At 37.6% G+C, this 976,607-nt stretch overlaps 4 protein-coding genes and 1 pseudogene across 4 annotated transcripts; 2 read left to right on the top strand and 3 right to left on the bottom strand.

Annotated features, from left to right (window-relative positions):
- On the bottom strand, positions 185,831-188,922 carry LOC108635896. The gene is made up of 3 exons (XM_018047496.1): positions 188,878-188,922; positions 187,794-188,225; positions 185,831-187,448 (listed from the first exon to the last, which is right to left on the bottom strand). Exons 1-3 carry the CDS (start codon positions 188,920-188,922, stop codon positions 187,062-187,064), a joined length of 864 nt encoding a protein of 287 aa, XP_017902985.1. The 3' UTR covers positions 185,831-187,061.
- On the top strand, positions 187,802-744,186 carry KCND2 (potassium voltage-gated channel subfamily D member 2). The gene is made up of 6 exons (XM_013963409.2): positions 187,802-190,035; positions 727,425-727,587; positions 734,130-734,225; positions 735,594-735,686; positions 739,160-739,407; positions 741,529-744,186. Exons 1-6 carry the CDS (start codon positions 188,921-188,923, stop codon positions 741,704-741,706), a joined length of 1,893 nt encoding a protein of 630 aa, XP_013818863.1. The 5' UTR covers positions 187,802-188,920; the 3' UTR covers positions 741,707-744,186.
- Positions 392,071-392,585, bottom strand: LOC102182850 (annotated as a pseudogene).
- Positions 781,718-848,301, bottom strand: TSPAN12 (tetraspanin 12). The gene is made up of 8 exons (XM_018046987.1): positions 847,999-848,301; positions 846,911-847,046; positions 831,926-832,008; positions 830,429-830,564; positions 808,625-808,699; positions 804,189-804,296; positions 800,001-800,144; positions 781,718-783,326 (listed from the first exon to the last, which is right to left on the bottom strand). Exons 2-8 carry the CDS (start codon positions 846,974-846,976, stop codon positions 783,021-783,023), a joined length of 918 nt encoding a protein of 305 aa, XP_017902476.1. The 5' UTR covers positions 846,977-847,046; positions 847,999-848,301; the 3' UTR covers positions 781,718-783,020.
- Positions 939,581-966,165, top strand: ING3 (inhibitor of growth family member 3). Its single transcript, XM_005679388.3, has 12 exons — positions 939,581-939,740; positions 939,986-940,057; positions 942,712-942,812; positions 944,727-944,792; positions 954,685-954,781; positions 956,229-956,300; positions 957,050-957,169; positions 959,778-959,935; positions 960,526-960,719; positions 962,468-962,660; positions 963,693-963,731; positions 965,266-966,165. Exons 1-12 carry the CDS (start codon positions 939,713-939,715, stop codon positions 965,380-965,382), a joined length of 1,257 nt encoding a protein of 418 aa, XP_005679445.1. The 5' UTR covers positions 939,581-939,712; the 3' UTR covers positions 965,383-966,165.

Below are 976,607 nucleotides of genomic sequence, written 5' to 3'. Positions count from 1 at the left end.
TTTTTCGTAAATGTAGTCTTTCTATAATAAATGGGAATAACTTTGAATTTCTTTTTATAGTTTCTATACTTTGAGTGATACTTACTTCCATTGTTTAATCATTTCCATATTGTTGATTATTGATACAACCTCACCTCTAGAAATTACCTTTCTAGAAATCCTGTCCTATAATTGACTTTATTCTATCTAAATTTATCTTTCATTTGCAATTGAAATTTAAAATGATCCCAAACACCCATGAACCCAGTATTTTTAAATAATTTGATTTTAATACTTGTAGCTTGATGACTTGTTCTCCATTCTTTAAAATCCTCAGATCAAAACCTTAGAATAAACTTTGATTTTCTGAAAACTAATTTTTTGTTTTCATTAGCACTGTCCTATCCTATTTCATTCTTAATTTCTACTTGATTAGAAAATAAGTCTTCAAACTTGTTGAGTCATCTCTATATACCGATATATCTCATTCTTGCAGTCACGCAGAAAACATTTCTTCTCTTTTCAGTGTCAAACACTATAACATCCTCTGTGTGAGGTGTATGGATAATGTGATGAACTCAAATTTAGGAGTCAGGACTCTTTAATCTACATAAAAGCCTTTGAAAAAAAGATGAGTTGGAAAATGGTTCACACAAGTCATTCTATGGACAATTACTAAATTAAGCTGTCTTATTCGTGTGCATACTTCTTCAATAAGTTTCCGTTTCTTCATTTCCTGTCAAGTTAAATCTAGCATATTCAGCTTGACATTTAGTCTGTTGACAAAATGAGCCAATCATACTTTCAACCTTCCTATCCTGGTACATCTTTAGGTGCTTAGACTATTTTCTAATGTACCTGGAACATTAGAAATTTCTTCATACACTATCCCTCTCTTTTTTTAGGGAGTCATACTGTCTTTTTTATATCCTAATTTTAAGTATCTTCCTCAAGTTTTCTCCTCTGAAAATTCTGCTTGTGAAGCCCTATTTATTCCCTCATTGAAGCATTTTCTGATATTTTCTCCATATTATTCCTGCTTCCACAAACTTTCTTCACTGCATATTTTAATGTCTTTTGTAGTATTTATGGTATTTGGCTTTTTAGTATGTCTATACTGGATTGTAAACTACTTGAAAGCATTTCCTTTCACTTATTATGTGTCTCTCATAACAAACTGTTTTGTATTTAATGTGTTCCTATATTTGTTGATTTATGTTTGATTTTTAATGTCAAGTTAATAATATAATCTTTCTTCCCCCAAAACAAAAACTTTTCTGGAAGTTTTTATTTTCATATTATTGTATCTTCAGCAGTTATGCCGAGTTTAACATCTAATGTTTTTTTCCCAAGTAAAATAACAATGAAGCTTCCTCTGCAAGTATCATTACCTAGTTTCTTCAGAGGTAGGAATTATGATAAGGTATTTGCTATATAAATTTCATCTTAAGCTAAACTGCCAGGAGTCAGAAAAAAAAATTGTCTTCAGAGCTAAGAAGAGTCTCACATTTTTCATACTTCTTAAAATTCATATCTCTAAAAATATATGCTTGGTTTTTGTGCTAATTTTGTCCTATTAGACATATTAAATTAATGCAATGTATGGTTTGGTGTATGAGTACATGTGTGTATAACTTATGCACACATTACCATTTTTAAATTCCATATAAAACAATACAAAGGGAAAGTGTTAGTCACTCAGTCATGTCTGACTCTTTGTGACCCCATGGACTGTAACCTGTCAAGGTTCCTCTGTCCATGGAGTTTTCCAGGCAAGAATACTGGAGTGGGTTGCCATTTCCTTCTCCAGGGGAATCTTCCTGATCCAGGGATCAAACCCAGGTCTCCTGCATTGCAGGCAGATTCTTTACCATCTGAGCCACCAGCGAATACAATACAAAGTCTGTATTAATACAAAGCTTAATAAATAATATTCACATTTGTTTCTCTATAACACAATTATGTAGGTAATGGTTAGGTATGTTTTAAAATAACATAATCCATTAAATTTGAAGCTGTTCATAGAGCATTTACATTTATGTACAATTCTTCTCAAGTTCCTATGCTGCGTAAATTTAACAAGATGCAAAATATGGTTCTGTTTTTGACATGTACACACAGTAGTTGTGGTGCATGGGCTTAATTCCTCCACAGCATGTGGGATCTTCCCGGACCAGGGATTGAACCCATGTCTTCTGCACTGGCAGGCAGATTCTTATCCACTGAGCCACCAGGGAAGTCCAAAATGCAAAATGTATTTCTTAACTGAACTTCTTAATAGTTATATTTATTATTTCTGTATTTGTTACTTTTAAAATGTGTTAGTTGCTTTTAATTTATGTCTTTTCCTGTTTCTAACAGAGATTAGTCATGCGTACACACATGTCAGTTCAAGGGCTTCTTGTGGCAACAAATACCTGAGTACATATAGAATGGCTTGAGTGAAAACTCAGGAGGCTACAAAAGAAAAGGATGAATGCATAGTATTTTCTCCCAGTCGGCAGCTCTCCTGAGATTAGATTTATGCCATTCCATTTGCCGCTTAATAGGTATTTTAGTCATAAGAATGGACGAATATTGTGTCTTTTTCAGTCTCCATTACAATTTCTGTGATGAGACTATGGTATGGAAATGTTAATGTTTTATATATTTTTGACAGTAGTAATGTACAATTCTATTTTGACCTTTCCAGTGTGATACAGATCGATTAGCTGGGCACTTTATTTCTTCCTTTGTCTACTGCTATAATAGTCTATCAAGAAAAAAAGGGCAAAATGATCAATCAATCAAACTTTCTAATGTTTTAGATAATAGTCCTCCAATTTTGCCTAGTTAAGATAGACATATATTCATTGTTTAAATACACCCATAAATATATTTATGTCAGCATAGTGTTCTATTATTTTTAATATATCATTATAAATTTTTCCTTCTGAATTTTAGTTTTATTTAATATCTAATCTCATGGTCTCCACTGCCAGTTATACAATTTCTTTTAAGCAAGAAAATAGCTTTTAGCTTTTACTTCCTAGGAATTTGGGGTGCTTTTTAAAAAAAAAAGATTTTTCTAGGTATGTTGGACAAAGTAGCAGAGTCACAGGTATTATTCAGGATAGTAAAAGATCTTGAGGTTTCTGCACATACAAGCAACATGACTAAACATTTGAATGCATACTTTCAAGTTATTTACTTATGATAATGCAGACAGAAGAAAGAACAATCCAAGTCTCTCCTTTTTAGAGGATCCACATATTACTGTATAGTTTAAACTGATTAGTTCTTATTTGTTTTGTTCAAAGTTATCTCTGTTCTGAACACCAAACATTCCACTCTGAAAACTCTATATGCAATGTCAAAATCACTGCATTACAAGTGGGAGAGAGGTTTAATAAGTAGTGTCCTGCTGGATCTGGCTCACTCTTAAGGAAATCAATTAATAGCAATACTGTGATTAACAGCACTGTAGGCTGGGTTCCCAGAGTCAATAATTTCCATTTTCACCACTGCAGGGATACATAAAAGAAATACAATCTTTTATCCTGAAGTTAAAACTAGTGTTTTTGCCACCTATTTGACAGCTTTCAAAGCATTGCAAATTATTGAGGGTCACTGCTTATGTAGTCCAGGTGGCTATTATGCTTTTGATTTCCAGTAGGAACATATTATTTGAATATTTGGAACATAAGTATAGTGTGCACCTCTTTCCAAAGTGAATTTAAAAATGTAATACAGTCTCACTATTTTGGGAGGACCCAGCATGGTTTGAAATGCTATAAACAAAAAGAACTGGAATTTCTTATCTTTTCCCCTGATAACCTTTGACTTTCCCTCGATTTTTCCAACACAAGGTAGATTATACTGTTTTGTCAAAGAAAGGAGAAGAAGAAAAGAAGTTATAAGCTGACATTTATTTGTGTTTATGTGGAAGCAATGATACAATTAAACATGTTAAACTCATAAACCTGTGACCCTGGAGTGTTCCCTTCCTAAGTTATCTCAAGAGGAAATCTAGGCATCAGCATGATAACTCTGTCTCACATACCATCTATACCCAATGGATAGTCAAGGCTGCACTTCCCCTCCTTACCTTCTCTGCTACCACTGCCTCCTACATTCAACTCATATCTGTCCAGTTCTCAATTTGTGATAGGCACTCTGTCTTGAATTTCACCTGGATTTTTATACCTATTTATGGTTGCTCATCGGAGAAGGCAATGGCACCCCACTCCAATACTCTTGCCTGGAAAATCCCATGGATAGAGGAGCCTGGTAGGCTGCAGTCCATGAGGTCACTAAGAGTCAGACACGACTGAGCGACTTCACTTTGACTTTTCACTTTATGCACTGGAGAAGAAAATGGCAACCCACTCCAGTGTTCTTGCCTAGAGAATCCCAGAGACGGGGGAGCCTGGTGAGCTGCCTTCTATGGGGTCGCACAGAGTTGGACACAACTGAAGCCACTTAGCAGCAGCATGGTTGCTCATGCCTCTAGGCTAGCCTCATCCATGACCTTCATGTCCCTGCTGTTAGATCATCTTAATGTCTCTAGATACAAAATTTAAAAGGATTCACATATCTTTTAAAGTTTGAATCCATAATCACATATTCCTTAAAGAATTGGCTACTATTTAAAATTACCCAACAATACTAAGAAATCAGGTTCTAGACTACATTATTAGCATAAACTAATCTTTATGCTCAGGTTTCATTTAACTGACTTGCCAATTGCTTAATTTCGTTCTACTCAATCTCTTTAACCTACCAATGTAGATTATATAGCCCTACTATCTGCCCCCATAACAACTTGTGCTTCCTTTTATTTTAGCACTGATCACTTTGCATTTCTGTTTTATCTTAGGTAAACCTTTAACTCTGAGATCATTGTAGGTTCATAAGTGGTGGTAAGAAAAAATGCAGAGAGATCCATGAGCCCTTTATCTGTTTTCCCCCTCTGGTAACATATGCAAAGCATATTACAGCCTGGGTATTGACATTGATATAATCCACTAATCTCACTCAGGTCTACTCAGATTTATTGGACTCTGTGTGTGTGTGAGCATGCATATTTGTTTATATGCAATTTTAGCACAAGTGTAGGCTTATGTATCATCCCTATGGTCAAAATACAGAACAGCTTCAACACCACAAGGATTCCTCAGTTGCCCTTAATGTGATTCCCCTCTTTGTTTTAACTTATTCTGATTCATAATAAACTCCATGAGATTGGACCTATTGCTATTTAATAAATATTGGTTATTTTCTGGTTGGATGCTTTTGTGTGGTGTCTGTGTATGTGCATGTGTGTGAATGTTTGGATGGATAGATAAACATATGTATACAAACATACAAATATAGTTCTTTGAATTTGCTTTTGATTAAGTTGATCTTGATGAAAGTTCTTGTCACTATCTTTGATTTCACATCCAAATGTTTTATTTCTTTTAATATAGTAATTGCTATATAACGCTACAGCAGAGCACTTTGTTGGAAAGAGTGTGGGATGTGTGTGTGTGGTGTGATGCTAGAAATTTGACCCTAAAGTGCTTAGTACAAATTGTGGCACACAGAATACAGTGTTTTGGAAGCTTGGATATCAGGAAATGTGTGATTTAGCACTTCGCATGATTACTGTGATTCACACATATTTGAATTCATGCTAATGCTCTGTGCTAAATTCAGTTAGGTGCCAAGATTTTGAATTTGGGTGCATCCACAATATTTTCCCCTTTTCTGTTTATCTGCTTATTGTGATTGGCGATTACCAGCAGCTGTTGTGCACATTTGCTGATAATAAGAAATGTTTAGAGTTCTGTATCCAGTTTCTCTTGCTTCAAACCTTCTGTGAAAATCAGCTTATCTACATTTGGCTTTGACTTGGTAAGATTATCTTTTCCCTGTGAGTTTTGTCCTTCCATCATGGGTATAAATCACTGTGATTGGGCACACAGAGATGTTGGCTAGAGAGAACAGGCAAGAACAGGGCTCATTCTGGCTCAGTAATTGGAATCAACCCTCATCCCTTATAGCAAAGATTTAGAGCTGGTCATCACACATGCTTGTTCGTATATTCTTGCATTGTTAACTGGTCCCTGGGGTTAGAAGACTGTTTTTTTAATAGTGCTTCTATGAAGAAGATCCAACCACAAAATGCTGCAAATGGATTCTCAGAGATTCCTCATATTTGGATGTTAGTGCGAGTGTGAGGTTACCAAAGGAAGATTTCAGAGATAGTCAGCAGGCATTCTTCGGTTCCATTTGCACATTTCAGTCATGCTACGTGATCTAGAATGGTATATCTTGAAGCAGAGTCTAAAAACCCACATTCTCTTATCCAGTTCATGTCCGTGTGAGTATATTTGTGCCAGAGTAGATAATACAAGAGTGGCTAAGACAGAATGAGACAGATCCACTGATTGAGAGGAAATGGTAATCTTAATTCATCTTAAGTAACTTCTTTAGCAAAGCTCATATCATTTACTTAAGTTAACATGGAAATATGGTTCCTCACACTCAAGTTTTAACAAACTGTATATGAAACAGTTTATCTGTGTCAGTAGCGTCTACTCAGTAATCTGAAATACTTCAAATGCTTCTAAAGCCATTTTTGTTTAACTTTAGGTAAATGAGTTTCATTCTGTTAGCTTCAGCAGAAGAAAGGATATTCATTCATAATTCCATAATTCTCAGTCTGAGAATGATGAAATAGTTGTAAAATTTGCTGCTTATTAATATTACCTGGGAGGCTTTTAAAACCCTTGATGTCCAGGTAATACCCTAGACCAACTAAGCTGGGCTTATGGGAATGGGACTCAGGCAGCAATATTTCTTTCAAAGTTCACAGGAGATTCGAAGCAGCAACCAAGTTGAAAACTAATGATTAATCAATCATTTTTAGGTAGTCATATGAAAATAGTCATTGTCTCTGCCTTATTGGGGTAGAAGTCTCACATTGATATTTTTCACTTGTTCTGCTTTACCATCATAAGCACCCCCCTTAATGGTGAGCTCTAAATATTGACAAAATATTTTGTAAATAATTTTTTACAGAAAATCTCAGAGTTCTTATTTCTGTGTGCTAACCCATCTTAACAAAACTCATGATGGCTTCTCTGTTAGTTTTAAGTATGAGAGACATAGTTACATTCACTAAAATGTAGAGAGAACAGTTTGATCTTTGACAGGTGTACGCATTCATGTTCACCCTTCAATCAAGACATGCATTTTCACTGTTCTTACTTCCATCTCCATGCAATGCAATTTTTAATGACTGGATAGTTTTGGTTCGTATGAGTACATGTATGTTTGTTGGTGTCATATTGATATACATTTGTGCCATTTCTATTTCCTCCAGTATAAAATTTAAAATCAGTATCTACTTACATATATATCTGTGCATATGTACAAAGTTTCTTCAGGATAGATAGCGAGAAGTAGAAATCTTCAGTCAAAGCACATGTATCTATTTACTTTTAATAATACCTCCAGTTTACCGTAAAATCTATTGTTTTAGATGGCAGACCAGTTTTCCTTCAGGTTGTGGAACTAAGGATCCAGATGATGACCTCTATGACCATGTAGAGCAGGGCTTTCCATTGGACTGTGAATGCTGTAGTGTGTTTCAGCAGAGGAGCTGACTTTGCCTTCTCACTTATTGCTCCACCATATTTATTGTGAAAGTACGGATTTAATTTAAGCTTTGCTACTCTTTCCCCACCCCAGGAACCATGGAAGAAGTCCCCATCACTTTGAGTTTAGAAGTTTATTTATAGGTAAACATAACAGTCCAGCTATTCTTACAGCCATGGGTGGTTGATGTATTTCTCAAGCAGCTCTTCAATTAAGTACTTATACTCAGTTGACTTTTAGTTGTTTCTGAACTTCGAGTTTCTTAGCAGCGTCCATGGCAAAGCCTGTTCTTACTTATGCAATAGTTCTGTTTTGTGCCTGTTTTGCCTTTTTTTTTTTTTTTTTTCAAAATATGGTATCATTGGAGAAGGCAATGGCAACCCACTCTAGTACTCTTGCCTGGCAAATCCCACGGACGGCGGAGCCTGGTAGGCTGCCGTCTATTGGGGTCGCATACAGTTGGACATGACTGAAGCGACTTAGCAGCAGCAGCAGCATGGTATCGTTTTCTGTTAATTTCTGTTACCTTTCCATTTCTTGCTTTATTGCTATTATATATTTAAAATATCCTTCCTACTAACTCAAAGGGGTTGAATTGAAAGTAGGTAGAAGGAAATAATAAATGCATGTGTCCTGTCTGTCTCCTGCAAATAGAATCCCTATTTTGCTTCCAAGAATCACAACTCACATAATTTCAATAACTGTGACCAACTCATAATATAGAATATTGAATATCTCCTCAAAATTTTATTCTCTTGTATATAGCATTTGATTTAAACTATTTGCTAATATTGGTATATTCTTACTAAGTATTTTTGATTGTTTGTATGTGCATGCATATATGGATGGATATATATCTGTTGGAGTTCAGAGGGAGCTTCAAACTAAGATAATCCTTGACTCAGAGTCATGGCTGAAGAATGGATAGTGCCTGATTCTATAAGAAGATTATGCAAACTTTTGCTGCCTTCTCTGCTTTTCTGAGATTCCTGTAACTACCTTTTCTGGATAAAAACGTAAAATTAAAAAAAAAAGACTCCAGATTCTCAAAATCTTTAGGCACCAAGGCATTTCTGCTCCTAATCTCATTCAAGGTGTGAGAAGAAATGGGGTGGCATTAAAATTGGCTTAGATGAATTGTAACAAGTCACAGTAAAAAACACAAGAAACCACCGACTTAAGAGAAAAGCAACAGAATTTAGTGTGTCGGAAGGCCTATTTCCAGTTTTAAATGTAATGCTAGTCCAACTATTGCACAAACGTTTTGCAGAAAAGTGAGCATTAATAAAGGTCTTCTTTGACAGAAGATTCTTCTAGATATTTTAGTATTTTGATCATGGCTAACCAAAAAAGAATTCAGGGGTAGGTTTTTTGCTTTCTTTTGATTTGCTTTTGCTTATCTGTAACAAAAAGTAAGATAATGAAATGGGAAGAAATTTGCCTTGGCTTATTTAGTGGCAACCCATAGGACTCCTTCATATGCATAGCTCTTAGACCAAAGGAGAGCAGGGACTCTGACCTTGAATGTGCATGGCATAATATACACAGCTTGATAAATCAGAGGTCTCTAGATCATCTTGGGAAATTTTAGTAACTTTAGAATCATGACCCTTATTAATAATTTTCCAATTAGGCACAAAGATATTTTAATAATATATAGAACTATGGCTTATTTATAGGTTTTACATTTTCTAAATGTTTAAAATTTTATGTACAAATTTTGATAACTGTGCTTCAAAAGAACACACTAAATTCAGCATACATATATGTGTTGAAACAGAGAAAAATTCAGGTCCAAATTAGGGTGTTATCATTTTGAACCATTATTGTAAGAGTTATAGAGAAGTATTATAAAAACTTGATCTTCACATATTTGAAATACATGATTAAGAATATTAGGGCACTTCAACCAAAAAGTGGTGCTTTAAAAGAACTCTCCATTAAAATAGAACATTTTTCCTGGGTTAATAATGGTGCTACTAGTACTTTTAGGTTGTTTGCAAAGTGTAACATATTATTAACTATAAAGCAAAAATAAATAAATATAAATATGCTGCTGCTGTCCGACTGTGCGACCCCATAGATATACAGTTGGTTAATTTTTTATCTGATCAAATGAATTTATTTGATCAAAAAGTAAGTGAATCATGTTAACACTAACAGGCTGTTAACCTGTAATATATACATTTCATAAAAATAGAATGAGAACTTACAGATTCTGTGCAAGGTACAGTAGGATAACCTGCAGTAACAAATATATACAAAATGTTAAACACTTACGCAAAAAACAATGTATCTAATAATCTAGGACCAATATTCCCTGTCAATGAGAAAAGATGTGTGCATGTGTAATAGTTGTCATGGGGAGATGATCATGGGGGTTCTTGCATTTGAATCCCAGACTAATAAACATCTTCCGTCTTCAACATGTGACCTCTCTATTCTAAGCAACAGAAACAACAACAATAAAAAAAGAAAGGGAAAGTTTAGCACATCAAAGAGTGCTCATAGGAAACTTTATGCGTCTGTCCTAGAGGTAGCACATAGTACTCCCTTCTGATTACTCTGATTGTAATTTAGTTTTGTAGCCACATTTAGCTTCAGTAAAGGTCAGTAAAGATGGTAATCTCTGCAATGTGCCCAGGTGAAACACAAGAGAAATAGGAAAACAAAAACAAGAAAAACAATATGTATAATTAACTGATTTCTGAATTCAAGTTTGCTTTCTTTATGTCCATGGATCTTAAACACTTGAAGAGACTATTTAGTTTCCTCATAAATATGATCTGTTGCTTCTTTTTAGAATGCAACATGCCTTTTAGCTCTTACATGTTGCATACATGAGTATATGCATGTGGACACACACATACAGAGATTGATTGTGTACTTGGAAGAAGCCAAATTTGAACATTTGAAAGGTAACTTTTCTGACTCTAGGGTACTGGTTTGGTTTCCTCTTGAACGATCAGCTGTGCTACATCCTGCCAAGGGAAGACATGGAGACAGGGAAGGTCTTAGGGATGGGAGAAGCTGCAGGATGTGGCCCCAGAAAGAAGCAGCCCATTACACAATCACTTGTGCTGTAAGTACAGTCACAGCTCAGAGAGACTTCCCCTCTTATGAAAAAGGGTGCTGCCAAACAGTAGAAACAAGAGACTTCTAAGAAATTAGGAGCCCGAGACAGCACAGAAGCAGGTAAGATAACCTTTGTCATCTTACACAGCTGTGGTTGCCTCCAGGCCTGTTTCTAAAGCTTCTCTGTCCTTTGCAGAAGGAATTATGAAGCACAGAGATTTCTGACTGAGCACAGTCAGATTTCAAGGACTTAACCACCTACACACGAATCCTCTTTCAAAAATCTTCGTACACTTTGAAGACTCTCCCTTCCATTTTCTGTTTTGCAGGCCTTGAAAGTATTATGCCACAAGATTGGAACATTCTCCTTTTTTCTACCTCTGCCACCCCCTCAAGTCTGTTTAGCTGAAAATTGCTTTCTTCAGATCCCAATAGTCTTGATTCTTTGAACATCCTAGGCTGAATGAGCTCTCCCAAGTCAGAGTTGCTCCTTTAGCAGTCTATATTTCACCTTGGAGACAAGATGCTGTACTTCCATTGTTCTGTTAAATGCTTGCCTTCCCCTATTAAACAGGATACATCCTGAGGACAAGGACAATCCACATTACACCACCCAGAGCAGAGCACAGACACCCCTTGGCAATAGTAGGTGCAGTAAATAGGGCAAAAAAAAATTGTTTTGTTATATATCTTCCATGCATGCATGCTAGGCCACTTCATTCCTGTCTGACTCTTTGTGCCCCTATGGACTAGAGCTTACCATGTAGCTCCTCTGTCCATTGGATTCTCTAGGCAAGAATACTGGAGTGGGTTGCCATGCCCTGCTCCAGGGGATCTTCCTGACCCAGGGATCGAACCTACGTCTCTTAGCTGCACTGACAGGTGGATTCTTTACCACTAGCGCCACCTGGGATGTAGCATATATCAGTCAACACTTACCATAGACCATTCACATATCTGAAGCAATTATTTTAACCTACAATTCCAGAAAATTGTGAGGACTCAGAATTGAAGGTATCCTGCTTTGTTCTGAAATCAAGTGTTTCCTGTGTTTATTTCAGTTGACCAAGCACATGAGTGGCCAAGACTGTAGCACACCTGTAGATTATCTTGCTTGTGTATGTTTATGCCTTAGAAGGTTATAAGTATGTGAATGGACATTGCAGTTCCATCCGTATAGCCAAAAAAAAAAAAAAAGTAATTTAAAACAAATATTCCTTCTATGGATCAGTAGATTCATGTGTTAAAAAGAGGTCACAAGAGCTATAAAGATAAGGTGTTAGGATGGCAGTATTTTCCAAAGTTATAGAAAGGTGACATATCTAAGTATTAATAATTAAGAACATAGATTGTGGAGCCAGTTCATGCATGTGTGCTAAGTCGCTTCAGTTATGTCCAACTCTTTGCAACCCTGTGGACTGTAGCCCACCAGGCTCCTCTGTCCATGGGATTCTCCAGGCAAGAATACTGGAGTAGGGTGCATGTCCTTCTCCAGGGGATCTTCCTGACCTAGGTATTGAAGCTGTGTCTCTTATGTCTCCTGCATTGGCAGGCACGTTCTTTACCATTAGAGCCACTGGGATCTGGACCTCCCATAACTGGAGTTCAGATCTCAGTCCCACTGCTTGATAACTTTTAGGGAGTGATATAGCTTCTCTGTGCAACTAGTTCCTCATTGGTGGTAAAAACGAATGAAAATAATATCTTTTATATAGATTAGATCATACAGATTTTGCTCCTTCCCCAACAACTCATCCTTTTTCATTTGCTTATTAATTTTCAGACACATTGTAAATAAATATTAATATTTACTTTCAGAAGCATCAACAGAATATGATTTCTGAAATTGTGTAGTAAATCAGCCATTGAAATAAGAACTCTACTGACTTATAAATTCAATATTATTTTCGTTAGATTACACTTCACTAATGGTTATATATATATTGCAAAACTTAAGCCAGTACCATGATTGTATTTTTTTTTAAGATACCCTATAGAAACTAAAATTTAGGCCTGAGATATTTCATCAAGACTCTGTTCTTACTTTCAGATGGAGAAATGTTGAACAGCACTAATAATACGCAGTAATAGCGTTAACATCTCAAACTAGGAAAACTCTATCAGTCACCAAGGAACATTTTGCTTTGTGCAGTTTAGTATTTTCTTAATAAATGCTGATCCATTCTACTTGAATCAAACCTGTAGATAGTGCTTACAAAGCATAATATTTTTCGATCTTTTAAAAATGAAAGGGAAAAAATGTAGGCAGCACACAAGAAAAGCCACTCTTAGTGCTAGCCAGAAAATGTTAGGTGTTAGGTGTGAAATGATGTGTATAACAGTTAAAAGATTATGTTGCAATCAGAACGAACAAGCTGTGGGCCTGGATCATAGCAGAGTGGCTCTGCTCTAATATGCTAAAACATAAACCAGTGACATAATTTGCCCTGATTGTGACAATATTGCCTCTTAGTTTACAATTTTATGCAGCACTATTCTGTGGATGCCTTTAATATTATTTTGAATGCTCTAGAGTTTTCCTATAAGCTTCACATGTATTGCTTAGAATTTGGTCATTGTAATTATAACCTGAAAGTCAATTGCAATATCCTTTAAATTAAACTTGGCATCTGTAGCTTAGCTACACTGTCTAGAATATAATTCTATTTTTTTTAGTCTAGATGGTCAATTATAGTGTTCTACCACATGCAATCATTGCGATCAGTTTATCCAGGTCTGCTTATAAAGGAAATATGTGATCATCTATGGGGGAGGGGGCGAATTTTATACTGTGAATCTGAAGAATGTTCCTTCCTTAGTACATAGGAAGGGAGAGATTTGGCTTAATAGTGTATAAATAACATTAGAAAATATAATTACTAAGATACAATCTCAATATTTTGCCCATGTTTAGCCCAGCCATTTTATAATGCAGACACTATCACTGATGTCTTACACTCTGGGCCTAAGATTTCCTTATCAAATATTGAAAAACAAAGTCATATTTTCACAGTTTCATATTCATTGACTGCAGGGGAGTGGAACTATCCATGGTCCTTAATCTATTCTCATGACTGAAATGCCTCATGGACTCTATTTACTTAGTAAGTACAATCCAGTACTGTGTACACAGCCCAGGTCTGCCACTTAATTGTCTTTTTAGGTAAATTAAATTTTTACTTTATACCTATTTCCCAAATGCATACATATATAATGTTAACTATAGTATAATGTCTATACCACAGGATTCTGAGGATTAAATAAGCAGGTACTTAGAAAGCATTTACCACATGCCTAATAACTTATTGCTTACTAAATATTAAATGTTAGTATTACTGTTTTAAACAATAAAATATATATATTAATTCCTCTTTAGTAGTATTCTTTCTACAGAACTCCTACTGCTGAGTAGTAAGTAGTATTTCTCAAAATAATCAATATGTGCAAATGTTTTAACTAAATTGATGAAATAAGAATGAATATAGGCAAGATAAAATTTCAGGTAAAGCTTTCAAAAAGAGCAGTTATGTGATGTATCTTAAGTAATTTCACTTTTAAGCAATAATCTATTTTTTTATTTTTAAGTGCAATATGTAAAACACAGTTCTCTTTTCAGAGGATTAGAATTACTCATAATAAGCATTTAGAATTCTCTATAAACTATCTAATTACTATTTAATAGAATGATCTTAACTTTATTGCATTATAACTAAGGAAACACACACATTTCCAAGAACTCTTAAGAGTGTGCATCTGTCAAGTATTTTTTGAAAAGGCAATCAAAATAACTGAGAAACGTATTTTTTATGGATGATCTAATCCAAATGCAGATGCAGTAGGATATTCTCTGCATATTCTGGAGTTTAATGACCAATCTCATCTTCATTCACCATTTTTCAACTACTTCTGCTTAAAAGGATAGAAGTAATTCCAAAATCATCTTTCGTACAAACACAATATACTGCTACAAAATAGAAGAGCTGTAGGAAATGCAAATGTAATACATTCCCTGAGCAAAACATTAGCCCCTTACCTCTGATGTTTCTTCACAGCTCTGCCTTTGAAAGGCACTGCCAATTGGAAATCAGCAAACTGTGTGAAATCTTTCTATAGTGAAATTGCACAAAATCCAGCAATTATTAAAGTTAGATAAAATTAAATACAAAAAAACTGCATGATAAACAGAATGACACATGATTTTTATATTTATTGGTTGCAGATAATATATTGAAGTTACTTTTTGGCCCTTTCTGTTTGGGATAAAGACCATCATTGACTTTGGGATACTGAAGGATCAGATGTTACCATGCCAAATGGGAAATAATGATCTTCTTATCCAGCAATTAATTGCCTTTTATAAAACAAATACATTGTACCATAATGAAAAAAAAGTTATATTTCCTGAGCAAATATCTCATAAGTCATTGCAGAAGACCAAGATTTGAGTCATTTTTAGGAGCCATAACGATTATTTTTTTTATTATTAATTGATCTGTGTATGCCTAAATGGCAACCCACTCCAGTATCTTTGCCTGGAAAATCCCATGGACAGAGGAGTATGGTGGGCTACAGTCCATGGGTTCACAAGGCAGACACGACTTAGTCACTAAACAATAAACAATAACTTCCATCTAGCCATTTCAGTTACAAACATCTTTTTTTTTTTTTTAAATGAAGTAAGTAAGTTAGGGGCTTTTTTGTGATTTGAAATCTAGTGCTCTCAGGCAAAGGTCAACCAGACAAATCTTTTTAAATTTATTATCACAGAGCATTCATATGTTAAACTATGTGAAGAAGTGGGAATTTTTAATCCAATCTCAGGATTTAAGGTTTTTGCTGAGGAGTCCCAGCTCATCCTCAACCCTTTCCTACTTTTTAGAGTAAGGTAATGAACTGAAAGTATTCACATTGGCAGCCTACTCCCTTCTGATTAGTTCAAAATGGGTTCCTCATCATTTTTCTTCCTGTTCAACAATCTATTCAATTCCAGGATTGTGATAATGATGTTTTCTCTTATAGAGCTATTGTGCTTCTTAATTAATGTTTGTTACATACTTGGAGATCCTTGGATGGTAGATGATATTCTGGTGCCAAGTACATTATTATTTCATTAAAATTAATGCCAAGATGAAACATAATGTGGAAGGTGATGGCCTGGAAATTATTTCCTATTACCAAGTGGAAAGAATATATTTGTTTGGCAGCTTTCTAAGTACAGTGTAAGCAGGTGCCCATCAGCAGACTGATACATAGAAGAGAAATATTTCATCCAGATCATTTAAATTTTAATTGAATATTTACAAAGTATACAAAGTCTGGGTTTCATTTGCAAAATGGAGACTCAGACCAATTACTTGTGAGAGGACAAATAGAAACCTGTAAAGAAAAAAAACAAAGTTTCAAGTTAAATCACCAAAAAACATTTACTGTAGTGAAAGAATGTGAGCCTGGGGTCCAGAAGATGGGCTTGAATCCAGGGTTCATCAGTGTTCATGTTGCTTGACACCCAGAAAATCTGTCTGGTTCACTGTTGCATTCCAGCAGATAAAACATGGGCACATACCAGGGACTCACAATCTATATGTAAATGAATAAATATGTTCCTGACTTTGGGCAAGACATGTTATAATGTTAATTTATATTACAAAGTATTACAAAAATCAACTTGGATAATAGATATAAATGCTTTAAAAGTATGAAAGTGAAAGTGGTAAATTCGGTCAGTCTGTCCAACTCTTCTTGACTCCAAGGACTGTAGCCCACCAGGCTCCTCTGTCCATGGGATTCTCCAGGCCAGAATACTGGAGTGGGTTGCCATTGCCTTCTCCAGGGGATTTTCCCGACCCAAGGACTGAACCCAGGTCTCCTGCATTGCAGTCAGATTCTTTACTGTCTATTTAAAATATTCTATTCTAAAACCTTATTATATAAAATCTACATAAAATTAGAAATAAACTAATTTACTGACTTAGATAAGGATGCTTTCTGTTTACCCTCTCTAGTTTAAATTTCCATTTTTTAGTTTTATGCCATGTATGTTCAGAATGAGCCATACTCTGTTTCTGACGCCACAAAACATAAACAACACAGATTAACTGATAAAATTGACTATAAAATTTTGAAATCCACTAACATTTATCTTATAAGACATGGAAAATATAGCCAAGGATAAATAATACATTTTAAAGAAACTCTGATACCACTACTTGGAGAAAATATTCACTGGCATTTTCAGTGTATTTCTTTCCTCTGCTGCACATATACACACTTTCTCACACATATAAATACATAGATATGTGCATGTTACATTTTAATTTCATATTCTGAATCAGTAAATATCCTCAATATATTGAGTGGTTACTAAATAGACTTTATAAAACTATTTATTTAAAAATTAATGGCTTATCTCTCCAGTGTTTAATTAAAATAAATAATAGTGTGATAAAATGCATATGTGTAAAACTTTCATAACCATTGCTTTTTATTTCCCAATCAATTGATGAGGAATTATTGTTTCAAAGATCATTAATAAAAATTTAATGTTCTATAAAAAATGTATAATAGCTCTCAAAACTCTAAGAATTACACTGCCATCAGCAGTTCCTATACTTATGCTTATTGCTCATTTATATTTCATATTTTCTGACATATGTGTCCATATCCTTTGCCCATTTTAGTGTTTTGCTTGATGCCTTTCATTTGGGTCATAATGAATTATACGTAACGTAGAGAATGCTTTTTGTGTAATAAAAACATTAATTGTCATATATTTTCACATTTGGAACAAAGTGTCTTAGGCAAGAATATGCCTTGAGTGTTAGAAGGAGAGGAAGTGGTCACTTGAGTGGAAAAGAATGAAGCAGGTAATTTAAAAAAAATGATGTCTGAAGTTGGGGATTGAGGGCATATAGGCCTAGCAGGATATGTAACGTCATTAGCATTAACTTGAAGTAATGTTGGAAACTGTCGCAGGGTTTTGAGGAGAGAAGTCACTTAGCTTTTTAAAGCATGATTCAACTTTGGCCACTGTCTTCTTAAAATAAATTCTTATTGGAGTATAGTTGATTTACAATGTTGTGTTAGCTTCAGGTGTACAGCAAAGTGAATTAGGGATACATATACATACATCTACTCTTTTGTAGATTCTTTTTCCATACATCCCGTTACAGAGCATTGAGGAAAGTTCCTTGTGCTGTACAATAGGTCCTTATTAATTATCTGCTTGGCTACTGTCTTAAGAATAGTCTGTGAAGGAAGCAAAGTGAAAGCAGAAAGACAAGTTAGGAAATACTACAGAAATCAGGGGAGAAATGATGTAGCCTTTACATGATGTAGCCTTTTAAATAGAGAAGCAGTAAAGATGGCAAGAGAAAACCAGATTCTGGAAATATTTTATAGGTATTGCTAAAAGGATAGTTAATTAGACATTTCTTCTGTTATGATATTGGTGATTATATATACAAGTTAGTTTTCAGGGGAAAAATCTGAATTGGAGATGTAAATCTTAGAATTGCTGGCACAGAAGTAATACTTAAAACTGGGAAGGAATGAGATCCCACAAGGAAAATAGGAGAAAAGGAACATGCAGTGAGCTCCGGGCCACTTTAACACTGAGAGGAAAGAAAGGAGGGAAGAGACAGCAAAGAAAGCTGGAAAAAGGGCAGAGGAAATGCGGTGTGAGGCAAGTAAGGAAAATCGAAGGGGAATGGAAGACAAGAGCATGGGCAGTTGTGACAAACGCTAATCCTCAGTCAGGTGTGCCAATAACTTAACAACTTAGAAGACATGAGCACCATGTCTGTGGGCAAACGCCTAATTGGATTGGGTTTCAGTGAGAATTTGGAGTGGAAGAGAGGAGGGGAGACAAGTCATTCAAGGATTTTTTGCTGTAAAATGAGAATAAAACAATGATTAACCAGCAGGCTGGGAAAGTCAATTCAAGACAAACTCTCTATTTTATTTCATACTTAGAGTGTCGACTTGTAAACTAATGAGAATTATCTAGTAAAGAGCTAGGATTTGAATGTGTAAACTAAACAGGCAAGAATTACTGTAGCAAAGATCTCAACTGAAAAAGGCAGTAAGAAACCCAGTGCAGGAGTACAGAGTTTGGTTTTACAGAGGAACAGGAACAACGGAGTCACGAAGTTAGGTGCAAATGAGGAAGCTGTGTAGACATGGTAATGGGAGCCTGCGGAAACTGTGTTTTCACAATGTCTGATCCTTATTCCTTGGTCATGTGTTTCCTTAAGTGAACATCCTAATTTTTGATGTAGTCAATTTTACTAATCATTTCCTATAGGATTTGTAGTTTTCACATCTTTCATTAAAAGGTCTTCCTTTACTTGATGTGATGAAAATATATTCCTAAACAGTCCACCCTTGAACAACATGGGTTTGAACAGCATGCTGTGCTGTTGTTCAGTCATGTCTGATTCTGCAGACCCACGGACTGCAGCACGCCAAGCTTCCCTTCCCATCACAACCTGCCGGAGCTTATTCAGACTCATGTCCATTGAGTCAGTGATCCAATCATCTCAATCATCTCAACCTCTGTCATCCCCTTCTCCTCCTGCCTTCAATATTTCCCAGCATCAAGGTCTTTTCTAATGAGTCAGCTCTTTGCATCAGGTGGCCAAAGTGTTGGAGCTTCACCACCAGTCCTTCCAGGTTGATAAGAAGTCCAGGGTCCCCAAGGAGGAGAAAGGAGTCTGGGGCTCTTGAAGTGGAATTAGGGGTTTGGAATTCTCAAGGAAGAGGAAAGGACAAACATCTTTTTTTTTTTTTTTTCCTGTACATTCCTTAGTCTTAGTCACATAAAATGACTTTTTCTTTAAGCCTGGAATTGATGATTACACAACAAACTCAGTTTAAACTCTGTACTAAGGATCATATTAGTAATAATCCTTAGACCATTCACTAGACCATTCAGGAATGACCTAAATAAAATCCCTTATGATTATACAGTGGAAGTGAGAAATAGATTTAAGGGCCTAGATCTGATAGATAGAGTGCCTGATGAACTATGGACTGAGGTTCCTGACACTGTACAGGAGACAGGGATCAAGACCACCCCCATGGAAAAGAAATGCGAAAGAGCAAAATGGCTGTCTGGGGAGGCCTTACAAATAACTGTGAAGAGAGGCAAAAAACAAAGGAGAAAAGGAAAGATATAAACATCTGAATGCAGAGTTCCAAATAATAGCAAGGAGAGATAAGAAAGCTTTCCTCAGCGATCAATGCAAAGAAATAGAGGAAAACAACAGAATGGGAAAGACTAGAGATCTCTTCAAGAAAATTAGAGATACCAAGGGAACATTTAATGCAAAGATGGGCTTGATAAAGGATAGAAATGCTATGGACCTAACAGAAGGATAAGATATTAAGAAGAGGTGGCAAGAATACACAGAACTGTAAAAAAAAAAAAAAAAAAAAAAAAAGACCTTCATGACCAAGATAATCATGATGGTGTGATCATTCACCTAGAGCCAGACATCCTGGATGTGAAGTCAAGTGGGCCTTAGAAAACATCACTCTGAACAAAGCTAGTGGAGGTGATGGAATTCCAGTTGAGCTATTTCAAATCCTGAAAGATGATGCTCTGAAAGTGCTGCACTCAATAGGCCAACAAATTTGGAAATCTCAGCAGTGGCCACAGGACTGGAAAAGGTCAGTTTTCATTGCAATCCCAAAGAAAGGCAATGCCAAAGAATGCTCAAACTACTGCACAGTTGCACTCATCTCACACGCTAGTAAAGTAATGCTCAAAATTCTCCAAGCCAGGCCTCAGCAATACGTGAACCGTGAACTTCCAGATGTTCCACCTGGATCATCAAAAAAGCAAGAGAGTTCCAGAAAAACATCTATTTCTGCTTTATTGACTATGCCAAAGCCTTTGACTATGTGGATCACAAAAAACTGTGGAAAATTCTGAAAGAGATGGGAATACCAGACCACCTCACCTGCCTCTTGAGAAATTTGTATGCAGGTCAGGAAGCAACAGTTTAGAACTGGACATGGAACAACAGACTGGTTCCAAATAGGAAAAGGAGTACGTCAAGGCTGTATATTGTCACCCTGCTTATTTAACTTATATGCAGAGTACATCATGAGAAACGCTGGGCTGGAAGAAGCACAAGCTGGAATCAAGATTGCCAGGAGAAATATCAATAACCTCAGATATGCAGATGACACCACCCTTATGGCAGAAAGTGAAGAGGAACTCAAAAGCCTCTTGATGAAAGTGAAAGTGGAGAGTGAAAAAGTTGGCTTAAAACTCAACATTCAAAAAATGAAGATCATGGCATCTGGTCCCATCACTTCATGGGAAATAGATGGGGAAACAGGGAAACAGTGTCAGACTTTATTTTGGGGGCTTCAAAATCACTGCAGATGGTGACTGCAGCCATGAAATTAAAAGACGCTTACTCCTTGGAAGAAAAGTTATGACCAACCTAGATAGCATATTCAAAAGCAGAGACATTACTTTGCCAACAAAGGTCCATCTAGTCAAGGCTATGGTTTTCCAGTGGTAATGTATGGACATGAAGTTGGACTGTGAAGAAAGCTGAGCGCCGAAGAATTGATGCTTTTAAACTGTGGTGTTGGAGAAGACTCTTGAGAGTCCCTTGGAGTGCAAGGAGATCCAACCAGTCCATTCTGAAGGAGATCAGCCCTGGGATTTCTTTGGAAGGAATGATGCTAAAGCTGAAACTCCAGTACTTTGGCCACCTCATGCGAAGAGTTGACTCATTGGAAAAGATTTTGATGCTGGGAGGGTTTGGGGGCAGGGGGAGAAGGGGACGACCGAGGATGAGATGGCTGGATGGCATTACGGACTCGATGGACATGAGTCTGAGTGAACTCCGGGAGATGGTGATGGACAGGGTGGCCTGGCGTGCTGTGATTCATGGGGTCACAAAGAGTCGGACATGACTGAGCGACTGAACTGAACTGAAGGATTATGTAACAACAATGTATCCTGCTTGAGGACAGTTTCCTCTTCCTGAAAACCTTCTGGCTAACCCTGTTATCTTAAAATGTAAGTTATTGGAGTGGGTCTAGTAAGATCTTTCAATCTGGAGACATTCTTTTGATTTATTGTAAAAACTAATTGAAAAGTATATATAACTGCCTTGCTAACACTAGTGAGGGAGGCACTCTCCGTCCCCTTCTGATGTCTATGTCAGAAGCTTTCTCTGTCCCTTTTTCACTTTAATTAAACTCTGCTACTCAAAAGCTCTTGAGTGATCAAGCCTGGTCCCTGGTCTCGAAGTTAACTCTTCTTCAGAGATCACTTCCAATGAATATTCAGGACTGATATACTTTAGAATTGACTGATTTGATCTTGGCCTCCAAGGGACTCTCAAGAGTCTTCTCTAACACCATAGTTCAAAAGCATCAATTCTTTTGTGCTCAGTTTATGGTCCCATCTCTCACATCCATATGTGATTACATCCATACATACATCCATACAGCTTTGACTAGAGAGACTTCTAGGCTGGTCATAGCTTTTCTTCCAAGGAGCAAGCATCTTTTAATTTCATGGCTGCAGTCACCATCTACAGTGATTTTGGAGCCCCCCAATATAAAGTCTGTCACTGTTTCCATTGTTTCCCCATCTGTTTGCCAGGAAGTGATGCGACCAGATGCCATCTTCACTCTTTGAATGTTGACTTTTAAGACAGCTTTTTCACTTTCATCAAGAGGCTCTTCACTTTCTGTCATAAGGGTGGTGTCATTCATCTGCATATCTGAAGTTATTGATCTTTCTCCCAGCAATCTTGATTCCAGCTTGTGCTTCATCCAGCCTGGCATTTTGCATGATGTACTCTGCATATAAGTTAAATAAGCAGGTGGACAATATGCAGCCTTGACATACTCCTTTTCCTATTTGGAACCAGTCTGTTGTTCCATGTCCAGTTCTAACTGTCGCTTCTTGACCTGCATACAGATTTCTCAGGCAGGTCAGGTGGTCTGGTATTCCCATCTCTTAAAGAATTTTCCACCATTTGTTGTGAATCACACAGTCAAAGGCTTTGGTGTAGTCAATGAAGGAGAAGTTGATGATTTTCTGGAATTCTCTTGCTTTTTCTATGGTCCAATAATGTTGGCAATTTGATCTCTGGTTCCTCTTCCTTTTCTAAATCTAGCTTGAACATCTGGAAGGTATCAGTTCAACAGCATATAAGTTTTACTTATATGCTGATTTTTTTTTCCCCAGTAAATAGATACTACAGGACTACACATCTATAAAAAAAAAGTAGAAGTAATCTAATTTACAATCTAATTAGTAATCTAATTTGAATTTTTAAATTAGAAATATATTTGAGGGAAATTACTAGTACTGTCTCATACATTTTCATCTATTGTGTTTTTTTTCTTCAATAAATTCCTACACATACTTTGTTAGAGTTATTTTAGGTACTTAATTGTCTGTTAATACTGTAAGTGGTATGAAGTGAAGTGAAGTTGCTCAGTCGTGTCCGACTCTGTGACCTCGTGGACTGTAGCCTACCAGGCTCTTCCGTCCATGGGATTCTCTAGGCAAGAATACTGGAGTGGGTTGCCATTTCCTTCACCAGGGGATCTTCCCAATCCAGGGATCGAATCCAGGTCTCCCATATTGCAGGCAGACACTTTAACCTCTGAGCCACCAGGGAAGCCCCTTGTAAGTGGTATACTTTTTAAAATTTATTTAAACATCTGCTTAACTTGGAAGAATAATCAGGAAGTATCTATATTTTATCCAACACCTGCCCCTTGAATAGCTGCTAAGATAGAAGCTATTGCTTTCAAGTCTTTGTTCAGTATTAAAATGATGGTTCCAGTAGAGTTCAACTGAAAATCTCAATCTGACTCCCAGGTCATAGACTTTTCTCTTTCCCTACCTCTGGGCTGACACATACAATGAAGCCCTGGAGAAGAAGATTCTTCTACTCTTCCTTCCTTGTTCATTACTTTCCCAACTTCTCTGCAACTTCTGGGTTTCCCTTCCTTCTTCAAAGTAAGTTTAGTGTCAAAGCAAAGAATTTTACTGGACAAAGTTAAACAGGTAAGGACAATTTATTCAAGACTATTGTAATAGACATGAGAGGCCACAGCTCAGTCTCAAAGGGTTGGAGAGATTTTAAGAACTGGAGTGGGGAAGTGTTAGGCCACCTGGTTCCTATAATTGGCTCTACCCAAGGGAAAAGTAGACTTCATAAGAGAAAGCAAGTTTAAAACTTGGACAAGGCTCCAATTGAAGTCAGCCTCCTATCATCCCACAGAAACTAGGAGATAGATGCTCTATCCTCCTTGATGACTGCATTTTGAAGGTTGGCTCCCAGGTCCTTCAGAAAGAAATTTTAGGTTGTAAAACTGGCAAGAGGCTTTTAAAAAGATTTACATGTCAATGTGGCAGAGGAAGAATTTACAAGTACACTTTTTTCCTAAAGTAAATGTTCTAAGTAAAGGGAGGTCAGAGCCTTGAGTCCGGAACAAGCTTGTCTAAAATTTAGTCAAAATGAGTGGAAGATTAAGGCCGTCTTGATCAGTGGGTGCACATTTCTTTTCCCTGTCTTGTGCCTTAGCCAAAATTCAGAGACAATAAGAAAATCCCCTTTTTTCATTTGTAACTTTTTCTAATTGTTTATGCTGGTGTTTATAAATACAACTGATCTGTGTAAATTTGTGTATTACTCTAGAAAATTATTTTTTATAAATTATCTTGCTAGCAAATTATGACAGTTTTCCTTATTTGAGATCCATATTTTTCTTTTTTCCTTACATGTTTTACTTCCTGTGTTTACCAGAACCTCCCTTATGATGTTCAGTATATGCAGGGAGAGAAGGCATTCTTTTCTCCCGCCTGACTTTAAAGAGAGTACTACTAACATCTTTAAGAATAAATGGGTAAATTCTGTTAATTAACTATGCCTGTACTATTTCATTCACTCAAATCAACATTATAATATATGATAATATCTGGCATAATATGTACTCTCACATTATTTTTCTTTTAAAATATGTTCTTGGATGTTCTTGGATGTTCTTATTTATCCTTCATCATTCTGTCAAATTTAAATCACCATTGGGATTTCACATGTATACATTTGAGTCTATCAGTACATTTTTACAGATAAAAATCATAGATTTCTAGAACCAGATTATTGTTGTTATTAAATATGTTTTATGCTTTCTCAAGAATTACTTTTGCAGTTTCTCTCTTATATACCCATATTTATATTACCTTAAATCAACTTTCCTTTTCATTTTCAAGGATGCATGTTATATTTTGTATCATTTAATTGTTTTTCATGTTATTTATTGTCACATTAATACCCCACATTTAAATATATTGATTATATATTGATGTGAAGTGAAGTCGCTCAGTCGTGTCTGACTCTTTGCGAACCCATGGACTGTAGCCTACCAGGCTTCTCTGTCCATGGGATTTTCCAGGCAAGAGTACTGTAGTGGGCTGCCATTTCCTTCTCCAGGGGATCTTCCCAACCCAGGGATCGAACCCAGGTCTCCCGCATTGTGGGCAGACTTTTTTATAGTCTGAGCCACCAGGGAAGCCCTTCTTAATTATATATTAATATATCTCACATTCTAATTATTTGTCCTTATTCTCTAGATTATAAGAGATAGTCCTACAGTTTTCATCTGTAATACTAACTTACATAGTTTTCTTTCAACATAGATCACTTTAGAACTTTTTAGTTTTCCTTATAATATTTTCATACCCCTATGAGATTCCTTTTCTTCTCTGCTTATTTTTATCAGAAATTCTCATTATGCTATCATCTCATCTTTTATCTTTCTCTACGGTCAGCATTTTGAGATGTGAGTACACAGTTATATATTTCATATTTGTCTTCGTTGCTATTCACTTTTCATGTTGGCTTTTTATCAGTTTTATTACAAATTCAAGTGCTCTTTGTTTCCCAATCTTAAATGGAGAGGGCTCCAGCTTGGCTGAGGTTTTGACATAAATAGAATGGGTAAATTATTTCTGCCCTCCTAATTCTCTGAGTCAGAAAGCAATCTGGATTGTAATATATGTGTACCCAACTGTCTGTTGTTTAAAGTTTATATCTGATATGATTCTACTGAAATTAAAGGGCTTTCATTTTTTCAATGACAAGAATTTATTAGTGGAATATTTGAAGCAGGATGCAATTCTTTCCTTTTCAGAAACAGAACATGAGCGTCTGAAGCCCCTCACATACCAACACTCCAGCTTTCTCCATCTCTGTCTTGGCTTAGGATGGACTTCACATCCTAGGTATAACAGATCACTGAATGTCTAACTCATTCCTGAGATGGAAATAAATGAGAACCAGAGCATTTAATGCAGTCATATTTGAGGGGACTAAAAACAGAATACTCCTGTAAGGTGTATTCATGTATATTTGGGGTAGATGAAGGATCAGATATTTCCCCAGTCTAGTTTGGGAAGATTAGTTTTCTTTGTGATTGCATGGAAATCTACCATCATCATCTTAAAGTTTTTCATTTTTTGCTGTAGGTCTTATGATAGCTCACTTGGTAAAGAATCCAGCTGTAATGCAGGAGACCCCGCTTCAATTTCTGGGTCAGGAAGATCTGCTGAAGAAGGGATAGGCTACCCAATCCAGTAGTCTTGGGCTTCCCTTGTGGCTCAGCTGGTAAAGAGTCCTCCTGCAATAAGGGAAGACCTGGGTTTGATCCCTGGGTTGGGAAGATCCCCTGGAGAAGGGAAAGGCTACCCACTCCAGTATTCTGGCCTGGAGAATTCCATGAACTATATAGTCCACAGGGTTGCAAAGAGTTGGACATGACTGAGTGAGTTTCAGTATCTATCTCTGTTATGGCTCAGAACTGTTTCTTCAGGGACCTTACAAATCCTTGTCTGGTGTTCACAGGTTTTAGTGTTATAACTTTGTGTCTCTTGCTGCGTTTTCATAGATATTTCAATTGGAGTTCAGTAGCCTCAGCTAGCAGGCATTATTTCAAATTTTACTCAAATTTGGCATTGTTTTTGCTATATATTTCATCAAATCAATAGGAAGCAGAATATCGTAGAAGATTTTGGCAATAGATTGACTGCTGGCCTTTCCTTGTGAGGCTAAAATTTGGGTATTAGTTTATATTTTTATAGGTATTTGAAATATTTTATGAAAAGTAGGTAATGCAGTGTCTAGTAATAGCTTAAATTCTGAATTTCACAGTTTCATTTTTCTTAATCATTTTTTCATTTTTATGATCATCAAATAAGCTAACTCACATTCCATATATTTTCAAAGTATTTGGTCACAAAAAAAGATGTTTTTAAAATACTGCCACATTTAGTTATACTTTTCAGGAGAGAAGTACTTTATGTCAGTAATAACCTGATGGGGCTTCCCAGGGGGTGCTAGTGGTAAAGAATCCACCTGCCTATACAGGAGATGTAAGAGACACAGGTTCGATTCCTGGTCAGGAAGATCCCCTTGAGGAGGGGATGACAACCTCTCCAGTATTGCCTGGAGAATCCCATGGACAGAGGAGACTGGTGGACTATAGTCCATAGGGTTGCAAAAGAGTCAGACACGACTGAAGCGACTTAGCACATAATAACCTGATGGATAATGATATGAATGTCCACTAGCTATGTCTTATTTTGGTGATGTTTTCCTAGTGCAGTGCAACCCCATAATAGAATTCCATACACATGCAGACCAGGAGACTACATGTTATTAAACTCTTTTGTGAACAGTTGACTTCAAGAACGTCTCAAACTTTTCACCTGTTTTAAGTAACTCACAAATATATTTGTCACCCAACTTCTCGGTTCCTAGTATTGTTTTTCTGTCTTATTCTTTTGAAAATAATTGACTTTCACGGATCCTTTCATCTTTTTAAAAGCAGAAAGAGGGCCTTTAAAAGCAGCAGACTGGGCCAAAAAAAAGACAGAATAATGCTTCAAAGGAACAGTGAAGTGCAATTTGAAACTGTGTTACAGAACTGGGAGCTGCTCAAACACAGAAAATGTGCTCAGGCTTCTGAGAGCTGCCTGCGCACACCACGACTCCTCCAGCCACTCCTATGGAAAGTTATAAGCAGCGATGCAATCACTAAATCACAGCTTTGAACCCCAGTCAAAGAAGTGTCTCTCTTTCAGGGCAGCGCTGCTGATATTTGGCATCAACTTGGCTAGCTTTTGACCCTTTCCCCTCTGACAGACCTCTTACTTATATTATGCCCTCCTGTCTTAAGCGTGCTTCTCTCACTAAAATCACAAAGGAAGGGGAAAGAGAAATATATCAGGGGTTTTGATGCAAGAATCCATTCAGTGCTCTCTCCTCTTTCCTCAAATCAGAGCCACAGGATAGAGATAGGAAATGTTATTAACCACCTAGAAAATATACAGTAGCCACATAAATAAGCAGAAGACTAAGTAGAATTTTTTTTCTCATGCCCATAGAGCAAACATGATCTCTTTGTCTGCTGATAAGCAACAGACACCTGAACACACAGGGCTTTAAATAACCCCCACTTGAACATGTCTCGCTGTTTTGTGAGGCATAAATATGCACACAGGGATGATTCTTCCATTCCATGCGGCATCAACCCCTTGGTGGCACCTAGACTGATTTCGACGGTCTGTGATTTTACTCATCTGTCTGGCAGTCTTGGGAAGGAGGAAAAGGCTGAAGGCTGAACTCAGCTAGATCCCCCTGCAATGTAATCTTAGGACTTCTACAGCTCGTCTCCCCAAATAGCTGGTCGTCTTTCATGGTGACTCAGACTTCCAGGAGGCTAAGGTAGCACTTGCTGCGTGTTTTAGAGCTTAAACACAGAGTGTCACCAGAGCAGTCTTGAGCCAGGCCACAAGGAGAATAAGAATATAGCCAACTCTCAAATGGAAGAACTAAAGAATTTGTGGCATTCTGTTATCCATTTCAGGACACCATGTATTTTTAGGGCTTAATAATAACATATGGAAAAATAAATGTCCTTCACGTTAGTTCCATGTATGCACTGAGCTCAATAGTGTTTATTAATTCAACATTGCAGGTGGCAGACAGGAATTCACATTTTAGTACAGTCATTATGTATTCCCTATCTTGTGTGTGTGTTTGTGTATGCAAGCAAGCATGCTAGCCTCTCCTTCTCCTCCCCTCCCCAAATCATCTGTGTTATAGAAAAAATCTGAGACAGACTAGATTCCAAAGCATTTTAAAGTGGTCTGTGGTAAGAGTCAAAGAAGATAATTTATCTGTAGGAAACAACATGGCATAAGCACCATACAATCAGCAGTGGGTTAACCAAATGTTATTTTAAATTATAAGTGAAAAATTGCCAGTAGTTTATGAACCGAGGCATAACCTCTCTGAGCTCACCCTCTGCTTTACCCTTAGCCAAAGACATCAGAGGGAAAGACAGCAAGACAAGAGCTAATAAAGCTGAAAGTGGTGATAAAAAGAGGAAAATAAGGTACCTAACAACAATAGGAATACAGTTATTCAAAGGAAAGGAAGAGGGAGTAAAACATGAAAGAGAAAGAGGAAAGCAAGGGGAGGAGAACAAAAATATAAGGAAAAAGGAAAAGAAAAGGGAGAGAAAGGAAGCAATACTAGTTACTTTTTTCATCTCAGATAACAGATAATTTGTGTCCTACCAGGTATCCATCAACACAAAATGTGCTTTATTTCCATGATAGCTATCCCCAGGTAAATTATTAAGTGGTTATTAACTAAATACTAAGAGGGAAGAATTCTTTGTTTTATTTTGTGGACTTTCAAGTACTTGATATAATGCTAGAAACTGTATCATTTCAGTTCGGTCGCTCAGTTGTGTCCAACTCTTTGCGACCCCACGGACTGCAGCATGCCAGGCTTCCCTGTCCATCACCAACTCCCATAGCTTACTCAAACTCATGTCCATTGAGTTGGTGATGCCATCCAACCGTCTTATCCTCTGTCGTCCCCTTCTCCTCATGCCTTCAATATTTTCTAGCAATAGGGTCTTTTCCAATGAGTCAGTTCTTCACATCAGGTAGCCAAAGTACTAGAGTTTCAGCTTCAGCGTCAGTCCTTCCAATGAATATTCAGGACTGATTTCCTTTAGATAGAACTGGTTGGATCTCCTTGCTGTCCAAGGGACTCTCAAGAGTCTTTTCCAACACTGCAGTTCAAAAGCATCAATTCACCAGCACTCACCTTTCTTTACAGTCCAACTCTCACATCCATACATGACTACTGGAAAAACCAAAGCTTCGACTAGATGGACTTTGTTGGCAAAGTAGTGTCTCTGCTTTTTAATATGCTATCTAGGTTGGTCATGGAGAAGGCAATGGTATCCCACTCCAGTATTCTTGCCTGGAAAATCCCATGGATGGAGCAGGCTGGTGGGGTTGCTAAGAGTTGGACACAACTGAGCTACTTCCCTTTCACTTTTCACTTTCATGCATTGGGGAAGGAAATGGCAACTCACTCCAGTGTTCTTGCCTAGAGAATCCCAGGGATGGGGGAGCCTGGTGGGCTGCCGTCTATGGGGTCACACAGAGTCAGACACGATTGAAGTGACTTGGCAGCTTGGCAGCAGGTTGGTCATAGCTTTTCTTCCAAGGAGCAACCGTCTTTTAATTTCATGGCTGCAGTCATCTACAGTGATTTTGGAGCCCAAAAAATAAAGTCTGTCACTGTTTCCATGGTTTCCTGATCTATTTGCCATGAAGTGATGGGATCAGATGCCATGATCTTAGTTTTCTGAATATTGAGTTTTAAGCCAACTTTTTCACTCTCCTCTTTCATTTTCATCAAGATGCTCTTTAGTTCTTCCTTGCTTTCTGCCATAATGGTTGTGTCATCTGCATATCTGAGGTTTTTGCTATTTCTCCCAGCAATATTTGTTCCAGCCTTTGCTTCATCCAGCCTTTGCTTCATCCAGCCCAGCGTTTCTCATGATGTACCCTGCATATAAGTTAAATAAGCAGGGTGACAATATACAGCCTTGACATATTGTTTCCCCGCTTTGGAACCAGTCTTTTCTTCCATCTCCAGTTCTAACTGTTGCTTCTTGACCTGCATACAGATTTCTCAGGAGGCAGGTCAGGTGGTCTGGTATTCCCATCTCTTTCAAAATTTTCTACAGTTTGTTGTGATCCACACAGTCATACTGTATGCTTAATATTAAATCCAGGTTACATGAAAGGAAGATGATTCAATCTAAGTATTTGCCCAGGTTAGGATATAATGAATGGATCATAGGTATTGGCTTTTTATATCACCTAAGTAAAGAAATGAAAAAATTAAGATAACTAGATATTGGTCCTAATTATTAGATAAAAGCCCATAAGGTCATTTTCACTTCCTTGGTAAAAACTTGCCAACTTGGGTGAGGATTTGTCTACAGTGAAAAGGTAAGTATTAATATTAACATATACCTAATGAACATCATCCAAAACAAAACAAAAAAAATGTCTTTTATTTTCATAATGCACATTTACCATATTCATCACAATGCTTATGACACACACAAAGCCATTATTGCCCTATGGCATAACACTACCCATTACTACAGTAACATTGTACCTTGTTTCCAGCCCTCTCTTTTAGGAATCTAAAGTGAGGTTGCCATCTTAAGAAAGGCTTTTCTCAGAACCTCAGCTCATTAAAAAAAGAAGAAAAAATCTACACAAATTTATTCTGGGATTCTAAGGGCACCTTCAGTTGAACATAAAGAACCTCTTATGAGTCTAGCTTAAGAAATACACCACCTCTAATTATACACTATTTCTCTTTTATAATGTAGTATATAAAGTTTATGAACATATACATCCAAATTGTATGCAAATCCAAAAATGTAGCTTGACAGGTGTTATTGTGTATTTGTATGTCTAGTAGAAATGATTCCTGGAATGTAGTTATCTTGTTTATATGACCATGATTTTGTACTTGTTTTGTCAGTTTCTGGAATCAATTATAATATGTATGCTGCTGCTGCTAAGTCACTTCAATCGTGTCTGACTCTGTGTGACCCCATAGATGGCAGCCCACCAGGCTCCCCCGTCCCTGGGATTCTCCAGGCAACAGCACTGGAGCGGGTTGCCATTTCCTTCTCCAATGCATGAAAGTGAAAAGTGAAAGGGAAGTCGCTCAGTCGACAACATGCTATGTTGCTTCAGTCATTTCTGACTGTTTGAGACCCCATGGACTAAAGCCCTCCTGGCTCCTCTATCCATGGGATTCTCCGGGCAAGAGTACTGGAGTGGGTTGCCTTGCCCTTCTCCAGGGATAATGGCTGTATATAAACATTATTAACTACTAGAGAATTTAACTAGAGCCTATACTTCAAGTGTTTGAGTGTGTGTATATATGTATATGTAGTAATTTTCTGGGAATGTTTGAAGGTTTATTAGTGCTATAATATTATGTACCTTAGTAGTAGTTTAAAAAGTTTATCTAGAGCAATCTATATCAGATATTTCAGAGAAGAAGCAAGAAAGACTATATTTATAAGAAATAGTATATTTATAAAGAACAACAACTATACTGTTCTATAAAAGCTCTTCCAGGAAGGAAGGGTCTCCACTATGTATTTAGACATTTCTGCTTTTTCATTGTTTCTGGTTCAAATATAAACAATCATAAGACGACAGATACTTCTTTAACTTATTATATATGTTTCTCACAAATTTATCTTCTCCAAAATTCCCTGGTATTTGTATACAATATATTATATATAGGACATTTCAGAAATTGTGTTTTGGGCATGCCTGCCCCCTACCAACCATCAACTTCAGAAGAAATATCATTATATTCAAAGCTTTATTACGTAACAACTTTCAATTGCAAAATATTCTCAATTAAATTTTAGAATCAAAATTCCTTTTTCTCCTCTTTAAACTCTGAACTTAATTTCAAAATTTAAATATATGTGGGAGAAAAAATGCATGTATAAATGGCTTGTTGACAAATATGAAAATTTAAATATTAATCTAATACTTTCAAGATATTTAAATTAACACTTAAGTTCATACATATGTATTTTGGGCAGATAAGGTAGTGTGTATTGTATATCTGGTGTTATGATAGGGGCTAGAAATTTAATAAATATATGCTGTGTACATAGTTTTAAAATATGTCCACCTTGAATCAAAGTATGTTCTTTGATGAGATGAAATATTTCAAATATTATTCTTTAATTCCAAAAGAGGCTAACAATTTTTGCAGGTTAAAGAACCAAAACAAATATTAAAATTAAATCAGTACTCCTCTCAAAGTCAGAAAAGATCTGAATTCTCATTTAATCTACTAATCATTCTACATTATCCTTGATATATAAAAATTCAACTATTTAAGAGCGATCTGTTTCATCATTTTCAGGTACCTGTAGGGCAAAACTCTTACTTAAAATGAATAAAAACCTGCTGTTTGTCATTCCCAGATACATGGAGGTGGGGGAGGGGGATGTAGACAACTTATCTAAATTCTAAATATTTACTTATGTATATCTCTTAAGTATATAATCATTTACTTTTTATTTTAACATCTTTATTTTCCACTGGAGTAGAATTTCCACAAGGATAAAGATTTTATTTTATTGACTGCTGTCTGTCAAACATTTAGAACAAAACTTGCCCACTAAAAAGAAAAGAAAAAGAAGAGAAGTTGCTCAGTCGTGTCTGACTCTGCAACCCTATGGACTGTAGCCTACCAGGCTCCTACATCCATGAGATTTTCCAGGCAAGAGTACTGGAGTGAGTTGCCCTTTCCTTCTCCAGCCCTCTAACAGGTGTTCCATAAATAACAGATGAACAGATACAGTGTAGTAAGTATAAAGGAGAGCATGACAGATGCTGTTGAGGAAGCAGAACATTGCCCTGGGCCATGTGAGCCCACCTGTAGCTACAGTCTTTTTCCAACACACTGACTGCATCTGTATCCCTTCTCTGCCTGGGGGCTTTCTCCAGCACCAAGGACACTTACTCCCCACGTCAAATGCAGTTCTATAATTACAGGATTCATCACTCTAAGAGCTGTGCTCCACCAATGCAGGACAGGTGTTAGTAGGTAAATGCTGGAGTCTGCTTTCCTCTGGCAAAACAGTCTTGGGGGTTTGTTCCACTGTATTTTTCAGACCTTCCCCACACCCAGAGAGGATTGAGCCTTAGTTGTCCTTATGAGCGACTCCCTTATTAATATAATTTTTATTAAATTTTCTCTGTCCTATTTCCCCCAGATGTTCACCTGTGCCTGTCAGGACTACACTTGGGAGAAACCCAAACTGTGGACACTTAAGTCATCAATGATATTTCCTCTTGGCAATAGTTAGTATTACATCTAGTTGAGTTAATGAGCAAGTTCATAGGAATAAACAGCTTAATTTGTTGCTGTCTGAATTAGGAAAAAGAGAAAATTTGAGAGTCATCAAAACTATGCATTAAAATAACTTGGTCAATACTTAAAGTACAAATAGATTTCAAATATGTTTTGTACAGCAATGTGCATTTATATTTAGTCTTTATGTCAGCACCTGTCACCCTGCTACTTCTAAGTGCCCTTCTAAGTTAAATTGTAGAGAACTCATCCTATAAAAAATAGTTTATAATTTCATATTTAATAATTATCTTTACTGAAGCTTAAATAATTACATTTCAACACATAGTTAAAAACAAAATCTTTAATCTTGTATATTTCTTGTCAACGAAGGTTTTCAGACTTTGTGCATAAACATTCCAAATATCATTCCAAATATTATTTGTTGGGGTTTTCAACTATGGTTGATTTTTGAAATACCTCTTTTTGAAAATATGAACTTTGAAAAAGTAATATGGAATAATTTATTTTAACCTTAAATGAGGAACAGCAAAACTGACATGTTTTTGCATATGTATAACTTAGCAGTGGTACTTTTTGATATTTGGTATGTTTATTTTGTATGATTTTGTAAAGTGATGTAGAATGAGATATCTTCTCAGTCACCCAAGACATTAACTAATTTATGTGATGAAAAGTGAAAAAAAGAGGATTTTACATTTAGTGAGAGATTCTATCTTAACATCTCTCTGTGTATATGCTATTAATATATAAGAAGGTATTATTACAATGACTATGTCTTATTGCTAAGTCAAATGACTATAGTGGGTTTGTTGGTGTTAATATAAAACACCATAATACAGTGTTTGAAAAAGACAGGCAAATTTATTTCACTTTTCTGTGCTAGTTCTAATTAATAGTCAGTGTTTACAAGAAAATTCTTATAATTCTCTGCTCACACTCTACTGACAATCACTTGTACATTTCACTGCAATGGAAGTGAGACAGAATCTAATCATGTTACCAGAAAGGAAGACACATTTTGAACTACCACTCACTATTCCCTAAGGAAATAGTTAGGGCTTAGGCACTTACAGGTATAAAATCATTTCATATAAATTTAGAATTCTTGAGATTGGTATAAGTTTAAAAGACAGTATATATTGTATTCATCCCCACTGAGTTTGCTTAGTAAGTTATGTTTGACCAGCTCTTATGAACAAAAATAATTAGTAACAGGTTACTAATTAATTACTAATTAATTCTTCTAAAATTCAAAGAAGTTTAGAAGTAGAATGTCTCTTGTAGGCATGTATAACTACTTGAACATATACTTATTTCAGAATTATTACAGAATCACTCTCATTCATAACATTGTTAAATTTTTTTGTAGAAGCTGAAATATAGAAATTGCAATTATTGCACATATTCCTCCCTGGTGATAAAATTAGTGGCATTGAGCCCATGCCCAGAAAAGACAGCTTTATTTTTCAGTGAGCTTATGTGTACATTAATAACATAACAAACAAATAAAAATCCCAAACCCCTTGCCTACTGCTACTCCTTAGAGAGCTGAAAATATCTAGTAATTTCATCTTTCAACATAACATAATATGTTGAAGAAATTATTTAGCCAAACAAACATTATTGTTAGAAACATTTACCTGATCTTCATGTTGTCATAAACTTTAAATATTCATCACTATGATTATTATTTAATTATAATTGTCTCAGCCTTTAGTTTCAGAAACATCAAGCTTCTTTGCATTGTTCTAATATGTGGAGATTGAAGACTATATAAAATTGATGATTTGTATACAAAACCATAGCATTAATTTTACAAAAGAGAAAGGCAAAATGAGTCAACTTGATAATAGTTTCATCTAGCTTAGTGAAATATTTTTGAATAGTGCTTATTTTTGAAAGAAAGTAGGCTAGGCAAGAACATAAAAATGCAAGGGTATTTATCTAGTTTACTAGGTATTATTTAACCATGGTTCTTCTTCCTCACTCTTGCAAAGGTTTCATATGGAAAAAAAAAATTATTTCCTGCAGACTTTTGCCTTGGCCAGGTAATTTTTTTCACCAATAGAAGGTGGACCGAACAGGGTTTGCCACTGTTTCCTTTCACCACCCCAGTTTTTCCATCTTCTATCTTGAGGACACATCATATGTAAGATACACTCCTTCATACTGGTTCCAAAGCAAGGAGATGTGTGAAGCAATATTGCATCCTACATCAAAATCTAGCAAAGATAAGCCCAGTAGAGCTCTGAAGAGTCACAACACATTGTTAAATATGAAAGCAAGATAGAAATGGAAGGCATTGTAAATGGCAGTGTTGTCAATTGAACGTTATGCATGAGTATCATAAAACTACCCAATAGAGACATTGATATCAGATGTAAAATGCTGCCATAACAAAACATAAAGTATGTGGTATTGACATTAGAGGTAAATGGTGGTTAGCCATTAGGCTGCTATTATAGACAGAGAAAAATTCAACCTGTGTATAATAGTGGAACTAAATTTGATAAAATTCTATCCTGAAATAACTTGGGGTAGAAATGTTCTTAATGGATTTCTGAATGAGGGCACAGAAGTCCCTTGAGCTAAAGTGATGTGTGCTAGTTCTGAGCAGAAACCTTAAGATGCAGAGCATGTTTCTATGCACCTTTCTTGCACTCTTCCTTCTTTCATGAAAACCCCAAGTCCCAGATGAGAGGTGTGTTTTCCTTCCCACAGTGAGGAGGCATGTGGAACTGACTTACTCCTAATACTTACCCTGTAGCCAATCTCAGCAGAACCTAGCAAAGATAATCTCAAATCCCAGTGCACGTATCTACATACTAACATGCCATCCCTGGTTTACTTGTCATTATTAGCTTTGTGAGCTTAAAAATGAACAATGTAAGAGTTCAATTTTATTCAGGGTCATGACTATAGCCAAGGAGATAGCCTCTCACTAACTCTGAGAGAACTGCTCTGAAGAGGCAGGAAGAGGACCATTTATGTAAGGTTTTTGGCTGAGGAATACACATATCCAAGCATATGTTCCTAGTAAAAGATTACTGCTAATCTCAAGTTAATGATTTTTAGTGATATTCTGTATATAGGAAGATGTAGTTATTTGGGTTCATTAAAATTCTTCCTCAAATCCATATCAATCTATCTGTGGAACCTGTTTTTCCAAACTACAGAATGCCTTGTCCTGTTTTTCATCCTGAATTCCTTTAAGGGTGTTTTGCTGATCAGCAACCGCACAGGTTACAACTCAATCTTTGTCGAACTAGGAAGTAAAGTAACACTCCTTGGTCTTTGCTTATCTCTTAGTCATCAGTTATACTTTATTTTGACCATTTTCTCTTCGAAAGTACCTTCTTTCCTAACAGTATTTACTCTTACAAAAAAATAATTGCACATACCTTTTATGGACAGTACCTTTCAACATAAGTTAGAAGTATTTGCAAACAGGATAGATTCATATGCATCCATTAAAACTCTTAATTGTTTCTTGGTTTGATCTAAAATGTTAAAGTATTATCTTAAGTAATCTTCAGTGTGCATTAGTATCCATGGGTGTTCTAACTGTATGTTTAAATTTTTAAGTGATTTAATGGATAAATTTAAATATTCAGTCTTTCCAGTTACCTTCTCAAAAAAAATTAGAAACTTGCTTTGGTTTTAAAAGTCATCAAAATATAAAATAATAAAAAAAGAAACATAGTGTAGAGATATTTTTTCTAAACCTAATTAGATACCCTAGAACATTAGATAACTTTAGTAAAATCCATGCAATTAGCGATTTACTTGAAATAATCTAAATGTAACCTAAATATTGCCAACATCCGCTGGATCATGGAAAAAGCAGGAGAGTTCCAGAAAAACATCTATTTCTGCTTTATTGACGACGCCAAAGCCTTTGACTGTGTGGATCACAATAAACTGTGGAAAATTCTGAAAGAGATGGGAATACCAGACCACCTCACCTGCCTCTTGAGAAACCTGTATGCAGGTCAGGAAGCAACAGTTCGAACTGGACATGGAACAACAGACTGGTTCCAAATAGGAAAAGGAGTACGTCAAGGCTGTATATTGTCACCCTGCTTATTTAACTTATATGCAGAGTACATCATGAGAAACGCTGGACTGGAAGAAACACAAGCTGGAATCAAGATTGCCAGGAGAAATATCAATAACCTCAGATATGCAGATGACACCACCCTTATGGCAGAAAGTGAAGAGGAACTCAAAAGCCTCTTGATGAAAGTGAAAGAGGAAAGCGAAAAAGTTGGTTTAAAGCTCAACATTCAGAAAACGAAGATCATGGCCTCTGGTCCCATCACTTCATGGGAAATAGATGGGGAAACAGTGGAAACAGTGTCAGAGTTTATTTTTCTGGGCTCCAAAATCACTGCAGATGGTGACTGCAGCCATGAAATTAAAAGACGCTTACTCCTTGGAAGAAAAGTTATGACCAACCTAGATAGCATATTCAAAAGCAGAGACATTACTTTGCCGACTAAGGTCCGTCTAGTCAAGGCTATGGTTTTTCCTGTGGTCATGTATGGATGTGAGAGTTGAACTGTGAAGAAAGCTGAGCACCGAAGAATTGATGCTTTTGAACCGTGGTGTTGGAGAAGACTCTTGAGAGTCCCTTGGACTACAAGGAGATCCAACCAGTCCATTCTGAAGGAGATCAGTCCTGGGTGTTCTTTGGAAAGACTGATGCTGAAGCTGAAACTCCAGTACTTTGGCCACCTCATGCGAAGAGTTGACTCATTGGAAAAGACTCTGATGCTGGGAGGGATTGAGGGCAGGAGGAGAAGGGGACGACAGAGGATGAGATGGTTGGATGGCATCACTGACTCGATGGACGTGAGTCTGAGTGAACTCTAGGAGTTGGTGATGGACAGGGAGGCCTGGCGTGCTGCGATTCATGGGGTCGCAAAGAGTCGGACATGACTGAACGACTGGACTGAACTGAACTGAACCTAAATATAAAGGCTTCCCAGATGGCACAGTGGTAAAGAACCCACCTACCAATGAAGGAGAGGTAAAAGGCACAGGTTTGATCCCTAGGTCAGAAAGATCCCCTGGAATAGGAAATAACAACCCACTCCAGTATTCATGCCTGGGAAAATTTCATGGAAGGAGGAACCTGGTGGGCTACAAGTCCATGGGGTCACAAAAAGTCGGACACAACTGAGCACACATTCATAGCCTATACATTAGAAAATAGCTTGGCACTTTGTTTCTTTGGCAAGCAATTTAACCTTTATCATTCTTGGTTAAACTGGAAATCTTTGAATGATCTCACGGTCACTTTTGGCCACAAGGAATACAGTGAATTAGACACTGTACAAGAGAGGAGATCTACTACACAACTTGATAAAGAATCAGAGCACTGTTTCATGTACTATTGGGCCATAGGAGTACACACAAATTTAGGGGGAAAAAACAGAGGTTAATCATCATCTGAAAACTTACCACCATGACAGAAATTTTATTACACAGATATGGCATGACCAATGTAATCAAATAATTAAAATTCATTTTCACTGCCAAATATGTATTTTGTTATTAAAATATTTTGAAAACAAAGATTTTTTTTCCTTTTCTACAGTAATACTTTTAAATGTATGAAATGATTACACTTGTAATCCATTTAAACATTCATCCTATTATAATTTTGTCTGTATATTGCATGTGTGCTGAATCATGTACAACTCTTTGCAACCCTATGGACTGTATGTAGCCTGGCAGACTCCTCTGTCCATGGGATTTTCCAGGCAAGAATACCCAAGTGGATTGCCGTATCCTCCTCCAAGGGATCTTCCAGACCCAGGAATCAAACCTACATCTCCTGCATTGGCAGGCAGCTTCTTTACCTCGGAGCCACCTGGGAAGCCCCAGGTTGTCTTGATATTACTGCCCTGTAAAATATTTATATATATATTAAAAAAAACTCCATATTTTAGAGAGCTTTGATATATAAATATTTTTAAGTACTGTTTCACCTAATAGATATATGTCTCTGGGAAATCACTTAAGATTCTTGTAAGAAGGAAATTAGTTATTGGTTTCACTTAAGCTAACTGCTAAGTTAGCTGGTATTTGAATTGCATATGATATTATCATTAAAAGCACACATTAAAAATTTATCTAGAGATAATATTTTAGCAGGCAGTGTTTAAAAGACTTTAATTAACTACAAAATGTTTCACAAATCAGTCATCTATAAAGGACTCCTTGAATATTTTTGCTGATTTCAGATTTTAGATTAGTATAATAGTTACGAGGTTCTAAAATCTACTACAATCAGCCATATGCCTCAGAATCTTTCCAAACAAAGCACTGTATACTAAATCACACTTTTCATGATGCTTAAAAAGGTAAATGATTTTAAAATGCATGTTATAAGTACCTATTATGCAGTATTTTAATCTAAATTTCAGGCTACAGAAATGCTGGTAATTAGGAGATAAAAATATATAGTTGAAATAATAGCTTTAACTGTTTCTTATTTCTGTATCCATTTTGAGTAACCTGATTTTTCTGAAGGTGGTTTTGTTCCTGTGTCATCTTTATATTGGATTGAATCAGTAACTCTTCCACTCAGAATATTTTAAATCTGTTAAAAATAGATAAATCTCAACCTACTATTACAGTGCAAAGTGAAAGGAATTCATTTTTGTTTCTATTGCTTTGTTTAAATGTTGGCAGTATTGTCACTCATTTAGTTATTATGAATAAAATTAACACACAGCAGAGTATGTAACATATAATAAGTATTATGTAAATATTTGTGCATTTCCATTTCACTGGGAAATCCTCATTTCATTCCCATGTGATCACCGGCATTGTTTCCAAAAGTCCTATTTATTAGTAAAAATAATTTTATCTTCATACTTAGCAGTGCCTATGAAGAGTAGAAGCTCAGCTGGTAAAGAATCTGCCTGCAATGTAAGAGATCCCAGTTCAATTCCTGGGTTGGGAAGTTCCCCTGGAGAAGGAATCGGTTATCCACTCCAGTATTCTTGGACTTGGTGGCTCAGATAGTAAAGAATCCACCTGCAACGTGGGAGACCTGAGTCCGATCCCTGAATTTGGAAGATCCACTAGAGGAGCACATGACAACCCACTCCAGTATCTTTGCCTGAAGAATCCCCATGGACAGAGGAGCCTGGTGGGCTACAGTCCATGGGGTCACAAAGAGTCAGACATGACTGACTATGCACACACATGAAGAGTAGATGAAATATTCTGATGCTATGTTGCATAAAGGAGACCTATATATATGTACGCATATAGGTTACAACAATTCTCAACATGTGTATGCAGCTGTATTCTTAGAGAAATGTACATGGATGTATGTTTATGTATCAGCATATTATGAAAAAGGGAAAAGGACATGCATTTTATTTTTAAATATTAATTGGCTGTGCAGGGTCTTCGTTGTAGCACATCGAATTTTTGATCTTTGGCTGTGGCAGACGAACTTGTAGTTGTGGCATGTGGGATCTAGTTCCCTGACTAAGGTAGTCTGGTGTATATGCTTTTTAATAAATAAGGCAGGCTCTACTAGAGTACAAATGATAAACAAAACAGCAATAATAATGTGTAGTTTTGGTTCAGTTTTGAAATGACTTTCCTCCTCAAAGGTAAGTGAGCCAAATCCAAAGTTTTAATTGGCTCTATAATTAAAGTTCAAGTTCTTAACAAAAGTCCATTTATTGAGCTACAATAAAAATGGGCACCAGCCCTTACAGGCCCTGAATCTTTTCTCTGCCCTTTGTTAGCCACAACCCTGGCTCTGCACTTTGGGAAACTCCCCTTCATCCATTGTTCCCCTTGACTGGGGGGTGGGTGGGTGGGTGGGTGTGTGTGTGTGTGTCTGTGTGTGTGTGTGTCTGTGTATGTGTGTCTGTGTCTGTGTATGTGTGTCTGTGTGTGTCTGTGTGTGTGTGTGTGTCTGTGTCTGTGTGTCTGTGTGTGTCTGTGTCTGTCTGTGTGTCTATGTGTCTGTGTGTGTCTGTGTCTGTGTGTGTGTCTGTGTGTCAGTCACTCAGTCCTTTCCAACTCTGTGACCCCATGTACTGCAGCTCTCCAGGCTCCTCTGTGCATGGAATTCTCCAGGCAAGAAAATTGTAGTGAGTTGCCATTTCCTTCTTCAGGGAATCTTCCCAACCCAGGGATCAAACCCAGGTCTGCCACATTGCAGGCAGATTCTTCACCATCTGAGCCACCAGGGAAGCCCTTGGCCATACCTCAAGTTAATATTTTGAAGCATGACATCTTCAGGATTGTACCACCTTTAAAACTTACTGCTCATGTAAGACTCAGAGAATAAATGATTCCAAAAGTCAAAGCTGTTTTTAGTTTAGCCTTATAATTTCTTTACTAATAAGAGTCCTTTACACCATTACTGGGCTTCCCTTGTCGCTCAGCTTTTAAAGAATCCGCCTGCAATGCAGGAGAGCTGGGTTTGATCCCTGGGTTGGGAAGATCCCTTGGAGAAGGGAAAGGCTACCCACCAGTATTCTGGCCTGGAGAATTCCATGGACTATATAGATCATGGGGTCGCAGAGAGTCAGACACGTATGAGCGACTTTCACTTTCACACATTTACTCGGCATTGCATTCACCACTAAGCACACCCAAAGTTCTTTCTTAATCATAGATCTCAAATCTGCATTATTTTTCTATCACTTTGCTCCCATGTGTCCCACTTGAGCTCAGTCCTCTGAGTGGTTTCTGCTTCTCTCTCCCTCCACCCCCTTTCTTTCTCACTTTTTTCATCTGAGATATTTTATCAAAATGTTGCTTCCCATGTCCCATTGTTTGGAGTTAGAACCAGTGGCTTTTCAACCCTGAAGAACTTCTTACCCTTCATCTCTGACTGTAAACGGGCCCGTTTCTCCATGTGTTAACTTATCCCTTATGATGTGTTTTAAAATCTATCTCATAGAAGCCAGCACACCCTAACAAGCTTTTTATGTTCTGTCCTGCCTTCGAGACTCTTCTCCTCAAGTAGCTGACCCAGCAAATGCATGTTTATTTCCTTATTATTGCAGGTAATGATTTAGTAATTCTTGTAGCTTAAAACATGGATTGACATTTTTTAAATCCCCAATATTAATCCCCAATGTGGCTAAGTCAATGCCACATTTTTGGTTTTTGCCAAGGCAAAACCCTGCTTCAGAAAGTTACTTTCTGTATCAGTTGTGTGTGTACACACTCAGTCATGTCTGACTTTGCAGCCCCAAAGACTGTAGCCCACCAGGCTCCTCTGCCCATGGAATTTTCCAGGCAAGAATACTGGAGCGGGTTGCCATTTCCTACTCCAGGGGATCTTCCCAATCCGTGGATTGAACCCAAGTCTCTTACCCCTCCTTCATTGGCAGGCAGATTCTTTACCACTAGCACCACCTGGGAAACCCCTCTATGTTAGTTAGGCACTGTATTTAATAATGGGAAAGAAAAACTATTCATCAAATAGCCTTTTTCCTGGTATTTCAATGACATTAAAAAGAATGTTCAAGAACCAGTTATTTTAGGTAAACATGTAGAAAATGAAAACTATGAAAGGCTGCTTGAGAAGTAATAAGAATGAAATACAATGAAGGAGACACCCCACCCCCAAAAAAATACAAGATAAATCATCTCTTTAAAATACTTCCATTGCATTTTTTACAATTGCAAATTAGGGGTTATGTTTCCCTAACTAAATCTTCCTCCAGATATCAAAGAAAGATGAAAAAAGATGCAAAAAGGAAAGGCTTCAAATAGAACAAAGAAATCATTTCTTTACTACTGAGCCAACATCTTCACACAATCCTGACTTTTTAGATGAATAATGAATCACAAAAAAGTTTACAAATGAATGATGCCTTTCCCTCTGAATCAAATAAAAATAAAAAAACAACTGTAGAATAGAAGTTGTATAAATAATAAGAGGTTATTTAAAAACTAAAGACACCCACAGCATTTTATTCAAGGGTGGAGAGAGTGGCAAGTTTGAGTAAAGATTTCCTAAATGTAAACAGAGGGGGAAAAGGAAATTATTTTGTTGAAATGAGCTTTAAGAAATTGATTTTTACTAATGATAATAAGTAGAAATGTTCTCAAGGAAGCAAGTTCAAAAGGTAAATGAGTCCAGGAAATCACAGCCTCATTCAGAAATTATTCCAGCTGTTATTTTCTCCATCTATATAAAGAATAGAAAAAACAACAATAAACCATCTAAACTCAGATCTACATAATAATGTGGAATTTAAATTCACTGACATGGAAATAGGAGAACAACAATCAGGATAAAGGTAGTTCAAAGATATACTTCTAGAATACAAAAGAGAGTAACATCCTTTAAAATATACTTTGCATTTATGACAGACTAAAGCATCAACATTTTATTTGGCAGTAAATGGAACAGATTAGATACTAATGATAGCAGCTAACATGTACAATTATTTTTAGTGTTTTATTTACACATTTATTTGCCGGGAGCCAGCGTGAGGAACTCCGCCCATGGCAAAGGTCATGAGGAAGGAGGCTTGGCATACGCAAAGGCGTGATCAAGCCTCAGGAAACCCCCTGTTCCCGAGCATCTAACCCCAAAACAAGAGTCTGTTTTATGCTCTCACCTACACCTCTGACTTTACGGGGGGGCTCTCCCCCATAACCATTTCTCTCGGAGAAGGAGTAAACGTGCAGCTCCAAGGCAATAAAAATTCTTGGGCGTGACAAGAGTATTTCAGCTTACGGACTCCTCTGAAGGTTATCTAGCCCACCTGTATAGGTTCGTCCGGCCACATGTGATTGTTTACAGCCTCCAAATCTGAGAGGCACGAGATGTTTTAGACTTACTAAAGGCAAATTCTTTTGGGGAGTTAGAAATTATTAGTATAGTGTGTTGGTTAGGAATTATATTGGTGAAGGGTTTTTTCATTTGTTGTGTCAATAATTGCTGCTAATTCCCTGCTCTGGGTGGGACAAGGATGTCTCAGGTCAAACCTCTCTGCTGACAGACTAGCTTGTGTGACAGGATTATCCATACTCCTGCCACTACGCATATGATTGTTTACCACCTCTCAACAATAAACAGCACAGAGAGTTTTGGAGTATTTTGAGAGTCTTAATTAGCACAGGGCTTTTTTTTCTTGTTGAGCCAATGATTGCTGCCAGGCCTCCATATCCTTAGGCACCTGGGTATATATTAATCAACGTATTTGGAATATAGCAAAGGAAATATAGTAGTTTTTGATGTTAGCAATACTAGACTTTTTGAGTTAATGGATTTTCTCTTTTGTAATAGATCACTGTACTTTGTTATAAATCACTGTGTCCTTGCTATGTAAAAATGTAACTTTATCATATCTTAAGACTAAATAGATCTTAAGGGGAGCATTGGTGAAAGGATTTTCATTTGTTGGGCTGATGTTTGCTGCTAAATCTCCATGTTCCCTACCCTTATAATGAATATAACTAGCATATAGGAAGAAATAAGTATTAGCCTGTAAGCATATAGGAGAAATAAGTAGTAACCTTTAAGACTAATCATGTTAACCTTGGGTAAATAAATTCCTTTCTTGATTGTAACTCACTACACCCTCACCCTATAGGAATGTAACTTTATTTGGAGGGTGGTGTCTGGTTTAAGAAAAAACACCCTTGGAAGCATTAAGTTTTTTGGTTATCAGAAAGAAAGGATCATAAAATGTCAGCAGGTCTCACTCATGGCCAGAAGATGATGTACCTTTTTTATACATTTATGTGAAGCACCTGATTTTGATAAAGGTCAGGACTGCTGACCCCCGCGTGACTCTGTATTCATCCCTATGTGTAGCAAAAGGTATATAAGCTAACCCAAAAATAAAGACATCGGATCAGTTTCCGGAAAGACTGATTCCCCCATGTCGCTTCTTTCTTGCTCCCGTTTTTCTGGCGGAATTCCCATCTGGAGTATGGATGCTATTCCACGTAATCCAAGTTATTCAGCCTCTTCTTCTCCACTAATCTTCCTACTACACTATCCATTTCTACTCTCTCTATATCTGTGATTAAATATGTGTTTTTCCAAAGACGCCGACTCCGTCCCCACCTTCGAATCACCCTGGATCCACCGGGGCTGGACCCCGACATTTATTTTTCCATTGGTAATAGTAATACAATATGTGCAATACGGAAAAACAAACCTGTATGTTACCCCTGCCCTGGGTTCTAATTATCTTTCCAGGGGCCACCACTGTTGTCAGTCCTTGTTCATGCTTTCAGAGATAGTCTCAAAGATATTTCAGGTATGTATAAGCATATATGCATGTACAGTTATCCACATATGCATGTTTAGACAGGCAAAATGTAGCCCACTGTGCACAGCATTCTGCATATTTATATATATTTAATTTGCAATATATCTTGAAATTTTATATATGTAAATATACAGCTTCTGTATCTTTAATAGCTACATATGTAAGCATATATATGTATACCTGTGTATGACTGTACTATAGTTATCGTCAGCCTTATAATAAAGATCAAATAATACAACTGCCATGTCAGCCGACATGGGATATCTTGATTTCAATAAATATTTCTAACTGCCAAAACATAAAAGGACAGCAGTGCCTATTGCCTCACTGTGTCAGAATATATTATCAAAATGTGATTGTGCCTAAGACACTGTGAAAAATGGCATCTCCTGATTTTAGGGTTTTTTTTTTTTAATGAATGAGATCAAATACTCATATGGTTGAAAGCTATTTATATTGACTTTTAGTTGAATTAAGTGTCCATGTTCTTTGTGTTTTCATATTACATTAATGGATATATCATGTTGACGTTTTGAGTATATTTAAAAATTAGAGAACTTAGCCCTTTTTATGTGATATGTTACAAATATATTCTCATTTTTCAACTTGTCATTTTTATGTATTTCTTCCTCATGCAGATATTTTACATGTATTTGAAATTATCATTTTCTTTTATGATATCTAGATATTGTATCAGATTTGTTCACTCTAATATTATAAAATTATCCAGTGTTTTTGAAAGTTAAGATTTAATTTCTAATATTTAAGTTTCAGATTTATGTAGAAATATGAAATGTGTAAGGTAGAAAAAAATGAAACTGCTTTTTTAACTAGCGTATAGTTGCTATACATTATTGTACTGTATATGTATACATTAATGTATGTATTGTATGTATGTATATATTAATGTTTGTAATGTATATACATTATTATGTATATGTATACATTATTGTATTACTGTATGTTTCTGCTGTACAGCAAAGTAAATCAGCTATGCCTATACATATATCCCCTCTTTTTAGATAATTCCCTTCCATTTAGGTTACCACAGAGCACCTAGTAGAGTTCCCTATGCCATACATGAAACTTCACTTTAAAAAAAAATGTTTTATTTTGTACTGGGGTATATAGCCAGTTCACAGCTTCGGGTAAACAGAAAAGGGACTCAGTCATACGTATACATGTATCTATTCTCCTCCCATCCAGGTTGCCCCAATGAGTTGGGAACTTGGCTTTTTTATGATGACAATCTGTTGTCCCAGTTGTCTCCCTGGTGGCTCAGATGGTAAAGAATCTGTCTGAAATGTGGAAGACCCAGCTCCAATCCCTGGGTCAGGAAGACTCCCTGGAGAAAGGGAATGGCTACTCACTCCAGTATTCTTCCCTGGAGAATTCCATGGACAGAGGAGTCTGGCAGGCTACAGTCCATGGTGTCACAAAGCGTCGGACATGACTAAGTGACTAACACTCAACATATATTGAATAATTTTTACCTACTGATACAGTATATTAAACTCAAATATGTTTTTCTAGATTTTCTATTCAGCAGTATAACACTTTAACATATTGTACTTTCAGTATCAATTTTATTTCAAACTTTGATAAGCCAACATAATTTCTCTTAAGTTTATATACTGGTTTGATTTTTCTTTTTTTTTTGTTTTTAAGTTTCTAAATTGAAAAAGTTGGTTTTGGTGTTAAATCCACAAAAATTTACAAACAAACTTAGGGAAAATTAAAATCAGGAAGTTTAATAGTCTTATCAAAAAATATGGCATGCTTTTCTGTTTGTTTATATTTGTGTTCCAGGATGGCATTTTCTCTTTCTCATGTTGTTTTGGTAGTTGAGATTATCATAGATTTATATGCAATTGTAAGAATGCTTCTTTTTTTGCCAGTTGATATTATGTTTTTTGATCTTTATCCTGTTGATGTGGTAGATTACATTAATTGATTTCTGAATGTTAAGCCTGCCTTTTATACCCAGAATTTCTTTTTTTTTTAAGTCGCTCAGTTGACTCTCTGCAACCCCATGGACTGTGGCCTGCCAGGCTCTTCTGTCCATGGAATTCTTCAGGCCAGACTGCTGGAGTGAATAGCTGCTCCATTCTTCAGGAGATCTTCCCAACCCAGGTCTCTTGTGGATTCTGTACCACCTGAGCCACCAGGGAAACCCAACAATAATGGAGTGGGTAGCCTATTCCTTCACCAGGGGATCTTCCCAATCCAGGAATCGAACTGGGGTCGTCATCTTTGCAGGCAGATTCTTTACCAGCTGAGCTACCAGGGAAGCCCTATACCTAGAATAAATTCCAGTTAATTGAGGAGTATAACATCTTAATACATTGTTGGATTTTGTTTACTAATATCTTGTTAAGTTTCTGCATGTATATCAAAGAAAGATAATAATCTGTAGGTTTCTTTCTTGTACTGAATTTATTTGCATAGGTATTATTGAATCAGATTACTTAGTAGATAGAGGTAGTCATATCACTGATTTCTCCTTATGTAAGTTTTGGGAGTTTGTGTTTTTTAATTCTGTTTCATCTAAGTTATTACATTTGTAGGCATGGAGCTGTCTGTGTTATTCTGTTATAATCTTTTGTGGGATTATAGGTTCATGAGATCAGAAGTGATAACCATCTCTCATTTCTGGTATTAGTAGTTTGTCTCTTCTCTTCTGTTTCCTTGGTTAGATCAGCTACAAGTTTTTCAATATTTTTCACCTTTTCAAAGAACCAACTTTTGGTGTTGTTGATTTTCTCCACTGTTTCCTTGTTTTCAATTTCACATGTTCTGCAGAATTTATTATATCTTTCTGCTTGCTTTTGACTTAAAATTGCTCTTCTTGCTCTAATTTCCTAAGGTGGAAATGTAGACTATTGATTTTGGATCTTCTTTTGTCATATATGCATTCAATAATACAAATTTCCCAATAAGCACTGCTTTTGCTGCATCCCACAAGTGTTTGTTAGTTATGTTTATATTTCCATTATATTAAAATATTTTTCTCGAGAATTTAAGTCAAATATTAAATTTGTTGTTTAATGTCTAACTGAGGATTTCCCAGCTGTCTTCCTGTTATTGATTTCTAGGTTAAATCCATGTGTTCTGAGAACATGCTTTGTATGATTTCTATTTTATTTCATTCATTAAGCTGTTTTTTATTGTGCATAAGGTGGTCTCTCATGGCAAATGTTCCATATGAACTTGAGAATAATGTGTCCTTTGCTATTGTTGGATCTTGCTTCCTTTAAGTGTTATTTTCAGATAGCAGGAATTTTCTGTAGGAGAGGAGGTCCTTTATTCTTTGCTTTCCTCAAACTGCCAGAGGAACAACTGTCTGGCTTCTCCCCTGCAGTCTGTTTCATTACCCCTGCCTTTCTGCCTCACTGAGGGATTGATTCCTTCACAATTCCTTGTCTGTGTAATTCCTCAGTAAACATCATCTCCTTTTCTTTAGAATCATCCCAGACCATGCACTGTTATAGCTATTGTTTTATATAACATGAGAGTACTCCACTTTTCAGAGGTGGAAGATCCTGTTGGTTCTATAGGATTACCTAACATCCTCAGTGGTAAGTAGATCAGTATACTGTAGTCAGATACTTCGAAGAGTTTGTTCAGCAGGGCCACTTATTTACATGAGAACTGATTGATATTACTCTAATAAGAGTAATTTTCTAAAAAGCATCCTAAAATAAAGTACTTGGAAAATTGTATTTTTAACAAATAGCCTAACTAGGTGCTAAATATATAAAAGTTTAGGGAAATGTGTTGATAAACTGCAGGGTACAGAATAAGTAACCAGAAAAAGAATTTGTTCAAAATTAAATAAACACTTTGTAATAATATGCTAATTATAAAACCAACATTTGAAATCACCCATTGTATGTTTTGTATGAAATGCTTGTTATAATGAGTCTAATTTAAAATAAATTGAGATGCTGATGAGGTAATGGAGCTGAAATGATCTCAGTATTCTTTCTCTTAAGGAAATGTGCTCAACAATCATTTATAAAATGCATATCAACCTTCGGTAAGCCAGGACTGTGGAAGAAAACTATAAATGGGGTAGAAATTAAAGCAGCTGGTTCAAAAAAGATACCTTTAATATTTACATAATTGTCTGGTACTGAAGTGTATATATTTTAAATGGGTGTTATTTACCTAATAATCTATAAAAAGTCATCTGATTCTATCATAGATTTTTTCCTTATGCCTTATGCCAAAGCCTATTAGAGTCTTTCCAGCGAAATATTAAACCATTAGGTTATAAAACTTACAAATGAGCCATTACTGTCTATTAGGTCAGTACAGGTGCTCTGTATGGGCCATCTCTAGGTTAAAATGGCTTATAATATTTCAGAGATAAAAATATCAAGTCTGTATTATAATGATTTACTATAAAAGATGCTATAAAAATGAAATACATAAGTTTTCAAAAAAATACTTGAGACAGTCTTGAAAAATGTGTAGTTTCTAAACTTTTTAAAAAATATATTTGAAAGAATTATTATAAAGCTGTAAATTTTTTAGAAAAGTCTATATTTATAGATTATTCAGATGCTATTCTAATTTATTCCCAGTTATGTGGGAATAAAGCTGGAGGAATTATCCTAAATTATACCTGAGACTGGAATTCAAGACCAGAGATGAAGATGGAGAATTAGCCATGTCAGAATTTAGGAGTTCAGAGATCTGTGTTACAGTCTGAGCTCTGACACTAACTGTAGAGGCATTTTATTCATTGCGTCTTCAGTCTTACTGTTTCTGAAATAAGGAAACAGTATAATTTCAAAGGACAAAATATGGGTTAGTTCAGTTAAGTTCAGTCGCTCAGTCATGTCTGACTCTTTGCAATCCCATGAATCGCAGCACGCCAGGCCTCCCTGTCCATCACCAACTCCCGGAGTTCACTCAGACTCACGTCCATCGAGTCGGTAATGCCATCCAGCCATCTCATCCTGTGTCGTCCCCTTCTCTTCCTGCCCCCAATTCCTCCCAGGATCAGAGTCTTTTCCAGTGAGTCAACTCTTCGCATGAGGTGGCCAAAGTACTGGAGTTTCAGCTTCAGCATCATTCCTTCCCAAGAAATCCCAGGACTGATCTCCTTCAGAATGGACTGGTTGGATCTCCTTGCAATCCAAGGAACTCTCAAGAGCCTTCTCCAACACCACAATTCAAAAGCATCAATTCTTTGGCGCTCAGTCTTCTTTACAGTCCAACTCTCACATCTTCAAAGCTTTCCTAGAACTCTAATTTTTCTAGATGAAAAAAAAAATTCTTGTTTGCCTGGCTAGCTTATCTATTTCATTTCAAAGAGCCAGCTTTAGGGTTTGTTAAGGTTTTCATTTGTTTGTTTGTTTTACCTTTCATTGATTTCTTCTAATTTTTATTGCTGTTTTTCTTCCACTTGCTTTAAGCTTATGGAATAAATATTCTTATTTCTTTAACCTCCCAAGGTGAAAGCTTAGATTATTGATTTTACATCTACCTTATTTTCCAGTATATTAATTTAATCCTAAAACATGTCTTTTAACCATTCCTCTGGCTTCATCCCAGATTTTTATACATTGTAATTTCTCCATTACATACTTCAAAATATTTTACATTATACCTTTGTCTCCTATTAGTCGTAGTATATTGGTTAATTCCCAATTATTTGGAGATTTTCCAGTTATCCTCCTGTTTTTTAGCTCTTGTTTAATTCCATTTTGTCCTGAAAACACAATTTGTATAATTTATGTTTAAAATTTGTCCAGGTATGTTTTATCACTTTGATGGCAGTAAATACTAATGAACACCTGGGAACTTAAGAATAATGTGAATACTGTAGATTCTGCTGCGGTTGGATGGAGCGTTGTATAAATGTCACTTAGAACAAATACATTTATATTACTGTCTTGGTCAACTATATACTACTGATTTTCTTTTCTATTTGACCAATCATTTCCTAAATGAAAGATGCTGAAGCCTCCAGCTAAAATAGTAAATTTGCCTATTTTTGTTTTATTTCTATCCTTTTTTTCTCTCATGTTTTACATTCTTTTTTGAGTGTATATACATTTTGGGTCATTTATTTTCTTGGAGGAGTGAACCCTTTATTATTTAACATGCCTCTTTAACTTAATAATCTTTCTTGTTCATAAGTGGGCTTTGTCTGACATAAGCTAATTTAGATTTCATTTTGATTACTGTTAGCATATTTTTCTCCATCCCCTTGCTGTCCTTTTGTCGGTTTCTTTGTATTTAAACTAAGTTACTTTTAGACAAGACACAGATCTCTTGGACCTTTGTATTTTATCAGTTCTAACAATCTGTTGGTGGTGGTGTTTTTAGACCATTCATATTTAAAGTAATTATCATTATGCTTGAATAAATATATGTCATGTGCACAGCTGTTTTATATATGTCACATTTGTTCTGTGTGTCATTTTCCTCCTTTGCTTTCTCTGTTTTTTTAACTTATTTTATAAGATTGTCTCTCTTCATCAAGTACACTGCTTTTTAAAAAAAATTAGTGGTTGCTCTAGAATTTTCGATACAAATTTCTTACCGTTAAAAGTTCACCTTCAGTTAACATTATACTATTTTATATGTTACTTAAAACAGAAGTTCCAATTCTTGCCTCTCATTCCTTATAACATCACTATCATTTTACTTATCCATATGATATAATCCTCCAAACACTGTCACTGATATTAAAGTAAGCAGGTACCTTTAAGATCAATTCATAATTTTAAAAAATTATCTTTATTTATTCCATCTTTGTTTTCTTTATATTGATTCAAGTTTCTGATCTATATTCTTTTCTTTCTGCATTGAGAACATCTAAAATTTGCAAGGTAAGTTTGTTGAGCAATCAAATACATCAGTTTTTGTTTGTATGAGAAAAATCTCCATTTTTGAAGGATGTTTTCAATATATGTTCGTATTTTTCAAATCTTTGTCTATATATTTACTCCACTCTAGTCTCTCTCACAATTTCTGATGGGAAATGCACTGTAATGTTAAATTTGTTCATAAATATGTAAGATTATTTTTTTTCTTTGGCCTAAGATTTTTGCAGTCTGAAAATAATATTTAGCTGTAGTGAGTTTGGGGGATTGTTTGTGCTTTCAGTATTACTCTGGTGTTAGCTGAGCTTCTTAGTTTTGCAGCTCAGTGTCTGGAATCAGTTTTGAAAACTTCTCGCCCATTATTACTTCAAATATTCTTCTGATCTTTTCTCTCCCCTCTACTCTGGCATTCATTAAAAATATTTTACACGTTTGAAATCGTCCCAGAGTTCTTGGATATTCTTTTCTATCTTTCCTTATTCTGTGTGTGTTTCACTTTGTTGTGTTATAAATTGTGAGGAGTAAGCATTCTCTAATATTCCAAATAAATCTTTTATTTTGTAGTGGCTCTGGTAGGGAACTATGTTCTGCTAAAGTCCTTTCCCCTGGAAAGTATGCCTTTATTATGGTGAAGGTCTGGACATATTACATACTGTTAATCCTGTCTTCTCCCTGCCAGCACCATGAAGCATCTTTCTTGGATCCTCAATGTGAGAAATTGGTACACTTTCTAGACATATTGGAGTCTCCCAAAACTGTGATACTGAGGGCTTCCTCATTCTCACACTAGTCACATTCAACAATCCATCAAAATTATCTGGTGTTTCTACCACTTTAGGGCTCCAGTATCATCTGCTCCAAGTAAGCAGATCCCAGTCATTAGAGCTCTCTGGAAACATCTGTTTCTACAGATTAGGGATATTGCAACCTCAGTTCTTTGATGTCTTAGAAATCATTGATCTTCTCTTTTCCCTCCTTTTTTTTTTTTGATATAAGGATGATGTAATGATTTCCAAGCTCTTTACATGTAAGAAATGAGATGTAAAGTATAACTAAGTGCTTTTAGCATAAAATTCTTAACTAGGGGTTCCCAGATGGCTGGTCTGTTTTTCTTTTATTTGTATGGCTCTATAAGCCTCATTCAGGAAAATTCTTAGAAAAAACAGATCTCTAGAGATTTTATCAAGTTTGGGATCTGGACACCATAATATTAAAAACTACCCTTGGTGAATCTTTTGTACAACCAGCTTGTAGAAACTAATGTTCTCAAAAATGTTATTTTGGGCTAGAGCTATCAATTTATTACTCTCTATTTTCTAACTTTTAAATGTCTAATATATTTTAAAGCAGTTATTATTATCTTAAATAGTCTATTTTCCATTTTCCTTCAAGAATCTGATCCCACAAATTACTATAATCAAACTGTTGGTTGTCATCAGTGTCTCAAACTTGACTGAAATTGAGGTATGGTATCAAGGTAGCCATTAAAATTCTAGAAAGCCCTTATAAAAATGATACATGGAAGTATTAATCAGTTTCCTTAAATGATAGAGCAGTCCATTCAAATCATTAGAAGGAAGGAAATACCCAGTGACATATTTAAAATTCTGTAGTAGAAAGTGATTAAAATTAATTAGGAAGATATAATTGGGGGTCTAGAAAACTTGATATGTAAAATGAAGTTGGAGACCATGTTTAATATTAATAAAGGAATTCAGATACCAGAACACCTTTGAGCTGTCTCTAATAGAGCAAAACTGAACAAATAGAACCTTGGAGTATTTGATAAATTTGTCTCAAAACTGAGGCTCATAATTTTGATACAAATTTTATTTATAGATATAAGCAGTATATGTATATATTGATAAATATGTTCTCTCACAAGATTAAAGTTATAGAAGATTAGGGGAGACTGAGTGAACTAGAAAGCGTTATTATGTGAGAAGTCTAGATCTTTATTTTCTTCCCAATAAAGTTTCCTGGAAGATGCTGTTCCTTTGAGCTCTGAAGCTTTCACTCCTGCAGAGCATGTTATCTTTCCCCAAACTTTGATATGAATAAGGGAAAATTTTTAAATCAAAGTTTGGTGCTACTAAAATATTAATATCCCAAAATTCAGAAGCCTGAGCAAGATATGATGTCACTGGGCCACATGTATATTAAACAAACAAACAACAAAATCTTAGCCAATGGCTTATTATTCCAAATAAGAATATAATAATAGTATCCTTACCTAAAACACTTAGAGACTCATGCCCTATACAGAGTGCCTAAAATGTAAGCAAAGTGTACTGGTGCTAATACATTGAAGCATTTCCTAGGCAATATTCCTCAAATTAGGGAGTTAGGATGAAACACAGCTGAGTGTTTAAAATAGCTAGATAACAGTATTTTTTCCCCTTCTCCAAATTTCAGTTCATATTTTTCTCTCCTTATTGATCTCTGATCCCTCCACCCAAATTAAATGTATTTTCCCACTGCAGGAACAATGACATAGTAGGCTTTGTGTGGTTTGCTGCCTACCACTTACAGTATTAACCATGAAAGTATAAAATAAGCTGTGAATTCAGTGCATGTCTATGTGTAAACTAATTGCATTGAGAAGATGCTTCACTTGGTCCCATAGGGTTAGTACAAGCTCATTTAAAGTCAGCTTAGCTAGCAAGTTGTCTTCATGTATATAATAAGATTTCTGGTACCCTGGATAAGAATAAGGAGATAAAACTTAAATCATAGTACATGACACTTCAAAAGGTTTTTTATCTCACCTAATTTAAGATTCATAACTAAAGCCAGGCTATGATTTTATTCTGACATTTCATCTGCTTAGCATAAGGAAGAGTCATCATGACCTCAGAATCTGAGCCAGCCACAGCCATCCAGCAATCTAATTTTATACTCAGTAGGCTAGAATACTTTTCATCATTCTGGAAATGTTCTGGTTCATCTAGGAAACACTGGTCTTGTATTTTATAGATAATGGAGTAGTAGTGATCCTCCAGATTAAGTTTATTTAATGGTTTTAAAATGTAGATTTAAAAAATCTTGTCAATGAGAATAAACCTCTTTAGGTATTTTTCCAGATGCTTGGTAACAACTGTTCTGTAGTGCAATTTACCCTGAGGTATTTGCTTCTTGAAGTTTTCCTGATTAAGTGAATCAGAAGTAAACAGAATGCATTTTATACTCCTCTAAGTTTCAGATTGATGTGCAAAACAAATTAAATTACTGTTAACTGCTAAAAATGTTCATTTTCATGCTTTATTTTTCAAATTCTTGTGTACATAACACTTTCCCACTGTAATTCAGCTTTAATCTGATGTAGTTCTATTTAACATATAAAAAACTGGTAACAAAAATCTATATCTATTTTAAAGAACTGTATTTCAAGATTCTGCCTTTTCTGCAGGTAGATGAGTAATACAGTTTTGAATGGTGTTATTAATACTACTAAATTCTAAATAAAAATTGAGGTCCATGTATGATTAACGAAAGTATTAGAATACTTGTGGACTTTAGGCAGAAGGTGAAAATTAGCAAATTACGTGTTTGTGGGTAAGCTTTCTAAGGAAAAGAGAATTGAAAAAATATTTGATTAAATGAGCATGCTTCTAAGAATTACATAGATAATCCTATAGTCCTTTTAGGATAGTCCTATAGTCCTTTTTAAAAATATTTTTAAATTCTCCACCACAAATCTCCAGAAAGTAGAATATTATGACTGAAGCAGAAAATCAAGGGAGGAATACCTTCCTAGCATTATCTGCTCATTTCCCCTTTAAGAAGCCCCAGAAATATCTCCAGATCACCATAGATTCTGAAAAACTACATTTTTTCACATTCCTATAAGCTTATCTGCAGTAGTTTTCCCAAATTATTTTTTTTAGTATTATGTCTCTCAGCAATGCTTTTAGAAGTGCCTCTTAAAGATGATGAGGTCAAAGAGAGTTAAGACATTTATTAATAATGTTTAAAAGGTCAAAACCATTGAGCATGTGAAGCATGAAATAAAAGAGCATTCTAGGGGTATATCTATTAATACCTTACAGTTAAGAGCTGAGTTGGCTTGAAGCATGACATCACTGAAAGTACAGGTATAAAAAGACATAGAAGCTAGCTAACAGACATGCCCTGAACAAGATTAATGGCTCTCCAGATGTGATTTACAGGAAACTGACTGTCCTCAAGGACATTGCTGGTTGTCTGCCAGCCCAGGTCTGTTGAATTAATGTTTAAATTATTGAGTTGGCCAAAAAATTGAACATCTTATGGAAAACTCTGAATGAACATTTTTGGCCAACAATATTTACCTACATCCTGCCTAATTCTAAAGGTGACTTGGATTTGAAATACATACTAGAAGAAAATTGAGTAAACGAGTAAATTAGCCAAGATTCAAAGTATGATACATCCACGGAGATATCACTACTTAATACAGGAGGTCCAACATCATTGTCAGAATTGATATAAAAACTGAAATGAGTTCACAAGAGTTCACAAATGTCTAACATAAGGAAAAATAATCGTTAATTGTAGTGTCTGTGACATAGTACCTGTCTTCTCAGTACTTACAGTCCAATCTGTGAAACAAATATGCTGTTTCAATACATTGCCTTATGGAAGCCTATTAGGTCAAAATATGTGGCCTAGTTTAGTACCGTAAAGGAGGGAATGACACACAATAGGAGTGATGTTCTAGTATCCAGGCAACTAAGGGACTTGTAATGGGAACAGAGAAATATAGAAGCAGCAGATATTTGCAATATTCAATGACTGCTTTTATATGGAACATGGAAAAAGAGGGGAAACCAAGAAAGAATAGCACCATATCTTTGGTTGATTGCACCGCTGTCTAAGATTAAGAAACAAGAGGAGGAGTGTGTTCTGAGGAAGGAGAGATGAGTTTCATTTTGGACAAATGGGGTCTGAGGCTGCTTAGGAGAAATAGGTCTCTGAAACTAAGGACAGTGAATTTTTCCCTCTGGGTCTTCAAGAGAAGAAATACAACAGAGGAAGCAACTTCCTCAAAACAACATTTTTATAATAAATAACATACCAAATTTCTTAGGTCATTTATTATGTATTCCTCTACAATAGTCCAAAAGTAATCTTTAAATATAGTTAACTGAGAGCAAATTTAAAGGTTTTTAAAAGTATATGTCATCCAACGGATACATGTATATGTATAGCTGAGTCCCTTTACTGTTCACCTGAAACTATCAGAACACTGGTAATCAGCTATACCCCAGCACAAAATAAAAAGTTAAAACAAAAGTATATATCACCCAGGTAGAGACCTTGAAGGGTTAGGCTGTGGATAATTTTCTTCTCAAATTCTTTTAGTTATTATGGGAACTGCATCTCTTTGGGGACTATTGGGAAAACTACTTTTGCCTCTGCCTTCATCCTTGTAACTATTTCTTCTGATTTCTGATTGGTGGAATGACAAGAATCTCACAGCTATTGGTATTCCTTCCTCTTAGTAAGGGTTGAAGTGTTAAAGATGACTATTTCTATGTTATTTTCACTTTTAGGCTAGCTTATAGCACCAAATCATTCCTCGTGGAATTCAGGTTTCATAAAATAAGCATGTATGGGTACAAGTCTGGGTCTGCCTTTTAGATGCAGGTTTGAATGGGAGCCTAATTTATCCCAGTCTCAGGGCAAGGTGCATATGAAACTATGACTTTTTCTTAGGCTGCCTAAGTAACTGTCCCATTGCAGACCAAATCTTCTTTTGCATAGGTCTCAGATCTGGATTTTGGAAAAAGTGACAAATATTTATTTTTGCAGCTTTTCATCTAATCTGCTTTTCCCAGAAAGAAAAAAATTATATTTTGATGCCAATTTAATATTTGTGTGTTTCAAGTCTTCAAGAATCTGTAGCAGTTAGGGTACAATTATACTCTCAAAAGAACACACACAGTCTCTCATTGGGATGATTTTTGGAGTATTCAAATACTGAAGAATGGGTGGTATACATTGCACTTAAAGTATAGAACACTTAATGTCTAGAACAGCATTTTGGTTAGTGTTTCTAAGTGTTTTGGTACTTAAGATTTACTGGAGAAATAATTAAAATGCATATTTTCCAACACAAACCACAGATTCCAGATAAAATAGATTTGGAGTAGAATCCAGCATGTATTCTGAATGGATCCAGTAAAGTCCATTCTTTAACAAGAATGGTAGAATATTCTGATTCAAATATTCATAAATCTTACTTGTAAGAGACAGTTATCAGTTTAGGAGCAAAACAGCAGATCTCTCAAATTTTTGTTGAATGTTATCCATCTTGGAATCTAAAACTTTACAAAAGCTACGTAAAAAATAACTTTACTCATTGTTAGTCGAAACAGTGTTGCTTATCTGACTCAAACTGATGGTGATCCATATTGTAGACTGAATAAGAAAAAAATAAAACCATCTTTGGAAAACACCAAAAGAGTATGCTCCAATAGGATCAAAAGCCACAGAGTCGTAAATTATCATCTTTTGACTGAGTTTTGGGGAATCAAAAATCAGAAAACATGCATATACTGTTATGAAACTGAGAAAAGATATTAGACCAGAAAATAAGCCACTTGGTAATAGGATAGAAAGAACCCATGGAGTAATGGAATCACACCCATATTCAGTAATATTCAAAGCAATAGCCAATTTTCACCCTGAAGTTCCTGCTCTAAATCTTTGTCTTTTGTGTGTGTGGTTGATGCCTATTAATTGTTACATTAAATTCCAAGTGGTTGTTGTTCAGTTGCTAAATCGTGTCTAACTCTTTGTAACCCCTTGCACTACAGCACACCAGGCTCCTCTGTCCTCCACTATTTTCCATAAATTGTGTTATGTTTACTTTTTATAAAAAGAGTTAAAAATAGATACCTCTCCTGAGAATTGTTTTATATGGTATCTAATCCAGAGACCATGCACTTTATTTTACTCACTTTCTGTTTACCTACAGTGTATATATTAACAAGAACCCCTTAAAATCACTCAGAATACTTTATTACTATTAATATGGAATAAATAATACATAACTCAGTTTTCAAAACATTGCAAGAGAACTTCTGTTAGCTGAATTACCACCTAGTCATTTGCTCTTGTGCGTCTGCCTCTGGTGTCTGTCACCAATTTATCATAACTTTCACCTTAAATTGCAGCTTGTTTCTTTAAATTACCCTATCTGTGGGGTAATTCTGAACCTTTCTAGGGATGTTTTTAGATTACTCTTGGTTTTCTTGATCAGTCGGGATCTATCTAGAAATTGGAAACCACTGTGGTAGCTCAGGTGGTAAAGAAACTGCCTGCAAAGTAGGAGACCCGGGTTCGATCACTAAATGTCAGAAAGATCCCTTGGAGAAGGGAATGGCAACCCACTCCAGTATTCTTGCCTGGAAAATCCCATGGGCAGAGGAGTCTGGTGGGCTATGGTCCACAGGTTGCAAAGAGCCTAACATAACTGAGCAACTGACAATTTCGCTGCTTTCTTCACTTTCTTAGTCATTTCTAACAGGAAATTGGTTACGTGGTGGCTGGAAGAGCAAAAATAGGACTTTCTCAAATAAAATGATGCATAATTACAAGAAGCAGCTACCACTTTTAAGTCTAAGGGAAAAGAAGAAGAGAGAGAGTTGTTAAGAACCTAATAGTTCAGAAGGAGTCGATCAGAGCCAGTGCTTGGACCTCTGAAAAGTGAACCTGTCTTGGTGCACCTGCTACCTGGGAACATACAGTCAGGTTCATTCTGAAGATGGAGAAATAAAAAAAAACAAATACGAAGATTAAAGTTTGTCACTGCTTCTACAGCAACACTAGGGGAACAGAAGTAGTAAATACTTTCTTTACAACTCCCATATTCCAAGCTTTCTCTGGTTTCTACTGCCTGACCTAAATTAAAGTCAGCTCACAGTGAAATGAATCCCAGTAACAGAATCAGAGTATAGAAGGTTTAATTTAGTGCTGAGAAATAATAACCTTCACTGAAAAAATTAATCTTTTATATGTGCTTTTTAATGTAACTTATTTTGTACTTCTCATTATAGTAATTAACTTCACTGTGTGTAGTAAACATGTTTTCATTTTAAGACTGTGACAACAACTGTATATAAATTATGAATAGAGTTATGATTCTTGCTCAGAGAATTACCATCCTATACATTGAATGAGACTCTCAAACAGAGTATTTTATGACTATTCAACTTGTAGCTCCTTGAAATGTTTCATTCTTTTTTGTCCTGCATATGCATTTAAAGCTGTAAATGTCTCTCTATATAGCTTTGCTTCAGCTGCATCTCCTAAGTTGTTAAGCCATGTTATTTTTCAGTGCAAAGTAGTTTATAATTGTTATTCCAATTTTTTGACCCACTGGTTTTGAAGTTTATGTCTAATTTCCAAACATTTGAGGATTTTCTAATTATTCTGTTGTTGCTTTCTAGTTTAATTCCTCTTGGATAAGAAAATATTATCTGTATTATTTCAATACTTTGAAATTTGTTTATACTTAAGTGTTTAGCATATTCATTAGATTCATTTTGGAAAAGTGCTGCATTGTTACTAAAAATGATGTATATTTTTCTTCTCTTGAGTGTAGAACTCTGTAAATATAGAACAGGACAGAATGGTTATACATATAACCATTCCTTACAGCTTTGTGTTAGCCTTTTCTAACAGTTACTAAGATTTGTATTCATATAACCAAGTGTGATTGGTAATTTTTCTGTTTATCTTATTTCTTTAAATTTTGGCTTTTTGCATTTTTAAGTAAATTAGGATTGTTGTATCTCCATTTTTATAAAGACCATTTATCCATATAAAATGTCTTTCCTTTGCCTCTAATATTTCCTATATCAAAGTTTTTTATATTAGTATAGTTATATCAAATTAATTTGGTTAGTACTTAAATATTTTTATAGTATACTTTTTAAATGTCACTTTCTATATTCTCATCTAAAATGAGACTTTCATACAGACAGGATGGCAGAGCAGAAAGACATGAGCTCACCTCTTCTTATAGTAACATGAAAATCACAACTAACTGCCTAACAAGCACTGACCAAAAAATTGCTGGAACCTACCAAAAAAGATACCTTACATACAAAGACAAGCAAAAGCCACAGTGAGATGGTAGGAGGAAGGCAATTAAGATAAGATCAAATCCCATACACCCTGGCGGGGCAACTCGCAAACTAGAAAATAAGTATCCCTCAAAAGTGCACCCACAGCTGTGAGAGTTCTGAGCCCCGTGTCAGGCTGCCCAGCCTCAGGGTCTGGCAACCAGAGGAAGAGCTCCCAGAGAATCTGGCTTTGAAGACCAGTAAGATTTGATCACTGGAATGAGGGAAAAAAACTCCACTCTTGGACAGCACCAACAGAGTCTCCTTAGTACCAGGACCCAGGGCAAAAAGCAGTGATCTCATAAGAGACTGGACCAGACTTACCTGCTAGTATTGGAGGCCAGACTTACCTCCTGTGAAGGAAGGGGCTGGCTGTGGCTCACAGTGGGGACAATGGAACTGGTAGTGGTAATGCTGGTGAGTACTCCTTGGTGTAAGCTCTCTTGGAGGCTACCATTTTCTACCATTTCTGGAGCCTGTGGGCTCCAGTGTGGGAATGCCTCAGGCCAAACAACCAACAGGGCAGGAACACAGGGCCACCAATCAGCAGGCAGGCTGCTGAAAGTCTTACTGAGTACATGGCTACCTGATAAACATACCCCCTGACACAGATTCAACAGCAGAATCTAACAGATAAGGCAGACTAACAGATAACTGAGCTGAAAGAGAGACTGGTGGAGATCACTACTATAGAACACAATAAAGAAAAGAAATGAGTACAGCCTAAGAGACATCTGGGACAACTTTAAATGTACCAATATTCACTTTATAGGGGTCCCAAAAGGACAAGAGAGAGAAACAGCCTGAGAAAATATTTGAAAAGAAAATAGCTGAAAAATTCCCTACCATGGGAAAGGAAAACCTCACCCAAGTCAAGGGAATAGTCCCACACAGGGTGAACTCAAGGAAAAACATGGCAAGACAAATACTAACCAAACTGACAAAAACTAAAGACAAAGAAAATATTCAAAGCAGACCCAGAAATTATTATACTAAGTGAAGTAAGTTAGACAAATATCATACGCTGTCACATATGCAGAATCTAAAAATGATACATATGAACTTATTTACAAAACAGAAACAGACTCATAGAGAAGAAAGTTCCAAAGGAAAGGCTGGAGGGAGGGACTGCTTGGGGGTATGGGATTGACATGTACACTCTATATTTAAAATAGACAACCAGCAAGGACCTACTGCACAGCAAAGGGAACTCTGCTCCATACTCTGCAATAACTTAAATGGGAATGTATAACTAAATCACTTTGCTGTATATCCCTGTAACTAACACAGCATTATTAATCATCTATGCTACAGCAGCAGCAGCATACTACAATATAAAGTTAATGTTTTTAGATAAAAATTAAAAAAATGTGACTTTCATAAAGAGAAACTAGCTCTTTAATGTTTTTAGTCCTTTGACAATTTTTGTCATTTAAATAGATTTTTTTTATGTTTACTTTATTCTGATACAGGCACACTTAGATCACCATCTTGCTATTTATTATCTAATTGTTCCATGTGTTTTATTCTTTGCTAACATCCCTTTGAATGATGAATTATCCTTTACTATTTCTTTCATGCATATGTTATTTATATTGTTACATGTTATTCTTTTCGTGGTTAGCTGCTAGAGATAATTATTTTACCACATCTCAAACAACATGAGAACTTTACCACAGGTCAGCTCCATTTATTGCATTCTGAAATTTGTGCTATTATGATAGGTCATTTGCTTTAAAAATCAAACATTTTCTGCTTTTTCTTTTAAATATAAAAGTACTTTTCCAGTTTGCCTACATATTTGTCACACATACTGCTGCTGTTCACTCATTTCTGATCATGAAGTTTCCATCAGAATCTTTTCCTTTCCACATTTTCCCTCACAGGTAATTCCCCAAAAGATTGTCTCAAGTGATAGTTAATTTCCAGAAGAATAGGAAGACCCTACCCAGAAGTTACCTGCAGATCTCACCTCTCTGTGTATCCCTGCCCACTCCCTGCCTCGTGAAAGATTGGTGGAGTAAAAAAGCATTAACTTGCAGCACCCTCCTAACTAAAGAACTGTGCATACAGACCAAAAGAATATTTAATTTAACAAATCCCAAATACAAAGAAGAAAGTACAGTCAATACTCAACAAATACATGAAGAAAGCCAAAAACATAAACATTTTACAGCTGAAACTGAGCAGGGCCCTGCAAGTCTTCCTAGCACAAGCCCCTCCGATGTCCCAGCCTCTTGTTTGTGGGACAAGCTTTATCTCCCAGGCATCCCTGATTTCCAAAAATAGGCTCAAGGAGTTAACCATTTAAGTAGGGACAGGAATGGGAACAAAGAAGCAACTGAGCAAGGAAGGAGATAATAATATAAGCAGTAACTTAAACTGTGAGATGAGTTCAGAGGACCTTAACTCTCCTTTATCAAAATAGGTAAGAATGTTCATCAAAAGTATTTTGGAGACTAGACGCCCTCCCCCCTCCCCACCCCAACCGACCAAGTGCAAACTGCTGACCTCAAACTTGTAGACTCTGGACTGGCTGGAATCAGAAGGTTAATAGTCAAGATTTCTAAAACACCACCCTACTACTTCACCACCAACCAATCAGAAAATTATCCATGAGCTGATAACACATCCTATGACCCTTTTCCCATAACACTGTCTTTAAATACCTTTGCCTGAAAACCATTGGTAGTTTGGGTCTTTTGAGCACTAACTGCTCATTCTCCTTGCCTGGCACCCTGTAGTAAATGTTGTATTGATACTTTCCTTCACCACAGCTCAGTGTGAGTGGATTGGCTTTGCCATGTATTGAACAAGCAGACTTAAGTCCTGTTCCATTTGGCACCGTAGTAACAAACGGAAGTATTTACAAGTTCATAAAATATTCTATCATGGGCAAACAGTTAAATCAATCCCTACATATTATAATCTCAAAGTTTCAAATTGGACCTTTTCTGCTGACTCTACCTTAGAACCTTCCTACACTAGTTTTTATTATTTTTCCAAATTATACCTACTTCTGTTTTCCAGAACAGGTGGAGAATTTTACTTCAGGGACTCAGATAAGTTTTGATTTTTTGTAAGTGTTCATAACTTTAAAATCTGAAATAAAAGTGATTTGTGATATTATATAATGAATACAATTTTAAATGAAGTATGACAATAAGAAGAAATAGCTTATCAAAGAAAATATGAACAATTGAAAGTTTTAAATAATTGTTGAAGTATTTTTGAAATATTAAAAGAGAAGCTGTGCTGCTCTTACATGCTGCCCTTACAGAGTTAGATAGCATATTACTTTTCTAAAAGATCTGTCCATGGAAGTCTATCCAGAGTGTAGCACAGAGGAATTGACAGTGAAAAGTATGGGGAGGAAAGACAAAGGAGGTAGATAAAAAACAGACATTCTAAATCCTTATAAAGGTGAACAAAGGAGAAAGGAGAAATGGAAGAAAGCTTCTGATTAAAGAAATAGAATATACTCCAAATCTGAGGGGAAATGAGTAGCACAGACTGAAAAGACCAGGAATTGCTGGGAAGAAACATACATACGTACAAATAAATACGTGCAGTAGAGTTACTATTAACATCAAAAAACAAAAAAGTCTGACCCATCGCCCTCCTTAAAAATTCTACAAATGACAAATGATGGGGATGGTGCAGAGAAAAGGGAATCCACCAACATTGTTGGTATGAATGTAAGTTGGTGCAGCCATTATGGAAAACAGTAAGGGAGTTTCCTCAAAAAACTAAGAATAGAGTTGCCATATGATCCGGCAATATGACTCATGGGCATATATTTGGAGAAAACTATAATTTAAAAAACATATATATGCACCCTTATGTTCAGAGCAGCACTATTCACAATAACCAAGACATGGAAACAACCTAAAAATGTGCATTGATGCATGAATGGATAAAGATGATGTTATACGTACATACAATGGAATGCCCCTCAGCCATTAAAAAGAAATAATGCCATTTGCAGCGATATAAGTGGACCTAGAGATTACCATACTAAGTGAAGTAAGTCATAAAGAAAAAGACAAATACCATGATATCATTTATGTGTGGATTCTAAACTGACACAAACTTAACTATGAAATAGAAATAGATTCATGTAGAGAACAAATTTGTGGTTGCCAGTGGGGAAGGGGGTTGGGAAGGGATGGACTGGGAGTTTGGAATTAGCTGATGCAAATTATCATATTTATAGTGGATAAACAACAACTTTGTGGCTCAGATGCTAAAGAATCTGCCTACAGTGCAGGAGACCTGGGTTCAATACTGGGTGGCAAACCACTCCAGTATTCTTGCTTGGAGAATTCCATGGACAGAGGAGCCAGACAGGCTGCAGACCATGGGTAACAAAGACTTGAACACGACTGAGAGACTAACACTTTTAACACAAACAGTAAGACCCTACTGTATAGCACAGGGACCTATATTCAATATCATCTGATAAACTGCAATGGAAAACAATATAAGAAATAAAATATACATAGGTATAACTGAATCACTTTTCTGTACAGCAGAAATTAACATTAGAAATCAACTATACTTCAATAAAAAAAATTCTGAATGTTTTCAGATAAAAGAACATTAAACTTCTAATAAAGCAGAATCAGGGCTAATTGGAAGACGGCCGACTAGAAAGATATAACCTTCTTCCTCTAATGAAAATACCAAAATCACAATTATAGAACAAAACACTGGAACCTACAAAAAAAGATATTCTACAACTAAAGATAAAAAAGAAGCCACAGTGAGATGGGTAGGTAAGAGGGGGTGCATGCTAAGTCACTTCAGTCATCTTTGACTCTATGTGGCTCTATGGACTGTAGCCTGCCAGGCTCCTCTGTCCATGGGATTCTCCAGGCGAGAATACTGGAATGGGTTGCCATTTCCTCCAGGGGATCTTCCCAACCCAGCGATTGAACCCTTGTCTCTTTCCTCTCCTGCACTAGTAGGTGGGTTCTTTACCACGAGCACTACCTGGGCAGCCCAAGGAGTGGGTACAATTGTGTTAAAATCCCATACCAGTGGGCAGTGAATAACCTACAAACTGGAAAATAATTATATCACAGACATTATCCCACAAGAGTGAGAGTTCTGAACCTAATGTCAGGCTCCCCAGCCTGAGAGTCTGGCATCAGGAGGAAGAGCCCCAGAGCATTTGAATTTGAAGGCCAGTGGGGTGTGATTACAGGATTTCCACAGGACTCGAGAGGAAAGAAATGCCACTCTTAGAAGGCACACACAACATCTCATATGCACCACAACCCAGAGAAAAAGAAGTGACTCAATAAGAGCCTAGGACAGACCTACATGCTGGTCTTGGAGAGTTCTCTGGGGAGGTTGTGGTGGTGGAGTGGGGGGACAGCTGTGGTTCACTGTAGGGACAAAGACACTGGTGGTGGTAGTTCTAGGGAGTACTCATTGGTGTGAACCCTCCTGGAGGCCACCTTTTGAGACCTGGCCCCACACTATAGCCTGTAGGCTCCAGTGCTGGGACACCTCAGACCAAACAGTTGATAGGATGAGAACATTGTCCCTACCCTCAGCAGACAGGCTGCCTAAACTCTTCCTGAGCCCACAACCACTTGCTAAACACACCCATTTACATAGCCATGCCTACCTGGAAGACAAGACCCAGCTCCACCCACCAGTGGGCAGGTGCCAATTCCTTCCAATAGGAAGCCTACAGAAGCCTTTTAGACCAGCCTCACCCACCAGGGAGGAAGCAAGAGGAACTACAGTTCTTCAGCCTGCTAAATGGAGATTGCAAATAGAGAGACAAAATGAGATAGAAAATGTTCCAGATTAAGGAATAAGATAAAACCTCAAAGAACAACTAAGTAAAGTGGAGATAAGCAACCTTCCCAAAAAAGAATTCAGAGTAATAACAGTAAAGATGATGCAACATATCAGAAAAAGAATGGAGGCAAAAACCAAAAAGTTAGATGTTTAACAGAGCTAGAAGCTCTAAAGAACAAACAGAGATGAAAAATACACTGGGAAGTATCAATAGAAGAATAAATGACAAGAAAAGATAAGTAAGCTGAAAGAATGGTGGAATCACTGCTGTGGAACAGAAGAAAAGAAAATGAAAAGGATTGAGGACAGTCTAAGAGACCTCTAGGAAAACTTTAAAGGCATTAACATTTCCATTATAAGGGTCCCAGAAAGAGGAGGGAGAGAAATAGGGCCTGAGAAACTCCTTAAAGAGATACTAGCTTAAAAAAACTTCCTTAACATGGGAAAGGAAGCAGTCGCTCAAGTCCAGGAAACACCGAGAGTTCCAGGCAGGAGATATATTTATATATGTATCTATACATAAAGTGAAAGTGAAAATGAAGTCGCTCAGTCATGTCTGACTGTTTGCAACCCCATGGACTGTAGCCTACCAGGCTCCTCTGTCTATAAGATTTTCCAGGCAAGAATACCAGAGTGGGTTGCCATTTCTTTCTCCAGGGGATCTTCCTGACCCAAGGATCAAACCCAAGTCTCCTGCATTACAGGCAGACACTTTACCCTCTAAGCAACCAGGGAAGCTTTATATATATATAAATATATATAAATATATATATATATGTATGTATGTATGTATGTATGTATATGTATCAACAAATAACATACAAGGGAATCCCCATAGGATTATCAGCTGATTTTGCAGCAGAAACTTTGCAAGCCAGAAGGGAATGGCATGATATAGTTGAAGTGATGAAAGGGAAGAAAGTACAACCAAGAATACTCTGTCCACAAAGGCTCTATTTCAGATTTGATAGAGAAATCAAAATCTTAACAGACAAGAAAAATGTAGGAGAATTCACCAACAAACCAGCTTTACAACAAATGTTAACAGAACTTATTTAGGCAGGAAAGGCTACAACTAGAAATAAGATGACTATGAATAGAAAAGCTCATCAGTAACATACAATAAGGTAGGAAATCATTCACACATAAATATGATATCAAAAACCATCAATTGTGAAAAAAGGAGAGGACAAATGCAGGCTATTGGAAATGCATTTGAAATTAAAAGACCAGCAACTTAAAAGTCTTGTTTATATATAGATGGCTATTTTAAGGCCTCACAGTAACTGCAAACAGGAAATCTACAATCAATAAACACACAGAAAAGAAAAAGAAATCCAAACACAACACTAAAGTTATCAAATCAAAAGAGAACAAAAAAGAAAAACACCTACAAAACAAATCCAAAAAGATTAACAAAACGGCATTCATAACATACATATCAATAATTAACTTAAATGCAAGAATATTAATGCTACAACCAAAAGACATAGACTGAATAGATACAAAAATAAGACAGATATACAGGTTGTCTGCAACAGACTAACTTCAGATCTAGAGATATTTACAGACTGAAAGTAAGGGAGTGGAAAAGGGTATCGAAAGACAGCTGGAATAGCAATACTCATATCAGATAAAATAGACTTTAAAATAAGGACTACAAGAGACAAGCAAGGACACTACATAATGATCAATGGATCAATCCAAGAAGAAGATATAATAACACAAATACAAATATTTATGCATACAACACTGGAGCACACCATTACATACACAAAGCAAATAATAACAGAGGAAATTGAGTGACAACAGTCGGGGACGTTAACACCCCACATAATCCAAGGGGCAGATCATGCAAACAAGATTGACAAGGAAACACAACTTTTAAATGACACGTTGGACTAGACAAACAATTGATATTTTTAAAACATTCCATCCAAAAGCATCAGAACACACTTTCTTCTAAAGTGCACATGGAACATTGTATGATAGATCACATCTTGGGGCACAAATCAGACCTCAGAAAATTTAAGAAAATTGAAATTATGTTAAGCATTATTTCTAACCACAGTGCTATGAGATTAGAAACCAATTACAGGAATAAAAGCTGTAAACATACACAAACTCTTGGAGGCTCAGCAATATGCCACTAAATAACAGATCACTGAAGAAATCAGAAATCAAAATATACACTGGAAAAAAATGACAACAAGAATATGACAATCCAAAACCTGTGGAATGCAGAAAAATCAGTTCTAAGAAGAAAGTTTATAGCAATAAAATCCTACCTCAAGAAAGAAAAAAAAAATCTCAAACAACCTAATCTTACACCTAAAGTAACCAGAGAAAGAGCAACAAACAAACCCCAAAGTTAGTGGAAGGAAAGAAATCACAAAATTAGAGCAGAAATAAAAGAAACTAAGAAAACAATAGCACAGGTCAATGAAACTAAAAGCTTGTCCTTTGAGAAGGTTAACAAAATTATTGATAATGACTCCTCAACAAAGAAAAGGGAGAGGATAAAATTAGAAATGAAAAAGGAGGACATACAATGGACATGACAGAAAGGATGACATACAAAGGATGATAAGACAATACCACAAGCAACTATATGCCAATATGTACACCAATCACAAGCACTGAAATTGAAACTGAGATGTAAACTTTTCCAATAAATAAAACTCCAGAATGAGATGGCTTCACAGGCAAATTCTATCAAAGATTTAGAGAAGAGCTAACACACATAATTCTTAAAACTTCCAAAAATTTGCAGAAGGAACACTCCCAAGCTCATTCTATGAGACCACCATCACCCTGATATGAAACCCAGACAAAAATATCACAAAAAAAGAGAAAATTACAGACCAATATCACCGATGAACATAGATGCAAAAATTCTCAACAAAATACTAGCAAACAGAATCCAACAACACATTAAAAGGATCATGCACCTTGATCAAGTGGGATTTATCCCAGGGATGCAAGGATTCCTCAATAAATGCAAATCAATATATCTAATATTCCATATTTAAAAACTGAAGAATAAAAACCTTATGATCATTTCAATCAGTTCAGTCACTCAGTTGTGTCTGACTGTTTGCGACCCCATGAATTGCAGCACTCCAGGCCTCCCTGTCCATCACCAATTCCCTGAGTTCACTCAAACTCATGTCCATCGAGTCAGTGATGCCATCCAGCCATCTCATCCTGGGCCGTCCCCTTTTCCTCCTGCCTCAGTCCCTTCCAGCATCAGAATCGTTTCCAGTGAGTCAAATCTTCGCATCAGGTAGCCAAAGTATTGGAGTTTCAGTTTCAGCATCAGTCCTTCCAAAGAACACCCAGGATTGATCTCCTTTAGGATGGACTGGATGCATCTCCTTGCAGTCCAAGGGACTCTCAAGAGTCTTCTCCAACACCACAGTTCAAAGGTATCAATTCTTCGGTGCTCAGCTTTCTTCACAGTCCAACTCTAACATCTATACATGACCACTGGAAAAACCATAGCCTTGACTAGACGGACCTTTGTTGGCAAAGTAATATCTTTGTTTTTGAATATGCTATCTAGGTTGGTCATAACTTTCCTTCCAAAGAATAAGTATCTTTTAATTCCATGGCTGCAGTCACCATCTGCAGTGATTTTGGAGCCCCCCAAAATAAAGTCTGACACTGTTTCCTCATTTATCTGCCATGAAGTGATGGGACCAGATGCTAAGATCTTGGACCCCATGTCCAAGGAGCGGTGGCTGTGCAGGCAAAGGAGGGCCGAGAGGAGCTACTCCACGTTCAAGGTCAAGAAGGGCGGCAGTGAGGAGATACCCCTCGTCCAAGGTAAGGAGCAGTGGCTGTGCTTTGCTGGAGCATCCGTGAAGAGATACCCCACGTCTAAGGTAAGAGAAGCCCAAGTAAGATGGTAGGTGTTGCAAGAGGGCATCAGAGGGCAGACACACTGAAACCATAATCACAGAAAACTAGCCAATCTGATCACACTAGGACCACAGCCTTGTCTAACTCAATGAAACTAAGCCATGCTGTGTGGGGCTACCCAAGACAGGCAGGTCATGGTGGAGAGGTCTGACAGAATGTGGTCCACTGGAGAAAGGAATGGCAGACCAGTTTTCTTGCCTTGAGAACCCCATGAACAGTATGAAAAGGCAAAATGATAGGATACTGAAAGGGGAACTCCCTAGGTCAGTAGGTGCCCAATATGCTATTGGAGATCAGTGGAGAAATAACTCCAGAAAGAATGAAGGGATGGAGCCAAAGCAAAAACAATACCCAGTTGTGGATGTGACTGGTGATAGAAGCAAGGTCCAATGCTATAAAGAGCAATATTGCATAGGAACCTGGAATGTTATGTCCATGAATCAAGGCAAATTGGAAGTGGTCAAACAGGAGATGGCAAGAGTGAACATCAACATTCTAGGAATCAGCGAACTAAAATGGAGTGCAATGGGTGAATTTAACTCAGATGACCATTATATTTACTACTGTGGGCAGGAATCCCTTAGAAGAAATGGAGTAGCCATCATGGTCAAACAAGAGTCCAAAATGCAGTACTTGGATGCAATCTCAAAAAAGACAGAATGACCTCTGTTCATTTCCAAGGCAAACTGTCCAATATCATGGTAATCCAAGTCTATGCCCCAACCAGTAATACTGAAGAAGCTGAAGTTGAATGGTTCTATGAAGACCTACAAGACCTTGTAGAACTAATACCCCCAAAAGATGTCCTTTTCATTATAGGGGACTGGAATGCAAAAGTAGGAAGTCAAGAAACACCTGGAGTAACAGGCAAATTTGGCCTTGGAGTACAGAATGAAGTAAGGCAAAGGCTAATAGAGTTTTGCCAAGAGAATGCACTGGTCATAGGAAACACCCTCTTCCAACAACACAAGAGAAGACTCTACACATGGACATAAACAGATGGTCAATACCGAAATCAGACTGATTATATTCTTTGCAGCCAAAGACGGAGAAGCTCTATACAGTCAGCAAAAACAAGACTGGGCGCTGACTGTGGCTCAGATCATGATCATTTCAATGGATGCAGAAAAAACTTAAGACAACATTCAACACCCATTTATGATAAAAGCCTCTCAGGAAAGTAAGCATAGAGGGAACCTACCTCAACATAATAAAGGCCGTATATGGCAAGACCACAGCAAACATCATTCTCAATGATGAAAACAACAAAAACCATTTCCTTTAAGATCAGGAACCAGTCGAGGATGTCCACTCTCACTACCATTATTCAAAATAGTTATGGAAGTCCTACTAAGTAAGTAAGTGTTAGACAGTCACGTCTGACTCTTTGTGACCCCATGGACTGAAGCCTGCCTGGTTCCTCTGTCCATGGGATTTCCCAGGCAAGAATACTGGAGTGGGTCACCATGCCCTTATCCAGGGGAACTTCCCGACCTAGGGATCAAACCCAGATCTCCTGCATTGCAGGTGGATTCTTTACTGTCTGACCCACCTAGCCACTACAATTAGAAGAGGAAAAAAGAAATAAAAGGATAAAGTAATCCATATTGGAAAAGAAGTGAAAGTGTCACTGTTTGCAGATGGCATTATACTACACATAGAAAATCCTAAAGATGCAACTAGAAAACTACTAGCACTAATCAATGAATTTGGTAAAGTTACAGGATACGAAATTAATACACAGAAATATTGTGCATGCCTATATACTAGCAATGAGACATCAGAAAGAGAAATTAAGGAAACAGTCCCATTTACCACCAAAAAAAAAAAAAAGAATAAAGTATCTAGAAATAAACCTACCTAGGGAAGCAAAATACCTGTACACAGAAAACTGTGTACAGTTTTCTGATGAAAGAAATACTGATGAAAGAAATAAAAAAGGATACAAACCAATGGAGAGATCTACCATGTTCTTGGACCAAAACAGTCAATATTGTGAAAATGATTATAGTACCCAAAGCAATCAACATTTTCAGTACAATTCCTATAAAATTATCAATGGCATTTTTCACAGAATTAGAACAAAAATATTTACAATTTGTGTGGAAACACAAAAGACTTGAATAGCCAAAGCAATCTTGAGAAAGTCAAATGGAGCTACAGGAATGAGGTGCCCTGAGCTGAAACTATACTACAAAGCTATAGTAATCAAGGCAGTATGATACTGGCACAAAAACAGAACTATAGATCAATGGAACAGAATAGAAAGACCATAGAAAAACTCGTATACTTGTGGTCACCTAATCTATGACAAAAGAGGCAAGAATATACAATGGGAAAAAGTCCCACTCTTCAGTATGTAATGCTGGGGAAACTGGACAGCTCTGTGTAAAAGAATGAACATTCTTTTTATACATCTGTGTAAAAAATTAGAACATTCCCTACCATCATATTCAAAATGGACTAAAGACCTAAATAATATAAGACCAGACACTATAATACTGTTGGAAGTAAACATAGGCAGAACACTCTTACATAAATCACAGCAAGATCTTTTTTTACCCAACTCCCAGTAATGAAAATAAAAACAAAAATAAATCAGTGTACCTAATTCAAAAGTTTTTGCAAAGGAATTTTGTAAAGATTTTTTACAAAGGTTTGTAAAGGTTTTTATAAATTTTGTAAAGAAATTTTGCAAAAGTTTTTGTAAAGGAAAGTGAAGAAGTCCCTCAGCTGTATTTGACTCTGTGCAACCCCATGGACTGCAGCATGCCAGGCTCCTCTGTCCATGGGATTCTCCAGGCAAGAATACTGGAGTGGGTTACTTCTCCAAAAGTAAAGGAAACCATTAAAAAATGAAAAGGCAACCCTTAGAATGGAACAAAATATTTGCAATTAAAGCAACTGACAAGGGATTAATCTTCAAATATACAAACAGCATATGCAGCTCAATGTAAAAGAAAAAAAGTCAAACCAAAACTGGGAAGAAGATCTAAATACATATATCTCCAAAGAATATATACAGATGGCCAATAGGCACATGAAAAATGCTCAACATCACTAATTATTAGAAAAATGCAAACTGAAACTACAGTGAGAATGGCCAGCATCAAAAAATCTACCAAGAATAAATGCTGGAGAGGGTGTAGAGAAAAACCAACCTTCTTATACTGTTGGTGGGAATGTAAATTGCTACAGTGATTATGGACAAGAGTATGGAGATGCCTTAAAAACTAAAAATGGAACTACCATATGACCCAACAATCTCACTCTTGGGCATATATCCAGAGAAAACCATTATTCCAAAAGATACAGGCACCCCAGTATTCATTGCAGCACTATTTACAATAGCCAGGACATGGACACAATTTAAATATCTATCAACAGAGTAATGGATAAAAAAAAAATATGGTACAAATGTACAATGGAGTATTACTCAGTCATATAAAGGAACAAAACTGTGCCAACTGCAAAGACATGGATGGACCTAGAGACAGTTATACAGGGTTAGTAATTCAGAAAGAGGAAAATATAGTATAATAATGCATATATGTGGAATTTAGAAAAATGGTACAGATGAATCTATCTGCAGAGCAAAACAGAGACACAGATGTGGGGAACAAACATATGGACACCAAGGTGGGAAAGGAGGGTGGGATAAATTGGACGGTTGGGATTGACATGTATACACTACTATGCATAAAATAGACAATAAATGAAAACCTATTGTATAGCACAGGGAAGTCTACTCAATGCTCTATGACGACCTAAATGGGAAGGAAATCCAAAATATGGGATATATGTATACATAGAGCTGATTCACTTTGCTGTAAAGCAGAAACACAACATTGTAAAGCAACTATACTCTTATAAAGAATTTTTTAAAGAAAAAAGAAATATTGAAATCATACCAGGCATCTTTTCTCACCAGAACATTTTGAAACTAGAAATCAACTAAAAGAGAAAAAAACTATAAAAAACACAACACATGGAGGCTAAATAATATGCTACCAAACAACCAATGAATCATTGAAGAAATCAAAGAGTAAATTAAAAAATACCTATGCAGCAAAAGCAGTGCTAAGAGGGTGGTTTATAGCAGTACAATCTTAAGAAACAAGAAAACTCTAAAACAAACAACCTTAGTCTTACACCTAAAGCAACTAGAAAAAGAACAAACAAAAGCCAAATTTAGTAGAAGGAAAGAAATCAGAAAAATCAGAGCAGAAAGTGAAAAGATCAATAAAACTAAAAGATGGTTCTCTGAAAGATAACCAAGATTGATAAACCTTTAGGCAGGCTCCTTAAGAAAAAAATTGAGTGTTCAAATTAATAAAATTAGAAATGACAAAGGAGAAGTTACAATGGACACTAGAGAAATACATGGAATCATAAGAGGCTACTACCAGCAGCTATATGCCAATAAAATGGACACCCTAGAAGAAATTGGACAAATTCTTAGAAAGGTTCAACTTTCCAAGACTGAACCAGGAAGAAACAGAAAATATGAACAGACCAATCACAAGTAATGAAATTGAAACTGTGATTTAAAACTCCCAACTGCAATTTTAAAAATCCCCACAAACAGATGGCTTCAGCAGAAAATTCTATCAAACACTTACAGAAGAGTTAACACCTATATTTCTGAAATTATTCCAAAAATTGCAGAGGAAGGAACCCTCCCAAACTCATTCAAATGAGGCCACCATCATCCTTATATCAAAACCAGACCAAGGTACCACACAAAAGAAAATTGCAGCCCGATATCACTGTTGAACATTGGAGAATCAAAACCATATGATCATCTCAATAGATGCAGAAAGAACTTTTTATAAACTTCAACATTCATTTATGATAAACTCTCTCCAGAAAGTGGGCATAGAGGGAACATACCTCAGTATAATAAAGGACATATATGACAAACACACAGCTTACATCGTACTCAATGGTGAAAAGCTCAAAGCACTTCCTCTAAGATCAAAAATAAAACAAGGATGCCCACCTCTCACCACTTTTACTGAACACAGTATGGGAAGTCCTACCTATCACAATCAGAGAAGAGAAAGAAATAAAAATATATCCAAACCAGAAAGGAAGAAGTCAAACTATCACCATTTTAAGATGACATGATACTACACATAGAAAATCCTAAAGATGCCACCAGAAAAGTATTAGAGCTCATCAATGAATTCAATAAAGTTGGAGGGTACCAAATGAATGCACAGAAATCTATTGCCTTCTATACACTAACAACAAAAGAGCAGAAAGAGAAATTAAGGAAACAGTCCCATTTACCATCACATCAGAAGGAATAAATTACCTAGGAATAAAGAAGGCTACCTAACTTCCACAGTGGTTTAGTAGTAAAGAATCCACCTGCAATATAGGAGATGTGGGAGACACAGATTCGATCTCTGAATCAGGAAGATCCCTTGGAAGAGGAAATGGTAACCCACTCCAATATTCTTGCTTGGAAAACCCTATTGACATAGAAGCCTGGCAGGCTACACTCCATAGGTGCAAACAGTCTGACACAACTGGACATGCATGCATGCATACAAACCTACCTAAGAAGGCTTGAGAACTGTACTCTGAAAACTGTAAGACACTGATGAAAGAAATCAAAGATGATGTCACAAAAAGGAAGGGCATACCATGTTCTTAAATTGGAAAAAATCAACACTGCCAATTGACTATATTATCCACAGCAATCTACACATTCAATCAATCCCTATCAAATTACCAATGGCATTTTTCACAGAACTGGAACAAAAAAAATTCTTTAATTTGTATGGATACACAAAAGACTCTGACTAGCCAAAGCAATCCTGAGAAAGAAAAACAGAGCTGGACATAGCAGGCTCCCTGTCTTCAGACTATACAACAAAGCTATGGCCATCAAAACAATATGGTATTGCACAAAGACAGAAATAAAGATCAATGGAAGAGGATAGACAGCCCAGAAATAAACCCATGCATCTATGAACTCTGAACTTAACTGATCTATGGTCAGTTAATCTACAACAAAGGAAGTAAGAATATACAATGTAGAAAAAAAAACAGTTTCTTCAATATCTGCTGCTGGGAAAACTTGACAGTTACATGCATCTAGAAGGATGAAATTAGAATATTCTTTAACACCATACAAAAAAATAAGCTCAAAATGGATTAAAGACCTAAAGGTAAGCCTGGGTATTATAAAACTCTTAGAGGAAAGCATAGGCAGAACATTGTTTGACATATATCACAGAAATAACTTTTTGGATACACCTCTTGAGTAATGAAAATTTAAAAAAAAAAAAACCTGGACCTAATTAAACTCAAAAGCTTTTGCACACAAAGGAAACCATAAACAACCCACAGAATGGGACAAAAAAATTGCAAACGATGCAACCAACAAAGGATACAGCCCCAAAGCATAAAATCAGAAATGCAGCTCAATATTACAAAAAAGCAAATGGCAAATAACCCAATCAGAAAAATGAGCAAAAGAACTAAAAGACACTTCTCCAAAGAAGACATCAGGGTCAGATCAGTTCAGTTGCTATATATGTGTCTGATTCTTTGCAACCCCATGGACTGTAGCACTCCAGGCTTCCCTGTCCATCACCAACTCCCAGAGCTTGATCAAACTTGTGTTCATTGAGTCAGTGATGCCATCCAACCATCTTATCCTCTATCATCCCCTTCTTCTCCTACCTTCATCTTTTCTAGCATCAGGGTCTTTCCCAATGAGTCACTTCTTCCCATCAGGTGGCCAAAGTATTGGAGTTTCAGCTTCAACATCAGTCCTTCCAATGAACATTCAGGACTGATTTCCTTTAGGATGGACTGTTTGGATCTCCTTGCAGTCCATGGGACTCTCAAGAGTCTTTTCCAACACCCCAGTTCAAAAGCATCAATTCTTCAGTGCTCAGCTGTTTTTATGGTCCAACTCTCACACCCATATTTGACTACTGGAAAACACCATAGCTTTGACTAGATGGAATTTGTCAGCAAAGTAACGTCTCTGCTTTTTAATAAGCTATCTTGGTTGGTCATAGCTTTCCTTCCAAGGAGCAAGTGTCTTTTAATTTCATGGTTGCTGTCACCATCTGCAGTGATTTTGGAGCCCAAGAAAATAAACTCTCTCACTGTTTCCATTGTTTCCCCATCTATTTGCCATGATGTGATGAAACCAGATGCCATGATCTTCTTTTTTTGAATGCTGAGTTTTAAGCCAGCTTTTTCACTCTCTTCTTTCACTTTTATCAAGAGGCTCTTAGGTTCTTCTTCACTTTCTGCCATAAATGTGGTGTCATCTACATATCTGAGGTTATTGATGTTTCTCCCATCAATCTTGATTCCAGCTTGTGCTTCTTCCAGCCCACCGTTTCTCATGATGTACTCTGCATATAAGTTAAATAAGCAGGGTGACAATACATAGCTTTTATGTACTCCTTTTCCTATTTGGAACCAGTCTGTTGTTCCATGTCCAGTTCTAACTGTTGCTTCTTGACCTGCATATATATTTCTCATGAGGCAGGTAAGATGGTCTGGTATTCCTATCTCTTGAACTTTCCACAGTTTGTTGTGATCTACACAGTCAAAGGCTTTGCCATAATCAATAAAGCAGAAGTACTGGAACTCTCTTTCTGGAGCTCTCTTGCTTTTTCAGTGATCCAATGGATGTTGGCAATTTGATCTCTGGTTCCTCTGCCTTTTCTAAATCCAGCTTTAATATCTGGAAGTTCTTTGGTTCATGTACTGGTGAAGCCTGGCTTGGAGAATTTTGAGGATTACTTTGCTAGTTAGTGTGTGTGATGAGTGCAGTTCTGCTCATCATACACACATGGTTTGAGCATTCTTTGGCATTACCTTTCTTTGGGAATGGAATGAAAACTGACCTTTTCCAGTACTGTGGCCACTGCTGAGTTTTCCAAATTTGCTGGCATATTGAATGCAGCACTTTCATAGCATCATCTTTCAGGATTTGAAATATCTCAACTGGAATTCCATCGTCTCCATTAGCTTTGTTCGTTATGATGCCTCCTAAGGCCCACTTGACTTCACACTCCATGATGTCTGGCTCTAGGTGAGTGATCACACCATTATGGTTATCTGGATCATGAAGATCTTTTTTGTATAGTTCTTCTGTGTATTCTTGCCAACTTTTCTTAATATCTCCTGTTTCTGTTAAGTCCATACCATTTCTGTCATTTATTGTACCCATCTTTGCATGAAATGCTCCCTTGGTCTCTCTAATTTTCTTGAATTCCTTCTATTTCCTTGCATTGATCACTGAGGAAGACTTTTTCTTATCTCTTCTTGTTATTCTTTGGAACTCTGCATTCAGATGGGTATATCCTTCCTTTTCTTCTTTGCCTTTAGCTTGTTTTGTGAACAAGTTCAAGAGAAGCTAAAAGCAAAGAAGAAATACATATGGCCAACACACATGTGAAAAGATACTGAATGTTGCTATTTATTAGAAGAATGAAAATCAAAACCACAATGAGATATCAGCTCACATGCATCTGAATAGCCATCATGAAAAAGTCTACAAACAATAAATACTGGAGAGGGTGTGGAGAAAAGGTAACTCTCCTACACTGTTGGTGGGAATATAAATTGGTATAGCCACTATGGAGAACAGTATGGAGTTTTTCCTAAAGAAACTAAAAATAGAGCTACCATGTGATCCAGCAATCCCACTGCTGGGCATATATCTGAAGAAAACTCTAATTCAAAAAGATACATGCACTCCATTGTTCATAGTAGAACTATTAACAATAGCCAAAACATAGTAGTAACTGAAATGTCCATCAACAGATGAATGGATTAAGATTTCATATGTATATACAAAGGAATACTACTGAGTCATAAAAAAGTGAAATTATGCCATTTGCAGCAACATGATTAGACCTGGAGATTATCATACTAAGTGAAGTAAATTAGACAAAGACAAATATAATATTGCTTATATGCAGAATAAAAAATTGATACAAATGAATTTGTTTACCAAATGGAAACAGATTCATGAATTTAGATAACAAACTTATGGTTAACAAAGGAGAAAGGTGTGGGGAAGGGATAAATTAAGAGTTTGGGATTAACATATACACTACTATATTAAAATAGATAACCAATGAGGACTCATTGTATAGCACAAGAAACTGTACTCAATATTCTCTAATAAATTATATGGGAAAAGAATTTGCAAAGTGATTTATGCATATGTATAACTAAATCACTTTGCTGTATACACGAACTGACACAACATTGTAAATCAACTACTCTAATATAAAATTAAAAAATAAAACTGACAGTGTTCTCATCAAAATAAAATCTTTGAGACAATGAACAGCATTTTAAAAGAGGAATAACAGATTCTATTTCTAAGTAAATATGAGCTTTGAGTGAAAAAACATTTAAACATGAAAATTCTCAGAAACTATATATAACACCTATAAAGTCCAAATGAAGAAATTCTAGAGGACATACTTCTTTAATTCAAGAGAAAGATAATTAGGTTGCAGGAAGAAAATGTGAGCAATGTAGTTAGGAAGGCTAAATTTTTTGGACTTCCCAGGTGGTGCTAGTGGTAAGGAACCTGCCTGCCAATTAAAGAGACATAAGAGATGCGAGTTTGATCCCTGGGTTGGAAAGATCCCCTGGAGAAGGGTAAGGCAACCCACTCCAGTATTCTTGACTGGAGAACCCCATGGACAGAGAAGTTGGGTGGGCTGTGGTCCATAAGGTTGCAAAGAATTAGGCACGACTAAAGCAACTTTGCACACAGACTTTATGTATTAATATGCATAATGGGACAAATTATAAATCTAAAAACAAATTTATGTAATCAATAAGGGAAGTGAAGACTGCTGGTAAAGATTGATAGAGACTCTCCCTTAGACCAAATTTGACAGAAGATAGCTAAGAGAATGAAAAGAATGATTAGTCGTTTATTTTTTGAGACAGAGTATAGATGCTGATTAATTCCACTTGTACTTGGAAAACATGTTTAAATATGTGTGCTAATCACTCATTATTAGAGAAATGCAAATCAAAACCACAATGAGGTACCACTTCACACCAGTCAGAATGGCTGTGATCCAAAAATCTACAAGCAATAAATGCTGGAAAAGGGAACCCTCCTACACTGTTGGTGGGAATGCAAACTAGTACAGCCACTATGGAGAACAGTGTGGAGATTCCTTAAAAAATTGCAAATAGAACTACCTTATGACCCAGCAATCCCACTGCTGGGCATACACACCGAGGAAACCAGAATTGAAAGAGACACATGTACCCCAATGTTCATCGCAGCACTGTTTATAATAGCCAGGACATGGAAACAACTTAGATGTCCATCAGCAGATGAATGGATAAGAAAGCTGTGGTACATATACACAATGGAGTATTACTCAGCCGTTAAAAAGAATTCATTTGAATCAGTTCTGATGAGAGGGATGAAACTGGAGCCGATTATACAGAGTGAAGTAAGCCAGAAAGAAAAACACCAATACAGTATACTAACGCATATATATGGAATTTAGAAAGATGGCAATGACGACCCTGTATGCAAGACAGGAAAAAAGACACAGTTGTGTATAATGGATTTTTGGACTCAGAGGGAGAGGGAGAGGGTGGGATGATTTGGGAGAATGGCATTGTAACATGTATACTATCATGTAAGAATTGAATCGCCAGTCTATGTCTGACGCAGGATATAGCATGCTTGGGGCTGGTGCACGGGGATGACCCACAGAGATGTTATGGGGAGGGAGATGGGAGGGGGGTTCATGCTTGGGAACACATGTAAGAATTAAAGATTTTAAAATTAAAAAAATAAAAAACTAAAAAATTAAAAAAAAATACTGAATGCAAAGAGACTTCTGATTCCTGACCATAATGTATATAGAAAGATTCTCCTAAAATATAAATAGTCTTGAATTGAGACATACTTTGTAAAGCATTTGTGGTCTCATAGGAAAATAAAAATCACCAGAAAGAACAAAATAAACAAAAAATAAGCTAAATTCAGACTGGGATAGTCACTGCAAGTAATTGTTTTACCTTGGTTTAAATGTCAAAAAGCAAGTTTAGCTATGAAATTAAAGCCTTGAGTCTGTACCAAGGTGTGAGAATATTAGGGTAGAACTATCAAAGGTAATAAAGTTGGTCCAGATAAGTAGAATCCTTGTTTCCTGGCAAAACTAAAACTAATTTTCATCTAAGCCAAAACTAAACATGTCTCCAGCTCAACTCCCCTGGGTCCCCTAAAGTCCCCAGCAGGCACTACAATGCCGTTTGACAAGAGAGATAGTCTAAGAAGTAGAAACTAGACTGGAAAGAGGTAGTTATTAGGAATCACATATCTTTTATTTGAAATATTGACAGAAAGAGCTGATCAGGAAAACACTGCTAAAATTCCTGTTACTAGAAAAAACATTTTTCCTGCAGAGGTCCAGTCAGGATAGGGGTCCTAAAATGTAAGCTTCATGGTTAGGCTGTTATCCTGCCTTCATTCCTGCTCCTCACATACGCTTTCCATCCATGTACACTTCAAGTTAGCCTAGCTAGCCTATCATTGCAATGATACTGGAAGGGGACTAAGTGTATTAATCATCAATTTGTCAGAATATATACAGAGATATTCCAATTCAGATGATGTTTATTTTATTGTCCATGGCTTGTAATTGCTTTGCCCTCTGAAACAGAATAGCGAGAGCAAGCTCTGACAAGAACATAAAATGGTAACATAAAACCCACACCAGGAGAAAAGGAGGCTTAGGTTCTAATGTCATTCTACATACTAGTTTTCTAAAACAAGTAACTTACCTGACTTTTACTGAGTTTTTTTTTTTTTAAACAAAGAAAAGATGCAAAAACTGAATGAAGGAAACATTAAGAAACCAAGTATATTTAAAGGGAAAAAAACTATAATGCCAGTTCTTTCGGACATGTTACAAAGAGAGCAAAGGAAGCATGTTATAAGCTCAAATGATAAAGTAGCTGATCTAATAAAAAAATTAGAAACAGCAAGGAATAATAGTTATTGCTGAAATCTATATTCTCAGTTTAAACACTGAGGAAAGGGACAAAAAGAATAGTGTGATAAGAATGAGATAATAGGTACAAAGAGACTGATGATCCAACAGAAATGTCTTAAAACGGAGAATACATCAACGGAAATCTTAAAAATGAATTCAGAGAAATGACACAGCAGAATTTCCCTGAAATGCAAAATTGCATAAGTAGATTAAAGATGCCAATTATACCAAAATGAATTAAAAGATAAAAATCAACATTGAGTACTCTACTGGATGTTAAAAAGGTCATATATTTTAAAAGTATATTTTGTCTAGGTAGAAAAAAGAAAGCCAAGCACAAAGGCAAAATCAGACTAGACTCAGTCTTATTCATAAAACCAGAAACAGTACAGCAAAATTTGAAAGCACTGAGGAAATATTGTTACCAAGAAAAATATATTCATACTAATTTTCATTCAAGAATAAAAGGCAAAGGAATATATTCTCAAATATAGGGAAACTCAAAGACAGCATTCATAAGCCCTTTGGGGAAAATTACTTATTGAAATTTATCTAACCGAGAGACAGTCAGAACATACAATTCAGAAATGAAGAAGCCATTTAGAAGAACTGGTGGTGTTTATTCAAATCATATAAACTAAAATTTGGAAACACAGAGAACTGAAGAGATAGACCAGAAGCGTAAGCGCTACAAACTTGGACCAGGTCCAAATGTATTCCAAAACACAAAAGCTGTAGAGAGTGAAAGTTATGGTGATGACTTTATCTCTGATAGCAGGGAGTTAATAATAAAAAAAATATTATGAAACAGAAATATACAATAGAATTATTATAAAGAAATAACAATGCATTATTAGAAAATAGAGTTTATGAAGAAATGATTTCAACACTTCCCAAATCCCCTAGAGCACAACTTTAAAAGTGTTTTATTTTCCCTCCTGAACCTGATACAATCACTCCTTCACTCCTCCTATCACATAGAAACTGCTTTTGCTAACATCACCAACGACCATGTTGTCACACTCCATGACCACTTCCCAGCCTGCATCTATCTACCCCGTGTGCAGCATTTGACACTTGAATTACACCCTCCTTCTGACAAGATTTACTTTCTTCACATAGGATATCAGAGTATGTCCTGATTTTTCTTTGACCTCATGGCCTGAAGCTTTTTAACATTTCAATTAATCTTTCTCATACTAGAAGCTGTAAAAGTTATAGTGTTCCTAGGGTATGTCCTTAAACAACTTCTCCATCCATACTGACTTATTTGGGGATCATATGTTATTTCCTCAAAACATAATGAATTGACAGCATCTATACACTGTCAATTTTTAATTTTTGTATCTAGCCTAAACCTGTCCCTAAGTTCTAGACTCAAGTATTCAACCACTTTCTTGACATCTAAATGCGGATATCTAATAAATATCTCTAAGTTAACATGTCAACAGTGAAACTCCTGATACCACATCCTGCCCCACTCCCCTTTGCTTCTGCTACTGCTCATCCAGTCTTCCCCATGTTAGTAACTGGTAACAGTATCTTTTCCATTGGTTCCTTGTTCTCATATCTCATCAAACTGATTATTTTATCTTTAAAAGACATCCATCTTCACTGTAGCTAGTACAAGCCACTATTATCTGCCAACTGTATCATTCCAATGACTCCTTACTGGCCTCCCTGCTTTTATCTTTGCTCCTAAAATCTACTCTCAGCAGAGCAGTGTGTGTTAGTGGCTCAGTCATGTCCAGCTCTTTGTGACGCCATGGACTGTGGCCCCCAGGCTCCTCTGCCCGTGGAATTCTTCAGGCAAGAATACTGGAGTGGGTTGCCATTTCCTTCTGCAGGGCATCTTCCCAACCCAAGGACTGAACCTGAGTCTCCTGCTTGGCAGGCAGATTCTTTACTATCTGAGCCACTAGGGAAGCCCCCAGCAGAGCAGTGAGAAGGAGCCTATTAATATTCAATCATTTTATTTCCTTTTGGGCTCAGAACCAACTAATATATTCTTACCTGTCTCAGAGTAAAATACAATAACACTTTCTTTGGTTTTTTTACCAATATGAATCTGACCTCCATTACATCTCAGCATCATAGGTAATAACTTTTGGTTAACTGGATAGAAGGACTTTTGGAAGGCAAGGCTTTGAAAGACCAATAAAGCCACTATCATAGAAAAATATGTAATGGGTAATAAGTAAGCTAAGAAAGTGTTAGTTTGCTGGCTGTTTCTAAACATACTAAATTATTTTAAGAAAATGAATTATAAATTTGAAGTCCAAAATTCTTGGCTCAAAATCTAACTAGATGAAAGATTTCTCTGATTCTGTGTAAGAATTCAGTGCAGTCATTGCATTATATATATATATATATATATATACACATATATATATATAACCAAACTACAATATCAGCTGAATTCACAGCTTTGAGCAGACTCACATCTGAAAAGAAAGAGCCTGTAAAGAAACATAACAGAGGAATCAGAGTCTCCCTTAGAAATGGAAAAAAACTACTTTATGAGGGTCTTGATGCCTTCCCTGAAGACACTGTGGTGATGTCTCTAAGGCACTTTATTGGCCAAGGAAAGCACATTTATTTCTTTACCTACCAGCAAACAATCTCCAGGCTCCTAGAGTCAGAGTCCAGCAGTCCTCAAAGGACCAATATAAGTTTAAGCTCCCAAAAAAGTATAAACTCAAATCTCAAGATATCCATCACCTTACATAATCACTACTTTTTGTGGTGAGAAACTTTCAAGTATATATTACTGTTGACTATAGTCATCATGATGTACATTAAATCCCCAGATATGATTCATTTTATAACTTGAAGTTTATACCACTTGACTATTGTCCCTCCTTTGTACCCATCCCCCAACCCTTGGCAACCACAATTCTTTTTTCTATAGGCCTGGCTTTTTTAGATTCCACATATAACAGAGATCATATAATACTTGTCTTTCTCTGACTTACTTTAGTTATTATAAAGGCCTCAAGGTCCCTACGTGTCTCAAGGTCCATACATGTCACAAATGATTTCTTTTTAATGGCTGAATAACAAACATCTGTGTGTATGTATTCTACATAGACAACATTTTCGTTATCCATTCATATGTCGATGGTCACTTAGGTCATTTCCAAGCCTTGGCTATTATGAATTAATACTATTAATACATTGAACATGGGTGTATAGATGCCTTTTCAAGATAGTGATTTCATTTTCTTCATATATATATACCCAGATGTGGGATTGCTGGAGTATATGGTATTAATAGTTGTATTTGTTATTTTTTGAGAACTCTCCAAATTGTTTTCCATGGTAGCTGAACCAATTTACATTGCACCAACAGAGTACAAGGATTCCATTTTTTTCTACATCCTTGCCAGGATTTGTTATCTCTTTTAATAACACCCATTTTAATAATAGGTGTGAAATGATGTCATTGTGGTTTTGATTTGCATTTTCCTGATGATTAGTGATGTTGAATATCTTTTCATATGCCTGTAGGTCATTTGAAATATCTTTGGAAAAATGTCTATTCAGTTCCACTGCCAATTTTACAGGTTGTTTTGTTTTGTTTTGTTTTGTTTTTGCTATTGAGTTGTGTTTTTTTTACATATTTTGATTAACAACCCTTATCAGATATATAATTTTCAAATATTTTTTTCTCATTCTGTAGGCTGCTTTTTTATTTTGTTGATTTTTTTTTTTTGGCTATGTAGAAGCTTTTTATTTAATGTAATCCCACTTACTTATTTTTGCTTTTGTTGCTTGTGCTTTTAGTCTCATATCCAAAAAATTGTTCCTATAGGACTGATGTCAAGGAGCTCCTTCTCTGTGTTCAAATGGCTGTTTCTGGGAAGGGATGAGTGCTAGAAACTCCTGTATTACCATTTTTCTAATGTCACCCTTACAGTAGTCTTTTTTTATAAATTGTTAAGCAGTGTCTAATATTTACATGAAAATTCACAGGACATAGGATAGGCAAAATAATCTTGAGAAAGAAGAACAAATTTTAAGGATTTGCATTATCTGATTTCAGTATTTCCTATAAAATCAAGATAGGGTGGAAATAGTGTAGATATAGACAAATAGATCAATGCCAAGAACAGAATCACTACAAATAGAGCCACACGTAAACAGTCACTTGCTTTTTGACTCAAAGCAATTTGATAGGGGAAAAATGGTCTTTTCAAGGTGGTGTTGAAATAGATAAGTGTATAGGAAATAAATGAAACCTCATTCCATGATAAAAATTAATATGAGCAGTATCATAGACATAAATGTCAAAGTTAAAACAATGCTTAGGAAGAAAGCAAAGGTTAATCCGCACCCTGAGTTATGCAAAGAATTCTTAGAGACAGCACAAAGGCACTGGCCATATAAGTGGTAACTAATAAATATGACCTCATCAAAATTTAAAATTTCTATCAAAATAAATTTTCCATGGCTGATTCATGTCAATGTATGGCAAAACCAATACAGTATTGTAAAGCAAAATAAAGTAAAAATAAATTTTTTTTAAAAAAATCCTCAAAAAAAAAAAAAGAAAGAAATGAACAAGCCACAGATTAAGAGAAAATACCTCTCCTGTGTCTAATGACCAACATGTATGCAGAGTATATTTAAACAACCCTAGAACTTAAGGAAAAAAAAGCTTGGTGCTTTTTTTTCTGTGATAACTTATGATTAATTGTAAGCTGAATTATGATCATTATAGATGTCATAAATATTTCATTACCCTTGGCAATATGACTTTAGAACTCCTCCCATTGAGGGGGGCTGGCACTGTGACTCCCATGGACCAGTAAAATCCAGGATAATCATTATGGCCATTTCCAAGTTCATGCACCAGAAAACCTGCCTGGTTCTTCGCTCTTATGTAATTTTGCCTACTTTCCACATAAACAAGCCCAAGCATACAATTGGGGGATTAAAAGACCACAACAGGACATGCCCTTTCACACTTAAGGCTCTGCTAGACCAGCCCAACTTCACTGATTCAGCAGCTGACTACAAATCCATGTGTGAGCTCAAGCAAAACCAAAAAGGCACCACGAGAGCCCAGTACAAATTGTTTACTCAAAGAATTATAAGGTAAATAAATGATTGTTTTTAATCATCTTTTAAAAAACTCTCTACTTGTGAGAGGTCTACTCATATTTTCTGTTTTTATTCTTAGAATATTTGCTAGAATTCACTAGTGAAGTCACCTGGGCCTAGACTTTTCTTTGTAGGAGCAATCATCCTTACTGACTTGGATCCCCCATCCCCACCCCCACCCCATGGGGCTATATTCCCAAGAAGTTAAAACAGAAATAAGCAATTAAAGCAGAGAAAAGCATCACCATTTCCAAGGCAAACTGTTAAATCTCATATTAATCCAAGTCTAGGCCCTAACCACTAAAGCCAAAGAAGATGAAGCTGAATGGTTCTATGAAGACCTACAAGACTTTCTAGAACTAACAGCAAGCAACAAAAGATGTCCTTTCCATCATAGGGGAATGGAATGCTAAAGTGGGAAGTCAAAAAATACCTTAAGTAACAGGCAAGTTTGGCCTCGGAGTACAAAATTAATCAGGCCAAAGGCTAACAGAATTTTGCCAAGAGAAGATATTGGTCATAGTAATCACCCTCTTCCAACAAGAGATGACTCCATTCATGGACATCAGCAGATGGTCAACAACAAAATCAGATTAATTATATTCTTTGCAGCTGCACACGAAGAAGCTTTACAGTCAGCAAAATCAAGACTTGGAGCTGACTGTGGCTCAGATCATGAGCTCCTTATTGCAAAATTCAGACTTAAATTGAAGAAAATATAGGAAACCACTAGGCCATTCAGGTATGACCTAAACCAAATCTCTTATGATTATACAGTTGAAGTGACAAATAGATTCAGGGAATTAGATCTGATAGATCTGAATAACTATGAATGGAGGTTTGTAACATTCTATAGGAGGCAGTGACCAAAACTATCCCCAAGAAAAAGAAATGCAAAAAGGCAAAATGGTTGTCTGAGGAGGTTTTACAAATGGCTGAGAAAAGAAGAGAAGCAACAGGCAAAGGAGAAAGGGAAGGATATACCCATTTAAATGGATAGTTCCAGAATAGTAAGGAGAGATAAGAAAGCCTTAAGTGAACACTGCAATGGAATAGAGGAAAACAGTGGAATGGGAAAGACTAGAGATCTCTTCAAGAAAATTAGAGATACCAAGGGAACATTTCATGCAAAGATGGGCACATAAGGGACAGAAACGGTATTGACTTAACAGAAGCAGAAGATATTAAGAACTGGCAAGAATACACAAAAGAACTTTACAAAAAAGATCTTAATGACCCTGATAACCATGATGGTGTAATCACCTACCTAGAACCAGACATCCTGGAGTGTGAAGTCAAGCAGCCTTAGGAAGCACTACTACAAAAAAAGCTCATGGAGGTGATGGAATTCCGGCTGAACTATTTCAAACCCTAAATGATAATGCTGTTAAAGTGCTGCACTCAGTATGCCAGCAAATTTGGAAAACTCAGCAGTGGTCACAGGACTGGAAAATGTCAGTTTTCATTCCAATCTCAAAGAAGAGAAATGCCAAAGAAAGTTCAAACTCTCACACAACTGCACTCATTTCATATGCTAGCAAATTGATGCTGAAAAATCCTTCAAGCTAGGCCTTCAACAGTATGTGAAATGAGAATTTCCAGATGTACAAGCTGGATTTACAAAAAGCAGAGGAACCAGAGGTCAAATTGCCAACATTCATTAGATCATAGAAAAAGTAAGAGTTCCAGAGAAACATCCACTTCAGGTTCACTGACTATGCTAAAGCCTTTGACTGTGTGGATCACAACAAATGGTGGAAAACACTCAAAGAGATACAGATATCAGACCATCTTACCTGAGAAATCTGTATGCAGGTAAAGAAGCAACAGCTATATCCAGGCATGGAACAATGGACTGGTTCAAAACTGGGAAAGGAGTGCATCAAGCTATATATTGTCACCCTGCTTATTTAATTTATATGCAGAGTAAATCATGAGAAATGCCAGGCTGGATGAAGCATAAGGTGGAATCAATATTGGGTTGGGGGGGCGTGTGGTTTAGTCACTAAGTCATGTCTGACTCTTGTGACCCCATGAACTGTGGCCCACCAGGCTCTGTCCATGGGATTTTCCAGGCAAGAATACCAGAGTAGGTTGTCATTTCCTTCTCCAGGGGATCTTCCAGACCCAGGAATCAAATCTGTTTCTCCTGCAGTTCCAACATTGCAGGCAGATTCTTTACCACTGAGCTATGAGGGATATAGCAAGGAGAGATAAGAAAGCTTTCCTCAAAGATCAATGCAAAGAAATAGAGGAAAAGAACAGAATGGGAAAGACTAGAGATCTCTTCAAGAAAATTAGAGATACCAAGGGAACATTTCATGCAAAGATGGGCTCAATAAAGGACAGAAATGGTATGGACCTAACAGAAGCAGAAGATATTAAGAAGAGGTGGCAAGAATACACAGGAGAACTGTACAAAAAGATCTTCACTACCCAGATAATCACGATGGTGTGATCAGTCACCTAGAGCTAGACATCCTGGAATGTGAAGTCAAGTGGGCCTTAGAAAGCATCACTACGAACAAAGCCAGTGGAGGTGATGGAATTCCAGTTGAGCTCTTTCAAATCCTGAAAGATGATGCTGTGAAAGTGCTGCACTCAATATGCCAGAAAATTTGGAAAACTCAGCACTGGCCACAAGACTGGAAAAAGTCAGTTTTCATTCCAATCCCAAAGAAAGGCAATGCCAAAGAATGCTCAAACTACCGCACAATTGCACTCATCTCACATGCTAGTAAAGTAATGCTCAAAATTCTCCAAGCAAGGCTTCAGCAATACGTGAACCATGAACTTCCATATGTTCAAGCTGGTTTTAGATAAGGCAGAAGAACCAGAGATCAAATTGCCAACATCCACGGGATCATGGAAAAAGCCAGAGCATTCCAGAAAAACATCTATTTCTGCCTTATTGACTATGCCAAAGCCTTTGACTGTGTGGATCACAATGAACTGTAGAAAATTCTGAAAGAGATGGGAATACAAGAGCACCTGACCTGCCTCTTTAGAAACCTATATGCAGGTCAGGAAGCAACAGTTAGAACTGCACATGAAACAACAGACTGGTTCCAGATAAGAAAAGGAGTACCTCAAGGCTGTATATTGTCACCCTGCTTATTTAACGTATATGCAGAGTCCATCATGAGAAAGGCTGGGCTGGAAGAAGCACAAGCTGGAATCAAGATTGCCAGAAGAAATATAAATAACCTCAGATATGCAGATGACACCACCCTTATGGCAGAAAGTGAAGAGGAACTAAAGAGCCTCTTGATGAAAGTGAAAGAGGAGAGTGAAAAAGTTAGCTTAAAGCTCAACATTCAGAAAATGAAGATCATGGCATCTGGTCCCATCACTTAGTAGGAAATAGATGGGGAAACAGTGGAAACAGTATCAGGCTTTATTTTTGGGAGCTCCAAAATCACTGCAGATGGTGACTGCAGCCATGAAATTAAAAGACGCTTACTCCTTGGAAGGAAAGTTATGACCAACCTAGATAGCATATTCAAAAGCAGAGACATTACTTTGCCAACAAAGGTCCATCTAGTCAAGGCTATGGTTTTTCCTGTGGTCATGTATGGATGTGAGAGTTGCAATGTGAAGAAAGCTGAGCACCGAAGAATTGATGCTTTTGAACTGTGGTGTTGGAGAAGACTCTTGAGAGTCCCTTGGACTGCAAGGAGATCCAACCAGTCCATCTTAAAGGGGATCAGTCCTGGATGTTCTTTGGAAGGACTGATGCTGAAGCTGAAACTCCAATACATGCGAAGTTTGACTCATTGGAAAAGACCCTGATGCTGGGAGGGATTGGGGGCAGGAGGAGAAGGGGACGACAGAGGATGAGATGGCTTGATGGCATCATCGACTCGATGGACATGAGTTTGGGTAAACTCCGGGATTTGGTGATGGACAGGGAGGCCTGGCATTCTGCGATTCATGGGGTCGCAAAGAGTCAGACACAACTGAGCGACTGAACTGAACTGAACTACGAGGGATATAGCTGAAATCAATACTGCTGAAAGAAATATCAATAACCTCAGATATACAGACGACACCACCCTTAGGGCAGAAAGCAAAATGGACTTCAGAGCCTCTTGATGACAGTGAAAAGAAGAGAGCAAAAAAACTGGCTTCAAACTCAGTGTGCAAATCCTAAGATCATGCATCTGGTCCCATTGTTAAGTCGCTTCAGTCATGTCTGACTCGTTTTAAACCTATGGACTGTGGAGCCCACCAGGCTTCTCTGTCCTTGGGGTTTTCCAGGCAAGAATGCTGGAGTGAGTAGACATGCCCTTTTCCAGGTGATCTTCCTGACCCAGGGATTAAACCTGTGCCTCCTGTAGCTCCTGCATGGCAGACAGATTCTTTACCACGGAGCCACCTGGGAAGCCCTGGTCCCATTACTCTATGGAAAATAGATGGCAAAAAAAAAAAAAGGAAACTAGTACAAATTTTATTTTCTTGGGCTCCAAAATCACTGTGGACTTTGACTGCAGCCATGAAATGAAAAGGTGCTTGTTCCTTGGAAGAAAAGTTATAAGAAACCTAGACAGCATATTCAAAAACAGAGACATTACTTTGCCAACAAAGGTCCATATAATCAAAGCTGTCATTTTTCCAGTAGTCATGTATGGATGTGAGAGCTGGACCATAAAGAATGCTGACCTCTGAAGAACTGGTGCTTTCGAACAGTGATGCTGGAGAACTCTTGAGAGTCCCCTGTAATTCAAGGAGATCAAACCAGTCAATCTTAAAGGAAATCCACCCTGAATATTCATTGGAAGGACTCATGCTGAAGTTGAAGCTGTAATGCTTTGGCCACCTGATGCAAAGAGCCAACTCACTGGAAAAGACCTTGATGCTGGGAAAGACTGAGGACAGGAGAAGAATGGGACAACAGAGGATGAGATGGTTGGATGGTATCACCTATTCAACAGATATGAGTTTGATCAAACTCTGAGAGATAGTGAAGGACAGAGAAGCCTGGTGTGCTGGAGTCCATGGGGTTTCAAAGAGTCAGACATTACATACAGAATGAACAATAAGAAACAATTAAAATACTCTTGGGTCATTTTCTCAGCAGGAATCAGGTGGCACACTCAATTTAGGGTAATTCAAGGACTGTTGAATGAAGGACTAAATGTGATCAGGAGAGAGAGATCATAAGGGATATTTGAGTTCCCTGGGTTTAGCGGTACTAATACTCCAACACCAATACTCAAAGGATCAGGGAACGGTGATTACTGGAAACTGGGATAATAGAGGAGTGTGCTCTCCTTTTAAGGGATGCCCTCAGCCTAAAGAAACCAGAAAGGGTGCCTCAGCTTTACATTCCTCCCTGCCTTAGATCTTTCGTCACATCTCTAAGGTTGAACTCAATTGGAAACCGAAGAGTGAGAAGCCTATTCATGTGGTTAAATAGGTGATCCTCCTGGAGCAAAGAACAAGACACAAAAAAAGGTTATATAATGATTTGGGACAGCAAAATGATGTTACAGCATGTAGAGCACTCAAGAAAATATACACTTTTAATTTATAGATATATTTTTTAATGAACTGATGTATGGATGAATGTTGCTGTGTCAATTGTTTCAGCCAGTCTGAAGGCAATTTGGAGGCATTCACTGGCATTTAAAATACTCAATTTTGTATTTCTGAAGTACTAAAAAAGTACAAATGCACTGAGCATTGAACTCTGGAACAGTAACTAAGAGAAGACTTTGGTCACCATCTGGGATTAGCGTAAGCTTTAAGAGAATCTTTACATCCATCTACTGTTTTCTAAACAGTAAAAGGCTATTTCGTATATGTACTGCTTTGATAATGGAAAGAATTTAAATTTTAGAAAAACAAATACGCTAATTATACAAGAGTCAAGATAAAATAATTCTTGCCATTAATCATCCCACCCTTGTGGCTTTTAGGTTCCTGGTTGCCAAAGGAAAATGAACAAGATTATATAAGATTGTCTAATGAAACATTCCAGTGGAGATGTTTTATTTCTACGAAGTTCCTCCCAGTATTCAATACTTTACCTCTATAAATTCTTCACATAGGTTATCATAAATGACAGAAATACCATTCAGGGTACTATCTTATTAGAAGTTCTAATCAAATTGCATAAGCTGCTGCTACTACTGCTGCTAAGGCACTTCAGTCGTGTCTGACTCTGCGTGACCCCATAGACGGCAGCCCACCAGGCTCCCCTGTCCCTGGGATTCTCCAGGCAAGAACACTGGAGTGGGCTGCCATTTCCTTCTCCAATGCATGAAAGTGAAAAGTGAAACTGAAGTCGCTCAGTCGTGTCTGACTCTTCGCAACCCCATGGACTGCAGCCTACCAGGCTGCTCCGCCCATGGGATTTTCCAGGCAAGAGTACCAGAGTGAGGTGCCATTGCCTTCTCCAAATTGCATAAGCATTCTTCAAAAAATGTTTTCTTTTACCAAGTAGTTAAAAATATAAACAGTACTATTTGAAGGCTCAGTCAAGAAATTAATGATGTAATCCAAATATATTCAAGTAGTATAATCTGAATGAGAATAAAGATATATTTTCCAAAAGTGTTTTCATAATGACATGTATATAAACTTCAACTTTTTAATACAATAATCTCACCAAAAATAGTGGTCGTCCAACAATAAACTCACTAGAAAAGACCCTAATGCAGAAAATATTGAAGGCAAGAGAAGAAGGGGATAACAGAGGATAAGATGGTTGGATGGCAGCACCAGCTCAACAGATATGAGTTTGAGCAAGCTCTGGGAGATGGTGAAGGATAGTGCTGCAGTCCATGGGGTCACAAAGAGTCAGTCACAACAGAGTGACTGAACAACAAACAAAAATATAGATGATCTGTTGCTGTTTTTCAATTATTCATCTTTCAGGTATGGTTGGAAAAATTAATAAAGTAACACAGGGACCAAAAAACATGATTTATAACAAAATGAGTATGCACCTCTTCTCACCTTGACCAATTCACATTTAAGCACTCTTTAATATAATGATTTTCTAAAATTTAGAGAAGAGATATTTTATACTTATTATACATATTTTGTAACCTCATCATGGCCAAACAAGTTTTGGCATAATATACAAAAGCAATTATATTTTGATGCCTTTCAAGGGTTTTATTACTGAAAGCACCAGATGGAATTATTGTTGCACTTATAACATTACTGAGGCATGACTTGTTATAAAGGGTTGTATTTGATCTACTTACAGATACCAGAAACACAAGCCAAGCCTAAAAAACAAATAGGAAAATCTAAAAGGAAATCTGAATTAAAAAGATTATGAATATTTAATCCACAACTCTTGGATTTCTTATAAGAATGATGAGGATTGATTACATTGACAGCCATTTTGGTCGGAAGGTGATATTAAAAAAAAAATACACACACACACATATAGATCAAAGAAAAGAATGGATGGATTAACAAGTGTCCCAAGAAGCAATGCAAGTTTTAATCCAGTAGGTTGTTACTCCAAAGAGACCTACAAGCAATGGTGAGTCATCCATTAGCAATAACTTGCAGTTTCTTTAAAAATCCCACTCCAGATCACACCATGTCGTTATTCCAGATAAATAAAAAATGAATATTAACTGCATTATTGATGCTTGATTCACCTCTGGATGATAAGGTCAATCTCAGCAATGGGGAGTTTTAACAGAGTCTTGACAACTTCAAGTCTTAGGCCAATGCTTAGGAGAACAAGACTTTTCTGCATGACATTTGTATTCCCACTCTGAAGGCAGAAAATTTTCCTGAAAAATTATTTTCCTCATGTAAAATGTGTTATTTGCATTTTTTGCATATGTGAACCCAGTCCAAATAACTTTACAGTGCTGCATTATCTTCTCCAATTTGACACAAAAATCACTTCTTAGTCTCTAGGTAGGTTTGTTATAGTCTCTCTTCCTTTGGAGATACAGAGAAGACAGAGATGGCATCTATTTGCCACTGCTTGGTTTTAAATGAATCACTGTATATGACATCACTTCAGTTCAGTTCAGTTGCTCAGCTGTGTCCAACTCTGCAACCCCATGGACTGCAGCATGCCAGGCTTCCCCGTCCATCACCAACTCCCAGAGCTTACTCAAATTCACGTCCATGGAGTAAGTGATGCCATCCAACCATCTCATCCTCTGTTGTCCCCTTCTTCTTGAGATAGTTTTTATCCAGATATTACAAAGGACAGTGGATCACTAACTGGCCCAAGGTCAAAGAGAAGGATGGAGATTTAACCCAGGTTAAAACTCGTTAAAACTCTGATTCCAAAGTTCTTCTACTAATAAGTTACAATTTCTCCTAAAATAAAGCATTGAATTTAGTACTCCAAGCTATAAATAATGTTTTACTGGATTGAATAGCTTCCTATAAAAACCCACATCCACCAGAATCTCAGAATGTGACCTTCTTTGGAATTGGAGCCTTTGCAGATACAATTACATCAGATGACAACATATGGATCAGTGTTGTTCAGTCACTAAGGCGTGTCCGATTCTTGCGTGTCCCATGGACTGCAGCACACCTGGCTTCACTGTCCTTCACTAGCTCCCCAAGTTTATTCAAACTCATGTCCATTGAGTTGGTGTTGCTCTCCATCTCATCCTCTATCTCCCCCTTCTCCTTTTGCCTCCAGTCTTTCCCAGCATCAGGGTGTTTGCTAATGAGTCAGCTCTTTGTATTAGGTGGCCAAAGTACTGGAGCTTCAGCTTCAGTCATTCTAATGAATATTCAGGGTTCTCCTTTAGGATTGACTTGTTTGATCTCCTTGCAGTCCAAGCAACCCTCAAAAGTCTTCTACAGCACCACAGTTCTAAAGCATAAGTTCCTCAGTGCTCACCCTTCTTTGTGTTCCAACTTTCACATCTGCACATGACTACTAGAAAAACCATAGCTTTGACTATAGGGACCTTTGTCTGTAAAGTGATGGATCTGTTTTTAAATATGCTGTCTAGGTTCATCATCACTCTCCTTCCAAGGAAATCTTTAAATTTCTTGGCTGCAGTCAGAGTTGGCCCTAAATGCAAATACTGATATTCTTATCAGAAGGTCTTGTGAAGACACAGAGACATGGACACGTGGCACAGAGGGAAGAAGGTCATATGAAAACAGAGACAGAAACTAGAGTAATGCAGCTACAATTCAGGTATGTCAAAGTTTCTCAACAGGCCCCAGAAAGTAGGAAGGAGCAAGGAAGGATTCTTCCCTCAAACTTTCAAAGGAAGCTTCGCCTAGCCAGTGCCTTGGTCATAAGCGAATAAATTGGTTATTTTAAGCCACCAAGTTTGGTGTATTTTGTAAGCAACCCTAGGAAACTAAAACAGAGTCCAGTTAAAAAAGAAGGTATGACATTCTTATCACAGTGCTACTATAAATAAATGTTCTTTAATAACTTAGAAGGGGCTTAGAACCTAATATTTCCTCAACATCATAATTAAAAACAGTAGCCACCAATTTTCTGGTTTTTGTTTCTTAACTACTGTCTTATTTGACTACCACATTCCCCCTGTAGAGCCAAACCCAAGCATTCAATATCCTTAGTGCTCAAGAATTTGTTGGAGAAATGATTTAATGAAAGGTTAGCAGAATTCATCATTGAAATGCCCAGAGTAGATATATGGAAAAGCTGACTAGTTGAAGGCCTTGGTAAAATTTTTGGCAAAACAGCCACAGCAAATACAGGACTTACGTCATGGACTTTTCTTCTTACATATACAAAACAGGTATAAAGATGATGAAATGGCTAAATAGCTAAATTCCATTTTTGCTCACTGCCACTTGAAAGAATACTTGCCAAAGTGGAAGACAACATAAGAATGGAATATATGGTTTGTGAAAAGTAATTCAGATTGCCCCATCTTGGTAAAGAGAAATTACCAGAAATATCTGCATACAGGAGTCATGTCTCCAAAATCCTCAGTAACTATAAAAACTAGAACACTAAAGCTATTCAATACAAGTTGATAAACTTTCTGCACATTAATATCTAAATTTTAAAGAACTACAAAAAAAAATCATTTGCAATGATGAAAAATATCCAAGAATCTACCTGGAAAGATGTGAACTGATTTGAGCTGGCTTCTTAGTAAAAAAGCCAATTTCAAGAATAAAGGAAAAGGAGCTCTAGACAGATCCAAGGATAGAAGAGGTCTCCATTGTCCTTAGTTTGGTAATTAATTTTAACAACCACAACTTTAAATCTATCTATATGCTGTATTTTTTTAAACTTTTACCTTTATGTTTCAGTCATATGTGTAAGTATTGTGTCTTTCACACCATGTCTTTTCTGTGGTCAGCAAAACATTTTTCTCACCAAGCAAGAGGAAATAAAACCTACAACCTTCGAAACAGGGAGCAGAGATCAGCTGAATCTACTTCTTATATGTTTTATTTTCTTGGTTCTGCTCTTGTGAAAGAAAGAAAACTCTTCTCCTCCATCCATATATTGAATTTATGCAGTAGCCGTGAGCCCTGCGCCGTGCAACTGAACACTATTAATCAAGATTGAACAAAAAGACTGCGACATAACTGGACATATGATCCAAGAGTCTAAATTGTCTTTGGTTTAACCCTCTTGTTTCCATAGCTTCTCTGAATCCTGGAAGGCTGAGTCTGAGGAGTTGCTAAGCATGGCTGACATTTCGCAGGTGTTCAGAGCATCCTTGATATTAACAACGCAGGACAAGAAAGATCCACCCTTGTGCACAATGCTGAATTCCACAGAGACAGCTCATTTCCTTTTGTTTTCTAACTTGCCATAAAACACATTTTTTTCTACAACTTGGTGTTTAAAAAAAAGATTAAGTTGTCTGCAGTTGAAAATTAACACAAACACTGCTTATAAATTTATTGAACTTGATTAGATCCTCTCAAGAGTCTCAATGTTTTTGACAATTTAAGTAAGAATTATTAAGTGGGTGAATTTTCTCATCTGTTTTGGCATACAAGTACTTTCATAATGGAAACAAAGCATTGTATATAGACATTTCCAATAAAATATATCTTTGTATAGAAAGCATATTAAACTAGCAACCAAAATCTTAATTAATAGCAATGTATTTAAATAGAATATAAACTCAAAAGATGTTATACTTGCAACACTTATGAACATGTAACCTGAGGCAAGTTATTTAACCTCTTTGAGCCTCAAATTCTTATCTGAAAACTCTGAGTAGGAAGATATACCCTACCAAACTTCATGGGCTAATAACCATGTTATTAGAATAAAATAGGATTTTTAAAAGCAATATGAAATAAATGTATCCTCAAAATGTATAGACTGATACTTTACTTTAAAATTGTTTATTTTTTTAATAATCAAGCAATCACATATTTTTAAAAATGCATCAGTGTTAAAAAATGTTAAAAATAATAATCTCCTCCACACTTCTTTATCCTACTCTCACTTCCCACATCACCAACCTGCGATACTCTTGAGTATTTTGGCTGTTAATTTCTGAATTTCTAAATATGCTTATATAATTTATTTCTATTTTTATAGTCATAGGATATTGATATTCTGTTATGAATCACTTAGCTTTGGGGGATCTCCTGCTCCCTAGTTACTCAGCAGCAAAGAATGCACCTGCAATGCAATAGACACAGGTTCGATCCTTGAGTCAGAAGATCCCCTGGAGGAGGGCATGGCAACCCACTCCAGTATTCCTGCCTGGAGAATCCCATAGACAGACAACCTGGCCGGCTACAGTCCATGGGGTGGCAAAGAGTCAGACATGACTGAAGCAACTTAGCACACACACACGATGTAATACACTAGGAGTAAGTTTCCATACTTGTAACATTTTGTCTAGAGTTATTATTCATTTTGTTTATACCCCTGTAGCTAATATTTAATACGCTTTAATAGAGCTGTAAAAGCATAATAATTGTTCCAAATGCCCATGTAAATCAGATTCCTTCCATAGCTGTCTTCAACTCTAAATTCACCAGTTGTCAATATTGGGAACTGCTTCTGTGCTTCACCTTTGGGAATCTCTTGTTTCCTGAATGCCATCTTTTTTATGTTTCTTTCTTAGCATATTCTCCTGTCTCTTCTAAAAGAGGAAATTATAAGAAACATACTGTTTTCTGATTACATGCATATTTTACAATGTTATAATACATCCTATCACTTCAGTGAACCTGGCTGACTTTAGATCTCTCCTGCTCTCCAACCTCACTGTGTGATCTCTCCTAAGAGGCTATCAGCAACATTAGGCTGTTGAGTGCTACAGGCCTGATTCACCTGATAAGAACACCCAAAGGCATGAATTCTAGTGCCTTCCAGCATAAACCCTGTCCTTGCAGTGATACAGATAATGTAGCAGACAATGTGAAATCTGATAACTCTGAAAAACATCACGCTCACCAGACTCCATGCCAGTGAGAAAAAAGAGGTTTACAGTACCCAGAAGTTCCCAAATGCACAGGCTGGAGTTTATCTATACAAATCATTCTGTACCAGATTTTGACCTTATCTAATTTTCCATCTAATGTCTCTTTCAGGATAGGACCACAGATCCTGTTTACTTCTCTCCCCAAGTCAGCCTGCTCACCTATAATGTCAAAATATACTGAGTGAGCTAGGTTTTTAGGCTATATTTTTCACATCTCATCACTTCTTATTATATTATGTATCTCTTTAAAATCTTTGCAGAGAAAGAGCACATCCTTTACTTAATATCTTATAGGCAACAGTTGGTATTAAATGGAATCCATCTGTTTTTTCCCCCTATTCTCAATACTTTGGGTTCCATTTTTTAATGCAAACCATTTTACCCTCTTCAGATTATTAGCATTCTTCTAAAATGCTGTTAAGCTGGATTTGCTTAGTAAATTTTATTGTCAATTTTACTCCTCTACAATTTCCTTTCCAAGGTAATGAAATACCTTTAAGGATTTGAAGTCATTATTCCACTGATTTCTAGGACCCAATATTGCTATCCCACTCTGATTCTTAATTTGGATGTCTGCTTGTTGTATCAGAGTGGACTTCACTGAAGCACAGACAGTAAGCAGATTTTTTTTTGAGGGTGTTCAGAAGCTTCAAGGTAAAAGGGTGAAATAAACCATTTAGAAGGAGAAATATCTTTGCAAGTAGACCTGGGGTTTCAATTACTTTCCTATTTTTGCAGTTTTACACTTTAATATTTTATAAGTGTACTAGGAAATAAAATTTATAAACCAAACACACTGATACAGAGATGCTTATGAGAAAAAATTCTCTTTGGTAGCTAAAGGATTCTGAATTATAACTTAAATACAGAAATGTGATTCCTTAACATAAAACTTACTGTTTATCATTAAAACACAAAATGCCAAACATGATATCCAGGTCTGCATATTGGCATGCTTTCCTTTCCTGCTTCATGGTAATTACCTCTGCTTATCCATTTCCTTTTCTCATGAATCCAACTCAAAGGTACAAAGGTATCTTTGAGCCTCAGACTATTTTAAACAAATGAAAAAAATGTGCAATTGTCAAATTGAACTAGATATAAATATATAATCAAGAAAACTGCCAAATTTAAAAAAATACATAAAAGCACATGTCCAAAATCATATATTGACCATCTGCACAGTTTTACCACACCAGACAACAGGTCGGATTTTAACCTCATTTTCCAACATATTTTCATTGAGTAACAGTGAAGATAAAAGAAATTTCCAAGTTCCTATCCTTTCTGACCCATTGAGCTGCTTTATGACCTTCTGTCTTGACACTGTCGGACCCCAATTTCACAATCTGTAACACCATTCCTGTTAGATTTACTATTGGACCAATCACTCTAGTCTTCAAATACTTTAGAAGAAGAAAAGATGACATATCCATCCTCTCACTTTATAGTATGTGATTCAGAAGATCACATGCTTCTATATTACTTATGTCACTCTGTAATCTAAATTTCACAGATTATATTTTTAAATATTTTGATATATTTTATAAAATTTTAAAATACTGTGTTAATGTTGATTGAAAAAAGAATCTTCAATCTATAAATTTAAGTAATTGAAAGTATAATTGGAAAGTTACAGAAAACAGGAAATATATAACGGCCAAAATTATATTTCTACAATAAATTTTTCTTCTTTGAAAAAAATTTTTCTTCTAACAGAACTGAAGAAAAAGATAACATCTGGAATTCTCAGTACAAAATACAACATTCATGAACCACTTACATAGACAGGATATACTATTCTCTTTGCAGATATGAGCATTTTTAGTTCTCTAGTAAAATGTATTATAAAGTAGAGAAATTGAAAAGCTTAGTGATAGTGAAGATTGGGATTTTACATAAATTTGACACAAAATATATCCAATTTGAGATGTGCTATCATCTCAACTTCTTTAGCCTTCATGACTTTAGATGCCCTTTGCAAATACTGTTTTGGAGATTGTTAGCATCTTCTCCAAGCCTCCTTTGCTCACCCTTCTTCAAAAAATATTGTTACATGAATATAGCAATATTGTGTGGGGACTTAAAGATTATTACCTTCATATTTCAGGAATGTTATTCATTAGATCAGTGTAACTGAATGTTTCAATATTAGCCACTTGATGTGATAATGAAAAAGTTGCCTTCAATTTTGTTTAAAAAGTGAAAAATTCACCTTTACATTTATTGTACTTATCAAATTTTTTTCTTTGAATATGTGTCAATATAACTGAATGGCAGGATTGTTAAATTAAGAAGGTCAAAAGGAAGCACATACACCTGCAGTATAACCACCACTCTAAGGGTACTTTTGAGAAAGCCTTCCTCACTAACCAGAGAAATAGGATTAAGGCAGGCTGAACTCAAATTTCATTACCCCACACCTAAGAATCTGAAATCCTTACTGTTAAGTGGGAAGGGAACAACTAATAATATCTCACATGTCTGTTCAAATAATTATAAGCCATTTATTAAAAACCAGAAAAAAGACTTAAAGTCAAGACAGTTTACAAATGTTAAATATCTTATGTATAACATAGCAGAAGCTGGATTTCATAAAACAGCTGTCGGTTGGGACATTAACTGCACATTAACTTTATGGTTAATGTACAATTAATAAAATATATTTGCATAGAGTATATTTGTAATAATACAAATACAATATAATCAGTACAACTGAATCAAACAATTGAAATATAGTACAATAAAATACATAACTAACACAATATATTTAGAAAAATTAATTTGGGGAGCAAAACTTTGCATTGAGGAGACTATCTCTGGGTTTAAAAACCTAGAATTATTTCCTAAAGGGTTCCTCTCAAAACATCTAGTTGCAAATTTGTAACCCTAAGGAATAAAATATTGGTGTAAAAATCAATTTTAATTATGACCTAAATTTGGTTTAAGGGCTTCCCTGGTGGCTTAGTGGTAAAGAATTTGCCTGCCAATGCAGAAGTGGGTTTAATTTCTGGGTCAGGAAGATCTCAGAGAAGGAAATGGCAACCCATTCCAATATTCTTGCCTGGGAAATTCCATTGGCAGAGGAGGCTACAGGGGTCAAAAAAAGTCAGACATGACTTAGAGACTAAATAACAACAAAATTTGTTTGACTCTTAAATATTCAGGTGCAGTACCCCAGAATCTATATAAGAGAGCTGTTCAAACGTTTACCAAGAGGAGTGACTATTTCTCTAAAATAGACATTTTAAGTTGACATTTGTTTAAAATGTTATTCCTTCAGTTCTAACGAGGTAGATGAAACTGGAGCCTATTATACAGAATGCAATAAATCAGAAAGAAAAACACCAATACAGTATATTAGTGCATATATATGGAATTTAGAAAGATGGTAACGATGACCCTCTATGTGAGACAGCAAAAGAGACACAGATTAAAGAACAGACTTTTGGACTTTGTTGGAGAAGGTAAGAGTGGGATGATATGAGAGAATAGCATTGAAATATGTATATTACCATAGGTGAAATAGATCGCCAGTCCAGGTTTGATGCATGAGACAGGGTGCTCAGGGCTGGTGCACTGGGATGACCCTGAGGGATGAGATGGGGAGAGAGGTGGGAGGGGGGTTCAGGATGGGGAACACATGTACAACCATGGCTGATTCATATTAATGTGTGGCAAAAACCACTACAATATTGTAAAGTAATTAGTCTCCAATTAAAATAAATAAATTAATTTTTTAAATGTTATTATTTTATCCTCAATATTCTACAAATTTCATGTTTTAGATTGGGGATTAAAAGGATTTAGATATAACCATTACAATACCACACACACACACACACAAAATATATATATGTAAACAATGTAAGATTTTATCACAATTCATTAAGCCAAGATTCACACAGCCTTTGATTAAATGATCAGGAATGTCTATCAGTTTAGCAAGATGACTTATACATCAGGTTATTAATTCCTTTATGTTCAGCTCGTCCAGGTCAAGAATAGGAGTGAAGAGAAGACAGTTGCTGGTAAATGAAATTCCAATTTCAAATTGTGTAGTTTAAGGCTGAATTATCACTTTGCCTTATTTGACCTTGGTATCTCAGATGGTAGAGAATCTGTTTGCAATGTGGGAGAGCTGGGTTCAATCCCTGAGTCTGGAAGTTCCCCTGTAGAAGGCAATGGCAACCCATTCCAGTTTTCTTGCCTAGAGAAGCCCATGGACAGAAGTGACTGGCAGGCCACAGTCCATCGGGTCACAAAGACTCAGATATGACTGAGCAACTCACAATTTCACTTTATTTGGCCAAGCAATTAATACATTAAGATACAATATTTTAAATGTGTTGGATGCTTGCCCTCTTGCCATTACATAAAGAATGTCATCAATGCTGTCTACATGGTTTTATCATTTTAATTGTTAACAGCCTCAGAAAAGAGCCTAGCCATCATCTGTCACCTCTATATTGTATTTCCATCCTGCCCCTTTGTGCACCCCCAACACATTTGGGACACATCTGATGGAAGGAACCGCATTGTGGCTTTCTTTTCTAGGCATCTCTCTATAAGCAACTTGACTTGCTATTTAGGCTCTAGTATCCTTGCACAATATATTTAACAAGTACATGAGATAATAAATTGTCCAGGATTTCTGTGTATTTCTGCTATATAACAGGGCAACAGAAGGCTAAGCAGATTCCAGTTTTATATGATGTACTGCTAAAAATCAAGATTTTTGGAATTGACATGAATCTACATTAGCTCCAGATTACAATTCATGTTAATTGCATAAGATGGCAATTTTGTTGAAAATTTGGCAATATTTTGTAATTTAATCTTTAATTTTAAGTGTTATGATTTTGATGAATCTTCATGATACTTTACAGAGAAAAAAACCACAGAAGCAAAAATCTATTATGATCAACTAGCTATCAAAAAGGAGTATGGTTCCTCATCCTTAAAGACTGCTGCTGACATCAAGATTAAAGTACTATATTAACATATTATATTAAGTACTATATTAACATAAAATGGGGTGATAATCTTTAACCTGGGCAAATATTGAGATAGAAAGCTATGTGTTGTCTAGAGTATATTTCTTTGAAAACATTCACATACATACACTCACAACCACACACAATGTCCTATTTAATACACATTACATTTGAAATCTTCATTGACAATAGTAAATAACAAAAGTTTTACTTGAGTCAGCAGCTGTCATGAGAAACAAATTTGTGGACTTCTCCAACATGGAAAGGAAAATGAAAACTAAAATAAATGCAAGTATGCCCCAAAAGATCGATCAAACAAAAAGTTTCCAAATAATTATAGATATATCTCAGGAAGAATCATAATAAATCCCTAGAAATATACAACCTACCCAAACTGAATCATGAAGAAATAGAAAATCTGAAAAAGACTAAGGAGACTGGAATAGTAATCAAACACCTCCCAACAAAGAGAAGCCCAGGACCAAAAGGCTGCATTGAGGAATTCTATCAAATATTTAAAGAAGAATTGATGTCAATCCTTTTCAAACTCTTCTGAAAATTGAAGGAAGGAAACACACCCAAACTCATTTTAGTAGGCCAGCATTATCCTAATACCAAACACAAAGACACTACAAAAAAAAAAAAAAATTACAGACCAATAATCCTGTTGAACTTAAATGCAAAAACCTCAAGAAAATATTAGCAAACTGAATTTTCCTTCACATTAAGAGGACCATACACCATGATCAAGTGAGATTTATTCCTGGAATCAAAAATGGTTCAACATTTGCAAATGGACTGACATAATACAAGATGGCATGGCAAAGTAAGAAGATCCCTAGTTCACCTCATCTCATAGGCACACAAGATTACAATTATTTATAGAAAAACTATTGATGAGAAAGACAGTCTACCAGAAAAGAACTTCTAAAAACTAGAGATATGAAGAAGGAACCACAAGGAGACAGGTAAGGAGGAGCAGATTCACAGTATAGTCAAAACCTAGACTTTCTGTTGGATACTTGCAAATGGAAGAGTAATTACAATTCCAATAGGTTCTTCTCAAGGGGTGGGGAGACTGAACCCCACATCAGGCTCCCCAGGCAGGGTGTCCTGAACCAGTTAGGTGAGCTCTGACAATGTTTGGCATTGAAGGCAGCAGGGCTTACTTAGGGAAGATCCAGAGGGCTATGGGAAGTAGAGACCCCATTCTTAGAGGATGCACACAAAATCTCATACACTCCAGCCACTAGGATAGAACTAATTTGAAAGGGACGTGGGTCAAATGAACCTGCTAATATTGTACAGTCTCCCAAAGAGGCAAGAGGGAACTGGAGCTCATCTGGGGACAAATACACTAGTTATTGCCATTTTGGAGAGCTCACTTTACAATGTGGATACTGAACTAGAAAGTGCCATTTTGAAATCCTCCTTTGAACTTATTAATTTTAGGACACAGCCTTGTGCATGCTAAGTCACTCAGTTGTGTCCATCTCTTTGTGAGCCTATGGACCATAGCCCACCAGGCTCTTCTGTCCATGGAATTCTCCAGGCAAGAATTCTAGAGTGGGTTGCCATTTCCTCTTCCAGGGAATCTTCCTGACCCAAGGATCGAATACATGTCTTTCATGTCTCCTGCATTGGGAGGCAGATTCTTTACCACTAAAGTCACCTGGGAAGGCAAAGTGAAAGAATTAGTTACTCAGTTGTTGTCTGACTCTTTGCAACCCCATAGACTATAGCCCACCAGGCTCCTCTGTCCATAGAATTCTCCAGGCAAGAATACGGGAGTGGGTAGCTGTTCTCTTCCCCAGGGAATCTTCCCAACTCAGGAACTGAACCTGGTCTCCTGCATTGCAGGCAGATTCCTTACCATCTCAGCCACCAGGGAAACCCACCCTCTACCAACTAACCTGTAGGTTTGTTGCTGGGAGGCATCAGGTCAAGCAACTACTGGGCTGGGACACAGCCCCAGTCACCAGCAGGAAGACTGCCTTAGGACCCCATGAGTTCACAGCCACCCACCAACATGTCCGTATCTACCAGTGACAGAAAACAAGACCAGGAGCTGACTGTGCCTCAGATCATGAGCTACTTATTGCAAAATTTAAAACTTAAATTGAGGAAAGTAGGGAAAACACTAAATCATTCAGGTATGACCTAAATCAAATCTTTGTGATTATACAGTAGAAATTACAAATAGATTCAAGGGATTGTATCTGGTAGACAAAATGCCTGAAGAACAATGGACCAAAGTTTGTAACATTATACAGGAGATGGTGACAAAAACCTTCCCCCCAAAACAGAAATGCAACAAGACAAATGGCTGTCTGAAGAGGCCTTACAAATAGCTGAGAAAAGGAGAGACGTGACAGGCAAAGAGGAAAGGAAAGATATATATCCAACTGAATGCAGAGTTCCAAAGAATAGCAAGAAGAGAGAAAAAAGCCTTCTCAAGTAAATAATGCGAAGAAATAGAGGAAAACAACACAACAGGAAGCACTAGAGATCTCTTCAAGAAAATTAGAGATACCAAGGGAATATTTCGTGCAAAGAGGGGCACAATAAAGGACAGAAATGGTATGGACCTAACAGAAGCAGAAGATATTAAGAAGGACTGGCAAGAATACACAGAAGAACTATACAAAAAAGATCTCCATGATCCAGATAACCATGATGGTGTGATAACCACCTACAGCCAGACATCCTGGAGTGTGAAGTCAAGTGGGCCTTAGAAAGCATCACTATGAACAAAGCTAGTGGAGGTGATGGAATTCCAGTTGAGCTATTTCAAATCCTAAAAGCTGATACTGTGAAAGTGCTGCAATCAATATCCTAGCAAATTTGGAAAACAGCAGTGGCCACAAGACTGGAAAAGGTCAGTTTTCATTCCAATCCCAAAGGGCAATGCCAAATAACATTCAAACCACTGCACAATTGCACTCATTTCATATGCTAGCAAAGTAATCCTCAAAATTCTCCATGCTAGGCTTCAACAGTCCATGAATTGAGAACTTCCAGATGTTCAAGCTGGATTTATCCATTGGATCACAGAAAACCAAAGGAATTCCAAAAAAGCATCTACTTCTGCTTCATTGACTACAATAAAGCTTTTGACTGCGTGATTCACAATATACTATGGAAAATTCTGAAAGAGATGGGAGTACCAGACCACCTTACCTGCCTCCTAAGAAACCTGTATGCAAATCAAGAAGCAATAGTTAGAATGGGACATGGAAAAATGGACTGATTCCAAATTGGGAAAGGAGTACATCAAGCTGTATACTGTCACCCTGCTTGTTGTACTATTGTAAATATATGTGTGTGTGTGTGTGTGTGTGTGTTTGTTTGTAAGCACTGCATATTGTATTTATATGCGGAGTACATCTTGTGAAATGCCAGGCTGAATGAAGCACAAACTGGAATCAAGATTGCCAGGAGAAATATCAATAACCTCAAATATGCAGATGACACCACCCTCATGACAGAAAGTAAAGAGGAACTGAAGAGCCTCTTGATGAAGGTGAAAGAGGAGAGTGAAAATTTTGGCTTAAAACTTAACATTCAAAAACTAAGATCACGGCATCCAGTCCCATCACTTAATGCAAATAGATGGGGAAAAAATGGAAACAGTGACAGACTTTACTTTCTTGGACTCTGAAATCACTGCTGATGGTGACTGCAGCCACAAAATTAAAAGACACTTGGTCCCTGGAAAAAAAGCTATGACAAAGCTAGACAGCATATTAAAAAGCAGAGACATGAAATTTGTCAACAAAGGTCCATTTAGTCAAGGCTTTGGTTTTTCCAGTAGTCGTGTATGGATGTGAGAATTGGACCATAAAGAAGGCTCAGCACCTAAGAATTGATGCTTTCAAATTGTGGTGTTGGAGAAGGCTCTTGAGAGTTCCTGGCATTGCAAGGAGATCCAACCAGTCAGTCCTAAAGGAAATCAGTCCAGAATATTCATTGGAAGGACTGAGTCTAAAGCTCCAATACTCTGGCCATCTGATGTGAAAAGCTGACTCATTGGAAAAGACCATGATGCTGGGAAAGACTGAAGGCAGGAGAAGAGGGAATGACAGAGAATGAGATGGTTGGATGGCATCATCAACTCAATGGATATGAGTATGAGAAAACTCCAGGATATAGTGAAGAACAGGGAAGCCTTGTGTGCTGCCATCCATGGATGACTTTTTGCCATTAGTATAAAGTCAGATACAACTGTGTGACTGAACAACAACAACCACAACCACAACCTACCAGAGGGCCCAGGAGCAGTCCCCCATAGCAGCATGCAGTTTCAAGACCCAGAGTCCATAGGGCCCTACAGCCAGAAACTCTGGGACTCTGTGGTATCCACCAGTGAATAGGCACCAACCGCAATACCCCATGGGCCCTAGCCCCATTCAGCAACAAGCACACACCAGCCGCAGGACCATAGCAGCCCTCTAGCCTGCCTTCTCAAGACCCAGTCAACACACCAGCAGGCCAACCAGAGCCCTAGGACTCCCAGACTCCAGCCCTCCCAAAAGCATGCCACTTCAGGTCTGAAATACCTCTGATTCACCAGCAGCCAGCCAGCCATCCTGGGATCCAGCCCCACTAGCCAGTGGGACAGTGCAAGCTTTGGGATGCACTGGAATCCAAAGCCAGCCATGTCAGAAGCCAGCCGCACACAAGAACAGGCCAACAGTAGATGTGGGAACACTGCCCCCCTCCCCAGTCGCCCACCCCAGAACCCAGCTTTCCCTGCTGGTGAGCCAGTTCTAGTCCTAGGAACCCTCAGGTTCCATACATCTTGTGATTCAGTCCTACCAAACACTGGTCATCAGCCACTACACAAAGCAGGGCCTGGCAAGTAACTGGACAGGAGCCAGTCAAGCCCACCAGGTAACCCATAGTAGTCAGACCACAATGACAGACAGATGCCGGGAGCCAGTCTGAGGAACTCCACCCATGGCAAAGGTCATGAGGAAGGAGGCTTCGGCATACACAAAGGCAGGATTGAGCCTCAGGAAACCCCCTGTTACCAAGCATCTACCCCCGAAACTAGAGTCTGTTTTATGCTCTCACCTATACCTCTGACTTTACGGGGCGCTGTTCCCCCACCACCTCTCTCGGAGAAGGAGTTAACTTGCAGCTCCAGTTAATAAAAATTGCTGGGCGTGACAAGATTGTTTCAAGTTACAAACTCCTCTGAAGTTTCTCTAGAGCAGGTTCATCTGGCCACATGTGATTGTTTACAGCCTCCTAACTGTGAGAGGCACAAGATGCTTTAAAACTTTCTAAATACAGACTCTTTCGAGAAGTTAGAAAATTATTAGTATAGTATAGTGGGTTGATTAGAAATTATATTGGTAAAGGGTTTTTCATTTGTTGAGCCAATATTTGCTGCTAAATCTCCATATTCCCTGCCCTTATAATGAATATAACTAGCATATAGGAGAAACAAGTATTAACCTTTAAGATTAATCATATTAAACCTTAGGCTAAGTAAATTCCTTTCTTGATTGTAACCCACTACACCCTCACCCTATAAGAATGCAACTTTATTTGGAGGGTGGCGCCTGGTTTAAGCAAAAATCACCCCTGGAAAAAATAAGTTTTCTGGTTGACTGACCATTATCAGAAAGGGCCATAAAATGTCAGCAGGCCTCATGGCCAGAAGATGATGTAAAACCCCTAAAACCTTTGTATAATTTTATATGAAGCACCTGATTGTGACAAGGGTCAGGTCTGCTGACCCCGCATGATTCTGTATTCATCCCTATGTGTAACAAAAAGTATATAAGCAAACCTGAAAATAAAGAAAACGGATCAGTTTCTGGAAAGACTGATTCCCCCGTGTCATTCTTTATTTCCCCTTCTGGCTGAATTCCCATCTGGAGCGTGGGTACTCAGCAAACTCCTTGTCTTGGAGTTTTATTGGTATTCCACGTAAACCAAGTTATTCAGCCTCTTTTTCTCCACTAATATTTCCTACTACACTATCCTTTTCTAATCTCTCTTTATATCTGTAATTAAATAAGTTTTTTTCCTAGGACGCCGATTCCGTCTCCCCTGCGAATTACCCTGGATCCACTGGGGACCCCGGCAGACAGACTCACTCAGCCCACATAGGGGCACCACTAGAGAAGAGAGTGTGCTGATTGGACACACATGGCTTCTTCTATAAAAGGCCATTCCTCCAAGGTCAGGAAATATAACCAACCTACATGATACATAGAAATAAAAGCAGCAAATTAGAAAAAATGAGGGGACAGAGGAATATGCTCCAATGAATGAACAGGATAAGACACTAGAAGAAAAATTAAGTGAAGTAAAGCTAGGTGATCTACCCAAGAAAGATTTCAAAATAAGAATCATATGCGTGGCCAAAGAACTTGAGAGAGGAATGGATGCATAAGATTAGAAGTTTTCAACAAACAGAAAATATAAACAAATCCTAAAAGATGATGCTTTTAAAGTGCTACCAGCAAATTTGGAAAACTCAGCAATGGCCACAGGCCAGGAAAATGTAAGTTTTCATTCAAATCCCAAAGAGCCATGCCAAAGAATATTCAAACTACCACACAAATGTTGTGATTTCACTTGCTAGCAAAGTAATGCTCGAAATCCTTCAAGCTAGGCTTCAATAGTACATAAATTGAGAACTTCCAGATGTACAAGAGAGATTTAGAAAAGGCAGAGGAACCAGAGATCAAATTGCCAACATCTGTTGGATCACAGAAGAATAAGGGAATTCCAAAAAAAAAAAAAATTTATTCTGCTTCATTGACTACACTAAAGCCTTTGACTGTGTGGATCACAACAAACTATGGAAAATTCTTAAAGAGAAGGGAATACCAAACCACCTTACCAGCTTCCTGAGAAACCTGTATACAAGTCAACAAGCAACAGACAGAACTAGATATGGAACAATGGACTGGTTCAAAATTGAGAAAGGACTAGTACATCAATGCTGTATATTGTCACCCTGCTTTTTTAACTTATTTGCAGAATAAATCATGAGAAACCCCAGGCTAAATGAAGCACAAGCTGGACTCAAGATTGCTAGAAGTATCAACAATGTCAGATATGTAGGTGATACCACCCTAATGGTAGAAAGCAAAGAGAAGCTAAACAACCTCTTGACAAAGGTAAAAGCTGAGAGTGACAAACCTGGCTTAAAACTCATCATTCAAAAAACTAAGATCATGGCATACAGGCTTATCACTTCATGGCAAGCAGATGGGGAAACAATGGAAACAGCTGAAGATTTCATTTTCTTAAGCTCCAAAATAGCTATGGATGGTGACTGGAGCCATGAAATTAAAAGATGCTTGCTCCTTGGAAAAAAATCTATGACAAACGTAGACATTGTATTAAAAAGTAGAGACATCGCTTTGCTGACAAAAGTCCATCTAGTCAAAACGCTGGTCTTTCCAGTAGTCATGTATGGATGTGAGAGTTGGACCATAAAGAAGGCTGGCCACTAAAGAATTGATGCTTTCAAACTGTGGTACTGGAGAAGACTCTTGAGAGTCCCATGAACTACAAGGAGATGAAACCAGTCAATCCCAAAGGAAATCAACCCTGAAAATTCAGTGGAAGGACTGATGTTGAAACTGAAGCTCCAATACTTTGGCCACCTGATGCAAAGAGCCGACCCCCCGGAAAAGGCCTAATGCTGGGAAAGATTGAGGCCTGGAAGAGAAGTGGTGACAGAGGATGAGATGATTGGATGGCATCACCGACTCAGTGGATGTGAGTTTGAGCAAGCTCTTGGAGATAACAAAGGATAGGGAAACCTGGTGTGCTGCAGTCCATGATGTCACAAAGAGTCAGACATGACAAAGAGATTGAACAACAACAAAGTGGACTACACCAAGAAACACACACTTGTAATGGCAAAAATTAGTGAAAAAAGAATATTAAAAGCAGCAAGTAAAATCCATAAGTTACATATATAAGACAATTCACATAAGGCTTTCAGCTGACTTTTCAGCAGAACCTTGCAGTACAGAAGACAGCAGCATGATAATGCTTAAAGTGATGAAAGGGAAAAACCTACAACCAAGAATACTCTTCCCAGCAGGCCTTTCATTCAAATTTAATGGAGAGATCAAAGTTTTACTGACAAGCAAAAGCGAAAATGATTCAGCACCACCAAATCAGCTTTACAAGAAATACTAAGAGGATGACTCTAAGTGAAAAAGAAAAAGGCATACTAGAAATATGAAAAATAGGAAAGGAAAAACTTCATTGATAAAAGCAAAGATACATTCAGTTCAATTTAGTTCAGTCGCTCAGTCGTGTCTGACTCTTTGTGACCCCATGGACTGCAGCATGCCAGGCTTCACAGTCCATCCCCAACTCCCAGAGTTTACTCAAACTCATGTCCCTTGAGTTGGTGATGACATCCAACCATCTCATTCTCTGTCAACCCCTTCTCCTCCCTCCTCCAATCATTCCCAACATCAGGGTCTTTTCAAATGAGTCAGCTCTTCACATCAGATGGCCAAAGTACTGGAGTTTCAGCTTCAGCATCAGTCCTTCCAATGAATATTCAGGACTGATTTCCTTTAGATAGGACTGGTTAGATTTCCTTGTAGTCCAAGGGACTCTCAAGAGAGAGTCTTCTCCAACACCACAGTTCAAAAGCATCAATTTTTCAGAGCTCAGCTTTCTTTATAGTCTAATTCTCACATCATATATGACAATTGGAAAAAACACAGCCTTGACTAGACGGACCTTTGTTGGCAAAGTAATGTCTCTGCATTTTAATATGCTGTGTAGGTTGGTCATAACTTTCCTTCCAAGGAGTAAGCATGTTTTTATTTCATTACTGTAGTTGCCATCTGCAGTGATTTTGAAGCCCCCAAAATAAAGTCTGCCACTGTTTCCACTGTTTCTCCATCTATTTGCCATGAAGTGATGGGACCGGATGCCATGATCTTCGTTTCCTGAATGTTGAGCTTTAAGCCAACTTTTTCACTCTCCTCTTTCACTTCATCAAGAGGCTCTTTAGTTCCTCTTCACTTTCTGTCACAAGGGTGGTGTCATCTGCATATCTGAGGTTATTGATATTTCTCCCACCAATCTTGATTCCAGCTTGTGCTTCATCCAGACCAGCGTTTCTCATGATGTACTCTGCATAGAAGTTAAATAAGCAGGGTGATAATATACAGCCTTGAGGTACTCCTTTTCCTATCTGGAACCAGTCTGTTGTTCCATGTCCAGATCTAACTGTTGCTTCCTGACCTGCATACAGATTTCTCAAGAGGCAGGTCAGGTGGTCTGGTATTCCCATTTCTCTCAGAATTTTCAACAGTTTATTGTGATCCACGGAGTCAAAGGCTTTGGCATAGTCAATAAAGCAGAAATAGATGTTTTTCTGGAACTCTCTTGCTTTTTTGATGATCTAGCAGATGTTGGCATTTTGAACTCTGGTTCCTCTGCCTTTTCTAAATCCAGCTTGAACATCTGGAAGTTCACGGTTCACATATTGTTGAAACCTGGCTTAGAGAATTTTGAGCATTATTTTGCTAGCATGTGAGATGAGTGCGATTGTGCAGTAGTCTGAGCATTCTTTTGCATTGCCTTTCTTAGGGATTATAAGGAAAACTGACCTTTTCCTGTGGCCACTGCTGAGTTTTCCAAATTTGCTGGCAGATTGAGTGCAGCACTATCACAGCATCATCTCTTAGGATCTGAAATAGCTCTACTGGAATTCCATCACCTCCACTGGCTTTTATTCACAGTGATGGTTCCTAATTCTTGCTACCTCCTCTTAATATCTTCTGCTTCTGTTAGGTCCATACCATTTCTGTACTTTATTGAGCCCATCCTTGCATGAAAAGTTCCCTTGGTATACCTAATTTTCTTGAAGAGAGCTCTAGTGTTTCCCATTCTATTGTTTTCCTCTATTTCTCTGCACTGAAAACTTAGGAAGGCTTTCTTAACTCTCCTTGGTATTCTTTGGAACTCTGCATTCACATGGGTATATCTTTCCTTTTCTTCTTTGCTTTTGGCTTCTCTTCTTTTCACAGCTACTTGCAAGGTCTCCTCAGACAGTCATTTTGCTCTTTTGTATTTCTTTTTCTTGGGGATGGTCTTGTTCCCTGTATCCTGAACAATGTCCCAAACCTCTGTCCATAGTTCATCAGGCACTCTGTCTATCAGATCTGGTCCCTTAAATCTATTTCTCACATCCACTGTATAAATCGTTAGGGATTTGATTTAGGTCATACCTGAATGGTCTAGTGGTTTTCCCTACTTTCTTCAATTTAAGTCTGAATTTGGCAATAAGAAGTTCATGATCTGAGCCACAGTAGTGGTAATAAATAAACCACATGCAATGCTAGCTGAAATGTTATAAGACTAAAATAGGAAATATCTGAAATATGTAGTGAGGGATACATGAAGCAAAAATATGCAAAATATGATAACAAAAGTATATATAAGAGTTGGGGGTTAAAAATACAAGTTTTTAAAAATGCATTTGAAGTTAAGAGAGGAAGAACTTAAACAATCACACACACACTGCTATATATAAACATCAAGGGAACTACAGACCAAATGTCATACAAAAGAAAAATGAATCCAACATAACACTAAAGATAGTCAATAACAAGAGAACAAAAAGAACTACAAAAACAACTGCAAAAGTATAAACAACATGGTGATAAATACATACATATTATTTACATTAATTGTAAATTGACTGAATGCTCCAATCAAAAGACAGAGTGACTGAACAGATACAAAAGCAAAATCCATATACATGGCACATACAAGAGATTAACTTCAGATCTAAAGAAAGACCAAGAATGAAAGTGAGGATGGAAAATGGTATTTCATGGAAATAAAAATGAAAGTAAAGACAAGGAAGAAATAAGACAACTGACTTTAAAACACAGACTGTAACAAGAAACAAAGAAGGACATTAGATAATGATCAAGGGATCAATTCAAGAAGATAAACAAATGTAGATATAAATGTACCCAAAATAGGAGTACCAAAATACATAAAGCCTGTCCTAACATCTGGCTCAGTGGTAAAGAATCTGCCTGCCAATGCAGGAGACACAGGCTTAATCCCTGGGTTGGGAGGATGCCCTGGAAGAGGAAATGGCAATCCATTCCAGTGCTCTTGCCTAGACAATCCCATGGACAGAGGAGCCTGGCAAGCTGCAGCCCATGGCGTTACAAAGAGTTGGACATGAGTGAGCATGCACGCATGCACAATACATAAAGCAAATGTTAACAGACATAAACGGAGATAACAGTAACACAATAATAATAAGGAACTTCAAAACCCCTCTTATATCAATGGACAGATCATTCTGACAGAAATAAACATTGGCCTTAAATGATACATTAGATGAAATGAACTTAAGGATATAGGTAGAACATTTCAGCTAAAAGCAGTAGAATATACATTATTTTCAAGTGCATATACGTTTTCCAGTACTGTTATATGCTAAGCCACAAAACAGGCACTAATAAAATTTAAGAAAACAAATCATATCAAGTGTCTTTTCTGACCACAATGCAATGAGCATTGAAATCAAGTACAAGGAAAAATATGATCCAAACACAAACACATACAGCCTGAAAACTATTGCTACTAATCGATGTATCACTGAACATATCAAAGAAAAAAATAAAGTACCTAGAGACAAATTAAGATTAAAACACAAATGAAAATATATGGGATACAGCAAAAGCAGTTCTATGAAGGAAACTTTGAGCAATCTATGCCTATCTCAGGAAATAAGAAAAAAATCTCAGATAAACCTAATCTTACACCAAAGGAACTAGGAAAACAACAGGCAAAACCCAAAATTTGAAGAAGGAAAGAAATCAAAGATCAGCGCAGAAACAAATGAAATAGGGGCCAAGGAAAAAAAAACCTAGAAAAGATGACTGAAACTAACAGCTGGTTCTTTGAAAAGATTAAAAAAAAATTGATAAACCTTGAGCCAGACTCATAACCAAAAGCAGGGTGTGTGTGTGTGTGTGGGGGGGTGCAGGTCAACAAAATCAGGAATGAAAAAGAAGTTGCAACTGACAGAGAAATACAAAGTATTGCAAAAGATTACTATGAACCATATGCCAATAAAGTGGACAACCTTGAAGAAATGCACAAATTCAGAGAAATATTCAGTCACCCAAAACTGAACCAGGAAGAAAAAATAAGAACAGACCAATCCTGAGGATGAAAGTGAATCCATAATTTTAAAACTCCTAACAAACAAAAGTCTAGGACAAGATGGTTTCACAGGTGAATTCTACCAAACAAGTAGAGAAGGGTAACAACCTATCCTCTTCAAACTATTCCAACACTTTTTAGAAAAAAAATGCTTCCAAATTCATACTATGAGGCCAACAGTGATACCAAAACCAGACAAAGGTATTGCAAAAACACAAACTACAGGCTAATATCACTGATGAATACAGATGCAAAAATCCTCAACAAAACATTAGCAAAATAAATCCACAATATGTTTAAAGGGTCATACACCATGATCAAGTGGGATATATCCCAGTTATGCAAGGATAATTTAATATCTGAAAATCAATGTGATATATCACATTAACAAATGAATAAAAATCATGATCATCTCAATGTGTACAGGAAAGGCTTTCGATAAAATTCAACATTCTGTTATGATAAGAACTCTCTAAAACGCTGGTATAGAGGGAACATACCTAAACATAATAAAGGCCATATATGATAAACCAACAGCTACCATCATATTCAAAGGTGAAAGGCTAAAAGCATTTCCTCTAAGATCAGGAACAAGACAAAAATGCCCACTTTTTATCACTTTTATTCAATATAGTACCAGAAGTCCCAATCACAGCAATCAGATAAGTAAAAGAAAAGGAATGCAAATTGGAAAGGAAAAAAATAAAACTGTCAGTGTTTGCAGATTACATAATATTATACACAGAAATCCTAAAGACATCACCAAAATACTACTACTAGAACTTAACAATGAATTTGATAAAGTTGCTGGATACAAATTAATATACAGAAATCTGCTGTATTTCTATACACTAACAATGAGCTATTAGAAAGTGAACTTAGGGAAACAACCTTATCTGTATAATCTCATCAAAAAGAATAAACTACCTGAGTATAAATCTAAAGAGATGAAAGACCTGTGCTCAGAAAACTCTAAGATGCTGATGAAAGAAACTGAAGATAACATCAACAGATAGAAAGACATACCACGTTTATGGATTAGAAATTATTAAAATAATCACACTGCCCAAGGCAATCTATAGGGTCAATGAAATCCCTATCAAAATAATCAATAGTATTTTTTTTATTTTACAGAAATTGAACAAGTGATTTTAAAATTTCTATGGAGCCACAAAAGGTTCTGAATAGCCAAAACAGTCTTGAAAAAGGAAAACAGAGGTGGAAGTATTGTGCTCCTTGAGTTTAGGCTATACTAGAAAGCCTCAATAATCAAAACAGTATGGTACTAGAATAAAAGCAGGCATGTAGATGAATGGAACAGTATAGAAAACTCAAGTAAATCCATGCACTTATGTCTAATTATGACAAAGGAGGCAAGAAAAAGCACAAGGAGAGGCGTTTTTGTTTTGTTTTGTTTTGTTTTCAATAAGTGGTGCTGGGTAAACTGGGCAGCTACATGTAAAAGAATGAAAATAGAACATTTTCTCACACCATTAACAAACAAAAACTCAAAATGGATTAATACCTAAATATAAAACTGGAAACCATAAGACCCTTAGAATAAAATATAGGCAGAACACACTTTGACATGATCATAGAGATTTTTTTTTCTGGGTCTGTTTCCTTACACAAAGGAAACCAGAACAAAAATAAACAAAGAGACCTAATTAAACTTAGAAGATTTTGTATCACAAAGGAAACCACCAACAAAACAAAAGACAACAAATTGAGTGGGAGAAAATTTGCAAACAATACTACTGATAAGGGATTAGTAGTAGTAGGGATTAGTATTAGTAGTAGACAACAACTATAAACAGTTCCTACAACTCAACATCAAAAAACAGAAAACCTGATTAAAAAGGGGTGGAAGATTTGAATGGACATTTTACTAAAGAGATACAGATGACCAACAGGCTTGTGAAAAGATGCTCAACACTATTAATAAGAAAAATGGAAATAAAAAACACAATAAGATACCACTTCATGCATGTCAGAATGACTGTCATCAAAAAGACCACAAGTATTTGTGAGGATCTGGAGAAAAAGGAACCCTTGAATATTGTTGGTAGCAATGCAAATTGGTGCAGGCACTGTAAAAAATAGTATGGAGTTTCCTCAAAAAACTGATAGAACTATCATACAATCCAGCAATTTCACTCCTGGGCATATATATCTGAAGAAAATTAAAACACAAATTTGAAATGATATATACATCCCAATGTTCATAGAAGCATTATTTACAATATCCAAAATATGGAAGCAATCTTAGTGTCCATCAACAGATGAATGGATAAAAGTCATGATAAATATATTATATATATATATGTGTGTGTGTATATATATATATATATATATAATGGAATACTGCTTAACCATAAAAAAAAGAATGCAATGTTGCCACTTGCAACAACATGGATGAACCTGAAGGGTATTATGCTTAGTTAAATAAATCAAAAACAAAACTTATGTTATCACCTATTTATGGAATCTAAAAAATAAACAAGTGAATATAACAAAACAAAAATAGACTCAGATATAGAGAACAAACTAGTTGTTACCAGTGGTGAGAGGGAACAGAGGAGGGGCAAGATAGCAGAAGATTAAAAAGCACAAACTATTGCTTATAAAATAAACAAGAACATATTATTCAGCACAAGGGATATAACTGATATTTTATAATCGCTTCCAACGGACTATATAGTGTTAGTTAGTGTTAGTCACTCAGTCGTACCCAACTCTTTGCGACCCCATGGACTGCAGTCCACCAGGCTCCTCTGTCCATAAGATTTTCCAGGCAAGGATACTGGAGTGGGTTGCCATTTCCTTCTCCAGGGGATCTTCCCAACCCAGGGATGAAACCCGGTTTCCTGCACTGCAGGCAGATTGTAAATCAACTATACCTCAATGAAACATAATAAAAAAAATTATTCAATTGATATAAAAAGCATTTGCCAATGAGTAAGTATATACCAGACCACCTGACCTGCCTCTTGAGAAACCTATATGCAGGTTAGGAAGCAACAGTTAGAACAGGACATGGAACAACAGAATGGTTCCAAATAGGAAAAGGAGTACGTCAAGGTTATGTATTGTCACCCTACTTATTTAACTTATATGCAGAGTACATCATGAGAAACGCTGGGCTGGAAGAAGCACAAGCTGGAATTAAGATTGCAGGGAGAAATGTCAATAACCTCAGATATGCAGATGACACTACCCTTATGGCAGAAAGTGAAGAGGAACTAAAAAGCCTCTTGATGAAAGTGAAAGAGGAGAGTGAAAAAGTTGGCTTAAAGCTCAACATTCAGAAAACGAAGATCATGGCATCTGGTCCCATCACTTAGTAGGAAATAGATGGGAAACAGTGTCAGACTTTATTTTGGGGGGCTCCAAAATCACTCCAGATGGTGACTGCAGCCATGAAATTAAAAGACGCTTACTCCTTGGAAGGACAGTTATGACCAACCTAGATAGCATATTCAAAAACAGAGACATTACTTTGCCAACAAAGGTCCACCTAGTCAAGACTATGGTTTTTCCAGTGGTCATGTATGGATGTGAGAGTTGGAATGTGAAGAAAGCTGAGCATCGAAGAATTTATGCTTTTGAACTGTGGTGTTGGAGAAGATTCTTGAGAGTCCCTTGGACTGCAAGGAAATCCAACCAGTCCATCCTAAAGGAGATCAGTCCTAGGTGTTCATTGGAAGGACTGATGCTGAAGCTGAAACTCCAATACTTTGGCCACCTCATGCGAAGAGTTGACTCATTAGAAAAGACCTTGACGCTGGGAGGGATTGGGGGCAGGAGGAGAAGGGGATGACAGAGGATGAGATAGCTGGATGGCATCACCGACTCGATGGACATGAGTTTGGGTGAACTCCGGGAGTTAGTGATGGACAGGGAGGCCTGGCATTCTGCGATTCATGGGGTCGCAAAGAGTCGGACATGGTTGAGTGACTGAACTGAAGTATAATCATCACATTAAAAAAAGAATAAAAATTACATAATCATCTCAATGTATGCAGAAAAATTATCTGACAAAACACCACTCCTTTCATGATAAAAATCTTCAACTACTTAGATATAAATGCAATATATTTCTACACAGTAAAGGTCATATATGAGAAAACCATAACTATCATCATTCTCAACGGTGAAAAGCTGTTTTTCCTTTAAGATCAGGAACAAGATAAAGATGCCACTCTGCCACTCTTTTCAATATAATATTAGAAGTTCTAGCCTGAGCAATTAGGAAAGAAAAAAGATATCCAAATTGAAAAGGAAAAATTAAGATTGCCCATTTTCAGATGATATGATCTTATATTTAGAAAACCATAAAGACTTCACCAAAAACTGTTAAAAGTAATAAATTCAGTAAGGTTGCTGTATACAACTCAATGCAAATCAAAACAAAAATTTATTACATTTCTACACTTTGAGGATGAAAATGTATCAACCATCAATTAATCTTGATATCTTTAAATGAGGTGTGATGTTAGAAATCTTAAATGGAATAGACTGAAGTCTATGAAAACTGAAAGATTTAAAACTATGGGATTTTCCAAAAGTATCATTTAGGAAGGGAAAAAAAAATAAGGAAATTCAATAGCATGATAAAAGGCAATTACTGTAGACAAAGAAAACCATTTATTTTTTTACAGTCCACTGATTAAATAATCTAATAATTGTTTAAAGTAATAGTTTGACAAGATGAATAACGAAAAAATAGCCTAACATTAGCACTCATTTCAAAACTCCACCTAATTTCTGCTGCAGTCTAGGAAAGGACTATGCTAAGTAATTTCATTCACACAGGCTAACCTAGGTATGGGGTAAAGAGATCTCTAGTCTTTCCCATTCTACTGTTTTCCTCTATTTCATTGTATTGTTCACTTAAGAATGCTTTCTTATTTCTCCATGCTATTCTTTCAAATCTGCTTTCAGATCAGTATATCTTTCCTTTTCTCCTTTGCCTTTCACTTCTCTTTTCTCAGGTAATTGTAAAGCCTCCTCAGGCAACCATTTTGCCTTTTTGCATTTCTTTTTCTTGGGATAGTTTTGGTCCTGCCTTCTGTACAATGTTATGAACCACTGTCCATAGTTCTTCAAGGCACTCTATCAGATTTAAGACCTTGAATCTATCTGTCATTTCCACTGTATAATCATAATCAGTTTAGGTCATAACTGATGGCCTAGTGGCTTTCCCCACTTTCTTCAATTTAAACCTGAATTTTGCAATAAGAAGTTCATGAACTGAGCCTCAGTCAGCTCCAAGAAAGACTAGAGATCTCTTCAAGAAAATTAGAAATATCAAGGGAACATGTCATGCAAAGAGGGGTACAATTAAGGACAGAAAAAATATGGACCTAACAGAAGCAAAAGATATTAAGAAGAGATGGCAAGAATACACAGAAGATCTATTCTAAAAAGATCTTCATGACCCAGATAACCACAATGGTGTGGTCATTAACCTAGAGCCAGATATCCTGGAATGCAAAGTCAAGTGGACCTTAGAAAGCATCACTAAGAACCAAGATAGTGGAGGTGATGGAATTCCAGTTGAACTATTCCAAATCCTAAATGATGATGCCGTGAAACTGCTGCACTCAATATGCTGGCGAACAGGGAAAACTCAGCAGTGGCTATAGGATTGGAAATGATCAGTTTTCATTCCAATCCCAAAGAAAGGCAATGCCAAAGAACGTTCAATATACTGCACAACCACACTCATTTCACAGGCTAGCAAGGTAATGCTCAAAATCCATCAAGTTAGGCTTCAACAGTACATGAACTGACAACTTCCAGATGTTCAACCTGGATTTAGAAAAGGCAGAAGAACTAGAGGTCAAATTGCCAACATCCATTAGAACATAGAAACAGCGAGAGTTCCAGAAAAACATCTACTTCTGTTTTGTTTCATTGACTATACCTTTGACTGTATGGATCACAACAAACTTGAAAATTCTTAAAGAGAGGGGAATACCAGACCACCTTACCTGCCTCCAGAGAAACCTATATGCAGGTCAAGAAGCAACAGTTAGACCCGACATGGAACAATGAACTGGTTCAAAAATTGGGAAAGGAGTACATCAAGACTATATATTGTCACCCTGCTTATTTAACTTACATGCAGAGTACATCATGCGAAATGCCAGGCTGAATGAAGCACAAGCTGGAATCAAGATTTCCAGGAGAGATATTAATAACTTCAGATATGCAGATGACACCACCCTCATGGCAGAAAGTGAAGAGGAACTAAGGAGCCTCTTGATAAAGGTGAAGGAGGAGAATGATAAAGCTGGCTAAAAACTCAACATTCCAAAACTAAAATCATGGCATCTTGTCCTGTCACTTGATGGCAAATAGATGAGGAAAAACTGGAAACAGTGGCAGACTTTATTTTCTTAAGCTCTAAAATCAATGCAGATGGTGACTTCAGTCTTGAAATTAAAAGATGCTTGCTCCTTAGAAGGAAAACCATAACCAACCTAGATGTTTTATTAAAAAGCAGAGACATCACTTTGCCGAGAAAGGTCTGTATAGTTAAAGCTGTGGTCTTTCCAGTAGCCATGTATGGATGTGAGAGTTGGACCATAAAGAAGGCTGAGTGCCAAAGAATTGATGCTTTCGAACTATGGTGCTGGAGAAGACTCTTGAGAGTCCCTTGGAAGCAAGGAGATCCAACCAGTCAATCCTGAAGGAATTCAACACTGAATATTCATTGGGAGGACTTATGCTGAAGCTCCAATATTTTGGCTACCTGATGAGAAGAGCCAACTCATTAGAAAAGACCCAGATACTGGGAAAGATTAAGGACAGGAGGAGAAACTCTGGGAAGGAGCAAACTCTGGGAAGAACAGGGAAGTCTAGCAGCTGTAGTCCATAGGGTCACAAAGAGTTGTATACAACTGAGTGACTGAACAATAACAATGGGGGTGAAACTTTTTACATCTTATATTTCATGATAGGCCCTAAGTTTAATGCTTCATTGATTTCTATTTCAACTGCAGCTGCTAATATCTAATACTTAGCTTTAAAATTTTAAATATTAAATCATCTATTCAAACTATGACATGAAAATTTATATAATTATATCCTTTTTTTCAGTTTGATAAGTGGGAAACAAGATGTATTAATCAGTTCAGGTCAGTCACTCAGTCATGTCCAACTCTTTGCGACCCCATGGACTGCAGCACGGCAGGCTTCCCTGTCCATCACCAACTCCCAGAGCTTATTCAAATGCATGTCCATCGAGTCAGTGATGCCATCCAATCATCTCATCCTCTGTCGTCCCCTTCTCCTCTTGCCTTCAATCTTTCCCAGCATCAGGGTCTTTTCTAGTGAGTCAGTTCTTTGCATCAGGTGGCCAAAGTATTGGAGTTTCAGCTTCAGCATCAGTCACTCAGTCAGTCAGTCAGTTCAGTCGCTCAGTCATGTCTGACTTTGTGACACCATGAACCACAGCACGCCAGGCCTCCCTGTCCACCACCAACTCCCGGAGTCCACCCAAACCCACGTCCACTGAATTGGTGATGTCATCCAAACATCTCATCCTCTGTCTTCCCCTTCTCCTTCTGCCCTCAAACTTTCCCAGCATCAGTGTCTTTTCAAGTGAGTCAGCTCTTTGCATCAGATGCCAAGGTATTGGAGTTTCAGCTTCAACATCAGTCCTTTCAATGAACACTCAGGACTGATTTCCTTTAGGATAGACTGGTTGGATCTCCTTGCAGTCCCAGGGACTCTCAAGAGTAATCTCTAACACCAAAGCTCAAAAGCATTAATTCTTTGACACTCAGCTTTCTTTACACTCCAACTCTCACATCCATATATGACTACTGGAAAAACCACAGCTTTGACTAGACAGACCTTTGTTGGCAAAGTAACGTCTCTGCTTTTTAATATGGTGTCTAGGTTGATCATAGCTTTTCTTCCAAGGAGAAAGCATCTCTTAATTTCACGGCTGCAGTTGCCATCTGCAGTGATTTTGGAGCCCCCAAAACTAAAATCTCTCACTGTTTCCATTGTTTCCCCATTTATTTGCCATGAAGTGATAGGACCAGATGCCATGATCTTAGTTTTCTGGATGTTGAACTTTAAGCCAACTTTTTCACTCTCCACTTTCACTTTCATCAAGCAGGCCTTTAATTTTTCACTTTCTGCCATAAGGGTAGTATTATCTGTATATCTTAAGTTATTGATATTTCTCCCAGCAATCTTTATTCCAGATTGTGCTTAATCCAGCCTGGCATTTCACATGATGTACTCTGCATATAAGTTAAATAAGCAGGGTGACAATATACAGACTTGACGTACTCCTTTTCCTATTTGAAACCAGTCTGTCATTCCATGTCCAGTTCTAACCATTGCTTCCTGACCTGCATACAGATTTCTCTGGAGGAAAGTCTGGTATTCCCATCTCTTTAATAATTTTCCACAGTTTCTTGTGATCTACACAGTCAAAGGTTTTGGCATAGTCAATAAAGCAGAAGTAGGTGTTTTTTCTGTAACTCTCTCGCTTTTTTGATGATCCAGCAGATGTTGGCAATTTGATCTCTGGTTCCTCTGCCTTTTCTAAAACCAACTTGAACATCTGGAAGTTCACAGTTCATGTATTGTTGAAGCCTGGCTTGGAGAATTTTGAGGATTCTGGCATTGCCTTTCATTGGGATTGGAACAAAAACTGAGCTTTTCCAGTCCTGTGGCCACTGCTGAGTTTTCCAAATTTGCTGGCATATTGAGTGCAGCACTTTCACAACATCATCTTTTAGGATTTGGAATAGCTCAACTTGAATTTCATCACCTCCACTAGCTTTGTTCGTAGTGATGCTTTCTAAGGCCCACTTGACTTTGCATTCCTGGATGTCTGGCTCTAGATAAGTGATCACACCATTGTGGTTATCTGGATCATGAAGATCTTTTTTGTATAGTTCTTCAGGGTATTCTAGAGTCCTCTTCTTAATATCTTCTGGTTATGTTAGGTCCATACTATGGACAGAGGTCCGTGACTTTTTACAGGAGGCAGTAATCAAGACCATCCCCCAGAAAAAGAAATGCAAAAAGGCAAAATGGTCATCTAAGCAGGCCTTACAAATAGCTGAGAAAGGAAGAGAAGCTAAAGGCAAAGGAGAAAAGGAAAGATATAACCATCTGAATGCAGAGTTCCAAAGAATAGCAAGAAGAGATAAGAAAGCCTTCCTCAATGATCAGTGCAAATAAATAGAGGAAAACAACAGAATGGTAAAGACTAGAGGTCTCTTCAAGAAAAGGGGAGATTTCAAGGGAACTTGCCATGCAAAGATGGGCACAACAAAGGATGTATTAATCAGTTGAAATGTTATCAAGAGTAGAAGTTTTATAACATCCCCCTTCTTCAAACACTTTACGTTATTGCAATTATAAAAGTTCAGGTTAACTATCAATGCAGGAGGAATTTAAATTTTAAAATTTAGAGAACTACTATTGAGGTAGACTTTTCCATCCTATAGAACTATCATGTCTCTGTACAGTGAAATGTAATCAATTAGCATTTACTGCTGCTGCTTCTGGTAAGTCACTTCAGTCGGGTCTGACTCTGTGTGACCCCATAGGTGGCAGCCTACCAGACTCCTCCATCCCTGGGATTCTCCAGGCAAGAACGCTGGAGTGGGTTGCCATTTCTTTCTCCAATGCATGAAAGTGAAAAGTGAAACTGAAATCGCTCAGTTGTGTCCGACTCTTTGCGACCCCATGGACTGCAGCCTACCAAGCTCCTCCATCCATGGGACTTTCCAGGCAAGAGTACTGGAGTGGGTTGCCATTGCCTTCTCCATAGCATTTACTAGTAATCTATATAAAAGTGTGGGTCAATATCAATACAATTTTATTATGAAAAGAAGTCTGCCTAACTCCTCTATTTTTGGTGGCCTGAAAGTCAAAGAAAATGAAAGTCACTCAGTCTCTTTGGGACTCTTTGCAATCCCAAGAAGCCCAAGAATACTGGAGTGGGTAGCCTATCCCTTCTCCAGTGGATCTTCCCGATCTAGGAATCAAACTGGGGTCTCCTGCAATGCAGGTGGACTCTTTACCAACTGAGCTATCCAGAAGCCCCAACAGAGACAAAAAAGACAGACTGAGGGAGAGGAGAGAGGGAAAGGAGGTGTAGTGAGAGAAAGGGGATAGGAGAGGGGCTTTAATGATTCTGTGCAAATACCACAGATCACAGCTTTCACAGTCAGTCATGGGCAAGGGTTTAGCGGGAATGGACTATCTTTGTATCTCATTGCAAACTTCCTCAAGAATACAGCCCTTGGGATTGTTTTTAATTGGGAAAATAGCACATAATTATACATGATCTGCTTTCCATAAGAAAAACATATTTTAAAAAGTTAGTTAAATACATTAAATATAAGCCCTGAGTGTTATACAACTACTGACTCAATTTCTATTTGTCCTTAGTTGGGAATCAGAAAGAAGATTCACCGGATTCAAAATGTACCCAGTTCACATAATTTCAAAGCACACAAATAAATTAGTATAGCATTCAGCCAGACAGCAACTGCATCCAGAGTTCTTTAAATGTCTCAGGTGCAAATGTTAGGCCCTCTGCCTCAGGAGGAATATTCCATTACAAGAGATTAAACTGAAGTGCATGGGGACCACTTCAGTTTAGGATGGAGCCTCCATCATCCCTCAGTAAACTTTTATACTATTCCAAATAACCCTTGGAGCATGTGCCAATTCATTATAGCTGAAACCTGCCAATCAGAGGTTTAACAATGAACACTTTTGATTCCTGAGTACAGCTGGCTTGATACAATATGAACAAATCAATACTCTACATTTATCTTAACACATCATTGACTAGAGACATATTAATATATCTTTTGTTATCTGAATGTGATTGACCAGAGATGTATCAATATGCTTTTAGTGAGTGATACAATTAACATCACAGTGCAAAGTTGTTAAGAGCTTAATGTTCATTATACAACTTACAATTGCCACTATGTCACGTTTTGCTCTGTAAGTTTTCTGTTCCAACCTTGTGTGTATTATTAATGCAAGTTTATTATCATTGTTTTTTAGATGATGCACTGTGAAATTTCTATTTTCCACAATCAACTGTGAAAGTGAACGTCACTTAGTTGTGTCTGATTCTATGCAACCCCTTGGACTATATGCCCATGGAATTCTCCAGGCAGAATACTGAATTGGGTAGCCTTTCCCTTCTCCAGGGGATCTTTCCAACCCAGGGATCAAACCCATGTCTCTCACAGTGCAGGTGGATTCTTTACCACTGAGCCACAGGGGAAGCCAAGCCAATAAAATGGACACCCTGGAAGAAATGGACAAATTCTTAGAAAAGTACAACCTTCTGAGACTGAACTAGGAAGAAATAGAAAATAGGAACAGATACATAACAAGTAATGAGATTTAAACTGCGATTCAAAATCTTCCAACAAGCACAAGTCCAGCACCAGATGGCTTCAAAGGCAAATTCCATCAAACATTTAGAGAAGAGCTAACACCTATCCTTCCAAAAAGCTGCAGAGGGAGGAATACTCACAAACTCACTCTTTGTGGCCAACATCACCCTGATACCAAAACCAGACAAAGATATCACACACAAAAAAGAATATTATAGGCAGTATCACTGATGAAAGTGAAAGTGAAGTCGCTTAGTCGTGTCCCACTCTTTGTGACCCCATAGACTGTAGCCTACCACGCTCCTCCATCCATGGGATTTTCCAGGCAAGAGTACTGGACTGGGTTGCCATTTCCTTCTCCAGAGGATCTTCCCGACCCAGGGATCAAACCTGGGTCTCCTGCATTGTAGGCAGACGCTTTACTGTCTGAGCTACCAGGGAACATAGATGCAAAAAACCTCAACAAAACACTAGCAAACCAAATCCAACTATACATTAAAAGTATCATACACCATGATCAAGGGGGATTTATCCCAGGGATACAAGGATTCTTCAGTATACACAAATCAATCAGATACACCATATTAACAAACTAAAGAATAAAAATTATATGATTATCTTAGTAAATGCAGAAAAAGCTTTCAATAGAATTCAACACTGATTTATGATTTAAAAAACTCTCCAGAAAGTGGGCATGGAGGGACCCTATCTCAACATAATAAAGGGCATATATGACAAACCCACGGCAAACATTATTTTCAATGATGAAAAACTGAAAGCATTTCCTCTAAGTTTAGGAATAAGAGGAGGGTGTCCACTCTTGCCACTACTATTCAATATAGTTTTGGAAGTCCTACCATGGAAATCGGAGAAAGAAAATAAATAAAAGGGATCCAAATTGGAAAATAAGTAAAATTGTCAGCTGTTTGCAGATGACATGATACTATACATAAAAAATCATAAAGATGCCACCAGAAAACTACTGGTGCTAATCAATGAAACTGGTAAAGTTCCAAGATACAAAATTAATACACAGAAGTCTCTTGAATTCCTATATACTAACAGCAAAAGATCAGAAAGAGATATCAAGCTAACAATCCCATTTACCATTGCAACATAAAGAATACCTAGGAATAAACTTTCTTAAGAAGGCAAAAGACCTGTACAGAGAAAACCATAAGATACTAGTGAAAGAAATCAAACACACAAACAGATGGACTATACCATATTCTTGGATTGGAAGAGTCAGTATTGTGAAAATGACTATACTACCCAAAGCAATCTACAGATCGAATACAATCCCTAGAAAACTGCCAATGCCATTTTTCACAGTACTAGAAGAAAAAATTTTACAATTTGTACAGAAACACAAATGACTCCGAATAGCCAAAGCAATCTTTAGAAAGAAAAATGGAGCTGGAGAAATCAGGCTCCCTGACTTAAGACTATACTGCAAAGCTACGATAGTCAAGACTACATAGTATCAAGACTAAGATACTTGCACAAAACAGAAATATAGATCAACAGAACAGGATAGAAAGCCCAGAGATAAACCCATACACCTATGGCACTAACCTATGACAAAGGAGGCAAAACATAAATAGAGGAAAGACAGTCCTCCAATAAGTGACACTGGGAAAACTAGACAATTTCATATAATAAAAGAATGAAATTAGAAATACCTAATACCACGCACAAAAAATAAACTCAAAATGGATTAAGGACTTAAATGCAAGACCAGACACTATAAAACTCTTAGAGGAAAACACAGGCAGAACATAAATTGCATCTTTGAATAAATGGCATCAAGACTTTTTGACCCACCTGCTGGAGTAATGAAAATAAAAATGAACAAGACCTAGTTAAACTCAAAAGCTTTTGCACAGCGAAGAAAACCATAAACAATATGAAACAACAGCCCACAGAATGGGAAAAAATATTTGTAAATGAAGCAATTGAGAAAGGATTAATCTCCAATATTTACAAACAGCTTATGCAGTTCAAGATTTAAAAACAAAAATAAAAAAACTGGGCAGAAGACTTAGACAGACTTTTTTCCAAACAAGACATACAGATGGACAATTAATACATGAAATGATGCTCAACATCACTAATTATTCAGTTCAGTTGCTCAGTCATTACCAACTCCTTGCAACCCCATGAATTGCAGCACGCCAGGCCTCCCTGTCCATCACCAACTCCCAGAGTTCACTCAGACTCATGTCCATTGAGTCGGTGATGCCATCCAGCCATCTCATCCTCTGTTGTCCCCTTCTTCTCCTGCCCCCAATCCCTCCCAGCATATTTCCAATGAGTCAACTCTTCGCACGAGGTGGCCAAAGTACTGGAGTTTCAGCTTCGGCATCATTCCTTCCAAAGAACACCCAGGACGGATCTCCTTTAGAATGAACTGGTTGGATCTCCTTGCAGTCCAAGGGGCTCTCAAGTCTTCTCCAACACCACAGTTCAAAAGCATCAATTCTTCGATGCTCAGCTTTCTTCACAGTCCAACTCTCCCATCCATACATGACCACTGGAAAAACCATAGCCTTGACTAGACAGACCTTTGTTGGCAAAGTAATGTCTCTGTTTTTGAATATGCTATCTAGGCTGGTCATAACTTTCCTTCCAAGGAATAAGCATCTTTTAATTTCATGGCTGCAGTCACCATCTGCAGTGATTTTGGAGCCCAAAAAATAAAGTCTGATACTGTTTCCACTGTTTCCTCATCTATTTGCCATGAAGTGATGGGACCAGATGCCATGATATTCATTTTCTGAATGTGGAGCTTTAAGCCAACTTTTTAACTCTCCTCTTTCACTTTCATCAAGAGGCTTTTTAGTTCCTCTTCACTTTCTGCCATAAGGGTAGTGTCATCTGCATATCTGAGGTTATTGATATTTCTCCCACCAATCTTGATTCCAGCTTGTGTTTCTTCCAGTCCAGCGTTTCTCATGATGTACTCTGCATAGAAGTTAAATAAGCAGGGTGACAATATACAACCTTGACGTACTCCTTTTCCTATTTGGAACCAGTCTGTTGTTCCATGTCCAGTTCTAACTGTTGCTTCCTGACCTGCATACAGATTTCTCAAGAGGCAGGTTAGGTGGTCTGGTATTCCCATCTCTTTCAGAATTTTCTACAGTTCATTGTGATCCACACAGTCAAAGGCTTTGGAATAGTAAATAAAGCAGAAATAGATGTTTTTCTGGAACTCTCTTGCTTTTTCCATGATCCAGTGGATGTTGGCCATTTGATCTCTGGTTTCTCTGCCTTTTCTAAAACCGGCTTGAACATCAGGAAGTTCACGATTCACGTATTGCTGATGCCTGGCTTGGAGAATTTTGAGCATTACTTTACTAGCATGTGAGATGAGTGCAATTGTGCAATAGTTTGAGCATTCTTTGGCATTGCCTTTTTTTGAGATTGGAATGAAAACTGACCTTTTCCAGTCCCATGGCCACTGCTGAGTTTTCCAAATTTGCTGGCATATTGAGTGCAGCACTTTCACAGCATCATCTTTTAGGATTTGAAACAGCTCAACTGGATTTCCATCACCTCCACTAATTATTAGAGAAATGCAAATCAAAACTACAATAAGGTACCACCTCACACTGGTCAGAATGGCCATTATCAAAGTCTACAGAGAATAAATGCTGGAGAGGGTATGGAGGAAAGGGAACCTTCTTACACTGCTTGTGAGAAGGTAAACTGATACACTTACTATGAAGAACAGTATGGAGGTTCCTTAAAAAGTTAAAAATAGAACTATCAGTGACCCAGCATTGCCACTACTGGGCACATACCAGAGAAAAACATAGTTCAAAAATACACATGCACCGCAATATTTATTGCAGTGCTACTTGGATTAGCCAAGCATGGAAGCAACCTAAACATCCATCAGCAGAGGAATGGATAAAGAAGACATGGTACATACACACAATGGAATATTACTCAGCCATAAAAAGCAATGGCATTCGGTCATTTGAAGAGACATGGGTGGACCTAGAGAGTGTCATACAGAGTGAAGGGAGTCAAAGAAGAAAACAAATATCATATATTGATGCATATATGTGGAATCTTGGAAAATGGTATAGATGATATCATATGCAAAGCAGAAAGAGGCACAGAGGTATAGCACACATGGATACCAAAGAGGAAAGGAGGGTGGGACAAATTGGGAGATTAGGATTTATGCATACACACTATTGATACTATGTATGCGAACCTATTCGATATCACCAGGGAACTCTACTCAGGGGTCTATAGCAACTAAGGGCTTCCCTGCTGGCTCAGAAGGTAAAGAATCTGCCTGCAATGTGGGAGACCTGGGTTTAATCCCTGGGTCAGGAAGACCCCCTGGAGAAGGGAATGGCAACCCACTCCAGTCCTGTTGCCTGGAGAATCCCATGGACAGAGAAGCCTGGTGGGCTACAGTCCATGGGCTCCCAAAAAGTTGGACACAACTGAGCAACTAACATTTTCACTTTTCATGGTGACTAAATGGGAAGGAAATTCAAAAAAGAGGATGTAATATGTATATGTATAGCTGATTCATTTTGCTGTAAGCAAAAACTAACACATTATTGTAAAGCAACTATACTCCAATAAAAATTAGTTTAAAATATGAAAGTGCCCGTCTCCCACAAAGGTCCAACTTGTTGACTATCAGGTAAAAGAAAAGAACATATTTTAGAGGAAATAATACCCATAGGACTAAAAAAAAAAAAAAAAGCGGCCAGTACCTGCAGTCTGCTCTTCCAAGAGAAAGCACAGTGAAATACAGCATATTTGTAATAGACCTTCTGTTCCCCTGCACAGAGGTGCCTGCTATATGGCCTATCACACTCTAATATTAGAATGTTTCAGCAAGATACTTACAAAGTTTCAAATAAATGCCTTAAATCCAAAAAGAGAAAAAACAGTTGTTGATATTTACTCAAACATGGGTGTTTCAACATTCACTTACATAACAAATCACTATCTACTAAATAAAAAATCATTATCACTAAGTAAAAATCTGTAGATAGTATTTAAGCACTATCTACAGATTTTTATTAACTTAAAATCCCTAGACAAGTTTAAATTGAATACGAACTTTTTATTCTGAGTACTTTTTAACATTTCAAACATCCTAAACAGCCAATAAAACATACTGAATTAACAATACAAAAAAGATTTAAAATATATAATTTACATATAACCATAATGTAAGTATATGTCTTCATTATATACAAGTAAAGTGAAGTGAAAGTCACATCCGACTCTTTGTGACCCCAAGGACTATACAGTCCATAATTCTCCAGGCCAGAATACTGGAGTGGGTAGCCTTTCCCTTCTCCAGGGGATCTTCCTAATCCAGGGATCAAACCTAGGTCTCCCACATTGCAGGCGGATTCTTGACTATCTGAGCCACAAGGGAATCCCAAGAATAGTGGAGTGGGTAGCCTATCCCTTCTCCAGTGGATCTTCCCAACCTAGGAATTGAAATGGGGTGTCCAGCATTACAGGCAGATTCTTTACCAACTGAGCTATCAGGGAAGCATATATAATAGTTTATAATTTTGCTTATAGCTTTTAGTTTCATTTATGGTTCTAGTAGAGCTTCCCTGGTGGCTCAGTGGTAAAGAACCCCCCTGCCAATGCAGGAGATGTAGGTTCAATACCTAGGTGATGAAGATCCCCTGGAGAAGGAAATGGTAACCCACTCCAATTTTCTCACCTTGGAAATCCCATGGACAGAGGAGCCCAACAGGCTATAATCCATGGGGTCACAAAAGAGTTGGACATGATTTAGCAACAACATGGTTCTAGCAATATGAGTTACATACTTTATAAGATGCTTGCAGTATTCTTAATAGAAGTTAAAAGAATACCAAATCCAACTAGCCAAGGATCTAAATTATCCATCTACTAATTTTTGGTCAAAAAAACAGGATTAGGATTCTTTTCCTTTGGAGATTCAAACTGAAGACTCTTTTGACATCAGGCTGACATTTATTTTAATGTTTAAACTGATTAAAATGTATGGTGTAGGCACCCATATCCCAAACACAGAGAAGTCTAAAGATCAGTGAGTTTTCAATAGCAAGTATTTGTTACATTGTTATTAATAATTAGCTTTTGTTCAACAAGTTTTGCTTTTTGAAACCTAGTTTGAATCTCAAAATATACCTATCATCCATTCCCAATTTTGTTTTACTTTTATTTCACAATCATTGCCCTAATATCATATGTTGACCTGTTCTGCTAGTACTATGAAAATTTTAAGTGTACCTTATTAGCATTTTATGATAATTAATAGTATTGAGGCAGGATATAGAAGGGCCCCAAGCTAAGCAGCCAGAATTAGTTCCCTGTGGACAGATACCCCAAAATAGCAGGAGCAAGAGAGGAGCTTAGTCCTGCCCAGATTAGAGATAAAAGACCACATATTCCTCAAAGTCAAGGAGACTGTTCTGACTACACATGTACAGAAAGGCTCCTTGGAAGTCAAAAGAGAGGTGGCATCACTTCATAGTAAGTGATGTCAACCTATCCATAAGCCTCTTTGCTAGAATCCATCTTGGCTAAGAAATGTACATGCCCATGTAGGAGGACTCAGAGTGAAATGCCAAATATGAACTCAGAACCAGGCAAAGCAGGATGACTGGCCAAACGGAGCCTGGATGAAATGCCCCGTAACGGTGATTCAAACCACCATGCGGGTGCGACTCTCTGAGCCCATCCGGGTGTCTATCCACACATATCCTTTTTCATCCTAATATGTTTCTCTACTTTCCGTCTCGATGTGGAAAGTTATTTCTACACAGCAAATAGGTCAGGGCCTTGTCATTGACCCTCTTGGCTTAGTGGCTAGGACTGAGTGCTCTCACTGCCGTGGCTTGACTTCAGTCTCTGGCTAGGAACGAAATCCTGCTTCAAGCTGTTGCCAGTCAAGGCCACCAGACATCAGTATCATTTAAGAAACTCATCTCCTAGGAGATGAGGACTTTGTGTCTTATCAGTTTTCATTTTTTGAAACATTTGACCAAGGAAACACTTTGATCTCAATATTTAAACTTTTTTGTATTTGGTCACTGTGACAACCAAAGCAATTAACTCTGACTCCAGTATAATTTGTCTTAATTGATATTGCCACTACTTAACTGAAACAGTTGTTATTGCTTCTGAAATATTGATACTGTTATACTCAGTTCCCAGTCATTCCTGGTTCCTGCCTACATCCTATGTTTTTTGTATCACAATTGCCTTCTGTAATCACAAGTACTATTACCTCTTTCTATCTGAGTATTATTAGTCAGGTAAGTAATGTTAGCTGTGTAACTAACAACCCTAAAACCTTGGATGATCAACAATATAAATCTTAATTGGTGGCTGTTGGCTTATGCCAAAGTATAAAATGGTCCCCCAAGTGTGGGAAGAAAAGGTTCTAATAAACCTTTTCTTTATAAAGGGTGCAGAATTTCAGAGAGCCTGTATAACTGATGCTTGGCTATTTCTAATATATAGCTTCACATTCACATCCAGTCAAGAGAACAAGGAAAGAAGGAGACCATGGAGCAATTCTTAATTGCCTTGTGCCAGAAGTGACACATCATATCTGCTCACACTTCATCGGTGGCAACCAGGCTTACGACTCCACTTATAATCAAAGAGCTAGAAAGCAATTTATATTCAGGAAAAAGGAAAAGCCAAATAAACATCTGGCCAATCTCTGACACAAATTTCACATAAACACGAATCTTATAGACTCAAATTGTACCAAATAATTATTTTTTTATCATTATCATCTTAACACAAAAGCTGCCATGACGTTTCCAATGTAAGCTTTCACTTCTTCCTAAAAAAGATATTAGGTCTGAAAAAAAGCCTTTTATTGTAGGCAATACAAATACATAAAAGAACCCTACTGATCTTTTCTATGCTCAGGACAGGAAGTCAGCTAAGGTACCAATTCCTTTCAAATAGAAAAGAGTAGTAAAACCCAATATAAAGGCATGAGGGCTGGACAGGGGCCAGTTGCCGGGTGAGTTTTAGCAGCAACATAATGGAAAATGTATATGTAAGATTATAAATTGAAATTTATTTTTAAAATTTAATATATTATTATATTATTAACATATTATGTCACTGTACTTTTTTCAATACAGCAATGGGGTTTTATTGACAAAACTAGGAATTTCTACAACTTTGATTGTAGTTACTTTGTACTTCAGGTAAAACTTCTCCAGGCTCAGTTGGGAGCCAAATCAAAGTATTTCCAGGTGAATGATGCTTTGGGTGCAGTTATTTCTGAAATACACCTTTCTACTTATGACTATAATTGGAAAATTGGTCTGACTTCAATAGCTAATAGGCAAACTGTGTCAAAATTTCCTTATAAGATAAATGGTAAATTGTACTAAAGACATACTACGTTCTCTTATAAGGAGAACTCAGCTTACCATGCTATCACAAATTGTTATAAAAATCTTAAAACTTTATGCAACTAAATTTCAGGTTTCCAATTCCCTTCACACTTTGAGCGGAAAAGCATCATCATTTATTTTTATTACTGACTCCTGAAATTCTAAAAGTTATTTTGTGTATTTCATTTGCTGGGCCTTTTCTGTTGCAAAATTCATTCATATGCAGAATTACCCATGATATTCTGAAGAAAACAGGATGTCATTCTCTAAATGAAACACTTGGAAGGAGGGTTATTTCTATTTCAAGCCTCCAGTTTATTTTAATTTATTTTGCTGATGGAGCCAAGATCTGCAAGAACAGTCCCACATTCTCATGCTGATTCTAAGTGCAAAAGTCTACATCATGACCTTTGTATCAACAGACACAATATATCTTTAAAAATAGAGTATTCCAGCTGCATGTGCCAGGGCCCTAGTGGCTTCAAACCTAAACAGACAGCATCACTACAGAAAAGCTTCAATCTTGAGAAGAATGGCTTTCGTACAGTTAAATGAGAATTTTTGTGGTTTTTTTGTTTTTGTTTTTTTTTTTAAAGCAAATGCTGAGCTTAAAATACATTGCCAGAGTACCAGCATCCAAAAGAGAGTGAAAATGTATGCCTCAACTTAAGCAGTTTTTGTTTGTCACTCATTTCATGGTTTATGATCATTCTCAAGTGAATATTATTAAGAAGGTGCTTTTGTCTCCATCTCCCTTGGGTACCCTTCTGTACCTCCATGAAGGACCCTCAGAGGAGCCTTAGAGGGAGACTGCATTTGCTATTCACATTTGATTATGCAGGCTCCTGCTGCTGCTGCTGCTAAGTCGCTTCAGTCATGTCCGACTCTGTGTGACCCCATAGACAGCAGCCCAGTAGGCAACCCCATCTCTGGTATTCTCCGGGCAAGAACACTGGATTGGGTTGCCATTTCCTTCTCCAATGCATGAAAGTGAAAAGTGAAAGTGAAATCGCTCCCTGGGATGGGGTCAAATCAGTGATTTAGGAGCCTTCCTCTCTGCTCATGCTTTCTCCCTCTTCTAGGACCACAGAAGAAGATAAACCGCCACTAGTACGTTTAGAGTAAGCTATATGATGTCAAAATAATCAAATAGCTGATATTTTTCAGGATATATATTGCCACTGACTCATATGTCCTTGGAGGCCAACATAATTATTGTAAAGGAGAAGGAAGTTTTAAAATGGAGAATGTGGTCAATGGGGACCAGTGTGCCCTTAAAGTACCTAGCAGTTTGGATGTTTTTCTCAGAAGGTGAGTAAATAGATATCAAATGCAACATCAATTAACACCGTATGTAACATTGTTGAGTTTTCTATGGTTGACATTGCATTTAATAAATGAACTTTCTAAGTTTGATGGTATAAGTATTATGCATACTTCTCAGCTGAAGAAAGATTTGGAGAATTTATTAGTAAGTGATTTATTCCATCTCCAAGTTAGTATGTGCTAGAATCAGCATTTTATAAAACTGATCCTTTGATTCCAAATCTTATGCATGCTCATTGTATTACATTAGTGATTTTGTTTCAGATTATATTCTGCAGTGATATGGATCTCTAGAAAGGAATTTCAAGGATCACTCTCCATAACGGGAAAGTAGAGAATCCAAGCCAGTGGGACTGCCAGCAGCATCTTTTCTTACTTCAATCAAAGCAACCCCGTTTCTATTGCTTAAATTAGTATTTGATGTTAAGACTACATTTGAAATTTTTTAAAAAATCATAATTCCAATAAGTAAACAACACAAACAAGTTTCCAATATGAAACACTGTATATGTCATATACAAGGACAGCTCAAAGTAATTCCTTAGGTTAGAAGTTCATATATCAAGCTTACCTCCAACTCAAGACTTCTGACTTCAGATTGTGAGATGGATGGAGTGCTGGCTACACCAAGATGGCAGCTCAAGCTTTACCTAGATAAATAGGAACTGTAAGGTTAGAATATTTTTGAAAGGCTACCAAATTTATGTATTTATTATCTCTGCTCATCTTATGTAAAGATCAAGTTGTATGTGGTTTAAATTGTTAGATTTAGCAAGTGTCCTTGGCACCTAGGACACCAATTTTTCTATGAGAAAGGTGACTTATCCTTCTATGACAGGATCCTGAATCCAGGCCACAGCTGACTGAATTAAGGTTAACCTCTAATCCAAGTTGGGCCAATTTCATTATCTTTCACAAAAACAAACAAAAAACACATAACTACAGGTAGGTATCTCAAGCTATAGGTGAGTCATATTAACTGTGTAGCTACAAAAACTACAAAACTTTCCAGGTTTCTTCTCAAACTTTTCTTTAATATTTCCTGTAATTCCTTGACAATTTTTTGTACTGGGGTATAGTCAATTAACAAACAATGTGGTGATAGTTTCAGGTGAACAGGGAAGGGACTCAACAATACACATACGTGTATCCACTCTCCCCTACGGCTCCCTCACATTCAGGCTACCATGAAACACTGAGCAGATTTCCATGTGCTATACAGTAGGACCCTGCTGATTATCCATTTTAAATATAGCAGAGTTTTCATGCCCATCCCAAACTCCCTAACTATCCCATCCTTGGCATTTATTTTTATTGTTTAAGGTAGTTCAAGCTTTTGTACATTTCATGCAAAGATGGGCTCAATAAAGGACAGAATAGTATGGACCTAACAGAAGCAGAAGATATTAAGAAGAGGTGGCAAGAATACACAGAAGAACTATACAAAAAAGATCTTCACGACCCAGATAATCATGATGGCGTGCTCACTTACCTAGAGCCAGACATCCTGGAATGTGAAGTCAAGTGGGCCTTAGGAAGCATCACTAAGAACAAAGCTAGTGGAGGTGATGGAATTCAAGTTGATGCTGTGATAGTGCTGCACTCAATATGCCAGCAAATTTGAAAAACGCAGCAGTGGCCACAGGACTGGAAAAGGTCAGTTTTCATTCCAGTCTCAAAGAAACACAATGCCAAAGAATGCTCAAACTACTTCACAATTGCACTCAGCTCACACACTAGTAAAGTAAGGCTCAAATTCCCCAAGCCAGGCTTCAACAATACATGAACCATGAACTTCCAGATGTTCAAATTGGTTTTAGAAAAGGCAGAAGAACCAGAGATCAAATTGCCAACATCCATTGGATCATCAAAGAAAGTAATAGAGTTCCAGAAAAACATCTATTTCTGCTTTATTGACTATGCCAAAGCCATTGACTGTGTGGATCACAACGAACTGTGGAAAATTCTGAAAGAGATGGGAATACCAGACCACCTGACCTGCCTCTTGAGAAACCTGTATGCAGGTCAGGAAGCAACAGTTAGAACTGGACATGGAACAACAGACTGGTTCCAAATAGGAAAAGGAGTACGTCAAGGCTACATCTTGTCACCCTGCTTATTTAACTTATATGCAGAGCACATCATGAGAAATGATGGGCTAGATTAAGGGTGGTGTCATCTGCATATCTGAGGTTACTGATATTTCTCCCAGCAATCTTGATTCCAGCTTGTGCTTCATCCAGCCCAGAGTTTCTCATGATGTACTCTGCATATAAGTTAAATAAGCATGGTGACAATATACAGCCTTGACGTACTCCTTTTCCAAAATTACATCTCTGTAAAGCTTACTAAATTAAATCACAATTAAGTGACAAGGATTTTAGGATATTTTAAATCAGTTTCTCTTTTCTTAGTTTCTAACTTTAATCCATAAATTCATTTCTGTGTTTTAAGACCCTTCAGTTTTTATGGTTATTACTCTAAAACATTTGAAAACAGACTACTTAATTTTATACTCTTGTCTCAGATATGATCATGACTGCCTATGGGTTTTTATCTGAGTACATACTCTAAAATGAGATTTTTCTTAAATGATCAAATGAAGTAAAATCCATATTTTACACCACACTCTATTAGCAAAAACATAGACTCTACAAAATGAGTAGCCATATATAAAGGAAGATTTTACTGAAGATTCAACTTCTGAAATTGTATTGTATTTTGCAGTGTATTATTTTATTAACCTGGGGAAAGAGGACACCTTGCACATCTTTTAGCATCCATCATTATTGAATTAGACTATTTGAAAAATAAGATTCTCATGGTAAACTGCTGAATTGGACCATTCTGAAAGTTTTCCAATCATTTTTATGGTTTGTTCTTAATAGTTGCATATTACTGCCTTATGTTCCCTTGGTTCATGTACATATCAATTCATAAGTCATCACAATCACCTCTCGACTATCCTCCATATTTCTGGCTCTTTTCTTTATTGTCACTCCAAACCCAAGTCGACCTATACCCAACTTATAAATTAATCCTCATAAACACGGCATTCACCTCCCAGCTTGTTAAAATGAAATCAAAGTACTTTTTTAAAAATTAATTTAACACTTCTGGGAGATATTCAAAGATCTCCAAGTTGATACTAGCTTGCCCAATAGAAACTACGTTTATGGAGCCAAGCATTCATAATGTATTTTCTCTAATCTTTATAGTACACTTGGTTATTCCAGTTTTACAACTGAAGAAACTGAGGCCTAGAGAATTTAACTGATTTTCCAAAGTGATATAGCTAGTGAGTCATCTGTTCTTAGACCCAAGTGTGTCTGAATGTCATAAAATATTTCATGAAAAATAACTTCCAAGTTCACATAAATTTGGAAAATAATCAATAAGATATCCCTCTTCCAAAATCAAAGTTTTTATTAGTACATTCACATGCCTCTTTTCATGGTTTCACGAGGAATTTTTTCCTTCGATGAGCCACAGTTGTGCTTCCATATCTCCTCTTTCCACTGCAACGGGTATATGCACTACTCAGGTTTTCAAATCCAGTACCACATACCATGGTTACTTCAACACTAGCAAGTGACCTAGGCATGGCCAATTCAAATCTTTCCTAGGCATTAGAAAAGTTACATTTACAGAGACATTTTTAAATGTGTGTGCATGCTAAGGTCACTTCAGTCATGTCCAACTCCGTGTGACCATATAGACTGTAGCCTGCCAGGCTCCTCTGCCCATGGGATTCTCCAGGCAAAAATACTGAAGTGGGTTGCCATGCACTCCTCTAGGGGATCTTCTTGACCCAGGGATCGAACCCTCATCTCTTACATCTCCTCCATTGCCAGGTGGGTAATTTACCACTAGCACTCCTTAAATGTGTACAGAATCAAGCAAATAAAGCTAAAGGATATAGAAAGTAAGTAACTGAAACCTCTAGGTCCAAATATGTGTAAAGTAAACTTGACCTTTGAATGTCACAGACAGAAATGACAATGAATTTTCTTTTGGACTAAGAAAATTTGAATTGAGCTTCTATACTTGCAATCAAAAGTAGTCCTGACATAAACCGTAAGATTTATATACCATCCAATGTACTTTGGCAAAAACTGCAGTCTATGCTAAAAAATAACACTTTTAATTTTCTTCATAACATTGTAGACTTCAATAAGCATTTTTTTCTGGACTGTGTGGTTTCATTTCTCTGATGTGATACATGTTTAACTACATGTCAAGAAGCTGCTCGGTTTTTTCTTTGTATCATTATATTTGCCTATAAGCTTGATTCATATTAATATTCAGCTACTTACTACAACCTTATCTTAGATTCTCAAGAAGCTTACTCCCTCGATGGGGATTCTTGAACCAGTAACTAAGTTATTATTCTCAGATGAAACATTTAAGGAGATGAGAAAGACAGAAGAGGGGAAAAAGCCTACAGTATGTACCTGCAGATGAAATCCACCCTCAGCCTAATGTGATGAGGAGTGCCAAGCAGAGGAACATCCACAGGGCCATATTATCCTAAAGCAAGCTGTCTCCTGCACTTTAAGGGGAATTCTAGGGAGAGGAGTCTAACTTCAACTGTTAGTAACCAACACTCACAGGACCTGGGAGATGGGTGATCTCAGATCAGGAAAGGGGATCTTAGCAAGGCAACTACAGTCTACTACAACCACCAACTGCCTCCTAAACTACACAGTATAATCTAGAAAGAACTCAACTGTTACAATCAGACATTTTTTTTTTTTAAGTTAAATTCCAGTTCTTGAATTTCTGGGTTAACTTGAACAAGTTAGCTCTCATCTACTGGCCTAGGAAACTCCCTTTGTCATGACTTCACTGTTCTTGTTCAGTCCCTAAATCTTGTCCAAATCTTTGCAACCCCATTGACTGCAGCATGCCAGGCTTCTCCGTCCTTCACTATCTCCAGGAGCTTGCTCAAACTCATGTCCGTTGAGTCAAGGATGCCATCCAACCATCTCATCTTCTGTTGTCCCCTTCTCCTCCTGCCCTGAATCTTTCCTGGCATCAAGGTCTTTTCCAATGAATCAGCTCTTCACATCAGGTAGCCAAAGTATTGGAGCTTCAGCATCAATCCTTCCAATGAATATTCAGGACTGATTTCCTTTAGATTGACTGATTTGATCTCCTTGCAGTCCAAGGGACTCTCAAGTCTTATCAGTACCACAATTAGAAAGCATCCATTCTTCAGTGATCAGCATTCTTTATGGTCCAACTCTTACATCCATTCATGACTACTGGAAAAACCATTGCTTTGACTATAGGAACCTTTGTCAGCAAAGTGATACCTCTGCCTTTTAATATGCTGTCTAGGTTTGTCATAGCTTTCCTTCCAAAGAGCAAGCATCTTCTAATTTCGTGCTGCAGTTATAATCTGCAGTGATTTTGGAGACCAAGAAAATAAAATCTGTCACTGCTTCCACTTTTTCTCCTTCTATTTGTCATGAAATGATGAGACCAGATGCCACGATCTTAGTTTTTTGAATGTTGAGTTTTAAGCCAGGTTTTTCACTCTCCTCTTTCACTTTCATTAAGAGGCTCTTTAGTTTCTCTTCACTTCCTACCATTAGCATGGTATGTTGTCATGACTAGAAGTAATGTATTTGAATATTTTTCATATGATAGCTGCTCAACAGCTAGTAATTGTTAATATGTACATTTGAGAGCAAGCACTTGGTGCATTTTCCTAATCTCTACCAATTCAGAGAAAATTTGATATATAATTTTAATTTAAAATTTTTGTTATAACTTCTCTCCCCCAAAAAGATCAGTAGAAGTCATATATATAATTAATGTCAAACTACCTTACAATCTTCATTCTTACACTCTGTCCTAACTCAAACCACAAGCAGCTTCCCCTAAAGTTTTAATCATTCTTTCTTCTACAATAATCCAAGCTACCTCCCAGAAATCGCCAAATGGCCTCACTTGGCCGTTTTGAATTTTTCCTTTTGTATTAGTTTGCAAGGTCTACCATAACAGATTCCCACAAGCTGTGTGGCTTAAAATGTATTCTCTCACAATTCTGGAGTCTGGAAATCTGATATAAGATGGCTGTCTTCTATATTTCTTCTCCTGGTCTTCCCTCTGAGATGTCTGTATTCTCATCTCCTCTTATTAGGACACCATTCATGTCAGATTAGGGACCACCCTTATTATCTCGTTTTAACTTAATTACCTTCTTAAAGTCCCTATCTCCAAATAGGGTCACATTCTGTGGTACCAGTGTTAGGACTTCAACATCTGAGTGGGGGAGGGTACACAAGTTCAGCCTTAATACATTCCTTTGTCTTGTAGCTAACATTTACCAGACACACTGTTCTTCCCAGTGCAAACCCTACTGGCCTTTCTGGCTTCCTGACACTGCTTGTTGCTCTCCAGCAGCTACTCTGGCAAAGTACTCTACTGGGTACTTTTTGGGCAGGTGAGAGTAATATGAATGGTCATGAATTAACCTTCATTTCTATCACAGTTTATTTTAAAAATTAGAAACAAATCTTACAAACATCTTATTGAGATTCATTATTGATAGTAATAATGTTACAGCAGACAGTGGTCATCTTACCAGAGATGTGAGGGAAAGTTGAAAGAAAACTTACTTTGTGAACCTGAGATTATTAGTTGAAGATAATATGATGATTTCACTTTCTCCTCAGTCAAGGTTTTGGTTTTATTTAATTTCAAATTCAGAGTAGAAAATAGACTGAACTCTTAGTGAGATGATATTTACTTTATAAATGTAGAGCTCTTGCAAACAGATATGGTTACTAGAAAGAAAATTACTAGATCAAGATTCTGTTTGCCTATACATCATACATATCACATCATAGTTTTAGAGAGCTTACTGTTGTTTGCCTGTAACTCCTGCCTGAAGGCAGTGCCAGGGCTGGACAAACACAGGTCAAAGAGAAGATGGCTGACATCCTTGTAGTAGGAGAGTCAGCTGGTGGGCTGCCTACCAGGCAAAAAGAGTCACTTGTCTACTGAGAATCATGTATCCCCCAACTCAGAGGACTGGAAATCACAGTTGAAATAGCCTTAGGTTCAAAGTCAAGAGTCAGATAATGAGGTGATAGGAGGTAGAGGCTATAACCTTACAAATTATTTAAAACAGAAAGAGAGAAACAAGACCAGTTAAGATTTTTATTTAACTCTCAGTTCTATAAAGAACATATTCATCATATTTTCTTATTATTTAATAAGTAGTTTTCCAAGATGTGCCTGATTATTGATAAATAACCCAAAGCTTTCCATTCCTTTCTTTTGTTCCAGTATGAATTTTTAAAAATAAGCTCAACAGCTCAGAACCTTCAGAGTCATCATTAACTTACCAGTCTTTATTTATTAATGTTCCTTCCTGACATCTTGTGCTCCCTTCTCTCTCAAGTATTTGTAAAATTCTATTCTCTTCAAACCCTTTGGCTACCATGAATTATTTCTGCCTTTTCCTTGTACTGAAGACTACAAATAATGTAACATATCTTTAAGTTTCTTTTTTTCCTTTCTATTTTGAATATCAGCTTTTATTAAAACAGAACCACAATCAGATTTTTATAATGCCTAACAGTATAATTTGTGATAATATATTTTCAGACAACCTGGAAATATGTAAATATAAGACCTATGTAATTTATGATGGCTGTATCTCCATATATTTATACATAATGGTACATTCACACATTGGTGACATTATATACTAATACTAGCAATATGCTAGTAATATTTGACAAAGTATTTAAGACAGATCCTATGTCAATTTTAAAGTTTATTTTCTGTAGGAATTAATCACAGAATGTAGGAACTAATCATTATATTTAGTTGGCAACTAAATGTAACATGGCATTCTGAAAGAATACAGAAAAAGGACATTAAAGAAAAACTAGTGAAATCTGAGTAAGTACAGCATTTAGTTGACAGAAATGTACAGTGTTGGTTCCTTAGTAGTGATAAACATACCACAGTAACAAAAGTTGTAAACAATAAGAACTGGGCAAGGGATAAATGGGAACTTCTGCATTATATCTTCTACTTTTCTGTAAGTCCAAAGTTATTTTAAAATAATTTTTATTAAAAAAGAAAAATATACATATATTTTCTGAAGTGGTGGTGTGTGCCACCTAGATTCCCCTTCTAGCCTAAAGCACACCCTCCTCCAGCTGCTGGGCGTGTTGGCTATGGACAGCTCTTAGCTGATTCCATCTCAGGTAATTGTTCTCAGCTGAGAAGAATATACTTGTCCAAGGTCATATCTCCTCCTGAAGGTCAGCATGCAGGCAACACCTGGTTGATCCTGGGATATTAATAGCTGGTGCCCTTGCTTCAAGTTAGAGCAAACTAAAATACTGTTCTTTCAGCCTAGAGCTCCCCAAGGATAGACTGAGACCTATGCGTTTACATCACAGTTCAGTTCTTCTCTATTTAATCTTGTTTTCCTTTACTCTTCCACAGATGTTGACCCTGAGGGTAGTCCCTTATAAATTTTTAGCATAAAAATTTTTGCTTCATAATCTATTTTGCAGGCAAACCGCCATAAAACTCTTGTTACCAGGAGTGCTCCAAGGAAGCAGGCTCTAAAACAGAACACTAGAATCGGATCAGCAAACAACCAGGTACACAATGCTACCCCCATTGGTTGCAGGTAGTTGAAATGCAACTGTTAAGCTCTGTCAATAGTTAATGTCTTTTTTTGGTGAGACAAGACATATACACTGGCAGTTATAATATTTAAGTTCCTTGGAACAGCAAGTTATGAGAACAATCCTACCTTGACAACTCTTACTACGTACCATTTTGTACTGGAGGAAGACACTAAAAATTAAGTGACTAATCACTGAATAAAAGTGGGTGTCTAAGGCAGACGTCCTCTTTGGTAGTATAAAAAGATGCTCAATTCCTATAACCACAGGCCAGTAAAGGTAAGAAAGAAACCCATGGCTTAATTATGAAAGGTAGTAGAGTTCTAGGGAGGAGAGGAAAAAGAAATCTAATAAATTAGACCAGCAATTCAGTGTATTCAATATAAGTAGCAAAGTTCAGGAACAGTTAACTCTTAGCCCCGACTACACACCCCATGTTTACTATATAGAGCATGATTGGGAAAGATGGAGTAAGACTTGGCTTGAGGAGAGTCCACTGAACTCTGTCTGGACCTGCCAAAGTGGCCCACTCCTCACTGTTAGAGGGCAGAGCTACTAAAGCTACAGCAGAAGCTCTGGTTTTCAAGACAACATGTGTACCCTTTCACACTTCCCCTCATGGCCAACCACTATTACCAAAGCTACGCCACAAAATGCTTGGGGATCGGGAAAGTGCTGGGCATTCTCCTAAGAAACGAAGTATTATGCTTTGGCAGGGATCTCAGGAAACAATATTAAATATACTGCCCTTGAAGCATGGAGAAAGTAATGGTCCACCCTAAGTTAAACAGAAATACCTGTGGTAGACACTGAAAGGATCAAAATACTCGGAAACAGGCATGTTAGAGTACATATGCTATGTAAGGCTGGAAAATCCACGAGTGATGCAAGCCCCTGAAGAACCAGAATGGTACAGAATGCACTAGTGAGGGGAACACATGCATTACTGTAACCCACAAAGGTTGTTGACCCTTGTAGCAGGCACAATGGTAATACTGTCATAGAATTAAGCTCACTGATAGTGACATGGATTGTTCACTTCCTCTCCCTCATACCAGAGACCAGATGGAAGTATTTAACCAGTGAAGCAAACAGAATTACCATTAGCTTAATAAGAGACAAAAGTTGGTGTAAAAGCCAAGAAAGCTAATTGCAAAGAGGTATGGATATAGTTAATATTCAGTGTCCCTAGGATCAAAGTTGGACAGGCAATGAGGTCACTGTTCAGTTTATATAACAGATGGGGAAAGAGGGGGAGAGTGGAGAGGGAGGTGGAGGTTGAGGAGACAGAGGGGAAGAGAGGGTCCAGATAACCATGGCATTTGCACTGTTGCACTCATATCTCTACCTTTCACCTTTGGCACATGGGGGTCGAGTGCAGTCTCTATCACCAGGTGACAGAGGAGGGCAAGTAGCAAGCTTTGTTCAAAAACTATGGTTAAACCATAACCAAAGCTATGGCTTTTCCAATAGTCATGTATGGATGTGCAAGTTGGAGCATAAAGAAAGCTGAGCGCTGAAGAACTGATGCTTTTGAACGGTGATGTTGGAGAAGACTCTTGAAGAGTCCCTTGGACTGCAAGAAGATCAAACCAGTCATTCCTCAAGGAAATCAGTCTTGAATATTCATTGGAAGGACTGAAGTTCCAATATTTTGGCCACCTGATGCAAAGAATTGACTCACTGGAAAAGACCTGATGCTGGGAAAGGTGGAAGGCAAGGAGGAGAAGGAGATGACAGAGGATGAGATGGTAGAATGGCATCACTGACTCGGTGGAGATGACTTTGAGTAAGCTCCGGGAGTTGGTGATGGACAGGGAAGCCTGGCATGCTGCAGTCCATGGGGTCACAAAGAGTCGGACAAAACTGAGCTACTGAACCGAGGTTGGTTCCACATGTGGAAAGCGCTCATGTGCTCAGTTGTGTCCGACTCTTTGTGACCCTGTGGACTGTAGCCCATCAGCTTCCTCTGTCCATAGAATTTTCCAGGCAAGCATACTGGAGTGGTTGCTATTTTCTTCTCCAGGGGATCTTTCCAACTCAGGGATTGAACCAATACCTCTAGTATCTCCTGTATTGTCAGGCAGATTCTTTTCCCACTAGCACCACCTGGGAAGCCCCCCAAAACAGAAGGGTTCTGTTTGTTTTTGGTGTGTTGCTACACCACAGGGCATGTGGGATCTTAGTTCCCTGACCAGGACTAGAAGCCTGAGCCCCCTGTACTGGAAGCCAGAGTTTTAATCGCTGGCCCACCTGGGAAGTCCCCGCACGTGGAGGCAGGCTAAAATGACCGGCTGCTGTACTTCTGCCCCACCCAAGACAGCAGTAAGAGGAGCTCTCCTATTGAACAAAACTTCAGGCAGTATGCTTAGCTGTCATCTTGTGAGGGGACCCAAGGACACTTAAGACACACACAGTAACAAAAGACTTGGGTTTTTGGACCATGCCTAGAAAGAGAAAAACCTGAAGACCACGGATAAGCAGGTGCAAGGATTAAGCATGTGGAAGGCGCCACTGAAGCAGGCAGAAAGAGTGAGGTTCTTTATATGTCTTATTAACCCCTCCCAGAGAGTATCCACTACAGAAGGGGCACTAAACAACCGAGGAGACAGAATTACTTGATCCGTTACTCTGACACGATCACCAACCCCTAGCATTGTCTGCCCCACAGCAGGCATGTTAGGTTCACAAAAGACTCATGGTGGTAAAAATATGCATGGATACAACCGTCTAAGTTCCTGCTCAACAAAGCTGATTTAGCCACTACAGTGGCTAAACATGCAACTTTTAGTCACAAACATCAACCCTATATCCTGATGTGGCATCCTACCTAAAGGAGAAAAATCCGCCACTTCATGTTATCAACCAGGTTCCTCTGGCTCCAGCACGGCAAGGCAGCCGAAATGCCAAGACATCGAGGTTTGCTGCAAAGCTCAAGTTTACTCACAAGGCAATCAAGTAAGAAGACTGGAAAACAAATCTCAGCTGGAGAAAGGTGTCACGTGATTGTCTTGCTGCTGCTGCTGCTAAGTCGCTTCAGTCGTGTCCAACTCTGTGCGACCCCAGAGATGGCTGCCCACCAGGCTCCCCCGTCCCTGGGATTCTCCAGGCAAGAACACTGGAGTGGGTTTCCATTTCCTTCTCTGAGCAGGCGTAACTAAGCTAAAGGTGGGGCTTTTGAAAGGTCAACAAGCACCGACACTTGCGCATGCCCAGTTGAAGAGTCGGCGGTCCTCTCCTGTCTTAAACAGTTCAGCTGCAACTACACAACTGATTTGAAGTTTCTAGAAAACAACTTAGGCACACATCTTATTAGTTAGCCTACCTGCTCTTTCAAAGACGTAAGTCTTCAGAGATGTTTGATTAGTGAAGGCAGGTGAAATGGATTTAACCCACGGTTTCAGTGCTACGTTGATTACACTCAACTCCTTCCACCCCGAAAAAGCCAAGTTAATTTTGAACAGAACACGTATCTAGGGTGTACATTTGCTTTTTTCATACGACTATTTTAAAAAGTAAAAAGCCGTTTAATCCGCTAATAGACCCAGCATGACACTGCCTCGGACTTGGACTAAGGAACCACTTCATGGCAAAGGGGTCCCATAGTACACACATGACCACTGAATTCCTTGGTTTTATCAGATATCACTGCCTCCCAGCAGTTCCTGACCTGCTGTGTCCTCAGAGGATAGAAATATATATATATATATATATATATCTAGCAGCCATGCACGGGAGATATAAAAAAAACAGAAAACAAGAAACCTATAATCTCAAGCACTTACATAATTATTTTAAGAAAGATTAAATAAATTCTCAGTGTTGAAAACCTAGAAAGAAGAGGGGCTTCCCAGGTGCCACTAGTGGTACAGAACCTGGCTGCCAGTGCAGGAGATGTGAGAGGTGGATTTGATCCCTGGGTCAGGAAGATCCTCTGGAGTAGGGCGTGGCAATCCACTCCAGTATTCTTGCCCAGAGAATCCCAGGGACAGAGGAGCCTGCCTGGCTACAGTTCCTAAGGTTGCAACAAGTGGGAATCAACTGAAGCAACTTAGCAGCAGCAGAAAGATTGATGTTTTTCAACCTTGAACTCTTTTAACTTAACCATTTGTCTGTCCAGCTTGCATCGCTAGCTTTCCATATTTGCATCCATATCAAAGGACTGAACAAAGAGAAGACAGCACCGAAACAGCACGTGCACACCACATAAGACACTGACCATCTTAAATTGGTTTTTCTTCCTTAAAACACGTTGCTTAATCAAACCTGGACTTGTTTTACAGAGACAGCACTGTGCATCTGTGAGATAGGAACCCACGACTCTAGGTTGACCCAGGAATCAAGAATCTTAAGAATAAGAAAGTCAAAGAATACAAATGTTGCCACATGAGCTCTTCACGAAGCAAGAAGTCCTTCAATAAGGAAAATCTAGCTTCCAGCAACCTGAGTAGCTTGTTTACCATATATGGGTTGATTAATGACTAGCCAATCAACTTCTGCCAAGTTTGAACTTCCCCTAACTCCTTAAATTTTATCCCAACCTTGGATGGAGGAGACAGGGTTGATGATCCCTGCCTCCTGTCTCTTTTGTCTATCAACCTCACAATAAAGCCATTTCTTTTCTCAAAAGCAAGTCCCATAGTATTGGCTTCTAAGGGCTTCAGGCAGCAAGCCCTTGCTAGGAATCCACAGCAGGAAATAGTCTGTTAGGAATAGGTGACTAAGGTTGCATGTTAGAGCCTTATTTATACACAGCAATGTTCATATTTGTTTCAATATTGACAAACTGGAGTCAGCCTAAACATCCATCAATAGGGAATTAGTTATATAGGATATGGTATATTTACATGATGGAAGTATTGTAAATGTAAATGACAGTCATTTAAAATATTTTTCTTCTATTGACTGATTTCCCCAGATTATACTTACTTGTAGCACCTAGCCTAGAACACAGGATGTTTACTGTCTAATCCAACGAGCTATTGCCCATTTGGTATTTGTCTTGATCTCCTCAAATAGAACACGCTAGCACCCTCAGTCTCCCACAATCCATTACCTGTTCTTCCAAATTCTGTACTTTAGGTTGAAAGATGTAATCAAGTCCTGATTAGTAATCACTGTATGTGCCTATAAATCACAAATGTTTAATATATGCCATTGTTAAAAATAAATACATTTTATCTTGTTTTTTAAAATATATAATGGCATAAGACAATTATCACTGTATAATATTTTGTAGAAAATCAGAATAAACATAAAATGTAGCATAGTCTCATTTATAAACATTGGGTATTAACCATAATGGACTTCCCATTATGGCTCAGTGGTAGAGTATCTGCCTGAGATGCAGGAGACCCAGGTTCGATCCCTGAGTCGGGACGATCCCCTGGAGAAGGAAATGGCTACCCACTCCAGTATTGTTGCCTGGAGAATTCCATGGACAGAAGAGCCTTGCAGGCTACAATCTATGGGGTTGCAAAGAGTCAGACACAGCTGAGCAACTAACATTTTCACTTTCATTAACCATAATATGATAAATTTGGTGTGTACATTTCTAGGGTGCACCCCACAGGTTTTGTAGGGCCCAGCATCAAAACAAGCATCAAGACTGATGAAAGAGTCTGGATTCAGCAAGAGACATCAGTGATTTAATGAATAGGGGACCTTACACATCTGAAGCAGGGTCCTGGAATAACACTCCACTGTATGCAGCCGATGACAGGCAGGATACAGTGTCAGTGTTTGCTTGAGGTGGGTGGAGATTACCCGTTATAGGGGAATTGATGTCAAGTGGGGGCATCAGTGGGTTTCCCAGGTGGCGCTAGTGGTAAAGAACCTGCCAGCCAATGCGGGAGACGCAAGAGTCGCAGGTTTGATCTCTGGGTTGGGAAGATCCCCTGGAGGATGGCATGGCAACCTGCTCCAGTGTTCTTGCCTGGGGAATCCCATGAAGAGAGAAGCCTGGCTAGCTACAGTTCACAAGGTCACAAAGAGTCAGATGCGACTGAAGGGACTTAGCACTCAGGCACTCAAGCACTCACACAGGGGCTCATTAGTTACCAGGGAAACCAGTAGAGGGACATGCCGCCCATTACCTCCCCTTGATAAGAACAATCACCAGCTAGGGCCTGGGGCAACTACGGAGGACGGTCAGTCCTGTGCTCAGGGTATAGGTGAAGCAGGCACTCCTCTGCCAGGGGATGTACTGAGGACAGCAGAACAGTCATCCTGAGTGGCCTGACCATACAATATTAGTTCCTTCTTATATTTTTCCATATTTTTCAAATAATTTTACAATTTTATAATCTGAAAATAAGAGCTACATTAAGACAAAAATAAGAAAAAGTAAGCAAGAAAGAATGCAAAAAATAAAAAAGTTAAATGATATAAAGCCCTACCTACCCCAAATCTCTTGTGTACCTGATTTGAAACATTTTAGAGGTTTTTAGAAAATAGTTTTTCTTTGTTGAGCATATTTCAAAATCTCTAAGTGAATTGAAGTAAATAACATTTAGCCTAAACGAATGCTAGCAACATTGTTCTCCAGGGAAAAAAATCTGCTTGAAGAAAGGCAGGGTCCATTAGGATTTAGAAAGAACACAGAAGTTAGTACACTAGGTCAAACGGAGGCAGAAATTGCTTCTAAGTCCTGCTATTGCCTCCTTCAATCTCATTCCTCCTGGTTCTTTGATGTTAATTTACCCATGAAATGGATATGAATATTTGTCTTTCTCAACACTCTTTTTCAATTAGCAAGAATTAGAAGTCCACCTTGATATATATATATATATATATATATATATATATGAAAGAAAGAACTTATATCAGGCAATTTACTACTTAGAAAGCCACTTTAGTTAACACCTCTCTGTGTTCTACCCAAGTGATACAGCTACATTAAAGACAAAGCCATTCCCTCCAAATTTAAACAGTTGGCATAAATAACTAATCAATCTATAATGCATTGGACATGATGCATGATAATTATGTGCCTTCTCTTTTCATGCAGTGATACTTCATAGCAGCTCTATCAAAGAGCCCAGTCATTCCCTGTTTTACCTCACCTCTTACATGCAGTAAATTACTTCAATTTCTTTGCTGATTTATATAGTTAACAAATCTTGATATACTAATAAATACTGATTGTTACCTGAATAGCCACATTAAAGCTCAAAATGGCTTTGAAATTGCTATCTATATTAAAATAAGCCATACAATCGGAAGGCAAGGGAGTGGTTGTTTAATGTCTAATATATTTCATTATATTTTAAATGAGTATATGCCCAACAGAAAGCCATTAGCACACTCAAAACAGGCTATACTTTAAGGACTGTTTATAGCAGGGTTATTTACAAAGCGTGGGAGTTGGGAAAGCAAGGATAGTTCAGTAAACTGGTTAGTAGTGAGCTTGGAGATCAAAGGGAGGAAAAGACTAGTAACTAGAATCTGGGAGGAAAGTGTTCTACAGAATCAATAGCCTTGGGAGGAATAGTCATCTTCCACTGAGAGGCACAGCCAACTCAAGGCATCCTGGCAGGAGCAAAGCCTCGTCAAACTCCCTGGTCTCACCCTCCTCCTTCTCTCTGACTTCCTTCTTTGCTTGCCCATGATCAATATCCAATCTGATACAGAAGGTAAGAAAGCTTATAGATACAATCTACAAAGTTCAGCTTGCCAAGACAGAGAGATGAGGAAGAGCATGAAATGTGTACCTGGAGGTCAGAAAGGAAACATTCCACATGATCAGTGAACTTTTTCTGCTTCAAATTGAATGTAAAATATAATGATATTAATAATAACAGCTTATATGTGGGTAGATATTTAGTTAGTCTAAACGAAAGAGATGGGAATACCAGACCATCTGACCTGCCTCTTGAGAAACCTATATGCAGGTCAGGAAGCAACAGTTAGAACTGGACATGGAACAACAGACTGGTTCCAAATAGGAAAAGGAGTATGTCAAGGCTGTATATTGTCACCCTGCTTATTTAACTCATATGCAGAGTACATCATGAGAAAGACTGGGCTGGAAGAAGCACAAGCTGGAATCAAGATTGCTGGGAGAAATATCAACAACCTCAGATATGCAGATGACACCACCCTTATGGCAGAAAGTGAAGAGGAACTAAAAAACTTCTTGATGAAAGTGAGAGGAGAGCGAAAAAGTTGGCTTAAAGCTCAACATTCAGAAAACAAAGATCATGACATCTGGTCCCATCACTTCATGGGAAATAGATGGGGAAACAGTGGAAACAGTGTCAGACTTTATTTTTGGGGGCTCCCAAATAACTCCAGATAGTGATTGCAGCCATGAAAGTAAAAGATGCTTACTCCTTGGAAGGAAAGTTATGACCAACCTAGATACCATATTCAAAAGCAGAGACATTACTTTGCCAACAAAGTTCTGTGTAGTCAAGGCTATGGTTTTTCCAGTGGTCATGTATGGATGTGAGAGTTGGACTGTGAAGAAGGCTGAGCACCAAATAATTGATGCTTTTGAACTGTGGTGTTGGAGAAGACTCTTGAGAGTCCCTTGGACTGCAAAGAGATCCAACCAGTCCATTCTAAAGATCAGTCCTGGGTGTTCTTTGGAAGGAATGATGCTAAAGCTGAAACTCCAGTACTCTGGCCACCTCATGCGAAGAGTTGACTCATTGGAAAAGACTCGGATGATGGAAAGGTTTGGGGGCAGGAGGAGAAGGGGACGACAGAGGATGAGATGGCTGGATGGCATCACCGACTTGATGGACGTGAGTTTGAGTGAACTCCAGGAGTTGATGATGGACAGTGAGGCCTAGCATGCTGCAATTCATGGGGTCCCAAAGATCGGACATGACTGAGCGACTGAACTGAACTGAAACATATGTTATATAAATAGAGAGTTCAGACTTGCTTTTTATGATCTTTTCATCCACTACAATGTGAAATGATATTCAGGATGGAATTTCATTTTCTAGAGGCTTACCAATTCAAAGCCTCCTAGATTCCCAAGAATACAGACAGAAGATAACTTGTTTTATATGCTCAATCATTTAACCAATGAAGAAAAGTTTACCCATTTTAAGGCTCAGTTTTAATTGCTGTCAAAATCGTTCATGTTAATAAGTCAGTTATATAAAGTTTGCTGTGAAAAATAGTGGTTCCCACCTCCACACTTGTATTTACAAAAAGTAGAAGTTTTTGTAACTCCCACTCTTTAGAATTTATTTATCTTCTTTTCTCTACATAACATTCTTATAAAGTGACTTTTTGATTATTTAATTTCAGGGTTCACTCATTAGTCTGCTGGGGTAGCTGTAACAAAATGTCATAGAGCTGGTAGTTTAAACAACAGAAATTTATTTTCTTGTCATCCAAAGGACAGAGCCTGACTATCAGGATTCTAGGAGACAAGTCAGGGAAATGAAGGGATGATGACTGCAATTTTTTATACTTATACTTCCTAAACTCTCTTGCTTTCTGTACAATACAATGACCCTCGCTTATCCTCATGGGCACCTTCCAAAGGTCCTGCTGTTGTACCTGCTTTTCTCAGGGTCTGGGAAACCACTCCAGCTATGAAGAGTAGAGGATGGATCTATGAATCTGACTGCTTGTGAAACAGACTTAAAGGAATTCTCCTTCTTTCAAAATCCTCCCACTTGCAGAGATACCTGGTCATAACAGTTTCTGAGATTTTGGGAGGTTATGTGATATAAGCATGATTATTTCTTGGTATTTCCCATTGCTGGATTAATTCTCACTTTTGATAATATTCTGAGTAATTTATCACTTGACTTTGCATTTTACATTTGAAAATTATCCTGCTCAAGTTTTTTTTTTTTTTCTTCTTCTTCTTCTTCTTTTCTCTTGACTCTGTGAATTTCTGTTAGCCATTATATGCTTTCATTGTTTTAGTGGGTTTTCTGGAGAGAACAAAATTATATGTGATCAGTCTGCCAACTGTAACTGAATGTCCAATATTTTTTCTTGCTGTTTTCCTAAGAACTAAATAAATTCATAGTTAACAAAATGCTATAACAATATTGCACTCCATTCAGCAACCATCATCAATGTTATATTTTGTTACTAATGTAACTAAGATTCTTTTAAGAGGGTTAAATCGCTCACAAACTCATCCTGCTTCTTTTCCTTACTTGATTTCTAAAATGGAGCACCTCATATTTTCTGATAACATAACCAAATCATTCATAATTACTGACCTGAAGCTTAGTAAATATAAACTGTGACTTGGTTCTCTTTTCTAATACTTTTTCATTTTCTTTCCTCAAAAATATACTTCTGCTCTGACATTACTTTCTTGGATCTCAGTTTTTTGGCTTCTTTATAGTTCTTTCTTTGAAAACTTGCCATTTTTTTGTGTTTGATTTTCACTTAAGAGTGGATGATGTCACCACATGTATATCCCTTTCTCTCATTGGTCACTCAACTTTATATTCACAAAGCTTATGTGATGTTGCCGTATTAAAAATAAGGTATTGAATACATGAACATGTCCATACATTAACCCTTTTTCTCTCCCAGGATATGTTTCTTTCCCTATTTCTCAATTTTCCTTTAAGAAACTATCACTTTTCTGATTATTGAGGTTAGACAGTAGGACTTCTTCCTGTCTCCTTCAGTGTTTGGCTGCATCAAATATGACAGTTAATCCTACCATATCGTTCTTTAAATAACCTCAAGATTTCTACTTCCTCTGCTTTCTTGGTATTGCTATTCTAGTTCATCTGCATGTCATAGAAATCTCTATTCAGTAAATATGAGGCCATTTAATAAATTTGTATTGTATTGTCCAAATGATAGATTTTGCACATACAATAATCTAAAATGAATGCTGGAAATGTTTCAACCCAAATTAAGGTAAAACCTGCTTCTGTTAATTTAATCTACGTAAGTATCACAATATATTGACATCTGAAAGTGAAAAGAGAAAAAACAAAAACCAGATGAGTAAATAGTGTTTTATTATTATTACTACATCATCGATTTAATTCATAAGGACTTTGGAAAACACTTTCCCCAATATCTATTAAGGTAAAAGCATATTAATATTTATTCAACATTTAGTTTATTTAGTACACACAATGTATTAGTTATTGGCTGGGTTTTGGTTTTGGTTTTGCTTGGTTAATGATACAAATTTAAATAACGAAATTAGAATGTCACTTCTTGATGTTCACGGTGAGCAGGATATGCTCACAACAGGATATGCTGCTGCTGCTGCTAAGTCGCTTCAGTCGTGTCTGACTCTGTGTCAACCCCATAGACCGCAGCCCACCAGGCTCCCCCGTCCCTGGGATTCTCCAGGCAAGAACACTGGAGTGGGTTGCCATTTCCTTCCCCAATGCATCAAAGTGAAAAGTGAAAGTGAAGTCGCTCATTCGTGTCTGACTCTTCACGACCCCATGGACTGCAGCCTACCAGGCTCCTCAGTCCATGGGATTTTCCAGGCAAAAGTACGGGAGTGGGGTGCCATTGCCTTCTCTGACAATAGGATATGATAAGTGCTAAAATAGAGGTATGGACAAGGCAAACGCGGATTGAAAGGGTGCAATTTTAAACTACATCCAACGAGGTCTTGGACCTCCCACATGACGCAATGATAAAAAATCTACCTGCCAACCAGGAGATGCAGGTTCAATCCCTGGGTGGGGAAGACCCCCTCGAGGAGGAAATGGCAACCCACTCTACTATAATTGCCTGGGAAATCCCATGGACAGGGAAGCCTGGTGGGCTACCATCCGTAGGATCACAGAGTCAGACAACACTGAGCAACTGAGCACGCATGCAACTAGGTCCTGCTGTTAAGGAAGTCTTCTCAGAGGAAGAAGCACTTTAAATGAGTATGGATTATTATGAGAGGATATTCCACAAGAAGACATCAAAGAGACAGGATGACATGTTTAGGCAGCTGTGTATTATCTTTTTTCACAATTCATCTTTGTATTAGGATAGATCACAGCTCATACTATGTATTGATTAAAATGATTTTGAAAATTCATTGCTTTTTATTAATTTAAATGGATGTACCATACATGTTAATTAAAAAAAAAAAACATACCATGGGGTAACACCCTTGGTTTTTTGATAGGTATAATTTACCATTGTTCTTGGAACTATGCTTTATATACTGTAGTTCCCTCCTTCTGAATGATGAACATCCTTGTTGAAAATGACTGAGAGTCATGCAAATGGCACATAATAGAACAATCTGTACAGTATGTATGCAAAGTAGGCGGCTTTGGAGAAAGAGCTCTGAACCAGAAATCAAGAAACCCAAGTTCTGTTTCCAGACTTCTCTCTAATTAGCTGTGTGACCTTTTTAGAATCAATTATCATTTCTGTGTCCTGTGTTCTTAATTTAAAGAGTGACTTGCACCAGATAATGACTACGATTCTTTTCAGCAAAGTTATATATGTCAGGAAAATGACAAATGGACAATTCCCCTTGCCTCTATTCCTTCATAATTGTGTCTAGCAAGGTTTGACCTTTGTTTCTAAGGTCAGCACAGAAGCCAATTTGTCTCCTCTACTCCCATAGAATTGTATTTCTAGCTTTCTTAAGATTCAGTGTAGAATACAATTTAGCATATAGCTTCAGGGGCCAGACAGCTTGTGTTTTTTTTACCCAGTTTTGCCACTTACTAGCTATATGATCATGGAAAAGTTTTCTTAATCTTTCTGAGAGATTATTTTCATATCATCTATGTATTTGTTAATTTGTTTCTTCAACTACTTATGGGGATTCCAATACTACCTACTTCATAAAGTTGTGAGGTTGAAATGGGTTAAGGCTCTAAAAGTGTTTAGAAGAGGACTTAGCATAGAGTAACTGCTCAATAGATGATAAATTATTATTATTTAAGATATTGACAGTCCCAATGACACTCAGCCTACGCCCTACAAAAAGAGTTGGTAAGATACAGGACAAATAAAGAGCTGTTCTTTTGCAAGATGAAGTAAAATTTTGTCTTCTTTTGCTCTGTAGCACAGGCTTCCCATGTGGTGCTAGCGGTGAAAAACTCACCTGCCAATGCAGGAGGCACAAGAGAGGTGAGTTTGATCCCTGGGTCAGGAAAATTTCCTAGAGAAGAGCACGGCAACCCACTCCAGTGTTCTTGCCTGGAGAATCCCATGGATAGAGGAGCCTAGCAGGCTACAGTACACAGGGTCACAAAGAGTCAGACATGACTGAAGCAGCTTAGTATGCATGCATGTTATTTATTCTATTAGGTGTTTGATAAAGGAGTGTAGAATCGTTTGCCTCCACCACACAAACACACACACATACACATATACACACACAAAGCTGTGAATGGGGCATTGATTTCTTTGTGTCCCTTATGCTGCTGCTGCTGCTGCTAAGTCGCTTCAGTCGTGTCCGACTCTGTGTGACCCCATAGACGGCAGCCCACGAGGCTCCCCCGTCCCTGGGATTCTCCAGGCAAGAACACTGGAGTGGGTTGCCATTTCCTTCTCAAATGCATGAAAGTGAGAAGTGAAAGTGAAGTCTCTCAGTCGTGTCCGACTCTTAGCGACCCCATGGACTGCAGCCCACCAGGTTCCTCCGTCCATGGGATTTTCCAGGCAAGAGTACTGGAGTGGGGTGCCATTGCCTTCTCCGTGTGTCCCTTATAGCATCTAATAAACTGTCTTCATCTCATCCTTCATCCTTATATGTGAGGCAAAGCTGGGAAATATGATTAAGTGAACAGAACCATCTATATAATCCATGGACCCTAGTACAAAATGCAAATATAGGACCTTTGTTCAAAAACATAAAAAGTTCCTAAACAATAAACCTCTTTCTTCTGCCTACTTCCTCTGTTCATGCATATGCACCATGTTGCATCAGATTTCAGCTGAAAAGCACCAGTTGAAAGATAAAATGAAGAATTTCAAAACAGTTACAGGGACAGAATCAAAGCAGAAAATCAAAATTTGCAAATCCGTACAGGTGAGATTCCCAGAAGGATGAGTTTATAGCTGAGAGAGAGGAAGTGAGAGAGACAGAGACAGAGAAAGAGAGAGAGAGAGACCAGGAGATGGAAAGAAAGACAGGAGACGGAATGAAGAGAGAGGGAGCTGACTAAGGTATTCCCTACTCCATAATGTAAAACCACACCTATCAATCTAGTGCTTTAATATTGCCAGAGTCTTGTGTTATCAATGATAATTTATAGGGGGGGGATATAAAATTGAACCTAGCCTGTAGCATATTAAGTTATCATGTAGCTCCTCCACTGTTTAATGGTTCGCCAAACACATTTGGGTAAAAATCTAAGTTTCTGAATTGGTTACAGCACTCTGTTGATCTGAGCCTGTTCTACCACTCTTTCCTGCATCCTACCATTTCTTCCTATTTCACTGTATTCCAACCACACTGGCTTCCTTGCTGTTGCTCTAAAATGTCAATCATCCTCTTGTCTCCAACATTTTATCTTATATCAGCCTGGAATATTTTTCCCAAATGTTCATATGATCCATTCTCTTACTTTTCTCTTATTTCTTAATGTACTCTGATTAACTGGTGCATATTAGAGGGGGCCCTTTTTGATATTCGTAGCCAAAACATCTTTCTCTTTCCCTCTCTGCCTCTTTCTCTGTCGCTGTCTGTCTCTCCCCACTCCTTCTTGGTTCATCTGCTTTGTAGCATTTATCACTTTCATGTCTATACTTATTAATTTATCTATTGCCTTATCACAGTAGACTATAAGTTCCATGAACCTAGAGACGTTATGTTGTTCATTGCTATACCTCTATTACATAGAACCCTGTCCACCATGCAATAAATGGTCAATAAATATTTGGGGGTATGAAAAAAGGTGTGAAGTAATATAGTCTATAGTCACTAGAGCTGTAAAACAAAGAGACAAAGAGATAAAAAATATTTAGTTAATATTAAGTATCAGGTCCTGTGAGAGATATGTATGCCATCTACCTTAATAAAACTTAAAAAAAAAAAAAAGAAAACAAAGTAAACCCAAAATAACCATTAGGAAGGAAATAATAAAAGCAGAAATCAACAAAAATGCAAATGAACAAGTAATAGAAAAAGACAATGGAAAGACATTTCCTTCAAAAATCCAGAGTTTCTAAGCCTGTAGCTAGAATTATCAAGATAAAAAGAGGTAAGACACATTTCAATATCACAATGAAGAGGGTTAGATCACTATAGAGCCTACTGCATTGAATGAAATCTATATATAAACACATTTATGTCCAACAAACATTTGATTAACTTTAATAATATAATTTCTTTGAACAACATACACTACTATACAGCCAAAGCTTATTCGATATAAGAGAGAAGTAACAGCATTATATCTACTTAAAAAGTGAATTTTTAATTAAATACTTTCTCATAGAGAAAACTCCATACCAAGAAGGCTTCACTGGTGAATTTTATCAACATTTAAGGAAGAAATAATAAAAACCTTATAAAACAATTGTATAAAACAGAGGAAGAGAAACTTTATTTTATGAGGCCAGCATTATCTTGATAGCAAAGCCAGACACAGTTAGTCTAAGAAAAGAAAACTGAAGATCAATAGCTTTAATGGTCAAGGGAACATAAATCTTTGTTAAAACATTAGCAAATCTTATCCAGAATCATGTAGCAAGGAAAATAAACCATGAAAAAGAATTTTGGTATGGCATGTTGGTTTAATATTCAAAAATTAAATAGTATATTTTACTATATTATTAGCAAGAAGGATAAAAATATTGTTTCAAAAGATACAGAATTTAATATCAAAAATTGAATATCCATTCATGGTTAAAAAAATTCCCAGCCTATTAAGAATAAACATAAATTTCTTCAATCTGGTAAAGGTAGTCTAGGAAAAATACACTGCTAACATCACCTATACGGGGAAAAGACTCAATGGTTTTTCTCTAAGGCCAGCAACATGGCAAGATCACCCATTTTTGCCACTTCAATTGAACACTGTGTTAGAGACTTACTGGTGTAAAGTAAGAAAAATAAATAAAAATTTTACAAGTTGGAAAAGAATTACAGTCATTTTTATATGCAGACCACAGCAACATTGAAAACCTAGATCAGTCAGTCAGTCAAATAAGCAAGCAAGTGATAAAAAAAGCTGGTAGACTACTTAGCTTAGCAAGGTTGCATGACACAGGTCAGTACAAGCTAGGTTGTATTGCTATGTACTCGCAAGGAACAGCTGGAAATGAAAAAAAGTTTAAAAAACACTTTACACTAGCATTCAAAGACATAAAGTAATTAGGCATGAATTCAAAATACTCTGCAACTTACAGAACACTGCTGTGAGAAATTAAAGGAAACCTAAGCAATGGAGAGCTATACCACGTTCATTCATCATAAACTGTCAATTTTTGTCAACTGATCTACAAATCTGTTGTGGTTTCAACAAAATTTCTATAGTCTTTTATGTAGAAATTAACAGTTTGATTCTAAAATTTGTATGGACACACAACAGATCTGCTGTAGACAAAGCTGTTCTGAAATTCTGAACATGGTAGGAGGACTATGGCTACCTGCTTTTGAGACTCACGAGATTCCTATCATAAAGCTACTACTGTAGTCAGGAAGTATAGTACTGCTGCAAGGATACAGGTATGGACGAGTGGAATGGGAAAGAGAATCCAGAGATGGACTCACACATATGGCTAATTAAGTTTCAAAAGTTACCAAGGTGCTTCAATGGGAAAAAAGAAGTCTTCAAGGAAAGGTCCATGCACAAACCACATATTCATATAGAAAAGAATAAACTTGGACCCTCATCTCATGTAATACATACAAATTGACTCCAAATGAGCCACAGACCTAAATAAAAAAAGCTAAAACTAAAATAAAACTTGGAACAAATACAGGAGAAAAACTGTAAGGTTTGGGAATAGGCAGAAATCTCTTAGGACAGAAAAAGCATTAACATGAAAAATAATTGATAAGTTGAACTTCAACAATTGACAAACTCTTCGAAAGAGTCTATAAAGAAAATGAAAAAGCAATCAATAGAGTGGGAGAGGGTATGTGCAATACATGTATCAAACTGAATATGCATAATGAATACTTTTTTAAATGTTATGACTGAAAAATAAGTAGCTAGCCCAAGCAAAATAGGCAAGAGGTTTAAATAAAGGTCTTGCAAAAAAATTTAAGTGGACAAAAGGTATATAAAAATAATATACATCATTTGTTATTCAGTTCAGTTCAGTCACTCAGTCGTGTCCGACTCTTTGCGACCCCATGAATCGCAGCACACCAGGCCTCCTTGTCCATCACCAACTCCCAGAGTTTACTCAAACTCACTTCCATCAAGTCAGTGATGCCATCCAGCCATCTCATCCTCAGTTGTCCCCTTCTCCTCTTGCCCCCAATCCCTCCCAGCATCAGAGTCTTTTCCAATGAGTCAACTCTTCGCATGAGGTGGCCAAAGTACTGGAGCTTCAGCTTTAGCATCATTCCTTCCAAAGAACACCCAGGGCTAATCTCCTTCAGAATGGACTGGTTGGATCTCCTTGCAGTCCAAGGGACTCTCAGGAGTCTTCTCCAACACCATAGTTCAAAAGCATCAATTCTTTAGCCCTCAGCTTTGTTCACAATCCAACTCTCACATCCATACACGACCACTGGAAAAACCATAGCCTTGACTAGACAGACCTTTGTTATTAGAGAAATGCAAATAAATCTATAATTAGATACCAAGACATACTCATTAAAATGGCTTAACTGTAAAGATTTACCATGCCAACTGTTGGTGAGGTTGAAGAGCAACTAGAACTGAATGAAGGAAAGATATATTCCACAACCACTTTGTAAAACATTTTTGGCAATTTACTAAATAACTAAGCACATATATCATAAGTAAGTGTTAGTCGCTCAGTTGTGTCTAACTCTGTGAATCCATGGACTGTATGTAGCCTACCAGGAGCCTCTGTCTATGGAATTCTCCATGCAAGAATACTGGAGTGGGTAGCCATCCTGGACCAAACCCAGGTCTCCTGCCTTGCAGGCAGATTTTTTACTGTCTGAGCCACAAGGGAAGCCCCCCAAATTATATATATCAGTACATGTGTATGTTTAGATGCTCAGTTGTGTCTGACTCTTTGTAACCTTATGGACTGTTGCTCACCAGGTTCCTCTGTCCGTGGGATTCTCCAAGCAAGAATACTGGAGTGGGTAGCCATTAAATCTAGCAATTCCAACATTCTAGGTATTTATGCAAGAGAAATGAAGAGGAAATGAAGCTATATGTCCCCAAAATACTTGTAAACAAATCTTCCTAGGACATATATTCAGACATCAAGTACATGACTTATGACTGCTTTTATATGAAAATTAGAAAATAGAAATATAATTTATAATGAAGAGCAGATCAGTGATTTTCTGGGGTTGATTTTAGGGGTTTGAATTGACTGGGAAAGTACATGGGAAACATTTTTGGGTGCTGCAAGTATTCCATAGTTTGATCATGGTTACTCATTAAAATACATATGTATATGGAGAAATTTTTTTGTATGTACATCAAACAATTTTATTTCAGAAAAATTTCAGGATGTGTTTTTTGTATATGACCTTTTAAAAATATTTATTTTTATTTATTTGGCTGCAACCAGTCTGCAACAGACATGTGGGGTCTAGTTCCCTGACTAGGGATTGAACCCTGGGCCCCCTGCATTGGGAACAAAGAGGTTAGTCACTGAACCTCCAGGGAATTCCTGCATATGATCTTAAATGAAGCCAATTAATCATCTCTGAATTTATCAAATTCTTTCATATCCTGTGGTGTGAATACCTAGACAAATCCTGAAGCTGAGAGCTAGTCTTCTGAGCCCTATTCTCAAGCATCCCTCTCTTTACTAAAATTTCAAGATGCCTCATAATGGAAGCCTCCAACTTGTGGAGGAAAAAAATCCTTGTCCTCACATATAGCAGCTTTTCTGCTATCATTTTCTTCTGGAAATAAATTTGCTGATATCAAAGTTTGTATTTAGAAGATATACTCTGTTTAAGCTATTCATGCATGCCAGTTTCAATGAGAATTATCTGATTGAATATTTTAAAAATGGAAATGCTTAGAACTCTCGAAATGACCTATGATTATATTCCATACAACCTGAAAAATATTTCAAGGGGATTTAGAGAGAATTATATGGAAATTCTATCAAAAATATAAATTTAAACTGGAATTATTTTTGAATGTTTTCCCCTTCTTTCTACTCCCAGAAATTACCTCCTTTGCTGGGTCCATAAACATGGTATTAATCATAGGGCAATATAGTCTAAACTAGACAAGTCATATAATTACTAATCAATTTCTTGTACAAAACATTAACTTTCACTTTATTTCCATCAAGTTAAAGATATCATAGTATTTTTTTAAATGATCACATTTGCCGTTATTAGAAGTGCTTGCACTATAAAAGTCAAAACTCAAGTAAGTTTTACTGATACTCCATCAGAAAATGATGTATGGATTAAAGTAGAATATATCCAGTTTTATACCCCATAAAAGTGAGAACCACATGATATGTGATTCTGGCTGACTCTACAGCATGTTATCTAGACAATTTATTGTGATGTCTAGCTGTATGATACACAGGTTAAAGTGACCTTGTTGGACTCGGTGGCTTACAATCTTCTGTATTTGTTTACACATCCAATTAAAAATCTTTGGTAAATTAAACACTAATCATGATTTTCTTGTCATATATTTTAAACCTTTACATTTATGACTTAGTATAACATCTATTTGTTCAATTATTCAAACTCCAACATTGCCATTTGGGTATTATAAATTGCAGAATTTTTATTTTATTCAAATAAGTATAAAATTGCATGTAGCTAGGGATATCCCTAGTGGCTGTATATATGTATAGGCTCAACAGCTTAATGTAATCCCTCTAAAGACTATAAAACTTTGCCTAGATATAAAAATTCAATAATGAGCATGTTTTATAAACTGAAATTGATGAAATAATAGATCTATGTAGAGTCTAGATACTTCGTAGCTTGTTACTTGAAAGTCAAATCCTTTTCCTTCCATAAAATATATTTCTTGATCACAAGCGTCAATCCATTAAAAATATTCATGTATATAAAAATAATGCCACCAGAGTAGTGAGGAAAGAGAAGTACATAACAATCTGATGAATTTGGAAAAGTATAGCATCACCATCCCTAATTCCAATTCCAAGTAATATAGCTAATTATACAGCAGAAATTCATATACAAGGAATGTTTAAAAATTAAGCTGGTAAACTATTTTTATAGTGCCATTTAGTTTCCTCAATCAGTTCTGAATTCTTCCATTAATATCTCTGCTTATAAACATGTCTTTAAAATGATTGATAAAGTCAAAGCTCTTTTAAGACAGCATTTTACTACTTTTTTGTAACTTAGCTTGTGTTAAATTATGTTTAGTCACTTAATGATTCTCATGTTTTTCTTTTCTCAAGGAGTGATAACGAGTGGAGAGCATTTAAAAAAAAGCTCTCTTTATGGGCAGAAGACAGCACCTACTGTGGGTCTATCAAGTGAGAGGCAAAGATATTAAATACATTGAATCCTATTCCATCCTTGAAGAATTTAAAAGAGGGTAAATATTATCATAGAGCTATAAGGTTCTATTGGAATAAAAAGGAGGAAGCTTGCAGCTAATGGTTTTGATGACATACCTGAGTAAGAAATTACCAGATAGAAAAGGAGAGGAATGGCACTTACAGCAGAGGATCCAGAAACAACAACAAAGAAATACAAAGAAAATCTGGAAATGGCAAACATTCTGACAACATATGTCTGTGTTGGTGGTCGTTCAGGGTTATGGGGAGGGACATGCACAGATGTCAGGAAATGACAGGGAACCATTGCCTAGACTAGGGTAACTTTATGACCTGGATAATGATCTCTTCAAAGTTCAGCAGACAAGTGAAGTAAATGTTTTGTTTCATTTTTCTAATTTCCAATAGATCACTGTGCACTGCAGACGTTGTGTATGCATGTTCAGTCATGTCTGACTCTTTGTGGCCCCATGGACTATAGCGCTCCATGCTCCTCTGTCCGTGGAATTTTCCAGGCAAGAATACTGGATTAGGTTGTCATTTCCTGCTCCAGGGATATTCCCAACTCAGGGGTCAAACCTGTGTCTCTTGCATCCTCTGTGTTGGCAGGAGGATTCTTTACCACTGCACCACCTAGGAAGCCACTGTAGACTTTGGGTGGAGAGAAAATTTGTTGGAATCTCCCTGGTGATTCAGTGGTTAAAACTCCATGCCTCCATTACAGGGGGCAAGGGTTCTTTAGGCCAGTTAGGAGACTGTGGCCTTGGGCCACACGGAAGAGAATTTATAGAAAGAATAGGAATGAAATGGAATGCATGCAAGGATTTGAGAGTAATTTTATACTTTGTTATAAGCACTTTGCTGCTGCTTATAAGCACTTTACTCAGAAGAGTAGCTAGTAAACTTTTTATTGACTGGATACAGAGACACTAGAAGTACTTCAGTTCAGATTCTTACTTTCCCTATTCAATTAAATTTTCTCATACAGCCAAGAGCTACATTCTTACCTCAGGAAGAAATGCTTTTTTTTTTTTTTCTCATCAAAGTTTTCCACCTCATTATCTAAAAATGACTCATCTTGTTAGGGTCACTCACATGCTAATACATCATTATGCTTGTCTTCATTTTCCCACTAGGACAGAATTTATTCCTCCTTCTTTGCTCTTTTTTGTATTACTTATACCTTCTGTTCTAGCTTTTATTCTTTTTGCTATATTTACTATCATACAGAATCCTCCAGGGTGGGGATCATGCTGTGTTTGACCATCTGTGACACAGATTTCTTTGATCATAAACATGGGATAAATGTATACAGAAAATAACTGACTCAAACTCAACCTTAATTTTTATAATATTATCTTTGAGTGATAAACTGCCATGTGATATGTTTATAACACAGAATCCCTAGTCTATGATTCATACGGGCATATTCACCTGTATTCAATACTATACACAAAAGAGAAGCATACCTTTGAATTCCATCTATATATGTGAGAGTTAATTTGTGTTCTCAAATATTTGCACGTACAAGCTTTCACATTTATTATAATATTATAATGAAGAGTTTTATCATAGCATCTAATTTTAGATTGATTTATTCAAGTTATCATTACTACTAACAGCAAACTGTTGGTCACACAGAGTTTTACTACATTTAAAAAACATTATTTCAATGACAAAAATAGAACACTAGAATGAAGTTTACTCTTTATTAGACCATAGTTTATTGATAAGACTTTGAGTTATGAGTCCTAACAAGTTTTTCTAACGGTACCTCCATTATATAGGCTATTTTGATATAAGACCTTGATTTTTTAATAATTGTCTTTAACATGTAGTCATCCATTATTTCATAAACACGATGATACTTTGCACGTCAAAAATAAGGTAATATTTTCCCATACATTACCATTACGATAGATTAGACTTTTCAAAAATGGCTGCAACAGTATTTCCAGTCCCACACAATCTTCTAGAATCTTGCCCTTCTTCCATCAAAGGTTGGAGTCTAGGTTCCATTCACTTGACCTTGGAAGAGCCTGTTGAGGAAATAATGAAGTAGACTGGCTCTGTGTGACAGCCAAGTTTAGATATGATAGCAATAAAGCTTCTGTCTGGCTCTTGTGTTGGATGCCTGCCCTGGGAATCCAGCCATCATGCTATGAGGAAGACCTGACCACATGGGGAGGTCTGCACGTCTGAGCCCCCACCCAACAACTAGCACCAACTGTCAGCTAAATGAGAGTATGTCACGTGGCTTAGAGATGGGCCTTCCTTGCCAAGCCCTAACCACGTTACAGATTTAGGAGCAAAATAAAATTTTTGTTGTTATTTGAGACTATGAAGGATTGTCAAAAAGGAATAGTCACATGAACAAAGGTAAGTAAAGTGTTTGTAAGAGGTACATTTTACATTATAGAGCATTTCCTTGGAATGTGAATGTGACCTCCAGAACAGCAGTGCTTGCTTGTTTGGTTGGCTTCTGTATTCTTGGTGCTTAGAACAGGACTTGGCTCAGAGTATTTAGCACATAAAGTAATAATAAATTTTTGATGAGATCTATATAAATCAAAATAATAAAGGCTTTTGGAAAACATGCAATTAAAAACTTTTGCAAAGTGAAATTTGTCAGAAAGTTTTCCAAATTTATGAAAATGTTACTACACTTAAGAATTAGCAAAAAAATTTTTTTTGGTACATTTAGAGCCATGAGAATCTCAATATATAGCACATACCCTGTTTCTCACATTCAATTATTGTTTTGTTTCAAATATGCACTTATATTGACCCTCAACAGTACGGCTAATTTGATATACCAATTTTTTACTTAGTTGTGTGTATTTATTCATTTAACATTTTACTAATACCAGAGATACAGGAATTTATTTAATATATCAATATGTATTTCATATGTTCTTTCAAATATCAGGTAATACCTGTAATTTTGATTCAAAATGTGCTATTATTTACCCCAAGGCAACTATTCTTCTGAATTCTTGATTTGTAATATACGTTGAAAGGTAGGTGTGTCTTTCTTAAGGTTTTCTCCTAGAGGAAAAGGTTTCTGCAGACATTATCCAGCCAAAGGTCCAGATTCAGCTGTGTGTTTTTCACTTTATTGACTTGATGCAAAGCATATCTTCTTTAAACAACACCAGGCTTTAGGGAAAATTTCCCTAATGTGAAAAAACGTTTTATTATTTACTCTGCATTGTGATGCAGAACTCATTCCAAGTGTGATCGACAAGCAGGAACATTAACTAAATAGGCAGAAGCACATAAAAATCAGTGTGAGAAAAATTACTGAGTAAAAAGTCACTCAGTATAATATTATTAGGCATTTTATATTTCTGTACTATAAATTTACCTATAATGAATCTTACAAACCTCCCACAAAGATATTCCAGTATGTTCTAAAAAAATGGCAAAATTATTCATTGATTCTTGTCATTTATAATCACTGGGCTCAGTAAATTCAGAGGAAATTCTGTAATTTAAATATTTTTAAACTGAAATTTATTAAAATATCATAAACTATTATTCTATTTATAGAAATTATATATTGGGCTGAAAGAAATATTTATGAAATAATATAAAATCTTATTAATTAGAATTGGTTTTTACTTTATTCAAATAATTATCTAGACACAGTCAATATCTTAAAATTTGTCAAATGATGAGATCTGTGTTTTACAAAAACTAGAAATACTCTATAGTAAATGTTAAATTGCAGATTTCATAATGTTTCACTTTGAAACTATGTCCTTTGGGAAGACTTTGGAATTAAAAATATAAAATAACATCAAAAGCCTAACACAAATGGATTTAGTTCTAACCCACTGCTCTTTTATATATTTTCCAAAGGTGGTCCAACAAAGGATTAAAATGAAGAGCCCTATTTTTCAAAGACAAATATTTAAGAACCTTACTCATATAGACATTGTATATCATAGATATTATATTTTAAGTTATTAATACAGTATTTCATATTGCATATAATGCATAAGTGATATTTTCATTTCATAGATGTATTATATTTTTAAACACATAGGGTGGGTCTTAAGCTAACAAATACCCCAAAGGATATAAAACAAAATGCTAATATCATTGAGTAAAGAATGACAAATTTATTGCCTCTTCTAATTATCTGAATTTATGAAAAGGATAAAGTAAAAGTGTACCACAGTCTATTATAGGGGACTATTAAATTGAAGAGAATTTCAATGATTCTCTTTTTGAAAATGTAGAATACCAAATAGCTAATGGGTTAGTAGTTTTCCAGACCAATAATTTACAAATAACATAAGTAATATTTTACTCATAAGTGTGAATAAGAAGGATACAAACATATCCTCTTTCATTTTCCCGTAAGGATTCAACAATTGATTGAATCCTTCAAATTTATTTATTCTCATCTTGAATACTTCCTAAAATGTTAATACTAAATAGAAAGGCATCTGAGATTCACCGTCTGCTTATATTTTCTCACCCTGCTTTCCTTAAACCTTCTGCTTAGGAAACAATCCATGAGTTGTAGATCCCATTTGATTCCCAATTCGATACTTTTCTCTCTTTTTTTTTTTTTTCTGTTATATTTTCTGTCCAAAAATCCTCTCAATGCCATCTTCACTTGAACAAATTTGACTCAGAGATCTTAAAACTCAGTTCAAGGGTGTGCTGGGTGTCCCCAGGGCCACTGCCACTATTTCAGATTGGCTGGAAAGACTCACAGGAGACGGCAGATAGAGATATTTACCGCTAAGATTTATTAGAGCAATGGAGTTGGACTACATGGCTGCATCATATGGGGAAATGGCACAGTGCCTGAAGGAGTCCAGGTTTTTTCTGTCTTTCCATCCCATGAGGTGGCAGAGTGTCCTCTTCTCCAAATAACAAAATGCCCGAACATTTGTGTGTTGTTCCTGCTCGGAGAAGCCCATGAGAGATCTAGCTGGGGGGCTGGTCGTGCAGGCACACTCTGCCTAGCATGTATTAATATTCGACTCTCAGATGGGAAAAAACGTGTTCAGCATAAAGCATATGGTTTGCATAGTCTAGGCAGAGTGAACTTTCATTTGTTAACTACTGACGGGGGGCCAAGTTTCCACATGCCAATCAAGGGCCAGTCTTTTCAATCAGGCCTTTCTAAAGATGACATCTCAGATTTGCTATGATAAGTCTTGTCTGCACATGAAGTAACCCCCTAAAGATTTAATTCTGATTCCTGGAGAGGTAGATGCTGATCTTCAGTGCTCTCTCTGGATATCTCAGTAATTCCTGCTTTGGGGTACCATTACATCTAGCCGTCTCCTCCATGCTACTCCCGATACCTTTTTACATGAAGCCTAGAAAATACTAAGCACTTTAAAAAAGTGCTTCGTAAAGAAAATGTAAATAATTCGTGTTGGCTCAGATGGTAAAGAAACTGCCTGCAATATAGGAGACCCAGCTTCAATCCCTGGATCAGAAAGATCCCCAGGAGAAGGGAATGGTTACCCACTCCCGGATTCTTGCCTGGAGAATTCCATAGACAGAGGAGCCTGGCATGCTGCAGTCCATAGGGTCACACAGAGTTGGGCGCGACTGAGCACCTAACGTTACTACTAAGTCCCTTTACTTTAAAGTTAATGTCTGTATAGTTCATCCCCTTTCTCTTCTGAACAGTTTATTCCTAATATTAAGTAAGGCTGGATAAATATATGTCCATGCGTCAGGTGGAAAGGAGGCTGGCTGAGCTATGGTGCCCTCAAGCACGGAGTTGGAAGTAAGGAAGGATTCCACAGGGTAGGAAAACTTGCACAAGACGTTGGAGCCCAACTATGATGAGGTATTCCTATGGAGAAGTAATCTGACAGGTAGTGTCCTAAGCCTAGAGGGGTGACTAGGGCAGCCAGGCAAGGGGGGGAACGGTGGGGATGTGTGTGGGCAGGGTCCAAGAGAGGATCTGGGATCTTGGGGCTGGGGTAGAGGGGACCACATGCGGTAGGGTGTGTGGGTAGGCAGTGGCAGCAGTGTCTGGTAGAAACTATTGGAAGAAAAATGGGGAAAGAGTGGCAGAAAAGCATGATTAGCTCCATGAAGGAGGATCAATAAAACAAATAAATATACCTAGGATAATGAGAGATAGGACTCATTGTCAGAGAAAGGCACTCCAACCATGAAAAGGAAGATAACAAGAAAGCTGGGTTAGGAGTTCAGAATGAACTTGTGTTTTTTTAAATAGGAGAGAGACAGAGGGAGAAAGATTTACATGTATATATTTACATGAGAATCTTAAATACTTTTAAATGTTCTTTAACCAAATAGTCCGCTGATTATTTTGGTAAAAACATTCTCCTCTGTTAGGGAGAGAGAAGTTATTAAGGAAACAGAATATGAGTGCCAGTGAAATGTATTAGGGCTCTTGATCGCTAATAGGTTCTTAAAGTCTTTTATTTTCCCTCTTTCAAGAGTAAGTCACTGCATCTAAGAGAACTAGAAGTGAAACTAGAGGTTTGGAAGAGATATTAGTGTTCAAATGTTTAATATAAAAAAATAAACTTGTAGAACCAGAATCATAAACTTGGGTGTTCCATTAAGTCACATTATCTTCTGCCTATAAAGCTTACTAGGACATCTGTCTGAACACACCTGTGGGGAGGGTAGCTTCTTTCCCTGAATAAGTTTTCCTTCCCTGTTTTTCATACTTATTCTCCCAATCACTGGTCTCACAGTTGGCAGCACATATATTTTTCTCCTTAGTTTTCCATGTTCAACATTCAAATAATCATATATGTAGTACAATTTTTTTTCATAATTTGTCTTATGTCCACCCTTCACTTACTTTTTATTGTATACTTTATTTGGAGTAGCTAGGGTATTTTTTTTTTTTTCTGTTGGTCTTTTCTAACTTTCTCCTGCATGTAGCTATAATAAAATAAACATATTTGTTTTTTTCTTCTTAAAACAGCCATAGAACTAGACACAGTAAAAAAGTGTTAAAAATCTTTTCAAACTCCTTTCTCCTCTAACTTTGCAGTTTCTTTTCCATGCAAGCAATATCTACTTCCCCCATAGTAACTTCACCTCTCATCATGCATTATCCAAACAGTTTCATATTTCATGTTTTAAATGTGTTTATATATCATAAAATATATTTTAAATATTTATGTAATTCTTCTGCTAGGGTAGAAAGGTAAGCTTTCCAAAATGCACTATCTGGGTAGATTTCATATTTCCAAAAAAAATGATACTGAAAATTAGACACCTATAGATGAAAATATAAAGGCAGTTACTTTATAAAGCATTTCAATCTTGCCACCCTCCCCAAATCTATACTAACACAACTCTTTAAAGTCCATAGGAGTTCTGCCCCAACAAAGACTTCATGCAAGGGGAAAAGAAAAAGAACTTAAACATAAATAAGTAGAACAAACTTTAATAAGCTCTCTCAATAAATGTTTACCTGAGGGACTGGAACAGCTGCAATGTAGAAACCTGTTTAATAACACTCTATTAAATAGCCTATTTAAATTAAAATCCAATGCAGGCTAAGTTGTAAACAAACAATATTGACATAATTATCAATTTCTAAAAGTAGGGTAATATAGGGATCTTCTATTAACCAAATTTTTAAAAAATATTGTATTGTTCTGCTTTTCTTTTCATTCTAATATTTTGAATGATTTATTAAAGCCAACTCCATAACTGTATATAGAAATAATGGAGCAAATAAATATACTTTGTGTAGCAAAGTGGCTTGCTGGAGCATATCAAGTAGTTTTAAAGAAAGTAAACAAATTAATTGCCAATTTTCTCACAGAATGTGGTTTCTTAAATGATGAAAACCTTATAAGACTTCTTTAAGATTTTCAACAGCCATGAACTACTGAAGACTAATTTATCTTCTTTGCCAATGTTAGTAGCATATGCAAGAATTTACTTTTCTCCAGTTTCAGAAAAATGAGGCTTTTGTTTTTCCGGAAACTTCACTGCTTCTTTCTCATTTGTAGTCACAATTCTCAGTTTATGGCACTGGAATTATTCCATAGCAATTAATCCAAAGTTATAAATATGATAATGAGTCCAAGAAGTAAATTTATAGGTTCCTTCTTATCTTCCCTCTTTTCCCATCTTTAACAAACAGTTTCTTAGAATAAACACTTAGGGAAAATACTCTGAAGTGAAACTGACAAGCAAGGTTGTGTTTGAATGGAAAGAGATTTCCATACTCTTCTTTTTCATCCAGATATCAAGCTCCAGCTGAGGGCAGGTTGCTCTTGAACAGCTTGGGTCATGCTAATGTCTGACTTGGTGTCTTGCATATCTTAAGTGACCTGTAATAACACCATGCTAAAACTGATTTTTTCCCTCTAATTTGTTCTCTGCTTCTTCAGTCATAGGAACTACGTGTGCATCACTATTCCTGAGATCATGAATATTTTAACAACAAAAGTATATTCTGTATATTAAAACAACACTGTGTTCCTTCTTAATGATGGCCATCCCATGAGGCAGGATTGAAGCTATAATATGAGGGTTAGATTTTGTATATCTATGTTCAAAATTTGCTACCTTTTTGGAGTTCCGATCACATAGAATGTGACGGAGTCTCAGGGCAGCACTGCAGGAACTTGGAAAGTCAAGTCCATTTTTATCAGATAAAATATATTTAAGATTTTCTGTATATGAGGAATAAAGCTTCTGAAATGGGTTATTTTTAATGGGAGATGTTCAAAGTCTAAAACCTAAAAAGGGGACAATCCTTTGAAAAGGACTTTGATGGTACTAATAAAGGGGAATAGAAGTTAAGCTCAGGTTGCCAACTTATCTTTTTAATAGTGCTCCAAAATAAGGCAGAGGGTCATTGCCCTTTCCTTGATGACCATATTCTAGGGACACTGTGAGGTATTTGAAATCTCAAGTATATTTTAGACATTTAACTAGCTTTACCTGTGCTGTGACTTTCTCACGTCCCCTGTATCTTCGTAGTGTGTCAGGTTTTATTTCTCTGAGGAATAAAGGCCAGAGAGAGAGAGAGAGTTAAAGAGAGACAGTGCTTTTGTATATCTTCCACTGAATCAAGAATCCGAACAAAATCATCATTGGAAAAGTACCTGGGCTAAACACAAAATAATATGGAACCCAGAAATTAATACAAATAAACTATGTATTTTATATGGCATCATAATTTTTGTGAAATGTTTGTAATTTCTGATCAAATGTTTGATGGTGAAAACATTGATTTTGTTTCTTAATATTTAACCCTAAAACAAATGTGTTACTTTAAGAAAAATAATTGATATGTGAAATTTGAAGTTGCTAGACCTTAAGATCTAACTCACAAAATTTCAATTACGTGCTAAAGGTTTTGCTTATTTTTCCTGTTTATTGAATTTCTTTCTTAATCCAGGACTTTTTTTCCTAATAGGAGTATACTATATTAAAATAATCTAATACAGGGTTATTTGGAAATGGGTAAAGGTGGTCAGAAGGTACAGACTTCCAGTTATAAGATAAACAAGTCCTGGGATGTAATGTACAGCATGATGACCACAGTTAATAATACTGTAACATATATTTAAAAGTTGCAACAACACAAATATTGTATATTTGAGAGTTAACAGAACAAGAAAAAAAAAACCACTGTAACAACATGTGGTGATGAATACAAACTAAATTTAAAATTTTATTGTGGAGATAATTTTATAATATATACATACATCATATTATATATATCAATCATGGTGTACACCTAAAACTAATACAACATATATGTCAATTATATGTCAACAAAAACATTGCATACTCAGTCATTTCAGTCCTGTCAATTCTTTGTGACCCTATTGACTGTGGCTCACCAGGCTCCTCTGTCCTTGGAATTCTCCAGGCAAGAATACTGGAGTGGGTTGCCATTTCCTTCTCCAGAAGATCTTCCTGATGCAGGGATCGAACCTGGGTCTCCTGCATTGCAGGCAGATTCTTTACCATTCAACCACCTGGGAAACAAAACATTAAAATTACCGAATACAAACTCTTACAATGGGTTGTCAGATAAGAGGTTATAAGAATGTAGTTAGATATATTAATCTAGATATTACAATTTGTTTACATCTGTGGAAGGTTAGCATAACTGGTTAAAATATGGGATGAACAGATGCAATGCTCTCCTTCTCCATGGTCACAGACGGATTTCCTGCCCTGGCCAGAGATCTCTCAGAGATGTGCCATGAGGGATGAGTAAGGTAGTATGTACCTTTCTGTGCAAATTCATCATCAGTATGAAAAACAACAACAAACTGGCAAAGAGAATTAATTATTGCAGATATTGTTGTGTTTATAGACTTAAAGGAATATGTGATTTAGGCTTAGAAGACCTGGAAAGGAAACTTGTGATTCAGATGTGGAATATAATCTTTGAAACTCTTAAGTTTTGTTTCTTTTTGGCTAAAATAAGTATAAGAATAGCAAAGCCATTTTAAGAGTCAAGTACAGTATGTACATTGAGAAAACTTTTTTTTTAAATAGCCATACACATTTGTCTCATTGTTAATGTTTTCCATTTTACATCTTGGTATTAGGTCAGCTTGATTCTCTGACTCTTTTAGAGAGTCATAATAATCTATGGGCTTCCCTGATAGCTCAGTTGGTAAAGAATCTGCCTGCAATGCAGGAGACACCAGTTTGATTCCTGGATCAGGAAGATCCATTGGAGAAGGGATAGGCTACCCACTCCAGTATTCTTGGGCTTCCACCTGCAATGCGGGAGGCCTGGGTTCGATCCCTGGGTTGGGAAGATCCCCTGGAGAAGGGAAAGGCTACCCACTCCAGTATTCTTGGGCTTCCCTTGTGGCTTAGCTGATAAAGAATCCGTCTTCAATGCAAGAGACCTGGGTTCGATCCCTGGGTTGGGAAGATCCTCTGGAGAAGGGAAAGGCTACCCACTCCAGTATTCTGGGCTGGAGAATTCCATGTACAGTCCATGGGGTTGCAAAGAGTCAGACACGACTGAGTGACTTTCACTTCACTTCATAATAATCTATAATGGAAAAAGTACATATTAACTATCTACTACTCATTCATTCACTCAATGAACATTCACTGTATTTCTACTGTGTGCCAAGTTCAATGGAAGATACAGAGGATATAGACATAAAAGACCACTGCCTTCCCTTAAAGAAGTTACAGTCTAGTGGCTAAGGACAAAAAGGAAAGACACAGACCTTAGCTAACCTATTACTGCCTTTGATGAGCACTTGAGGTGGACATCATTTTGAAGAGATTAGGAAACAGTTGCTGGAGGATGTGATACTCAAGGGGAGTACTTGAGACAGGGGAAAGGGATTCATGAATCAAGACCCAAAATCAAGATAAAATACACCCAAGTGTGAAAACTAAAAACAGCTGAGCAAGACCGTGACTAAGCCAATATTAAGATAGCATGAGATGAGGCTTAGCAGTAGAAGAAGTTGAGACCTTGAAGGGTTATATTCTCTGCTAAGGTCTGATTACTGAAAAAGATGGAAGACTATTGAAAAGGGTAGTGACAGGATTATAAGTGCATTAAGAAAAAAAAAACACTAAATAGAAGACAGACAGACTGCAAAGGAAGAAATAATATTAAGCCTATCTTCAGGTAACATGATTGTCAACATAGAAAACCCAAGAACTAATAAGGAAGTGCAACGAAATTGCAGCTATAAATCAATTCACACTAACCAATTGCATTTCTACGTACTAACAACATTTAGAAACTGAAATTTTAAAAATATACAATACTATTTACAATTTCTCCCCAAAAATTAAATATTTAGTTATAAACATAATAAAACATCTACAGGATCTGAAAATGCTGATGAAAGAAACTGAAAATAAGAGAGCTAAATAAATAGAGAGACATACTGTATTCAAAGATTGAAAGACTCAACATGGTAAACATGTCCATTCTATTAAGTTGATTTATAGTTATAATGCAACACCTATTAAAATCACAGAAAAGTGTTCTGTAAACTTAGACACATTAATTCTGAAATTTATATAGAAAGACAAGGACCTGGAATAACTAAATCAATTTTGCAAATGTATAATTAAGTGGAAGGAATAACCTTACTTGACATTAAGAGTTATGATACAGCTATGGTAATCAGGAAAGGGTGGTGTTAGTGACGGGATAACACATACCAGTGGAACAAAATAGAGAACCTGAAAATGAACCACAAAAATACACCCAACTGATTTCTGACCACATAGCAAGAGCAATTTAATGCAGAAAAGATAAGTTTTTCAAGAAATGGTGTTGAATATGGACCTCTGCTCAATGTTATGTGGCAGCCTGGAAGGGAGGGGAGTTTAGGGGAGAATGGATACATGTATATGTATGGTTGGGTCCTTTTGTTGTTCACCTGAAACTGTCACAACATTGTTAATCTACTATACCCTGATACAAAATAAAAGGTTAAAAAATTTAAAAAGAAATGTTGAAGTAACCAACTATCCATAGGCGAAAAAAAAAAAAAAAAGAATCTTGCCCTTACACAAAAAATTGACTCAAAAATAGGTGGACTTATATTTAAAGCTTAAGACTTTAAAACAATATGACTTTAGAAAAATATGAGAACATCTTTAGAAACCAGGTGTCAGGTTTAACAATAATAATAATTAAAAAATCCATAAAAAGTAGAAAAAGTCATTTATACTGTTCACTCTGTTTTTATGTATATTCACAATTTTGCATAATAAGATTTTGCTTGCTTTATAAAAAGGAAAATTTGATAAATTGGACTTCAACAGAGTTAAAAAAATCTTTTGCTTTGGAAAACATCTTTTGAGGAGGATGAGAAGACAAGCTATGGACTAGGAGAAAATATTTGCTGACAACATATCTGACAAAGAACAATTATTAGAATATACAAAGAGCTCTCCTAAGTCAATAGAAAAAAAAAGACACCAAAACAAACAAGCAATCCAATTAAAAAATGGACCAAAAAAAGGAGCATACATCTTGCTGAAGAATATACAGATGGAAAATATGCACATAAAAATATGTTCAACAAAATTAGCCATTAGAGAAATGCAAATTAAAACCACAATCAGATATCATTACCCACTGTCAGAATAGCTACAAGAAAAATTAGTGATGATGCCAAATATCAGTGGGGATGCTGAGAAACCTTACTGGTGGTATATAAAATGACACAGTCATTCTGGAAAAGATTATGGAAGCTTCTCACAAAACTAAACATATACCTATTACAGAACCAAGCAATTGCACCCTTGATTTCCCAAAGAAATGAAAACTTATGTTCACACAATGACTTGTACATCAATGTTCATAACAGCTTTATTCATAAGAACGAAAACCCAGATGGTGCTAATGGTAAAGAACCTGCCTGCCAATGCAGGAGACTTAAGAAACGGGTTTGATCCCTGGGTCTGGAAGATCCCCTGGAGAACGGCACAGCAACCCACTGTAGTATTCATGCCTGGAGAATCCCATGGACCGGGGAGCCTGCTGGGCTATAGTTCATGGGGTGGCAAAGACTCAGACATGACTGAAGCAACTTAGCATGCATGTAATTGACTCAAATGTCCTCCAGTAGGTGAATGTTTAATCAGAGTGTGACACTAGTCATCAATAAAAAGGAATGAGTTATTGATACATGAAGCAACCTGGATGGATCTCAACATAACGGGACTGGGTAAAAAAAGAATCTCCAAAGTTTACATATTTCATGATTTCCTTCATAGAGGATAAAACTGTATGGACCTAACAGAAGCAGAAGGTATTAAGAAGAGGTGGCAAGAACACAGAGAAGAACTATACAAAAAAGATCTTAATGACCCAGATAACCATGATGGCATGATCACTCACCTAGAGCCAGATATCTTGGGGTGTGAAGTCAAGTTGGCCTTAGAAGCATCACTATGAACAAAGCTAGTGGAGGTGATGGAATTCCAGTTGAGCTATTTCAAATCCTAAAAGATGATGCTGTGAAAGTGCTGCACTCAATATGGCAGCAAATTCGGAAAACTCAGCAGTGGCCACAGGACTAGAAAAGATGTTTTCATTCCAATCCCAAAGAAAGGCAATGCCAAAGAATGTTTAAACTACTGCACAATTGCACTCATCTCACACACTAATAAAGTAATGCTCAAAATTCTCCAAGCTAGGCTTCAACAGTATGTAAATTTTGAACTTCCAGATGTACAAGCTGAATTTAGAAAAGAGATCATAAAAAAAAAGAGAATTCCAGAAAAACATCTACTTCTGCTTCATTGATTATGCTAAAGCCTTCGACTGTGTGGCTCAAAACAAACTTTGGAAAATTCTTAAAGAGATGGGAATAACAGACCATCCTACCTGCTTCCTGCAAAATCTGTATGCAGGTCAAAAGCAACATATAGAACTGGACGTGAACAACGGACTAGTTCCAAATTTGAAAAGGAGTACATTAAGGCTGTATAATGTCACCCTGCTTATTTAACTTACATGCAGAGTACATCATGTGAAATGCCAGGCTTGATGAAGCACAATATTATTAGGAGAAATATCAATAGCCTCAGATATGCAGATGACACCACCTTTGTGGCAGATAGTGAAGATGAACTACAGAGCTTCTTGATGTAGGTGAAAGAGGAGAGTGAAAAAGCTGGTTTGAAACCCAACATTCAAAAAACTAAGATCATGGCATCTGGTCCCATCACTTCAAGGCAAATAGATGGGGATACAATGGAATGAGTGAAAGATTTTATTTTCTTGGACTCCAAAATCACTGCAGACAGTGACTGCAGCCATAAAATTAAAAGACACATGCTTCTTGGAAGAAAAGCTAAGACAAACCCAGATAGCATATTAAAAAGCAGAGATGTTACATTGCTGACAAAGTCCATCTAGTCAAAGCTATACTTTTCAAGTAGTCATGAATGAATGTGAGAGTTGGACCATAAAGAAGGCTGACTGATGAAGAATTGATGCTTTTGAACTGTGGTGTTGGAGAAGACTCTTGAGAGTCCCTTGGACTGCAAGGAGATCCAACCAGTCCATTCTAAAGGAGATCAGCCCTGGGTGTTCTTTGGAAGGAATGATGCTAAAGCTGAAACTCCATTACTCTGGCCACCTCATGAGAAGGGTTGACTCATTGGAAAAGACTTTGATGCTGGGAGGGATTGGGGACAGGAGGAGAAGGGGACGACAGAGGATGAGATGGCTGGATGACATCACCGACTTGATGGACATGAGTTTGAGTGTACTCCAGGAGATGGTGATGGACAGGGAGGCCTGGCGTGCTGTGATTCATGGGGTCACAAAGAATTGGACACGACTGAGCGACTGAAGTATAAACACATAAAAATGAGTGTATGTAAAGCTGATGAAATCTTTATAAAATCCATGAATCCTATCAATGTCAACTTCCTGGTTGTGAAATTGTACTATAATATGCAAAAGGTCACTTTGGGGAGAAACTATGTAATAGATATAAGGGAAACCTATCATTTCTTACAGCTGCATAAAAATCTATAATTATCTCAAAATAGTTTTACAAAATCAGTCAAGGAGCAGTATAGGGATAGAATGGTAATGAGGGTGGAATACACAAGGGTCATTGGATGAGTGTGTGTGTTTTTAGGAGGGAAGTACTGAAAAACAGGACATGAACTATGATGCCTGTCGGGTTTCTTTCTTGGACTTTACTCACCCAAGGAGAGAAAACAGGAGTAGCTGACTCAAGAAGAAAAGTGATGAATTTAATTTTGATTTCGCTGAGTTTATTTTCTGTCAGCCAAGCACAGTATGTAAAATGTAATACAAGAAGGAAAAACAGGAATTTCCGGAGAAGAGAAAAATATACAGTCTTTTGCTGGAATTTTTTATGTATATTCTTCAGATAGCATTTCAAAACATGAATGAATATTAAAATATCAGTAACCTGTATATCATGACAGGGGAATTTTTGAACTCAGATGCAAGAGTAAATATATAAAAGTATCTGTGGGGATCTCAAAAGATAGCTGAATAAAATGAATTGCATATCCATTATGCAATAAAATTAAAAGGAACTGAGTTACCCACTATATGCGCCAAGTTCTCCATCGACGTTCAGAAGTATTATTCTGCTTATTCCTCATGACAGGCCTCAAAAGTTGTTTTATTATCTATATTTTCTAAGCAGAGAAGTTAAATCATTTGCCAAATGAAACAAAGCCAATGAGTTACTTCTCAGGCTAGAATTTGAATCTAGATGTGTTTGACTTCTAAGCCCATAACTACCCACTATCTTAAGAAGCTTGTAGAGAGTGAGGGAGAGTAGATCATAAAACCTTAAAACTTGCAGTTGTGTTTAGTTGCCCAATAGTGTACTTCTCTTTGCGACCCCGTGACTGTAGCCCACCAGGATCTTCTGTCCATGGGACTTCTCCAGGCAAGAAAACTGGAGAGGGTTGCCATGCCCTCCTCCTGGGGATCTTCCCAGCCCAGGGATCGAACCCAGGTCTCCCGCATTGCAGGAGGAAAACTGCAGACTCCATATAATGGCTTACTTAGGGGTTTCATTGGGTTAAACACATACATTTAGATTTGTAATTTCAGTTTCCTACAGGGAAGTTTTAAAGGTTCTATTTAGGTCACTTGCCTCATCTCTAAAGGATGGCATGCTAGTTTGGCATCAATTGATTATTCATGATTACCCAGTCTCTGGATGTACCTGGCATGTCTGGCTTGGAAAGGGGTTAATTTTTGTACTAATCATTAAGTAGTCCTAACAACAACAGCCCATTCTTTTGATTATTTTCCAGTTAGCAGGTCAGATGATTATTTTCAGGTGTGCAGGCTATATAAATTCCTTAACAATCATCTTTCAGCTTAACTAAGGCAAACAATAACAGCAGAGGTCTTCAGTTCTGTATTCGCAAATTTTATTCTATGTTAGCTCCGACTTCATTAACTACTAACTAGGGATACCCTAAGCCTCTACAGCAGTAAACAAGAAAACAAAACAAAACAATCTTTGCGTCTCTACAGAAAACCCTGTGCACTGCAAGGTTTGTTTTTCTTCTTCTCTGGTGATTTTCTATACACTCTGTTGTTTAGTTCACGACTTTTCGTTGAGGTATTCTATTTCAAAATTTCAAGATTGAGACATCATGCCTAAGATCTCCAGGGCTTGAAAGTTGATTCAATTTAAGACTATACATCACAGTCCAATTTACTTATTTTGCAAATCAAGAACAGTCAAACCAAATCTTGAAAAGGTAATTTTCAGGCAGAAATTGTGTGTCTCTCCTTAATCAACATGTATGAAGCTTCACTGTTTCCAAACACTTTTATTATTGTTATTACTCAGTAATCTAGCTTTAATTTTAAAAGGCATTTCAACGGAAACTCTCCACATTCCATCCCATATCCATCAAAATGCAGGCGCAGACGTGAGTAGTATATCCCCTAGAAATACTAAAAAGGTGGGTGGTGGGTGGATTTGAGGATATCAACGTGATCTGATGCTCTGTTGAGTCAGTTCATTTTGATTCTTCCACCTTTTCTAAAGCGTCCAAACCTGAGGTGTGGGTTTAACTTCTCGCCATTCACGCCACCTAGTGGTTATAAATGTTATATGTTTGGTTTTAAGGAAGATGCCTAAATGACTTGGGGGGCGGGGTACACGAAAAACGCAACGCTTGGCCGCGACAATTTCCTAGTCTCTCACATCACCTACCCCATCACAGGGACAGCTTTAACTACTTTAACCATTTCAGATCTGTGCGCAGAAAGGCGCAGAGAGAATGAAGGGGACGCAGACTCAGGGAGACGCACGTCCTTTGACGCTGACATTTAGAAAAGGGTTCTAAATCCTTCCTGTCATTTGCAAAGGACGGGAAAAGGAGTTGTGGCGAGACCTGGACCGAGGTGACTGTCTGACTTTTCAGCAAGTTGGACAGATGACATATTAACTCCTGCAACGTTAACGTCTGGTGTGAACAAATAAAGAGAAAGAGGGGGAAAGCACTTAAAAATTCCGCCGCGGGGCTTTGCAGGTCTTGCTACCCAGTAGCCCTCAGAAGACAGCCAATTCCTGCGCGTTCCGCTCTGCTCACTCTCCTTCCCAGCTTCTCTCTCTCTCTCTCTCTCTCTTTTTTTTTTTTTTTTCCCACGCTCGCTCGCCTTGAACCGGGACCCAGGCAGGCAGAAGCAAGGCGTCGGTCCCCTTGCTCCTCTCCTCCACCAAACCACCGCAGCCGAGCGCGTGAAGCTTCCCTTTGTTCAACGAGGCTCCGCTCTCCTCCCCAGCAGATCCACCTGGACGCTCTCCCTCGGTGACATTTTTGCGCCGGGGCTGGTGGGTGGCTGGGGTGGAGCGAGAAGAGCCCGAGGGGGCGGGGGCGGAGAAAGGTCAAGCCGAGGGAAAGGCAGGAGACGCCTTTCATAACCTGCGTGGCGGGGCGGGCGCGCGGTTATTTATTTATTTTCTCCTTATTTATTGATCGCACGAGCAGAGCGGCGCGGGGAGCCCGGGGGAGATGCCGGACCACCCACTGGCGGGGAAGCAGCGAGCCGCCCTCCCGCGCCCCCGCGCTACCGAGCGCCCCTTGCCTCCGCGCTCCGGCGTTTGCCCGCGCCGGCCCCGGCCCCGACGCGCCGCCGCCGCCGCCCGCCCGGCCGCCCCGCAGCCCCGCCGCCCCGCCGCCCCGCGCCGCGCCGCTCCGGCCCCGGCCACCGCCGCGGCGCAGTAAGTTGGCAGCAGCGAGTCCCCTCCGTTCTTGCCTCCCCCGCACCTTTTGAACTTGTTGCTGCTGCTCGGCTCGCCTGCGCCTGGCTTTTGGAAGGTGAAAAGGAGGAGGGAGGCACGGAGGGATGGGGGAAGGGGAAGAAGAGCTCGCTTGAGCTTTATTTATGCTCCCATCGGCGCGTCGGCTTAGGCTGCTGGCGAGCTGCTTTCTCGGGAGCCCTTTCCGGGTGCACGACGAGGAGAAAGTCTCTATGCAACTCAGCCCCGGCGCGCACTTTGCCAGGTATGTACCGCGGAAGAGGCGCGTTCCGCGCGGAAGCAGATGCTGCTGCCGCGGCAGCGGCGGCGCCTGCCAGCTCCCGGGCGCTCTAACTGTCACACTGTACCTGAGCTGAACTTGAAAAGAGAGTGAAGGGGAGATTGGGCGAGCGCTTTCGGCAGAACCCGGGGGGTGCTCGTAGACGCGGGGAAGGAGGATCTATACTAAAGCCCCCCCCCCGCAGTCCGGCCCACCGCCCAGCACCTCCGTCTCTGCAAATATACGGCCGGAGGAGTCGAGGCGGCAACCGGACTCCCCAAGAGACGTGGGGCAGCGGCTGTGACCGCATCTTGGAGGCTACTACAACAGGTCGCCTTTTTGAGACTCCTTTGGCGGGAAGGGCCACTTGGAAAAGGGAAGGTTTGAAAGAGCTGAAAGGGAGGGTGGAAGGGTTCCCTGATTCTTCAACAGAATACCACTCAATGACTGTCCTTGTCTCTATCCTACACAACACATACTGACCCCACGCTATCCAGACTGTGTTGGGGAAGAAATCGGAGACACCTGTTTGAAATCAACTGCAGCATCCAAAGTCACCTGTGTACTTATTTGTGCCAGGGCTGGCCCAGTCCAACTGCTGGAAAGAGGTTTGGTTAGGTTCTGTTGGGCGTGATTGTTAGGACATTGTATTTCCCCCTTCCTGTTACTCCAAAAATATTACCTGTCTTTGAGGGAACTTGCCCTTCTGCGAACTGTGACTTCCATCAGGAGCCCTCCCTTGAATAAGGCTGATACCTCTGGACCACGTGTCTCAGTAGTGTTTTCTTTGACGGGCGGAAGTGGGTGATTGTGGCTACATTGAGGGACCCACTGTAGAGACTTGATTGCCCTTCCGGCCTCCGCTTGAAAGAACCATGGCGGCGGGGGTAGCAGCGTGGCTGCCCTTTGCAAGGGCAGCGGCCATCGGGTGGATGCCTGTGGCCTCGGGGCCCATGCCAGCTCCCCCGAGGCAGGAGAGGAAAAGGACTCAAGATGCTCTCATTGTGCTGAACGTGAGTGGCACTCGTTTCCAGACATGGCAGGACACCCTGGAACGTTACCCAGATACTCTGCTGGGTAGTTCAGAGAGGGACTTTTTCTACCATCCAGAGACTCAGCAGTATTTTTTTGACCGTGACCCAGACATCTTTCGCCACATCCTGAATTTCTACCGCACTGGGAAGCTCCACTATCCTCGCCATGAGTGCATCTCCGCTTATGATGAAGAATTGGCCTTCTTTGGCCTCATCCCAGAAATTATTGGCGACTGCTGTTACGAGGAGTACAAGGATCGCCGGCGAGAGAACGCCGAGCGTCTCCAGGACGATGCTGACACGGACAACACCGGGGAGAGTGCGCTGCCCACCATGACCGCTCGTCAGAGGGTCTGGCGGGCCTTTGAGAACCCCCACACCAGCACCATGGCCCTGGTGTTCTACTATGTTACCGGGTTCTTCATTGCCGTCTCAGTCATCGCTAATGTGGTAGAAACAGTGCCATGTGGGTCCAGCCCGGGTCACATTAAAGAACTGCCCTGTGGGGAGCGGTACGCCGTGGCCTTCTTTTGCTTGGATACAGCCTGTGTCATGATCTTCACAGTGGAGTACTTGCTTCGCCTGGCGGCAGCTCCTAGCCGTTACCGCTTTGTGCGCAGCGTCATGAGTATCATCGACGTGGTGGCCATCCTACCATATTACATTGGGTTGGTGATGACAGACAATGAGGATGTCAGTGGAGCCTTTGTCACACTCCGCGTCTTCCGGGTCTTCCGGATCTTTAAGTTTTCCCGCCACTCTCAAGGCCTGCGCATCCTGGGGTACACGCTGAAAAGCTGTGCCTCAGAGTTGGGCTTCTTGCTCTTCTCGCTCACCATGGCTATCATCATCTTTGCCACAGTCATGTTCTACGCTGAGAAGGGGTCTTCGGCCAGCAAGTTCACCAGCATCCCTGCTGCTTTCTGGTACACCATTGTCACCATGACAACGCTAGGGTAGGTGCCATCAAGGGAAATGGGATGGAGGTTAAATATGTGATTGTTGTGTAGATACTAAGTTTATATACTTATTCAGAGCAAATAATCTTTCTCTTTCTTAAATGGCTTTAGGAAAATATTCTTTAAATGGTTTTGAAGAACTCTTTTGATCTATGAAATGAGTATGATACAGTGATTGAAGTATTTAGGGAATTGCTGGCCAGTGTTGAATATTAATACCTGAAAGTGATAAATACATAAAGTTTAGAATTCTTGAACAAAAAGATCATTGATATTATATGTATGAACACATAAAAATACAGTGAAAAACACAAAATTTGTGTCCACGTATAGGTATGAAAATACAAACTATGTATTGAAATGCCTAGAAAGTGCTTTGGTGCATTGAAATGAAAAGTTTCCATGTATATATAAAGTATTATTTTCATATGAATACTTTGGCATACACTTTCCCACTAAGAAATATAATTCTCATTTTACAACATTTTAAAACATAGATTATAGATATTATCAAAGGATTTTGTGATACATATGCACATATCCATCAATATGCATTTTCATCATGGCTGATAAGTTATGCAGTGTTTTAGAATATCAGAACTGAAACTGATCAACGCAACAAAATGCAGTGGAATGGTATTTGCAACATATTTTAGGATTTTAAGTTCATAGTTTCAAATAAAGAAGCAAATGACTTATCCACACATTTTTAAAGAAACTGCAGATCCCATCAGGCAATGGGCCCATGCCCACATAGAGGGCAAAGCAGTAGCTGATGAGATTGATGGTCACCAAGGTCTGGTTGTATAAGGGAATTAAGGGAATTTAGCATCATGATTTCCTGCTAGAATTCTTCTCTTCATTATTTTATTTGGCATTAATGGTGCTTTGCAACCAAAGGGACATATTCTAAATTAATATTGTTCTTTAAAATAAAATTTAAGCTAGAATTAAGATTTTTAGATGATTGAAGAAAGATATGACATTATTACTCATGTTAATTAAACTGCAGAAAAGTAGCAGCATTTATATGTTAGAGACTATGGTAAAATAAAATGATAAGATCCTTTAACTTTTATGAGTTCTTAGATAAGCCAGGCAGTGATGTTAGTGTCATTTTTTCTTCAGCTCTATGCTGCTTTTCTTGCATAATTAATCAGTTCAATAAGGATTTGGTAATGGCTGTAAGAAAAAAAGTTATTCCCAAGGCTGCTTTTTAAATTTTGTGTTTCAGCCTAATTTAATTGCCTTCTTTAAATGACAGTGTGGTTAAAGTCAACTTGATTTTATTAGACATATTGTATTGAACAGAATTTCTCATGTTGTTCTATAGCTAACTAATGGAATATTTTAGATGTGAAGAATTTTTGGCTAAGTTAAGGTATTACGGTAAAGTAAAATATAGTGACTTATGGTTTTGATTTAGTCTCACATAGTTTTGAAGATCTACTGGTGGATTTGTAAAAATGAATCAGTGAAAATTCTATATCCAGTTGTTTGTATTTTCCTTTTATCTTGTTGGTAATTTTGGGACACATTTTGAAGAAGATGCAGAATACCTTAGCACTGTAGGTGCTTAGTTCTAACCCAGAGGTTTGTTGTGTTTATGTCATTTGAAGTCTTTATTAAGGGCAGTTGGATAGTGTAAATTAAGAACTTCAGATGAGAAGTACACATGAATAAAAAGAGGACTCTGTGTTAAGAGGAATTGAAAGAAGAAGTATTAAAAAGAAATATATTTTTAAAAATTAGGTATCTCTGGCAGTGTTTTTCATGAAGTATCAGTAAGTCATTTTAATACTAAATGCCCTCTACCTGTTTGAATATAGGCGTTATTATAATGAATGTGGATGAGGTGCTAATTTCATCTGGCTGGAAAGTTCTAGTCCAGATATGAAAAGTTAGTATTATTTTAAAGCTTCTTTTCTGAAATGACTTTCAAATTTTTACTTTATTTTGAAATTTATTTTTGTTTTCAGGAAAAGATAAGGAAGTGTTAACCATTAATGACAATTTTTGTTATATAAATAAACTGCTCAGAAAACTACTTTTTGAAATGATTTGAGAAATTAAATCATAAAACCTGAGTAAAATCATGAAATTGTTTCAGTTTACAGGTTCTTTATGTTACTACATAAGAAAAGTTAAATAAACACACTTTCTCAGAACTTGGAAGCAAAAGGGGAGTCACTTTTTAGATTTAAGTTCCACTATAATTGAAAATTTTAATTTTCAGGAAATTAAGGCATTAATGATCCTGATGAAATATAGCACTCTAATTTTTAAGATGTAGAAATGTTGATGCAATCAAGATACAATCCATTTATTGGAAAACATATATGAACATTTAACAAAGCATAGGAAATGGCAACCCACTCCAGTGTTCTTGCCTGGAGAATCCCAGGGATGGGGGAGCCTGGTGGGCTGCTGTCTATGGGGTTGCACAGAGTCGGACACGACTGAAGCGACTTCGCAGCAGCATGCTTTATAATATAGCAAAGTTTCCTCAAAAAATGTCTTGTTTCTCATCAAAATAGACTTATAGTGTATTATACTTTCCTGAAGAAATAGATTAAAAAAAAACCCTGCCTTTTTGGTGTCTTAACTTTGGTTGCATTGTGACTCAACAGTTTTGTTTAAGAGTAGAAAATATTCAACAAAGCCATTACTTGAATTTATTTTTTACTCTGTAGTCTTGTGTGATGAAGTATAAGATTCAAACTTTTTGGAAAATATGCTAGTTGAAGGTAAAATCAATCTGTGTCTAATAGATGACCAGAAATTTCCCATTACAGTGTATGAGCTCTTTTACGTGGCTATTATTTTTAATGGAGCTAATGTTCATCAATTAATGATAATAGAAGTAGAAATGAAATCTTAAGACAGTGGTTTTCAAAAGTTCAGTTCATACAAACATTATATACATGAGAAGAAAGAGCCAAGAATTTGTAATTCGGGACTGGCAAAATTATCTGTTACCCTCTCAGGTCATTTTAGGCAATATTCAGGTGGTTTTTTGGTCTGAAGAAATGAGTGAGGTTTACTATTGTGTGTTCAGCTAATCATTTTAATCCTGAAATAGCAAATATCTGATTATTCTATATTTTATTCATGCTCATTATATAAGTAGTTAATTTGCCAGTAAAATTAATACTTTATAATTTTAAGCCTGCCCACTTCCTATTAAGTTGGAAATATCAAAAGTACAGTTTTCAAAATGAATGAAAGAATGTCAGAAAAGTTAAAAAAAAAAACAAAAACCACAATGTTTAACTCGAATGGCCCTGTATGTCTCTTCCTCCATTCCATGGAGGAATTCCAAGCTCTTTCTGAGCATACTTTTTGACCTACCTGGGGCCTTGATGACTTCTTGACTCTCCTGCCTCCCTCTTTTTCTGTAACGTAATCTCTAGTTACTACCCTAAACTGCTTTGGCCAAGTAAGAACCCAGAACTCCTCTCTTGTCTTAATGACCTCTGGACAGTAACTTACCATTTTTGTTTTTCAGGGATGGAACATCTCCTGCTTTGGTAGGTAGATTCTTTACCACTGCACCACCTGAAAAACCACATGCATAAATATTGCTAAGTGAAGGTTACTCAGTCATGTCTGACTATTTGCAACCCCATGGACTGTAGCCTGCCAGGCTCCTTTGTCCATAGGATTCTGCAGGCAAGAATACTGGAGTGGGTTGCCATTTCCTTCTCCAGGGGATTTTCCCAAACCAGGGCTTGAACCCAGGTCTCCTGCCTTGCAGGCAGATTCTTTGCCATCTGAGCCACCAGGAGAGCTCATAATGTGTTAATCAAATATGTCTTTACAAGATGCAGGGGAGGGTACCAAAATTTATATCTTTTGGTGAGGAGCTGTGCTGTGAGTAACATCCATTTTTACTTTGGCATACTACAACACATTTTTACAAAGTTCTTTATAGATCATGTTACTTGAGAATTGAAAATGAATTTATAAAGAAATGTAGAAAATGTGATGTATATTCCTCTTTTAGCATTATGGGCAACTAAATATTAAGTGTGTACATTTTGTCCTAGTCACCATTTGAATCAGAGGTAATATTTGACATGAGGTATATATTTTTGAAAAGTGTATATTTACCCATCTTGCTACATATTTTCTGTGAGCATTTTCTTGGTTGTTAGACACAGGTATGTCAGGAAGAGATGATATATATATTCTGGGTGCAGCATCCTAGAAAAGGGATCATTTTCTAATTTTCAGTGGGTCTGATATGATATTCTTTTTTCTTTTCAGGATTTCTTTTTAAAGTACAGATAGACTTGATCTTATACATATTTTATTTGTGTAGTCGCTTCATTTAATTCTGACGTCATGCACTTTGTTTTTGTGTAAACTTTCCTCCCAATTTTACTCATCTTTGAAGATGAATTAATGAAGTTCAAATTTCTTATTCCCTAATTTCTGAATTATTGGTGGAAGGAAACTCTGATGTTATCTATTTAAAATACATCATTTTACACATACAAGATTTTTTTTTTTTTGCCCGCTCATAATTACACAGTTAATATTAGTGGTACTTTCTGAAATTTCATTCTTTACTCTTTTTATTCTCTTAAGACTTAAAACATTATTTAGGAATGTGCAATAATACTTATCTGGGGGTTACTGCTGATGTTCAGAGACAAGAAAGGAATAAATTTGTTCTTTACTGCATTATTTTAATGCATTTCTCTCCTAGTGCTACTCTCTATGACTCACGTTTTCCACATCTCTCAGTATCACTGCTAACTCTGCATTCATTCATACAGTAGTGGAATTCATCATGAGGTGCCCAGTTGACAGAACACAAGCATGTATTCTCATCTGGTGAACTGTTAGACCATTTGGGGAAAACCTACTTAATGGTGAAATTGTACCTGGCCTGATGGATAAGAAAGTGAATCAGTTATTTTGCCTGAGTTATCTAAAAAAAGAGCTGGCCTGTGGATTGTTAAACACTGTACAATTTAACTTCTCTTTCACTGAAAGAAGGGGAATGGTAAAAAGAACTTCCCTGAAAAGGAAGTATTGTTCTTCTGAGCTGTAAGAATAATTTTGCTCTTTTTACTCTCCATATGTCTTATATTGTTTTCTGAGCATGGGTATATATATATAGGCATTGTTTTCCCACTAACTTCAGCAGCTACATTTGATGGTGTGGGATACGGTCTGGTATTGGAGAGAAACTCAGGGTGAAATGCCATCTCTACATGTCTGTGTACATTTGCCTTTCTCCTTGTGTTAGTAGATTCCATTGGAATTTTTTGTCCTTTAGTTTTCTCCTTTGAGAGCCAGCTTTTACACTGATCTTCTCCTTGAAGTCTTCTCAGCCTCTCAAACTTACATCATCTGTAGTTGAAATTACACTTGACAGTAGTAAGTGCTATTGTTTTTGGATATAATTTATGGTTTTACGCCTTGCCCACCTAACTACATTGAAAGGCTTTTGAGGTTTGGGTCTATACCTTTTGGAGACTTGTTACCTGTTTACTCTGTTGGTGATCATACTATGAGAGGATGTGTGGACACCATGGAGAGCTCCTTAGCCATAACTCATACCATTGCTGCATTTATCAAGAGTCCACTAATCTAATCTTATGCTTTATTCCGTGTTAAAAAAAAAAAAAACCCTCGAAATTTGTTATTTGAGCACTTTGTCTTTGGACGTACTACAATCCATCCTTTTAATTTTTCTCTTTTAAGTAAGGAAGGCTGTAAGTCATTCTTCTCTGCACAGTTAGAGTTAAAGGCTGTCAATGGCTATTTCCTTAATCGGTTTGCTTTCTAGTGAAAGCTGGGTAAATTGCAGGTGGCTCTGGGAAGCATATGGAGAAATGTTATAATATAAGTGTGCAGAGATGTACTGTCTTCTCTTTCAGGCTCAGTCTCTTTCTAAAGATGAGTAACTCAAGGGGCACATGGGTCAGAAAGATACCTGGATGACAGATACTTAGTCACTAGAAAGCTATTCTCTGTCTTGGTAAACACAAATTGGACTTTTTTCCTTTATTTAAGTTCACTCATAACATGGAATTGTTTAAAAACAGAGAACTATTGTCTGTAAATGACATATGAGATAAATATATTCTCTATTCAGGAAGAAGTTTTCATTCTAAGTGATTAAAAGGTGGGTTTACAAAATGTAAATATACATGTAGATACTTATTCTGGCACGGTACAATCAATTTTGCACTGAAAAGTTTGACAGATCTGTTATGTAAAGAAGATCCTAATCATAAAAGTGTGGGGAGAGTAGGGAGTGAGTTATCAGAAGTTGATGAGAAAAACATAACAGAAAAGAGTAGGATGACAGTTGAAATAATGTCAAATAGAATGGGAAAGTTTTGTTCTAAAAGTAAAAGGTCTTGTCCCTTTTGTTCTTACGTGGGCCTCATTCTTCCATCTTTCTTACTTTCTTCACATTTAAGAACACCAGGAACAGTGCTTTTGGAAACTCAAAGTCTTACCAGTTATTTATGCTTTCAGGAGATAAAAATGTGACTCATAGGGTTCAATTACATTTAATAGACTTCTGTTGATCACTTGCTACCTGTCAGTGGCCACAGCAATAAGCATAATAGCCAACTTTCAGACCTTAGGATCTGTGTATTCTAGTAGGAGAAGCAGAAAGTGAATACAAATATATAATATAGTTCCAGGCAGTGGTGGGTGCTATAAAGAAAATAAGGGTAGGAAGTATGCTATTGTGGATAGGGTATAGTAAAAGCCTTTCCAAGGGTGATGATGGCTTTTTGAAGGGATGAAGAGGGTCCTCTGAATATCTGGATGAAGAGTTTAGAAGAGAGAAAAGAAGTACCAAGACTGCAAGGCGGGAGGAATCTTGGTGTGTTCCCCCTAAGGCTGTAATTGAAGCAAAGCGAGGGAGGATCTTAGTAACAAATACTATCTGAAAGGTAGTTGGGATGACATGACGTAGGACATCATGGACCATAGTAAAGACTTTTTGGGTTTCATTTGAGACAATCAGGAGACATTGGGCTTCCCAGGTGGTGCTAGCGGTAAAGAACCTACTGTCCCATTTAGGAGGCATAAGCAATGCAAGTTCTATCCCTCGGTTAGAAAGATCCCCTAGAGAAGGACATGGCAACCCACTCCAGTACCCTTGCCTGGAGAATCCCCATGGACAGAGGATCCTGGTGGGCTACAGTCCATAGGGTTGCGATGAGTTGGACACAACTGAAACAACTTAGCACCCACGCGTGAGGAGACATTAGAGAGTTGTGAGCAGGGTAGGAATGGGATATGGTTTCTGTATTAAAATGAGCCTAAGCCCTGAGACATTTAAAATCTTAAAATACTTATTTTAACATTAATTTCTTTCCCATGTATAAATTCTCATTCTTTGCTAGATTCATTATACTTACCTTAACTTAAAATTTATATCCAATTATTCATGAGATTTTCCAGAAAAATGGAGTACTTTATGAGTGCATGATTAAATTCTTCCTAGCTGACAAAAATAAATCTAGTTCAAATGAAAAACTGAAATTCCACATTTTAGCTGAAAAGACAAAACTGGTTCTCAATAGAAATGGAACAATCTGGGAAATGACTGAGGATAATTCTTTATTTTGAATATAGATTTGCAGACTTAGAGTTGTCAATGCTAATGTTAGTGTTTAAGAATATCACCTACACTTTGGATTCTATTTAAAGATTTTTCTTTTTTTTTCAGTCTTGTATAGGTACCAACCTGAAATACATATATCATCTTCAGGTGTTTTGTTATTTTTGTGAGTTTGAAAGTAAAAATGGTTTACATGTCTTGAAATCTGTGAAAATTGCCAGAGGATATGTATTTTTAACCCAAGTTAAATTGGGACCAGCTTGTAGCAAATGTATAATGAGAACTAACAGAGGCATTGCTTTGTTAAGAAACACTGTGTTAGAGAGTAAAACATAATTATGAATGGATAATTGGAGAGAACTTGGGTTTGGAAGAACGAGAATTGGATTAACAGCATAAAGGTATCTATCTATCCATCTGTTTTTCTATCTCCCCAATAAGCAACTTGTGAAAATACTTCCTGTATCTAAGGGAATTCAGTGTGTCATCTCACTTGGACATGTTCTTTTCATTAAAACATCTGCCCTCCAAATAGTTCTGCATCCTACCAAGAAGTTCTATCCAAGAGGTTTGATTCCTGGTGGAACAAACTAGGACTCATGGGGGTATCACAAAGGAAAAAGTCCTGGTATTTACTTTCCTTTGCCTGTGGCAAAGGTGAAAATGACAATCACACTCTCGTTATTACTATCTTTTGTATATTTTTAATGGAGAACTGGTTTCCTTTCACTGTGCTGCATAAATTAAGCTTTCTAAACCTATATCAATATTAATACATTTTAGAGAAAAATCCTTATGCATATTATTTTGGATAACACTTTGGGACTTATGAAAATGTTTCCAGTTCTTACCAAATGTGGTGTTTTGGAAATGAAAAATAAGCATATGTATTTGTATTCTTAAATTAGATGGACCTAGTCATTCACATTAGACATTTTGTTAGGTCAGAAGAGAATGTGCTTATGGATTCTCCCTAATGTCTAATTTTCTGCTTTAGTAAAAAGATATTAAAATCATGGAATTTCGAGGTACAGGGCTCTTTAGAATTCATCTTGTAGATAATTCCTAATTTCCTTGAAGAAAATAGGAAAAATAGAACTAGTTAGTGGAAGAACATAAGCTAGATTTCTGGGGAAACTATTGAGGTCTAGTGCTCTTTAGAGTGCAATACACTGGAAGTCGTTTATCCTCCATATTTCTTTCTCTTTAAAAGAAATATTGCAAACAAAATCAGGTAGTATATATGCAGACTTAAAAAAGCCTTAGATGATTATGGCATTTCATTGTAATATAAATAAAACTTAAGTTACTTTCAATGACTTCATTATTATATATATGTATATGTTATATGTATATTTCATAGTCCTCCATTAGATTATGAATTATTTATGTAATAATACATATGAAATATATGTTTGTATCTATATATGAATGAAGGGACTATGAATTGGTAACACAGATAAACAAATTCATGTGATAAGTCTCATTTTATCATTCTTATCTTGGTAATTTGCTAAATTACCAATTTGCTAATCTGTTAAATCTTGTTGAAACTAAAAATAATTCATTATTGACGTTTCAACTTTGACTTTAGACAGTAATCTAAAGAGACGATTTTGTTGTTTTTAACATCAACAATTTGGAAAGCAGGCTATGAAATCAGTGTTAAATAATTTGTTTGACTTGTTTTGGTCTAAAGAGCAGGAATTTAAAATTTGAAATATCAAATTCATTTACATTTTGCTCCAAAAATATTAAGGTATGTTTTATTCATTGAATGAAAATGCATATTAAGATTCAAATTAAATAATACTTTGAAATGTTTTTCAGTTCAGCATTATATATCATATTTTGAGGTGATGTTCTCAAGCTTATTTAAATAGTACATTTCTATTCTGAAAATCATAATAAAAATTGTGGTTTTTTTCCCCTAGAATTATTAAGGGGACAACAACTCCTTTAATTTCATCAAATTTTTGACAATTAATATTCTAGAAATTTAGTTAGTAAGCAGATACTTGTAACACTTTACAGAAAATCTTCAAGATGAAGCTAAATTGATAAATTATAACCAAGGATCTTACATTTCAATAGGATATATTGAAGAAAGCTAAATGTTTGATACAAATAGCTTAAAGAACTAGTCCAAGATGCAATGCTTTTATTCTGCTTTAGGTGCACAGAATTTAACTAGTTATTACCCTTTTGCATGACACACTTCTGTGATTCATCCATCATGGTCCTTATTATTTTATTTAACAACTTTTAATAGTGTAATATGCACAGGTGAACATACCACCAAACAAAAGCTATTTCATTGGTATTTACCTAAATCTAATCATAAGCATCTCTTCTCTCCTTTTTGTCCCATTGTCTTTTTGTGCTATAGGTAGTCATCATTTGAAATTATCATTCTGAAAGCTGGAGATTTTATTGACTTTATAAAAGAATATCTTGCTGTGTGCAGTCTTTTTGGTTCTTTCATTCAGTATTTTGTTACTTAGGTTCATCCATGTTGTTGCCATGCATTATAATTCATTTTTGGCTGCTATATACTATTTTATTCCATTGTGTGATTATACTACAGTTTATTCAACCACTCTGTTGATGACATTCAGTTTGACTGAGTTTTTCAGAAGAGTGCTCATTTGCAAATTGTTGACATTTACAGTTATCTCTCCCGTGTATATAACTTGGAGTGAAATTGGTAGGTTTCAGGCATGAATGTACAACTTTGAGGGATAAATCCAGATTTTCCAAAGTTGCTGCATTGATTGGTACTTCCACTAGCAAAGAGTAAACAAACAATGTAAATAAGTAAAATTTCCAAAAAGATGATTTCTATGAGGCAGGGGGACCCAGTGAGGAGAGGAAGATATTGGCTAAAATGAAGACATTAAGAATGTTTTTTCAATTGATACTGCTGCTTTTACCTTGATCTTTTTAAGATGAGTAATGATTATAATTGTAGCAATCATAACTTGCATTTTATTCAACTCCATGACATGTGGTTGAATTCTCATTTTTTCAGCCTAAGAAGGTTTACTCTACATATTACATTCATATTTTCATAATGTAAAATATTAATTTCTGTGTGTTTGAACTCCAGACCAACCATATCCAAGTCAATAATATTAAAAACATCAAACCTGAAAATATCTGACTAGGCTTTGGTTTACTCATCCTTGTGAAATTAAAAATGAGGGTCGAAGTTTATATTCAATTGATTCTTCTGATGTTTCATAGTATTTTATAAAATGTTACATATAACTTTTTTACAAATATGTACTGCTAAGAAAGTCAGAGAGGGCAATGGCAACCCACTCCAGTTCTCTTGCCTGGAAAATCCCATGGACAAAGGAGCCTGGTGGGCTGCAGTCCATGGGGTCGCTAAGAGTCGGTCATGACTGAGTGACTTCACTTTCACTTTTCACTTTCATGCATTGGAGAAGGAAATGGCAACCCACTCCAGTGTTCTTGCCTGGAGAATCCCAGGGTCGGCGGAGCCTGGTGGGCTGCCGTCTATGGGGTCGCACAGAGTTGGACACGGCTGAAGTGACTTAGCAGCAGCAGCAGCACTGCTAAGAAAGTAGTCAAATCCTCTCTATTCACATTTTCCAATTTATCAGAACTTTGCTGTAGTTAGAAAAAATATGCTAATTTCAAGGCTTCTCAGACATTCAGAAGGGGATACATCATTGTGAAATAGGATATAAGAATAAATGTCAAGAGGAAATTACTTCCATTTCAGGAAATTCTTAATTATGGAAATTAAGTGAATATTATTTCCAACCCTTCATAGATAACTTTGCAACTTCTTACATGTTTTAAATGAAAGACAGTTGTTTTGAAAAGCTTAATGAATTTACAGTGTATACATGTTGAATTTTTTTAAATATAGCAATTTTGATTTAGGCTTTAAAAATTACATGAATTTGATATCAAATACCAGAAGATATCACTGTAAATATGCTAATAAAAAGAATGTAATTTAGAAAATTACTATAAACTTTTCTTTATGAAAATAGGGTACCTTATTAAGGATTGACATAGTCCTAGAGTAAAGTGCCTATTGATTTCTCAAAGAATTTTGTTATTTTTGTGTAAAGAGTCCAAATACCTTCAAAATCACCTAAATGAAAAGTAAGATTATTTTATTTCAAAACAGTTAAAAGGAGGTGATTTTTTTAAGTCAGGTAGCAAATTTTGGCAATATATACTGAGCCATTTTAAGCCAAACTTTGTATAAATTAAGAAATTACTTTATAGACTATTCTTTTTTAAATTCTGTCTCCTTATTATTTCCCACGTTATTCAGTGCCCAGTTTCAGGATCTATATCCACTGTTTTAAATATTACTAAAAATATTTATGAATACAAAATGCTTATATACATTTCAGAAACACAAACATATATGTCAATACAAAATGTACAGATATGTATGTGTTATACACATTTGTATATGTTGATGTACACATACCTTTTCCTTTTATTTTTCTGGAAGGACATAAAATGAACTATTGATAATAAAACTTTTAAGAAGTCTGGACATATGGGATATAGAAAGAACCATTTTATATTTCATGGTGTACCATTTTGTATTTAAAACATTTTTTTCATTAGCCTGTAGAATTTCTCTTAGAAGAGGGCTTTCTAATGATATTTGGGATCTTTTGCTTTCAAATGTTTCTATATAAAAACTTTACAAATGTTATTTAAAATTAAATCCCTTCTCTTAATCATTTGATAATTCACTCAAAAATAGTCTTTAGTATATAGGATGATAGAGTCAAGCCAACATGGATTTAAACACAAGCTTAGTGATGTTGATCAAGTTACGTTAAACTCTACCTGAGATTTCCCATCTACAAAAATAGGTTAGTATTATCTACCTGATAGGACTTTTATAAAAATTCAATGTAGATATGTAAAGTTCTTGAAACATTACCTTCTACATAGATGCTATATGAGGAATTATTATTCTATTATTATTAAATATGACATTAAATGTAATATTATATATATATATTTTGCAAAAGAAGAAATAGTAAAGGAGCAGGAGGAAGGTTTGGGAAGGTATGGTATGTCTGGCTTTGATGATAGTAATGGTTTCATTGGTGTATATTTATCATCCAAATTCATTAGAGTTTGTGTATATTGAGTATGTATAGCTTCAAAGGAAGAGAGAGAGAGAAGGACAGGCAGGAAGAAAAGCAAAGGAAAAAAAAAAACTTAATGAAATAAAAGAATAAGTCGGTTACCCAATAAACAACTAGGCAAGAAATGACTACTGAAGATGAGTTATTAATTGAAGACACACATTCAATAGGAGACATTTCCTATTTAGAAGCTGGAATTTAGATTCACCATATAAAACTTTTTGTCATTGAAAACTCAACAGTTAATACTTTTGATTTACCAAATTATAAAAATCCTATGTCTCTGATAAACTTGTTTTGAAATTATGTACTTAATTGATCACACCTTTATTATTTTTTACTCTGCCAACTTTTAAAGAGGATTTGAAACAGTTTATTCTCAAAGGAACCAAAAAGATTAAATAAACAAGTGCCAAGTATTAAAGATGAAGGGGAAGTGATGGAGAACAGAAAGTTCTGTTAAATAAAGCTTTACCAAGCATAAATTCAGCTCTGGACTTCCTGGCAGCCAAAGAAAGGAGGGAAAGTGTAGCATATTTTACAGCTCTATTTAGCCAAGAATGGAAAGTATCTAACTTCATGATCAGTTGTTTTAGAAGAGTAGAGCCCAAGAAAAATTTATCATGTGATCTTTATAAGCAGGTTATTTAACAACATAATGAACAGTATCTGCACCAATGACTTAACAAAGTATTTAGAACTATGTTTGAACTGACCATATGTTATACACATCTTTATAAGAAAAGTATATAATAGTATCTTAAGGATATGAAAGTATTTTCAGAGGAAATATAAACTATATAATAAAGTATATTGCTTCTACATAATTATAAGATTCATTTGTAAAGTTTAGAAAATTCTGAGTGATGGAAGACCATAACAATTAGGACCACCTGGGACACTTTCAGGAAGATCCTCTGGAGAAGAACATGGCACCCTACTCCAGTCTTCTTGTCTAGAGAATCCCCATAGACAAGAGGAGCCTGGTGGGTAGGGTCACAAAGAGTTGGACATGACTGAAGTGACTTAGCACACTTGCGTGCACGGGACATTTAGAAAAATGTAGCTCCTTAGCAGTCACCTAAAACAAATAATGTCTGGAGGTGGGAACTGTGACAACAGCATTTGCACTTCGGTCATGAAATATTAACAACCAGTGATCTGAAAGAATGTGTGTGGAGGATACCTCTAATAGTCTCATCCACCTACATTATTGACCTTGAGCTGATTTTTGAAAGGAGGTAAAAACATACTGTTTAAAACAATGGATCCACGGGTGAATTCAAGTGTATTTCTAATACACAAGTGGATTTAATTTTTAAATAATTGTGTAATTTCTCTGTAAATAAGGGAACACTGAAAAATGACACTCTGGTCCCTGTTTGTTCATTGTACTGGCCTGTCAGGCATCAAGTACTTAATATCCTTTATGCATTGTATGCATACTCTTTCTTTCTTAGGAGAAAATAGCTTTTCATTGGCCTGAAGAGCTTTATTGGATTTCCTTGGTGACAACTAGGTGGCATATATTTGTAAGTATGCAAAGTTCATCATATTCAGTTCAACTTAGTCATGTCCAACTCTTTGTGACCCCATGAATCACAGCATGCCAGGCCTGTCCATCACCAACTCCTGGAGTTTACCCAAACTCATGTCCGTTGAATCGGTGATGCCATCCAACCATCTCATCCTCTGTCATCCCCTTCTCTTCCTGCCTTCAATCTTTCCCAGCACCAGGGTCTTTTCAAATGAGTCACTGTTCGCATCAGGTGGCTGAAGTATTGGAGTTTCAGCTTCAACATCAGTCCTTCCAACGAACACCCAGGACTGATCTCCTCCTTCAGAATGGACTGGTTGGATCTCCTTGCAGTCCAAGGGACTCTCAAGAGTCTTCTCCAACACCACAGTTCAAAAGCAGCAATTCTTTGGTGCTCAGCTTTCATTATAATCTCATATGAATTCTTATTTTCATCTTTTGTCCTTTGTCATTCCTTCTGGTTGGGATTTGGGCTATGGAATTTGCATTAAGAGTAACTTGTAAGAGGACAATAAAAACTAGAGTTGGAGGTGAAAAAATCAAAACAAAACCAAAAAATAGTGATCTAGATGAAGAAGCAAAAGTGATAGTTTTCAATATTAGCTAAACTAGCAAAACTCAACTTTTAGAAAACTAAGATCATGGCATCTGGTCCCATCACTTTATGGCAAATAGATGGGAAAACGATGGAAACTGTGACAAACTTTATTTTTGGGGGCTCCAAAATCACTGCAGATGGTGACTGCAGCCATGAAATTAAATGACACTTGCTCCTTGGAATAAAAGTTATGACCAACCTAGACAGCATATTAAAAAGCAGAGGCATTACTTTATCAACAAAGGTCCATCTAGTCAAAGCTTTGGTTTTTCCAGTGGTCATGTATGGATGTGAGAGTTGCACTACAAAGAAAGCTGAGCACCGAAGAATTGTTGCCTTTGAACTATGGCGTTGGAGACAACGCTTGAGAGTCGCAAGGTGATCCAACCAGTCCATCCTAAAGAGATCAGTCCTGGGTGTTCATTGGAAGGACTGATTTTGAAGCTGAAACCCCAATACTTTGGCCACCTGATGCGAAGAACTGACTCATTTGAAAAGACCCTGGTGCTGGGAAAGATTGAAGGAAGGAGGAGAAGGGGATGACAGAGGATAAGATGGTTGGATGGCATCACCGACTCAATGGACATAAGTTTGGGCAAACTCCGGGAGTTGGTTATGGGCAGGGAAGCCTGGCGTATTCTAGTCCATAGGGTCGCAAAGAGTTAGACACCACTGAGCAACTGAACTCAGAGTTAGCACCACTGAGCTAAAACTAGCAAAAGTGCTAGTTATGTATGTATATATATGCATGCATGCTAAGTCACTTCACTTGTATCTGACTCTTTGTGACCCATTGGACTGTAGCCCTCCAGGCTCCTCTGTCCATGGGATTGTCCAGGAGTATGTTGTCATGCCCTCCTCCAGGGGATCTTCCTGACCCAGAGATCAAACCTGTGACTCTTTCGTCTCCTGCATTGGCAGTTGGGTTCTTTATCACTAGCACCACCTTGGAAGCCTATATATATATATATATATATATATATATATATATATATATATATACACATAGAAATTCAGTAACCTTCAATGTGGGTGATGAATGGATTCTTTTTTGTAAAAGCCCCATCCTATCTTGTGCCAAAGGGCAAGGTGTTGTGGCTAATGGCCATTAGTCCTAGCATTCTGCAGAGTAGCTGGAATGAAGACACAGCTGCATCCTTTTGGAAGTTTGAGATTGTGAGCTTTTAAAGTTACTGATTTCCTAAACTCTCAGGAGAAGGAAATTGCAACCCACTCCAGTGTTCTGGCCTGGAGAATCCCATGGACGGGGGAGCCTGGTAGGCTACAGTCCACAGGGTCGCAAAGAGTTGGACACGACTAAGCGACTAACCCACCCAAACTCTCAGGAGTGGCTGGCCTGATCTTTCCTCGGTGGGGACACAAGTTAACTGACCAGCTGATGATAATGAACATAAGGAACATGGAGTCTTAGATCTGGGTCTCTGAAGAAGGGAAGAGCTTATGAGAAGCCAGGACAGCAGCCAGTATTAAGTCATTCTAAATCTCATGAGACCAGAATTTTCTTTAGGTCCTTTTTTCTCCTTTTTATACTTTTCTTTTTCTTCTATATAAGCAGAAAATTGGTTCAGAGGATTTACTTTCCAAAGAGGATAATTTTTAATCACATGTTAGGAATTTCAACTGTGGAGGACCTAAAGATAGAAAACAAATTACTAGTGCATTCTTAGATTATAATTGAGGCATAAGGAAAGTTTTATGTAAAAATTCAGAGAATGACTGATTTGATGTTGAGCTTTTTAATTGGCTTTTCATGGCTGCTGGCCTGTCCAAAATAACTTTATGTTCTTTCCTGGTAAATACAGGAAAGTATGTAATAAGCCTTTTCCTATGAGGTGTCGATGCAAAGAGAATATACTTGCGAAAGATTGATTGAAAATTCCTATGACTAGAAACTGAAATTTTCTTCCTGCCTTGGAGGGTACTGTCTGATTGGCTGTGAATACAGGATTTCTTGTTATTAACTTTGGTTAAAAGAGGAAACTTTTGGTCAAACTTTATGATTCAGTGATTAAAGTCTTGATAATTGTAATCTCATGGAAACTTGAAAGTCACTTTGAGTCAGGATTAAGAGACTGATTTGACATTTCAGAATCTTAATTGGAAGTGAGATTAGTTAGATGGTGCAGGTTTATTCTAAGTCAGGTAAATAGGAAAGACAGTCTTATAAACCCTCCATAATGACACTTTTCCTATACAAAATAGATGTGGGAAGAGAGAGAAAGGGAAGAAGAGAGAGGGAGAATATGAATGAGTGAGTGAGTGTGTAAGGAGATAATTTGACTCCTGTAATGGGGCAAGGGAAAGTCTAGATTTATTGACAGGAATGATAAATGAAAATAAGTAATTATTTAATAAAATGTGAGAGAGGAAACCAAAATAAGGCCTCTCCTTTAAAAACATGTTTAATTCAAATGGCTATAATTAGTATCTAAAAAAAAAAATTAAGCAAATTCTTTTAGTTAAAATAGGAAACTGGAACCAAAAACAATAGAATATATTTGAGAAATAGGTCTGAATTTTGATATGAGAATATCAGAAAATATTCAACAGAAATTCATGTTCCTAATCAGGTATCCCAGTAAAAGAATCTTAGGCTTCTATGGAAGATTTGAGCCAAACGTAAATATCAACCAAGTATCACACGTTTTATCCTTCAAAGTTCTGACCTGCTATTGAAATCTGAAATATTTTTACAAATGGATTTTAAACTTTTAATCCAGAGTATATTTTAATCTGGTCTATAATATTTTCACCTTAGTTTTAGTTGATTTAGAAGAATCTGTTTAATTGAAGAGCTACACATGCGATTTATTCTTAATAATTTGTTTCTAACCTCACATTGTATTTCTGTTTATTTGTGGTGTCCCTAGGAACCAATTAAGAAAATACCCGGGAATCTATAATGCTCTACTTGTAGCCTTGTTGTGTTTAAGGTGCTTCAATATGTCTGCTGACAAAAGTTCTCTCTTCAAAGAACCTCAGACTTTAGTTGAAATTTCCCCTGCAGCTTTTATAACAATGCCTGGAACATTGTTTTGCGAATTGCAGATGCTGAATAAAGATTTTTACTCCTTTTTACTGGAGAGTTAAGTTTCCAACCCACTTTAAGTACTTGTATCACTCACAATACTTTCTAGCTTCTTCTGTCTCAGCTACATATTCTCTGACACACAGATATCTGCATACAGAAATAAAAATCCCACAGATGCAAAAGTTCAACATACATTAAAAAATTACACTCGAGATAAATGTCTAGAGTTTTAACGCTTTTTAATATGATGATTTATTCCTTTGTAAAACTATTTTCCAAATCCATATTCACTTTCCTTAACCTTCTAAAGTAATCCTCTACATTTCTGTATTATTTTCTCATCTCTATGCTGTTGGCTCCTAGCTATACTTATCTATCCTGGGCCAGTCTTTTGAGCTTCAGACAACAATTTCCAGATTTATGCTATCAGGAAATATTATGGCCTTGGTTTTTATAGACAGCATAAGAAGTGGCCATTTAGAGAATATTTCCAATCTAATGGAAAACCATTAGATATAGTGTATTGTCTAGCTAGCACATTACTCAACATCCCATATACTAACAGCTATAGAACTGTGTGTATATATATATTTTTTCTTGTATGCTAACTTGGTTAGAGTTTAGATGTTTCCTATGTGACTGATGAGAAGAATTTTCAGGCACATGAAGGATCACCAGTAATGTATGCCATGGCCAATTAGTGACATCAGCCATAGTGGGGAAGAGGAGCATTTCTTACCTGGCATCAGCACCCTCAGTGGCAGAAAAATGCAGAGTATATTCTGGGCACAGTGCATAGATTCCTTTGGCACTCAACTATCTGTTGAATGTTGACTGAACAAAAATCTGGAATCGCTTGTCACATTTTAAAGCTTAATAAATTCTGCTGTGAATGAATTTGAAAGTAATTATTGTAACACAAATAACAGTCCCTTCACTTGTAAATTTTATTTGTTCTAATATTTGTATTTTTACTTTTCTCATGTGTTTTGACCCTCATAGGTGATAAATATCCTTGAAATAAACAGAAATGAATAAAAAAATGTCTTTATGAATGCATAAAATTCTATTCATATTTGGAAAATTGGAGAAGCAATTCTAGCAGCAGAATGGAATAGAGATCGAATTAAATGGCATTTGAATCTTGTTTTATGGTTGTAACACTTGAGCATCCCAAATAATCTGTGATATATGACATGACTTTATCTCTCTGTAATGTTATTCTCTGTAACTATCTCTCACCATCACCTTAGCATTGGTATTTATTAATAATCTATGAAGCTGATGTACATCAGGTGTTGCATACAGTTGAATAGGCTGGAATATTATTGTGTAACAGAAACAAATATGGTGCCCAGAAAAACAAATCCATAGTCATATACAAAATGTAGCAAGTAAGCATAGAATATAGATGTCAGTTAACTCAATTTATTAAGTATCCCTAGGTGCCAGAGAATATACTTGGCACTATGAAGAAAAGATAAGTATGAGAGACTAATTTCTGTGCAGAGCTGGAATTTTAAATCCTGGCTCTTCTCACTGGCTGACTCTACGGAGCCTGGATGCAATTTAAAGATACATTTGTGTTTGCATGGTATAAAATGTGTGAAGAACTTTTTAATCCTCTGAAATGAGTGATTGTTTGCCTGGGTTGGAAAGAACAAGAGTCAACCCTCAATTCTTGTAGTCAAGTTAGAGACTGTGGAGCGTATGAAATTGCAAGGATATTTGAACACGGTTATGCTATCATGGTCTCCTTTCCTCCCTTGAGGCCTGTCCTAGTCAATAGGAAAGAATGGCTAGGATATATTAATGTAACTTTTGAGTTGATTTCTATAGCTGTTGTTTTTGTTGGTAAAACACAGTTGGTATTTGCAATCTTAAATCCAAATAGACATAAGATTATCTATGTCCCTTGTAGTTTTAAATAATGAAAAACATAAATTGATAAATAATTCAGTGTGTGCTTGCTAAGTTGCTTCAGTCATGTCAGACTCTGTGCAACCCTATGAACCACAGCCTGTCAGGCTCTTCTTTCCATGGGATTCTCCAGGCAAGAATACTAGAGTGGATTGTTGTGCCCTCCTCCAGGAGATCTTCCCAACCCAGGGATTGAACCTGGGTCTGTTCAGCCTCCTGCATTGGCAGGCAGATTCTTTACTGCTAGCACCAACTGGGAAGCCACTTAATTCAGTATCACAATGAAAAACACAAATTGATAAATAATTCAGTATCACCACTGAGAATGTTATAATATTTGCTCTCTAAGTATATTGCTTAATAGATAAGTATGCTGAAATATATTAAATGTCTTTAAATGTTCTAGCTATATTTTGAAAGACCCATTTCTGTGATAAGAAAGCAATTCTGTTAATTACTTCTTGATTTTCTTAGTGCTTTTACTCCCTTTGTTCGAGTTAAGTGAGAGTTGTCAAACAGTACTTATTTATGTTCATATAGAATCTTGAAGCTAAAAACTTCCTTGTAGGTCATCTGGCTCTAACTTCAACCAATTGAAAGCCCCTCTTTATAATATATTCTATTTATATGGACTTCTATGAACTTTTTGGAATATTCTGTGTATTTGGAATTTTAAGACCACCCGATTCATTGCAGCACAGCTCATGTTTTATCAAGTTTTAAAAACTGAGCTGACATGGGACACCTTTCTGTATCATCCATTTGGTCAAATTAGGTTTTAGAGATTGAACGGAGTATGTTTTCTTTTTTTCCCCCTTATAATTTACATATTTTTGGTTGCCCTTGATCTTCCATGCTGCATGTGTTTTTCTCTAGTTGCAGAGAGTGGAGGCTACTCTCTAGTTGTGGTGCACGAGGCTCTCACTGCAGTCAGTGGCTTCTCTTGTGGACACAGGCTCTAGGGGCGGGCTCAGTATTATGGTGTAGAGGCTTAGTTGCTCTGCAGCACTTGGAATCTTTCTGGATCAGGGTTACGAACCTATGTCTCCTGCATTGGCAGTCAGATTCTTACCCACTGGACCATCAGGGAAGTCCCCAGAATATGTTTCTTTTTCACATTCTTTCCAGGGCTGTGCTTGATATCACTGAAGAGTGATATCAGTTCCTCCATCGGCTTTTCTCTGCTGGGGTGAACTTTCTTAAGTCATTCAAACTTTGTCATGTTATGTGATTTCTGGACCCTCTCATTGCCTTGATATCAGATCCTCTAAAGCTGATCTGACTGGAAGAAAGTACATTGAGATCATGACCTGCAGTGACGCTAATACTGTGTATCTCTGAAGAGGGCCTTAATGCAATGACTTGTATCGATCTTGTGGTAAAATAACAGGTCTTTTATTTTTACTTGAAATGCTATAAAACCTTTCTTTCTTCTCTTTCCTTATACTATTTACTACTTGAGCATAAATTCTACCAGATTTTTAGAATCCTTGCTAAATTTCATTCTGTGAGCTAATAAAAATGCATTGTTTGAGTGTTACCTAGCTACATGGCTCAAACTTCTCCATGTGTCTGTTTAATTATATTATAAAAATGAAACAGAACACACAATAGACAGTGTTCTTCTGGAAAAGCTATAAAGGAGTCCTCCCCCCTGGAAGTGTTTATCCATATCATTCTACCTGAAGGCATCCATCTAGTGCAGATAGATACTTAGAATCCGGTAGGGCCAGGAGAAGAGAAGCAGAGAGTATATTAGAAATCCTAATTGAATTGTTCCAGCACCCACGGGCTATTCTGGTCTGTTTGACCAGCAGCTGAGGTTCATTCAGGTTTCTGGTGATTTTTCCCTTTACTTCCTAGGAAGATCATCAATAATGAGCCTATTAAGTCAACTGAGATAGAAAGAGGAGAGGGGTCAGACACATGCAGCTTTCCTTATTTGATCAGATTCATTCCAAGGGATAAAAAATGGAGATCATCATCATTATCATGATGACAGAAGCTCTCATTTAATGAGTCATTACCCCGGGTCAGGCGCTACAGTCAGTTCTGTTTTACATACATTGTTTCTCATTACATGTGATTCTGCAACATAGGCCTTACTTTTATTTCACAGATATACAAAATGTGACTTAGAAAAAATGGATATTAATTCTGTCTCCAGAACATGTACACAAAACACATAGGTGTGGAAATTATTGACATTTGTCAAATAACTACTAGTAGGAAGGTAAACTGCTTTCCTAGAGGTAGAGGTGCTGTAGAAAAGGCTTGGGTCAAAGTGCGTCAGGACCAGCAATGACAAAACTGCATTTCCTGCTCGAGAAGTGTATTTACGAAGACTGTTAAAGTGTTCCAAACATGTGTTTTTTGTGATTTACAGTGTTCCTAATTGGAGTCACTCAGATTGAAACTATCCTTAGACCACAGCCATTCTAAAATAGTTTACTGAAAAGATGGGTAGGTTGTGGAATCTTGCTTATCTTTTAGCCTAAGGAAAAAGCTTCTAAGATGTTTTCTGACATCTTCTGTTTGAAGTTATCATCCAAGCATCTTTGAAGTAATACATTCCTGGCTAAAATATACATTCAGTGCAGCAGAGAGGATTAACTGTGTCACTGCTTTAGAAACAGACTTTATGTTGTCTGTAAGAAGTTAGTTGTAGACTCTCATCTGACTTGCTTGTTATTGATAATGTGTTGCTTTAGCACTAATGAACATATATTAAGTCAGAAAACGATGTCAGCTGACACTCGATAAATGGACAAACAATATTTTGAACAATCGTCATCTCTTTTTTCTTCCTGGAATTAATTTATTACATTCTATCTCATTTATAAAATCACTAGATTGTTAGTGCTTTATAAAAGAAAAAGGTATGATTACAAAGTATATGTTTATAAAGACATTTTCATGTGACTTAAAGTTTAGAGCAACATACATTTACATTATAATGAACATCTTAGCATGGTTTCCTAGTTTACTAAAAATTAATTAGGACTTGATTAAATGCCATTCCTATGATGAAAAATTTATAAAAGTCATAAATGTGGTAAAGAATATTTGTAAGGAAAATATACTTGTTAGGTAAACACTGAGGCCTGTACATTTAATGTACTGAAGTTGTACATTTAACTTCTTTACATTTCTATTATGTATATTGCATCTATGTACATAGATATGTACACATGCAGACATATATTAAAAACATATTTGAAAGGCATCTATGTTTATTTATCTTATACTTTCTCTTCTGTATTAATAACTTTTAGAGGTCAGGACTTGTATATAACTTAATTTGATCTAATACGTTCTTTTGCTGATTTTTTTATGCAGTATATAATTTATAAAGGGAAATTATCTTAGTTTGGAGATAATGATTTTCAATATGTAGCACTAAGAATTCATATTGATGCCAAGGAAGCAAACTCAATAAAACATCAGTTTAGTTCAGCGTTGGCTGCAAGAATATTAAAATGTTCTGTTTCAGTAACTGTTAGAAAATATCAAGATTCTGTTCTTTCCTTTATTCAGCAAGTATTTGAATGCCTATTCTGGGCCTGCTCTTACTAAGTGTTAAGGATACAAAGGTGAATGAGGCATAGGTTCTGCCTTGAAGACATATGCTATAGTGTAGTTTGTCTCTCTCACAATTCACATACACACACACACACACTGTGTTTATATTACAGTGTGAAGGGAATAAAGGGAATAACAATAAAGTTATCCCAGGGAATTATAGGAGACTTGGAGAGGGACACCTGATCTAGCTGGGAGTCTCAGAGAAGGCTGCTTGTAGTGAGTTTTGAATAAAATATGTAAGAGGGAAGTGAACTTTTAAAAGAAATAAGGATGGAGAATGGGAAGATCATTATAGATGATGGGGATAACAAAAGCAAAATTCCAAGTAGGGCATTTTAGCAATAATACAAATATTAGATATCATGTGTTCAGTATTTATAGTGAAATAGTTACTGTGCTAATGGTTTTACATGGATTCTCTAGTTTTTGTCTTACCATAACTCTATAGAGATTTGCAATTTTTATTACTATTTTGCAGAAGAGATAGCACAAACTCAAGGGTCCAAATGTTAGGAAAGTTAGGATTCAAGTGCAGGCATCCTGACTTCAAAATTCCTGCTGGCAAGCACCTTTATACAATCTTGACTTTTGGGCTGGAACACTCTCAGTGCTATAGAGTGGCTATAAAGTGTTTCCTCAAAAAGGATTCACAAGTGGGCTGGACCCCGCACAGTGAGGGTTTATGGAAATTTTTGAGGTAAACACTGAATATGCAAGTATAAACTAAAACAATTGGACTTTTTCTAATGAACAATACTTAAGATTTAATTCTGTTTTCCACAAATTGAAAAGGTCGGCATAACTCTTCTAGTGCTGGAGAATTTATCTATAGTTAGTCTCCTCTTTGCAGGTCAGGATTGTATTCACGTACAGTATTAGAAAGTGTGTTGCATTTAAAGTTGACATTTCTTCCAATTTTGGAAAGCTGTGTTTTACAAGCCACATTCTTCCAACTGAAGTGTTTGAGGTTATAGTTCTAATTGTGACTTTTGTCCCATGAAATTTTCAAAAAGATTCAACAAGCTGGATCTCATTAAGTTGAATTTCTAAGACCATGGAGAAAGGAAATCTCTATTTCTATTTAATCTCTTAAAAATGAATTTCTGATTTCAGATAATTCTCCTGAGAAACACTTTGTCCTAATAATTGGCTCCATATTATTCTTTACTTTTACAAAAGCAGAACTCAGTATGTGTCTATAGTGCGATCATGTGGGAATATTAATTTTTTTGAAAACGTTTCAAAAAGTCTATCGTGAAGTAGTCTAAGAATGAATTCTTTATAAGCATTCTAATTATCTGAGTGGTGCTCATCAGATAAATTTGGAAGAATACTTTAAGTGCAATACTGTGCTATACATAGTTACTGAGAGATACTTTTCCAGTAGTTAGAGAAATGAAGAACCAAACATTTGAAGTAGTCTTTGGATCTGTTGGACCTCCCTGGTGGCTCAGACGGTAAAGCGTCTGCCTACAATGCCGGAGACCCTGTGTCGGGAAGATCTCCTGGAGAAGGAAATGGCAACCCACTCCAGTATTCTTGCCTGGAGAATCCCATGGACGGAGAAGCCTGGTGGGCTACAGTCCATGGGGTCGCAAAGAGTTGGACACGACTGAGCCACTTCACTTGGATATGTTGGCTAAGGTAGAAAAACCCAGAGTTAGGCCTGGAAAAGAGGCATTGTTACCAGGAGCCAAGAAAGAGCAATTAGAATTCCCAAACACTAAACCTTTCATCCATGTAGTAAGTCTTTTCTAAGAATTTTTTAAGCTGTTAATTTTTTAGAAGTATAATTTTGATATGGTAAGGAGACCTGATTTCATTGTTCTTTTTATTAGTGAAAGCTCTTACTTTCACTATACTTTCACTTACTTTTGTGGACATTTATATTTCCGTGATGCCTCTTTTAAATCAGATCAGTTTTAAATAACTTCCCTGCATCAGTGTTATTTTTCAGAGAATATTTTTTAAAGTATTTCTATTCATGGCTGTTTATGAATAGCTATCATTTCCCATGAATTTCAAGCCTCCAGGCCTCTAACTGAAGTGTTTTGGACATTTGTGGGGATATTTTCTGTTTGTTCTGTTGAGTAAACATTTTACAATTAATACTCTTTTCAAGTGTGTCGATATACAAAATTTTAGTTCACTATTGTCCAGTAGAATTTTCGGTGATGATGGAAATATTCTATATCGTTTTTGTTCAAAACAGTAGCCACTCTTTTGAGCACATGCATTATGGCTAACATGACCAGCAGTTGCATTTTAATTGCTGTTGTTTAGTCACTAAGTTGTGTTAGACTCTGCGACCCCATGGACTACAACACACGAGGCTCCCCCATCCTTCACTATCTATATTTAATTATTTAAAATTTTAAAAGTCACATGTGACTAATAGCTACCTTGTGTAGAGTACTTCTAGTTACTACATATTAACTGTACATTTAACTGGGACTAATACATTTTTGTCTTTCTAAAGATGTATCGGTTCAGTTCAGTTCAGTTCAGTCACTCAGTTGTGTCCGATTCTTTGTGACCCCATGAATTGCAGCACACCAGGCCTCCCTGTCCATCACCAACTCCCAGAGTTCACTCAGACTCATGTCCATCGAGTCCATGATGCCATCCAGCCATCTCATCCTCTGTCGTCCCCTTCTCCTCCTGACCTCAATTCCTCCCAGCATCAGAATCTTTTCCAATGAGTCAACTCTTCGCATGAGGTGGCCAAAGTACTGGAGTTTCAGCTTTAGCATCATTCCTTCCAAAGAATATCCAGGCCTGATCTTTAGAATGGACTGGTTGGATCTCCTTGCAGTTGAAGGGACTCTCAAGAGTCTTCTCCAACACCACAGTTCAAAAGCATCAATTCTTCGGCGCTCAGCTTTCTTCACAGTCCAACTCTCACATCCATACATGACCACTGGAAAAACCATAGCCTTGACTAGATGGACCTTAGTCGGCAAAGTAATGTCTCTGCTTTTGAATATGCAATCTAGGTTGGTCATAACTTTCCTTCCAAGGAGTAAGCGTCTTTTAATTTCATGGCTGTAGTCACCATCTGCAGTGATTTTGGAGCCCCCCAAAATAAAGTCTGACACTGTTTCCACTGTTTCCCCATCTATTTCCCATGGAGTGATGGGACCAGATGCCATGATCTTCGTTTTCTGAATGTTGAGCTTTAAGCCAACTTTTTCACTCTCCTCTTTCACTTTCATCAAGAGGCTTTTGAGTTCCTCTTGAGATATTAATTTAGACAAGCAAATTCATCATAAAAAGATCTATACAAAGGTGTCACAAGCTTCTACAAGGACTATCCTCTCCCTGAATAACTTTCCTGTAAAATTAGAACAATCGCCTAAAAGGGAAACTCATTGAAATAGAGTACTCCAGCCATGCCACTGTGCTACAATGTTGTTGAAAACAAAAATAAGTTTTCATATTGAGAACAACCAGAAATATGAACTATAGCAGTCCACTGACTAAAATTTTCTGGCCGCTGATACTTTTCAGTCTCGCTATTTAGTGATTGATGAGTTCATGATGTTAAATTGAATATTCAGTGTGATTCAGATGATAAATGATTGAGAGTACTTCCTTATCCAGCCATACATTTCTGGTTCCTGCTAATAAACTCTAAAAATAAATGTCGAGAGCCAGCACAGAAAAGGACATTGATTTAAGCGTTTCTTTTAATTTCTCCTTTAATGAATTCAAAACAATATATGTTAGAGCAGACTAGGGGATGTTTCTCTCAAAGCCTAATCTTGGAGAAACCACACAGAGGATTAAGATCCATTTTTATTCTGCTCATGCATGTTAATAATAATTGAGCACTGCTATTAGGAAGTGTAACTCTTAAGCTGTGTTTGATATGGCTACTGGCTCTTGATCCAAGTGAAAGGGTTGAGGACAGATTCATGTGTTAATGCATCATACATCGTTCAGCCTTACTTGTATTATTGTTTGATTCTCTTTCATCTTGTTTCCTTTGTTTGTACCATCAGTAAAAGAAACAGGTAAATATCATTCATAAACATAAATAAATGAGTCAAAATATGTGAGTTAAGAGCTTGATAAAGAGTGAGACTGTGATAACTTTTACACTTTCATCCTTCTCTGTGTGTGCGAGAGAGAGAGGGAGGGAGAAACTTGCATATGAAAATTCTCCTGGATATGTTAGGCTTTCACTATCTTGTTATGTTATTCATATTCACTCAGTTTTAAACACCACATTTATTTGGTTTAGACTTAAGTTTAGCTATGAGTAACAGAAAATGAAATGGCTTAAACAAGAGAGACATTTATTTATTTCTCAAATAAGTAAAGTCAGTATTCCACAGCTGTTCTGGCTATTTCTTTATCAGAGACACAAGCTTCTTTTATCAAGTTCTCTATCAAGTTCAATACATGGCTTCCACCTTATGATCAGATGGCTAGCTGAGCTCTTGATATCACATCTGCATTCCAGAGAGTAAGGAGGAAAGGAAAAAAAAATCCTTAATTTAGATGCCTTTTAAGAAATTTCTTCCTACTTTCCATAGGTAATTTTTCTTTACAGGCTTGATGTGACCATGCCTCCCTGTGAGGAAGCAGCTTGCAAATCCAGGGGGTTTTGACAGAGGAGATGAAACATTTAGGCTCCAATAATATTTCCTTTTGAAGATTAATGTTGAAATAGAATGACTTTCCTGCCTAATTGTAGAAATAGACTGTTATTTTGGCACGTACTAGAACTATTTATGACATATACAAACCTCTGCAAATGAAAATCCAGAACTGGCTCTCTGTTGTAGCAAAGTTGGCATTAAGAAAAAGCCACAGTAAAAAGTGGCTCAGATGGTAAGGAATATGCTGGCAATGCAGGAGATCTGGATTTGATCCCTGGGTTGGGAAGGTCCCCTTAAGAAGGGAAAGGCAACCACTCCAGTATTCTTGCCTGGAGAATTCCATGGACAGAGAAGCATGGTGAGCTACAGTCCATGGGGTCACAAAGGGCTGGACTCGACTGAGCGACTGAACATTTTCAGTTTCTTTTTCACACAGTAAAAAGAGTTGGTTCCATTGAGGGAAACAACAAGTCCAGGTCCTAAGAAACACACTTCTTTTAGACAGTTTGGGAAAGATTCACTTCACTAGATTGAATTAACTTAGAATGGACTAAATGGACTAATTCATGTTAGTAGGACATTTATAGTTTTATAATTCCATTGTATTTTGTCCAGAAAATAAGAGGCAGACGATAAAACTAATGATGAACTCCTCAGAGCCAACACATAAAAGAACTAAATGGTGTTTCCACAACAAGGAATCATAAATTCATATAATATCCTTGAGTACTGGACTTGCATTCTGATGCTGGCTTAGCAGAAAGAGAATAAACTAACAGCATTTATATTGCTATTTAATAATACTGGTATAGGTTTTTTTTTTCATTTAGAAATTATCTGAAGCATAGTGTTTATCCTTAAAGTATGCAATGAACATGGATATTACGAAAAAAGAACGCTAAGTAGTGAACATATACTAAAGGTATATTTTGCTTTTGATCAAATTATTTGTATAGTGACAGATGCACTGTGAATATTCTCACAAATTTAATGAAACAGATTATTATGTTAAATGAAAGTCTTAATTATCATCCAGGAACTTTAACAGCTAAGATCTATTTTCCCCCATATACTTCAAGTTCACTAACCTTATGATACCAAAAGATCAACTTCACATTAAGCACAATAGATGCAGTTTCTGTGGCCCACATTACTTTCTGAAGGTTCATGGAATGAGTTCACTTACTTTTAAACGAATAAGGAAAAATGAAATTTTAGGTCAAAAAATTTTAACAATTGATATCAATGTATTTATATTTATGCCAACACAGTTATAAAATACCACTTTTAATTTTTTTAAGGGAGAGTGGGGTTATAATGTCCCCTTGGATAGCCAAATAAGAATCTGAAGACATACCTCCACTGGACATGAAAAATTGCATAAAACAATCATACGACACATAACAAACAATAACCAAAGCTTCTACAATATTAAATATGGAACCAAATGCTATTATGTTTTATATTAATTAACTCATTGAGTCCTTACAGCAAGTTTCTGAGGCAAGTATTGTTATTATATCATTCCTATTTTATGTGGTTGATGTTACTCTTTCACAAGATTTGGAAATAGCTGCTTCTGAGCATGTAAACATAAAAATGCACAGCCACTACATTATTATCTGCTCAGTAAAGCAATGAAGCAGAAGTAGTCATCAGGTGAATGTTGAATTTTTCCTGCCACATTTACCAAAGATCTCATTTTTTGGATGCATTATCATCCAAAAGCTTAAAAGAGGCTTTAAAGGTTTTTTTTTTTTTTTTTCTGCTGCTGCTGTTGCTTCTGAGCTTAATGAAATGTTAGATTGATTTCTTCCAATTTATTAAATCCTGGAATTACTTTCTTTATAAATAAGTGCCACCAAACTACCACCATGTTGGCTCCAATTCTGTGGCAGCTCAGTTTCTTCAGAGGAATGCAGTATGGCATCCTCTGAAATTGTATGATTCCACTGTTATTTTTGCTGGCAATAGAATCTGAGATTTATCAACTCAGAAATTTTGCTTGAATTATGCACATAAAGGTAGCATATGTATAAGCTAAGATTCAAATAGAGATTATATAAATTGACAATATATTTTAATTAATTAATCAATTTTAATTGGAGGCTATTACTTTACAGTATTGTAGTGGTTTTTGCCATACATTGACATGAATCAGACATGGGTGTACATGTGTTCCCCATCCTGAACCCCCCTCCCACCTTCCTCCCCATCCCATCTCTCAGGGTTGTCCCAGTGCACCAGCTTTGAGTGCCCTTTTTCATACATTAAATTTGGACTGGTGATCTGTTTCGCATATGGTAATATACGTGTTTCAAGGCTAGTCTCTCAAATCATCCCACCCTCGCCCTCTCCCACAGAGTCCAAAAGTCTGTTCTTTACATCTGTGTCTCTTTTGCTGTCTCTCATATAGGGTCATCATTACCATCTTTATAAATTCCATATATATGAGTTAATATACTGTATTGGTGTTTTTCTTTCTGACTTACTTCACTCTATATAATAGGCTCCAGTTTCATCCACCTCATTAGAACTGAATCAAATGTGTTGTTTTTAATAGCTGAGTAATATTCCATTGTGCATATGTACCACAGCTTTCTTATCCATTCATCTGCTGATGAACATCTAGGTTGCTTCCCTGTCCTAGCTATTGTAAACAGTGCTGCAATGAACATTGGGGTACACATGTCTCTTTCAATTCTGGTTTCCTCGGTGTGTATGCCTAGCAGTGGGATTGCTGGGTCATAAGGCAGTTCTATTTGCAATTTTTTAAGGAATCTCCACGCTGTTCTCCATAGTGGCTGTACTAGTTTGCATTCCCACCAACAGTGTAAGAGGGTTCCCTTTTCTCCACACCGTCTCCAGAATTTATTGCTTGTAGACTTTTGGATAGCGGCCATTCTTACCCGTGAGATGGTACCTCATTGTGGTCTTGATTTGCATTTCTCTGATAATGAGTGATGTTGAGCATCTTTTCATGTGTTTGTTAGCCATCTGTATGTCTTCTTTGGAGTAATGTCTGTTTAGTTCTTTGGCCCATTTTTTAATTGGATCATTTATTTTACTGGTATTGAGCTGCATGAGCTGCTTGTATATTTTTGAGATTAATTCTTTGTCAGTTGCTTCATTTGCTACTATTTTCTCCCACTCTGAAGTATGTCTTTTCACCTTACTTATAGTTTACTTCATTGTGCAAAAGCTTTTAAGTTTAATTAGATCCCATTTGTTTATTTTTGCTTTTATTTCCATTACTCTGGGAGGTGAGTCATAGAGGATCCTGCTGTGACTTATGTCAGAGAGTGTTTTGCCTGTGTTTTCTTTTAGGAGTTTTATAGTTTCTGGTCTTACATTTAGATCTTTAACCTATTTTGAGTTTATTTTTGTGTATGCTGTCAAAAAGTATTATAGTTTCATTCTTTTACAAGTGGTTGACCAGTTTTCCTAGCACCACTTGTTAAAGAGACTGTCTTTTCTCCATTGTATATTCTTGCCTCCTTTGTCAAAGATAAGGTGTCCATAGGTGTGCAGATTTATCTCTGGGCTTTCTGTTTTGTTCCATTGATCTATATTTCTGTCTTTGTGCCAGTACCATACTATCTTGATGACTGTAGCTTTGTAGCATAGTCTGAAGTCAGGCAGGTTGATTCCTCCAGTTCCATTCTTCTTTCCCAAGATTGCTTTGGCTATTCGAGGTTTTTTGTATTTCCATTCAAATTGTGAAATTATTTGTTCTAGTTCTGTGAAAATTACTGTTGGTAGCTTGATAGGGATTGCATTGAATCTATAGATTGCTTTGGATAGTATACTCATTTTCACTATATTGATTCTTCTGATCCATAAACATGGTATATTTCTCCATCTATTTGCGTCATCTTTGATTTCTTTCATCAGTGTTTTATAGTTTTCTATATATATATAGGTTGTTTATTTCTCTAGGTAAATTTATTCCTAAATATTTTATTCTTTTCATCACAATGGTGAATGGAATTGTTTCCTTAATTTCTCTCTCTGTGTCTTCATTGCTAACATATAGGAATGCAAGGGATTTCTGTGTATTAATTTTATATCTTGCATCTTTACTGTATTCATTGATTAGCTCTAGTAAGTTTCTGGTGATGTCTTTAGGGTTTTCTATGTAGAAAATCATGTATCTGCAAACAGTGAGTTTTACTTCTTCTTTTCCCATCTGGATTCCTTTTATTTATTTTTCTTCTCTGATTGCTATGGCTCAAACTTGCAAAACTATGTTGAACAGCAGTGGTGAGAGTGGGCACCCTTATCTTGTTTCTGACTTTAGGGGAAATGCTTTCAGTTTTTCACCATTGAGAATAATGTTTGCTGTGGGTTTATCATATATGGCTTTTATTATGTTGAGGTATGTTCCTTCTGTGCCTGCTTTCTGGAGGGTCTTTGTCATAAATGGATGTTGAATTTTTTCAGAGGCTTTTTCTGCATCTATTGAGATAATCATGTGGTTTTAATCTTTCAATTTGTTAATGTGGTGTATCACATTGATTGATTTGCAAATATTGAAGAATCCCTCGGATAAAGCCTACTTGGTCATGATGTATGATCTTTTTAATATGTCGCTGGATTCTGTTTGCTAGAATTTTGTTGAGGATTTTTACATCTATGTTCATCAGTGATATTGGCCTATAGTTTTCTATTTTTCTGGTATATTTGTCTGGTTTTGGTATTAGGGTGATGATGGCCTCATAGAATGAGTTTGGCAGTTTACCTTCCTCTACAATTTCCTGGAAGAGTTTGAGTAGGACAGGTATTAACTCTTCTTTAAATTTTTGTAAAATTCACCTGTGAAGCCATTTGGTCCTGGGCTTTTGTTTGTTGGAAGATTTTTGATTACAGTTTCAATTTCCATGCTTGTGATGAGTCCGCTAAGATTTTCTGTTTCTTCCTGACTCAGTTTTGGAAGGTTATACTTTTCTAATAATTTGTCCATTTCTTCCAAGTTGTCCATTTTATTGTTATATAGTTGCTGATAGTAGTCTCTTATGATCCTTTGTATTTCTGTGCTGTCTGTTGTGATTTCTCCATTTTCATTTCTAATTTTGTTGATTTGATTCTTCTCCCTTTGTTTCTTGATGAGTCTGGCTAATGTTTTGTCTATTTTATGTATCTTCTCAAATAATCAGCGTTTAGTTTTGTTGGTTTTTGCTATAGTCTTATTTCTTTTTCATTTATTTCTGCCCTAATTTTTATGATTTATTTCCTTCTACTAACTTTGGGGGTTCTTCATTTCTTCTTTTTCTAGTTGCTTTAGGTGTAAATTAGGTTATTTATTTGATTTTCCTCTTGTTTCTTGAGGTAAGTTTGTATTGCTATGAACCTTCCCCTTTAGCACTGCTTTTACTGAGTCCCATAGGTTTTGGGTTGTCGTGTTTTCATTTTCATTTGTTTCTATGCATATTTTGATTTCTTCTGTGATTTGTTGGCTTCATGCAGAAGTTGGTTTCATTCACACATTCAGAAGTGTGTTGTTCAGCCTCCATATGTTTTCATTTTTAATAGTTTTTTTCATTGTAGTTGACATCTAATCTTACCACACTGTGATCAGAAAAGGTGCTTGAAATGATTCAAAGTTTTTGAATTTACCAAGGCTAGCTTTATCGCCCAGGATGTGATCTATCCTGGAGAATGTTACATTTGCACTTGAGAAAAAGGTGAAATTCATTGTTTTGTGGTGAAATGTCCTATAGATATCAATTAGGTCTAACTGGTCCATTGTATCATTTAAAGTTTGTGTTTCCTTGCTAATTTTCTGTTTGGTTGATTTATCCATAGGTGTGAGAGGGATATTAGAGTCTCCCACTATTATTGTGTTACTGTTAATTTCCTCTTTCATACTTGTTAGCATTTTCCTTATATATTGTAGTGTTCCTATGTTGCGTGCATATGTATTTATAATTGCTATATCTTCCTCTTAGATTGATCCTTTGATCATTATGTAGTGTCCTTCTTTTAATTAATCAACAAAAATAACAGAAATTGTGCTGCCATCATATTCTGCATAACCCCCCTGATGCTTCCTTGAATAAGAGAACAGGGCAAATTTAAATAGGTAACTCAGTGATTATTTCTTACTAAAATACATGTTTGCTAGAATCGTATGTATAATTTCAGTATTGCTGTATTACTTTTTTCATCTCTAAATGCAGCTTCAACTTATTCATTGGAAGTTAGAACAAATTCTGCACAGGTAGTATTTCAACACATTACTACAAGATTCTGTCTATATTATATGCTTATATACATATTGTAAATATATAACACAGAGAACTATTTACCTAGTTAATTAATCTGCAATAGCTAGTGTCATCAGTGAAGACTCCCTGAAAGTTCAAAGTTGTTCTCTTACAACTTATCTAGCTGTATTATTACTGTAATAAAATGAATTACTGCATATTCTATGCACTTTAAATAATTTTAATTAATACACTAAGCATACTATTAAAAAGGGTCTTAAAATGTTTTATGTATGGTTGAAATGTTTGGGTTTAAGAGAGTGATATACAAATAGCTTATTAATTTTATTCTATCAGAAAATATAATGCCTTCTTGTTAGAACTCTTGCCCAAACTGTATTTAAAAGTGTCTTATGAACTAAGAAATATATAATCCTTTAACCAGAAACCATCCCAAGACCATAGACAATTTATCAGAATAAATCATACATTTGAAGAGCTTGAGTATATTTTAGAGGTAATCTCATCTAATGCTCTCATTTTACATATGAGAAAAATGAGATGCAAAAAGGTGAAGTGATCTTTACAAGGTCAGTCAGTTGTTTACAGCAGAGATAGATTAGAAATAAAAACAAGCTGTTAGAATCTCAATCTCCTCTTTCCCATCCTTTATAGTACCCTTTGCTACCTGTGTTTTTAATAAACTTTATATTGTTTGGCAAATACATGTTATAAGGAAAAGATGAAAGATGGTTATTAGCTGTCAAAATGATTTGAGATTTGTCTTTTGACAATAAACTTTTCATAGATTAAAATGGGAGAGATGAGGAAATTACTTCATAAAAGAGATATTATAGTTTCAAAAAAGAGTAGATAATGAGGTTTATTCCATGAGATCAATGATCAAACTCACCTGTAGTTGTAAAAAACACAGCTAATCTTACCTCTGTGGATTATGAAACAGCAACATTAGTGATCTTTTCCCACAGAAGTTGAAAATTCCTTTTCCAAATAGAGCTACTGTTTACTTATTTGGAACAAGAGGTTTTAGAGGTTAAAGATCAGATCATTAAATACTTGTCCTTGAAAACTCAAAAAAGGCATTTCAATCAGGTTTTCACATCCATGGGTTCCACCACTGACTGTACTACATAATTTTATTATATATAAGGGACTTGAGCATCCTTGGATTTTTGTATCCCTTGGGTTCTGGAACCAAGTCCCCAGAGGTACTGAATATAAGTTTGCTTATTGCTTCTGGATATTTGGCCAAGAACAAAGTTTTGATTTTGGCAGAATTAGAAGAAATGCCTTTTATGACTTCAACTTCTTTTTGGACATATCAAGATTTAGAATTATTTTTTGGATATTCATCTGGAGCAGGAGAAAATAAATTCAGTCTGTCTTCCTAAGCATCCTAAGGTGGGTGAAATAGAAAATGTACCTTTCTACTATCATTCTGAATATACACACACACACACACACATACACTCATATCTCTCTTAAGTGTGTCATTGTCTCTGTTAAAATAATGCCTGCACAAATGAATAACTAAAAAATTGATCTGTCCAAGAAAGAGCACAGTGGGATCCTTTTTTCTCTTAGGGACGTTGAGAGGATTAACTATTGTAATACATGTAAAAGATAGCATTTAGTCAAATGCCTGGGACAGAGTAAGTGCTCAATTACTGTTGTTAATTGTGGTTGTGGTAGTACCTTTAGCTGTTGAGTTAATAAGGCTCTTTTTGTATAACACTAAAAGTTATTCTGAAATAACTGGGCCAAATTATACTTGCACCAGCCATGAATGGGAATGCTCATTTTATCTGTGGTTACCCTATCAGCATAAATGTGTACTACTTTCTTTTATTTTTTTTTTTTGCACCTCTGATACATAGTTAAATATAAAATAAATCCATTTAATCATAGCAAAAATATAAGTAATAATGATTCTATGCTAGAAATAAGTAGAAGTTGAGTATCTTGAAATGAACATGGCACATAGAAAGAATAATGCCTTTTAGAAAGATGGTTATTGAGACATTTTGTTTGTTTGTTTGTTTGTTTTTAATAGTAAGGAGCAAACTGAATGACACCTGTTTTTTTCTTGGTAAGATTCCACATAGATGGAGGCCTAGAACAGTATTCTCTAAGTGTGGTCCTCAGACCGGCAGCACTGACGCCATCATCTGGGAACTTTTTAGAAATGCAAATCCAGCAGGGCCTAGCCCATAAAAGAATGAGATAGCCATAGGATATAACAAAAACTAGGACCAAGTAGGTCCAAGATGGTGGAATACTCGACTTCCAGTTCACCTTGAGCCTCATCAAGTGCTCAGTGTAATACATCAGCATAAGCTATGTGACACACCCACCATGACATGACACTTCCAAGGCTGATCATCAAAGGCCAAAAAATGACCATCGAAGACCAAAGACCTGGAAATCTCTGCCTCATCTCCAAAATAGTTGGAATAATCCTCCCACTCATTGGTGGTGGTGGTGGTGGGTTTTTAGTTCTATCGTGTTCAGCTCTTGTGAACCCCGTGGACTGTAGCCCACCAGGCTTCAGTGTCCATGGAATTCTCCATGCAAGAGTCCTGGAGTGGGTTGCCATTCCCTTCTCCAGGGACTCTTTCTGACCCAGGGATTGAACCTGGGTCTCCTGCATTGCAGGCGGATTCTTTACCAACTGAGACACTAGGGAAGTCCCACTCATTAGCCTATAAAATTACCTAGCTCATAAAAACTAACTATGACATGTTTTAGAGCCACTCTCACCTTCTGAGATGGCCCACACTCTGTCTGTGGAGTGTGTTTCTCTCTAAATAAATACACTTCTTACCTAAAAAAAAAAAAAAAAAAGAGAGAGAGAAAAGAGAAGAAATGAAAACTCACATGCTCCACCCCTCCCCCACCCCCAAGACGATCTACATTAAGAACTCTGGGGCAGAACCCATCAATCTATGTTTTAAAAAGCCCTCCAGCTTATTCCGATGCTCCTTAAAGCGAAGGACCACTAATACATGAAAAAGGCCTCTCTCAACTTTTTTCCTTCTATGTCTCACTTTCAGTCTCCTTCCTTTTACCGCCATCTTTTCCTCTCTCTCTCCACCCATCTCCCTTTGTCTCCCTCCATTCTGCCCTTTTGTTTCTCTGTCCTCCCTCTACTGTGACTAGGTGGTCAAAAGTAGGCAGTGAATTATTCTGAAACTAGAGAAGTAGACTAATTTGACCTAAATACTCAGCTGGTAATTAAACGAGCCTGGATAGAAGTGCCTGTCTCCTTGCATTCAGCCCCACATTTCTTTCACTGTGCCACAGTCTGCTAATAGGTTGAAATGCTCTTGAAGAAACCTCCTTCTATTGTCAATATTATTGTCCTTGGAGACATCGTCTCCCTGAATATAATAGAATTTCAAAGCTTACTGATTTAATCTTTCATGCTTCAGATCCAGACACTGCGCTATATTCTAGGTGAAAGATTGCTATTTCTTTATTATTAAAGGAGGAATTGTGTCTTCCTAGCTATAATTAGTTACATCAGCCTTCACATCAAAAGGGTAGTAATTTTCTGAACCAGAGCTTTGAAAAGTAGCAAGAAAATAATTTTACAAGTGTCTTTTTCAAGAGCATGAAAATTATGAGGCTGTAGGTTCAAACTGTTCAGTTGAAAATGTGTCCAAGTTAAGCCAGACATAAATTTAAATTCTTTTTTTTTTTCTAGTGGCCTATGTTCCTATGGCTTTTATCTTACCCCAAAGGCTTCATGAGGAGATGACTAGAAAAAAGTAGACAACCTGTAATAAAGAAAATTAAGTAGGTGACATCTTCAACCCAGAGACAATAAGGAATTTTTTCTTAAATCCTAATGAAGCAATGATAAAGCTGTACCTGATTTTCTGCTTCCCACTTTAGTCTCTTTTATTCTCAACCATAAGCTCATTGTTCTCCAAACTGTTCCACTTGCGTTTTCCTGCTCGGAATCCTTAGTGGCTTTGCAGAGTCTATGGATTCATAGCTATCCTCAACCCTCCAAGTAGTTCTTCTCTTGATTTCAATCTTCAAGTTCACTTTCCCTAAATGAGACCAGTCTTGTCTTTACCAAGTTTAGCCCAGGTTTTCCTGAAGGCATCCCGTAAAATTAAAGTCATTGTAAGCTCTCAGTAATAAACTTTCTTACTGCCATCTTAATTTTGATTTTATGAGCAGGGTATTAAATTCTGAATTTGAATGCTTTTTAAGGGCCTAACAACTGATAGCAGATCAGTTTCTGAGACTACTCAAATTCATTTTTGGCAAGGTTCTTAACATATATAAGAATGGTTCAGTTCAGTTCAGTTCAGTTCAGTTCAGTTCAGTCAGTCAGTTGAATCTGACTCGTTGCGACCCCATGAACTGCAGCACGTCAGGCCTCCCTGTCTATCACCAACTCCCAGAGTCTACGCAAACTCATGTTCATTGAGTCGGTGATGCCATCTAACCATCTCATCCTCTGTCGTCCCCTTCTCCTCCTGCCTTCAGTCTTTCCCAACATCAGGGTCTTTTCAAATGTGAAGAGTCAGCTCTTCACATCAGGTGGCCAAAATATTGGAGTTATGGATTTGAACATTTCCTAAATAGATGTTAATACAATTGAATATTTAAGAAAAATCAAAGTGACTATTATTAGTTCACAAATAATATTCAGCATCAAAATTACCAAAATGTATATGTACTGAATATCCCCCAGAGTTTTGTACCCTAGTCTTTTATACAAATTGTGAATCTGAGCCAATACTCTACTCCAGCCCTGGCAAAAAATAAGATCTTTTTTCTTAGAGGAAATTAAATTGCTCTTTAAAGAGTAAATAGTATTTCAGACCTAAGCATCATTTGGTCACTGTAAGGTTTTGATTACAGTCAAAATATATTCATAGGCTCACTTTTAAAACACCTGCTATGTTTAAGATTTGGAGTAAGTTTACATGTCTTATATATTTCTTCCACTAGATTTTTTTCTTCCAAAATCTTATGTCATTAGCTAACAAGGCATAGATCCTTTGGAGAGCTTCATTTTTACATGAAAAATAAAATTACACAGCAAATAAAGGGAGCAAAGATTATTGTAAGTACTCTTTTCCTTGTACTTATTCCTTTTAACAGTGGAAATTGTCCACAAAAGGTGAATGTTCTTCAAAAACAGCACATGAGAATTTCTGTAACTGTTCTTTTACAAGGTGGCAAAAGTATACAAATATGGGGATAATGATGAACCTACCTACCCTGGTGCATCTCGTACAAGTTTTCTATAACTTGTACTGATGGAGTCTTCTCTCATGAGCATAGTACCTTCATAGTGTCATGACATTTGGGTTGAAACTACAGCACAATATCTTTCTCTTCTTCGTCTTGAAAATAGTTTTGAGAACTGGCAATTTGACATCTATCCTGTTTCTGAAGTGAGACAGCCTTCCCAGTAGTAGAAGTAGGTGAACAAGTGGAGAGAAGTGTTTAAACGTGCTGTTGTGGCACAGCACGCGTTACTCATGCTGCATAATCTATCCTGGAAGCATGCCTCAGCCAGCTGAGTGCAGCATGTCAATGTGTAAAATATTGGAGTCACTCTATAGTACAGAAGCAAGCTTTAATAGATGCTGCACAAGTTTCTAAGACCAGACACCGTGAAGATTCTCTGGGCTATTTCATTAACAAATTGTATCTCTGCAGCCTGCATTTCTCTACTTATTTATTGAACAGATAATAGGAAGTAACTACTTTCTTTGTGAAGTCATAAATAATATGGCAGAAGGATATTAAATGCACTGAGATGTGACAGAAGAGCTAAAACTTGTGGGTTTTAGAATTTTATGATGCAACCCCCTTTTTTTCCCCCACGAGAACATGTAAAGTAAACAGATATATTTGAGTTGTTTACGTGGGCAATTACCAATTTATCATTATAGCTGTTGAAATTCAACTGTCTTAAACCCAGAGCTGGTTAAACTTTTTCCTAGAATACCACTTGCCAAAGAACTTTACTAAAGAGAAAAAGAAAGTTAGCCCTTAGCCTCATCCATAGTTCAGCTTCAAATGGTGTAAAACCTTTTATGATTATAAAGATGGTTTTATGTCCATGCCTCTCATAATCACTGTATGGCTCCTATAAAGGTGATGGGAGGGCACTGGCTCTTCTGGTCTAACATAGCTTTATCCTGTTTACTGAAATAGTTCCAAGCAGTACCATGCCGGGATGATACATTACCATCCTTATTGCTGTCAGCACGAGAGCTCTTTTGGTTTGTCTTTTGAGGGCTTAGTAGGAATTTACAATTATTTTTTAACAGTAGGTGAGCAAAAACTCAAAAGTAAAATTAGAGAATTAAGAGTTCAGGGAGCATAGACATTATGTTTTTTATTATCAAAATTATCTCAAGTTCTATTGGTCCATATGATTTGTTGGTTCAAACATTGTATTTATTTGTTACTGATTGCTGAAACATGTCTCAGTTTCCTTGTCAAGAATTCTAAATTGTTTTGTCGAAAGAATACAGGGCAAGAGAAAAATGGCCTCAGAGACAGATACATCTCAAATTAATTTTGTGTTTGACCAGTTATCAGCTGTGTCAATGGCAAATTACTAACTTCTCTGAGACTGTTTCCCTACCTGAATATGACAGATACAGATTTCTGGTTTACAAATAAACTTGAAAATAATTATCTTTTTCTTTTCTAAGACCTTATTAAACTGAATACAACGACTGGGTGACAACAAATGAATGTTTATCATATGCCTTTAAGGGCTGGGGAATGTGTTGTTACTCAGTTGCTATGTTGTGTGCGACTTTTTGTAGACACTGGTAGATGACCCACTAGATCAGATATGCTGAGAGCTAAACGTTTTCTACAAAGAACACCAACAGAAAACAAGACAGTGTGGTGTGCTTCAGGAAGCCATGCAGCTCAGGAAGTTGAAATACTCTGTATTTTGGAAGAAATGAGTGGAAAATGAGTTAAAGGTCTTTCTTGAGAATGATTCTTGAGAATCCTAAAAGATGATGCTGTTAAAGTGCTGCACTCAATATGCCAGCAATATACTCAGCAGTAGCCACATGACTAGAAAAGGTCAGTTTTCATCCCAGTTCCAAAGAAAGGCAATGCCAAAGAATGTTCAAACTACTGCACAATTGCACTCATCTCAGACGCTAGTAAAGTAATGCTCAGAATTCTCCAAGCGAGGCTTCAACAGTTCGTGAACCAAGAACATCCAGATATACAAACTGGATTTAGAAAAGGCAGAGGAACCAGAGATCAAATTGCCAACATCCATTGGATCATCGAAAAAACAAGAGAGTTTCAGAAAAATAACTACTACTACTTTATTGACTACACGAAAGCTTTGACTGTGGGGATCACAACAAACTGTGGAAAATTCTTAAAAAGATGGGAACACCAGACTACCTGACCTGCCTCCTGAGAAATGCAAGTCAAGAAGCAACAGTTAGAACTGGACATGGAACAACAGACTGGTTCCAAACAGGAAAAGGAGTACGTCAAGGCTGTATATTGTCACCCTGCTTATTTAACTTATATGCAGAGTACATCATGAGAAACGCTGGTCTGGATGAAGCACAATCTGGAATCAAGATTTCTGGGAGAAAAATCATTAACCTCACATATGCAGATGGCACCACCTTATGCCACCTTATGGCAGAAAGTGGAGAAGAGCTAAAGAGCCTCTTGATGAAAGTGAAAGAGGAGAGCGAAAAAGTTGGCCTAAAGCTCAACATTCAGAAAACAAAGATCATGGCATCTGGTCCCATCACTTCATGGCACATAGATGGGGAAACAATGGAAATAGTGACAATTTTTGGGCTCCAAAATTACTGCAGATGGTTAGTGCAGCCATGAAATTAAAAGACTTACTCCTTGGAAGAAAAGCTGTGACCAACCTAGACAGCATATTAAAAAGCAGAGACATTACTTTGCCAACAAAGGTCCATCTAGTCAAAGCTTCGGTTTTTCCAGTAACCAGGTATGCATGTGAGTGGGACTATAAAGAAAGCTGAGCACCGAAGGATTGATGCTTTTGAACTGTGGTGTTGAAGAAGTGCCGGGGTCCAGCCCCGGTGGATCCAGAGAATTCGAAGCTGGGGACGGAGTTGGCGTCCTGGAAAAAACTTATTTAATTACAGATATAGAGGGAGATTAGAAACAGATACTGTAGTAGGAGAATTAGTGGAGAAAAGAGGCTGAACAACTGGTTTACATGGAATACCAATCACCACCTACGTAGGCCACAGGCGTCTTTCCATTCTCCCAAAGGAGAGGGGGCATGGAGGCCTCCCCAGTCTGATCTCAGAAGCCCAGGCAGAATTAGCAGGCTTGATGAGTACCCACATTTCAGATGGTAATTCAGCCAGGAAAGCGGAGAGCAAGAAAGAAACGACACGGGGGAATCAGTCTTTCCAGAAACTGATCCGATTTCTTTATTTTTCAGGTTTGTTTATATATGTTTTTGTTATACATAGGGATAAATACAGAGTCACGTGGGGGTCAGCAGACCTGACCCTTGTCACAATCAGGTGCTTCATATAAAATTATACAAAGGTCTTATGAATTTCATCATCTTCTAGCCATGAGGTCTGCTGACATTTTATGGCCCTTTCTGATACCGGTCAGTTAACCAGAAAACTTATTTTTCCAGGGGTGAATTTTTCTTAAATCAGGCGCCACCCTCCAAATAAAGTTGCATTCCTATAAGGTGAGGGTGTAGTGAGTTACAATCAAGAAAGGAATTTACTTAACCTAAGGTTTAACATGATTAATCTTAAAGGTTAAACATATTTCTCCTATATGCTAGTTATATTCATTATAAGGACAGGAATATGGAGATTTAGCAGCAAGTATTGGCTCAACAAATGTAAACCCTTCACCAATGTTCCCCTTAAGATCTATTTTGTCTTAAGATAGTGATAAAGTTACATTTTTGCATAGCAAGGACACAGTGATTTATAGTGATTTATAACAAAGTACAGTGATCTATAATGAAAGAGAAGATTCATTAACTCAGAAAGCCTAGTATTGTCAACATCAAAAAACTACTATATTTCCTTTTCTATATTCCAAATACATTGATTAATATATTCCCAGGTGCCTAAGGATATGGAGGCCTGATGGCAATCATTGACTCATCAATGAAAAAAGCCCTATGCTAATACTGCAAACTCTCTGTGGTGTTTATGGTTGAGAGGTTGCCTCACACACACGAGCTAGTCTGTCAGCAGAGAGGTTTGACCTAAGACATCCTTGTCTCACCCAGGGCAGGGAATTAGCAGTAATTATTGGCAGGACAAATGAAAAAACCCTTCACCAATATAATTCCTAATCAACCTACTAATACTATACTAATGATCTTCTAACTTCTCAAAAGAGTCTGTATTTAGAAAGTTTTAAAACATCCCGTGCCTCTCACAGTTGGGAGGCTGTAAACAATCACATGCGGCCGGACGAGCCTGATCAGGCAGGCCAGAGAAACTTCAGAGTTCGTAAGTTGAAACACTCTTATCACGCCCAGGAATTTTTATTAACTGGAGCTGCAAGTTAACTCCTTCTCTGAGAGAAATGGTTATGCGGGAGAGCTCCCCCATAAATGGTTTTGGGGGTAGATGCTCGGGAACAGGGGGTTTCCTGAGGCTTGATCACACCTTTGCGTATGCCAAGCTTCCTTCCTCATGACCTTTGCCATGGGTGGAGTTCCTCATTCTGGCCCCCAACAGAGAAGACTCTTGAGAGTCCCTTGGACTGCAAGGAGATCCAACCAGTCCATCCTAAAGGAAATCAGTCCTGAATATTCATTGAAAGGACTGATGCTGAAGCTGAAACTCCAATACTTCGGCCACCTGATGCGAAGAGCTGACTCATTGGAAACGACCCTGATGCTGGGAAAGATTGAATGCAGGAGAAGGGGACGACAGAGGATGAGATGGTTGGATGGCGTCACTGACTCGATGGACGTGAGTTTGAGTAACCTCCAGAAGTTGGTGATGGACAGGGAGGCCTGGCATGCTGCGGTCCATGAGGTCACAAAGAGTTGGACATGACTGACTGAACTGAACTGATGCTGGTAGTGAAGAACTAGAGACATAATGATCTAGATACTTAGTTTATATTTTAACTGTTCACTCGAGAAACTCTTATTCTTTTGCATGTTGATTTCTTTTTTCTTTAGGGATCTATCTAGTTTCATATAAAATAATATGTTGACCTGCTATAAATGCTCTTATTAAGACAGTGTATTGTGTTAGTTGTTCTGTTATGTCCAACTTTTTGCAGCCCTATAGACTGTAGTCTGCCAGGCTTCTCTGTCATGGAATTGTCCAGGCTCAAATACTGGACATTCTTGTTGACTTGTTGACTTGGCTGTCCTGACCCAAGGATTGAACCCAGGTGTCCTGCATTGCAGACAGATTCTTTACCATCTGAGACACCAGTGAAGCCCTCTCAATACAGTGCCTCACCTCTACTCCCTGTTGCACCAAGCTTCCATCTCTATGAAAGTTTCCTGGTTGAAATTCCATGAAGAATCATTAAATTCCCTTCTCCCAGGGTGAGGGAAGAGTCGGTGTTTGTATGCACAGAAGGAAACACTGGGATCGAGCTCTAACTATTTGTGTAACCCCAATTCAGCCGTATGAGTTGGTGGTACTGATTGATCTCCTACTCTCAAAGTAACCTAGTCCTTCTATCCAATCTCTGGTCTTGTTGTTCTCTAACTTAAACTTTCAGTAACAACTCTGTGTGTACAAATATCCAAACTGTTTATTTTGACCTTCAAGAAAGACTCTTCATTGTCTACACACCAGCCATGGAGAAATCTTTACTATAAGCAGACTTCTCTCGTACATTTTTACTTTTACATATTTTATCCTTTCTGCTTTTCAGTCTTTAAATTCTTGTGTATTTGAAGAATTTTCTACAATTTCTTCACATCTTATTTCAATTGTTACTTGTGTGAGTCCTTTTTTGTTTGCAGAGCATATGAAACATTTCAGGGAAAGGGAGAGAGACAAAATGAGAAACAGAATAACATGAACAACACACAGTGTTAATTTTAGGATTAAGAAGAGCTTTAAAATGTGTACATAAAGGATAAATGATTTATCTGAAGCTAAGTCACTTGAATTAAGCTAAAATTTTAAAAATTGTTTATCTTTTATACTAGTAGTATATTAATAGAACTTATAGTTATCTTTTAGTTAGTAGCACAATATATATTATTTAGTTTCTAAGGACAATGCAGAACAATCTAACTTGATTTATCCTATATTATGTTAGTATTTTCTTTAAAATAAAATTTTCTTTTTCATAGATAATTGATGCCTGTCAGTATTATTTGCAAAAAGCTCACATTGATATCTGGCTTAAAACGTATAGAATGATACAAGCAGAAGACTGAGTTTGTTTATGTGCTTTTATTTCCCCCCTATAGAGTTTACTGCTAGTATATGTAATTGTCTTTAAATAATGTGGTTAAAGGAAAACTAATGTATATTATAGAAACTTAAAGTATATTTTGCAGTTTATATTTTGCCTGGTTGATTGGTATCTTAGACTCATTGTATTCTTACTTTCATAGCATGTATACATTTTTCTTTATCCTTTTCTTTATTTAAGTTCCTGGTAAATAAAGCATAGAGGCATCCCAAATCCTCTTGCTAGCAGAACTGTGCTCTTTGGGAATTTTTGCCAATATATCCATCAATTCAGTTCAGTTCAGTCGCTCAGTCATGTCTGACTCTTTGCAACCCCATGAATAGCAGCACGCCAGGCCTCCCTGTCCATCACCATCTCATGGAGTTCACTCAGACTCACGTCCATCGAGTCAGTGATGCCATCCAGCCATCTCATCCTCTGTCGTCCCCTTCTTCTCCTGCCCCCAATCCCTCCTAACATCAGGGTCTTTTCCAATGAGTCAACTCTTCGCATGAGGTGGCCAAAGTACTGGAGTTTCAGCTTTAGCGTCATTCCTTCCAAGGAAATCCCATGGCTAATCTCCTTCAGAATGGACTGGTTGGATCTCCTTGCAGTCCAAGGGACTCTCAAGAGTCTTCTCCAACACCACAGTTCAAAAGCATCAATTCTTCAGTGCTCAGCCTTCTTCACAGTCCAACTCTCACATCCATACATGACCACAGGAAAAACCATAGCCTTGACTAGACGGACCTTTGTTGGCAAAGTAATGTCTCTGCTTTTGAATATACTATCTAGGTTGGTCATAACTTTTCTTCCAAGGAGTAAGCGTCTTTTAATTTCATGGCTGCAGTCACCATCTGCAGTGATTTTGGAGCCCCCCAAAATAAAAGAAGTCTGACACTGTTTCTACTGTTTCCCCATCTGTTTGCCATGAAGTAATGGGACCAGATGCCATGATTTTCGTTTTCTGAATGTTGAGCTTTAAGCCAACTTTTTCACTCTCCTCTTTCACTTTCATCAAGAGGCTTTTTAGCTCCTCTTCACTTTCTGCCATAAGGGTGGTGTCATCTGCATATCTGAGGTTATTGATATTTCTCCCGGCAATCTTGATTCCAGCTTGTGTTTCTTCCAGTCCAATGTTTCTCATGATGTGCTCTGCATATAACTTAAATAAGCAGGGTGACAATATACAACCTTGACGTACTCCTTTTCCTATTTGGAACCAGTCTGTTGTTCCATGTCCAGTTCTAACTGTTGCTTCCTGACCTGCATATAGGTTTCTCAAGAGGCAGGTCAGGTGGTCTGGTATTCCCATGTCTTTCAGAATTTTCCTCAGTTTCTTGTGATCCATACAGTCAAAGGCTTTGGCATAGTCAGTAAAGCAGAAATAGATGTTTTTCTGGAACTTTCTTGCTTTTTCCATGATCCAGCAGATGTTGGCAATTTGATCTCTGGTTCCTCTGCCTTTCCTAAAACCAGTTTGAACATCAGGAAGTTCACGATTCACGTATTGCTGAAGCCTGGCTTGGGGAATTTTGAGCATTACTTTACTAGCATGTGAGATGAGTGCAATTGTGCAGTAGTTTGAGCATTCTTTGGCATTGCCTTTCTTTGGAATTGGAATGAAAACTGACCTTTTCCAGTCCTGTGGCCACTGCTGAGTTTTCCAAACTTGCTGGCTATTGAATGCAGCACCTCCACAGCATCATCTTTCAGGATTTGAAACAGCTCAACTGGAATTCCATCACCTCCACTAGCTTTGTGCATAGTGATGCTTTCTAACATCACTTGACTTCACATTCCAAGATGTCTGGCTCTAGATTAGTGATCCCGTCATCATGATTATCTGGGTCATGAAGATCTATTTTGTACAGTTCTTCCATGTATTCTTGCCACCTCTTCTTAATATCTTCTGCTTCTGTTAGGTCCAGACCATTTCTGCCCTTTATCAAGCCCATCTTTGCATGAAATGTTCCTTTGGTATCTCCAATTTTCTTGAAGAGATCTCTAGTCTTTCCCATTCTGTTGTTTTCCTCTATTTCTTTGCATTGATCACTGAAGAAGGCTTTCTTATCTCTTGCTATTCTTTGGAACTCTGCATTCAGATGCTTATATCTTTCCTTTTCTCCTTTGCTTTTTGCCTCTCTTCTTTTCACAGCTATTTGTATGGCCTCCCCAGACAGCCATTTTGCTTTTTTGCATTTCTTTTCCATGGGGATGGTCTTGATCCCTGTCTCCTGTACAATGTCACGAACCTCATTCCATAGTTCATCAGGAACTCTATCTATCAGATCTAGGCCCTTAAATCTATTTCTCACCTTCACTGTATAATCATAAGGGATTTGATTTAGGTCATACCTGAATGGCCTAGCGGTTTTCCCTACTTTCTTCAATTTGAGTCTGAAATTGGTAATAAGGAGTTCATAATTCTTAGTTGAAGTTTCAAGAAGCTGAATAAGAATGCCTATTTTAAAGATATTTTAAGTGTTTTATAGATAATTATTCAAGTGGCCTTTGTTATAAGGCAAAATCACAGAGAACAATATAAATATTTAAAATATGTCAGAGTTTCCCATTACAATGATAGTGTGATTTTATTAATTATAGAGTAAATGGGATAGAATGGGATTTTTTAATTTGAAGAAGAATGGAAATAAGCCCAAAGTTCTACACTGCCTTCTTTTAGTAATAGCAGTGACTGATTTTGGTTGAGTACCACAATTTTACAGTAACTATCCTGAATGGATTATCTCCTTATATCCTTAGAACTCTTTTTTTTTTTTTTACGGGAGTATAGTTGCTGTACAATGTTGTGATAGTTTCTGCTGTACAACAGAGTGAATCGGCTATGTGCTGTGCTGCGCTTAGTCGCTCAGACATGTCCAGCTCTTTGCGACCTCATGGACTGTAGTCCACCAGGCTCCTCTCTCCATGGGGTTCTCTAGGCAAGAATAGTGGAGTGGGTTGCCATGCCCCCCTCCAGGGGATCTTCCCAAACCAGGATTGATCCCTGGCCTCCCACATTGCAGGCGGATTTGTTACTGCCTGAGCCACCAGGGAACTATATGTATACATATATCCTCTCCCTCTTGAGCCTCCCTCCCCACTGCCACGCCTCTAGGTCGTCACAGAGCACAAAGCTTAGCTCCATGCACTAAACATCAGCTTCCCGCTAGCTCTGTGTTTCACACATAGTCAGTGCACGTATGTTGAAGTCACTCTCTAAATTTATCCCACGTCCCCTTTCCCCACTGTGTCCACGTGTCATTTCTCTACATCTATCATACAAAGTTGAGTAAATCCTTAGAACTCTTAAGAGACAGTGATTTCTTTTACCCACTATTTTTTAGATTAGTAAACTAATACAGAATTGTAAAGCAGTTGCCAAGTTCATGCAGGTAGAACATGATGGTGTAGAAGATATTTAGAATGGATATTTGATTCAGCTGTGGATATTTAAAAATTCCCATTTATGGGAATGCAGTGAACATCTTAACAAACAACCTCAGACAATTACATAGAGGCTTAACTAATTTTCCCAGGTTTTGTCTAAATATGAGCATTATCATCATTGGAATTACAGAAAGTAAACTCAAATGAGTGGATATTGACAGTAGTAAGGATAGTAACCACAGAATAAAGTTGAATAAATGAATATATAAATGGTAAATGAATAGGTGAATGGGTCTTCTTAAACTATTTCAAGAATATTCAAAGGAGCTCTTTTTTTTTTTTTTTTTTTTGATCTGATGGGATCCTTTCCAACATTTTCACAAATCTTGGGCTTCCAGGTCTGATTGCATTACCTGATCTAGAAGGATCTAACGTGGCACAGGGCAGTTAAAGACATTCTAAGGGCTTTTCTACTGCAGACATTTGAAAAAGCGAATTTACTAATGGTAGTTTGTTGATCATTTGGAACTTTATTGACCAATGCTGAACTCAGGAAGCCAGTAATTGTCTGCTTAATTAAAAATTTCCATTTTTCTTTGTGATCCCATGAAAACCTCACTGAAAATAGTATATCTGGTTCAGCAGAAGATTGGATTGACGGGAACATGCATAAAGATGCTTGTGGATTAGAAATTTAGCCTCTATTACTGCTGACTAGGACAGTTATCTTACATGAATTGATAAAGATAGTTTTTTTATCTTATTACTCAAAAAATAGGATATTTCTGTTGTATATGTGTATACATGAAAATGAGATAGAAGGTGTATAGCTTGTTTCATTTTTAATGTAAGGACTTTCAGGGACTAAAGTGAAAGTGAAATTCGCTCAGTCGTGTCCGACTCTTTGCGACCCCGTGGACTATATAGTCCATGGAATTCTCCAGGTCAAAATACTACAGTGGGGAGCTTTCCCCTTTTCCAGGGGATCTTCCCAACGCAGGGATCGATCGAACCCAGGTCTCCTGCATTGCAGGTGGATTTTTTTACCAGCTGAGCCAAAAGGGAAGGGACTAAAAGCATTTGTCTTAAGTGTTTTCTTGTGAAAAGAAACATTACCAAAATTTTAAAAAATACATTGTTATAATATTGAATATAGAAAGCATACCCATAATTAATTAAACTTCAACCACATTTTCTATCCCTTCTGTTTTTCCTTTCAATAGTAATTACAAGACATGGATGGCAAAGATAGGAAAAATTCCTAAAGCTGTAGCAGCTGGGTCTTTGTTGAATGCCTGTTGGCTTCTAAATTGCTTCTAGGTCTGTCCCTGCTGGTGGAGTGCCTAAGTTTAGTTGTTCTTCAGAAAACTCCGCTCAAGATGTCTACAGGGAATTTTTTGTAAATTTAAAGAACAGTGTCCTTCTTTGGAAACGTGCAATATTTTTAGAATCTTGTGATATTATATTGTAAGACATAAGCCAACAGTTTACGCATCCCTGTCCAGGAAGCTGAATAATAAGTAATCCTGGGAATTTAAACTTCTATTTTAAGCCTCTGTAAAGATACTCTCATTTCTTTTGTATAAATTCAAAAAAAGCAGAGTCTGATCTTTGACTCATTTCAAAAATATCCCTATACTAGGATAGAAAAATGAACAAGTGCAAGTGGAAAGAGCACTATTCAGATTGAGTGAACTTATTTCCAGTTTTTTGGTAATTACTTTTGTGGAAGGTTATGGATAACATGGGACATATATTTATTTATTTTTCAAATACATTTTGTGTGTGTGCTACTTGTCAAGCAAATAAGACCAAAGACCATATGGACCTTTTCTTATTTTCCAACTCTTGGCTTAAAAGGCTAATTAGTAAGATGAATGATTTATAGACAGTATGAAAGAACAAATGCATAATCAAATTATTACTTAGTAATTCTTTGGCATTTCATATATTTTATTCTGATTATTCCACAGCACCATAAAGAAGAAATTATAAATCCCATTTATGCATAGGGAACCAGACTTAAGAGGCTTGACTGGTCATTCATTCAGCTAATATGTGTCAGAGCTGGGATAAGCAATGGATGTATAAACAACATAAAGAATGCCAGAATAGTTACAAATTTGTTTCCTGTATATGTTATAATGCAAGCCAGTATATAATTATAGCCAGTCACAAAGATATATGATATGTGGTTTGAAATTCATAATCTCTACATAAAATACAAGTAATCTATATTAAATATGAAAAATAATGAAATGTTATTATAAAAAGTTGAGCATGTTAAATTAAAACTGCATCTGTCTATTAGCTACACTGGAAGCTTATGTCATAGAGCTCTTTCTTTGCTGAAATTCCTGCATTATCATCACTGATAGCCACAAGTTTAAGGGAAACACACATGTGGTCTGATCTGCAGAGAATATGAAAAGTACAATGATTGAAAGATACATCAAAGTAAATTATCAATTTATTAATCAATCAAAGCTTACTCCAATGAATTGCCTTGTCAGGGGGACAAAAGCATTAGTAAGATTTATTTCAGGCCCATGCAAGCCTTAGAGAATTGAACCTTGCTCCCACTCCAGTGTTCTTGCCTGGAGAATCCCAGGGATGGGGGAGCCTGGTAGGCTGCCATCTATGGGGTCACACAGATTCGGACCCGGCTGAAGTGACTTAGCAGTAGCAGTAGCAGCATTTCATTAGAGCTTCTGCTGTTTCCTCTTCTTCCTTCCTTCACCACAGATACATGCTTAACTCCCACTCACAAAAACAGTTTGAGCAGACCCAGCATTTTCTATGGAAATGGATAAATTCACAGGAAACCGTGTTTGAGTTAATAATTATTACACTTTAATCTGAAAACTCCTGATGATGTGTACTGTGGGAGGCTTCTCAGGGTCTCTAGAAATTTAAACCTTTACAGGTTACTTTTGGGTGACACAGCAAAATGAGAAACAGTGGAAACCTATGATATTTGAATTTTCTAAAGCAACATGGAAGACTCAGAAGCAAAATGGTATCTGAAACTGTCCACTACTACTCCTGCAATGAAACTCAATGTCCCTTACTTAGCAAGACATAGAAAATAGCACATTATTGACTATGAAATATTTGGCACATTTTGGTGTCACTTTTCTGTTCTGGAATAGTCCCTGAAGCCCCAGTATATGGGAATCACTCTGACTCTGATAGTGACCCTTCGATCACCATGTTATAAATCCCTATTGCAAATGAAAGGAAAGTCAAACAGTGAAATATTGAAGGTCTTGTTTTGTGCTTTTTCCTTGAAAGTATTTTGGCCTTTTTAAAAAATTCTTAGTATTTTTGAATTAGTGATTAGCTTCAATTTGGGAGTAAGCAGATTACTAAGATCCAATGATAGTATACATTTTAGAATAGACAGATGTTTAAATCAAAGGAAAATACATGTAATAAACTATGGGTCTTTGGTATCTCTTAGCTGTTTGGTTTATATTGAACCAATGGCTTTTGTATATTTGTTATATAAATGTTTATATATATTGTGTTTAATCCTTGAAGAGGTATTTCTAGAAAAGAACATCCAGTTATAAGATAATTTTGATGATATTTTAAATGGCAATTACTGTATTTAACATAATATTTATAATTCCTTTTTACTTTTATATATTCACATAAATCACCCAGTTAGGTAAATCTTTAGGTAAATTTTAAAATTATATTCACCTTAAACATTAGCTAAATTATTATCTTACTAGGTGTAAGTGAATAAACAAATTTAAGCTACAATCTTTGAGTGAATTTCAAAGACTAAATGATCTCATCAATGATTCCTTAGAAATTATGTTTCAATAGTGATTAAATAATGAACGAATAGAACCTCAATTTTACTCCAAAGTAATAGTTAAGTTTTATTCTCATAAGTAACATGTGAGTTTTGACACTGAACAGTTTGGGAAGTATAGCAGTAAGTTCAAAATACTGAATTATGTGACATAGTACTCAACTGGTAAACAAATGTATTAATCTGTTGAAACTAACTTTTAAAAATTTTCCAGGCTCAGAGAGCTCACACATCTTATCTTCTTTTTTAAGTTTTTTACCACTGTCAAGTGGCATTTATGACCAACAATAACCTATTCTAATTTGTAGCTGACTGAGAAATAGCAAATGTTGGTAAGAGCAACAAAGAAACTTAACTGCATTCCCTATGACCAATGAGTTTCATGGTGCTGTCTCCCGAAATGTTGGGAGAAAAAGTCTTAGAATCGTTCATTGTTATCTGGACTTTCATATCCAAGAAGAATGAACATGGAGATAGGTAATACTGATACATATTCTTAGATAGGGCTTCACTGGTGGCTCAGATGGTAAAGAATCCACCTACAATGTGGGAGACCTGGGTTCAATCCCTGGGTTGGGAAGATCCCCTGGAGGAGGGCATGGCAACCCACTCCAGTATTCTTGCCTGGAGAATTCCCATGGAGAAAGGAGCTTGGCAGATTACAGTTCATGGGGTTGCAGAGTTGGACACAACTGAGCTACTAAGCACACACTTGCTTAGACTTCTTTCCCTAAAAGTACAAACCACTAGGAGAAAGAGAAGTTATTAGGACAAATACGGTATTAAAAGTAAAACACAGAAAAGTTGGTTTCTGTAGATGTTACATCATTGTTTCTTTATAATGGCAACAATTCTGATCTATTTTTGACTTTCATTGTTATAAGAACTGTTTTCAATGGGATTGCAGAAAGTGTGTTAGATCTCAGGACATTTTAGCTTTAGTATTTAGATAGAACTACCTAAGTTGAAGACTAACAATTCATTACTGAGAAGTGACCATAGCATAGATGAATTTTTGACCTCTCATAGTTGGAGAAAATGAACTTTGTGAATTAGTGTCATGCTTAAAAAGTTTATATAGCGCTTTTCCTCTTAGGGAAACTTTAGCAGTGGTGTTTTCTCAGCTCTGTTTATTAGTGTAGAGTTCTGAGGGATAGTAAATGAGCATATGTTGGGATTTTGTTATATTTGGCATGGATTTCTGAAGCTTTCCTCAACATGTTAGAAATTAGATGGTTTAACAAGATCTGTAAAGTTAGTAAGAATTAGGATTACCAAATCATTGGTAGATGAGATGCAAAAAGTCAACTAGAGAAGTCAACAGACTACTTGATAATCACAGTATGAGAGCACATTAAGCATTAAGACTTCCTGACAAGCCATTAATCAGAAGAGAATGTGTGCACTCACCCAGTTCTGGGCAGGTTCATCGTAGGAAGTGGGACAGACTAAGTACATAGCACACAATCTGCTAAAACTGTCTCCTAGAATAGTTTGGAAGAAATAATAGCAACACAGTGTTTTTTTCTAAAACTGCCCAGATTTCTGTCTCCTGCTTAAATCTTCTAAGACTCAGTCTTTCGGTTCATCGTGCATGATGCCTACATACTTGGTGGCACAAGCCTATCCAGTAGCTCTAACCAACTCCTCTCTGTCTGTTTTTCTTTTGCACTCTTCACCTAAACTCCTATGTATGCCAATTTGTGTGTCTGTGTACTCAGTTGTGTCCGACTCTTTGCAAGCTTGTAGATGGTAGCCGGCCAGGCTCTTCTGTCCATGGGATTCTCCAGGCAATTATGCTGGAGAGGGTTGCCATTTCCTCCTGTAGGGGATCTCCCTTGACCCAGGAGTCGAACCCTGCATCCCCGACTTTGGCAGCTGGATTCTTAACCACTGAGCCACCAGAGAAGCCCATCTATGACAATACTTGATGCTTATAATTAGCTTTCTTCAACTCGAGGAAGCCTAGCAGCTGTCACATAGCCTCACTGGTATATTTGTTCCCCCTTTTCTCCAGTGCTGTCACAGTTATTATGGTTCATGAACCTTGAGTGTCCTATCAATTGTGCAGCACCAGACCAAGAAATCTAGCCCCTGCAAACTGATGAAAAATGATTAAATCATTTGTAACATTGTCAAAGCAGAGTTTTTACAAATGCATCAAAATTCCAGACATCTGAAAGGAGTTGCTGCTGCTGCGGCTAAGTCACTTTAGTCGTGTCTATCTCTGTACGACCCCATAGATGGCAGCCCATCAGGCTCCTCTCTCCATGGGATTCTCCAGGCAAGAACACTGGAGTGGGTTGCCATTTCCTTCTCCAATGCATGAGAGTGAAAAGTGAAAGTGAAGTCGCTCAGTCATGTCCAACTCTTTGTGACCCCATGGACTGTCGCCTACCAGGCCCCTCCATCCATGGGATTTTCCAGGCAGGAATATTGGAGTGGTTTGCCATTGCCTTCTCCAGGTAAGCACACCTTGAAACAAAACAAAGTGTAAGAAGATAAATGCATAAATACATCAATAATTGGTGTATGTCTTTCTGAGGGGGGGAATAGTTGGAAATATTATTTTTTTATTCCCAAAGTTTAAATATATCCATAAAGTCATAGTATGTTATAAAAAAAAACTGAAAGTATCTTCAGTTTTAGAAATTTAAAAGTTAAAACCATATCATTTTTCATCTGCCTTAATGTGTCTTGCAAGATATGGAAATCCATGTGCTCTGGTTTCCATACCACTTTTCCTTGTACCTATTAAAATTCCAATTTTGCTTTGAGAGAAAGAAAAGTGATTCCACTTTTAGGATTATTTAGCTAGCTATGTGATGCAAAGGCAATTTTCAGATTTACATTCTTATCACTGCTTCTGTAAGCTCAATTATTTTAACAAGGTCTTTCCAATTTCCCCTAATGTTTTTCATAACTACCTCAAGCTTATGTTTAAATCAAAACTCATTTTTGAAATAACTGATTTCTCCTAGACTTCTGAAGCTTTCAGCATCTTACTGGTATGACGTTCCTGTTACTACCTATGAAATACAGTATACAGATTTTCTTTTTTCCCAGTTGGTTTATTTGAGCTACACAGCCAAAGTCATTAATGTAAATTTTAGTTTTACATTTAACAGAATATTTTCAAATCAAGATGATGTATTGGCTTCTTGTTCTGGTTACTATGAAGAAGAACTAATGACATTTTAAAACAATAAAATTTCCATTATATATGATAATATAGCATGTACAGATGTGAGACTTGGACCATAAAGAAGGCTGAGTGCCGAAGAATTGATACTTTTCGAATTGTAGTGCTGGAGAAGACTCTAAAGAGTCTCTTGAACAGCAAAGGAATCAAACCAGTCAATCCTAAAGGAAATCAATCCTGAATATTCATTGGAAGGATTGATGCTGATGCTGAAGCTCCAATACTTTGGCCGCCTGATATGAAGAGCCGACTCATTGGAAAAGACCCTGATGCTTGGAAAGATTGAAGGCAAAAGGAGAAGTGGCAGCAGAGGATGAGATGATTAGATAGCCTCACTGACTCAGTGGACGTGAATTTGAGCAAACTCCAGGAATTAGTGAAGGACACGGAAGCCTGGAATGCTGCAGTCCATGGGGTTGCAGAGTCAGACTCAACTGACTTTTTAGTGACTGAACAACAACAACAGCATGATAAACAGATTCTAGGGATCTGCTTTACAGTATAGTACTTACAGTTAATTAACAATACTGTATTGCACACTTCAAAATTTGTTAAAAGAGTAAATCTCATGTTAATTGTTCCTAGCAGGGGGAAAAAAATAGTCTATGGGTAAAGCTTTATATTTGGCAAAGTAATGGTATAGTTTTTTATTGTACTAAATTATTGTACCTTATGTCCAAATTTTAAAAAATCAAATTGTGACATGCTACTTGCAGATCATTTTTGTAAGTCATTTATATATTCAGTGCTTTATTGAGCAGAAATATTCAGTTCAGTTCAGTTGCCCAGTCATGTCTGACTCTTTGCAGCCCCATGGACTGCAGCATGCCAGGCCTCCCTGTCCATTGCCAGCTCCCAGTTTAGTCAAACTCATGTCCATTGAGTTGGTGATGCCTTCCAACCATTTCATACTCTGTCGTTCCCTTTTCCTCCTGCCTTCGATCTTTCCCAGCATTAGGGTCTTTTCAAATGAGTCAATTCTTTGCATCAGGTGGCCAAAGTATTATTATAGATCTCAAATTTCTGAAAACAAAAACAAAAACAAAAACAAACAGTTAGGACTACTTTTATATCAATCTGTTTAATGATGAATGATAGATGTTCTGAGAAAAAGCCATCAAAAATGACATCACAACCTCTAAAAGTGCATTAATTATAAATTAGATTATTTTTACATTATTATTTCATTAACCTTTAAAGTATTTCAACACAATGTATGCATGTGGTACATACCTAACACTTAGCAAGTTTGTGACCTTACTTGTAATTACATCCTTCTCCAAAAAAAGGAATATGTATGTTATGCTTTCAGCATTCAGCTGTGCACAGCCTGGATTATATATTTTCACTGAGAACATCTCACTAATTAAAAAAAAAACTCTTTTACAGTATTTGGTCCTAATATGACTTATAAGTTACAAGTTACCAAAGATTTAAAGTTAGGTTTAGGGTTGTGCAAAGTGAGGCAGATTGGTTTTCATCTTCAACTTCATCCCAATTTGATTTCTGCAGATCTGTCATTTGGCTGAGATTATAGTACATGGCTTAGAAATTAAACTGCCTTTGGAGATTATTGCTACTGTGCATGTGTAATTAAGTGTTCTCATTATTGTCTATAAAGCTGTACAGACCTGCGGTTTTATGGGAAGAGTGTAAAGCCAATGATTTCAAATCAGTCAGTTGGAGGATTCTGAGATGTTCCAACCGCTAGTTTTGTGAGAAGTTTTAAGAAGCACAGTCATCCTACAGTCAGCCTGGAATGGCATAAAGTAGTAAAAAACTATGCCATGTTAATTAAACAAGTATTCATTAAGCACCTGCTATGTATTTTTGTCACTGTGTACTCTAAGGGGTGAGGGCTGTCATGAAAGATGTGGGAGAGTTAGGGAATGTTAGATTTGAGAAGAACTTTAGACAAAATCTTGGTCCAGTTTTCTTACTTTATTGTTGAGACCTAGAAAATGTGAGTGGCTTAAGCTCTCGCATCTAAAATTAGTGTCAGTACTAGAATTAGAGCACACAAGAGAAAACACAATGAAAACAAGTGAACCTAAGCACTCAGAGTAGGTGTTGGGTTGACTGTAAAGATGTGCTGCTGGTGGTGTGGTGATGCGTGTGTGCTCAACCGAATTTGACTCTCCCTGATCCCATGGACTATAGCCAGCCAGGCTCCCCTCCCTGTCCGGGGAATTCTCCAGACAAGAATATTGGAGAGGGTTGCCATTTCCTTCTCCAGGGGATCTTCCAGAACCAGGGATTGAACCTGCGTCTCCTGCATTGGCAAGTGGGTTCTTTACCACAGTGCCACCAGGGAAGCACCGACTAAAGATAGTGAAGTGTAACTGTTCGGATTACAGAGTGATGCCGTGGAAGGAGCCTCAAGGGATGATTAAATATAGTATTTGGTTTTATTGTTATATCTAGATCATAGCCCTTATCTTTTTCAGATGCAATCATTATCACTGATTTCTTATGAAAGATGAATTATCTGTTGATTATTTCATAATGACCAAAACATGTGCTGAATTAACACTTTGCAGTACTTTACATCCAACTGTAACAGCACCACAACATTTTCATGTTTCTGCAGCACACCTGTGTGCTCTGGTAGCAATGCTTGCAGCTCATTTGACTTGAAAATACCTTAAAATAACTTCCCGGTGGTCTAAATCCAGAGGTTTTGGACTGAATAAAAGCTGATGAGAAAGTTCTTTCAGTGGTGTATGTAATGTTTTTAGGGCTTCCGGCTCTCTTTCAGGTCTCATATTGAAGAAAATGGAAACACTTTTTATCAATCTACCAAGTAAAATTCATAGTCGATACTAGCATGCCAAATTCAAAAGATGACTTTCAAATATTTGAATTGCTCTTTGTGAAAAATGCTTTAAATGCTTATAAACAGATCATCCTTACTGTATCTCTTAGCAACCTGAAAATTAAGTGAAATAACTTTATGTCCACATATGGTAGACTTTAAATTTTGTAACGATCATTGGTATTTTAAATTATTCACCTGTAATTTAGAGACATGATGCTATTGTTCTCATCCCTGTTGTATAGTTTTCCTTTCACCCACTATTTCTTACCCTTCTTGTTCCCTGTAATATTACTACATGGCCGCATCAGAGCATTTATTTTTTTATTTTCTGAGCTATGGTTCCTTTCCATTAACCTAGTTAATAGAGGTGATTCTAATACCTTTCTTTCTGAATGAACTTTAAGTTTCTCTTTGGTCTTTTTCTTATTTCTTATCAGGCTCTAAATATAATCTCTGGCATTTCTCCAAAATCAGCATGGAAAAACATGGAGCAAGCTATAGAACTATGTTTTTTTAAAAGAATAAATTACAGAATACTAATACAGTATACCAAATTTCACTTTTCTTAAAAATCTAAGCCAAAAATAGGACACAGACCTTACAATTCACTATGCTATTCCGTAAACTTAATACATTACAGTAGACTTTCTTATTAACATCAAAAATAATTGTCATGGGCGTTTACATTTCTTCATAAGGTACAAAAGCTTTTCAGAATATTGGTTATGAAACTGAAAGCAAGTGGAATATCAAAGCGAGTTCTTACTCTGCTTCTGAAGGTTTGCTTGCTTGCTAAGTTGCTTCAGTCATGTTGACCCTTTGTAATCTCATGGACTGTAGCCCCCCAGCAGCCCCTCTGTCCTTGGGATTCTCTAGGCAAGAATAATGGAGTGAGTTGCCATTTCCAATAAATAACACTATAGTTAATTCATGTAAATTTGCCACATTTTTATACCATCTTCTTTAAGCCATTGAAAAAACAAAATCATGTCAAATTCACTTGGGAATTATTTTTTAAATATATTTTAGGTAATTGTATTGCTAAATCAATACTTTAAATGTTTCAGGAAACTAGAGATAAGATTTAATATAATTATATTCTTGATTCCATAAAGTCTTATGTATAAATATTTTGCCCTCCATTTTATATAGAATTCATATAATCAATATTATAGTGCACATTTCTTGCTATGTATTCTAATTAGCATTATGTTATCTTTTAAGTTATGAAGTATTTTCTTAACATTCAGATTATAGTTGGTCAGCATTAAAATGTCCTGACATCAATTCCGAGGTGTGGAGAAGGGTGTTCCCCCTGCCACCCGAGGTACATCAAGCAGTGCTCCAGACATCATCAGGGTGGCCTACAGACAGAGTCCACAAGTTAGGGAGAAATAGTAGAAGACTCTTTCCCCTACTTCTTTTGATGCCAGGTTCATGCTTGGCATCATCTATATTTATGACCAACTGGCTGTAAATCAGGTTCCCAAGACCCCCTCTTTAGGTATGATTAGTTTGCTAAGTAGCTCTCAGAACTTAGACATTTTTCTTACTAGTTCACCAGTTTAATATAAAAGAATTCAGGAAAAACCAGAGGGAATAAAGAGAAGTTTAGGACAGGTATGGGGATAGGTACCAAGTTTCCATGCCCTCTGCAGGTACACCCCTCTCTCTACATCTCCACGTCCTCACCAACCCAGAAACTCTTCAAAGCTAGTCCTTTTTGAGATTTTATGGAGGCTTAATTACAAAGATATGATTGTTCAAATCACTGGCCGTTAGTGACTGAAGTCACTCAGCCTTTAGCCACTCTCCCCTCCCCAGAATTCAGAGGGTGATACTTTAAGTTCCAACCGTCTGATCACAATATCACTTTCCAAAAGTCATTTCATTAACATAGCAAACAAAAGACACCTCTATCACTCTCAACACTTAGGAGATTCTAAGGGTTTTGGGAGCTGTGAGCTAGGAATCAAAGAAGAAGACCAAATATATATGTATAAGGAATATATTTTGGTCATCTGAATGAACAAATATATATTTTTCTTGTAAGTCACAATATCATAGTATTAAATATTACAGTACATATGTTGCTTTAGGCTATGAAAATACAAATTTAAGAAAATACTTTAAAAAATTTTTAACAGGAAATATGCTGAAATTCAAGTTTGTTGAGTCAATCAGCCTGCCTGAGTAATTCTGTCCCACCTAGAGGTCCTTTGTCATTTGGTACTATCTGCATAATAACAAACATTGAATAGTTTTAGAATTGCATGTACCAGGCACTGAAAGTACGCAGAAGTTGAGTAGCTGACAGATCCATAACATAGTAAGATAGATGTAATAATGGCCAATCGCACGGACTGTAGCCTACGAAGCTCCTCTATCCACGGGATTTCCCAAGCAAGAACACTGGAGTGGGTTGCCATTTACTCCTCCAGGGGATTTTCCTGACCCAAGGATCAAACCCGCATTTTCTATGTCTCCTGAGTTGAGGGCGGATTATTTACCCGCTTAGCCATTGGAGAAGCCCCTTATATAGAGATACATGGGTATTGAAAAGAAAAGAGTAACCATATCTGTAGAGAGAATTTAAGGAAAGATTCACAAAGGAAATATCACCTTAGTCTGGCCAGGTAGAATAAATATGACCCTGCCAGGTGTTCGAGATTGGAAAGAATATCCAGGGACTAACAGATGCAAAACCCAGAAGTATGAGAATTTGGTATGTCTGTGGTTCAGTGTGTGCATGTGAAGCTTATAATGCAATCAGAGCGAAATCATGTAGCTGCAAATTAGGGAGATGCCTTTCCACTATACACAAGGACTTCAAGCCACTCAGGAATTTCAAGTCAAGAAGTGCAGTGTAGCTGCACGTTGGAAAACTGATTGAAGTGGGTTGAAATTGAAAGCAGAAAAGTTATTTAAGAATTTATTGTGATGGCTGAAAAGGAAGGAAATGAGTGAAGATTGTAGTAAAGGATAGAGGCACAATTAGGAAGTAGAAGCAAAGGGATATAGTGACAGCCTGAAAATGGAAGTTGGAGGGAGGAAGGTAATTGTTCTGCCTCTGACCTGTAGGGGAGAGCAAGACAAAGAATGCAAGAACAGCAGGTTTGTTGAAGATGAGAAGTTTGGTTTTGGATATGTTAAATGGTTTGTGGAAATGTTTGGTACCTATAACACAATGCTTTATGAATGAATGAAGGATTGTTCAGTAAGCCTATGTTGCTATGCTTAGAATCTTTATCTGAAGTGTAGTGTTTGCAGGGGTCCAGTCCACAGTACCTTCTGTTGATTAAGTGCTATCATGCCATTCACATATGCATACATTCATTAGTTAGTTTGCTCAAGACATAGTCGTAGATTTTGCTGGGTAGCCATGTTTCTGCTTAATCAAGAGCCACAGTCTAGCCCTCCACTATTTTAACTTAGCAGAAAATACTAACAGGTAAACTAACAATTACAGTGCTCTGTGGCTTACTACATTGGGAAATGGTAATTTGTTGTTTAATTTGCATGTATGTGATTATTAGGATGAATATTTAAATAATTATTACCTAGTGCTGTTTCTGTCTATGGTTTTGCTGTGTGTATCTTTTGACCATCTGTTTGTTGAAAAGCAATGAGATTAAATATCATTTGACTAGGTCCTTTATTTTTTTTAATATTAATAAGCTTTGTTTGTTGAAAATGTTATTGTCCATATTATATATTTGATTATTATTTGTTGCTTTTTTCTATTATTAAGACCACAAGAATGTGTTTGCACTTCATGTTTTTTTAATTAATAATTTATTGTTGGTAAAAAGACTGGTTAGAGGTAGTTTTCAGTAAAAACCTTTATAGGACCTTGCATCACAAATATACAGACACTATAAAAATTGTGTCAGGGAGGTTTTGGTTCTAAACAATTCTGCAGAAGGTCCTAATTACACTTTCCAATAATGAAAAATGTTTATAATCAGGTATCAGAGATGGTGACGACACATGTGACCAGCCTCGCACTGTGCCTTGAAATAATACGCATATCCACCTTTCTTTCTTCTATTCTTTAACTTTTCTTTCTAGTCCATTTCTTCTCAAATACCATCTACTGTTCTAGTTATGTCCAACACACTCTTTTTTCCATACTTCCATAATATGTCTTGGAAAGAGGAAACCAAATTTTGGATAACTTTCTGTGCTCCCTATCACAGTTAATCACTCACACAGTAAGTATTTATTTGATATAGCATTCTGGAGATGTTAAGATATATAAAATACTCTTAAAGTTCATTACAGAATCTCAGAAGTTCTGTTCAGCTCAGTCACTCGGTTGTGTCCAACTCTTTGCAACCGCATGGTCTGCTGCACGCCAGGCTTCCCTATCTATCACCAACTCCTGGAGTTTACTCAATTTCATGTCCATTGAGTCGGTGATGCCATCCAACCATCTCATCCTCTGTTATCCCATTCTCCTCCCACCTTCAATCTTTCCCAGCATCAGGGTCTTTTCCAGTGAGTCAGTTCTTCACATCAGGTGGCAAAGTATTGGAGTTTCAGCTTCAGCATCAGTCCTCCCAGTGAATGCCGAGTTCCACAGAATAGTAAGGAGAGATAAGAAAGCCTTCCTCAGTGATCAATGCAAAGAAAAGGAGAAAAACAATAGAATACGAAAGACTAGAGATCTCTTCAAGAAAATTAGAGATATCAAGGGAACATTTCATGCAAAGATAGGCACAATAAAGGACAGAAATGGTATGGTCCTAACAAAAGCAGAAAATAATAAGAGGTGGCAAGAATACAGAGAAGAACTATACAAAAACGATTTTCACGACCCAGATAATCATGATGGTGTGAGCACTCACTTAGAGCCAGACATCCTGGAATGTGAAGTCAACTGGGCTTTAGGAAGCATCACTACGAACAAAGCTAGTGGAGGTGATGGAATTCCAGCTGAGCTATTTCAAATCCTAAAAGATGATGCTGTGAAAGTGCTGGACTCAATATGTCAGCAAATTTGGAAGACCCAGCAACAGCCACAGAACTGGAAAAGGTCAGTTTTAATTCCAATCCCAAGAAAGGCAATGCCAAATAATGTTCAAACTACTGCACAATTGCATTCCTCTCACACACTAGCAAATAAATGCTCAAAATTCTCTAAGCCAGGTTTCAACAGTATATGGACTGTGAACTAACAGATGTTCAAGCTGGTTTTCGAAAAGGCAGAGAACCAGAGATCAAATTGCCAACATCTGTTGGGTCATCAAAAAAGCAAGAGAGTTCCAGAAAAACATCTACTTCTGCTTTATTGACTATGCAAAAGCCTTTGACTGTGTGGATCACAACAAACTGGAAAATTCTTAAGGAGATGGGAATACCAGACCACCTGACCTGCCTCCTGAGAAATCTGTATGCAGGTCAAGAAGCAACAGTTAGAACCTGGCATGGAACAACAGATTGGTTCTAAATTGGAAAAGGAGTACGTCAAGGCTACTTATTGTCACCCTGCTTATTTAACTTATATGCAGAGTACATCATGAGAAATGCTGGACGGATGAAGCACAGGCTGGAATCAAGATTGCTGGGAAAAATATCAATAACTTCAGATATGCAGATGAGACTACACTTATGGCAGAAAGTGAAGAAGAACTAAAGAGCCTCTTGATGAAATGAAAGAGGAGAGTGCAAGAGTTGGCTTAAAACTCAACATTCAGCAAACTAAGACATGGCATCCAGTCCCAACTCTTCATGGCAAATAGATGGGGAAAGTGTCAGACTTTAATTTTGGGGGCTCCAAAATCCCTGCAGTTCGTGACTGCAGCCATGAAATTTAAAGACACTTGCTCCTTGGAGGAAATGTTGTGACCAACCTAGACAGCATATTAAAAAGCAGAGACATTACTTTGACAACAAAGGTCCATCTAGTCAAAGTTGTGGTTTTTCCGGTAGTCATGTATGGATGTGAAAGCTGGACTATAAAGAAAACTGAGCACTAAATAATTGATACTTTTGAACTATGGTGTTGGACAAGACTCTTGAGAGTCCCCTGGACTTCAAGAGATCCAACCAGTCCATCCTGAAGCTCAGAAAAGGTGACATTTATAGTAATGAGAAAAGCTGAGTAGGAAATTGTCACTAAAGTGTCCTGAAAAACGTAAATAAGGATATTATAAGTAGAAAGAATAAGTTCATAGATTCCTAGGCATTAAATGCTAAGTATTGATATATTGCCTGAAGAAGAGAATGGCAGCCCAGTCCAGGATTCTTGCCTGAAGAATCCCATGGACAGAGGAGTACATGGGGTCGCAAAGAGGTGGACGTAGCTGAGTGACTAACGCTTCACTTCATTGATATTTTGGAGGCAATAGATGATTCTGGTTGGCTGGAGAACTGTACACATAGAAGAATTCATGCAGGGAAAGGAAGGTAACCTAGGTCAGGTTGTGAAGGGTTTGTTGTGCCTTACTAAGAAACTTTAATGTTCTTTTGGATTTTTGTTTATTAGACATTGAGAGATGCCAAGCATTTAAATCAGGAGAATGATATGAATACACATTAAATGTTAAAAGGTGCCTCCTTTCATATGAGAGGGGATGACTGAAGAAGAGAGATGCTGAACGTATTAATACATAGTGATTTTACCTCTAAGTGGAGTTTTTTAAACTTATTCATGTTGTGTGTTTGTATGTGCTTGTTGCGATTTCTGAAAAATGCATGTGGAGTATGTGTGTTTTGTAGGGAGGGTTAGAGGGTGTATCATAAAGATGCAGAACTTTTATAGAAAATACATCAAACTTAGACAGTTTTAGTGCCTGTCTGTGTTGATGAAACGTGATTGTTGAGTATTGAGATGGGGGCATCTGCTGAAGAGGAATGGGAAGATTAGAGTCATTTTTTAGCTTTAGAATTCTGTTGTTGAGTCCAACAACCATGTTTTATTTATACTTTTTTTCATTATTATCAGTACTGTCAAAAGATAATTACTAGCAACAGGGAAGTCTGTGTAAAAGGAGTTAACGTAGATGCAGCTGCTGAAATGTAGGTTTTAAAAATTGAAAAAATACTGGAATTAGTAAAGTGTATGCTAGCTATTGATCTGAAAATTAACAATGACTACGATTAAAGTAAGACAACATGAAAAGCAAGTATTTTTCAAGCAGCACAGTGGTAGGGTTTTGTGTTTTCATTTTGGGCATGCAAACTATACTTTTTTGTGAGATTTTATATTTTCAGAAATATAAATGATACACTGAGTTTGAACAAATAAGTATAAGAACCATTTGAAGAATATTCTTTTGAGCTGAGGAAGATATAGATATAGGGTAAGAGATTAAGAAATAGAAAAAGGTAATTTGGACAGTAAAACAAGAGAAAAATAAGGTTGATGGATTAGTTTAGTTCACACTCTAGAGATTCTGAGATCCAATCTATTATATGGCATTTCTAAAAGGTGTTGAAGAGAAACTATCGGACAACATCCTGAATATCTGTGAACTAATCAGTTATTGGAGAAAGGAACTAGAAATGGTAGGAGGCAGTTCATGGTTAAGGTTAATGACTTTGATTAATTGTTCCTGTTTTGTTTATTTGGTCATTCTTAAATTTTTCAACTTAATAATTTGGTAAAGAATATTTACTTTTCTAAGATCCAACTCCCAACTTTTATTGTAAACCTGGATGAGAAGCAATCTAAATTGTCCTTTTTTACCATTAATAAGTTTTTGTTTCTAAGTAAAGAAAACAATTTTAGGTGAAATGAATCACTATTGCAGTGAAAATAGTCTTTTAAAAAAGCGTAATTGAAATCAATATAGTATATAAATTAGTCTAGTTAATAACACTTTTTATGTCAAATATAATCTACCTTTATAGGCTTATGAGTTTTAGAACTGTAAGAAAATTCAACATTGAGTCATTCTAGATTATATACTTTCAAGTGGGGAAACTAAGACCCAGGGCTACTAAATACCTCACATAAGGTAGCATTACCAGTCAGTGGCAGAATTAGGAGAAAATCCAACTTCCATTGTTTGTTGTTCTTCCTGCCACACAGCAAGGATATGTATGTTATATGTTAAAGTTTAGAGTATTTAAAGGAAACAGTTCATAAAGCAAACAAAAGTACTTGTAGTTATTATAATGTAACTTTTATCTTGAGATTGTTATTGTAGTTTTGCATAGCTTAAATAAGATGCTATTTATACTTCACATGACTTATCCATTTAAGGAATCCATTTATTTTTAATTTTGCCACTGACACCATCTAACATTTAGACAATTTCTGTATCTTGTTCTCTGGGTGTTAGGTCACTGTAGGAATGAGAGGTGGGCTCTGTGATGATTTAGACAGGTAGAATGGGGGTGAGGGGGAGGGAGTCTAAAGAGGGAGGGGATATATGTATACATATAGCTGATTCACATTGTTGTATAGCAGAAACTAACACAACATTGTAAAGCAATTATACTCTCGCTTTAAAAATTAAAAATAAAGTTGATCAAACATACTTTAAAAAAAGCAATAAAAGATGGCACTCTTCTCTTGGTTAGCTAGTTAGTTGTTGTCTGTGATTTGAGTAGAACTCAGTAGTATTATTGGCCCCATATATATAATGACTTTCTCTTTTAGTAACAGGTAATGTGTTCCAATAAATGACTTTTAGCTGTAGGATCAATGAATACTTGGCTTTTTATCTTAGGCTATTAAACTAAAAGTTTTAAACTAAATCCTGGATGTTACAAAAGTAATTTTTTATATAAAATAACTTTCTGATTTATAATGCAAAAATAAAACTGTTCTGAAACAAAGTCATTGATCAGCACAATGGCTTTGATTAGTAGGTTCAAATAATGACCTGGAAGAAAAACTGTTAGTATTTAAAAACAATCTGCCATTTGAGAATAGCAATGTCAGAGGGTATGAAATCATGTGATTAATATTGACATGGTGGCGTTGGCATGTGCTACCATGAGGTGTTGACCTTTGGTCATAGTGGAGCCCAATAGTCACAGTAGGAAAAGAAAGCTGACATCTAAGGGGAAGGAGGAGAATAATGGTTCAATTACCAGTGAAATTAGGAACTCTAGTTTTGAAACTTTTTCTTAATTGCACAAATTGATTTCTTTGAAGATAGGAGTTTGATAAATGACATGGGGTTGGACCCATATAAAAACTTATAAATGAAACCCTCTCTGGTCACATTCTATTTTCTTCTGTTAATATATTATTAAAATATTATCTGTATAAACATTTAAATATTTATGTTGAGTAAATATATGACTGTTTATTCATATGTTGAATATGCACTTCCTTGATTGGAAAAGACCAATACAGAATACATTCATGCACAGCTGCTGCCTTCTATTCTTTTGAACTGCCTGAGAAGAGCACTCTGATAAATTGGATGTATCCTTTTTAGTACAGTTCATTAATAAATGTTTCATTACTTTATGACAGAGTGGAATAGGAAAATGACTCTTGTTTTATACTTTGATCGTGGACATCTGGTCAAAAAGAAAAAAAGTGGAAATTTCTGACTTACACCCAAATGTTCACAAGGAAAGTGATTACATATAATATTTACATTAATCTATTTCTTTAAGTGATTTTTTTTAGTCACAACAATATGCATAAATGAACATAAACATCCATGCATATTTATCAATATGGAAGTAAAATCAAGAATAATTGGTAGCCTACTGTTGTAGGAAAAATGGATTTTATTTTGTCTTTAAAGTGGAGAATTGGAAGAACTCTTCAAGAATGTTTTATAGATAATTAAAATCATATTCTGTCAGACTCAGAATGTAAAATAATAGATCACAGTAAATATTTATTCATTTTGTTCTTCCACATGTTCTACAAATATGTATTCAGAGCCTATGTGTGTATCTTCTGTCTTGCCTGCAAGAATGTAAACCACAGGAAAACAGTGACATGGTTTGCCTTGATTACTGCATTATACCCTGCACCCTTAACTGTGCCTCAAGAGACAGTCAGTAAACGCAGATGAAGGAATGGGTGCCTGGTACTGAACTGCCTGATACGTATATGGTGCTGGTGGTGGTTTAGTCACTAAGTTGTGTCTGACTCTCCCAGTCTCATGGACTGCAGCCTACCAGTCTCTGTCCATGGGATTTCCCAGGCAAGAATACTGGAGTGGGTTGCCATTTCCTTCTCCAGGGGATTTTCCCAACCTAGGGATTGAACCCACATCTCCTGCATTGTAGGGGGATTATGGCTGAGCCACCAGGGAAGCCCTATGATAGGCATATGCTGATGATCAAAACAGATCTATTCGACTGCCCTAATGTCCAGCTGAGGGACTGAGGTGGATGAAAACATCAAATACTTATATCAATAAATATTTAGTGGCAATTGTGTTAAACACTATGAAGGAAAAAAAATGACATTTTTTTTCAATTTTGTAAATGTTTGTTCAGTCGCTAAGTTGTATCTGAATCTTAGCAACCCCATGGGCTACAATCCCCTGTCCTTCACTAACTCTCCTGGATTTTGTGTAAATTCATGTCCACTGAGTTGGTGATGCTATCTAAACATTTCATCCTTGTCTCTCCCTTCTCCTCCTGCCCTACATCTTTCCCAGCATCAAGGTCTTTTTTGATGAGTTGGCTCTTCACATCAGGTGGCAAAGTATCGGAGTTTCAGCTTCATATATCTTCCAATGAATATTCAGGGTTGATTTCCTTTTGGATTGACTGGTTTGTTCTCCTTGCTGCCCAAGAGAGTCTCAAGCGTCTTCTCCAGCACCACCAAAAGCATCATTTCTTCCATGCTCAGCCTTCTTTATGGTCTAACCCCTCATATCCATTCATAACTACTGGAAAAACCATAGCTTTGATTATATAGACCATTGTCGGCAAAGTGATGTCTCTGCTTTTTAATACCTTGTCTAGGTTTGTCATAGCTTTCCTTCCAAGGAGCAAGTATCTTTTAATTTCATGGCTGCAGCCACCTTTACTCAATGGCTCTGGAGCCCAAGAAAATAAAATCTGTCACTGCTTCTACTTTTCCCTTTCTGTTTGCCATGAGGTTATGGGACTGGATGACATGATCTTAGTTTTTGAATGTTAAATTTTAAGCCAGCTCTTTCACTTTCCTCTTTCACCCTCATGAAGAGGCTCTTTTGCTCCACTTCACTTTCTACCATTAGAATGGCATCATCTGCTTGTATGAGGTTGTTTACATTTCTCCTGGCAATCCTGATTCCAGCTTGTGATTCATTCAGCCTGGCATTTTGCATGATGTGCTCTGCATAGAAGTTAAATAAGGAGGGTGACAATATACAGTCTTCTCATACTCCTTTCCCAATTTTGAGCCAGTCTGTTCTTCCACATAAGGTTCTAACTGTTGCCTCTTGACCCACCTGCAGGTTTTTCAGGGGACAGGTATGGTGGTCTGGTACTCCCATTTCTTTTAAGAATTTTCTAGTTTGTTGTGATCCACACAGTGAAAGGCTTTAGTGTAATCAATGAGGCAGAAATAGATGTTTTCTGAAATTCCCTTGCTTTCTCTATGATCCAGTGAATGCTTGCAATTTGATCTCTGGTTCCTCTGCCTTTTCTAATCCCAGCTTGTACATCTGTAAGTTCTTTGTTCATGAACTGCTGAAGCCTAGCTTGAAATATGTCACTTTGTTGATAATTAATTTCTCTTCCACGTTGTCATAAAATATGCAGTATCATAATACATGCATTCTAAGTTTCTTATGTTTAGGCTCAAAAGGAGAAGAGATAAAGAATATGAAATCTATGACATTTCTGACAGTTTATACTCTAGAACTAAGGGTATGAATTTGAATATTGTCACCTGTGGTAACCTATTGTCATACAAGTTCTTTTGAGATTGCAAGTGGTATTACATAGGAGCTGCATCAATCCTTTAAGATACAGATGGCCCTACATGAGTTTTTGCACACCCTAGGAGGAAAGGCTAATGATCACTAAGTTCAGAATATGTTTGCAAATGTTTTGATCTCCACATTTATCTAAAATACTTCCTGTATAGACTAGTTAACATTTAGAATTTCATCTACCTCTCTTCTTGTATCAAGAATTACTCTCCCCAAACTGTAAATAGGAAGATTTACTATTTTAAGAGTAAACTTTGTTTGCTAGAATAAATCCCAAATTATAGCATCTAAATAAATTTATGAACTAATAAAATTATAGGGAATGATCAGTTTTAATATGAGGCACAAAATACACTGTTTGACAGGTTTATAGCTTTCCTTGTTATTGATTGAGAAAAAATGTGCAACTAAATCTTGAAAAACCTGTATGCCTGTCAGGAAGCAACAGTTAGAACTGGACATGGAGCAATAGACTGGTTCCAAATAGGAAAAGGAGTACATCAAAGCTGTATATTGCTCTCCTGCTTATTTAACTTCTATGCAGAGTACATCATGAGAAACGCTGGACTGTATGAAGCACAAGCTGGAATCAAGATTGCCAGGAGAAATATCAATAACCTCAGATATGCAGATGACACCACCCTTATGGCAGAAAGTGAAGAGGAACTAAAAAGCCTCTTGATGAAAGTTAAAGAAGAGAGTGGAAAAAGTTGGCTTAAAGCTCAACATTCAGGAAGCTAAGATCATGGCATCAGGTCCCATCACTTCATGGGAAATAGATGGGGAAACAGTGGAAACAGTGGCTGACTTTATTTTTTGGGTCTCCAAAATTACTGAAGATGGTGACTGCAGCCATGAAATTAAGTCGCTTACTCCTTGGAAGGAAAGTTGTGACCAACCTAGACAGCATATTAAAAAGCAGAAACATTACTTTGCCAACAAAGGTCTGTCTAGTCAAGGCTATGGTTTTTCCAGTGGTCATGTATGGATGTGAGAGTTGGACTATAAAGAAAGCTGAATGCTGAAGAATTGATGCTTTTGAACTGTGGTGTTGGAGATCCAACCAGCCCATTCTAAAGGAGATCAGTCCTGGGTGTTCACTGAAAGGTCTGATGTTGAAGCTGAAACTCCAATACTTTGGCTCCCTGATGCAAAGAGTTGACTCATTTGAAAAGACCCTGATTCTGGGAAAGATTGAGGGCAGGAGGAGAAGGGGACAACAGAGGATGAGATGGTTGGATAGCATCACCAACTCAGTAGACATGAGTTTGGGTAGACGGTGGGAGTTGGTGTTGGACAGGGAGGCCTGGTGTACTGCAGCTCATGGGGTCGCAAAGAGTCAGACACGACTGAGCAACTGAACTGAACTGAGCTGAAAATTTGAAAATTCTCTTTGTAGACTTGGTCAAGACTTAAGCTGAGGAGATGGGCTTTCAGATAGCTCTAAGGGACTGTTCCAAAATGGAGTGGGAGGAGCCAGAGTATATGGAAATTTAATAGGAAAAAAAAATCCAGATAGTCAGAAGATCAAAAGATTGCTATTAATTAAAGAAAAGTAAGATATCTTAAGTTAATAAACGGAGCAGTTTTCTGTGTATGTGCTCATTGAAATCATTCCTTTGATTGCATTTTAACTATCTAGGGCCTGTATGCTGTTTTTCTCCATCCTGAATCCCCTCAGGATTCACAGATGGGTGTGGCTGCAATGGCAGATGGCTTGACTGTTGCAACATCGTTTGTTTGTTGATATGACAATATTCTTCATCTACATTACATTTATTGAACTCTGTTTTATCATAAAAGAATAGAAAATATGCAAACAGATTTTTGAAAAGTACTTTATAGAGATGATCACTCTTCCTGTATAAGAAGTCTGCTTTTTGAAAGTTTTAAACACAACCCTTAGGTTTTTTTTTTTAATTGAAACTTCCTATCCAATAATGTGGTAAAACTCTTATTCAAGTCTTTAATAAGACTTGAATAAATTTTATAGATTTTATAGAAAAAAAAAAGCCAAGAGCTAGGCATGTGTTGTTTTTTCCTAATTATTTATATTTGTTATTATAATGAGTGATTTTTAATTGTCTTATAACTGGAGATATAACCTTTTAAAAAGCAAACTCTTCCATCACATTTAAGAATTTGCAACATATACACAATGGAGTATTACTCAGCCGTTAAAAAGAATTCATTTGAATCAGTTCTGATGAGATGGATGAAACTGGAGCCAATTATACAGAGTGAAGTAAGCCAGAAAGAAAAACACCAATACAGTATACTAACACATATATATGGAATTTAGGAAGATGGCAATGACGACCCTGTATGCAAGACAGGAAAAAAGACACAGATGTGTATAACGGACTTTTGGACTCAGAGGGAGAGGGAGAGGGTGGGATGATTTGGGAGAATGGGAATTCTAACATGTATACTGTCATGTAAGAATTGAATCGCCAGTCCATGTCTGACGTAGGGTGCAGCTTGCTTGGGGCTGGTGCATGGGGATGACCCAGAGAGATGTTGTGGGGAGGGAGGTGGGAGGGGGGTACATGTTTGGGAACGCATGTAAGAATTAAAGATTTTAGAATTTAAAAAATAAAAAAAATAAAAATAAAAAGAAGGTTCTGGAGACAAAGAAAAAAAATAAAATATGTTATCAAAATTTAAAAAAAAAAGAATTTGTGGGATTTATTTTTTAATTGAATTTATATGAAATTTGTGAAAATATCAATTATATAACATGGTCAAATTCCCACTGAGTCCTTTCTTCCTTAGGTGAGTTTGAGAGCATGCTTCAACAACTGGGTTCCTAAGTCTTCAGATTCAGTGTTATCTCAGATCTCATGGAGCATTTACGAATATCTATAACTAATAATCACCCACTAACACATATATCTTAATGTTTCTCAATTATGTCCTCTAATTTTTCTTTCCATTACAGTTCTTATACTTTATTTGGATTTCATGATTTAATCTCATGGCATTCCCAACTGGACCTCATGGTAACATCTTACAATAGCTCAGTCTTTTTTGATGGAGTTTATTGTTTATTTCCATAGAATACTACACAGCTCTTATGAGGTTTTATAAAAGTATTTAAGTGCTTCAGTAGTCATAGTCATTATTCATTATTTAGTCAATGTTTGATGATATTTTTCAGTATTAACTTTGTGCTAGGTTCTATACATTATCTCCTTTAATTTTTAGAGCCACTATATTGAGTAGACACTATTATTGTTCTCCTTTTATATGTGAGGAAGCTGATGCTTAGAGCAATTAATTTGCCAACAGCCACACAGTATAGCACAGTATTGAACAAGGACTGAGGGCCAGCTGCCTGGTTTCAAGTCCCAGGTCTGCCACCTTCCTGTTATTTGAGCTTCCCTGGTAGCTCAGGAGGTAAAGAATCACCTGCAGGGCAGGTGACCTGGATTCAGTTCCTGGATTGGGAAGATTCCATGGAGAAGGGAATGGCAGTCCACTCCAATATTCTTGGAGAATCCCATGGACAGAGGAGCCTTGTGGGCTGTAGTCCATGGGATCCCAAAGAGCTGGATATGACTGAGCAACTGACACTTTCACTTTCACAGAAATGATAAATAGCAAGTTGGGAATCTAGGATTATCTGTTTCCTAAGTAAGTATGCCTCAGAACTGTGCTGTGGATGGATGTGAATAGATGGATCTGTTTGATTATAGCAGCAATAACAGACATTTTACCTTAAATAATGAATGAATCAATGAATTTATTGATGAATCAATTGATGAATGAATCAGTGATTGAGAGAATTAGTACATAAAATGCATACTTACTGAAATATGTCTCAACAATAAGGAAAGATGGAGTATTATCAAGAAATGTGAAAATTTAATCTACAGTTTGCTTATCTGTCATTTCAGATTTTGCTTTTAGACTTCAAAATAAGACAGTAATTTTCTGAGCTTTTGTATAAGATGCGTAGACATACTACAGTCTTAATTTTCCCTCAAGCATTGAGTCTACATATACATTTGAATTTGTTTTAGTTATATGTTCTTTACATGTAAATTATGTGAATTAACATGATATTTCAGTAAGTATGCATTTAATATTTGTGAAACTCAGCTTTCAGTACTTTTTAACACATCAAACTTTTATCTCACTAAAGTCATCTGGGAAATACCATAAAAATATTTCACTATAAATTGTTCAATTGGTTACTTATTTGCCCTGTCGTAATTCAGTTATGAGTCCCCTTAACCTAGATAATGGGCAGCTACTGCATGGAAATAAAATAATATCATGTGGTAAGACAAAACTACAAGGTAATGAAAAAATAACTAACTTAGTATTTATTTATACCCGCACATACTTTCTGAATCAGAACCTCAATGTGAATGTTCCTTGACATTTCGAAATTAAGTTTTATCTCCCAAGAATTCATTCTGGTGCTGTTTTCATGAAAATTTCAAAATTTAATGAATTTTAAGGAAAGAATTCTTGCTTCTTATGGTAGAAAATGATGACTTTTTGTCCAATAAAATGAGAACATATATGTTTGAATCATCATGTTGTCTTTTCTGAACTCATCTGCTGCTTGCTCAGGTCCTTTTTGACAATGAGTGAACTATTCTGAGCTCCAGAATTAGCGATGATTTGACAAAGAAGTCTTTCAAATTATTCTTAAGCTGGCCACTTTGGGTGCAAAGTAACTGTTTCTGTATAGGGAGTAAAGGGAGTTTTCTCTGCTGTTAACCTACACAACTAAGAGGTGTTTTGTTTTGTTTTATTTTATTTGACTCCAGTGAATTTTAGAATTTCCAAAACTATAGAAAATGCTTGCTGATTGTGCTGCAGGTTTGTCTAGGACTCATGTTTCACTATTGATGACTTTAAAATTAGCATATATTGCAATTTATTTTACAACCTAAATGATTAAATAGAACTCTCTGTTAATATTCACTACTGAGTACTGGTGAATTTGTTAGTTTCTTTTGTTTTACTATAAATAAATCAAGATCTATAGAGAGAGAATATTGAATATTGATCCAATATCTAGAACTATAAGACCTGGGTTGAAACCCCAGCACCTAATTCACTAGATAGGTAAACCTTGGGCAAGTTACTTAAACTTTTTATGTATTAAGTTTCTTCTTTGAAATGAGAATCGCAAAATATGTAGAGTTGTTGAAAAAAACAGGAGTCCATCTATTTTAAATATGCAAAAGAGTGCCTGGCATATTAAAAAAAATCAGTAGATATTTGCCAACATTACTATTCTTCATATAGACTTTTCTTATCAAACACAAACACGAAAGCTGCTGACATAAGAAAAAGGCACAAGAAACTGGTCATTTACTCATATCAAAAATGATAGATGAGTTCCATTTTACAGTGTGAAAAATGATAGAACAATTACACAGGTGCAGATAATTTATGTAGATATTTGGCTATTTCATTATTCTTATGTTATTGTTTCTAAATAAAGCATGATGTTGTCAACACCTTAAAAAGGATTTTAAAAATAGATTATAAAACATCAATGTTGTTAACTATGTAAAATCCACATATAGACCTAATTGAAATTAAAATGAGGAATGAAACAGGTTCCAAACTGATCTGAAAATAAAAAAAAACAAGAATATTAAATTGAAAATAATTGTTTAGAGAAAATTTCATTGTGTGACTTTGTAATCAGTTTAATTAATTTTCTTTATTAATCATTTTTTTCAAGATTTCAAAGCAATATAGTTTCCTGTGTTTTAGCTTTTCACACTATTAGAGTTAATAGGTATATAGCATGAAACATCTAAGGAAATAACATTTTTCCAGATTTAAGTGTTAATCATATATCTTATTGAATTTCTTTTTAATATTAGAGGTAGCTAATAATATCCAAGTAAATTAATGTTTTAATTATAATTTAGTTATTTTTTATGATTCAGATTTGTAGTGAAAAAGGATCAAGGTAAAGAATATTTGCTTTTCCTCTTTTTACCTTATGCTTTTTTTTAAAAAAATTCTGTTTTTAATAGTTGAATACTTTTATCTTGATAGTTTTCAAAATTGTTATGTCCTTGGCCTGGGATCTGAAGAGTGCTTTTTCATTATGAAAAAATATATATATATATAGAGAGAGAAGTATAAAAAATATGTGTGTAGTTCAGGGACGGATTAGATAGGTCAGGTAGATTTTGCTGGTATTTTCTCTGTTAGAGAAATAACAGAAAACTGTTTTTGCTTTGTTTTAGCTTCTATATGCCACAAGTTAACTGAATAAATTAACAAAGATTATAAAGTAGTAGCTACGCTTATATTTATATTCTGGAAAAACATATAAGAATTATTCGTGTTAAAAGAAAAATGCCACCATAATAAATTATCTTGTGGTTCTTCAGAAGTAAGTGAAAGAACACACAGAACTCAAGAGCCATGCTATTTGCCTGCATTTAAGTACCACATTCTGAGATTTTAGAATAACTTGATTTTATCCCATTCTCTCTAGCCACAGGCATTTCTTTGCTTTTTTTTTTCCTTCTTTTAAAATGTCTTTTGTGTCCCATTCTCCTGCTTTATTTCAGTGATTTTACTCCATTATAAGCAATACCTGCTGCAGTGTTATTAGGAAAGTATAAAGTAGTAAGCAAGTTAATACCAGAGGCAATTATCTTCCACCAAATTAAAACAAGAATAAAATAATGATAAAATAGTAAAACAATAATAAAAAATAATGAAATAATAATATAAAGTATCAGAGAAAGGCAAATATCCACTTGTGGAATCATTTTAAAATGTTCCTAACTTTAAGCCAATTACTACAGCTTATCAAAACTGATTTTTCAGCACTTCCTAATGTGAGACATAAGGCAGTTTGCCAAATATATTTTATTCATGCTTAAAAATCAATGATACATTTATGAAGCAAGTTTGAGGGAACTGATTATATCGAGTAAGAAAAAGTAGGTAGATGTGGCTGACATTTCTTGGAAGGTTCTTTATTAAATGTAAGAAACCCAAATGCAGTTAGCTTTTCATTTAATCAAGTAGTGTTTCCAGTATAAATGAATAGCTTTTGAAGCCTTTATATCCCGTACTTTTTCTTAAATGCTTCACTGAATGTTTAATACCCTGGCATCCCAGTTTGGAGCTTATTTAAAGGAGTCTTTCATAAAACTTGGGACAGAAACCTGCCCTAGACGACCACATGGAGAGTTGTACAAAAGAGAAACAAATTATAAAAGCTCAGTGTTACTTGGTGACTTAAAATTTCTCTCTTCCCTCTTTCTCCCTCTTTAATTTTACGAAAAAAAAAAAAAAGGAAATGGTATTAATCACTGATCTACTTTAGCTTATGGAGCCTAAATTTGACAATTTTATATAAAGTTTCAAATAAAGTCATTTTATAATAAGTGAAAAGAGAACTTGACAAATCTGAAATTAAGCCATCAGAAATTTGGCCAACATAATAAAGATAATTTTTTTAGCAGATTCAAAATCATTTCGCTTCACATGCTATTATAAATTATGTAAATCAATACACACATCCAGATTTGTTGTGAACGGTCTTTGCTGTTTTTGGTATCTTCTAGACTTTTATCTTCCTAACAATCATTCCTTATAGTATTGTCTGATAATTGGAAGAGCGTGGGAGTAGAGAACAAATACCTGATTCTGATTCTGTTTCAGCCACTTACCATGTTATTCTGATATGTTAAGAAAACAGGTTCTGCAGGATTATCTTAAATTCTTCATAGGTTTATTGCAAGAGTTAATCAAAATATCATGTGTTTTCAAATTATGAAGAGCTTATAGTAATCAAATTACTATAACTAAATATTAATTGATGTAATTATGTTCAAATGTGTTTTCACTACTTGGCTGGGTCTTATGAAAACTGAGTTTCTTTTTCCACACAGATCAGCCATCCTGCAGATGGTTGCTGTCAATCATCAGAAGGAAAAAATGATAAAAGATGGACAGATTCTTAGAAATTCAACCCCATTTGTTGAAAAGCAACCCAAACTTTAATCAGACCAACAGCTTCTATGGAACCTTTGACTTAATGGCACAGTTGGCAGGATAAGAAAAAGAAAATTTTAAAGTTGTGGAAAGAATTTAAATATATATTTTTTTCCAGAATGTAATCCACTCATTGCATAATTTTGACTGAAATTTAACCAATTATAATTATTCTTTCATTTTGATCAATACAAATATTTTAACTAGCTAATTCCATTCATAATAACACTTTGGTACTGGATTCAGTAGAATAGCTATTAGCATGAGTAAAAATAAATTATTATTGCCAAAATTCTACTTTATTTAATGTATTTGTAGACAGTCTTCAAGGACCATCTTCTAAAGTACTTTTCAAAACATCTCTTGGTACCTTAGATCTTTACAATTTGTTAGTAAGTTTAAATTTTTTAATTTTCAAATTTCATGTAAACATTTTTATCTCATGTAAATTAACTACAGTATTAATTAATGTTATATTAATTTCATCTACTGACAAAATTCCATGCTATGGTATAAGGGTAGAAAGAAACTAGATAATAGATCTAGTTGACATTTTAAGCTGTTAATACTTTTATTGTGTGATAATATATCTAGTTGACATTTTAAGCTGATAATATATCTAGTTGACATTTTAAGCTGTTAATACTTTTATTTTGGTTTTCTGTTGCAATGTACAGTTCTTTAAGAGGAACAGAGGAAAACCAAGGTGTAGAGGAAGAAAGAGGAGGTCATGAATCTGTATCACAGCAACATCAAAACAGATCAAACAGCCATGGCAGATTAGATTAAAGAATAGATTATTTAAGCAACAAAATGGAAATTTTGAAATAGTTGAATGGATGCCATTTTGAAGACTGATGATAGTTATTCAACCTATTTGTAAAGGCTAGAACTAATGGCAGTCAGTGGTGGTTCCAGGATCATTCATTTTGTCTCTTTGGAAAAACTTAGAATTTTCTAATCAGTTTAATCACATATCTGTAGGATTAGTTGCTTTCTTCTTCTGATCATTCTCATTTGTTTGGGCTAGGTCCACTATGTTTCTGCAGTAACGTATATGTGTTCTCACTAGTGGGATGATAATTGTTTCTGACTTGAAGAACATGCATTTCAATCAAGGCTAAAATAAAAGTTAACCTTTTGAGAACCTGCAAACAAACCAATTGATGAGGCTCAGTAAAACCGTACTTTCCATAATTTAGTGTTTATCCTAAGAGGGTTAGCAGTAGAAACACTTTATTTGTGTCACTTTGAGGACCTACCATGCTAAAATATCATGACTTCTTCCTAATATGTAGGTTTTTTAGGCATATAATTTTAATCTGTGCTTCTGTAAATAAAAACTAGCTTTTCCCTTTTTTCCCAATTCTTTTTGCCAGAGTAAGAATACTGTCACAGTTTAAGAACCTATTCTCCAAGGTGAATGTGCCAAGCACTAGACTGGAGGTGACTCCTTGAAGACTACAGCCTGACTGTGCTAAAGTGAAATGTGAAAATCGCTCAGTGGTGTCCAACTCTTTGTGACCTCATGAACTTCCCCATCAAGTCACACCCCTCCTCCCACTGAAGAAGTGAGGGATGGGAGAGTAGGATTGAGTTTCAAGAAGCAATACAGATAGGAGACATTTATAATGACCTTGATAACAAGTCATGGTGTATCTTTGTCTTTGTATGTTAGTCACTCAGTTGTGTCTGACTCTTTGCAACTCTATGGATTGTAGCCCACCAGGCTCCTCTGTCCATGGGATTCTCCAGGCAAGGATACTGGAATGGAGCCATTCCCTTCTCCAAGGGATATTCCCCACCCAGGGATCAAAGGTGGGTTTCCTGCCCAAATCATTGCAGTTAGATTCTTTACTGTCTGAGCCACTAGGGAAGCCCAAAACATTTGGCCTCACCCCACGGCATGAGGGATCTTATTTCCTCAACCAGAGATTGAATCCACAGCCTCTGCTTTGGAAGATTAAGTCAACTACTGGACCGCAAGGTGAGTCCCAAGTCTTTTTTTTTTTCTCTTTAATTTGTTTTCCCTTCCCTTCCTTGGCAGCAATAATGTGAAGATTGCCTTTTAAAGTAAAACACACCCAAAGTTACTGCATTAGAAGCACAATTTAATTGCTGCATTCATTTTAATCATGGGATTTTTCCTATTTGGCTCAAATACTTAATCAAACTTAGGGAAGCACAAAGAAGCAATATCTCAACCAATATTGCTAAGAGGTAAAAACTTATCCTAATGTAAACTTAAAACCATCTATTCTAATTATTTGTTTCCAACCTTATTGTTTAAGATGAGGCTTTCCTGCCAATGCAGGAGACATGGGTTCTATCCCTGGGTCAGGAAGGTCCCCTAGAGAAGGAAATGGTAACCCGTTCCAGCATTCTTGCCAGGGAAATCCTATGGGCAGAGGAGCCTGGCAGGCTACAGTGCATAGGGTCACAAAAGAGTGGGAGATGACTTAGCAGCTAAACAACAAATTGTTTAAGATAGGATAAACGTAGTTATCCAGTGTTTTTGCCTGGGAAATTCCATGAACAGAGGAGCCTGGCAGGAGGTCCATAGGGCTGCAGAAGGTTGGGCACGACTGAGCAACTAACACATACACATGCACACACACACACACACACACAGAGTTACTTTTTTTTTAATATTCCCATCTCATTCATTTGTCACAGGAAGTATTTAATCAGAAACCATCACGGCTTTGTCAAGAATATTATGTAATTTCTTTAAGGACAACAACAAGGGTAACTATATTGAATAATGGCTGTATCAGTTTCCAAATCTTAGAATATACAATTGTGTTAATAGTAACCCTGCTATCCCATTCCAGATTCCTAACCTAAAACTTCACATAAATTATGCATATTGACATCCAAAAGAGTTTCACCTCCTGTTTTGTTTGTGTGTGTGTGTGTGTGTGTGTGTGGTTTATGTTAGTTTGAGTTCTTCCCAGGTCCCTTAACATAGTCTGTCTTGCCCTTACATGTGTAGCTTCTTCCCTAGGAAGATGTTCTTTGAAATCAGGTTCTATGAGTGGTAAATATGTTCATGTCTGTCTCCTACAGTTTAGTAGCATAGGGATATACTTAATGGCAATAATATTATTGTTAAAATATGCAAGTAATTATACAATTCATTCACATTCTGAGTTTTGATCAAAGCAATATATGCCTCTCTATATGTAGAGGGAGTTAGAGTTATTGCAGTTCTGAAATTAAGTACTTTTGTGAAGCAGTCAGTTTACTAAAGGGAGAGGGCAGATGGGTGAGAAACTATTTCCCTTAAGTTTACATTCACCCAGTGTTTTATTATCAGGTATGATGCTTATTAAAATCTCCAAGTAGTGGAGGTTGGAATTGGAATGACAGGAGCCTAGATCTATATATTTTTTAAGGATTATAGGATAATTCTCATGAATACTAAACAGACAAAATAAGCACTGATCTAATAAATTGTTTTCTCTCCAGCAAGGATGTCTTTACAATCCTAAACTCTGTGTTCCCACGTGAACAGGTACGTTCTTTGTGGAACGTACCTAGTAAGGAAAAGAAAGAAAAATAATAGGTGTCCTCAAGAGCGTACATACTTACCATACTGCAGAGTGTGGCCCATATCTTTAAACTAGTATCTTATTTAGCTTTGAAATAATATAATACTATTTTTATTCACCTGACAAATCGATGGTGGTTCTTTTATTTATTTAACCTTTGCAGGTAAGTCATTTAAAACATGAATGACTTGTGAATGAATTTCCATGCAGGTAGTAATTTTTGCTGGGTTGGGAAGATCCCCTGGAGGAGAGCATGGCAACCCACTCCAGTATTCTTGTCTGGAGAATCCCCATGGACAGAGGAGCCTGGTAGGCTAGAGTCCATTGGGTTGCAAAGAGATGAATATGACTGAGCAACTAAGCACAGAATAGTAATTTTTTCAATTGGAGTTAAAGTTCTTTTTTAATCTATTCAAGCCAAGATCTTCAAACCTAATATGTATATGATATAAAACATTAAAATCTATCAAAGATTTGATTTAAGGTGGCTCTCTGCACTCTGTGTACATAGTGAAGCAATGCAAAGAACTAGGAAGAACACGGAAGTGAAACTCGGAGATCTGGGTTCTGTTGATGAGTTGGTTTTTGAATGTCTTTCACTCTGTTCCTCCATCTGTAAAATCAGGAGGTTGAAATACATTCCAAGTAAATTCCCTTCCTGTTCTAAAGTCATATTTCCATTTAACTTTCTAGACCCAAGAAACTAATATGCATTTGTGTATAAATTATATATAAATAAATGCATGTGTATTTTATACACACACACACACATATAAAATGACAAAACAAGAGCACACGTAGGTATAGAGTTTGGAAGAAAAATATTCCAGAGAATCAGTTTATAAAAATTTTAATGAGGTGTATTTTTTGTTTTGAAAACAGAATTTCTCAGTTTTCTAACATGGTAACAAGAACTTGCTCCTTCTGATAAATGATTTTTAGACACTGTGTTCTTTTGAAGTTCCTAGAAGTTTTTATTGAGCTGCACAGAATAAAGTCTATTTGAACATGATATGCTGTAACATGATGCATCAAAAATGTCAAGCTGTTTTACATTTCAGAGTCTCGCAGTAATAAAAAGTGTCCTTTTATCCGTTAAATATAACACCTTTACAGAAGAAGGCTGATAGGGAGAGCTTTAGAAATTTGAACAGCTTAATGATACCACTGAGCACATTGAGTTTGTTATTCACGATGACTGTGTTGTCTTTAGGCATCCTAATTATGACTGTTTCATTACCTCTTATACTTTTATTACTGTATTATTCATTTGTATCATAGTGTGTGACAGTGAGCAGAAGTCCAAAACATAATTAAAATATGAAATGCTTGCACAGTTCAGACATAATGTGTGGGTTTTGTTTCTTTTTATACCTCTTTCTACTCACCTTGTAGTAGAATGTATAGTGAAAAGTGATATAGTCAGTCTTTACTTGAATTATTTTGGGAGGGAAACTTTAAAGGGCTTTGTTTTATCTATATTATTTCTGTTCTTGCTTTCATTTTTGTCTTCATCTTTCTAATGTAAAGCTGGATTTCTTAGAGTGTCATACAGTGGTGTTTTCAAGTTACCAGTAAAATTATTTACCTCAGATACTTTGTGAATTATCTTCCTCTAGGCTTAGTATTGCTTGATGGTACTGTTTTATAAACCTTTTGTCCTGATAATGAGAAAACTGACAAAATAAGTTAAATTTTAAAATGTGTGTTTTTCAAGTGTTTTTTTTTTCCTTTGAGGTGAGGATTGTCTACATATACAAGTTCTTCATAGTACTTTTAAATTGACTTCAGTTATATAAATATTTTTAAACTGCCAGTTATAAAGAAGTATCTGGTTTATTCAGTAAACAGCTATTTAAGTACACTAAAGGTTTTCTATACAAAGTTGAGTGTGATGAAGGGCTCTAGCCTAGTAGGCAAATGACCTGACTTCAGATTCTGTCATTCCTATTTTCTTTAATTGCTGTAAAATATTAGGCAACATTAACCTTGAATTTCAATTTTCTCATTGCCAACTATGCAAAAGGTCCGCCATTACTGGAGTATTCAGGAATAGACTAGAAAATTATTATGGGGAAACATGTAGAAGAGACATAAACATCACATGCATGGTTGGATTATACCTTTGGTTGGTCACAATTTTGAGAGTCTGTTATTCTGTAGTCAGAATTATTAATTATCATTTAGATGTATATTAGCATCATATTTCAATTCTCAAGGATACATTTCCACTTCTCTCTAGAAATCTGTGTGATGTGTGTATGTCTGTGTCTATTTGTGTATAGAATGTCAGTTTGACTAAGCTTATACTTCATTATTGGTTCCTTTATAATTTTATATATTTATTGTACACATGCAATGTGTCTACACTATTTGAGGCACTAGGGTTTCTTTAGGGGAACACGTGTACATACAGACACTCACAAAATATTTAGATAATTGGAAAGTAATAAAGCTATGGAAAACAAAGCAGAGCTAAGGAGAAGGGAGTTGGTTTGCATTTTCACTTAAATGGCCAAAGTTGATGTCATTGAAGAGGCGTTATCTGAAGTGATTCAGGGGAATAGGCAAGCAAATATCTGGAGAACAACATTTCAAGAGAGAGGTATACTAATGCTAACCTTTAGAGCATAAGTATGTGTTTGGTGTGTTCAGTGAGGAGGTCAGGTGGATGGAGGTGAATGAGTGAGGGAGCATGGAGGTGAATGAGTGAGGGAGCAATTAGCTCAGAAAGGAAGTGAAGCTGTTCTCGTAGTCACTGTAGTGCCTTCTTGATGCTTGTACTGACTTAAGTTTCACTCTAAGAAGAGGAACTAGTAGATGGTTTGGAGCAGAGGAAAGATTTGATATGATTTAGATTTTACAAGGATCCCTGGATGTTGTGTTGAAATCATTTGCCCATAGGTGGAAATGGGAAAACCAGTTGAGAGATGAATTCAGAATCATTGGAATAATAATCATGGCTTGGCATCAGTGTGGTATCAGTGAAAATTTTCAGAAGGGTTCTGGATATATTTTAAGATACTGCAACAAGATTTCCCCTAAATTGAATATGAATGTGAGAAGGGAAAAATCTGAAATGAGGCCAAGATTTATTTTAGCAACTAAGAGGATGGGTCATCCATTTAAATGAGAGAAAAAAAGAAAAAAAAAAAGCCTGAGTGGAATAGGTTTACAGGGCAAAAGAATGAGAAGTTTAGTTTTGGGCATGTCAGTTGGAGATATCTATTGACAACTCTATTCATCTGACATTTAAGTAGTTGAATATATGAGTTTGAGGTTCAGAAGACATGTCTGAACAAGAAGTGTAAATTTGGGTGCTGAGGGCTTATTGCTGTTATTAAAATTTATATGCTGATTGAGGTCATAGTGTAGTGGATGCAGACAGAGAAGAGGAGAGAATAGGAGATTGAAATCTAGGGAACTCTAACATTAAGAGATCTGGAAGAGGAGGAAAAAACGACAAAGATTGAGATGTAAAACTAATATTGTTAGACAAGAACCATGCTGGTGTTATCATGGAAACCAGGTGAAAAAAATATGTCAAGCACAATGTACTTGCTGTTGATTAGTATGATAAGAACTGATTAATATGATCCTATCTCAAGATATTTTGCTATAAAAATGAGATGATAATCAGTTATAGCTGTTAGGTGAAATAGGGTTAAAGGACGATTCTTTTGAAATGGGACAAATAACCTTTTTGCTGGTGGTGATTTTCTATAATACATAAGAAAAAATTAATAAAGCAAAGAAAATGGAATCAATTCCATCGTGCAGTTATTGGATATATGATGGAAATCGTATTTAGTGCACAAGGGAAGGTTTTAGAGAGGAGTAAATACCATTTATTTATGGAAACTTAAGAGAAAGCAAAGCATATGGGTTCAGTTGTGGTGGACCAACATAGACAGCATATAAAAAGGAGAGACGTTACTTTGCCAACAAAGGTCCGTCTAGTCAAGGCTATGGTTTTTTCCAGTGGTCATGTATGAATGTGACAGTTGGACTATAAAGAAAGCTGAGCACTGAAGCATTGATGCTTTTGAGCTGTGGTGTTGGAGAAGACTCTTGAGAGTCCCTTGGACTGCAAGGAGATCCAACCAGTCCATCCTAAAGGAGATCAGTCCTGGGTGTTCACTGGAGGGACTGATGTTGAAGCTGAAATTCTAATACTTTGGCCACCTGCTGCAAAGAGCTGACCCATTGGAAAAGACTCTGATGCTGGGAAAGATTGAGGGCAGGAGGAGAAGGGGACGACAGAGGATGAGATGGTTGGATGGCATCACCAACTCAATGGACATGAGTTTGCATAAACTCCAGGAGTTGGTGATGGACAGGGATACCTGGTGTGCTGCAGTCCATGGGGTTACAAACAGTGGGACATGACTGAGCGACTGAACTGAACTGAACTGAACTGACATGTGACTGTGAGGTTTTCTGGAGCTTCTTTCTAGTCATTTCGGCTTTCTCAGTAGAGGCAAAACAAAGCTAATTAACTGGGAGTATTACAACAGAAGTGCTGGAAATTTAAGAATAAAGGAGAGAGTATGAAGTCCTTCATGGGTGGAAAGTACATGTACTAGTGAAATATGGTATGATTGTGGGCAGCCTTCAGGGTCCTCAAGCAGTTTTTCAAATTGAATTTAAAGTGAGATCATTTAGAATTGCTGTGTGTTTCTGCAGGCATATTTAGCTGCACAAGTGTAGGTGTTGAAGAGGCAGAGTTAAATCCAAGTAGGACTGTAATTTTGCCTAGTGAAGGGAGTTGAGGGACATTGAAATGTGTGTCATTCAATTGATTGAGGATCCCAGTGGGCAGATGACTTGAGATACTGGAGCAAATGAGCTGGAAAGAGGAGATGATGGTCAGAGAACTGGATGCATAAAACAGATTGTGAAAGTATGGGTATTACTTGTAATGAATAGGTCTAGAAATGACCATGGAGTTAATTGGCTGAGATAACAGGGAGGACAAGATATTTAAAAGAAAGAAGATTAAGCAAGCAAGAGGCCACATGTCAGGAAGGATCATATAAGTATATACTGAAGTTGTCAATAATTAAATCAAGAGTCATGTTGGAAAGAGTGACGATTAGGCAGGAGCTAAAATATTTTGGAGACTTGGAGGAGTTAATTGGAAAGCCATTAAGTGACTGCAACAGTGAAGAAAATGGGCCATATAATCTGATGACAGGAGAGTAGAAGCCAGGATTTATAGGGAGGAGAGGAGAAAAATGGTATAGGAAGAATCATCATAATGCACGTGGCCATCTTTCAATGTGACCTTTCATAAAAGGCAATTTCTTACGTGAGTTTTAAAATTTTTTTCTGTTCAGCTTGCTTTGAAACTCACTTAAATAGTTATAAGTGTTTGAACTTTGATATTGATATTTAGAATAGAGAAGAATAGTATTTTGAACACAAAGTGTCATGAACAAGTACATAGGTGAGAGAGGCTAGAGAGAATTCTGTGTTAGAAAAAGTATGAGAGAATAAAGCAGGTGTGGGTTCCGGTCACGGCTCTGCCATTTGTGAATGGCATGTTCTTCATTAGGGTTTCACCTCTGCAGTGGGGATAAAAATAACTACCTCACAGAGCCCTTGTGAGGGGTAAGTACAATGATTTATGTAAAGCACCTGGCACAGAATATACCTTCAATTAATGTGTGTTCCCTTCTTTAAAGTAGAGATTCAAATATTGAACGTATTTACAAGGCACTGGAACAAAGATAGACTTCTGAAGGAAATAATTTCTATTTCTATCACCACTGATAAATGATTCATGAACTCATTCATATACCAACTGTGTGTTATTTCAGTGACTTGAGGATGTGCTCATGGACTCGGAGATTTCCTTTTTTGATTTTCTAGCTTTATATGATTTATTATAACACCTATAGAGAATAACAATCAGAAGAAAATCTGGCCATGATTCTCTTTTCTAGTGAATACTAAACCAAATGTCCCCTTTTTGTTTTACTTTTTAAAATTATGTGGGTATATACTATATATTATGTGATTATTGAATAGTATGTAAATATATACAGTAAACATTTAGAGTATTTATAATTAAACATTTAGAATATTTTATGAATAATGGAATGCATATGGTTGATAATTTGTTGTTCAGTTGCTAAGTGACTTTTGTGACCTCATGAACTGTAGCATGCCAGGATCCTCTGTCCTCCACTGTCTCCTGGAGTTTGTTCAAATTCATGCCCATTGAGCTGGTGATGCTGTCTAGCCATCTCATCCTTTGCCACCCCCTTCTCCTTTGGCCTTCGGTGTTTCCCAGTATCGAGATCTTTTCCAATTATTTGGTTCTTCACATCAGCTGAATGAGAATAATATAAAGACAATGTGCATTTGTGATTGAAAATATGCTCATGTTAAATAAATGCTATTAAATAATTGTAATCATTTATATACAGAATTTTAAAAAGCTTTGAGATACATTCTCAGTCATTTAAGATCAATGAGGGAAGTAAAATATCACCCAAGAAAAACAAAGACTCCATATAAAGTTGTATATTGTGTCAGAGGGAGGAGCTTCATTCCATGTCTTCATTCATGGAGGTATTTAGGACCTTTGACATCACCTCAACTGTTATAGTCCTTGTCAGATCCTCTATGTGTAGCCAGTAGAAAAGTTCAAAGGAAGAAAGTGCATGAAGGATTGTAAGTGTCTTTTTATAGGTCAAGCCTCAAAGTAGTTGAATATATTTGCTCACATGGCATTGGCCAGAACTAGTCATAAGGTTCACCCCAATGCAAAGAGGTTGGACAATACAGTCTAAACATGTGGCAAGAAGGAGAATGTGTATTTATGGGTCAACCAGCTGGTCTACTCTGGAGTTGCTGTATTACTAGATGTTATATTAGAAGTTAGGTATGAACTCTGTGGTTCAGCAAAAATGTAGAAAATAGATAGGTCATTTTAAGCTATCTGAATACTAGATAGTAGGTAACGCTTTACAGAAGATAAGGACAATCCAGGTAGACCTTGCAACACTCAGGAAATTTGGTTTGTTGGGAAAGGGTCCAATATGTTTTTCAAGGAGAAAATAGCAATGAGAGTAGAAATGAACTTGCAGTATACTTCAGCCCTGAAATTCGTCTGAAGGGGAAATTGGCTCTAATTACTAAGGCATAAGAAATCCTCATACATATTTAGATAGGATACGTAAGTTGACTAGACTATTGTCTATATGGGATACTGAGATGAGAGATGGTGTGATTGTTGAGAAGCTGTATTTGTGGTTATGTTATACTGAAGGTAATATACTATTGACAATATGTTTAATTAAGTTCATAGCAAACACAAGTGTAATCCTCAGTTCTAAAGCTTTAATTTTGTTTTAATCTAAATAAAAAATATTTTAACATGATATTCAGGATAGTTTCTTTTTGTTGAAATCACTGTATAAGCTGATGAGTATTTATGTTTATTTCCAGGCAAGGGTTTAGCACCTCAACTATCATTTTAGACACTACTAGATCCATAATTTTAGACTTGGACAGAACTTTTGATGTAATCTAGTCTTAAAAAGTCAAATGACCTTTCTAAAGCATCACAGTTCATCCTAAATCTACATCTGGATATAACTCTCCTAAAATTCTGCAGTTTAAGATTATTATGAAGGAAATCATATTTTCTATTGTCTTAATTATAGCAACTGAAGTGTGCATATCTTACGTTGAAAGGCTCTTGACTAGATTGTCCTATTACTTTGAAAAATAGCTTAATTTAGCTGCAGTTTAAGGAAAAATAGAATAACTAATATGGCACACAAGTGGATATACATTAGAAAACAAATTATGGAGAACAGACTATACCGCCTACTCAGAACTGAACCAGACAAGATAAAGCATGTAAGAACAGATATTGCAGTAATGAGAGCACAGCTGTTTAGGATTTGATGGAAATGTGGGAGACATTATTCATGGAACAAAGAAAAGAAACTCAAGAGAACAGCTTTGAAGCATCACCTTCATATTTAGCCTCATATTGCATATTTTACATATTTTAATCATATCTCACTTCCTTCCAAAATAGATTTGAGATAGTTTATAGGAAGATAATGTTACAATAGCTTGAGTGCAAGGATAAAAGCGGGGTTTGGGGTATTGGGATAATAATACCAGATTGCTTATACTAGGTTACTAATGCCAAGGGTAAACTTTTATTTAGGACAAACTTTTGGCATTTAGCTTCTTGGCATTCAAATCAAAAAAGAAGAGCAAACTTACAGTTTTTGGTAAAATAAGATATTATTCAGTAAAAAGAAGGAGCAGCTGGGCTTTTATCCTCCAATAGTTCTGATCTCTAAGAGGAACTTATTTTGTAATTATTTAATAAGGCAGTTTTATAAGAGTTGGCTTCACCATCATCCTGTAAAAGAATACTAAGCTTTTATTTTTTTGCCTGATTCTCTGTTGAATTGTTGGGATACAGATGAACAGGAAGCATCCTTACCGTTAAGGAGCTCACAGATAGTAAATAGGTAGTAAACTCTATCAGTGAGTTATTTGTAAGCCATAATGGGAGCCCACAGGAAGGAGTGGTCGGCTCAGCCAAAGGAAGAAGACCCCATGTGGGAAGAAATATTGAGTTGATCTTAAAGTATGAATAGATCAAAGGTTAAAAGAGAAATGAGCAGAACTTTCTCTTATCTGAAAAAATACATAATTTTGTGCAGGTATTTTTGAGAGAATCTTTGGAGAACCAAAACAGTAATATTCAGATGCTTAAAATTCAGGAGAACTGGTTGGATAAAAAGTACTAAAATTAGAGGAATGGGTGTTTGATTGATACCTTCGACCCTATTTAAACATAACTGGTCATATATTTTTCACCCAGTAGTATGATTTTCTGTTATATAAGTTGTAAGATTGAGACATTTCCTGTTTTTAAAATGAAAGTCTGGATTATTTTTAATTGTGTTAAAATATATATTACATTGAAAATTTGTAATTTTAATCACTTTGTGTGTTATTGTATTGTTCAATATAAATTTAAATTATTGTGCACCAAGTCTCCAGAATTTTTTCATCTTGCAAAACAAACGATATCCACCAAAACACAACTCTCAATTTTTAACCTCACCATTCCCTGACAACCACCATGATCCTTTCTATGAATCTGACTACTCTAGATCTCTTACATAAATAGAATCATAAAATAGTTTTTGATTGGCTTATTTCACTTAGCATAATGTCCCCAAAGTTCAGCCCTGTGATCCGAATCTTCTTCCTTTTACAGGCTGAATGATATTCTAATGGATATATATTTGTTGTTATTGCTGTTTAGTCACCAAGTCATGTCTGACTGTTTTCTGACTCCGTGGATCATAGCCTGCCAGTCTCCTCTGTCCATGGGATTTCCCAGGCAAAACTCCTGGAGTGGGTTTCCATTTCCTTCTCCAGAGGATCTTCCCGACTCATGGATAGAACCTGCGTCTCGTGCACTGGCAGGTAGATTCTTTACCACTGAGCCACTTGGGAAGCCCATTGTATATATATACACATTTTATTTTATCATTTATTTATCCATGGATATATCTACCTTTTAACTGTTGTGAATAGTGCTGCTGTGAATATGGGTATACAAATATTTTGTAGAAACCCTATTTTCAATTCATTTGAATACATACCTAGAAGTGAAATTATTGAATATATGGTAATTTTAGTTTTAATTTTTTGAAGAATTAGTATACTATTTTCCATAGCAACTGCACCACTAATAGTGCAGAAGAGTCCCACTTTCTCCACATTCTAACACTGATTATTTTATTTTTTCTGATAGTAGCCATCCTGGTGAACATAGATGATTTCATAAGTGGTTTTGATTTGCCTTTTCCCAGTAATTAGTGATGCATGTTTTCTTATGGGTCTTGGCCATTTGTAATCGTCTATTTAAAAAAAAAGTCTATTCAAGGTCTTTGTCCATTTTTAATTGAGTTATTTGGTTTTGTTTTATTGAGTTTTGGTTCTATACTCTAAATATTAGTATCTTTTATATCTATGATTTACAAATATTTCCCCCCATTCTTTATGTTGCCTTTTCATGCTGTTGATTGTATCACTCAGAAATGTCCTTTGAAGCAACTCAGAGGAAATCCAGTAGTTGAGATGTTCATGGATAGGGAAGGAAAACCTTTGCCCTAGCAGGCAAATGAGAATTTAAGATACTAATTAATTCTGTTTTAAAATATGGGTTGTTAATGCTCATGTTGACAAGGATGAGATTATTGTATTTAAGTCCCTAAATGCAGCACAGATTATGCTGCCCCATGGCATATTTAATAAAAAAGAAAGAGTTTAAACTACAAAATTTAAACTTTTCCAAGCATGAGAAAAATGTATACTTAACTATGAAAGGGAGTAGTTTCTTCAAAATTTGCTGCTTTTATCTTTCATCTCTCTCTTAGTCTCTCTCCTTCTTTGTTTCTGTATCTCTCTCTTTGTAAATTTCTTTATACTGTTCCTGCCTTACTGGTGCCTTGGTCTCTCTATTATGGAATCTAGAATATGGTCTCGATGAAAATGTGAGAGAAGCTTCCTTTTAGATATTTCACTGACTGCTATGAGCAGTATTAGTAATACAAGCTGTCATTTCTGTAGTACATACTAAGAGTGGTCGTATGCTCTGCTCTGAAAAGAAGGAGGATAGAACAGCTTATTTCCCAAATAGTTCTTTCTCTCCAAATATTTAGTTCAATGAGGAAATTTGAGGCAATACAACTGGATGAAATATGTTTATGGCCTTCAGTGTTCCCTAACTATTTCTGATTGAAACTATAGGATGAGTGATATTTACCCAAATAGGTAAGTCCAAGTCTTTACATTGTTTGAATTTTCCCAACCCAGGAATTGAACTGGGGTCTCCTGAAGTTGCTTCTAAGAGGGTTTAAACTCAAAAATGTTAACTAGCATCTATATGATTTGTTGCTTTGATGACTTCGCAGGTCTTTTTTTTTTAACCTTCCAATATATAGTTGTTAAGCTCATAATTTGGGTCTCTAGCCCTTAAATACTCAAGTAATCCTAACAGGTTTGTGATTATGTATACACAGTTATGAAAACAAAGAGACCTTGTTCTTACCCAGCTTTTTAACATCTACATCTGAGCCCTTCACTTATATGGATTTGCAGACCCAGTGGCAACTTCATTAAGGAGCTGAATAACCTCAGGAGGAAAGCCCTTATGTTTAAGATGAAGATAAATTGGGAATTATTGAACACTATAATGCTGCCTCTTTGATTTCAAATATGATGATTTCTCTTAGGTATCCCAGAAACCACCATTCTACAGAATTAAGTGATTGTTAGAGATGAGTCTAATCAGTTTTCTTCCTTTTATGGACTGAATGTTTGTGTCCCCTCAAAGTTTCTTTGTTGAAATCCTAACCTTTTACGGGGATTGGTATTAGGAGATGAGGGCATTTTGGAGGTAATTAGGCCATGATGGCAGAGCCCTTATACAAGGTACACCAAAGAACTAGCTTGCCCCTTCCACCACATGAGGTTATAGCTAGAAGGTGCTATTTGTGAACCAGAAAGTAGGCTTTCTCCAGACGACAACTGAAATGTAAGAAATAAATTTTCATGGTAATAAGCCACCAGTCCATGGTATTTTGTTATAGCAGCCTGAACAGACTTAGACACCTCCCTAAGAGGGCTAACAGGAAATGTCAACCCACTCCAGTATTCTTGCTGGGAAGTCCCATTGACAGAGGAGCCTGGCAGGCTACAGTCCATGGAGTTTCAAGAGTCAGACATGACTTAGCTCCCCTTTATAGACTAAGCCAGAACCAGAAGATGGCTAACAGAGGCTTGGCTTCTGGAGATGCTGGCATCATTTGGAAGTCTTTCTGAATTGAACTTTAAGAAGCCATTGTTGATCCTGTTACTAAAACCTCTCATGATTATTTTGTTGTTCAGAATGACATTAAAAGATTTAAAGGGCTCTCAGTTTAGAACCAAACAAACTGGGCTCATGTGCCTAAACAAAGAAAATATATATCTTGCTAGATAAAAGTCCAGTCTTCTTATCTGAGTCAGGAGTTTAGCACTAACCATTTTTGTGCATGCAAAGTAACTGAGAAATAGTTCTTCTGTTTTGAACATAGATCAGAACAGCTAGTCTGCTCTATCCTCCATAAAACTGATCAAAACATACTTGACAACCTCATTGTAAGTAAAAGCAGTCTCCTAGATCCAGCATTCTTTCTAACAAAGAATATGAAAGACTAAAGAGAAAGGGTCCTATCTTGCTGTACCTTAATAAATGCTACTTTACCCATTATTAAAGATATGTTTAGACACTTCCTTGGAGGTCCAGTGGTTAACACTCCATGCTTTCAATGCAGGGGATACAGGTTTGAACACATGCCATGTGGTATGGACAAAATTTTTAAAACAGGTATGTTTAGGGATTAACCATATCTTTATTTTTTGGATATAAGATTGTATATTTCTGAGTTTTTGTGTATTTATTTAACTGCTGTTTCTTAGTTCCTAGAGTTTACTAGAGTATCCTTACAGAGAAAGATGCCATGCCTTACTCATCAGTATATCACTGGTGGTAGAGTAGGACTTGAACATAAATAACCTACCTAGAGAGTCCATAATAATATACCAAACACTTGATAAATATTTGTTGAAAATGTGAGTAAACATATTCACATATATATTTGTGTTATAGGTTCCAAAGAATAATTTTAATTGACCTACTCTAAAGTTGGCATCATTCTACTCTGTTAACATCTCACCATGTGTCCCATTTATGGCAACTATGCCATAACCTATTTCTCAGTTTTCTTAAGAAATTCAATTTTGTTCTTCTGCATCCACCTGAAGATGACTCACCATGCTTTCCTGAAATCTTTCATGGATTAATTAGATGAATATCTCAAGCTGTGTGTGAAATACAAGACCATCACCATCACCACCATCATCACCACCACCACTACCATCACTGCCACCATTAGTACCACAATCACCATCACCAACACCACCTCACCATCTTATATGATCTACACCCTATCCACACACACACGTGCACGCGCGCACACACACACACACATACACATACATGATGCTTTCCTAGGGAATGTGAACATTTTAATGGTGTCTTTCTAAATTTAATCCACCTACCTTCAATGTTTAGGCCAGAGAAGTAAATATGAGGAAAATAGCCTAAAGTGCAGCCACTCGTCTCAGGTAATATCTTTGGATGGATGTTCATTGTGGAAAGAACTTGATTTTTTTGGTCTTCTTTTTTTTTTTTTTTTTTTTCCTGGAGTGCATAGTTGCTATGCTGGTTATGCAGATTTGCCCTTTCACTAAATCTTTTTCGAGGAACTTCACTGTCTATAAAGGGGAGCTTTTAAATTTCTATATTATTTAAGATACTATGCAAATTAATTTATTTGACAAATGTTTTTGAGCAGCAATTTTAGCCCAGATACTGTTCTGTATACTTTATCACTTAGCAAAAACCCTGCAAAGACTGTGACCCTCTTGGGGATTTAATTTTAAATTTTGTTTATCAGTTATGTTATTGTTTCTCTATCGTTTACTCTTTTTAGTCTGTAGTTCATTATAGACATCATAAAAACAATGGGATCTTAATGTTATACATTATTCTTTCCATCCAGTGCTTTTTTTAGTGCCTTTAAAAATGCAATAGACAGTAATTGAATTAATTATATATATGACAGGTAGATAACTATATTGTATATAAATGTGTCTCTGTTATTTAATGGATAAGATGTTTTGATAACCTGATATAACATTATATAGATAAGATTTTTACAGATTTTGCAGGTGTATAAAATAATATTATTTATGATGTAATTTTATCAGTGTTTATAAAAACTACTAAATTATTAAAGTTTTCATCTGTTACCATTAAGTGAGGTTTTCTAAGTGTTCCATACAAGAAAACAGGCATCATTTTTATTGTTAGCATAGTTCATTTTCTCAACCAGTTTATTTTATTAAATTGTAGAATCTCATGCTAATACAGTGTTAAGATTACAGATTTCAACCTTCATAACTCAATAAAATGAAAAGTTAGAGTTTTAATAACAGCATTAATTTCCTTACATTTCTTAAGCCTTATAATAAATTGTACATTTAGAACACTAACCAGCAGTAACGGAATTATATATAATCAATGTTGGACAAGTTAATTTTACTAAGAGGATCTTAACTTTCACATTCTCCAATTTGTTTTTAAATTTACAGCTTTATCAGTGCACTAATGGAAAGATTTTGCATTTAATTTTCTAATTTTTATGAAGCAGACAAGAACAGATAATAAAGGTTGAAAAGTTGATTGTGATTATTTCAGCCTGATGACTATTTTATTAGATAATTTAGAGACAACCCTGTGAATTTTTAATCTGTGTGTTTGATTTCAGAATGCTTATGCTTATAACATGTCCATGGTAGTTCTACCTTGGTTTCTTAGAAAATTTCAACTTAGAGACAGATTTCAATTCACCTGATAGCCTGTAGCTGAATACCTGTTACATATTGCAAGTAAAATTAATTGTCAAGTTCTAAATTGTCATTCCATTCATGCTTTCAATTTGACAGGTACTGATTTGAGCAACATACACTCAGTTCCACTATGTATATTTAATTGTTAAATCACTTATAAACTTCAACAACGTAAAATTGAATCCAAAGAAATAGCTACCTTAAGCTGGTATATTCCTACAAAATGTTGTCATAAAGTTATTTGAATGTAGTTATTAAAATAAAAATGGCTTTTAATTATCAATCAAATAATATTTTTAATAAAAATCTTGTGAATTATCTCATTTAAGTATGCAAATTATTCTATTATGATGGAAAAGCCATAGTTTTTTAGAAAGCATTTCTCTGGGTTATGCATTACATATGGTATAAGCTTTATTTTGTATTGCATATTACAGTTAGTATTTTATGTTACCTATGTTGTTGTATAGTGTATATTCTTGGTGTATTGTGTCATATGTTATGTATATTATGTATCATAGTTATATTTTTAAACATTTACTCATTGGTCTAAGTGGGACCACCTATAAAAATCTGAGAGAATGCACACACACACACAAAATCCAAGATTACAATTGTCAAGGACTCTTTCTAGGCATCCAGCAGTGTTGGCAACAAGCAAACACAAAGTATACTGTAAAGAAAAATTGACAATGTGATTTAATGTTTTTATTTATTGACTCTTGTTCAGAGTTCAGGTGTTTGGCTTCAGGTTTGTGGATTTCATTTTTATTTTCAAAGTTCAGATGAAATTTTATGCTGAAAAATGTATCTCCGCCTGTCTGCCATGAACACAGCTAACTCCTGGTTCCATGTTCTCTGTCATCTTCTGTAACAATGGTTATTAACCTTATCTGGATCACAGCCCTCTTTTGAGGACATGAAGAAAGCAATAGACGTTCTTCCCTCCAACATGCATACATGCTATCCAGTGAAAATGACATATGTATAACTTAATGAGCTTTATACATCCACTCTACCCGTCCTCAAGCCAATCAGTGGACATGTGATGACTTGCTTTTACAAGTTTTTAGGAGGAACATGTTTTTTTAAATGGCTTAGGATTTTGCCAGTTGGGGCAATCTGTCAGCAGGTTAATCCTAGTATGTAATTTAGCTTGTATGTATTTGTCTATTACAGTATATTTATATCTAGTAATTAGGTAGAATCTTCAAGAATTGAGACATATGACAAAAAATTCAAAGTCTACATTTGTAGATAATTCAGAGAACACTTTCCAATTATTAACTGATAGTTATTAAGCAAAGAGTCCCTTGGACAGCAAGGAGATCCAGCCAGTCCATCCTAAAGGAAATTAGTCCTAAGTATTCTCTGAAAGAACTGATGTTGAAGCTGAAACTCCAATACTTTGGCCACCTGATGAGAAGAACTGACTCATTTGAAAAGACTCTGATGCTGGGAAAGATTGAAGGCGGGAGCAGAAGGGAATGACAGAGGATGAGATGGTTGGATGGCATCACCGATTCAATAGACATGAGTTTGAGTAAACTCCGGGTGTTGGTGATGAACAGGGAGGCCTGGTGTGCTGCAGTCCATGGGGTTGCAAAGAATTGGACATGACTGAGTGATTGAACTGAACTTAACTGATGTTTCAAGGGCTTCCCAGGTGGTGCAGTGGTAAAGAATCCGCCTTCCAATGCAGGAGATTCAGGTTCAATCCCTGACTCAGGAAGATCCCCTGGAGAAGAAAATGGCAACTACTCCAGTGTTCTTGCTTGGAAAATTCCACGGATGAAGGAGTCTGGCAGGTCACAGACCATGGGTTTGCAAAGAGTCAGAGAGGACTGAGCATGAATGGACACATTCTTCATGTTTCAAATGCAGTTCTAACCCCTCGGATAATGTGAAGATAAAGTTCCTAACTTCAAGGAAATCATAATCTAGGAGTGAGAAAGACATGTTAGATAATGTTTACAGTAAAGGAAGGATTTTAAGGAGGAAATTGACAAAATAATCATCCTTATCATTTATTAACAACTCACTAGATGTCAGGCTGTGGGATAATACTCTCTGTGAACTTACTTAGCTAACACTCTATGGGAATTATCTAATTCTGTCTTTGCAACCATGTATCATAAATACTTTTACTAATTTTGTCTTTCATAAAGGCAAAAATGAAGTCACTCAAACATGTTCGACTCTTTGTGACCCCATGGACTATAGCCTATCAGGCTCCTCCATCCATGGGATTTTCCAGACAAGAATACTGGAGTGGGTTGCCATTTTCTTCTCCAGAGGATCATCCCCACCCAGGGGTTGAACTCGGGTCTCCCACATTGTAGGCAGATGCTTTACCTCCTGAGCCCCCAGAGAAGTCTTTCATAAAGGCAAATGTATAACAAAAAGAGCCTGAGTAATTTGCCAAGGTCACTCAGCTAGGAGGTGGCAGAGGAAGGAATTGAGCTTGATTTGTTGACACAGAGCCTCTGTTTCTCAATATTGCATTATCAAAATTTATAACTTCAGTAGAAGAGTAGAAGTTGAATAGGAGGAGATTAGGGGAAGAAAACTAGTTTTAGGGCAGGTTTTTTTTTGAGATAATGAAGGCTTGAAATAACTCCATCTTGATAGTGTTAGACAGAAATGACTATATGTAAGACATTGGACTTGGTGACTGATTTTATATATAAACAGTGAAAGTGTTATTCACTCAGTTGTGTCTAACTCATTGTGACCTCATGGACTATAGCCCACCACTCTCCTCTGTCCATGGAATTTTCCAGGCAAGAATACTGGAGTGGGTTTCCATTTCCTTCTCCAATATGTAATCAGTTAAGGAGAAAAAAATCAAGAGTGATTACCAGGTTTTTAGCTTGAGTGACTTGTGTAATGATGGTGTCAGAGATAGGAAATGAAAGATGAATAGCATGAGGAACAAAGAAGAAATATAACCAGCAATCAATTAAGATTCTTGAAATAGCAGTACCGATAAGACATCTAGTGGAGCCTTGAACATGGGGCTCAGGAGCACAAGAAAGGGTATTGAACTTGTGCAGGGTCCTCAAATTATGCTCCACAGCCACTTCAGTTCAGTCCAGTTCAGTTCAGTCACTCAGTCGTGTCTGACTCTTTGCGACCCCATGAATCGCAGCACTCCAGGCTTCCCTGTCCACCACCAACTCCTGGAGTTCACTCAGACTCACGTCCATCGACTCGGTGATGCCATCCAGCCATCTCATCCTCTGTCGTCCCCTTCTCCTCCTGCCCCCAATCTGTCCCAGCATCAGAGTCTTTTCCAATGAGTCAACTCTTCGCATGAGGTGGCCAAAGTACTGGAGTTTCAGCTTCAGCATCATTCCTTCCAAGGAAATCCCAGGGCTGATCTCCTTCAGAATGGATTGGTTGGATCTCCTTGCAGTCTAAGGGACTCTCAAGAGTCTTCTCCAACACCACAGTTCAAAAGCATCAATTCTTCGGCACTAAGCCTTCTTCACAGTCCAGCTCTCACATCCATACATGACCACTGGAAAAACCATAGCCTTGACTAGACGGACCTTTGTTGGCAAAGTAATGTCTCTGCTTTTGAATATGCTATCTAGGTTGGTCATAACTTTTCTTCCAAGGTGTAAGCGTCTTTTAATTTCATGGCTGCAATCACCATCTGCAGTGTTTTTGGAGCCCCAAAAAATGAAGTCTGACACTGTTTCCACTGTTTCCCCATCTATTTCCCATGATCACTCAGGGAATCCATGGGGTCAAACATTCTAAATAATGTCTTAAGTCTTTGTCTTTTTTCACCATCTTGATATTTGCATCAATGCTGCAATAATAATAATGAATAGAGGTGCCTTAGCACAAATGAAGGCAGGGACATCAAATTTTCACATTCTTCATGCCATATATTCACTGCTTAAAAATAAAGAGCCAGTTTCACTTAGGAATGTGGAAGCAGTAATTAGCAATATTAACCTTAGTAAATTTCAACCTTTGAGGTTTTTAATATTTAAATATTTTGTGTGATGAAATGGTAAATATTCACAGAGCACTTCTGCTTCAAATAAAATGGTCTGCTTGTCTCGAGAAGAAATACTTGTGCACGTGCTCAAGTGGCAGACTGAAGTAGCCACTTTTTTCATGCGATACCATTGGGGTTTTTTGGAAAGAACAATTGATATGCCTCCTGTGATTACTGAGATGTGTGTATTTGGCAGATATTTCTTCAGAAATGAATGAAATGAGCTTGTCATAATCACTACCATTAATTTTCCAGCTTTCTAATACATTAAGATACTTTTATGATAGTGTTTGTGGTGATATTGACTTGTGTTTTTTTTTTTTTTTAATATTTGGTATATAATGAAATATGACAACACCTGAAAAATGAGTATAACTCAGGGAACTGTGTTTTACAAATGACAAATGTCCAGTGCAGGATGTTACAAAATTATGCATGGGCAAAAGGTGAATTTAGAGCACAAAGTACAGGAATGGATTTTAATGTAAAAGAATATCAAAAGTTCATTGACGGGTTTTCTGATTCCACCTTGGAACTACTTTAAGAAACTGCACTTGTCAAGATTTGGTATGATATCAAAAAAGAATATCCAGAATTATCTGAGGATGCTATAAAAATGTACCACCTTTTCCTGAATAAATATCTTTTTTAGGCAGAATTGTTTTCATATATTTCAACCAAGAGAACATATTAACAGATTGAATACCAAAGCAGACAGGAAAATCCAGCTCTTTTCTGTTAATCTAGTCAGTAAAGAGATTTGCCAGAATGAAAAACAAAGAGCCACTCTTTTAATTTATTTGAGAAAGTATAGTTATTTTTAATGATAAAGATGTTATTTATGTGAGCAGATAATGAGTTTATTATTGCTTTTTTAAAGTAATAAAAAGTTTAAATTAAAAAGTTAGAGTGTATTGGTTGATTTAGAAGTGGTTTCACTCTCAGTTCTAACAGAAAAGATATAGCTCAGCCACTCGCCATTCCCTAAGGTTTCTTTTAGATAATCTTGTGGCCCTTTGCATATGATTTCCATTGCAGAAATGTGTCCATACACATAAAAATCATGTGACTAAGGAGATGCTTATTTGATACAGGCACATATTATTTAAGGGAATTTTTATTTTGCTTTAGTAACTTTAATTAAATATATTCTAGACAGAACTCATAACATTTTATACATTAGATATAAATTTTGTAAACTACAATACTCTTTAGCTTATATGTGTATCCAAAATATACTCAAATGAATAATATTGAGACATATTTTTGGAAGAAATAAATCATCAAGTCAGTATCCTGATAAATTTAATCATTCTTCTGAAACCTTACCCATCTAAACAATCTTTCCTTGCTTCATTGTGTATTGAAGCTCACATGTGTCTTCTAGTAAAAAATTCATACAGCAGAAACCATAGCTTTATTAATTTATATAGTTATTTATAATTTTGAGAAGCATACTTGATAGTATTTCTAAATCCTCCATGAAAATTTTCTTATAATAAATGAAAATATTTCTTATCAATTGAGAAAATCTGCATAATTAATTTGTACTTAGGTACTTGGAGAACTTGTTTTTGTTTTTTCTAAATTATTATAGTCAGGAGCTTTTAAAATGTTACATTTTAGAGGTAAGAGCTGCTATATATCAAATAACTCATTTAGATGAGGAAAAGTTATGAGAAAGAACAAACTCGTCTCAATGGGATTATGAATTCTGTGATTCCTATATGTTAACCTTGAACTGAGGGAGGGCGCCTAATTCTATATGCCAACTCCAAATCAGTGAAACTCCAATGGAAAACTACTGAGATGTTCTATGCTCCCTGAGCAGATAGAATGCCATCCCTGGTGATTATATAATTATAACATTTTTTTACAAAGCATGAAATAATGTGTGCTCCCAGAGGTATGCCATTAACATCATACAAACTATAATTACACTGCTGAGAGTAGCTGCTTTAAGGATAAGAGCAAATAGTAAGCTCTTTCTTTATAAATATAAGTGTAATGGGAATTCTATATCATAGATAAATAGTTTGAATGACCACAGGTCCTACAGTAGCGAATCATGACAATAGGTAAGAAATGAAATGATTGTAAAATTTAAATTCTGTTGCCATGATTTAGTTGAAAATAGTTGATCAAAATAGAGGACCCCAGTTTGCCTCACTGTTTGGGTGTAACCAAGTGTGGAATGTTGGTAAAATCAAGAAATAACTAAAATTGAAGGAGAAAAAAAATTCACGATTTTCATTGCCTCCTCCTCCCTAGCTATCAGCTCCTTTTTGGCTTGTCATATTTTCTTATCCAGCATAGACTAAGAATCTAATATTTCACAGTACTCTCACTGCCTCTGTGTCTTCTTTTATTTTGGCCACATTCTCCAGACTGCTCTCAAGCTCCATGTGAATCCAGTCATTCTCTTTTATGTTATTTCCAGGCTAGTTAGCATTGCTGGAAAGAATTACATGCCCCTGTGGATAGATATCTATAAAAAGTTAGGGTAACAGACCACATTGTGCTTTTCAGTACTGCTTTGCCCCTAGTAAGCTCTTTATGTATTTATTTATTTATTTTTTGTCTCTCAACTTCACCAGCATCCATCAGACTTCTCATAATACATTTACAGCCTTTTGTCATCTCTATTCTTTCCCTAATTTATTCTTTTTCTAATTGTACTATGTAAAATTGTCAAAATAGCCAACATTTATTAAGCAAGTGTCATCAGAAATTAGAGTCAGTGCTTAACAATTTCTTTTAATTCTAACAATAGTTGAAAGTTAAGTGTTATTATCCAATTTTTAAGTGATTAAATTGAAGACCACCTACACAGTTGTTAACTAGAGGAGCCAGGATTCAAAGTCAGGGTTTTATGACTCCCAAATCAAAATAATTTCCATTACAGTGCACTCTCCCTGTTTTATACTGGGATTCTTAAGTGATTTTAACACTCCTGGTCTAGCAGTAGTTTAAATCTTCCTTAAAGAGAACTTTCCTCTGTAAGAATCTGAAATTCACTCATTTGTGCATATAAACATTTAATCATCTCGCATTATTGCAGTGAATCAAATACCCTGAGCAGTATAAGAGGTTTTTTTAAAAATTGGATAATTTTATTTCCTGCCCTGGAGAGCATCAAAGTAAAATAAAGGAGATATGAAAAGTATTCAGTAAGTACAAGTAGTATGTTAATTTTCCAGGGCTGCCATAACAAAATATCCCAAACTGGATGTCTTAAATAAAAGAAATTCCTCGTCACAGTTCTGTAAACTGTCATCCAAGATCAAGGTGTTTGCAGGCTGGTTTCTCTTGAGGCTTCTCTCCTCAGGTTGCAGGCAATTGCTTCCCTGCCCTACCCTCATTTGGCCTTTCCTCTGTGTGTGTACTCCTGGTGTCTCTTACTCTTAAAAGAACACCAGTTCTAGGATTAGAGGCCTACCCTTTGACTTCATTTAACTTTAATTACCCCTTTAAATACATTGTAACCCTTTTTGCTGCAACAGCAGGAGCGATTCTGTGGCATAGGTAATTAAAAAGAGAGAGAGAGAAAGTGATCCTCCCTAGCCACAGGTGGCATTCATTCATTGTTCTTCAGTGTTTCATCTTTCCCATTGTGTGTCACAAGGGATATAGTGGTATTTTACAAACTGGAATAAATCAGGTTATGATACTCAGCACTTTCTTATAATGGAACAGATTGGGCTCTGTCCGAAGCCTACCTTATAAATAGCAACTTTGGAAAAGATTTTATATGCTGTGCTTAAATAATTTCATGAATTTTCTGCCAATAAAGGTGCCTTTCCTCTCTTTGTAACAACACATTCTGTACAAGTAAAGTTATCCGACAGTATATGAGAGGACGGAAAATTGTTTTATATTCACCTCTCTGGTGACCTTTTAAACCTAGCAGGGCTTATATCATAATCAGTGTAGGCCATGAAATGTTGGCCGTCTCTAAGCATTTCAGAGATTGTAAGACTTCATGATATTTTAAGATCTTCACAATGTTGAGTACCTGTACAATTAAAAACTATATAATGTTACATCTATTTTGTATAAATGGCAGGGTAAATTTTTATTCTCATTGTTTCCCCTGTCTTTTCCATAAAAATAATGGCCAGTCTAAATAAGGAACCAACCTAGACAGCATATTAAAGCAGAGACATTACTTTGTCAACATCCATCTAGTCAAAGCTGTGGTTTTTCCAGTAGTTATGTGTGGATGTGAGAGCTGGACTTATAAAGAAAGCTGAGCACCAAAGAATTAATGCTTTTGAACTGTGGTGCTGGAGAAGACTCTCAAGAGTCCATTGGACTTCAGAGAGATCCAACCAGTCCATCCTAAAGGAAATCAGTCCTGAATATTCATTGGAAGGACTGATGCTGAAGCTGAAAATCCAATACTTTGGCCACCTGATGCAAAGAATGGACTCACTGGAAGAGACTCTGATGCTGGGAAAGACTGAAGGCAGAAGAAGGGAATGTCAGAGGATGAGATGTTTGGATGGCATCACCGATTTGATGGACCTGAGGCTGAGCAAGCTCTGGGAGTCGGTTATGGACAGGGAAGCCTGGCGTGCTCCAGTCCATGGGATCACAAAGAGTCAGACACGACTGAGCGACTTACTGAACTTATAAATAAGGGAAGTAGACTTTAAGAACTTCTCCTTTGATAATGAAAGTGCTTAATTTGGGGACAAGTTTTGCTCAGAAAAGATTTTAACCAGAGAATGTAAGTGTGGAAATATGTTAATATGGCCTTTTCCTTTGGGAGCAGTATAACTCCCCATGCAGAATTCTGGTTTAGGCCATTGAGGAAGATGGTAATGATTTCTCACACCAGCTAGTTCATTTCCCTGGGTCAGTTCAATACAATATATTTTATTTACCTTTATTATGTATTAGATCTCTGATAGGTCTTGCAGGGAGAGGACAGAGGAGTACCTGTCTTGATTTCAAGGAACTATATAAGGTTGTCTTTAGTCTAATAATTTTTCTGATCAAAGATTTCCAAAGACATTCTAGTAGAGATAAAGTTTATCAAAGTCTTCTCCACCCACCCTTTATTTTACTATATGTGCTACACTCTTGTCACATCATATCATACTTTAATCTCTGATATGGAAGCTTTGGAAGGCTATCAATTCAAATGTTGCAGAAATTTAACAGAGTATACCCAAGCTCTGTTAGAAGATGATGCCTTTGTGCTAATATTATTTAGCTCTATTTGACATTCACTTTGAAAGTAGACTGAGTGGCTCTAAATAAATTTTTAATTAAGAATCTGATTTAGATAATTTGGGACAGCCTGAAGCTTAATTTCTTTACCCTGTCTCATTAACCCTTTTTTCCCCATGTCCTTTCTTCATTAAAGGAAATGTGATTTGGTGCTTACCACTAAATATTGATGCTGTCATTGCATATATTTCAGTTTAAACAAGACTTAAATTTTGGATACAAGGAAACAATGCATGGGGCATTTAAGTAAATTCACAATTTTCAAAAAATGGAAATCGCTTTTTATCCATTTTCATCGAAGACTTAAAAAAGTGTTATTTTGCTTTTTATTTTCCCACTTTGTGTTATTTTTGAGCCTAATCTCTGTAAGCAACAGGTAAGATTTGTTTAAAACATTTATGCAGACAATATCATATATCTTTGTTTAACCTTGGACTTGTGGTAGCTCCTCTCGGCCACCGCCCCGACCTTGGGCGAGGGGTAGCTTAAATGAATTAAGTTCAGCCCAAATATCCACTCTTTTTCTATTGACACACATTTATTGGTAGACCTTTCACTATTGGACATTCATTGTGGCAGGAAAATCCATGCTTGTCCGTGTGACTACATACAGGTTTGGTGGTGCTTACATAATCTCCAGAGTGGTCCCTCTGTTTTGACTGGCACAGTAACCTTTATCTCTACAAGTTGAAAGTCCCCATGTAACCCAAGTGTACAGTAAATACCTGAGTTAAACCATGAAACTAAGGGCTGCTTAATGAGCTGCCTTTAGGCCACCCTATCCTAAAAATTTTCCTATCTCACTCTGAAAAATGGAATAAAAAAATCTCTTTCTAACCCCTTGGCATAAGCAGAGCTCAGGCCCTAGAATTAATTTCTTATTGCATTCGAAAGATGAGACCGCTTCTCTTCTTTTTTTTTTCTTAATGAATATAGCTTAGAAATAAAACATAAGTTAATTTCTCAGTAGATTATCTGCCTACATTAAGTTTTCAATAAATCACCTTCCTGTGCTTAAAAGGACAATTTGTAGAAGCCATTGATTCAGGGCTGGAGACTTGGGATTTGAGGCGTTCAGGTCAGATAAGAATGAGAAAGACCACTGCACAGTGAGTGAGTTGCATGTTAAGTATGTGTGTGAAAAGCAGAGAGCCATGATCGAAGACTGAAAGGCAGAAAGGCAGAATCAGAAGTGCTGGAAAATAGAGCTTCGACAGTTGTACATACTGATTTGCTATAATCTCATTAATCCTTATTTGGCTCATTAATGTAATGAGAGAATCTGGTTGAAAGGAAGTGTCAAAGTAAGTTCTAATTCTATATTAAAGACTTTTGTGTGGCTGTTTAATTACCTTAAAGAAGTCTAGTTTATTTCTATACTCTCAGAACTATGTAGAAGGATGTACAGTTCCTGAAAAATCTAGTGCTTTCTTTGTGAATTCCATAAACATTATGGCTGTGTGAGGATTTCCTAAAAGTGATATGGGAAGTAGAGAAGCAAAATGATAACCTCACCAATAGCCTTCCATTTTATGTAACTATGTGTGTACATGCAAAGTTGCTTCAGTTGTGTCTGACTCTTTGTGACTCTATGGACTGTAACCCCCCAGGCTCCTCTGTCCAGGGATTCTCCAGGCAAAAATACTGGAGTGGGTTGCCATGCCCTCCTCCAAGTGATCTTCCTGACTCAGAGATTGAACCCTCCTCTCTTACCTCACCTGCACTGACAAACGTGTTCTTTACCAGTAGCACCACCTGGGAAGCCCTTCTGTAACTATAGGAAGTTATAACTAAAGCTACACAGTGTTGACTCCCTGGGTGGTATTTAAGATAGCATTTATTTTCAATTGATCCTAAAATCTTCCTGATGAAATTATAACTAAACGTATAGTAGAAGAAAGTTGCTGCTTTAAGTTCTTAAGAAATTTTTTTTTTCTAAATTATGATAGTCCAGCACTTGCTCCATAAATAATTTTTTTGGAACTATTGTAATGTCATGGTCTTTATATAGCCCAACTCTACTCATTTAAATGTCTTTAAAAGTTAAAAGTTACTTATTTTTTCCTGGTTTCAATCTGAGACCATCCTACTAGGAAAAAACATTTATTTGCTTGATGGTTTACAATCCATCGCCCTGTTCTTCTTGAGGTTAACTGAAGGTCTCAAAAGGCATTTAATTAGAAAAGGAAGGAAAAGAAAAAAGTTTTGTTTTCAAGGCCAGCAAAGTGGTGACCCTATGCTAATGGTCTGGTATTTAATTATATTTCCAAATAAAAATATGTAAATAGACTGTGAATGTTGCAGCATATGAATAATGGCAAAAGCAGGAAAACAACTGAGAGGCCATGTGCTCTAATAGCTTACAGGATCTCTGGGTTCTAGCTCTAACTCTGTAATAACTAGATGGCTGACCTTTTGAAAGTCATTTATCCTCCCGGGGCTTCAGCTTCCTCAAGTATAAAATAAGAGGTTGCTGTAGATTCTGCGTAAGTTTCCTAAAGGTCTTTAATTCTCTGACATAGGCTATATATATTATGGCTTCCTATCAGGATCAGTTCAGCAAGGAAATACATCTTATCTTTGAAAATTACACACTATATTTTCTGCCTTTTGATTGAGTACTTCCGTAAGTTGGACCAATGGTGAACAGAATCAGAAAATGTCCGAGTGGAATATTTTCCCAATAAATTATTAATTGGGACAAAGAGGGGGGAGGAGTGAAAGAAGGGAAGAGAGTTGTCTTTTAGGGTGACTCTGGTATAAATCCTTGAGTGCCTAGTAAATTTCTTTAACTGCATATGCCCAAACTGAAACTTCTGATCTTCTGTACAAAGCCTCCTTTAATTACATCTTAGCTATCTCAGGTCATGGATATCACGTCCTTCCAATTTCCAGGTGAAACATCTTGGAGGCATCCTTGATTCCAAGCTTTCTCACATCCCACCAGTTATCTATGATGTTTTGTTCTAAATGTATCCAGGAAACAACCACTTCACATCGCTACCACTCTGGGCAGAGCCATTGCCATCATTTATCTTCATCATCACACCAGCTACTTAGCCAGAATCTCTGCTCACCCCTTGCCCCATTTCAGTAGCCAGAGTTCTCTTGTCAAAACCTGAGTTTTGTTTCAGAGATGTACGGTAGCTTCCCATTTGAAACATAGTAAAACCCAAAGTCCGTATGACGGTTACCACAGCCCCACATGATCTTCTCCCATTCTGACCGTTTTTCCTGACATCTCTTTGCTTTTCTGCCCTTCTGGTATGTGTCTGCAAGCTGTTCCTCTTGATCACTCTGCCCCAGCCTCATTGGCCTTCTCACTGCCTTTCTTATTCCTGGAGTACATGAGGGACCTTTGTATTAATACTCACTACTCCTTTGCCTGGAACACTTTTTCCAAATGCTAACTGTATCACCTCCTTTAAGATGCTGCAATATTGTGTTATTGAATCTTGCACCTCAGTCTGGTTTGTTCACTGATGCATCCTGAGCCATCTATTGATAAAACAGGTCCTGGCATAGAGTAAGGTACTCGGGAAATGTGTGTTCAATGTATTAATCTTAACTGCTATATTTCTACCACTGGAACCTGTCTTACTGTCTTAGTTGCTAACCTCATCCACATTCATGGTGTGCCTAGTTTATAAATCAAACCCTGACATCAGCTTTGTACTTTGTTTTGCCTAATTCTCTTGGTGGGGGGGGGTGGGAGACTTCACCATTGCCCAAAGTGCCATCCACAGCTATGTACTAAGTGTTCTCCAGAAGAGAAAAGCTTAGTTTAGTAAATGGAGGCATTTTTGATACTCAGGTTTCTCTGGAGAAATACAGTGAGGAAAAGAATAGATCAACTTTCAAAATAAAACCATCCTCAAACTAGGAGACACACCTTAAGGCTAGGAAAAGCTGAGATGATGATAGGAGGATAACAGAGACTGTAAGAAGCAAAATAGAAAAGGTACAAAGTACACAAAGAACATATTGGAAAACACAGTTGATATTGTCAACAAAGGGAAAAAAAGGCATTTAAAGATGTAGCAAGATGGTGACATTATGACAAAGCTAAGGTAAAATTCACAGCTGTTACTCGTCTCTTTGTATTTAGCTTTGAGATAGCAAGCTAGGAAGGAGGGAAGGAAGGAAAGGAGGTGCTAATTCAAGAGTACTAACTGACATGGCCTGCTTTTGAGGTGTGTCCTGAACCAAGGAATCACACTTTGACTTGGGGAGCAAGAAGAATTCAAGGCTAGGTAGACAGGTGAGGACCGGGTATTGTATCAGATCACAGTGATCAGGACTCAAAGGACAAAGAAAAGTGAAAGGCCGTGTACCGCATAGGCCGAAAGTCAGTGTATCAGTGAGAGATCTTGTTCCTTTCTTCTGTCTCTACTCAGAGAGTGCAGAAAATGCAGGTATGTGTTTGTCATAGGTTTGGTCAATACCCTTGACAATCCTGTCTTCATCTGAGAAAGATAAGGGCCGAGGTGCTGGGCCTGTAGGGGATGAATGCAGTGATGGGAAAAATACTGACATGTCAATTGTGCAGTTACTACTTTTTATGCCCTTGGTTAAGGCTGTAGTAAAAGAAGGAAATGGAAAATGCCACCTGCAAGAAAAGAAAAAATGAGTTGTATTTTTTTTTTTCAGACTGGGTGCACATGTTCTAAACAGAAGCTCTGTGTACATTATTAATATACATTTCTGTATGTAGGGAAAACAGGTGTTTCAGTGAAGAATTATTTGTGTCAAAGACAACTATAAATAAGGTAGCCATGGGGATCCTCACAGTGCTAGTTAACCTCTCCTTCTCAAGGACCTCTGGGACAGCCCAGCCCAGGAGACTGCAGACAGCAGACAGAGCATGACACGGTGGCATGGTGAGTGCCAAGTCAGGAATCTGAGCAAACAGGGCCAGAAAGGACTGAAGTAACCACTGTTACCGAGCCTTGGACATGGTAAACTGCAACAAGCTGCCTTTGTCTCTATAATCAGTGTGCATACATGCTCAGTTGTGTCCAACTGTATGCTGCCCCGTGGACTGTGACACACCAGGCTCCTCTGTCCATGGGATTCTCCAGGCAAGAATGCTGGAGTGGGCTGCCATGCCCTCCTCCAGGGGATCATCCCAGCCCAGGGATACTGCATTTCCTCCATCTCCTAAATTGCAGGCAGATTCTTTACCCACTGAGCCACCTGGGGAGCCCCTCTACACCCACAGCTGAAAAGAAGTCAAGCAGCAGATCTGAGAGAATTCAGCAGTGGGCCTGTTGTTACAAGAGTTACCACCTGGGCTTCTCCCCTCAGGCTGGTTTGGTCGATTTTCCTGGTGGATGACCTTGAGTGAAGAGAATGAGTCGCTGAGGGTGGCTCCACCTGCTTCCACTCTGCAGACCCACAGCATCTTCTGCAGGATTCTGAACACCATCCCCAGACTAGTGGAACACAGCCCATAAATACATGCAGATTCTAGAAACTTCCCAGAGTAAACACTTGTGTACCCAGGCAGGGCCCCTGTGCTGAGTTCAATATGACATTGTGTCTCCATGAAAGAGGAAGAATCAGTCCAGAATCACCTCCCTCACATCTTTCAGATTCTAAATTGAGTGAGGGCCAGCAGGTGGAGAGGGTAACCCTTAGACATATCGGTAGGTTTAAGTCACATGTTAGTGCCAGGTCAGAGCTTCATAGGTTTAATTTCCATGCAAACTAGATGTCAGACACTTTCTATTGAGATGGACAGAAGGAACCCTCATGCAACCTTCTTCCTAGGGCTTCCTGCCTTGGCCCATCAATGGCATTCTACCTTGAAGCCCCCCTTATTAATAGCTCTTTCCCACTTATTAATAGCTCTTTCTTTCTATATATATATATATATATATATATATTCACTATATATATAGTGAATCTCATATATATATAGTGGGAGTCTGTCCGACTACCTTTGCGAGAGTCACATATGCTTTCAAAACAATTATTAAGGCCATTGTTTTTCCTCCCAGTATAACACACTGCACATAATAGGTGCTCATTAAACATCTGTTGACTGTTGACCTCTTTTGTTTATGTTTTGGGCAGTATTTTGGGATTTGGCATTAACATTCAAAAATGCCACATTGATTTAGTCCCTCATGTGTCAGAAAATTCAGATGTGGTTTGTGGGATGAAGTGATTGCTATTCAGTACAAATTAGAGCTTTTTATTCTAACTCCAGTAAACTTATGTGTTTAAAAAAATATATTTTTAGTTTGCAATGTGTGATTGCATAATGGAGGCCTAGTAATTTTTTTTTCATTAATATTCATTTCACTTAGCAGTTCCTTTTTGTGTCTTTGTTTCTGACTCAAGCTGTGGTTCAGTGTGTTAAAATGACATTCCTTAAAAGGAAGTTCTATAGCAGACTTTTAAATAGGTGATCCCCACCCCTGTACCTCTGACCCGCCTGTGCCTGGGGCTGCTTACTTGCGTGGGGTCAGTGGATTCACCTCCTGTTTTACAGGTGTGTTAACAAAGCTCTGTTATCAAGCAGACCTCCCCACTACCCCCAGGGGTCAGCCCTTTGTAGAGAGCCAATCCGATGCAGAGGAATCAACAGCAGGGTGAGGTGTCTGTGATGTAGGTGTCTACACCAGAACTCGAGGTGTGAACTCAGATCATTTAACCTCCCTGAGCCTCAGTTTCTTCATCTGTAAAGTGGGGATGGTAAGTCTTAGATTAGAAACTGAGCCTGCCACATGGCAGACACTCAGTAAATTATCTTATTGTTCATGGAGCCCACGTGAACGTCATTGGGTGCCTGGCTGCTTCTTCAGCTGACTTCATTCTGGAAGTTAAGTTATGTCTTCCAAAGCCAGAACTCTCGAGTTCTGAGCAAAGACAACCCCCTGAAATGTGAGTACAGGGCGACACAGCAGGAGCCAGGGCAGTGAACAGAGAGCGAAATGAAAAGCAACAAGAAATGCACCAGAGAGACAGCGCAAAAAATAAAAATGCTAGAAAGAATGCCTGCTGGAGTAATGGTTAATACACTCAGCCATATTTGTGGCCAGGACAGTTACACCCTAGGAATACATTACCTTGTCCTTAGTAAATGTAGAACCAAGTATAGCAAGACACCAGAAGGTCAGGGCAAAGCATAACCAGTAACGATCAAGAGCAAGAAAGGATAGGGTGGCTAGTTTTCTCCTGGCTAGGGAAGATTTGCCATCTCTCTTCCTAGAGCCATGGCCAAAGCTAAGCTCACACTTTTTTAGTAGATGTGTAATTAGATGAAAAGCTTAATTTAGCAGTTTGATAAATTCCATTAGCAGTTTATCTAGGGCATGTAATTAAGCCATTATCAAGAAAATTCTTTTTGGCTAAAGTCTCCAGTTGAGAATCCTAGTGGAAGATGGTTCATAGAATACATTCCCAAATCCATGAAGATTCTAGAAACCTGGAGCAGACACTAATGTAAGAGTCAGGGCTGGCTGTACTAAATTTTGTATGACATTCTGAGCTAGATGAAGTAGGTGTGATCAGAGAATCCAGAACCAAATCCTGGCTTTGAAATTACTCTGACCTTGGGTATGTTATGTCTCTGATGCTGCTCCTTCTTCTAGAAAGAGTGGGTGATAATAACTGCTGTATAGAACCTTTGGGAGAAATGTATGTGATGCTGTATAAATGGCTTAGCAGAGCACAGCCCAGAAAAGTGTAGTCTCACAGAAGCTCATTGGTCAAAGTAGAGAATTAAACCAGGAAATGACAAGAAAGAGCAGCAGAAAAATTGCCCCAGTGGAGAGGGCATCTGATAACAAGACGACTATGCAGAAGAAGGAAATGGAGACACAGGAAGACCATGGGACTCTCTGGAGCCAGGGTTAATACCAAACCCTGTCAGCTGGAAAGATGAAAAAAGTTCTGGTGATAGTGGTGGTAGTTTCACAACACTTGGATGTTCTTAAAATACGATTGAGCTGTACACTCAAACATGGTTCAGTTCTGTTCAGTTGCCCAGTCGTGTCCGACTCTTTGTGACCCCATGGACTGCAGCACGCCAGGCTTTCCTGTCTATCACCAACTCCCGGAGCTTGCTCAAATTCATAATTTCATGCTATATATATTTTGCTCCAATAAAAAAAGACCAAGTTAAAGAAACCTTGTAAATATGGTTGACAAAATAAAATATAGCACTTTGTACTAATTTAAATAGGAGTTTAATTGAGTGTCTAATAGAAGTTTAAAATTATTACTCTGGAATTCATTTAAAATGTTCAAATGGAGAAAGAAGGTGATATCTAGGAAAGCCTGTAGGGGTTCACAACTGTGTCCTTACTTGTAAGTGATTTTAGAGAACTGTTAAAGTGGAGATGAGTTCACTTAGCAAACAGCATCACTAGGAATCACATAGTTGCATGGAAAAGTAAGCTGTATCTTTGCAGATGAGAAAACCTTGAGTTATGATAATAAAACACAAGCAGGGCAGCACATTTAAGGAACGATAGTGTAGGAGGTAAGGAGGTTTGAGTCCACTACAATTTTTGAGGGAGGAAGGCTAAGGTATGATCTAGTAAATGTATCTCTAGCTAGTTGACTTTTCCATTTCTTTCCCTTGGAATTTTCTGCAGTGAGCTCAAATTTCCAAAGCCAAGAAGTCCCTTGGTATCCTGAAGTAAAACTTTGCTACTGAGAATTTACAAGATGAAAACTACAACCAGACACAGTATTTCAATGCACAGTAGATAACTCCATGCCTTTATGATTTTATCTTTTGAAATCCTCTTTCAGTGAGGCAGCAAGTCCATCAATCTGGATATGGTCCTGGGATTGGAAAGGTGGGGAATTTTAATAGAATCATTGGCAGAAAGTGTGAATGGAACAAATAGTGGGACGAAAGAAAGAAAAGGTATAAGAGAAGGAACTCAGCCCTGGTCCCCCACAGTTTAGTCAGTGTTCAGGCTGTAAAGACAAATGTGTGGGCTCTGCTGGGTCACCCAGTTGGCCAGCTGCATATGTGATTAGGGCTCCAGTAAAACTGAGATTTTTATTTTAAACATTAGGTTAACTTTGTATTTAAAATTTCCTAATAATCATTAAAGCAGTCACCCTGGGTAGAATTCTAACTGTTGGGCTTCTTGGCCTAATTTTAGGGCTTAGTACTGTTTTGTTATGTTGAATTATATACATAATTACATGTGTGAGTGGTTATTCAATAACTTTTTCAATTCTTAGGGCTCCAAATACATTCTTAGGGCTGCTGCTTTCCATGTGGACATGAAATGTAAACAGGGCTTGGGATCTGGGGAGAATCTCCTGACTGTTCCAGAATAATGTACAGAGCTGTTTTCCCAAGCTCTGGGTGCAGTAGATCCACTCTCTGCTGCCTCTGTCCCTCCTCTTTGGCTGGAACCCCAGCACGTGAGGACACCGTGGGTGTCGTTAGAAGATAGCTGTCCTAGAAAATAGCACACCAGTTTGGTTCTAACTTTGTCGCTTGAAGGTCTCTGAACTCTTATCTATTCATTTGTTAAAAGGACAGATTGAGCCAAATTTTATTTCCAGAATCAGAATTGTCATTACTGTGTGACCTTGGGTAGTTTATCAACTTTTTGGTCTATTTCCTCTTCTGTTATTTTAAGTGGAATAATAGTTGTTAGCCTCACTATCTCTCCCTCCTTCCCTTTTTTCTTTCTTTCTTTCTTTATCTTAAGAAGTGAATAAGACAATACACAGGAAAGCCCTTTAAGAATTCAAAATGTGGAGGACTTCCCTGGTGGTCCAGTGGTTAAGATTTAGTGCTTCCAATGCAGGGGGCATGGGTTCCATCTCTGATCAGGGAACTAAGATTCTGCATGCTAAGTGGTGCAGCCAGTTTAAAAAAATAAAAATAAAAATAAGAATTCAAACTGGTATATAACCTCAAGACATTATTTCAGCTTCTAAGGGAGGATAGGTTAACAGCTATTGAATGCATGCTATGTGGCAAGCATATATTTTGTGTTTTTAATGCATCTGTTTATAATATTTCATATTATGATATATAATTTATAAATACTGTTTCATACATGGTGGTTATTATATTTTTGCTATCTGGGATCCATGGAAGTAAAGGGATATATTTAAGGTCAAAGCATAAATAGCAGAATTTAGGATTCATACCCTGGTGTGCCTGATGTCATTCTGCCAAACTTGTTTCCTGTGGTTTTTAGAGAAGCAGATTCATGAGATGAACCAAAGGGCTCAAGGCAGCTGGGGCTTTCCTCTTCTATTCTGACAGAATATAATGGCTACTCTTCTATTTTCTTTGAAAAAAAAAGATAAAGGGGATCTGAATAGCTTCTTCTCTGGGGTAGAGCTGGGAGATAATTTTGGAAATGGTGTTTCTTTTTCCTGATGATATTAGTATTACTGCAGTATCTCATCACTAGGATCCTGAAGTTTTAATAACTGTTCTAAAGTCAGTGTTAAGAAAGTACCTCGATGGGGAATTTCAGGACATGAATAATTTTTAAAAGCCCCACAGATGATTCAAACAGACCTTCTTTGCAATGAGAATGTCTGTTCAGTGGTTTAAAGCATTTTTTAAAAAGCAGAGGGTGGGGAGAGGCCTTGCAAAATTTTAGAAGTGTTATTCTGATTACTAAATAGCTATGGGTTTGCTTTTCCGAAGAAAGCCCAGAGACTCAGCTTGTAAGGGTCAGTTCATTTCAGAAAATAGTGATCAATTATTTTCATAATCATTTTCAAAGGAACACGTAGCAACGAGGACACAGCTGTTAACAGCTAAATCTTTCTCTTTCATTGTCCTGTCAAGGTGACCAGGGAAGGGTTCCATCAATCCTGACAAATACCTGCTTTAAAGGTTGAAGTTCCTTTGGGATCTTTGTTGCCAGAGTGTAAAAAGACCTGGGATAGTTGTTTTATCTGATACTAATTCAGCTGGGCAAGCCATAAGCAGCAGTGTCACATCTAAATGTCTGAACACACTGCTCATCCTCCACTGTGATTGGGCTCAGATTATAGTACTATGTCAAGGTTCATTTGATCCAAAGCATTTCAGCTTTAGCTTTTGCCTTTCTCTGGCTCCAATGAAAGAAATCTCCAGAATGTAAATGTTAAAGATTTCTTAACCTTTAATAATTTGATTATACTACTCTTCAGGTTCTTCTTACAGATCCAGAGATTATTTTTCATTGTTAGTGGTGAAACTGCTAATTGTTAATTGAGAATAGGGTAGAGAATTTTTATTTTTAATGTAACTTTATTGGGTATCAAGGTATTGCTTGACAGTTTAAGTATTTTTTTATGTGGAAGCCTAGTTAACTACACTGAACGAAACCCAATCATGTATCCTTGATGTAAATTTTAAAAGTCTACTTAAAGTGCTTCTCAGTAAACATGAAAATGACCAATTATCTTTGTTATTCTAAAGGTTAATTTTGTCTACTAGAGGAATTATGATTGTAGTTTAGGAATATTTGACAGCATTTTTATTTCTAATAAAATGTACAAGTTTATCCCAAAGTGTATAAAATCTCTATACACTCCATTTAAATTTTCAAAAGCAATCATTTTTACTAATTCTCCTTTACCACTTTTGTTTGGTTAGTAATATGAAAGTGTTTGTAGGAAATTTGACAGCGAGTCAGATCTCTTGGATGTAATTATTAATTTCCATTGAAACCTGAAAGGGGAGAAGACTATAATGGAGACAGAGAATACTTTCCTAGAAGCTGAAGGACAGAACTAAATTAAAGAAGGCATTATAGAGAAGTTGAACCACTAAGTTTCTCCTCAAATGTTTTGTTGTTGTTTAGTTGCTAAGTTGTGTGACTCTTCTGCAACTCCCTGGACTACAGCCTGCCAGGCTCCTCTGTCCATGGGATTCTCTAGGCAAGAATATAAGAGTGGGTTGCCATTTCCTTCTGCAGGGGATCTTCTCAGCCCAGGGATCAAACCCCAAACTCCTGCATTAGCAGGCGTGTGTCCTTTACCACTGAGCCACCAGGGAAGCCTCAAATATTTTTACTTAATCAGATTTCAGCTATTCATTGTCCTTAAAAGATCACACTGAGGACAACCTACAGCTGCTCATTTCCCAATACAACTGGAGTTCCTGACTGGACACACTTAAGTATGTTGACAGGTACTGCACTAGAGGCAATATTTGGTGCTGGTTTTATTATTTTTGCTCCTTCTTTGATCCATGTACATGAGCTAGAGCTTGAGAGTCAACAGTACTTTGGAGGTTGAGGTAAATTGGTTAAAACAGAAAGGAATTTTGAAAAATATAACTTCAAGTTAATATTTCATTAGGATCAGTTCAAACTATCCAAATGTGCACCAACCCGCTTTGTTGTTGCTTCAAAAAAAGAAAAAATCCACAAACAACTTGCAAAGCATGTGGCTAATTAGTTATCTCATATTTTGCTTCAGTTTATTTTCAGCTCTGTGAAGTTAGAAAGATGTCACACCAGTGACTTGTTTTATAAGAAAAAAGGCACTATTTTAATCTTCAAAACACAACAGCTTGCGGGGGTCAATCTTTTAAAGTATATGCTTCACTGGTTGCAATTATTAATCAGTTTCCTTCAGGAAATGTATGAAATTAAATATTAAAGTAGAGATCTAAACAGTGCTCCAGTCTCAGGGCTTCTGAGAGCATGATTTTCTTATTAGCCTGGAATAACTGACCTTTTTCAATCTAAATGTAAAATCTCCATGTATGTGAAATTTCTTATTCTGTCTCTACCTCATCATTTGGCCTTTATTTACCTTTTTATAGGTACAGTTTCTTAAAAAGTTTACTTTCCATGATGCCATAGTTAACTGCTAAATAAAGATTTTGTTTATAAAAAGGAAGGTTTCACATTATGCTCATTTTGATGTTGGTTCATTCAGCAAACAGTGTTTATTTACTGCCTATTCTGGGCTTCCCTGGTGGCTCAGATTATAAAGAATCTGCCTGCAATGCAGGAGACCCAGGTGCGATCTCTAGGTGGGGAAGATCCCCTGGAGAATGAAATGGCAACCCATTCCAGTATTCTTGCCTGGAGAATCACATGAACAGAGAAGCCTGGTGGGCTCCAGTCCATAGGGTCACAAAGAGTTGGACATGACTGAATGAGTAACAAACGTAACAAACATTTACCGTGCCAGTCGCTACTGGAATTGCTTGGAATCAATGAACAAAACAAAGGACCCTACCCTCATGAAACTTACATTTTTATGGAAGATAAAATACATGAATATTAATCGTGCATCATAAGCAAATTACATGGTGTGTTAGAAGGTGATAAGTGCTGTGGCAATAATAAGAAAGAAGATGCAGGCGAATAAGCGGAGTCGTGAGTGCCAAGTGCATGTGGGGATGGAACAGAGAGTTGCAGTTTTAAAACGGATGATCTGTTTGCCTTATTAGGCAGGTGGCCTTTGGACAAAGACTTGAAGGAAGTGAGGACCTTAGCAGCTAGAATACCTTGAGGAAGAACATTGCAGGCAGAGAGAGAAGCTGGAACAAAGACTCAAGAGCAAAAGCTTTTCCTGGAGTGTTTAAGGAGCCAGCACAAGGCAGTCTGGCTATAGTAGAGTAAACAAGGGAGTGGTCTCAGGAGATGAGATTAGACAGGGGCCAGAGGGCTGTGGACCTGTGCAGGTCCTGGGCAAAATTGGTCATGAGAGGAACTCTGAGCAAAATGGGAAGCTACTGCCATGTTTTGAGCACAGAGTGATATCATCTGATTTATTTGGATTGTAAATACTGTCCAGAAATTGAGTCAACAAGAATTTCTACTGGATTGGAATTGAGTTCAGAAAGATGCATACTTCTACATTTTTCCTGTGAAAACCACAGATATCTTGGTAAATAATATTGATAGCAAATAATAATAGAAATAGCTATATAGTAAATATTAATATAGAAAGTATTGCTCTATGTCAGATACTTCCTCTGTTTTACATGTGCAAATGGCATAAACTCTCACAAGTCTCTGGGGTATAAACTATTATTCCCATTTTATAGAAGAATGAGAGGTATAGACAATTAAGTTCCTTACCCAAGATCACAGAGCCAAAAATGGACGGAGTTGAATTTAAATACAACATTACAGAATGCCTTGCTCATAACCTGAACTTCTTATATGTTGATGCAAAGGTTATTTATAGGAGAAGCCCCAAATAGGAAAAGGTAAATTAATGCTTTCGAATTGTGGTGCTGGCGAAGACTCTTGAGAGTCCCTTGGACAGCAAAGAGATCAAGCTAGCTGATCCAAAAGGAAGGCAACTCTGAATATTCATTGGAAAGACTTGCTGAAGCTAAAGCTCCAATACTTAGGCCACTTGATGCGAACAGGAAAAGACCCTAATGCTGGAAAGACTGAAGCAGAGGGAGAAGGGGATGACGGAAGACAAGGTGGTTAGATGGCCTCATCGACTCAATGGACATGAATTTAAGCAAACTCTAGGAGACAGTGGCGGAGAAGGCAATGGCAACCCACTCCAGTACTCTTGCCTGGAAAATCCCATGGACGGAGGAGCCTGGTAGGCTGCAGTCCATGGGGTCGCTAAGAGTTGGACACGACTGAGAGACTTTACTTTCACTTTTCACTTTTCACTTTCATGCATTGGAGAAGGAAATGGCAACCCACCCCAGTGTTCCTGCCTGGAGAGGGACGGGGGAGCCTGGTGGGCTGCCGTCTATGGGGTCGCACAGAGTCAGACACGACTGACGTGACTTAGCAGCGGCAGCAGCAGACAGTGGAGGACAGAGGAGACTGAAGTGATGCAGTCCATGGGGTTGCAAAGAGTTGGACACAACTTAGGAACTGAACAACAGCAATGAATATCTCTGAGTTTAGAATGAATCTTATTTTGCTTCTTTACAAGGAAAAAATTACAAAGCTGAGAAGTATTGACAGGGCTGAAGAGGAGTAATTATATTACTAAAGATAGTAATATCTTATGTCTGTGTTGTGGGGACAGGTCTGGTGTTATAGGTCTCAAGAGCCTGCGGCAGTTTTATTCCTTGCTATTATCATTCTAAGGAACGATAAGGAAAGGCCCTCATTTGGGACATGTCTGTGTTATAAATAATGGCAAAGAGAATATGCCAGGCCATAGGCTGCCTCTTAAGTCTGTCAGGTAACAGACACACATGGCCTCTGCCCACCTTTCATTGGCCATTGCAAGTCACGTGACCACTCCTGAGCTCAACAGAGTTGTGCTATATACACATCCCACAGGGACAGGTCCCATAGAATGTGACAAGAAATAGTGAGTAGATTGTAATCTACCACAGTGGCACTGACTTATTTGAATCATGCTTACACACTTTGTAGCTACTCACTTGCTGGTATTTTCTAAGGCTGGACCAACCTATATATAAAGTAGTATGCAGCACAAACAATGGATTCCTTGGGTTAGTAGATCTCTTAGACTATTTAAATCAGTGCCTAGGCAGAAAACCATTGTGAAGAAGAGTGGAAGTTTTCCTGATCCGGGCTCGGTGGGGGAAAGGATGGGAGGCGTGTTCTGGATTTTTCTCAGCAAGTGGATTGTAAGATTCCATGAAATCAGTTTTTTCTAAGGAAAATAAAAATAGCATACTCTAAAAGGTTGGGAGACACGTAATCTGAGTTGCATACAGCTGTATATATCTCATGAAGGGAGAGAATTAGTTGGACCTAAAGAAAACTTTTATTCACTATCTTATCTTCTGCTTTTATTAGAAGACTCATGTAGTATCATAATGTATCAATTTGCACATTTCTCCCATGAACTGTGAGCTCCTTGAAAACAAAGCCTTGGTAGTCATCAGAATTCATGGAATGAAGAAGTGAATGAATGAATGAAATGACTAACTTGAAGCCAGGTGACTTTATTTGATCAAGGTTGTCCTAAAAGCAAGTGATATGCCAATGGTTCTAATAATTTAATTTTTGCTCTTGATGCTTCACTTCATAAAATCTTTCTAAGTTTTTTTTTATAGAATGCAAGATTCTATAACTTCTGTAGTACTTTATAATTTTCAAAAATTTCACACATAGATTTCATATAATTTTATAATAAACCTTTTCACCCTGCTCCTGTGTTGCCCCTCCTGCCTTCCTTCTCTAAAAAATGAGAAGGAGAACTGAATAGACTTTTTTCCAAAGAGGACATGTAGATGGCCTCTCCAGGAAATCATGAATGGATCTATAGGATTGATTTTCCTCCACAAAGTTGGACTGTGCACTAGAAGGTCTTTCTTAGGAATGGGACTGATAAAGGGGAAGTAGGCAGTCTAGAATGTCGTAAAAAATGTGTTCTATGTATCAGAGAGCGTGTGTTTTTTTGTTGGTTAGTTTTATTTTGTCCTTTCTGAGTCTCTGGTATTATTGTAGTTATCAGTTATAAGCTGTGTGGTAGAAATTTTCTTGAGAGTTAGGATAATTTTAAGATATTTTTAAGAGAGTAATTTACCCTGTTTATTTCTTGAATTAATTGTTTTGCTAAAGATTCTCCAGTGTTTAAATATTCTACTAATTTTTCTTCAAACGTCATGCTCCCTATCCCCCTCATTTCTTATAAATCTAGAATTGCTACAAATCAAATTGATCTGAATAGTGAAAAATTTGGAATTTTCTCATGAACAGTTACTTTGAAAATTCAATATCACTATTACTATTCTACAATGCAATGAATAAAGGTTAATATTTAAATGTCTGAATTCCTTTTTGTAAAATAATTTACTTCTATATACCTAAGTATATATGTATATATGAACTAGATTGTTTTTCTTTCTTTTTTTTTTTAAGATGAAAATATCCTCCTAGTTTGTAGATCCAAGAAAAAAAAGACAACATTTGGAATGATCTTCAACTTTTTACAAAGAAAAAAATCACTTATTGAATTGTAAACCCATTTTATAACACCTCTCATTTCTTTTCCTTTTTAAAAATGTAAATTCTAGAACTTTTGCCCAAATAGTCCAAGCTTTGAGTGGGAATTTATCTTTTTGTTTTACTGATAAACTTCTTTTGTGATAGGAGTCCTTTTCCATGGAAGAATAGGGCTGCTAAGTTTGGCACTGTCAAATACTCTGGAATCAAAGCCCTCTGCTCGCCTCCAAAATGGAACAGCTGCCACCAGCCTTTCAGCTTTAAGCCTTTATGAACTTGGACTTTTGGGACAGAAGTTAGAAGTCTGTCAATTGAATTCCCTTTATAAAGTTTTACTCTAGTTAGGTGCCCTTAGCTTCATTTCCCCTCAGGGAACCTGTGACTTCACTAGAATATTCTCTGAAAAAATTGATACCTTTCAGTGACTTGTGCCTGAGTCCTGTTGGAATTTTCAAATTAGTTGCCAGTGCTCTGGCACTTCTTTCCTTCCCCTAGTTAATTATTAAATTCGGGCAGTAATTTACTCGATTTTTATAGAGATTGTTTCTACCCTGGCAGCTTTTCATCTTATTTTTGCCTTCCTCTTATCTCATACTAGGTTTTTTAAAATATAACTTTGATTTACTTTGCTTCCTTTTTCTCCTATAAAGAAGGTAGAAAAATACAATGATCTGATCCTTTTGCTAGGTGGAGAACAGAACTCACACCTAGGCCCTGCACTCATTTCTGACTGGTGTTAATCGGCACGTTTCAATCCAGAATAACCAGTATACATGTATCATCTCAAATTAGAAAGTACGAGATTCTTCTATAAGAAGTGATTCATAATGAAATGTAAAAAGCTCTTTACCGCCTCCTTATAATTGACTTAGCTTTCACTTGCTTCTTCATTTTTGAAAGTCATAATGCACTTAATTGTTCTTTAGGCCTATTGGTACTACCGTAAGAAGGGACCTTTCACAGTTTCTGGGTTTCATCAAGAGCTATCTCCACACTGGGAAGAAATGTTCATGAGTATAAACACTTCAAGCTTTAAATATCTCAGTGAAAATGAAGTCGCTCAGTCGTGTCCAACTTCTTTGTGACCCCATGGTCTGTAGCCTACTGGGCTCCTCCGTCCATGGGATTTTCCAGGCAAGAATACTGGAGTGGGTTGCCATTTCCTTCTCCAGGGGAGCTTCCTGACCCAGGGATTGATCTGAGCCACCAATACCTTCTTAATTTTAACCTTTACATCTATGGATAGATTCAGTAATACAGAAAATTTAAAATCCTATATGTTAACAAACCTTATTTTACTGACTTTTTCTTTAAACATTTCTTTATTTGTGTGGGTATAGTAGGGAAGGAAAAATAATTCTCTCTCTACTCTTCTAGGTTCTTGGCTGAGACCACACCCTTAGCTATAAAATACCTTCTTTAACTAAAGACGAGAGGATGTTGTGGGGCAGAGAGCCAGTTATGGGAGGTTTTCAGGCAATAGCACAGTAAACAAAGGTATGATTGTTATTTAGATTTAAGTCTATACCTTCTCCATTGATGAGAGTTTCTGGAGATTTCAGTTCAGTTCAGTTCAGTCGCTCAGTCGTGTCCGACTCTTTGCAACCCCATGAATAACAGCATGCCAGGCCTCCCTGTCCATCACCATCTCCTGGAGTTCACTCAGACTCACGTCCATCGAGTCCGTGATGCCATCCAGCCATCTCATCCTCTGTCGTCCCCTTCTCCTCCTTCCCCCATTCCCTCCCAGCATCAGAGTCTTTTCCAATGAGTCAACACTTCGCATGAGGTGGCCAAAGTACTGGAGCTTCAGCTTTAGCATCATTCCTTCCAAAGAAATCCGAGGGCTGATCTCCTTTAGAATGGACTGGTTGGATCTCCTTGCAGTCCAAGAGACCCTCAAGAGTCTTCTCCAACACCATAGTTAAAACGCATCAATTCTTCGGCGCTCAGCCTTCTTCACAGTCCAACTCTCACATCCATACATGACCACAGGAAAAACCATAGCCTTGACTAGATGGACATTAGTCGGCAAAGTAATGTCTCTGCTTTTGAATATACTATCTAGGTTGGTCATAACTTTTCTTCCAAGGAGTAAGCGTCTTTTAATTTCATTGCTGCAGTCACCATCTGCAATGATTTTGGAGCCCAAAAAAATAGAGTCTGACACTGTTTCTACTGTTTCCCCATCTATTTGCCATGAAGTGATGGGACCAGATGCCATGATCTTCATTTTCTGAATGTTGAGCTTTAAGCCAACTTTTTCACTCTCCTCTTTCACTTTCATCAAGAGGCTTTTTAGCTCCTCTTCACTTTCTGCCATAAGGGTGGTGTCATCTGCATATCTGAGGTGACTGATATTTCTCCCAGCAATCTTGATTCCAGCTTGTGTTTCTTCCAGTCCAGCCTTTCTCATGATGTACTCTGCATAGAAGTTAAATAAGCAGGGTGACAATATACAGCCTTGACGTACTCCTTTTCCTATTTGGAACCAGTCTGTTGTTCCATGTCCAGTTCTAACTGTTGCTTCCTGACCTGCATACAGATTTCTCAAGAGGCAGGTCAGGTGGTCTGGTATTCCCATCTTTTAAAGAATTTTCCACAGTTTATTGTGATCCACACAGTCAAAGTCTTTGGCATAGTCAATAAAGCAGAAATAGATGTTTTTCTGGAACTCTCTTGCTTTTTCCATGATCCAGTGGATGTTGGCCATTTGATCTCTGGTTCCTCTGCCTTTTCTAAAACCAGCTTGAACATCAGGGAATTCACGGTTCACGTATTGCTGAAGTCTGGCTTGGAGATTTTTGAGCATTACTTTACTAGCGTCTGAGATGAGTGCAATTGTGCGGTAGTTTGAGCATTCTTTGGCATTGCCTTTCTTTGGAATTCGAATGAAAACTGACCTTTTCCAGTCCTGTGGCCACTGCTGAGTTTTCCAAACTTGCTGGCATATTGAGTGCAGCACCTCCACAGCATCATCTTTCAGGATTTGAAAGAGCTCAACTGGAATTCCATCACCTCCACTAGCTTTGTTCGTAGTGATGCTTTCTAAGGCCCACTTGACTTCACATTCCAAGATGTCTGGCTCTAAATTAGTGATCACATCATCATGATTATCTGGGTCATGAAGATCTTTTTTGTACAGTTCTTCTGTGTATTCTTGCCATCTCTTCTTAATATCTTCTGCTTCTGTTAGGTCCAGACCATTTCTGTCCTTTATCGAACCCATCTTTGCATGAAATGTTCCCTTGGTATCTCTAATTTTCTTGAAGAGATCTCTAGTCTTTCCCATTCTGTTGTTTTCCTTTAGCCATCTTCTTCTTCTGGTCTAGAAGGGAAGACACCCTTACACATGGAAATTTCCCTTATAAATGTAAATGTCTTTTGCAAAATGGTAACTTTTACTTGGAATCCTGTGTCTTCTCTTTCTTAAAAAATAAATGACCAGCTCAAGATGCTCCCTATGTCAAAGAGATATATTTTGAGGTAACAAATTCTGCTCCCCTTCAGTGTCAAGTTTCAGCTCAGAAAAATACCGTGGAAAATTTGATGACAAGTTTTCCTGTTCACTATTGAAGAATTTGCTGGTGGCTCAGATGGTAAAGAATCTATCTGCAGTGTGGGAGACCCAGGTTCAATTCCTGGGGCAGGAGGGTCCCCTAGAGAAGGGAATGGCAATTCACTCCAGCATTCTTGCCTAGAGAATTCCATGGACAGAGGAGCCTGGCGAGCTATAGTCCATTGGATCATAAAGAGTCGGACACAACTGAATGACTTAACACTTTTCACAGCATTGAGGAATTAAGGCAGTGTCATTCAAATTAAACAATTCTGTAGTTTCTCTGCCTCAATTATGAAATTTTCAGAGAGATTTGAAATCTCATGAAAATGAAATATAGACAGTGATTTTATATTCTATAGTTCTAAATTTTCTGACTAGTGTAATAAGGCCAGAAATAGAAACAGTTGAAATAGTTCATTCTACTACTAGCTTATTTGTGGTTTAAAAAGTTTTCATAGTTAGCATAGTTTTGTTGAAAGAGCAGATTGAAAGTATTTTTAAAAATTGTCTACAATTGCTTTTTTGAGTAGGTTTTTTTCCTTTTTCCGTCTATCCTGGAGGAGAAGCCTGTCTGTTTTAGTCTGGGATTACTTTTTTTTTAATTAAATGTAATTTTTGGCAATTCTTCATCATTATCATATAGTAGTTTGACCTGTATATTTGTTCATTATTACTTCAGTGGGTACTCCTTAGTTTATTCAGGTAACAAATATTTAAACAAAATTTTAGAGGGCACTAAAAGGTAAGTATTTGTGACGAAAGATGATGTACTGTAAATGAGCATTTTATGATTCTGGTTTGATTATGACCTGGTTTACTTGCTTATACAATACAGTTTAGTGTGTGGGGTGAGAAAGAAGACAGATTATCCTAAAGGTTAGGATAATTAGTTATATTCCCTATTACTGTTTTAAGATATTCCTTAGTTGAATTATTGCAAGTTCCTCCATATAGTTCTCTCTCTGCCTTGCCCTGTGTCAGTTCATCTTCCAAATTGCCAAGAAGTTAAGCTTCTTAATATATACTTTGATCTTAATTAAGAGACTTTCTTTAAAGATCACACAATGCTTTTCAGATAGAATTTAGACTGTGTAATAGGCAACCTGCATTCTTTCTTATGTAGCCTTTCTTTTTCTTTCATCCTCAAAGCCTGTAGGGCATCTTCTAAATTACTAAAGCACTTCTCCTAAAAGCACTTTGCCCTTTGGCATTTCCATACTGTTACAATTTGTGTTTCTTTTGTCTGGATGAACATCTCCCCCTTTAACTACCCTACTGTATTTTAACAGTCCTTTAAGATATAAGTCTGACAGTTGAGTCTGTCTTCCATATCCCCAAATGTGAAACCCATATATAAGTAGGGCCAACTGTACTGTGCCATCTTATATCAGGGAGTGGAGCATCCATGAATTTTGGTATCTCTGAGGTCCTAGAGTACAACATGGGGGTCTAGGAGCTAGTCCTTCCCTCTCCTGTATTTGTTCTGATGATCTTCACCAATTCTCATCTATTCAGGCCAAAGTACTAGCTCTTTTCAGGATTTGCAGACCTTGTACCTTTCTGAAAAAGAAACATATCCTTGCCTTTTAATCATTTCTCACATTGGAACCTAAGCTTCTTCAGATGAGCAGTCACTTGCCTCACATCTGACGTTGGCAGAGGGCTGGGAACCTATTAGATGCACGATACATGTTTTGTTTTGTTTTTTGTTTTGTTTTTTTTTTTCCATTTGTTATTTAGTTGTTTAATGAGTATTCCACAAACTCTGAATTAAAATCTTCAAAGTCTCTTAGACTGTGGTATTTAGGATTTGTGTAAATACTCTTTGTTTCCAGTGGAACATACATTTTGAAGGAATAAGTAAAGCAGCTATATTTTCTTCACCAAACACTATTAAAAATAACAGCTAAGTAAGAATTATTAACTGAGGACTTCTGTCCATACCACTTCTAATCAGAATATCCTTGGCAATTCAGATTCCTTCTGTCTCCTATATGTAAAAGCCATGTGGCACATTGCTTATCACATACCATGCAAAGTCTTTTTAGAAGAAAGAATCATCGTTCAGTTCTATTCCTTGTCAGTTTAAATGTACCATAGCAATGGAAATATGCCTTTTCAGTATGGTACATGAATTTATACCAAGGCTTGATAACTGAACTGTCAGAAATCCTGAATTCATCAGAGACTGCATTATTTTTATATAGATAAAAAGATATAGTTCTCCACTCTATTACATAAATTGTCATCATAATATTACAGTTAAAATTAATGAACCATTCTCTGGGATTTGAAAAGCCAGTTATCATAGAGTTTTCCTGATGAAGCTCAAGTTTATAAATGAATTAAGTCTGTGTGGTTGTTGCAACAATCATGAACTTATTTCTCAATGTTACAAAATAACCCCTTTCTGCCCCCAACAAAGGCTGGCATGAAAAAAAAAAGTAAAGAAGTTATATTTAATCAAACTAAGTTATGTAGGGCTTTAAGGGAAAAATAATCCTATGAGGAGTATTAATTATCATAGCAAATATTTCTTACTTAAACGTGAATATTTGCCTTAAAACAGGTTTTGTTTTTTCCTACCCTTTAATCAGTCTCAACCAAGCATACAGACTACCACACCCTTGGTATATATGACTGTGTGTTGAATTACATCATTTGATATGCCTTTCTTGTCTCTCAAATAAGAAACTGTCTTTTAAAGTATCAACCAATATTCTCAGTGACTTTTATATATATTCCATTGCCTCCTTTTGAAATTCCATTAATTTTAGATGAATTTCAAGTATCGAAAGAAGGCTGTTGACTGGGGGGAAGGTCACACAACGTGTGAGCTGAGAACCTAGTTACAAATAAATAATCCTTGCAAAAATCTTTTATCAGCTCTTGAGGAAATGCCAGATTTTCTTTGCCTTATTAAGAGAGTATGTTATTGAAAAACCTCATTTATGTTCACTGAATGATAATTAGCATCTCCCTATTGTTATTTTTAAATATTTCTCTTATTTTTATATACAAATAAATAGAGTTAAATACAAAATAATTTATAACAGGGATATAAATATAAAAGAAGTTGTTATAATTTGTATATATATATATATTGATATATGCTTTCTATTAGAATCACTAGATCAGAAATATCAGGAACTCTGAAATATTGAGTTTGAGCCTATTGATACCATTTATATCAGTTCATTAGCTAATTCTGTCTGCCTTTCAAGAATCATGAAAAACTTTGGTCTCTATCAGTTTTAGCTTAACTGGATGCTAAAATGACAGCATTAAAAAATTCGCCAATACTGAGTTTTTAAGAAATTTGTACATGTTTATTGTTCCTTTTAAATGGTTTTGATGACTTACTAAATTTTTTATTTTTGTCCAGCTTTTATGGTAGTATGTGCAGAAACTATAGCTCAGGTATTCCCTCTCACACAGGAGATGGGCTTTTTAGTGTATGTCTTCTATTCAGTGTCTCTTAATATTTTGGCTTAAGTTGAAGTGAGGATGTTTTCAAATTAGAGTTAGATTTTTTGGCTAAAATCAGATGTGATATTGAGGAAACTGAACTCTGAAAACTTGGGTTCAAATTCTAGCTCAGTTCATACATCAGCTGTGTGATTTTAGACAGATCACTTACCTTCCGTAAAAGTTAACTTTGTCCTCCTAAACCTGAAAGTAATCATCTTAACTTAATTCCCCCTGACAGGTTTTAGAAGGATCAGAGAAATATGGGGTATAGGTTTAATTTTTAAAGCAAATTATATGTAGATGAAGCATTTGTCATAGAATATTACAGTTCATTCCTTAATTTGGTGCATAGAAAGTACATCCAGAGAAGGCAAACAACGGAAGGTTGATGGACTCAAGATTCTAAAGTCAGGAGGAGTTTATGTTAGGGTTGGTAAAGTTTGATTTTTCCAATCCCTTGACTAGCTCTTTATCCTCTTTAATTTCCAAAATCAGTGAGCAATATGCTAGTAGTTTTCCTAGACATGGCAGTTTAAAAAAATACTAATTTTGTATACCTGGCATTCCCTACTCTCTGAACTTAATAAAGGAGAGAATGTATAGGGTCAAGGCAGTGCATTAAGGGGTCAAATGTAAGTTTATATTCAGGCTTGCCACTAAGATTCTTAAACTCCCTGTCTTATTTGTATTTATGAGAGAGGGCCAGTATATTTGTTTTGTATTATTTTTTAAATGGCATATATTTTAGGACTTTATAGTATTCTATTATATTTCCATGGCTTTGCCTATACTATCCTGTCTGGAATGATCTTACCCAATCTGTCCACATAGAAAACCTCTGCATATTCTTTCCATTTTATCTCAAACGTGTGGTGTCCTCAGTTTGCCTTCTGTAATGCAGTCTGACAGCTTAGGTGTCCCTCTCCATATACTACCCTACATATGAAATGTCACCCCCACTAGAGCTGTTATATTATTTGTTCATTTTTCTTTTAGTTTTTGCTTACCCTTTTCCCAACTAAACTGTATACTTTTAGAAGAAAGAGAATGATGCATAGAAAGGACTACATAATTACTTAGTAAATGAATGAATGTAGGAAACATCTAATATATTCTGTATCTGTGTGTATATGTGTGTGTGTGTGTGTGTGTGTGTGTGTGTGTGTATGTATTCAGTTCAGTTCAGTTCAATTGCTCAGTCGTGTCCAGCTCTTTGCAACCCCATGAATCGCAGCACGCCAGGCTTCCCTGTCCATCTCCAACTCCCGGAGTTCACTCAGACTCATGTCCATCGAGTCCGTGATGCCATCCAGCCATCTCATCCTTGGTCGTCCGCTTCTCCTCCTGCCCCCAATCCCTCCCAGCATCAAAGTTTTTTCCAATGAGTCAGCTCTTCTCATGAGGTGGCCAAAGTACTGGAGTTTCAGCTTTAGCATCATTCCCTCCAAAGAAATCCCAGGGCTGATCTCCTTCAGAATGGACTGGTTGGATCTCCTTGCAGTCCAAGGGACTCTCAAGAGTCTTCTCCAACACCACAGTTCAAAAGCATCAATTCTTTGGTTCTCAGCCTTCTTCACAGCCCAACTCTCACATCCATACATGACCACAGGAAAAACCATAGCCTTGACTAGATGGACCTTTATTGGCAAAGTAATGTCTCTGTTTTTCAATATGCTCTAGGTTGGTCATAACTTTTCTTCCAAGGAGTAAGTGTCTTTTAATTTCATGACTGCAGTCACCATCTGCAGTGATTTTGGAGCCCCAAAAAATAAAGTCTGACACTGTTTCTGCTGTTTCGCCATCTATTTCCCATGAAGTGATGGGACCAGATGCCATGATCTTCATTTTCTGAATGTTGAGCTTTAAGCCAACTTTTTCACTCTCCTCTTTCATTTTCATCAAGAGGCTTTTTAGTTCCTCTTCATTTTCTGCCGTAAGGGTAGTGTTATCTGCATATCTGAGTTTATTGATATTTCTTCCAGCAATCTTGATTCCAGCTTGTGCTTCTTCCAGTCCAGTGTTTCTCATGATGTACTCTGCATATAAATTAAATAAGCAGGGTGACAATATACAGCCTTGACGTACTCCTTTTCCTATTTGGAACCAGTCTGTTGTTCCATGTCCAGTTCTCACTCTTGCTTCCTGATCTGCATATAGGTTTCTCAAGAGGCAGGTCAGGTGGTCTGGTATATATATATATATATGTAAAATTTGAATTTTAAAAGAAGAGTTTAAAATCATTTATATATCCAATAGTTAAAAATGTATCATATGATTACTACATGCCGTGATATCCATTTTTAGGAATAGAAAGAAGACTAGTTAAAAGTGCAGAAATACACCAAAAAACACATATTATATTGCTTTTTTTCAATAAGTATGAATTTTGACAAAGATATTTGGAATGGAAACTTTAGACGAGCAATTACAAGTTTTATATCTCCTTTGATTAAACTCATACCAGCTGAAATGAAAGTTTTTTCCCCATAGAATATTTTGTGGGAATTAGAAACAAACTGCCTAATTAAGGTATCTCAATAAATGATACATCTATATTAGAAATTTCTTTAGTGGCCCTCTGTTATCATAAATATAGATCTTAAGTAAATGTGTGTTTGTGTGTGTGTGTGTGAGAACAAGAGAGTTAGTCACTCAATCATGTCTGACTCTTTGTGACCCTGTGAACACCAGGCTGCTCTGTTCATGGGATTTTCCCAGGAAGAACACTGGAATGGGTATCTATTCCCTTCTCCAGGATATCTTCCTGACCCAGAGATTGAACCTGGGTCTCCTATATTGCAGATGGATTATTTACCATCTGAGCCACCAGGGAAGCCCTTTTAAGTAAATACAGTAACTTAACTGAGTACCATATGGTACAGTATAATAATTGTATAAGTCTTGCATTAACTGTAAAAGTTGCTTGAAATAATAGATGTTTTTATTAGAAAAAAACTACATGCAAGGCAGGTTTATAGAAATTTGATTTTTTTACTGCATTACCTAACCCTATAAATCTTTTGGTATAATCTGCTTTCACATAACTTTAAGAGCTCACTATTAAGTAATAGCTCAAAAATGCCAACATCTCAAAAATGTGGCAAGAAATACAGAAAGTTTCCTTGAAGGTTTTGCTTTTTTTTGTTTGACTCTTATTTCATAAAGAATATGTAATGTCATATACTAGAACTATTCTAAGGATTACAAGAATGATAAAATCTTAGCTGTAATATTGCTTTTCTCAGTAGCAAATGGTTCATATCTTCTGTAATCTAGGCAGGAAATTTATATCCATGTTTAAGAGGAGAACTCATTTGTTACTGAAAATATAATAAAATGGAAATAAGTGGCCAGGAAATTTTAATAGTTATTTAAAAGGAGGTAGATCTCTACCCATGCTTATTTTTGATATAAGAAAGGTTTAGTGTGCTTTTTCTTCAGGGTTAACTCTTTCCTAAGAATGGAAGAAGAAAGATGATTCTGACATATAGCATAGTCAAGGAAAGCAAGACAGTGTATTTTCTATGAACCATGGAATTTCCAGTGTCAGTAATGTAATTGAGTTTGAAAATGCCACTGATAATATTTTGGTTCTTGGCATGCAGCCATGGAATAAGTCCTTCATCCATATATAATAACCTGTGTCAGGGAAATAAAAGTGATTGCTGAATTATTATTATTACTCTTATTTTGTTGATGAAATAGTGGCACAGAAAAATTAGATAAGGTATCATACTATAACGTCACAATTGATCAATTTTAGCTTAAATTTCATGACCCTAGCTTCCTTGCCAATTGACTATACTGCTTTCAAAAATGATATGTTAAATATTGTTTATTTCAATTAAATAAAATATATTCAAAAGTCTTTGGGTGACTTCCAAAGAAATTTTAAATTGGCCTTTCTTGAAATCATCCTTAAAATACCTGCACACATAATCCATTACTGTCTTGGCCTAGAAGTCTTTCTAAAAGATTTGTGTCTTATTCCTCCTTGTTGAGTACACATAAAAGTGAACTTCCCAAATGTCTTGAGTTAGATTATATAATATTCTGCCCAATAAAATGTAATTGGGGGAAATATGTGTGATGTCTGGGCAGGGGCAGAAAACACTACTAGCCAAGCTTCTTGTCCAAATGGGGGATGCAGAAAGTCAAGTTGACCTCATGTGTCACAGACGAGGTAGTCCTAGAGTACTGTAGACACCAACTCTGTATCAATGAAGTATAAATGTTTCATTGACACTAATTATGATGTTATGATACTGAGCTTTGGGGTGGTGTGTGTTTGTTCCCAAAACATAATCTATCCTGACATATATCTTATTTTCTGAAGGAAATATGATATATGATAACTGCAATAAATGTGAAAATATGAATTTATGAGAAAAGAACAAGATGGCAAACATCATAATGCCAGTTCAAATTGTAGATACCTTTTAGAAATAATTATTGTACACAGAAAAGGACGTCAGTGGTCATAACTATTTTTTATGGGAATATTATAAAATCCTTACCAGAATTGCTTTACAACATCATCGTATACAGTACTATAAACAGGACCAATAAGTCACATGTAATCATTTATAAAGTACTGTATTTGTTCTAAGGTGAGTAGAGGACCTTTAAGTCAGGGAAGTATGTGGATGATAAATTGGTGTCTGACAGCTTAAGACCTGTGGTGGCTTCTGGTGCAGCACAGATTCCTTAGTCGTATGACTTTGGGAAATAAAAAAAAAGCTAAAGAGTATAACATAGGATTTTAGAGCTACAGACTTACTACTGATATTACACTAAATATTTTTGTAAAGAAAATGCCCAGTTTTATATTGGCATTGACTACTTTAGAGATGAATCATGTTCACGATATATATAAAAAGCTGATAAAGAAAAATAGTATAAGTCCATTCCCCAAATCTAAACTGAGACAGCATAGTGGCCTACAACATATAACCAGATTTGCAGATTTAAGTATGTGTATATATATTATTAAAATTGTTTTAGATGCAATTATCTCAAAAGCACTGATTTACCAACAATAGTGGTTTAATTAAATGGATTAAATTGCAAAATGATTTCTCAAGGAATTCTCAAAAGCACCAAAGATTTAAAGGTGTTAAAGAAAGTTTGAAGATATGAAAAATTCCCAGAATATATTATTAAAAATATCAGGTAACAAATTATTACACATAATACAATTCTTATTTCTTGAAGGTAATTATATACTGTAATTGATTTTTGCTCATGGGAAATGATTTCAAGTTTCATTGTTAATAATATGATGCACAATGAAAATAAGACGTGTCAGATTTATTTGTGGCTACATTCTGCCAAATTCTTTATTATCATTTTAATTTGATATAATGGGAGGGATAAAAGAAAGCCTTTTTTTAAGTGTTAGATGGAAAAGTAAGTAGTAAATTAATGATGATGGAATAATACTTAGAAATGTTTATAATTTCAGATATATCTGAGGAAGATTCAATTGTCCTCAGAAATAAGATCCTCCCAAATATTTGCCAGAAATATAGGCAAGAATTGGGCTTCCCAGGTGGTGCTAGTGGTAAAGAACAATCCTGCCAATGCAGGAGACCTAAGAGACATGTGTTCAATCCCTGGGTCAGGAAGATCCCCTTAAGGTGGCCACGGCAAAATTATGAGTAAAAGGTTTCTATGATGTATAATTGTAAGGTCTGATTAGGCTGAAATTTTCTTTCTGGTAGAAAGAACTCTTAGGTATGTAAAAAAAATTATATGTAAATATGACTATGCTGTAAAATTTTAAGGAAGAAATTAGTACTTTCTTGTTTGATTTACCTGAAAACTAAACAATGATAAAAGTCTAATGCAAAAGTTTTATATTTATAGAAATAAGGGTATAGTCAGTGGTTTTATGTGATTTATTTGCTTGACTTTATACTTTGCCTAGAATCCAATCAACTTTGTCATGCTGAACACAGTTTTATTTTTCCTTAAGTAGTTTGAAGAATATGTATAGCTAATTATGAAGCATATTCCAATTAGGAGAAAGTTTTTTTTTCTTTCTATTTTAATTCAAGAAAATAGGGAAATATTTTAAAATCTAAAAATATCCAATTTTACTTTCCCCAGATAATCTTCTCATCATCTGAATATAAGTCCAAGACCATAATTGGTTAAATATTGATTAGGTCATTTAAGAGCACAAATGAAAATTTTATATAGCTAAATTTCCATGCTGGGTACAAAAACATGGTAAATTTGTTAAGCTACTGGAAGACTGCAAGCATAGAAAAGCATTCTATCCATTTTAGAATATTTATAGTGCATTTTTTGATCCCAAATGAAATAATAATGTTTACCACTAATAGAATTCAAATACAAATGTAATAGCTTGGTAATTTTTTAAAGTCTAACTGCCACATGTTGTTGAAATTTCACTGTGGAACAGAAATATCTGCTCTGTTATTCCTGTAAACTTATTACCTTTTGCTACTTTGAGTTAATGACTAAAATTAATTTGCAAAGATATACATGAGTATGTTTCCATAAGTATATCATTCTCTTCCTTTCTTTTTTCTTCTTCTACTTTTATTGAGATATAATGGACATATAGCATTACATATGAGATATAATGGACATATAGTATAAGTTTAAATGGGGCGTCCCTCATAGCTCAGTTGGTAAAGAATCCACCTGCAATGCAGGAGACCCTGGTTTTATTCCTGGGTTGGGATGATCTGCTGGAGAAGGGATAGGTTACCCACTCCAGTATTCTTGGGCTTCCCTTGTGGCTCATCTGATAAAGAATCCACCTGCAATGCAGGAGACCTGGGTTCGATCTCTGGGTTGGGAAGATGCCTTAAAGAAGGGAAAGGCTACCCACTCCAGTATCCTGGCCTGGAAAATTTCATGGACTCTATAGTCCATGGGGTCGCAAAGAGTCGGCCACGAATGAGCGACTTTCACTTCACTTCATTTCATAAGTTTAAAGTGTATATGATTTAACTTACAAATATCATGAAGTGATTATATGATTTGTGAACATTCACCATCTCATATAGATATAAAATCAAAGAAATAAAAACCTATCTCCTTGTGATGAGAACTTTTAGGATTGACTCTCAATTTTCATGTAGTATAACTTACAACAGTGTTCATTGTATTACTATTTATCATTGTTGTGTATTACAGCTCTGGTACTTATTTATCTTATAACTGGAAGTTTGTACCTTTCAGCTACCTTCATCCACTCTGCCCACTCCCATTAGCTACACACTGGCCTCTGATAACTACAAATTTGTTATCTTTTTTATGAGATTGTATGTTCATTTGTTTTTGAAGTATAATTGACCTACAACACTATGTTAGTTCTTTGTACACAACATAGTGATTTGGAATTTCTATACATTTCAAAATGGTCACCATGGTAAGTCTAGTTATCATTCATCCTGACTTTCATGTAACCATAAAGTAGTGGCTAAGTAATAGTCAAATTGAAGTATATTGTAGTATTAAGACTTTGGGGATATTACTAAAAAAAAAAACCCTATGAAAGAATTCCAAGGATTACTCTTTAGTTATGTTTTAGATCATCTTTCTATGTTCCTCAAGAATATTTGGTTTTAATAAACAGTGTATATTATGCATAATCTTTCTTTTTTCCCTCATACTCAGAGTTTTAATATTAGCAGAGTCACTCAATGGATGTGTTTGCCAGCCACACCATAGCCATCGTCTCAAATGATATTACCCATCTGACCACTAGTCACATCTAGGTTTTGTATTTTTTTAATTTTTTGAACTTTGGAGCATAGCCTATTAACAGTGTTGTGATAGTTTACAGTGAAGGGAGTTAGCCATGCATATACATACATCCGTTCTCCCCCAAACTCCCCTCCCATCCAGGCTCCCACATGGCTTTGAGCAGAGTTACATGAAGTCATATCTCAGTTTACAGTTCTGACCTGCGTGATTCTAAGGCATACATATGGCTTTGTTTCTCTTGAAGAAAATATTTTAAGGGTGTTAAGGTTTAGATGTCATAGAATTGTCCTGAAGTTTGTTTTGAATAATATCCTACCACTCTTTTTTTTCAGTAAAATCATTTTCCCTTGAATTCTTAATGCATTATTTAAGCTTATACTTCATTTTCTTTTCCTTTTTCCCTTTTTTTTAGCAAGATTTTCCTTTTATCTTGTTACTCTGTGTTAGCCCACAGATCTAGTATGCAAAGTTTGCTTTTATACTCGCATTTATTCCTTATTGAATAAATAAAGAACTTTTCAGCACATTATGGTTATTTTTTGGAACAGTTTACTTGATAAATGTGAAAATATTAAAATTGTTTTTCTTCTTTGTTGATTATCAAATAGTGATTAAACTATTAGAGGCTATTAAGTATATATATGAAACCAAATAGTGTTTCATGTATTAAGCACTAATATGTTCTAAGTTTAGTCAGAAATCATGTATTTGTTGACATATGGTGGCAAAATAAGTGACAGGACTTGACTTTAGCAAAACATTATTGAATATGTAAAAACAGACGAGCAACCTTTGGTCCCACATTTGATGTGTCAGTATAGAAAATGTATAAATATATATATATATATGTACATACACACACATACACACAGATGTGTGTACCATATTACCCCCGTATGTCTCATCTCAGAAGGAAAACTAACAACACAAAGGTTAATTAAAGAGACATTCTCTGGCAGGATTAAATAACCTTTAATTATTAAGAAGACAGCATTTTACCTTTCATCTTATACTCCAGATCGTCATATATGCTGGCTTATATGTAAATTAAACCGTATTAGTAAAACTAGATCTATCTACATTACCAATATGATTAAATTACATGAGGCAAAATGTAACAAAGTTTGTATATACAGATCTTCTTCAACTCATGTTGGAATTATGCTAATGCAAGTTGCTTCAGTTGTGTCCTACTCTTTGCAACCCTGTGGACTGTAGCTGCCATACTTCTCTGTCCACGGGGATTCTCCAGGCAGAATACTGGAGTGGGTTTCCATGCCTTCCTCTAGGGGATCTTTCTCACTCAGGGATCGAACCCTCATGCATCCCTTATGTCTCCTACATGGGCAGGCGGATACTTTACCACCAGAGCCACCTAGGAATCTACTTGTATGTTGTATAAGTATGTTGGAGTTAATACTCAATAAACTCACTGTAAGTTGAAAAATATAAGTAGAAAATGCGTTTTAATACACCTAACCTGAACATCATAGCTTAGCCTAGCCTGCTTTGAAAGTGCTCAGAACATTTATATAGCCTACAATTGGGCAAAATCATTTAACACAAAGGATGATTCATAATAGAGTGTTGAATAGCTCATGTAATTTATTGAATACTGTTCTGAATGTGAAAAACAAAATGGTTTTCTGGATATAGAATGGTTGTGACTGCATCCGTTGTTTATCCTTACTATTGCCTAGCTGACTTGGAGCTGCAGCTCACTGTTGCTGCCTTGCCTCATGAGAGTATCATATCACATATTGCTAGTCTGGGAAAAGATCAGAATTCAAAATTCAAAGTATGGTTTCTACCTAATTGCTTTCACACTATCATAAAGTTGAAAACTCCCAAGTTAAACCATCATAAGTCAGGGACCATCTGTATTGCATTCTGCTTCTCAGTTATGTATCTATTGATAAATTTTATAAATCTTATATAAACAGGGAGCAAAAGACTGTCAACAAGTTAATATTTAGATAGTGGTACGGTAGTAGTTGCTACTAGGTCTCAGTACAAATTGCTTCCCTTCCCTGCATCCATACGCATAATTTCAGTATGCATCTGATACTCCTGTGCCTACATAACATGCTCTATAGTTTTACAGTGAGTTTTAGTGGTACTATTTTTTGAAACTGGACGTGGGTGTCAACTACCTATTGCTGCGTAATGAACTACCTCCAAAACTTCATAACTCAAAACAAGTCATTCATTTTGCTCATGGGTCTGCTCTTCAGGCAGGATTCAGCAGTTAACAGCTAGTCTATGCCATGGTGCTCACCTAGGGCATCTGCACTGAAGGAGGGGGCTGAAGGAGCCATGTCCAAGATGATGCATTCATGTGATTGGTGGGGTGGTTCAAGTATACAGAATACTGCATACCACTGGAAACTGTTCACTAGTTGCTGCTGTTGCTGTTAAGTCGCTTCAGTCGTGTCCGACTCTGTGCGACCCCATAGACGGCAGCCCACCAGGCTCCCCCATCGCTGGGATTCTCCAGGCAAGAACACTGGAGTGGGTTGCCATTTCCTTCTCCAGTGGATTAAAGTGAAAAGTGAAAGTGAAGTCGCTCAGTCGTGTCCGACTCCACTAGTTGACTTGACCTAAATCTCTTTTACACAGTCATACAAAATCTGTTGAGAACTTTGATTTTCCTGTCTGGAAGGTATTGGGCACAATATAGGTAAAAGGCTAAGTGAATCTTTACTTAAAAATAACACTCCTAGCCATTCTGAGAGCAAAATTCAGAACTGGTTCATATCACTGCTACTCGTATTCAGGCAGTCAAAACTTAATAACATGGCCATATCTAGCTTAATAACATTGCCATATCTATCAGGCAAGGCTGGTAGTGTAGTCTTGAGCAGGGGGTCCTTATGCCTAGCCAGAACTCTATTCTTGTACAAGAAGGAATGAGTTTTTAGTGAAAACTAGCAGTCTTTCATAAATTCCCAGACTGATTACTCTTTCTTTTGTTTATATAAAGTAAGCAAAGATATCTGTACATAATTTCACTTAAAGCATGGATCCTACCATTTTGTAAGGATGAGTTTTTCTTATACAGAAATTCCCTATGTATCTCTGAATATCCCATGCCTAAATCTGTGCCTTGAAAAAAAAACAGTGGGTGCTTAATAAACATTAGTTAAATGGCTGAATATTCCAGCTTTCAAAACATCCACATTATCACCGATTATATTTGTTTACTCCCAACGTACAGAGACTTAGCAAATAGATGAATACTGAAAAAGGGCAAATTTAACTTCTAATTTGGAATAGAAGAAAGACTACTCAATTCTTCCAAATTCTTAGTAAAAAAACAGCTATCAAAGCCAGTAACTCTGGCAGAAAAAAAATGCCCAGTTCCAAGGGATTTGATGTTTTCATATGTAGACTCATTACTGTTCTAGAAATAGCTGAACTGTGAGCAATGCCTAGCCAAAGACAACATTAAAGGTTTTGAGAGAGAAGTTTCCTTGATGTACACAGTTTCATTGGTCCTGTACCAGTATTTTCATATGTTTCTCCTTTCCTTTACAATTATAGCTCAGTTGGCTGATGCACTGGTTTCCAGTCGTTCTGCATTGAGCTATTTTCATTCTAGCACATAGTTATTTTCAGTCTCACCTGGAAATGAGTGCAGTGACCACCTGATGATACTGATTCCATCTAACCTTCTTTGTATTCCAAGATGGAGCACACGTTATTTTTGGTTTGACACTGCTTTGTATTGATTCTAAGAATTCAGTGCAAGACTTTCTTTTCTTTTCTTTTTTTTTTTTTTTTGTCTAGCCTCCAGAGTCTGTCAGAATGACATAGCCATTAAAATGTAGGTTTGACAGTAGCACAAAGTCAGAAGCATTTGTACATTGTTTATGCCAGGAGTTGCTGCACTCAGATTTCAACTTGGAAGATGACTCTAGAATAGTTAAGGATATAGAAGTATTTCTCCAGAGTTAAACATATTTATTTTTATGTTTGTTCCACGTCCATTTGTGAGATGTTTTATATGGTCACATGTAATTAATGTATCACAGGTTAATAGTTTCTCTTGCCAACACCTTTCTCCTCTGGCCCTGGCTGCCTTCTTGCCTCTCACTCCTCAGTGGCTCTTCAGAGCACAGAATGATCGAGGATTCTTCCAGTATTTCAGGGTTGACTGAAAACCACAGAAGGTGACCCCAAGTTCCATGAGAAGGGCTTAAGCAGAAAGAGTAAATACAGATCCAAATATTCCTTCGTACTTAGGAATTCTTCTTAAAAAGGAAAAAGTTAAAATTAAGGCATCCCTTTCTTTTATATTTAGGAATTCAGAAATCTTTGTGGGATTTAGAATGTTTTTAAATCTAAGAAATGCAAACCATTTACATTTATAGTCTACTGACAAATGCTGACATTTCCAGAAATTTCACTGTTGAACGAAACGGCTGATCATCCTTACCTCCCCATAAAGAAGTGTGCCTTAACAATCTTAACATTGTCTTAACATTGCTCGTATTAAGCTGCTTGCTTTCCAGAGATTTCCTTGAAGGAAATGGAGAGGAAGATATTGAGAAATTATATTCTACTTAACATTTCCATAATCCTCAATCAAAGTATGACAGTAATTAAAGTGTATTTCTGTCCTTACCAACTTCAGTTCTTTATTCAATGTAATTTTTCCAGGGAGGCCATTCTAACTAAACTAAATTACTATGCCTGTTACTATATGCTTTATTTTTCTTCTGAGCACATGTCACTGTCTAACATACTATATACTTTATTTGTTGTCTTGTTTGACATCTCCCTTCCCCCGCTAGAGCATAAGCTCCTTGAAAGTAGTGACTTTTAGTCTGTCTTGACTATTGGCTAGATTCCCAACAGCTAAAGCAGTGTCTGCCACATAGCAGACTCTCAATAAACAGTTGTTATATGAATAATTGAATGACATGTTGAATAAATATGCATAAAATATATACTTAAAATTCCATGTTATTTATAAGATTTTCCAATTTATTGTCAAAGAATTTTGGTATTATTGACATTTATGTTACTTTAGTTTGACTCTTGAAGTAAAGATGATGACATGGGAAAATTGCCAAAAATGATAGAAATTATAATTGTTTTATTTTCTAATGGACAATTTAATGAAGAGTTTTAATATTTTTAATTATCTTTACATTTGAGTAACTTATTTTTTTGCCTGTAGATCATTGCATAAGCCAAATGGGGACTTTTGCATGAAATCTAAACACATGGTTCTCCTTAGAGCTATACCCCTCTCCCCTGAGTCTTTTCATTATGCAGTCTATTAAGATAGCAGCATGAAATCCAAGTTTTATTTTATAAATTGATTAGGAAAATAATTCTTCAAAATGTCCTTTTGTGAATGACAGAGATAAGGAGACCTTGATCACAAGAAGTTTGGAGAAAATGAATATTCTCTTCTAACTTGTATCCTTTAACAGTTGAAGATTCCCTTTTTCAGTAAACAGTGAAACTTCTCTTTGTTTTAATATTATAAACCTCTCCCTGAATTAGTGCCTGTCTTTTCTTAATAGGATGCTAGTGATAATAGATTATTATTTTTGCAATTATTATTATTACTATCACTAATGATAATTTTTGTGATGTTTTTGATCATCATTACAGATGAATAACAGTCATCAGCATACATTTATATAATCAAAGAAAATATATGAGATTCTTAGGCTAAAATTGGGCTTGTCTTGTGGCTCAGCTGGTAAAGAATCCACCTGCAATGCTGGAGACCTGGGTTCAATCCCTGGGTTGGGAAGATCCCCTGGAGAAGAGAAAGGCTACCTACTGCCTGGAGAATTCCATGGATAGTGTTGTCCATGGAGTCACAAAGAGTCAAACACGACTGAGCGACTGTCACTTTCACTTTAGGCTAAAGTTCTCAAGTAAAATTCTCAACTAAATTAGTGTTAGTTGGCCGTTACCTGTTTTCCATAGAACTAGATTGTTGTAAATGTGTTTATATGTTTAAAGTTTTGATATATTTAACTTTTTTAATTGAACAGGTTATCTTTTAAGTGTTTACTAATTATTTCTAGGATAAATGGAAGTTTAAAGCACCCAGTATCTATTTCAAATTATTGATAAAGTAGAAAATTTTATGGTGATATAGAAATTAACCCCTGCCCCTGGGAAAAGCATCTTTATATAATTGAATAAAAGCCAACTTTTAAATTCAGCTATGTAGAGTTTTCTAGGATCAGTGAAATATACCTGCTGATGCAGATGAGAGTATAGCAAGAAATATTTTGGCCTAACATCATCAGCATAATCCACCACCTATGCCTCAGTGCCAACATGAGGCATTAATATGCAAAGTAGGTTCCCAATAAGTATATGCTGAATGAATGTGTGTGCATAAATCTCCTTTCCTCAGCAAGATAGAGGACTGGGTCTGTGACTCAGATTGTGATAAGAAAAGGCTGTGATCAAGGTAAAAGGTAAGACCTGTTTGTAGTTTTAGGGAGGGGACTAAAGGGAACCAAATTAAAGCCCAAGCCAGGAAATTTGGAAATAAAAGGACAATTGGAAAACTTTAAATCCATGGGAGCTGATTGAGAACAAAAACCACCCCAGTGAAGGTTCTGCTGTAGACATCAGTCCAGGTGGACTAGAGCAAACCTGTTTATATGGGGTTCTTTGGGCGTGTTCTCAGAGATGTGAGTTTGCTCTATAGTAATTCTGTCTTTGAATGAGTGATAGTTCTTTCTGATCATCTAAAATAAATTAATATAAGCCTATTTCTTGATGAGTATATATGTATATATATTCTAGAGTTTACTAGACTTTACTCCTTGCTTTATAATTTTTATGTACAAAATATTGCTTCCATGTTGTTCTATTTAATTATCTAGGGCTACTGAGAAAAGAATACAAGTAGACAACACATAAATAATGCATTTTCAGTAAAGAGAGGCCAATGACCTTAACCCACACAGTAGAAAGAAGAATTTACAGTGTCCAGTAAGGAAAGTAAGAGGATAATGATCTTCACATAACATGTTCAATAGGGTGGGCTTAGTGGATTTAACGGTTTAGTGGATTCAAAGGGGTTCCCTGGTAGCTCAGTAGTAAAGAATCTGCCTGCAGTGTAAGGGACGCAGGAGGCACAGGTTAAGTCCCTGGGTCAGGAAGATCCCCTGGAGAAGGAGTGGCAATCCACTCCAGTATTCTTGCCTGGAAAGTTCCATGGAGAGCAAGCCTGGCGGGCTTCAATCCATAGGGTCTCAAAGAGTTGGACACAATGGAAGTGACTTAGCATACAACACACAGTCGATTCAAAAGGTCTATAAGATAGCAGTTACTTAATTTTCTGTGTGCTAAAAATTATTCAGTTTAAAAATCATTCTTTAACCTAACTTGTTAGTTTCAGTTAGAATTAATGTGTATTTGTATTGGTTTCACAGTTTTGTTGTATTTAAAGTATAGCATTTTAGTTATTTTAGGCTTATGACAATTATAAGCAGAAGGATTGTTTAACATAGATTTATATTTATATAGTTGTGCAGTATAGAGACAAACTTCTCCTGGGTTGTTGAAGCATTAAAATAAAGGTATTTCTCAAGTTTCAGTTTGAGAAGTGGAGTCATCAGAAATTTCTTTAGTCAGCTATTAAGGAGAAAGAGCTGGTTTGGACTTTTAATCTCAGTATAAAATTCACAATATATATTAATATTATCTCATTATATATTATTGGATAAATGGATCAAATGTTTATTTCCTATTATAATATTTAAGACGGCATTAACTAATAAGGTAAAAATGAGCACAATAGCAATTTCTCAAACCAAATATCTTTTTTTAATTGATGTATAGTTCATCTACAATGTTGTGTTAGTTTCAGGTATACAGCAAAGTGATTCAGTTGTATACATACATATATCCCCTCTCTTTTAGATTCTATTCCCATATAGGTCATTACAGGGAATTAAGAAGAGTTCCCTGTTCTTCACAGTAGATCCTTATTAGTTACCTAGTTTGTGTATAGTAGTATGTGTGTGTCAATACCAATTTCCCAAAGTATCCCTCCTCCCAACCAAATATTTTCTGCATTACTTTTCTTTGATTTGATTTCGTAAATATAAGGTGTTGTCAGTTCAGTTCAGTTCAGTTCAGTCGCTCAGTCGTGTCTAACTCTGCGACCCCATGAATCGCAGCACTCCAGGCCTCCCTGTCCATCACCAACTCCCGGAGTTCACTCAGACTCACGTCCATCGCATCAGTGATGCCATCCAGCCATCTCATCCTCTGTTGTCCCCTTCTCCTCCTGTCCCCAATCCCTCCCAGCATCAGAGTCTTTTCCAATGAGTCAACTCTTCGCATGAGGTGGCCAAAGTACTGGAGTTTCAGCTTTAGCATCATTCCTTCCAAAGAAATCCCAGGGCTGATCTCCTTTAGAATGGACTGGTTGGATCTCCTTGCAGTCCAAGGGACTCTCAAGAGTCTTCTCCAACACCACAGTTCAAAAGCATCAATTCTTCGGCACTCAGCTTTCTTCACAGTCCAACTCTCACATCCATACATGACCACAGGAAAAACCATAGCCTTGACTAGACGGACCTTTGTTGGCAAAGTAATGTCTCTGCTTTTCAATATGCTATCTAGGTTGCTCATAACTTTTCTTCCAAGGAGTAAGCGTCTTTTAATTTCATGGCTGCATTCACCATCTGCAGTGATTTGGAGCCCAAAAAAATAAAGTCACTGTTTCTCTATCTATTTCCCATGAAGTGATAGGACAAGATGCCACAATCTTCGTTTTCTGAATGTTGAGCTTTAAGCCAACTTTTTACTATCTACTAATTAAAATATAAAAATGTATGATATAGAGTTTCTAAAAATGGCATATTCCTTGTTTCTAGGGATACGTTCCTTGTGATGATCATTCTGATCACAATGATGATGATTGCTATAACTTAAGGGGAATTTACCCCCTACTAGAGGTGTGGTTTATGTTATATAATCAGTGCTTATATATTTTACCTAATTTAATCCCCATGGTAGCCTCATGAGAAAAACATAGTTATCATTCCTGTCTTATAGATAAGAAAAACTGAGTCTTTTAGAGCTTAGATAATTGAGCTAAGGGCACACAGTTTTTCTAAAGTGGAACTGGATGGGTTTCAATTTAATCTCTAAGCAACATAATTCCCCTCAAAAGTCATATTAAAACATCTTTATGTTTAAGATCCAGTATTAAATAATATAATGATATAAAGATAACTTAAGTAATTAGAAGATAGTTATGACTTTTAATTCTCTTCATTTTTTATATCAATGAATATACCTTTGTTCTTAATTTTTTACTTGTTCAATAATAGATACGAATGAAGCCTATTTGTCATTCATTATTCTCTGAATAATTCACATTTAAAATTTACATATATTAGAAGTGGATGATATTGTTCTTTCTTTTCCATTCAACTAAATATCAAAAATCAAAAAATATCAAATATAAAAAACTTGGTTTTTAGACTGTTTTAAAAGAGGATGTCTCTTAAAAGTTAGACCTATTAATATTTTCCAGATTTACTCTGTGGATATTATGAGTAATTTTTCCTTATATTTAATTTGTTCTCCAGGCTTTTTTATGTAAAAAGATATTTATCACAACAAAGCCAGTGTTAATGATTTTGAGAATGATTTTCTTTCTCGGATGATTTCATTTGCGATTCTAGAATTGCTCCTCCAGAACTGTCAAAAGTACCATTATTTCCCTTGTACTGTTTATGTTAATACTAGTTTATAGGTCAGAGTTGATGTTTTCATTTCGCATAACTACTGTATCTGTTGTCGTTTAGTTGCTAAGTTGTGTCTGACTCTTTGCAACCCCACGGATTATAGCCCACCAGGCTCCCCTCTGTCCATGGGATTTCCCAGGCAAGAATACTGGAGTGGGTTGTCATTTCCTTCTCCTGGGGATTCTCCCCACCTAGGGATTGAACTCATTATCTCCTTCATTGGCAGGTGGATTCTTTACCAGTGAGCCACCAGTGAAGCCCTTTAACTTCTGCCTGTAGAATACTAAAATTGATGTATACAAATATCATAAAATTTGATATGTTTTATTCATCCTAAGCTGTTTGTCAATCTGTCCTATGTGGATTCCAGTGGTAAGAAAATTTATTTAAAGCAAATATAATTTTTATATTAAATTTATATTTATTTCCATACTGTGTTTCATTCACTTTTTTCTTCCAAACACTGTAATGGAGATGTTCGATACTCATTATGAAAACCGAGTTAATAGGGTGAAGTTTGATAGTCTCAATTTCTCTTATTTTGTTTTCTGAACTGTCCACAGTACCCAGACTTTTTGAGTTAATGGACTTTGAATTAATTTCCCATCTAATGGAACTATGTGACCCTGAAAAATATTTAATTTCTTTGTGCCCTAGGATACATATATATAAAAAATGGGAGATAAGAGTAGATGACTATCAGACTTGAGAGAATTAAATCAGATACCAGTATGTTAATTGCCTGCCATAATACCAGGCTCATAGAGACTGTGAATATTAGTTACTTTTACCTAATAAGTACTGAAAAAATCATTTAAAATTCTTTACTTTTAATCTTAGATACTGTCACAAGGAGAGATTTCTTAATATCATCTAGAAATTGACTTTCACATCTCTTTAAGCAGGTAAAATGCACACATGTACTGTTCAAAGTTTTACATAATGTTTACAATGCTTAATGTACTTTCTTTTCTCTTTATTTTGTATCAGTATAACCCTGGTAACCTGTAGTTTGTTTAAACATCACATATTCTATGAGATTTGATTATGGAAATTTGTGAGAATATAAGATTCTGATATTTCAGACAAATTACTTTGTTTTGGTGTTTAGGTTACTTAAATTTTTTTTTTCATGTGATGATTTTGTCAGCACTTCATTGAAATATCTCCAGATAAAGCTATTAAATCACAGGGTGATTAAGGTGTATTCTTTTCTATTTTTAATGCTTGTAATTTATTCTTAGGATTTCTTGCAATTCTATCATGTTTAGTAATCCACAGATTACTCCAATAATCTCCAAAATTCTCCAATCACCATAAACTTCAAATGGTGAAATTTCTGGAAGGGAAGCAACTTTTCACACTAGTTTTAAAAATGTATGATTTCATAAGGGAAATAAATGTGATAAATTAATATAGGCAGATACTATATTCTGTTTTAGGACATAAATAATCATTCTAAGTATATGCTATAATGAATTTACAGGAGGAAAAATAACCAGGAATGAAAGAGACTTCTAGTGACTATCTGTTAGATCTTCCTGCTGTCAAATCACCACTTAAACCATTTAAATCAAATGAAATGTTCATATACGTCTTAGGATTAATGTTGCTTTGACCTGCCTTTGACTGAATGAGAAGAAAAGTAGTTTCTTTTAGCTTTATTGGAAGCAGATAGATTCTTCTTTGACTACTTGATTGTCAGAAATATGCTGTCTTATGCCATTCAAATTAATGATGCTGTTTAGATTCCCCATTAATGAAACTCTCTTACTTCTAAGCCCTCAAACTTTGGTGCTTAGCTATGTGGCAGTTTATTGCTAAAGATTTCTAGTTTCACATATTACTGCAAGGTCACATTATTTTTGCAAGAATTTGGCTTTGTTTGTATTTTTTAAAAATCTTCAATGTATGGTGAACTCAAAAAAATTATTCCACCTTCTTTAGTTAACAGTTTTACATTGAATATGGTAAACATATTAGAGACACTTTTCAGTAACTGTTCTAATATTTAATTCAAACTCAAGGTTACTCAATATAAGTAAATGTTAACTAGTAAAATGGCTCCAGTTCTTTGACTTCTTATTTAATATTTAAGGTAGGAACCTTAACATTGTCTTGGATTATTAAATAATTAGATTTTCCAGTGACATAGAAATTGTATTTTCTTTTCCTCCCTAACCACAGTTGCACAAAATTTTGTGCTCTATGTATGTAAGTTGCCTATTTTACTTGGGTCTACTTTTTATGTTCACTTACGACTTCCAACAGAGCAAATTCCAGAAGTTCAGCCATACATTGAGGTAAATAGTTTACCCAAATTTAACAGCTGAACTTCCAAATATAGTCAGATTAATAGGTTCAAGTCCATAGTCTGATCTGGCCACATGCAAGCAATTACTTGTTTAATTTGATCCATGTAGATAGCTAAGTTGGTCAGTGTCAAACCCAATATTTACTCTTTGACCTAAATGTACATTCTGTATTAGTCAAATTAATTATAAGATCAATTGGTTTTCCTCCTTATTGTTGAGGACATTATGTGAAGCTCTGTTAGGGCTTCACAGAGTCGATTGTTATGCCTCAGCTAATAGTTTCCTGATTTATATCCTCAGGGTCAAGAATTGTTTTTTATGTTAAATGTCCGTGACACTCTGCTGACTTAGCCTGGAACAATTCCAAATGATTTACTCTTCGGGATGGCTGCTGCTGCTGCTGCTGCTGCTAAGTCACTTCAGTTGTGTCCGACTCTGTGCAACCCCATAGACGGCAGCCCACCAGGCTCCGCCGTCCCTGGGATTCTCCAGGCAAGAACACTGGAGTGGGTTGCCGTTTCCTTCTCCAATACTTGAAAGTGAAAAGTGAAAATGAGGTCTCTCAGTCGTGACCTCATGGACTGCAGCCCACCAGGCTCCTCCGTCCATGGCTTTTCCAGGCAAGAGTACTGGAGTGGAGTGCTATTGCCTTCTCCTTTGGGATGGCTATACCAGTTATATTTTAGCATCAATAATAAGACTTTATTATATGATTTATTTTTCAATAGAAAATTAGTCATCTAACTTGAATTTATATTTTTCACTGAGTTTGTATTTTTAACTAACTAGATTATTATTTGTGAGTTTTTATTCACATCAGGAAATGGTGTAACTTCCAGCCAACTCAGTTAATTAGATGGTAAGTATTCAGTATTCCTGAGTTTAATTTACGTTTTTTGTGTGTGTGTCTTAATATAATACTCTAAATAATTTTTGTGTGTTTAACAAGTGTGAGCCATTAGTCACAGGGTGATTCAGTGGCAAGAGCAAGAAACTTTCAGATCCATCTCTGACACCCTATGGAATACCATGACCATGTTATAAAACAGACCAGACATTAATGGGATTTTGTTATTATCGTTATTTTACTGAATGACCTGTCTTGCTAAATGATTTCACTATTCTATTTTATTAGTAGTTAGCATGTCCCTCTAGGCTCTGGAAAGTCAAGCTATCCACATTTAATTATTTTTCATTTTCTTTAAGTTAATCTTTCTGAGCTGTTCTTGTGTTACTTATCTGATTTTCTTCCTTAGTTTATCTACAGGTTGCTAGGAATGAAGACCCTGTATCTATGTACCCATTTTATTCTCCATTTGACTTTACTTTGTTGAAAGGTGATGTAGCAGTCAATATAAAAGTGCTATTTTAACAGCTAAAATTAGCTAAATTCAAGTTCAATTTGGAGTCTGCTTATTAAAGTCATTCACCAAAGTAGAAAAAATTATTTTAATAAGATTCGAAACATACCCAAGAATATTGCTAAAGACCCTGGTATGTACGACTAGATGTTTTTAACAGATTCCCCACTTATTCAGTGAGGAGTTGGTACTTCTCTCCCTTATTCCACTGTTACATAAGGTTTTTTGACAACTACAATACAAATACAATACAATATAATACAATACAAATACAATACAAAGTTAGAAAATTCTAACATATGTGTTTCTTTCTCTTGTATCATGGTCCTGTCAAGTGATGGACTCAGTGGTAGTGCTATAAAAAGTCTCTACGTTTGCTAAGTTTAACAGTGGTCCTCATTTTATTTAAAATGTGCTAGTTAACAACTAAATCATAACTTTGGTTAATCTGTTTACTTGGTGACTGAGGTCAAACCTCTAATGAAAGGCAATGGAATGAACATATTCAAGTTGTAGTTTTAGCATTTCTGTTGGATGGGTTTACTTAAATAATCTTACTGTCCTTGTAATTTCTATCTGTAAGAATTTGAAATGAGTATAAAGTGCTCTGTAGCTATTGCTTCTTTTTTTGTTTATTTATTTTAACTCTATATGAGCAAATCAAGGTCATTTATGGAAAAATAGAAACAGAAAAAGACATATAGACTCAGTCATTTAAAAACTGCTTTGAAGGCAAAGAGGTCATTAAGGATAAAATAATAACCAATTTCAATACTAGAGGCAACTCTATTATTAAAACTGAGTGTGAAAACTTTCTACAAAGGGACAATTTATTGGCAGAAAAAGACACGCATAGCAAATATCATAATAGTGTGTTCAAATAATCATGGCAATTGATATGACACCCGCAGTCTTCAGTATATTCCAGATGAGCAAAGAAAAAAATAAACATTATTATCTATGTATTTAAATGATGTTCATAGTGATTTGCATGGTAGTTTTGACCACTTTGGCTTCATTGCTGTGGTTCATCCTTCTAAATTTCTGATTGTTTTACTTCCCTAATAGAACCACCAACCAACTAGACAACTACCCAGGAAACCAACCTACCTACCCTCCTATGTACTGCCTATTGTATAAGCAAACAACAAATAAAAACATTCTATGGGAAACAAACTAACAAGTGAAAACAGTCTCTAGGTCTTTATTACACAGGATGAAATGAAAATTCATTAGTGTGTTTTGTTCCGTTGTGCTCATCTTTCTTTTTCAGACTTATCTCATATAGTTCTAAGGGTCAATGCAAAGCCAAATGCACAGGACTCTTCACTCCTTCCACCCAAGGACTCGGTTGTACCTCCAGTGCCTCTGCTTTTGCAGCTTCTTTTGGTTTTCTTCTCCATCAGCTCAGCCTAATTCAATTTAAAGTCCAATTCATCTCACTTCTCTGACCCTTTCCCCTCCTGTGCTATGCTTAGTCATGTCCAACTCTTTGCAACCCCATGGACTGTAGCCTGACAGGCTCCTCTGTGCATGGGGATTCTCAAGGCAAGAATACTGGAGTGGTTTGCCATGCCCTCCTCCAGGGGACCTTCCCGACCCAGGGATCAAACCTGTGTCTCATTATCTCTCCTGCTTTAGAAGGCAGGTTCTTTACCACTTGCGCCACCCAGAGTGAAGTGAAGTGAAAGTTGCTCAGTCATGTCCAACTCTTTGTGACCCCAAGGACTATACTGCTGCTGCTAAGTCTCTCAAATCGTGTCCGACTCTGTGCAACCCCATAGACGGCAGCCCATCAGGTTCCCCCATCCCTGGGATTCTCCAGGCAAGAACACTGGAGTGGGTTGCCATTTCCTTCTCCAATGCATCAAAGTGAAGAGTGAAAATGAAGTTGCTCAGTCATGTCTGACTCTTAGCGACCCCATGGACTGCAGCCTACCAGGCTCCTCTGTCTGTGGGATTTTCCAGGCAAGAGTCCTGGAGTGGGTTGCCATTGCCTTCTCCAATGCATGAAAGTGAAAAGTGAGAGTGAAGTCTCTCAGTCGTGTCTGACTCTTCGCGACCCCATGGACTGTAGCCCACCAGGCTCCTCCGTCCATGGGATTTTCCAGGCAAGAGTACTGGAGTGGGTTGCCATTGCCTTCTCCGATGGAATTCTCCAGGCCAGAATACTGGAGTGGGTAGCCGTTCCCATCTCCAGGAGATCTTCCTAACCCAGGGATCAAACCCAGGTCTCCCACATTGCAAACTGATTCTCGACCATCTGAGTCACTGGGGAAGCCCAAGAATGCTGGCGTGGGTAGCCTATCCCTTCTTTAGGAGACCTTCCAGACCCAGGAAGTGAACCAGGATCTCTTGTGTTGCAGGCAGATTCTTTACCAACTGAGCCACCAGGGAAGCCCTTTCCCCTCCTACTTCCCTACATTTCCACACTACCTTGTAAATACATATGTTTGTTCTTAGGCACTGCTTAGTAGCTAGAATTTGGGATTCATGAGGGCAGTAAAGCATCTTGGTCATTGTGAAATTAGCACAGTATTAACACCTATTGGACTCTTAACCATAGGTTATTTAATGAATAAATGAAAAGAGTGAAGGAAGGAATAATATGGTATGTGGAAGTCACTCAGTCACATCCAGCTCTTTGTGACCCCATGGCCTATATAGTCCCTGGAGTTCACCAGGCCGTTAATACTGAAGTGGGTAGCCTTTCCCTTCTCCAGGAGATCTTCCCAGGGATTGAACCCAGCTTTCCCACAATGCAGGCAGATTCTTTACCAGATAAGCCACAAGGGAAGCCCAAGAATGCTGGAGTGGGTAGCCTATCCCTTCTCCAGCAGATCTTCCCAACCCAGGAATCAAACCAGGGTCTCCTGCATTCATTGTATTTTTATTAATAATTTAAAGTTACCTGGGGGCTCCTGTTAAAGTTAGCATTTATCATACATCTTTAATTATTTTATGGCATGTGGGGCATATTTTTATTAAAGTTATATACACATACACATTCTATAGTGGTTGGGAAAATAATAACCAATTTTAAATCTCTTACATTAAAAGATATGATTTGCTTTGCGATATATGAAGAAACATATTTTGGCAAGCATGGGGGCCACTTTAACACCTTCTCAGTTATGAATTCTCTTTATAATGTTTCCTAAATATTTGCCATAGTGCTTCCATTTACAAAGAGCTAAGTATATTTTGATCTTAAAATAGGAGGATGCATCTGAAGGGATACAATCATTCTCTCACCCTTCATGTTTTACCTTCTACTAAATTATTCATTTGAGATCAGGGAAAACGTGAAGTGTGACCTGATTTCTAAGAGCATTTTATTTAGTAGATATCATGTAGTACATCTTACACTTCTGTAGATCCTTGCAACAAATCATCTACTTTGATGGAAAACTGATTCTATTATCAAGTATGAATGCTATTTAACACTTACCATTTTAATTATTTGATATATTGTAACTTTAAAAATTTAATTTTTTCTTTTCAAATTCATTCTCCAGCGTTTTCTTAAATGTCTTCCTGTACTCCACAGTGTATACTTTACACAAATGTGTTTCAAGCCAGTATCTACACTGTTTTGTAATTCACTGTCCACCTAACTATATCATAAACACTTTCCCATATGGTAAAATATGCTTTTATATTGTGCTGGTTAGAAATTTCAGATAGTTCAGTTCAGTTCAACCGCTCAGTTGTGTCTGACTCTTTGCGACCCTATGGACTACAACACGCCAGGCTTCCCTGTCTGTCATCTACTCAAACTCTTGTCCATTGAGTCGGTGATGCCAGCCAATCATCTCATCTTCTGTCGTCCCCTTCCTCCTGCCTTCACTCTTTTCTAGAATCAGGGTCTTTTTCAATAAGTCAGTTCTTTGCATCAGGTGGCCAAAGTACTGGAGCTTCAGCTTCAACATCAGTCCTTCCAATGAATATTCAGGACTGATTTCCTTTATGATTCATTGATTGGATCTCCTTGCATTCGAAGAGACTCTCAAGAGTCTCCTCCAATACCACAGTTCAAAAGCATCAATTCTTCGGTGCTCAGCTTTCTTTATAGTCCAACTCTCACATCCATACATCATTACTAGAAAAACCGTAGCTTTGACTAAACAGACCTTTGATGGCAAAGTAATGTCTTTGCGTTTTAATATGATGTCTAGGTTTGTCATAGCTTTTCCTCCAAGGAGCAAACATCTTTTAATTTCATGGCTGAAGCCACCATCTGCAGTGATTTTTGCAGTCCAAAAATAAAGCATAGGATTTATTATATATATCTCAAGGTTTTATTTATTTAAAAATATAGTGACCCTAAATAAGACTAGAATTGAATAATTAAATGCAGTTATTTATATGGTGAACAGCTTTCTAAAAACTGAATAACTGCTTTCAAGACCATGAACAACAGTTTTGAAATATAACACATATACATATATATGTGTATATATTACTCTTTTGCCTGCCAAGTATATTTTAAGTAATTATATCTCAACCAGTTCACTGTAAAGTGTCCATTTTCTGAATGCATAGCACTACTGGGATAAATGAGTGTGTGGGTAAAATTTCCTTTAATAATAAAATAATGACAATCCTACTAGAAGTGATTGTGGAAAGTAACACTGATAAATTTTGTAAAAGCAGACTAGGAAAAAAAAAACATTGAGAGCTATCATGGTAATAATACAAAACTTTTTTCAATGATGTTTCATTCTTTCATCATTCATTCACTTTTGTAAAAAATTATTTACTTGACACAATGTAGTCACCATTTTGGATGAATGAGATAGAAAGATAAATGGGCTGTGACCTTAGCCTTGGGCTTTCCTGGTGACTCAGTGATAAAGAATCTGCCTACCAATATAGGAGATGTGGGTTTGATCCCTGGGTCAGGAAGATCTCTTGGAGTAGGAATTGGCAATCCACTCCAGTATTCTTGTCTGGGAAATCCCAGAGACAGAGGAACCTGGCAGCCTATAGTCCATGAGGTCCTAAAAGAGCTGGACATGACTTTGCAGCTGAACAACAACAGCCATCAAAGTCTTACACCTCTGCAGAGTATGATTATGTAAAACAAATCCATTTCTGTAAAACATGGCTGCAGGAAACACCTGAACAAAGTGTTCTGTGAGTGAGTGGGTGGGCAGGGAAGTTGGTGGAGGCTTCACTGAGAAGTTATTTGAGCTAACTCTAGTAGTCTGAGTAGGAGCTTATCAAAAAGTAAAGGAAAAAATAAGAAAAGTAAACACAAATGTATACAGTTAGAATAATGAATAGGTATTTTTAACTATTTATTTATTTACTTACTTTTTGGCTGCACTGTGTGGCATGTGGGTTCTCAGTTCCCTAACCAGGGATTAAACCTGAACCTCCTGCATTGGAAGCATGGAATCTTAACCAGAGACCACCAGAGAGTGTAAAAAGCAATTATAATAGTTTTATTTTGTTTTGCTTTGGTCAGTTCAGTCACTCATCCTGTCCAGTTCTTTGCGACCCCATGGACTGCAGCACACCAGGCCTCACCGTCCATCACCGATTCCCAGAGCTTGCTCAAATTTATGTCCATCGAGTCAATGATGCCATCCAACCATCTCATCCTCTGTTGTCCCCTTCTCCTCCTGCCTTCAATTTTTCCCAGAATCGGGCTTTTCTAAGTAGTCAGTTCTTCGCATCAGGCAGCCAAAGTGTTGGAGCTTCAGCTTCTGCATCAGTCCTTCCAATGAGTATCCAGGACTGATTTCCTTTAGGATTGACTTATTGGATCTCCTTGCCATCCAAGAGACTCTCAAGAGTCTTCTCCAAAACCACAGTACAAAAGCATCAATTCTTCGGTGCTCAGCTTTCTTTACAGTCCAACTCTCTCATCAATACATGACTACGGGAAAAACTATAGTTTTGACTAGATGGAGCTTTGTTGGCAAAGTAATATCTCTGCATTTTAATATGCTGTCCAGGGTGGTCAAAACTTTTCTTCCAAGAAACAAGCGTCTTTTAATTTCATGGCTACAGTCACCAGTTCAGTTCAGTTTAGTCACTCAGTCGTGTCCAACTCTTTGTGACCCCATGAATCGCAGCACGCCAGGCCTCCCTGTCCATCACCATCTCCCGGAGTTCACTCAGACTCACGTCCATCGAGTCCATGATGCCATCCAGCCATCTCATCCTCTGTCGTCCCCTCCTCCTCCTGCCCCCAATCCCTCCCAGCATCAGAATCTTTTCCAGTGAGTCAACTCTTCGCATGAGGTGGCCAAAGTACTGGAGTTTCAGCTTTAGCATCATTCCTTCCAAAGAAATCCCAGGGCTGATCTCCTTTAGAATGGACTGGTTGGATCTCCTTGCAGTCCAAGGGACTCTCAAGAGTCTTCTCCAACACCACAGTTCAAAAGCATCAATTCTTCGGCACTCAGTCCTCTTCACAGTCCAACTCTCACATCCATACATGACCACAGGAAAAACCATAGCCTTGACTTGACGGACCTTAGTCGGCAAAGTAATGTCTCTGCTTTTGAATATACTATCTAGGTTGGTCATAACTTTCCTTCCAAGTAACAAGCGTCTTTTAATTTCATGGCTACAGTCACCATCTGCAGTGATTTGGAGCCCAAGAAAATAAAGTCTGACACTGTTTCCACTGTTTCGCCATCTATTTCCCAGGAAGTGATGGGATCGGATGCCATGATCTTAGTTTTTTAAATGTTGAGCTTTAAGCCAGCTTTTTCACTCTCCTCTTTCACTTTCATCAAGAGGCTTTTTAGTTCCTCTTCACTTTAACGGTGGTGGCTTTAAGTTCTTCTTCTGCTGTAAGGGTGGTGTCATCTGCATATCTGAGGTTATTGATATTTCTCCTGGCAATCTTGATTCTAGCTTGTGCTTCATCCAGCCTACCATTTTGCGTGATGTACTCTGCATGTAAGTTAAATAAACAAGGTGACAATATACAGCCTTGAGATACTTCTTTCCTGATTTGGAGGCATTCAGTAAGTGATAGCAATAATAAACACTTGTTATTATCGTTGCATTTAATAAACAACCGTACTAAAACTCATCTCAGTTCTTTCCCCTCCGTAAAGTCTTCATTTATCACTTCCTCTAAAGCCAACCTCACCCTTTCTGAGCTCCTTGCTTATATTTTCTCTTAATATCTACCATTCTTTTACTGAGGTTATAATATACATGTCTTTGTCTCATCCAGTGTATTGGATATTAGAGCTTTATTTATCTTGTATCCTCTTTAGTGTTGGCTATCATACAGAGTAGAGACACAAATTTTAAATATTTTACATGTAACACAATATTTAATATTTTCACAGTATATTTGGTTCCATGGAAACCTTCAGAGCACTTGTCACTCTATATAGTCTCCGTTTTCACACAGTGGATTCTGTGGGCAGAATCATTATATATTCGTTATGCTTACAATGTGTTAGAGGGAAAAAAGTTTGATCATGGGCTTCTTGAACTTGAAAAAAATTGGGTCTTGCTTTCAATATTTAAAAAATAAATATTAGATGTCCTTTCACTTATTTAATATGATAGAAAACCTTAAATCTTTATATAGCCTGGTAAGTGTTATATTAAAATATCCCATATTTTCTAAAACCTCATGTAACTCAATCATCCGGGAAAACCTATTAACAAATAATGTATAGATAGGTCAAACTTTTTTTATACTGTCATTCTTCACATAATTTTTGCATATATTTTTCTAATAGATAATTTGATCCTAAATTGATTATGTAAATTAACATTTCAGGAAGGCTGTGTCTATGAAATACTAACAACTCAATTATATTATCTCAGAGCATTATTAAGCACCTCACTGAGTAGGAGCAAAAACAGAGGTCAAGCCATTTTGGTTGTCTTAATGTGGTTCTTCTGTTTTGATTTTTGTAAGTTACGGCTGAATACAACTCTTTTTATATTAACAGTGATGCCTTTGAAAAATATCTAAATGCATAAGGGCTATACAAAAGGAAAAACACAGTGATCTCATTGGAAAAAAATTAAAGAAACATTTTATGATGTTTTTAAGTGTATAAAGTAGAAAGAAAACAACTGGCACCCCAATAAAAGGAAACTCATGTTATCAAAACATGCAGCTGTCAAACAGCAACATTCCAGAACATCTAAGCCTTCCGCATACTTAGAGGGCTCTGTGCTTATTTATCACAGAACCTGTAATGCTCTGTTTCTATCTTTTATTGACTTCCCCACTGGAAGACATTTCATCCTTTTCAAACCATCTTTACACTCCCAGAGCCAATCTAGTACCTGGCACATGGAAGACAATAAATTGTTTTTTATGGATTCAGTTAATGAAGTAAATATTTAATTAATTAAAGGATGTCTGTGCTTTCCAAGGATTTTCAGGCTTTCAATGTGCAGAAAAATTATCTGCAAATTTAGTTTTAAAGTGTAATTTGATAACTTCTGCACACATGGGTTCTAATTTTGTATGTTATACAGCCTGAGAGTGCATTTTAGCAAGGCCACCAGTGTTTCTGACTCAGGAGCAAGGATCAGTCTTTGAAAAACATTGATAGAATAGCATTCACCTGATTAAGAACTCTTCTTGATTCAGGTAAGTTTTAGCAAAATCACTGGGCCTTGTTCACTGATTGAGAGGGTCAGAGTGAGTGAGGATTGAAGACAGTGTAAGAAAAGGCCCGAGGGGCTCATGGGGCACAATGGTGAAAGCCTTTGCTCAAACTTTCCCCAATTCCATGTCTGTTAGATTTTTGAGATTTGAATGAATAGGAAGTAAAGCCAAAGACAAACTTGAGAATGTGGGCAGACTTCAGGACATCTTAAGTATCCAGATAAAGTCTAGTTTTCCAGTTGAGCTGCACTGGGGTCACTATCCAATGGTTCAAACCAAGAAATTAGCAGGGAACAAAATCTAGGCCAGATAACAGACAAGCATCTCATCTCAAGATACAGATCATACAATGATATTGAGACCAGGAAACTCTGAATATGACTTCTGATTCCTAGACAGACCCTTTTTTCCTCAGTTGCTATTTTATTATTTTTTAGTGAATTCTCTTGTTTTTATTCACCTGAAAATGTCTTTATTCTGCTTTTTTTTAATTTAAATTTATTTATTTTAATTGGAGGCTAATTACTTTGCAATATTGTGTTGGTTTTGCCATACATCAACATGAATCTGCCACGGGTTGTAGTTCACTTGCTCAGTGTTACCTGATGGGAGCTAGCAAAGTATCTGCTGCTCCCAGCACTGAGTATACTTCTTAGGTATTGGCCATGGTGGAAGGAGAGATAGTCTAAGTGTTTATACTATCAATTCATCAGAATCTTTGAAAAATATTGCTCAAATTCTTGGACAGTAAGTCACAACTGATACATCAGTATCTCTGGGGAGCACACAGTGGGAGTTGACTTCTGAGCATTCTTTAGGTGGTTCAGATGGTTGGCCTGGTGTGGGAGCCATGACTTTGAAAAGCCTTCATAGGCATTTCATTAGTGAAGAAAATTTATCGTATCTATTAGGAGTCATATCTCTCTGCCCCCATCTTTAACCACATATTTCTGCCTCTTCACACAACTCCTCTCCTTATGTGGCTCTTAGGAGTCTTCTGTTCAAAATTACTTTGTCATGAATCTTTGTTTTAGGTATTCTAAACTTCTAACCATAATAATAATTTCCTCTCTTCCTTGTCTAGCAATTTTCAGTCTAAAAATTTATTTTTCTTTCCTTTTATTTCCTCTGCACAATTTATATCCTAAAGCACTTTAAAATTACGTGTCATAATGTCATATACTCTCACCCATCCATTTTTTCATGCATACCCACATAGGTAGCACATTAGCTGACTTACCTTTCTAAAAATAATCAGAGGCCAGTGACTCTGTGTGAACAAGTGAGCAAGGTCATTATTAATCTTAAAATGTGAGAATAAAGTTACAAAATAGGAAAAATTGCTTAGAAAATGGAAAATGAATTCAGAATTTAAGCAGGACATCTAAGATGTTTTACACTCCAACTTGTTTTAACAAGATTCTACTGCTTTGTAATTCATTTATAGAATGGTTATGGCCTCCCATTGGCTCTGTGCTCTCATTTATTCAGCGACTGTAAATAATAGCCATCAGCAAAGCTTTTGAAATCTTCAGATGAAAGGAAATAAATTAAGGCAGCTTCCCGTGTACATTCCTTTCTCACAAAATGGATGCTGACTGGAACACAGAAAGCAAGGAACAGCAAGCGCAGTATAGTGATCTTAGCAACCTAGTGTAGTCCAGCTTTTGAAAGCCATAGATGCTTCTTTTCTATGTACTAACAATTGCTTTTTTAAAAATAAATACTGTTTTTCTTAATTGGAACGTGGTATAGTGGGCTTTATCTAAAGATGTGAGAGAGATCAGAAAAGGCAATATCAAATCAATTACATTGTGTGGATCAATGTCACAGTAGTTTCTTCAGTTACTGCAAGCTGGTTTCTATTTTAAGGTTATTAGTCATGTACTGTAGTACCTGAAAGTGAAAACTTTCATTACCATTCAAAGATGCTTCATTTTGTTGCTTAACAGGGGAAAATTTGATAAATAAATTCCAGCATAATTTTTTTCTACATTCCTGGGAACTTAAATGAACTTGTAATTTAAAAAATTTTATACAGATTATCTTCTTTGCATAGTTTACTTTTACAATCTACACATTTTAAATTATTAGGCCATTGAGTTTGTAGTGGATGATGTTATAATGTTAATGAAGTGCTTTGTAAAACCTTCTCTTGGTATTATGCTTGAGTTATGGAACTAGTACTTACTACTCAGGGCAAAGGGTATCTAATTAGGTCACTGTGATACATATAGTTGGAAAAGATTGCTTGAATTATCAGTTCAGCTCAGCTGTTCAGTCATGTCTAGCTCTTTGTGACCCCATGGACTGCACCACCAACTCCTGGAGCTTGTTCAAACTCATGTCGGTGATGCCATCCAACCATCTCATCCTCTGTCGTCCCCTTCTGCTGCTGCCTTCAGTTTTGAAGTATAGAATATACTTAACTTAGATAACAATGGATTTGAAGTTAAAAATTTATATTAAAGCTCTTTGTCATTTAATCACTTTATTATATCTGATGATGTCAGTATTCAGTACTGCAGAATGCATAGCAAAAAACAATGTTCCTTAATAAGGTCAAGTTATTGCTGGACATCATATGGGTTATAAGAAAAGTAGATGTGTTCTCAACCTTCCAGGACCTCAAAATGCATTTGAGGGATAGATAGATAGATAAAAGGGTAGGTAAGATATATGCATTTGTTTTCAAAAACACATCTCATACTCTTTATTTTTCATACAACTCAGCTGACAATTATTTATCTTTTAGGCTCTCCTATTCTGTAGCTTTAAATAGTTATTTAAATTCATGAACTTTTGCACCTGAGAGAAGATGCATTTGCTTGTTTTTTTTGTATTTGTTTTCTAGAACAACTTAGGTATTGTGGATAAAGGAAAACTCTATTAAATGCTAAAGTGTTCATTTTATTCCTCATTATCATTTTGTTATTATAGGATGTAAGCATTTTAAAGTGTTTATTTCATTGATGTCTTAAAAAAGAGTAAATCGAGGTGGTTTTTTTTTTTTTTTCTGTATAGAGGCATCATTATGTGCATGTGGGTTTGTGAACATTTCAAAGTAAAATTGTCACTGTTGAGTGGATATGATGGAAATCTCTTGGTTTCCTGGAAAAATGCATTATTGATCTACCTTTATGTCATTTTTATTTTTTCAACTAAAAATGTGTGAGGCAGTTAGGTGATTTCCTGTGCCTTTTCTACTAAATTACTACTAAATTAATCAGTGAATCAAAGGGCAAAGCATACTCCTTCCAAGGGGTAATTTCATTCTGTAAAGCTATCAACTTTATTATTGGCATCAATGATTCTTACTTTGTGAGTATCTTTGAAATGTCATCTCATAGTTCCTTGTCACCAATGTGTAGGATCACCTGCAACACCTCAGTATTCACCCTGTCTTCTATAGCACTTGCTTTGATTTTATTTCCAGTGTAAAAAGGAGAAGTATTTTTAACTTCTGTAGTTTTTGATAGAAAATTATATTTTTAAGAGTGGAGAGCTGGAGTGTGGGCAGGATTTTTGTGACAGTGAAAGGTTAATAAAATTAGAAATTCTATACTTAATATTATGGCAATAAGAAAATTAATAACTATTTGATAATGTCATTTTATCCTGAAATCCTTTCATTCCTAAATTACATTTGTTTTTTGAACATTCCAGGAGTTAGATTGTCTTAAAAATGAATTTTCTACAAGATTCATGAAATTCTTTTAAAGCCTCAAGGTTTTGCTTGCTATCTTTGTTTAAATGTCTGATGTAATTATTTCGTTTCAAATGCCAAAGCTTTAATAAGCTATATCTACTTGTTTGCAAAATGAGGTTTTAGTGAATGTGGTAGCAATAGTTATGGTCCCCCCAAAGATGCCTACATTCTGATCCTCAGAATCTATGTGTATGGTGTGCTACATGACAAAGGGCTGACCGTAGGATAAGTAGATTAAGTCGATTATCTGTATTATGCTGCTGGGCAAAGGGTCCTTACAAAAGAAGAGAGAGTCAGTAGAGTCAGAACTAGAGAGGGCGTCCTGAGAAAGGCTTAAATCATTGCTGGTTTTGATGCTAGAAGGGAGTCATGGCCTGAAGAATAGTGGGAGTCTCTAGAACCTGAAAGTGAAAGAAAATTGTTTCTTTCCTAGAGCCCCATGAAGCAATGTTGCCCAGTGAGACCCATTTCAGGTTTCTGACCTCCAAAAGTGTAAGATGATAAATTTGTGCTGTTTTAAGCCATTTGTGTGTGTGTGCTTAGTCGTGTCCCACTCTTTGCAACCGCATGGACTGTAGCCTCCCAGGCTCCTCTGCCCATGAAATTTTCCAGACAGGAATACTGGGGTAAGTTGCCATTTCCTCTTCCAGGGGATCTTCCCAACCCAAGAACTGAACCTGCATCTCCTGCATCAGCAGGCATAGTCTTTACTACTGAGCCATCTAGAAAGCCCTTAAGTACCAACAGGCTTAGGTTATTTGTTACAGCAGCAATAGGAAGCTAAAACAGACACTACTGGAGTCAAAGATAGGAGCATTCTCATGATGTTTCATGGAGAGTCAGTCAACCAAAATTGCTGAATTCCCATGTTTTGGTGATTGTGTGTAAGGGTACCTTTCTGAAATATTGCCTTGTTCAGAATCTTTGTACAGCACAAATAGCTACATGTGTTGAGGCCTAATGCAGAGACGGAGAGACGAAGGACCGCTGCACTGACACATCAACATTTTCCTGTATTTCTTTTTAAAAGTAAAATTGTAGAAATTCATCTTATTTCCACTCATATTGACTTTTCAAGTTTCTAGACATCGTCAGAAGTCTTGTAAACACTCTCTTTCTGTAATATTCCTGTTATGAAATAGTATAGTCACCTAGCTTAGCATTTCTGTTCTGGCATATAGTAAAACAGGCCACAGTGCCAATTCTGTGTTGTGGCTTACCGTGTCGGGATGAAAATGCTTTAAGCCTTCAAGAACTACAGTACGGACAAGGCTTTGAAACAACCAAGGTACAATTAAATTGGATCTACAAATGCAGGCTAGCCATAGCCTGAGAAAAATAATATTTAAAAATAACTGCAGTGACAAAAAATGCCAGTTGGGAAGTAGACCTTGACTCAGTTTAGGATAAGCTCCTCTCCCCACAACCGTTCTTTAATATCCCAACCTAATTTATCTCCATAGATGAGAACCAGGAGAACTCAGAACCTGGAGTTTGGAGATTCACCCTGAAGTATCTAAAGAATCCACTTTGAGTCTATATTGGTTAAGCAAGGTTTTTCAACCTCACTCCTACTGAAATCCAAGTCAGATAATTATTGTAGAGGGCTGTTCTGGGAAGTCAAGATGTTTAGAATATCCATGGCCTCTGCCCACTAGATGTCACTAATGAACCCCTGTGTTAGTCGCTCTGCTAAGTCACTTTAGTCGTGTCGGACTCTGCGACCCCATAGACGGCAGCTCACCAGGCTCCCTCGTCCCTGGGATTCTCCAGGCAAGAACACTGGAGTGGGTTGCCATTTCCTTCTCCAATGCATGAAAGTGAAAAGTGAAAGTGAAGTCGCTCAGTCGAATCCAACTCTTCGCGACCCCCTGGACTGCAGCCCACCAGGCTCCTCCGTCCATAGGATTTTCCAGGCAAGAGAACTGGAGTGGGGTGCTATTGCCTTCTCCTGTTAGTCGCTCAGTCATGTCCAGCTCTTTGCTATCTCATGGACTGTGGTCCACCAGGCTTCTCTGTCCCTGGAATTCTCCAAGCAAGAATACTGGAGTGGGTTGCCATTTCCTTCTCCAGGGGATCTTCCTGATCCAGGAATTGAACCCAAGTCTCTGGTGTCTCCTGCATTGGCAGGTGGATTCTTTACCACTGCACCACAAATAGACCCTTACTCTGGTTCTAACAGCCAGCATGGTTTCCAGAGGTTGCTAGCTATCCCCAAGGGACATCATCACCTCTGATTGAGGACCATGGGCTTGCAGTGCTTAAGCCCTTAACCTTGTTTTCTGCAACCAGACTCCACTTCAGTAGTTGGACTCTGTCTTAATAGCACCTTTCTAGGTACTTTTATTTATAGCCAGAAATGGACATCCCCAAATTTAAATACTGTATGTCACAAAACATACCTCAAAGGATACTCAAGACAGTCAAGTACAGTTTATTACGTCAGCAGGTCCAAAGGGAATCAGTTCCCAACAAGGACACTGATGTTCCTGAGAGGCTCAGTTTTATACCACCTCCTCTCCACTGTGTGACTGGTTACATGTTAGCAACCTCTTTGTTGTGTATGATTGATTTTTAAAAGTAGGTGCTAGAAGAACAAACAATTAAGGTTAAAGGAGGGGACCAATGATTATACATCAAGGAGGGGATGTCTCAATGGTAAATCTAACAGGGGCAGCCTGACCTCAACTACAGTCTCCGTTTGCCATCTGAAGGGAAGGAAGTCTCCAGGAGACCAGGTTTTCACTAGCAGTGATTTTCTCACTCTGGGGCAGGGTTTAGGCCCAGTTCACATCCTGTCTTTAAGATGGGTGACAGGCTTCAAGACGGAGTCTCTCCTGCTTTCCTCACACTGGCCCCAACACCTGAATCTCCGTCACCATGAAAATCATATTCTCAACTACAGTATCTTCCATCCCTCCTCTCTGCACATGAACCATGTTCGTGTAAAACCTCTCTGATAAAATATTCTACCTTACGTGTTCACTTCTGGAAGCATCTTCCCCAACTGAGCCAGACTGATGGATACCTATAATTTTTCATCCTGGTGATCTGTAGTTTGTCCCATCCTATCAGAACTATGTGTCTTGCAGTCCAATTTATTAAAAAAAAGTAATCTATCCTCATCTCATTTTCACACAGAGACCACGACCAATAGTTGAGACCAGGGTAACAAATAAGACTGTTTACAAGTAACAGAAACCAAATAGAGAGAGCTTAAGTAGAAAAGCAATGCAAAGCAAAGCAAGACAAAAATGGGGAACTGATAAAATATCAGTTGTCTCAGAAAATCAAAGCAAGCAGAATGACCTCAGGATTGCATGCCACAACTGGGAAGTGGTCAGGCATCCTGCTTCTGTCTCCATCTCCTCCACATCTCCTTGAGTCTCTTTTTTCCAGCAGACTGGCTCTCTCTCACACACTGTCTTCATGACAGGATGATGAGCCAAAGCTCCCAGGAGTTTATAAGTTCTCCTTTTTGGAGATTAATCCAAGCCAAATTCTACATTGTGACCACAGGTATGTGACAAACACTTCTCAGTGCCCGGTACGAAGATGCCCCAGAGATGACTGCCACAGGTCGGTTCAGAAATTTACCTAAATTACCTGGTCACCAATGCAGAATAAATTCTCTATTTTTAAATATAAGGTTTATGATTGAAAACAATTCCTCATGCAGAATTTTAATTGTATGAAAGCAATTAAAATATGAACATGTCAGCTTTGGGAAAAACACACATTAGAATAATTATGTATCAGCACTCATTTCACAGTTTATTTAATCAAAGAGATATTTTAAAGGCAGCTTTGCCTAGATACAAGAAAATGTTTTCTGTTAGGGAAATAGAAATTTAATTTTCTTCTACATACAAAGAAATAAAAATATTAAGATATTTGAAAAGAATTTCTAAGGGTTTTTGCTCAGTGTTCAAATTCATGTGAAAACAGAAATCTATTTCTAAGATAAAAAAGGATAATATAACCTTTGTGTGAAGCTACAATGTTGATTTTTTTTTTTTTCTGTAAAGCTTGTTTGGTCAGATCATGCTTGAAAATTAATGTTTCAGCAGAGAGCATACAGGAAATTTCAACATATTAAGACAAAAACCTGGGAAGTTGGGACATTTATGTTTTCTTAGTAAGGAAGCTCTGCTTTATTTTCTGACAAGTTCACTGACAGAGCTTTAGAAGAAACATAACGGTATCTGCACTTACCTGTCAGCCAGGAATGAATCATTCTTGAATTTACTAAAAATGACATGATCAACGTGGCATAGTAATGAACACTGGGGAGGATTTTAAGACACCATGTGGCACCAGAGCCTCTCATTAGTGCCGTGGGTCTGATTACTTATTAGTACATGTCATTTTTCTAACCTTTACAGCATTGCTGGTAGGATACAGCAAACACTGAGTATCTCTACATTTGTGACATGTCTTAATGTCAGATCTGTTAATAAAAAATACCATTTATAGCTTGTTAAATTTTTTAAACATGTTTTAAAGATGATGAAATGGTATAAAGCAAGGAAAATGAGAAAAATCGATAGATTTTGTGAAAAATAAGTATGCTAATACACTGAATGGGAAGAAGTGCTTGTTTCCTGTCAGTCCTTCTGTCCTGGGGAGGCAGCATCCCATAGGGGCAAGAGTGGGTGATTCAGGCTAGGATTCGAGACCCAGCTCTGCCAAAAATAACGTTTCTCTTAACTTCTCTTAGATACGTTTTTGATGTGTGTGATATAGGAAATGAGTTATATGATTCTTTTATTATTACACCTGATTTTTTTTAGGGCTTTTTCTGAATATTTTTTCTTATATCCCTCTCTCTCTGTTGATAAATCAAATAACAAAGTGTCAGGCATGGTGATAGGCACCACAGGTAAAATCAGGGACTTCATTGTATAGATGTAAAGATAATATTGTGACACGCCAGTGGATTCATTCAGCTCCAAATTCATATTCGACAGTATAAAAACTCTTTGGGGAATGAATTTAACAAAGTTTGAATGCTGTTTATTTGTGGTTAAAAAGATGACGGAGAGAAGGTAATGGATTTGTGATTTAAATGCCTCCACCTGAATTTCATAAGTTAACAGGAGAAAGTGAAGGATCCACGTTTTTTCAAAAGAATCAGAAATAAAAATATCCAGTATAGCTTTAGTATTTTAAACACCAAAGCATGTAATAAAAATTGTGCAAAAGTAAGTCTTGTATATTATTTGTTACTTGTACTTCTAAAGTTAATATTTACCCTGTGCTTCTTCAAAAGTCTATCACTGCTGATACCTCGTGTGGCAAATCCCAGGGGATCCTGACTATCATATGATATTTCCTCAAGGGTGATTTGTAGTTGGGCAGGTCCAGTAGGCTGAGTGGAGCAGATTAATATGAATATAAGCAAGGATTAGAAACAAGAAAAAGTGATGTAAAATACATCTTACTCAAAGATGGCATCTTAGTCTGATGACTTGCCAAAAATGCAGAATAATTTTTAACTTGCAGTTAAAGAAAACCACATTCTATGCATATTTACATAAATGTCTCAAGTGAAAGGAGTAAACAAGCACTAAAATTTGTGAGTTCCATGCATACCATTATAAGGTTAGATCTGCCAAATTTATAACAATAGATGTCACCTTCAAATCAAAATTAAGAGGACAACAGGCTTTTTTAAAAGTCTGATTTGTCAGGTAGATACTGAACTACCTGTCATCATATGACTAATTTGTCTTTCTAAAGGCAGAATCATGACAGATATTAAATGTAGAATGAAGGTAGGAGTATTCAGTACTTTTCAAGGTAGTGGTTTAGACATCAGAAAAGCTCCTGGGGAAATACCATATGCTAGTGTGACTATAAATTGCATTGAGAGTTTATCGGTTTCTGTCATGGTATGGTAGGTATTGGTTAGTGATAAAAGTGAAGGGAAATTCATTTGTTTGTAGCGTTCATTTTTCAGTTGTGTGCTCTCTGGTAGATGTATTTGTCTTGCAGAGGCAGAAAGGTGCTACTTTGCAATTCAGTTCTAATCACATAAAAATATTTTAGTGTAATTTATTTGTTCTCCAGTGGAACAGGAGAGATATAAAATATCTGATGAAGTAACTATGATGCATCAGTAGTTAGTCATAGTCGTAATGGATGAAATTTGCCTTTACTTCTTGAATACAGTTATTTTTCCTTGTCAAAGAATAATTATTTCAAATAAAATTCAAAGCTCTAGCTTTAAGATATGCATTATTTCTTCTAGGAATCTTAAAGTCAGCCTGGTTTGCACAACATAAAATATGTAAATTCCCCATCATTTGAAATTCTCTTTCACTGCATTAATATAAAAGCTCATGATTTTAGTAAATCCCTTCTGCTGGTTTAGAAGCAACAACAAAAGATGAGTCATTTATCGTGTGCCTGCTATATGCACTTGCCCTGAGTGAATAGGAAGAGAATCCAGGTATAGGTCAAAGTGTTTAAAGAAATTTTTTGAAAAGCAAAACATATGCATGGTAAACATTTAAATAACTTCTAGTCAACAGCAGAAATATGTGACAAAGTAGTGCATGTTAATTGCAAAAGTAATGACTTAGGCAGTAATTGCTAAGGAGTTCACAGGAAAAGATCACTTCATTGAGGAGGTGAGCTGCACATTAAACCACAGGTAGGAACTGAGCTGATTAATGAAGGATGGGTCAGGGCCATAGAGGCCTTCTTGTCTGAAAAAAATGCCCAGAGCTCAGGCAGAGAGATGAGAAAGTAACATGTTTTTTTAGATAAGAGTGAGCATGGATATATGAAGAGTTTCTGTATGGAATGGAAAGGCTAGAAAATTAGCTTAGAGTCAGAGAATAGTATCTTTTGAATGTCTGGTTAAGTGATTTTGATTTTATCCTTTAAGTATTTTCCAGATCATAGTCATCAAAATGTTTTATGATATGCGATTGTTACTGTTGGGGAAGGAGTAAAGATAGGAATGAAGCTTAGAAGTTCAATGTGTTTGGGAACTTCTCAATTAAAAATAAAGTAAACAACTTCGCATACAACTGATATTCATGTAGCCCTTAGTATATTAATATGCATTGTGAAACTATGAGGATACACCTTCAGATATGCTAGAAATTTAAAACAATTTGATATTATTAAACAGTACTATATGAAGACATAAAGGTGAAGGGTGAGGCTAGAAAGTTATACTGAAGAGTTTTCACTTGATCATGCAAGTTCTTGATTAGGTAGGTGACAGAGAGTCAAGGGAGGGTTACAGGAAGATTATCATATTCAGATTTATACTTTTGAACAATCATCCTGGTAACAAGCCAAGAGACTCCTATAATTGCTTAAGTAAGGGGGGCCTGAACCAAGGAAATAGAAGCAGAAATGGAAAAAAAAAAAGTTCAGTTCAAAAATATTTAAGGAATATAATCTTAAACTCCTGATGACTGAAAAAATATAAAGGTTACAAAGGAGTTAAGAATGAATGTTGAACTTGTAACTCTGGAGACTGAGTGAAAAGCAGTATCAGTAATCAATTCAGGGAACAAAAGAAGAGCTGAATGGGATGAAAGATAGAGATAATGCAAGGAGACAAACAGTGATATATATCTGTGGTGGATGTTGGGTTTGAGGTCCCGATAGTACAGCCAGAGGAATCTATCAATGAGATAATCAAACTTACATATCTGGAACCCAAATATGGATTCTAATAGGAAGGATATCTAATTTAGAGATAAAGATTTACAAATCACTGCATGCCATAACACAACATGTGAAGACGTGGGAGGTGATGAGAACACTTACACAGAACAATAGTGAAGATTGAAGGATCACCAAGGATATCATCTGAGAAAAAAAGAGATTAAGACTAGAATTACCCAAACATGGTATTAGAAATATTGTTTTATATTCTACTGCTGTTCAGTTCAAAACGGGACTTCCCCATTATTTCATCAGTTGGTTGTGATCATTGCCCTCTCTACCTACACACGCATGCACACACACACGGAGTTTGATGTTCTTATTCACTGAGGAGCATACTCAGACACAGGGCTTCCCTGGTGGCTCAGATGGTAAAGCATCTGCCTGCCATGTGGGAGACCTAGGTTTGATCCCTGGGTTGGGAAGATCCCCTGGAGAAGGAAATGGCAACCCACTCCAGTACTCTTGCCTGGAAAATTCCATGGACAGAGGAGCCTGGTAGGCTACAATCCAAGAGTTCACAAAGAGTCAGACATGACTGAATGACTGCACTTTATACTCAACTACAGATTGCTTTCTTTTTTCCCCTTCTTTCTTCATTTGAATGATACTGTAGTTGTTACAGTGCTGTTTGTTGAGTCAGCTATCCTTTCTCATTGAATTACCTTGCTTGTTGCTAAAAATCATCAGACCACATGTGTAAGAGTCAATTTTTAGACACTATATTCTATTCCATTCCATTAATGAATATGCCTTCATGCTAATATTATGTTTGTTTCTATAGCACCACACAATAGCATTATACTGAGTCTTTAAATGAAATAGTGTAATTCCTCCAAATATGTTCATAAGAGTGCTTTTGGCTATGAAAGGCCCTTTGTAATTCCATGTACGTTTAACTCTGTCACTTTTTACAAAAATGCCTTCTGAAATTTTGATTGATATTTCATTAAATGTGTAAATTAATTTGGCAAATATGCATCTTAATAATATTGTGTCATCTCTTTCATGAACATGGTATATCCCAGCACTTACTTAGGTCTCTTTTTTCTCAGCAGTGCTCTGTAATTTTCAATGTAAATATCCTGAGCATATTTTTTATAAGTTTATTCCTATGTACTTCATGCTTTTAGATGTGACTATAAATGGCATTTTTAACTTTAAGTTTTTACTGGTCTGTTATCCTTGAAGAATGTTGAGACAGTATATGTGGGGAAAAGCACACATCTTTTTACTGTTACTTTACTTTATACCTGGTTATATGTTAACTAGTTAAAAACAAACAATGCTTTTTACTTCTGTATTTTCATAGTGCATGATTAAGCATTATATAATATACAGGTTATATTACTTATTATTTACAAAAGAAGAAATTGAGGATTGGAAATATGTGTTATTCTCAGAACTATAGAAAAAGTAGTAGCAAATGCTGTAGCAGCACTTGGGCCTTGTGAATCCTGTCTCTCTCGATTGTACTATTTTCCTCTCAGGTTACCTAGTTAGGGCTTTTGCAACTTGTGTAACTAATTGCATCTTTCAAGAGTTATATATAGATAATTATTTCTGCCTGAGTACTATCTAGCAGCCAGTGATCAGTAGATAAAACTGGCTTAATGTGTTTCACTTCTAACACTATACTACATTTTATTTTTTATTTATGTTTTCCCTGCTCCAAAAGAATATTAAAAAGAAGGCTTCATTATCATTGCTTAGTTAGGAGTCAAGTAAAAATGGATTGATTTATAATTATTTGATTCCATTATTAGTAGACTTTATAACTGAGTCACTGAGAAGTTACATGTTTAAATCATGCAAATAAATAAAAATTAAATTCAGAATTATTGAATTGGCATGAACATAGTTTTAATATCTTGTCTCTGTCTAGGTAATCAATGATGGTGGTCTTTTGATTGGGTTGTTCTCAGTTCTGCTCCTGTGTAGTCAAAGTCTTGATGTATCACTTCCTTATATGTATTGTAGGGAGAGCTTAAGAATTTTACTATACTTTACTAGGTTTGTGACTAACCTGTTACCAAGACTTTTTTATTTGGATTCATTTTTCTTATTCCTTTTGAAAAATTTATGTTTAGTACCTACACTAAACCGCTACTTGTGATCTCCTACATAGTTTCCTTTTCTGTAATTTCTGTTTTTCTTTTCTGAGCCTGAAAATAACTGTGGCTGATGTCACTCTATTCTGAGCTCACCACTCTGTGTCATAACCAAGGATCTTTTTATGTTGCTAGCCTTTTCTAAGACAATGCATTCGTTTTGGAAATACTTCTTTACACCAGATCATGTGTTTCTCATTCACATGTTCAATATAAATTCCCTGCTTTCAGTTAGTTCTGTTGAAATCCTAACCTATGAAAAATCTTGGAAATTTCTTGATATGATATAGAAAGTGAAAGTGAAGTCGCTTAGTCATGTCTGACTCTTTGCGACCCCATGGACTGTAGCCTATCAGGCTCCTCCATCCATGGGATTATCCAGGCAAGAGTACTGGAGTGAGTTGTCATTTCCTTCTCCAAAGAGTAGTAGTTGTGACTACCGGCACCATCCTCCCAATACAGTAATGAAGAAGAATGTTTATTTAAGAAGATATTTAAAGGAAGACTTAACATTCACATCAATATTGACCATGTTGATAGTGGCCAGTTTATAGAAATCTGCTGAACAATCCAGTGAGATGGTAATGTGCTCTTTGAGTAAAATAAAAGTTTGAAGAGTTATTGAAGACTGGAACATTATCTACAGCATTACTTAGATAAAATAGTTTTTACACTAGGAAATAACTAGCAGTAGAAGAATTTTCAGGTGCTAAACAAACCATAGTTTTTTATAGACATATAAATATGTCTACATTTGCATGTTATTAGAAAAATGTGTGTTTAATTTTTCACATTTCTTTGATATATAATATCAATAATTGTTCATGTGTATTTATATACACATGTCTACATATATACTCATATATCTAGAGAAAGAATAATCTCAAACTATTCAGTACAACATATTGAAATTATATTTCAGTAGCAATTTTATCCTTTTCATGTAAGTTATCCTTGAAATTATGAAGAAGCATTGTACTACAGTTTATAATAAAACACCAAGAAAAAGTTCAACTTAATAAGAAAAGAGAAATTCATGTTACTGCCTGTTAGTTGGCATTTTCTCTCTGAATATTTTAAATAAATGCTTCATGTTAGGTGATTAACATTAGCTAGCTAGGGGTTTTTCTCTATGGAAGACTTAGATAAATCAATGCTTCCAGGATGATTTTTTGGCATTATAATATATAGTACTGTTTTATTCCTTAAACTGATTTATTATGTTTCAGATATTTCCTAAGGCAATTTCCTTTTTTTCTGAACATGTACAGTAAGTTAATCTATTAGACTGGAGTTCAATTTTTTCCTCTTGTACTAAATCTGATGATGTTATAATTCTCTCCTGCTAGGGAAAAAAAATCTCCTGCTTAAAAAAAAAGGCAATATAGGATGAAATCCTCTATTTCAAAAACTTTATCCTTTATCATTCTTGATAATTTTTTAAATTTCATATTGGGAACAGTCTAATCATGCCAAGCTTTAAAAATAATAACAAAGATTCATTCTAATAGTTCATTTATATAAAAAATATGGTTCCAGAGACAGAAATGTAAGACATCATATTTTAAAATAGTTTAAACAGATTATCGTACTTTCACCTAGATCACAAGCCACTTAGGGTTTTTCAAAATAATTTTCTTCCAATAATTACCAGTTTTCTATTTGCCATTACCTCCATTTGAGTATTTCATCACTGTGGATCATTTAATTAAATTTTGTCCATTTACTTCAGTTTTCTTCTGCAACCCAGTTCCTATGGTGATGGTGCAGATTGGTGTGAGTTACCCTCACGAGATCCTATTTGGTAGAGTCTAGTGCCTCATTTTGACCTCTTCATCTCCCACAAACTTTTCTGCTATGATTCAGGCAATCAGTCTCACAGCTGTGCTCTATATTTATCCCTCAGAACCATAGCACCTCTACTAATTTCAGCATCTTACTTTGGGAGTATACCTTAATTATTGAACTAACCTCCATATAACCTCCATATGATGATTTTCCACTTCATCATCACTTCAGTTTCCTTAGTGCTACTTTAATTGTCCTTTCTTCATTCATCAGCTTGGTTGTTGAAGCACCCTCACTTTGTCATTCTTCCACCCTATCAGGACATCCAGTACCTTCTTATCACTATCAGATATCTCTCTTTATTGATTACCTGCTCCGACTGTTTCCTTCTATTTTCATTTTTCTTCTTAACCAGCTTGAATTGCATGGATCATCATGTCAGTATCCCAGATTCCATTGTCCCACTGGCTTTAACCTTCTGATCATAAAAATCACAAACCCCTGATGAAGGCAACTATTCTTTTTATGTGACCTGTGTCTGTACAGCTGGGCTCAGCCAGATGCAATATCAACACATGTCAAATCAGTGCATACATTACTTACACACATGATATATAGTGTATATGAATTAACTTCAACTGGACTGTGTGGATCACAACAAACTGGAAAATTCTGAAAGAGATGGGAATACCAGAGCACCTGACCTGCCTCTTGAGAAACCTATATGCAGGTCAGGAAGCAACAGTGAGAACTGGACATGGAACAGCAGACTGGTTCCAAATAGGAAAAGGAGTACGTCAAGGCTGTATATTGTCAGCCTGCTTATTTAACTTTTATGCAGAGTACATCATGAGAAACGCTGGGCTGGAAGAAGCACAAGCTGGAATCAAGATTGCCGGGCTGGAAGAAGCACAAGCTGGAATCAAGATTGCCGGGAGAAATATCAATAACCTCAGATATGCAGATGACACCACCCTTATGGCAGAAAGGGAAGAGGGACTAAAAAGCCTCCTGATGAAAGTGAAAGAGGAGAGTGAAAAAGTTGGCTTAAAGCTCAACATTCAGAAAACGAAGATCATGGCATCCGGTCCCATCACTTCATGGGAAATAGATGGGGAAACAGTGGAAACAGTGTCAGACTTTATTTTTGGGGGCTCCAAAATCACTGCAGATGGTGACTGCAGCCATGAAATTAAAAGACGCTTACTCCTTGGAAGAAAAGTATGACCAACCAAGATAGTATATTCAAAAGCAGAGACATTACTTTGCCGACTAAAGTCCATCTAGTCAAGGCTATGGTTTTTCCTGTGGTCAAGTATGGATATTAGAGTTGGACTGTGAAGAAGGCAGAGCGCCAAAGAATTGATGCTTTTGAACTGTGGTGTTGGAGAAGACTCTTGAGAGTCCCTTGGACTGCAAGGAGATCCAACCAGTCCATTCTGAAGGAGATCAGCCCTGGGATTTCTTTGGAAGGAATGATGCTAAAGCTGAAGCTCCAGTACTTTGGCCACCTCATGCAAAGAGTTGACTCACTGGAAAAAGACTCTGATGCTGGGAGGGATTGGGGACAGGAGGAAAAGGGGACGACAGAGGATGAGATGGCTGGATGGCATCACTGACGCAATGGACGTGAGTCTGAGTGAACTCCAGGAGATGGTGATGGACAGGGAGGCCTGGCGTGCTGCTATTCATGGGGTTTGCAAAGAGTAGGACACGACTGAGTGACTGAACTGAACTGAACTGGACTATTATTGGCATAAAACCCTACTACATTTTTTTGCTCCCACCTTCTGAAAAGATTACTTCAAGCCTGCTCTATTCTATACAAATTAAATCTAAATTTATAGGCTCAGTCTAAGGCCTGCCTCTCCTTTCCATTCTATTATTTCATTGTAGGCCAGTTAACCCAGTGAATGGCTTCAGCTCAAAACCAGTTGTTCATGCCAATGACTCTGACTATATTTCTAACTCATTCCTCTCCTGACCTCCACAGGAGTGTATCAGATCTCTTCTAGATATCACCTGTTAGATTTTCAAAAGCACATCAAATTCAGCCTGTTCCAGATTATACAGTATTACACCCCTGTGCTTCTCCTGTGTTCCATCCCTTAATGGAATGAGCAGTCCTCTTCCTATTTACAAAACTAGAAAATTAGAAACTGGAGAGTCATTCTGAACATCTTTCTTTCTTTCAGTCATTATTCAAATCATTAGCAAGCCTTGTCAAATATGTTTGAGTCACTCCCTTTCTGAATATCACCAACATTGGCATACCCAGGTACATCTTCTCTTGCCTGGATTGCTTCAGTAGTGTCCTGTCTGGCCTGCCCATGTCTTTTCTTAGGTGTCTATCATTTTTTCTGTAACAGCCTGAAATAGTTTGAATTATTCATCTTTCTTAAAACTGTTCTGCCCCATTTTGTGCTACATGTACATTGGCTTTTATCAGTTTATTTCATGTGTCAACCCTCTGTCTGCATCAGGGCCTTTGCAAATACTCTTGCCTCTATTTCAAAGGTACCCCCTCCCTGCCCCACTTTTCTCCCCCACCCCACCCCCACCTTTGCCTACTTGTTTTTATGCTCTTAACTCAAATATCACTTCATAGAAATCTCCTTGACATGCTAAATAATATTAATTTCTTGCAATTGACTTTCACAATAACTTATAATCATTTTCCATAAAATCTGGTTTAATAACTCTAAGTATGTATTAAAATAAGTCAATTTCATGACAATCAGTTTAATTCATCAAAAGATTTCTTAGTGTCTACTTTAACACCAGACCAAGTCTGTGTTCTTAAAAATCTCATAATCAGAGAAATCACCCTCATTTTAAAAAATAAGCAAAACAGTACTTTCAAAGAATCATACAGCCCTTCTTTTGATTGAATGAATGTTTCCTTTGTACCTTACGCCAGGCGCAAAGGAAAAACAGAAACCTGGCACTAAAGGGACTTAGACTATGAGAGAAAATGTTGTTAAAAATTATAATATAGTAAGCTATATATCATGCAGATATTAAGAAAGCTTTCTGATGAGGGAAAGGTTGAACAGGCTGATAAGTATTTTAAAGTAATTACCTTCCTAATAGGATGTCTAGTACCTAAATCCATGTGAATCACAGGAAATTATTATGGCCCCTCTCCACATGCCCCACTCCCCCAGGCAAGAAAAAGTTTAGTCTGTGAGAATGAAATCTCAGAGGGACTTATACAAAGTCATGCATTTACTTTCCTTGGTTGTTGGAATAAATCTGAGCTAATCGTAGCCCATCCCCCTCATCCTTCCAAGTTTTTCATTTTTTCAGATGACTGAAAAGATTTATTGAGACCTTCCGGCTGTTCACTCCCTAATAAAGTTCTCCCTCAGTCATCCTGCTAATTTGGTTGACTGGTCTATTTTTAAAAATTAGCAGTTTTCAGAAACAGCCTCCAGTATTGTGGCTATGAAAAATCTGTTGAGAAGAAATAAAAGGCTAAAACAAAATCTAATATGTAAGCAAGTATAAATTTTTTGGAATGATATACGATCCTGTGTTGTGCCACTTTAGTCCCTGAGGCAGGAAAAAAGCAATCTGGTTTTCTGAAACATTCAAATTTCTCACCTAAGCTCAGCTAAGAATACATCATTACGGGAAGCAGAGTGGAAAGTCACATTTTATCCTTTAATTTACAGTGTCTCAGTGGGAACAGCACAACACAGGATCCTAAGTTTAAAGAAAGAAGAAAATCTGGCTTATGGTGGATATAAACTTAATTTCTTTGAACCAGGTATCCAGGCCTTGCTGTGTAGATTTAACACTGGGCATTCTAAGACTTCTTTTACTGGCCTTTTATAAATTTCAGAAATATATGTAATAAAATGTTCAGTTAAAAGAAACCACTAAATAGCCACTTGGTAAAAGCTGATCCAAGAAAAGATTTCAGTTGGATTATGAAGTGTTTTACTTGTTTTAAGATAGAATAACTGTTTTTTTTAAGATTGTCTTTCCTCTAATACAAAAGGTCAATTCTACTTTCTACCTCAGTTGTGATATTAATCTCTCCTTTTCTTTCTAAATCCTATTAAGAGATCTTAGAAGCTAGACTTTATCATCTTAATGCCAAGATCTTGGCAAGCATTTATCTAGATATAAACAAGGATGCCTTTCAGAAGGTTATATTCACACTGTGATAACGAAGAAAGGAGCTCATACATAAATTACAATGATTTCACAAAGTGTAGTGTTTGGTTAAGATTTATAAAGCACCTGTTATTATTTTCCCAACCCAATAAGCAAGAAAAGTTAAGGAGAATTTATCTTCTGATAAAAACATACACCTCAAGAACAGACTACTTTCAGCAACCAAAGTCTATCTGGAACTGGGTTTAATTTGTATCCAAAACACCAACTGATCTCTCAACCCATACAGCTTATCAGAATCACCCTGTACAGGAAAGGGGTGGCTTTTAGAAATACCCATTCCCCAGATGCCTGACATGCATCTGGTTTCTAATGAAACCAGGAGTTGGTTTCATTAGAATTGAAACATGAAATTGGTTTCTAGTGAGACTCTGGGAAAAATTGAAGGCAGGAGGATAATGGGACAATAGAGGATGAGATGGTTGGATGGCATCATCAACTCAATGAACATGAGTTTGAGCAAGCTCCAGGAGTTGGTGATGGACAGGGAAGCCTGGTGTGCTGCAGTCCATGGGGTCACAAAGAGTCAGACACAACTGAGCAACTCAACTGATACTGAATGGGACCCTGACATGGGTAATCTTTGATTAGTTTACCACGTGATGCTTCTGTTCATCTAGGCTTGAGAATCACTGGCTTCGCTTGACCTCAACTCACTACTCTCAATTGAGCAGCAGCATTTAGGTTAAAGAAGCAACTTTGAGTAACTGAAACTGAGGATGCTATCTAGCCTCCCACCCATAAGGGGCTGGACCCTTTTCTTCACTTAATTGTTCCACCAAACATATCCATTGCTTTACTATCCTAACCATTGCTGAAATAGGCATTAAATTATTCGGGCAGGTAGCTCATTCAGTGAAAAAAGAAATCATGAGTTAAATCACTTGCTTAGCTAATTGACACTTTCTCTCTGCTGAAAATTCAGTCGGTTGGCCTTCCCTAAATCCTCTGTTGGTGAAATAATTTATCATTGTATCACTGAATCCCTCTGCCTTTTAAAAATATATAATTGAATATGAGTGACTCCCTGCATTATATTTTCCTCTAAAAAAGTCTTGTTCCTGTTGTCAAATTGGAACATATTGTACTTCCTATATATATCACCCACAAGTCATTTTTAAACCTGGATCACTGTCTATCCTGAAATAAAAGGGCTACTACCAGGGAGGGGCAACTTTTTCCTCCTGCAGCTCTTAAAGCTTCAAATTCCCATCTGCTATGCATTGCCAAAGTGGCTGCTAATGAATTTCTCATAGCTTCTGCATTTTTAGGAAGCAAAATTAAAATGACTGGTCAAAGAAAAGAAAGCCCTTTATTTGTAAGTGATGTCTGTTAAATTTCAGCATATTTAGAATGCAGATGAATCCCGTTTGTCCTGGCAATGTGTTACAGGCATTTGTATATACAAAGGAATCTCCTTTTAATGCAATTGACTAAGCAATAGGATCTAATATGAAGCCTCTCTTGGAGCTGAGCCAAAATATGTTCTTGGCTATTGGAGCACCTTAATTGACAAGGCAGGAAATGGCAGTGGTAGGAAGTTTTATACGTGCAATTGACCCTGGAACAACACGGGTTTGAACTGCATGAGTCCATTTGTATGAGGGGTTTTTTAAACAGTAAACACAACAGTACTACATGTCTGCCACTGGTTGAATCTCAGGGCTGAACCTCAGTTACAGAGGAAGCACAGTACATGGATCTTCCTCTGCAGGGGACGGCTCCTCTAAACCCTTCATTGTTCAGAGGTCAGCGGTAAGTGTGTGTGTGTGTGTGTGTGTGTGTGTGTGTGTGTGTGTGTGTGAGGTGGTGTGTCCCTTTCCCTCAGTGTGGTCTCCTCACAGCAAAGATCTGAAATCATGGACCAGTGTTACAGTTCAGTTACATCTCAAGGTTTTATTAAGCAGACAGCAAACATTACACCACAAAGAAGTGAGGACTGGCTGACCCAAAGAAGTGGCCTCAACCCTACTGGGCTTCCCTTTTTGTACTTTCTGTCTCCTCCCACTGGAGCCTGATTGGTTCTGTGTTGTGAAGATAGGGCTCATACTTGCCATCAATCAGGTATGTGTTTTTTCCCACCAGAAGTTACCACGCTAGTCCTGGAATTTTTCCTATGTTCTCTTTCTCCAGGGCTTTCTTAACCATTGTTTTGGACTCACCTTTTTTCTACTGACTACCTAAGATACACACACACACACACACACACACACACACATACACACACATATATTTAAGGATATAGAAAAAGTTAAAAATACTGTAAAAAACTGATGGCTACAACTTATAGTCAGGATCTAAGAGTGAATTCCATTAATCATCAGCGTTTTGACTGATTTAGAAAAAATAAACATGACTGGCCTAAGTAAACTTCACTGCCAGAAAAAAAACTTTAGAAAGATACTTTTTTTCTCCCCTTCCCTAACCCCTACTAACTAGACCCTGAGCAAAGAATCGGGAAGTTAAGGTCATTCGTTTTGCATAATGGTAAAAGTACAGTTCTCTGAATTTGAGTTCTGGCTTTGTCAGTTTCTTGCAGTTTGGCCTTAAGGAATTTTCTAATTTAAGTTTCTTTTTTAAAATTTATGTTAGTGTTGTTATGAGTACGATATACAATTAATGCATTCAAAGCCTATAGTTAGTGCCTTGCATAGCATAATTTCTCTGTGACTAGTAATGATTAATACTGCACTGCAAGAGAGATATTTTCATAAATAGACATTATGCCAGTTTTACTTTTATAATATTCAGAGATTTAAAATTGCAGAAAACAGAAACAATTTATTGAACACAGTACCTCGTTGCAGTCAGGAGGTCAGTAGAGGAGACTCAGTATAAGATTGCATGATTGGTTGAAGGGGCTCAAGAATTATCTGTAGAATTAGTGAAAATAGTTCTTGATAGGATGGGAAGGAAAAGGAAGAGTTTGGCAATGGTGTGTCTCAAAAGAGCAGTTTCCCAGGCACTTAATGAGATGAGCTTCACCTAACTAGTTGCAAGCCACTCATACATACGCTGAATGCTCAGTAGTCAAGGACAACTTCAGTAGAAGAGACGTATATTCATCTTGAGTGGAGAGAGAAGTGTCTCAAAAGACATTTGATCAGCCTGCAAGTAGACAGTGAAACAAAATCCATAATCTTGTCATCTGTCTTTTGATGACTAAGGAGGTGGGATACATTTTCATTTTCTGAGTATAGATAAGAAGGAAAAAATAAGCTCAAATTTAAAAAATATATATTATGAAGACCAAAGGAAGAGAACACTGTCCTCAAAATGATTTCTGACATGTATATGCCACTCAAAACTGTTAACATAGGAATCAAGCATTCATTATATAATTTGGCATATATAAAATCATGAGCTTTGTGAGACAGAAATGTCTAAGAGAACAAAGTCCAGTGCTGAGTAATTTAGTTACAGCAATAACAATATATTATAATTTTATAGTAATTATGGTTAATATAGTGACAGGTATTTGATCCTATAAAAAATAAAATATATCAATAAAATACATAATGGTAAGAATGAGATATGACTAACATATGGAAGAATGAGATATGACTGACATACATATTAAGTTATGAGATTATACTTGACACTATTAGATTTCCTAATCGTAGCATGTGCAATTCAAGGATTTGCCACTTTAGTTAGTGACAGGTGTGGCTAACGGAGGGGTGGTGCTCAGCCAACAACAATAATGTCAGTGTCCTTTATGTGTGAACTGAGCACTGTTATCATATTGTGATAATAATTGTAAATATAGATAATTATCTCTCTGTTAGAGATGATGAAACTTTGGGTCAGAAAGCTTAGACAATTTATGTTGCATAGAAGTCCAGGGCAAAGACCTCGTCTCTTGTCTGTGGCCAGGACACTTCAGACTTTCCTGTCAAATGACTGCTCACATGACATCCCTGCTGAAAATCAGTTTTCTATTTTGAATATTGAAGAACTGGACATGTTCATCACAGCACTGATTTGTAAGGAAAGCAGTGTGAAAGTGTTTAAAACATTTACCATATATTATTGGGTCTGACCGTGAGGACACTTAGAGTCTTTTTCCAAAACTCCACTGATGATTGTTCATTTTCAGCCAGGTTTAGAGCTCACTGTTTATAAATGCTGTTTGATGAGAACCTGACATGAACCACCTTTATCTTAGTTTACAAAGAATTCCTGCTTTTAGTTAGGACCATATGAATACCAGTCATCATTTCAGGCTGTTCCCTCGTTATGGAGGTACCACACTTTGAATTGCTAGGCTGGTCTACTTATAGCCTCGATAGCAAGGTAGAACTCCTCCGTGCACAATCTTGGAACCAGCCAGCCCAGCACAAATGCTCCTCCCCAGAAAAGGGGTGGGAGCTCTGGACTTGCACTCACTTTTTAAGGAGCTGTGCACGGTGAGGGCACCACCTGTCAGAAGCGGCTTCTGGGAGATTCAGTGTAGAGAAGCAGCAGGATGACTGTGTGGTAGAAGGCTGTTCAGTACATCCTCCGTGCACAATCTTTAGGAAAATTACTAAGTTCAAAGTGCTAAATGTAGAAAAAGAGTGAAGGGGTGGATCCTCTCATCTGGGCCTGGCATATGTACCATGGTTGGAGCTTTGCATACTCTAATGCAGATATGCCAAAATCTGTTCCCTCTTTATGTTCTAAAGTGATCTAAATATCCTCGTGAGCCTTGCCATTCTGGCTGGTTGAAAATAAATACAAGGTTCTCAAGCTTTCCTTATTTAAAACCTTTTGTTGTTCTTCAAAACATTTCGAAACAGTCTCAAGAGAATATGGGATCAATTCAAATCCAAAAAATCCCACTCAGTGCTGTTTTTCCCTTATCTCCCTCCTTCATCAGTGCAGTTATCTTTATGAGACTGGAAAAGGATCTGTTTTCCTAGGGCTAACTTCTGAGTTTGGACTGGCTCCACCCTCGTGTGTTATGGTGAGTCATGTTGTTGGGGTGCCCTTTTCTGTGGGTCTCTGGCCTTGGTGACTGCTGAGGCATTTCTATCCCTCTTTGGTTTTCATGTTACCTGTTAGTAGCCTCTATCGCTAAAACTATCCAGTGAGGATAACCATGATGTTCTCATTCTTCCACGCTGGTTCTCTGGACTCTGCTTCTTTAACTAATGCTGTAAACCTGAGGCTAAGATCCTTCCTCCATCCAGGCTCCTGTTTTGCATGCGCTAGCCTGTAGCCTTAGATCCTTGGTTACTGTGCTTGCTGTGAACGCAGCTACTTGGCAGCCCTCTAGTCTTCAACTCAGTTTCCCCCACGCTGTACCCATTGGTACCCTGTGAGATTTGGGAAATTTTTTCTACTCCAGGAGTCAACATGGAATGCTCAGTCGCTCATGTCTGACTCTTCACAGCATCGTGGACTGTAGCCCACCAGACTCCTCTGTCCATTGGGATTTTCTAGGCAAGAATACTGGAGTGGGTTGCCATTTCCTCTTCCAGGGGATCTTCCTGACCCAGGATTGAACCTGCATCTCTTTTGTAGGCAGGCAGATTCTTGACCACTGTGCCACCTGGGAAGCCCCAAGATAGAATATCAGAGTCAATTCACCTCACTGCTCAGGGATGTCATTTCCCCAGTATCTGCCACCCAGTCTTAATCAGAGGTAGAAGGACAGGCTCAGAACAGTTTGTCTCAGTTGGCTATTGAATTTTAATAGTAAAGGGCTGGTTAATGATAACAATGTATCACGAAATCTTCAGAAGGAAAATTTGTGAACCATTTATTTTGTGTGTGGCAGTTCTAAATTACTGGTTTTTCAAATCAGTACTTTTCAGTGGAAACAACTTGACCAAAAATTTGTCATAGACTTCAAGACCCACTGAAAAATGTTTAATGGGAAAAACTGCTCCGGGAAGTTTGTAAGGGCACACTGAAGGCATTCTGTCCTAGGACTCATTCCTTGTTGATGCTTCCCACAGACATTTCTGAATTGTTGCTATTTATGTAGCTTGTGGTCTACTGTATACAGGACTTCTCTCAGAAGCATTGTGGGTTACACCTTTAGAAAAAGAAAAAGATGCAAATCTTTTGCTACAGGATTTTCCCAAACTCATCTGGTTAGTTTTCACCACCTTATAGCTTTTAAATGGAGACCTTAGTGTCAGACCTCTGACTTCACTTCTCTGCCTCCAGCTACCTCCCCTGGACCAGAGGGCACTCAGTTCCCTGGCTTCCTCTTTCACAGAAGTCTTCCTGTTAGTCTTGCTGCCTTGTCTAAAAGTAGTGTGGGCCCTTCTTTCTAACCGGAGACCATACAGTTGGAAGGGTTTATGGCAAATATGATTTATTCATTAGCTCAATACTGTTTAAAAGATTTCCCTAGACTCGGAGGGAGGCAGTTCTTTGGAGATATCAGAAGTCCATTGTCAGACTATACCTTCAACTTAACCCCTAAAGTAAGAGCATCCTGCTGTCTTAAATATCAGTCTTACAGATCACACCTAAATTGATATTTGAGTTTGTTATTTGTTTTTCTCCCAGAAAGCCGCTTAGAGTCTCCATATATTCTAAGCACAGTGACCCCCATCTAAGATGGAAGACAGTTGAAACTGAACTAACTTGTCTTCCTTTACCCTCCTTGACAGACAGGAAATATTTCTCACTCTCGAAGAACCTATTACCATGTTGGCTGGCTCTTAAAGCAAAATAATACATTTTATCGCCTTGTTTACTAACCCTTCCTGTTCTGGTACATACTGCTGGCATTTTAAATTTTGGCTTTCTATCAAAAGCAAACTGCTTCTTATAGTGATTTTGCTCTTTATTTTTTATCAGAGGATTTGAACTCTACTTGAACACAATAAGATATAATAATTTTGGATATATTAATACCCACATTCTTTTAAGATAAACTTGCTTGTTTCCCACTAAGCTTAACTATAAGGCACTTTTCTTAATTCATCTCATGGATAAAAATATTTAATTGGTGTGTGTGTGCTCAGTCATGTCTGAGTCTTTGTGACCCCCTGAACTATAGCCCACCAGGCTCTCTATCCTTGGGATTTCCCAAGTAAGAACACTGGAGTGTGTTGCCATTCTGTTTCAGGGGATCTTCCTGACCCAGGAATCAAACCCATAATAACCTGTGTCTCCTACATTAGAGGCAGATTCTTTACCCAGTGAGCCACCTGGGTTTGCTGTTTGGTGCTCAGCCATGTCTGACTCTTCGCAACCCCATGGTCTGTCCATGGAATATCTCTAGACAAGAATACTGGAGTGGGTAGCCATTCTCTTCTCCAGGGGTCTTCTTGACCTAGGAATCAAACCCTGGTCTCCTGCATCACAGGCAGACTCTTTACATCTGCGCTGCTAGGGAAGCCACCTGGGAAGCCCACTTAAGTGGTAGGTTATCCTATAGGCTTCTGAGAAAATGGTTAATGACTCTGTGTTTCTGAAGTTCTTGTGATATCTATGCCATTGACAAACTGTAATGTCTTCTGTTGATATTGATGCCAAAGTTAATGTTATTTCAATGGAAACTTGACTCTCAAGTCAGTGAAGCATCGTAGCTATGAAGCTTTGGGATCAGAACCTTGGGAATTCAAGCCCTAGCACAGCCACCATTGGGTTTGTAACTCTGTGCATGTTAATAATGTCTCTAAAGTTGTCATTTCCAAATTGTAGATGGTATTAACCTCTGACGAAACTGAATGAAGCCCACATGAGATAAAACATATGAAGAGTCTGGTTCAACATAAGACCTATAGGAAAAGAGTGAATATGTTTATCCAGTGGTTTGTCAGATACAATTCAGAGCAACCAATTAAGATGATGCTATCAGCATTGCCTTGCAAATCAATCACAAGTAATTAAAGTGGTGGGATATTTTGGTCATAATCTCTTCTGTTAATGGTGGTGAGCCTAACCCTGAAAGCTAAGAACAGATGCCATAGGAAGAAAGATGCATTTGATCTGGAGGGTTTTTTTTTTCGTTTGTTTGTTTGTTTGTTTGTAATGTCTCCAGAAATAGATTCCCTCTTTAATAAACAATCCATCCCTACAGATGGATTTGACCTCATCTTTCATTTCATAAGCAGAGACCAAAAATCAGCCCCATATAGGAAATCTGAACCCAGCTGCTAAAGAAAATAATTGGCGGTATCACAGTAAATGGAATTAAAAATAAATTGTCAGCTTACTTAACAATATTTGTGAAGTCAGGTTTATTCTACCACTTAATCTAAAGGCAAATAAGTGAAGGACATTTTTTTTTCCTCCACAGCTTTAAGACAGAGCTATTTTGTCCTTTAGTTTGGCATGCATCTTGCTAGTTTACTTCCACAGTTAATATCTGCTGCTATCACAGATTTGTCTTGAAAAAAAGAAAACATTGCAAGACAAAGTTTACTCAAAGTGGGGAAATTTGATTCAATCTTTCTAGTAAAACTTCAGAATTGTTTCTCTCTCCCTATTGTTTTTCAAAGGTATATATAATTAGTTTTCTTTGTATTGCAAATTTGTATATTGTTTCCTCTTCTTTATGCTCTTCTCTGCTATGTTTATATTTATGTAACAGGTGCAAACTGAGCATATAATAGAGTGAAAAACACAGTAATAAACAATAATATCTTGGCTCAGCCCCTCCATCTAGGTTGCTAGAAATTCATCTTGCCCTATTCACTCTCATTATAAAGAACATTTTGCAACTTTGCAAAGGGATATTGGAATGAAAATACACACATACACACACAGAGACAGCATTCTCAAGGCCACAGATTTGTAATTCTTGCAGGAGGCAATGTTTCTCAGCATCTATTCAATAAACAGCTATCTGTGGGGTAGTTAATATCCAAAGCAATATGGCATACAGTGATGAAAGAGTTGAAGCAAACGCTTGAATTCTACCCTCATGTTGACCCCAGTGCCGACATCACCTGTTTAATTTGCACCTACCACTGCTGTATGTTCTAGCCGCTTTTATACTGAAGACACTTTCTATTTTCTATCACAGTATTGTCTCTGTAACTTAACTCTCCTAAGAGTCTCTCTTTGTTATTTTGGAGAAGGAAATGGCAACCCACTCCAGTATTCTTGCCTGGAGAATCCCGTGGACAGAGGAGCTTGGTGGGCTACAGTCCACAGGTCGCAAAGAGTCGGACACAACTGAGCAACTTCACTTTCACTTTGTTATCTAGCACAGCAAAATCTCACTGTGAGTGTGCTTGCAGAGCCCCATCCCGTGATTCTATACTGCGCCATTCACCCAAGTCACATCATCGTTTTTAGAGATATACTGGAAGCACATTAAGCCTGACCCTATGCCTTGCTGCATCATGTTTCCCCCTCGCTTGTGAGGAGCAGGCAAATCAGCCTTCTCAGTCACTTCATCTGCTACACCATTCTTTTTTATTCCTTTTTAAATTCCCTACTAAATTTCAGTAAATTTCTTTTACATTCTTCTGTCTCTCCCTTATAGTCTTCCTCCCTTCCTGTTTCATTTTCATTTTTTATGACTTGCCAATTTTATTTTGGAAGTAAGAGAATGACCTGCAAATAGTACTGACTTCTCTTGTTCAGTCACTCAGTCCTGTCCGACTCTTTGCAACTCCTTGGACTGCAGCATGCCAGGCTTCCCTGTCCTTCACTATCTCCCAGAGGTTGCTCAAACTCATGTCCATTGAGTCAGTGATGCCATCCGACCATCTCATTCTCTGTCACCCCCTTCTCCTTCTGCCCTCAGTCAGAGTCTTTTCCAGTGAGTTAGCTCTTCGCGTCAGGTGGCCAAAGTATTGGAGCTTCAGCTTCAGCATCAGGCTTTCCAATGAATATTCAGGGTTGATTTCCTTTAGAATGGACTGGTTTGATCTCCTTGCTGTCCAAAGGACTCTCAAGAGTTTTCTCCAGCACCACAGTTTGGAAGCATCAATTCATGGGCCTTCTTTATGGTTCATGTCTCACATCCGTTCATGATTACTGGAAAAACTGACTTATCTATTTATATGTAAATTATCTTAGGTGAATCAATAATGGATTGTATTCTTAAAATTAATAAGAAAGTATCTCCTAGGTCTAAAATGAAAAGAACACATAATTAGGTTTGTATTCAATCATAATGCTTCAATGAATGAAAGGAAGAAAAAAATAACAATTAAACTCTATTTCTTATAATATTTACTTAAACTGAAATATATTCTCTATATGTCAACCTACCCAAAATATAAAAGCCTATCCAAATTTCATTTTTGTAACACTTGTGTGTCTTAAAGACAAAGGTATTCATTTAGTAAAAATCAAATGGAAGAAAGAATTTAGAAATTCTTCATGTTCTATGAAACTTCTATAGCATTGAAAAGTGATTTACATGTTAGCATTTTCAAGATGCTGATGATCGATTTAATTTTGGGCTTGACTCTTAAAACTGAAATTACCAAGCTAAATTTAAACGTTGTAATCATTCTTCCTGCAGCCATAGAATACACTACTCTCTTTGGAAAATATTGTCAGGGGCAATGTACTGTTTGTTTACAGGTCTCCCTTGCGTTTATAATATTACTTCTTTTAAGTGGGAAAAAGCTCCATGGGGGATACCTTCATTGCCAAGTGTACGTGATGAATACAGAAAACTCCCGGTTCGGCATTGCAAGCTCGTCACGTTCTCTCGTTTGCTTTGCTGGAGAAAGCGGCCTCTGAGCAGATCCCCCAGTGTCTCCCAGTGCCTTTGTCATGGTTTGCTCCCTGTTTATTTTACCTAAGTCGGTGTCATTGGGTGGTTTTGATTATAAACCAGCATCTGCTGCTATTTCACACATATTTAAATTACAGAAGGACCCCAAGTTCCTAGGGTATAGCACATAATTCTTTCTCTCAGCCCTTTTCCCACACACTCTGCCACAGTTCAGGAATGTCCTGTTGTAAGCAGAGTCTTGTCACTCTACCCCTCTGGGCTGCACTGCACGCTCAAACATCATTCAGCGGACCAGATGTCTTCATGAATTTTAGTCTGCACCTTGGACTGACCACGTTTTGTCTCCAGGTGAGAAAACTCTTCAGACCATTAACATCCACAAATGGGAAGGACTGAGCTGGGCAAATCAACATTTCACCCACTATTCTAGCAATGCCATGTTCTACCCTAGCAACGCCAAGGCTCCAGTATTAAGGATAGTAAATTGTGAATGAATTATTAAAAGCTGGCAATGAATGTGTATATTTTACATGTGAAACAAGTATAAGAGTCTAAGAATAGGAAAATGTGTGAGAAAATCTTTATCCATTTTTGTAAGAACCTTTGTATGAAAGAATTCTTTGAATCTGTTAAAAAGATAATACTGATTAATTTTAAAAATTCAGATTCTTTTTTTTTTGTTTGCTGCTAGAGTAAGTTTTACTTCATTGGTATTGTGGCTCTTTTCTCACATAGTTATAGAGAAATATATACATGTATATATTTTATCATATTTATAGAGATACCAGATATCTAATAATTGAAAAAGACGCCAACATCTCTCTCTCCCTCTTTTTAGTCTTTGACATATCTGAAAATCTTTCAGAATTGTACATTTTTGTAACATGTATCCTTCTGTATGATCATACAATCACCTCTGTTTCCATTTTGTATAACAATGATCTTAATTATAAGGTAAATCTGGCAAGCTCTAGGTACTTCAGTTGGTTTACATCTTATTTGAAAATGTTGGGAATGGAAACAGTAAAAATATAAAGCAACATCTATGAAATTTTCAGAGCTATATTTTTCAATTTGAATAATATACATACTGGAACATAGGGCATTTAAACAAAACGCATTTATCATATTCTAATGTGGATATCAACACATTCTTTAAACATCTCTACAATTAAAAATCTATAAAACCAAGTCAACAGGTAACTGCCTTAGTTGATGGTGTGAGGACTACTAACAGTGTACTGCTTAATAGCTAACAGGGGCAGCATTCTGTGGAGCAATCGATTCCAATATACTGTAATAAATGCTATGATAAAAGGGGTTACAGATGCTACTGAAGCAGAATTGAACAATGATGAAGTGTCGAAACAAGAGCATTAAATGGCAGGAACAGAAAGTGAATATCACGAGAAAAGAAAGAATTTCATTCAAAGAGGATAACATATGTGATGACTAGGAGTCTGGAGAGAAAGATATTTAAGAAACTGAAGATATGCTTAACTTTATCATGAAGTTTGATGTAGCTGTGGTAAATGACAAAAGAGGAAAAGGTTAAGAGGGTCCAATTAGGAAGAATCAAACCATGCGAAAGCGTTTGGGACTTTATATTGAGGGCAGTGGAGAACTGCTAAAGAACTGTAAGTGAGTTAACTCTGGCTGGAGGAGGAATAAACTGGAAGGAGACTGGTGTAGTGCATAACATTCAGGCACATTTGAAATAATTTGATTGAGAGATGTTTTCTGAACTAAATTAGAGCACTGGTGATGGATTTTCAATCAAAAGAAAAAAATTGAAATTAATTTATAACTTACTTGATTTCTTACCTTTAAGTATAGACTATCAAAAGAGCACAGACACTCCTAAAACATTTCTTAAAAGTCCTCTGTTTGCTTCTAAATTTGTAACCTCTATTCCTTCTGATTCTCCAACACAACCAAACTCAAAGTGAGGTTCATTGACCTCTAGGGCTCCCCCAGGACATTTCTTGGAATTCACAAGATCAAATCTAATTTCATATTATTAAGATGTTATTTTTTCCCTACTGTGTTGGTCTTTTTACTAATGGTGCAAAAGCAATGTTCGGTAAAACCTTTGATAGTTTTGCCATAGTCACTTGTAGTCATTATATTCCTCACTTGCAAAAGAAGCCTTTAAAAGCCAGTAAATTACTAATTTTAATAATTAGTAATTTAATTAGTAATTTCAACCCTTGGGTACTCATCTTTTTAATAATCTTGTGACCAAATGGGAGGAGTGCAAAAAGAACTTGCACTCCATATAAACTGTCTCAGGGAGGGGAGGTAGAAGGGGAAAAAAAAAAAACAAACAAACTTGTGTGGTTGTCTTCAGTTGTGAGCTGAACTAGACAACTTTTTCTTAGAGCTTCATCTTTACCTGAAAGAGCAAGATAGACAAACTTGTGATTGTTCAGATTTGGTTGTCTGGCTGACATATCAAAATATGAATAAAATGAACCCTTCATGTGAAGAAAAACTACTGACAATATTTGTTATCAATAATAAAATTCACATTTTCTGGTGAAAATCAGAAAGTTGAAAAACTCATGTCTGTCACTGTAAGATTGACATCTAACAAAGACATTCTTGATGGGACTGGAATATTTTTTAAGTATGACTTTTTTATTTAGTATAATGAAATATGTCAACATTTGGAAAATCTGTCTCAATGAATTAATGTTTTCCAAATGACCTAGATATGATTTTACAAACTTATATGTAGATAACAGATCCATTCAAAGTGAAAGCTGAATCAATGGATTTTAATGTTACAGAGTCCATCTCACTGATGGGTGTGTTCATTTGCTGGGGCTGCCATAACATAATATCACAAACAGGATGGCTTAAGCCACAAGAATTTGTTTTCTCAAAGTTCCGACCATTGTTTATCCAACCAAGATCAAGGTGCCAGCAGATTTGATTTCTCCTGATCCTTCTTTCCTTGACTGGCAGATGGCCATCCTCTTGCTACGTCCTCACAGGGACTTTTTCATCCCTGTTATCTCTCTCCTTTTTACAAGGTTACCATTCACTTTATAGTAGAGCTTCACACTTAAAACCCCATTTAATCTTAGTTGCTTCTTTGAAAGGTCTATGTCCAAAAACAGTCACAATGGGGTTAGTGCTTCAAACATAAATTTGGAGGGACATGATTCAGTTTATAACAGTCTGTTTTCAGATTCCATATTGAAATCAACTTTTAAGCATCTACCACTTCCCAAGTTTTGGTCTAGTACTGAAGCATATCCATAATTATCTGATAAAGCTGTTGAACTACTATTCCCTTTCTCAAATATATATTTTTGTGAAGCCAGATTTTCTTCACATACTTCAAACAAAACAGAGTATGAGATTGAATGCGTATATCCAGCTGCCTATATTAAGCCACACATTTGCAAAATGTACAACAATGCCTCTCTCCCACTGATTGTTTACTTTCAAAGATATTTATCATAAAAACATGCTTTATAAATATCCAATGGAATTTTTCTTTTATTTTTAATGAATCAATACTTTTAATCTTAATATATAGCATGATTAATATCTGTAACCACAATGCACATAAACAAAAGCTGTTTTGGGTTCTCATTACTTTCTAAGTGTCTGAAGGGTTATTTGGACCAAAAGGTTTAACATCTACAGCTTTAGAATATCAGCATAGATGTTAGCTATGAGTCTTTATAACTTGTGGTTACCCTGAAGATGATTCATCAAAGTCAAAGAACAAGTAAGAAGAAATCGGCAACTGAGAAATACTTGTATTTAAAGGTCAGGTAGAGAAGAATGAGCTGGTAAAGAATGAAAGGAAGACCTACATTTTGTGAGGTGTTATACTGAGATCTAGGTACGCTGAAATAAGCAAAACAAACATGGTCCATGCTTCTACTGAGCTTACAGTTCGATGGAAAAAGGGGGGAAATTTTGGGGGGGGAGAAGGACCAGGAAAACTAGTTTTAAGGAGGAAGAGGTGAATATCGATTACTGCAGAGAATACATTTAGCTAAGGACAAAAAAGTACTCCCCATGGAGTTAAGGGGGTTGGTCATGGTGAGCTTGTTGAAAGCAGAGTTAGTGGGTATGGAATGGTTACAAGACCCTGAGGATTCTGCCTTTTTAGCATTCAGAAAATGGGTCATCATCCAGTCCTCTCTCAGATGAGAAAGGAGAACTGTCCAGTCTTTGAGGGAAGGAAAGTTTCTGGGTTAATCAGCCTCATCATCAGTGTTTGGTGCCTATCACCCTATGTTTCTCTCACTTTAATCACCGCTCCCTCTCTGTCTCTTTCATAAACACACACACACACAAACACACACAGTCCTCCATTCACGACTGTTCCTGAGACCTTAGATTAGGATGCAGTGGTAGGAAGGGTATTACTTCATTCAACAACATAAATCCCTGTTGATCAGTTCTAATTCCTAAAGCCCATGGCCTCAGGATGAATCTACATTTAATGCCACTAAATGTATGCTCATTCATCCTAGATGAATCCTAGAAGACATCTCCTGAATCAATCAAAACATTAATATTTTCACTATGACAGATCTTCAAATATTTAAAGACAGTCATTTCTTATCCTTTTAGTATTTTGTTCTCTAATGTAAATATCACCAATTCTTTCAAGCAGTTCTCAGATGACAAGATTTGTATTACTCCATTCATCCTGATAGCTTCCCTCAAGACATATCTCTGTATGTTAATGCCTCTATAAAGATTGCCCAGATTGCATACTGTATTTCTTCAGGTGTGTTTACAATTATATATGTCCATTGGAACTATTACACCTCTTGACATAGAAACTACAGTGTTTTTAATAACTTAAAGAAACATCATAAATGTACATTTACTTGTCTAGCATGGCAAGGATAAAGCCATGCTAGACAAGGATAATGTTTTGTAGAGACATTTAAAATGGAATATCATTCATACCACATATATATATATATATATATATATATGTGCGCATGTGTGTGAATATAATATACAGAAGGAGATCAGCCCTGGGATTTCTTTGGAAGGAATGATGCTAAAGCTGAAACTCCAGTACTTTGGCCACCTCATGCGAAGTGTTGACTCATTGGAAAAGACTCTGATGCTGGGAGGGATTGGGGACAGGAGGAGAAGGGGACGACAGAGGATGAGATGGCTGGATGGCATCACTGACTCAATGGACGTGAGTCTGAGTGAACTCCGGGAGTTGGTGATGGACAGGGAGGCCTGGCATGCTGCGATCCATGGGGTTGCAAAGAGTCGGACACGACTGAGCGACTGAACTGAACTGAACTGAACTGATACTCGTATACGTGCACACTTACCATTTTTAGAGAACAATTTGAAAATAGCTTTTAAGAGAAATGAAAATAGTCGTAATGTTTTGCCAAGTAACACCATTCCCGATAATTGATTTTATAGGGATAATTTTAAAAAGGATAACCCCTCTGCCATTGCCTGAGCTGAACATCTTTGTCTCTGTCCTGGAGAATTGTTCGTTTCATCTGCGGGGGTCTCTTCCTTGTTAGTCTGTCTACCGCTTTATTCCCAGACATGTTATTTTAAGTCCCAATTTAGTCATTTCACCTTTCTACTTCCAAACCCTCCAGTGGTTCCCCATCAATTGCAAAGACAAATTTCCTAACCCGATATCCACGGCCTTTCACAGTCTGGATCCTGCCTGTTTCCATACCCATCGCTTACTATTGCCCAACTCCCCCTCCAAGCTTCAGTCATACGGTGGGTGGGAGGGTCTTATACCTCCAGCTCTGACTTTTTAGAGGATGAAGGAAGGGGACTTGAGGAGGGTGAGAAGAGGATCATAATCAGTATTATCTGGAAGTTTTTCAAACTGTAAGGTCCCTCTCCCATTTCTCAGAAATACTCATATCCCCCAACCAGAGGTGGCAACCCCTTGTCGAGCATCGTGGCAGTGTTAAGCCATTGTGAACAGAGAGTGTCATGTCCTTTGGTTGAATTAAAATAGATAAGAGATGGAGCAGCACTGCTTTCCCTTTCTGTGTGCCCTGTAAAATCCAAATCTCTTCAGAATTCTGTTCAAATATTACCTTTTCTCTGAAACTCTATCTTCTGTCACCAGGGGTTACATACACATTGTATTCATTTGAGCTATTTCAGATAGCTATTATTTGGTCATTTTTAGCCCTCAGGACACTCAGTGTAATATGGTTCAATCTACTAGCAGATCTCTGAGCACATATCTCACTGCTTTTAATCCCTTGTTTATAAATAAGTCTATCTCCCACTTTGTTACCTCTGGAACATAGAAAACACATTGTATTCCTGATAGCTAGCACTATTACTTGGCATGTAGTAAATGCTTGATAAATGAGTATTGGATGAAATGATTATTAATTTTAAAATATATATATATAGACTAATACTCAATGGTAGAAGTAATATGACATTTTATAATCATCAAAATTAGTTCAGTATTGAGACCATGAGCAAACATGCGGTAATACTTGTAGTATAACAACAGGATTAAAACATAAGATGGTTTATGCAACAGACAAAGTTTGAAAAAAGCATGAAATGTTAAGATAAGTGATGAGATTATGATAATTTTATAACTGAGAAATTATGTTCTTTTAACAATATTTTTAAAAGAAATGCATTTTTAAGTTTTGGTTAAATACAGGTGGGGTTTCTCTGGTGGCTCAGATGGTAAAGAATCTGCCTGCAATGTGGGAGATCTGGGTTTGATCCCTGGGTTGGGAGGATCTCCTGGAGAAGGGAATGGCAGCCCACTCTAGTATTCTTGCCTGGAGAATCCCATGGACAGAGGAGCCTGTCAGGCTACAGATGATGGGGTCTCAAAGAATTGGACATGACTGAGTGACTAACACTTTCATTTTTAAATACAGGGTAGGCATGTGTCATACCATTTGCTTACTGTTGAGGGCCTAGAACGTTACGTCTTTACATCTCCTTACATTTTCGTCATGCAGGTGTGTTATAGATGATCAACAACTGTTTGTTAAACAAATGGAAAATTTAAGTGCCCAAAAGTTTAGGTAAGGGAAAAATAGCTAGAAAGTATTTGTTAAGGGGTTCCAGTGAATCAAAGCTAGACTTGCTTCAGTTGCATTTAGAAGAAGCACTGGTGAAACAATTAAAAATGGGTCCAGTGCTGTTGGAGGTCCAACTCCCTCAGATCCCCGACCTGTGTCCTAAAGGTGGTGATGAGGTCAAGCTTCCTGGGAGCGTTTCACTAAACCACAGGAGGGATCTACCAGAGAAAAGATAGCAAGTTCTTATTAGTTTTACTTTTTTCCTTTTCTCCTTTTGTGCAGTGGGTAAAAAACTATCAAAGGGAAAAAAAAGCAGGTGTGCCCATGCCTGGAATTTTCATCTCTTTCGGTGCTGTCAGTGTAAGTTTTCACTGAAGCCCAGGGAGGCTGACAAATCACACTCCTGAGCCGCGGTTGTGAGCCCTTTCTCTCATAAGCAGGACCTTGTAGCACTTGGGTCTGAGCACAGGCTATGGTTCTAGGAAACACCATTTCTTCTTATTTTTCTTTCCTTTCTTGCATTTTACTTATTTTTCTATCCCAATTTTCTCTTCTGTGAACCATGCAAAAATTCATATGCAGGGAACTGAAGGAGAAACTATACTAAAAGGAGAAATGGTTAAGCCAAGAGCTCCTATTCTGGTTTGGAGTTTGTTTGCCTTTGGACGGTGGCCTCTTGTGGGGACACAAACTAGAGAGATTGTTAAAGCTCATGGGTCCCAATGTGATGCTTTGACCTAATTAGTTTATTTTCACTGCTGTGTAAAAAGATCTTAGAGAAAAAAATAGACCTTTCCAGGTGTGAGCTATTACCCTGAAATAGCATTTCCCACCTGCGTTCATCTGCAATCATTGTCCATTAGTAGATGTCAGAGGACACATTGTCTTCTACTTAAGACTCACAGGAGTGGCAGAATTTAAGAAAAAAGAAATGAGATGTATTTGCATCATAGGAAACTATTGACATCAAAGCTGTAGGAAGAAAACATGAATAATGTAGTAAATATTAAAATTCATACATATAGACAATAAATTTTAGACTGTCTACCTTCCCATTCCTTATAGTTTGCATTATGTTTTCAAAAGCTTGTACCCAGAGGGATGCTGTGGGGAGGGAGGTGGGAGGGGGGTTCATGTTTGGGAACGCATGTAAAAATTAAAGATTTTAAAATTTAAAAAATAAAAAAATAAATAAAAATTTTTTTTAAAAAAAGCTTGTATTTCTTAAACTTTGAAAGTAACTGGATGTACAGGAAGGACATCATCTCATTTTTACAGAAAATAGTATAAAGCACAAGGTAATGATAGTTGTCATAAATGGAGAACCTTGGTAAAAAGTGAATTGTGCAGTCATACAATTTAGAACCAATCTAACCTTAGACTGAACATTAGTAATGATAATAATATTAATAACAACAGAATTCAGGAGAAATCTAAAAAATTAAATTGAACTATAGTTCCTTCTGGAATATATAACACTTGTGTATACATTATGGCTGGCCTCAATGGAATCCATCATTTCTACCCTTTCCCATTTTTCCTTTTCTCACTGAAGTATGTTGGTTCCATATTTGGGCAATGGAAGTGTTTTCTCAGCTTTCTTTAGGAGACTTTGCTGCCCCATGAAGGTGCTGTGTGCTATATTAAGGAAAATTAAGATCTGGAATTTAGATCCTCAGCCATGTGATACTTGGTCTAACCAGATGGAAATGTTAGGAAATTGGACTAAGAATATGAGGGCTGAAATGTTGATCATAATAATTTAAAATATGACTACAGACTTGAGAAGTACAGAGCTTAAAAGGAAAAGAGACACACAAACAATAAAAGAAGGGAAGACCATCAGATTTTATTATACTTCTGAGATGGATAAACTATTGTTGTTATATATAAAAAGATTACATTATTTCCAGTCAAAATTGGCTGTCATCACTGTTGACAAGCTTAAGGGGAGTACAAAAAAACAAATAGAGAGGAAACCCAGGGTAGAGTAGACAAATATTCTCATGGTAGATATTAATATGTACAGTGATTCAGGAATGAAGGGTAGTCTATAAATAAAATAATGATGATATGTAGTTTAGTTAGGAAATATAGAGTAGGAGATAAACAAAATAATTAGGTGGATTATGTTAATACAGTAATTAGAATGCAATTTTTGATTAATAAGAGTTGTCCTATGAGTCATTTATAGGCTTGTAACAGAAAGAAATCTCAGTGTATAAGCTCAGGTGTTGAAATATGCAAGAAACAGTTTTCTATATTTTTCTCTAGCTGAACTTAATTTGTATTCTGGGCCTCAGTTCCATCAAGTGGCAGAAACTCAATCTCAATCAGCTTTCACTGACTCTCCTCCAGGACTGTGTCTACAAATTGCCAGGTGGGGGGCCATCTGGCCCTCCGTGTCATCAACTATCCCTGCTGGCACCTGCTGAGACGTCCTTCTTTCAGTCTGGTCTGTGGTCACTGGTCCTTGCAGGTTGCCACTGCAGCCTCCTTGTCCTCATTCCAAGGACACATTCAGTCTGCTGGCTCTCTGTGCATTTTTCACTGGAGAAATTTTGCTTCTCCTGTCCTGCCCTACACTAAGGACAACTCTGTGAGCTGCTCTTAGCCTATGCCTACTCAAGTCTTGCTTTTAGAGAGTCCTGATTCATTTGAAGTTTTTGTGATTATTCTCTCAACACTGGATTTATTCCATGGACATTGATAAAGCAAACATCCTTTCTCAGTGATGTCTCAGTGATATCTAGACTCTTCTTTTTTGCCTCTCACTTTCTTTTTCTTCCTAGCCTATGGAATTTTGCCATGGAGAGGGAGCTAACATAGGAAGAACAGCTTTTATCTACACATTCTGCACTCTTCCAAATTGTTTGGGTTTTGAAACTCAAAATCCTATGGCTATGTTTTATCTAATTTTATTTCTGGCATGTTGGTCACTAATTGATACAATGAGAATGAAATATTCTAACTACCTGAGTTAGGGGAAGGAGCATAAGATTAAAAAAAACAAGTACCAAAAAATCACGTTGGTAATATGATAATATTCTAACTTTCTAGAGCTAATTTTCAAGTAATCAGATAAACCTGTATTATGCAGTTACATATATGCCACTGAACAGTATAGTAATTTGTTTTACCTGTTTCTTATCAGATACTGAACAATACAGAGAATATGTTTCTAGATTTGAAACTATTGGTTTTTTGTACTAACCACTGGAAACAAACTGAAGCCATCACATTAGACTGCAGGTCTGTGTTGTCAGCTTCTGAATGGCTAACAAATGTGATCCAACTTTATCCAGTAATAAAGTTTGGAGTGCCTTTAGGGATACATGCCTCTTAGATAATATTTCCTTAAAAAAATCACTTCTCTGACTTGATGAATTAGAATTTGAAGAGTAGGGATTATGGATTGTGCTTCATAGTAAAAGTCTGGAAGATTTGACTTTTAATGATCATAAAAGGTAAGATATTTATTTTGGAAGTCAAGTGAGCAGCTTGGCAACTTATTTTGAAGCTGAAGGGACTTGAGGACCAGTCCACCTCCTATCAAAAGCATCCACAGGCAGCCTCATTTTCTCCAGGAACAATTTAGGATTTGTGGCAGCAGAGGTCCAGTGGTTAATTTAGTACCCACAATCTTACAGATATAAGTAAAAAATTCAATCTAGATGTCATCATGAGTTGGTCATAGTGGTGGAACAATTTCCTTATGCTCTCCTAGAACATCTTATGCTCATTGTTAGTACTCTTAGTGTATCCACTTGATAAAAATGTGTTCAATTTCAGTCAGTTCAGTTGTTCAGTCATGTATGAATATTTGCGATCCCATGGACTGCTGCACGCCAGGCTTCCCTGTCCATCACCAACTCCAGAAGCTTGCTCAGCCTCCTGTCCATCGAGTCAGTGATGCCATCCAACCATCTCATCCTCCGTCTTCCTCTTCTTCTGTCTTCAATCTTTCCTTCTGTCTTCAATCTTCAAACCCTAGCATTAGGGTCTTTTCCAATGAGTCAGTTCTTCGCATCAGGTGGCCAAAGTATTGGAGCTTCAGCTTCAGCATCGGTGCTTCCAATGATATTCAGGACTGGTTTCTTTTAGGACTGACTGGTTTAATCTTTGTCTAAGGGACTCTCAAGTCTTCTCCAGCACCACAGTTCAAAAACATTAATTCTTTGGCACTCAACTTTCCTTAAGGTCCAACTCTCACATCCACACATGACTACTCGAAAAACCATACCTTTGACTATATGGACCTTTGCCAGTAAAGTAATGTCTCTGCTTTTTAATATGTTGTCTGGGTTTGTCATAGCTTTTCTTCCAAAGAGCAAGTGTCTTTTAATTTTATGGCTGCTGTCACCATCTGCAGTTATTTTGGAGCCCCCCAAAATAAAGTCTGTCACTATTTCCATTGTTTCCCCATCTATTTGCCATGAAGTGATGGGACCAGATGCCATGATCATTGTTTTTTGAATGTTGAGCTTTAAGCTAGTTTTTTCACTCTCCTCTTTCACTTTCATCAAGAGGCTGTTTAGTTCTTCGTCGGTTTCTTCCATAAGAGTAGTGTCATCTGAATATCTGAGGTTATTGATTTTCTCCCAGCAATCTTGATTCCAGCCTGTGCATCATCCAGCCTGGCATTTTACATACTGTTGAGTTCAATTCAGTTCAGTCACTCAGTCATGTCTTTGTGACCCCATGGACTGCAGCACACCAGGCTTTCCTGTCCATCACCAACTCCTGAAGCTTGCTCTAACGCATGTCTATCAAGTCAGTGATGCCATCCAACCATCTCATCCTCTCTTGTCCCCTTCTCTTCCTGCCTTTAATCTTTCCCAGCATCAAAGTCTTTTCCAATGAGTCAGTTCTTTGCATCAGGTGGCCAAAGTTTCAGCTTCTGCATCAGTCCTTCTAACGATATACTCTGCATATAAGTTAAATAAGCAGGGTGACAATATAGTCTTTTTTTTTTAAGTTTTCATCTTTAATGAAATGACTTTGGAAATGACATACATTTCCATCACACCAGCACTACAGTTTTCAGAGTCACTGTAAGATACACAGAATTATATCCGTAATTAATATGAATGCCAACATTTCAAGCAGTAATTTCTGTTACATGGCAAACAAAATCAAGAAAGCAACCATCAAACAAAAGAGACCCATAGCTTCCAACAAGGCAAATCCCAGGATAGCATATGAGAACAGCTGCTGCTTCAGTGAAGGGTTTCTGGCATAACCAATGATGAGACTGCCAAAGACTGTTCCAATACCAGCACCAGAAACAGCCACTCCTACTGTGGCAGCACCTGCGCTGATAAATTTGGCTGCAGTATCAATATCTCTGTGGACCATAGTGGTCTGAAATTCCCTTTGGATTAACTGAGACACACCATTCTGGGTGCCATTAAATACCGTAGAGCCCTCTCCAGTCCTAGTCTCTGGTCGAGATAACACTGATGCAGAAATTGGTCTGTATGCAACTCTGGATCCAGCTCTGATCAGACAGAGGTGGGGTGCAGCCAAGCTTGGCACAGGCGAACATCTTGCACTCTTCGTGGCAGCGCAGCTGGAGGACTTGGGTGACAGGAGACGTGGGCTCCTCTCCTGCTTCCTTTCTTCCAGGGAGGTGGCGGCGGCCGCGGCAGCAGAGGTCGAAGGAATGGGGCTAGGGTGACAATATAGTCTTGGCGTACTTCTTTCCCAATTTGGAGCTAGTTCATTGTTCCATGTCCGGTTCTAACTGTTGCTTTTTGACCTGCATACAGATTTCTCAGGAGGCAGGTAAGGTGGTCTGGTCTTCCCACCTCTTGAAGAATTTTCCACAGTTTGTTGTGATCCACACTGTCAAAGGCTTTTGCATAGTCAATGAAGAAGTAGATGTTTTTATGGAATTCTCTTGCTTTTTCTATGATCCAGCAGATGTTGGCAGCTTGATATCTGGTTTCTGTGCCTTTTCTAAATCCACCTTGAACATCTGGAATTTCATAGTTCATGTACTGTTGAAGCCTAGCTTGGAGAATTTGAGCATTACTTTGCTAGAGTGTGAGATGAGTGCATCTGTGTGACAGTTTGAACATTCTTTGGCATTGCTTTTCTTTGGGATTGGAGTGAAAACTGACCTTTTTCAGTCCTGTGGCCACTTCTGAGTTTTCCAAATTTGCTGGCATATTAAGTACAGCACTTTAACAGGATCATCTTTTAGAATTTGGGATAACTCTGCTGAAATTCCATTACCTCCAATAGCTTTGTTCTTAGTGATGCTTCCTAAGGTCCATTTGACTTCGCACTCCAGGAAGTCTGGCTCTAGATGAGTGATTATGCCATCCTGGTTATCTGGGTCATGAAGATCTTTTTTGTATAGTTTTTCTGTGTATTCCTGCCACCTCTTTTTAGTATTTTCTGCTTCTGTTAGGTCCATACCATTTCTGTCCTTTATTGTGCCCATCTTTGCAAGAAATGTTTCCTTGATATCTCTAATTTTCTTGAAGAAATCTCTAATCTTTCCCATTCTATTGTTTTCCTCTATTTCTTTGTACTGATCACTTAGGAAGGCTTTCTTAACTCTCTTTGCTATTCTTTGGAACTCTGCATTCAGATGGGTATATCTTTCCTTTTCTCTTTTGCCTTTTGCTTCTCTTCTTTTCTCAGCTGTTTGTAAGGCCTCCTCAGACAACTGTTTTACCTTTTTGCATTTCTTCTTAGGGATAGTTTTGATCATGGCCTCCTGTACAGTGTATGAACTTCTGTTGATAGTTCTTCAGGCACTCTATCAGGTCTAATTCCTTGAATGTATTTATCACTTCCTCTGTATAATTGGAAGGGATTTGATTTAGGTTATACCTGAATGGTTAGTGGTTTTCTCTTCTTTCTTCAACTTAAATACGAATTTTGCAAGGAGTTCATGATATGGGCCACAGTCACCTCTGATCTTATTTTTGCTGACTGTATAGAGCTTCTCCATCTTTAGCTACAAAGCATACAGTCAGTCTGATTTCAGTATTGACCATCTGGTGATGTCCGTGTGTAGCGTCACCTATTGTATTGTTGGAAGAGGGTGTTTGCTTTGACCAGTGTGTTCTCTTGGCAAAACTCTGTTAGCCTTTGTGCTGCTTCATTCTGTACTCCAAGGCCAAACTTCCCTGTTACTCCAGATATCTCTTGACCTCCTGCTTTTACATTCCAGTCCCTTTTGATGAAAAGGATATCCTCTTTTGCTGTTAGTTCTAGAAGTTCTTTTAGGTTTTCGTAGAACTGTTCAACTTCAGCTTCTTCAGCTTTAGTGACTGGGGCCTAGACTTGGATTACTGATATTGAATGGTTGGCCTTGGAAATGAACAGAGATCATTTTGTTGTATTTGAGACTGTACCCAAGTACTGCATTTCAGACTCTTTTGTTGACTATAAGGGCTACTCAATTTCTTCTAAGGGATGCTTGGCGACAGCAACAGAGATGAGGGTCATCTGAATTAAATTTGCCCGTTCTGGTCCATTTTAGTTCACTGACTCCTAAAATGTGGATGTTTACTCTGGCCTTCTCCTCTTTGACCACTTCCAAATTACCTTGGTTGATGGACCTAACATTCCAAGTTCCTATGCAATATTGTTCTTTACAGCATCAGACTTTACTTCCATCACGTCACATCCACAACTAGGCATTAGTTTTGGTTTGTTCAGCTTTAAATAAAATCTTTCATATAGATCAATTCGAATAATGTTTGTCAAAGATAAAGACATTGACACAAGGTATAATATTTACATAATATAGATAAGGGAGGAAGGCAAGAAATAAAAGACAGGAGAAGGAAAAAAGGAAGTCATGGAGGAAGAAAGTAGGAAGGAAAGGAAAGAAGAGGTGTGGATGAATGGAGATGAATATTTAGACCTTTAGGGAAGAACTTAATAGGTACTAAGAGCAGTTTATTTTTATCATGGCGACTTTATGATCAAAATAATAATAAAACCACGTAAGATGCATTTTATTTTATCTATTTTATTTTTTTAAAGATGCATTTTAAGAATTAACTAAGTCCAATTACGGAGAAGGCAATGGCACCCCACTCCAGTACTCTTGCCTGGAAAGTCCCATGGACGGGAGAGCCTGGTGGGCTGCAGTCCATGGGGTCGCGGAGTCAGACACGACTGAGCGACTTCCCTTTCACTTTTCACTTTCATGCATTGGAGAAGGAAATGGCAACCCACGCCAGTGTTCTTGCCTAGAGAATCCCAGGGATGGAGGAGCCTGGTGGGGTGCTGTCTATGGGGTCACACAGAGTCGGACACAACTGAAGTGACTTAGCAGCAGTAGCAGCAGCAAGTCCAATTAAATCTAAAATACCTTGAAATCATAAAGTCCTACATTAAAAAATACATTTTGAGACTAAGAAGTGATCTTGTAGGACATCTCTCTGTCTGCCTTGATATGTGTATCATTAAAAATCAGATTTTATTGTGTACATGTAACCTGACATAAATTGTTTTTATTCATTTTCAGTTTATTTATATACAGTTACTGAAATTATAAACCATATTATATTGTTTTAAGGAGATTTTCCCCCATAATATTCATGCAGTATTCAATTCACAGATATTTATTAACCTTCTTATTCATGTCAGAACATTGATCTAGAAACTTAAATTTTGTTCAGGGTGTCTGGGTTTTGGTTCAAGAAGGTCGATGGTGGAATAGCCATGCCTGATGCTGCTTTGTTCCGTATATGAACTGTTGGACTGAGAGAATCAAGTCTCCACTTAATTAAGAAAGCAAACATAATGTTTTGAAAAACACTGAACTTTGAATTGCCTTTTAGGAGAAATTAGGGTGTACTGTTCTTCAAATATATGTTGTAGGTGCCATATTTAAGGAAATAACTGAAATAGATTTTTCTCAGAATCTAGAGTCAACCGGTTACAATAGGATTTAAATTGGTTTTGAGTCAGAGGATCTTCAGATAGTGCTTTATTTTGAAACATGTAATCAAAATAGTAGTTTTTGGAAGAATAATTGAGTTCCAAACTTAGCTGCATCTTTGATCTATAAAAGTAGACACATTAATGTGAATTCTGAGAAATACTTGATTTGCCATTCTTCAGCATCAGTTCAATAATCATTTACACATCATTACCAGGTAAATACTAAATATTAATTGAATCCCTGTTTTGGGTTGGTCAGCATGGTAGACCTGGGTATAAAATTAATGACAAAGTCTCCTCTTCAGAATTTATAATCTTGGTTTATACATACATCTGTGTTCCCCACAGGCTCTCTCCTGAAATTATACCATAAAAATTTACCTTCCTCATTGGTTCACCAGGTATTTCCTATATACTGATTTTTAGGGAAAACATAAACCTTCTCATGAGATTTGAATGTACTTAATTCCTGCATAGCCTCTTCTGTGTTCTGTCTTGCTTGCTACCATGCCAAGAAGGAATGTGTGTGTGATGTCAGGGTGTTTTTGTTTCCCTCTGGGAATCTCTACTGAATCCAGATGTTAGAATGGCACAAATAACATTCATAATTCAAACTCTTTTAAATATAATCCAATCTTCGAAGGTTCAGAAGGCATAGGGATTGTATAGTGATGCCTTTATCATTATGAAACATTATTTTTAAATCTCCTGTAGGTGTGTTGAGTGTTGGATAGTGAGGAATTCCATTTGGTATGTCATCAGATAAATCGTACCAAATTGTAATTGAATTCTAGGATTCCTGAAATCCTGTTTACTTTCAATATAGAATTATGTTCATCGAGTATAGAAAAAGAAATTCTTAAGCTAGTTCTGTGATTTTGGTCATTCTTCCTTAAAAAAATTGTTGAAAACAAAGATTATACTTTATACTCATGTTCCAGGGAAGGAAGAATAACAGGAATACAATATAATTTAATCTTTGACTTTTAGGTGAGGCTTTTTACAAAATTAAAACAGATGGCTAGTGATTTCAGATGAGAGATGGTGAACAATTTTCAGAAACGCAAGAATTTATTTCATTTTATTTAGCCAGGTATAAAACAAGGTTTTCTTTAGTTACTTGTAGGTTTCTGAATTCACTTTGCTGTACAGAAACTGAGGGAATAAAAACAGGTAACAAAATACTAACAAAATATTTTGAAAGGAGAGTAGTTAACCTAAAATGTGTACTTAGCATTTCTACCTCTCATTTATTTTCATTCATATTTTTCCCAGAGAGGGGCACTTCCAGAGTTTCCTGTATAACCAGATCCCTACCTGACTTCTGACACACTGAATTGTGCTCATATAAGCCTCCTCCTGAAATGAGTGCAGAAATATTTGTTGAATCTCAGAGTTTCTGTGATCCCAGTGAGCTTTAATATATTTCTGGCTTACATCTTTTTAGGATTGTTCTTCTCTGAAGATATGTCTAATTATTCCATCTTTGAAAAAAAAAAAAAGAAATATCTTAATGAAGGACAGATCCTCAATTAGCAGGTAACCAAAAGTGCTCAAAGTTTGAGGGTATCCTTTTCCTGTGACTATAGTAATCCTTCAGTTCAGTGAAAAGTAGGCAGAACATTTATGCTATTGATTCATCTTCCAGTGCCCACACTGATGGCTGCATGGAAATAAAATAATACAAGAGCACCTCACATTATACTACAGCTAGTGATTTCATGGAAGACAAGGTACATCAAAACATTTGCCTAGTTTTGGAAAGGCAGAATTAGGGAAAGGATAATTTTATAGATATTTTGAAATTAAACAATGTTCCATAGTACCTGAGAGACCTGCATGGGAATCCTTGAGTCTTTTCTTTGAAATTGTGTGAAATTGTGTCCAAGCTATGTAACTTTTCTGTTGCACAGATTCCTCACCTATTTTAATAAAATATGCCTAAAACCTATTGGAATGAAATTAGTGTGAAATTTAATATTATGATTAACATCAAAGGTATGTGTGTGGAACATGGTAGAAACTTAACACATATTTCTTTTGTTTGTTGCACAACAAGTGGGCACATCCTGTTCACTCTGTTCTTCAGGAAATAACTCTTTGGTTTTGAGGCTTGTTTATCAAAGTAGGGGTTAGCTTTTAATTCTGTGAACAAATGGCGGGATGAGCTTTGCTTGCTTTTACTTTATGTAGAGTGAACATGAGCTCTATACTAGTCTGTAAAACAATAAATTACTTGTAAAAATAAATGGGTGTCTAACAGGAAACCCAGAGAAAATGGAACAGAAAAATTGTCTTTTATACAGCATGTAATTATCCTGCCAGGGGTCTTCAACCTCCGCTGCAGACCAGTACCTCCAGGTCCTAATAGCAATGGCATTAGATTAGAAATAAAGTGTACAACAAATGTTCTGTACTTGAATTATCCCAAAACCTACCCCCACCCCCAGTCCATGGAAAACGTGTCTTCCATGAAACCAGTCCCTGGTGCAAAAAAAGCTGGGGACCATTTTCCTATACCTAGTTGGAAAATGAAACTTCTCCATCTTTGACTGCAACCTGTTATCTTAGTTGCACAACAACTAATTGCTGAGTGAGTTTAGTGAGTTTAACAAATGACTAGTTACAGAACTGAAATCAACTAGGGAAATATCATGGTGCTTCAAGGAATAAGCTTATCAGAAAATAATATATGTGCTCAAAACTTACAGTTACCACACTCTGCCCATGGCTGTAAATTTCTTTACAGCTATTGATGTGAATTTGTGTAAACTGCCAGCAAGTTGGGGCTTCCCTGGTGGCTTATGGTAAAGATCCACCTGCCAGGAGACTTGGGTTCGAACCTTGGGTCAGGAAGATACCCTGGAGAAGGAAATGGCAACCCAGCCCAGTATTCTTGCTGAGGAATCCCATGGACAGAGGTGCCTGGGGGGAGGGGGGAGGATTCACAGTCACAAAGAGCTGCACACGAATTAACAACTAAGCATGCACACACGCATCAGCAGGTTGGCAGTGAGATCATATCCAAGCAAGTTCTTCCTATTTTCCACTTCTTATCTTTTCCCTTTGGTTAACTGAGTGGGAAAAACCCATTTAGAGTCAAAGACAAGGCCCAATTCTGATCAAAAGTACCACAGACCCTGGCATATACTTTCTTCTGATCCAAACAGAGACTGCATACCACAGCTCTTCTCCTGATTCCACAGAGGAAGTTCAGAAGTTCCAGTGTCAAGGAACACAGCCTATCAACAAAGAGACTCTTCCATGCACTGTGCTATGTGGAGCCCCCATTAGCACTAAAAGAATTGAAAGAAGGGAGAGCTCAGGCTTGCAGTCCATGAGTTTAATGCAGCCAGCAGTATTCTTGACTGAGAATCCCAGGGACAGGGGAGCCTGGCGGGCTGCCGTCTATGGGGTCGCACAGAGTCGGACACGACTGAAGCGACTTAGCAGCAGCAGCAGCAGCGTTTACACTGTGTACCTCCAGCATGGTCACGGTTAATAACATTGAATGTGAATGCCTATAGGCCGGTGTGCTCTTCCTAGTCAACTGCAGTCCCTTCTGAAACCTATTATCTTAAATTTGTGGATTTGTCTTTGCAACTCTTGATATAGAACCAAGAGTTACAAGCTCAACTCCTTTTATTGCATTAAATAATTAAAACTTTCTTTAATTGAGAAGGAAAGTAATAAGTTTCCTTATTACATTACAGAATCTAAAATACCAAATGCTATGCAAAAAAAAAAAAAAAAGTGGGAACCTAAAAGTTGGTAGAGTGTAAGAAGAAAATAGCAGATCCATTTTGAAGCAACATGTAATTAACCTATTGAACATCATGGTTTATATAGTTGGAAAGGAATTAATTGCTGGGCATTTTTAACATGACACACTGAGTAAATTTTATAGAGATTTATCTAAGAAGTCGCAGAACATTTTCAAGAACACAAAATGGCTTTGTGACTGGTTCCAGCAGCAGACTGTACTTAGCCAGCAGTTCCTCTGTACAGTGCTGGCCGGTGTGGTTGGCCATGCTTGTCCATCGTTTCCACCTTTTGTGTTAAAACAGACAGGAACAAACCATCTTAAGCTATGTGAATTTTTAAAGACAAAGTAAAAGAAGTAATTTAAGGTCCAGAAATGTTTTCATGATTATTAACCGGTTGCCATTATTTTGTTCTGAGAAAGAAGGAGTGTGTGCAAGCGTGTGTATGCAGAGATGTGCGTGCTTGTGTGTTTATGTGACTCACTCTGTCGTATCCAAGTTTTTCTGGGCTAGTAGCTCTTAGTCATGAAGCACTGGAACTGTGTTAGGTCTGACAGACAACCTCAGGTGTGTAGCCCCAGAGCAGCAGCTCCTGTGCTTGCTTTTAACTGCTAATCAGGGTAAGATGTGCTGCTGAAATTGCATTTTTGACGCTTGCTTTCCCACTATCTCCCTCAAGGCAATGTTACTGTGACAGACCAGAGTAGGGGAGAAGAAATTCTGGCTTTGAAAGATTGATAGAATTTTCCTCCCCTTTCAGGTCCTAAGCGCTCAGAAAAACTTGAATATCTCACTGGTTAACGATTTCCAAATGGGGGGAAAAGAAAAAAAAAGAGTTTTCCTACGGGGGAAAGGGATATGAGTAAGATTAGAGCCATAGCCTCTTTCCTTGGAGAAACTGGCTTTGCATCACTTCTCTCCTATCCCTTCTCACTACCTATAAACTCTACCTGACACCTGCCTATGGGCAGTTTTTCCCCAACTCACCTCGCCAATAAGGGCCAAAGTCTTCTTGTTGAATTGTGATATTCCTTATTCTCAGTGGGCCTCTCCAGTGGCTCTGCTGGTAAAGAATCCATCTGCAATGAGGGAGACCTGGGTTCGATCCCTGGGTTGGGAAAATCCTCTGGATAAGGGAACGGCTATCCACTCCAGTAATCCAATATTATTCTCAGTACTTATAAAGACTCACTGTATCTTTCCTCCATTACAAAGCTTTTAAAAACATCCCATTGTCTACCAATTGAGGCACACTTATTTCTGTGGCATCTGGTGTCCAGTGTGATGTTGGAGCCCACTTTCCAACTTCGTCTTTTGTTGCTTCTTTTCATAGACTGTATCCTTCAGCTTTTCTCAGATAGATTGCTTTGGTATTCTTGTAGGAGTGTTTTGTTGTGGAGCACTAATTAAAGAGCCTTTAGCCTCCTTGGGCTTTTAACCTCTTTGGGCTTCCCTGGAAGCTCAGCTGGTAAAGAATCTGCCTGCAATGCAGGAGACCCTGGTTCGACTCCTAGGTTAGGAAGATGCCCTGTAGAAGGTATAGGCTACCCACTCCAGTATTCATGGGCTTCACTGGTGCCTCAGAGGGTAAAGAATCCACCTGCAATGTGGGAGACTTGGGTTCAATCGCTGGGTTGGGAAGATCCTTTGAAGGAGGGCATGGCAACCCATGCCAGTATTCTTGCCCAGGGAATCCCCATGGACAGAAGAGCCTGGCGGGCTAAAGTCCTTGGGGTCACAAAGAGTCAGACACGATTGATCAACTATATATATATATATATATATATATATATATACACATACATATATATATATATACCTGCTTAGCTTTAGTGCTGTTAACACCAACATCACCTCTCAAGTCATAGTGACAAACAAAAATGCCTCACCGATTTCTGAACCTTCAGTAAGAGAGCTTTACTATCCTTCAAGATGAGATATGCTCTTGAACTTCACTTGCCTTCATTCCTTATTCATGCTGTTTCCTTGGTTTGAAATGTCTTCATAGCTAACTCACGATGCCTTAATGAAATCACCTCAATTCTTAGTTCAAAGAGATTTCACCTTCCTTTTGAATTCCCAAGGCAATTCATATTCATTGAATGCCTACACATGCCAGGCAGTCTTGCTACTTGCTTTATATGCATTATTTCCCCTTAACTTTGTCCTTCCTGGTTCACAGTGAGTGATATTGAAACTTACTTCACAAAGGCCATCCCTCCTACCTCTTCCATCTTCTTCTCGCCAGAGGGCAAGTTAGAGCTTAAATCTAAGCTCTCTAATCTTATTAGACATCTAACATGCAGCAGTTTCTATCCTAGGTATGAAACACCATTTACTAATTTTCATAAAGGCAATATATTGACTTAGTTCTTGCCTAGACTTGCCATTTTCATATCTTACCCTCTGTAAGGATCCCAACAGAATACACCGGGATCTCAAAATAGTCTCATAAAAACGCTTGCTATAAAAATCTGGACTCTAAAAAACTGACTAATGAATTCCAATTGCCAGTGCTTATTTTATAACCCAGGGAAGTTCAAAAGAGTAAAAATCCAGGATATCTGATCATTGGTCTGGGATGGGGAAGATTGGGTGAGAACAGCTGAAAAAATTAAAACTAAAGAAACATAATGAAGTTAGCTTTAACTTTTCAAACGAATACATAATAACAATGTGATACTCTAAAACCAACATAAAATGCCAGGAAAAATTTGATATTTTGAGGATGTTAATGGGTAACAATTCAGAGCACATTAAGAGGGGCGACTGCACAATTTCCATTACCATCAGTGAAACTAATATGGTAAAATTCACACATATTGCAGTGGAAGCGTGACCTCAACTGTCATTGGACATGTTACTTTTTGTGGTGTGTGATTTTCTCCTCTAATTTGAGGCAATTTAATTTTCTGCCCACTTCACAGAGAAATGTCAGGCTGAATGACTGGAGCATTGATGTTAAACATCTTTCTTCACACATTGTATTTACAATAAAACTGATTCTGTTATCCTTGATAACACTAAATAAAAAGCAAAAGCCACAGTATTCTTTACTATGTACTCACCTTTGAAAATCAGAATTTGGACACACGTTTTAGGCATACTTGGAAAATATCTTAGTAGGAATTTGAAGATTTAAAAACAATGTTTTTTGTGAACAAAGAAGAAAATTCATTACTGAAGAACAACAATACAACAATATATTAATTGTCTTACTGTAAAGTTTTAGGATGAATGATATATTGGAAAAGTTTCAATACTTTGATTCTGTGTTCATTTTAAATTTTTTCATAAATCAAATATGGAATAGTGGTTAAAAGAACAGTCTCTGAAACCAAACTGTTCACAGATTGATTCTACTGATAATCAGCTCTATAATCTTAGGTGAATTATGTAACATTTCCAGGCCTCAGTTTCCTTACTGATTAATTGAAAGTATTAGAATTCCTACCTCTTAAGATCATGAAGTTAAAATGAATTAGTACCTTTAAAGCACTTAGCTACTGGGGATGTCCAGTAAATGTTCATTATCGATATTATTATCATAAATATGATACATATTATATTGGAAGAAACATAAAATAAACTCTCATATTTGTTTTATTTTTATGCTCTTTCAAAATATATTTGATGTGATTATTCTATTTTACTCTATATTAGGGAAAAGAATATCAATGTAAACATGCTATATGAATAATGATTTTAGAGGACTCTTAATTCCTAAATGTCAGTGAATAACAAAGAATGGGACTTATTGACTAATCCAAATACTATTTTTTATCTCTCTCTGCCTCTCTTAATCCAACATCATAGCCATTCAATCCAATTGCCTGAGTATAGGGACCATTTCTTACTGGATTCTTCATTTTTATCATGTAACTCTGGCTTAGAACATAGTAGGCACTCAGTAAATATTAATCCAATTCTTTTCAAAATAAATATTCCACTTTATTTGTACATTTATCCAACTAGCCAATTCACCCAACCATCCTTTATCATGGCCTGGGGCTTTTCATCTTTAATCTTTTCCATCAGAGGAGCCATTTGAGCGCCATTACCTCCTGATTCTTATATACTGCTCATAGTACACCCTGGAGAAGGCACTGGCAACCCACTCCAGTACTCTTGCCTGGAAAATCCCATGGACTGCAGCTGGAGGAGCCTGGTAGGCTGCAGTCCATGGGGTCTCAAAGATTCGGACAGGACTGAGTGACTTCACTTTCACTTTTCACTTTCATGCACTGGAGAAGGAAATGGCAACCCACTCCAGTGTTTTTGCCTGCAGATGCAGAATCCCAGGGACAGGGGAGCATGGTGGGCTGCCGTCTATGGGGTCGCACAGAATCGGACATGACTGAAGCGACTTAGCAGCAGCAGCAGTACACCCTAATCTCTGTCTCCTTAACACTCACAACCATATTCAGTGCAACAGTATTTAGCCCTGTTTATTTAGTTTCATGGTGAATTTGACTCTTCAACTAGATCATATGCAATTTAAGAGCAGAGATGAATTTGATACTTTTTTGTGACATCTTATAGTTTCATTAGAGTGTAATTCTTCCAATCTTAAAGGAAGAGTTGCAGTATTGCATTTGTATATTATATGTTTATGCTGCTGCTGCTGCAGCTAAGTCGCTTCAATCGTGTCTGACTCTGTGTGACCCCATAGGTGGCAGCCCAGCAGGCTCCGCCATCCCTGGGATTCTCCAGGCAAGAACACTGGAGTGGGTTGCCATTTCCTTCTCCAGTGCATGAAAGTGAAAAGTGAAAGGGAAGTCGCTCAGTCATGTCCAACTCTGTGCGACCCTATGGACTGCAGCCCACCACGCTTCTCCGTCCATGGGATTTTCCAGGCAAGAGTACTGGAATGGGATGCCATTGCCTTCTCCGATATGTTTATGAATACACACAAATATATTATCATATGAAGTAGAGGAGTTAAGGAAAGATTCTAGCTTCTAACTCAGGGACAGTAAATGAATATGTATTTCCTTTTTACCCATGGCCAACTATTCAACTTCTGCTACTATGGGAGATGCAGGATAGCAAATAAAATACTTTGAACTTTACTCTGAATCTAATACAGCTATTAATCAGTTATAGACACCCTTACCATTGAATTAATATAATTTCACATGCCATTCTAATGTGTTCTGCATCTCTCAAAATTTGATGTACCTAGTTCTAATTCTGTAAAGATTCAAAGAAATTCAGAATTATAATGCAGTTAATCAAATAATGCAGCGTTTCACTGTATAAAGTTTAAGCAAATGTTTTATAAGCAATAACTCTTAATTAATTAAGCTAGACACTATTTTATCCCCATAAATAAAGGTGAATAAATTGAACTGCCCACCAGGCTCCTCTGTCCAGGGATTCTCTAAGCAAGAATACTGGAGTGGTTTGCCAGGCCTTCCTCCAGGGGTTCTTCCCAAGCCAGGGACTGGACCCAGGTCTCCCACATTGCAGGCAGACTCTACTGTCTGAGCCACCAGGGAGGCCCGAAACTGCAAGAGGTTAAATAATATTCAAAATCACACAGTTTGGAAATGGATGAACCAGAATTCAAACCTAGGAATTTTGGCCCCAGAGCCCACATTGTAACTACCTTGCCATATTGCTGGCAGACCCCATAGGTTGCCTACACAAAGCCTCTGCCACCCAGATCCTTTGTGAGAGCTCTTCTGTGTGATAGTCACTTTCTTGGTCTCCCTGAAAGCAAGGATGGATTATGTAACCTAGTTCTGGCCAACAGGATTAGAAGAAATGCCTTCTGGGTCTTTAATTTTCTACACTGGCAAAAAAATAAAAAGATGTGTTAAAAGAGGCCCAGTTTCTTCCCTAATTTTAGATATTGATGTGTGAGGATGTAATGCTTAGAGCTTCTGTAGCCATCTCACAACTGAAAAGAAGGTCAAAAGAATTAGAGAGTCACTCTGTGGCTATACATATTTAGGCTTGTGTACTAACCCTGGACCTCCTTTATTATGAATATCTTATACTGTGAAAATAGTAATTCTTTTTTTTTTTTTTTTGCTAAAGCTACTTTTGTTGAATATTGTTACCTGCAGCTCAAATCTTCCTAGTGATGAAACTATAAATCACTATGATTTATTCCACTCTTAGATCTTGTCATAAAATATGACATTTTACTTCTAATCACCAAGATTAGTATTCCCATATGAGTATTTGTGAGCATCTTATGTTCTTTCATATGGGTGTGATTGTATTTGTAAGACTTTTTTTCCTTTATATACCAATTTTTTATTCTTGGCCAAATATGAAACAAATGCAATAATTTTATTTTTTCCAGTTTAGTTTTTACTAATTCTAGAATTAGATCACCACCTTGATTCATGAATTACTATCTTGAAAACATGTTTTAAATTCCACTGACAAATTTGACAAAGAAAACCTTAATTTTTAAACTGTGGATTCATGTGAATTATTTGGCTTTTTTCATATCATATAATACTAATAGTTAGCAACATGAAAGTATAACTCAGTTTCATTTCCTTCTTTATATTTAAGTTGAACTTAAACTTGTGTTATGTTAGCCTCTGTCATATGAACTTCCCCAAGCCCCTCTCACCTAGACAATCAATCAGACATGAAAAATATCTTTCCTTCAGATTTAAAAATTTGGTTTTCAAAGGATACCATCCATATATGTCCACTTTGCCCCATTGCCTTTCCCTGATCAGATTGAAAGTAAGAATTAATCACCATTTTAAAAGATTTTAGATTATCTGTAAAAGAAGGTAATATAGTCTGTTTGCTTTAATTTTTTTTGCTTGTTTTTAGAAAACATTGATTCATTAAGTTAAGCATTTTTGATATTTGAAAAATACATCTTTATTTAAGGCTAAGAGTTTAATTTTATTGTGATACGTTAGGGTGTGAAGACTTAGATTTATTAGCATTAATAGAAGCAGATGCAAAATATTGTAAACCATTAAGAAAAAAAAATCATTCCTTAGGGAGTATTTCAACTGAAAGAAGCAAGAAAAAGAGCTTAGAGAAGCCTGCAGTTTACTATGTAATTTACCTATAGTGCCTGACAACTATGATGTCAAAGTACATAACACCACAGCTTGTTGGGCTCATTTCAAATCTGCATCTGTAATGACAAAGTGCCATTTTCAGCCATTTGTGAATAAGATCACTGAGCAAGACTCAGGTTTAGATATATTACTGCAACCACTCTCTATAATATGAAATTTTGAAAAAAAAAAATCAGAATTCCTACAGTGGGCTGTCGTAATAGTGTCCTCTAAAGATTCCATTGCATGTATTACTTAAATACATGTGTTCAATTTAAGTGAAGAAACTACCATTCTCCACCTAAGTACATAATAGGAGTTCAATAAAGTTGGCTGATTCGAATGCATGATCTGATTTTGATGTATCAGGAGAAGAGACAGAGGAAGCAAAACTGGGCTGAGAGTGAGTATAAAATCACCTAAAGTCATAGACTCGGGGTCATATTTGAGCTAGAGGACATTTCCTTCATCTCATATTTTCATAAAGAGGTTAAGACTTCCCATCCACTGCCTAGGAGAGAAGATAATAAAGTGAAGGTTTCTGATACCTCTCCCTACTTAGCCTTGCCTGGAGAGGAGATGGAGGGATTTACTTGTGGGTGAGACTGAGGACCTAACATGCATTGGGCCATGCCCCAAGAATGGGTAAAATTTATTTAACTAAAAGTAGAAAGCAATCCTCTGTAATTCTCTCTCATTCTTACTCCTCTTCCTTCTCATTCTCTCTTTGCTTCTCTCTCTTGCCTTTTTCTCAAGCAGCGCATTTTCCCTCCCCCTTTGCTTCCTATTTGCCTGTATCACAGACAGAACTTTTTCAGAGACCATTTGGTTTGAGGTAGGAGGCTGTTTTCTATTGTTGTATATAACAATAACAAAGCCAACGCTGTATCAGCTTGTCATGTGGCTCTCAGTGTCTGCTCACAGTTGTTTGGAATCTATAGCAGGAAACAGGTCGACTACTTGGCCTACATTAATGTTCAATAAATCACCAAATCCTAGGGAGCATCATCTCTCAGGAAAAAAATATATTTAGACAGAATATAGTCTGTGGACAGAATCGGAAATTTAAGTGACAGGCACTTTTGTGTAAGATATCAATAAAATTTTTTTTATTAGCTTATTTAGGTGTTTCTTACAAAAATTAAATAATAATAATAGGTATCACTGATGATTATATTATTATAGGCCAAGTGCTGTACCGTGTGTTATATATTTTTATATCAATTATTCCCAATAACTTAAAACTATAGATTGACAAACTCCTAATAGTAAATAATAATGGCTGCATTATTATAATGTTTCTGTAGACTGGTAAAGTCCAAATGAATAACAGAGGAAGATTTATATGAAACAGCTAAGCTCATGGCTAAGGTGATGTCATTTCCCCTTCCAATACCATTTCAAACTTTGCTGATCAATCACAACATAATCAATATGCACTGATACAGAGACATTGAATCCATTTACCCTCTTCATACTGTCATAACCCCAGATGGGTCTAAACTCTCGATTTCCTATGATTAGTTGCCACTTAGACTCCTAGAAATCTCAGTGGCTTAGAAGAATTTTCCAAATAGTAAGTCATAGGCGAGGCCTGTGTGTACTGATGAATCAAGAGAATCATTTTCAGTACTCTCTCTGTTTTATGAACTGTTTAGATAATATCTATATCTGAAATTATCTAAACTACAACAGATAGAACTTTGTACTCAGTTGCCTGACTCTTTGCAACCCCATGGACTGTGGCCCACTAGGCTCCACTGTCCATGGGATTCGCCACTGTCCAGGCCAGAATACTGGAGTGGCTTGACATGCCCTCCAGGGGATCATCCCAACCCAGGGATTGATCCTGCATTGGCATGCAAGTTTTTTACCATTAGCACCGCCTGGGAAGCGCTGGCATATGGTAAACACTCACAGATATTTTTCAAATACATGATTGACTAAAGATCCCAGTTGAAGGATAGAAACACAGACAGATTTCCCTTTGTGCCATAACTTTTTCTCCTTGTGTTTTTTATTTTCCTAGTAATTTAACTTTAGAATCTTTTATTTGAATATATTTCCATCTCCACCCTTGTGAACTCATCGTCCAAGAATCTTCCTTGTGTCCCAAATAAATACCATCATTTCTTGTCCTCCAGATAACAGAGATAAAAGGTTTAGGAAATAGTATACTTAATAAACAGGCTGTATCTTCTACTTGTTTCTTTTTCAGTGCCTCCTTCCTTTTGCCTCTCTCTGATAATAATTCTCATCCAATAACTTAATCTAGGCAGAAGAGAATGTTTTCCTTGTTCAAACTTAGGTGAGGGACATTCTTTTCCTAAGTATGTCCTAGGCCACTAACTTCCTCTATAACTAAGTGTAACATTACTATCTCTGTGTATACTTGAAGAGGAAAAGTTAAAATTTTACATAAGCTTCTGCTCCTTCTGCCTCTGTAAGCCAGCTTGCTCCTTGCAAAGTCTAGATCACATTGGTCTCAGAAAGTGAGAACTCACAATACTTGGAACTGGAGCTTAACTCACTCACCCTTGTCCTGCTCTTTGCAATCACCATAGCCCCTGCAAACCCACAAACCTGCTTAATCATTCCTGTCTGTGTATAAAAACCTGTGTAACCCCTTTGTTTGGGGTTCAGATCTTCGAGTGTTAACTCCTCTGGGCCCTCAGGCATAATAAACCTGAGTTCTCCAGCTCTCCGAGTGTGGTGCTTGGTTGCTCAAGAAATTGTTAGGGGAAGCACACTGATTGGAACCGCCCACCCTGGCCAGGCACCATGGTAATAATTTGCATGAGTTGTTTTACGGCAGGAGGTCCTGGTAAGGAATACGGAACTAATAAGCCACCAACAACAGGAAGAGTTCGGGAAAGGTCAAAAGGAGACACCACATGTCCGACCACCTCCCAGATTCCTTCTCTCTGTCATCCATCTTGGCTGAACAAGGCGTGCACCACCAGGAAGGATTCTAAGTCAGAATAACTGGCTTAAAGACAACCTGGAAAGTAATCCCATCACCATAAAACCGGAGACTAGGAGCCATGTGGCAGAGCAGTTCTCCTGGGTTCCCTTACCCTGCTGCTCTCCACCCAGGTGCCCTTTCCCAATAAAATCTCTTGCTTTGTCAGCGCATGTGTCTCCTTGGACAATTCATTTCCAAGCATTAGACAAGAGCCCAGTTTCGGGCCCTGGAAGGGGTCCCCCTTCCTGCAACAGTTTCTGCAGCACACTTAGTTGAGCTCTCCTTAGAAAATTTTATTAAATGAAAACTATAGACCAGGCACCCTTTAGGAGCTTTCAGAGGTGTTATGTAATTTAATTCCAATAACAATATTAGGGCTGTAAATTCTTATCACCATACTACAGTTTAGAAAAATGAAGTTGGACAAAAATAGGCAGCGTACCCACAGTCAGCTATCTAGTGATGGAGCTTACATCCGCTCACATCATCCTGACTCCAGCAATGATTCTTTTTCTACTTTCTTGCAAATATTTCTTTGTGTGTCCTATAATTGCAAGTATCTCTTCTTTCACCATTAAGTGTCTCCTCTTTCATCATTCCAGTTTTATTCTCAGTCCCCAAAGACATCTTTAAGTTACTAAACAGCTTAAGAGAATTTGTTTCATCACCAGGACCTTTTATTTTTTCTTTCATTTTAGCATTTTAAATTAGAATCTGGAATACAAACCACAGAAGCAGTTATCCATTTTGAATCCATGAAGGAAGGTAAGTTACCAAAAAAGCTGAAAACAGCCTGAGGAAGTATCAGAGACTTTATATACTGATGCTGATTGTATTTTGCACACTAACAAGACACTAGAAACAATCACTCTAATTTGAGGGTTCAGCCTGCCTTTGACCACTTTCTTTCATTCTAAACAAAAAGCAGCGCAAAGAATACCAAAAAAAAAGAAAAAGAAAAGATTTAAGAGGCTTGACACACTTCTTTACAAAGTCAACCAAGACAAGTAATTCTTTTTCTTATAGACTATCGGAAAAAATTAATACCTTCCTGGAGAGTTGAGACATGTTTGTTTTACTGCTTTGATGCATGACTTGGGAAACAAAACCCCAAAAACATTCTACTCCATGCTTTATTGTTAAACCTAACATCTGACTTTTGTTCTTCAGACACCCACCACTTTCCTTGTTCCTGGATGCCAGAATACTTAGGAGACAATGTACTGCCCCAAGCCTCCTTGCTGGAGGTTATGGTGTCATTAGCATCTTCTGCTCCAGGCACCCCTGTTTAAAGAACTCCTGCAGCTCCTACAAGGATTTGTACCATTGACAGAATAGCAGCTAATTAGCTTTGGTGGTTTGTCAGATGCCACTGAGGTCACTCACTTCTGTCCTCTTTGTGGAGAATATTTACAAAAGCAGGTGCCTTTTTCACTATGGCTCCTAGTGTAAATTCTAATTATGTGTTTCTCACATTAAAATAATAATAACGTTTCTTCCATCACTGCTGTTACCTTCAAGCTGCTGGATATTTCAGATATATAGCTACTGTGCCTTCCCCTTTCCCACCCCTCCTGGTTCATTTTTAAGACACACAGATGCTTTCATCAATGCTCTCTTAAAACCTGCTTGACTCTTTCCTTATCATTCATGTTATTCTTTTCAACACATGTGTGGTTCCAGGTGTTTCAGAAGGTTACTAAATATTTGAGCTGCTGTTTGAAGTGATATAATTGACAGAGACTTTACTGTCAAAGTTTTCCAAGAGATTCAGGATGCTTTTTCAAAGAAGACTATAAATATGTATGTAGGTTAATGGAGATTGTGTTATTTTTGTAATATAAAATGCTATTTTTTTGTTTTTTCAAAAAAAAAAGATTTCTGCTCTCATTGAATTCATCTTTTATTTACCTTTCTAAAATCATAATCTTCCCACTCCAGTACTTGTAGTTTTCCATTGCGAATCTAACAAATAGTGAGTATGCTTAGTAAATTCATGAAATTTTTAAATGTACTCAAGAAAGCTGGATCCTTACACACTTTGCTTTTTATGAGGTACCACTTCACACCAGTCAGAATGGCTGCGATCCAAAAATCTGCAAGCAATAAATGCTGGAGAGGGTGTGGAGAAAAGGGAACCCTCCTACACTGTTGGTGGGAATGCAAACTAGTACAGCCACTATGGAGAACAGTGTGGAGATTCCTTAAAAAATTGCAAATAGAACTACCTTATGACCCAGCAATCCCACTGCTGGGCATACACACTGAGGAAACCAGAATTGAAAGAGACACATGTACCCCAATGTTCATCGCAGCACTGTTTATAATAGCCAGGACATGGAAACAACCTAGATGTCCATCAGCAGATGAATGGATAAGAAAGCTGTGGTACATATACACAATGGAGTATTACTCAGCCGTGAAAAAGAATTCATTTGAATCAGTTCTGATGAGATGGATGAAACTGGAGCCGATTATACAGAGTGAAGTAAGCCAGAAAGAAAAACACCAATACAGTATACTAACACATATATATGGAATTTAGGAAGATGGCAATGACGACCCTGTATGCAAGACAGGAAAAAAGACACAGATGTGTATAACGGACTTTTGGACTCAGAGGGAGAGGGAGAGGGTGGGATGATTTGGGAGAATGGGAATTCTAACATGTATACTGTCATGTAAGAATTGAATCGCCAGTCCATGTCTGACGCAGGATACAGCATGCTTGGGGCTGGTGCATGGGGATGACCCAGAGAGATGTTGTGGGGAGGGAGGTGGGAGGGGGGTTCATGTTTGGGAACGCATGTAAGAATTAAAGATTTTAAAATTTAAAAAATTAAAAAAAAAATTTAAAAAATTTAAAAAAAAATAAAAAATAAAAATAATCAAAAAGATGATTAGTTTCATCCATCTAAATGGAAATTAAGGCACTTAGGATATTAAAAATTTCAGAAATAAAATGGTAAGATTAATTTCTTCTTCAGGTGGAATGGGAGAAGGAACTGGCAACCCACTCCAGTATTCCTGCCTGGAGAATCCCATGGACAGAGGAGCCTGGCAGGCTATAGTCCATGGGGTTGCAAAAGAATCAGACATGACTTAGCAGCTAAACAACCGTTAAATGGAATGTGTAAGAAAGTTCTGATAAATTTTTAATATTGATTCATCTCTCTACAAATAATTTCACTAATGCTGTTTCCTTAGCAGACTTCAAAATGTATTGTACAAGAAAAAAAAAATCCCAAGAAAAATGGATTTTTTTTTTTAGTTTGGTATACAGTGATCTACAGACCTTTAGCAGATAACTTAAAATGTGTTATCTGAAGTGAAATCCTATAAACAAAGATTTTAAACCTGATAAAATTAACACAAACAGAGTATCAACTTTTGAAAAGAGGAAAGTCCAACATGAATACTCACCGCTCAACTCTGGTAGGGAGTCTAGATTCTGAGATTCATTCAGCTTTGCTTTGTTGAGAATAAATTTGCCAGTAACTGAGCATTTCAGAGCTTAGATAGTGAAAACTCTTAAGTGTAAAGAGTCTCTGGCTGGGGAGAAATATCACCATTTCTAATAGTGCTGTTGTAATAGAATAATACTTAAGATTATATAAACTCCTAAAATACTTTTGCAAGTGTATCATTCTACTTAAATACAAGAGTATACACTTTCTGCCCTGACTTCTTTCTCTTGGTAAATAATCATCTACCTTTTTACTTTATTCTATATTAAGTAATAACAATCCCTACTTTATCAGACAATGTGCAGCTCTTTTCCATGAAAAGAAATAACAAGGATATAACTAATAGAAAGGTATAAGAAAGGAAAAAGGCAAACTTTTCAAATGAGCACCACAATATAAAACCATACCACTGTAGTTAATTTTCATGTTTCCGGTGGAGTGTACAAATATTGAAAGTAAAAATAAATGAGTGTAGTAGTTGTTTCTTGCTCTGCTTTAATCCTGTTTTTTGTTTATGTATTCACTCATATTTATCTGTATGACAAACTAAGATAAATTGTGCTGCTACTAGTTACAAATCACAAAATCTCAAGATTTTGCACAATCTTATTTGTTGTCCTGTGAAGTCTTTTGAAGTTCAGTGAAAGTAGCATATAACTTACTAGTTTTTTCTTGTATCTACTTTTTAGATAGACTCTTTCCCATACAGGCTCATATAATTAAATCACGATTTAATTTTAAATTTTGACAATATATTGTACCCTTCAAGACAGAAGAATTCTGTCTTTTCAACTGTAATGATATAATTTGAAAGATTGTATTAATTAAATCTCTCAGAGTAAATGCAACTGATAATATTATTAAAGGCCTCTTTTTTGAAGTTGTTTTAGGATTTTATTTTTTACATTTGTAATCTTTATAAAGTCAGATCCATAGGTGTGTAAACAAGCAGTTAGTATTTCTTTTTATTCTTCAAATTACTTTGTATTGCAGAGTATTACAAAGAACACAGTGTGATAAGCAGAATTCTTCTGTGCTTTTGGGTCACTCTGTCTGATTCTGTCCCATTTTGATATGACCTAGTCTAAAATGAGAGACACATTCTTTAAAGTGGCTAACCTGTACAGTTTAAACAAAATCATTCAGCTATCAGTCTTCTCTCTTTACTTCTGGGTTGTAAATTACAGGTTGAATTCACCAGGAGTCACAGTATTTGATTTACAGAAAGAAACAAAGGAGGCCTCTTTGATTGCAACCTCTTTTACCATTTATATCTTGGTTTATCAAAATTGAAGGTGACGTTGCTGATTATATTACTCCAAGGAAGGGACCGCTGGTTGTGAGTTGAACTTTTTCACCAAGCATGTGAAATCTTCATGTAGAAAATAATGCCAGTCTATTCTTGAAAGGTAAGGATTGAGGCATAAATATTGTAGTGGAATATCCTGACCAAATCCATTTGGATGTTGCAAAGGTTTTTCATTTCTTTCTGTTGCAATTGAGCCTGTTTTTTCAAAAAGAGCATGTACAGAGCCACCCCGAAGCATATCAGCACTGCCTGGTTTTCCCTTAGCTGTCAATTAGACTACAGTGCTATATCAAATTGAGTTGTCAGGGGTCCTGGCTCTGGCTGAGTCTATTCTTGCAAGCTAGTTGGATAGTTTGATTTGCCTAGTTAAGGTTATAAAATGTCCATTTCCACAGAGCCAAACCAATAGCATGACTATTTGTCACATGAAATTTTTTATCTCATTTGCTTATTTATTCCTTAGATATTACATGAATAATACACAATGCCTACCTTTAGGAGACTTCAAAGCTACTGGCTGAGGGAGTAGATACTTGTAGTGGTGGTTTAGTAGCTAAGTCATGTTCGACCCTTGAGACCCCTAGGACTATATCTCACCAGGCTCCTCTGTCCATGGGGACTGGACAGAATACTGGAGTGGGTTGCCATTTCCTTCTCCATGAAACATGTAAGAATCATAATAGCTGTTTGAACTATAGTATAGAATGGAAGTGATTCATTCATTGAGACAAGCTGGAGCTTGCTTAGGATATTAGTTTTGCTTATTGCTGCCTAGCATGTCGCAGGAGATTAGCAGGTTAAAACAATAACCGTTCATTATTTCACAGTGCTCTGGGCTTGACATCCCAGTGGGTTTGCCTGGATTTCATGTTCTGGGTCTCACAAGGCTGACATCAAGATGTCAGCTAAGTTCAGCTCTTACCTGAAGGATCTGAGGAAGAATCAGCTTCCATGCCAACTCAGGTTGTTGGCTGAACCCAGGTCTCTGTGGTCATGGGTCTGAGCTCCTAGTTTCCAGGCTGACTGTCAGCCTGGGGGTCACTGATTGCTCCAGAGGCCACCTGCCTTCTTTATCATGGGGTCTCCTTCATCTTCAAATCTGGCAGTGGCATTTAAAGCCCTTGTGCTTCTTACATCTCTGACTTTTCCCTTTCACTACCAGCCAGAAGAACTCATTACTTTTTAAGAGCTCATATAATTAGATTAAACCTACCTACATGATCTCTAATTTTAAAATGAACTGATTAGTAATCTTAATTATAAGGGCAAAATCCCTTTTGCCAGTTAAAGTAACATAATCACTGGAGTAACATGAGGAGCCAAAGGTCATGTGGGCCATTCTAGAATTCTGCACACTAAATTTGAGAAGTCTTTTTACAGATCTAAGTTGAACCCAGCATTTGAGAGAGGAAGGACAGAGACAACGGGACATTAGAGTTTAGGTCATATTGTGAAGACAACTGGGAAAGTCCAGTGTGCTTGTATCAAGAGTCAGGTGATACTCATCTTGGATTCTTATGGGGTAATATTGTGCAGTTTTATAGATTTTGATTCCTGTGCAGCTAAGTGCAAATACCATATGGCAGACTGTGTAATAGATGTATCAAGAGAAGGATACAATAAGACATAGAGAATGGGCACAGAGAAAGGGCATCTTACTCAAATCTCAGCAGATGGAGGTATCCAGAAAGATTTCCATGAAGAAACTTGAACTGAGTTTTTAAAAATACGCCTATTTGCCAGGTAAATGGGTAGGGATAATGAATGGACCATGAAGAAAAAAACAAAATATAAAAGAGGGAAGAAAGTGGTATGTGCATGAGAAAGAATATGTTTCATTGTTAAACTGATGAGATCAGTTTGTATATGTTCAATTGGAGGTGTTTGAAATGAATAGAGATGCCTAAGGCAATGGCACCCCACTCCAGTACTCTTGCCTGGAAAATCCCATGGACGGAGGAGCCTGGTAGGCTGCAGTCCATGGGGTCGCGAAGAGTTGGACACAACTGAGTGACTTCACTTTCACTTTTCACTTTCATGCATTGGAGAAGGAAATGGCAACCCACTCCAGTGTTCTTGCCTGGAGAATCCCAGGGATGGCGGAGCCTGGTGGGTTGCCATCTATGGGGTCGCACAGAGTCGGACACGACTGAAGCGACTTAGCAGCAGCAGCAGCAGTCACTTAGACTTCTTTGTCTGAAGTTTGGAGGTAGTACTGGCTAAATATAAAGATATGAGCGTCACTTATATATTGGTAGTATTTAAAGTCAGGGGTTTGAAAGAGTCATCCCAAAGGAGAGCGTACAGGTATAGGAGTCAAAATCAACGCACTGTAGTAAAGGATTAATGGAAAGAGAAAGAGTAGAAATATGAGTGGAGACTACTCTTTCAAGAAGCTTGGCTTAGAGGAAAATAACTGCTATAATATTAAAGAATGATGTATCTTCTCAAACAGGGCTGCTCAATAGCCAGTAGACATTTGGGGAGGCATAACTTTGCTATGGGCGGCTGTTCTGTGCTTTATAAGATATTTAACAGCCATCCCTGAGCTCTGCCCACTGGATGCCAGCAGCATATCCCCTGCAATTTGTGACGATCAGACTATCTCGTGACAATCAGAATATCTCCAAGCATTGCCAAATACCTCTGAGGGCAAATTTATCCCCAGTTGAGAACCATTACTTTAGAAGTCATTCATTTAAAATAAGCAATCAGTAAGTATAAATGCAATTAGAAGAGGATGAGACTGAACATTGAGAGATCCACTGGGGAAAGAGAAATAGTCTGTTGATGGAATCGTTGGGAATACAGATATTTAAAGATGGAGGAAAATTTGGAGAGTAATACTGTTTACAGGATTTGGAGGAAAACTGAAAGAAGCTGCCAGCCAATGATATCATAGCCTGTGATATTCTTATTATTAGACATTTTTTTAATGAAACCAATTGTCTCTGTTGCTAGCTAAAGACAGTTCTCCCACTTGAGTCCTGGATTCCCATTGTTCTCACTTCCTTGAGATCATTGCTTTAGCAATACTCTCTTACTCTTCCTCAGCAACAAATTGTCCCTCTCTATGGATTATTTCTGTAGTAAAAAAATTCAAGATTCTGTGAAAAGAGCTCTTGAACTCATAGACACAAAAGGTAATGTGCATTACTTTCTTATTGCTGCTGTAACAAATTACTCCAAATTTAGTGTTTAAAACAACACAAATTTGCTTTCTTACGGTTTTCAAGGCCTAAAGTCTGAAATGAGCAATACGCGGTTGAAATCAACGTGCTGTGCTCTTCTGAGGGCTCTAGGGCACAATTTGTTCCCTTGTCTTTTCCAGCTTCCAGAGTAGGCCTACATCTCTTGGCTCGTGATCCCTTGTCTGTCTTTAAAGTGCATCACTTCAACCTCTGCTTCCATCATCCCATCTCTTTCTTAGGACTTTGACTTTTGTGCCTCTGTCTTAGAAGGATCTTTGTGATTACACTGGGTCCAAGTGGATAATCCAGGATAATCTTCTCATCTCAAGGTCTTTAACTTTATCACATCTCCAAATTCTTTTTTGCCATGTAAGGTAACATACTAAGGAGTTACCAAGGATTAAGATGTGGACATATTTGGGTGGTCCTACTGTTTAGTGAAAGAAAGACTGTGAAGCTATGATAAGAATTACTATAGGTTAGATACAGGGAATGGAGGAGGAAGAATTACATTTTCTCTGAAAGTAAATCAAACCTTGGTCATGATATGTGGAATAAAAGAGATCAGCCTATCCATCTGTTGCTTGACTCTCAAGATTGTTCCAGATAGGACTCATGTCCTAAAGGAAGGGGTAATAAATACATGGTGGTAGCTAATGTTCACTCCATTTCATTCTCATTTTTATCAGTCTACTAGAAAATTTAGCAGTTTAGCTTCTGGTGCATTTGGAGGCCATCAGGTATTTTTTAAATGCAGCCTCTCAAGAAAATGAAGTTTCATTAGAACATCTGCAAAGAAGCTGGGTGGCAGACCCAACCTGCTTAGGATACACATTCCATGCAAATGTGTTAGGGCCCAAATGCTACTGATCTGAGATGGTCAATGGAGGTTGCATTATGGCTGTGCCTTCTATCATTTGCAATATGAAATTTTCAATCTGTTTACTTCTTTTTGTCACCTGAGATCATTTTCATAATAAGCTACACAGAACACCTTCTACTAAGCACTGACTCCAGAAAGGGAACGATTGTAACCAGAAGTGGGTGTTGATGCCTAATACATGTAAATGTAGCAAAAAACCATTAGACAATGAAACTTAGCTCCCAGATGGTACTACCATCTGGAACATAAATCCATGAAGGTACTTCTGTAGTGTTTTTGTAATGAAAAATCAGGCCTTACTGAGAATTTTTAATGGCCACTTATGAAGTTCACTGTTAGCGTTAGTGTTGATAAATGACGATTACGCATGTATGTATAAACTTGCATTCATCAAGGTGGGATCTGGAAGCGTTGGGGCTCTGTTAAAGAAAGAGTGTGTTCTAAACTAATTGGTCTCCGGGAGAATGCACGCAGCTGGTTTAGTAACCGGGGTGTGAAACATTTTAATTCCACCTAAGTACAGAAAACAGCCTTTGTCTATTAGGACTTTTCTCCTTGTTTTTCCATTTAAATCCCTCACAAATATTAACTAAGTACTTTACTTAATTCTCTCTTACATTCTCATTTCACAGCTAGATGAATAAGAGAAAGACAATTAGTGATTTATTTGCAGCTTTAAAGTAAATAACAAATGGAGTCTCCTTGCTGTAATATGATTTTCTCTAAAGCAGATAAGAAAATGAAGATGGCTTTGTCTGAACACTGTTTAAGAAGTGTCCTTCTTAATGTCATTACCTTATCTGTAATATACATCTGTAACATCCCTCAGACAGTACTGTAATAATGGCTCTTTCCACTGATTATTTGCATGAAAACTCCCCAATTTATACTTGTACTCACCTTCCTTTTTGAAAAAAAAAAATCAAGTGACTTCTACATAAAAAGTTAATTTTCTATAGATATTTGTAGAAATTGTGTTCTTTTATGGATATTTAAAAGGTCACAGCCACAACAAGCCTATCTATATGCTACAACTTTATTTACATATTTATGTACTTTTTAACATTGAATTGGTTCCAGTGTTGCTGTTTTCAACAGGATGAGAGTTGAAGAACTTTAGGGCTGAATTTCAATGTGATCTGCCTGAGAAATGAGCAATAAACAGCAGACAGATTGATTTCCTAGAAACCTGTCATAATGAGATTGCACAGGATATAGGCCCAGCTTCAGGCTTATTCTTCATTGATCCCTGACTGAAAGCTAGAATACTGCTCACCATGAAATCCTACTTGTTTGCATATTAGAGCCCACTTGGGAAACATGGCCCAAGTGATGATAATGACAAATTCTGGAAAGATCTTTATGTTCATGGCATGTATAGGTACACACACACACATACACACACACAAAATGTGCCTCTTATCTTCAAAGTTCCCCTCCCCACCTTAGGTCCCTATATTTGAAAACTAAATTGAAAACTTACTAACTTTTGATCCATTATTCATTTTATTGGTATAAATTCCTCAAATGCCAAGCCTGAGTAATTCACAAAACATAGATGAATTGGATTCTCTCATTTGTGAATCTCAGCACTTCATCTTTGTCATAGCTATAATGGAATAGGTTTAGTTATTAGCTGAATATAATCTTATAAAGATGTGTATTTGAAAGTAAAATGGAATTCCTGTTTTCATCCATGAGTGGCATATTTAAATTCTGTTCACAGGGAAGTGCTACATATAATTTCATTTTGGAATTTTAAATATCTTTAGTTGATACTTAGCTTTTTAGCATTAAATATGTCCTGCGTGTTCATTCTTAGCTCCCTGGTGCCAGAAAACTTCAACAAAGGGATATGGGAGAGTCTAACAACACTAATATTGTTAGGGAAATCATCATTAGTCAGTGCCCTTTCAGTAGAAGAGGATTGGGAACTCAAGTCCCATTTCCGTTTCTGTCTGTTTTTAACTGCCAGATGCATAGGATATTTCCCCAGAAAGGTTCAGTGGACTATGACAGAGTCAAAAACCAAATTAGCAGCCCTGGACTGTCTCCATGAACTGGGGTGAAATATAGATCAGCACAAATGTCTCCCCTCTTCTCTGTTAGACCAATTGTTTGTGTTTTTCTGATGAAAACAATTATAAATCTGATATGAGTCTGCTAAACTGAAAACTACCAAAATAACTGCATGATGCCAGTGTTGGTATTACTCAAATCAGAGGCTGAAAATCTATATTCTGGTTCATAAAAACCAGAAAGTAACAACACTGAATTTTTAGGTCCTATTACTAGTATAAAAATATCACACTTGGCATTTTGGTTCATTATACAGGTTAAGAATCTTGGTTGAGAATTGCTCTGAAATCTGAAATTATGACCAGTCACTTATTCTTGATGATAGAGGATATTGTAAAGTTTCACTTCATATGCTGACTGTTGAGCTTAGATTCCTAGAGTGACTTAATATCTGAAATGGTTTCCTTTTAATAATAACAAGATTGATACTCCTTCCATAATTATGTATGATAATTGGTATACATAGCACTTCTCTTCCTAAGAAACACTCATGCAATCACAAAATAATAAAGCTCAAACCTTGCTTTGCACCATTTTACCATTACCACTGTCAGCTATATCTACTCAAAAGAAAGAGATTAAAATTTATTTGCATTGTTAAGTGAGTTAAATTTTAGCTAACTAAGAATATCCCGAAGTCTGGGACATTTATCCCTGAAGGCTCCAACTTCCTTTTCCGCTTAACTAACACGCACTTCAATGTGAGTGTATTCCATGCGCCCTGTCAGTCTGTCTTTTCTCTAGGTAAGCTAATGCCAACTTTTAAAATACAGATTAAGAAGGTTTATATCCTAGCTCTAAAAACTTAATAATTTAACATAATTTTGTCAAATTTAACCATGCAAAGGCTATTCTTTCCATCATAGGCTATTCCTTTCACATTTCTCATCAAATTTCCATAAACTTTTAAAATAGAGAGTGTGGTTGTTCATAGTGATGTTGTTGGTTGTTTGCTTTTGCTTTCAGAGTAATGGTAAATAGAAATGAGAAGCAACTAGGTGACCTTTACTTCCCTTCCACAGCCTAGCAAGTTTAGGAGTTGATGATTCTGTAAGAATTAATAAAGTTGTCTAGAAAAGACATAAAATGTAACTATCATAGTAGACAAGAGGGAATAGAGAAGGATGGATGTCATGGTAACTCAATATATCTGTTATAATATCGTAAATGTACTATCATATGACTATGTAATATACTATATAATTAATTAATGTAATGAATTACATACAATGTACTAATTACATACTATATATGTAATATAGAATGTAGTTAAAATGCATCCAACTTTCCTTTTGATTGAATTCATGTTGTTGGTAATGCCTTGAAGTTGCTTAAACTTCAAGGCATTACCTCACAATGTGTAAGTTGGTCACAGAGTTTAATAATTTCCTGTATATGTTCCATTAACTTAAAGGAAAAATGTGTGTGTGTGTAACATCAAAACCATTAGAAATTATAAGTGAACCATCAGTTAATAAACATGGAAGCCACTGGATTTGGTTAATATGCTGATACAATTTTCATGTAAATAACTGCCACAATGAACTACAGGCAAACTGTACTTAATGCTACATGTATATATACATATTATATATCAATCATGTAAATAAAGTAGTTTTTATTGTGCTGCTATATTTTAATATGATAGGAAAGACTATGTTTCTTCATCTATTAGCAGTACTCCTTGAGAATCTACTAGGAAGTTATTATCTTTTTAGCCTGCTGCTGCTGCTGCTGTCGCTTCAGTCATGTCCGACTCTGTGTGACCCCATAGATGGCAGCCCACTAGGCTCCTCTGTCCATGGGATTTTCCAGGCAAGAGTACTGGAGTGGGTTGCCATTGCCTTCCTATCCTCAAATTAAAGATATCATTCTTTTTCCCATATTATAAATCCTCAAAATAAAGATAAATCATTGGGAAGATGTAGAAATAATAATAATTTATTGTTATTTTGACTGGAACTATAAATCCCTCCAAATGTTTAATTGGAGGAAAAAATTATTTTAAAAAATCTTCAAATTAAGCCTAAGTAGGAAATACATGCTTGGAATATACTGACACCACAGAAATGGAATCCCTTTGATACTGCAAGGTATACCTTTTTTGACTTGGGTAGCATTCTAATAATGAGTGTCCAGAAATTTGAGCTCTTTGCTGTCACTAACTGTCCACTTCATTCAGAGTCAAGCTATTTAATCTCTCTCAGACTTTAATTCACTATAACCTCACAATCACCATCCTCAGGGACTATGTCACGAGGAGACTAACGATGACAAGATAACGTTAGTCTTTCAAAAGTTAACCCTGTTGGATAGGATACTGAATTTTGCTCTCAATTATAAAATATCAGAGCCCATGTCAAATATTTTTTGCAATACTTTTTAAAATAAGTAAAGTGTTAGAGCGAGTTGTAGTAATATGGTAATATTCAGTAAAACAAAGTGTAGGGAAAGAAATCACATAACTTCACCAGGGAAGACAATCACAAATGGTAAAATCTTCAACAAAGCAACAGTTAGATGAGAAGAATAAATATGTCTCATGTGCCGAGTATTACCTCAGTTAACCCTCACTATGTTACTATATTTATTACCCTATTTTAGAAATAAGGAAAACTACATTCAGATAGGTGATATAATTTACCTGAGATTGTAGTGCTGCCAAGTGGCAAATAGGTGGGAGGTCTTGCTAAAAGGAGTATACCAGTATAGTGTGACCTCAGGGATGAGTGGAAAGCAGGCCAGGGAAAAAGGCCAGAAGAGAGAGTACCTGGAGTAAAAAGTCCATTGTGTCACAGTGGAAAGTACATGGATTTTACAATAACACTGTGCTTGTAGCAAATCCCTGTCATCAGCTTGTGATCATGGGCAATTTATTTTATCAGGACTGAAGTTCTTGTAAAATAGCGATAATAATATATTTCTCATAGGATTATTGTGAAGCTTGAAATACACATACAGAGAGACTCACACAGACACTGGTACAGACAGACACACATAGTTTGATTTTTATTTGTTTATTTGATTTTTTTTTTTCTTAACTTTGTGGAGGAAGCTTGGAATCTATTGAAAAGTTCAAGCATTAGAACAACCATAGCTAGACTCTGCAAACTAGACTCCTAAAACTTGGAATCACAAGGATACAGAATGCTGTGAACAATGGGAATGGGAAATCCAAAACTGGCTCTAATTTTATAATCATAGTGTTTGTGAAGACAAATCGTGATGCAGGAAAGACACTCAGAGAAAGCTATAGCTGTGAACCTTATCAACATAAGGCTGAAATCCACAAGTAATTTTGTAATGTTGAAATTACAAAATCCCTTGTAAGAGTTGACAAAGGATTTTTAATAAAACTTAGTTTATAAAACTAAGAATCAAAACCCAAGAGAAATCCATATGTGAGACTGTAGATGATGATAGGTAGGAGTTCCCTGATGGCAAGGATGGCTGGGTCCTGACCCGGAAATCCTTCCAATCACAATCAGCCTAGAGCCCAGCCCGTATGAGGCCAGTATGCAGCCCCCAGGTTTGCATGGAAGCAGGGCTGAGGTTCAGATGACAGCACCCAGGGATGGAGGAAACTGGGCTCCGAGGTACATGTGAGACCTGAGTATGGAGCTTGTCATGGAGCTGGTGGTTCATAGAATGTGATCCTAAGCAACAGTGAAGTGAAGTGAAGGTCTCTCAGTCGTGTCCAACTCTTTGGGACCCCATGGATTATATATACAGTCCATGGAATTCTCCAGGCCAGAATACTGGAGTGGGTAGCCTTTCTCTTCTCCAGAGGATCTTCCCAACCCAGGGATCAAACCTAGGTCTCCCGCATTGCAGGTGGATTCTTTACCAGCTGAGCCACAAGGGAAGCCCAAGCAATAATGGGTTGTGCTTAATTTAGAGGACTGAGCCTTCCATGGCTGCTCTTATAAGGAATAATATATCTGTTGACAGCAACGAAAAGCATCATTTTTGGAAAGCATCCATGTCAGTTTCATGACGTGGGGGAGCTGCAGTTTCTCTGATTGAAAAAGACTCTCCACCATGATGCTTCAGTTCAGTTCAGTTCAGTTGCTCAGTCGTGTCCATGAATCGCAGCACGCCAGGCCTGCCTGTCCATCACCATCTCCTGGAGTTCACTCAGACTCACGTCCATCGAGTCCGTGATGCCATCCAGCCATCTCATCCTGGGTCGTCCCTTTCTCCTCCTGCCCCCAATCCCTCCCAGCATCAGGGTCTTTTCCAATGAGTCAACTCTTCGCATGAGGTGTCCAAAGTACTGGAGCTTCAGCTTTAGCATCATTCCTTCCAAAGAAATCCCAGGGTTGATCTCCAGAATGGCTGAGTGTTTCTAACCACTCAGCTTGCTGCTCCAGTGCCATCTCCTTTTAAGGGCCTCCTGTGACCACTATACATAATAGTTCTTCCTCCATGCTTAGTCATTTTTGCATCAGGATAGCAAATGTCACTCAACATCAACTCATGCTTAGAAGTAATGTAATTTCTGTTTATGTCATAATTAACCTGCTGCTAAATTGCTTCAGTTGTGTCCGACTCTGTGTGACCCCATAGACAGCAGCCCACCAGGCTCCTCCATCCCTGGGATTCTCCAGGCAATACTGGAGTGGGTTGCCATTTCCTTCTCCAATGCATGAAAGTGATGAAAGTGAAGTCGCTCAGTTGTGGCCTACTTTTCGTGATCCCATGGACTGCAGCCTACCAGGCTCCTCCTCCCTCCATGGGATTTTCCAGGCAAGAGTCCTGGAGTGGGTTGCCATTGCCTTCTCCATAATTAACCTAGCTTCCTTTATGCTTAATATATGCAGTGGTTAATTTAAAAAAATAAAAAACTTTTAATCTAACCAAAAATACTTTTTAAATTTAGTAATTTTAACAATGTGGAGGGATATTCAGCTTTTATGGATAGAAGTGCCTAGTCTTCAACTAATCTTCCCTAACTCTGCTTCCCTTCCCTATCTCTGGGTATATTGGGAGAAAGAGGAGGGTTTGTGACCATATCATGAGAAGGAAGATTCAGTATTCCCAGAAGGAGTCCTCAGGTCTTTGGGACCTCAAGGTATTATTCTTTATTTGACAAGTTGATGCCCATCTTGTGTTTACACTCGACTGAAAGCTATAGTCATGTAACTGGTGATGTGGCTTAATGATGCTCTTTGCCATGTCCCACTCGTCTTAGTGGTCCCTTCACTATGGCACTCCATGGTTTTGTTGCAGCTTGTTGTTAACCCTAGCTTGGGTGATGCCCAGTCCTTTCTATGAAGCCACCGTCCCAGCTATTTTCCATGGTGTCCTCCACCCACAGATTCACTGGCCACTGCTTCTAGGTGGGTGCTATGGATGCCATGTGGGAATGGAGTCTCCCTGTGCCTGACTATTCTACTCTGGGTGTATCAGTCCCTTGACAAATGACTATTCTATTCTGCCAAGTTCACATGAAGGCATCAGAGTGCATTGGGGGTCATTTGAGGGTGGCTTCTTTTCAAAGTCCTTAATGAGGAATAGAAACAAGAGAGTTCTCTGTACTTGTTGCTTTCCCCAGCTGTCTGACACCCCCTAACCACCATCTCCCCACCCCAACATTGGTGATCTTTATGTAGTTTCTCCAGGGAAAGAGGGCGGGGGCATCAAGATCATATGCTTCTCTATACATATTCTCATTCTAGTCCTTGCTAATTAGGACCTCTGTCATCTGCTCACCTCTGGACTTTGACTTGTGATCATAAAGGACCTGGCTTTAGCTACCCTAACTGAGCACTGTACATTTCATTCTTTGAGAACTGTTGCTATAAGAAATGCCAGTTCCTTGTTGACATTTTTGCTCTGAAAAATCTTAGGTTCAGAAAGGCAATTTTCTTCAATTTGGTTTGTAAAGTTGTACATAAATACATAGGAATATATTCTAGTGTATCAGGGGAACAGATAAACTAACATTTGTCAAGGGACTGATACACCCAGGGTGTTGCTCTGTCGTTTCCTCTTCCCTTAAGTAGAGTCTGTATAAAGATCTCATACTGCTTGCTATGGAATATGCTACATGTTCTATCCCTTTCTTTAAAATTTTATTTGTAACTGAAAATTTGAATAACTTAAAAATGTCAAAGCCTTTTAATTTACATTTTCCCTATGAGATCCTCACAGTAGCCCTATTGGTGTGGAAGAAGCTTGTTGGTAGATGTTTTAGAAGTAGAAGCTAAGGTTCTCAGAATTTAAATGGCTGGTTCCAATGTCAAATAACAGAGCATGGTGGATGAGAAATAAATTGCAAGGAGGGAATGTTATCTTGCCCTTTTCTTCCAAGCTTCTTCATGTTCTTATAGCATTACAGCAAGTGATGGAATATTTAATGTGCCATTAAAGAGTTTGCCTGCAATGTGAGAGACCTGGGTTCAATCCCTGGGTTGAGAAAATCCCCTGGAGAAGGGAAAGGCTATCTACTCCAGTATCCTGGCCTGGAAAATTCCATGGACTGTGTAGTCTATGGGGTCACAAAGAGTCAGACAACTGAGCGACTTTCACTTTTCACTTTCATTTTCTATCTATGTTGTGTAGTATTGTGGCAATAATGTTGCCGAATGCTAATCTTAGTACATATCTGACCAATTTACTTAAATTTGGTTAAAATTAAGGACAGAAGAGACAAAATACTATAGAGTTCCCACCAAATCAAATTCTGTTACCTCAAACCGCACACTGAGAAATGCCATAAACTGGTTTTAGGAGGATGCAAAATGCAATTAGTTTTCAAAGGTGAACATTTGTCATCCTAAGAAGTGCTCCTTAATTCCACTAGAAAAGAATGTAGTTTTCAGGAAACAGTGTCTTTATGAATGTTAATCTTTATTTCTGTGAGGCCTCAGCTGTATAAGTCGTTGAGTGCATACAACCTAGGAAGAAATTATCTCATCTGTGTTACTAGTTCCTAGCTGATGAGGTTGTCATGAGATTTAAAACACAGAAGCCAACTTTAACAGTGCCTGGCACAGAGCTGTACTAAACTATAAGCTCTTGAAAGCAGAAGTTCGTCTGTTTTCTTTACTACTGTAATTCTAGTGTTTATAACAGTACTTAACCTAGAAAGATACTTTAATATTTATGTCAATTAATTGAACAGTTTTATTTAATCAAATAGGCACTCTAGACAATGTGAAGCTAATCAGCCCATGCCATTGTTTCATACCATGAGTGCTTTAAGTCTATTAGCAGTTTAGATGTGACCTGCTCTTCCTCACATTGAATTGTTGTTTTTCGGGTGTATGGTATGCACGTGTGTGTCTGGGTGGGAAGGGTGAGGTGGGAAGTTTAAGTATAAAAGCACTAGGAAATAATGCTTTTATACATAACCTTACTAATTGCATCCTTACTTCTCCTTTCAAAATATCTATTATACTTTTTCTCTTTTCAAAAAAAATTTGTGCCGACTTATGTTAGAGAACAAAACAACGTGGTAAAACAGAAGGAGGAAAATTTCATTCAGTAAAAGGAAAAGAAAGAAATAGCTAAACCATACAAGCCATTGCTGTTTGAGCATCACAATGGACTCAACATTTGTACAGCCCTTAAATTTTACAAATGCCATCCAGCAGGGCTAGCCTCATTTCATGGTTAAAGTGGTAAGTTACGTAGCCATTACACAGGACATTTCTGAATAGTAGTAAGATTGTTCCATAACACCAGCTTATTTCTCCCTCTGTCCTAACGTCAGTGCATAGATGTTAGGATACCTATATGTGAGAGATGATAGCTTGAATTTGTTTAGAGAAAGAATTGCATGGAAATGTACTAAGGAGGTAGGTCTGAATAAGGCACTGCAGGCAAGCGTGCTGGACACATTGGGATGGCATTTATTTAGAGCTGACCAAATTAGAATAATATAGGGCCTACAGAATTTTTTAATTAATTAATTTATTTTTATTTATTATTATTATTATTATTTTTACTTTACAATATTGTATTGGCTTTGGCACACACCAACATGAATCTGCCACGGGTGGGCACGTGTTCCCAATCTTGAAATCCCCTCCCACCTCTCCCCGCACACCATCCTTCTGTGTCATCCCAGTACACCAGCCCCAAGCATCCTGCACCTTGCATCGAACCTAGACTGGCGATTCATTTCTTATATGATATTATATGTTTCAATGCCATTCTCCCAAATCATACCACCCTCTCCCTTTCCCACAGAGTCCAAAAGACTGTTCTTTACATCTGTGTCTCTTTTGCTACCTCGCATACAGGGTTATCATTACCATCTTTCTAAATTCCATATATATGTGTTAATATACTGTATTGGTGTTTTTCTTTCTGGCTTACTTCACTCTGTATAATTGGCTCCAGTTTCATCCACCTCATTAGAACTGATTCAAATGTATTCTTTTTAATGGCTGAGTAATACTCCATTGTGTGTAAGTACCACAGCTTTCTTATCCATTCATCTGCTGATGGACATCTAGACTGCTTCCATGTTGTGGCTATAATAAACAGTGCTGCGATGAACATTGGGGTACATGTGTCTCTTTCAGTTCTGGTTTCCTCGGTGTGTATGCCCAGAAGTGGGATTGCTGGATCATAAGGCAGTTCTATTTCCAGTTTTTTAAGGAATCTCCACACCCTTCTCCATAGTGGCTATACTAGTTTGCATTCCCACCAACAGTGTAAGAGGGTTGCCTTTTCTCCACACCCAAAGCCAACGGCCTACAGAATATTTAGAAACGTTGTTGGATACTCCTTATTTGGGTTCCATACTTGTAGGGTGAGATCAGCGTCAGTTCAGTTCAGTCGCTCAGTCGTGTCTGACTCTTTGCAACCCCATGAATCGCAGCACGCCTCCCTGTCCGTCACCATCTCCTGGAGTTCACTCGGACTCACGTCCATCGAGTCCGTGATGCCATCCAGCCATCTCATCCTCGGTCGTCCCCTTCTCCTCCTGCCCCCAATCCCTCCCAGCATCAGAGTCTTTTCCAATGAGTCAGTTCTTTGCATGAGGTGGCCAAAGTACTGGAGCTTCAGCTTTAGCATCATTCCTTCCAAAGAAATCCCAGGGTTGATCTCCTTCAGAATGCACTGGTTGGATCTCCTTGCAGTTCAAGGGACTCTCAAGAGTCTTCTCCAACACCACAGTTCAAAAGCATCAATTCTTTGGCGCTCACCCTTCTTCACAGCCCAACTCTCACATCCATACATGACCACAGGAAAAACCATAGCCTTGACTAGATGGACCTTAGTCGGCAAAGTAATATCTCTGCTTTTGAATATACTATCTAGATTGGTCATAACTTTTCTTCCAAGGAGTAAGCGTCTTTTAATTTCATGGCTGCAGTCACCATCTGCAGTGATTTTGGAGCCCCAAAAAATAAAGTCTGACACTGTTTCCACTGTTTCCCCATCTATTTCCCATGAAGTGATGGGACCGGATGCCATGATCTTCGTTTTCAGAATGTTGAGCTTTAAGCCAACTTTTTCGCTCTCCTCTTTCACTTTCATCAAGAGGCTTTTGAGCTCCTCTTCACTTTCTGCCATAAGGGTGGTGTCATCTGCATATCTGAGGTTATTGATATTTCTCCCGGCAATCTTGATTCCAGCTTGTGTTTCTTCTAGTCCAGCGTTTCTCATGATGTACTCTGCATAGAAGTTAAATAAGCAGGGTGACAATATACAGCCTTGACATACTCCTTTTCCTATTTGGAACCAGTCTGTTGTTCCATGTCCAGTTCTAACTGTTGCTTCCTGACCTGCATAGAGATTTCTCAAGAGGCAGGTCAGGTGGTTTGGCATTCCCATGTCTTTCAGAATTTTCCACAGTTTATTGTGATCCACACATATCTTTAATTATTAGAAGACGCATAGATTGAAGCCAAAAATAATAGTAAGAATTGCTTTTTTAAAAAATTCTGGTCACTATCATCTTCATTTATCTCTCATTGCTAGCTTTTCTCTTCAAATGTTCAGAGTGGAATCTATCCCTTTTAAATCAATGCTAAGAATATAATGCTGTTTATTATTATAATTATTTTACATTTATTTGTCATGTATTACACATCAATTCATCAGCAATTATTACACATTAATTCATCAAAAATTTGTACCAAAAATAAACAAGAAATAAACTTTATAAAGTCAGTTACATTTATAATCACTGTGCTATTAAGATTGCCATTTCCTTCTTCAGGAAATCTTCTTGGTCCAGGGATCACACCCATGTCTCCTGCATTGCAGGTGGATTCTTTACCACTGAGCCACCAATGAAGGTGTTAAAACATACTGCTAGTATAAAAGATACTGTGGTATCATATTAAATATGATACTTTTAAATTGTGCTTTTATCAATTATAAATTTTCACTATGTCATATATTGAAATTTACCTTACATCACCTGTAAATTATCACTTAGGCATACTAGCAACACAATTTATATCAACAATCAGTCAGTTCAGTCACTCAGTCATGTCCGACTCTTTGCGACCCCATGAACTGCAGTATGCCAGGCTACCCTGCCCATGACCAACTCCCTGAGCCTACTCAAACTTATGTCCATCGTGTTGGTGATGCCATCCAACCATATCATACTCTGTCGTCCCCTTCTCCTCCTGCCTTCAATCATTCCCAGAATTAGTATCTTTTCCAATGAGTCGGTTCTTCACATCAGGTGGCCAAATTATTGGAGTTTCAGCTTCAGCATAGATCCTTCCAATGAATATTCAGGACTGATTTCCTTTAGGATGGACTGGTTGGATCTCCTTGCCATCCAAGGGACTCTCAAGAGTCTTCAATACTACAGTTCAAAAGCATCAATTCTTTGGTGCTCAGCTTTCTTTATGGTCTACCTCTCACATCCATACATGACTACAGGAAAAACCAAAGCTTTGCCTAGACTGACCTTTGTTGGTAAAGTAATGTCTCTGCTTTTAAATATGCTGTCTAGGTTGGTCATAGCTTTTCTTTCAAAGAGAAAGCATCTTTTAATTTCATGGATGCAGCCACCATCTGCAGTGATTTTGGAGCTCCCAAAATAAAGTCTGTCACTGTTTCCACTGTTTCCCCACCTATTTGCCATGAAGTGATGGGACCAGATGCCGTGATCTTAGTTTTCTGAGTGTTCAGTTTTAAGCCAACTTTTTCACTCTCCTCTTTCACTTTCATCAAGAGATTCTTTAGTTGTTTTTCGTTTTCTGCATAAGGGTGGTGTCATCTGCGTATCTGAGGTTATTGATATTTCTGCCAGCAATCTTGATTCCAGCTTTTGCTTTATCCAGCTCTGCATTTCTCATGATGTACTCTGCATATAAGTTAAATAAGCAGGGTTACAATAAACAGCGTTGATGAACTCCTTTCCTGAATTGGAACCATTCTGTTGTTCCATATCTAGTTCTAACTGTTGCTTCTTGACCTGCATACAGATTTCTCAGGAGGCAGGTTAGGTGGTCTGGTATTTCCATCTTTTAAAGAATTTTCAGCAGTTTGTTGTGATCCACACAAAGGCTTTGAGTTAGTCAATAAAGCAAAAGTAGAAGTTTTTTCTGGAACTCTCTTGCTTTTTCGATGATCCAGCGGATGTTGGCAATTTGATCTCTGGTTCCTCTGCCCTTTCTAAAACCAGCTTGAATATCTGGAAGTTCACAGTTTACGTACTGTTGAAGCATGGCTTGGAGAACTTCAAGCATTACTTTGCTAGCATGTGAGATGAGTGCAATTGTGTGGTAGTTTGAACATTCTTTGGCATTGCCTTTCTTTGGTTTGGAATGAAAACTTTTCATTCCTGTGGCTACTGCTGAGTTTTCCAGATTTGCTGGCATATTGAGTGCAGCGCTTTAACAGCATCATCTTTTAGAATTTGAAATAGCTCAACTGGAATTCCATCACCTCCACTAGCTTTGTTCATAGTGATGCTTCCTAAGGCCCACTTGACTCCGCATTCCAGGATGTCTGGCTCCAGGTGAGTGATCACACCATCGTGATTATCTGGGTTGTGAAAATCTTTTTTGTACAGTTCTTCTGTGTATTCTTGCCACGTCTTCTTAATATCTTCTGCTTCTGTTGGGCCCATACCATTTGTTTTCTTTATTGTGCTCATCTTTGCATGAAATATTCCTTTGGTATCTCGAATTTTCTTGAAAAGATCTCTAGTCTTTCCCATTCTATTGTTTTACTCTATTTCTTTGCCCTGATCACTGAGGAAGGCTTTCTTATCACTCCTTGCTGTTCTTTGGAACTGTGCATTCAAATGGGAATATCTTTCCTTTTCTCCTTTGCTTTTAGCTTCTCTTCTTTCCATGGCTATTTGTAAGGCCTCGTCAGACAACCATTTTGCCTTTTTGCATTTCTTTTTCTTGGGGATGGTATCAACAATAAGTTCTGCTCATTTTTATGCAAGGAAAAGCAAAAAGTTGTCAATGAAATAACATTTTCACTTTACTATATGGATGTTACTGGAACCAAGTTTTGTTACGGTTTTCATTTTTTCTTTATGCTAGAGCCCCATGGGAAAGTGGAAATAATTTATCCTTAACTTGCGTAATGAATCGTGAAAAAAAGATGTCTCTTTCCTGACATAATATGAAAAATAAAGAACTTAAAAAAATTTAAATCTCTGGTGATCTGGGTAAAGGCTCACTTAAATATTTTTGAATAGTATAATTATAGCTCTAAGAAAAAATTGAATTGGATTAAAAGCCCTACTAACAATTCATATTTCCAACTCTATAACAATTTCTTTTACTGACCTGTGGCTATAATGTTTTCTACCAGACTCCAGAAACAGGATATTTTACAATCCAGGAAAATAACCATATGAGGATTTTATAATTATATCCAAGTAAAAAAGAAACTTGATCCTCTCTTATTTAACAATGTATTAAATATTAAACCATTAATATTTTTCTCCCTCATTATGCATTTTTATAGGAAGGATAGTACCTTAGAGGAGTCTTGATTCAAATGATAATATTCATTTGAATTTGATGCTAACCAGGGAAATAAGTATTTTCTGAATTTTTGCTGTAGGGAACAATTGAAACAAATGTATTGAAATTCATGACTCACAGTTGACTACAGGCAATAACAACTTAAAATTCAAGGTTGTAGTGTTCCAGATGTGTTGTGAGGCTTCATGCATACAATTTCATCAACAAGAGACAAAAGAAGAACGAAACCTCATGAATTTTTTCCTAGGAAACTTAAAATACATTCTTTTCGTGTGCAGATGTATTGATGTTTGTTTATCAGAAAAATTTTTAAATGTATGTTACACATGTTTGTTTTCATTTCACATGTAGAACATAGAGTTAAAGCAGTATTTCAATTTTAATTATAGATTTAGTAAATCACTCTTATCTACTCAGATTTACCATTAAATGTGTTCTAGTAGAATATCTATCATATATATCTGTATAACAATAGGTTAAGATAAAAATTATACTAGATTTTCATAAAATTTCAGCTTTCTTGTGTAATAAAATATCCTAGTATTTTTTAAGAGATATGTTATCAATCATTCAAATACATTTTTATCAACTCATGCATAAAATGGTGATCTCTTTAGCTTGATTTTGAAATACTTTTAATTTAGTGAATTTGTGAACTTTAAAGTCAAGAAAGAAGTACAAATATATAGAGCTACAAAAGAACTAGGAAAAACATATTTAACTACAAATGACTTTTTACTACTTAAAGCAAACCATAATGATCCTCAAAACATATATCATTATTTTCAACAGAAGTTACTTTATATATGAGTTATTTCCAAAAAAAATTTTTTTAATATTCTGATTTTTCAAGGGATTTCTAAAATGTTTATTCTGATAATTCTCAGTTTGAATTTTCCATTTGATTTGCATAAACACCATTGTAAAAAGAGAAAGAATCAGAATACTGTACTCAAATACAGAAGGGATATATAAACCATTATTACATAGTAGTGTTGGCATGGGGATGAAGGCTGATATCTGCCCAAAACATAAATTGCTGTGATCAATTGTCAAGAACTTTATTCATAAAAAGACTTTAAGGTTCAAACTGATAATATTATCATGTCTTATTGTTGACTATTTTTTGATTAGATCAGTTTTCATGTGGTGATTAAAGGATTACATTTAATATTTCTTATAATAAGGTCTGTGCATGTGCTAAATTTTCTTTCACCATTCAGAAGGAAGATGTTTTAACACTTAAGATCTGTAGATGACTGCAATACAAGAAAACTACATAATAGAAATTACAAACCATTTGCAAAGTGTTTTTCCTTTTTGATAAATGCATCATTTGAAAACTTTACAAGTATGTTACCAAAACCCCTAGAAGACACATGGTAGAGACACATTGTCAATTAATGATTTCATACTATTTTTTAAAGTTATTGATATCATTTTGGTAATATGATATGCTATAGGAATTTGTTTTAAAATACCTCAGGAAAATTATAGAGAGAGTAAAGTGAATGGGGCAAAATCATGAAAACTGCTGAATCTGTTCGATGACTTTATAAGAATTTGGCTTATTTTTATCTCTACATTTCTATGGTGAATATATCATAAAGTTTATTAAAAATACCTTTTGACTATTAAAAGTCATACATTTATATTATTTAAGCATTTTTGAAATCAGATTTAATTCTCTTATCTCTGTGCTAACTTTAACATTTCTAACTTTAGAAATACATGGGGAAAATATGTCTTGAGTTCTTTTTGGTCATTAAAATAAACTCTTTGTGGCATTTTTTGGACAAAAAAGCAACAGATTTCTAATATTGAATGCATTTCTGCTGAAATACATTTCAACAAATACTTTTTTTCTCTAAAATTAAAATGGTCATTTTCAACATTACCAGTTGAACTTGCTTATTTTACTTTTAATACTTTTTTCATTTTAAGTGTTTTTTAAAATTTATTTTATAAACATATAATATGCATATTATAAAGTTCTTGCAAAATCTCCAATTAAAAGATGGAATCTAGCATTTATATGACCATCTTATTTTACAAACTTGTCAAAATTTTATAGTTTTCATAAAAGCTAGCAATAGGAGAGTTTTATACCTCTGGGTATTTTTTTATTCGTGAGTGAAGTCACTCAGTCGTGTCCGACTCTTTGCAACCTCATAGACTGTAGCGTACCAGGCTCCTCTGTCCATGGGATTTTCCAGGCAACAGTACTGGAGTGGATGCCATTAGTAAAATGAATTATACACATACACTCTATTTCTAAGATCCAGACCTACCTATATTATATGTGTATACATAAACACATTTTCACATACATATATGTGTGTTAGTCACTCAGTCACATCTGAGTAACCCCATGGACACTAACCAGCCAGAATCCTCTGTCTATGGGGTTCTCCCCAAAGAGAATGGAGTGGGTTGCCATTCCCTTCTCCAGTAAATCTTCCAAACCCAGGGATCGAACCTGGTTTCCTGCCCAGGTGGATTCTTTACCGGCTGAGCCACCAGGGAAACTTTATACATATATGTATATAGAAAAACTAAAACAAATTTACATTGTTTTGGAGGCATTTTAGTAAACATTGTGAAAACATCTAAAGTTTATTCTTTTAGGTTTTTTGTTTTGTTTTGGATGAAATAGAAAATAATCTTTCATTTCATGTAATACTTGTACCCATTAACATTTGTTACAATAACTGGTGTGTTTAGTATTATATTAATGATGAAATGACTGAGTTTGTATTCTGGATGTTATTTCTCTACCCTATAAAACTTTCTTCTAAATCTCAAATCCTAAAATGCCCAGGGTTAATTATCCTAGAGTAACAAAATCTCCGTTGTCCCTTCTAATAATGCCTTGGAGTTGACTCCATGGCAACATGACGTATCAAAGTGTAGAAATGGAAATATGGTTCCGGAATAGGAATCTGGGCAATGACATGTGACCATAGCTTTCCATGAAGCACAAACAAGAAGAGTAGTCCTTGATTTGCTCAGACAGAAGAGTGACCTTAAGGTGTTTCACAGCAGACTTGCCTTGACTGTATTTCCAATGGACAAAAGATGTACTCTGTGTGCAGAAGACACTAGACAGTTTTTTTTAATCAAATAGGAAATATAGAAAAGAAATTGATAACAATTGCCACCTCATCAAAGATACTGTCTATTCCATTTTTTCTAAAATAGTTGCTTGAAGATCCCTCGCGGTGTTCTTCCTAGAATTTGGTATGACTATACACTGTTTCTTTGTTTCTGCTCTTTCCATCTGCCTTCTCTAGAAAATAAGCTGCACAAGAGGGGGGACCTTGTCTGTGTTACCCACTGCTTCTTGTGTGAATGAGTGCTGAGTCATTAGTCGTGTCCAGTTTTTTGTGACCCCATGGACTGAAGCCCACCAGGCTCTTCTGGCCATGGAATTTTCCAGTCAAGAATCCTGGAGTGGGTTGCAACTTCCTTCTTCAGGGGCTCTTCCTGACCCAGGGATAGAATACATGTCTCCCACACTGCAGGTGGATTCTTGACCTCTGCACCACCTGAGAAGCCCTCACTGCTTATTTACAGCCCGTAACATACATGATGTGCTCAATAAATAATTTAAATGCATAAATGAATGAAATGAAAAGATCTGAATGATTAGAATGCATTCACCCATGAGTTAGTGTATTTTGATGTTTATTTATATTAACATAATAATTTGTGAAAACCTGAATAATTATAAGCTATATGGTAATGAAAACAAAAACTATACCTAATATGTTTGAATGTTATCAACACAAATTTGAAATATATTACTGGGTAAAAGCTTTTTTTGGAAATAAACACTTATATATGTTTGTTATTAATGGAAGATATGTGTTTAACTCTCCCCCCATCAAGGAAACCTACCATGGTTTTAATAATATAAAATAAAAAGGCACAAAACTAGACAAGTCAAAAGAATATGAAGAACAATGATGAATGAGAAATATCATAGGGATTTTGGAAATTCAAGAACGGAAGAGAGGAATGGTAGCTCAGTTCAGTTCAGTTCAGTTCATTTCAGTCGCTCAGTAGTGTCCGACTCTTTGCAACCCCATGAATCGCAGCACGCCTCCCTGTCCATCACCATCTCCTGGAGTTCACTCGGACTCACGTCCATCGAGTCCGTGATGCCATCCAGCCATCTCATCCTCGGTCGTCCCCTTCTCCTCCTGCCCCCAATCCCTCCCAGCATCAGAGTCTTTTCCAATGAGTCAGTTCTTTGCATGAGGTGGCCAAAGTACTGGAGCTTCAGCTTTAGCATCATTCCTTCCAAAGAAATCCCAGGGTTGATCTCCTTCAGAATGCACTGTTTGGATCTCCTTGCAGTCCAAGGGACTCTCAAGAGTCTTCTCCAACACCACAGTTCAAAAGCACCAATTCTTTGGCGCTCAGCCTTCTTCACAGTCCAACTCTCACATCCATACATGACCACAGGAAAAACCATAGCCTTGACTAGAAGGACCTTAGTCGGCAAAGTAACGTCTCTGCTTTTGAATATGCTATCTAGGTTGGTCATAACTTTTTTTCCAAGGAGTAAGCGTCTTTTAATTTCATGGCTGCAGTCACCATCTGCAGTGATTTTGGAGCCCCCAAAAATAAAGTCTGACACTGTTTCCACTGTTTCCCCATCTATTTCCCATGAAGTGATGGGACCGGATGCCATGATCTTTGTTTTCAGAATGTTGAGCTTTAAGCCAACTTTTTCGCTCTCCTCTTTCACTTTCATCAAGAGGCTTTTTAGTTCCTTTTCACTTTCTGCCGTAAGAGTGGTATCATCTGCATATCTGAGGTTATTGATATTTCTCCCGGCAATCTTGATTCCAGCTTGTGTTTCTTCCAGTCCAGCGTTTCTCATGATGTACTCTGCATATAACTTATATAAGCAGGGTGACAATATACAGCCTTGACGTACTCCTTTTCCTATTTGGAACCAGTCTGTTGTTCTATGTCCAGTTCTAACTGTTGCTTCCTGACCTGCATAGAGATTTCTCAAGAGGCAGGTCAGGTGGTCTGGTATTCACATCTCTTTCAGAATTTTCCACCATTTTTTGTGATCCACACAGTCAAAGGCTTTGGCATAGTCAGTAAAGCAGAAATAGATGTTTTTCTGGAACTCTCTTGCTTTTTCCATGATCCAGCGATGTTGGCAATCTGATCTCTGGTTCCTCTGCCTTTTCTAAAACCAGCCTGAACATCAGGAAGTTCACGGTTCACGTATTGCTGAAGCCTGGCTTGGAGAATTTTGAGCATTACTTTACGAGCATGTGAGATGACTGCAATTGTGTGGTAGTTTGAGCATTCTTTGGCATTGCCTTTCTTTGGGATTGGAATGAAAACTGACCTTTTCCAGTCCTGTGGCCACTGCCGAGTTTTCCAAATTTGCTGGCATATTGAGTGCAGCACTTTCACAGCATCATCTTTCAGGATTTAACAGACCATAAACCATGAAACCTAAGGTTCAGAAGGAAGCCAAGAAGGTATAAGGTGATTAATGTTGCAGAACTCTAGAAAAAAACACTCAAGAATTGCAGGTACCAAATTTTTCTGAAAGAATTGGAAAGGTAAGGTAAGACTGATTGATTACAAGTTAAAATGGGTAGGAGTTAGCCAGCCAACAAGGGTACTAAGATACAGAGGTTTCCATGCCACAAAGTGGAATCAGAATACCATTAGGGAGATTCATGGACTCCAGATGGAGGTAGAGCTTTGAAATGAACACAAAGAGAATGAGTGAAAATGTCCTTGCTGAGTGGTGAGAAATAACAGGCTTCTTTCTGTGACTGGCCCACTTCTTTTTTCTAGTTTGGTTAACTCACAAATTATGTGAATCAGTTACAGTAATTGAAACAATACAAAGGGAAACTGTAAAATGCTACTACCAATGCTGTCCTTTTAAACATATATATATTATATATATTATAAGCTCTAAATATATGGGGCTGGAACTTGAGGAATGCTAGACATTAAAAAGTAAAATCAATATTAACTTTCAATCTCAATTTAAATGAACTGAATTATTAAAAAATCACAGCTGCAAAGGAAACACGTTACCACAGAACAATTTCAGTACTCTTGACTGACATAAGCAAATTGGAACTATATGAAGAATCAGTGCTGCAAACGGCTTTGAAAGCCATAAATTGTAAAATCAATACACTAAGCTACTGGAAGCCAATGTGAAAAGCACAGTGCAGGAACACTCTGGTGGTCAGCCTCACTCCCACCAGTGCCTGGCATCTATTCTGTAAATTACATTTCAACAGGTTTGGGTTTCTTGCCAAAGAGGCCTTCAGCTCTTACTAGAAATAAGGAATGTTCTTTAAGTAAAGGAGAAAAAAGAAAGATACCCTTAATATTAGAGCAAGAAACAATTTAGCTCTTAATATCAGAAACTGAGCTAAGTCACTCTTTTGTATACAACCAAGTGCCAAAGTCCAAATGGGAGAAAAATCAACAACTTTTTTAAAAGTAGAATTATCAGGAAAAATTAAGGAACTGGAAGACATGAGCTAGAATTAGAAAAAGAAAGAGGGAAGAAAATTGAATGTCTTTATCTATCTCCAGTGTCACTAAATTTCACCAAATCTAAACAATAGGTTCAATTGCATGGGTCATGCAGGGTCTCCCTAAGCCTTCTCCATCTGTGGGTTCATGTAGAAACTCTCTGGACAGTATCACCATGACTAAACTTAATGGCCTTGAAAAGGCAAGGTAATGAAATACTGAAACCATATCTCACCTCAGCTGCCTAGACTTCACCTCAGTTAAGACCTTTTTTTCAAATAATATGGAAAAGGTCTAAAGATTTTACATATCAAATACAAGAACAGAATCAGAATTCATTATCCATTAAGCAGACAAAGAATGCACAGTTAAATAGGGGCCCAAGATAGTACTATCTACCAGTGGCTCTATAGTCATTGAAGGACTAGAAGTATATTGTTCAAAATATTTGTCAATATTTTATTTAAATATTTTGTGTAACTATGTATTAATAGTTTAAAAATGTTGTTTGTAGAAGATTATGTTATTTAAACGTTAAAATAATATTTGTTAATATAAAGTTAGTTCCTCTATTTGGAAAGACAAATGTTACCCTCATGCATTTAATTTAAGTATTTCATATTTATTTACTAATTCTATATCCCTTTCATGAATTATCTTTTCAGTCCATTATTCTCTATTTGCAAAAAAATGAATTTAAAAGCATTATGTCCTTTAAGTAGAGTAATATTAATTGGAAAGTCAAATTAATTACTTGTGACTTATTTTAGGTATCTAACATGCTAATTAAAGCCAAAGTATATTTTCCAGACTTTTTCAAAAATAAATACGTATTCAATAAGTGATTGTAAATAATCTGTCCAATTTTCCCCATCCATTTGAAAGTATAGAATGTTAGATCATTAGGATAAATCAACAACTACAGCTAAATGTTAACACGTATCCTGATTAAAATTACCACTCTGCTAGAAATAAATTCAGCCTTTCTGCATATATATTAATATTCTGTATATTAAACATAAGCCAAAATAACCATATATTCCCATCTAGAATAGTTTTTATAGCTAATAAATCATATCTGAAACAGCATAAATAGAAATTAATTCATATATAATAAAAATTATCTATATATATTTAGATTGTTTTACTTTTGTTATAAGTTGTGTGTGTGTGTTAGTTGCTCAGTTGTGTCTGACTCTATACGACACCATGGACCATAGCCCACAAGGCTTCTCTGTCCATGGGATTCTCTAGGCAAGAATACTGGAGTGAATTGCGATACCCTCTTCCAGGGGATCTTCCCTACCCCCAGGTCTGCTGCATTGCAGGTGCACTCTTTACTATCTGAGCCACCAGTGAAGGCCATAATTATAAGTTAGTCTCTTTAATTAATATATGAATGACTCAGATATGGATATAAATTTCATATATGTTTATAGGTTAATATTTGTATGTCAGATGTATACAGTAGTATATAAATTAAAGATTAATAACCTAAATAGAATAATATGTCTATTGTTTTATTAGTGAATTTATTTCTGGTTTTCTTTTGAAAGATAAACATTTATGCAATTAACGCAAAGTCATCACATGCTCTAAATAAGTAACTTTCAGAGAAATTCCACATCCACTACAAAGACCTCCTGCTGACAGAGGTATATTCCATACAGTTATTATTTCATGTTGCATTAATAGCAATTTCAATAGAGATGAAAGTGCTTTCATTTCAGTTACTATTATTCACTTAATCAGTTATTAGAATCAGTGTTAATCTGAAAAATGGTGGTACTTTATGTAGTTAAAGAAAGCACTAGGCTTCTTGTCCCATCCTAAAGGGACATAGAAGGAGATTGAAAGTGGTAAACATTGTGGATCCTGTAACTTTAAGAAATTAGTAAAGATTACCTAGCTTTATGTGTGCTCTATGATATTTTTGGCCTTTTATACAGTTCATGAGGTCCTCATGGCAGGTATACTGGGGTGGTTTGCCATTCCCTCCTCCAGTGGATCACGTTTTGTCAGAACTCTGTGCTGTGACCCATCCATTTTGGGTGGCCCTGCTCATCATGGCCCATAGCTTCATTGAGTTGTGCAAGCCCCTTCGCCATGACAAGGTAGTGATCCTTGAAGGTGATTGCGGCCATAATATCAGAAGATGATTACTACTTAGCAGGAAAGCGATGACAAACCTAGGCAGAATATTGAAGAGCAGAGACATTACTCTGCTGATGAAGATCCCTATAGTCAAAGCTATGGTGTTCCCATTGGTCATGTACGGTTGTGAGAACTGGACCTTAGAGAAGGCAGAAGAATTGATGCCTTCAAACTGTGGCACTGGATAAGACTCCTGAAAGTCACTTCAACAGCAGGGAGATCAAAGCAGTCAATCTCAAGGGAGATCAACCCTGAATATTCACTGGAAGGACTGATACTGAAGCTGGAGCTCCAGTATTTTGGTCATCTGATACGAACAGATGACTCATTGGAAAAGTCCGATGCTGGGAAAGATTGAGGGCAGAAGGAGAAGAGGGCATTGAAGGATGAGATGGCTGGATGGTACCACCAATGCAATGAATGCACGTGAACTCTGCGAGATGGTGAGGGACTGGGAGGCCTGGTGTGCTACAGTGCGTGGGGTCATAAAGAGTTGGACACAACTGGGAGACTCAACAAAAGCAATGATAATTTTGTCAGAAATACAGAATATATCTGAAAGCATTTTAGATGGCAACTCAGTTTAACACTGTTGTCGATGGGCCAGCCAGATGAGCAAAAATATGAGCAACCAGGCAAGTCATCCTGTTATCCTATAAACAAAGAAGCACCTTTTTAAATTACACTTAAAACCTAGGCTTTTTCAAGGCACCTGGAAACCTGAACCTTAGGAAAGCTACCAGAATACGCTGTCTCTACAGCTTCCCCAGGCAGAGAACAGTCGGGCTTAGAGCATATAACTCCCAGGAACCAGAGATTTCAGTAATAATCTAGTGTCTGGAAACTTGGCTGTAAGTAAAATTACAATTTCATTTTCCCCAAAATCTCGTTTATATTTAGCACTTCTGTCAAATGTAAATTTAAACAGCATACACGATAGTATTGCTATCCTGCTATGTTATCATATTATATAGTATTATGGTAGTTGCACTCAAATAGCATTTAAACTCATCTCTACTTTGTGATCTAGGTACTCATTAGAACCCAATCCTAGATATTATCTTAGCTAATTAGTTGATAACAAACCATACCAGGAGTTTAGTTTCTAATACACTTTTAACAGAACTTCGGTATTAATGTTTTTGTTTTAATCCTGTATATTTATTTTATGCATTTTAGAACTCTATTCAGAAAAGGAACCCATGTATTTTATAAAAATTCCAAAGGTGTGCATGGCACATAAACAGTGAAGATGCTCAAAATGCAGACCACAAGTTAAGTAGCCGCACCAGATCTTATCAACTAAGGTGGTGAGTGATTTTTATGCCATGCCTCTGTGGCTCTATTCTACCTTAAGCACTCCCTGGGAGATTGCAAAAGTGCTTAATAGCCATAAAGGGATTTGAGGTGATTGGATGAAAGAATTATTTACAAAAAACAAATATGGATAGCTCAGGAAATAATATTTCTCTCCATATTCAGCATTAGTCATCACCATCTGGCATAAAATTGCTAAAGCAAGCAAATCTGTCATCTTGTTGCTGAAGTTATACTGAGGTTTTGAGAATGATTGGGCAAAGTACATAGGCCACATGTACAAACCAGAATGAGGGACTTAGTGAATACTAAGTTGTTGTTCTTTCGCTAAGTAGTGTCCCACTCTGAGACCCCATGGACTGCAGCACACCAGGCTCCTCTGTCCTCCACTATCACCTGGAATTTGCTCAGATTCATGTCCATTGAGTCAGTGATGCTATCTAACCATCTGAGAATCCCTTGGACTGCAAGGAGATCAAACCAGTCAGACCTAAAGGAAATCAACCCTAAATATTATTGGAAGGACTGATGCCATGTTCATCACAATAAGATTGTGAATCATGTTTAAGAAACACATATCTCATGTTGATGTATGGCAAAACCAATACAATATTGTAAAGCAATCAGCCTCCAACTAAAATAAATAAATTTATATTTAAAAAAAAGAAACACATATCACATGTCAAGCGTTGAGTTCAGTGAGTTGATGATACCATAGGAAGCTTTCTTATTGGGTAAGGCTATGTTCCCTGGAATGGAAATGTTTCAATTTATCATAGGACAAGTAGCATTTGGGTGCCCACAATGGAAAGGCAGTAGGATAGACATATGATTACAGACATTCTAGAAACATAAAGAAAGCTTTTCCAGTATTATAGAAAGATTTTTTTTTTCTTTTGAAGAGATAGAATACTGTGGTTGGTAGCATATAATTCATAGCTAAAGGTAACTTCCTTTTATGTTTCATGGAACTATAGTAAAAAGTCTTACCTAATGCATATGGTAATAATAATCGAGGTCCTTGGTACCTAACAGATCAAGTTTTGTACGTATTCACAGTAAATAATGATTATCTTTAAGTATTGAAGGCATAGGAGTAATATCAAACCTTAGCAAAATATCTGTGTATTTATTTCAGTCCTATAAACCCTTCAACTGCTTTAAAAAATGAATTCCTAGAATTCTGTCATCTCTTCATTTTTAATCTTAGTTTTAGTTCTCATTTCATATATTTAAAACTTTAGATGCAGTCCTCATGCAAAGAGCTGACTCATTGGAAAAGGCTCTGATGCTGGGAGGGATTGGGGGCAGGAGGAGAAGGGGATGACCGAGGATGAGGTGGCTGGATGGCATCACCGACTGGATGGATGTGAATTTGAGTGAACTCCAGGAGATGGTGATGGACAGGGAGGCCTGGCGTGCTGCAATTCATGGGGTCGCAAAGAGTCGGACACGACTGAGCGACTGAACTGAACTGAACTGAGGAAATGTTTGAAAACTATTTATGTGATTAGTTCAATTATGTAATTAATATAAATAATTATAACCAGCAATCACAGTTTGTTATGTTTTAATAAGGCTCTCTGATAGTTCAATTAGTAAAGAATCCACCTGCAGTGAAGGAGACCCTGGTTCGATTCCTGGGTTGGGAAGATCCGCTGGAGAAGGGATAGGCTACCCACTCCAGTAATCTCAGGCTTCCCTTGTGGCTCAACTGGTAAAGAATCTGCCTGCAATGTGGGAGTCCTGGATTTGAACCTGGGTTGGGAAGATCCGCTGGAGAAGGGAAAGGCTACCCAGTCCAGTATTCTGGCCTGGAGAATTCTATGAACTGTATAGCCCATGGGGCCGCAAAGAGTAGAACACGACTGAGCAACTTTCACCTCATGTTTTAATAAAATATCTATAATACTAAGAAATTTTATGTAACAGTAGAAATTTTATTTTAAATCTTTGGCCTTTTAAATCACATCTAATCCAATGTTTAAATCTGTAGTGCTATGCAAAATAGCTGTTGCAATTTCATGCTGTCAAACAAGAAACTGTCTTCATTATGCCTGACAGAAGTTGCCTGCAGACATCGGTATTTTCTGGACCACATGATTTCATGGCCATCAATCAAATAAGAAGCAATTCATTTGTCTAGATCTTGGAACACTTCAGTTCCCCACTCCACTTATGAGACTCTACTAAAAAGTAAGATATACATGAAGATAGAAACTGATATATTACATATTGTAACTAAATTATGACATAATGTGTGATTTAGAAAGAAAATCTTAAGGTAGGTGAATTTCTTGAAGTACATTATAGATAAGCCACATCAAAATTTGATAGCATCTCTCTACTAAAACATTGTTATAAATACACACATATATATGCATATACACATATGTATATAAATATGCTTAGAAGGAAGCCTGTTTCCTTCCCACAGCTTTCCTATCCCATCATGCTATAAGCATCCTATAGAACAATTAGTATTTTTCTTAATGATTTAAGAAGAAATTTTAACAAAAGAAATATGTTCTCTGCAAAAGAGAGAAATATATATTTGAATCACAGTAATGATCATTGGGGATTTAACAATAAAGAAGGAGTAATCCTTCTTTTCAAGGAACTTAAAGTTTAATAGGCAAAGACAGACATCTAAAGAAACAATATGTGATTTCATAAAGAATTAATGCAAGTACAAGAGAAAGAAACAAATAGAAAAATTCACAAAAGACATTAACAGGCATTTTCTTTTCACATTGGAACAAACACAGAAACACCATAAACCTATAAAAGGATTCTCAATACTATTAAAAATAGAATATGTATGTGTGGAACAGTATAATTTTTTGAAAGTTTAAAAATCAGCAAACAGTATACTGTTTAGGGAAACATATATCTGGGGTAAAAGCTACATCTTAAAGCACTAAAGTCATAAGATAAAGCTTAGCATACCTGTTTCTTTAAATGCGAAAGATGGAAGTTGCCACTTAGAAGAGTCAAGGAGTGTCAAGAAGAGGTACTTTAAGCAGTACTTAATGTCTCGACATGAAGTTAATTGATGAGTTTTCAGGTATACCTTATCATTATAATGTCCTGTAGTATGCAGTACATATGTTTTTTTTTCTATGTGTTATGACAACATGTTTAAAGGGAAGAATTTAAATAAGGTGTTTATGTCACCTTCTGAGGTTGAAGGCAAAAGGAGAAGGGGACAGCAAAGGATGACATGGTTAGATAACATCACCGGCTCAATGAGCATGAATTTGAGAGAAACTCTGGGAGACAGTGGAGAACAGAGAAGCCTGGTGTGCTGCAATCCATGGGGTCACAGAGACCGACATGACTTAGCAACTGAACAATTTATGTCACATGAAAATGTGTCTCTCAAAGAGCAATATTTAGAAAGCATGGCAGAAGACTTGCCATTGTAAAGGAGAGAGAAATCACCTGGAAAAGCTATATTTTGGCCATACACTATCATAATAAATAAAAATTAGATAAAGCACAGTTCTTTATAAGAAAACATCTCATGGCTTATGAACAGTTTTTGTTTACCTTAAAAATACATTAATGCTCCAAGGAAATGCCAATTTAGACAATTCTAAAAGTATCCAAATTCCCTACTAAATAGCCCTGCTGTGGAAGCCAAATGATATTTTAATCTTCTAAAATATGGTTGGGGATGTATTCTAACGCAATTGAAATTCGGCAGAAATTTGTGTGCCTGGCATGCTATTTTATTTTTTAGTGCTTTAGACTAATGCATTCTTAAAGGAAATGATTATATCACTGCATGTTAAAGTGGATAACATGTCTGAAAATAGTCAAAATATATGTAAATCAGTATTTCAAGTAGGACCTAATGGAACCATTTATACAGGCTTGTTGAAGTTTGACCCATAATTGTGATTGTACCAGTGTGTTGTCAATTTGACTTCCCACTGCTAGTTGATCACCAGAGGACATAAATAGCCATGGAGTGTATAATTGGTGCTGTGTTGCCACAAGTGGTTATTTAAATTCAGCTTTTCTCTACTCCCCTGAAATCATGTGCATTAGAATAATAAGTAGATGCTTTGGAAATATAATCAAATCTTTAAAATACATTTGTTTCATTTTTTCTTCTGCCTAATATATTAACCTGGAAACCCTTCATATTTACATTTTATAAAAGCAAACATTCAAACCTATTCTACAAGCAGTGGGAAAATGTGGGTTGTTTTTAAACACACTGTTTTGAAAATTAATGAAATCAAACATCCCTTTCAAAAACAAAAATATTGGCAACCCACTCTTGGATATTTTAAGACAGGACAGAATGATAAATGTTTTTTTTAACCAATTCATTATGACCCAGCTCTTTGATGAGACCTGCTTTATTTTGGTGAGATAAGAAACAAGCCTGTCAAACCAATTTGCCCAGGTCACTGTGTCCCTTTCAATCAGGAAAGTTGGGGCTGTAATGTTACTGACCCAGAACTAGGCAGATTGTTCATTAGCATAATGGCTGATCACCCTAATGCATTTTAATGCCATTAACTTTTCCCTGTTCCCAGGAAGGAAAAGGAAATGTAGATAGTTACAATTTTAGATTTGTCATGGGTAGATTTTTGGTTGTGATTCTCTTTTCCCTGTATTTCATAGACTTAAAGTCACTCATAAACCTACTTCACTTCTGGCTGAGGTCAAGATTGATAGGTGAATTACTAGAGAGAAAAGTGAAGACAGCAGTCCAAAATACTCTGTATGCTTAATTGCCATTCAGCATTGCCATTAGAGCATACAGCATACGCTCTAATGTCCTTGCTCCACCCGCCTTAGGAGGGATGTCTACCTCAGTTGAGGGAAAGGCAAAGTCTCAAATCAGTAACTTTCAGGCAGCAGAAAGAACAAGAATTTCCTAGGCTTTGAGGAAGTAAAATGCTCTACCTTATTATTGTTTAACAGGCAGTGTACCAGGGACAGGCAGGAGAACTGTGACAGAGACAAAAAAATTTCTGGAGGCAGATAAATTCACGCAAGAGAGGCCAAAATCAAATCACTAAAAGTTTAAAATATATAGGTGGCTTCAGAACTAATTTCAAATAAGAGGAATCATTTCCAAAGGTTGTGGGAATCAAGAAGGCAAGACCCATGGCTTTTAGAAGCAATAACTTAATCAGATGAGGAAAAGGGATCTCCTCTGGTTAGAGAGCTCCTGGGGCAATAGCCATTCTAGAAAGCACCTCACTCTCCCTGAAAAGTTTCCTTGGTAGATAGATGTTGGAGGACTTGCATCTCTCATTTCAGACTTACTTGATATTGTCGCTGTTGGTCCCAGTTGAGGCTACAGTTGGTATCAGATGAGAAGACCACATATTCTAAACTGAATTGCTGCTCTGCAATGTGTTGCTGCCACCTGCTTCTTGAAGCTTTTCCTAATCCCTGCCCACTGGCTTTGACTTTTCTTTTCTCCAAATCTCTGTTTTACTTGATAGCAGATTTCATTCTCTGGTTTCTGTTTTCATTATTTTTGTCTTATCTTAACCTATAAGATGTTAACCTCCCTAACAGTGGTGGGAAAAAGTGAAAGTGTTAGTCTCTCAGTCATGTCCAACTCTTTGTGACCTCATGGACTATAGTCATCCAGGTCCTTGTGCATGGAGTTCTCCAGGCAAGAATACTGGAGTAGGTTGCCATTCTCTTCTCCAGGGCATCTTCCCGACCCAGGGATTGAACCTGGGTCTCTTGCATTACAGGCAGATTCTTTACCGTCTGAGCCACAAGGGAAACCCTAACAGTGGAATTCCAGGTGTAGTACCTAATGCAGTCACTTGTTAGCTAGAAGAAAATGCATTACTCAGCTTCATGAAAAACTATTAATGTAGAGTAATGATGTTGATGATGGCATTTGAATTTGTCCTGGTTCTTTTTAAGATAAAGATAGTTTACAAGAACTGTCATATATCCGGGACTATAATAATATCCTTTCTCTGTTAATTGTTATGAGTAGCATGTAAAAATACTGATTAATTATTCTCTTTGTTAACCAGACTGAAATGTGAAGTAAAAATAAAGGATGCTGCTAACTTTTAGAGATAAAAATAATAAGCACAGAAGAGCATCCAGTTCGAGCAAGATCTCTTTAATTGCATTATCATTAATTGCTAGCAAGCTCCCACGGTTTCTTTCATGTGATGTATATTTTAAGAGATCATCTTGCCCTTAGGGTCCCTTTGAAGAGTCAATACGGCCACAATTGGAAATTACTCACAGGGCAGCGTACTGCTCAGTCTCGGCAAATTTTCTGAAAGAAGTGAATCCTACAGAATGTTTACAAGATAAGAGCTAACAACTTGTTTTCCATAAGATTAAGTTCCTGTGTTTATTTAAGTTGTTGTTGTCTAGTCACTGCCATGTCTGACTCTTTTGCGACCCCATGAACTGTAATCCGCAACACTCCTCTGTCCATGGGATTTCCCAGGCAAGAACACCAGAGTGGGCTGCCATTTCCTTCTCCTGGGGATCTTCCTGTCCAAACCCCTGTCTCCTGTACTGCAGGCAGAGTCTTTATCACTGACCACCAGGTTGTGTTAATAGGTTTTAAAAAGGCTGAGATTTTGATTTCCCTTGTGTCAGGAGGTAAATATGACTCCGCTCCACAAAGTCCTCAGGGACCCAGGCACCTTGCATTCATACCAGGTGTAACCATCCTTCTCACATTCCAAGATGGCAGGTGTAGCTCCATCCATACACTCAGTGTTTGTGGACAATGGGAAAAGTGGCCAAGGTTGTAGCACTACCGTGCTTTAAGTAATGGTCCCAGAAGTGAGAAACACAGGACATTTTTTCCAACTGCATTTTGTTGACCTGAGTTCATTGCATAGTCAAACTTAATGCAGAAGAACTGGAGAAAGTAGTTTTACTTCAAATATGTACTCAGGTAAAACTCACGGATTTGACTCTGGTGGGAGAAGGGATACGGATCCCTGGCACCACTGCCACAAAACAGTACCCATTAAAAAGAAGGTGTTTAGAGAAATGAATGAATGAAACGAGTAGAAGAAACAACAAGGTCTTCATAAATTTTGCAATTTGCCATGAAGCTTCTTATTTAATAAGTCTCAGATACCACTTTCCTTGAGGTAGGCCTCTTATAAGGCACAGTAGCTCCCAGGGGCTATTAAAAGAACATTTAGTAAACCAAGTGAGCGAGTGAAGTCGCTCAGTCGTGTCCAACTCTTTGCGAACCCATGGACTGTAGCCTACCAGGCTCCTCTGTCTGTGGGATTTTCCAGGCAATAGTACTGGAGTGGATTGCCATTTCCTTCTCCAATGAATGAACTGAACAAGTACAGTAATGCAGACTAGAGAACAAAGGTATTTTTCAGGTCCCTGAAATGTGACAGGGACAATCAGAAACAGCATTAGAAAGCAGAGCTCATGCTCAACATGGGCAGGCAGAAGGAACAGGATAAAAATGAAAGTGAAGCTGTCACAGAAAAGCCAGCTTTCTACTAAGTTAGGTATTGTGGGAGACTGTTAAGTCACATATTAGCAGTCTCGCCAATAAGGTGACCACATCTGCGATCAGAATTTTCAACAATAAAATTATTTATATATGCATAATACAGTACAAATATTTTTCTAACCTTTAATTTCCCAAGCATGTTCGTTCCCCAAGCATGTTCATAATAAACCAAAGAAGAACAATATATTAAAAGGCACCCTGGAAACTCAATCATGTTAATGTCTACCCACAGGAAATAAATTTTTTCTGAAAGACTTAGGCTGCCCAGTGTGTAAATTTTTTTTGTTTTGTTTTGTTTTAATTGCTTGTAAAGAGGTCAAATGGATTGCACTCAATACTGTTTCCTAGCATGGTCACTTGAAGATATGAGTAAAAGTATTAATATATTATACTATTCATTTCCTAGGAAAATTTTTCTTTGGGACTAGCACAAGAAATCTGTAATTTGACTTGCACTCAAAATTATAGGCAGGAAGCAGTTCATTCACATGAGCCATGTATCATAAATTATATTCTAATTGCCTAGCCTGTCAAGTTTCTATACTGCTAAATATTCAGCTGAAGCAAAGGGAAGAAAACCTCTTTATATGCTGAGCTGTATTTAAATGGATTCTCTGATAAGGGAAATTTTACAAAGCCATTTCCAACAGAGTTATGGAAATTAATGAATGTTCAAAATATATTCATGTACTTTAAGTACATTGTAACTCAATTAAAAACAAATCATAAATAATCTATATTATCCTTTTATTTTTATTTTATATTCAAAGTTCCCAAATAAAGGAGAAAATCATATCCTTATTTTTATCATCAGTAGCAAAAAGATGTTTTATTTCTGATTTTATATGCTGTATTTGGGGTCTGTACAAAGTACATTTTTAAAAGTGTAGTCTTAATTTTAAGAACTAGGGCCATTTTTAAGTAATAATTTTCATCACAGAATTTCTTATAAATAGTGTGGCACTTTTAATCATTCTGTTCTCTTTATCTAGAATGTCCTTCAGTTTGTTCCACTCCTCTCTGCCAGTGCCCCCTCCTCATCACACATCTTTCTGAGAGAAAAATCATACTTTTGGGATCCAGTTTACATGCTACCATGAAAATCTTTTATGCCGTTTCCACCTAAAAGCCATGCCAACCTCTTTTACTCTCCACAAGTACTTGTCTGGTCTATCATACAGCGCACACTTTTATCGTATAGAATCCTGACTTAATCTTATCCCTTCTGTTAGATGACTCATTTTTGAGCACCAGATCCCTATCTGATTAATTCTGGTACCACCACTTGTCCCCAAGTAGCACAGGATACCTGGCACATGTTTAATGCTTAAACAGTGTAATAGTTGTGGATGTAAAATATAGCAGCACTTAAATAAATACTGGATTATATTGTCATTTTCGTTATATTATGTTTTCTACATGGACTTTTTTAGTTCCAGAGAGTTGATTCACTCTGTTTTGTTATCAGTGTTTTACTGGTTACTGTTCGCAGAGATCAGAGAATGTCTCTAACCTGAATTTCTGATATTTTTTGATGTGAGTTACAAAGGTGATACTAGTGGTAAAGAATCTGCCTGCCAATGCAGGAGACGCAAGAGATGCAGGTTCGATCCCTGGGTTGGGATGATCCCCTGGAGGAGAAAATGGCAACCTACTCCACTATTCTTGCTGGGAATAATCCCATAAACCGAGGAACCTGATGACCTACAGTCCATGGGGTTGCAAGAAGCTGGACACAACTGAAGCAACTGAGCATGCATGCACAACCAAGTCCAGAGATGGGAAATGATCATTTTATAGTTCACCAAATGGTAGCAAGGAAGGGCCCTGCTAGGGACAGCCTCTATTTAACCCAACATCTCCACCAACCATTTTAAACAAGTCAGTGTTCTTATACTTAAATACTTTGCTTTTCCATAGCTGGATTATCAGTTATAAAACTGATATTGTCCTGTATTATCAGTTATAAAACAAGCTGTATTACTTGCTATTTTCTTCTCCCATCAAGTAATAAAGGACAGTATGTTTTCTGAAATACCTGACGATACTAAGCCCTCATTCTAGGATGCTGCTGTGGCTTCCTCACTCATCTTATGTTACTCTGTGGACTGTAGCCCATGAGGCTCCTCTGTCCATTTAATTTTCCAGGCAAGAATATTGAAACATTCTTGAAAATTCCATGAAGAATATAACAATGCCCAAGTGTTAGAAATTCTTAGTGCTTGTACTTCTTTGAAAGGCTTCCAAAGAAACGTTGTTCTAGATAAGAGGTTAAAAAGCCTTTAAACATCCTAGGGTGAGTCAATTAAAAAAAAAAAAATGAACAAAACTGAATAAACCAAAGAACCTAACAAACAACAATAACAATAGAAAAATAAAACCAAAACTCAAGGTTCTGTAACTTTCCAAATAAGAACAGAATTTCATCATTACATAATTTAAGATTTTGCCTCATTTCATGGATAAACTTTACTTTTTTAAAACATATGCATCTATGAGTTACAATGAATATTAGTTTTAAGTATTATTACTAAGAAGGCTTTCCTGGTGGCTCAGTGGTAAAGAATATGCCTGCAAAACAAGAGACGTGGGTTCGATCCCTGGGTAAGGAAGACACCTTGGAGAAGGAAATGGCAACTGACTCCAGTATTCTTGCCTGGGAAATCCCATGGACAGAGGAGCCTGGTGGCCACAGTCCATGGGGTTGCAAAAGAGTCAGACAGGACTTAGTAACTGAACAACAACATTATGAAGAACATTCCTCCTTTAATGCCAAAGCATGTAAATAATGTGACTTTTGGTTCTCTTTTCGTTCTCTTCTACCACAAATAATGGTTAAATTTGTATTTGACTTCTGCCTAGAATTTTTTCTTTTTGCGTCAGAAATAAATGTAATGCTAAACTCACTTTGTTTTGTAAGAACTCATCAAATTTTAGCTTGAAACCTAAAGTCATGTTTTCAGTATAATTTTCAAGTAAGATTAGTTGCTCCAGAATCTGTTTCACCATGTTCTTTATTTCTTAGTTGCACTTGTCTTTATACTTTGACATATGTCATCTAGGGGAACAGACTCACAGCACAGTAATGACCTTGCCAAGGACCAAGAGGTGTGTCTTAAAGAATTATAATCTCTTGTAAGTCGATTTATGTGATTACTGTGTAAAACTGAACTTGTTCAGCAATGATGGATGGCAATGCTGCAGGTATTGACTGATCTTTAGAAATATTTATATGACAGGTCCCTTAAGGTTTTGTACATTATGGGAGCAAATAAGTGCATACAGAGAAGGGATGAGTTGTGATTCAGGTTCTTAAGCAATGCACTTAATTATCATATTTCTTCCATGCCATCTACAGAGTATTTGCCAGTGTAGTAGAAGCAAGTGACATGTAAATAAATGCCCTCTGCCCTTTCAGAGCATCATCTTTGTAAAAACAAATATGATTTTGCAAAAAACAACAGAATTATTTCTTCACGTATAGGTGAAGAATTTATTTAAAGTAAAAATCTACTTGAATTATTTAGCTTCTAAACTCAGCATGCTCTTTGATACATTTCCAGGCTGGGAATTGCAGACAGACACAGACACACAAACATAAGAAATTCAGTCTATGCTGATAATTCTACTTTGTTTAGGGAATCCCAACTCTAGTATGTGAGATCATGTGTTTCCTTCTGTGGCTTTTTGTATTTCCCTAGGTGATTCAGATTTTTAAATATCTTCACTTTTAAAATTTAATTTTCCATTAAATATTCAGATGACTAGAAGAAATATGTCTTGACAAATTTAAAATTTTTCAGAACATATACATTAAAAATGTTTCATTGAATCAATTAAACAAAGTATAGTCACAGAAAAACAATCAGTAGAAATTATAAAATGTTTGCTGGATGAATGCATTATAATTATAAAGCATCTTTATTTCTATACCTGCTGCTGCTGCTGCTGCTAAGTTGCTTCAGTCGTGTTCGACTCAGTGCGACCCTATAGACGGCAGCCCACCAGGCTCTGCCGTCCCTGGGATTCTCCAGGCAAGAGCACTGGAGTGGGTTGCCATTTCCTGATTGCCATTTCCTTCTCCAATGCATGAAAGTGAAAAGTGATTTCTATACCTACTATACTTTTAAAATTCACTCAGTGTGGGGAGGTCTCTAACCAGTGGCTGAAATGTAAGATGCCCCTAACTACTATCTTGGTTAGTAGCAAACTCAGTCCCATGTAACAATCAATTCCATATGACAGTCCCAACACTGATTTAAGGATAAATTGTTTCATCCCCCAAAGCTGAGGCCTGATAATGGTTGACTACTGGATCTGAGAAGGAAATGACAACCCACTCCAGTATTCTTGCCTGGGAAATTCCATGGGCAGAGGAGCCTAGCGGGTTATAGCCCATGGGGTCTCAAGAGTCAGACACAACTGAGCTACTAACCCTACCTACCTATTGGACTGGAGAATATAAGAAATTGCCCTTCCTACTTCCTTCCCTTCTCCCAGTCTTTCGCTCCTTTTTCCGCCATATTGTGAACTAGAATTTCTGACCAGAGCAGAGTCACAGAAGGATGGAGGGAGGCGGGCAGAGAGCGAAGGTAGAGCGCCTGCTAATGTGACTGCCCCTTCCCTGAGCCTCACAGGTATTCAGACTTTCTCATGGGCCACTTAACCTGGGTCTGTCATCTAAAGTTCCCTCAGTCTGGGTGAAGGTTCCTCTAGTCTAGGTGGTTGCTTCCTGCTTCAGCAGCAACTAAGACCTCACCAATCCACTTCCAACTTTGGTCGGCTGAGGTGGTCCTGTCAAAACAGGACTCTACCTTCCATTTCTTGAACAAACCGTAGGAACTCAATGTACTTTGAACACAGCAGCCATTCTTCAGTCTAGCACCAAAGCAGTGAGCAAGCTTCTTTCCTGTTCGTTCTCCTGGCTGGAAGTTGGACCCTGGTTCTTTGTAATCTCCTGGTAGCTCAGTTGGTAAAGAGTCCACCTGCAATGCAGGAGACCTGGGTTTGATCCCTGGGTTGGGAAGATCCCCCGGAGAAAAAAAAGGCTACCCACTCCAGTATTCTGGCCTGGAGAAATCCATCGATTCTATGGTCCATGGGGTCGTGAAGAGTCGGAAGTGACTTTCATTGTCACTCTGCCGGGAAACACATAAAGGTTTTACAAATGGTCCATTAAATTATTTCTCTCTTGACATGCACCATCTCTTTTTAGAAAACTCTGCTGTGTAAACATCCCATTTCATTGTCAGCTTTCCTAACCATGTTACGTGCTTAAAGTAGGAAAGGCAAAATTGGTTTTTCAGTTTTATCTATCTTCTTACTTATCTGCTACTGATTGCGCTGGGGTCTAGGCTGATATCCATTTTAAAATCTTGCAAATGTAATCTTGGGCTTCCCAGGTGGTTCAGTGGTAAATAATCCGCCTGCAATTCAGGAGATGCAAGTTCAGTCCCTGGGTTCAGAAGATCCCCTGGAGAAGGAAACAGTAATCCACTCCAATATCCTTGCCTGGGAAATCCCATGAACAAAGGAGCCTGGTGTGCTACAGTCCATAGGGTCACAAAAGAGTTAGATGTGAACTGGTGACTAAACAACAACAAATGAAATCTCTTGCACTATAGCCACTTAGCAGTTCCTTTGCAAGCATCCTAAAATGAATCAAATTCAGAGAAGAAAGAGAAAAAGAGGGGGTTCCCATGTTCAGTGCATATCTTGAGGTTTTTCTCCAATTCATACTTTATGAAATGGAAATTAAACAGCATGTCCCCGATTGTTGTTCTTCAGTTGCTAAGTCATATCTGATTCTTTTGTGACCCCGTGCTGGGGAGTGGGTTCTGCAGCATGCCTAGTTCCTCTGTCTTCCCAGTCTCACCCAGACTTTGCTCAAGTTTATGTCCACTGGGTCGTTGATGTTATCTAACCATCTTATCCTCTGTCTCTCTCTTCTCATTTTGCCTTCCATCTTTCCCAGAATCAGGGTCTTTTCTAATGAGTCAGCTCTTCACATCAGGTGGCCAAAGTATTGGAACTTCCGCTTCAGCATCAGTCCCTCCAATGAATATTCAGGTTGATTTCCTATAGGATTAACTGTGGCTCAGATCATAAACTCCTTATTGCCAAATTCAGGCTTAAATTGAAGAAAGTAGGGAAAGCAACTAAACCATTCAGATCAGTTCAGTCACTCAGTTGTGTCCAACATTTTGTGACCCCATGGACTGGAACAAGCCAGGCTTCCCTGTCCATCACTTACTCCCAGAGTTTACTCAAACTAATGTCCATTGAGTTGGTGATAGCATCCAACCATCTCATCCTCTGTCGTCCCCTTCTCCTTCCACCTTCAATTTTTCCCAGCATCAAGGTCTTTTCCAATGAGTCATTTCTTTACATCAGATGGCCAAAGTATTGAGTTTCATCTTTAGCATCAGTCCTTCCAGTGAATATTCAGGACTGATTTCCTTTAGGATGAACTGGTTGGATCTCTTGTAGTCCAAAGGACTCTCAAGCGTCTTCTCCAACAACACAGTTCAAAAGCATCAATTCTTTGGTGCTCAGGTTTTTTTATAGTCCAACTGTCACATCCATACATGACTACTGGAAAAACCATAGCTTTCACTAGATGGATTTTGTTGGCAAAGTAATGTCTCTGCTTTTTAATATGCTGTCTAGGTTGGTCATAACTTTTCACCTAAGGAGAAAGTCTTTTAATTTCATGGCTGCAGTCACAATCTGCAGTGATTTTGCAGCCCAAGAAAATAAAGTCTCTCACTGTTTCCAATGCTTCCCTATCTATCTGCCACGAAGTGATGGGACCAGATGCCATGATCTTAGATTTCTGAATGTTAATTTTTCAGCCAACTTTTTCACTCTCCTCTTTCACTTTCACCAAGAGGCTCTTTACTTCTTCTTTACTTTCTGCCATAAGGGTGGTATCATTTGCATACCTGAGGTTATTGATATTTCTTGAGGCAATCTTGATTCCAAATTGTGCTTTATCCAGTCCAGCATTTTTCATGATGTACTCTGCATATAAGTTAAATAAGCGGGGAGACAATACACAGCCTTGACTTCCTCCTTTCCTGATTTGGAATGAGTCAGTTGTTCCATGTCTAGTTCTAACTATTGCTTCTTGACCTGCCTACAGATTTCTCAGGAGGCAGATCAGGTGGTCTGGTATTTCATGTCTTCAAGAATTTTCCACAGTTTGTTTTGATCTACACAAAGGCTTATTTAAGTCTGAATTTGGCCATAAGGAGTTCATGATCTGAGCCACAGTCAGCTTCCAGTCTTGTTTTTGCTGACTGTATAGAGCTTCTTCATCTTTGACTGTAAAGAATATGATCAATCTGATTTCAGTATTGACCATCTGGTGATGTCCATGTGTAGAGTTTTCTCTTGTGTTGTTGAAAGAAGGTGTTGACTATGACCAGTGTGTTCCCTTGACAAAACTTTTATTAGCCTTTGCCCTGCTTCATTCTGTACTCCAAGGCCAAATTTGCTTGTTACTCCAGGTATTTCTTGACTTCTTACTTTTACATTCCAGTCCCCTATAATGAAAAGGACATTTTTGGGGGGCGTTATTTCTAGAAGGTCTTGTTGGTCTTCATAGAACCATTCAACTTCAGCTTCTTCAGCATTACTAGTTGGGGTATAGACTTGGATTACCGTGATGTTGAACGATTTGCCTTGGAAACGAATAGAGATCATTCTTTCGTTTATGAGATTGCACCCAAGTACTGCACTTTGGACTCTTTTGTTGACTGTGATGGCTACTCCATTCTTTCTAAGGGATTCTTGCCCACAGTAGTAGATATAATGGTCATCTGAGTTAAATTCACCCATTCCAGTCGATTTTAGTTCGCTGATTCCTAAAATGTCGATGTTCACTCTTGCCATCTCCTGTTTGACCACTTCCAATTTGCCTTGATTCATGGACCTAACATTCCAGGTTCCTATGCAGTTTTGCTCTTTACAGCATCAGACTTTACTTCCATCACAAGTCATGTCCAGAACTGGGTGTTGTTTTTGCTTTCGCACTGTCTCTTTGTTCTTTCTGTAGTTATTTCTCCACTGATCTCCAATAGCATATTGGGCACCTGCCGACCTGGGTAAGTACCTCATTTTTCAGGTATCACCATTTAGATATGACCTAAATGAAATCCCTTATGATTATACAGTGGAAATAACAAATAGATTCAAGGGACTAAATCTGATAGACAGTCCCTAAAGAACTATGGATGAAAGTTCATGACCTTGTACAGTAGGCAGTGATCAAGACCATCCCCAAGAAAAAGAAATGCAAAAAAGCAAAATGGTTGTCTGATGAGGCATTACAAATAGCTGTGAAAAGAAGAGAAGTGAAAGGCAAAGGAGAAAAGGAAAATATACCCATTTGAATGCAGAGTTCCAAAGAATAGCAAAGAGAGATAAGAAAGCCTTCCTCAGTGATCAATGCAAAGAAATAGAAGAAAACAATAGAATGAGAAAGATTAGAGATCTTTTCAGGAAATTAGAGACCAAGGGAACATTTCATGAAAGATGGACACGATAAAGAACAGAACAGTATAAACCTAACAGAAGCAGAAGATATCAAGAAGACGTGGCAAGAATACACAGAAGAACTATACAATAAAAGATCTTCATGACCCAGATAATCATGATGGTGTGATCACTCACCTAGAGCCAGATATGTTGGAATGCGAAGTCAAGTGGCCCTTAGGAAGCATCACTATGAACATAGCTAGTAGAGATGATGGAATTCCAGTTGAGCTATTTCAAATCCTAAAAGATGATGCTGTGAAAGTGCTACACTCAATATGCCAGCAAATTTGGAACTCAGCAGTGGCCACAGGACTGGAAAAGGTCAGTTTTTATTCCAATCCCAAAGAAAGGCAATGCCAAAGAATGATTAAACTACTGCACAATTGCACTCATCTCACATGGTAGAAAATTAATGCTCAAAATTCTCCAAGCCAGGCTTACATAGTGTGTGAACCATGAACTTCCAGATGGTCAAGCTGGATTTAGAAAAGGCAGAGGAACCAGAGATCAAATTACCAACATCCATTGATTCACTGAAAAAACAAGAGTTCCAGAAAAACATCTACTTCTTCTTTATTGACTAACTCAAAGCCTTTGACTGTATGGATCACAACAAACTGTGAAAAATTCTTCAAGAGATGGGAATACCAGACCACCTGATCTGCCTCCTGAGAAATCTGTATGCAGGTCAAGAAACAACAGTTAGTATCTAACATGGAACAACTGACTCATTCCAGATTGGGAAAGGAGGAAGTCAAGGCTGTATATTGTCTCCTGCTTATTTAACTTATATGCAGAGTACATCATGAAAAATGCTGGACTGGATAAAGCACAATTTAGAATCAAGATTGCCTCAAGAAATATCAATAACCTCAGGTATACAGATGACACCACTCTTATGGCAGAAAGTAAAGAAGAAGTAAAGAGCCTCTTGGTGAAAGTGAAAGAGGAAAATGAAAAAGTTGGCTTAAAACTCAGCATTCAGAAATCTAAGATCATGGCATCTGGTCCCATCACTTCATGGCAGATAGATAGCGAAGCATTGGAAACAGTGAGAGACTTTATTTTCTTAGGCTCCAAATCACTGCAGATTGTGACTGCAGCCATGAAATTAAAAGACACTTTCTCCTTAGATGAAAGTTATGACCAACCTAGACAGCATATTAAAAAGCAGAGACATTACTTTGCCAACAAAATCCATCTAATCAAAGCTATGGTTTTTCCAGTAGTCATGTATGGATGTGACAGTTGGACTATAAAGAAACCTGAGCGCCAAAGAATTGTTGCTTTTGAACTGTGGTGTTGAGGAAGACTCTTGAGAGTCCCTTGGATGACAAGGAGATCCAACCAGTCCATCCCAAAAGAAATCAGTCCTGAATAATCATTGGAAGGACTGATGTTGAAGCTGAAACTCAATACTTTGGCCATCTGATGTAAATAAATGACTCATTGGAAAAGACCATGATGCTGGGAAAGATTGAGGGCAGGAGGAGAAGGGGACAACAGAGGATGAGGTGACTCATATGATGGAGATGAGTTTGAGTAGGCTCTTAGAGTTGGTGATGGACAGGGAAGCCTGTCATGCTGCAGTCCATGGGGTCGCAAAGAGTCCAACAAGACTGAGTGACTGAAGTGAACTGACCTGAACTGAAGTGAGAATTGACTGATTTGAACTCCTTGCTGTTCAAGAGATTCTCAAGAGTCTTCTTCAACACCACAGTTTAAAGCATCAGTTCTTCAGTGCTCAACCTTCTTTATGGTCCAATTCTTATATCTGTACATGATTCCAGGAAAAACATAGTTTAGGCTACACTGACTTTGAGGTCAGAGTGATGTTTCTGCAATATTTGTATGGCTTAGATCCAAGATGAAAGTAACAATAATCCAGACAAATACTACAGAGTTGATGTTTTAAAATTTGAGGTTACAGATTCATTTCTAAAGTAGAGGGTGGAAAGCTTTGGCCAAGAATACACATGAGACTCGTGTGTCCTCTTTCAATCCCTAAGACTCAAGAGATTTTCTACATACGATTTTTAAGCTTTGGCTCTTTTTTCTGCATCCCTTCCTTTACCTCTACCTTTCCTCCTCTGCTCTTCTTCACCTTTCTGCATGCTGTCCTTTGCTTCTCTTCTTTATTTACTTCTGAAGATGATGCAAACTTTTCTGCATTTTGGCTCGTAATCCTTCAGTTTCCTCTACATTTAGTCCCTTCTTGATCCTGAAGCCCCAGCTATTTAAAACTGAAAAGACATCCAGATGTCCATACTTACACACAGGTGTGTCCGTTTTGTGTGCAGGTTTATACATTTTGGGGTGGGGAGCAAACCACAGTAAGCAATAGAAATAAAATACAAAACAAACAATATAAAATTAAGTTCAAGACCTTGGAAAGGACCCCTGCAAGAGAGGGGCCGTGAAGCTTCATTAGCTTTGCAGCAAGTCCGCCTCTGCATCCATATATAAAAAGCCTTGAAAAATCTTTTGCTCTTTCCTTCTGTCTTTCTAAAACAGTCATAATTAGTTAGCTGCTTCCCTATGTCTTTCCTCTAGGTTATATAAGAATAAATAATGAAGAAACTTGTTCGTTCAGATCTTCAAGATCTGATTCGTACGTGGGTGTTAAATATAAAAGCTACATCACAGTAATTAAGTAACTCTTTTTGGAATGTGCAAATATATTGTAGTGTACAAAAACATAATTTTGGCTCATTCAACACCCTCACACTTACATAACTAGTAATGATGCCAAAGTAATATTACTATGTCTCTTAAAATAATTCTTTAGTTAAAAACATGCAATAAATAGAATATTTTTTTGAGTTCTTAGACAGTTCCTTATTATACTAACAAAAGTATATCAACATAGTAAAATATGGAAAGTGTTAGCTTTCTCTTGTTTCATTATTATTTTACATAAACCTTAAAATATAACCTCAAGAATATAAACCTATTTTTATCATCCATTGAAAAAAGCCTTTATGTTGCTTCTTATTGTAAATAACGAAATTTACAACGCTTGTCCCTTGTGTTATATTTGATGGCAGTTAATTGTTAGTTGGTTTTAATTATACATCATAGTCTTTGTTCTGGAGACAATCCAAAGAGTAGATCATCTTGGTGTGTAATTTACTGAAACAGTTTCTAGGCAGGCTGCCATACTAAAGACCATGTGGTACAATTGTCATTAAAATTAGAAAAATATTGGTATACATGTTTGAATTAAGGATTAGGGGGTGGTTCTATAAATTATGGAAAACTCAGCAAAGTATTATGAAGGTTTGAGTTCAGCCAAAGGCCTAATTTCTCAGTATCATTACAATACACAGATATACTTTTTGTACTTGTGGTAAGACTTTGATGATCACTGTTTCTGCTGGTAGAATTTTGCATCACTCATGAATATTGATATACACTTTTTTAGCAGGTGAGTAGGTGGGTAAATATTGTTGGCATCTGGATATTGGATAAGACACTAAGAAATACTATCCTGTTATGAAATACAGGACACTGTAGCTTTTTAAAATAAAGGGCCCAGATTCTGGTTAATATTTGTTAAAGGTAACATTTTCCCCAATTTAAAAAATAGTAAAAGTGCTCAGGCATTATTTAATGTCATAAATTTATTCTCACAAAGTGTAAAACAGCTACTCTGCTAGCTACCATTGAATAACATTATTAAATGATATTTTATTGTTATTATTTTATTTTTTGAAGCTCAGTAAAAATATGTCAGGCAGAGACTAGCATAAGCTAGCTGAAGATAAAAACACTAGACGCTCTTTTGAAATAAAAGACATGTCTTCTCATTCCTTCTTCCTTTTGACATCTATCTTAGGAATCTTCAAAAACAAATCTCAGAGCAGAGAGCAAGAGAAACAAAATAAGACACGGAAACAGAACTTGGGTTTGCTGAAGTAAAGCCCTGAGCTGCAAATACAAATATGAAAGCAGTGAGCTACCAAACTTAGGAAAATATAGAGAAACTTCATGCTTATAATAAAATAACAAAAAATGCATTTTTTGTTTTCCAAAGTGGGATTTTATCATATAAATGAAACACCTAAGTTTCAATTAAGTCTCTTGCCCCTGACCCTGTGTCAGCTCACATCCTCTCCAGCTCTGACCGTTCCTCCACCAGGTCAGCCTAAACCCAGGGAGCTATTTGCATGATGTATGAACAGCCAGCAGAGTGGTAAGCATTCTGGACTCAGTCAGTGTAATAGATAAATGAGAAAAGCATACTGATGAAGCAGGGTCGTTAAGGACCAAACTGCTTTCTCATATCTAATTTTACCCACCATTCAGTGTCTGGGTGCTACTTGTCCTTTTAACACATCTAATTCCTTGTTTAACCTTGTACAGAAAAAACACATTTGTCTTTAAAACCTATTTTCTCATCAAGAAAAGTAAATACCTTATTTCCTTTTGAAGTTTTTATTACTTGAATTTAATAAAAGAATTTTAAAAGTCACACTACATTATATTTGCTACCAATACTTTAAGCTATTTTTTATTTAATTTTAATTGGAGGATAATTGCTTCACAATATTGTGTTGGTTTTTGCCATACATCAGTATGAATCAGCCTTATGTATATATGTGTCCCCTCCATCCAAAGAGGAAGAATGACTATCTTGCCTTCTCTTTCAAAATTCTATTTTTTAATTGTTTATTTTCCCCACAAAATTTGGAAGTAAGTAGAAATACATTTTTTAAAAAGTATCTATATTTTAAGTGAAAAGCATGGGGCTATTTTATTCAATAAATATTGAGCTCAATTCATGTGCTGGAACATGTGCTGGATGCTGGGTACACAAAAATAAATACAATTCCTGCCCTTGAGCAGCATATAGGCAAGGGCAATGGCTGGTTAATTGGATTAGAACAGCATACTAAATGATGCCAAGATCATAGATTCCACTTATGGACGAATTAGCTTGTCTTTGTTCTGTGGATAAAGACATACAGATAAGATGCTTTCGTGGGTTTGTGCATTTGTACTCTATCTCTTGCCAAAAAGAACTTGAAAGAGCATCCAGCAAAGATATATAGAGTACAGAAACTTGGTGAAAGATAATAGAAAAGGTTTTTTCAAACTGTAATTCATAAAGCTATTCAAACTTACAGAAAGATGTATTTCAATTTTAGCCTATGAAACACATTGAAACTGAAATGTATTGATTAATTCAGTGATCTGGAAAATACTTAAAAATGTAAGGTGGTTTTAATAGAGTAAAGAAATTCAACAGTTCCCTCAAGGAGATCAAACCAGCCAGTCATAAAGGAAATAAATCCTGAATATTTACTGGAAGGACTGATGTTGAAGCTGATGCTCCAGGACTTTGGCCACCATTGATGCTAAAGCCACTCATTGGAAAAGACCCTGATGCTGGGAAAGATTGAAGGCAAAAGAAGAATGGGCAGCAGAGGATGAGATGATTAGATAGTATCACCAACTCAATGGACATGAGTTTGAACAAACTCTGGGAGATAGTGAAGGACAGAGGAGCCTGGCGCGTTGCAGTCCTTCTGGTCACAGAGCTGGACATGACTTAGCAACTGAACAACAACAAATTCGTTTATTGGAAACCAAGCCTTAAATATAGACTCTAAATTTAGGATAACAGATACAAATATCCAAAGGTAATAGTTTGAAGAATGAGAGATTTCTTAGTTGTAGCTAGACTATCTATAAACAAATTTTCCTTACTAGAGTTATTAAGTCTCTTTTAATTTTCTTATTTAATTACTATCTGCATTATTTGCATGTCTTTAATTATTGTGGAAATCATAATAATCATAATTTTATATATTCATTTGCTGAGGAATCCCACAAAGAAGAAACTAAGGATGGAATTTCTGATAAATAATCAGTATCTCTGCATTTTTGTATATGTTACATATTGCATAATCATTGTTTTATAAAACTAAAATAACAGATTGACTAAATTGGTTCAGTTTAAATTTATCTATTCAAACTGGTTATTCAACAGTATTTAGTAAAACCATACATGATTACAGGCTTTATTTTTTCATCTTTTAATAAAATGCATTAAACATTTAGGAAAATCGTTTTTCTTAGTCTTGTTCTTCCAGAGCAGGAATGCGGAAAGGAGAGGGAGGTTTAGATGTCAGGTAAATAAGAGATCCTTTTATGAATAGGATTTCTACTTATTTATCAAATTTGTATTGTATGGTAACATCTGTTGATTTTTCTGTACCCACATACATGGCAAAGACTTCTGATTATCCTGCATATCTGAAGTTCTGGCTAATGGGTTGTCAAGCAGGAGTCTTAAATGTGCAGCTTTCCTTCTGTCCATTCCCCTTCCTCCTCTCTCTTGAGTGAAATGCATTTCTGATGACTACTTCTTCAAAAGTTATCTGAAATATGAGTTGGCCTTGAGAAGGGGAGCCTACATGTTATAGAATATCAAGGAAGAATGTGTCTGTATCCTTCTTAATCAGGGGCTTCTGTCAGTCCTACATCTCTTAATTGTGGACTTTTAGGTGAAAAAGAAATACGTTCTTATCTTAACATAAGACACTGGATTTTCCTTTAAATATTTTTGTTTATTAGCATTTCAAGTGGTGCTAGTGGTAAAGAACCTGCCTGCCAACACAGACACAAGAGACATAGATTTGATCCCTGGGTTGGGAAGATCCCCTGGAGGAGGAAATGGCAACCCACTGTAGGATTCTTGCCTAGAGAATCCCACGGGCAGAGGGCAGTCCATAAAGTCATAAAGACGCAACTGCAGTGACTCAGCACACAGGTAGGCATGCACTAGCATTTCAAACAAATTATACCTAACATATTAAAAAAGCTTTTGACATAACATTGCAGTATTGCATGATATGTTTAAGTTGATTTTCATAAAGATAAGATCATTGGGAGTAAATGTCAAATATGTAAAAGTTTATCTTGAAGCTTTGATTTAACAATAAGCTTTTTCTTTTTAGCATTAAGAGGCTGAATCTAGATTGGTACTGTAATTATTTTAAAGAAATTCAGAGTTTTGCTTCCTTATTAACCATAGTGTAAATCAAGGCACATTTCTAAGATTTTTAATTAGTCTTTTATTTAAGAAAACAAAATCATAAACAGAATTGGTTACTTTTTCCTCTTTTTTAAAAAAAATTCTTAATAGTTTATAGAACAAATAAAAATTGTTTCTCATAATTAAAAAGATCCCTTCTCTTATGTTTATTATATCTTTTACTGATATCCACAGTTTTACGTTATATAAGAAAGCTAACTTTAAATAATCGATTGTAATATATTTCTGTTCTCTGGGGATATGAGATTTCCAATCAGAAATGAGTATTTAACATTATCTGAAACTTTAAACAAGAACTCTATTTTTTTTGTAACATCCAAAATGAAGTGATAGATTCTGAAGAGTTCACACTCAAAGGAAGTTGCCAGCAAGATGGTTTCAAGGAAGGTAGCAGTAGGTATAATTCTCACATTCATTCTGCCCTCTGGCTGCCATGAACTGTATATTCACAGTAAGGTAGAAAGAAGGAATGTAGTGTTTAAAAAATTAAATTATGTCTTTCAAAATGATTACTTTAGCAGTCTTTTCCAAGTGGTCTTTCAGTAATGGTCTAAAAGGAAGCCATGGTGGTGGGTGTTATCTGCATTCACCGTGGTGATCATTTTACAGTGTATACAAATATTGACTCATTATGCTATACACCTGAAATATGTTACATGTCAATTAAACCTCAATAAAAATGAATTAAAAAATAAATAAAAGGAAGCCAAAGTAAAAATCAGTGTGAAGAAACACAGATGCCTCAAGTTCCGCAACTGCCTATTTTATCTGTTTTGTCAATTGCTTTCTTTATTTATTTACTTTACAATATCGTATTGGTTTTGCCATACATCAACATGAATCCGCCATGCGTGTACTCGTGTTCCCCATCCTGAACCCCCCCACCCCACCTCCCTCCCTGTACCATTCCTCTGGGTCATCCCAGTGCACCAGCCCCAAGCATCCTGTATCCTGCATCAAGCCTGGACTGGTGATTCATTTCACATATGATATTATACATGTTTCAATGCCATTCTCCCAAATCATCCCACCCTCACCCTCTCCCACAGAGTCCAAAAGACTGTTCTATACATCTGTGTCTCTTTTGCTGTCTCGCATACAGGGTTATCATTACCATCTTTCTAAATTCCATATATATCTGCATTAGTATACTGTATTGGTGTTTTTCTTTCTGGCTTACTTCACTCTGTATAATAGGCTCCAGTTTCATCCACCTCATTAGAACTGATTCAAATGTATTCTTTTTAATGGCTGAGTAATCCTCCATTGTGTATATGTACCACTGCTTTCTTAGTCATTCATCTGTCAATTGCTTTAAAAATTGTTCCCAATGGTCTATAAAATCAGTGATCCAAAATATAGAAAGCTTGTGTGCCACAGGAATTGTATATGTGTTATGCCAACTTTGTGGCACACAGCAATGCTAACACCAGGCCTAACTGGATGAATCCACTTTTATCCTCTTCCAAATACATACTTTCAGGTTGCAAGTTACCATCTATGATTTATTTTTTTCTTCCAATAGTCTCTTCCAAGCTCAAACAGTTTTTGCCCTTCTATTTCCAGAGAATGGCACTAATTAACTATTAGATGAAATATAGGATATTGATGAAATACTAAACATTGATAAAATATTAGAAATAAGACATATTTATGATTTGCATGTGATGAAGTGGGAAAACATGAAAGAGATGTTTCTGTCAAGAAGTTTTCAAATCAACCCAAGTATGTATTAACTTTTCAATTTACTTGTAATTATATTTATAATGTAAAAATATTATAATCACTGTCACCACCAAGATGAATCCCAAGAAAAATGGCTACTAAATGTCATGTGGTATCCTAAGTGGGATCCTGGAACAGAAAAGAGCATTAGGTAAAAACAAAGGAAGACAATAAATTATGAGCTTTAGTTAATATCAATGTATGAATAGCTATTTTATTAATTTTAACAAATATCCCACACTAATGAAAGATACTAATAATAGGGAAAATTGAGTGTGGGATATATATGGGAACTCTCTACATGCTGCTGTTCTTATGTTAATGTAAAGTCGTTCTAAAATAAAAAGTGCATTTTAAAAATACATTAAAATATTATGTTATCTAGAGATAGGCATTCAAAAAGAATCTCTTGTTTAGGGTTGGAATTCTCACTTCAATTTATAAGTGTCACAAACGTTGAACATTTTAGTTCTTTTGGCAACCTAGAGAGATTGTATAGCTTGTTGATGATCAAATGGCATCTTAATTTTATGTTGTTTACTGAAATTTATTGTATCTGTGCATGGAATGGCAGGTTCACCCAACATATTACTAAGTTACCACAATGCCACTTTTTATGTTGTGTCAGTGGAATGCAAAGCAATTTCCAGCTTCAAAATTACTTGCACACTCATATTCATTAGCTTAAAATGGATTTTGCCTCTTTCTCAGGAAATAATTCCTATCATTCTTTCAATAAGATATACAATACCTACCTGGGACTTAGTATGTGACACCATTTGGGATGACCTTTGGTTCTTTGTTCTAGCCAAACTTTTGCCAAGACCAGGAGCAGTGGGATAGCCGTTGTGGTGTGAATGGTCTCTCTCTTAATTCCTTACATCATTTATGTCCATCTAGTCATAAAACCCTAGAGACAGCCAGTCTCTTTCTCCTCTATCATTCTTTGTGCTTCAGTGTTTGAAATTTAATGTTTATGTTTTCCTATATGACAAAAATTTCCTTGTATACACACCTCTAGCACTAACATTCAAGGCTAAGCGGCCTTGAGTCTTTCCTGGCTTCAAAGAAGCCCCCAGTCAGCAAAATAGGTTATTAGCATATGAAATACTGCATGTTCTAGCTGTCCCAGACAACCAGGCAGGTCTAAGCACTCCACATGTATTAAAATTCACATTTAACAAACTCTTTGAGGTTGGCACTATTCTTAATTTTACAGGAAGAGGAAGATGAGGCCAGAAATTTTTAATTCACTTGCCAAAGATCACGAACCATTAAGTACTGGAACCCGATTTTCAATCCACGGTACCCTAGATCCTAGGAATTCCCTGGTGGCTCACATGGTAAAGCGTCTGCCTACAATGCGGGAGACCCGGCTTCAGTCCCTGGGTTGGGAAGATTCTCTGGAGAAGGAAATGGCAACCCACTCCAGTACTCTTACCTGTAAAATCCCATGGACGGAGGAGCCCGGCGGGCTACAGTCCACGGGATCACAAAGAGTCGGACATGACTGAGCTACTTCACTTTCACCCTAGATCCAAATTCTCCTCGTACACCACCTTCCAGAATCTTGTCAGTGCTTGAAACTATCAAAGGAAGCCTTGTTGGGGAATTTAAAGACATAAATCCAAGCCAAACCTTAGCTGGAAGTTCTTAAAACACTTTATCTCAGTTTATTCATTGATAAATATATGCGATTTAAGTAAATGCCAATTTCCCAAAGGTTGGTTGGAGGAGGGGACTATTTGACATCCCATCTTTTAACAACCCTCTCCACGACTTTTGAAAATTCTCTACTCAATAAGCACTAAATTCTTTCCCACATTCAAAATTAGTTGACAACTAATTAAATATATTAATTTTTGGGACATTTTAAGATGTTGGGCATACTGTTCACAAATTACAGATTTAGCCATCCTAAACAGGTTTTCCTGCTTTATCCTCTGTCTCCCAAAACAATTATCCACACAGCAACTAAGAAGTCTTTGTAAACCTTAATCACACCCCTATCCACACTTTCCAAAAGCTTCCCAGTTTCAGAAAGAAAAAAAAAAAAAAAGACACCAAAATCCTAAAATGCTCTATAATCCTAAAATGCCTCACCTAATGCATCACCTGCCCCCATCTCACACACATACACACACACTTCCCACAGCTTCTTCTAATCACTGACTCCCTTGCACACTCTTTCCTCACCAGTCTTGGTGGTGGTTTAGCCACTAAGTCATGTCCGACTCTTGTGACACTATGAACTGTAGCCTGCCAGGCTCCTCTATCCATGGGATTCTCCAGGCAGGAATACTGGAGTGGGTTGCCATTTTCTTCTCCAGGGGATCTTCCCAACCTAAGAATCGAACCTGGGTTTCCTGCATTGCAGGCAGATTCTTTACTGACTGAGCTATGAGGGAAGCTATGAAATAAGTCCTTACCACTCTTATCCCCACATTATTTTTTTACATGTCAAGAACACTCCAACTCAGGGCATCATATTTCTTTTCTTAGGAGTGTTTCTTCACCTGGACAGCTCTATGGCTTATTCTCACTTTTTCAACATCTCTTCTCAAAAAATCACCTATATAAAAGAGACTTTCTCAAATCCTACTCGCCCCATGCATGCAAATCATTGTTACTATGCTCTGCTCCCCACCCCCCAAAAAAAAACTTGTCACCATCCAACACCCTTATACACAGTATTTTGTTTTATTTTTAATTTATCCTATCCCCCAAGTATGTAATCTTCTTGAGGGCAGAGATTACTTTTGTTTACTGAATATCTCCAGCACTTGGTCTATCATAGGTGTAAAATACATATTTGTTGTGTGAATAAATGAATGAATGAATCTAAAAATTGTGATATGCCTTATGCAGTGTGTAGTGGGATACACTTATCAATCTATTTTCTTTTTTTCCTTGGCGATTTATACATCCTAAGAATGATTTCTACACTATTTAAATAATATATCTGTTACTTAATAATAGTAACAGATAGCTGTTACTATCTCAATTTCAGCACAATAGAGACATATGACAAGTTTTTTGACCTTTTTGAGGTTGTGTCCTCAACTGTAATATGGGAATAATAACAGCTATCTTGCAGTTTTCAGTGAGGAGATAATACCTAGTAGGTACTGATTTAGAGTTTTTTGGAGATGTCAGGCTAATATGCAGCTGTTCATCATGGAGAACATTTCTGACCATGACATCAGAGGAGCCCAGACCAGCCTATTTGTATTATGATAACAGCCCCACCTCCCCACTGCTTTCCCAAACTTGGCACCTATGGAATTTCTTCAATTATGCTTGCTTTTCATTCAGATGATGGGAGCATCCTGAGATAAATTGCCTTCGCCCTAACCTAGGTGTGTGAGTTACCAGCCACTATTATTTATTCATACGAACGCCTCCCTTCATTGACATTGAATAATTGAGTGTTGATTGTATTTTAGGAAGATCAACAATCCCATAGTACAGTTCACTTTTCAAAACAGAATTCACAACCTTCAAAAGAATAAAGAAGAATTAATGCATTTCAAAACAATGCAAGTACAAAATTTTTATCTACATTGAAAATTGGTAATGATATTGATAAAAATTATAGATTAAAGATAAATATTGATAGAAAACTAAGAAATTTTTTTGATGTATATAGTTGCTTATTTTGTTATAAATATTAGATACTAGAGATTAAAGTTTTAAAATTTTAGTATGTATTATGGTTAGTTTTTAAATTTTTAAAATTTGTGAATAAACACAAAATTTATTGTATCTGTTTGGCTACATTAGCATCATATTAACTTCTTCTAACCTTCAGAAATTAGGAAAAGGTAGCAATTATACTCTTATCAATTCTCTTTAGAATCAAGCAATTAATCATTCATTGCCCATGGCACTAATAAGTTAATAGTCTTTTGGGGACTCATTATAAGGAGCAATATGTAGACAGGTTCATTTAGGTAATCTTTTCTGAATGTTGATGAGGTTATTTGTAGATGATACATGCATGTTAGGATCAATTATAACAAATTACTGAAGGTTTTCTTTCTCCTTTTTTAAAAAAGCAGAAAGGACAGAGACTGTCTAAATCAACTAACAATTACAGTTTTGAGATATCTTTGAAGTTTCTTTAAAGTGAATGAATGGAGCAATTTTAGTGAAACCCAGTTTTTGTATCTTAATCTATTAACCTGAGCAGCTCACAGAATTCTGATGATTGTGTATACACATTCTGAATCAGGTGTTGTGAGATGTGTATTTAGAAGGTTTTAACTATAGAAGACTTTGAAGCCAACCAATACAGGTAGTGACATTGCTTTACTATTTTTCTACCCACCCCCGCCCCCCCCCCACATATTTATTTTTGTTATCTTAATTCATTTCACTGTTAAATTCTCTTTGCCACTTACGATTCAGATTTAGGTTGTGTCCATGTGGGGTTAAATATTTTAACATTTTTATAGACTCAGGTACTCCATTCTTAAAAACAAGTTATTGGACTAATTTATGTCACTGAAGTAACCTTCCAGTTTCATTAAGTTAATGGAATTAACCAGTGGCTTTGGTTGGTGAACACAAGGTAAGTAGTTCAATATAAAGATATAAAGAAACCTTATTGTAGTTTAAATAGTTTTAGCACTTGGGAGTTATTTTTTACTAATTACCAGCTCTTTGTGATTCTGTTTGCACATGTGAATATAGAAAAATGCATCCTTAAGGTAAAAATCACATTTAATGTAGACATTTTTATTTTAAGGAGCCAATAAAGGGATTTAAAATATCCATCCAGAGGTCTTATAAGTTAAACTTACTGTTTACTTCAAGAATTGTTTTGAAGACAACTTGATTTAAACCATACCATTACTCTAGCAAAACACCAAGACTAACATTTAATGCATTGTTACTAACAATTTAAACTCACTAATGAGCATTTAAATGTGAATTCATTAGTAATAGTGGCCTAGACTTGTCCTTGAGTGCTCACATGTTGCTTCCTTTGAGGTCAGTGGGATATATGCTAGAAGGATTAAACAGCTGATAAAAGGATTTATTTTTCCTGTATAGCATACTCATACTTATGGAATAGAATTTCTTAGAAAATATGTTGCAAATATAAACAATATAAGCTAGATCTGATTTTCACAGCCGAACCTGGTATGATTGATGGTTTTGCTCATGACCGATGACCTGCTCATATTCTTACCTGTCCACACCAAAAACCCAAAAGGCAAAGAATGCTTTGTAACTGTCAAAAATATGAAAAACTGTCAAAAGAACAAGAAATCAGCTGTGAAGCAAAAATTGTGATTCAGTTTTCTCAAAGACAATATATAAATTGCAAATGTCCAAATTATAAGCACTCTACTAATGCATGTCACACTGTGCCCAGGGAACTGAGACCTTACTCATAAGATTTAAATCAAGCATTACTTACATCAAGTATAATTGATAGTCCCATCTAATATAACTATTTATTAAGTATGTTTAAATAGGACATTCTAGTACCCAATCATGTAAAGAAAAAAATTAACTTACAATTTACACTTATTGCAACCAGTTAGATAGTGAATGTATACTTCCACATAAGTTATTGAAGTCAGGAAGTTCACTTCTTTTTAAAATGTATTCTTATTTTGTTCCATCTTTAAATCTGTTGTTCTCTTGTTACATTATTTTATAAGATCAAAAGGCCTCCAACCAGTACTTTGTGGGTTTTTTGCACAGGGAAAGAGACAGGTAGTTTTGAGTTGTTTTCCCTCTTTCTATTTGCTGATGCTCTCGCCGCCCCCTCCCCCAACCCAGGCCCCAGCCAAAATGACCAGCTCATTTTCCCCTGATTGGCTCCTCTTGCTTTTCTATCTGCCACTTCCTCTTCTATTTTCCTGACCATCAATCCCAATTCGTGTCAGACTTCTCATTCACGGTGCAGGGGAAATACATGTGTTTTGTGGAGCCTCCCCTGATCACTGCATCTGGAAGTATTTATTCCTTTCTCTAAGTTTGTATTGCTCTGTTAGTCAGGATCCAGTCAGAAAAACAATCCATTCCATTTATTTTGCCAGAGAGAGTTTAATTAAGAATTTGTTTAAACAGGTATAGGACGGCAAAAGGAGATGGGAACCCTGACTTTACAAAGAGAGAGTAATTGTAGGAAGAAGATACCACCCCTAGAGCTGGGAGAACCTAGGCCTAGAGGTTATGGTTATGAGAACCTAGAATTTTAGAGGAAGTCACCCTGGGGCTGAGTCCCACATCTTCCAGAGGGAACATCTTCTGCCATTGCTGGTGCCTCAGAAACTCAGAGGAACTCCCCCCACAGAATGAGGACTGAATTCTGAGAATGAGGTATCACAGCTGGCTTCACAGATTGAGAGGAAAATGGAATATGGAACACATTAATACTCTGAGTCAACTGCTGAGGTGATGTTGATAAGTGTGCTTAGTCGCTCAGTTGTGTCTGTGTCCACCTCTTTGTGACCCCCCTGGACTGTAGCCCACCAGGCTCTTCTGTCCATGGGATTCTCCAGGCAAGAATACCAGAGTGGGTTGCCATGCCCTCCTGCAGGGGATCTTCCCAACTCATGGAACGAACCCAGGTATCCTGCATTGAAGGTGGATTCTTTACCATCTGAGCCACCAGAGAAGCCCATGTTGATGTTGATAGGAAAAGGAAGGAAAAAGGTAAAGTGGCCTCTCTCTTCTCCCTTCTTCAATCGTCTACTCTTTCGATTAAAGAAAACTAACAGAGAGCCAGCTGGCAAAGGAGAAGCTAACGTCAGCATAACAAAATAGAGCAGAAGGGCAGATTTGAAACTGAGAGATAGTGACTAAGTAACCAGCACTTTAACATTTTAATTATACCTCTTTCAAATACTTAGCATTAGCATTCCTTCTAATATAGTGTTCTATATTATCTTATCTCCTCTCAGTGTCTAAGGATCCTTGAGAATGGTATGATTCATATCTTGATCTTTCAGATTTCAATTAATAGTGTTGGATAAGTGAACTCTCCCAAATCAAAGCCTTTTCCTTTTCAATTGTAAGTACTGAATGTTTCTTTATAAAGGAAGATCATAGAAAATTAGCTTTTCTTTTCTTTGACACTTCAAATAATTTTTCTAGGATTTAATTGAGTATTCGTATGATAATACATATATCCAAACAAAAGCAGACAAGAGTCTTCTTTTTAAAATTAATCTTTTAGTAGTCTATATATAAATTATGCAAATATTGCTTTAATTTCACAAGAGATGCATTGTTTCTCAGTTCAACCTTGCCGCGTTCAGAGCAGAACCCAAGAAAGAGACCCTGATAGTGTTCCCAAAGCTGAGCCAAATGAAGAAGGAGCTGTTAGGATAGGGCATTAAAAAGTTGGAGAAGAAACTGGGGTTCAAGATGAAGATCTTTATGCTACTCTCATCCAGAAATGATTTACTGGTGAAAGTGAAAGTCAATCACACAGTTAGTGCGACTCTTTGTGATCCTATGGACTGTAGCCTACCTGGCTCTTTTGTTCATGGAATTCTCTAGGCAAGAGTATTGGAGTGGGTTGCCATTCCCTCCTCAAGTTTACATGTACTGCCTGACTCTCCAAGTACTGCAGAGTGAGCTCACAAGGGTGAATCAGCTGAACTCTGTTAATTTAACTGGTCTGTATTTAACTTGACAGAAAATGGGAACTCTGCTGTTGAACCACAAATGCCTATCTACTAATACAAAATACACATACACAGACTCAAAGCTATGGATCGTTACATGTTACACTTCAGAGATTCAGCAAGGCTTCTTAATGCATAGAAAAATTTTACAATGAGATATTTCCTCATCAACTAAAGAAGTGTTGCATAAAATTCTACATAAAACTCTAGAGGTCCTGGTGTTGTTCTGAGAGGTATGAAATCAGCCTTATAACTTCTTGTCAAAATTTTATTCACTCGAAAGGAAACCATTTGTTCCAGTGTAACAGTTTTATGTATGGTATGTCAAGTTCTGACCTACAGAACAATGGCAAACTAGGAATTGATTGTTCATTTTACAAATTATTGACTCTACAATTACTTTTATTAATGGGACCTCATTGCATATACAAAAAGCAATTCCATTTATCACAACTGGATTTGCACACAATTTTTCAGATAATGATTTTTTGTGTGTGAGTTCATCTGTACAGCAGGAGGCACAGTCATATAGTTATATCTGATGAGAGTTAGACCCTGTCAATGATATACTCAATATTCTTTTTTTTGAAGAAAATAAGGGAAATATTATTCTCCATATAGTTGTCGAGTCAGAATTGCAGCTTCTGGAACTGTTTCTGTAACTGTTGTTCACAAATACTATCCATAGCTGAAGTTCAAGTTATAATTAATGTTAGTAAGCTGTGAAGTGTCAGCAAAATCACTGTTTATTATCTGATTGCTTAAAGAAGCAATGTAGCATAACAGTAAAAAAGCAGAGGATTTATGTTAAAATTCAGCCTCCTTCACTTACTAGCATGTGATCCTAGCAAATTATTTCATTTATTCGAACCTCTCAATGTTTCTTAGGTTTGTTATGCAGATTTAAAAAATTTAGGAGCTCAAGGTATTTAGCGCACAACTTCAAAATACACTGCTATTGTCAAATTTAACCATTTTTTATCCATCTTCATTATGTATTTATGCATGAACAGCTTATAAGATACTCATTTCAGGAGTGCATTTAAATATAAATCCTCTTGTATTTCATAATCATTTTCAATATTATTAAGCTCTCCTTACCTGAAAGCTTAATGTCCTGGTCAAATAGCTCATTAAAAAAAAAAAAATTGCACTAGTATTGGCTAGGGCTTCCCACGTGGGTCAGCAGTAAAGAATCGTCTGCCAATGCAGGAGTCACTAACCTGTGTCTGACTCTTGGCCGCCACATGAACTGCAGCGGGCCAGGCTTCCCTATCCTCCACTATCTCCCAGAATTTGCTCAAACTCATGTCTGTTGAGTCAGTGATGCCATCCAACCATCTCATCCTCTGTTGTCCCCTTCTCCTCTTGCCCTCAATCTTTCCCAGTCTCATAGTCTTTTCTAGTGAGTCAGCTCTTTGCATCATGTGGCCAAGGATTGAAGTGTCAGCTTCAACATCAGTACTTCCAATGAACATTCAGGATTGATTTCATGTAGGGTTCACTGGTTGGTCTCCTTGCTGTCCAAGGGACTCTCAAGAGTCTTCTCCAGCACCACAGTTCGAAAGCATCAATTCTTTGGCGCTCAGCCTTCTTTATGGTCCAACTCTAATATCCATACATGACTACTGGAAAAACTATAGCTTTGACTGTTAGGCTTCTTTCAAAGATAATATGTTAAATCAGCAATTTCGTATAGTTTTTCTCCTTGTATCATCTGGAGAATTTTTACTGTTCTTAACTTCATTTCAATTCAGTAGATTTCCCCTAAAAATTGTCACTACACTAAACCATCTGCTAGAATAAAGTTCAGGAATGAAGTTATATATACAGACTACATTCATTCTACAAACATGTGGATATGATGTGGGAAAATATCGTTATAGTGAATCTAAATTTTCTTATATTTGTTATATGGGTAAGAAATGTGGAATCTGAGGTAAATAAGTAAAAGCTGAAGAACCGAAACAACTCTTTGTTTTCTGTGATAGCACTCTGCCATAGATAGATCATGACTTCTACATTCTAATTTTGGACCTTGTGGATATGATACTTTATGTCACAAAAGAGACTGCAGATGCCATTAAAATTAAGGATATTATTAATTATCCAGGGAGTCCCAATATAATCACATGAGCTTTAAGAAGCAGAGTACTTTCTCTGGCTGGAAGAAGAAGCAATGCCACAGAAGAGGAAGACTGAGAGCTTAGAGGCTTGAGACAGACTGGACAAGCTGTTGCTAGTCTGTAAAGGGAGGGGCCAATACGGCAAGGAAGGCAAGTGGCCTTAAGAAGCTAGGTGACTCTTGGCTAACAGCTATAAAGGCAAGAGGGACCTCAGCCCTTCTATAAGGAACTGGTACCTGCTCATAACCTGGATGAGCTTGGAAATAGATTCTTCTCCAGAATTATACCTTACCTGGACGTCTAACCTTAGGGAACTGAGATAGATAATAAATTTATATTATTTTAAACCACTAACTTTATGGTAATTTGTTAAAATAACAATAGAAAATTAGTATATATATTTCCCCAGTTGTCTTTAATATGAAAATTGTTATTTCTGTAATAGAGCAATCAGACAAAATAAATCTTTTTTAAATACTGAAATCTATTCTTATGTACTTGGAGTTTTACCCTCAAGCCTGACTTATTACTTCATATTTATTTAAAATAGTTTCTAAAATCCTTATGTGATTGAAGTTAATGTAATATTTATGCAATCAGAGTTAATGTTAAGACATGTAATGACTTTATCAGGTAAGCCATGAATATAAATTACAAATTATCATAATTATTTAAGATCATAATATTTTCTTGGTGAAAATATTTTTTCAAAAGTAATGGTTGGTCTTATTAATTTTGCAAGTATACTTTCACAATTTATTAACAATATTTCTTTATAATAAATAAGTAATAATAGCCATTTAAGAATAAAAATAATTCCAACATAGGTATAAAATCCTTGCTTAAATGGTTTAGCCTACTATTTATGCATAATACAAGTTAGCAGAGGATATGCTAAGTCGCTTCAGTCATATCCGACTCTGTGCAACCCCATAGACAGCTGCCCACCAGGCTGCCCCATCCCTGGGATTCTCCAGGCAAGAACACTGGAGTGGGTTGCCATTTCCTTCTCCAATACATGAAAGTTAAAAGTGAAAGTGAAGCCGCTCAGTCATGTCTGACTCTTAGCGACCCCATGGACTGCAGCCTACCAGGCTCCTTGGTCCATGGGATTTTCCAGGCAAGAGTACTGGAGTGGGTTGTCCTTGCCTTCTCTGAGCAGAGGATATAGTATTTAACAAATATTGCCATTTCAGTAACCCCAATTCTAAGAAGCTATTTTAATGAAATACTTCTAAATATGAAAAAGTTATGCATAAGGATATTCATTACAGTGTCATTTATGATAACAAAAATACTTAAGTGAACTAGGTGATAGGGAAATGGTTACCCAAATTCTGGGATATAAATGCAATGAAAAATGATGCTCTTATATAAAAGACAGCTATAAGTATATAGAAACTCATAAGATTATGGTTTTAAGTGAATATATTAAAAACTCATGTTTTAAGATTACAATTACTTAAAACTTTTAACATTTGCAAAGGAAGAGAATATGTACACATATTAATAGTTTTATGAATAATGGAATCATGGTAGTAGCTCTTTCATTTGTATTTTCAAACAATTTATGGTTACATAATTCACGCATAATTCATGTTTTAAAAATAAACATCATACTTATTTCTTGAACCCTATGAGTCTGATTGAAGCCTTTCTTCTTGTATAATTCCATAGCTTGATGGAGTCTGAGCTTGAACAGGAATGAATATTGCATATTATTACAATAAAGTATTAAAAAAAATCTTGAAAATGAAGGAGAGAAAAACTGACCCTTTACATTTTGCTCATAGAAATCAGTAGGAAAGCCATTCTCTCCAGTTCATCTTGACCAGTCCAGGTCCAAGCTACAGCACCAGGCACCTTGTCTTCCTTCAGTCCATTTCTCACATCCCAGTGCAGTCAGAATGATGGATTTCAGTAGGAAATCTGCTCACATTACCTTGCTTAAATTTTATAATATCTCTTCTTAGCTCTGAGATTAAAGGATAAAATTCTTTGCTAACAAAGTTGAGCATGGCTTGCCCCCACCAGACTTTCCAGCTGCTTCCCAAGCCCTCACATTCTCACACTCTTCTTTTTGGCTACATCATCCTTCAGACATTGTCCCATACACCACAGTTGTTTACTCAGGCTCTTCCCTCTGTACCACTTTGTAATCTGTTTGTGATATTAATACCAAATTATCCTTCAGATATCAGCTCTAACGTCATTACAGCTCAGAATCTATTGCTGTTGTATACACCCTTATCTAAGGCTCATTTCTATGGAGTGCTTATTTAATCAGTTTGTAATTATACTTTCATTTTTTAAATGATTTGGTTACCTGTCTCCATTAACATATTGGAATCACTAGAAAGATTAGGTTTATTTGTTAGATTAGTTACTTTGTTACTGGGGTGCTAAGAACAGTGACATATAATAGGTGCTCAATAAACATTTTTCAGTGAATAAATGAGTGATATTATAAATTAGTTCACAAATAAAATAAAAGGCACCTTTAAATAAAAATCAAATTGCTAGTACAGTATGGCAAATGAAGGTGCCAATGAACTTCAAAAATTATAGTTTCATTGGCAAAGAACAATAATGCATAAATGAGTCCATCAATCTAGCTTAGTCTAATTCATTAAACATTTGAATCAACAGGTTAAGTCTTCATTTATTTTTCAAATAAATCAAAATAAACCTTTTGATTCCAAGTTGGCTTTTGAAGTGATTGGGTTTACAGGAAGAAATGTGATGGCAATAAAACATGAATATGCTAGCTCAGTTGTCAGTCGTGCTCATGTAAATCAGTAAGTTAATATTCTGATTTTATATAAAATTTTTCATATGAAACCCTGGCCCGAGGAAGTAGGGCTCTTTCAATGTGAGGACCCTATTAAGTTTGGGGATTTTCTGGATTTCACTATAATCCTGAACTGTGAAAAGTCTACCTAACAAAGTTACCTTACAATTTTTTATTGGATATGGTCAACCAGCCTTTCCCAAACCATGTGTGGTCATTTATAATATATTTTAATTTAATATGCCAATACCCATTGGCTTCTGCACAAGATGAGGAAAAAACCATGCATATCTATGTATATGAAAATAAAAATAATTGTTTAACAAACACTTCCTAAAGGTGATAGAGCGATGAAGAGAGTTCTTGCCTTGATAAAGTTAGAGGTGATAAACATGAATCCCTGAAATAAAAGAAAATGCAGTAAAATCAACTACAACAGTGTATGTGCTCAAGGAAGCTTATGAAAAATAATAGAGAATATATAATTTCTGGATGAAGAAGTGTTATAGTAACTAGATTATGTGACAGACATGAAGCTAAAGTTATTTTATTTTACTGGACAAATGATGAACTGAATCAACTACACATTTAATTTTTTATTGGTGATAAAATGCCAGCAAATGAAAGATGAAAATGTAGAATTTAGAGCATTCTTTTTCAAAAAGCAGAAGGATGAGAGAGAGAGTTTGGATATGTATACTAGATAAGATAACTGTAAATGTATTACAAATAATCTCCAGTTTTTAATGGATGAACATATAGAAGTTTATTTGGCCCTCACATGTCAAGGTGGGTGGCTTTCCTCCATGTGGTGATTCAGGAACTCATGTTCCATCCATCATTGAATTTTACCATCCTCTTCTGCATTTAAGTAGCTGAAGAGAAAAGAGAATGGAGAAGGTATGCCCACTTTGTGAATACTCTGTCCATATTCTGTTACTAGAATCTAGTCATAGGATCAAGCTTGGATGCAAGGTAGGATGACTGGGAAACATAATCTACAGATGACACTATGGAAAGAGGGTCATTAAATGACAGTAGTTTTCTACCAGTTAAGCTCAGTGAAATTTACCTTGATGCACATGAAAGCAAAATTTATAATCTCAACACCCTCACATATAGAACACATATAGAATGCTATAAAGTCAGTGAAAAGAAAATAAATATATTCTAATTTTAAAAACTGCACCCCCAAACATGCAATTTTCAGTTTTTAGAAAGCATGAAACCTAACAGCTTTACTCTTAGGGTACAATATAAGGTGGTCAATTTCAGGAAATCATTTCTAGGCTTATATTCCAAATGCTGCCTTTAATTTTCACTTGTAATTATGAATGACAGAATGATTACTAAAGCAATTGAGCATGCCTCTTTTACCATAGAAGGAAATGGCAACCCACTCCAATATTCTTGCCTGGAGAATCCCATGGACAGAGGAGCCTGGTGGGCTACATCCACGGGGTCTCAAAGAGTCAGACACAACTGAGCAACTTCACTTCACTTTCACTTTTACCATATCATATTTATTTTATAAGCATGATTAGATAATCTTAAATTTTTAGAATATTTTTTATTCTCCTTGGACTTCCAAAAATTTTAATGCGTTGTTTTTTATTAAATACTTAAGTGTTTAGACACTGAGTCACATGCAGCAAAAGAATAGGTAAAACTGAATTTTTAAATATATTTAATTAGTGTCTGTGATATTGATTTCCTAGTACCTAAATTGAACATAATAACATATACCTCAAATCCTCCAAGCCAGGCTTCAGCAATACGTGAACCATGAACTTCCAGATGTTCAAGCTGGTTTTAGAAAAGGCAGAGGAACCAGAGATCAAATTGCCAACATCGGCTGGATCATGGAAAAAGCAAGAGAATTCCAGAAAAACATCTATTTCTGCTTTACTGACTATATCAAAGCCTTTGACTGTGTGGATCACAATAAACTGTGGAAAATTCTGAAAGAATGGGAATACCAGACCTCCTGACCTTCGTCTTGAGAAATCTGTATGCAGGTCAGGAAGCAACAGTTAGAACTGGACATGGAACAACAGACTGGTTCCAAATAGGAAAAGGAGTACGTCAAGGCTGTATATTGTCACCCTGCTTATTTAACTTATATGCAGAGTACATCATGAGAAACGCTGGACTGGAGGAAGCATAAGCTGGAATCAAGATTCCTGGGAGATATATCAATAATCTCAGATATGCAGATGACACCACCCTTATGGCAGAAAGTGAAGAAGAACTAAAGAGCCTCTTGATGAAAGTGAAAGAGGAGAGTGAAAAAGTTGGCTTAAAGCTTAGCATTCAGAAAACTAAGATTATGGCATCCGGTCCCATCACTTCATGGCAAATAGATGGGGAAACAGTGGAAACAGTGGCTGACTTTATTTTTCTGGGCTCCAGAATCACTGCAGATGGTGATTGCACTATGAAATTAAAAGACATTTACTCCTTGGAAGGAAAATTATGACCAACCTAGATAGCATATTAAAAAGCAGAGACATTACTTTGCCAACAAAGGTCCATCTAGTCAAGGCTATGGCTTTTCCAGTGGTCAAGTATAGATGTGAGAGTTGGACTGTGAAGAAAGCTGAGTGCCAAAGAATTGATGCTTTTGAACTGTAATGTGGGAGAAGACTCTTGAGAGTCCTCTGGACTGCAAGGAGGTCCAACCAGTCCATCCTAAAGGAGATCAGTCCTGGGTGTTCATTGGAAGGACTGATATTCAAGCTGAAACTCCCAATATTTTGACCACCTGATGCAAAGAGCTGACTCATTGGAAAAGACCCTGATGCTGGGAAAGATTGAGGGCAGGAGAAGAAGAGGATGCCAGAGGATGAGATGGCTGGATGGCATCACCAACTCGATGGACATGGGTTTGGGTGGACTCTGGGAGTTGGTGAAGGACAGGGAGGCCTGGCATGCTTTGTGGTTCATGGAATCTCAAAGAGTCCGACACGACTGAGTGACTGTACTGAACTTAACTGAACAGACACCTCAGAGGACTGTTACAAGATTCAGATGAAAAGAACATTAAAAGTACTTTATAAATACAGTACCTAGTTCTACCTGTTTATGTGTGTGTAGGTATGTAGTTTGTTTATTTATGCACACATACACTTATAGGCGACAACTAAAATGTAATGGGGGATTAGAACAGCAGAATAACCAATTACTTCCAATTAAGTAAGGTAGAAGAACGGCCTATTTTCTTAGATGCATCTTGATATCGCTCTGTCCTGTATCATCAGCCAATTAGCTACCTGAAGGCAAATATCGCACCCAACAGACTCTTGGGGTGCCTTCGGCCTCTATTATTTTATGGAAAAGTAAAATCATAATGATATGGAATTACATTTCACACACAGAGTTACAATTCACCCTTTCCAATCTCAGCTTCCACTTTGATTTTTTTTCCCCCCAGCTTCCTTCTGGGACTCCACCTCTCACTCTTCCTAATCTCTCTCTTCTGTAGCTCCATTTGCCCTTTGCCCTTCTTGTTCTCAGCCTGTTGTTAGGAAGCGAAATTATTTTCTGCTGTAGTCCTCTCTGTTGGCTTTTACATGGACTTTTCTGAAAAGATCTTGTGTAAGCACTATTCAAAAATCCAAGTTAATCTACCCAGTTGGACACAGGGTACAGAATTAGAACAGAATGCACAGATGGATTCCTCAACCCAGGATTTATGGCATGACCATGAGTGAATCACTTAATCTCATCAGGCTTAGGCTAAGGGAATTACCTTAGTTACTCCAGGTGAGAAATTGAAACATCAATGGGATAAAATATGTAAAGTGGTTTTTGGAAAGAAGCAGAGGGGTAAACAAAAATTCTTTGCATCCTCTACTGCTTTTCGAAATGAATTGCTCTAATGTGTTTTGTTATGATTGCCTTGTAGGTGGTTCAGTTTCAGAGACTGCTGCAAATCCTAGGAAAAGTGGTCGTTCTGTGTAAGTTAGAATAACAGTACTAAAAATCATCCCTGCTGGACCAGAGAGGGTAAATAAAAGTCATGAATATTCAGGTTCTCTATGTTCTAAATCCCAATTTGATAAAACTGTTTTCTAAGGTTAGAAAAATAACGTTGTGAAAAGTCTCAGCTTCTGTGTCTCTAAAATCTGATAAATTTAGTGCTGGTTTTGAAAACAATAAAACAAATCTCTATAAAGTGCTCTTTTCTGGATATACTAAATAATAAAGGGACTCCTTGTATTCTGCTATTTTCAGTAATGCTTCTTGGCTTCAATACTTAGATATACATGTCTTTTTTTTTTCTTTTTTCTTTTTATTCTGAATTCATACTGTTTTTCAATAGACTGTGCCTAAACTGGAGTCACTAGGGAGAGAAAAACCCCAGAGCCTATGTAGGCGAATCATTCAGATGAGGAGGAAAAAAGAGTCTCCAATACATTGGATTCTGGAGTACCAGGAAATGCCTTTTAAATGCAGGCTTTTGTATATCAGTTTAGTTCAGTGCAGTCACTCAGCGATGTCTGACTCTTTGTGACCCCATGGACCACAGCACCCTAGGCCACCCTGTTCATCAACAACTCCCAGAGTTTACCCAAACTCCTGTCCATCAAGTCGGTGATGCCATCGACCATCTCATCCTCTGTTGTCCCGTTCTCCTCCTGCCCTCAATCTTTCACAGCATCGGGGTCTTTTCCAATGGGTCAGCTCTTCACATCAGGTGGCCAAAGTATTGGAGTTTCAGCTTCAAGATCAGGCCTTCCAATGAACACCCAGGACTGATCTCCTTTAGGATGGACTGGTTGGACCTCCTTGCAGTCCAGGGGACTCTCAAGAGTCTTCTACAACACCACAGTTTAAAAGCATCAATTCTTCGGTGCTCAGCTTTCTTCACAGTCCAACTCTCACATCCATACATGACTACTGGAAAAGCCATAGCCTTGACTAGATGGACCTTTGTTGGCAAAGTAATGTCTCTGCTTTTTAATATGCTATCTAGGTTGGTCATAAGTTTCCTTCCAAGGAATAAGTGTCTTTTAATTTCATAGCTGCAGTCCCCATCTGCAGTGATTTTGGAGCCCAGAAAAATAAAGCCAGCCACTGTTTCCACTGTTTCCCCATCTATTTGCCATGAAGTGATGGGACTGGCTCTCATGATCTTAGTTTGCTGAATGTTGAGCTTTAAGCCAACTTTTTTGCTCTCCTCTTTCACTTTCATCAAGAGGCTCTTTAGTTCTTCTTCACTTTCTGCCATAAAGGTGGTGTCATCTGCATAGCTGAGGTTATTGATATATCTCCCTGGAATCTTGATTCCAGCCTGTGCTTCCTCCAGCCCAGCATTTCTCATAACATATTCTGCATATAAGTTAAATAAGCAGGGTGACAATATACAGCCTTGACGTACTCCTTTTCCTATTTGGAACCAGTCTGTTGTTCCATGTCCAGTTCTAACTGTTGCTTCCTGACCTGCATACAAGTTTCTCAAGAGGCAGGTCAGGTGGTCTGGTATTCCCATGTCTTTCAGAATTTTCCACAGTTTATTGTGATCCACACAGTCAAAGGCTTTGGCATAGTCAATAAAGGGGAAGTAGATGTTTTTCTGGAACTCTTTTGCTTTTTTGATCCAGCTGATGTTGGCAATTTGATCTCCAGTGCCTCTGCTTTTTCTAAATCTAGCCTGACATCTGCAAATTCATGGTTCACGTATTGCTGAAGCCTGGTTTGGAGAATTTTGAGCATTACTTTACTAGCGTGTGAGATGAGTGCAATTGTGTGGTAGTTTGAGCATTCTTTGGCATTGCCTTTCTTTGGGACTGGAATGAAAACTGACCTTTTCCAGTCCTGTGGCAACTTCTGAGTTTTCCAAATTTGCTGGCATATTGAGTGCAGCACTTTCACAGCATCATCTTTTATGGATTTGAAATAGCTCAACTGGAATTATATCACCTCCACTAGCTTTGTTCATAGTGATGCTTCCTAAGGCCCACTTTACTTCACATTCCAGGATGTCTGGCTCTAGGTGAGTGATCACACCATTGTGATTATCTGGTTCATGAAGATCTTTTTTGTACAGTTCTGTGTATTCTTGCCACCTCTTCTTAATATCTTCTTCTTCTGTTAGGTTCATACCATTTCTGTCCTTTATTGAGACCATCTTTGCATGAAATGTTCCCTTGGTAGCTCTGATTTCTTGAAGAGATCTCTAGTCTTTCCCATTCTATTCTTTTCTCTGTTTTTTTGCACTGATCACTGAGGAAGGCTTTCTTGTCTCTCCTTGCTATTCTTTGGAACTCTGCATTCAAATGGGTGTGTCTTTCCTTGTCTCCTTTGCTTTTCCCTTCTTTTCTTTTCACAGCTATTTGTAAGGTCTCCTCAGAGAGCCATTTTGCTTTTTTGCATTTCTTTTTCTTGGGGATGGTCTTGATCCCTGCCTCCTGTACAATGTCACGAACCTCTATCCATAGTTCATCAGGCACTCAGTCTATCAGGTCTAGTCCCTTAAATCTATTTCTCACCTTCACTGTATAATCATAAGGGATTTGATTCAGGTCATACCTGAATGGTCTAGTGGTTTTCCCCACTGTCTTCAATTTAAGTCTGAATTTGGAAATAAAGTGTTCATGGTCTGAGCCATAGTCAGCCCCCGGTTTTGTTTTTGCTGACTGTATAAATATATTTAAAACACAAAGCCACATGCAAAGCTGAGGGAAGCCAAATATGCCCTACCCTAATCTGGAAGGCTTAGAGTCATGGTGTTACAAACCATAAGCTAGAGCTGAAACATTTTCATGAATTACTATATTAGACTGGACCATAAAAAATAATATATTGGTAAGGACAATTCTTTACTCCTTGGAAGGAAAGTTATGACCAACCTAGATAGCATATTCAAAAGCAGAGACATTACTTTGCCAACAAAATCCATCTAGTCAAGGCTATGGTTTTTCCAGTGGTCATGTATGGATGTGAAAGTTGGACTATGAAGAAAGCTGAGTGCCAAAGAATTGATGCTTTTGAACTGTGGTGTTGGAGAAGACTCTTGAGAGTCCCTTGGACTGCAAGAAGGTCCAACCAGTCCATTCTAAACGAGATCGGTCCTGGGATTTCTTTGGAAGGAATGATGCTAAAGCTGAAACTCCAGTACTTTGGCCACCTCATGCGAAGAGCTGACTCACTGGAAAAGACTCTGATGCTGGGAGGGATTGGGGGCAGGAAGAGAAAGGGACGACAGAGGGTGAGATGGCTGGATGGCATCACTGACTCGATGGACGTGAGCTTGAGTGAACTCCGGGAATTGGTAATGGACAGGGAGGCCTGGCGTGCTGCAGTTCTTGGGGTCACAAAGAGTTGGACACGACTGAGGGACTGAACTGAACTGAACTGAAGGACAATTCAATGGGTGGAGAAAAACCCTGATTGCCAGGAACACTTGTAAATCTTGCAAAGATACACAGTTCGGGTTTACTACTGTCTGTTTCCCCCCTCTTCATCAGCTAGGTCGGTAGGATCATAAACCTAATCACTGATGTTAATTCACTTTGCCTGCCTACACAGCTGCATTTTTCTAAGACTTGGCACAGGAAGTGATTTGAGTATGTATGGATTTCACCAATCTGCCTGTCTAATCAGGAATCCTGTGGTGAAAACTGTAACTTAAAGTTTCCTTGAATCATCATTTTCAGCACTTACATCTATAGAGGTACCAATTTATTGTGTGCTTCCTAATATAATACTGGTTTTTAAATTCTTACAATAGGCTTCCCAGGTGGCGCTAGTGATAAAGAACTTGCCAATGCAAGAGATGTTAAGAGACCTGGGTTCAATCCCTAGGTCGGGAAGAGGGAGGAGGGAGGCATGGAGGAGGGTATGGCAACCCACTCCAGTATTTACCTGGAGAATCCCATGGACAGAGGACCTGGCAGGCTTTAGTCCATAGGGTCACACAGAGTCAGGTGCGTCTGAAGCAACTTAGCACAATAGTTAAGTATAACTCTTAGAATAGTTAACCAGATTGGTGAATTATTCCTATATGTAAGTTTGAGCTGCCAAGACCACTAGATATAATACAAATGTAGGTCCAGTCCCTAGCTTTCATTCAGGGTCTCCTCAAATGCCATGTCTTCCACAGAGTCTTCCCTGGTTCATGCAGGGGGAAGAAATAGCTAGCCTGGAATTACCATAATTCTCCTATGAAGCACATTACTTCCCATCTCATTTTAGAGAGTACATCTCTTCTCCTAGTCTATAAAGTTCTAGAAGTTCAAGACTATGGTTTATTAATTCTTTAGAGAAAACAGAATGTTGCTTCCTACTGCCTATAGGATAACCACCAAACCTTTACTGTAGCTTATAAGTAGAGTGAGTGGGCATAGCATACATCTCATGTTTTTAAGTGAAAGGAGGCATTGCTACTAATTACTTCTGTGATAATAAGTATAAACTGCTATTGTTCTGAGAAAATTGAGGTGTATATCTGCTGTACTTCCATGAGTTCTTCATGATTTGGGTGGACATTGCCTTGATTTCCAGACTGATTCTCCATCATGCTCTCACATCCACTCTGAATGACAGCCATGCTAAATTATGTGCAGCACACCACAGGTGCAGTGTTCTCTCTCCCGTCTAAACTTCTATAGAAGACTCAGCTGAAATGGCAGTTCTCCATAATCTTTCCTCAAATCTCAGAAAGAGCATCAGCCTTGTAGGACTGTGTGCAGATTCTGATCATCTTTTTTAAAAATACTCTAAGATAGCTTTGATTTATTTTAAGTGCATCATTAATTATGTGTTTAGAGAATGATTTCTTTTCAAAAATTAATTATAATCCAAACTGGGCCCAAATAATTACATTCTGGTCTGAACATAAAACTAGAACAAAAAATCACATGGCATCAAATCTGACTTTGAATTTTATATCTGAAACTCCAATACTTTAGCCACTTCATGCGAAGAGTTGACTCATTGGAAAAGACCCTGATGCTGGGAGGGATTCTGGGCAGGAGGAGAAGGGGACGACAGAGGATAAGATGGCTGGATGACATCACTGACTCGATGGACATGAGTTTGGGTGAACTCTGGGAGTTGGTGATGGACAGGGAGGCCTGGCGTGCTGCGATTCATGGGGTCGCAAAGAGTCGGATATGACTGAGCAACTGAACTGAACTGAACTGAAAGTGACCATGCATGACCTTTATACCCTGACTCACCTATAATGGTTAATACACTGTTAAAAGATAAGCAGTGAAATATTGGGTTAGCCAAAAAGTTTGTTTGGATTTTTCCCTACAGTCATAAAGAAAAACCCAAATGAACTTTTTGGCCAACTGAATACCTGTAGATGGTCACTATCTGCCCTTTAAATTGAAACCCTGACATTTCAGATGTGGTAAACTGTGTTTGTTATTGTGCTGTCCCTACTATCTATACTAGATATTATCTTTGGTTAACGAAAGCTATGTTCTTTAACCCTGAGCGCTCAGTCGCTCCATCGTGTCTGATTCTTTGGGACTCCACGGCCTGTAACTTGCCAGCCTCCTTTGTCCATGGAATTTTCCAGGCAATACTGGAATGGTTTGCCACTTCCTACTCCAGGGGATCTTATCAACCCAGGGGTAGAACACACACCTTTTGTGTCTCCTGCACTGGTAGGTGGATTCTTTACCAACTGCGACAACTGGGAAGCCTTTAACGTTAACTTTGGTGTTAGTACTCTATTATAGCTGTGCTTGCTTTCTGCCGTTAGACAGTATTGTGCAGAAATCTAAGGAGACAAAATTTTATGTGTGTTTTGAATAATGAAACAGATTTCCAGATATCTCGGAACATATTAGTCTTACTTTGTGGAGTAAATAAATATTTAAGATACTAATGACATTTTCTGATTAGGTAGTAATCTGTATATGTATGTTTATGTATCTTTACATGGACCAACAATTTAAGTTATATGGAGTTTTTTTAAGCTGACATGATATTTACATAAAAATAATCATAAGCCAGATTATACCAATTCAACATTCTGAGACATATCAACAGGAAGCAGACACTGATAATCTTGGTAAGCCAAAAAAAGAAAAAGAGACTGTTGTATCAAGAGCCATGAAATAAAAAAAATATAGAAATTTAATTTAAAAATTGTTGAAAATCAATATTTTTGAAATTATAAAAGTTAAAGTGTCATCTGATGTCTAAAGGGCAAGTCAGAGGGAACTAACAAAATGTACTAAAACAGTAAGACAGTAGGAGCTGAGAAACAGGAGTTGAACCTGATAGTAAATAATAAAACATGTAAAAATTACATTGCTTTTCCAGAGTTTTTGTTTTGGTACCATACTAGCTTTTAAAATATTTTCTAAAATGCCTTTACTTTGAAGCTTAGTCTTCAGGCTTTACTAAATATGAATATAATCTCCATTTATTTAGAAATGTAACTTCATTTTCCATAATTACCATCCTAACTGCTATTCCAGTAGGGCTTTGTTAATTCAAACTAATGACAGGGAGACAATTGCTGAATTTTTGCAAATTACTAAGTATATGAACAAATATAATAAAAGTCATGGGTACTTCATCTGAGGATGTTCTTTATTCATTTAGCTTGACAAGTTTAGTATAGCTCTTAATTATTCTGATAATACTGTGCATATGCGTGTGTGCTCAGTCGTGTCCAACTCTGCAACCCCATGGACTATATATAGCCACCAGACTCCTCTGTCCATGTTATTCTCCAGGCAAGAATATTGAAGTGGGTTGCCATTTCCTAATCCAGGGGATATTTCTGACCCAAGGATCAAACCCATATCTCTTGTGTCTCCTGCATTGGCAGGTGGATTCTTTACCACTGTGCCACCTGGAAAGCCCTCTAATAATACTGGGACCAGCCAATATCCTGATGAGTATTCTTAAAATATTAGAGATGCTTTCTTGCCAACAAATTGCTTCAGTTTAGCTAGCCTAGGATTTCAAATTATGCTGCTGCTGCTGCTAAGTCGCTTCAGTCGTGTCCAACTCTGTGCAACCCCATAGACGGCAGCCCACCAGGCTCCACCATCCCTGGGATCCTTTAGGCAAGAACACTGGAGTAGGTTGCCATTTCCTTCTCCAATGCATGAAAGTGAAAAGTGAAAGTGAAGTCGCTCAGTCGTGTCCAACTCTTCGAGACCCCATGGACTGCAGCCTACCAGACTCCTCCGTCCATGGGATTTTCCAAGCAAGAGTACTGGAATAGGTTGCCATTGCCTTCTCCACAAATTATGCCAAGAGATAAGTAATAGTATTTTCTTGGGAGTGTATTCAACATTAGAATAGCAAAGCTGTGACATACTATAACCTGTCTTTGAGGACCTTACTCCAGTATGACTTAGAACTTGTATTTTTTAAAAAATACCTAACACTTCATTTATTTCTGAACCCTTCTTTGGTCATTCTGATTTAATGAGGTATACTTATAATTTATCTTGAACTATGTTTTAGACTAAAGGGCATTTATCTTTTCTTACTTACTATTGGTATTACCATTAGTTTTATAGGATAAATTCCAAGAATTTGGGATACTACCTAAATATTTCCCTAAATGTTTATCTGCTCTTCTGTATAAATTCAAGCTATCATTTGAAGAAAAGCTTAAAATTATATCTATAAACTATGATTTGGGGAATAAGTTTTAAAGTTTATACGTCCAGAATGGAAACTGAGATTTTTAGATTCCAAACCTGAGTCATACAATGTACCTAGGCATGAATTTACCTTCTTTGAGTCTGCAGAATTTTAATTAGTTTCTGAATTTTTTACCTTCAGTTCAGTCACTCAGTCATGTCCGACTCTTTGTGACCCCCTGAATCGCAGCACGCCAGGCCTCCCTGTCCATCACCAACTCCCAGAGTTCACTCAAACTCATGTCCATCGAGTCAGTGATGCCATCCAGCCATCTCATCCTCTGTCGTCCCCTTCTCCTCCTGCCCCCAATCCCTCCCAGCATCAGGGTCTTTTCCAATGAGTCAACTCTTCGCATGAGGTGGCCAGAGTACTGGAGTTTCAGCTTTAGCATCAGTCCTTCCAAAGAACACCCAGGACTGATCTCCTTTAGAATGGACTGGTTGGACCTTCTTGCAGTCCAAGGGACTCTCAAGAGTCTTCTCCAACACCACAGTTCAAAAGCATCAATTCTTCAGCGTTCAGCTTTCTTCACAGTCCAACTCTCACATCCATACATGACTGCTGGAGAAACCATAGCCTTGACTAGACGGACCTTTGTTGGCAAAGTAATGTCTCTGCTTTTGAATATGCTATCTAGGTTGGTCATAACTTTCCTTCCAAGGAGTAAGTGTCTTTTAATTTCATGGCTGCAGTCACCATCTGCAGTGATTCTGGAGCCCCCAAAAATAAAGTCTGACACTGTTTCCACTGTTTCCCCATCTATTTCCCATGAAGTGATGGGACCAGATGCCATGATCTTCGTTTTCTGAATGTTGAGCTTTGAGCTAACCTTTTCACTCTCCTCTTTCATTTTCATCAAGAGACTTTTTAGTTCCTCTTCATTTTCTGCCGTAAGGGTGGTGTCATCTATATATCTGAGGTTACTGATATTTCTCCTGGCAATCTTGATTCCAGCTTGTGCTTCTAGCCCAGCGTTTCTCATGCATTTCTCATGATGTACTCTGCATATAAGTTAAATAAGCAGGGTGACAATATACAGCCTTGACACACTCCTTATCCAATTTGGAACCAGTCTATTGTTCCATGGGAATGTTTTTTTAATTTTATTTTTAGGGAACTATCTTGTATTTGAATGCTATGACTGTTTAGTCTTAAATCAGCATAATGAAAGCTGGTGTAAGTGAAATAAATTCAAAATTCCTGCTTCCAATTCTGAGGGCACAATTAAGTATCTGGCAGGAAATCCTAGTCTTTTTCCCAGGGGGGCACACACACACTTGGAGAGTTTGAGATTTTGCAGTTTGAATTGACTCACAAATCTCTCTACACCCTTCATACTAATTTTGCAACATTAACATCATACAGTCTTTACTCACGAATACAAGTAAACACCATGGGCCTTGCCTAATGCCATTTATCCATTCAGTAATCATTTTCTAAATGAGTGAAAAATGAAAACCTATCATAAGTGCCCTGTTGACCCATACTACCTCAGCAAAGCCAAACTGAGACTTCTTATATTCATTTCTATGCACATGATCCTGTCTGACTTCTCCTTTAGAAATGTTTTCAGCTTTCCCATGTTAATAACCTCATTATAGCATAATTGTGTTTTCTGTGTTATTCTAATACTCATAGTCTAGACAAGCATGTTTGCTTCCTCTTCTCCATCCTTTCTACTCTCTTAACAAATGGTAATCGCCTCTAATAATCCTGGGATTTCCCAAGGTCTCTAAAGCCTTCCCCACAGGAAAACAAAAGTCCCTGCCTTTTTCTTGAGCCAGCACATTCTCACTAGATCATGCTTCTTATCATGCTGACATATGAGAGTAATCTATACATTGTCTTTTATGAATGTTTATGAACAATTCAACCAAGGTACTTTCTGATTCTGATCCATTTCAGAATTCAACTAATCAATATTGATTGCATATTATAGAAACATGGTAGAGTGTAGAGCAAGAAATGGACCCCGACTATGAAATTTATGTGGCTTTGAGGGAAAATAATTCATTAAACTCTCCTGAAGTTGTCTTTCCATGTACAAAAGGAAGGTTATACTCGAAGGTAAAAATGAAGGATGTAGATGCTACCTTACAATAAAATTTTTAAGGAAGTATCTTATTCTTTGTTCTGACTGTACCTAGCAAAGAACTCTAAATAGAGTGCTCATTACCCCCACACACCCCCAAAGAAAATAGATTCTAATTCATTTTAGAAATTTGACAAAATCAGTGTCATATTTTGATTTTTTTCAACATTTGAAAGTATCATGTGTCCAATAAACCAATAAAATAAATGACTTAGAAATGAAACTTATTGTAGAGGGGAAATAGTTAATTAAATTCTTAAATATCAAGGTTTGATAATTATTCATTATAGAAAACGGATGTTTAAATTGGTAATTGTCCTGCTTCTTGGCTTTTAAATGCAAACATATTCATGCTGGACATGCTGCTGCTTCTTAATTTTTCTTTTTTGGAAAATTTTTTTCCAAATTTTTTAAATTTAAATTTTCTTAAATTTTTTTTGCTTCTTCTTTTTTTTTTTTTTCAAAAAAGAGATCTAATTTTTTTCAGTCTTCCTATTTCTATTGACATCTTATTGACTCTCAGAAGGACAATAAGCTGAACCCCCAGATAACGCTCCAGAAACAATTTTGAGAAAATAACATCTATTTCCTATACCTAAGAGCACATAAATAGTTGACTTTTATTCAATAATAACAGCAACAGACCATTTCAACTTTCATAACCAATAGAGCCCGTGCTAATATAATGAAGTCATCAGATTCAGTAAGTAATTATGATGGCACTTTATCAGCTCTGAACAAGGTGCTGGCAGAGGAGTCCCATCAATATATTTACCTTGATATACATTGTTATGCAGTATGCAATAAATTCTCTATTTTATAGTCTTCTGGGAACTGAAGGAAATGATTCAATTAGCAAGAACACGTGAACTGGGGGAAATTAAATCAACTTTAATAAAAACATCTATAAAACATGTTGCAGGCAAAGTATAGTGGTCATTAGGGGCTTCATTCCTGGAAATCAATAAAACATTTCAAGGGTCATATTTTTATAACTTCTTGCATGTTAGTTGGACTCAGCTCAAGGGCATCCTGAAAACTGCCAAAAACCTGAAGGCTCCTGACTTCAGGGACCCTGCATCTTTTAAAGAGGCTGCTAGGTATGCATTCACCCTGTGCATGGAGCTGAGCCTGAGAGAGCATCACAGCAAGCGATCTGTGAATTTAACTTAACGTCAGCTCGAAACTCTTGCAAGGAAAGTGAAATTCATGAGATTTTTGTTTGTTTGTTTTTCCCTCAAAACTCAAGGATTCCTTGACCAGAAATGGTTTTCATCTATTTTTACCTATTCAAATCCTACTCCTTCATGATTGTGGGAGTGTCTGTGCTTTCTATGGCCTCCTTATGCATGTATGTATTTTTGCAACTTTTCTAAAATACCTGTGTATTTGCCATTACAAAATAAATAAATAAAGCATATTTGAAAGATAGCAAAAGTTCAAATATGTACATGTCTTCTTCACTGCTTCCTGCTTCCCCCATCTCCATTTTCAACTACTAGCCTCTCAGGTAATTGTTGTTTTCAGCCTAGTATGTATTCTTCTAGAAATAAGTTGGTGGCTCAGAGGTTAAAGTATCTGCCTGGAATGCGGGAGACCTGGGTTCAGTTCCTGGGTGAGGAAGATCCCCTGGAGAAGGAAATAGCAACCCACTCCAGTACTCTTGCCTGGAGAATCCCATGGAGGGAGGAGCCTGGTAGGCTACATTCCATGAGGTCGCAAAGAGTCAGACATGACTGAGCGACTTCACTTTCACTTTTCATGTGTATGTATGCATACACACACACACACACACACACACACACACACACCTACACACATACACATATATGTGCCAAGTTGCTTCAGTCGTCTCTGACTCTTTGCGACCCCATGGGCTGTAGCCCACCAGGTTCCTCTGTCCGTGGGATTCTCCAGGCAAGAATACTGGAGTGCGTTGCCATTTCCTGCTGCAGGGGATCTTTCCTACCCAGGATTGAACTGATATCTCTTCTGTCTCCTGCGTTGGCACATGGATTCTTTACCACTAGTGTCATCTAGAAAGCCCCGTGTGTGTGTGTGTATTCCATGCGATCACATATATATTCTCTATAACTGATGTAACATTTTATGTATTATTCTGATGTTTTTTCACTACTGTATACCACATTCTTTTAACAACTCCATTTTATTATCTATAATGTATATACTATAATTTATTTAACCACTGTTTTGGGTGAATGATTTGACTTTTTTCTGACCCCAAGATTGTACATATTTCTCTAAAATTCTCTAGTATATTTATATATTTTCTTTTCAGTTGATATTTTTTAATAATCAGACTTTTTTTGTATGTAATGAGATTGCCTTGATATGAGCCTAGTTTATTATTCCAACACATTCTATTAATAATTCAGTCAAAAGCCCATGATCCTTTCCATTTTTCTCTTTCAACTGCCCCCACCTCCTTCCTCCAGGCTATAGACTTTGATCATTGAGATTTCTTCAAGGAAACTGAGTAATATTGGGAGCCATGTCCTTCTTCCATGTTGAAATGCAGATTTTTAACTCTGGTGGACCTTGTAGTCAGTGTCCTCCGAGCTGAGTGATATATTCTAGAAACCCTTCACAGTCTGCTTTGTTGAAGTCACATCCTCCCCATTCTAAGAAAATTAGAAAGTAATTGGCTAGCCCAATAGATATAAACCAAAACAGTCCTTTCATAGACATATTCTTATATTTCTTCTGCCACTTCAGATATTTTGAGAGGTAAAATAGTCAATCAACCATCTTAAGCCAGTAGCTTGTATTACCTTTATAATCAATGCAAGTTATAAAAAAATAAAAGCTCTATGCTTTTTTCAGGGCCAATTCAGGGAGCTACCTGCCCCTAAAGCATTTTTTAATCCTACTCCTGTTCAGATTGACTTCTCTTTTGTGTGTGTGTTTCTAAAGTTCTTTGTAAACTTCTACTGCAGCATTAATCGTATTCTTTATTATCTTATGTCTTTTACTTGGGGCCCTTGGTTAATTAAAAATCAAGACAATGACTAAAATATCTTTACATTAGCAGCCACACTCATAGAAAATATCAGGATATGTTTATTAAATGAATACATGGAGGACCATATGGCATATCTGTGAAATAGGATAAGTAATGCATACTAAGGAGCAGATAGGTTTGTAGAACAGGGGTATTTATCCATCTGATTTGATCACAGAGAATTGCTGTGACCTAATTGTGGGAAATGATAAAATAAATACATTTTAAAATGTAGCTGTGGTTTTTATTATTGTGCTACACAATAACATATTACAACAATTCAGATATACTTACTTTTCTCTGTGATTTTATTACTTTTCTGCTACAAAGACAAACATTGTTCCAATACTTTCAGACCCTCAGGGAAGGAAGAATGATTTTCACAGCAGTTTATACAAACACGACTCTTTAAACTGGATCAGGAAAGCTTCTTTATAAACGACAGCAGTCATAGAATTTAGACTCTTCGATTGCAATATAAAATTAAATTTTCAATTTTTCCTAGCTGTGAAGAATGATTTAGAGGTTAGATTGGAAAGGAGAACTTGTTATATATGTAGAAGAGGTTTTAAAAGTGATTCATTATTGAAAAAAATAAATTGATGACTTTTTATTGAATAGAAGGTCACTTAGCAATGAGCTCTTCCAGTTTGGGCTCCTTGAGTCAATCTAAATATACAATTTGGGCAAAACATTAATTCACTGTCATGTAAGGTATTGTATGTCATTTAAAAAGAAACAAAATTGTGATAGGAGTAAATATCTTCTTTTATTATGCTTTGGACTCTATCCATCTTAATATACGAAGACTAGCCAGCACCTTCCAGAACACGGAATAGAAATTGGCTTGCCTTAATGAGATAACCCACAACAAGAAAATGAAACAGGAAGATGATGCAAACTTCCCTGAAATGATAGCACTCTTCTTCTATGCAGCCATGGCTACAGTATTACAAAATTTTTCCACTCCTTACTGTTGTCAGCTCTTTCACACTAATACATCGTGATAACCCTTGCTCCAATTTGACTGCCATTCACAATTTCACTGTTCCTTAGCATTGACCTATGTGGCAAACAAGAGGATAAAGTTGTGAGATTTGGGGGAACCTTCAAATTGACAAACATCTTTATATTTTTTAAGATTTTTCTTTATGTGGGCCACTTTTTAAAAGTCTATTGAATTTGTTACAATATTGCTTCTGTTTTATGCTTTGGTTTTTTAGTTGTAAAGCATGCAGGATCTTAGCTCCCTGACCAGGAATCAAACTCAAACCCCCTGCACTGGATGTTGAAATCTTAACCACTGGACTGCCAGGGAAGCCCCAACTAACATCTTTATAAACCTCTTTAACTAATTATCTCCTATAATTTTTTTTTGTTTGTTTGTTTTCTGCTAGCAGCTAATATCAAGCTTCCCAGACGGGGCAGTGGTAAAGAATCCACCTGCCACTGGAGGAGACACAAGAGACATGGGTTCTGTCTCTGGGTTGGGAAGATCCCCTGGAGGAGGAAATGGCAACCCACTCCAGTATTCTTGCGAGAGAAATCCCATGGGCAGAGGAACCTGGTGGACTATAATCCCTGGAGTTGCAAAGAGTCGGACGAGCCTGAACACACACAGCAACTAACACAGAAGTCAGCGCAGTAAAGATAGATATTGTGAGTTGACGTCTCCTAAAGACCATATTTGGATAGATTCTCTGCTGAGTATTTTTCCTGCTTGGCTGTTGGCAGCTTTCACAAACAAGGGACTCCAGTGAAAGTGGTGTCCAGCAGACGTGTGCAGTGAATGCTTATCTGGGAGCCCGCGAACCCATTTGGAAACCAAGTCTGGGCCGTGCTTCCAGTCTTCTTTCATATCTTCCCTTCCTACCTTCCCACAAGTGTCAGTTGTACTAAAATTTGAGACTAGACAGTGTCTACATTAGAGCTTAAGTGAGCAAGATGTTCTCGTAGTGGCTTATTCAGCAATGAAGCTGAGTATCTGAATTATTGGAATGTAAAAGATGAGGAGCTATTTCACCTTCACCCTGTTCTTCTCTTCTAGAAAGCTTGTCATGGCAACCCTCCAGCTGCTTTTCTTCTAGTGGAATTTGAAATGTTCTTTTACCTTGGCTAAGTTTCAGCTATGTCAGTAAAATCCCAAAAAGCAAATCAAGCTTAGCAGCTAAAGTGCCTTTCCTAAGTAAATATACCATTGACCCCCAAATATGAGAAGAAACACCTACGAGTAGGATTATTCCACAGTCAGTTTTAATCAAGGCAGCCATTTTCTTGTGCAGGGCATTCCATCGTTGAACTCAGTTTAAAGGAGCCTCCAGTCTCCCTAAACTGAACACAGCTCACGGCAATACTTGAGGAGTGTACTTCTTGAGCTGCCAGTATGAACACCACTACACCAGTCACCAGTGTAAAATGCCAGAAACTTGCCTGAAAAGGGAGGTCATCCTTGTTCCCCTAAGAAACCATCAGGACCAGTCCATTCACCGTATCATACATCTTGGATGACTTCAGCCTCTGTAAACAGCCTATTCCTTTCTCTTCTGAAACAAACTACTCAAAGCATGTGGCTTCTGATGGTTACATCCACCACTTTTCTTTGTAGTGCTACATAACAGTGTCTTCACTCTCAAAGTCATCATTGAAATTACCTGCTTTATATTTCATGACTTTTGGGAATTTCACGAAGATCTTCCATCTAACATTCACATCCTTGGTTATCTCTTCTAAAAAGTTGTTTTTTCATCCCATCTTATGAGCCCGTTTCCAGGGTCTCCCTAGAGCTGGTCAGTATCAGTCATTGGAGGCAACGTCTCTAAAATCTCATTTTTAAATATTTCCCAGTCTGACCACCACTCACCACCTCTCCACCTCACTTCTATTAGCCAAGCTTTAGCCATTATTCAGTCCCATAGGAACCTGCAATTCACTGACACTACTCACGTTTTACTGTCCCCACCCCCACTTAACCGTCCTCACTGCCCTTGTACATATCTTAGATTACATGACTCACCATTATCATTGTCATTCCTTTGCCTACCCTCTCTTGTTCTTTGCCTGTTTTTTTTTCCTTATCAAACTCACCTGTCAGACTTGCGCTTTTGTTAAAAATCCATTTCTCCTCCCACTGCCATCCTACACTGTGCAGTGAACGTGGTTGCAGAAACCGACAGTTGTACTGACAGATGTTAAATTTACGGCCACAGATTTATGACTCAGCATTGCCCAGAAATCCTCCTGCATTTCTGTAGTCAGTTCATGCTCCCACACTCTGAAATGACTATTTGATGCCTTCTCTTCTCTCCTCAAACCTCAAGCGCCTCCTCCTCCCTCCTAACTCTTTCAGCTGATTACCTTTATTTTTATATCCTTTGAAGAGAAGCAATCAGATGATAACTTTCTAATTTGTGCACCACAAATCTACCAGCCCTCTTTACTTTACCTATATATCAGTACTTCTGTTTACTCCTATTTTAGTGGATGAACTGTCCCTGACACTATTGAAATCCAACAATCTAAACTGTATCCTCCCCTTCTCATGCACTCAAAGTCTTGCTCTTATAAATAATTTCACTTTTTTCCTGCACCAGTTAACTGATTGTTCTCATCAGCATACACATATTCTGAAATATTCCCACCTTAGGGAGAAAACTCCTTTGATCAAATATCCCTCTCCAGCTGTCACCCTTTATAGAAAAACTCCTCAGAAGGTTTGTTTCTATTACTTTCTCTCTTGATATTTTTATAGATGTGCTTTTAAGCCCGCTTTGCTTCTGACTTCTCTTTCCTGGGTCACGAGGATCAACCCTGCTTACTTCAGTGGTCAGTTCTCAGGTTTCATTTTATTTGATAGCTGCTTTGACACAGTTAATTTACTCCCTCCTTTGCAAAAGACTTTCTGTACTTGCTTTCCATGCCACAACACTTTTCTGGTTTCTATCCTATTTGACTAGCTCCTCTTCTAATCCCATTTCTTGGTTCTTCATTCCCTTCCTAATAAATGTTGGAGTTTTGCAGCTATCTGACCTTGAGCCTCATCTCTCTTTAATCCACATTTACTCTCCAGATGATCTTATCTAGTCTTGTGGCTATAAATGTTGCAAAACCTCTCAGGCCTCAAGCTTCATATTCTCCTGAGTTCTGCTTGCCTGTCCAACGGGCATATCAAACAGAACCCTTGATGTATGTGATGTGCGAATGAAATCATATTTTTTTATTTCTAAAAACCAGGGGGAAGACAAAGAAAAGTGGTGATTCTTGCTAAATCTATGCAATGATTGTATCAATATCAATTATGTTTCAAATTTTCCCTATAGTTTCAATGCATCATTTTTTATTAAAATAAAAACTATTTTCACATTCTTTAAAAATATCAAATATCAATACCTGTCAACATGTGACATGGCTACAGAAAAAGTATATCAAACAAATAAGCTCACATCTAACCAAGTTATAAAGTATAGGCAACAAACCTTTAAATCACTGAAACCTGAGCTAGATTGTTATTTTTAATATCCTAATACAATGGATGATATAACGTTAAAATTGCTACAATATTCTAGTTCTAAAATCTTGTATTCTTTTAGTTAAAAAAGCAGATGTCACAAAGATAGTTGTGACCTATCAATTTGAGTAAAGCAGGATTAAGTACTGACAACAAAACATGAAAGTGCCCCCTAGCTGAAATACAAAGATAATGTATTCCTTTCAGATTATTACAAAAACAAAACGTATGCAAGACTACTAAACTTTAGTGGGAGGATGATGTAGAAAAGAAGCATAAAATAATAGGAAAAACATGATTAAAATTTGAGGTAAAATATATTAGTTATGAAAATTTACAAATAGAACAAAAGACTCATTAAATGCAAACACAACTCTCACACACATACATTCCCCTGGAAAGATATGACGTGCATATATTTTATAGTAGTTTACAGATGAAAAGTTGATTCATGATATTGCTCTCTTCTTTTTATTACCCTGTATCTTAAATTTTTGTTGGTAAATATTCACTCTTTTCATATCAGCAAAGGTTAATAACAGAACATTATTTAAATAAATTACAGCCCATCTTTAAAATCTTTAATCTCCATATATTTACAAAGTATTTCACCTTTAATTAAAGGACTTTCAATGTCTATTGCACTTAGCAACTTTCCAGTGATTTTTATGATTTATAATGTGAAAAATGCTCCAGCTAAAGAGGTCTGCCTTCTGATCTTCAGGCATCCTTCAGGTTTTCACCTTTAGCCAAACTTGTAATGCCTTCAAGGTCCAGCTCACATTTCATTTCCTCCATGAACCCTTTGAGACCATTATAACCTTTAGAGATTATTCTCACTCTTGATTCTAAGAGTATTTTCTATATACTGTTCATCTTGTCAGAAGACAAAGGACTTCTGACAGTTTTTAAAATTAAAGTAATTGTGTTCCCTAAGTATTTGACATTACTAAAGAAACAAAGTAAATAACCTGCATCAAGCTGAGAGCTCTACCTACAAAGATCTTTAACAAATGTTGGTATTATTCTAAAGGATGATATGCAAGCTAACATAAATCTGTTACTAATGTTTGAAAATAATTTATATTAAACCAAGACATATATTTGTTTAACCAAAGATAAGTTTAAAATATATTGGTTTTATGAAAAACTGGGTCATATAACTAGATAAGTCGATCTTCAACATCCCATTGTTACTGCTTCTTGTCCAGATCTATTCATGGTCCCTTCCATCTTGACATATAAATGTTTCCACAGCTCTCTTTGCAGTCTTTTATCCACTGTAAGTATGGGGAGTTAATAGTTTGATATCAATTACATAATATAACTCTTGTTAAATGATAACTGATGCAGAATAATTAATGGTCTTCTTTGAAACTGACTAGTTTGAAAAAGGATTGGAAAATTCCAGTCATAAAAATGGAATGATAAGGCCAAGAAAAATTCTTCATCCCCTTGATGCATTGTCATTCCTAGCTCAAACATTTTGAAAAAAAAATTGTTTGGTTTGACAACATTCCACAGTAGTATAGAAAACAAATATTAAAATGTCTCGTATGAATCTTATACAGAAGATGTCCAAATAATTTAGGTACATACACCCCACTCAAGGAAGTGAAGTGTAGTAATTCCTCCCCCTTGAAGGTGGCATTAGGACTTACTTCTTAATAGTAGAATATGGAAGGAGCAGGGCATAACTTATATTGGAGTAATATGTAAAGCAGGACCTCAGCTATGTGATCAAAGCTCACATCTTCAATGTTAGACCTATTGATACCATGTACCATTATAGGATTTAATAAGAAGGGCATTTTACTTTTGTGGTTTTCCTCTTCCAAACCCTAACTTCAGTCTAAACACAAGAAAAGCAACAGACAAACCCAAATTGAGGGACCCTACAAAATACCAAGTGATATTCCTCAAAACTGTCAAGGTCATCTAAACAAAGAAAATCTGAGAAACCGCTTCTGTGTAGAGGAGCCTAAGAATACATTATGGCTAAATGTAAGGTGGTATCTTAGATTGCATACTGGAACAGAACAAAAAAGGGAAAAAATCAGTTAAATCTGAGCATAGTGTGGGCGTTAGTTAATAACAATTAACCAGTGTGGGTTTCTTAATTGAAGCAATGCACTATAGTAACACAAGATGTTAGCAATAGTCAGAACTGGGATAGATATAAATGGGGTTTCTATCTTTGCAACTTTTCTAAAAATCTAAATCTATTCTAAAATAAAGTATTGTTTAAATTATAAAATGTCTTTTGTACTATCCACTATAAAATAGCATTTAATGTTTATAGGAACATACCACATCAAGTAGAGTGATACAAGAAATAATTTTTGATCTTTGGTATGTAATATTCTTTAAATGAAAATGATGCTGGTTAAAGAAGAATTGTTCTAGAAAGTCATTCTGTGTCTTCAGCAAGATTGTGTTTTATGTATAGTCTTTGGTTTTAAAGAGTTGTAACTGCTACAAATACAGTTGAAATACGTATCTCAATAAATAAGAGGGACAGTGGATGAATCCTAGTAAAACCTGACTATTATAGTAATCTTCTGGAGAATTATGGGCTGTTCTATATCCTTTGGATGTCTCCATTCTTCTGCAGCTAAAGCATGACTTAGTTCCATCATTACTCCCCTTCACAAATAACAATATATATACATTCTGTGTGCTTGTCTAATCTGGTGTATGTAGTTCAAGAATGAAGACTCATGCTGCTGATTTGTATACTTTGAGCCGTAAAGGGTTTAATAGTATTTTCTCTCTGCTATTCCATTTCAGTTTCTAGCTTCTTTGAGAAAAGGTAATTATTGGTAGTCTCTCACAAAAACCTTTACTTAATAGGTGTTTTGTGCAACAATTAGATGAGGCAGTATTGTTTATTTCTAGTAGTTTATTTTGGAGCTGGGAGGTAACACAGAGTTCACTTGCCACAGAACCTTTATTATTTAAAGGAAGAAACTGTGGCAGAAAGGGATAAATGATTTACCAAAGGGTACATAATACATAACACACATACACATAATTCATTATTCCTACCATTGTTCTAACATACTTCCCACAAACTAATATTCACAGCAGTTTTTTTCCCCAATGTTTTGGATTTTAATAAAGTTATTTAAATGTGTAGTTAACACAGTTTCTTACAGAATATGTTGATACATTTCTGCCAAGCGAAGTAACCATTCTAAAACTGTACTGTATCATTTGTGGATGATAATAGGATATACATTCATTTATATTCTATATATTAACCCACAGCAGGATGAAAGATCCAACTGGAGACAGTCCATGGTCCTCAGAACATCTTCAGCATGGTCCATGATGCTGAATTACTAGGGTTTTTTTGTGTGTGAGTGTGTATGCATGTGTGTGTAGCATAGCTGAAAGGTAATTGAAAAATATGCAATCTAGTAATTTTGTATTTCACTCATTTTTGTGCTAGAGATCCCCAGGCAATGTGGCCACTAGTTAAGCTAGTCACCCTTTGAAATTATTTTGTAAAACAGACATTTATTATAGGTAAGAAATCCATACATATCTTATAGGTAAGAACAAAAGTGAATATTATAAAAAGTCAAATAAATATTTAGATTATCAATTGATAGCTAGTATTACAGGATGCATATACACATATCTTTAACTTCATCTTTTCTTAGAAAGAGTTCATTTGCATATTTGCCTTAGGAGTTCAGGGACATCTGTGGAAACTATCTGGATTTGGTTGCCAAAAGCGTCTAGCCACGTGAAACCAAAGTCACCACTGAAGAAAGCTTTATGGCTTATGATCAGTTTGCTGATTCCTTATGCTGCACTAAGTAACTTCAGTTGTGTCCTGCTCTATGAACCCATGGGCTGCAGCCCACCAGACTCCTCTCTGTCCATGGGATTCTCCAGGCAAGAATACTGGAGTTGGTTGCTATGCCTTCCTCCATGGCATCTTCCCAACCCACAGATCTAACCCTCATCTCTTATATCTCCTGCATTAGCAAGCAGGTGCTTTACCACTAGCACCATCTGGGAAGCCCTTCAAAGGTTTGCCAATTCCTTACAAGGGTATTGATGTCTGGGTTCCATTTGATAGAAATTCTTGCCAAGAAACAGTAAGCATAGGGCAGTAGAACCAAAGAAGGAAGATAGGGAGATGAGACTCAGAGACACTGACTGGCATCCCCCGTAGAGATCCCAAGGCTATGACTCAGGTATCATCCAATCCTGCTGATGGGAACCCAGAAACAAACTTTGGCTTTGAAGCCTTGACTTGAGCTGGTGTATAGCATAGTGAGACACCCCTATTAACTCTGAACTCCTGATAGCACAACTCAAAAACATGTGGCACATCCAGAGGTAAAAATAATCAAATGTCTTCAACTAGAAGAACAAGGTTCCGCCATAGTGAACCCAACAGAAAGGGACTTAGAAATCAAACTAGCAAAGGCACCGAATGAAATGATATTCTTGTAAAATGTTTCAGCAGTAGATGTTATATAACAAGTTAAAATGCTGTTTAAGCTTACCTTATGATATAAAACTGTCAAAACCTCTTGAAGACTATTTTTATAAATTGTGCTGTTTTAATATGAGTGCATAAGCATTGATAGATCTACACATTAATGATGTACTTTTCTTATAGGCTTTAAGCTTCATGTCCTAATATAGTTACTTAAATATTCTCCAGCTGGTGTGAGAAGCACCATTTATAGCAACTTTTTGTCATACCTTGTTGATATATATTAGTTTTGACTGTGTTTTTAAAACATGTCAAAATTTTGGAGTGACATTACATTTTTTTCTTAATTAGAGCCTCAGACATTTGGATGATGCCAAAGTCTTAGATAAATATTCATATATGGAGTAATGCTCAAATTTCACACACTTTGTTAGCAGGCCAACTATAAGAGCAGTTGTACCCAAGAAAGCTGCTTCCTGGGAGGATATCTGTGTCTACACAGGCAACTTTTGACCACTATCATAGATAAGTTGATCAAAATATAATCAAATTCATCAAAATAATATGTTGACTTTTTTGACTGACTTCCTTGAATGGGATTGACTGCTTAACTAAATATAGAAATGATAACAGCTTTCATTGGTCAGTGACTGAATTGGCTAGTATCTCTCTATATAGCTAAAACATATTTTATGAGCAAAATAGTTAACATACCCAAATCACTTGAAATTATTTTATTGTTTTTATAAAAATTCATTCAATATAGTAGAACTCAGGACAATATCGCTTATGTATCCTTTCTCCACCCCAGCCTATGCTCTATTTTTACTTTTTCCCAATACGTTTTTCAAATGCAGTTAAAAAGATTAATAGAAAAATAAAGAACCATAAAGTGCTACCTATTATTAGATTCAAAAGTTATACAAGTACTCATCAAATTGCTGTTAAATTTCTAAATCTGTACTCTCAATTTCTGTCCTTATCTCAACTTAAAGTTGGAGGAAGCAGAGAACCCTAGCTCCTTTGAGTACCTTGTTGTTCCCCAATCTGGCTAATCATTAGAGCTACCACTGGGAAAGCTTTATAAGAGATATCCTCATTGAGTGCATTTATTCAGATGATGGAGGAGGTGGGAGTACTTCCCATTTAGATAGGAGTGTAAAGTGCATCATCCACACACACAAAAACCAGCTACCACGGAACCTCATGAAACAGAGAAAAGCTGGAGAGCTTCCAAGTTCAAATTCCAGAATTCTCAGTCTGGAGGAGAATTTTCTGAGCTCATGCTTGAGGCTGGCATGCTGTAAGCACATAAGGCCCATCAGTTGGCAGCCACCAGGATAGGCCAGGGTCCTGGGTCTGGCCTTTCCAGCTGCTCCTGGCCACAAGCCTGGACGCACCAGACGACCTGAGAGTAGGAAGGGGATCTTGGCCTCGGTGGTTTGCATAAACATGGTGTGATAAATCTTCTGGTCAGGAGGAAAGAGAAATGGGCCATCAAAATTGTATCTGCATGTATATATTTGATGATAAATTCACAGGCATGTAGGGCAATTCATTTGAAGGTATTTTATAACCAATGTCATATTGGCTCTTCTAGTTAGCGTTTTTCTGTATGAGGAAGGAAGACATCATTGTAACACTCTGAATGTTCACCTTAAATACATGTACTATTTTACAGTCATTTATTGGTTTAAAGAGATTTTTTTGGGGACTTAATTTTGATTAAATATTTCAAATATTTTGATATTGGGAAAGTGAACGTTAGTCATGTCCGACTCTTTGTGACCCCGTGGACTATGCAGTCCATAGAATTCTCCAGTCCAGAATACTGGAGGGGGTAGCCTTTCTCTTCTCCATGGGATCTTCCCAAATCTGGGACTGAACCCAGGTCTCCTGTGTTGCAGGCAGATTCTTTACCAGCTGAGTCACATATCAGGAACATGGGTCAGTTGTTGGTTTAGTCATGCTCGTGCTCAGTCGTTTAGTAGTGTCCAGCTCTTTGCAGCCCTCTGGATGCGACCCTATGGACTCCAGGCTCCTCTGCCTATGGATTCTCCAGGCAAGAATACTGGAGTGGGTTGCAGTGTCCTCCTCCAGGGCATCTTCCCATCCCAGGGACCGAACCTATGTCTCCTGCATCTCCTGCATTGGCAGGCAGATTATTTACCACTGAGCCACCTGGGAAGCCCCTATTTGCTTACTGCTACTTGATAAATTAATGGAGTTAAAAATATAACCCGAAATTTCATATTCTCAAGACTCAGGGCTCCATTTGAAAAGCAGCAAATAAATCAAAGACAGTGTCAGCATCAGCCATCAAACAATAATATCAATATATTGGATTATATTCCAATTCATTACAGTAAGCATTTATCATACATTGGGTAATTTTATTTCATTTTCAAATGTCAGCACCTTTTAAGAAATTTTTAAAGTCAGTTTTATAACTGGTTTTGGGAGAAAGAGTCACAGCGCTTGACACTGTTCACTTGGATAATTATTTTGTATTATGAGAGTGAAGCAGTTTTAAAACAAGTTGATCATTCCTCTCTAAATAGCACAGGATTTCTAATGTATTGATTCTCCATAACTGTGGAAAAAATAATAAAACTACCCTGATAAGTGTCCTAATTTCTAGCACAACAACAACATTATGTTATTAAAACCTAATGTGACATTGTTCTAAGTAAAATGCCCTAACCATCCACCATCTCCTTTTCAGTTCACTTCAGCATGTTACCACATTGTTTTATGAAATGTGTCCTGTCGGTGGAATACTTTAATTCCTAAATATAGACAGATATTTACCTTTTCCAGTAATCTGTTGATAACATCTGATACAAATTTGGAGGCCAGAGCACATGGAAAGCATGACTTAATGTTGAAATGTTGTCTGTTGTAACAACTTTTTGCATTAGGATGCACTGAATGGCTTCGATTTATTGCTCACTTGCTATGTGTCAGGCAATGTAATAAATAATTCTAGCTGTTATAGCAGTCCAGCAAGGCAAGGATTGTCCCTGTTAACCCAGGCATTTGACCCTACTTTTTCATGACCAAAGTCAATTTTGATAAATTTGCATCCAGGAAAGGATAACACACAGGGGCGCACGCGTACACACATACACACACACACACACACACACACACACACACACACGCTGCACTCAAGAATTTAAAGTGGTTAGATTTCTAAATTTTTTTTTCACTGCATAGCACTGTTTATTGTAGAAATTATGTCCAAACATATGAACTTTAAAAACCAAAGATAATTGTCTAGTATACAGTACGCATCCTTTATACGTGCTTCCTGCTGATTCTCAAAGATCTGCCAGTTCCTTTTATCTCTTTCTAAGCCAAGGTTGCATAGTCCATTTAAGTGTCTAATTTGAAAAGAAGCCTGGGATTTTTTTCTCAGCCAGCCTGCCTTCTGAATGATAGACATCATCAAACGCAACTGACATTCATTTCTGATAAGAACCTACATTTTAGACAATTATTATCTCCTAAAAATGTGTCCCTTTGTATGAGCTTTTTGGTGGTGTGTGTAGTTGGGATAGACCATCATTCTAATTAACTAATCTGAAAACCTGAATCAGTAGAGAAGGAAGCGATGATCCCACGACTCGCAAGAAAGCAAATATTGGTGATCACTGTCTACCTTATCAGTTTGAGTTGTGGATTTCCATAGCTAAAAGCATTAGCATTCACATGGAAATGTTTACTCTTCTCTGAACTGGCTACCTCCAAAAATAGGTTTTGATTGAGACAGGAGCATATTGTGAAAAATAAATTTCTTAAGGAATAACATTCTATGTTAAGGCAAACTATACTAGGTTAGGAGCAGTAGGAAACAGGAAAGCAAAAAAAAAAAAAAAAAAAAAAACCAACTGCAACTGAGAAGATTAGCAGAAATTCTAAGGAATGGCTCATGCTTAGATGCCATCCCATAATAGACACAGCCTTATCTTTTACACAGTTTTGAGCAAGGATGTCATTTAATTTACATGTACTCTTTAATATTTTCCCAACAATGGAAATACAAAAATACAATATCATCATTAAAACATCTTTTTCATTTTATCTTAAATAAAATTTTATTTAAAGAACTATTTTTAAATTAATAACCATTATAAATTAAGAATCCCTACGCAACTACAAGATACTGGAAATATTTTCATAGAGAATAAAATCAATCTAAAATTAGCAGCAGCCTCTTGTAATTGGTTAATCCTTAGAAAAAAATCTATGAATCATGGCTCCATCTACAACATCATTTTAACTATGTCAGGATCAAATTCTCAGCACAAATTTTGCTCTCCTGCATTTCTGTCCTTGATAATAATTACACGTGTTCCCACAAACTCATCCTCAATAGCTTTTGCTCATTTCTTGGTTCCTCAGTGACTGAAAAAGTTGAAGTTCAAAAATCACCTGATTATCTTGGGAAGTCAAATGATAAGAGATGATGAGTGCTGTTATGTGTAAGTCTGCTGAGAATTCTCTAAGTTATCTTGGAAATAAGAACAAGTCTGAATATCAAAAAATAGAGATAACTCCTACTTATAGAAAGCCTTTGAGGATACTCGACACTCTTAGTTCCTTCATGGTTCTGAAAACTCCTTTCGAGACCTTTTCATGTTTCTATAAACTTCCCTCTCTCCTATCCAAGCACACATGGCCATGGGTGTAAACTGAATGTTTAGATTCCAATCCTAGACATGTCTTTGAGAGGAAGAATGTCTTGCAAAAGTAACTTGATTCATGCTGTCATTCTGTGCAGAAATCACTTCTACCTCCCACCCATCAATCTCTGTATTTCCATGTGACTACCCTGAAGTAGTCAGGCACCAAGAATGAGAGAGTAGAATTAAACAACAAGGCAGATAGCCATCTTCCCAGCCTGCCTTCATTGAAGTTCAGCCAGAACTGAGAGAAAAGACTGGAGAACTTTGACTTACACAGAATTATTTGAACATTTGAGTATTCAATTATATCTAACAGGTTAAGAAATAACAAAATGGGGATTAAATACCCGAAGAAAGATTCTCATTGTGTAAATTACAGGCAAATTTCTTCCCTGATTCTTTAAAGTTTTATTCTTTAAGACAAACTATTTGCCAAGTCAAAGTTCTATAGAAAGAATCAGAATAATTCCTATATAAATTACCTTTAAACAGATGTCTTTCAGTTGTTGTTTTTTTTTTTAATTGACCTGATTTAAATTTGAAGTATAATCTGTGTAGAGTCTCTTTGCACCTCCAGTTTGCAGATAGTAGGTCAGCCAGCATAGGACTAATACAGCAGTAAATGAAATGTGGGGTTTAGTAAGCATGACTTTGTAAACAAGATAGAAGTTATTGGTGTTGAAGCAGTTTAAAAAAGTACTCAGAGTTATGGAAAAAAATGTCATTCAGAAAATAAATGAATAGCATGTTCTAACCTCTCATTCTACAACTGCTGTTACCAAGAAAACAATCACATTTGAAATAAATCATCCTTTGACTAGCAAACTATTAGAGCTCAAAAATCATTGTTTTTAGAATTCAGCGTTATTAGCTTCTTGACTCTCCGAACTGACCATATACTAACAAATATACTTAAAGTATGGGAAAAAAACAGAATCTACAAGGAGAGATTACACAAGAAATTTAAATAAAACATACAAAACTAAAATATACAATAATTTATTCACAATATATATACATGTTTAATTTTCTTCCCCAAATCTTGGCAAGATAAACATCAAATAGCAGTCTTCTGACCTCTATCTCTGCCTCCCAGTAGAACCTGACAATTCAGAAAAGTAATGATCTCTAATTTGAAAATCAAATTTGTTAGTAGGCCCCAATACTAGTTTATTAAGCACCATTTAACCCTGTTAATGCAACAGTGCAAAAGGTTTGGAAGAAGGACATGAGTAAAATGGGGACATCAGCAGTAAATACTCTAATTTTCCCTTGCATTTGGGAGACAGATCTACTGAAACTTAGCAATGTATGTGAGAGAAATCATTTTATATGCACTTTTCAAAGTAATCCACATCCATTATTTCACTTGATTCTCTTAATAACACTGTGAATTAAGGAAGGTTTACTAAAGACTTTGTTGCTGGGAGGGATTGAGGGCAGGAGGAGAAGGGGATGACAGAGGATGAGATGGCTGGATGGCATCACTGACTCGATGGACGTGAGTTTGAGTGAACACCGGGAGTTGGTGATGGACAGGGAGGCCTGGCGTGCTGTGATTCATGGGGTCACAAAGAGTCAGACACGACTTAGTGACTGAACTATAACTGAACTGAACTGTACCTATTTCTGTATTTGAAATTGGAAATCTAGGATTCAAAACATTTATTTTCCCCAAATCTCATGACTACTAAGTCGTAGATGCAAAAGTAGAAGTCACCGGGTTCATTTGACTGTAAGTTCAGGTCCTTTTCTTTTAAATCCTCTGACTCCTGGAGAACATTTCCTTCCCCAGGTTTGCCCTGACAGTATCAAAATTGGAAGTTGGACAGTTAGGTTGATAAACTCTTGGGCAATAAATAGTTCATTGAGTACTCAAAAAGATTATTGCCTACGTGGATAGGAATGCAATACAGGATACAGATTTAAGTTACATTTAGCACAGTAAGAGAAGTTATCCATTTTACATCAGTGTCTAGTACAATATGGACTTCATGCTATCTACAATGTAATGTTAAAAACAAATCTTACATCTTTGAACATTGTTTATGCTCTCATGTGGTGGCTTCTCAGTCAATATGAAATGATATTTATATTTTTTCCATTTTCATCTTCTATTTCACTCTTCCCATGAAATCTAGATCTGTTTTCAAAATCTGAAATGATAACAATCATATTATAACCAATGTTCTTTGGTAATTATAAACTGTAAGCACTGGCACTAGAGTCAGAATCATTATTTGAAAACAAAATATGTAATATGCATGAAGTTAAAAGAAATTCACCTGAGTGCTCAATAGTTATTTACAATTTAAATCTTCATTGCATTCAAATAAAATGAGCGCTAAAAGACCCAAGACAGATAGGCAAGTTGTGAATCAGTCAATAGCTAGCCTCAGAGTTGCCAAAATCCCTCGGACTTTCACCATGAACTTCAATAAGAGCTCAATGACTGAAATCATTGTCCATTCTGCTCTGATAGTATCTGAAGAGCTTCTGCTTCTGATTTCACTTTCTAAGAAAATGGATTTTTGTGGGTCATGTTGTCCCCAAGCCTCCATTTTCTTCTCAGTTTGTACAGCAAAAGAATCTTCCCTTTCTCTTATTTTTCTGGCAAAATGACAAAGAAAGACTCAGAGATATGCTTGTTGCAGTCCTGTAGAAGCTATTAGAACTCTCAGTTGCCTCTGCTTTTTCTTTCTGTTGTTGCTATTAAAGAGTCCAGTACATCTAGGGGTGATATGGATTTCAAAGTCAGCCTGAGGATGTGGATAAATTATTCACTCATCTTAAAAAAGTACTTTACTTAAAATAACTCTAGGCAACTAAGAATTATGCTGTTCTTCTATGTTTAATTTTAAGTACAAAAAAAAAAGGCTAACAGGTGCTTCCTGAATGTTCTTTGTATCGTCAATAGTATAGAATGTCATCACATGATTGATGAAACGTGGATACTGACGAGACTTGAGTAATATTTTAAGAATGTGAGGCAGTCAGCTCTGTTCACCTTTATATGTCCTACGGATTTTTAGATACAGCCTTTTCAAGGATGGAAGGAGGCAGCAGTATTTCAAACAGAGCTCTGGCTTCTGATGCTGTCACAAATAAGTGTGACAGTGACCAAGAGGCCTAAACTCTTGGGGACTCAGTTTCCACGTTTCTGTATTGAAGCAGCTGTTCCAACGTTATGACCTTAAAAACGCTTCCTCGGTGCTACAAAGAAAAGATGCCTCCTCTAGTCAGCAGCTGGGTGCTTCTGAGAAACTGCTGAGAGAAACGACTGGTAAGATTTCCAATAGAGCGTGTGTTTACCTGGGTAATTGCCCCCCAGTTCAGGAACCAGAGAAGGAGTCTGGAGACTCATTCAGAATAATCAAGCTTTCTCTTCTGTGGAAGTCTACTCTACTTGTGACTTTTTCATAGTGTGAAATTTTGTGTCAGAATGAAACGGTCCCAAATCACAGTGTTAGGTGGAGGGGAAGGTATGGAGGGAGCAGGTAGAAACGTATTCCTGACTGGATGAACTAATTAGAAGCACTGCTACTAGGGAGGTGAGCAAGAGTCTTCCTCGGTTTAAAGTGGTGTTATCAGTTTCTATGTGGGGTGAGTTAGGAGAATCTGAGAGCCCAGCATCCCCCAGAATGACCCCCCTTCCGGCCTGCCTTTATATTCCTACCCAGCACATAGTCCCCAGAGAGACTTATTTCTTTGAGATCAAACAAGGGAAGTCTTGCCTCCACAGAGCTCTTAGTGGAAAAGCAAGGTTCCACATCAGTACCTTAGCAGTATATGCTCATTAAATATTTGTTGAATGAATGAATTAAAAAGAAGGAATGGGGCTCTTGTAGCTTTCCCTTGGGAAGTATACTGTCAGATTCAGTCATTTTAGCAGAGCCTGCTGAAGGGGAACTGAATAGAAGTTATATTTCAGTGAGAAAGAGAGGGGTTGTTTCTGGTGGTGGTCAAGTTCCATGGCTACATGTTGCTAATGAAGACTGTATAAAGGACTGGACCAGAGAGGCTGACAAGGGAGGTGGTGAGCACTGGACAGGAGGCAGAGTGAGGGACACACCTTGGAGGACTGACCACAGATGAACATCTAGCTTACTGACAGTGTGACCGATTTTGTTTCAATCACCATTTCTGTTTGGTTGTGGCATTCAGATGTCATTTTTTTTTTTAACTAGACTTTGAATTCAAATGAAGCACTCACTTGCAGGAATTGCATTTTAACAGGGTTGGTATCTCAGGGAAAACTGACCCTATATCCATTAAGATGCCAAAAGCCACAGAGAAAAGGCTGACCCTTTTGAAGTGAAAGCAGAAGCAGCATGTCAGCATTAGACATGGAGATCCTAAAGGGAAGGTACATTCATACTACATTATACTCGAGCCACGTTGGAAATAAAAGGCATGCCATTTTTAGGAGGACCTCTATCCCAATGATCTGATGTCATAAAACATCTCTTTCTGTTCTATAGATTAGTCATCATTTATAGAAATTAGCCATTTTCTAGCGAGGACGCAGGGGGGAATATATAGGAAATTGAATGGGAAGAGGACAGAGAAAAAGCAGACAAATGAGAAGAGTCATTCTCTGTAAACCTCACAGCACACTCCTGCCACCAAGGCAGTGTCTTTGCACACTTGGCATTTGTGAGTTGACTAACACTGCTATAGTGTATCTGTTATGACTTAACTGACATGTTACTGCCAATTACAGCTAGAGCCCTGTAGTGGGTTAAGATACAAATAACATTTAAGATAATTTCTTTCCTTTATACCTGGAGGAATTGTGAACTCAACAGCAGGTTTTCCCTTTACTCTAAAAGCATTCATCCTGCTAACTGAGTAAAATAGCTGTTTTTCAGTTCATGCTGAGTTGTAAATGTAATATGTTATAAGATGTTTATTTTCTCACCGATTAGCTCCCATTATCATTAATGGGAGTTGCCTGAACAAGTGCTCCATGAAGAAGTGAAAATATTATCTTCTTAGGCTGCTTTTAGGGAGATGCTTTCTTTCAGTGAATTCTTTTCTTCATCTCGGCTCTCCTAAGTGTGACATCCTTTGTTGGCCTGTCAGGTTTTGTTTTTTGTTTTTTTTGTTTTTTTTTTTTTTTCTGTAGTATTGGCAGATAGCACAGAGAGAGCCATAGCAAAAACGATTATAATAAAGGACATAGAGATAATAAAGGAGAGATGGAAGAGAAGATGGAAGCATGGATAATTCAGCAATCTTCCCCGAGTGCACAGCCAGCCTCACACAGAGCTGGAATTAGAAGCTGCCTCTGCAGAAGAATGTTTTAGGATTACAGGGTACCAGTCTTCTCATCCCCTACCCTATTACCAATTCTCACGGGTTCTGCCTGTTCTCTTGCTTTTGGGGGGAATGATACTAAAATTGGAGTTACTTTCCTTTTCTTTTTTAAAGTTTAAATACTTTATAAAAAGCAAAGTATATTATCAGCTGATTTAGTAAGGTAGACAGTGAGTAGGATTACTATTCCCATTTTACAAATTGAGAAAAAATGAAGTAAACACAAGATTCAATGCCATTTCAGAAATTGGTCAGAGATGATTATCTCTTAGCAGGATGATCAGAAACAAAATGGTTAGAATTATCCCCATCACTTTATTGCCTATTTCGCTTGAAGCAGAGAGACCCGCAAGGTGTGGCCAAATGAAAGCAACAGAATGAATAATGCTCAGTTGGTCAGACCTCACTGCAGGCTGATGTATCTGCAGATTTGCCAAATGGTATTTGACTGTACTTGATTCCATTTCATGTTAAGAAACAGGAAATGGTTTTGCAACCAAGCACTTTGTAGTCAGCCACAGGAAGCACCACTGTTTGTATTCACACATGCTCATCAGGGTCTCCAGGGAGCTGTTTCAGGATAAAACATGCCTTGATAACTCTCTGCCTCTAGAGCAGGAACAATTTGCCTTTATGTTTGTGGGATCTCCCTGTTAGTCTGAGAGAAAGCAAATTCTGAGGAAGGAAGCAAAGTCATAAGTCACTTTCCTATGGACTTTCCCACACATGAATGGAGTTGGAAAGACAACCTTGAAATAGCACTTCTCAAATGGAAATACCTCAGTTTAGAATATTAAATTGGGGTGTTATAATCAGCAGCAGACCAGCTCTCAGGAAGGGCAGTGTTATGTTGAAATCCCACAAGGAGCAAAGAATAAAGATAATTTGCAATTATTTATTGTAGAGAACTAAAGATTGATAAATGCCAATCAATATTCAAGTACAATAAAAGGTTTTCTATTCAGAAATGTTAATAAACTGGCAGGACTCTAATAAAGTTATTCTTTATGCTATGTTCAAGTGAAAGACTCTAGGAAAGAAAGGAAATGGAATAGTTACTTGGAAATATTTGAATGATTTCCACTATCAGTGGGCATATAAAAATTTCTTCTAAAATAAATCTAGATAATTGTGAACCATTCCTATCTATCAAAAGTAGATCTCTAAGAACCCCTAGTAGTGAAAAGCTCAGCACATAGCTTCCTATCTCATCGGTTCCTTTTTTTGTTCATATATATTTACTCATTCATTGATCAGTTTTGCCAGGCCCTGAACTAGGTATTGGAGATATAAAATTGAATCGCACAAGGTATGTGGAGAAAATTTGAAATTGAATTCTATCTGGTGATAAGATTGTACCTGTGAATCAGGGCTTTTTATGGAATAGAACTCATCAGATTTTCTCAGTGCACAGGAAGACACACCATCACATTTGTTTCATTGGGAGTGAGCTTTCACACTTAAAAAAATTGCCACAGAATACTATTGTAAAAGCTGCATGGCTTCTCTTTAGCTAAACTAGGAGAGGTCTAGATTTTTTAGGGCACTCTTGCTTTTCCTCTTATCAAACTGTGTTTGTGCTATAAAGGATAGATAGCAGTGTCTAATCACCGTGGCCTGTAATCTGTGTTTCTAGTCATTCATTCATCTAATATTCATTAGATGTTTATTATGTGCCAGGCACTCACTGTACTCAGGTACTGAAGAAATGAAGATGAATGACACAAAATCCTTGCCCTCAAGTAGCCTCTGGAGTTAAAGCACCTCCAAGAGGACGTCTGATAACCAGGAGACAGAATGATAGTACTGGGTACAGAGCATTTCTCTTTGACCTTTTTCAGGCATCATAACAACTCAGGTTGACACAAGATACAAGAATCCCAATGAGAAAGAGATTCCAAGAAAATGGACTGCAATCACTCTCTACCCTCAAGGGAAATAAAAATCTTATATAAGTATATGCAAATCCTAGAATGCAACATTTCCTTATAATCCCATATATATGAATTATGGTAAGCTCCAAATGTATTAAAATTTCAGTTTTACTACACTGAAAGAATTCAGAAAAGTTACTTTCTGTTGGCTTAAGAGAATGAGCAGTGTTTTTGTTTATTGAATATAAAGGACTAATTGTGAAAGAATTTTAAAATCCACACTTTTTACACCTCAACTTACCTATTCCTGCCATTAGCCACCCCTCTCAACACCTTATCCTTTTGTCTGTCATTTTTTAAATCTCTGCTTTGCCTTTACAACGGGGTATAGGTTCCTTGACTGTGTGGCTCCTGTACCTACTACAGTATACTCTGTGCAGTGGGTACTCAATATGCTGTTTCTGCTACTGCAGCTGCTGATGAGGTTGATAAATTAACATCTCAATCCATCTTTAAATAGAGAAATGGCCTGCATCTGTTGGGGATGATTTTAGACCATCCTGTAGCACAAAGATTAGATCACTCAGCAAAGGAAAATGATTCTCATAGTACTTATTGACTGAACGGAGATGTTTAAAGAGATGGGCTGAAATTAAGTACAGGAGAAAAGGAGATTCTAGCAGCTTTTTACACCCACATTATATAGCTCAGAGAATGGTGTGAATGTCAGATGGAGAGTAGGGAGGGCATCCTCAATGTTGCAAATTTTCCTTCTCTCCCTTAATAAAAGTTTATTATGCAGATTGCTTAGGGGAAAACTGGAGCTCTTCTGGGTCATCTCCTCTTGTGACTCACTGACCTTGATAAGCAGCTCATACCCTCATGGGCCTTTTTGTTTAATGTGTTTCGGCTGGGAATTACTGGTATTTTGTTATTACTCCCTACAGAGTTAGCCTACTTTCCTGCTGAGCTGGAGAGGATTCAAAAATTAGTTTTGGCCACAAGTACCCACCAAAGAGTAAAGAGTAGCTAAGGACCCAAGAGGCAGTAACTGGAGTTCAGAGAATTAACTCAATTATATCTTTTAGAGTAAATACAATATGTCCTTCTGCTGCTGTTATTGAACCATACTTGGATCCATTCACCCATGCACAGTAAAGCCAATTTGCTGATGCTGTGTTTTGGTAAAGGAAAGTATAGTGTTTGTTGTAGGTACTAAGCAAGGGGTATGGGACAACTAATCTCAAAAATCCAAACGCCTCAGTGGCTTTTACAGAAGAGTTTTTAAGGGCAGAATGAGGGAGGGGAGTCTCAGAGTGTGTGATCAGCTTGTGTACAAGTCTCTGATTGGTCGATGGTGGGGTAACAGGGCAGTGTGGCAGAGGTTATTATCAATTCTCTGGCTCCAGCTAATCTTGTGGCCATGTACTCATAGTCATTATGTAGTTAACTTCCTATGTTTAGTGAGGGGTTTAACACCCATAAGATAACTTGGGAATGAACATTAGACATTGTCATCTATGTACTTCAGGGAGGAACTAAAGCTTCTGTGGCTGCCACATGACTGATTTACTATTTAAATTGTTACCAGTTTTCCTGGCCCCGTTGCTGCTTCTGTCACTACATGCTCATATCCTTTCAATCGCTGATTCTTGAGCCAGGCTTTTGTGACTTGCGGGAGGCCCAGGAGACTACAGATTTTCTACAAACAATAGGCAGGCAGAGACCATAGGAGGAGGGGTGGGAAGAGTCTGTCTCCAGAAGGCTCCTTAGGGTCCTGCTCAGTAACAGTAGTCCTGGCCAGTTTCACATCATCTCCAATATCAGTCAGAGCCATGGTTCTCAAACATTAACTGGCATTGATATCATCTGAAGGGTTTATAAAAGACTGCTGGCATTTATCTCCAGAGTTCCTGGTTTAGTAGTTCTGGAATGAGGCCAAGAATTTACATTTCTAACATTCCCAGGAGATGCTAAAGCTTCGAGTCTTGAGACACATTGAGAAACCCCCTGCGATACAGGAAGAAGAGAAGACATTCTCATGGATCTTTGGAGTTAGACACAGAATGAAACCTTGCTAGCTGTGCTTCTTACATGACATGTTTTACCCTCTTTTCTTCATGGAAGAAGACTTTCTTCATTTCTCCTAATCTCTTTCCTCCATTTATTTACATAATTAAAGCAACAGTGGACCTAAGAAGGAAACACCAGGAATCTACAAAGTCCTGATTGATCCCACACCTAAATATACGGTGTTTTTCTTTGATTATAATATGAATTTAAATGTAAACGTGTGCCGGGGAACCACAGTGTTACACAGCTCCCCAGAGATTGGCAGGTCCTTTATCCTCCCATTCTCTCACAGGAACAATGATGCCACACATTCCAGGTGTCTGCTGACCCCTGGTGGTTGGTGATGTCATCCCCTATTTCTACATTGATTTTTAGAAAATAAACTAGGGGAGGATTATGGTTCAGGGTCATGATATACCATAACATTGACCAATCATTTTCAATTTGGGCAAAAAACATGGACAGGTTAATTATTTTTTCCTGCTTTACATTTTCTTAGTAGAAAGTAACAATGATTGGCAAAATATTCTACTCCATGAAAATCAGATCTGTCAGGTCAACATCTTACAAATTCAAGACAGCGAGCTTTCTACAAAATCCAACTGTTTGCTCAGGACTTAGCTTCTTAAACTGTAGAGATTAAAATCTGAGTGTAAAGGAGGCTTTGTGTGGTTTCAAAGAAATGTAATTTAAAGTCAAATTTAAACAGGTATACGATGTAAATCAAATGTGAAGATAATGACACTTGTTTCAGGGGACATTTAAGTTGGATTGTTTCCAATTGAGTTGCTCAATATTCCGAAATATGAGCATATCTGCTAGAAAATTTACCACGTTTAGTACATAGTTGTTAAGTGAGTGTACCCATAAACAAATTAAAGAGATGTTTTTTCTTTAGATAAAGAAAATAACTTAAAGTGCGCATAAAATACCATATTGTTAGCATTAAAGAATTATAACTTGTAATGTTCTAAAGGGGGGAGTTTAAAACTGAAAAGGAGAGCATTGGAAATGATTGACACTTGAGCAGTTCTTGAATTCAAGGCAGACTTGATTAGACACATGAATTACATGAGCACTTAATCGTTCAGTCATGTCCGACTCTTTGTGACCCCATGGACTGCAGCACGCCAGGCCTCCCTGTCCATCACCAACTCCCAGAGTTTACCAAACTCATGTCCATTGAGTCAGTGATGCCATCCAACCATCTCATCGTCTGTTGTCCCCTTCTCCTCCTGCCTTCAATATTTCCCAGTATCAGGGACTTTTCACATGAGTCAGCTCTTCGCATCAGGTGGCCAAAGTGTTGGAGTTTCAGCTTCAACATCAGTCCTTCCAATGAATATTCAGGACTGACTTCCTTTAGGATGGACTGGTTTGAATCTCCCTGCAGTCCAAGGGACTCTCAAGAGTCTTCTCCAACACCACAGTTCAAAAGCATCAATTCTTCAGCACTCAGCTTTCTTTATAGTCCAACTCTTACATCCATACATGACTACTGGAAAAACCATAGCCTTGACTAGACGGACCTTTGTTGGCAAAGTAATGTCTCTGCTTTTTTATGTGCTGTCTAGGTTGGTCATTTCCTTCCAAGGAGTAAGTGACTTTAATTTCATGGCTGCAGTTACCATCTGCAGTGATTCTGGAGTCCAAAAAATAAAGTCTGCCACTGTTTCCACGGTTTCTCCTGTATTTGCCATGAAGTGATGGGACCAGATGCCATGATCTTCGTTTTCTGAATGTTGAGCGTTAAGCCAGCTTTTTCACTCTCCTCTTTCACTTTCATCAAGATGCTCCTTAGTTCTTTTTCACTTTCTGCCATAAGTGTGATGTCATCTGCATTTCCTAGGTTACTGGTATTTCTCTCGGCAATCTTGATTCCAGCTTGTGCTTCATCCAGCCCAGCATTTCTCATGATGTAGTCTTCATATAAGTTAACATGTCGTACTGTACTGTAGTAGGTTTATACTTTTCACAGAAATAATACATAATAAGCAAGCACAAAAAGTTAATAAAACATTTTTAACCTTACAGTGTAGTACCTTGAAAAGTACAGTAGTACAGTACCATGACTGGCACACAGGGGCACATTCGCATCTTTGAAAGTTTGCAACTTGAAGGTTTGTATGTAGGGAAGTTACTGTAGTGAGCCCCCCAAAAATCTTCCAACACTATTTGTTGTTCTTTTATTCCTCCACACCTTAAAAAAGAAAGACATAATGAACACTAAAGTGAAAAAACTTTCCTGGAGAGTCACAGAGAAGGAATCTTCTTTACAATGAATAATCTTTAAATCAAGGACTGGCTTGATGCCCCAGAGCCCACCACACACAGAGAGCCTCCTATTTCAAGCAGCTTAAGGTGACCCATTATTCTGCTGATAACATTAGGAAGGAGAAAAGAACAGAAGCTGTGAGGAGGCTTGCCTCAAGGAGCATGGAGACATGTGCTGGGGGGAACAGAAGGGCCTGACTATGTGGACACCATTGCCACCTCGAAGGCTCTCCCTTCTTCAGAAAAGCTTAATCCTTAGCCAGGAATTTGATTCTGTTTTATCACTATTTCAAAGTCTTTTTCTGGGCAGGTTCTTTTAGGATCTCATCAGATATGTGGCTATTTTGCTCTATTCACTATGACATTTTGCTTTATTGGGATGTAAAATGAGGACTTGCTACTAAAGCACAGATTTGTAAGAGAGAAGATTTATTGCTCACATGCACAGAGAACAGTATTCCTTGAAAAAATACGTACTGGCAAACGACCTAGACTTACAATATTAATAAAACAGATTTACCTGTATAATAGACATGAAATATAAATCGCTCTAAGGAATTTGTGGCATATTAACATTGCATAAAACCAAGTTTCCTTGTGTAGAGGCCTATTATCTTCGTCCCAGTTGGAGATTTCACACTGTTGTTCACTAACATTTTACAGAGGTTACTGTGCATATTGTTAAACTGATGAGTGTGTTAATCTGTGTTGTTTCTGTTGTTATTTAGTTGCTAAGTCCTGTCTGACTCTTTTGAGACCCCATGCTGTAGAAGGGGCAGGCTCCCCTACAGCTCTATAGCCCACCAGGCTCCTCTGTCCATAGGATTGCTCAGGCAAGAATTCTGGAGTGGACTGCATTTCCTACTCTAAGGGATCTTCCCAACCCAGCAATCAAAGCCACTTCTCTGGCATTGCAGGTGGAGTCTTTACCACAGAGCTACCTGGGAAGCCTGTGTTAATCTATAAAAGTCCCCAGTTCTTGTAGTTTGCAACCTAGGATTTCATTTCCGAATCTTGCAAGTTGGCAGCTAGTGTTTCATTTTTCCTGTATATGAGACAGCACATCACTTGTTCCTATCAATGAGAAATACTTTCCAGAATATTTTGTGTCATTTTTAACTGTATATAGATATTTTTAAAACTATGTGTAAAGTGATGGTATAAAACAATTCATATAAGTAATAGCTAAGATTCTCTTCCATGTCTTTAATCATTCTGTTGGTATTGCTTGCACCATCATTTCCCTCTTCCAACGCAAAAGTCCATGTTCTCCAAGAAATACTCCTAAATCTTTCAATGCCTACATTTTTCTTGTTTGTATTCCTGATAACCTTCTTACTGTACTAATAACATACAACTTTCCTAACAAAGTATATCATATTTTTCATTGATTTGCATGTCTCTCTACTAATAGCCTAGGTTCCTTGAGAGGTTCAGAACTGTGTTTCCTGTTATTCCTGAATTCCAACTCCAGAACATTAACACTTAATAAGTACCCAGTAAAAATCCTTTGCATAAAATTTCAAGTTGACACCCAGAGTAATCCTAGTTTCTATGACAGTTGTAGAGGCAACTGAGAAATAATGAGCAATTAAAAGAGACTAATTCTTATTCAGTGGTACATAAGTACCACAATCCTGAAGAAATATAAGATTTGAATATCTGCAGTTGTCCTAATTGGCTAACTTTCTGTGACCTGGCTTAGAAAATTAACAGTATAGGCCTCTTAAAATTGTTATTAATGTTTCCCCCTGATGCTTTCACTACTAATATTTTTCTATAGTGCTACAAAATATTCAGAGGCCTTTAGAAAGTCATCACATAGATCTTCATGGGATGTTTCATTATGTTTTCATATAGTTGGGAACTCAACAAAAGGGTATACATATCTAAAAAATTATGATCTGATTATTATAAGCTAAGATTTTATTCCAGAATTAAATAATAAAATAACCAGAAAACTGTGCAAGGGAGAGACTATAAATGGCCCTGATGAATCACAAAAGGAGAGCACTACAGTCATAGGTAGGGGGGTAAGACATTGGAAGGACAACTATCACACCCTTAAATTACAGCATGCTTGGTGACATTCACAGCTCTGAAAACCTTTTCCTCCTACACACAGGCACATCCTTATTCTAAATGTTCACCCCTAGAATGGAAGGGAACATTAATGCCTTATTTTCAGCTCAGAATTAAATTAATTTTATCTATCTGTACATCACTTGGAATTCTAGGAAAAACTAAACAGGAACTGTAGGATATATGTGAACAACTAATTAGCTGCTCTGTTTCTTATAATATCTTCACTTGAATGATTCTCTCATTGAAAATAACGGTCTATGTCCTATGGTGAAACAGATCGAGTCAGCTGTTCCCTGAGTTTTTCAAGGGATAAACTGATGAATTTGTTCTTTATTTGCAGGATAATTTGGGCCTTAAATTTCTATTTTTCTATAACTGTCTGTTCCCTCAAAAGCTCTACCCCGTTTCTCTGTGTAGACTCAGCCTCGTCGGGTGAGATGTAGAAGCCAATATTACGGAGATCATTATATCCAACAGGGCACAATACCGTAAAAGGTGGGAGGTAGTCCAAAACATCATGTCAAGACCTTTGGTTTATAAATTATCGGAATAGATAAATGATTGATAAGTCACATAGCCAGAGTTCACAGAGTAATTTTTGTTTCTTTGCATTACTAACAAGTAGACTGAACTAAGGACTTCCCAGGTGGCACTAGTGGTAAAGAACCTGCCTGCCGATGCAGGAGATGAAAGAGACGTGGGTTTGATCCCTCAGTTGGGAAGATCCCCTGGAGGAGGGCATGGCAACCCTCTCCAGTATTCTTGCCTGGATAATGGGATGGAGACAATCAGCGGGCTATAGTCTATAGAGTCACAAAGAGTCAGACGCAACTGAAGTGACTTAGCACACCACAGATCTAAATATTGGTTAAAAACATTGAAAATGTTGCCATATTCCTTAGAAGTTGAGTCACAAGAATACAGTTAGCCTTCAGTGCATAACTTTATGCCTTGATAAAGTCATATTCATTTTGCTATTGTAAACAAAATTATATAAAACACGTTTTGAATTCCACTGTTTGTGATAACCATACTAGCACTGCAACCACTACTACTGCTGACAACCGTAATTAGTAGAGAGTACTTTCTATCTACCAGGCATTGTGCACACACCATCTTACTTTCACTCTGACCATTTCAGGTGGTCAGCACTACTAAGAGCACTGTTCCCCTTTTCCAGCTGAGAAACCAAAGGCTCAGGCAAACTAGAAAATCTCAAGATTGTGCCAGAAAAAGGAGAAGATCTGACTCACTTGAAATGGTACTGAAGAAAAAAAAAAAAAGAAATGGTACTGAAGAATTTATCTACAGGGCAACAATGGAGAAACAGACATAGAGAATAAACTTATGGACCTGTGGAGAGGGGAGGAGGGGGTGAGAGTTATGGAAAGAGTGACATGGAGACTTACATTCAGTTCAGTTCAGTTCAATCACTCAGTGGTGTCCTATTCTTTGCAACCCCATGGACTGCAGCACGCCAGGCCTCCCTGTCCATCACCAACTCCTGGGGTTTACTCAAACTCATGTCTATTGAGTCAGTGATGTCATCCAACCATCTCATCCTCTGTCGTCCCCTTCTTCTCCTGCATTCAGTCTTTCCTAGCACTACGGTCTTTTCAAATGAGTCAGTTTTTCACATCAAGTGGCCAAAGTATTGGAGTTTCAGCTTCAATATCAGTCCTTCCAATGAATATTCAGAACTGATTTCCTTTAGGATGGATTCGTTGGGTCTCCTTGCCATCCAAGGGACTCTCTAGAGTCTTCTCCAACACTACAGTTCAAAAGCATCAATTCTTCAGCGCTCAGCTTTCTTTATAGTCCAACTCTCACAACCATACATGACTACTGGAAAAACTATAGCCTTGACTAGATGGACCTTTGTTGCCAAAGTAATGTCTCTGCTTTTTTAATATGCTGTCTACGTTGGTCATAACTTTTCTCCCAAGGAGCAAGTGTCTTTTAATTTCATGGCTGCAATCACCATCTGCAGTGATTTTGGAGCCCAAAAAATAAAGTCTGCCACTGTTTCCACTGTTTCCCCATCTATTTGCCATGAAGTGATGGGACCGGATGCCATGGTCTTCGTTTCCTGAATGTGGAGCTTTAAGCCAACTTTTTCGCTCTCCTCTTTCACTTTCATCAAGAGGCTCTTTAGTTCTTTTTCATTGTCTGCCATAATGGTGGTATCATCTGCATATCTGAGGTTATTGATATTTCTCCCGGCAATCTTGATTCCAGTTTGTGCTTCTTTCAGCCCAGCGTTTCTCCTGATGTAATCTGCATATAAGTTAAATAAGCAGGGTGACAATATACAGCCTTGACTTACTCCTTTTCCTATTTGGAACCAGTCTGTTGTTCCATGTCCAGTTCTAACTGTTGCTTCCTGACCTGCATATTGATTTCTCAAGAAGCAGGTCAGGCGGTCTGGTATTCCTATCTCTTTCAGAATTTTCTACAGTTTATTGTGATCCACACCATCAAAGGCTTTGGCATAGTCAATAAAGGGGAAGTAGATGTTTTTCTGGAACTCTATTGCTTTCTCAATGATCCAACAGATTTTGGCAACTTTGTCTCTGGTTCCTCTGCCTTTTCTAAATCCAGCTTGACCATCTGGAAGTTCACAGGTCACATATTGCTGAAGCCTGGCTTGGAGAATTTTGAGCATTACTTTACTAGCATGTGAGATGAGTGCAATTGTGTGGTAGTTTGAGCATTCTTTGACATTGCCTTTCTTTGGGATTGGAATGAAAACTGACCTTTTCCAGTCCTGTGACCACTGCCTAGTTTTCCAAATTTGCTGGCATATTGAGTACGCACTTTCACAGCATCATCTTACACCATAAGTAAAATAGATAGGCAACGGGAATTTGCTGTATGGCTCTGCTGCTGCTGCTGCTAAGTCACTTCAGTCGTGTCTGACTCTGTGTGACCCCATAGATGGAAGCCCACCAGCTCCTCTGTCCCTGGGATTCTCCAGGCAAGAACACTGGAGTGGGTTGCCATTTCCTTCTCCAATGCATGAAAGTGAAAAGTGAAAGTGAAGTCGCTCGGTTGTGTCCAACTCTTAGCGACCTCATGGACTGCAGCCTACGCGAGGCTCCTCTGTCCATGGGATTTCCCAGGCAACAGTACTGGAGTGGGGTGCCATGGCTCAGGAAACTCAAACAGGAGCTCTGTATCAACCTAGAGGAGTGGGATGAGGAGGGAAACGGGAGGGAGGCTTAAAAGGGAGGTGATATGTATATGCCTATGGCTGATTCATGTTGAGGTTTGACAGAAAACAGTAAAATTCTGTAAAGTAATTATCCCTCAATAAAAAATTAATTAATTTTTAAAAAGGAGAAGACCTGGACTCAGGATTAAATATGAACCCCCACTCTTAAAAAAGATTTACCTTAGGTCTGATAGAAAAGGAAAAGGATCCTCATGAGAAAGTATGATAATTTGCTTGAAATTGAGACTCTATTGGACAGTCATGGCTGTGAAATAAGTGTGCTTTGAAGCACGGGGTAGAATCCAGTCTGTGATATCATGAGTTGCTGTATGCTAGTATTTGATTTAGCAGCAGCAGCAGCAGCATTTGATTAGTTGCTTCCCTGGTGGCTCAGATGGTAAAGAATCTGCCTGCAATGCAGGAGATCTGGGTTTGATCCCTGGGTTGGGAAGATCCCCTGGAGAAGGGAATGGCTACCCACTCCAGTTTTCTTGTCTAGAGAATCCAATGGACAGAGGAGCCTGGTGGCTAACAGTCCATGGGGTCGCAAAGAGTCAGACATGGCACAAAGCATTTGATTTTAGGTAAGATCCTTGAAACTTGATTTGCTAATCTTCCACATCCAAATTTGAGTTTATGAATTAATTTTCTAATGACATCAATCAGAAGATTAATACCTTAATACATAGTAACTCTGATCACCTAAGGAGGCATTGCAAAATATCCAGTCTTTTGGAATTAAAAAGTTCTCAGATAAAGTGCAATACTAACATAAAATAAACAATTCAACACTGCATTCAAAAGAGCTTTCCATGGACCATGATAGAGCTGGAATGACTTTCCTATTCGTCTATTGAAATCATAAGGTGACTATCTTTCATAAAAAATAATTTTAAGCAAGCAGTGCATGTGGGCCAAAATTGTTGAGTCATTCTCAGTTAAAATTTAGCATTAATATGGCTTACTCATAAATAATTCAACATTGATATAAACACTCCTGATTTTCACAGGAAAGTCTTTTCCCCAGGTACCCAAAATCATTTCTGCAGTCCATTTTTATTACACAAAACATTGCCATAGATTAATCAGCAGAAAGAAATTCTAGGTATTCAGTAGTTTTAAAAGGCTACATTTAAAAGACTTGCTACTTGAAGTAGAATGATGAATAAAATTTGATTTAAAATATTTGCCTTTTAAAAAACCTCCAATCAAATAACCAGTAGGAAAAGTGAAAAGAAATTATTGGAACTAGTCATTTTTTAAAAGCTACTATCATCTTAAATTATAAAAATTCAGTTTCTATAGATTATTTCCTAGGCTCAAGGTCAAAACAGTGTGGTAAAGGGCTTAAGCTAAAATCTTTTGCCTTTTGGGAGAGAAGGGTTTTGTGTTAGAAACAGATGCAAATGAATGCTAAGACAGGGGAGATCTCACAGAATTACGTTTAAAAAGCTGTCTTTTAGAAAATTCTTTCTACCGGCCTGTCTCAATGAACAAATAAGCAGCAGGCTGAGAAATCAAGATCATTAGTTTAATATCCCCATGCCTGAAATTTTCTACATGATGTGTTTCTCTCAATGTCTCATATTTGAAATGTTGAATAATTGCTCAAATCTGTTAAAGCCATAAATGTTAAAAGGATCGTTGGATAATTCTTGTCCAATTTACCAATTTTAATGGAGAAGAAAGTGGATCAGAGAAGCTGTATATAACCTTCCCAATGCTACAAAAATAATAGGACACATTGTGGTCAGTTATTACACTAAATGTGGATTAGCCTGTAAACCAGCCATGGTGGTGGTGGCGGTTTGGTGGTTTAGTTGCTAAGTCATGTCCAACTCTTGCAACCCCATGGACTGTAGCCCACCAGACTCCTCTATCCATGGGATTCTCCAGGCAAGAATACTGGTGTGGGTTGCCATTTCCTTCTCCAAGGGATCTGCTAGACCCAGCAATCTAACCGGGGTCTCCTGCACTGCAGGCAGATTCTTTGCCAACTGAGCTACTAGGGAAACCAGCCATTGACATTGACATTGACATTGAAGTCGCTCAGTCGTGTCCGACTCTTTGCAACCCCATGGACTGTAGCCTACCAGGTGGCTCCTCCGTCCATGGAATTTTCCAGGCAAGAGTACTGAAGTGGGTTGGCGTCAGCCATAAGTACTGTCAAATTGCAGCAGCTTTACAAAGAGTAAAACTGATTAACATCACACCAGGACCTCCCTGATGATCTAGAGGTTAAAACTTCACCTTCCAATGCAATGGGTGCGAGTTTGATCTCTGTTCGGGGAGCTAAGATCCCACATGCTTTGTGACCAAAACAACAAAACATAAATCAGAAGCAATATTGTAACAAACTCAGCAAAAGCTTTAAAAATGGTCCACATCAAAAAAATCTTTAAAATTAAATAAACAGAAATATACCAACATGCTTGTGCACAAATGATCAGTCTTTCAAAACAATTACTTTAAGAGGATACACAAACATTCCAATGATTACAAAAAAAAAAAAAAAAGAGCTTTGGAGACCTCATTTAGAGCCAGATCTTCCAACATTTACACATTTGTTTAGTTATTTCTTAACAGTGATTGGGACTTCCCTGGTGGCTCAGATGGTAAAACATCTGTCTGCAATGCGAGAGACCCGGGTTCAATCCCTGGGTTGGGAAGATCCCCTGGAGAAGGAAATGGCAATCCATTCCAGTACTATTGCCTGGAAAATCCCATGGACAGAGGAGCCTGGTAGGCTACAGTCCATGGGGTCGCAAAGGGTCGGACACAACTGAGCGACTTCACTCACTCACTCACTCACTAACAGTGATTGAGAGCCTACTGCACACTGAGTATCTCAAATAAAGAGATAAAAGCCACTATGTCCTTGTTCTTAAGGATAGCAGAAGTAAAGATGGACACAGGGTAGGAAATGGCAATCCACTCCAGTACTATTGCCTGGAAAATCCCATGGACAGAGGAGCCTGGTAGGCTAAGAGAGCTGAGTAGGAAACACTGTCAATAAAATTGGAAGATTGATAGAATTCAAAGCACACAAGAAAGGTGGAAAGAGTGAAGGTGAGTAATAACTTGCATTCACTGTATCAGGCACTGATTCAAGGATTTATGAAAATTAATCCTCAAGCTAACATATGAAGTATAACCATTTTCATCTTCGTTTTACAGATGAGGAAACCAAAACTCAGATATAATGAACTTGGAATTTCCCAAAGTCACAGAGCTGGAGTATGAACCCAGGCTATAGAGCCCACAATTTTCGTTACTAAACTTTTACAGAATGGTTTTGATGGCTTAAGTAGCTAAGCAGATGGAAGTATTTCTAAAGTATACTAGGTGTGAAGAAGTCCAAACAGGATAATGAGGAAGGGAGAAAGATGATGGTGTTTTGTTTTGTTTTTTTTCCAAGTTTGGACAGACTCAGAAAACTGTTATTGAGTCAGGCATTTTTACACAGTGGTCAGGGCTGTGTTTTTCTCTAGAAGTTATCAACGCAAAGGTAGCCACCTGATGGCCAGCGTTGTTCAGACAGGTTATACTGAGTGATAAATGAAGTTCTCTGAAGTTCAAACACCCGCATTTAAGGAACCAGAGCAGAAAATAAACTAGCAAAATTGAATGAGATGGAAACGTCAGAAAGAAAAAGAATAAAACATGAGAATACTGTATTAAAAATTTAAAGATTAGAACATGTTCCACAGTGTCAGCTTCAAAGGCAAGTCAAGGAGTTGAAGGATGAAAATATAGCCACTGAAATTGAAAACAGGAGGCCTTGAGCAAAAGAGTGAAAAAACTGTTGTGTTGCATGTTGAACCATGAGTTTGCGGTGGTCAGGAATTAGTTGTGAGATGGAATTCTTGTTGAAAAATATTTATTGTGAAGAGGAGAAATAGTTGGGGTTGAGGGAAGAAAAAATGGATTTTTCCCCTGAATAATAATGTCCTGATTTTTATATAAAAAGATGTAAGTTGTTCTCTCACATGAAAAACAGGCCTTTAATTATATTCAAAATAAAACAGTCTCTTAAAGAACAATTATTTGGCATCATTTGAGACATTAAAAAAATAAATTGCGAACTCTAAGATTAATGCCATAAAATAAAACAGATAAATTTGACAAATGTCCATAGCAGAAACTGCACTAAAGATCTGTCATGAGCAAATACAGGCAGAATCAGAAATAATATGAGGAATAAAAGTAAAGATGTCAAATTATTTGAAGATAATGAAAGATACTGTATGCCAGTAATAGTATCCATGAGATGGAGTTCCATTGTGAAAATGTGTTTGGGAGCTATACTAATATTCAGGAAAAAACTTCAGCCTATCAGCAACATGAAAAAATCTGAAAAGTCAGGCAGTATGAAATGTGTATATTCTTAGTTTACCTGAGACCCCATTCTAGCTGTTTATTATTCACCACTGTTAGAGGTTCTAATATTACAAGTGGTTCTCTAAAATAGAACCCTAGCATATCTGTTAGAGGAAAGCTCAATATAATTATTTCCCCTGGTAATCAAAGAATTATCCTTTATGAGAAAATGCTGTCTCTTAAAAGTTAAAAAATGGTACATGAACCTATTTCTAGGGCAAGAGAAGAGACGTAGATGTAGAGAATGGACGTGTAGCCACAGGGTCGGAAGGAGAGGGAAGGACAACTTGGGAAAGTAGTATTGGTCTATATACACTACTATCAGTCAAATACAGCTAGTGGGAGCCTGCAGCATAGCGCAAGCAGCTCAGCTCGCTGCTCTGTGATAACCTAGGTGGGTGAGATAGAGTGGCGGGTGGGAGGGATGTCCAGGAGCGGATATGTTTACTTACAGCTGATTCACTTCATTGTACAGCAGAAACTAACACAGCAAACGTTCTTGCCTTTCCACTGTTAGGAAGGATATGCACTTAATAAACTTAAAAATAATTTAGAAGAAAAATACTTAAGTAGTGACAGGCGTTTCTCTTAATGGGAAAGCCTTTCCTCTTGAATTTCCTGCTTCAGATTACAAAACTGTTCCCTCAATTGCCCAGCATGTGAGATATCCTTCTCTACTCTATTTCCCTGTCACCCACATCAATCACTAAATCCTTTCCATTCTATCCCCTTTTTATAGGCTACATCAATCTATCATCTGTTACTCCAGTGTCCCGACTTAGACTTGAATTATCATTTTTTAAGCCTTCAAACTGGTCATACTGCCTTCATTTCTGCTCCTTCCCAATCCATTCTCCGCATAGGGAGTGATCATTTTAAATGTAAATGTAATTTCTTCAGTGTCTTGCCATCACCAAAAGATTGAAATCCAAATTTGTCAGCATGATGTACAAAATCTTTAATGATCTAATTCATGTTTTCTTTTACCTCTACATTCAGGCCACACTTAACCACTTGTACTCTTTCAAATAGTCTAGACATACTCCTAACTCCAGGCCTTTGTAGAAACTCTTCCCTTTGCCTGGAATTCCTTAACTGTAGCTTTCCCACTTCCTTACCTGGCTAACCCTGTATCCTTCCATCTGTCTACATAGGCGTGTTCCCTTTCAGGAATCCACCCCCTCCCCCTTATCTCCCAAAGGTGAATTAATTATCTCTTACATACTCTCCATGCAGCCCATAATGAGCCCCTTGGAACATTTATAAAACCACATTAAAATTACCTGTTTATATATTTATGTTTCTACTTGTAGCTAACTTAAGTATAGACAGCATGTCTTCTATACTTTTAGATGTATATTACCAGGAAAAAAAAATAAGTAAATGAAAATTTTTTAAAACCCTCATTTCTGTGTATACTCTATGAAAATATGTGAACAAGTAACTTTCTCTCTGTAAGCCTCTGTTTTGCTTAGCCATATAAGCACAGGATCACTGAAAAGATCAAAAGGGATACTTAAGCGAGAACTCATTAATAATAATAAGGCAGATATCTAATATGTGCTATATTGTTGCTTTTTTTATTTTGTTCTTGTTAATGGTCCTTTGTGAAACTGATGCCATGGATACAGCTGCTTTTATGATTGCCTTGAGACAGCACTCTATATTCTTCTCCATGTTCCAGATCTGGGCTCTCTCATCCACATTTTGACAGCCCATCCATCAAAGGATTCCTTGGAGAAAACCACAACAGTAGCCCATGGATTAATAACTGGTTACTAAGAGTTTGCATCAATAAATTAGAACTGTTTGATTAATAAAGATGTTATTCAACAAGGATATAAATGTGTATACTTCTGCCATACAGTTCTTAATAAAGTATAATAGAATTAGCTTTAACCTCAAAACTCATCAGAATTAATTTAACTCTTTGGGGTTTTCTCTATAGAATTACTTGTGGTTGGAATTTTTAACTCAGGAGGTTTTACATGCATTTAGGAAAACATGTAAAAATCAAAGGAACAAATGTATTTTTTATAAAACATGAGAAATGTCAAGCTTATCTCTGGTAGTCCTTATGTAGTTGTATAAGGCCTAAAACATCTGATTCTCAATTTTCAGTGTCTAATTATTACCTAACCTAAGATATATAATAAAATATATAATTAATACTCCTGCTAGAAATTCTGATTCAGTACTCTAGTTCAGGGCTGAGGAATTTGCATTTTAATGAGAACCTCAGATGATTTTGATACAGGTTTTAATCAGTTCATCCTTTAGAATCCTCTCTACAAAATGTGCCCAACTTCGTTCTTATTTTTAATCATACTTAATATATTATTGAACATGCCTGTTCACGCAGAGTGATGTTTGTAGATGCTTGCAGTGGGGGTAAGTTCTCATTTTCAAGATTCGTATTCACTCATGCTCAGTTAAATTCCGATACCAGGTGGCTCAGTGGTAAAGATGGAGAAGGGAATGGCACCCCACTCCAGTACTCTTGCCTGGAAAATCCCATGGACAGAGGAGCCTGGTGGGCTGCAGTCCATGGGGTCACAAAGAGTCAGACATGACTGAGCAACTTCACTCTCACTTTTCGTCATGCATTGGAGAAGGAAATGGCAACCCACTCCTGTGTTCTTGCCTGCAGAATCCCAGGGATGGGGGAGCCTGGTGGGCTTCCGTCTATGGGGTCACACAGAGTCGGCTACGACTGAAGCGACTTAGCAGCAGCAGCAGCAGTGGTAAAGAATCTACCCGCCAATGCAGGAGCCACAGGAGAGGCAAGTTTGACCCCTGGTTCAGGAAGATCCCCTGGAGTAGGAAATGGCAACCCACTCCAGTATTCTTGCCAGGATAATCTCATGGGAGCATGGTGGGCTATAGTCCATACGGTCACAAAGAGTAGGATGAAATCAAGCTCTCATGCAGGATAAATAATGCATTTTTCTTACATTTTAATGGAAAGCTATATGTTATGATATAACTATTATCATGTGACTATTATCCTGTTACTAGGATTGTATTAAAAAAATAATAGAATGAAAAGACCTGAACTGGAAGCAAGAAGATCTGCCTTGTCACTGCTTCTGTGACCTTAGACAAGGCACCTCATGGCTGTAGACTTCAAAGTCCATATCTGAGCAAAGAGTTTCTACTAAATGCTCTTGAAAATGCTTTACAGATTGAAGGCTATAACATTCTCATTTTAATTTACAGGTAAAAAATGTTTATATCTGACAATAGCTCTTAATCTGAGTTGAGTGAGAAATAAATATGTGATATTTTCAAAAGCATCATGTCATTATGAATCTTATGTTTCGCTTATAGTCTACCCATCACAGAAAATAAGGAATAAGACTTAATAAAAATAGACATTCTAGGACTGTAACAGCCCCTCCGGTTGCCTCTTCAGTAAAGGGACTGGTGGCAAGGCCATATTGAATATCCATCCAATGAATAAAATTATCAGCTCATAATATAGTTGTGGTGACAGCTTTTCTATGAAAAGCCTATTTAGAATCCAGTAAGTTCTAACGCAGTTGGTTTAAGGACTTTTGTTTGTAAGAGTCTTTCTGCTTAGGTGTGAAGTCATGGATCATTTTCTAGACAAGAATGAGAGTTCCTGAGATTCCATAATTTTTAAGATAAAATGCATGCTTGTCTGTTAAATCAGGGGAAAAAAGAGGCCTGGGATTCTCTTCTTATAGTGTTCTTTCTTTGAATAATAAAAATATGACTCTGTATTCTCACAGAATACCTGAGAAGGAATTTGCAAGACTGCTTCTCTTCTATCCTATTTAGAAAATCAAAGTCTGCATTGTTGACAAATATTTTTAACTTTCGGAAGTTCTGTCAAGGTGAGTGTGATTAGTCAATTTTCCAGTGATCCACAAGGATTACAGAATTATTCTCTAATTCCTAAGTACACAAGCCATCCTATTCATCAAAGGAAACTTAAGGGTCTTAAAATTAAGGGCTCCCAGACCATAAGAGTTGTATCCAGGAGAAATCTGATGGGTTTCATGGACAGAAAGAGCCCTGGGATCTTTTAATACTAAAAAGGTTGCTTTTGCTCAGGAATATGTAACTTTTTTTCTCTCCTCTTACTGACATGTGTATGCTGAGGGTACCACTTTGGCATCTGTATTCATCTACTCTGAAATAGTAGAACACTGTATGGCTGAAGGGAAAGGGAAAGAATTAACTGGGAAAAGACACATTGTTTTCCTTATTGTCGCAAGTTACCTGGTGTACTGTAACCTAGAAATCTATATGTCTTTTAAATATTTCTGTCACTTCTTTAGCAAGAATTTCTATTACTATTTTATAAGACCTCCTGAAGCTCAGGGACATTTAACAAATCAACAGAACAGAATATATACATACACACACACATATATAAACACATAAAATTGCAGTTTCCAAACTTCATTTCCATATATATATTTTTTTGTTCTTAAGACATTGCTCCTTCTTAATGTTTAAGTTATTCATCTTTTTCCCACATGATTTTCACAAAGAACTTTATACAAATAAATTTAAATACATTTACATTTATGCCTAAACCTCTAGCACTGGGCTAAGATGTTGGCTCATTTATGAAGCTTATGATTATATTTTACTAATGAGTGCATTGAAAAACACTAAACAATTTGTTTGTGTATAAGCCTGTTTTGCATTTTTAGAAACAGGAAATTCTTTTTCATCAGTGCATCTATTATCCGACATATCTCTGAGGAAAAAATCCTGTAAAATAATACCCATGTTCTTGTTTTTGTTGTGCTGCTTGTCTATGTTCAAAGACCATTGGAACCAACCCTTTTATTATCTCTTCAGCAGTCACAGTGATTGCTATCCTTTTACATAGAATATGAAGATTCTCCTTTATAAAAGCTCTGTAATAGATATAACCACAGTCTGATCTGTGAACAGCCGTATATAATTGCATATACTTAATGTAATTCCTTAGTAATCCAAAATTTCAATAGAAATGATATCCAGTTTATCTACTTGATACAAACGACTGCCTCAGATAGAGACGTTTTGAAATCCATGTATCTTTCATCTGAAAAATATCCAGAGATCTAAGAAAATAAATCTGTCACAGTTTTGAGCTCAGAAGCTGATTTTCTTTCAGGTATACTTACAAAGCTTGAGCTCCAGTTTTCTACTCTAGATGGGAGTATGGTAGAGCCCTCCCAGAATTTCAACCATGGTGAGGACATCCCATAAACTTTTGCAATGCCTTGTCTTTATATGCAGATATTTTCAGAGAAACACCAATACTGAAAATGAGTAAATGCTTTTCTCCTCTCAGTATAAAGTATCACTTATAATTGCTTCTTGACACAATAATTATGCAGTATAACATTTTCATTAAGATTTATATTGCTGCCTGCAAAGCTGGTTGCAGATATTAAATCTTGCACACCGACATCATGTGTGCCATCACGCTGGTAAAGAAAACCAATGCTTAGGGAATCAAATTAGATATCTATAGGTCAGATCACAATCTGTAGGATCAAACCAGGTTAGCACTCATTTCTTTCATCTTTCCAGTTACACATAGGTTGCATCACTGATGCATGCAGTGCTCCTGGATTTAACAAATGCATGCATATGGGATTAATTTAGCATTTCCCTATGTATGTTCTTGGTAATAAACCTACATAAAAAATGGTCGATACAGATCAGTTTCCAATTTAATGCACTGCAAAAATATCCAGGAACATTTACATAAGCCTTTCCAACATAAGTGGAGGAGCTAAGTTTAATGACTTTGAGGCAGGAAGCAAATAAACCCTTTTCTAACCCTGAAGATTAATACTGTAGAAAATTCAGTGGGGTTACATGAAGATTGCTCTGTATTAAACTAAAAATCCAAGACTTTAAGCTCTATAACTATTTTGTGATTAATTAAAAATCATTTGACTCTAGAACTACTGAGTTTCTAAAGAGACTGACCAGATTCTAATTCATACTTAGCAAAATGTAAATTCCCATTATTAGGATAAAGACTAATCAAGAAAAAAGTCTTATTGAACCTCAGATAATTCAAATGGCTATAAAGGAATTAGAAGTTAAGTGATTACAATTTTTTCTCAAAACACATTTGTATCTTACTTTGGGGCAAGTGAAAAAAGTGAAAGTTAAAGTTGCTTAGTCCTGTCCAGCTCTTTGCGATCCTCATGGGCTATACAGTTCATGGAACTCTCTAGGCCAAAATACTGGAGTGGGTAGCCTTTCCCTTCTCCAGGGGCTCTTCCCAACTCAGGGATCAAACCTAGGTCTCCTGCATTGCAAGTGGATTCTTTACCAACTGAGCTAGCCAAGAAGCCCACTTTTGGGTAAAGGTTTTCTTAAAACCAAATCCCAAGACTTCCAAAGAGTTACTTGAGAAATGTGACAGATGTCCAATCGTTGAACTCTGGCTTTAAAGTGCAATTAACAGTTAAGATGAGAACACCTAGAATGAGTGTTGTGAGATGAATTAGCACTTGAATTCTGGGCCAGGCTATCTGACCTCTAACACTCCTGTATTTTTTATCTTCAAATTACTAAGCTTCTGTGTGTCCTCAAGCTCCTTACCAATAAAATGGCGACAATGAGAAGATCTACCTCTTGAAGCTGTTATGAAGGTAGTAGTATAGTGTGTTAGTCGCTCAGTCGAGTCGAGCTCTTTGCAACCCCATGGACTGTAGTCTGCCAGACTCCTCTGTCTGTGAAATTCTCCAGGCAAGAACAGTGGAGTGGGTTGCCATTCCCTTCTCCAGGGGACCTTCCCAACCCAGGGATCGAACCCAGGTATCCTGCATTGCAGGTGGAATCTTCACCATCTAAGCCATGAAACAAGTTAATTTAGTAAGTGCTGTGTAAATATTTGCTGTTTAAAGGTCATGAGGGTTGTTATGAATGATTTGATATTTTGGAATTGATTATTCATCCAATGTGTTATAAAGGCAGGGCATGTCTGGTTTTTCTTAATTTTTTGTGTCCCCTGGCACTTCCTGGATAAATGCTCCATAACTTTGGCTGAATGAATGAGTGTATCTTTCACTTCTGGTCACTCTATTTCTCACTAGCACCGCTAAAAGATAAAAAGAGCAAGTGAATAGGAATAGAGTAAAAAAACAAAATGTTAATTTGGGGGCATAGTTCTGACTTCAAGTTGATCCAGGAGGACATCTGTATTAACTACACTTATTTCTCAATTTATTCATGCTATGCTCACCTCTTTCATATAAAAATATTTTTGAGGTGACCACACTGTATGCTCTAGTTACCATCTTCCTTACCTATAATATTACTGAAGAATCTTCACACATAAGAGGAAGCTCTAATTTCAGACTTGATTCCCTGATTGATTTAGTTCCTAGATTAATGATAAGAGAAGCAGAATACCCTCCAGTGCTGTATTCGACAATTTCTAATTGTTAATTATTGCCTCTGAAAATTATTTATCTAATTATTTCCTGATTGCATCCCCTTATTTATAAATAAAGCTTAATAACACAAATCACTTACTTCACTTTGGGCGATGTCATTATTAGTACAAATCAAAATTAAGAACCCAGACTAGAGTAATGAAGCCTTGAGTCTTCTGCTTGTTTACCACCTTTGGCCAACACTCCCATCACACACACACAAACACACACACACACGTGCACACATGTGCACAATGCTCCTGCATCACCATAAAGAAACACAATCCATATTTTTAAAAACCAAACTAACTTTTCATTAGTAAATACAAAATTCTGCTATAAGGGAAATTTTTCTTGTTTTCCAGTCATATACCTAGACGGTGTTACTTAAAAAAAGTTTACTTTGGGGAATAGAAAAACATTTTTTTAGCTTAAGTAATCTTCATGGTAAAACAGTATTCTGTAAACTCCTGTTTATAAATTGAGATTCTGTGATAGAGGACAGTGGAGGTGGATGTGTAATTGGAGAGATTCTGCACTGGGCCACAAGACTGACAGGTTGATTGAGCTGTAATGGAGACAAGGGGCCTTTCAGCTGGGGGATTGATTTTTATTTGACAAATGCTAATGATGTTTGAAAAAAGATCACTGAAACACTCCCAGCGCTGTCTCTGTTAGGTAATAAATTAAGGGTGTTTAGAGAAGTGTCAGTCTCCCTCTTTGTGTAAATACTTATTTTAATTGATGTCCTCCCTACCTCTTAACCTTTGTGTAAATAATTTGTGTTTGTTAGAATATGATTTTAAAATATCTGCATGATGTAAATAAATAAAATGTTTAGAAATTGGCAATTGATTTTGAGTGAATTTAAGTTTTCCATTTTCTTCAATTTTTCTTTATTTCAGATAATCTTTGTATGATCTTTTCTCTTGTGTTCTTTCAAAACAATTTATTGCTAAATCCCATAGTATCCTCTTCTATACCAATGTATAAATAATATATTATTTTTCTCACTAAAGATGCTTCTCAGTTAAAGATTTGATCATTCTTGGATTCATTATAGTTTTATCTCTATTGTAGTTTCCTCACATTGTTACCTTCATCTTCAGATTTCTTAAAATCCCAATCACCAAGCAGCATTTCTTTCAAAAATATAACACCATCAGTCCTGTTCTTTTTTAAAAAAATTATTTATTTATTTTAATTGCAGGCTAATTACTTTACAGTGTTGTAGTGGTTTTTGCCATACATTGACATGAATCAGCCATGGGTGTTCATGTGTTCCCCATCCTGAACCCACCTCCCACCTCCCTCCCATCCCATCCTTCAGTTCTTAACACCAAGTAACATTTCCTTCACTGGCTAATATCCAAAGTGGCATAAACAGTTGGTATTTCCTAAATATGTCTTGTGTTAGTAATGTTGAAAGGGTTTGAAAAATAAAAGTGCCACTGTGAGACAAATACTGCTGTAACTTGCAAATTCTAAGGACTTACACTCCATTGCTCCTACCCTCGGTTGCTCCTATCTTGGCTTCCTTAACATTTCTGTGACCACACTCACTCCCATTCCTCCACCACCCACATCTCACCCCACCTCACAGCTTCACCAGAGCAGAGCCTATACCTTCCTCTCCATTGCCACTCACATTCAGATATTTATGATGCGGTTGATATATGGACTGTGTGTCCCCAAGCATCTATGCTTCACTCAGCCTTTCCTATATTTAGCCTTTGTTTGTGACTAATACATCTATCTAGTTTTACAGCTTTGAATTGAAGAGAGAAGCTGAAATATGAATAAAATAGAGAAAAGGATTTAGAAGGACATTGTTAGCTTTAATAAGCAAATTAAAATCGAAATCAGATAATAATATGGAATCCTCCCTCCACTTGGGCACAGTTTTTAAAACTCTGGGCAAGGTATAGAGCAGAGATGCAGTATGGGTTTGAGGGAGGGAAGGAAGAAGATAAGGAAAAAGCAGAAGGTAAGGCAGCTCGGCTGTTCTTAGAATCAGTTTCTGGATTGAGGGCAGACTAGCTTTTAATGCCCCTCTCGCTCCACCCTAGACAAATGGACAGGAAACAATTTCGGTTTAGGTTTTTATTTTATGTAAAGTATCATAGCAAGAAATGACTCCTTAGGGATCCTTTGCATGTTCAACATCTGTCTTCTCTTTAGAAGCTACATAACTCTTTCTCAATGAACCATCTTCCACAATATGTAGTACCTAAACATCTGGCTAAGTAAAACCAATTACACTATTAAAAATAAACCAGGATTTGCCAACAGCATGATCCATTAGCCTACCCTTCCTCGAAGGCAGACACTAGTACTCCAAGGACAGTCATATGAATTGGCTGGTTATGTTTTTCACTTAGAATATTTTTCCTCTTTCTTTTCTCTGATGCCAACGCACTCAGTCTCTACTCTCAGAAACCTGTTTAGAGTGGTAAAACTAGGGAGTAGTGACTGAAAGGGAAACAATAGTAACAGAAATGCTTAGCTTCCTAACCAGGATTTTCCAGCTCTGTCTTCATGACCAGTTCCTTATTGGTGGTGTTTTTCTGCTTTACCTTCATCCATTTGTCACTTAAGTAAGTAAAAAGAATAACTTCCCTAATTCTAATCACACAGGCTTAGGTTGAGGATGGATCTGTTGCTTGATTTTTCCCATCAGTACTATGTCTGCTTTTTCGTTTTTTTTTTTTCAGGTAGATTAAAATACAGTTCATTGATTGCTTAAGAAATGTACAAAGACCACTTGTTCAAATATATTTTTACATTAATATGAGAGTGGTTAATGTGTAGGTGCATATGCTGTGGAATTGGGCTGGAGAATGGATTTTCAATGCAGTCTATTCTATACTGTCACTGTTTGCAAAGACAAAGCAGAGGTGTACAGATCCTCTTCAACTTATCCTTGTGATTGCATGAGAGCACATGAGAGAAGATATATCACTAGCCTGGTAAAAGATCAAAATCCAAAATTCGAAGTTCAGTTACGAATAAATTTGTATTACTTTTGTACCATTGCAGAGGTGAAAAAAATCATAAGTCAAAACCTCATAAGTCTAGGAACATATTTTTTATTAATTTGTATTGGAATATAGATGGTTTACAATGTTGTGTTAGTTTCTGCTGCACAGAAAAGTGAATCAGTTATGCATATACATACATATACCTACTCTTTTTTTATATCCTTTTCCTATCTAGGTCATTAAAGAGTATTGAGTAGAGTTCCCTCTGCTACACAGTAGGTTCATATTAGTTGCCTATTTTATATATAGTAGTGTGTATGTGTCAATCCCAGTCTCTCAATATATCATTTCCCCCTTTCACTCTTGGTAACCATAGCTTGTTTTCTACATCTGTGACTTTATCTATGTTCTGTAAATAAGGTCATTGGTATTAATAACATTTTTTAGTTTCCCCATATAAGCAATGTAATATGATATATGTCTTCCTCTTACTTCACTCAGTATGCAATCTCTAGGTCCATCCATGTTGCTGCAAATGGCATTATTTCATTTTTAATGACTGAGTAATATTCCACTGTATATATCTACTACATATTCTTTATTCATACCCCTGTTGATGGACATTTAGGTTGCTTCCATGTCCTGGCTATTGTACATAGTGCTGCAGTGAACACTGAGGTACCTATATCTTTTGAAATTATGGTTTTCTCCAGATGTATAAGTGGAATTGCTGGATCGTATGGTAGCTATATTTTTAGTTTTTTCTTGACTACCATAGAAACAAAGCACTGCTGTTTAGGAGTGTGTTTATATGGTTTGCATGTGGTTTATTTCTTGTTCAAATGCTTATGTATACATCAGAGAATGCATTGACTTATTCGTGTGACAAACTGTGATGGTTTAAGTTCTATTTAAAACCTCTGATAAAACAAGTAAAACTTGATTACTTTAATCTCTCACAACAGGTAAATTTACATATACAAGAAAATTGTGTCTCTCATGTTGTAATGCTTAACTTTTTTCACTATTTTCTGTTTTATATTATGTATTTCTAATCAGACTTCAGGTGCAATTGTAAAGTGGTTGTTGGGAAAGGTAGCCTCAAGTACCATCTTCAAGGTTAGACTGAAATGTTGGAAGTCTACCAGAAATGCAGAAAGAAACAAACTTCCAATCTTAGCCCATCTGAAGTCCCCACAGCACTGCAAATTTCAGTGAGGACTTTTCCTGAAACAGGTGTTCTGCCACTTGCAATTTTCCCCTCTTCAATTTATTTGACAATCACTGTTCTTACTCACATAACATGAGCTGCTTCTCCTAGTAGTCCAGTGCACCTAAAGATTTTTTCATAACAAATGAAGGGAAAGGGTTTGGAAAATACATCTTCAGTTTGACATTTGGAGAGAGGTTTCATTCATTTTAAAAAAAGCTTTGGGATTCTATCAACTTGAGAGTAATGTAAATGCAAGCCTAGAAGAGTAAATAAATATTTCTGTCAGAAAAAGAAAGAGACTTTTGCATAGCTGGTACAATCACAAGGCCAAAACTTTATATATAGTCAAGTGACATACCAAACAAACACTCAGGAAGATACCAATTCTGTAAAAGTCCACTTTGGTAAATTAGTTAGAAGTTGTTCTGAAATTAAATCAAGAAAACAAAATTTAGGATCCTGTGAGAAATCCTTTCTTCACTTTCCTGTATAATGTTATCATTTTAAATAAATTTGGACATTAAAAATATTTGTAACTTGCACCAGTGCTTTGATCTCTGTGATTTTGCCTCTGTGTTAGGCATTTTAAGAGAGATAAAGTGAAAGATCCTCTTAGAATGAGGAAAAAATAAAACTAATAAAGTAAATCCTAGGAAATATTGAGGTTTAAGATCCTTGACTTTTTCTTGTTCTTTCATGGGGTAGAGAACAATGTTTATATTTTTCCATCACAGAATTTAGTCTAATGTGAACAAAAATAACACTGTTGATAGATGTTTATAATGATAAATGTATTCGGTTTTAAAATCTGAAGGACTTTCTTTTAATTGCCTCCAAAAGAATTGATTTTAGATGTACATCGACCAAGGTGGCGAGAACTCGATCAGTCAAGTGTGTTGTGACCTTGCAAATGAACACTTGAATTCTTGACAGCAGCCAAGTTCTACATCATACATGAAAATAAAAATGAAAGGTGATTAAAAATAGTAATGGCAGTACTTGAGAAGGAACACATGAGAGCAACAATGCCACTCAGTAAGGCCTTTGGTTACAATATCTGATAAATGACCCAACCATTTAAAAGGAAGAGAGAACCTGGGTGTTAAGTAAACGGCTATTGCAGCGAAAGAACGAAGTCTCAAGGAACTAAAATCAATTCTCAAAAACTTCTAGACGAATGGCTTTCAAACTTGGCTGCACGTTTCAATCACATGGGGAGTATTAAAAAACACCAACTACCAAAGCCTGGGTCCTTCTCTCAGAGAATTCTATAATGCTGGGAGATGGCCTGTGCTGGGGGTTTTCATGGCTTCTAAGTGTTTCTAATGTGGCACCAGATCACAGTCCACTGCTCTAGACTGTCTCCCAACCATGTTCAGTCACTGCCTCTCTCCCTCATTCTGCTCTTTCTGTTCAAATCAACTTTTGCAATACAAATAATAGTAGTTCCATCTTTGAAGGGGCTAGGAATGATGGTTTTCTGGAGCTGTTTTTCCTTGAAGTATCCAAAATTTCCTTACTTAGAGTCTGTCCTTACTATAAGATTGATCCCATTGTTCACTCTTACAAAGAGATATTAGTATTAATAAATAACTCCTTATCAAAAGTCTCCTTATAAAATGATCCTGATGGTTTAAAATTTGTACACCTGGCCATATGGTGCTCAGAGTTTGGGGAACCTTCAATCAGGAGAAAATGCTTTTATTCATCCCTGAATCTCAAGCTGCATTTGAAGAGAAGCAAGCTGATGACTTGGTATCAACACATGATAGATAAGTATACCCCTAACTTTCATACCCTTGGAAAAATCTTTTCCCATCTCTTACCTCAACTTTCTCATTTCTAAAATAAATGAGTTTGACAGGGTCATCTAAAGTTCTTAACAATTCTCATATTGTAGACTTCATTTTTTTTCACATCTTGGTGAATTTTTTTTCCTTTGTATAGACACATGTGTATTGCTATACTACTCAACTAGGATCATGATATATATAAAGTTTTGCATCCTAATTCTCTCACAACTTTGTATCATGGCTGATTAGACTCTGTCATGATTGTGGCAAACAGCAAAAGTTTAGAATAAAAGTATTTTCAAATATCATGCAGTTTTAAACAGTGTTATGTCTTACAAATGCTACTGTTAAACATTTAGGTTGACTCCACTGTTTTTGTATTCATAAATAATGTTATGAGGAAAAACTGTGTGCCTTTGATTACCTCTAATTATTTCCTTGGGCTAGGTTCTATGAGATAGCAATTTCAAAGAGTATGAATACTTTTGGAGCCTTTATTCAATTTGGCAAGCTGCATGTCAGAAAAAAAAAATTGTCTGCAAACGTAAAATCTTCTAGCAGCATAAGAAAGAGCACCAGACACCATACTGTCACAGAAATGAATTATCTTTTTTTGTCAATTATATAAGTAAATGGAAGATTTACCTCTAAACCTGTTTTCTTCACTCTCCCAAAAAATAGACCACTCTGTCTGTAGGCCAGTAGTAGAAAGTAAGAAGAATCCACAGACGATGACAGCCTGATAAAGACTGATGTGTTTACTATATAATGTCTTACTGTTCAAAACAAGAAAAAGGGATCTTGGTGCCAATATCCAATATGTGAAAATGCAATGATGACTTTTTTTAATGTTAATATTTGGAGATTTTAAATGATCTGTTTCATATTTTAAAAGAAGCTAAATGTTAAATCTGAGAAAAGAGGAAAGAACAATAATAATATAGTTGAAAGGTCATTTTTATTTTTTTCCTTTTAATTTTTGTCCATAATTTATTATGAATGTGCAATTGTAAAATAAGTTTTTCCTGGAACATAAGCCATTCCTACATTTCTGCAAATTGGCTTTCTCTTGGCTGCCAATAAAGACCTACTTGCCTTCCATTTCAGCCCATGCTACCAACACTTACTTAACTGTGCCTTCCTGGACACTAAAAAAAAAACAGCATTTTTCAGAAAAACATCTTTCAAATAAGTTTTATTCATTCAGGAAAAATCCTCTTGTGAAGCAATGAAACACCAACTTAAAATTCAACTCATTTTACATTGCCATAAAAAATGCTAATCCAGCACGTTAACTCTTATCACTTATGGTTGCTCCACAAACCTACAGTTAGCCAATAATTGCTTTGTAATTATTTTCTATCCTCAGCAAGGTGAGATATACCATTCAAGAAATAAACTTTATGAAATCTACATTTGTTCATATAAAATGAAAACTATCCCTAGAGATCCACTCCAAAATGGGCACTTAAATAAAGATGTTTTTCCAAAGATGTACAGAGTCCATATATTTCTAATTTTGTTTTGAGTTAAATAAAGAACATTTATTTTAACTATAATAGATCAGAAATAAACTATTGAAGGACTATAGTATAAAATTGGGCAATTTCCCTCTGTGCTAAATATGCTAGAGTGGAAGAAAAGTTAAGCATTGAGAAAATGACAGAGGGGACTTAGACTTGAATTATGGTAACAAATCTGGGAATGCCCTCAGTGGCCCAAGACTGGACATCTTGACTTCATCTTTGAGAAGCATCTGGTTAAGAAAGAGTCTTAGAAGTCCTCAATGTTCCCTTGATTATACCCATACCCATACCCATACCCATACCCATAGAGAGCGTTTCACATGACAGCCCCACTGTCCCCATCCCATTTCTTACAGATATTAAGCAGTCCTTCTGTTATTGTCCAGGTTTGCATATCAGTAGACCATAACCATTATCAGTAGGGCAGTGAAACCGAAAGGAAAAGAATAAGAGAAAGCTAGGTGGTACAGAAAACACGAGAACTGTCCCTCCTCTTCTCAATTCTCTCCCCTCCTCCTCCCTTGGTTCCTTCTTCCTTCCCAGCTCCCTCCTCTTTCTCCCCCCCAGGCCAGCAGAAAGCAAAGCAGATCTGAAACTTGAGAACCAGCAGAACCCACTCCTCGGAATTAGGACACAGAATCTTCTAAGTGATCATTATTCAGACAGTCTCTCATTGTTTACAAACGCCTGCCCCTGTTCCAAATGTCTAATGTTTTCTTTTGATTCCTGAGCACATTTGCAATTCACCTTTTCTTAGAACTTGTATTCTATTAATAAGAAAGACATGGTTTTCTTTTAAATTATAAGAAGCCATATTTTATTTTTGACAAGCTACTTTAATATCTTACGCTGTCTGTTTTGTAATTTGCAACCTGAATCTGAAAATAACTTCCATATAATTTCAGTGTATGGGTTTGTTTTAATTCTGACACAATGATCAACTTGAAAAGCACTCAAAGGAAGATCAAATGATAAGGATAGCTCTGCAAAGAATCCTAAATTCAATAGAAGACTGGCCTAAACAATTTTTACATTATATATCAATTGTAATAATTTATATATTGTTTGAGATGACATATAGTAAAATATATACTGTAAGTCTGCTAAATTGGAACTTGAAACTAAAGATTCTGAGAACTCAAGATAAATGTTTCCTAATGTAATACCTTAGTGAAGTCATGAAGTCGCTCAGTCGTGTCCGACTCTTTGTGACCCCATGGACTGTAACTCACCAGGCTCCTCCATCCATGGAATTTTCTAGGCAAGAGTACTGGAGTGGGTTGCCATTTCTTTCTCCTCACAAGGCAGTTTTCTAAGCTTATTCATACTGTTCTGAACAATTTGCTAAGTGTGACAGTGTCAGCAGATCATAGTTTTTAGAGTCAGTTTAAGTAAAAGTAAATTTATAGTTTGTTTCTCTCTTGCTTATAGAAGCCCTATAAAAATATTTTCTGAGTGTGATAAAGTTTATATCACAGGTGGCCCTTGAAACAAACAGAGCCTTGCACCCAGTTGTGCTGATATAAAGATGTTTGAATTGAACAGAAGAGCCTAGGACAGAAAGTTCTTATCCATTTCTACCTTAAATCATCTTACCTCTCAAGAAAGAGAAATATATATCCTGATGGGGATACAATTAGAGTATAAAAGAAGAATGAAATACAATAATAAGGAGCCAAAATAGCAGTGCTTCAGTTTCTATCCATGGGGAGAGAAGCAATACTCCACCTACATTTTAACATCACAGAAGAAAAATGTGGCTTATAACTTTAGTATTCTGTTCAAATAGAAGAGTAGGCATGATGAACAAGCAGGAGGCTATTTGCCTGGAATCCAAAACTGACAGATCTTAACAATTTACCAAAATGGAAAAGCAAAAGAAAAGAAAACTCTGGACTCGCTTAATGTTTAGGGGTAATACATATCACTGTTCATCAAGAAAAGCAGTATAATTGCTCCCTGCCTTTCTCTGTGGACTTTTCAGAACCTGGGCCATGGCCTTTCCTAGCCCCAATTCTGGAGCAAAGTTAATCATTCCCTCACGCTGCCCCTCCAATATCCAGATGCTTCTCCATCGTAATAAAACCAATACAATATTGTAAAGTAATTAGCCTCCAAAAAATTAATTAATTTAAAAAATTAAATAAAATAAAATTTAAAAAATCATGTAACCCTTCTACTAGCTCCTGTTCAATTTTTAAACATTATTTCTAGCAAGTTTAACCTTTTCAATGAAGGGTTTTGTTTTGCCATCATATTTACCCTCATTGTGCTAATATTCTGCAGTGAAGCTTCTGTCTTCATCCTGTACTGAGATTGTTTTAAGGATACAAAAATGGTCATCTGCTCCTTAAATTAGTCTGTGTTTTCCTGCACTGTTCTATTGCCTTTTCTGTTACTGGCCACTCCCTGCTTCTGCCACATGTTAGATTCTATCACACTGCAAGGACTTGAGTCTGTTCCAATCCCTCTGACCACTACTGCTCCATCTCTTTTGCGGGTCTTTCTCTACCCATCCTTTCTATAAAATGGGCTTTTCCCTCAAGATATGTACCTTTTTTCTCTCTTTTTTTTTTTTACATTTTCTTCCTTAGAGATCTTATCCACTCCTAAACTTCCAAGGATTAAGTCAATGTCTCTGAAATTTTTTAAAGGATAATAAAAATATGAATTTAATTAATTAATTAAACCTGAACGCATCTCTTCATATTCTCATCAATTTGGGGCTTATCCTTATCCTCAATCTTAGCCCATTGGGAATTTTATTTTTACATAGTTAATTTTCTTTCTAGCCTCACGTTCAACTCCTATATAACCCATAGAACTTTCAAAATGACTTCAAACAGTTTTCTTAGCTTTTGACCTACTCTCTGTCTCTTGCTCTATCTGGTTTCCATTCTGTCAGTCTCTTTGTATGTGAGTACGTGTTCTGTGTGTGCCTATCTATTCTTTCCCAATGTTCCTGTAAGCTCTTGAAGGGCAGAAATCATATTATGTATTTGCAGTATAACCTATAAAACTACCATATTATTCATGGTTCATGTTGAATAGATACTTGTAACCATGATGATAATTGATAAGAATTTAGTCATTGGTGGGGCTTCCCTAACAGCTCAGTTGGTAAAGAATCCGCCTGCAATGCAGGAAGCAGTGGTTCGATTCCTGAGTCGGGAAGATCCGCAGCAGAAGGGATAGGCTACCCACTCCAGTAATCTCGGACTTTCCTTGTGGCCGAATTCCCTGGTGGCGCAGACGGCAAAGTGTCTGTCTACAATGAGGGAGACCTGGGTTCGATCCCTGGGTCGGGAAGATCCCCTGGAAAAGGAAATGGCAATTCACTCCAGTACTATTGCCTGGAAAATCCCATGGACAGAGGAGCCTGGTAGGCTACAGTCCATGGGGTCACAAAGAGTCGGACACGACTGAGCGACTTCACTTTCACTTTCACTTTCCTTGTGGCTCAACGGGTAATGAATCCACCTGCAATGCGGGAGACCTGGGTTCGATCCCTGGGTTGGGAAGACCCCTGGAGAGGGGAAGGGCTACTCACTCCAGTATTCTGGCCTGGAGAATTTCATGGTCTGTATAGTCCATGGGGTTGCAAAGAGTTGGGCATGCCTGAGCGACTTTCACTTTCATTAGTCATTGTTCCCAGGGTAGATAAGGAATATCCTGTACCCTTTCCTTCCTTCCTTAAGATCTGTACTCTGATCAATATACTCCGCACCATAGGACCACTCCAAGTTCATCACCATTTCCTCTAATTCTTCTTTTTTTTCTTTTTATTTTATTGAAGTATAGTTGATTGACAATGTTGCAATAATTTCAGGTGCACAGAACAATGATTCAGCTATATATATGTGGGTGTGGGTGTGTGTGTGTGTGCATATATATATATGTATATATATATATATATATATTCTTTTCAGAGCCTTTTCCCTTATAGGTTGTTACAAAACATTGAGTATAGTTCCCTGTGCTATACAGTAGGATATTTTTGGTTATCTATTTTATATGTAGTAGTGTATATATGTTAATCCTAACCTCCTAATTTATCCCTCACCCCCTTTCCCCTTTGGTAAACATAAGTTTATTTTCTGTGTCTGTGAATCTGTTTATGTTTTGTAAGTTGAATTATATCTTTTTTAATTCCACATAAAGCAATATCATATAATATTTGTCTTTGTCTGGCATACTTCACTTAGTATGGTACTCTCTAGGTCCTTCCATGTTGCTGTGAATTACATTATTTTATTCTTTTTTATGGCTGAGTTATATTCTGTTGTATATATGTATATAATATATAAATACCTGTTGTGTATATATATCAGTTCAGTTCAGTTCAGTTCAGTCCAGTCACTCAGTCATGTCCGACTCTTTGCAACCCCATGAATTGCAGCACGCCAGGTCTCCCTGTCCATCACCATCTCCCAGAGTTCACTCAGACTCACATCCATCGAGTCAGTGATGCCATCCAGCCATCTCATCCTCTGTCATCCCCTTCTTCTCCTGCCCCCAATCCCTCCCAGCATCAAAGTCTTTTCCAATGAGTCAACTCTTCGCATGAGATGTCCAAAGTACTGGACTTTCAGCTTTAGCATCATTCCTTCCAAAGAAATCCCAGGGCTGATCTCCTTCAGAATGGACTGGTTGGATCTCCTTCCAGTCCAAGGAACTCTCAAGAGTCTTCTCCAACATCACAGTTCAAAAGCATCAATTCTTCGATGCTCAGCCTTCTTCACAGTCCAACTCTCACATCCATACATGATTACTGGAAAAACCATAACCTTGACTAGACAGACCTTAGTCGGCAAAGTAATGTCTCTGCTTTTGAATATGCTATCTAGGCTGCTCATAACTTTTCTTCCAAGGAGTAAGTGTCTTTTAATTTCATGGTTGCAGTCACCATCTGCAGTGATTTTGGAGCCCCCCAAAATAAAGTCTGACACTGTTTCCACTGTTTCCCCATCTATTTCCCATGAAGTGATTATTCAGAACATTCATCTGTCAGTGGACATTTAGGTTGCTTCCATATCTTGGCTATTATAAGCAGTGTCACAGTGAACATTGGGGTGTGTTCTTCTTGATGACTATTTTATTTCCCAAATTTATATTTAAAAATATGACTTTTTTTCTAATATGCTTTATATTATTGATATTGTGTTATTCAGTTTTTAAAAATTAAACTATGAACTATTGAATTGGAGAAAATATGTATATATACACAGTTATACATGCACACACAAAGATATATGTATGTGTGTAAATGTGTGTATATTATATTTTGTATCAATATTATTTTGCTAGTGCTGCCATAATAAAGAACTACAGACTGAGTGTGTCTTAAATACCAGAAATTTATTTCTCCCAGTTCTAGAGGCTAGAAGTCCAAGACCAAGGTGCCGGCAATTTGGATGGCTTGTAGACGGCAGTCTTCTCCATGCTTTGCATGGTCTTCCCTCTGTACCTCGTTGTGTGCGGTTTTCCTCTTCTCATAAGGATAATAGTCATATTAGATTAGAGTCTACCAAAATGACTTCATTTTAACTTAGTTGCCTTTTTAAGGATTCCTATCTCCAAATAGTCACTTTCTGAAATACTGGGGATTAGGACTTTAACATATGAATTTTGGGATGACAAATTTCAGCCATTATTACTGTGTGTGTGTGTGAGGGTGTGTGTGTGTGTGTACAGTGATGTAAACCCAAATTAAAAAAAAATTTGAGACAAGGATGTATAGGAAGACATTAAGCTTTGAAGAAAAAAAAAAAATCACGCAAGAATTTAATTAGCCAACCAGACTGATGTCTAAAGAATTCAGTTGGGAAGGCGTCAACCACAGGGCATCTGGGAGGTCATCAGATTCAACAGTCTCATCTCAGTAAGAGAAGGAAGTGGCTAATAGATCCAGTGGAATTTCAGAAGGTGTTAATCATTTCAATTTTTACTCCCTTGAGAAATTCTCATGATACTGAGGTAAATATCTGGAATGTACAATTGACAGAGACATATGGAGTGCATGCTTTACTCATATAAATAAGCTTCCTATTCTCTTCGGGGGCATACATAACATTTTGAATTACCTCACAGCACATATGCTGCCCTTGTGTATCAACAGCTTAGCCTCCCATGCAGATCCATTTCCTAAAACTGTCCCCAGACATGGGTCATTTATTGATTGTGTTCGGTCATGGCTTTTACTGATCAGTTTTAGTTTCACATTCAGGAGGCATCTTACAGCACATTTGAAAGTTTCCTTGCTGAAATCCCTGTTGTTATTTCTTAGGTGACTCATGTTGCAATTTTCCAACCTGACTCTCTTAACAGAAGAAACGCTTTCACTCAGCTAAAATGGATTTTATGTTCAATGTCATTCTAAAGTATCAGTGAAAAGATTGAACATGTTAGTATTTGAAATGAGTACATTGGGAGCAATATAAAGGGATCCTGTTTGGGAACCAGCTCCCTGAAGAACATCCTTGTGCTGCAAAGATTTCCCCCAGTACCCCACAAACTCTCATAGAAACACAATAGAACTCTCAATAGTCCCTACTGGTTATCCTCAAGACATGAACCCACTTTCTTCCACATCTCCATTTAAGACATTCTGCACTCTGCAGGCACACTTTGCGTGAAAGATGAAATATTCGCTAACACAAAATAAAGGCTGAAACTGTGCCATTGTGTTGAGCTTGTTAAAAATACCTTATTAGTTCTCATGGTCAGCCCTGAAATAAAGCAATCGATGACAGAAAAAGAAAGGAACCACAGGTAGGATTTTCTTGGGATATTTGTGTGAGTTAAAGCTGACTTTTTTCATCTGGCTCAGCATACCCTTTGCAGGATGGCAGCATTTGGGTTGGCAGGACTTTTTTCAGACTGCATGTACCTCAGTGTTCCTGATACAGACATAGTGTGCCTGTTCTTCGGAATGACCAAGTATGATAGTGACATTATTAATGATTGCTTTTTGTACACATGAAGAGCTGGGAAATTTTAGAGTTATGTAAATTCACCTCAGTGAAGACATGTCAAGCTCTTAGATGACTCACACGGAAACATGGAGGGAAGAACATAGAGAAAAGGGGGAAAGATGGGGAAAGTAAGGAATGTACTATAGTTGACAAAGGCTTAATGTGGTCCAATTTGAAATTCTTAAAATATATGTGAAAGGGGAGGACCGTGAATGTACTCACTACACAGGCACAATGTGGGTAGACAGAATAAATAGAGGAAAGATGCCAGAGCTTTCTAAAGGAAGCTAGGGTCTGAAATTAGAGTGGAAGAGGGTTGGAGTGTAACATATATTTAAGGAGATAAGAGATCATTCTCCAGGGCAAGAAGGAGAGAAAGGAAGGTAGGAAAGTAGAAGGCAGGTACCATTCATATAAGCAAGTAAAGAATAAATTCCAGGGAGCAAGGCAGGAATCAAGAAGCTGGGCCAGGGAACTAAAGACAAGACTTGGTTAGTGATACTGTAACTGGGAGTGGGGTCTGGCTTGCCCACCCCTCAAAAGCCAATAAAGAGGCAAGACTGGTGGAAAGGAAACTTTGCTTTATTTTGGATACCAGCCACTGGGCAAGGGGTGGAGGAGGGGAAAGAATCCAAAGGCTGACCCCTCCCCTCTCCTCTGAAAATCATTATGCAAGAGGTTTATAGGTGAAGGGAGGAGGGCTGCATGTAGAAACAGCACAGTCAGCTCTGACAGTCAGCTTTAAGTTGTTTATGTGGTGGTCTGACTAGTGTTTATCTTGATTGTTTTAAGAATAGTTAAGCTTCAGTTTCAGAGTTGGTTTGATTCCGTTTCTTCAATACAAATTCTCAGAACTGTGGCAGCTTCTGTTATGGCTATGGTCTGGTCATTATGTGGTTAACTTCTTCCATCCTGTGGGGGTTTTCATATCTACGAGACAGCTCACAGGATATAGTTATCTATAGCTCATCAAGAGGAACTACAGGTCCTTGACTGAACTATTATTATTTAGTCATGTTGGACTATTTTCTCTTGTTTCTGCATTTTCTCACTTCTCTGATTAAGCTTATTCTTTGGCTAACATTTTTCCACAGACAAAAGGCAGGTGGAGGACATGGGGTGGGGCAGAACCATAGGGTCCTGCTCCATTTCGATACAGATAAATGCATAGCTGTTGGAACCGGGGACCTCTACCAAAAGTGATATTTGATAGCAGTGGTAATGAAACTTAATCTCTTAAATGTTCATTTCCAGTAAGTTAGACAATTTTCCCTGATGTCTCTGAGCCATCACTGCCTATTCATGGAGTCCGCATTAATGAGACAATTCCCAGATTCCGCTGGGTTGAATTGGCAGCTTTTAAAGATTGATTTTTTAATAGTCGTATTGCTCAATCCAGGTCAATGTATAAATTCTGAGCTCATTTGTGTAATCTTTTCTCAAGAAATATACCACAGGCTACTCTCCTTGATATCTAAATGGGCTTTTTTCCCCCAGTATAACTATTATATGGTCAGATTCCTAAATATATTAGCTAGCATACAGTATAAAACATACAGTGATTATCAACACACAAAAGGGTGCACATAGTAGCTTAGTCTTACAATATAATGACTTATACCTTCTTATGAAAATCACACTTACATATTTCAAAGTTAAACTAGTAATATTGGCTCTTATTTATTTTTTTGCTGAAGACTTTTCCATTATTATTTTCTCTATTTAAATACTGAAATGCTCATCATTATTGTATTTTTTCTTTGTTTCTGTCAAAGGAAAAAAGCAGACTTTGGTTACACTTAACATTCACCAAAATCTTTATTCATAATTATAAGATATGGTGTTGTTATCAAAATTACTATAAATTGAACCTCTATCAGAAATTGTCACGTACAAGTAAAAAATGTTCTGTCACTTTTAAGCAGTTGATTCTCTCTTTTCTGTGCTGTTATAAGTCTGTACAACTGTACATTTTGTAGACTAACTGTCAAAGAGCTGAAGATGTATTATTAGTGATTTGCAGTATTTTATTGTTAAGATGTTCACTGCTTTCTCAATGGTTTCCTGACTTTCAGAGGATTTTCTTTTTCTTCTTCTTCTCGTTTCCTACTAGAGTAGCATTTTAAGTAGATGTTATAAATCTCTGCCAAAGGCACATTCATAGCCCTGCTTGAATGGTTTCATTTAGGCTAAGACTACCCTTACTTTTCAAGTCTCTTCAAGATCTTTATCATGATGAAATAACACTTTGTTTTCATTCAATAATCAAGCACAACTTCCTAAGCCCCCCAAATAAATATAGATGACTTCTTTGATTTTGGAATAGATCCAATACTATACTACATTATTAAATTAACTTCAAACTTCTACTTGAAATCCATCATGGCTTTTTAGTTTTTTTTTTTTCTCTTAAGGCTAGAAGAGTACAATCTCTGAATATATATTTTTAATATGTCCACTGTTTTAGCTCAATAAATCAAATACACTTGATGCCCCAATGTTGTAAACATTTGTCTTAAAGGCAAACAGTTCTGGTATCTTGTTTTGCAATTTAAGTCAAACGTTTTCTAAAATGCTAGTGATGAGTGTGGCATGTTTTTTTAAAGCTCCCAACACCTCTAATTCACCCCACAATTATTTCTCTTTTTTGTATTAAAGATTTTTATTTATTAGCATTGTGACACAGGGCAAAGAATCTTCAGGAGTTTGCTTTTAATGCTCAAGGTAGTGTACCAAATCTAGCAGAGACCTGTGTTGAATCACAGATTCAAAATGGAAAGCAGGAAATAGAAATCTTTCCCAAATTCTATTTCTAACCTGGCCAGACAGACACCAAGAATACAATTTATTTGAAAGGTGTTGTGATTTTTCAAAATTTTAGCCTCAAGACAGTTATATACTCTTCTTCTTGATCTAGGTTTTACAGTCAGTAAGAGTGGTTTATTCATGTGGTCATAAGTGACAGGAGAATGCATATCATAATGAGTTACAGGATTTTTTTTTCCCAAGTGAATAGAACTTGTAGCAGATATATCTATCTTTTGGGAAAGAAAAAAAGTCAAGTGAATCATAGGTGATATAACCTGTCTCGTCAACGTTTCTTTTGTAACATCAGTCACTCTTTTCTCTCCATATAATGATGAAGGACAACCGCTTTCAGGTTTATAAAATCTCCTATCTTCATGATATCTCAGTCTCATGAAGTATTACTCTGCCTTTATAATAATGCATGAGGTCCATATTACAGCTTCTCCTGTATGCTGTCACATTTCTTGTAACTTTAACTTTTTAGTGTTTCAAACAGGTTAAAATATAGTATCACAAATGCTAATCTATAGGCAGCTCTGATAGATTTTGTAGTAGAGTCAAATGTTCCCTTAAAGTCTGAGACCTGTGTTTAGAAGCCAAGGGTATTTCACATGGACTTTATTGTAATTTTTTAAAATATAAATTTATTTATTTTAATTGGAGGTTAATTACTTTACAGTATTGTATTGTTTTTGCCATACATCAACATGAATCCACCACAAGTATACACGTGTTCCCCATCCTGAACCCCCCTCCCTCCTCCCTCCCTGTACTTTGTTTTTAATTAATTTTTATGGGAATATGCATGCTTAGTTGCTCAGTTGCATCCAGCTGTTTGCAACCCCATCAACGTTAGCTCTCCAAGCTCCTCTGTCCATAGGGTCTCCCAGACAAGAATACTGGAGTGGGTTGCCATTTCCTTCTCCAAGGGATCTTCCCGACCCAGGGATTGAACCCATGTCTCCTGCTTGGCAAGTAGATTCTTTACCACTGAGCCACCTGGGAAGTCCCCTATTTTATTTATAGTAGTAGTGTTAATCACTCAGTCATGTCCATATATATATGTCAATTTTAATCTCCCAATTTAACCCTCCTTCCCTGTCCTCCCTGGTAACCATAAGATTGTTTTCTACATCTGTAATTCTATTTCTGTTCTGTAAATAGTTCATTTGTACCAGTTTTTTAGGTTTCATATATAAGCAGTATTTAAATGGCAATCCACTCCAGTACTCTTGCTTGGAAAATTCCATGGATGGGGAAGCCTGGTAGGCTTCAGTCCATGGGGTCACAAAGAGACAGACATGGCTGGGAGACATCACTTTCTCTTTCTTTCACATGTACTTTAAAAATATGTTTGTATTCATATTCATTTCTGAGTAGTAGAATATCAGTCAGAGAAACAATATTCTCTTTGTCTAATATATAACAAATCTGCTTTTATTTTAACATGTGTGCTCTCCTTAGCTGAATGTTTATAGTTATAATTCGGACATGATTCTTTTGTCCTTAATGTAATAAAAACTCACATGAAATTTAATGAGATTTTACCAAAGTAAAGAATTAGTGACATTTCTGATTTTAAGCGCTTTTCTTATGATTTCATTATATATTAAAAGGTGTATGGAAGGTAATTTAGAAGTCCTTCTCTCACTATAACTTGCATTTTGTAATCCTGATTCCAGAATTAAAGTGATGGAAAAGATAGTGTGTCCCTTTAAAGGGCATAGACGGTAATCATTGACAAAAATAATAGAAGTAAGTATGTAAAATTTTATGTATAGATAATGTAAAAATATACATAAACCTTAATGTATATAATTTATATGTATACATATGTATGTAATAAATACACACACACAGAGGACTCCTTAACTCTATCAGATATGTCAAAAGTGAAGTGGTCCAGATGAAGCCATTGGCAAGAGACTGAATTCTGCCATCAGGAGCAAAGGCCCTCAGGAGCTGGTATAGTTCTAGGCTATCTCAGGATTTGCACCCAAGGCTCTTGAGGAAACAGAAATGAGCATGTTGTTCCTGAATGGGGCCCTCAAAATAGAATCTGGGTCCCTTAGGCTAGAATCTAGGATCAGAATCTCAGAGACCAGTTAGTTTGGAACCATCATCTTAAAACTGAATCTAATAGGAAGTTACCAATAGAAAGCAAAGCAGAACACTGCTCACCCCCCTATTTACTGGAAAGGATGATTCTCTTTCACAGCTGCAGTCACTCACACCCTCCTCTTGACATCTGTGGGCTTCGGAAACACAAGCATGTGAAGAAAACTACATTCACTCACCAATTAAGATGAAAACTTTAAAAGGGATTGTAGGATGGCATAGCAAAATAGAAACAGGAAGAGGACTGAATTAACTTTATACCATCGTCTAATGTATATTTTTAAATTATCCTTATCTAATTTCTTTAGGTTTGGAACCTAGTTATCCATGTGCCTATCCATGTGCCTCTCTGGCAGTATTTTTTTCAATAATGTTTCATGTAGCAATATCGTGGGGTTTCACAGTATTAACTCTTGCAGCAAATTTGAAAGACCCAAATTAAAATGTCATAAAACAAAATAAAGTATGTGTGATCATAAAGTAAGGGCACAACACATCCATCAAAAACACCTTTTCATCAACCATCCCAGAAGCATTCTTCAGAGGATACAGGTCAAAACCAGCAAATATTTAACCCTACAATTAGGAGCTAGGCCCTAATTTATTTGGGCCTATTATATAGCTCACATTCCTAGGCCCTATTTATTTGCACAATGCTGAATTCAGGCATGCAGTAGCTCAAGAATCATCTTTCCTTCTAAAATGAGAACTTAAGTTAACATAAATGATGGATAATAGATTTTCAGTGTAGGTTAGACTCTGGACTAGGATATGGTAAATCGATGGTGTGACATAAGTAGCTGAGGTGAATGATTACTATGCATGCTGCTGCTGCTGCTAAGTTGCTTCAGTCGTGTCTGACTCCGCGCGACCCCATAGACAGCAGCCCACCAGGCTCCTCCGTCCCTGGGATTCTCCAGGCAAGAATACTGGAGTGGGTTGCCATTTCCTTCTCCAATGACTATGACTATGCATAACGCAAGAATAAATAGAGATTTTGACTTTAAAACTTAACTGTTAACACTCTTACCAAAACATATGTTTAATATATAATATACATAAATATGCCTTGAACTGTGGTGTTGGAGAAGACTCTTAAGAGTCCCTTGGACTGCAAGGAGATCCAACCAGTCCATCCTAAAGGAGGTCAGTCCTGGCTGTTCACTGGAAGAACTGATGTTGAAACTGAAACTCCAATATTTTGGCCATCTGTTGCAAAGAGCTGACTCATTTGAAAAGACCCTGATGTTGGGAAAGATTGAAGGCGGGAGGAGAAGGGGATGACAGAGGATGAGATGGTTGGATAGCATCACCGACTCAATGGACATGAGTTTGGGTAAACTCCAGGAGTTGGTGATGGACAGGGAAGCCTGGCATGCTGCGGTTCATGGGGTCACACAGAGTTGGACACGACTGAGCAACTGAACTGAACTGAACACATAAACATATTGAAGAATTTAGTGGACTATTTTGGGAGGTGACACTGTAGACTTTTTAAGCCATAGAACCAATAACATTTAACAACCATTTTCTACAAGTGAAAGCATTTGCAAGAGGACAGTGACTACTGAAGTGCTTTCCAGTTCACTAAGCCTAAAATCCACAAATGCTAGGACAAGGCAGCAGGCAGTAAAATAAAGTTTATGATTGTTACTTTTGTATTTTAGCACCCATTTTAATACAGAAAGTTTGCCTTTTATGAGTTCAATTTCTTTTAAAATAACTTATTCTCTTGGAAAAACAAAAGCCACCATTTCTCCCCTCAGTGGAGAACTGGAAACTTTACAAGAGAATTCTATTAATTCAGCTGTCTTTTCTGGGGTCAGAACTTGGAAAAATTACTTGATCTCACCGTGCCTCAGTTTGTTCCTGTGTAGGATGGAGATTGTAATAGTAGTAACTTCCTAGAGTTGACTGGAAGCTTGAGTGGAAGGATCTAAGTACTCAATAAACAGTTGTATTATTATTACTATTATTATTATTATTATTGCCATTTTATATATTACTTTTAGTCAGAGAGAGGCCTCTGAAGTTTACCTCTTGGTTGTGTTCCTTAGTTTTCATAAAGGTTCTTACCTTTATCCTCTTCACAGTGGATTGTTTCTCTCTTGGATCAGTCACCAAAAATAGACAGATTCTTGTCAGAGATTTCAGCCTTCAAGTCCTTGCTGTTAATTCTTATCAAAAGCCTGATTGTGGTGAATATTAATGGGACATTAAAGCGATCTGTTCCTTTATTGGAGGGATTCTGAATGTGAGGAATATAGGATGCCAGCAGGTCTTTAATTTTATAAATATTCCATTACATATATTGCAACTTTAATTTTGTGTCTATATTTGGAGGGAGACATTCCAATCAAAGCTTTCATCTGATTCTCAAAAGGATAGGTGGCCTCAAAGACATAACTTTTGTGAGATTTTCTGAATATTCTAATTCTATCTTTGTACCAGTGCAGGTCCCTATAAAATTATACATATAGACTATATAACTAATAGTTTGGTCTTTCATAGAACTTTTTACTGAATTAGATTTTGGTGTTATGTCATTGTCATCTGGTTTCAATGACATTTTTTTTGTAGATCTTCATTTTGTTTGACCTTTATAATAACCTTCACAATAATCTTGTTATGGGGATTTGATAAGAGAAATAACACTTATGTCTCAGTGTCACAAAAAATTCTGAAAAGCTGTCTGTGTTTATCTTACAAGAAAAGTAAATTTTTTTTTTCTTGGACTGTTAGAAAATCTCAACTGCAATTTGTACACAGGTTTCCCATGTTAAATTAATCATGAATTGATTATTTACCTCTCATTATTCTGCTTCCTCTGACTTTCCCACTCATTTTCTTTGAAAGAGTAAAACATGAGTAGCCCTTTTCCCAATATATATCACCAACCATTTTTGAGGCCTTTCATTAAAGTTATGCCTCAGATTTCTACCCATACAGTTGTGATTATAAATGAAACCCTTCTTTACAAAATTCAGTGACTGCTCAGAAGATATTTGGGGATTTTAGGTTAAAGACCTGTCACAATATTAAAATGTACTCTTTTGTAGCTTGCTTTATCCTGAGTTATTGCTAGGTGAATGTCAAAGTAGCAAAAGAATGGATTGGCCTACAAAGGAAGACAGTATTGTTCAGTGGGCAGGGTCTCACTCCTGGAGTTGGAAAACTGATTCTAGTCTCGGCTCTAGGACTTCAGGGAGAAGTTTATCCTCTCCAGGAGTAGAAGACATTACCACTACATTTATACACCTCATGAGATTGTGCTAAGATACACAAAATAATACAGCAGAACGCGTTGTGGAAAATGCTATAGAAATACAAAGTACTGACGCAACTATAATTTGAGGAGGTAGATTTATCCAACTTTCTTGTCTAATAAAAATCACAACCACACTCCCCCTTACCTCTTTTTTAAGATTGTTTTTTTAATGTGGACCATTTTTAAAGTCTTTATTGAATTTGTTATAATCTTGCTTCTGTTTTATGTTTTGGTTTTTCAGCCCTGAGGCGTGCGGGTTCTTAGCTCCCCCATCAGGGACTGAACCTGCACTGCCCAGGCAAGTTCCTTAACCTTATCTTTGAACCTGTCGTTAAAGAACTCTCAAACAATATAAATTTAGTTAGTCTTTCATTTAGTCTCCCTTCATCATCTATTGTTTATCAGATCTGGGGAAATTTTCTGAGCCTGCCTGTCCCTCAGTCTTCTCATAGCTTTTTGAGAGGATTAAATGAGATAATGCCCTCTGGAATAAATGGAACACCCTCTTTGTAGTCTTTTCCTTTGTGGTGAAGTTCAATAAATCTTAGCAATTGTTACTAATACATAATTCCTTTGCCTTGTCCTTAGAGTTAGTGGGCTTCCTTGGTGGCTCAGAGGGTAAAGCGTCTGCCCGCAATGCTGGAGACCCAGGTTCGATCCCTGGGTTGGGAAGATCCCCTGGAGAAGGACATGGCAACCCCACTCCAGTATTCCTGCCTGGAGAATCCCTTGGACGGAGGAGCCTGGTGGGCTCCTTTGCCTTGTCCTTAGAGTTAATAGGCATTGTGAAATGAAAGCCCATTTCATTAAGCTGAAATATAATATATACACTAAAGTTAAATGGTTGCCAATACTAGCAACTGGTGGCTGACAAGATTTTATAAACAATAATTAATGAGATCCTAGGCACTGATTAAAATTTAATCGAAAAAAGTTTTAATTAAAAAATTGTTGTTCAAAGTGTCCTTTTATTTTAACGGCAGTGGATGCAGCTGAGGGTCCTTAACAAGACAGCTGTTACATGTTTATGATGTCAGGTGTGTTCATTCACCAGGTACACAGTCCAGGTGTACACACAACTCCAACAAAACACAGTCCTGTAACAGTAGAACCATGGTCCCCTTCCTCCGTAACAAAGCCAATGGAGTGGAAGGCTTTATTGTAGTTTTAATTACATACAAAGTTTTAGAGAAAGTGAACCAAGTTTCTTGTAAAATCACAAATTATCATCTTCAGTATGCATGCCACAGCCTTTTTTCACAATCTCTTTATTGCAGCTGTACTATAGTTGGAAACAATTATATAAATTGTAAAGACCAGAAAATATTAGTGTGTCTAGGTCTAATAAAAGTAATTTCATTTTGATCTGAAGAAAATTAAGATGCATAGTCATTAAAGTGCTTCTACTGCAACTCAAAATTTCTTCATAGTATTAATTTCTTATAAATGTCTTTTTTTAAGATATTTATGGATTTTAAAAGGAGATGGGAATGACTATTGGAATTGCAACATGATCTTGACAAACACTCTTGATACTAATATTTTCTGGGAGGCTGCTTTTAATAACCATCTGGTGGTTAGTGCATCAGAAGTCCACACTCTACCTCCGGAGAGAGATGTTGCCTAAGACTCGCGAACACCAAGCAGAATAATCTCACTTCTGTTCACATGAAACCTATAGTAGAAATCAGTAATTTTAAAATCCCCTTTAAAGAAATTGTTACGTCATTGCTAATACCTCAAAGATACATTGGGGCTTAGAGATTGCCAAGCCAAAACAATCTCAATGATATTGTTTAATCCCCTTCTTTAGAGGCCATAGAATAAAAACAATTAAACTTTAAAATGATCAAGTGAATTTCCCTTGAAACTACACTGTAAATTTCTCAAAAGGTAGAGTTTGTACCTGTGAAAGTGAAAGTCACTTAGTCATGTCAGACTCTTTGCAACCCTGTGGACTATACAGGCCAGAATACTGGAGTGGGTATCATTTCCCTTCTCCAGGGATCTTCCCAACCCAGGGATCAAACCCAGGTCTTCCACATTGCAAGTGGATTCTTTATCAGCTGAGCCACAAGGGAAGCCCTTGTACCTGTAGCGCCCAGCAGATATAAGGCACTGCAATAATATGATCTGAAAGGAAGGAAGTGAGGGAGGAAAGGAGGAAGCAGAAAAAAAAGAAAGGTAGAGAGAGACTCTAAGGGACAGAGTGAGGGATCACTGAGTGAATGAATGAATGCCTTGTTACTACTGACCTTATGTCTGCCTTTTTGGTAATCTTTATGAAATCAGAAGATAAAGATTCTCACCCTCTTCACTATAATGACATTAAGTGAATTTTTCCAGATAGCCTTTCATAAGTGCGACCTTGTCTCTATTAATTTAGCATCATTGTATTTCTCAACAATGTAAGGCAGGCTGGGTCTAATTTTCCCTGAAGAATTCTTTTATAATTATAACTTTGAGGCTTCTTAATGAATTAAATATTAGCCAAACTATTACCAGATTGTTATTCATGTATGAAAAGTATGGTATCAGCTAATATGTGCTTAGAAAGTAACAAAACAGAGATATGGTTCCAAAAATATGAAGGATCAATATGCATATTAGCAGTAGGAAGTTTTATGTTCATGGAGACACTAACATTTTAGGTTAGCAAAAATTACACAAATGCTGTGTTGTAGATCCTGTCATGCAAGTTTTTCAGGTAAAGAAAGGCACGGAAAGGGTCAAACTCTCCATCAAGTCCAACCCACCAATCTTGTGTGTCAAAACCCTATTTTGAACTCAGTGTGTTTGACTTCAAAGCTTATGTTCTCTGGAGGTAAATATTATTAGGAATCTGGATGAGGATTGAAAATGCAAATAATGCTACCAAATAGGTATTTACTGCATCACACTCTGTTTGCTATGTGTTAGTTCCTGTGTAATCGCTACCTAATCAAAAACCGGTTAGATTATATGTCCACCTTAAAGAATTCCACAGTCTCCACAGAAGGATAAAATGATGCTCATGTGACTAACCTACATTTTGTTAAGCCCTGAGAAGGAAGTAAATAATCGGAGTTAACATATATTTAGAAATTCTGTATGCCAGGCACTGTACTGATGACTGTATGTCAACCTCATAGGAAATTCAGAAAACTGAGATTGAGAGACAGGAAGTAATTTATCCAAGACTGAAGTTCAAACTTAGTCTATTTCTGGTCCTCTTGCCCTTAACTACTGTATTTCTTCCCAGGTTAGAAAGTAAAGAGAGACTGAAATAAGAGGTATCAGTTAGGTTACTGCAATAATCCACATGAAGGTGATGAAGCCCTGAGCTAGAATGGCAGCAGTGGAATTGGAAAGGAATTAGGTGAGAGACACTCGAGAGAGAAGAATGAGAGCACTCGAGGCCTAATTGGATGTGGAAGAGGCAGTGCGAGGTATTGAGAGGAGACAGGGAGGAGTCACAGATCAAGGGCTTTAGACCAAATGAAGAGAAGAATGGTCTGTCCGTAACAAAAAGAGAAAATATAGGATCTAGAGAGATTTGGAGGGAGGAGAAATGGGTTTAACTTTTAAAGACTTTTTTGGAATGACGAGAACTTAAAAACTTTAAGTTCTGTAGTGCTTCACAATTTTAAAAAGTTTCACACACATAATTTCATATAATCCCATAATAACCTTTTTTCCCCCTAATCCCTCTCACCTGTATTGCCCTTCCTCCCTTCCTTCTCACCACAGGTCACCACTCGTTTGTCCTCTAATCTGTTAGTCTGCTTCTTTTTCATTTTCTTCACTAGTGTGTTGTATGTATTCGATTCCACACACAAGTGATATATAGTATCTGTCTTTCTCTAGATTTAACTTTTGACGTTTAATGAAAAAATTTGCCCTAGATGCAATGATTTCTAATCTTTTCAGACACAGAAATAAAAATGTCCACAAATATAGATTGACAGGAAAGTCTGCTGTTAAAGATCTGCTATCTGTCCTATTTGCAGTGAAGGAATGGAGATGCAGATACGGACAAAGGACTGTGGACACAGCGGGGGAGGGAAAGAGTGGGATGGACGGAGAAAGTAGCATCTACATATATACAGCACCGTGTATAAATTAGATAGCTGGTGAGAAGTTGCTCTATAACACAGGGAGGACAGCCTGGCTCTCTGTGATGACCTAATAAGTGGGATGGGAGAAAGGGAGGGATACCCAAGAGGGAGGCGACATGTTCATAATTATGACTGATTTGCAATGGCATGGCAGAAACCAGCACAGCATTGTAAAGCAGTTTTCCTCCAGTTAAAAAGATGCTATCTATCACATACGGAAGGGCACACACATTGTTTGTCTTCCTTTAATGAAACTCCATCACCAAATAAAGGGTATTCCTCATTAGAGTCTTACACTTCTGGGGGTTACAGCACTTTCTGGAGCTTAACAGTCTCTGCAAGTCTCATTACATGATGACTGACAAGAACCTCAGTTCAGTTCAGTTGCTCAGTTGTGTCCAACTCTTTGTGACCTCATGGACTGCAGGGCGCCAGGCTTCCCTGTCCATCACCAACTCCTGGAGCTTGCTCAGACTCATGTCCATCAAGTCAGTGATGCCATTCAACCATCTCATCTTCTGTCATCCCCTTCTCCTCCTGCCTTCAATCTTTCCCAGCATCAGGGTCTTTTCCAGTGAGTCGGTTCTCTGCATCAGGTGGCCGAAGTACTGGAGCTTCAGCTTCAGTCCTTCCTAGGGACTATTTTTTGGGAAAGTGAGATAAACTAAAACATTTCCACCCGGAAGATCCTGGGAGAGTATCCCCACACTTAACCATTGATTTTATTTTAAATTCTCAGGCTAAAGATTATTTGGGAACTATAAATCCTTTCAGTTTGATGAGAGTTGAGCTGGTCAGTCTAGTTTAATGAGTTACTGTGTTCTTCTTAGAAGACAGCCTGTACTAAACTGCTAGAAGCTGTGATTTAGGTATAGAACATCATCCTCTGTCCCTCAGGGACTCTTCTTTCAGTCAAGAGGACCATCTGGGTTCGGTATTGTAAATTTGTTTGCAGATACTAAAAACTATCTCCCCAAAAGCATTTGGCCTCCTGGGAACAACATTTTTTCTCCAGAGAGAGTGCTTCAACCCCAAACCATTGGCACTTCTGGTTTTGCAGTAAAAGGTTTTATTTATATTTCTTTTTTCTTCATAACTGTCTAAACGAAGTGGTTTCGTTGAAGGGGAGAAAAAGGTTAGTCTTTCCTTTATGATTTAAATTTTAATATGATTGAATTTTGTGTAAATACTCAGGAACATTGATGGAAAGACTTATTAACTCTAACCCTAAAATATATCAGTAGTTCCTTTTATTGCTGAATAGTTATCTTTGTGCTCAATAAGTTTAATGCATTTATATGGTAGCTCCATATTTATTGTTAAATTACCATTTCATACAAGGAAGACACATGGTTTATGTAGTTTTTAATATGGGATTGCCAAGTTATTTGGTAGTTACATGTTTAAGAATCTGACAAACTTGTCCAAAATATGTCATGCTGACAAACCATGGATCAGTATCTGTCAGTACTTGGTATTGTCAGGTTTCTTTCACATGGGTGGGGAGAAAGTGGGGGTTATTTTCATCTTAATTTTATTTTCACGTTAGTCAAATATTTGTTCAGAACTTTTGCTCATTTTTTACAGTTGGGTTGGGTGTTTTCCAATTATTGAGAATTGAGAGTTCTCTGTATGTTCTGGATAAAATTCTTCTATAGTGTTATTTTCCCACAAATATTTTCTCTACGGCTCTTGCTTACCTCTTTCTTTTCTTAAATGTCTTTTAAAGAGAAGAGCTTTTAATTTTTATGAACACCAATGTATGTGTTTTTATTCCATTTATGATCACGCTTTTAGTGTCAAAGTAGTGAAATCCTTCATTTACCCAAGGTTATGAAGGGTTTTTTTTCCTTTGTTTTGTTTTACATATTTTGTTGTTTTATGTTTTAAATTTTAGGTCTCTGACCCATTTAAGTTAATTTTTTATATGGCATGAGGTATAGATCAAAGATAATTTTCTTTTAATCTGGGTATCATTATTCCAGCAGTTTGTTCAGAAGACTGTTATTTTTCCATTAAATTGCCTTTGAGTCTCCATAAAAGATATATTGACAATGTATGTGTGAGTCTATTTCTAAACTCACTATTTGGTTTTATTGATATATTTATCTATCCTTCTGCAAATACCACACAGGCTTGATTACTGTAGCTTCATAGCGAAGTGAAGTCACTCAGTCGTGTCTGACTCTTTGTGACCCTGTGGACTGAAGCCTACCAGGCTCCTCCGTCCATGGGACTTTCCAGGCAAAAGTACTGGAGTGGGTTGCCATTTCCTTCTCCAGGGCATCTTCCTGACCCAGGGATTGAACCCGGGTCCCTGGCATTATAGGCAGACGCTTTTACCATCTGAGCCACCAGGGAAGTCCACTGTAGCTTCATAGTAGGTCTTAAAATCAGATAGTGAGTCCCCTATAGTTGCTTTTCTTCTTCAAAATTATTTTGACTATTCTGGATTCTTTGCATATCCACATAAATTTTGGGATACACTTATACCTTTCCATAAAAATATTCTGCAGAAATGTTACCAAGATTACACTGAATCTCCAGACAAGTTCTAAGAACAGACATTTTAACAATATTGCATCTTCCTCAGTGTATTTCCCTACTTACTTAGGTCTTGATTTCTTTCATTAATGTTTTTTGGTTATTAGCATACAAATCTTGCACATTAAGTGAAATTTGCAATTATGAACTTCATGCTTTTGAAATAAATGGTGCTTTGTTTCAATTTCCAGTTGCTAGTATATAGAAATGAAATTAATTTTTGTATGTTGACTTTGCATCTGGCCACACTGCCAAACTCACATATCAGTTCTAGTAGGTTTTATGAAGATTCATTGATATTATCTATATAGATAATCATAACCCTGTGAATAGAAATTTTATTTCTTTGTCTCTGATCTGTGTGCCATTTTTGCTTGCTTCATTCACTGGCCTTCTACCAAATGATGAATTGGAATAATAGGAGCAGACATTTTTACCCTGTTTTTTATTATAATGGAGAAGCATATGCTGCTGCTAAGTTGCTTCAGTCGTGTCCGACTCTGTGCGATCCCATAGACAGCAGCCCATAAAGCTTCCCAGTCCCTAGGATTCTCCAGGCAAGAACGCTGGAGTGGGTTGCCATTTCCTTCTCCAATGCATGAAAGTAAAAAGTGAAAATGAAGACGCTCAGTCCTTAGCAACCCCGTGGACTGCAGCCTACAAGGCTCCTCCATCCATGGGATTTTTGAGGCAAGAGTACTGGAGTGGGTTGCCATTGCCTTCTCCGGAAAAGCATATAGTCTTTCCCAATTAAATATGGTGTTTCACCTAGATTTTCAGTAGATGCCTTTTTCTAGGTTGAGAAAATTATCTTTTATTTATACATTAGGAATTTTTATTATGGAATGATGTGAATTGTGTCAGCTTATTTTCCTGCATCCATTGAGATTATCATATGGTTTTCATTTTTCTTCTTTAGTGTGTTAATACTGTGCTTCTTTACTTAAAGAACTTTGTAAGGGTCCACATTGAATAATCACAAGATGAAAGCATTATATCAGAGGATGGAGTTTCTTTCCTGAAGTTTACACAGTGCATATTTATGAGGTCAAATCAGACTTCAAACATTCAATACCACTTCACCCTTCTGTGTACACTGAACAGATAGCTACTGAAAAGCCTTCTTGGTCTCATTAAATACTAAGGAAATAATCCAAATATTAATTTTTAATAATTCAGTTCTCTTTTAAGTTACAGTTTAGAATATCTAAAATTATTATTCTAGCTAAAATTAATAGAATTAAATGTAATTCTATTAACTCAGAGGTTTATTGGATGTGTAACATATTCAAATTTATCTCATTGGAATGAGTTCTATTGAAACCTTCTATTAACAGAGAATAGATATTTAAGAATGTCAGCATTTCCAAATGGGTCTCAAACTTCATTAGCTTTTAATTTCGGATAATCTACTAACTGTTCATTCAAAAGAAAACTAGCAGACTGTGAAAGTAAATTGTAAGTTGAATTTTCAAAATAGAGGGGACTAACAATGACGTGTCTAATTACCAGATGAGCATCATTGCTTATATTAAAACATCATCTGCCATTACTTATTAGAGATTTGGGGAAATTGATTGTAAATTTCCTTTATTCCTAATTCTAAGTAACTTTATATATGATTTTCAAGTTTAGCATAATATGCAGAAATGGAAAATATCTTAATGTGGTTCATGAATTATTTCAATGAAAGTTTGTTAAATTGAACAGTTAGATAAATCAATGAATCATGTATCATTTTACTGAAAAATGTAAATATTCCATTATGAATAATTCCATAATCTCTATCCAATTTTAGTTTTAAATTTTTGTATTTGTATATTTTTATTGAGTCACTCTTTATCTGGTAAATCAGATACATTTTTTTAGTACTACATAGTCAATCAGTAAGTACTTAAATAGATTTTTTTTCCTATGCAAATTCTTCTGCTAGGTGCTACAAATGCAGAGATAAATGAAGCCTAGCATATACCTTCTTGGAATGAATTTATGTGCTATTCTACTGAGTAAATCAGATTCATAAATAATAGTTACAATATTCTAAATACTTTCAAAGTAGGGAATGCATCATATTTATGCATGCTTGTAGCTACTGTGCTAAAACAATGTGTGCTGCATTGCATGCGCTCACAGGCCTGATGCTGCAATAGTAGAACTCTAAAAAAATCAGGAGGAGACACAGAGGCTCCAAAGACTAATTTTTCTCTAAACAACAAAAAAAAATAATCTGTTTAGAGGAGGTGATATTTGAACCGAATCCCATGAGTGGGAGAAAGAAAGTCGAACAGTAGAATGGCATAAGCAAAGATCTCTTCATGCTAGTAAAGTAGTGTCCAAGACTCAGCTGACTCTACCATTTAAGACAGTGGTTGCAGAAACTGGCTTTTAACAAGAGCTAACCTGTGGACAGGGAATGGAGATTTAGTCTTTTTGCTTAGGATCCACTTCTCTGCAGGAAATGCAAATGGCAGCTAAAGAAATCTAACTATATATTAAGTTGTATATTATAGGACATATTAAGTTAGCAATGAAGAGTTATTACAACAGATTCTTAGCACTGCAAAGCCACCCTGATCCATCCTTTCTGCCTCCTTCTTTCAAAAAGCCCTCATAATAGATCACTACTAAAAACATTAAAACTTCTCACCAACAGTGAACCACAGTATCCCTTGGAACATATAACCCCTTCTCACTTAGCTAATTTACATGTTCACCTGTTCACATGTAAGGCCAGTATAGAAATCCAGTTGGTGATTTTTGTAATATGATCACCTTGAAGAAGTAAATAAGGAAATTTTCCAATATAAAACTGTCTAGTGAAGATAACAGCATATAATTTAGGACACTCAGCAGCAGACAGTGTTAGTTATTGCTGTTTCCTGTGCACTGAACAAAGGCTGCAGAGTTCTGTTCCTACTGACAGAATTATGGCCTCCACTTCAAGCTTTTTGTGGTACAGATGTAAATAATGAAGTCATATAAACAACAATAAGGGAAAATTTCAACTTCCTCTACATTTTTAAAATTTCCTCACTGTAGAGAATTCATGGATGTTAAATGGCTTATCATGGAAAAAGTTTCAACCTCAATGATTTTCTAAATGGATCAAAATTCCTGGTGTTGGAATTCATCTGTCCACTCTTTTCCCCTTCAAATACACCACTAAGCTTTCATGCACATTTTTCCTGTTTGTTTTCTTCTTGGTCCTCCCACTTCAGCTGCATGTCATCTATCCAGTATGCCCGGACCCCATGACCCAAACTCAACGTTAGGAAGTTGTGGAGATGCTGAGCAGAGAAAAGAATTGATGCAGGTAACAGAGGAGGGTGCCCCTCTTAAACTACAGTAATGGAACTTGAATTCTTTTCCAGTCTTTGAACTGTTTTATTACATGATAGATTATGAATTTCAAACCTAAAACTCTCAGGGGATATGTGAAGAGAATCCCCTTTAGAAATTTGTCCTGCCCCAAAAAACAACCATCTCAAATCTTCTGAGGAATGAATGTCCAAAATTCAGAAAGACATCCATAAGAATGTTACATAGCTCATCATTTTCTTCTCCAGTTGTTTCTATGGAAACAGTTCAGAGGAATTCTTGAAATAAAGTAGAGCAGATCAAAATAAAGACTCAGATTCTTAAACAGTTTGTGCGAGTATTACTCCAGAAAGCTATTAAAATGTTCCCTTCCACCCCTGAGAGAAAGATGAGCAGAAACTCAACACAAATTATGTGAGGCATTCAATTATTCTTAACCTCAAAGAAGTATTTAATAGAGCAAAACAATTCCTGGGAGAAAATTATGTAGTCTATGTATAAGTTTGATGTAATAGAGAGAACATTCCCTACACGTGGAACCAGAAGACCTACACTTTCCCACTCATTGACATACAACCTGCTTGATTTTGTGTAAATTCGTTGAATCACCATCTCTTCATTTGTAAAATTAGAGCATAATAGAGTATGGATTTACTATTTAATGCATTCATATGAAGTTCAGTATAATAGCAAATGTGGAAACACCATCTATAGCTCCTCAACTCAGAAGGAGCCTATGATAGGTGTTTCTTTTTTAAAAATTTTTGGCCACACCCTATGGCACAAGATCCCCAACCAGGGATCAAACCCACACCCCTTTCATTAGAAAACAGAATCTTAACCACTGGACCACCAAGAAAGTCCTGGGTGTTCCTTCTAAGAACAATTTCTCAAATAGCCAAGTGGACTGCTCATGTGTCAAACCCCAGACCAGACGATTCCCAGGAATCAGGTTGTCTTCTTTTCTGAGGGTGACTGTGATTCTGAGTTCATTAACATTAACATGTGATTCTGAGTACATAGTTAAGGTGTTGGGCTGGTGTCCAGTCCTGCATTTGATATATGTTACCTGTTTTGCAGGATTGTGATAAGTGGCACAATACTATAGAAAGAGCAGGTGGTCACTAGTGAGGCAAGCATAGGTCCACTCATGACCCCACACCTATTAACCCTCTGTGGCTTTCACCTCCTATCCTTTTTGGGTAGAGCCAGACATCATATCCTGACCTTCTCCAGACCCACCACAAATGCCAGTGTTCAAAGTTTCTCTGTTCCTCGTCCTGTGAAAGCTTATTTGCAAAATGTTCATCATAGTGAATTTTATCTCTGGTGCCAAAGTTGGAGTTGCAGATTCACCTGCCTGTAATAAGAAATACAATGAATCTTAAGGTTTAAGAGCTTTTTAAAAAAATTAGTGGGAGGTGGTGTATTACATGGGCTTTGTAATTAAGTAAGCCTGAATTCAGGACCCCATCTTATCATTTTTTTACCCATTTGTCCTGAATTTTAATAAACCTCAGATTCCATAGCTATAAAATGGGTGTGATCCCTTGAGCCATACCTAATAGGATCATGTAGTTAAATGCAATTTAAAAATGGGCAGTGTAAGACCTGATGCATTTAATGAATTCTAGAATGTAAACAATTACTATTATTCTGTAAGTATTATGTACTATTATTCTGTTAGTGATTGCTGTTATTCTTATTAAGTGAGCCTTGACAAGGATGGTTTACATTTTCTGTCTTTTTAGTTTGGTATTTTTAAACTAAGGTGGTACTCTCCTCTTTCAGAGGATCCAATTTAGATTCAGTGTTCTCCCTGGGAATTAAAGTAGAAGCAGGTGCTCCTTGCATTCTCTTGTCTAGAATATGCAAAAGTTTGATTTATTTTTATTTAGATAATTATGCTTTAATCATTGTGGAAAACAGACTGCATACTTTTCAGTACTGTATTAAGTACAGAATGTAACAGAAAGAATATCCTTTATGGTGCATCATTTTTCATCTAACAATTATAAAAAGAATGACGGTGATAAATGTGACCTCTTAATCATTCCAGCATACCTTTGACATAGGTAGAACATTACTACTTATCATACATATAAAAAAATTACTGTGCAGATTATTCCTACTCTATCCATTTGAAATTTACTCCTCTCCTGAATTTCAGGCAATTTTTGAAATGGCATCAATGCAAAATTTGGTTCTGTTTTTTATTATTACAGTCATTGATCTCTCCACATTGATACATATAGATGTACATCAGTGGTCTTCAGCAGGACAACTTTGACCTCCGAGTGACAGTTGTCAATGGCTGAAACAGTTGCGCAACCATCATCTAATTCCAGAACATCTTTTTCATTGCAAAGGAAACTATACCCATTAATCATCACTAAGGCTCTCTCTCAAATCCCTGGCAACCACTACTGGATTTTATTTTGTCCCTATGAATTTGCCTCTTCTGGATATTTCATGTAAATGGAGTCATACTATATGTGGCCGTTTGTATCTAGTATCTCTCACCTAATGTAATGTTTTCAAGATTTGTCCATGTTGCAGCATATATTGGTACATCATTCAGTTTTATGGCTGAATAATATTTCATTATATGGTTATACCACATTTTGTTTATCCATTCATCAGTTGAGAGACATTTGGCTTGCTTCCACTTTTTGGATTTTATGATTAATTCTAGTATTAACATTCATATACAGGATTTTCTGTGGGTGTATCTTTTCTGTTCTCCTGGGTATATAATTAAGAGTGGAATTGATGTGTTATATAGTAACTCAATGTCAAAATCTGGAGTGACTGCCAAAGTGTTTTTCAAACGGTCTGTAACATCTTACATTTCTATCGGTAAGTATAAGGGTTCCAATTCCACAAACTCCACCAAGACAGTATTTATCATTTTTTAGAGCCATCGTACTAGCTGTGAAGTGATGTTGATTTTAAGTTTCTTTATGGTTAATGATGTTAAGTATCTTTTCCTGTCCTTATTGGCCATTTGTATATCTTCTTTGGAGAAATGACTATTCAAATCCTTTGCCTATTTTTAATTGAGTTTTTTTGTCTTTATATTATTGTATTGTGAGCATTATTTACATATTTTATATACAAGTTCCTTATCAGATATATGATTTGCAAATATTTTCTTCCATTCCATAGATTCTCTTTTCACTTCCTTGATAGGGTCTTTTGAAGTGCAAAATTTTTAATTTTGATTAATCCAATTTATCTATTTTTTCTTTTGTTGTCTATGATTTTGGTGTTATATCTAAGAAACCATTGCTTGATCAAAGATTGTGAAGATTTTCTCCTATATTTTCTTCAGTGAGTTGTACTGTTTTAACTCATCTATTTAGATATTTGATCTACATTAATTTTTTTATATAATGAGAATAGAAATCCAGCTTCATTCTTCATCTGCACATGGATATACAGCCATCCCGCTACTCACTGAAAAGATCATAATTTCCCAGTTGAGTTGACATGGCATTCTTGTGGAAAAATCAATTGGCTATAAATGGGAGAGTTTATTTCTGGACTTTTAATTCTGTTCCATTGATCTGCATCTATCTTTCTTTATGCCTGTAGCTCACTGTCTTGATAACTGTAGATTTGTAGTAAGCTTTAAAATCAGAAAGTGTGAGTCTTACAATTTGTTCTTCATTTTCGAGATTATTTTGATTATCTTAGGTCTCTTGCATTTCTGTATGAATCTTAGGACAGATTGTCAATTTCTACAAAGCGGCCTGCTGGGATTCTGATAGGGATTGTGTTGAATCTGTAGATTAATTTGGAGAATTTTGCCAGTTTAGCCATGAAAACACAGGATGTCTTTCCATTCACTAGGTGTTTAATTTCTTTCTATGATGTTTTGAAATTTTCAGTGTATAAGTCTGATGCTTCTTTTGTTAGATCTATTCCTAAATATTTTATTCTTTTTGAAGCCTCTTATAAATGAAATTGCTTTCCTAATTTTGTTTTTGGTTTGCTTATTGCTAGTGTATAGAAATACAATTGACTTTCACATGTTAATTTTATTTCCTTCAGTCATCAGAACTCATCTTTTGGCTGTTTACGTGTGTCTATGTACGCACGCCTGTGTGTATTCCTTAGGGTTTTCTATGTACAGGATCATGTCATCGGCAAACAGAGATAGACTTACTTCTTCCTTTCCAATTTAGATATCATTTATTTTTTTTAATCTAATTGTCCTGATTATAAACTCCAGTGAAATGTCTTTTTCTTGATCTTGGGGAGAAGCATTCAGTATTTCACCATTAAAGACAACGTTAGCTGTAGATTTTTTATAGATCCCCATTAGTAGATTGAACAAGTTTCCTTCTATTCCTAGTTGGAGGCATATTTTTTATCATGAAAGAGTATTGGATTTTGTCACATAGTTTTCCTCCTCTATTGAGACAATCATGTGTTCTGCTCCCTTAGTTATTGACGTTTTGTATTACAGTGATTAAATTTCAAATGTGAAACTAACCATGCATTCTTGTCAAACTGCTTGCTTTCACTGTAATTATAGGGCTAATGGTTTTAAAGGCTCCTATGAAGCTAGGAAGAACAGACTGGAAATATGTGAATTTAAAACATGTAAAGCTCACCTATGGAGATTCAGCCATTCTTTTCTTAGAATAAATGCTTTCTAGATTATTGCAAGCCTTTGGTTATTTTCCAGACTTTTGTAAAAGTTTATTTTGACAAATTTGTCAGCATTGTCATTGTTCTTATGAAAGTGAGGTTTCCAGAGGTTCTACCTTATCATTCCCACTTCCATCACTCCATTAATGCAGTCTTTTTCAGAAAAGTTTTTTTCCCCAGTTTTATTGAGACATTAATGTAATCTTAAGGATAGCATTGAATATTTCTGAATATTCCATTTAAAATATCTGTAGGGTAAGACACCTACAGACTCTCAATTTTACTTTCTGGTTCTATCTACTCTCTCATAAGCCATGTTATTACTTATCTCTGTTAGTCCCTTTATCCCAGGTAAACATTCATCCATTATATTCATTCTTTCATTATTATTCAGTAAATTCTATGCTTAAGGCACTGTGATAGACTGTTTAGTGTATACAAGATTATTCTCAGTGTGATAAATAAGACGTGTGTAACTAAAATATAAGTCAAAAATGATAAATGTTTTAAAGGGATACAGGTAATGGTATTTAAAGTAAGGGTTAAAAGATACTGCTCTCACCTTGGAGCATAAATAGGAGTGGTTCTGCAGAGGCTGTGTTGCTTGTTTTGGACAGTGTGTGAGTAGAGGTGAAATGTGCAAGATGGGGGAAGATGATTTCAGACATAGGAAACAGTAGAAACAACGGCATGGACTTTAAGAAAACACTAGTCCCAGCCAGGAAAACGGAAGAAGGTCTGCTTGAGTGTTGCTTAGAGTCTGAAAGAAAATAGTGACAATTAAGGTTAAAGAAAGATTAAGCCTAGACTAACTAAGCAGTGCATATAATCAGTCTAAGGAATGTGGATTCATTTTTCTGTAGGAGGCGTAGTGCTGTTAAAGATTACATGATTAGATCTGTACTCCAAAAAACTTATTATTTATACATCTGTAATAATTGAGAAATTTAATTGAAGGATATACTATGATCAAATATAATTTAGCATCAAGATAAAAGCAGTATGAAAAGATGGAAAATTATTTTTAAAAATCTAATGTATGGATGTGAGAGTTGGACTGTGAAGAAGGCTGAGCACCGAAGAATTGATGCTTTTGAACTGTGGTGTTGGAGAAGACTCTTGAGAGTCCCTTGGACTGCAAGGAGATCCAACCAGTCCATTCTAAAGGAGTTCAACCCTGGGTGTTCTTTGGAAGGAATGATGCTAAAGCTGAAAGTCCAGTACTTTGGCCACCTCATGCAAAGAGTTGACTCATTGGAAAAGAGTCTGATGCTGGGAGGGATTGGGGGCAGGAGGAGAAGGGGACGACCGAGGATGAGATGGCTGGATGGCATCACTGACTCGATGGATGTGAGTCTGAGTGAACTCCGGGAGTTGGTGATGGACAGGGAGGCCTGGCGTGCTGCGACTCATGCAGTCACAAAAAGTCAGACATGACTGAGTGACTGAACTGAACTGAACTGAACTGAACTGAAAATAGCATAGAATGCAAGATAAAGAGGGGATGGAGACACCAGCTTCCTGGTTATTTTGTAACTTACTTGTTTTAGATCTGTTTGCTTTGTAGAGGTTCTTAGAACCAGTAATCTTTCATTACATGTATAAGCACAACTGAAAGTCCCAGAAACAGGATACCACGTACAAATAACATTATCCAGACATTCTTTCCATTTGCAAATATATGGAAAGGTTTTTAATGGTGTTGCCACATTTTCTATTCACAGGACACTTGTAGTTTTTCCAGCCTAATTTATAGTACCTCTGATCCTAGCACAATAGATTATTTGCTGATCATCTTTCATTTGCCAGTCCAAAACTGAGCTCCAGTATAGTCTTCAAAATCCCTTTTTAAATTTTCTTCTGTCATTTCACTTCTGCTGGTTGGGCTTCCAGCAATTTTCTATTCTTTACTCCCAGCCTTTCAGAGTTAGATGATTTCCAGTAGTTTATTCAATCCGCTATATCATCAGGAAGACTAGTAGACTTTTAACAGTTAATGTCATGGATTGTCAGCAACTCCTCCAAATGCCTAAGTTGAAAAGTTTCTTCACTGTTTGATCTAGTAGCTGACACCATCAATATTGCAGACTTCCAAAGGCCTGGTCAGTTTTCATGATTAAATTCCTTTGTAAAAACAACAAAAACAAGTAACTGACTAATTATATAGTGTGGCCTCTGACCAGTTACCTATACACAGACTAGTTGTCTATTACACAAGGAAAATTTTACTCTTTATTGAAACTTTCCCTACATATGCTCAGGTATGACCTTGGTTTTCAGCAAGTTTTAATCATCTCAAAACACTGCTGGTCATGCAAAGAGATTCATAATACTCTGAATATTTTTCTTACTCAGTTAAGACTGCAGTAGTACAAAAGCTACTGAATCACTGTCTTAAGGACTTTGATAACATCCATAGAATATTAAGTTGAGGGAAACAGATTCTATAATAAAGCTTCCATTTCCCTCATGATGTTTTAGAGTATATTAGATTGACTGAAATTGCTAGCCAACGTTTTTCACTTTCATTGATGAGAAGGAGAGAGTTGAGCAGCACTCGGTCAACCCTGACATAACTGTGCACACGATTCGGAGTAGCTTTGGGAACTCACTTAATATTTCTTGGCAGTCAGATTTACTGAGACTTTGCCAGAATCTGATATACCAGTATGGTCAAACCAACACTGGGAAAGACTAATGCCTGTATTGTGTACTGGTAGTATGGATATCTTGATGTCACCCACTATTTTTCTATAATTGCTATGCAAAAAGAAAAATTGAGTTTGAGTTTTGTGAACTTTTGAAGCTTAAAGTCACTGACGATTTTGTAGCACAAGCCATTTCTGAAGACTCCTCCAACCTGTTGTGTTTACAAAGGGAAAAGTTAAGGCCAGGACTTCTGATTAAAGTTTATGGGATCTCCTTACAACTAGATCTCTTCCGCACAGGTCCAGCTACATAATTTTTAAAATAAAAATGCCAAGCTTCTTGTATATAAATTATTTTTGAATTTCAAGGCATTTACCTGAACTTTAAAACAAATGTGGTGGTGGTGGTGAGTTGCTAAGTCATAGCCAGTTCATATAACCCCACAGACAGTAGCCTACCAGGCTCCTTTGCCCATGCGATTTTCAGGCAAGAATACTGGAGTGGGTAGGGCTGTTCTAATTCCAGGACCCTGTTTAATGGCACAGGTCACAGGCTCCTAGAACTGCCCTTCCTCCTTTTGACTATGAGTGAAGAACAATATAAAAACATTCTACCTTGGACTTACATTCACATTCTACTCATAGAAATGCTAAATGTTTAAATATACAGTGCTGTTCTGCAACAATTTGGAAAGAGTATAGTAATTATCCCATAAATAAGTGCCTGAGTTTCAGGTGGCTCAGTGGTAAAGAATCCACCTGCCAATACAGGACACACAGGAGATGTGGATTCGATTGCTGGGTCAGGAAGATCCCCTGGAGGAGGAAATGGCAATCCACTTGCCTGGATAATCCCATGGACAGAGGAGCCTGGCAGTCTACAGTCTATGGGGTCGCAAAGAGTCGGGCATGACTGAGCAACTGAGCACACACAGATATGTTATCATACTTACTTAATACATAACCCCAGATACTCAATAGGATGGGTGACTAAACTGCTGAAGATGTCCAACTGTATTACAGAAAAGATAATGAAAGTATGAGGCAGGTTTTGATAGCGCCTCTTAACCAAATCAGCTATCCTTCTTAGTCTCCCTGAGAATTATGGAACCATCTTTGACACATTTCAAGAATAAGAGGCCAGATCCCTCCTCAGAAACTGAAAATATCACAGCCCTAGAACCAGGTGTTTCATCCAGGGCAGCTGGGTTTAGCAACATCCCTCCCCAAAAGCAAGAGAAATGAATTTCCTGGACTAGTGGTTGTTCCATTTTAATATGCATGTGAATCACTGGGGATATTGATAAAACGCAGAGTCTGAGTTATGGTGAAGGGGGACCCAAGATTCTGAATTTCCTACCAGGTGTCCAGAGATGCCTGTCCTGATGCTCTGCGGACTATACTTGAAAGGCAGGGCCCTGGAGGAATCAATCACCTGCCCAGAAATAAACTCGGGACAGTTGTACAACTATGCAGTCACTCTTCATGAGGGAACTAATTACTTTCAGAGCTTTGTATAGTCATTCTGTGGTTATATCATTTTTAAGGAAGCTGTTTCTCCCTTTAAAAAAAATATGTCTTCATACTAAAGGGGAACATAATAGGATGCTCTTCATCTGCTCATCTTGTTTCTGTTGCTTTTTTATGTAGATACATGTGTATTTTCAGGATTGCGACCAGCCTGCCCTTTTATCCTTTTCACCGACTCAGCTCTTATTCTTAGAACTCTAAGCTCCCACCTATCAAAAGCTTCTTCCAATATCAGTTTCTGAAAACCCCCATCTTGCTACCCCAAAGAAATCACCCAAGATTTGTATGTTTTCGTTTGAGTTTTAGCTCTATCGTTGTTGTTGTTTCATCACTAAGTTGTGTCCTACTCTCTGTGACCCCATGGATGGTAGCCCTCCAGACTCCTCTGTCCATGGGATTTTCCATGGCAAGAATAATGAAGTGTGTTGCCATTTCTTTCTCCAGGGCATCTTTTTGATCCATAGATTGAACTGCATCTCCTGCATGGCAGGTGGATTCATTACCACTGAGCCACCAGGGAAGCCCAGTTCTATCCTTAAAGGAGGATAAGGTCCTGCAGCCATCTGGAAGTAGAGAAAGATGCCGTTAAATGAAAGCCAGTGGGAGACAAGATCGCTCTGATGATGAATATCTGGGCTCCACTATGCTTTGTTCGTTTTCCAGGTGATGCAGTGGTAAAAAATCTGCCTGCCAGCGCAGGAGATGCAAGAGATGTGGTTCACCCCCTGGGTCAGAAAGATCCCCTGGAGGAGGAAATGGCGACCCATTCCAGTATGCTTGCCTGGAGAGTCCCGTGGACAAAGGAGGCTATAGTCCATGGGGTTGCAGAGTCGAAAATGCCTGACCAACTAAGCATACACACATGTGCTTTATTACCTAATAAATTCCAAATAGTTTCAGAGGATGTTTCATGATTATACACATAATTTGCCATTGTACCTTTCTGTGCATTTCTACAACATGAGGCTACAAAGAGTTTTTATCAATTCAGAGCTTCATGTTAATAAGAAACAGAATCTTAAAGAAAACAGGTGTGGTCGACCATGACCCTTCAAGGCCATTTGCATCAGTTCATAGACCTCCTCTGGCCCAGTCATGGAAGATTTGTAACTTGGTGCTTCCCTGGTGGCTCAGAGATTAAAGCGTCTGCCTGCAATGCAAGAGACCCGGGTTCTATCCCTGGGTCAGGAAAATCCCCTGGAAAAGGAAATGGCAACCCACTCCAGTATTCTTGCCTGGAAAAATCCCATGGACGGAGGAGCCTGGTGGGCTACAGTCTACCGGGTTGCAAGGAGTTAGACATGACTGAGCAACTTCACTTTACCTTATATTTTCAGGGGATGTCAGTTAGCATTGAAATGAGTTTTTACTGAGAGGATGTGAATGGGTTTGGGATATTTATTGGGTTAGAGTTGGGGTGAAAGACAGTGGGAAAAATTGTTCTCAAAACTCCAGTCTGTGTCCAGAAGACCATCGTTGAATTGTTCAGATTAGAAAAGAACCGATGAATAAAGTTACAGAGATTAAAACCTGAGAGAGAAAAATTAAAATAAATAAAATTTTCTGTTCTCCACAATAAAGTGAAAAACAGACTTTGTTCCAAGATGAGTTGCCTGATAAGATGACCTTGTAAGACCTCCTTTTAATGATATTGGAAACATCCCCACAGGTTACAAAACCCTGGACTCATCACAGGGCTCTTGCGTATGTTTGCTTGAGAAAACCACTAACATATGTTAGAAGAGGAAAGGATATTTCATAGGAAGAAATCTTTGGCCCATACTGTTTATTTTTTTTCCTCTTTTAAAATATTATTTTTTATTCAGACCATATTTAAACTCTTTGTTGAATTTGTTACAATATTGTTTCTGTTTTATGTTTTGTTTTTTTGGCCACAAGGCCTGTGGGATCTTAGCTTCCCAAGCAGTAATCGAACCCACACCCTCTGCTTTGGAAGGTGAAGTCTTAAACTACTGGACCACCAGGGAAGTCCTGGCCCATGGTACTTAGACCACACAGGTGGGGCCGTGTACTAACAGCTCTGTTGAATTTACTCTTACCAAAAAGACAGCATATAACTAATCTGGGTTCTCCAAACACCGAAATGCGCCTGATTCAAAATGAATGCAGCAAGTTGGTTCTTAAAGCTTTCCAAATCTCCCCTATAGAACATTTAGCCAAGAGCTCTCTGTACACAAAATATGTCTTTTGTGAGTTGTTGCCTACTAATGGGCAGATAGAGAGCTGTTGTGCCATTGCTAATTTGTCCCTGAATTAGGATATAAAGAATTGATAAACAACTCAGGCTGAATTTAAACAAGCAACTATATCAGAACCAAACACCGCAATTCATCTTTCAAATCCCCTCTGCCCAAACACTTAAACTTATAGTTCATGAAATAAAGAGGTAATTTACACTTTAGTTCCATCACCCTGTCTCCCCATGATACTCATTTTGTGTACACTAGTGTTTCCCATTAAGTAAAGTAATTAAGAGTCATTCAGCAGTGAAGGAAATACATAAGATGTGCTGCTAAGCTACTGAATTATGAAAGAATATGTAGAAAAATAAAACAGCCCTGTCTGTTTTACTGCATTGTATGAGATGCATATTTATTTTGCAAAGTCTTTCAGACAATTCCTCAAATAATTAAATTTTACCCCTTTTCGACTGTTGCATTGAATACTCAGTTATCGCATGCACACATTAAGATCCCAGGTCTTCATGACTCACTAAGTAAAATGTAAGTCTTAAGAAACATGCATTTCAATCATGGAGGTTAGTTCCAGAAAGAATGTGCCCCTTCTTATTGGATGTGTAATGAGTTTTTGTTCCTAGCTTTTATAATTTTTTAATCTATCAGAAACTTGATAAACTCATGAACACTGTAATCACATGTGTCTCATTCAGTTACTTCTTTAGGCATTTGAAGAAGGATGTTAAAATTGAATTTCCACTGATAAATTGGAAGAGGGTTGCATGTTCTTCTCAGACCTTGTTTCACAAATCATTTCATAAATTCAAATTATAAAATAAATGAAATTTCAAACAAATTGTTCTTCACAGAATAGTATGCATATGAGTCTAAGAAAAGCACAAAGACAGCCATAGAGATGTAGAGGAAATTCAGTTCTTTGTATAGTAGAAGACTGAATATTTACTTTAATTTTCAGTTCCTTTTGGGAAGCCATAATCTGGGTTTGGGGGACATATATGAGCTATTACAGAATGATTCCAAAAAAGAAAAATGGCACACCACAGTACCACCAAAGGTCAATTGGTCTACTCCATGCTTGCAGGTACCCAGAAAATGAAAACCTCAAGAAAGGAAACTTGCAACCATTTACACAACCAAAGACAGTCATGATTTAGCATTTTTTGCTTTTTATTTTCCATCCATAATGAACAAATTCCTTTTCTTTGAATTGCTCCTTACATTATACCATGATGTAGGAGGGAAAATTCTGGCTGGGGAAGCAGGTACTTCATTTTTCTTATGAGATATTTTGTCATTTTCAGGAGCAGAATTACAGTCATTTCTCTATCTTCTTGATTGTTAAAATTCCTAAAAGGCAGCTCCTACTTCACTACAAAGATACTAACCAAAGTTGAATTCCATGTTTCATATCCCAATACATTTAAATTATGTATACTCCTATTGTTGTTGGAGTCTAAAATTAGTTTGTGTATAGCATGCTTTTAGGTAAACAAATCTCTAATAAACATTTTAACCTTTGGAGTAATTTTTTTAAAGATTGTATTCAAAGCTAAGTGCCTCAAACAGCTGGAACAAACTGTTCCAATGGAGACTCATTTTTAGATTTGCTTGATTTGAACCTCAGGGCCCTTTCATCTATAATAAAGTCTATAGAAGTAAAAATCCACCTCATCTAGTTTTATTTGCAGTTGTAGACTCTGCTGTTTCATTCAATTCCTTTGCCAGAACTCTTCCAGATTTTACCTCCCAATATCCTTTCCCCTTACACACATATTCTTTCCCACTTATATTTATATGTTCCCCAGCTAAACTCAATTAAAATGTGATGAACACTGGATTAAAACTTCATTTAGTAAGCTAATGTGTGCCAGGAGATAGTCAGCATCACAGGATAAGTATGGTAAAAATGTTTTTAGTGTATTGATTTTTTTCTAACGTTAAGTAATCATATTCAGCACTTTGTACTAAAATGCACAAGAATACCTTATGGAGAAAATGTTTTAAAAAACATTGGCATAGTTTTTAAAATAATACAAGATACTTCAAAGAAATTTCCAGAGGGAGGTATTTGCCATTTTCTGCCTATGAGAAAATGTGGTGGAAAAGTTTAATAAGTACTGGGAATTATAACATGTATACTGTCATGTAAGAATTGAATCGCCAGTCCATGTCTGACATACGGTGCAGCTTGCTTGGGGCTGGTGCATGGGGATGACCCAGAGAGATGTTGTGGGGAGGGAGGTGGGAGGGGGGTTCATGTTTGGGAACGCATGTAAGAATTAAAGATTTTAAAATTTAAAAAAAAATAAAAAATTTAAAAAAAAATTAAAAAAAAATAAAAAAATTAAAAAAAATTGGAATACAAAAAAAAAAATAAGTACAATACTAAGCATACTATGTTTTGTCTTGACCTTTCCTTTTCAAACAATATACACTAACAATTTAACTGCATTTACCATAGAGTTTATTATAGAATTCACAGTAAGAAGAGATAAGTAAAATTATTTTAATAAGCCTTCATGGACAGATGAAGAAATGAAGTCCCTGACAACTTGAATGATCTTTTAAATCAAATTCACACAACTAGATATCTACAATAACCACATGAGGATTTATAACCCTGACCCTAGGTCACCTTTTCCCAACTACTCCATAACGCTTCATAGACATGTTTGTTATACTCTGCTATTGCTTCAGAAATCCAGAAAAGAAGGATGACTTGGCCAAGTCATCAGTGACAGAAAATGGCCTTACTATTGAAGTCCTTCACTGAAATCTGACTCCAGGATAATTCATAAACAGAATTTGGATTGGCAGATGAGTTCGTAAATCCTGTTGAGAGGGGCACCATTTCTGAGGGCCAGTGGTCTAATTATTCTAATGGTCAAGATATTCTCTTGTAGAAAGTGTTTGCTAGGCTAGCCCAGGGAAATAATGATAGTGAAGAAGGCCAATGAATGTTTTATTGTCCAAAGGAGAAATACTCTCCCTTTCAAAGCAGTATGCCCATTGTCTTCCAGGAGGCTGACACTTGTCGCTTTCCTGGATGCATCCTTATCTGATAAGGGGCAACTGCATCGCAGAGTGACAGAATGCTAAAGTGCTGCTGTTTCTTCCCAACAGCCAAAATCTTCTCAATGTTGTTTACTGATGTTGCTTTAGCATTTCTCCTGTAAATCCTGCCTGTGGTTACCAGAATTTAGTTCTATATAAATCACCTTTTTAACTGCTCTGCTATTGTAGTAGAAAATAGGGAAGAGTAAAATGTAGCAAATAATTGCTTCTGCAGGGCCTGGGTTTCCTAGAATGATAGCTTCATAGCATGATCTGAAGTTGCATCAGACTACATGCGCTCCTTTTCCAAAGGACCATTTCCTTCTCTTCCTTTTCCCGACTGAATCCTTCGCTTTGAAGCTACTTGATGTTCCAGGATGACGTGTCAAAATGACTGGAATAGACTTGCAAGTTCAGGGAATTCTTACTTTTAGGAATTTGGTTCCACATCAATCATGAAGGTTGAATTTTTCAGTGAGTCAAAGTAAATAAATTTTCAGAGATAATGGTGAGAAATACCTGAGATGTTATTACACTGGATATCAAGTTGGTTCAATAGATCTGCATGACTGAAACACGATAAACATTATTGTTGAAGAGTTGTGACAGAACAGAGATATTCCTGTGTAGTTTTGGAAGATTTTGAGTGTCATTCTCATCTAAGTCCCTCTGACTTTATTCAGTAGGTTAAGGGAAACATAAACAGTTTGGAAGAAATAAAATGATAATATGCTCTCGTCAGCTTTAGGAAGATAAACCTGGTAACAGAAAGAGGGTGGGAGGGTGGCAATAACCCAGAAGAGGGGTGCATTTATGTTTGTGCTTGGTCTCTCAGTTGTGTCTGACTCCTTGTGACCCCATGGATTGTAGCCCCCCCGGCTCCTCTGTTCATGAATTTCCCAGGAGAGAATATTGGAGTGGGTTGTGATTTCCTACTGCAGGAGATCTTCCTGACCCAGGGATCAAACCTGTGTCTCTTATATCTCCTACATTGGCAGGCAAATTCTTTACCACCTGAGAAAGCCCAGGGAGACATTTACCCTTTGCAATAATATAGATAAGAAACAATGATACTCATTCAACAAATATGTGAGTATTTTCATGTTCCAGATTCTGCGTTTTGGTACTATGATGGTAAAATAGACTAATATGACTGTTGTCTTTATGGAGTTTACTTTTCAGTATCCAAGAATAGGCAAAAAGAGAATCTAATTAATGCTGGGAAAAATAAACAAATACACAAAATATAAGGTGACCTAGGATAATATACTATAATATGCTGAACAATGGAGTTTCTAAGAAGTTGGTATGTCAGCTAATGTGATCAGTGGGAATCTCAACACAACCACTACAAAGATATTTAGAGGAATGAGGAAAAAGTTTTGCTTGTCCAAAGTACTTAGAGGGGATCAGGGCAATTGAAACTTAAATGATTCTGGAGAGACAAACAAGGACAGGAGGGAAGTAATCATTAAGAGCCACTAGTTCAGTTCAGTTCAGTTCAGTCACTCAGTCGTGTCCGACTCTTTGCAACCCCATGAATCGCAGCACGCCAGGCCTCCCTGTCCATCACCAACTCCCGGAGTTCACTCAGACTCACATCCATCAAGTCAGTGATGCCATCCAGACATCTCACCCTCTGTCGTCCCCTTCTCCTCCTGCCCCCATTCCCTCCCAGCATCAGAGTCTTTTCCAATGAGTCAACTCTTCACATGAGGTGGCCAAAGTACTGGAGTTTCAGCTTTAGCATCATTCCTTCCAAAGAAATCCCAGGGCTGATCTCCTTCAGAATGGACTGGTTGGATCTCCTTGCAGTCCAAGGGACTCTCAAGAGTCTTCTCCAACACCACTGTTCAAGAGCATCAATTCTTTGGCGCTCAGCCTCCTTCACAGTCCAACTCTCACATCCATACATGACCGCTGGGAAAACCATAGCCTTGACGAGACGGACCTTAGTCGACAAAGTAGTGTCTCTGCTTTTGAATTTGCTATCTAGGTTGGTCATAACTTTTCTTCCAAGGAGTAAGTGTCTTTTAATTTCATGGCTGCAGTCACCATCTGCAGTGATTTTGGAGCCCAAAAAACTAAAGTCTGACACTGTTTCCACTGTTCTCCATCTATTTCCCATGAAGCGATGGGACCGGATGCCATGATCTTCGTTTTCTGAATGTTGAGCTTTAAGCCAACTTTTTCACTCTCCTCTTTCACTTTCATCACTAAGGAGGTGGCAAAGACAGAATTTCATTCTAAATGAAATAAAATGCAATTGAAAGGATAAATGCATGAGAACCTCATGCTTAGATTTAAGATTTACTTGGTAAAAAGGATCCCTTTGCTGCTGTGTTAATACTGGTTTGTGGGAAGGAGGTAGAAAAGAAGAGGTGAGGTGGTAACTGTTGGAATGATGTGAAGGAACCTTAATAAAAATAGACAGGAAAGAAGTTGTTGGATTTGAGATTGCATTTTGTGGATAAATTGCTGATTATTCAGAGTTGTATGTTTAGAAAAAGGGAGTAATACCAGATATCTGGCTTCAGAAACTGAATATATTTATTGAGAAAAATGGGAAGGATGAGTTGGTTATATTTTGGTTGTATTAAGCTTGAGATGTCTGGAAACATCCTCAAAATGAGAGAAGTATCATCACTCATGTGATGGCCAAGGGACCAGGAGATGTCATCCCAATTTCAGAGGTTATAGAGCCTCATCAAACCCTACACTCAAGCAGTTCTCTCTGTCCCCCTGTTTGTAGGACAGAAACACTCACATGGAGACCCCTGAGGAGGTTCAGACACTCTTTTTAAAGTCACATCAACTATGCTGAAATGAACATTATAGCAGCATTAAGGGTATATCCCAATGGAGATGTAGGGCTTTTTTGTCTCATTTGCCTATTGTTAAATGCTTTACAATGCTGTCATAGAAGAAATTTTATCAACATTATCAGAGCTTACATACCAAACAAGTTCTTTCCCTTCAAAGCAACCCCTTTAGGAGGCTGCATGACATTATTTCTGGAAACTTCCTTTGAACTTGCCTTAAAAAGAAAGAATACTTTTAAATAACAGGTTTTCTTCTCTAAAGATTAACTAATTTTCAGAAACAACCAATGTTTCAATAAGCAAAGTATGGTATATAAATTGAGGATCAAAATTAGACAAAGGTTATAAAGAGGCTATAAATTAAATAGACATATTTTCCCACATGGCTAATAACTGACTGAAAAAGACAATTACAAAAGAATTACAGAATAATTGAAAGTAGTTGTAACTGCCCATATTGACTCTTGGTTTCTATATAATTGTTTGACATTTTCTTGAAACCTTAATACTTCAAAATCATACCAAACATTTCAACAGATAACAGTAACTAGAGTCTATTCCTGTGAGATGCTTCACCTTCATTCCACATATTCCTAATAATTACAACCAGCATTAGCCACCATCTATTGAAAAGATGTTTCTATTTAAATTTACATGAAATGGAAAAAGGGACGTAAGTGAAAGTCGCTCAGTTGTGTCAGACTGTTTGTGACCCCGTGGCCTATACAGTCCTTGGAATTCTCCAGGCCAGAATACTGGAGTGGGTAGCCGTTCTCCAGGGGATCTTCCCAGCCCGGGGATCGAATCCAGGTCTCATGCATTGCAGGCGGTTTCTTTACCAGCTGAGCCAGAAGGGAAGCCCAAGAATACTGGAGCGGGTAGACTATCCTTTCTCCAGGGGGTCTTCCCAACCCAGCAATCAAACTGGGGTTTCCTGCATTGCCAGCAGATTCTTTACCAACTGAGCTATCAGGGAAGCCAAGGAGTATAAATCCTTAGCTAATAGGCTGAGTTCTGTTAGCCATTGTAAAAAAAGCAATTTAGCCTTGAGTGACTCTTTGTAAAGAGTTCTCTGTTTTGCTATAATTCTGAATCTTTTTTCATACATATTGTCAGGGAAGTTGACAGGCACATTGTAAATTTCATGAATTACACCCAGACCTGAAGAATTTGACCTTTACTAATATTAGTTTTACGGTAAAGAATTCTGCTCTGTACCACCTGAGCCTTTTTCCCACAATGGAGACACTACTACTGACTGTGCACATTTCTCAATGGGTTGCAGCAGCCAGCATTTAATCTCATTATAGCAAACAGCACCCTAGAGTTAACATGTGAACATTAAAGGGAATACATCTTAGTTCCAATCAAGGATCCTCCAGGGTGACCCAGTGTGTAGTGTACCAGTCCACTACTAAGAATTAAAGATATGCTCGAAGTGGCAGATTCCTAGGTTACAGGTTTTGAACCTGCCAATCCAGGTTGTTTCCTGCTCAATGATGAAATTTACAAAAGACTTACTGTCTAAAGAAGTTGCCTTAGTTTCAAGGTCAATTTGTATCTATTTTTGCTTTTCTGACTCTTATTATTGTTTTGAAATTACCCTTAGCCTTGACTTCTGTTTATCCTTCACTGGATTATATAGAGTATCAGGGCAGTCTTTGTTACATTTATGTTCCCAGCGTATGGTAGAGAGCAGATTATGAATAAACATTTTTGTGAGAGGGAGGAAGGGAGCAGGGGAGGAAGTTAAGTTTCCTGGATTTCAGAGGCTTGGAAAAAAATGTGGCCTGGAGTCAAAAGGCCTGTATTAAAAATCCTATTTGCCATTTAAAAACTAAGTAATCTAAGGGAAAAATTATTTTCTCTCGTTACACACTAATTTCTGCAGCTAAAATTTTTTAATACAATTTGTACCAATCTATAAAGGCTGTTGTAAGGATTAAATGAGATAAAGCATATAAAGTTGTTAGTATAATGTGCTGTGCTTAGTTGCTCAGTTGTGTCCAACTCTTTGTGACCCCATGGACTGAAGCCCGCCAGGGTCCTCTGTCCATGGGGATTCTCCAGGCAAGAATACTGGAGTGCGTTGACATGCCCTCCTCTGTGGGATCTTCCCAACCCAGGGATCAAACCCAGGTCTCCCTCATTGGAGGCGTATTCTTTACCAACTGAGCCACCAGGGAAGCCCTGTTAATATAATAACTGTGTGCCATTATAATTGAAAATAGTTCTATATATTTTAGCTTTTATCTTGAGGGAATATTATGAATTCGTTCCAGAATCTGATGGATATGGACCATCTCCTCAAATAATTTTCTGACTTTAACAAGCTCTTCAAAACTGTCCATGTGTAAGAACTGTTCATTAAAATTTAGTCACTTTTTTCAGCTCCACATCATGACTCACTGAAGTAAAATCTACCTATTTTATAAGGACCAGTCACATTTTTAAGGAGGAGAATAGAATAAAATATAAAATAGGATGTATCTTACATCTTATTTAAGTACAGAAAACAAAGGCAAAAGTTTCATGAAACTTTGTTTCATGTATTTGTATGTGTGTTAGGTTTTTCTATAACTTGGATTTTTCAAGGTGGGTTACACTTGAGCATCCTTCAGACTCTAATGCCTAATTATCTTCTTAGCCCTTCTTGTTCTTAGCTTCTCCCAGTGTCCTTGAGTCTCAGCCCTTTCTGTTTTTCATTCCACCTTGGGTCTTTGCAAACATTTGAGTGCAATGTGCACATGCAAGTGACCAGAGGGTTAATCATTTAAAAAATGAATTAACTAACTGCAATGATCATTATGTATTCACCCCATCAGCAGCATAAGTGCCATGTTCAGAAGATAAGATGTATGATGTAAATTCCAGGAGTGCCACGTAGATTACTTATTCTAGAGTTTCCCTGTAATACTGCACTTAGGCTTTGACCTGGGAGCATGTTATACATGAAATGGATATAACAAGATGTTTCTAGCAACTATGTTCTTCTAGATAACATCCGAATCACCAATTATATTCCACAGCTTGACATGTTACAGTCAAATTTTGCTATGGCATGATACCTTATAATGAAACTGTAATGAATGTGTGTTCTAGATGTTTGTAATGAAATTGCTTTAAGCTGATTTGTCCACTTTCCAATCTTGGAACCAAAATCAAACTATGAGTCAAGTGACTCTTCTGTAAAATGTAATTCCATTTCTACATTTAAAATATTTTCTATTTAAATTTTAGACAGTCATAGAAGCCTCAAAGTTTTGTAGATGATGTAGACATCATCTAAACTCTCTGTCTCAGTGGTCATTAATCTAATTGTCTTCTTCCTAAAAAATTACCTCATAAAAGAGAATAGTTTCTCACTGAGTCTAAACTGAATTATAGCCACATTAACTGTATGGTCCCTAATTATAAACATGTATTATTTGGTACAGAAGTTTATCAATTATTAACATATAACATTTATTATTTGTAAGAATGTCATTGTTTCATAAGGAAAGACATAAAAATATTTCAGAAGAAAATGCAAACTTTTGTGTCTTCCTCCTTAGCCTATATTTTCTCCAATTATCACATTAGTCATTGATTTATAGTGAACTAGGATAGGCCGTTTTAGTTACAGTTTAACTTAGTCTAAATGAACTTCAGTCAGCAACATTTTGCTGTGTTTCAGGCTAGAGACATCAGTTAAAAAACACATAAAGTATTTCTTTCTGATATCCTCTGTGGTCACATTGAAGATTTTAGGAAGATTTGCCAAAAGAATTCCAGAAGTTGAAGGTCATTACATATTGACTGTCTCTTATCTTAGATGTTTTTCCTATGACTAAAGAATGAAATAGGTGTCATATGATGAAATGAAAACATGACTGAACTTTGTACTCTAATATCACCCACCCTTTGTACTAAGGATATGGATGTGTCTTGAGGGTAAACATTTTCAGTAAGCTTCAAAACGTTACTGTTCCAGATGTGTGACTTCATATATTAATACACTATATGAATAGTTGAAACAAAACAGCTGCCTGTTCATACATGAATTCAAGAAATCAGAAAACCAACCAGTGGTGTAATAAATATTATTTTGTGCATGCAAACTTAGAAAATATAATTTACATGCATGAAATAGAATTTGTAACAATGGCAACAGAAACTAAACAACCAGAATATAGTCACATGAGATGGTTCCTTAAAGAGCATTAACTCAACAGTCAGGAAGCCTTAATTTTATTTTTCTTATTGTCATGATGATTCTTGGCTTGTTATAATCTTTTGAAAACTGAACATCAAATTATGAATTTGTGGAACAGAAATACAAAAGCAGGATTTATATTGGTCCTATTCAAGATCATATGTGGGAGCCAAGAGGCTGAAAAGGATTTGCTTTGTGAATAAATAATTTCAAGCTGTGGATTTATTCATAAAATTAATATTTAGGCCACATAACTAGCCTTCTTCTAATATCATAAAATTGAACAATTCTAATTATATGAAGAAAATTATTCAGTTGCTTCAAATGATGAGATTCTTGAAAATATTTTTTTCAGAACAAAAATAGTAATATGAATTAGGAAAAGAAAATTATAATTCAGTTCAGTTCAGTTCAGTTGCTCAATCATGTCCAACTCTTTGTGACCCCATGAATCACAGCACGCCAGGCCTCCCTGTCCATCACCAGCTCCTGGAGTTCACTCAAACTCATGCCCATCGAGTCAGTGATGCCATCCAGCCGTCTCACCCTCTGCCATCCCCTTCTCCTCCTGCCCCCAATCCCTCCAAGCATCCAGGTCTTTTCCAATGAGTCAACTTTTCTCATGAGGTGACCAAAGTATTGGAGTTTCAGCTTCAGCATCAGTCCTTCCAATGAACACCCAAGACTGATCTTTAGGATGGACTGGTTGGATCTCCTTGCAGTCCAAGGGACTCTCAAGAGTCTTCTCCAACACCACAGTTCAAAAGCATCAATTCTTCGGTGCTCAGCTTTCTTCACAGTCCAACTCTCACATCCATACATGACCACTGGAAAAACCATAGCCTTGACTAGACAGACCTTTGTTGGCAAAGTTAAGTAGCCTTTTAAAAATTAGTATCTTTTTTCACTTAAATACTATCATTCATCCTCTCGTATGAAAAACTGGCAGAATTCTAACTGCAAAAAAAAAAAAAAACAACTCTGTTACTGTTAAGAGGGATTCAGACATTTCCATTTCTTTACAATCTATAAGGCCTCATCCATGAAAGAATCTAATCTGAAGATCAGACTCAACATTGAGAACCAGGACCATGTTTATCTTGCTCGCTGCTGTGTCTCTAGCACAGTTCCTAGTAGTCAGTTCAGTTAATATGTTTTATCCCTGTATTTTGAATAAATGAAAGAAAAATACGAACTCTAGGAAAACTAAACATGATAAGAAAGTATTTGTGGTTTTAATACAGAAGAAAAACATTTCTCCTTGGTATTTTTCCCCAAAACATTCTATTACAAAAGACAATTTCTTGGGAAAACTAAGTGAATTTGTGTCAATTTTAGTCCAGGAATTTGTAAAAACTCATGATTTTAAGAATTAGGCTGCTTCTCTCCTCTGATAGGAAAAGGGATTATTGATATCCTAAATCATAAAGTCTTGATCCAAATAAATTAACCAATACTGAGCAAGAAAACATCATCTTTGCAAAGGTCTAGATCCTGGGCAAAACCAGCCTCATTTTGGGTAAAATTAAAAACTGAATTTTAACATACCTGTATGGGTTTCCCAGATGCCTCAGTGGTAAAGAATCTGCCTGCAATGCAGGAGACCTGGGTTCAATCCCTGGGTTGGGAAGATGTGCTGAAGAAGGAAATGGCAACCCACTCCAGTATTCTTGCCTGGGAAATCCCATGGACAGAGGAGCCTGGCGGGTTACAGTCCAGAAGGTTTCAAAAGAGTCTGACACAGCTTAGTGACTAAACGACAATGGTTTCTTGTGACCCTGAGCCTCTCTGATTCTGCCTTGTCATCCTTAATCTTTCACTTGTGCTTCTGTTAAACACATTGAAGGATGAAGTGCCAATTTTTGCAGTGATTCTGGAGACAGTGCACCGCCTGTTTGCTTAACCCAGAGACTCTCAAATACAGGTTGCTGCATTCTGAAGTCTGTGATGAATATTTTTAGTTATCGTAGTAGCAAAATTAAACAGCATGGACAGTAAATAAGCTTTTCATTAAAGTATTTTTTTGATTTTAAAATCTGCTCTTTATTACAAAATACAATTTCTTTGATAAAATATCAAGAATACTGGATTGGTTGCCTATCCCTTCTCCAGGGGATCTTCCTGACCCAGGAATCAAACCAGGGTCTCCTGCATTGCAGGCAGATTCTTTACCAACTGAGCTATCAGGGAAGCCATTTGTAGAATAATGGTGATATTAAATGTTAGGTTGTTTTTTACTAAAAAAAATTAATATAGTTGGAAAAATTTGTTGTCACCAAGCACAAATAATTCAAAACATGTAGGCAGCTGGTAATATTCAATAGAAAAACACATTCTGAGACTGAAAAGAAGGAAATAAAAGAGAAAATGCTACATAGTTTAATGCAAGAAGGAAATAAGTTTAAAAGGGTGAATTTCAGTATCTCCAATTATAACTGTCGTTGACTGTTGAAGGCAGAAGTTCTAGAAGTGCTATGAATGCAGTTATTTCCTTTTTTGTTCATCTTTTCTGAAAGTCCTGCTGTCTCTGATACTTCTGTTATGAATGGAATTCAACTATATAAAAAATGAAGGAATTTATTTTTGAAGAATGAAACTAGCCTTCTTTCTCAAATGCTTGTTTCTTTATTTGATTAATCCGTTTAGACCTGAGCAAGTTATAAAGAAAACTCTTTACAGTGTACTCTATATGCTGTACTAGACTATAAGAAAAAGAAAATGCCACTTATTCCAAAATAAATAATCCTCTATTTAAGTCAAGGGCTTATTGCCATCTTATATTGGATTTTAAGCAACTTAGAACTGATGTGTCTGAGTTTGTTTTAAGAGCACTCAACATATGTTGTCTCTCTAGAAGAACAGTTTAATTATTAATACATCAACTTAAAAGTTTAGAGTTCATGAAAACTAATAAATTTACAGCTACAGGATTCTTTTTTAAGAGAGGGAGCCTGATGCTACTTCAAAATAGATATGATAATTTTTCTATGGGATAATCGAATGGGAGTTTTTACCCAAAGATTATTTACCAAGGGTTATTAGGTAATTTAATTAACTAATTAATTAATTCATGTAAAATCATTATGTATAGTCTTATCATTTCCATTAATAAGTAAGCAAATACATTAATAAAATACATTCTACTTTTCTACTGTATTCAGGAGATTATAGTAGACTCATGTAATACTCAGGCTAATTTTATTATTTTATTCTCTCAGGTTTTTAACTTATGTTAACTGACCTAACTCTTCTATTTCCATGCACACACACACACACACACACACATGCACACACACTTTAGGCCCCCCTTCTTTGTATTGAGACCAGTGTATACCTTTATTGTCAAGATTGAAAAAAAAAATCTCCTTTGGACATTGTTAATTTTCAGAAACTAATGTAATATTTATTTTGTACCTGAAATCAGTCCTAGAGCAGAATCAAAGAGAAATAAATGTAAAAGCTTTAAAAGTCCTTAAAATCAAGTTTAAGAAAAAGAGAATATTCAACAGAAAAGTAGTGTATGAGTAATGATATAAATGACAAGTTTAGGGAGGGGAATGTCAAAAGGAAAGAATAGAGAAAATAGACATGGATTTAAATCCTGACCTGGACAATAGCTAGTATTTAATCTTTTTAAATCTATCCTTTTTTTAATGTATGAGATGAGGATACTAATAACTACAGAGCATGATCATTATGGTGATTGGAAACAAAGCACCTTAAATGTCCAGCACTGGACCAAGCATATGAACTAGAGTCAGCAAATAAATGTTCATTATTAGTAATGATACTTCTAAGAATGTGTGTGCTTAGTGGCTCAGTTGTGTCTGACTCTTTTACAGCCCCATGGACCCAGCAGGCTCTTCTGTCCATGGGGATTCTCCAGGCAAGAATACTGGAGTGGGTTGCCATGCCCTCCTTCAGGGCATCTTCCCAACACAGGGATCAAACTCAGGTCTCCCACATTGCAAGCAGATTACTAACTGAGTCACCGGGGAAGCCTAAGGATACTGAAGAGTGTAGCTTACCCCTTCTCTAGGGTATCTTCTCAACCCAGGCATCAACAAACCGGAGTCTCCTGCATTGCAGGCAGATTCTTTACCAACTGAGCTACCAGGGAAGCCCACTTCATAGCATAAAGAGTTATATTTGTATTTCGTTGTGATCTTTCACCCTTCAACCTACCCCTACTCTGGACACTTTGTTTAACTTCTCTTGTGACCCTTACGTTCACTCTGCCTTGATTATTTAACGCTCCATAATTAGTCAGTGATCTGTATGAGGGCAGCTATGATTTGCTCATGTTTGCATCCTCCACTGTGGAGTCCCTCCAACTTTAATCTAGTGAGAGATCTAATTAATCTTGCCATGAAGACTCAATCCTGGCTCCATAGGTCATGGTGGGATTCTGGGATTCTGCATTGTCAGCAATGCTTCTGGTTCCTGTGACCTCTCTCTGAGTATCGTGACCCTTCAGCACTTATACCACTACTTTGTATATGGAAGACATTCAATGTTTCTTGAAATAAAAAGATACTTTGAAACACACAATTTAAATTGTCTAATTAATTACAGAAACAGTCATTTGGAAGATGTTCAGAGGAAGGAACTGTAGGAAATTTTATGAGTATTTGCCCAGGTTGTAAAGAAATACAGAAATATGAATGGTCAAAGTGAAGAGCAAGCAATTCTAGGCTTGAGGAAGAACATGAGCCAAATTGTGGAGAGGGCAAAGCACAAACAGGGTTCCTAGATTAGTACAGCCAGTGTTCCCAAAGTGTAAGTTTTAGTTTAAAATGACAAGAAGTTGCAGCATGTCAGTTGATGCAAATGTTTGACTAATAAGCAATGAACAAATGTAGAGTTTTTGAGCTGCCTGTAAAGTGATCATTATGTTTTTAGGAAAGTTATTCTTGGTGGTGATGTGTAAAATGGTTCAAGAGAAAATGGAAGATGCGAGGTTCAACAATTCTTAACTTTAGCTTCTAACTGTAAAATTCAATTAAGCTTCCAAGATTTAAATTTGACATCAAATAAGACATCCTTACATATCATTCCTTTTGCTATGTTAAATCACATTTTAACTAACCCTGAACAAAATTAGAAGAATAAATATATTTCAGTCTCAAGATAAAATTGTTTCATGGATCCTTCTACCAAATAGAACACATTAATTATGATGCAACTTTCCTGAATTTGAGCACCTGCAGACTTTTGAGATCTTCAACAACTTTACCACCAAGAAGAAAACCTACAAAAATGACTTATGGCATTTGATTGGGAGATGTATTTTGGCACATATTGTTATTATTCTCTTATATTTAATAATATTATTAAACAGCTAATACATGGAATTACTAATAATCCATGGGAGAGTAAGCCAGTCAGATGTTTTCCATAAAAAATTAAAACATAAAAAGAGAACATGGCATTGTCTAGTAATATATTTAATGAAAGGATTAGTCATGTTCAGGATAGCAGTTTTATTATATTGTAAAAGAATCAACTCAAGTGTTGATCAAATTTATAAAGTTCACAGTTGAGAAAATCACTCATTAATGTATATCTAAAAGCATCTAATTTCAATTTTGCCCGTTATGTGATTCATTTCCCTGGGGGAAAACTAAAATGAAACTTGGCCTATATTGTATTGTTTTAACATCTAACTATAGTATATAGCTGCCATAAAATTAACCGAAAAGTAGCCCTCATAAGTAATGTCTAAGATCAAGTGATTTAGCGTATTGCATCACTTAGAACCAATGAAGCAGAGTAAGTAATTGGCAGACAAAAAATTTTTAAAAACAGTAAAAGAGCAAAGCAAGACTGCTGCCATTAACAGAAAAATGTAATGATCTCATTAAAGACAATGCATGCAGTCTCCATTCCAATTTTCACATCTCTGGATTTTTCTTAAGCTTTGCAAAGATACTATCTACTATCACATACTTTTTAACTTAATGTAAATGTAGAATAAGAATATATTTTAGAACTTTATTATAGGTTTCTTATTTATGTTGCAGTGTTCCATATATAATATTGATATTTCAATTGATTTCTTGCTGCCCTCTTTCCTAATCTGAGATATAATCATTCATTTAATTCAAATAGAAAAATTCTCAAGGTAAGAATCCATTAATTCATACACTATATGAGGGAGAAAAATTTATTTTTCTTGTGGAGAACTCAATAGAAGTCATGAAGAAATGTAAAGATTATTGGAATGAGACATATCCAGAAGCATATCTATGCTTTAAAACTGTGAAATATGACCGAGAAATTCATGTTAATTACTTTGTTCTGAGAAAGCTGGGGGAACTGTGAATGTGTTAGACAAAAGCAAGAACAAATACAAGAAATGAAAATTTTTGATTCATTGCTGATTTCACTTTTGCATTTTATCACGGATTATGATAAATCCTCAATATTTTATCCTAACTGCAAATTTAAAAAGAGATGTTTTAAACTGCCTTTATAAAATTTCTCTGGGAGAATATAATTTTAAACATGAAGGAAATGGCAACCCACTCCAGTATTCTTGCCTGGAAATTTCTGTGGACAGTGGAGCCTGGTAGGCTACAATCCATGGGGTTGCAAAGAGTCAGACATGACTGAGTGACTAAAAATAAAAAAAATTTTTTAAAAAGAAAGGATATGCTAAGGGACAAAGATACACTTTAAATTTTGTGACTTCTTAATCTAAATAAGAAACTTGTTTTCAATTTTTGTAACAATGCTTATACTTAGAGCTTTGCTTTGTTTAATATCACTATTAAGAATGTGTGTTCTACACTAATATTTAATCTTTTCTTGCATTTTCTGTTTTATTGCCTTATAAATCATTTGTAAATTTGTCTGATCCACTTTTATTTCTACATAAAAAACCAAACTCTAAGAAGAATATTTGTGTGCTAGATATATAATGAAAAATTTGTTGAAACCTTCTTTGCCATTAAGCATGATAGTGGGGAATCCATAGAAAAAGGGCATGACCTGTTTTTTTCAACTATCATTTAATCCTTTTGAGATGTAACAGGATTCATAAAAGTAAATGCCAATTATCATTCTGTGTATTTCTAATGAAATGTAGGTTAAAAGAGTAATCATAGCTAGGTGGTACTAACCAAGGTGATCCTGAGGTTAATGAGTTTTGTGAAGCGTTCATGGGTGGATAGTTGTAGTATGAGTACCATCGTCAATCAACACTATTTATTTCCAGTGATAGTATCAAAAACTGGCATATCTCTAAATCAGTCCATATTTAATGGCACCACTCTTTTTTTTTGAATACTGGAATTTATTTAAAAATAAATGTTACTGTAGCTTCCTCTGTACATTAATATTTAACCGTCTTTAAGATTCAAAAGCTGATTAATTGTGTGACCTTGAGCAAATCATTGCCTTTCTGTTTGTAAGATTTTCTTCCCATTTTTCAAAAGGAAATTATAGTTTTTGCCCTATGCAACCCATAATGTTCTTTGAAAGTGCAAATGAAGCTCACAGTAAATATGTTTTAAAAAGTGTGGTACTCAAAAGAAATATATCACTGTGAGAATCTCTTACGGAAAACCTCATGCTTGTTTGTTCATGATCCCCAAGTTCCCATCTGGTTCTGTGATACGTGCTAAACAAAGCCTCTGTCTTTTTGAGTTTGTCTAATATTTTATCTAGAGCTGGTCAACGTTGACTTCCATCTGTGCATAGAACAATTTTCATCATATATACCACAAAGCTATTATATTCTGATATAACTTTGAGTAAGCATTTGGTAGTGTAGTGATCTAAACAGAACTGGAAATTGAATCCACTGTTTCCAAAAATCCTTATTAAGTATCTGTAATGTATCCAGCTTCACACTTGTCATGGGGACACAGAAAAGACTATGCCTATCTTTCTGTGTCTTTTCAAATAGTTGAAGAGAAATGCAAATGAACATAGATTAACATCTTATTTTCAATATGATTAAAAATAACTAAAGGAAAAATATGTATATATTTTAGCAAAGAGATATTTTATTTAAAAGGTTATAGTAGGACTCATGAGGTTGATTTATGTCAGTTTTTCAAAAAATGTCTATTTTAGAAGTAAAATTCCTCTATTACCTACTATAGTTTATTTCAGCTCTAAAAGAATTGTTCTTTAATTTGATTCACTTGACTATGCCTTCTATCAGTCATATTAATAAGCTTTTCAGAGAGCTTAACCCTTCTATTGAATTAAGGTAATATGGTTGGTCTATGCTGTAGTTTAAGGTGGGATGTTAATGGCAATGTCCCAAATAGTTTAGTCAAATATTTTCATGCATATAGAATTATATATACCCAGTGTGCCTGTACATTTATAACCAATTACATATAATATTAAAATCACCTATAAGTGTATTATAAATAGGTGAGGAAACCATCCACTTATTTACAGACACCTAATAATTGCTGTTTCCTTTATCCCTTTGGTGGAGAGGTCTTAAGGAATCCAAAGTCAAAACTTGAATCTACAACAGTTGGCAATTTGAGAAATTAAAGAAAAATGTTTGTTAGTCCTGAAAGTTTGATATAAAAAATACACACTGGTTCCAGAAATCTTTGACCCTGTAGATATAATGGCATATATACATGTATACATGTGCTTCCCCTGTGGCTCCGCAGGTAAATAATATGCTTGCAATGCAGGAAATACAGGAGACACGTGTTCAATCCCTGGGTCAGGAAGATCCCCTGGAGAAGGAAATGGCAGCCCAGTCCAATATTCTTGCCTGGGAAATCCCATGGACAGAGGAGCCTGGCGGGCTACAGTCCATTGGGTGGCAAAGAGTCGGACATGACTAAGCTACAGTTACATAAAACCATTTTATCTATATGTAGATACAGATATTTTAAGAAGCACTGATGGCAACAAATGTTCAAATATATGGAAAGGAGAAAAACCAGATTATAAGATATCAATCCATTATAAAGCAGTATCTACCTCAAATTATTAAGACAGAAGTTTCGATCACTTCTCATGAGTTGGGAACAAAGTGGGGAAGCTAAAGGTGTAAAACCAAACAATGCACAAGCCAAAAATCCATGCTATTTTCTGAACACAGAGTGGAACCCAGGCACTCTTAGAGTTACTGCATCAAACACAAAGAGAGAAAATCAGTGCAGACATTCCCCAAGCTCAAGGGAATGTGCACATTACCAGACACTGAGGCAATGTTAGCTATGGTGCTGCCAACCAACTGTGACTGTCCTCACAGGAAATCTCTTCTTAGGTAATTTCAAGTTTTTAATGACTGTTTTTCCAGGTGAATAAGTCAGACTTTGAAGCAAGGTAAATCTACATTCTTGTAGTTGAAAGGATTAAGAATGCCATTTCCCTTGGCACCTATCTGTCATAAATAAGAATACACTAATGAAATCAGAACTAGCAATCTCCCTTTTGGGGAAAAATGTTTCCCTATATGCCTAGGAATTCTAGAGGCTGTATAAGGAGCATATTCCACAAGGTCAAGTACCCAGTTCCAGCTACTACATAAATGGATATCACCCCAAGGAACTTCTATAATTAAATATGTATTTACCACAGTCTCTACACCATCACTCCATGCAACTTTTCTGAATTAATTCAATAAATTTTTGTTGTGCTCCTACTTTGTACCAGACATTGTCCTTATGTGCTGGTAAAACTACAGTGATAAACCAAAGTCTCAAAATTCAGGGACTTATAGTCTAGATAATGGGTGAGGATTATGTGATGAATATGATTAAACTATTAAGAAAGATGGGTGGGGTAAGAGAACAAGTGATGTAGGAGCTCATGCAAGAGTGTCTGATAAAGTGTTATTTCAGGAATAATTTAAATTAACTAAAAGAAAGAGCCATGTGCATATCTGTGAGAAGAATTTGCAGAACAGAAGTTGTTCAAGGGCCCAGGAGCAAGAAACTGCTCAACCTATATGAATATAAGAAGGCTCAGTTTCGTCTAGAGAAAGAAAAGAGGACAGGATGTATTAGGGTTGGAGAAGACAAAGCAAAGTAAATGATGTAGAACTTGTAAAAAACCATGCACAGAACTTTTGATTTTACTTTGAGCAAGGTCAAAACTAATCAGATGTACATTTTAAATGAATTACTCTGCTCATTGAATGATAAACAGTATACAAGGAGTCAAGATGGAACTTGTGTGTTAGTTGGAAGACTATGACAATAAATAGTACAGGTGAGAGCTGGATGGCTTCCATTGGTATGGTAGCTGACATAGTTCAGTTCAGTCTCTCAGTCGTGTCCGACTCTTTGCGACCCCATGAATCGCAGCACGCCAGGCCTCCCTGTCCATTACCAACTCCCGGAGTTCACTCAGACATGTCCATCAAGTCAGTGATGCCATCCAGTCATCTCATCCTCTGTCGTCCCCTTCTCCTCCTGCCCCCATTCCCTCCCAGCATCAGAGTCTTTTCCAATGAGTCAACTCTTCGCATGAGGTGGCCAAAGTACTGGAGTTTCAGCTTTAGCATCATTCCTTCCAAAGAAATCCCAGGGCTGATCTTCAGAATGGACTGGTTGGATCTCCTTGTAGTCCAAGGGACTCTCAAGTCTTCTCCAACACCACAGTTCAAAAGCGTCAATTCTTCAGCGCTCAGCCTTCTTCACAGTCCAACTCTCACATCCATACATGACCACTGGAAAAACCATAGCCTTGACTAGACAGACCTTTGTCGGCAAAGTAATGTCTCTGCTTTTGAGTATGCTATCTAGGTTGGTCATAACTGTTCTTCCAAGGAGTAAGCGTCTTTTAATTTCATGGCTGCAATCACCATCTTCAGTGATTTTGGAGCCCCAAAAAATAAAGTCTGACACTGTTTCCACTGTTTCCCCATCAATTTGCCATGAAGTGATGGGTCCGGATGCCATGATCTTCGTTTTCTGAATGTTGAGCTTTAAGCCAACTTTTTCACTCTCCACTTTCACTTTCATCAAGAGGCTTTTTAGTTCCTCTTCACTTTCTGCCATAAGGGTGGTGTCATCTGCATATCTGAGGCTATTGATATTTCTCCCAGCAATCTTGATTCCAGCTTGTGTTTCTTCCAGTCCAGTGTTTCTCATGATGTACTCTGCATAGAAGTTAAATAAGCAGGGTTACAATATACAGCCGTGACGTACTCCTTTTCTTATTTGGAACCAGCCTGTTGTTCCATATCCAGTTCTAACTGTTGCTTCCTGACCTGCATACAGATTTCTCAAGAGGCAGGTCAGGTGGTCTGGTATTCCCATCTCTTTCAGAATTTTCCACAGTTGATTGTGATCCACACAGTCAAAGGCTTTGGCATAGTCAATAAAGCAGAAATAGATGTTTTTCTGGAACTCTCTTGCATTTTCCATGATCCAGCAGATGTTGGCAATTTGATCCCTGGTTCCTCTCCCTTTTCTAAAAGCAGCTTGAACATCAGGAAGTTCACAGTTCAAGTATTGCTGAAGCCTGGCTTGGAGAATTTTGAGCATTACTTTACTAGCATGTGAGATGAGTGCAATTGTGCGGTAGTTTGAGCATTCTTTGGCATTGCCTTTCTTTGGGATTGGAATGAAAACTCACCTTTTCCAGTCCTGCGGCCACTGCTGAGTCTTCCAAATTTGCTGGCATATTAAGTGCAGCACTTTCACAGCATCATCTTTCAGGATTTGAAATAGCTCCACTGGAATTCCATCACCTCCCCTAGCTTTGTTCGTAGTGATGCCTTCTAAGGCCCACTTGACTTCATATTCCAGGATGTCTGGCTCTAGATGAGTAATCACACCATCATGATTATCTGGGTCGTGAAGATTTATTTTTTGTACAGTTCTTCTGTGTATTCTTGCCTCCTCTTCTTAATATTCTAGATATATTTGAAGGCTGTTGGATGAACTGTGGTATGTGTGTGACAGAAAGACTAAAGAATGATTCTGAAGTTTTTAGTCTGAACACCTGGGACAGTGGAACTATGTTGGAATAGATGGGTGGCAACTAAGTTTGGTTTTCAATGTAGAAAGTTTGAGATGTCAACTGAGCATCTAAAGGGAAATATTAACGAGGCTGTTGGATATAGGAGTCTGGAGTTCAGAGGAGAAGTTGAAGCTGAAGTTATAAATGTGGGAGTCATCAGTGTACATAAAATAATTAACAAAGAGGGAGTGCACCAAAGGAAAGAAGTGCCAGCACTGACATTTAAAGAAGGTAAGACAGTGAGCCAATTAGCTTATGATCTTGGTATTTCCCTCACTGAAGAAGTTCTCAAAAAACAATAAACCAGTTGTTTTGCTGTGCTCAGCATTAGTAGGTAGACATGTAGATAGGCAATTAGCAAGTCACTTTCATACTGACGGGGCAGATCCACGCATTATTGATCCCAGTACACTGAGACAGTTAGTCTTTGGCCAATGCAAAATCATTAACATTTGCGAGATGATCAAGGCAGTGTAGTGTCTTATAAAAAGAAACATGATTCAGAATCTTGGTGATATAGACAGTGATGTAAAGAATCACAGTGGCTGTTGCATTTGTTTGATGTACAAAAACTTTTCTTTTTCTCATGCTATCCAAAATTTTTGGTGTCAGTTTCCATTGCTTTAGTTATAGAACTGGATATTTCTGTATTATTCAAGCAACTCTATTTATTCAGACATGAATGGCAGAGAAACTGTTATACTGAAAGTTCAGGTCAGTTTTTCCCAACAACTTGTTTTAAATATTTTTATAAAGGCACTGTTAGGAAGCATAGGTAATAAAAATATCAGTATAATACTAGTCAAATTGTTTCTTACTGCTTATATCATTGCTTATATCTTATTGCAATATCATTAGGGAAATCTCAAACCACTTAAAAGAATGAGAATTACGGTATCTCTCTTAAAGGCTATTGACTCATACGTACTTTTCACAATATGGTCTTCTAGGATAAATGACATGAGTTTTTAAACTTTCGCATTTTCATTTGTTGTTCTGCTAATATGAAAATTATTCTTGCCAGAAGCAGACTACAATGATATTTTAAGGAAGAAATTAAAATGAGGTATATGTGCCTCACTATTCTCATAATGCTGAGAATAGTGCTAACTACGTCTGCTAACTAAACCTGCAAATTAGAAAATCTTTGGTTTAGTGATCACAGCAGCCTTAAGGATCTGCAGTTTAAAAGAGATTAGATGTATTTCTAACAACTGCTTCCAGAGCTGTTGACAGAAAAGGAAATGAATGCCTATTATCTTGAAAAATGTCTGAAAACTTTTTCATGGTAATATTTTGATCCTTTTTTCATTTGGATGACATTGAATCAAACATAGGGTATCATAAAATATCACTTTTGCAAGCTTAAATAATATATTCTTACAATCTATCAACTGAATCATTATCTATCCAACTCTTTTTTCCTGAGATCCTGACATACTTGTCTAGAACTAAAACCATGAATATACTAAAAAGTAGCCTTGCATTTAGATAGTTTTAACATTTCCATTTGAGGCCCAGTGATTTTTTTTAAATCAAAACTAGAGTCTAAAGTTATTGAAGCTCATTACTTTGCAAAGGCTTAAAATAATGTAAATGTGAAAGACCACATTAAAAATGTAAGCTTTTAAATTTTTTTTTTCACTTTTTAGGAAGATACACAGAGAAATCAACATTAGACTTTTCCTCTGGCAGGAAATAAAATTGCATAGTCTACTGGATACGATGCTTTCTAAAACACTTATTTAACTATTTTTTGGAGTTGGAATTCTTGACAATATTTGAAAGGAATGACTATTGTTTGGACATAGATTACCTTCTTTAGCCACAGGTAGAAAATATGAAAAAGTAACTTTATGTGTGCATAATTCATTTTATCAGTTTCTAATAAATGCATCAGGTACCAATTAATTAACCTAGAAATGGAGATTATAAATCCTTCGTTATACAAATGTATAAATTCTCTTTCCGAAAAATTCTTACAAAGGAACAGAGAAAGATTAAAATGATAGATACCATTTGTGGTCAATATTGTCCTCATTTTATTCATGTCTTCACTATGTTGTGGATTCAGAAAATCTAGCCATTAGGGCATCATCTCAATTTATGACGTCAGGGCTCCCAGTTTGATTGCAGGTTCTTGTCATTATTCTAAGACTTCCATTTTCTTGGAGGATAAATGGATTCCTATGTATTTTTGAGATCTCTCTGGGATATAACGTGATTTCTGTATGATTAGAGAAAAGCAGTTCCAGTAAATTGTATTCATGATGCAGCATCTGCTATTAAAGTCTCCCGATTTTCTATTTCTAAAAAAAAAAATTTTTTAAGGTACAGAATATCTCATAATTCTGCAATTTGCTATCATTAGGATGTAATTTTAGCAATATATATGCACACATGCTGAACAGTGAGAAACAAGGGCATACTTCCAGAAAACAACTAATTCTGTCTTGCATTTGTATATACATTGCATCTAAGAAACTGAAAGTAGTTAAAATAAAAATGCAGATTTAAAGCCAGAGATAACAACCTGTAGCTTACAGTTACTGCTTTCTTTAGAGAGGTGAAGTACATCTCATACAGAACAAGTAACTGGCTCTGTCTGGAATTATTTGAAGAGTGAGTTGAACATTCTGAATATATATATATATATATACACACACACACACACATATATGTGTGTATACGTATATACATATATATATGTGTGTGTATATATTATATATATATATATATACACATACACATATATGCGTTCCCTGGTAGCTCAGTCAGTAAAGAATCTGCCTACAACACAGGAGACAGGTTCAATCCCTGGGTCCAGAAGATCCCCTTGAGAAGGGAATGACAACCCACTCCAGTATTCTTGCCTAGAGAATCTCATGGACAGAGAAGTCTGGTGGGCTACGTCCATGGGGTCACAAACAGTCAGACATCACTGAACCACTAACACACACACACATTTACTACTGAAATATGGAAGTGTTTCCCTTTCATTACAAGTAAGAAAAAATATTATTTGACCAAAATTTCCCATACCACCCCTGCTTTATTTATTTGATTTTACTAAATAATAATAATCATGACTTATTTATTGCCTTCTTTATAATATGTCTACATAAATTAACCCATTAAATCATTAAACCATCATTAAGTGTTGTTATTTGCCATCTCACAGATAAGGAAATAGGTGTGGAAATTTAGGTAGCATGCCATGGATCACACAGTGAGGATCTGGGGTTAATATTCTGCTCTGCTACCTTTATTTTTTTTTCGAATAATTATTTTATTTTTAATTTTTAATGTAAATTTATTTAATTGGAGGCTAGTTACTTTACAATATTGTATTGGTTTGGCCATACATTGACATGAATCTGCCACAGGTGAACATGTGTTCCCCATCCTGAACCTCCCTTCCACTCCCTCCCCATCCCATTCCTCTGGGTCATCCCAATGCACCAGCCCCGAGCATCCTGTATCATGCACCGAACCTGGACTGGCAATTCGTTTCACATATGCTAATATACCTGTTTCAATGCCATTCTCCCAAATCATCCCACCCTCACCCTCTCCCACAGAGTCCAAAAGACTGTTCTATACATTTGTGTCTCTTTTGCTGTCTCGCATATAGGGTCCTCATTACCATATTTCTAAATATATGCGTTAGTATATTGTATTGGTGTTTTTCTTTCTGGCTTACTTCACTCTGTATAATAGGCTCCAGTTTCATCCACCTCATTAGAACTGATTCAAATGTATTCTTTTTAATGGCTGAATAATACCCCATTGTGTATATGTACCACCGCTTTCTTATCCATTCATCTGCTGATGGACATCTAGGTTGCTTCCATGTATAGAAAACTATAAAACACTGGTGAAAGAAATCAAAGAGGACACTAATAGATGGAGAAATATACCGTGTTCATGGATCAGAAGAATCAATATAGTGAAAATGAGTATACTACCAAAGCAATCTATAGATTCAATGCAATCCCTATCAAGCTACCAAAGGTATTTTTCACAGAGCTAGAACAAACAATTTCACAATTTGTATGGAAATACAAAAAAACCTCGAATAGCCAAAGCAATCTTGAGAAAGAAGAATGGAACTGGAGGAATCAACCTGCCTGACTTCAGGCTCTAACACAAAGCCTCAGTCATCAAGACAGTATAGTACTAGCACAAAGACAGAAATATAGATCAATGGAACAATATAGAAAGCCCAGAGATAAATCCACGCACCTATGGACAGCTTATCTTTGACAAAGGAGGCAAAAATATACAATGGAGAAAAGACAATCTGTTTAACAAGTGGTGCTGGGAAAACTGGTCAACAACTTGTAAAAGAATGAAACTAGAACACTTTCTAACACCATACACAAAAATAAACTCAAAATGGATTAAAGATCTAAACATAAGACCGGAAACTATAAAACTCCTAGAAGAGAACATAGGCAAAGCATTCTTCGACATACATCACAGCAGGATCCTCTATGACCCACCTCCCAGAATATTGGAAATAAAAGCAAAAATAAACAAATAGGACCTAATTAAAATTAAAAGCTTCTGCACAACAAAGGAAACTTAAAGCAAGGTGAAAAGACAGCCTTCAGAATGGGAGAAAATAATAGCAAATGAAGCAACTGACAAAGAATTAATCTCAAAAATATACAAGCAACTCCTGCAGCTTAAATCCAGAAAAATAAATGACCCAATTAAAAAATGGACCAAGGAACTAAACAGACATTTCTCCAAAGAAGACATACAGATGGCTAACAAACACATGAAAAGATGCTCAACATCACTCATTCATCAGATAAATGCAAATCAAAACCACAGTGAAGTACCATTTCACACCAGTCAGAATGGCTGCTATCCAAAAGTCTACAAGCAATAAATGCTGGAGAGGGTGTGGAGAAAATGGAACCCTCTTACACTGTTGGTGGGAATGCAAACTAGTACAGCCACTATGGAGAACAGTGTGGAGATTCCTTAAAAAACTGGAAGTAGAACTGCCATACGACCCAGAAATCCCACTGCTGGGCATACACACTAAGCAAACCAGAATTGAAAGAGACACGTGTACCCCAATGTTCATCTGCTACCTTTAGAGGTAGCCTTTGAACTAAGAACTCTCCTTCTGGGAGTCTGCTGATTAGCTGCCATCTACTGATTGGGTGTCTATAGTCTGTTTGCAAAGAGACACCAGGATTATCCCCATCACTGACCAGGGATCATTTTATTTCACTACATTAATGTGAATCTCCAATCTTTGTATAAGGAGAGACTTTAAAACCTGCAGAGAATCTTAAACTGTTAGTCAAGGTACAAGAAAAATAATTCCATTTGTAACAGCACACTTACAGGCTTGATTATCCAATGTAAATCACATAGATAAAATTTTGATTTATTGTCATTTCAAGTATTGAGAGAAATGTCTTTTTTCCTTCTCAGAGAAAAGAGAAATTGAGAGGCGGTAGGGTTAAGGATGTCTCTCTTTCGTTTTAAATTAATTGGCAATTTGCTCTTAGAACTAGTTGCTCTTTCACTGGAGCTGTGGAAAGAAGGGTTATAAAATTTCTGTTTTTTGGCAAACTTGGCAGGTAGATCTGAAGAGACTAGTCTGTTAATCTGTTCGACTAGACTAGTCTAGACTAGTCTGTTTTATATTAAAGCCCAACCTGAATCTGCAATGTATTTATATAAAGAGAGACCAACTCTAATGCTAGAATTTAATGGATGGTCAAGAAAGAGCAATAAACATGCTGTTTCCTATGGCAATGCTGTAATATTAGAATCAAACTTAAGTAAGTACAGGTTTATTGGAATTATCTCATTTAATTCTCCCCTAGAACTCATGAGGGCTATTATTTCTCCTTTTACAGATGAAGAAATTGAAGTTAAGAAAATTTAAGTGCTTTATCAAAGTTACCTGAAGACTGTGGGCCCAAGACTGGAACCCAGAGAATTTAATTCTATAGCTCATGTTCTCAACCATTTTACTACTCTGAATTTATCTTATGATATAAACGAGAAAACTAAGTAGTGTCTTCTGACAAAATAGCAACTTTCACATTATGGTCAAGAAAATCTATAGCCTGAACTTATATCAACCTTATATTCTCTAGAGAATATGTTAAGTTTTATATTGAGTAACATAGCAAAGATTTCAAATATGAGCATGGGGCATGCATTTTGAAGCTATTTAACATAAGGAAAATAAATTATCATAGATGCATGAAAATATATAGTTATAAAGATAAAGTCAACTTTCTAAATAGTACCTAATATTGCCATGATCCTTGACATTTTTAGAATCTTTTTGTTTTAGACAATGTAATTTGATCTAATAATAGATAGACTACAAAACTTAAAGCTACAAATTCTAGACTTGTAATCCAGCCTTTGGTAAGAAATGCTTTTCAACTCTTTGAGCCTCAGTTTCTTTGTTCATAAAAAGTGGGTATTACACAAGCCATAACAAACATTAATTGAATAACATTACTTATTATAATGCCTTTTTATATCAAGATTTCGTTTATAAGTTTTAAGTGAGAAAACATGCTGTAAACACACTAAAATTTGATCCAAGCATTGGATAGTATTACTTTTCAATTCTGTCCCTACTTGAATGTCTCAAACACATTTCTTACTTAGTAAGACCGATACTGAGCTGCTGCATTCACCATGTTTCCTGACACAGGGATTGGCACTATATACACTGGCTACTCAATCCAGAACCCTGGGTGCTATGCTCATGATAGACCTCAACGTATTTGCCACATCCTGTTCTTCACCTGGTCTGTTAAATGAACCCCAGAGAGCTCCCAGAGCTATCCACCATAACTTACTGCCACCATCATTCCTCATCTGACACTTCCGGTAACTCCTAAGAGACTCCCTACATTTTTCTCTTGCTCGCCTCCTGTCTACTCACTTTGCAGCGAAGTGAAACTTTAAAATTACAAAAATGACCATGTTACCACCCTACCTAAAACCCTGTAATAGCTTCCCACTAGCCATAGGGTGAAGTCCGTCCATGTTGAGATCTCACGGCTCTCGACACCCCGGGTCCATCCTCACCTCAGGCTGTTCCCCAACCTCCAGATCTGGATATCAGCAATTTTGGAATTTCCTGCAAAAGTACCTCATAACACCTTTTCCTCACATCTTGGCCACATGATGCTACTGTCTTATCCTGAAATAGACTTACCTATTCTTTATTTGTATTATCCTTTTTGATCCTCAGAATCTATTTATTGACATCATTCCTTAACAGGGAATTTCCCAACCCCTCAAACCAGGTTAGATCCTCCTGCTAGCTGGACTCTAATACCTTCTACTTCCCTGCTAAAAATACTCGTGACATTTAAGTTTCTTGTTTCATAAACTTTCCTGTCTGGTTCACATCTGTAGCCCTAGATTCTAGAGCAGATCATTCATAAATATATTAATATTGGAAAAACTGTGTGATATAACAGAGAAATGAATGGATAAAGTAACACTAAACATTCAGTTGGCTAGGATAAGAATCAGCATATCTCGAGACTCATTGGAAGGACTAAGTACTGGCTGTGGGTGTTATCTTGACTTATCAAGATTATTAGTGTCTCATTATAAATTTTGAGGGCAAAGATAGTATCCTATTCTCTTTATCCTGAGAGCCAGAAGATGTTATGAACATTATAAAAACTACAGAAACATTCATAAATGTAAGGGATGAGGTGAGCTTCTTTGTTAAAATGTAAAAGAATGAAAATGCAACAGAGATTACATAATGAGATGAGTGTTTGTTACTTTCCCCAGAATAGACAATTGGAACAAATATTTTTATTCCAGGGATGCCTCCATTTTTATGATACTTGAGATTTTTTTTTAAATTATATTTGGGTTAACAAAAATTTTCTTCATAACATCTTTAACAATTTTAAGTATTTGAGCTTCAATTATATCTTTGAATTTTTAAACCATGCAAATTTAAGAGCTGTGAATGGTGAGTATAATTGCAAGGGTAAAGTATTGTTTTTGAGTTTAAGGAAAAAAGAAAAATAATGAAATTGAATTTCTTGGATGACTCTTAAACTAGACTCTCCAAGAACAATTGTTAGAGTTTCAAAAACATTTAAAACAATGGAACATGAAGGCTTCAAATGACAATATTTGTTTACTTGCCCAGGGATGGGTATGTTTATTTAAAAGTCAATTTCTGGACTAAAAGCATTTATTATTAATCTTGAAAACACAGCTGTGATCTTTCTATTTCAGAAGTTTCTATCTTCTGTTTGAGTAAAGTGGTTTCTGGGCCTCACTTCTAATTCTACAGCTATTCTCTTGATTGATGGGTTTATTTATTTGCTGATATATTTAGCAAATACACAGTGATCAGAAATTATCTGTTAGAGAAGGGATATGCAACAATGCCCTAAAAAAAAAAATCTTACTTTGGGTGGTGGGAATTTGGACAAGATCCAAGATTACAACCACTGACAACAGAAGTCAAGGCACATAATATCATTATGGAGGTTTAGTGAAAGGAAGAATTCAAGCTAGCTGCAAAATCTTCATTACTGTTATATAATAAGCATTCTTCCTCATTATAAAATATTTATGCTTGTGCTAAAGAGTCTAGACCATGTTTCTTTGTATTTTAATAATGCTTCATGGGCTATGTTTGCTGCAGATGCTATTATTTTTTGCATAATTAAGTAATGAAGCAATTAGCACAGCAGGCACATGTCAACTAGATAGTGGTTAAAATTTGTGGTTAACTAGATTTTTTTTTGCTGTGTTTGCCAATATCCTCCTTCTTATCAAATGAAGCTGTGCTTTTCTCACTGTGAAGAGACTGAGTTCCCACACAGTTGAAGCTTTCCCTGGATAAAAATGCAGCTAGATGAAATTTAGCAAAATGTCTTGATGACATGAAAGAGAATATGAAAGAGCTCTCTGAACATCTGTGAAGGAAAATACTAAGAACATCATTTAGGTTAAAAAAAATAACATAATAAGCATTTCACAAGATAGCTCAATTGGTGGCTCACTCCTCTGTAATCCACCTGGTAGTTACACAGTTCTTCATTTCTTTTACATGATGCCTAAACACCCTCTGGCAAGTTGACAACCAAATACTCTACTGTTAAGGGCTTTAGAAAAGGCAGAGGAACCAGAGATCAAATTGCCATCATCTGCTGGATCATCAAAAAAGCAAGAGTTCCAGAAAAAAAATCTATTTCTGCTTTATTGACTATGACAAAGCCTTTGACTGTATGGATCACAATAAACTGTGGAAAATTCTGAAAGAGATGGGAATACCCGAGACCTGACCTGCCTCTTGAGAAATCTGTATGCAGGTCAGGAAGCAATGGTTAGAACTGGACATGGAACAACAGACTGATTCCAAATAGGAAAAGGAGTCCATCAAGGCTGTATATTATCACCCTGCTTATCTAACTTATATGCAGAGTACATCATGAGACACGCCTGGCTGGATGAAGTACAAACTGGAATCAAGATAGCCGGGAGAAATATCAATAACCTCAGATATGCAGATGACACCACCCTTATGGCAGAAAGTGAAGAGGAACTAAAAAGCCTCTTGATGAAAGTGAAAGAGGAGAGTGAAAAAGTTGGCTTAAAGCTCAACATTCAGAAAACGAAGATCATGGCATCCAGTCCCATCACTTCATGGCAAATAGATGGGAAAGAGTGGAAACAGTGGCTGAATTGATTTTTGGGGGCTCCAAAATCCCTGCAGATGACTGCAGCCATGAAATTAAAAGATGCTATTCCTTTGCAGGAAAGTTATGACCAACCTAGATAGCATATTCAAAAGCAGAGACATTACTTTGCCAACAAAGGTCCATCTAGTCAAAGCTATGGTTTTTCCAGTGGTCATTTATGGATGTGAGAGTTGGGCTATAAAGAAAACTGAGTGCCGAAGAATTGATGCTTTTGAACTGTGGTGTTGGAGAAGACTCTTGAGAGTCCCTTGAACTGCAAGGAGATCCAGCTAGTCCATCCTAAAGGAGATCAGTCCTGAGGATTCATTGGAAGGACTGATGTTGAAGCTGAAACTCCAATACTTTGGCCACCTGATATGAAGAGCTGACTCATTGGAAAAGACCCTGATGCTGGGAAAGATTGAAGGCAGGAGAAGAAGGGGACAACAGAGGATAAGATGGTTGGATGGCATCACCAACTCAATGGACATGAGTTTGGGTAAACTCCAGTAGTTGGTAATGGACAAGGAGGCCTGGCATGCTGCAGTCCATGGGGTTGCAAAGAGTCAGACACGACTGAACAACTAAGCTGAACTGAATTGAAGGACTTGCCAAACTATGAACAGGAAACCTGGTACTTACTAATTCTATTTTTGTGGCTCCTTTATGTAAACTTGCAGGAAAGAGAACACACTTTATCCAGAATCAAGATCTGCCCTATAATTTCATTGAACAGACATTCCTTATGAACCATTCCATGTGAGCACTTTACTCTCTGAGCCAAAGATTAGTAAAAAGCTGTATCTGCCCTTGAAGAACATACAGTCTAGGCAAAGGAAGTAATTAGATTTGCTTCAGAGTTAAGTCATTATTCAAAACACGTGTCATAACTGCCAAAATATGTTTGCTAAATTTTGATGAGTCCCAGTTCTCGAACTGGGATGAGATGGTTGGATGACATCACTGACTCAACAAACATGAGTTTGAGCTAACTCCAGGAGATGATGAAGGACAGGAAGTCTGCCATGCTGCAGTCCATGGGATTACAAAGAGTCGAACAAGACTGTGCAACTGAACAACAACACCAACAGTTCTTGAATTGAGTCTCCATAACTTGCTATCTGGCTTCTTTTTTCTTTCCATTGACTTCAAAAGAAGAGTCAAATTAAAGAAGAAATTGGAAAGGATAGTATAAAGAATTCAGACATGAAGGCTGAAAATCAAGCTCCTCCTCTGCTTCTTACTTGTTGGATTAATCCAAAACTTCATTGAGTCCAAAATACATGGATGATAATACTAACTGTGCTGCCAAAGTACAGCAGATTGTAACCAAACTCAAAATAGATAAAGGATTTAAAAAGGATACTGTTTTTCTTCTAGTTTTATTGAGATATAATTGACACGACTGAGTCAGTGAAAGTCGCTCAGTCGTGTCTGACTCTTTTCAACCTCGCAGACTATACAGTCCATGGAATTCTCCAGGCCAGAATACTGGTGGGTAGGCTTGCCCTTCTCCAGGGGATCTTCTCAACCCAGGGATCGAACCCAGGTCTCCCACATTGCAGGATTCTTTACCAGTTGAGTCACAAGGGAGGCCCAAGAATAGTGAACTGGGTAGCCTATCCCTTCCTCAGCAGATCTTCCCAACCCCAGAATTAGACCGAGGTCTCCTGCATAGCAGGCAGATTCTTTACCAGTTGAGCCGTCAGAGAAGCCCTATAATTGACATGGAGCACTATATAAGTTTAAGGTGTACAATATACTTATTCAACTCACATACATCATGAAATGATGACCACAAGAGGTGAACATCCACTATCTCATAGAGATACAATTTTAAAGAAATAAATTACTTTCCCTCATGATGAGAACTCTTAGAATTCGCTCTCAATAACTTTCATGTATAACATTTAGCACTGGTAATTATCACATTGAACATTCACGACAGGTACTTATTTATCTTAAAATTGGAAGTTTGCAGTTTTCAATTATCTTCATCTAATTCCCCTTCCCCCAAACCCAACCTATGATAACCACGTCTGATCTCTTTCTGTGATTTTGTCTGTTTCAGAGAGCTTCCCTCATAGCTCCGTTGGTAAAGAATCGCCTGCAATGCAGGAAACACCAGTTCAATTCCTGGGTCTGGAAGATCTGCTAGAGAAGGGATAGGCTACCCACTCCAGTATTCTTGGGCTTCCCTTGTGGCTCATCTGGTAAAGAAACTATCCACAATGCGGGGGACCTGGGTTTGATCCCTGAGTTGGGAAGATTCCCTGGAGGAGAGAAAGGCTTCCCACTACAGTATTCTGGCCTGGAGAATTCCATGGACTATATACTCCATGGGAGCTCATGACTGAGAGACTTTCACTTGTCTGTTTTTGAAGTATAATTGACCTACAATACTATGATAGTTCCTGGTATACAATATAGTGAATTAATATTTCTTTACATTTCAGAATGATCATCATGATAAATCTAGTTGTCATCTGTCACCATAAAAACGCTGTTGTTGTTGTTCAGTCCCTAAGTCATGTTCCACTCTGCTACCCCATGGACTATAACATGCCTGTCTCCTCTGTTCACCACTGTCTCCCAGAGTTTGCTCAAATTTATGTTCACTGAGTCAGTGATGCTACCTAACCATTTCATCCTCTGTTGCCCCCTTCTCCTCCTGCCTTCAATCTTCCCCAGCATCACAGTCTTTTCCAATGAATCATCTCTGCATCAGGTGGCCAAGTATTGGAGCTTCAGCTTCAGCAACAGTCCTTCCAGTGAATATTCACAGTTGATTTCCTTTAGGATTGACTAGTTTGATCTCCTTGCTGTCCAAAGGACTCTCAAGGGTCTTCTCCAACACCACAGTTCTAAAGCATCAATGCTTCAGCACTCAGCCTTCTCTATGGTCCAACTCTCATATCTATAACATGACTACTGGAAAAAGCATAGCCTTGACTATATGTACCTTTGTTGGCAAAGTGATGTATTTGCTTTTTAATATGCTAACTAGGTTTGTCTTAGCTTTTCTTCCAAGGAGCAAGCGTCTTTTAATTTCATGACTGCAATTACTGTCCACAGTGATTTTGGAGCCCAAGAAAATAAAATCTGTCCCTGCTTCCACTTTTTCCTCTTCCATTTTCCATGAAGTAATGGGACTGGGGGCTTCCCTGGTAGCTCAGCTATAAAGATTACACCTGCAATGCAGAAAACCCTGGTTCAAATCCTGGATCAAAAAGATGCCCTGGAGAAAGGATAGGCTACCTACTCCAGTATTCTTGGGCTCCCCTGATGGCTCAGATGGTTAAGAATCTGCCTACAGTGCAGGTGACTTCGGGTTTGATCCCTGGAGTGGAAAAATTCTCTGAAGCAGGGCATTCAACCCACTCCATTATTCTTGCCTTTAGAATCTGCATGGACAGAGGAGCCTGGCAGGCTACAGTCCATGGTATCACAAAGAGTTGGACACGACTGAGCGACTAAGCACACACACACACACACACTGAGACCAGAGGCCATAATTTTAGTCTTTGAATGTTGAATTTTAAGCCAGTTTTTTCACTCTCCTCTTTCACCCTCATCAAGAGGCTCTTTAGTTCTCATTTTCTTTCTGCCAGTAGAGTGATACTATCTGCATACCTGAGGTTGCTTGATATTTCTGCCAGTAATCTGGATTCTAGCTTGTGAGTCATCCAGGCTGGCATTTTTCTTGCTGTATTCTACATGTAATCTGGGTAACAATATACAGGCTTGAAGTATTCCTTTCTCATTTTTGAATCAGCCCATTGTTCCATGTCTGGTTCTAACTGTTGATTTTTGACCCATGTACAGATTTCTGAGGAGACAGGCAAGCAGGTCTGGCATTCCCATTTCTTTAAGAATTTTCCACAATTTGTTGTGATCCACACTCAAAGGCTTTAGCATAGTCAGCAAAGTATATGTTTTTCTGGAACTCCTGGCTTTCTCTACAATCCGACGAATGTTGGCAATTTTATATCTGTTTCTTCTGCCTCTTCAAAACCCATGCTGCTGTATATTTCAAACCTGTGACTTATTTATTTTGTAACTGAGAGTCTTGACCTCTTAATCACCTCCACCTAGGTCTCTTGCTTTGAAAAGTATTATTCTTATTCAAAGTTTTTCTTTAAGATTTTTGCATTTCACAACTATTTCTAGGCAACTGTCCACTAAAGGAGTAAGAAGCAACTCTGGTTTGATTCTTTCATTGGGCATCAACAATAGCATACAAACACAGAAAAGATTTTGTTTCTGTCCATTTCTGACATAAGCATTAACCTAGAACCACAATTTATCTAGCTGTTTCAATGCCTATTTTATAATATAGATAAATAGATTAACTTGATGTAATCACTATTTAGGTGAAAAAGTCTTTACTTTTGGTAACTTGGGGCTTCCAAGATGCCCCTAGTGATAAAGAATCCACCTGCCAATGCAGAAGATGTAAGAGACACAGATTCAATCCCTGGATCGTCAAGATCCCTTGGAGGAGGGCATAGCAACCCACTCCAGTATTCTTGCCTGGAGAATCCCATAGACAGAGGAGGCTGGCAGGCTACAGACCATAGGGTCGCAAAGAGTTATACTGAAGGACATGTACAAAGGACAAAGCTAAGCGATTTATCACACAAAGCACACACTCAGAAAATATGTCTTCCAAATTTCTTAACATAATTAAACTGTTTGAAGTGTCTTTATACCTATCAATAGTCTGGAGAGTTTGATAGCCAACACAGAGTTCTAGAATCTATTTGAAAGAGATTAGCTCCTGGGTGGCTTTTGCTGAGAGTTTGAAAATGAAGACCCAGTGGAATGCCTACCTGCCTCAAAGCTAAAATAAGTATAAAGAGGCAAACATTGGAAGATAACCATTCTTTAAAAATATAAACACAACTGATATAGGAAACAGTAAAACTGAGATATCAGGTCACATTGGCTTAAGTGACAGAGGAGAAATAAGTGTCTGCAGTGAAGTTAAGGTCAGAGCAAAATTTTGACAGGTTCATTTTGGATTAGGGCCTTCCCTCAGAATTTCTTTGTTGTGTGGTGCTAAAGCCCCTACATGTTCTCAAGCTTTCTTATGTTGCTGATTAAGTCCAAAACAAAGCAATGTGGGGCTGACTCTCCCTGATTGCCTCCTTACCTGAGCTTTCAGAGACTTGAAATCTGTAAGATACACTCAACCACAAGCCAAATGAAGGGCAGACATGGTCAGGATAGTAGATTTAAGATGACTCCTAAGTGAGCCCCTAGAGCCTCTTGATGAAAGTGAAAGAGGAGAGTGAAAAAGTTGGCTTAAAATTCAACATTCAGAAAACTAAGATCATGGCATCCAATCCCATCACTTCATGGGAAATAGATAGGGAAACAATGACAGACCTTATTTTGGGGGGCTCCAAAATCACTGCAGATGGTAACTGCAACCATGAAATTAAAAGACACTTCCTCCTTGGAAGAAAAGTTATGACCAACCTAGACAACATGTTAAAAAGCAGAGACATTACTTTGCCAACAAAGGTCTGTCTAGTCAAAGCTCTGGTTTTTCCAGTAGTCATGTATGGATGTGAGAGTTGGACTAAAAAGAAAGCTGCACGCCAAAGAATTGATGCCTTTGAACTGTGATGTTGGAGAAGACTCTTGAGAATCCCTTGGACTGCAAGGAGACCCAATAAGTCCATTCTAAAGGAAATCAGTCCTGAATATTCATTGGAAGAACTGATGCTGGAGCTGAAACTCCAATACTTTGGCCACCTGATGTGAAGAACTGACTAATTTGATAAGATTTGATGCTGGGAAAGATTGAAGGCAGGAGGAGAAGGGGATGACAGAGGATGAGATGGCATCACCAACTCGATGGACATCAGTTTGAGTAAGCTCCGAGAGTTGGTGATGGACAAGGAAGCCTGGTGTGCTGCAGTCCTTGAGGCCACAAATAGTTGGACACGACTGAGCAGCTAAACTGACTGAACTGAGGGGTATGCCAGTTCCATAATAGATGCAGTTAGGAAACTAATTTGCAGGGAGTTCCCTGGTAGTCCAGTGGATAGGAGTATGTCTTCCAATGCAGGGGAAGCATGTTCGATCCCTAGTTGGGGAACTAAGATCTTCCATGCCACGAAGCAACTAAATCTGCAATTGGAGAGCCCACACACCACAAGTAAGATGATGCAGCCAAAAATACATAAATATTTTAAAATACTAATTTGCAAAAAGGAGAACTTTCCCTGACATCTGGGGAGAGATTTGGATTCTCTGCATAATTAATAACTAGACATTTACATTGTAAACTTTCAAGTTTATTCTCTTGAGTATTCTATTTATTTCATATAAATCCTAAAAGAGCCCTTTGGACAGAATATGATATTAGCCTTTAGGAGAGGGATAGAGATGATGTATGTATAGTTCTCAGTGTGATGGCAAATCATTTCCTCCCTGAGATTTTGAGAATAACAGGTCCTATTTGGAAACAGTGCTTTCACACTGAGGAGGCTCATGTACCTCCCTCTGCTTCAAAATGGAAAGTGCTGTCTGGAAATCAAAAGAGCCCTTGCACCCAACAGGTGCTTTATACATCCTTTAGGCTTGTATAACAATGAAAGATACCATTAAAAGTGCCAAAGAGGTATAGATTACCTACAGTCATACCCCACCCCCCACCCCACCCACCCCCACCTTGAGAGACAGGGCTTGCAGTATTCATGTGTGTGCCTGTGTTTGTGTGTGAGTATCTGGAGTGAAGGGGGAGAGAGAAATTGATTTATGAATATAAAAAACAAAAATATGTAGGTTATCACTTTGCCAGATTCCTCTGTAGAGATATTCTGCTGCAAATGTTTTTTAAGCTCATTTTCCCAGAATGAATTTTATAGAACAGTTTTCCTTTGGTGCCTCATTTATACTTGAAAGAACTTCAAATACTAGCTTGCACACAGGATTACTGAATAAGGCCTAGAGAAAGAGATAAGGCAGCAACTTTGATGGCATTGATTTGGGGAAGAGATCTCCTTCTTGCCAGCAGAGGACAGAGAAAATTCCATCATTTTTTCTGACTTTATTCAGAGAACAAATACAAGTGAAAAAGAGTAATTCTGAAACAGCACAGAATCAGGAGGACTGCTTTTGTGGTGGGATCTTAGGAAACTTCTCCTTTCAGTATGATACATTTTTAAGTAAAAGAGAACAAAGCTTAAAAAACAATAATGCTGGTCTTTTTATAGTGGATGAAATTATTCCTTCCAAGAAGAGGCAGGACTATGGACCTCTGTCCATTTGCTTTAAAATACGCTACCATCAGCTCTGGCAAGGAACAGTACAAACTTAATTCTCGCATTCTTCTCATGAGTGCTGGTCATTTACAACAGCATGGGCATAGTGGCTTTTTAAGGATATCTGTCTGTAATGCTGAAATATGAGACACATAAATCAGTTCAAACTCAGGATAGGAGAGATATAAGCAAACTTCACTCCAATCTTCAGAAGCAGATACAAGTAAAGAATGCATCTAATTCAACTCACCCATACTTAAAACTGAACAGTGTGTCTGCCTGCTTTGTTATGTGTTTGAGTTAACAGGAGTGAGCAATGAAAACTAAAAAATGCTTCACACAAAGAAAATTTTCTACCTCCTGGGTGGAGTTTGTTTCAATAGCTTAACATTATTAATAACCCATTGTATATTTAAATATATTTTTGTTTACCTAATAATCTTAATTCTAAAAATATGGAAAGGCAAACGTTCCATAGAATTCTCATGCCCATGTGTATGCATTGCACCACTTCTGCCACATTCATTTTTCAGACTTATGGATATTTTAAATGTAGCTTTTTTAATAACGTTGAATGCTTTCAAAGATTGATTATTCAGCAGTATTTCTTCCTTCCCTCTGTGGTTTTAGCCTACCCTGTGGAGTGTGTTGATGAAAAGTCTTGTAATATATTGAGCCTTCACTGGAATTTATTGTCCTTTTTAGATGACACATATAAATATCCTAAATGAAATGTTGGCACCGCCATCAAAGTACTAAAATATGTCATCATTCCTCTCCAGCAATTTCATATTTTACGTGTATTTGATGTTAATGTGAATGTTATATTCGGGCTTAATAAATATATGGTAAGAAGAAAAGTAAATGTCAATAGGATCCTTGAACCCTTTTCATTAAATTGTTGTGTTGCATAAAAATACATCATCAACATAAGAGGCATCATAAATCTTTTTTATCAACAGTTTATAGTTCCATGTATTTAAGTGATTTATATTTGTATAAATGTATATTTCGGTAGAGAAAAGTCTAAAGTTATAATGCAAATGCATAAAAACATGTCTCACAAAATAAAAAGTTTTATGTTCGTTGCTTTGTGAAGTTGGTTATTACTAATAGCTCACGGTATAAATCCTTCATTTGGCTTCTTGCTCTGAAAGATATAGCCCAGTCATTGGAGCCATCTAGCTGAGGACCAGGTTAGTGATATGATTTGGATTTTTTCTGTGTGGCTACATTTCTCATAGGAGGATTACAGAGTGAAGGCAAGGGAAAGAGAGAGAGTTGAGAAATGCCCCTTCTACAACCAATATAGAATATCTAATTACCTAGAGAATTAAAATGGAATCTGATTGAGGTCCTCAGGGCTTCATCTAGGCCAACTGCTTAGTTAACCTGGCAGATCCAATTACCTTGACTCTGTAGATCTGGCATCAGCTTATTAGGGGCTGTCATTTAGCAGCTCCCAGCGAATCCTATACTGTTGAACCCAAGGAGAAAACATGGGGAAAATAAGATGGTCTTTCTGGGACGGCTGTTCCAAAAGGCCCTGTGCCCTCCCAGTTCCCTAGAGCAAGCAGGAAAGATCTCCAAGCAAGCTTTTCCCTTTTAGAGACCAAACTAATCTGTGACCTTGTGTAAATCACATTGATCATGGACATTTTTCTCCATGTTATCTGCCTCTCTTTTCCACTGGGTACCTGAGTCCCACTAACTTTAATAGGATTTGTGAGTGTGCATCCCAGGAGAAAGGACCACCAGATGCAATAGGCTGATAGAAATATCAGTGTCACTGCTTCATATCCATGCAATGACGTGAAATGAAAAAAGACATTATTAATGTCATTATTATATCACTGAATTGGATATTCCTTGTAAAATAAAAGTTCCACCCAGCCCAGTGACTCAGTAGGTAAAAAGAATCTACCTGCAATGCAGGAGACCTGGGTTTGATCCCTGAGTTAGGAAGGTCCCCTGGAGAAGGAAATGGAAACCCACTCCAGTATGCTTGCCTGGAGATTTCACGGACAGAGGAGCCTAGCTGACTATAGTCCATGGGTTCCCAAAGAGTCGGACACGGCTGAGCAACTGAGTAAATAATAATGTCATTATTGTATTACTGCATTGGATATTCCTTATGAAATAAAACTTTCCTGAGCATTTTTTTTCTTATTTTATCCATTTGATTGATACTTAAAAATCCAATTGCAAAAATTTCATGGAAAGTATTACCAGTGTTCTGCATTATGAAGTGTAAAAATGAAAGATAATGGTGGGGGGGGGGAGAAAATATTCACCTACTATCATGTAGCCTGAAAAATCAGCCATTGTCATTCACTAAGAAGATTAGCATTAGTGGAACTTCCCTGTCCTGATCGTTGCTGGGATTTTGATGCCTAATTTAACTTCATATAACACAAATATTACTGAATCAGAATTTATTAAAGTACTTCTGAATGTTTGCTCTGGAAACGTCTTTCTAAGGGGCTTCGTTTTTTGTTTGTTTGTTTGTTTGTTTTTCCATATCTTTTTGACAATTGACTATTGCCAGGTGTTTTTGTTTTTTTAATCCTTTCCCTATTTGTATCACAAAAAAATCCCAGGATCAGAGATACAGATCTTATCCTCAAAGAGAAATCTGCAACCAGATCTGTCCATTCATCTAATTTAAAAAATGCAATTTTTATTGTGTAAAGAATTTAATATATGGATGTCTCAGTGGTAAACAACCTGCCTGCCAATGCAGGAGACGCAGATTCAATCCCTGGGTCAGGAAGATCCCCTGGAAAAGGAAATAGCAACCCACTTCAGTATTCTTGCCTGGGAAATCCCATGGACAGAGGACCCTGGTGGCTATAGTCCTTGGGATCACAAAAGAGTTGGGCATGACTTAGTGACTAAACAACAGCAACAACATAAAATACACATAATTTATATACACTATTTTGTATATTAAATGTTTGCATTTTACAAAATATCTTTTTATATAAATTTTATTATATACAATACTATGTGGCTTTCATTAAATACTTTCAAGAGAAATAAAGATATTTTGATGCATTTTAACAGCCTTTTTTCTTTTCTGTTAGATATTCCACTTCTTTAAGTCAAAAACCATGTTTTATTATAATAATGAACATTTACAAACTACCTCAGAATTTAAAAAGTATTTTCACATATATTATCTTTTTAAATCTAACTATCTGTGTATGAAACAGTCATTATAGGTTAAAAAACTGGTTCTCAAAAAGGTTGAGTGTTTTGCCAAGGTTATATATCTAGAAAATAAAATGCTAAGACTTTAAGCATGTTTTGTGATTCCAAAATTGCATGGTTTTTTTTCCATAATATACATCAGAAATTCTATAATAAAATTTTCACTCTGTGAAAATGATAACTTCCATTGTATGACACGCTGCAGATTTCAGAGCACAATATTCCATAGTATCTGTCATAAAAATCCTTCCAACACAACTAGCTTAACCTTTACACAGTAAGTGTGAAACAAAGTTTGATAATTAAAGGAATAATAGATTGAGTAGTATATATCAGAATTTTTTACTGAATAAGGCATCATCCTCAAAAGCCTTTCTATATTTCACTTATGCTTTTTTGTGCCTAAGTAAGGAACTAAGAATATTAGCCATGGGAAATGGAGTTTTAATCTCATGAATTATATTAACATAAGAATAAAATGTAAAAGTAGGCTTAATATGATAGTCTGTGATTTCTGAACATTAACATAGAATAAGAAATATACTGGTTTGTAAAGTTAACTTCATCATATAGTATTAAAACTTCCATATATTTGTCAAAACTATTAACTTAGAACATCAAGCTCTGTTTCAGTGTGTATGACTTGATCAAAATAGTATTTATATCTTCAACTGTGCAATGTTTTATTTTAAATGTCTATGAGGGCTATTAGGAAAATAGAACACTACATCAGAATCAGGGTTTGGGCTTCTCTACAAATGAGAAACCAAAGTCCTTTTTAACACCAGACATAATTGGAAGACTGACAATAATAATGACAATTTTTTTTTTCAAAAACTTATGTCAAATATAATTCCTATTTTATATTACACACATAGAACACTACAAAATAATTGTACAAAATACTTTATAGAGAAATTTTAAATACTGTTAGGAATTTCCTGGTTGGCCAGTGGTTAGGAATCTGTGCTTTCACTGCTGGATCCCAGATTCAGTCTATGGCCAGGAAATGAAGATCCTGCACGCTGCACACCATGGCCAAAAAACACTTTAGCCATGAGCGAAAGGGAAAAACATTTACTACCTACTCCCAAAACTAGAGCAAATTTACATAGCATATTCATTTTTTAGTGATATAAATTCAAGGAATCTTTAAAATAACAATTTTATAATACAATGCTAGTATAATATTGTTAGTTTCCTATGTTATTATACTATTAGCTATTTTCAGGGCATATTACTGGGAAAAACATAAATAACCTAGGCTATTTCTTCATGTTATCTTACTCAAAACCATCTCAAAATTAACTGGTGAAAGTGTATATGTTTCTAAAATGAGACATATTTAAATGTTGACTAACTCATATCCTAGATTTTAAGAAACTCCATGAAATCTCCTTAGGGACACAATTATGATGTCTGAGAGTTTAGAGTAATATTTAAACGGTAAGACAGGAATTTCAGAATATTATATATTGAAAAAGATAATATGGTAAGTGATAGATGACTATTAAATACGGGAAAACCATTCATTTCAGGGACATTCCTGTTTTTAGCTTTCCTGGAAAATATATTAGTCACATACAGGACTTAGTTCCATTTCTGAGGCCCAGAGATTCTAGCCAGGCTCTATTAACAAATAAAATTTGATGATTCGAGAATGGTAGATGCTGTAAATGATAAACCTGTTAGCTTTTCAAAGGAAACTGCTAGGATAAATGATTTAAAAATCAATTTCCAAACCCCTAAAAAAGAACAAAGTGCCAGGAAATGGCCGTATTTAATTTCTATAGTACCAATAATATTAGCGTAATATATATCAAAGCAAAGGAATCATTAGCAAAGATTTTATTTCTGGTCAAAATGACAGCATCCAATTTTGTCTCAACTAAATTAAATGTTCCTTGTAGGCAGAAAATGTTTGTCTTTCCCACAAAGATAGAGATATACACATCACAAATACTCACACCATAATTTCATGATGGCTTTAGGTTTTGTTTACTGGTAAATGCTCATTACTATCTGCCTGGAGAGGCCCATGGGCAGAAAAGCCTGGTGGGCTACAGTCCATAGGGTCGCAAAGAGTCGGACATACTGACATGACTTAGCACACACATGCACACATTAGAAGCCAGGTCCTATCTTTGGAATTAATTAAGAGCAATTTTACTTATGAGTAAGAACTACAGAAATTATTTGTGTGTCTAATATATACCCCCCCTCCTAATACACACGAAACTGCAAATAACTCTTGTTGACAATTCTTATAAACCCCCTTTAGTCAGTTCAGTAGCTCACTCATGTCTGACTCTTGCGACCCCATGGACCTCAGCACGCTGGGCCTCTCTATCCATCACCAACTCTCAGAGTTTACCCAAACTCATGTCCAGTGAGTCGGTGATGCCATCCAAATATCTCATCCTCGGTCATCTCCTTCTCCTCCTGCCTTCTTTTCCAGCATCAGGGTCTTTTCCAATGAGTCAGCTCTGTGCATCAGGTGGCCAAAGTGGTAGAGTTTTAGCTTCAACATCAGTCCTTCCAATGAACACTCATGACTGATCTCCTTTAGAATGGACTGCTTGGAGCTCCTTGCAGTCCAAGGGACTCTCAAGAGTCTTCTCCAACACCACAGTTCAAAAGCATCAATTATTTGGCACTCAGCTTTCTTTATAGTCCAACTGTCACATCCATGCATGACTACTGGAAAAACCATAGCCTTGGCTAGAAGGACATTTGTTGGCCAAGTAATGTCTCTACTTTTTAATATGCTATCTAGATTAGTCATAACTTTCCTTCCAAGGAGTAAGCATCTTTTAATTTCATGGCTGCAGTCACCATCTGCGGTGATTTTGGAGCCCCCAAAAATAAAGTCTGACACTGTTTCCACTGTTTCCCCATGTATTTGCCATGAAGTGATGGGACCAGATGCCATGATCTTCGTTTTCTGAATGTTGAGGTTTAAGCCAACTTTTTCACTCTCCTCTTTCTCTTTCATCAAGAGGCTCTTTAGTTCTTCTTCACTTTCTGCCATAAGGGTGGTGTCATATGCATATCTGAGGTTATTGATATTTCTCCCAGCAATCTTGATTCCACCTTGTGTTTCCTCCAGCCCAGCGTTTCTCATGATGTACTCTGCATAGAAGTTAAATAAACAGGGTGACAATATACAGCCTTGACATACACCTTTTCCTATTTGGAACCAGTCTGCTGTTCCATGTCCAGTTCTAGCTATTGCTTCCTGACCTGCATACAGATTTCTCAAGAGGCAGGTCAGGTGGTCTGCTATTCCCATCTCTTTCAGAATTTTCCACAGCTGATTGTGATCCACACAGTCAAAGGCTTTGGCATAGTCAATAAAGCAGAAATAGATGTTTTTCTGGAACTCTCTTGCTTTTTCCATGATCCAGTGGATGTTGGCAATTTGGTCTCTGGTTCCTCTGCCTTTTCTAAAACCAGCTTGAACGTCAGGGAGTTCACGGTTCACGTATTGCTGAAGCCTGGCTTGGAGAATTTTGAGCATTACTTTACTAGCATATGAGATGAGTGCAATTGTGCGGTAGTTTGAGCATTCTTTGGCACTTCCTTTCTTGGGATTGGAATGAAAACTGACCTTTTCCATCCTATGGCCACTGCTGAGTCTTCCAAATTTGCTGGCATATTAAGTGCAGCACTTTCACAGCATAATCTTTTAGGATTTGAAACAGCTCAACTGGAATTCCATCACCTCCACTAGCTTTGTTCATAGTGATGCTTCCTAAGGCCTACTTAACTTCACATTCCAGGATGTCTGGCTCTAGGTGAGTGATCACACCATTGTGATTATCTGGGTCATGAAAATCAGTTTTGTACAGTTCTTCTGTGTATTCTTGCCACCTCTTCTTAATATCTTCTGCTTCTGTTAGGTCCATACCATTTCAATCCTATATTGAGTCCATCTTTGCATGAAATGTTCCCTTGGTATCTCTAATTTTCTTGAAGCGATCTCTAGTCTTTCGCATTCTATTGTGTTTCTCTATTTATTTGCATTGATCTCTGAGGAAGGCTTTCCTATCTCTCCTTGCTATTCTTTGGAACTCTGCATTCAAATGGGTGTGTCTTTCCTTGTCTCCTTTGCTTTTTGCTTCTCTTCATTTCACAGCTATTTGTAAGGCCTCCTCAGACACCCATTTTGCCTTTTTGCATTTCTTTTTCTTGGGGATCGTCTTGATTCCTGTCTCCTTTACAATGTCACGAACCTCATTCCATAGTTCATCAGGCACTCTGTCTATCAGATCTAGTCCCTTAAATCTATTTCTCACTTCCACTGTATAATCGTAAGAGATTTGATTTAGGTCATACCTGAATGGTCTAGTGGTTTTCCCAGCTTTCTTCAGTTTAAATCTGTTTGGCAATAAGGAGTTCATTATCTGAAACACAGTCAGCTCCCAGTCTTGTTTTTGCTGACTATATAGAGCTTTTCCATCTTTGGCTGCAAAGAATATAATCAGTCTGATTTTGGTGTTGGCTATCTGGTGATGTCCATGTGTAGAGTATTCTCATCTGTTGTTGGAAGAGGGTGTTTGCTATGGCCAGTGCATTCTCTTGGCAAAACTCTATTAGCCTTTGCCCTCATTCATTCTGCACTCTAAGGCCAAATTTGTCTGTTAGTGGTTGTGTTTACTAGCTGGGATTTGATCCTAAGTATATAGAGTAGGATCAGAATCTATTTTGCCACATTTGTTTTGACAGTTAACAGTATCTGGACCATGTAAGACAATGAATATTTGTTGAATGGATTTACAGTTATTCTAGTTTATTTGTTGCTGTGTCTGTGTGTATCAGTCACTCAGTCATGTCTGGCTCTGTGACCCCACAGGTTTAGCCTGCCAGTCTTCTCTGTCCATGGAATTCTCTAGGCAAGAATACTGGAGTGGATTGCCATTCCCTTCTCCAGATGTTGCTACTTTGCATTTTTCGGATTCTCTGGTGGCTCAGTGGTAAAGAACACACCTGCCAATGCAAGAGACATGGGTTCAATCCCTGTGTGGGGAAGATCCCCTAGAGAAGGAAATGGCAACCCACTCCAGTATTCTTGCCTGGGAAATCCCGTGAACAGAGGAGCCTGGTGGGCTCTAGTCTATGGGATCTCGAAAGAGTCAAACATGACGTAGAGACTAAACAACAGCAACAACAGTTTACTTTTTCCCTGTGAAGTTGTTCTAATTCTCTGGAAGCTATGTATATATCCTATATCTGCCTTGAATCTCACTCTGTGCCTACTGCAATGATCTGCATTCAGGAGGGCACTTGTGATATGTTGTTAAATGACTCAGGAAATTGGTTTAGTAAAACAAACATAAGTTCAGAAGTAGTTCCAGTCCTCACAACTAAATGAAGAGATTGAACAGAACTGTAGCCCTGGGCCCCATTGCTATAAAAGTCTGCCTGTCAGCTGGCCACGTGAAAAAGGTCATGCTGATATATGGTTTTGTGTCCCATGGCTGAATATTTTATAGTCATTTGTATAAAGCTGTAGACTCAAGGGACACTTAGCAAGGCCCATTTTCCTCGTCTTTTAGGAAGAACTGGAAGCTCTCACATTTAATGAGAAGAAAATAGATCCCATCATGTAAACATCCACCACCAGGATGTGGCTTTGTTATCTTTGTGCAGATCTGGACCATGAGATTACTTCTGTGACAGTAGGATGTTAAACAGAGATCTGCTGGAATTATTTTGCAATCCAGACATTTCCCTATGACAATCTGACCCAAGATTGTCTTCCTATAACCACATGTAACATATTTAACAGAGCCCAGTAAGTGACTTTTTTTCAAATGATGAAAAGAAACTTGAAAATTTTTCACTCCACAACAACCACCCTATGGCCCTGGCATTCCTGATGGTCTGACTCCTGCATGGCCTGCCTGCCACCATGATAGCTCCTGAGTGTGAGTGAGTGAAGTCACTCAGTCATGTCCAACTCTTTGCGACCCCATGGACTGTGGCCCACCAGGCTACCTTGTCCATGGATTCTCCAGGCAAGAATACTCAAGTGGGTTGCCATTTCCTTCTCCAAGGTAGGAGCTCCTTCCTAGTTCCTACTTTTCCCATTTCCCAAGAGCTCAGACTTGTTTGCTGTGAGATGCAATCATGACCAAAGACGTCTTTTAAAAAATTAGTTCTCTATTAGTGACTTTGTTGATTGTGATTTGAAATTAGACATTTGACTCTCGGTTTTTATTATTGTGATTTCTTTTCTATCTCTGCTCATCTTTAGATTTGTTTTGTATTAAGTCAGATCTTTCATCAACATTTCTTTCTGATTTCTGTCCATGCCAACATACAATAACAAACACTGTTCACTTCAATACTCTGTGAATAGTTGCAGAGCATCCTTTGTATGGAGTGGTGGGGGTCGAGGGCGTGAGGAAGGAAGAAACTAGAGCTCAGTTTCTAAATAAGGAAGCTATGTAAAGCAAAATACAAGGGAATATATAGTCTACCAGTGGGGAAAAGAATTAAATAATTTTGTTTTCATCTCAGTAAAAGATTAAAAACCAAATTACTACAAACCATATCTCTTCAGACAACAGTAAGAAAAGTGCATATTTTTGCAAATCAAAATATAAGCCTCACTGTGATTTTTGAACTTTCCTTCTTGATTTTATTTATTCGTGTGTGTTCATTCTTATAGAAAGACAGCTCACAGAACCATTTTATTAAACTTTCAGATTCATTTTTCAGATATACAGAGTTTTAAGGAACAGTGTAAATGATAAAGTATTCACTGAAAATATTAGGCCAAGAGTATTGCTTTTATCTGAGGCATTTGAAGTAATAATCTCTATACTACCAGGTCTTGAACTTAACTTCCCCTACAAGTTATATGTTTTCCATTTTTAGCTCTACCCTTATACAGTGATGTGCCCACTTTATTGAACATATCTGAATTCAAAGTTTTGTGATCTTAATTTGCCTTCAGTTAAACATCATATCAAGCTTTAGGGCATAGAGTTTGCTTTCGGTGTATCAGCCCTAGGCTGTCTGACTGCCGTGACTGCCACTGAACTGAGCTCTCTGTGGCTAGCTACAAAGGTGAAGATAGTACCTTTAGTTTTCAATACTTAAATCATAATGTCCATGGCTTTTAGGAAAGCAGGAGGATATTATCACCATAGAAAGTCCCTGCCTATACTACTATTCCTCAACAACCCATGGACCATGTGCCATCATTTTTATTTTACTCCTGATAAAACTGTTTCCCTTCTGTGTGTCCTACACATCAAAATTTCACTCACCTTTCTCACTCCCTTTACAAACACATGAATGATTTGTTAGGAAAACAATCTAATTAAATGTTTGTTATCGTATTGAAAATAAAGCTCTTTTTATTTCTAGTTGAGTTAAGAAAGCAAGAGTTTGTAGAAACATTTGGGTGTGGGGGAAAAAAGGTTAATTATTTTCATTTACATGAATTATTTACCATTAAATCCTAATTGTTGTTCAGTATAATACTATTAATATACTTCATTAAATATTTGTCAGATTAACTTTGTTGTAAGTTTCTTTTAGTTTTAATATTTAGTTCTGACTATATGTGTATGTTTGTGTATGTACCATCTGGTTTTATACTTTTATGTTCACCTAGCATGGAAGACTAGTTCCAACTGTTAATTAATTTAGTGGAAACATTGGCCAGAATATATAGATTTTTATTCATATACATATGCTACATATAGACTTAGGTATGATCATGAGTATGGCTATGATTCTTTGTGTATATGTATAGAGATGCATACAGAAATATTGCTTTGCTTAAGCAGTCATGTATAAGTACAGGCATATTAGCAATGGCTTATAAACTAATTACCCATTAGTTACATTTTATTTTTTATTGAATGAGTAAGTGGGTGAATGATTTCATACTTCTAATGAAAAATATGATTAAAGTATCATTTTCTTCTCACCTAAATTATTGTCTGTTTATCTAATGTTTTGTCACCAAGGAGAGAGAGAGAAAACCTGATGGCCCATAGTAGAGGCTCAATAAATATTTACAATTAAAATAATGAAAAAGTAAAGATATTCCAAAGTGGCACCATGGTAAAGAATCCATCTGCCAATGCAGGAGAAGCCAGAGATGCAGTTTCGATCCCTGAGTTGGGTAGATCCCCTGGAGAAGGGAACGGCAACCCTCTCCAGTATTCTTGCTTGGAGAAGTCCATGAACAGAGGAGCCACACAGGCTGTATCTATGAGGTCGCAAGAAGTCAGATGCGACTGGGCATGCGTGTACACACACACACACACACACACACACACACACAAACACACAGTAATGATCACAGATTGGGATGAGTTTGTATAGTGCAAATCAAAAACAAAAAAAGCAGAAGGGGGAGTAAAAAAATAATAAAGAGAAATGGGTGCTCAACTATGGCGTACCATGGAAATGAAAGCAAAAACTAAATTCAGAGTTGAAGTAGAAGGTAGAAAGAGAAAAGTTAAGGAATATATTTTACTAGAAAGACATGGAAATGGAGAAGAGTGAGGAGACAGACAAGAAGTGAAAAAGCAAGAGCACAGTTACTGAAGGATAGAGGGAGAAAGAAGGATCTGGAAAGGAGCAGAGAAGGGCCAGCAACACACGTGAGCAAACACAAGCAGAGAGGAATTCAGACAGTGCAGAAATGCAAAGGATAGCTCGACATAAGACAAAAGGAACTAGGCTGCTGAGTTAACTCTTGTGCCTCCAGTATGTATTTATGACTTTGGGTTGCTTTTAAATTACAAATTTGGCATCTTCCTCATACTTTAAAAGTAACAAAAATTGATGAAGATTAACAGGCCTAAAAGCTCTGAAGAATTAGACTTCCATATGTGCTATGTATACAGTTCACTATAGCAAACCTAAGACATAACTTGCCTATGTATTTCAACTGAAATAGCATTTTCTGTTTATGGCTACTGTGTTTTTAATCACTTAACTTACATCTCTTAGTAATACTACAAAGTTATTGTAAATTGTATTTTAATTTCTTAAAAGCAAATTCTTCCTGGAGATGATATTCATGTAATTAAAACTAATAATCATGGTAACGAAGTTTTGTTTAGAAAATTGAAATGCAACTCATAAGAACAAGAAGTTTCATAGACCTGTTGACCCTGGAAGGAAAGGTCTTAAAGACAGACTTATCTTAACCCCTCATTTAAATGTTGAGGAAAGTGAGCTACAGTTGTTAAAGGGATACTCTGCGAAGACATGTAACTAATTAGATGTAGAATAATTGAGTAGAACTCAAAATTAGACTTCTTTTCTTTGCTATAATCAAGATATATACTCTTGTGATTTTTTTATATAGTTCTATATAATGGTGCATTACCATGCACCATTACTCACACATTAGCACTGATAAGATTTTTTTAATCCTATGGCATTTTTCTTTGTATTATGGAGACAGTAAGAAATTAGAATTCATTACAGAGAAGAAAACAATCTTTCAAGATAAGTAAGGCATAATGTTCAATGGATAAACAATAGGATATTCCAAGAATGTTTACTTTATGTAAATAGTTGGAGAGAAACAGAGAGGGCCAGGGAGGGAGAAAGAGATCTAATAAACTATCTTTTCTCAGAAAGTCAAAGGTATTTCACTGAGAAGTAAAGGAAATTAATCAACATTGCACTTATATTGAATTGCCTCATATTTGTGTTCATAAAAATAAAATTTTTAAAAAATGGATCATCAAAATTCCATTTGACTAAGGTTTCATATGTGGAGTGTGAACTTTTAAAAGAGTAATGAAAACCATCAGAATATGGGGGAGCGGTCATAAGTATTTTTAAAATTTTCCTGGTCTATAGAGATTATTCAAGACTTCTTCTGTGATAGTCTTGTCTAGTTTGCCTAACCATGTCATACTCTTATGGAGCGAAGGGGAATACCAGTATACTTCATACTGGAGTTGGCTTTTTGGTTATATTGATGGTCACAACTGGAGACTATGACTAATTGTGTTATGGTTTATTAGTGTGGGTAAGAATTCAGAATTAATAGTTAATTCAAAAATCTCATTGAGCTGTGACTTACAGACCTATAATGAATAATACAAAATGAATATCATCTAGTTATTTTGATAACAAGCCTATCAACAAAGCTTGATAGGCTTTGTATAGTGCTTTTACATTCACAATTTTGATAACAACACTGTTTAAGACAAGTAGGAAAAATCTCAGTTTGAAAATGAGGTTAGACATAGATGAATTGATTTGAAATGTGGTGTTGGAGAAGACTCTTGATCCCTTGGACTGCAAGGAGATCCACAAGTCCATCTTAAAGGAAATCAGTCCTGAATATTCGTTGGAAGGACTGATGTTGAAGCTGAAACTTCAACACTTTGGCCACCTGATGCAAAGAACTGACTCATTTGAAAAGACCCTGATGCTGGGAAAGATTGAGGGCACGAGAAGAAGGGGATGACAGAGGATGAGATGGTTGGATGGCATCACCAACTCGATGGACATGAGTTTGAGTAAACCCTGGGAGTTAGTGATGGACAGGGAGTCCTGGTGTGCTGCAGTCCATAGGGTCGAAAAGAGTCGGACACGATTGAGCAACTGAACTGAACTGAACTGAAATTAATATAGGAAGTCTGTTGTGAAGTTAGGATTAGAATCAGTTTCACTTAATTCCTAGCTTAGAGCCTCTTCCATACAGCAGAAAATGAGCCCCAAGAAGGTAGGAATTTTTTTAAGATTTACTTACAGCTGTATCTCCATCAAACTGCTGGGCACATTGTGGGAATTCAAAAAGTTCATGTTGAATTAATGATAAGTCTACATCATTTTGCTTTGGTTTTGTATCATTCTGCATTCTTTGGTATCTTGGTTGCTTTTCCTAAATTTTAAGTTTGAGGTCATAAATCATTTTAAGACAAATCAATTATTCAAGACACCTTTTCTTCCACCATAACATTAATATCATTTTTAGGTCTTTTGAAAGGAAAACATTTGGTCCCCATGAGCACCTTACACATTTCTGACTTTATCAGTCTTCTAATGACTGCCGATTTCTGGTGAATCATATAGTTCAATTCAGTTTTTAAAGCTGTTGGAAATCTGTTAGTTTTAATATAAGATACATTATCTCTTTACCTCTCAAATTATCCAAAGCCCTCCTATGACAAATAATGTAATCTATGAGAAATGTATCAGAGCAGGAAAAATAAAGAACTAAAAGGGTAGAAAGAATGTTCAGATCCAGATGCCCTCATGCCTCTTGACTTTAGCTGTCTATATTTCCCAGTGATTACAAAAACAGAACCAAAAAACTTTGGGGAGAAAACCCATTGTTGACTCATAATTTAGAGACTGTGGTAGTAGAGATAACTAATCAGAAGTCCAGATTCCCTCATGTAGTCCAAGAGAATGGAACTTGAGAACTAAGAAGACATTTTTGAAAATGACCTTAATTGAATCACATTTGGGATGAATGGAGATGTACTATCTCTATGTGGTTCCATGAAGTGAAGTGAAGTGAAGTGAAGTGAAAGTCGTTCAGTCATGTCTGACTCTTTGCAACCCCATGGATCATACAGTCCATGGAATTCTCCAGGTCAAAATACTAGAGTGGGTAGCTTTTCCCTTCTCCAGGGGATCTTCCCAACCCAGGGATCGAACCCAGGTCTCCCACATTGCAGTCAGATTCTTTATTTGCTGAGCCAAAGGGAAGCCCATGTGGTTCCATGAGCTACCTCTTAAGGTTCGTGTTTGGAAGGCTCACCACTTCAAAACCATTCCCATCTCAACACTGATTTCATTTCTTTCTGCTAAAAGAGGATACTAGGCATAACTTGAGTTTGGAGAGGGGAAAAGACTAAGATACCATACCACACACACACAAAAAAAACTTTGCAGTTTTCCAGAATGTTCTAAATTTCCTCATCTTGTTATAATTTTTACCTCTTCTTCTTTCTCCTACTGATTAGCAGGAAAATTTAGTTTATGACAGATGTATTTTTGGTGACAACAAGAACAGAGATGATTGAAGAAACTTACTCTCTCTATAATCATTGTTCATAGAGAAGAACCACCAGGGACAGTGTAATAGTCAAAGCTCGATAAGGGAAAGATTTGAGATCAAATCTCAGTAATTCTGCAGAACTTGGATAAAGGGCCACTTGGTGATCTCAGTAGGGCCTGAAAGATACCTTCCTTAGTTCATTTGTTCCCTAGAAGCAGTATCTTGTCTTTCATTCAAAGCTTGCATTTGGTATCTGAATGTCTTAAGACGTGAACTCTGCCTTTACAACTAACTAGCCATGTGACCTAGAATGAGCTTTCTCTTAAAAATGTAAATTAGTTTATCTAAAACAATAATATTATTTACATCATATATTTATTGTGAGGATGAAAGGAGATGTTGCTCGGCATCAATTAATTCATAATACTCGATTGGTCAAAAGGTTCATTTGGATTTTTCTGTAAGATCTTATGGAAAAACCCAAATGAACTTTTTGGCCGACCCAATATAAGCAATAGTTAACACATTTACTATGTAGCAAGTGTTATGCTAACTATTGAGGATACACAAAGTCTTGAGTTCCTGACGTGAAGGTCTCACAGCTCAGCAAAGTTGCTGAGAGGTCAGTAGATAAACACAATGAGAAGGGGCACACAGTGAGAAGAGGCACAATATAAATAGAGCACTATGGGAATTGTCTGTGGGAAGAGAGAATCATTAGCTTTGCTTGAGGAAAGTTAGCAAGCAAGAGACTTGAAAAAAGGCGTGTTTTTGTGTATATTCCATCTTCCCAGCTTTAAAAAGTGCCTGAAATGTAGTCAGAGCTTTTCTAATTCCGAGTTCTCTGTACTTGAGAGACATATGCTTCATATATGGTTTGTGCTCAAAAATGTTTCTGATCAGCAATTATTTTAACACCCTTTCCCATTAAGTTGTATTGTTTTATTACAGATGAGGCAGGGGTGATTGAAATCTCTCACATGGTTCTACAGCCAGTTTTAATAGAAAATTGTGCTTGATTCTCTCTTCAAATCCTAGGATGATGACTAAAGAATGCAGTTATTTGCTACTTTCAATGAGAAAAAAAATTTTTAACAGAATTAAAAATATATTCATATTTAATTAAGCAAATGTTGACTAAAGATATAGTACTTTCTATAGAATACCCTATGAATGTGATTAATAATAGGTATTGTATTCATTGCTTGTTGGCATGTTAATTGGTACAGTTATATGCAGAGTGTCTTGGAAATATCAACCATAATTTACAATTCACAGAATATTTGATTCAACAATACTAACTCTAAAAATGCATTATACAGACATATTGGCAATCAGTGAAGTAACATATGTATAAATATATTTATTATAGTGGTTTTAACAGCAAAAAATATGAAATCACATAAATGTTCAACTGGTAGTGAATGGGGTTTTTTAATTATTAGATAAATTTTAGCATTGTATGAATGTACATTCAAACAGTTACACAGAATGTAATACTATGCAATGGTTAAAAAGAATCAAATGACACAATATGTACTGATACAATGTCAAGCAAAATGCAAAGTGCACAATAGTGTGTATAGTGTAAAATAATTAATGCAGAAAGATAAACTAGGTTTATAGATAGCTTTGACTCTTACTCCAGATAAACACATTACATTTGTAGTTTCTTGTATATTAATAACTATCCCTAAAATGATAGACAAAAAATAGTCACAATGGTTCCAGGGGAAGGAGAGAAAAATGAAATATCCACATATTGTTATATATACTTTTGTTCTCTTTGGACATAATGTGTATATATTACCTATTCAAAAAGCACTAAATGAGTTAACAAAAGAAATACATAAAACACAGAATGTCTTCCCAACCATATTTATAAAAATTATCATGGAGGTAAGTTTTTCTGTAAATTCATAAGAGTTATACATGTTAATTCATTTTTATATTTATGTAGAAGAAAGTTTGAACTTTTTTCTAGTGGAAGAATATTTTTAAAATTCTCTAGCTTACTTTCTCCCCCAGGAAGTCAATAAACTTCAATTACTTTTCTCCACAACAAGCAGCATCAGCTATAAAAAAAAGGAATGAATCCTATATTTGATAGTATAAATGAGGCATAATAATCAAAGGGAAAATACTTTTGAAAAGAAGAATGTGTAAGCTAGTGGATCCTTGGGACACCAGCAGTAATTTACACACCATTACTTATTCAGGGTTGCATTCCTAATTACTCCTTGAAAAAAAAAAAAGATAATTATTATACTGTGGTGATTACTGCTTCAATCACATAAGAGAAACAATGCTGATATAGGCAAATCTTAAAGAACTATATCTCTAGTCTGTTGATAAAATTTATGTACAATATTTTAAGGGGAATATGTTAATAGAAAAGAAAACACATTTCTTAAAGTAGCATTGAGTTTTCAGTAAACTCTTGCGCTCAAGTTTTTCCAGAAAAAGTACATAAAGTCAGTTTAATACTAGATTCTAACTGTTCTTGACCTACTAGGTTTCTCACTGACATTTATTAAAGAAACATTATTGAACCATGTACTTGAAGATTATTAAGATAATAAAACTTATATTTTTTTTACCACAATACTAAAAAACAAAATTAATGTAAGATTGGAAAAATGGAAAAGGAGAGAAAAAATTTGCCTCTTTCTTGTGAATAATTATCTACATTCTAGTTAGAAAAAGTCTAAACCAAACATTAATATTTGCCTAAAATTATAATTGCAATTTTCTATCTCTATGTCTATATATCTAATCTAATCAATCTAATTATATAAAGCAAAGCTGAAAAAAGAAAGGCTATTGCCTTGATGGCACACATTCAAATCACAAACTCTTCTGGGGTTTAAGCTGTTTAAAATTACATTTAATTCATAATTTTGCAGAAGTATTTTAATAAAATTGAAGGAATTTAATATTGCATCAACTCTATTCAGTTACAGATCATCTATAACATGTATTTAATACTTAATGTTGTTCTATACTAGCATGTATTTCTTTTCATGACTGATCTGGCTTTCCTGGTCATCAGTTGGGATATATTTATAATTACTTTTTTTTTTTAAGTTTTATTTAGCAGGCAGAGAAATGGAGTATCAGTAAACAAAGTGTGATACTGCCATATCAGTAAACAAAGTGTCAGGTGAGTGTATGCTCCTCAGTTCTGTCTCCTCACAACAAAAATTTGGAGTGACAGACATTAAAGCCCTCAGCGTGTCACAGCTCTCAGGTCTTGGACAGACGCTGTTAGAGCTCTCAGGTCTCGAGCGGACTGTGTTATAGCTCTTAGACAAATCAGTGTTACAGCTCAGTGTTACAGCACTATTTTATTTAGATAATAGCAGGAAAATCTCGGAGAAGGCAATGGCAACCCACTCCAGTACTCTTGCCTGGAAAATCCCATGGACGGAGAAGCCTGGTGGGCTGCAGTCCATGGGGTCGCGAAGAGTCCGACACGACTGACCGACTTCACTTGCACTTTTCACTTTCATGCATTAGAGAAGAAAATGGCAACCCACTCCAGTGTTCTTGCCTAGAGAACCCCAGGGACGGGGGAGCCTGGTGGGCTGCAGTCCATGGGGTCGCTAAGAGTCGGCCGCAGCAGCAGGAAAATCTATCTTCAAGGCGTGAAGGCATGTCAACCCAAAGATGCGAAGAGAAGAGCGCCCCAGTGTGTGGGGGAGAGAGAGAGAGAGAGAGAGCCCTTTGGCTCCTCTTTTTATGTTTTTTTCATCCCCCTGGGCCTGCCCTATGCAAACTGGGCTTAGCCAGAAGTGCTGTTCTACCTGAAGTCCTCACTCTGGTCCTCGGACCTTCCTTTGACCTTCCTTTGTTCTATTTTCACAGGCTTCTCCCTTCCTCGTCTTTTAGCCACCGCCACTTTGGACTCCTGTTTTCTGTTCTATCTACCTAACAAAAGGATGTCACAGTCATCAAGGATTGCAGCCATCACCGATGGTGAGCTGGTGAGCCCTGAGAGAACTCAGGAAGTAAGGAATACCTACCATCCAGCAACCATCAGACTGCAGTCACTCCCTACAGTGACTCGCTGAGAAGCTCAGGGTGTGAAAACAGGATAATGGCCCCAGATAGCGGAGGTACATATCAAAGGAATGATTTCAGTGAGCCCAGACTCTTGCATCTTCCCATACATAGAAAAGCACTGAATTGCTTAACTTGAGATAGCTGGTTTTCCTTTAATTCATAATAATCTTTCGACATTCAGACTACCTGCTCTTTATTGTAAAACTTTTGTATAACCTGGCTTCCCCACTTCATGTCCTTGGAGCAGTTCTCTCAGGGTTGCTTAAGATGCTGCCTCCTGGGCTCAAAGTCCTAAAAATTCCTGCCAAATTAAACATAACTCTCAATTTTTAGGCTATGAATATTTTTAAATTCCGCAGACATACTGAGAACTTCAAGACTGGGAAATAGCATCTTGAGTAATCCTGAGAAAATTGCTCCAAGGAGGCAAGGGGCAGAACTAGGACATACAGGAGCTTTCTAACAAAGGGAAGGTAGTAAGAACAAAAGATTACTGTTAATAAAAGAAAATTAGATATCTCAAGCTAAAGTACTTAGCATTTTCAATGTATGGGAAGATTCAAGAGTCTGGGCTCACTGAAATCATTCCTTTGATATTCACCTTAGCTATCTGGGGCCAGTATCCTGTATTTTCACATTCTGAGTTCCCTCAGAGCTCACCAGCTTACCTGGTGGCTGGAGGCAGCTGTAGTTGCTGATAACTATGACATCCTTTGTTTACTGATATTGCAAGCAATATTTCATTTCTCAGTTCCCCCTCTTGGTCTGAAATTTGACCAATGTTTGGGAGAAATTTCATGACCAGTTTTTGTCCCATGTTATAAATACAATTTTTCACTAATATCCTAAGCCAAACAAAATTCAGAAGGTGAACATGAGGAAAATGCTTACTGTTATATTCTAGAGGCCAAAGAGCATTCGTGCTTTTTAGATTATGCACATCACTGCATCCTTACATTCGGAGAAGGCACTGGCGACCCACTCCAGTACTCTTGCCTCGAAAATCCCTTGGACGGAGGAGTCTGGTAGGCTGCAGTCCATGGGGTCGCTAAGAGTTGGACACGACTGTGACTTCACTTTCATGCATTGAAGGAAATGGCAACCCACTCCAGTGTTCTTGCCTGGAGAATCCCAGGAACAGGGGAGCCTGGCGGGCTGCCGTCTATGGGGTCGCACAGAGTCAGATACTACAGATGTGACCTAGCAGCAGCAGCAGCAGCAGCAGCATCTTTACATTACTATGGACTAGACTTGACTCATAGATATTTAACCAAATGATCCATAGAAAACTATTTCCTTTCATCATTTGTCACTGTAAAGTGAATGTCTAAATCTGAAATGGTAGAAATGGAGCTTTCCTTGCATTTTTAAATACACAGGGCTGAGATTAAGTATTTAGAATTCATATCCAAGGGTATCTATGATGTATTTTAATAAGGTCATGAATAATGAAGTAATTTGATACAATGTGAGAAAAGCTGTGAAGTGTAGCATTCAAGTGTTATTTATCTATAAGCTGTATCCATTTTATGATTCTCTTTTCATAAATTTTACTTCCACTTGTGGAGTTGTGTGGCACACTGGCTAATTAATATGACTTATCCTGTGGCTAAGCAGGAATGTTTTTCACTTTTCCTTTATCCTTTACCTTGTGCAAAATTATTATTCCCCTCAGCACCTCATATATCTCTCCTGTTCACCCTAGGGAGTCCCCCATGCAGCACAACTAGGAGGTGTATATGGAGGAGTAACAATCTGGCAGCCTCATCATAAAATGTGATATGTTAGCTATTTCCCTTTCCAAGGGACCTATCCAGCTGAGACTGTACGAGGCCTCTGGGCCACACATGCAAATACAGCAAACTCACATCCCAAGAAAACTTTTTGACAAAAAGGCAGAGAGAAATGCCTCTTCAACAGTGCTTTCACAGAGGGGAAAGCATTCTATTTTCTGGAAGTTTGTCAGAGAAATAAACAGCTATAGCCATGTAGCAAGAGGAGATATTTTTACTGGACCAGATATGCATAGAAATGGAATTCAGTTCCATGCATTCTCACTGCTGATTCTGGGAAGATTTTTCATCTCTAATACACAAAGGCCATTTTGAAAAATTGAATAGGGTACTGTCAAAAACAGTAAAAAATAATTTGAGCATATGTTATTAGATTGTTTTTGCCCATAACAGATGTGAAAACAAGCATTGATATACAACATATCAAATTTTCCCTTTCACATTATGGTACTGGCCCTCATTTGGGCCCATAGCTGGTTCTTGGTAGACAGGAGGATTTTACTGTTAGTTTATATTCATTATGCATGTGCTTTGCCTTGTGACTGCTTTTCACTATTTGATAGACTTACATAGGTTTATATAGCCTGATTTTACTCTTGACCAGTAAAACACATTCTGAAGTATCTTACTAATATTCATGCTTATGCTTGTTATAGAACCAAGAGAAGCTAACTGGCCTGAACATTGATTAACCTAATACCAAATCCATTTTCCACCAAAATTTGATCAGTACCCCTAATCAAGTTCATGTGATATTATAGACAAAAGGCATTTTTTTCAAGAGGAGCCATCAGTAGTATTAGTTGTAAGTCCTAGACAAGCAAGAAATTTAATCTGCTTGGTTCCTACTCTATCCCCAATGTCATAAACAGTTCAAATATTTATATTCTTTCATGGTTCAGATGCCAGACCTCTATGCCAAATCATCCCCAAAACATGAAATCATATGAGTGATTTCACTATTTTAATTAAACAAAATCATTCTGGCAAATATTTATGATATACTTAATGTCTACCGGGTGACTTGTCGTTTAGGCATAAATGACATCATGTTTAAGTGATCAAAGTTAGCACTATTTAAAGTAACCAAATCAGTTGTCTTTTATGTTATTGATCAGTTTTCCCAGGTTTATTTTCAGCCATGTCTGTCTTCCCTGATATTATGTGAAATTAGGTTGTTATCTACATCAGCAGCACCATCCAACATTCAAACCTTAAGAGAAAAAGTTCCTGACTCTTGACCTTCAAACAACCAAAGGTTACTTGACAAAGTTCTAGCCCCAGCACAGCAAGATGTTTTCTTTGTTCCAGGATTCAGTCTGAATAATTATTATAATCCTCTCATTGCCTCACATTAAGGTACTATATGAAAGTGAAAGTGTTAGTTGCTCAGTTGTGTCTGACCCATAGACTATAGACCGCTATGTTCCTCTGTCCATGCATTCTCCAGGCAAGAATACTGGAGTGGGCCCTTCTCCAGGGAATCTTCCCAACCCAGGGATTGAACCTGGGTCTCCTTCATTGAAGGCAGATTCTTTACCACTAGTGCCACTTGGGAAGGTACTATATGACAACATATTAAAATACTTTAAATGAAGGTAGGAATGTATTAAGTAGTGAAAACTTACAAAGATGAATAAAACTGAATCCTTCCTTCAAACTTAAATACCAATAAGAGAGGTGAAATATGTTCAGGGATTGGAACCTTCCTGACTTTGTATGAAATAATCCTCAATATATAACTAATAGAATGAGTAATGACTTCACCTGTTTTGACTGCTAATAATAAAAATACAATAAACTTGGTGGCCTATAAACAAGAGAAATGCATTTCTCATAGTTCTGGAGGCTGAGAAGTCCAAGATCAAGGCACTAACAGATGCAGTGTCTGATGAGGGCTCCTTCCTGGTCATAGATGACCATCTTTTCTTTGTGTCCTCACATGGCAGAAGAGGCAAGGGAACTCGCTGGAACCTCATATAAAGGCACTAACCCCATTCATGAGGGTTCTGTCCACACGACCTAATCACCCCCTCCCCAAATCTCCATTTCCAAATAATGTTACATTGGAGATTGTTTAACATATAAACTTTTTTAAGAGAAAGCCAACATAAACATTCAATCAATAGAGGTAATTTTTGCTAAGATCAGGGATTTATAAAAACAGGATACCTAAAGGTAAATGGTGGGAAGGGAGAGGTATTCTATTATGTTTTCTGGAGAGACGGGAGCAAAGAAGGGTATTACAACTTGAGAGACTTCCCAGTGCTCCTCTGGCCCTGCCATGTTTTCATTTGTGGAAAAGTGTGCAGAAGGTTTGTGTATAGCTCTAGGATGAGGGGATCTGAGCCTCACATGTCCTACAACTGAGCCGATGGGAGACCACTCTCTTTCAAATGCTTTACTAACTCAGCTCTGAGTTATAACTACAGCTGTAAGATGACACAATCATACGGACTCCCTGATCAGAGACCTTAATCCAACAAGCATGGCAATAAAGGCACCACCTGCAAAGCAGTATTTGTGTGTAGAATTATGTGACGTATTTAAATTCTGTCTATGCAAGGGTGGAAAATGACTGCCAAATGCATGGTTGCCTCCTATATTTAAATTGCAATTGTGAAACTTTTCTTTGATTAAGATGTTGTAGTGTTGATTACATACCATGAAGAGAATATAGTAAGTAAATTTGCGACTGTCCTTGTACGTCAATCCAATGAGTCATTTAAACAGAAAGCTAATTTCAACAAGGCAAATATAGCAAAAGAAAGATTACTGTTGGATTTTCTTGTTGCTTCGGAGATCTGTAGGAAAGATTATCACCCGCTAGAGATTCTGTACGTTCCTTGTAGCTGAGATATTATGAGTGGCTATGGTTGATACAGTATGTTCATAAGGTAAGTAACTTCTTGTTGTAGACATTTCCCCCTACAACACATGGGCAAGGCATACCTAAAGTCATGTTATTCAGATTCTACCTTTTTTTTTTTTTATGAGTTGATAAGTGGTATCCGGGAGGAAAGCACATTTTGACTCTCATTGGCCATTGTACAGAAAGTCTTCTGATTAAAATGCATAGATGCTTTTCTTTTAATTTTCAAAAGAGAAACAATGACTGATCATGTGAAGAAAGCTTCTTAACCAAGAAGAATGTCTTTTCTCTAAACGAAACAAAAGTAGATATGAAAAGGAATCTTCAATTAAGAACGGATCATTTCTTTCCTGTGTGTATCATGATCTCCTATTTCTTTCCAGTTGGTTGGATTTCAATAGAAATAACTTATATGTTAAGTTTGCTTAGCCTTAATTTACTATAGAAACTCAAACCATGCCATTATTATTGGTTAGGATAGGGCTGTTGGCATGGCCTTGCAAAATCATTATATGCAAATGTGCAAACACAGATCATTATAATATGAACTGAGGCTTACTTGCATACAGAAGTATCAATGGTATTAGCATAGCCAAGGATATCTTGTAAAGGTTCTGTAGTTTCTATTTAGAATACAGAATTCTTGGATTCTATTGAATGATGAATTTATTTTTAAAATGTATTCATGCCATATAGCTTTTTTCTACCCACCATATAAAAATGGAACATCCAAGAGACCTTTTTTCTAGAAAATGAGAAGGTAAAAGGAGGGTTTAGTATCACTGTCTTTCAATCATATTTTATATGGGAAACTTTCTCAAATATTTAGATGAGATTTTTGAAAATCAATACAGTTTATAAAGCAAGTGGACTCAAAAGGTCTGAACCTAAATGATAATTTTGGAGGAGTGGAGAGCAAAGAGGACTGATCCTCCTAACTCTCAGAATGACTGATCTGTATGACTCCTAGAAGCAGAGACAAAAAGCTCTATTTAAAAAAATGATTTAAAAAATGATTATGAAGAAGCAGGATTTTTTTTTTAACACAAAACATGCAATGGTGCTTCTAGTCATGATACCTATGGCCACATGATACTTAAAGTGAGGGTGTGTGCATCCTCAGTCATTAAGCCATGTCCAACTCTGTGACCCTGTGGACTGTAGCCTGCTATACTCAGGGTATGATTTCTATAATAATTTATTGAAGGAAGGAGGGGAGAAAAATGAGAAGGAAGGAGGGAAGAAAAGACAAGAAGAAAGAGAAAGATGTATATCATTAAAAAATACAAGCTTAGCATCAGCATTTGTAAGTCGTCTCTATAGATTTTCAAGTAGTACTATAATCATTGTGTACCAAGGACAATTATGTTGATGAGAAAATGGAACTAATGAACCCCTTGTTCTAGCCCTAAAACTTTGATTCCATTTAATCTATGACTTTTCAGAAGCCTTAGCTATCACATTAATGATTTGGTGATTATTCTAAGTCAGAGAACGCTGTAGGAGAGATATTTGGAGGTAGAAGGCAATGGCACCCCACTCCAGTACTTTTGCCTGAAAAATCCCATGGACAGAGGAGCTTGGTAGGCTGCAATCCATGGGGTCACTAGAGTCAGACACGACTGAGCGACTTCCCTTTCACTTTTCACTTTCATGCATTGGAGAAGGAAATGGCAACCCAATCCAGTGTTCTTGCCTGGAGAATCCCAGGGACGGGAAGCCTGGTGGGCTGCCCTCTGTGGGGTTGCACAGAGTCGGACACGACTGAAGTGACTTAGCAGCAAACTCCACAGTGGGCTTCTAGTGGCTCAGCGGTAAAATTCTGCCTGCAATGCAGGAGACTCAGGTTCTATCCCTGGGTCAGGAAGATTCCTTGCAGGAGGACATGGCAACCCACCCTAGTACTCTTGCCTAAAGAATTGCATGGACAGAGGAGCCTCGCAGTCTGCAGTCCATAGGGTCACACAGTCGGACACAAGTAAAGTCACTAAGCAGCAACAGCAGCAAACTCTGCAATAATTTTCCAATCAAATAGTAACAGAATATTTAGCACTTTAAATACCTCATACTCTGGAAAAAATATAAGGATATCTATCTTCAGAGACAGTGAATATTTATTTAATTATCATTTTTTCCAGATTACTGCATTTTCTTGAGAAGATCCTTGAAGCCATGTTTTAATTAGTCAAAGTTTAAAACTCAGGGACCCCAAATGCTGATGTTTCCGGAAAAGTTGAGTTTTGTGTGGATGGCAGTGACACTCCAGTTCATAAACTTAAATCCTTTTTTCCACTCAGATTTTAGAGCAAACAAGTGGATATTTAAGGGGATGATGGAGTAGAAAGAAATAAGCTTTATATGTCACGATAATAAAATAATTTATTGAGTAATTACTGAAATAATCTAATTTTTTTGAGTTGGTTGGTTAATGAGTTGATATTTATTTGTCTTTCTGTAGTTCTACATTGAAACAAACAAAAAACAGATATTTTGGTTGAACGTGACAGCATTTACCTCTCTCCTAGGCAATTCCCGCACTCAATTTGTTTTACACTTACAACTTTACTTGATATGTCAATGCACTTTCCATTATCTTAAATTGAGTTAATTCCTCATTAACCATTTTACTGAGTTGCATGCCTGTATAGCACAAAAACAGATTCAAGACCCCTATTTTCTTTCAAATATTGCCAACAGCTTTTATTCCTTCAGGATATGGAGGAAAGGTGTTGTGTTTGTCTGTGGACTTGCTAGCAATAAAGCCAACATAAAATTACTTAAGGAGGAAGAAGGAAGATTGGGAGGCTTTTCTGTGCTGCTTTTACTAATCTAAACGGAATCACTGGAGTCATTTACTTTCCATTCTCTTTATGATAATTGACTCACACAGCCCATCTCTTTTTCTTCAAATAGTTCTGAGATGATCAAACTAGATTAGATGTTTCTGTGGTTGTGTCTTATTTTATAAGCACCATTATTCAAATAACAAATGGGAAAATCATCCAGAAGCTTGCATACCCAATCAAGTATAAAGTTGCAATTGCTCTATTAGTAATTACAGATAGTATTTCAAATATGGTCCATATTTTTGCAAATAACTGAATATGCTAAATATTAAGTTCTTGATTAGACAAATAAAATTTCAAATCAACCAGAAAATAATACTGGAGGGGAGGACAGAATTATTAAGAAAACTATTACTGAGTACAAGTAATTTGTACAAGAAATTTGAAAGGATTGTATTTTAAAAGATCAAACAGTTTTGACAGTTATTCACAAGTGACTGCATAATGCCGGTCTAGCATTACATCACAAAATATTTTTAATATTGGATCAATGTGATAATTGTCAGTCATATATCCAAATATGCCATTTAGTGGGAGGTGTGAGAAAGGAACATTAAAGAACATTGTGACGTGACATTAAAAGGCAGAAATTATTTAAAAGGACCACGATCAACAAGAAAACAATGTGAATTCCTACTATATAGGATGGAGAACTGTAGTTGGTCAATTTTGCATATGCACTATGTGCCAGGTACCCAACTAGTGTCTAAAAAGTGCTAAGATAAAAGATGCAGTTAATTTGCTTGAAGAATGAATGTGCAATCTAGTACTTACTAGAACAGTGCAATTCTGATAAAACAGGGCCACGAAATGTAAATGATACTTTAGGTCACCAGTGGGAATTCCAGATTGAAGTTATACTTCCCTATTTACTCAAGGGTAAATTAGAATATGTGCAAGTGAGAATGTCCCCATTTTCCTGGTTGTGGTCCAGTGTGACGTATTTGAAAGCCCTTGCGAAATCATCTCTAATGCCTACCATCTGGCCCAACCCAATCTTGCTAAGCTAGGTCAGCACAGTTAGTCTGATCTTTGACCACTAGGTCCCTCCACTTTATCTAAGAACAAGCTCCAGCAAAGGATAATGCTTCAATATGTCTGTTTTTATTTACCACTTACATGTAGTTCTCTGGGTATTTAATAATACAAGACAACAAAAAAACACCAATAAAAATTTTTTAACAGTAAAAAAGTTTTAGGGTTGAATTTACTCAATAGCTCTCTGATGTTGTTCTTTTTAGCTACACAGAGAGAGAGACAAAGAAAAATTTGGGAAAGAGTAGGAACTGTAGTGTTGGAGAAGACTCTTGAGAGTCCCTTGGACTACAAGGAGATCCAGCCAATCCATTCTGAAGGAGATCAGCCCTGGGATTTCTTTGGAAGGAATGATGCTAAAGCTGAAACTCCAGTACTTTGGCCACCTCATGTGAAGAGTTGACTCATTGGAAAAGACTCTGATGCTGGGAGGGACTGGGGGCAGGAGGAGAAGGGGATGACAGAGGATGAGATGGCTGGATGGCATCACTGACTGGATGGATGTGAGTCTGAGTGAAGTCCGGGAGTTGGTGATGGACAGGGAGGCCTGGCGTGCTGCGATTTATGGGGTCGCAAAGAGTCAGACACGACTGAGAGAATGAACTGAACTCAACTGAACTGAAATCCTGCAGAAGACTTCATAAGAAGAAAATATATAACAAGCTGAATTCCCGTCAACTATCTTTTACTTAGGCATAAAGGTGGCAGGCTAATTTTAAATTTAGCTTCTTTTTCCCCTAGTAGAATAAGACTCTTGCTATAGCAAAGACCATAGGCTTTGATTTCTCATTTTTAATTTGATAAGGAAAACCTTTATGGTGGCTAGTTATAGGAATGTGGTGTAGTAACAAAGATGCCTAACTTTGAAGGACTTCTAGATTCTACTAAAGGCTGTGGATTTCCCCAGAAAAGTGCAGATGCACCTCCTATATATCTTCCAAGTGGTCTCGGAATTCTTGCAACCACCAGTGAATATAGTTTATCTATTTTAAGTGCATTTCCAACCAATTAATTTACAGTAATGAGAAAGAAAATAATGAACTTTATTTTGGATAGAGGGATAGATAGCCAATAGATAGATGAATAGATATTGGGTTGGCCAAAATCTTCCTTTGGGTTTTTCTGTAAGATGTAATATATATATGCATATATACATATATATGAAGTAACATAGTAAATACTGGGTCAGATGAAGGCATGCATATACTAAAAACCCTAAGAAACATCATACTGGATGAGATTAATAGGTCTTTAGCCCCATACTCAGTTTCTAAGAGTGATGTTAAGAAAAAAATTGGAGATCATGAGAATTACCTCATGATTCCCAATTTATGTAAAATGTTAAAATCTTCTCTAATCTAAATATCTCTAACCTTTTCACAGTTATCCAATTTCTGTCTCTGGGCTTACCTGGTGACTTATTTGGTAAAGAATCCACCTGTAATGCGGGAGACCTGGCTTCAGTCCCTGGATTGGGAAGATAGCAACCCACTCCAGTATTCTTGCCTGGAGAATCCCCATGGACAGAGGAGCCTGGCGGGCTACAGTCTGTGGGGTTAAAAAGAGTCGGACACGACTGAGCAATGAAGCACAATTCCTGTCTCTACAGATGTTCGTGCAGCAGACGTGAACATGTCTGAGCTTCTCTTTATTGAACTTCAGAAAAAGGAGAAAGAAATAAAAAGGGAACAAAGATACAGCTGGGCCAGACACATCACTCCACTTTGACCTCAGCTTCTTTCCCTGACAAAAAGCACAAATACTCTTCTCAGATATGAGATGATGACACAGAATACCAAAGATGACATGTGGTGCCAAAGTAAACTTATTGTACACCGATAGCCCCAAATAGAAGCAGAAACTGCCTTTAAATATGTCAGTAACTAGGAAGTTTTTTTTTTTTAACTACGCCCAAGTGACCCAGAGGAAAATATATATATATTAAAATATGTGTCTCTTATGTCACAAAATAAAATTAAAATTCACTGAAGCACTCTTATATAATGGCCTACTAAGGGAAAAATATATTAAAAATTAATTTTTCATGGGACAAAGTTGCACATTTAACCAGTGTTCCTATATTATCAAAATGAAGGGATTTTCTTCCTTGGAAAATTTCATACACCAATAGTAACCCAGTTCAGTAATTATCTTCTGTCTTTTCTCCTTCTAACATGGTGTGGTACAGTAATTCTTCTCTGTCAAGATGTAAAGTCACTGGGACTAGAACTGAAATCAACATACATTTCACATAGGTCATGATCTGAGAATAACTTTTTTTGAAAAAGTGAAAAGAGCTAGGGGCAGGGGGCAGAGGAGGGAAGAGGAAAGTTTTCCTGAGAAAGGAAAGTCATTATTTCAATAGGCCTTTAAAATAATTATCTCTGCATTAAAAAATGCCCCCCCCCAAATTCTAATGGATTCTAATAGTCCTTTTAGAAAGTGTTTCTGATTTTTAAAGTGTTTCTTAACATAAAGCAATCGGGTACCTAGTTGAATAGTAAAATTACATTGTATCGGTTTCAGGATATTAGTTCAAGTCTAATAAAATTTTAATAGAAATATGTTTGATGACTTTAACTTACTGCTGAATGAATAGCACTCTGCAGGATTTGATAGTATATGACTCGAGAAAAGATTATTAAGAAGATGTATAATGTACTTTTATAAAAGATATTTGCAGGAAACCATTAGATGATACAAAAAATCAATAATGCCCTAGTGCCAATTTCAGCAACATTAAAATTACAGAGCTCGTTGATATTTATGATGATAGAGCTACCAAATCATTTCATTTTTATCTTTCACTACATTGGCATTTTTCTTTATTATCTAAGACCAGTTGCAAAATTTGATCAGTTCTTTTTAAAAGTGTTTTATAGATGATTCTGTTTCTAAACAGCTCTTCTCAAAGAACTTGAGCAGTCCATTCTTTCTAGTTCAGCCTGTAAATAGATTAGTAAAGCTCTTTCCTTTTAGGGAAGCCATAGTAATTATAAAATATTAAGACATTTAAAATGGATCTTAGCAGAACCAACTAAATAGAATTTAATAAACAGAGTTACTCAGCTTTCTTTATTTGCTAGAGGAAAAAATAATGAGAGTTTAACATCATTGTCTCCCATGTGTAAAACTGAGGTGATAGTAATAGTAATGAATTTTCCAAGAGGAGAATTCTATATAGGCTACAAATAAATCTTCTGAGTTTCAGCCATGCCCTTCTCTAAGGTCGCTCAAATTATCATACAAACAGGATACGTCATACAAACAGGAGCTTCCATTTACTTGGCATCTGAAGTGACTGAGTTTCTCTAACCTGCTAGAATGTTATCACCAGTGGAATTTACATAAATTTATAGAACTAGGAGAGAAAATAATGGATATGGTGAAATACTATTTTGGTCATTTGCTAACTTGGTGCTCTCCCTATAGGAAAATAGAAACTATGACTACATATCTCAGTTACTGAGCTTCTCCATAAGAAGGTACAAAGAGATAACCCACTGGAAGGCTGTCTTGATTTTCTATCTCTAACTTAAAAAGGACAAGAAACACTTTAATGATTTTCCAAACTTTGAGCCTTTCTAGTTATAGAATATAGAAATAGCAACTGCCAGAGGCAAAGTCTTCACACAGGTGGCTTTCATGAATTGTGAAGTCCGTGACACTTATAAGAAACTGGGAGAAACCTTTCAGATCTGATCTGTACTAAAATTCTCATGAATCATCCTTTTCCATAGTAATCAGTCTGGTATAGTCAAACTAATACAACCTCTTTTTGTTCAACTCCAGATCCATACACATACAGCATTCCAGTTTCTCAAACTGGATATCTTATAACTTCCCCAATATCAACATGTTCAAAATTAAATTCATTTTATTTCCCACAAAATCTTCCTTCTCCTGTTTTATTCTCATTCAGATGGTAAGTATCTACATATAACCAGTTGCCCAGCCAGAACTCTGAGGGTCGTCATGTACACTGAGTTTCTTCAGCCACTGTTCCTATTTCTGTTACATCTACAGAGCTCAAAGTCATCCTCCACATCATTATTTCACAGTCAAGTGCTTCATCAACCTCTGGACAAGTCCCCGGTCATATCTCACCCTGCTCTAATCAACTCTTTGCTCCGCAGCTGGAAAGGGCTTCAGTTCAGTTCAGTTCTGTTCTGTTCAGTTCCTCAGTCGTGTCTGACTCTTTGTGACCCCATGGACTGCAGCATGCCAGGCCTCCCTGTCCATCACCAACTTCCTGGAGCTTACTCAAACTCTTGTTCCTTGAGTTGGTAATGCCATCTAACCATCTTATCCTCTGTTATCCCCTTCTCCTGACATCAATCTTTCCCAGCATCAGGGTCTTTTCAAATGAGTCAGTTCTTCACATCAGGTGGCCAAAATATTGGAGTTTCAGCTTCAGCATCAGTCCTTCTAATGAATATTCAGGGTTGACTTCCTTTACAATGGACTGGTTGGATCTCCTTGCTGTCCAAGGGACTCTCAAGAGTCTTCTCCAACACCACAGTTCAAAAGCATCAGTTCTTCAGCGCTCAGCTTTCTTTACAGTCCAACTCTCACATCCATACATGACTACTGGAAAAACCAAAGCTTTGACTAGATGGACGTTTGTTGGCAAAGTAGTGTCTCTGCTTTTTAATATGCTGTCTAGGTTGGAATAGGCTTACCAAAATGCAAATCTTATGATATCATTCCCTCTTTGTAAATCTCTCAATGTTCCTGATAGCCTACAGAATAAAATACAAGTCTTCATAATGGCATAAAATGCCCTCCATGACCTAGACACAACATCCAACATCATCTGCATTTCCCGATCTATATTCCAGGCATCCTGAATTGCGTGTTTTTGAACATTACTTTCTCCTTCCTCCTCCCCGTACAGCCTTCCCTTGTTTACCTGCCTAACTCTAATTTTTCTTTCAGAGCCAACACAGATAACACATGCAAAATGCCTTACTTAAATGACCTGCCTTTGGCTAGTCTAATCTAGGTGTCCCTCTGCTGACATCCAAAAGTATTTATTGATATCTGTCCTATAACAGACTCTACCTGCAAATCTAAGGCACTTGATATAAAGTCTGAAAAAACCTTGAATTTGTATCCTAGGGATTCATATGAGTTCGATCAATATAATTTAATAGAATAATAAATCAAGGAATGTGTATATGAGTGCAGGTTCAGGCATATTAAAGTTTATCTAGAATTTCCTGAGGAAAAACCATCAGTAGGCCTGGTTATAGTTCTGTGTTTGAGAATTTTTTAGATAAATATTTTCAGATAAACAACCTAATCTAGCCAGTTATTAAATTTTCCTTTCTCTTATTAAAAAATACAGCCACATCCTAAAGGTAATTTGTTGGTGTATCTTCCTAGTTCTACAATTGCATAAACTTGTAGTTTCTTGGCCATGCACATGTGCCCACAAGGTTCAAGGCCCTCAAATGCAATGTTAGTGCAGTTTACTTATATGTGTATGGGAGGAGAGCTTTTCTTTTCTCAAAAAAGTAAAATAGTAAAGTGCATCTTTATAATAAATTAAATTCAAAATAAATGCATCTTCAATATACATCACTTTCAAAAGCAATTTCTTGATTTTTATAGAAGTTCAATGCCTATTTACTAACGTGATCTTATTCCAGCCTTGATTAGAATTTCTAAAAAAGAAAACTTTCCCAACCTGCAGCTTTTTTTGGAAATTTGAGTTTCTTTCCTCCTTTTCTTACAAGTTTTTCATCAAATCACATTTCATCTATCTAGTTAATTAGAATCAATACAAAATTTTAACTCCATTCACACTACTGAAGCCTGCTAACTCCTAGAGTTTTTAACCTATGATTCTTTCTTGAGTTGCTAGTTTTTTTCTGTAGTGAACACATGCTTTCATGCAACATATGTTTGACTCTCTGGAATATTGGAATATATATAGGAATGAATCGTAGAGAGTTCCCATATGCCACAGACCTGTTTCCATCTCAGACCTTTGTGCATGCAGCCGGAACTGTGGATGTCAGGAATGAGAACAGCCTCAAAGGTCATTGTGTTCTCATAATGCTTTGCTTACTCCTCAATGATTTCATTTATCATGGTATTATAATGCGCTATATAGCTGCTGTCCCCTTGACTACTTTGTAGATTATCTGAATGTAGCATCCATTTACTCACTTTTCTATTCTCAGCACCAAAACAACATAGCATTTAAGGATGCTCAATAAGTGGTTGTTGTATTGAATTCTTTTGGCCAGTTGCTATTTTAATTGACAATGTTGAAACGATTTTCTTTTATTTTTTTGTGAAGTCTTGTGTTTAAATGCTTCCCTCTCTTTTTGCCATTAAATGGACTCATCACTAGCTGAAACATAGTTTGGATGTATTTCACTTTGTTTAATTGCAGTTTGGGTATTGCTTAGTCTCACCGTGCTCAGCTCTGCATCATTGAATTTAACACATCGACTTAGTTTCTAGACGTCTTTAAATTGTATGGATTGTTAGTCTTCCTCAGTAGTAAAGTTACCTGTAGCATTTTCTTCTTTGGTTTAACACTCAGTTCATTCATTTCAGATTATAGGAATTCTAAACACATTGACTGCAAACTCATATTTCTTTAATAATGTCTTGAATATTATAATCAGATTCATTTGAAGATAAATGTTTCAAGATATAACAGAATTAAGAAGTGAGCAAAATTCCTGATCAATTATTTATGTTTCTCTTGGGAAACACTGTATGTATATTTGCCACAGTAACCAGACTTATTTTCTAGTTTTCTTCCAACATTTACTTCCCTGTGTCTCTTGCTATTTCAAAATGCAATACTAAAATGCTTATAAAACCAACTGTTTGGTGATGTAGGATAGAAAGCAGAAAAGATATATCTGGATGACCACAAGCAACATTAGAATTAAGAATGGTACCTTCTTTTAGTGAGGGACAGGGAATCCTGGCATGCTGCATTCCACGGGGTTGCAAAGAGTCGGACATGACTGAGTGACTGAACAAAACTCAACTGAACCTTCTTTTAGAGGACTTATCTGTAGTAATCAAATCTGTTCTATTTTTGAAGGACAGAAACCTGAAATCATGAAGTCATTACTAATTGAGTCCTGATTAATTTAAATAAGCATTTTGTTAATCCAGTGGATAATCACTATGGGAAAATCAAGCAATACATGATCAGAGTAAGTTGAAAACTGCTATTTTTATCTTGCAGACCCTGACAGTGATCAGGCTGCCAGGATTTAAGAGCACAGCGTGACTAACTAGCAGTGTTTGAAACTGAATAAAAGCAGAAATCTGTGCTACTGGGCCTAACAAAAAATGTTTTTCAAGACTTGGTATTTAGTGACAATAGAGACAGTGCTACCAAGACAACATCTGTGAGTAAATGGAAATAACTTCATTTATTAATACATGGAAGGAATGATGCTAAAACTGAAACTCCAGTACTTTAGCCACCTCATGCGAAGAATTGACTCATTGGAAAAGACTCTGATGCTGGGAGGGATTGGGGTCAGGAGGAGAAGGGGACGACCGAGGATGAGATGGCTGGATGGCATCACCAACTCAATGGACGTGAGTCTGAGTGAACTCCGGGAGTTGGAGATGGACAGGGAGGCCTGGCATGCTGTGATTCATGGGGTCACAAAGAGTCGGACACGACTAAGTGGCTGAACTGAACTGAACTGACTGATATCAGAAGGCAGCAAGTCACCTTGAAAAAAATCAGTCCCAGGGAAGGATTAGCCAATAAGCCAAGAACTGATAAGATCCAGGGAAGGATGATGAAACAGACCATCTGTGAGTCCCAAAGACTCTCTATCCAGCTGTTGTTGTGAAATAGTTAAGGACAGAGGTGGACCTGCTATTGAATGTTTATGACCATATATAATCTGTGGTGAAAACTCAAGTACATATAAAGTATCCAATGTTGATCTGAATGTTACTTTAAATTATAGAAATTTGAATAGCCAGAAGATAGAATACAGGAACTCCCACTTTCAGAGACATCAAAACTATCAATGAGGTGAGGTCTGTCAGACTTTGGGTTATCATCTCCAGTTGTTATATGTGATTTCAGTTTTTTCATTTTCATTTTCAAAATGCTAACTTATTGCAAAGACTAGCCTTGAAGAAAAGATTGCAATATGAATGTAGTCTAAGTTGACTAATGTAGGCTTATGTTTTAAAAGGAGATTCCAGCTTGTTTCTAGGTGAGTAAAAATATGTATAGCAAGTGTTATTTTAGGGTTCATGAAACTAATCAGTAGTCCATATGGTTTAATCAATGTTCCATCTATATATTTTATCAGAAATATAATCATTATTTGTGAACCATTTTGTTGAATTGTCAGTGAAATAGATGGCTTTAATGAATTGAGACCAAGGCTGATCCTTCTCTCCATTTATTGAAAATATGCCTTTTCTGAACAGAACACATGTACTGTGTTAGTATGGGTTACATTTAAACTTCATTGTGGTTCGTGAATATTAAATCTAAGATGGTTAGGGGGATCTGACCTTAGTAAGAACATTACTTACATTTACACCAGCAGCTAAATAAGTATTGTGCATTTCCAATCCCTGTTCATTTGATTGCATAGGACTTAGTTTTACAGTTTTTAATTCTCTAGAACTCTTCTACAATAGATACATATGATACATAATACAAACATATATGTGTATATATATATATATATGCATTTTAAGATTTTATATTTATAGTCATTAATATGTATATCTATTCCCTCTCAATAAGGGCATAATGTGAATATAAAAGTCCAATTGTGTGTGTGTGTATGTGTTTGTTCAAAACACCTTTCGGGACTTGATCCAGTTGTCCTTTAATTTAGAACTAAACTTGTAAGGTAACAATACTTTCTAAAAGAATTTTAATGCTTTTAAACCTGAAGTCTGTCTAAAGTACTAAATCTTGTAGAGAATATATACAGATGACATGACTAGGCACTTACAAAGCTTTTACAAACAGTGAAGTTTCCCTACTTGTATATATTTCCATCCTGTATGTATTATTCCATCTGTTGGTCTACCCTGAAGCTTCATTTTATCACCCTACTTGTCCTGTAAAATTTCTTGAGATTTTTATTGAAAGAAACAATGCAAATGCTAATTAGTTATATTTTTCATCATAATCTTTTTTTTATATACCAAAGGAGTCCTCTCCCTTTTCTGTGCCTGCTTCTCTACTCTACTTCCAATGAGTTTCACAGCCCCAGAGCTATCATTTTTAGGCTTCTAATATTGTTTTCTGTTCACAGGGCTTAATAACTACTTTTTAATGGATTTTGTTTACCTTAGAGGCAGGCATTTTGGGAAATTCTGCTTATAGTAGGGCAGGATTAAAAACTTCTATGTGGCTTTGGGGGCTTCTTCCCTCAGAAAATTAAAATGGTTTACTCTTTTGACTGCAAGAGGAACAGAAAGAATTCCTTTTAAAATGAGACACTTGGAATTTGAAAGGGATCACAAAAGAAGACAACCCTGCATGCATTTAAATACAGAGACAGCATATTTTACACTCATAATTAATTTAATTCCTTTATTATTATTATTATTATTATTATTATTTTACCTGCTAAAACAGAGGGGCTTCCTTCCTGGCTTGTTAAGATTCTGCCTGCCCATGCAGAAAATGCAGCTGAATTCCTGAGTCAGGAAAATTCCCTGGAGAAGGAAATGGCAACCACTCCAGTATTCTTGCCTGGGAAATCCCATGGACAGAGAGCCTGGTGGGCTACAGTCCATAGGGTCTCAAAGAGTTGAACATGATAGTTCCTTTATTTTTTTTCACCTGCTTGAAGAAATTGCAGCCTAACCAAGCACTAGAAGTGAAAGCTCCATTGTTCCACTGTGAATAACCATGGAGTCCAAGCTGTACATCCTTTTAAAATCTTTTCATTTTAAACTTAAAATTCTCATCATTTTTGTCCTTCATTTTAAGGACAGCAGTTACTAACCCACAGAAGAAAAAGTATTCAGAGGATAGTTATCATCTACAGCAAGATTTCATAGTACAAACAAGGCCCAAACAGGAAAGACACTGTTAGAGAAAGTTGAAATACAAAGAAAAAGATATATATCCCCACCTCCTTAATATGTGTTTGGGAAGATAAGATTAATAGAAATGAGCATTGTCTTCATTTTCTTTCCATCCTCTGAGCTCCTGGACACATTACCAATATTTCTTTTCCACATTTACTATCTGCCTTGTTTTAGTTACTACTACATATACATATTATATCTCTGATTCTAGACTGTGAGCCCATGAGGGCAATGGTTTGTGCCTATTTCATCCAGGTATGATACCAGGCAGCATGCTTTACAACAAAAGGCACATAGCAAATACTCAATGAATGACTAAAACAAATTACAAGGCAAAATAACTCATACTCAGTGCCACACACAGGGGATCTCTTACCAAATGTCATATTACAGAGGTTTTCTCTGGCCACCAGTCTGTATTTTTCTCCAGTCATGATCTCTCTCTCTCTCTCTCTCTCTCTCTCTCTAACCATTCAATTTTAAAAGTTATTACTGCTGCCTTTCATTCTATTAAATATTAATTTATTTTCAGTCTAATCCAATACTGAGTAAGCTCCTTGGAAGAAAGGAATTTTTTATCCACTGCTGTGAAAATCCTTTCCTTTTAGAGCATTCAGTAAATATTTATTGAATAAAGAAATGAAGAGATAAAGTTATAGTAGAAAATTACAAGTTTAATTTTAGATAAAATGGATTTAAGGTACTGACCAGGTATTTTCAGTAAACTCTGAAACATGAGATCAGAAAGAGCAAGTCTGTCCCATGGTCTTGAGGTCCCTGACCATGTCAATGTTGTGCTTCTGTTATCAAGTCCAAATTCACTGTACTCGCAGCACGACATGTAGATGAACCTGAGGACAAGGTGTTGAGCCAAGGAATGCAACTTTATTGGGAAAGCCAGCTGACAGAGAAGATGGCAGACCAATGTCTCAAAGTAACCATCTTGTCAGCATCTGGAAGCAAGGTTCTTTTATAGAATAAGAGCTAGAAGGAATGAGGAATTAAAGTCAAAAGGCAGAATGGAGAAGGAGAGGCTGTGAGGAAGTAAAGTGAAAATGATCTTCAGTCTTGTAAAGCATCTCCAGGGAGGACCAGTCTTTGGAAGGGAAGGTGGGCAGGGTCAGATTATCTCTTTAAGAGCTGAACAGGCACTTTAGTTTAAACAGTCATGTAGGGCTTCCCTGGTAGCTCAGCTTGTAAAGAATCCACCTGCAATGCAGGAGACCCAGATTTGGTTCCTGGCTGGGGATTATCTGATACCCACTTCAGTATTCTTGGGCTTCCCTGGTGGCCCAGATAGTAAAGAATCCACCTACAATGCAGTCGACTTAGGTTCAATCCCTGGGTTGGGAGGATCCCCTGGAGAAGGGAATGAATACCCACTCCAGAATTCTGACCTGGAGAATTCTATGGACTTTATAGTCCATGGGTTCACAAAGAGTTGGACACCACTGAGGGACTTTCACTTTCACTGTCAGAGGGGAAAGGTCCTTTGTTGAAAGCACTCATATGTATATGATTATAATAACAGCAATGAAAAGCAGGTCAAAGAAACAGTTTCCAACATGTCAGAATTGGTTTTTCTCTGTAACACTATGTGTTGGCACAGCTGTTGGACATCAGTAATGGTATACTTTGCTGGTTAGTGCTTTAAGGTGAAACACCTAGTTCACATTTGAGGACTAAGATTAGTTTTGCATTTTGAATGAAGTAGTCACAGCTAGTGTGTGTGGATCACAACAAACTGGAAAATTCTTCAAGAGGTGGGAATACCACACCACCTGACCTGCCTCCTGTGAAATCTGTATGCAGGTCAAGAAGCAACAGTTAGAACTGGACATGGAACAACAGACTGGTTCCAAATTGGGAAAGGAGTACATCAATTTTTATATTGTCACCTTGCTTATTTAACTTCCATGCAGAGTACATCATGCAAAATGCCAGGCTGGTTGAAGCACAAGCTGAAATCCAGATTGCCTGGAGAAATATCAATAACCTCAGATATGCAGATGACACCACCTTATGGCAGAAAGCAAAGAGGAGCTAAAGAGCCTCTTGATGCAAGTGAAAGAGGAGAGTGAAAAACCTGGCTTAAAACTCAACATTCAAAAAACAAAGATCATGGCATCTTGTCCCATCACTTCATGGTAAATAGATGGGGAAACAAAGGAAACAGTGACAGACTTAGTTTTGGGGGGGCTCCTAAATCACTGAAGATGGTGACGGGAGTCATGAAATTAAAAGACATTTGCTCCTTGAAAGAAAAGCTATGACCAATGTAGACAGCGTATTCAAAAGCAGAGACATTATTTTGCAAACAAAGGTCTGCCTAGTCAAAGCTATGATTTTTCTAGTAGTCATGTGTGCGTGTAAGAGTTGGACCATAAAGAAAGCTGAGCGCCAAAGAATTGATGCTTTTGAACTGTGGCGTTGGAGAAGACTCTTGAGAGTCCCTTGGACTCCAAAGAGATCAAACCAGTCCATTCTAAAGGAAATCAATCCTGAATATTCGTTGGAAGGGCTGATTCTGAAGCTGAGGCTCCAATATTTGGGCCACATGATATGAAGAACTGACTCTGGAAAATACCTTGATGCTGGGAAAGATTGAAGGCAGGAGGAGAAATGGACACCAGAGGATGAGATGGTTAGATGGCATCACTGACTCAATAGACATGAGTTTGAGCAAGCTCCTGGAGTTGATGATGGACATGGAAGCCTGGCGTGCTGCAGTCCATGGACTCGCAAAGAGTCGGACACAACTGAGCAACTGAACTAAACTGATTCATGGCTAGGGTATCTCAGGCTTGTAAACAAGCAGTTCCCCCAAAGTGGCTTATTTCAAAGTGGCATTTGGATGGCAAGCATTGCCCCTAATGAGTTCACTGCCTAGGACTATTATTTCAGAGCACTGGACTGAAATTAGGAGTTCCAGGACCTTCATTGCTGCTAAATAATTGTGGAACCTTAGATTTCTGTGTTTCAGTTCTCTCTTCTCTGGATGGAGGTATGGAGGGTATAGAGATAGCATACTTGGGTTTAAAATTGTTTCCAGTTGTACTGCTTCCAAATTCTTTTCTCATCAAGGAAGGTTTTGATAGAGAAATGGGGAAGATGAGAGAAAAAAGCAGACTGATCATGTTCTTACTAAGCACATTTATTCAGCAATCACAATTTTTCACCTGTGCCTACATCTAGTGACATTTCTGTTAGAATGATTTAAAATGCATCAGTAACAAATAATTCCTATCTATATCTGACTCTATAAAATGAAGGCACAAGTATTGTAACTTGTGCCTTCTACTAAATTTTTTTATCAAGAAGAAAGTTACTTCTATTCAGTTTTTCTTATCAAACTATCCTATGCATATAAATGAGTTTGGGGCTACATAATTCCTCTCTGTCTTTTGGGTATCACTGTTTACATTTTTGTTGTTGACTGTCAAGAAACCTATTTGTAAGCAGTATTGATTAAAAATAAACAGGTAAGGCATGTAGATGCTGGTTTTATATCAGAGATTGGGGATTATTCTTAATACCGTATGTGTAAATACCCTTTACTGAATGTCTGTATGAAAGTCTTTTATTTATCTCAATAACATAATTAGGCTAACTAAGCAACTAATATTAACTTAAAGATAATTAAATGAAACTCCCCAAAAGGCACAGTGTAACTTTTTAGGTAGATAATTGTACAGTGGACAAGATACTGGTTTTTAAAAAATGATAAAATCCTACATATTGTAATGAGTGTAACTTAGCTTTTATTGCAGTTTATTGTCTCATTTTCAAAAATATAATCTTAAAACCTGCTAGAGCATAAGCTATCATAACTTGAAACAATTCATTTCATCAATGCAATAGTTACCTTTCCTCACTTTACTTGATCTAAATTAAGAAACATAAAGATAATTTTACAAGATTTCTAAACGTTTTGTCCAAGTGCAGTTTGTTTTCATTGCCTCAGTTATTTATCTCAGAGATATGTGGAGGAATAAAAGATAATATTAACAAATATGAGATCCATAATACATATGTTGTTGCAGATAATAAATTAAATTATCAGGACACTTAAAAATTTTAAATTAGCAATCTTTCAGATACATTTTTAGTAATGGTCACTTTTCCAAATTAATAGACTGCAAAGTAAAATAAAATCTAGGACAGTGAATTGGAATAACATATAGGGACTTCCCTGGCAGTCCAATGGTTAAGACTTTGTCTTCCAATGTAGGTAGTGCTGATTCAGCCCCTGGTCAGGGAGCTAAGATCCTACATACCTCATGGCCAAAAAAACAGAACATAAACAACAGAAGCAATATTCTAATAAGTTCAATAAAGACTTTTTTAAAATGACATGTAAAATGGGTTATGATTCCTGTGAGGTGCTTTTCCTTCTATGAACCACGAATATACACAAAAAGCACAAAGATTCCATGGAAGTAACCAAAAATCATCCCAGCTATCCACTCATGGTAAAAAAAAAAAACTGTTCCTACTGATTAGCCATTTTAATGATCATTGAAAAATACAGCATTCTCTTTCATAACAACACCATACATCTAAAGCTGAGAGAGGGCTTCAGGAATGAAGCTGTGGCTCAGAATTATGTGAATGGGGAACATGGTTGTAACTGTATCAGTTAAGATTATTTTTTAGCTATATGCTACATAATGCCTAGATAGAGTACTTTAAGAAATAGTCAATTATTGTCTCTCTCTTAACAAGAACTCTGGGGTTAGGCTGTTCCGTGTTTGACTTAGTAGCTTAATAATGTCTGTTCCACTTTTCTGCTCTGTCTTCATTTAATGTGCTGTTGACTTCCCTACTTAGGGTTTTAAGTTCCCTGATAGCTCAGTTGGTAAAGAATCCACCTGCAATGCAGGAGATCCTGGTTTGGGATAAGCAACCCACTCCAGTATTCTTGGGCTTCCCTTGTGGCTCAGCTGGTAAAGAATCTGCCTACAGTGTGGGAGACCTGGGTTAGATCCCTGGGTTGGGAAGATCCTGGAGAAGGGAAAGGCTACCCACTCTAGCATTTTGGCCTGGAGAATTCCATGGAATATATAGTCTATGGGTGGCAAAGAGTCAGACATGACTGAGCGACTTTCACTCACTCACTTATAGCATCTGTAAGCACCATGTCTCCATAGAACAACTTCCAAATGAATAGAAGGGCCAGTCCCATGTTTTGGAGCTTCCAGCAGACTCTCCAACTCTCCTGTTGGCCAAAACTGCTTCACTTGCCTATCTCAAAGCCAATTATTGGCAGAGACAAATGGGCTTGCCATGGCTTTCTTAGACAACGTATTGGTTTATCTCATGAAACCTGGTTGGATGCCTCTTTTTCACAGAGAAACATTATACCATATGTGAGCAAAATTGGACTTCTTTAAGGAAGAGGAAAGAGATGGCTGCAGAAAAAGAAAACATCAATATCCTCCACAAAAATTGAATATGACTGCAATTTTTCAAATGAAAAATGTAATTAAATTCTGACTTTCAGGCAGTCCTGAAAGTAGAGACACTGACAAGATTACTTCCTCCCCCTAGCAATTGGAGTCAAGTTTTATATCAAACACCAAGCATGGTGTCTTTCGTTCAGCACTTGTTTGATGAATAAATGAAAAAGTCCTATGGTTTGTTGAATTGCTTTCTCTGATGATGACACTGCAAATGGAGATGAACGAGGAACTTTAGTCTACTATCGACATACCAGTTGGCATTTCTTCAACAAGTCAGCAAGAGGACACACTAATAATGATGAGTGCCCTAGAAACTCTGTAGGATACAGGGTTGAAAGATGTCCATGGAACTCAGAAGCGCTTTATCCTCTGTGCAAAGGGATAACATCAAGAGAACTAATTGGAAAGATACTGGTAACATTTTTATAGTTGTTGAAAGAAGCAGATGCTCAAATGTGAAAAGTCCTGTTTTCTAAGATACTTCACAAAAGGAATGATGATTTAAATTATTTAAATAATATTATAACTGGCATGTAATATATGCACAATTTGAACATGTATAGCACAATCAGGACATTCTGTACTTAAAGAAAAAAGATGACTGGGGAGATTGAAAATTTGAGAATAGCAGTGTAATCAATGACAGGATCAGATGAGCAGAGGTATGACAAAAGCAAGTTCTTGTACAGAAACTGCAGTAAAATAGAGGATGAGAACTCTGAGGAAAAGTTAAATCCCTTTGATTTTTGTTTAAGAAGAAAAAGAAATTAGAAGTGGAAATAACACTTTAGACATTCAGCTGACTTGAGAGTTGAGACCTTAAATGCAGATGGAGTAATGGTAGGAATAGTCAAGTAAACACAGATGATTCCATTGCAGCTTGTGCAAAATTATCTTGTACTTTTTTTTAATGTTTCTATGGCATCTTACTTGGGCCATTGGGATAATAGGAGCCATTTCCAAATAGAACCTTTATTTAGTAAAACAGCTGTAATAAGAAAATGGAGTACTTTATCATCACCTAAAAGCTAAAGGGGCATTGCTCATTAACTAGAAAGCCTCTGTCAAGACAAGGCCTAAGTTCCTACAAAGGCTGAACTCTGTGTGCACGCTAGCATGGACTCGTCTTACACCTGGGGCCTTCAAATATAGCAAGTTCTTTGTTAACATATGTCGCATGAAGTTCAAGTTAGCACACTGCACTTCAGTCCCTCGGGCTTTGTGGCTTATATAACTCCATGTAAGTTGAAGTCATTTTTAAGGAGCTATAGATTAATAGAAAAATTACAAGAAGCACTGCTAGAATATCACCATGTGAGTGAAGTGAAGTCACTCAGTCGTGTCCGACTCTTTGTGACCCCATGGACTGTAGCCTACCAGGCTCCTCTGTCTATGGGATTTTCCAGGCAATAGTACTGGAGTGGATTGCCATTTCCTTCTCCAGGGGATCTTCCTGACCCAGGGATCGAACCCAGGTCTCCCGTATTGTAGACAGACGCTTTACCATCTGCACCACCAGGGAATACCTCTTAGATGATGAGATCTAATCTAGCAGATTGGTTAGTAGTTTTCATCCTGTTCCCATTAAGAAATTAAGAGGTTTTGCAATTCAAGCCAACTTTCAGCTACACAGGAACATACATATTCTGTGTAGACTCTGGTTAGTTAGTTTGATGGGCTTCCCTGGTGCCTCAGTAGAAAGACTCCGCCTGCAGTGCAAGAGATGCAGGTTGGATCCCTGGTCTGGAATATCCCCTGAAGAAGGAAACTGCAACCCATTACGGATTTCTTGCCTGGGAAATCCCATGCACAGAGGAGCCTGGCAGGCAACAGTTCCTGGGGTTGCAAAGAGTTGGACCTGACTTAGCAACTGAACAGCAGCAACAGTGACTTTGGTAGATCTTCTCATAGATCTTAAGTCTCAGAAGCAATTTACAGTAAGGCCCAGAGGCAGCAACACAGATGAGGGCTGGGAAGGGGGGGTCCCTGTGTGTGTCTAAACCAAGACGAGGGCAAAGGTGAGAGTCTGTCACTCCACTGTACGGAATGTCACCTTTAACAATTTGGTTGTTAAAAATTGAGCACTGAGAATGTGTACACTCTGAGGGTTCCTCAGCATCATGAGACCTGTCATGGTCCAATACAAACAGTGACGCAAGAGCTTGTCCAAGTTCTCACAAACATTTCTTAATATCAGATTACGTGTCTAGGGACAATTATCTGACAATATATGTGGAGCACTAGGAAGTAGCTATGATGATATCACATGCGCAGTGTCAGTTGGAAGAATTTGGAGGTCTGAGATAAATGCACGATCATACAGCTGAACACAGAAATTTCCAAATTCAAGGGTTGCCAGCTCCTGCTTTACAATCTATTTGTCACTGCCGAATCTGGTCTTCATCAGCATTGCAATGTCAACTCCATATCTGCTGTCACAAAAGCAGCTACATTTCTACTCCACAGCTTTATTTGAATCCTGATAAAGTATGTTTTGTTCTACATAAGGAAGAGAGCTCTTAGAAAAAGCAGTTTCTAAGGAACATTGTGACAAGCCTTTTCTTTCTTTTTTTTTTTTTTTTTTTTTTTTAGATTTCTCTCCTCCTAAGAAAAAGTAAACATGGCTGCCTATCTGATTGGAAGAGAACCTTTCTTCCCCACTCCCTTGGCAGTCAGATGTTGTCCTATTAGAACCTGTTTCTACCTTTCCTCTGAGTCCTTTATAAGGAAAAGAAGCAGGAATTCCTGGGTCTCAGAGAACATATTCAAGACACTGCAAAGATTAACCACTCGTCTTCTCATCACACATGCTCTGGTATTCAGCAGAAAGCAGAATTTTAAAACTTTCTCTCTAGCAAAGATCAAGATATTAGTCTCTGAGGGATATATCCTAGAGGATCTGTACATCAAGCATTTTTCATTTCTGGAGCCCCACATAAGAATATCTGGATTCCAAATAAGATTCAATGATAAATCATAATAAGCAATATTCTAATCAAGGCATACAAATACATAACCCTTACAGTCAGTGAAACTGGAATTGAAGTTTACTGTTTAAAATACTTCACCTTTTGGTAACAGTTTCAGTTCAGTTCAGTTCAGTCGCTCAGTCGTGTCCAACTCTTTGCGACCCCATGGACTGCAGCATGCAAGACTTCCTTGTCCATCACCAACTCTCGGAGCTTACTCAAACTCATGTCCATCAAGTTGGTGATGCCATCCAACCATCTCATCCTCTGTCATCCCCTTCTCCTCCCACCTTCAGTCTTTCCCAGCATCAGGGTCTTTTCAAATGAGTCAGCTCTTCACATCAGGTGGCCAAAGTATTGGAGCTTCAGCTTCAACATCAGTCCTTCCAATGAATATTCAGGACTGATTTCCTTTAGGATGCACTGGTTGGATCTCCTTGCAGTGCAATGGACTCTCAAGAGTCTTCTCCAACACCGCACAGTTCAAAAACTTCAATTATTTGACACTCAGCTTGCTTTACAGTCCAACTCTCACATCCATACTTGACTACTGGAAAAACCATGGCCAGTTGTAACAGTTTACTTCTCTCAAAAGTATCTCTTTTGTTATTAAGGTTCAGCTATTTAACTGTACTTTTAATAATAAAATAAGGGTAGACAAATCAATATTGCAGGTAATGGAAAGCAGTTAGCGTTTATTTTAGAGTGGGTAAGCTGAATAGCTACTGAGACTTGGACAAACCATTCTTGAATCTCAGCTTCAGACAAATACACTGATGAATGTGACTTTCTCAGAACTTAGGGCTGCAAAAACTAAAGCTTTACCATGTAACAGATATAGTTATCCCTGATTTATATTTAACATAAGAAATTGCAATTGATTTATATGTCATTTTAGGTAAGAGTTGCTTAAAGTATACCAAGAGTTCACACACTTTTTCTATAAGATCCCAGGGAATAAATACTTCCAGTTTTAAAGACCTCACATACTCTGTGGAAACTACTCAACTCTGCTGTAGTAGCATGAAATAAATCACAGAAAACAGACAAACAATTGAACATGCATGAATTCTGGTAGCACTTTATGGGCCTTGAAATTTGAGTTCCATGGCATTTTCTTGTATTATGAATTTTTTTTCAGCCATTTAAAATTTCAAGAACCATTTCTAGCTTGCAGGCTGTACAAGAACATGAGGTAGATGGAATTCATCCAAGGGCTATAATTTGCCAAACTGTGTTCTACAGATGGAGATCTTCCCAGGCCCTGAAGGTCCGCCATAGAGCAATGAGAGTTCATTGTCCTCATCTCTGGGCTTCTGAAAAGTCTGTCTTCTCAGTCTTTGTCTCATTTTGAGCCTCCATCTTCATTACATAACATAATCTTTGAAGAAAAAAATTTAAAGAGTAGTATTCAAGCCTGGTTATGATTTTTTAAATAGAACTACCTGCACCTCTGTGAACATGCTTTGTCTGCATTTCCTGATGTTAATACTCTCAAAAAAGAAAGATCGTTTATAAGTCAGAGCATGAGGAAGGGAAGTCTTACCTCCTGTATGGCAATAGTCACATCTTGAATATGAAAAAAAAGCAGGGAAGTGGTTTGCAGATGGGATAACTCAGTGATGTATCCAAAAGTAGACTCTACATAGTCAATCTTCTCTTCCAGCTGGTGCCCTCTCTGCTTTGCCATTCCTCCAGAAGCTAGAGAGAACCTTATTAGGGTTACTATCCACACACAGTGTCATTTTATTACAGTCTTATTTTTAGGAAAAATGGAATTGTGAGTTGAAAAATGCATCTGAGTAGTGAACCTAACTCAGATATTGTCGTTGCATTTTCCCTTCTGGACAAGAAAAATGCAAGACAGGACACAAACTAAATAATTCAACAAGTACCATACAGAATACCATGAGACATTGCTACTATTTTGCTTTTCTTTGTCACCAGTTTTGAATCATAGTGATAATACTTCAAGAAGTTCATTTCTCCTTTTTTAAACATTTGCCCCTTAGACACATACATTGAAATAGGTGTTTTGTTTTGTCTCTGAACTAAAATAGCGTCAGCTCAATACTCTCATTTTGTAGTTTGCTCTATTTTTGTTTATAAGGAGTGTGAGTCCAAAATCACCATCTGTATAATTTGGACCTAATACTTACCTGTAATATATATAATAAATATCCAGTCATCAAATTTATGATGCAAGTTGCCCCTCATTTTATTTTTAGATCAATATTCTGGTTTAGTAATTATGATTTATATGAAAATTTGGTCATAAATCATCACTATCCTTCTCTCTAAAATTACCTGGAGAATATACTTGAAGATTGCAGTAAGGTGCTGCTTTGTAACATGAAATTTATGTAAGTTGACTTCATTTTGCAGCCCCCTAGCCCTTTTTTTCTCCTTAGAGAAATAAATGAGAGTGGGAGACTAACATCTTTTTTATCTTGGGATTATTCTCCATTAAGTAATTCCCCAGAGCAGCCTTCAGATAAGCAGCAGAATTCCTGGTCCTTTGTACCAGTGGAAAGAAGTGGAAGAGTTAGAAGGTTCTATACTAGTGGCCAGCTCTTCAACCCTTTTACCATTAACCAAGGGGTGTGTAGTAGTCCTATTCAAATCAGCAGTGCTTCTAGATACTTCCTGATCTTCACCTTCAAAGTACAAATTTTTTTACCTAATTCTAACTTTGGAAAATATTTCCTTCTTAATAGTAGTAATTTTTTCTCAAAAATGAAAATTATTTCTTTTTAGTGACAGACATCCAGTAGACAAGTATATTCCCTGGTACTTATCCATGAAGAACTAGTGTATTATTCAGGTATGAGACATGCAGAAAAATACCTTCTTTAGAATGACTTTTAAGTTGGCCTTATTCTTTTTTAAATGAAAAACACTTACATATGAAGATGATTGTATTACCTTTTCATGTAATACTTAAGAAGGAAAGAAATCCACAAATAACTCCCAGTAGGTCTTGATGACATATAAGTAAAGACCTAAAGGCCTTGAAATCCCATGGACAGAGGAGCCTGATGGGCTATAGTCCATGGGGTTGCAAAGAGTTGGACATGACTGAGCGACTAACACTTAACTTAAAGGCCTTGAAGAGAATTTCAGGAAGTGCAAAAGCTCAGAAGCAGTAGCATGTCTGGGACTGGTGAAGAATAACATGGGGCCAACAGGCAGCACCAGTACAGGGAGTGGGAAGGGCAGGGAATTCAGCGGGTGTCAGATAATGTATGTCTTGTAGACCATCCCAATGATGGTCTACCCAGTGATGGTTTGGTTTCATCCTCAGTGAAGTTGGAAGACAATGCAGACACTATTGATACTATGTATAAAATAGACAACTAATGGGAGCCTACCGGATAGCTCCGGAAATCCTACTCAGTTCTCTGCAGAGACCTAAATGGGAAGGAAACCCCAGAAAGAGGGGGTATGTGTATATGTATAACAACCACTTTGCTGTACAACAGAAACTAACATAATATTGTAAAGCAACTATACTCCAGTAAAAATTTACTTTAAAAAAAAAGACAATGAAGGGTTTTAAACAGAGCAGTAAAAGCCATCAGACATTTCTAACATCTGCTTAGTCAGGGTATCTCAGGCTACTAGACTAAACTTGACTGTGAGGGACAAAGTGCAAGCAGAGAGACTGATAAAAAGGCTATAATGATAATCCTGGAGACAGAAGATGGTGACTTGAGCCAGGGTGTTGTCAGAGGACCTGTAAAGAAGAGAGTGGACAGTAAGTATATTTCAGATGTTGAGCTGACGCGGTTTGCTGGTAGATTGCACACTGAGTGTAAGAGAAAGAAGTCCAGGATTGCTCTGAGGTTTGGGGCCTGAGCAGCTAGAGGAGTGATGCTGCCTTTATACTGAGAGAGACAAGAAGCAATAGAACCAGAGGAAAGAATTAGGAGGGGAGGTTAGGACATATTCATGTTGAGATGCTTACTGGACATCAGATGGACATGACGTATGGAAAGTTGAATATGTGAGTCTGGAATGCAAGGACAAGATCTAGTTTGGGCATCACCTGAGTATTAATGTTAGAAAGCCACTCATATGATCATCAATATAATGTGAATATAAAAGATAAGTGCTGCTGGGGCTAAAGCTGAGTGACTCCAGTACAAAGGGGTCCATGCAACATGGAGGCTAAGAAGCAGAGCTCAGTTAGGAGGAAAATCAGCAGAACTTAAGGTCCTGAGCCAAGTGAAGAAAGTGAAGGAGGAGCATGTGTTCACTATGTGAAATGCTGTGACTGGACCCAGGGAGACCAACACTGTGAACTGACCTTCAGATCTAGCAGTTTAGAGGACATTCAAAGTAGCAATTTTGGTAAAGTAGCGGGGAACAAAGTTTAATAATGAAAGGAGATGCATGATGGGTGGCAGTTCTTTCAAGGAATGTTTCTATAAAAGGAAGGAGGCAGCCAGAGAGGGAAGTGGAGTCAAGAGAGGTTTTTCTTTTGTTTGATTACGGGGAATTAGAGGAGAGAGAATGTGTGTGTGGCAGGGGGGTGTATTATTACATGAAAGCCACCTCCTAGTACAACAAAGATCACCACAGCTCAATAATCTACTCCAGGGACTTCCCTGGTGATCCTGTAGTTAACACTCTGTGCTTCCAAGGCAGGGGCATGGGTTTGAGCCCTGGTCGGGGAGCTAAGATACCACATGCTGTGTGGCATGGCCCAAAACTAAAATTATAAACAGCAGCAACAACAGAAAATACTTTTAAGGAAAAAAAGTAATAATCTACTCCAAGGATGACTTCTGAAATGATGACCCTTGTGATCATCATTGATGATTGTTGATGGCCCTATGATGCTTTGTGAATCATTTAACTCCAAATTTTCTATTAAAGATCCTCAGAAGCTAACTTTTCTTTCCTCTTCCAGTTTTGTCCATAGAAATAGCCCCTTACTATAATGATAGTAAAAGTTATACTAGATTATGTTTCTGTTAGTGACAGGACCCACATTCCCCAGCCGTGACAGACAAGAACAAGTGAGGAAAAGAGATTTCCCAGGTACTGTCCTTTAATAAAAAGTTAATTTTATCCCAGGCTGCAAGACCTCCTGCAAGGAACCCATCCCTTCTAGGATTAACTCAAAGAGAATTATTATCCAATAAGAGAGAGCCTTGCTGCTTGGGACTGCTGACTTTTGTCACTTCCTGGCAGGAGTTTTTATGTAGATGGGGACTTTGAGCTCTCTATTCTGTTCAAGCCACAGGGCTTGGAAGAGAATTCAGCCCCTAAAGGCATTCCATACTGTGAAGCTGCCTCAGCTCTATTCATTACGGTGGAACTCCTACAAGCGAAGAAGCTTTATTTCTTATTGAGTGGTTGTAATGTGATTGAACACAGAGTTTCTGGGCAGCCAACTGTTTTGAACTCCGAAGTACATTTTCCCCCAAAAGGAACAAAGGAATGTCTATTCATTTAATCAAAGGAACAGTAAACCTATAAAAGTCTACTAAAACAACTACTATCCTGGAAAAATGAACCAAACAAGCATAAGATACAAACATAGAGTAGAAGTGTGGTTGTGATGTCTCTTATACATCTTCCTGATTCCAGAACTTCAAAATACTGAAGTATCAGCATTCATACATTTTTCAAGATCAGTTCACCAACACAGATGTATTTACATTTTCTATCAGCTTTTTGGGTTCTATTCTAGCATAGTCTGTTTTTCTGTTTATACTTACAGAAGGGGGAAAAGGAAAAGATACTAGTAGCCCTGTTATTCACTCTCATAATGCCATCCACTTCTGCTTTGTACTTAATAGTCATAATTCTTTATGATCACCATGTCCTACTTTGATTAAAGTTTGTCTTTTTGGTTTATTGGGACTTCCCTCATAGCCCAGTTGGTAAAGAATCTGCCTGCAATGCAGGAGACACTAGTTCGATTCTTGTGTTGGGAAGATCCCCTGGAGAAGAGATAGGCTACTCACTCCAGTATTCTTGGACTTCCCTGGTGGCCTAGCAGGTAAAGAACGCCTGCAATGAGAGAGACTTGGGTTCAGTCGCTGGGTTGGGAAGATCCCCTGGAGAAGGGAAAGGCTACCCACTCCAATATTCTGGCCTGGAGACTTCCATGGACTCGATGGTCCATGGGATTGCAAAAAGTAGGACATGACTGAGTGACCTTCACTTTCTTTCTTTTGGTTTATTAGATAGTAAATAGGTAAGGACAGGGATCACATTGAGGCACCAACTTATCCTCAGTGATAAACATCATACATAGGAAATGGGAAGTGGTTTAAAAATATTTTCAATAGACAATGAAAAAAGAATGAGAGAAAGGAGGGAGAGGAAGAAGGAGCAATAAAAAGGGGAGAAGAGAGAAAGGAAAGAAGTAGGGAAGTAAAATGTTGGGTTGGCTAAAAAGTTCATTTGGGTTTTTCTGTAGCATCTTTTGGAATAGCTTCCAAGAGCTTCCCATGTGTGATTATTGCATGTCTAGCTCAGCATTAGCTATTTTATATATACCATCTCAAAAATCAACCCTCACAAAAAAGAATTATCATTCCCATTTCACAGAAGATAAAACTGAGACTCAGAGAAGCTAAGGTCACGCAACTGGCAAGCAGCAGCTAGAACAGTGTCCTGTCCACCTCTCCAATGCATCTATCTACCTCTTTCCATTCTACTTTCCCGGGACAGTGGGGAGGCAATATGACAGAGAAAGGCCAGAAAGGAGATAAAACATCAAAACATTTGAAAACAGACAAACGTGATCTTCTCTGTCTACTTTCTAGGAATTAGATTCAGAACCAACTCTGGGCAACCCATGTTGATGCCTCCTTTCTCAAACCCATTTGCAGTGGTGCCTCCAGCTTGATGCAGTTATCATCTATGTTTCCCCAAACTTTAAAACTTGGTGTCTGTGTTCTCTCCATATTTTGGTGGGGCAAGCCCATTCCAACTTGACATTTTAGAGACTAGCCCTTCATGTTGGACACCTAGACCTGGGTATAGTCCTCACAGGTGGGCTTTACAAAGTATTTTATTTTCATAAGAACAGTATGGTCTGGTACCTGGAATTCATTAAGTCAGACACAATCTATAAATAAATGACTTGTAAATGGTTTCTATTGGAGATGACTATATATACGCTCAAGTTGGAGGACAGCTATCTTTGCTTTTATGAGCCAGGCCAGAGATAATGTCAAGTCCAAATTCAGCTGCCCTCTGTTCCAGTAGGCAATAGACACATTTTCCATAATAATGTCTTATGGCCTCCAATTATGGAAAAGACTAGGACTAAAGTGAGTGAGAAGGACCACTGCAATTCTAGTAGTTGTTGATGTTACTACCCATCATAATGCCTAGGTTGCTCAGATGGTTGCCCTTGTCCTGTGCTGGTTAATATATGCTTATGAAGTTAAAACCTCGGCATTGGGCAAGTTCAGAAGTCATGACTTATTCTTCCAAGGAAGAAAGTCTCTGTAAAATTTCCATTGTTGTTTTCTGTTATGTTATATGAGTTCCTTATATAGTTTGGATACTAACCCCTTATCAGAGGTGTAGTTTGCAAATATTTTCTCCCATCCTGTAGGTTGCCATTTCATTTTGTTGATTGTTTCTTTCACTATGTAGAAGCATTTTAATTTGATGTAGTCTCATTTATCCTTTATTTAGGCATCATATCCAAGAAGTTACTGTCAAGACCCATGTCAAGGAGGCTTTTGCCTATGTTTTCTCCTAGGAGTTTTATGGTTTCAGGCCTTACATTTGAGTTCTGAATTCATTTTGTGTTTGTTTTTGTGAGTGGTATGATAGGGGTCTCATTTCATTCTCTTGCATGAAATATCTGATTTCCCCTATACTGTTTATTGATGAAACTATCTGAATTAGCATTTTTTTAATAATCACCAAGTGTGTATGCCTTCAAGTGAAACTACAATGAAGAAAAAACAGAAAGTGCCATGTACATGTGTGAACCTAACAAATACATTTGTTGATGATAATGATAAGAACAGTGAAAATGGAAATTTCATCTTCTTAGGCTTATTCATGGAGCTCTGCATTTAAAACTCTTTATTTATTTATTTTTGATAACATTTGAGATCAAAATACATAAAAGTATTTCAAGGTAGAAGTTTACTAGTTTATAAATGGAAGTTGATTGACCACAAGGCCATAAGTTGATTTCAAAAAGAGATGTAAAATGAAATGCCAAAGTAAATCAAAGAGTCAACTAATCCTCATATAAGAAGTACCACTGACTGGAGTCTCATATCATATCAATCCTTTTACTTAATAGTCTCAGTGGAAACCACTTTTGGGGGCATCAAACAAGGCAACCAGCCAGAAATGTCATTAGCCCAAGCAACATTTCTATTTCATAAAGCTAGCTAACTCAAACCGTAATTTATCTTTAGAAAAATCCGGTTTTATCTTTCCTAGACAACCCAATATGATGCTGTTTTCCATATGGGTTGCAGACATTCTTGGTTAGAACTGAATGAGTAACAGGAAATCATTTCACTATATATATATTTTTTTCCTCAGCAGAAAAAATTTTGGCTAGGCTGAAGGATAAATTACAATTTTATTAAGGGTTCCAGGACCAAGTTTAATCATTCTCATTGCTAATTAGGAGCGGCCGACAAAGACCCCACCCAACATGTTATACTTTAATGGAAGTATATAGTGACTCCTGGGTCATTTTTCCATATTAAAGTTGGTCATGTTACAAAACTGTGAACTGAACTTAAACTTTAAATTGTCTTGCTTGATCTGTAAGTGAAATACTCCTAGATTCTCAAGCAAATATAATTACTTAAATATTTGAAAAATACATTTATATTCATTTGCAAATATTGACATTGTCCCTTTTTTAAATGTTGAGCATATTCTGTTTTGTAGAGCCTTGAACTGCTGATTCAGGGGAAGTGTTATTTTCACGTAGGGTGAGAGAGTATTGAGGGGATAAATCTTCCCTAAGTGCTGATAAATGAGTGAGTTTGCATTCTAATTACAGATATAGTTTATGTGTTTCCTCCTTTCAAATCTCCTTTCAGATTACCACGAGGTAAAGTAATCAGAGGAAAACTTTTTATACTGCAGCCAATAATTTTTGCATTACTTAACTAAGCATCTTTCCCGTGTTGATTTTGAGGATGCCAGCCTCTAAAAATTAATAATTTTTCCATCTACATGAATAAAATAACCCCCCTTTAGATTTATCTCTGTGTGAGAGGAATTTTTATTATAATTATTTGTTTCAGAAGCTGCAAGGAGCTCCAGGATATTTTAAAAGAGCACAGAGATAGCTCATAATGAAGAGTCCCTAGTCTTATATGCTAAACAGGTTTTAACAGCTTTTGCAGAGTATAAATTTTTCCTATAGACTCTAATATGTAAGTCATGCATGCAGTGATAATACAGATTATCCTTTAGAGAGATTTCATAAAAACGTGAGAGCATGTAAAATGCAAAAGAGTAAGGAAGCAACAGATTTATCCCTGTAGACCAATTGCAAGAGAATGAAAAGTACAAGCTGAGAGGCTAATGACAGGCTAATGGTAAGAACAATGATCAACAAAGCTGTGAAATATAGTTAAAGTGGAAGTAGCCTGCCACTAAACAGTAAAATATAGTCAGCAGGGCCTGAGACTGATGAAATCCTTTCAGCATCATGTATCAACTGCTCTCAAATAAAATTACTGGACATTTTATAAAATAATAAAGAGCTTTTGCTTATAGTCCATCCAGTTGTGGCTGTGGGTTTTTAAATATCTATATTTACACTCTGAAAGCACATCAAGGAGTAATTATTTAGGTTACCCACAACCCTAATATTTTAGGGAAGAATATCTGTCTATGTAAATTGACTTTAAAAACATATTTAGAATCAGTCTGTTTATCACAGAGCAACTATTGCAGGTTACTTGAGAGCATGCAGGCTCCAGCTACACCATCCTGCTGGACTTAAGTTTCAGGTAGTAGAAGCAGTGACAGATTTTTCTTGGGCTTCAAAATCACTGCAGATCGTGACTGCAGCTGTGAAATTAAAAGATACTTGCTCCTTGGAAAGAGAGCTATGACAAACCTAGACAGCATATTAAAAAGCAGAGACATCACTTTGCCAACGAAGGTCCATATAGTCAAAGATGTAGTTTTTCCAGTAGTCATGTATGGATGTGAAAGTTGGATCATAAAGCAGGCTGAGCACTAAAGAACTGATGCTTTTGAATTGTGGTGCTGGAGAAGATTCTTGAGAGCCCCTGGACTCCAGGGAGATCAAACCAATCAATCCTAAAGAAAATCAACCCTGAATATTCGTTGGAGGGATCGATGCTGAAGTTGAAGTTCCATTATTTTGGCCACCTGCTGCAAAGATCTGACTCATTGGAAAAGACCCTGATGCTGGGAAAGACTGAAGACAGAAGGAGAAGGAGGCAGCAGAGGATGAGATGGTTAGATAGCATCACCGACTCAATGGACATAAATCTGAGCAATCTCCGAGAGACAGTGGAGGACAGAGGAGCCTCGTGTGCTGCAGTCCAGGAGGATGCGAAGAGTCAGACACAACTCAGGGACTGAAGGACAACAAGTGATGATATCCTAGATAATTTCCTAAACCTCTCTGTGACCTGGTGGCTCAGAGGTTACAGCATCTGCCTCCAATGCGGGAGACCGGGGTTCGATCCCTGGGTCGGGAAGATCCCCTGGAGAAGGAAATGGTAACCCACTCCAGTATTCTTGCCTGGAGAATCCCATGGACAGAGAAGCCTGGTAGGCTACGGCCCACGGGGTCGCAAAGAGTTGGACACGACTGAGCGACTTCACCTTCACCTTCACTTCTGTGACTCAGGTTCCCAATTTGTTAAATGATAATCATCATCATCATCTACCTTATAAGGTTGTTATGAGGATTAAATGAGATTACACATATAAAACCGTAAGTAACAGTGCCTGGCATGCCCTCAGTAAATGTCAGCTCTTCATGACTACCGTAAGTTATGAACTAGTCCACATGCTATCTCAGCTTGAGATAATGGATGAAGTCATTCGTGCAGAAAATCATTCAACAAATATTTAGTGAGTACCTACTGGTACCAGGCTGTAGATTAATTGGCTAACTTTAGAATAAGTCCAAATGTCAGACCCAATAAGTGGGCTAGGTTTCTAATCACAGTTACTCTATGAAAGGAATTTGGTATTGGAATCTGGCATGTATTTCTCCCTCCTCACCAAGAAAACAGTTGTGTTTTGGGTTCAAAAGAGAGAGAAACAGGAAAACACTACTATCATTCTTCTGTAGTTCTATCCTCTGTGTGTGTATATGTTTAGTCACTTGGTTGCATCCAATTCTTTGTGACCCCATGGACTGTAGCCCACTGGACTCCTCTGTCCATGGGATTTTTCAGGCAAGAATACTGGAGAGGGTTGCCATTTCCTCTTCCAGTGAATCGTCCCAACCCTATAGAGGCAAAGAACAGCAGCGCAGGAGAAGGAAAATCCCCCAGTAAGGTGAGAAATATTTCCAGGTGGAAATGAAACTTGAAATCAGTCTTAAAAGATGAATGAGTTTTTCAAGGTAAAGAGGGATAGGAAAACAAGAATGTCATCACCCAAAAGAGAAAACACTGGTGGAGGGAGAGGTGGAGGCAATAGCTTGACATTTAGGTGGGTGAGCTGAGTCTTAGATTTGTAGATTTTTTCACGATTACAGAAATACAACTCTAAACTTCAGGAAATAGAATGTACAATTATGAGTCATCAGAAAATAGGTATCATGTGCAGTGACAGAGAAGGAAATTCAAGATAGAATCCTAAGAAAAACAACATTTCAAGCATGGTGGGAGAGAAAAGACAGCAAATGAGAATAAGGGGTGGCTACTAAATTGGGAGATTCAGAACCAGAACTCCCACAGAAGCTGAGAGTTAAAAGTGCTTCCCAGGATGACGATAAAAAGAGAGGCAAATGCCAAAGGTTGGTCCAGAAAATTTATGTTAGGAAAGTCTCGTCAAAGTGAGGATGAAGAGTGAGTTTACGCTAATCTTTCATGAAGTTTATCGCTAAAGGAAACAACAGTAAAGTAGATGGATACTGAGTGGTGAGAAATGGTGTGTTTTGTTTCGTTTTTCCATTATGTGTATTTACTGCAAATAATGAGCCAGTAGAAAGGGAGAAGCTTCACACAGCTAATTATATCAGGCTAACTACACTTCAGAAAAGAACACTTTCCTTTAAAAAGCACACTCAAGATTATCTGTACCCATAGTAACTCTTTCCCACTAGGTAGCACCATGCCTTGTGGAAGTAGTGGGAGACATGATCCCAGAGTGGTAGCCTGTTCAATTGACAAAGTCACATTTTTATTTATGGCCATCAATGAAATTATGACATGATAAATATGCTGCATCTTAGTTTTTTTGTTTGTTTGAAGTCAATATTCCATTTTGATATGATCTTATAATCATGATATAGATAGTAATTATCCCATAATGGTCCCTGTCAACATGCAAACGTTTAAGCACTTAAAAAATACAAAAATTAATTTTCCAAAGTTGACAACATTTTAATTAGACTGGCAAGGTCCTCAGTGAATCAAACAAATCAATATTTTAAGTTCTGTAGATGTAGCAAAAAAAATATCTTAGGATGGTTAAGCTAATTTGCTTTATTAAATGTTTCAGTTCAGTTCAGTTCAGTCGCTCAGTCGTGTCCAACTCTTTGTGACCCCATGAATCGCAACACGCCTGGCCTCCCTGTCCATCACCAACTCCTGGAGTTCGCTCAGACTCACGTCCATTGAGTCAGTGATGCCATCCAGCCATCTCATCCTCTGTCGTCCCCTTCTCCTCCTGCCCTCAATCCCTCCCAGCATCAGAGTCTTTTCCAATGAGTCAACTCTTCGCATGAGGTGGCCAAAGTACTGGAGTTTCAGCTTTAGCATCATTCCTTCCAAAGAAATCCCAGGGTTGATCTCCTTCAGAATGGACTGGTTGGATCTCCTTACAGTCCAAGCGACTCTCAACAGTCTTCTCCAACACCACAGTTCAAAAGCATCAATTCTTCGGTGCTCAGCCTTCTTCACAGTCCAACTCTCACATCCATACATGACCACTGGAAAAACCATAGCCTTGACTAGACAGACCTTTGTCAGCAAAGTAATGTCTCTGCTTTTGAATATGCTATCTAGGTTGGTCATAACTTTTCTTCCAAGGAGTAAGCGTCTTTTAATTTCATGGCTGCAATCACCATCTGCAGTGATTTTGGAGCCCCAAAAAATAAAGTCTGACACTGTTTCCACTGTTTCCCCATCTATTTCCCATGAAGTGATGGGACCAGATGCCATGATCTTCGTTTTCTGAATGTTGAGCTTTAAGCCAATTTTTTCACTCTCCACTTTCACTTTCATCAAGAGGCTTTTTAGTTCCTCTTCACTTTCTGCAATAAGGGTGGTGTCAGCTGCATATCTGAGGTTATTGATATTTCTCCTGGCAATCTTGATTCCAGCTTGTGTTTCTTCCAGTCCAGCATTTCTCATGATGTACTCTGCATATAACTTAAATAAGCAGTGTGACAATATACAGCCTTGACATACTCCCTTTCCTCTTTGGAACCAGTCTGTTGTTCCATGTCCATTTCTAACTGTTGCTTCCTGACCTGCATACAGATTTCTCAAGAGGCAGGTCAGGTGGTCTGGTATTCCCATCTCTTTCAGAATTTTCTGCAGTTTATTGTGATCTATCGACCCAGTCAAAGGCTTTAGCACAGTCAATAAAGCAGAAATAGATGTTTTTCTGGAACTCTCATGCTTTTTCCATGATCCAGCAGATGTTGGCAATTTGATCTCTGGTTCCTCTGCCTTTTCTAAAACCAGCTTGAACATCAGGAAGTTCAGGCAAATTTGGCCTTGGAATGCAGAATGAAGCAGGGCAAAGACTAATAGAGTTTTGCCAAGAAAATGCACTGGTCATAGCAAACACCCTCTTCCAACAACACAAGGGAAGACTCTACACATGGACATCACCAAATGGTCAACACCAGAATCAGATCGATTATATTCTTTTCAGCCAAAGATGGAGAAGCTCTATACAGTCGTAAAAACAAGACCAGAAGCTGACTGTGGCTCAGATCATGAACTCCTTATTACCAAATTCAGACTTAAATTGAAGAAAGTAGGGAAAACCGCTAGACCATTCAGGTATGACCTAAATCAAATCCCTTATGATTATACAGGGGAAGTGAGAAATAGATTTAAGGGCCTAGATCTGATAGATAGAGCACCTGATGAACTATGGACGGAGGTTCGTGACATTGTACAGGAGACAGGGATCAAGACCATCCCCATGGAAAAGAAATGCAAAAAAGCAAAATGGCTGTCTGGGGAGGCCTTACAAATAGCTGTGAAAAGAAGAGAGGCAAAAAGCAAAGGAGAAAAGGAAAGATATAAGCATCTGAATGCAGAGTTCCAAAGAATAGCAAGAAGAGATAAGAAAGCCTTCTTCAGTGATTAATGCAAAGAAATAGAGGAAAGCAACAGAATGGGAAAGACTAGAGATCTCTTCAAGAAAATTAGTGATACCAAGGGAACATTTCATGAAAAGATGGGCTCGATAAAGGACAGAAATGGTAGGGACCTAACAGAAGCAGAAGATATTAAGAAGAGGTGGCAAGAATACACAGAAGAACTGTACAAAAAAGATCTTCGTGACCAAGATAATCACGATAGTGTGATCACTAATCTAGAGCCAGACATCCTGGAATGTGAAGTCAAGTGGGCCTTAGAAAGCATCACTACAAACAAAGCTAGGGGAGGTGATGGAATTCCAGTTGAGCTCTTTCAAATCCTGAAAGATGATGCTGTGAAAGTGCTACACTCAATATGCCAGGAAATTTGGAAATCTCAGCAGTGGCCACAGGACTGGAAAAGGTCCGTTTTCATTAAATGTTTACTGAATGCAAAAATACATGGTTCTGCAGAGTCATAAAGGAAAAGACAATATTTAATAAAAGTTAAAAAAAAATTCAGGTAACATCCATTATGTTATGTATCAAGACAACAAATAAGATAAGCATGCAACTTAAACAAGATAGAAGTATTTTTGACCTTTACATAAAGGAATAAAAGAAGGATATAGAAGGCTGATAAAGACTCCACAAAATCTAGAGACAGTCTCCTTCTAGATCACTGTTCCCCCATCTTTACAATTCTTATCCTCACAGCCAAAGAAGGCTGCTAGAGTTCCATCTATTACATTTATATTCTGGGCAGTAGAAGGTAGAAAGGAGAAAAATAAAGATGTTTCCTTTCCTCTTTAAGGAAAGTTCCCCTAAAGTTCTTTCTAACATATCTGCATTTATTTCACAGCTCAGAACTTAGTTGCATGATAAAACCTAGCTGAATTATTACCTAGTTGAAAGACTGTAATGCATAGCAAAAAAAATTAGGCTTCTGCCCTCCTACATTGTTGTTGGGAATATAAATTGTTGTGACTAACTATGTTTTAACAAACTGAAAATAGAGTTGGCATGTGATCCAGCAATTCCACTCTTGGGCATATAACCAAAGAAAAGTCTAGTTCAAAAAGATACATGCATCTCACTTTTCATAGCAACACTATTTATAATAACCAAGACATGGAAGCAACCTAAATATCCATGAGCAGATGAATGGATAAAAAAAAGATATGGTACATATATAGAGTGAAATACTACTCAGCCATAAAAAAAAGAATGAAATAATGTCACTTGCAGCAACATGGGTGAGTTTAGAGATTATCACTACAGGAAGTCAGAAAGAGAGACAAATATGTGATATCATTTATAGGTGGAATCTAAAATATGATACAAATGAACTTATTTCAGAAACAGAAACAGGGTCACAGACATAGAGAACAAATTTACGATTACCAAAGGGGAAAACAACAAGTGTAGGGGTAAATTAGGAGTTTGGGGTTATCAGATACAAACTACTGTATATGAAATAGATAAACAAGAAGTATGGGGAACTGTATTTGGTATCAAGAAATAAAACATAAATCACTGAGTCACTTTGCTTTACATAGAAACAAACACAACATTGTAAATCAACTCTGCGTACGTGCACACGTGCTAAGTTGATTCAGTCATTTCTGACTCTTTGCAACCCTGTGGATTATAGCCTGCCAGGCTCCTCTGTTCATGGGGATTCTCCAGGCAAGATTACTGGAGTGGCTGCCATGCTCTCCTCCAGGGAATCTTCCTGACCCAGCAATCAAACCCGCATCTCTTATGTCTCCTGCATTGGCAGACAGGTTCTTTACCACTAGCATCACCTGGGAAGCCCATAAACTATACTTCAATTAAAAAAAAAAAATAGGGTACTGGTTCTATTAGTGGTTAGCTATATTGGCTCTATAGAAATCTCTGCCATACTATTCTGCCCACAGTGAAGCTTCCAAAACCTCCCTCCCTGCCCAGCAGGCAATGAGATGAGAAGCAAAGTAGGCTCTAGAAGAGTTTAGGGTAGAAATCAGGATGGCGAATAGGTCATGTTCTAAAAGAGAGCTCATATTCCTAAGTCAATTGCCTGGAAAGTTTTGGTAGTCCACTTTGTGATTTTTCTCTGTCTTAGCTCAGTTAATTCTAATATATCCATGAAAAGGATGGAAAACTTGGCCTCAAACATGGAATGGCAAATTTCGATGTCCTAATTGGTCCAATGATTAGGGGCCTAAGTTGGCATTTTTGAGAAACTCTGGAATGGCTGCTATAAAAGAGAAAAAGCATTTGGACATGTGAAAAACATCTGAAATTTTCACTGGAATGTGAGCTGGATACAACTATCACTGCCATCAACTGCCCATTCAGTGATAGCTGCCTCTGCTGCACATATGGAGAGGGAAAGGGCAATCCACTCCAGTATTCTTGCCTGGAGAATTCCATGGACAGAGGAGCCTGGCGGGCTACAGTCCATAGGGTTGCAAAGAGTGACATGACTGAGCGACTAAGCATGCACTGCTCATCAGCAGCTTCCTTCAGGAATTATCCAAGGTCAGTCTTCTTCTGTTCTTACTACTGCATGACAGGAGTCAGCATTTAGCCATCAGCATCCAGATGGTGATATTCAGGACCTTGGCAAACTCCCTTTCAAAGGTTGCGATCCCTCATGAAGTCACTCAGTCATGTCCAGCTCTTTGTGACCCCATGGACTGTAGCCCACCAGGCTCCTCCATCCATGGAATTTTCTAGGCAAGAGTACTGGAGTGGATTGCCTAGCTGAATATTGAATTCTTTTTTTTTTTTTCCACTTTAAACAGTTAAAATTATTTGGAACAATGTGGCTATGTTGACAGAATATTTGGCTGCCAATTTTTTCTTTCAGATAGCTACAACTGAAAAATGACCTGAGCCTGCTCATTGACTGTAACATTCAGTAGGACAGTTATCACACAGCTCTAGAACCTAAATGGGGCCCTAAGTTCAAGAAAGAGAAAAGAAAGTGCATCCTCGGAGTGAGAAGTTGGATATTTGTTAGAGGTACACGGGACCTGCAGCCAGAAAAGTGCTGATCCGTTGCAGGTGGCACTGGTCGCACTGTGGTGTCAGCAGTGTAACATCAGCAGGTCAGATCGAACTTGCACAGTAATCGACAAGGGCTCTGACATGGACGGCGAAAAGCCAGGAGCAAACTGCTTCCCAGAAATGCCACCTTGTAGCTACACAAAGTCGCTTTATTTCACCACTAGCCTAGCACACTTGTCTATGAAACTTTTGACAAAATACTATGCGCATTCTGGGGAGTCATCCACATCTTTGATGATTTCCCTGGCATCTTTCTGTAGCCAATGATAAAAATAGCAATAGCTAAACACTTATTGAGTTTTTACTATATGCCAGGCACTGTGCTAAATTTATATTCATTTCATCTCACATAATAATGGCTGTTGGCCAAATACTATCCAGTCCTCTCTACATTCCTTCTAATAGAATCCTGAATGAAAAAGTCTAGGTAAGGAATATTACCTTTCATAACCTCTATCTGTTTATTTGAGAAAAACAAAAATCAATATCAAGTGTAATCAACCATAACATATCCAAGTAGCAATTTTTAGAAAAAGGCACTTCTGAAATATCAGAATTTCATAATAAATTCTGGTTTATTTTTGGATGATGCATTATTCAGGATGATAGGATTCCCAAGATGATCTTTTTCCTAAAGGCTTACCTATATCTTATAAATCCTTGAACTTCAGCTTGAAATGCAGAAGTGATTCTTAAATTTTAAAGCCCTGGTCAGATGTGTTATTTTTCTAATAATGTATCTCTTCTTCAAAGGCTATTCCTGCTCAATGAGAAAATTCACAGTCTTGAGTATTTATTTACCAAGGTTTCTGTTCAAGGAATATTTAAAAGCTGTTGACCAGGTCGTTGATTTCAATGGCAAGCCATAATCATTTCACAGATAGTAAGAAAAGAAGCACAAAATGATAAGGGCATAACACAAGCCATTTTGTTTAAATGCCCACATTTTGGATCTTATATATATAAACTTCAACAAAATTCATAGAGTATTTGCTATTTGTAGTCAACCAAGATCTGTGTTAAATACTATTTTGCCCCTTATCACTTAGTGACCACACATCCCTATGTATATCATACTACACTATGCATGGATTAGAAATAATATATGTAAAACACAGCAGGTGCTATTGATAGCAAGTATTACTCTCATTTTCCAGTTTTTAAATAATCTAAATGACATAAAGAGTAAACCCTTTAAAATGAATAAGCATGTAGAATAAAATTTAAGACACTTTTTAAAGGAATTTAAATATTTAAATTTCTTTAATACTGCCTATGATCTTTTCTTTTGGAATTAAACTAAAATAGTAGATGTGAATTTACCAGAGGTAGATAGTGCCCCTAGTGGTAAAGAGCCTGCCTGCCAATGCAAGAGACATAAAAGACATGAGTTCCTTCCCTGGGTTGGGAAGATCTCCTGGAGGAGGAAATGGCAACCCAATCCAGTATTTTTGCCTGGAGAGTCCAATGGGCAGAGGAGCTGGTGGGCTTCAGTCCATGAGGTTGCAAAGAGTCAGACACAAATGCAGCAACTTAGCATACACGATAGTTTTTATTCAAGGAAAAACAGTACTGAGCTATGACTGGGATTCTTGTACACTATCAGAATAGGTAAAATTTAATAGAAGGAAACCAGGCTCTGCTTCAACACTTATTTAGGAACTTTGAGCTGTACCACTTGTAAGAAATCAATGACCTTAATGTAAAAATGAGGGATTGAATTATACAATCTCTATGGCTTCTAACCGCCAAATGTCATATGTTCAAAAGCACGTAAAATTCCACCAGCAGAAATTAATTCCTTTGACTTTAGACACTGGTAGGTAGTGTGGTATAATAGATAGAGGTTAGTTTGAAGTCAGCAAAGCTGAGTTCCAGCCCAGCTTTGCTTTCCAGTTACACGATCTTAGCAAGTTATTATCAACTCTGAGGCTATTTTATCCCTTTTAAAATGTGGATGATAGCTACCTGCTGGGGATGTTGTGAACATTAGAAATGAGTCGATATTCAATAATTTACAGTATTATGTAGTCCATGAAAGTCTATACAGTCCATGGAATTCTTTAGGCCAGAATACTGGAGTGGGTAGACATTCCCTTCTCCAGGGGATCTTCCCAACCCAGGGATTGAACCCAGATCTCCCACATTGCAGGTAGATTCCTTACCAGCTGAGCCACCAGGGAAGCCCATTCAATAATTGTGGTGGCAGTTCAATTAATCACAGCTATTATTTTCCAGAGTCGTCTAGTAAAATGCAAATTCATTGAGAAGGATGATTTTTTTAGGACTTTTTTTTAATCTACCAGGAAACAAGAAGCCACTCAAGTCCCAATAAATGACAGATGGGGTAAACGAAGCAGGAGTGTTAGGATGTTTCAGAGAGACCCATGGATCTCAAGGTGGAGCATCTTGGAATGGAAGACTGAAAAGGAATAAAGGTCTTACTCTCTGCCCTTCTTTATCTCTGCTCACATGATATTTCCCCTTCTGCTCAATATCTCTCTTCTTTTTTTTTTTTTCTCTTTTTTAATTTATTTATTTATTTTTTTATTTTTTAAATTTTTTTTTTTTTAATTTTTTTATTTTTTTTTAAATTTTAATATCTTTAATTCTTACATGCGTTCCCAAACATGAACCCCCCTCCCACCTCCCTCCCCACAACATCCCTCTGGGTCATCCCCATGCACCAGCTCCAAGCATGCTGTATCCTGCATCAGACATAGACTGGCGATTCAATTCTTACATGATAGTATACATGTTAGAATGTCATTCTCCCAAATCATCCCACCCTCTCCCTCCCTCTGAGTCCAAAAGTCCATTATACACATCTGTGTCTCTTTCCCTGTCTTGCATACAGGGTCATCATTGCCATCTTCCTAAATTCCATATATATGTGTTAGTATACTGTATTGGTGTTTTTCTTTCTGGCTTACTTCACTCTGTATAATCGGCTCCAGTTTCGTCCATCTCATCAGAACTGATTCAAATGAATTCTTTTTTACGGCTGAGTAATACTCCATTGTGTATATGTACCACAGCTTTCTTATCCATTCATCTGCTGATGGACATCTAGGTTGTTTCCATGTCCTAGCTATTATAAACAGTGCTGCGATGAACATTGGGGTACATGTGTCTCTTTCAATTCTGGTTTCCTTGGTGTGTATGCCCAGAAGTGGGATTGCTGGGTCATAAGGTAGTTCTATTTGCAATTTTTTAAGGAATCTCCACACTGTTCTCCATAGTGGCTGTACTAGTTTGCATTCCCACCAACAGTGTAGGAGGGTTCCCTTTTCTCCACACCCTCTCCAGCATTTATTGCTTGCAGATTTTTGGATCACAGCCATTCTGACTGGTGTGAAGTGGTACCTCATTGTGGTTTTGATTTGCATTTCTCTAATAATGAGTGATGTTGAGCATCTTTTCATGTGTTTGTTAGCCATCTGTATGTCTTCTTTGGAGAAATGTCTATTTAGTTCTTTGGCCCATTTTTTGATTGGGTCGTTTATTTTTCTGGAATTGAGCTGCAGAAGTTGTTTGTATATTTTTGAGATTAGTTGTTTGTCAGTTGCTTCATTTGCTATTATTTTCTCCCATTCAGAAGGCTGTCTTTTCACCTTGCTTATAGTTTCCTTTGTTGTGCAGAAGCTTTTAATTTTAATTAGATCCCATTTGTTTATTTTTGCTTTTATTTCCAGAATTCTGGGAGGTGGATCATAGAGGATCCTGCTGTGATTTATGTCTGAGAGTGTTTTGCCTATGTTCTCCTCTAGGAGTTTTATAGTTTCTGGTCTTACATTTAGATCTTTAATCCATTTTGAGTTTATTTTTGTGTGGGGTGTTAGAAAGTGATCTAGTTTCATTCTTTTACAAGTGGTTGACCAGTTTTCCCAGCAAAATTAGGGCAGAAATAAATGCAAAAGAAACAAAAGAGACCATAGCAAAAATCAACAAAGCCAAAAGCTGGTTCTTTGAAAGGATAAATAAAATTGACAAACCATTAGCCAGACTCATCAAGAAGCAAAGAGAGAAAAATCAAATCAATAAAATTAGAAATGAAAACGGAGAGATCACAACAGACAACACAGAAATACAAAGGATCATAAGAGACTACTATCAGCAATTGTATGCCAATAAAATGGACAACGTGGAAGAAATGGACAAATTCTTAGAAAAGTACAATTTTCCAAAACTGAACCAGGAAGAAATAGAAAATCTTAACAGACCCATCACAAGCACGGAAATTGAAACTGTAATCAGAAATCTTCCAGCAAACAAAAGCCCAGGTCCAGACGGCTTCACAGCTGAATTCTACCAAAAATTTCGAGAAGAGCTAACACCTATCCTCCTCAAACTCTTCCAGAAAATTGCAGAGGAAGGTAAACTCTCTTCTTTTTTTTTTACCCTTTCCAGCCTTAGTATCCACAGCTCCTTGGAGCCCTCTTCTATCTCTTTTATCCCCATGTATGCATGTGAGTATTTGTGTGCTCAGCCGTGTCTGACTCTTTGCGACCCCATGGACTGTAGCCCTCAGGGCTTCTCTGTCCATGGAATTTTCCAAGCAAGAATACTGGAGTGGGTTGCCATATTCTACTCCAGGAAATCTTCCCCACCCAAGGGTCAAACCTGCATCTCTTGTGTCTTCTGCGTTAGTAGGCAGATTCTTTACCACTATACCACCTGGGAAGTCCTTTATCCCCATAAAAGTTTCTTTATTGAATAACCTGTATTTCACTTCCAGCTGTGGAACAGAATGTAAAACCAGTAGGTGGTGTTGTGCAGTTCACAGGTCATTCTATGGAGTGTAAGAAGACCCTTTGGAATGGGGATGTGGTAGAGGCTAGTACTCCATCATAAAACTAAGGGTAACATTAAATGCTTGTCACCATAACATTAATTTTCTAATAAGATGTATACAGTTGAAGTGAGGATGGATACAGTTTGGGGGGGGATGCTGAAGCAGGTAATTTTGAGGACCCTTTTAAGGCAAACATGTAAAACGAATGAAAAATTTCATAGAAAAATATTTGTTTAGAATCATGAAGGTATAGCAAATTATACACTTTAAGAAAATTGAAAAATAACATAAATATTACAAAATCCAGAAAATATATCTATGAATTAATCTTTTAACACACATCTGTTAATATTTTTCCCCATATTTTTAGGTTGCATACTTACTGCACACCTCCTTGTTTAATAATAGTATTTGTAGTATTTTCTTTTTTTCTTAGCCATGCCTCAGGGCATGGTGTGTGGGATCTTAGTTCCTCAGCCAGGTTTGAACCCATGCCTGCCATATTGGAAGTACAAAGACTTAACCACTGGACCACCAGAGAAGTCCCTGTAGTATTTTCTATAGAGAGAATATAAACAGAATTTAGTTTTTGCTACAGCATGGAAGATCAACAGAGAAGGCAATGGCAACCCACTCCAGTACTCTTCCCTGGAAAATCCCAGGGACGGGGAGCCTACCGGGCTGCCGTCTATGGGGTCACACAGACTCGGACACAACTGAAGTGACTTAGCAGCAGCAGCAGCATGGATGATCAAAGTTAGGCTTTATTTCATTGATAGGTGGTATGCATAAAAGGCTTCCCTGGTGACCCAGATGGTAAAGAATCTGTCTGCAATGAGGGAGACCTGGGTTTGATCCCTGGGTCAGGAAGATCCCCTGGAGAAGGGAATGGTTACCCACTCCAGTATTCTTCCCTGGAGAATTCCATGAACAGAGGAGGCTGGTGGGCTATGGTACATGGGTTCACAAAGAGTCGGACACTATTGAGTGACTAACACACACACATTTATGCATCAGTTCAGTTCAGTCACTCAGTCATGTCCAAATCTGTGACCCCATGGACTGCAGCACACATCAGTCCTTCCAATGTATATTCAGGACTGATTTCCTTTAGGATGGACTGGTTGGATCTCCTTGCAATCCAAGGGACTCTCAAGAGTCTTTTTCAACAGCACAGTTCGAAAGCATCAATTCTTCTGCGCTCAGCTTTCTTTATAGTCCAACTCTCACAACCATACACGACTACTGGAAAAAAGGTAGCTTTGACTAGACAGACCTTTGTTGGCAAAGTAATGTCTCTGCTTTTTAATATGCTATCGAGGTTAGTCATAGCTTTTCCTCTAAGGAGCAAGTATCTTTTAATTTTATGGCTGTAGTCACCATCTGCAGTGATTTTGAGGCCCCCCAAAGTAAAGTCTCTCATTGTTTCCCCATATGTTTGCCATGAATTGATGGGGCTGGATGCCATGGTCTTAGTTTTCTGAATGTTGAGTTTTAAGACAACTTTTTCACTCTCCTCTCACTTTCATCAAGAGGCTCTCAGGTTCTTTGCTTCCTGCCATAAGTGTGGTGTCATCTGCATATTTGAGGTTAGTGATATTTCTCCCAGCAATCTTGATTCCAGTTTGTGTTTCATCCAGGCTGGCATTTCACATGATGTACCCTGGATATAAGTTAAATAAGTAGGGTGACAATATGCAGCCTTGATGTACTCCTTTCCCAATTTGGAACCAGTTTTGTTGTTCCATGTCCAGTTCTAACGGTTGTTTTCTAACCTGCATAGAGATTTCTCAGGAGGCAGATCAGGTGGTCTGGTATTCCTGTCTCTTTAATTGTCCACAGTTTGTTGTGATCCACACAGCCCAAGGCTTTGTCATAGTCAGTAAAGCAGAAATAGAAGTTTTTCTGGAACTCTCTTGCTTTTTGGATGATCCAACAGATGTTGGCGATTTTATCTGTGGTTCCTCTGCCTTTTCTAAATCCAGCTTGAAATCTGGATGTTCATGGTTCATGTACTGTTGAAGCCTGACTTGGAGAATTTTGAGAATTACTTTACCAGCATGTGAGATGAGGGCAATTGTGTGGTAGTTTGAACATTCTTTGGCATTATATTTCTTTGGGATTGGAATGAAAACTAACCTTTTCCAGTCCTGTGGCCACTGCTGAGTGTTCCAAATTTGCTGGCATATTGAGTGCAGCACTTTAACAGCATCATTATTTAGGATTTTTAGGACCCTTATGCATAAAACATACTTATTGCTTATAGTACTATTACAGGCTTGTTTCCTAAAAAGGCAAGAATTCTGTCTTTCCAGAAGTAGCTGAGTACAATTCTACTTTAAGATTCCTATTAAAAGTGTATGATGCAATGTACCCTGCATTATCAATTCTATCCCCAGCAGGAGAGAACTTGTCTTTCTCTTTGCATTAATGGGAACTGAATCTTTTGCTTCTTAGTTTACACATTTGATGATTGACAGAATTTTCTTTAGACTAGTTCTGGCTAGTCTAGGAGAAACACACCTATTTCTGTTCCCAGAATACATAACATATTTCTATATTGATAGAGATTCTAGCCTTGTACCTGTGGGTGAGGTACCAGATGATTGATGCAGAGGGTGGTAGGTGTATTCCTGGAAATAATCCCTACACCAAGACAGCTATGACAATAGTAACTATTTATGGGAGTGGTTATGAATCCCATAAATGTAGCCCACTAAACTCAAACTAAATGTATACCCAATTTAATCCTTTAGTCATATCCTAGAATGCTCCAACACTCTCTGACCACAGAGGAAATATGAAGGCAGGAAAGTAGAAGTAGAAAGAGATAGCAGCACTAGTCTATAGAAATACAATACTTGACTCTATAAAATTAAACAAATATATACTTGACACTGTGGACACATTCGTAGGCCCCTTCCCAGAGCCCTGAAGTTCATTTGCCTTTGGTGGGGGTGAGCAAGGGGTTGTCAAGCACCAAGGATGCTGCTGAGGGACAAGGCAGGCTAAAACAGGATACGTTTCCATCAGCCTGAGGGCTCTGGATGATCAAGGGAGGAAGCAGTAAGAGAGCTAGTGATGAGGGGCACAGTGACAGCAAAGACCACCTTCCCCATCACAGGATTTTGCCCGGGGACAGTTCTACACTTGCCAGCCTTTCCCAGATGTTTCTGCTTTGGCATGAAGCTAGCTAAGTTGACCTCAGACCTGGGATTCCACCAGGGAAGGTGACAGGGAAGAGCCTGTTTTCAAATAAAAGAGGCATATGGGAGATGATAATTCCATGATTGGCAGAAAGGAAGAGACAAAAGTGACAACTCAAAGAGAAGAAAGACACTTTTTTTTTTTTCATTTTCATAACAGTTGCTAAAATCAATGACAAGTAGAAGAAAACTAAAGACAGGAAGGAGAGACTTTCACTAGCATTCTTTAGTTGAAATGCTCTAATGCCCAAAGGGAAGTGTGCTATCACAATTATAGTGAAACAAAACTGAGTCCGACAGAGTATAGATTCAGACAATGAACTACAGCCTCCCAAGTAAATTCATTAGAAACTGATATGCATGTATAAGAAAGAGCTTGGACAAGAAGACAGAATGAACAAAATGGAATCCTATTCCGTACTTAAAGTGAAAGTGAAGTCGCTCAGTTGTGTCCGACTCTTTGCGACCCCATGGACTGTAGCCTGCCAGGCTCCTCCCTGCATGGGATTCTCCAGGCAAGAGTACTGAGTGGGTTGCCATTTCCTTCTCCAGGGGATCTTCCTGACCCAGGGATTTAACCCAGGTCTCCTGCATTCCAGGCACACGCTTTAACCTCTGAGCCAGCAGGGAAGCCCATTCCATACTTAAAATTCAGCTAAATATCACTAGATGAGCCACTATGTCGATAATGAACTTTCTAGAAAAATATTTACACACATACTGCCTAATATGAATGGATAATGGGGATAAGGCAAAAAAAAAAAATCAACTTTTAGACAGGCTAGTGTCAGCCTTCTAATAATGATAAAGCTCTCATGGGTTCACTGTGGACTATTATCAGGACTGTCCTGATGTTTTTATGTGTATCAGATAGTCTTCATAAATGCCTTATGAGAGAGGTATTTTCATTTCTTCCTTTGATCAATTCTTTTCCCAATTATCTCCTCCTCATTTCTCAACTTAAGTACTTACTACCCAAAATAAATTGGGTCTCAATACCCTCCGGAGAAGGCAATGGCACCCCACTCCAGTACTCTTGCCTGGAAAAGCCCATGGACAGAAGAGCCTGGTAGGCTGCAGTCCATGGGGTCACAAAGAGTTGGACACGACTGAGTGACTTCACTTTTACTTTTCACCTTCATGCATTGGAGAAGGAAACGGCAACTCACTCCAATGTTCTTGCCTGGAGAATCCCAGGGACGGGGGAGCCTGGTGAGCTGCCGTGTATGGGGTCACACAGAATCGGCCACGACTGAAGCGACTTAGGAGCAGAAGCAGCAGCAATACCCTCCCCAGTTTTCTTTTACAAAATATTTTCATCTTTCTTCACAGCCCTTATCAGAATGTGTAATTATGCACTTATTTTTTATCAGTTTAATTTCTGTCTTCCTCTCTACCATGTAAGTCCCATGAGGGTAAAGAAAGTCACTTGTGTGCCTCACAGAAGCACAGTATGTTCAATAAATATAGGTTAATTAAATAAGCTCAATAAAGGTTAATTAAATAATTAAATGATGAGAAAACTGGAGCTTAGAAAAGTGAGGCCATATCCAAGTGGCAGAACATGATTTAAATCAAGCTCTGGGTGACTTCAAAACCTTTGAAATTAACCACTGTTATACCCTGCTCATGCCAGCTAGGCTACATAATTTGCAGAACTGAGCGCAGAATAAAAATTTGAGCCTCTGTTCAAAAAGCAAGGGAAAAAGTCCCTTAAAAGCATTAAAATGCAAAGCTTTGTCCCTTCTTCCATAGTTTATCTTCACTTGTAATCCCTTGCTACTTATTGTAATTCTAAATAAAGAAAATTTACAACTTTAAATTACTACCATGAATTTTATTTTTCATCTTTACACTGGGCAATATCAGTGTGAAATGAAATATGAATATTCCCCTTATATGCAGAAACAGCAAAATTACATAGTTCATATTTCATTATTCAAATACATATGCGTATTTTGGGTTTATAAGAATAATGGAGATGCTAAACAAAATTAACTCAGTTGTTTTTATGTACCTTCATGATTATGTTCTCATTATACCCACAGTGTCTACCTAGCTTGCTGATGAGTGAGGAAGCCCTGAGGGAAAAGCTTTGGGCTGCTCCGGATTGCCCTGTCTTTCCCCTTTCCTTCTCGTTATTTTCAGCATAAGCGGTCATCGAAGGAGGGAAAGAACAGGAGTAAAAAAGGATGTGGTGGAGGTTCTTTGCTTGTTCAGTTTCTTAGGATGCCATTTCTTCTTTCTATATTAGAACCGATTCTGGTTCAAGAGGAAAGCGTGACTTTGCAGGGCTGTGAGGACCCCTACTTCCTCAGGCGGGGATGTAACACTCAGAGCAAGATGTACTTGCTCTGTCTTGCTGAACTCCCACAGAGTGTGTGTGGATCCCCCAGGAGCCTATGCCCATGGGACGTGTTATATGCAAATAGAGCAGCAAGAACAGCTGACTCCCAGGCTGTGTGCAGCTCCTCTGCTCTTGCGTGTGCTCCAGCAGCCCACAGGATTGCACTTACAAAACACAATCTCAGATGGAATTAATAAGAATTTCAAGATGGCAGCAGCAGAACATTAAACCCAGCAGCGGGCCTTTGTGAGCACATGACCTTGGGCACATGCAAGGTCACACACCTGTGAATCCGGCCCTGTGCACTCTGTGTGTCTACTGTGTTTTGCTGCTTACCTGATGGCGCTTTAATCACACTCCAGATTCACAGTAATCATTATAATAAAGATCTCTAATTTCAATATACTATGAGGACAAGGAAGAATGACAAATATTTCCTAAGCCTCTTTTCAAACTTCTATTGTAACTGATAAGGAAAGCACATGCATATGTTTGCACACCAGGACTAAGGAATTATTTTTATTTGCAGACATTTATAATTGCTTTGCCATTGACTGAGCTATTAAATATTCAAATCTGAGCAGGGAGCAGGTAATTTAGTGCAGCAATATTTTCTCCTCTGTCTCATTATTAAAGTTGAATAAAAGTTAAATTATACAATAATGCAATTGCAAATATTTTAGCCAGGAGGGCATTGTACACTTCAGTCCTTTTGAAAAGAGAGACAATGATAAACAAAGTTAATTATCATCTCAGTCCTTTTAACCTGAGTTGATTTTGCATTTTGCCTTCAGTGTCTCCTGACAGGAATCTCAGTTCTGAAGGCAAGTGCTCCAAACAACAAGTTTTCTTATTTACCATCATAACTTGTGGCTGTCTTGGCTTAAGCAGCCATGCTAAGATTGGTACTCAGACTGTATCAAGAAAATTAACAAACTGAGGTTTTTAGCTCTGTTTGACAGATGAGAAAATTTAGTCTTGTTGAGGTTAATTCACACACAGGCCATGTGGCAGCGGTAGTATTTGCACTCAGGTCTGGCAAAACATGCATTCTTACCTGATGCATTCTCACTGCACTCACTAAAGCAAGCGATATGGCAATGATAATATCTGTATGCTTTTACAAAACTAGAGATACTGTACACTTGTCCCCCCTCAGTCTGAGTTTGTAATTTACATTAATCAGTTAACTATGTTCTTGGGTAAGTTTTTTATCTGTCTACACTGTTTCTCACATACTTTCTGCTTTTCTGCCACTACTTTTCTGAAGATATAAATAAATAGAATATTTCCTTAAAGTGAAACAAAGTCACTCAGTTGCGTCAGACTCTTTGCAACCCCATAGACTATACTGTCCATGGAATTCTCCAGGCCAGAATACTGGAGTGGGTAGCCTTTCCCTTCTCCAGGAGATCTTCCCAACCAAGGGATCGAACCAGGGTCTCCTGCATTGCAGGCAGATTCTTTACCAATTGAGCTATCAGGGAAGCCCATATTTCCTTAAACTATACCACAGTTAGAACATTTTGTACTAAACATTTTTCTAGTTCATATATATGACACAAAAATATAAAATGTAGATTAAATATTATATTTATATACATTTTATATATTACATGTCACATTCAATGCTTATATAAAAATGATAAATTATCAGTTGTGTAAGGTTCAGTCCCTGGGTTGGGAAGATCCCCTGGAGAAGGAAATGGCAACCCACTCCAGTACTGTTTCCTAGAAAATTCCGTGGATGGAGGAGTCTGGTGGGCTACAGTCCATGGGGTCGCAAAGAGTCGGGCATGACTGAGCGACTTCACTTTCACTTTAAGAAATATCATATCTTCTCATCAAAGATACTGTTTTTAGCATTTGATAACAGATTCAAAATACTGATTTCATCAATATAGTGCATATGTACCTTTAGATCTCTAAGTTTATATTCCACATGTTTTGTAACATTTATTATTTATTCAGTAAAACTGAAGGTCAGTATATGTTAAGCAATGAATTTAACATTGGATTTAAATGACTTGCATATACTTTTCCAGAAAGCCTAAAACAGTTCAATGTCTATTAGCTATAAAGATATTCTTGTCCAAACTTAATTTAAGAAGCACCAAAGGCCCATACTGAAAGAAATTATATTTTCTTATGAAAACAACTAGAACCAGATAGGCCATGGAGAGGGTCATGCCACCAGCAGGGACCCAGTAGGATTCCCTAAATTAAATTACATAAGAAAGTAGCCTTTCTTGTCACTGAGGATTTGACACGACTGCCCTGGATTTCCTTAGGAATAAGTAAACAATTTTAAATGCTTTTCGTGTTTTATACAAGTTTTGTTCAGATTCAACTAAGAGAATATTCTGGTTCTCATATTTAAGGATTTAGTTTCTGGGCAAAAGGAGTTCATAACAGATTTTTCAGAATGAGTTCATTTGTTATTTTGGTTTATTTTAATATGAAGGATCACCAAGATCTCTATTTAAAGTTAGGATCACAACTAATTTTATTTACTTTCAGGCCTCACTCAGACAACACAAGAGACAAAAAATAAAAATATATAAGCTAAAGTGGACGGTAAAAGAGCTGATTGTGTAACAAAGACTCTAAATAAGATCAGGGAAAATTAAGAAGCCTGAGTGCTTATGCTCCAGAGTTGACAGCTGATGTCTCAGGTGCTTCCTCCCAATTGAAATGATTAAAAGTTGATGTGATCAGGCAGAACCAAGGCTTTTTGCCCTACATTTTGTCAGCATGGACGTTAAAAGGACTGAGATTAAAAGCACTTACTCTTTGGTTTGTTGTTGTTGTTCAGATGCTAAGTCGTGTCTGACTCTTTGCAACCAAGGGACTGCAGCACAACAGGCTCCTCTGTCTTCACTGTCTCCTAGAATTTGCTCAGACTCATGTCCACTGAGTCAATGATGCTACCTAACCATCTCACCTTCTGCCACCCCTTTCCCCCTTTGCCTTCAATCTTTCCCAGCATCATGGTCTTTTCCAGTGAGTCAGCTCTTCACATCAGGTGGCCAAAGTATTGGAGATTCCCAATGAATATTCAGGGTTGATTTCCCTTCCTTGCAGTCCAAGAGACTCTAAAGAATCTTCTCCAACACCACAATTTGAAAGCATCAATTCTTCTGTGCTCAACCTTCCTTGTGGTCCAACTCTCACATCCGTACATAATTACTGGGTAAACCATAGGTTTGACTATATGGACCCTCTTCAGCAAAGTGATGTCTCTGCTTTTAAATACATTGTCTAGGTTTGTCACAGCTTTCCTTCCAAAGAACAAGTGTCTTTAATTTCATTGGCTGCAATCACCATCCACAGTGATTTTGGAGACCAAGAAAACAAAATCTGTCACTGTTTCCACTTTTTTCCAGTCTCCTAGCCATGAAGTGATAGGACCAGATGCCATGATCTTCGTTTTTTGAATGTTGAGTTTTAAGCCAACTTTTTCACTCCACTCTTTCACCTTCAAGAGGCTCTTTAGTTGCTCTTCACTTTCTGCCATTACAGTGGTATTATCTGCATATCTGAGATTGTTGATATTTCTCCTAGCAATCTTCATTCCAGCTTGTGCTTCATCCACCCTGGCATTTCTCATGATGTTCTCTGCATATAAGTTAAATAAGCAGGAAGACAATATACAACTTTTCTGTACCCCTTTTCCAGTTTTGAATCAGTCCGTTGTTTCATGTCTGATTCTAACTGTTGCTTCTTGACCTGCATACTGGTTTCTCAAGAGACAGGTAAGGTGATCTGGTATTCCCATCTCTTTAAGAATTTTCCACAGAGTCTTGTGACCCAGACAGTCAGAGGCTTTAGCGTAGTCAATGAAGCAGATGTTTTTTTTCTGGAATTCCCTTGCTTTCTTTATGATCCAGTGAATATCTGAAGTTTGATCTCTGGTTCTTCTGCTTTTTCTAAACTCAGCTTATACATCTGGAAGTTCTCAATTCACATATTGCTAAAGCCTAGCTTGAAGGATTTTGAGCATAGCCTTTCTATTGGGCTTCTCTTGTAGCTCAGTTGGTAAAGAATCTGCCTGCAGTGCAGGAAACCCAGGTTCGACCCCTGGGTTGGGAAGATCCCCTGGAGAAGGAAATGGCAACCCACTCCAGTATCCTTGCCTGGAAAATCTCATGGACAGAGGAGCCTGGTAGGCTGCAGTCCATGGGGCCACAAAGAGTTGGGCACGACTGAGCAACTAACACTTACTTACTTACTTTTAGTATGTGAAATGACTTCAATTTTGTGGTAGTTTGAACATTCTTTGGCATTGCCTTTCTTTGGGACTGAAATGAGAACTGACCTTTTCCAGTCCTGTGGCCACTGCTGAATTTTCCAAATTTACTGACATATTGAATGCAGCACTTGAACAGTATCATCATTTAGGATTTGAAATAGCTCAACTAGAATTCCATTATCTCCACTAGCTTTGTTCATGGCAGTGCTTTCTAAGGCCCACTTGACTTCACTCACTAGATTGTCTGGCTCTAGGTGAGTGGCAACACCATTGTGGTTATCTGGGTCAATGAGACCTTTTTTGTATTGTTCTTCTATGTATTCTTCCCACCTCTTCTTAATCTGTTCTGCTTCTGATAGGTCCTTACTGTTTCTATCCTTTATCATGCTCATCCTTGCATGAAATGGTCCCTTGATATCTCCAGTTTTCTGGAGGAGATCTCTAATCTTTCCCATTCTATTGTTTTCCTCTATTTCTTTGCATTGTTCATTTAAGAAGGCCTTCTTATCTCCCCTTGCTATTCTCTGAAACTCTGCATTCAGTGGCGTATATCTTTTCCTTTCTCCCTTTCCTTTTAGTTCTCTTCTTTCCTCAGCTATTTGTAAAACCTCCTCAGACAACCACTTTGCCTTCTTGCATTTCTTTTTCTTTGTGATGATTTTTTTTCACTGCCTCCTCTACAGTGTTACACGACTCTGTCCATAGTTCCTCAGGCTCTCCATCTACTAGATCAAATCCCTGCACTGTATAATCATAAAGGATTTGATTTAGGCCATATCTGAATGGCCTAGCGGTTTTCCCTACTATCTTAAATTTAAGCTGCACTTTGCAATAAGGAGCTCATTATCTGAGCCTTAGCTTCAGGTCTCTTTTTTGCTGACTGTATAGAGCTTCTCCATCTTCTGCTGCAAAGTATAATCAATCTGATCTCGGTATTGACCATCTGGTGATGTCCATGTATAGAGTCATCTCATGTTTTTGGAAAAGATTATTTGATATGTCCAGAGTATTCTCCTAAAAAAGACTCTATTAGCCTTTGCCCTGCTTCATTTTGTTCTCCAAGGCCAAACTTCCCTGTTATTCCACGTTTCTCTTGACTCCCTACTTTTGCATTCCAATCCCCTATGATGAAAAGAACATCTGGTTTTTTTGTTTGTTTTTTTGGTGTTAGTTCTAGAAGGTCTTGTAGGTCTTCATAGAACCATTCAATTTCAGCCTCTTCAGCATTAGTTGGGGCATAGATTTGGATTACTGTGATGTTGAATGAACGGAGATCATTCTGTCATTTTTGAGGCTGCACACAAGTACTGCATTTTGGACTTTTGTTGACTATGAGGGCTACTTCACTGAATCTGATTCATACTTGTATCCATGGATTCCATTTAATTTTTTAAATATTTGTTTTGTTTTCCTTTGAAGTTTGAATTTCTGAATTTTCTTTTTTCAACTTAGTTTTATAGTCTACGAAAAATATAAATGAACAAAAGAATATTAGATAAGGATAGCAAACAGAAGTCCATAATGAAAAGTGCAAAACATTTTCACCCAAGAAAATGAATTTTATTTGATTTTGAAATAGAAGGAAATCAAAAGAAATGATTCTCTTAAACTGAAAGTTCAAAAACCAGCTACAGGTCCCTGAAGTGATGGCTGAACCTAAATTTCCTGAACAGTACAGATTCAGGATATACCTCCATTTGCTTCTTGAAAGACATTTATTCCACTGGCAAGGTCCAGAGTACTGGGTTCAGATTTCAGCTCTGCCACTGATAAGCATACATGGCATCTGCTTGCAACTGGCATCATTTGTAAAAAAAAAAAAAAAGTCAAAAGACCACATGTGAGCCCCTGGAAGAGTGTGAGGTCAGGTGCACCTACACCTCGCTTCTTTTGTGATTGTCCCTGCAGATACTTAGCCCTTTTAATCCTACTTTCCTTTATCTGCAAAATAAGGGTAGTAATAATAACTCCCCAATGATGATATTATGTACTTTTTAGAAATATGATTTGTAAAATGCACCAACTCTTTTCCAACAACAGAGTCCTCCTGGATGAGATGATTTCGAATATAACCCCCATCACAAATTGGAAAGTCGAAAGAGTGAATATGCTTATCCCCACATTGTGCAGAGGAGCAGTCTCAGGTTAGATTATTCACCCCATGTCCACAAATCTGGAAGGAGACAGAGCTGAACTTGACTGCAGGTGTTCTGACTCCCTGTCTTGTCAAGATTAAAATAAAATATCTCACAGTCTTGTTGCTTCAGATAAAATGCTGTCAACTGGGAAACACCAATAAGGGGCATATTATGCTAGTGTTTGATAATCAGCAACAGTGGATTCTTATTTTTAGCAAAATCCATGCAGATTTCGAACCTTGGCAAATATATGCTCAGAGATGGCCATGACTCCTGACAAGAGTCACCAGAATAAACCCTTATTCAAATGTTCCTGTCATCTCTCACTAATCTGAAATTTAACTGCATCTGTTTTTTCCTGAAATGAACTAAAGTGCCAGCTGGAACTCAAAGACCTCATTGTCATTGGGAGATTCTGCTCTAAGGTTATTAGTTATGTGAACTGCACAGCTAAACCATGAGGGAAAGGACTTTAAAAAGCCTGGATAGTGGTGATGTACTCTTCTTGTTTTGGTTAGGTTTAGTTTTTCTGGAATATTTATGTATGTGTATGTGCTCAGCCATGGGAACTCTGCGAACCCATGGACTATAGCCTACCAGGCTCCTCCATCCATAAGATTTTCCAGGCAAGAATACTGGAGTGAGTTTCCAGTTCCTCCTTCAGGGGTCTTCTTGACCCAGGGACCAAACCCATGTCTCCTGCATCCCCTGCAATGCAAGCAGATGCTTTACCACTGAGCCACCAGGAAGCTCTAGTCCAATAACAATATTAGCTTGATAGCAAGCATTTTTCTCTGTCCAATAGCGTATTCCAGGAAAGCTGTAGAATTAAAATAGGTTTTTACTCATATCTGGAGAGTAGTAGATCTTCTACTGTGCTCTCTTGAACACTTTGATTATTATTTAATCTCTAATGCTAAGAGATAGTGAATACAAGAAAATCAAAAATTTGATATATAATTCTGAATCCTATAGTCATAGGACTATAAGCTAAAGGACTTATAAAGGACTGCTAAGCAAGCTCACATGTTTTCTTTCTAAAAATTGTCCTTTCCTTCCTACATGCCTCCTTTGAGAATGGTACTAATATGTTCAATCCTCAAGAATTTTAATTTACTGCCTAAAGTTAATCAGATAAAGCTTCTTTTATATGATAAGGAAGTTCTGACAAAGAAAGTAAATTACTATTTCTATCTGATTATGTAAGTAAAACCATGTGTTGTTATAAATACAATGCAATTAACATATAAAAGATGTTCAGTTATAATTCATAGATTCATTTGTGTTATAACCCAGGATGAGCCAACATTGTGCCTGCAAACAGCTATCCATGGAAACAATTAATCACATTGATTTGGTTTGCCAGTTGCTATTTCTCATCTTTAAACTCTTTTTACCCCCAGAATTGTATACTAATTTGTAATCATACAAATTTAGCAATATTCAGATGCATTTTGTCTGCTCCTTTTGTATCATCAGTTTTCTCACATTCAATATTTATGGTACTTACCTTCCCCTGCAGAGGTATGTTCTCATATGAAATAGAAGATAAAAATGGAAACTCTCATCACAATAGCCATTTTTAACCTTTGGGAATTGAGACATCTTTCTGTTAAAGTTTTGAGTTTATAACAGGCACCCATTTTTAATTAGAGAGCAGAATGCCACATATTAATTTTTCATGTGAATTAAATATAAATTAAATCACAGAAAAACTTTTTGGAAACACCAAATAGTTCTTGAGATAATTAAAGATTTACTGGGATACTAGGAATCAATGATTGTAAATCAAGAGCTTAGAGCATGAAGATGGTACAGACCAAATAGACCTCTCATTCAGCTCTCTGGCTTTCCTTGGCATTCACCTTTGGGACAGTAGACACAGAGCCACTGCCATAACTGAGCAAACGACTAATTAAAGAGGATCTTGCCTGATAGAGGTCGTACCGTGGACTCACGTCTCTCTGCTTACTAATAGCAGGGATTTGGCAGAGTGTTTAAAGTAAGATTCTCTCTTTTGTCCCAGACTTAGTTCTACCTTGCTTTTTGTTTTGTTTTGTTGTGTGTGTGTGTGTGTGTGTGTGTGTTTAAATATGGTTGTTAAGGTTAGCTTAAAAAGAAAAAGAAATTGGTAGTTGTGTAGCCAGGTAAAGTGAGATTTTTAAGCTTTGTTGTACTGCTCTGCAATTACTTGTCCTTTTCACATCCAATTATGAAAGAATAGAAAATATTGCTACACTTAACTCTCTGCTTCCAATTAATAAATCGTAACTGCTGGCTGCTGAACTATTTTTCAAAAGAGATGTAGATAATGTCATTTCGATCCCTGGGTTGGGAAGATCCTCTGGAGAAGGAAGTGGCAACCCACTCCAGTATTCTCACCTGGAGAATCCCATGGACAGAGGATCCTGGCAGGCTACAGTCCATGGGGTCACAAAGAGTTGGGCACAACTGAAGCAACTTAGCACGTACTTTTGTTTCTTAGTATAAAAGTTGTTCAGTTCAGTTCAGTCTCTCAGTTATGCCTGACTCTTGCGACCCCATGAACCACAGCACACCAAGCCTCCCTGTCCATCACCAACACCCAGAGTTTACTCAGACTCATGTCCATTGAGTTAGTGATGCCATCCAACCATCTCATCCTCTGCCATCCACTTCTCCTCCTGCCTTCAATCCTTCCCAGCATCAGGGTCCTTTCAAATGAGTCAGTTCTTTGCATTAGGTGCCCAAAGTATTGGAGTTTCAGCTTCAACATCAGTCCTTCCAATGAACACTTAGGACTGGTTTCCTTTAGGATGGACTGGTTGGATCTCCTTGCAGTCCAAGGAACTCTCAAGAGTCTTCTCCAACACCACAGTTCAAAAGCATCAATTCTTAGGCAGTCAGCTTTCTTCACAGTCCAATGCTCACATCCATACATGACCATTGGAAAAACCATAGCCTTGACTAGACGGACCTTTGTTGGCAAAGTAATGTCTCTGCTTTTCAATATGCTGTCTAGGTTGGTCATGATTTTCCTTCCAAGGAGCAAGCGTCCTTTAATTTCATGGCTGCAGTCACCATCTGCGGTGATTTTGGAGCCCCTCCAAATAAAGTCTCTTCACTGTTTCCATTGTTTCCCTGTCTATTTGCCATGAAGTAATGGGATGGATGCCATGATCTTCGTTTTCTGAATGTTGAGGTTTAAGCCAACTTTTTCATTCTCCTCTTTCACTTTCATCAATAGGCTCTTTAGTTCTTCTTCAGTTTCTGCCATAAGGGTGGTGTTATCAACATATCTGAGGTTACTGATATTTCTCCCAGCAATCTCAATTCCAGCTTGTGCTTCATCCAGCACAGCGTTTCTCATGATGTACTCTGCATATAAGTTAAATAAGCAGGGTGACAATATACAGCCTTGACGTACTCCCTTTTCTATTTGGAACCAGTCTGTTGTTCCATGTCCAATTCTAACTGTCGCTTCCTGACCTGCATACAAATTTCTCAAGAGACAGATCAGGTGGTCTTGTATTCCCATCTCTTTCAGAATTTTCCACAGTTTATTGTGATCCACACACTCAAAGGCTTTGGCATAGTCAATAAAGCAGAAGTAGATGTTTTTCTGGAACTCTCTTGCTTTTTCAATGATCCAGCGGATGTTGGCAATTTGATCTCTGGTTCCTCTGCCTTTTCTAAAACCAGCTTGAACATCTGGAAGTTCATGGTTCACATATTGCTGAAGCCTGGCTTGGAGAATTTTGAACATTACTTTACTAGCATGTGAGATGAGTGCAATTGTGTGATAGTTTGAGCATTCTTTGGCATTGCCTTTCTTTGGGATAGGGATGAAAACTGACCTTTTCCAGAAAAGTTGAAAGGAGGTTAAAAGAGCACCTCACATGTATTATGAGAGAGATTGTAGAGCTTAACATTAATACATAGTTCCATAGCTCCACATCTTTAGTTAATGGTACCATGTTTTAGTGGGGCTTCCCAGGTGGCACTAGTGGTAAAGAACCTGTCTGCCAATGCAAGAGACATAAGAAGGCATGGGTTCAATCCCTGGGTCCAGAAGATCCCCCAGAGGAAGACATGGCAACCCACTCCAATATTCTTACCTCAGGATCCACTGGACAGAGGAGCCTGACGGGCTACAATGCATGGGGTTGCAAAGAGTCAGACTGGACTGAAGCCACTTAGTGTGCACGCACACCATATTTCAGTAGGTATGTAGCGATGACTCTTCATAGGCACCAAATGTTCCCTGATTACATTAAAACCAACATGTAGCTTTCTGTGTGTTTCTTTTTCTCGACTTGCTAGCTTTCCTGAAAGCCACCTATCTTGTGTGAGTTTTGTCATTAATTAATAATTATGGAGTTAAACTTATATCTTACCTAATCAGTTTGATTTTTAAAAAACTATTTTGTTTTAAATGTGAAATTTGTTTGATAAATAATTAGCTAAGAAAACTTTCCTACTTCCCTACTCACTTAGTAATCCTAGGCAAAATTCCACACAAAATTATATTTCCAGGCTAGCAGGAGCTCATAATTACCTAGATTCACCCTTATTTCAAATCTTCTGTAATCTCTGGGGTGTTTCAACAAGAAAGTGTCATTCAGGTGATAAAAACTAGTTCCACATCTTATTCCTTCTAAAATATAAAATAATTAGCATCAAACTGTGTATAAACAGTAAATTAAAAACCATGAATAGAGTTAGAAAATTATATTAAAACTTGTTTTTTCTGGTTTCATTTAATCAAATTTCATTTAAGGAAAATGAAACATGTTGGCCGCATTCCCTTTTTGGCTTCCCTACTTTAATTTGCTTATTGGGTTCTTCACTCTCTTCTTTGCACAGAGCAAGGTTTCATAAATGCATATTGACATGCCCACTGTAGGCTTATACAGAAGGGCAAATTAATCCTCCATTGTGTAGCAGTCAAGTCCTATTTAGTGGTTTGTCTACAAAGATCAATACAGGGTCTCTAAGGCATAATGGCTGGCTCCATTCACTCCTGCTAGACAAACAAATGCCCTTTTAAAAGTCAGTTCGCAAAAAAAGCTTTTTCTAGGCACAACCAGCCCTAGGTAAAACTTTCAAACAGTCCGAGTTTGGATTTCAGTGCTGCAGGCTTCATTGCTGGGCCTGATTTCCTTCTTTGAACCATTTTTTCCCCATTACAAATGCCTTTAAGAAGCAGTTTGATACATAAATTTAATCCCAAAGAGATACAAATGAGTTCAAAGGCTTAATGTGTTAGCACTCTCAAGAATAGTTGTATTTTAGCCAAGAGAAGAGTTCTTAGGCAGAATAAGTCTCTATGGTGGAATTCAAGTAATTCAAAGAGCATGAGAGACAGGAAGTAGCCAGGAAGCTATCTGAGCATGGTCATAGGCAGAGACTTACTCCACCTGCTCATAAGACCATTCCTGCTGCTAACACTTGTCTGAAAGCCTCTCATTATTAACATATTCTTTCTCCTTATTGTTTGGCTCACTCTTTTTTCATCCTTCTAGACTCAATTCCAATCGACCTCCTTTCCAAATACTTGTGGGAGTATTTCTCAAGTACACTCACCTCCTGATGAATCCCAGAATTATTCCCGTTACAATGGTAATCATTACATTATTATTTCCTATGTAGCCTCTCTCCCTACTAGAAGTCTCCTAGAACAAGATCTGCTGCTCTTAGTCTCCCTCTGCCTTCCCAGACATAGCTGAGTGCTTGGAACACAATACATTTTCCTCCTACCCACTGTACCCCAAATTATATAAAGAGTTGGCTGCCACCAGACAATCAATCCATTTCCCCTTTGATCTGCTGCACACTCATTGACACCAGGCTTCCAGTCATGGTAGAGTGGGCTATGATGGGAAGGGCAGATGAGTGGGAAAACAGGGGCTCCTCTACTCTTCCCTCCTAGAAGGTACATTTCCTAAAGTCAATAATTACAAACTGTTTGAAGAAAAATATATGACAGTATTGAGGAAATATTTCCTTGAATGATTTCAAGCTCTTCCACAGGAAAACAACGCTTAACATTTCCAAAGTGAGTTGATTACACAAAGAATGGCCCCTCTAAGTCAGAGGTTGATAAAATACCACCCACAAGTCCAACAGAGCCTATCTCCTGTTTTTGTACCACTTGTGATTTTAGAAGACTATTTACATATTTAAATGGCTGATGACGGGTTTAGTCACTAAGTTGTGTCTGACTCTTTGTGACCCCATGAACTGTAGCCCACCAGGCTCCTCTGTCCACAGGATTCTTCAGGAAAGAATACCAGAGTGGGTTGCCATTTCCTTCTCCAAGGGATCTTCCCGACCCAGGAATTGAACCTGGGTCTCCTGCACTGCAGGCAGATTATTTACTGACTGAACCACCAGGGGAGCCCATTTATTTGAATTGTTAGGGAGAAAAATCAAAAGAAGAATATTTATTGACACAGAGAATTATATGAAATTCAAATTTCAGGGTCCATAAATAAAGTTTTTATTTCTTTATAGACAAAAATTTTTATTAGATTATAGTTAGCCTCATTCATTTATGGATTCTCTAGGGCTGTGTTTGCACTTTGAACAGTTGTTATAGAAGCCTTATGTCATGCAAGGCCTAAAATATCATCATCTTATCCTTTACACGAAGAGGGCTCTAAATGAGCATATATGAAATAACGTGTGTGTGTTCATGCACATGTGTGCTCACTCAGTCATGTCCAGCTCTTTGCCACCCCATGGACTGTAGCCCACCAGGCTTTTCTGCCCAGGGAACTTTCCAGGCAAGAATACTGGAGTGGGTTGCCATTTCCTACTACAGGGAATCTTCCCCACCCAGGGATCGAAATGACATTATTCACATCTCTTTTGAAAAATAGTTCAGACACAGTTGCCTATGAGAAAAAGAGTTTCTTTAGGATTGAATAGAGAAAACCATTGGAACATCCCTTCTTAGGGTGAATAGTAGAGGTATAAACAAGATAATTAATGATGTTTCCAGTAGAAGTTAGATAAAATAAAACATTGCAAACAATAACCTCAGGCATCTTGGAGGTAAAAGAAAAAAATACACAAGTATTTAGAAACCTAAAATAGCAAGAGTCCAATTGTTTATTACTCTAACTTTCTTCCTCAACTGTAAGATCTTTGGGGAAGAAAAAAGAACAAAGTATTGAATTTATTATCAGTACCTCACTCATTATAGGAACTTTATAAATTTTTAAGTCAGAAAGGGAGAGAGAAAAGAAAGGAAGAAAATAGATTTAAGAGGAGTATTTGCTTTTAGCTTTTATCATTCACTTTAACTTATTTTTTTTCTTTTTTATATGTGGAAGTTCACTACCTTAAGTGCTTTTATCCAAGCAGACAATTTTATTTGTATGCATAAAACCACTAGCAAATGTATTAAAGAATATTTCAAGGAATGTTATTCATGCTGTTTCAAGTTTCAGCCTCATTTTCTCAAAGTGAAAAATCAAGCACCATTGATCACATAGTGACTGCTCTTTGAGGTTAAGGCCCTGTGTTGTAAAGCCTTTAACTCTACAACTGTAAATAGAGTTATCTTAAACTCTCATTAGTGGTAGAAACAGCAAGTTGTCAAACAAATTTTAAAAGACTATTCTAGCTATCCATGTTAATGACATCTATAATGGAACCACTATGTTCTTTCTTGTTTTTAATTTAAAGCACACATTATATATTATCATTTTATTGCCAAAACCCACATCCACAATCTTATATTCACTTTTAAACATAAGAATATTTTTTCTGTATTTAAATTTATAACTAACAGCCAGGCTCTAACATGTTTAGCTATAGACTTTGATTACTATAATAAACAACAAAAATAACAACAACCAAAACAGATGATTCTGCTACAAACAACCTCACAAACAACTAAATTGTGGAACTCTCTTCATCTGGGAAGGCAATTTGTTTTTACATCTCTTCACCTGCCTTTAAAATATGCTTTAATTTATTACTAATGGCATTCCCAATGATCTGTTGAAGGATGGAACTCTGAAATGATTTATTCTAATGAAGAGCCTCTTGTCAGCACTTACTTACCACGAGGCTTGGAAGGCCCAAGGGACCAGATATTATTACATACTGTGCCCAGTTTCATACAAGTAGAACATTTTACAATCATCAGATCTAATTGGACATCTTTATAAGATTGCTTTATGTTTGGCATTTTTTTTTCCCCTCACTCTGTCCAAAAGGATATTTTGGTTCTTTAGTTTACAGTGGACTGAAACCCACACCTTTGATAGAAACTGAAAAGCCTCAAGCCTGCCCTAGAAGGAGGTCCAGCTGCCCCTTACTTCTTAAGGTAGGAAGCCTGATGTTCGTGTGACATTTCCAAAAGCAGGATGACGTGACATGACACAGGGCACTGCTATGCAAAGAGGTTCTATCAGTCTGACTACCAGGATTCTAATTCTGGTAAAATGTAATTTGCTGCTTTTAGGGGAGTTCTGGAGTTGGTCAACCAAATAACAGGTCTGTGTCTGGGTCATAATAACTTGAAATCAGGATGGACCTTAGCAGTGTGCTGTGGTAAATGCACAGAGACCTGTTTGGAGGGGAAAAGCCCTAGCTTCCAGTTGGATTTTGCCTTTTATCAGCTAGACCCTCTTTGTGCGTGCTAAGTCTCTTCAGTTGTGTCCAACTCTCTGCAACACTATGGACTGTAGCCCGCCAGGCTCTTCTGTCCATGGGATTCTCCAGGCAAAAATACTGGAATGGATTACCATGCTCTCCTCTAGGGGATCTTCTTGACCCAGGGATTGAACCTGTATCTCTTATGTCTCCTGCATTGACAGGAGGGTTTGTTACCACTAGCAATACCTGGGAAGCCCTAGCTAGACCCTGTTGTTGTTGTTCAGTTGCCAAGTTGCGTCTGACTCTTCACAACCTCATGGACTGCAGCACACCAGGATCCTTTGTCCCTCACCATCTCCTGGAGTTTGCTCAAGTTCATTTCCAGTGCATTGGTGATGCCATCCAACCATCTCATCCTCTATTGTCCTCTTCTCCTTCTGCCTTCAATCTTTCCCAGAACCTAGTGGGCTTCATTTCCCAGGCTGGCTTGTGATCTGATGTTCTGCAGGGTTGTCCAATGGGAGATTGGAAGGGGATGGAAGAAGAGTCAGGTTTCCTTCTTTGCATCTTCTAAGGCAGCAGCTAACCCTCTTCAGTGGCTCTTTCTTCTCAGAGGCCCTAAGGACCCAGCTTCCATCAGGAATTGGCTCTTGAGGTCAGCAAGCTTTCTCTTCCTTTGCCCCTGGATCAGGAAGATCCCCTGGAAAATGAATGCCTTCCAGCTGCTACCACCCCCTGGGTTAACCTGTAATCCTGTCTCTGCAAATCCACCAACCCACCCTAACGCACCCCCATTGTCTGCCCCCCCCCACCATGAAAATAATTCCATTCATTAAGTCCATTCTCTTGTAAATACTTGAGGTGGTTTCTGTTCTCCTGTGTAGGCCTTAATACAAACAATAGTATTTTAAAAGTAAGATATTGTGCCTATAATCTAATCTCATTTCCAGAAAATTAACTAGATAGGAAATGCAAAGAGATGTAAGAAAATTATTAATATGCTTGGAATGTGGGATATATTCTGAAATTTTTTAAAGTTTAATTTCTAGTTTTAACTTATTTTTACATAACTTGTTTCCTCTTTTCCTTAAAATGAAACCTCAGGCAAATAATATTTTATAGAATTTCTTCTTAGTTTGTTTATGTTTTAACAGGTGCACCTTTTTGTTTCATTCTAAATTGCTTAAGCTAGATCCTATCAGAATGCAAACACAGGTGAATTTTCATACTGAAATCTGACCAGTTAGGACTATAGAGGTAGAGACATGTGTTTATTTAAGATCCTTCATTTGTGTTTATTCAGAATAGGCCTTAACTTACGTAAGCAGTAGAAAAAAGTGTTCGTTTATACAAATGAGCTTACATACAAAACAGAAAGAGACTCACAGACTTAGAGATGAACTTATGATTCCTGAGGGGGAGGAAGGATGGGGTAAAGAAATAGAGAGTTTGGGATGGACATGTATACCCTGCTATATTTGAAATGGATAACCAACAAGGACCTGCTTTATAACATATGGAACTCTGCTCAATATTATATGGCAGCCTAGATGGGAGAGGGGTTTGGGGGAGAATGAATACATGTATATGTATGGCTGAGTCCCTTCCCTGTTCACCTGAAACTGTTACCACACTGTTAATTGGCTATAGCCCAATACAAAATACAAAATTTTAAAAAGGTCTAAGTTATATTACTGGATACAAGCTTTTTTCCCCTCTGCCTATTACATAGATAAAACATAAAAGTTTTAACATGTAGCAGTGTGCCAGTGGACTTGATTAGACTTGAAACATATTTAATAATTAACTTATAGCAATTTTTCACCATCTAAGTTTTTTAAAAGGATGATTGTGTAATGAGGAGTGGGTGTTTAGTATTTTGGGGAAACATGTAACTACTATTTCCTTATCAAGGTCATTAAATGACATAAAGCAGAATTTCCTTAAATTTGCTGTATATAGAACTTAGGCAATTAATTATAAATTTTAAAATTTACTGTTAAAAGAAAAAAGGACGATTTCATCAATGCTTTACTATCCTAAGAAGACGTGAAAGAATCTAAACACAAAATGAATATAGTATCTTCATTCAATTGTAGGAAATAACTTTGCTTCACATTGAACAGAACAGAATTGTTCTCCAAAAGCATCTCTAATGTAAATATAGGTCTTTGGAGTCTCATCAAAAACAAAGTTTATTTAAGTATATAGAAACTTTCTAGGTTAAACTGAAGGCCAGAAATGCCTGGCTGTCTTTGGGAGGTTAAATCACAGCTCCTCCAGTCTCACTTCCTTTTGTATTTAAACAGCTGTGACTATTTACATGAGGCATAATTGTATTAAATCATTTATGCTTAAAGAATATTGAAATTTTTAACAGGAAAGAAGTAGCTTCCATGGTCAGTGACCAGGCTGAGTGATGCATAGATAGGGAAGTTACAAGGCAGGCATCCAACCTGGCTGTATGACTTGGAGAAACTACTCTGTGTTGATGAGCTCCAAACTGAATTCTCACCTTCCCTACAAGACAGGAGGAGCCCAGCCTCCGCCCAAGGTCAGCCGAGTGAGGGGTGCCAGGTCATTCCTGGTATTGCCTTTAGATCATACAGACAAAATGTACCCCCCCTCCCCAAATTCACATGTTAAATCCTAACACCCAGTGGGATGGTATTTTGAGGTGAGGCCTTTGAGAGGTGATTAGGTCATAAGGGTGGAGCCCTCATGAACAGGGTTAGTGCCCCAAAGAGCTCCTTCCCTCCTGCTGCCTGGTCCCCACAAAAGGCAAAAGAACAGCCATCAGTGACCTAGGAGGTGGGTTCTCACCAGACACTAAAGGTGTCAGCATCTTGACCTTGGACTTGCCAGCCTCTAGATGGCAGAAGTGACACAACTTGTGTTTGCAGCATCACCATTTCCTGAGATGCTGCAGCTGCCAAAGCAGAACCTAACTCCCTAAACACGTCTTATCTGCAGTATAATTAGAACTGTGTGCCTTCTTTTCTGTAAAATTTGAGAACTACATAATATATGGTAAAATTATTAAGCCTTCCTGGGCAGAATTAGAAACAAGAGATATGTTAGGTCATTACTGGATAATCTGTAAGTGAATTTTTAAGTATGGCTCAAAATAAAATATGTAAATACTTGAAGACATCTCAAAGGTACCTTGAAGCCGATAACAGCTAACAGGTCTTAGACTATAAACTCAGGTGGAAAACAATAAAAACTTTCACAATAAACATCTTCACTTCATGCTTTTATTTTGCCCAACTGAATTCTCCTCTAAGACTTATGCTTCAAGCAAACTCCTAGAGACCAACTCCTCCTTCTTCCCATGACAAAGGCACTTAGGAGTCTTTGAATGGATTGTAAATAGTGAATAATTTTAGTGGTGTTAGAGATCAGTGGCTGGTTATAAGAAAACAGACTTAAGGAGCAGAACTGTCAAAATGGCATTGGGATTTGTCTCCTTGGGTGGCAGCCTGCAGTGTAGCAGCAGTGATTTGGAAATAGGAACAGTGGGGCGCTTCCTCCAACAGATTTACCTTTCAAAAGACAGGAAGGGATGGAAGCAACAGCAGCAGGTAACTGAAGAAAGTTCCCAGTGTGAGGGTACCTCTGACAGTGTTAAAGATGAAACTCCTTGGGATGCACAACCAGAACACGCAAAACTATGAAAACTGGTAACAGCAGCCCACAGCCAAAATGATCAGGTATTCGCTGGGACCCTGACTCTGCTTGAAGTATAAACTGTCTTCTGATGGAAGACAAGCCTATCTGCTCGAATATACTCCCAGGGCGTAAGCAGACAGACCTTGTTAAGAAAAATGGGCACCAAACAATGACATTTTCAGAGAACTGATAATGCTCACAATCTAAGATTAGCAGCAATCTCAAGTAGAATACAAAGATATGGAAAGACTCAGCCATCTCCTAGGGTGACATGTGAGATTCAGAGAAGCATGAGTCATATTTGTTCAAATTGTTGGGCACTTGAGGATTGCAAAATCTGTCAAATTTGAGGGGGTTTGTGTTTTGAAATTCTGGCCGGATATATGTTGGTTAAGCATGTGACAATGGAAACTGGGTAGGAACTGAAAAGTGTCAGGTCTCTTGACTTCTCTGTTCATGTAAAATCATGTAGGTTCAAAATAATTCCTCTGGGTATAAAAAGTAAGGTTAATTGACAGGGTAGAACTAGGTTATTCTGGGCACATCATATAAGTATCTGAAGAGGAATTTAGACAAATTGAGGAGATGAGTTGGTGCTGGGTCTGGAGAAGAAAAGGAAATCTGGTTAAGAGAAAATAAGAGCAGGAGAGGTATACTCGCCTTCACTCCCTCCCATTATTTATTGTTTACCATCAGGCTCTCCCTGGAGGATTTATTTAAACCATAAACATTTATTGAGTTTCCACTACTTGCTCAGCTCTCGGATAAGGTCTGCGCTAAACTGGGTTTATAATGATGACGTGATCCTTGATCTATTGGACCTCCTAGTTTAGTGAGAGAAAAAAGACCCGTACAAAACTAATTGTGCTTTACTAATTGCAAGCAGCATGGGAGGCATCTGAGAGAGAGAATATTACTTTTATTGGACAGAGAGAAACTTGTCAAGAAATTCTTCAAATAAGAATTGATGCTAGAGCTTTATCACTGAAAATTAGGAGTCCACCCAAAGGATTTATGCAAAGGGGAGTATCCTAGAAATAACAATATATACAAAGGATAGAAGAATGGAAGGATTCCTCTAGTACATTCTTAGTACATTTCAGTAATACAAAGTTATCTGCTCCAGTTACAATATAAGGTTTGTGGGGGTGAGCAGTGGAGGATGGGATGAGAGAGTCATGAAGAACTGGGTGTATCATGCTAAGAAGCCGGAGCTTTTTCCTGCAGGTGATGGAGAGACAATGAAGGCTTTCATGCAGGAGAATGACATGATCAGACTCTGAGATATGTGAGAGTGAAAGGATAGCTCCTGGCAACAAAGACTAGGCTCCAAAAGCAGGAGAAAGTATTTCCGGTGGTCCCACAGCTGGGCAAGCCAGCTCCAGGTGTTTTGTTTTGTTTTGTTTTTCTATATGCATGCTCACAATAATCAATGGTACATATATTTTCATAGCTTTTTTAAAAAGAAAGAATAAAGTATGAGAAAGTGGGCTCTGACAAGAATTCTTTGAAAGTTAAAAAAAAATGTTCTTTAAAGATTTGTAAAGGCTTTTACTAATGATACTCACTTGAGTAACAAATGTTTTATCAGTATACTGGGTCATAATCATATGCTTTATTTGTAGCCTTTGAAGTCTCATTTTATCATATAGTAGGCTAAAAACAAGAGAAAACAAAAGAAGTCAGAAAAAAAAATTGTGTTTGAAAGAGGCACAAGCTGGAGAAAGGGTTAGTAAGCTGAAATCTCATGTTGAGAGCTTAGTGCATAAGCGGGAATAAATGTGCTACAAAAATCTCCCTCATCTCCTCAGTTTCCCCCTTTAATTTCCAAACCTGGTCCTTTAATTTCCCCTAATTTTCTCACGAAAAGTCTTGGTTAAAGGGCTTCTTATTGAAAATAATGCTTTAGTGATATCTCACATTACAGAAATTTACTTCTATTTCTATAAGAAATAGAACATGCTGTCAGAATTCTGGTCCCTCTTTTTGGAAGCACCTTAAAAAATAGATAATCAATGAAACTGGTAAGGTTTTTGTCTTGTTCAACTATTTCCAGAGGAATAAAATGCCCAAGATATATCCTAAATATTGAGTATGTGTAGGCAAAGATAAGGAATCGGTACAGCCAATTTACTGGAAATACTTCTCTCTCTTTCCCTCAGTTTGTGAAAACCAAAAAAAGATCCTGGCTTCTAAACTTTCATTTGGGTTTTTATACCCCCTAGTGGATATGTGGTATTTCTGCAGCTGTAAAATAATGCTGTGATTTTTATAGCATTTCCTTTGTGCAGTGTGTGTTCAAATTGCTTACACTGACAACTGATATGCCCTTAAATAATCAAATTATAAATTTTGAACATTATTTTTAACACTCCACTTGTGATAATTCAATAAAAGCTCCAAAAACTTTCAGTAAAATGCCTATGAAGACTGAGACTATCATGGAGTTCCCTGACCCATCTGAATTTTATCCGAGTTCCTTAAGAATCCATGGACTCCTGGCTAGGAACCTCAGTAAAGGGAGTGTGGAGTTCCTCTAGCTGACCCCTTCACTTAGTCTGCTAAGATTATTAATGTTGTAAACAGTAGAAAAAGAAAAAAGAAAAATACACTTTTTAAAAATAGCTCAAATTTTGGCTTTAATTTAAAAGAGTACACAGATTACTTGAAATAACTATATATGTTAGATAATCCAAAAAAATGTCAAACTATCAACACAGCTAGGATAGTATAGTGATTGATCCTACAGGAAGAGAAGTGGAAACAAAATCAAGGCAGCTCTTTTTAGGCAAACATTGATTTTAACATGTCAAAGAGAAATCTGTCTATTGTCAAAGTAATACCAGGACCCCTCTGGCAAACAAGTTCTGTACCATAAGCAGGTGTTATATAGTAACACTTTTTTTTTTCAAGCTGTTTGCTATTTGCAAACACTGCAGCTACCATAAAAATTATCCATCAAACTGTGATCCTTCTAGAATAATAAGTTGATGGCAGAAAAATTCATGAATAACACAGCTACTGAGACCCTAAGGGGTTGAATTATTAGTTGAGAAGTGATCCAGCTTCCAGGTCAGAAGAAATTATTTCTCAGTCTACTCTGAAGAGCAGTCAGATCTAGGAGAAAAATTCAGACACAAAATCAGTAATTAAAACACACATACACACATATGTACATACACAGACACACGTATGCGCATACACACACATCAGCTAACTGCTTTCACCAGGATGTTGTTATACATATTACTTATATTCCTCTAATTATTTTGTCACACATCTTAATCCATATGGGGTATTATAACAAAATATCACAGATAAGGTAGTTTATAAGCAACAGATAGTTTTTCTCAAGAGTTCTGGAAACTGAGAAATCCAAGATTATGGTGCCAGCAGATTCTTTGTGATGCTCAATGAGCTCCATTTCCTGGTTCACAGACAGCCCTTCTTTCTGTATCGTCACAAATCGGTTGGACTAGGGAGCTTTGTGGGATCTCTTTTTATACAAGTATGAAGCCCGTTCATGAGAGCCTTACCCTCATGACCTAATTATCTCTCAAATGCCCCCCTCCTAACACCATCACAGGGGGCATTAGGATGTCAACTTATGAATTGTGTGTGGGGATAGGGAGGCATTCAAATATATCAATCGTAGCAGGTATCTATTTTTCAGATGCTTCCCTGATAGCTCACTGGTAAAAAATCTGCCTGCCAGTACAGGAAATACAGTCAGGAAGATTCCCTGGAAAAGGAAATGGCAGCCCACTCCAATATTTTTACCAGAGAAATCCCATGGACAGAGGAGCCTTGCGGGCTACAGTACATGGGGTTGCAAAAGAATTGGACATGACTTAGCAACTAAACAACAACATTTTTCAGATACTTGTATCCCCACATCCTGATTTATGTCTCATATGAAATTGTTAGGTGTTTTACTCTATCATAGTAAAATACAGTCTTTATTGAACTAGCACCTGCCCTATACAACATACAGGATGTTCTGGACTTCAGTGCAGCTGCACAGAGTCCATTCACTCTGTCTCTGATAACTAGCAATCTAAGACGTTTTCGTTATAAAAAAGAAAAAAGGAGAGTGGGTTTGAATTACAGTAAGCATCAAGGTTTATTTTCAAATCAGCATTTCCTTCCTGTTATATGAAGATCTGTTCTACCTTTATAATTATTCACAAAATTCCTGGGTTTTGTTTTCTTTCTTGTTATCCATGGGAAAGAGTTTCACAGATGGAAAGTCATGCCTTTGCTGGGGAGGTTTGCCTTATATAACATTTCTTCTTTATCCAATAAGCCTACATTTATACTCTCCAAATGAAAAGAGAAGAAAAAAATAGAAGCTATATGAATAGGACTAGGAAGCTAGCAGTATTGTGTTCGCACTGTGTAAAAAATATTCAAGGAAATTGTTCTCCATTTGAGATCTAAATGTATTTAGTCATCTGATTTCTGGAGAAATGCCAAAAATAGAAAGTTTGAGTAGATATTAGTAAAATTTGGTTTACAATGTATTATGCTTAAAAATTATGCACTTTCCCATCTATTTCAGTATTACTTGATAAATTGGAAAGATAAATGGACAAAGGATAGATGATATATTCATTTGATTGTCTTAGTTAAAAAGATTTACCACTATTTGATTGTCTGTGTTAACAAGATTTACCACTTTTTTGGCATTGAGTGCATTCCAGAATTCAAGTACTTAGCATGAAAGTTTTGGATAATATTTGAGGTTAAAATCTTCCAGAACCAATGACTGAAACTATTCTTGAGAAATTGGTCCTCCACTCAATATGATCTTTCACATATGGCAAAATATTTCATTTTAACCAAGTATTTTAGGGGGCAATAAGTACATGTTTAGAATTAACATTTTATGTGAATAATACCCCTATATTGTACTTTTTAACTGATATAAGGAGGAAAGGGAGCAATAAACATAAAGTTTGGCGGATGCTCAGGGTGAAAAAGGAGCAGAAAGAACCTACAGTGACTCTGTATGGTAAATGTAGGAGAAAGAAGGGAAAGTTAGAAGAAAGAGAGGAAAGCAGATGTATGGGGAAAGCTTCCCTTCCGTTAACAAAGTTCAAGTCTGCTCATTTTTCATTGTGTAAAACTTATTGGTAGTTTTTCTTTTATATGATGCTATTCTCTCCACTGTTTTCTTCTTTCTTACTTGACTTTAGAGGCCTCTTATAGTCTTTGAATCAGTTTTATTTACATATAGAAAAAAAAATGTCTCTGTGGAAACAACACATCTACGTAATCTTCTAATGTAACTGTTTTAGGAAAATGGATTTTTGAAGACTTGAGACCTAATATTAAAATCCGAAGAAGACAAGAAAGAATAGAGTATATAATACCAGTGGGCTTAGCATAAATGTAAACATCAGGAGTTGGACAAAGTGAGATGTGTTTTTATATGATAAAAAATAAAATGCCAACCATTATACAAGTTGCCTAGGATAAGAATAATCATTAAAAGATGGGCAGGATTGTAGGCAATATATAAACTTTAAAATGATCATTTAGCCACTATAAGTGTCACCTCTCATAAGGAAGCTTTCTCTGCTAAGCCTTTCTTCCACTGGATTTCAAAGAGATGACTCCTGCGGTCTGTAATGCTGTTGCGCTTCTTAGTAAGAGTTGGAATTCGAATACTCTAGTAGGAATAGGAATAGGAACAAAGGAAAGCAGCTGGTTTTGCTAGCAAGCTGTTTCCCATCCCTATGAGATTCTATGCCCAATTACAAGTTTGCAGATAAAAATTACCTGTTTCAACTCTCAAGGTCATTCCCAAGCGAGCATGCATGCTAAGTCACTTCAGTCGTGTCCGACTCTTTGCGACCCTACGGACTGTAGCCCACCAGGCTCCTCTGACCATGGGAGTCTCCAGGCAAGAATACCAGAGTGGGCTACCATGCCCTCCTCCAGGGGCTCGTCCCAACCCCGGGATCAAATCCAGGTCTCTTAGGTCTCCTGCACTGGCAGATGGGTTCTTTACCAATAACACCACCTGGGAACCCCTTCGCAAGGGAGAAGAGAAACCAAATGGGCAATATAAGAATATATACAAATAATACTGTGCCTTTTCCATAATCTCCAACATAGTCAAGCTAATGAAATGTGCTTTGGATATTAAAAATATCAACAACAGTTTAATTGTAAAAAGGAGAGAGGGGTAGGGAGTAGAACAGACAGAAAAGTACATTTAGTGCCAAAGGGTGTGTGGAAGAAGGCAGCCGGTGTTCCTTTGGGATCACCCAAGCCTTGTGCTGCCCTTATACACATAATCACAAGGCTGCTTGGTCTGAATATCCTACCCCTTCTGCTTCCTTGTGCATTCACCATCTTCCATGGCCTTTAGGATCATCCTAATTTTCTTTGTTTTTATTGATTTTTGGTCCCACTGGGTCTTCGCTGCTGCTCATGGGCTTTCTCTGATTGCGGCATCTGGGGGCTACTATTTGTTGGGGTGCCCACACTCCTCATTGTGGTGGCTTCTCTGGGAGCACGGGCTGTAAAGCCCTGTTGGGCTCAGTAGTTGAGCACATGAGCTTAGCTGTCCCTGAGCATATGGAATCTTCCCAGACCAGGGATTGAACCCATGTCCCCTGCATTGCCAAGCAGGTTCTTAACCACTGGACCACCAGGGAAGTTCCATCCTAATTTTCTATTATGTGGGAAAGATCTGTCTTTCCACCCAGGAGTAAAACATTGAGAGGTGTTCCCACCGATGAAGATTTTGTTCTCTCTGCCTCTTCCCACATAATCATAGCACACTGGCCAGTCATCTCAAGCATTCACTTATGCTTTCTTGACTATAAAGTAAATTTGGATTTAAAAACAAATATGATGGGGAGGGAGGTGGGAGGGGGGTTCATGTTTGGGAATGCATGTAAGAATTAAAGATTTTAAAATTTAAAAAAAAAAACTAAAAAAAAAAACAAATATGACAAAGGTAAATAATAGATATACCTGTATTTGATGCAGATTAGCAGAGCTTTATGGCATTAAACCACCCCTTTTGTGTCTATTACCTCTTTTCCCTTATGCATCCTTCTAGGTGGGAATTTTTTGCTAACTTTCAGCAAGCTGGCTCATACCCTTACTTTTCCCCCTTTTGTTACAGTACAAACAAGATATTTCATTTTACCCATCTTTTCCCTCTGAGTAGTAAGTTCTCTTTCTGCTTTATCTATTCAAATTATAATCTCTATTTATATTCAAAAAGGATTTGCAGTGGTCATTTTTCTAGTTGAATCCCAGGCACCTCATCAAAAATTTCTTTCCCATGGAAACCTACTTTATCAATTGGCCCAGCATCTCTTTGACTGAATCCCATATAATCTATTTTCTCCCTTCTTTTAGGTGCAGCCTTTCTGACAGCATGATGACCCCCACCTCTCTCACCACCATCAGCTGCCAACTGAGTTTACTAACCTCCGCTCTTCTTAACATCTTACTTAGCTTTGGGTTCAGTCAGCCCTTTATTTTTTCTAATAATCACAAGTATGCCGGCCTTGCCTACAGGATGATATAATGAGCCTACAATTTTAAAAGCTAGTTAAGAAATAGTAATTTTAAAAAATCTCAGAGAGGCAGGAAAAAGTATATGATGGATTCATTTAGTTATTTTACTTATATTTTTAAAGGTTTACTTTAATTACATGGACTTAATCTGTATCTTCTCTGGCTATAACAAATAGTTGGGTTTTTATTTACTTTCTCTTCTGAGAGACTTTTGAGATCTTAATTGCTAAACATTAAAATCAAATCTCTGTTTTGAAAAGCTGCTTTTATGTATGCACATACATATGAAGGGGATGTGTGTTAAAGACTTCTTCAGAGCCCACGCATAGTCAGTGTAAAAGGAAAGAAGATATTTATAAACCATGGCTGAGTACTCAATGTGATCTGTGGCAAACATGGTATAAAAAGTTGATCTTCCACTGATATATCTTTATGGCAAGAAAGACCCCAAGCCTTTTATGCTCACCATCTAAATTCGCTTAGTTTTGATTGTTTCTTCACTAACATCATTTTCATATTCTGATTTAGCTTCTCTGATGGACTATGGAAAGAGGTCCTGTTTCACATGGATGCAGCCTGTTTCAAGTTCTTGGGCTGGGTTGTTGTTGTTGTTGTTTTTAATGTAAATCAATTTTGTCATTTTGATGCCAAAATCGGGTAGGAATTTCAGTTACAGTGAATTAGCTCAGCTACTGATCAAATATGGACAAGAGTGAATCACTGGGCCTTCAAAGCAAAAGAACAGAGCCTGGAATAGGGTCACCAATTGTGGTGCTTGTCAGTATAGCCTATTGTCACTCTCAGCAGCCTGTCCGGAGCCAGTTCTGCAATTTCCATCTCCGTGTGTATATGTGTTAGTCGCTCAGTCATGTCCGACTCTTTGCAGTCCATGGACTGTGGCCCCTCAGACTCCTCCATCCATGGAATTCTCAGGGAAGAATAATGGAATGGGTTGCCATTCCCTTCTCCAAGGTATCTTCCTGGCCAAAGGATTGAACCTAGGTCTCATTGCAGGCAGATTCTTTATCATCTGAGCTACCATGCCGCTGCTGCTGCTGCTAAGTCGCTTCAGTCGGGTCTGACTCTGTGCGACCCCATAGATGGCAGCCCACCAGGCTCCCCCACCAAGCTCCTCCATCCATGGGATTTTCCAGGCAAGAGTGCTGGAGTGGGGTGCCACTGCCCTCTCCGCTGAGCTACCATATTGACATATAAATATCCAAAACACAGTGTTAATTAGAATGACGTGTCCTAGATCACTCTTCAAGTTAGACTATCCCCAAGTACTCCCAAATTCCTTGAGTCTGGATTCCAATATCTGTGCCTTGTTTCTAAACTCAGTGCCTTGAGCACCCCAAAGCCCTGAAGCGAGCAAGGAGTAGTTGGCACTTCAAAGGTGCAGCCGGGTAACTTCTGCAATGCTATAACAGATCTCCTTCTTGAAATAGAATGTTTCATGTTACTTATATCTCAATAAAACTGCATATATTAAATTGATAGGTTGTACACCTGAAACTAATATAGTGTTGCATATCACCTGAAAGTGAAGTCAAAGTCACTCAGTCATGTCTGACTCTTTGCAAACCCATGGACTGTAGCCTGCCAGGCTCCTCTGGCCATGGGCTTTTCCAGGCAAGAATACTGGAGTGGGTTGCCATTTCCTTCTTCTAGGAGATTTTCCCAACCCAGGGTTTGGACCCGTGTCTCCCTCATTGCAGGCAGACTCTCTACCATCTGAGCCACCAGAGAATCCCTAATACCAGGCATATCACCTATATTTAAAAAAAAAAAAAACCTCCTTGTCCCCTTCCCCAGCAGTGAACTCTTATAAAAACTCTACATCAATAAGGTAGTGGAAACATTCATTTAAGTAATATTTATGAAAAACTTTCTGTGTGCTAGTGAGATACAAAATAGAATAATGCATTTCATCAAGGTTATATTCTCATGTCAGCAGAGTATGTGGGGAGCCAAGGGAATTGTTTCACATTAACAAATTAGAAAGTTTCATGTGTTAATAAGTCCTTTAAAGGTAATCAAATGGGAAGATGTTTTAGAGAAAGACTTAGGGGAAAGAATAATACTGCTATGGGGAACGTGGCCAGAAAATAACTTCTGGAAGGGAAACATTTAAGTCTCAACCTGCATAATGATGATCTAGGGGCTGCCCATGTGATAGGAAGTCAGATGGCCAATGTGGCTGGAGGATGGGGAGCGGGATGGAAGACAGTGTAAAATATAGCCAGAAACTAACTGAAGGATGTAGGCCTTTGGAGACAAAAGTAGGAACCTGGGTTTATTCTAATTCCAAGTTTACTAGAAGGTTTAAATAAAGTAGCAGCAGCCCAAATTCTGTTTTTAAAGCCATAACCCTGGCTGCTATGTTGGTGTGAATTGTAACTTGTAATGGGGCAGATGTAGAAAAGAGAATTCAAGTGAGAAGTGGTATCCCTGGCTCTGGCTGAGGAAAGAGACCCAAATGGAATATAATTGGGTTTGGTCAGAGTCACCAAGGCTAGCTGAGTAATGAGATACATGGACTGAGGATAGGGTGGTTTTTTCAGTGTTGATATGAGCAACTGGGTGGTTTGTGGTTCCATTTAACTAGAAATGGTAGATTGCAAAGGAACAGGTTTGAAGGAGCTAGAGGAATCTAGGGAAATAAGAGTTCCTTTTTGGCTAATTTAAGCCTTAATCGGCTCTTAAACATCTAGTGGGAGGAATCATCAGAGCAGAAACAACTGAGGAGATGAGTCTGATTTTCAAGACAAACATCAGAGATATCAATTTAAATTAGTGTGTCAGTAGTATATAGACAACAAATATGATTCCAGGAAATCTTGGAATCTGCCTGCAATGCAGGAGATCCCAGGTCAATTCCTGGGTCAGGAAGATCCGCTAGAGAAGGGATAGGTTACCCACTCCAGTATTCTGGCCTGGAGAATTCCATGGACTGTATAGTCCATGGGGTCACAAAGAGTCAGACCCGACTGAGCAACTTTCACTTTCAAAGTGCAGATAGTTCAAGCTATGGAATTGGATAAAATCACATAGGAAGAGGGTTAGTACTGAGATGATAAGAGCCTGAGACTGACATTACCCTAAGATTTAGAAATCAGATAAGAGAAAAGGAGGGGCCAGAAAAGAAGATGGAAAAGCAGCAGCCAATGAGGTAGAAGGCCACTAAGGGAATTTGCCAACCCTGAAGATGATAGAACGTATTTTAATGAAAGAGAAAACCCATCAAACATAAAGAAGAGACTAAGTAAGATAATCATGGAGAAATGGTCATTGGATTTCATAAATGAAGATTAGTGGCACCTTGGAGAGTTCAAGTTTTTTTTTTACTTCGTACAAGGCAACTTTATTTTTTTTTTAATTTTTATTTTTACTTTACTTTACTTTTATTTTACTTTATTTTACTTTACTTTACTGTATTGGTTTTGCCATACGTTGACATGGCCACCACGGGTGTACATGCGATCCCAAACATGAATCCCCCCCAAGACATTATTATATCTGATGAAAGGAATGTGATGTACCACTTTTTCTATTTAAATTTTATAACCAGTCCAATGTAGAAAAAAAAATTAAGTGGAAAAGAGTGTTATCTAGACTATAACATTCAGCATGGAAATAGTGACTATAAATAAATGTAAAGAACAATGCCATGTAATGTAAAGGACAAATCGAATAGCTCTCATTACATCATCTGGCTTAAAATATTTTAGGCAGTTAAAATAAGTTTCTAATTCATTAGAAAGTAAAGCAATTTCTAAATGTTAGAATCCACTTCTGCAAGGTCAAAAGGTAATTTTTATATTCATATATTCATAATGTCTGGATTATTGAAGTCTTAAACCATGTATGCTTTAGCCATGAAGTAGAGATGCGTGCATGCCTGCTAAGTCGCTTCAGTCTTGTCGGCCTCTTTGTAACTTGATGGACTATAACCTGCCAGCCTCTGTCCATGGGATTTCCAGGCAAGCACACTGGAGTGGATTGCCATGTCCTCCTCCAGGGGATCTTCACGACCCAGGGATCGAACCCATATCTCTTATGTCTCCTGCATTGGCAGGCGGGTTCTTTACCACTATTACCACCTAGGAAGCATGAAGTAGAGATAGATTGATCCAAAAAATCACTTAACTGGAGGCTAAAAACTATGTGTAGAAGAGGGAAATAACTTTCTGTGACTTAAAACAATTTTTTTTTCTATTCCAAGGTATGGTGACATGGTACCGAAAACCATAGCAGGGAAGATTTTTGGTTCCATCTGTTCACTGAGCGGAGTCTTGGTCATCGCTCTACCTGTCCCAGTGATTGTATCCAACTTCAGTCGGATCTACCACCAGAATCAACGAGCAGACAAACGAAGAGCGCAGAAGGTAAGTATTCAGTTCTGTGCAACCATGATTTAGCATCTCCCACTCTGTAAAGTGAGCTTTAAAATCCCTTACTGGCTATTCAGTGTTCTGGTTTGGGTCGATAGTTGCATCAGTCAGCACAAGCTAAATTATACTACAATAGAAAAGAACCTTAATATCTTAGTGACTTAAAAACAAGGAGTATTTCTTAATCATGCTACAGATTACTCTAGTGATAGAAACTCCATCTTAACAATGTACATCTGCAGTCATGCAAGCAGAGGTAAAAGGACATGATGAATCACAGCCTGACTCCTAAAACTTCCTGTTGGAAGTGGGCCAAGTCACTTCCATCTCTATTGCATTAACCCAAGTAAGTCGCATAGTCACGTGTAACTTTAGAACTGGCAGAACAAGATAATCCTACTATGCAACCACAGACAAGAAGAAAGAAATATTTGGGGAATAGCACTAATGACAATAGTAAAATCAATGATAGATTCTTGACAAATTTTGTTAGAATCAGATTTGTAGATCTGATTCATTTAGCCTCTGTCCATCAGAGTTGGTTCCAGTAGACTGGGGGTATTAAAGGGCACCAAAATATGTCTCAGATGTCCAACATAGTTGACACAGGAAGTAGGAGAAATCTGATCATTAGTAGCTGAGTTTTATTTTTGGCCCAGCACTTTACTGTTTCTCTGAACTTCACATCAATGACCTCATCCATCTCAGAGGAAACAGGTTGCATATGCATCTGTGAAATGGAGAAAACAACACCTACCTCACAATAAGATTAAGATTATATAGAAATGCATATAAATCTATATAAGCACAATATAATGCTATTTATTGGTGGCTTCCTATGTGCGAGGTATTGGCTAGATGTTTTAAAAATCATGTAGTCTTCATAACAAGTCTAGGAGTTACTTACTATCACTCTTCATACTCATAGATGAGAGTTCTAAACTACCCAAAATTTGAGAAATTCCAAGATTACATACCTAACAAATTGGAAATCTCTCATTCATTCCAAGGCGTCTGACTCCCAGGTTCATACACTTAAACACTATAATAGATGTCTCCCAAAAAAGTTAACTACAGGTTAGCACATGTCCTCTCCCCATTCTTTGTTAAAATAATCACCTTGAGAGTCAGAGCCCTTGTTGCTTAGAAATAATTATGGAATCTTTTATAGTTTCCTTAAGGCTATGGAGCTAGATTTCCAGGATTCTTCATGGATATTGTATCATGTCCTTTAAGAATAGACTTGTTTTTTTTTTAATTATCCATAAACTGTAACTAACGTGGATGCACAATCTAGATAGTGTGGTGTAACTATAAAATATCATGAGAGATTCTCGTGCAGTTCATAACTGGCTTTGTAGGTAATTCTAGAACAAGGTTTTAAACATGTTTTTAAACAGTGTTGACGCCTTTAGTAAAATAAAAAGTATACTTTATACTTCATACAGTATAAAGTATTGTTGTTGTTTAGTCACTAAGTCATGTCTGCCTCTTGCAACACCATGGACTGTAGCCTGCCAGCCTTTTCTGTCCATGGCATTTCTCTGAAAAGAATACTGGAGTGGGTTGCCATTTCCTTCTCCAGGGAGTCATCCTGACCCCACAGAATGGAACCTGTGTCTCCTGCATTGTCAGGTGGATTCTTTACCACTGAGCCACCAGGGAAGCCCCATATAAAGTATAAAAATCTCATATAAAGTAACTCTTTGGAAAGTTCAAGTTAATCAGTGTGGCCACACAGCATGTTGTCCGGAGAATTTGTTTGTATCCATTGTCAGAGATCTGCTTTCTTTAGCAAGAATCACTCTTTCTGCCTTGCCCTTTCTTCCTTTACAGAATCCCCCATTTTTTGGACAAGTATCTAGCCTTTAGTTATTGTAGAGAATGATGATAAATAAAATTGGTAATCCAATAAACAAGGAGGAGTAGAAAAAGGCACCCTCTTGGGCAATTGTAGTCTCCTGTGAGGCACACTGTTCACAAGCAGAGATGGAGAAATTTTGTCCACAATCAGCCTCCATCATGCCTTGTCACATACCACAGCTTTGTCTCTGCCCACACACTACAATCCCTCTACTGGACACACAAGTCATTGTTTAAAATAACAGAAGTCTGGGCTTCCCTGGTGGTTCAGTAGTAAAGAGTCCTCCTGCCAATGCAGGAAGTTCCCACATGCTATGGAGCAACTAAGCCCGTGCGCCACAACTGCTGAGCCTATGCTCTAGAGCCCAGGAGCGGCGACTATTGAAGCCGGGTTGTCTCAGAGCCCATGCTCAGCAACAAGAGAAGCCACCACAATGAGAAGCCCCAGAACTGCAACCAGAGAGTAGCCCCCTCTCTCCGCAACTATGGAAAAGCCCACGTGCAGCAACAAAGACCCTGAACAGCTAAAAATAAATAAATAAATAAAAATTATTTTAAAACAATAACAGAAATCCAGCAAAAGCTTAGCTCTCCAGCATCCATCCATCTCCCTTCTAGAAATTTCTTCTTTAGTATGAGCTATCTATCATTCATCTTCTGAACACCAAAAAAAGAGCTACCTGCATGAAAACTGTAGGAAATACAAATCTGATTTTCAAATAAACCAACGTTCAAAATATATGTATTTTTTTAACTTTGTCATCTGCAACCAGCAAATCGATAAAGAAGATCTTAGAATGTTTTGAAAAGCTTTTCTATCTAAATAAATTTAAAATGCATAATTAAATATGGTATTTAAAAAGAACACTAAATTGAAAAGTATGTTTTATGAATTTTTTATCTTTAAAGTTTCTCTATATTCTAAGTTTCGGCCATAATGAGTGAATTTTACATACTGTAACTACTAGAATAATCGGCTTAATAAAGTCAAATATAATAACTTAAAGTGACAAGTTCAGTAAATAGTCTGTGACCAATATACTGAACATAGTTATTTAAGAAAGAAAGATGAATATGGAACTAAATAAATCACCAAGGGATATTTTCCATTTTCCTTCCCAAGAAATGTCTTAAAAAATAATAAACATTTATTAAGCTAAAATAATTTAGATTTATCTGAAACTGGGTGATTTGACAAATATCAAAGTTATACAGAAATAACCAGCTAAATTAAGTCAAGTAAGATGGGTCCATTCAGTAAAAAGTAGCAGTCAAGCTGAATAATAAATAATATAACAAAATGTTTTTGAGGCCAAAAATTTTTATACGTAATCCCACTGCCAGCACCAAGCTCAAGCGAAAACTTATACAAAATAAAAATATGTATACAAACAATACTGTACTCAAAGTTTTAACCACTTTGTGGAGGCTTTAAGTAAAAAATGAGAATCTTGCATACCTGCACTTGCCCTTTTCAATTATAATAACAAATGTTCAGTATCTCAAGAGAAATCCTCTTCTACACACACACACACACACACACACACACACACACACCAGGATAGAATGACAGAATATGAAGAGACACTTAATCTCTTTTCTTACTCTCTTCAGATTTCTGAATCTTACTGTCCCAAGTCCTGCATTCTCAGTGAAACCTTCCCTTAGGAGTCATTTCTCTCTTTCTCCCAAATCTTATGTCACTTGCTATCTCTAGTCTCCATTAGACAATTCTGTTTGACTCCATTTTTTTAATTAATTTATTTTTTATTGATGGATAATTGCTTTACAAAATTTTGGTTGTTTTCTGTCAAACCTCAACATGAATCAGCCATAGGTATACACATATCCCCTCCCATTTGAACTTCCCTCCCATCTCTCTCCCCATCCTGCCCCTCTAGGTTGATACAGAGCCCCTGTTTGAGTTTCCTTAGCCAAACAGCAAATTCCTTTTGGCTATCTATGTTACATATGGCAGTATAAGTTTCCATGTTACTCTTTCCATACATCTCACTTTATTTTTGACTTTTATCTTTTCATGAATAGTATCTTCCTAGCCAAAGTTTAATATGTCTTGAGAGCAGGTATCATGTCTTGCATTGTGATGTCTTATACTTATTTCCATTTATCAATCTACTATTTCTGGTCTTCTGGTTGAAGGCTAGCATTCAACAGACATTTAGCATGGTGCTCCACAAGACCGAGTAAACCAATTAACTTGTAGTATTGTATGTAGTAAATCAAAAGAAAAGTCGTGAATGAAACCGGTTCTTTTTCTAATACAGTACCTGACTTAGCAAAATGGCTATTCTGTCACTAAAACTCAACTATTTCTTTTTCCCTCAACTTAGAACTACTTCTGCAGAAGTGGTTTCTATAACATGTAGGTTTTCTATTATGGAAAATATGTTATTTTCCTTTGTCGAGGGTATCTTTGAGTGGTGTGCATGTCTCATTTATGAAAGAAAGTAATATTTCCTAATACTGAGGCTAAATGCTTGGAGGATGACATAGGTGAGACTAGCAACTATGATATAGGTAATATAATTACATGCAGTGGCTGCAAAAGAAAGGGTGGGGGAGAGGAAGGTCAAGGGACGAAGGGAAGCAAAAAAGGCATTGAACGTTCCAGGAAACCAGTGAGATTTTAGGATTGGTATTTCAACCATAACCCCTTTCTGGAAACCTAATGTATATTTCTATTACTTATTTCTGAATTATAACATCAATTCTAAATCATTCCCAAGTGTGCTTGTCACTTCCTGTTGTTTTATTGTCTGTCCTGAAATCCTGGCTGCACAGCACAGCTTTTCAAATTAAACATTTTCTACCTTCCAATTTCATTCTCAAGCATTGTCTCAGTATTTTGAGTCATCTAAACACTATCGTGCCAACAAACAGTGAAATTTGTCTAGTTTTTTCATCACTTATAAAATGATCTTTGTACAGAGTATTATTTTAACCTGGAATTGGCACACAGGAAGAAGAAATTCACAGAGGAAGAGAGAAGGGGTGAGGCTGAAGCCAGATGCTATCTTAACACTATTTTGAGAGCTTCGAACATTTCGGTGTTACTGTCAAATTCTGTGGGTATTGGTAAAAAGGCACCTTGGTACCACTTTGGAGGGAAGTTTGGTAAAACCTAGCAAATGAAACACATGCACGCATACCCAGGAATAATTCTACTTCTCAAAACTGCAGATCAGCTCATCATGATGTTCCAAGAAGGCAGCATTGCTGGTAGTAGCAAAAAAATAAAAAGCCTTGAAAATTCATTGTGATTGGTTTGCTACCTAAAGGATGCTTCATTCCTGCAGCGGTATATTATACAATCATAAATAAATGAGGTGGCTCTATATGTGGAGATATGGGAGGAGTCCAACCTGTACTAAATGAAAACAGTTGTGTGCAGAAGGCTGTGTGGCAAATCATCCCAAATGAATAAAAATGTATGGGTGCATACTTATGAATATATATATATTTTTTTCTTTTTACTTTTATTTGCCTAGTATCTTTCTGGTAAAAGTCTCTAGAAATTTTGCCAACAGTTTACTCTGAAGGACAGGAGTAGGTAAGCCCAGAGAGACTTTTGTTTTTCACATACTTTTGTAGTATCAAAATTTGTATCATACGGACATATTCATTTTCCATTTTAAAAATCTAGATCATTAAAATTGTTTTGTTAAGAAGAAGACTCCAGGATTAGAGACTGAGATAGTCTCCCTCTGGTTGTTTAGAAAAAGCAAAGGAGTCATTGTAGGGTAATTGTACAAGTTATTACCCAGGTCTTTCCAGTCGCTTCCTGAATACACTTGCTAGACATGTTTCTTATGGACAGAACCGTCACCAAAATAGTGCTCCCCAGGAAGCAAAAAACAGACCCTTACCATGAAAGTCTGGGACATATATAGAACAGCAGTAGGTTCCTGGAACTTAATTACTAAATTTAAAAAGAACATTAGTTTAAATGAAAAGAAGTTGGCAGCTAGTTTGCTGGGTCTTCATTTCAAGTTACTCAGATTGGGATAAGTGAAAATATAAGGAAGACTGCTATTTTTCTTGGTGCAATTAACCAGAAACAACACTAAAATAACTTGAAATTGAAGTACAAGTCCCTCAGTCATGTCCAACTCTTTGCAACCTCATGCACGGTCCATGGAATTCTCCAGGCCAGAATAGTGGGGTGGGTAGCCTTTCCCTTCTCCAGGAGATCTTCCCAACCAAGGGATAAAACCCGGGTCTCCCACATTGTGAGCAGATTCTTTTCCAGCTGAGCCACAAGGGAAGCCTAAGAATACTGGAGTGGGTATCCTGTCCCTTCTGTAGGGGAACTTCCGAAACCAGGGATTGAACCAGTGTCTCCTGCATTGCAAACGGATTCTTTACCAACTGAGCTATCAGGGAAGCCCTGAAATAACTTAATCTTACTGTAAAACCTTAATTACCTAAATTCTTACCTCTAAACTCCAAAATAAGTCATCAATCTCAGTGATAAATGTTAGCTAAAATCAAACACTCAAATATTGAAAGTTTATTTTTCAGTAGTTAATGTGAAAAGCTGCTATGCCTTTTTAAATATGTGTGCTGACAACAGCATTATATAAGCGTGCTATCAGTGTTTTAAGAAAACCAATCATAGATCTTAGGAGGACATTGTTTTTTTGCTCCTATAGAAAGCCAGACTGGCCAGGATCCGGGCAGCCAAAAGTGGAAGTGCAAATGCTTACATGCAGAGCAAACGGAACGGCTTACTCAGTAACCAACTGCAGGTATAGTCAAGAATTTCTCTTCTTTTAATGTTCAACTTATTGGTGCAATATTGATTTAGTTCTACTTAACCATGTAATTTTATTGTGAATAATTATGAAAATGGCTCTGAAACAACAAAAGTGTCATTTGTTCATGTAACCTCACCCTGTACCATCTTATTGGCTATAGGCTAGAAGCTGGGATATGTCATACTTCCAGTGAGTCATAAATCCCATTCATGATCGGGCAGTATTTGGCACTATCTCCTGTACACGTGGGGAAAATTCTCAACAGTTCAAATACCTAGGTTTTTTTATTTCAAACTTAGGTGTGTTCCTTAAAGTTCATTTGGGTGTCAATAGGAGGGGTGATGTGATATCTTGTTTTACAGTAAGTCCCCTACATACCAACAAGCTCCATTCTGAGAGTGCATTCATAAGTCCAATGTGTTCATAAGTCCAACAGGGTTAGCCTGGATACCCAACTAACACAATCGCCTGTATAGTACTGTACTTTAATAGGTTTATAATCCTTTACACAAATTTTAAAAAAAAACCACAAAAAAATAAAGAAAACATTTTTAATCTTACAGTATAGCTAGCACCTTGAAAAGGTATACTGTACTACAGTAGTACAGTACCACAGCTGTCTCAAGGGACTGCATTGAGTGAACAGGCAAGAGTTTTGACTGGAGGAGGGAAAGGCATGGGAGATGGTAGAGCTAAAGAATCATCAGTAATAGGAGTTGGAAGGCAAGCTGCAATTTCACTCACACCTATATTTGATGGCACAAGTTCTGGTTCCTTGTTGGAACCAGATGTACATTTGAATCTTTGCAAGTTCACAACTTGAAGGTTTGTATATAAGCAACTTACTGTACTTCTTATTGAAGAGGGAACATCATTCAGTGTTATAAAAGTCACATAGTATGAAATGTAATTTGAGAAACTTAATTTTCACCTTAAAACTTTCTTTTAATATTTAGGATCCCAATCATCATTACTTGCATAATAGCTTTTGTGTAGGTGAACATGATGTGGTTTCAGGATTATGTAAGTACTAGGTTAAAAATTATTATCCAAAAATAATGGCTCTCAGACTTTCAAAGGTAGCTGGGAGATGAATGAGTAAAAGAGAATTACATTTTCAATTCAGGGAGGCAAGTCTAAAAGCCGAGACCACTAATTTAATGAAAATGTAAATGATGATTATCAAACTCAAAAGGAACTCTACATTTGATCCTTTTCAGTTTAAAAAAGAAAGTAAAAATAAAATACTGCCATTTAATCTCAGAAAATAGGCCAGATCTCTCAGTAGAAATATGTAGCTGAGATTCTCACTGTTTGCAAATAAAAGAGAAAGCCCTTCTGTCTTCTCTCTGTTAACAGTCCTCCGAGGATGAGCAGGCCTTTGTTAGCAAATCTGGCTCCAGCTTTGAAACCCAGCACCACCACCTGCTTCACTGCCTAGAAAAAACCACGGTAAGGAAAAGGCAGGACTGCCTGCCTCTGCAACTCAGACAGTAATCTCACTGGTTTCTGTGAATATTTAAGGTTTCCAAGTGTGATTTCACTGTATGCATTACTGCAAAACATACTAAGCGTTCCCCTCCAAAAAAATCCACAATAATTGAAATTACTTTGAAAGGCTCTAGTGACATTTCAACATAGAAAGTATTTTATAGACTTATTTAAAATGTTATTAACTTTAGGCTAAAATATCAGTTGAATGTAGATAGAAACTTGTGTTCCAATAGCTGACTGCAAGTTCTATAAAATATCTTTTCCTGCTTCTTAAAATGCTGATTAAGCAGAAAAAAATAATGAAGTTTAAGTGTTCCTGACATCTGGGAAAAGGGAATAGCAATAACAAAATAGAGAATAACTGAAAATAAACATTTCTTTCATTCACAGGTATAATGAACAAATTAACAGTAAAAACTATCTATTCTCTTAAGAAAAATGACACATTTAATTACTGGTATACCCTTAGGGCCTGAGGATTGAGTCTGCATTTCTTCCCTTATAAGCTCCCAGTTGGACCTCCTCTTTAACAAAGGCATCTGTTTCTTAGATAGGTTGTCAAAAGGGATCACAGTCTGTGACCACAGAGCAGAATAAAATTTTCACTGTATTTGAATCAAGTCTGCTTGTCCACTCACCAGAGACACATACTTGTTGTCAATTCTGACATATTGTTCATCCATTTATTTATTTACCTCTATAGTCTTTCCACCAATATGTATTTCTTGTCTGTAATGTATCAGACAGTCAGCCAGACCCAAGATACACCATGAAGTCAGGTATGACCTCTGGCCTACTTCAGCCTCCAGGTTTGGGACAAAATATGAATGTTACTGCAGAAGGACAATAAGCAAGGAAAGAAACAATGAGGCCCCAGTGGACTAGGGGCGAAGAAGGTGCAGCCAGAGGGTACAGGATCAGGCAAGGCTTCCTGGAGAAAATTGAGTTGAGACCCACAGGACGATTATGAGTTAGTTAAACAAAGAGATGAAGGGGTTAAAGTAGGTGTGAGTACCTGGAGAAGACTGGAACTTGGCCAAAGAGGAAGGAAAGGAAATTGAGGGTTGTCAGAAAGAAAGAGGGTACTACAGCGCAAGTATTATCAAGTCCAAGTTCGCTCTGCTCACTACATGACAGGCCTATAAATTGGAGACGAGGTGTTGAGGCAAGAAATAACAACTTTATTCAGAAAGTCGGCAGACCAAGAAGATGGCTGACTAATGTCTCAAAATAACCATCTTATAAAGTCTGAATGCCAGGTTCTTTTATAGAACAGAGTGGAAGGACATGAGGAAGTAAAATAAAAGGCTATTAATCTTGCAAATATCTCGTGGAATGGTCAGCTTTGGGGAGGGGATATGTTAATTTCTTCCTTCCTGTACCAGATGGACAGGGTCAGGATGTCTCCCTCAACAAAAACACATTGGTTTAACATTCAGGCAGAGGAGCAGCGTGCCCCAAGTCAGGCCATTATGTATAGACAGTATCCTTTTGTAAATAAAAACAACAGGAAGCAAAGGTTAAAAAAGTAGATCCAACATGGAGTCAGATTTTGACCTTTCTTATAACACAAGGGAGGAACAGAAGAAGTCAGTGGGCAGATAACCTTGGGTTTTGGAGGCACGTAAAGAATTTTGATCTTTATCTCCTAATAAATGGAAAAATATTTGAAGGTTTTAAACAAGTGGTTACTGATTATATTAGTATCTTAAATTTCTATATTAGGATAACTTTGAAAGTTAAATGACAACATTAATCAAATTTATTTATCCCTACCATTTTTTAAATTTTTATTTTCATTTTTTGACTATTTTACCTTTTGTGAAAGTGTTATTTGCTCAGTCGTGTCCAACACTTTGTGACCCCATGAACTTGCTTTGCAGGCAGATTCTTTACCATCACAGCCACCAGGGAAGCTTTTTAGGGCTATTTTAATCATAAATTATATAATACTAAATTATTATTAACACTAAACTAAATTACTAATATAGTTTAAATGAAGCTACCTACTCCAGATATGTGGTAACCTGTCACAGAATGGCTTCTTCCCTTCCAATCACTGATGAGATAAATTAGAATGTCATGCCTTATAACTTGTATATTGTGTGTAAAACGTGCATGTAAGAGAAGAAAACAGATTGTGAGCAATCTGTTCCTTTGTAAGCAATAGATTTTTTCTATAAAAATTAATATTTAACATGAAATTCTGTCTTAGATGATCTTATTATCCTCTGGACTTTAAATAGAATGTTAAATTTCATTTACTGCAAAATGCTTATCTTAGCAAAGAAATGGCAAAATGAATAACTAAAGCAATCTATTTCCTATTAGCCAGCAATTTCCTTCCATTGTTTTACTAATATTTTTGGATGAGAGATGGTTAAGTGAAATTTGGCATGAGCAAAACCTTCCATTATAAGACTATTCCCACCCACACAAAGAAAAAAAATTAATAGTAGTTGAAAACATTCTTAGTAGTTCAAACTAAAACTGTTTTCTCTTTTATTTCTGAGGTAAAAGTCTTCCATACACAATTTATGAGCCAATTCTTTATTAAATATTTTAAAATTAAATTTTACACTTTGTTTCTGTATGATGTCCTATGTGAAATTATGTCCATCACTGTTGACTTCTGGGTTATAAGAACATAGGTACAGATCATGGGTCCAGCCAGTAATATATTACAAACATAAGAATGGAGACCTCAAAAGTTCAGTGTTAACCAGTTCTATGTCAAATATAAAGTAATACATTTTGATAAATATATTTTACTTAATAAGTCATATTTTTCTATATACTGGGAATTTTAGAGGAGCATCTAAAGAAATGGGAAATGTCTTAGTTATCTTATTTTTCTGATTAAAAAATATCTTCAATCCCATGTGAAAATATTTGCTAATATATAACAGACAATCTAACTTGGAACATTCTATTAAAATAGTCTCTTTATCATAACTTCAGTCTGTCAATTTGTTTAAAAAATAACATACATGTAAATTTGCACATTCCCTATGGGTATTATCTATACTCATTTTTGAGGATTTTAATATTTAGTTTATAACTTCCAGATTGTATGTTTAAATTAGTAAATGATATTCAAATAAAGTTAGTCTATGATGGATGCTAAATCAGCCGTGTATATCAATCTCAGATTCTAACTGGAGAGAGATTATTTTCATACAAACGACAACAAGAAGTTTTGCTATTCTAATTATTATGAAAATGGTATTTTTTTTACACATTAGATAGTCTAAATGTACTGTGGGCATATTTGAGTTCTAAAAAGAAAGCTATTCAAATCTTTTTTTTTTTTTTAAGGTAAACTGTGATAATATTGTAAGTCAACTATACTTCACTAAAAATAATAAAGTTTTTTAAAAGTTAAACTGTGTTTCTGTGCTTTCTCCACATTTCTTACCACTACAAAATAGAATCACGAATTTGTGGATGAACAAGTCTTTGAAGAAAGCTGCATGGAAGTTGCAACAGTTAATCGTCCTTCAAGTCACAGTCCCTCTCTTTCTTCACAACAAGGAATCACCAGCACTTGCTGTTCAAGACGACACAAAAAAACCTTCCGCATCCCAAATACCAACGTATCAGGAAGCCACCGAGGGAGTGTGCAAGAACTCAGCACGATTCAGATTAGATGTGTGGAGAGAACCCCACTATCTAACAGGTACCTGAGATTAATTTGTGTGCGTCCACACACCTGTGCTGTTTTTCAGAGCACATCTGCACCGGCTGTCATGCTGTTACTTTTGTGGCATCTAAACCCTAGCTCCTTGGGTTTATTTTATTTTTTTAATATAAATTTATTTATTTTGATTGGAGGCTAATTACTTTACAATATTGTATTGGTTTTGCCATACATCAACATGAATCCGCCACAGGTATACACATGTTCCCCATCTTGAACCCCCTGCCCTCCTCCCTCCCCGTACCATCCCTCTGGGTCGTCCCAGTTCACCATCCCCAAGCACCCAATATCATGCATTGAACCTGGACTGGCGATTTGTTTGAGATCAAACTGATCTGAAACAAGTAGGAAAATCGATCTATTGTAATATTCATGAAGAGGCAAAGGTAGTAGCTAAATCAGTACTAAAAGAGTAGAAAGAAGATAAGAAGGTCAGGCATTCACAAATATATTTCTACCTCTTCAACCTCACAACTTTTTCTTAAGCAGATACCTCTCCACTTAGGAGTCCGCTAAGTAAACATGAATGACCTGGAATTGTAGGCAACACAACCACAAGTGACAAATTAACATTGATATGATTGAAAGGTATTCAGTACACGCCAAAATATATCAACATAGTCGTTGTCACAGTGAAAAATAAAACTATGCCAGAAGGATCTTTTGAATCAGTATACAGTTTTGATCATGAAGGTATTTTGGATCTCAACAAACACAAAAACCAATATGATATCAAAAAAAAAAGGTAAGTGAACGTTCAAATTGTTTACCTCTGGTGAGTTTATGGACAATTTAGGTGAATTTTTCTATTGGCATTTTCCCTTTGCTTCTCTTTATGTGCCACTTGTTTTGACTATAATGATGCATGTGTGATAATAAGTAGTACATTTCAACCAGGTAAATCATTAAGAATATCGATTTCTGCCCAAATAATTTTCCTTTGCTCTTTGAATTAAAAAGCTTACCTTTTCACAATCCATTAATTCAGTGCAACTTCTTTGTTGACATCCAACCATCTTTGGAAAGTCTAGACAAGATTCTGAATTCAGGCTCTGTCGATTTTATGTAATCAGATGTTTCTGAGATCAGAATGTTAAATGTTGGAGCAATGAAGATTTCTGTCTCTAAGATAGTCTAACTGTATGTTGCTTTACATTTATTCCAAAACAAGGTAGGAAATGGAGGAGTGTTCAGGAAAAAAAAAAAAAAATCTTGGGACACAAAGATCTTAATTAAGTTCCCTATGAAAAAGAATAGTTTAAAGCTCCTATGTCTACACTCCTTATCCCTTTCCCTTCCCCCCTCCACCCCCACCTCCTCACACAGAGTATATAACTCATGCAAGAATAGCACTGGGGAAAACTTTTAAGTATTGATAATGACTAACTTGAGTTCTTAACGTTTGCTGTCACTAAGTTGAGAGCTTTAAGGGCATCCTGTATCCCAAAGAGACAAGATAGTAAAATGACTCTGTGGTCAAAAGAATTAAGATATATCCACAGGGTATGTCCTCTTCATTATTATTGTTGTTTAATCACCGTGTCATATCTAACTCTTTTGCAACCCCACAGACTATAGCCCACCAGGTTCCTCTGTCCATGAGATTTTCCAGGCAGGAATACTGGAGTGGGTTGCCATTTTCTTCTCCAGAGGATCTTCCCAAACCAGGGATCGAACCCGCATCTCCTGCATTGGCAGGAGGATTCTTCACCACTAGTACCACCTGGGAAGCCCATCCCTTTCATTATGATATCTCAAACTTCTCAGAGATCCTATCTTAAAGAAAACTCTTTTACTTTGCTCAGCTTAGGTTTTCTAAAACTCACCTGATCCTCTCTTTTACATTCTCAAAGCAGGAAACACTTTGAGAAACACTAATTGAACCACACTGAGCTGGCTTTTAGACATTTATTTGATGTTAATGCCCTAATGTTCATGTTAATTTATCTTAAGCTTTGGTGTTTCATTTTTCTTAATTATGGTGATTGTTTTTAACCTTTTAAAATGTTACTGATAAACATGAAAACATGTATTCATTAGTTGTAAGAAAAAAAATTTAAGTAAACAACCTTCTTTCTTAAATCTTTTCTTCCTCATCAGCCGATCCAGTTTAAATGCCAAAATGGAAGAGTGTGTTAAACTAAACTGTGAACAACCTTATGTGACTACAGCAATAATAAGCATCCCAACACCTCCAGTCACCACCCCCGAAGGAGATGACAGGCCAGAGTCTCCTGAGTACTCAGGAGGCAATATCGTCAGAGTGTCTGCTCTGTAAGACAATTGGAATCAGGCTCAAGAGAATTTGAGCACTGGCTGTGGAAAGAGTCCCAGTGTGGAAGAAAGAAGAGATAACAAACACTCTGCAGATGAAAATGACAAAGCAAGGAGGTTGGTAATGAAACAAACACAAAGCTTTCAAACTTGTGGATGGAAATAAAACCACCAAATGGCATTTCTGGATAGAGTTTGACCTGTTATACAGAGAAATAAAATAGTCTGTGGCCCTTTGACTTTGTGAATGAGCACAAATGAAATGCCGCCTATTGATGCTTCTTATGACCAGAACTCTTTTTTAAATAAAATAAATCTTTGAACATAATGTTCCAGTTGAATGCAAAACAAAAAATATGGAAAACATTTTGATAAAAATTTTTCCTGTTAAAACCATGAACATTGGCGATGATGAAGATGATTACACATTAAAAAAACCACAAACACACAACACATTTGTATTGACTGAAGGAAACCATCATAATGCATGCTAGAATTCTTTGGAGCCGTTATCTCAGTTTCCTTATGTTGTCTTCAGAATAGGCATGATAAACTATACTAGTAGAAAGAGGGAATTTCTGTGTACTTACAACAAGCTGATTGTTCATGTTCCATGGTGGGCTGTGCAAATAAACTCCTTTTAGAACTAACTGCAGTATTTCTCATGGGGATGCTCACTAGTACATCTAAAGTGTTCAGATAGTTCAGTATGAATCATTGTTTTACTTTGCACCTAGATACTGGTACAACTGCAATAATTAATTGTACACTTGTTGTATCAGGAATCAGGATATTTTTGTTGTTGTATTTCCAGATCTTCATAGATACATTAAGAGCCACATTCCATAGAAAAACTTCTGGTGTGGCCAGGTTTTAGATAACCTTTTAATCCAAAACCCTTGTGCCATAAACGTTTTTCTGTAATATTGTTTGGTCCACTGTATTCCTGTGACAGTGAATTATTTGTTCCTGTATTTCTATAGCACCTTTCTATTGGGTTTATCATCATCAACTAGACTAACGTTTTGTATTTCAAAGGAATTTCCTACTTTTGTATTCCCCAGCAAATTATCTTATCAGCAGATTACCATCATCTTCAATCCGTTTGTCAAAAATTAGGGAAAAAAAGGAGTTGACATTTGTGAATTATCTCTGACTTTTTGCTGTTATGGAAAAGCCCAGATACTGGATACATCATTGTATGTTTCATGAAAAGAATTAGCTGGGACTAATATCACAGAACCAGTGATCCCAGAATCTCACATGATGTATTATTTATTTTGCTTTAGATCTCAAGTACATTTTGAGAATAACTAATATGAATTGAAATGCAGAGATAAACTGGAGTGCTTTATGTAGCAGTATTTGATGAAAGCACGCTTTCTATGCCATTGAGGAAGGCAGCACAGATTTGTCTCAGAAAGGTTCCTGTTTATTGCAAGGAGCAATTTTTCTCCTCTAAATCAGGAGGACAGGATTTTGATGATGCAAAATTGATCTCTATGTATATTTAAGTGAAAAGTCTTGATATCTTTTCACCTTTAAAATATATCAGCAGACATGTCTGCACGTGACAATGTAAAAAAGTTTTATGTCCAATGAAAAGTTTTGTTCATTCCAAACCACCACTGTAAGGAATGAAGTTTAGCTTCAATACATGGAAAGAGTAAATAATTATCCCTTTACTATAGAGATTTTAAAATGCTTAATCATAATTTATCATAAAAAGGAATTAATCCAACCATTTTCAAGTAAAGCCAGAAATTCTTGCTTCCCATTTCTAGACTAGCTTCTAGAACAAAGCTGTGCACACAGTAGATTTATAAACACTTGCTGAGTGAAAGTCAAATAAACTCTACTATCTCTAGGGAAAAACTGGCTTTATACCTAGTATGTTTTTTTAAAAGTCACTAATCTTCCTGAAGTGTGAATAATAACAATTATATTAACACCTGCCTCGTGTCACTTTATGCTTCTAGAGCAAATATATAGTGAAACTTCTTTGATGGCATTTGTTGAAAAACTTTTTAAAAAGTAGGTTAAACAAAACACAATCAGGAATACTTAGGTCTTTATTCCCAATAAAAAGTTCTATTTTCATGTTCCTAATATTACATTTTAAAATGCAGTTAGATTATTTCCGTTGACAATTCTGCCTCTTTTCCAAGTTATCATTTATCCAAAACTATAAATTTCTTTAGACTTTTGGAAAAGAAAAAAAAAACTTTTTGGTGTTTTAGGTGATTTAAAAATATACTGTGTTGGTGGTGAATGACTATTGATGACTGTGTTAAGTGCATCTGTATTGTAAGTGAAATGTAATTATTTCTGTGTACCATATGGAGTAACCAAGGTCATTGTTTTTGACAATTTTGTTTGAAATTCATATATCTTATTTCAAAGGATAGCATAATATCTGCATTATGCTGGAAAAAAATAGACCTTTGGAGAATACTCAAATAAAACATGTGCATGCTTGAACAGGACAACATGGTTGACTATAGCTGTTTTTTTTTTTAAGACTTTCTTCCTTTCCAAAATCTAGTATGTACTGCACTCTTCATACATATTTTGGGAAACCTGTAATGTGGACAAACTCAAAGAACCCATCGATTGTGAGTGAAACACATCTACTCTAAATAGTGGAGATAATAATTTTCTGCCAGCATTGGGAATGTAGGCAGAGGCTGCAATAGAAAAGTTACTATCATTTAAAGATAAAAGAGTGCCACTATTTTATATGGTCATTTTTGATAAATATCTTGGCAGTTACATCTCCATAACTGGAGAAGGGAATGGCAACCCACTCCAGGATTCTTACCTAGAGAAGTCCATGGAGTGAGGAGCTTGGTGAACTACAGTCCATGAGGTCACAAAGAGACAACTGAGAGACTCTCTCTCACACACACACACAAACACACACACACACTCCTCCACAGATACTATGATAATATAAGTATATTGCAAGGTTTTACTAGTTATTAAGAAAAAAGATATTAGGGTTGAAATCAGTTGATTTTTTTGTATCAGTTCAGTTCAGTCTCTCAGTCATGTCCGACTTTTGTGACCCCGTGAATCACAGCACACCAGGCCTCCCTGTCTATCACCAACTCCCGGAGTTCACTCAGACTCAAGTCCATCGAGTCGGTGATGCCATCCAGCCATTTCATCCTCTGTTGTCCCCTTCTCCTCTTGCCCCCAATCCCTCACAGCATCAAAGTCTTTTCCAATGAGCCAACACTTCGCATGAGGTGACCAAAGTACTGGAGTTTCAGCTTTAACATCATTCCTTCCAAAGAAATCCCAGGGCTGATCTCCTTCAGAATGGACTGGTTGGATCTCCTTGTAATCCAAGGGACTCTCAAGAGTCTTCTCCAACACCACAGTCCAAAAGCATCAATTCTTCGGCGCTCAGCCTTCTTCACAGTCCAACTCACATCCACTTGCCTCTTAGACAGTGTGGACCAGAGAGAAGACTGATGCCTGAACTTTATGTACTTCTTGATCATCACTGCCTGAGTTAAGCAAAGAGAAGTTCTGGGGTAATAACTTTGGTCAGAACCCAATTAGATTTTTTTTCCCAAATATTTATTTTACTTATTTGGCTGCCCTAGCTCTCAGTTATGGTACTGGGGATCTCTGACTTCATTCTGGCATGCGGAATCTTAATTTGTGGCATACAAACTGTTAGTTTCAGTAGGCGGGATCTAGTTCCCTGACAGAACATCAAACCCCAAACCCTTGTATTGGGAGCCTAGGATCTTAGCCACTAGACCATGAAGATTCTTAGTCAGATGCTTTTCTATCTATGGAAAGAGGTGATCTATTTGTATAGTTATATGTGCATGTGTTTGTGTATTTATTTATATTTCTATATATACATACAGATTTTTTTTATCTGCCTTTAAAAATACACATATACCGATGGTTTCTGTTCAATAGGAGACCAAAAGCAAAAAAATGTTCAGAGATTATTAGAAGGACAAAGAGTAAATCATCGAGTACCCAGAGAGCAACTAGTGATTCTCTTGGTGGATAATCTCCATTTTTCTCTTATTATTTTCCTTTACATCCCTTGATTTATTGAGATGCTAATCTTTCATTAAAAAGAAAGATTAACATGCTTCCCTATTCCTTCAACTTAGTTACAGAGTTGGCCTGGAAACAGCCTCCAGGGAATTATGTCAATGTCAGTCAACCACATTGCTTAAAAGAATAAAAAAGGTTCTTGATTGATGCCTCTTGAGTTTTACAAGAAAGGCAACTCCTCTTCTCTAGCATGTTATTAAAGTGTTTGTTTGATTAACTCATGTGTTCAAGAATGGTTGTTGGTCAGCACTATGTAAACTTCATCAGAACTGTCAACGCAATCATGTAGGCACACTATAATTTTTTTAAAAAAATAAGAGTTTAAATTATCCACTGTAGGTGGCTGTGCTTAGGGTGGTAAAACAGTCTCCAAAAAGTAAGTTTATACTTAAAAGAAATTTTGACTTTTGAATACCACATTTGCTTAAGACGATTATAAAATATATGTTGTGTCCAATTCTTTGCAACCCCACAGACTGCAGCCTGCCAGGCTCCTCTGTCCATGGGACTCTCCAGGCAAGAGTGGGTAGCCTTTCCCTCCTCCAGTTGATCATCCTGACCCAGGAATCAAACCAGGGTCTCCTGCATTGCAGACAGATTATTCACCAACTGAGTTATCAGGGAAGATCCCTCTTACTCCAGAGGATCTTCTCAATCCAGGAACCAAACCCACATCTTTTTGCATCTCCTACATTGGCAAGTGGATTCTTTACCACTGCACCACTTTGAAAGCCCTATAAGATATATCAGTTCAGTTCAGTTCAGTCACTCAGTCATGTCTGATTCTTTGCAACCCCATGGACTACAGCACACCAGGCTTCCCTGTCCTTCACCAACTCCTGGAGCTTGCTCAAAATCATGTCCATCAAGTCGGTGATGCCATCCAACCATCTCATCCTCTGTCATCTCCTTCTCCTCCTGCCTTCAATCTTTCCCAGCATGAGGGTCTTTTCCAGGGAGTCAGTTCTTCTCATCAGGTGGCCAAAGTATTGGAGTTTCAGCTTCAGCACCTGTCCTTCCAATATATAAGATATATATGTAAGCCATATATACACACACACATATATAGGAGGAGAAGACCCAGGTTCGACCCCTGGATCAGGAAGATTCCCTGAAGAAAGGATTGGCTACCCACTGCAGTATTCTTGCCTGGAGAATCCCATGGATGGAGAAGCCTGGCGGTCTACAGTCCATGGGGTCACAAAGAGTAGGGCACAACTGAGTGACTTTCACTTTACTTTATAATATTGTGTGTATGTATATATAGTGAAATACCTTTAGTGAAAATATTAGATCCATATTGTACCTTCTAATCCTATGTTCTTTACTGCCTGCCATATCTTTTCCCTTCTTTCTCTTCAAGCACTAATCATTCTTTAGATTATTCTCCCTTTCCCCCTAATCACTTTCTTTTCTGGGTTTTCTATGAAAATCCACTATGTAAGTACTCTTCATTCTGTTTATCACTCAAGTTATTGGGTACACAGGATGGACTACACGTTGTGATAGATGCTGGAGAAATAATGATTAGGAATCCAAACCGAATAAGTATTCTCCTTCCTGCCACATTGACAGTCATTTTCCGACTTAACCTCCTGACAATATCTCTTCAACAGAGTTTACATCAGATAAGCGTTCTTTGAAGTATTTTCTAAAATCTTCCCATCAATTAAAATCTTTGTTCTGTAGGCCATGGTCCTCTTTCTATGGAGGAAAGGAGGAGCAGAAAAACAGCACATGTGTATTTCTGAAGAATGGAAAACAAGACAAGACAAAGCAAAGAGAAAAGGAGGCAAAACTTCACCTTTATGATTTGAGCATTGTAAAATCAGTCTTTTCCAAGTATACACTCTGCTCTTCCTTCCATAGTTTCAAAAGATGTGAAGAAAACTATTAAATGATATGTAATTTTTAATTAAACTATTGATATCTATTTTGTAGAAATATTGAGGCAGCTATCTCTTCTCTCCAAGTAAAACAGAGTTTATTTTTAAAATGGGGGGTAGGAGGAAGCCTAATTATATCCTTGCTCTAATGGCTGCAGTGACATTATCAAAGAGGCTCAATGTTTCCTTCCACTTTCTTTGATCTAATTTTTTTTTCTTATCTTGCAAAATGTGCTATGAATTCCTGATTGACTATTGGCAAATTAAAATAAAGATGGAACCTAGCTGGGAAATACAGTACTGTCCTAGTTGACAAAGATTTTCTAACAATGCCATATCAGCACAGCAAACACAGTGAGTTAATTTTCCAGGAACAGAGAGAATTATGTGTTAGAGCGTGCATCATCTCTCACTCGTTCCCCTTCTTGAACAAGGCCTGCCAACATTCTCAAGGTTGTTGATCAGGGCTGTAGTTACATGCGCAGCAACTAATTGGCCCATAGTCCACATCCTAGAGGCTTATAATAACACAACAGCAACGTTTTGGAATTAAGGTCAAACCCACAATTCCCACCCTTCATTATCTTTTGCAGCTTCTTCAAATTCCTGCAGGCAAAACTTCTGGAGGATGATAATGAAATGCCTATTGGCATTTAGTTCCACATGCAAAATAAGGCACCGAAAGATTCACTCAGATAAGCAAAGTGATGGCATAATTCAGTATTCCAAGTGAATATAATACAATTAAAATATTCTTGGATTTTTCCATCCTCACTAAGAAGTCCAACATTTTTCTGTAGGTAGTTGATAGCTTTTATTTTCTCCAAATAAAATAGAAAGCTTCAATAAAGGTGTAAACATGGGCATTTGATTTATATGGAACTGTAGAAAATTTAATGTACCTTTTAAAATGGTACTTAGGATATAACTGCTTGTCATAAAACTTCTTTGAGTTTCATCGTTTGCGTGTTTTATGTTCCAAAATAACAGTGGCCTATTAATAATCTCTTTACCGTCCACCTCAATCTTTCCTTCCTTGTTTCTCAAAAGGTGAATGTGTTATTTCTTTGAAGTATTAATATTGTGTCCAAAACTTCCTTTACATGAAAAATTAAAGTGTAATATGATTAAAAAGAAATGTATAGAAAAATTAATATTATGTATGGCTGTCATTTTCAAATCCTAACATGATAAATTATAAAGATTTGCTTCAATGAAATAGTAAAACTTCTCCCAATTGTCTTACAGAAGGATAGAAATTTTCATTTCTGTCTTTTTCCAAAGTAGGAATACACAGTAGATAAAGTCTGACATAAAAATCAAGCTGTATTTTGAACAGGAGACATATATAATATCAGACAGCTCTGCTAGTATCTGAAACAAAATGCATTTATTCATCCAAGTGTGCAGGAGCCAACTAATGAGAGACTAAGAAAGAAATGGGTCTATGAGTGACTGGAGGAACCTGAAACGATATGGGGTTTGGAAGATACAAAATTTGAAGAAGCCAAAGAATTCAAAATCATGTCAATTCCTTTTACTGTCTTACCTAGAATTCAGGTCATTGGCAAAGATTCTGGGAATTTAGTTCAATTATACTGCAACTGTTTGCTATGAGATATAGAGGATCAATTTTGTATGATTATCTGAAATTAATGCAAGATATTTCACTCACCATCTATAGCCTCAAGTTGTAATAAGTATCTCAACAGAAATTTAGAATGAATGCTAAAATGATTATAATAAACTCAATTTAGGAGAATAATGTTAAGGCAGTAAGTCAAAAAAGTGAGATTATAAATGCTTCAGTTTTGGTGTCTGAGTATCTCTGATTCTGACTAAATGTGTTTCTATAATAATCCCTGAACATAGTCAACATTTAAACACAAATGAACTTTAGCATGACTATGACTATCGTTCATTTTTAATTAGCTGTATTTCCCTTCTCTATTCCTTCTCCTAATGGAGTAAAATATACTTAATGACCAAAATACTTTTGGAACACAGCCTCAACAGTTTTTCACAATATAAGAGAAAGTCAAAGGACCAGCAGATGTGGATTTGATCTCTGGTTTGGGAAGCTCCCCCCGAGAAAGACATAGCAACTGACTCCAGTATTCTTGTTTGGGAAATCCCAGGACAGAGAAGGCTGGCAGGCTATACTCCATGGGGTCGCAAAGGGTCAGACACGACTTAGCAACTGAACAACAACAAAGAGAAAGTCGAACAAGTAAGTTCTCTTAAGCATCCAGTGCATTTATCATAATAAAAACATGTAAAGCAATATAAAATATTACTATGAAAATATAAGATTTTAGGACATTTCTTGTATATACATTTCTATTTTTAATCACAGATTACTATAGAATTTATGCCAGAGAAGGCAATGGCACCCCATTCCAGTACTGTTGCCTGGAAAATCCCATGGACGGAGGAGCCTGGTGGGCTGCAGTCCATTGGGGTCGCAAAGAGTTGGCCACAACTGAGCGACTTCACTTTCACTTTTCACTTTCATGCATTGGAGAAGGAAATGGCAACCCACTCCAGTGTTCTTGCCTGGAGAATCCCAGGGACGGGTGAGCCTGGTGGGCTGTCGTCTATGGGGTCGCACAGAGTCAGACACGACTGAAGTGACTTAGCAGCAGCATAGAATTTATGTAGTGGTTTCCTTATGAAATCTTTTGTGTCTCAGATAAAACTCAGGAGACAAAATGTGGCAGGGAGAAGACTGAAAATACGCACACATACACTAACCCTTATGGCAGGAAGTGAAGAGGAACTAAAGAGCCTCTTGATGAAAGTGAAAGAGGAGAGTGAAAAAGTTGGCTTAAAGCTCAACATTCAGAAAACTGGTATACGGTCCCATCACTTCATGGCAAATAGATGGGGAAAGAGAGGAAACAGTGGCTGACTTTATTTTGGGGGCTCCAAAATCACTGCAGATGGTGATTGCAGCCATGAAATTAAAAGACACTCCTCGGAAGGAAAGTAATGACCAACCTAGACAGCATACTAAAAAGCAGAGACATTACTTTGTCAACAAAGATCCATCTAGTCAAGGCTATGGTTTTTCCAGTAGTCATGTATGGATGTGAGAGTTAGGCTATAAAGAAAGCTGAGTGCCGAAGAATTGATGCTTTTGAACTGTGGTGTTGGAGAAGACTCTTGAGAGTCCCTTAGACTGCAAGGAGATCGAACCAGTCCATCCAAAAGGGGATGATCAGTCCTGGGTGTTCATTGGAAGGACTGATGTTGAAGCTGAAACTCCAATACTTTGGCCACCTGATGCAAAGAGCTGACTCGTTTGAAAAGACCCTGATGCTGGGAAAGATTGAAGGCGGGAAGAGAAGGGAATGACAGAGGAGGAGATGGTTGGATGGCATCACCCACTCAACGGACACGGGTTTGGGTGAACTCCAGGAGTTGGTGATGGACAGGGAAGCCTGGCATGCTGCAGTTCAAGGAGTCACAAAGTTCATGGGGACACGACTGAGCGACTGAACTGAACACACACACACAGATGCGGAATATGGAGTTCCATTCATTTTATTGCCTGATATGTTTTAATGAAATGTGAAAGGAAAGTTTTTCTTGCCAGTAGTCATATCTTCGGGTATTTTTTTTTTATCTTTGTTGATTGTAGAAATTATGATGTGGTAATGTCTAGGCTTTTTAAACAAATCTTCTTGAAAAGAACCATCATGGTTAGCATTCTTAGGATTACCAGACAACATTGTCTCTTCCCTAAACTTCAAAGATTAGAATGCCTGAAACTGCAGGTTAGCTGGAACAGGGGAAAAATAAAATAACAACAAGTTTTAGTATACACATGTAAAGGGGAAACTCATTGCTTTTTTAACTTGCAAATGTATTGAGAATCTGTCTCTTTTAGGATACTTTGAAGTAAAGCAATAGATAGGTTCCCAAAATTTTTAATTCATTTCTTGGCTAAATTCATTTTCAATTTTAAAGTAATTTTATCTGATATTAAAGTTGTGAAAACCAAGCTATCCCTCTGTTATATTACCATGAAGTTAAAAAGGACACTAAGAACTTCAAATCCTCACTTACAAAATGTATCTATGAACTTCTGCCCTATTCTCCCTACTTTTCAAGGGTCTAAACTACTTTGTTTGGACTTTATAATTTATAAGGTTCACAGAGGTGTACACATGCCCACATTCTCCAGTCCATGTTAATCACTGTAAATGACACTATTGTGGAGAACTGGGGACACTCCAGAGGATGGAAGCAAAGTCCCCTTACTCAAAGGGCATGTTAAATGCATCCTGAATATTAAACAGTGAAGATGCAACTCAAGAAAATTGTTTTCAGCTCCTTTAATTGATAGTGTAATGCAGCTTAAAACTGTGTAAATTTCAAGAGATTTTTGTAAAAATGAAGTGGATTTTTTTTAAAGGGATGATTCTTGCATTAAACTCCAGCTATGACAAAAATAGTTCTGCAGAAGGGCATAGTGGCTCTCAGGCTGTACAGGTAGCCATTCTATTCATTCCTTTTCTTTGTGAGCACATCTTATGTTCCATGCAGTGTGTTAGCACCTGGGATAAATCAGTAACAAGATCCTACCCTTGCTGGCATTGTAAGGGAGGAAAAATCATTTTCCCTCTACTCTTGTGGGCTCTACCCTCTACCCTTCTTGGATCAGACCCTTTGATACAAAACACAGATTAACAAGAGAAAAACAATCAAAGAAAAATAAAGTTTATTAACATGTGTGTTGTTTTTATTTTTTTGTTCAGTCACTAAGTCGTGTTCAATCTTTGCGACCCCATGGACTGAGGCATGCCAGTCTCCTCTGTCCATGGGATTCTCCAGGCAAAAATACTGGAGTGGGTTGTCATGTCCTCTTCCAGGAGATCTTCCTGATCCAGGGATGGATCTGTGTCTCCTAGGGCTCCTGCACTGCAGGCAGATTCTTTACCCCTGAGCCACCAAGATCTCTTAGGGGAAAGTAAATTATTTTTAGAAAAGGTAATTGGGCCCTTAGAGGAACAGATAGAAAGTATAATTGTTTATGACAAAGTATGTCTGGGTGTGGTGTTAACCGCTAGTCTCCTCTCCTGTAGCAATAGTCAGTCCACCCTGGTTGATGAAATGCCTGGGGAGGAGAATTGATGACAAAGGAGTTGCTTTTGGAGCTCTATCTTTAGGCAGATGAGGTCAGTTCAGAGGACATCTCTCTCTGCCTTTATTATTTTTCAAGTGCCTACAAAAAGTTCCCAAAGTCACTCAGTCATGCCCCGCTACATGAGACCCCCATGGACTATAGGCTCCTCTGTCCATGGACTTCTCCAGGCAAGAATACTGGAGTGGGTTGCTGTTCCCTTCTCCAAAGGATCTTCCAAATCCCAGGATTGAACCCAGGTCTCCTGCATTGCAGGCAGAGTCTTTATTGTCTAAGTCATGGTGGAAGCCCAATCAATATACCATAGCAGCAAATTTTGGAGTGGCAACTCCTAAACTTGTACAGTCATATTTTGAGGTGGTATGCTCTACTTCTTTTCAGTATTTATCATCTACTTGAATTAAATCCAACAAATGCAGAAATACAATTAAGAGCCTAAGTTCATAGTGACATACATCCTAGGATAAAAGTATAAAGTGTTCATTGTGCATCCACGTAAGTCACTTCAGAAAGAAAGAAAGATAGCACTAAGTTGTGTCTGACTCACGACCCTATTGATATAGCCTGCCAGGCTCCTCTGTCCTTGGGATTTTCCAAGCAAGAATACTGGAGTGGGTTGCCATTTCCTTCTCCAGGGTATCTTCACGACCCAGGAATTGAACCCAGGTCTCCAGCATTGCAGGCAAATTCTTAACCAACTGAGCTATCAGGGAAGCTGAGCGTCCAATTCTTTGTGATCCTATGGACCATAGACCATCAGACTCCTCTGTCTACAGATTTCTCCAGGCAAGAATACTGGAGTGGGTTGCCATTTCCTCCTCCAGGGGATCCTCCCAAACCAGGGGATCAAACCTGCGTCTCCTGCATTGGCAGGTGGGTTCTTTACCACCAGTGCCACCTGGGGAGCCCATAAAATGTTCATATCAGCCATGAAATGGCACTGTGGGGAGAAGTTGAGGGAGGCTTAACATGGTGTTAAAGAAAAGGCCTCTAGGAAAAAGCATGCGGGACCTGCAGAGGGAAGAAACAGACACACATCGAACATTCCAGGCCTAGGAAGCACACATACCTTTGTCTTGGAAATTTTAAGAATCAATCTACTTGATTTCAGTAAAGTTCATGTGTTTTTATTTTTCCCTTCTACTGTGTGTTATTTCAGGTCTTTATAGTATCTAAAAGTTGGAGGCCAACTTTTTCTGGATATTTTAAAGAAGTCAACAGTTTATCATTTTTGGTTCCTATTTCTTTCCCTTTTGTATTTAAGTACTAACACAAAGGTCTTCCAGTAAAAATGACAGCTAATATTTATTTATAAAGCAATCAACTTGAGCCATCCATCTCAAGTCTCTGCAACAACTCTGGTGTTAGAAAAACCATTTTCCAAGCTAGGAAACTAACTTTACCTGGGTCACACCACCAGTAAATGATTAAGATGTAGTTAAACTTGGATCTGCTACAAAACCCATGCACTTCCCCCTTGACCTCAGTCTCTTCTTATGTTAAAATAGTAAAACTAAATAGTATCAAATCTGCATGTAATACACAATTCTGAATTTCATCACTTAAAGGCAATAAATCTAGGCACACCTTGTGACTTGCTTATACCTGTACTACTATGTTTTCATCAATGAAATGACTAAGGACTTGCACCAACCACAATTCTTTCATTCACTTCATTAATTCAACAAATATTGATTAAGCATTACTCTGCTCAATGCTTGAAATAAAACAAGGGACAAGACAAATGATTTCCATCATCATAGTATTTTCATCTAGTTGAAAAGACTATCACTAAGCAAATCAATATACAGATAACATATAGTTTAAATTGTTAAGATTCAAGGTCCAGAAAAGTTCTTTTTGAGGAAATGACATTTACTGGGGCTCAAAAGAAGGAAGTGGGAATTATCTCAAAAAGGGGGATAAAAACATTCCAGACAGCCCCTAGAAGCAGAATTGACATTCACAAGGTAGAAAAGCTCTTGAAACATTTGAAAACCTGTGAGAATGTCTGTGTGGATGAGCCACAGTGAGTGATGGGGGAGTGAACACAGCTTGGGAAGTAGACATGGCAGAAGGTGTCTAAATTTATAGGCCCTTCCACTTCAGGATTTTGGAATTTGTCCTCAGTCCAGTGGGAAATCATGAAGAGCTTTGAGCAGAGGAGTGACAAGAACCAATTTGTGCTTTTTAAAGATCACCCTAGTTGCTGTGTGCTGAAGAATCAGTCAGAGAGGCAGGAAAGGAAGCAGGAAGTCTAATTAGGAACCCATTTCAGTTTCTCAAGTGAGAGGTGAGGTGTGGCTGATGAGAGTGGTGTCTGAGAGAACTGGATGACTTAAGGAACAGTCTGGAGTTAAAGTCAAGGAGACTTGGTAGTGATGAGTGTCAGCATGAGAAAATTCTAAGAAAACCACCAATTTCTGATTTCAATAGCTGGATGGAAATGCCATTTGCTGAGATGATCAGAAGTGTTGCTTTGAACATGTCATGAATCATGTAAGGAAAGGGGATAAATAATAAGAAGGAGAATTGATAAATATTTATTAAATGTTTACTATATGTCAGGCACAATTTTTAAGTGCTTTAAATGTATTCATTTAATTGTCATCAGAAAAGCCCTACAAAGCTGTGGAATTAAAACATATTCACAACCCAAAAGTTGAGAGTTATGTTTTATTTGGTGAGAATTTTTAGGACTTCAAGCCTGGGAGACAGCATCTCAAGGAATCCTGAGAGAACTTTGTGAGGAGGTGAAGAGAGGAGCCAGGTTATATACAAAGTTTGCAACAAAGGGCAGGTAGTCTGAACATCAAAATCATGGTTAATTAAAGAAAACCAGATAACCCAAGCTAAGGAATTTGGTGTTCTATGCATGGGAAGTTACATAGAACTCGAGTCTTTCTGACTCAAGAGTCTGGGTTCACTGAAATCATTTCTTTGATATGCGCCTCAGCTATTTGGGGCCAGTATCCTGTGTTTTCACATCCTGAATTTCCTCAGGGCTCATGGTGGGGAGTTGCTACAGTCTGATAGCTGCTAGATGGAAGGTGTTCTTTCCCTCCCGAGTTCCCTCGCAGCTCACCAGCTCGCCATCCATGGTGGCTGCAATTGCTGGTGACTGTGACATCTTTGTTTACTAGTATGGCAGGACTAACACTCCAATTCTCAAAATACATACTATTACTTTCTTCTAATTTATAGACGAAAAAGCAGAATTGTTGCAAACTTACGTAAAGTCACACAGCTTTTTGACTGTGACTCTGAATCCTGAATATTTAACAACTCTAAGGTCCGTCTGGTTAAAGCTTTAAAGCTACGGTTTTTCCAGTAGCCATGTATGGATGTGAGAGTTGGACTATAAAGACAGCTAAGTGCTGAGGAATTGATGCTTTTGAACTGTGGTGTTAGAGAAGACTCTTGAGGGTCCCTTGGACTGCAAGGAGATCAAACCTGTCCATTCTAAAGGAAATCAGTCATTGGAAGGACAGATGCTGAAGCTGAAACTCCAATACTATGGCCACCTGACTTACTGGAAAAGACCCCGATACTGGGAAAGATTGAAGGCGGGAAGAGAAGGGGATGACAGAGGATGAGATAGTTGGATGGCATCACTGACTCAATGTACATGAGTTTGAATAAATTCCAGGCGTGCTGCAGTCCATGGAGTTGCAGAGTCCGACACGACTGAGTTGAGGACTGAACTGAACTGAACTGAACAACTCCAGGGATCTCTCTCTTTGATCTTTTAAGTAAGCAGTCAGATACAGGAGGGAAGTTACAGCACAAAAGAGGATTCATTGCACTTATTCACTGGGGAATCAGCATCACAGAAGAGGTACTTAAATTCAAGGGTATGCAACAAAGTGTAACATAAGAGAAGGATCCCTGCAATGATCTGCTGCTGCTGCTAAGTCACTTCAGTCGTGTCTGACTCTGTGCGACCCCATAGCCGGCAGCCCACCAGGCTCCCCTGTCCCTGGGATTCTCCAGGCAAGAACACTGGAGTGGGTTGCCATTTCCTTCTCCAATGCAGGAAAGTGAAAAGTGAAAGTGAAAATGAAAAGTGAAGTCGCTCAGTCGTGTCCAACTCCTAGCGACCTCACGGACTGCAGCCTACCAGGCTCCTCCATCCATGGGATTTGCCAGGCAAGAGTACTGGAGTGGGGTGCCATTGCAATGATCTAGGAAGAGCTAGAAAGTAGTCTGAGAAAAAGCAATCAGTGAGCAAGAGGAAGCAGGGTGAGTGTGGAGAATTTCAAGACAAAGAGAAGGGGCAACTCACTGAACACTGCTGACCTGCCTAGTAAGGTACGAAGAGCAGCTGTTTGAACGATGTGGCACTGGAGTGGGCATTATTCAATTAAACCAAAGCCCATGATGTGACGTGAGGAGAGCAAAAGCTTCATTGCATTAGAGACTTGAACTGGAGAAAACATTCTGGAACTCCTTCCCTCCAAAGCACAGCTCAAAGATGAAGAGATTTCTGAGAAGAAATGAGGTAAAAGGATAAGTTTTTCTCTTTTCATTTTCTCAACTTAATGGGATATAAGATGACATGTTCCAATCTTGGTAAGAAAGATCTAATAGATAGAAAAATAAAGGTTGAATTTTCAGGGAAGGGAAGAGAAATATGGAGAGTGAAGAAAGAGTGGCATGGAATCAGAGTGCAGGAGAAGGGCAAGACACTGCCAGGGAGGACGGGCGGAGGCGGCGTCCTGCGGGCCACCTCTCTAATGACGGTGCTCCCGTAGCTGTGTTGTAACAGACACGGAACAGTGGCTGAATGCGCTACATTGCTGTCCTCTGTTTGTGCTCCCCAAGGAATTGCTGTGTCTCATGGGAACAAGCATGCCCTTACACTGCTCTGAATAAAAGGAGGAATGACTTTACCCTAAAGAGCACCCAGAAATCTCTGGAGCACAAAGCCATACCAGGCATGGATGGCACTCAGATATGCTTGGGGACAACGGACTTTTTCATGTTTCTTTTTTCCCCTTACACTTCTCTGTGCTGTCTCTCATTCCCCAGTGTTGCCCAGTCCTGCAGATGAGAAGGAATCCTTGCGATCCAGGGAGATCATTCAAGAAGTGGCACCTGAGTCAGCAAGCTGCCACCCTATCACCCAAGGGGCCGTGGGTCTCATTTTCTGAGCTCCCTACACTCAGTCTTATCTCTGGCTGTCTTCAGCAAGTGCTGGGAGGAATATAATCTAATTACCACAGCTCACAAGAAGATACAGATGATGGATGCAACTCCCAGGATATTTGCAACTGAAAAGAAACCACTTAAACTTAATGCATCTCTAGAGAAATATTAATATTGAGAGAGAAGATATCTGTGGTCCCTGAGCTTTCTCAAGGGAGCAGTCTATTCTGCCTAATCTACAGGGTCGATCGAGATGGCCCTGTATATACCAGACACACCAGACACACATGGAAAGGCACACACACACACACACACACACATGCATATACTCAGACACATTTCCAGACACACACTAACAACACATTGAGACACACATACATTATACACACCCACACAGCATGTACACAAACACACAGATACAAATGCCCACACAGTGTATGCTGACATACCTAAGTACTGTGTACAGTGACGATCAGTGTCACTGGTTAGTGAGCAGGGACAAGAAAGCGTAAAAAATTCTAAGTCAGAGCAAAGAGTTTGGGTTTATTATTCTAAGTGGCTTTCTAAGTATAGAAAGTCATTGTGTGTTTTAAATGCAAGTGTGATAAAAACTGAATTTATTTTCAAAATGCCATCATGGCTGGGCTATGGAGAATACTTACAAGGACCAGAGAAGAAACAGGGAAACCTCTTAGGAGGCAATTGCCATGGTCCAGGTGAGAGGAGAGCTGACTTGGACTAGAGTGAGAACAGTAGAGGTGGAGACAGTGGTAGACCCAGGAAAGACACTGAGCAAAGTGCCAACAGAACTTGCTGAGGGATTAGACAGGAGGTAGGGAAGAGCTTAAACAACTGGGTGGATGTACTGAAAATAGGGAGGCTGGGAGAATACTCTGGAAGCAAGAGTTCTGTGAGATCTTGTGATCCTTCTGGAAATGTCAAGGAGAACCTGGATATACAAAACCAGAAGTGCAAGGAGAGATCTAGGCTGAAGACAATAACATAAGAATTGTGAGAAATAGGGGTGGAGTTTGGAGATGGTGCGAGAGGGTGTTGGGAAGGCGAGTGTGTGCATAAAGAAGAGCTCTGAGCAGCCAGGGACCCTCCAACATTTCAAGGCACATGAAGAAGGTGGGACAGCAAAGAATATAGAAGAAACTGTTTAGAAAAGGATGACAAATACCACGAGTTTCCTGGTGGCTCAGGGATAAAGAATCTGCCTGCAATGCAGGAGCTGCAAAAGACACAGGTTCAATCCCTGAGTCGGGAAGATCCCCTGGAGGAGGAAATGGCAACCCATTCTGGTATTCTTGCCTGGAGAATCCCATGGACAGAGAAGCCTGGCGAGCTACAGTCCCTGGGGTCACAAAGTGTCAGACATGACTAAAGTGACTTAGCAGCAGCAGAAGTATGTGAACCAGCTGAAAAAAAAAAAATCTGTCTACTTTACGTGCTTTCTCCTGCAAAGCTAATTTGAGCAAGGCATTGTTGTGATTCTAAGGATATGTCCAAGAACTCTTTGATACTCCCCGTTCCAAGAAGTAGAGCTGAATTTCCCTTGCCTGTGTGTGAGCTGCATGTAACTTCTAATTTCTTTGATCTGGCAAAGTGATGGGCTATGACTTCAAGATCAGATTATAAAAAGATGGCAGCTTTCATTTTGGGTGAGCTTTCTTGCTCCTTCTCACTTTCTCTCTCAGATCACTTGATCTGAGGTCTGTGTGTGCTCCGAGGTGACTGACATACAGAAGACCTGAGAGCTCCTGTGGACAGCTCGTCTCAACTTGCCAGCCATTTAAGTGAACCAGCTTGGAACTGGATCCTTTGTTCCCAGGTGAACCTCCAGGTAACGGTTGCCTCATCCAATGTCTTCATGAGATACCCTGAGCTAGAGTCATCCAATTGAGAAGCTCTCAGAAATTATGAGATAATAAGTATTGGTTGTTTTAAGTCATTAAGTGTCTTTTATTAAATTGAGATATAGTCATTTTACAATCTGGTGTTAGTTTCAGGTGTATAGCAAAGTGATTCAGATACATGTCTATAGACATGGATATAGAATTATATAATTTTCCATGTTCGTATTCCTTTTGTGTGCATGCTAAATATCTTTAGTCATATCTGACTCTTTGTGATCCCCATGGACTATAGTCGGCCAGGCTTCTCTGTCCCTGGGATTCTTCAGGCAAGAATACTGGAGTGGGTTGCCATGCCCTCCTCCAGGGAATCTTCCCAACCCAGGGGTGGAACCCACATCTCTTGCATCTCCTGCCTTGGCAGGTGGGTTCTTTACCATTAGCACCACCTGGGAAGCCCTTTATCCTTGTAGGTTGTTACAAAATATTGAATATAGTTCCTTGTGCTATACAGTAAGTCTCTGCTGATTGTCTGTTTTATATATAGTAGTGTGTATATGTTATCCCAAACTCCTAATTTATCCCTACCCTTCTTTCACCTTTGGTAAATAAGCCATTAAGTTTTAGGCTTAGCGTGTTAAAAGCAATAGATGACTAATGGCTCAGCACAGAGGACAGAATATGCTGTGTAACTGCTGCTGCTGCTGCTAAGTCACGTCAGTCGCGTCCGACTCTGTGTGACCCCATAGACAGCAGCCCTCCAGGCTCCCCCGTCCCCGGGATTTTCCAGGCAAAAACACAGGAGTGGGTTGCCATTTCCTTCTCCAATGTATGAAAGTAAAAAGTGAAAGTGAAGTCACTTAGTCGTGTCTGACTCTTAGAAACCCCATGGACTGCAGCCTACCAGGCTCCTCCATCCATGGGATTTTCCAGGCAAGAGTACTGGAGTGGGGTGCCATTGTGTAACCACTCTGTGTGTAATAAGCTTCCCCCCTACTGCTTTACTCCTAAGAGAAAAAAAAAAAGTCAAATATGTTAAGTATATTTGGAGAGACCAAAATTGATTGCATTTTTTGTCCGCACAGAAATGAGCCCTTGTGGCATGCGTCTATGTGTGGGTGATATCTTCCACCATCAACTATTTTGGTCAAAGTACTACCTACCTGAATCAGTATTTCTGATGATGAAACACTATCCTTTAAAGTCAATACACTATGTGTTTCATAAAGGATTTCCAAAAGAAATTGCTATAAACATTTCTCAATCTCCCTGAAACTGGAAAGTCAGGACCAAGAGAACACGGAGAGACTGAGAATGAAGAGTCAGTGAGATGTAAAGGAAAATCCCAGAACCCTGGGCTCTACCATCATCTGGCTGTGAGACTGGGAAAATGTATCCAGTCTTGTTCCTCAATGTCTTCATCTCTGAAATGAAGTTCTGCTCATCTCCCATAGTGATGAGAGGGTTAAATAAAATAAAAGATGTGAAAAGTCCTTTTAAATGACAAGGTTTTAGGATAATCCTGTCTACTCCCTCTGCTAGAGCTGTGTGGATAGAAATAGCTGGATAGAGGTCAACGGTTTGTTTGGGGAGGGAATACGTTTATTCAGGTGACCCTAAATGTTCCTCTTTCAGATTGTTCCTATATTACATGAGCTCAGCACATTTTACTCCAAAGTACACATTTCTCCCCAAGTGTCTCAGTGTAGCTTCATACTCCTGATTCAGCTATTCTTCTATTTCACTTTTATAAGTGGTTATTAGAAGCTTGCTCTTATGCCTCTTTGAGAATTCTCAGTCCAGGCTATTTTATTGAATTAAAGACACAGAAAATCTCAGGGAAGAGCTGTCTGTTCTGGTTGGGTTAGCTAGAGTTTTCAGCATCAGTTTCTATACTCCTTTCTCTCTGTTAAAATCATTAAAAAGAATCAGTCATCACAGCAGTCAGTGGTAAGCAGATGATAGTGTTAAAGGCCATGTGCACATAAAACCCACACTTTGAGATGATATGCATATAAACAAAATATACGTGCTCTTGCTTGGTTATTGCGATAACTGTGGCATCAGACTTAAATTTTTCTTTTTTATTAGCTTCTTCCTCTCCTAACCTCTAGTATAAAGGAGAAGGGCATTCCTAGGAGAAGTGCCTGGTCTCCAGGAATGAATGAATAAAACCATCATAATGACAAGATTGACGCATCTAACTACTCAAAGAAATACACAGAATTATCATCTCTTCATAAAAATTTTGAATTAAAGCATCAATTTCATCTACTTCTGTCTTTGTCTTCTTAGAGGTTAATTTTTTGGTGATCAATCCTTGTTAAGGGCTTTTATTTTGAGAATTACTTTTCCAAACACCTGCAATGTGATCTGTGCTTACAAACATATTTACTTTCAGCCATTGGCTTCCTCTTGATTGTTTGAGTGTTTAGAATATTTTTAATATGAAATATTTTGGAAATACCGAAAAATAGAAAGAATAAACAAACGGTTATGTTCTCACTACTGAGATGCAACAAATGTTAATGTTTTGCTTTGTTTGGCTCAGATATTTTTATTATTTTTTAGAAAAAAGCATTAAAATGGCAGGCGAAGATTTTCAGATTCCAGTTTCCTTCTTTGCTTTCAGATACAAACCTAAGATTTGTATGTTGCGCTGACAATTTACTTTTCAATAGTTGTTATATCTATATGTGTGTGTGTGTTTATATAGGTGTGTATATTTTTATATATGCAATCTAAATGAAGGTGAAATACCAGATGTCTTTGGTATATTGTAGAAGGACACATTCAAAGATTTAGGAAGTCAGGAATTTGGAGTGAATTTATCATGTGTCCCATTTACCAACCCAGTAAGTCTAGTCCAAGGGAGTGTTTAGAAATTACTACATTTACCAATGCATTGAGAAATACACTATCTGCCTGCCAGTACAGAAGATGCAGGAGGCACAGGTTTGATTCCTGGGTCAGGAAGATGACCTGGAGGAGCAAATAGCAACCCACTCCAGTATTCTTACCTGGAAAACCCTGTGGACAGAGGAGCCTGGTGGGCTACAGTCCATGGGGTTGCAAAGAGTCCCTCAACACAACCAAGCAACTAAGCATCAACAACAACCAAGGAAAGGACAGACCTCCTAAAAAGCTCAGGCTGCTTCAAGCCAGTGTTGATGTTGAGAGATGCTCCCTTTGAATTGGGCTTGCTGATTCACAGATTAAGCAACAGCAGGAGGTGATGAAACACATGGACAGCAGGATTCGAGCAGTAACCAAAAGTGTTTAATCCACAGAAATCTTTGTGAGTGGCTCATTGATTATGGTGTTCCTAGAACAAATATATTTGAGCACTGGATAATATAAGAAAGACATTTTTAATCTTTAATTCTTGTGAACAGAGTCTTGACTTTGACATCACAGATAGTCACAACTTGTCACTCAATTTCTAAACTTGAGTCAGCTTGTAAACATGCCCTAAAAATGAAAGGAGAACCAGATTCCCTTAAGGATCTCCCTCGCTACACCACAAGGTCATGTAAATCTTCTTCCTTTAGTTTCCTAAAGTAACCTGCTGTCATTTACTATTGTGACTGTGCCATGGGGAAAGAGGAATACTCTTCAGACATTATTGAACTGGCTCAGAACTAACACTAATTCTGGAAGTGTGGCCCTACTCAGAGGAGGGACTTAAGGAAGTCAACGACCTACATTAAATGGAGCTGAGAAGCCAGAAAGCCTTTATTATAATACAGAGAGAATGCAAAAATTAGACTTCATGGGTGTGAACTCATCTGTGCTTATCTATGCAGTTTCTGAATATAAATCATGCTTCAACAACAGAAAATATACCCACTTCAGCTGTTTGATCTATGGAGTAAGGACTATTAAGCAGGAAGGATCAAATGAAAGTGATTGGAATAGCCCCCTTCCTTCAAAAATCACCAGGAATATGTCATAAACAGGTGCCAGTATCAAATTTGAAAAGTGATGGAGATTTCTACATAATCCATTTAATTCACCTACATGGTTTATGCCAAAGACACATGGATCTTGTAGACCTACATGGACTCTCCTAAAAATAATCGGGTAGTGCTGCCTCTTGCACTGTTGGTCAAAATGTGATTAATAGCATGCCACTATAAAATGTGCCAAATGCTTTTCCTCTAGACCAATTAGTAAAGACCAGAGAAGCAACTTGCTTTTATGTGGCAGGGCAATACTATAGATTCCATGTATTAACTCAGGGCTTTCAAGACTTTGCCTCCTCTGTGGTAATCAGGTTCCAAGGAGCCTGATCATCTGATCATCCCACCAAACATTATGGATGCCATTTTGGTGATGTCATTCTAACTGACCCTGTAATTCAATGTGTGTGAATAACAATACATGGAAACTAAATTCCTGCAAGTTGTCCTTCACCTTGACAAATATGACACCATTTTCTCAGCAAGCAGCCCTCTTTCATTTTTTAACTTTAACAAATGTTGGGGGATATAGTTGCTTTGCCTTGGAAATGAACAGAGATCATTCTGTTGTTTTTGAGATTGCATCCAAGTACTGCATTTCGGACTCTTTTGTTGATCACAATGGCTACTCCATTTCTTCTGAAGGATTCCTGCCCGCAGTAGTAGATATAAGGGTCATCTGAGTTAAATTCACCCATTCCAGTCCATTTTAGTTTGCGGATTCCTAGAATGTCGACGTTCACTCTTGCCATCTCTTGTTTGACCACTTCCAATTTGCCTTGATTCATGGACCTGACATTCCAGGTTCCTATGCAATATTGCTCTTTATAGCATTGGACCTTGCTTCTGTCGCCAGTCATATCCACAGCTGGGTATTGTTTTTGCTTTGGCTCCATCTCTTCATTCTTTCTGGAGTTATTTCTCCACTGATCTCCAGTAGCGTGTTGGGCACCTACTGACCTAGGGAGTTCCTCTTTCAGTATCCTATCATTTTGCCTTTTCATACTGTTCATGGGGTCCTCAAGGCAAGAATACTGAAGTGGTTTGCCATTCCCTTCTCCAGTGGACCATATTCTGTCAGACCTCTCCACCATGACCCGCCCGTCTTGGGTGGCCCCAAGGGCATGGCTTAGTTTCATTGAGTTAGACAAGGCTGTGGTCCTAGTGTGATTAGATTAACTAGTTTTCTGAGAGTATGGTTTCAGTGTGTCTGCCTGCTGATGCCTTCTTGCAACATCTACCATCTTACTTGGGTTTCTCTTACCTTGGGCGTGGGGTATCTCTTCACAGCTGCTCCAGCAAAGCACAGCTGCTGCTCCTTACCTTGGACGAGGGTTATCTCCTCACCGCCACCATTCCTGACCTTCAATGTGGGATACCTCCTCTAGGCCCTCCTGCGCCCGTACAGCCACCCCTCTTTGGACATGGGGTTGCTCCTCCCGGTCGCCACCCCTGACCTTGGACTTGGGTAGCTCCTCTTGGCTGCCGCCTTTTGGGCATGGGATCTTCCCGGCTTCTGCCCCTGACCTCGGTCGTGGGGTAGCTCCTCTCGGCCATGCTTAGTGAGCCAGTCGCAGCCACCCGTACTTAGTGTGCAAGTCGCAGCTGCCCGTGCTTAGTGCTCTTTATCACAGTAATCCAAGTCTATGCCCCAACCAGTAACGCTGAAGAGGCTGAAGTTGAACGGTTCTATGAAGATCTATAAGACCTTTTAGAACTAACACCCAAAAAAGATGTCTTTTTCATTATAGGGAACGGGAATGCAAAAGTAGGAAGTCAAGAAACACCTGGAGTAACAGGCAAATTTGGCCTTGGAATGCAGAATGAAGCAGAGCAAAGACTAATAGAGTTTTGCCAAGAAAATGCACTGGTCATAGCAAACACCCTCTTCCAACAACACAAAAGACGACTCTACACATGGAAATCACCAGATGGTCAACATCTAAATCAGATTGATTATATTCTTTGCAGCCAAAGATGGAGAAGCTGTATACAGTCAACAAAAACAAGACCAGGAGCTGACTGTGGCTCAGATCATGAACTCCTTATTACCAAATTCAGACTTAAATTGAAGAAAGTAGGGAAAACCACTAGACCATTCAGGTATGACCTAAATCAAATCCTTTATGATTATACAGTGGAAGTGAGAAATAGATTTAAGGGCCTAGATCTGATAGATAGAGTGTCTGATGAACTATGGAATGAGGTTCATGGCATTGTACAGGAGACAGGGATCAAGACCATCCCCATGGAAAAGAAATGCAAAAAAGCAAAATGGCTGTCTGGGGAGGCCTTACAAATAGCTGTGAAAAGAAGAGAAGCGAAAAGCAAAGGAGAAAAGGAAAGATATAAGCATCTGAATGCAGAGTTCCAAAGAATAGCAAGAAGAGATTAAAAAAAGCCTTCTTCAGTGATCAATGCAAAGAAATAGAGGAAAATAACAGAATGGGAAAGACTAGAGATCTCTTCAAGAAAATTAGAGATACCAAGGGAACATTTCATGCAAAGATGGGCTCGATAAAGGACAGAAATGGTATGGACCTAGCAGAAGCAGAAGATATTAAGAAGAGGTGGCAAGAATACACAGAAGAACTGTACAAAAAAGATCTTCAGGACCCAGATAATCACGATGGTGTGATCACTCATCTAGAGCCAGACATCCTGGAATGTGAAGTCAAGTGGGCCTTAGAAAGCATCACTATGAACAAAGCTAGTGGAGGTGATGGAATTCCAGTTGAGCTCTTTCAAATCATGAAAGATGATGTTGTGAAAGTGCTGCACCCAATATGCCAGCAAATTTGGAAGAAAGTAGGGACTGGAAAAGGTCAGTTTTCATTCCAATCCCAAAGAAAGGTAATGCCAAAAAATGCTCAAACTACCACACAATTGCACTCATCTCACATGATAGTAAAGTAATGCTCAAAATTCTCCAAGGCAGGCTTCAGCAATACGTGAACTGTGAACTTCCTGATGTTCAAGCTGGTTTTAGAAAAGGCAGAGGAACCAGAGATTGCCAACATCCGCTGGATCATGGAAAAAGCAAGAGAGTTCCAGAAAAACATCTATTTCTGCTTTATTGACTATGCCAAAGCCTTTGACTGTGTGGATCACAATCAACTGTGGAAAATTCTGAAAGAGACGGGAATACCAGATCACCTGACCTGCCTCTTGAGAAACCTGTATGCAGGTCAGGAAGCAACAGTTAGAACTGGACATGGAAAAACAGACTGGTTCCAAATAGGAAAAGGAGTACATCAAGGCGGTATATTGTCACCCTGCTTATTTAACTTCTTCTTTTTTTTTTTTTCTTATTTAACTTCTATGCAGAGTATATCATGAGAAACACTGGACTGGAAGAAACACAAGCTGGAATCAAGATTGCCTGGAATCAATCACCTCAGATATGCAGATGACACCACCCTCATGGCAGAAAGTGAAGAGGAACTAAAAAGCCTCTTGATGAAAGTGAAAGAGGAGAGTGAAAAAATTGGCTTAAAGCTCAACATTCAGAAAACGAAGATCATGGCATCCAGTCCCATCACTTCATGGGAAATAGATGGGTAAACAGTGTCAGACTTTATTTTTCTGGGCTCCAAAATCACTGCAGATGGTGACTGCAGCCATGAAATTCAAAGATGCTTACTCCTTGGAAGAAAAGTTATGACCAACCCAGATAGCATATTCAAAAGCAGAAACATTACTTTGCCGACTAAGGTCCATCTAGTCAAGGCTATGGTTTTTCCTGTGGTCATGTATGGATGTGAGAGGTGGACTGTGAAGAAGGCTGAGCACGGAAGAACTGATGCTTTTGAACTGTGGTGTTGGAGAAGACTCTTGAGAGTCCCTTGGACTGCAAGGAGATCCAACCAGTCCATTCTGAAGGAAATCAACCCTGGGATTTCTTTGGAAGGAATGATGCTAAAGCTGAAACTCCAGTACTTTGGCCACCTCACACGAAGAGTTGACTCATTGGAAAAGACTCTGATGCTGGGAGGGATTGGAGGCAGGAGGAGAAGGGGACGACAGAGGATGAGATGGCTGGATGACATCACTGACACGTGAGTCTGAGTGAACTCCAGGTGTTGGTGATGGACAGGGAAACCTGGCGTGCTGCAATTCATGGGGTCACAAATAGTCGGACACTACTGAGTGACTGACCTGAACTGATAGTTGCTTTACAATGTTGTGTTAGTTTCTGCTGTACCGTGAAGTGAATCAGCCAGATGTATACATATATACCCTCCTTTTGGGATCTCCCTCCCATCCTTCCCCATCTCACCCCTCTAGGTCACCACAGAGCAATGAGCTGAGCTCCCTGCGATATGCAAGAAGTTTCTACTATCTGTTTTATGCATGGTATGTATATATTTCAGTCCCAGTCTCCCAATTCATCCCATTTTCCTTTCCTTACCGATACCCACACATCCATCTCTATGTCTGCTTCTCTATTCCTCCCCTGCAAACAGGTTCATCTGCATCATGTTTTTAGATTCCATATATATGAGTTAATATATAATATGTGTTTTTCTCTTTCTGACTTACTTCACACCATATGATAGATTCTAGGTTCATCCATGTCTCTACAGATTCATTATGTTGTCCCTTTACCTAAATTTTTTAAAAAATGTTTCCTCTCAAAAATCTCCCTTAAGTAGCCTCTCTTTCATGACATGCTCAGTTTTTTCTTAATTTTCATACCATTTCTTCTCTGCATCTTTCACTAGTTGTACTTCTCCAACACACACACACACAATTATCACTCAGTCTCTGTCATCGCTCATCATCTCTTCACAGGGAATGTGTTTTTGTGTCAGAAACACAAATTCATGAGGAAAGAGGACTCCAGTGTAGAAATTTTGAGTAGAAAGAGATTTAATACAGGGAATTAGAAGCATGCCCAACTTAAGGGCTGAAGGAAGCAAAAGTCCAGAAGGTGCCCAGAAGTCTAGAAATGATTGCTCAAACACCATGAGGCCCTCAGTGAGAAGTCAGACTACAGCTGTCTCAGGAACCAGTGAAGACTGGGCCTTCTGAACATCCTAAAAATGGCTCTTATTGGAATAAGCTGGAGCCACATAAAAAGGAAATTTTGAGGAATGAGCACCATATTTCTTTCCTATGAAAGATAGGAGAAGGAAGAAACAGAGGCACTGCTGAGTTAACAGAAGACAATCCCATTGTTTTCAAGGCTCTAAGCTCATCACTATTAAACATCTTCTCCTTTAAGAACCTGACTTGGCCATGACAATCTCAAACTTGAATCAACAACAAAGCCTTTACAACAGTTCCGCCTTTTCTTTTCCTCTTCTGTGTCTGGGACTCTATTGTCCTAAATTTTGAGTTCCAAATCAGGAAGTCAAAATTTGTTTGTTCTTCACAATTTGTGAGTTTCATGATTTTCTACTTTCCATAATTGGCTTTTCTTTTCTCAACCATTTTGCAAACATAATATTCAACTTATCATTACCCAGTTTCTATTGTCCTACACTCAGGTCTCCTAGCCTTCAGAGTACTTTACTTTCGGACTATCCTGCATGTTACACAAATGTAAATTTCAAAAATAGAGCTCTGCTGATAAAAATACATGTGGGGTTCTCCAATGCCCTCAGAAGCCTCAGAATTAAGTCCAAAATTCATACAAGGCCCTCAATTTTCTGACCCAACCTACCTCTATGTTTCCATCTTCTCTAATCATAAAGGGCTTCTCTCTGCAGTAGACACACACGACGCTGACGCCCATCTCTTTGATTTTCATAATGACTCTAACCTGAAATATCCTTCTCATTAAAACTTGCTTCACCACAAATACAGTTTTTCCATGATGCACCAAAACTTCAGCCTACTTTGATGTCTTGCTATTTCTGAAATCCTATATCTGTACCACACACATTGCATCTAGCCTTACACTCTTTTTTAGGGTTTTAAATCCAATTCACAGATTAATGAGTACCTTCAGTTTCCAGAAACTACCAGGCACCAGTTAACAAGTCCATGTCCATTTGCCTGATCTCTCAATTACACTGTGAGTTCCTTGAGGCAGGGATTATAACATATATATATATATATATATATATATTCTGATCTTCACAGTGTCCAGCCCAACTTATTCTACATAGCAGATGTTCAATGGGTCTCACTAAATTGAACTGAATTGGTCTCAAACTTGGCAAGAGAAAAATAAGAAGATGAATTCCAGAGAAAATGAGGAAAGATTGGAAGGGAATTAGGAACCATCATTAGACATCTGATTGTCAGATTGATTCATATTGAACCTCAGCAGAATAATAGCACATTATACCTTCATCACAGCAAATTTTGTCTCCAATTTTGTCAGAGGACAGTTTTCCAGAGGGAAATAGATTTTTAAGCTATGCATGTATGGAGAACTTAACAACACAAGAGCAGTTAAATTCTCACACACTTCATCCATAATATATAAAAGGTAATAGCCCAAGGCTTAATTTTTAATTCTATGCATCTATTTTTTCTCCTATTTAACTGTTTGAGTTACCAGACCCTGCCCTTTGACAAGCATTTAAACAATGAATTCTACAACAGGGGTAAACTTTCTCCTGCCTCAGTAAGTAAGAGATGCTGTCAGTATTTCTTTACTAGATCAATCAAAGACCATTATTTATAGGCCTATCTTGTTAAACCTTCTTTTAAGAATAAGGAGAAGAATATATTCTGAGAGCATGGTAGAGATATTCTGGGTTGAGCAGAATGAAATCCCTGAGGAGTGGAAGAGAGGCTACATCTGATTGCCTAGCTTGTTGCTGAATCATTGCAAGGTCCCAACCTAGCAGGCTTAATAGCTGGCTCAGTATTTGATTTGTTCAGTTCTGTTGAGGCAAAATTATCTTAAAGTAAAGCAGAAGAGGGACTTCCTTTGCAGTTGAGTGGTTAAAACTTCACCTTCCAATGCAGGGGGTGTGGGTTCGAAACTTGGTCAGAGAGCTAAAATCTCACATGCCCTGCAACCAAAAAACCAGGACACAAAACAGAAGCAATATTGTAACAAATTCAGAAAAAGACTTTAAAAATCTCCCACGTCAGAAAAATCTAAAAAAAAAATTAAAGCAGGAGAAATTATGTTAAGTTCTAATAAACGATTAATGACTAGACACTAGGGTTCATAAATTGCTCAAGTGGTTAATGAAGAAAATGTCAGCGATGCTCAGGGCATGATTGCGAACATACAGTTCAAGTAGGAGCAAGGTAGGAAGTGAACCACAGTCCAAACAGGCCAGTAGGGACCTAGCCTATAGGAAATGGGGTTCAAGCGCTGTCAGAGCTTGAGATATCTCTTGAATTTCCTAGCATCCCCATGACAGTCTCCTCATGCCCATGTTTTTTCCCTCCCTTTATGTCCTCCCCAAAGCAACCACTGATCTGCATTTGTCACTATAAATTAATTTGCATTTTCTAGAGTTTTGCATAAACTGAATCACATAGTATGCACTGTATTTATAGCTTGGCCTCTTTCATTCAGCTTAATTCTTGTGATTTTCACTAATGTTGCTTTGAATAGCCATACATACACAAAGGGAAAAGGAATATGTTTTGGTACCATATCTAAGAAATTACCTGATCTGAGGTTACAAATTTTTTCCTGTGTTTTTATAGAAGTATTATTTTTCAGTTGTATATTTATGTTTGTGACCAGTTTTTAATTACTTTTGTTCATAGTCTGAGGCATGGAACAAAGTTGAAGGGGGAAGTTTTATTTGTTTTTGTGTATGGATATCTAATTTTTCCAGTGCTATTTGTTGAAAGTAAACACTATCCTTTTACCACTAAATTGTCTTTGCCACTGAATTGTCTTTGCACTTATGCTTGAAATTAGTTGTTCTTATATATGTAGAGTTTATTGCTGGACTTTTTATTCTGTTTCATGACTCTATTTGTCTATTTTGATATCAGTACCACATAATCTTGATAGCATTATAATATTCTTCAAAATTCCGTAGTATTTATCCTTAAAATCTGTTCTTCTGGTACAAATTTTTAAAAATATTTTAGTTCTTTTGCATTTTCATATGAATTTGAGAATTAGCTTGTCAATTTCTACATGAACGCTTTCTGGGATACTGATGGAAATTATATTGAATCAAAAGATCAACTGAGGACAAATTATCATGTTAACAATAATAATCTTTCTGATTCAGGAACATGCTGTATATCTTCATTTACTTACATGTTACTCAGTTTCTCTCAGAAGTGCTTTATAGCTTTCAATGTATAGGTCTTTCATATCTTTTTCATTCCAAGAAATATCTTTAACTTTTAGTATCAAAGTGACTGAATTGAAATGAACTGAAAGTGAAAGTCGCTCAGTCTTGTCCGACTCTTTGTGACCCTTATGGACCATAGCCTGCCAGGTTCCTCTGTCCATGGAATTCTCCAGGCCAGAATACTGGAGTGGGTAGCTGTTCCCTTCTCCTCCCAGGTCTCCCACATTGCAGGCAGATTCTTTAACAGCTGAGCCATCAGGGAAGCCCAAGAATACTGAAGGGGGTAGTCTATTACTTCTCCAGCGGATCTTTCCAACCCAGAAACTGAATGAGGGTCTCCTGCATTGCAGGTGGATTCTTTACCAGCTGAGCTACAAGGGAAGCCCTTTAGTATCTTAATGTGATTATAAATCCATGCTCAGTTAATCGTGTCTGATCCTTTGTGACCCCATGGACTGTAGCCTGCCCAGCTCCTCTGTCCATGGGATTCTCCAGGCAAGAATACTGGAGAGGGTTTCCATTTCTTCTCCAGGGGATCTTCCCTACACAGGGATTGAACCTGCGTCTCTGCATCTCTTGAATTGGCAGGTGAATTCATTAACCTACTGAGCCACCTGGGAAGTCCATAATTATAAACAGCACTTTTCAGTTTCACTTTCTGGTTATTTCATGGGGTCGCAAAGAGTCGGACATGACTGAGCAACTGAACTGAATTGAACCGAATATATAGGGAATAATTTAGTTTTTCATTTTGACTTTGTATTTTGCATTCTTCCTAAAATAGCTTATTAATTCTAATAGTACTTTTGTAGATTTCAAGGGATTTTCTATAGAGATAATCATGTGGTCTACAAATAAAGAAAATCTGAATCCTTTTTAATTCTTTTCCTTGCCTTGTAGAATAAGAAAAAAGTCTCATGTATTTACTCATGTAGTAGCCCCTCTATTATCCTTTGACAGCTCACGTATGGTCTGTTGACAATGGATTTTTTTTCAGCTTTTGTAAGTCTGAAAAAGTTTTCACTTTATCTCATTGAAAAGATTTTTCCATGGGTAGAGAGCTCTAATTTGATAATTTTTTATTTCCACACAAGATATTATTCCACTGCCCTCTTGAATACATTGTTTTGTCATGATGATGCTTGTTCCTCTCTACATAAAGACTGTTTTCCTCTGACCTCTTTCAAGATTTGATTATATTGTGCCTTGATGTAATTTTCTTTCATGTTTTTGTGGTTGGAGTCCTTTTATATACTTGGATCTTTTAAAATCAAACTTGGAAATTTTTTCTAACATTTATTCCAGTCCTTCTTTTGCCCCTTTCCTTTGAAGACACAGGGTACATGTATGTTAGACCATTTGAACTTGTCACAGTTCAGGGATGTACTTTTCAGTGTTTCTGATTTTTTTCTATCACTGATTTTTTTTTGGCATCATTTATATTGCTATGTCTTGAAATGCATTAGTCCCTTCTTCCTCAGTGACTAGTGTTCTGTTAGTTCTATCCAGCATATCTTTCACATCACACTTTGTAGTTTTCATCTCTAAAAATTTCTTTATTAAAAATATCTTCCCATTTCTGCTTCATTTTTTAACAATGGAACACCACAATAATTATTCCTTTAATACCTCTGCTAACTCTAACATGTATTCTAGATCTATTTCAATTTATGTTTTTCTCTTCACTTAGGATCATATTTTCTCGCTTTTTTAGCTAATCATCTTCAACTAATTATCAAATTTTATAAATGTTCCCTTTATGCTCCAGCAAGGAGACCTTTGTATTTCCTTAAATAGTCTTGAGCTTTGTTCCAGATGTACTTATAGTATGTGGAAACAGTATGATAATCTAGGCTCTTACTTTTATGATATATTTGGTGCCAGTAGAGTCATACTCGGAGAAGGCAATGGCACCCCACTCCAGTACTCTTGCCTGGAAAATCCCATGGATGGAGGAGCCTGGTAGGCTGCAGTCCATGGGGTTGCTAAGAGTCGGGCACGACTGAGCGACTTCACTTTTGCTTTTCACTTTCATGCATTGGAGAAGGAAATGGCAACCCACTCCAGTGTTCTTGCCTGGAGAATCCCAGAGACAGTGGGCCCCCGTCTATGGGGTTGCACAGAGTCAGACACGACTGAAGCAATTTAGCAGCAACAGCAGCAGAGTCATACTAATTTGAAGGCTAATTATTCTCCACTACCAAAGTGAGCCTTTCTGAGTACTCTATCCACTACCCTGTGAATTATGAGATTTTTCTAGTCTGGCTGGTGAAACAGCACTATTCCCAGCCATATGTGGGCACCAGGAATTGCTCTAATTCTTTTGAATATGTTGAACCATACTCTATTGAACACTCGAAGGGGACAGTCTGCATATCCATCAGGTGTTTTGTCTGTCTATCTCTCTCCTCCATCACCCAATCCTCCAAACTCGTAATGCCCTAGTCTCCCTGCATTCTGAGCTCCATTTCTTCTCATTGTGGAGTTCTCTAGGCTCTACTTAGATTCTCCATCCTTTTGCCACATCCTGGAAGCTCTCTCAAGGAAATGAGTTGGGAAAACCATACGACTCACCTCTTTTGTTACCAGCCTCATAGATCACTATTCTTTCTTGTCTGATATTCGGTGTTTTAAAATCCATGTTTCAAATATGTTGTCATTGTTGCTTATTTCAGGCAGAAGGGTAAATTTGGTTCCTGTTATTCCATTTGGCTGGAAGCAGATATCCTATTTTACATTTTCAATGTTGATAGCAGTAGACTAAAGAATTTCTTTTCTTGTACAAACAACGACAGTATGTATACCTTCCACATATTTAAACCAAAATAAAGTTTTAATTAAATATATTTAAAGGACTAACTTGTCCTTTCGATAATATCTATTAAAAATGAAAGTGTCACACACATATAAAACAAATGAATATCTTTTGAATATATACACACAAAATCAGGAAGAAGTACAAGTGAGTAAAATTTAGCATTATATTAAATTGACAATATGCCATGACCAATAAATTAAAAATAACTTAGGAAATTTGTTACCACAATGTGCTCAGTTGCTGTCATGTCTGACTCTTTGGAATCCCATGGACTATAGCCCACAAGGCTCCTCTGTCCATGGGAATTTTTCAGGCAAGAATACTGCGGAGGGTTCCCATTTTCTACTCCAGGGGATCTTCCTGACCCAGAGATCGAACCAGGGATTAAACCTCTTACATCTCCTGCATTTGCAGGTAGATTCTTTACCACTGAGTCACCAGGTAATCCCCCATTCTACACTTGATCTTAGTCAAAACAGCAAGAAGCCATAGCCCTCTTACAAAGCCGTTAAGAGCATAGCCTCTGAGTTTAAAAAAATCTGTTAAAATCCCAACCCTATCATTTACTGGCCATATAATTCTGGGCATGTTTCTTAACGTCACTGATCCATACTTACCTTAGCTTTATAAAACTGACCTCATTGGGATTACGAGAAGAATAAATCAAACACTCTGATGTACTCAGCAAAAAATTTTGGATTACCACATTTTTTTAAGTTGCTTTCTGGAATTTGCATGGAAATTGCAACATTAGTAGTGATCTGCTTCAACCTCCAGCTCTCCAGAGATTTCTTCAAGGATGTGCACTCAGCTTTTATTCTGTACACTCCCAGTTAAATAAATGTAGATTTAAAAGTTAAAGGATTGCGAGTTAGGCATAAAAGCATTTTATAAGTCTAAGACACTATTATATGATTAGACCACAAATACAATTTGATAGTTCACTCAGACATTAGTAAGACTTGGCTAAGCTCTAAACACATTCTGCAGATCCAATCTACATCCATTTATAGCTAAATAAGTATTTAGCCTTTGATAACCCAGTGTCCCATCTCACTCAAGAAGAGACGATGTCCTTTAGAGCAGTTTCTCCTTCTTGGAATCACTTAGGACAATAGCTTTTGATTCATTTAACCAACTCACAGTTCATGCATATATTAATTCACATATATAGTGATTTATAACATACATAAGAAACACTATGTTTATGCTTATGCAAAATGCTGAGTGCGATACAAAATGGCATAATATTTTCTCTCATGAGACCAGATACATAAAGAAAAAATACTAATACTATCATGAAAAATAATATTATAAAATGGAAAATGCAAGGAGCAAAGTAGCAACAAATAAATACTGAGCTCAGAGAAGGAAGGATGGCTAAGGGGTGGAGTGGCCAGGGAAAGCTTCAGAGAGGGAGTGGCTGCTGCACTGGGACCTGAAGGTTGAGTGCAAGGTGAACTACGGCGATGATGGCACATCAGGGAAGCACCATAAGGTGAGCAAAGACAAGGAGGCCAGGATGTGCGGGATGGCGGAGGCAATGAGGGAACCATGGTTGACCCATCTGGTGGTATACAGGGACAAGTGGGAAAGTTTTAGGGGATAGGCTTGGAAAAAGAAGTTCAAGTGGAAGATTTTATTCTGTAGACACTTAGGCATGCAGCAGAGATGGCTAGTGGACTCAAATACCGACTTGCCTCTCCTTTTATGGTCAGCGACCTTCCTGGCTTAACTGGATACATGGGTCTCCAGAACAAGGACTGTTTCCCACTCACCCCTCCAGCCATAATATGTAAATGAAAGCAGTGTGGGCTTCTGCGCATGTCCTCAAAGGAAAGAGGCGAGCCTCCTCCTGTTTCACTTTTCACTTTCCCCAGCCTGCCACCTGAATTGTGGAAGTCGAGTGTGTCATTTGGGACCAGGTGAATAAGGGGAGCATGGCACAGCACAGGAGCAGGAGAGGAGTCTGACACTCTGACATCCTCAGGCAGCAAGCCTCGGGCTACTCACACACATATGTTTTATAAAGTCACTTCTACTTTGTGTAAGCCACTGTGTATTACACACATAGTGTGTGCTGAGCTATTGCTTCCCTGTAGTCCTCACTTAGCCAGGCAACACCTAGGATGGCCAGTCACCTCTGAGGCTTGTTGATTCAGTGTGCTGTAGAAATGACTTACACACTAACGAATTGGGAAGCTCTGTCTTAGTTTAAACAGAGAATCCCTGGAAGTGTGTAAGAAAGCGACATGCTAAAATTGTGTTTTACAAGAATTAATTTGAGCAACATATCAGTGTTACCTGGAGCTAGAATTGGGGATTGGAAGAATTTATAGCAAAGGGACTTGATAAAACTCTTTGAGATGATGAAATATTCTAGATCGTGATTATGCTTTTGATGATGAGGGGGTGTGTGCATGAGTATGTATAATATATATATGTATGTTTGTCAAAACTAATACTTACATATGTGTGTGTGTGTACTGTGCTTAGTCACTCAGTCAAGTCCAACTCTTTGTGACCCCATGGACTGCAGCACGCCAGGCCTCTGTCCTTCACCACCTCCCGAAGTTTGCCCAAGTTCATGTTCATTGCATCGATGATGCCATCTAGCCATCTCATCCTCTGACACCCTCTTCTCCTTCTGCCTTCAATCTTTCCCAGCATCAGGGACTTTTCCAAAGAGTCAGCTGTTCTCATTAGACAACCAAAATACTGGAGTTTCAGCTTCAGCATCAGTCCTTCCAATGAGTATTCAGGGTTGATTACCCTTAAAATTGACTGGTTTGATCTCGTCCTTGAATATATATATATATATATATATATATGTATATATCCTCCATAAAACTGAGTAAAGAAATTAAGTTGGCTGTGTGTGCAAAACAGATCAGTGGGAGGAGACAAGGGGTGGGGAGAACAATTTATGACTTCAAACAAAGCTTTAGATCATTTGAACTTGTTCTGGGAATATAGTGGGAAGAAGGAAATTATTAGACAAAAAAGTCTTTTTGAGGGAAGAAGTAACAGAATTTAGAGACAAACTGGTCCTGGAGATACTGATTCACATATGAGAGGATCTGCCTTTTCTATGTGAAGCATGAGCTGAGCTTCCCCACAGGCTGGTGAAGATGCCACATCACAAAACCGAGAGCGAGAAAGATGGAGAGCCACACTTACTACTTAAATATGTTTTCCAGTCTCTCCCAGTTCTTTTTCATATGTAAAATGAGGTTAATGATGCTATAGATTTTGAAAAAGTTGTGAACCGCAGAGAGAAAAAAGTGTGGAAAACACCTAGCACCTTCTGGCCTGGCACCTGGTAGGCACCCAGGAGTGCATGACCCTAAGAATAGCTGTAATAATCACATATTATAATAGAAAATAAGTGAGCTTCCAAGATGATATTGAAGACTGTCCATATGTGTTTCTAGGAGGCGGTTGGACACTGTCAATGTTTGTGCACATGAGGAAGTAAGACCTCAGCTATTAGGAGAGACAAAGTCACTGGTAAATCACAGAAAGATAGGAAGTGGGGTCAGGTAAGGCAACATGGCAGTTGGCAGTATTGTTTCAAAAGGAGGCGGCTCCATTTGCCACAGAAGATTCAGTGGTGTGTTCATTTCTCTTTTCTTTACTTCCCTTGACTCACACGCAGGTGTGGGAGTTGAAACAAAAAGATCTTGTAGCATGCTGCTTAAGATTCCCCTCATATAAGATTTGGTTCTCAGCCCATTTTCTGTCAGGCTTCCTGAGATAGGAAAGCAGTGCATAAAAATTCTCAGGCTTGAAGTGAACTCTCCTGAGCTCCAGACGGGAATTTACAGCTGCCTGTAGACACTTCCATCTGCATGTCCTGCAGGCATGTCCAAAACAGCATGTCCCAAACCAAATTAATTACCTTCCCACACACTGGTTCCCCCTCCAGCGTTCTGTCTAGGTTAATGCCATAGCCAATTTCCCAGGTACAAAATCTGGACATTTCAGTTCTTTCCCTTCTCATCTCATACCCCGCAAGATCAGTCTGCTGTCATCTTCGTGGATTCGCCCTTTTATCTTTTGTGCTCTGCACTACGCTTTTTGACTTCCATTGCCCTAGTGAGGTTTACAGCAATCAGCCTGGCCCTCTCCAGAGGCTTCATGTCCAACTCTTTGAGACCCCATGGACTGTAGCCTGCCAGGCTCCTCTGTCTATAGAAGTTTCCAGACAAGAATACTGGAGTGGGTTGCCATTTCCTATTCCACGGGATCTTTCTGACCCAGGGATCAAAACTGCAACTATTGTGTCTCCTGCCTTGGCAGGCAGATTCTTTACCACTGCTCCATCTGGTGGCAGATGAGTTCTTTACCACTTAGTGTCACCTGGGAAGCCCTTCAAGAGACTTCAGGCTCCTGCAACTCCAAAATACTCCTTAACGGATACCAGCGAAACGCTGGCCCACCCCACAGAGCTGTGCAATGGATGTACCTGTGCCCCTGTTCCCAGCTTCTCAAGTGGCTAATCCAGTTAAATTCCCCAAGCACAAATCACTTCTCTTTCTGATAATACTTCAGTAACTCACAACTGAGTTCACAGAACGAAGTCCCCAAACCCAAATTTCTCCCATTTCCTTTTCCCATGGACTTCCCTGGTAGCTCAGTTGGTAAAGAATCTGCCTGTAGTGCAGGAGACCTGGGTTTGATTCAGGATTGGGAAGATTCCCTGGAGAAGGAAATGGTAACCCATTTCAGTATTCTTGCCTGGGAAATCCCATGGACAGAGGAGCCCGGCAGGCTACAGTCCATGGGGTCGCAAGAATTGGACACAACTTGGCATCTAAACCACCACCACTTTTCCAATGATATCTCTTCAAGCTTTCTATGCTCCACCTATGTACCTTGAATGGCAGGCCCTGTCCTTCAAACAGTGTAACTATTTCCCCCCAACACTGTCAACACCATTTCCACCTCTTAGAATTTTTTATGACCTGGACATCTTTTCTTATCTTCTGTATCGGAGTATAGCTAATTAACAATGTTGTGATCATTTCGGGTGGATAGCAAAGGGTTTCAGCTATGCATATACATGTATCCACTCTCCCCCAAGCTCGCCTCTCATCCAGGCTGTCACAAACATTGAACAGAGTTCCATACGCTTTATGGTAGGTCCATGTTTGTTATCTGTTTTAAATAAAGCAGTGTGTACATGTTGATTTCAATCTCCCCAACCATCCCTTTATCCCACCCTTCCCCCTGCTCCATAGTAACCATAATTTTGCTCTCTAAGTCTGTGAGTCCAAATAATGTAATTTTTTTAACCTCAGAGTTAGTGGCTCCTGGAATATTCTGCTCCAGCTAGCTAAGCTCCCCTCTTCCTTCCTGACTCAGGTTGAAGGCCACCTTCTTCATCTCATATTCTTAAGCAGGGCCCCATTAGCTGAGTATTCTTCTATTATTCTCATTGGTGGCTATTACAACCAGATTTTACAATGTGAGAGGACAGATACCATCTTTTATTGTCATCTCTGAATCTCCAGGACATTGTGAATTGACTATTCACCAGTCTGAAAATAATCTTCTTAACTTCTTACTATAAGAAATACTGATTTTTTTAACAAAATAAAGCTTTTAAAAATAGCAAAGAAACAGCTATTTGTTTGCAATGTGCCCAAAGAGTGAATTCCCTCAGCTCCACTGTATTAAATGCACTTTTTAAAGTCCCTTGCAGTTTTATTATTCCAGGTGCACTGCAACCATAAGAAGCCTTTGTGGTCTACTGCTATAAATGTCATTTGGCCCCATTAAGCAGTGTATAAGTGGACGAGGTGATTGTCTAAATTTATGTTGAGTAGTCTTGAGAGTATTAAGTCAGGTAATACATCAAAAATTTAGAAATTAACTTTATATATTTTGTTGTTGTTGCTGTTTTTAACTGAGCTCAACATAACGTATGCTTGTTCTTTCTGTGACTGTAAGATATTTCAAAAGAGAAGTAGCTAAATTAGACTAACAATAAAATTTAGTAGCTAAATAATTCAAATAATACAGCTGTCTTAATTACTTGGCATTTTAGGTGACATTATGGGAAGTTGAGGTGTTGAAAAAATTAGAAAAAGGGATACTTATGTTTTTGTTTTTTTTTTAATTTTTTTAATATTTTGGACCACACTATGCAGTACGTGTGCTTCCCAGGTGGCGCTAGTGGTAAAGAACCTGCCAGCTAAGAGACGTAAGAGATGAAGGTTCAATGCCTGTGTTGGGAAGATCCCCTGGAGGAGGACATGGCAACCCACTCCAGTGTTCTTGCTTGAAGAATGCCACGGACAGAGGAGCCTGGTGGGCTACCGTCCATGACTGAAGTGACTCAGCACACATGAAGTACATGTCGTCTTAGTTCCCTGACCCATAGTTCACACCCATGTCTCCTGCAGTGGAAGTGTGGAGTCTTAACCACTGTACCACCAGGGAAGTCTTGGGGATGCTTACGTTCTGAGTGAGCAAGTTATCTACTCAATTTTTATTTAAATTATGGTAAAGATGATATTTATCAGTTGATTTCAAATATTGTATTCCTCAGGCTCATTTTCTTCAGAAAATTACTTTAAGAAACTGGGATATGAAAACATTGAGAAGGTAAATTGACATAAATGGGCATATTTTGTATTATATCAGACAACTACATTATTTATCATTTAGCTCAAAAAGAAAACTTGAAAAGTAAATGGGCATCTTTTTGTCATTTTTCAGTGAGATACATATTCTTACAGAGTAGCTTTGGGTTTTGGAGATAGTTATTTTACTTAATTCAACCATGTTGTCTCAGATTTTCCCCCTGGCTAATATTTTGAATGGTGAAAGTGATTATAAAGTATAAAAATTAGACTCAGGCAAATATTTACTCTCTAGAAAATATTTATTGACACATTTTAATTTCCTTTCTATTTTCTGAGAAATAAACATAATACACAAAATACAGTAAAATGCACTTTTCCCATTTCAAATAAATATAGTTTACTCTTGTAAAAAATTTAATAATCTGTGTAATTCACCACAGTATCTTAATCAGTGAAATAAGGCAAAGAAAACCTCTAGCTAAATTGTCACTTACTTTAAGATTCTCTTGGCTTTTTGCTAGAGAAAAGGAAAACTATTCTCTGTAGAATTATATTGAGACTTGGAGACTGCTGCTTCTAGTTTGGAGAAGGCAAAGATAAGTTCCTTTATAAAGTGTTTAGTGTCAAAATGAGTCTCAGTTTGGCAGAAGGATAACATCCAGGTCTTGCTGAATGAACTAAAGTTATATGTAAACTTTTTCTGTTAATACTTCCTAGAAAATAGACTGCATTCTGAATTATAATGATTCCTTTGTATCACATGAGTAATTTTTCAAAATTAGTGGTTAAGTATTTAAGTTAACACTATGTATGTAATATAAACCCAAGACAGAATGTGAAAGCTCTATTAACAGGAAAGGTTAAAATAATGGTGCTATACACTATGGATTTATCCTTTTCACAATTGTTATTCTTAATGTTATAAGAACTGAAATCTACTGAATTATACAGACATAACACAGACTCATATACACATATATCCCTGATCAGTTTGAGACAATGTTATAGTTTGCTCTTGTAAGTAGTAAGAATATTTTTAGTAACCAGCAAAAATCACATTTAGGTAGTCACCAATCTTCAGAGTGTACTTATGTATAATCTATTTCTCCTCAAAAGAATATATCACCAAGTAATAAAAGTCATTAGTACTGTCTAACTTCCTATGTTAGCAGTTATTTGGAACTTTATATACTAGTAAGCTTATGGAAGTAAATCAAAGTTTACTGTAGCTCCAACTCCACCTAGCATGTTTCGGCACATTTACATGGATGCAGAAATGCTGGTCAAACTCTGCCAAAGCATAAACCTCAAAGCATAACTGTGTTCAGTAAAAATCTTACACAGGCTATCAAGTGGGTATTAGATCTGTCCAGCATTACAAAAGGTATCACCTATTGTCCAGGTGGTGCTTTATCATATATGGAACTTTTCCCACTTCCTTTCAAAGAGTGGAACATTATGTGCTTGGGTATCCTTTTATGGCAACATTTTCATTTCTAAACATTTCTGAAACAGTTAAGTGTGTGTTCAAAAAATTCACAAGCCCAGTAAAATAAATTTGTGGTTTCCTTCTTTGACAGTCTCTATAATTCCTCCATCTCAAAATGTGTGTTAAAGCTGTTCGCCATGGATGTGTGTTCAAAGATCCTTGACAGACTTGGTTTCAGCAGTTCCACTGAATGACAAGGCAGGTGCTGAGTGGTGTCGTTCTTCAGAGCCATCATTTGGTCTGTCCCAGGCTCCCGTCTGTCGTAGTAGAGAGCCCAGAGCAGAGTAATGGTGAGTATCATGGCCAGGATCTGTGTCACTCCAATGGAGATCCCCAGAAACCTCAGCACCTGCAGCTGTTTGGTTCCTCTCAAAAAGGAATACATTTTCTTCCCACAACCCTGTAAAAGAAATAATATGCTCAATATTCCTCTGACTGTGTTACAGAGGATCAAAATAGTGGAAAAAAAAATCATCCATCAGTTAGTGGAACCAAACAACTTGAATTACAAACTTTTAAGATAGTGACTCTCAATAGGGAACCCTGTGAGCCACTGGACGGGAGACAGAGGTGCGCATTCTTTGAAAATAAATTTTAATTATTAAAATAACTGCCTTCTTGTTTCCTTCCCCAGATTCTATAAATAACTCAACTAAATCAAGGAAACCAAGGCTACTGAATCAGCCTATTGTTAATTTGTGCATTATAGTAGAGGAGAGGAATATATAATACATAATTCTTAAATTTCCAAAGACACTTATATGTAACTATACCCTAATAAGTCATTACTTTTAAGAAAGAAAAATCATGTAAAACTAGTCACAGACACATTTCAGTAACTACCTTTTCTGGTATACCATATAATGCAAATTAACAGCAAAACATTAGCAAAGTTTTATCAATTTCACCAAAAGTGAAGTTAAAATGTTTATAAGTAATACTATTGATACTTAAAACTGCTTTAATAAAATAACTTCTCTAGTCATCTTACCTAGTTAACACACACACACACACACACACACACACACTCAGTGAGAAACCAAAATAGATGACACAAAGACAATCACCGACATTCAAGTATTTTTCAAAGAGTTCCACTCAGGTAATTCATCAGAACCCATTCGCACTTATGCTTATATGTCATTCTAACATCCTTATACGACACCATATAGATCATGAACTTCAGAGCCAGAATTCTGAATTCAAATCCCTGCTCTGCTATGTATAAGCTCTGTGACTTTGGCCATGTTACTTAATCTCTCTGTGATTCAGTTTTCTTGTATGAAAACACGAATGATAATAGGGCCAGCCTGTTTGTGATCTTGGGAAAATTAAATGAACAAACACCATTAAACACCTAGAATGGGATCTCATATATAGTAAGAACTCAGTGGGGATCAGATTTATCTGCTATATCAGCCCAGAGAAGATTAGAAAGCACAAATTAAAAGAGATGCAGAATCTGTGAAAAGCAGGTATTAATGGACAAGTATGAGTACAACACTTTTTTAGAGAATAAACCACCAAAAGCATGGCATCGTGTTCCCACTGAGTACTGATGAAATAATCCTTGCCCACCTGTAACAGCGAAGGTGGAGGTCACTGTTTCTCAAGAAAGTGAAGTAACTATCCAAAATGATGTTTGCCACTGAGACTTTAGATCATGACTCTCCTCATGAAGCAAAAAAATCTTTAACATAGTTTGGAAAGAGGTGCACCAAAACTACTTAAAAAGTTTTAGCTTCAGACATTTGGAAATTAACATCATTGCTAAGTAATGCAGCACAAATCATCATATCCATCTCCAAAGAAATTGATATAAAATGGCTTTGCATGGATGGTTTAGTTGACTCCTCAACTATGTTTTCAGTACTTAGTACAAAAATAGATCTTTAATGAATAAAGAACAATTAAAATAAATTCCACAATTAAAGGTAAACTACTCAAGAAATACATATGCTAATAACACAATCCTGTGAAATAAGTCAATTATTATTTGATTTTTACCTTTTCAGCAGTCTCTGGTGCTTAAATTTTACCCATATAGTTTTTCCCATTGGCATGTAAAGATCTCCCATCCCTTTAGACTAACTCACTCTAAGCTGAATAACTATGCAGAAAAGGTAATACTTTTTAATCTGTGATTAAAACAAAGCAGAAATCAACTGTGCTTCATACTCTGGCATTCAGTAAAGTCTGTTTCAATTTTATTTTAAACAGCCACATATACCAAAACAAAGATACAGTAAATTATATTATCTAGGATATTTGGGAATGTGATATATTAGATAACAGTGAATGTTCCAGAGTGGGAGGGGAACTTAGAAGTCAAAAAGTTCACCTTTTTAATTTGTAAAAATATGGCTAAAAAGCACTTCTAGAGTAACATCCACAAAACTGGCAGAAAAAGGACCTCTGAATAGCCTCTCCCCCATTCAACTTTTTTTTGAACTCTGGAAATTAACCAAATGCTTGCAGCAATCTGAGGAGCATTTATTCAAGAGAAGCACCTGAATCTCTGTAAGAACAGCAAGCTTTGTGGCATTTTAATTTGCTTTACTCCCATACCCCTTCCCCAGCTCTGCAGGAGCCTTGAAAATAAACAGCCCACAATTATGGTAAAAATCAGTGGTCTGGCAGCCACCAAAGGCAACAGAAAAGGGCTGGAGCTCTTTCAAAGACCCACTGTCAGAGAACTGTCATTATTTGTCCTATCTGGTGGTTCCCTGAAAGAGATCGCTAGCAAAGCTGTCTTTATTTGACTTGACTTGCAGTTCAACCTGGGCAACAGTCTTTTCCCTCTGGGGAGTATTTGTCAAAAGCATTCACAGGTAACTGCTCAGCACTGAGGCTGCCTGAGGCAGCGGATAATAGTTGCACACATTGGGCGAGTCAAAAGCCGAAGGGGAAAAACTGGAGAATGTGAAGTCCTTTGTGGTTTTGGCAAAGCTCTGACATATTTGTGGGGATCTAGAAAGTTACACATGTGAGTACGGTTATGCTCAATCCCAAGACTGTGCACATGTTCAAGAAAGAACTAAGAAGGCCCTAAGATCTCACCTCTGGCTAATATTGATTGAGGCTCTATGCTTCCTCAGCAAAGTCTGGAAGACTTATTGATTCTGGGAATCTAAGGAAACCTCAGTGGCCACACAAGAAAATGCAATAAAATATTAAGACAATCTAGGCTGTCATGAATGGGTTTGCATCCCAGTGAAAAAAGCTTTTCAGTTCCCCCCAAAAAAGTGGACATAGGATTGTATCATTACGGCTCATAGTCAGGACCTGGCCTCCTTAGAGATCACTGGACTGGAAGATTATCTCCATGTCAAGGAGGGTAAAGGTGGTTTATTCAAAGCAAAGGTCCTAGTTAGACTCCTCAATTTTTAATCAATAAATCAGCCCTATTACTTCCTCATTTAGTTTACAAAGATAAATCCCAAACTAGACAGAATGTAAGTATTTAGTTTAGTACTAAGTTTGTCATCAGAATTTATTAAATTATACCTTGTCCTTCTTTATCAAAAACCCCTCAAAAAGTGATGTTATCTACAGAGTCTTTAAAATAAATAAAACCAATTGCCATCTCCAGGTACTTCAACTTATATCTAAATACCACACCAGACTACCAAATTCTGCCACGCTGCACTGTATTAACCTGTGCCCTTACATATTATTTCCCACTGAAGTGTATTTCAATGATATTGAAAAACACCATAACAAATTACTCTATAAATTTTTTGAAAAATAATATTGAAGGTATTTTCCTAGGTATTTTAGAGTGGTAGATATAAAACTGCACTTGAGCAAATACTTTAGAATTTTGCTCCCTTTGAAAACCTAGAATGCATGCCCTCTAAACATTAAAATGATCCAGACGATTATGTGTCATTTCTCCTGGGCTTTCAGAAAGCTCAAGGACAAATATGAAACACAACCACAGTAATGCCATTTGCCTTCACATCAAGCATGTCCAATTACTCTTTCTTTAATCCTGGCTTTCCACTGCTATTTATTTATTTTTCCCTTTCAGTTTTATTGAGTTATAATTCACACAGCACTGTGTAAGTTTAGGCCATACAACATAATTTGACTTACATATATCATGAAATGATTATCACAATAAGTTTACTGAATATCCATCGTCTCATACAGATACAAAAGAAAAGAAAAAGAAGAAACATTTTTATATTTAAGAGTTGTAATGAGAGCTCTTAGGATTTACTCTTTTATATATAACACACAGCAATGTTAATTATATTAATCATGTTCTACATTACTTCTCTAGGACTTATTTACCTTTATGCAATAAATAAATCTTATTTTTATTATTCATCCATTGTGCCTTTTTGCTGTATGTTGCATTAAATCATTTAATAAAAAAGATACAAGGTGTAAACATATAAATAAAACACAAATCTCCCTACATTGCATATAATTTAATATTTCTTTGGTAATTCAGGAGGCACTGTAAAAACTTGCAGCCTATTAGATATCATGCTGAATTTCAGAGAATTGCTTACACCATTACTTAAAGTTAAGGATTAACTTTCCAAATGAATATTCTTCTTCTTGAAAAGAGAGTATTTTTTTCAGATTTCTGTGTACAATATGATTGTCTGCCTCAGCCACTCTCTGAATTCTTCATAGAAACAACTCCAGGGTTTATGGTCTATTCTGCAACACCTTCTTCAAAGTAGTTCAGTCTGAATACAAGTTGTGAGCTTATTTTGAGCCAGCCAAATAATCATGAATAAGGTTCACACTTTCCAGTGTAAAGTTGGATTTTTTTGTTGAAAAGCAAGACACTAAGTCTAGAGAAGAAAAAATATAAATGCGTCTCTATATAATCTATTGTACTATTCACAGATATTTAGTTGCAAAAACAAACACTGTTGAGTGTTTGCTGTTGAGTGAGACAAAAAAGGAAACAGAAATGTTAGAGTTCAGAACTGCATTCAATTTCACAAAGACTCTTTTACTCACAATAGGAAAGAACTAAATTGCATTTATTTGCTTTTCTCAAAATAAAATACTGAGTTGATTTACCTTGAATATGTTTTCTTCCTAAATAAAGCCATGTTAGCACTGCATTAATAACCTCAGATAATTCAAAGGTATGGAATAAGACAAGCTGGCTAACCTACTTTGCTTGCTGCAATGTTAAAATTCTGGTCAATTGTAAATACAACACTACCTTTTTATCAGAGAGAAATCACGAATCCCTGTATTTCCTGGAATCTATCTGAAGGCATGTCAAGATGCCTTACTTCACTTGAGGAAATTATACACTTGAAATTATTCTCTGATCAAGCTCCAAAATGAGTTTCTAAAATTAGAACTCCTGTGGCTTTTCAGTACTCAATATTCACAGGCCACATCAAAAAATTAGGCAGACTTCTAATGTGCTTATGAAGATAAAGTATAAATAAAATCTAGGTGCCAATACACGCCAGTATTGATATCTTCATAACTGATTCTTCATAACAAACATAACCCCCAAGTTTGAGATGACAGTGTTAACTATCAGGTACAAATAAGTAACATTCAGTCCTATTTATTTTAAAATTGAAAAACTGAGTGACAGCAGTTCATGAGCTCATGAGCTTTAAAGAGGTTGGAGCGAAAGTTCTCCACTGATAATCATTAGCTCTGCAGGAAAATAAACCTGTCCTTAAAAAAAGTTAAACAGCAAGTAATAAAATTCACTACAGGATTTTCTGTTCTGTTAAGAGTAAAGTTACTCAAACCTATACACAGGAAATGCAGTAGAAAAAGTCTTCGTGTATCTCAAAAAAACCCCCACAGACCCTTGTATCCCATTTCATCTTCACAAGATCCCCATTAGAGAAGAAGAATCCTAAGTTTAAAAGACTACATTTATTGAATATCTGTCATTTTTACCAAAAATATGAGGGTGAAAGAGGAGAATGTAAAAGCTATCTTAAAGCTCAACATTATAAAGACTCAGATTATGGCATCCACTCCTATCACTTCATGGCTAATAGAAGGGGGGAAAAGTGAAAGCAGTGAAAGATTTTATTTTCTTGGGCTCCAAAATCACCATAGATGGTGACTGCAGCCATGAAATTAAAAGATGCTTGCTCCTTGAAAGGAAAGCTATGACAAAGCTAGACAGCATGTTAAAAAGCAGAGACATCAGTCTGTGACAAAGATCAGTATAGTCAAAGTTATGGTTTTTCCAACAGTCATGTACAGATGTGAGAGTTGAACCATAAAAATGGCTGAGTGCCGAAGAATGGATGCTTTTGAATTGTGGTGCTGGAGAAGACTCTTCAGAGTCCCTTGGACAGCAAGGAGATCAAACCAGTCAATCCTAAAGGAAATCAACCCTGAATATTTATTGGAAGGACTGACGCTGAAGCTGAAGTTCCAGTACTTTGGCCACCTGATGTGAAGAGCCCTCTCACTGGAAAAAGACCCTGATGCTGGGAAAGGATGAAGACAAAAGGAAAAGAGAACTACAGAGGATGAGATGGGTAGACAGCATTGCTGACTCAAGGCACATGATTCCACGCCAACTCCAGGAGACAGTGAAGGACAGAGGAGCCTGGTGTGCAAAGAGTTAGACACGACTTAGAGAGTGAACAACAAGTGTCAGAAAACCCAGAAGGTGGTATTCTCCCTAGGAAGGTAAGGTGCAGGGGCAGATGTTCACCGTCTGAGCAGAAAGTGTATAAATACAAACCGCTCATTAGACGTCATCTCTCACTGGGCCCTTTTGTCCACCTAAATGTTTGTCCTGAAGAACTGGAAAGATGTGAAAACAAAATGAGAAACCACATGAAGTCCCCAATACCTTGGTCTAAAATCTACCTTCAGCCAACACAAATAGAACCAGAAAATGCATATTTTCCTGCCATTACTAGCAAAATTTAGGGCAATTTGGTTAGTTAAAAATCTAATCATACGTCACTATTTTTTCTATTTACCCTAATAAATGTTAATAAATTCCTGTTATTATTGTCATCAGCTACCACCATGCATTGAAGATTTGTGTTTATTTCATGTCAAGTGATTTGCTAAGGGTTTATTAAGTAGCTTAATTTATTTTTTTAATTATAATGAGGCAGATACTACTATTATCTCATTTAATGGATAAGGAAATTGAGGTTTAGAGGTGAAAAAAATCTACAAACACTGAGCTTGCTCCTCACCATGTACTCCACATCTTGAAATTTTAGTGACTAATACAAGTATGGGCTTTGGAATCAAATAGATGGGAGTTCAGTCACTGACTAAGCTCTATGAAACTGGACTAGGGCACTGAACCTCATTGTGCCTCACCTTTCTTATCTGTAAAATGGATATAATGATACAGCACCTTCAAATAATTGTTATAGGGCTTATATATACATTTATATAATGTATATAAAATGCTTGCTTGGAGAGTTCTATATGTGACTCTATTTGAAAAACCCCATGTGTCCTTTTCAATCCCTAATTTACTTTAACTCTCAGCCATTACTGTAGTATATATTACAAACAGGCACTATTTGAAGGGTTATAAACATGCTAATTCACTCACATGAGATGGGTATTCTGGTTATCTTCATTTTAAAGGCAATAAAAACGAAGCACAGAGAGGTTAATCCAAAGAGTTTAGTTTGGAGCCTAGCCTAAACCTCCGAACCATGCTTCCTCACTAAGGAAAACTCATTCCTAGAATCCTCTCCTCCCTTGGCTTTCAGGAGACTGCTTTCCATTTCTTCTTTACCTACAACAGGTGTCTTCTCTGTCTTTAAGTATTGCCACTCCCCAGCTTCTGTCCTTTGCTGCATATATTACGCCATCTCTTTGTGTAGATTTACCTCCTCCTATGAATCTATTGCCTCCTGAATATTGATGCTTTGAACTATGGTGTTGGAGAAGACTCTTGAGAGCCCCTTGGACTGCAAGGAGATCCAACCAGTCCATTCTGATGGAGATCAGCCCTGGGATTTCTTTGGAAGGAAGGATGCTAAAGCTGAAGCTCCAGTACTTTGGCTACCTCATGCGAAGAGTTGACTCATTGGAAAAGACTAGGATGCTGGGAGGGATTGGGGGCAGGAGGAGAAGGGGACGACAGAGGATGAGATGGCTGGATGGCATCACTGACTCGATGGACATGAGTTTGAGTGAAGTCCAGGAGTTGGTGATGGACAGGGAGGCCTGGCGTGCTGCGATTCATGGGGTCACAAAGAGTCGGACACGACTGAGACTGAACTGTCTGACTGACATATTGACAACACCTGGAAACTGTTAAGACATCCCACTTGCCCTAGTCTGTTCTCCACTCTTCCTAGCATAGCATTTTCTACAGGAATGTAGCCTCCTATCCAGAGACCACACTTACCAGCCTTCCTTGCTGCTAAGTACAGCCTTGTAAGCCAAGGGAATGTGTGCAGAGGTGCGGAGGGCGGAGCTTCATGCACTGGATGGTCCCCTTCCTACTTCCTCCTCCTCCCCACTACTGCAACTTGAGGAAAATAGGAGCAAATGTGGAAGACAACTGTTTAAAAAAGTGACACTGTCTAACTACCCAAGACCCCTGGGCAAACCTGTACAATAGGGCTGCCTGGCAGCCTGGACCAGCTGACTGATCTATGAGAGAGAAACAGAGTTCTACCTCATCCAAGCCATTGTATTTGGAGCTAGCACTTTCCTAAAGAGGGCACACAAAACCCAGATCTCTGGCTGAATTCTGTCTCCTGAGCTTCATACTTCCAGTGGGTTTCTGCACATGGAAGACCTGACAGGAACCTTAAGCTCAGCATTTCCAAAATGGAGCTAACCTAATTCTACTGCTCCCCTCCACAAATGACTTCTTCATCTCTCCAGAGTCCAAGTCAATGTCAAGCATCCTTGTCCTCAGCTTCCCTGTCACTCACTCCCCACACCCACCCCAGTCATCATTCTATTCATTCTCTCCCTTTAAATATCTTTCACATTCATTCCCTCCTTGCCCTCCTCAATGGCACATCTGAACTCCAGCCCTTATAATCACTCACATGAATTACCTGCACAGTTCCCTACCTGATTCTCTTCTCACCCAATCAAGACACAATTCTCACCTCCACTCAGACTCCACAAAGCCAACCTAATGATTTTTTTAAAGCATAAATTTAAAATTGTTACTTTGTGAGGTACTTTCTCAGGTCAAAATATTATTATGGCTTTCTATATCGGTACCTTCTAAAGGCAAAATTTGCAAGTCTCTACTAATAAAGCACAGGAGGAAAAATAAGTGGTTTGAATAGTGAATAGGTAACAGGAAACTCGCCAGTGACTGTACTGAGACAGAGAGAGAAAGGAAAGAAGGCATTTGTATACCCGAAGCAAAACCGGCAGAACAGTTCAAGATCTGATTAGATCAAGCAAAGCTTGAAGATAAAAGGGATTTCCACCCCCACCAAGCCCAAACTGGTCCTGCAAGGCTTGGATGATAAAACAGCTATCACCCCAGGTCCCAGTCAACCTGATCCCTGCTAGCAGTTAATGGAGGAGATAATGAAGTCAGCAGAGAGTCACTAGGGAGTGTCTTTGCTTTATATAAAGGAGCCCTGAGAACGGAACTTCTTGGGGATATTCCGTCTAAATAACCACAGAACTTGAAAAGCTTCCTGCCGTTCACCATTCAGGCAATTCTATGTGTGTTTATCTGAAAATGGCACGTCATCATTAATAAATCAGCATCCCATAACTACTCTGTCCTCAGCTTTGCTTTCCTAACAATGCCTCAAATAAGTGAATTTGTTTCTTTTCATCTGGCAGCTACTCACAGACTTCAGGATAAAATACATGCATTAGCAGGACATATAGGGCTTTTCATAAGTCAGCGCCTGCTCTGTCCAGCCCTCCCCACACCCCCTGCACTCACTGTTGTCCTGCTTCTAGCTCTAATTCTGCACCATTGCCTCTGTTTGAAAAGTCCTTTAGGGACCCAAGCTACCCAAATGTTTTTCAGCAACTGGCTAACATTCACTTAGCCTTTAATAAGACTGGAGACCCAGTATCTACTACCCACTCTGCGTGTTCTCACCCCACAACTCCATTATAAAGACAGTGGCAATGAAGAACCGCCCACCAGTGTCAGGCTTCTTCCCATGCCTCAGGTCAGGATCATCTCCTTCCCGCCTCTGTTTCTAGCCACTGACAGGAGGATCATTCCTTCACTGATTTAACCAATTTCACAGTAATGCAACTAGATGGTACCTGGCCAAGGTTCTAAGCTGTTACCTCTTCCTTCCTGCTTTGGGCTCCTTTTTTCAACAATTGCCCCTAATTTTGTTTGTTTGGGGTATGGCAATTTACTTGGTCCTGAGAAGAATCCCACTAGGAGCACAACAGCAGGATAAGCTGGGAAAAAAACCATCCCATACCTAGGTAGAGCTTGCCAGAAGGCCACACCCCCATTCCCCACCCCATCCTTTTGTACCCACAACACTCTGTCATCTTTCTTCCTCTGGTTCAGAAGTGCTGACATAATATTTGTGTGTAGGATGCTGTGTGTGCAGATCATAAACTTAAACTTCTATTAGTCAAACCAGACACATAGTACTGACTCACCTTTCTAACAAAAATGTTGACAGGAGAAGAGTATTAATAAAAAGAGTTGAGGGCTGAGATTACTGCCCCTCCCCAGAAAAAATGTACATAGATTATAAAATGAATATTTTCAAGGACAGCAGAACAGCAGAACAGTCTGCCAAAGAAGATGGGTGGGGCCAGGACCTCCAATCCGGAGAAGGCTGAATTCCTGACTCTCAGCTCACCGAAAGGTTAACACACAACTGGGAGAAAAACCTCAAAACAAGCCATCTCACATGATCACCATGCTTAGGGGAGCATCTCTGCATGTCCGTTTACTTTCTGAGAGGACTGCGGACCTAGACACACCGTCATCATCTCAGTTCTTCTTCCTGCAAGTCTGGATTCAGAGAGAAAGACACACCCCCTTCATATCCACACCCCTCAGGCTTGTGCTTAGTCATGTCCGACTCTGCGACCCCATGAACCCAGCCGGACTCTTCTGTCCATGGGATTCTCCAGGCCGGACTACTGGAGTGGGTTGCCATTTCCTCCTCCAGGGGATCTTTCCGACCCAGGGATTGAACCCAAGACTCCTGCATCTCCTGCACTGCAGGCAGATTATTTTACCCCTAAGCCACTGGGGAAGCCCTGCCCTCCTCTATCTCTCCATTTATATAGAGAGGTTTTCTGTCACTCAGCAAAGAAACAACCAACCATCTAAAGAGGAAGAAATGGTTTAGGGCAAAATTATTTGCCATAAAGGAAAGTATTAAGAATATTTGATATTCAAACCCAATACCACAGGGAACTTGTCAAGATTAAAGGTCTAAAGAAAAAGTGTCTAAATGGCACACAGCTTCGTGGAAACCAGCTCACTGTCTGGCCCTTACATAACCTCTGTGAATAACTAGCTTTCTGAAGAAGCAGTCCATCTCTGAACAGTTGTCTTTCTCCTAACTACAAAACAAAGGGTTGTGTCTTTGGACGTATACTTTACTTGACTCTCTCTCCCTCTTGCTTATACATTTGAGTTGGTCCTTTTGAAATAGGGCCTGTTGTGAGCTTGTTTACATCCATCTCTTTTTCTTGAGGTGGCATGAAGAAGACAAAAATACTTTTTCAATTTTTTTTTTTTGAGGAGATGTTTTTGCTTCATTTTCTATCTGAGATAGCAAACACTGAAACTATTCCTTACAACTGTGGTTCTTCACACTTTTAGGTATATTGTCTTTTCCCAAGAAAAGCTGATGAAAGCTATGGATACCAGTCGCTGAAAAAATGCATGCAAAATATAAAAAACAATTACAACAGTATCACTTTTCTCTTGAAGCCCATCCAAGAGTTGGGCTTGGGGTAAGGTCCCTGGGCAAGGAGTAAGAAGTCCCTATTTCACCCAGACTTTTAACTTTACCAGCCTTCTTTAGTCTTCTTTCTCTCTTCTTATTTTCCAGTCAAGTCTAGAGCTCTAGTAGCTGACAAGATGGAAAACTCAGCAGGGGAGATAAGGAAGAGATGCATCTTAGTCCTGTATTTTACCAACTTAAACCCTGATGTTTCACTGAAGCCAAGTCTCACACCTAGTATTTAGAGTGTGATTACATTAAAAATCAAATTAGAGGGTAGGAAGTAGCCAGGAATCCATGGCCCAGCCACCTCCAGGTTGAAAGAGGGGTAGCTTTTACACTTGCAGTTTTCTGGGCAAAAAAGATACTCTTCAGAAGATCTTTGCCAGGCTGAATCTTTGTCACCAACTGGGCCAGGTTCAAATGTCATCCCCTAAGAGAACCTGTTCCTAAACAGCCTGTCTTAAGTAATTCCTTCATAGGGCTTCCCTGATAGTTCAGTTGGTAAAGAATCTACCTGCAATGCAGGAGACCCTGGTTTAGTTCCTGGGTCAGGAAGATCCACTGGAGAAGGGATAGGCTACCCACTCCAGTATTCTTGGGCTCCCCTTCTGGCTCAGCTCATAAAAAATCTGCCTGCAATGCAGGCAGCTAGGTTCAATCCCTGGGTTGGGGAGATCCCCTGGGGAAGGGAAAGGCTACCCATTCCACTACAGTCCATGGGGTCACAAAGAGTTGGATACGACTGACTCACTTTCACTTCACTTTCACCAAGAAAGTCATTCTTTAGCACATGGCCCTGTTCAGAGTCTAAGTGCTTTTCACCACTTGAAATGATCTTTTATAGCTATTTTTTCCTTGTTAAATGTCTATCTAGAGTATAAGTTATACTGGAGAGCTTTTTGTCTCCAACATTCTCCACTTTATCTCCAGCATTCACAACAGCACTTGGAAACCAGTAAGCAAAATTTTTGAATGAATGAATGGGACAGAACCAAATTGATGTTCAGAGATATTTTCATCTGTGAATTTTTGAATGTATACTTTTATACAAGTGGATTGCTCATTACGGATATTTGAGGAGCTGTGTGCCAAACCAAACAATACCTCTGATAAAAATGTTTTTAAAATGTGTGATTACTGCTCTATTTCCACTTTGTCATTTTTCACAGATTTCAAATATGTCATAAAATATTATTGGGTCAGGGACCATGCAGGCCACCAGATGGTTCAGAATGATTTATTTCCTTGATTTCAGACTGCTGAAGAAAGATTGCAGGAAGAAAGTCAGTTCTTATCTCTAAGCTTACAGAATATGAAAGATAAAAGGGACCTTGAAGTTCATCTCGTCCGGATTCACTCTTAATTTAAAAATCCATTCTACTCACCAATGACATAGTTATCTGACCTTGACTTTAATATTTTTAGTGATGAGACACTCACTGTTTTACAAGAGAACCTTTATCACAATTGGACGGATTTTGATGAGCAAGGTCTTCCTTCTATTGATTCAAAATTTCCTTCCTGTAACTTCTGGCCCTTGGAGCAACAATGAATAAGTCTAGTTCCTGTTCGGAATGATGAACTTTGAAATATTAGGAGACATCAAAATATCTCTTTTTAGTACTTACTATTTCAGAATAAATTTCCTGAATACCAATAGCTGTTCCTCACTTGTTTACCCTTTTAGACCCTTCATAGTTCAGGTGGATGATCTCTGGGAACACTGCAATTAGGAAACATGTTCTCCAGGGCAGAGGAATTAACTCTTATTTTAATGATGGATTTAATTGTATTTGTGCCATAAAGCTACTAAGTTATCTACTTTTGTAAGTCAGCTATACATATAATTATGTGCTATATCATTATCAATATCAGCATCTGTTATTAATTATAAAATGCAAAAGCAGATTACTCTGATATAATGAACCTCTATCTCTGCTGGAAGTTTGTCTACAGAACATCTCAGAACTGATAATGTCAGCTTGCTTTTGAAAGTCTTTGATGAAAATATGAAAAAAACTTTTCAAATAATATGGATCATCAATTTGCCCATGCACAATAGTGTAGCTCTTTTTAATCTTAAAATTCATGTAACAGCAATTATAGACATCCTGAAGAAAAGCACCAGTAAAATACTACCAGCAAAAGTGAATTGCCTTTTTAAACCAAAAATTTTCATTATTTAATTGATTGCTTCTCAACTAAGCAACAAAATTGAGGTGAATCTGTCCATATTCAGATTTTGTGGGAAGATATGGCAAATTCATCCATGTTTTGTCATTCTCAAGGATCAATATTGGTTATAATCATGTTACTAGTATTAATCGCTAAAGAAAGTAGAAGTTATATACGTAGCCCCAAAATTTTCCATATTGACTTCCTACTCCTAAGAATTAACAAATGTATTAGATTAAGTTCACACTAGGAACACTGATAGGTTTCAATCCATATGTGTACATTCACATCTATTCTGTAATCATCTGGGGCTTTTTATGGATTTTGGTTTCAGATTTTGTTCTGCAATTTTTTTTTTTTTTATCCCAAGAGGCAGCACTCCCTGGGGCTCACATTCCAATAAGTAAATGTCTGTCTATAATCATCTGTTTTGCTTTTTTTTAAAAACCTAGTGGTGAGTTATAATGTCTTTGAATATCCACAATTATATCTGCATTTACTATTATCTTAGAAATATTTAGCACAACCTCCTGTTTTATGAAATCCACAAGACTTTAACTATTGAGAACTTAGGTGACCATCCCTACTACAGATACCAACCAATATTCAGCTTTCACCCCCCCAAAAAAGATGTAGCATATCACTGAGGAACTCAAGAAACACTGAACAAATAATTCTTTGTTCAATATATCTTGTATATTCTTTTCATTCAAAGCCAAAATGCTACTAAGCATAATATGCTTAAAATGATAACATCTAAACACAATGCTTCCCAGTAGTGTGGGGCATGATTACAAGTATTTTGATTATTCTTTAAAATAAACAACCTGAGTTATTCCACTGTTTCAACAATTCTCAGCCCCTCCAAATTCATATGTTAAGGCCCTCATCCCCAGAACCTCAGAATGTGGTCTTATTTGAAAAGAGAGTCTCTGCAGACAGAGTTAGTTAAGATGAGGTCATAGCAGGGAAGGATGGGCCCCTGGTCCAGTGTGACTGGTGTCCTTATGAAAAAGGGAAACTTGGAGACAAATGCAAACAGGGAGACTGCCATGTAAAGACAAAAGCGGAGACGTGGGTGATGCTTCTACAAGCCAAGGAATGCCAGTGGTGGACAGCAAACCACCAGAAACTGAGGGAAAGGCACAGGACAGATGTTTCCTCACAGGCATCAGAAGGAACCGACCTTGCTGACACCTTCATCTCCGACATACCGCCTTTAGAACTGCAAGTCAATAAATGTTTTGTTTGAGCTACTCCCACTGAGGTACTTTCCTACCTTAGGAAGACTAACACAATTCTGAATCTCTTAAAAATATTCGGCACTTCTCTCTGTGGCATGTCTTCAGAGCCCAAATAGCTTTATTTTGGATATCTTAAATGTGACATAGCCTTGTCCTCTCAGCTGAATTTTTTAAAAGCCAAAAGTTACTCATATTTAAGATATGCATGCGATGAAGCACTTGTGTGGGTAATCCAGCATCTTTTTCAAATTTGTTATTTTACACTATAAATTAATAAAACTGATTTTCTCTTTGTGTATCTTTACAACTGACTTTAGCAGATACCCTAAAAGGTGTTTGGAACAATAATAGTATTTCCAGGGAAAAACAGATACATGTTGTGTGTGTATATCATATTATGCATGATGTCACTTGTTATTTTTATGTTAAGATGATTTGTGGTACCCAGATGCTTGACTGGTGAGGTATTTGGGAAATGACCCCAGCCCATCAGCTGGAGCAGCTTCCCGGCATCTGATTTACATTTTGAGCCTCCATTCTAGATCAAGACTACAAAACCTTCTGTAAAGATGTTTATATCTGTGTGGTCCTACATAGGAACTGCTAGTCCCAAGTAGCTGTGGAGTACTTGGTGGCTAGTACTGTGGCTAATGCAACTGAGCAAATGCAATTTTTATTTGGTTTAATTTTAATTGAAATAGGAACATGTAGCTATTGGCTGGTAAGGAATCCACTTCCAATGCAGGAGACCTGGGTTCGATCCCTGGGTAGGGAAGATCCCCTGGAGAAGGAATAGACTACCCACTCCAGTATCCTTGGGCGTCCCAGGTGGCTCAGATGGTAAAGAATCCACCTGCAATGTGGGTGACCTGGGTTCAATCCCTAGGTTGGGAACATCTCCTGGAAGAGGGCATGAAAGCCCACTCCAGTATTCTTGCCTGGAGAATCCCCATGGACAAGGAGCCCGGTGGGCTACAGTCCATGGGGTCTCGAAGAGTCAGACATGACCGAGCGACTAAGCACAGCACAGCTATACTGGAATGATGTAGTTCTAGATTTTAACTTGAAAATAGGATGCCCCTAACGAAGTCTGAAAGTCGCCATTAAAAATGAAGGAATAAGAAAGATTCTGCTGACAAATGAATAACTGATGATTCTGATCCATTCTCCCAGAAAACATAACTATGAAAGTTTCTGGGCCATTTGACAACTGATTTGAATCCTAGTGAGCATCAGTCATTAAACCAGCTAAAACTAACATCAGTGATCATTAACCAGCAGGGGGACCTGAAGACTTGAGGACAGCATTTTCTCTGGGGAGTGGAGAGAAACACAATTGTGTGTGTGTGTGTGTTTTGTCATTTTGTTTTGCTTTGTTTTCTTCCTCTCCCCCACTCCCATGTTTTAGTATACAGGGAAGCCCTAAATACCTATTCTGCTCAGGAACTCCAAACCTTGTCTTCCTGAAAATCCAGAGTTAGTCACACACTCTGCATGTCTATTTTAGAAGCAACCTTAGGAGGTGGCAATGGAGCTTGGTTCTAGATAACACATTTCAAACTCCAATTAATTGTAAAACCTAAACTTTCCCAATTTTCTTTGTTAAAATGTGATCAGTATTCAGACTTTTGTATTTATTTTTAGCTTGGTTCCCTTTCTTCACATTTCAGAGGAAAAAATATTTCAAGTTCTTCATATTTAGGTAGAAGAGGAAAATTGCATTGGCCTGTTGTTGGTTCTTTACTTCCATGATAAGTGAATGACACATGGCCTTACCTCTTGATAGAGGTCACTGAGATCTTCCTGGTGGGCCTGTTTGGAACATCCTGGGAATTCCCTAACACAACAGGAATCCGGGGGCCAGTCCATCTCTGTCATTTCCAGCCAGTCGGTGAAATAGACAACTCCACAGCATTTGAACTGCAAAAGAATGACTGGTCAGGCTCAGAAACAACAAAAATATTTTCTTAACTTTTGGGAGATTAAACGTTAGATTTCTTAAATTTTTGCACCCAGAACTAAAGTCACTTCTGTCATCACCTAATGATATGTGCATATTCTATGTTGACAGCAGAAATGTAGGAGAGGACTTCATAATGGAACAATTCTGAACAATAATGCCCATAATGCATGAAGACAGATCAGGCATGACTGAGGCTCACTCCCCAAGTGTAAGCTCCTCTACAAGTGACCATAGAGCGATAGTATTCATACGCATACTAACAAAACAAATTTAACGTTAAGCCTCTAGCTCCTAGGGAATAGTTGATCAATCTGTTTGCATATTGCCTAGTTACCGACTTAACTGCTTCACAAATTCAAATATTATACTAAATGTTTCTGCAATCTCTGTAGAAAGATTTTTGGCCAACAGCCCGCATCACAAATATTACCCAACTTGAGTTCATTAACCACTGAATTTCCAAAAATTTCTGAGATATAAACATAGGTTTGGCTGACAAATTTTTATTCAACTGAGTGAGAATCTTGAAAAAAGCTGTCATATCCTATCACCATAATCTCAGAAAAAATGATGTGCTTTTAGCTTGAACAAAGTTGGGTTTAAGACAAACTAAATTGTCTTCTTTTTTTTTTTGGTCTCATTTCACCAAGTATTAACAAAAACTTTCTCTGGCCAAGGTTTAGAAACACTGCTTAAGGTCTTCTTAATTTAGATTAGATTCAGAGTAATTAACTATGAAAACTTTCTGCCATGGGGTAGAGGAGGATTACTCTTCCATACAGTCAGAAAGAAGGACTATACATGGGCAGTCACTGAGAAGAATTCTGGCAAGAGCGGCTGGCTTTGCAAATCATGTAGGCCAACTGATCAACCTGTGTTCAGGCTTAACTCTGCATCATAAAATATCGCAACCCACCATTTCAAAATTTATCTAAAATAAACTTTAAAGAATTAAGAACTTCTTTTGTGAAATGAAACAAGAGATGATTTAACCTGCTTTCAGTTGTTTAAACATCTAATTTTGAAAGAGAAAAAAAAATCATCTTGAATACTATAAATGATGAATCACTGATGCTATGAGTAATATTAAATTTTTCAAGAAACTTGAGAAATAATTTTAGTATTTTCCTTTTATATATTTTTGTCTAAAAGATACAATTATACCACAAACATCATGAATGAAGGCAAACATAATTTAATACCATATATTTCACCTGTCTTTAAGTATCCATAAAAATAACACACATAGTAAAAGCGACAACTTTCTCAAAATCATAAACTACTACATTTCCAAGTTAGTCTTTTTACATCCCTGCATGCAGAGGAAAACTACTTCTCATTTCCTAACATCGTGTGTTTCTCTGTGTGATGACAAGAGGACAGTTCTGGGAACACTTTGACTCCATCCACAATAGAACAGTCCATTTCTCTGGCCTTGTCACGAAGTGAGGGGCTGCACAGAAATGACTTTTCCAAATAATTAAAGCATTTCTGGACCAAACACTTTTTTATTTTAATAAGTCACTGAGATATTGTTTCTTTTTACATAATTGTTTTCCTTCATCAATAGAAGATACTGAATTGATACTGAAATTCTTCCTGAGAACTCCCTTGTGACACAAACCCATTCTTAAACCATGCATGACTAAGGAGTACAGCTCCTTAGACTATTCCTGCCTCCTGTAGAGTCACATTGTGAGATGGAATCACTCCTCTAACATGTTGTCAAACTGGAAAATCCCACCACCATGTCACATAAGCAGAACCACAGGCTCTGAAGAACAGGTCAAGTAAGTTATCAAGATCACCAATCAGTGAGTGATGGAGCCTATTCATTCCCAAGCCTATACTCCCACCTCTATGTAAAAAAAAATAATACATTTTTAGCATCAGGTTTTTTTTTTAAGTACTGAATAAATATCACCAGGGCTCAAGTGAGTGTCCAGTAAAGTGAGATGCATGCCTGAACCACACCGAATGAAAAGTCAGGAAAACTGCTGCCTGACAAGGTTGCTCTCAGCTCTACAATTTATTTTGGGAGAAGAGTGTTATCAGCTGAACTGTGTCCTCCCGACCCTACCAGCAAAATTCACGGGGTGAGGTTCTAACCTCCAGAATGTGACCATATTTGGGAAGAAAAATCTTTACCGAAGTAATTTAATTAATCTAAGGTCACAAGGGTGGGACCTAGTCCCATACACTGCTGTTTAGTCACTCAGACATGTCCGACTCTTTGTAACTCCATGGACTGTATCCCACCAGGCTCCTCTGTCCATGGGATTCTTCAGGCAAGAATACTGGAGTGGGTTGAAATTTCCTTCTCCAGGGAATCCCATATGACTGCTGTCTTTATAAGGGGAAATTTAAACACAGAGGGAGGATGACACCAAAGAAGGCACAGGGAGAAGATGACTTTGGCCATCTACAAGCCCAGGACAGAGGTCTCAGAAAAAAAAAGCAATCCTGCTGATGCCTTGATTTCAGACTTCCAGCCTCCAGAATTGTGAGACAATGAATTTCTGATGTTTAAGCTACCCAGTCTGTGGTACTTTGTTATGGATGCAGCTCTAGTGAATTAATACAAGGGCCTTTCAAAAACTCTTCCAGGAGGCCCAGAGGTCTTCCCCACCTCCTTTTGGGTGAAATAGGCCTACGAGATGGAGGAGAGAACTTAATATACAGCAAATCCAAAAACAGGAGTGCTATCGTTTGCAGTGCTATACAGTCTACCTAAGTTGGATCCTTCTTTGTACCATTAGGGGAAAAAAAAACAAAAACTCACTTTATTTTTTGACTTGGAATATCATGGTCTACATCACAAATCTCAGAAAATAAAGAACTCTGGGAAGCACCCATTCAGGGCAGTAGCTGAACACAGCTTACTATAAATTCCCCACATGCTTCATTTATTTTCCCTTCACATTGCTTTTAATACAGATGAAAAGTAAACAAACAAAGTCAGGAAGCATTTAAATAAACAGGAAATCTGTGCTGCAATGATAATTTTCACCATCTCAACAACTGTAACACAAAGAGCCAGATTTGGAGTTTACCCTGGACTTGAACCTCTGCCCGTATCCAAGACAGAGTGACTGGGCAGAGAGCAGGACATCTATTGTGCAAGACACTGATCCTCAAACACTCGGAGCCCAGGGTTAAATGACATGAACAGAAAGAGATATACTTGGTCACCTGAGAATCTCACTCCAGTCATGAGGAAACTGCTTGGGAGAAGAACTTTGCTTGAATCAATGGTTAAAGTAACCAGATTTTAAGCAACTAAATATAGTCCCTCTTTGAGAAGATAATGGGATGAGGTGCTATATGCAAGGTAAGTACAAAAATCTAAAAGCACCTAACTTTGTAATGTTATTGTTAACAACCATAAGCTAAATGAGATCAAACTCAGGATCCCATTTAATTTTCTCAACACCCAGAAGAGACAGGTGCTTTTATTATCCCCATTTTGCAGATGAGGAGACTGAGGCTTAAAGAAGTTAAGAAAATTACAGAAGCTCATGTAATAGTAAGCGGCAGAGCTGGAATTTGAAGGAAGGTCTTTCTTTCTAAAAAGCTACGCTTTTAATGATATACTGAGTCCTAATTCCCCAATGAGACCCATTATTTTAAATTTCTTAATGGTGTTTAAATTATAGAGAGCTCTAAAAATCATGAAAAATGATCCATTCAAATAGAGCTTGGGTAATTATCAAGGAATTCTCATTAAAATGGGAAAATTTACAGTAGTTTAGCAAAAGAGCTTTAAAAAACTCTAAAATATATGTGAACCATGTGAAATGAAGGGGAAATGACGTATATGGGAAGAAAAGCAGGGCATAGAGCTACTTCAAGTATTTCTTGATAAAGAGCTACACCAGTGGTAACTAAATCATGGGCTTAATTGTTCAGCACAGAGAAAATGACCAAAGCCAAAGCTCTGTACACTCATGAAAATGTGCCATTTCTTCCATCACCTCTACCTTAGAAAATGTAGCACTTACCTCTCTCTGAAAAAAATTCCAAGCATGAGTGAGCCACCGGTATCTCGGTAAGCCATAATTTGTCATTCTGGCTTTCAAAGTGACCATATCTGACCACTGAACTGGAACCTAGAAATTAAATGAAACAAAATATCAACAGCTGTAACATTCAAACAGCCACATTCAGACACATATATGCTTCCATATTCACAAACACAATCACTCATAGACTCATCCACATAGACTTACTTGGAATATACTGCAATTGACAAATACTATCTTAAATTTATATTTGTTTGTGGTTTAAATTAACTCAGGGTTATTAAATACTTAGTGAATAATCTCTACATGTGCTAAATGAGGAGGTACTTCATACGAAGCAAAATAATGTGAAATCACTTAACGCCAATATCAAGTTTAAGGAAATCACAAACAAATAAGCTATGTGTTCTATGGGCTTCCCTGGTGGCACAAACTGTAAAGAATTCTGCCTGCAATGTGTTCTATAGATACACCTGAAGAGCTCCTGATAACAAATGATCCCTGCTGAAAAATGCCCTTTGATTTGAGTACATAATGCTATGAAAATGTTCTTTGAAGTGACTGCAGATTATGATACAAAAATAAACAGAGAAGAATTAAGAAGAGAAAGAGTTCAGCTCAAGTCAAGCCTCATTCTGGAATAACCTTGTAAATATATTTTCAAGAATTGGATTTTAGAGGTGATTAACAGAGTTTAATCACAACAGAGCTTCAGGTACACAACACAACAGCTGGCAAGAAATCTAGTTTCAGCATATCATGCTGTGATTTTTTTATAGCTGGAATTTGATTTATTAAAACATTGTTTTGAATTTTTATATCTGTCATGAGAGACATTAATCTATAGTTTTCTTTTAATCTCTTTGTCTAGTTTTTGGCATCATGATAATGCTGGCTATATGGAATGAGTTGGAAGGTATTCCCTCCTCTTCAACCTTTTTGGAAGGATTTGTATAGATTTATCTGCAGTGCCACAGGAAAAATGGGGTCACACAAATCGTAGTCTCTCCACACCTGTGATATTAAAGTAATTCTTAGGAGACTAGACAGACATCCACATCTGATCTATGGGGCAATATGAACTGGGCTTAGTTGAGCAAATTTGACACTAATTCAAGATTCATATCTTTTTGAAATCTTATTTTTAACAATAGTAATATCAATAGTAGTTTAAAAATTCCTGGCCACAAAAAATCATTTTGTTCCTTTGTTAATTTTCATTTTTATTACTTGGAAATGCACAATACAAAAGAAAACACCCCAACATCTAGGCACACAACTTTGTTCCCTAAATAATGAGCTGATTTGGGTATGCTTTGTGTTCATATGGTTTCAACAAAGTTCAGAGAACTAACCAAAGTTCAAGCTACTTCCTATAAATTCTTATTATCTCATATCCTTTGAACATAAAATAAATGGAAGTGAAATAAATTCTCTAGAAATGATAATCTGAAGCAGTTAATATAATTGACAGATTTTATCTAGAGAAGGAATGATGAATGGGAGGTGAATAGGTATAAAAAACAGAAATAATGGGGAAATAGGCTGTCTGACGCCAAATATCTTGATTTGGTTATTGTTGTTGTTCAGTCACTAAGTTGTGTCTGACTCTTTGCAACCCCATGGATTGCAGCATGCCAGGCTTCCCTGTCCTTCATTACCTCCCAGAGTTTGCCTAAAGCCATGTTCATTGTGTCGATGATGCCATCCAACCATCTCATCCTCTATTGCCCCCCTTCTCCTCTCGCCCTCAATCTTCCCAGCATCAGGATCTTTTTGGTTATTAGATCTGGTTATTAGGACAGTCTTATTTTTAATTTATTTTCCAAAATAAATATAAGTTGTTTCCCTCTTGTGACCACAATCCATCTGAGACTAAATATAGCAAGAAACAGAGGAGGTCATTGAGGTTTTGGCACAAAATACAGTGATCTAGCCATGAAGGAAAACACACACGAATATTGGCTTCTTGCGTGGAACAGCTAAGAGCACAAAGCCCATTCTATGTAAAGGCTGGGTTCTGCAAAATTTGGCAGCTAATAAACCTTAATGGCACTTTTCATTCACACTGCTATTAGTGCAAAAGCAATAAAAAAAATTCTGACAAACTTTTTTCCTAAGGGACTACTTTCCACATTTCTCTTTTAAACAGCCCTTATTTTATCCTGGTGACTTAATGGAGGGGGGAGGAGATTTACACAAGCAAAACAGTGATGTATGTTTCAGCTGGCACAGCAGTGTACACCCATGTAGCATCACTGCGATACTAAGAAAATATTTGCCGATGACCCCTTCATAGAATAGAAGAAAGTACCTAAAATATATACATTCCTTTCTGTCTCCTCAAGTTCCTTAGAATTACATTAGAGTCCAAAGATTTCCCTTCAAATACTTAAATTAATTCATTTCAAACTTGTTATAACTTAGGAAATTAATCAAATATTAATATGACATACACACTATACAAACCATTTTTAAAATCCACTAGAAAGTAAACTCACTTTGAAAACCTTTTAATTACCAAAAAAGAACAAAAATGTTGAAATGAGGCCATCGAGAATTATATAGTTAAGTTCAGTCACTCAGTCGTGTCCGACTCTGCAACCCCATGGACCGCAGCACGCCAGGCTTCCCTGTTCATCACCAACTTCTGGAGTTTGTTCAGACTCATGTCCATCGAGTTGGTGATGCCATCCAACCATCTCATCCTCTGTCCTCCCCTTCTCCTCCTGCCTTCAATCTTTCCCAGCACCAATTTACTGTATAATTGATGAGAATTATATAATTTACTACCTATTCTTAAATGTTAAGGAGATCCATGTGTTTTTTGAAATCAGAAACAATTAATGACACCAAAACTGAGTCCCTGGACCCAATTACCACTTCACTTCCTTAACAAACCAAGTTTCTAGGGATAGCATGAAAATATGATTCTCAAAGACAGCAAGAGCCTATTTTAATGGGACATTTTGTTTTGAAGATAGTGCTTAACTTTATATTAAACTAGCTAGAACCTGCCTGCCTTGACTTTTTAATTTTTAACAGAGAAGAAAATAACCATAAATTCCCTCTTCTTCCTAAGAGTTGTCACATATTGAAAGCATGAGTATTTTCAGAGGGGTTCAGAGGTGTGGCAGTGCCAAAGGGTAGCCTACATGTAAGCTGAATTATGTAGAGTAGCCACTAGGCTGTAATTATCGCTTAGTTTTAAAACAGAGTCACAGTACGGTAGCAGATTCAACACAGAATCTTTAAAAACTGCATCAGTACCAGAAATGTCTTCAGTTTTCTTACACAGCTCCCAAAATGCCTCTCAGAAATGTAAAGGAATTTCCTCTTCTCAAGAGCTCTTAGGGGCTTCCCTGGTGATCTAGAAGTTAAGACTCCATGCTTCCACTGCAGTGGGCAAGCGTTTGATCCCTGGTCAAGGAACTAAGATCTCATATGCCATGCAGACAAATAAATACATAGTAAAAAATCAAACAAACAAAGAAACAAAAAAACCCTTCTGTATTAAAAAAAGAGCACTCTTAAGTTTTGAAATGTTGAAGAGTCATCTGGAGAACTTGCCACAAATAAAACTACCCAGTCCCGGCCTTTCCCTCTATTCCAATTTAGCAGGTCTGGCCTAGAGACTTATACTGTGCATTTTAAAGAATCACTCTGATAAACTCCTGTTATACACAACCCAAAGACTACATGTTGAAAAAAGCATCATCTTCTTGAAATAGAATTCTTCTATGAGGCTCAGAGTAGCCAGCCTTCACAGACATACAAAGGTGTTCAACCTCACTAATAATCAATGCACCAATTTTTACCAATGGAGTGAGAAAACATTAAAGAAGTAATAATGCCCAGTGGAGCGAAGGTGTGAGTGGTAAATCAAACATGACTGCTAAAACCTTAAGGTTAAGAAGCTCTCATTCTCATTCATTCTAACACACACTTCTTAATTTGGAAGAAGACACTTCAGCTTGCTGTAAACAGAAGGGCATGTTTTCTAGACATCAGCCTACACCTGAAGTCAGCATTTTATAAGGTTTTCAAGTAGCTTTTCAAGATTTCTCAAGACCTGTTGCAAATGTGAACATTTCCTATTATTCACTCAGAAGCTCATAAAATTATTCGAGAACATATATTATTTTTGGTTTATTATATCCATGTCTAAGCAGTCTGTGGAATTAAAGACATGTATTGGAGTAGAGGAAATGAAATATTACAAATTACACTTTGGAACTGTGATGTAGAGACAGGAGAGAAAACATTACATTTTAGAAGTATTGGGAGTATGCATTGTGACAGAAAGCATAAACATTCAAATTAATAATCATGTGCCTAACAAATCCAGAGTATCTGATTTAAAAGGCTGCACACATACTGTTTCAGAGTGTGGTTATATTCCATTTTGAACTCACCATTATTTCTTGCTCATATGTCCAAACACCACAAGCCAGTTCTACACAGAAAATGACAAGTAAACTTCCAAAATACTGTAGGAGAACAGAAAATGAATGCTGTTAGGATAGAATCAAAGTAAAATACGGTCATCAGAGACAAGCTAAGTATTATTCAGTGTTGCTCACCCAAAGAACAAGAAAGCAGAGGCACATATTCAGGAAGCTCCCTCCCTTGGGAGCAGATGGGGAAAATTACGGCAAATTTTGCAGCATCGGCAGACAACATTCAATACTTACCTAAGTGGGTCGTTTGGATAGTACTCTATTTGTCAAATGCTTTTATAATTAATTCTCTCAACAGAGAATACTACCTTATTTTACAAACGAAGAAATTAATGAGAAAAGTATACAATATGACTTGCTCAAGAACGTGCATAATAAATTTTAGAGACCTGGACCACTGCAGACCTAGACCACTGTTCTATGCGCTGTTCCTTGCCACTTCTCCAGTCATGCAGGTCACTTTACAGAAGTAAACAGTAATAGGGTGAGAAAGAATGGGCTTTCTGAAAGTTCACTAACTGCAGCAGAATTAAAACAACTCCACTGGACTTTCCTAGTGGCGCAGTGGATAAGGATCTGCCTGCCACTGCAGGGGACATGGGTTCAGTCCCTGGTCTGGGATGATTCCACATGCCGCGGAGCACCTAAGCCCATGTGCCGCAACTACTGAGTTCAAGCTCCAAAGCCTGCAAGCCACGACTCCTGAGCCTGTGTGCTGCAGCTACTGAAGCCCACATACCCGACAGCCTGCAAGCCACAACCACTGAGCCCACGTACTGCAACTACAGAAGTTCGTGCGCCTAGAGTCTGTGCTCTGCAACCAGACAAGCCAGGCCAGTCATGGAAAATTTGTCTTCTCTGGTGCCAAAAAGGTTGGGGACCATTGCTATACAAAAGATAAAGTAATATTTTCTTAAAGAGATTTCATTTTATAAGTCCTTTTATTTTAAGCCTATGGAGTATTTCTGGTCAATTTCAATCTACTCAGATCTCATTTCCAAGTACTGCCTTACTTTGAAGATTTTAGCCTTAATTAGAAGAAAATTCGTGAACACAGTACTCCAAGTCAGTTTTTCTCCAAATTCACTTTAATACTTAAGAAATGTCTAGACATGAACAATACCATATCTGCACTTTATATTACAAAACAACAACAACAAATGTTCAAAAACTATATGCTAGGTAAATGCTCTTATCTTTGATAAGACCCGAGGAGAAAGTGAGACTGCAGAAAAAAAAATTTATACTATGATATACTTTTGCTTTCTCAGATCTCCAACCTAAGTTTTGTTCAAAAGTGACTTCCGGTTAGGGTTAGGATGAGATAAAATCATCCTCATATTCATCACTGCACAGAGAATCACTCAGTTACTTTTAGTTTAAGGGCTGGATCTAAGAGCAGCATTTATAAAACCTGGTGTTAATCCATAGTTTACACAGAACAAAACCAGCAAAGAATTCAGCAACAGCTCCCGCTGAGCTTTGTTATGGTGGGAAGTGTACATACATATCACATTTCACTACAAAACCGGCTGTTGTCCTCAATATTATTGGAACATTAGTGGATCTCTCCTAATGATGTCAGCATGTGTCTCTCAAGCTCTTACTCTCCCCCACACACGTGGTGTGCTGAGATGATTTGTACCAATCGCATTTGCTTCCTTGGTGGCTCAGACAGTAAAGAATCTGCCTGTGATGTGGGAGACCTGGGTTCAATCCCTGGGTATAGAGGATCCCCTGGAGAAGGGCATGGCAATCCACTCCATTATTTTTGCCTGGAAAATCCCCATGGACAGAGGAACCTGGAGAACTACAATCCATGGTGTCACAAAGAGCTGGACATGTCTAAGCAGCTAAGTACACAATCACATTTGCAGGGCAACTCTTCCCCTCTTCCTCCACAAATGCTATCCTAGAAGGGTGGAAAAAGCTCTGAATTTGGAGTCAGCTGATAGCAGTTCAAACTCAGCTCTGAAACACTATGATCTCTGGAAACTCATTAAACTGCCCCGAGTTGTCTGCTCATCTGTCTGATGAAGATAAAAAGAAAGTCTTCTTCACTGTTATGATCTGATTTGACACATGGGAAAGCGGTTGGGAAATTTTAAAATTTTGAGTTTGTAAAACATTATTCAAATGATATTCTGAAGTAGTTATTGAAATACAATCCCATATGGACTTGTCCTTTCCTCCTGGATTTGCCATTAATTCCCTGCAGCGCTGCAGTTTCTTTCTCATCATTGTTCTCCAGTATTTTATTTCTTGTTCTTTATCATTTTATGTCTCTCCTCTCCCTTGTGCAGCAGAGCTCCTGTACATCAGCTCTCAGCGGCTTCAGCTTTTAAACCAGTTGGCTGCCTCACCCACAAGTCACTGTGCTCACTAACCTGACAGACCATCAGTTCTGGCTGGCAGGGATCTTGTTCATAAACATTATTTTATCCTCAGTGCCTAAGGAGCACCTGTCACACAGCAGGTATTTAATAAACGTCGGTGGGAATAATGATCAGCTTACTAACTGAAAAAAAAAAAAATTCAGATTTCCTTGAGTTTCTCTGGCTAATTTAAGCTCTGAGTTTCTTGTTAACATTTGATTCCCTTGACTTCTGCTTACACATTTCTATTCTAAATATTGCCTCTCTGTTTTACTACTTGTCTTTTTGGAGGATTATCCTATGATAATTCAGTACACCTTTAAACATTTAAGACAATTTACATAGTTAAAGAAAAGGAACCATATGCAGAGTCTCCTCATCTTTCCTGAGCTTCTATCAACTGGATATTTTAAATAAATAAAGTCTGAGAAAGTGTATTTATACAAGGGACTTAGAATACAATTATTTGCATTAACAAACTATTTTATTTGCTTTTGAAATGATTTGATATGACTTTCTTAAAAGAGCTAAGTTCTACTGCAAGCTAAAATTGTGTTCTATGAATGTTTTATCCCTAAACATATATTCATGAAAAAAACTACATCAAGTAAAGCAAGCTAATAATAAGATACACCTTCAAAATTATGCAATTATTTAATGATATTTTTCACTACATCTCTGAAGCTGAGACTAACTACCTTTCAGTTAAAAAATAAGCATCCTCAACTGGGTTAGATAATAAAAGATTAAGTAAAACACTGTAGGTGAAATTTCTTTGTTGACTTAAATGTAAGAACATGAGCTTTGAGATAAAATAGACTGTCTTCAGATTCTGGCTCCTCTACATACCAGTTGGTTGACCTTGGGCAAACCACTAAGCCTCAATTTCCTCATCTGGAAAATGAGAATATTAAAATTACCCTGCAGTGCTGCACTAAGGATTTGGCCAGGTAAAGAACTGTCCCATAGGAATCATTATCTAAAGGGTAGCTATTATTAACCATATCCTGGTATCTATTAGAAAATAAACTCCAGGAGTATAAGAAGTACTGTTATGTTTTAAATACTTAACACACTGCCTGGCACAGAACACATACTCCATGAATATTTCTTTAATAGATGTAACTATGATTGGAAGATGACAGCAAGTAGAACTGCTCATTTCATCCTAAAGATAACCAGCCACTTCCACTAGAGAACAGCTAATGCCCCAAGTTATTCGCTGAAATCTTTAGCAAAAATCCCTGTCCACTGAGAATATAGCTGGTATTTTTCAAAACATCTTTATTAGGAAACTAAAGAAGGAAGGGTGTGGAGGGTGGGGAACTCGACTTCTTTTTTCAAAATACTGAAATCAATTCTTCTGTTATTTTAAACAAAGGTTGGCCACAGAGGGCAAGAATGGCACAGTTTACTAGTCCCTTTGTCCCCTGGATGTATTTGAGGAGGAAGGTAAAGGCATGGAATCCTGCCTTCCTATTTAACCCTTCATGACTTGTAAATAAACACATCCTCCAAGAGAAATAAAGGGGATTCATTTCCCCTATTAAAGATTATTTCATCTTCTTATATGTGTACAGACAAGAGAGTAAAATCTCAAGGAGGTCTTTTCTTAAACAAATAGTTATTTATAAAAATAAGCTGGTCCCCTGACAGTTCCCCCACTCCCCAGAATTTCCCCCTAAAGAAAGTAGGTTAAATAGACACCTTTATCCCTTTTTTCTTGAAACTTCACTACAACAACAGTAAAAGAATATTTTTAAAAGACCTAAACCCAGAGATAAAGGAAAAGAATACAACAGCAAGTATATTTTGGAAGGTACAAAGCAAATAGATGAATAGCAAGTTTCTCAGCAGTCCCCCAAAGCTGAATGCTTAATCGGCAGTGGAGAAAGCTGGGAATAACCTGATTCATATACAGAGTCCTCCAGATGCTCAGGTACTGGCAGCCCTGGTATGGGCATCCACTTGCGGAAGTGGACGAAAGTAGAGCTAAAAAGAGGATGATGTGTTCAAAAATTGTTTAGGAAGAAATTAGAGCCCTCTGGTCCCCTTCTCTACTGTGTAGCTAAGTGACTATCCACCCCTTCCAGTACAGAAGTTAAAAGATGGGGTGTTATTCTGTGGAAACAGTGAAACAGAGTCTCAAAACTGGGGAAACTAGGTATAGTTGAGGATAAAGGAGAATACTAGAAACAGAATAGCTCATATTTAAATACTTTTCCCACAAAAGTTCAAAACCAAAATAGCACGGGACTTCTCAATAAAATACTGGAAGCTCAAGACAGCAGAAGAATGTCTTCAAAATTCAGAGGGAAAAATTATTCCAGCCTATAATTCTACAGCCATTAGAATTAACACATAAGGGTAGCAACATGGACGGACATGGAGATTATTGTACTAAGTGAAGTGAGTCGGACAGAGAAAGACATATATGTAATCATTGATATGCAGAATCTAATTTTCAAAAAATGACATAAATGAACTTATTTACTAAACAAAAACAGACTTACAGATATTGAAAATAAACTTATGGAAAACATGGGGAGGAAGGATAAATCAGGAGCAGATTAATACAGACATGCTACTATATACAATAGATAACCAACAAGGACCTACTGCACAGGGAACTCTGCTCAATATTCTGTGATAACCAGCATGAGAAAAGAATCTAAAAAACAGTGAATATACGTATATGTATAACTGAATCATACTTTGTTGTGCATCTGAAACTAACACAACATTGTAAATGAACTATATTCCAACCAAAAAAAAAATTTTTTTTTAAAGAACATGTAAGGGTATATAAAGCCATTTTTTAGGCAGGCAGTTTTTTAAAAAATTTATTTCCTATGTATGTTTTTTCAGGAAACTACTGGAAGGTATGCTCCCTAAAATGAGAGACTAAACAGAGTAGGACAATGACTTGGATTCCAGGAAACAAGGGATCTAAAACAAAAGCGAGGCAAAGGAAATCTCAGAATGGTGGTCAAGGGATATCCCATGACGGCAATAGTCTAGACTGGGTCTAGGACACACTGAGATTTCTTTAAAAATTACCATCGATAGAATACCCCAAATATTTGAATATACAAGGAGAAAACATACACCAGAAGAAGTTTAGAGTTAGACAGAAATATTAATACATGAAAAACAAGGAGAATTATTAATTCCCCCCCCAAAGCCAAAGTATTATTCCAGAAAGAAAAAGTAAACCCAGTAATTTACCTTGCCCAACTGTGAATAACATTTACATAGCCATAATCATGTAAACACTGTTCTAACCAAAATGATATGTTGAGGTGAGACAGGAAGTATGTGTGGTGGGGGACGGGGTTTGCTGAGGGCAGGAAAGGATACCAGTTCCTCCTATTCCATAGATGTCAATGGATAGACCTTAAAACTAGAAGAATGAAAAGAGTTACATTAAAATGTGATGTAAAGACATGGATGAAAATTTCAAGGGAATCTGCTAAAACAAACATTGAAAGTGGTTGCTTCTTACTTTGGAGTGTAAAATGATAAAGGTGGAGGACTACTATTTTTCATAAGAAGCATTTTAGAATTAAATTGACACTGTGTATGAAGCACTCTGATATTAGTAAAAATAAAATTAAACAATAGCCCCACCCCTGACAACCTGGCGATCAAGATAAAAAGGCTGGTAGCTGGAGGATTTTATATGTTTTATACAGAAAAGGTTATTCAAAAAGGCTGAAAATGTTAAGTAGCTCAATTATACTTTATGGTTATTGGGAATAAAGGGGGTGAATGACAGAAACTTATGCTCAGGTGATGAAACACTTTACGCTAAATGTATCTTCACTAACTGAAAATAGGGATGCTATACAAAATACAAAAGGTGTATATTTGAATGTGATTTGGGCTTCCCAGGAGGTACTAGTGGTAAAGAACCCATCTGCCAATGCAGGAGACATAAGAGATGCAGGTTCCATCCCTGGGTCGGGAAGATCCCCTGGAGGAGGGCATGGCACCCCACTCCAGTATTCTTGCCTGTGAAATTCCATGGACAGAGGGGCCTGGCAGGCTACGGTCCACAGTGTCGCAAAGAGTCGGACACTACTGAAATGACTTAGCATGTGTGCACACAAATGTGATTTACAACCTCCCAGATGTCTCTTCCACTAGACCCTATTTGGAAATTTGAATCTCTCCTGTGATACTGCTTATTAAAACCACACATATAGCCTATTTAAATTGGTGTGAGCTGGATTATTTTCTAACTTGGAGAATTCACTTTAGTCACAAAATTTTGAAGCTTAGAACTCTATGTCACGGGCAATTTTGTTCCATGAGAGAGGGGCTTGGATTTAGTTTATTTGCTCAAGAAACATCTATGTTTGTACATATAATCAAGTACTGTAAATATATAAAATTAAAAGTATATAAAAAGTATGTACAAATTAAGTATTCTTATATATATATGCATATATACAAATGTATGTGTGTTTATTATACCAAGGATGTATGTACATTATATGTTGAGTGAAGTCACTCAGTCGTGTCTGACTCTTTGCGACCCCATGGACTGTAGCCTACCAGGCTCCTCTGTCCATGGGATTTTCCAGGGAATAGTACTGGAGTGGATTGCCATTTCCTTCTCTAGGGGATCTTCCCAACCCAGGGATCGAACCCGGGTCTCCTGCATTGTAGACAGACGCTTTACCATCTGAGCCACCAGGGAAGTCACATTATATGTTATTCTTCAGTAAATATTGCAAAAATATAATTAGCTGTATCTTTGAAAGAGAGAATGGAACTAGATTCACTGAGAGACAACAGAATGCTAAAAGCACAGTTACTGCAGCCAAGCATCCTGAATACAGATACCAACCTGACCATTTAATAGTTGGGAGCATCACTTAACTCTTCTGTGTTTCTGTGTCCCCATGTACAAAAAAGAGATAACAACAATGGGAACCTTATAGTACAGTTGAGAGAATTTAATGAGCTGATACATGTAAAGCACGTACAATAGTGGCTGGCAAATAGTACATGTTATATCAGGCATGTTGATGGTGATGTTAACAATACCTTACAACCCATCACCTATAGATCCCAACTATTGAACACACATACATACAAGTACATGTTCCCATGGGTATTTACAAAAGCTTTCTTGTCTTTGAACTAAAACACCTTATTCTCATCTTTGAATTTATCCAGTAGGGAAAAAAAAGACTACCAATAATATCAAAATTTTAAGGATAGCAAAAATATTCCTTTTTCCCTTCAGCTAATAATGCTTAGTTAAAGGCACAAATGCTGCCTTAACTGCTATGTCAAGTTTCTGGACAAGTTACATCAAAAATTCCACCTCCTCTTTTCATGTTTTGAACTTACATTAAGTCAGTCAGATAAGCTTTTTTAAAAATTAATAGTAAAATTAATTTTTGTTCTTATTCATATTTTGCAATTTTTATAAATAAATACAGTACCATATGGCCAATGAGTGCTTAACAGTTCTTTCACTGAACTTTCATTAAAGCACTAATAAATGAAATAAGCATTACTTCAGCATTTATATAAAATATTTCAAATACTTTTTACTTTGGAGAAAACAGATTCATTAAATTTTTTTCATTTCTAATTTCTATCAATCTAATCAAAACAAGAAAGCAATCTGCCCTAACAAAGCCAATCAATTTATTGAGTGCTAATATTTATTGAGGATATTAAACTTTATAAGCAGTTGAGAAATATAGGAAAAGATATGTTCAATTATGAAAAGCCTTTTTATAAGAAATATGTTCCATTAATATAAAACTTGGCCTCATCCTATCCAGTTTTATGGACAGAGGACTCTGAGATATATACTATCTAAAGGAAGCAAAGAATTCTATATCCAGTGTACCATAAATAGCGTGTGCATGTGTGTGTGTGTGTGTGTGTGTGCACTCAGTCATGTCTGACTCTTTGCAACCCCATAGACTGTAGCTCACCAAGCTCTTGTGTCCACAGAATTTTCCAGTCAAGAATACTGTGGAGCCTACTTAGCAAGAGTACCATTTCCTACTCCAGAGGATCTTCCCCGCCCAGGAAGTGAAACTGTGTTTCTTGCATCTCCGCCGCTTGCACTGGCAGGCGGATTTGTTACCACTAGTGCCACCTGGGAACCCCTACCATAAATAGACAAAATAGTTATTCTCCAAACTGTTTTCCTGGAAAAGAATTTTTACATTAAAGCAAAACTGTATGTCTTTCTCATAAGTTTTTCTGTGCCAGCAAGCAGATAATCAACTACATATCACAGAACCTCCTCAGTGGGGATATATTTCACTGAGCGAAAAGTAAAAATTATAAACATTGTAAAAGTTACTTTAATCTGCTAGTCTCTTAATTTATAAGTAAAGACTCAGGTTTTTTTCTTAAGCAACATTCAACACAATTTAAAACCACCAAAGTCAGATTTGCAGATTGTATCTTGGAAAATGAATACAATCTGAGACTCACCTCCCTGCAAATAAAATCTATTTCAAAATATAACATACTTGACCAGACATTTGAATATTTTAAAAACATGGTGCCTTTGGACTCCTACTTACATACTACATAACCAACACTTTTAATAAACAAAAAGTTTGATGAAAGCCTGAATTCACTAAATGATAAATGATAAACTCCAGTCTCTACCCTGTCAAATGCTAAACTCTGCAAGCTTTCAGTGTTAAGTATCTCTGTGTCAGTTGTTTATTTTTCCTTTCCCAGTGATTGGAGGTTTAAAAATATTATATTACTTATAGTTAGTAAATAAGAGAATTCCACTGCCAAATATTTGTACAAGATAATGGAACGGCCGACATTCTGTTAAGAATCCACCCGGATGAAACTACTAACAGCCCAAGAGCACTTATGCTTAGAACACATCCCTACACAAAGCCTTTGTTTTAGCCAAGTCTCAAAACGATGTCATAGCAGACATAGGCTTGGTACTTTCTGAAGGCCAATTATTCACCACGCTTCATATGTCTTTACAAAAATTTCCCCAAAAAAGGCAACATTCTTTAAAGAATCATAAATGAGATGAGTTCAATCTAGTTGAGAAAAAGCTAGAACCATACACCAGTTTTTGAAGAAATAAAGTCTTGTCATTCTTGAGCCCATGCAGAAAAGCGAGCTAAAATAAGAAAGTGATTGGTAAGCTGTGGTCCTTTGTGCATGATTACACTTGAGTAAAAATATAGAAAACTTTTTGTAATAATGTATCTTAATTAACCCTCCTTTCCATCTTATTGACACTGCTAATTGTTGAGCTAGTTTCTCTATCAGAGATGCTAGTAAGTTCAGATTAGTAGGTGTTTGCTTCACACGCAGTTCAAACTACGAGACAGAGAAATGTGTTATGCCAGGATCAGAGGGACTCAGCCAAGGGCTATAGGTTCTCAGGGTCAGTGATGTATATCATGACAGGTAAAGCATTAAGGGTGAGACAATAAAGCAACTGGTCACGCTAGACGGGTCACCACATATATAGTTTCTGTTGCTTTGTAAGCCAGGTCAGCTAAAGTCTACAAGCTCGGCCCCATTGCAAAAGATTTACAGGGTGTTACTGGTCTTAGAAGAGGCTGTCTCTATGTATTACTGGGCTATTCCTCAAAATGCGAGACAGGGGTCTCCATCACCAGAACCTGGATAGGAAAATACAGAGGAAGTAACCTAAGCAACACAGTCAAAAGACACTAACTAGGCTCAGTTCAATCCCAATCATGCCTCTCACTCAGACCCAAATGTGGTCAGATCCCTTGCAAACACCAGAGGGGCCAGGAGTCATTACCACAGGCATCTTTAGGACAACATCAGTTAGAGCAGGCTAGGAAATTGGAAATTCTAAGAGGCTTATTAGATAAAAAGAGAATACATACTTTACTATCTATAATAACTTTTAAATTGATCTATATTTGCGAAATTATATTCTAAATCACATTCTTTTGCTTTACCTTTATTTTCAACAAGATACACATTTTAACTTATCTTTGTACATTTTTCAGGAAAATCTCAAGCCAACTTGTTAAGAGTTTTAAAGGAATTCCCTGGTGGTCCAGTGGTTAGGGCTCCATGCTTCCACTGCAGAGGTGACAGGTTCAGTCCCTGCTCGGGGAACTGGGGTTTTCACAGGCTGCATGGCAAGGCCAAAAAAATTTTTTAAAGAGTATTAAAGGGGAACATATTCATTAAATTTTATAAATCCATGAACACAAATATTTATTACAAGTGAAGAAGTTTATTCTGGTTTTTTTTTTTAAATAAATCTACTCAAGTAAAAATACTTTCTTCCTGAACCAAAAATACGTATATTACTTTTCAAAGTAATAAAATGTAAGAACACAAGCCTGTCCACAGTCATGCTTAAAGTTCAGGGAAAGAAAATCACATGTGAATAACGATATAATTACAAAATTGTCACCAAAGTGCCCAAACATCAGTGATAGTGAAGTGAAGTTGCTCAGTCGTGTCTGACTCTTTGGAACCCCATGGACAGTAGCCAACCAGGCTCCTCCATCCATGGGATTTTCCAGGCAAGAATACTGGAGTGGGTTGCCATTTCCTTCTCCAGAGGATCTTCCCGACCCAGGGATTGAACCCGGGTCTCCCGCATTGTAGGCAGACGCTTTACCGTCTGAGCCACCAGGGGGTGGAAGACACAGTTTAATCACACAAATTACAGATGAATTTTTTTAATGCCTGTTTGTTACAACAAATATTTTAGTTATAAGAATGTTGAAAAGTTGAGATCCTTGAAGACCTGCTTTTATAGACAGACTAATAATAATTTGAAAGGTCCATATCCATTATCATTAGATAAGTGCTTCTAACGTGCTTAAAAATTTTGTTCTCAAACAAGTTAAGCAGTTCTGTAACAATCCTCTGCTGCTAGTCAACTGTTTATGGAACGTTTTTTCCCCTGAGTCTGGGAAACTGTGGCAGCATTCCAAAGAACTACTGTTCTGACCATTCCACAAGAGCCCTTGTCTGGCTGGTCTCCCTGAGGGCACCCTTGCCGCACACCCAGTTTCCTGGTGCCTACTTTAGCTTGATGTGACTATAATTTTGCTATTAAACCTGAACTCAAAACATCCAGAGTAAAAAAAATTTTATTTCTGGTGTACATCTGTGAAAAATTTCTAAAACCTTAGCTAGACTGCCCCGCCTGAAAACCTTTATTCCTTCATTAGTAAAGGCACATTGGTAGAAGAAAAATACATCTTCCATTCTCTGTTCTATCATTAAAAAAGTTTGTCTAAATGCGAAGTCCACTTAGCCCAGAGCGGCAGGATTGGGTAGCGATCCTCTGCCGGGTAAATGAGATAAGAGTCCAGAAGAGGGTCAGAAGGGATACTGCTTCAAGGTTATGTGGCAAAAGATAGAACAGATCACATCACTCTTCAGCTCCCCGAACTTCACACTGCAGAGTATATGCACAGGATATTCAAGACATCTCCATAATCTGGCTTAAGTCACACAGTCAAGTCTTAGCCCTGCATGCTTGGCACATCTCTCTCCAATGACCTATACATGCCCTTTGCCAAGCACTCCATGAACCTCTGAATCTTATCACAATTACTCTCTCCACTAGCCTTTCAATTCCTCAAAGTCCCTTGCTTCCCCAGCAAAGATCTTTCCATCAGCCTTTGCCCACCTCTGCCCATGATTCACCAGAATTCCTTCCCTCTCAGATCTCTTCCTCTTGTCGCTGTTAAATACTTCCCATAGAAGAGGCTCTCTCTCCTTCCTTATAGTTGTTGCTGTTTTTAAGTACTTTAACAACACAAAAAAGAGCTTTTAGAATTAAAGTATTTTAATTACAAAAGGAAAACTTCTCAGGGTCTCCTTACAAGTTATCAGTCCCTGTCTTCAACTCAGCTGTGTAAACTCTGCACAAAAACTTGAAAATTTATATTTTAAATGCTTGTTTCCTAGAAGAGTCACTGAATAGATTCATATTTTTACCTAATTAGAAACAATTTTGACATTGGATATATAATCTAATAAAATTCCAGTATTCTAAAAGATGTTTCTGAAATGTCTTCACAGCTGTGACCATACTGAGAAAATGCATAGCTTCCAAATTAGTAAGTTTTACAGGGAAGCCTGGCGTGCTGCAGTCCATGGGCTTGCAAAGAGTCACACACAACTTAGCAACTGAACAACAGCATCAAAAACTGAAATAATATGGTAATCTAAAGAAAATTCAGGGATAATCGCTTATTTCTGAATAATTCAAATATATTGCTTGAGAGGAATACTAAGTGATACAGCTACAGCGCTTATATACTTAAACTAAAATTAGTGTTTCTGTCATGTGAGCTGAGAAGATTCATCTTAATTTGAGCACATCATTGGAGCCTGTTATCACCCTGTATCTGAATAAAGAAGGAAATGGGCACTTCCCTGGTGGTTCCCAGTGGTTAAGACTCCAAGCTCCCACCGCAGGGGGCACGGATTCCATACATGGTCAGGAAGCTTCCCTGTTAGCTCAGCAGTAAATAATTTGCCTGTCAATGCAGGAGACACAGGTTTGATCCCTGGGTTGGGAAGATTCCCTAAAGAAGGAAATGGCAACCCACTCCAGTATTTTTGCCTTGGAAATCCCATGGACAGAGGAGTCTGATGGGCTATAGTCCATGGGGTCACAAAAGAGTCGGATGAAACTAAGTGACCACCACTACCTACTGGAAACTAAGCCCCTGCAAGCCACGCAGTGTGGCCAAAAAGAAAAAGAAAGAAAAGAAAAATTCACATTCTTCGGATGTTGCATACAAGTAAATATTAAACTTCATTTTTCCAGAAAGTCTTTCTAAAATTTATTTTCCTCATTATAGCTTAAACAATTAATTCTTAATTCTCTCATCTTTTGTGTCATTTGCTTGACTATTGATTTAGCTCTATTTCCTAAGTCTTCTAGACACTGATATGATTTCAAATGAATAGTTACTGCTTCACCTAGGCCAAAGGAAGTCAATAGCAAATGTGAAAGCAAAAACTCTACACAACTGCTGAATTAGCCTCAAGGTAGCATTTGCTAAAATCACCCTTTTAAGAGCATGTGCTGCCAGAGAAATATCTGTCACTGAACTCCACACAGACTGCAGACATTCACCAAATCAATGCATATAGATTTATATGGCTTACATCTAGCCAAAGCTATCGCAAATGTATATAACAATATATAACAAAGCTTAATATGCTTACTATGACAGAGTATACCTAAATTATACCACAGTCAGAAATACAAAATCTTGAGCCATTCATACTTCACACCCTAAAGTAAGCAAAAAGTTCAAAGAACACTCCAGATCCTGTCACAAAGACCCACCACTAAGGGCAGAAATATCATGATACCTCCTTTCAAATACATTTGCTTATGGGCTTTGCTGGGGTATAATTGGAGGCAATCCGGCCAGCTTCATTTAAGAAACCAAGATGTGCAAACTGAGCCTCTGGATGCAGAAATGTCTACATCATCTTTGGTTTTCTCTGACTGAAATTTTTGTGAGTTTAATGACTAAATTTTAAAATGGCAACTTTAACAGAATTCTAGTTAATGTATGAAAATAAAACATCTATATTGAATGGGGTATGTTTCTATTAGATGAGGAACACTAGATAGATAGATACTGAATAATATCCTATTTCCTGATGTCAAGTAATACAAACATTACTATAACGTGCAAAAATACTATCTCAGCAAGGTATGCTGAATTCAGTTGTCTTTCATCCACTCCCCAAAGTCTTGGTCCAGACCCCGTCCATGCTTTCAAGGACTAGGGGTTGTACTCAGTCGATCAGTCATGTCCAGCTCTTTTGTGACCCCATAGACTGCAGCCTGCCAGGCTCCTCTGTCCATGGGATTTCCCAGGCAAGAACACTGGAGTGGGTTGCCATTTCCTTCTCCAGGGGATCTTCCTGACCCAGGGATCAAACCCGGCTCTCCTACTTATCTATAACCACTAACCATCCTTCCCAAAGCCTCCACTCTTAAATGTTATCATTTCATCAAATGCTAGACACACTCACTGACCATAGTCCAAGGGAAAACCTCAGACTCTCCTACAAAGATCTTCACAGTCTTCAGACTACTTCAACCACTTTTCACTGACACCATAGCCACCAGAATTTCTAAGTTTTGCCTAAACTTGCCATGTTCTTTCACGGTTCTTTTCTTTTTTTTTAATAGGAAATGCTTGTTTAATGTAGTCTGTTTTCTTCTTTTTATTAATTTATTTATTTATTTTAATTGGAGGCTAATTACTTTACAATATTGTAGTGGTTTTGCCATACATTGACATGAATCAGTTGACCCTGAGGGATGGGATGGGGAGGGACGTGGGAGGGGGGTTCAGGATGGGGAACACAGGTACACGGTTCTGTACCCATGCACACAGTCTGCATGTAACTTCCCTCCTCCACCAGAAAACTCATACACTTTCAACATCCAGCTCAAACAAAGACTCTTCCTGCAAAATCTACTGGAAACCTCCAGCTGCTCCTTATTCAGGGTTCCCACACTAATTTATTTATAACTTTAATACTCTATTTTGCTTTTTTATTTTCTTTGCAGTCTCCCATTTCATCTCTGTATCTTGTGTTTATCACAGACTAGGTACTCAATATATGTTTACAGAGGGGAAAAGGAAAGAGAGGGGCAGAAAAGAGGCAAGAAAGGAAAAGAGAAGCTGTCTGATTCTTGGATAGGATAAGGGAGAACTAACGATGGATTTTTAGAATTCCTTTTGTAATAAGGACATTAAAATATTATATACCTTTAAAAGTTGAATGACTACTGAATATGTTGGAATTATAGATGAAGCATATTTAAGTCTTATAGAAGTTGTGCCAGCAATTAATTAAATATATTCCAGTCATTGGGTGGTGGAGTGAAACATATACAGACTCAGAATGTAATTTGTATCTAAATGCTGATGAAAGCAACTAGCAGCTGTGTGTCTTTGGGCATCTTACTTTCCCTCAGTTATGAAATACATCTAACCATATAAAGTTGCTATAAGTATTTTCTGAGAAAACAGAGCGAAACTCTGGGCAGATGCTGAACATGTAATCAATGATATGATGGACCTTGACTTAGAAATAAAGGTACTAGGCATACTTAATTTAATAGTTTAATTTTAACTTAATAGGTTATCAGTAGCAGTATCACTACTAAATGTGTAACTACTTGAAAGAAGAACTTTGAGTCCGTAGGAAATTAACTCCAATTTAAAGATATTCCATTTTTGCATTATGATTTTAAACAGCAGAACACTGAGGATGGTTTATTTCTCCATGGCCATTAAAGATGTACTTGATTTCCATCCAAAGAATCATTTCAAATCTGGTGCAAGCACTGGATATTTTAAGAAAGTTTAAAAGTGCTTCCACATAATCACTAGCTATGTGAAAATTCTCTGGGATAATAAGGGGTGAAAAAAAAATAAAACCTTTCCATTTATATATAAGGTACTGATCTTACACATGTAAGATGCATGCAAATTAATTTCTGACCAGGGCCTGACAAGTTGCGGATTGCTGGCAGTTGAGTGTATATTAACATCGCACTCTGACAAATGACAATCTCCTGATGGTGACATTCAGCTGCTGTCGATATTGTAAACACGTCTGTTCAACCTGTTTACATTTCCCCTGAGCTGGCACCACTTTCCTAATGCCTATGTTAATAGCAAGGTAGAACTGCAATAACAAATGAATTTCATTTAGTCTACAGCTAAAAGCCTTGGGAAGTACCCATCTAAAGCTTAAAACCAATTTCCATTTAGCTTCTATTTCTCTTTAAAACAGAAAGGAAGTTCTGCTACTGAAATTACTTTGAAAGTCATGGCACATTCAAGTTTATCTTCTTAGCCATTTTGGCTTGTCTTCCCAATATAATTGGGATTTAATTACTCATAATCTCTTCCTACAAATACATCGAAGTTTCTGTTTTGTGACAGTTTTACATTTATAAGAACAAATCTTATTATAGTAAGGTTGCTAACTTCAGGAAACAAAAATACAAGATGCTCATTTAAATTTGACTTTCAGATAAGAAAATAATGTTTTAGTAGATGTATAACCTAAATGTTGCATGGGAAATACTTATACAAAAATATTATTCGTTGTCTAGCTGAAATCCAAATTTAATTGTATGTTTAGGAAACTTAAATTAGGGTGTTTTAACAATTTGTATTTATAATTCAATAGAAGGGTCAAATTCTTGATCATGATTCTCCATAAATGTTTTCCTACAGATGGCCTCTTAGCCTGCAGTTGTTTCTTTGGGGGGTGGGGGGTAGGAGTCAGGTGGAGGGTAGGAGAGTTGTAAAGCTAGGTTTTGAGCCTCACTTTTTCTTGACCAGTCAGATGAATAATGGCATTTTGACTTTGACTTATGCTTAAGCAGCACCATTGCCCAGTTGTCAGCTCTTTTTTTAGTAATCATTCAAGAGGTATGGCAGCTCTCAGAGATACAAGTTGTCTTTAAAAAAAGAAAAATGTTTCCTCTTCTAAGCTGGTTTACAGGTCTTAAAAGTGAAGCATGATTTTGAATACAAGGAAGTGCGCAAGTAGGATTGAATGCACTGGGCTTTCTTAAAATTTACAACTACAATTAAAGAACCTTCCAAAATTTTTTTTAAATTAGGATAAAAAGCTAAAGGACATAAAGGAAAAAACCATGAGAGTTGCCTTGCAAATATTTGCCAAAGACCTAATAACCCATCATAACCTGCATGAGTGCTGCCCCACTTTAACAAGCCACTACTGTCTGAACCTATCTCACAGCCAGGTTCCTGCCTGAAAATCTCATCCATCATTGTCTTCCAGACACCATCCTTCATCTGATGTGCTGACCACTTCTACTCACACTGTTCTAATTTGCTGGTTATTATTTGAGTTCATAAAAAAATTATTAAAGCAATAGGCAAGATGAATGTTTCATATTATCAAGCTGTTTGTAGTCTGATAATCTGGGCTGGTTATAAAAAAGGAGGTTTATAATAAGAGAAAAGCACTGAACTTTAAACGTTGAAACATGTCTGTTGGAGACCCTGGTAAAAGCCCAATGAGAATGGACTTGGCAGTCAGAAACATGGAGGTCTGAATCAAAGCTTTACCTGTTAGTGCTGAGTGACCTTGGACATATTAATAAACCTCTCTGAACTTCATTTATAATTATCTATCTTAGATAATTGTTGAGTTTAAAATGAAAGATTATAGAAAACATTTTTTACAATGTAAGACACATAATCCATATTAAACTAAGATACTTAAGCATTTAGGAAAAGGCAGCAATTAAAGAGCAAAATCCCTGGAGAAGGAAATGGCAACCCACTCCAATATTCTTGCCTGGAGAATCCCATGGACAGAGGAGCTTGGCTGGCTACAGTTCATGGGGTCACAAAGAGTTGGACATGACTGAGCGACTAACACACATACAAAGAGTAAAACAGTGTCATGAAGGTGTTACAAATATGTTGTTAGAACTAGACTGTGATGGTCTGAATACCATATACTCCATTTATTAGCTATGCAAACTTAGGCAAATTATTAAACCAATCTGTGCCTCATTCCCCTCACCTACAATATGGGAATAATAATAGTACCTATTTCAGGCTCAGACGATAAAGAATCCATCTGCAATGCAGGAGACCTGGGTCCGATCCCTGGGTTGGGAAGATCCGCTGGAGTAGGGCATGGCAAGCCACTCCAGTATTCTTACCTGGAGAATCCCCATGGACAGAGGAGCCTGGCGGGCTACAGTCCATGGGGTCGAAAAGAGTCAGACATGACTGAGTGACTAAGCACAGTACATCTCATTAGAATTGTGGAGAGGACAAAACTGTTTAATTAATATAAAACACTTTATGTAAACGTGTATAGCTTGTAAGCCTTACATTTTGTCAGTACCCGAGAAAAGTTAACTACTTTTGATTATCATCATCATCTTCATCATTATTACAATTTCAGGAGGCACTATTTCAGACAAACTGTAACAGGCTGTTAGTACTGAAACAGAAGTATTAGAAGAAATCCCTAGCTAAGAGAACAGCAAGTATAAGGGCAGGAAAGAACACAGCCAGAAAAGTTCGTTCACAGGTCAGAAAATCCAGTTGGACCAGAAAATAATGAAGTAAGAAAGCTAGAAGTGACAGATGAAGGTCTTGATTGCAGAAGAGCTTGATGCAAGATTAAGGTGTCTCTAAACACTTCATTACCCCACCAAGAGTCTTTCAAGGTTTTGGAAAACAGGAGTAATGTGATCACTGTAGCATTACATTAACCTGGCAGCACTGGTATGGGGTAAATCAGAAAGAGACAACAGAGGCAGGAAGTTTAGTTAGGGGGCTATGCAGTGTTCCAGTAAGAAGTCAGAAGAACCTGATCCTGGGCATTCCAAATGAGAATAGCAAAGAAGGCACAGGACCTGACAGTTGTAGAATTAGAACCTTATGGGACTTGGCAACTGTTTAGAGAAAGAGGCTATGGAAAGAAAGCCAGAGGGGAAGGAAAAAACTGTCTGAGAAGCAGATTAGTTATGAGTGACAGGTAACTGGGACCTAAGACTGCAGATCATTCAAGCAAAGGATAGGTTGTGCTGGGTCTAGACAGGAAACTTGCTAGGAGGAGAGAAGCAGCCTGATGTGAATGGGGGAAAAACTGCCACAGATAGTCAAGGGGAAGAAATGACCAACATGAGGATGGCAGCCATGGACATGGGGAACAGCGATGCACCAAAAGCTGCTTTATGGAAAAGAGTACATTCACTTTTGAACTTTGGTGTTGGAGAAGACTCTTGAGAGTCCCGTGGGCAGCAAGGAGATCAAACCTGTCAGTTCTAAAGGAAATCAACTCTGAATATTCATTGGAAGAACTGATGCTGAAGCTGAAGCTCCAATACTTTGGCAACCTGTGAGAAGAGCCGACTCCCTGGAAAAGATCCTGATACTGGGAAAGACTGAGGGTAGGAGGAGATGGGGGCGACAGAGGATGAGATGGTTGGGTAGCATCATCGACTCAATGGACATGATAGAGTCATGTCAACAGACACTATCTTCTTCTCCAGAAGATAGTGAAGGACAGGGAAGCCTGGCATGTTGCAGTCCATGGGGTTGCAAAGAGTTGGACATGACTGAGCAACTGAACAAAACAACAACAACCAGGCAAAAGGGGAGGGGATGGGATACAGCATCATCAAACTACTCCAGTCATCCTCCTGAAGGGTAGGCTGATCCTTTGGGATTGAGCTTGGAGCTCTTCTCTAGCCTCAGAACTCATAGTAAATCTTACTAGAGGTCTCTTCAGACAGTAGTGAAACTGTCTATCCACTGTGTATTACCTGGTCTGATGGCAAAGGTTAGTAGTGCCTATATTCTCTGAAGTGTTTGAAGGATGAATGAATGAACAAATCACTGGCCCTTAGAACCTCAGCCCTCCATGCCACCTTTGCATCATAAGGTTCCTTCAGCATCACAAACTAGCTCCTATGCACAAGTCTCTATGATTCATCCTGCCCCAAGGAGAGCCCAAATTACCTTATTTGTCAAATTGTTTTACTTGCATTCAAATAACCTAAAGGAATGCATAGATGGTTTTCAAAATATGTTCCTAAAAGTCTTTGAGATTCTATGAAATATGTTATCCTACCCCTCCCCATCCCACAGTCCAGTAACCATCCAGAATCATACAAGTTGGGAGGAAGAAGAATCATATTAATAGCAGCCAGACCTAATGACTGTGTACATGGAACATCGTTATAAGATTGCAGTTTTAGAAAATGAGTCTGAGATTTTAAGTTTCGATACCTTATCCATCCTTTATGTTTTATATAACGTAAGTCCTTTATTTTATGTTTAAATTATTATCCAAATTTTTTAAATTGCAACATAAGATTCCAAACCCTTCCACCTCCTTTCCCCTGAAAGAACAATGACATATTATAAATAAAATATAATCAAGATCATTGTATACCAAAGTGGACAGAAGTGAGGAAATGGGCATGTCCCCCTTCTCTGAGGGTAGTTTATTTTCTGCAGCATTTTCTGTTTGCCAGTCACGTGACCTGAGGAGTCATCATCCATGAAGCCAAGTAATACATTAACACAGGTTGTTCCTGTGAAATGCAAAGCTTTAGTTTAGCTTCACACTAAGATTCTGTTTTTATAGGCTTGGGACGGAAGCCAGGCGAGCCCTGGTGTGCAGGAGCTGGCTCTGGAATGAGAATTTGTGCTCATCTCTCCCCAGATCTGCATTCAGCGACACTGTGTTGGTAACCTGAAATTGACCATGCTGGGAGTATTTACACCACGGAAATCTTCAAATGCTACAAATCAGGGCTTTCTTCTGCTCAGGTATCCAGCACATCAACACACCATTAAAAAAATTTTTTTTAAGTTCCCTGTAAGAAATGAGTGCACAGATACCATTGAGAACTACTGCAAAGAAAGAGATATACTCAATAAATTGCTTTTTTAGGAGTCTGAAATGTCCGCAATCACGTTAGCAGTCTCAACTACCTGACGCCACTAACATATTTTATACACTCAATAATCTTCAAAAATCTATATGTAAACTGATATTCTTAATTGACTCAAATGTTTCTTATTAAAGGAGGGTTTGCTCATTTCTAAGCTAAAAATCTAATCATAGATTTTGGAATCATAGAAATGGAATACTAAAGGGAATTTAAGAAGTAATTTAGTCCAATTCTTCCCAAATTAAAAAAAAAAAAAAAACTAGGATTATGGAAACTGAGGCTCACTTCTTTTCACTAACCTATGTACACGTGCTTGGTGCTTAGTCACTCAGTCGTGTCTGACTCTTTGTGACCCCGTGGACTGTGGCCCGCTGGCTCCACTGTACAAGGGGATTCTCTAGGCAAGAAAAAGTGGGTTGTCATATGTACAGGTAACACTAGGATTATGATGCCTTTCTTTCTGTTACCTCACCACCCGAATTCCATAAGGGTTTAAGTGGTGCATTTGTTTACAACAAGAAAGGAGAGAAAGAAACAGAATTCCATGATAACATCTCAGTTCAAGTCCCCAAAGGCTTATTGGAGTGGTAATAAGGTCCCTGACACTAGAAAAAATCTCATACTTTCAAATGAAAATGTCAACACGTGGCCTGAGTGAAATAATTAAATAGTGTACATATTTCTACACCTCATCTTCTGAGCACAGCAAACACTTGTACTGACATCATTTCTCATGGAAAGAACACTTCCCTTCTCACAGGATGTTGAACAATGACCACAGATTAGGGAACTGCTCTCACAGTTCCCTACGCATGTAATCTCCGGCACTGATGAACCAATAATACAATCCTGGTTGGTCTCTTTAACCACAATAAAGATGAGACGTAAACACCATACCCATGCAAGTAGCAACAGATTTCTTTTCACTGTTCCGCAGTATCCTAACATCCCCACAATGATTAAGAAACAGCAAACGGCAATCATGACCGGATGCACCACAGGAAAGTAAGTCAAAATGACAGCCTCCTCTACCCTGAAAGAAGAACAGAAAAGATGGTCAAACAGCAATATCCCATCTTGCTTTCTGCACACATAAGCAGGTGTTCTCCTATGATACTTTCATTAAGTCTTTATATTATAAATAGCATAAAAAGGCACCCAAGACATAGCACAAGACACAACTGACTTGTGCACTGTACCATTACCAACTTGCTTGTTTGTTTTATTTTTTATCTTGTTTGGTTTACTTTTTTTATACACGTGGTACAAAAAAAGAACTTCCTATCTCAGCTCATTTAAAATATAAGATAGGGATCCCCGGTTTAAAAAGTCCATCTAATATTAGCACCGAAGCCTTAACTTTCATGAGGAAATCATATGAAACTTTTCACTTTTTCCCAGCTGAGAAGACTCTCTACCCTTCTCTGATCTGGGACTCTGCATGCAGTGTGCACTTTTCCAAAGATGTGAAACGCTGCTATGGAAAGGGAAATTGGTCTGTATTATAAAGAGGGAAGGGAGATGCCTTCTCTGCTCAAAAACCATGAAAAATGATTAACTAGAGCCTTAACAGTAAGGGTAATAACTAGGATAACAAAAAACGACCATGACTAAGTGCTTACTAAGCTCCATCATGTTAAGGACTTTATAGAAATCCTTAGGAAAATTCAGAGGTATATAATTCCCATTCAGAGATGAGGAAAATGAGGCTCAGAGACATTAAGTAGTTTGCCATTTGTGATGTTAGTGGATTAATCCCTGAAATTGGGTAAGAAAATGACATGTGGGGTTTGGTTTTCATTAGCTCAGGAATATGAAGGCAAGAAAAAGTTGGCAATTATTTTCTTAAGGAAAAGTAGCTGTGCTGTCCATTGTAACAAATGTGGCATGGTTCAAACACTGCCAAGACAGGCAGGTGGTATTACCATAACCAGAGGTGTCCCCTACAAACAGCTGCTGCTAAGTCACTTCAGTCGTGTCCGACTCTGTGCGACCCCATAGATGGCAGACCACCAGGCTCCCCCGTCCCTGGGATTCTCCAGGCAAGAACACTGGAGTGGGTTGCCATTTCCTTCTCCAATGCATGAAAGTGAAAAGTGAAAGGGAAGTTGCTCAGTCCTGTCCGACCCTTAGCATGGACTGCAGCCTACCAGGCTCCTCCATCCATGGGATTTTCCAGGCAAGAGTACTGTAGGGTGCCAAGCCTTCTCCAACAAACAGCAGTATACCTTAAGGAAAATTCTAGAAAATACAAGTGTTACCATGGGCAGGAAAAACTTTCCAAATGATCCGGGGTGAGCACTACCATCTAAACAGCTGAGGGCAAAGTTACTTAGAAACTAGTGTCTGAGGAAACCCTGATGAAAGAATTCAATCATTAATTATAAAACCTACCTTGTTTCTGCAGTTAAAGTCAGAACATTATTTAGGTAGTCCCTCATCCAAGCAGACACAGCCAACACGCTGATGGACATTAACTGCGGGTAAAAAATTACAAATTGGTGACCAAGCATTTATTCATCATGCTCTGCAAGACTTACAACAAAATATTGAGGATTTTCTTTACATAATTTTCCTAATGACCATTTACCACCTGTTGAAATTTACTTTTACTATAAATATCTGCCATTCTGTTTTGTAATCACACCATAGCTACTAAATAGAATGTCACTAAATAGGACACAGAGAGCTGAACTATTAGAAAGTCCAAGACAGGAATTGCACAGAACAACTAAATTATCAAATGTACAAGATTAGCCTAAAACACATCATACGTAAAAGCAAGGAAGCAATAAAATACTACTGATGTCCACAAAGTCACAGGCACTAACTTCAAAGAAATTCCACTGGCTAAAGTTAAACAATTTGGCCATCTAAATAATACATAATAATAACAACTGCAATGGTTAAAACATCCAATACACTAAAATCTATGAATTCACAAAAATATTTAAACAAAACTCACTAACCAGCTTTGGAGGATATTAGATATTCAACTCATCATTCAGAAAACTGATAAGAATCCAATGTTTATTCAACTTTTCCCATACAAACTAGAGAAAGAACCAAAGACTTAATGAAAGTTTTTATAGAAGAATATCAGCTAATATGTACAGAAAGCAAGATAGAATATCACTATTTGACAATCTTTTCTGAAATAATGGCTCTCTTGGCAAAGATCCTCAATGACTGCCAAAATTATCAGGTCAGTGGCTCTCAGTCCTGTCTGTACATCAGAATCACCCAGAACACTTAAAAAAATTGCTGAGCCCAAGTCCACTCTGAATCAATTATTGGAAGTGGAGCCTGTGCATTGGAAGTGTGTAAAGGCTGCACAGATGTTCTAACAGGTAGTACAAGGCTGAAAGCTACTGTATTAAGTGAAAGACTGATGGGGACTTTTAAAAAAATATTTATTGAATTTATTTATTGGTTGTGCCAGGTCTTAGTTGTGGCACACAGGATCTTTAGTTGTGGCTTGTGGGATCTAGTTCCCTGACCACAGATGGAACTCCAACCATCTGTGTTAGTCTTAGCCACTAGACCACCAGCCCTGATGGGGACTTTTAGAATGGAGACATAAAATACCAGATGCCTTGATCAATCTTAACATCACAAAAAGAGAAAACAGAGATAATATCTCCCAATGTGTTGTAATCAGAAGTACTCAAAGATACTTTTGAAGTATTTTTACCAAAAGGTCAAATATGAATCTAATCAAGCCTCAAGCTCTAACTATCAGTTTATAGGAAATTCAGAGAACAGATTTGAACTTGTTAAACGCCACCATGGGTACGCAATTGACAAAATCAAAAATGTAAGAAATTTTACAGAACCAATGATCTGGTTTCTTTAATTTAAAAAGCTGGGTCATTTGTAGAGATATGGACAGACCTTGAGTCTGTCATACAGAGTGAAATAAGTCAGAAAGAGAAAAACAAATATCATATATTAATGCATACATATAGAAAAATAGTACAGTTGAGCCTAGTTCCAGCAGGAGTAGAGACACAGATGTTGAGAACGGATGTGTGGACACAACAAGGGAAGGGGAGGGCAGGATGAATTGGGAGATCGGGTTTGACATAAATACACCACCATATGGAAAACAGATAGCTAATGGGAAGCTGCTGTATAGCCCAGGGAGCTCGCTCGGTGCTCTGTGATGACCTAGAGGGGTGGGATGGTGGGGTGTGGAAGGGAGGCTCAAGAGGGAGGGGCTATATGTATACTTACAGCTGATTCACTTTACTCTAGAGCAGTAACTAATACAATATTGTGAAGCAATTATACTCCAATTAAAAACAAAAAAGCTGGCAAGTGGAATAAAAAGATGTAAGGTGAAATTTTTAACTTAAAAGAGATTGTCCAAGGCCATGTTGACCTGGTTTGGATCCTGATTTAAATGAACCAACCACAAAGAACCATTTATGAGATGATGGGGGATATTTTAACATGACTGGGTATTTGAAAATATTAGGAAATTATTATTTATTATTATAGATATGACAATGGTATTACTTTTTTAAAAGAATCTTTACCTTTTAGAGATACATGCTGAATGGTTTAATAAATAATCATGATGCATGGGAGTTAAGTGGGAAGTGGAGGTTGTGTGGGTAACTGGGGATTAATTATACTGTGCTCTCTACTTCTGTGCATTTTAAATTGTCCATAATTAAAAAAAACAAAATTAAACAGCTACTAGCTAGAATATGTTTAAAACGAGTCTTCCTGGGAGGTTTTTCTAAAGGCTGAAGGTTAAGCCTAAGTTCTAAAGGTCTTTCAGAAATTTTTCTCAAATGTGCCTTATCTTAAGTGCAATAGAGTGAATTTCAGCTTAATTTGATTTTTAATAATTTCTGGCATCTTAATGAACATTAATTACCGTTATGTTGGAAGTTTCCTTTAAATGCTGAAATAATGAACATACAAGACAGGAATGAGTCTTTACTGACTCCAAGAACGGCCATAAAACATGCTTTCTCAATAAGGGCTCCCAGGTAAGCACAACACCTGGAGCTCTGTGACCTCTTGTACAGTAAAACATAGTCACCTGCCTGGAAAATCAACTGGTAACCTTATGTGTCTTCATCTGGCTGCAAATACAGTAGATCCCCCCTTATCCAAAGAGGATATCTTGTAAGAAATCCAGTGGATGCCTGAAACCACAGAGCGTCTCAAATCCTGTATATACTAAAGGGCGAGTCTCATCTGCAGCACGGCTACAGTGGACAAAGGGATGAGCCACATCCGAGGCCTGACCCTGGGAGGCTTCATCCTGCTTCTCAGAACCACATAAAACTTATGAATTGTTGATTTCTGGAATTTTCCATCTACTATTTTAGGACCACGGTTGACCGTGTCTGACTGAAACTACAGAAAATGAAACCGAGGGTAAGGGGAACGACTTCCTTTACTCAGCATCAACCATCTGCCTTGTATGCCCTGTATTAGAGTCCCAGACCCAAAAATGCCTAAAAGAAGCAAGATCTCTGCCTCTGTGGAGCTTCTAGATAATTACAGTGTAAAATGTGACATGAAAACTTGTTCAAGGTCTTGCAGATTCTGAATGGTAGAGCTGGATTCAAATCCAGGCCTTCATCTCTGAAGCTTCAGAGTTAGTCACTAACTACCTTCCAAATGTAGAAAGAAGCATTATGCTCCACAACCAGGGGAGGAGCTTAAGTAGAGTGGAGGGTTTCTTTTTCAAAGGAGACTGAGGCGCAGAGAGTAGCATGAGGATCATCTGTCTGTCGTGGCCAGGCTCAATCTGAGCATTCCTTGCTGAATGAAGGCTCAGGGCTCAATGGCCTAAAACAGGTTAAGAACCTCTGGACCACAGCTCAGAGGAGAATTAGGCCAGTTATTACCATCCTCAAAAATACTTTGTATGGGTTTCCCAGGTGGCTCAGTGGTAAAGAATTCACATGCCAATGCAGGAGACACAAGAGACCTGGGTTCAAGCCCTGTACTGGGAAGATCCCCTGGAATAGGAAATGGCAACCCACTCAAGTATTCTTGTCTGGAGGAGCCTGGCAGGCTGTGGCAATGAGTGGGCCATGACTGAGTGACACACTTGTGAGCACACACACATTACCATCCTCATTCCTGCTGGGAGTGAAGAACAGATTGTAAACCTAATAAAGGTCCCCAGGGGCTCTGTCACAGCGTATTAACTGTGCTTCTAGCTTCTGTAAACTTGATGCTTTACCATCGTTCTACATGCTCATGCTGGACACATCGTGGTCTGGACAAACCGATAATATGCCTGAGTCACCTTGCCTTGGCCACCTTCTACCTGCCCTTAGGAGGAGTCCTTCTCCAAGGAACATAGTTTTCATTTTTAAATACAAACCAACCAATCCAGAGCCCACACTCCCAACCACTCCTTTATCAAGCTCTTTCATTCCAGGCCACTCTACACCTGCCCAAATCACCACAAGGTCCACGTGCCAGACAACTAGGGAAAGAGGCTGCTGAAAGTATTCAAATTAGCCAATCCGAAACCTACTTACCCTGCCTTGCCAGTTCCTTCTTGAAGAAGCCCCAGTAAAAGTACTTGCCCAGAGCCCTTCTCTCCCTGCCTTGTGATGGACCCCATGCTTCCCCCCTTGGCCCACCATGATGAGAACTGTACTCTGTCGCTTAGGATCTTCAAGTATAACACACGACATTTTCAATGACAGTTATCCTCTGATCTGTTGACCTTGAAGTGAAGTGAAGTGAAGTGAAAGTCTCTCAGTCATGTCTGACTCTTTGCAACCTCATAGACTGTAGCCTGCCAGGCTCTACTGTCCATGAAATCCTCCAGGCCAGAATACTGGAGTGGGTAGCCATTCCCTTCTCCAGGGGATCTTCCCAACCCAGGGATCAAATCCAAGTCTCCTGTATTACAGGTGGATTCTTTACCAGCTGAGCTACCAGAGAAGCCATTTTCAATGACAGTTATCTTCTGATCTATTGGCCTTACACAGAACCTATTACAACACACAGAGCTAGCAGGGGACCATGGACCATTTGAATAATCTGAGGCTAAATGGTCTCCCTCTACTTGGCTATATGTGGGTGTTCAAATAACTTATATGTCTAAGGAGGTCAGGAAATTCTACCATGGTGCCATTTTATTTATTCACCTTAATTCTTTGGCAGTTATCAATAATCCTCTCTTCTACCATTCTTCAGAATAATAACTGATATTGATTTCTCCATGTTTTAATTTCTCACAGGCTATTGAGCCAATTTTTAATTATCATAGCTCTAAGACAGGTATTAGGGCTTGCAGCTCAGACAGTGAAGAATCTGCCTGCAATGCAAGAGACCTGGGTTTGATCCCTGGTCAGGAAAATCCCCTGGAGAAGGGAATGGATACCCACTCTAGTACTCTTGCCTGGAGAATTCCATGGACTGAGGCCACAGTCCATGGGGTCACAAAGAGTAGGACATGACTGAGCAACTAAAACTTTCACTTTCAAGACAGGTAGCAATAAATGATCAGATTCTTCATTTTGCATAATATAGTATCAGTGGTTGTCATTATATAAACAGTAATTCCATTCATAACTTCCCTGGAGAAGGCAATGGTAACCCATTCCAGTATCCTTGCCTGGAAAATCTCATGGACAGGAGCCAGGTGGGCTGCAGTCTATGGGGTCGCAAAGAGTCGTGCACGACTGAGTAACTAACATCCATTCATAACAAAAATTTTTTTCTAAAAACAGCATATTCAAAAACATTTCTAATATGGTAGAATGGTTAAAAGCATGGTTCTGAAGTGATTCTTTCTTTCAAAAAATATATACTGATCAGCTGCTCTCTGTCAGGGACTGTGCAATGAACTGGAGATATACTGATTGGCAATGGCAGGCACCCTCTTAAATCTATGTTGAAATTTTGTACTAAGTGAAGAGGTCACATGTTAGTCAACTCATGACAGACATAAATGTGTAACTGTAAACTATAATTAAGTAAGACGAAGGAATAATAAGAGTTACTGTAGAAACTCGTTTTAAGGTGGCTGACCTAGTCCATGGGGTCAAAGGGCCTTCTCCAGACAGCTAAGATCTAAAGGATAATTATCAAGTTCATTAGGGAAAGGGGGGCTGAACAGAACATTCCAGTCAGAAAGTCCCAGAGTGGAAGGCAGCAGGATGTGTTCAAGGAAGGGAGACCGGAACAGGGCAGGCATGAAAAGCCAGACAGGGGCCAGATCAAAGATCCTAGAGGTCATTGTTTGTACGTCATGCGGTCTTGATGACAATGACCATGAGATGCCATTGACTCCAAAAGTCTTGGTTTGAATTTGAGTTCAGCTCTGCTCCTTTCCATCTATATGACTTTGGGTGTGTCAGTTAACCTTTCCTAAGCTTCAGTTTCCTCCCATATAAAACATTATAATAGCAAGTCCGACTTCATAGAGGATTCCAGGGATGAAAAAAGAGCAAGATTCTTTTACATACTATTACTATCTCAAGCCACTTTTGACCTCAGGGCTTTCTCTTAATCTCTGTCAGTTTAGGAGACAACTCCTAAATCAGTTCAAAAATGGAATCTTCCACTATGTGAAGGTCTAGCAAATGGAGGGAAAAAGCAGCCTTGCAATAGAACCATCTGCTGAACTTCCACAGCCATTCTTGTTTCTGACATCTCTAAAACTGAACTCATCGTCATTCTTCTGGAAACCTGTATGTCCCTCCCACTGTTCTTCCTTTCTCAGTAAATGGTATAATCAATGCTTCAGTCACATTCACTGGCACCTTGGCAGGCAGCCTGAGCCTCTCCCTCTTCCTCAGTCTACATCTCATTACTTTCAAATCCTGCAGATTGTTCCTGCAACACGCCCGGTGAATTCCTCCCCCTTTCCTGCCACTTCTGGCTAGTCCAGGCCCTCAACCTCTTGCCAGGCAATTATAATCATCGTAAATAGGACTCTCCAGTCTATGCATTTCACCTCAAATTCACCCTTCAGTTAGCTTTATAAAACGCAAATCAAGTTCTTCTGCTTATAAAGCTCTAATAGCTGCCCCTTATGGCTCCTTGCCATCTCTCAGTTCTACTTCCTCCAGCTCTCTCCTAGAGAATATAGTTTAAATTCTGCAGCAGACACACAGGGCCCTCTCCAGTTACCCTTTGACCTCTTCCTTCAACTTATTTCCTGCCAGCTCCTTCCCACACACATTCTGTCTTTGGATGACCAAAGTCCAGCTTCTGCTTCTCTGATATGTACCGCTGCAGACCTCCTGAACCTATGTCTTTGTCCCTGTAGTTCCCTCTGCCTGAAATGCAATTCTGCCCCAGCCTGTCCATCTCAGGAGCAGAGCAACCTTATCCTTAAAGACCAGTTCAAATACGAAGATTTTCTCCCAGCTCCCTCCTTACCCAGAGTCAGTGTTCTTCTCTAGGCTTCAGAGCACTGACCTATTGTTGCCTCATCCACTAGAGGTCACAGACCACTGCCTCTAGCTTCCTCTCACAATAGAGTACCAGGCCCAGTAGTGAGACCTGCTACATGTTAGATGAATGAATGAGAACATAATTCAAGGAAGATGATTTCAACTTGTCAGATAAGCTAACTAATGGAGAAGCTCAGCAAAATCAGGAGATGCTTTAAGTAGAACCGAGCTTTCTATCACTGGAAGTTTTCCAGTAGGGATACGCTTGCCACATTACATGATCAAAGATTTATATATCAGGTCAGAAGCTGGCTTAAGTGTTCTCAAAAGTCCTTTAAACTACAAACGTTGTATTCTACTTTGCCCAACTGCTTTTTTTCACTGTAGTTATCCAAGTGTCACAACTGTGCTTAGAGTTATCAGGCAAAATAAATAACACCAACACAAACTTGATCTCAGAGAAAGCAAGCAATTCTGAAAAGAAGCTGCTTTTTATTATGACATTATTTCCAGCCACGTTAAGTGTATGAGAACAGTTCAATTCTCAGAACGATTTTACTCACTAGGGTTGAGAAAATAATAATGGTAACAATGAATACAATACATACTATAGCAAGAAACCAAGCTAAAATGAGATTCAGTCACCTCAATATCTAATCCTGATGTTATTAAATCCAGAAGGACAAATTATGCAAGTAATTTAGGACTCCTTACTAATAATGCTGCTGCTGCTACTACTGCTAAGTCGCTTCAGTCGTGTCCGACTCTGTGCGACCCCATAGACGGAAGCCCACCAGGCTCCCCCGTCCCTGGGATTCTCCAGGCAAGAACGCTGGAGTGGGTTGCCATTTCCTTCTCCAATGCATGAAAGTGAAAAGTGAAAGGGAAGTCACTCAGTCGTGTCCGACTCTTCATGACCCCATGGACTGCAGCCCACCAGGTTCCTCTGCCCATGGGATTTTCCAGGCAAAAGTACTGGAGTGGGTTGCCATTGCCTTCTCCAACTAATAATGCTATTGTCCACTAATTTTCCAACTTAAAATAATTCTTCAACTGCCATTCATGATGACTAAATTATTAGTGCATTTTATCACATGTAGCAAGATTCATAGCTCCTTACATCTTCTCCAATAAATATTAACTGTAGTTTAAGGAATATTTAGAAAATAACACAAATATTACTTTTTTAAGATTCTTTTTTACGTGAACTATTTTCACAGTCTTTATTGAATTTGTTACCATATTGCTTCTATTTTCTGTTGTGTTTTTTTTTTTTTGCCACAATGCATGTGGGAGCTTAGCTCCCTGACCAGGGATCCAGCCTGCACCCTGAACACTGAAGGTAAAGTCTTAACCACTGGACCGCCAGGAAAGTCCTCACAAATATTACTCTAAAGAAATATATTTAATGTACTATTTGGCAGGTCCTTTGTCACCTTCTGTCTTGCAAAAACATTTAGAAAATGTGAGCTCTCAACAAATATTTATAAAAATGAAATGTGCTATGTTGCTGATACATACTGGCTTTGCTTGAATCTAATCATGTAAAAAATGAAAATCAAGTTTTCTAAATCAGAATTTATTATGAAATGTATATGTATAGTTTCTACCAAATAGTAAGGTCACAGTCAAAAAACAGCCATTTACATCCTTCAGCTGTCTGACACACATAATATATAATCTCATATAAAGTGACACTAACACCAGTCATTTCTGCTCAAGGCTGACAGATGTCTAAAGCCACCTACCTAAATTTCTCTTTTTATGTCAAATCTGTTAGCAGAGAGCAGAATGGGGAACAGATACCGGGAACTTAGTTACATTTCTGTCTCTACAGAGGACTTGGACAAGTAATTCAAACTTTTAGAAACTCTGTTTGCTCATGTTGAAAATGAAGAAATTGAACAAGGTGCTCTTAAAATTCCCTTTTTTCATAAAAAACAAAAAGACTCTAACTGTTATTTATTCAAAGGTAAATCAGTTTTTGATCATTTGGAAGCTGGTAGCCCAAGGCAAGGACTTCCCAGGAACATGCCCATTTCACGTTTCCAGGCCTGCTCCCCTCTGCTTTTTAATCAGTTCACGCCTCAACCAGCTTCCCTTCTAGCGCCGGGAGCAGCAGCAGAAAAGAGCAAACAGATAAGACTGTTGGTAAATGCTGTGAAAGAGCAGGCATTGTAAATGATGGCTGAAATGAGTTCCAGAGATTACTTGTGGGCATCGTTTAAGCATGAGCATCTGCTAATTAGGCCTGAATAAATCAATAGCACCTTGGAACTGTGCTAATAGTTTCTACAGATCATGTTGCCCTGCAGACAGGTGGCCATACATCCTGCTCCGACCAAGATGGCTCTGCTTTGAACCCCTGTTATCCTGGCATCATTATCAAGAGAGATGATCCCTTTAACTTAACTATTAAACTTGGCCTGATTTCCACAATAAATGATCTGGTTACTCCATAGACACTGCCAGTCAAAGAAGGGGGAATGGCCTTGTTCTACACCATGGTTTCTTCGAAGCCATGACTGTGACTGTTCTGAGTGGAGATGATGAGCAAGGGGCCTATGAGTCCAGCTGACAGCAAGACTGTGCCCCAAAGAAACCTCCATGCCCTTCTCCTTGAAACGCTTCCTTAAGAAGCATGCAGTGGCCTGTCTTTGCTCAGCTGAGCCAACTGCATTAAAAAAAATTGTATTAGCGTTGCCCCTGAGACTAAAGTTTACTTAATGTTTATTTTTAAAAAGCACTGACATTTCTTGGAGGGCTCCCCACTATTCCTTAGGAAGAGTTAAAGTAAACTGGAATGCCTTTCATAGTATAAAGCTGGGCGGGGGGAATAGCATCAGTTTTAAAAGTAGTATTTTCATATGACTGTATAAATGCTGTGTGAATGCAAACACCCACTTGCCAAGAACCTCTTTAGGGTCTTCATGGGTCAAACACCTAAGATTCACTACAGAGAGCTGCAGAAAAAGAAACCAAACATAGAGCCTTCTGTTTTTTTCATATAGCTTGTACGGATCCCAAAAGTGTGAACCAGATTTCCTGTCTACTTTTTAAGCTTGCTTTTATAAATTTTTTTTTCATATTTCACCAAGAGTAGTTCCTCTCTCTTGCTACTATCTCTGGTTATAGCAACAATGCCTCCTATCTGCTGGTGAGAAAAGAGACTTTAATACAGATGGGATATTATACTTACAGAAAATAATAAACAAACGTGTGTGAGGAACGTTGTGTTCACCAATTTCAGGAATTTCCAAAAAGAACATATGCATTCATATTTCCAATAGCAGAAAATTATCATCTAAGAATGGCAAACACTCATGCGATAAAGCCACAGAAGTTCTTTAAAATGGAGGAAAGCTTTCACTTATGAAATAGTATGTCATTTAGAAAGGAAAAGTGTGATACATTTGAGGTAAAAATAACCCATTTCCTTGCTCCATCGTGGCCAGAACGTGAATCATGGTCTCAAAAGAGCTCTTCGGGCAGTTTGTTCATGTTCCCTCTGTCTCATGTGCCCTTCCCCATTACAAACCCACAAAACTCATGACAGACTTTAGAGGTCCAGATCTTTCTCCCACTCCGATACAGCTGAAGTAGTCTCATGCTTCTTTAAGTAAAAGAGCCACTCAACAGATGGTGAATCAAGGTGACCAGACACATAGCAATGAATGAATGTGGTGCAACTGTGATCCTGAATACTCTGTGAATTGTTTCCTCTTAGACAGGTCTATCTATACCTCCCACTTAAAAATTAAATATGCAAGATATAATTTTACCAAAAAGAAACAGCTTGATATCCAACTCCCGGAACACAAAACCAAAATTGTATAGGTCCTCAGTGTTTTTCCAAATAAAATTTATTTTTCTTTCCTTAAAATTCTTGTTTGGTAGAGAAGGGGAGAAGATATCAGTATAGTGGAAGTAAATAGTGGAAAAGTCTACATTAAGTGCTGCTGCTGCTGCTGCTAAGTCGCTTCAGTCGTGTCCGACTCTGTGCCACCCCATAGACGGCAGCCCACCAGGCTCCCCCGTCCCTGGGATTCTCCAGGCAAGAACACTGGAGTGGGTTGCCATGTCCTTCTCCAATGCATGAAAGTGAAAAGTGAAAGGGAAGTCGCTCAGTCGTGTCCGACTCTTAGCGACCCCATGGACTGCAGCCTACCAGGCTCCTCTGTCCATGGGATTTTCCAGGCAAGAGTACTGGAGTGGGGTGCCATTGCCTTCTCCAACATTAAGTGCTAGTCTATGTTTAATGCTTCCCTGGTGGCTCAGCAGTAACGAATCTGCCTGCCAATGCAGGAGACTCGGGTTTGATGCCTGAGTTGGGACGATCCTCTGGAGAAGGAAATGGCAATCCACTCCGGTATTCTTGTCTGGGAGATCCCATGGACAGAGGAGCCTGGTGGGCTATAGTCCACAGGGTCCCAAAGAGCCAGGCACAACTTAGCAACAGAAACAACAAGAAATGCTAGGTGAAAAGTAAAGAGATACAGCTTTTGTTCCCAAAGGTAACAAGAGCAGTTATCTCAATCCCACAAAATCAGACACCAGAACAAAATCATTCTCTCTATCCTCATGATAAACTCAAGTTCATGCCACACTGGTTTGTTCTGCTTCTAATTCCAAAAGAACTAAAAGCAAGGATTAAAGCCTTGCTCTTTCAAGTTTGGCACTCAGACCAGAGGCAATAGCATCACAGAAAGGCTTTTAGGAATGCAGGTTCTCAGGCCCAACCCCAGAGGTACCAAATCAGAATCTGCATTTTAATAAGATGCCCAGGTGATTTGTAGGCACATGGAGGTTTGAGAAGCACTGCTGTGGAGGACTTGGAATGAGCAGGTGGACAGCTAATCCCTTCCTACTGAAGATGTTTACTTCTCTGCTGCAAATATATTCACCACCAATCCCAACAGTAAAACTTCTGCTGCGCTTAGAGAAAAAAAAAAAAAAAAGATTTTGAATCTGTTCTGCTAACTTACTAACAAGTGAATGAACTTCTCTGAGTAACGTCTCTTTACTACTCCTCCACTCCCATTTTTCATGGCTATTATGAGAATTAGATGAGAAATCAGTCTCAGGATGTCCAGGAATGTGCCCGGCACAAGGAATAAAACTGCTTCTCATTCAATAAAGAAATATAGGATCTGCAAACATAGCTTTCTCATTGAAAGAACAAAATCAATGTTCCCAAAGTTAGTGTATATGTTTCATACAGCTCCAACAAAACTCCCAACAGATATTTTTAATTGTACAAAACAATCTTAAAGTCCATATGGAAAAAGAAACCTTAACCAAGATAAGAAAGGCAGGTGCTTTAAGAGAACACAAGAACAATATATATATAATTCAAGAGAAAAATTCTACTGAAAACATACAAAAATCTGTTTACATAAAATGATTTGTTTATATAAAGTGATGCTCAAGCTTACTGCTAGTGGAGGAGGAAAAAAAATAAAGTAACAGTGAAATAATATTTTAAACTTTTCAGATTGGTGGAAGTCAAAAGGCGTCATAATACCAACAAGTTGGCAGCAAATAGTTGTGTACCTATAACAGAGTATATGGGTACTTTTATTTCTAGGAGATGGATTCCCAGGACAGGATTACTAGATCAAAGGAATGCAGGAGTGGTAGAAATAGTAGTAGTATTAGTCATAACAATAACAGTTACTACTATTACTACTACAATGACTATTACTAATACAATGATTCCTTTGACTCAGCTGGTAATCTTCTTATTCCAGTAGACTATTACTGAGCATCATTATGTAGCAGCAGTAACAACTGCAGGTACGACAGCAATTATTGCTACTGCTGCTACGTCGATGGCTCTTATTAAGTAGCACTGCCCAAGTGCTTTATGTATATCAACTCTAATCCTTCCAACAACTCTAAAATATTGGAACTACCATTCCTATTTCACCAACTAGGAAACTGAGACACTAAATATGCCTGGCAAACATAGTAAGAACTACATAAATATCAGCTATTTGGTTGTCATCATTACATATCCTCTCACATAGCAATCCCACTCCTGCAACTCTAGCCAAATGAAAAAAGCAGCCTAATAAAAAATAGCAAAAATGTACAGATGAATGTACCTGAATGGGTATATGTGGACAGGTAAGAGAAAAGATATTTTCTCATGAAATAAAGAAAAATACAGAGGGATGCACTCTAGGCAGTTACCACATATTATTTTGGTGGCAGAGAGATGATATTTGGAGAAGAGAAGGGCTAGAGAAAAGGGGAAGCAATTTCAATAAATCAGAACATGCACACAGAAAGTGAGAGTGTTCAAGTACCAGATAACAACAAAGAAATAACATTCTACATTCTCTGGGGACACAAAGAGCCGTGGAGGAATTTAAGGAATAGGTGTTTTAAATTTCATTACTCAGAAGGGCTATATTTTTGTTAAATGATTTGAATCTCCCCAACACATACACATGATACAAATTATTGAGAAAATTGCCAAAAAAATTATTCTTTGTCGAATAAAAAACGCCTTAGTAATTCCAAGGTTCAAACACAATAATCATCCAAGTAAAGGCCCTGTCTAGGGGCAAGAAAGCCAAGTTCTGTTCCTGGCACTGTCACCAATGGGCTATTTGACCTTTGGCAAGTCACTAACCTACATCTATTTTTCTCATACCCAAAGTAAGGAAGTTCAACCAGATCATCTTTAAATTCCCTTTTAGTTATAAAAATGTGATGATTCTGTAATTAAAAACCATAAAGCAGAAAAGTGAAAAACTAGTAAACAGGAGTAACCGTTATTATGTATTTTAGAGACACAGTGTTAGAGATCTTAATGCTTCATAGGTAAGCAGATAATTTAATGACCCACTTAAATATGCACATTTTTAGAATTAAAAACTGCAATAACATCAATTAGGTATTTTACATTTCCAGGTGGCAAATATGCTTTAATTTTCATGTTGAGAAAAAAATGTTGCCTGTTTTGATATCTTTCCAATTACTTGCAGAACTAAGGCTTAATCTGTCACCTTAAAATGGAACCATCCATAAGTTCAACCAAAATGTCATCCTCTAGAGACCATATGTCATAACCAAATGCAAAAAAGCTGCTCAAGCCCAGCCGGTCAGCCAAATAAACATATTACTCATTAAAAATTCCAACAGAACATTCTGAATATAAATTATTAATAGAATACAAATTTGGCACAAAAAAAAGTATCTGCTTAAACATGACAGCTTCTGAAAGCAACACTTTTAATTTTTATAGTTTCCTCATAAGTTTTGTAAATAACAATGTGATTATTAATAACACTTACTGAACATTTATGCCTGGCTGCAAAGCATAAAAAGTCACTAACTCACAAGGCATAAAGATTTCCATGAGCTTGTTAAATTTTATGTATTTTATTTCCTTAAATGGTTATGGGATTTTCCAAAAGCATACACAAAATTCCTTAAAACTTTGCCAACTTAGAAATAGTTACATGAAAACCACCTTTTCAGACTATAAGGAATCTCCTAGAAAACTCTACGCAGTCTCTTAATAGGATATCTGGGTATGAATTCCTACAACCAAAAAAAAAAAAATAGTAAGACTTCTTGCTCCAACCAAATTTTACAGGATGACGTAAGGAAACAATTTATGGCTTGCACGGTTATCTGAAATTCCTGAAAACAAGCAGTTCCCTAAGTAGTATGTCAAAATTTTCTTATCTGCAAGCACAAGCACGTGCATTTATTTATATCCCTAGATTAACTTCAGGTCTAATTTTACTGCCACTGGTATCCAGGGGTGGATTTCTTTTTTCTAATTACAAATGGAACTTGAGCTAGATCAAAGGCATTTAAAGGTCAAAATATACTTCTGCGAAAAATACAGGGTGTGAGCGCATGTAATTAATTAATGCTTAGCCATGCCCTTTGGCGCTTTATGTGGTGGCTGCAGGAAACCGAGGCCAGCCGTCCCCACCTGTTGGTGCAAGTGGGCTGCTTGACTTACCCAGAAGAGCAGATTGAGCGCGTAGAGCAGGCAGCGCAAGCACTTCACAGAATCTTCTCTGGCCATCGTGAGCCCCAAGAGACAGAAGCCCCATCCTCTCAACACATCCTACCCCCACGGGCTAAACAGCAGCCATCTGCAGAGAAGGGAGGGAGAACAGGACACTCCTGACCACCGCGCTCCCCAACCCCCGCCCATCTCTCCTCTGTCCGCCCTCAGCCGGGTCCAGGGTCTGGTCGGAAGCCTATTTCATTCTAGACATCGCTTCATCGCAAATCACTTGTTAAAGTTATAATAGTAACCTAAACTTCCCGAAGTTCTAAACAGGCTTCAGATAACACCTGCTGGGAAGAGAAAAGATCGTCTCCCTAGATGAATGAACGCGCGCACCAGATTTGCGTTCTCAGGAGACACGCGGCGGTGTCCTCTGCATTCTGATGAGACGCTCTTTAAAACCTCCCTCAATCCACGCCGCTCCTCTGGGACAGCCCTGCTCCGAGTGGTCCCGAAGGTTGGAAAGCACACCACCCACCCTCCGCCCCCCGGAGATGTCACAGATGCCGCCCCCGACATCGAAGGTGCGAGTGCCCCTCTCATTGGGACAGTTCCTGCGCCCCCCACCTCCGCAGCCCCTTCCGCATCCCGCAGCTCCGGTGTGAACACGGGCCACTGGAGGGGGCGCAGCGCTGAGCTGGGATTCCGCCCGGCGACTAGGGTTTCTCTGGGAGAATGTGAGAAATGATGTTTCGGCCCCGGAATGATGGATTAGCCGGGGGCGGGGGGCGGGGAGGGGCGCAGGGGAATTAGGGCCGGTGCAGCTGTGCAGACGCCGGCTTAGTCATTCATGTCCCCCCTCCCCCGGCCCCGACCCGGGTCCCGGCCGCGACCCCGCGCTCCCAGCCGCCGGAGGAGCACAAAGCCCAGCGCGGTCAGCGGCCCCGCCACCCCGGCGCGCGCCCCCGGCAGGGCGCGCGGGGAAGCGCGGGCGGCTGGGAGCCCCGGAGCCAGCTTCTAAGTAGTTTAGCACACAGCGCCGGCGGGCTGGCGGGACAGCGGGCAGGAAGGACGAGAGACGCGCGGCCACTCACCGTCCGCACTGGGCTCCGCGCCCCGATCCCGCCGGGGGACAGTCTGGGAAGCACGGCGGGGGCTCATCGGGGCAGGGGCGCTCCTCCCGGACAGCCGCAGGGCTGCATTGGCTCAAACTGGAGACGCTTCCTTCTCTTCCTCTCCTCCCGACACCCCCAGCCGCCGTCGCCGCCTCCTGGGAAAAAGGAAAAAAAAAAAAGTCCTGGGCAGCAGTTGCTGGAAAGTCTCTGCTAAGCCACCTCCCAGCGCCGCTGTCCCTCCCAAGTCCACGCCAAGTCCGGACGAGGCAGCGGCGGCGGCCAGGGCCAGCTGCACGCACTCTCGGCGCATGCTCGGGCCGCCGGCCGCCCGGCCGCGAGCCTGGTGGCTGTTTCTTGTCCCCTAGCGAGTCGCGAGCCCCCCGAAGGGACGCCTCACCTTTACGCGGGCCAGAGAAAGCTAAAGCCTAGGCGCTCTGAAAACGTTCGCGCAGCAGAGCCCTTTAAAATGGTGGTGTCGGAGGAGGGGAGGCTGGGTTATAGCCATAGGGAAACAGGCTTTTATTATATGAAAATATTTGTGTTTGAGAAGGGGGGTGAAGGAGTGGCCCAACTTAGTTCCTGCAATGAGAAACTAGTTTTCACAACCTTTCGAGAGCCACCTCCTGTGATTTGTCACTAAGGTGGTGCCCTCTACTCCTTCTTATTGCTTTAAAAAAAAAAAAAGAAAAGAAAAGAAAAGAAAAAAAACTGTTCTTTCTCACTAGCATAAAGCACTCAGAGCAGTTACTTACACCCCAGGGTAGGCATGTGGAGGTCTGACACCAGAATAGGAAGAATGCCTTTAACTCTTTCACAAGTAGTCCAAATTTTCTAAAGATTTCTTGCAATAAGATTGAGTTTTAACTGGGTGGTTTATCTTGAATTGTGTACAGTAGTGATGGGTTTTGAATTTTTTTTTACTAGAAATTTAGGAGATCTTACTAGGGGAAACTGTACTTCCAAATATGCCTTCTTCTTTGAAAGTTAAGAAATTCCTCATGTAAAATCCTATCTAATTGCTGTTTTATGCCTTGTGGTAGGTAGTTCACATTTCTGATGACTTCTGTTCACACGTGTGGCAAATAAAGTTTCACTAACAAATATGAATTACCTAAAAATATAAGCAAATATCTTTGAAGAAACACAGCCTTTGACTGTGTGGATCACAATAAACTGTGGAAAATTCTGAAAGAGATGGGAATACCAGACCACCTGACCTGTCTCTTGAGAAACCTATATGCAGGTCAGGAAGCAACAGTTAGAACTGGACATGGAATAACACACTGGTTCCAAATAGGAAAAGGAGTCCGTCAAGGCTGTATATTGTCACCCTGCTTATTTTGCTTATGTGCAGAGTACATCATGAGAAACGCTGGGCTGGAAGAAGCACAAGCTGAAATCAAGATTGCTGGGAGAAATATCAATCACCTCAGATATGCAGATGACACCACCCTTATGGCAGAAAGTGAGGAGGAACTCAAAAGCCTCTTGATGAAAGTGAAAGAGGAGAGTGAAAAAGTTGGCTTAAAGCTCAACATTCAGAAAACGAAGATCATGGCATCTGGTTCCATCACTTCATGGGAAATAGATGGGGAAACAGTGGAAACAGTGTCAGACTTTATCTTTTTGGGGGCTCCAAAATCACTGTAGATGGTGATTGCAGCCATGAAATTAAAAGATGCTTACTCCTTGGAAGAAAAGTTATGACCAACCTAGATAGCATATTCAAAAGCAGAGACATTACTTTGCCAACAAAGGTCTGTCTAGTCAAGCCTATGCTTTATCCAGTAGTCATGTATGGATGTGAGAGTTGGTTAATGAGGAAAGCTGAGAGCCGAAGAATTGATGCTTTTGAGCTGTGGTGTTGGAGAAGACTCTTGAGAGTCCCTTGGACAGCAAGGAGATCCAACCAGTCCATTATAAAGGAGATCAGCCCTGGGATTTCTTTTCAGGGAATGATGCTGAAGCTGAAACTCCAGTGGTTTGGCCACCTCATGTGAAGAGTTGACTCATTGGAAAAGACTCTGATGATGGGAGGGATTGGGCGCAGGAGGAATAGGGGACGACAGAGTATGAGATGGCTGGATGGCATCACTGACTCAATCGATGTGAGTCTGAGTGAACTCCGGGAGTTGGTGATGGACAGGGAGGCCTGGCGTGCTGCGATTCATGGGGTAGCAAAGAGTCGGACACGACTGAGCAACTGAACTGGACTGAACTGAATAATAGGAGTCCTACTTAAATTTTTTTCAGAGTAGACAGGGAGTAAAAAGGAGTCCTACATCCATCATTGCCTCTTTAGCATCAATTGCTACATGACCAGGGTAATAAAGAGACACACATTGTCATTTGCATAGAAGTATAATTAAGGCAAGAATACACAGAAGAACTATACAAAAATGATCTTCACGACCCGGATAATCATGATGGTGTGATCACTCACCTAGAGCCAGACATCCTGGAATGTGAAGTCAAGCAGGCCTTGGAAAGCATCACTACAAACAAAGCTAGTGGAGGTGATGGAATGCCAGTTGAGCTATTTCAAAGCCTGAAGGATGATGCTGTGAAAGTGCTGCACTCAATATGCCAGCAAATTTGGAAAACTCAGCAGTGGCCACAGAACTGGAAAAGGTCAGTTTTCATTCCAATCCCAAAGGAAGGCAATGCCAAAGAATGCTCAAACTACCACACAATTGCACTCATCTCACATGATAGTAAAGCAATGCTCAAAATTCTCCAAGCCAGGCTTCAGCAGTATGTGAACCATGAACTTCCAGATGTTCAGTCTGGTTTTAGAAAAGGCAGAGGAACCAGAGATCAAATTGCCAACATCCGCTGGATCATGGAAAAAGCAAGAGAGTACCAGAAAAACATCTATTTCTGCTTTATTAACTATGCCAAAGCCTTTGACTGTGTGGATCACAATAAACTGTGGAAAATTCTTTAAGAGATGGGAATACCAGACCACCTGACCTGCCTCTTGAGAAACCTATATGCAGGTCAGGAAGCAACAGTTAGAACTGGACATGGAACAACAGACTGGTTCCAAATAGGAAAAGGAGTATGTCAAGGCTGTATATTGTCACCCTGCTTATTTAACTTCTATGCAGAGTACATCATGAGAAACACTGGGCTGGAAGAAGCACAAGCTGAAATCAAGATAGCCGGGAGAAATATCAATAACCTCAGATATGCAGATGACACCACCCTTATGGCAGAAAGTGAAGAGGAGCTAAAAAGCCTCTTGATGAAAGTGAAAGAGGAGAGTGAAAAAGCTGGCTTAAAGCTCAACATTCAGAAAACGAAGATCATGGCATCTGGTCCCATCACCTCATAGGAAATAGATGGGGAAACAGTGGAAACAGTGTCAGACTTTATTTTGAGGGGCTCCAAAATCACTGTAGATGGTGATTGCAGCCATGAAATTAAAAGACGCTTACTCCTTGGAAGGAAAGTTATGACCAACTTAGATAGCATATTCAAAGCAGAGACATTACTTTGCCGACAAAGGTCTGTCTAGTCAAGGCTATGGTTTTTCCAGTGGACATGTATGGATGTGAGAGTTGGACTGTGAAGAAAGCTGAGTGCCGAAGAATTGATGCTTTTGAACTGTGATCTTGGAGAAGACTCTTGAGAGTCCCTCTCCAGCCAGTCCGTTATAAAGGAGATCGGTCCTGGGTGTTCTTTGGAAGGAATGATGCTAAAGCTGAAACTCCAGTACTTTGGCCACCTCATGCAAAGAGTTGACTCATTGGAAAAGACTCTGATGCTGGGAGGGATTGGGGGCAGGAGGAGAAGGGGCTGACAGAGGATGAGATGGCTGGATGGCATCACTGACTTGATGGACGTGAGTGGAGTGAACTCTGGGTGTTGGTGATGGACAGGAACGCCTGGCATGCTCCAATTCACGGGGTCGCAAAGAGTCGGACACGACTGAGCAACTGAACTGAACTGAACTGAACTGCACTGAAAGTTAAGACCTAAAGAGAATTTGAATGTCCTGGGTTATGGGAGGAAAAGTCTTGGCAAGCAAGTGGCTAAGCTGAGTGTAAGGCAGCAAGCTTCAAAGAGCACAAAGACAGTCATACACTCCAAACACCAAGAAAATGTCCAGTCACCCATTAGATGAGGTTAAGTCTGGCCACAAAGTATCTTTTGGACTCCCGGCAAGAAGCAAAGCAACCCTCTTTGATCCTCAGTTACTGCTCAAATTGGGGTGTATACACGTTCCAAGCACAGGGCCTGGAACCACCCACCATCTGAATGCTGTTGATGCCACGCATTCCTCTGAGTGACAGAAATATACCCACCACGAGGGGAGTCTATGACTGCCATTAAAAATGATAGAAAGAGTGCCAGTCACTCCCAGGTCCCTGAACAGAGATAGTCTTCTCTTTCTAGAGAGCAGGAAAGTATCTTTCAAATTCATCAATCTAGGCTTCCCTGGAGGTCCAGTGGTTAAGAATCTGCCTGCCAATGCAGGGGAAAGGAGTTCGATCTCTGGTTCTGGAACTAAGATCCCACATGCCACAGAGCAACTAAGCTTAAGTGCTATAACTACTGAGGCCGCTGTCTGGAGCCCACACACCACAGCTAGAGAGTAGCCCCCCTTCTCCTCAACCAGAGAAAGCCTACGTGCAGAAATGAAGACCCACCACAGCCAAAAAACAAAATAAAGAAAATCTTAAAAAAAAAAAAATTTAAACCTATAAGGGCCCCAGAATAATAAAATTTTAGAGGAAGATGATTTAGAAGTACATATCCCACCCTCACTCCCACCTGCTTTTGGTAAATGAGGAATATAGAGCCACGAGAAGCTTTAAGTTACACCTCTAATGAAATCAGATTCCAAGCTAAAATCCAGAATCATACTCTCTAAGTAGCTCAGTGAGTCTCAAAATCACTGTGTATTAGAACCACTGAGGTAGTTTTGGACAAACCCAAATACTCAGACTATAACCCACACCAATTAATTTGGAATCTCTGCAGATGTGACCTGGTCATCCAGATTTTTCAAAGTTTGCAAGGTAATTCTAATCTGTAGCAAAGTTTGAAAACCCCTGAAGCTAACACTCTACTGATGCCTAAAAACTAGCAAAGGCATTTCTTCAGGTTCAGCTGGATCAGATCCCTCACCGTGAATTGATACCTGGGATTATTTCTTTTTTTGGGGTGGGGGGGATTATTTCTATAAATTAAGGAGAGCTGCAATTCCTGTTCTAATATCCCTGAAGAATGGTTTATACAAGTCTGTGGATCAACATCTCAGCAGAGGAGCCCACACCACATTTGAGGCATTGCAGAACTGGTTAGTTTTAATAGCTTAAGTCTGACCATACCTGCCTATAACTGGTACTACTCAACTCTCATTCTGCCTTTTGGAATCCACAGCACGAGCAATCCTTCTCCCATCTGACAGCCCTTCAGCTCCTTGAGGGCAGCTGCTAGTCCCTCCCACTCCAAGTATTCTCTTCTCTGGGATCATAGAAGCACAGTAAGACTTGACATCACAGCTGTCATTCTGTCAGCCCTACATTTTTCTCCATGAGAATAGCTACAAGCGTAGAATAGAAAAATCCCCAAACGGGCATGATGGTTTGAACATAGAGTAACACACGAATAAAGTGGTATGATCTATTTCTTGCCCACTTGTAAAGTAGGAACCCAGGTCTATGGTTGCATATGCTTCACTCAGTACCTTTGAGTGAAGGTACATATGGCATTGTAAGTGCTGAAGAGACTGAGGATAAGATGGGTCCCTGTACATCCCCCTGGTAGCTCAGATGGCAAAGAATCCTCCTGTAATGCAGGAGATGCAAGTTTGATCCCCTAGAGAAGGAAAGGGCCACCCACTCCAGTATTCTTGCCTGGAGAACTCTGTGGACAGAGGAACCTGGTGGGCCATAGTCTACGGGGTTGCAAAGAGTCAGACACAAATGAGTGATTAACAGTTTCACTTTCTGTCCTTCGAGAAAAGGCAAAGCTTTTCAGTTTAGCAGTCTCTATTTACAAGCAATCATATGTGTGTTGCTCCTAGCTCAGCTCAGTTCAGTTTAGTTGCTCAGTCATGTCCAACTCTTTGTAACACCATGGACTGCAGCATGGCAGGCTTCCCTGTCCATCATCAACTCCCAGAGCTTGCTCACACTCATGTCCATAGAAATGGTGATGCCATCCAACCATCTCATTCTCCGTCATCTCCTTCTCCTCCTGCCTTCAATCTTTCCCAGCATCGAGGTCTTTTCCAATGAGTCAGTTCTTTGCATTATTTGGCGAAAGCATTGGAACTTCAGCATCAATCCTTCCAATGAATATTCAGGACTGATTTCCTTTAGGATTGACTGGTTTGATCTCTTTGCAGTTCAAGGGACTCTCAAAAGTCTCCTCCAACAACACAGTTCAAAAACATCAATTCTACAGCTCTCAGCCTTCTTTATGGTCCAACTCTCATATCCATCCATGACTACTGGAAAAACCATAGCTTTGACTAGATGAAACTTTGTTGGCAAAGCAGTGTCTCTGCTTTTTAATATGCTATGAAGGTTTGTCATAGCTTTTCTTCCAAGGACAAGTGTCTTAATCTCACAGCTGCAGTCACCATCTGCAGTGATTTTGGAGCCCAAGAAAATAAAGTCTGCCACTGTTTCCATTGTTTTCCCATCTATTTGCCATGAAATGATGGGACCAGGTGCAGTTATCCTGAGTCCTAGGATTTTCTTAACAGTGCGAGAATTTCTTTGGTATAATTGTTCTTCAGTTTGTTGGTCGTCTGCTTGGCAGCTCTATGGTGGAGCTAATGGCGACCTCCTCCAAGAGGGTTTTTGCCACATGATACATGGGTCCTGGTGCACACAATGTTTTGTTTGAGCCCTCTAAGCATCTCTGGAGGGTATGGGGTTTGATTCTAAAGGTGATTTCACCCCTCCTACCATATTGTTGGGGCTTCTCCTGTGCCCTTGGATGTGGATATCCTTTATTTGGTGGGATCCAACATTCTCCTATTGATGGTTATTCAGCTGCTGCTGCTGCTGCTGCTGCTGCTAAGTCACAGCAGTTGTGTCCAATTCTGTGCGACCCCATAGATGGCAGCCCAACAGGCTCCTCTGTCCCTGGGATTCTCCAGGCAAGAATACTGGAGTGGGTTGCCACTTCCTTCTCCAATGCATGAAAATGAAAAGTGAAAGTGAAGTCGCTCAGTCGTGTCCAACTCTTAGCAACCCCATGGACTGTAGCCTTCCAGGCTCCTCCGTCCTTGGGGTTCTCCAGGCAAGAGTACTGGAGTGGGTTGCCATTGCCTTCTCCAGTTGTTCAGCAACAAGTTGCAATTTTGGAGTTATCACAGGAGAAAATGAGCACACATCCTTCCATTCTGCCATCCTGGTTACCGTTGCTTCTAGAACTGAAGCAAAACTCAGCTAGCTAAGCAATAAGGTAATACAAGTTCTTCACTCCACAAGGCAACTCATTTGTCCATATCTTATTGTACTCTTTCTGCTTAGGTTGTGCAGAGAGAAGGAACTGCATAGGCATTTTGGTAGGGTGAGTGAGTTTCTATTGCTTCTTGGTATAAAACCCTCACAGTGTTCCTTGGATGGTTCTTCACAATTAATACAGGAAAGAGATCTAATATATTTTGAGAAGTATTATGTGTCTGATGGTCTCCCCAGGTGGCTCAAAGGTAAAGAATCTGCCTGCCAGTGTGGGAGACACAAGAGATGCAAGTTTGATCCCTGCAGCAGAAAGATCCCCTGGAGCAGAAAATGGAAACCCACTCCAGTATTCTTACCTGGAAAATTCCATGGACAGAGAAGCCTGGTGAGCTACAATCCATAGGGTCACAAAGAGTCAGACACAACTGAGCGTGCACATGCACACACGCACACACACACAGGTGACTGACATAATAAGTGCTTCTCATAAACTATCTTATTAACACCTCATAATGACATAGTTGGATGCTGAGACTCTGAGAGCTGATTTCCCCAGGGCCATACAGGTTGTAAGTAAAGAAAGTGAGATTCTAAGATGGGTCTGATTCTTCCCAGTGTTATCCTGCATTACAATACTATTTCAAATCTTGGTGGAAATTCACTGATGATCCTCAAGAAGAAAAATATTCTAGACATTTGATTAGTTCTTGAGCATATGAAGCTGTTTCAAATATGTCTACTTAAACTATGACTGGAGAATCTACTTTCACTGTTTACTTCTGAAAGAGTATACTCAGTAGGACCCGAGAATAGCCTTTCAGCACTGAATTAAGTAGACTTTGCTCAACTATAAGCTTGACAAATAAAATGCAGGATTTGCATTTCAGATCAACAATAAAAAAATTTTGGCATAAAGATGTCCCAAATATTACATGGGCCAAGTATCACATTGGACATACACATACTAAAAAATTATTCATTGCCTATCTGAAATTCAAATTTAACTGTGCATCCTGCATCTGTATTTGCTAATTCTCGCAATCCTATGCAAACTAAAATATTCAGTTTAAAGTGCCACAACAATAAGGATATACATAAATATATTATTTCACATAAGTCCAAAAATAGCCATCCATCACGTTAGCAATGACATAAAGGAATCAACTCTTTTACCACCTAACTCTTCTGAAATACACAATGTGTCAGCTAACATCCTTGGGCTTCATCTTCTCATACTCAGAAGATAACTGTGCAAATCCAGGCATTATGTACAGGTTTTACTTTTAAAGAGGGCATAAGCTATTCCCACCTATGGCTGCCCCTTATGCTCAAGGAGCCCTCTCCCAGAAGTTTTGTAACAGGTTATTCCTTATGATTCATCAACTAGAACCCTATCACATATTGGTGCATGCACAGATTACTGGTGAGGATATGGGTCTTGACTTGTTTAAAGAAATCTAGATGACTTTTCTCTACCTGGGGCAATTCTCTGAAGCACATGGTCAAACAGAAGAGGGTAGATAACTTAAAATAATCAGATTTTTGAACTGCAAAGTAGAGAGGAAAATAGGTGCTGCCATTTTTTCTGCTGTTCACTGGTGAAATCCCAGCTCTCAGCCAAAAATTTCTGTGGTCTACTCAGCAAAGATACTTAGTTTCTGAAGCAGGAACATCCTGGCAACAGTAAAGAACCCTAAGAAAACTCAGATCACATCATTTCCTTCCCATGCCATCAGCTTCTATTCTGTATCCACATTTACCTTTGTAAACCATATGACTGGATAAAGAATGAGCCAAATTAGTACCCTGGTATAAACTCCTAGAAGAATTTCCTCAAAGTTTATCCAAACCTCATCCTCTGTACACAGTTCAGGATTTGGACTCATTTCACCAGCTGACATTGGTACAAATAATCCAATCCTATTCAATAAATATTTATTTAATTGTTAGTACAAACTCAGAATTGTGCCAGGAGATACCAAAAGTTCTAACATAATTTTAAGCCTCAAAGAACTTGTAACATCGCTAGCCTGCTTTCTCTTCAGAAGGTCAGACTTACAGAACTTAAGAATTCTTTCCCTTTGTAAAAAGTCTTAATTGACAGTTCTTTAAAACAAGCTATAAAGAAAAGGAAGGAATGTAGGTTCCGTTTACAAACAGGCGCCAAGCACTATTTTTCTTAGAAAGATCCCTAAGGAATCATTCCATTATCTTATGACATCAGCTTCTTGTCACATCCACAATACAACAACTAGAAGGAAGATAAACAAATATTTATCATGAATACTAGACATCTGTCTTCATCTGCTACCCCTTCAATTCACTTACAGTTTTTAAAACATTTAGGTTCCTCCAACAGTACATTCATAAAACATTTATTTATTTATACCAGATACAAATATTTAAGTTTTAAAATTATTTTCAGTTAGCTAATCCAAACTCTTGAATGTCCTCACCTTTCATATATAAAGTATTTTATGTAACAAAAAGAATTGTGATTTTGTGATTATAATTCACTCTTTATGAAAATTTTATCATTGAAATTTAGACTTTCTATTTTTATGTTATTATTTGTGTGCATGTATATTAGCCATAACCATGTGTGGCAAATTAGAATTTTCATTTTGTATTTCATGGTATGAATGTGTGAATGATTGATGAATAAGGGGGGAAAAGTGCATTCCTGCTTTATTTCAGTGATGATACTGCTTTTTTTTAATTGCCAAGCACTAACAATTGCCATTATGTTTTACTATCTTTGTATCGTTTGTATTCTTTCTTACAAAGTAGTCTCAAATGATTACTATTCATAGTAATAAAGGAAAACATATCATGTCAGGGACATAAGTCATCCATACATAACTCTTGTAATAAATTACAAGAGTTTTTACTATCAATATATTTCTTAGCTTTATCAGGAATATTACTCACTAAAGCTGGAAAAAAAAAAAAGACTTAGGGTGTAAATATGTTTGGTTTAGAAAACTCACACATATTTTCCAGAATGACTACTAGGAATTAAATTCTGCGTTTTCTATTGTGAGTTTCATATTGATGGTGTTTTGTAAGTCTCTGACACCTTAGCACTGGGTCATAGAGAGGAACCTTGTAAGTCTGCCAGTGTGAAGATGAGTTGGTTCTCCCTTCAGAGAAAGTGGCTTCAAACGTAGCAGCAGCCAGCTTGGGCTGCAAGGCTGACCAGTATTTTAATTTAGTTAATCAATATGTCAATTTAACTAACTTTCCTTAGATGGGGCATGAAAATGAGACTGTAACAACCAAAAACTTACGCTGTTTAAGTTTACTCTCTGTCTTGAAGCTTCCCTGGTAGCTCAGATGGTTAAGAATCCACCTGCAATGCAGGGGACCTGGGTTCAATTCCTGGGTTGGAAAATCCCCTGGAGAAGGGAACCCAATCCAATATTCTTGCCTGGAGAATTCCGTGGACAGAAAGCCTGGCAGGCTCTGCAGTCCACGGAGTCACGGAGAGTTGGACATGACTCCATCTTGCACTTTTCTTTCTTTTATGATCCCCAACTTGCACGTGTACTAAGAACACTAGAAATCATTTCTCGTCTTCCTTCCTCCACACCCCTCACTGTATTCAGGCCAGCATTGCCAACTCTCCCATGAACAGATCCTGTTTGCTGCCCATCCAGAGTTTCACAGCTCCCTGTTCAGTTATGGGAGCGGACGGGGATGGCGAGAACCTAAAAACTAGACCAATCAATTAGGGTGTGACTGGAACTGGAGTGAAGACCCATCAAAAGGCAATGTGAATTCAGGCAGCCAAGCGGAACCAAGTATGAAGGGAATGTGTTGGCGGGGGCGAAGTGGAAATCTCAGCAGGAAGACAGATGGCAGCATCAGAGAGGCTCAGCAAATGGTCCCAGGCAGGTGCCCTGGCAGACAGACAGAATTCAGTGGCAAAGGAGTTGGGCAACAAAAACATGGACATGTCCCCCAAAGGCAGGAAGAGGACCCCCAACTTCCACCCCACATATGTCAAGGTGATAGAGCCCCTTTCTGCCAAGACTCCATCAGGTGAGCCTGGTCCACAGAGATGAATGCAGTTTCCTAGAAAAGCATGATTCAAGCACAAGAACCACAGCCCCAGAGAAATTCCTCTAGTTTCTACTTTTAAGAGTCACAATGTTAAGATTAGAAAGCTTGTGGTTTCCGGATTAAGGACTGCGGAGTTGGCCCATTATTCAGAGGCAATGACAGCCACTGAAGGGTTCCACATTATCAGAAGAATTAACATAACCAACAACAGCAGGGGTTTAAAGTCAGACCTGGATCAGAATGCTGGCTTCTCTCTTCCTGGTAATGTGATAATGAGCAAATGACCTCACCTCCATAAGCCTCAGTTTCCTTACCTGTATACCTACCTCCTAAAGTGGTCATGAGTATTATGTCATATGTGATGGGCCTAAATTTAGCTGGGGTTGCACTGTCCTTTGAGGTTTAAATAGAATAAGCTCAGCCTCTTTCCCCCAAGCAGTGGGTAAACTTGTTTTCCTTTTGCCATTTCTTGAGAGATTGCAAAATGGCTGTCTGGGGAGGCCTTAGAAATAGCTGTGAAAAGAAGAGAAGTGAAAAGCAAAGGAGAAAAGGAAAGATACAAGCATCTGAATGCAGAGTTCCAAAGGATAGCAAGGAGAGATAAGAAAGCCTTCCTCAGCAATCAATGCAAAGAAATAGAGGAAAACAACAGAATGGGTAAGACTAGAGATCTCTTCAAGAAAATTAGAGATACCAAGGGAATATTTCATGCAAAGATGGGCTCAGTAAAGGACAGAAATGGTATGGACCTACCAGAAGCAGAAGATATTAAGAAGAAGTTGTAAGAATACACATAAGAACTGTACAAAAAAGATCTTCACGACCAAGATAATCATGATGGTGTGATCGCTCACTTAGAGCAAGACATCCTGGAATGTGAAGTCAAGTGGGCCTTAGAAAGCATCACTACGAACAAAGCTAGTGGAGATGATGGAATTCCAGTTGATCTCTTTCATATCCTGAAAGATGATGCTGTGAAAATGCTGCACTCAATATGCAAGCAAATTTGGAAAACTCGCCAGTGGACACATGACTGGAAAAGGTCAGTTTTCATTCCAATCCCAAAGAAAGGCAATGCCAAAGAATGCTCAAACTACCGCACAATTGCACTCATCTCACACGCTAGTAAAGTCATGCTCTAAATTCTCCTAGCCAGGCTTCAGCAGTACGTGAACTGTGAACTCCCTGATGTTCAAGCTGGTTTTAGAAAAGGCAGAGGAACCAGAGATCAAATTGCCAACATCCACTGGATCATCGAAAAAGCAAGAGAATTCCACAAAAACATCTATTTCTGCTTTACTGACTATGCCAAAGTCTTTGACTATGTGGATCACCACAAACTGTGGAAAATTCTGAAAGAAATGGAAATACCAGACCACCTAACCTGCCTCTTGAGAAATCTGTATGCAGGTCAGGGAGCAACAGTTAGAACTAGACATGGAACAACAGATTGGTTCCAAATAGGAAAAGGAGTATGTCAAGGCTGTATATTGTCACCCTGCTTATTTAACATATGCAGAGTACATCATGAGAAATGCTGGGCTGGATGAAGCACAAGCTGGAATCAAGATTGCCAGGAGAAGCATCAGTAACCTCAGATATGCAGATGAAACCACCCTTATGGCAGAAAGGGAAGAACTAAAGAGCCTCTTGATGGAAGTGAAAGTGGAGAGTGAAAAAGTTGGCTTAAAGCTCAGCATTCAGAAACTAAGACAATGGCATCCATTTCCATTACTTCATGGCCAATAAATAGGGAAACAATGGAAATAGTGGTAGACTATTTTGGGGGGCTCCAAAATCACTGTAGATGTGATTGCAGTCATGAAATTAAAAGACACTTATTCCTTGGAAGGAAAGTCATGACCAACCTAGATAGCATATTGATGAGCAGAGATATTACTTTGCCAACAAAGGTCCATCTAATCAAGGCTATGGTTTTTCCAGTGGTCATGTATGAATGTGAGAGTTGGACTGTGAAGAAAGCTGAGTGCCGAAGAATTGATGCTTTTGAACTGTGGTGTTGGAGAAGACTCTTGAGAGTCCCTTGGACTTCAAGGAGATCCAACCAGTCCATCCTGAAGGAGATCAGCCCTGGGTGTTCATTGAAAGGACTGATGCTAAAGCTGAAACTCCAATACTTTGGCCACCTCATGCGAAGAGTTGACTCATTGGAAAAGACTCTGATGCTGGGAGGGATTGGGGGCAGGAGGAGAAGGGGACAACAGAGCATGAGATGGCTGGATGGTATCACTGACTCGATGGACATGAGTTTGAGTGAACTCCGGGAGTTGGTGATGGACAGGGAGGCCTGGGGTGCTGCGATTCATGGGGTCAAAAAGAGTCGGACACAACTGAGTGACTGAACTGAACTGGGAGATTCTTGGGGTGGGAGAAGAAGAGGAAACAGTCCTTCCAGAGTCTGTATCTAGAAGGTCACCTTCTAGAAGGTTCTGAACATCATCTTCTCATCCTGTGCATGCTTTTGTCTTCTCTAAAGGGCAATAATCTTCAGAAAAAGAGTATTTCCCCCTCAAAATACCACCAGCACAACCCTCTGTTCATAGCTCTCTTTGACTGAAGTCCCAAAGGATCTGAGAGGACTTCTGCAGCAGCATCACACAGATGGCAAAAACAAATATTAGAAATCTTGTGCTATTCTGGTACTGCTTATTTTTTACTGGTTGTCTTTACCTGGAGTTTCCGTGTTGACTGACCCCCCTCTTCTCTGTTCTGCTCTCCCACTGTTTACACTCCAACCTCAAATTCCTGATCACTTCTCATGCAAATGACATAGCCATCTTTTTTTATTTTATTGTCTTCTGTCACATATGGTTTTAAGATCTAGGCCATTTAAAGAACGCAGAATGCTGAAGAATTGGTGCTTTCCAACAGTGGTGCTGGAGAAGACTCTTGAGAGTCCCTTGAACTGCAAGGATATCAAACCAGTCAATCTTAAAGGAACTCAACCCTGAATACCCTTTGGAAGGATTTCAGCAATATTAGAGCAAAAATATTAGAGGCTTAACACCATGGAGGAAGATAGACTTCTGAAGCTGAAGCTCCAATACTTTGGCCACCTGATGTGAAGAGCTGACTCACTGGAAAAGCCCCTGATACTGGGAAAGGTTGAAGACAAGAGCAGAAGAGGGCAACAGACGAGGAGATGGTTAGATGGCATCACTGATGCAATGAACATGAACTTGGGCAAACTCCAGGAGATGGGGAGGGACAGGGAAGCCTGGCATGCTGCTGTTCACGGGGTCCTGAAGAGTCAGATGGGACCTAAAAAACAACAATCTTCTGTCAAACTATGCTCTAGAGATCTCAGCTTTCAGACAGTTTTCTTCCTAAGGGACATTCTGGTGCAAGGCAATCAGCAAGAGATTCACAGCCCATGTAGCAGGTAGATAGCTTTCAGAAGAGAACATGGAATTAAGATAGCTGGGAAGAGTCATTCTGGAATCAGAAAAAAAGAAAAAAAAGCAAACCCTGACCCTGGAAATGTCCTTCCAAGAAGCCACATTTTGATTGGATGAGGTTGTAGAGGAATATATACCTGGTTGTTGTTCAGTCGCTCAGTCGTGTCCAGCTCTTTGCAACCCCAGGGACTGCAGCATGCCAGGCATCCCTGTACTTCACTATCTCCCAGAGTTTGCTCAAGCTGAAGTCCATTGACTCAGTGATGCCATCCAACCATCTCATCCTGGGATTCTTCAAGCAAAAATACTGGAGTGTGTTGCCATGCCCTCCTCCAGGGGATCTTCTCGACCTAGGGAGGAAACCAGCATTTCTTAGATCTCCTACATTGGCAGGCAGGTTCTTTACCACTAGCCACCTGGGAAACCTGCATATGCCTGGCGGCATTATTGAAAACCATACAAGAAACAGCAAGGACTTCTCCAGTGGTCCAGTGGTTAAGACTTCACCTCCCAATACAGGGCTTGCAGGTTCCAACCCTGTTTAGAGAGCTAAGATCCCACATGCTTCGTGGCCAAAAAGCCAAAACATAAAACAGAAGCAGTTTTATAACAAATTCAATTAAGACTTTTAAAAAATGGTTCACATCACAAAAAAAGAAAGAAAAGAAAGCAACAGTAGCCAGTTAGTGGAGTTTACCAGCTAGTGGTGTCAAGAACAGAGTAGAAAAGAACCCAACCAGCCCCACTGTCACCCCAAGCTGGTGGGGGCACCCAGGGCTGCGTCTCCCTGAGCAGCAATATTAGAGGCTTAACACCACGGAGGAAGATAGACTTCTCTCAAATAAATGACCCAGCCAGTCGCTCAACAAACAAACAAGCAAGTAAGTCACAAGCCCCAGAGTGGGAGGGAGTGACCAGTACCTAGGGTTGTTACAGTGAATTATCTAAAATACCTAGTTTCCAACAAAAAATGCGGAGGCCTGAAAAGAAACAGGAAATTGTGACTCATATACCGGGGGGCGGGGGGGGAAGCAAACAACAAACAGCCTGTGACACTGACCTGGTGTTGGGGCTAACAAAAAAAGATGTCAAAGTAGCCATTATAAATATGTTCACAGCACAAAAGGAAGTAGGACTGGAGAAGTACAGGGAGGTGTGACGGCAGTGTCACGTCACGGAGACAATATCAATGAAAAATAACCAAATGGTAAGTGTTCTGGACTCAGTGACACATTTACACATAGAAATAGATCATATATAAACAAAATATGTATGAACAATACATGATAACCATGAAACGTGTCCTATTACACATAGAAATACAATTGTAAAAAATTGCCAATAATAGCCCGAAAGAGGTGGGTGGAAGCAAAACTATAGTGGACTAGGCAAAAGACTGTTGGGATAAGGTAATAATTTTTAAAAAACAATTCTACTGGAATCAAGTTGCTTTACAGTGTTGTTTTATTTTCTGTTGTACAGCAAAGTGAGTCAACCATACGTGTAAACATATCCCCTCTGTTTTGGATTTCCTTCCCATTTAGGTCACTGTAGAGCCCCAAATAGGGTCCCCTGTGCTATTCAGTAGGTTCTCATTAGCCATCTTTATACACAGCTGCATATATATGTCAATCCCAGTCTCCCAATTCATCTCACCCTCACCCTTCCCCCTCCTTGGAATCCATTCGTTTGTTCTCTAGGCCTGAGTCTATTTCTGCTTTGCAAATAGGTCCATCTGTACCATTTTTCTAGATTTCACATACAAACAATATTATTCGATATTTGTATTTCTCTTTCTGTCTTCCTTCTGTATAATAGTCGCCAGGGCCATCCATGTCTCTGCAAGTGGCACCACTTCATTCCTTTTTATGGCTGAGTAATCTTCTGTTAGATATATGTACCACGTCTTCTTTGTCCTTGCTGTACACTTACATTGTTTCCAGGTCCTGGCTATTGTAAATACTGCTGCAATGAACACTGGGGTGTGTGTATCTTTTGGAATTATGGTTTTCTCTGGGTATATACCCAGGAGTATGATTGCTGGATCATAGATAAAGTCATAATTTTTTTAAAAAATAGAAAGGAAAGATGGAAGTATGGGAAGAAGAGCAGAAGCAAAGAAGGGGTTCCTCGTTCTGCCTCATCAGAGATCTTGACACCAGCCCCTGTCTTCCTTAGCAGTTACTTGTTAAGTTCCTGATCCCCACTCTGGTGCTAAAACAAGCTTGAAGGAAGGCCAAGCCTATTTGCTACCAGAGTTTCTGAGCTTCCCTTTGACCCTAGCTGTGTCCTATCTCTATTGGCCTGACACTTGATCCAGAACTAATTATGGGCCCCTGCCTTCTTTCCCTACCTGACATTCCAGTTTCAATTCTTAGTTAGAATCAGAAATTCTCCCCTAAAGCCTGTCTTCTTGCCTAGGTCCTAATACTATTCTTAATCTCTCTCTCTAGAGGCTATATCTAGCTCCCTATATTTCATTTGCATTCTTACTTTTCTAGGACCCTTTGAGAATGGACCCTTAAACTACTACAGTGCTCTGACCTACTCAACTCGGAATTTTCTTAACGTTCTCTAAGTCCCTCCAACCCTTCAGCCCCCCACGACTCTAACCACACTCCAAGCGCATGCATACACACATGTACTCATACATATTGCTGGACTTTCTTGGATACTAAAACCTGCAAGAAGCAATTCAGACATATACCTCAAACCCCAGAGCTGGGGCACTGCCCCCGGCTCTTTCCTAGATTGACTTGTAAAGATTTGATGGCTTTTGTGTCTCTGTGTTTGTTTGCTTAAACTTGCATGAGTTTAACAGTTTAACAGTGAATATTTTAAAGTCTCTTTTCGGGGTGGCTCTCAGAGCTTTTAGAAATGAGCAGGTTATTAGCGTCACTCCTGAGTGAGTTTGTGACATAACCGTTTTCTTAACTGTCAGGCTGTTTTTGTTGGTTTGTTCCTTGTTTTAGACAGTTACAGTGAGCCTGCAGCATAGCTCTCCTCTTACCTGCACCTTGCTGTCTCTACTGTCAGAAGCAAAGGAAGAATCTTCTCCTCTACTCTGGGCAGAAAAATCAGAAGAAGCAAGATGACAGAATGGAACTCAAAGTAAGAGGAAATACACCCTAATGAGGGTCTAGAAAGATGCACGAGCTTTAGTGTAAGGATTTCATGATATCTGTGTGTGTGTGTGTACATGTGTGTGCTTTTACCCGTTTATGTTCTGTGTCGTTAAGGTTCTAAGATCAGTAACTCCAGTCATGGAAGTATTACTGAACTAACCTTCTGAACAAAGTCTGTGAGAAAATATTTGAAGGAAAATTTGCTTCTTGCAGACTATAATATTTCCAAATCTTCAAGCCTATCTGGTGAGTGAAATGACCAGGGCACTAGGAAACCCAAGACTGAGGTTCTCATCCAGAATCTTCCTGAGCCAGGAAACCTAGGGCTGTTTAATAGCTGTCTGTCTGGAGAGACAGAGTTTTTCATCCCTAGCATTCTATCAACTTCTTTCATTTTAATATTATAGTTCCAACACTGAACAACTGGATCACATATTTTAAAATTCTGTCCTTTTGAGTTTTGACAAAAATTACTATCCATGGTAGGTTTTTTAGAAGCAAAATATTCATAACCTGACATCCTTTACTTAAGTTTAAACATTAAGTGCTGATATAGAGAAAGTCCTTCAACTCTATTGATAACAATAGTTTGATGTTTTGGTATTATAACACACCACCTATTGGTCCATTTTGGACCAATTATTGGACTTATTTATTTAAGTTCAAAGTTAGGTACATAATATTAATTTACATGTTATCTTTGGGCTTCCCCAGTGGCTCAGATGGTAAAGAGTCTGCCTGCAGTGCCGGAGACCCCGGTTCGATCCCTGGCTCAAGAAGATCCCCCGGAGAAGGAAATGGCAATCCACTCCAGTATTCTTGTCTGAAAAATCCCATGGATGGAGGAGTCTGGCAGGCTACAGTCCATGAGGTTGCAAAGAGTCAGACACAACTGAGTGACTTTATTTGCTTTCTATTGGTTAAAAAACAATCCCCTGCTTCTAAAAGGGTTTGGAAATGGTGCTTGTGTTACATAAATCAAATACTTATATTTTCTCTAGCTGTATCTGGCATTATAAGTGTTAAATTTGCTTTCTTTCTTATTCTTCTTTTATCTTTCAAGTCTGAAGATAGCTGGGAATTAAAACATGTAATTGTATTATGCATCCTCATTCATACTTAGTGCTGTAATTTTTTAACTTTGGACATTCATAGAAGGTATAATTGTAGTTTATTAATCTGTGCTAATTAATAGTTACTAATTTTCTCTGTTCATTCAGATTCAAGACCATCAATCATAATGCATTTAACCCACTATTATTCAAGATAAAAATGGAAATATTATATGATTTTTGTGATTTAACAGTCGTCACAAATAATTAGTACATCAGTAATCATTCATAGGTCAGCATAAGTACATTTGAAATTCTCAGTTGAAGAGAATGAGAGAAAGTTCTATTTTCAAAAGATATGTTTTCTGCTAAAACAAATGGTAGTACCAAGTGTTTTGGAATTTTTTTTTACCACACAGATAATAAAACTGCAATCATTTGGACTAGAAATATCAAACTCATTTCAATAACTGGTTCATTAAGACACACTTCCCACTTTGCATGTTACATCCTCTACTCAAATACTGAAAAAGAAACAAAGCGCACCCTGATGAAAACAACAATTATAATACAAAAGAAATCAGTAATGCATCAGAACAGAAAAACATAGTTAAAAGTAGGCTTTGACTGCAATTATCCTCCATTTGAGAAATTTTCTTAATGTAAAAATGATAAAGCAAATCATGAGTATTCATGATTAGTTTAATTAGTTAGCAGCACTAAGGCACATTTAATTTCATCTGTACCCTTTCTATATACTCTAGTCTAATGATCTTAACTATTGAAAGTCTGAATATTTTACCACTTTAAACCTTTTACAGTATCCACATCATAAAATCTTTCTTATACACCCTTAGCTCGAAATCCCACAAAACTCCCCCGGACCAGTTTCCCAGATTATGCTTGGTTGTTGTGCTGAAACATTACAAGAGGAGGAAAGCATTAAGGAAGCATCGTGTGCCTGGAGTTGGAACAGAAGAGGAATGAGGAAGGGAAGGAAACAGGAAAAAGAAGCAGAGGAAGTGATCTTGGGGGAAGAAAAGGGAGGAGGTTGAAATAAGAAAGAAAGAAAAACCAGAAAAGGAAGAGTTAATGAGATGGCTGAACAGGAGGAAAGCAGGAATACAAAGATGGTTTTACACTCATATCACTCATGGCTGAGCCAATCCTATTTTTCCTCTATTTCTATGATCCTGGCATTAGACTTTTTTTAAATCATCCTTTTCCCTCTGGGATAAAGCACCTGAAGATAGGGCTATAATTCTCCAAAAGAGAAATTTTTCCAAGTTCCCTAATAATTTTTTTCCATCCTCCCATAACCAGGGAAATGCTGAACAACCCAACAAGACTGACAGTCTGTCCTCTTTCCCAGGATCCTGAGTTCTTGCCTCCTTCTGGAAAGTGTATGCGTAATCTCTCAGTCATGTCCGGCTCGTCGAAACCCAATGTCTGTAGCCCACCCGGCTCTTCAACCCATGGGGATTCTTCAGGCAAGAATACTGGAGTGGGTTACCATGTCCTCCTCCAGGGGATCTTCCCAACCCAAGGACTGAATCCAGGTCTTCCACATTGCAGGTGGATTCTTTACCATCTGAGTCACCAGTTCAGTTCCTTTCAGTTCAGTTCAGTGGCTCAATTGTGTCCGACTCTTTGCAACCCCATGAATCGCAGCACCCCAGGCCTCCTTGTCCATCACCAACTCCCAGAGTTCACTCAAACTCACGTCCATTGAGTCAGTGACGCCATCCAGCCATCTCATTCTCTGCCGTCCCCTTCTCCTCCTACCTCCAGTCCCTCCCAGCATCAGAGTCTTTTCCAATGAGTCCTCTTCGCATGAGTACTGGAGTTTCAGCTTTAGCATGAGTCACCAGGGAAGTCCATAAATACTGGAATGGGCAGCTTATCCCTTCTCCAGGGAATCTTCCTGACCCAGGAATTGAACTGGGGTCTCCTGCATTTCAGGCAGATTCTTTACCAGCTGAGCTTCTAGTAAAGCCCTCTGAAAATGTGGTCCTTAATCAACAGAGAGCTAAAGGATGGAAAGCAACTTAATGTGTGTATTCTTTTGGATGGTCAGAACATCCACTCTAGACATGCTAGCACAGTTGATTTGCCTCTGAATCAGTTTCTTCCCCTGTTTGCATCAATGGCAAGAAAAAAAAATCAATCTTTCCTATTAGTACTTAAAAATAATTTGTGATCGTAGTTTATTTGCTATTCTGATTAGCTTTTTAAAAACCGTGGTTAGAAAGGCTGTGCTAAATGAGTTCTTCCCAAATCTTTATGTATATAGATCCAGAGATATTTCAAGTGTATCTGTACATTAAAATGTTATATATATATATGAATGAAATCTTGATTTGTGACCTGTAAAGGCCATTTGATAATAATTCAATTTTGGTAAGAGATCTGAAGTAGGAATTCTCAAAAAAAGTAGCTTTAAAAGCTTGTCTATCACCAAAATTAATGTATAGTAAAATAAATGTGTGATGAATGATCAAGGAAGCATGCTCAGATTCATTATTGAACCAAAATATTTTTTTAAATATGCTGCACACCCTTGATTCAAGTTTTCAAGAGGGAGGGAACATTTGGGAACTTGTATATAATTTCATCAGAGTTTATATTCATCTGGCAAGCATGGATATGGCTCTGAAAGTGAAAGTGAAGTCGTTCAGTCTTCTCCGACTCTTTGCGACCCATGGACTGTAGCCCACCAAGCTCCTCCGTCCATGGGATTCTCCAGGCAAGAATGCTGGAGTGGGTTGCCATTTCCTTCGCCAGGGCATCTTCCCGACCCAGGGATCAAAACCAGGTCTCCCACATTACATGCAGACGCTTTAACCTCTGCACCACAAGGGAAGCCCTTGAATATGGCTCTACTGGTCATTAAAATATTAAATGCTCCTGAAATCACTGCTGCTCTGAGTTTTGACTCCCCAACCATCCAGCTCACTCTCCCACAAGCTTGGCACCATCTAGAAAATAAAACATTAAATTTGGGGCAGCACTTGCCTGCCAGGATCTATGGAACATCCGTTCTAGTTTGTTGTTGTCTGGACCATGATGGTATTAAGTATTTCAAGTGCAATCTCTGAATGCTTGCTGCAGTTTTTCATCAATAGGAAAGAACATATTTACAGGAGGAAGGAATGATAACCATAGACTTCTGTTTGTTTTTAAACGGCAAGCGTTTATACACTTCTTTCTTTCAGTGAGGTCCAGCCTATCTCATGTCAGTCCCTGGTGAGAACTTATTCTGTATACAGGCTCCAGTGTGGTGACTCAACTTCCATTGTCAATTTTGTGCCACATTTAGATGAGCTGCTGCTCCTGATGATGTAAGCGTGACTGCACTGCCCTTGTGTCTCCCTTCTTATGTTTTTTCCCCCTTTCCTCTCTTGGTTGAAGTAGAAGAAGGTGTGCATGTGCAGGCTTGAGCTAGTCCTCCTCCAGCCAGCGTAACAATGTATTTACTAGGTTCATGATCAGAGCTATTTGTGACCACAGTATTTTCCTGGGCAAATTTTCATGTAAATTTTTGAGTTAGTTTCCTGGTGCAAGCTTCCTTTGGATCTGGATTGAAGATAGTACTTCTAACAGATATCATCTCTCCTCACTAACAATTACATGAACAAATCTAAAATGAAACAGCTTTTGGCTTCCCTGGGGGCTCAGTGGTAAAGAATCTGCCTATCAATGCAGAAGACCCGGGTTCAACCCCTGGTCCAGGAAGATCCCACATGCCACAGAGCACCTAAGCCTGTGTGCCACAACTATTGAGCTGTGCTCTAGGGCCCAGGAATCGCAACTACTGAGTCCATGTGCTGCAGCTACGGAATCCCAAGGGCCCTAGAGCCCGTGCTCCATAACAAAAGAAGCCACAGCAATGAGAAGCCTTTGCACTGCAGCAGAGAGTAGTCTTCTCTCACAGCAACTAGGGAAACGCCCTGAAATCAATGAAAATCCAGCATAGCCAAAAATAAATATAGAAATAAAAATGATAAAAAATAAAATAAAATGAAACAGCTTTCTCTCCCCTTTTCAAACTGAGTTCCCTAGGATGAGGACCACTATGGAGAGAAACCCCTTCCTCCTCCAGAAGAAGTGAAGTGAAGTCATGCAGTTGTGTCCAACTCTTTGCGACCCCATGGACCCCACCAGGCTTCTCAGTCCATGGGATTTTCCAGGCATGAATACTAGAGTGGGTTGCCATTTCCTTCTCCAGGAGATCTTCCCGACCTAGGGATCGAACCTGGGTCTCCCTCATTGTAGGCAGACGCTTTACTGTCTGAGTTACCAGGGAAGCGGCCTTGGTTAAGCTGCATTGTGTCTAAGTGTATCACCTCACTTCTAGAAGTTAAATAAAGCATTCTTGGCACCATCTAGGTTTGAGATGGTGTTCATTTTTATCTCCATCCCATACACACAATGTGAAATGTCAGTCACTCAGTCACATCTGACTCTTTGCAGCCCCATGGAATGTGGCCTGCTAGGCTCCTCTGTCCATGGGGATTCTCCAGGCAAGAATACTGGAGTGGGTTGCCATGCCCTCCTCCAGGGGTTCCCTGGGATTTTCCAAGGGGATCTTCCCAGGGGATCTTCCCAACCCAAGGATCAAACCCAGGTCTCCTGCATTGCAGGCAGATTCTTTACCTTCTGAGCCACCAGGGAAGCCCCATACACTCAATTGGATGGGCTGTAAGAACCTATTTCCTTTCTCTATCTTCCTTTTACATTGAGCATCTTCTCAGTTATTGTTAATTGTTCCATCCTAGTCAAAAACATAGTCCCCCAAATTGAGTTTCTAATTTAACTGAAAAAGCCCTGAGATACTGAATAAAATAGTACCATTTCTTATTTCTGCATTTAGTGGAAAAATATTTTTTGTTTTTTTTTTTTGGCTGATGTAAACTCTCATTTCTAATTCCTCATTTTGTTTTCTCTCTCTTCTCTGAGTTAAAAGTACTTCGGGTAAGAAGCGACTGAACACTGAAGTGTCACATGAAACTTTCCCTTTTCCACTCAGCACTAATGAAAATATTTGCCTTCTACTTAACTAACAGGTCTTTTCTTTAAAACTTGCTGAACTTGTTTTTTAACTTAGTGACTTCAGTGCAGACCGTAACAGGGATGTTTTAGATTTTCATCTCTTTCATTCCTGAGAGAAGAAAGAAAAGGGAAAAAAATTCCCAAACTTACAGGCCAAAGCAGAAGACTGAAAAAAAGTTTCTTAGTTCATAAAATAATCATTCAAAACTCTCATTGGCTTATGAAATTATTGCTTTCCACCATTTACCAAAAAACACTTACTATCACAGATATAATAGATGCAAATTGCCAATATAGCTTTATTTCATTTTATAATAATGTGAAAAGCACAAATAGGAATGATCATTCATCATGAACATAAATACAGCACTTTGGAATATTAACAGAAATATTTACTTATTTCTAGCTCAAATTGAACGTATAGAATACCCAACTTTTTTAACTCTAAAAATATCTCAATTCTACCTGGAAATGCCCTTCTGTAAATCTAGCCATGCAGTTGTAAAATATTGGTAAGACATAAAGGCATATATAGTCAGCATAAGATTATTTTAAACTGCTTCATCTATTCCACAAAATTATTCTGCTAAAGCTAAATAAATAGTCATCAAATTACTACTCAGAAGAGTCAGCAGCTGCTTCTATTTAAGGCTTTCATATATGTCTCTACTGTCCCCTCCTTACTCCGCTAAATTAACCCTGGAAAGAGACAGTGGGATTAGTTTCAAGAGTTCTTTCTCCCTGCAGGGCACTCGGGAGATGATGGAATGGGGAGCAGCTGTATATCCTGAGCCCACTCTAGTCCGTCTCTATTTTTCTTCTTTTTCTTTTCCTCCAGTCTCCATATCACACCCTTGTACCATCTCAATTAGTTCTCAAGCTTTAAACTGCATTGATATCTTGATGACTCCTATAACTACATCTCTAGCCCAGAACACCTCTACTGGGAACTCCAGTTTCTAGCATCCAACCAGCTACAGGTTATGTCAAGTTCATACGTGCAAAATGGAGTTCTTAGCAATGGAACCCTACATCACTTCTGAACAAGCGGTATGTGAGATCACCATTCATTTCCACTCTAATGGAAAGTTCTGACAATTCTACTGTAAAACATACTGCAAATCTGTCTCATTTCCTGCACTCAATGCTACTCACCTAGTCAAAAAAACTGCAGTTTCTCAATTGGGCTACTTCCTCAGCCTTTGCCACACTGATATTTGCTCCATTCAATCTACTCTCCAGAAAAAAAAAAAAATAGTAGAAATTACTGTCTTATTATTACAGAAATGGGAAGTGAGGTTCCTGATGGTAAATAAATTTGTCCAAGGCTACACGGCAATATAAGGATAGAGCTAGAATTTTAAGCTAGGTGAATCACCTCAGAGGTTCAACAATTTATCCCATTTCATAAACTACAAAACTGGTCCAGCTAGTTCAAATTTTGAGTTCTTTTTACTAAACTATACTGCTATTCTAGATTTAAAGGAATAGGGACCAGAGGAACACTTTTTTGTCTTCAAAATTAAAATAGACAAGAAAACTCATACATGCATACTATGTGTCTATGTTTATATACATATACATTTTTGTTGTTCCATTTAAAAGGTGACTTTAGAGACTCCCCTGGCTGTCCAATGGTTGAGCGTTTGTGCTCCCAAAGCAGGGGGCACAGTTCCATCCCTGGTCAGGAAACTAGGATCCTGCATGCACACCTTGAAGTCTGAAAAAAAATTTCCTAATAAAAGGTGACTTTAGACAAAGACTTGATTGAAAAATGGTGGATTTCAGTAAGATTGTTGATGGAAGAGCTCTTTTCCCTTTCATATAGCTTTCTTTAAAAAGCTTATTTTTTTTTGCATCCAAATATTCTCAGCAGCTTTGATCTCTTTTTATCTCTCTCTATCTCCTAGATCATTCTGTTTGATTCTTTTAACATTGTTTACAGTTGGAGACTGATATAAAATGCCCCTTTCAGAATTTCAGCAACCACAACAGTATGTAGAAGACATTTTTTATGATTTCCATAAGAGTTTTAAAGTATAATATTTTGCCTGGAGTAATCATGGTTGGGGGCAGGACTGGAAAAAAAAGACAAAACGCAAACATCAACTGGTTATAGGGAAAAAACTAACACTAGGGCATGTGACTGGTGAATGAAGGAGACCTTAAGGAATTAAGGAGGCAGCCAAAAATCTATAGGGACAATGGCTAGGCTTAGGGATTTTTCTCACTCTGATGGTATATGGGATATGTGATCTCTGGGAGATTGTATAAGGCCAGAGCTCCAACCCCATGAAGTCTGAAGTTCGAGTTTTTGCAGGGTATCATTTACACCCTGCAGATCATCGCCTAACATTGCACAAGGGTCTTTGGAGCCTCCGTTTGGCAGCCAGCCATGATTCACTGCAGCAGCATATTGTCAAGGCAGCTGGCCCTTCATCTGCACACACACAACACACACACATACTCAACCCACTGCAGAAATTAACCCTTTCTCACCTAACAACACATACACTCCCTTGTTTTTACACTACCTGTAAAAATCACATGTATTATTCCATTGAAGATCAGTTGTGTACTGCCTCTTTCCATAAAATATCTCTAAGCTTTCTAACAACCATCTAAGATAGATACTATCATTTTCAATTTACAGATGAGAAAACTAAGAGGTTGAATACCTGGCCCAAGGTCTCAGACCTAGTATGCAGATGAACTGTAATTCATACTAACATCTGTCTGGTTCCAAAACTCTTGCCATTGATAACCAGTGATCTATTCATGCTTCACACAACAAGACCTAGAGAAGAGACAAAAGCTCTTTGAAGTGCAAACTCATGAAACTCATTAGGAAGTTAGTTAAAGTTTCAAGTCTGTTTCCATTATTACCAGAGCCGACTTGCTTGAGAACCATAAGAATCAATGATTATGCAAAGTGTGTGCTTTAATCGTTAGGATATGTCATACTTTAAATACTCAGTACTTCAAAGAAACAACTTATTTTAATAAGGCACTAAGAAATGTTGTAGAAGTTCAGAAAAGGAAAGGAATTGGCCATAATGTGGTCAGAATGTAGTAGATTCAAAGTCAGCTGCCTAACTTTCAAAGGGCCATCCTAAGTCGGCATCCTCTAGTGAATTTACCTAATCTAGACATTGACCTCAACTTTTTGATAGCAGAATTTTGATCTATGTCTGACACTAAAAGTGATTCATACTGAATGAGAATCTGGGTTCTTCCAAATTGGTTCCCAGGTAGAAAAAAATCATTAATAGACTGTTATTTAAAATAATCAATTTAGTATACTTAAATGTAAAAAGGGGCTTCCCTGGTGGCTCAGATGGTAAAGAATCTGCCTGCAATGCAGGAGACCTAAGTTCAGCCCCTGGGTAGGGAAGATCCCCTGGAGAAAGGAATAGCTACCCACTCCAATATTCTTGCCTAGAGAAGGCTATATGGCCAGGGGAGCCTGGCAGGCTACAGTCCATGGGGTTGCAAAGAGTCAGACACGACTGAGCAATTAACTTTATATGAAAAAGGGATTTGTTCTTCTTTGCAGTTATCAGTTCATTTTATAAACCTTATTATCCCATGTAGAAAGATAACACATTTTCACAGTCCCTTTAAAGGCGGTCTTTAGTTGCTATCTGGACCAGTTATAAATCTTGTTAATTTAACTCCTTTTAAACATTTTAAGCTGCCCTAGTGCATTTAATATGCTCATTTTTTTCCTATGCATACATAAATTATCTAACAAACTTGCTCAAGTATTTAAGCAATACTTAGAAAATTAATAAACGAACGTTAAAACTGGTTTCAAGTTTCTTAAATCTTCAAATACTCTTATAAAATTAATTATATTCAGTCTAGACACATGATGGTCTATCACTTCTCAGTTAGGCATTTTAAAACAATGTTACAAGGTTGACCTGTTTTTCTAACAGGTTAAACCCTCTTATGCATTACATGTACTTAATATAGCAAGTATGCACACTTTAATTAATGTAAAAGTAGTAATATTACATTTTGGTTCTTTGCAACATTTCTACAGTTAATTCTACACCTCCCAGATATGAAAACTTTACCACAAAGGAAACATACCATCTCACAAAATTTTGAGGGTTACATCCCCATACCATTTTTGAAGCTGCCTTCTCATCTGCTCAGTGACCTCAAACAAGTCCTGGGATAAACCTGATCCTGTCTGTGACAGGGCTAGAATGTACTGAAGCTGGTAGATTACAGAAGTTTATAATAAGGACTTCCACAATGAAAGAAAAAAACTTCATGTGGCTCATATCCGTTAGAAGTGAATCACATTCAAGTCAGGTTAGAATCTCTAACTTCCGCCCAGGTGGCCTTGCTTCTCAGTTGGATTTTACTTTCCTGAGTTCTAAGACAAGTAAAGGTATCCACATCCAGGTATAAAAACATTGGATTGTAGGAAAGAGACGAGGGCAAAGAAAGACGTCTCTCTCTTCCATCTTCTCTCACTAGATAAGACATTTCTCCTCCTGTGGGAAGAAGGAAACAAGGAAAAGGAAAAACAACAGGATGTCTCTTCAGGAATCCTTCTCAGTTCTACCTACACAATAGGGAATAAGTGCCTTGTGAGCCCTGGCAACAACCATCTTCACATGAGGAATTGCTCTGCTATGTGAAAGGGCTGGAAAGGGTTAGATCAGGACAGCATCTACCCTGATGAAGTCAGGATGGTACAGCCCATGACAAAGATTCTCATTTTCCCACATTTCTATTGAAGATCAATCACTTTTCTCATCTGTAGTTGTTCTTTTTTTATGTTCTGTTAACATAAAAAATCAAGTTGATGTCAAGTCTCATGGGCCTGAGAGCCTTTCTGCCTTTCGCATCCATCTACTCTCATCCATTATTATATCTCAGTCTTAATTCCCTCAATTCCAAATTCATGAAGGATAACACAGTCCTACTCCATGGAGATAAAACCCTACCACAAGGCACACAGATACTTTTCTGTTACATTCTCCTGGGGACCTTCATTTAATAGTAGTAATCGCTTTCTTTTTATAGATAAGTCTAGCTTGCTGCTTAATTTTTTAAAATTAAAAAAATAATTGTTTAGTAATAAATACATGAGTGCTGAGCTTATTTTTAAGCAGTTCAGATCAGTCACTCAGTCATGTCCAACTCTTTGTGACTCTGTGGATGACAGCACACCAGGCTTCCCTGTCCATCAAGGAAAGGTTAAAATAAAAGTAAAAAAATGTGGTTACTTCTGGGAGTAGAGGTGGGGAAATGAAACTGGTATGGAGCACAGGGGCCTTTCCAAGTATAGTTAATCTGCATTGTTGGGTACAGAGGTGTTTCTTGTTATTATGCATACACTAGCTATATATTTTAATATATTATATATGAATAGTACATTTCAAAAATTAAAAAATAACTTATTCATGATAAAAATGGCAAGTGTGATGATTCCATTTATGTAAAATTTTATATATGAGAGTTTATGTATAAAAATAGAGATGTTTAAAATAGCAGCCATCAAAAATTCAATAGATGATCTCTCCAGATGGGGAGAATTCAGATGGGTTTTGGTTTGTTTATATTCAGAAGTTTTTCCTGAATTGTTCTCATAATATTAATATAATTAGAAAAATCAATAAAGTACCATTTTCATTGTGAACCAAAAAGATGCATGTCTTACACACAAAGTTATTCAATAAAACTGTACAAGTAGCATTGCTTTTTCATATTTATTATTAAATTATATTTTGAAACATTTTTTTTCTCCAGTTGAAGAAACAATAATATCTGGTATATTATGTGTTCATTTCAGTTCAGTTCAGTTCAGTTCAGTCACTCAGTCGTGTCCGACTCTTTGTGACCCCATGAATCGCAGCACGCCAGGCCTCCTTGTCTATCACAAACTCCTGGAGTTCACTCAGACTCACGTCCATTGAGTCGATGATGCGTTACATGGGTTCAAATCTCACTTCTGGTACTAAAATCTGTATTATTTTTCTATTGCTGCTGTAACAAATTACTGTGAACTAAATGACTTAAAACAGAACCAATTTATTATCTTACAATTCTGGAACTCAGAAGTCTAACACAAATCTCCTAGGTTGCAATCAGGTTTTTTGCAGGGCTGCATGCCTTTCTTGAGTTCTGTAAGATCATCCATTTATTTGTGTTTTTCAGCTTCTAAAAACTATACATGCTTGGTGGTTTATAGATCACTTCCTCCATCTCTCTAACCATCCTTCCTTCCAATTCTCTCCTCAGCCTGAGAGGTTCTTAAAAGGATTCAGATGATTGGGTTGGACCTCCTTGGATAATCCAGTTGTCCCCATCTCAAGGTCCTTAAGATTAACTGTATCTTCAAAGTAGCTTTATCCATGTAAGATAACACAGATAGTAGTAACAGGCTCCAGGAATTAGACCAGGAACATGTTTGGGTGGCCATCATTCTGCCTACAGTAGCTGGCTTGCAGATACAGAAATGTAATTCTGCTAATTCTCTATTTATCCATATATAATTTCCCTCTAATTTAAACAAGATACATAGAGAAATTTCTTTTAATCATCAGAAAATGCATAATCAAATATGAACATAAGCTGAATTTATTAAAAAATAACTTCTAAACGAAAAATGGAAACCATTGTTTACACTTGAAAGTGTGAAAGACTCAGTCGTGTCTGACTCTTTGCAACCCCACGGATTGGAGCTCACCAGGCTCCTCTTTCCGGGGAATTCTGCTAGCAAGAATACTGGAGTGGGTAGCCATTTCCCTCTTCAGGGGATCTTCCCATCCCAGGGGTTGAAGCTGGGTCTCCTGCATTGCAGACAGGTTCGTTACCATCTGAGCCACCTTATGACAGTCAAAAACTAGGTAATTTTTTTAAATGTCAAATAAAGTAAAATCACATAAATCCTGAAAGCCCAAACTTTATAGATAATTTAGGGATTTAATAAAATAAATTTTATCCAATAAACTTTTAAGAAGACAATATAATCAGACTGCCACAAAGCCAGAGTAAGAATTATTGTACATATTATATATATATATTTCAACCAGGGTTAGCTTTCCAAACAGTGACTGGAATGCCAGTGGGAGCTCATCACTGCACCCTATTCAGACCACCCCTTACACTCCATCTATCACTTGTGTTGAAAATTCCTCCAAGAGAGATTCATTCCTTTGGGTTCAAAACCTCTATTAAAATGCCAGTACTTAGAATATAAGCTAAATATTAGCAAAAACCCTGGCCTGGATTTGTTAAAAACTAGCATAAAACTTGACATTTGAGAAGAGAAGTGCACCAGAGAAAATCTACCAGAAGCTTGGAGTGGTTTATTAAAACGGAAATGACAACATCTAATTTTCCTTATTTTTCTAAATTTTTAATGCACCATCCTCTATTGATAATAAGAAAATCATGTCAAAAAATTAAAAATTAGATTAAAAATTAAAATTAAAAATTAAAAATTCTATAGAAATATAGAAATTTTATTAATTTTTAAAAATGGAATTAAAATATATATATAGGGAATTTTATTAAATTAAAAAATAGAATTTAAAATTTTATATATATAGACATTTTTATTAAATTAAAAAAATAAATGTCCTGACCAAAGAGGAGAGTGATAAGGGATTCTTGATGAGACAATATGAAAGCTAGATGCTACTTTGAAGAAATGGAAACAAATATATGCAGCCTTTCATAAATCATTGATCATATTTATGCCTAATGCTCTGTAACATTTTCCCTATAGTATCAGTTGTTTATTCATTTTAATAAGAAAATAACTGAAATTAACACCAAATGCCCTATGAAAATACCGCAAACAAGGACATTACAAGATTACTTCTGCTTCTGCTCAAGAGTTTGAAAGCTTTATATCACTCAGTAGCATATTTCATTTTAAGCAGCCTCGTCTACTTTCATCTCTGTGCTATGTATAGCACGCAGGACTATCTTCATAAGATCAAAGGGAAACTCACTGTACTTTATTTACAAAGGCAAATTTAATGGGTAACCAAGGTACTTATTTTACTAAACTGACTAGTCCCTTTGAACTACTATCTCCACTGATCCTCAGACTATGCTAAAATGTGGAGAAGGCTTCCTTGAATCTGGAAAATGTTCTTAGCCTAATTGGTGCAATTTCTTTGAACTGCATACCATGGATCTTACTAGGCTGTAAGTGTACAAGAGAGGTTCCTTCAGGACACACAAGTGCTAAAATCCTTTCAAAAACAAAAACCAAAACAAATAAAAAACGCAGAGACGCTGCAAGATTGAAACTTTTTGATCTCAGAATCAATAGCAGATAAGAATAACTCCTTCCAAAGTCCATGATTATGATATTAGTTTTCACAATAATTGGCAGTTCTCTGTGTGATATAGCTATGGGATAACTTATAATGCTTACTTTTACATTAATTTAAGTAGAAAATATGTTTGTTCTGTGTGTAACATTGATATCAATGCAATAGTGAATATATGTCAAACAAAACATCACAATGGAAAATAATATAGATTTAGGAGTTTTACATTCCAATGTATCAAACAAAAAGAGTGATTTTGCCTAAGTTGCGAGTGTCTCTGAATGTCAGATTTTTTACCTTCAAAATAGGAAGTCCCTTTTTGTGATAGACATCTGCTCACCAGAATTTCTGAGTCTCCTGCTTTGGGGCACATGAGGAAATTGCATTCTGTTCCTCACTGAAGTGACACAGGCTGATGTAATTCACTTTGGCCAATGAAATGTGAGTGCAAGGATAATATGGCATTTCTGGGAAGACGCATCAAGTGGCATTATGCAACTTTACAAAGCATCTTTCTTTTCAATTTAGAAGGATGTATCGATATGATATGGAATTGCAAATATGAACCATCATGTGGAAAAGGCTGCCTTTCAGAATTACCAAACCTAGAATCTTGCTGCATTTAAGCCACTGAGAGCTGTTATCACAGGATAACCTACCCTATCCTGACTAAGCATCTTTGTGAGATTGATGAAGTCAATGTTATATGTATATACAAACCACCTACCTGAGTGCTTAGCACATTTTAGTTGATTAACAAGCACTCCTTCTTTTCCTTCACTTTTTCTTCAATCTTGGGCTTTTTTTTTTTAAATGAGGCTGCTTTTATAAGCTTACAATAATACAAAGTTAATAGTTCCCCTCTCACCTTTTACTTTTTTTTCCTTTTACCTTTTCATCTCTCTTGCATCTTTTGATGATTCACAGCAACCAGCTATTAGGGGCAGAGGTAAAAAAGCACTTCGTAAAAGTAGCGCTTTCTCACTCCTCATAGTGGTAGTTTCAAGAAAGAAAATTTAAAGATTGGTTAAAATCACCTGCAACTGCTATTTCTGTCTTCCAGAAGCTTCAAGTAGAGTCTTCTCTGGTTATTTTCCTTTGATGCTGTCTCCTTTGACTACTTCTTAAGAACCATGGCAGTTCAGAAGCGCATTTCCCATTATGTTTCCTTCAGAATCACAAGTTTTCTTGGTCTAATTGGTCTGAGACTTAGCTATACTTTTGTTTAAATTATCTTGGTCTTAAATTGATTTTTTTGAATGTGAACCTAGAAAATGAAAGCAAAAATAAAAAAGAATAAAGCAATTTTTCTAGCTCAGTGGATTCAAAAAATGAGCTTGAACATGCTTTATATCATTAATGGTCAACATATGCAGACTACTGATTTTGTGCCAGGCCCTTTGCTGAATACTTTGCAAGCCACTCTTTATGTAATCTCCTTCACAATCCTATGAAATAGGCGCTGCAATCAAGAATGATGAAGCTGAGCTTACAGAAACTAACTCATCAACATCTCTGCATAGAAATGAGAGGAGAAGAGACAGGTGTCCATGTGATTAGAGTCTCCCATCAGGCTATTCTGTACGTTACCAGAGCCTATGGCTGTAGACATACAGAAGCAGATCTTCCTAAATTGGTTTCTTACATACCAAGCACCACTTGATAACTGCATCACATCCCACCTTCTTCCATAATAAATGGAATGCCTGCATTTATATATAGGAATATAACATACAGAGAATATTTGTATCTTTAAATTTCCTGGAAAGCAAGGGAAGGGAGAAGACAAGGTACTTTTATTTTCTCTTTATCACCCAAGGTTGCAGTAGCAATTATTTGCTTATTATACTTGGGTTATTTACAGAAAACATTTACAAGGAGATTTTTAAATCTACATCTATCGAATTACTGGATATGGTTAGATGATATTTATGAATGAAAATTTATGAATTTGTGAAGATCATGAATATTTATGAAACATGGAAGTCTGATTCTTGTCTCTTAAAGTTCAGTTTCAGAAGGGAAAATCTTTGAAATATATACTAGATTTTGTTGTAATTGCATAGTTGTGGTCAGTTGGTGTGATGAGGAAGAGAATAACACGTTCTACTTTTCTTTGCAGAATGCTTCCATTTCATTCCATGGTTAATTTAAAATACTATAGAAAATCAACTCTAGTGCCTTCTACTTCCTAACCTCAACCTTCATTTTTACTGTAAGAAGGTGGCTTACAGTGCTTTAAAAGTTTTGAGATAGGAAGAAAATATTACATATAACAAACCAAGCAAGCATGACAAAAATCAAGAAGCGATTGAAAAGTTATAAATGTAATTTTCAGATTAGCAAACAGTATTGCCTTTAAAATGGCAGCTAGCTTCTTTATTTTCTCATATCATCTTTATTTCTATTGCAATTTGTAAATCTCAATTTGTGCATATATATATGTGCATATACATATATATAGGAGAAGGAAATGGCAACCCACTCCAGTTTTCTTGCCTGAAGAATCCCATGGACAGAGGAGCCTGATGAGCTGCAGTTCATGAAGTCACAAAGAATTGGATACGACTATAAGTGACTTAGCACAGCATCATATATATATATATTCATGGAAATTTTCTAGATAGAAACTTCTTGAAAGTCAACCATTCATTTGATTCAAGTTAAAAATACTAATTCTACAGAGATCAACAGATTAAATGGGAGAAAAATATTTGGGGCTAAAATGTGCCATATAGTTTCATATCATTTAATATAGATGAATAAATGTTCATATGAATATAAGTTTATGTGCCAAATCAGAAGGAACTTGGGAGGACATCTTGTTCAGCCTCTAGGCAGGGGAGTCTTTAAATTACCAAAAGCAGTTAGTCATTAAGAACTCTTGCTTGATTAGCCATAAATTTGCTGTAGGAAAAAGAGGTCTAGATGAAATGAGGAGAAAGCTGCTGTTTGCTCAAATAGCAATTTAAAATTTTAATTTTGTTAACTATTGGTAAATTATAACAGGAACACGTGTTTATTATAGCAACTGAGCCAAGCAATAGTTATACAAAAATAGAGGAAGATACACTACCTCATGTTTAAATACCTTTCTGCCCACATACCTTCTGCAGAGGTAACCTGCGTTTCCACACGATCACACAAACCAGTGCAAAATCACAGCTGCTCTCTCCTTCTCTTTTCTTTTTCGGTCTCTCTCTCTTTCTGTTTCTGTCTTTCTCCTTCTCTCTCTCTCATTGACTCATAGGTTTTGTGAATTGTTTTAAAAAAATAGAGTTTATTTATTAAATGCAATCGGATGTTTTCCTTTAAAAATGCATCACATATAGCAAAGAAAGCAATAAACTGAATGAAAAGACAACCCACAGATTGGGAGAAAATATTTGCAAGTGATGTGACCAATAATAGATTAGTCTCCAAAAGTTACAAACACCTTATGACACTTAACAGCATCAAAACAAACAACCCACTCAAAATATGGGTGGAAGACCTGAATAGACATTTCTCTAAAAAGGGCATACATAGAGCCAATAAGCACAGGAAAAGATGTTCAACATCATTGGTTATTGCTGCTGCTAAGTCGCTTCAGTTGTGCCCGACTCTCTGCGACCCCATAGACGGCAGCCCACCAGGCTCCCGCGTCCCTGGGATTCTTCAGGCAAGAACACTGGAGTGGGTTGCCATTTCCTTCTCCACATTGGTTATTAGAGAAATGCAAATCAAAACTACAATGGAATATCACCTCACACTGGTCAGAATGTCTATCATCAAAAAACCCATAAACAACAAATGCTGGAGAGGGTGTCGAGAGAAGTGTCCTACACTGTTGATGGGAATGTAAATTGGTACAACCACTATGGAGAACAGTATGGAGTTTCTGTAAAAAACTAAAAATAGAATTACCATATGACCCTACAATCCCACTTCTGGGCATATATCCAGAAGAAAACATGATCCAAAAGGATGTATGCACCCCATTGATCATTGCAGCACTGTTCACAATAGCCAAGTCATGGAACCAGCCTAACTGCCCACCTGAAGAGGAATGGATAAAGAAGATGTGTATATAAACAATGGAATATTACTTAGCCATTAAAAAGAATGAAATAGTGCCATTTGCAGCAATATGGATGAACCTAAAGAGTGTCATACTGAACGAAGTAAGTCAGACAGAGAAGGGAATTATTGTACAATGTCCCTTATATGTGGAATGTAAAAAGAAATGATGCAAATGAACTTACGGAAAGAGACACAGACTTCAAAAACAAACTTATGGTTGTTAGGGAGAAGGGATAGTTAGGGACTCTGGGAAGTTCATGTACACACTGCTGTATTTAAAATGGATAATCAGCAAGGACCTATTGTATAGTACATGGAGCCCTGCTCAGTGTTGTGTGCCAGCCCGGATGGGAGGGTGTTTGGGGAGAGAATGGATACGTGTATACGTATGGCTGTCTCTTCACTGTTCACTTGAAACTATCACAACATTGTTAATTGGCTACACCCCAATACAAAATAAAAAGTTTAAAATTTGAAAAAAATACATCATACAGGTGCGAGTCAATAAATACAAATAGAATTCATACTTCTGTGTAGCTGTGTTGTGTGGAAGTACTAAAATTAATTACCCATTCTTCCAGTAATAACACTCAAATTTGTATAGTTTTAGATCATTAAAGTCTTTTAATATTTACAAATTGATAATATTTATTTCTATATAATAAGTTCTTCACAATGATTTCAGCCTAATTACTATTTTTTGCAATAAAGATTTCAAATATTAATCCCAGATCTGTGAAATCCATGACTTTCTAAGCAACTCACCTACAGCTAGTTTGGCTATAAGTATTTCCCTTAATGATCAATTTGTCTAAAACAAATTCATGGTAGACCAAGTAAGCTCTTCATTTTACTCCCTTTCTTTAAATATATGCTCAATATCAACTTTGTGGGAGAAAACAGTTTTCAACTAATGATAAATAAAACCAACTTTAGCTTCAAAAGAAAAAATTTATATTATATATTCTGAATATCACAAAACTCCTAATTTTTTGTAATTGTCTTTCATTTATAAATCCCATTCCCATAATTTTTAAATTATATATATTTTTTCACCATGAAAGAATTTCTCCAAAAGAATTCATCAGGAGGCATGTTAAAAGTCTGTAAGCTTAGTTAATAAAATACATCCTTTTATTTTCCTGGACTTGCTATGTGTCTATAAAGTTAAAGCATGGAAATTTAAAACAGAAAGAAGAAGACAGAAAAATATTTAGTAAGTCAAAAAGTGTGATTTCTTAATGTGGGAAATGAAGTAGAGTGAAGTATAATATGGTATATTGATGTTTCTTCCTTGGGGTCTCAATATTTAAGTACACATATTGCACTATTGTTTTCATTAACTGAAACCGTTATGCACAAAGTACTGAATGATATGGTGTACTACACAGCTGAGAAGACATAGACCCCATCGCATAAACACATAGAGATTAATCTCTCCCATTCCTCTCCATTGCCTCATATAGAGCTGATTTAATTTGGTCTTGGTCAACTGCTGTTAGAAAAAGCATACACTGTCCTTTTATTTTATGCATCTTGATCACCTAGCTAAAGATCTTCTGATTCCTATCATATTATTAGATTTTTTTTAAAAAAGCAAAGATGTAATGATTTTAATAAATTACATACATACTATGTAATCTGAGGGCAACTGAGTCCCAAATGGATCAGACCTAAGTCACCATGGTAAAGAATTCTTAAATGACAAAGATATCAGATAAGAAATATTTACCTATACCTTGATCATAGGTAATACACTGCATGTTGAGGAAAATATCTCCAAGGAAACTATACTGTAGCGCTTTGATAGGAGTTTCTTGTTATACCATTGTCATTTCTATAAATTCATCCTCACTCAATTTGATATTTAAGAAGACAGGAAGAATAAACTAACTGTTTAGAGCAGTTTTCTATAATTATCAAAAATTGGAAACAAGCGCTATCACCTTCTGCTGATGAATGAGTTAACAAACCATGGTACATCCATCAATGGAATACCACTCAACTATTCAAAGGAATACTCTTCTGATGAACACAAAAACATCAATGAATCTAAATCTATTATGATAAGTAAAAAAAAAAAAGATCTGACTCAAAAAGCTGCATAATGTCTGATTCTATTTACATGGCATTCTGAAAATGGCAAATCTACAGGGACAGAAAACAAATTAGTCACAAGTTTTGTATACCAGGGACTCAGTCTGAGACAAAAGGATAATAACATAAGGTACATAAGTGAATTTGGAATGAGGGTGGAACTGTACTCTATCTTGATTGCAGTGCATTTTTCAAAATGCAAAATGAATGATTTGCATTATATGCAAATTACACCTCAATATAAACCAAATACCACCACCATCAAAAAAAAAATATTTTCTAGTAACTAAAAAATATTCTCTCATTAAGTGGAACATACCAACTCTACAAAAACCTAATGCATTAATTTGTATGGATTGCCCTAAGGTGAAAGCTATAGTGATAAACTGAGACAGAACATTTTTTGAATTTAATTCACAAATGCCTACATAAACATGATCTAAAGCCCATATGTCTGCCTGCTTAAAATTGTATGTTTTGTACAGCATAAGCAGAAAGTTGATGGCTTGGCAGCTGTTAGCATTTGTTCAGTTTTCATTATTTGATAAAATGGGAAATAAATTTTTTTGTCAGAAGTAGCAAAAAGGTTCTAATTTTATTAAACAATTAGTTTTTAAAATAATTTTTCAAATTGGAAATTGACCAAACAATCTTATGTCATAGTTTTTAAAATAAGGGAATTAATAATGGTATTTAAACCAAACATAGATGACAGTTTTAGTAACAGAAAAATAGACTCTTTCAGGAGAAACTAATATAAAATATATATAATTTCTATGCGATACAAAAGACATGTACCAAAAAGGTACTTGTTTTATAAATCTGTTAGGAAAATAGAAATATCACTTTAGAAAGAAATATGTCACTCAAATGACTCATCAATGCCATGTTAACCACAGAGAAGTAGTCTCTTACTCAGCGGTGACTGAGATAACCTGAGTAACTCATAGATCCCTTATACTGGTGGACTCTGTAGAAGGCCTCAGTCTCCCAAAGCTCACAAGTCCTAATTCTTCACTGAGAATCTAAAGACCTTTACCTCAGAATGAGAGCTGAGAAGATGCCCATCCATCAGATTAAACCCTCATACTCAGACCTCTCTCAGCTTAAATAGAATGTCACAGCCTCGTATCCTTGCAAGTAGTGGAAAATATTGATGTAAGCCAGAAAAATTCAGTGTAAGAAAATACTATGAATTTCAGAATGCCCTGGCTCCCTACTGAATAGAGGGATAGACGTCATAATCAAGTGTCATGGTGACATTTATTCTTTCCAGAAAAATCATGTATAGAAGGAAATTGGAAATGGGAGAAATAGAAAGACTAATGGAAAAGTAAGTTGCCTTGAAAAGCAAAACTAGAGAGACACACAGACACAGTCTTAGTAAAAGAATAACCAGAGTGAGAGATTATGATTCTAGTTCAGCTGAACAAAGGTGTCTCCTACCCACAAGTCTTCTGTTTGGAGAACCTAAAGCCTCTGGGGTTTGAACTGCTTGATCTCAGGAATAAAAGGATAATTTGTGACTATATCTCTCCCTTAACAAGGGTTCCTAAAGTTGTGATGGTGCTGTAGTGGTACCCTAACCAAAAGGCAGAGGTCAGAGCTCTGCACCTGCCCAAGACTGAGAAAAGACCAAGAATTTTCTCTAAAGCTATTCCACAAACTCTTAATTGTCAAGGCAGGAAATCATCTTGCTGAAAGTGATTTTTAATGAAAATCAAGACTGAGGCAAACGATTGTATTTTTGAAGGTGTGTGATGAGTAACTTGTGGAGCATACCTCAGGGAAAATTTCTGATGGGGCCTCTGTGGGACTTCCCAGGAGAATCAGGAATATGAGTGTAAAGAAAGACTCTTGTCAGAGAGAGTAGTCGACTAGTTGGGTTGACTAGTCTATAGTCGTGGAAAAGCAAAAACTTGGGGGAACACGGTTTTTTGTTTTTTAGTACTTTTCATATGCAGATAAATTGGTCTTACCATCTTCAGAAGGGTTTGGCTGTGTAAGAGAATTGAAAGGAGAAGAAATTTCCAATAACAAATTATGTGTTTATAAAATACATTACAGACAAAACTGGAGGAAATTTTATATCCATTATCAAAAGCCCAAAGAAAACAATAGAGTTTGACTTTGTGTTTGGAACTAATGGAAAGGGTAAACTCAGGAACAGCTCGATGTTTACCCTTTGAAACCAGACAGTTGGGTTGTGAACGTGAAGTCACTCAGTCGTGTCCAACTCTTTGAGACCCCGTGGACTGTAGCCCACTAGGCTCCTCCGTCCATGGGATTCTCCAGGCAAGAATACTGGAGTGGGTTGCCATTTCCTTCTCCAGGGGATCTTCCAGACCCAGAGATCGAACCCAGGTCTCCCACATTGCAGGCAGATGCTTTAATCTCTGAGCCACCAGGGAACATGGGTGCTGATAACTTGTCCAATTTTTACTGACAAAGATTCCCTCCATGACTGAAATTTAGTCAGGCTCTTCTTCACCTAGACCTTGAGTTTTGGGCTTCAGTGTTCATCCTTTTATTTCTAACTTTAGCAAGAATCCTGCTAAATGGGTTTAGGCAGAATTCCCCTTCCTCCATATTTGATCACCCTTAACATTGAGTCAAGTTCCTCATCCTACACCATTCCCCAAGTTCTGTCGGATCACCCTGGCCTCACTTTTCCCAAGAATCCCATTAAATCAGTGTAGCTAGAACTCCACCTTACTCCTGATAGTTCCTCTCAGAAATTTTCTATCCACCAATCCCCAGGCTACTCCCTGGAAAAAATTCTCATTTTTCCAGGTTATATTCAGAATTCAGCCAGTTCTGTGCTAAGGTCTCTTTCACCAATTGCAATAGCTTTTTCTTTTTTAAATAAAATCTGTTTTTACAGCCTTAACTACCATCCAGCTCTGGTTTTTCTTTGACACCTAGCTAATGGGAAGGCTACTCTACACTAGATGTTGCTGTTGGAGAACAGAGTTTGCAAAACTCTCTGGGCTGGGCCTGATCAGGCCCTTCTCTGAATAACTGCTTCTCCAGCAGGGCTCACCTGATACGTGTTCAATGCTGTGGTTCCCCTGCAGCATTTATGGCATTAAAAGTCATCACAAATTTGAGATTAGCACAGTGGTAAAGGGTTCACCTGCCAAAGCAGAACATGCAAGAGAGATCAGGAAGATCCCTTGGAGGAAATGGCAACCCACTTCAATATTCTTGACTGGAAAATCCCATGGACAGAGGAGCCTGACAGGCTACAGTCCACGGGATTGCAAAGTCAGACATGACAGAGCCTGCAGACATACAGACTATTATAATAAGTTATAAATACAGACATTGGAAGCTAGGGTCTTTCCCTGTAGCTAGATCTCTTACCAAACTTACTCAGTTCAGACTGTGGCAGTATTCAAGGTACATTTTGCTTGAGCATCCAGGCATTCACTAATTATTTTTAAATTACAGTATCTTTTTGTACAGTTTCAGACTGAAACTGCAAGGCTCAAATAGGAAGTGCCATCAACTCTTTGTCTTTAGCAGAGGGAAATGAGTTATAAAAGTCTCTTACTGCCACCTTTTTCATTATGCCATTAAGTGTATGTGTGTGTGTGTGTAATAGAAAGAGAAACACAGGGACGGGGGAAGAGAGAGAAGAGCACAGGACGGACAGTCACATCTTCATACAGGTCTGGTTAACTGTAGGTTGATGTGTCTGTGTGTCTGAAATCTAGGTGTGGAAGGAGAGACCAAACTCTGGTTGAGATGAACAATAAAATTTATGAAAAATAAAATTTTCGAGAACTACAAAGTAGCTCCTTATCTGTAGAGGCCATGTCTTTGAAAATTCCTGTCTAGAAGAATGTAGAGTTGAGAAAAATTGAGTAAGTGAAGTCAGAAATTAACCAATTAAAGCTGTTAGACTTTTATATTCAAGACACAAAGCAGAGAAGAAACTATTATCACGAAAGATATGATCAATGACAATTAACGAAAGCAAGTTAATAATTTGATCTGTACTGTGCTTCCTTGTTCACAACCCAAACCTCTATGAAGACTCCATCTCTTCACTGCAGCTTCAGTAAGATATACGCACAGCTGTTGAATTAAACTGAGGATTTTTGTACAGGCGAATGCACTGTTTATAGAGTCATAGTCCACAAGGTCCAGACCCAGATCAGTAATGGAGTCACAACCAAAGAGATCATTTTAAAGTAATTTAAACTCTTCGCATATATTTTTTAAAGTCCATGAAGGTGGCATATTTCTACTGCAATGCTTAAAATTCTCCTTCCCCACTTCATCAGCATCATTCTCATATCGTAGTTTCCATGCCCCTCCTTCCAAAATTCCTCTGAAAGTCCTCCATGAAAGTTTTAATCCTCAAGCCACTCTAGTAATCAAATTGTTCTCTTTGGGCCCACATTTCTTCTTTTAATAGTTCATCATGAAAGCTCCAAAGACAAGAGGAACAAGACAGGACTATTTTTGAGGATCAGTAGAACTGTGGTGTTGGGACCAGAGGGATAGGGTACCAACTAGATAAAGCTCGAATTTATTTTCATAGATAAGAATGGGGAGAAAGGCCAGTGTCATCCATTGTTTAAAAAATTAGCCATCTTTGGTCTTCCCTGGCAGTCCAGGGGTTAAGACTTCACCTTCTGATGCAAGCAGTGCACATTTGATGCCTGATTGGGGAGGTGGGAAATAGATGGGGAAACAGTGGAAACAGTGTCAGGCTTTATTTGGGGGTGGCTCCAAAATCACTGTCGATGGTGATTGCAGCCATGAAATAAAGACACTTACTCCTTGGAAGGAAAGTTATGACCAGCCTAGATAGCATAGTAAAAGGCAGAGATATTACCTTGCCAACAAAGGTCCGTCTAGTCAAGGCTATGGTTTTTCCAGTAGTCTTGTATGGATGTGAGAGTTGGACTGTGATGAAAGCTGAGCGCCAAAGAATTGATGCCTTTGAACTGTGGTGTTGGAGAGACTCTTGAGAGTCCCTTGAACTGCAAGGAGATCCAACCAGTCCATCCTAAAGGAGATCAGTCCTGGGTGTTCATTGGAAGGACTGATGCTGAAGCTGAAACTCCAACACTTTGGCCACCTCATGCAAAGAGTTGACTCATTGGAAAAGACTCTGATGCTGGGAGGGATTAGGGGCAGGAGGAGAAGGGGACGACAGAGGATGAAATGGCTGGATGGCATCACCAACTCAATGGACATGAGTTTGAGTGAACTCCGGGAGTTGGTGATGGACAGGGAGGCCTGGTGTGCTGCGATTCATGGGGTCGCAGAGTCGGACATGACTGAGAGACTTCACTTTCACTTTTCACTTTCATGCATTGGAGAAGGAAATGGCAACCCACTCCAGTGTTCTTGCCTGGAGAATCCCAGGGACGGGGGAGCTAGGTGGGAGGCCATCTATGGGGTCGCACAGAGTCGGACATGACTGAAGCGACTTAGCAAAAGCAGCAGCAGGGAGGACAGGAGTGCTGTGATTCATGAGGTTGGACACAACTGAGCCACTGAACTGAACTGAAATGAACCGGGGAGGTAAGACCTCACATGCCCTGTGGCCAAAAAACGAAAACATAACACAGAAGCAATATTTGTAACAAATTCAATGAAGACCTTTAAAAAATTGCCATCTTACATTGAGAAACATTTTTTGTTTGCTTTCTTATCCAAGTGTTTAATGATTTCCTGGCTTAGGGATGTTGTCATTTACATGCCAATCCCTGGCTTATGCTTTCATGTCCTGGTATTGTATCTCTGTTTCATCTCCACCAGCTTCTTGTCTATGACCCAGTTCACTCACACCACTTCCAAGGACTAAGTTTTCTTCTCTTTAACATTCAGTATCTTTTCCAAGCCTGAATTGTGAAAGAAAGTGCACTTACTCTTCTATTTGACCTCTTTTTTGCTTCCTTGATTTATTCTCTATTCTTTTTTATTCTCTATTTTTATTGAAGTATAGTTGATTTATAAAATTATATTAGTTGCAATGTACAACCTAGTAATTCCATGTTTTATAGATTACACTCCATTTAAAATTACTTCAAAATAGTTATTCTATTTACCTGTGCTGTACAATATATCCTTGTTGCTTATTTATTTTATGCATAGCAGTCCGTGTCTCTTAATCCCAAACCCTTATCTCCCCCCTCCCTGCTTCCATCTCCACTAACACTAGTTTGTTCTTTATATCTGTGAGTCTGTTTCTGTTTTGTCATATGCATGCTTTTGTTTTATTTTTTAGATTCCACATATAAGTGAGAACATAGAGTGTTTGTCTTTGTCTGACTTATTTCAATAACATGATACACTCAATATAATGAAATATTACTCAGCCTAAAAGCTTATTCTTTAATTATCAAAAGAGTAATTTGAAAAATCACATGTTGGCTAATTTACATGAATACATAAATAAATTTTAAATGCTTAAGTTTTGCCGAAGGAGAATTTTTGCTGGGAAATGACTGCTGTATTTCCGAGTCTGCCTTCATTTATTCAAGTAAACTCTCAACCAAGAAGATCATGTTTTGTTCAAGGCATTATTGCATGACTTGACCTTGGCTTGTATGGTCTGCTATGTGTTTCTTCTGCTCACTGATTGCAAATGTCCGCTTTCAGCTTACTGCAACAGCTGCTTCAACATCCTGTTCACAGCGGTGTTAGATTGCATCAAGGATCACTGAAATGCCAGAGGACTGGCTGTGGTCCAGAATCTTGGTAGTGGTGATATTATCTGGTCATTTTAGATAAAGTATGGCTTCAATTGATGGTGATGAAATGTATTAAGTATAAGATACAGTAATTATGACAAATGAGATCTTAAAAAAAAATGCAACAAGTCACAATCCGCTTCTGTTCTTTAGACCTTTAGTTTGGTTAGGAATCTGAAGCCAGTGTCATAGATTACACTACCGTCCAGCCCAGCTGATTTTGATGAACTGTTTCACTTAGTGCACCAATTAACAGTGCATTCTGTCTGAGTCTGTATGTAGTGATAGCCTTAATTCTAATTTGGCTGATACAAATGTTCAATACAGGCAATGTAGCAGCAATCCAATGCATGCTACATTAACCCTTCAAAGTGGTTGTTTAATGCTCAATAAAATATCCTGAACCAGTTTTTCTATAATTTCCCCCATGCTTTGTGTCATGTGCCCCTGGAAACCTGGCCAAAACATTGCATTTTGTATTTATCAATGCCTGGCCCAGCAACTTCCAAGAACTCTGCCAGTCAGAGAAGCTATAGTTTGGATAGACACTAATCGTGATCATCTGACTCCCGTTTTGAGAATGAATGCAACAAGAAAGCTGCAGCTAGTAAAAAAGGAAAGGAAAGAAAACAACAGAAGTAGACATTGGTGCAATGGAAGCAGTGGAGACAAAGCTCTGGGAGGATGGCACTGCACAGTCCACGTCCAAATACAGACTGTCATTTACTAATGCTTCATGTAGGGAGGAATAAGGAGGCAGCCGATGCTCACGTTCCTTGACTGGCCTTCCTAGGGATTATGGCTTATAGCCATCAAAAAGTTGATGAATTTTCTTTTACAAAGCACCTTGATCACAGCAACATCTGTGATGCTAACTCTTGAAAACCTTTTTCCAAATAATAAAGAAATTGGGAAAATGTCTAAAACATTGTATATGAAATAGTTACATGCTATTTCTTAATTTTTGTGGTAAATACACATAACCTAAATTTACCATTTTAAACATGTTAAAGTGTACAATTCAGTAGCATTAAGTGCATTAAGAATGTTGAGCAAGCTAAGGAGGAGCAGGGCAGAGATGGGTAAGGTTAGTTTGAATAACTTCCTGCCCACAATTTTTATTGTTTTACAACCAGGGCTTTCGCTACTAAGCAAGACTTAAAACTCAGCAACCTCAGATATGCAGATGATACCATTCAAATGGCTGAAAGTGAAGAGGAACTAGAGAGCCTCTTGATGAGAGTGAAAAAGCTGGCTTGAAACTCAGCATTCAAAAAACTAAGATCATGGCATCCAAGCCCATCACTTCATGGCAAATAGAAGGGAGAAAACTGAAAGCAGTGACAGATTTTATTTCCTTGGGCTCAAAACCCACTGTGGACTGTGACTGCAGCTATGAAATTAAAAGACACTCGCTCCTTAGAAGAAAAGCTATGACAACCCTAGACAGCATATTAAAAAGTAGAGATATCACTTTGCTGACAAAGGTCCTTATAATCAAAGCTATGGTTTTCCAGTAGTCATGTACAGATGCGAGAGTTGGACCATAAAGACGGCTGAATACCACAGAATTGATACTTTCAAGCTGTGGGGCTGAGGAAGAGTCGAGAATCTCTTGAGCTGAAAGGAGAGCAAATCAGTCAGTCCTAAAGAAATCAACCCTAAATATTCATTGGAAGGACTGATGCTAAAATTGAAGCTCCAGTACTCTGGCCACCTCATGGGAAGGGCCAGCTCATTAGAAAAGACCCGGATGCTGGGGAAGATTGAAGGCAAAAGGAGGAGCGGGTGGCAGAGGGTGAGATGGTTAGACAGCATCACCAACTCAATGAACATGATTTGAGCGAACTCCAGGCTATAGTGAAGGACAGAGGAGCCTGGCATGCTGCAGTTCATGGGATCTCAAAGAGTCAGACATGACTTAGTGACTGAAAAACAACAAAGACTTAAAACTGCCATTTAAGAAATGTATTTGTGATAATTAAACTACTTATTACTTGACTTGTGGCCTGTTCTTATCAAACTAAAGACTAAATGTAATTTTGAGCCCAAGACTGTGCTGAAAAATATAGTTCTTAATCAAGCCCACTTGGTTCATACATATTTTAACTACATACAAATGCATATATATAGTCATTCAGGAAAAAAAAATCAAACTCAAATATTTTCTATTTTTACCAATAAGTGTTCATTTTGTAAAATCAGGTGCTTTTTATTTATTTGATGGGAAAGCACTTATTCAGACAATCATAATTAGGGAATTAGAGATTTTTAAAAATATCCTTTTAATTATAAAAATTATGTTTTTAAGAGTCATAGTGCTAGAGGGTTCTTTTGAGAGAATAAGTCCTGCATCCATAAAGCAAAGATTGCTCTATGTATTAGAGCTGTGAACATTTATACATATTCAAATTTCATGTCTATTCCACACATCTTTTGGGGTGGGTGAGACTGAAACATTTACAGCTTTGAGGCTTAGTCTTCCTTTAATCTGGAGTAGAGCCTCTGCAGTTTTTTGTTTTGTTGTGTTTTGTTTTCTCTTGCATGATCCTGACAATTTTTGAAGACTCTAGGTACTTTGTAGAATATTCTCAGTTTGGGCTTGTCTGATGTTCTTCCACAATTAGATTCAGGTTCTACATTTTTGGCACAAATACTACAGAAGCAATGTTGGGTTTTTCCAAAGCATTGTGTCAGGAGACATATGCTATTAATTTGCCTCATTTCGCTTAATATTAGCATTAGTTATGAGTTTAGGCAGTATCTGCCAGATTTCTCAAAATTATTTCTCTTTTAACAAATACCAAAGTATTTGAGAGGAGATACTTTGAGACTGCTTAGATGTCCTATTTCTCATCACACTGGTATCCATTTGTTCTTGTATCCACTCATGATTTTTGCCTGAACTGATTGTTGCCAAATGGTTAATTTCAAACTTTACTATTGCTTCAGCATTTCACAGCTGACATTTCTAGTTAAGTTTTGCTTCCTTAGTCTTTTATCATTCCCAGATTTGGTTAGTGGGAGCCCCTTTAAACTGGTTCCTAAGGACAACTTAACTTTTTATTGTGTCTAATAGGAAAGACATGAGATGGATAGACGTGGTCTAATAAAAAATATATTTGATATTTGCCCTTAGTTCCTGACACAGAGATTCTAAAACTCTTGGACTGAGTGATGTTAGCATCTTTTGTTATTTATAACAAGCTTTTTTCCACTATACCTGTCTTCTGCTGAGATGACTTGGCAGGCCCATAGATGGCTTCCAAATAAGGACTAATCACAAGAAAATGCAAACAGGTAATGAGAGAATGGGGCTTCCCTTGCTTCCCTTGTAATTCAGCTGGTAAAGAATCCACCTGCAATGTGGAAGACCTGGGTTCAATCCCTGGGTTGGAAAGCTTTTCTTTCTGAAGAAAGAAAAGCTACCTACTCCAGTATTCTGGCCTAGAGAATTCCATGGACTATGCAGTCCATGGAGTGGCAAGGAGTAGGAAACGACTGAGCAATTTTCACTTCCACTTTCAACGAGAGGATAAGAAGCTTCAGCATCACTCTTCAACTTCCAGGCAAGGAAGAGGGGCTGGAGACTGAGTTTAATCATCAATGGCCAATAATTTAATCAGTCACATTTATGTAATTAAATCTCAACTATTAAAACACACACACACACACACACACACACACACACACAACTGAACAACAGAGTTTGGAGAGCTTCCAGGTTGGTGCTGGGAGGATGATGTGCCTGAGGAGGCATGGACACACCCTGCCACCCCCAGCTCTTGCATCTTGCCTAATGGATCATTTCCATGTGGATGTTCTTGTGGCATATCACTTATAATAAGCCTGTAAGTGTAAAAACGTTCTATTCCTGAGTTCTGAGAATTCTAGTGAATTCTTGAGCCTGAATGAGGTGGGGAGTTGTGACAGTTTCACAATTTGCAGCCATATGAGGCAAAATTATAGTTAGCCTGGGTCCATGAGACTTGGGACTGGTGTCTGAGGTGAGAGCAGTCTTGTGGAAATCAATCCTCATATCTGTAGCATGCTATGTATTCTAAGTCAGCTCAGCTGGGTCCAATTCTTTGTGACGCTATGAACTATAGCCTGCCAGGCTCCCTCTGTCCATGGGATTCTCCAGGCCAGAATAAGAAGTAGGTTGCCATGGGGCTTCCCTGGTGGCTCAGACTGTAAAAAGTCTGCCTACAATGAGGGAGACCTGGCTTCTATCCCTGGGTTGGGAAGATCCCCTGGAGAAGGGAATGGCTACCCACTCCAGTATTCTTGCTTGGGAAATCCTCATGGACAGAGGAGCCTGGTGGGCTATAGTCTATGGGGTCGCAAAGAGTCAGACACAGCTGAATGACTTAATCTGTAGAGTCTGACGGTAACTCTGGGTAGTTAACATGAGAATAGGATTGAATTGTAAGACATCCAGTTGGTGTCACAGAATTGCAGAAGTGCTTGATGTCTGAAAGACCGTGGAGTAGGGACTACACGGTGTCCTAAGAGCTGGATACATAGCATTAGTTTCTAATATTTAGCTTAAATAACAAAACTTCTGGATAAAAAACAAGTCTAGGATGAAAAAACCTCATTATTTTAATTCCTTTCTCCTTGTTCCCTGTTACTGTTCAGGGTTGTTTAAGAACTGTACCAGGGAAACAAATGAGAAAGAAATGAAAAGAAGACAGTAGGGAGATTTACTTTCACATCTGGTCCTCTGATGTCCTGACGTCTCTTCAGCTGTCCTCAGGATCTGATGATCCTCCCACGTCTTCACCAAATTGTCATGGAAAATAAGATGACAGACTCCAATTTTATAGCTGGATTTCGTCAATCACAAGTATGTAAAAATGAGAGAGACACTGACAAGCTGGATGTGACTCCTGGCCAAACCTCGTTTCCTTAATTGGACTTGCTAGAAGTGCAATTTATATTCAAAAATGAGTCAAGGGATTTTCTTTAGGTACATTAAGTCATAAAGCAAACTGTTCATGGTATTTAGGCTAACATGATAAGTTAGCAAACTTGGAGAATTACATAAAAGAGTGCTGATAGTGCATTTTAAAAGTGGCCACAGTATGTTTGTCCAGGGGAAATGAAACACAAGGATTTCATCAGTTCATTGAGCTCATAACTACATAGATGATTATGTAGTTTTGACTATTATGGAGATTGATTTCTTCTTCTAGAGAAGAGAGGAGCAAGACATTATACAAAACAGAGCTACTTTTAAGGGTAAGGTGAAATTGCTGTGGTTGTTATTAAAACATAATGGCCTCTAAAGATAGTGTCCTGGAATGGAAAGGACAGAGTTTCCCTAATCATCCCCAAATTTTCTGCTCCTAGAGTGGTAGTCGCACCCTTGCTAGTTTACGAAAAGCTGTTGGATTAGCAGAAGACTAAATGATGCCACTTTGGTTAATCAAATTTTTAAGTATATGTGATTGGTTTTCCATACCAAGCTCCTCTTGTTCCTATAATACACCAGACAAGCTCTTCTCTAGGACTTTTTACTCTCTGTCCCGTTTACATAGAACATTCTTCCCAGAGGTATCTGCCTAAATTAGTCAGCTTGGGCTGCTATACATGTAAAATGCCATATACTGGGGGGCTTAAGCAACAGATATTTCTATTTCTCACAGTTCTGGAATCTGGGAGGTCTGAAATCAGGTGCAGATTCTGTGTCTGCTATGAATCCCTTTCCTGATATGCACATAGCTACTTTCTCATGTTGGGAGAGAGAGAGAAAGAGAGGCCTTTGGTCTCTTCTTTTATAAAGGCACTAATCCCAACATGCAGTCCCCACCCTCATGACCTCATCTTAACCTAATTAACCTCCCCAAAGCCCTACCTCCAAATCCTGTCACACTGGGGATTAAGGACTTCAACATATGAAGCCCCATTTGGGCGGACACATTAAGTCTATAATTTCTAGTCTACAGCATAATTTCTAAGCAAGTTTTAATTGCTCCAGGTGAGCCTACTTCTTCACTTCTTATTGTCAACATCTTCATATGATCTTTCTTTGATTATCCCTTCCTAACTCTAAAGGGCAAATGGGTAAAAGAACAGCTGGATTCAGACTGTGAGCTTAGGACTAATGGAAAGGAAAGGGAAAATATTTCAGTTCCTTTCCCCCAGCCTTTTCAATTTTTAATTCTATGGGCTTTGAGAACACCGCACTAGAAATTACCAGAAGTAAACTTATATAGCTTGCCCAATGAGCTGTTACAGGAATTTTTAATGAGAAATGTTATCTCCTGTGAATTTCACTGAACCACTGAAATACAGTCTAATAATATCTTCTAAGGATACCAACTTTAAAGCAGGGAACTGCTTCTTAAGAAAATTATTGTTTATTCAGTTTTTGAAATTTAATATCTGCTCAATAATTCTGCAAATCAATATACAACACAGTTCATTTACATAATCTGCCTTTTATTTGTAATTTCCATTTTAGAGAATTAATAAACAATATTTTGTTCTAAAAGTAGCAGATGAATTACCATATTCCATGTATAAGTATATCTGCTTATAGAATTCTATCATTAATCATGACACTCTGGTTTAATCAGTTATACAATTATCATTTTACCACATTCTTGTATAAGGATCCTGGCTTACAGATTTCTGTGCCATTGATTATTTCACTGTTATATAAATTCCTTTGTCTCAAGGAAAACCCAAACTTCAATAAATAAAAGTACGAGAAACCCATACTTCAATAAACTGAGTACTTACTTTTAACAAATGCAAACAGTAACCTCCTACATATAAAACTTTTCCATTAAAGTAAACCTGGAGTAGAGAGTCCCAGTCTATGGCCAAGTAAAAATAATTTTAAGGAAAACAAGTGGAAAAGTACAGCTTGGAAAAACAAGAAGTTTCATCATTATTGTTAACCATATAATATACATTTCCATGAAGTTAATGTTTTCCTCCTATTTCCACACATATTTTATCTAAGAGAAGTGTATAAAACTCCTACTTACTTAAAAAAAGGCTTACACTGACAAGTGTAATGTTATTAAACTTCAAAGTGAAAGTCGCTCAGTTGTGTCTGACTCTTTGTGACTCCATGGACATGGAATTCTCCAGGCAGGATACTAGAGTGGGTAGTCTTTCCCTTCTCCAGGGGATCTTCCCAACCCAGGGATTGAACCCCGGTCTCCCACATTACAGGCATATTCTTTACGAGCTGAGCCACAAGGGAAGCCCAAGAATACTGGAGTGGGTAGCCTATCCCTTCTCCAGCGGATCTTCCCAACCCAGGAATCGAACTGGGGTCTCCTGCATTGCAGGTGGATTCTTTACCAACTGAGCTTTGAGGGAAGATCTTATTAAACTTCAAAAGAAGCAAGCAATCCTCTAAGTTCATTAATTATTCACTGAGAATAAAACAGTTTACTAATTCCTTGATGATTTAATTGAGAAGTATATTTTAGTTGTACCTGCATCTTTGGGGTTCTTGTTTGACTGAATGGTAAAGACTAGGAGTGGCCAGAATCAGAATTTATAATAAATCACTGAAGCCAAAAAGACAGGCACAGGCTCATCTACAGTTGGAAAATAAATAGAGAAGCCCAGTTCAGGAGACATAAAATAGTGTCTAGTATTGGACAACAAATCATGTCCTTTTACTATGTGGTAGATAGACCCTAGAGCTTCCCAGGTGGCATAGCGGTAAAGAGTCCACTTGCCAATGCCAGAGATGCAAGAGACGGAAGCTCAATCCTTGAGTCAGGAATATCCCCTGGAGAAGGAAGTGGCAACCTACTTGGGTACTCTTGTCTGAAAAATCCCATGGACAGAGGAGACTGGAGGGCTACATTGTTGGACATGACACTGAGCAACTGAGCACATACACCCCCAAGGATTCTCTCTCCTGACAGTCAGTCCCTATGTATTCTCCTCCCACACTGAATCAGGGCTGCTATGAATGACAGAGGAGGACAGAGGTGACAGTGTGGGTCTTCTGAGGTTGGTTTATAAAGGGCCTTGTGGATTCTGCTTTGTTCTCTTGGATTGCTTGTGCTGAGGGTAACCAGCCATTATGCAGTTAAGAACACTCAAGATCCATGGATCTTGGAAAGGTCCATGTGGAGCAAAATCAAGATTTGCTACCAAAAATTGGTACCAATTTACCATCCACGTGAGACAACCTTCTTGGAAGCAGGTCTCCCAGCCTCAAACAAGCCTTCAGATGACTGAAGCCCCAGAAGATATTCTGACAACCTCCTGAGAGACCCTGAAACAGAATTGCTGCCTGTCAAGAGTCCCTTGGACTGCAAGGAGATCCAACCAGTCCATCCTGGAGAGGAAATCAGTCCTGAATATTCATTGGAAGGACTGATGCTGAAACTCCAATACTTTGGCCACCTGATGCAAAGAGCTGACTCATTTGAAAAGACCTGGATGCTGGGAAAGATGGAAGGCAGGAGAAGAAGGGGATGAGAGAGGATGAGATGGTTGGATGGCATCACTGACTCAATGAGCATGAGTTTGAGTCAACTCTGGGAGTTGGTGATGGACAGGGAGGCCTGGAGTGCTACAGTCCATGGGGTCACAGAAAGTCGGACATGACTGAGCGACTGAACTAAACTGAACTGACTGAACTGAAGCAGCTCTTCAATTCCTGACAAAGAAATTGTGAGAGATAGCAACTATTTACCAGTGTTTGAATTGATGCTTTTGAACTGTGATGTTGGAGAAGACTCTTGAGAGTCCCTTGGATTGCAAAGCGATTGGTCCAGTCAATCCTAAGGAAATCAGTCCTGAATATTCATTGGAGGGACTGATACTGAAGCTAAAGCTCCAATACTTTGCCCACCTGATGCGAAGAAATGACTCACGGGAAAAGACCCTGATGTTGGGCAAGATTGAAAGCATGAGAAGGGGATGACAGAGGATGTGATGTTTGGATGGCATCGCTGACTCGATGGACATGAGTTTGAGCAAGCTCTGGGAGTTGGTGATGGACTAGGAAGCCTGGCATGCTATAGTCCATGACGTAGCAGAGTCAGACATGACTGAGCGACTGAACTGAACTGAAGTCACTAAGTTTTAATTTGTTGTTAAACAATAAAAAAAATGCATATTCTAATCATTATAAGACAGTAAAGAGGCAAACAGAACAGTAACAGTTCAGCTCAGTTCAGTCACTCAGTCGTGTACGACTCTGCAACCCCATGAATCACAGCATGCCAGGCCTCCCTGTCCATCACCAACATCTGGAGTCCACCCAGACCCACGTCCATCAAGTCGGTGACGCCATCCAGCCATCTCATCCTCTGTCGTCCCCTTCTCCTCCTACCCCCAATCCTTCCCAGCATTAGGGTATTTTCCAATGAGTCAACTCTTCGCATGAGGTGGCCAAAGTATTGGAGTTTAAAAAGCTTCAGCATCAGTCCTTCTAATGAACACTCAGGACTGATCTCCTTTAGAATGGACTGGTTGGATCTCCTTGCAGTCCAAGGGACTCTCAAGAGTCTTCTCCAACACCACAGTTCAAAAGCATCAATTCTTCAGTGCTCAGCTTTCTTCACAGTCTAACTCTCACAACCATACATGACAACTGGAAAAAATCATAGCCTTGACTAGATGGACCCTTGCTGGCAAAGTAATGTCTTGGCTTTTAAATATGCTATGTAGATTGGTCATAACTTTCCTTCCAAGGAGTAAGTGTCTTTTAATTTCATGGCTGCAGTCATCACTGCACTACAGTGATTTTGGAGCCCCCCAAAATAAAGTCTGACACTGTTTCCACTGTTTCCCCATCCATTTGCCATGAAGTGATGGGACCAGATGCCATGATCTTCGTTTTCTGAATGTTGAGCTTTAAGCCAACTTTTTCACTCTCCTCTTTCACTTTCATCAAGAGGTTTCTTAGTTCCCCTTCACTTTCTGCCATAAGGGTGGTGTCATCTGCATATCTGAGGTTATGGATATTTCTCCTGGCAATCTTGATTTCAGCTTGTGCTTCTTCCAGTCCAGCGTTTCTCATGATGTACTCTGAATAGAAGTTAAATAAGCAGGGTGACAATATACAGCCTTGACATACTCCTTTTCCTATTTGGAATCAGTCTGTTGTTCCATGTTCAGTTCTAACTGTGGCTTCCTGACCTGCAGATAGGTTTCTCAAGAGATGGGTCAGGTGGTCTGGTATTCCCATCTCTTTCAGAATTTTTCACCATTTATTGTGATCCACACAGTCAAAGGCTTTGGCAGAGTCAATAAACCAAAAATAAATGTTTTTCTGGAACTCTCTTGCCTTTTCGATGATCCAGTGGATGTTGGCAATTTGATCTCCGGTTCCTCTGCCTTTTCTAAAACCAGCTTGAACATCTGGAAGTTCATGGTTCACATATTGCTGAAGCCTGGCTTGGAGAATTTTGAGAACTACTTTGCTAACGTCTGAGATGTGTGCAATTGTGCGGTAGTTTGAGCATTCTTTGGCATTGCCTTTCTTTGGAATTGGAATGAAAACTGACCTTTCCAGTCCTGTGGCCACTGCTGAGATTTCCAAATTTGCTGGCATATTGAGTGCAGCACTTTCACAGCATCATCTTTCAGGATTTGAAATAGCTCAACTGGAATTCCATCACCCCCATTAGCTTTGTTTGTAGTGATGCTTTCTAAGGCCCACTTGACTTCACATTCCAGGATGTCTTGCTCTAGGTGAGTGATCACACCATCGTGATTATCTTGGTCATGAAGATCTTTTTTGTACAGTTCTTCTGTGTATTCTTGTCACCTCTTCTTAATATCTTCTGCTTCTGTTAGGTCCATACCATTTCTGTCCTTTATTGAGCCCATCTTTGCATGAAATGTTCCCTTGGTATCTCTAGTCTTCTTGAGGAGATCTCTAGTTTTTCCCATTCTGTTTTTTTCCTCTATTTCTTTGCCTTGATCAGTGAGGAAGGCTCTTTTTAATCTCTCCTTGCTATTCTTTGTAACTTTGCATTCAGATAGGAATATCTTTCATTGAAAGCACAAGGGTCACTGTGAAAGTGACTGAGATCTGTGGCACAAGCTCACAGTTACATTAGCAGCAAGGACTTTAAGAAAGAAATGCGGGAATACATCCTATTGAAAATGTGCTTTGACCACAGCAGTATGGGGGAGGGAAAGTGCAGATGAGAGACTAGCAATTTATGGAGAGAAATATAAGCCTAGGGCTCCGAATTAGTCATAATCATAAGAACTCTTCTAACATGTGTATAGTATAAATATAAAGATAAATTACTCCACTTGCTGTTTCAGATACAACTTTAATACAGTTTTTATGAGTCATGCTCCTCTTTGTCCTGACCTCTAGTCCTGAGTTTGGGCTTTTTTTCCAAGAGTTTATTTTAAGTCATTGCAGAACAGGAACTGAGTCGCAATTCCTTGATCTGTAAATTAACAAAAATTTACAATAAGGATGTTTGACTCTTTTAATTCCTGCTGTTTTTATATAATAGAAGTATTTACAGAAACAATATATTCCTTTTGTGTTTTAAATTTCAAGGAAATTTGTTGTTACTTTCTGGCTTCCCAGGACCTGCTAAATGGATTGCACTCTCCAAAAATCACCTAGATTTTAAAAATACTCTTTACTCTGTTTGTCATTCAAACATCACAGTGTCCTATTCTGACTTAGCTGTTAAGAAATAATGAATAAATCCATTCTTAAAATATACTCATTTCTAACATCTCCCAAGGGATAGGCATATTTATAAGTATTAGAAGAACACATTTAATGGTGGTTTGTTTATGAAAAAACAACTTTGGGAAGGAAAGCCTTGAAACATAGACATTTTCTAAACCCTGCCTGAACTCAGGCCTGGGTGTGAGTGAGGATCAGCAGGGAATTAATATTTGGACAGATGAGAACATTCAGACCAGTTAAGCTTTGGAATAAGGAAAGAGTGACAAAGAGTTGTGTTAATTCAAGTCATAGAGATTTTCATTCTTGCCTACCTTTCTCCACAGACCAGCACTTAAGGAAATTATACTCTTCATACACCTAAAAATACAATGGAATAAAACTAACTTCCTCCTCTCTCCCTCCCTTCCTCTTCCTTTTTTTTTTTTTTCTTTTTTCCATTTTTTTTGGCTACCTTCACTTTAATATACAAACTTGCTCTTTGATTTCTGTCAAAAAATATTTAAAAGGCTGTTTAAAACATATTTGGAGTTTCTGGTTACCATTAATTGAGTGTTTACCACATGGTAGGTATTATGCTAACCTTTTCATCTAAGGTAGCCAAGCATGTATTATCACCCTCACTTAACAAATAGGGAAATAGGAGTTTGGAGGAGAGAGCAAAGAAATGACTTGTCAGTGTCACAGTGACAGGGTAATTTAGCCCTGGGATCGGTTCCCAGGTCTGCGTAGTTCCAATGTCCATGATTTTCATGACTACACTATAAGCTGGGGGGAACGTAGCTGTTGTAGTGCTTACAGATGTCAGGCCTTCCTCTGAGAGCTTTATATTTAGCTACTCTTTTATTCTTCACAGTAGCCTTATGAAGTAGGAACTATTAACCCCATTTTACAGACAAATAAACTGAGGCAAAGAGAGACTAGTAATAGTCAATAAGTTGTGGAGAAGACATTTGACCCCATGCTGTCCAATCCCTAAGCACATACTACAAATCAATACATCAACGAAAGTTAAAAGATAAAAAAAGCACAGTATATTTTGAAGACACTTCAATACAAAACATTGTAAGAAAAATTAAAGTTAAAATTTGTCTCTAAATCTATTGTCATAGCAATAAAAGCAATAAACAATGTCTTATCAATAGCTTTGAATAAGAATCAGAAGGGACTTCAATTCTTTAGAGGGACTTTCCTGGTGGTTCAGTAACTAAGACTCCATTTGTACTCTCAATGCAGAGTGCCTGTGTTTGAAACCTGGTCAAGGAACTAGAGTTTGCATGCTGCACCAAAGATTGAAGATTGCTTATGGCACAACTAAGACCCAGTGCAGCCAAATAAATTTTAAAACAAAGCAAAAGAATCAGGCCTTGGAGACATTTCATTATTTTAATAATTCAAAAGTAAGCTTTCAAAATCGGATTATATTTTTTGAAAATTTCAAATGCTTTTTATTTTTTAAGATTTTATTTATTTTTATTTTATATTGGAATATAGTTGATTAGCAGTGTTGTCTTAGTTCCAGATGTACTGCAGAGTAATTCAGTTACGCATAGACATGCATCTATTCTTTTTCAAAATCTTTTCTCATTTTAGGTTACTAGAGAGTGTTAAGCAGAGTTCCCTGTACTATTCATAGATACCTATTGGTTATCTCTTTAAATATAGCAGTGTATACATGTCAATCCCAAACTCTCAATCTGTCCCTCTCCTCCATTCTCCCCTCTGGTAACCATAAGTTTGTTCTCTAAGTCAAGTCTGTAAGTCTGTTTCTGTTTTGTATGTAAGTTCTCTATCATTTTTTAGATTTCACATACAAGTGATAGTGTATATTTGTCTCTCTCTGACTTACTTCACTTAGTATAGTAGCCTCCAGGTTCATTCACATTGCTGCAAGCGGCTTTATTTCATTCTTTTTTAATGGCTGACAGTGTATATATGTGCTACATTTTTATCCATTTATCTGTTCATAGACATTTAGATTGCTTCCATGTCTTGTCTATTGTAAATAGTGCTGCAGTGAACCTTGGGGTACATGCATGTATCCTTTCAACCAGATTTTTCTCCATATATATATCTTGGAGTGGGATTCAAAATTGCATTGTATTTTAATTCATTTAAAACAATTGCAAAGATGAGTCTTTAAAACTTTTGTCTTTCACCGCACGTACAAATAAAACATTAAGTTAAAATTTATCTTTTCAACTTTCACTTGTCTAAGGGTTGATCATTGTTAAAGACCTTTATGCTAACAAGAGTAGATAATGATAATGTAAGTTAATTCAAACAAATTTTTGAAAAAATGGAAATTAAATGGTTAATAGCGGATAATGGCTTTGCACACTATAAGAAAACAAAAAGGAAATTATGACTAATTCAGCTGTAAATTAAGTGAACTAAAAGAAGGTCTGTATTTCTCTAAATCTGGGCTAAAAGTCAAGTTTGAAGATACACGGAAATTCCATTTTCCTGTTGGTGAACCAAGTAATGAATAATTTTGATTTTGAAATTGATAAGTTGACACCCACAATTTATTTCTTTGCTTAAAAGTAGATGCATTAATCTTGAGAAAGAAGAATGGAACTGGAGGAATCAACTTGCCTGACTTCAGGCTCTACTAAAAAGCCACAGTCATCAGGACAGTATGGTACCGGCACAAAGACAGAAATATAGACCAATGGAACAAAATAGAAAGCCCAGAGATAAATCCACACACATATGGACACCTTATCTTTGACAAAGGAGGCAAGAATATACAATGGAGTAAAGACAATCTCTTTAACAAGTGGTGCTGGGAAAACTGGTCAACCACTTGTAAAAGAATGAAACTAGATCACTTTCTAACACCACACACAAAAATAAACTCAAAATGGATTAAAGATCTAAATGTAAGACCAGAAACTATAAAACTCCTAGAGGAGAACATAGGCAAAACACTCTCAGACATAAATCACAGCAGGATCCTCTATGATCCACCTCCCAGAATTCTGGAAATAAAAGCAAAAATAAACAAATGGGATCTAATTAAAATTAAAAGCTTCTGCACAGCAAAGGAAAATATAAGCAAGGTGAAAAGACAGCCTTCGGAATGGGAGAAAATAATAGCAAATGAAGCAACTGACAAACAACTAATCTCAAAAATATACAAGCAACTTATGCAGCTCAATTCCAGAAAAATAAACGACCCAATCAAAAAATGGGCCAAAGAACTAAATAGACATTTCTGCAAAGAAGACATACGGATGGCTAACAAACACATGAAAAGATGCTCAACATCACTCATTATTAGAGAAATCTAAATCAAAACCACAATGAGGTACCACTTCACACCAGTCAGAATGTCTGTGATCCAAAAATCTGCAAGCAATAAATGCTGGAGAGGGTGTGGAGAAAAGGGAACCTTCCTACACTGTTGGTGGGAATGCAAACTAGTATAGCCACTATGGAGAACAGTGTGGAGATTCCTTAAAAAATTGCAAATAGAACTGACTTATGACCCAGCAATCCCACTGCTGGGCATATACACTGAGGAAACCAGAATTGAAAGAGACACATGTACCCCAATGTTCATCGCAGCACTGTTTATAATAGCCAGGTCATGGAAAAAACCTAGATGTCCATCAGCAGATGAATGGATAAGAAAGCTGCGGTGCATATACACAATGGAGTGTTACTCAGCCATTAAAAAGAATACATTTGAATCAGTTCTGATGAGATGGATGAAACTGGAGCCGATTATACAGAGTGAAGTAAGCCAGAAAGAAAAACACCAATACAGTATACTAACACATATATATGGAATTTAGAAAGATGGCAATGATGACCCTGTATGCAAGACAGCAAAAGAGACACAGATGTGTAGAGCGGACTTTTGGACTCTGAGGGAGAGGGAGAGGGTGGGATGATTTGGGAGAATGGCATTGAAACGTGTATACTATCATGTAAGAAACGAATCACCAGTCTATGTCCGATGCGGGATACAGCATGCTTGGGGCTGGTGCATGGGGATACCCAGAGAGATGTTATGGGGAGGGAGGTGGGAGGGGGGTTCATGTTTGGAAACGCATGTACACCCGTGGTGGATTCATGTCAATGTACGGCAAAACCAATACAGTATTGTAAAGTAAAATGAAGTAAAAATAAAAATAAAAAAAAAAAGTAGATGCATTGTTTAAAGTAAATTTTTCCATAAGAAAGACATATTCATGGTAAAGAACTACTTATTCAATATTAATCATCATCAAATTGCATATATTGACATAGCTGTCTTTAAGAGTCTGCAATGAAGATAGTTAACATGCTTACTATTGAGAAAAGAATGTATGACTGCATAACGCTAAAAAGCAAATTGTGTGTCATTGTGTGTTTATAATGTAGGCAGGGAAGGGAAGGAAGGAGGAAAAAGGAGAAGCACTGATCCTACTGGAGCTAAGTTTATGTAACTGGTTAAGATTTTAAGAGAAGGTAAAAGATTTTCTTTAATAATTTAATGATCTTGATTTTAAAGCTCTGAGTTTTAAAGGAATGAGAAGGAGAATCCATTTGAACAAATAACTCTTCAAGAAAGGAAACAAAAAACTCAAAAAAGATAACTTTAAGCGTTATGGACACACATAGGTCATCATGAACTCTTATTCTACCAGATTATATTTCATGGTGTTAAAGTGTGAATGGGAAAAAGAAAGAAAGCAATTCCTTCCACGCAGAAAAGTTAATTGGAAGCACTCATAAGGGAAAATAATGTCTTATGTTTGATATATCAGCTGAAATATATCCAAAATACTAAATCAAGAGCTGGAGCTAAGAAATCGGAGAGATTATACTTGACTCCAGGGATTTGAAACTAAGAAAGGTTCATGGTCAGTGATCTCCTTTAATGTAAATGAGAAAGAGTTAAATAGGAATTATTGGTGCTAGGGAGAAAACAATTCTTTCAATATCTTGTGCTTCTTAAAATTATGTTTTAAGTCTAGTTTTCTTGGCAAATCACTAAAAAAAATAAAGAGGAAACACTAAAAACAGAAAACAAAAATGTGATCAGAACTAAATGTCAACATGCTTTTCAAATCATGAGTGAAGTAGAATACATTAGCCTATTAGATTAGCTGTAGAATAATAACCAACCAGATACATGAGGCATAGTTAAAATAATTCAGGAAAGGCTGAAAGAAAAAAAGCAAACAAATACTAATCATGCAGGAAAAAGGAGTTTTGTGATATTAATATTAGGCAATTATAAGTCAAAGCAAAAAGCATTAAAGAAAAAAGATACCTTAAAATAATAAAAAAATACAATTATAGTAAATATCTCTCAAGGATCTTTATGCACCAAAAAACAGCTTCAAAATTTAAAAAGTCAAAGCTGTAGGAAATACAACAGCTTTTCAAAAATTCCTTTAAGCATTTACAAAAACTTACCATTTGTTAAGCTACAAAAATTCAGTAAATTCTAAAGTGTAGAAACAAACATGGGGCAAATTGTTGTTGTTCAGTCACTAAGTCGTGTCCAACTCCGTCTGACGACATGGACTGCAGCATGCCAGGCTTCCTCATCCTTTGCCATCTCCCAGAGTTTGCTCAAACTCATATCCATTGAGTCAGTGATGCCATCTAACTATCTCATCCTCTGCTGTCCCCTTCTCCTGCCTTCAGTCTTCCCCAGCATCAGGGTCTCTTTCCATAAGTCGGCTCTTCACATCGGGTGGCCAAAGTATTGGTGCTTCAGCTTCAGCATCCGTCCTTCCAGTGAATATTCAAGGTTGATTTCCTTTAGGATTGACTGGTTTGATCTCCTTGCACAAATTATATGATCACAAAGTAGTAAAATTAGAAGTCAACAAAAATAGAAAACAACAGCAACATAAAATCCCCACAACCATCCGGAAATTCAAAATCCTCTGGTAAAACAATATCAAAATCAAAATTTTATAATGTTTGCAATGTATAGTAATAACAATGAAAAATAAAGCAGTGCTTAAAGGATATGCTAGCATTATGCACGTGCATTGCTACACAAGAATGAATAAAAATAAATGTTTTAATCTTGAGAATTTGGAAAGGAGCAATCAAATACAATGAAAAAGAAAAATTGTTTCAGTAAGATTTTTGGTTGAAACCAATATATATGAAGTCTGATAAATTTCGGTAATTAATGAATTTTTCAGAGGAAACCTTAAGTAGCTCACCAACTCTCTGGCAGGGCCTATGAACCAAACTTAAAAGCTAAGACCAATATAAAGCCTCACAGCACTGAACTGAACATACAGTCACCATTGCTAAGTATGGAAAGTGGAGATTGTACCACCGGCTCTGCAAGTTGCAAGCATTGGATGTGGACACCACCACCCTTACCAGAATGAATCCCTCATAGAATTGGGTTCATCATTAACTTTTAATTTCTGATTTGGTCTACGACGGGTTCATCTTATGGGCAGAGCTGAGATCACATGCTGAAAGGAAATCTGGGAAAGCAATCATCTACATGGCTTTTATTCTCATAAGATAAAGAGTTCCCCAAACATAGGCAATACATTCAAGACAACCCAAAAATATAACAAATATCACCGCTGACCAATGCGTTAGCTTCCCAACATTGCACACTCTTTTCCCAAGGCTGAACCTCTGAAAATAACATCAATAAGAGCAACCTAGGGCTTCCCTGGTGGCTCAGTGGTAAAGAATCTGCCTGCCAATACAAGAGATTTGGGTTGGACCCTTGGGTCAGGAAGATCCCCTGGAGAAGGAAATGGCAAACAGCTCCAGTGTTTCTTGCTTGGGAAATTCCTTGGACAGAGGAGTCTGGCGGGCTATAGTCCATGGGGTCACAAAAGAGTCAGATACAACTTAGCGGCTAAACAACAAACAGAAAAGCACAACCTAAGATAATGCAACATAATTACATTATCCCCTCATATCACTGAAAACAAATTCACCCTCTACTTAAAAAGGGACCCTCTAAAATCTTACAAATGACTACAACTAAACCAGCAGATGGGCTGCCCTAGTGGCTCAGATGGTAAAGAATCTGCCTGTAATGTGTGAGACTTGGGTTCAGTCCCTGAGTCAGGAAGATCCCTAGAGACGGGAACGGCTACCCAGTCCAGTATTCTTGCCTGGAAAATTCCATGGACAGAGGGGCCTGGCTGGGTATAGTCCATGAAGTCACAGAATCAGACACAACAGAGCGACTAACACTTTCACTTTTCAAGCCAGCAGAGTCAGGCTAGAAGTCAAATATTTGGGAAGAGGGTCACTCCCACTTAAATTACATTCCAGGGCTCACATATTGGAGAAGAAGCGTTATATATGGGTCCCTGGTTTAGAGCAAATAGTGTATCCTGTAAGATAGTACAAGAGATCTGAATCTTCAACTGGCCATTCTACTAATCCATAGGGACAGATTATTTTAGAATTGTTCTTAAGACTTGTGAATCCCATGAATCAAAACTGACTTTATTCCCTAAGGAAAAACTCACTGCCATTCTAACCTGGAAGATTTCCAGTATACTCACTCTATCACAAAGTTAGCTGTTACTGTCAAATTTGACACATAGTTGTGGCAGTGACCAACTCAGCCTTGATGAGAAAAGTTCTTGTGGTTGAGCCTAGGCAAAATCTCTGTCCTTGCCACAGTGCTCACTGATATCCACAGAACTGAGTATCTTGTTCATCTAATTATGGAAAGTTTACTTTGCCATGGAGGTCTTTTGTGAACATTCATACGAGACACAAGTATTCTCACATGTTGGATCATTACCCCAAACCCTTTATTACCAACCTCCCCAACCATCTTTTTCCGAGTTCCAGATCATTTAGTCAAACGGTTAGGCATATCTGGAAACTGACATATCTAATTCCTTACCTTCAGTGCTCCCAAGCCACAGTTTTTTAATTAGCATTGCTTCCATTCTGTTCAGTCTCCCCAGCCACAGCCTGTCGCAATGTTTCATCTTTCATTTGACTTTATCACAGGAGGAATTCTCAGTAGCATGATGATACTCCATATAGGTTTAACACCACCCCACTTACCACTCTCTGACCAGTTAACAACCAATTTCAAAATTCTATTTTGAGAAGATGTTCTTTAGGGTTGCTTCTGGTATCAACAGTTTCAGCTTGGGTTTTCCAGAAAGCAGAGCCTATGGTTAAATGGAATTATACTATTCCTATACCATTAAGAGGGAGAAGGCAATGGCACCCCACTCCAGTACTCTTGCCTGGAAAATCCCATGGACAGAGGAGCCTGGTGGGCTGTAGTCCATGCGGTCACAACTGAGCAACTTCACTTTCACTTTTCACTTTCATGCATTGGAGAAGGAAATGGCAACCCACTCCAGTGTTCTTGCCTGGAGAATCCCAGGGACGGCAGAGCCTGGTGGGCTGCCATCTATGGGGTCGCACAGAGTTGGGCACGACTGAAGCGACTTAGCAGCAGCAGCAGCATACCATTAAGAAATTAACATGTGTGCTAAGTCGCTTCAGTCATGTCCAACTCTTTGCAACCCTATGGATTGTAGCCTGGCAGGCTCCTCTATCCATGGAATTCTCCAAGCAAGTATACTGGAGTGGGTTGTCACGCCCTACTCCTGAGAATCTTCTTGATTGAAGGATTAAATACGCGTCTCTTACGACTCCTGCATTAGCAGTTGGATTCTTTACCACTAGTGCCACTTGGGAAGCCCATTAAGGAATTATTCTGTTATACTATTCCATTTATTAAGGAATAAAATCGGAGGGAGCAGAGATAAGAGAAAAAAAGCAATTTGGGAAGAAAGGAGAGGGGATAGGAGAATGAAATTTTTGACCTGGCCACTGCTTGTAGTCAAGAAGTGTAAAAAAGTGCATTCCCAAATAATCACTTGGTGGTTGGGAGGTGAAAAAATCCATTAGTTGCTGTCTTTCAGTGGTCAAAGATTTTCCCCATAATTCATTAAGCGCTCTGAAATTCCAGGGTGTGCATGCAGAGCATGATAATAGAGCAGAAGCAGGAACTAAGAGGCAGGCAGCATGGGCTGGAGATAAGAACTGCACAGTATAGGTGAAAGGGATGAAGCACATTGTGTGAATACCATGCACACCTGTCTGATTGTGCAGTGGTGAGGTCCACCAATGCTTAGGCAGCTTAGAACAGATGACACCAGGGGCTCTGAAGTTGTGTATACATGATGTCTGATATACAAGGACTCTAAAACATCTGTACGTTATTGATATTCAGGTCTTGGCAATAAAGCATTAGCCGCTCAAAAGTTTCCAACTCCTTGCCACCCCATGTGCTATTGCCTGCCAGTCTCCTCTGTCCGTGGGCTTCTCCAGGCAAGAATCCTGGTAGATAGTCATTCTCTTCTCCAGGGGATCTTCTCAATCCAGGGATTGAACTTGGGTCTCCTGCATTTCCATTTCTTTACTGCCTGAGCCCACCACCGAAGCCTGTCTTGGCAATATTATTTCACTAATATAGTGAGCCAACATAATTTCTAGTAAGATGTTGAGATAACCACTGTCTCTATGGATCATATTGTGGCATGGAGCTAAAGTAAGAAAGGTGCACTGTTATCCCTTCTAGATACAAGGTAACTTCTGATGTTCTCACTGGAGATATAGAAAAAAGCATTCACAGATTCAGTAGCTGCATACCAGGTGCTGAGAGATGGACTGACTGTCTCCTGGAAATAGACCACATCTGAAACAACGGTAGCAATTAGTATCACCACGGAATTAAACTTACCCAAATCTGTTTTCATTCTTGCAAACAAATTTGTCTTTGGCTAAGTGACAGTATGACAAGAATCACAAGCTCTAAGCATCTAACTGTTGCTGCTGCTAAGTCGCTTCAGTCGTGTCCGACTCTGAGACCCCATAGACAGCAGCCCACCAGGTTCCCCCATCCCTGGGATTCTCCAGGCAAGAACACTGGAGTGGGTTGCCATTTCCTTCTCCAACACATGAAAGTGAAAAGTGAAAGAAGTTGCTCAGTCGTGTCCGACCCTTAGTGACCCCATGGACTGCAGCCTACCAGGCTCCTCTGTCCATGGGATTTTTCAGGCAAGAGTACTGGAGTGGGGTGCCATTGCCTTCTCTGAAGCATCTAACTACTCCATAATAAACAATTATGAAACTATTACTAAGTGTCAGGTACCTTTTTGAGCAATGGGAAAAAAAACAATGAGCAAAACAGGCAAAAATCTTGACTTCACAGAGTTTATGTACTTCAGAGAATGAAGACAGAAATCAAAATGAATAAATAAAATAATATACTTCATATATAAGATTGTATATTTCATGTATACATATAAGAAAAAAAGAGAGGGAGAACTTGGTTAGGGAAGGGGTTAGGAAGGGGGGGGGGTTGACATTTTATACCCAGTGGCCAAAAAAAAATCTCCCTGAGAGGGATGCAATTTGACTGACGTTCACAGAGTTGGAGGAAAAAATAAATAGAAAGGCCATTAGATAGAAGCATGACTGATATGTGTAAAGAGCAGTAAGGAAGTCTTCATGACTGCAGTGTAGTGAGTGAAGTGAGAAGACAGAGCAAAATGACATTGGAAAGGTAATAGGACCAATCACTTTGGACCTTGTGGACCATTGTTAAGACTTTTCTCATTGGAGGGTTCTGAGCACAGGAGAAAATCATTTGCCTTATCTTAAAGATAATTCTGCCAGTCACATAGAGAATGGACCCTAGAGAGGAAGGGGGTGGGGAGAACCGTGGAGCCAGTTATCATTCCATTACAGTCACACACAGAGATGATGGTAAATTTTCCCAGGCAGACATCTTTCCACTTTTAATGGCAGAATTCATCTTTCTGACATTCCTGAAATGTATATAATTTTTGATAACTAAGTTTTAGGGGGAGAGATAAAGTTTCCACTTGACCCTTCCTACTACTGTTACAAAATGGAGATCTTCCCAGTTGCTCAATAGATCTATTTCAACATTATATTATGGAACAAGGATAATTATCCTAGACTGAGTTCAGAGTACCACTGGGCCCCCTGGGAGGCAAAGTCAGTTGAAAACTCTACTAATTACATGAATTCTATAAGCACTTACTTTCACTTGTGGATCACAAAAATTCTTCGTACCCAAGAATTAACAATTAGTTGAGAGAACTATCCAATAGTCTCATAATAGTTAACTGTATTCCCTTAAGTGCCTGTTGTTTCTTTGGGAAGGTTAGTAAGAAAAGTGATGTCACTGGTTCACAATGATGTGAGGTCTCTTCTCCACTGTTCCAGTCTCCTCTTCACTAAAGGGGTTCTAGGTATCCTAAACTGACTGAGGTCTTGGAACCTAATGCATGCATGTTAAGCCTCTTCAGTCGTGTCCAACTCTTTGAGACCCTATAGACTGTAGACCGCCAGGCTCCTCTGTCCATGGGATTCCCCAGGCAATAACACTGGAGTGGGTTGCCAGGCTCTTCTCCAGGGGATCTTCCCAACCCAGGGATCAATCCCAGGTCTCATTATGTCTCCTGCATTGCAGGCAGTTTCTTTACCACTAGTGCCACCCAGGAAGCCTCTTGGAATGTAATACAGGGGTTCCAATCAAGCTCCTGTACTCTAGACCTTGAGTTTAGGGTTATAGAGAATAAATAGTACCTTCAGGAGGGTACTGCCCATCTATTTAATATACCAGGACCTAAGCAACAATTAGCCAACACCAAAGATCTTTGCAGGTTAAATCATTCAGATTACCATTCAAGCCCTGGTGGTTATTAACATCAAACCCATTCTGCCCCTGTTAGTTAAATGCCCTATTTGAATGCTCATGCTGCTTTGGATTCCAGCATTCCCATTGTAATCAAAGAACTCAGGTCAACTGCATCATCTTATACCAGCATTCCAGGCTTACAGAATATTTTTCTAAAGAGTATTTCTCAAAGTTAGTGGTGCTCTCCTCATAAATATGTTTCTCCATGTCTTGGTAAAAGGGAGATCTTCTGGTCCACAAAGCAGACAAGATTAAGGGGACAAAATCACATTTGGTAATCACATCCATTCCAGCTTTCTTGTTTAGATTCTTCTCATCAAGAAACAGTGGCATTTCAACTTCATTTAATTTAGGTTACTGTTAAATACACAGTCAACCAGTCAGAGAACTACTCCCAACTGCTTATCTACATGAACCCATATGCAGAAATCAGCCTTACCTAAAATTGTTTCTCCCTTCCCACTTTAGTATCTTCACAATCTCTTTCAAATTTTATTCTCCCATTTTCCTATATAAATTAGCACAATTTTGCAAATGTGGGCAAGTTAGCCTTTTCTTCAGTTTGACTTGATTTAGTCTGAGTCAGGCTGGAATTTGATCCTACATGTCCTTTTGAAGACAATCAGAGGAAATGCCAGTGAGAGATGAGCAGACTAGCTTCCCTTGAGAGGTAACTGTGTCAGGAATGGTCAGTAAGGGATTTTCAACTAAGGCAAGAATGTCCTCACTTTACCACAAAAGGAGGATTTGTTTTTTCTGGCAGTGGAAGCTAAGACAGATTCAGGAATTGAGGACCTCTGAGTCATCAGAAACTTCCCACAAGACCCCATTCCTATTCTTCATACCCGACTCATTTTTAAACAACAACAACAACAAAAATCATTCTACTCACACAAGATCTGGTAGGATTGTGAATTTCCCTGATGCCACAATCCTATAATTTGTAGAATCATATTTGGAGTTCACTGATTACAAAAATAAAATTATTTTATCACAGTCATAAATTCGTTAGAATTCCTTGAGAAAATAATTTAGGAGTTTTCTTTTTTTTTTTTTTTAACTTCTCCAGCACAGTGGTGAAGCAAAGAGCATACTATTTTAGAATTCCTCGTAACTTCCAAGCTGGAGACCAACATAATCCTAATACTAAAATACACATGCAAAAGACTAGAAAAGAAAACTACAAACCAATAACCCTCATGACCTGAGACACAAAACGTCCTCAAAATATTAACAAATCAATTCCATCAAAATATAGAAAATATTTCTGCAGTATAATCAGGTGGGGTTTATCCCAGGGATGCAAAGTTGGTTTAATCTTCAAAAATCAATCAATGAGGGAATTCCATGGTTGTCCAGGAATTAGGATCCCATGCTTCCCTTGCCAGGGGCATGGGTTGGATCCCTGGTTGAGGAACTAAGATATTGCAAAAAAAAAAAAAAAAAAGGAGAGAGAGAAAGAGAGTGAAAACTCAATTAATGACATTCACTATGTTATCACAGCAAAGGGGGGATATCATATATAATACAACTGGATTTACAGAAAGTATTTGACAAAATTCAACACCAGGTCATGGTTTTTTAAAACAGTTGCCAACGCACTAGGAATAGAAGGGAAGAACTTCTAAAGTTGGATAAATGCTACCTTCAAAACTCTTACTATCATCATAATTGCCATCACACTGAGGTTTCCTTGGTAGTTCAGATGGTAAAGAATCCACCTGCAAAGCCGGAGACCTTGGTTCAGTCTCTGGGTTGGGAAGATCCCCTGGAGGAGGCCTTGGCAATCCACTTCAGTATTCTTACCTGGAGAATCTCCATGGAGAGAGGAGCCTGGTGGGCTATAGTCCATGAGATCCCAAAGAGTCGGAAACTACTGAGTGACTAAGCACAGCACAGCACAGCACCATCATGTTTAATGATAAGCTATTGATCACACAGGGAATGGCAAACGACTTCAGCACTCTTGCCTTGAGAACATGATGAGCAGTATGAAAAGGCAAAAAGATAGGACACTGAGAGGTTAACTCCCTATGTCGGTAGGTACCCAATATGCTACTGGAGATCAGGGGAGAAATATCTCCGGAAAGAGTGAAGAGACGGAGCCAAAGCAAAAACAATACCTAGTCATGGATGTGACTGGCGATGGAAGTAAAGTCTGATGCTGTAAGAGCAATATTGCCTAGGAACCTGGAATGTTAGGTCCACAAATCAAGGCAAATTGGAAGTGGTCAAACAGGAGATGGCAAGAGTGAATATCGACATTTTGGGACTCAGCAAACTAAAATGGACTGGAATGAGTGAATTTAACTCAGATGACCATTCTATCTATTACTGTGGGCAAGAATCCCTTAGAAGAAATGGAGTAGCCATCATAGTCAACAAGAGTCCAAAATGCAGTACTTGGATGCAATCTCAAAAACGACAGAATGATCTCTGTTCATTTCCAAGGCAAAACTTTGGATATCATGGTAAGTCTATGCCCTGACCAGTAATGCTGAAGAAGCTGAAGTTGAACAGTTCTGTGAAGATCTACAAGACCTTCTAGAACTAACACCTAAAAAAGATGTCCTTTTCATCATAGGGGACTGGAATGCAAAAGTAGGAAGTCAAGAAATACCTGGAGTAACAGGCAAATTTGGCCTTGGAGTACAGAATGAAGCACAGCAAAGACTAATAGAGTTTTGCCAAGAGAATGCACTGATCATAGCAAACACTCTCTTCCAACAACATAAGAGAAAACTCTACAATGGACATCACCAGATGGTCAATACTGAAATCAGGTTGATTATATTCTTTACAGTCAAAGATGGAGAAACTCAATACAGTCAGCAAAAACAAGACAGGAGCTGACTGTGGCTCAGATCATGAACTCCTTATTGCCAAATTCAGACTTAAATTGAAGAAAGTAGGGAAAACCACTAGACCATTCAGGTATGACCTAAATCAAATCACTTATGATTATAGAGGGGGAGTGAGAAATGGATTCAAGGGATTAGATCTGATAGAGTGCTTGGGGAACTATGGACGGAGGTTCCTGACATTGTACAGGAGGCAAGGATCAAGACCATCCCCAAGAAAAAGAAATGCAAAAAGGCAAAATGGTTGTCTGAGGAGGCCTTACAAATAGCTGTGAAAAGAAGAGAAGCTAAAGGCAAAGGAAAAAAGGAAAGATATACTCATTTGAATGCAGAGTTCCACAGGATATCAAGGAGGCATTAAAAAAAAAAAAAAGACTTCCTCAGTGATCAGTGCAAAGGAACAGAGGAAAACAATAGAATGGGAAAGACTAGACCTCTCTTCCAGAAGATTAGAGATACCGAGGGAACATTTTATGCAAAGATGGGCACAATAAAGGACAGAAATGATATGAACCTAACAGAAGCAGAAGATATTACAAAGAGGTGGCAGGAATACACAGAAGAACTGTACATAAAAGATCTTCATGACCAGATAATCATGATAGTGTGATCACTCACCTAGAGCCAGACATCCTGGAACGTGAAGTCAAGTGGGCCTTAGGAAGCTTCACTATGAACAAAGCTAGAGGAGGTGATGGAGTTCCAGTTGAGCTACTTCAAATCCTAAATGATGATGCTATGAAAGTGCTGCACTCAATATGCCAGCAAATTTGGAAAACTCAGCAGTGGTCACAGGACTGGAAAAGGTCAGTTTTCATTCCAATCCCAAAGAAAGGCAATGCCAAAGAATGCTCAAACTACCACACAATTGCACTCATCTCACAACATAGCAAAGTAATGGTCAAAATTCTCAGGGCCAGGCTTCAATAGTATGTGAACTGTGAACCTCCAGATGTTTAAGCTGGATTTAGAAAAGGCAGAGGAACCAGAGATCAAATTGCCAACATCTGCTGGATCATCGAAAAAGCAAGAGAGTTCCAGAAAAAATATCTGCTTTATTGACTATGCCAAAGCCTTTGACTGTGTGGATCACAATAAACTGGAAAATTCTGAAAGAGATGGAAATACCAGACCACCTGACCTGCCTCCTGAGAAATCTGTATGCAGGTCAGGAAGCAACAGTTAGAACTGGAATGGAACAGCACACTGGTTCCAAATAGGAAAAAGAGTATGTCAAGGCTGTATATCGTCACCCTGCTTATTTAATTTCTATGCTGAGTACATCATGAGAAACGCTGGGCTGGAAGAAGCACGAGCTGGAATCAAGATTGCTGGGAGAAATATCAGTAACCTCAGATATGCAGATGACACCACCCTTATGGCAGAAAGTGAAGAGGAACTAAAAAGCCTTTTGATGAAAGTGAAAGTGGAGAGTGAAAAAGTTGGCTAAAAGCTCAGCATTCAGAAAACTAAAATCATGGCATCCAGTCCCGTCACTTCTTGGCAAATAAATGGGTAAACAATGGAAACAGTGAGAGACTTTATTTTGAGGGGCTCCAAAATCACTGTAGATGGTGATTGCAGCCATGAAATTAAGACTCTTGCTCCCCCGAAGAAAAGTTATGACCAGCCTAGGGATCATATTAATAAGCAGAGACATTATTTGCTAACAAAGGTCTGTCTAGTTAAAAAAAACTATGGTTTTTGCAGTAGTCATGTATGGATGTTGTTCTATAAAGAAAGCCGAGTGCCAAAGAATTGATGCTTTTGAACTGCGATGTTGGAGAAGACTCTTGAGAGTCCCTTGGACTGCATGGAGATCCAACCAGTCCATCCTAAAGAATATCAGTCCTGGATATTCATTGGAAGCACTGATGCTGAACCTGAAGCTCTAATACTTTGGCCACCTGATGCAAAGAATTGACTCACTGGAAAATACCCTGATGCTGAGAAAGATTGAAGGTGGGAGGAGAAAGGGACTACAGAGGATGAGACAGTTGGATGGCATCACCAACTCGATGGACATGAGTTTGAGTAAACTCCAGGAGTTGGTGATACAGATGAGGAGGCCTGGTGTGCTGCAGTCCATGGGGTCTTGCAAAGAGTTGGACACGACTGAGCGTCTGAACTGAACTGATCGATCACTTACCCTTTACAACCAGAAATAAGGTAGGAACATTTTCCTTATTAAACATTTTCCTTACTTTTAACATTCTAGGGGTTCTACTCAGTGTGAAAGAAAGTGAAAGTCGCTCAGTTGTTTCCAACTCTCTGCCACCCCATGGACTGTAGTCCACCAGGCTCCTCTGTCTGTGGAATTCTCCAGGCAAGGATAATGGTGTGGGTGGTCGTTCTCTTCTCCAGGAGGTTTTTCCGACCCAGGAACTGAATCCAGGTCTCCCGCATCACAGGCAGATTCTTTACCATCTGAGCCACCCAAGAGTACTGGAATGGGTGGTCTATCCTTCTCCAGGGGATCTTCCTGATCCAGGAATCAAATTGGGGTCTCCTGCATTGCGGACATTTGCCCAGTGTAATTGAGGACAAAATATAAAAGACTACTTAAATAGTCTACATTGGTTTTCTAGGGCTTCTATAACAAAGCTCCAAAGACTGGGTGGCTGAAATGACAGAAATTTGTTTTTTCCTGGTTCTTTAGTCTGGAAGATCAAAGTCAAGGTGTGATAGGGCTGGTTACAGCTCAAGGTGGTCTCTTTGTTTGTCTGAGTCTAAATTTCCAGTCACATTGGATTAGGACCCACCTTAATTATCTCACTTTAAATGAATTACATCTGTAAAGACCCTATCTGCAAATGAAAGCACATTCTCAGGGGATTAGGACTTGGGAATTTGGGGGAGAAAATACAGGCCACAATATTGCCTTTGTTCACAAATGATACGATTATCTATACAGGAAATATTAAGACATTTAAAAGACAAAAACAAAAAAAGCTACAGCTAAGTAAATTTAGCAAGGTAACAGGATACATAGTTTATATTTTAAAGTTAATTATATTTCATATACCAGTTTAAAAGAAAGGTATATTCTAGGATGACAACTGTGCAGGAAGCTCAGACAACAATCAGTACCAATTAGAGTAGAATATAAAAAGAGAGAGATAGTATGATTGTGAATTAAAGGTGGTTGAAGATTTCATATAAGAAAAATAGAGAAATAATTAGAAACTTCAGGGATGGGGGGGGGCATGGGGGAAAGGGCTATAAATAACAATCAATGGTCCAAATATTAAACAAAGCCAAAAATGGTATGATTTTGAGCACTTTGTGATAATTGGTCGGTCGTATCTGACTCTGCCACACCATGGACTTGGTGAAGTGTTATAAAGTGGTATTGAAAACACTTTCTTTCTATTGTCCCCACAGTTGCAATGCTGGACCTCTAAGGAAGAAAAGCTTCTTTGCCTAAGAACTAAAACAGAATTTTATTGTCCTAATGATTTAAATGTTGTTTATTTTTAATAGTTTAGTGTCATCCTAGAGACAATGGAAGGGAGATTAGTCTGTGGTTACAAGGCAAAACATATTAAGAAATATGACAATGTAACAATATACCTGCAGAAGGTGGGAAACTGAAGGGGAAGAGGTAAGATAGAAAATAAGGTGGGCACACTAGTGACTCCATCTTCCATGGGAGAAGTCCAGAGATGCCTCCGCAAGATGCTGGAGTTAGGATTAGGGTTATACACTTTTAGTGTATATCTAATTAACATTACAAATATAGCCCATGAAAGAACAATTACTTATCAAACCCCGAAAGTAAGGAGGGAGTGTAAGTGTTCTAAATTTTCATCTTTTGTATTGAAGAGGCAATATATCTTACCCCAATTAACAATTTAAGAACTTTATAAACATGAAATTTTGAGTACTCAAGGCAACTACTAGAGGAACTAAAAACAGAAAGAGTAAATTACCTCCAGAGAAAGGAAGAAATCTGAGGAAGGACAGGGCAGAAGTCTGTTGCACTGTATTCTAAGCTACTTTATACCATTAATTTGTTACCACACACAGGTGTTACTCTGAAAAAAATCTACACACAACTATCAACTATTTCCTTCCTTTCTATCTATAAAATTTGGGCACAACTGAATGACCATTTAGAAAAGAGTTATTTTAGATTGCCTCTCTCATTTAATAATTCAAAGCCAAACTTCAGATTGTTTAAGCATACTGATAAAGAAATCTTAAGACAACTAGAAGAAAATAGAGTAAACATTAAAAACATTAAAATGGAAATGCTTTTATTATGACATAACGTAGAATTCTGAAACCACGGTGAAATATTGATATATTTGATGCAGACTGGGAAGATTCCTAGTCTTTTATTATATCATAATTTGTATTACAATGAAATTAATAAGAGCAAGTAATATTATTATTAATTTTTCTAAGGGGAAGTATAATGTTGAGTATGAAAAATGGACTATCTCAATCCCTCTTTGACTTTCTGGGTTTTTTTGATTACTAATTATTAATTTGGAAAAACTAAAGATATATTTTAAAAGTTCCTTGAATATATACAGTCCAGTGAAAAGAGAATGAATGTGTCTGAATTTCATTAAATCAACTGCAGAAGAACATATGTTTTGGTAAAATGTGATGGGATTGGCTGTTCCCAGAAATAAGTAATTAAATACTGGAATAGTCTACCAAAAAAAGTATCATCAATTATACATTCGTATAATATATGAAATACATTTCATTTTCTTAATAATTAGATGCCCTTGGTCATTTTTTTGTTTGTTTTTTTTTTTTTAGTGAGTAAAGAGTTGCAAGTGTCAGTGCTCAAGATATACACTAAGAAGTCGTGTGTTCTACATTTGTGGATCTTTTATTCTAAAATTTTTACTACAATTTTGCATAAAATGTGATATTTTCATTAAAAATATAAAGTTATTTATTTTTATTGATCTGCTTCTTCTATCACTTTTGTTTTAGGGACTAGAGAAGTAGAAAAAGGAAGAAAACTATGGAGGATGAATGGTAATATACTATAAAACTTTGTTTATTACTGCCCTCTACTGTACGACTTTCTCAAACCAACACTGTTTGGTTAAGGAGACAATAATGTTACTGACAAGCATGGAACATTGACCCAAGAAGGCTGGGAATTTAATGACAACATCAGTCTGCAGCAGGTTTTCTCAAGCTTAACATTTGGGACCCGCTCACTATTTGTTACCTGGTATCTCAGACAGTAAAGAATCCACCTGCAATGCGGGAGACCTGGGTTCGATCCCTGGGTTGAGAGGATCCCCTGGAGGAGGGCATGGTAACCCACTGCAATATTCTTGCCTGGAGAATCGCCATGGACAGAGGAGCCTGGAGGGCTACAGGCCGTGGAGTCACAAAGAGTCGGACGTGACTGAGGGACCAAGTGCAGCACACTGTTGCAGGTGGCTCTTCTGTGGACTGCAGAAAGTTTAGCAGTAGCCCTGGCCTCTACCTACTAGACGCCAGTAGTGCTACCCCAAGTCATGACAACTAAAAATGTCTCCAGACATTACCAACTGTCCCCCAGGGCACAAAATCACTTCTGGTTGAGAACCACTGGTCTGCAGTTTAGCAATCATATCTGTGACATAGTCTTGTTATGAATCAAGATCCTAGACATCCAACGATGTTATGTGTTCCAAGGATCCACTTATAATCTATATGACATATAAACTTCCTTGTTTACACCATTAGTTCAGTCCTAAAATCACACTTGTTGAGCTAGATGAGAAGGCAACTCAAATGGTAGCATGCCGCTAATCGTGCCCTTCCTCTCGGCATCATGCCCTCCAGCTATTAGCACACAATCCACACAGTGTGAGAATTCTATTATTAATTAGTCCTGAAACCTGAAAAATGTTTTTGCTACCTTAGCCGAACTTAACTTAGAATTTGCATGTTGCCCAGTGTTCCAGGATTTCACTTGGCAAATAATCCTTTCCTCCTTGTGTTCTTGACCTCATTTCCTATTTGTGTATCTGCTTCCCCCAGATCCTGACCTTTATGTGTCTGACCCGAGGCTGATAAAGAGGCTAGGTAACGAGACCGAGAATCCTGACTGTTTTCTTTACTTAATGACTTGGCTTGGTATTTTGACTCTTGGATACCACTTTGACATTGTTAGCAACACAACTCAGCATGAAGGTTTTTACAGAATAAAACTGATGATTCAAAAAAATAGTTGGCAGATATTTGCTCAGTTTTATAGATCTTGGGGAAAATTGGGGAGGCAGACACAACACGCTACATAGGTTACCCATCTGGTCACTTTCATTTCCCTCTCATTCTGTCTCTCCATATATATTTCTGATTATAAAATAATTTTAAAAGTTTGGAAAATGTATAAATATATATAGAAAATACAGTCACTTCTATTTTTGCTTTTGCTCAGAAATAATTACTAATGAAACTCAAGTCTAAATCTGCATATATTTCTGGGTGTGTATGGATCCATCCATATACACTTTTTTTCATTAAAAGTACTATTATATTTCACACAGTATTTGTAACCCATTTTTAAATTAATACATTACAGTGTATCAAGTGCATGCATTCTAAGTCCCTTCAGTGGTATCTGACTCTGTGACCCTGTGGACTGTAGCTCAAAAGCCTCCTGTGTCCACGTGATTCTCCAGGCAAGAATACTGGAGCAGGTTGTCATGCCCTCCTCCAGGGGATCTTCCTGACTCTGGGATCGAACCTGCAGTCTCTTATGTCTCCTTCATTGGCGAGTGGTTTCTTTACCACTAGTGCCCCCTAAGAAACCCAATGTATCAGGCGTGATCGCCAAAATAATTAACAACCCATAAAATAGAGGTTGGTCTCACCTGAGTGAGATTACTCGATCATAACTACATAATAAGTGAGGCTCAGAGAGTCTAGTAGGAAGGGCCAGGGCAGCTGGGGTGGTATGGGACACTCTGGTGGCTCCAAGCAGGTGCTTTTTCCAAGTAGTAGAAATATTTCAATTATTTATTGTTTTAATTAAGAGCTCTACTTTTTTTTTTTTTAACAACAGTGCTAGATTCACAACAAAATGAGGGGAAGGTACAGAGATTTCCCACACACTCCTTGCCTCCACTTGTGCACATTCTCTCCCAATATCAACATCCTCCACCAAAATGGTATGTTTGTCACAACTGATTAATCTATACCGACACATCTATACTGACTGAGTGAGTAAAGTCACTCAGTCATGTCTGACTCTTTGCAACCCCATGGACTATACAGTCCATGGAATTCTCCAGGCCAGAGTACTAGAGTGGGTAGCCTTTCCCTTCTCCAGGGGATCTTCCCAATCCAGGGATTGAACCCAGGTCTCCCGCATTGCAGGCGGATTCTTTACCAGCTGAATCATAAGGGAAGCCCATACTGACACAGTGTAATTACCCAAAGTCCATATTTAAAAAAAATATGGTTCACAACTTTTGATGTTCTACATTCTAAGGATTTGGAAAGATGTATAATGACATATAATGACGTGTTTCCATCATTATATTGTACAGAGTATCTTCACTGCCCGAGAAATCCACCTATTTACCTTTCCAATCCCCCCCTCCCGCCACCATAATCCCTGGCACCCACCAGTCTTCATAACGTTGTCATACTTTTGCCTTTCCCAGAATGTCATAGTTGGAACCAGACTGTGTATAACCTTTGCATATTGGCTTATTTCACTTAGTAATATGCTTTACTTTCTCCATGTCTTTTCATGGCTTAATAGCTCATTTCTTTTTAGCACTGGATAATACTCCATTTTCTGAATGCGCCACAGTTTATAAACCATTCACTTATTGAAAGACATCTTCATTGCTTCCAACTTTTGGCGACTCTGAATAAAACTGCTATAAACATCCATGTGCACATTTTTTTGTGTGGATATAAATGTTTGGCTCAGGGATCAAACCCTCATTTCTTACATTGACAGGTGGATTCTTTATCATTGAACTGCCTGGGAAGCCGCTTGTTAGCTACCTATATAGCAATAAAAACATGATATATAATGGCTAGAAAGCACCTGAATATTTGGATACCTTATCCACTACATCTTTATTTTGGTCTCCAGCACTTTTTCCTTTCACTAAATCTAGACCTTCACCATTCATCAAAGGACCATCAGTTCTCAATAAAACTTATGTAAATTCCTCTTGCTAAATCACCTAGTAGCATCTCCCAAATTTGACCATATTAAACCACTTACCATACTGTATTTATATGATTTCCCTAACTATCTGCTTCTTTTATCAAGATGTACATTCTGTAAAAGCAGAAACAGTGTTATAGCCATATTTTGTTTTGGTAGTATTTGCTGTTTGATAAATGTTCACTAAAATGAACTAAATACTATTCTTTCTCAGATTCTCTAGGAGTCTTATTTATTCATCACATTAATATTTAGGATTCCAAATGATTTTTCTAAAATATAGAGCATCATGAATTACCATATTACTTTCGTTTTCCCTCTGCCAACTCTTCTGTGCTAAGTTGCGTCAGTTGTGTCTGAGTCTTTGCGACCCTTTGGACTGTAGCCCACCAGGCTCCTCTGTCCATGGTATTCTCCAGACAAGAATACTGGCATGGGTTGCCATGCCCTCCTCCAGGAGATCTTCCCAATGAACACGGATCTCCTGTGGCTCCTGCACTGCAGGCAGATTATTTACCACTGAGCCACAGAGGAAGCCCCTGTTCTTCTAGGCAAGTCTAATTAAAAGCCACTTTGGAAGTCAATCAACTCCTGTATCTGAGAGTTTTTGAAAACGTTCTTTTTAGAAAATTCTCATCAGCATTCCATTCTAGTTACTTAAATGACCGCTGGAATTCTATTTTCTTCACAGAGCTTAGGATTTAGCAATAATGATAACTTCATCTTGCTCTCTCTGGTTGAACTTGGAAACTTATGAACTTGTGCTTGATACTCATGAATTCATTTATTCAATAATTCATTATATCTTTATTAAACTCACACTACCTTCAGATCTGTGGATCAACAGATGAATAAAACATGGTCTTTGCCCTTGAGGAATTCCAAATTAATGGGGAGGCAGGCTCTATACTACAGTGTAGTGAGTTTCATAAGATATTTATGTACAGAGTGTATAAAAAAAGCACTGCATTGTCATGTTTCCACATTCGATTTCTTCAGAGGTAGGAATACTCTAACTGAGTTTAGAAAAATGTTTTGCCCCTAGTAGCAAAATAAGACTTCCTAAGTCTTTAATGATTTAATAATTAAAAACAAGATTTATATAAAAATAAGAAAAAAACCCTTGAATTCTCCAAACACTGCTTCTTGTCAATATCATAATGCTACTTTGTGATAAACAAGAAAAGAAAAGGAAAAAGAAAATATTTTAAGGTTTTCCAGCACTGTTAAATATCCTTACAGTCACTGAAATGTTTTAATGCTGTATCATAAAGAGAAGATGCTTGATAATTTACCAGTCTCACAAAAACGAATGTTAGCGAGCCTAAGGCTTTCAAAATCAAACACAGAAAAGTAGTTATAGACCATGATGTCATTGTGCATAATTACATTTATATCCTACTATGAGAAGCCTCTAAGTAAGTGTTCCTACCACCTGGAGCAGATAATTTTCTTAATATACTCCCCTTTCTTCATAATTTAAGAAAATTATTTTCAAAAATAATGATTAAATGAAACAAATAATGATAATGGCCAGAAAAGAGATCCAGATAGTATACATTCTTTTATTAAATTTCATTATATAGTCATGCTCATAATGAATAATTAATTTTACAGTGAAAAGGAAAGAAGTAATGGCTTAATCCCTTTTAATTACATTGAAGCAATTTTTGAAAAGGGAAAACATATTGGTGTGTTGCACGAATAAAGAACTACATTAAAAATATAATAGCACTAAATTATCAAACAAGAAAGCTAACAATTTTAAAAGAATTCATTTCAATTTTCAAGATATTATTTAAATTCAGGAATGTTTCATGTATGAGCTAAAATTTGCATTTTACAAACAAAAATATTACCCCAGCAGTTCACAGACAATTTTACTGTTTTACATTTAAAATACAAATGAAAACTCCAAGTGGTCATATAGAATTACATAACTGAAATAACTCAAGTTCTGTGTCTTTGTGTTTACAAACCAGCATGCTTTCAATGTTTATTTCCGACCCAGTATTTAACAGGAGTATGTAATGCCAATTATAAAAATTCAACCGTAATTTCAGAGATTGTTTAGAACTTACACCAACAAAATATTTTTTCAGGAAGAAATACTTTATCACTGATATTGTGTAGAATCACTGGCACATTGTGACAATAAAAGCAGATTGCAAAAGTCAGTTTTATTATTTTTAATCCTCCCTATTTGTCGGCTCCTGTTGTAATGCCCTTGGAATAGAACTTACTGGACCATTTACTTAATGGTACTGTCAATTGTACAAATAATAGTGTTTCATGGTTATACTTCTGTACTAGACACTGTGCTAGGTACTCTTATATGTTACTCTTGAGCCTTACCACAATGTAATAGGGCAAAATACCCTTCCTTACTTTTATTTCAAGGGTGAAGTAACAGTCTTAGGAATATTGAGTAACTTGGCTCAGGTCATAAGAGCAAATAACAGAGACAATGTTCAAACACAAGTCTGTCTGATTGAAAAGCCGTTACCCCTAATAGTGCTTCCATTTATTCATGCAGAAAGTAGGAATGGAGTGACCCTGGGAAAAGAGCAGTGCTTAAGAAACAGACGTGGTCAGTAACATGTTCTCAGATTAGTTAAGCACCTCACTTTCCACAGCAGTGGCCACTCTCCTGTGTCTTATCACCCTATATTCAGTTCAGTTCAGTTCAGTCGCTCAGTCGTGTCTGACTCTTTTCTACCCCATGAATCGCAGCACGCCAGGCCTCCCTGTCCATCACCAACTCCTGGAGTTCACTCAAACTCACGTCCATCGAGTCAGTGATGCCATCCAGCCATCTCATCCTCGGTCGTCCCCTTCTCCTCCTGTCTCCAATCCCTCCCAGCATCAGAGTCTTTTCCAATGAGTCAGCTCTTCGCATGAGGTGGCCAGAGTACTGGAGTTTCAGCTTCAGCATCATTCCTTCCAAAGAATAAACACCCAGGACTGATCTCCTTTAGAATGGACTGGTTGGATCTCTGTAGTCCAAGGGACTCTCAAGAGTCTTCTCCAACACCACAGTTCAAAAGCATCAATTCTTCAGCGCTTAGCCCTCTTCACAGTCTAACTCTCATATCCATACATGAATACTGGAAAACCATAGCCTTGACTAAACGGACCTTTGTTGGCAAAGTAATGTCTCTGCTTTTGAATATGCTGTCTAGGTTGGTCATAACTTTCCTTCCAAAGAGTAAGCGTCTTTTAATTTCCTGGCTGCAATCACCATCTGCAGTGATTTCAGAGCCCCCAAAAATAAAAGTCTGACACTGTTTCCACTGTTTCCCCATCTATTTCCCATGAAGTGATGGGACCAGATGCCATGATCTTCGTTTCCTGAATGTTGAGTTTTAAGCCAACTTTTTCACTCTCCTCTTTCACTTTCATCAAGAGGCTTTTGAGTTCCTCTTTACTCTCTGCCATAAGGATGGTATCATCTGCATATCTGAGATTATTGATATTCTCCCGGCAATCTTGATTCCAGCTTGTGTTTCTTCCAGTCCAGCGTTTCTCATGATGTACTCTGCATAGAAGTTAAATAAGCAGGATGATAATATACAGTCTTGACGTACTCCTTTTCCTATTTGGAACCAGTCTGTTGTTCCATGTCCAGTTCTAACTGTTGCTTCCTGACCTGCATATAGGTTTCTCAAGAGGCAAGTCATCCTATATTAGTTTTACGTATTCAGAAACTTCACCTCCATGAGTATGAGTCATAGAGTATGTACACTTTAGTGTTTCCTTTTTCCCTATTCTTTCTGGAATTCCTAGCAATCAGGTATTGACATGTCAAGACTGATCCTCAAATTTTCATATCTTTTTCTCTTTTTCTTGTTTTTTTTTTCTGCTTTCTGTGTTGATTTGATCAATTCTGACTTCCAAGACTTACATTTTTATATTTCCCCTGCTTATTTCATCTGGTATCAATCTCTCAGAGTCCTCATTTCCTTAAGTGAGTTGTTACATTTGAACCTGAGCCCATTTCCAACAGAAGTTCCTCTTCTTTGTGGATGAGGAGCAACCCTACTGGGTATTAGTGTATTTGTCTCCATATGAACTCTCTCACTTTTCAGTGGGCCAAACCAATGCTTACTACCTTGTTAAAGGGTCCCTGCATTTTGTGAAGAGTCTGAATTTGGACTCTACCCTCATGCACGGGTGTAGGTCTGTGGTCTAAATGCCTCTGGGTAGGCTTTTCACTTATGATTTCAGGTGGATGGTTGGCAACATTCTTTGCAGTTTCCCTAGTCAATTTCACAGAAGCAGCAGCATTTTGAGGTCACTGGCTTTTTGCAAAATAGTTAGTTTTCAGTCAGCTCAGTCGCTCAATCCTGTCCAACTCTTTGCAACCCCATGGACTGCAGCACACCAGGCTTCCCTATCCATCACCAACTCCCAGAGCTTACTCAAAGTCATATCCATCGAGTTGGTGATGCCATCCAACCATTTCATCCTCTGTTGTCCCCTTCTCCTCTTGCCTTCAATCTTCTCTAGCATCAAGGTCTTTTCCAGTGAGTCAGCTCTTCGCCTCAGGTAGCCAAAGTATTGGGGCTTCAGCTTCAGCATCAGTCGTTTCAATGAATTTCCAGGACTGATTTCCTTTAGGATTGATTAGATTTAGCTCCCTACAATCTATGAGCTGAAGCTTGTTTTTAAAAAATGATAATGAAGACAATTTAGGTGATGTAAGGAAATGTTATTTAACACTTTTTGAAGTGGACCATCTCCATGTGGAGAACTGCATAATGAGGTTGAAGGCAGGAAGCTTATGTAAGGTGAAGAATAAAGAACAAGGAAGAGGAAAAATATCAGTAAAAATATCTAATCTGCTGGGGCCACATAGTCAAGATTGCTTGGGAGAAGGAAATACATATAGAGCCCACAGTGGGCTTGGGTGTTGAGGATTGGCTTACTGGAAAAACTGTGTTTATGGTCAAGCAGAACATTTACAGGGACCTGAAATATGTCTATATTTTAGTTTGCAGACATGGCACCCCTGGAAGGAGTGGCTCCATCTTTCAACTAGAAATTTCACTTTCACTCTGCTATAGTCAGAACTCCACCGCCCAACAATTAAGGCAATAAACTCTCTAGTTCTTTCTGTTTCAACTCTTGCTCACTATTCTGAGCTGATGCTTCATTTCCAGCACATGAGGGTTTCAAGCTTTTTATCCAGAATTTCCAGTTGTCTTGAGGAAATGATCTTGTGACAGCTTCATAACCAATTATCCAACATTCTGTTCAGTATTTTCCCTCTCCCATGCACTGAATCGTCACTGAGCAACCCTCTCTTCAGTGTCTTCTTAACTATGCTCCCATTAGTCACCTGCCATCTTCTTCCTCTCCTCTTCCCCAGATTCTTCCATCACAAACACCCAGGAACCAGGTCAGGAAAGTAGAACCTTCTTTAATGACATCTGTTTAGTGAGTAATGAGAGTGAGAATGGCTAACTGTAAGAGAATGATGCTGAAGCTGAAACTCCAGTACTTTGGCCACCTCATGCGAAGAGTTGACTCATTGGAAAAGACTCTGATGCTGGGAGGGATTGGGGGCAGGAGGAGAAGGGGACGACCGAGGATGAGATGGCTGGATGGCATCACTGACTCGACGGACGTGAGTCTGAGTGAACTCCGGGAGATGGTGATGAACAGGGAGGCCTGGCATGCTGTGATTCATGGGATCGCAAAGAGTTGGACACGACTGAGTGACTGAACTAAACTGAACTGAACCCTAACCCTAATGGGAAACATCCATAGATATGGAAAGTAAGACTATTGCCCTACTGCTTGGACTTCCCTGCTGGCTCAGCGGTAAAGAATCCCTCTGTGGGGCTTCCCTGATTGTTCCTGGATAAGAATCGCCTGCTAATGCAGGAGAGATGGGTTCAATCCCTTGTCCAGGAAGATCCCACATTCCACAGGGCAACTGAGCCATGCACCATAAGTAGAGAGTGACCCTCTTCTCACCATAACTAGAGAAAGCATGTGTACAGCAACAAAGACCCAGAGCAATAAAAAAATAAATACATAATAAATTAAAAATTTTAAAAAGAGGAAAAAATGTTAAAGAAAAAGAGAATCTGCCTGCAATGCAGGAGACATGGGTTCAATCCCTGGGTTGGGAGGGGTTCAATCCCCTGGAGTAGGAAATGGCAGTCCACTTCAGTATTCATGCCTGGAAAATCCCATGGACAGAGGAGCCTGGTGGGCTACAGTTCATGGGGTCCCAAGAGTAGGACATGACTTTGAGACTAAATCACCACCATTTTTCTCTGCTTATAACTGATCTAGTAAATGGCTCAATGGATTTTAAAGATGTAAAATTAGAGAGGTCGGTGGCTCAGAGGGTAATCTGCCTGCAATGCAGGAGACCTGGGTTCGATCCCTGGGTCAGGAAGATCCCCTGGAGAAGGAAATGGCAACCCACTCCAGTACTCTTGCCTGGAAAATCCCATGGACAGAGAAGCCTGGCAGACTACAGTCCATGGGATCGCAAAGAGTCGGACACGACTGAGCAACTTCACTTCACTTCACTTGTAAAGATAGCATTTTACTCTACTTTATTACAGAGGTCTGTCAGGGAGGATATATTGATTGGAACAAAGTGAAGAAAATATCTCATTTCAAACTTTTACTAGCAAGTTTTCAAGATGATAGCTTTCTTTGTAAGACAGGTAAGCAGCAGAATTTAAGACATAGGCAAAGCTTCCCCTGAGGACATGCTATATGAAGAATTTAAATTTTCCTTTGTCTTGGACTCCCGTCCAAGACAGTCATATGTTGCATCTGCTTTGAATCTCTTCTGATTCCTTCTACTTAGCCTTCAATGCAGTCTTCTCACATAGCTTTCTTGAACCAATTCTCTGAATTTACTATGACAGTTGAATACAACAGCTGAGTTCTAGGTGGTGTGCAGACGTAAAGTCAGCAGGATCTAACGCAAAGCTAAGAGTAGCACAAAGGGGCATCTGCATATGGATAACTTACAAGGGGTCTTAACAGTCTTAATGATGAGGATAAAGAAAGCGTCATTTATTGTATAATATTTCTCAGGCATTAACCTAAGTGCTTTGCATGGATGGTATTATTTCAATCCAACACTTCTACTGCACTCATCTCACACACGAGTAAAGTAATGCTCAAAATTCTCCAAGCCAAGCTTCAGCAATACGTGAACCGTGAACTTTCAGATGTTCAAGCTGGTTTTAGAAAAGGCAGAGGAACCAGAGATCAAATTGCCAACATCCTCTGGATCATGGAAAAAGCAAGAGAGTTCCAGAAAAACATCTATTTCTGCTTTATTGACTATGCCAAAGCCTTTGACTGTGTGGATCACAATAAACTGTGGAAAATTCTGAAAGAGATGGGAATACCAGACCACCTGACCTGCCTCTTGAGAAACCTATATGCAGGTCAGGAAGCGACAGTTAGAACTGGACATGGAACAACACACTGGTTCCAAATAGGAAAAGGAGTATGTCAAGGCTGTATATTGTCACCCTGCTTATATAACTTCTATGCAGAGTACATCATGAGAAATGCTGGACTGGAAGAAACACAAGCTGGAATCAAGATTGCCGGGAGAAATATCAATCACCTCAGATATGTAGATGATACCACCCTTATGGCAGAAAGTGAAGAGGAACTCAAAAGCCTCTTGATGAAAGTGAAAGAGGAGAGTGAAAAAGCTGGCTTAAAGTTCAACATTCAGAAAATGAAGATCATGGCATCTGGTCCCATCGCTTCATGGGAAATAGATGGGGAAACAGTGGAACCAGTGTCAGACTTTATTTTGGGGGGCTCCAAAATCACTGCAGATGGTGACTGCAGCCATGAAATTAAAAGATGCTTACTCCTTGGAAGAAAAGTTATGACCAACCTAGATAGCATATTCAAAAGCAGAGACATTACTTTGCCAACAAAGGTCCGTCTAGTCAAGGCTATGGTTTTTCCAGCGGTCATGTATGGATGTGAGAGTTGGACTGTGAAGAAAGCTGAGTGCAGAAGAATTGATGCTTTTGAACTGTGGTGTTGGAGAAGACTCTTGAGAGTCCCTTGGACTGCAAGGAGGTCCAACCAGTGCATTCTAGTAGAGATCAGCCTTGGGTGTTCTTTGGAAGAAATGATGCTAAAGTTGAAACTCCAGTACTTTGGCCACCTCATGCAAAGAGTTGACTCATTGGAAAAGACTCTGATGCTGGGAGGGATTGGGGGCAGGAGGAGAAGGGGCCGACAGAGGATGAGATGGCTGGATGGCATCACCGACTTGATGGACATGAGTTTGAGTGAACTCCAGGAGTTGGTGAACAGGGAGGGCTGGCGTGCTGCGATTCATGGGGTCGCAAAGAGTCAGACACGACTGAGCAACTGAACTGAACACTCCTATAACTTTTTTACTATTGCTATTTCTGGTTTACAGACTAGGAAACAGAAGCACAGAGTGTTAAAATAACTTTCTCAATAGCACACAACTCATGTTATCAAAGTGACAAAGAAAAGGAGAAAAAGGCAAGGAAAAAAAACCGGAGCTTCTCTGGAGTATCTTCGCAACAGGAGCTTGTGGACCACCTATTTATTGTGCTGAAATTAATGCAATTCTGTCACCCTGACATCAGTTTTCAAGTTTCTTCATTCCCAATTTAAAATCCCAAGAGAATGCATCTGATAGGTCTGGCTTTGGTCTGTCCTTGGTAAGTTAATGAGCTCTGATTAGCTGTACAGTAATGGAATACAGATATGGTTATCCCTATATAGAAGGGGCCCTTCCTAGAAATGCAGTAGTGGTTGTTAAGTGGGCAGCTACTCCAAGTAGTATCTGCTCTATGAGTTAATGATATAAGAAGCTATGACATCTGTGTAAAATTTTCTGCAGCTGATACATGGTCCAAGAATAATAATTACCATCATTACATACTCTTGGTATAAGATAGGCTCAAGGATGTATTATACAATACAAGCAATACAACCAATATTTTGTAATGAATATAAATGGAAAAAACCTTATTTTATAATAAACTATAAGCGGAAAGCAACCTTTAAAATTGCATGAAAATAAAACATTAAAAAAACAAATATCAAATCATACAGTGTACACTTGAAAGTAATATATGGCACTTATGCTTCAACAAAAAAGAAACAAAAACACAAAAATTACATCAAGTAAAATACATAGGGTGTAAGTGCTATAATTTTTTTATTTCTCTGGAGTAGTGGATATAAATTGCCTGAATTGCAAATGATATATTATCTCTGTTTCCTTAATATGGAAAACTCCCTGAAGAAGCTCAAGTTATATTGAAATGATGGATTTCTATTTCTATTTCTTCAATTTTTGACAGCATGTCCTTTCAGCTAATTGTGAATGAACCACCTGCTGAAAACAACAAAAAATGCTGGGCTAAAAAATCAAATAAATTGATGTACTAGTAACAAATGAAGAAATTCTCACAGGGGATGAAAAGAAAGGCAGCAAGAAAAATGAGAGCATACTGAGAAGTAAGTGAGGGCCAGGGGGCTTCATGCCTGTCTTGATCAGGGAACTCCAGAAGAAAAAGTCTCCCGTGAGAATCTATAACAAGCCACTTTGATTTGAGGCCCAAATTCATTCAATCTGTGCAATTCAATAAACCTCAAGTGGATAATTTAATCTGGTACTAGAATTGATGATGCCTCCAAGAGATTTACAGAAGCAAATTCTAATAATCTCTAGGAAAACTTAGTTTTAACTCTGGCCTATAAGAATTTCCAGTTACAACCCTAGAAACACAGCACAGAGTCACAAATAATAACCCACAAGGAGGCAGACACCATGTGCAAAAGTTAGAAGAAACAGCAGACAGCAGAAAAGACCCATAACATTTTCAGTACTGGATTTAACAGAGTACAGACTATGCTTAATTTGTATAGGAAATTAGAAAATGGCAGGAAATGAGAAGCAAACAGAACTTTTAAAACTAAAAAGTGTTTGAAAAATTTGAGATGGACCATATAAAAGACTAAGAGAAACTGGAGGATAAAGTGAGAAATTCATACCAATGTCCTATAGATGTTCTACGATATAATGGAGAAAAATGAGAAATAAACAACACTAAAAAGATAAAGGGTGAGAATTTTCTATAATTGTTGCAGGACATTATTCCTGATTCAGAAATCCTCTTAAATCCTAAGCATGGTTAAAAAAAGTGTGTGTGTATGTGTGTGTGTGTTTTAAGGCAAGAGAAAGGGACGGAAGGAAGGACTTCAAACCTAGATTCGAGACAGCCAGAAGGAAGGGAGGGAGGAAGATTGAAGTCGCTAAATCATGTCTGACTCTTGCAACCTCATGGACTGTAACCCGCCAGGCTCCTCTGTCCATGGGATTTTCCAGGCAAGAATACTGGACTGGATTGCCATTTAGGAATCGAACCCAGGTCTCCGGCATTGCAAGCAGATTCTTTACCAACTGAGCTATGATGGCTCAGATGGTAAAGCGTCTGTGTGCAATGCCAGAGACCCGGGTTCGAGCCCTGGGTTGGGAAGATCCCCTGGAGAAGGAAATGGCAATCCACTCCAGTACTATTGCCTGGAAAATCCCAAGGACAGAGGAGCCTGGCAGGCTGCAGTCTACCAGTCTATGGGGTCGCAAAGAGTCGGACACGACTGAGCAACTTCACTTCACTTAACAGAAAATAAGCTAGGTAATTCTCATTGAGACTCAGGTAAATTTCCTTCTCGATTCATCAATCTGACAGGTAACTCTCCTGATTAAGAACTGTGGAAAAGTCTAGTGTATAAGGAAAAAGGAGGGAGAAAAATATGCAAATGCATAACGTGTTTCAGCTCCAATCTGAAAAACAGAAGTAGAATATTAAATTATGAACTAAAGACACACACCCCTGGGGGGGTGGGGAAAAGTTGAGTAAAGACAGGTGGAAAATAACAATACCCAATCTCTATTGAGTGTTAACGTCTTTAAGAAAAAGGAAACAAACTCAGCAGTGAAGGGCTAAATATAACACGGTTGAACAAATGCGGGAAGTAATCGAAAGAAAAAGACAACGTCTGGGGTGACAGACGTTTAATACAGTTTATTGATTCAACCTTATACAGTTATTGCAAAAATAACCCATTAGATATTAAGACATCACCCGTTATTCCTGGTTGCTCACTTTTTTTCCCGTGAAGGTGTACGTATAGGTCAATTACATTAGAATGAAGACGAGAAGGACCTCAAAATACAATGTATAAGAGGCTATCGAGAACTATTGATGCATCTTTCAACACAGGAAATATTTATTCCATGTTCTAAGTGTAAACTATTTTAGTTATACGGTAGCCAACCAGACGTCCCATTTGTATCTTTAGGATTGTTTACTGAGGATACATTCCAGCAACGAGCTCTGTTTTAAACAATCCCAATTGCCCGAACTTTGCTGATTATTCTAGCGTTGGAACCTTCGCCGTCTGCCTAGCACTACTTGAAATCCATGACTCACAAACGTCGGGGCATGGAATCACAGAAAGAAAGAACAGGTGAAAAGTTCTTCCCAGTTGTGTTCTGCAGAAGCATACAACTCCCGTCATCCCCCGTGAAAAAAATCAACAAATAAATAGCGGCACCGCGTTTCAGATTCTGCGGCGCACGGCTCGCACCGGCGCCTGGTTTTTGTAGTTTTCTCGTGGAGAATTGCCAGCAAGTTCAAGCTTGTTGGGGAGGGACTAAAACTACACTTCCCACAAGGGCGCGGGGGCGGGGTCCAGTCGGTTTACGTCATTGATTCAGCCAGCCAATGATCACCCCGGGCGGCGGTGAGGCAAGCGCCGTCAGGCGCCAAAGTGCTTTTTTTTTTTCTTTTTTTTTTTTTCTGCCGGAGCCGAGCGGGTGCTGCTAGCGGAGGCGCCATATTGGAAGGGACAAAACTCCGGCGACAGCGAGTGACACAAATAAACCCCTGGACCCCTTCGCTCCCCCAGCTCTAAGGGCCGCGATGTTGTACCTAGAGGACTATCTGGAAAGTGAGTGGGCGGCGCTGGCTGGCCAGTCCAGGGTACCTGCGGGCGGGTGAGGGCGGGAGTAGACCGGCTGGCGGGATGGCGGGAGGGAGGGGGAGGCGGGGGATGTTTCTTTCTCACGGTAACTGCCAGCCTCGTTGTGGGCTGCGGGCTCTCTCGACCCCCCTCGACGCACGCACTCACGCAGTGACGTAAGCGCGTACTTTCGCCGTTGGCCCCGCCCCTCTGACGGAATCTCCCTTTGACAGTGATTGAGCAGCTTCCAATGGACCTGAGGGATCGCTTCACTGAGATGCGCGAGATGGACCTGCAGGTGCAGAGTAAGTCGGCGCGTTTGCCCTTGTTCGCTGCGCGCGTTCAGTGACAGACTTACGTGCCATCGACGTCAGCGGCTCTGGTGTTTGGCTGTCCTCCGGCTCATTCGCTAGTACAGAAGGAGTTGTCAAAAAGAACTGGCAATGCCAAATCTTGCCTCTTCTGTCTACCACACTACTTTTCTCCTGACTTTTACAAGAGAAGGTGGCATTAGAGCATGTATGCTCCTTTCTCGAATTTGGGACTGTGCAATAAAAGTTTCTGTACTTTCTTTGAGTATGTAGATACGATTTAGTGCACATCGGCATAAATGTTGCAAAGGTTTTGACTTGAGACTTTATGTGTAGAACGTAGATTTCAGCATTTCTATTTCTGTTAAAGTTCATGCTAGGCAAAATTCAAGAGCGGACAACACATAGAAGCACAGGTTGTATGTAGTTCTTTAGAGACCGTGGTGAACTTGGAATGTCCCATTTGAAAAGTTACATGATAAAGGATGCATTCTCAACTGTCAAACAGTATGATAGTTTGTCAGTCAAAATGGGAAAGGAAATAAAATTTTACAGTAAAGCTTCTTGTCTGCTGTAGCAAAATTTTTTTGTTTTTCTTTTGGTTATAGCTTGGTAGTCTGGATACATTTTCCCTAAAATAACCTTGCTGTTTCACAGAGCAGTATTTAGTTTATATGATCATGTTTTTGATTTAGAGAGGGTAGAGAATAAATAACTTTAGAGGTAACATGGTAAATACAAGGCAAAATTTTGAAACACGAATACAGTGCTCAGTACCCTTGTAGTCCATCATGCTCTGAAAGAACCTCACACACCTTACCCCTTTGTGAAATGAGTATAATATAGCTTATCCAGCTGTCTTGTAGATACACTATATTAAAAATTAAGAATGTGAAATGAATTATGTGATACGTAATTAAAATGTATAACCCAGTGTGCTTTGTTGGCTGTGTGTCACTCTTTTGGTTTGGAGAAGTGTAAGTACTCCTTAACTGTTTAAGGGCTGTTCCTGCAGAAGACATATCTTGATCCCCTGTGTTCTGGCTGTATTTAGACTATAAATAGAATTCAGATTGAGGTAAATTCTTGTGCTGACAGATTTTCTTAGAAAAGTATGGTTAGGGGAAGATCTGGGTTTTGGGCTATGATAAGGAGGAAAGGAGTATCACGGAAAGAGAACAGAACGTTCCAGAGTGGGAATCTTGAGGTAGCTAAGAGCCTGTCCCCCCACTTCTCTATCACCGCTGCACATACTTCCATACCCAGTGATCATGACTGTTCTTTTATGTGATACGTAATGCAAGGTGATACATCATGGAAGTCACCTGCTGTTCACATTGTAGTGTAGAAGTCTGAATTCTGTATTTCTTCACCTTGCTCACAAAATTCGTTTTAACTTTAATGTAGTTGAAATGCTAAATATTTGCTAAAGTAGTGTTTTCTACAGGATGGAGCATAGTCATCAGATGGATCTGAGTTCATTTTAGGGCTTTACTGACTTAATTCATTGGCCTTGACCACATTACCACTTCTGAGGGATTTTTATTGTCTTGAGGATTAGAAGAAACACATAAATTAGAATGTTTAGTACCTGATACAAAGTGGGCCTTCAATAAAGGGTAGTTGTTATTTTGTACTTTATATCACAAATGTTAAGTTCTCTAACAATTTCGACTTGATTATATAAATCAGAGGTTTTTTTAAACTTTCATTTTTTACAATAATTAGAATTGTCTAAATTTAATAGGTATTATGAATTAACAAAAGATACCTCTTTGTAAGGTAAGAGATACATTATTATGCACTGCAAAGCTCCCAAACAATATAGTAAAAAGTTTTCCTTAGTTTACCCAGCAACAAAATCCCTTTAATTTTTTCTCTTTTAGCATATAAATGACTGTTCTTAGCACACATTTCAGAAAAAACTTACCTCAAATAAATAATATTGTATATGTGGTGCTTAATGGTATATAGCAAAAGGTTAAAACCTTTTTATCACATTTTCTTGTTGAAAGAAAAGTGAAGATTATCTAGTAGTGCTTTCAACAAGAAATTGTATTTGGGCACATCTGCCTGACTTAATATCATTAGTTTGTGACCCCAAGCCTGTACTAGTCAACAACTATAGGATGGAATCTATCTACGTTTGCTGACTACTTTGAATATCCGAAACAGTTTTGAAGTAACAAAAATAAATTTTCATTAGGGGAAAATTATAACTTTTACTAAGGTAATTAGTAAATTATATATATATCACATTTATAAATATATTTATAAAGTATGCTTATATTATTATAGTATATATTAGAGTATAATATATATTATTACATAAAGCATATTTATATTATTACAACATGACATATTTAAGTTACAGACCAAGTAAAAGAATGTATGTGATCAGATATTTTACAAAATAAATTGCAAAAATAAATTGTCAGTAGGGAAGGTTATAACTTTTCTTTATGAAGATAATTAAGATATATTTATTCATTTATTTTATTAGAACGTGACATATTTAAGTTACAGACCAAGTAAAAGAGTGTATGTAGTCAGATATTTTCACATCACATCTTTCTTCACATCAAAGCATGTATATTTAGTATATGAGTTTGGTCATCTAAACATGAAATGTTTTTATTATGTCCTAGATGCAATGGATCAGCTAGAACAAAGAGTCAGTGAATTCTTCATGAATGCAAAGAAAAATAAGCCAGAGTGGCGAGAAGAACAAATGGCTTCCATCAAAAAGGTGTGTTCAACGCTCTGGATGATTTATCTGTAAACACTGGAACTCTCCGAGGAAGATAGGGGATTCCCAGGGGTCATGACGGTAAAGAATCCACCTGCGAGTGCAGGAGACCTAAGAGACTCGGGTTTCACCCCTGGGTCAGAAAGATCCCCTGCAATAGGAGATGGCAACCTGCTCCAGTGTTCTAGCCTGAAAAATTTCATGGACAGAGGAGCCTGGCAAGCTACAGTCCCTGGGGTCACAAAAGACTGAACACGACTTTCAGCAGTTGAAAATTGGACATAACTGAGCACAGCACAGCTGAGGAAGACATTTTAATATTCATTACATTTTAGAGCTTCAGGTGTAGGAACTTTCAAACATTGAAGCATTTTGGTAATTTAGAAAAGTGTTTCAATAATCAGTGACTAATCAGAGAGTTACAAAGCCATTTAAAAAGTACATTTTTTTCTTTTAATTTGTTTTATTCTAGTTATGGGGAATTAAAGTTCCCTTGTCTTAAGATCTATTGGGTTGGCCAAAAAAGCTCATTCAGCTCATAAAATGTAATGGAAAAACTCAAATGACCTTTTTGACCAACTCAGTATAGTATCTTCCAATTTGGGCAACAGACTGTGATGAAAATTAGCAACCTTGAAGCATATTTCATATATTGCTAAGTACCTATGTTGGTGGAATCATAGGAGAACAGAATCCTGACAAGTTTTGTAGTACTTAGAGCTCCCTTCCAGATTAGAATGGGTAGCAGCTCTCTCCTCAAGGTTTGCTTTAGAGATATGGTCTAGTTAATTTGGGGACATATTGGAAGAATGATTTACAAGCCCTGGGTTTGATCATGACTCTGCAGTTTGACTTTGTGATGTGGGACATGTCCTTTAATATCTCTGAGTAATAATGGCTCCCTCACCCTTACCCTTCATAGAATTATTCAAGAATCAACTGAGAAAGAAATTTGGAAACTACTTGTGTTATCTGTTTTACTACATGAAGGGAATATTATTTCTGTTAGGAACAAAAACACGAGAATCTTTTGTAGAATTAACCCTGACTTGCAGGATACCTGGAGGCCCAAGTGTGTGTGAGTATAGACATCACACATATACATCCTAAAGTCATTCATCATCCCCTTTCCTACTAAGTTTCTGGTGCAGCACAGCCTGGATATACCCTAAAAACTCTTGACAGTTCATGGAAATTCATAGAATTTAAGAAAAAATAGTTTATTTTATACTGGAGAGAACTGATACCTAGCTTAAAATGAGAGTCACAGAGCAGCTGCACAATGGATGTGCAGGTCAGAAGCCTTTCAATCGTTGCTTATAATAAGTGTTAAAAATGGAGAGTGTAAACACTCTTTACAAACTAGATGAATCCTAAGTAACATTTATTTTTAAAGAAAAAGAATTACTCTTTGGCTGACCTAGTTTTTACTAGTGTAGCTAGACCTGGATGGTGTTTATTTGTTATCTCTTTTCTAGGAATTCTGAACATCATCCTTTAATCCTTGGTTGTTGTCTAAAATTTCTAATACTATCCCATCCCCACCCTATACCTAACTGGATTTTTATGGCTCATGTATAATGTATGTTCCTGAGTGCTTAGTCACTCAGTTATGTCTGACTGTTTGCAACCCCATGGACTGGAGTCCACCAGGTTCCTCTGTCCATAGGATTTTCCAGGCAAGAATACTGGAGTAGATAACCATTCTCTTTTCCAGGGGATTGTCCCAGCACAAGGATTGAACCTAGGTCTCCCTCATTGCAGGTTGATTCTTTACCATCGGAGCCACCAGGGAAGCCCTATAATGACTGACAGTGATAACAAGCCATGATAATGCAAATGCAGTTATAGGTCCTGGATACACAGATTTTTAAATTATTAATTTGTTCCTGAAACATGAATGTTTTTATTCAGGATTACTATAAAGCTTTGGAAGATGCAGACGAGAAGGTTCAGTTGGCAAACCAGATATATGACTTGGTAAGTAAAAATTAATAGCCATAAGTATTTGAATTATGGATTATGTTTTAAGTGGTGTTGACTTAAATGTAATAGGAAGGACAGACTAAACTGAATTACTGCTCTTTGGATCCCATTTAACTTCAGAGTTCACTGTCCACTTTTTGATTTCTTTGTGGAAGAGAGAGAGTCCACAGTCAGTAAGTTAAGAACCTTACATTTAGCCATATCTACATCACTGTAAGATTGTAGCTGATGTGAGGCTTTTTTTGTATTAAAATAGGTGTTTAACTTTATTTTACTAATTTTTATCTTCTTAAGGTAGTGTGTTTACTTGCCTGATAAAACATCTTGAGATAGTTTCTGTGGCAGAACTCACCTAAGGGGATTGTGCTGACAGTTCTTGGTAGTCTTGATTAAAGTGAAAAAGGGACTTATTTGAATCTGTTAATAGATAGTACTCAGCTGTCTATTAAGTGATATTCATTAGATAGTACTCAACAACTGGCACACGTGGCAAAACTGGGAAATACAAGATTAAATAAACTTGAAAAACTTTTTTCTTTTTTTAACAGTAGCAGCAGCACTTCTTAATGATTGAAATCACTAAGAAGATAGATATATGCAATATTTCTCAGGTTGTTATAATTATAGTCTTTCTTCTTCTTTTGTTTTAATGTACAGCGTGTCCCAAAGTTTATGTTTTAGGAAATGCTCTTTTTTGGTTCTGCCTCAAAGCAAGTTAAAGCTGGAGACAAATGTTTCCTTTTGATTTGCTTTAGCATATTGATTCATATCTTATTTTTGTAGTCTTGTCTGGGTACAGTTTTTTTATTGAACGGGTACATGTTAATATAGGTGTCATTGGTGAATAAGACACAGATAAAAGGTACATACCCCATATGCTATGCATTGTGAGTGCTATACTAAACTAGAAAATATATGTTATATAAAACCACAGAAAATGGTTAATTGTTTTATATAGTGAAAGTATTTTAATGGCTGTAACAACCTAGGCTCTTTTGTTCATCAGTTCAGTTCGTGTCTGACTCTTTGTGACCCCATGAATCGCAGCACGCCAGGCCTCCCTGTCCATCAGTTACTCTAAAAACAGTTTCATAAAAGATGCTGCCTAAAGATGGGTAGAGTGGGCTAGTGGCTTGATTTATGGTGGAATGAAACCCAAATAAAGTTCTTAATTGTTTTGGTCTTGAATTAAGTCTATAAATAAAGAGAAAGACATTTATATTTGAATACAGGCTAATTTGTTTGTTATCATTCTTCCTCACATATAGTGACTAGTTGTCACTTTATTTAAAAACTACCTGCTTTTTAAACCATGTAGTTCTTTGGTTATAATCTTTCATTTCTATTTTATTTTACTACTTTTACACCTTTATTAAAAGTATTTCATGCATTTAGAAAAAGTATGTATAACAAACATATGCTTTTATAAATGTGTGTGTGTATCCATCTCTTGTTTACAAACCACACTGTTCATCGACTCTGTACTTGGTGTAATGGAGTTTTATGTAGGTACAGTGGAGGAATGAAGAGTAAATGTTATAAATGCTCCTGACCTCAAGGTGCCTGTTACCTAGTTGGGAAGACATGCCCACAGTAAAATGGAGAGCCTGTTATAGAAACATGTTAATAAATAAACATGAATACATTTGGATATTAAGGGGATCTGGTAAAGATTGAACTAAATCAAGCAGAGTTACTATTGGCTTCTTAGAGGGTATGAGATGAGTTTTGAACAGAATTTATTTAGAACCTCAGGTGCCTGGATTCAGCATAATATTGAGGGGAAAGCGTTTCACTCAGAGGTCATGGAAAAACATGGAATAAAAATAAAAATTAGGGGTTTTATGAGGGAGATGGATTATTTAGGCTAGAGATTGAAATAATAAATAGTGATGTAACAAAGTGAATGCAATGTAATGAATATGTTAAAAACCAAGGACCCGTAATGGACTCATGCAGATGTGAATTCAGCCACTTCACTGACAGCAGGAATTTGGAAAAGTGATATAATCCTGGAACTTCAGTTTCCTTATCTGTAAAGTCACAGTATTGATTTGCGCCTTCCAGGAAGATTGGATCAATCGCTCTCTGGCTCTCTTTCTCTCTTTCAACAGAGAGAGATAGAAATACAGAGACAAATATAGGTACATCTATATATATATATCTACACCTGTCTCTGTATCTCTTACCTGTATCTGTCTACACACACACACCCACACCCACCCACCTCATAGCTTGGCAGATCGTAGACCCTCACTTTTTAATAAACTCACTTCATCTCATTTCTCTAACAAGTTTTCTACTTTCCTGAAGCCACTGCATCCCTTTCAGCTCTGCCAAGTTAAACCTGTTTCTTCCCCCCATTCCCTCATGATTTATTTCTAAGACTGCCTTTTGTCTTTTCTCTACTCTTTCCTGTCTCTGTCCCATCCTTTCCCTCCCCTTTCCTTTCTTTTACTTCCCTCCCCCTCTTCTTTCTCCTTGTGTCTCATTAAATACTCATTGCTATTCCAGGTGACCATGATATCCTTAGTGTATAACCCATCCTTCTTGAGATTTTATGTTAATTCACCATCCTCCCACCTTCGTGGCCTTTCACAGTCTCCTTGGGTATTGCTCAGAGTGGTTGGTGTTCGAAAGGGTTCTGTCCTTGACCTTTATTGCTTGTTACTCTGTTCTCTTGGTATTCTTGTAGAAGTAATTTCCTCTCATCTTCATCCCCAACTCCAGAGGCTGATGAGACCAAATGCCACACGGTAAAGGATTGTTCTGTCAAATGCCAGTTTTTCTCTCGTCCCCAATCCCCACTCACCACCCAAGCTGAGAAACATTTTTCCATTACTTGTCCACGTGAACACTTAGTTTTAGCAATTATGCCATAATTATTATTCAAGTTCAGACTTCTCCTCTGAGTATATTCATCTTATCTGAGAATTGCTAGGCCCTGGAAGTCATTGTGTTAAGAGTTAACTCTTAGCTTCTTGTCTTACTTCTCTCACTAACATCATTTCTCATGAATAAATAATTGTTAAAATGTTAAAAATCAATTATGCACCCTCATTAAATTCCTGTAGCATTTAACATATGGAAGGTTAGACTGCTCTGTGCTGCAGAGGTGAATGGACAGGATGTAGTGTAAGTGTCAAAATATAATAATTTTTATTTACAGATCCTTTACCAAGTAAACAGTGGTACTTCTCTCTGTACAGTTCTACATAGTGGGAGAGTATAACTTTCACTCATTCAGCAAATATTCATAGATCTCCAGATATGAGTGGTCACTGGTGCAGAATGGGCAGTAATGATATAGCTGGGCAGTGAATAGGACAAACTATTAAATAAAGATTATTGGAGACTTTGCTAAGTGCTATAAAGGAAATAAACATTGTGGAAAGAGGGGGAAAGAGTGAATAACCAGGGGAGGCTATGAAGAGTCTGCTTATCAGGATAAGCATAGTCCTAAGGAGGTGACCTCTGAGGTAGTACTTGGAAGGTGAGAAAGAGCCAGCCATGTGACAACCTTAAGGAAGAACATTTCAAGCAGATGATGGACCAAATGCAGTGTCTTAGGTGGAAAAGGGTCTGACAGATTAAACCAGGAAAGAGGCCAGTGTGGTTGGTGTGTCCTGAAAAAGAAGAAGAGTGGTATGAGAGGGACATGCAGAACCCAACACTTGTAGAACTTAAAAGCCAGTGGAGCAGTGTTCTTAGTTTCAGAGCAGCGGGAGGCCAGTGAAGGATTTTAAACTGAAGCATGGAATACAGTTTAGAGAAGACTGTATGTATGGCTTTGCCTAAGCATATTAACATCTGCTGGATCATGGAAAAAGCAAGAGAGTTCCAGAAAAACATCTATTTCTGCTTTATTGACTATGCCAAAGCCTTTGACTGTGTGGATCACAATCAACTGTGGAAAATTCTGAAAGAGATGGGAATACCAGACCACCTGACCTGCCTCTTGAGAAACCTATATGCAGGTCAGGAAGCAACAGTTAGAACTGGACATGGAACAACAGACTGGTTCCAAATAGGAAAAGGAGTACGTCAAGGCTGTATATTGTCACCCTGCTTATTTAACTTCTATGCAGAGTACATCATGAGAAACGCTGGGCTGGAAGAAGCAGAAGCTGGAATCAAGATTGCCGGGAGAAATATCAATAACCTCAGATATGCAGATGACACCACCCTTATGGCAGAAAGTGAAGAGGAACTAAAAAGCCTCTTGATGAAAGTGAAAGAGGAGAGTGAAAAAGTTGGCTTAAAGCTCAACATTCAGAAAACGAAGATCATGGCATCTGGTCCCATCACTTCATGGGAAATGGATGGGGAAACCGTGGAAACAGTGTCAGGCTTTATCTTTTTGAGCTCCAAAATCACTGCAGATGGTGATTGCAGCCATGAAATTAAAAGAGGCTTACTCCTTGTAAGGAAAGTTATGACCAACCTAGATGGCATATTTTGGAGAAGGCAATGGCACCCCACTCCACTACTCTTGCCTGGAAAATCCCATGGACAGAGGAGCCTGGTAGGCTGCAGTCCGTGGGGTCGCCAAGAGTCGGACACAACAAGCGACTTCACTTTCACTTTTCACTTGCATACACTGGAGAAGGAAATGGCAGCCCACTCCAGTGTTATTGCTTGGAGAATCCCAGGGACGGGGGAGCCTGGTGGGCTGCCGTCTATGGGGTCACACAGAGTCGGACACGACTGAAGTGACTTAGCAGTAGCAGTAGATGGCATATTTAAAAGCCGAGACATTACTTTGCCAACAAAGGTCCGTCTAGTCAAGGCTATGGTTTTTCCAGTGGTTATGTATGGATGAGAGAGTTGGACTGTGAAGAAAGCTGAGTGCCGAAGAATGATGCTTTTGAACTGTGGTATTGGAGAAGACTCTTGAGAGTCCCTTGGACTGCAAGGAGATCCAACCAGTCCATTCTAAAAGAGATCAGCCCTGGGTATTCTTTGGAAGGAATGATGCTAAAGCTGAAACTCCAGTACTTTGGCCACCTGATGCAAAGAGTTGACTCATTGGAAAAGACTCAGATGCTGGGAGGGATTGAGGGCAGGAGGAGAAGGGGCCAACAGAGGATGAGGTGGCTGGATGGCATCACCGACTGGATGGACGTGAGTTTGAGTGAACTCCAGGAGTTGGTGATGGACAGGGAGGCCTGGCGTGCTATGATTCATGGGGTCGCAAAGAGTCGGACACGACTGAGCGACTGAACTGAACTGAACTGAACTGAAGCATATTATTATTTTGACAGTGTAAAGTAAGCAGGTATTATTTTTACAGATTTTAAGATACAGCATTTCAGTATAATTAATTGTGTTTGATTTTGCCTCTCAATGTTTTCTATGGCACAGTATTTAATTGTATTCTTTTTCATTGAAATAGTTTATTTACTTTTAAAACAGTAGTAAATTTTTTTATTCCTATGACCAGCACCATATTACCTCATTTATTAAGGAAAAACAAAAGAGACCACATAAATATTCACAAATGAAGAAATTTTGAAGTTAGACGTTAATTGAAACAAACGAAGACTTTAAGTAGGCTTAGTGAAATTTGACTAACAGACCAAAAAAAAAAAACCCTATCTTATTAAAATAATTTCCTTCTAGAATCCTGATACTTATAGTCATTAAACACTTTTTTTGTGTTCCTCAGCCAGATGTCACTGTCATAAGGCCGTATTAGATTACAATACCTAATAAAGGTGATTTATATATACTGTGATAAAGCTTGAGCTTTTTGTGAATGCCTGAATGGTTTTAGCAGCCTGTTACATTCCTAAATACCCTTGAACTTGCTCCTTTTTTATATCCTGGTTTATTCCTCAGATGATTATATTTCAGGCCCACATTTTACCTATAAATTTGAGAATTCCTCATCTGATACTCTAATTAAGGAAATATATTGTGTGAACTTGACCTTTTGATTTGTCTCCTATCCTTATTGTGTTTTAGGAGAATGATTAGATGTGGTTTATGTGCTAAGGCCTTAACTATTTGATTCACCCTAAAGGTGGATCAAATTTTTATCCAGTTTAAATATAATTCAGAATGTGAAGAATCATTTTCATGATAGATGATCAGAGAAATAATTTGCCATGATTTCCTTTCTTCCGCAGTTTACCCTCCTTATTCACTGTTAGTCGGTCTCTTCATGAATAGAAATTTATCTCTTATTGCCATGGTTTTCAGCTTGGAACATTGTAGACTGAGTGCTCATTGGGAAAGGCAACTCAACATCTAACTTTCAGAATTTGTCAGTATTGGAAGCCATAAAATCATGGAAAAACTTTTAAGAAGCTATGGTTAGTTCAGTTTGAGTCCATCAGGTGACACATTTTGAAATTTGAATACTGGAAAACTGGGAGAGACAAGAGAGCAAAGCTAAAGGATTACAGCTCTATGCAAAAATAATTAAAGGCTGAGGATTTATTTGTTTCATTCCGAGGCCACGTGTGACGTAAATGTTTTTGTGATCTTAAATATGTTGAAAAATAATCTTGACAGAATTTCCTTTGTGTCTGAAAAGGTCAGAAGGATAGTACATTTAAAGAGGTTATGCTTTGGGGTTGTAAGTTATGATTTAGGGTTGTAGAATAAGGAAACGTCTGTGGCTAACATTTATTGACATTAACTGGGGAACAAATCAATAATTAGGCTTTGTGGTCAGCCTTGTGTTGGAAACCTATGGTTAATGGAAAGTTTCTCAATTGTCTCAGTACCCTGTTTGCTACCATAAATCAATCTTAGCCATCTTATAGGGTCAGGTGGAGGGATGGAATAACTTAGATTCTAGATTTGACTCATAGCTTTGGGGCTGTTATGGTGATCAGCTAGGACTGGTGGTTTACCTGTTCAGAGTCACATGTGGGGTTGGCCACAATGTTTGTTTGTTTTTTTCCAAATGGTGATATAGGAAAACCTGAAACGAACTTTTTGACCAGCCCAATAGGTAGTAATAGCTTTCAGTCACATTCAGTTCAGCTCCTGCTATGGCTGTTTAATACTGTTTTAAATATTCTGGTGCTTTATAGCTAAAGTTAAATCTTGTGATCTGCTTCCTTTCCAGCTTCAAATTTGATTTAGTACAACAGTGATGATTCGAATAAAAAGAATTCTCATCGTCTGATAATTGCTTATAATAGTAATCAGTTCATAATCTTTTTTAATCTACCAGGAGGTAGGACTAATTGGAAGCTACCTTACAGAGCTCCCCACCACGGTGTGGTTGAGGCTTTTCTGTCTTTGTTTATTTTAATCATGAATTTGGTTTTTTGAGTTATTAATTCTTTGGGTCCCATTGCTTTTTCTGAGCTATCTAGTATTGGGAACTCCATCATTATTTCCATATTTTCAGGTATAATAAACTTTATTAGTACTGTCTTTAATATAATTAAGGGGCTCTTAAATGCAGAGATGGAATGGGTTAGGGAGGTATGTGTCCTTTCTTCATGTCACCCCATCCCCACCCTCCCAGCGAAGTTCTAACACTTGTCTTGTGTACTGTCTGCACCTATGCAGGCATCACCTCTATACTGTCTACACTGCTGACAAAAATGCTTTTTGTCTTTGTATCTCTATACATTCTTCAGTTCTTTAATTATTACTCCTTCCTTCCATCTATTTGAAGACAGTCCACTCTTCACTAACATATTCATAGCTCCTTTATGCTTACAGGATCCCAATATTATGTTTTTTCTTTATGTGCGACTTCTGACCCTTTGTTTTCTTTTTGTTACATCTAGGAGACTTTATTTTTTGTTTATACCGTTATGTTAAAAATCTTATATAAATCTTGATTTGTCAGTTAAGTGTTAATTCCTGTGAAGGCAGGGATTCTCTCATTCTTCAGGTATTGTCCATTTACCCAGCGCCATGCACACAATAGGAACTCAGTATTTATTAGTAATATAGGTGTAGGTAAGAAAGGTGGTGGAGTATTTTCATTGCATTAAGTAGACTTGGAATTTAAGCATGAGTATTTTTTCTGATTTCCCTTGAGATTAAATTTTGACAGCGTAAGCGATATTCTTGAATAAGAGGTCTGTGTTCACACTTTATTATTGAAAGGGCGGTTCCATTAAAGGATGCTTGGTTACCTGCAGGTTCTTTGAATAGGAGCATGTGTCTACAATATATGACCCTATGCTGCTACTGCTGCTGCTAATTCACTTCAGTCGTGTCTGACTCTGTGCGATCCCATAGATGGCAGCCCACCAGGCTCCCCTGTCCCTGGGATTCTCCAGGCAAGAACACTGGAGTGGGTCGCCATTTCCTTCTCCAATGCATGAAAGTGAAAAGTGAAAGTGAAGTCGCTCAGTCGTGTCCAACTCTTAGCAACCCCATGGACTGCAGCCTACCAGGCTTCTCCATCCATGGGATTTTCCAGGCAAGAGTACTGGAGTGGGTTGCCATTGCCTTCTCTGATATGACCCTATAGGATTTTAAATATTGTAATTGCAGCTTCTACCAAGCTCTGAAAAATAACACGTGTGTGAAGATGGAAGGAAAATTGGGCTTTGAATTACTGAAAAGTCACAAACCAGCATCCCAATGATTGCTGTTAATATACAAAATATAAAAAGACAATATTTTTATGTTTTTTCAATTTGAATTGTATTACTTTCAGTTGAGAAATTGGCTTCTGCATGTGGAAATTCAGAAGGCAATGTTAAGTATAAACAGTGAAGTGCAGTTTATTACAAACAGATCAGAGTTAAATCTTGTTTCTATAATGTATTAGCTATTGAATTTGCAGGTGTTGCTTAACCTTTCTGAGTCTAGTTTCTTCGCTTATGAAATGGAGACAGTACTATCTCAAAAGGTTTGAGCAAGGACTAGAAAACATAGTCCTTTTAATGCACCAAACACATGTCCTGGCATCTAACACCCACAGATTGTCTTTTGGTACTCTTCTTACCTAACCCCTCACTTAAGTACACATAATTTCATTGAAAGTCTTACTTAATCTTTTTGCCCTCTAAGGTATTGGAGACATTTTTATATTTGTAAGAAAGTTACTCTTAATTATGACAGTGATTAAGAGGGACATTAGAATTTGAAAAAAGGTATTGCTAATAATATGACATGAATATTTTTCAAGACTTTGTTTTTTGTTTTTTTGATTTGACTTCAAAGCAGTAAATTTGAAAAAGTATCAAGATATTTAATATTAAGCTTAAAAAAATACATGAAAACTTGTTGCTAGTTTGAGGTATTATAAAATTTTCAGAAGTCAGTCCAGAGATCTCTAGGTGAATGAGAATATACAATTTTGCCACCTTAACCAAGTGTGACAGTATTTCAATAAAACCATTTTGACCAAGCTTTTGTGGAATGGAACTTTCTGGCTAAAAACCCCTTTTGTTTCAACTCTTTACATAAATGTTTACAAGTATAATGGTATGCTTTCCTGCCTTAGAGAAATGTATGTGTAAAGTATAGGAGGCTCTTTGTTTGTAGACTGAGGATCTTTCATTCCTTACTGTAAGTAACAGTTATTATGGTCTGGCAGTGTGGATGGTCTTGTTATAAGGAGGAGGAGATTAGGCTGAAAGTAATCCCGAGGCATATATGAAAAGTTTCCTATGCCACCCACCCTTCATCTTTGCTTATGTTTCATAGCCTACTTCCTCCAGACATTTCTGACAAATTGCAATTCTGGTTTCTTAAAATGTATTCAAGGAGACTTGGGAGGTATTTAGCCTAGCAACCTCATTTTATAGAATAAAAACCTGTAGTGTAGGTTAATTGACTTGCTCAAGGATCCAGAGCAGATGCACTAAAAGAAGTAAAGATTTAGGCTTCCTCATTAAACCGACACTTTGATAGTGTCCCAAATTGTGGTGGTTATCTTTGATCTTCTTTGAAACAGGTAGATCGACACTTGAGAAAGCTGGATCAGGAACTGGCTAAATTTAAAATGGAGCTGGAAGCTGATAATGCTGGGATTACAGAGATATTAGAGAGGCGTAAGTAAAATTTACACTTTTCCATCACCATTGGACAATACATGTGCACATCACTGAGGAGACACTGGTTCCACAGAGACTTCTCAGATCCTGGTCCTTGGTGGACAGAGGCACCTGGTGGGATCACTTGGTCCCTAGCAGTTGGACTGTTTGGACTTGATCTCCTGCTATAATTTACTCTTATCATTCCTAGGGTTTAACTCAGGAGATTTCCCCAAAATGGAGACATGAGCTCTGTTTCTTGAACAAATTTAGCTCTTCAGCCTAAATAGACAGAGTCCATAAAAACAGATGGTACCATGGTAAGCCCTGAGTAGGCATTCAGTAAATGTTAGTTGAATCAAGTCAGTATTATGGCCGATTTCTAGTATAATTTAACTAAAGGTTCAGGCATCTCTTTTCTTGGTGCATATCAGTAGCAAGAACATATACCTGGTTCTACACATGGATGAAAGGTTTCTTGAGAGTGTTAGGTTACATATATCTCTATTCATATACTCTCTACAGGTCAGCTAGGGCAGCAACCACACATGAATCCATCTTGGTACAATAGTTGCATTTTTGTGTTCCCAAATAGGTCCATCACTTTAGACGATTATCTAATTTATTTGTGATACTTTCATTTCAGGGGAATCCTATCTGAGGATGATAAGTATCTTGAGACAAAATAAAATGTTTTATTTTCTTGAAATGCTGATAATAGCTGTGAGTAGCAGTAAATCCATGCCTATTCAGTACCTCAGGGAGGTTAATGAAGCATCCTCTGTAAGGACACAAACATATCAAAGTCATCAGATCAAGTTATGAAAACTGCTCCACCCTGTGCCCTGCCATAATTTCATCTCAAGGGACCAAGATAAACTGAGGACATTTCTTTAAAAGTATATTTAAGTTTAGAGGTAGAGATTCTATGCATCACGTTTCACAAGCAAAGTCCCTAACTTCTTTTAGAAGTCTTTACATTCATATATCATTTTAATGATCAAAGAATTTTTTTTCCTATAGTAATGTCCCATCGCCTGATACTTCAGTATCTCCCATTAAAAGGTCTTCAACTCAGTTAACTCTAGGTTGAGTTTTTTAGGTCTCATCAGTAATGAAATTATAACATCCATTCGTCCACTTATGTGGTACCAAATGTGGTGAATTCCTCAGCCAGACATTAGCATGCCTTGACCCATTTTGTACTTAAAGGTGAATAATAAAAAATGGGTTACTTACTGTTTAGAAAGAGGATGAGATTGCCGCAGGGTAAAATCAGCAGTGATGACCCTCTAATGTGTTTGACTAAAATGGTACAGGCATAGACATCAGAGCTTGCTGGTCCTCTGCTGGTTAAGGGTCCACAGTCCTGTAGTTGATTGGTGTGTAAAGTTCTGTGGTGACATCTCATGGCAATGTATCTCTGTGCTTCTCTCTCTCTCTCTCTCTTTTTTTTTTTTTTTAGGATCTCTGGAATTAGACACTCCTTCACAGCCAGTGAACAATCACCATGCTCACTCACATACTCCAGTGGAGAGTAAGTATGATTTAGGAGAGCTAAAATCTTAAAAACAATTAAAAATTCATTGTATCATCTGTATATTCTCTTTCATTAGCTCTGCACAGCTGATTGAGAAACAGATACCCTCCCCTTTCTTTTATTTTGTGAGATACAGTTTTTCATTGCAACTACTGGCAGATTTATCTTCTTCATTTGGGAAGAGCATATTTGATTTGGGAACAGGTAGTCTGTTTTGCATGGCATTCTCAAAGGAAGACTGTGTGGTACTAACAGCAGTGTATACTCTCTAGATACAAATAACCTGATTCTCTCTAGGGAGTGTTCTTTTTCATCCTTTCTCAAGTGCTTAGCCTACTGTTGGCATATAATAAAGTCTCAAATGGTTGAGTTAGTGAGTAAATGAGTGGTTTAGTCAGATGCTAGCTGACTAAATTGACTGTATTGATGCCTTTTTTTTTGACAAATCAATTCGATATGAAAGGTTGATTAAAAAATATTTTAAATTGTAGGTAATGTTTTGAAAAAAAATTCTCTCATGTTATATATGAAACCAGTATGCATCATGGCTTACTTCACTGCTTTGCTACTGAAGTTTTTTAAATGTCTGAGCAGTCAGCTGTTAATAAGACATGTGGCACAGAGTTCTGTTTCTCTTGTCTTCTTAGAAAACAATGTTGTTTTGGTTTATAATCAGATGAATGTATTATGCCTTGCCCATAGTTCTCTAAAATTTAATAACACATAAATTCTTTATTTATATTCAGAAAGGAAATATAATCCAACCTCTCACCATACGACAACAGATCATTTACCTGAAAAGAAGTTTAAATCTGAAGCTCTTTTATCTACCCTAACATCAGATGCCTCTAAGGAAAATACGCTAGGTAAGTTTAGTATCTTAAATGTGATTGTATCTTTTTGGGTGTTTATTAAAATAAAGGGGAATGACAGCATTTAAGGTTAATTATACAGATTCTTGATTTAGGTCATACCTGAATGGTCTAGTGATTTTCCGTACTTTCTTCAGTTTAAGTCTGAATTTGGCAATAAGGAGCTCATGATCTGAGCCACAGTCAGCTCCTGGTCTTGTTTTTGCTGACTGTATAGAGCTTCTCCATCTTTGGCTGCAAAGAATATAATCAATCTGATTTCGGTGTTGACCATCTGGTGATGTCCATGTGTAGAGTCTTCTCTTGTGTTGTTGGAAGAGGGTGTTTGCTATGACCAGTGCATTCTCTTGGCAGAACTTTATTAGCCTTTGCCCTGCTTCATTCTGTACTCCAAGGCCAAATTTGCCTGTTACTCCAGGTGTTTCTTGACTTCCTACTTGTGCACTCCAGTCCTCTGTAATGAAAAGGACATCTTTTTTGGGTGTTAGTTCTACAAGGTCTTGTAGGTCTTCATAGAACCATTCAACTTCAGCTTCTTCAGCATTACTGGTTGGGGCATAGATTTGGATTACTGTGATGTTGAATGGTTTGCCTTGGAAATGAACAGAGGTCATTCTGTCTTTTTTGAGATTGCATCCAGGTACTGCATTTCAGACTCTTTTGTTGACCATGATGGCTACTCCATTTCTTCTGAGGGATTCCTGCCCACAGTAGTAGATATAATGGTTATCTGATTTCAGTTCACCCATTCTAGTCCATTTTAGCTCGTGGATTCCTAGAATGTCGACATTCACTCTTACCATCTCCTGTTTGAACACTTCCAATTTGCCTTGATTCATGGACCTGACATTCCAGGTTCCTAGGCAATATTGCTCTTTACAACACTGGACCTTGCTTCTATCACCAGTCTCATCCACAACTGGGTATTGTTTTTGGTTTGGCTCCATCCCTTCATTCTTTTTGGAGTTATTTCTCCACTGATCTCCAGTAGCATATTGGGCACCTACTGACCTGGGGAGTTCCTCTTTCAGTATCCTGTCATTTTTCCTTTTCATACTGTTCATGGGGTTCTCAAGGCAAGAATACTGAAGTGGTTTGCCATTCCCTTTTCCAGTCCCAAGAAAGGCAGTGCCAAAGAATGCTCAAACTACCGCACAATTGCACTCATCTCACACGCTAGTAAAGTAACGCTCAAAATTCTCCAAGCCAGGCTTCAGCAATACGTGAACTGTGAACTTCCAGATGTTCAAGCTGGTTTTAGAAAAGGCAGAGGAACCAGAGATTGCCAACATCCGCTGGATCATGGAAAAAGCAAGAGAGTTCCAGAGAAACATCTATTTCTGCTTTATTGACTATGCCAAAGCCTTTGACTGTGTGGATCACAATCAACTGTGGAAAATTCTGAAAGAGAGAGATGGGAATACCAGACCACCTGACCTGCCTCTTGAGAAACCTGTATGCAGATCAGGAAGCAACAGTTAGAACTGGACATGGAACAACAGACTGGTTCCAAATAAGAAAAGGAGTACGTCAAGGCTGTATATTGTCACCCTGCTTATTTAACTTCTATGCAGAGTACATCATGAGAAACACTGGGCTGGAAGAGGCACAAGCTGGAATCAAGATAGCCGGGAGAAATATCAATAACCTCCGATATGCAGATGATACCACCCTTATGGCAGAAAGTAAAGAGGAACTAAAAAGCCTCTTGATGAAAGTGAAAGAGGAGAGTGAAAACGTTGGCTTAAAGCTCAACATTCAGAAAACGAAGATCATGGCATCTGGTCCCATCACTTCAGGGCAAATGGATGGGGAAACAGTGAAAACAGTGTCAGACTTTATCTTTTTGAGCTCCAAAATCACTGTAGATGGTGATTGCAGCCATGAAATTAAAAGACGCTTACTCCTTGGAAGAAAAGTTATGACCAACCTAGATAGCATATTCAAAAGCAGAGACATTACTTTGCCAACAAAGGTCCGTCTAGTCAAGGCTATGGTTTTTCCAGTGGTCATGTATGGATGCGAGAGTTGGACTGTGAAGAAAGCTGAGCGCCAAAGAATTGATGCGTTTGAACTGTGGTGTTGGAGAAGACTCATGAGAGTCCCTTAGACTGCAAGGAGATCCAACCAGTCCATTCTAAAGGAGATCAGCCCTGGGTGTTCTTTGGAAGGAACGATGCTGAAGCTGAAACTCCAATACTTTGGCCACCTCATGTGAAGAGTTGACTCATTGGAAAAGACTCTGATGCTGGGAGGGATTGGGGGTAGGAGGAAAAGGGGATGACAGAGGATGAGATGGCTGGATGGCATCACTGACTGGATGGACGTGAGTCTGAGTGAACTCCGGGAGGTGGTGATGGACAGGGAGGCCTGGTGTGTTGCAATTCATGGGGTCGCAAAGAGTCGGACACGATTGAGCGACTGAACTGAACTGATACAGATTCTTTACCTGGTTAGAGTCTATTATAAGAAGAAAGAAGAAGAAATGTGACATGAAAATTTAAATTTAATGATTATATCTGTGCTGAGAAGTAATATACTTTGAGCTCACTAACATTTTGTTCTGTCTAACCATTTTCATTCCTTCTTTAATTCTACACAGGTTGTCGAAATAATAATTCCACGGCCGCTTCCAACAACGCTTACAATGTGAATTCCTCCCAACCGCTGGCATCCTATAATATTGGCTCCTTATCTTCAGGAACTGGTGCAGGGGCAATTACCATGGCAGCAGCTCAAGCAGTTCAAGCTACAGCTCAGGTGAAAAAGAAAGGATTTGGATACAGAGTGTGAAGTTTTGTCTGAATCCTTGTCAGACTCTAGTAGAAATAACTTGATGTGAACAAAAAGAGTTTTCTTGCATTGGATAATTTCATTTTTAATTGTAGTTTTATGATAGCTGATGTTTAAAGAAATAAATATGCAGTAATTTGATAGTGAAAAGTCAAAAACAGATTCATACAATCTTGTGCAGATTGCTTCTCACAGTAATTGCTCAGGACACTAATTTTCCTGACTATAAGTCACAGCTCCTGCTGGGACAATACTTTATTCTTTCTTCCAGTTCCAGGGCCTTCTCTGTAGCCTCAGAACTTAGGTTGCCTTGAGTTTGTTCACTTCTGTGCTGGCTATCTATATTCCAAATTAAGTTACCCATTCTGTAGTTACCTCGTAACTGGGTAAAAACTAATCCTAAATCTTTCTGTAAAATAACTTAAATTACGATGATGAACATAATGGTTTAAAACAAAATAATATTAGGTAAGCCAAAATAATGCTGTAAATAGTAAGACAAAAGAAAATATGCATATTTATATGTATTAATAATATCAATGACTGCCTTTTTTAAGATGAAAGAAGGACGAAGGACATCAAGTTTAAAGGCCAGTTATGAAGCATTTAAGAATAATGACTTTCAGCTGGGAAAAGAGTTTTCCATGCCCCGGGAAGCAGCTGGCTATTCATCATCGTCAGCGCTCATGACTACATTAACACAGAACGCCAGCTCATCAACAGCCGACTCAAGGAGTGGGAGAAAGAGCAAGTAAGTTTTATTGTTATAGTAGCTCATACCTTTACTGCGTGTGCAGACTACCTAGCATCCAGCTGGGCTTCCGTGTAGTAAACAGAGGCAGCTTCCCAAATGGCTCAGTGGTAAAGAATCCACCAGCCAAACAGGAGACCCGGGTTCAATCCCTGGCTGGGGAGGAAGATGCCCTGGAGTCATAAATGGCAGCCCACTCCAGTATTCTTGCCTGGGAAATCCCATGGTCAGAGGAGCCTGGCAGAAAATAGCCCATGGAGTCACAAAGAGTAAGGCACAACTCAGCACACAGGCGCACGCACACACACACATGCATATATATATATATATAATGGGTCAGGATGAACTCTGGAGAGGTGGGAAGACATGACATTTACTTCACACTGACTTACTTTGAAAGAGGCAAAGTCCTTAAAAAGTTCTAAGAAACCTTACTTTTTCTAAAGTCTTAAATTGTGGTTATTAATAGATGACCTCTCATTACTTTCTTTTGTTCATTAAGATACACCATTTAATGAAACCTTTTCTAACTTATAACCCCTTATTCTGCCATGTGTTTCTGGTCTTCATTTTAATTAAGAACAAATTGTCTTAGTCCTTAGTATTATGTCTCCTAAATTGAAATTATGAAAATATCCCTAGATTTTATAGATACGATTCTTAGGATGATTGTATGAACTCATACATGTGAAAGGGGCTTCGCAGGTGGCGCTAGTGGTAAAGAACCTGCCTGCTAGTGCAAGAGACATGACCCTCGTTCCAGAAGATCCCCTGGAGGAGGGCATGTCAATCCACTCCAGTATTCTTGCCTGGAGAATCCCATGGACAGAGGAGCCTTGCAGGCTACAGTCCATAGGGTCGTAAAGAATCAGACACAACTGAAGCGATTTAGCACACATATGAAAACTTAATAGCGTTTGGCACCATCTTTCCAAAGTACCTGCATGTGTTAGGTGTTCATACATAATGAAAGTTCAATTGCTAGTCCAAAAGAATTATATTGTAATTGTATCAATTTATTTTTAAATATATTTTCTGTCAGTAAATGTTGTATTTTCTGTGTTCCTGTGCTTCCTGTGGATGAATCTCTGAAAGAATGATCAATGTAGAATTACCACAAAAGTGCTAAATATCTAAACCCTAAATATGTAAAAATTCATTTAGTGACCCAAATTTATTATAACTGCTGATGATAAAGTTTCATATTTTTAAAACTTATTAGCGTATGTGTAATGGTAAATTTCTTGTGAATTTTAACACACTCTGCTTCATGTTCTACACAGGTGAGTATTCACATATCAGTTGATGGTTATCATTTTCATCAAATGCTTACGTGTATTTGTATTTTTGATTCTGATCAAGAGTATTCAGTTTGCTTAAAAATACAAAGAATGTCTGTATGGAAGCCATAACTAATTCTTAAAAGTATTGCCTACTCTTTAAATCAGTGGTAAGAAGTAACAGATTAAAAGTTTATTCTAAAAACTTTGAAATATTTTAAAAGGATTTTTAAAATATATTTGTTTTCCAGAAAACAAGAAAATCTGAAACAAAAATAAGCTATTATGAAAAATGTTGCTCTTTTTGCTCTAAACAGTTGTGCTTTTAAATCCATTTATCAGATGGCTTGAGGGTTAAGGAGTATTTTGTATATTTACTGTTATTTCATTTCATACCATTAATTAGAAGTTATTCTCAATTAAGTTCTTCTGGATGCTCAACAAATAAAACTGATACTGCTTTTTCAGAAACAACAACAAGTCTTCAAGCCAACAGTCATCATCTTCTTCCTCCTCTTCTTCCTTATCATCATGTTCTTCCTCATCAACTGTTGTACAGGAAATTTCCCAACAAACAACAGTAGTACCAGAATCTGATTCCAACAGTCAGGTTGATTGGACTTATGACCCAAACGAACCACGATACTGCATTTGTAATCAGGTAAAAGTCTGACATGTCTGTAGAAGCATAATCTGAATAAAATAGGAAAAGAGCTGTTTCATTTTTTTTAGTGTTCTTTTTACTCCAGTAAAATACCTTTGGCTTTTTATTATATCCTCTTCCTGCTTCTGATAAAAAGACATGTTCATGATGACTGCAAAACCGTCCCAAGAAGACCATTGTAAACTGTCTTCTGGGATGCTTGATGGAAATGATGAATGAGATTTCTATGAATGCTGTGTCGCACTCTTTCTGATCCCTCTCCTTTTGTGCTCTTCAGAGTGATAAGATTTTCTCTCAGAGTATAAAACCACTTAATGTATTGCACAGTGGAATTCTTTTCCTCTGCATATCTAGAAATAGATAAATGCCAAAAAAGGAAAGCCAGGGGAATCCTTATATCTTTAATTACAGGTAGGTTGTTCTACTTTATGAGGAAATAAATAAGGCTGAATATTAAACAAAATCTTTAAAATACATTTATCTGCTATGTGAAAGACCCATCTTACTTCTTGTCTTTGTGAGTTAGTATCCACATACTCTCCAGCTAGTGATGAAAAGCAAAAAGAAAAATGAGAAATGACATGTAATAGATAATTTAGAAGTTTCAATAAAATGGACTATTGACTGCAAAAATATATATGACCTAACATGACCCAAGAAAAAGTAAAAAAAAAAAGGACAAAACAAAACTTTATGTATATAACCAAGAAATAAACTTAAAATCTTTATTAAAGGAACCACTCAAAAAATTAACTCCTTTGTCAAGGTAGTTTATAGAACAAGTTTTTATAGACAGTCAAAGAGCATGTAATTTTTGTGTTATCCTGCTGTACACCCCTAGCCCCAAGAATCCTTCAGGAAAAAAAAAAAAAAATGATAAACTGTATAAAGCTACATGCCCTGTTTCTTAATTAAGTTGTATATTTTGTGTATTTCCCTCTATTTTCTTTACAGTATCATAAACAATTATTTGAATTTAGGTGCTTGTTATATAGTCATAATAAAAATATTTAATTTTCTTTTAACTAGGTATCCTATGGTGAGATGGTGGGCTGTGATAACCAAGATGTAAGTATTAAATTTTTCTACTTAGGAATGAAAAAACAGGTCTCACATTGTTATTACTGGAATGTATATTTTTTGTTTAGTGTGTCTCAGTCTAAGGAGACAGGTTTGCAGTTATGTTAATTATATTAAGGCTGGAATATTCCTCCCCCAAATAAGATAGTGTCCCTTAATGTATTCCCTATTTTAACTATTTTAAAGCTAATTTTATGGTTTTATGTGCAGATTACATTTCTCAAAAGGCATCAGGTTGTATGAAAATTAGAAACACCCTTTTCCCCGTTTGCCAAAGAGTTCTTTTTGCTAGGATTTGGTTCTCTTATCACAATGAAGAATTGGAACTTTAGAGCAGTACTTTCTTTCAGGAAAAATGATGCAAAGGTGAGGGTTCTTATGTGGGTTATTGTTCTCCCATTAGTGTATATTTCCTGCTGTGCTCTGCAGGTGTCAGCCAATAAGAGCCATTTCTGATATTAAAAAATAAGGTTTGGAAGAAAAGAATTCCTGTTTATTTCCCTTGAAGCTTATTTTGGGTTAGAGATACGTTTTTCTTGAATGCTGAGAATATTTTTGTCTAGTAATTTCCACTCCCTTCTTACTGTCACACTGCTTAGCTACCTTTGTCTATCTTTTCCTCCAGAGAAGTGACAGAAGCCTGAATTCTAAAGAAGGGCTAATCAATAATGTCAGGCTCCTAAGGTTGATAATAAGAGTTTAAAATTTTTAAAACAATTTGAAGATTGATCAGGGTTGACACACCGAAGTGTGTACTTCCCTGACCTGCCAGACTCCCCATAGCATGGTTCACATAGAAAAGGCTCTCCTTCCACCTCCTTCTGCAGACCCACTTGTGGGCTGTTCATGATAACTGCAAAACCGTCCCAAGAAGACATTGTAAACTGTCTTCTGGGATGCTTGGTGGAAATGATGAATGAGATTTCTATGAATACTGCATCACACTCTCTCTGATCCCTCTCATTTTGTGCTCTTTGGAGTGCTAAGATTTTCTGTCAGAGTATAGAACCACTTAATATATTACACAGTGGAATTCTTTTCCTCTGCATATCTAGAAATAGATAAATGCCAAAAAAGGAAAGCCAGGGAAATCCTTACATCTTTAATTACAAGTAGGTTGTTCTACTTTATGAGGAAATAAATAAGGCTGAATATTAAACAAAATTTTTAAAATACATTTATCTGCTATGGGAGAGACCCATCTTACTTCTTGTCCTTGTGAGTTAGTATCCACATACTCTCCATCTTAACAAAAATTAATGATTTGTGTTCATTATTTTAAGATTATGGGAGTAGATTATGTGAAGCTCAGAGTTAACAAAGATGCATATAACTTTTTGTGTCTCCATTTCCTCATCTCTGAACCCTACCAGTTGGACTAAATGATCTATAAAGCTGTCTCCTAGATGTCTAAGTTCTGTTGCCATCAATCTAATTATGAATATTTAATCTGCTGGGCGGGCATGTGTTAACATACTTCCTAATCTTTTACTAAAAACTACTTGGCATTTTTGCATTCTAGTGCCCCATAGAATGGTTCCATTATGGATGTGTTGGATTGACAGAGGCCCCCAAAGGAAAATGGTACTGTCCACAGTGCACTGCTGCCATGAAGAGGAGAGGCAGTCGGCACAAATAAGGAGGCCATTTCGTTTGTGGAAGAAAAAAGCTTCAACATTTTATATAGGACTTTAAAAAAAGAAGCAGCAGTGCATTTGCAGGCAGCCACTTAAAGGATTTACATAGACAATCCTATAAGATCTTGAACTTAAATTTTATGGGTTGTATTTTAATAATGTAAGTAAATTATTTATGCACTCCTGGTGTGCTCCAGATATTATTCCAGTTAGCCTTGGATTATTTCAGTGGCCAACATATGCAGACATTTGTACTCCTCAACCATTTTCTCCAAGTAATGGGCATTCTATAATGTAGACTTCGAAGAATTCCAACGATGAAGATTTTAAGAAGAGTATTTTATATTCAACAGGTATGTTCTGCTGCATGTACTGTACTCCAGAGCTGTTATGTAACACTGTATATAAATGGTTGCAAAAAAAAAAAAGTGCTTCTAAAAAGATAATGGTTTTTTAAATGCCTTCATAATAAGCTTTGTTTCTTTGTGAAACTAAATTCAGCGGGCTGAAGGAAATGGTTCATGTGATAAAGTGGGCTGATGTCCTCTAGAGTACCTGGGTACATAAACAGAAACTCCTGTAGGTAAAAACAAATCTGGGCCATTAGTCTTTATATGTTTCTGCATCCAGACAGAGTGCAGTTCATGAGGGTGGGGGTGGGAGGGCTGAGGGGAAAGGGTGTTAAAGTGATAACATTTTTATACCAAATGTGTTTATTTTTTTGTGCAAGTAATCCTTAAAATTGGAATTGTATTAGGTGTTAAAATAAAGTTTTTAAAAAATTACTTGTATTTATACTTTACACACTTAATAATGAAAATTTCTTAATTCCAACTAACTTCCAATTTTCATAATCTCAAAAGGACAGAGGCCCAGGACACAGAATGCTGCGTAATCTGTTATGTCTTTAATAATGCTTGGAATTTGTGATACAAAAATAAGGAAAAGACATTTTTATGTAAATTTGAAATGCAAATGTATTTTTCTAGAACATCCCCCTGGCTTTTCCTTCAGTCTAAGGGACATGAAAGAAGTCTAATTACAGCAGACAAACGGAAATAATCATTATAGTTGTTTTGACTTGAGGCACTATGGCCAAACTAAAGTAGAGAGACCCCTTGGATTGGAGCTTAAAATTCAGTTCTCTTTTTCCTTTTACCACATGTTGGTATGCCAGTTAATTCACTTCTTTAATCACTCTGGCCCTTATTAAACCAGGGTGATGCCAGCTTCAGGATGTCTGTAAGCAGTCCTGAAAGTTTTATTCTATAGGTGCTATTTAAACTAGAAATTTTGCATAGTGGAAGTTTTATTTAAGGTATAATATTGAGTCTCGTCAGTAGAAAAATCCTTAAAACTTTAGAAATACTTATTATGTCATATTTATTTTATATTGAAATGTACTGGGCCCATCAGATTTATGTTTTAATCAAAACCACTTATGAGCCTCTTAGAACTTATATAGAAAACTGTAAAATCTATGCAATGCTACCCAAAAGGGTAAGGATTAGATAGGGGATTTTCAAGGTCTCTTCCAGCTTCGAGATTCCACAGTTCTGAGCTGCTGCAGTCTAATTTTATAACTGGACAGCCCGTGAAACTAAGTTAGGTTCATTTGTGGGTACTCATGATTTCATGATACTCAGTATTTTCATGGAGATTTTATAAACTCTAAAGAAATAATATATGATGTAGTATTCAATTAGCTTATTAGCATGTTGCCTGGGGATGCTCAGTGGTATTGTTTAATCTTATACATAATGACTTTTCTAAACTCACTGTTTTATAGGAATTGGTTCAAGGAAAAAGCCTTATATACAGCCTTATTTTAAGAGAAAGTTCTTGTCAGAGTCAGGAACATCCCTGTTTCCAGCTGCTATAGCTAGTCCCTTTCAGTGTGTGAATTCCACTACTTAACCAAATCACTCAGAAAAACATTTTGACAAATTTTAAGCTCAAACGTTGAATATTTTGAAGCATGTATAAAGAAGTAAACCAAAATTTTGTGCAATTATTTAGTAATGAGTGGAACCTGTTAATATCTGAGATCTATATAATGGGCCAAACATGGAACTACCTCATCAAAAAAAAATGTGGCCAACTACTAATAATTCTTTGTGACATTTACATCAAGGGGTATATGAGCATTTTTGGTATTATACACATTCAAAATCTTTGTTGTACAAAACTCGTGTAACAGTTGGTGGCATAAGAAAAATCCGAATGTGGGTTCACAGTTTATAGGTGGTGAAAATTGAGGCCTTACTGCTGTGGAGTGTATATTAAAATGTTCATGGTGACACATTTGAAGCAATAAATGGCTTAATGAAATGCCTAAACGAAGCTGAGTGTTTGATAAACGTACAATCATTCTTTTTTAGGGCAGTCCATTTTTTTTACTCTTTTATCCTTCAAAGCAAATCCCACATCTTTTAGATTTTCAACCATCTTTGTTTTGTACAATGTTAGTGCCCTTTGTCCTTAGACCTCAGCAATAGTCTTCTTGACATAATGAATTATTTTAGACTTAGAAAAACAAATGTCTAATGTACCATAAGGGGTAAGATTTTCTTTAAATGTGTAGACATTGCAGAGTTTGCCTTCAACTTTCGCATCAAAAAAAAAAAAAAAAAAAATCTTTCAACAGAAGGGTTTTAAGAGAAAAAAGAATATCCTCAAAAATGTTCATTTTTATAATCAAACGTTAAGCATTTCAATGTTGAGATTACACAGATGAAGGTATTTGTGTGAGGGGTGTGGGTGAGTGTGTGTGTCTGTGGGTGGGTGGAAGAAGTGGGAAGGGTGGACATGTTAACAAGTAATTGCTGTATTTTGGGAAGTGCTATCAATGGATGTACCCATTGTTCTAGGAACACCGAGAAATTTAACTTACGAGCTATTATTTAAATAAATGATGCCTAAAAACAGATGGTTTTCCAGGCAGGTGAAATGGTTTTAGTGTCACGGACATTCTGGGAATTTAAAAGTCATCTGAAATGAGTAGATGTGGTATAGGGAAATGCACTGTCAGACGAGGCACCTAGAAAGCTGAGTGAAAGTCTATTCATGTGCCATGAATTCACGAGAGTCTGTTCACTGTGCCATGCAGTTGTTTGTCAGTGGGAGTAGTGACAGCATTTACATATTGTCAGTTGAATACTTTCTGATTATTTAAGTTTAAATCATGGCATTTTTGTTACTGAGATTATAAGCTAGAGACGACAAAATTAAGACTAAGTCTTGCAGATGGCTGTAAAATTCTAAATTTAAGGTGAATCTTTTCTCCCAATTTTTGAAGCTACAAATCAGAATTGTTCATCAAGATTTTTAGATTTCCCTATTTAGATGGTAAAATATAAATTATTAAAACAGATTGTAATTTCTGACCCAGGATCTTAATATTTCATGTTTTGATTTAGCTACAACAGAAAAAGTTGAAAGTGATTTAAAGATGAAATGACTTCAGAATTGTTTTATGTTTAATCGAAGTTTGATAAAAGAGAGATAACCTCTTCTGGCCATTTCCATTTTAAAGTAGTCAGTCATGTATACCTTAGAAGTCAGTATTTTAACTTAATAAATAACTTTGGTAACACATTATTAGAAGTCTAGACATATTAAAATGTTTATTTGAAAGAAACTTAATAATTAATAAATTTTTCAGAGCCTTTTACTTTTATCACTCCTGGCAAAGGAGACTGTAAAGAGAACATTACGAGATTTCAAGGTGGTCCATTGGTTAAGACTCTGGGCTCCCAATGTAGAGGGCCTGGGTTCCATCCCTGGTAGGGGAAACTAAAAGCCGTCATGCCACCTGGTGCGACCAAAAAAAACCCAAAATATATATATATATATAGTCATTTTTCTGTGGCTCATTATAAATTCAGAAGCCAGTGTGAGAAGTGAGCTTGAGGAATGTGTATAGTGTTTGTGTAGCATATTCTCATTCCTCACTTCTACTGGCCTGTTAATGACTAAGAGTAATTTTTCACAGGAAGGTGTATACTTGCTAGTCTTTAATGATGAACTATTTTAAAGCATTCGTAAGTTGAATATTGCTTGTCGAAAAAAACAGTAACTGTATTTTAATTATTTTTGCACCATTAAACCTACTCTAGTAGAGGGACCTTCCATGCTAATATGTTAAAATAAGGACAATTATAATTGGTACTAGATAACTTTAAAAAGCTATCTAGGTCAAATGGAATACAAGGGACCAGGCAGAAATATTTCTAAATAACCCGGAAGGTAAATATGAGTCAGTTCATTAGAATGGTTTTGCTAATCTTATAACTAGCCTAATAGAAGCTTTTAATGTGACCTCCCTAGGATGTTCCACTAAAATTTATCGATTTTTTATTCCTTGATGAATTTGTATATTTACCTTTAATATGACAAATAATGGTTTTCTTGAATAGTTTGAGGCATTGATTATAAAGATACTTTTTTCATGGGTTTCCAAGTGTACCAAAAGATTTTTTCACTTTTCCAATGGTTGTCATTTGTGTTTCAAAAAGGATCCCCTTATGTGTTGGAAACAAAACAAAAAATAAGCATATATATAAGAGAAAATATGATTTAAATATAGATGTAATCTTTAGACTTTGTGTGGTCTGCATGTAACGAAAGAACCATACTCTGTCAAAGGACGTTTCCTTCTGATAGTCACTTAGATTGGCTAAATGAGTGCCAGCCTTCATTGGAGTAAGAAGACCAACCCTATCCCTCCCATCCCCCATTACACCCATCAGTCTTTCAGGGAACAAACTTAGTGCCAGCAAATTTTCAATACTTTTCATTTTCTGAAAATAAAAATGGATGATTGAACTGTGGTTACATTTTTAAAAAGAATGGTTATCTTGAGATAATTTATCATGGTTTCCAAGGAATATTATGCTGTAAATCAGCAGAAAAGAGGAATGAAATTTCTAATGAGTATAATTTGATTGTATGATATAACAAATGAAATTTGTTCATGTTTTATGTATTAATTGATAAAAGCTTAGGAATTCTGGCTATATGCCAAGATGTAAGTTTATATCCAAAGGAGAGTAAAACATTGGAGAGATACAATTCATTGGTTTAAATATTTACCGTTCTACCTATGTAGAGGATGTGAATCTTAAAAGCAAACTTGGACGGCTGAAAGGAAATGATGTGCCCGAATTGCATTTGTTTGGAGGAGCAGTATAATTAATTACACATTCAAGAAATGGTTAAAATCCCAATGGAGCTAACTGTGTGATTGCCACAAGGTGCTCAGGGACTTGCTGTTCTAAATGAGGTGACACAGACCATTTTTGGCAGCCACGTGGAAAAATTGTGCAACAAGCCCTTCCTTTGGTAAATTTTAGTTTCCCAACCTGAGCACTGTTGGCACTTTTTACCAAACGATTCTTTGTTGTGGTGTGCTGTCATGTGCACTGTGGGATGTTTAGCATATTCCTGGCATCTACACAGATGTCAGTAGCATCTCCCCTGGGTCCACAAGTTGTGGCCACCAGAGAAGTCTCCAGACAATGCCAAATGCCCCTTGGGGGACAAAATTACCCCCACTGGCTTACATGTTACCAAGATGTGAGATATTTCTTGTGGGAAAATGGCAATGATAAGGAAAAATATGTGAATTTATGATGTATAAACCTTACAAAATGGGAATTTTTTAATTACTCGCAAAAAGATGCTGATAGATGCTACAATAATAGGAAAGTGAGTTAAATAGTTTCAGTCAGCAGTTTCTACTGTAAAGAGCTATAAGTACACTAGTAGTTAGAAGAGAACAGAATATGATTTAAAATCCTCATCTTGGGTACTGGTGCAAGCATATTCAAAATGCCTATGGTGACAAAAATTTGTGAAAAATAGAGTGACGGGTCAATAACTACAGAGAGCTGGTGAGAGTACATCCCATTGAACATCCCATTTCAAAAGGGCACCCGCAACTGTGGTCATATGGAATCTCCAGGAGATTTATATGCTCAGAAACACTGGTCTGGTGGACAATTTAAAATGATAAGCACTTACTCTGGAGGATGAAGTCTATCTGGACTTTTTTGTTCATCTAGGAATTTAGAGACTATAGAATGTGTCTGTTCAAACAAACGTGAATCAAGGAAAAGATAGTAGGAAAATGAAGATTTTCACTCTAGTATTTTACTTCCGTGTGTAAATTGAACAAATGCTGTGCCTGAGGGAAGCCTCTTCTACTCGTTAATGCAATTCCCAGATATCTACAAACCCTGAGCTCACCATTCAGCAGCCTAGAGTGGTTTTAACTTGTAGTGGTTTTAACCACTACAAAGGAAGAGAATTTTTTTTTTTTTTAATGCACAAAAAGCCCCATAAAGTTTCAGTGGTCTTAAGATGAAATCCATAGATTTGTATGAAAAAGTGACTTCATATAATGATTAGGAGAGAGGCAATGGAACTGAGTTAAAAGGAAAAGACCTGATGCTGGGAAAGACTGAGGGCAGGAGGAGAAGGGAGTGACAGGATAAGATGGTTGGATGGCATCACCAACTCAATGGATATGAGTCTGAGCAAATGTGGAGATAGTGAAGGACAGAGGATCCTGGAGTGCTGCAGTCCATGGGGTTGCAAAGAGTTGGACACTACTTAGCTACAGAACAACAACAAAAAAAATTAAATGTTGACTGCACTAGAAATTGCAGGAAAATTGCAAGTCTGTTTTAGGATTTCTGTTCATATTCCTCCAGCATATCAAGAACCAGACCTCAGCCTAATTGCAGACTGAACTTTTGGTTTTTCATTATCATGAGCGGTAGATGTAAAGTTCTAAAGACAGGTGAAAGGACGCGTGATCCTAAACCTGATATAAATTAATGCTCTGTGTTTATGTGGCTCTGGGAGATAACACATGTGCAGGTGTCTCTGCACAGACCTTAAACCAGTGCAGCATTTTCCTCCACAAGGACAGTGAGGGCACTAAGGCAAGAATATGACATTGCACATAGACTTTTCTGTTCAATCTTGCATGTATTTTGCACCTCTGAGAGTAACCCCATAAACTTGACCCATGTTATTGTCCCCATGGACTGTAGCCCACCAAGCTACTCTATAGGGATTCGCCAGGCAAGAATGCTAGAGTGGGCTGCCATGCCCTCCTCCAGGGGATCTTCCTAACCCAGGGATTGAACCCAGGTCCCCCACATTGCAGGCAGGTTCTTAACCATCTGAGCCACCAGGAAAGCCTGTTATTGTCCTTATTCTTCCTAAAAAAAAACAAAAAATATTTTGCTTTGTGTGTTTACAACTAAAGATAGTGGTAATATAACAGTATATTCAGATAATCATAAATAATGGTCTTCCTAGTCTGACAGTTACCATAATATCTTCATTAATAAGTCATTTGGGGAAGGACCTTTCTGGATTCCTGTCTAGAGATGGCTAAATAAACCCTTTAACTTAGAAATTATAGCCATCCTTAATCAGAACCAAACTCCAGTTTTATCCTTAGTGCGTGCATGCATGCTTTGTCGCTTCAGTCTTGTTTGACTCTTTGCAACCCTCTGGGCTTTAGCCCACCAGGCTCCTTTGTCCATGGGAGTCTCCAGACAAGAATCCTGGAGTGTGCTGCCATGCCCTCCTCCAGGGGATCTGCCGAACCCAGGGACTGAACCCCTGTCTCTTATGTCTCCTGAATTGGCAGGCAGGTTCTTTACCACTAGCGCCACCTGGGAAACTCTTTATCTTTAGTGGTCTCCCACTAAGACCTAAAACCTTCAGCAGTTGAAATATTTGTGACTTTTCAAGGTCAAGTTGAGAAACTGCCATTTTCCTGAAGCTTTCCTTATTACCTCTCAAAAGAGGTGAACTCCTGTCAAGCAATTGTCCTTCGATAAAAAATAATTTAAAAAAAAAAGAAGTGAACTCCTGATTATGAGTCTTCATGGCACTTGACTTATCTCCACCTTAGTTGTGGCTGGGATTGTCATATGTGCACCAGCCTCTTTTCCTTTTCCTCATATTCCACCTCAGATTCAGTTAGATGGGCCCATATGAGGGGGCTCAGAGCAACAGAATGTGGGCCAAAGTATATATGCCAATTTGAAGCTTGGTCCCAAAAGACCTGTTACATAATTCTCCATGCCTCTATCATTTTTCATCTGCTAGTATGATTCAGAGGATCTCAGTGGGTATCCGAGATTCTAGAATATGGAAAGTCACTGGGTGGAAGGACCTTTGGTACAAAGTCGCTCAGTCATGTCCGACTCTTTGCCACCCCGTGGACTGTAGCCTACCAGGCTCCTTCCTCCATGGGATTCTCCAGGCAAGAATACTGGAGTGGATTGCCATTTCCTTCTCCAGGGGATCTTCCCAACCCAGGGATCGAACCGGGGTCTCCCGCATTGCAGGCAGACGCTTTAACCTCTGAGCCACCAGAGAAGCCCCTTAATAGAAACTGACACTGGAAAATGATATGAGTGCAAAATGAGCTTCTGTTTCATCAAGCCACTGAGATTTCATGGTTACTTTTCACAGAAGTTACCCTGTCCTGACCAATTTGCCATTGTGTTTATTATATTTTAGTCATTTATGGTATTTATCATATGTTTTCTGTTTTCCACATCACCTGGAATGATGTTTTACATAGTAAAGATTAAATATGTAGTTTATGATTTAAAAGCATCTTGTTACATTTGGAGCTTATGGGGCAAGTTCCATAGTTAGTATTAGAAGAGAGGTGGTAGGAGCTAGGAAGAGGTCAGACAAATCCTCTAGGGCGGAGGTACTGGAAAGTGAGTACTCAGGTGTGGCTGACAGCACCCCCAGAACTTAACTCACAGCATCACCACTAGTATGTATAGCTGGATTTTACATCATAGTAGTCAGGAGCCTTCTTGAAAGCCTTGCAGGAAGCCAAGAGGGCCCAGAATCTGAAGATTTCCTCTTCTTATCAGGATACAACAGAGAGGAAATCCATGTCAAAAATATATCCCTATGAGCACAACCTTGGAGCCTTAGGTGACCTTTGAGCTTGGTCACTGAAGTCCGTGTTTTATGACTAAGCTGACACTCAAAGAGAGAAATGTCTTTGCCAAAGTTTCTGATCAGATACTGGAACCTTCTCTATTAGAGATAGCTTTATTTCTCTAGCTTACAAAATAAAACAATTTTTAAAGTAACTTTTTCAAACAACAGCTATTAAATTTAACCTCCCCCTTCACCTCCGTTTCCAAACCATATGTTTGATAGAAGAGGATCTTTTGTGTTGGAGAATTTTAAAGAGGAAGATTGCTTGTCCAACCTTGAGTTTATAGAATTCTAAAAGACCTGTCACTCTATTGGCCCAGGTTAATGCTGCTTAAACACAGGCCCTTGAATACTGAAATGATTTAGGAGAAGAGGTACTTTATGAAATTGTATGCACAAAAACATTTAATCTGAAACACTGCCAGAATCCACAGGTTCATATACGGCTTCTGTGTATTACCCTTCTACTGTTCTCACTGAACCAATTTACTCTCTGTCTTTACTGTTCCCTGTTCTGATGCTTCCAAACTCTAACACATGCTACTTCACCTTTCATCGCATCTAGGGCATCGATACCTCCCACGTGTAGCCTCCACCTTCTACTCACTCCCATCCCACACTTGCTCTCATTTTCCCAAACTAGCATTGACCACCCAACCCCACTTCACAGAATAAAGGAAAGAGGACTAATACCAAGTGCTCATGTTTGCTTTGGAGGCTTCTCCAAGAGGCCCATTATTTGATAATTATCTGTTCATGTATCTGCCACCAAAACAGATCCTAAACTCAGCCCCAGGATCAAAGACCTAACAGCGTGCATTCTTCCAACACATGTGTACAGAACTCATACATTCTGTCATCTAGTCACTCCAACAACACTTCAAAGGAAGCACTAATATTATCTTCATTTCACAAAACACTTGTTTAAAACCAGTGATAAGAGACGGTGCCATGATTCTATCCAGATTGGGGCTACCTCAAATGTTGTCAATGGACTCCCTAGTCTATGTGTATTGTTTTTTCCACCTCTTCTTCCTACCGTTCCACTCTTAACAATCCCTTTTCTCACTTCTGCAGATACTGTTTTATTTACTGTCTTCTCTCACTCCCTCAACTCTGGTTAAAATGGAAAATTGGGTTTTTCAATCTGCCAGTATCATTTCTAAAACACTAATTTGCCCTCTTCTTTTTGATTCCTGTTATTTGAAGTTTAGCTGTAAAATTAACTATGCTGTTGTCTTTCACTTCTCCCAGCTCAGAGACAATATGATTTTAGCATCTGGTTTGTGCTTTCTCTCATAGCCTGTACTCAACAATTTAATGATGCCCCAAAACAACAGTGTTCTTGCCTGGAGAATCCCAGGGACAGAGGAGCCTGGTGGGCTGCCGTCTGTGGGGTCGCACAGAGTCGGACACGACTGAAGCGACTTAGCAGCAGCAGCAGCAGAATTACACCGCAGGCTCCTCATACTCAGTCTCCAGACTTTTTGCCTTGATAGAAATACGTGTCCGCCCCTTTTCATCTAGTGAAGAACTTGGTCTCACCTTGGATCACATCAACACAGGGACAATTCCAATTTAGAGATCTCATAACTCCTACTGTCTCTCAATTACACTGAATGTACCAAAACTATATCTTCCAACTCTGCTGTTTAGCTGTTCCCTCTTCATACTTCCTTGGCTTCTGAAAGTCGAATGCCACTTCCTTTTCCTCTGTGCCTTCATTTGTCATGGGATTGAGGATTCTGAATCTATAAATCAAGCAATATTAAACACACTGGAGGGGATATATGCAAGGGTCCGAGGTAAATCTAGCTTTAGCGTGAATGCTTGTTCTTTGAAGCTTTAAGGTGTTCAAGTATTGGTCTCAACAAGCTAGAAGACGCCCTAATCTCTGAATCTATAATAGCGAGGCACCCGTAGGGGGCGCTCCGTCTCACAAAATGTAAGTGACAGGAGCGTGCCTAAAGGGATGGGATCACTTAAGGGGTGTGGCCTCACAGGAGAACTTCAGCTCACAGGACCAAGTTTGGGTCAGAAACAGGTCACAAAAACCTATTTAGAGGAGCCATGGAAGAATGTCTGCTATGAGCCTAAGCCCGTCCTGGGTATCCAGAGAGGTGAGCAGCAGGTACTAGACAGTTTGCTTTCTCCGTGGCATGTCCTCAGCTGACTCTGCACAAGTGGATGGAGTCTGCAGACTTGCCCTGCTAAGGGTTCCTGGTGGCACTCT

This window comes from Capra hircus, chromosome 4 (assembly GCF_001704415.2).
Source record: "Capra hircus breed San Clemente chromosome 4, ASM170441v1, whole genome shotgun sequence".
In the NCBI taxonomy this organism is placed as follows: Eukaryota; Metazoa; Chordata; class Mammalia; order Artiodactyla; family Bovidae; genus Capra; species Capra hircus.
This window is presented reverse-complemented; position numbering and strand designations above follow the sequence as displayed.

Coding starts and splice junctions, on each gene's coding strand:
- KCND2 (XM_013963409.2), top strand. CDS start 188,921: ATGGCGGCGGGGGTAGCAGCGTGGCTGCCCTTTGCAAGGGCAGCGGCC. Junction 734,226..735,593: donor TACTCAGTAACCAACTGCAG/GTATAGTCAAGA, acceptor CTCTGTTAACAG/TCCTCCGAGGATGAGCAGGC. Junction 735,687..739,159: donor ACTGCCTAGAAAAAACCACG/GTAAGGAAAAGG, acceptor ACTACAAAATAG/AATCACGAATTTGTGGATGA.
- LOC108635896 (XM_018047496.1), bottom strand. CDS start 188,922: ATGGTTCTTTCAAGCGGAGGCCGGAAGGGCAATCAAGTCTCTACA. Junction 188,226..188,877: donor AGGGCAATCAAGTCTCTACA/GTGGGTCCCTCA, acceptor GCTTTAGTATAG/ATCCTCCTTCCCCGCGTCTA. Junction 187,449..187,793: donor AGCAGCAACAAGTTCAAAAG/GTGCGGGGGAGG, acceptor CCCGCCACGCAG/GTTATGAAAGGCGTCTCCTG.
- TSPAN12 (XM_018046987.1), bottom strand. CDS start 846,976: ATGGCCAGAGAAGATTCTGTGAAGTGCTTGCGCTGCCTGCTCTACGCG. Junction 804,297..808,624: donor CATATGAGCAAGAAATAATG/GTGAGTTCAAAA, acceptor TTTAATTTCTAG/GTTCCAGTTCAGTGGTCAGA. Junction 800,145..804,188: donor GGAATTTTTTTCAGAGAGAG/GTAAGTGCTACA, acceptor ATTCTTTTGCAG/TTCAAATGCTGTGGAGTTGT.
- ING3 (XM_005679388.3), top strand. CDS start 939,713: ATGTTGTACCTAGAGGACTATCTGGAAA. Junction 957,170..959,777: donor CTCTAAGGAAAATACGCTAG/GTAAGTTTAGTA, acceptor AATTCTACACAG/GTTGTCGAAATAATAATTCC. Junction 963,732..965,265: donor TGGGCTGTGATAACCAAGAT/GTAAGTATTAAA, acceptor TTTGCATTCTAG/TGCCCCATAGAATGGTTCCA.